The sequence below is a fragment of the Lissotriton vulgaris genome, chromosome 4_1 (assembly GCF_964263255.1).
Source record: "Lissotriton vulgaris chromosome 4_1, aLisVul1.2, whole genome shotgun sequence".
NCBI classification, from domain to species: domain Eukaryota; kingdom Metazoa; phylum Chordata; class Amphibia; order Caudata; family Salamandridae; genus Lissotriton; species Lissotriton vulgaris.
Window position 1 is genome coordinate 1901035056 of NC_141691.1, and position 1153433 is coordinate 1902188488.

General features: G+C 44.7%; 1 protein-coding gene across 5 annotated transcripts; it reads right to left on the minus strand.

Annotated features, from left to right (window-relative positions):
• Positions 1 to 149332: 149332 nt before the first annotated feature.
• OC90 (otoconin 90) lies at positions 149333 to 670925 on the minus strand. 5 transcript variants are annotated; one of them, XM_086967047.1, is made up of 17 exons: positions 670721 to 670925; positions 669906 to 670002; positions 572940 to 573014; positions 541382 to 541441; positions 521044 to 521218; positions 420017 to 420129; positions 372970 to 373098; positions 347662 to 347703; positions 332809 to 332847; positions 297413 to 297463; positions 297234 to 297284; positions 285367 to 285396; positions 272434 to 272541; positions 258192 to 258281; positions 205307 to 205481; positions 161237 to 161343; positions 149333 to 149950 (listed from the first exon to the last, which is right to left on the minus strand). In XM_086967047.1, exons 2-17 carry the CDS (start codon positions 669949 to 669951, stop codon positions 149631 to 149633), a joined length of 1611 nt encoding a protein of 536 aa, XP_086823173.1. In that variant the 5' UTR covers positions 669952 to 670002; positions 670721 to 670925; the 3' UTR covers positions 149333 to 149630. The 5 variants fall into 5 exon arrangements, with proteins under 5 accessions (XP_086823173.1, XP_086823170.1, XP_086823169.1 ...); XM_086967044.1 differs by lacking the exon at positions 347662 to 347703; XM_086967043.1 differs by lacking the exon at positions 332809 to 332847.
• Between the last annotated feature and the right edge of the window lie 482508 nt (positions 670926 to 1153433).

Consider the following 1153433-nt stretch of genomic DNA (forward strand, 5'->3'; position numbering starts at 1 on the left):
TCGAAGAGGCTGACTGTCGTAATACATATTGCCAATATTGCTGCTAACGAACTGCCGGACTGTCTTATGAAGCCTGACATTATTTCTGTATAAGGAAGTACACGATTGTAGCGCTATGCATTGCCTTATGTCTCCATTGCAAAGTACAGGATTGTAGCGGCCCGCATTGCATTATTTCTTTATTGCAAAGTACATGATTGTAGCGGTGCGACGCATTGCATTATTCCTTCATAGCGCAGTACATGAATGTAGCGGTACGCATTGCATTAGTTCTCCCTTTGCAAGGTATACGGATTGTATTATTTCTCCTTAGTCCAGTGCAGGATTGTATCATTGAATTTAATTGAATTAAGTTCTTGTATAGCGCAGCTGCCTTCCTACGGGTATCCTGGCGCTCAGACTTAAATGGACCAAACACAGACCGGGATAACAGCGGGCACAGGGCTAAGGATTAATCCTAGGAAAGAGCCAGGTTTTCAGGCTCTTTCTGACATCGGCCAGAGAATTGGCGTGTCTGATATTCTGGGGCAGCTCGTTCCATAGGTGAGGGGCTGCCATGCTGAAAGCCCCCTCCCCCCCCCCCATCCTGGAGCACCTAAATCTGGTGGTTGTCAGCAAATGTGCGCTGGAGGAGCGGAGCTGTCTTTTGGAGTTGTACCAGGTGAACTTTTCTTGCAATGGAACAGGACCCAAGTCATGTATTGCTCTGTATGCAATGCAAAGTGATTTAAAATGGACCCTCTCCTTAATAGGCAACCAGTGAAGGTCTCTCAGAGCCTACATTACCTGTTTAACACCATCTTTGCCGCCATAGACTGGACTCTCTGCAACCCCTGGAAAATATATTGCGGTGCTCCTAAATACAGGGAGTTGCAGAAGTCCAGCCTACTCAGCACTATGTTCCTCACTACCAGGGAACGCGAGTCTTTCCGGAGTAGCGGAAGGATTTGTCGTAGCATGTGCATTAAGGAAAGGCACACGCTAGCAGTTTTGTTGGCCTGCGACTCCTTTTGGCGGTTACCATCCATCAAAACTCCCAAATTGCGCACCGTTTTAACTAAGACCAAAGGCTCCTCCTCTGGAGTCAGCCTAAACTCCAGAGGTAGATGTTGTGACAGTCTGGCCGTGGGGCAGTATAACACCTCCGTTTTCCCCCATTGAATTGTAGAGAGTTTCTCCTAAGCCAACCAGCAGTCTGGCACATACACTCCTGGAATGTATCCATGGATACGGCTTGCTTCCCCTTCAGGGAAAACACCTGTTGAGTGTCGTCAGCGTAATTGACCAAGTCAATACCAAAGGATTTTATGATGGAAAATAGGGGCTGTAAGTAGATATTAAAAAGAATGGGGCAGATCGCAGAGCCCTGCGGTACCCTTTGATACACTAAAGACTTACTAGAGGAGAAAGGTGTCATGGTCACCCTCTGTTGTCTACCTGATAGGTAGGACCATAGCCATTTTAAGGCCCGTCCTGACACCCCTATCCTCTCCAGCCTTTCAACCAGTATTGCGTGGCTCACTGTATCGAATGCGGCTGACATGTCAAGTAGTACTAGAATAGTATCATTCCCATTGTCAGCACGCATCCGTAGATTGTCTAAAACCCAAATTGGTCCCTGTCCAGCAGGTGGTTATCTTCCAGGTAGCTAGAGAGGCTTTTACTAACTGCTTTTTCCAGGATTTTAATTGGATAAGGCAGGAGGGAAATAGGTCTGAAATTTGCTGCTGTCTTAGGGTCTAGCGAGGGTTTTTTCAGCAGAAGTGTCACTACTGCCTGCTTCCACGCCTCTGGGACTAGCCCTACTTCCAAGGATTGGCAGCAGATCTGTTGCAGCCAGGGAAAGGTTTCTTGGCCGATAGTTTTTCAGATTTTATGTGGAAGAGGGTCAAGTGTGGAGCCAGAGGACACACTATTAGCCAGAGTGTTAAAAGAGTCATCTGTATGGACTCAAAATTTGTCCATGGAGGTGTTCACCTGGACCACTTCATCCGGCCTCTGGTTCAAGTTGTCCTGGTCGCTGGTATTATTAGGATGTAGGTCTCCGACAATTTTAGCAATTTTGTCTTTAAAATGAACCGCAATCTCCTCACATAATTCTTGTGAAGCAGCTACCTTATTGCTCATACCAGTTGGGCAGGAGAGGTCCTTAAAGATTTTAAATAGAGCTTTGGTGCTGTTAGGAGCCTGTAGGATAGAGTTTGCATAGAAGTCTGATTTGGACTTAACAATAGCCTCCTTGTATTTAGCCAAAACTGATTTCAAATCTTTCTTATCTGGGTCTGAATAGGTCTTTCTCCATTTTCTCTCGGCTTTCTTGCATATCAAACACAGTGATTTCAGGTCCTCGTTGTACCATGGGGCTGAGGCACTCTTCTTATTTTTAAGGCTTTTTACATGGATTATTGGATCCAGAATGCTGGCTATGTGATTACAGAATATTTGGTAATTCTCCTCTACGGAGATAGAAGGGGAAAAAAGGTTAGCATTCGTAAAGATCTGTGAGGTCTTATTTTTTCCTAATTTGGCCCATTCTCTTCCCCTTCTATATGTCACCAGACAGTCATCATTATTCACAGAGCTGAGAACCTTGATGTTAAAGTGGGCTAGGTAGTGGTCAGTCCAACTTTGTGGCAATATGTCTATCACCACTGTCTGTGTAGCAAACAGAAGATCTAGAATGTGCCCCCCTTGATGAGTGGGTTGCTGAACCAGTTGGTGTAGATTGAGGTTCAGGCAGGTGTTCCTCAGATCTCTCAAATGACTGCCCAGACTTCCGTTGTCCCATAAATTAAAGTCTCCCATTATAACCATTCTAGAGTGGGTTATGGTCAAATTAGTGATAGTATCCGAGAGTGCTCGGAAGTTGTCTTGCCCTGGAGGTCTGTAACAGATCATTCCAGTAAGTAGCCTGCCTTTAGTCTCCTGCAGTGAGAACCCCAGAATTTCAATTCCTTTTACATCATCTATCTCTAGCGGCGCAAAGTTCCATTTCTCCTTAAAGATTACCCTAACCCCTCCTCCACTTCCCACTGACCTGGGTTTATGAAAGACTTTATATCCCTCGGGGCAGGCAAGTCCCATTTCTACAGAGGAATCGGGACTAGTCCAGGTCTGGGTTAAGAAGAAGACATCCAAATCCAAGTCTTCTAGCATACAACATACCTCCAGATTATGTTTTACTAGGGATCTGCTCTTGATCATCCTACAGTTCAAGAGCTTTTTATCACGGCCGACTGCAGATAGGCAGTGGTAGTGTCCCCTACCTTCCCTCTTCCCTATTTCCAGCAGCTGTTTTCTTGAATATGTTATCTGACCTTATACTGTCTTGGAACATGCTGCGAGGCTGGCGCTGAGCGCGTCCGAGGCGCGGATGGGCGCAGACGGGCTTGCCACTGGCGTGCCATTGGCGCACCCGCTGCGCAAATGCGCTGCGCGGTTGCATAGCCCTGTCCTAAATAGGCAGGCGAATGCAGTCAGCCAGCAACTAGAGCACGATGGAAAATGGCGCTTGCTCGTGGACAGTTGAACCCCACACCCAAGATGGTGCTCGTTGCCAATCGGGAGCCTCGAGGGAGTCAGAATTCTGCTAAGCAGCGGATGAAATACAATTTAATGTGCAAGTAAGTGGGCTTTTATTTTTTTTAATTTTTTAGAGAAACCACAGAATCAAACATAAAAAGCACATTTTCTAAAAAGCAGTTTGCTAATTTCCAGAGTAACAGTACCCTGCCTCAGCTTCCCCACAATCAAATGGTCAGCGTGAGGTCGGAGAATCAAAGTCTAGTACGCTGCGCGCTTGCATAGCCCTGTCCTAAATAGGCGGGCGAATGCAGTCAGCCAGCAACTAGAGCGCAATGGAAAATGGCACTTGCTCGTGGACAGTTGAACCCCAAACCCAAGATGGCACTCGTTGCCAATCGGGAGCCTCATGGGAGTTAGAAATCCGCTAAGCAGCGGATGAAATACAATTTAATGTGCAAGTAAGTGGGCTTTTTTTTTTTTAATGATTTAGAGAAACTACAGAATCAAATTTAAAAAGCAAATTTTCTAAAAAGAAGTTTGCTAATTTCCAGAGTAACAGTACCCGGCCTCAGCTTCCACACAATCAAGTGGTCAGCGTGAGGTGGGAGAATCAAAGTCTAGTACCTTATGCAGCTCATTATTGTTTGTCCATTGCAACGTGTGTGATTCTAGCATTACTACCATATAGCATTTGAAAGCAGTGGTTGGGATTTGAACCTACCAGCCACCTGGAACAAATTTTACCCTTTATTATAGGTTGGCTTTTGTATCGTGTGTTCTGTTCATATACCTTTTTACATAAAGTGTATACGCGTTTTAGCAAACTCGTGTGGAGTCCATTTGTGGTGTCACCAGTGGGTTGCTGTGTGTGGTTGTACATACTGTACACTCGTGCCTTGGAGATAGGTCTGGGTGCTCGTGCCAAGCTACCAAGAGGGTGAGTAGGGCTATCTCAAAGGGTGTCCTCACTTGGCCTAACAATGAGGGAGGAGACCCAGGTCTCGCATTTGGTGACAGTGGTGCGGGAACTTCCTACTCCAGCTCACAAGATCACTGTTCTCCAAAATATTTCAAGCTTGTGACTTTCATGATTTCTCCTTTACTTGTCGAGATTTGTAATCTATCAGTTTCCTCTTCATCAGTACCTCCAGTTTAGATAAATGCCATAGTAAAAACAAAATGAAAGTCCTAGTATTCTAACGAAGTATAGCTCTATGTCTTTAAGTCTATTTTCCAACCAAATTTTGGGAAATTGCAGTAAATGTTCAATTGTCCAACTTTATAGAAAAAATTTCTCTTCTTTATCCATCCTGAGCAGACTTTCTGCCAGACCATGTGACTGAGTTGGCGGAGCTTCTCTTAAGGATCTTTAAATTCACTCAGGATGCAGGGAATTCAACTTTTGTCACAGTTTCTCACCAAATTATCCTATTGTTTAGCTCAAAAGGGTATGAGAGATGGTGCTGTAAAAGTGAGTTCAAACCTACCTCAGCGACAGAGAAAAGGTAGTAACTCTCTCAATTCCAGTCTGTTTTTCACAGGGTTCTCTTGGAGTTAGGCAAGACTCCTAATTAAGCCCTCCTCTTTTTAACATTCATGATTTTCCAAAAGATCGCTTAATAAGACAATTGGGCTACTGATGAACACATCTACTTGCAGATTCCTCACTTGTTGAAGAGTCACAGGTGTCAAACTGGATCTGTACATGTCAAAGTTCTTTGAGGTCGATAGATGGCTCTGGCTTCATGTGAGCTCCAGATGTGATGCTTGGTGATATCACCGAAGCCATACAGCACCCGCTCACGCCCCAACAAATGAAATTCCTTTCTCACAGATTCAGAGCTTGTTTTCTGATTGTTTCCTCATTTTTAATCATGAAAAACGAACTAAACAAGTGTAGTGCTAGGGATGTCTCCCCCAAAGCGTTCAGTTTTCAAACTTGTAGGGACTGCAAGAGACAGATGGCCATCACCGACACACCCTCCATGTAATGTGCTTGGAGTTGGGCAGTGGCTCTAAATCTTGAGACATGCCTCAAGCCTTGAGGCCATGAAGGGACAGGGACACAACTGTTCAAGGAATGTCCCTGCGAAGATAAAAGAGGAAGTTGTTGCTGTCAGGCCCACTTGAGGTCACGTTCTTCCCATTTCCCAGTCAAGAGAAAGAACTACAGAAAACATAAGATGCACTCCTAGGTTTCCACAGGCTATTCTTCATAGGAGCAATAGTTAATCAGCATGGCACCATCGGATCCTGCTCTGCCGTCATACTGCCCCAGAGCCAGAATTTAAACCCATTCCATCTGGCACAGCTACCCCTGGCACATCTACCAATCAACACAGACTTTCAGACCCCATGGTCTGTTCCAGCACTGTTCCTCCATGCCATATTAAGCATATTTGCTAGGGTGTCAACCCCTCTGGCAGGCCTCCTCTTCCCTAAGTATTATCCATCCATACGGTGGGAAGGAAGGCAGCGGAGCTATTGGGATTGCCACTTCCCTGCCTATACCTTAAAACATGTACGCACTGAGGTTCTCCTGCCTTCAGTCCCAACCTTAGAACCTTTGCTACCCTTCAATGAGGCCTTACTGGAGCTAGTACTGACAGCATGGGAGAAACCGGATTATGCATGACAGTGACTAGACAAGTAACAAGGCTCTTTTGACATGCCCCATGGGACTCTCTACCCCTCCCTGTACACTCATCTACTTCCGGAGAGCTATGCCATACAAGCTTCTTACTGTTCAGGACAAGTGTTAGGGACCTTTACAACTAATCTGTCAGACAGAGAATCTAAATGCTTAGAAGTGTTAGGCAAGGAAGTTTTCTTTGCCAGAAGAATGGCGTTAAAAGTCTTTGAATGCCACTTGCTTCTTGGCGCGATACGCTCATGCGCTATGCAACATGGCCCAACTAGTTATCCCTAAAATTCCATATGATTTTCCTAAGGTCTTTAAGGATGGCCAAGATGCCAAACGGCACATCATAAAATCAGGCCAGGTAGCCACCTATTCGCTCGCACTGTGGGGTCCTCTGTCGCTGTTCTTGTCATGCTTGACTCCTCATGTCTGCTTGTGTGAAGGTAAAGCTGATTCAGTCATGGAGAAGTTTAAAGCTCATAATGGTATAATCTGAGAGAAACAGTTAGATGTAGATTCCTTACCTTAGAATTTCCCCCAGTCGTCGGTCTGGATCCTGAGATTTTTCTTTAGCACTACCCCTGCGGGTTGGTCGAATCCGGGTCCGGCGGCGTGGTCACCGGGCTGACGTTGCAGTGCTTACTTAATTGCCGCCCCTGCTCGCTGATGTCAGTTCTTTCTTTTTCTGCACCAGCCTAGCGCAGATCCGGGAGAGCTACCCCTTAGCTGTTTTATGTTTATCCTTTTTGTGACTTTTGTCTGCATCTTCTTCTAGTCTTGGACTCCTGGGGCGCGAGGGATGTCCCAACATCAGACTGGTTTCAAGACCTGCGGGTCCTGCCACAAGATGATGTCGGTGACAGACCTGCTCCTTGTGTTCTAGTGGTGTCTGGACCGCGACCACGACTCAAAGTCGTGCTCCGTCTGCCGGGCCATGAACCCAAAGACTTTGCGGGAGCTGTCCCGAAAGTTGTTGGAGGCCTGGCGGTGAGCTCTGAGTCGTTCCCAGTCTCGTCCGAGAGGAAGGTATCGAGACCGTTTGCGGAGCCCCCTCTCCTAGTCGAGGTCTTCGGGTGAGTCGAAACACAAGATGGCGAAGAACCACAAGCGCTCTTCACCTTCTCCCCATCGGTCAGCTCATGCGACGTGAGACTCGGAGCGTCGTCGCTGAAATGCACCGTCTCTGGTGACTCTTTAAGGGATGACTCCTCACCTCCTACCCTTTCTGGGACCTGGAGCATACCCTGCCCAACTTAAGCAATTCTACGAGGTCTTACACCTCTTCTTGGGTCAGCCCGATTCTGCTGGTGTGCCTTTGGGCCCCACGGAGTGGGTCCGGGTCCTGGGCCTTCGATACCGGCGGCTCTGGCCCCAGCACTGGAGGATCCCCGTGGATCAAAGCCTGGATCCAGATTGACGACGGTCCACCTTACTCCACCTTTCCCGGCACTGATCCCGATGACAACACCCCAGGCATCGACGTGCCCCCTCCGATGCCGTCCTGATCCTCATCCCCGAGTTGGAGCCGGACTGACGTTGGTCGAGGTCGGAGGGTAGTTTTGTTCCACTGTTCATCCCTGGTGTTCCCTACTAACCAGAGGGTGGTGATGAGGACTGGGACGGGTCGCTGGGCCCATTTAACTGACAAAGTAGAAGAACCGAACTGGCAAGAGGATCTGGGAGATGCCAGTGGTCTGGACACCTCTACAGGCACTGGTTTGCTTTCTCCCCCTACTGTGGCTATGGAGGAAGGAGTTCCCTATGCTGTGGTGGTGAGAAAGGCAGCCGAGGTCTTGGGTCTTGGGCTGCGGTAGTCAGATCGATCCGGCAGATCGGCGAAGCTCTGGAACGTGTAGTCATCTTTTACACATGAGTAATATTAAATAAAAGCTTACCAGAGCTATCGCGTGCAAAGAAGAGCATTGAGCAACTATAGGATATACGTGGATTAATATAAAACTTTGGATACAATAAGAAAGAAGGATTTGGAATACATTGTGAAGTGACTATGAAGGCCATTCTGGATGAATGAGCAAGTGCTGACAGTCAAAATCTTCCTAAATCAACATAGAAATTAAGTCCTGTTCCCTGTAAGAAATCATGATGTTGAATAAAACTTTACCGTAGTACACCACACTGCAATGGTCTGTTAACTTCAGATAGACAGTCAAGGTGTGAAGGATTGTCTAGTGATTTCTCGATGCAGTACATTGTATGAAGAAATATTAATCCCAGGTTGCAAGACACACTGTTGAAACTGCCCCTGGCTGGTCCTGATGAAGGTGGTCCATATCGCTGTCCTTCCACCGAAACGCGTTGACCATTCCTTTAGCTAGATCTAACCTTTGTGTTACTGGTGTACAAACAACAGGATGTCTTTTTGGTAGTAGTGGAGTTATGCACGAGTAGGGTGTGTGAGTGAGTATATGTGTTTGTGCTTCTCGACCTGGTGTATTATATCTGTCTTGCTTTTTAAGAAATTTATAAAAAACTCTTTTTGTGTATTTGAACTTTAAATTAATTTTGTATATGCAATAAATAAGAAAATGATATGAAATACAGTAAATAACTATCTGTTTTCCAAAATAAGAAATAAATGATTCAATGAATGAGAAAAAGATTTTATAAATAAAAAATCAAGAAAATAAACAAAAATAAGATATGTGATTCTTGTATGCCCTTTATATTAGAGGTGTTTCCCAGTGGTAAAATATTTAGGTCAAGAGGGAGTACATTTTTTTTTGTTTCCACTTGGGTCTTGAGCTCCCTTTGGTGGCAGTCAGGAGTAACCTCCTGACAGAGGTGCTTCAGCCTGCGGCTTTCTCTTCCGAACCCCTATTGACATTCAATACCTGATGTCCTTCTGGGCACTTGGTCCAAGCCCAGCACAGGAGCTCTTGTGGAGAGGACAATTGCTCATCTCCATCGTCCTTCCCCGGGCGACCTAGTTTTCCTGTCCCAACACCCTTCCCCTGAGAGCTTGGTGGTACAAGCCGTTTCTTCTAAAGGCGCATTGCCTTCTGCCCCTCCAGATTTGGAATCCAAGAAGCTGGACAATCTTGGGAAGCACATGTTCTCTTCCTCCTGCTTGGCACTGTGGTTGGCATATACCGTGTGCCTCCTGGGCCTCTACTCCCATACCACCATCTGGGATACAGTTGCGCAGGTGCTGCCTCTGTTCCTGGGCCGTTCTTTCCCAGGCAGTTGCAGATAGGAGAGAGACAGACAAATTCGCCATTAAATCTGGACTGGACACCACCGACTTACTGGGTAGAACAGTTGGCACATTGGTAGCCCTTAGGCACTATGCCTGGTTGAGGACATCTGGCTTTTCAGGGGATGTCCAGTCATATTTGATGCACATGATTTTTGATGGCCGTCTCCTTTTTGGTGACAACGCAGACTCGGCGCTAGAGCGATTTATAGATTCTAGGGCTACGGCCAGATCTTTGGGACTCACTGCGCCTTTTCTCCCACTCCAGTCTGCTTATCGTCCCTTTCATGGCTACGGAGGGGCGCCCAACTACGTCTGGCCCAATTTAGCCACCAGTTCAGGCAAGCTGCCCAGCCTCTATTTGGCAGCGGATATTGGACCAAGCAACCTTGCAGGTCTGGAAACCAGTGGGCAGGCCAGTCCACCCTTTCCCCCCTGCAGAAGCCTCCAAAACCTCCTATTCTGACATTTTTAGGCCTAACAGCGGCCAGTGGGTGGCAGGATTCACCATCACCTCCTCCACTGGCAATCCATCACGTCAGACAGGTGAGTTTTGCAGATCAACCGAAGGGACTACTCCCTCCCCTTCAAGGCTACCCCTCCCTCCATGCCACTGTCTCTCAACTGCATATCGGAGGATCATTTGCCGCTTCCCCACCAGGAAAGCTCAGCTCTCTTGGCCCAGGGAGCTATAGAGAGGGTTCCTGTGTCAGAAGAAGGTCATAGTTGCTATTCCCGCTACTTTCTGGTGCCCAAGCAGGACAAAGGCCTGAGTCCTATTCTAGACCTCAGGGCCCTCACTGCTTCCGCTAGAAGGAGAAGTTCAAGAGGCTCACGTTGGTTCAGGTCCTGTCTGCCCTCGACCCCGGAGACTGGATGGTGACATTTGATTTGCAGGATGCCTATTTCCATATCCCGCCTTGCCAGCCCACAGACGCTATCTACAGTTCATGGTGGGCCACAACCATGTCCAGTTTACCATGCTCCCCTTTGGCTTTACCAGTGTCCCTCGGGTGTTCACAAAGGTGATGGCAGTGGTGGCAGCTCAGATGCGCAGATCAGGGGTTCCAGTCTTTCCCTATCTCAATGACTGACTGTTGAAGGCAGGCTCGCCCCAGGCTGTCGTCTCCCACCTCCCGACTACGGTGGACTTCCTGCACTCGCTGGGGTTCACTATAAATGTGCCGAAGTCAAACCTGACTCCCTCTCAGATGCTCCATTTCATCTGAGCTGTTCTGGGCCTATCCTTCAGAGCAGCAAGTCCAGGATATTCGGACTATGATGCTGATGTTTCAGCCTCCATTCCGGATTTCAGTGAGAATGACTCTGAGGCTACTGGGCCTCCCGACCTCCTGCATCCTGCTAGTGGATCATGCCAGATGGCATATGTGGGCTCTACAGTGGGACCTGAAGTTTCAGTGGGTGCAGCATCAGGGGAATCTTTCGGACATCGTTCAGATCTCAGAGGGAACTGCACAACAACTGCAGTAGATGGTCAGGGATTCTGGTTTTCCCGTACCTGGATGACTGGCCTATCAAGGCCAAATCGCCAGAGGTGGTGAAACACCATTTGAGGTCAATAGCAATTCTTCTCTCCAACCTGGGCTTTTCAATCACTGGCCCAAATGTCACCTTGAGCCCTCCCAACGACTCCTGTACATATGGGAGATTCTGAACACCAGCCTTGTCTGTGTCATCCCTCCTTTCTGGAAGGTACACAAGTTCTTTTCCTGATGGTCTTATGCCTGCTATATTCTTCTGGTACCACACATGTGTTGGCACATGAGGGCTCTGGATGACTGGTAAATTAACAGGTAGGGGTGATTCCAGCATTGGAGGGATCTGTTGGGCACCATGGTGTGTCACAGTTGAAGATATTTATGGAATTGCATGGACAACAGACCAAAGTTTGATTGAAGCTCCTGAAAGGAGTGCATATTGCCAGCAGACCAGACATCTACCCAGCAGGGACATACCTATCAAATCCCATTGGGCAAAGCCGTTTAGGCTGGCCGTCTCATGTACCCAGGTCTCTCTCCGCAAGGGTGTCTGCATCGTTAGTTATGATTTCCAGCCTTATATAAGAGAACTGCATACCAGCAGAGAAGGACCCCTTGGTTACTTCAGAGAGCGCTTGGGGAATGGGGGTATCAATAGCATCCCTAGCACAGATTCAAAGACCATCGAGGCTTGCTAGACTACGTTTGCTGGGCTCAACCAATCCCCACTAAACGAGTCATTGATGACAAGGTTCTGGGATGCCAGGAAAAAAATTGGGATTGGTCATGCCCAAGCTTCCGTCATACGTTGCTTGCTGACATTTAGCTAGGGCCATTCCCTGCCTGTTTTTGTTCCACAGAAACGCCTTCACCATTGAGTCCATCTCTCAGAACCACTTACAGAATGACGTTTGTAAGAAGTTTTTGAAGAGGTACAGGAACGGTAGCAGAAACATCATTTTGTACAGTGCGACCCTACCCATTGCATGAAGTGGGAGTGCCCCCCGCTTCTTTAGGTTGACCTTCACCCTTTTGACTAACGGTGTAAAGGTAAGGTTCCACTCCTATTTGGGAAGAAGAGTGACAGGTATCGAAAGCTCAAGCACCGTTCGGGAATGGATGTCTGCTACTCAATGCATTCCTAGGTTGGGTGAAGTGGAAGCAGTACTGATTTAGCGTGGTTAACCTATAGGCCCGAGACTTCACTGGCAGATTGGACAATTATAATAGAACATCATACAGCATACAGAGCAGTATAGGGATAAATCTCGCCAAAGGCTCAATAATAAGGGCAAAGATGAGATGGGGCAACCCTGTCGGGTTCTCCTATGAATAGGGATTGGGTCAGAGACCATACTGTTAATTTGCACCTGTGCAGATGGTTCAGCTTTTAGCAATTCAACTACCAGCAGAAGTGTGGACCTAAGACCGACCTGCAGAGGACGGTCTAGTCCACATTACCAAAGGCCTTTTCGAAGCCGATAGGTAGAAGGGCATTGGGGGGTGTCGGCAACTGCCGCAATGCCAAGGCGACGTGTACTGTCCTGAGGCAGTGCCTCATGTCTATAGCTGGTATAAAGCCACATTGATATGGATAAATAGGAGTGGTCAGAGCACTTTTTAACTGGATAGCCATAATTTTTGCAAATAGTTTGATTTCCCCATTGATCAAGGAGATGGGCTAATAGGCAACACATGTATTATTTGCAGGGCCAGGCTTAGGGATAAACACGATGGTAGCCATATCAAGTTTCGCCGGGAAGCGACCCGCTTAGGCAGCCTACTGGTACAGCGCAAGCAACTAAGGAGAGAGGATATCCCTATATGCGCCATAAACCACAGTGGTATAGCCATCTGGGCCAGGTGTCTTGCTTGTGGGCAGATCAGAGATTGCAGCCACAATTTCTTCGGCCGTAATCGGTTGGTCCATCTCTTGCCACAGAGACCGTGGCACCGTGGGTGAGGAGATGCTGTCTAGTAATGGGGAGGCCTTCTCAGCCCCTGACCTCTGAATTGTAGTGTAAAGCCATTGATAGACGTCAGGAAAGGCCTGCAGGACGGCTGGTGTGGTATGGAGCAACATACCATTGGGGCCTAAGACTTCAGGGATTACCTGGGATGCCAGGGGTTTAGTGGCCAACCAGTAAAGTAGCTTGCTGTTTTTACCTACCTGCTCATAAACCCTTGCTGTGGAGGCATGCCAAACCTGGTGTACCTCCTCTAGCGATATCTGCCATAGCTCAGCTGATTGGAGGCCTCACTCTGGGGGTCATCAGGAACTTGCTCTCCAAGTGCAGTTTTGGGGACTTTAACAGTCACATGTTGGAGCCTGTTGTTTTCTTTCTTCACTATGAAACTTTCAGCATACCCACTGATGGTAGTTTTGCATGCCCCCCACAAGGTGCCGGCCAAATCAACTATGTCCCGATTGATCTGAAAGTATTCGGCCAGTTCTCCTGAAAGTGTGCAAAAACAGTTCTCATCTTTAAGATGCCAGGCATTGAGGCATCAGATAGGCCATTGGTTGGGAGGGGCCTTGAACCAAGGTGGAGTAACATGGGAGAGTGGTCAGATATTCCTCTGGGGAGGATCTGTATCTCTGAGACGTTTAAGCATTCAGCAGCCGACAGAAGTACAAGATCTATGCATGTGTGGGTGTTATGGTCCACTTATGTGTATTGCTGTTGTTGTGGGTGCCATAGCCTCCATACATCGTACAAACTGAGAGTGTCTACCCAGTTGGACAGTTGATGGGCACTAGTACACCTGTTTCCTGAAGGGATACTCATGGAGTCCACATGGGGGATCTAAGACAGTGTTGAAATTCCTCACAACCACAATGGTGCCATGTGGAAACTCTAGGATAAGATTTGTCAAGACTTGAAGAAAGGACTTGCCAGCTAGGGGAGGAGTGTAGACACAAAACAGATTGAGGTCTTGTCCCTCCACTCTACCCTCCAGAGCGACCTATCTGCCACGAATGTCAAGAGGACTCAGGAGACCCCCATGGGAAAAGTGTGGTAAAAGAGGATTGCCATCCCCCAGGAGTCACGCATGAATCTAGCGTGCAGAACTCTGTCATGCAAATATCAGAGCAGAATGGGACAGTGGATGCCCAGTAAGAGCGTTTCCTGAAGCATCAGGATTGCAGGAGGAAGCGTTGTGCATAACACAGGACTGTGGCCTGCCGAATGCAGTCTAACAGCCCGTTAACATTCCATGACAGGACTTTGAGATCTATCAGGACAGGCATGGGAAAACTAGTATGGCCAGTAAGATTTGCCCCCGGCACTCTTCGAGATTGGCAAGAGCCTAAGACATTTGTCACAGTGCCTGCATGTGTGGGTAATCAGTTGTGAGTATTGATGTGGCTTGGTGGTATAGATGGAACAACAAATAAACCACCCCACAGTTTGACTAAACAACCCTCCAAACAGGCCTGCACCCCATACTTCCACTCTTTAAACATCTGCACCGTTTAACCAGAACATAACCCCATAGCATTTAACTGATTGTAAGTGGAGTATTGGACGCCCTCTTGGAAGAATCTTTGACTAGATATCATGCGAGATAAACTTCAATTCCATTTCAAACTCATATTCCCCTTGGTCTAGCCAGACAAGTGGGTCCACATCAAGGCAGCGGAGTGTCATCGTCCTTCAGTTTACATCTCATCAGAGAGTAGGTAGAGTGAGTCACCCGAGGCTGCTGCAGGTAGGGTGAGAGGAGGGGCCGTCTACTTTTTAAAAAAAAATTCCAATTTAATTGTACATAAACATTATATGTAAAACATTTTCCTAAAAATCTTAATTACATAAATGTACATATAAAAATTATAAAATTAAATACACAAACACCTAATATATATTAAAACAATATTAATAAAATTAAACTATAATAAATATGATATTCCCACTCCAATTTATACAATAGTACAGAAAGTGTTAAGCTCAGGCGAGGTAAAATTTACTATTCATACTCCAGTCTGTGCAACAGTAGGGAAAAGTGTTGGACTCAGGAGGGGTAAAGCGTACTATTCCCACTCTAGTCGGTCCAACCATAGGAAAAGCTCTGGACTCGGGGGCGGGGGGGGGGGTAACATTTACTATTTCTTCTCTCGTCTGTGCAACTGTAGGAAAAGTGATGGACTCAGTAGGAATAAAATATACTATCCCCACTTCAGTCTGTGCAACAGTAGGGCAAGCATTGGACTCAGAAAGGGGTAACATTTACTATACCCACTCCAGTCGGTGCAACAGTAGGGAAAGCGTTGGACTCAGGAGGGGTACAATTTACTATTCCCACCCCAGTCAGTGCAACAGTAGGGAAAGAGTTAGATCCAGGAAGGGTAACATTTACTATCCCCACTTCAGTCTGTGCAACAGTAAGTATGGTCCTGGACTCAAATGTACTATTCCCACTCCAGTCGTGCAATAGTAGGGAAAGCATTGCACTCGGGAGAGGTAAAATTTGCAATTCCCACTCCAGTCTGTGCAACTGTAGGGACAGCGTTGGACTCAGTAGGAATAAAATTTACTATTCCCACTGTCTGTGCAACAATACGTAAAGCGTTGGACTCAGGAGGGGTAAAATTTACTATCTCACTCCAGTCATACAACAGTAGGAAAATCATTGGACTCGGGGGAGTTTAGATTTGCTATTCCCTCTTCACTCATTGCAACAGTAGAGAGAGTAGCTCACTTCAAACAAATAACATATTTTAGCAACTGTATTAAATAATAAAAAATATAAATATTTAAATTAAAAAAATAAATGTCTAGATTTTAGAAAAAAATCAACAAATTAGTTATTACAATATTTAATAATTATACATTTAAAAAAGAATATTCATTTAATTAAAATTAACCACTATATTCCCACAAACATACCAGCCAACAATTAAAGTGTAATAGATATAAACAAATTATAACACAATTAACATACTAAGTAATAAAAAAAGTATTTTCGCAATGTACATTAATCATTTATTTATTTATTTATTTATTTTTAACACTTATAAAGCGCACTAATACCAACCGGTGTCCTGGCGCTGAAGTGGTAACTCCCTGAGATTAAGATTCCCCGGCTAAAGGGTGAAAAGCCATGTTTTGAGATGTTTTCAGAACGCTAACAGATTGGTGATTGATTTAAGGGTCAGGGGGAGGGAGTTCCAAGCCTTTGCCGCTCCACGGACAAAGCTCCTACCCCCCCAGCGTGCCTTCCTGATCCGAGCTATTTTTATCAGTCCCATACTGGCAGACCTTAGCTGTCTCTCTGGTCTGTACCATTGGAATTGATCCTGAAGAGACACTGGGCCCAATCCGTGCAGTGCCTTAAAGACAATGCAGAGGGCTTTAAACATGATCCTCTTTCGCATCGGGAGCCAATGCAATTTCTCCAGTTCCTTGGTAGCTGAGGCAAATTTGGGCAGACCTCCAATAAGGCGGGCTGCCGCGTTTTGAAGGACCTGCAGCTTGTTCAACACTCCCTGTTGGGCCTCGAGAAAAAGACTATTACAGTAGTCGAGGTGCGAGAGAACAAGTGCCGTCACTACTGTCTTTTTGCTTCCCTCAGGTAAAAAGGGGAGTACCTTCCTAATGGTTTTCAAGAGCCAAAATATGGACGAGGTCAACGCCATAACTTGGGGTTTGAAAGAGAGTTGGCTGTCTATAATGACTTCCAGATTTTTTACCTTTTGAGCTGGAGCGGGCGGGTCTCCCATATCTGTTGGCCACCATCTTGGACTCCAGAGATTTGAGTTGGACCCAAAGACGATCACCTCAGTCTTGGAGGAGTTTAGTTTTAAACAACTTTTTGCCATCCAAGAACTGACAGCAGACATACATTCCTGAAACCTGGCTGCCCCCCCCTAGCTCTTTCTCCGGATGCACCGAGACCACGATCTGGGTATCGTCTGCGTACAAGGTTAACTCGAACCCAAAGGCTCTAATCACCGGAGCAAGGGAGGATACATAGATATTAAACAAAGTGGGGCTAAGGGAGGATCCTTGAGGGACCCTCCCGAGGAGTTTGAAAGGTCTTGATGCTACATCCCCCATAGCCACCACTTGTACCCGGTCTTTCAGGAAGGCCTTCAAGATGTTAAGTGCTTGCCCCTGGATCCCGCAGCCCTCCAGCCGGTCCACCAGCAAAGCATGGTGAACCGTATCGAAGGCCGCCATCAAATCCAAGAGGATCAGCACTGCTTGGCCCCCATCATCAAGCACCTTCCGGATCTCCTCTGTAGATTTAATCAGGGCTGTCTCGGTGCTATGTCCCTCTCTAAACCCTAAAGTCTGGCAATTTGTCTGTAGCTGTTCGGGTCCATAGTGTCCAGTGAGGGTTTTTTAAGTAGTGGACTGATGGATGCCCGCTTCCATACTGAGAGAAAGTCACCTTTTTCAAACATTAAATTAAAAATACCGGTTAGAGAGTCTGCAATAGTGACAGCTGCCAGCTTTGCAATTGACGTAGGGCAAGGATCTTGAGGTGAGCCGGACTTGGTTTCCATCAAATGTTTTAAGACCTCATCTGAGTTTACTGGGTTGAAGGCCGCAAAAGTTTCTTCTAATGTCCCAGCCGGGAGGACACCTTGTAGATCCTCTGCCCTGCTCAAAGTCACATGCCGTTCAAGTGTGGAAAAAATTACTTGAACTTTATTTAAAAAGAAGTCAGCCAGTGACTGAACGAATTCGATCTTAGGAGGTACAGCCACCAATTTTGGGGAGGTTAAACTGACCACCGTGTCGAAAAGTTCCTTTGCTGAGTTCTTAGCTTTCTCGATTTTCTCCGTGTAAAAATCGCTCTTGGCTTTCCTAATGTGCTCTTTATATGAGCTAAGGCTGGTTTTTAATCTCTCTTTGTCCAGTTCGTGATAATTCACTCGCCAAATCCTTTCTAGCTTTTTCCATAATTTTTTCTTTTCTCTAAGCTCTGCTGAGTACCATGGGGCCGAGGGTACCTGCCTAGTAGGTCGACATTTTTTGGTTGGGACTAACCTGTGACAGGCTTTATCAAGCCATTCAGTGTATTCGGTGGAGGCTTGGTTCACATTAGTTTGTGAGAGTGGCCTGGACGCTATCAGCAAGCCCTCCAGGGCTGTCCCATCAGTGTTTTTCCAGGCCCTACACATCCTGGATGATTGCCCCTCTTTCAACTTCTTTCTAACCAATGGACTAAGGATGGTAAATAGCACAGCTTCATGGTCTGACCAGGGCATAGGTTCAGCCTTACTAAATATCAAATTGGGATGATTTGAAAAAATCCCATCTAATGTATGGCCAGCCATGTGCGTTGCCCCGACGACTCGCTGGGTCAGACCCATTGTGGTCATCAATTCCATTAGGGCAATAGTGTCCGTATCGGTGTTTCTTTCTACGTGGAAATTGAAGTCGCCCAAAACCGTGAAATAATTGGCGCACATGGCTTCCTCCAGGATACTACCGACTGCTTCCAGGAAGGTAGACTTCGTCCCTGGTGGTCTGTACAAGAGACACCCCTTAAAGGAATGGTGGCTGGACAGCTCCAACTTGAATCCCAGAGCTTCACACGCCCCAGAGCTCACTGGGAAAAAGGTTCCCTGAAGGGAAGCTTGATAGATGATGGCCAGACCCCCACCCTTTTTGCGAGGTCTGTCCAGAACAAAGTTATTAATTATTTTTATTCAATAATTAATAAGGATTCAAATTAATTATTAATTAATTATATGTAATGTATTTCCCTCCCTGTACCTCTATAAACCCCACAACCCATAGATAAAACAGAACTTAAAAAGTATAATTCATTATATAATTAACATAATGAATTATCAATTCAATATTTATTAATAATTAAACATTATTCATTAATTATAATTAATTTACTTCCCACCCTGTACCCCTACAAACCCCACAACCTGCACTTAATACATGACTTAAAAAAATAAATTATATACAAAATGTACATAATTAAATATAAATTGAATAATTATCACTCAATTATAATCAATTTACTTCCCATCCTGCACCCATACAAACTCCAAACCCCACACCTAAAACATAACTTAAAAATATATATTATTTAGACAATTTACATAATTATCAATTGAATAATTAGTATTAATGAAATATTAATAATAATTTTTTATTAATTTACTTCCCACCCTGAACCCCTACTAATCCCACACCCTGGTACAGCAATACAAATTACAATAAACAATTACATTGTATTGAAATACAGCAAAACATTTACAAACTATTTTTAAAAATATTAATAATTTTACCAACAAAGAATAACATATACAATTAAAACATAAGCACAAATACATAAATATAATTAAATATATTATATCATTGACATCTTTTTTGTAAATGATATTAACAATACAGATATTTTTGGCATTGATATTACTATCCAAAACAATTGATATTTTTGTCTACGATATTCCTGCATTACAATATTTGTGCATCACAATGTTAAAAACTCGATATTTCTGCATCTTGATATTTTTTATTCTATATTTGGTCCGCACACCGACTGTCTGACCTCGTGGATGATGGCCTCCCTGTCGCTAAAACTGTAGGATGCAGGCGTTCATTTTTATTTATTTATTTAATTTAAAAAGGTTTTATATAGCGCTACTGGACCCTGGAGTATCAGAGCGCTTTACAGACAGATAATAAAAGTACATATCTAGAACAAATAATAGACAAAAGAAGAAATAAGCATCTAGAACAAAATAGAACATTGTTACAAAGTGAATAAAAATTAGCATGGGATAAAGCATTTCAGTTAGAGGAGGAGATTGAGGAAAGGGAGTAATTTAGGGGTCAGTAGGGGGGATGAGGATGGATTGAAAGATAGGAGAGAAAAGGGTACAAGGAGAAGAAGGGTAGGCAGTAGGAAAAGAAGAGAGACAGGGTGGGTTGAGGAGAATGAGATGAGTACTGAATCAGAATAGGGACTTAGGTGCCCCAATATTTGTTTAGAAGAAGCACCTTGAGTCTTTTTTTGAAGAGAGGGTAGGAGGGGTTGCAGCGAAGATCTTTGGGGAGTGAGTTCCAAATCGTAGGGGCATTACCAGAGAATGCACGTGATTGTGTCTTTGTACAGTTGAGTTTCGGGGGGATGAGGACAAGGGCATTAGTGCTTCTCAAGGACCTGGAGCACCCAGCTTTTTGTAATTTGTCTGAGAGGTAAAGGGGGTGTTCTGGTGAAGGGCTTTGTGAGTAATACATGCCATCTTGAAGGTGGATCTACCTTCACTTGGGAGCCAGTTAAGGTTTTTGAGGATAGGAGAAATGTGATCGAATCGTTTACAATCAGAGATGAGTCTAGCAGCCAGGTTGAGGACCGATTTGATCGGGGTAAGGTGGACTTTAAGGGTGCCAGCAAGGGTGGCGTTACCATAATCAAGTCTGGAAAGTACAAGAGATTGGACAACAGTTTTGAAGGTTTTATTTTTTTAAGGCGGAGAATGGAGAAGAGAGCACTTTTCGCAGCATTCTTAATGTGAGGGATGAGAGTAAGATTCTTATCAATGCTGATGCCCAAGGATTTAACAGGGTTAGAAGTGGAGAGGGAGCAGTTGAGTGCATTGATGTCACTGATCCAGAGTTGGATAGGCAGAGAGCAGTTTTTGGGGGTGAAGAGAATGACTTCAGTTTTTGGGGGATTCAGTTTGAGATGATTAAGATGGAACCAGGTTTGGACTTTGTTCAAGGTATCATTGAGGAGAAGGATGTCATGGCGGGATTTGATATTGTAGTAAAGTTGTGTGTCGTCCGCATAGAGGTGGTAACTAATATTAGCTTGTTTTAGGATGAGGGTGAGTGGTTCCATGAATAGATTAAATAGGGTAGGAGAAAGGATAGAGCCTTGTGGGACACCAAGTGAGACATGTTGAGGTTTGGAGAGGCAGTGACTGAGTTTAATTTGTTGGGATCTGATTTGGAGATAAGAGGAGAACCATTGGTGAACAATGCCCTCAAACCCAAGGCGGTCTTTAAGAGTATTAAGAAGGGTGGGATGGTGGACAGTGTTGAATGCCGCAGAGAGGTCGAGGAGGATAAGGAGGGAGGATTCACCTTTGTCAAGAGAGCGATGAATGTCATCAGTGATAGTGAGCATGGCAGTTTCTGTGCTGCAACCTTTTCTAAAACCAGACTGGAAAACGTCAAGGAGATTGAAGGTATCCAGGATTTTAGCCAGGTCTCGAAAACCTCTGTTGGATTCGGCACCGCTGATCCTTTGGGAAAGCCTACTAACCTGAGGTTCGGTCCCAGTGTTCCACAGTTTGAGACGTCAGTCTGGAGACCTTTGTTTTCAATTTGAAGATGTCATCCCCCACCTTTAATGGTGACCTTCAGCTTCCGTGACACCTCGAACCAAGTTGCACAAGTTTTGACGCAGCAGCGCCACGCCAACATGAGCCTCCGCAATGTTATTTTCTACTGCTGCCTGCGACACGTGAATGGCCTGCAGGATTGTGGAAAGGTCTCCGTATTTCAGGCCCAATAGGGACCCCCGGGATTCTCCAGAGGCTGCAGGGTCTCCCGCCATACCTCTGATAAATTTGTCAATGTACGTTTGGAAGGAGTGGGCCTGGTGAGTCTTGTCTTTCACCATGGTCTCCGACGTTGTGGTCATAGGTGAGATGGACATTTGTTACACCTGACCTGCTTGCCCCACCACGGTAAGGCAGCACTAGTAGCTGGAGTGTTCAGAGCAGATATCAGGGGTCCAGTAGTTGTTTGAGGCAGAAGTCAGCAGGCCAGGAGCCAGGCCCACATGCCGCACCAACCCAATCTGGTCCACCCGTCAGTCTCTCTTTGGTACTAAACCCATGGAGCCAGTTCATAGTGTGCAACAAGGACATTAGAGGGAACCCCCAACATCCACCAGCTATTGCCAGGCCAACAGGTTACCAAAGTCTCAGTTTTCCTCCTTCCTCTGCTCCGGGTGCACACAGCCAAAGGTGAGGTTATGTATGTGCTGGGGGGAGTTGCTTTAAAGTCCATCTGGCCGCCAGTCATAAAGTCATTATGTCGCCCCTCCTCACCTCCGAGGCCTTGCGAGCAAATGGGCAGGTTCTCTGCATTTTGTCAGGGAGGGGACTAGCACTTTGATCCAGTGGTAGGGGAAGCCCCCGCAGAGCAGTCGGGCTCGGGCTGGGCGATGCTGCCCCAGTAGGTCCCCCCAGTAGGTCCATCCACCATGGCCTGTCACAGCTGTCGCAGTAAACTCTCCCCAGCACTGGGAGCGTGGCCACCCAGAACCGAGAGGCCTCACCTGGGAGAGTGGCCGCTTTCAAACCAAGATAGTGAAATCTGAAGGAGATGGCCCTTTGACAGGCGCGTCAGCATCTACATCTGGAGCCTCAAGCGGGCCACCATTATGATTACGGCCTCAGCTGGGCATGCCGTTCCAACTCTTGTGTTGGGCTGTAGTTTCACCTTCGCTCCTCTGGGAGACACCTGACATATGCCGACCTCTCAAGGTAAAGAGTCTCATCAGGGATCACTGGTAATGGGCAGCTTTCACTGAGGTGGACGGAGGGGGTCTGGAATACTCTTAGAGTGCCGCCGTCTCCTTGACGCCCAAACCTGAGAGCCATGGCGTAGTTTTCCTCAATTCTCCTGTTTTTGCTGACTTCATTTTTGCTGTTGCTGGCCTTAGGCATCTGCAAGCTTGAGTGTTCCACTCACTCAGGTAGCCCTTTTAAGCATGTCTCAAGTCTGTCATTGCAGTCAGTCTATGCAGTTTTAGACTGCCATTTCGACATGGTAAAAGAAATGTTATGCCAGGCTTAAGCTTTCCTAGTTTGCAAACAAATCTTTATATTGAGTTTTCATGGAGAAAAACAACCCCCCAACCTCATCAACAGAGATCCATCACCCTGCAATCCAAACTTCCCAGGGGGGTCGTCGCAAAACAAACTAGAGAAGACGTGAGGTAGGTTTCCTCCCCCCCCCCCCCCCCCCCCCAGGTGGAGGAGTAAAAGGGGAAGAAAGGGGCTGGGAAGGAAGACCATGAAAGAGAGTGAGGGTTGGGAGGAGTGGCGTCTGCATCAGAGGGTCCCAAAGCAAAGGGGGGGGGGTTTGAAGAGTCTTGAGCTGTTGAAGTATTATGGAGTAAAATTCATGGTGCAACATGTCATGTATATGGGGTTGCCATAGTCGGGTAATTGTCTTGTCCGTGTTCCGGAGGCTATGTGTAATGTGTTCCATGGCTAGTACCTCCCACATCCTGTGATACTCCAGCATGCCCAGCGGGGATCCGTTTTGTCCAATAAAGGGCAATCAGTTGCTTGGCCACCTCCGTAATAAGACATATAAATGTCCAATCCAAGCCCATCATTCCCTCCAGAACAGCTGGCCTCTGCCCCAAAAGGATTATTGAGGGCTCGGCCAGAATGGGGTATCCTATGGTAGGCTTGATGTGCTCCAGTATCTGCTTCCAGAATGTCTGAATGAGGGCTCAGTCCCACCGTATGTGGAGGAAGGTGTCCCTGTCATTGCCACATCTCCAGCAGGCAACTGAAGCCACAGGAAATGTGCATCTTAGACTAGCCAGAGTGAGCTACTATTGAAGCATTGCTTTGTATGCCGACTCTCTTTTGGGAACACTGCACAATTATTTTGGAATGTCAGCCCACAGTCTGTTCCATTCTTTTGGGGATATTCTCTCTCTAAATCCCTCGCCCACCTGGTTTGGTAAGCATGTGCATTCTAGGTTTGGAGTCCTATGGGGGCTGGTATATTCTCAAGATCAGCTCCTTCATTCCTCCGAACAACCTCACCAACTTTTAAAAAAAGGGGTGAGTGGTCTGGTGGCAGACCTGCAGTTAGTGGGGTGAAAGGCCCTGTGTCTAAGCTGGTAATATTGGAGTTATGAATTTTAAGGAACACAAAACTCCTGCTTGCATTGTTTGAAAGGTTTAATGCCCCTGCCCTGAAAAGAGGTTACTAAGGATTCTGCAATTGCCCCTTTCTCAATCCGGGAAGGTGGCTGTGGGAGTTCAGGTGTGAAATCTGGGTTCCTAGGGATGTGGATGTTAGAGGACAGAAAGTTGGTAAGTGTTTTTAACTGCTATCTGATCCCACATTTCCTGAACTGTACTGGTCAGGTTGGCTGCCTAAGCACTTTGAGGGTACGCAGCCTGCGGGAGGCAGGTCAGATCCCATAGGGGACGATATGCCACCACTCTGTCCATTTTCAACCAGTGTTTCTCACTTTCATGGACCACCAAATCTGAGATACATTGGAGAAGGGCTGTTGAATAGTCAAGTCAAGTCAATTTCTATTGTATAAAATTATTAAAAATCATTACAAAATGCATCTAGATCATCATGGGACATAAAACACTTTTTAAAATATTGGCAAATAAAACTGTTTGTCAAGTGGCAAGTATGTGTCAAATATTTCAGGTTGGTGGTATAATTCCAAGGTCAGCTTGCTGTAAGAGAGATTGGGCTTTCATCATATATTTGACCCCCCTGCAGGCCAGCATAGGACATGATCCATCTAGCCATTGGATTACGGCTTGCCTACAAGTCTGAATGTTCAATTTGTTAAAAATGTTCTTTAAAAGCCGTCTCCTCAAGGCCTTAAGTGCCGGGCACACACATAGTAAGTGCGTTAGTGTTTCATTTCGATATCCACATAGACGACAATGGGGGTCGGTGTGGCAGTTTTTCCAGGCTGGTAGCAAGTCCTTTGAGAACTGTAGACCTAATCGGTGTTTTATATATCTTTGTTTTAACGAATTGTTAAAGTGGCTTTCTAGGTAGGTCTGTGGTTTTATCCCGGAATATGAATTTATCACGATCCACCCGTGTCATCTTTTTGCGGTATTTATCTTGTCTTCCAGGTAGGACTCCCATTTGACCGCATTATTTACAATTTTATCAAAAGTGGATCTATCTGGATTCATGTCCCAGGTTTCTTCAATTCCTATGCAGATTAGGGATTGAGACAGGTAGCCTCCCCAACTGTTTGGAACTTGCTGTTTCTGCTGAGTTTCGATTTCTTTCCAGCACAGGTTGTCCAATGAATTGGCTTCCGACATGCGTATTTTATGGCAGAGTTTCACAAAGGTTCCCATACTGTGAAACTTCTGATTTAGAAGGCCAAATTCTAGGCAAACCTGCGCCGGAGCCGACGATTTTGGAAGGTTTAAGACTGCCTTGTATACTTTTGTTTGTAGGCTGTTTAACAGCCCTGCTTCTTTGCCACACCAGGTGGCCAGTGCGTATGACAAGGATGGTAGGGTTTGAGCTTTTATCACTTTCAGCAGGTGTGTATAATTTGGACAACTTAGTTTCTTTTGTAATTGCCGGTATGCATAGATCAGAGACTGTGTTTTTGCTTTTAGCTCGGTTTTATGTTCTTTGTTCGTCGGCCCTCGCCCCAATTTCAAACCTAAGTATTTGTATGAAGTTTCCTCCTTTATTGGGGAGCTATTTGCATACCATTTGAATATTTGCTTTTTAGGATCCACAATGCGGACAACCTTAGTTTTATCTTTATTCAGTTCCAAGCATTCGTGCTCCAAATAGGTTGTCAAATTGTTGATCGATCTTTGCAACCCTATTGGTGTTTGGCTCAGAACAACAATATCATCTGCATACTGCAGGAAAGGGATTGTGATTTTTGACATGTGGGGTGGGTGGCATTCCCCGATCTCCATGTGGTTGACAATATCTGCCTGGCTGTTGAATAGTATTCCAGGAGTTTGGGATGTGCCAGTCTCCCCCTGCTTCTGGGAAGCATCAAGACCTTGTTAGAGATAAGTGGTGCTTTACCTGCCCAGATAAAGGCCTGGAAGTTGCATTGTAGAAGAGATAGGTCTTGTGCAGGAATGGATGTAAGGAGCGTTTGGAACAAATAGAGAGCCCTGGGGAGGGTATTCATTTTAACAACACGTATGTGGCCTAGCTATAAGACGTAGAGCAGTCACCATCTTTGCATGCCAATGAGAACGTTCTTGCAAAGAGGTTTCCAATTAGCTTCTATCCAGTCCTCTAGATGGCGTGTGATATTAAGCCCTAGGTAGTTAATGAAATGTTGAGCCCATTAAAATGGAGTGGACGCTGCCAAAGGTGCGACTGCTGCTTCCGGGACTCCAATAATAAGGATGTGAGATTTCACAAGATTAACCTTGAAGCCTGACACCTATTTTAATTTTATCCAGGAGAAGGAGAAGGGAGGTCAGGGATAGTGCCGGGAAATCAGTCTATGTACAACAAAGAGGTTGAGTTTATGCACCCTACCCCCAAATGGGATCCCCTTTATACCCTGATTTTGTCGAATCCTAATGGACAGGGACTAGACCATGAGGGTAAAAAGTGGGGGGATAGCAGACCTCCAGACATCCCTGCAGAGTTCTCCAGGGTTATGTGCTCTGTCCATTTACCGGCTGCTGCCATGGGGCCAGCATAGGCCGCTAGGATCTTTTGTGTCATGCCCTGCCGCAGGTTAACTTTGTGGAGACTTTCGGTAGGGAAGAGTCTGTTGCCGCAATTGAAGGCTTTCTCTACTTCTAGGGATAGGAGCAGAGCTGGGATCTTCCTTTTGTGCACCCATGCTATCAGGAGGGCAAGTCAGTGGATATTACCATATCTCTGACGGTTGTGGACTAACCCCTCCTGGTTCAGCTCTATCAAGTCGGAGAGGAGAGGTTCCAGGCGCATCACCAGAATTTTTGTGTATATTTTGGCATAAATGTTTAGAAGGGCTACAGTCCTGTACGATGCGCATTCAGTTGGGTCCTTACCAGGTTTAGGGATCAGAGCAATCTCTGCTTCACACATAGTGAGAGTTAGGCCTATGCTAGCAGAGAAGGAGTTTTAGAGGGCCAGTAGATGGTCCTGTAGGGTGGTCAGTAAGGTCTGTAGAACTCAAGAGAGAGGCCATCCGGGCCTGGGGTTCTGCACGTTTGGCATTGCTTTCATCTCTTTCCAGATCTCCTCAGCATCAATGGGTGCCTAGTCTGCACAGAGGGCAGGCATGGGGGATCAATTACATTGGTCTAAGAAGTGTCTTATAGGCTCAGGTTGTAATGTTTCTGGTGAGTATAATTTCTGATAGAATGTCCAAAAGGTAGTTTGCTTATCCTTTTCAAAAAGCGTCCAGACCCCCTGGCTCCATTGTAACCCTCAGGATACGGGCCCTAGCATGAGCAAAGGTATGAGAGAAGACCCCGCTAGTTCCAGGGAACAGGGTACTTTAAACACTATATAGTCAAAGGGCTATCCCTGGACAGGTTTGTATCACGGAATACTGACACCCAACTTGCAGTAATTCTATCTCACTCACTCACCGTATGTACTCAATCTATTGCACAAATCACTGGTCACGGACTAGATTATAACGTTTACAGTCTTTTTATTTAAAGCATATATTTAAAATTTCAGTATAGAATCAATCGGATTCTACTGAAAACATTAGGTGTAAAAATATTTGATGGTAAAAAGAAGAATATTTAAAAAAACATGATAAAATTACATTTGTACAGCATATGAGAAAAAAAGAGAAAAGTACATTCTTATAAATCATCAGAAATAGTCCTACAATCAATTACAAGTATATAAACAAACGAAACTCCCTACTGTAAATAGAGCACCTATTGTTGGTACAGATTATCAGATTCAATAGCCTTTATACACATTAATTCGGACTTCTAGTATTTCAGAATACAATATATCTAGAGTCTCTTGGGCTTTATTTGAATTCTATTACGGAAAAAAGTGCGTCGACGCGTTTTGCAGATGTGGTCACACCTTCATCAGGACAAGATAGATTTACTTGGGGTCATCTGGTTCATTAGACCGGTGTTCTATCTCTTATTTGAGGATTCTAATTCTTCCAGTCTTTGTATTGGTTAATCTTCACTTTTAACCATACACTGCAATAAACAAATCAAGGTACTCTTCAAATTTGATGTTGAATCATTTTGCTTTAAACGCGAATGGATGAGTAGCTCTTTTCTTTTATTTCTTTTTTCTTTTTCGAATGCCGACTGTTTTATATACTCTGATTAGAGTAGGTCACTTGTTTCCTTTAGGGGCCCCTCGTATTAATCAAGGCACCTCCTTCCCTGTGGTTTCCCTCCGTCTACGGACTACCGGTCGCGTCCTGGTCTCAACTATTTGAACTGGATATGTTCTTTTTCTTTGTCGAATTAATGTCGCCACAGGTACGTCTGGTCTCGTTTCTCTTGGTTAAGGGCCCAAGCATGCCCTGAGTTTGCGAACAAGAAGAGTTCCTATTTTATCCCCCTGTGCATAGAATTTTTGGCCAACTGGCAGCAGGGAAGATTCTGCGACGTTGGCCCTGTGGGGTTTCATCTGGCCTTGTAACACTGACAGTTTGCTTTTAAGGAGGCTTGTTGTTTGTGTTGCGCCTTCAAGTCTTTTATCTCCCGTGCTAATTAGTCCTCAACTAATCTACCCTCCCTGGCCCTACCCCTCACAATTCCAATCCTAGTGCCCCGAATGTTAAGTCCCAGTGGGTGTGACTTGAAATTTCCAAACAGATAGCTAAATTTTCCATAAATGGTAAGTGCTGGAGAATGGTTGGTGGCCAAGTCCTCTGAGCCACCATTTGCCTTCTGCTCTCTTGTGTCTGCCACTAAAGGGCATACCTGTATGACTTCTCAGTATTGGACTAAGCCTCCTGATATTGTGCAGTATCATTTTGTAGATGTGGAGCCTCTTGCACATATTTAGAGCCTGCCTTTTATTTCTGCTCCTTGCTGTGCTTTATGGCAGCCAAAATGCATGTATTCCCAAAGACTACATTTCCCGAAAGCCCTGACCATGAGGCTTATTCCAATATTGATTTTCACTTGTATTGTAATTGCATTTATATAGCGCTTACTACCCCTGACAAGGCATCAAATCGCTTTTTCGGCGAGTAGCACGCTACTCCGGGACCCATAGAGGATTAGTCTTGAATTAGTATAGTGAAACATGCAAGTACATTTTAAGTGGTGGATAGGTTAGTCAGTTATTTGGATTTGGAATGATAGCAGAAGGATAGAGGAGGACAACGGTTTGTATTTATATAGCGCTTGCTGAGCTTGCTAACCTGCTGAAACATGGTTTCTATAACTACATCCCTACCAAACATCCTCATCCGAGGCGGGGGGCGGCTACCGCGCCGCCCCCCGCCCTCCCTTCCCGCCACCGCCGCTTGTCCCCGCCCCTTTTGTCTTCTGTAACCCTCCCCGCTCCCGCCTCCCAGCTGCCCCGCCCACCCGCGCACTTGGCCTTAAATGGCGACCGTGCGACGCAGGTGAGTGTGACCCACTTGTGGGACACCCCCGCGCCGCACGGCCACCAGCTGCTGCGTGTGCCCCTTGCCTGCCCCTGCCTCGCTGCTGCCTCGTTTGCCGGCTGCCGCCGCTGCGAGTGGTTTTTGCCTTGTTTTTGTCATTAATTTGTGCTTGCCTGTTTAACTCTGTTTTTCTCTGTTTTTGCCGCTTTTAGCGGTGATTTGTGCCTGTTTTTTGTATTTGAGCGTGCCTGCTCTCCTTCCTTGTTGTCCGCCTACCGCGCCGCCCCCCGCCCTCCCTTCCCGCCACCGCCGCTTGTCCCCGCCCCTTTTGTCTTCTGTAACCCTCCCCGCTCCCGCCTCCCAGCTGCCCCGCCCACCCGCGCACTTGGCCTTAAATGGCGACCGTGCGACGCAGGTGAGTGTGACCCACTTGTGGGACACCCCCGCGCCGCACGGCCACCAGCTGCTGCGTGTGCCCCTTGCCTGCCCCTGCCTCGCTGCTGCCTCGTTTGCCGGCTGCCGCCGCTGCGAGTGGTTTTTGCCTTGTTTTTGTCATTAATTTGTGCTTGCCTGTTTAACTCTGTTTTTCTCTGTTTTTGCCGCTTTTAGCGGTGATTTGTGCCTGTTTTTTGTATTTGAGCGTGCCTGCTCTCCTTCCTTGTTGTCCGCCTACCGCGCCGCCCCCCGCCCTCCCTTCCCGCCACCGCCGCTTGTCCCCGCCCCTTTTGTCTTCTGTAACCCTCCCCGCTCCCGCCTCCCAGCTGCCCCGCCCACCCGCGCACTTCGCCTTAAATGGCGACCGTGCGAACGCGCAGCGGTCACGCGCAGCGGGCGCGCCGATTGTGCGCCGAAGGCGCGCCAAAGGTAAGCCCGTCTGCGCCCGTCCGCGACCGGATCGCGACCAGCGCCAGGACCCCTGGCCCACGAAGACCCCGACCTACCCGCCTGACGTACTCAGCCGCCACCCTCATCGCTCTCAACACCGGCCGACTCCCAGAATGCCACCAAGCCACTCCAAAACGCACCAACGGACCGTTCAGCTGCCACGCCTGCAAGTTCTCCTGCATCCGGACCTGCCTCGCACCAGCACCCGCCAAGTCGAACTCCAGCAGCACCCACCTCAAGTGCATCCTGCTCAACACCCGCTCCGTCCACAGACACGCCATCGAACTCTGGAACCTTCTAGACGCCACAGCCCCTGACGTTGCCTTCCTCACGGAGACCTGGATGAACGCCTCATCAGCTCCCGACATCGCCATCGCTATCCCAGAGGGCTACAAGATCGTCCGGAGGGACCGAAACGCCAACCAGATGGGAGGAGGCATCGCCATCATCCACAGGAACACCATCCGTCTCACGACCAGCACCGACAACACCCTGACCAGCGCCGAACACCTGCATTTCCAGATCCACACCAACCCGAACACCACCCTCAGAGGCACCCTGATCTACCGACCCCCTGGACCACGCACGCAATTCAGCGAGGACATCGCCGACTTCGTCAGCCCGCATGCCCTCCCCTCCGCTGACTACATCCTCCTGGGAGACCTCAACTTCCATCTGGAGAACAACAACGACCACAACACCAGCACCCTGCTCGACAACCTCGCCAACCTGGGACTCAAGCAACTGGTGTCCACCCCCACCCACCTCGCCGGACACACACTCGACGCCGTCTTCTCATCCAGCACAGACATCGACTTCAGCCACGCCACAGAGCTTCAATGGACGGACCACAGCTGCGTCCACTTCACCTTCAAGAGAACGACGACCCACCAACACCAGCAACACACCGCCCGCAGGAGCTGGAACAAGATCACAGCAGACCAGCTCGCCACCTCCCTGAGCCAACACCCTCCTGCCAGCTCAGCGAACCCCAGCCAGGCCGCCGATAACATCACGAAGTGGATCAGCAACTGCGCGGACGAACTCGCCCCGCTGAGGACCCCGCCCAGCAGACCCGGCAGCAAGAAGGCCCCATGGTTCACCGACGAACTCAAGAGCTCCAAGAAGAACTGCCGAGCCCTCGAGAAAGTCTGGAAAAGGGACCCGACACCGGACAACAGGACCTCCTACAAACTGGCCACCCGGAAACACCACCAGCTGATCCGCGCCGCCAAGAGAACAGCATTCAAGGACCGGTTGGACAACAACGCACACAACAGCAAGGAACTCTTCAACATCGTGAAAGAGCTTTCCAACCCCAACGCAGGAAACAACGACATCACCCCATCGCAAGACCTCTGCAACTCCCTCGCCTCATACTTCCACAACAAGATCACAGACATACACAGCAGTTTCAACAACCAACCAACGCACACCACGACCGATCAGCCACCCCCCCCACCACCACCCTCCACGCCTGGACCCCGATCAGCACAGAAGACACCATCCGCACGATGAACTCCATCCACTCCGGATCACCAACCGACCCCTGCCCTCACCACATCTTCAACAAGGCCGACGCTGTCATCGCACCCCACCTGCGAGACATCATCAACACATCCTTCGACACCGCCATCTTCCCCGAGAGCTGGAAACACGCCGAACTCAGCGCTCTACTCAAGAAACCAACAGCGGACCCCACCGACCTCAAGAATTACCGCCCCATCTCGCTTCTCCCGTTCCCAGCCAAAGTCATCGAGAAGACCGTCAACAAGCAGATGGCCGCCTTCCTCGAGACGAATGGATCCCTCGACCCCTCTCAGTCCGGCTTCCGAGCCAAACACAGCACCGAGACCGCCCTCATCGCCGCCACCGATGACATCCGAGCCCTGATGGACAATGGAGAAACAGCGGCCCTCATCCTCCTAGACCTCTCCGCGGCATTCGACACGGTCTGCCACCGCACCCTAATACGGCGCCTCAGCAACATCGGAATCCAGGACAAGGCGCTGGAATGGATCATCTCCTTCCTCGACGGAAGAACACAGAGAGTCCGCCTACCACCGTACAAGTCAGAGGCCTCCGAAGTCATCTGCGGCGTCCCCCAAGGATCATCCCTGAGCCCCACCCTCTTCAACGTCTACATGAGCCCCCTCGCGGCCATCGTACGCAAACACCACCTCAGCATCATCTCCTACGCCGACGACACCCAGCTGATCCTCTCCCTGACCAACAACCCCGCCGCCGCCAGAGCCAACCTACACGAAGGGATGAAAGAGGTAGCCGAGTGGATGACGACCAGCCGCCTGAAACTGAACTCGGACAAGACGGAGGTCCTCATCCTGGGCTCCTCTCCCTCCGCCTGGGACGACTCCTGGTGGCCTCCCGCCCTGGGCACCGCTCCCAAACCGACTGACCATGCACGAAACCTGGGCTTCATCCTGGACTCCTCCCTCTCCATGACCAAGCAAGTCAGCAGCGTCTCCTCGGCGTGCTTCAACGTCCTACGCATGCTACGGAAGATCTTCTGGTGGATCCCCACAGAGACCAGGAAGACCGTCACCCAGGCCCTCGTCACCAGCCGACTGGACTACGGCAACGCCCTCTACGCCGGGACCACCGCCAAGCTCCAGAAGAGACTCCAGCGGATCCAAAACGCCTCAGCCAGACTCATCCTCGACATCCCACGATCCAGCCACATCTCCGGACATCTCAGAGACCTTCACTGGCTCCCCATCAACAAGAGAATCACCTTCCGCCTCCTCACCCACGCACACAAAGCCCTACACGACCAAGGCCCGAGCTACCTCAACAGCCGAGTCAACTTCTACGCTCCCAAACGCCACCTCCGATCAGCCAACCACGCCCTCGCCGCCGTCCCCCGCATCCGAAGAGCGACTACAGGAGGAAGGTCCTTCTCCTACCTGGCCGCCAAGACCTGGAACTCCCTCCCGTCCGACCTGCGCCTGACCCAAGACCACCTCGCCTTCAGGAAGAAGCTGAAGACCTGGCTGTTCGAGCAGTAGCGGCACCCCCCCCCCCCCCCCCCCCCCAGCGCCTTGAGACCCTACGGGTATGTAGCGCGCTTTATAAGTGTCAATGATTGATTGATTGATTGATTGAGGTCGTTTAATGTTACTACTTGATTGGCACTAGAATGATTGTCTAAAGAAGTCAATGTGCAAATTCAGCAAACACCCCAGGGGAGCCATTTTAGACCACTGAACGTCATCGTCCCGATAAAAGATATACAGGAATGACTTCAGATAATGAGTCCTCCTGGTCAGTGATGTGTACAGAGATCAGCTCCTTGAATGTAGAGCCTATGCCCGTACAGTCAAGTATGTTTAATTCACCTTGACTCCAGTAGCTCGACAAAAAAGACTGACCAAACACGCACTCAGAGACAGAACTGAGGTAAATGAAAAACGTAAATATCCTCAGAGAAGCTTAGGTTGAAGAGTGAGGTAAAAGATTCACTATTCACTCATAAGTCATAATCCTCTCCACACAACTCAAATGTATCATTGAGCACGACAGCCGTCAGCCATCTTGAAATGCCCACGCCTCCTATCAGCTCAAGGGACCAATGGCCGATCTGCAGGAGAAACAGATGTGAAATGTCTGTCCACGGTAAAGATGGGAGTACATCTGTTCCACCCTGCCCACGGGCGCAGAACATGCGTGTCCAGCCAGCTCAGTTAATGAAAAACTGATGATAGAAAAAGTTCAGCCGGATGATTATCTGAAGCAGAACAGATTGACCTTTCAAAGGAAGGAACACAATATCGCCGTCACATTTCTACGAGCCGCATCCAAAGAGCAAGGCTGAGCACTTTGACATCTGCTGCCGATGTAACCACATCACTATCTTTGATGACTCCGAAGGCGCAGGAGAAAGTTCATCGTGCTACACTGATTGGTAACATCGCAGGCTCTTTTATCTCACCACACAGCAGCACATTCGCAGATTTCGGTACAATAACGCCTACATTGGGTGCAATCGATTTCTTTGTTTATGTAGCATTTTTTGCCCTGGTATTTCATGAAGGTCTAAAAGCTGTAGTCATCCGATGACTTCAGAATGACTCCAGGATGATCTTCCTTTTTGGACAGGGTGATGTCCTCAACTTCATTTTTGAACAAATTCAACATTTCTTGCTTAGATATTTAGCCTTGCTTGACTTCACATGCAGCTATACTGTTCTACATATGCTTGCCTTTCGTAAAGCTGCAGTTTAAATTACTTTATGCGAAACTAGGACAGAAGATGATAGTGTGCACGGCTCCCTGTAAAGGAATATTATCGGTCAATTTCAGTTTGGAAGCTCAGAAGGTTAGAGCACGGATAATACAGTGGCTTCCGCTGTCACTAAACCAAATCTCAGATATTAGTCCAACCTACTGTCTTCATCTCAGAGCATTTCTCGTGACACTTTGAACGCAGCTAATAGTAGAGTACTCTTCCTAACAGTGAATGCACATGCTTCCTGTGCAATTTACCTTTTTTAAAACCGATTTGACAGAAGCACGCAATCTTTCTACCTAGTGTGAGGTCCAACACGCTGCTCCATCAAAATCACAAGACTTCTGTGTTTCAAATATCTAGATTAACATGAAGTTTCAATATCACTTTTAAACAGGGCGAAAGTCTTAAAAAATGGTGTGGGGGGGACTAATCATCATTACGTCACGTTGAGTGACATCACAGAAAGTGATATCACAGTGGCATCATATCTCTGATTTTAAAGGGGATAGACTATTATCCATAATGTGCACACATTTAAAACAGTTTTGAAGAAGTTATTGTGTGTGTTCACCTTACTTGAGCAGTTATTCAAGAGGTGGCAGGTCCGCTATAAATAGCACAAACCCTCATAGGTATGAGCTGTATAAGTAAATTCACCATTAAAGTAAAACTAAAGAATCAGCACAACGTCCAGTTGCTTTTCTTTTTCTTACAATTATTTACTCATATTTCATCTTCGGTTATGTGACGCCTATTTCTATAGTGCACTGATTAATTGTGAGGGTATTCAGGGCCTTTGCAGGTAGGTAGGTAGGCCGTGAACTCCCACAGGGATTGCTCAGAGAGCCAGGGCTTAAGCTTCTTGCAGAACTCAAGAAGTGATGAGGGGGTTCCGATGTGCTGTGGAAGGTTGTTCCAGTCTTTGGAGCCAGACCTTCATCTCTGTTTTCGTGTATGCGGGCACATGTGCTAATGAGAGTCCAGCTGACTGGAGGTGTCTTGAAGGGTGGTGGAAGTGTATGCGGCTATAGAGGTAGGTGGGGCCTATGTTGTGTAGTGCTTTGTATTGTGTATGAATAGTTTAAATACACATGTGTGCTTGTGTCTGTGAAGTATGAGAATATGGGTGGTTGGTTGAGTGGGGTATGACCCCTGTTCAAGCAACAGCCACAGTTCCTGTCCGGGTAAACCACAAAAGTCACTAAATTAATCTGTGCTTAACCCTCTGGTACCCTGGCACAATAGCAGGCAGGCTTAACTTATAGGCAATGTGTAAAGTATCTGATAGAGACTTCTAGTCGTAGATTCTTGACCTTCTAAATTCTCTCCAGGTGTCAGACTGGATCCAGAAATTTTTCTCGTGCAGCACCCCTGCTTGTCATTTGGTGGCATCGTTCAGCTCCATGTAGCACCGTTGGGTCATCCGTCCCAGAAGTGAAGTGCACGGTGCCTATATCGGCACCACCCCAGTGTGCTGACATCAGTTCTTTTCTTTCCATGCCAGTTAGCGCAGATCCGGAGATAGAAACCCCTTAGTAATTTTTTGACTAAACCTTTTTGGACTTTATTAAAGTGTTTTTAGGATCTTCTCCTGCTGTTGCAGGTATGTCATCTCGGAAGGCCGGCTTCAAGCACTGCTCGATGTCAGTGAGGGACCCGCATCTTGTATACCTTTGGTACCTCGAGTGCGACCACGATCTGAAGGCCTTCTCCGATTGCCACACCATAAAACTGAAGGCCTTGAGGGAGATATCTCTCAAGCTCCTGGCAGCTCGATATGCACTGCCACCATGATCTCGATCATGGTCCAGAGGAAGGTTCTGGGAGTAGTTGGGAAGTCTGAGATCCTCTTTGCACTCAGAATCGTCGGGTCACTTGGGTAAGTCAAAACTCAAGAATAAGAGCAAGAAGTTCACCTCGTCAGTCGGCCGGTGAGACAAGGGAGCACCGGCATTGGAGGCTTGATTCCGTATTAGAGCCAGTGCCTGGGTCGGCTCCGAGCTTTCCTGTGTTTGCGGGAACAACCCCCACTTAACTCCGCAAATTTTATGAGACCATGAACCTCATATTTGATCGCCCCAGTCCTGCCGCCGTGCCTTCAGGCCCCACAGTTACAGGAGGGGGCCCTACTGGAGCCTCACCAGTGCCTCCGTTCCTGGTCCCAGTTTGGCCCTTGGATCCACAGATGGATCTGGATCAGCAATGGTCGTGCCACGTCCACCTTCCCCCGCACTGATGCCAATGCTTCTGACAGCATTTGCAACGTTGTCCCCATTCCTATTCCTGACTCTGACACGGAGCCTGAGTGGCGTCATTCAATGCCGACTCTGTAGCTGACTGGGACCTTAACCTACCCTCTGTGGCAGTCAAGACAAATGTCTTGACAGAGGTGCTTTAGTTGTGAGTTACACCCTCAGGTCCAAGTACCTCAGGGACTCCTGCCAACACGACAATTGCCCACTGCCACCGCACCGCCCCAGGGGATCCCAACTTTCGCACAAAACACCCTACCCCGGAGAGCTTGGTGGTCCAAGCCGCCACTTCCCATGGCACATTCACAACTGCCCCACCGGATCGGGAATCCAGGAGGCTGGACACCTTGGGGAAGATGATGTTTTCTTCCACCAGCCTGGTATTGCGATCTATGAACAGCACATGTGTTATATTCATGTTTGGCATCTGTTTTTATCTAGGCTCGCAGTGGCTCACGGTCTTGCGTGGGCTCGTGGACATGCTGCGCTTCTTTGTCTCAAGCCCAGGGTTCTATGATTCATCCGTTTCAGAGAGGCAGTTTCCTGGCTGAGCTGGTCGGGTTGTATTTGTTCGAGCTTATGGAAATAAAAGTCTACTTTAACTTACGAAGGAATCCAGCGTTTATTTATTACATTTTTGGCGACAATTGAGAGCGAGAAAGAAACGAACAACCCAACAGCAACTGGACCCACTTCACAATTGATTGACCATCTGCTGGGAGCTTTGGGGAAGAAGGCACAACGTATTTTTAAGTATCTTCCAGTTTCAGCACAAGAAGTGGATGACGTATATATAAGGGTGCCATGATTAGACAACGCACTAGATTTGCCAAACTAGAGAATGTGTTCATGCGGAGACACACATTTTATACTCCACCCCAAAAGCCTAATAAAACTATTGATGAAATTGCATCTAGGTTAAGAGACTTATCTACTCAATGTCAATTTAGTTTTATGCAGGATGACATGATTAGGGATCAATTAATAGTACAGTGTTACAGCAAGAAAGGTTATGGACTGCTAGTAACCCTACTTTAAAGGGCCACCCCATTGTATTTGATGGTTAACTCGTGCAGGTGCATACCTGCGAGGGTGTTTTTAATACATTCATTGTAGTAAAAAAAATTGAGAATTATGTCAAATAGAGAAACATTATCGTACACTGAAGAGTACATAAGCAAATTTATAGCAGAACAAGCTGAATTTGATTATTTTGGTACTGGGGTGACACCAGCAGACACCACCCTAAATGATAAACTTTCTCAATTGGAACGATTGGAGAAAAAATGAATACGAACTAGATTACATGGACATCTCCTGACAAGATATTTACAGGCAAATATTATTCCGAAGGGTTTACAAGTCCGAAATGAACCAGGGATATTTATAGAAATACCGAAGTTCCGGGAAGGGTTCAGCTTCGTGGCCAATAACTGCTCCCGGCACTGGATGGTGCTGGGAGCAGAAACAGCATCGGAGTACGTAAAAAAACTAATTCAACAGATTGCGGAACTCAAGAAAGAAATCCTAGATGACAAAGCCTTAACTAACGCTAAGGAAGCACTTGAACGTGCGGAAAGGGCAACAAGTGAATTCAATACTGTCACTTTGAATAAGAAACTTGAAAAATTAGCGAAAGATATTAAGGATACGATAAAAATCTTACATATCCATACGTGAGTGACGATTATTACGTACAGGACGCCCAAGGCTATTACACAAACCGTAATCGACAAGTACCCAGGCGTTTTGCAACTTTTTCGAATTCCTCATTTGGTAGTGGCACAAGTGGCGAAGGTGAAACAACTAATCATAATACGACGCAACGAGGGTTCCAACAACAAGACCAATCCTTCCAATCAGGTGCACAATATCCTGGAGCACAATACCAAGACACCTTTGGATCTTCATCTGCTTTTTTAGGAGATCCCTCGTGGACCAACAGGGACCCCAACTGGAGCAGACCACAGAGATGGAATCGAGGACGAGGCAACAACCACCGGAACAATACACGAGTGAGGTTTCAACCTCAGCCCCAACGATAGCAGAACCATGGGGAGATCAATACCAGACGTCAAACTTACAGATGGTGATAGCAGTAAGTCAAAATAGGAACACCATAATAGAAATGAACCAAGGAGGTGATAACGGGGAGGATGGAAATAACAACATACCAAATTCCGAAACCGTACCAGACAGTGAAGACCCTATAGTGAACATTTCAAACTATATTTTGACGGATGATGAACATAGTATCTTAGCGAAAGGACTATCATTCATACCGACTACACCACCTAATTCTTTCACTACCAAATTAGAACTGCAGCAGTTCTTCAGAAAAATAAGGTTGAAATACTTTTTTTCACACAGAGACGAATATACAAAAAAGCCAGCTGCCACACATTTTTCGACCCTGCTCTACTTTTACTCCTGCAAACCATCTGGTAAATGATAGAGTACTGGCTTATGAAAAGGTTGTGATGACAGAAGTAATGAGTCTGCTTACAGATACAAAATACATCAAGCATAACATTACACGAGGAGAAAGGCAAGCGCTACAAGACTTAAAGACGAACCAGTCAATTGTTATAAAAACAGCAGATAAGGGCGGAGCCGTTGTGGTGCAAAGCAGAGACTATTATGTAAATGAGGCACAACAACAATTGAACTGTACAAATAGCTATGCCAGAATACCAGGAGACCCAACTAAAGAAATTGCTAAATTGATTAAGACTGTGACAGCACAAGGAATGGAAGATGGATTCCTTTCAGAACCAGAGTTCAAATTTCTAAACAAAGTGGACCCGAGGATTCCAACCATTTATACCATCCCGAAAATTCATAAGAACATCAACCAACCCCCCGGTAGACCAATAGTCTCCGGGTGTGGATCAATTTTTGGACAATTTTTTGCAACCGTTGGTACTTGAGACAAAATCATATCTCCAAGATACTATGCACACAATACAGATTTTTGAAGATGAACCATTTGATAAACAACAACAAATACTAGTCACTCTGGATGTATGCTCGTTGTATACGAGCATACCTCAAAAAGAAGCAGTGGAGGTGATTAAGAAAACTCTGAACACACGCCCAACTCCACACTGGGTGCCTACTGAATTTTTGGTGCAATTACTGGAAATTGCAATGTTCAAAAATTACTTTATGTTTCAAAAACAATACTACTATCAATGTGGCGGAGTGGCGATGGGGGCCGGGTTCGCCCCAAGTCTGGCGAATATATATATGGACGATTTTGAGTCTAAATTCATCTATGGAGATCAGAACCCACATGGCATGTGTATCTCCAAATGGAAAAGATACATAGATGATATCGTTATGATATGGACTGGTACACATGATGATTTGAACGCCTTTTTGACTTGGCTGAACAACTGCTCCAAAGATATACAGTTCACTATGACATGCAGTAAGGAGTCTATACCATTTCTGGATTTAACATTTGAGGTTGAAGATGAAAAGATCATTATGAACCTATACAAAAAACCAACAGATAGAAATACATTACTCAGATATAATTCGCATCATCCCAGGAATCTAAGAGACAATCTACCGTATGGGCAATTTTTACGCCTTCGTAGAAATTGTTCGAGACGTGGTGACTACTTTAAAGAAACGGATCTACTGATAACCAAATTGAGAGAAAGAGGATATCCGAAAGGTTTATTGAATAGAGCACGAAAACGTGCCTGGTATCGGCCCCGGGAGACACTACTAGAAGTCCAAGAAAGAGGATGTGAAGAGTCTGAAAAACTAATATGTGTAACCACATTTAATACAAGGAGCCATGAAATCACAAAAATAATAAAGAAATATTGGAATCTAGTAGGCCCAGAAATTGGAATATTGGATGCCCCGATGTGTTCGTTCAAGAGGGCTAAAAATGTGAAAGACTTTGTGGTATCTTCATACTTGGAAACCCCTGAACCAGAAAACATTAGGACACAATTGGGTCTTCCACCTATAACAGGCCACCGAAGATGTGGAAATTGCAAAGTGTGCAAATATGTTAGAACAGGAAATACATTTGTACATAAGTCAAAACAATACAATCTGATGAAATTCACCAATTGTAACAGTCAAAATTTGGTCTATGCAATTAAATGCCCATGCCAATATCTGTATGTAGGACAGACCACACAAAAAGTAAAAAATCGGATACTCCAGCACCAAAGTAGAATCCGATGCAAAACATCAGGAGCACCGCTGGTTGAGCACTATAACACAGCAGGGCATACCCACGATGATCTAGAATGGTGGGTAATCGAAAAGGTTGAGCTACATCAAAGGGGTGGGAACATGACATCAACTTTGAACTATAAGCAGTGCCTTTGGATTCACACCCTTAACTCAGTGGCAGAAGGGTTAAACGAGCATGAAGAGACATGTTTACAAATGAGTAAACTATGATGACAACTGAATCCAGACTAGAGAGGGGTACAGTGAATATGTAGCAATATGTAGGTCACTGGGTCCAGACTAGAGAGGGGTACAGTGAATATGTAGTAATATGTAGGTCACTGGGTGCATCTAGTACACTAATGCACCTCGTAAAACAATAACAATTGCCCAATAATGCACTGCGTAAAACAAAATATACTCGTTGTATTATTGTTAGCTAACTACAATAATGATATGTGTTTGTTTTCTCTTTATAAAATGTATTACATATGTATTATAGGTGACCAGAGAGATCGTCTTGACAATTAAGGTCGAGTTAAGTAACAAACCTAAATGGTTGATAATTGCTTGTAGTTGTGACAGTATGAATAGACTTGATTTTTGTTATGTCCATAGTATATTTACAAAATGGATTTGGAATCACCGTAATACTGTATGAAAAGTTTACAAATTGTTATGTAAAACCGGAAATTATTTCAAGAGATCTGTCCATCGGGGAAGGACAAACTAAACAAAGTTTAGCATGATCATAAATCAAGATCCGTAAATAGTATCTCCGAGTTCATGCTTTGGAATGTCTATTAATCCACTCCTGGGTTTATCAGTGGCCCAATAATAGAGGGTAACGTAAAATCGTCATCACGCTCAGTACGGCTGTTTACACTTAACAGACTGGGGTTTTGGGCACTTCGAGTATCGACCGTGAGAAAGCGAGATTAATACGGCTTGAGGTCCTGACAGAATAGAAAGTAAGTTGCAGCTGTAAATGGTTCACTTTGAACACGCTCGTTTAAAGATAATGGAAACGTGTCTGTAAGCAGAGTGTCGCCGCGCGAGAGGATCTAGACTTGCAATATAGAGAGACGTGTAATCACAAGACGAAGAGGAAGTATAGCAATGGCCGCTATTTAAATGTAACGCAGTTGTTTGTTTTTAGACTCGGAAGCGGCGGAGATTAAATAACCTTGCAGGCCCGCTATTTAAATGTAATACGTTTATTCAATTCATTTTAAACTCGGAAGCGGCTGTAATTAAATAACTGTGCTGGCCGCGCGGAGTTGGATAACTTGAGAGATTAATGTTTTGGAATTGAGTGACATTGGCAAACTGCAAGGTAGTGGATGTTTATACAGATATAGAGTGAGATAATCCAGTGATTACTAGGAGAGTGCGTAATAAGGTTGAGATTTAAGCATGGGTGATTTAGATAAGCGCTGGATATACGACACAGCACCGTGTAAATAGCAATATAACAATTGAGTAATGTTTGGGACAGAGAAGATGAGAATGTTCTCAATTTCCGTTATATAGGTGATCGCAATTGCGGCACTATTACAAAGAGATATCCAGAATCTCCCACCGGCTGGTGGTAGTACTGAGAACAAGGAAGGTATGTATGAATTAGTAATTTAGTTGTAGTTACCTTTGCCTACTTGGGGATAAAAGTATAGTGATATGATTAATTCATTTTTAGATACCAGGATAATTCCTACTGTGTCAGATAGTGTTGGCTGACATACCGTTTCCGCCCTGCTGATTAATGAGAGATAGACGCAGGCCTTCTTCGAAAATAACAGGTGAGCGGTCCAGTCTGGCAATGCCCAACGGCCTTTTGCTTTAGCAATCCCACACGCACAGAATCTAAAAGTTATCCCTATTTTCTTATAGGCTGTCCAACTGTACTATAGTCCTGATGAAGACCCGACCAGGTTGCGATAAAACCAGCACCAATATCTAGGGTCGAAACGTCGACGTTAAAATACGGATCAGTCCATATTTAAGTTTCAACATAAAGAAGAAAATCGTATCTATTGAAACTATTGTTTTGAGTTTGGGACTGCCACATTATTTCTTGTTGTGTGTATATATGTATTAATTCACAATTTAATCACTTGCCACTATTTCACAGTAACACAATTTTGTATGGATATGTTATGTCATTGTTTTAGGACAGCTTTTGTATATATGTGTATATAAGATATTTAAAAATTTAAAAATAAGATAAAATTTGATACTATCCTCGAGAAGAGGTGTGTGTGGTTACTTTTACAGGACATTTTCCTTTCCTTCAAAAAAGTTTTTTTTCCAATGTATTGGCAGCAGTAGAGAAAAGAATTTGTTTAATATTAATGCAAATTATGTGATCTACCTATATAGAAGGTTTATGAAAGCAATTGTTTCCCGACAGAACCATTATCCTTATATCTACTTTAAAGGAAGCCATTACTATTGCTAAAGTGGTGGAAGAGTCTGAGACGTGTATGAGAGAGTTCAAAACAAACCAACAAGATAAGAACTCGAAAGTTGCTGTGTTACAATCTAGTGATGAGGTAGTGAATCCCATACATGAAAAATAAATTAAAGGCTTAGCCTCTGATGGTAAAACAAATTTATCTAAACCTTCCAATTCGTCCTGACAAAAAGCCAACACAAGAACATGTCATAGTACTTTTTATTTAGCTGGCTCCAATAATTGTTTTGCCATTGGTAAAGAGTGTCTGAAGTGCTGTAAAAAGGGACATTATGCGCGCATGTGCATGACCACTAGCAAGAAAGTTAAATTGATAGAGGAGGATGAGGATGATGAGGCCACAGTTATGGTCATCAACTCTGATGAAGCTGGTTTTACTGATAAGGGAAGGAGCTTAACTCGCCCAAGGACAGACTTTACTATCAATGGGCAACTGTTGTCGTTAATGGTGGATACTGGTTCATTATACACCATAATTCCTAAAATTTTATATGATGCCACTTGTAAGAACATCAAATTGATACCCTCAGACGTCATCTTTCAGGGTTACAAAGGATGCTAATATTGGTGTTTTAGGATATTTTGAGGCACAGATTGCTTTTGAGAAGAGGTCAACAGATGGCAAAATGTATGTTTCTCCTCAGGGTCCGGCAATTTTAGGGTGGCTTTGCAAGTACGATCTTAATATCAGAGTGGATCCCAGGCTGAACGACCTGTAATGTACATTAATGATGATGCTGTTCAGAGTATTCTGCTAGCCTATGCCAAAGTGTTTGATACTCTTTTGGGGGAGGCTGTGGTTTTATAACATGAATTAAATCTAAAAAAGGATGTGGTACCTGTTAAGCATGTTGCAAAAAGGATACCTTTAACCGCAAGGGCTCAAGTCAAGGACATCATTAAACAAATGCTTGATGATGGCATTATCGAAACTGGGGAGGCTGCGGAATGGTTATCTACTGTGGTTATTAGGCAGAAACAGGATGGCTCTCTTCGTTTTCGTGTGGACCTGAGGAGCTTAAACAAAGCTGCCATCATGGATAACTTTCCACTCCCAAACATCAATGAGATCATGTTAAGTTTGGCTGGCGGTAAATTGTTCTCTAAACTGGACCTATGCAGTGCGTACCATCAAATGAAACTCCATCTTGATTCTAAAGAGTACACTTCTTTCATAACATCTTAAGGCACGTATTAATTCAACAGACTTGCCTTTGGTCTATATTCTGCTGCCAGTGCTTTCCAACAGATTATTACACAAAATGTGAAGGGCATTGATCGCGTAGTATTTTTTCAGGATGACATTTTGATTTGTGGTATGAATGTCAGCGATTATAATGCTATCCTGGATCAAGTTTTGTCACGTTTGTCTACTGCTGGTTTGACGCTATGTAAAGATAAGTGCGCGTTTGCCGTTGAGGAAGTTGATTATCTTGGTTAGCATGTCACCAAAGACGGCATTCAACATAAACATGATCTTGTCAGTGCCATAGTGAATGCAAAGCAACCGGATGACAGAGACAAATTAAGATCTTTCATCGGCATGGTGGAATACTATGCCAAATTCATCAAAAATGTTGTGTATAAGGTGAAACCATTAAGGCAATTGATGAGGAAGGGTAAGACATTTTTGTGGGGGGCTGATCAGATCAAAGCCTTTAATTTGGTAAGGAGATCATTGTCAATGCTGACATTTTATCTGGCTTTCTTCCACGTTTTCCTACCTTTTTGACTGTGGATGCCAGTACCTTGGGCATTGGGGCGGTACTGACTCAAAAACATGCAGGAGAAGAAAGATTAGTTGCCTTTGCGTCTCGCTCCTTAAACGATGCTGAGAGAAACTATTTGGTTATCAAGCAAGAGGCATTGGCGGTTGCTTGGGCAACTAGACACTTCAGGGTTTTCTTGTGGGGTGTCATATTTACTCTAAGGACAGATCATAAACCATTGCTAGAAGTTTTGGGCCCTGATGGCACTAAAAACTGTTCAGGCAGACTTGCTCGCTTAGCTGTCAGTGTGCAGGATTTGGTGTGCAAAGTTGAATATATACCTGGTTGGCGTAACAGTATTGCGGATTGTTTGTCCACGCTGCCGGATATCAAAGCTGTTTCTACTGATTTGGTAACGGAAAGTGTTGTTGCCTGTTTGGAAGACCTCTCTGAAGATTTAGGTAGGGCCATTTCAAAAGAGTACTGGTTGGAAGGCATGCAGAGTGATACGATTCTGGCACGTATTGTCAGGATGATCAGAGAAGGCATTTCCAGGGAGAGTACAGTGTCACTGGGTCGCAGACCCTTTGTACAACTACAAGATGGAATTTTCACACAGGGTGAATTTGTTGTTTTGAGGGGGGAGAAGTATATACCACCTGAATCTCTCAGTTCTTGTGCAATTGCTTTGCCCATGAAGGTCAATTGGGCCAAACTTTAACTGCAAGTTGATTGAAAGAAAGATCCTGGTGGCCAGGTATAGATGGGTATGTGTATCAATAGATGGAGAAGTGTGTGAGTTGCAAAGAGTCTGAGAAGAGGTTTCGTGTGGGCTTGGACAAACCTACTGTTTCGCAACATGTTTTGGGTGTGGAAGGTATTTGGCAAAAGGTTTGTATGGACTTTATTGGTCCCTTTAATGAGATGCATGACAATGAGAAATTTGCTTTGGTGTTGGTGGATGCAGTGTCTAGGTGGGTGGTAGTGGCATTTATGAGAAATATTAATACACAATCCACCATCAAGATCCTCATTGAAGTATTCCATTGGGAAGGCATACCAGCTTTACTTCTTTTGGATAATGGCACACAACTTACCGCAAAGGAAATGTAGCATTACTTCGAGTATGTGGGTTTAAAACACTTGCATACATCTTTGTACAATCTACAAGGTAATGGTTTGTGTGAAAGAGTGAACAGACTTGTAAAAGGCACTACGCAATTAGCTCTAGCTGCTGATTCTTCTGCACAACATGAAATTAAAGAAATGTTGTGGGCCTACCGCACCATGGTGCATCAGGGAATGTCAACATCTCCTTTTGAATTGATGAGGGGTAGACAAGCTTATACAAAGATGGTTCCTACTTGGCTACTTAAGCATCAGTTAGAGGTTTCTCCCAGTTGGTTTTATCAAGACTGCATCAAGGGCAACAGAAGTGTGTGCCCGGTGACTTAGTAAGATCAAATCTGGTGATGTACACAAAGGTTTTAACAAATTCAGAGGACCTTTTCTGGTGGAATCTGTGGGTAACAATTATGTCAAATTACACAATGGTCAAACTTGGAACCTTAGAAGGGTAGCTTTGTATCAAAAACAAGGTAAAAGTGTGCCTAATCTTCCTTCTTCGCAGGTGGTGCATTCTTTTTCTGCTGCTACTTCTCATTGTGGTGATGGGAGGGCCGTTCATAAACACAAGTTGCCTACTTATTCAAAAGATTGTGTCTAAATATTTATTGTACAGGAAGGGAGTTGGGTCATGGCTTTTTTTATTCTTGATTTCACATGCCTTGTTTTATTGTTTACGTGTTTATTTTTATGTTTCACATATTACTTATGGTTTATGTTTCTTTTATGAGGCTTAACTCTTCTTTCCTTCCTGTTTTGTTTGGAAGGAAAGGGGATGTGTTATATTCATGTTTGGCCTCTGGTTTATGTTGGCTTGCGGTGGCTCGCAGTCTTGCCTGGGCTCATGGAGATACTGCGCTTCTTTGTTTCGAGCCAAGGGTTGAACAATTCAGCCATTACAGAGAGGCAGTTTCCCGGCTCAGCTGGTCGGTTTGTATTCGTTCGAGCTTATTGAAATAAAAGGCTACTTTAACTTACGGAGGAATCCACTATTTATTTATTACAACATGCCTTATGGGCTGCTATTCCCATGCTCTGTAGGATACGGTTACACAGGTGATAGCAATATTTCTAGAGAAGGCCCGAGCCAAACTCTAACAGGTTGTTGCTGATAGGAGGGATGCAGTATAGTTGGACACCACTGACTCACTGGGCAGAGCGGTTACGTCGGCGGTGACCTTATGGGACCATGCCTGGTTGAGGACTACTGCCTTTTCTGGGGATGTCCATACAACACTTGTAGACATGCCCTTGGATGGCTCCCGTCTCTTTAGAGACCAGGTGGATTCAGCACTGGAGCACTTTATGGATAGTAGGACTACAGCCAGATCCTTTGTGCTTTCTATGGCCCCATGTCACGCCCAATCCACCTTTCGCCCCTTTCGTGGACACGGAAGGGACTTCCAGCCACTTCTATAGCCTCTCAGATACTCCAGCATGCACGCTTGCCAGCATTTGTGTGGCCAAGGATGTGGCACCCGCAGACTATGTGGGTTGGGCAGTCCGAGGTCAGGCCAGTCTACTACTCTCGTGGCAGCCGCAGCCTCCAAACCCTTATAGTCTGCCCTCTTACCATCATGGGTAACCAGTAGAGAGGCAGGATCTGTCTTCACCTGCCCCACTGGCAGTCTATAATATCAGATGGGTGGGTTTTGCAGATCATCCAAAGGGGCTATTCCCTCCCTTTTGTGACTACATCTCCCTCCATGCCACCTACTTATGATAGGCTGATGGAGGACCACCTATTCCTTTTCCTCCAGGAAGGGATGTGTCGCCATAGAGAGGGTGCAGACACTAGAAGGTAGTGGTTGCTATTCCTACTACTTTCTGGTGCACGAAAAGGCTGGAGACCTTTGTCCTACCCTTGACCTGCACCCTTACAATTATTTTCCACAAGAAGTAGAAATTCAAAATGCTCACGGTCATTCATGTCCTGTCTAACTCAGACCCAGGAGACTGGATGGTGGCATTGGACTTGCAGGACACATACTTTCACATCCCTGTCCTGCCTGCCCACAGGCGTTACCTGCAGTTCACGGTAGGTCACAAGCACTTTCAATTCGCTGTGCTGCCCTTTGGCCTTACCAGTGCCCCTCACGTGTTCACCTAGATGATGGTGGTGGTTGCAGATCATCTGCGGAGATCAGTGGTGCCAGTCTTCCCCTTTCTCGATGGTTGGCCGTTGAAGCAGGTTCTCCCCAGGCTGTCGTCTCCCAACTCCTGACTATGGCTGCAATCGCTGGAGTTCACTATCAACATGCTGAAGACGCACCTGGCCCCCCTCAGACTCTTGCTTTAATTTCGGGCTTATCCTCCTGAATGGCAAGACTAGGATATTGATCCCAATGTTCCAGCCACTATTCTGGATTTCAGTGAGACTGACTCTAAGGCTGCTGCGACCCATGGCCTCTTGTATCCTGCTGGTGATCTATGCCCACTGGCATATGTGGGATCTGCAGTGGGACTTGAAATGCCAGTGGGCGGAGCATCAGGGACATCTTTCCATCATGGTCCAGATCCCTGATGGAACTGCAAAGGACCGGCAGTGGTGGCTAACGAAATGCGATTAGGTCTGTGGCAGACCCTTCTCCCTTCCTCAACCAGATCTGACCGTGGTAACCGATTAATCACTTCTTGGATGGGTCAGCCACCTGGGAGAGGTAGCGATCCATGGCCTCTGGTCTCCGGTGGAATCTGGACTCCACATGAACCTGTTGGAGCTTCGTGAGATAAGGCTGGCATTGAAAGCATGTTTTCCTCCATCAAGGAATGGCTAGTGCCGGTGTTCAAGGACAGCTCCACCGCCATGTGGTACTTCAACAAACAGGGCGGGCTGGGGTTGTGGACTCTTTGTCAAAAGTCCCTGCTTCTCTGGACATGGCTGGAATGTCCGCACATATCCCTGGTGGTTGAACACCTAGCGGCCTCTCTGGACACCAGCATGGACAAACTCAGCCGACAATGCCTTGCGAATCACAAATGGCGCCTCCATCTGAATGTGGTGCATGGTCTCTGTTAGCAGTGATGAGAGCCTTGGTTAGATCTGTTTGCCATGGACGAGAATGCGCAATGTCAACAGTTCTACATGCAGAAGTTTCCAAGGCAGATCTCGCTCAGAGAAGCTTTTAGTCTTGAGTGAAGCAGAGACCTCCTGTAAGCCTTTTCGCCCAAACCACTCCTGCCTGGAGTTCACATTAAGATCAGGAATGACCGAGCACAAGTTATCCTTGTCACTCCAGACTGGGCACAGAGAGTCTGGTATCCTAAGCTGTTGAGAATGTCCATTTGTTCTCCAATCGGGCAACCCCTTCGGGAGGATCTTTCTGTCGCAACAGCAGAGCAGAGTCCCCCACTTGTTAATGCTCTGACTTATTGCACGGAGATTGAGTGGTGACAGTTGACAGCATTCGACCTTTCTCCTGAAATCTGTATTGTCATTGTGGCAGCCAGGCATCTCTCCACTAAGATGGTATATGCCTGCATATGGTACAAGTCTGTGGCATGGTGCACAGCAAAGGCTTTGGATCCACTTTCTGCCACTCTTTCAGAGGTTCTCCTAACAGCCAACAAAAATGGATTCAGTAAACAGGAACGTGAATGCAAAGAGTTTGGGGATGACCCTATTGGAAGGGCCAAGTCCAACAACGACACATTTCGGAATAACCAGTGTTTTTTGTCTCACACCTGACCAGCTTCTTTTCATGGAAACATTGGGGCGCTGGCACTGCTTGGAAAGCAGAGATGTGGGAGGAAGTGCACTCACCTTTCTTCTATTGTATGATTGGGTGTAGGGTCAGAATTAGAATAGTAAGAATGTACTGAAAATTGAACGCGTTCCTCAACCGGTATTGGTCTGGGTTTAATGTAGTATATCTGAATGAATGTGTGTTAGCAGTTAGAGTAGTTAATATGAACTCCACAGAGTTATACACTTTCTAAAGTGGGTGTATGTTTGGAATTAGAATATTGAATATGAACACCCAAAATTAAACATTTTCTGCATTCAGTGTGAGGTTGGAGTTACAATAGTAAACACTTTCCCTATTGCTTTAGGGTTGGAATAGTAAATCTTAACTCCCCAAAAATTAACACTTTGCCAAATGTGTATAGGATTTGTGGTAGATTACTAAATCTGAACTTGTCCTAAACAGGGATTTTCCTAGAATCAGTGAAGAAGGGTTTAACACTTTATTAAAGAAAATGAGGAGTATATAACTTGCATTATCTGAAAAAGACTGTTAGTTATAGATTTCTTACCATAGAATTACCCCCAGGCGTCAGACTGGATACGGAGAATTTTTTCTTAGCAGTACCCCTGCGTGTCTGTAGGTGGCGTCGGTCAACTCTGCGTCTGTTGTTAGCATCATGGTTGCCGGGAAGACGTTGCAGGGCCTACATAGCCACTGCCCCTGCACTGAAGTCAGTTCTGACATGACTTTCTGCGCCAGAAGTGCAGAGCCGTGAAAGACACTGACCACCGGTGCGCCACAACTGGGGCCCTATAAGGGTGGGTGGGGCAGTAAGGAATCTATAACTAAGATATGTCTCTTACAGATACATCGTTACCTAAGGTAAGTAACTTGTTCATCTGAAAGAGACTGTCCGTTATAGATTCCTTACCTTAGAATAGATACCCCAGCAATACCAACCCCGGAGGCGGGTCTGCGAACTAAGTTCAAACCAGAAAATCCTGGAGGACCGAAAGAGGGAAATAACTATCTCTCTGGACTTGGCTGTCCAGGCAGTAATGTCTGGTGAACATGTGCAAGGATGCCCACGTGGCCGCCTGGCATATGTCAAGAAGTGGAACACCAAATTCTAATGCAGTGGTTGCAGCACTAGCCCTAGTTCAATGAGCATGCAGCCCCACTGGAGGTTCCTTTTTTGCTAAAGCGTAACAACCCATCAAGAGACAGTATGCGTTTGACCAGCCCGACCTTTCTTGGCACCTACATAGCTAACGAAGAGTTGATCATCCACCCAGAAATCTTTTGTGCGGTCAAGGTAGAAGGACAATGCACCCTTAGAGTCCAGACAGTGGAGTCTCTGTGGCATTCTAGGCTTCTGTTGCTAAGAGCTTCAGAATGTCATGATGTCAATAGGACTGTGAAGGCAGTTGAAGCTGAGCCTGCCTCCTGGTTGGAGTGTAATGATGGATGGGATCCTTTACAAGGAATAAACCTTGCTTTCAAATCAACCTGATCTCCAGTGAATACTTCACCTCATTACATTGTTGACAGAGGATGACTGGATAGTCCATGGAAAGGATCTCAACATCAAACTTAAGCTCACTGCTTGAAGCTTACGTATCTGCATCTTTATCAGCACATCATTCCGGGTGAACCCCTCTCTCAATGTACTGTTTTTGTCTGTTTATGCGGGCCCAGGGATCCTGCCATTTAATGGGTGTCTGCGTCTATTTTAAAAAAAAGAGGGAGATTTCTCTACCGTGCACTTGCGAGCTCAGGCGGGCGCTTTGGAATGCTGTGATTCGCGCCGCTTGTAAAATTGCAAAGTAAGGGGAATTCGTTTACCAGTACTCGCAAGGGCAATCCTGCGCTCTGGAGTGTGTTCCCTCGAGGTCCGTTCTTCTTCAGTTCGCCCGCACACCGCCATCTTCTCTTGAAGTTCCAAGACTCCTGATGTCACTTGGATGCTCTTATGTCAACACGTAACATGGCAGCCATCTTAGGTGTGCGTTGGGCCTCCTAAAGGCTTACAATGCGTCTTGACCTTGCTTGTCAAACCGTGACATGCACATATTCCTCGTTGTAGTTGCTTAGCAATGGAGACGCTTTCAACGCCTCAGCTTTCTTCATTCTCCTGCATTATGTGTTCATTCCGTGAAACGCACACAAACTCTGCTTCATTTGCTTAGCAACGATGACGCTGCCAGGGCCACTGTTTTCCTCTTTCTCCTGCATTGCGTGTCTGTTCCGTGACACACACAAGCTTCAATTGTAATTCAAGTTGCTGCAGCCTTGCTAATTTATGCATGCTACTTCAATGACATGCACACTTACTTCAAGACATCCTGTGTTTTGTTATTAACAGTACAACCTTTGTGGGTGACTTTAGTGACATGCACACTTACCTTCAAAGGAATTTTAACATTTCACATGTAAGATAATGTTATTTTGTGTGTCATTTTTTTCAGCAGACACACACTACTCTTATCGTTTACCAAGTTAATTTTTTTTGACATGCGTGCATCAGTGACGTGCACACTTTGCTACTAATTTCTATTCTTATTTTAAAATGTACACTAATTTATTGGCGTTCATCAAGTGTTTCCTTTTAATTATTCTTCCATCAAAATGCAAAATGTTACTGTGCCTCCCTTCTTTTTGTCATCCCCTGGTGATCCACCTATTAGAAGGCAGAAGTGGCGCAAAGTCTTTGAAAGGTGTGCCAGAGCGTGTGGCTCCTCCCTAAGTGCAGAAAGGAAACTACATTGTCTAGGGTCTGAGGACTAAGGCCCAGATGTAGGTGGCCCAATACCGGTCGATAACTGACGAACTTCGGTAATTTCGGCCATTACCGACCGGTATTGGGCATTTGTGATGTAGGGGACCAAAAAGTTACCAAATCGGAAACTTTACCGATTCGGTAAAGTTTCCGAATCGGTAAAGTTACCTAATCGGTAAATTTACCGATTCTGTAAATAAGAAATGGTAAAAATTAATTTTGAGATGTAGATCCCCTTTTAAATACCGAATTTGCACGAAATTTGGTATTTAAGAGTCGGTTTTTAGCATGGATTGAAATCAGATGGTAACCAGGTGCACGCTATAAAAAAGGCCCCAAAATGCACCACTTTCACCAGAATGGCAGCATTCCATGTCATTGCGAGGCGGCTACGGCCCCAGGCAGAAGGAGAGAGGGTCTGGAGGAGGGAGGAGCAGGTGTACAGGCAGAGGATCACACTATTCCAGCTAACTGAGCCTGAGATCCTACAGAGGTACAGGCTGGCCCCACAAACAATCCTGGACCTCATCAGGGACCTCCACCCACTTTTGGACCATCCTACCCCAAGGGCGCACGCCATCCCACCCCATGTGCAGGTGCTATGCAGCCTACACCTGCTTGCATCTGGAAGCTACCAGAGTGTGGTTGCTGCAGTAGGTGGGGTGTCCCAGAGCTGTCTGTCCAGTTTCTTTCAAAAATTCCTTGATGCCATGTTGCAGAGAATGCATCACTACATTAGCTTCCCTGCAACGCATGCAGAACTGCTAAGGACAAAGACAGACTTCTATCAGATGGCGCAGATCCCTAACATCATTGGCTACATTGATGATACCCACATACCAATATGCCCACCTGCTGCCACAGAGTACATTAATCAGAACCGTAAATCCACCCACACCATAAATGTACAGGTGATCTGTGATGCAAAGTACGTGATCACTGACATAGTAGCCAAATTCCCAGGGAGTACCCACGACTCCTACATCTTCCAAAACAGTGGGATCTACGCACGCCTTATTTCAGGGGAATTCGGTAAAGGATACTTGCTAGGTGACACACTTTGTGAAATTCACTTGATACGTATTTCAGGTGGATGTGTGTGTGTGCATGTGATTACTATTAGGGGACAGTGCATATGCCCTCCGGTCCTTCATCCTCACACCCTACCTCAACCCAACAACAAGTCAGAGGAGATACAACAGGGCACACAAAACAACTAGAAACATTGTGGAACGCACCTTTGGCATGTGGAAGAGCAGGTTTCGCTGCCTCCATAAAAGTGGAGGGGCCCGCCAGTACACACCAATCACCTGCTGCAAGATGATTGCAGCCTGTGCAATGCTGCACAACCTGGCGGTCAAGAAGGGCACAGAAGTGGAAATCTCAGATTATGAGGACCATGACGACGAGGAAGCAGTGCCTGAACCACACACATCTGGAGTTGCAACACCAACTGATGGCAGACACAGACGGGAAGAGGTCACACGCAACTTCTTTTAAGTAAGTAAGGAGACAAAGACAGGCGTAGTATGCAACTAAACTAGTTTGACTTTGTAATGACGTAGGTTTTTTAAAGCACAAATGTGCAAAAAAAAGTATTTAACTGCAATGATGTCAGTCCTGGTTAACTTCACCATGAACTGTGAAAGTTATTTCCTTGCTCGCTTCCCAGTAACACTTGTAGGTTGCTCAACCTGCTCACTGTCTTGCTGGCCTGTGGCCTCAGCATGGCGCCTGCTCCACCTAGTTTTAGGGACAAGGGTGCTTCCAATGCTGCTCCTGCTTGTGCTCTCCTCACTTACAGGCACATCCAGAGCAGCTGTGTGTGCAGTTTGGGCATTCAACAGCGCCTCAAGAGCACTGGTCATCCCGCCCATGCCCCTAGTGACCTCATTGGTGTTTTGGGTCATGGCCTCCTGCATGTTGCTGCTTCTCCTACATAACAGGGATGTGGCAGTGGCCGGGAGGTTGATGGCTTTACTTTGGACATGTGCATGCTGCCTATCCTTGTGCCTCGCAGCAAAATCATTGTCTAGTTTGGTGCATAGAAGCTGCACCGAGTTGTTAATTCCGCGCATCCCTGCTGCCATCTCTTTGTAGACCTGTACCAGCTCACTGATGCCCTTTCCTATTTCTCCAATGTTATTATTCAGGGACCTCATCTGTCGTTGGCATGCCTGGATGGCTCTACCCTCCATCCTTTGTATCCTCACCATGCTCCCCTCCAGACCAAGCAACACGCTTGGACCCTCACGTGGTGCATCTGCTGGCCTTTCTTGAACTCTGAGGCGTCTTGCAGCACTATGGTCCATCCTTGCACTGGAGTGTGTTATACCAGAGCTAACTCCTACAGGCAAGTTGTGTGGTCTGTCACCCTCCATGTCAGCTGCTACGGACTCCAATTCAGGGAGTGGAGCCACGACATGCCTCCTGCCTGGTTGTGATGGAGGTATCACATCATGCTGCGATGCTGGCATTTCTGGTGATGACAGCAGGAGAGGGGACTGAGATCTGCTAGGGTACGCCAGCGACTCTTAGGCCATTTCTGTGTCTTGGGCAGGTGGACGGCTACTTGATGCAGCTTTGTCCTGTGGTACGTTGGGGATACCTTGTCCTGCATCCTGACTCTCCTCCCTCTCAGGTGGTGTGCCTTCAGCCTCCTGCGAACGCCTGCGAGACGTTTCACCTATGGACATATGAGCGTACATTAGCTAAGCGCTACTGTCTCACAGTCACTACAATTAAATAATTATCACATTGGCCATGTTCTGTATGCAGTCATTTCATTAACTAGTTGGTTGGTGTGCTGTATGACATGTCCTTACATTTCCTGTCTACATATCGCATCATGCATTGGCCCTGTATAGTGCTAGCAGTACTGGACTTGGGTTCACTTGCCCACTAAGGGTACAGGTAACGGAGTTGGTATTGGGGGGAATGCAGTGCATTTGTCTTACCTTTTTTGCTTGCAGCTCTGGCTGAGCTGTCTGCTTCTCGCAGTCCGCAGATGCTGTCTGGTTCTATGGTTGAGGCCACCATCTCCTCCAGGTCAGTCAGGGGGGGTGCTGGGTTCTTGCCTCCGCCAGTTTTTGATGCCTGCTTGTGATGTTCTGCCATTTTCTTTTTGGTTTGGCTCCTCAGCTCATAAAATCGTTTTTTAAGGTCCTCTGTGTCCTTGGTGGTCACCCCAACTCCATTTACTTTCTCCATTATGTCCAGACAGATTTTTCTTTTGGCTGATTCAGCCACAGTGAGGGACTGCCTGGTGCACCTTCACCACCTCCTCCACAAGGACCTGCAGCTCCATGCTGCTGAATTTCAGTTTCCTCCTCCTCTCAGGCTGCTCTTTTTCTTGGCTGCTTGACATTTTTCACTTTTAAAAGTGCTCAAAACCCTTTCTGCTGCTCCTGCACTCAGCTCAGCTCCAACTGCCATTCCAGAAGCTTCTAATTAGTTGCAGCTGCCTGTGGAGCCACTTCCTGGTAGGGAGGGGGAGGGTGGTAGCACCTGATTGGCTGCCTACTTGAGTTTCACTTTTGTTTGCTTTCCGATTCGGTATTTACCGAATCGGTATTTACCGAATCAGTATTTCCTATTCATTCCTATGGGCCAAAAGGCCCATAGGAATGAATGGGGAATACCGATTCAGTAAATACCGATTCTGTAAATACCAATTCGGCAAGTTCCGATTGTCCGATACCGAATTTTACCGAATCGGTATTTTTTACCGATTTTTTACCTACATACCATTTTCTGATTCTAAAATACCGATTCGGAAAAATTCGGTATTTTTGAATCGGTAAAATCGATTTACCTACATCTGGCCCTAAGACGTTTTGATCATTTACCCGAGATTCATGATGGTGAGCTCAATGAGTTTGAAATTTGTACAGCGAAATTGGACAAACACTATTTACCCAAAGTCAGTACTATTCTTGACAGGTACCATTTTGGTCGTAGGCGCCAATTAGAAGATGAATCCATAGAATACTATATAACTAGTTTGAGGAAATTAGCTTCAACATGTACATTTGTCTCCACCCTTGATGAGAGACTTAGGGACCAATTTATGTTGGAGTGCACCATTAAACGTGTAAGAGAGGAACTCTAGCAGAAGGATGAACCTTCCCTTGGGGATGTTTTATAATTGCGAAAAGGATTGGACATTCCATCAAATGTGTGGAAGTCATAAAAACGGAAGGTGACAAGAAGGATTCGGTTCATGTTGTCAAACAACCTCTAAAGGAACAAAAGGAACATGAGAAAAAGAAAACTAATTTTGAAAAAGCAGAAAAGTCTGGCACTTTTCAAGCTAGATATTTTCGTTGTGGGAAAGTTTGTCATTTGGCCAATGATAAACTGTATCCATCTAGTAAAGTCACCTGTAGTAATTCTAAGAGGAGAGGTAATTTTCCTGCAGTCTGTAAAGGCAAAACATTTAAAGGAAGGGTAAATGAAATTAATGATGAAGTAGCTTATTCAAATGATCCATATTCTTGTGTAGAGTGAGGGCAGATATTACTGCAAGTTACTGAAAATGTGGAGAGCAGGAGCAGTCCAATTGATGAAATCTTGGTGGAAGGTGAAACAACTAATGTTCTTTTTGATTCGGGTGCCAAAATCACCATAGTTTCTAAAGAATTTTACTTAAAAAAGGTCAAGGATAAAGTTAAAGTTTTACGTTCTGATAATAGACTGTATGCATATGGGGGGAGCCAATTAAATTGTTTGGTTATTTTTGGGGTCTCGTGGAATACAAGAACTGGTTAATTAATTATAACATTTACATTTCCAAAAAAGGGGACAGTATAATAAGTTGGTTCCACCGAGAAACCTTGGTGTAATTGTAAATTAAAATGAATCACCCCCATTAAGCAGAAGGAAAACTGAGAAAAATATTACATCTTCCGTACAGTGGCTGGGGTGCGCCGCAAGGAGCAAAAAGAGGCCAGAATTGTGAAAATAGGTCCCCTGGGGGCAGAGAAATACCCCCAGAAGGTAGGCGACCTTTGACATCTGGCAGACAAAGGACGAAGCACGTGGGGTTCCGCCTCTGGTCTTGGATATGCCCCCGGGTTGTGTCAGGTCAGGTCCCGGGGGCTGCCCCGACTCAAAGCAAAGTTGGGGAATGCCGTCGCGCTCCCTGTGAAGTATTCCCAATGGGATGCCAGGAGCCCACCCTGGCCCAAGGTGATGGCGATGAAGAGGAGGTGTGGCTCGCCATCATACAACCCACCCCATGGGCCAGGCTAAGCCGGGGAGCGCCATTGCGCTCCCCATAAAGACTCCAGGTGCTGAAGATAAGTCGGGGAGCGCTGTCGCGCTCCCCTTGATGATGCCTCCAGAGCCCGGGACCCCAACTCCGGGCCCCAATGCCAAAGCTGAATTCGGGGAGCGCTGTCATGCCCAACCCACAAAGAATCGAGCGCCGTCTCGCTCCACGTGAAGTTGGCCAAGTGGGGTGCCAGGAGCCCACCCTGGCCCGAATAAAAGCCAGGGAGCACTGTTGCGCTCCAGTGAACAGGTGCAGGGGCCCAGGACCCCATTTCCGTGTCCTGAAGAGATGGCGGAGACCAGGGGAGTGCCGCCACACTCCCCAGTGACTGGAGGAAGGCGGGGGAGTGCCGTGCAATCCCCCAAGGTCCACATGGACCCGTCAGAAGCTCCGAGTGTGCCTGCATGAGCGGGCAGACCAGAAGAGATGTGCCGGCTCCTGCGGCAGCACATGAGGGTGCTGGCTGGTCGGGGAGCCGACGGGGGCAGCCGGCGGTGGGCTCCCCGGCTGCCCTCCAACAATGTGGCAATGCGGGGTGCCAGGGTGGGACCAGTCCCAGCGAGGAAGACGAGCAGCCTGGGGTGGGCTCCCTGAGCAGCATGGAAGCAATCACCTGGGGGCCCGGGTGGGACCGAGCCCCCCCATCAAGGGTGGAAGTGCAGCAGGAGGCCGCCAGCAGTGATCGCGGCTCTCCCCAATGCAGCGAGGGGGCCGCTGCTACAATATGCACGCTACTCGTGGTGGCCCCAGGAGGATGGGGTCACCACTAAATGTGTTCCAAGGTGCAGGAGGAGCTGCCGGAGCAACGTAGTCTCCCCCAGCATGAAGAAGAAAAGTCCCTCCCTAAGTCTCATGGGAACTTGTACAGAATAACCCCTCAAGGGCTCAGGCAAGCGTCATCAGCATCCCCAGGGCTGGAACTTGTGTTCTGCAGCTGTGGGTGCCTAAATGACTGCACCATGACATGGAGGTCTGACTTGGGAATGTCTGGAAGGGCGTCCCCTAGAGGTGAAGAGGTGTAAGTGCACCAGAAAGAGGGACTGAAAGTCACATGTGCAATGTGAAGTACCTGTGTAAGGTGATGTAATAAGCAAAGTGGGGTTATGTTGCCAGACATTCCTGCTAGGGGATCTGGCTGTATATGATTAATCCTATGATTCATCTGTGATGACTTTAGGGGCTGTAATTGCAATGCATTATAAGGATCAACAAATGTGATGAGTACTGTCATTCTAAAGTGATGCTTAAACATGTATTATTGCTGCTGCGTTTAGGTGAAGAACAACCCGGACTATTATCCACTAAAGATGTAGAGGTGCATACTGTATGAACAGTATGAGATACTCTGTCAGTGTTTAGTGTCAGCAGGGCAGGGGTGCCTATTTCAAATGCTTGGTGAGATAATATGGTGGGGCGCAACTGGGATGGTGCCAGTGTGCAGGGCCCTCACTCCAGGTTATGTTTAACTAACTGCATTAGGGGGCAGATGATGTGCATACATGGGAGTGGTGGTACTAGACCCCACTCCCCTGTGGGAGGGGTGGATATGTTATGCAATGTTACAAAGTAATTCCAACAGCTTAAGTATATTTTTTAATTGGTGCATAGTATTGAGTAGTGTGTGGGTTTAATACATGTACTCTTACTTTTATAAAGCAAAGTACAGACTGGACAATCAATTTTTGAGTGTTATTTCTGCATACCTGTAAATGGCGAATACTAGCCCACACCACTTCCCTTGAGTAAGCCTTAGACTGCTCTGCAACTCTACCCTCTGAGAGTCAAGAGCTACAATAGGGTGTTTGGTTCCCAGTGAAGGACAAATGTGACATGTTATTATTGCTGGCCTCACAGATACTTCCTCGTTTTCCAACATCCAGAAAGTGGGGAGCGCCCAGACCTTCTTTGTTGAGCTCATAGCTCAAAAAGAGCACCACATAACTTCTGATGTGGGATTTGGCAAAATTGAATTTGTAGCCGTAGTCTGCAAATTCCAGAATTATGCGGACAAAATGGCACAGATGCAGCCATAATCCATAATCCTCTGTGAGATAGATATCATCCACATACGAGTATGCATCTGGGTCTATCCTGTCCAACTGAGAGACATGCGCTGCGAAAACGCTGGGGCTATTTTTATACCCCATAGGCAAACACCAGTAGTTTTTCTGTTTTCCACTGCCCGTGAATGCAGTCCATTGAATGCATTCAGGGGACAGGTTGTGGCTAAAAAAAACATTGGTAATATCAAGTGTTGTTTTATTTTTTTTACGAACTATGCTGTCTACTAAAGCAGAGCTATGGGTATTCTATACCGCAAATGCCCGACAATGAGAGTTCAAGTGCCGATAATCAAAAACTATGCGGTAAGACCCATCGGGTTTGGATACAGTAAAGAGACGATTATTCATCGGTGACACACATGTTTCATTCACTCCTTGAGACTCCCACTGGGTGAGAATATCAGCAACAGGACCTTTGGCTTCCGGCCGTATGGGATATTGGGGTTGTGGTTGAGGCATAGACCGCAATGGAATATAATGTGGCGGTGAATCTTTATCTCAGCCAACTTGATTACGCACAGAGCCAGTGCCAGGGCCAAAGCCCACTCAGCTGCAAAAGCCTCTGCATGCTCTTTGGGGACGTAACGCAAAAATCTCTAAAATATCAAGTCCTCCCCGTGAGCAGTGACTAGAACGAAAGGTGGGGCCCAATGTGCCTCCGCTAGCAAAATGTCATAGGAAGCTGTTAGATTCTCCCAAAAAATCCCTGTGATTACACGCTCAATGTCACCCTCTATATGAAAAACCATATTGTACATTCAATCCGGGGGGAGCAACCCGGGTGTCATCTGTCTCCACAGTAATGAAAGTATCAGTTGCTGTTGCTTCCAGACAAGGACGCAGTGCCTCCCGCACTATTGTAACTTCCACTACACTGTCTAGCAGGGTTACCACCCAAGTCCAGTCCAGCAGTCGTGTTCTCACTGTCTGAGGCATATCTCACTGTCAAAGAGGCAACATTTTTCTTTTGAAAAGGGGCACGGAAGCGTGGTTGTTCCTCCTGTCTCACCTTGCCGTCAAACTGACAAGGCTGATCATGTCTCCTTGGAACTGGCTGACTCGTGCCACAATCCTGGCATTCCCTACCACCGACTTGTGAGCCAGATGAGTCCTGTGAAGAATGAGGAGAACGCTGATCGGGGACCTGAAATCTTTCAGGAATCTTAATTTTCGTGCGGTCACGCGAAACAGAAGTACGCTCAGAAGAATCATGTGTCTGTGAACCAGCATGCGACCCTTCTGTTGTTGTTGTTGCTGCCCCTTTTTTTGTTCCCACACTTCTTTTTAGAAAAGACTGGGTGTCCCTCTGTGTCAGATAGAACTTTTGGCTGTGTTTGAGCCTGAATTTGCGTTTGAGTAAAAGGTTTATTCCCCAAACTTTTGCGGCCAATGGTTTTATAAGCCTTTGTAATAATGTTGATAATCTGCGTGGTTGGTCCACTTCAGGGACTGCTGCCAAGCCGTTAGGGACTTGAAAGCTTACTGCATCGCCCTTGACATTGGCAAGGATCCTATCAGCCACCATTTCAAACACCCCAACCAGATGCATCCCCAATTCCACAGCAGCTTCAGCACAATGCTCATCTTGAACACGCTTAATCACGGAGGAGAGGACTGTCATAGAGGGAGTGCCGAAACACTTCGAATACACAGCTGCAAACACATTGCCCCAGGTGTTACAATCAGCTAACTCAGGAATCAAGTCTTTAGGCAAACTGATAGTCAAAATTATGTGTTTTTCAACAGGAGAGGTATTTGGAAGAACAGCTTCAAGCTGTCTAAATTTCTTGGCAAGTCAATAAGGTTATTCATCCTTATTTGTCGGACGCTTCCCAATTACCGAATTACCCATTATAGGACTGATAGTCACCCCACCAGCTCCCGCAGGTTACACAACAACTCCTGGTGGAGCCACCTGGAAAGTACATGACATGAGCTGTATAACAGCCCCTTCACAAAAGAAAATAGTACAACCTAAAAGTCGTCAGCACAGCAAGGGTTAAAAAGAGAGAGATAGAAATCTTTTTTTTAAACTTCAAGCTTGAAAGAACCTACAAAAAAAGTCAATATAGGAGGTTGCACCGTTACAGCCGCCTCCGGAGGCAGAAGTGAGGGAGGGTATTGTGGACAAGCACAAGTATTACTCAAGCATCTCTCATATAAGAATCAGACCAAACGTTGGTGGTGCCATGTTGCGGGGATTCTGCATATACACAGAACCATGCACATGAAACTAGGGACTCAGTGAATAGGGGTGTACCAACCTACCACATTAGTACCCAAATCCCAAACTGATTAGCTATAGTGTCTCATTCGTTTTGCATCTACAGCGAAGCTACCAATGATTAGACAACCCAGAACACATCACTCTATCTTGGGAATCGCGGGAGCCAAATACTCTTTTGCTCACTCACTCGTACTTGTCCACAATGCGAGTAGTCTGAGACGGGGTATAGTTTAAAATGTTTATTTCAACTAACGCGCTATATGGTGCAGTACACAAGCCAATACTAGCAGCAAAATGCACAAACACAATATAGTCAGCATTGCTACAATACCATAGAACACTAACGGGGATATCATTTTCGAAAAATCAGTGGAAAAGGACTGAACGACCTAACCACCCTCCCAGTGGTAAGAGATAGTTTATTATAAAAAAGAAGACCTCTGTGCTTTGTCAGCAGACCCCATACATACCTCAAGGCCTAGATGCAATGTTCACATCTTAGGACAAGCACAGCTCTTCTCTTCAGACAGGTGTCTCTCCAAGTGTGTTAAAACATGTTGCGCTTGCAGTATTAAAGCACACGATTTCCAATAGTGCAGTGTGTGTAGCATGTTATGTCTAGGTGCAAGGGACTGACCAGAACGGAATTACAGGGCACATTGTTGTTTAACCTTGAACGTCGTGTGAAGGCTAAACCTCCGAGCACAGCAGAGAACATGCAAGGTAGACAGTTATCATGTGAAAGGGGCACAAACAGGGTCTTCCCAAATATATGCATGCAGTGTTTTGCGCAAAAGCGGACTCATGGCAGCAAAGCTCATGCTAACTTAGCAAATGTCGACAATGGACCTAAAAGCCATACTACAGTAGTAGTGGTGATGATAGTGGTAGTTGAGGTGGTTGGGACAATTGATGCCTGTAGGAAGGTAAAGTAGTATGTAGTGATGCTGGTTAGGCATTACTATGCAATACTCTCACAATACCCCAAAGATGGTCTTTGGATTCACAATAATAAATCTTTCACTCAGTCCTGGTTGAGTGGCATATAGCAGTCCGGCTTTACTAGAGAAACGTTTTAAGCATTTCAGAGTACCATCATGGACAATAAGTAATTGACATGATTAAAAAAAAATACAACACAAATTCATAAAAATAAAGCAGATTTTTATGTAAATGTAGACACCAAAACAAAGTACAACCAGAGTTATGGAGTTTAGAGTGAAAAATAAATCAATACAGTTCTAAACTGCAAGACTTTGCCATTGGGGTAAATGGTAAAAAGTACTGGTGCCACTCGGTCACTTGCAGGACAAGCTGCATGGAACTCACTGGGTGTTACGGTGTTGTGGGTTGCAGAACCAACCCATGACAGTCAGTATGATTTTACCTGGCTCGGGAAGCCCGGGAACAGAGTTCTGGCTGTCCAAGGTGCTGAAGCAGGAGCTGGTTATACCACTTACACGGTGCTGGTGAGGAAACAGGTACAAAAAGTTGACAACAGGGCCACTGCTGTGGTCGGCTGAAGATGCTGCGGAGTTCCCTCGAGATGCAGTGGCGAGGAAAGGTGGTATTTGCCGATTTGGCTACCAACAAGCCTTGGCAGCAGTATGGTCAGCGAGAAGAGGTCGGGAGAAAAACAGTTGCTACCTGACAGTTGCTAGAGCTCAGAACTACGTTTCCCATAATGCACTGAACCAGCTACATTTAGGCGATCCCGTGGAGGGCCAGATGGCCAGCATTTCTTTGTTTCCGGTTCATTGTTTTTACCTGCAGGGGATTAGTGCCACTAGTCTAAGGGAGTCTGGAGGTGCTTTTGGCTCTCAAAGGGGTCCCTCTGTCTGGGAGAATCAGTCCTTGGTCTTGGACGAGTTGCAGTCATGCAGTTTTAGGCTGGTTGCCACAGGTGCAGAGTATCGTGCCTTTGGTTTGGACAGCTCCTGTTGTCGCAGACTCTGGTCTCTTCCGTGTCCTTAGTTACAAATCAAATCAGAACTGATGTTCTGGTGCCAGAGTGCTGATTAAATCGTAGAGTTAGGGGTGTTAGGGGCATGGGCGGAAGTAGTCCATGGGGCAACTAGCCCCTGTGGCTAATCCACCCCTGAGGTGAACACATCCTGGGGTGTGTCACCTTTTCCACCCAGAACCCTCTACTCTGCCACTTTTAAAAATGTCTGAAACCTTTCTTAGTGGTGCAGGCCAGGTAGCCCAGGTTAGGGGGTGGCTCGCCTTCGTGGGATATACACCTCCTGACTACATAATGTTCCTCCCAGCCCGGGTGCAAATGTGCCTGGGGTCAGGGGGAAGAGGTGTTTACTTCTTTGGAAGGCAGCTTGGTTAATTATCACAGGCAGTATAAGCTTTAAAGCTCACCCCTGTGATGTTCCACTTCACTAGACATCCTGTCAGGGAGGAATGTGTGCCCTCCTTCCCATCCAGGCTATTTTTTCAGATTCCTATGAGAATTCACACCTCCTGGCAGGGGTCAGATTCTTGTGTTAGTGTCAGCAACTGCGGGCTGATAGCCAATGCACAGGAAATGCTGAGACAACCAGGTGGGCAACCTCTAAGGTAGCCATCTGGGTGCATGCCACATCGACTCTGACATGGAACTCATGTCAGGGGTGATGAGGTACGTTGTTTGATACCAAACATTAAACATTTGGGCAGTGCCATAATGGAGCAAGCAATCTCAGGGGTGCCCATTTGCCAGCCAATCTTATCCTATTGACTGCTGGTCACTTTTTGAAGCCTTTAATGGAAAAGGCTACTATAGGGACATATAAGCTTGCATTTATATGTCCCGACCCTTAATATAATGCACCCTTCCTACTGGACTCAGGAGGTCTTTCTTAGGTGCTAATGACAGATATTAAATATAGTGTATTGACCTTGCCACATGGTGAAGGCAAAGTTGAGTTTGAGCAGTTTGCTCTGCTCCTGCTGTCTGCAGTGGCAGATCTGTTTTCTTGGATTACTCATCGTGGCACAAACCGTGCTTCAGGCCCTGGTGACCCCTTTAACTTCCATGCCCTCAGTACCACTGGTACCATTCACCAGGGATTTATAAGGGGATTATAGTCCTTGCCAATTGTGGTTACCAATTCATATATACCAGTTTTTAAGGATAGAGCACCAGCACTGGGGCCTGGTCAGAAGGCCTCAGTACACTGTCGCAGTCAAAAACCAGCAACTTGTAGTTCAAATGGACGGAAAAAGGTGGGGGACACCTGCAAAAAGCCTGTATTCTTACAATGCCAATGTGATGGAGATGGTTACCCTCTTCAGAATGTCTTCACAATGTGTGGAGGGGGTTGTGATTTGAGCTGCAGATGCCTGTGTTACTGAAGTGGTAATGGAATGGTGTAACGCCTTTGACCTGGTTGCTGCACGTGTGGATGGTGAGCTACGGTTAGTATAGGACTTTTCATTAACTTCCTCCTTCTCTGGCATGTCACCCGCAAAATTAATTTAATAATCAGTTATTTTCTTGTAAATATTGTCATACTGTTTTGTATACTATATTTATCGGGCCACAAAAAGGTACACACTCAGATGTTTATTGTGTTGGAATGGCCTCAGCACTATTTTGCCACAGACCTATACACAAATAAGATTTGACCCATGAGGCAGATCCAGAATGTGGGATCAGGGGAACACATGACTAAAGCTCCTCAAAGAGCATATAATAAACATGGAACAGAGCAGGAAGCATTCACACTTCCATGCACACCATTACAAGTCTAGCTTATTCTACAGATATCAACATATTATCACTCACAGCTGGGTATACAGTAATATCTTTCTTCCACCAGACTGCAGCCAGAGCAGTTTAAGATTGGGCAGAGCTGAGTGTTAGGTAAGCATGCTGCCATCAATTGAACTTAGTGCAGACGAGGCTACAGAATGTTGAGCCACATGTCACAAATGTATTTATTTAAGAGCTTTATATAGAGCCAGCCAGACCCAAAGGTATCGGAGCGCAGAATTGTCAATCATAATATACATTATTATAATAATATGCACAGTGGGTCCTTACAAATCGTGTATTATCTTTGCAACAAGCATAGAGTCACTTGTGAGATATGTTAACACCATTGAATGTGCAGTGTCTCAAGACGTTTTGAGTGGTGTCGCTGTGGAATCATAGTTGCATCATGTCTCTTGACTGGGTTTGGTCGGAGGTGCAGGGTATGGTATTATTGTGAGCACTGAGTCGCTTGTAGGCGATGTTAACACAGTTATGTGTACAGTGTCCTAGGTCGCTCCGCATGATTACGTCGTAGATAGCACCCTGTCTCCTGCCGGGGTTTGATCCGGAATGTGGGGGATTATTGAGGTACACCTGGGGAGAGTGAGGTAGAGGTCTTAATGACAAAGGGACAGTGTGCTGGTGTAGGCAGGCTTTGGTGTTAGGTCATAGCTAACCCTTCAAGAGAGATCTGTTGAGGAGGAGGTCTTTGAGCTGCCTTTTGACTTTTAAGTAGGAGGGGTTAGTCCTGATGTGTACTGGAATGGATTTCCAGATTTTGGGCGCACTACCTGCGAAGGATTTGGATGCGTTTTTTTGTTTGCGAGTTTTAGGTGGGATACGGAGTAGAGTGTTGGTGCTCCTTAGATTTCTTGTCTGACCTGCCTTCTTGAGTTTGGAGGCCAGGTAGGCGAGTTTCCCTGTGTGCAACGCCTTGTTGCGTGAGGCATGCAGTTCTGAGGTTGGCGCGCATTTCGACAGGGAGCCATTTTAGTTCTCTGAGTGCCGGCGAGATGTGTTCATATTTCTTTACCCCTGTGACCATTCTGGCTGCTGCGTTCAAGGTTGATTTGAGGGGAACTAGGTGTGATTGTGTTGCTTCTGTAAGGGTTGCACTTCCGTAGTCCAGTCTTGACAGCGCCAGGGAATGAGTGGCTTGTTTGAGGTCATTCAACAGGATGAAGAGTTTTATTTTGTTGTTAAGTTTGAGTTTGAGGAAGGCGCTCTTTGCGGTGTTTTCGATGTGTTTGCTCATGTCTAATTTAGGGTCCAGAATGATTCCCAGTGATTTTACTGAATCTGCTAGAGTGGGGTTATAGTTGAGAGCATCAATGGCTTTAAGGTATTCTGTGAATTGGGGGTTCTTCTCCTTGTTGGAGATGAGGAGAATTTCCGTTTTGTCTTGGTTTAGTTTCAGGTGATTGCATGATAACCAGTATTGGACTTCTCTAAGAGTGTCGTTCAGTCTCTGAATGTCTTCAATGGAGGAGGTTTGCAGATAGATCTGGGTATCGTCTGCATAGAGATGGGAGGGAATATTGTTTTCTTTAGAATGGTGGTAAGGGGTTCCATGTAGATGTTAAAGAGTTGAGGCAAGAGTACTAATCCTTGGGGGACACCTCTGCCAATGGGAAGTAGGTTTGACGAGAAGTATTTGATTTTTATTCTTTGGGTGCGGTTCTGTAGAAAGGAGGTGAATCACTGTAAGACCACCTCTTCCGCTCCAACCCTTTCTTGAAGTACCTAAATGAGTAGTGTGTGGTTGACTGTGTCGAAGGTGCCGATAGGTCTAGGAGTATAAGTAGGCAGCATTGGCCTGTGTTGAGAGATTTGCGCATGTCATCAATAACATTTAGGATTGCTGTCTCTGTGCTGCAGCCTTTCCTGAAACCCAATTGGTGACGGTCAAAAAGGTTGCTATTGTCCAGATGTTGAGTGAGTTGGGGGAGAACACATCTTTCTAGGATTTTTGCTAGGAGAGGGAGGTTGGAGACGCGTCTGAAGTTGTTCAGATCGTTTGAGTCGGAATCACGTTTTTTGAGCAGCGGTGTGACTTGGCTGATTTTGAGGCAATCAGGCATGACTTCGGTGCTTAGGGAGCTGTTTATAATCTTGGTCCAGAGCGGGGCTAGGGAGAGTTTTAGCTTTTCAGCCAGTTGGGTCGGTATTGGATCCAGAGCTTGTGCTGAGGGTTTAGAGCTGGAGATCATTTTGATGACCTCTGCTTCCAAGATGGGATTGAAGAATTTCCATAGGTTTAGGGGGTGCTTGGGTAATGAATCTTCGGAAACAGTGGGTGGTTTATTGTCGGGGAAACTGCACTGCTTGTCCAGGGAGACTTCAATCTTAGTGGTTTTGTCATCGAAGAAATTGACAAAGTTATCGCACAGGTCTCTTTGGAGGCTACAACTGGTGACGATGGGGGCTTGGAAGTTTGTTGCCTAATGATATTGAATAATTCTTTGGGCCTGTTCTTTGCATTACCGAGGGCATTGCAGAAGAAGGACGTTTTTTAATTCTTTATGTGGTTTTTATATTTTGCGTGTGCTGATTTGAGTCTAACTCGTAGGGCTGTGGACGGGTTGTTTCTCCAGAGTCTTTCTGCCACTCTTAATTCTCTTCTTTCTGCATTTATGGCTGTATTGAACCACGATCTGGAAGGTATGGACCTTACTCTTTTCAGTTTCAGGGGGGGCTATTTGGTCCATAATGGAAGTCATAGTGGTGTTGTAGTGAGAGGTGAGTTCTGTAGTTGAGAGCTCACCAGTGTAGATTGGGAGGAGGGAGTTTACTCTTTCCTCCAGGTCAGCAAGCATAATCTAAGTTAGGTTTCTTGCCCAGCGGGAAGGTTCTTTTCTATGAGGCTGGCACTTGATCTTTTTGTTGATGTGGAATAGAATGATGTGGTAATCAGACCAGTCAACAGGCAAGGTGTGGTTGATGGAGACTGTGTCAGCTTGAGCGATGGTGGCATCTAGGATTGAGCCTTTGTTGTGAGTTTTCTCTGTGCAATGCTGGGAGAAGTTGTTGTTGCTTAGGAGATCATTTAGGGTTTTGAATAGCGAGTTGCTGTCCTCATTCCAGTGTAGATTGAGGTCTCCTAGTATTATGTTGTTGGAGTCGTGGAGTGACATTGAGCTCTCAGGTCAGAGAGGTGTTCTAGGAATGAGGCTTTGTTTCCTGGTTGACGGTAGAGCAGATGGCAGAGTAAGGTTTTGTTGTCCCTTGTCTTAATGGTGACAGTCAGGTATTTAAACGAGTTATATTTAAGGGCGTCAGTTTCCGCCAATGAGATGTAGTTCTTGTGTATGATTGCGATACCTACTCCATGTTGGATTTTTCTGTCTTTGTGGATGATTGTGAAGCCCGGGGGCATAAGCATGTCCATATTTGGGGTGGTTGTTTATTGTGAGTGGTGGATTAAGGAGGGAAGGGGTGGGTTGTTGTTCAGAGGGGGGTTGGAAAGCTTTGTCCGTGGAGGGGTTCTGCTTGTTAGTGGAGGGGGGGGGTGGATTGAGTGCTATTTGGGCGGGGTACGCGGAGGAGGGGGTGGTGTCCAGAGGGGGGGGGGCTTGGTTTTCATGGCCGGGGTCTTGTGGTTGCTGTGTGTGGTCTCCTGGAGGCGCGGTCTGTCAAGGGATAACTAGTTAGGTGGATGTGAGGTTTGTAGATCTGAAGGGGCATTGCAGAGTAGTCTGTCCGAGGATCAGTAGTTAGACCGGCGGGAGCTTTGTAGGTGTGAAGGGGCGTTGCAGAGTGAGGGGAAGAGGGAGTAATAAGCTTCCAAGTTGTCGTTGTTAGCTTGGATCATGACTGTACCATTGGTGTAGATGGTCACCGAGGTGTTGCCGCTGCGTATAGGGCGATTTGGGAGTGTGACCGTAAATGTACAGCTGTGTGAGGTGTTAGTTGTTTTGGATACGTGTAGATGTGTTCTGATGGTGGAGTCCCAAATAGAAGGTCTAGTGGTATGGAAAATGAGGTCCATTTTTAGCTGGCCTTTGGTCGAGCAGCAGTATAGGTCTGAGAAAAGAGTTTCTGGTGCTGCTTGATCAGTCTGTGTTTGAGGTTTCTTTTTGCTTTTGGTGTGAGGTTTGGGGGCAAAATGATGGAGAAGGAGTTTGGGCCATGGGGTTTCAGTCTGTTAGATGTGGAGGGGCGGTGTGGGGAAGCTGTGTGAGGTGACATTATATCTAGGATGAAGAAGAAGGTGGATGCCTCAAGTGGGTTCTACCTGTTAGTCTGAGAGGGTACAACTAGAAGGAGTTGGGGGTAATGGCCCTTCTCTGTGTCTAGGTAAGATAGGTATGATTTGATAACCTGGGGATTGGTGAAGTGGGAATTGTCTCTGCGTGTCTTCACCGTCCTTAGGAGGGGTCAAATAGCTAGGGAAGGAGGTGAGAAACTGCTTCTCCGACCTTCGGGTATGTCAGGTAGGTGGGTGCGTTGCTGGGGAGTCCAGGGGGCATGTGCTATGCCTCCCATTTTTTTTATTCCAGCACATGTGGAGTTAATTTCCCTCAGTTGCCAGGAAGGGGTAGGTGTTTTCCAAATTGTTAGATTTGTACAGTTTCCAGATTTATTTTTCACAGTTTGCAGGGAAGAGGGAGGTGTGGGAGAGAGTCTGATGGGTAAACAGATGTTTGGGTGCTTGATGTGGTATGGTGTCTGGTGTTTTCCCTAATTTGCTTTCCGGAATTTCCCAAATTGTTTGTTATCCACAGTTTCTAGATTTATTTTTACGCAATTTGTAGGGAGGTGGAAGGTGTGGGAGAGGGTCCGATAGGTTTGCAGATGCTTCGGTGCTTAGGTGCAGGCGGCCGCCATCTTAGGGTCAGGCTTCTGGTAGTTGGGTTAAAATGTGGTGTGCTGCGCCTCTCATTTCCTTGGCTAGGATTATTGTTGGATTCGTCACACTCTTGGTTTTGCAGTTTCTAGAGTTTTTTCACAATTCTTTAGGAAGAGGGTAGGTGTGGGAGTGGGACCGCTGTGTTTCTGATGGCTCTGTAATTAGGGGCGAATGGCCGCCATGTTGGGTACAGGCTCCTGGTTATGGTGAAGTGAAGTAGTATGCTGAGTCTCGCGTCTCCCATTGCTGGGCTGGCGTGGGGGTTTGAGTGTTGGCCGGTCAGGTATGTTTTTCTGTGAATTGGTGGTTAGAGGCCGGTCGCTGCCTTCTTGGGGCAGGTAGCCCCCATCTAGGGGACAGGCCTTAGGTTGGGGGGGCGCAATGAGTTGTGCTGCGCCTTCCGTTCTCTGAGGCCAGCACATCTATGCTGAATGCTGTCAGGCTCGGAGGAGAGGAAGAGTCTAGAAGAGGTTGTGAGTGGAGTTTATTTTATTATCTTTTTTTAATGGGGTTATTTATTCCAGTGGGAGTCTGATTGAGGGATTAGTTGATGCCATTTAAGGGTCAGGCATACAGTAGTGTGTCTCGTGGCTCCCGTTGCTTGTATTTCGCATCTGAAAAAATTCTTTATAGAGCTCCAGGTTCCGGTAATTAGACCCTTCTGTGTTAGTTTCTTGGTTACTCACCGGAGTTGGTTTCTGCGTAGTTTTGGGGGGGGGGGGGTGGCTCTTTGCCCCATTAAGCGTCTGCTGTCTTCTGCGCTATGTCCTGGGTTGGGTGGGGGTTGTTGGGTAATAAATCCTCCAACCCTCCTCGGAGTGACGCAAAGTAAACAGACCCCAGCTGCCACAAAACACAAGAAATGTTCTTGCACCTTTGTCCATTTATTGCCATGCCAAGGCAAAAGGCAGGCGCAGTGTCACGTCATGGAACAAGCTTCTTCTGCCCCTCATAGGTATTCAGAGGAGAATATGTATGGCAGAAAGTGCAGTCATCAGTAAAATCCTTGGACAAGGCCAAATACGGTTGTACATATACAAATAGAAGTGCCATGCAAGCACAGGACATAGAGCAATATAAGGGACCAGAAAGCAAGTTTAAGCAAACCTGCAAGATTTAGAGGCTTTTCACAGCTGTTAACCCAGGACGTGTCAAAGAGGGCAATAAAGGTCCTGGGGTCAGGCTTGAATAGATTTGTAAAGGGAGGGGTGAGTTTTAGGAGCAGAGAGCAGGCAGTTTGGTCAGAGACAGACCTAGTTAGCTCAGTGGGTCTGAGATAGTGTGGAGGAGAATTTGGGATTGATTCACTTATTTGGCTGATGCAAACATATAGATATATATTTTTCCTCACAATATCCCTCCTTTTTGATAGCAATATCAAATACCATTTTAAGAAAAATATGAATATATATACATATGGTAGAAATATAAAGTAGCGATAAAGTACTTATTTTTGACTAGCATTACACAGTGTTTAAATAACATTCATATATTGACGTAGGACCATCCAAAAGGTATTCATCTTTCAACATAGATAAAATTATATACTAATACTCAATGCATTTATATTATATATCTATAGCCATTAACTGAAATGTTCCTTTGTGTGCTTTCTCTACATCCTGTTGTATTTGGAGATATTTGTAGGCTAGCTCCTGCTCTGTAGGAGGTAGAATTTTAACTGCGGAAATTGAATGGAGGCTTTTAATACACAATTGCTGTACCATGGGGCAGCAACACTGAAGACAACACAAAAATATCACTATTTAAAAAAAAATACCCAGTACTACTAAAAGTAAGTGCTTTAACCATCCTGTTGGTAGCCATGACCATAGCCAGGACCAGTCATCAGAATCTGTAATTTTCCCTGCTCCGCGGCATATTTGAACTCCATTCTTAATTTGTGCCGCATCCCTTGCTATGTTTCCACTTTTGTTTAAAAAATAACAGCAAGAGGAATTTAATAAAACGCACAGTCCTCCTTGTTGTAGTGTCAGGAGGTCAAGTGCAATTCGGTGTTGAATAGTCATGGCAGCTACTAAATTAATTTCCATCTGCAACTGTTGAAGTGCATCTCTTGTTGCATTGAATGCTACAGCTAGCTCAGCAGACATAATAACTAGGGCCAATTCTAAATCATATACCCCATATCCAGAAATAAATATACATATTAGTTCAAAGAATAGACGTTGTCTAGTTTCCAGATATATCTCTTTTATATCTCTTTTATATCTATGAGCAAAACTCCCCAAATTTAGTGGCTAAAGGGCTGCAATGTGTGTCATGACTGAAATGTTTGGTGTCAGATAAGAAATAGCACATATGCCTTCCCAATGCCAGGGAAACACCTTGTTTGCTTTAGTGCCGCAAATAAAAACATTCCACCCTGTAACTGTGTGTCCAATGTGTGCTATTTACTGAGAGGAAGGCCTATCCCTTCAGGAAAAGTGATTTGAAATTGATCACACCATTTGTAATCAATCCATGAAGAATTTATAAGTGTAACATTTGCCCATAGTGCCAGGTATGAGCAGCAAGCTGACAATAAGGGGTATTCTAATATTTTAGAAATCACATTTGGTGCCCTAGCATGCTTATTCCTTTGCCCAATAAGTGGATCATATAGAAGACCATCAGGTGTTATTAATGGTGTCTCTCCATCTACAGTGATGTTCCAGTAATGCAAAGTATAGTTTACTTGTTTTCCTCGTACCTTAGCTGTCCAGTTCCTACTTACTAACTGTCTGGCTGTTATGTTCCAATTCCCTGTGATATTATCAAATTCTAATATATTAGGACACTGGCTACTTTTTAAATGTCCTAAATATTGCGCAGCTGGGTTATATCCTGAAACATGATGCTTTAATCGTACAGGAAATGCCTTTTCCTTGTCTTTGTATTCTACTGCAGGAGACACTTGGTATTGGGCTTGAATATTTGGCAATATGGTACAACGTGTGTACCATCCAATCCTTCCTTCTCCACAATCCCCGGTTACATTGGATATGAGGCATCCTATTCCTTGTGCATAATTCTGCATAGGCACTGGTGTTTCATAAAGGCCAATTGGGTGTCTGGATACTTCTCTACAAATCCAGCAATTTTGAAGCCCTAAAGTCTGGGCAACTTTCTCATGTACTGCAATGAGGGGATGGTCAGCAGGTTGTTTCAGTGCAGGTAGCACACACATAATTAAGGTACTAAAAAATGTTGTTAGCATAATGCAATGTATTTTCTTGATCGTGGTAAATATCACTTTCAGAATTTATAAAATATTGTTAGGCAGTGTCTTTCTGTCTCAGTTCCAGGGTACTTTCTGTAAGTATCAATAATGAAAGTTTGTGTGGTGCGCTGTCATCTGCTTCTCCTCCAGGTCCGAAGTCGTCTTGTTAAGGGGCGGTTTCACGGACCTGCCCTACGTGCTTCACTCAACAGAATCAGTTGGTGTCGTGCTTGGGACACTTCATGATGGACCCTCAGCGTTGTTGTTAGGAAAGGTCTGGTCTGTCTCCCCCTTGTCCTATGTTTCGCGCTGCTCCACTCGTGGCCAGTGCTCATCTGTTACATGTGCCTCTGCCTCAGGATTTATGGTGCAGCCCTGCATCATGTTCCGTGCAGCCACTCGGTACGTCCCTGCACCTTTAGTGATGTTCTGGTAACCAGGAGCACACCGTGGGGTCCAGTCCACCTACAAGTAAGAGAAACTTTTTTTATTTTTCTCACCATGACCATGTCTCCAGGATTAAAAGGGTGTATTTGTTCTAAGGAAGGATGAGGCAAAGCTTCTTTCACCTGGAGATGGTGATGCCTCAAGGCCACTTACAATTGTACAGCATAGTCAGAAATCTGCTCATCCGTCCACAGCAGTGCTGCTTGGGATGCTGTGAGAGGCAACCTCAAACCCACCGACATAGGCCGCCCCATCAATACCTCATGGGGGGGACAAGACAGTTGTTCTAGATGGTGTTGCTCTTCTGGCATGCAGCACTAAAGGCAGCACATCTGGCCATTTCAGGGCTGTTGCATCAGTTTTTTTGGCTAATTTATGTTTTATTGTGGCGTTCATTCTCTCCACCTGGCCTGAACTTTGTGGGTGGTAAGAGGCATGCAGTTTCCACTCCATTCCCAAACAGTGACACATCTTTTTAACAATGGCAGCCCCTCTGTCACTGTTTATGCTCTGGGGGACCTCAAATTGAGGTATTAAATCTTTCGTCAAGCATCGCACAACAGTTGCTGCATCATTCTTCCTAGTGGCAAACGCCTCCAACCATTTTGAAAATTGATCCTTACATTCACTGGGGGCATATAGGCGAAGGCTATTTGAATGTTGGTAAAGGGACCCTCTGGTACTGGCAAGTGATCATGGGTAGCGGGGGACCGACCTTTAGCATTTTGGGCACAGACAGGACATTGGGAGCAGAATTGTGCAGTGAAAGCTGTTATCCCTGGTGCAAACCATTCTTGTCTAATCAAAGCATTTATCCCTCCTTGAGCCATGTGAGTGGGTCCATGGGCAAGCCTTATAAGGGGCAGGAACATACTGCATGGGGCCACAGGCCTCCCATCCTGGTGGACCCACAATCCCTCATCATTTGGCTCACATCCAGCATCAATCCACGCTTTTTCTTCCTCTGGTGGTGCAGACCATTGAGCTTCTTTCACATCAGGTAGAAACAATTGTTTCTGAATCAGCTGTATTTTTGGAATACTTTTTGCCATTGAAGGCACCATCTGTACTGGCTGTAACATTCTCACTTTTGCTGCTGTGTCAGCCATGGCATTACCTCTGGCTATCTCAGTATTAACCTCACGTATGTGCCTCACATTTTATTACTGCTATTCTGTGAGGTAGTAGGATTGCCTGTAGCAAATTCTTTACTATGGGGCCATTTTAATTGGGGTGTCCTGCTGCTGTTATGAAACCACAATATTGCCAAAGCTGGCCAAAATCATGGACAACTCCAAAGGCATAACGTGAATCAGTGTAAATGTTAACATTTGTACACTCAGCTAGGATGCATGCTCTTGTTACAGCTTACAGCTTGGCTTGCTGGGCAGATGTGTCAGGGGGGAGGGCTGCACTTTCAACTATGGTGTCAACTGTTGTTATAGTACACCCTGCCCCGTAATCAGTGTCTGTTAGTCTGCTGGAAGAACTATCAGTGTACCACTCATAGTCAGTTTTTTCTAATGGTGTTTGCTGCAAAACTGGTCTGGGTGTGGTGCATGTCTATACAACTTCAACACAGACATGGTCAGGGGTCTCATCGGAATCACTTAGTGGAGGTAATAATGTTGCCAAATTAACAGGTGGGCATCTTTTAATGGTGATATTGGTGTTAGACAACAGAGTGACCTCATAACCTGTTTGCCTGGCCGCCAAAAAATGTTTTGCTGCTGCAGATGACAACAACAACTGGGTAGCCCAACACAATGGGAGCCGTCCTCTCTAACATCACAGCTGCTGATGCCACTGCTCTCAAACAAGCTTGGTGCCCAGTTACTGCTGCAGGCAAAGTCACGGAGTAGTATGCCACAGGTCTTTTTCCTGAGCCATGCTGCTGTGTCAGCACAACATTTGCAATGCCATTTTGCTCTGACACAAAGAGATGGAAGGGATTTGCAATAAGGCAGCCCAGGGCTGGCGCAGTATAGAAAGTCTCTTTCAGTTTCTTAAAACAATTTGCAAGTTCATTAGTCCATACAGTGTTGTTGGGAGCATCTTGTAGTGTACATTGTTGCAGGATGGCATCATAGGATCTGTACTCAGGGATCCACTGGCAGCAGTAGTTCATCATCCCCAGGAATGTCAGCATTCCTTTCTTGGTGGACGGAGGCTGCATGCCCTGAATAATTTTTATCCTGTCAGGTGATATGCGACGTGTACCTTTGGATGCCACATACCCAGGTAAGTCACCTCTTTTTGCCAGCACTGGAATTTTGACAATGAAGCTTTGTGTCCTTTCTCCTGGAGGTGATTCAGCAGCGCTAAAGTGTCTTTTTCACAGGCCTCAAGTGATGGAGGTGCCACGAGTAGATCATCACCGTACTGCAAGCTGATGCTACCTCCTTCCAGGTGTAGGTTATCCATGTCTCTCTTTACTGCCTGCGCATAGACTGTGAGATTCTCGGTATAGCCTTGAGCTGGTCTTCTGAAAGTAAATTGGGTATCTTTCACTGTGAAAGCAAAAAGGTACTCGCTCTCTGGATGGACTCTAATACTGAAAAACGCAGAGGAGAGATCAATGACTGAAAAGTACTCTGCCTCCACAGGTATTGAAGATAATATAGTATTGGTGTCAGGCACAACAGGTGCTAAGGGAACCACAATGTTGTTTATCTGTCGTAAGTCCTGTATGAACCTATACTGCCCAGCATTGCCCTTGGGCAATGGAAGGATAGAGTTATTACAGGGGCTGGATGTCTTTTTAATGATACCTTGTTGCAAGAGAGATTCAATCACAGGTGTTATTCCCTCCTCTGCCTGAGGTGACAGCCTGTACTGATGGACATAAGGTAATTCAGCATTCTCTTTAAGTATCACTTCATGGGGAGGGCATGTTTTCAATAATCCTGCCTCATTTTCTTGTTTTGCCCAAACCTCTGAGTTCACATCCTCTAGGACCATGTTTTTAGTCAGCTGTAAAGCCATATTCCCTTCAAGCTTGTCAAAAACTGCAGCCCTGTCCTTTCTGTTCATGCACAACATCCAACACCACCCTTCTTCATCTCCTAACACAGACACCATTCCTAAAGGAAATGTAAAATCCTTAGTTCTAGGTAAGTCCTGAAGGCGTTTGACCATGGGGCCCAAAACCTTAGGGTAATAAACTGGTGCTACAGCTATGGATACACGTGGTTCAGAATCTGGCACTTGAAATAGCCTACTTTCCTGTGGTCCTAGTTCAATGCTCACTGCACACCATTCTTTTTCTACATATAATGTGTGCTCAAGCAACTCCATTGTCCAGTGCAAATGTATGTCTGACCTGTAGGCATACCATTCAGGCACAGCTCCTGTGAAAAATGCTGCAGTACAGTGTATGGGCCCAGGTATTACCATCAACTGCACTAAATGAGTGACCAATTCACTCTCAATGTCAGGGCTGTATTTAAACAGTTCTTGAAACATGTTTTCATAAAAATACATTGGTAATGTGTTGGAGAGAGAGACAAGATGGGGGTGCAAATAACACAGCCCTCACTTAATTCGCAAGCAGTAAGTGTTCTATTAGCCAATTGTAACCTATCCTCAGGTACTTGTAAGTAAATCTCATTTTGTGAAAAATATAATGTTGCATTGAATTTACAGAGGAGGTATCTCTCCAGCAAATTGATGGTTGTATCTGGTGACAGCAGAAACTGATGGGTCATTGTGAAGTCATCAACAGAAACTGGTAGGGGTTCGGACAATTCTTCATGCATCATCTTACATTTACTGTTATAGTAGCGATTGTTTTACCACTACCAGGACCCAACTTGTTTCTTACTGCGGATAGCGTTATGCCACTGTCTATTAGGAAATCGATCTCTTTATCTCCTACCTTAATTTGAAACATAGGGTACTCCTCTGGTGTCTCCGATACCTTCATCATTAAGCACTGGGCTCTGGTTGCTGCAGTTTGTCCCATCTCTCTTTCCGCGTGGTCCTATGCTGATCCAAGTTGCTCCTGGGAAGGATTCCTCAGGGAGTGCTGGGTCTGCTTCAGGTCTCTGGGAATGGGGGGGTGCAGATGACTGGGTCTCATTTCTGTCAAACCTTTCATTCCTGTTGTTTCTAGCATTTCTATTATACTGATCTGAAAGAAACAGGTTAGTATTCGATTCCTTACCTTAGAATATCCCCAGGCGTCAGACTGGATCCGAAAACTTTTACGTAGCAGTACCCTTGTGCGTCGGTAGGCGTCGTATGTGGCTCCGCGTCCGTCGTCGGCGCCGCATACGGGATGACGTCGAGATGACGTCGCCGGAGAACTTAAATGCCGCCCTCGCACGCGGACGTCAGTTCTTCTTTTTTCCGCGCCAGCAAGCTCCGATCCGGAAAATGTTGTACCCTTAGTCAATTTTTGATCCTTTTTGATCATCTTTCGAAGTCACTATGACTCCGACGGTGCCGGTAGGGATGCGCAGGTTCAAACCCTGCGTCGATTGCAACCAAATGATGTCGGTTACCAACCCCCATTGCCGGTGCCTGACCTGTCTGGGCCCGACCACGATGACAAGTCCTGCTCTGACTGCCGGGCCCTGACGTCCAAAGCTAGACAGGAGCGGTCCCGCAAGTGACTCAAGCTCCGGCAGTACGCCCTGCGTCGCTCGAGGTCCCAGTCCGGAAGGAGGTCGAGGGACCGGTCGCGGGGCCGGGTCACCACAGCTCCAGGAGTCGTCATCAGTCTTCGGGCTTGAAATCCTCAGGTAAGAGGCACAAGAATTCGAAGAGGCGTCACCGCTCTTCTGACTCCCCCAGATGCTCGCGTGACGCGGCCGGGGGTTCGGGCGATACCGGCTCCACCGGAGCCGCAGGTGTTGGGGCCTGCTCCATACCCGCCGGTCCCTGGGCAGAACGAAATGCCGGAGGAGATCGACGCCTTCCTCATGGCCATGACGTCGCTCACTCCTCCGTCGGGTTCCGCGGTGCCTTCGGGCCAAGCGGCCCGACTGGGTCCCCAAGCGGGCCTTGTGCTTCGGCCCCTGCGTCCGTCGGGTGCTTCAGCCCCGACGACTTCGGTCCCGACACCGCAGGACCCCGCTGGATCCGGTTCCGGTGCTGACCCCCAGGGTGTCGTCTCAGGCTCCGTCCCAGGACAACGTCGTCCCTGGTCCTACCCTCAATTCGAGTCCGGCGCCGGAACGGCGTCGCTCGACACCGTTTTCGACGCCGATAAGAGATTTCTATTTCAATTACCCGGCCCCATCCTTTGACCCTGAGTATCAGGAGATGGGTAGCGAGGAGGATTGGGAGGGGTCTCAGGATCCTCTGGCACGTGAGTGCCAGTCTTCTCAGGACTGGACAGGTGAGCAGGGGGGGCCAGTGGTCTGGACACCTCACCAGACACTGGTTTTGACTCCCCTCCTACTGTGGCTATGAAGTTGGGGGCTGCCTACAGTGTGGTGCTAACACAGGCTGCCAAGGCCTTGGGCCTTGAGCTCCCCGTCACGGCCGTGAGGACTAACTTCCTTACTGAGGTCCTTAGACCGCAGGCAAGCTCAGCTGAACCTCTGCTGCCGTTTAATGAGGCCTTGTTGGGCGTTCTTCTGGGCACTTGGTCCAAGCCCGCTACAGGTCCGCCTGTAGATAGGAACGTGGCCAGGCACCACCGCCCGGCTCCGGGCGACCCTTGCTTCCTGTCCACCCACCCCCCCGAGAGCCTGGTCATCCAGGCCTCTAACTCCCAGACCGCATTCCCGACGGCTCCCCCTGATTGGGAACCCAAGAGGTATGAGCAGTACGGAAAAAAGGTATTCTCCTCCTTGAGTTTCGGGTTGTGGTCAGTCAACACTGCGTGCCTCTTGGGCCAGTACACCCACTCTCTGTGGGACACGGTCGCGGACGTGCTGCCACAATGTCCAGAGGAGGCCCGGACTAAACTCGCCCAAGCCCTTGCGGAGGGTCGAGATGCGGCACAGTATTCCATCCGGTGTGGGCTGGATTCCACGGACTCACTGGACAGAGCGATGGCAACGACAGTGGTGATTCGTCGCCACGCCTGGTTGAAGTCCACCAACTTTTCGTCTGATGTCCAAAACACCCTTATGGACTTGCTGTTTGATGGCCGTCGCCTCTTTGGTGCAAGGTAGACCATGCGTTTGAGCACTTTAAGGACTCCAGGGCTACAGCCAAGTCCTTGGGCCTCTCGGCCCGCGCCAGCAAATGGCTGCCTTTCGCTCCTTTCGTGGCCAAGGAAGGGGCGTCCCCACACGTCCTGCCAGCCACGGGCTACAGCCTACCTTCCAGCGCGGTGGCGGACGTGGAAACCGCCGTGGCGGCGGTCGGGTACAACGGCGAGGCCAGTCCACACCTACCCCTGCAGCATCCACCTCAAAGCCCTCCTAGTCCGAGCTTTCAAGCCCATGTGACGCCAGTGGGGGGGCAGGGTTAGCCATCACCACCTCCACTGGCGCACTGTTACATCGGACAGGTGGGTGCTGCAAATCGTCCAAAGGGGCTACTCCCTCCCCTTCGAGGCGACCCCTCCAGCCATGCCACAGCAGTACCACCGTGTGTCGCGGATCACTTGAAACTTCTACAAGAGGAAGTTACAGCCCTCTTGGCCAAGGGGGCCATCGAGCGCGTTCCTGGGCCAGAAGTAAGGTGTGGTTGTTACTCCCACTACTTTCCGGTACCCAAGAATGGCAAAGGGGGCTTACACCCTATCTTGAACCTGCGGAACGTCAATGGCTTCACTCCGGAAGGAGAAGTTCAAGATGCTGACACTGGCTCAGGCATTAGCTGCCCTGGACCCGGGAGACTGGATGGTAGCTTAGGACTTGCAGGACGCTTATTTCCACATCCCCGTCCTGTCAGCCCACCGGCACTACCTGCGGTTCATGGTAGGCCATGAGCACTTTCAGTTTACCGTTCTCCCCTTCGGCCTTACCAGCGCCCTACGGGTGTTCACGAAGGTGATGGCGGTGGTCGCAGCTCAACTGCGCAGGTTAGGGGTTTCAGTCTTCCCCTACCTCGACGACTGGTTGTTGAAAGCGGGCTCGCCCCAGACAGTCGGCAGCCACCTCCAGACTACGGCCGACCTCCTGCACCAGCTGGCGTTTTCCATCAATGTGCCGAATTCACACCTGTGTCCCTCTCAGAAGCTCCTCTTCATCAGAGCGGTTCTTGACTCGGCGCAGTTTCGGGTTTATCCTCCCAAATAGCGGGTTCGGGATATTAAGGCTCTGATTCCGATCTTTCAGCCTTTATCCCGGGTCTCGGTCAGGTTGATGCTGCGGCTTATGGGGCTGATGGCCTCCTGCATTCTTCTGATGCATCACGCCCGGTGGCGGATGCGGGCTCTGCAGTGGGACCTGAAGTTTCAGTGGGCCCAGCATCAGGGCAACCTGTCCAACCATGTCCTGATCTCGGAGGGCACTGCGAAACAGCTGACGTGGTGGCTCACGGACCGCGATTGGGTCACCGGCAATGGGTCAGCGGCAGATCCCTCTCCCTACCCCAACCGGAGCACGTAGTTGTAGCGGACGCATCCCTCCAAGGTTGGGGGGGCCACATGGGAGAGGCGGAGATCAGAGGCCTCTGTTCTCCGGCAGAGTCCCGGCTCCACATCAACCTTCTGGGGCTGCGGGCGATTCGTCTTGCACTGAAGGCATTCCTCCCCTCTGTCCGGGGGAGTGTAGTGCAGGTGTTCACGGACAACACCACCGCCATGTGACTCCAACAAACATGACGGGGTGGGGTCGTGGGGCCTCTGCCAGGAGGCTCTGCACCTCTGGCAGTGGCTGGACCATCAGGGCATGAGCCTGGAGGTTCACCACCTGGCAGGTTTTCTGAACGCCAGGGCGGACAAACTCAGCCGACGGTGCATGATGGATCACGAATGGCGTCTGAACTCGGACCTGGCTCAAGGCCTCTTTCTGCAGTGGGGAGAGCTTTGGTTATATCTATTCGTCATCAGTTTTGCGTGTTGGAATTTCCAAGGCGGCACTCACTCGGAGAAACTTTTCATCGCAAGTGGAGTTGCGGTCTGTTGTATGCCTTTCCGCCTATACCACTTCTGCCCAGAGTGCTGAAGAAAATCAAGCGCGACCGGGCCCAAGTCATCCTTGTGGCTCCGGACTGGGCACTAAGGTCCTGGTATTCCGAGCTACTCAACATGTCAGTCGATCCCCTGGTTCGTCTGCCTCTTCGGGAGGACCTTCTGTTGCAGCAGCAGGGGACGGTCCTCCACCCGAACCTGTCCAGTCTCCACCTCCATGCTTGGAGATTGAGCGCCGACAGTTGAGGCCATTTGACTTGCCTCCTGAAGTTTGTAATGTGATTCTGGCAGCCAGGCGTCCCTCCACAAAGTCGGTATACTCCTGCAGGTGGAACAGATTTGTGGCATGGTGCACAGCAAAGGCTGTGGATCCACTCTCTGCCCCCCTTTCTGAGGTTCTCCTCTTCCTTCTTTCTCTTGCCCAGCAGGGCTCTGCTCTTGGCACTATCAAGGTCTACCTTCCTGCCCTTTCGGCCTTCTTAAGGCTATCTGATCAGCCTTCTTTGTTCAAGTCCCCGATTGTAAATAGGTTCTTGAAGGGCATCACTCATATGTTCCCCCTGTTCCTTTCGTGATGCCCCAGTGGGACTTGAACCTGGTTCTGACTTACCTGATGTGCGCTCCCTTTGAGCCACTTCATAACTGTCCTCTCCGTCTTCTTACCCTTAAGACTGCTTTCCTGGTTGCCCTCACCTCTGCCAGGTGAGTGTGTGAACTCCAGGCTCTTTCATCCGAGCCTCCTTTCCTTTCTGTCCATCCGGACAAGGTTGTGTTGCGGACAAGACCCTCTTTCCTGCCCAAGGTAGTCACAGCCTTCCACATCGGGCAGTCCATCACCTTGCCCACCTTCTTTCCGCCTCCGCATCCCTCTAAAGAGGAAGGGCGGCTCCACCGTCTGGACCCAAAACGTGCGCTCTCATACTATATGGATCGCACACGCCAGTTCCGGGTGGATGACCAATTCTTTGTTGGTTACGTGGCCGCTAAGAAGGGGCGAGCGGTGCACAAACGGAGCATCTCTCGGTGGGTCGTCTTGTGCATCAAGGCATGCTACTCCTTGACTAAAAAGGAGCCTCCTGTTGGGCTGAGGGCCCATTCCACATGGGCCACGGCGGCTACTACTGCCCTTGGCTGGGGAGTGCCCTTGCAGGACATATCAGGCAGCTACGTGGGCCTCGCTGCACACTTTCGCAAGACACTACTCCTTGGACAGCCAAGTCCGGAGGGATGGCTTCTTTGGCTGTTCCGTCCTCCAGGACTTTCTGGTGTGATTATTGGTTCGCAGACCCACCACCGGGGTTAGTATTGCTGGGGTATCTATTCTAAGGTAAGGAATCTAATACTAACCTGTTTCTTTCAGATGCACAAGTTACTTACCTTCGGTAACGATCTATCTGTAAGAAACAATAGTTAGTATTAGATTCCTTACAGCCCCACAGATCCTCCCCGTTCTGCGAACCAATATCTAGGGTTAAGGTCATCCCCTTTCAGGGCCCTAGTTTCATGGCACCAGTGTTGGTTTTTATCATGGCTCTGCGTTTCTGGCGCGGAAAAGCTGTGTATAAGAACTGATGTCGGTTCGCGAGGGCGGCATCTAAGTACTCCAGCGACGTCATCCCAGCGCCGACGACGGACGCAGAGCCACAGACGACGCCTACCAAAGCTCAAGGGTACTGCTACGCAAAAGTTTGCGGATCCAGTCTGACGCCTGTGGATATTCTAAGGTAAGGAATCTAATACTAACTACTGTTTCTTACAGATATATTGTTAGCCAAGGTAAGTATCTTGTGTGTCACTTCTCTCATTCCAGTCCCTTCTACCTCTATTATTTCTACAATTGCGTTTCCAGTGCCCATACCTATGGCAATTATAGCACCGATTCCCTACTCTTTTCTCTCCTCTGGTATCCTTTTCCATTATCCTATCTTTGCTGTGCTCCCTGATAGTACATTCCCTCCGGCTCCTCCTCTCTTTGTACTTGCTGCAACATCATTCCTTTGTCATTTTTAGTGATGTCCTCCCTTACCTTAAAAATATCATCTCTTTCCATAGTTATGAGAAGCGTGCACAACTCGTGATATCCTTTAGTGGACCAATCAGGGTGGCGCAGTTTACAACTGTGGGCCACAGAAACTAGCAATCCATTCATAAGGGTGTGCGTAGCCAATACCTTATAGACCTCTGTGGTGCGGGGTACCCCTGCACTGTTATCCCATGCTTCCTTGTACCTTAAGATGTAATCAGCCACTGACTCATCTGGCATCTGCAACGTGGCAGTGACTTGAAAAAATCACCATGTTTAACTGCTAGGCCAATAATTGTGTCCCTGATAGACTCTAACCAATTAATCAATCTATTTTCTGTGACATCCATATTATTAGTCAGTGTGGTCCAATCTCTTTCCTGTGGAATTTGGAACGCACTTTTTACTGAAGACCATCTTCTCCCATATCCTATTTTTATTAGCATTTCTACATCTTGAGGGAGGGGGCTATAGGCAATACATATTTTATGAAGCCTCTCATAATATTTTACACTGGCAGTGAGTGGTTCAGGTGTGTCCTAAGTCATTTGGGTTGCCTCCAAGGGGGTCCATGGCTTTAGCATGGCTGTCCCCCCAACACTATTTTTGGTTCAGTTAGTTTAGTGTTCAATAGTATGTCATTGTCGTTTTCCTCCTCTCTAGCTTATCCTGTAGTTTATTAATGGAGCTTTGTATTTCCTCCCTATCAGTGTTCATTTCTTCTTGGAACTCATCTGCTTCTTTCCTCAGGTGAGTCAACTGCTCATGTTCCTCCTCATCGTTTCTCTCTTTTGCACTCAGCCCTAAATCTTCCCTCAGACCAAAAGTGGAAGGTTGGGCTGGGGATTCAAAAGCATGTAGCATGTCCCCTCCTAAGGATAAGTGCAGATTCAGGACTAGTGTTCTAAAACTGCCCTCTCTGGGGCTAGTTGGTATCTCAGGTACCCTAGTTAAATCACCTTCCAGGGATATGTGGAAATAAGGTACACGTGATAAGCTTTGTTGTGAAGCAAGTGCTTGTTCAGGTGTGTTATGTCTTTCACACTGTATGATAGGTAAATGGAAGTTGCTGGAGGAGGGATCAGAATTTAGGTGCAGGATAAACAGGCCCTGCAGACTGGATGTTTTGTCCCAATGTTTGGTGGCTGTTCTCATTGCTGGCTCTATCTGAGACCCAGGAATTAAATTCACTATTTGCATCTACTCTGACTTTTCCTTTCTTCCTCAGGAAGCAACAACATCTCCTCCTCAGTCAATGTGCTACTAGTTATTTGCTCAAATCAACAGTTGTGGACCACTCAGACACTACATAAAACAATTTGACTTCTCTGATGCTATTTGTTTTGATATCACTTAAAGAAGCATTTCAAAGAAATATAGCGGGACAATACTTTTAAAGATCAAATTATAAATATAATTAAATACAGCCATTGATCAATGACAGCACAGTGCAAATTTGAAAATCATTTCCTTGTGTCCTGCAGCCAGCCAATAGTCGATGCTTCCCACGCTACACTCTGGGAGGGTTGTTTTTATTTCTTTGTCCCTCTACTTTTGGGTCATAAATTATTGTCTTGCGTAGGCTCTCCTGTTGAGTATGGGGTCCTGTAGACCCCTGTCGCATATCAACTTCAAGGTATTGATACAGAGAAAGATTTCAATGATGATACAAATTTCAATCAATGATGAAAAAAAATTCAATCAATGATGAAAAAGAAATCTATCAATGTTTCTCTACAGTCCTCTTTCCCTTTAGGGTCCGTGTTCATGACCGTATATATATATCAGACGTTTTCCTCCTCTCTAGCTTATCCTGTAGTTTATTATTGGAGCTTTGTATTTCCTCCCTATCAGTGTTCATTTCTTCTTGGAACTCATCTGCCTCTTTCCTCAGGCGAGTCAACTGCTCATGTTCCTCCTCATCGTTTCTCTCTTTTGCACTCAGCCCTAACTCTTCCCTCAGACCAAAAGTGGAAGGTTGGGCTGGGGATTCAAAAGTATGTAGCATGTCCCCTCCTAAGGATAAGTGCGCATTCAGGACTAGTGTTCTAAAACGGCCCTCTCTGGGGCTAGTTGGTATCTCAGGTACCCTAGTTAAATCACCTTCCAGAGATATGTGGAAATAAGGTACACGTGATAAGCTTTGTTGTGAAGCAAGTGCTTGTTCAGGTGTGTTATGTCTTTCACACTGTATGATAGGTAAATGGAAGTTGCTGGAGGAGGGATCAGAATTTAGGTGCAGGATAAACAGGCTCTGCAGACTCGATGTTTTGTTCCAATGTTTGGTGGCTGTTCTCATTGCTGGCTCTATCTGAGACCCAGGAATTAAATTCACTATTTGCATCTACTCTGTCTTTTCCTTTCTTCCTCAGGAAGCAACAACATCTCCTCCTCAGTCAATGTGCTACTAGTTATTTGCTCAAATCAACAGTTGTGGACCACTCAGACACTACATAAAACAATTTGACTTCTCTGATGCTATTTGTTTTGATATCACTTAAAGAAGCATATCAAAGAAACATAGCGGGACAATACTTTTAAAGATCAACACATAAATATAATTAAATACAGCCATTGATCAATGACAGCACAGTGCAAATTTGAAAATCATTTCCTTGTGTCCTGCAGCTAGCAAATAGTCGATGCTTCCCATGCTACACTCTGGGAGGGTTGTTTTTATTTCTTTGTCCCTCTACTTTTGGGTCATAAATTATTGTCTTGCATAGGCTCTCCTGTTGAGTATGGGGTCCTGTAGACCCCTGTCGCATGTCAACTCCAAGGTATTGATAAAGAGAAAGATTTCAATGATGATAAAAATTTCAATCAATGATGAAAAAAATTCAATCAATGATGAAAAAAAATCTATCAATGTTTCTCTACTGTTCCCTAGTTAGATTAAATGCCAGTTACTACCCACTCTCTTTTTAAAAAAAATACTATGTTCTAACTGAGCATTTGAAACACTAAATGGTCACTCCATTTTAGCTTTACAGCCTACTTACCAACTGGTGACATTACGGTCCTTCAATGCATCTCACTTCTGACACCACTTTGTTGGGTAATAAATCCTCCACCCCTCCTCAGAGCGACTCAAAGCAAACAGACCCCAGATGCCACAAAACACAGGAAATGTTCTTGCACCTTTGTACGTTTATTGGCATGCCAAGGCAGAAGGCAGACGCAGTGTCACGTATTGGAACAAGCTTCTTCTGCCCCTCATAGGTATTCAGAGGAGAATATATAGGGCAGAAAGTGCAGTCATCAGTAAAATCCTTAGATGTGGACAAGACCAAATACGGTTGTACATATACAAATAGAAGTGTCATGCAGGCACAGAGCATAGAGCAATATAAGGGCACAAGGGACCAGAAAGCAAGTTTAAGTAAACCTGCACGATTCAGAGGCTTTTCATAGCTGTTAACCGGGATGAGTCTAAGAGGGCAATAAAGGTCTTGGGGTCAGGCTTGAATAGATTTATAAAGGGAGGGGTGAGTTTTAGATGCACAGAGCAGGCAGTTTGGTCAGAGACAGACCTTGTTAGCTCAGTGGGTCTGAGATAGTGTGGAGGAGAATTTGGGATTGATTCACTTATTTGGCTGATGCAAACATATAGATATATATTTTTCCTCACAGGGGTCTTCTGCGTTGGATCCTGTTTGCTTTGGATCTAGTAGGGCGTTAAGTTTCCTGTGCTTATTGGCAGCATTTCATAACTCTTTACAGGTCCAAGTATGTCTGACCTGTGTCTTCTGCTGTGGAGTCCACCCAGTTCCCGTACTGCTCTTAGGCAGGGGCAGCATGTACCTGTGATGAGCTGGATCCACCTAATATCTCTAGTATCCAGGCAACATCAGTACCCAGTGGTCAGCACATCAGGCTTTCACTCCCATGAATGTTAGGATTTATTGCCGTGTGCTATGCCGTCAGACCTGCCCAAGCCGCCGAGCCTGGGACTTGGGCAGGTCTGACGGCTCATCACAGGTACATCAACACATTGAGCACCTTCTTTTTGTGACATTAGGATGAACCTTCTAGACGCACATTATGTTTCTATAGTGTAGATAGTCTCCCCCCCTTTTTTATGCTCCTGAAGAATCGCAAGTTATTGAACACAAGCGCGAGAAACATGTTGACCGTAAATTATGTAAACTGACTGACACATAAACAGGAAACATTATTTTCCATTAGGTGCCAGTTTCTTTACTTTTAATTAGGGCAGGGGAACCCCAGAATAAAATGTACTCTTAGGTACTCCCAGCCCCATTTTAACTCACTATCACATCTACACACCTCTGGCCCCATACCCGCACTTCACAAAACGGCTGTTGGATAGAAGATCTCCGGTAAAGTGCCCCTCTTTGAGGTGAGCCCATTGGGTATTGCACCGCCGACCCGATGAGGAGCAGCCCAAATGATGAAGCATGACACCTGAAAGAGTGTGTGAGGGCATTAAAATCCAACAAATGGATTCCCAACTGTATATCTGAGATAGACTCAGTGGCATCTAGACATAGTGTGACTTCTACATTTCCTTCCTGGGGAACTGCACAACACTCCTTGGTCTGACAATTTATTTGGGGCAACCGTGTGTGCTGGACCTCCCACTCCTGAGTAGTGGAAATCGCCCCCCCCCCTGCCTTCCCCTTGTTGAATACAAACCTCTGTGGATCGTCAGACATCATTAACCCTGCTGATATTTCCAGTGCCACACACTGTCTCCTCCTCTGACTCACGTTTCAGCACTGGTGGTGGTACCACTCCTGTGGCCAGGCCCTCCTTGTGTTTTGCGGCATGCAGGTCTCGAACCCTTCTTTTAATAGTCATCATTCTTTTAATAGTCAGCCTTTTTTTAACAATCCTGACTTGCCTGTCATGGATTAGAAATGGCATTTTATTTATTCATGTCAGAATCTGCTCCAGACATTTGGTGATATACATACGCTCTTCCTTCACCACCTCTCTAGCCAGCACATCAAACTCTCACTCTGTAAATGTGTTTCCTAAGTCACTCTGTCATCATGCTGTGTTATTTCTTGATTATGTTTCTGTCATGGATACAGGATGGTGATGTCTGACATGGACAGAGGATGGTGATGGATGTCCAGCCAGTCAAAGCCACTTTATTTGGTTAATAAAAACCATAAAAGTACATAACATACAACATATATCACAACAATAATACATTTTAAAATAGAATTCATCAATAGGCTTGGGAGACATAAAATATTTCAAGATCACATTTCATAGATATACAAATAAAACAAGTTACCAACAGTTCATATATAGCAACATGTAACCAATATACAGCTTATGCAATAGAAACTCAGATGGGAGGGCAAACGTTAAGACAATATTAATTTAACCTTTCAAGAACAACCAAATTACATGTCAAAGAATACCTTTGTTTCCTATGCCTCACAGCACTACTAGGTAGCTCGCAATATTAAAGATCTGCCAGGGATCATTCAGCATCTGTAAATATATTAGAGCAGGTTAAACCTGTGCAAAGCCTTTACCCTTTAAAATAGGGATTAAAAACCTTCAACGGATATTGCTGAAATGATCACAAAACATTATAAAATGCATGGCGCCCTGGGTTGGAAATTTATCGCATGTACAACGACCTAAATTGTTCACCATACTCCAACCCTGTGAATCTGCTAGTAAACAGTGATTAAGATTAAAACAAAATTTGGTTGAAAGAAGGAGATGGAAAGGCTTGGTAACAAATGTCAACTAGGGTTCTATCTGTGGAGAGGTTTTTAGCAGAAGGTATGCTTTTACGTTAGGTTTCATTATCTCAGTCGCCTCTCTAAAAACAACAAGTTAAAAAAATGTGTTTTAGCCCACAGCAGGTCCTCTTTTCTTATTTTTTCCAGGGAGTCAAAGAGTTCCGGGCGCCCTCATTTATTTAAAAGTGACTTAACATATTATAGCCACGGAATACTGCTTGCACTCTCCATTGAGACAAAATCCCTGGCAATCTCTTGGTTCAAAACTAATTTTGGGTTGATCCATGTAATTAGTCAACATACCACCGGGGCCAGCCTTATCAATTGAGAGACAAAGCCAATGCCTAGTTCTGAATGTATGACGTAGGTGGGGGTAGATTGAGGGACCGACAAGAAAGACCTTAAAAACTTGTTTTCAACTTTCTGAAGCCCCTCCACCGGTTTATATCCCCAGATTGCAGACCCATACCTCGCAATAGCTGTGCATTTGGACCTGTAAATATTAATCATGGCTACGATTGGCTTGGCCCCAAGTTGCTGAGCAAAACCATGGCTGGCGGCTGTAGATCTTGCCATGGCATTTTGTTTGCTTTCTGTTGGGGGACCCAGGAACCCCTCTCATCGAACAGTACCTCCAAGTAAGTGAAAGAGGTCACCCTAGACGGCTCTATGCCTTCACAAGAAAAGGTTTTGAGCTTTTTAGGTCTCTGTCCCATGATCATCGTGTGTGATTTAAGTATGTTGACAATTAAACTCAAGGATTGCATAAAGGCCCCAAACGAATCCAGAAGCCTCTGGAGCCCTACAGCTGTACGAGCCAACAATACAGCGTCGTCTGCGTATAGGATGCCCAGTCACTTTGCTACTGTCCCAGGGACCCACTAAACCTAATAATTTGACAACTCGGTATAAGGACCTAACTATGCAGATTTTTTCTGAGTTGTACATAACACACAACTGTTGTTTGCATTGGAATATCTGAGGAGCAGTTAAGGCGAATTAAGTGCACACCCACACAGTGATGACTTTGTGGGTGTTTACAAACCTTTGAATGGCGTTCTCCACTTTTACCTCTCTTCTTCATAATTAAAGCAGGCTTGACCTAATTGAGCAAGTCTTAGTTGGTGCAGAAAGAGGATGAAAGTGTATGTAACTCGTCCATGCGTACAAAACCAGTTGTTGGGGAAGGGAAACGTTCACAGAGTAATAATGTATTGCATGTGAAGTAAAAATTTTAATTATTTTTGTTAAGATTCACAATTTCGACACTAGGGTTTGGAAAACCGGCGTCCCCAGTAAGGGAGCTGTTCTTAACCTTTTGACGTCTGTGGACCCCCACTAAATCATTGAATAAAGGGACCCCCTCACTGAGTCCTTATTAGAATCCGGCCCCCGGTCTAAGTAATTTCTATGATCTGAACTTCAAAATCTCTCCTCTCCCCTCCCCTACACTCCACCCCCTTCCCCACTCCTACCAGTCCATCTCCTTATTAGTAAGTTTACGATAAGTACATAACCCTTTAAATACTCCCTTATGAATCCAATGTTATTCGCTTTCTAGATGTTTTTGGGCCAATTCACAAAGTGTGTGTAAAAGAGTGCTGCAGGATTACTAGTTTACCCCACTACGGCTCTATGAATAGACCCATTGGATTTTAAATACTGATGATTTACACCAGGGGCAAGACGCACTAATGACTGTGGGGCATATTTAAGGAATAGTGGCACAGTGCAGTACAGCAAGTCACCTTGCAGCGCTGCACTGTGTTACTGGGAAAGGGCAGGACCATGCAGTATTCAAGGCATACAGCGCATTCCTGACTGTTCCCCTGAGCCGGTGCCCTTATAACAGCATAACGCCAATGCAGGCACTCTTGCACCATGGTGCAAGGGTACCTGCGTTCCATGCAGAAAGGAAGGGACACTTTCCTGCACCAAAACAATCCTGAGAAGTGCACTCTGCAGCACACACAGAGGAAGTAACAAGGAAAAGGAAGCTATTTCTCCTCGTTACACTTTTCAGGGGAAGCGTATCTTTTTGGTGCATTCCAAGGTTTATCACGGTCTTTTAAATTGGGAACAAGTCGAAAACCATTGGGGGTTTTGTGGGAACACCCATGTGATGCCCATGGAACGCCTACCCAGCCCAGAGTAAAGCAATGCAGCGATTTGCGCTAGGTTACTCCAGATCTTTGGTGCCTCTCAATTCCACGCAAAGTGGCTTTGCATGGCTTCAAAAACCTAACTTAAGATCTGTGTCGCTTTTGCACCACGTTGCATGGTGCATGAGTGACGCAAACCGGGTCATAAATTTGGCCCTGTGTATATATGGACAGCAGCATGTTCGTACTCCTGCTCAACCAAAAGGATTTCATTCAAATGATTTTGTCTGAAGGCAGTTTTTTTTCTCAGAAAACCATCCTAATCTCCTTCATTTTCCATAAAGTTCTTTACAGCACTCTCTCTAATTCCATCTATTTCCACTGCATGCAGAGCAGCTCTTGTATTCGACATCTGAAGAATGTATGATTTTCAAATGAACACACCTTTTCCAATTAGCAGCAATTGTTGCAAAAACAGAGTTTCTGAATGTTTCTGGATGCGGATCAATGTTGGGCGTGGTGACGAGGCGGTTGGGGGTCTATGAGAGCTTGAGTGCCATGACCTCTGGGGATTCCTGAAGGAATGAATGAATGAATGAGGGATTTGTAAAGTGCAGGACTCATAGGGGTATCTCCGCGCTATCGGAGAGATATGCAAACAAGGAGGTAGAAAGATAACCAGGCTAAAAGAGTTCGGTTTTCAGTAGTTTTCTGAATTTAGGCAAGTCAGGACACGCAGTGCCTGAGCTGGCAGCCCTGAGTCTAGTGAGAGGCACGTTGGGCAAGCCGCCACTGCTACTATGAATGAGCCTGGGGTTTTGTCAGCTCGTGGCGCAACTGCTCGTGGCTCCATTGAGGTGCATCGCTGAGCTGAGTGGGCAGCGCAGAAGAGCGCGGCAGAGCCAAAGAGCATAGCTAATCTGGTATCTGCTCTGTATTTTTATTTTATTTTTTAAACGTCCGTTTGACCTCGGGTTACTCTCACCATAGCTCCACCACAGTAACCAAGTACCACATTGCTGATTCTACTGTATTTTACCCGCACCTTTTTACCATCCTTGACCCTGATTATAATTGTATTGTCTTCTGTTACCGCTACCTTAGTGCCCTATTTCCTGCTCCCAATTAAGCTCAACTACAGCAGAACACAGGAGTCCAATGGGGCAATGGTAGAGCCCAATCCTGTTGGCTGTTCCCAGGTGCGGAGGAACTAAGAACCCCCTAAAAAGTGCAAGGAGCGATTAAAGCATTGAGCGTTTAAAGGGCTTAAAGTCAGAGAAGGGGCAGGGGGGACCAAGGCGCACCACGGCACAGGCAAGGAGTAGAGATTATTTGTAGCTCAGGGCTGTACTCAGCCCTGGTAAGTGTGAGCCCAGTAGCCCGCGGAAGAGTCCAAGCTAGGTTTGGGTGCAGCTTGGGTGCGGCTGTTGCAATCCCGTTCAATTCATTAATTCATTCATTCTGCAAAATTTAATTTGCAGTTCAACTTGTAGTGAACTGAGCATTTACTACTAAGCCTATGGTTGTTCAGGTGTCATGTGGAGTTGATTATGATTACAAGCAGAAAGCTAGAAGCTGCAAGACACCGCTGGAGAATTGCATCCTCAAACTCCCTGGACACTATAATGGAAAAAAGCTAAGGTTGAGGAGATTAATTTCTACAATATGCTGCTAAAAGTCTAAAGTGAACCTGCTAAGAAACAAGTCCTTACACCTGGCCAGCTTAAGAGTGAGATCAACTATCTCGGTAGACCTGGTGAAGAGCACCCTAAAGCGAGAATGGACCTGTTAACCGTAAAAGAGGTAATACAAACAAATTCACAATTGGATGGCTCTGTGGAGGAAACTAGGAGGACTATTAAAGATCTGTTATGCAGCGAGAAAACCTCTGAAATGCCTTTGTTTGGCCATGAAGATGCTGGTATCATCAACATAGAGCATTCTATACAATGGTCCTCTGGTGATTACAGAAAGTCTAATTAGAAAACCCCCTTAGGTTGACCAAGCTCCACTGGCAAGCCCCAGTAAGGCCAACCAAAGAACCCCACGAGCTGACCACTCTAGATATACTTTCTTAATAGTTGAATATACACTACCTGAGATATCCCCATTTAAATCTGCCTCATTTGCATCTCAGAGAGAGACATGCCACTATCACAGAATAAGAGAAGGGCATTCTGTAGTACACCTAGTGCCATTGTCTCATTGAGATCAAATCATTCTGTGGCATCGGAATTAGTGCTTAATCCTTCAGTGAATCTCCCTGGGGATTATGTCTGCTTCTCCAAAACACTAGACTGCCTTGAGAGAATCTGGTCTTCTATTATGAATCTTTTGCAAAAAAAACTACGGACAGCTCAGATCATATCTTGGACACATTATCTGTAATTGTGAAAGAACTCCCTGTGAAATCTTAAGAGGTGTTTGTACCGTTTGGTAAGCTGTCTGTCCAAGAAAATTTGATCTAAAAGAAGGATGCTCGTATATAAGTTGGCTTTCCCTCTCAAAAATACTAACACATAAGCAGGTACCAATTTCAGAGGCAGATTTACCCCTTCTGGAGCTTCTGTTGTGGTACTGCAAATCCGGACCCTGCTGTTTCACCGATACCGAGGTCCAACACTCGTGTCACAAAATATCGTCGTACCATGACGAATTTGGTATCTACGGACCGGTAATGATTAGGACATTATCCCTATGCATTTGCGTCACGATTGAGTGATGCTAACACCCTTAAATCGTAGTTTCCGTCCCGAACCCTCAGACTCCATTTTGTAAACGGCATCCATCTTATGACTTGCCCTCATATAGTCAATTGATTAAGACCGAGTTTGATCTAAAAGGACACGTCCGCCGTAGCTGACTTCCCCATGACCTGGCCGAAGCTGACTCCACTGCCTCCAGCCAAGCCTGTTTGGGCAGCTCCTCGCCCAGTGGCCGAGCAAGATATCATCAAGGCACAACATGTCATAAACCATTCACTACATACAGACCCTGTTTTCCATACACATACACCTGTCCATGATTCTTGTTTATGACCCGTTTTATGATGGGAGGGTGCCCGACCTTATTGGTGTTTCATCGATATCTGATGGGAGTTCTGGATCTGGCGGAGTAATCCATCACTAACTGGACATCTAAAATATGTGCTGACCAGCATGACTTCGCTCTTTGTATTATTGTAGAAAGATGTGTATAGCCATATCATAAACTCAAGAATTCTTGCCTGCAGCTGTTATTTATGTATATAAGGAGAAGGCTGGTTCTGTAAAAACGAACAGTCTCCTGAGAACTTACGGCCCGTGCTGTCGTACTTCTAGGACGCATGTTACTTGGTTGCAGCCAATAAAACTCGATCTCTGACTTCAACTAGAAGACTCTGTGTTTCTGTAAGTCCAGAACAGGGAGAACCCTGACTATCGCCCTGTTTTGGACCCAGTGATGCTTGGTAGAGCGAAACGATAGACGAGTCTTCTAGTGACGTCACCGATCTTCAAAATTCAGTTAAGTATAAGTGGAGCGTCTCCCAGTTCTTAGTTTGGTTCTTAGTTTTGGTATCCCAGAGATACGGTTTGTATTGGTTCTTACAAGCACCAAAACCGAGGGATTCGTGTATTCACGACAATATCATAATTAGATAATCCCTTGAAGTTTGAAGCTAGACTAGTGAGCGAAGATGCCTGGTCTCAGCAGACTTGGAAACTTGTTTTGTCTTGGTTGTAGTAAGGACTCCCGATTAGAGGATTCGTGTCCGGTTCCTCCGATTGAAACTCCAACATATGAGTTATATATAAAGCACGGAGTAGGTCCTATCACGTATAATGAGGTATGGATAAAATACACCCGCAAGGATGGTGTTTTAAAATGGCCCCAATATGGTAGTTTTGACTCAGAAATATTAGACAACCTCGAGGTCAAATTGTTCAAGAAGAAAGCCCGGCCGGCGATGTTTGACTCTTTTCGCTTATGGCGCAAAGAAGCCAAACAGAAAGAAATAAAATTAGCAAAGAAAAATAAAAGAGGCATGTCGATGGTACAAGCTGCCGTCGCATACAGGGATAATGAGGAAGAGCAGGAAAGTGAACAAATGCTCAGAAGCAAGAAACTAGCAATAGATAAATGCTACCCGATGTTACCACATGAGGGACAAGACTCAAAGGGAACATCCGAGAAAGATCCATTAATGTCCCATTTATTGAACTCACCACCCCCATATACATCGAGTATTGTTGGACCCCCGAGGCGTATTGTTATACCGCGCCCTGGCGCACGAAAAGCAGCTCTTGCACAAGCACCAGCTCCTCTTCAGCTGGTTCCTACTTCTCCGGCGCAGCCTTCTCAAGGGCCGCCGCCTTTGCTACATACTCCATCTACTTCTACAACTTTGCCTACTGCTTCAACTATTCACTATGATACTACGTCTGCTACTGCCTCGACTTCCTCTGCTGTTGCTTCTACTTCCTCTTTACATCAGCCTGTCTTTTCTGGCGCATCTGCCTCGCCGAAAGCTTCTCCGTCTGTCAGACAGAGAGTGACAAGTACTGTCACTGGTCTATTCTCGCCCTTCTTTGGGTCGCCTAAAACGACCCCTAAAACAGAACGTAGACAGTTGCGTAGTCAACTACCCGACTACGAGGAAAGAGAAGTATTGAATGAGTTAGCGAGCAAATGGGTTACTGATACTGTAAGATACGATGTTCAGTCTGTTATGGAAGTCTTCCGCCAGTGGGATTCATCCACTCAAAGATATGTATTTGAAGAGATGTGTGTGTACCTCTGGGAAGATTTACAAGACAATGACCCAAAACGCAGAATGCAGGAACTAGCCCGCATGCGATTCAAATTTTACGAAGGCATGATTATAGGTGCAGATGTTGAAAAAGCAATGGATCTGTTGTTATCTTATAGGAGTAAGGGAAACAGCTCTAGATCGTTTAATGAGGATGATATGTCTGGTAGGAAAAAGGGCCGACAGTACCCCATGAGAGAGGTTCCTCCAGTATGGAGGGAAGGTGATGCGAATGCACAACCACCTGTTCCACCGCATTTCTAGCGTGTATGGGTACATATCCCCTGGAAAAGATCTGAAGTTTTAGCACTCAAACAGACACTACCTGATCCCCGTAAAAACCCAGCAGGATATTACAAGGAATTATCACAGACCGCCAGCTCATGTATAATGAATTTAGCAGATATAGACATGTTGTTTGGGAATGTTGTTCCGCATCCTTTATGGAGTAAAATTCGTCATGCAGATCATGATCAAGAACTAGGCGACTCATGGGCTAATATTACTGCTACTGATGCTAGACAAGTTGGTGGTTCTAAACCCGAGCCTTTAATAGCAGATCTTCCCGGTAGGATTATCGCGTACATGAAAACGTTAATGCCTGAATTACGTGTAAATTGGGACAAGCTATCTGCGTGCAAGCAGAAGAAAGATGAGAATGTGTCTGACTTTTTCACGAGGTTTGAGGAGACTTTCACTGATCATAGTGGTCAGGACATGGCTACCGAGGGTGGCCAAAGATTGTTTGTAGACAAATTTGTACATAATCTGCTTCCTGAACTGTGCAATAAATTGAAAGATTCAGAGAGTGCTTGGGCTGTTTCCACGTCAGCGCAGATTTTAGCCACAGCCCAGTACTATGAAAATAGACGCAAAGTCGAGCTAGATAAGTCAGACAAGAAGACTAAAGAACTAAAAACTAAAGTCCTTCCCCAGCAAGCCTATCCGCCTCGCACTCCTAGTCAGCCCAATTATCAGCAACCACAGCAGTATTCGAGAAACGCGTAAGGAAACGAGTTTTCCCACCAGCGTTCTCCGTATGGCCCGAATCAATGTGCATATTGCAAAGAAGAGGGTCATTTCAAAAGTAACTGTCAAGCTCTTGCGTGACGTTTAAACGGTGTCTCCGGCGCAAGAGGTAGAGGTGTTCAACAGGCTCCTAGAGGTAGGGGCCGTGGAAATTTCTCCCAGAATACAATTTCTTTTCCGCCTCAGAATTCTATGAATAGCTTTGACCAACAGAATAATGCATCTTCCAGGTCAGCTCAGTACTATGCAGATGACTATTACGCAGAAAACGAGAATGAGGGTAATAATTGCTAGGACAGCCATGGACAAAGAGAGGGAGTTGTTTCAGTTCCAGTAGATCAGAATGGACCTTATGTCGAGGTTATTACATCCGAAGTGTCGGAGCCATTTCTGCTGGATACTGGTGCTACAAAAAGTTCTATTATGCACTCAAAACTTCCTGGCGCACCTTTGTCCGGCGAAATGAATGTTTCAGTAGGTTTTTCTGGCGCCCCTGTTAGAAACCCGATCTCCAGTCCCATGCCCCTTTCTGTTGGCCCATGCGAATTGGAAGCACCCCTCATTCTTACAAAAGGTTGTGGCGAAAATTTGTTAGGTTTGGATTTGCTGAAGAGATTATATGCGACTTTGTACTGTTCTCCTTCGGGAGTACAACTCACCCTTGGTAAGAAAGTGATTTCCCCGATGTATTTGTCAAAGGAAAGAATTCCGACTGAATTGTCATCTCTTCCAGATATACTTTGGGCGAATGGTTCTAATGATGTAGGTCGTTTGGAGATAGCACCGTATGTCATAACATTGAAAGCTAATGGCAGGTTGCCACGTATTCCCCAATATAGAATGTCAAAAGAATGTGAAAAGGCTTTGCTAAGAGATAGTCCACGATCTAATTGCGAAAGATGTCATCGAAGAGACTACAGGCAACATTTGTAACAGTCCTGTTTTGCCTGTTTTAAAGCGTACCGATCCTTCACAGCCCCCTGTGTACCGATTTGTGATCGATCTAAGGGAAGTGAATAAGATCGTTGTACCGCAGTTTTCAGTCGTCCCCGACATTACTGCCTTATTGACAATGGTTCCAGCCTCAGCCAATTGGTTTTCAGTGATTGACTTGAAGAATGCTTTCTTCAGCATCCCGATTGGCGAGGAGAGCAGAGATATCTTTGGCTTCAATTTAGGAGGACGAAGTTTCCGCTTTAGACGCGCTCCTCAGGGCTACTGTGAGAGTCCATCAATATTCAGTCAGGCTCTGAAAACACAACTAGATACGATTGTTCTACCTGGCGGCGCGACTCTGATTCAGTATGTAGACGATTTACTGATCGCTGCAGATACTGAAGAGGTTTGCAAGCAAGCTACGTTGTCACTGTTGCGTCATTTATGTGACATGAAGCACAAGGTCTCGCTTTCCAAATTACAATTTTGCCGACAAGAAGTAACCTACTTAGGTCACATCTTATCGAAGGAGGGAAGGAGACTGACCCCAGAAAGAATACAGGCAATTGCAGAATTGAGTGTCCCAAGGACACAAAGAGAAGTGCGTGCCTTCTTGGGCATTACATCGTAGTGTAGACAATGGATACCGAATTTCTCACTGTTGGCCAAACCCTTGCTGGCATTAATGTGTAAAGACACATCCAATCTTTTGCCTTGGTCTGAAGATTGCCAGGCGAGTTTCCATGAGTTGCGTGAGGCATTATGTTCGGCTCCTGTGTTGGGCAACCCCGACTACAGCAAGCCTTTTACATTATACGTCCATGAGAAGGAAGGTTGCGCATTATCAGTCTTGACACAGCACTTTGGGGACAAACAACGCCCATGTGCATATTTCTCCACGACTCTAGATCCTGTAGCTAAGGCATTACCAAGTTGCTTGAGGGCCACTGCCGCAGCGGCTGTCTGTATTCGACAGTCGGCTGGGTTAGTCATGAATAATACTCTGACCGTTATGGTCCCACATGCAGTAGATATCCTACTAAACAGGACGAAAACGCAACACCTAACTAGTGCTCGACTATCCAGCTATGAATTGACCCTGTTAGCAAGTCACATTCACATAAAGAGGTGTGATACACTCAACCCTGCTACATTACTACCCATTCCACCAGCAGAGACAGAAGAGGTCGACAAACATGATTGCTGCTTTAGGACAGAGGAAGAGACAAAAGGGAGGGTAGACTTGCAGGACACTCCCCTCCCTGAATGTAATGATAATTTATGGGTTGATGGTTCATGTTTCAAGTTGCCAAATGGTGATACGACTGCAGCATATGCCGTGACAACATTACACACGATTGTAGAGACAGCTCGCATCCCCCAGAATTCTGCACAAGCAGCAGAGTTAGTCGCACTCACAAGAGCGTGTGTGTTGGCGAAAGGAAAACGAGTGAATGTGTACACTGATAGTCAGTACGCCTTTGGCGTAGCCCACAGTTTTGGAAGATTGTGGCGTGAACGTGGGTTCCTGACGTCACATGGTGCGAAAATTCAACACGGACAGCTAGTACACGACCTTCTCGAGTCACTGACCTTGCCCCTACAGGTTGCGATTGTGAAGTGCAGCGCGCATAGGAAAATCTGAGATGATGTTGGTCGAGGGAATGCATTTGCCAATGAGGTCGCGAAAGAGACTGCAAGGAACACAATGAGTCGGATGTATGTTGCAGGTCCTGCTAGATGGACCCCTGATGTGGGTATGTGTGAGGACACCATCGAAAGCGTGAAGTCTATACAAGCTGATGCTACAGAGAAAGAGGTGAATGAATGGAGAGAAAGCAAGGGTAGGTTAGACGCGAATGGTTGTTGGGTCGAACTGTCAGAACATCAGCGATGGTTGTTACCTAATGCCTATGTGCTCGCAGTGGTAACGATGGCCCATGGAATGGCACACATCAGTGTGAAAGGAATATGTAAGCTGTTGGCCCCAGTATGGCAGAATAGTGGTATCCCAAAATGTGCAGAGAATCTGGTCAGAAATTGTATGGTGTGTTTGAAGGCACAATCCCGGTAGGGGAACCCCAACCCCAGCTGGTCATTTTGCACCTCCAACGTATCCGTTCGAGGTCTTGCAACTCGTTTTCATTCACATGGAGAGGTGCAATAACCTGAAATATGTCCTTGTTGTCGTTTGCGCCTTCTCCAGGTGGGTAGAAGCATACCCCCTTAAGAACAACACTGCATTGTCAACTGCCAAAGCCCTTGTCAAGGAATTCTTCCCTAGATTTGGCATGCCTAGAATTGTCTGGAGTGATAATGGAAGTGAATTCGTGGGACGAGTGATGAAGAGAGTGTGTGAGTGTCTAGGCATCCACCAGAAGTTCCATGCTGCAAATCATCCCCAATCGGCAGGATTGGTAGAGTGCTATAATGGCACGTTAAAATTGAAACTGGCCAAGATCCAAGCCGGCACAGGTCTCAAGTGGCCAGACGCCCTGCCTTTAGCACTCCTGTCTACCAGGATGATTGTCCATTCCAGATTAGGACTTAGCCCACACGAGATCGTGTTCGGGCGCCCAGCAAATATATGGGGAGTACCGAGACCCAGGAGGCTCAGTGAAATAGAGTACCCTGCACTGTTTAACTATTTGCACGAACTGACAACTAAACTGCATGCTTTACATCAACAGGTCCACAGCTCCTCTCCACCGGCGTCTGACGATCCAGGCCACGCCATCGAACCCGGCTCCTGGATCCTGATTCGGAATTTCAGACGAACAAAGAACGACGAGCCTCGCAGGACCGTACCTTTCCAGGTTTTGCTGTCCACCCGCTCTGCAGTACGTGTCCTCGGGAAGAAACACTGGGTGCACGGCGCCCATTGCAAAAGGGTCCCGCTCCCCCTTTCATATGACCGATGGGTCCGGCAAGGAGTCGCTGACTCCGAAACTGAGTTTATACCTCGTTTTGTCCCCTTCAGCGATGCACGATTAAAAGGAACTGGTACCGACAAAGAGAGCGATTGTATTTTGCAAGGATCTGTGCCTCTGTCGATGCAGTTGGACACTACAGAACCTGAAACATTGTTTGAAGATCACACCGTACCTGGGAAAGAACGATATCATCTGAGGTCAAGACCAAGGAACTGACATAATCGAATTTGTGCGATTTTCCCCCTTTTCCCCATGAACTATTTTTGATTTCACAGCTCTCTCGCCCAGGGAACTAGCTCATTTTAGATTTTCGAACTGCCATCCGGTTCTGCTGCTAGGGCCGCGGTTGAAGTCTGAGGAGTGCAGCCGGGGACGCCTAGGTCAACGGTTCTGGTCAGTCTGAGGGAATTACCCCGGACTGGACAGAGCGCACATCTTGGCAGAAGCAACCTCCCACCGCGGGCAGCAACCAGAGGATGGAGTTTCCAGGGGTTGAGAGACCTGCTAGACACATGTCCTTTGAAAAGAAAATATGTACTGTAATGGCAAAAAGACGGACTCTAGTGTTAAGCATCTCAATGTTGTGTAGTATAATAATGTTTTTAACTGGCTATGCTCTGTCCATTTTTCGAGTTCCATTCATGCACAACACACAGCTCGCACCTCCTCCTACTGTTCCCACACACTCCTTTCACCCTCTACCTGAACACGAGTCTGCCAGAAGACTAGAATTCGTAAATAACTCCTTTATCCAGCTCCTACACCAGCACCAGTCTATAATGAACACACCGAATTGTTGGATATGCGGACTCATGCCACACACTACAGATAAGGGCATCCCTTACTTTGTCCTGCCATTTAGTTATTTCGGTTCTCTGTGGGCTTTCCAGACCATGTTCCTGTTTTCCCTTGAACCATACGTTCGAGGGGAGAACTCAAACAATTGAAGGACTGGGTTTTTCTAAGACCCAGCGGTGCCAGGGGACAACACCTAAAACCTTTGTGGGTAACCTGTTCCGGCGTACAAGTGACAGAGACACCGGCCACTTCCTTCGGCGTCAAAGATTCGAGGTTTATTTACTGCAGGGAACACAGAAATCACAGGAAGTACAGCGTGTGTATGTTCGAGGAGACTGCTTCAAATTGCTACTGTAGGTCGCTCCTTTTATACACATTTCTGTCATGTGTTAACATGGTACACAAAGGTTTACAACTTGGTTCACAACATTATCCCCGAGAGGGGTCGCTTTGATGTATTCAGGGTCCGGAACATAAGTACGGAAACATTTGGTGGTTCCCAACTGTAAAAACCCATCTTCCCACCATTAGTACATTCCAATCAGCAATAAACAGATCGAAGAAGGAACAAGGACAGGTGCAGAGGAAGACAGGACAGTGGGGAGATCGGAAAGGGTGTAAAAGGGGTTGGCCTCGGGAAACACGAGCTACAGGCATCAAAGGGACGCGCCTAATGAGATGCACGGCTAAGACAATAGACCGGCACGACAAGATGTGCCTCGAGCGGGGCCATCTGCCTTACAGTATCATCCCCCTCGTCATAAAGACACTTTCAAAGGAACATGTGTCTTCCGCAAATGTCTTGGGAATCCCAGGGTCGCGAAGCGAACACCGTCCGTTCGCTGGCTACTTGAGGGCAAGAGACAAAATGGATGCCGTATCTAAGATGGAACCCGTGGGCTTGGATGAAGAAACCCACGAAACAAACGAACGGTTTAGGTTAGCACAGCGAAACTGCGCACACTTACTAAACTCGTCATTTGCGGTTCATAGATACCAGACTCGACCATATTCGTACGAGTCGAAAACACCACTTACAATTGTCACGGAACCTCAGACGCTCCTTTTGCCCTCATGTAGGCAAGCACTAGTCGGAATCATATTCGATATTCATCAAACCGTCTAGATGTTGCTGCAACATAATTCTATCCAACTGAGCAGCTTTGGTAACAGGCGGCTGTCCTATACACGGCGTAGCACAGAGGCCACATAAGGCAGGACCACACTGTACACAAAGACAACACGTGAACAGAAACGCTGCAACAACTCCGATGATCATCAGAATCTTCCAACCCCAAGTTGACCTCAAACCCCAAAACCACCCAAGTAGCGTCCAATCCCCTACGTCCACGTGTATGGACTCAGAGATCTTATGCAACTTTGAGATGGCTTGATAGACAGTCGGAGCGTTATCTGGAATGAAAATACAGCAGCTCGAATGGATCACCTTACATACTCCACCTCGATCCGCTAATACAACGTCTAAAACCATACGGTTTTGTAACGTCATGAGCCTATCCGCCTGAAGTTCTGTGGTGATATTACCAAGGGCACTGGCGGTGATGTTAGCTGTCGATTCCACCACTCGAGTCAATTGTCTCAGGTTCCTACTATTAACCATAGGTCCCCAAAACGGAAAGAAACCCTTGAAAAAGTCTCCTGCCTCTTGACCGGCAGTGTCCTCTTCGCTAATCACGCCTCTCACAACTCTAGTCTTGTGATAGTCTGCATCCACAGTAAACGTGGGAGGCAACAAATTTGCAATATAACATGAGCCCATAAAGTCAGAAGGCAGCCATGTATATGCACGATCGTGACAGACAAAATATGTACCCTTGGCAGCCAGAAACACAGGGGAAGAGGACATCGGCAGAATGTAAAACTCGGAGCAAGCACTCTCTCCGAGTCGAGCTCTCGCTCTTCGGCCACGACCCATTAAGCAAAGATTACCAAGGTGGGGTACGACCCATATCGGGGGCGAGCTTCTAAGCTGTTTTTGACTCACAAGCGCACTATACTCAACCTTACTCAGGACCCTATAGGCTTGTACCTCCTCCTCTGGGATGAGCGACGGGTCATAGATATCCCTATCTAAATCCTCTATCGCTGTAGCCAAAGGCTTGTTATACGAGCCAGGACCGAGGAAGAACGTGTCTCTCGAATGGGGTAGGAATCTAGTGCACTTCAGAACATTGTTTGAAATGCTCGAGCTGAACCCTGGGAACTATAAGGAAGGACCAGATATGGAATTCCCTTATCCGTTGTATGTGGCATTAACCCACACACCCAACAATTAGTAGTGTTAACCACTAACTGGTGCTGATGAAGGAGCTGAATAAAGGAATTATTTCGGAGTTCTGCACGTCTAGCCTGTTCGTGTTCGGGTAAGATATGGAAGGAATGAGGGGATATAGTGGAGGTAGGTTTAGGTTCAGAAGTAGGAGTAGGTATGGCAGAAGATAAGAAGTACGATATCATATAATACACCCCACCTGCCAATAACAAAGAAACAATTAGAAACAGGAGGAACACCTGTAACATAAAGCATTTGGTACGGGTAATTTGTTGCAGTTTGAATCTTTGTGCCTGAGCTTTTTCCAAATCCACAATTTTTGAGAACGCCATCCCATAAAACCGTCCGCAACGTTTCTTGACGCACTTCGTTCTGTGTAGCAGTAGTCAATCCCTAGGAGTTCCTAGGAAATGACGGCCTTCGACCTAGTGTCAAGACCTACTAACCAGAAGGAAGTACACGCGCGGCCCTACGGTTCACCTGGATGTAAGGTATTTTATATACAAGTATGTACAAAAGTCTCTCAACTGTGGAAGCAAAAACACATGTGGAAAAACTCTATATTTACAAAAATCACAATAATACGTGTGTTTGGACTGATCGTGGCAAAGGGGTTACGTAGATATCAAAAGGATAGAAACGAATCTTTTTATTAGTCTTTAGGATTGGATCGCAAAAAGTATCGCCTCTTTCCAGGACGTGTCTGTTCATCAAACAAGGGATCCGATGAGGGAAGAGAGTTCTGTTGATCAGTCGATTGTTCCGACCTTGAGTCGTGTGATGATGAATGTTCAACAATGTCTTTCTGCTGCACTGAGGATTCTCCAACAGGCTGTGCGTCACTAAAAGGTACAAAGGTCCGCAGTCCTTCAGTTTCAGATGAAGCAATGCCCTTCCTCACCCACGAGTCCGCCGGTAAAGGTATAGGTACCTTCTTGGTGTGGGTGGCAAGCACCCAGTGTTTGCGTCCCTCCAAGCGGACAGCGGTTCTCGTGGCAAGGAGGACCTGGAAGGGTCCAGTGAAGCGAGGTTCCAGATTCTTCTTGCGAGCGAAGTTTCTGGTCCCCACCCAGTCTCCCGGTTGGAGCTGGTGGCCTGGACCCTCCGTCTGTGTCGGCAATGCTTCAAAGACCTGTTGATGAATTAACCTCAGTTTAGCAGTCAGATCATAAAGATAATCAATCAACATCGGGTACTCGAGATTAGAAAACACACTTGGTCTAGGGACCCCCCAAACATTCGCAGGACGACCGAACACTATTTCATAGGGACTAAGCCCTACTCAGGAGTGTACAGTCGCCCTTGTTGACAACAAAGCTAGAGGCAAAGCGTCAGGCCAAGAAAGACCAGTCGTGGCCTGAATCTTCGCTAGTTTGAGTTTAAGGGTGCCATTATACCCTTCAACCAAACCTGCTGACTGGGGATGATTGGCACTATGGAACTTCTGAGTAATTCCAAGGCCCTTACACACACTCTTCATTACACTTCCTACAAACTCACTTCCGTTATCCGACCATACAATTCGCGGCATTCCATACCGAGGAAAGTATTCCTTCAGTAGGATTTTTGCAGTGGACATAGCAGTGTTGTCCTTAAGAGGGTAGGCTTCAATCCATCGGGAGAATGCGCAAACCACAACTAAAACGTACTTCAGGTTATTGCATCGCTCCATATGGATGAAGTCTAGCTGAATCACTTCAAAGGGACATGAAGGGGGTGCAAAATGGCCAGCAGGTGTAGGGGTTCCCTTACCAGGGTTGTACATCATACATATCATACAATTCTTCACCAATCTTTCAGCACACTTCGTAATACCATCATTCTTCCACACGGGGGACAACAACTTACAAATACCTTTCGCACTAATATGTGCTAACCCGTGTGCCATTGTCACAACAGCTAGCACATATGCGTCTGGCAACATCCACCTCTTGTGCTCCGTCAAATCAATCCAACAACCATTCGCATCCAGCTTTCCCGTACTTTCTTTCCACTTCGCCTTTTCAGTCTCGGTGGCCTCATTCTGTATCACTTTCACACTCTCGATAGTATCCTCACACATACTCGTTTCTGTAGGCCACCTTACCGAACTCGTCACATACATTCTAGTGCTAAGTTTCCGGGCAGTCTCCTTAGCAGTCTCATCCGCAAACGCATTACCACGACCGACATCATCCGTCACCTTACGATGCGCACTACATTTAACAATCGCTACCTGCTTAGGCAAAGTAAGTGCATCCAAAAGATCATTTACAAGTTGTCCATGCTGAATCTTCGTACCATGCGACGTCATAAAACCTCTCTCTCGCCACAATCGTCCAAAACTATGCGCAACGCCAAATGCGTATTGACTATCAGTAAACACATTCACCCGTTTCCCTTTCGACAACACACACGCTCTAGTCAGAGCTATCAGCTCCGCAGCCTGAGCAGAATTCTGATTCAATCTCGCAGCCTCCACTACAGTGTTCAAAGTTACCACAGCATACGCAGTCGTGACATCACCATTCGGTAATTTAAAACATGAACCATCCACATACAAAGTCCCATCGGGATCATCCAAAGGAGTGTTTTTAAGGTCCACGCGACCTTTTGTTTCTTCCTCAGTCCTTAAATAACAGTCATGAGCTGTTACTTCATCTGACTCTGTACTGATTGGCAATAAAGTCGCCGGGTTTAGGACATTACAACGTTTTATCTGAATATGACTTGCCAAGAGCGTCAACTCGTACCCAGACAACCTGGCACTCGTCAAGTGCTGAGTTTTCATACGATTTAGGAGAGTGTCAACTGCATGCGGAACCATCACCGTAAGCATATTATCCATGACCAATCCTGCTGATTGTCGGATGGACACCGCAGCTGCCGCTGTTGCTCTCAAACAACTCGGCAATGCTCTAGCTACCAGGTCCAAGGTCGAGGAAAAATATGCACATGGACGTTGCTTATCACCAAAAGGTTGCGTCAAGACACTCAACGCACAACCTTCTCTCTCGTGTACGTATAACGTGAACGGCTTACTGTAGTCAGGGGTACCTAACACAGGGGCCGAACACAACGCGTCACGTAATTCAGAAAAACTTTTCTGACATAGTTCCGTCCGTGGTAGAGGAGTTGGAACGTCCTTACACGTAAGAGCCACCAATGGTTTTGCTAACAGTGAAAAATTCGGGATCCACTGTCTGCAGTATGACGTGATGCCCAAGAAGGCACGCACATCTCTCTGAGTTGTTGGCACAGTCATTCGGGCAATCGCAGCAATTCTCTCTGGGGTCAACCTTCTTCCCTCCTTTGACAATAAGTGACCTAGATAGGTTACTTCTTGACAACAATATTGAAGTTTAGAAGGAGACACCTTATGATGTAAGTCACAGAGATGTTGCAATAACGACACCGTAGCAATTTTACAAATGTCCTGAGTGTCTGCAGCAACCAATAAGTCGTCAACATATTGGATCAAGGCTGCACCAGCCGGCAACATAAACGCATCTAGCTGGCCTTTTAAGGCTTGACTGTATATCGATGGACTTTCACAGTAGCCCTGGGGAGCACGCTTGAACCGGAAGCTGCGTCCACCAAGAGAGAAACCGAAAAGGTCTCTGCTCTCCTCAGCAATCGGACTACTGAAGAACGCATTCTTCAGATCGATCACCGAAAACCAAGATGCCGATGCTGGAATTAGAGTCAGTAGCGCCGTGATGTCGGGCACAACAGGGAACTGAGGAATCACAATTTTATTTACCTCCCGTAAATCGATAACAAAACAATAGACAGGTGGTTTCGAAGGATCAGTTCGTTTCAGAATAGGCAACACAGGACTGTTGCACACGTTTCCCCGAGTCTCCTCAATAACGTCTTTCTCGATCAAATCATAGATGATCGCCAACAATGCTCGTTCACCATCAAGAGAAATACGATACTGGGGAATACGTGGCAACCGCACATTAGACTTCAAATGGACAACATAAGGGGAGATGTCAAGCAGGCCCACGTCATTGGGACCTGTTGCCCACAAAGATGCAGGAAGAGAACTCAATTCCGGTGGGAGCTTATCGAGAGACAAGTACATTGGAGAGATGACTCTCTCTCCCAAAGTAAGCTTCACTCCCGCAGGAGAACAATACAAAGTCGCATACAAACGTTTCAGCAAATCCAGGCCCAAAAGATTTTCACCACAACCAGTGGTTAAAATCAACGGAGCTTCGAGCTCACGTGGCCCAATTGTAAGAGGCAAAGGGCGTGAAACTGGATTGCTAACAGGGGCGCCAGAGAATCCAACGGAAACATTTGTTAAGCCAGACAAAGGTGCGCCAGGGAGTTTCGAATGCATGATGGAACTTTTTGCTGCACCAGTGTCCAACAGAAAAGGCTCAACGACGCCCGAGGTGGCGACTGCGACGTAAGGCCCTCTCTGATCAACCGGAACTGATACCACTCCCTCTCCTTGTCTAAGGCTGTCCTAGTAGTTACCGTCGTCAGTTCCCTGATCGACGTAATAATCATCCACATTGTACTGAGCAGATCGCCCTTGCGACGATCCACGCTGATCAAAACAATTATTGGAGTCAGAAGTGTTAGTGGAACGATCGTTGGGAGCACCGCGACCCCTACCACGTGAGGTCTGTTGAGAACCACCACGACCTCCTCTAGATGTGTTACCACCATTACGCTCATTAAGAACGGGACAGTTGAATTTTATATGACCCTCTTGTCTACAATAGGCGCACTGATTGTACCCTAACGACGATCTTTGTGAGGAGGAATCATTTCGTGGTTGCGACCTATTTGATTGAGACTGCGATCTATTACGTTGCTGTGAATCATTCTGATTCGAACGCGGAGGATACGCCTGTTGCAACAACACTTTAGTTTTGAGTTCTTTCGTCTTTTTGTCAGCACGATCGTTCTCCTCTTTCTCCCTATTCTCATAATATTGAGCCGTAGCCAATATCTGGGCGGAAGTAGAAACAGCCCACGCACTTTCGGAATTTTTTAATTTGTTACTCAAGTCAGGCAATAAATTGGAAACAAATTTGTCCACAAACAACCTCTGACCACCTTCGGTACCCATATCTTGACCGCTGTGGTCGATGAAAGCCTCCTCGAATCTCGTGAAGAAATCCGAGACACTCTCATCCTTCTTTTTCTTGCAAGCGGACTTTTTGTCCCAATTCACCCTCATAGCAGGCATAAGCGTTTTCATTAGGGTAATTATTCTCTGAGGGAGATCAGTAATGAGCTGTTCGGGTTTAGCCCCACCAACTTGTCGTGCATCTGCCGCGATAAGAGCAGCCCAATCACCACCTAATTCCACCGCATGGTTTTCTTGATGAATCTTTGCCCATACCGGTTGCGGTACGACATTGCCAAACAGCATATCGATATCGGCAAGGTTCATTATCGTAGCGTCTACAAGCTGCGATAATTCTTTATAGTACCCTGCAGGATTTTTGCGAGGGTCAGGCAAAGATTGCTTTACCTGTAAAACTTCTGATCGTTTCCATGGGAGGTGTATCCACACTCTCTGGAAATGTGCCAAGATCGGGGGCTGAGCCTGAGGATTAGCTGGCATCCATACTGGAGGAACTTCACGCATGGAAAACTGACCAGGTACATCTAGCGGTCCCTCAATATCTTCAACAAACAATGCTCGAGGCATCATAGTAGGACGAAAGGACAGTAATTGCTCGACTGCACGTCGAACATTGGTACCTATGACTATTCCGCTTGAGAACTGAAGCTGCAGATTAGTCAAAGCAGTCATTGCATCATCGGATGCGTCAGCCGATATTAGGTCACGTAAAGCTTTGCACATTTCTTCAAAAACAAATCTTTGTGTCGGTATATTGAATTGCTCAAACGTTTTCAATACCGCACGTGGAGCATTCCTAGCGGGACATCTCACCCAACCCATAGCCATATTACACAATAAGTCACGCTCCCTACCATCAGGAAGCTGACAACGTCTTTGAGGACCGTCCGAACCAGCGGACTCGAGAATAGGACCAAGAGAATGAAAGAAGTTAGCAGCCACAGAAGGGGTACGATGTCGAACAGACGGAGACGAAGAATAGCCCAGAGGGGTAACAAGAGAAGTACCAGGAACAGAAGAAACGGCAGGAGAAACCAGAACAGTAGAAACAGCGGGAGCAGGAGTATGAGGAAGTACAAGTGGAGGAGCAGTAGGGACAGAAACAGGTAGAGGAGCAGGAACAGCGGGAAGTACCGGGACAGGAGCTGGTTGAGGAGGAGGTACAGGAGGAACCACCGGAACTGCGGTATCCTGTACATACGGAGGTGGTGATTTCATGAGATAAGACATTAAGGGGTCCTCGGTACCATCCTCCTTTTTGTCCGTATCCGCCGGTAATGCAGGATAGCACTTATCGGCAGACATACGTTGTAATCTATCAAAGACTTCCTTTTCCTTTTCCTCCTTATCACGCTGAAACTGCTCTGCTTTCTTTACAATGGTGCAAACAAAACAAGTGATGGACCGAATGTGGATCAATGTCACACATTCATCCCAGTCCAAAGATCTGGGCCCAAATCCATCGTTTTTTTGCACTCCACACCACCCTGGGTTAGACAATGGCGATATGCAAATCAGCTCTGACCCTGTGCTCCATGGGAACAGTCCAGTCCGAACTACAAAAGCCATGTCCTTCCCAGAACGGAATCAAGCATCCGAGGACCGGACCGGTTTCGAGGTAACACCTCTCATCAGCCCGGCTAGCTTGACTCCAGTGGTGTGGAGTGCCTGGGACCCACGTCTGAGCATCCCCAGCGCACTTAGGGCGGAATTTGCAAACAAAACAAGTGATGGACCGAATGTGGATCAATGTCACACATTCATCCCAGTCCAAAGATCTGGGCCCAAATCCATCGTTTTTTTGCACTCCACACCACCCTGGGTTAGACAATGGCGATATGCAAATCAGCTCTGACCCTGTGCCCCATGGGAACAGTCCAGTCCGAACTACAAAAGCCATGTCCTTCCCAGAACGGAATCAAGCATCCGAGGACCGGACCGGTTTCGAGGTAACACCTCTCATCAGCCCGGCTAGCTTGACTCCAGTGGTGTGGAGTGCCTGGGACCCACGTCTGAGCATCCCCAGCGCACTTAGGGTGGAATTTGCAAACAAAACAAGTGATGGACCGAATGTGGATCAATGTCACACATTCATCCCAGTCCAAAGATCTGGGCCCAAATCCATCGTTTTTTTGCACTCCACACCACCCTGGGTTAGACAATGGCGATATGCAAATCAGCTCTGACCCTGTGCCCCATGGGAACAGTCCAGTCCGAACTACAAAAGCCATGTCCTTCCCAGAACGGAATCAAGAATCCGAGGACCGGACCGGTTTCGAGGTAACACCTCTCATCAGCCCGGCTAGCTTGACTCCAGTGGTGTGGAGTGCCTGGGACCCACGTCTGAGCATCCCCAGCGCACTTAGGGCGGAATTTGCAAACAAAACAAGTGATGGACCGTATGTGGATCAATGTCACACATTCATCCCAGTCCAAAGATCTGGGCCCAAATCCATCGTTTTTTTGCACTCCACACCACCCAGGGTTAGACAATGGCGATATGCAAATCAGCTCTGACCCTGTGCCCCATGGGAACAGTCCAGTCCGAACTACAAAAGCCATGTCCTTCCCAGACTGGAATCAAGCATCCGAGGACCGGACCGGTTTCGAGGTAACACCTCTCATCAGCCCGGCTAGCTTGACTCCAGTGGTGTGGAGTGCCTGGGATCCACGTCTGAGCATCCCCAGCGCACTTAGGGCGGAATTTGCAAACAAAACAAGTGATGGACCGAATGTGGATCAATGTCACACATTCATCCCAGTCCAAAGATCTGGGCCCAAATCCATCGTTTTTTTGCACTCCACACCACCCTGGGTTAGACAATGGCGATATGCAAATCAGCTCTGACCCTGTGCCCCATGGGAACAGTCCAGTCCGAACTACAAAAGCCATGTCCTTCCCAGAACGGAATCAAGCATCCGAGGACCGGACCGGTTTCGAGGTAACACCTCTCATCAGCCCGGCTAGCTTGACTCCAGTGGTGTGGAGTGCCTGGGACCCACGTCTGAGCATCCCCAGCGCACTTAGGGCGGAATTTGCAAACAAAACAAGTGATGGACCGAATGTGGATCAATGTCACACATTCATCCCAGTCCAAAGATCTGGGCCCAAATCCATCGTTTTTTTGCACTCCACACCACCCTGGGTTAGACAATGGCGATATGCAAATCAGCTCTGACCCTGTGCCCCATGGGAACAGTCCAGTCCGAACTACAAAAGCCATGTCCTTCCCAGAACGGAATCAAGCATCCGAGGACCGGACCGGTTTCGAGGTAACACCTCTCATCAGCCCGGCTAGCTTGACTCCAGTGGTGTGGAGTGCCTGGGACCCACGTCTGAGCATCCCCAGCGCACTTAGGGCGGAATTTGCAAACAAAACAAGTGATGGACCGAATGTGGATCAATGTCACACATTCATCCCAGTCCAAAGATCTGGGCCCAAATCCATCGTTTTTTTGCACTCCACACCACCCTGGGTTAGACAATGGCGATATGCAAATCAGCTCTGACCCTGTGCCCCATGGGAACAGTCCAGTCCGAACTACAAAAGCCATGTCCTTCCCAGAACGGAATCAAGCATCCGAGGACCGGACCGGTTTCGAGGTAACACCTCTCATCAGCCCGGCTAGCTTGACTCCAGTGGTGTGGAGTGCCTGGGACCCACGACTGAGCATCCCCAGCGCACTTAGGGCGGAATTTGCAAACAAAACAAGTGATGGACCGAATGTGGATCAATGTCACACATTCATCCCAGTCCAAAGATCTGGGCCCAAATCCATCGTTTTTTTGCACTCCACACCACCCTGGGTTAGACAATGGCGATATGCAAATCAGCTCTGACCCTGTGCCCCATGGGAACAGTCCAGTCCGAACTACAAAAGCCATGTCCTTCCCAGAACGGAATCAAGCATCCGAGGACCGGACCGGTTTCGAGGTAACACCTCTCATCAGCCCGGCTAGGTTGACTCCAGTGGTGTGGAGTGCCTGGGACCCACGTCTGAGCATCCCCAGCGCACTTAGGGCGGAATTTGCAAACAAAACAAGTGATGGACCGAATGTGGATCAATGTCACACATTCATCCCAGTCCAAAGATCTGGGCCCAAATCCATCGTTTTTTTGCACTCCACACCACCCTGGGTTAGACAATGGCGATATGCAAATCAGCTCTGACCCTGTGCCCCATGGGAACAGTCCAGTCCGAACTACAAAAGCCATGTCCTTCCCAGAACGGAATCAAGCATCCGAGGACTGGACCGGTTTCGAGGTAACACCTCTCATCAGCCCGGCTAGCTTGACTCCAGTGGTGTGGAGTGCCTGGGACCCACGTCTGAGCATCCCCAGCGCACTTAGGGCGGAATTTGCAAACAAAACAAGTGATGGACCGAATGTGGATCAATGTCACACATTCATCCCAGTCCAAAGATCTGGGCCCAAATCCATCGTTTTTTTGCACTCCACACCACCCTGGGTTAGACAATGGCGATATGCAAATCAGCTCTGACCCTGTGCCCCATGGGAACAGTCCAGTCCGAACTACAAAGATCTTTTGACTGGGGGAGTGTGTGACATTGATCCACATTCAGTCCATCACTTGTTGTTTTTGCAATTGCCGCCCTAAGTGCGCTGGGGATGCCCAGACGTGGGTCCCAGGCACTCCACACCACTTGGAGTCAAGCTAGCCGGGCTGATGAGAGGTGTTACCTCGAAACCGGTCCGGTCCTCGGATGCTTGATTCCGTTCTGGGAAGGACATGGCTTTTGTAGTTCGGACTGGACTGTTCCCATGGGGCAACAGGGTCAGAGCTGATTTGCATATTGCCATTGTCTAACCCAGGGTGGTGTGGAGTGCAAAAAAACGATGGATTTGGGCCCAGATCTTTTGACTGGGGGAGTGTGTGACATTGATCCACATTCAGTCCATCACTTGTTGTTTTTGCAATTGCCGCCCTAAGTGCGCTGGGCCTGGGGATGCCCAGACGTGGGTCCCAGGCACTCCACACCACTTGGAGTCAAGCTAGCCGGGCTGATGAGAGGTGTTACCTCGAAACCGGTCCGGTCCTCGGATGCTTGATTCCGTTCTGGGAAGGACATGGCTTTTGTAGTTCGGACTGGACTGTTCCCATGGGGCAACAGGGTCAGAGCTGATTTGCATATTGCCATTGTCTAACCCAGGGTGGTGTGGAGTGCAAAAAAACGATGGATTTGGGCCCAGATCTTTTGACTGGGGGAGTGTGTGACATTGATCCACATTCAGTCCATCACTTGTTGTTTTTGCAATTGCCGCCCTAAGTGCGCTGGGGATGCCCAGACGTGGGTCCCAGGCACTCCACACCACTTGGAGTCAAGCTAGCCGGGCTGATGAGAGGTGTTACCTCGAAACCGGTCCGGTCCTCGGATGCTTGATTCCGTTCTGGGAAGGACATGGCTTTTGTAGTTCGGACTGGACTGTTCCCATGGGGCAACAGGGTCAGAGCTGATTTGCATATTGCCATTGTCTAACCCAGGGTGGTGTGGAGTGCAAAAAAACGATGGATTTGGGCCCAGATCTTTTGACTGGGGGAGTGTGTGACATTGATCCACATTCAGTCCATCACTTGTTGTTTTTGCAATTGCCGCCCTAAGTGCGCTGGGGATGCCCAGACGTGGGTCCCAGGCACTCCACACCACTTGGAGTCAAGCTAGCCGGGCTGATGAGAGGTGTTACCTCGAAACCGGTCCGGTCCTCGGATGCTTGATTCCGTTCTGGGAAGGACATGGCTTTTGTAGTTCGGACTGGACTGTTCCCATGGGGCAACAGGGTCAGAGCTGATTTGCATATTGCCATTGTCTAACCCAGGGTGGTGTGGAGTGCAAAAAAACGATGGATTTGGGCCCAGATCTTTTGACTGGGGGAGTGTGTGACATTGATCCACATTCAGTCCATCACTTGTTGTTTTTGCAATTGCCGCCCTAAGTGCGCTGGGGATGCCCAGACGTGGGTCCCAGGCACTCCACACCACTTGGAGTCAAGCTAGCCGGGCTGATGAGAGGGGTTACCTCGAAACTGGTCCGGTCCTCGGATGCTTGATTCCGTTCTGGGAAGGACATGGCTTTTGTAGTTCGGACTGGACTGTTCCCATGGGGCAACAGGGTCAGAGCTGATTTGCATATTGCCATTGTCTAACCCAGGGTGGTGTGGAGTGCAAAAAAACGATGGATTTGGGCCCAGATCTTTTGACTGGGGGAGTGTGTGACATTGATCCACATTCAGTCCATCACTTGTTGTTTTTGCAATTGCCGCCCTAAGTGCGCTGGGGATGCCCAGACGTGGGTCCCAGGCACTCCACACCACTTGGAGTCAAGCTAGCCGGGCTGATGAGAGGTGTTACCTCGAAACCGGTCCGGTCCTCGGATGCTTGATTCCGTTCTGGGAAGGACATGGCTTTTGTAGTTCGGACTGGACTGTTCCCATGGGGCAACAGGGTCAGAGCTGATTTGCATATTGCCATTGTCTAACCCAGGGTGGTGTGGAGTGCAAAAAAACGATGGATTTGGCCCCAGATCTTTTGACTGGGGGAGTGTGTGACATTGATCCACATTCAGTCCATCACTTGTTGTTTTTGCAATTGCCGCCCTAAGTGCGTTGGGGATGCCCAGACGTGGGTCCCAGGCACTCCACACCACTTGGAGTCAAGCTAGCCGGGCTGATGAGAGGTGTTACCTCGAAACCGGTCCGGTCCTCGGATGCTTGATTCCGTTCTGGGAAGGACATGGCTTTTGTAGTTCGGACTGGACTGTTCCCATGGGGCAACAGGGTCAGAGCTGATTTGCATATTGCCATTGTCTAACCCAGGGTGGTGTGGAGTGCAAAAAAACGATGGATTTGGGCCCAGATCTTTTGACTGGGGGAGTGTGTGACATTGATCCACATTCAGTCCATCACTTGTTGTTTTTGCAATTGCCGCCCTAAGTGCGCTGGGGATGCCCAGACGTGGGTCCCAGGCACTCCACACCACTTGGAGTCAAGCTAGCCCGGCTGATGAGAGGTGTTACCTCGAAACCGGTCCGGTCCTCGGATGCTTGATTCCGTTCTGGGAAGGACATGGCTTTTGTAGTTCGGACTGGACTGTTCCCATGGGGCAACAGGGTCAGAGCTGATTTGCATATTGCCATTGTCTAACCCAGGGTGGTGTGGAGTGCAAAAAAACGATGGATTTGGCCCCAGATCTTTTGACTGGGGGAGTGTGTGACATTGATCCACATTCAGTCCATCACTTGTTGTTTTTGCAATTGCCGCCCTAAGTGCGCTGGGGATGCCCAGACGTGGGTCCCAGGCACTCCACACCACTTGGAGTCAAGCTAGCCGGGCTGATGAGAGGTGTTACCTCGAAACCGGTCCGGTCCTCGGATGCTTGATTCCGTTCTGGGAAGGACATGGCTTTTGTAGTTCGGACTGGACTGTTCCCATGGGGCAACAGGGTCAGAGCTGATTTGCATATTGCCATTGTCTAACCCAGGGTGGTGTGGAGTGCAAAAAAACGATGGATTTGGGCCCAGATCTTTTGACTGGGGGAGTGTGTGACATTGATCCACATTCAGTCCATCACTTGTTGTTTTTGCAATTGCCGCCCTAAGTGCGCTGGGGATGCCCAGACGTGGGTCCCAGGCACTCCACACCACTTGGAGTCAAGCTAGCCGGGCTGATGAGAGGTGTTACCTCGAAACCGGTCCGGTCCTCGGATGCTTGATTCCGTTCTGGGAAGGACATGGCTTTTGTAGTTCGGACTGGACTGTTCCCATGGGGCAACAGGGTCAGAGCTGATTTGCATATTGCCATTGTCTAACCCAGGGTGGTGTGGAGTGCAAAAAAACGATGGATTTGGGCCCAGATCTTTTGACTGGGGGAGTGTGTGACATTGATCCACATTCAGTCCATCACTTGTTGTTTTTGCAAGTTCTTTACAATGGTAGCAACACCGTCTCTCTGACTACGTTTTAACAGTCTGATTTCTCTCTGTTTGGCTTCTTTACGCCACAACCGAAAAGCATCAAACATGGCCGGCCTTGATTTTTTCTTAAACAACTTAGTCTCGAGATTATCTAAGATCGGGGTCTCAAAACTACCATGAGGTGGCCAACTAAGGACACCATCTTTTTTGGTATAACGGATCCAGTATTCATTAAAAGTAATCGGACCTAGTCCGTGCTTACTGTAGAGCTCATAAATGGGAGTTCCAACCGGAGGTATCGGACATGAATCCTCCAGTCGGGAATCCGTACCACAACGGCGAAAACAACTGAACAAAGTACTACGGCTAGGCATCTTGCACACTAGCTGAGTTTCACAAACTTCAAGGGTTACGGGATTTACCAAGTCCCAGCAATGAACAAAACCCTCGGTTATTGGCGTCTGCAGGCGTCAAATATCACGACAAAGAACCAAGTACTGAGAACCACAAATGCAATGGAACCATGCAACAACTAAGCAAGCACAACTAAGGACTTTGGGAGCGACCCACAAATACTTAACTCAAAGATCGATGGCGTCACCAGGAAGGCCCGTCAATCGTCTCGCAGTACCAAGGTCTACGCCGGGCGCCAAAACAGGTCTACAGTCAGGGCAGCAGTCCGTTGCAGCCGTCAGGAGGCGGGAATCTTCGCGGGAAAAGTCGTTGGGCCACTTATTTCGACAACAGGATCGATGAAGCGGGGTGCACCTTCCCTCGGAGATTTCACACGAAGTTCCTCACGATCGTCGGGCTTGGACCGGTACCGCTGATGCAGCCCCACGTTGGGCGCCAACTGAAGGACTGGGTTTTTCTAAGACCCAGCGGTGCCAGGGGACAACACCTAAAACCTTCGTGGGTAACCTGTTCCGGCGTACAAGTGACAGAGACACGGGACACTTCCTTCGGCGTCAAAGATTCGAGGTTTATTTACTGCAGGGAACACAGAAATCACAGGAAGTACAGCGTGTGTATGTTCGAGGAGACTGCTTCAAATTGCTACTGTAGGTCGCTCCTTTTATACACATTTCTGTCATGCGTTAACATGGTACACAAAGGTTTACAACTTGGTTCCCAACATTATCCCCGAGAGGGGTCGCTTTGATGTATTCAGGGTCCGGAACATAAGTACGGAAACATTTGGTGGTTCCCAACTGTAAAAACCCATCTTCCCACCATTAGTACATTCCAATCAGCAATAAACAGATCGAAGAAGGAACAAGGACAGGTGCAGAGGAAGACAGGACAGTGGGGAGATCCGAAAGGGTGTAAAAGGGGTTGGCCTCGGGAAACACGAGCTACAGGCATCAAAGGGACGCGCCTAATGAGATGCGCGGCTAAGACAATAGACCGGCACGACAAGATGTGCCTCGAGCGGGGCCATCTGCCTTACAGTATCATCCCCCTCGTCATAAAGACACTTTCAAAGGAACATGTGTCTTCCGCAAATGTCTTGGGAATCCCAGGGTCGCGAAGCGGACACTGTCTGTTCGCTGGCTACTTGAGGGCAAGAGACAAAATGGATGCCGTATCTAAGATGGAACCCGTGGGCTCAGATGAAGAAACCCACGAAACAAACGAACGGTTTAGGTTAGCACAGCGAAACTGCGCACACTTACTAAACTCGTCATTTGCGGTTCATAGATACCAGACTCGACCATATTCGTACGAGTCGAAAACACCACTTACAATTGTCACGGAACCTCACAATAAGGCACTAGTGGCTGGGATCCGAAATATGAGTAGAGATATTGACACGGTTAGAGCAACTCCCAAAGATGATTTTACCCCATACAGCAGGTGGAACATCACCAAGTATGGGATTTCCTTAAGTGAGAGCCAGAAATCAAAGAAATCCTCCCCAGTCTGGATAGTGCCCCACCGAGGTCACTTATGTCTGCAAGGTATTGGCAGGGATCCCAAAGCACAGTTGGGGAAGAGCATATGCACGGAGACATATGTGTTTGCCTCCCGAACTTCCCCTCCATTCTTGGCGGCTAAAGGCACCTATTTCGTGTGCCATGACAAAGCCTACACATGGTTGCCCCCTGACTTCTCGGGCACATTATTTATCTCGTTTCTGCTGCCACCCACCTACACGGCCGGGGCAGATTACCATCGGACAAGGACAGTTAGGGGTGTCGTGAGTCAAGACGACACTGCGGGTCAGGAGTTTGGAGACTTCGCAAAGGGTTTTCTTCCATTTTGGGGGCCCATGGTGAACAGCAGGAACATTCGACAATTGACGAGAATAGTTGAATCCGCCGTGACTGAAACGGCCGGTGCCCTTAGCAACTTGAGAGCTGAGCTTCAGTCGGATCTACTTATGACCCTTCAGAACAGGGTTGCCCTAGATGTTATACTTGCAGACCGTGGTGGTGTATGTAGAGTGATCCAATCTAGTTGCTGCATTTTCATCCTCGATAATGCCCCGACGGTGTACCAGGCCATCTCCAAATTACACAAAATCTCTGACTCCCTTCACATGGAGAAAGGAGACTGGTCTCTGCTAGGGTGGTTCTGGGAACTGATCTCTGCCTGGGGATGGAAAACTCTGATCTTCATCTGGATGATCTTAGCCGTTCTGTTTATGTTCTGCCTGTTTGTGCAGTGCGCTCCTGCAATATGTGGCCTCTGCGCCACTTCATGTGTAAGGAAGCCTGTATCAAGGGACGAATTGAGCAACAGAATGATGCTACAGCAGCATCTCCGTGAATTCATCAATACAGATTTGGACTCAGATTAGCATGAGTTATTGCCTAATATGAGGGCAAAAGGAGGGTCTGTGGTACTGCAAATCCGGACCCTGCTGTTTCACCGATACCGAGGTCCAACACTCGTGTCACAAAATATCATCGTACCATGACGAATTTGGTATCTACGGACCGGTAATGATTAGGACATTATCCCTATGCATTTGCGTCACGATTGAGTGATGCTAACACCCTTAAATCGTAGTTTCCGTCCCGAACCCTCAGACTCCATTTTGTAAACGGCATCCATCTTATGACTTGCCCTCATATAGTCAATTGATTAAGACCGAGTTTGATCTAAAAGGACACGTCCGCCGTAGCTGACTTCCCCATGACCTGGCCGAAGCTCACTCCACTGCCTCCAGCCAAGCCTGTTTGGGCAGCTCCTCGCCCAGTGGCCGAGCAAGATATCATCAAGGCACAACATGTCATAATTTTTGTCAAAAGGAGGGAGGAAGACAATGTGATCACTTGATCAACAGACACTGTTTACCACTCAGAGTGGTGGCAGGTCCAGTCACAGCGTGTGTCCGTATCTGAGAATGCAACAAAAAGGGGTTGCTGGACTGTTCCAATGAAAGATTAAGGGAGATTTAACTGGCGTGACCAACGGTGTAGGAGTAACACCCTGGGGCATCCATTTTGTTGGATGGATTTGCCTCACACACCCAGAAGGGTGTCATGCTTCATCATTGGCGGTTGCTCCTCGTCGGGGAGGCGGTGCAATCCCCGACGGGCTCACCTCAAAGAGGGGCTCTTTGGCGGAGATCTTTTTATCCAACAGCCTTATGGTGAGGTGTGGGTGTGTGGGCGGGGATGGTGTGTGGTAGTGAATGGGATATTAAAAATGTAGCTAGGGGTACCGGAATTCACTTTATTCTGGGGGTCCCCTGGCTGCAATTAAAAATAAGGGGCTAGCTCACTAGGTGTCAACAAGTTAGGTCAGGTGACTCTAGATGAGACTAGGGGTGAAGGTGGTCGACATGTTTCTCGCAATGGGTAATTGCCCGCGATTCATCAGGACCTTAAGAAGGTGAAAAACAACATGCTGGTGTCATGTGTATGCTAGTGTATGTTACCTCTGTGGGTTGTCCTATGCCTATACATAGGGAAGAGATAAACAAACAATGGTTAAGTACAAGTTTGCAATAAGGAAAAACAGGTCACGTCAATCATAGGATCTGTGAACAGTGTGGCATGCTGTTGGTATTGTGGAGCGTTTAAACAAAACCACTGCATGCCTAGTCAATTGCGTGTGCATAGTGTAAATGGTGGAGCACACACTACTACAACCACTGAGCTAGTGAGGAGGGTTGTGGGGTGGAGGAAGTTTAAATGGTTAAAAAAGGGTTAAAATAATTAAAAAAGTTGTACAGCAGCTATCCAGGCTAGAGGCATTCATCACCTGGGTTCTTAGCATGTGCAGGCATTGTAAATAGACAGAGAGAGACACACACACCGTTTGTAGCTTAATGTGGCTAGGTGCAGAACACACATATACTCTGTGACTAGCAAAGCTGTAAGGTCATAAAGGTTTATTTCCCCTACTCACCCAATGGTCAAGAACTAAAAGCCACATGAGGGGTCGGCGGGGCGAAACATCAGGGATGAGCCCTTGGGTTTTAGCTGAAGTAGGGACATAAATAGCGCCAAAGGGTTACTTAAAGTTGAGTAACTCGTTAGAGCCAGAGGGGTCCTATATATCTTGCCCTCGTTTTCCACTCTAGCACTCACCTCGAATCTCCTGTGTCCGTGCTCTGTGACCTACCCTTCTCCGCCGAGCTCGAGTAGATGTGTGAGCTCGGCGGACGGGGTTATTTAACCAAAACAAAACGGATCGGCGCAGAGGACGCGCCTCCGCCACCTGGCGTGTCACGTGATCGCGGCCGATCGAGTGGCGGCCATCTTAGACTAGTGTATCGGCGTGTTATGGGCTGGTAGCTGGTAATGGCTAGCTTCTGTTGCCTACAATAATTCTTATGCAAGCGAGGAGCCTGACGGACAGACAAGTGTCAAGTATGTGGCATTGGCAAAAGTTACAGGTATCCCTTTATGGATATGTAATATGACGCCCAGATGGGTCGGCGTGAGTGATGCGTCAAAGCCCCTGGCGCCTTGTCACGTGGTGTAGATCGGTGTCTTGGCAGCATATCGAAGTGGTATGTCAGCGCCTGGAACACTTAGTTCTTATTAACTGCACCTAGTACTGCTAAACAATGTGTAAAGTTAGGGAAGCATTGGAGATAGGGCAGCATCTATATTATGGCGCTGGGGGATCCATTGACTTTCTGGTAACATTAGGTTTGTCGCCTTGCCTCGTGTGCGTTAGAGAGGTAGAGACACAGGTGTAGTTGGCACAGGGAGTATACAGAGTTATAGTCTGGCTGAGTGAGTGGCAATAGGTTTGTCCATGGTGTCCCAGGGGTTGGGGAACTATGTATAGAGTATGTGTGGTGCACAAGGTAGTGTGGTACCAGTGGGGGCTGGTATCAGGTGGGAGTTGGAATTCTCAGTGTGGCCCACTGATAGATACCTGGCAATATTACAAAGATGGCAAGGTGCAGTGAATGGGACTATATGGCTCAAAGTGAGTGCCAAGGAATGTCTTCGTTGAGACCCTGCTTATCTGAAGACAGTCGATGGACCCATCTCTGTTCCTTCTGAAAGAGGGCATTTTTCGGGCAGTTGGGGCTAGATTCTAATACTACCCACTTCATAGATTCTTCATCATGGTTGTGGTCTGCATAATGTTTGCACATTTTTGTGTGAGTCTTCTTGCAGCGGAAGTTGCTGCGATGTTCAATTATTCGGGTTTTAACGGGACGGGTTGTCATCCCGATGTACTGTAAGCCACAGGGGCACGTGAGCAGGTATATACAGTGCGAGGTGTTACAGTTTGTGTGGTGTCTGATCTCCCATGTGAAGGTGTCTGTGAGTTGTATGGTTTTGACTGTCATGGTGTATCTGCAGACTCCGCACATCCCACAAGGATAATGGCCCGTAACCGGAGGTAAATGCCACAGTGTCTGTTGGGTTACCTTTTTGACTCTCTTGGGCCTGGTGCTTATTAGGATATCCTTCAGATTTTGCGATCTCTTGAAAGCGAACCTTGGTTCTTCCAGGGTCATGTCACCTGTGTTCAATATGTCCCAGTGATGTCTGATCGTGTTCCTAATTTGGTTGGACAAAGGGGTAAATGTAGTCACACAAGTGATAGGTTGGTTCTCAACCGGGACCCTTTCCTGCCGCTCAAGCAGTGCCTCACGGTTGTTGTTCCTAGCCCGTTTTTTTTCTTTCAAGACGTCGCTCTTAGGGTATCCCCTGTCGAGTAAGTTCCTAGAAAGGATTGTGGACTCCTTTTTGTAATCAGACAACGCACTACAATTCCGCCTTATCCGCAGAAATTGGCCGAAAGGTAAGTTAGTGCGTAGGGCCCTCGGGTGGTGGCTTTTATAGTGTAGAAGACTGTTGCGGTCAGTGGGTTTACGGTACATGGTCGTGCTTATAGACCCTTCATCCAGTCTTATCGTGAGGTCCAGGAAGGCGATCTCCTTGGGTGAAGCTGTCATGGTGAAGTTTAAATGGGGGTTCAATGTGTTGACCCACTCTAGGAAAGCTTCATGCGACGTTGGGGGGCCTTTCCATAAGATCAGGATGTCATCAATGAAGCGTTTCCACATTTTGATGTTATCCCGAAAAGGATTAGACTCATGGTGTATGTGTACACCTTCAAACTTGGCCATATAGAGACAAGCCACCGAAGGGGCAAAAGTACTGCCCATAGAGGTGCCTTGGGTCTGGTGGTAGTATTTGCCCTTATATTCAAAATAGTTTTCAGTCAGCGCTATGGTGGCGCATTCCATGATGAAGGTCTGTGGAGTGTTTGAGTTCCAAGTTTCCAGACCAAGTCTCTCCTCGATTACCTCTAGAGTGGCCATCTGGGGAATGTTCGTGTAGAGGGCCTCTACATCTAGGGTAATCAAGAGGTCAATCTCTCCTGTATTCTGGAGAGTGTCCAGGATGCGTAGTATATCTGTGGTGTCTTGAATGTAAGAAGGGATGTTTTTCACGAGGGGTTGGAGGAAGTGGTCACAAAATTGTGAGAGGGGCTCCAAGACGGAGTCTATCCCTGAGACAATCGGTCTCCCTGGTACCGGTCTGGTTGTTTTATGGATCTTAGGCAAGATGTAAAAATATGGTACCCTTGGGTCATTTTTTACAAGAAAGTCCGCTTCTTTCCTTGTGATCAATTGGTCGCACTCGGCGCTTGTGACCAGGCTCGTGATAGTAGTCTGCAAGCGTAGGGTTGGGTCATTGGTGATGGGTGTGTAGTATTTAAGGTTGCTGAGTTGTCTAGCGCATTCCAGCTCATAGTCCTTAGTATTCATTAAGACCGTGGCACCACCCTTGTCTGCTTGTTTTATAGTGATCAGTGGGTCAGCCGCCAGTGATCTCAGTACCGCCATCTCATTTCTCGAGATGTTGCAATGTGGTGTTTGTCGATTCAATTTAGAGATATCTTTTAGTACAGCTTGTTCAAATGTGAGAACTTCATGTGGGACCATTCCGTTGTGCGGTGTGAAAGTTGATGGATTGTGTAATCCAGAGTCATCCATAGGTTCACAGGGCTTTCCTTCAAAAAAGGATTTCAACCTTATTTTTCTGAAGAACGATTTGAGTTCCCTGGTTTGTTGGAATGGATCAATCTTAGGTGTGGGTACAAAACCCAAACCTTTCTGTAAGACATCCTCCTCTCTCTGTGTGAGGATGCGGTCAGACAGATTCACCACCAGGCTTATTGTGGTCCTGACCGGCTCGTGCTCCTCGTGTCCATCCCTTGGGGGCGTGTATCCTCCCATTGTACCCTCTTTTCTGGTACGTTCCCTCTTTTTCGCCCTCGCCCTCTGCCCCAACCTCTGCCTAAAAAAGGAGGATGTGTAGGGTTTTGAGATGGGTAAAATGGAGGATATTGTGGGGCAAACGGGGGTTGGAAGTGGGGGAATTGTGGATATTGCCAAAAAGGGGGCCCTGTTGGTGGTCCCTGATTTGGATAATTCGAGAAGTTTTGTTGTCCACGTCCCCTTCCTCTTCTAGCCAAGGTTCGCTTTCAAGAGATCGCAAAATCTGAAGGATATCCTAATAAGCACCAGGCCCAAGAGAGTCAAAAAGGTAACCCAACAGACACTGTGGCATTTACCTCCGGTTACGGGCCATTATCCTTGTGGGATGTGCGGAGTCTGCAGATACACCATGACAGTCAAAACCATACAACTCACAGACACCTTCACATGGGAGATCAGACACCACACAAACTGTAACACCTCGCACTGTATATACCTGCTCACGTGCCCCTGTGGCTTACAGTACATCGGGATGACAACCCGTCCCGTTAAAACCCGAATAATTGAACATCGCAGCAACTTCCGCTGCAAGAAGACTCACACAAAAATGTGCAAACATTATGCAGACCACAACCATGATGAAGAATCTATGAAGTGGGTAGTATTAGAATCTAGCCCCAACTGCCCGAAAAATGCCCTCTTTCAGAAGGAACAGAGATGGGTCCATCGACTGTCTTCAGATAAGCAGGGTCTCAACGAAGACATTCCTTGGCACTCACTTTGAGCCATATAGTCCCATTCACTGCACCTTGCCATCTTTGTAATATTGCCAGGTATCTATCAGTGGGCCACACTGAGAATTCCAACTCCCACCTGATACCAGCCCCCACTGGTACCACACTACCTTGTGCACCACACATACTCTATACATAGTTCCCCAACCCCTGGGACACCATGGACAAACCTATTGCCACTCACTCAGCCAGACTATAACTCTGTATACTCCCTGTGCCAACTACACCTGTGTCTCTACCTCTCTAACGCACACGAGGCAAGGCGACAAACCTAATGTTACCAGAAAGTCAATGGATCCCCCAGCGCCATAATATAGATGCTGCCCTATCTCCAATGCTTCCCTAACTTTACACATTGTTTAGCAGTACTAGGTGCAGTTAATAAGAACTAAGTGTTCCAGGCGCTGTCATACCACTTCGATATGCTGCCAAGACACCGATCTACACCACGTGACAAGGCGCCAGGGGCTTTGACGCATCACTCACGCCGACCCATCTGGGCGTCATATTACTTATCCATAAAGGGATACCTGTAACTTTTGCCAATGCCACATACTTGACACTTGTCTGTCCGTCAGGCTCCTCGCTTGCATAAGAATGATTGTAGGCAGCAGAAGCTAGCCATTACCAGCTACCAGCCCATAACATGCCGATACACTAGTCTAAGATGGCAGCCACTCGATCGGCCGCGATCACGTGACACGCCAGGGGGCGGAGACGCGTCCTCCGCGCTGATCCGTTTTGTTTTGGTTAAATAACCCCGTCTGCCGAGCTCACACATCTACTCGAGCTCGGCGGAGAAGGGTAGGTCACAGAGCACGGACACAGGAGATTCGAGGTGAGTGCTAGAGTGGAAAACGAGGGCAAGATATATATAGGACCCCTGTGGCTCTAACGAGTTACTCAACTTTAAGTAACCCTTTGGCGCTATTTATGTCCCTACTTCAGCTAAAACCCAAGGGCTCATCCCTGATGTTTCGCCCCGCCGACCCCTCATGTGGCTTTTAGTTCTTGACCATTGGGTGAGTAGGGGAAATGAACCTTTATGACCTTACAGCTTTGCTAGTCACAGAGTATATGTGTGTTCTGCACCTAGCCACATTAAGCTACAAACGGTGTGTGTGTCTCTCTCTGTCTATTTACAATGCCTGCACATGCTAAGAACCCAGGTGATGAATGCCTCTAGCCTGGATAGCTGCTGTACAACTTTTTTAATTACTTTAACCCTTTTTTAACCATTTAAACTTCCTCCACCCCACAACCCTCCTCACTAGCTCAGTGGTTGTAGTAGTGTGTGCTCCACCATTTACACTATGCACACGCAATTGACTAGGCATGCAGTGGTTTTGTTTAAACGCTCCACAATACCAACAGCATGCCACACTGTTCACAGATCCTATGATTGACGTGACCTGTTTTTCCTTATTGCAAACTTGTACTTAACCATTGTTTGTTTATCTCTTCCCTATGTATAGGCATAGGACAACCCACAGAGGTAACATACACTAGCATACACATGACACCAGCATGTTGTTTTTCACCTTCTTAAGGTCCTGATGAATCGCGGGCAATTACCCATTGCGAGAAACATGTCGACCACCTTCACCCCTAGTCTCATCTAGAGTCACCTGACCTAACTTGTTGACACCTAGTGAGCTAGCCCCTTATTTTTAATTGCAGCCAGGGGACCCCCAGAATAAAGTGAATTCCGGTACCCCTAGCTACATTTTAATATCCCATTCACTACCACACACCATCCCTGCCCACACACCCACACCTCACCATAAGGCTGTTGGATAAAAAGATCTCCGCCAAAGAGCCCCTCTTTGAGGTGAGCCCGTCGGGGATTGCACCGCCTCCCCGACGAGGAGCAACCGCCAATGATGAAGCATGACACCCTTCTGGGTGTGTGAGGCAAATCCATCCAACAAAATGGATGCCCCAGGGTGTTACTCCTACACCTTTGGTCACGCCAGTTAAATCTCCCTTAATCTTCCATTGGAACAGTCCAGCAACCCCTTTTTGTTGCACAACATGTCATAAACCATTCACTACATACAGACCCTGTTTTCCATACACATACACCTGTCCATGATTCTTGTTTATGACCCGTTTTATGATGGGAGGGTGCCCGACCTTATTGGTGTTTCATCGATATCTGATGGGAGTTCTGGATCTGGCGGGGTAATCCATCACAAACTGGACATCTAAAATATGTGCTGACCAGCATGACTTCGCTCTTTGTATTATTGTAGAAATATGTGTATAGCCATATCATAAACTCAAGAATTCTTGCCTGCAGCTGTTATTTATGTATATAAGGAGAAGGCTGGTTCTGTAAAAACGAACAGTCTCCTGAGAACTTACGGCCCGTGCTGTCGTACTTCTAGGACGCATGTTACTTGGTTGCAGCCAATAAAACTCGATCTCTGACTTCAACTAGAAGACTCTGTGTTTCTGTAAGTCCAGAACATGGTCAACTCAGAGGTCTTCGGGTGTGGTCCCCTGGCACCACCGGGTCTCTAAAAACCCGGCACCTCACTGTTTATGTCAAAAGATTCGGAAAAAGATTGATTTTATCAAGCTTCAAAGTTTTTTAAATTTTTAAAAGAAAATAAAAAAGGGAACCGGTCGTGAAAATGCCTGTGACCACAGTTTTGATACCCAAAAAATGGAAAGAACAGAAAGAGCTCAAAGTAAACTGAGACGGTTAAACAAAAAAGTGGTTAGAAAAGTAAAGTTCCTACAGAAACTCAAACTAATTTGAATACAGTTGACCCATGAGATGGGGTTCAGACTATTGCATTAGAGATTCCACAACCAACAAAAACGCAAAAGAATCTTTGAGTTCCAATGTCATCGAAGAAATTGGCGCTAGCGATTAAAAAAGATTCTACTTCTTTAACTAACCAGGCTGAAAAGATGTCAGCTGGTCTGAAGAGCTCTGTAAGAAATGTTCATTCATCTTGGGACTCAGATGGGGCAGAAAAAGAAAAAGTCCCCCTTTTGGTTATGTTGAACCGGATCGCTTCTGACTTTGTGCCTCAGCGGTGGTTTGATATTTTGGAAAAGTGTCCCCAAGATCCTCAAACTTACCAGCCAAATATGCAAAGGAGAAAGGAGGACAATACTCTATTTGAGGCTGACTCTTTTTCTTGACAGTTATGTTGGTGCGTGAGGAGCACTCCTGATTAACTTGTTCGTCCCTTTAATCTAATGGTGCTGCGACTAATAAGGATGTCACTCCTTTTTATTGAAGAACCGGCCATAACTGACTCTTTTTCTTGACATCTATCTCTTTTGTTGAGTCTTCTGGTTCAGGTTGCTCAACTCAAGTTGGTAAGGAGTAGTGACCTGGAATTGGTGGAACTCTTAGACTCATGTATAGAAAAGAAAACTAGAGTTATATTTAAGTCTCCGATGATTGCAAATTTGATATTGAACAACTGTGAGTTTTTTATGGGACAAGGAATTGATATTGTTGCCTCCTCTCTTAATAATAGGGTGTTGCCTGTAGTTGGGAATAATTATTTGTTAAATATTCATTCCGTTAAAGAATGTACTCTGTCACAGGAAGAGATGGTCACTAATGCAAAATGAACATTAGTCTCCTGTAAAGCAGGTACCAGGGTGGTCCCTTGTAATGATTACAAATCTGGCATGACGTGAAAAAAAAATGATGTTTCGCAATGGCCATGGTTATCGGGTTGGCTAAATAGTGAAAAAGAAGCTGGCCCAAACAGGTTGAATTGGGGTGTTTATTAATGGGATTTATTCCACTAAAATTGTGTCATGGAATATAGCTGGGTGTTGGAATAATCATCGGAAAATCTGAAACTAGGATGCTATAATCCTGTAAGAAGTTTGTTTGCAAAAGACTTGGACCCCTAATGCTTTTGAGGTTGAAAATGACTATGATATTAGCTGTCCTGCTAACAGGTCAAAAAGAGGTTATGCTAGTCGTGGTTTAGCACCATTATTGTCTACAAATTTCACTTCGTGCATTTTCTAGGTGTATTGTCATAAATCGAATTTACTACAGTGAATTGTATTTCTGGTTTATCTGGTTAATCTTTATGGGCCCGATTCACAGAACTAACTTAAGACAAAATCCTAAACTTACCACTTTTGGTATTCACAGAAGTTAGGATTTTGTCTTAAAACAGACTTAAGACAGACTTAAGTTAGGATTCTGTCTTAAGTTGGTCTTAAGTCTGTCTTAAGACAAAATCCTAACTTCTGTGAATACCAAAAGTAGTAAGTTTAGGAATTTGTCTTAAGTTAGTTCTGTGAATCGGGCCCTATATTCTGCCAGATCAAGAAAGTAACTATTTGTGAAGTACATTTTTCATAAACATTGTTCCATAAACATGATTATGAGAAAAGCAGCTATCTCAAAGGTACTATTAGTGAGGGGTTTCAAGGCTACCATGTCAAACTATATACTTGCTATATTTGCGAATAAAGAACAGAAGAGGATGTTAATATATTGCCTGTGTGCACCCATGGCAGATTCCTGGTAGTGATCATGTGTTATTTAGTACTGTGAATGGGAAGGTCTTATGGACTAACAAAGATAAGCAGTCGCTAGCAGCAGAATTATGGAAAATTGGTGAAACCCTACCCTCGTTAGATTGGCTTCCAGTTGATATGTATGAGGAGTGCACGGGTAAACTTGTGAAGGTAACTCCAAATATCGCAGGTAACCTTTCAAAAACATCTTCAATGCAGTGGTATAACTTTTATATATTGCCTTATCAATCACATACTAAGAAGGCAATACACCTTTTCCTCCAAAGAGCGTAAAAAGTGGATTTCTTGTTTTAAAAGAACTAGGTGGGTGAGAATTAAAAAAAAGATCAATCTATGATAATATCAGGGTAAAAGTAACAGAAACTGTGAAGTGTAAAAATCATAAAGCCGTCTGGAAAAATATAGGGGAGAACAGTTGCTCTGCCTCTAAACCTAAGATAAATAATATGACCAGTTTGGACTGGTAAAAATATATATAATCTCTGTATGCATCAAATAGTCAGAAGAACTACAAGATTGACAGGGAGTTCCCTGGTTAGATGTTAACTGGGAGAATGTCCCACCTGTTCTTTCCGACAGACAGGAGGTGTTGCTTTATCTAAAGGCTGCTAGGAACACAAGTGCAAAAGGCCCAGATTAATTACGCATTGCTATTATAAAATGGGATCTGGACCTATGGGCCTCTCTTACCTTGTGGCACTCTTTCGCTACTGCTACCAACCAGGAGTGGTTCATAGTTCTTGGAGGGGCAGTGTTATTCTGCCTTGGCATAAGAAGGCCCTTTAAATTCACCTAGCAATTATAAGCAGATTACTCTGCTGGACGCTGCAAGAAAGATTTTCTCTAAATGTATATTAATTAACCTCTTAGAATGGGCAGAGGAAAAGTGCATTATACCACTGGAGCAGGCAAGGTTTAGAGCATGTCATTCGACTCTGGATAATACATATTATTTAGAAATATCTGAAGCGAAGGAGGGTGCCTTTCTATGCTGCCTTTTTTTGATTACTTAACTATTTTTGACAGGGTAGACAGGCAGACCTGCTGGAGGAAGTTGAATGCCATGGGAATACCAGAGGGCCTTTCGAAAGGTATTATTTCAATTTCATACTGAAACTTGGTGCCATGGTATGATGGGAGGCAGGAGAGGTATGACTCTGAGAATCCCAACCAGAAATGGTTTGGAACCGGGATGCCTGTTTCCCCCCTTTTCTTCTCAATGTACATGGCATATTTCACAGATGTGTGTAGTAAGGTAGCTGGTGATGCCCCAAAATTTAGCTTGTATTCTTAAGGCACACTCCTTTATGTGGACAATATTGTTTTGCTGGACCTGACCATTAAAGGTCTTCAGAGATGTCTTGATACCTTGTCACCATATTCAGATGCTCAATTTCTGAAGATAAATATAAATATCTTGGCATAATAATAAAAAAAATGTATTTATAACGTTTTTTATACTACGAACATGACCCTCAAGGGTATCAGAGTGCTTTACATTACTACGTTCGCAAACATTAGGTGGTTGAGGGGGTAATATACATACATTCAGTAATCAACATTCAATACAAAAAGAGGTAAACAATGTTAGATAAGATAACAAGTTTTAGGAAGTGAATTTGTTCATTAGAAGCATTTTCACTACTTTTTTGAAGGAGGAGGAGGAAGGGATTTTGCATACATCTGGAGGTAAGGAGTTCCAAATCTTCGGACCGATACCAGAGAAGGCTCTGCAGCAGGTTCTCGTTTTGTAGAAGGATTGTGGTTCAGTAGTAGTGAGCGCATGCTTCACGAGTGTCTGCAAACTCCAGACTACACTAGCTTTTGTGCTAAGTAACTGGGGGTTTTGAGATGAAGGGCTTCATGGGTCAGGCAGGCGATCTTTAATTGTATTCATGCTTTATATGATAGCCAATTCAGTTTTTTTAACCCCTTGGCCGCGGCGATAGTTCCGCCGCAGCGCTAGGGGGGAGGGGGGGCGCGCGGCACCGCCATGCTTGTGACAGAACCACTCCGTCATGAGCCACGGTGGCGCTGTGCTTGTGACGGAATGGTTCCGTCACGGCCCGCCCGCTCAATGGAACGCTCAGCGCAGGCCCAAAATCAGCGCTGCGCAGGCACCGCGACCGGGCCGTGACGGGAACCAATCCGTCACCAGCACAGCACCACCGTGGCTCGTGACGGAATGGTTCCGTCACGAGCATGCAAGGGGTTAAGGTCGGGGAAATGTGGTTCTTTCTTTTTGTCCAGAGACGAGCCTGGCCGCGGCGCTAAGAGAAGTCCGCAGTGGGGCCAACTTGTATTTAGGATACTCATCTGATGATTAGCTCCTTTAGTAGCATTACTGATATGCACCTGCATATTCAAGTGTTTCTCTAAGGTGATACCAAAGGATTTAGCAGAGTCAGTGATGTGGAGAGAGCAGTCAAGGGTAGTTAGATGCTACAGCGAGAGTTGTATCTTGGGTGTGTGGTTGGGAGGGGAGATGAGGAGGAATTCAATGTTCTGGGTGTTGAGAATGAGGTGGTTGTCAGTGAGCCAACTTTGAGTATTATGCAGAATAACGATGAGGGAGATGAAGTCTTCTGGAGAGGAGATTTTCATATAAATTTGTGTGTCGGCTGCATACAGGTGATATAGAATGTTCGCAGAGTTCAGCGCCTTTGCCATAAGTTCCATGAGTAGATTGAAAAGAATCTGTGATAGTGCCCGAGCCCTGCGGAACCTCTAGGGTGAACAAGGAAGGTTGAGAGAGGGATTGCTTCACCTTGATTCTTTGGGTTCTGTTCTCATGTTTAACCGTATCGAAAGCGGAGGATAAGTCAAGAAGTATCAAGAGAAATGACTCATTCCGGTCTAGCATTTTTAATATGTCGTCCATTATGTGGGCGAGTGCTGATTCAGTGCTGTATCCTTGATGGAATTCGGATTGTTGTTGGTCTAGGAGGTTGAAATTCACAATGTGGTTGCATAATTGAGTTTGTACAAATTTGACTTTAGTGACACTGAGCATAATGCACATGTATCAAATAAGGTCCTGGCACATGGAAATGCACTATAGACACTTTATGGAGCAACAGGGCATAGGCATTTTAATCATATTTTAACAGTATATAAAATAAAGATTCCCCTTTCACTATTAAATGCTATAGAGACAATAACCACTGACCAATCTCTATTTGAGCATATGGTATAGTGGAAAATTCTTCGTTCTGTCTGCACCTTAACCCCTTGGGTGCTGATGATGGCCCCCGTCCGTCATGCACCGCAGTGGGCGTGTGCTGATGATGGCTGGGGGCCGTCATGAACCCGCCCACTACGGAAAACGCCGCACAGGCGCAGAACCGCGGCCGTGCCCAAGGGGTTCAACTCAATGGTCTATATAGAAACCCTAAGGTTGGAATTAGGACTGGAGTAAACTTTTGTAAGAGGGCTAGCCAATGTATTACGGTGGTACCATTGTTTACTACATGTTTGAGAAAAGTCCTTGAGGAGTATTATGACTTCGAAATATTTTGCATCCACCATGGGGACTGGATCACTTTTAACTAATATATATATATATTTTTACAACTTTGTTTATTGATTGAAATTACAGTAGTACATTCATTACATGATTGAACGACACATTGCATACTTGCATCAAAATATTCCAGTAAAAACATTAATCAAGAATTACTCATTACACATCTCCTACCAGTCTCTCTTGCCTGCGCATTTCCATTTCTGTTGTGGGTAATACACATAGATCTTCCCTTTGTTTGTTCCACTGTGACCACTTCTTATCCCATTTCTTGGGGCATTCCAGAGCTTTATAGACCTCAGTCTCTTCCAGCATACATCTATCCATTTCTTTGACCCATAGGATGACACGAGGTGGGTTTATGTCCCCCCAGCCCTTAGCCAATTCTCACTTTACCAGTGTAACCCAGCGTTGTAAATTGCTATACGAATTCCGTTAGGTCAGTGGCCTCCCAGATGTTCAATAATCGTGTTGTGGGTGACACACATAGATCTCCCCTGTGTTTGTTCCACACTGACCACTTCTTATCCCATTTCTTGGGGCATCCCCGAGCTTTATAGCTCTCACTCTCTTCCAGCATACATCTATCCATTTCTTTGACCCATAGGGTGACACGAGGTGGGTGTATGTCCCCCAGCCCTTTGCCAATTCTCTCTTTACAAGTGTGTAACCCAGCGTTGTGACCTGCTGTTCGACTTCCGTTGTGTCAGTGGCCTCCCATATGTTCAATAATCCAAGCTATGGTGTTAGTGTTATAGCTTTTCCCAGGGCTGTGAACATGGGAGTCCTGGCTCCCTCCCAAAGGGGGCGTATCCTGGGGCAGGACCATAATGTAGGTTAAAATGTGGCCTGCTGACCACATCCCCTTACACATCTGTCAGCAGATTTGGATCCAATGCTGGCCAAAACTGTCCCTGTAATATATGATCGATGAAGCATTCTAAACTGAAGTAGGCAAAACCTCTGAGTGATAGCTGCGCCACGTGGGGACATTAGTGCAGACTGCCAGTCTTTGTCCTCTATAGGGCCTATGTCTTCTTGCCACCGCTCCCTGAGCTTGAGGAAGGTGTCTGGGAGGTTGTTACCCAGCTTCTTGTAAATTAAGGATATTGCTTTTGACTTGAGAGGCCCATCAAGCAGGCGATCTTCCAGGGGTGACGGCTCCGGTGTGTCTTTAAAAGGCGGAAAAGCTACCTGCAGAGCGTGTCTGATCTGTAGGTATCTGTATATTTCTCCATGTGCCATCTGATATCGTGTCTGGAGTTTACTAAAAGTCAGTATTGCCCCCTTTTTGACCAGATCCCCCACTGTTGATAATCCGATGAGGTCCCATTTGCCAAATCTGGGCTGATAGCCTAGCCTTCCAAGCACAGTGGAGTGGCCAACGAGAGAATGCCCGCCCATCCCAGCCGAGAGGTAACTATACGCCAAATTTCTAGTGTATGTTTGTTCGGTCCGAAGAACTTCCCCTTGTTTTTCCTGTCAGTGGTGTATAGAGCCCCCAGATATCCAGAGTGGTCAGTTTGGTATCTGTCGAGGGCGTATGCTGGGTCGTCCGGGGGGTGATATATCCAGTGGTTAAAAGTCACCAGTTGCGCTGCCCAGTAATTCCTTTACAGGTCCAGGAGGGCAATGCCCCCATCGTACCAACTTCTTGTCAATTTCTGCATCGCAATTCTGGGGGCCTTACTGTCCCATAGCAGAGTGGTTATCTCACCCTCAACAGCTCTAAAGTGCCAATCTGGGACTTTGTGGGGACAGTTATGTAAAACGTAGAGAAAGCGAGGAAGGGCCTGCATCTTGAAAAGTGCCGCCCTCCCCACCAGAGTCAAAGGCAGGGTCCTCCAATGCTTCACATTCGCTCACAGCCTGGCCAGAGGCGGGGCCAAGTTCGAGTCATAAAAACAGGCTGGGTCCGAGGTAACAAAAATCCCCAAGTAGCAAAATCCTTCCGTTACAATGTTATCGCACATCGTGGCGGGAGACGCGGCACGTCTCCTTTCAGTATAAACAAGACTGATGTGTGCCAATTAATCGCGTATCCCGAATATTTACCAAAGTTTGTGAATATGTTCAGTACCATACTGATCGATTTATATGGGGATGCCAAGTAAAACAGGATATCCGCATAGAGCGATATGCAGTCTTCTACGTCAGCTGTCCAGCACATGCCACAAACCATCACATCCCCGCGTATCCAGGCCACGAGCGGCTGTAGTACTAGGGCGAAGATCAGCGGGGACAGTGGGCACCCCTGTCTCGTGCCCCTACGAAGTTCAAACGTTCGAGATGTGAAGCCGTTAACCCTCACCTGTCCCAGCACCCCAGTATAAAGGAGTCTCACCCAGGCCACATATTTGGGGCCCAGCCCCGCCCTCTGTAGTACCTCGAATAGGTACGGCCAATCTATGGAGTCGAACACCATGGAGGCATCGAGGGACAGTATAGCCTTGTCTTCTTCAATGTATTGTCTACGGGCCATTACGTTGTGTACACGACGTATGTTGAGGGCTGTGTTTCGCCCTGGCATAAAGCCTGATTGGTCTGAGTGGACCAATGAGGTAATAACTGTCGCCAACCTATTCGCTAGGACTTTTGCTAGTATCTTCGTCTCCACATTTATCAGAGAAATCGCCACAGTTGTCCATTGGTTTACCTTATTATAAATAACTACAATAGTGGCTAGTCGCTGATCCAGTGGTAGCTGACCCTCTTCTAAGCTCTCTTCATACATGGCTTTCAAATGTGGCACAGTCAGAGTGGCTATGGCCTTCAGAAACTCTACCTGGATGCCGTTAGGCCCCATTGCTTTTCTGGATTTAAGTTGTCCCAGGGCCTTGCCTATTTCTTCCGTCGAAAGGTCTGCCTCCATAGTTTCCCTATCTGTCTCTGAGAGGCTTGGAACATTACTATCTTTAAGGAGCTGGCGGGAGTCTTCCGCTGTATAGTGTGTAGAGGGTGAGTATAACCTCTCAAAGTAATCGGCAAATTGTTCCGCTATTTCCTTTGGGTGTACTACTATGTCTCTATCCGGCGTCATCAGTATATGAACCCATCTGGAGCCTTGCTCCCGCCTCTCCAGCCATGCCAATGTCCTGCCCGCCCTCTCCCCAAGCTCGTAGAGTCTGTGTTGGGTTGCACGTTGCTTGTCTACCATCTGTTCCCTGGTTTTAATCCGAAATTCGTCCTGTTTCAGGAGGAGCCTATGACTGGTGTTGGGCGAGGGATCTTGCGAGTGCTCATGCTCCAGCTCAAGGAGGTCAGATTCCACTTTAGCCAGGAGTTCCTGTTTTTTGGCGATATAGCCCCTCTTTAACGACCGGCTAGACCCTTGAGCACCACTTTGAATGCCTCCCAGATCGCATGTTCGCGTGGAGTCAAAAGAACCCACATTCTCAGTAAAGTAGTTCTCTGTGTGTGTACGAGTTTGTCTCTAGTGTCTGGGATGTGTAGGAGTCATGGATTAATCACTATCATGGCAAGTGGTTGGCGTTCCCATTGTTTATATTCTGTCCAGACCGGAGAGTGATCCGAGATCCCTCTAGGCAGGACTCTATACTGGGGGAAGTTACCTATTGAGGACAGATGTGTAAAGAAGTAGTCAATACGTGACAAACTACGGTGGGCATTGGAGAAAAAGGTAAATAGTTTGTCGGTGGGATGAAGTACTTGACCTACATCTGCCAGACCCAATGTCTGTGCAAAGCCGGGCAGGAGGTAGCTAGACTTGTCTTGTGGCCTTGGTGGGTGGTGATAAACAGTGTCACCTAGAGTCATATTATAGTCTCCTCCCATAATCAGTACGCCCTCCCAGAGTCCTGTCAACTTGTTACCCAGGTCTTCCAGCGCTACCCTGCCCAGAGCAGGCGGCAGATAGACAGAGAGTATATTGATATCCTTCCCATCCCATTGGGCCTCCACCGCTGCAAACCGGCCTGCAGTGTCCGCCCATGTCTTGTATACAACAAGGGGTGTGGTGTTTTTCACGAATACAGCTGTACCCCTTGAGCCCATAGTGTAGTCTTCATGTGCCAAAAGTTTATACCTCCACCTAGTGAGGTCCTTGGATTTCTGACCTACTAGACGGGTTTCTTGCAGCAAGACCACATCCGGCGAGTGCCTCTTCAGGTATTGTTGCACTATTCCTCTTTTAATCCTATCTCCCATCCCATTTACGTTTCAGGACATTACCGCCAGAGATCATTTACTATCCTGCCCCATAACTGCGTGTCACCCCTCGTTCGGCCTACAGATCGTGTCAGTATAGGAGAAAACATAAACCCGTTCATTTAGCAATTGTCGTCCAACAGTCAATGCAGCCACTTTACTTATTGAATGCGTTAAGTCTGGCAGCATAATATTACGTTTTTCTTCACATAGTTCACCCGTTGGTACCAGTGAAACAATCATTACATCAATAAACCATGCAACCTTGAAAAAAACATTTCCCCCCTCCCCGCCAACCTGCCAGTGGATTCAGAACTACCCACCCCCAAACTTGGCAGAGAGCTTCTCTACCCCCCTAGAATGTTGAAAATACACGGGGTAAAGCAGCCCCCCTTCCCGTTGATTCAAATCATAGGAACAGGAATTATAGCCATCCACTTTGAGCTAATTCATTCCCTCCCAAATCACATCTAGATGATTTAACAGTACGTGTCATAACTTTAGGAACAGTAACAGAGGTCCGCTGCACTCCAAGATGTAATCTCTGTAATATAAAGGTGAGTGAAAGTTCCAATGTTTAGGGTGCTCAAGGTGATCCCCTTCTGTCCGGAAGGGGCGTGGGTATGAACAGGCTGAAAACCTTACAGGTGTAAGGTGGTGCTCCTGAGCATTCCTATGTGCTAGAAGAGTATGCTGATAATTAAACCCAGGTAATCGAGGCATTCAAAGTTTTATTCACTTTGTTCTCTCAATGTCCAAAACCAGTATATCAAGAACTGGGTATTAATCAAATGCATCAATTTCAAGAAGTTCCCAAACGTAAATTCAACACAGCATGTCTGTATATTGAGACATCATTTAAAAAATAGCCCTGATGCATTTCGAGCCCAATGGCTCTTCTTCAGGGGCTCCATGAAATCTACAAATGAAATTCAAACAGGAGATGCTGATTCACCAAGATACAGGGCCCGGGTTATTAGTACTAACTCAAACAAGTGAGGTGCTCGAATTTAACGGCCAGTGAACGGGTGAAGATTAAAGGTGTGGGGAAAAAGAACGAGGTGCATAAAGAACAACAGGAGGGTCGCACGGAAAGGAAAAGTGTGAACAAAGGACAAACGGTGCAAGTAAAACGATAGGACCATACAACACGGTAAATACCCAAAGTGGTGCAGAACTCATAGCAATTTCTCGAGTAAACTAAGAATCAATAGGTTCTCAATACCAACACCCAGACGAGGTGAACAAATGAATATAAGGCAGAACTAAACAGAACGAGAGCTTACCACTGTGTAACAAGGATATATACAAGGAAACGCGGTCCTTCAACGTAGAGGTGCTCCGTCTCAGAACGCGGAAGTGTCAGAAAGCCCTCCCATGCGTGTTAAAAGAAGTGAACAAACTATAGAAATGGGACTAAAGATGGTGCTCCGTGAGTGCAGTGAGGAACCAACAGAAATACAAAGGTAGATCGCGGGTTAGTGCGGTCATTAACGTGATATATGTTAGCAGAAAACAATGATTACGGGGAAACAAACCTATAAAATGTGAAAGTACATGAATCTGTAAAAATGTATCAAGAGAAAATGCACTGCAATAAGCCAATAAATCTGTAACAAATGATAAGCAGTGGGTCAAACAAGGTACTGAAAAGGAACTGAACTGTGTTATGGAAAAGAGAACAACATAAACCCGTTCATTTAGCAATTGACGTCCAACAGTCAATGCAGCCACTTTACTTATTGAATGCGTTAAGTCTGGTAGCATAATATTTAGCTTTTCTTTACATAGTTCACCCGTTGGTACCAGTGAAACAATCATTACATCAATAAACCATGCAACCTTGAAAAAAAAAAAACCTTTCCCCCCTCCCTGCCAACCTGCCTGTAGATTCAGAACTACCCACCCCCAAACTTGAACACTCGCACAATAATGGGTCTCGGGGGCGCTCCAGGTCTTCGTCTACCTCCCGGTACTCTGTGGGCCCTTTCAATCGAAAAGTAGATGGATAGAGTCTTGGGTTTAAGGTGTTTTGTGATGAGGTCTTCCACATATAGGTCCGCCGCTGGCCCCTCTGCTCTCTCCGGAACTCCCAAAGTGCGACTGTTATTGCGGGGGCGCAGCCTTCGTAGTCTGCAGTTCGAGCATCTGTGTTTGCAGTTCTGAAGTATCCGTCTGTAGGGCACTTGTGACTATTCTTAGCTCTTTGACCTTCTCATCCATCTTGCGGAAGTCGGCCCGAAGGAGCGAGACCTCCACATTGACCGAGTCCACTGACGCTCGCACTCCACTGATAGCCGCCATGACATAATGGAGGGTGGGCTCCGGGGCCTGCGCAGAGGTCGCTGTGTTGCCTTCCTTCCCTGATCTCGAGGAGCCACCTTTGTCTCCGGCCTTGGACCACGCAAATTTTGATAGATGTTTTTGGGGGTTACCCCTGGGACCTTTCGCTCCTGTTGCCATGTCAATGCGCCGCCAGCTGGCTCACCCAATGGGGCACGGGGGGCAGTCAAGGCTGAGTATATTTATCCTGGAGTCGTCTCCTCAGTGTCTCTCATCCGCTTGGACCGGCCGATTCTTTTCACCAGACACAATTTTCAGGAATATGGCCAGTGCATTGAGCTACATCAAACAACCCCAGCTCAAGGACCTCTTCCCAGACGTAGCCGCAGTCACACACGGGTATCGCGTGTTCAGTGCCAACACCCAGCCAACACTTAGGGGATCACATATGTTCTCCCACCATCTTCCAGTCCTCCCCGTCACCTGCAGGCCTCACCATTCACCATATGCATCAGCAAGAGGGTTCTCCAGTGGCACGCGTCTCCACTGCACCATGGGTCAGATAATGGCCCTTGCCATGTGCCTCCTATGGCACTCCAAATCGGATAGGGGGTATAAACGTTTTTAAGGGCCCAGGGGGCTATCACCTTTATCTAGGACCGTAGGTCTGCTGCTGATCAGTACTCCAATCTCACCCCTCTGGTGCTAGGGGAGAAGACGATGGGGAAGGGGGGTGGGGGTGGGGGGTGGGGGAGGGACAGCAGTCACTGCACTGCAGCCAGCAGTCGTCGCATCTCCCAAAAAGAGCGCTCACTAGTCTAAAGGTAGTGCAGGTTCTGGCCACACTCCAGTTCAAGCCTCCAGCCAGGGACTGTACAGCAACCAGGCCTCAAGCTTGGACCTCTATTTCTGTAGCGCGGTCTGGGCCTCTTCAGTTGAGTGACTCGCGGCATTCTCCCAAGTGCACCCGACCCAGCCGCAGCAAACACAGGCAGAGGCAATCCTCCCACACCGCGTACTTTCACTGCCCCAGTGCCGGTGCGTAACTTTATATTGTTCATCGGGCTACTGAAGTTGCGGCCGCACTCCCCTCCGTCTAGGCCCATAAGCCGGGGCCTCACGTAGTCCAAGGTGTACCTGGGCCTCCAGCAGAGCGCGTCCTCAGTCGACACCTTTCGGCCTCTTGCCCCGTAGCCGCTGTCAGTCCACGGGATATGTATACTGCGGCACCGACGCTCGGCAGCCTCAGCCTTCGCTGCCTCGTAGGGCCCATGTGCGCTTCTGTCCTCACCAGGGAGCCGCCATCACCGCTCCGCTCGGGGGGTCAGAAATGGCGATATCTTCGCTATCGCACCGCCGCTTCCTCTGAGAATCTCCCGGGGGGGGGGCGGGGGGCCCCTATCGTATCAGACTCGATTTATGCATGGATTGCACCGGATAATGAAGGATTTTTTGCAAGGAAGGTGGGAGCTACGTTAGGCAGCGGCCATTTCGGACGGCTGCTAGCCACGCCCCTTTAACTAATATTTTAACTGCACACCAGCACTTTTGTTTAACTAATCATCTATTCAGGATCTGAGTTAAGTGTATTTTAAAAATTATTTAAAACATACTATGAAAATATGCTCCATGGAAAAAGGTATAGAGGTATGAAGAGCAAAATGTCAATTAAAAAACCTAATCAAATCATGTTGGGCAGCAGTTCCTTAAATGTATCTGACATGGAATCTCGAACACAAAGTGAGAAGATGTATACTACTATGTAGAGTGAATTGTTTGTTGTTAAAAACTGTGACGGATGCATAGCAGAATGTAATCTGGGAGGAGAGATTATGCACCCTGTGTTATAATGATGTACAGACTACCAAACATGTCATATTTGCCTTTCTTGCTTCGAAAATGTATCTACTGAGATTTCAAAAACCACCCTTTCAAAATAATTGTACTGCAATGGCAAGAACTGCCCAGTTAATAAATGAATATGCTGTAAAATTTTAAAAAAAATGTAACTCCTTTTTTAAATGTCTTAATGAATGTAATTTTGAAAACTTTAGATCGCATTGTAAGATCTAAGGGCCCGATTTACAAAAGTAATCTGGGACAAGATCCTAACTTTACGACTTTCGGTAATCACAAACGGCATTTAGTAGTAGTAAAGTTAGGATTCCTAACTTTACTGCCTCTTAAACTGAGAAAAATCCTAACTTTTCGACCTTCAGTATTCACAAAAGGCATTTAGGAATCCTAACTTTACTACTTCTAAATGCCTTTCGAAAACATGGCTACTCAGACATGATTTCTCATGCTGAGTAGGTTTTGGTGGCTGTACTCTATTTCCGCTGATTCATTCTCTGTCCTGATGTCCTTCCTCATCACTTACTCACTTGAACAGCTCCAAGAAACCTTCGGTGTACGTGCGCTCTCGTAAATAAAATGAACATACCATAACTCAGATACGTCTGTGCAGCTTTGTTGGGTATAGTTTCCCAGTTTGTCAACTGTATAGTTAGACTGTTCACATCTCACTGTGGGCTTTATTTTTTTTATTTTACGAGCTTCCATCTAGTCTACTTTCAATAGCTTAAGCATCCATCTCCTACTACCCCCATTCTTATTGCAGTGTTCTGCTGTCCTCATTCGCTTTCATATATTTCTTGCAATGTCTCCCACAAATCAAATGCTAAGAGTGAGCAACCAGTTAACATAACATAAAACACCAATATAGATTTTAATCCTATTACTAGCACCATGCACGATAATTATTTGTTCCTAAAACTATCCTCATTGGTGCTAAATATTACCTTTAGTTGCCCTCGAAACAACCTTCAATAAAATGCATCATTTGAGTTCTTTATTTATCTCTTATTTCTCTGGAATGACTTAATTAGGGCAAGAATGTCCTTTTTTAGTGCCACAATGACACAAAGGGCTTAATTACGAGGCTGGGAGAAGGGCGGTGGTGGTCTCCCGACCACCCTATTACAATGAGAGCAGTCGAACTGCCATTGCCTAGCCGCAGCCACCACGGAACTGCCATTCTCTGGTTGTGTATGCTTGCCGTGACCACCACGGTCCTGGCAAGCATATTAGGAGTTTCCTCTCTGCCAGGGTTTTCATGGTGGTTCCTCCTTCATGAAAACCCTTGCAGAGGGGAAACAATGGGGGTACTCTGGTGCCTCTGCACCCTGGGATGCATGCAGGGTGCACGCCATTTCCTGCACAGCATGGACTTATCAGTCCATGCCATGCAGGAAGTATTTTTGGCATTCCCATTGCAGTGCCCACTTTCAGGGCACCACCGTGGCAACGTCAAAAACAAAGCCTGCCAGACAGGAAGAAACTCTTAATTGGGCAGGCGGCCTAACCAAAGCTTGGACGGTGAGGTGGCAGGGCGGACCACGTGCTGCACCACCAAAGTCATAATCAGACTCTCACTGGATCACTTTTACTTAGCTAAAATACAACTAAATTACAACACTGCTCTCTTCAGATGTAGGTTGATAAATGGCCTCCTAGAATCAGCCATGCACCACTGTTGACATAGTACAACATTTTTGACTCATTCTCTTTCCTGATGAGAAAGGTAAGCATGATTGACGTAGAGCCGTGGCCTAAGCGCTGCAACAATCTCTTGCCCCATTCCATTGAACCAGGCAGGAAACCCTCGACCAGCCCTGTCAACGCCTTGCTCATCACTGTCCTCACAGTGGTCGAATAGACAAACTAGCCTAGCACTATTTAAAGATAGGCTCTATTGTCAATCCAGTTATGAATTTCATTATTTGTTACAGATTTTTACACATACGAAAAGGACGTAATGATTTATAATAACAGGACATCACGTGTTCAGGGTTAATTCTTCCCTATAACGTTAAGTTTAAGTAAAATAGTGAACACTTTATTAGTTACAGTTCATATAGCAATAAAAAGTGGGTAATTAAATTAAGTTTTATCACTCAATTTTCAAAACTCCAGAACAGCAAGTGTTCCTGTAACTCAAGGCAATGCTGTTCATTTGATCGACCTCAGAACAGTGGGAAAATTGGCACTGTGCATTTATCTGTTTTTGCAAAATACCATGTTGGATTTGTTGGTTACATTATCCTTCATTAAAGGCCATAGGTACTAGATATGTAATATATTGCAAAATCATATTTGTGATTCCCTCATATTCAGCATTTGGTAGGTGAATTACATTCTAGAAGACTATGAGTTCAATTTAGAGTTTGGAGGACAGGTATTCCATTGCACGGGTGAAAGAATATCCCGCCCTACAAACCCGCTTTGGGAGTTTGTTTCTGAAAAATAAAAACTTTGTACAAATTTGATGGATGGCTATCCACAAAAGTTTTTAAACATTGAAAGGAACCACCATGATGGCGGTTCCTTTCAATGTACAGTGATAACCGCTAGGTTGATGCTCATCTCTAAATTTGGTGGCAGAAGTACCATCAGGATGGAGTAGATAATGTCCTCTGTCATTCTGCCGGACACTACTCTGTCACTCAAACACAAATTCAGGCCCTGTATATCCTACTGAACAGTAATGTACACATAATGAGACTTGCTGTAGTTTAGGCAATTTATTATATAATGGAAGATTTAGGAAATTGTCTGTTGTTTTCCAAATATTCAGACAGCATCTAATAAAGTAATGATAATCCTAGAGGAAAATTAAACATAAATGTTCAAAAGTGTTCTTGTGCAATATGAGCAAAATTATGATATGTTATGTGGTACAGTGTAGATAGTCCATAACTCTTAACCCAGGGGTGTTTAACAAATGTCTATGAAGTTCCAGATACATGCTAGATTTTCAGGATATCCATATCACATAAGTTTACACAGTTTTGTGTCATGATTCTAGCCCTCTGAGACCAACATTGGATACCCATCCGTTAATCTATAGCCCAAATTCAATACTAAATGGATGTACACATGGGGTACCACAATCCAAATTACTTAGTAAAGCCCAACAGCAGAATAAAACTTCAGTGCAAAGGTTGAGTGGTCCCACTACCACCAGAGTTCAGACTTGGCCTTCTGGGAATTTTAAATTGTCCATATCATTTGATTTCTCCCTTGAAGAGTTTCCAAAATTTGCCATATTTGATTTAAAAATGTTTGTCAATTGGAAGCAAAGATATTTTCCAATGGTATCACTCACTCATCCGGAAGGTCTCTGATTTTTAGCTTTAGTCAATCATTTTCCCACAGTGGTCACACATTTTCCTTTACATCAATCAATTCCCTATGTGTCACTTATATACCTCCAGATGTCACTTATTTGATCCTGTATTCTCACCTGCTAATGTCTTCACATGAATTGGGTAGAACAATATGACAACAAATATCCACTGGGTACACACTTTGTGAGTTCTGAAGTGGAGGAGAGTAGGAACATGAGGAGGAGGAGACATCAGCTGTATTTGCTCTGTTTTGCTCATAATGAGACCTCAGTAATCCAGCCTTTAATATTTTATAAATGGAACTATTTAGTGACCAACATTTCTGTAGGGAGCAGTGGCATATTATATTTTGGTTATGACATACGGACATAAGAGTCTAAAATTGTGCAAATCTTGTGATCCATATAGGGTCAATGAGCGGGACAATGTAGGAAATTTTGGAGAGATAAAAGCTACCTAGAATACACATATGATGGTCATTGTGAGCATTAGTTAATGAAATGTCTGGTTCAGAAAAATGATATATGATCCAACACCACAATGGTATGTAATGACCACAATGGCATTTAGGTTGAAGGAGACATTGCACGAAAATATATGGCTGGAGAAGGAAGCATAAGGAAAAATTGGTGGACACTGATTAAAAAGTGATAGTCCGATATGACAAGACTACTTATACAGTCCCAGGGAATAATTCTATCAAATTTACTGATATTGAAAAGGAAAATGTGAACACTGTGACTTAAAATATGTCTATATATTTAGAATGGTTCGTCTAAGCATAAAGATGTTAACTCACCTTTGTCACTGGAGAATGTGTAAGCATACCGAATTGCTTTATATTCACGAAGTCCTGAGGTCACTTAGCATAATTCTTTTCACAAGGAAACACACAGAGATTTAGAATTCATTCCACGTTTCTCTAGCTGCCTGCTAACTAATGTAAGCGTTATGGGGTTTGAGTTATGTACCATTTACTTGACTAACACATTCTTATTTTGTTGACTCTACATTTGTAAATTCAGTGATCTTAATATTGCCTTCTAATGCATGACAATTAGATCCACTCTGTCCATTCTGACAAACATTTCATTGCTTCTAGTGTACATTTCAGTTGCTGAATTTAAAGGTCTGTATCTGGGCAGACTTCAGAGACCTCAGTATCACTGTCAATGTGTTGCTTTTCTTTTTTTTCTTGGGAGAGGAGTTGGCCTAACGGCTAGGGCGCTCGAACTCGGACCTGGATGAACTGGGTTCGTGTCTCGGCAATGATGCTAAACATCCTGTGATTCTGGGCAAATCACTTAATCTCCCCGTGCCTAACAAAAACAAGCATTGGCATAGCCAATAGGTCTCACTTTTGGGACATTATAAGTGTTTAGCCATGCAACAGTTGATGTTGCACCAAGGATATTGTGCTGCAGAATTAAATACTTATAAGGTCCCATAGGCGAGACATATTGGCTATGCCAATGCTTGTTTCTTTGACTTCACAAAGCCATTCCAATATAGAATGTGCTCACTGTAAGTCATCATACAAACTATATGGACACATGGATGTGGTCTAACAGCCACAGCTTCCAACGTTGGATCATTGAAACCAGGGGAATCCAAGACCTGGGTCAACATCCTTTAATGCTAGGCAAATCACTAAATCCCCAGTACGTCTATTAAAATAAATCTGACCTTGTGTAATTTAATTTGGTGCTCAAGTAAAGTGCGCATATTCTAGTGGTTTGTCACACTTTATAAACCTGCAAAAAATATAAATATATGGAGTTCAAAAAGTACTGCTGGGCGTCATTTAAATACAAACATAGATGAGACTTTACCCCATACTCTTATACAGAAGGGGTTTCTCAAATTTGCTAAGATCACTAGTATTAACACCAAGATTTTTCAGAAGACAAGTAATTTTAGTGCATGGAGACAACATGCCAGCACCACATTCTGAAAAGTGTTCCAGCTCCAGACTCCAGTGCAGCTTTTCCCCCTGAATTTTTTAATGGGCAGATCAATAGTTGGGCAGTCTGATATTGGAAGGTGTAGTGAAGGTCATGAATGTTTACAAACAATTGCTATTATTACATTTAAAAAAATGACACATGCCAAATGTCCAGTGACGCTAGGTCGCAAAAGGTTATCACTTTAGTATCTGTGAAGTTTGGGGAGCCCTATGTTAAATGTTTAAAGGTGTACCGTAAAGGTGTATTTTTTGTTTTTATTATGTAACACAGACGTGATTTCCAAATGAAGGTAATAGAATTTAAATAAAAGGGAAAAACTGAATACCTACAAATGCAAAGGGTTATTATACTGGTCCCGGCGTCAATTAACCTCTTAAGCAAAGGAGTTCTCCAGGAACCTACGTTGGGCGCGCTGGCGTCATCGGACAACTGGCTGAATCCTGCAAATGTGTCATGGACATCACACAAGAATGCCGTTTCCAAGAATAACGTGCCACCAGGCATCTGCGTACGTATCGTGGAGTTCTTTTAGCTGCGCAATTATTGCCCTGGCAACAAGCCAATACTTAGAGATCAGGGCCCCAAGACACTTATTCTGCCGCCTTTAGAAAACTTTTGCATTTATAACTCCACTGAAATATTATTCTCTTACGGACACAAATAATTAACAGTTCTGAATGAACATGCTCGCTAAATTGACATAGTACCAGAACCACAGTTCGTACCATTCTTGAATTAATTTGATTCTGTGCCTAGCTGCAAAGTAATACCTTCCCTTCAGTCACGAAATGTTTAGTAACTGCATAATGAACACTAGCGCCTTGCGTGGCGGGGGGGGGCGTTCAGAGAGGAGGGGGCGGGCGCGATTCACTCGCCGGAGCGATAATTGCGACCAGATGGGCCGCGCGCTCCCGCGAGAGAATCTCCTGACATGCACGCGTTGCAATTGAAAGCAATGGAACGCGTGCATGTGCTTGGCTGAAAAGCCATAGCGCTCGGAAAAGGTTGTTTTCCTTTGCAGCGCATGCGCGTTGCAAAGGCTTGACCTAATGAATTTGTCCTCATGTAACGTAACTGGGGCTATGTAAAACGCTCTGATACCCGATTCGGGTCAAGTTCGCGCTATATAAATCTCTGGCAAAAAAAATGTGTTCCTTATGTTTTGAGGTTTATCCAATGACAAAACATTCACTGTGATACTGTCTATGAATGCATGTTGCTCTATAAAATTCTTTAATACTCTAATTGTACATAAACAGCTGATTTTCGTATTTTATTTCAAACAGAACAATTCACAACAATGAAAGTAACTGAATTTCTAGGAAACCGCTTAGCAAACTTTGTGTAATGTCTGTTCAAATAAAGCACAAGAACATTTTCCAGATAGATTTTGGAATATAAATGATTAAGGCATTTATGGAATAAATGAACTATTAAGGCATTTAGCATGTATTTTCAGATATATCTAATTACAGTTGTCTGAAAGCATTCCGTTGTTACTTTCCGCGAGCCCGTGAATGTGGTTGCCTAGCGCGCAGTGGTGCAGCTCCTGGGCGTGTGTTAAGAGGTCTCCTGACATTCCTTATGGGGCTTGGCTCCTCGCTGCTTTCTTCAGAACTTGAGCTCATGGTATCTGAGCCGGTTGCGCCTAAGGGCCGCTCCTGCACTGCTCCATGCCTGCATATGATCCGCCCCTCTTGGCAATGGCGCCTGTTTAACGATCTCAGTGTTTCATTGATTGGCGCTTCGGCCATACACTCAGCAGCTGCTTTGTTACAGGAACACATAAGCTTGTCGCAAATACTTGTGGCCATGCCTATGAAAAACACATATGAGAACTGGTTACAGCAGTGCAAAAAATATTTGTATTTACATGTGAAAGTAGCTACTTTATTAAAGCATGTTTAATGGTTACTCAAGGTGAAAACTGGCTGCATAACAGTGTTTTTCTTGAACCAGGGTCCAATTAGGAAATGGGTAGCATCCATCTACCTAGCTATATCAAGGGTATGACCAAAAGGAAGGGATGTCATTCTTCAACCTTGTTTTCACAGATTTCTTCTTTGGACTTAATTCCAGTAAGCTAAGCTTTGGTGTAAAGCATTTTTTCGCTGTGCCATATATGACACATTTTTACTGGGAAAAACACAATTTTCTGAGTGTTGCGCCACAGTTCAAGTTCATGTTCAACAACAATTCAAACCCTAGTGGTTTTCTATTTAGGTGGAGGCAACACCATGATCGAAGGTATCCCAGAGGCCATCCACGCCCCTTGTAAAAGGCATCTATCATGCAGCAGCATAGCTCATCATGGGGCTGAAGAAATATGACCCTTGTGCTAAGCAATCAACAAGTCTCCCCTCTTCAATATCAGCTGCATCACTTAGAAGGCAATGTACACAAAATCCTATTCTAACTAGCTAAATGAATCCAAAGCCAGAGAAAGAGCTCCAACATCAACAACTTAGACACTAGAAACTTCAGGAAGGAGAAAACAAGCCTTTTCGGCCTAAGCCCCCTTGATTTGTTACAACATCCCCTCCAACATCAGCACAGCAGCAATCCTTCTACAATTCAAAAGAAACTGCAAACTCAGCTCTTCAAGTAGCACTATCTCAGATAGTACTCATCCCATCCACAATTTATATCTTCTCCACCTGGTCCCTCCCCCATCTGTCCCAACTGAGGTTGCCCCCAAACAGTTCTTCGTAGCTAGGTAGCTAGGTTTGGGCTTAAGAAGGACCAAAACTTGCATATATACAAAATGGTATTACAGTGTTAACCCACATCCAGCACTTGGTATAGGGAGGTAAAGCATCACCTGGTAAATGCTGCATACTTTAATATCAGTACTTACCTAATACTTTATAAACTAACCAAATATCAAGGACTTGTAATGAGGCCTTTAGTATATTCTGGAACTGAACTCACAAGGATTCATTCATTTGCCTCTACTCACTTTCATAAACCTCTCCGCTCGTGAAGGCTCCTAACATTTTCATAGTACTGTACTAGTTGAAGTAAAGCATATAGTTTTGTTCAGCATAAAGTTATTGCCTAAGTTTTATCTTCCCTTGTTTTTCACTATTATAGAACATGTTCTTACACAGTGGCTAAATTTAGTCCCACTTCGCAATTGGTCATTGGTCAGAATTCCAATACAGATGGTGGTCCTTCCCAGACGTTTTGACTCCAAAATCCTTATTGGACACACCAGAGGTAAGACTACCTCTTGTGGGGGTTGCATGCATGAACCCCTATTTCAGAAAGGCCTTACATCATTCTCTGCATCTAAACATCCCTTTGATTAAGCCAAGCTCTGGACACCAATAGGGTCATCTTGAGGCACCTGCACTAACAGAAAAAGTGCTTCTGGATCCTCGCCTGGAATCAGCCGATGAATGTAATTTGTGTTTATGCTCCATTTTGTTGTCTACCCACTAGATTCTAGTAACTATAACAATGTTTTAAAGAATGACCCAGAGAGATGTGCTACATCCTTTTGAGCCAACCTACCAGCTTTCAGCGTTTCATAAACTGAGCAACACTTAAATGATTATTAGTAACATTATTTAACAACACTACTAACACTCAGAAATTGCAGTTGTATTTGTCCATTACAGCAGACACTGAATTAAATAAGGGGAGGGTAATTAGAGGTAGCACTTACAATATGGCAGTACATATCATTATCCAACGCGGGGACCCCCAAATAAATCCATTCACTGAACTCGTCATAGCTCTTTATGATTACAATTATTTTGTTCCATATTTAGACCATTTTAGAGAATTTAATGATGGGTAACTTTAATGGATGAGCAGGGTCACATATCCTAGTATGGCAATGGGCGCTGAGCCATGCAGCCCCTCATGTCCTTTTCAGTCTACCTTGTGTTTTTCTATCAGTAATCTTGGCAATCTGTGAGTCCACCAAGGATATTCCATGTTTTTTTTTTTAACACACTTTATTAAGGCTGGTGAATCAATCCACAGTAACAGCAGCCGAATAAATGACATGCACGTATGAATATCAGGTAGTACAATCAGCATGTAAAGTGGTACAGGTGAGCGTTAAATAGGATTGAACAACAGTGCATCGTGTATGATGCAGTGCTAACATTTTCTGATAAGGCAACTCATATGAAAAACAAATAAACAAATAATACGAAAGGTAAAAAGTAAGATAAAGGAGACTGAAATCATCAATGTTGAATTGCAAGACTAGTATAGAAATTCAGCTAATGCGATGACAAGCATTTCTGTTGACAACAACCACCAAATAGCAAAACAGATCATTCTTCTTGTGGCCCATCAGGGGTATGAACGACGAGTAGGAGCCCATGTATAACAATGATGACGGAAAAAGGACCAAGGAATGCACCGAACGGTGCACGAGACCCATGCAAGGACAAGTGGGTGTCACCGTGCCAGGAGCACCAACGTTCAAACAACTATCCGAAAACCCGTTCCCAGCATCCACAGGGAGGAGATTTGCCCCAGGAGAATCAGCGCTATTGTGGGAGTGGGAGTGGACATACCATGGTCTAGCCCACCCCCGTAGGTGTGTGAGGATGCAGGGACTGAGAGGGCGCCTCCTGTGCTTTTCCTGCAATGTATTGGCGATATGGCCCCCAGATATCAGTAGGGCGTGAGGTGGCCGGAAGTGGCTCAGAGTACTCCACACTATTCGTATTACAATATGCTACACTCCTGAGCCATGCCGCGACCGTAGGAGCGCGTCGCGAGCACCATAGTAGTGCAACCTCTCTCTTGGCCAGCAAGAAACTAATGGACGCCAGCTTACGGATCTTGCGGGGGAAGTTGGAAACATAGCCCAGCAGCGCAATCTCCGGCAGGACAGACAGGGACAGACCCAGAATCTCGCTCAGAGTGTTGTGCACCTCAACCCAGTAGGTATGCAACTTAGGGCAGGTCCAAGAAAGATGTGCAAGTCAGCCTGGGGGGCATTGCATTTGGGGCAGGAGTGGGATCTGGCAGGGTCAATCCTGTGTGCAAAGGCTGGGGTGTGGTACAGCCGTCTAAGGAATTTAAAGTGAATGAGTTTGTGTCTGCTGTTCATGGAAACCTCTCTTGTCATGGCGCAGCACGCTTCCCACTGATCATCTGTGATCTGTGTACCCAAATCCCGCTCCCAAGCGGCGGGAACCGCCTCGTCAGAAGTTGGGAGCGAGGACAAGCACAACTTGTATAGTTTGGATACCACGTGGGCACCCGAGGAGTGCTGTATGATGGTGGTAAGTGCCGGAGTGTCGTCGGGCGAAATGGGGAACGTGGGAAATGTGGCCCGCATCAGCGCCCGCACCCTCAGTAGCACGAATGTGTCCATGAAAGTGCAATCAGTGAAGCGGGGGTCTTCTGTAGTAATAAATTCATGGCCGTTAGGGAACAGATCGCCGATCGTATGCAGTTGAAATTTTGAAAGGGTCCGGCGGATCACCACCTCGCCCGTGATGGGGAGCCAGTGGGAGTTTGGGAGTGGGAGGGACGGAGAGTACAAGGTGTCTATGTGTAGCAATCGTTTTAGCCTTCCCCAAGCCCAAGTCGTGGTGGAGAGTGGGAGTATATCATGAGGCTCGCGGGGGAGACCCTTGGGAAGAATTTCGACAAGTGGTACAGGAAGCGCCGCGTCCGCTTCAAGTGTGGGATCCTGGCATCGGGATGATACCAAGAATGGGCATAAGAGCACTGAGCAACCAAGTAGTAGAGGTAAAAGTCTGGTACCCCAAAGCCGCCTTTCTCGTAAGGTAGTGTCAGAGTGCGCCAGGCCAGTCGTGGGCGTTTCCCTCCCCAAACCAATCTCACCAAAGCCGTGCGGAGTTGTGTAAAAAAAACCTTGGTTAGAGGGATCGGTATGTTGTTGAAAAGGTACAAAAAACTGGGAAGTACCACCATCTTTATGATTGCGATGCGGCCAGCCATCGACAAGGGGAGCCGAAGCCACCTATCGGTGCTATCCTCTAGAAAATCAAGAGCAGGGCCATAGTTCAAGCGAATAATGGGCACGGTGTCTAGGTGAATATGAATCCCCAGGTATTTAACTGAGTCCTCACACCATTCCAATGGGAGAGAGTAAGGCCACCGTACAGTGGCAGGGGTGAGTGGGAACAGCAGCGACTTATGCGAGTTATGCCAATTGACCTTGAGGCCCGAATACTCGCCAAATCTGGTAATTTCAGATAATAAGGGTTGCAGATTGGTCTCTGGGGTGCGGACATATAAAACCATGTCATCCGCATAGAGGGAGACCAGGAGGGGACCTGTGCGGAATTGGAGCCCCCTGTGTAGATGTTTCTCCTGAAAGTGACGCACCAGGGGGTCCATCGCCAAAATAAAAAGCAAAGGGGATAGGGGGCATTCTTGACGGGTACCTCTGGAAAGTGTGAACCTTTCAGTGACGGTGCCATTTAGGCGGAGGCGGGCTGTGGGTGCTGTGTACAGTAACTCCACAGTCGCGACAAACATTGCGGGCATGCCCATCCTCCGCATCACTTCAAAATAAAAGGGCCACTCCAGAGTGTCACAAGCCTTTTCGGTGTCCAAAAAAACTGCGGCAGCCGGGGTGGAGGGATCTATTCTGTGGAGAACAGAGAAAAGAGTGCGAAGGTTCAAGGACGTGGATCTCTGAGGGACGAAGCCAGATTGTACCGGTGAAATAATGGTGTTAACCAGCAGCGCGAGCCGCATTGCCAGAACCTTGGCCAGAATCTTATAGTCCAGGTTCAAAAGTGACAGTGGGCGATAGGAGCTGCAGACAGTGGGATCACGTCCAGGTTTGAGTAGCAAAACTATGACCGCCTCGCGTAGCGTAGGTGGAAGAATACCAGACTCCAGGGCCTCGGTGTATACCTCGACAAGTACGAGGACCAGCTCCTCTTTGTACTCCTGGTAAAAGTCAGCCGTAAAGCCATCCAGACCGGGCGCCGAAGACCCCCTCAGGGAGTCAATAGCCTCCGCAATCAATTCCGGGGTGATGGGATGGGCTAGGTAGTCCTGCATATATTTCTCCAAAAAAACCATTGCTATTTCGTTGATGTATGGACCGGGATCCCGACACTCGTCCGGAAGGGCGGACGAGTAGAGCTGTCGGTAGTAGGTCAAGAAAGTGCTGCAGATTTCAGGAGTGGAAAAGTGATGCCTTCCCTGCGAGTCCGCCAACTACGTGACATATGCGGCCTGCCGAGGTGGATGCAACATCTGGGCCAGGAGCTTCCCTGGCCTGTCACCCCGTATTGTCGCGCCTTATGATACTTGCCCAGGAATTTCAATTCTTTGTCTGCTGCGTCCCTGAACTCAAGCAGAAGCTCAAAGCGACGCGCCTCATGAATCGGGGAAGGGTCAGTAGTGAGAATGGATTCGATAGCCGACAGGTCTGTTTCTAGGCGGAACAGGGTAGCACGGACGTCGCGCAGCGCACCCACATGTTTGGTAATGCATACCCCCCTGATAGTGGCCTTGAACCCCTCCCACAAGGTGGCCCAGGTTGTCACAGAGCCAGTGTTTATCTCAAAATACTCCTCTATTGCCGACCGAATCTCTTCAGTGAAGACAGGGTCCGCTAGTGCCCTCCCAGGGAACCACCACTGTCGTTCATAACCGCCCAGCCTGGGAATTGCAAGCTCCAGGACCACCGGGGAATGATCAGAGATGGTGCGGGGGAGAGTGCGATGATCCGTGACCCAACCCATCAAGCCAGAAGAAAGGAGCCAGTAGTCAAGTCTGGTGCTCGTGTTGTGATAGCTGGAGTGATGAGTAAAGGCAGGGGTGGCAGGGTGTCGAGTGGCCTCTATGTCTAGGAGTGCAAATTGGGAGCATATAGCCGCCGCCGCCGCGTGAACCAACGGCTTACGGTCAGGGGAGGGGGATGTACTATCTCTGTTGGGGTTCATCAGCAGGTTAAAATCGCCCCCTAGTGCCAACAGGTCTATGTCGGAGTGCAATAACGACAGGTATAGATCCTCAAAGCAGGCGGGAGAGTCGATGTTGGGACCGTAGACCCCCACAAATGTGACCTTATGACCAAACAGCAGACCATTGTTTATAGCATATCTACCCTCCCCATCGGTTTTACTGCTCTTTAAGACAAAAGGAATCCGTTTGTGTATTAGAATCGCCACCCCGCGTGCATATCTACTGTAACATGAAAATACTCTGTGTGCACCCCAGCCCCTTGCAAAGGAAGTTGTGTCCGATTGAACCATGTGAGTCTCCTGGAGGACCAGCACATCAACCTTGTGTCTTTCAGCATAGTGCCGAACTTGTTTCCGTTTACGGGTAGTATTCAATCCCCGGACATTCCACGTCATTACCGTTAGACCAGAGGGACCAGTCTGTAAACCTATCCGGGCCATATCGTCAAATCGCTAACTGTGAGCAGGAGGTGGCCGTACAACAAGCTGATAACATGAGTCTCGCAATCAAACCACACAAAAAAAAAGGAAAAAGCCACAAAAAATACAAACATCCCCACCCCCACCCACCACCCAGCCTTCCCTCACCCCCAGAGAGGCAGAACCCCACCAAGTCCTGAGCAACAACGCAGATAGGTAATAGCCAAGTATGCACAGTGTCAAAACATGTCTGCCGATGCACATGGAACAAAACCCAAAGAACAAAGCGAAACATGCAGGCCTGCGCCATGGGGGGAGGCAACGCAAACCCCGAGCGGGCAACCCAGTAGTGCGAAAAAAGAGAGGTCAGCAAGAAAGGCAAAAACCGGACATGCCGGGTCTGCAATCTAGAATGATGAGCAACCAAGTTCAGAGAGGTGCGAATCCTCAGCCCTGGCCAGCGTCCACAAACAAGTCGGCGCTGGCTTGTGTGTCAGGCTGTTGCGGAGAGGGAGGTCTGGACCCAGAGGCCGAGCCCGGACCCTTTTTGTAAGTATGGCAAAAGTCTTGGGCCTCGGCCGGAGTGTCAAATATACGAAATCTGCTGTGAATGTCTACTTTCAGACGGGCAGGGTATAGCATACTATACTTGAGGCCACCTTGACACTGGTGTATTTCCTCCGCGCTTCTTGAACCATCAAGGTGTAGTCCGGGAAAAAAGACAGCTTGTTCCCTTGAAACTGCACTTCTCCCATCTCTCGTGCAGCCCGTAGAGCGGCGTCATGGTCTCGAAAGTTCATGATTCTGCCAATGATGGGTCTGGGCAGGTGTCCGGAGCGCGGTTTGGGACCCAAGGATCGGTGCGCACGTTCCGCCACGAAGCCAGCTGTGAAAGTGTCCTTGCCGAACAGCTCAATTAGGAGCTTTTCCACGAAGGTGTCAAACCGGCCAGTGGCGGTAGTCTCCGCCACGCCAAGGATTCTGATGTTGTTCCGGCGGCTACGTGCTTCTAAATCCTCGTTCTTGATGGCAACATCCTTGAGAATCTTTTCGACCCGTTCCAGCCGCTTCAAGGCCTTGGAGGATCCATCTTCCAAATCAGATATTCTCGACTTGGTTAAGTTGAGACGGCGGTCGTGGGCTTGCACCTTGGAGCCTATGTCAGATAGTTTCTTCTCCAAACTATCGAAGCGAGTATCAAGGGCCTTGAAGCCCGCACGCATCTCTCCCATCATGGCGGCCATCATGGCCGTAGCATCGCCAGCGTCCTGTAGGGGCTGGGCGCCCGAGGCCGCCCCGGGGGGGTGGTCGGCAGCAGGGAGTGGTGGTTTGTCGAAGTTGAGCGTCCTCTGGGCTGGGTCCCTTTTCCCCATCGTGGAGGGCGTGCAGCGGGGTCGCAGCCGCAGCGACAGTGGCGGAGAGCAGGGATCAATGGTAAGCAGCCACAAAAGCCCGTGCGCTGTGGAAGGAGCGGCTGGCAGGTGAGCTGGAGTCCGATCAAAGAAGCCGGATCAGGGATACGTTAGCCGGGCTCTGTCAGCGCAATGGGGTGACGCTGAGGCCTCTCCAAGCGAAGGCCGTCGCCACCTCAATCGTGGCGTAGCATGGAGGGACCGCGTGGCAACTGTTTGGGGAAAGCGGAACACGGTCGCACGGCGGGGCCGCTGTGCTATACCGGAGAACGCTCTCAGGTCGCACAGCAGCCGCGCGTCCCGCCCCCTCCGCCCCCAGCCGGGTTCCGCAGCCTCCTCCACAGATCCGCACAGGCCCGAAATCCAGCCCCCGGCTCCCCACGTGCGACCGGGCCACGGGCCTCAGCAGCCGTTAAGAACCGGGCAAACCGGAAAAAAAACGGGAACCGTGCGGCAGTGGAGGCGAGCACACATTTCCACGGTGGGGAAAACGGAAGGGGACGGTGTCGCGGCCGCCAAACGGCCGAGCAGCACTCACCCGGCTCTCCAGCGCAGAAGGAAGATGGCGTCGAGGTCCGGAGGCCTCAGATTCCCTCTGCCGTGTTCTCCGTATCCGACCGTCCCCGCGGGTCGGAGATGCTTCTACGGCAGCCTGCGGTCATCAGGAGGCAGATCCCGGTGTCCGGTGTGACCAATGATGGCGGATTACATCTCTTCTCGCCAAGTTCGGGCGCCCGCTCGGAGGAGCTTTACAGCGGAGCGGCAATTACGCTCGCCGCCATAGCCACGCCCCTAGGATATTCCATGGTTTCTTCAACGTCCCACAGCAGTGTGCCAGAGTCTGCTTTTTAGATTGTGCATGCAAAGTGTAGCGCAGACCATAGCATAAAGTCAATGAACCCATTGCGCCCTTGAAGAAGGAACTTGTGAAACCTATGGCTGGTAGAGTACCTAAATCTCTGGTAGACTGAAGACCTGTACACTCCTGACCAAATGTGCCCAGTACCACATAACTGAAGCCCTTTATTCCATGCACATGCTGTATGCATGTATAGAATGTAACATTCTGTGCATTGAGTGATTGCATGGAAATCGGTGTTGATCGGGCTGGTGGGAGGGCATATATCCTGTAATACACAATAGTGACGATCCTGCATATGCCAAGGGTATTTTATTTTCTGTCCCTTGAGTTGATTTCTGTCAGAGACCCCATAGCATTTTCATTCAAGTCTACTTTCTGGCTGCAGTAGAGATTCAGCGCAGATCCTGTCTGAACTCAAAAGGATAACCAACGCTAGCCCTGCAGTCTAGCGGATGAGTCGTTTTAGTTTGTACATTATGTGCCCTTCTGCGTTCATCTCTTTTACTCTACCAGGAGTCCCCGTAATCAGTCAGTATCTCCTCTTTCGCTCAAGTGGCACTGCAAAGGTACCACTGACCCTAATCCAGTCAGGGTAAAAGGGATCCCTGGGTCCCTGGCCCACAGCTGGGATGCAGTGGGTCTCCCTGTCACTGCACTTATGATAGCTACCCTTCTGAAAGCCAAAGAAGTTCTGTCAAGATCTAGTATAGTTAATATAGTACAGAGATTATGATTTCTGCATCTGGAAGTTACCACAGTTTTCATTATTATGGTGCCTTTTCGCTTAAAATTTACCATATCTCCAAATCCCCTTATCTGGTTTTATTAGTTCTTGTTTTGCTTATTGAGTTTTTCTCTTTTTTTCTAAATTGGCTTACAATTGTTATTGTGTTGTTGAATTTTATATATACATTTTTCTGAGGAACTACTGCTGCTGGTGCCGCTGGGACTGAGCAGCGTTACACCGAGGCTTGGTTTGAGATTTAACTTGATTGTGTTTATTCAGTTGTTAAAGGTTTCACCCTTTCCAGATCAATAAACACATTTCTGATATTGAGTAAGCCAGGCGTACTATAAGAGTAATTCACAGCAAAATCTTCGTAATCCAAAACACACATTTCGGAGAAAAGCGCCAATACTTCACTGCTGGAACCAAAATATTACCCACAAGAAACCTAAACAATAGACTTGTGAGTAATGGAATCTGCGAGAAAGAAGGTTTACGACTTCTAAACTGCACATAACTTAACAAAGGTACATTGTTTTTATGCATAGGTAAGTAAAACATGCAAAAAATAAGAAGTGCATGTTGGTTTCTAGCAATTCCGTGTCCCAGGGAGAAAGATGTGTCTCCAAAGATGCTCAATTCTTTTGGAAATGATTGTGCATATGCTTGATGACATACGCAAGTAGATGAAACCGAAACTTATTCCTACTTAAGCTCGTCAAATATAGCCTACCAAAAGTTTAGATAATTCAAATCTATTGCAAATTCATATTGTGTCAATGTGGAAAGTCTTTTAATTCACTACTTTTCATTTCGTTCCTAATTTCCTGGGGAGCTGTGAATGTTTCCAGTTTCTACAGGCAGTAACTCTTGGTGCAGGGGAGTGGCGGTGGCGGGACGTGGCGGGACGTCCCTCCCCCCCCCCCCCCCCCCACTCCCTCACTGCCAAAAGTCATAATCCGGCCCTTCGCCAATACATCTTTCTTGGATGACTAGTCAATATAAGAAACAGAAATTAAATCAAAATCCACAATGTTCGTGTATAAATCCCTGTAAACAAAAATGTCAGCTATAATACTTGGAAAAACTGTGCGTGAAAGATACTTTATATGAAGAAGACTCATTTGCACCATGACTTGCATTTCTAAAATTAAACTGAGAAATTGGATCTACTCTTTTGATGGTCGATTGCTCTATCTGGCATTCTTACCCTACAGGCAATCCACTCAGATTTTTTACCCCATGTGCGGAATCTCTTTGTGCCAGCCCATCAAAATCACCCTCTAATAAAACCATTGGCACAGTGCCAATCTACCATCCATAGCGGAATAAATTAAATTGGAAAGCTGAACTAAATAAATGCTTTAAAGTTTTCATCATTATAACAGTTGGATCATTCCCCCTGCCATTGTGTCTACGTTCCATCACTTGAATATTTTTGCTTTTAATTCTCAGTACTGACAACTTACAGTCCAAACAACTGCAAACAAAATGACAAAGCTTTTCTCTGATAGGCATTTTGGTTGCCAACTGCATTTCATAAATAATAGCTACCCTCATTTTCAGAGTTGCCTTTAAATTAGAAAGCCATCAGTAGTTTTGCTTACCTGTGCAAAACACTGATGTCCAATCACTTGTGAAATATTTATACATACATAATACAAGAGATCTTGGCTAGAATTTTTAACTATTGCAAAAAATCTTTGCTGTAGGATAATTTAATACAATTTCTTCAATTCAGAAATTAACCTACACTTTGGTTTCTGATCCACGCATAGAATTTCAGACCTTGCGATTCTTTCAGGTGGGCAGCCGACCGCCTTAAGATGCTCCAGGCAACAGTGATGGGTGAAACAGCACCTACAATGAAGACCATTCGGAAATTGTTAAAATTATTATGCATCGAGGCAGTTATTAGAAGTATGTGCCTCATCAGAAGAAAGTATATCTAGCATCTTTGGTTTACACAATTTTCAATGATTCTGTGGCATATAATATAGCCTTAGAGTCCGCCGTAGCGGGCTCTACAGGCATTTAAAGGCCTGCTCCAGCGGCGAGGGCATTTAAAAAGGGACCGGGCCTTTAATGGCCGGCAGAGTGCGCTATGGAGGGCTCTATGGCTATTACCAGATTCTGCCCCTGAGGACAGAATGTTCTAAATTGTAAAAGAAAGGCCTCACAGAGCTGGAAGGAGTTGAAATCCCCTTGGGCTCCATTGGGCCTTTTTGCTGTGAACAAACATTGAAATGTTGATGCTCCAGCCTTCTACCAGCCATTAGAAGCCCGGAGCACCTCATTGTCTTAACTGGAACGCTCAGCATTCCAATGTTCTAGTAATACATTAGCTTTGCTGTGATCGTACAATGATCCCTTGTATCCATGGTCAATGGGTTCTCAGTGGCCCTGGCGACATGAACTTTAATAGTTGGCTATGAAGTCACTGAGATTTCACAATGGTAGTATGATGCATTATAGACGGAATGAAACAAAAACCCACCTATGCGAATGGGGCTGTAGCACCTTGGCTGCAAGTGGCTCCATCGCAATAGCGAAAAGAATGGGGAACATAGGGCACCCCTGGTATGTGCGCTTTGCGACTGGGAAGGGGGTGATATCATACCATTGTTTTGTATTCATGCAACAGGCAAGGTGTAAAGCAGGCTTATTAAATGAATGAATTTGCAACCGACACCAACGTGCTCAAGAATATAAAAAAGATAGAGCCAATCAAGCGAGTTGAAGGCCTTGGAGGCATCAAGAAATGCAGCAACAGCCTGTAAGTTTGGGGCTAATGTGTGAAGGATAGAAAAAAAAGGTAGATAGTTTGTGGGCCGTGGACCATCCAGGGACACATTTTGATTGATCCGGGCAGATCATATGAGTGGGGAGAAGCAGGAATCAGGAGGCGATGAGTTGTGCTAGGAACTTATTGTCAATATTTATCATTAAAAGTAGTCTGTAAGAATCACACCGTTTAGGGTCTTTGTCAGGTTTCAGGATGTTCAGATAAGGGCCTCTCACAGGGAAGCAGGGAGGCCACCCGTTTGCACAGATCCCCCATACATATTAAGAAGATGGGGGACGCAAGTTCCTTGTTCAAGGCTGCTGTGCGGCTGTCAGCCCTTATTGCATTTCTAGCCCCACCAATGGTGCTGAAAGAGGCAGGCTTTAAAATAGCATGGACTGCCGGCTCTTAAGCTGCTAAGATTGACATTTGAGATTTGAGGCAGTGAGTGCTGTGTTCTTGGATACAAAAAAAGGCAACGCAGTGGTGGTATCAAGTCGACAAGTGGCAGCACAACCTGGGTGTTTATGAGCAACCTACCCCAATCAAGAGCACACGGGGGTGTGGGGGGTGTGAAGAAAAAATACAAGGACGTTGCGAACCAGTAAGCCGCATCTGTAGAGCAAGACATAGAGCAATATTGTGATTGGAAAAATTTCTATGACCAGATGTAGGAAAGCCTTGTGTTGTCCTTGCATGGCGCAAGTCGTTCCAAGTGCTTAAATGAGATTTACAAAGCCATGTAAGGGGCTTCTTACACTGTGTAGAGAAATGCAATGCACAGCAGCAGCTTAGGCTGCATTACATTTTGTAATGGTAGACAACACATGGGCGGAGAATGGGATGTGATGCAATCCCAGATTTACTAAGGTGCACCTAATGAGTACAAATATGTTTATTTCTCCTCGTTACTTCCTCTTTCTATGCATGAATGCATTGTGCATCTCGCATAGAAAGAGGTAATCGCCTGATAAGATTGTTTTCGTGCAGGAAGGTATCCCTTCCTGCACAAAGACATCCTGACTGTAACGCAGGCACCCTTTGCAGTATGGTGCAAAGGGTGCCTGTATTGGCTAGGCAGTCTCAAGTGTGCCATAAAACACGTATATTGCCATGAAAGAATATTTTGCACACTATATCAAGATGGTAGAAAATTCATAAAAGGAGTGTTTAAGTTAGTGAATTTCTTTGTATCACATAATGGGACAAAATGGCCATCACATACTCGGCCAATGTTTGTGAAAACTTTCTAACTTTTTTGATGGGAAGATTCAATATTTATACTCTTCCTTCTCAAATCTCATTCAGAGGTCTTAACAATCAGCTCGGTGGATGAAGGGAATGCTCTCCGGGTGTTTCGCCCAGTCCTAGGCCAATTTTCTATGAATTTTCCCTCATTTCTGAAGAACGCTCTTTGAATGAGCGGATAAAATGCAAGTCCGGTTCCCCATAGGATGTCTGCTCCCTACATATCTTTAGACTTATGGCTTAGCACTGTCACCTCCCACTCAATTTAATATGGAATACCTCTCTAAGGTCTGTAATTTTTCCCTTTTGTTAGAAAAAGGCATCTCTTCTACCTTTGCTTAAAAAACCTAATGCTGACATTAGTGTGAGCAATTATAGGCCCATATCTCTCCTCCCTGCTCCTGCAAAAATCCTGAAGAAAGTGGCCATTCAACAACTGTTAATGTTTTTGGAGGCTAACTCGATTCACCATGATTCACAGTGCGTTTTTCAGACAGGTTTTTAGTACAGAGCCAACCCTTTTGAAGGTAGCTGAGTTTGTCAGGTAATAATAATAATAATAATCATCATTTTTATTTGGCAGTGATCACAGCCATAAAAAGGCAAAATTTAAAATCAGCAACAAATTAATTTGAAACAACATATCACAATATGTGAAAAATTGCAAGAGTCCTTATATCCATCAATCACATCTGGAATTTCTTGATTTTAGTGCAGCTCTTCAAAAGTTTGTTACAATAAAAAGCAAATATAAAGAGCTACATGAGCATGTCTAAATCTCTGTTCTTTGAAAAGGGTTGAAGAAATAATCGCCTAGGTAAAATATTTACAAAGGAATGAAAAATGTAAAGTATCCTGTGGAGACCTGTTGTCGCAGCCACATGGAACTCTATCCTCTACATGTGAGACAAAACCAGCTGGGTGTGCCAATGGATGATGGAGCAGATTTATTCTAAAACAGGTAATTAAAAATCTATCATAGGCACTAGTTAGAATAGAGAGGTAAATCTCCATGCCCTGGACAGACTTGTCTGAAACTTGCCCTCTTACCCTGGTTTTACTAAGGCCCACATGCGTCAAGCTAATTTGCGACCGGAAACATTGCGAATTGATGCATGAAGCAAATTTGCACAAAATAGTCATTTTTGCAATTTTAGTGCTTCATAAAATACAGAATCTGTATTTTAGGAAGCACAATTAAGAGATCGCAAAATGGGATGCATCAAGTTTTCGCAAATACAGAACTAGCCAGAATCTGCTATTTGCATTTCTTAAACTAGAAGAAATCAAATCAGGTGGTAAAAATTACACATAAGCAAAAACAGGTGGAAATCATTAGTAAACAACTTAAACAGTCCCAGAATGCATCGCAATGACCCACTATGGCAGCGCTCTACCTCACGGCGAGGAGGATGAGGCTGAGAGTAGCAGTACAGACGAGAAGGAGGATCCAGGAGAGAATCTTTAGAGTGCACGTCACATTGCTAGGCAGACGGAGGAGGAGATCTATGATAAATATAGGCTGAATGCTGCTGCTATCTTAGATCTAATTGCTGAGTTAGACCTTATACTGCAGATGTGGACCCGTAGGACACAATCCATACCCACCCATGTGCAGGTCCTGTGTTCCCTGCATCTCCTAACTTTAGGGACCTTCCAGGGAGTCATTGCTGCAGCTGGAGGGGTCTCCCAAAGTGCCCTATTGCGCTTTTTTAACAGTTTCCTAAATGTCATGTTGCAGAGGATACACCACCACATCAGGTTCCCCACGACACCACAGAAATTGACGGGGGGCGCTACCTAGGCTTTCTGGCCACCGGTGTTCACTCCACAGACAATGGTCCTTCCCACCAACAACACCTCAGATTTACTGCCATTCAGCTGGAAGCAGTTGGCGGTTATCCACTCAGCGACCACCGCCAGGTCGCCCCGAAATTTCAGGGCGTCCCTCCTGGTGTTGCTTGAGAGTGTCACCACCAGCTGAGTGTCGTCGGCGTAGGAGACCAAGGTCAGTCCCCTATTTCACCGGATCGTCATACCTGCGGCAGCGCTGATGCACCTATCTAGCAGCCATTGTGCTCCTCGCGGCTTATCCCACACGACCGAGTCGTGGTTATCCTCCAGAAACCGGAGAACCTAAAGTCGAGGCTCATACCCGACTTCCCAGATAGCTTAACAAAGCGGTCTCAACTACATAGAACCTTCCACTGTTGGCCATACAGTTACCACTAAATGTAACGAAAAGGCTCAAAACTTATTATCCGTGTCCAAGACAACAATAATGTCATTTCTTGTCCTTATGATGATGCCTCTATTTAAAAAAGGCATCGAAACGTCGTCGACTTTTAAACCCCATATGCAAACTATTTATGTAACATTTAAATGCAATGGTGTGGTTCTTTGAACATTTTAAGTCTGTTTTACTGAAGTACAAGTGCGCAGACAGATTTCTTGCCTTTTTTCTTTTTGCTACTTTCCTCGTTGTTCTTGTATGTTGAGGGTCACGGCTGTGCCCGCTTGACATTTTCTAAGAAACACTTTAATTGTATTTAATGGAAAATAAAATTCCTGTCCGGACGGACAGAAGACATACCACTTATTAAGTGTATGATCATTGTTCTTTTGTATACTACTCACATATAGGGACCACTGTTTTTTGTAATATAGTCCCCTATTTCTGGCCACAGCAGCCAGCGGTTGGACATATAGATTGAATAATAGGGGACTGAGGGAGGAGCCCTGTGGGACGCCTTGTTTTATGGAGTGTGTGCCCAATGTAAAAGGGGGAACCGTGACCACGAATTACCTTTCGCTGAGAAACAAAGTAAGCCACTTCAAGGCTGAGCCGACAATCCCTGCCTCCTTCAGGCTCTGTAACAGAATGGCATGGGACACTGTGTCAAACGCGGCGCTGAGATCCAAAAGGAGCAGCGCTGACGTTTGCCCAGCGTCTAAGGCAGACCAAAGATGTTCTGGCACAGCCAGGAGGGCAGACCTCGTGCTGTGGCCAGGTCGTAAACCATTCTGGGATAGGTCCAGTGCGTTGTTCTTGGTCAGAAAGTCTGAAAGCAGTGAGTTGACATGTTCCTCCGGGATCATAGCTGCCCTGGGGAGTAAGGAAACTGGGCGATAGTTTTCAGGCTTGACCGGGTCCAACAAAGGTTTTTTGAGTAGAGGTAGCACCTTAGCTTGTTTCCTTGCCTTGGGTACAGTTGCTGAGGAAAGCGATATGTTAATTACCTGCCTCAGGGAGGGCATATTCGCAGACAGCGCCTTCCTAAATTGCTCTGGTTTGAGCGGATCAGCAGGTGAGCCAGATTTAATTTTCCTGCATAATACTTGCAGCTGGTCTGCAGAAATGGGTGTAAAAGACTCCAGGATATTGGGAGTTTGGACACACACAGCAACTAGAGGGGTGATAACTGAAGTGGGAAAGGACCTATAGATGTTATCTACCTTCCTAACAAAGAAGGAGGCAAGGACCTCACACTGCTCATTGGACTGAATTTTCTGCCCCGCATTGGTCTGCTGCGATTTGAGGTTGGAGAGTACTGAAAATACACTCTTTGCCGGATTTTCGCTGTTCCGGATTTGATGGGCATAGAACGTTGCTCGTGCCAATTGAATGGCCCTGTGGTAACTCTTAACTGCTGCTCGATAAGTATCTTTCGCGGTGGTGTTAAAGTCCCTTCTCCATATACGTTCCAGCCTTTTGCGATCTTTACGCAAATTGGCTAGGTCGCTATTATACCATGGTCTTGTTCTGGATTTATGGTTTAGGGACCATTTCTCAGGAATAAGGCCATCAAGTGGCTGACTAATCCAGTCTGTTAAGGCCCTGTATGCCTCATTAGGATCATTGGTAAGGTTAGGGCAGGTATTAGACAAGCGGGCCTGAAAAGACTCCCAGTTAGGCCCGGTTATTCCAGCTCTGACAAGCAGGGGCTATTCATTACCCACCAAATGAGAGTACAGTCCCTTTGTTTGCATGCCTCTATTAACTCATCCAATGCTTGTTTTTGAAGCAAGGGTCTCTGCTCCTTAATGGACCCCTTATACTTACAACAACAACTTGCCACCCAGGTTCAATTGCGTGCAGTCTGTTTCAGGGCCACTTTAAGGAGCCGGAGTGCCTGTAAGCAGTCACTGAAAAACCATCTTGGATGTTCAGAGCAAGGAATGACTACCTGGACTGTAAGTAAACTGGCAACTGACTGGGCAATAGCAATAAATGTATATATGGTTTCCTCGCCAGGAGATGATAGATCTAGAGACATTAAAATATCATGTTGTCACGTATTAAAAAGTGAATGATTAAATGTGTTGTCGTCGAACTGTGATCAAGGGAGGTCTTTTACTGTGATCAGTTGAGGATAATTTGCCCACATTTGTTGTGCAGCGTAATGCTGTCTGATTGCCCTGCACTCCGAGCACCAAAGTCAGAGGATTTTGGTCACTAAAACGGCTGTGTTGAATATTAAAAGAAGATATAATCTGGCCCAGGGAAGACGAGAAAAAAATAAAATCAATAGTTTTTGCATATCCCCTGCCTTTATAGGTTGGGGGCAAGGAATCAGTGGAATGAGGTATCATATCAAGGGTAAATGTAAAGCCATAAGTGTTTAAGGAATGTTCATGTGCAATCCATCCATGATTGTACATGTGGGCCAATATCAAGAGTTCTGCGAAAAGTCTGAGCATAAATGATAATTAAAATCGCCTGATAAAATAAGATTCTCCTGGGGGAGGCCTTCACCTTGTGATAATTCAAGGAGGCCACTTAACTCCAATAGACTTGAGTTCCCTGCTTCTCTTCCATTTGGCATTATAAAAATTAATTAATGTCATCTGAAGTGATCTTCCCACCACTAATTTAAGGCCTTGTGCTACCTTGGAGCCACAAATCAGTTGCTTCACAGTCCCACAGAACCCGAGATCTATAAAAATGACTAAACCTCCCCTCGCTATTCCCACTCTTGAACCTTCTGCCGGAAGGAAGAACTTCTTATAACCCTAGATAAAAAAAGTTATTTTTAACTTCCCAGGTCTCCTGAATACAAATTATTTTAAAAGATCTACCGCCAGATTCATCATTCTCCCGTTTTGCGAGGCCCTAATAGCAATTCATAGCGAATCGCTATTAAGGACTCGCAAAACGGGATTCATGTAGGAATCGCAATATTCTTTGTGATTCCTACACATTCTTTATTTGCGATTAGCAAATTGCTAATCGCAAATAAGGAAAAACTCCCCATGCATTCCTATGGGCCAAAAGGCACATAGGAATGTATGGTGAGTATTCCTTATTTGCGATTAGCAATTTGCTAATCGCAAATAAGATAGCGATTTGAAGGGTGCCAGGGGTGTCCAAAGGACACCCTGTAGCACCCCTCAAATGATCTGTGACACAGGTGTTGCACACACACATGTCCAAAGGACACGTGTGCGTGTAACATGCAACTCAGAAAAATGCATTTAAATGCATTTTTCGGAGTTTTCGCAATTTAACGCGAGGTCTGACCTCGCGGTAAATTGCGCCTAGAAATTGCGATTTCGCAAATTTAAATAGGATGTTGAATTCCATTTAAGGAATCTCAAATAGAGATTCCTTAAATGTCATTCCTCGCAAAATTGCGAGATCGCAATTAGCTATTTTTACATTTGGGATGCTGAATCCCAAATGCAAAAATCGCTCTCGCAAAGGGCCGGATTCTCAGAATCTGGCCCTTTGCGAGCGCAAAAAAGCTTGATGAATCAGGCTGCTAATAAATTAACGCCACCTGGTATCTACAAATTTTAAGGCTAAACCTGCCACAGTCCAGGAAATAAAACTTAGATTCCCCCCAGTATCCTGCTAATGATTTAAACATGGAACTATGGAGCCCATCGTTGGGCTTATAGACCACATAGTGCCTAGGTAGCTTTAAAGGTGTTCTACGTTTGCACAAGGCGGGAACTCACTAATCATTGGTTCCTGTATCGATGATTCCACAGGCATTAGTCTATACTTTTGTTAGCGCTCTTTCGCTGTCAATCTAGATTATTAAGATCCAACAAAGGGACATAAGTGTAAAATGTTCATTGTAATCCCACTAAATCGCAAGGGTCCCCACCATGGATTGGGGATGGCTACTTTTTGTGACGTTATAAGTAGGCCTATAAAAGCAACCCAGTGGTAAACCAAGCGGGGAGCAGACTCCTTTTTGCTTCAACTCCGGGGCTTATTATGGTGCTGAGTTGATTGAGATCCCATATCTGGATTGCTTCCACTGATACTGGACTCGGCCGCTCACTGGTTATTATTATGTTCTAAAGTGAGCTCCTAATCTTGGGAAGCTCAAAATTTCCACTTTCCCACCAATTTAGGACGGAAAATTAACTTCCCAGTGTTTCTGATTTCGGCACCTTATATGGTGCTGAGCGTTTTGAGATAGCAACTTGAGACCGCCTCCATTTTATTTGATTTGGCATTTCACCTATTCTTGATGATTTGAATATTCCTGGCATCTGATCCTAGGACACAGCTGCTTGCAACTATTTTATACTACTATTGAAGGGATTGACTTGTCCGGTTTCCAGTCATTTTTTTTTTACCAGAGATAGAACCGGCCTCTTATTCTTTCGCCCTGAAGAAGTCCATTGTATTGGACGAAATGCGTTGGCTGGTCTACCTGTTACTTGACTTTTGTTTCCAATAAAAAAAAGAGAACTTGAACAGCAATTTTTGGACAGACTTCGTATTTGTTATATTATTGATGTGTTGGTGCACCGATTGATCTCGATGTTAAACCCAGTGGTAATGGCTTAGAATCAGAATCATGAAAAAGGGACTGGGAAGTGTGTCTTAAGATGTTTTTTGCCAATTCTAGAAGTTTAAATGTGACTATCACACTATCTGCATCAAATATTTTTTGGGACCGCCCTAGCCAGGAAACCCTCCTTGCCTTCAAAATGTGCCTATCATCTACCACATTAAATCTGGTATGTATCCCTTGCCAGTGAGCCGCTTTATTAATGAGTTGGTCAGTGGATTCCTCTCTTTGAGAGCCAAGACCTGGAACACCTACTAAAACCAAAACATAGGGGCAGCAGGCTGGAGGGAGGTCGATTACAGGTAAACCAGGGCTATTAGTAGCAGATGGGCTATCTATTGCTACTTCGTGTGACTGTATGTGGGGACACTGCTAATCCAAATCCATGTGGCAAGGATTGAGGGATCGGGAAGGAGCATTCAGAGAGTCGATTTATGGCTCACGGCTCCTGTTTTCCTGGAGGTAGTAATAAGGGCCTAACTTCTACTTAAGTTATCGTGGGGAGGCATTCCAGTTCTTACGTCCTGCAACTGTGAATTAGAGGTCGGGATAATTTATTGATCAATCAATCAATCAATCATTTGTACATCGCACTACATACCCGCGAGGGTCTCAAGGCGCTGGGGGCGCTACTGATCGAACAGCCAGGTCTTGAGTAACCTCCTGAAGGTCAGCAAGTCTTGGGTCTGTCGTAGGCTCAGTGGGAGGGTGTTCCATGTCTTGGCGGCGAGGTGGGAGAAGGATCTCCCACCGGTTGTTGTTCTTCGGATGCGTGGGACGGCGGCGAGTGAGAGGTCGGCTGAGCGTAGCTGGCGGTTGGGGATGTAGAAGGAGAGCTGTCTGTTGAGGTAGGCTGGGCCAGTCTTGTGGAGGTCCTTGAGGTGATTGGGTGAGGAGCTTGAAGGATATCCTCTTGTTGACGGGGAGCCAGTGCAGGTTTCTCAGGTGAGGGGTGATGTGGCCGTGGCATGGTACGTTGAGGATCAGTCGTGCCGAGGCATTTTGGATGCGTTGTAGTCTTTTGATGAGCTTGGTTGGGGCTCCCGCATAGAGGGCATTTCCGTAGTCGAGTCTGCTGCTGATGAGGGCCTGGGTGACTGTCTTTCTTGTATCTGTCGGGATCCATCTGTAGATCTTGCGGAGCATGCGGAGGGTGTTGAAGCAGGAGGAGGAGACAGCGCTGACTTGCTTGGTCATTGAGAGCATTGGGTCGAGGATGATTACCAGGTTGCATGCATGGTCAGTCGGTGTCGGAGCTGACCCCAGTGCCGTAGGCCACTAGGAGTCGTCCCAGGCTGAAGGGTTGGAACCGAGGATGAGGACCTCTGTGTTGTCCGAGTTCAGCTTCAGGTGGCTGGTCTTCATCCAGTCTGCGACGGCCTTCATTGCTTGGTGGAGGTTGGCTTTGGCTTTGATGGGGTCCTTGGTGAGGGAGAGGATCAGCTGAGTGTCGCCAGCCTAGGAGATTATGTTGAGGTCGTTCTGTCGGGCTACGTGTGCGAGCGGGGCCATGTAAATGTTGAACAGCGTCGGGCTGAGGAAGGATCCCTGGGGTACGCCGCAGATGATCACGGAGGCTTTGGAACTGAATGGGGGAAGGTGGACGCTCTGGGTTCTGCCGGAGAGGAAGGAGGTTGTCCAATCCAGAGCCTTGTCTCGGATCCCAGTGGCGTGAAGGCTTGCTTAGTGTGCTATGGCAGACGGTGTCGAAGGCAGCAGAGAGGTTAAGGAGGATGAGTGCTGAGGTCTCGCCGTTGTTCAGCAGGGTGTCGTCGGTGGCAGCGATGAGGGCAGTCTCTGTGCTGTGGTTGCTGTGGAACCCTGACTGGGAAGGGTCCAGGATTTGGTTTTCTTCGAGGTATTGGGTTAGCTGTCTGTTGACGGTTTTCTCAATGACCTTGGCTGGGAAGGGAAGCAGAGAGTTCTTGAGGTCTCTTGGGTCTGCCTTAGGTTTTTTGAGTAGGGCGTTAATCTCAGCGTGTTTCCTGATCTGTGGGAAGGTCGCGGTCTCAAGGGAGATATTGATGACATTGCGCAGGTGGGGTGCGATGGTGCTCCTTGCTCAGTTGAAGACGTGGTGCGGGAATGGGTCCGACAGAGAGCCGGAGTGGATTGAGCACATGGTCTTGATGGTGTCATCGATGCTCACAATGGCCCAGTCTAGCAGGGGTCGTGGTCGATGGTGTACGGAGGGTCTGTTGTGTTGCTGTCTGTTGGGGGTGTCTGGGTGTGGAAGCTGTTGAGGATGTCTGCTATCTTGCGGTGGAAGAAGGTGGCGAGGGACTCACACAGGGCTTACGACGGCGGGATGTCGGTGTTGGAGCTGGGGTTGGAGAGTTCCTCCACGATGTTGAAGAGCTCCTTGCTATTGTGTGAGTTGTTGTCGAGGTGGTCTTTGAAGGAGGTCCTCTTGGCTGCCCTGATGAGGTGGTGGTGGTTGCGGATGGCGTCCTTGTGTGCTGCGTGGCTGTCCGGAGTTTGTTCACTGTGCCATTTCTTCTCTAGTTTGCGGCAGGCATGCTTGGAGGCTAGGAGTTCTGGGGTGAACCAGCTGGCCCTCTTGCTGGTGTCTCTGTGGGGGGGGGGTTTCTTCAGCGGGCGAGGGTGTTGGCGTAGTCCTCGATCCAGCGTCTGAGGCTGTGGGCAGCATCGTCGGTGTTGGAGGGTTTGGTGGGTGGGCTGAGAGAGAGGTTTGGGCGTAGTTGGTCTTCGATGATTTTGCTCCAGCAGCCGCGGGGGATCTGTTGGGTGCGGTGGTGTGTGGTGGTTTTCTGGAGGGCAAAGTGGATGCAGCGGTGGTCGGTCCAGAGGAGTTTGGTTGTGTGGCCAATGGAGACGTACAGACTTGAGGAGAAGACTGGGTTGAGCGTGTGGCCGGTGGAGTGGGTGGGCGTTGTGACGAGTTGCTTCAGTCCGAGGTTAGCGAGGTTATCGATCAGGGTTGTGGAGTTGTTGTTGTTGTTGTTCTCAAGGTGAAAGTTCAGGTCTCCGAGGAGGATGTAGTCGGTGGAAGTCAGGGTGTGCGTGCTGATCAAATCAGCAATGGAGTCGCTGAACTGGGGCAGGGTCCGGGGGGTCGGTAGACGAGGGTGCCTCTGAGGGTGGAATTAGGGTCTGTGTGGATCTGGAAATGCATGTGTTCAGCGGTGCTGAGCGCGTCGTTGGTGCTAGTCGAGACCCTGATGCTGTTCTTGTGGACGATGGCGATTCCTCCTCCGACTTCGTTGGTGCGGTCTCTGCGGGTGATCTTGTAGCCATATGGGATGGCTATGGCGATGTCGGGTGCGGAGTAGTAGTTAAACCATGTCTCTGTCAGGAAGGTGACGTCCAGGGATGTTGTGTTGAGCAGCTCCCAGAGCTCGACGGCATGCTTGCGTGCGGAGGGTGTTCAGTAGTATGCATCGGAGGTGATTGGGGTCTTTCTTGCCGGGTGGTTCGTCGGCTCTGAGGCTGGTGTAGCTGCAGTTCCGGCAGGGGAAGGGGCTGTGTGTGTCTTTCGGGGTGGCCTTGAAGCAGGTGTGGCTCTGTCCGAAGTTGAGAGCATGCAGAGTGCTGGCGTCGTAGTGGCGGCAGTCGTTACGGCGGGTGCGGGATCCAGGGGTTCTGGCACTGGGTGCGGACGGGCACAGACATGCTTGCCTTAGACGCGCCTTCTGCGCAAGAGCGGCGCGGCCACTCAGCGGCTGGAATATATGGGGAGGAGGGAGGGAGGAGCAGCTGGGAGGCGGGGGCAGTGAATGGGCAGTGGGCAGTCAGGGGGGGGGCAGGGGACGCAGCAGCGAGGGCGGTGAGGGACAACAAAGGTAACAGAAGGAAAAGGGGTACAAAAATCGAGGGTAAAACGAGTAGCACAGAAGGCAAAAGGGCACAAAAAGCGAGTGGAACAGAAGGCAAAAGGGGCACAGAAACGTGGGAAAAACGAGTGGCACAGAGGGCTAAAGGGCACTAAAATCGAGTGGAACAGAAGGCAAAAAGTGCACAGAAACGAGGGGAAAACGAGTGGCACAGAGAGCAGAAGGGATTGATGGTAGCCAGCATATTTTCAACTCTGCCTAGTGTATCACTAAAGTCTGACATTACTTTAGAAAATGTATCACAGCACTGTGTCAATAGATCAGTCAATAGAATCAGTTATTAGTTTTTGCTTTGGAGGGCCCAAATCTCTTCTAAATCCAGCAGGTTAATTTTAACTGCTCCCTCCCCTCTATTTAGTGTCTCATTCTGCTTATTAGCTCTCCATGTCCTCTTAGGTGCTAGGGAACCCCTCAGGTCCTACCCAGGGTCGCCCGGGTATTATTGGAGCCGGGGAGGGTAATACTAGAGCTACAGGCTTCTAAAACTATCAGTGCAGCCTCTGAGACAGATTCCAAAGAATTTGAATTGGTCATATCTACAATTCCACCAGACAGTGGAAGAGAGGAGCCATCAGGGCCCCAGGAGAGCCGCCTCTCTGTCTTGTCTATTTCCTTTGAAATGGACCCCACCGTTTTTGTGAGAAAAGAATCAATAGTCGCAAGCTTCGTACCAGTGGAAGTACCAACAGTCGCTGCCTTCCTCAGGTAAAATTTGCACAAGAGTCACCCGTCATGGTGTTGCGCCTTTATTTGTCTGCAGTATTGAACACTGTTTCACACGCTATTTTGTTGAATAGACTTAGCATTCAGGGAAAGGCCCTTTTATGGGTCAAATCTGTCTTGGAACGCAGATCCCAAAGGGTGTAAATACACCCACACTTCTCACCTCATAAACCATTGGTATATGGTGTACCACAAGGATATGCTTTGAGCCTGCTTTTGTTCAATCTATACCTTTCCCCCTTGGCGAACCTCATTGAAGCATGGGGTGTTAAGGTAGTGCCTTACGCAGCTGATACCCAATTGCTTTTTTCCTTTGATGATAACACAGAAGCATCTTTTTACAATTTTAAAGAATGTCTTAGAAGAATTGTGATTTGGGTGGAGGCAAATTATTTAAAACTAAATTCCGATTTTAGTCAAAATGGCCCCTCACCACCTTCCCTTTGATAGTCTGCTGACCTTGATACTCCTCCTAATCCTACCTTGTCTTCTAGAAATCTGGCTATTATCTTTGACTCCAGCCTCTTTTTTGTGGCACAAATTAAGTGTATTTCTTCTGGGGTTTTTTTGAAGATGAAAACTGTAAAGACGTTTCTTGATCTGGTTCCTAAAGAGACTAGGAAAACAGTAGTTCTTTAATTACGCCCTGTCTGGACTACTCTGACAGCCTCTTCCTTGGTCTTCCTGCATATATGATACACATCCTTCAGCTAATTCAAAACACAGCAGCACGACTAATCAGGAGAGTGCAGAGGCACCAGCATATCTTCCCACATTTGAGATCTCTGCACTGGTTTCCGGTGGAACAGCGTGTGACCTTTAAAGCTCTTATGTTGGATTTCACAGCTTATCATGGTGAGACCTCACGTTATCTGTTGAATAGACTGGCTCCATACACTCAAAAGAGGGCACTTTCAGGCACATGCATCAAGCGATTTAGGAATCGCAAACAGTGCGAATCGCAAAATTCGGCCGTTTGCGATTCCCGATCACTATTTGGGATGCATTATCCAAAAATTGAAGAAATCGCTATTTTTGCGATTTTTTTAAAGTGCGATTGCTTTTAAGGAATCGCAATTTTGCAATTCCTTAAAAGCAATGCATGAAACTGAAAAAAATTGCGATTTCGCAATTAGAGAGAAAAAATTACCATGAGGTTGGACCTCATGGTAATTTTGCGAAATGTTAGAAAAATGCAATTTAGTGCATTTTTTTAACTTTCATGTTGTGCACACACATGCCCTTAGGGCATGTGTGTACACAACATATATGCATTGTTTGATTTCAGGGGTGCAACAGGGTGTCCTTTGGACACCCCTGCACCCTTGAAATCGCAATCTCAATTTGCGATTAGTTAATTGCGAATCGCAAATTGAGATTGTCTTCCCATTCATTCCTATGGGCCTCTAGGCCCATAGGAATGAATGGGAAGGGATTCCTTAATTGCGATTCGCAAAATGCTAATCGCAATTAAGGAATTCTAAGAAAACGCAATTTATTTAGCGGTTTCTTAATGCATAGGCATTTGCAATTCCTTAATTGCGATTCCTTAAAAATCGCAATTAAGGAATCGCAAATGCCGACATTGATGCATGTACCTGTTTGATTCAACAATTATTGCCTTTTGCGGATTCCAACATTTCTGTAGTCTTGTCGAGGTGGCAGCTCCTTTACTGTATGCACGGCAAAACTTTGAAACAATCTTACTTTGAAGTTGCAGCAAGTTGAGTCTCTGTCAGCCTTCAAAAGGCAACTTAAAACGTGGCTATTTGACTCTGCTTAGTTTCCCGCAACTTTGTCCCATCTACCCCATCTGCTAGAATGCTGGGACAATCCTTCTAAGCAGCTGTGCGCTTTAACAAGTGTCATGTGATTTGATGCACGATATCTTAGTAGATATGTTGCTTTCCAGCCCTCTTATGTTCACTTAACGCAGCACAGCGATTTTGCTTGCTGCAATGCATAGCGTGGACTTTTAGTAAATATGCCCTCCCATGTGTGTTTTGCCAATCATACATACATGAGTGGTTTCATTGTTTTACCTCGTGCTATTTTGTACTGTGCTTGGAGCTTCTGCCACAGAGTCCCCACTTCCCCATTGTTTACACTGAACAGTGGATCTACAACCGTGTTTGCAAAAAACAGTCATGCTGCAAACGACAAAAGCAAATTCCAAAACTTGATAGACAATCCAGGAACCCAAGGCCTAAAGTGGGCTCAAACAAACAAGCCAACACTTGAAAGGGGGAATTAAAGCTCCTCTATGCACATTATGTATTGTATAGACACAGGCGCATAATAGACACCCTGCATCCCCCGGTGCGGGGGACCCCAGTCATCTAAACAAAACGAGGGGTCCCATCAGCTTGTCAGCTCGAGGGTATGGGTAGTGTGAGGGGTCCCTCACTATGACATGCAGGGGGGTCACCTTAGGTTTCCATACGCCTCTATGTTGACATATATGTCTCTGTAGGCAGACCTGAACAATAAGTATTCAAACATGTTGAATGGATTCCATTAAATTAAAGGCTATTTTCCACTTCTAAGTTTCTCAATGCACTTGCCACTACCAACAGTTATGTAAATATACAAATATGATTGAGACAAGTGATGGACCATTAGATGCATTTTTCTTCAGTGCCCAAATTATCACAGTGACAGGGTGCGACCGCTGAGCAGTTTCAGTGAATTTTCACCTTCAATTTAAAAAGTCGTTTGGAACTATTTTCAGAAAAAATAGTTACTCTCCAGGTTCAGTAGGGTTATGCGATCCTCTGACTTTTCCAGTCCCACATTATTGTTTTAGTCATTTATTTCAGAATTATTCCCCATATCTCCTTATAGTGAAGGATTTCCCATTGCAGAAATACGTTTCCCTGTAAATTCCTTGCAGTTAGTGGGTGTTCTATTTATGCAGCGGCTCCTCGGTTAGGGAGGTGAAGCGCCGCCCCACAGGCGAGACCCAGCAAATTCAAGCATTTAAAGCGCTGCAGTTGCAGCGCTGCACAATTTGCACATTATAGTAACTGCTGAACATATTAATGCAATAAGATATTGAGCGATTTTTAATGTGTTTAATATTTTCAGGAGGTGAATACGAGAGGTACCCCTTAACTGTAGTCAAGGAAAGTGGGGTTGGCAAACCAGTAAAGCAAAATTTTCCCTTGAGAAATGTTAACCGGAAGAACCGGTATGTCAGTTAAAAATCATAACAAAATACAAGTAAATATAAAGAATTCTTACAGTTTATTAAAGTTACAAATGTTAAAAGAAAAGTGGTCCCAGTGGAACCGACTTAACACAAATAAAACATTAAAAGAGATTTTTTACTTTTTTGACTTTAAATTTTGCCAGCAAGATTGAGTCATAGAGACAGAAAAGACAGTAAGACATAAAATTAGTACAATACTTTTTGTATATTCGGACTCTATTAGTCACATCTAAGCTATGTGCACTTGTAATATGGTATATCAGCAAAAGATGTGGAGATCCTAAATTATACTGAGTGAAGCGTCGACGCGTTGCGGTGGTTTTCCCAAGTTTTGTCCACCTTTATCAAGACACCTTAAATTTTCTGTTGAGGTATTGGGATCAGTATAATTACCCTTGAAGTCCGATTACGGAGCTTAAGTTGGATTTCTAGATTATTCCATGTTTATGCTCTCAATATTAGATTTATGAGGAGGGAACATGTAACTCATATGCTGCTTCTGTTCATATGGGTTCGTGGGTATAAGGTCTATTCTGAACAATTGTGCCCAATGCGTGCTATTCGTCTTCTTTAAAATATTAAAATCCAGAGGCGCCTAAGTCATGTCCTTGGGGAATTGAATACTGTTATTCTAATTTGCCGCATAGGACTGCTCACTTCTCTGGAGCCTGTCGTGTATCCTGCATGGGCCAAAACTTTATACGGTCCTCTCGCCAGAAACCCACACTGCGTACCCCGAAGGTGGGTCTCCTGTAGCAAGACAATATCTGGACCTACCCTCTTCATGTAGGACTGGACCAGCCCCCTCTTTATTTTGTTGCCCAGGCCGTTCACGTTCCATGTAAGGATCTTGAAATAGCCACTCACTTACGAAGCAGCCTGGGAGCTATCTACCGGAGCAAGAGACATCAGTTGTAAAATGCTTGTGTCTAGAAGGGTGTCTAGTATGCAGGTGTGTGGAACAATCCCATATCTGGCATGCCTTAAAAACATAACTGTAATCTCCACCAAACATGTAACCATTCCCTCCCCCCTCCCGCCCCAGAAAACAATTGAATTCCCCCCAGCAATCTCCCCCCTCCCCACCTCCCTCCCACCCGCTGTCCCATCTCCGGCCAAATGGTAGAGAAGGAGCTTTTTGGGTAACACATGCTCTTTATTAGTCATTTCTGGGTGATATAACAGCTTCTTTTCCGCCACACACCACTGTGCCACAGTTAGGATACTGTCTCCTGTAGCAGTGGTTGGGTCTTGGCAGTGCGAGTGGTTTCTCTCTGCCCATTTGTCTAAAAAGAACGCAGGATGTTTTAAATTTTGGTGAAGGTCAGTATGTGGGCTATCCCTGTGCCCCCCCTTGGCTGTTGTCCTGTTCATGAGGCACACCTATGCCCTCTCCAGTTTTGCCTGATATGTCTGTGGTTGTTGGACAGTGGTCAGACTTTTCAAGGGATTTGAGAGATGACAGTTTTTCTAGGGGTGGCATGGGATGTTTTAGATGGTTGACTTTGTAAGAGAGGCAGCCGATGTCAAATTTCATATTTAGGTTTCTCTGTACCCTTGAAGCCCCCACCACCACACTCCACCATGTGCTTGCTTCCACCCTGGTGTCTTATGCTTGTGGATTTTAACTGTGTCCTCTTTGGCAAATGTAGGTACCTGCAGCCTACGTTCCTTTTAGCCCATTGTAGCTCTCCCTAGCGAGCAGAACTAGGGCTGCGAGCTGCTAGTAAAGAATCGTACGAAAAGCGTGATTGCTGCATTACTTTTTAATACTGTGTACTCGTTTTATAAATTTTGCTTGGGCTTGTAATTTGGTGATTTTAATGTGCTTACCGACTCACTGACACCCCTTCACACTCTTCCAGTCTTTTCTGCTTCATCCAGCTGACTCTAGAGCCGGTGGCAGACGGGGGTGGGCGGCATCTTAGGTGGGGGTGAGGCAGCGCTCTAGTCGCGCCGGCCTCCCGCCCTCCCAGGATACTTAAACGGGGATCTTCGGCGGCCGTGTTGCCCATTGTAGCTCTCCCTAGCGAGCACAACTAGGGCTGCAAGCTGCTAGTAAAGAATTGTACGAAAAGCGTGATTGCTGCATTACTTTTTAATACTGTTTACTTGTTTTATAAATTTTGCTTGGGCTTGTAATTTGGTGATTTTAATGTGCTTACCGACTCACTGACACCCCTTCACACTCTTCCAGTCTTTTCTGCTTCATCCAGCTGACTCTAGAGCCGGTGGCAGGCGGGGGTGGGCGCCATCTTAGGTGGGGGTGAGGCAGAGCTCTAGTCGCGCCGGCCTCCCACCCTCCCAGGATACTTAAACGGGGATCTTCGGCGGCCGCGTTGCCCATTGTAGCTCTCCCTAGCGAGCACAACTAGGGCTGCGAGCTGCTAGTAAAGAATTGTACAAAAAGCGTGATTGCTGCATTACTTTTTAATACTGTGTACTTGTTTTATAAATTTTGCTTGGGCTTGTAATTTGGTGATTTTAATGTGCTTACCGACTCACTGACACCCCTTCACACTCTTCCAGTCTTTTCTGCTTCATCCAGCTGACTCTAGAGCCGGTGGCAGACGGGGGTGGGCGCCATCTTAGGTGGGGGTGAGGCAGTGCTCTAGTCGCGCCGGCCTCCCGCCCTCCCAGGATACTTAAACGGGGATCTTCGTCGGCCGCGTTGCCCATTGTAGCTCTCCCTAGCGAGCACAACTAGGGCTGCGAGCTGCTAGTAAAGAATTGTACGAAAAGCGTGATTGCTGCATTACTTTTTAATACTGTTTACTCGTTTTTTAAATTTTGTTTGGGCTTGTAATTTGGTGATTTTAATGTGCTTACCGACTCACTGACACCCCTTCACACTCTTCCAGTCTTTTCTGCTTCATCCAGCTGACTCTAGAGCCGGGGGCAGACAGGGGTGGGCGCCATCTTAGGTGGGGGGAGGCAGCGCTCTAGTCGCGCCGGCCTCCCACCCTCCTCCCACTATATAATGTGCTGTATCACTAGACGGCGCAGCGGGCTGGCGCAGCGGGCGCGCCGGGCGCGCGCCGAAGCCACGCCTAAGCCAAGCCGTCTGCGCCCGTCCGCGACCGGACATGGCCCAGGGCCACAACCCCTGGTACAGCCAGTCTTATCCAATGGAGTAGAGACGACCTTGTAAGTCTTTCCACTATTACTTGTGTCCCCGGCCAGCATAGCATAAACACAGAGAAGGAAGGAGGGTACAGACACTGCGAATACTCATTTAAAACAGCGATAGAGGATACAAGGGGTATCCCCTCACTATCCTGCGGCCTACTTAACGTGAGATCATTACGCTGCCACAAGTTTGACATCAACGATCTACTCGCTGAAAGACGACTTGATCTGTTATTTCTCACGGAAACTTGGCTGGATGCTTATTCTGACCCTGATATAATTCAGGCACTACCGGAGGAATGCTCGATGGTGAGATTAGATAGACCGAAGGGCAGAGGGGGGGGCATAGCTATTGCCTTTAAACAGCAGCTTGCCTGTCATCTAGAATTAGTCCAAATAGCTGAAAGCGAGGCCGGCGCATTCACCATTAAAATTAATGGGGGTACCACGGTTAAGGGTTATTTGATCTATCGTCCCCTGGGACCCCTGCCAAGGTTTAAAGATAACCTCCTAGAGAGTGTTACGGAGGCAGCGTTACGGAGAGACAAGTTTCTGCTCCTTGGTGACTTCAATATTCACCTAGAGGATCAGAAGGATAAAGGAGCGGCTGAGTTCCTACAAGACCTTCAGGCCTTACAATTAGAGTTAAAAGGTCAGTCTCCGACTCATCAGCATGGACACTTGTTAGATCCGATATTTGCGAACTGGGATGCAGTCGCAGTGGCGCGACCTGTGCCTTTCCCCTGGACCGACCACTTCCTGGTGCCATTTGTAATTCAGCTCCCAAAACACAAGGAGACAGATAGTACCCCCCTCAACTACCAAAGACGGAAATGGGCCAAGTTCTCTCTGTCAGAGTTTAATATGGCTCTTACCGTGGAGGGCCCTCCCGGAGGCACTGATGCGGAGACAGCTAATAAACTACTCAATGACCGCATCACGGCTGCCCTGGATCGCACGGCCCCTCTTGGCCGGACGAAGGAGGGTGGCCGGAAACAGAGAACGGCACCTTGGTTTAACGAGGAATTGCGTGGAGCCAAGAGGGATTGCAAACGAGCAGAAAGGCAGTGGAGGGTAGCCAATGACAATCAGGCAAGAGAGAGATATCTCGTAAATAGACAGGCATATCATAACCTGATCAGGATAGTGAAAGCTGCCCACTATGCCGACAGGATCCTGGATGCAGAGAACTCGTCGAAAGAGTTGTTCTGTGTTTACAAATCATTAACCATCCCCAAGCTCTCAGCAGGTACGGAGGACTGCTCAGTAGACACATGTAATCGCATTGCAGAATATTTTGGCGACAAAGTAGCCAAAATTTATTCGGCATTCCCTGCTCGACCCTCTGCAGGGGGTGAGTTTGAAGAATTAATAAAAGAGGCAGATGGCCAGGACTTGCTGCTCAAGCTGACCTGCCCTCCAGCAGAAGATCTGATCAGAATATGTAGGTCAGGGAAATCAGGCTCTCCACGGGACCCAGTATCTCCTAAACGGCTGGGGGACAGTCTCACGGCACTTGAACCTTATATTAGACACCTGCTGGATGTCTCCTTCAGGTCCAGCAAGTTGCCTAGGGAATGGAAAAAAGCTGTGGTGCTCCCCCTTCGTAAGAAGCCCAACATCAGCCTCGAAAAGCTGGAGAATTTACGCCCCATTTCCTTACTACCTTATTTCTCCAAAGTGGCAGAGAAGGTGGCTAATCTGCAGTTAATGCAATTTGTGGAAGATACCAACCTTCTACATCCCACCCAGTTTGGGTTCCGCCCACGGCACTCGACAGAGTCAGCGCTCCTTATGGCATCTGAAACCATCAGGCAAGGCGCCGATGAGGGCCATACCATGGCCTTGATTCTTCTGGACCTGAGCGCAGCGTTCGACACTGTAGCACATTCCACCTTGCTACAGTGTCTGAACAAAGGAGGGGTAGGAGGTGCAGCGTTAAAGTGGTTCCAATCGTTTCTGGTTGACCGCGGCTTCCAAGTCAGACAGGGCGACTGCTACTCCAAGCGAGTAGCCTTGGACCAGGGAGTGCCGCAGGGCTCGTCCCTGAGTCCTACCCTTTTTAATCTGTACGTTGCCCCGGTGGCCACCATAGTGGAGAGCCACGGTCTGCGCTTGGTGTCATACGCCGACGACACGCAGTTGGTCATCTCCCTATCACGCGCACCCAGTCTCGTAGCGGGCATCTTCAGAGCATGCATGCAAGATCTCGCTGCCTGGATGTCCGCTATTTGCCTCAAGCTCAACGGAGGCAAGACTGAGGTGCTGGTGGTGGGTGGAGACCAAGCGGCCTGGACGTCGGCATGGTGGCCACCCTGCCTGGGTCCGGCACCAATTCCCTGCCACGAGGCGAGGAATTTAGGTGTTTGGTTTGATACCAATCTGACCTTCGGTCCCCAGGTTAATCGAGTAGTTGGCTCCTGCTTTGGGATCCTTAAGAGTCTCAGGAAGGTTCTGGAGCTCCTTCCCATCAAAGCCCGCCAAACACTAGTGCATGCACTAGTAATGTCCAAAATGGACTACGGCAACCTACTCTACCTAGGGACTCTGGAGAAGAATTTGAGTCACCTGCAGGTCTTGCAAAATGCCGCAGCTCGCCTGGTTCTTAGACTGCCCAGAAGATCAGCGTCTAAAGCCGCGCTCCAAGCCCTGCACTGGCTTCCGGTGAGAAGGGGTGGAATTTAAAGCGCTTTGCACCTGCCATCGTATTGTTAATGGCAGGGCACCTCGGCCTCTGCAAGGTCTGATGACACGATATGAACCCTCCCGTTCCCTTAGATCTTCTGGTACAGGGCGCCTGTCCATTCCCAAAGTGTTCAAAGCTCGGATGGGCGGCAGATCCTTTAGGTATCTGGCAGCCTCAAGCTGGAACAAACTCCCCACCGCGCTGCGTCTGGAACCCTCAGAGTCCATCTTTAGAGCGAAGCTAAAGACATTCTTGTACGCCAGGTAGCTGCCTCACGCTCAAGTATTCTCCTCTGCTAACCCTCGCACCTCTCTCAGCGCGGGGACACGCCGTTGTGCGTCACCAAGCACTTTACAAGACTCCCTATTATTATTATTATTATTACGTACTACTGTCCCCTTAAAACTCTCTTATTCTCATGAAATGTTAGGCAATTTATAGTGTTTATTTATGCCCCTTAATATCCGCTCTGAGGGTTGAATTATTTGAGCTGGCTGGGCAGTATACATGTGATTTCCAAGCCCCTCAAAATAAAAATAACCTATCCGAACATCGTTGAGCGGTAAGTGGTTGCCAACATGCAAGTATCGCAGTTTTGTTTCTGGTCTAGAAGTTATTTTAAGTTACTGGTATGTGTATAGCACCTTTTAGTAATCCTAGACCCCCCTAGCGCTTTTTACCGCTTCATCTAGCTATAATTCTAGTTGTGTAAGGCAGTATGTGCTAGGGCTGTGTGCCCTCCGACCAATGCTGAGTGTGGATCTGTTTTTGGATATTGTTTGATGATTCTATTGTTTGCGCGGGGCAGTCTTCAGCAGTACTCACTGTAGCTGTCACTGTTCCTGCAGGTTGTATATGGTGTTCCAGATTCTTTTATGACACTTACTGATGTTGCTCGTGTAGGAATTTACCTTGAAAAACAAGAGGTGTTTGGCAAAACAGGACCAGTTAGTTTAATTAAACACTTCAAATGGGAGTAGAACTTACAGAAATGGGTCTGAGGACGGTCTTTAAGCACAATCAATCTGAACAATTTTTATACAGTTTTAGGTGTCATAAAAGTACATCCAGCAATGCCTGTTTAGTGAAAGAATGCAAGGTCTTATCTGTGGAGTCATAAATAATTGTCCCTGATAACAAAGGCAGGTGGGCCTCGACCTTGCTTGGGCACAATGTGGGCCAGTGGATAATGTGTCCTGATGTCCGGCATAAGGGGTGCGTAATGACTGCATGTACTGTGTATGATGTGTTCTGATTGGCTGCATGTGGCGGTTTAGCTTGCCTCCTAGAACCATTTTTCTGGAAAGTCTTGGGCCAAATAGTATCCTCCCCTATGGTGCCTTTCCTGCACATCACTCTGTTTGATTGTCGCTAGGCTCGGTGAAAAGGCATAATGATGTGGGATTGGTCTCTGATTGGTTCAGCGTCACTACTACTCTATGGGGTTCTACTCTGTTAGGTTATATCTTGGTCCCAATCCTACATAGATGTAGGTAGAGAAGGATTTGATTTTTTTCGGGTGCTACTACTTGGGACAAGTAAAGCCTGGTTGCCCCTACTGCGTGCAGTATCAGCGGACAAACAAAACATGACCATGCTCTTGTCTTGGAGCCACTGTGGTCATGTGCTGATACCACATCTGTAAGAGTGTGCTATGTATTGCATGTGGAAGGCTAGTGTTGGGTTCTGCATCAATATAAATGATGTGGGAGAGTTCTCTGCGCCAGTGCGGTTATGGCTTTGGGGATGACTCCCTCAGACTAGGCAGTGCTTTGATGATGAGTGGATGTGGAAACACCCATAGCAAACAGAGGGTACATAGAAGTGCAACAATACATAACTTATGGAACATTGCAGGACTTGGGACCGGATTCAGGGGAGATGTTGGTTGGTCCTCTGGCAATTGGGAGTGTCTTCAGTCAAAACGTTTGAGGCAAAAGTTCACAGTACAGTTCATTGTTTTTAATTCACACACTGTAGATCCTGTTGGGATGCTGATGTGGCCTCTGAAAATGTGGTGCACTTAGACATTCGATTGCCAACCTGTTGAATAAGGGCTATGCTTGTTTTTGAAGTTCAAAAGCAGCGCACTATGCATGCGCCTTCATTTTCCTCCGGGGTCCCTGTGCTTTTTCTTTTGAGAGGTGTGCCTTTCACTTGTGCCGTTTTTAGTGGTGTACCAAAAGGGAGCCCAAATCAAGGTATCTTATTTTGCAAAGTGCGTTATTGTTCATGGTACAGTTTAATTTCTAGGGGTTGTTGGGCCTTTTAATTTTTAAGGGATGTTGGGTCTCCCCCCTCTTTGTGCCTAGCTGGTGGTTAAGCTGGTGCAACATTTTTACAAGGTAATCTCGTGAGCATGGGGTGTCAAAAATCTAAGCTAGTGTTCCATGGGCGTCACCAGCCCCTCTCTCCAAGGTGAACATGGGAGGTGCTATCGGTGTCAGTGATGGTTTTGACCTACACATGCACGGGGTGATTTATAAGAGGGAGATGTGTCGCAAGTGAATGCAGGTGGTGATCGCAACGTACCCTGAGGTCTGACTGACTCACTCACTCAGCGCTGAAAGGCGCCTCGCAACTTGTTGGATCCTATGCAGTGGAGGTGATGTGGTCTTCACTATCCACAGGGACACGGGCTGCATATTTAGCAGCTCCATATGTCTGAAAGCAATGCCAGCTCCCACAGGAGGCGGGGAGCTGGTAGGGACCACAGGTACATTCAGGCTCTCACCATGGTCCCAGTTGAGACTGGGTGCCCCTATATCCGGGCTATGGGGTCCCCAGGCTGAAATCGGCCCAGGGAGGAGGGGCACACAGCCTCCCTCCTTTATTACAAGTAGTCCGTCCCCCGGGGATGGTGTCCGCATGGCCGCAATCGGACTGGGGAGGTGGGCCGAGCTGCACCCCCACCTCTATTAAACAAACTTTTAAAAAAGGCCTGGCCCCTGGGGATGAGGTCCATGCTGCCCCCCTCTCATTATAAAATGCGTTCTTAAAAGCAAGGCTGGACCCCAGGGGATGAGGTTCCTGGGGCCGAAATCTGCCTGGGGAGGTGGGCCATGTGCCTCTCTGCCTTAATTAGAAAAATTAAATGTAAAAATGCCGGCTTTTGGGGAAAGGCATTGGAGGCCCCCCCCCTTTCTCCACCACTCGGCAAATGTGCCTCCTGGTTGAGAGATGAAGTCCCCTTGGATGCTGAGGGTCCTTGAGGGCCAACAACCTCTCCAGATTCCTCCAGAAAGTACCACACAGTGGGATTGCCGAGAGCTGGTCCAAAGCCCAGTCTATTTTCTCCACCACTCTGCAAACGTGCTTAGTAGTTAAAAAACCATTAAAATTCTATTAAAAGACCAAAGGTTACAGGGATGTTAGTTAGGATATAGATTCTAAAAAACTTTAGCAATTCACTGAAAAAACAAAGGTTACAGTGATGTTAAAGTTATGATTTTTTTTTTAAAACATAGAAATACACTGAAAAAAACAAAGTTTGCAGGGACGTTATAGTTAGGCTCAGATTTCACTCGTACAAAACCGATTGAACTTCAGAAGTTGTACTTACCTGAACTAACTATAACTTACGCCCCGCAATGCATAGCTTATGACCTCACATATAACATCATTCATGACATGTTCAGTGACCGCGACCAGACAACTACGGCAGACTACAGCGGTGGGCAGGCTATTTGCGCGCTCCTACGCTGAATGCATTCATTTAAAAAATTTGCACAACCCAGCTGATTGATAGCTGTGCTGCGCACTCTTTGTATTTTAATATTGCTCTATGCTGACTAAAAGCACTGCGCACTCCGCGTGTTGTAAAACTGTTCTAGGCTGATTAAAACCTTCGCGCACTCCGTGTATTTTATAATTGTTTTATGCTGACTGATAGCATCGCGCCTGCACTCTGATTTAGAATATTGGCAACTTACCTCTGTCTTCTTCGCTCTCGACCCCGGTCCGCCCCGGCTGTGTGCCGTTTGAGCGGAGGGTCAGCCCATGAGCGACACTTCCTGCCTGGTCCTGCACCACTTCCGCCCTGCCTCTCCACCGTGCAGGTCAGCGGTCTAGTGGCTCACGGCAACTAGACATAAATGGTGACCTGGAGCAAGCGCAGCGGATGAGCGCAGCTGGAGCGCCGACTTCGCGCCGAAGTCGCGCACAAATCAAGCCCGTCTGTGCCCGTCCGCGGCCGGCCGGGGCTAGGGGCACGTCACTCTGCCCACGGTATCATCTACTCTCCCGCAGAACTTCTTTGCCACCAGGGCCCATGGCCTCTAGCCGCCACCACCTGTTCCCGTATCTCCTCCCTTGGTTTGTCTCCCGCTCTCGCCACTCCTCCCCCTCTTCACATTCCCCCTAACCCTTCTGGGGGTGATCTCAATCCTGGACCCACTAAAACCCTCTCGGCCTACTATCTGAACACCCGGTCCGCCGTAGCCCACTCGCACGAACTGTTGGTGCTGCTGGACCTCCATGCACCAGACATTCTGTTTCTTACAGAAACCTGGTTCTGCGACGACTCTCTCCCCGTCTTATTGGCCACTTTACCAGACCCATACTATGCTTTACGTTCAGACCGCCCTAATGGCAGGGCTGAGGGTGGCGTAGCGGTCATCGCCCGAGCCGACTTCCCTTTTCAAAGTCTCTCTCTGCCAGATATTGCTACCACGGAGTACCTGGCCATCCGTACCACTTCCATTACCCCCCCTCTCACCTGTGTACTTATCTATCGCCCCCCCCAATTGCCCTTATTGTTTCTCCCCAGCTTTCTGGAAGTACTAGCTACGATCACGGTCAATAACTCCTCCATTCTGCTTCTGGGCGATTTCAACTTCTGGCCTTCAGACCCCGCAGAATGCCCTTCCTCTAAGGAATTCTCAGACAGCCTTCAATCTCTCAATTTCACACCCCATATCCATTCCCCTACCCATGTCAAAGGACATATCTTAGACCAGATCTGGTCCTTGAATTGTCCCGTAAAGTCCTTATCCATCTCACCTTGCACGTGGTCGGACCACCACCTGATCTCATTTGCCCTCCCCATCCACCCTCCGGTCAAGCCCCCACTTCCTAAAAATGTCTGGGTTCGGGCTTGGGGGCGAGTAGACCCTGACAATTTATCTGCCCTACTTACCGCTTCTTACCCCCTCTTACACGGCTTATCCACTCTCTCCCAGGTCACGTCCATTGATCAGTGGCTCACCTCAGGTTGCGATTCCATCGCCCCCCTGAAGCGGGTCACTTCAAAGCGGGAGAAAGATGCAAACCTGTGGTTTAATGAGGACCTTAAGACCATCAAATTAGCGGTACGCAGAGCGGAGCGTGCCTGGAGGAGAAACTACTGCCCCTTACTTCGATTGGAGTTCACTAACATCTTGACCCAATATAAACAGGCCATCTTGGCGGCAAAAACTGACTATTTTTCCTCCAAAGTCCTCGCTGCGGAGAACCAATCGAGGGAAATCTTCTCGATTGTGCGCAACCTGGCATTTTCTGACAGAGCTACTCTGAAGCCCACCCCCTCTCTGGAACTCTGTCACTCCCTTAACAACTTCTTCATCCTGAAAATTGCCACCATCAAAGCCAACATTCCTCCCCCCTCTCCTACTTTTGTGGATCCTCACTGCCCTCCCCCCAAGGGACAACTGGATGCCCTTCCTCTCTTGACCAAGGAATCCCTGACTTCAATAATCCCCTTAGTCAAATCTGGTTCCCCCTTAGACCCTTGCCCTTCCCACATTCTCCGTCACATCTTTTCCTCTTGTCCCGACCCCCCCCTTCACCTTCTCAACAGCTCTCTCTCTCAGGGCGTTGTACCTGCCCCATTGAAAACAGCAGCCATTGTCCCTATCCTAAAGAAACCAGGCGCGGACCCCTCGGTCCCCGCCAACTATCGCCCCATTTCCCTCCTGCCATTCTTGGCAAAAGTGCTCGAGCGCCATGTCACCTGCACTTTGAGCTCTTTTGTGGAGACGCATGGGGTCTTAGCCCTCCGCCAGGCCGGTTTCCGCCCCGCACACTCTACGGAGTCCGTAGTACTTTCGGTCCTTGACAACCTCAGGGAGGGAATGGATACCAACCAGACCCAGGCCCTGGTCCTCCTCGATCTCTCAGCCGCCTTTGACACGGTTGATCACACCATCTTACTTTCCCGTGTCAGGGCGGCGGGGATCGGGGGTACCGCCCTGGTATGGTTATCCTCCTTCCTGAGGGACCGCACCCAGGCGGTTCGCCTGGGTGATTTTTCTGCGGACTTCCAGAAAGTTCAGTGCGGGGTCCCCCAAGGTTCCTCCCTTTCACCCCTTTTGTTTAACCTTTACATCGCCCCTCTTATTTTTTCTCTGCAGCAGATGGAGGTCTCCGTATATAATTATGCGGATGACCTCCAACTTGTCTTTAATCTGTCTTCTTCTCCTTCTTCTGTCTTTAATTTTCAATCTACTATGATTCACATCCGAAACTGGATGAACCACAACCATCTGAAACTCAACCCAGATAAGACTGAGCTGGTGTTGACGGGTGGTTCATCCAGTCCCTGGTCTTCCCTGTTTTGGCCCCCTTCCCTAGGCTCTCCACCCGTTCCCTCTCCCTCAGTAAAAACATTAGGCATCAAACTCAATTCCCAGCTCACCCTTCACTCCCAGGTTAGTTCTGTGGTGTCTTCTTCCTTTCTTTCACTGCGCACTATACGCAAGGTGTCCCGTTTCTTTTCTTTTGACGCTCTGAAATTTATTACCCTGGCAATGGTCATCTCCTGCCTGGATTACGGCAACGCCCTATATGCTAGTATACCTGCATACAGTCTAAGGCGGATGCAGCAGATTCAGAACCAGGCGGCGCGCCTGGTGTTTAACCTACCAAAGTCCCACCATGTCACCCCCCTCCTCAAATCTTTGCATTGGCTCCCAGTCCGCTAACGTGTCCAGTTCAAGCTTGCCTCCATCACCTTTCAAGCTCGACTGGGCACGGCACCGGCTTTTATCTCATCTGAGATCATCCCCTATGTTCCTACCAGGGAACTACGCTCATCTACCCAATCCCTTCGCACAGTCCCGCGGTTCCGGAGGAAGAAATGGGGTGGATCGAAATTTGCGACCCTTGCTCCACTCTTTTGGAACTCCCTGCCTCCAGAGCTCAGAGCCTTAACTCTCTATCCGCAATTTCGGAAACAGCTCAAAGCCCATCTGTTCACCAAAGCCTTCAATTAGTCCTCCTGCAGTTTGAATTCCTCTAGCTTAGTTTCTGCCATTCCTGCCCTGTCATCTGCTAGTTGCAGCGCCATGAAACCGCTGGTGAACGTGCGCTATATAAATAATTTTAAATTCAAATTCAAATACATCACTGATAACATCACCAAGTGAGTGTAAGTGTTTTTTACAGTTTATGGGTGTGAAACATATATACTAACGATCCCATGCAATTCACTGAGGTTTTGCATTCTCCTCCCACATATACCTAATATGGTGTATGACATAGCTTTTGGCACAGACAGTGGTAACTTTTAGGTTCCTACTTTCCATACTGATATAGTGAAGCTTTTCTGTCCTCTATGATAGTCAGCCTTCCTTATATTATTTTTGACATGCAGATTTGATGTATTTTCCTCAATACTATGGTCTCTGCACTTTTGTTTTGTGTTTTATTTTTAATGAGGCACCACATTACAGCGCGCTCGCTCTTGACATTGTCCCTTACTATTATGTCCAGGAACGGTGCTGCCTCTGTGCCTTTAATACACTTTTTCCTCCAACTTGGTGGGTCCCCTTTATTCAGTTATGCAATCTATAAAAGCTTCCTTCAGTGCTAAACTTACTTAATTATGTTGGTGAAAGGTAAAAATCCCATGTTTGAGTCACTGTGGTTTCCTATTTATTATTCAACACAATATTCTTTTTCGCACTTTGCGGCATAGAATATAAGAACAGACACTTTGTTTGAATTTTCATGTGACTATCTATTCAACTACTGAACTCTTTATTATTATTATTATTATATAAATTTGTATCGCGCAACTAAGCCCCAGGGCCATCAAGGCGCCTAACCAAAGATCTAGCAGGAGTAGGATGCGATTATTACAAGTAGGCCTTGATGAACAACCAGGTTTTAAGCGCCTTTTTAAAAAGCAACAGAGATGGTTGGGCTTTAATCTCTAGTGGGAGAGAGTTCCATAGTCACGGAGCCACACTAGAGAATGCTCTGCTGCCCCAGCGAACTTTCTTAATTCTGGGGACCACCAGCAAATCAAGTTCTGATGATCTGAGGGTCCTACAGGGTATGTGCCGAGTTAACAAAGAGCCCAGAGGGCTTGAGGAATCATCCGAAAGAGCCCTAAAAGTCAAGCACAGGATCTTAAAAGAGATCCTTTGTTGTATTGGAAGCCAGTGGAGGCTTTTCCTAGCTGTTGTGGCAGAAGATACATTGGGTAGGGCTAAAACAAAGCACGCAGCAGCGTTCTGGACAACCTGAAGGCGCTGCGTGAGTCCCGTGTTGACACCTGCATAAAGAGCATTGCAGTAATCCAACCTGGAACCCACTAATGCGACCACTATCTGGTTACGAGCTTGAGGGGAAAGATAGTGCACAATTTTTTTCAGGATTTTAATTACTCCCCAGCACGTGGCCACTGTTCGATTAACCTGTAAGGTCATGGACAGGGAGGTATCAAACAGGACGCCGATATTTTTGGCCGATTGGGAAGGAGATGGACACTTTCCCAAGGATGGAGGCCACCACTCACTCGACCAAATATCCTGGTCCTTGCCAAAGACCAGGATCTCGGTTTTATCGCCGTTCAACCTTAGGGAGTTCTGAATCATCCACTCCGAGACCATCTGCATACAGGTCCTAAAGTTGACGGCGGAAGTGGTGACTGAGTGGGCCAGAGACACCATGATTTGCGTGTCATCGGCGTATGAGATGACCTCCATCCCCTGCGATTTTACTGACCTAGCCAGGGGAGCCACTTAAATGTTGAATAGGGTCGGGCTCAAGGCTGACCCTTGTGGCACCCCATACTGCAGGGATTTGGCAGGGGAGAGGAACTCTCCAAGCATGACCCTCTGCACTCTCAGATGTAAGAAAGAGTGCAAAAGGCTCAGGGCCGACCCTGTAATCCCCGCCTCCCTCAGACGAGATGTTAACGTAGAGGGAGACAGGGTATCAAATGCAGCTGTGAGGTCAAGCAATACCAACACAGTGGTTTGGCCCGAGTCAACCTTCATCCTGATATTATTCACAACCATAGTCAGGGCAGATTCCGTGCTATGGGCCTTTCTGAAACCATGCTGGGAGCTATCCAAGAAGCCAGAGGACTCAATAAAGGTAGATAGATGTACATTCAGGTGCGACTCGAGCATTTTTGCAGGGGCTGGCAACAGGGATATAGGCCTGAAATTCTTGAGCTGTTCTGGGTCCAGGGTGCGTTTCTTCAGGAGGGGCTTCACTATAGCCTTTTTCCACACCAAGGGAAATATGCCTTGGGCCATGACTTCCAGCAGAGGCGGCAAAAGCGTATGCCTACAATCTTTCAGAGTCTTCAGGGGACATGGATCCAAAGGTGAGGCTGATTTTGTCCGCTCCAACAGGAGATCTAGCCCCTCGAGAGAGTGTGGGGGAAACTGAGAGAAGGTCCGTGCCGGATCGCTGGGCCAGGCTTCAAGGTTGGCTAGGGTTTGGGCAGAAGAGTCCCCCAGAGTGTTCCTCTGTATCTCCAGGGCAAAATAGATATCCTCGATCTTTTTGTGGAAAAAGTCGGAGATATTATTGCACAGCTCTTGCGAGCTCACAACCGGATCAGGCATTTGGAGAGAACAAAGAGAATCGACGATTTTAAAGAGTTCTCTAGCCGAAGATAGAGAGGTAGTGAGGTTCGCGAAGAACTCCTGTTTTTCTTTAATTACCCTAGACTTATATTCTTTCAGCAAGTGCTTATGCATGTCTCTTTCTAAGGGGTCCCATGTCTTCCTCCATCTCCTCTCCTGTCTTCTGCATCTCAGTCTTAAGAGTCTCAACAGCTCTGAGAACCAGGGGGCAGAGGGTTTACGCCTTGCTGAGTACCTGAATGATAAAGGAGCGAGTTCATCAACGGCCTTAGCGATGGAGTGAGCAAGATCTTGAGCGGCATCATTAACTTCACTCACAGAAGAGTAATCGCAGGCTTTTAAATACGAGGCAAGGGCTTCATTAGTGATGTTCTTGTAGCACCTTTTAGGGCCTCCAGTATGAACTCTCCGATCCTGCAGCTCCGTAGCACCAGCTGCTAACTCGAGGGGTACAGCCAGATGATCTGACCACACTAAGGGCACTGCAGGGCCCACAGAGAGTCTGGGATCGTTAGAAAACACACCATCTAAGATGTGGCCTGCCCGATGTGTGGGGCTGAGAACCAGTTGGATACAACCACACGCTCCAAGTGCATCAATCAGCGTGACAGTATCAGGGTCCCCCAAATTATCCAAATGAAAATTCATGTCCCCCAGTATGGTAAGATGGGATTTACCAAAGTAAGGTTCAAGAACCTCAACAGGTCACAGCTGAAATTGGCCCTTGGAACAGGAGGCCGATAAATGAGGATACCCGAGAAAGAGGCCGAGGGCGCACATTGAATAGAAAAGTACAAAGCCTCAAAAGGATCCGAGACAACCGAAAGGGCTGTAATAGTACAGGGCAGTGAAGTTTTACATAGAATAGCCAGCCCCCCCCCCCCACCCCCCCTCTACGTTTAAATCTATCCTGCCTCAACAGGTTGAAACCCTCAGGAATAGCAAGAAGCAGATCATGACCTGACGTCTCAGTGGCCCATGTTTCTGTGATGAACACCCAATCGGGTTGTCTGTTCACCACGAACTCGTGAAAGGCAAATATATATGTCCTTAGGATCACATGGATTGTCTTTATATTTTTTTTTTGTGAATGAAATCTACTGTCACCTAATCATTTCCCTGTGCCATTCTTGTATGATCATAAGACAATATATGTATCCTTTTGCAGCCTTGAAAGTCCGTGTGACGAAACACGTGTCAGCTGCCTGTATCTGGATATCATGTATGACATAAAGAATTTGCAATACTGTGGAGTTAACTTAAGTGCCAACTTAAGCTTGTCCGATAGGATGGAGACTTTGGAAAACCATGCACGGAGGAACAATCTACGAATTTTGAATATACCGGAGGAGAAAGAGGGTTCAGATATCAAACAATTCGTGGTCTCCTTGTTAAAGGAGGCGTTACGACTAGACATGTCTGAACAAGAAATAGCCATGGATATCAAGCGCATTCACAGAGAGCCTTTTCGAAAGAACCCCCAGAGAACAAAACCCAGAAAGGTTTTGGTTAATTTTCTTACTTACTCTCTTAAAGAAACTATTCTGAATATCGCGCTGAAACAGAAGGTTGTAAATGCTAAGGGGTTCAACTTTCAGATTATATCTGACCTTTCTAGAATTACGCTCGATAGACAGTGGGAGCTTGGTAAGAGGTTGGAAGCCTTCAGGAGTCAGGGGGCCGTTGCCCAGTTGGTCTTTCCAGCAGCAACAAGGAGTTATGCATAAGAATACTATGCACAATATAAGATCAGTGCAGGCTGCAGACGAATTCCTGCTGAGTATGGGTAGGAGGTCGGAGTCCGCTAAGTAGTTTGGGCCTATTTGGGCCTTTTTCCTAGACTATCTGTTTTTGGGTCCATGCTAGTTATCTCCCTCCTTCCCTCTCCAGGCTTCTCCAGGCTTCTGAAGAGTTTACTTCTGGCTTGCTAAAGCCAACTTAGACTCTGTTAAAAATCTGTTAAAAGGTTTAGAATCTTCTTCTATGTTGACATAAAGACATTAAATACATTAAATAGAATATCTAGGAGATCCATAGTAAATAGTAAAATGACGTTGGGCAGGTGAAAAAAAAAAAAAAAGGGGAAACAGATAGAAAAAAAAATAAAAAAAATAGGTGGAACACTTTAATACTTTAATACCGGTTAACACATTTCTGATAAACCGGGTGATAAGATTTACATTCACTTAAGGGTCTTATTTTCACTTAATCTCACTTAGGTCTTTCCCCCAAATTTGGCTGTTGGTTGGTGGTAGCAGGAGTCCATAGCGGTGTGCTATCTCTCTGGGAGTCCAGATAGATAGAGAGGGGGTTTCCCCTGGGCGGGAGGTTCGGGGGGGAGGGGGGGAAAGGGGGTTAGAAAAAAGTAAAAAATGTCTTCTTAAACGTCCTTTAAAGCACTTTTTAGAGGGGAAAGACAGGAGTCAGCTAATACATAGCCCATCTACCAGAGGTTGGCAGAATTGGCCTTTGGTTCTTGTAATTTTCTTTCAGTATAATGCATAACCTACGCATTTTATCCTGGAACACTAATGGTCTTCGGACTTCTCCAAGAAGAAACAACATCATGCAATACCTATGAGATTCTGCTGCGAAAGTATTAGTGCTCCAGGAGACAAATTTGGCAGAAACCGAAATGCAAAACTTGTTGTGTAAGAATAGATGGATAGATTTTGGGGTTGTCACATCACAAACTTCACATATTAGGGGGGTGGCCATTCTTTTTAAAAAATCTATCAGGGCAAGGCTAATCTCTAAACAGGTTGACCCGTATGGTCGATGGGCAATAGCTTCAGTTATTATTCTGGGTTCTCCATTTACGATAGTAGGATACTATGATCCAAACCAGGACGATCCATCAGTCTTGACCACTCTTTTTTTGCAACTATACCTATTCCCAGAGCCGGTTATTCTGGCAGGCGATTACAACATAGTCCTAGATCCAATATTGGATAAGTCATCTTCCAACAGGGCTATAACTCTATCTAAGACTAGGATGTTTCTGTTAAATAATATGAAAGCATTGAACTACATTGATATCTGGAGGACACTTCATGGGTCTCAAAGGGGGGTCACATTTAAGAACTATAAATTTCACCACCAGTCTCGGATCAACTTCATTTTGATTAGCCATATTTTGGTTAAACAGGTAAAATCAGTCTCTCATTTACCTTTTCATCTTTCTGACCATACAGCCATCCTTTTTGAGCTTGAGGTAGCATCTAGGCCCTCTCTAAGAAACTGGTCTTTTGACAGATCAATACTCGTCTATCCCGATATCATAGAGGCATTAAATCATGAAGTTAAGTCCTTCTGGGAGATTAATCAGGGGTCTGCCCCACCTGGGACTACCTGGGACGCATTCAAAGCTACATTAAGGGGTTATTTAACCAATATATCGGTATACAAAAACAAGACCTACAGGGATGCAGTAGCCTCTCTTGAATTAGAGATAGCAGGACTTCAAGAAGAGATTGACTCGAACCCAGTATCACCAGGGTCCCCATTAGTGGAGCTGCAAGACAGATTAACGGTCTTAAAAGGAGATCTCTCCTCAGTTCTAAGTGCATGGGTCTTAGAGAGATGGGAGGCTAGCAAGTTGGCCCATTTCGAATATGGGGAAGGTGCCAGCAAGCTCCTGGCCTGGAAGTCGAAGACAGATAGGGTCCGAAACAATATTAGTTCTATCAGCAAGGATGGAGTATTATACTCTACAGATGAGGGAATCAGTGGAGCTTTTAGAAGCTTCTTCACTGAAATATATCAAGAGGACAAGAATGTACAACCTAGCCAAGCAAGGGACTGGTTATCTGGGATTGGTCTGCCGGCTTTAAACTTAGAACAAAGGGATGCCTTAGACGGCCCTATTACACTGGAGGAAGTAAGCTCCGCCATTTCTAAAAGTAAAAAAGGCAAGGCCGCAGGACCCGATGGGTTACCCTCCGAAATATATAAAGTAATTTGTCCAACAACTCTTCCTTACTTAACAGACTTGTTTAACAGTATCCTATTAGATGGTGCCCTACCTCCCGCATCTTGGGATAGGGCCTCTATAACTTTGATTTTAAAACCGGGTAAACCTGCAACTAATTGTGGGTCATATAGGCCAATCTCAATTCTCAGCACAGATTATAAAATCTTTGCATCCTTGCTTGCAAATAGACTGGGTGGAGTAGCAAATAACATTCTGCATGTGGACCAGAAGGGATTGGTAAAGGAAAGGCAACTTTACGAATTGACTTACGACCTTATTGGCGCAATAGATATGGCCACATTAGCATCACTTCCCTTAGCAGTTTTTACTCTTGATGCTACAAAAGCTTTTGATAGGGTAAACTGGATATACTTAGAGGAAGTGTTGAAAAAGATTAATCTGGGAGATAATTTTAGGCGAGCTGTAAAACTACTATACAAAAACCCTTCTGCTTCATTATTGGTTAACGGTGAACTTACTGAGCCATTTAGCATTACACGAGGAACTCGTCAAGGGTGTCCCCTCTCCCCACTTTTGTTTGATTTATATATAGAACCTTTTGCCCAATTAATCCGGGATAATATTAATATAAAACCTTTTATTTTTGAAGGATGGGAGCGGAAGGTCGCATTATATGCGGATGACGTTCTTATTTTTTCATCCGAGTTGAGCTCGTCATTTTCTACTGTTATATCTATTGCAGAAGAATTTGGTGCAATATCCGGTTACGAAGTAAATGCATCCAAAACCGATATTATGGTCTGGAATCATCCCGCACCGGTCGTAGGGGTACAGCCTAGTTCTACCCTCAGGTATCTCGGGTTAAACATCTATACCGACATTAATAAGATCGCCCCTTTAAATTTTGCTCTTGTGGCTAAGGAGGCTCGACGATCGATGAGATCATGGTCCGCTCTCCCTATTTCCCTGATAGGCAGGTCCAACCTGGTTAAAATGACTATTTTACCCAAGATTATGTTTTTGTTTAATACTATCCCTCTCTTTTTTGACCCATCTTTGACTGCCAAACTCCAAACCGAAATAAATAGATTCATATGGAATAGTCATACGCCTAGATTATCTTGGAAGAAGATAAGACGTCGTCGAGAAAAAGGGGGCCTTGCAGCACTAGATCTGCAGTTCTATGGATGGGCCTTACAACTTTCTCATATTAGGATGCTTTTAAAGTCCCCTAACAACGCTGGGTGCGGGAAATTATTCTCAGCACTTCTTAAGGGGGAAAAAATCTGGCCGACGAACTTTTTGTTAAAATTTGGCGACCCCAAGTACTTTAAGAAGGTTAAGCTAAAGGTTTTGAGGGATCTTGCCAGAACATGGGCTAATTTAAGACGAACACTCAAATTGGATTACTATCTTAGTAGGGCCCCATTATGGGACTCTCCAGGTGCGCCGTCTGGGCTTTTGGATAGCTTAGCTCTCCCAGTCAGAGAGGCCGGACTTACATCATGGGGGGAACTGTTTGCTGAAGGAGTCTTACTCTCATGGGAGACCCTGAGCTCAATAATAGGAATACGTTTCTCACGATTTAAATACCTCCAAATCCAGAGTTGGTCTCAGGCTTATAGTCAAGGTAGGGGTAGGTTTAAAATAGGCGCCGATAGTAATATAGTAACCCATCTGATTGACAAACCACCTTTCAAAAAAGAGATTACATTTTGGTACAACCTTATATTAGACGAGACTGATGGCGAATTCCTGCTCCCCCACTCGCTCTGGGAAACATATATCACCAACACCGATGTGGAGGGTCTGTGGCTAAAATCATTTAAGATTCTGGGGGAGATTGTGAAACCTTCCTGGCTCCGTCGTAACCACTTGTTTACACAGCACAGAGTGTATTACTCTCCACTGCGTTTATCAAAGTTCCCCAATAATGCACAGGTGGCTTGCCCTAGATGTGGTTTGGTAGCAGCATCAGATATACATATGTTTTTTGAGTGTTCGTTTATAACATTATTTTGGAATGAAATCTGTGTTTCCCTCTCGTCAGCAATAGGTTCGCAAGTCAGCCCTAGTCCCATGTTAGTCTTCTTTGGTATTATACCAGAGCTTGATGGCATATGTAAAAAGCTGGTCTTCTATAGCTGTTTGTTGGCTAGAAGAGAAATATGTAGACGGTGGAAAGATAAGACACCTCCTCTCTTTACAGATTGGCGTGCAGCTATGTTACAGATGTCCAAACTGGACATAGCTAGAGTGGGTAACCAACATAAGAGGAGATTTTGGCTACTTTTGAACTGGTAATCATAGACTAGAACATCATGTTTTTTTTTTTCCCCATGTCCTATGATTCTGCTGCTTTGATGGGTCGTCTTACTCGATCCCCTTTTGCTATACATACCCAACAAGGGCGACGTTGGTTACGATTTGGGTTGTAATTAGCAGTATGCTAGTCCTGTTGGTACCATCTGACGATGATTGAGGTGTGGACGCTTGGCACTGTGGGATTCTCCGGTAGGAATCATTAAAATCCCCCCCAGTTAATCTGGGTCAGTGTCCCAGTCATCTCCTCTAGTTGTTCGTTTCTATCTGGTCACCAAGGGCGAATATGAGGACAAAAAAAAATATACTGTGGAGTTAATAAATTGCACGGAATTCAATTACAACCTCGCTTTTCTGCCTTAATTAATACACTTATGTGACTGTGGACTTCTCCATGTGCTTGTGTATTTTTTTAACAATTTTGTTTTTTTATTTAATGATAAAGTTCTTTTAGGTGTTGTTACTTATTGGTTCAAATAGTGTGAGGTCATAAGCATTGCATTGCATTTGGTGTACAAATCTAACTTTGGTCTTCTACAAAGGCCACCTGAAATAATTGCTGACTTGTCTCACAGGCGAACTATTATCATCATGTGATTAATTGTTATTAGCAAATTGATCTGTATTAAACATTGTTTCTTCTGCAGTGCTATAAAAACCGAACTTTACATGGCTTTCATCAATAGCCTTTCACTCCCCCCCCAACCTTTCACTGTGTGATTACCCATAGACATAAAGCCCACTCTAGTTCCTGTATAACCACTGTGGGTGTAGTTCTAGTCCACAAGAAGCACTTTACTCCCTGTTTTTTTTATTTTACAGAGTATTATATAGAGCGAACTTGACCCGAATCGGGTATCCGATCGCTTTACGTAGCACCAGCTGCATTACATGAGGACACGTTCATTTTTTTATTAGGCACGGGGAGATTAAGCGGAGACTAAGTGATTTGCCCAGAATCACAGGATGTTCAGCGTCATTGCCGAGACTTGAACCCAGTTCCCCAGATTCGAGGTCGACCGCTCTAGCCGTTAGGCAAACTCCTCTCCCCAACACTCACTCTTCTGAGGATCAACACTATCCAGGATATTCTCCACAAATAAACATCTTTTCCTACTCTGCTTGTATTTAACATTTCTTGCCGTGTGCATTTTTACGGCACAAATGTTGTTTGCAATGCTCCTTGCTTGCCTCATGTATCTCAGTTTTTATTAAAAAATCTTTATTATTCAGTTCATAGCATAAAAAAAACGAGAAAAACAATGAAATTTAGAACAATAATAAAGTAAGGGTCATAAACCATACTATCACAATGAAAGTTCCAAATGTTGAAGCATTGGTTGCCATATCTTCAGCCCTAATTGTTTTTTTCTCACAGATTTGATGCGGTATAAGTTAAATTCAAGACAGAAGACATTATAAAACTTAGCTCTCCACATTTCAAAGACAGGGGCCTCTGGTTTCAGCCACATTGTAGCAATACATAACCTAGCTACCGCCATTGCCATAAAAATAAAATATCGGTGGGGATAATAATTCTGTACACTTTCCATGTCAGTACCAACCCCGAAAAGCAGCAATTCTCGACTAATATGACTTTGCACCTTCGTTGTTGCGAGCAAAAATTCCTCAATACATAGAAAAAACTGAGAGAGTGCATTACAATCAAAAAATACATGAACAATATCTGCTTCCTCCATTTGACATCTAAAACATTTTCCGTCATGAATATCACCCCATTCCATCATTTTGTCTGGCGTATGATATAAATGAAACACAGTTTTATAATGTTGGGTACGCAGATTTGCAGACAAAACTACTACCACCGCCACATCAAACGATTTTTGCAAAAATGAACCAGAACTACCCAGTCGAATTTGCCATTTCGCATCTTGCATTTCAATATCGACCGGTTGCTTTGAAAGTAAGATTTCATACAAGGCCCCAATCTTAGCCCCTTTTAAAAAAGCTTCAATAAATTCAATGTAAAGAATAACCTATGATCGACATTGTTTATATAAAAAATCCCGTAATTGTAAATATTTGAAAAAATCATTCTTCGTGATTGCAAATGCTTCCATTAAATCCATAAACGAAACCAGTGCACCATCCTTAAAAAAATCCCCTAAACGACGAACCCCTTTATCTCTCCAAGTACGCATCTTTGTATCCCAAAATATCACTGGGAATTTGGCCCTGGAGTCGAGAGGTGTATAGAAATTGATCCGTTGAAAGGCCAGAATTTTCCGAAGCCTCTTCCACCCCTTATAGGCTGCGGTCATAATTTTAAATCTACATGTATCTCAGTTTAAGTGACACTTTATTGTAATAAATAAAGTGAAGCAATTCTGGGATCTCCAGTTTTTTAATTTAACATGTAGATTTTTTAATTGTAAACAAAACTAAATTTACCATAATGCAATGGAAAACAATCTTTGGCAAAGTAAGCAAAGCAACAGGTCTTGTGTTATTGTGCTAATGCATGCAGACCACATGCATGCCTGTGCTTGCATGCCGTAGCACATTAAGGCCATACCTATTAGCTTTGACAGTGCTTGCTGTTATTGCCTTTTCCATTGAAAAGTCCTAAATTGAAACAACGATAAAGTGGTAGATGCATTTTAATGCTGCTCAAAATACAGTGATTTACAAAACGAGAATATTGGAACTAAATATATTCAACTAATTACAGAAAACTAAATAAGTTCATGTAACTATGGTTTTATAATTAACTATTTAATAACTACCTGTGTTTTATTTCTTGCTACGGCTGACGTGTTTCTGATTTCCCAGTTTGTTTGGCTTTACTGCTTAATAACAATAACCAATGAGATACTATTAATACATTCATTTGCAAATGAGGATTTTGTCACGTTTTGCATGCCAAGGTTATAAGCATATAGACACATCATGGGGCATATTACCAACAACTAGCGATAATTATCGCTAGGTTGGCTTAGCGGCAATAATTTTATCGCCGTGTAGCGACGATTTTTATCGCTTAGGAGCCTTGATATTATCAAGGTTTATCTCCTAAGCGATAAAAATCGGCCGAAATGCGTGAATATCGCTGAAAAGTCAGCGATATTTATGCATTACCGAGCAAATGCTCTTAGCCATGTTATCCACCTCCCATTGGATAACATGGCTAAGAACTGCTCAGGGCAGGTGTTAGCTTTTGGAGATATTTGCGCTTAGCGCGAATATCTACAAAAGTTGGTAATAGGAGATAGCGATGTTAGCGACTGTTTCCAGTCGCTAACATTTTGGCACGCCCACTTTGCATGTCATTAGTGATAAATATCACTGACATGCAAAGCGGGGCCCAAGATGGCCGCTATCTCCTACTAGCTGTCGCTAACTGGTGTTAGCGACAGCTAGGTAATAGGGAGATACAATTATCTCCGCTTTCTTGGCTTTTAAAGCCAAAAAAGCGGAGATAAACCCCCTTGATAATATGCCCCATATTTTTTTACCAAGGCAGACCACTGTCTGCCCTACCCTGTAATCGATGAGTTTTAATGTACACGGAATTGTGAATTATGTGTGTAATTTGACCTCGAAAACAGGGTCAGGATGGTTATTCTCCATTACATGGGGTGCACACATAATTGCACGGTATTAGTACGGTGTTTTGAGTGGTACAGGCGTTTACGGGTAGGGGTTTGCACTTCACCAGTAGGTGTTTTGAGTGGTACAGGTGTTTAGGGGTACAGGGTTTGCCCTTCACCAGTAGGTGTTTTGAGTTGTACATGTGTTTACGGGTAGGGGTTTGCGCTTTACCAGTAGGTGTTTTGAGTGGTACAGGTGTTTATGGGTAGGGGGTTTGCACTTCACCAGTATCATGCGTTTCCTAATCAGTTCTTAAGTGCGATAATGCGGCTTAACCAAAGGTCTGGATGGAAGATGTTTTCAAGAATTTTTTTAATTTGAGGAATTCATTTTTGAGTCTCAGATGTGATGGAAGAGAGTTCCACAAGGGGGATATTTCAACGGGAGACATCTTCCACCAAACGTCTTGCATTTTGTGTGGACAGCGGCCATGTAAATCTTTGTGAATCACTGGTAGCCACCAATGGGATTTTAGCGTCAGCGAGATGTGCTCTTGTCATGTCCGGCCCGATATCAGCGCGCAACCTGTTTCTAAACTCATTGTAGTGTTTGCAGAGATTTATTGGAAAGTCCTGTGTGCAGGGGCGGCTCTAGGCTCATGGCGGCCCTGGGCAGGGAGCGTAGGTAGGGGGCCCCGGAAAAAGGGGTCCGGGCAGGTCGGAGCACGGAGGCCAGGAAAGAGGGGGGGTCAGGGTGTATGGAAGTGGAACAGAGCCGGAGGCCGCCAAATCTATGCCAGGGGCCGCCACACAAATATGTATCCATCCTCAGAGGATTATTATATTAAGGATATATATTGGTGTGGTGGCCCCTGGGGTTTGGTGGCCCTGTGCAGGTGCACAGCTTGCACATGCCTAAGGCCGGCCCTGCTGTGTGGATGTCATTTCAGTATTCTGGGTGGTAAATGTTTGACCACTGCTAGAACTGGAGGAGAAGCAGGATTCTCTTGGGAGTTTCCGGAACTGTTATCTCCATTTTAACCAAAGCATTCCTTCGTGTCAGGAAAGTATTCAGATTAATTGCAAAGACCTTGAATGCGTGAAATACAGTTTTTTGCAGCAGCGTGTTTCAGCAAAACGGAAAACGTTTCAGTGGAAAGGATTAAACACATCTCTGGCGGGTCACATTAAATGTGATGTGCTTCCAAGAGCTTGGGGTGGAAATACCACACCTTATGCATTATGCCAGAAGGGGCTTTTGGCAGAGCTTATTTTCCATTGGTGCTTTGCCCGATGGAACTTGTGACGCATGAATCAGACTAATGTCAGATTGTTGCAGAATGTATGCGTATTGAATTCAAGCCTGTCACACAGAATCTTGAAAAACTTGTCTTTTACTTATCCAATGCGTATGAGTTTATTTTTGGGCATTGTCAATCAAACTCCGCTCACATATTTGTTGAGAGCACTTGCTTCTGAATATTTCATGGCACTTCAAAATCTAATGAATTATACATCACATGATGCTCCTACTTAAAAACAGGTTTTATATTGTTTCTACATCGAAATAGATTGGCCGCACCTCTTCGACCAAAGGGGCCACAAATTCCACACTTGTTCTGAAAGAGAACATCCCTGTTGATGCTTGAAAGAGGATCTAGGATCTTGACTCAAGAATTTACCTGATGAATGTTTATTTCAAATATAAAGGTTACATTAAAATATTGTCTACGCTTATTTTTACCTGTCCAGTCCGTCTGCGGGATCCCCTTTTCCTTCATGTCCACAATAGCATCCATAGGATTCAAATTCCTGTGGACATCTTCCAGATAAGCAAAATAGCATTTCTCCCAGTTGAGGGACCTCCCTTCTCAAGTTTCCATTTTCTCCAAGTTGTAAGAAGGTGAATCTTTCACACACTGCAAAAAACAAGAATGCAATTTTATTTCCTTGGCCAATTTTTGTAACTCACGGGCCTACTTTTTCATCACCATCTTCGTAGTAGTAAAAACTGGTTGTATGTGGTGTTACTTGGACAGTCGTGCAGTTTTACAGAAATGTTAAACCCAGAGAGGACACTGTTGTATAAGAATATGTAGCCAACCTGTAGTTCTGGCCCCATATGCTAAGAACTGGTCTCCTATCATATGCTTCAAAATCCATTCAAATCTTAGGAACCAAGGCCCACATTTTTTTGGGATAATCACATTTATTAGAGAACAATACCAGCATTTATCACAGCTATCAGTGCAGAACAAAAATATAGCAATAGAGCACCAACATACATGAGTTGATAAGCAAGGAGAATATTGCTGCACCCACCCCAGTCCTCGGTTGTTCAGCGAAAGTTTCAGTCCTCTATCACCCCAACCCATTTGCCCCACATTCTGTGAAACTTTTTCGGGCACCCCCTAGCCTCGTACAGGGGTCGTTCCTGTGCAGTGCACCAATCCACCCCCCTGCGCCAGCCCGCCATGGCGGGCACGGCCGAGTTCAGCCAGCTGGCTGCAATGCCTCTCTTAGCCACCATCAATGCCGTCTTCAGATAGAGTGTTTCAGCCCTGGAACCATCCAACCCCTCGGTGATACCCAGGAGCAGATTCATTGGGTTAAGGGGAACCTCCCATCCCAGAACCTCAGTAAGCTCTCCCGTCACTGACTCCCAGTAGTGCGCAATTACGGAGCAGAGCCAAACCATGTGATAGAAATCGGCTTGTGGGTTAGTGCAGCGGAGACTGGAGTGCATCGGGCCGAAGCCCAGCTTGGTGGAGGCGCAGGTGGGTGAGATAAGCAGCGTGGAGGTAATATACCTGAATTAGGGGGAGCTATGCCGAGGCTGGGACTGTTTGGGGAGCCATTAATGCGTCCCTCTAGTCAACGTCATCCAAGGACTCGAGCCACCCCTCCCATTTGTCCCTGAGTTGGAATAGTGTGGTGGGGGTGTTGTTGGTAAGGGAGCGATAAATACGGGAGATCCCCCTCGTCCCCAAATTACCGGTCATGATCTGTGTTTTGGGTGGGCTATATTCCAACAGGGAGGTGCCTTCTGAGATATGTAAATGGAGGACGTGGCGTAACTGCAGGTACCGATAAAACTGGGAGGTATGAAGGGAGTATCGGGTCTCAAATTTTGGAAGGTGCGTACGTGGTTCCCACTCCATACATCCCCCAGTTGTGAAATCCCAATGAGATCCCATGCCTGAAAACCATAAAGGTTGGGGACCTCTCTAAGCCAAGTGCCGCTCCACAATGGGATATATTGGGTCAGATTAACCGACCATGGTATGGCGCAGAGAAGCCCACCAGGCCAAAAGCACCACATGTGTAACCTCAGGCATAGTTTCGGAAATTGTGTTCCCATACAGCATCCCCTGAATGTTGTGCAGGACCAGGGTGTGCAGTTCACCAAGGGCCAAATTTACAGTGATTTTGCATCGGAGTTGCATCAATTTTGTGGCGCAGCTCCGACACAAAATCATTTTTGCCATTTACTAAGCTTCACAAATGCAAACACAACTAAGCGTATAGCTGCTCTATGCTACTTTGTGTTGGGTAGGCGTTACAAGGGTGGAGTATGGGCGATCCCATGCATCCACCCATGTATTTTAAAGCAAGCCCAGATTTACAAGGACCTGTAAACCTGGGTTTGTGCTAAAATGGTGTGCCTACCCAAGAAGGTGTAACAATGAGAAATATCTTTTCATGGGTGCTGCAATCTGCAGCATACAGTTAGAGAAATATGTCTCTTTGGATTGTTTTTGTGCAGAAAGGTATTCCATCCAGCACAGAAACAATGCTGCCCATAATGCAGGCATCCTTGCATCATGGAGCAAGGGTACCTGTTTTAGGCAGCACACAGTGCGGCAGCTCAAGGAGAGGGCAGAAACGCTCAATATCGTTGTAATTATGGAGCGTTTCTGCTCTCTCCATTTCACACAATGCAGAGCAGCAAGGTCCCTTGCTACGCTGCGTGAAGTAAAAAATAAATATGTCCCCAGGAGAGCCATTCACAAAGTTAAATATACTTGTGTGTATTTTACTCATGTATATATTTACTACTATGCTCAGGTGTAACTCTAAACTTTTATTTACTATTCACCTTTTCCAAGTGTAAATTTACACCTAGGTGTACACTTCCATCTCCATCTCTCAAAACAGGGGCTGAAGCCTAAAACAATGGGATTTACGAGTGTAAATGTACTACTAATAACTTTGGACATGTAGGTGGAAGTGGTGCCACTGTGCTGGAGATTTCCATATTTTAGGGATCTCCCTAATGGAAAGTACATGGAAAATTATTAAAGTGTATCATTCTTTATAAAAAATGATGGAACATATTTTAATGTATAATATGAAAGTAAATGTATTTTAAATATTGATTTAGCATAGAATTGTTTAGATAAATTGATACAGCACATGAACTCATCAAATTAAATGTGTATTAAATGATTCATTTCAATATTTTAATTTGATTCATAAATTAGAATTTAAAAAAAAGTAATAAAACAAAGTCCACCCTCACTAACATTTTATTTTTTTAAATATGTATTTAATTTAAGTTATTTTTTAAAGTATGGGGAAGAGTTGCAAATTAAATTTGTGATGGGAACTTGCCTCTCGTGATGGAGCAGATTTCATCTGCAGTCAGGCATTGTTATATTTTTTGTGCTTCAGACAGACTGCATTTAAATTGCCACGCACATTTTGGTGCAAGTTAAAAACATGGCACATGAAAAACATGAAAGTGAGGCCTATTTAGTCTCAAATGCTTTTGCTGAATTAACATGTGTTTTTGCAGTGTAGAGAAAAGTGGCCTTTTTAGCTTTGAAGATTAATAGAATGTGTTTCTCTCTTCCCAGCTCATCCCTTATAATCTACATCCACTATTCCTGTCTTAAAAGACTTGGACTTGTTGCATATTTTGATAAATATTTTCAGTTAATAACACCTCTTTTTCTTTGTTGTACATTGCATATTTATTTTGCATGTTGTCATAAATAATAGAAAAGCTGCTTTACACTAGTAGCTTGGCTAGGTAAACATTTATAATGAGTATTAGTATGGTGTTTGGAAACATAATGTGCTGATTTACATGAAACTAATATTATCTTTGTGTTTGCTTTGTTTTGGGGCCTACCATTAAATGGCTGCCTGTGAACTCAGCAAGGATATGGCTTGCTTTGAAAGAGGAGAGCATGCGCAGACTGTGGCAGCTTGACTCAAACCACAAAGGAGTCAAGGACAGCTTGAACTGTACATTCTTGTGATTGTGCCAATGTACCAGTTTGATAAAGTATCCGTCCTGCTGCGCTTTTGACAGGAAAGGAGGAAACTATAGACACATTTTCCCTAGTAAATGTTGCAAATGTTTATAAATGTAGTTATTTATGTATGCTTCTTTTGCTAAAACTGATATAGTCAGGTTTTCTGAATGCATCAGGAAAGTGAGAACTCATGCCATCATGACCAACCAATCAACGTACAGGTTTTCCTGAAATGCAACATTTTGTGTAGTCTGCCAAAATTTTGTGTATAAAAACTGACCTCTCCGGAGGGGGGGCTGGCTTTCTCAGCTCAGCTGGCTTCTAGGCTCATTAGGGGGGTGTGTGAGCTCTTGAGAGAAGGAACAGATTAGGCCAGACATCCTATGGGTTAGGTACGAGATCGTCACGGGTGCATGGGCGTCCGAGGAGAGTCAGGGGGAGGTTTCTTGCTTCCACGTCATATCTTGGCCACATTCCTTTGAGGTCTGGTGAAGGGCGGGCTGTCTCCCTCCCTGCTTGCTTTTTAGACACAGACAGATGCAGAAGAACAGCAACAGATAGAAAGGCTTTTTAGATTTAGATGCTAAACTATAGGTTTATGCTTTGACTAATTAATTAGGTCTGAAAAGATTTATTTGTTTTATGCATTTATTTCTCTTTATGGGAGATTTTTGCAAACTATTTGATTTTTGATTAGCCTTGCAAGACTATTTTTCTTAGAAACCCTTTAAGAATTTTGAATGACATTTTGCGCCACATTTTCTATCCTATATGTAATGCTTATATGCAGACTGTAAAATGTTCTGCTATTTTTCCTGTTTTCCAAATTCTGTAACCTGATTGATTTTTTATTAATGAATAAAGGGTCAGAGAAAATTAACTTTTTACTAGAAAATAAAACCCTTTAAATACTCAACAACTCTCTTTATTGGCTTAAAATAATAATTGCATTTTTGACTGTTCATGATTATTAAAAGTCTCCTGAAGGTAATACATGGTGTGAAGGGCCCAACACCTTTTGAGCGGTAAATTAGAGGTAGCAGGAAGGTTTTGCATTGAGAAATTACCAGAAGAAATTACCGCTCCATCACTCGTATGGTCTTTATTTCCTTTGTCCTTTCATTCATTCTTTTATCCATTTCTTCTTTCTTTCTCGCTATCTCCTTCTTTATTCAGTATTAAATAATCAGGCCTAATTACTTTCAATAGAACTTTCTTACCTGCGGACCCATCACCATCAGTGACTCTATTTACAGGGAACTGTTGCTCCGCACATAACTAAAGGCAATTTGCAGGAAATAATGTTCCAATTCTGCTCACTGGAGCAGACACCTATGCAGTAGTTCGTTCTGGCAGCATTCCCAAAACGAGTGAGTTGTGGAGCAACAAAATCTTCACAAACAGGACGACATGTTACTTTCACTGCAATGCTGCTACACCTTGGCATACATGCAAGAAAGGGCGACTTGAAGTAGGATGGTAACTGCATATCCCAGTACTGTCAGATGGCTAGTTTATGTCAGATATACTAATGAGCACAAAGGGGCTTGTGCAATGAGGTGCAAGTGAGCCATCACATTAGTATTGATGATGGAGAATTCAACTGCGTGTCCCATTGAATACCGGAGCAAATGCATCCCCAGATGGATAAAGGGTCAGCAGACCTCCATATTAGCATTCATTATCACAAAGTGCCACAATGCAACCCCTTTCCTTGAAGTGACATGACACAATGTGACAACAAGTGACCACTGGGAAAGGAACATTGAGGGCATCATGCAGCCTGATCTTACCAAAGTCTGAATAGAATCCTTACAGACTATATTCACCTTCGAATTTTGTAAATTTAATAGAAGAGGGTGCACACCTTCCTATTCATTCATGCAGCCTGGAAAATCACGTTCACACCTCAGCAAGAGGACCACTGGCCCGTTTATCAATCTTGGTGGCATCAGGAGAGCAGTGGTCAGAGATACTCCAGCTCCCTTGTAGTTTCATGAATGTGAACATGTCAGACCTTGTTCAGAGAGCCACGGAGCAAGTGGAGACTACGGGATCTCAGCTGTTGGCACTGGTATCCTTTGCCTATGATGTACCAGTGTCTGTCTTATTATGGGTCTGCAAACTAGAATAAAATAGAACCCTTTCGGCACTTGATTCTCAGTGGAAGCAAAGGCAGCAGCCACAGCTTTCTCAGGCAAGTTAGTGTGGGGGTACAACAAGCTTAGCACCACCCAAATACTGAACAGTGTAAAAACACAATTACATGCACTTGTGGTCAGCACTTCAGCACAGTCATTTAGGCATGGTGGATAAGTGCCTGGAGACAACAGCTTCCCATACAGCAAAGTATTCCGCTTAGGGACACTTGGGGCAAGTGCTGCAGCTAACCACCCTGCGTCCATTCTGTCACACTTGGGCAAGGCTTGGCATAATTAATAGTTGACTGGCTCAGGGACCACTGAAAGACTTAGACAAGTGCTGTAGGCTGCAACAACAGGGGTCTATTTGAGCACACTTCAGGCAATTGCCATGGATCAGGAGCAGGCAGGCTTCATTGGGGCCATCATCTCAGACACACTTTAGCAGTGCTGCAAATCCTCCACTTCAGATTGATTGACGTGCTCGAAGATTGGATCACACCTATCACATTCTTGTGAGTCTTGTGTGTGCACAACCTCAGTGCTGGGGTCACCCTGCTGGTGTCCATGCTTGGTAGTCAGCTCCTTCTGCAGACACACCTATCCTTGCTGTGTTGTGGCTGTCTAGAGGAAATGCACAAAGTGCAACTGTCACCGACCCCAGATGTGTATTGCTGACAGGCAGTCAGGCACACAGAGCAGTAAGTGTAGAGATATGTCCTCTTTCTAAAAAAGGCATTCCTAAAACAGTAATTATAATTCCAACTTCATCAGTAGTGATGATTCATCATTACCATTCCAAACTTAAAAACATGAAAAGGCTACTACTCTCTGATCAGGAATTACATCTTAAACATGTATTATGGAATTCCCAATGTTAGCCTATGAGAGGGGTAAGCCTCACAGTAGTAAAAAGCAAACTAGGCTGTTTGTCACTACCAAGACATGCCAACACATGGAGGAACTTGTCCTACCTTTTACTTACATGGCACCATGCCCTTAGGCTTACAGAGGGACTACCTTTAAGGGTGTTATATGTAAGAAAAGTGGAGTTTAAGGCTTGGTATGTCGTTTTAAATGCCAAGTCGAAGTGGCAGTAAACTGCACACACAGGCACTGCAGTGGCAGGCCTGAGACAGGTTTGAAGGGCTACATCTATGGGTGGCACAATCAGTGCTGCAGCCCACTAGTAGTATTTAAACTACAGGCCTTGGGTTTATGATACCCATGTTACAAGGGACTTACTAGTATAACACATGTGCCAATCAATGATAAACCAATGTCATCATGTTTAAAGGAGAAGCACATGCACTTAAGCACTGGTTAGCAGAGGTAAAATGCTCAGAGTCCTTAGGCCAACAAAAAGAATTAAAGAATCAGCAAAATGTGGAGGCAAAATGCAAAATGTCTAGGGTATGCCAGGCCTAACACTGTCCTTTACTTACCATTGGTTGGCTTCCACTTCACTCTTGTTTACTTGCTTCTGATTGATCAGCGCCCCCTGACGCTTCCAGTGTGTGTCTCTGCCATGGCAGATGGACCTAGTAAAGATTTCTGTCTGCAGCCATTGTCTTTTCGCTGGCCACCCGCTACTGCAGGTACTTTTTTTCAACTTTTTTAAATGTACTTTCTAAGAGTGCATGTGTTTGCAGCCTGCACCCCCCCTTGTCTTACTCCTGCGGTCCCTTGTGTTGCTGCTCTCTCCCTCCTCCCCACGCCACCTTTGTTACTTGTCCCCCTCCCCTCCTCTCTCTGTCTGTTGTTGGTGCTCCTTCCCTCCTCTCCAGCACCTCGCTCGCTTGGCTTTTCCATACCCGTCTTCTCCTGCTGTCCGTTATTGCTGCTCCCCACCCCTCCCGCACCTCCCTCGTGTTGCTTTCCCCATTTCTGTTTTGCTGTTCTCACCCTACTCCCACGCACCTCTCTCATGTGGCTTGCACCCCCACACTTTTTTAAACATATTGCACAGCAGCATGCAACATGTCTTTAAAAAAAAAGCAGTATGATGCGTTCAATGCTAGAAGAGTCATAGCACTTTTTTTTCTTTACTTTAAGCCAGTGCTTCCCAAACTTTTTAAAACCTGCACACAGTCTTTAGACTGACAAACGTTCCTGTCCCACCTAAGTTTAATAGCTATGAGGAGGGCAGTTTTGTATGCAACTAAATCCTTCAGTGTCATTTACCGTCAGCACATTTTTTATCGAAATGGCCACTAAATTTGCACAGACATGCAGTTTTACTAATAAAAATATATTGCACACAATTGATATTGAGTGGAAATCGAGTTTCAGTGTATATCTGAGATTTGTGCTTTACCAAGGAGTGTCTTGAATTATTTTGATCCTATTAAAATCTTTGCTTCCATCACACTTCAGAATCACAAAACAAAAATCTTCATTTTTGCTTTCTTAACTGCTTAATGTGTACAGTTCATCTACAGGTATATACATTTTGTTGGATGTTACAAAATGATGCCTACATCCTTTCCATTCACACTGTTTGTACCCCAGCAAGATTGTCACATAATTCACTTTACTTTTCTTTCGCTGACTGCAAAATGAGTTGAGTTTGTAAACACCAATGCCCATCATAAAAATGCAGTAATTTATCAGAATACATAGCTTGGCATTAGACCTGTCTTTGAAGCACAGCAAAGATGACAATTTAAAAATAGATTTGAAAGCCATCTTTATTTGTTGGACTTTCACGACTCACCTAAAATCGTCTTGCGACCCACAGTTTGGGAAACACTGCTTAAAGTTATGTTGCTGCTGTGCATCATGGTTTGAAGTTAGAAAAATAAGTGCTCCGACGCAGCCAACGCTGGATGCATCTAGCACTATTTTTGTTTTCAACATGTCTAAAAAAATTGACAAACTTATTAGATCATGTATAGGTGAAAGCATGTTTAGCTAAAGCCATGCTTAGGATGCAGGTCTTTGAGTAAAAATGCCATCAATGTAGACACATGTCCTCCTGTGAATTGTCATGGGAGATAAGAGTTAATTCATCTCACAACAAAAATAAAATGAAGAAAAACACAACACACAGTTGACCTCTAACCACTTATTCAATAAAATGGCAAATATTAGCAGTGGGAGTAATATTATGCATAATGAGTTTCTGGACAGGTTGTTTATAAGTACTAATTTGTGTAAACTTGGAGGTATACTTAACTATGGTGTATATGCCGTTTCAGTCCATTGTAGGTGCCATAGACACGAGTTTTGCTTGTGGATGTTGAGGATCGAAGGGCTTCTTAAAATAGCTGTCAAAGCCTGCCTTTTCTGTGAACTAATGTTGGGTCTGGAGGTTTAATGCCTTATACACCTTATTATAAGCACTGGTTATATCTAGTAACTCTGCCCTCCCCCTCAATTACTGATACCAGGGTAATTGGAAAACTCCAGGAGAGCGTAGCTACAGGGTGAGACATGGAGGTCCCCGAGAGTCACCTTATAAATGAGGAATTAGGAGAATTGTTAATTCTGACTCTGATTTCACTGGGTAGTTCTAATTTTTCCAACAGGTATTTCACCTTGAAACTCCTGCTTTTTTCAGGCGGTGGAATCTCTGGGTGAAATTGTCTGAATCTGTGGAGTTAATCCTGATTCAGCTAGCACCTCCTGTTACTGTCTGTACCAGGATACCTGAGCACCCCACAATCAGGCTTGTATATGATGGGGGACATTTTCAAGTTACTTTTGGTTTTCCACTTGAACTAGGTAGCCTACTTGCTTATTCCATTGGGTATGGTAGTAAATGTTGATGCTGTAGACCACAATATCTTAACCTACACATAACACAGTAGGTTGGGAGTAGATAGGGAAGTAGTCAAATGATACCACTCCGACAGTTCGGGCGGCAGGTTATCCCGCACACGTGCTGCTACTAAGCGAGCCGCCCCACAACTCACTGCGGTGGATCTATTCCTTGTGCGTGAAGCCTAGTGCTATGCCGCTGCACTGATTTCTGCTGCTATCAAGAACTCTGAGTAGGACGTCGGCTCTCAGGGCTTTAACCAAACTTATGGTGTCAGAAGCCGAGGATGATGTTGATAACTTGCAAGGCGTCGCGTTTTTATGGGTGCCTTTGATTTTGGCCTCCCAGATTGTTTTTTAGCGGTAATGTGTTGCTGCTAAGCGGAGTCCTCAGCCCTGCCTCTCTGGTGGAATCTACTGGAAACCCATTGTCCCATCTTTTTCACAGTGGTAAGCACCTCAGTGGTGTTTTTTTCTTTTTGGGTTTGCAAATCAAGGATCTCCAGGGCAGCATTGAGGAGGACTCCAGCTTTAACAGGGGCACCCGCGCAAGGGTAGTTTTTTTACTTAAAGCGGTGCCTTGGTAGTGGGTCACTTGCTTGGCCCCTCCCCCTTCAAAATCCATCTAAGCCTGCCCAAGAGATTTAAGAACTCCTTTGTCTGCAGGACTGTCTGTAAAAGGCGAACACAGAAATTCTATCTAGGAGATCACCAGGTTTCATTTCAGGCGCAGCCTTTTTAGGGTCAGTCTCAGTAAGGTGTGGGTCGCTGGGTGGATCCCCCAACTAAACATAGTCTAAGGATCACAAAAGGAACACTTCAACCCAATACTATGGGAAAGCATCTAAAAAGTTCCCAAATGATGATGAACATGGACTCCGCTACCAGCCTTAAAAGCAAATCACGTGTTGTCCAAGCAAAAACTGCATCAGTGGCCGCAAGGGAAGATCATAGCATAAAATCATGGCATGGATCTGCTGCAGTATTAAGCTCATTAAGCTCAGAGGAAGAGATTTTGGACCCGGGTAGGGAGGCAGCGATTAACAAGCCTGATATGTTGAATACTCAACAGGTGGGATCAAAAGGACATGAAGGACCGGAGCTGTACTCTGTCTTCAACAATGCAGCTTCAAACTCCTCTAGCAAGAACAAGAGTGCGGGAGACGATAATGAGGAGCAGTCAAGCAAATCTACATCAGTAGGAAAAAAGGAAGCTTGCCCCTCCATCAGGACAACAAGGGAAGAGACTGCAACTTCAACTTTTGGGCAGGTGAAAGAGTATCCACTGTTCTCTGAAACTACAGTTACTCGCACTATATTGCCAGGCTCTTCTAGTGCTCTGCAACCAGAGCTATTCCCCAGTCTTCTGGCAGATGTTACCATATCGATCTGGTGCCCCTCTTGAAAAAACAACTATTCAGCCAGGTTCATCAAACTAAATCCGCCTAGTGCACCACAGCTGTTGTCGCAGCTCCCGTAAGCAAGAATGTTACCTCTCAAAGACATTGCCAGGCAGACGCAGAAAGATCTGTTGAGACGTTTCAAGGGGATGAGTTGGCAGTACAATGGGATATAAAGACCATGTTAAAACTCATCTTGGATTAAAAAATATGAGAATTAAAAATAACACAAGCAACTGAATTAGCTTTCCTGAATCATCGTCTAGCAAAAATAGAGGAAACTGTGGAGAACTTCCTAGTAAGAATGCAGGAGGCAGAGCCCAAGTTTTTGCAGGTCGAGGATCAGATGGATAGAATACAGCAACAAGTGGATCGTGTAAGGAAAGACAAATCCTCGCTGGAGAACAAGATCGACGAACTGGAGAACCATTCGAGACATGCCAACCTTCGATTAGTAGGTGTGCTAGAAGGCTGTGAAGGAACTCAAACAATACAAGGGGTCGAGACTTTTATTTTAAAACATTTTTTTACCAGAAGTCTCCGGCGATTTGTCAATTACTTGAGCACATAGGGTGCCACCCAGTCGCTATCCAAATTCTAAACTGCCGAAGACAATTCTGCAGACTATTGCATCAAGGAACAGATACCCCCACCGCAGTCACATCACTCCCCATCTGAGACACCTGCACTGGCTCCCCGTCAGCAAGAGGATCTCCTTTAAACTCCTCACCCACGCACACAAGGCACTCCACAACACTGGACCAGCATACCTCAACAGATGACTCACCTTCACACCCTCACCCGCCAGCTCTGCTCCGCCGGCCTCGCCCTCGCCGCGGTCCCCTCATCCAACGAGCGACCTCCGGCGGCAGATCCTTCTCTTTCCTCGCCGCCAAGACCTAGAATACCCTCCCCACCGACCTACGGCAGACCCAAGACCTGCTCACATTCAGAAGGCTTCTCAAGACCTGGCTCTTCGCGCAGTAGCAGCACCCCCTCACCCCCAGCGCCTTGAGACCCTCACAGGTATATAATGCGCTTTACAAATACTGTGATTGATTGATTGATTGATTGATTGATACTATCCAAGGCTATTCAGAAGAAACAATTTACTACTAATGAAGTACTTTGCTGTCTAATTTTTTCAGGTATGTCTGCAGTTGCTGCATGACATAGAAAAGAGTTTGTCAAGCTTCTGTACTTATTTAAGGCTCAGGTTGCACAGGCAACACTAGCACAAAAGTCCAAATTGAGGGTACTAGTAAAAGGAAAGTTCCATATATTTACCAATCTAGAGGAATTTGTTGCAAAGAATTACTACATAGTGAATGAAGAGAAGAAGGACATCAAGCAGCGAGACCAGTAGGGGAGATGGGGGATGCAGGCGCTACCCAACGGAGATTGGAGATGGGTATTTTAGGCAATTTGCCTTCTCCGAGGGTGGGGAAGGGGAGCAAGGGGGGGGTTTGGTGTTCTGGGTTTCAGAGGGTATTTGGTATTACAGTACGTTCTTGGTGGGGTGGTGTTGGTGAGGGATCACTTACTAAATATCGAGGGACAAAATAAAGACTACCCAAAATATAGATTCCAAAATATCGACAGACAAAATATCAAATTCCTATCTACAAACAGGTAAGTACCAAAATATCGACCCCAAAATATTGTTTATATATATATACATTATAAAAATATCGAATTTCTTAAAATTAATGTAAAATTAAAAAAATATTAAAAATAAATAGCTAAAATATACTTAAAAATACTTAAATTACCTTAAAATTATTAAATAACTAATTTAACTTATAAAAAAAAATACAATCTTATCTGTTAAAACATATATATATATTAACATAATATTAATAAAAAATACACAATACTATTACCGTAGGATAGCGGAGGTGTAAAAATGACTATTCCCACTCCTGGAAGTGCAACAGTAGGGAAAGCGTTGGATAGCGTAGGGGTAAAAATTACTATTCCAACTCCAAAGAGTGCAAATGTAGGGAAAGCGTTGGATAGTGTAGGGGTAAAAATTACTATTCCCACTCCAGAGAGTGCAACAGTAGGGAAAGCGTTGGATAGCGTAGGAGTAAAAATTACTATTCCCACTCCAGAGAGTGCAACAGTAGGGAAAGCGTTGGATAGCGTAGGGGTAAAAATTACTATTCCCACTCCAAAGAGTGCAACAGTAGGGAAAGCATTGGATAGCGTAGAGGTAAAAACTTACTATTCCCACTCCAGAGAGTGCAACAGTAGGGAAAGCGTTGAATAGCGTAGGGGTAAAAATTACTATTCCCACTCCAGAGAGTGCAACAGTAGGGAAAGCGTTGGATAGCATAGGAGTAAAAATTACTATTCCCACTCCAGAGAGTGCAACAGAAGGGAAAGCGTTGGATAGCGTAGGGGTAAAAATTACTATTCCCACTCCAGAGAGTTCAACAGTAGGGAAAGCGTTGGATAGCGCAGGGGTAAAAATTACTATTCCCACTCCAGAGAGTGCAACAGTAGGGAAAACGTTGAATAGCGTAGGGGTAAAAATTACTATTCCCACTCCAGAGAGTGCAACAGTAGGGAAAGCGTTGGATAGCGTAGGGGTCAAAATTACTATTCCCACTCCAGAGAGTGCAACAGTCGGGAAAGCATTGGATAGCGCAGGGGTAAAAATTACTATTCCCACTCCAGAGAGTGCAACAGTAGGGAAAACGTTGGATAGCGTAGGGGTAAAAATTACTATTCCCACTCCAGAGAGTTCAACAGTAGGGAAAGCGTTGGATAGCGCATGGGTAAAAATTACTATTCCCACTCCAGAGAGTGCAACAGTAGGGAAAACGTTGAATAGCGTAGGGGTAAAAATTACTATTCCCACTCCAGAGAGTGCAACAGTAGGGATAGCGTAGGGGTCAAAATTACTATTCCCACTCCAGAGAGTGCAACAGTCGGGAAAGCATTGGATAGCGCAGGGGTAAAAATTACTATTCCCACTCCAGAGAGTGCAACAGTAGGGAAAACGTTGGATAGCGTAGAGGTAAAAATTACTATTCCCACTCCAGAGAGTGCAACAGTAGGGAAAGCGTTGGATAGCGTAGGGGTAAAAATTACTATTCCCACTCCAGAGAGGGCAACAGTAGGGAAAGCGTTGGATAGCGTAGGGGTAAAAATTACTATTCCAACTCCAGAGAGGGCAACAGTAGGGAAAGCGTTGGATAGCGTAGAGGTAAAATCTACTATTCCCACTCCAGAGAGTGCAACAGTAGGGAAAGCGTTGGTTAGCGTAGGGGTCAAATTTACTATTCCCACTCCAGAGAGTGAAACAGTAGCGAAAGCGTTGGATAGCATAGGGGTAAAAATTACTATTCCCACTCCAGAGAGTGCAACAGTAGGGAAAGCGTTGGATAGCGTAGGGGTAAAAATTACTATTCCTACTCCAGAGAGTGCAACAGTAGGGAAAGCATTGGATAGCATAGAGGTAAATTTTACTATTCCCACTATAGTGAAAATAAATTAATATAATTCACATAATTATCAATTAATCAATTATTAAAAATTATTTATCAATTAAGAATTAATTAATTAATTATCAATTAAAAAGTAATTAACAATTTGTTCAAAATAAATACCAATTAATTAACATATTTAATTAATTATAATTAAATTACTTCCCACCCTATTCCCCTATGAAGCCACAACCCGCTACAGAAAAAAAAGTAATATTATTCACATAATTATCAATTAATCAATTAATAAAAAATGATCATTTAATTAATTAATTACCAATGAAAAATTCATTAACAATTTAATTAACATATTTAATTAATTATAATTAAATTACTTCCCACCCTATTCCCCTATAAACCCACAACATAAAATAAATTAATTTAACTCACATAATTATCAATTAATGAAAAATAATTATCAATTAAGAATGAATTAATTACCAATTAAAAATGAATTAACAATGTATTCTAAATAAATACCAATTAATTAATTAACATATTTAATTAATTATAATTAAATTACTTCCCTCCCTATTCCCCTATAAACCCACAACCCGCTACAGAATTAAATTACACAATAATTAAATAACTTAAAATTAATTACTTAAAGTAAATTACAAAAATATATACACTTTCCACACATATACTAACATAAAAAACACTTTAAAAAATTCGATACTATTAAAAATTCGATATTTTTAATAAACTATATTATGTACTTTGATATTTTGTCTGTCTATATTTTTAAAATCGATATTACATTACTTACCTTCAAAACGATATTTTTGATGTCTATATTCTGTCCATTCGATATTTTGTCCATTCTATATTTTGGACTCGATATTTTGGTTTGTCTATATTTTGGAATCAATATTTTGCCCATTTACCGTTGGTGAGCACGGTGAGATAGAAAGAGCAGAGTCTGAGGAGACAGCAAAAATTGGCATTAATGAATAATAGTTATAGGAGAAAAACTTTTCGATTGTTAAGAAGAATCTTAAAATAGGAATATTATCATGCAATGTCAATGGTATTTCTAACAAACAAAAGTATGGGCGTTAATCAGGTGGTTAACTCCATTCTCTCCACAAATGTTACTGCTTCAGGAGACTCATCTTAAAACTAAAACGCCAAAGCTTTTTATTCCTACATTTTTGTCATAGAGCATGCTTTGCCTCAGCAGGGCAAGCAGTGAGGGGGCTAGCGGTGTATCTAGGCCAAGGGCTCGATTGGGAGGAAATTCAAGTTCATAGAGATCGGGGTGGTAGATTTATCTGGATCACAATCTGGTTAGGTCTGAACCAGATTAACCTAGTGAGTTATTATGCCCCAATAAAGGATGACCCTAAAACATTTATGCTGATCAACGAGGTGGCAATGGGAGCAGAAGGCCCTATAATTATAGGTGGGGGGTTTAATTCTATACAGGATTTAGTTAGGGATATCTCCAACAAAACTAAGAAACAGCTTAAGCCACACACAAAAAAATTAATAGATATAATGAAACAGTGAGGTTCCGTGACGATTGTAAGTGATGTTTTTGACTCGCACGAATATGGTCGAGTCTGGTATCTATGAACCGCAAATGACGAGTTTAGTGGGTGTACGCAGTTTCGCTGTGCTAACCTAAACCGTTCATCTGTTACGTGGGTTTTCCTATCTGTATCCACGGGTTCCATCTTAGATACGGCATCCATTTTGTCTCTTGCCCTCAAGTAGCCAGCGAACGGACGTTGTCCGCTCCACGACCCTGGGATTCCCAAGATATGTACGGAAGACACATGTCCTTTGAGAGTGTCTTTATGACGAGGGGGATGATACTGTAAGGCAAATGGCCCCGCTCGAGGCTCATCTTGCCATGCTGGTTTATTGTTTCAGCCGTGCATCTCATTAGGCATGTCCCTTTGATGCCTGTAGCTCGTGTTTCCTGATGCCTCCTCTTTTACACCCTTTCCGATCTCCCCACTGTCTCCATCTTCCTCTACACCTGTTCTTGTTCCTTCTTCGATTTGTTTTACTGCTGATTGGAAGGCACTAATGGTGGGAAGATGGGTTTTTACAGTTGGGAACCACCAAATGTTTCCGCACTTATGTTCCGGACTCTGAATGTATCAAAGCGACCAAAGCGACCCCTCTTGGGGATAATTGTGGGAACCAAGCCATAAACCTTTGTGTACCATGTAAACCTATGGGCGAATTGTGTATAAAATGAGCGATCCACAGAACCTATTTGAAGCAGTCTCCACAAGTAGCATGCGTTGTACTTGCCGTGACTTCTGTGTTCCCTGCAGTAAATAAAGCTCGAATCTTTGACGCCGAAGGAAGTGTCCCGTGTCTCTGTCACTGGTATGCCGGAGCAGGTTACCCATGAAGGTTTCAGGTGTTGTGCCCTGGCACCGCTGGGTCTTAAATAACCCAGTCCTTCAGTTGGCGCCCAACGTGGGGCTGCATCAGTGGTACCGGTCCAAGCCCGACGATCGTGAGGAACTTCGTGTGAAATCTCTGAGGGAAGGTGCACTCCGCTTCATCGATCCTGTTGTCGAAATAAGTGGCCCGAAGACTTTTCCCGCGAAGATTCCCGCCTCCTGACGGCTGCGACGGACTGCTGCCCTGACTGTAGACCTGTTTTGGCGCCTGGCGTAGACCTTGGTATAGCGAGACGACTGACGGGCCTTCCTGGTGACGCCATCGATCTTTGAGTTAAGTATTTGTGGGCCGCTCCCAGAGTTCTTGGTTGTGGTTACTTAGTTGTTGCATGGTTCCATTGCATTTGTGGTTCTTGGTACTTTGTTGTGATATTTGACGACTGCAGACGCCAAAAACCGAGGGTTTTTGCTATTTGCTGGGACCTGGTAAATCCCGTAACCCTTGAAGTTTGTGAAACTCGGCCAGTGTGCAAGATGCCTGGTCGCAGTACTTTGTTTAGTTGTTTCAGACGTTGTGGTACGGATTCCCGACTGGAGGACTCGTGTCCGATACCTCCGGTTGGAACTCCCATTTATGAGCTCTACAGCAAGCACGGGCTAGGCCCGATTACTTTTAATGATTATTGGATCCGGTATACTAAGAAGGATGGTGTCCTTAGTTGGCCACCTCATGGTAGTTTTGAGACTTCAATCTTAGATAATCTAGAGGCTAAATTATTTGCGAAAAAGTCAAGGCCGGCCATGTTTGATGCCTTTCGGTTGTGGCGCAAAGAAGCCCGACAGAAAGAAATCAGACAGACTAAACGAAATCAGAGAGATGGTGTGGCTACCATTGTAAAGAAAGCAGAGCAGTTTCAGCGTGATAAGGAGGATAAGGAAAAGGAAGTGTTTGATAGGCTACAGCGTATGTCCATAGATAAATGCTATCCTGCTTTGCCTACGGAGTCAGATAAGAAGGAAGAACTAGTTGAGGATCCTTTAATGTCTTATCTTATGAAGTCACCACCTCCGTACGTACAGGGTACCATGACTCCTGCGGTTCCTCCTGTACCTCCTCCTCAACCTGTTCCTCAACCTGCACCCGTTCTTCCGACTATTTCTGCTCCTTTGCCTGTTGCTATTCCCACTGCTCCTCCACTTCCGCATACTCCTGCTCCCGCTACTGTTCCTGCTCTCCTAACTCCTGCTGTTGCTCCTGTTTCTACTCCTTCTCTTGTCAGTCCTGTGTCCTATACTTCTCCCTCTACTCGTAGTCGTACTTCTCCTCTTGCGGCTAGCTTCTTTCATTCTCTCGGACCTGTTCTTGGGTCCGCCGGTTCAGATGGTCCTCAGAGACGTAGTCAGCTTCCTGGTAACAAGGAACGCGTTTCGCTATATAATATGGCGATGGGTTGGATGACACATCCTCTTAGAAATCCACCACGTGTTGTACTTGATACGTTCTGTCAATTTAATATACCAACCCAAAGATTTGTGTTCGAAAAAATGTGTAAGGTCCTTCGTGATCAGATAGCGGCCGATGCACCTGACGAGGTGTTGACCGCTCTATCTGATCTACAACTGCAGTTCTCGAATGGACTGATAGTGGATACCAACGTTCGACGTGCCGTTGAGCGGTTGCTATCTTTCCGTCCCACTCCTATACCTCAAGCCCTGTTTGTTGAAGATGTTGAAGGACAGTTAGATGCGTCTGGTCAGTTTCCTATGCGGGAAGTTCCACCAGTATGGATGCCAGGCGATCCTAATGCTAATCCCATTATTCCGCCATATTTCCAGAGAGTGTGGATACATCTCCCATGGAAACGCTCGGAAGTGTTACAGGTGAAGCAATCTTTGCCTGACCCTCGCAAAAATCCTGCAGGGTATTATAAAGAATTATCACAGCTCGTAGATGCTACGATAATGAATCTTGCCGATATCGATATGCTGTTCGGCAATGTAGTACCGCAACCGGTCTGTGCTAAGATTCGTCAGGAAAACCATCCTAATGAATTGGGCGGTGATTGGGCTGCCATTATAGCGGCTGATGGGTTGCAAACTGGTGGTGCTAAACCGGAGCAGTTGATTACGGCTCTCCCACAGAGAATAATTACACTAATGAAAACTCTTATGCCTGCCATGAGGGTGAACTGGGACAAACTGTCAGCTTGTAAGCAGAAAAAGGACGAGAGTGTCTCCGATTTCTTTACAAGATTTGAGGAGGCATTCATCGATCATAGTGGTCAGGATATGGGCACTGAGGGCGGTCAACGGTTGTTTGTTGATAAATTTGTCTCTAACTTATTGCCTGACTTGGGCAGTAAGTTGAAAAATTCTGAAAGTGCGTGGGCCGTTTCTACTTCGGCTCAAATATTGGCTACAGCACAGTATTATGAGAACAGAGAGAAAGAAGAGAACGACCGTGCTGATAAAAAGACGAAAGAACTTAAAACTAAGGTGTTGTTACAGCAAGCGTATCCTCCACGTTCGAATCAGAATGCTTCCCAACAAAATAGACCGCAGTCGCAATCGAATAGATCCCAACCTCGAAATGATTCCTCTTCCCAGAGATCTTCGTTGGGGTACAATCAGTGTGCCTATTGTAGACAAGAGGGTCATATAAAATTCAATTGTCCTGTTTTGAACGATCGTAATAGTGGTAATTCATATAGAGGAGGTCGTGGTGGTTCGCAACAGACATCACGCGGTAGAGGTCGTGGTGTTCAGAATGACCGATCAGATAACCAATCAAATTCTAATAACTGTTTCGATCAACGTGGATCATCACAAGGACGATCTGCGCAGTACAATGTAGACGATTACTACGTCGATCAGGGAACTGACGACAGTAATTACTAGGATAGCCATAGACAAGAAGAGGGAGTGGTATCAGTTCCGGTAGATCAGAGAGGGCCTTACGTCGCAGTTGCTACATCGGGCGTCGTCGAGCCTTTTCTGTTGGACACTGGTGCAGCGAAAAGTTCCATAATGCATTCGAAACTCCCTGGCGCACCTTTGTCTGGCTTAACAAATGTTTCCGTTGGATTCTCTGGCGCCCCCGTTAGCAATCCAGTTTCGCGCCCTTTGCCTCTTATAATTGGGCCACGTGAGCTTGAAGCTCCGTTGATTTTGACTACTGGTTGTGGTGAAAATCTTTTGGGCCTGGATTTGCTAAAACGTTTGTATGCAATTTTGTATTGTTCTCCTGCGGGTGTAAAGCTTACGTTGGGAGAGAGGGTTGTCTCTCCTATGTACTTGTCTCTCGATAAGCTTCCACCGGAATTGAGTTCTCTTCCTGCATCTTTGTGGGCAGCAGGTCCCAATGATGTGGGCCTGCTTGACATCTCACCCTATGTTGTTCAGTTAAAATCAAATGTGCGATTGCCACGTATTCCCCAGTATCGTATCTCTCTTGATGGTGAACGAGCACTGTTAGCTATCATCTATGATCTGATCGAGAAAGATGTTATTGAAGAAACTCGGGGAAACGTGTGCAACAGCCCTGTACTGCCTATTCTAAAACGTACTGATCCTTCGAAGCCACCTGTTTATCGTTTTGTTATCGATTTACGGGAGGTAAATAAAATTGTGATTCCTCAGTTCCCCGTTGTGCCTGACATCACGGCGCTACTGACTCTGATTCCAGCTTCTGCATCTTGGTTTTCGGTGATCGATCTGAAGAATGCGTTCTTCAGTATTCCGATTGCTGAGGAGAGCAGAGACCTTTTCGGTTTCTCTCTTGGTGGTCGCAGTTTCCGGTTTAAACGCGCTCCTCAGGGCTACTGTGAGAGTCCATCGATTTACAGTCAAGCCTTGAAGGGTCAACTGGATGCTTTTACGTTGCCGGCTGGTGCGGCCTTAATCCAATACGTTGACGATTTATTGGTAGCTGCAGATACTCAGGACATTTGCAAAATTGCTACGGTGTCGTTGCTGCAACATCTCTGTGACTTACATCACAAGGTGTCACCTTCTAAACTCCAATATTGTTGTCAAGAAGTAACCTATCTAGGTCACTTATTGTCAAAGGAGGGAAGGCGGTTGACCCCAGAGAGAATTGCAGCAATTGCACGAATGACTGTGCCAACAACACAAAGAGATGTGCGTGCCTTTCTAGGTATCACGTCGTACTGCAGACAGTGGATCCCAAATTTTTCATTGCTAGCGAAACCATTGGTGGCTCTTACGTGCAAGGATGTTTCAACTCCTTTACCATGGACGGAAGAATGTCAGAAAAGTTTTTCTGAATTGCGTGACTCATTGTGTTCGGCTCCGGTGTTAGGTACTCCTGATTACAGTAAGCCGTTCACGTTATATGTTCACGAGAGGGAAGGTTGTGCTTTGAGCGTCTTAATGCAACCTTTTGGTGGTAAGCAACGTCCATGTGCATATTTTTCCTCGACCTTGGACCCGGTAGCTAGAGCATTGCCGAGTTGTTTGAGAGCAACAGCGGCAGCTGCGGTGTCCATCCGACAATCAGCAGGATTGGTCATGGATAATATGCTTACGGTGATGGTTCCGCATGCAGTCGACACTCTTTTAAATCGTACGAGAACTCAGCACTTGACAAGTGCGAGGTTGTCTGGATATGAGTTGACGCTGCTGGCCAGTCATATTCAGATAAAACGTTGCAATGTTCTAAACCCAGCAACTTTGTTACCCATTAGTGCAGAGTCAGATGAAACAGCAGCCCATGACTGCTATTTGCGAACAGAGGAGGAAACAAAAGGTCGAGTGGACCTTAAAAACACTCCTTTAGAAGATCCAGATGGAACATTGTATGTAGATGGTTCGTGTTTTAAATTGCCGAATGGTGATGTGACCACTGCATATGCTGTTGTAACTTTGAGTACTGTTGTGGAAGCTGCGAGATTGAATCAGAACTCTGCCCAGGCTGCAGAGCTGATTGCTTTAACTAGAGCGTGTGTGTTAGCAAAAGATAAACGTGTGAATGTGTATACTGACAGCCAGTATGCATTTGGTGTCGCGCATAGCTTTGGACGATTGTGGAGAGAGAGAGGTTTTATGACATCGCATGGTACGAAGATTCAGCATGGCCAACTTGTGAACGATCTTTTGGATGCACTTACGTTGCCTAAGCAGGTAGCGATTGTTAAATGTAGTGCACATCGTAAGGTGACAGATGATGTTGGTCGTGGTAATGCGTTCGCGGATGAGACTGCTAAGGAGACTGCCCGAAACCTTAGCACTCAAATGTATGTGACGAGTTCGGTTAGGTGGCCTGCGGAGACTAGTGTGTGTGAGGATACTATCGAGAGTGTGAAAGCAATTCAGAATGAGGCCACCGAGACTGAAAAGACGAAGTGGAATGAAAGTACGGGAAAGTTGGATGCGAATGGTTGTTGGATCGATTTGTCGGAGCATAAGAGATGGATGTTGCCGGATGCATATGTGCTGGCTGTTGTGACAATGGCACATGGGTTAGCACATATTAGCGTGAAAGGTATTTGTAAATTGTTGTCTCCTGTGTGGAAGAATGATGGTATCACGAAATGTGCTGAGCGTTTGGTTAAGAATTGTATGGTATGTATGTTGTACAATCCTGGTAAAGGAACCCCAACTCCTCCTGGTAGTTTTGCTCCCCCTTCGTGTCCCTTTGAGGTGATTCAATTAGACTTCATCCATATGGAGAGATGCAATAACCTGAAATACGTTTTAGTTGTGGTTTGCGCGTTCTCCCGATGGATCGAAGCCTATCCTCTTAAGGATAATACTGCTTTGTCAACTGCAAAAATCCTACTGAAGGAATACTTTCCTCGGTATGGAATGCCTCGGGTTGTGTGGTCAGATAACGGAAGTGAGTTTGTGGGGAGTGTGATGAAGAGTGTGTGCAAAGGCCTTGGAATTAATCAAAAATTCCATAGCGCCAATCATCCCCAGTCAGCTGGTTTGGTTGAAGGGTATAACGGCACCCTTAAACTAAAACTAGCGAAGATTCAGGCTACGAATGGTCTTTCGTGGCCTGACGCTTTACCCTTAGCTTTACTATCAACAAGGGCAACTGTACACTCCCGAGTAGGCCTTAGTCCCTATGAAATAGTGTTCGGTCGTCCTGCAAATGTGTGGGGGGTCCCTAGACCAGGTGTGTTCTGTGATCTTGAGTATCCAATGTTGATCGATTATCTTTATGACTTGACTGCTAAACTGAGGTTAATTCACCAACAGGTTTACGAAGCATTGCCGACGCAGACGGAGGGTCCAGGCCACCAGCTCCAGCCTGGAGACTGGGTGGTTACCAGAAACTTTTCTCGGAAGAAGAACTTGGAGCCCAGGTTCACTGGACCCTACCAGGTCCTCCTTGCCACGAGAACTGCTGTTCGCCTTGAGGGACGGAAAAACTGGGTGCATGCCACCCATACGAAGAAAGTCCCTATTCCGTTGCCGGCAGACTCGTGGGTGAGGAGAGGCATTGCATCAACTGAAACCGAAGGATTGCCGGCGTTTGTTCCTTTCAGCGACGCACAACCGGTCGGAGAATCCTCAGCGCAGCAGAAAGACACTGTTGAACATTTGTCATCAAAAGACTCAAGACCAGAATATTCAACTGATCAACAGAACGCTGTCTCTTCAACGGATCCTTTGTTCGACGAACAGACACGTCCTGGGAAAACTCGATACTTTTTGCGATCTCGCATTAAAGACTAATAAAAGATTCTGTTTTGTCCCTTGACAACTGCATTATCCCGTTTTCCACGATCAGTCTGAACACCTGTATCATTGTAGTTATTCTTGTACATATTGAAGGTTCTTTTTCCTACGTATTTTTGCTTCCACAGCTGAGAGACATTGCATATATATATTGTAAATAAAGGCCGTAGGGCCGCGCGCGTACTTCCTTCTGGTTAGTAGGTTTTGACGCTAGGTTAAAGACCGTCGGTTCCTGGGAACTCCTAGGAATTGACTACTGCTACACAGAACGAAGTGCGTCAAGAAACGTTGCGGACGGTCATAGGGGATGGCGTTTTCAAAGCTGATGGACGTGGAAAAAGCACAGGCACAAAGATTTGAGCTACAGCAACTTAGTCGTACGAAATGTTTTATGTTTCAAATATTCGTATTGCTCTTGACTGTTTCTGCATTATTGGCGGGTGGGGTGTATTACACGATGTCTTACTTCTTATCTTCTGCCATACCTACTCCTACTTCTGACCCTAAACTTATCTCCACTGCATCTCCTCATTCCTTTCATATCTTACCTGAACACGAGCAGGCTAGACGTGCAGAATTTCGCAATAATTCCTTTATTCAGCTCCTTCACCAGCATCAGTTGGTGGTTAACACTACTAATTGTTGGGTGTGTGGGTTGATGCCACATACCACAGATAAGGGAATTCCATATTTGGTTTTGCCGTACAGTTCCCAGGGTTCCGCTCGAGCATTTCAAACAATGTTTCGAAGCGCACTAGGTTTCCACCCCATTCGAGAACCACGTTCTCCCTACTCTGGCCCTGGCTCGTACCAAAAGCCTTTGTCTATAGCGATAGAGGACTTAGATAGCGATATCTATGACCCCTCACTTATTCCCGAAGAAGAGGTACAAGCCTATAGGGTCCTGAGTAGAGGCGAGTATAGTGTGTTCACTAGTGAAAAACAGCTTAAAGGCTCGCCCCCGATATGGGTCGTACCCCACATTGGTAATTTTTGTCTAATAGGTCGTGGCCGAAGATTGAAAGCCCGACTTGGAGAGAGTGCTTGCACCGAAAATTACATTTTGCCGATGGTCTCGTCCCCTGTGTTTCTGGCTGCCAAGGGTACATACTTTATCTGCCATGATCGTGCGTATGCATGGTTGCCCTTTGACTTTGTGGGCTCATGTTTTATCGCCAATTTGTTGCCTCCGACGTTCACTGTAGATGCAGATTATCACAAGACTAGAGTTGTGAGAGGCGTAATTAGTGAAGAGGACACTGCCGGTCAAGAGGCAGGAGACTTTTTCAAGGGTTTCCTCCCGTTTTGGGGACCTATGGTTAATAGTAGAAACCTGAGACAGTTGACTCGAGTGGTGGAATCGACAGCTAATATTACTGCCAGTGCCCTTGGTAATATCACCACAGAACTTCAGGCGGATAGACTTATGACGTTACAAAACCGTATGGTTTTAGACGTGATCTTAGCAGATCGAGGTGGGGTATGTAAGGTGATCCATTCGAGCTGCTGTATTTTTATTCCTGATAACGCTCCTACTGTCTATCAAGCCATCTCAAAGTTGCATAAAATCTCTGAGTCCATACACGTGGACGTGGGGGATTGGACGCTGCTTGGGTGGTTTTGGGGCCTGATGTCGACTTGGGGTTGGAAGATTCTGATGATCATCGGAGTTGTTGTGGCGTTCCTGTTCACGTGTTGCCTTTGTGTGCAGTGTGGTCCTGCCTTATGTGGCCTCTGTGCTACAACGTGTATAAGGCAACCACCTGTTACCAAGGGAGCTCGGTTGGACAGAGCTATGTTACAGCAACATCTAGATGGTCTGATGAATATCGAGTATGATTCCGACTAGTGCTTGCCTTCATGAGGGCAAAAGGAGCGTCTGAGGTTCCGTGACGATTGTAAGTGATGTTTTTGACTCGCACGAATATGGTCGAGTCTGGTATCTATGAACCGCAAATGACGAGTTTAGTGGGTGTACGCAGTTTCGCTGTGCTAACCTAAACCGTTCGTCTGTTACGTGGGTTTTCCTATCTGTATCCACGGGTTCCATCTTAGATACGGCATCCATTTTGTCTCTTGCCCTCAAGTAGCCAGCGAACGGACGTTGTCCGCTCCACGACCCTGGGATTCCCAAGATATGTACGGAAGACACATGTCCTTTGAGAGTGTCTTTATGACGAGGGGGATGATACTGTAAGGCAAATGGCCCCGCTCGAGGCTCATCTTGCCATGCTGGTTTATTGTTTCAGCCGTGCATCTCATTAGGCACGTCCCTTTGATGCCTGTAGCTCGTGTTTCCTGATGCCTCCTCTTTTACACCCTTTCCGATCTCCCCACTGTCTCCATCTTCCTCTACACCTGTTCTTGTTCCTTCTTCGATTTGTTTTACTGCTGATTGGAAGGCACTAATGGTGGGAAGATGGGTTTTTACAGTTGGGAACCGCCAAATGTTTCCGCACTTATGTTCCGGACTCTGAATGTATCAAAGCGACCAAAGCGACCCCTCTTGGGGATAATTGTGGGAACCAAGCCATAAACTTTTGTGTACCATGTAAACCTATGGGCGAATTGTGTATAAAATGAGCGATCCACAGAACCTATTTGAAGCAGTCTCCACAAGTAGCATGCGTTGTACTTGCCGTGACTTCTGTGTTCCCTGCAGTAAATAAAGCTCGAATCTTTGACGCCGAAGGAAGTGTCCCGTGTCTCTGTCACTGGTACGCCGGAGCAGGTTACCCACGAAGGTTTCAGGTGTTGTGCCCTGGCACCGCTGGGTCTTAAATAACCCAGTCCTTCAACAGTAGTATCAATTGAAAGATCCATGGCATAGAGCTCATTCAGAGTTTTCCCAATATACCTGCTTCTCACAGCGATTTAAAACAGCTTCTCGCATTGATATTTTTTAAAGTTCCATTTCTCTCACTTGCGTGGGCTCTACAATATGGGCCAGCGCTTTCTCTGATCATTCATTGGTTCGTGGTGATCTGGACATTGATATAAGGGAGAGGCCCAGGTGGCAGATGGATCGTCGCCTTCTTTCTAACCAGGAATGGGTTGCAAATATGAGAAAGTTCATTGAGGAATTTTTTCAGATAAATAAGGGCACTGCTTCTGTTTTTTAAGTCTGGGGCCTTCAAGGCAATTATCCGGGGGTAGATTGTGGCTTTCACTGCAGCACAACAAAAACACGGGCCAAATGTATAGAAGAATTTCAAACTTCTGTCGACAATGCTCTACAGAACAGGAGTAGGCGCTGGGGACACTAAACTTAGTAAATAGGCAATAAGTAAAAGCAAAGCTCTAGTTCAGGGAACTTTTATTTTTGGAGGAAATAGAGCGTTCTCAGTTATACCAGCATCAGGTTTATGAGGAAAGCCAGATGGTGGGCGCGTTTTTAGCTTGGTCCACTAGGGTTAAGCAGGAAGCAGCAATGATTGCGGAAGTAGCTGAACCAGAGACAGGCGCTCTAGTCTACGAAAAGGACAAGACAGCCAAAATGGTTTCACATTACTGTAGCAACTTATATGTAGCTAAATATACGGCCTCAAATAAGACTATAGGTCGTTTTTTTCAGTCAATAAAACTCCTGAATCTGACTAATTTACAATCAGAAGAATTAATCACAGAAACTCAACACGTCTTGGCCTCAATGCCTTGGGGTAAGACCTGTGGCAAAGATGGCTTCCCTGCGGAATTTTACAATACTTTTTCCAAAGAACGAATTCCCTTCTTAATAGAATGATTTAACTTTATTAAAAAAAAGGTGGAGCGAGTCTAACAACTTTTTAGGAACCCACAATTATTAGCTTAGTTAAAAAGGGGAAGAACCCAAGAGATGTAAAATCATATTGGCTAATAAGCCCACTTAATACAGATTATACACTTTTAATGAAAATCTGGGCTACCTGTGTGACTCCAATAGCACAGAAGCTAATCCATAGGGATAGACAGGATTTGTGACTGACAGGTTGATGTAGTCTAATACAGGCTTTCTAGTACAAGCACTTGATTTTTTTTAATGAAAATCAGATACTGGCAGTTATAATGATGGTAGATGTGGAAAAAGTACTCGATCTAGTTAACTGAGACACTCTTTGGTCTAGAGAGGTTTGGATTTCCATTACAGTTTATCAGTATGCTTCACTGTTTATATCAAGGTGCAGGGGTAAAGATTTTAATTACTTCAAATTTAGCAGGAATCGTGTAAATAAACAGGGTAGCTCGCCAGGGCTGCCCTCTGTCACCTGTTTTATTTGCTTTCTTTATCGAACCCCTGGCTGCTAGTATAAGGCCTAATATGGATATAGCAGCGCCGAATTAGGTCGATGCCCAATCTTAAATTGTTTGCGGACCATATAATACTTTACCTCAAGTCAGAAGGACAAAATATTATAAAAACTTTGACAGAATTTGAGCAATTCCAAGAAAATGGGGGTTATAAAATCAATCATTCTAAAACAGAACTGCTGCTATTTAATACCCCTCCTAATGTTCTTTCTGCTAGTCTTTAATCATGCACCAATCCATTATTTAGGAATTAAAGCTATGAATCATTATTCTGAGCTACATAGATTGAATTATGAAACAATGATAAAAATGTAACCGTTACTGGTTTTTCTTTTCACTAATATTCCAATTACAATTAATAGAGCATACTTCAAGGAATTAGAGAAACTTCTTGGATTGCTTCATTTGGAATAAAAAGGCTTCAAGAGTTAGTGTACCGGTGTTGCAGTTAGAGGTTAGCCAGGGGGCATTATCATTACCTCTTATATAAACATATTATGAAGCTGGTCTCCAAGATATGATATTGTAATTGACAGATGCCAAGGGAATCAAGGACGGGCTGTTTGTCAAGAAGATGGCCCAGGAGGCAGGCTCCCAGTTGTCAATATTTATTAAAATAACACAACTCCCAAAAAAGACAAGATATAAAACACTTCAGGAGTATGGCTTGAGACCCCAAATATTTGACATTTTTTTAGCATATTGGATAGCATGTTATACCGCCAAAGCTCTCCAGAAAATGTATACTGAAATGAAAGATTATTGCTTTCGTTGTAATGAATTAGGGGTAGGTGACTGGCTGCATATGTTTTTCACCTGTCCAAAGATAGCTCAGTTCTGGGAATAAGTGTTTGATGCCCTAAGTAAGGGATTGCACAGACGAAATCGAACCTGAGGTACGGGTGGCCCTTTTGGGTCTATCTAGACAGAGGCAAGATCAAGAATTAAGTAAGGGGGTCGATGTATTTATTACTATAGCTTCTTTAGTAGCTCGATCCCTGATTTTGCAAAATTGGAGGACAAATAGAGTAGACACAAGGTGATAATGGACGGAGCGCTGAAACTTTTCAGACACTCACCCCCAGTCACAAATATGGGTTGAATCCATCAACATTATTTAGCTCACTTTGCCACCTCATTTCAGACCCAGCTATATGCAAATCAGTCTTGACCCTGTGCCTCATGGGAACAGTCCAGCCCCAACTGCCAAGCCAGGTCTTCCCTGAACCGGAAACAAGCATCCTGGGACCGGTTTCTGGGAAGCACCCTTGATCAGCCAGGCTAACTTCAATCTAGTGGCAAAGTGAGTAAGAGACCCACGTCTGGGCACACCCTGCCAACTTAGGGCGAACAAAGCAGACACAAGGAGATAACAGACAGAGCGCTGAAACTTTTCAGACACTCACCCCCCAGTCACAGATCTAGGTTAAATGCATCATCATTCTTTAGCTCCCTTCGCCACCTCTGTTCAGACCCAGTTATGTGCAAATCAGTCTTGACCATGTGCCTCATGGGAATGTCCAGCCCGAACTGCTAAGCCAGGTCTTCACTGAAACGGAAACAAGCATTCTGAGACCGGTTTCTGGGTAACACCTTTCATCAACCAGGCTAGCTTGAATCCAGTGGCAAAGTAAGCAAGGGACCCATGTCTAGGCATACCCTGCCAACTTAAGGCGAACAAAGGAGGCACAAGGAGATAATGGATGGAGCGCTGAAACTCACTACCAGTCACTGATCTTGGTTGAATCCATCATCATGCTTTAGCTCACTTCGCCACCTCAGTTCAGACCCAGCTATATGCAAATCAGTCTTGACCCTGTGCATCATGGGAACGGTCAAGCCTGAACTTTAAAGCCAGGTCTTCCCTGAACCGGAAACAAGCATCCTGGAACCGGTTTCTGGAGAACACTCTTCATCAGCAAGGCTAGCTTGAATCCAGTGGCAAAGTGAGCAAGGGACCCACGTCTGGGCATACCCTACCAACTTAGGGCAATCAAAGCAGACACAAGGAAATTAACAGACGGAGCGCTGAAACTTTTCAGACACTCACCCCCCAGTCACAGATCTGGGTTGAATCCATCATCATTCTTTAGCTCACTTTGCCACCTCAGTTCAGACCCAGCTATATGCAAATTAGTCTTGACCCTGTGTCTCATGGGAACAATCCAGCCCGAACTGCCAAGCCAGGTCTTCCCTGAACCGAAAACCTACATCCTGGGACTGGTTTCTGAGTAACACCCTTCATCAGACAGGCTCCTTGGTACTTCCCCTTTCCATGGGTGCTGCATTCCTCAGCACAAAAGAGAAATATGCTTCTAAAGATTGTTTTTGTGCTGGAAGCAACCCTTCCTGCACAAAAACAATCCTACCTGTAATGCACCCTTGCACACTGAGTTGACGCTGAGCAGCCTTAAGTGCCCCAGCGCATGCAGAAAGCTGAATAGCACTGTACTTTAGAAGATTAAGCACTCTTCAGCTCTCCCCCATTCACACAATGCAGCGCAGGAACTTACCTTGCTGCACTGCATTGTGTGAATTCTTGATAAATCGGCTTCCTTTGACTTTTGTGGTTTGGCTTTAACACTGTTGTTTTTTATAGTTTCATATAGCACAAGGTTGGATGCCCTTTTATTTCAGGGAGGGGGAGATTAAGTGATTTGCCCAGAATCACAGGATGTTGACCCAACGTTGGGACTCGAGCCGGTTCGCCACTTCCAGAGTCTGCCTAGTTTTCTCTAACACATAACTTTAGCATTCCTGTCAGGGTCGGATCCGGAAGGCGGGAAATTGTTCATTGGTTGATGGGCCGGTGCTTCAGGGTCACCTGAGGTCTGTTTTTTTGGGCCTCAGTAAGCCGGCCCAAGAGACTGACTTTCTTCCCCATTCCCCACCAGGCCACGTTAATGTGGCATCACCTGTTTTGTTTGCACGTTAATGTGGCGCCAGCATCACCAAGCACTCCCTTGACATGCTGTAAACTGAGGCTAGGGTCCAAGTGTTGCCTTAGCCTTTGGGGCATTCTCACCTCCGCCCACTGTCTCCCTTGATCTGCCAGAAGCAACCATCCCCCGTCGGGCCAACAAATTTAGACCATGGGGGTGCAAGTCGGGTATACTGTATGCAGGGGCCTTGCAGGGGGGAAAGATGATGTTGGACCACTCTCACCTAACCCCTCTCCCACCCTCACTGACCAGCAGCAATGTGCTGTTTGACACTTCCCTTGCCAGCTAAATGCCCTGAGGCTATAATGGGCTGGGGAGGGGGTACGAGAAGTGGCCCCTGGAGCAGCCATGTGTTGTCACCTCAGTCCCAGTGTCTTTAAGGCCTTGTTGGGGGAGAGGGGAGGGTTGCATACAATTGAATGTGGTGCTATGGTCAGAGCAGCAGAGTTGAAACTGGGTTCGAGTCCCAGAGTCAGCTCAACATCCTGTGATTCTGGGCACATAACTTAATCTCCATACTGAAAATGAAAATGAATTTGATTTTGTGTAATGTAACCGGTGCTCATGTCTCCAAAGATTTTGGGCCAAGTTCATGCCTTACAAAACTATAACAACAACAAAATAACCGGCCAAATTCCAGTGAGACTAACCGGATGGTGATCCATAAATAGGGATGAATGTGGGACACTTTTTGGGGAGTGCCCAGGCCTAATTATGATCCCAAACCCATTGTAAAAATATTCCTGTAATTTGCTCTTTGTGTTCGCATTCGTAACTCGTCAGTTTTTTCAGATGAATGGAGGGGTTGAGCACGCTGATGCGTCACTAATATAAACTGCTTATGTCTGCGCCCTAAAAAGAAATGCATCCTGGTTTTCAAAGCTGTATTATGGTTTTCTCTTTTTCTCCCAGCTATGATCCTATTTTTAAACCACAGAGAGCCCGTTCCGCCTCTTCAGATTACACCACCCCTTTCTCTAATATTGCTTTGACACAATCCCTATCTGTCTGATTTGTTTTGGTAGCACGGCCTGCCACCCTGAGGAGACCGGAAGTAGGCCGGCCCGTTTCCTCTACCGCATCCCCCTAATTAAGCTCCAACTGTACACACGTCATGCTTAGCATTTTGTAACCGCCCTTATTTTTCACTTCCTAATATATTTAGTCAAGGGTAGGCTTTGTCCCTGAGAATTAATCAAACCCCGCTGCTTTTCCACAACAACAGTATTAATTGTCTGGGTGAGGAACGCTGAAAGCTTAGCATTATTACAGTGGCGGCTGCGCAGCAGGGGGGGACGTCTCCTCAGTGGCGCATGTTTTAATTAGATGCGAACAGGAGGACGAGAAGTAGCGAAAACATACATTACAGGCTCGTTATTGAAAATAATATCATCTTCATGTAAAGCGCCGTCAGCAGAGAGTAGATGCTTTACGTACGAGGTCCTCCTGCACATCCAGCCAGCAGTGATGCTAATTACTGATTATCTTATTTTTTCTACAGCACTTCATCAATGTAGCCTATGTGTTGTTTTAGAAGAAATTGTAATTGAGGTTTCTTGGTACCAAAATTGGGCCTAATGTCCTATGTATGCATTTCTGCGGTTGCAAAGACTTTGATTTGTAAAAATTCTGACCACAATAATGCACATTGCTAGCTGGATTTGACTAGCTGACTAGGAAAATACCCTTTGTGACTGAATACATTTCGGTAGAAAACGGAAGCATAATAGGGCGTAGCCAGGACTTTAAGTTGGATGAAAAAACTGGGGGGGGGGGGCTCTCTCAAAGGAGCATGGTCAACGTAATTAAGGGCGTGGCTTAAAAACACTTAAGCTAAAAATCTGGGGCCTTATTTATGAAGGACTTGCGCCACTTTTACGTGACTTTTAAAATGGGAAAAAGACACGCACCGGTGGCGCAAGGCCTTCATAAATAAGGCCCCTGTGTTTTACACAGTGTGCCGCCCGACTTGTATTTTGCTGTTCCTGTCATTGCGTACGTATATTACACAACAAGTCACATCATACCTACAAGTCAGGACTATTGGCTTTGTGAATGATTGCTAGTTGCATAAGATAAAGAAGCAGCAACTATGGCTTGTATATAATATTGAAAATACTTCCACTTAAAGCCCTGGTGGTGACACCACGACAATGTTGCTTCTCCTGAGTCACTGCATTCCGGAAAAAAAAAACGGTCCGCCTGTGCCAGAGCACTAAACAGAGCCCGATAGAGACACGTTTCGAGACCCCCTTAAAAAACTGCAGGTGCTCAGACCCGGTGAGACCCAGCCCGTAGCACAACTCCCTAAGCCCCTGGGGTGCACATGAGCGGGAGATAAGCAAGGTACAAATTATAACAGTAAGCAGTGCCTAATTTGAAAAATAAAAAGCGCCAGGGCCCAAGTAGTTTCTGAGGAGGTCACTACAGCTTGCACCCCCTATAATCCATGCCAGCGCTACAATACACGAGTACCAACGATTTCTACTTACAGGTACATTTCTATATATGTGACAATTTGAACTCTACTATGTAACCCAAAGTTGTAAGAATGGCTTGAGCACGCCGTGCTCCATGTGGTGAAATGTCTTAAATATGTGCTGCCAATTAGGTGCCTGTGCTGAGAACCATCAAACATCTGCACAAATTAAGCACTGACAGTAGGTTAACTACTGTTATAATTTGTACATTGCTTATTGACTCCCATTGAGACATTGTTGCATGATATTGTAATTTTTTTTAAAGCAGTCATAGTGTAATATCATAACTACGTATTTCTGGCTCATATTGTCCTGATTACATACTGGCAACCTTCCTTATTGAGTCCTTCTCTTTCTTGTCACAATGATTACGTCCTGAGATTAGCCCACTCGAAGATTTAGGTGAAATGTATTCACAGTAATATTTATATCTCTCTGTCCACTTAGTGGAAGACCTGTAGCCAAATCCAAAACTGAGTGACAAGGGGCTGCAACATGTGTAAATTTACCCAGCACCTGAAAACGAGAGAGAGGAATGTAGGACTATAAGGAGGAAGCAGGGGCGTACCACAGTCTGTGAGATTTGGGGAGGGCGAATCTCAAATTTTCCACCTAAAAAGTAGTGGGCGGCAGGATGGAGGATGAAATGACCAAGATTCAGGATGGAATTTTTCTATGAGGAACAGGATCAGTTCTGATTTGCATGAGCTGGGCCTCTATCTACAGTGGGCAAAAAATGATGGATTGGAAGGCTACCACGAGCGATTGACACTGGTGATACTAATTACAAGTATTAACTCCATTACCTTTTGGGTGTTTGATTGCCAGTAGTATGCCTGGAAACCTGAGACTGGTGCAGCTGTCTACGCCTACTACTGCCAAAGTGTGTGATTTCTAAATAGTATTACATTTGCAGATAATCAAGTAGTACTTTTATGTGTACAGATTTACTACTTCTTTTGGTAAACCGGTTACTATATGTATTTAAGATCCCGATCCAAAAACAGAACGAGTTGAAATCTTAATGGAATGTGAACGACGAGAAAAAGTGAAACCGACATAGCAGACTAAATTCAGGGCCCCCTGACGCAAATACCAAACCAAGATTGCATTTGAGGGATGTCACACCGTAAACATCCCCCGGAATCCCTGCCCTTTGATCACTTATTTTAAATGTATTTTAACAGCACACACTCTTCTTAATCTATGCTGCAAGAAGCCTTGATGACAGGGCTCCATGTTTTTAGGCCTCACCTTTCAAAAAACATTTTATCAAGTGACTGACGGCCCCATGTACTAAGGCTGAGTTGCAAATAGAAGAGGATGCGTAGGCAAATTAATAGGTCGAGCCAAGCCAAAGCCGAGCCATGGGACTGGCTTGGCTCTAAGAGTCTGCACACGAGCTGAGCCAAGAAAACATTTGTTTGTATATCATGCAACAAACATAATGTAAAACTATGATACAATCTCCTCAAAATACAAAAAAAGAGTATTTCTTTAACATTTCACTTTAGTACATCAGATTATATCACTGAATATCCAGACATTTATTAAAAGTAATACTTTTTAGAAACATTCATGGTTTTCCCCCAACAGGAATGCCATTAGTGAAGAGACAGCGGAGTAGTCAGGGACATCGTAAATGTGGCCTACATTTCTTTTTAATGGAGCAACGTTACAGTATATTACATTAAATATAAGAGGTACTTGTACATTGCACATCCTGAACTCATGTCCTAAAAAGTGTGCAGTTATGTGAAAATAAAGATAAAGGAGGCTCTGAGAAATAAAATATGTGACTAAGAAACCCACAATTTGGGCAAGCGGGGACACTCGTATTGATTCCAGTTTATCTGGGTTCATATTTAGAAATTCAGCCACCTTATGAGTATCTCTATCTCTCCCCAGCCCCCCTCCTTTTTATATCAAAGGTCACAGTTTTTTCTTTCATTTTTGTCTCACAATCAGAAAAACTGATACAGAGATAGTAGATTCAACTCTGGGCCCCCAGACCCAATTACCAAGCTAAGAGCATTTTTTTGGGGGGGTGTCCCCCTCCCACCCCCCCCCCCCCCCCCAAAAAAAAAACCTGAAGCTATGCCCTTGGGAGAAAGTATAAGATTCAATTATTATGTAGAATGCTGGTGAGTAACCAGAGCATTACTACTAGGTTCCCTTTGAACCTTTCCTCATCACAGTTTGTGGCTTTTAGAAACATTAGAGGTCATCTGCTTTAACTATGGAAATCTAATGTATCAAAATGGACAGCCTCTGTAATAATGCAGCATGTAACACTCATATTATGTACCCTGCAGATATCTACCAACAAGATCCACTAATTCATGGCATAAGGGGAACACAGACGTGCGTTAGGGCACCACTGAATTAGAGCAGTAAGGCAAGACTTGGGTAAATTATAGATCAACAAAATTGCCATATGCGCCCATCTACTCAAGTTGTTGTTAGTGGTTTTTTTTCCACAAGCAAGAGCAGAAACAGGAGGCTGTGAATGAGAGATGGGGCGGCTGAGTGGAGAGCTGCAAAGCGCGCTTGTCACTTTGGCTGGCTCAAGAAAGCCTGCCAAAGTGACATGCGCACTGTGGAGGGTCCATCTTGCTCCTCCAGTCTTTCTCTGCTGCCAACCATTAGCAGTGGAGGACACACCCCTACGTAACCCAGCTGCAGCAGCTGCATGGCTAAACGTGAAAAATAAAATGCCAATTTCCTAAAATGCACTCGGATGTCTGCTTCTGTCGTATCTACTCAACTCTGGACAGTGCTTTACTTTGTTACATTGAGGATGAGGTGCTCTTTGAGTTATCCATGTGTATTGGACCTCTTTACCTGAGCATCAAAGTGAACAGTAGCTATTACAAAGAGCGAGCTGGCACCTTGTGCTTCTTTTATGACGACCCTTGCAATATAGGATTTTACCAATCAGCCATTTTACCCTCTGAGCATTCTTAAAGATTTTATTGTTGGAGTGCATTACTTCGCACTTTTTTCCCCCAACCATCTGCTTCTATGATGGTGCTGAAGCAAGATTTCATCTCGTTGTATTTTTTTCCACCTGAACACAGTAGTTAATGATGTTGTGTTTGGGCATACTCCTGGTGGCGTAACAAGGTCATATAAACAATTACATCTTGCACTTCTAGCCTTTGTGCAGACTTCAACCATATCAGACTTCACTCTCTTGTTTGCTCATGGGAAGCTCTGCGTGCACGTGTGCTCATGCTCTGTGCCGAGGCTGTCTATCCTTGGCGGTGTAACGTACGTACAAGTATTGGCTGGTCCTGTGAGGGCATGTGTGCAACATCTGCAGCATCTCCTGCCAACTTTACAGCATGAAGTATTGTTTTTCAGTTGGCATTCCTTAGCAACGTGGAGTCCAGCTCCCCACAGCAACGGCCGGGGATCTGTTTGTATATTCAAATGTTGAAGCACTTTCTTCTGTGAGTACACTACAGTAGATTTTGACTTACTTCTCTTCATGATAACAAATGATGAGAGAGGTAAGAAACTGTGGAAGTTAACACTGATAAGCATGCTTAAACCTCATTAACCTCTGTGGTGAATAGAGTTTATAACCTGATTTCATGTTAACAAACCTGATATCGGAGGGTTAAAGTGCTTCAGTATGGAGGCCATCTAACTTTTTAGACGTTTCAACCTAAAATGAGGACTCAGTCAATATTGGTTCAGAAATGATTTTCCTTTGGTTGAGTCAGTGGCGGCTGGTATGCAACGGCGCTAGGGGGGTGGGTTGCAGGGCCAGGGAGTTGAGGGTGGAAGGAGGTCATGAAGAAAAATAATAAACAACGCTTACCTGTCTGCTGTCTGCCACCACCTCCTCTCCCTCTTCCCCGCTTCCAGGGCAGATGCAGGAAACACCCGGCTCCCAGCCTGCCGATAACTAATCACAATGCTGCAATGCAACGTTGTGATTGGTCTTTGCGCTGTGGTTCAGCGCTAGGCCGGAGAATGGGAGGCTGGGTATGGTCTCCATGCAGGATGTAATGCAGCCTGCATGGAGAACATGCAAATTGTGCGTGACGGTTTGACCGGCCCAAGACGGCCAGCCAAAGCGTCCTGCGTACTTGGAGTGGGCAAACCACTCCTCCCCTGCCCTGCTCTGTGAGCAGAGCAGCCCGCCCCTACCCAGCTGAGCAAGGCGAAAAAAACGATAATAACAATGAGTTATTATAATTCTATTTTTTCCTCTTTGACCTGCTCAGTGGGACTACGCTCCCCTGCCTTACCGAAGAAGCTGCCAGTTTTTTTGTGTGATTATTTTACCGGTGACCTCAGGTACCTGCTTGAGTACCTGAGTGTTTGGGTGCCTATTCAGTCATTGATGTTGGATGTTGCTAGTTTTATGACTTTCATCTTTACATTGCATTTATGCCTGAGAGGTCAAATAAACTATAAACGTTTTAGCTTTGGGTCAAGAATAGATAACTGCATCTTATTAGACATTGATGCTCTTTTCACTGTCAATCATGCACAATGCAACAGCCCCATTGTTATTTTTTTCTACACCCCGAGAACCTGGCATGAATTGTGTGAAATGTAAAAAGGTCAGGAGTTGTATGTCAGTGTCTTTAAAACTTCTAGTATTGTGGAAAGGAAAATCGAATTGTTGATGATTAGGATCTAAAGGTCAGAAAGTCTTCTATCATCTTCCTAACTTACTTGATGGAAAGAATTTGGAATTCAAGGAATACGAGATATGTATTAAATACGGACCTGCACTATCTCTCCAAAGTGAGTGCCATTCTAGAGAGGTACCACTTTGTAAGAATCTGTAGAAAGTTACGTTGCAGATGTATGCAAGCTACCATCTTCATGTAAGGGGACACACTATAAGAAACAAACAGGGATCAATTCAGGTCTGATTGCAACATAGAAAAGGATAATCTAGGTAGAATTGCCCAGTCTGGTTCAGATATTAGTATTTGCGGAAGAGCTAGAACATTTGAACTGCATGGGTGAAGGAGACTAAGAACGGCAATATATCATGATTGATAGAGTGCAAGAGATTACATCATAAACACCCCAATAGGATCAAATGAGAGAATTTCAAGGCCAGTGCTTCAGATTTGACAATAAAAGGTATAAGGCTAATATGAAAAGAAATGACATTGGTGGAAAGTAGTTGGTAAGTTGTGTGGCAGAAAAGGACATTATTCTAATACCTGTAGAAACAAAAACACTAAATCAAAAGTTAGGGATATTGATGTGGAGAGTGATACTGACACCACAGTACTGGAGTGTGGAGACATGGTGTTACAGGTGAAAAGTGATTTATTTATTTATTTATTTTAATTTCTTATATCGCGCTGGACTCAATCCCGTAAGGGTATCTCCGCGCTTTGCCAGACAGAACATTAATAGAGTCAATAAGATTGATTAATAGAGCTAAGATGCTTCCTGGAAAAGAAGAGTTTTTAATGCCTTTCTAAAGGACAGATGGTTGGTTGTCATTCTCAGATCTGTAGGAAGTTTATTCCATAAAGCAGGGCCGACTGAGGAGAATGCTCGGTCTCCCTGTCTGGATTTTTTTGTTGTAGGGGGTTTTAGAAGAGCTTGGTTACTTGAGCGGAGTGACCGGGTGGGTTGATACAGCTCAAGTGATTGAGAAAGGTATTTAGGACTATCCCCGTATAAGCATTTGTGGACCGTACAGCATATCTTAAAGCTGATACGCTGCCGTATAGAGAGCCAATGCAGCTCATCCAACAAGGGCTTAGAGGGAGTCCTGGCCGGTGCACTCATGACCAGTCTAGCCGCAGTATTCTGGACTACCTGCAAACGGCCTACTGCATCTGCATTAGCTAATGTCAGCAGGCCGTTGCAGTAGTCCAGGCGGCTAGTAACCAGGGCCTGTACGAGAGTCTTTCTGTAGGTGTCAGGAAGATACGGGAAGACTCGTCTTAGAAGGCCAATGGTGTGGAAGCATAATCCTGCGATGTGATTGGTGTGTTCCTTAAGGATCAATTTTTGATCAATTTTTACCCCTAGATTTTTAACGTGAGGCTTTGATGTTGGAACTGGACCCAAATCCAGCGGCCACCAATCTGGAGACCAAAGAAGACTTGCTTTGCCGAAGAGCATAACCTCTGTTTTTGCAACGTTGCATTGGAGGCAATTTGCGGCCATCCAATGTGACACTGCCCTCATATCCTCGGCAAAATTTTCCATGACTTTAGGGCCAAGGGAGCTGAAGGGGTAGAGGAGCTGGGTGTCATCAGCGTAGGAGACCGGTGTGAACCCATACTTCCGCACAATCTCAGCAAGGGGGGCCACATATACATTAAACAATGTAGGGCTAAGGCATGAGCCTTGTGGCACCCCCTTCGTTAGCCCCTTCGAGATGGAACGGTAGGGGCCCAGGCTAATAGATTGCGACCTCCCGGAAAGGAAGCTCTCCAGCCAGGATAATGCTAAGCCTCCGATCCCCACTTCCTGCAAACGGCTGAGGAGGATGTTATGAGACACGGTATCAAAGGCCGCGGACAGGTCCAACAGCACTAGAATCATGGAGCCCCCTCTATCCTGTGACATTTTGATCTTATCAGTCACCGAGAGGAGGGCCGATTCAGTGCTGTGGCTGGGCCTGAACCCAGATTGTGATTGGTCCAGGCCCCTTGTCGCCTCGATAAAGCTGGCAATGATGGTGTTTCTCAGCCAGTTTCTCAGCCAGTTTGCTAATAAAAGGGAGGAGGGAAATAGGGCGGCGGTTGGAGAGCTCTGACCAAGGTAGGGTGGTGTTTTTGCGTATGGGGTTCACTACCGCTTCTTTCCAGGGTTGTGGGAGTTGTCCTTCGGCAAAGGAGAGATTCATTAGTTTTTGAATAGTGGGGCCTAGAGATTCCGTCAGGGGGGAAAACATTTTAGCAGGAATCAAATCAGTAGGGGAGCCGGTCTTCATTTTGCTAATAAGTGTGGTCAGATCTTGTAGAGTTATTTCCGGGATTACATGAAGGGTATTCCCAAGGGTCACCGTTGGGGAAATTTCAGGGGCCTCAGTCTCTAAGGGACCTGAGACTTTCATGATTTTCTTATATATCCCCTCAATTTTATCTTCGAAAAACTGGGAAATTTTATTGCAAAGATCTTGGGTAAAAATATCCGGGCTCTCACAAATTACTGGGTTAGTGAAGGCCTGTATAATTTTAAATAGCTCTCGGGTAGAATTGCCTGCCTCTGTTATTTGGGAGGTGATACTGATTTTCCTCGCTTTTTAAATGTTTTTATAATAAGTGGTCATAGCTACCAAGTATCGGTCCTTGTCTTCCCCCTTACGTGTCCGTCTCCAACGTTTCTCCAATTTCCTACACCCCTGCTTTTCCGCTTTGAGGGCCTCAGTGTACCATATTTCCCTCTTAGCTATGGTTGTCTGTTTAACAGTTTTCTGATGAGCCAGTGTGTTAATGGCTGTCATCAGTGTGGAGTTAAATTTGGAGAGAGATGTCTCAACGTCATCCGAATTTAAAAGTACTGGCTGCTTCCAGACTTGTGCGAACCTGGCAGGAGTTACTTTATGCCATGGTCTGCGTTTGATGGGCTGCGTAATAAGGTGATTAGTGGGTTCGGGTAGATGCAGAAAAGAAAAGTCTAGCATTTTATGATCAGACCAGTAGATGTATCTAGGGGGATGACAATAAACGTTAGGGAGGGAAGTAAAAATTAAATCCAAGGTGTGGCCACCTGTGTGGGTGGAACCATTATTACGATTGTAAGGAGAGCCCTGCGGACATGGGTGAAATAGAGAACCCAGAAGACCAAATGTTATTCGATATCAATCTCACAGTCATAGCTTCTTTGCAGAAGTAAAACATTTGCCTTTTTCTTATAAAAACATAACAGAATTTTTGGTAATGAGGGATAACGAGATAGCATATCCAAAACTCACTCATTTAAATGCCTTAGAGGGATGATTTTCTTTAGAGAGACATGAATGCCTACATTATTCTGACACTGGTAATAATTCACTTGAACCATCGTGGTAGCCCTATCAGAACAAGAGTTATGTAAAGTCAGCCATGGAGTACCCAGAATTACTTTGTACTGAGGAGCAACAATAAAATCAAAACTAACTCACCAAAACTGAAGCTAAGTCAGAACCAGCCACTGTCTTAACACTACCTGGAAATTTGCAAAGATGAAGCAAATTTAAAATCTCAAAATGTTCCAGAAGCTTCAGAAACTAAAAAGCCTGAATCCACCTTTTCTTGGCTGTGTGATGAAATTGCCTTTAGGAAAATTATCATATGAGCCACAGCTGTACATGGAATTCACAACCCATCTGGGAACTGGCTTAAGGGCTGATTTAATTCTTGATGGGTGGCCTGTTTCTCTGCTGGGCTGATGGAGTAAATTACTCTATTGTCCTAAGACAATAACATTTACTTACTTACTTACTTACTTACTATTGTCCTGACGGAAGTGCTGTTTTCCAAATTTACAATTGCCCACGGGCCCAGTGGAAAATTCTAGCACTGGCAGGAACCTCATGGCTATTCCTATCAATGCACTGCAAGTTTGACAGATGGCTCCACCAGCATGACGGAGCCGTACTACAAACTTACAATGTTTTTTTTTCTTAAAGGATAATCCAAAGCGGGATTCTTTTTTTGAAAGTACAAAAACAATTCCCCCATTGATAAAATAAAGATACTCTGTTTGTGTACACGCAACCAATGTCAACTATCAATAAATTAAAAAGTTGTAATAACTCAATAGATACTGATGACCTTTTTTCAAATTTAACAATTAAGTATCTAAGAAAGAGAATTTTCATCTGATCGCAAAAAGCAGTAACAATATTGAGAGATATTGGGTTGTTAATTGAGGGGGTGAAACACTATTCAAGCAACAGCCACAATCCCCACCAGGGTGTACCACAAAATGACACTAAATTAACCTGTGCTTAACTCTTTGTTAGCTTGGCACAAAAGCATTCAGGCTTAATTTATAGGCAACGTGTAAAGTATAGTTGCAGTATCAAACAGCAATAAAGTGAAAACACAACAGAATACAACTTCCATACCAATTAAGAAAAATAGAGTGACTGTTGCTAACTTATTTGACCCCAAAATGACAAAAATCCAATAAGTAGATCCAGAGTTATGTATTTTTAAAGTTTAAAGTGGAAAATAATCCCTAAAAGATCAAATCACCAACCGCTAACATCTAGTGGCTCGAGACCAAGGCAAAGTTGAAAGTTATGGCTGGTCGCAATGAAGTGCGGTTCTTGTACAGAAATTGGATTGGGGGTGGTCTCCACTCATCATGGACAGAGAAGAATTTTGAGAGAAAAATAGCTGAGAAAGTGAAGTTCAAGTTTTGGATTTCAGAAATCTGGGTACCTTTAGCGCCACTTCCAAGGGTCTAGGATGAGAGGCTAGTCTCTTGGAGGACCAGGACTCACTGGGGCTGGGGTGTGGTCAAAATGGTTAGAGTGTTTTCTATCCTCGAGGCTCTGATCATGAGGCTTGCCAACTAGCTCTTGGAGTCACTCTGGAAGTCTTGAATTGAAGAAGGAACACAGGTGTCAAGCAGCAGGGCAGTCCTCTGAGAGTCCTCTAACAGGCCCAGAAGTGAACTGAAAAGTCGGTCTAAGGGTTCAAATTTTATACCTGGTGCCAGCTTTGAATTGGAAGACACGTCTGGAGCTTTTTCCTTCCACAGAATTATATGGAATATCCATCCTCCCTGCCCTGGCCACAGTCACAATAGTATGCGGTGAAATTCTTTGTGTGTGCTGAGGCAGTGCCTTTGAAGTGCAAGTGGGGCTATGCACAGCTCCAGTTTCCAGTCTCAGACACCAAATATAAATTTCCTTCCTCGGAGGAGTAGATTCACGTTCTTGAATTTCTTTCAACAAAGGTGAGTACTCATGGAGTATGGTTGCTCGTACACCTGTAAATATTTTATCGGGCACCACACTGAAAGGAGTTTAATTTTCATTTTAAAATAGGCTGTCGCTAGTCTGTTTTGTCCTGAGGAAGACCCTATCTGATATATCTACAGACACACATATCCACAGGGTCAAAATGTCGACGTGATAATGTCTCATGTCCAGGCGCACTATAGCTAAACATTTAAAAGACTAGAGTGAAAGACCGGAAAAGGACAGGGAATCTATGTTATCAGTTCGTTTGTGTTTGAATTTGAAAGGTCACTCATTTCACTTTTTGTCACCACAGTCACCCACTGAATTGTCTCTTTATTGTTTATGTTTTCTTTTGTCTGGCAGTCTGTATTTATTTACTGTGCAACATTGTGAAAGATTTTTTTCTAAAAAAGCTCATTAAAAACAAAGAAAGAAATAAATGTATACTTTTGATAATTTATTGTAAGTGTGGTACATTCAGGATTGTTTTGTATAGTTTGAAATTATTTTTGAAGAAGTGGTTTGGTTCTAAAAGAGCACTCCGAGGTGCTTACCCAAGGGAACCACTTGTAGCTTTTTAATTCAATACCCAGGTTCCGAGGGAATCAGGGTGACGCCATTGATATTGATGGTACTTTTAGAAAGTAGGCATTATCTTGCTTAACCATCCTGTGTGCCTCTGCTGGGTTGTGGATTGACTGTCTGGCTTTGGAGTGGCAGGGGCTGGAGATGTGCAGTCTATTCAGACAGCCTCTGGGGGAGTTGAGGTGTGTCCTGCCTCTCCTGGATTAGTCAGGGCTGGGTAGAATAGACCTGGTCTTCATGTAGAGTAGTGGGAGGAGATTTCCTTGCACCTGAATACACCTAGTCTGCCTTGAACAATGCTGTCTCCACCTCCTGCTGGGAAGCTTGGCCTGAGAGGACAGAACTGGTTTGGACTGAGTGCAGACACTCTCCGCCACAAGAGAACAAAGGGAAATGTGGTATAGATATTGGTGCCCAGACCCCATGGTTTTAGAACTCTTTTGGACCCAGAACCCTGCCACAAAGAAGAGCTGGAGAGGCTTTGAGGAGGAACTACCATTTTGTTGTGTGCTTTGGTGTGTTGGCCTGCAGTAGATGCTTTAGTCTTGGGCAGAGAAAGGGCTGCACTGAACTTTCTGCAACTTCTTTGTTTGAGTTTATCCAAGGGCTTGAGGTAGAACTTGCCTCCTGTTCAAGAAGTATCAGGAAAGCAAAAACTTCAAGTTCATCTGCTACCAGCACTGGGAGCTGTGTGGTTTGTGCTGCAACAGAAGAAAAAGCAACCAGACACCGTCCACGATGCCGCTGCCAACTCCATGTCCTGAAGACACTGCAGAGGGCCTCCCCGCACTTTGCACCGAAACCCTGGTCTCACCTGAGTTGATGCCTGATGCTGCCACAGAGCCGCTGCTTGCAACACAACCTCTCAGCTCTGCACTTCGCACTGCCTCGCTTCACACCGCCAGCCTGGTATCCCCGACGACACCGCTCCAAGCCGACATCAACGTTGCTGCTTGCACCATGTTTCGAGGGCACCGCTCGTAAGTTACATGACGCACTGCCCTCATTCTGCACCGCAATTTGGCCTACTGATGCCGGCGCCATTGACTCAAGTTCGTCAGATGACGACAACGCATCCCGCAATGCCACTGCCGCTGCTTGCACCGTGACCTGCCAGCACTGTTACAAGCACCACATCACTTCGCACCACAGCCCTGGTCTCACCGAAGCCACTGGATGACCGTCACGGAGCTGATACCTGCTCCGAAACCTGAGATCAACCTTCGCACCGCAGCCCCCATGCCTGCCGAAGCCGGCGCACGTCAATTCAACCACGAGGAGTTCAATCTGCAACACGTGTGACTTCAAGGGCCCGACAACTCCTGCACTGACCCCCGGAACCGACGCCTTTCTAAAGATACTGTTTTGCAGGTTTCACCGACACCGTAGCTGGCTTGCGACTCTGCGGTCAGCCACAACTATTTGGATTTATTGTTCACAATGTCATGATAGCCCCGGAGCGAGTTATCAACTACAAGGAACTGTGGTGCATATTAGCAAGAACCTCGCTAAAATGATTGCCATTTTAGCAGCAGGAAACTGCCACTAAAACAGCGATAATGGGCTTGCTAATATGCGTTATAGAATTCCAATAGAAGCCCAGGTTAGATGTCCTGCACATCTAACCTGGGCTTCTATTGGAATTCAGGCAAACATAATAATAATACCAGTATTTATAAAGCGCGAACAGCTGCCTCAACTAGGAGGCGTCCCGGCGCTGTGAGGGCTTAGCAAGAAAGCTAGCTGGGAGTCTGCAGCCTAGAGAGGCACCGAGAACAGCCACGACTTAAGCTGTCTCCTAAAACTTGTTACTGATTGGGCCTTTCGCAGCTCAGGAGGCAGGGAATTCCAGAGACGGGTCACGTTGGCTGAAAAGGTCCTGCCGCCCAGTCTAGCCCTTTTGACTCGTGGCACACTCAGTAGCACCTGATCATTGGAGCGAAGGGAGCGGGACTGTGTATATCTAGGCAGACGGGCTCTCAAATAATTAGGACAGGTGCCGTAGAGGGACCTATAGGCCAGAGTAAGGATTTTAAATTTTATTCTACTGGCGATCGGGAGCCAGTGTAAGGCTCGAAGATGGGGGGAGATGTGCTCTTTAAAAGGAATATGATTAAGTAGCCTGGCTGCCGCATTTTGCACCGTTTGCAGCCTTTGAACCAAGTATTTCGGGAGACCGCTATACAGGCCATTAGCATAATCCAATCTTGAAGTGATGGTGGCATGGATCACGGTTTTCCGGCAAGACTCAGGCAAAAGTTTCAGGACTGGACGGAGGTTCCTCAATTTGCTCAGGCAGCAGCCTGTGACCTGATGGATCTGGGGCACAAAGGAGAGATTTTCGTCCCACTTGACCACCAGATTTATTGCCCCCTGAGAGGGGGAAGGTGGAGTACCCATCTCAGTCGGCCACCAGAGCTCAGCTGGAGGGTGACTGCCTTTACCAAAGAAGATCACTTCCGTTTTTCCCGGATTCAGTGTCAGCTTATTAGTATTCATCCAGGAAGCCACATCCTGAAGGCACCCCTTAAAGTTTGCAAAAGCCACATCTGTAACCTCCGAGTAGGGAAAAACCAACTGGGTGTCATCAGCGTAAGAAATTGCGGTGACTCCCCAGTTGGCAATGAGAGAAAAAAGAGGGTCAAGATAAACGTTAAACAAAAGGTGGCTAAGGGCAGATCCTTGCGGGACCCCGCATTGCAGCGGCTTACGCTTTGAGCCACAAGTGCCTAGAGTGACCCTCTGCGTTCGGTTTGACAGATAGGACTGCATCCAACCGAGTGCCTGGTCTTGTAGGCTGATGTCTGCCAGACGTTGGATCATCCTAGCATGATCCACCGTATCAAACGCGGCCGAGAGATCCAGGAGCATCAGCATAGCTGAGTCTCCTGAATCTAACGACCACCTCAGAGAATCAGCCACCTCGATCAGCGCCGTCTCCGTACTGAAGCCGGGTCTGAACCCAGACTGAGTCTCATGAAGGATGTTATTAGATTCAACATGAGCATTCAGCTGGTGATGAATTAGTTTTTCCAGCATTTTCCTGGGAGCAGCCAGCAGAGAGATAGGACGGAGGTTAGTTAAATCCTCCGCATCCCCGTTTGGCTTCTTCTTCAGTGGAAGGAGCGTCGCATGCTTCCAACTCTCTGGAAATTCCCCAGTGTCTATGGAAGTATTCCAGATATGTTGGAGCATAGGTGCAATAGCGTCCGCTAAAGGTGCCCACAGTTTAGGTGGACAAGGGTCCTCTGGGGAGCCTGACTTACACCGGATTATCTCTTGCCTTGCCTCATCTAGCGGAATAGGTTGAAATTTCCTCAAAGAGACTGGGGATCGGTCCCCATTCTCTCTATCCTCCTTGGCCGTAGGTTTATGTGGGCCAAAGGAGTCATAGACCATCTGTATTTTATTATCAAAGTAGATAGAGATCTTATCACAGAGTGCTATGGATGGGGGGATATCCCTTTCAATGTAGTGGGGCTTCAAAAAGGATTTAACCAATTTAAACACTTCTCTGCTGGGATTGTCTGCCTGTTGAACAACGGAGGCATAGTAGCTCTTTTTTTCTTTCCTAATATGCTTGTGAAACCGCTTGGTGGCCTCTCTAAATTGTATTTTTGCTAGGGGGCAGTAATTTAATCTCCATTGTCTTTCGAGTTTCTTACAAGCTCTTTTTTCCACTCTTAACTCATCAGAGAACCAAGGGGCCGTGGGGGAAGTTCTCTGCACTGTCACCCTTTTTGCTGGCGCTACCATCTCTACCATGTTGCTAATCCAGTTATGTAGTGCCTGGGCATCCACGCTAGCATTCATGGTACGCTTAGGGGGGTCATACACTGTGCCGCCCTATTGTAGGCCTCCAGATCTGGAGCATTAAGTCCACGCATTTCATATGGGAGCATGAGTGTATCCAATTGCACGCTCAACTGTTTACCAGTCCTCGCCAATGACACCACTATGCAGCATAGTGTTTGAAAAAATGCAATATACAAGAGTATTGGGACATTTGCTAAAAGAAACAAGGATTTGTGGAGTATTATCATCTTCATGAAAGCTGTGCTTCCACACATCGAAAGGGGTAGGCATACTGTAAGGTGATGCACTACCTTTCCATAGTTATCGCGCAGCACGACTTCCGGGTCAGAGTGAATTTGTATATCCAAATAACCAACAGGCTCTGTCGTCCAAGTAAGCGGAAACCCTAATGATACCGGGATGGTAGCGGTGGTAAGTGAAAACATAAGGGACTTGTCCGAGTTAATTTGTAATCCTGAATGGCCACCAAAGAGTACAATCTCTCTAAGAACTGGTGAAAGATTTTGTGTGTCATCAGCATATGCTGAAATTATAAGTTTGTAATGTGTAAAGTAAATACCTTGATGAGAGTGATATATCTGCAACCCACATGTCAAGGGCTCAGCAATCAATGCATAAAGCAATGAGGATAAGGACCAACACTGGCACATGCCCCTTGTGATGGGGCACGTGCCCCTCGTGATAGTTAATGGTACTGACATTTCACCATTGTGGCATATACGTGTCATTGGTTCTGTGTAAAGAACCCAAACTATTTACAGGACGAGCTCACCTACTCCCACGTGACGTAATACATAAAACATAAATCCCCACTCAACAGAATCAAATGCTTTCTTTGCATATATAAACAATTTCAGCAACACAGATGTCCGAGTCAATGTGTGACATAACCACAAATGTAGTACAGGGGTTAAATAAAATAGACCGACCAGGTATAAAGCCGGATTGCTCTGGCACACTATATTGGGGAGCAAAGCAGCCAAGTTATTAGGGAACACCTTGGCGAACAGCTTAGTATCTGTATTTAAAAGAGAAGGAGACTGGTAGGAGGAACACTGATCAGTCAGTTTACCTGGCTAGAGCAGAGTAACCAATAACTACTTGCGCATTGTCTGGGGCATACGACCTTTGCACATCATCTCTAAAAGAGGCTAACCAAATGTGGTATAACTTTATCCTGGTAAACCTTATAGAAGGCCACTGTCAATCCGTCAGAGCCCAGTGCCTTGCCATTTGGCATATCTTTTAACGCAACAGCAAATTCTGTGGGGTGAAGAGGAGCCATAAAGTCATTGCCTGTGATCACCAGTCAGCCGTTTCATAGTTATATGCATTAATTAATTGGCTACGGCTTGCTCATCATGGGTGGTGCGTAAAGTGTAACCGCCAATGTAATACACGCTAAACCGATCTATCACCTGCCCAGCCTCATAGAGAGGCATGTTCCGTTCATCTACAACCGTTAATACAGTACTTTCTTCAAGGCTAGTCCTAATAAGAGTGGTCAAAGTAGCACCTGGATGCTCCCCTCACCATAGATTCTAGCTGTGGTGTACTCGCCTTAGTGCGCAACCTCATTCTGAGCCAGCTCATTATATTCCACCAGTTTAGCTCAGATATCGCTTAAAAGTGTTTAGTCTGCCATCTCACCATGTGTGCTTCATTGTGGCCATGTCCCTTTCTAACCTTGCTAGGAGATCCCAAAATGAGTGAAGCACCCAAGCATGCTTTGAAATAGTAACTCCATGGATATAGACTGTAAAAGCCTGCCAAATAGTGGTGAATTTAGCCACCAAGAAAAGTTGTTCTAAAAGTAATCATCGATCTCTTGTGCAAACTCATGGCGAAACACAGTGTCTAACAATGTGGGGAGTGCCAGGAAAACGCCTGTGAGCATGGATCCACTAGCTCGAACACTAAGCGCACTGGGCAGTGGTCCAAGTACGTTTGGGGCAGATGCTCATACGGCTTGACCATAAACATTAGACTGTGCGAAATAAGCCAATAGTCAGTTTATGTATGAATGTCACTACTAGTAGAGTAATGCGTGTATTCCCTACCCTGTGGGGAGCTGCAGCGCCATGCATCCACTAGTCTGTTATGTCCAGCGACCTCCGCTATTGCACGTGCTGCCAGTAAGGGTCATCGAGGCAGGCCCCGGGATCGATTTAAGTCAGGTGATTGAACACAATTAAAGCCCAAAATCTGAGGTAGACTATCATAATGGGCCATCTTGGCATGTAGTGCCTGTTAAAACTGTGGGTCCTCGTAGTTAAGCCCATAGATCCCAACTAGTAACACCTCAAATTGATCTTTGTGGCAATGCACCACCACAAAACACCCACCAGGGTCCACACAAACCTCCTGTAATTGTATTTCTGAACCACTGGCCCAAATCAGGACCAAGTGTGCATGAGTAATAAAACCAGCAGCATAACATACACCTTTTGTGCATCTTTGTGTGAGTAGCCCGCTAGTAAGAGCCAGATGTGTATCCTGCAAAACAGCTTCATTGCTCTTGTGTTGTTGTAAATACAAGAAAACGTTGCAGATTTTACTATTATCGCTCAATCCTCTAACATTTCAAGTTAGGACATTCAGCAATAAAGGACACCTTTTAGTAGTGGTCGTATCCCCCACCTCATCAGGCATGACTACTGTTAGATCGGGCACCATTGGCGTGGGTCTCCCTTCCATTTTTCCTGTTGCCTCATGTGTTTTTGCTGGTGTTAGATGCTTTGGGCACTTTGCCATTGCTGTCCAGTGCCACAGTGCGAGTGCTCCCTATTGTAAACTGATGTTTGAATTTGTGATTCCATGATTGGCTGGTTTGGGTTACCTGTCAGACCCTAGTACAGTGCACTAGGAGTGCCCAGGGCTGGTAATCCGAATGCTGCTGGTGGGCTTGCAGCACTGGTTGTGCCACCCACAGAAGCAGCCTGTAAAAATATGTCTAAGGTCTGCCATTGCAGAGCCTATGTGCAGTCTGGTACTGCCATGTTAACTGAGCACGTGCACCCACTTGCCAGTCCCTAAACCTTCCCTTTTCCTCATATCAGTCACCCCTATGGTAGGCCCAAGGGCAGGGTGCATTGTGAGTATAAGGTAGGACAAACCCTGATGTGTGTGGCATGTCCTAATAGTGAATTACAGCCATTATAGTTTTTCACTATTGCAAGGCTCTCTGTTCGCCATAGGCCAGAATGGGCAGTTAGATTATTACATTTTATAATCCGAACTAACTCAGGGAACACGGTAGAAGTTCGAGTTCAGTATGCCTGAACTTAGAATGATAAAATACATATTTTAGTGAAGTTGATTTTAACATTCTGTGTTTGAAAATACCACTTTTAGAAAGTAGGTATTTTCTTGTCTAACTATCCAAACCTGCCTCTGCTAGGTTGTGTATTCCTTGTCTGGAGTTTGAGTGACAGGGCTGGGGGATTCCAGGAGACAGAATGAGTCAGCCTATGGTGAATAGAGAGATCTGCATCTATATGGGTGGGAGGAGTTGCACCTGGGACCTGAATTGGGCTGTGCCTTTTCTCCACAATGCTGGCTCCACCTCCTGTGGTGCGGCTGATGTCTCTGCCCTGCACTGTGAAAGAGGAGAAGGAATCATGTCAACAAAGTGCTCCAGGGCTGTGCTTTCCCACCACAATGCTGGCTCCACTTCCTATGGGGCGTCTGATGTCTCTGCCCTGCAAGCAATTTTGAAAGGCATCCTGGCCTCGAAGGAAAGTATTGGTATTGTACACAATTGGTCTTTTGAAGACAATCAACTAAAGCCTTTTGTAGACAATACCTAAAAAATAAGCCTTTATAGCTAGGAAACTGTAGTAATACAAAGGCAATATTAGATTGTCCCATTATTTTCCTATCCTTATTCAGTTTAGTAAGAGAAACAAAGGAGAACATACTGCCCTGTACCTCTGAGCGCTCTGCACACTTATCTCTATTTGTTTGGGAGATATATTGTGGTAAGCCTTTTGGTGCATCACAGAGCTGAGTGTGGTTTGCACTCCATGAGCGCAAACAAATACCTCATGAGCTCATGAGCTCATGGAGCACCCTCAATTTACCCATTCAAGTAACAAAACAGAATCAATAATGACATAAGTTATACCTCATGCTAGTCTGCTTAAATCGCCTAAAACCACGAGCTGATGAAACCACTATAGACCCCTTCACTGTGGAAGGGTACCAGTCATTTAAAAAGGCTAAAATCATGTACGTTTGATAATTTACTTTCAGAACCACACACATGCAACTGGGAACTCAAAAAAAATCATTGTAATGCCACACAAGGTGACCACACAGCACTAAGCACTGTGTGCTTTCCTCTCTATAGATAGTCGAGCACTTGAATAAAGGAGAAGCTGCAAAAGTCATTCCAGGTTTCAAATATTTTTAAATAGTAGCCAGCTCAGTGCAAGAACACGGGGGCATATTATCAAGGGGGTTTATCTCTGCTTTTTTGGCTTTAAAATCCAAGAAAGCGGAGATAAAATTATCTCCCTATTACCTAGCTGTCGCTAACACCAGTTAGCGCCAGCTAGTAGGAGATAGCGACCATCTTGGGCCCCGCTTTGCATGTCAGTGTAATTTATCACTACTGACATGCAAAGTGGGCGTCGCAAGATGTTAGCGACTGGAAACAGTCGCTAACATCGCTATCTCCTATTACCAACTTTTGGAGATATTCGTGCTGAGCGCGAATATCTCCAAAAGCTAAAACCTGCCCTGAGCAGTTCGCAGCCATGTTATCCAATGGGATGTGGATAACATGGCTAAGAGCATTAGCTCGGTAATGCATGAATATCGCTGACTTTTCAGTGATATTCATGCATTTCGGCCGATTTTTATCGCTTAAGAGATAAACCTTGATAATAGCAAGGCTTCTAAGTGATAAAAATCGCCGCAGCACGGCGATAAAAATATTGCCGCTAAGCCAACATAGCGATAATTATCGCTAGTTGTTGGTAATATGCCCCACAGTGTTCGTTTGGCAACTAATTCATGCTTAAAAAATAAAAACTTAAAAAAAGAACATATGTTAAAAGTTAATGTCAGACTGGAATGATAACTGTAAATATTGGCAAGTAAATTTTGCTTGCACATTTTTTCAATTCCAATAAACCTTGTATAATAAGTAGACTATTTTGCTATGAAATCAAATTAAATGCAATATAGGATGCCTGAGTAGTTTGGTAAAAGTAGGCAAGTCATAATTATAGTATATAAAAGTACAAACACTGCAATAAATAGAAAATACTAAACAACTCATGAAATACAAAATAAAAAATTCAAAATTGTTCCTCCAAAACAAATAACCTGAAAACAGTCGGTTGTGACTACATTAAATCAACACGAATCCAAAAGAGGGTAACTAAAAAAACACCAAACGCACGTAAATATGTTGTGAATTAAACATGAATAAAAACCATACAATATTTAAAATGATAGTCATTCACTGTACACACCTTTTTCCACTGCACCTTCCTCAGTTGGGGGCCCGAGTTGGACTAGAGCAGACTGTACCGTACTCTCTTCCGCCATCTTAAAGCCCGACTCTGTTGATGACATGTCACATTACGTTATCACATGTAATTTAGCATGCAGAATGTATGAAGAAATATTTCGTTCTTCGATTACATTTTAGCATATGGTAAATATTACATTATCACATGCTGCAATTTAGAATGCAGAATGTATGATGAAATCTGTTGTTCTTCGATTACATTTTAGCATATGGTAAATAGCATACACTCGAAACTGGCAGTAAGAAAACGATAGTATGTATTTATTTCTTTTTACGAAGTGCTGGTGTAAACACCGCCCGCCGCAATGTTAAAAATGCATGATGCGCCTGCCAGTGTGGCGGACGCATCATAATGTGCATGGCGGGACCGCCGCTCATATCGCAGGCGGTCCCATTTTCCATTAGGATGGCGGGCGGGCAAAGTCCGCCTGTTATCCTAATGTGCCCCATAGTGTTCACTTTAAGAATGTTCTCCTTTAGGCATTGTTTATCACATCGCCTGCAACATACAAATTGGCTAGAGAGAAAAAGGGAGGTGATATTTTTTTTAAGTCAGTCTTAATTGTAACTCGTCTAGGTAGATCATTTTAAGTTGGAACGTCGAAATGAACCATATTGATGATCAACACATTTTACTGACCTTTAGGCCAGATGTACCAGAATTGAAAGGCGACCTATGTACTATTAGGTTGCATCACAAAAAATCCTAGCTACAGAGGGTCACAGAAAGACATCCCTAATGAATAATAACTAGTCAGGCCACTGTTTGCGATCTCATGTGAAGGGCTACAAACACAGAGATTCTGTCAGCAAGGAAAAGCAGACAACAATCCCTGCATCTCATTCCCAATTGATTAACTATTTTTGTTTTTAAAGACTGTGTTCCTTAAAAGAACAAGTCCCTCTTTTAACACGAACGTTTACCATTTGGAAAAACATCAGGTGGAATGGTCTGTGATCCAGTGAACCACAGTCACCACAGACAGCCAATACCATTTACTTAGGGAAGAGCACACCAAAAGGGCATCTTCCTCTTAACAAGTCAAAAACAACTCCTATAGGTGTCAGTATCTGTTCAATGATTTCTGACTTCTACCTGAATCGTAATTAGGAGGGAACACCCCTTTCAAGCCTCTTCCTAACTGTGATTAAACATGGGTCTGTAAATACCTTTATGTCTCTTAAAATGGGTTGAATACATATCAAAATCCATGTTGTGGTTGTAAATCCTGTGGTTCTGTGAATGGTTTGGTACATCTAGCCCAAGAGACGTCATAGCTTGAAGCAGAAAGAACACTGCAATATAGGCCTTTTCCATAGTATAGGAATGGAAGATCTTAATGCTAACGAACTGTCTGTTCATTGGTGTCTGACATAGCACTATAAACAATTCTGATACAGATCTTCTGTTTCTTAGCTGTATAATTGTTTTGCCGTTTTGTTTCCAGCTTCTGTACTTTCGTTTTAGAAGATCACAGCTCCTCTGCAAAGCAGGAGCACTTTGGCTCTGCATCCATGTTTTTTCTTCCGTGGATCTATGTTTTTTGCATAGTGTTGGCATTGCTTCTGAAGTGGCTAAAGTGGCATCAGCCTTTCATTTAAATGGAAAAACGATAGGTTCGTTATTTCTATTTTACAAAAAAAACAAGCATTGCTTAACACCATAAATCAAGCTTTGATTGTGCTTCCTTTAGAGCCTGTTTTTTTTTAATCCGCAAGCTTGAGAAGCTGCATCACAAGCTTGGGGAACACAATCCAGTAGCACCTTCTGGCAATACATATTCATGTTTCTGCTCCAGTCCAAGCAAGGTGTTCAAACAGATTTTAAGGGATTAGACTTTATAAGTATGGCCTCCATGTACAAAACTGTGACTTAATGCTTCAAAGTTTTGGAGTATTTGAGTGCCCTCTTTTTGTGAACTAAGGGTCAAATGTATTAACTTTTGGTTCAGCACAGCGCACTAACCAATGTTGCTGTATTGCATTGCATCAAAAAGAATGAAAAAAACAGGGCGTTACCTTAGTAACGCCCTGGTTTTGCACTGCTTTTTTCTCAACAAAGCTGATGCACTTTAGGCATCCATGCACCAACGCACCCACCCTTCTTAGGTTTGCAGATAGGATGTTAAAGAGCATTGGAAATGTTTACCAACATCCACATAGTTACAACTTGTTAGAAACTGGGTTACTGGTTGACTCAGGTATGAGCCTTGGTCAAGCAGCAACCACAACCCTAGTCAAGGTAAGAGGCAGGCAAACCCTAAATTAACCTGTTCTCACCCTCTGGTAGCTTGGCACAGATCAGCCAGGCTAAACTTAGAAGGCAATGTGCAAAGTATTTCTTCAACACATCAAACAGTAAACACAGTAAAAACGCCACACAAAGATCCTACACCAAGTTTAAAAAAAGAGACTATATATTTAAATAAATAAAATAGGACCAACACAACAAAAATCCAATCAGGCAAAACGGTCATATTGAGTTTCAAAGTTTTAGGTTAAGATAGCACCAAAAAGAACTAAGCGCCAACACAGGATATTTGGTTGTGTGGGGCCGGGACATAATCACAAGTTAAGGCTGATCACAATGAAGTACAAAGCGGGCTACAGGGACGAGGTTAGGCCAGCTGAACAAAGTTCCTTTAAATCCTGGTTGCAGAGAGTTGCGTGGATCTGGGGCGAAGAAGCGCTGCATCGGTTCTGAGATGCGATGACAGGGCTTGTGATGTGAAGTCTAGGTGTTAGGAATGCAGCCCACAGCTGGGGATGCGGCTCGCAGCTAGCGATGCATTGATTCTGAAGAGCTGCAAGGTTGTGATGCGGAGTCCTGCTTTGAGCTGCTGTGGAGGAGAAATGCGAGGATCTGGCCCGGAGATGCACTGCGCCGTCAGTGATATGTCAGTTCCGAGGACTACGAGGGTGATGTGGGCCTTCTGTGCCAAGTCCAATCCGTACTGCGCTGGCGATGCTCGGTTCTGCTAGGAGATGGCCTGCTCAGCAGAAAAGATGTGTTGGTTCTGCTAGTAAGTACTTTAGGCCCACTTCCAAGGGTCCAGAACTGGGGGGGCACAATTTGGCATGGTAGAAACACAGATGGCAGAGTCCAGGTACAGATGCAAGGCTGTTTGAATTATTTTATGTCCCTGTTAATTTAGATCAGGAGGCAAGCCAACTAGCCCTTGGAGTCACTCTGGGTTCTGGGTTCCAAAAATTCAGGTCCAGTTGTTCTCACCCAGGCAAGAGGGCAGCGCGCAGCAGGCCAGCACAGTAAAGCAGACGTCCAGCACAGAAGCAGTTCAGAAGAGTGGTAGTCATTCAGCAGCACAGCACTCCTTCTTCTTGGCAGAGTATCATTAGGTCCAGAAATGTACTGAAATGGTGGTGTCCGAGGTCCTTCTTTTATACACAATTGTGCCTTGAAGTGGGGAGAAGCTTCTAGAGGCATGTCTTGGTAGTGCACAGATACCCTGCCCTGCCCGCCCTGCCCCCAGGCTAACTACATGGGGTACGCAGCCCTTTGTGTGGGGACAGGACACAGCCTATTCAAATGCATATGAGGCTGAGTACAGCTCCTCCCTTTGATCCTGTCAGGATGGCCCACTCAGTCACACCTAAACTTCTATTGTGTGTGGCTGTCTAGGTGGGATACAGAAAGGCCAACTGCCAACTACACATAGTCACGTGGCTAAAAAACTTGCTGCAAGCACTAAATGGCTAAGGCAAGAAAATGCCAACTTTTTGAAAGGGGCATTTTCAGAATTGCATTTAAAATCCAACTTCACCGTAAGTTAGAATCTAAAATTAGGATTCCATAGATACCAAACATGAACCAGTCATTTCTTCCCATTTGGAAATTAGGCTTATAAAATGTAATAAGGTAATCCCAATGTTATCCTGTGTGAGATATAGGCCTTGCAGTAGTGAAAAATGAAATGAATAGTTTTTCACCACTAGGACACGTACATCTTGAAAGTAGATGTTCTACCATTTAAATACATTGCACCCTGGCCTCTGGGCTGTCCAGGCCCTAGCATAGAGTTGACTTATATGTATTAGAAAGTAATATTTGGGCTTGGTAATAGGTTTAACTTACCAGGTCGACATGGCAGTTTAAAACTGCACACGCAGGTTGTGCAATGGGAAGCCTCAGACATGTTTAAAGGGCTACTTTAAACAGACCAATCTGTTGGCTTTCCCAAAACTTTTTTCATTGGCATTAATATGCTCAAATGTCCACCATGAAGACAAATCTATTGTCTTCTTGTAAAGGGTTATGTATTAAATAAAGAGGAGCCATTCCAAGATGGTCACCAATGCATACACATACATTGTGATGCATAAATGCAATTTTGTTGTGATGCGCAAGTGGCCATTTTGACATTTTTAATAAACCATTCAAACATAATAGACTGCCATTTTACCCAAAAAAAGCACTGCAAGAGTGTAAAAGTTTAAATTCATGCATGACAGCCTCCACTATAGGGCTCCTCCATCACAGCAAAATAGGTTAGCACAACCAGAATCCTGCTCAAACTTAAAAATGAAATCTGTAGTCTATCACCTGGCCAAGAAAAAACAAAACTAGGCTGTTCGGCTAGTTCCTAGGAGCTGGCCTAAACTGCTGTATAACAGCCAGAAACCCAATTCAAGATATTTTTGGGAAAACTGTGAATAATTTAACACCATCGCTGCTGATGGTATCCTTCTCCTGTGCTGGGCCCTAATGTAAATGGGTGTGGTCATGATGAGCTCAGCTCGTCATGAGCACACGAGAGGTGTACCTCATGACGAGCTGAGCTCGTCATGAGCATCGAAGGGGATAAAGCAACAGCAGCAGACCTTCTAGATTATGCCAATTAGGGAATAGTGCAGGGTCACTTTTCTTAAGAATCATTTCCTGGCTGCAATAGAACTGGCATTAACAACAAATGCTGAGTCGCACCCGGTTTTGCCATTGACTACCGGCTCAGCACTCTCCTGCATCATGCCTAAACCTCAGAACCCCAGACAGGCAATGCTACACCAACAAATGACTCCTCAGCTGATCAAGCTTCAAGTCTGTGCATATGACTTAGTTCAGATTACTGCTCAATTGCTGAATCGTTCCTAGACGCAGACCTACTTTTTCTCTCAGGCCAGAAGGTGTGCAACTGTCACAAGAAGTCAATCTTGTGATTAAGAAAGCACTGAAAGATGCCCCCCCGGGACAAATGGAATACCCCAGGCCATTTACAAGCAAGACTCATCATATTGGGAAAGGACGCTGGTTCCCTTTTACACCAATACAGTTTTTACGTTGGTGATACCGGACTCTTGGTGTGGGGCATTTATCACCTGCTACACAAGGGAAAATAAAACACGCCCAGAAAATTACCGCTTCATAACGCTTTTAAACAACTAACCGAAATATTGTGCCACCCTCATTTTATCGATCTAACCAACTTTGCCAGTACCAAACAGTTGGTCCCAATAACCCAATCTTGCTTTGGGTGGGGCTTCTGACACCTTAACTAACATTCTTGCAACCTCTTGGGCCAAATGGGAAAGTGGAACTGTGCCACCTATCTTTGCTTCGTTGATTATAAATCAGCATTCAACTGTTTAAACCAAGTGAAGCTCTGGAAGAAGCTCATGGCTTAGAACATCCCCTCACACCTGTTTAGAACCATCAAGGCCTTACGCAGTCATACAAGAAAGATATATACCCATCAAGCCCTAAAACAAGGGTGCGTGTTAGCCCCAAGTCTTTTTAATCTTTTTATGGCCAACTTCTCACCTGCTCTTGATGAAGCTAATAGCCATGTCCCCCAGCTGGGCACCTTCGCTTTGGATCACCTTTTATACACGGATGATGTAGTGCTATGTAGCTTGACCAAAGTTGGCCTCCAGAGGCTTATACTCATGCTCCACCAGCATGCAACACAAAATGGCCTGGTCACCCATCGAAAAAAAACTAAGGTGCGGATGGTCAGCAAGACAAACAAGAAAAGCTGTCATCTGGGCACACACACCCTAGATGCAGTAAATGAAAACAAGTATCTAGGGCTCCAGTTCTAAACCATCACAAACTAGAGGAACGCCCTCTTTGCTGCCTACATTCGATCCAATGCTGAAGGTCATGGTGGCAAAAACTTTGCCTACCTTGACATATGGTAGCAAGGCACTCTTGGGTCAGGATTTGATCTCACTGGAAAAACTCCAAATTCAAATTTACTATTACGTATTCAACCTACCAAGCAACACAATCCCCAGCCAAATTCGATTGGAGTTTGGACTTATAAGACAATCCATCGGACGGCAGAGTGCTATAGTCAAGACCTGCTTCAAACTAAGGCAAGCAGAACCCAACACCCAAAACAACATATCTTGGTTAGCAATTAATTAGGATGGCTGTCGTAATAGTCTTAAAAAATTCTTGAACCATTCGCTAAAGAACCTGCATCTTGAAAACCTCTGGGCATCGTCATTTTTATATAATGTTTTTAAAAAACTAGTGAACTCCGCAACGGTTAAAATCCCTTTTTTAAAGGACAAAGAGGAGTTTACCAAAAGAGGACACGCTTGGACAGTCATCAACGGCTACTCCAAATTGCCGCTAGCATGGTATCTAGCACTTGCACCTACTCGCATCATGTGAAACTTAAACTACTGCAGTGCCGCCTGGGCTGCTCCCCATCCTTAACAGAAAAATCTGCATGGAAATACATGGGGAACAGGGAAAGCAACGTGAATCTTCTTCACCTGCATTTGCCCTGAGTTGGCTATGGAGGGGAGGCTCTTCCTCAAGCCTTTATTTCAAAGCAAAAGAATCCGCACATGTAGGAATGCCGTGATACTCTGTTTAGGGCCAGACGATACCATATCATCCTGTCTCTTTATGAAATGCTTAAACAAATTTGAACGAACACTGCCCAAGAAGGTAAATCACTGCATTGCGGGCCAGTGATTCTATCAAACAAAAGGGTCTTGGCTACCTCCTCACTCTCGCCTAAAACACAGACTTTTTGGAAGCCTGGTATCGTCCTTTGGCGTACATATACTTACTCTACAAACATTTGTGCCATTTGGCGCCTTCCAGGTCCCAAGGAAACCCCTAATAAAAGCATGAATTTAATTGGGCCAGGCTACTAGCAGGAGGATCGGCTTCATTTCGATCTCCAAGCTATCCTGGCCGTGGGCTATCAGCCCAAGGACAAGATCTCCCTTTGGTACCCATCAATAGTGGCATGTCGACCTACTGCTGTGCTATTTATTTGCTTGTTTGTTTTCACATTTTTGCCACTTGCACTTAAGTTGGATCTCGGAGAGGTCGCTAGTGAACTAACATGCTTGGCAATCACTGACTGCCCCAGGAGTAATAATAGCTGCTGCACGTTGCACTTTTTAGGTCTCGACTATTTTATCACGTAAGTGATAAATAGACGAGAGTATTGAGGGCCAAATAAGCTCTGAAACCAACGGCAGATTTGCCACAGTTCATGTGCTCCGTGCGCGTGCACAAACCAGCTACGTCACAAACCACCATTTATCTGTGAGTGCCTCACACACTTCAAAGGCTCCGCTCCCCGCCCCCCGCCTGCACATCGCACTCTCCTACTTCTTCAAAGGCTCCGCTCCCCGCCCCCGCCTGCACTTCGCACTCTCCTACTTCCCCTCCCACTTCCCACGGCCTCTCTTCCCATTCACGCGCTCTGCAGGTCACCATTTGCCAGCATGTGTCCACCGCCCTGTTTGCTGCCAAACTCGTCTCCTCTCTTCTCTGTCGCTTCAGGTACTTCCTCCCTCCCCCTTTCCTGCCTGTTTTCTCTCGCTCCTATCTCTCTGTCCTCTCCTCATTGTTTTTAAGCCCCCCTTTCCTGCACCTTTCCTTTCTTCGCTCGTATTCGTTTTTTTTTCTCTTTGCTTGCATTTCACTTTCTCAAATTTTTTTTGCTTTAAGCTTGCTCCTCCTCATTGGATACAGCTGCTTGGACGTTGTGCTTTATTGGTCGCTTCATATTTACAAAAAGGGCTCACCGCACACGCCCGCTCCCCCTCCTTGGCTACAGCTGCTTTGGACTTTGCGCATTATTAAACGCTTTATATTTACAAAAAGGGCATGCCGCAACATCTCACTTTAACTTAAAATATGGTAGCAGCAACTCTTGTGTGGCTGCTTTATATTGACCAAAAAGCACTCACCGGGACGTCGCACTTTAACTTTAAATATTGTGTTTTTATTTACAATGTGACACAACGTACTTCAGATTTAACATGCCAGCTACGCGCCTTACTTTTGTGCTGGGCAGCTCAACCTAATCTACTTTTAAAACATTTGTATGTTTTTTTCAACAGCGCACCTTGCCGTGCTACTTTCACTATGGTATCCATGTGTCTATTGTCAGCAGCTCACCGCCCCTTTAAGATGCATGCTGTCCTCAAGGCCTTCTCCTCCAATTGGCCACTGCCTGCGCTTTTAAATCCTGACATACGTCCTGCTGCAGAGACTACCCACAGCACATACCGCCTTGGCTTTTCATTTTCAAAACCTAGAGCTTTAACTTTCACAAATGCGATACCTATTGCATTGCAAATGCTTGTATTTTTAGTCACTGATCCAACACAGATCGATAACCAAAATTAAACAAGTATTTGCAATGCAATAGGTATGGCATTAGAGAAATTTCTATGTAAGAGTCTAGCCTGCACTCCTCTATTGCTACCAAATGTTGCAATATTTTGTAAAAAATTAATGGTCTGTATTGGGAGCTACCCAGTGGTCAGTTGAGCCCACAACTGATAGTAAACTGCTATGTAGAGGCCTAGTGTAAACTAGGTCTGGAACCGGGAGCTCACTCCAAATGTCCCTAAGGTTTCAGATTAGGTTAGTACTGTAATAGAACTTATTCAAATATTTGCGACAAAATAATTCAATCAACTTGTCTTTCAAAATTTTTAGCTTGTTTAGTAACCATTGTTTCAAAACATTTAAACACGAATATTTACATACTTAAAATCATAAAGATGTGATATCAATTTTGCAATCAAATTGTTCACCATATGTAAAAATACAATAAACAAAAATATAGCATTTCCCAATGCATTTCGGGTCAAATCGACCCTTCTTCAGGGGAATTTCAAATGTAAAAACGAATCCGTACTTTGTTAATCAGTATCACGCACCTCAGTCCGAAATCAGGCACTGCAAAGTTAATAAAAACAATTGTATTCCTGCATTAGAGAAATTTCAACATGGCGGGCGCCTGCCTTTACTTTCAATTTATACATTTTTATAGCATTGACGGCACTCCGCGCTCTAGCTTTTAACATATAAAGTTAAAGCGCGGCACACCGCAAAGGCTACAAAACCACACAAAAATATGCTTGTTCTTGTGTAAGTCTTTCCCCCTGCATTCTCTGTTATTCTGTCACCCACCTGCTTCATTCACCCTGATTCCTCTCTCACAATTGTCCATGTGCTCTATCCACTGCTTCCACCACCAGCGCCCTTCGTGCAACTTTCCCTATCACCTTGTTATGCCTTTCTGCCCTCTGTTAGACTCGTTTTCCCCTTGTTTTTCTGCCCTTATGCCCTCTGTTAGACTCGTTTTTTGTGCCTTTCTGCCCTCTGTTAGACTCGTTTTCCCCTTGTTTTTCTGCCCTTATGCCCTCTGTTAGACTCGTTTTTTGTGCCTTTCTGCCCTCTGTTAGACTCGTTTTCCCCTTGTTTTTCTGCCTTTCTGCCCTTCTGCCCTCTGTTAGACTCATTTTTTGCCTTTCTGCCCTCTGCATCACCACATCATCACTCAGCGCTACCCCAGCATCACTCAGCACCACCACAGCATCACTCAGCACCACCACGGCATCACTCAGCACCACCACATTATCACTCAGCAACACCACATTATCACTCAGCACTACCACAGCACCACTCAGCACCACCACAGCACAACTCACCACCACCACAGCACCACTCACCACCACCACATTATCACTCAGCAACACCACATTATCACTCAGCACCACCACATTATCACTCAGCACCACCACAGCACCACTCAGCACCACCACAGCATCACTCAGCACCACCACAGCACCACTCAGTACCACCACAGCATCACTCAGCACCACCACACCACCACTCAGCATCACCACAGCATCACTCAGCAGCACCACAGCACCACTCAGCACCACCACAGCATCACTCAGCACCACAACAGCACCACTCAGCACCACCACAGGATCACTCAGCACCACCACATTATCACTCAGTGCCACCACAGCACCACTCAGCACCACCACAGCACCACTCAGCACCTCCACATTATCACTCAGCACCACCACATTATCACTCAGCACCACCACATTATCACGCAGCACCACCACAGCACCACTCAGCACCACCATGGCATCACTCAGCACCACAACAGCATCACTCAGCATCGCCACATTATCACTCAGCAACACCACATTATCACTCAGCACCACCACAGCACCACTCAGCACCACCACAGCACCACTCAGCAACACCACAGCATCACTCAGCACCACCACATCACCACTCAGTACCACCACAGCACCACTCAGCACTGCCACAGCATCACTCAGCACCGCCACAGCATCACTCAGCACCACTCAGCACAGCACCACTCAGCACCACCACAGCATCACTCAGCACCACCACAGCATCACTTAGCACCACCACAGCATCCCTCAGCACCACCACATCATCACTCAGCACCACCATAGCACCACCACATTATCACTCAGCAACACCACATTATCACTCAGCACAACCACAGCACCACTCAGCACCACCACAGCACCACTCAGTACCACCACAGCATCACTCAGCGCCACCACAGCACCACTCAGCGCCACCACAGGATCAATCAGCGCCACCACAGGATCACTCAGCGCCACCACAGCATCACTCAGCACCACCACAGCACCACTCAGCGCCACCACAGCATCACTCAGCGCCACCACAGCATTACTCAGTGCCACCACAGCATCACTCAGCACCACCACAGCACCACTCAGCACCACCACAGCATCACTCAGCACCACCACAGCATCACTCAGCTCCACCCCAGCACCACTCAGCATCACCACATCATCACTCAGCGCCACCACAGCATCACTCAGCGCCACCACAGCACCACTCAGCACCACCACAGCATCACTCAGCACGACCACAGCATCACTCAGCGCCACCACAGCATCACTCAGCGCCACCACAGCACTACTCAGCACCACCATAGAATCACTCAGCACCACCACAGCATCACTCAGCATCACCACATCATTACTCAGCGCCACCACAGCATCACTCAGCGCCACCACAGCATCACTCAGCACCGCCACATCATCACTCAGCGCCACCACAGCATCACTCAGCGTGACCACAGCACTACTCAGCACCACCACAGCATCACTCAGAACCACCACAGCATCACTCAGCGGCACCACAGCACCACTCAGCACCACCACAGCATCACTCAGCACCACCACAGCATCACTCAGCGCCACCCCAGCACCACTCAGCATCACCACATCATCACTCAGCGCTACACCAGCATCACTCAGCACCACCACATTATCACTCAGCGCTACCCCAGCATCACTCAGCACCACCACATTATCACTCAGCACCACCACATCACCACTCAGCACCACCACAGCATCACTCAGCACCACTAAGCACCAACACAGCACCACTCAGCACCACCACAGCACCACTCAGCACCACCACAGTATCACTCAGCACCACCACATTATCACTCAGCACATCCACAGCACCAATCAGCACCACCACAGCATCACTCAGCACCACCACAGCATCACTCAGCACCACCACAGCACCACTCAGCACCACCACAGCACCACTCAGCACCACCACAGCACCACTCAGCACCACCACAGCATCATTCAGCACCACCACAGCACCACTCAGCACCACCACAGCATCACTCAGAGCAACCACAGCACCACTCAGCACCACCACAGCACCACCACAGCACCACTCAGCAACACCACAGCATCACTCAGCACCACCCCAGTATCACTCAGCACCACCTCAGTATCACTCATCTCCACCACAGCACCACTCAGCACCACCACAGCACCACTCAGCACCACCACATTATCACTCAGTACCACCACAGCACCACCCAGCACCACCACAGCACCACTCAGCACCACCACAGCATCACTCAGCACCACCACAGCATCACTCAGCACCACCACAGCACCACTCAGCACCACCACATTATCACTCAACAACACCACATCATCACTCCGCACCACCACAGCACCACTCAGCACCACCACAGCACCACTCAGCACCACCACTCAGCACCAACACAGCATCACTCAGTTCCACCACAGCAACACTCAGCACCACCACAGCACCACCACAGCACCACTCAGGCCCACCACAGCATCACTCAGCACTACCTCCGCATCACCCAGCACCACCACAGCATCACTCAGTACCACCACAGCACCACCACATTATCACTCAGCAACACCACATTATCACTCAGCGCCACCACAGGATCACTCAGCACCACCACAGCATCACTCAGCACCACCACAGCATCACTCAGCGCCACCCCAGCACCACTCAGCATTACCACATCATCACTCAGCGCTACCCCAGCATCACTCAGCATCACCACAGCATCACTCAGCGCCACCACAACATCATTCCGCGCCATCACAGCATCAATCTGTGCAACCATTCAACAACAACTGGCTCAATTATGTTCTCTCAATGTTTCAAGCTTTATTACAAATGTCACAAAAAGATGTTAATATTTCACTTCTGTTCTTGGATTTTCATCACAATAAAATACACTGTACATAATCTTCACAAAAGGTTTTTACAAAAGTTTAAGCTATTGCCATTATAAATTACAATCACTTTTATTTAAGTATTAATTATTTAAAAAAATTAAAAGCTGTTGTTATTTGTAATAGCAATACATCTAAGTCACGTAAATACAAAACATGTTGGATTACAAATGCTATAGGTGTCACATTTGCGAAAGTTATAACTATTGGCATTGTAAATGACAAAGCGATTAATTTAGCTATTTTCAAAATTAACACATAAATAAATAAATTGTCATTTACAAGACCAATAGCTCAAACTTTCATAATGCGAGACCTATTGCATTGCAAATGCTTGTTTTGCTATTTGTACTTCTCCTGGCTTTCAAGGGGTTGCTAGTGAACTAACACCCTTATTAATCATTGCACTGCTCCCATGACTGCTAACAGCTGCTGCATGGAATCACTTTAACTTCTAGCTGCCCCCACAGCTATCCTGAGTGAGCGGCCCTTCTATACCTTCTTGCCATTTTCACTTACCTGGTTTCCAAGTGGATTGCTAGCTTGGCAATCTCTGGATAGTTCCTACAGATAATTAACAGTAGCTGTTTGCTTGCATTTAATTCATTGCTGTCCTTAGGTACCCTTAGTAAGTGCCTTAAGTGGGTAATAGTTATTACTCGGGGAACATTTTTTAAACTATTGGACCTACCTTACTGGCCTTTTTGAACCATGGTCAGCTTGTTTAACGATATTTTATTATTGATGCTTTTTGTATGATTTTAATTATTCGAATACAAATAAAGATTGATTTGATTTGATAATTAAAAGAAAAAAGTTAAAAAGAAAATGCACATAGTGTAAAAAATGGAATGAGCAGCCTAACACCACTTTGCTGCTGGTAGGCCCGTCTAAATACATAATAATAGTAATACAGTGAGCAGGGTGGGGAGCATTAGGCGCGGATGATGGGAAGTACATAGTGAGCATACTGGGTGGGTGCAGTTGAATATGCAGAGGATAGACAAAGGCAAATTTAACACTCCCATGAAGTGTTGAAAGCTAAAAAAAGAAAGTCCCCTTAAGTCGGTAGTGGAAGGATTCTGCTCATCGAATTAGAATGCAGGAATCCTGAAATACTACTTGGCTGCACAAGCACAAGGCTCAAAAGTAGACACCTGAGATGGACAACAAAGACACCCAATCATGAGCAACAGGCTGACCTAGCTATAACCCACTCTAAGTATATGTTATGTATTGGAAACAATAGACCTGCCGAGATCTAAAATGAATGAATGCAACTGGCGTGCTCTCTTGTTTGTCAGTGCTATGACTAATGTTCTAAAGCACATGTGGCCCATATTTACCTCCTACTGTTGTTTTCATTGTTGCTTTTTCGGTAGGCATCCCTTCTGGTGCTCCCACACTCGCATCCAAGGGAGCAGCGCTCATGGCTTCCTCCGTAAAGGAAGGTTCTGTGGATCATGAGAATATATGTGTTTATTCATTCATCTATTCTGATTATAGCAATTTGATCACACCGTGCACACATAACATCGGCGGCAGTTCCGGATAAAACAGATTGCACGGGAAATTATGTGATTTTGGACCAATATTTACAAAGGATGGTACATGTAATACAATATTTTAACTTATAGTAACAAGAGTGGCTCAGTTCAAAGATGGGTGCAAACTTGCAGCAGTGGCCACTCTACTCAATAAGACTTCATTGAACAGGGGATTTCTCTTAAGAAACTGGAATCCACAACTAAAAAAAGAACTGCTACATATTATTTCTGAAAGTCGGGCAGTGATATAGTTGACATGGAAATAAGCCATACTCTAAAATATATGTTTTTTCCTCTTCATCCGATGTGTTTCATAGACGGTACATTTAACAGGTCAGTGTCCTTTGATAACAATAATACAGGACAAGTAAGCTCGGTCTTTCTTTTTAAGATGTCCAGGTTGGATCACTGAAATAATATCGACTACCAAAATATCGACTACCCAAAATATCGAGGAAAAAATATCTACAACCAAAATATCGAGTTTGTATGTACAAACAGGTAAGTACAAAAATATCGAGTACAAAATATCGTTGTAAAAAATATCGTTGTAAAAAATATAGACTTTACTAAAAACAATGTTTAATTACATTAATATAAAATATTAATTACTAAAATATAATTAACAATACTTAAAATAACTTTTAATAATTAAATAATTAATGAAAGAAAAAAAATATTTTTTTAATCATATTTCTTAAAACATATATATATATATAGTAACAAAATTTAATTAAATAATAGGCAATATTGTATATGTACCCCAAAAACCCAAAAATGACCCTGAACCCTAAAAATACCCCTTTACCCAGAAACTAAAAACTGACCCTGAACCCTAAAAATACCCCTTTACCCAAAAACTGAAAACTGACCCTGAACCCTAAAAATACCCCTTTACCCAAAAACTAAAAACTGACCCTGAACCCTAAAAATACCCCTTTACCCAAAAACTAAAAACTGACCCTGAACCCTAAAAATACCCCTTTACCCAAAAACTAAAAACTGACCCTGAACCCTAAAAATACCCCTTTACCCAAAAACTAAAAACTGACCCTGAACCCTAAAAATACCCCTTTACCCAAAAACTAAAAACTGACCCTGAACCCTAAAAATACCCCTTTACCCAAAAACTAAAAACTGACCCTGAACCCTAAAAATACCCCTTCACCCAAAAACTAAAAACTGACCCTGAACCCTAAAAATACCCCTTTACCCAAAAACTAAAAACTGACCCTGAACCCTAAAAATACCCCTTTACCCAAAAACTAAAAACTGACCCTGAACCCTAAAAATACCCCTTTACCCAAAAACTGAAAACTGACCCTAAACCCTAAAAATACCCCTTCACCCAAAAACTAAAAACTGACCCTGAACCCTAAAAATACCCCTTTAATTTAACATAATTAGCAATTAATCAATTAAATTAAATTAAATACCAATTAAATGTTAAATGATTAACATATATTATTTAATTACCAATTAATTAATTATTACTACCAATTGATAAATTTACATATTTAATTAATTATAATTAAATTACTTCCCACCCTATTCCCCTATAAACCCACAACCCGCTACAGAATAAAATTACACAATAATTAAAAAAATCATTAATTAAAAATAATTATAAAATAAAATGACACTTTTCACACATATTATAACATAAAAGCACTATAAATAATTAAATAATATTTTAAAAACTATATTTTTTACTATCTAGATTATATACTTGGATATTTTCACTGTCTATATTATTTACAGTCGATATTACTTCACTTACCTTACAAACGATATTTTGGCTGTCGATATTCTGTCTAGTCGATATTTTGTCCAAACGATATTTAAAACTCGATATTCTGTCCAAACGATATTTTGGAGTCGATATTATGTCTGTGCACCGTCCAGGTTTGCTCCAAATGCATTATATATCGTCGACAGAATCCTAAATTAAATGCGGGCCTTTTCAAGCAGCCAGTCCAGTCCTTTAAGAATAGAAGTCAAAGGCATCCTGAGTATTCATAGAATATTGGATTTTTCACATCAAACTATAAAATATCGACTGCAGAATATTGACTACCGCTAACTTGCTTAGGTAAGTGACATACATGTTGTTAATCCCTTCTTTAGATACTTTAATGATAATATACACCTTGATAATATGTATAAGGGGCAGATTTATCAAGAATTTGGGCCACCACAAAGTAATGCAAAGCCGCGCAAAGTCTTGCTACATTGTTTAATCTTAGGCGTAAAACTTATTTTATGCAAATAGCACTTTATTCTGCATTGCTTCAAGGGGGCATTCCAGGGCAGCCACCCATGATTTTTTATGCAAAGATTGCTAGATTTGCATAAAAAACTACGCTTCCTTTGAGGCAGGCGCATAGGTGAGGAAATATTTTATTTCTCCTCACATTTCACGTTTCAAGTGTGTTGCACTGTACAGCACACATCCAATGTGTGAAATGTTTTTAAAATGTGTAGACACGGGGTGTGGCCGGGCAAGATGGCCAAGCGGACATGAACTGTCTCGACTTTTGATCCACGCTGGCGCGTTGAGTGCACAGCGACCTGTTTGGCGGCCCCAAACTTGCTCCTACTATGCCCTATTGATTCCAGAACTGCTAACGAGGGTCTGAGGGCTATTTAGCACTGCATTTGAGTTTTGGCTAGCCGGTTTGGAGTCCGCTGTCCCTGACCACACGACTACGCAAAATGGCGGCCACCTGAGGAAGTCAGCAGGTCGACCGGCTGCGGGCGCTCCTCTGCGGGAGACCAGCGACGTCCTCCCAACCTGTGCGCGAGTTTGCGGACGTCCAGTGTCCTCTGCCTTCAGAAGTGGCGAGTTGACACTGAAGGAACCGACCACTACAGAGGCCCGGTGAGCTGGAGGGATGCGCTACCGGAGCGCAAATGTACACCGGGAAAACAAGATCCGCAGCAGAGGGTCAGAGAGGGAAGTCCATGAGATGAAACTCATGAGGGCATTGATCCCTGATGCCCCCTGGCGACATGCAAACGCTTAACCCCACGCCTGATCCTGCCTGACTTTAAGATGGTGTCTCATACCTGCTCAGACAGCTAGGAGGCGAGGGGCGCGAATGGCTAATGGCTCTTTGCAGCTAATCCCTCTAGATTGCGTCCCTCCAGCACGGCGACCCCTATCTGCGGGCAACCTCCGGGGACCAGCGCGCATCCTGCTGTGGCCCTGCACAACTGACACCCTCCTCTTTGGGGTCTCCCCCGCTTGCTACATACCATGAGATGCCGCTAACAATGGAATGAAGACTCTGAGAACCTACGCTGTCATCGACCTCAACTGAAGGCGTCCACTACAATCGGTAAAGGGACCCCTGCCCTCCACAACGGACTCTACCACTCACCACATAAAGGGCGCCGAGGAGCCTGCGCTTATGCCACCAAAGAAGCCACCACTGCCACCCAAGGTCACCAGTTTTTTCCATCCCTCGGACAAACGGCAGCCACCTGACCAGGGAGAACCTCCGATCAATATGGCCCTCACCAAAGACGAATTAATGTCCTCCCTGTGCGATTTCAAGGCTGAGCTCCACGCTGAGCTGAACCAGGACATGAAAGCCTCTATCGATCAACTCCGGACAGACATATCTGCACGTATGGCCACGATCTAGCAAGACGTTGACAAAAAGATACAGGACCTGCACCATCAACTCCATCTGGCCCAGCTAAAAACTGAGGACCTCAAAAACAGGGCGAGACAACATACGGATCCAAGACCTAGCAGAGGGAGCAGAAGGGCTAGACTTTGAGGCGTTCCTCAAAGGCCTTTTCGCCGAGATTGTTAGCCCAGGCCAGCTCAAGATTAAATTGGAACGCACCCACCGAGTTGGGGGAGCGGCCGATGGTGAGAAGTGATGGGCATGTGACATAGTGGTTACATTTCACTCCTTCAAGGTCAAAGAAATAGTCCTGCAGGAGGCCAGGAAGAAGGGAGATGTCTCATTCCAAGGCCACAAATGTAACCTCTATCAGGATCTGTCGCCGGCAACGTTGACACAACAACTCCAACTTCGACCCCTCATGACAAAAACTTCGGGAGGCGCACGTGCGATACAGGTCGAAATATCCGTTTGGCCTCATCTTCAAACATGACCATATCACTGAGCTCAACGAGGGTCTCTGCCTGTTAAGCCTTCCCCCAGTTGAGGAAGAGGACCTGCCAGGGCCTCCAAGGGGAAAAGATGGCGGCACCGCAAGAAGGTCTCAATGGTCCACGAGCTTGACGATCACCGACCAAAGCTTTGCCTGGCCCCTAAAGAAGTGTGTTCCCACACCACAAGGACAGAATACGGCCTCTTTGAACAATGCAGAATAGAGGTTAGTGACTTTACACATTTGGGTAAGGAGCCCCTGCACACTCTTTATAGCCTATGTGAAGATGGTGAACTTTCTTTTTGAACACTCAAATGAAGCGTGGAGGACGACTTCGGCCCGACCGCCGCAGCCGAGCCCGAACGGGCGATATCGTTGGTAGTCAGAGAATAAAATCTATCTCACACTCTCACTGATGTTAATTTTGTTGGGTTTTTTCTGTTTGGGTTTTGGGGTAGGGGAGGTGCTGTTCAGATGGTGGACGGTGCAGTTTTCGGCATTGGATATGTTCTCACACTCGTTTTAGGTGCAACCAAGCATATATGCTGTTACATAGACAAAGGGGGCGGGGCGCAGGCTGTATTACCAATCTGAATCATGGGGGTGCTCCGAAATGGTGCAGATCTGAGCATAGGGGGAGGAGGGGGCTACATAGTCATGGCACTCATAGTAGCTTCATGAAACGTTAAGGGGTTGAACTCGCCACTTAAGCGCCAAAAGGTATGGAAATATATTACTGACCACCAATTTGACATCGTGGCCCTTCAAGAGACACATTTAAAAAGGGACGAGGGGATGAGTTTGCGACACAAACTGTACCTCCTCATTTACAGATCCTCGGCAGGAACGAAGCAACATGGGGTCGCCCTATTGTCAACATATAGCATTTCATGAGATGTAGTACAAGGTGAGGTGGTCACCCGACAGATACAAATGTACCTGGATGTTCCCAGTCAAAGTATGAAAATGTGATTTTCATGACTACCATTTTGATTTTATTCTTTTATTCCAACCCTACATGCAACAAAAACTTAAAGCACTGAATCCCAGTGTACCCACTTCTAACCAGGAATCACATTAGTGTGACTCAGTTTACCGTGTCACTATATAAAGGTATTTCATTCTTTTGGATTCATTCAGTAGCTGATTGCCCGTGTGATGCTTCTGTTTGGCCAGATAAAAAAGTAACGTCATCTGAATGCTGTCTCAAATAATTGCAACGAATCAGCCTAGAGACTTCCATAGTCACATCACAGGTACTTCGCCCATTTCCAATGATATCCTTGTGACAACACTATGATTATTACCACAACTCACTCACCACCACACACTTACCCCCCCAGGCTGGGAACTGTGGAAACACAGGTCTGTCTGATTCAGAGTGCAGAGTGCAGACAGATTCGGAGTGCAGATTCAGAGTGCAGAGTGCAGATTCAGAGTGCAGATTGCAGATTGAGAATGCAGATTGCAGATTCAGAGTGCAGTTTCAGAGTGCAGTTTCAGAGTGTAGATTCAGAGTGCAGATTCAGAGTGCAGATTCAGAGTGCAGATTCAGAGTGCAGAGTGCAGAGTGGCAGTGCAGATTGGTAGTGCAGATCGCAGATTGTGAGTGCAGATTGGTAGTGCAGAGTGCAGATTGAGAGTGCAGAGTGCAGATTGAGAGTGCAGAGTGCAGATTGAGAGTGCAGAGTGCAGATTGAGAATGCAGAGTGCAGATTCAGAGTGCAGTTTCAGAGTGCAGATTCAGAGTGCAGAGTGCAGATTGTGAGTGCAGATTGGTAGTGCAGAGTGCAGATTGGTAGTGCAGAGTGCAGATTGTGAGTGCAGAGTGCAGATTGAGAGTGCAGAGTGCAGGTTGAGAGTGCAGAGTGCAGATTGAGAGTTCAGATTGTGAGTGCAGAGTGCAGATTGAGAGTGCAGAGTGCAGATTGAGAGTGCAGAGTGCAGATTGACAGTGCCGAGTGCAGGTTGAGAGTGCAGAGTGCAGATTGAGAGGGCAGAGTGCAGATTGAGAATGCAGAGTGCAGATTGAGAATGCAGAGTGCAGATTCAGAGTGCAGATTCAGAGTGCAGATTAAGAGTGCAGATTCAGAGTGCAGATTCAGAGTTCAGATTTAGAGTGACTGTAAAGTGACAGTGAGTGCAGAGACAGTGTGTAAGGGTGCAGGGTGCACATTGTGTTAGTGCGCAGAATGAGTGTGCAGGATAAACAGTGTGTGACTATGCAGGGTCACATTGGGAGTGTGCGGGTGAGCAGTGTGTGAATGTGTAGGGGCAGTGTGTGAGTGTGCAGAAAACACCACATACACCACACACACATACCACACACACACACACCATACACACACCACACACACATACACCACACACACATAACACACACACAAACCACACACCTCACTCTCTCAACACCACACACTCGTCACCACTCACCACAACACACTCACCACCACACACTCACCACCACACACTCACCCCCCCAGGCTCACCCCCACAGACTCACCACCACACACTCACCACTACACAGAAAACAACACACACAACAACATACCCCCAGCCGTCAATGAATGCTTTCACCATGCACAAACACCAACAACCATCAATGTACGCTTTCACCAAAAACAAACATGACCATGCATCAGTGCCGCTAAACACTCACGCACACAACAAACAATGTCAGTGCAACTTTCACTAAACACACACACACACCAACAGCTGACAGTGCACCAGCCACTCTTTCAATTGGCACAATCATCAACAGCTGTCAGTGCACCCTTTCACCAACCACATGCATTACCATCCAGCTCTGTACGCTTGACAGCCACACTCACTAACAGCTCTTACTGCACGCTACCACCAGTCATACACACCTCAAGCCACCACTACACGCTTCCACCAAACACACACACCAACAGCCATCACTGCACAATTTCTACAGGCACACACATCCACCACCCATCAATGCACTCGCCAATTGATAACGCATCCACCAATTAATATTGTACCTATTGCACTATGCTGCACTTTACCTTTTAAAGATAATGCGTTAAAGTGCATCATGCCACCATTGATAACATTCCAATCCAACACACATATCTCCAACACACACCACATGCTTCCACTCCAAAACACATGCCTAAAACACATTGCCATTTACAATGCCATTATCTCTAACTCAAACAAACCCAAGCCCTAATGCATTCCTAATGCTTGTTTATTTTGTTTTGCTTTTATTCTTGTTTATTACTCAAATGTCAGCCCCATGGTTTTCTGAGGCTCTTAGGGACAGTAAAAGAGCCTGTAAACATTATGAAAGAGAGTGGCGGAGAAATTATAATTCTTCAGACAAACTGATCTACAAACAGGCATTGAATAATTATCATAAGAGCATACACGAGGCAAAGAAGCTTTTTCTCTATACAAAAATAGATATGGCATCTAATAAGAGTAAAACTCTTTTTAATGTTGTAAAAAGTTTCACCTCCCCTGCCTCTATAAGTCAACCGTTTGTCCCCACAAGCGACTGGACGAATCGAATGGCCCTCTTTTTCTATGAGAATATTAAACTGATTCAGGATTCATTTGAAATTCAACCATTGCAGTGGAAGGGTGTTGAGGTCCCTCATTTAGATGCCTGTTCCAGCACCAGGGCTTCTCTGTGGGAATTCCCTGAGATTACATTAGAGCAATCTCTGATATTTATGAAAAGCTCTGGTCGGGCTCGCCCACGGACCCTTGTCCAGTAAAGGTCCTATCTTCATTAGCAGATGTGATTAATCCATGTGTGAATACCATTCTGAATATGGCTCTACGGGAGGGGCTGATGCCACACAGAGGGAAGCATGCAAACATTCTTCCTTTATTGAAGAAACCTACAGCTGATCCTGAGATAGCATGTAATTGCAGACCTATCTCGCTTCTGCCTTTTTTCTCGAAGGTTTTAAAAAAATTTGTCAATAAGGTCCTCACGAATTTTGTGGAGACCAATGACTTGTTGCACTCTAGCCAATCTGGCTTTCGAGCCAACTTTAGCATCAAGACGGCTTTACTGGGAGTTCGAGAAACTATCAAAGCTGCATTGGATAAAGGAGGCAGCGCCGTCCTGGTGCTGCTGGACCTATCTGCGGCTTTCGACACTGTGAGAATTCAGTTTAAAGCTTTGGTTTTGGTTTTTAAAGCTTTTCATAAGATTGATCTCCTTATCTCAGGGAAAGATTTCAACCTTACCTTCCTCAGCGCTCCCCGATATCCTCATCTCAACTTTTAATCGCTACTCCTAGGGTGTTTCGGGCCCGTATAGGGAGTGGATCCTTTCACACAGCCGCTTCTCGGCTGTGGACAGTCTTCCTTTCGCGATCAGACAGAGTCCTGACCTTCTCTCATTTCGGAAAGGGTTTCAAACTTGGATCTTTCAGCTCTGAGTTGCAGGCAGTCTTTGGTTGTGTTTGTGTTACTGATATTTGGCTGTGTTTTAGTGCCCGGACACTCCAGTGAGTAGCCGTGCGCTTTATAAATATGTGTTAACATAACATAACATAACATTAACACGTTTTGGTTATCTACTTGGTTTCCACAAATCATTTATATATTTTTTTCTTCTCCTCTTACTTAATTTTTTTTTCTCATATCATCTCATTCATCTTATACTATTATTTTCTTACATTTTTCTTTTCTCTTTCTTGACCTTTTTCTCCTTCTTACTTTCCTTGCCTTTATGTCCCTTCTTATGCTGATATCATGCACTCTGTCACTCCTCCTGCACACTTCTAGCAAGAACTTAGGGAACCCCCTATTAAACAGAGTTTGTGGTATAGATCTTTTGGGCGTATCTAGGCGCAATTGATGGTTTAAAGTTTAAACCTGATAGGAAACACAGTCTTTGTACTATTATTTGGGTGTGGAGGGCCAGAATGTCTTTGATCATTTACCGGTTCATTTAGATCTTTCCGTCCGCCGTGGTACCCTCGCTATAATGTGGCGGGGGAAATAGGCCATCCGGCGGGCTGTTTGGGTGGGCGGATCACCACCGCCCGCCATACTAATGGGCCACTAAAATTTTGCAAATGATATTAACAACTTCAATATTTCCAAAAACAATATTTCTTACCTGCAAGTCGATATTCTTGACCACAATATTCTTCACGTCGATATTTCTGTATCACTATATTTAAAACTCGATATTTGTGTATGTCAACATTTTAAACTCAATATTCTGTCTGTGCACCCTGAATGAGTATGAGATCTCTTTGAGAAAACTTGACTTTCATTATTTTCCCAATCTATGGGGCCGATTAGGATGGTGGACGGAAAGCGTCCGGACCGCCAGTCTCGCGGGAAATGACCGTCCAACCGCACCGTGGGGAAACCGGCGGTGCTATTAGGATTTCCCTCCAGCAAAACCCGACCGCGGTGGACGGATGTCTCCAAAGAATGCCGACCGCGGACGGAACCATAGAAAAACCGACCGCCACGGACGGAGTGGCCGCGGTAACAGGCCCAACCGCCGACAGTGCAGTGAAGTCCGTCCGTGGGCTGGCTGTGGTGTTGCGTGGGTGGCGTGTGCCAGATGCAGGGGGTGATTGTGCTAAGGTGGGACCAGTGTGGGTGCACTTGTGTGTGTTCCTGTCCCCACCAGGGTGTCTGGTGTGGACAGGTAGCAGTGTTCATACATGCTGTGGCATGGTATGTGTGTATTGCATGCTTGTGTACCTGCGGCGGCGTCCACGACGGTGCATGACTTGCTGGTAGTGAAGTAGGAACAGGCATGGCATGTAGGGATGGGTCCATGGCGGTCGGGTCCGTGTGGTGGGTCTCGTGGAAATGCTTTCCTTCTCCGTTGTGGTGCTTCCACCGTCTACGAGATGGAGGTGTTTCTGCTGCAGTGTTCTGGTTTGTTTGCGACATCGTAATATTGCGGATGGTCGGGACGTCATTCTGCACGGTGGTGAGCCTGGATTGGCTCCGTCTGCCGTGGTGTCTGGTGTGTTCCTGCGGTGGTTCACTTTTTTACGCGGCGGACGGTAAATGTGCCCGGTTCCTCTTCCTAATATGGCGGACGGAAGGCCTGCTGCTGGCGGACGATGAGGTGCATTTTCCGCCGCCTCCAGCCCAGCGGTCATGCATACGTCCGCTATCCTAATCGGTCCCTAAGTACGGTCCTAGAGCGCTGTCACTTTGGAAAGAGGATGCAACAGCAAAGAGAGATTGTAAAGCAATATGTAACAGTTACATAGGTTAGCCTCCACATATGGGTTTGGAAATTCAAACGTAGGGCTTTTGAGGGACCAATTTATGTTAGGGTGCAAACACACCATTTTCCAGAAAGATAATCTGTTTCTGCATGAAGCTTTGACAAAAGTTAAATCTCAAGAACATTTGGAAATGCATGTGGAAACAATTCATAGGGCGGAGAAAAGGAAAATGGCAGTGCGTCGGTTAAGATTGTAAGGGAAGTGTCTGTAGGTGAGAAGTTTCACAAGGGTAAAATAACTCAAGACAAAGCTGAAGCACACATCAAAACAGGCAGAACATTTTGGCAATGGTGGTCACATGGTAAACAACAAGGAATGCCCAGGGTGGAAAGCTGTTTGCAAAACTTCGGGGAGAAAGGAACATTTCACAAAATGTTGCAGGTCTAACTTAAAGAAAGTGAGAGAAATTGAGTGTGACGATGATGATGTTGTAGATGAAATTGTGGTTCTTCAAACCAAGGTTGATGGTTCACATAGCCCCTTGGAGATGGTGCAAGTAAATGGAGAAGCGGTCGGAATGTTATTTGACTGAGGGGCAAAGATAACCTTGATACCATAAGTATTTAATGAGCAGAAGCTTAAAAGTAGTGGGAAGCTTCTTAAATCAGGTATTTAACTCAGGGGTTATGCTGGCGAACCAATCAAGTTAATAGGGTACTTTTGGGGTACAATTGAATTTATGGATTGAATGATTCCAGGGAAAATCTATGTTTTAGTGAAAGGAGAGTCCCTGATTAGTTGGTTATATCAGCATGACTTGTATGTGTATCTTGACCCTAACGAGAACCATGCAGTTTGTGTGAGAGATATGCCCGTGATCAGGAGTCTTTCAGGGGAGTGTTTTGAGCTGTAGAATAAGTAGCCAGATGTTTTCAAAAATGAGATGGGATGTCTCAAGAACTATGTTCACAGAATTAAATGCAGAGTCAGTGCAGTATTCGAAATTGCAAGAGTTAATAGTGTGCCTTTGGTGGTATAAGAATTTGGTACATTGATTAACAATGGCTTTATTCAAGAAGTGGAGGCCTCAGAATTGCTTGTGCCAGTTGTTATGGCACAAAAGGCCAATAGGGAGGCCGGGCTGTGTGTGGATTTGAGGGAACTTAATAATGAAGCAGTTGCAGGGAGTGGAAGGTGTGTAAGTATATCAGGATGACATGTTGGTGGTTGGTACGAATGTATCTGAGCATAATTTAAGGCTGCAAGAAGTTCTAGAAAGGCTGCAGAAGGGAGGTTTAACACTTAAACGGGAGAAGTGTAGTTTCAATTTTTCAGAAATAGAATATTTAGGTCATTTGATCACTGAGTCAGGAATTCGGCCAAAGACCGGGCCAGTTGATAGTATTAAGAATCTACCATCTCCTCAGACTAAAGGGGATGTGGTGACATTTCTAGGCATGGTGGAATTTTTTTATATGTAGGTCCCCAAGTTTGCTGAAAGAACAGTTAATATGAGACTACTTCTTAGGAAGGGTAAGAAACTTGTGTGGTATGAGCAATGTGAAAGGCAGTTCAATGATGTGAAGACCAGTTTGAAGAATGCCTCAGACCTTGACAGTTTTGATACTAAGGATGACACCATTGTCATGACTGATGCCAGCTCCAAGGGGTGGGGTTAAGGGCTGTGTTTTACAGAGGTCTGGGGGCACGTGTAGGACCATTTTGTTCATATCACATGGCTTAAGAAGCATTGAGTACAATTATTCAGACATTAGAAAAGAAGGTTTTTGGGGTATTCTGGGCTATGAGAAGGCTCATGAAGTTTCTTTGGGGGCACAAATATGAGGTAAACCACTGAAGGAGGTTTTCATGAAGAAAGCTATTGATAAGATCTTGAACCTCATTCAAAGGTGAGTATTAGCCCTTTAGCAGTTTGATTTTGAGTTATTTCACATGCCTGGTGCTGGCAATTTACATGCAGATTGCCTATTGACGTTGTGTTTGGAATCTGAGGCGGATGAAGATTTCATTAAGCAAGAGCATTTTGGTTTTTGGGGCCTGATTCACAAATAGCCTCCGCACTTGTGCCGGGGAGGAAGGGGCCCACTCGCGATGAGAAACTGCAATGCACAGGTCCTGCCACAACGGCGGGGCCTCCACCACAAGTGCATTGGCCCTTTGTGAATTGTGTCCTTTAAGATTACTGCATTATAAAGATGATAAATGAACAGATAACATAATTGCCCTTGACGTGCTGAACATATATGCCATCTACAACAGCATCCCACAAACATTCTCAGATTTTTTAAATAAATGTTTCTTGTATAAGATAAATGCTCATGGTGCTGAGTATTTTATTTTGGTATGTTTTCATTCGACTTAATATACACAATTTTCATGCATCACTTACGTTCTGGTGTCGGCGTTGGCAAGAATGTTGCTGTCAAAAAACAATAGAATTCTTGATATTAATGGACATTTGCATTTCACATCTATAAAAACATGTAATCAGACATAATTGGTATTAAAAAAAAATCTAATTTCTAGCAGTTTCTTGTGTGTTATAAGTAATGTTTCGAAATGTGTGTTTTGTGAACTGATAAAGAAATGGTATTTATTACAAACAGCATTGATGTTCCCTGAAGGGAATTACAACACGTATTGCTATAAAGACTCAATTGCATGGAAAGGATTGTTTTTCCAAATTGATTTGAAATTTCTCGGACTAACAAAGAATGCGCTATTATTTTAAAATGCTTCTGATTGTTGGTTGCTTAATTGTGCTACTTCACAGGACGGCTGCTCCTAAACCCAGTATGATACAGAGAATACTGACTGGTAAATGACCTTCCTCCTTCACGGTCACCCGTCTTACTCACCTGGAGGCCCAGTCTTCTGTACCCACCCTTCTGTAGCCTTTTCTTTTAAACCTTCTCCCGAGATGTTAAGCCCTATAAAAGTGTACCACCCTACTTAGAATCCTACAACCATCCAGGTCGACAAATCAAAGCTGCAGAACTTGAAGGGCAAAGGGTAAGCCCTGGGATGAGGAATGGAGAACCCGAGAAATGGCATTACTGGAAAGTAATCAAAGCATTACCTCCTCATCTCTCTTCCTTCTCAACATCCTTACTCTTTAGGACACACTTTGTAGGGACAGAAGCTTCAGAACCACATGCCACAATAAGGTAGAGACACAAAAACAGAACGTTGGACCCAGTGTACCTTCAATGACAGCAATTGAATCCAACAAGCACAAAAAGATAACAAAGACACCAAAGCCAAATAACCCCGAGAAGCTACGACTAGCCTGTTGTGGATGTCGAAAGTAGGGGGGATGCTGCCCAAGAAGCAGCCTGGCAAATGTCGGCCAGGAAGATACTCCGATCCAATAGGCCCCAATAGTCAACATGCCCTTCATGTAAAATGCCTTGAACATGAATAGGCGTATTCCTGACTGAAACCTCGTAGGCCACGGGAATAGTAGACTTCATCTCACAATCCAGAGTGGCAGACGAGGGCTGCAACCTCTGATGAGGGGATCCAGAGGTAACAAAGAGACTATCACTGAGTTGAAATGTAACTGTTCACTCAAGGTGAAAAAGGACAGCCCTACCTTCTCGTGAATTCAAGTCAGCCTCCTCATTAGAGGCACGACCCATGTGATGGACAGGAAGTTCAACTTCAGACTGACTGCGAATCTGAGGAACCTTTAGCCACAAATCCATCTACCATCGAAAGAGGGAGTTAGGGAGCACACAGGGGATGACAACTCACCAAGCTATCTAATGTCCACAAGAAATCAGATTTTCGAGCAAGAAGGTCCCCCGGAAAATGTGAAAAGCAAAGTCAAGTGCCTGTGACCCTTCCCAAGGTTCCCAATACGGCCTGATGGCAGCCAGCTGAAAGTGTGGGAGGAGACAAAGCTCAGGAAAATTGCATATTTTTTCAACAGCAATATTTCTTGAATTTATGGTACAGAATAGTAAGTGTCAAATACAGATTCTTCATATCCACTGTATGTATTTATATGTGTATATATATTTAGAGATTAAGTTCATCCTCATAATGCGGCAAATTCAAAATTCCTGTGCATTCAGGAATTATAATGAGGTATCCCCAGTCATCATGGGGTCAGAGGACATTGCCGCTAATCCAGAATGCATTTTGCCATCATGGATAAACAAGGCAGCTGCACTGGGGGTTAGGCAATTTGTAATAAATGTTATTGGGGCTTGGTGTTACCCTTTCGTAGTTCATGAAAGTCTTGTGGATTGTGGTTGTCATCTTCTCCATTGCAAAAACATTCCACACCTTGGCCTGCAACAGACTCAGAAGTGGTGTAGTTGGAGACTTCCAGAGCTGAGTGACAGAGAGCTTTTCCACCAACAACATGTGTGTTATCAATTTACTCATGGATGTTGTAAGGGGGTAAGAATGCTTCTTCTCTACCTGTTCTGGCAATTACTGTTAGTTCATTTATGATCATAAGTATTGCCTTCCAGTTGGCTTGGATACAAAGGCATTGCCACTACTTGTGTGCCATAGTGTCTGAATTGTAACAGTATACCGCTGTGAGGTGGTAGGCATTGACATGGGACAGGAGGTACTAGCTCTCCAGGCCTGAAAAAAGGACCCATCTGTCTAAGGGGGAATGATGGGTTAAAAACTGTGGGTGCTAGCAGGAATGGGTGTGTGGTTGCTTGTTTATGTCACACTGCCACATCCCAGTGTTCAAGCAGTGCAGCTACTGATAATAGTTTGATTTTTGGCAAATGCCTAAAACTGGGAGGTAGCCATTAAAAATACTGCAGAGGGAGGTTTGTTCTATCTTGATCTACCCTGACCCAATTTTTTATGTGTGGTTGGTGTCACAAGTCGACTTTCGGCCTCACTTCGGATGCTCTTACAAAATCACTGATGTGGGGCATTCTGATACCCAACTCAGTTGTAGACTTGTATAGGATGTCTTTTGTGACATTGTGGGTTCTTTTATTCCATGCAAAGTTAATGGGCATTGTTAGAACTGGCTATTTCTGGTAGGCTAAGGCTGACGCCAAAGCCAGGCAGAAACCACCATTCTAGTCAGGGCAAGGAAGTCACACACCAAGATAACCTCTGCTCACCCCCTTGGTAGCTTGGCTCATGCAGTAAGGCTAAACTCGGAGGCAATGTGTAAAGCATTTGCGCCAGCGCACAACAGCAACAACATACTAAGCACACAACAAAAGAGACTCCACACAAGGTTATTATAAAAATAACTTTTGTATTGTAAAAACACATCAGATAAAATCACACATATACATGGTGCCAACTGGCACGGGTAATATTCACATGGGATTATTTACAAGACAGGGCCACATGGGCCACTGTCATAATCAACACTTTCAGAAATAGAAATAATTGTCAGAAATTAGAATAAAAGAATATAAAATCACTGTAGCACAAAGTAAAAGTTATAAATCACAACCAGTGCCTACTGGTAACAGGTAAGTACCACCTACGCAACCCTAAACACCTTAGGAGCATGTCACGCAGGGGACTAGTACCTCACTAGGACCACCTGTACTAAAAAGAACAACCGCCTAAGTATCACACAGCATTTTGGGGTCTAGGAAAGAACACATTACCCATGATGCATGAAAACACATTCAGAGGAGTAATAAAGAGAAACACATGATGCGTAAACCTACACATTCAGCGGTGTTAAGAATAAAGCACATGATGCAATAAAATACATTCAGGGGTGCAGCGCAAGAAGACACATGATGCCTAAAACATTCAGAGGTGTTAAGAATAAAGCACATGATGCAATAAAATACATTCAGGGGTGCAGCGCAAGAAGACACATGATGCCTAAAACATTCAGAGGTGCAGCGCAGGGAAAAGGAAGACACATGATGCATAAAACATTCAGCGGTGCCAGAGCAACACAATAGCGCAAAAATCACATGATGTCTAAAAACATTCAGAGGTGCAGGAATAACACATGATGCAAGAAATCACATTCAGAGGTGCAATAACCATACAATTGCGCAGAACTCACATTCCAGCCCCCATCTAATATAAGGACTAAGAGCCCTGTGTCCAGAATGTCAGGGCGCGCTGCCATTCAGCGACAGTCAGGGTTGCGCCACTGGCGCAAAACCTAAACGGTGCAGGTGCCCACTACTTGCTGGGCACCTGGAAACAATCACAAGGGCCTAAACGTTGCAGCTGGCACTAAGTGCTGCGCAGCTGTGACTGGCCGGGCACCTCTGTGCCATCTCTGTCCCTCTCAGGGACTCGCTCTCCATCTTGCGCCTAAACGGTGCAGCTGCCCACTAATTGCTGGGCAGCTGGAGAATCATCAAAGAAACTGTGACAGGGTCCTCACTGACCCTTGGGCGCAAACTGCACCCACTGTGGGAGCCACACAGGCTCTAAAAACACTTTCCTCGCAGGTAGGAGGGGGGCGGGCACCGGCAATGTGCCCCGACGCCCCCTTTACCTAAAAAAATGGCCAAACGCTGGAGCCAAACAGGCTCTGGGCATCACATGCCCCAAATGTTGGAGCTACACCGGCTCTGAAAACAATGGTGCCTCCTCTACCTAAAAGAATGGCCCCAGAGCCTTCTCAGGGCTCTCCAACAACCATAGCCGGAGGGGGAGCCAGCACGGGCTCAAAAGTACATATGGCCCCACGGAGCGCACTGGCGCTCGAAACCAACATCCCCACGTGGTAGGAGCAGCGTAGGCTCTAGGAATGCGCCATGCCCCGACGGGGCCACACGAGGGCTCAAAAAGCTTTCTAGGCACCGTTGGGGCGGCCCGCTGCCATCTGGGGCCGCCCTACACTGACACAGAGCCCTGCCCCAGCCCTCACTCACCCGGCTGCTCCCTTTGCTCTCGCCGATCTTCGGCGCGGCGGGGGTGGGCTTGGCGGCATCTGAGGAGTTCCTGCTCCTCGCAGACTCTACTTGCTTTGCCCGGTCCCCCGTCTCGGGAGCGGGACTCAGGGTGGAGCCAGCAAGGCTCCCGGCGGCAGTCTCTTCTCTCTGCGGCGGGGGCATGCACTGGCAATGTGCCTCACGCCCCCTCCGCTACCGCTCCGCTCCTCCAGGGCTCCCTCAGCAATGGGAGCCCTGCAAAGGCGACACCAGCCGCCATCTCCCGGGCGCCTTCTTTCTGCGGCAAACCGGGGCTCTCACTCCTCACTGGAGCCCCGGTGATGACGCGTCTCTCCCTTCTCGGGGCTCCCTCCAGGCCACGGAAGCCCCGCACCAGCCTGACATTTTCTTCCTTCCCCCCGAGCTGCGGGGGCGGGACTTCCGGCCGGCCACGCTGGGATTGGCCGGCCGGCCAACCACTTCCGGGTCGCTGCGGGCAGCGCAGCGGCCCTTCTCCTTAGACAGGCAGGCGGGGGCTGAGTTAACCGAGGAGTGGGCTCCCTCGAGTTAAAATATACAAATATAAAAATAAAAGCGCTATTAAGCGCTTGGGGCCAAGTAGCGCTGTAAGTACAAATAAAGCGCTCTCCAGCGCTTGGGGGCAATAAAGCGCTCCAAAGTACTAGGAAATAGGCAGAGCGCTCCCAAGCGCTAGGACAGACAAATAAAGCGCTCCTAAGCGCTATTGACCAGAAAAGTCCTCCAGGGGATAGGGAGAAGGTCCACAGGATCCCAGGGCCAAGCAAGGTCCCCCCTCCCCCCCTGCCCAGGCAAGGCAGAGGGGTCCCCAGAAGTCCTCAAGGCATCCAGGGGCTGGGCAGCGCCCGCCCTTGGTAGATTCAAGTCAGAAACAAGAACAAATTGGAAGGGAACACAGCCCCTTCTTATACAGAAAGGCTTTGAAGTCCTTTGAAGTCTTTTGAAGTCTTTGTGCAAAGGTCCTGGCTTCCTTCTGCTTTCAGTATCAGGGACAGAGGTGACAGCCGCCCAGCGGGAGGTGGAGCCAGCATGGTGGTCTGACAGGCACAGCCCTGGTCATTCCCAGGGGATATCTCCTCCCACTTCCTTGGCAGCAGATGCAGCCTTTCATCCATAGCCTGGCTCAGATAACCCCCTGGGGGCCCTGCAGCCCCTGTCACCCTCAACCCAGACAGTCAATCCACAAGCATGCCCAGGCACACAGACCCAGGCTCACCAGCCAATCACATGCTAGACACAAATTACACAAATATGCCAACTTCTAAAAGTGGTGCTTCTAGACTAGACACAATCATGCAGCATTTACCATTTCGCAGCATTCAGTCTCACGAGTTCTCTCATACCAAACTCGCCCCTGCACTCCCCACACATCAGGAACTACCATGGGCATACATATTCCCCATTCATTCCTATGGGAGGGCAGGTCACTCACCACACATACACAGAGAGCTCAAGCACTTTACACTGTACCACAGTGAAAAAGTGCGCAGAGGCCTAAAATCACCACCACCAGGTTCCAGAAACAGGCTAGGAAAAAGCAAAAAGTCTCGGGGTGAACCTGCCCAAAGGGCCGGGTCCAACACAACCCCCTTCCAGCCAAAACGCAGGGTAGACCAATCACTACACTGATGGGCTTCCTTGCTTTGGGCGACAAAACACGGACACGGACCCGCACAGCAGGGACACCTTCCGGTTCCACGCCACTCTGAACCCACCTGGTTACCTCCAAACAATAACTCTCTGACACAACTAGGATACCCCACTGGTACTCACTAGTCATCCACAGCCAAGACCAGGCCATAGGCCATCCAAATCACAGGTCCTAACTAATCCACAGAGAGGGGGGTAGTAACCCCTGGCACACAATAGCCATTCTCCACTCTCTCTCTCAGTGTAGCTACAACTACCACTGATCCAACAACCTAGGGTCCACACCCTCAGACTGACCAGAGGTCACGGGCAAGAATGCCCCACCCTACCTCTACTTCTGGGTTTCTGCACCCTCACAGAGAAGCACTCACCAGAACACAATTCTCCTACCAGATCAGGACCTCACTCCCTCACTGGTCTACCACCTGGAAACTATTCCACTTCTGAGGTACAAAGCACACAGCACAGTTCCTCTTCAAGCAGGTGGGGGGACACAGCACACAGCAAAGTCCCCTTTCCTCTACCTTAGTGGAAACAACAAACTGCAGGTGAGCCCCAGATCACACAGCAAGGGCAGCCCCCTCAGTCTCTCCAGCTGATCCACTTTGGTAGAGATTCCTCTTGACCTAGAAGTTTCCTAATCTCCCAACCTAAGATCTAAACCCTCAGGTTGCACCGGGGTCAGAAGTAAGGACACCGTCCCTCTGCACCCCCTTCCAGTTCCATGACTACAGGCCCAGTATGTCTCAGGCTAGACAGAGCACACGCCAGCGGCGTATCAGTGAGACACTTTCCTCCAGTACTCCCTATCACAGGGTAATTCTCAGTATGTCCCAGGCTAGACAGAGCACACGCCAGCGGCGTATCAGTGACACACTTTCCTTCAGTACTCCTTCCAGGTCAGGCCACAACCCCAACCTGGCTTTCCCCCCTCCTCGGGGAACGACCTCCAGAGGCCCCACAAATGGTCAAGCACTCTAGACGGTCAAATGCTCAGCGAGCCAGGACTTCTGCACCCTCCACTTAGGAGCGGTACTGCCCAACACTAGGACCGCCGGAGTTCTGGTTACAGACACACCCCGTCCTCTAGACAAAGGAAGATCCTCCTCAAATGACGTATGTACAGCTTAGGCCCCTGACCTGACGCTCCCTTAGGGAACCCTCCAGGCCCTGAGATAGGGTTTCAGGCCAACGTGGGACACACCGTCACAAACTTACTCCGCCTCCACTGAGACAGGGCGTGAGCCCCTACACCCCTACCATCCTACTGAGACCTAGCTGGGTTACACATGAACCTCTTCCCCTTCACAGGATCATCAGATACACAAGCCACTCCTTTTAGAATCACTCCCTAATGCCTCTGCAAGACATCTAGCACACCGCCAGACATCCACCTTCTTGTCCAGTGCCTCTGCAGGACCTCCTGCACACCACCAGAGGTACACCTCACGTGCAAGCTCCTTAAAAAAACTCACACCAACTCCTCCAGTTCAAGACACCACTCATCCACACACTCCCCCTCCAGACTGGTGAGACAGTTCCTCACTGCCTCTGACTCACAACCTGTACCCCTCTTACTGAGCACCAGGCACCATACTCTGGGAACTGGGAATGGGACTTCACACGCACTGGACACATTTAAGCTGCCACCACTGGATCCTACCATACTGGGGAATCCAGACACACACACTACACTCAGGCGATAACCACCCTCCTGAGCTAGTCATTTCTCCTCCACACTCCCTCTCTTCCATCTACCCACACAGGAACAGGAATTGGGATTGGGCACTGGACCCAGCAAGGGATTCCTAATCTATGGGAACCTCCCCCTCTACTGGCGTCCCGCCCTGTCACTTTCTCTCATCTGCCACTAAACATAAAGTGCAGAAACACATTTGAAAATGACACTCGAGGAAAAACAAAAATCAAAAACAATAATCCCAAACATGTGACTATCTGAAAAAAAATTGCAGAGTTTTGTAATGTAGCCAGTTGTCGCTGTGGCACTGCGCAAACACAAGTCCAAATCCGCACCGCTGACCAACAATGTTAGAACTGGCTATTTCTGGTAGTCTAAGGCTGACGCCAAAGCCAGGCAGAAACCACCATTCTAGTCAGGGCAAGGAAGTCACACGCCAAGATAACCTCTGCTCACCCCCTTGGTAGCTTGGCTCAAGCAGTAAGGCTAAACTCGGAGGCAATGTGTAAAAAAGCATTTGCGCCAGCGCACAACAGCAACAACATACTAGGCACACCACAAAAGAGACTCCACACAAGGTTATTATAAAAATAACTTTTGTATTGTAAAAACACATCAGATAAAATCACACATATACATGGTGCCAACTGGCACAGGTAATATTCACATGGGATTTTTTACAAGACAGGGCCACATGGGCCACTGTCATAATCAACACTTTCAGAAATAGAAAAACTTGTCAGAAATTAGAATAAAAGAATATAAAATCACTGAAGCACAAAGTAACAGTTATAAATCACAACCAGTACCTACTGGTAACAGGTAAGTACCACCTACGCAACTCTAAACACCTTAGGAGCATGTCACGCAGGGGACTAGGACCTCACTAGGACCACCTGTACTAAAAAGAACAACCACCTAAGTATCACACAGCATTTAGGGGTCTAGGAAAGAACACATTACCCATGATGCATGAAAACACATTCAGAGGAGTAATAAAGAGAAACACATGATGCGTAAACCTACACATTCAGCGGTGTTAAGAATAAAGCACATGATGCAATGAAATACATTCAGGGGTGCAGCGCAAGAAGACACATGATGCCTAAAACATTCAGAGGTGTTAAGAATAAAGCACATGATGCAATAAAATACATTCAGGGGTGCAGCGCAAGAAGACACATGATGCCTAAAACATTCAGAGGTGCAGCGCAGGGAAAAGGAAGACACATGATGCATAAAACATTCAGCGGTGCCAGAGCAACACAATAGCGCAAAAATCACATGATGTCTAAAAACATTCAGAGGTGCAGGAATAACACATGATGCAAGAAATCACATTCAGAGGTGCAATAACCATACAATTGCGCAGAACTCACATTCCAGCCCCCATCTAATATAAGGACTAAGAGCCCTGTGTCCAGAATTTCAGGGTGCGCTGCCATGCAGCGACAGTCAGGGTTGCGCCACTGGCGCAAAACCTAAACGGTGCAGGTGCCCACTACTTGCTGGGCACCTGGAAACAATCACGAGGGCCTAAACGTTGCAGCTGGCACTAAGTGCTGCGCAGCTGTGACTGGCCGGGCACCTCTGTGCCATCTCTGTCCCTCTCAGGGACTCGCTCTCCATCTTGCGCCTAAACGGTGCAGCTGCCCACTCATTGCTGGGCAGCTGGAGAATCATCAAAGAAACTGCAACAAGGTCCTCACTGACCCTTGGGAGCAAACTGCACCCACTGTGGGAGCCACACAGCCTCTAAAAACACTTTCCTCGCAGGTAGGAGGGGGGCGGGCACACAGACCCAGGCTCACCAGCCAATCACACGCTAGACACAAATTACACAAATATGCCAACTTCTAAAAGTGGCGCTTCTAGACTAGACACAATCATGCCGCATATACCAATTCGCAGCATTCAGTCTCACGAGTTCTCTCATACCAAACTCGCCCCTGCACTTCCCACACATCAGGAACTACCATGGGCATACATATTCCCCTTTCATTCCTATGGGAGGGCAGGTCACTCACCACACATACACAGAGAGCTCAAGCACTTTACACTGTACCACAGTGAAAAAGTGCGCAGAGGCCTAAAATCACCACCACCAGGTTCCAGAAACAGGCTAGGAAAAAGCAAAAAGTCTCAGGGTGAACCTGCCCAAAGGGCCGGGTCCAACAGGCATCTACTGAACCAACCAAATGGTGGAAAAGGTAACGAAATGTGGAAGCATTTGAAGAATGTACAGTAACTAGGGCACATCATTAACGTACCACTGACTACTCTACCCAGCCACCATATCTCCAGATGTCCCCTTTTTATATAAGTACTTATGTAGGATGTTTAGTACACTGGGAATATTTAGTGCACAGAGCATGGGCTCCATGGGAAAGAAGGCTCCAAAATATGTAATGTGTACCTGCGGAGTAAATAAGGCTATGTGCTTTCGTTCTTCCTCTAAGATAGTCAAGAGCACCAATGCCAGTGGGCTTGGGAGAATTGACCGTAAATCTTGAAATATCTGAAAAGGTAGAGACTTCACTCAATAAAATGTGACAGTGAGGTCTCAGGGCTTATACAGCTAGCTTGTGATGGCCCCTCTCCTTTTAATGCATTGGAAGTGTGAACTGGACAGACAGGCAAGTGGGGAAAGGGAACATCCCTGCTTTCGTCCTCTGGACAGTGATATTTGGTGTGCATTCACCAATTATCTTAACATTTTGACCTAGGGTCTAAACTAATACTTATACAGCCATTTTAACCCCGTCGAAAGCCTGCTAGGTATAGAGCGATGTAGGTGACATATTTTGTATATCTTGCTCAGCATGACAGCGTGTCAACAGCTAGCCCAACATTACCCCAAGCCTGTCTTCCCCCAATAATGTCTGACTAGTAATGTGATATTAAAGTAGGCCATACAGTGATGTTGAGCTACTAAGATTCTAGTGTAAAATGTATCATCAATGTTTAGCAATGCTATGGGAAGGTATGGGCCGTGGTCTTGTGGATTTTAATCTAGTTTCAACAACAGCCCCATTTTTACTCCATCAGAGACTCTTGGGCGTGCAGAGTGAGTAAGAAGGAGTTTGCCAGTTGGACCACCAGTAAGATGAAGGAAGACTTATAGAATGTGTCATTGAAGCTTCCGAGGCTATATAATTTGTTGTGTGGCAGGCGCCCAACTGTGGCCCTGACCAGGCTCAGATACTTCAACTGGCTCTTATAATTGGTCTATGAACCAATTAGAGGACAGAGAATACATAATCAGTAAGGTTATGTATGTATTTGTGAATCACCCTCCTTCCCCCTAAATCGTGTACAGAGAAGAGTACTATATCATATTGACAACGTGAGCAAAGCTTTAGTTGTTTGTGATGTCACTCAGAACCCATGCCAGCATAATGGAATGATTAATCCTACTTGGAGTTGAGGATGCTGTTTGTAGATATTAGGAATATTTTCAAATAGAAAATAAAATTGTTTTAAAAAGTGGTAATGGTAAAAACCTTGCAATTGTTCCACTCAAAAGGCTCATGATAGAGTACCCTGGTGCACGTAATGGCAGAGTGAGGTGTAATGTAAGCCAAAACAAAAATGTATGAGTTTTTCAGTTAAAAACTTTCTCTTTATTCGAGAAAATAGAGAAAAAAAGAAAAAAGCAACACATTAACTGTCGTAGCTCGTCCAGTCGTGCAGACAGCACAAAGCACCAGAATAAATCAGAAAATGGTATAATAAACAGTATTTCAGCGGATGGCTTTAATGGGCTAATTCCTACAGACAGCATTCGTGCTTGCCTTTGTTTGCACACATTAGCATTTCAAAGCCTTCCTACTGGCTGCTTTCAATGCTTGTTTTCTCTGCAGCACATTCACAACCAGCCAAGGTTGACGAGAGTCGCACTTGGCTCATGAATCGTTGCTGTACATGATGTTGGGTCTGTTATGCTGGGACAAGCAACACAGAAGCAGGCAGCGAAAAGGAAATGAATATTGGAGCTGAGTCACAAAATGAAATGCTTACTGTCCATTTGGAGAGTTCCAGGTCCCAACTCGCTGGGATCAGTGGAGTTGTCTATGGAAGAGAGAATGATTGCACAATGACTGAAGGTGTGCACGTTCTTGTTTGGCTGAAGAACATTTATTGCAAGAAACCTTTCGATAACGACGATATTGTAAACATAAATAAAGCGCACACCTTACCTCCTACTTTTGGATTCCGCGAGACCATGTTGCTGGGGTCACTGGGAGCAACTTCAAAAAGAAAAAAATGCACGTTATCAATCACGTAATCAAAATGCCGTTTTAAAAATAATTGTTCTGGACTGGAACACCAAAAGTTCCCTAGGACCTCAATTAAGCCACATTTACGTGGTTGTGCAAGAAGCACTATTATACATATTTCTAAGGGTGCACCATTTGACTGTTTCTGTAGTTAGTCTAGTCTGTGGTAACATAGAGTCAGTGTTTGCATTTTGTCTAATCGGCGCAATGCTGCATAATTGTAAGGTTTGGTAAGTAGGTCCCCTCCCTTTCGATGGACTAAGTGCTTTTTGGTAGAAGTAAAAATCAAAGTTTATATTCTTTATATTTTAGTAGACAAAATAGGAACCTTAATTTTGGCTTTGTGAAATCAGATCCGTCCACCAAAAACCAGAGATGGGAAAAATAGCACATTTTTACAACAACGGATTTTGGCGCTAAACAGCATCACGGTTCTCATTAGCACAGCCAAAAACCAGCGCCGCCCGGCAGTTTACTGGATCTGCTCTGTGTTTTTATCATTGAATAGGGTAATGTAGGGATTGCATGAGCAGTATTTATTTAAGTGCTAAGGGGGTGTACTCCTTTCTCCAGAGTATTCCTAAGGGTAGCTCTGACATAGTTCACATGCTTATATTTTGGCGCTTGGCCCTCAAGGTGAAACGTTTTGGAAATTATGAAGTCAGATTTGCGGAATGGAAACGGATTTGTCACAGTTTGCACCTGCATGTAAAGATTGATTATGCATCTCTGATTGTGGGCCCAAGGAGGGCACACTGATCTTCCATTACCACACAGATGGGACTGTCCTTCAATCCCTTTCTTACTGGGTCTGTGTGATTCCTGTGCTGTACGTGTGTAGGGCTCAATTTGAATTCCAGTTTGACTAGGTGGCCTTAAGGGAGCAATACATTTATGAATTAAAAACAAATATGTCAAACACCTGCAGCGTGATTAACAACTTTTGCTGCACCATCCTATCATCTATGCACTTGATGGAGCGAGGTGGTAAAGGCAAAATGTTGTGTACCCCTCGTGAAATCAATGTTCCATAATGTTAACTTTTATTAATTGTGTGTTGTGGTAAATTAATCAACCATAGAATAAGTTGCACACATAAATACACGTGGGAATACTAATTTTGCCTGAATGGAGTAATATAATTAACTAATATGTATTGTAATTGTGATGTGAACTAATGCATAGCTTAAATATAAATAAACACAGTTTAAATGTGCTTATTGTATACGTTTTTTGCCAGAAAGTCGTCGGATATGTGAGTATAAAATGCATTTATGTGGCTTACCTGCTAGGTAATAACTAATGGGGAAATATTAGTATGGTGGGAGGTAAACAGAAGGGCTTCAGTTCCATATTTAACATGAATTTGTGTTTGTTGCTATGATAGTTCCAAAAGTGGCCTCTGAGGCCTAAAGAAACATGGCTGCTCGGGTAAACTGCGAGCAAGTGCTGGACTGCGCATGCGTGCCCAAAGCCTGCAAGCGAGAATGAATTGCCTGTGCTCGGATGGGAGGTTCAAGGCTACCTTGCCCTGGAAGCCAGGATGGTTGCCAAAACATGGACGCTCGAATGTTCTAAACGTGGGAACGAAACCCAAAGTTGCAAGACAAGGAAGTGACTAGGCCAAAGACTGTCCGAAACAATGCAGCATTATAATTTTGCTGATTCACCGTGAATATGATGTTGTAATGGTGAGGAGATGCTCACCCACCCCAAATTGTCCAATCAGAACCTGAATTGGTGATGTTAGATACTTTTTAGATAGATTAAGTTAGGAAATTAGTGTATAAAACCCCCTGATTTTGCTTAGAAGGGGTCGCTCTTTCCGATTTCCTTGCAAAGTGCTGCCGGATTACAGATCGAATCCTGGCTGTAAGAACTCTTTGATTTTGCTTGTTTTCTTGCAGGACTGGAAGGATAAGATGAGGGTTTAGTTTGGGATGTTAGGAGAGAATGAATTTGGAACTATCTGTCCTTTGCTAAACCTTACATTTACTTCTGAAATAAATGTCTATTTTCCGAGCTTTAAATAAAACGATCATTTTGAAATAAAGTTAAAGATTTTTACTGAATAAAGAATTAATAAATTCCTAAATGTCAGACATACAAAAAGTTTGCTTCAATAAAAATTAGATAAATGGAGAATTAAAGCTGGTCTTGTATTTTCCTACGCCTGATTTTCGTTCTAGCAGACCAATTGCCACTATGGTGGTGTGTCTGAATAAAATGGTGTTTAATGAAAACCATGGTAAATCGTTTTAAACTATAGGTGTAAATAATAAATAGTTAACTAGGTTTAGACACCCGCCAATGTTCTGGTAGGACTCCTGGTTCTTTCACCAAATCCCTGAAGTCGAGTTAAATGAACAGAGAAAGTGTGCAGTGTAATGGTCCCCACTGTTGAATGAATGTGTGTTCTGAGGTTTCAGGGAAATGGCAATGTTAATTTAGAATTTATTTTTGGAGTCCTGCTGTAGCACACTCACTCACATGTTCATCCCTCCAGTATTACGCTCATCTCTTAAGCCACCTAACCCTGTATTCACTCTTAGATTCAAATATACTCATCCATGCGTCGAGCCATCCAAGCATCCAATCATTCACAGATCCATCCAACCATATTTTGATTGATTTTTACATTCACCGATTCAGCAATCTGGCACCCATGAATGAATGTATGAATGGATGGATGAATGTAAATTTTTTAAGCTTCACCATGTTCAGAATACGCTCAGAAGTTAGCATGAGTCAAGTAAATCACATACTAAGGGGTCTATTAGAATGGCGGGCAGACTACTGTCCCGCACTGGCAATTAGGATGCCACTGCCATTGTGGTGGTGGCATCCCGCATATTACATTGTGTTTTGAGGTGCTGTAAGCAGCACCTACCACAAGGAAATATATGGATGTTGTGCCTGCAACATAGTGCAGGCCAATGTTAGTGCAGGCCCCACCCTCCACCCACCCCCTACCCCCCTGGTGTCCTGGATCGGGCCCCAAAGGAAGCACTGCATGTCTTTCCATGGCGGAGTCTCCGCCATGGAAAGGCATTACACCCCCATCATAGTAATATGGTTGGCGGTGCCTGCAAGGCACTGTCACCATATTGCAGGCCTTTTCCGCCCGGTAGGCAATCGGGACGATTGCCTACCGGCAAAAAAGCGGCAGAACTTCTTTTCATCTGCCGCGGTACCCCCCTGCCATGTTAATGTGGCGGGGGGGGGGGGTAAAAGGCCATCCGGTGGGGTATTTTGGCAGACGGATCACCACCGCCGGTAGGGCGGTGGCGATACGCTCGCCATCCTAATAGACCCCTATGTAATTACCAATGAAGAAAGACATTCACTTACAAAGCGATGGATCTATTTGTGCTGCCAGTGCTTGTTTTCCACAAGCACTAGCTACACACCAATGAAAACACCTGATAATGAATTTGCATATATTTCAAGCATTCTCCATTCCCGCGGAATGATGCTTTCATACCTCTCTGATACAATCACAAAGCAATTCAGTGTGTATTGTATACAGTACTCTGCTATGATCGGTGCACCACCACACCAGATCTCAAATAAGCACTAGCAAAGCCAATAGGTCTGGGCTTAATGTGTTAACACGTAGTGTTAGTACACTAGAGTGAGACACAGAGGAGAGGGTCAGCAGGAGCGAAGGGAGAGGGCTATAGTGTAAAGAAGACCCCCCTCAAGTGGTGGTGGGCTGATATGGCCAAATAGCTAATAGCATCAGGTGAAAGATAAACACTTCACATGGCTTTGCTAAGATGTGATTGCCAAAGTCTCAAGTCAATGGCTGAAAGATGCTTGTCGAAGAAAGCCAATGGTTGGAAGGGGTAGACCCGAAGACCACTCTATATATATTGTTAGCAATAGGTCTATTTGACAACTGTGCTGTCAAAATCCACATCTAAAGAGCACTGCTTACATTAGACACATTGAACCTGGTAGCACTGCTTGTAAGAAATAGAATAGCCAGACTGCAGACAAGATAAAGATAATAGTAAGATGGAAAAAAGTACCTACTCGGCAAAAAATACCTACTCCTTCTTCAAAAGAACAACCATACAAAGGCTTGCAGGGTGAAGGATGACGAAAGTCTCCCCATATAAAACAAGAATTGGCAAAGCCAATAGGTCTTGGCAATTTGAGAGCTAGTGACGTCGTCAATTTTAATGTCTTCTACCTATATGTTATGGAGTGGTGTGGATGTATGTGGTGTGGAATTACGTCGTTTGGAATGGAATTGTTTTTTGCTGAACCTTGTGGCATTGGATTGTGTGGTGTTGAGTGGAGTTATTTGTAGTGGAATTATGTGGCATGGTGAGCATTGGAATTATGTGGCTAGTAACTATGTGGTATTGAGTATAGTGGAATTTTGTGGAGTGAAATTGTGTGTTGTGGATGTAATTATGTGGAGTGGTATTGTGTGTCGTGGAGTGGTATGCATTGGAGTTGAATTATGTGGTGTGGTGATCGATTTTGTAGCATGATGTTAAATTCTGTGATGCTGTGTACTCAAGTGTTATCACTGCTAAGAAAGGCTTATTAAGGAGAAGCAGAAATGACATGCACATATTTTTTGGATAATAGTTATGAAATTGAGCTGGAACAATCATAAATCAATTCAGAGTAATCTGTGAAAAGCAATGGGGTTTTTGGCGGTGGGGGTGCGTAGGAGGAGACGTAATATAAAGCACTGATGGTTTTGGCCTTAATCCCAGAATGAAAGCCACCTGTTTTCACCTTATCCTGCTGGACTCAATGTTTCACTGTCTGTTTATTTTGCAGCACTTTGGTAATTCTACAAGTATTGCAACAAGGTTATCGCATGATGACAACCAGTGCCTTACAGAACAGCTAAATATATACCATGAATTAGTACTTGAAACTAGTGTGATTATTTTCAAATAAAAATGTGTTTGTGTTTTCTAAAGCAGAAACTCATAATAAGTGGAATGAAATCAAGTTAATATGGCAGGCCTGAAAGACACCCTGCCTAAGCTGCTTTGGCCATGCAAGTATTATTTAAAGATCAACTTTTGAATTTTTTTTTAATAAGGAGCGTGAAAGTTTGCTCATGAAAATGTCAATAAGAAAAAAGGTAAACAGATGTGGCTCACAGTAACAATGAATCACAAATGTATGCTAAATGTAACCACACGCCCATCCAACTTAGAAACTGATGATATCTATCGGACAGATGATGATTTAGATGTGTACCTGACTAGGGTGGACAGAGCTGTGACCTAATTATCACACGTTTAGAGGGTTAACTTCAATAAATTGAAGATTGCCTACCTGACAGTGATCTTCCTACGGTATGAGTTATCCAGCGAAGGCAAGGGTTTAGGTCCTGATTCGCTTAAGAAGTGTGCTACCTTGCAGCCTCCAGTCATACTGAATAAGTGGCAGTACCTTCTGGGATTTCTGAACTTTGGATGGACTTACATGCCACACTACGCTGAGTGAGTGAAACCCTTGTATGTCTTGATTTCTCCCATATTTTCAATAAAACAGTAGACAAATAATCATTCCTTGCGCTCTACAAACATACATGCTAGAGACTCAATATTTACATACCATAGATAATAAGACCTAGGTGGGGGAAGTCGACAGATGATGGGAAAATAAAATAAATAAATCCACTTACCTTGCCCTTGTCGCATCGCCGACTCAGCGATGCGGCGAGCACAAGGTAAGTGGTTTTATTTATTTTATTTTTTCTATCTTGTTGTCTGTTGATTTGCCCCTTCCCTGCCGCATTGACCGGTACCGGCCGCGCCTCGTAATACCAAACTGGTAGAGACATACCAAGTCACTTAGGTTATACCTATGTGACCTACAATGAGGGAATAGACTGTTCATATTGCATAGAAGTCTCACTTGTATTTCCCAGCCAAAGTATGTTTTGCTTTCATTGAAAACATTCTTGCGGCTTTGCAGACGGCTATTATGAAGGAGCGCTCTATGGCTCAGGGAAAACGAGTGATTGTAGTATCCCCTTTCTGGCACTAGAGGCAGCCATCAAGGCAGGCATTCCTAATGCTCATGCCCTACACCCAAGTTGGGTGCAGTGAGCCTCTTTTTTGATCCTACTCTACGTGCACAAGCTTTTCAGCTTTTCTAATATGGACAACATGTTGTTCCAACTCCAACTTCCTTGCACATTGAGTCTTATCATAGCCTATTTTACATGGATGGCTCTGATGAGGGTCTGATGAGGAACAAAATGTAAGTACTCCGCAGCCTTCACAACAATGCAAGGGGCAGTGAAAGATAGGGAATTCTTTACACAGCGCACCCACACTAAAATTCTAGGTGATAGCGCTGTCCAACATGCAGAACTTCATGCCCTGTTACTTGCATTACAAAAGGCTGACTTGTCAGTCCCCACACTCATTGTGTGTGATTCTTCCTGCTGTGTTCAAGATTGCAATGTTGACTTACAATATTGGCGTTTTAATAGATTCACAGCTTCAAAGGGAAAATCAAAAAAGAATAAACACCTTTAGGGAAAGGTAGCTGTCTTACAAGATAAGCTTCCGCTGGTTCAAGTGATGCACAATTTGGGCCATCAGCGTGATGTAATTCACACCAATGTAAACTGTGTGGCCGACTTAGCTGTGAAGGCTGGAATTCAGACTGTTAGAACGTAGATATCTTAACAGCTTTATGCACAACCAAGCAAGGTAGAAAGCCTCCAACAGGTTTTCCTCCCAAGTACTTTTATACCCTTTATTCAAATTATACTCAAGTAGTCACACCACCAGGAGTAGGAGACAGAATAATGCCTAATAAACTGTCCAGATTAGATCTAATTGTCTCGATCCACATTATAACAAGCAAATACTTGTAACAGTCACTACATTTAGTGTAGGTAAGCTATGCCAGCGATGGCTGGAACATTCCACTCTTTCAGTTGTGGAAGAACATTTTTCTTTAGTTAAGGTTTTTTCCTTTTAAGACCACATCCTACTAGATATGAAAGGCTCCTGGCAACAGGAATATATGTAATTACAATGAGTTAAAAATAGCCTCAGAAAATAAGGTGCAGAAAGAATTTGCAAGCAGTCTTCAAAGTTACTGACAATGGAATGCACACACTTTCTAAAAGGGTGTACTCATTAAACCACATTCTGTCCACTGCCTAAGAGCTAATTCAAGGGGATTTGAGGTTATTACAAAATGAACAATCTCACTTAAGAGCTATCATGCAATTAAATTAGGCATAGGTCAGGTTTTGTGCCTTGGCAACTTCTAAATGAAACAGCCATTTCTGTACCTTACAATTTAACATTATCACGGAAAAAAAATCCACATATACACTGTTGAGCATTGATGGAAGAAGCACCATTTTAAGTTAGTGGCACACCACCAGTGACCTTATTAATACATGGTATAATCTATTTACCGATTACAGCATTTCAATTGTCTGTCAAGAATATACATCTGTGAGCTGGTATTAAACCAAGCACAATTCACAATTGTTACATTCATGAAAATTCCCTTTTTTCCTACACGTGTTCAAATGAAAATGAAGATGACACTGTATATATCAGTACAGCAAATTGCAGAAAACACCTGGGTCACTCCTTTCTGTGTGACACTACATTGTTGCATGGAATGTGTAGCACTTTGATACCAGGGTTAATTTGTGTTTTATCTGTCATTCTTACTTCATCCATACCCACACACCATGCACTGCTGAATAATGGGTCTCATTTATTTTTAACAAATATTACTTGCTGTGGACTGGAACTCGGCCAGCCATATGTGATTACTGTTTTGTAAACTATACAGAGTTGGAAGGACCAAGTACCTGCAACCTCATAACATAATTAGAAGTATCCCTTGGCCCAGTATTGATATGAAGGACATGCGTTTTGACAACTTAAACAAGTGATTGTCCGTTTTGCTTCAAAAAGAAGCCCCTTTGACTTCTGAGGCTGAACTATATAATCTGCAGTCAGAACTGCTTTAGAGGTCGTGACTCATGTAATATGTCACGACCAACGCAATTTGCTGATATAGGGCAAACAATGTCAATTTGTCTTTGACAACTGGTGGTGGCATCTTTTTAAGATCATTCGATCTGGTCTGGTGATTAAATTTGAAGCAGTATTCTAACTGATGTCATCATCTTTCCACTCTTTGTTCTCCAGCCTGTTTGAAGGTATTGTCATCTTTCTCCTGTTCTGACAAGTAAACATGGAGTACACATATCCAGATGAACCATGATACAGAGAGACTCAGGCACGTTATTTGGGACATTCTTGGCTTTCCAAATGCTATCCTTTCGCAAATGGATGCTACACAAGTGAATTATGTGTTCTGTTGCACAAACTGTCCAACGGAAATCATTTTAGACCTGCATCTGGAACAGCCCCTGTGTCTTATTTTGATATGAACGATATGCTGCAATCACTGCAAGAGAACGAGAGACAATGCCGGGCAATGCATCTGCCCTTTCTACAGGATGCTGACTTTGATAGATCAGTCTCACATGGTGGTACTTTTTAATGCAACACTTGATGAGTGGTTCGATTAATTGTTCATATTCTGAGTGCCTAAGATGAGCAACCAGTTGCTGGTCCATCGAATATGCGAACTGATGACAGCAAACACACATTAGGACAGAAATCAGCATCTGGATCACCCAGTGACCCGTATCCAACTTATGTTCCACAGAACCTGCACTATAAACTAGGAGAACGATTTTCAATCAGATTTTTAAAAGTTTGCTGTTCCTTTTTTTTGCTGCATATTTTTAATCTGCCCTAGATTTACATCACTGGTATGCTTAATCCCAAACACACATCTCTCTTTAGAACACACTTTAGACTGACTGTGTTTTACATATAATCATAAATTGCTTGTAAAAATGCATGTCTCAAAAGAATTCATGCTTTGCTTTGCTCCTTACATATGCCATTTTTATGTATATATCTATATCTATTTCAACTCCTCCTCACTTCGGAAATTGCTGCCGCCAACCAAACTAGCGGGTGTTTCGTCGCGTCAAGACCTCTGAAGCCGGGTCTCTATTATATGTTATCCTCCCAAGTGGTAAACACCACAAGTTGGCGAAACTGTGTGCTGGCCAAAGTATTTTATTTTTAGTCAGTCCTCAGGTGACTGAAAATAAAATACTTTGGCCAGCACACAGTTTCGTCAACCTGTGGTGTTTACTGCTTGGGAGGAAAATATATATATATATATATATATATATATATATATATATATATATATATATATATATATATATATATATATATATATATATATATATATATATATATATATATATATCAAGATCTTTGTCCATGATAACAACCTCGAGAGCACACTCTACAGGAAGGCCACTTCTGGTAACATTACTTTGCATGCCACCAGTTCGCATCCAAAGCACCTCATTGCTAGTATCCCATATGGAGAAATCCTAAGGATAAAAAGAATCTGTAGCAATGAGGAGCAATTTGAAAAATGTAAATCTGACTTGATAACCAGATTAAAAAATAGAGGATACTCCACTAAAATGATCAGGGAAGCAGAAGAGAAGGCCAAAACTAGATCTAGAAGTAGCCTTTTCTCTGAAGAAGAAAGCACTAATACCACTACTCTTGATAGCCCTGTTCAGGTAATTGATACTCCTAGATTAATTACAACATTCAATAGAGAGGAACGTCAGATCAGGTCTATTATTAACAAGCATTGGCCTGTGGTACTGACAGACAATATCTTACAAAATAGGATAGCTGCTAAACCAGTGATCACATTTAGAAGAAGCAGCACTATGGGCACAAGATTAGATAAGGTATCCCCTGAAATCAAAAAAGTCATTACCTGGATGCCTACCAAGAAAGGTTTCACTAAGTGTACAACTTGTAGAGCGTGCAATTTTGGGTGCAACATGTCCTCATATCACACTCCATTCAAGACAACTTCCAATCTGATAAGAGGCAATTACAACTGCAAAACTGAATATGCTGTATATGTCCTGACGTGCACGTGTGGACTACGCTACGTCGGTAGCACGAAGCTACAGGTGCACGTCAGGATATTGCAGCATATCAGGGCCATCCTGCACAGCGACGCGACTTATCCTGTTGCCAGACATTTTAAGAAAGTGCATGCCAATAACATCAATTGCCTTTCTTACTATGTAATTGACGCTGTAAGCAGAAAGAGGAGAGGGGGCAATAGAGAAAGCCAACTCCGGCAACTAGAGACCAAATACATTTTGGACCTAGATTGCAAATGGCCCAACGGGTTGAATACAACGGAAGACATGCGTAGCTTTCTGTAGCACAAGCTAAGCAGGGCATGGGCTTAACACGTCGGTTCAACATTTCAGTTTTGTAAATACATGAATTTGTCCTTGTAAATAATATTGTGTATAAATTTTATATACGTAATTTTCCCTCACTTATAATTTCTCAAAATATAACAATGAAATTTGAATAATTGTTTTTACATATCCAAATGTTCTTGGGATTTTAAGATACTGTTTATACCTGTATTATCCAGGAATTAAATTTTTGGTCTTGTGGTATACAGTAAATCGGACCCAAAATATACATTTGACTAACTTGAGAAATTTACACCATTTGCACTTGCACTTTACGACTTCTTATGGGATGCACTTTTAGCACTTTTCTAAAACCCCTCCATTACTATAGACTATGTAATGTGTGAAAACTAAAAGAACTGTTTTGAGTTCTATTAACATCTTATAACAAATTATCCAACATAGGGGCATTTAATAAAACGGATTTAACCGGTTATTTATTTGCCCATGATTACTGTTGTAAATATGGCCATTAGAAAGGGATTCAGCCTTTCACAAAAAGTACTTTTAATTAATATGAACTGTATTTATTATTTTATATAAATTCAGTGGCACATTGAGAAGGTATAAATGCAAAGTTATATATTTATAACAATAGAAGTATGTTATATTTCTTCTGTCAAAGGCCAATAGAAATATGCCTATTTAAACAGCGATATGGATAATATAGAAGAAAACTATACCAACAGGATTCTTTCTATGGTTTTACACATGTGATCTATGATGCAAACAGTGGGAGGGGCACTTTTGCACTTTAAATTTGAATGATGGTGTATTCAATCTGTGACACGTGATCAAGGGCTTACGGGCTTGAAACGCGTTGTGTTTGGGTCACTGAATAAAATACTGCCCACTTGAAAACCTCTGAGGTCTGTGTCTCTTTCCTCGCCTGACTGCCATTGGGAGAATTCAGGAAGTGGTTTGAGGGTTTCCAGAGATATATATATATATATATATATATATATATATATATATATATATATATATATATATATATATATATATATATATATATATATATATATATATATATATATATATATATATATATATATATATTACCTACTGGCGGTCACCAGTAGGTAGTTATAGTTAGGATCTACTTTCCATAGGAAATCCGCAACATTCTATTGGGAATAACTTTGGCACGAATTTCTCAAAGTAGGTGGCCCGCTCCGCTCCTTCCCTGAAAATGTGGGGGGGATTCGTCAAGCGGGGGCTGAGATAAAAGGGGGGTCCCAAAACGTGTTTTCTCCATGTTAATTTCCATAGGGCGGTCGAACTCACTTTTAGCACGAACGGCTGAATGGTTTCCACCAAACTTGGCAAAATTGTAGGGACTGGTAGCCCGATGTGCCTTTGCTATGTCTCAAGATATATGCTCCAGTGGTTTGTACGAAAATTTACTTTGAAAAAATATATATTGGGCTACATTGGGCTATATATATGTTAGAGCCCTACTGTAGCACAATGTAGCCCAAAGATGGCCACCAGAGACAAAAAAAAACAAATGTAGCCCAAATATCAGCCAGATGTAGCCCAACTATAGCCCAATGACAGAATGTCCCAGAGTGTTCTAAAGAACAACTAGAGCGCTAACAGTCTTACTTATAAAGTGAGACTTATAGTTAGGAATTAGCATTTAAAAAACCTTTGAAATTCACTGAAAAAACCATAGGTTTCACACCAGTTATAGTTAGGAATTAGCATTTAAAAAACCTAAGAAATTCACTGAAAAAACCATAGGTTTCACACCAGTTATAGTTAGGAATTAGCATTTAAAAAACCTATTAAATTCACTGGAAAAACCATAGGTTTCACACCAGTTATAGTTTTTTTTTTTTGGTAGACCTTTATTGCACATTCTACATATACACAGCGGTGTGCCTACAACCCACTGACAGGGCCGGCCGCAATCAGTGTACCAGCCGAGGTAGCCGAGCTCAGAAATAGTTATCATTGGCACAGGCATACAGCACAGAAGAACACAGCTCGTGAAGGCACCACAGACGATCAAAAATAAAATGGTCAAAGTACACCATAAGACTGTGGCCGTAACGCCCTCGTGGAATCTCGGTCTCATTTTCCAGTTTTTTAGAACCAAACTCAAGTAACAACAAATCCCAACTCCCCCCCATTCATCCCAATCCTGGTCCTTGTGATTATTCCGAATCTGTTAGGTACAATGTCCAAGAGTCACTCAGCCCCAAAAGTGGCAATAAGGTTATCAAACAGGGTAGGCAGTCATTGATAGGTATACCCATCTTGGTACAAAAAATAGCGGGTGTATACATGGCTGCTAGTCCACGCAAATCTCTCATGGTGCATGTGGGACCCTTAAATAGTTCCAAGGCTCATTCACACTAAGCAGGACATATGGGACTCATTTACACAGGCAGCACTCGTCCAGGTTCGCCGCCTCCGTCCGATAAGTCGGCACTTACACTCCTCTCGCTATCAGTGTCAGCTAGGGAAAGCATATAAAGCGTATATGGAGCCCATATATCCCGCGGTCGCGCCTTTGCTGGCAGGCCCTCATAGTAACAATTCAGTTGATCCCTGCAGTAAGCCATGTCATTCAGCCACAGCTGTACATCAGGTGCTCTCCTCCCCCCCAACCCATAGCAACTCTCCGTTTAGCCAATTGAAGCGCCAATACAACAAAATGTCGTGACGTTGCAGATATACCAGAAGCTATTCCCAGGAGGCAGAGGCGCACATCCAACGCAACTTCAGTCGTCATCATGGCAGTAAGTGCCTCAGTCACTGCCTTCCAGAAGCCATACACACGCGAACATCCCCAGGCCAGGTGCACAAAGTCAGCATTATCCTCACCGCACCGGACACACTGAGCAATCGTTCGAAGGCCATACCGAACCAGCTGAACTGGCGTGTAGTACCACTGATGTACAAACTTATAATGAAGAAGACGAAAATTGCCATTGATCACGTACCTCCCAGTCATAGCACAACATTCGGTCCATTCCTCATCACTCAGCGGATCTGGGAGACTCCTATCCCATCGAGCCCTAGCCAGGACAGCGCCACCTCCCTCATCCTCCTGAGCTGCGCAATATAGTTTAGAAAGCAACTTAGTCCTGTCCGTAGTAGTGTAAAGCAATTGTAAGGCCCCGAGTGCCATCGGCTCCACTGGATATGTAGGATATAGAGCATGAACAGCAGCCCGAAGCCTGATGTATGTAAAGGTAGACATAGCGGCATTAGTTGAGCGGGCCGTCATAGCCTGTAAGGAGAGAAACGACGCCCCAGGGAAGAGATCCCCCATAGTTTGTAGTCCAGCTTCCCTCAGAACCTGTAACCCTCGAATCTCGCCCGACACCGAAATATCTGAGTGATAAAGAAGCGGCATAGCCGGCGCATATAACGGCAACCTGGCTGCCCGTCTGCCCAGCTCCTTCCAGGCCATCGCCGTGAATTGCACAGTGTCAATCTCCCCTCTATCAAACACCGAATGATCATTAACGATCATGGCCCTCAGGGGACGAGGCAGAACAGCACTAGCTTCGAGCGCTACGTGCGGGGTATACGGAGGAGCACACATCCAGTAGGTCGCAAAATGCGCCTGCGCGCATAGATAATATAGCTTCATGTCCGGCACAGCGAATCCCCCTAGTTCGTACGGCTTGGTCAATACCTCCCACGTTACCCGCTGCTTCTTTCCAGCCCAGGTGAGAGTAATCAGTAGGGACCGTATTCTGGCAAAGAAATGCGACTTCAGCGGGACAGGTATGTTGACAAAGAGATAAAGAAATTTCGGTAATACCACCATTTTGATCAAAGACACCCGATCCGCTAGAGTCAGAGGGAGTCGAGTCCAACGCGCCACCTGATCCTCCAGCTTAGAGACGGCCACTCCATAATTAGCCCTTATAATTTCTTGGCAGTCCCTGTGCACCCAGACGCCAAGATACCGAACCGACTCTGTTGCCCATTCCAACGGGAATTCCAAGGGAATCTGGTGGGTAGCATCCGTGAGGGGTAGCACAACAGATTTGTCCCAGTTAATGGTCAGTCCGGAGGGACGACCAAACTTAATGAACTCTCGGAGTATGTTTTCTAGGTGTAGTGCCGGCTCTCGAATATAAAGGACCATGTCATCAGCGTACATGGACACAGCCAAAGACCTAAGAGGGAACTTGGATCTAGCCCTGATCTCTTGACTGGGTGAGAGCTTTCTGCTTAATTCAGAGACTTTGTCCCTCACCACCCCTTGTTGTAAATATTTTTGTCCACCCTAAGCGTGGAAGGGTATTCTCAGATGTGAGACCCTTGCTCATTGCACCATCAGGATTCAAGGAAACCGGGCCGATGACGGCTGTAATGCCAGAAACCGGTCCCCGGGAGCTTGTTTCCTTCCCAGTGTAAGAATTGGCTTCTGTAGTTTGGTTTGTCCTGTTCCCATCATGCACTGGGACAGGAACAGACTAATTTGCATACAGCCAGGTTCTGAAACTGGGATGGTGCAGTGAGCTAAAAAACGGTGTTGGATCTAGCCCTGATCTCTTGACTGGATGAGAGCTTTCTGCTTAATTCAGAGACTCTGTCCCTCACCACCCCTTGTTGTAAATATTTTTGTCCACCCTAAGCGTGGAAGGGTATTCTCAGATGTGAGACCCTTGCTCATTGCACCATCAGGATTCAAGCAAACCGGGCCGAAGACCGCTGTAATGCCAGAAACCGGTCCCCGGGAGCTTGTTTCCTTCCCAGTGTAAGAATTGGCTTCTGTAGTTTGGTTTGTCCTGTTCCCATCATGCACTGGGACAGGAACAGACTAATTTGCATACAGCCAGGTTCTGAAACTGGGATGGTGCAGTGAGCTAAAAAACGGTGTTGGATCTAGCCCTGATCTCTTGACTGGGTGAGAGCTTTCTGCTTAATTCAGAGACTCTGTCCCTCACCACCCCTTGTTGTAAATAAGAGGGAACTTCAGCGCCGCTTCTGCATACCTCTACCGTAATATACAGGCCAGTGGTTCCATCATGATGGCAAAAAGCAAGGGCGAGAGGGGGCACCCCTGCCTCGTCCCCCTCTGAACTGGAAACGGGGAAGAGACATGACCATTGACCCTCACTCTCGCTATGGGGTCAGTATACAGGAGAGTGACCAGCGATGTAAAAAAAAAGGGTACCCCCATCCGGTGTAGGACCGCCAACATATATTTCCATGCCACCGAATCGAAGGCCTTGGCAGCGTCAAGCATGACGGCCACCGCAGCCAGCTCCGGTTTAAGCAGATGCAACACAGCAAATAGGGCCCTCAGATTGTGAGTGGTGGACCGAAGAGGTACAAATCCCGACTGATCCGGCAGCACCATAACCGGGAGGAGTAAACGCAATCTTGTGGCTAAAACTTTGGCTATTATTTTCACATCTGTGTTCATGAGTGAGAAAGGGCGATACGAATCGCATTTGTTCGGGGGCTTCCCCGGCTTAGGCAACGCCACCAGCAGCGCCTCTCTCATTGTCGTCGGGAGCCGGCCGCAGTCAAACGCCTCCTCCAGAACCATCGCCAAGTGCGGGTTTAACAAATCTGCATATTCTTTATAAAACTCGGAGGGAAGACCATCCGTGCCAGCCGCTTTGCCATTCGGGAGAGCGGCAATAGCCTCTCTAAACTCCGCCTCAGTAACATGATGCATAAGGAACTCCTGCTGACCCCTGGACAACCATACCAAAGCGATGTCCTCAAAGTACCTATTTATGTTCTCCTCATCCGCCGTGTCCCTGTGCTCATAGAGCTGTGCATAGTGTTTTGTGAAGCAAGCCAGAATACCATCCGTGCTAGTCACCACGTCCCCATGATCCTCAATCTCTTCCACCGTGCAGTGGCGAGCCCAGGGATCCCTGACCCGATCTGCTAGCCCTTTCCCCGGCCTACCCCCTTCGCCATAATATCTAGCTGTAGTGTGTTTGGATAAGAATTTCACCTCCTGCTCCACCAGCTCGTTGTATTTAGTGACTTTCGATCTGATATCAGCCAACAATGTTCCCTCCGCACAGACCTCCAGGCGACGCTCCAGAACCAACAACTCTTTTTCCAGCCTGGCCATGGAATCCCGAATGGACGTGAGCACCCCAGATCTAAGGCCAATACACGCCCCCCTCACAGTCACTTTAAAGGCCTCCCATACTGTACTCATAGTATCAACAGACCCCACATTTTTCACAAAAAATTCCTCAATGATCTGATGTAAACGCTCACGCAGTACCTGATCAGATAATACACCAGGGGAGAGACGCCAAGTAAAAGGAGCCGGTGCATGCGTTGGTAACTGCAGCACCAGTCTAACAGGTGCGTGGTCAGAGATAGTGCGAGGCAGATGTTCAACACCCAGCACCCACCCACTCACATCGCGAGTCACCAGCCAGTAATCCAATCTCGACCACGTATCATGTGCCGACGTGTAACATGTTCCCTCTCGCCTGCTCGGGTGCCTCAATCTCCAGACATCCAACAGCCGTAGCCCACGCATACCCTCACAGACCGCATCCGCGGCTTTCTTTCTCACACAGGGCCTGTCCTGTTTCTTGTCCAATTCAACATCCAACGTGACATTCAAATCACCTCCGCAGAGGATGGCCGACGGGGGAAGCATATAAAGTTTGTTCCAGAGAGTAACATAGAAGTCAGGGTCATCGACATTTGGTCCGTACACATTAAGAAGGGTGACCAGCGTGCCACACAATTTACCCTGCACAATGATATACCTACCATCCTGGTCAATCTCCTCATGGAGTATTTCAAATGGGACATTTCTCTTGATCAGAATCATCACCCCGCGTGCATAAGAGGAATAAGCCGTAGCCAACCGCACCCCCGCCCACTGCTTACCCACTATTTCAGCCGCCTTACCCCGAAGGTGCGTTTCCTGAAGAAAAACAACCTGAGCACTATGTCTATTCAGAAACGCAAGCATCTGTCTTGTTTTTTGCGGCCGATTGAGTCCCCGCACATTCCAAGTGACACATGTGAGTTTACCCCCCCTATCCATATCGCCAAACCCTCAAGCTACCTAGCAGCCAACAGGCACCTCCCAGCTCCCTCTTGACAACCCAGCATCCGGAACCCAGCGACCCAGAAGGGTCATGAGCATCCCCGCAAGGTACACCGCACCTATACCAACAATGCTTGACATATCTTGCAATTAACACAGATCCCCTACCACTGACCAGGAAAAGCAACAACCCCCCTTCAAACTCCAAGAACCCCTCCCCCATCCCTCCACCCACTTCAGCATTCCCAATTTGCCAAAGCTGTCCCGTGCCCCCCCCCTTGTAACCCACAACAATACAAACAACTGTGTGTGGGGATCTCCCATATCCGGGGGCGCAGTGGCACACAACTCCCACCAGAGAACTGACGAGAGTGCAGACCATTCTCAATAACAAAAACCCAACCCTCTTCACCCCATCTGCGTGGTCGTAGGAAAAATAAACAGCAGCCAAACATTAATACATTGCCGTATATCACCCATTGATACAGTCATGGTTCAGTAGAGGCGGCAACTTATGTGGACAGTGTCACTAGCAAACATCGCGGCAGGCGCTTACGTCCCTCTGCAGCCATCAAGCTGGGCCCCCACAATCCCTTTAGGATGCATGGCCCAGACATTAGCACATATGGCCTAACAAGGATGAATAACACGGGCCAGTCCGCACGCCCCATGGCAACAGTCACGGGGACAACACGTGACACCATGATGGCGCCGCTCGTTCTGTAGTTTTATGGGTAGCAAATTAGGCAATCTCGTCCTGCCTATCCTCCTCTTCCTCCCGATGCCCAGTGGTATCTCTCTTGCGCTTTTTCTGTTTCTTAGCCTAGTCCATTGCCGCTTTAGGGGAAGAGAAGATCTTGTTGTCTGATGGAGGCCCTATCCGGAGCCGTGCAGGATACAGCATGGCGTACTGGATGTCCTCGGTGCGCAAAAGCTGTTTAACCGTGGCAAATTCTTTGCGCGCCGTTTGTACCGCCATGTGAAGTCTGGATAGAACTCAAGTTTGTTACCTTGGTACTCAATAACGCCCTTCTCCCTTGCAAGACGTAATATAGTATCTCTATCCCTATAATTCAAGATCCGAGCCACTATAGGACGCGGCTGCGCCCCAGGTGCCGGACGTTTCGCCAGGGAGCGATGGGCGCGCTCTACTATGAAGACACGGGAGAACTGGTCCGCCCCAAAAATGTCTATCAGCATACGCTCCATGTAGTCCTCCATCCGGCCAACATTGGTGGACTCCGGCAGGCCCGTGACGCGGACATTGTTCCTTCTGGACCTCCCTTCCAACTCCTCATTTTTCGCCTGTATGACCGCCAGCACCCTCTCCATATTGAAAACCTTAGAGGAGACCGTGGCAAGCCCATCCTCCGTGGCAGACACTCGCTGTTCCACTTCACCCATCCGCTCGTTTTGGCGATCGAATTGAGTCGCCATCTGGTCAAGGCGGTGATTAACTGATTCCATTGTGCCTTCAATGGACTGCAGGGTCTTTTGCATAGCCACCAATGTAGATTCTAAATTCGGGGCACCCCCAACTGCCCCCCCTTGCTCAGAGTCAGGTGGCGCTTGCGAAGACATGAGTGCTGTCTTTTTGGCTTCGAAGGTGATCTTCGGCTGGTTTCTCTCCGGCCTGCCCATTGTGGCGAGCAGTGCAGCACCCCTGCCGGTGTTCCGTAAGCACAGAGGAGAGATATCGTGAACGGTGTCCCAGGAAGCCTCAAAGCACACACCAGCTTCCCCTCGCTAGATAAGCGTATCTTCGCCCCACATCGAACCCCAGCCCGGGGCAGTCACAGCAATGGCGCCCGATGGCAAAAGCGCGCCAAAACAGTACTGTCTTATACGCCAAGCAAATGCAGATAATGTCAGCCCGCCGGCCCCCCTGCTGCCTGGGGACCTCAATGCCACCGCTCCGCCGCTGTGTAGGCCTCCCCCCCGCACCCCTGCCAGTCACAGCTCACGCGGCGCGGCCTAGTGCGGCCCAGCACTGCCTCCGCAGCCCCGGGCTCGCGTAGCGCCTCGCCCCACTCACCGCAACCAGCAGGGCCGGGCCAGGCCGTCCGACATCCAAGCTCCGCTCGGCCAGATCTCCACCAGCGCCGCTGCCGCAGGTACTGGGCGCCGCTTACTCCAGCCGCTCTCCGCAGGCAGCTGATGAAGCCTCCAGCCCGTTTTATAGCAAGGCGGGCTGAAGACTGGGGGCCGGCTCTCCGCAGGCGCGACTCCAGCGCAGGACGGCTCAGCTCCGGCGAAGCTCACAGCAGCAGTCGGCCAGGCAGAAAAGGCTCCCAATCGGACCCCCAAGGTCAGAGGGGGTTGCTCAGCTATTTTATGGGGTTCAGTCGTCGAGTTATCGAGGATAAATGGGCGAATGTTTGATGGTCTCGGCGGAGCCTCACGGACGTGCGGCCATCTCGCTCGGCGCCCTCTAGCGCCCCCCCACACCAGTTATAGTTACCTGGAAATTTTACTGACATAAAACCATTGAAATTCCCACGTTATAGTTAGTTGGACTCACTATAACTTGCGCGCCTGCAATGCACTGCTGATGACGTCACATATTACATCACTCATGACATGGTTAGTGACATCACTCATGACATCACTGATGACACCATCCTTGTGAGCAAGTGACAGATATCCTTTCAGTGTAATGTAACCCTTGAAACACATATTCAAAAATAGAAACTGACATTTTCAAAAAAATTGAGATACCCATACCAGTTACAACAACCAATTCAGTAATTCCACCATCTATATACACATCCACTCATTCACCAACAGTTCTATATAGTCACTCATACATATACTCACTCATTATATGTAGTGATACACCTATACATCCTGTTACACACCAACAGTCATCCAAAAGTTACTCACACATGCAAATAAACTATTGAACATCCATTTATTTGCATACACAACTATACACACACTACCACCTTACTTCTAAGGAAACTTACACATACTTACTCACTTAAACAATCACTTATAGAAACACATACTTATTTAAACAGGAACTCTAACAATCTCTCACTCTCTCATATACTCACTTATATACATCAATACTCACATATACTAGATTAAAACATATCTTGTTACTGATAAAGACACTAGTGAGACAGTCATTCACTCACTAACACACACATATACACACTCATCCACCCATACAGTCCTGCACATATGCTGTCTTCAAAACACATACAAACAGTGAGTCAGTCACCAACCCATGCAGCCACTTATACACAAAGTGAAACACTGATACATATATTACAATATTTAAAAGTTACTCGCTAATATATGTATTCACTAAGATACACTTAATAAGGCAGTTAACCAATCAATTCTTTAAATCCATTTACACACTTATTTAACCATTTATTCTTCCATCGTCCTTTACAAATACATATATAAAACATATTTATTTTTCAGAAAGACACACATTCACTGGATGGTGCCATCAGTGATGTCATGAGTGATGTCACTGACCATGTCATGAGTGATGTAATATGTGACGTCATCAGCAGTGCATTGCAGGCGCGCAAGTTATAGTGAGTCCAACTAACTATAACGTGGGAATTTCAATGGTTTTATGTCAGTAAAATTTCCAGGTAACTATAACTGGTGTGAAACCTATGGTTTTTTCAGTGAATTTAATAGGTTTTTTAAATGCTAATTCCTAACTATAACTGGTGTGAAACCTATGCTTTTTTCAGTGAATATATATATATATATATATATATATATATATATATATATATATATATATATATATATATATACTACTATTATAAAGAGAGAACTTGCACCTTTTGGCGAGGTAAACTCGGGAACCACAGCGCCAATCTACACACCCGATACATCTATGAAAATGTCAGGGTGTGTAGATGGACATAGGCTATATAAATTAAAAAAAAAAAGTAAATTAAAAAAATTAAGTTTGTAAACAAAGTAGTCCCCTGAAAGTAGCGCCGGCCGGGACCTAGCGCTGGCCGTGACGCGACGTGCGTGATGACCGCGACGCGACGACGACGTGCGTGATGACGACGTGTTGGAGCGGCGGACATGGAGCTGCGGTGAAGTGAGGAGCGCGGGCGCGGCAGCTCAGGTAAAGTAAACCTTGAAATCAGGGCGGGAAGGAGTCAGGGCGGGAGGGAGTCGGAGCGGGAGGGAGTCGGGCGGGAGGGAGTCGGGGCGGGAGGGGAGCGGGTGTGCACAGAGGGGCAGGCGGGAGGGAGTCGGGACGGGAGGGATACGGGACGGGAGGGGGTCGGGGCAGGAGGGGGTGTACTGCCCCCAGCCCCTTTCTGCCCCAGGCAACGCTGAGGCGGGCTGCTAGTATATATATATATATATATATATTAAAGCAGAGATCCACAAGATAAGTACGCTCTCAGTGACGAGTCAGCACACCAGCTTAGTTGCCAAGGGTATTTAATCCAACAAACAACATGTTTCGGCTTCCCTGAAGCCTTGATCACGTTTATATATATATATATAATTCACACAAGGTAAATCGAAATATGCCCTGGTCTAAATCTCAATTCCCTGTTTCCCTCACAGGGGAATAATACATTAGTTCATGGATTGAGAAGAACACAACTCCAAAGTCCATGTATAGATTTTATTTCAAGTATTTCTTCATTTCCATACACTTGTGAAATATCAAATATCTGTTCACTCCGGTGAAACTAAGCTTGTTTCATCGTGAGAGGAATAAAAGGGTCTTTTCAATCAATATCTTTTCAATGATTGTTATAAGGTCTTAACACAGTGGGGTACATCTAGGTGGCCTGAGGATGTGCCTGTTTTTGTATTTTTTGTGCATCTGAGACGGTTAGCTTAAGAGAATAATTCCCTACGGGGTTTATCCTTTTGCCGCTCAGGTGGATTTTTACTGATGTTTATAGTGGTTTTTAAAAATAATTGCATTCTAGTCTCTCTGCTTCTGCTGCTTATGGCGTCTTTGTTTTTTATCTTTATATCTTTTTTCAGGATTTTTGTAGGTTATGTATCCTTTTATAAATGCTCATTAAATTAATATGTATAAAAATGTTCTCTTGTGAAACATAGGATAAGAAAATAGGCTGTATGGATTATTGTTTATATATTTTTTGCCTGTATACAATGCTTGTCATATTTATATTTTTGTAGACATTAGAAGAGACTTACAGAAGATTATTAGATGTACTAAACGGACACAGGAACATTGGAACTTGAAGATCAAGGAATAGGTTGCTTCATGTTGATTATAGGTACAGAAATACTTTCTCTTCTATGGTCCTCTACATTCTCTAAACATTCATGAAATACTATACTTTGATATTTGGCACAAAGTGTTTTGAGTAATGAGGCTTATCTAGTTATATGATCCTAATGGATGTTTGACATTTCGATTTTTGTATTGAAATATTAGAGCTTAATGGGGTTCAACTAACTTTTATATATGATATATTAATTGTTTTTACCTCATGTTATAACATGTCATATATTGTGTTTACAAATTTTATATATCTCAGACGTTTTTATATTCTAGTAATTTAAGAGCATTGATGTCGTCACATTCAGATGTACAAGCCGGGGATGATGTGAAGCCCCTAAAGTTCACCTCTGTTTTAAGTAGGCCCCGATTCCATCTTAGGTAACAGGAGTCACCATTTTCCAAATTTTAGGTAATGGGAGTCACCATCTTCACCCTAATTTATGCTGAATCATTGCCATGTCTGCTATTGACACAGATGTTGTCTGGCCTTGTCACTTCAAGAACTGTGAAAGTGTCAAGTCATTCAGACATTGACACAGATATAACACCTGATGCAACATCAGTCTGGGACAAGTGTATAGCTATCACAATCTCAAGGTCATATAAGAAACACAGACATATACCCAAAATAGCGTAGTCTGAATTGATGTCCATTTACCATATATGTTCATAAGGATACATCAGGGACGCACACTCTGATGCACATAGTTTATTCCAGACATTCCTTAACTTTTTTTTTAAGTTACAAAAAACCTTTATTGGTGCCAAAAGGTTCCATACACAGCATGATGCCTACATCCCAGGCGGGCCGGCAATGCAAGGCGACGTGTTATATAGCATAAGAGGCGGGAGAGAAAGTACACAGCAAGCCGCCTACAACCACATCAGGCCGACCGCGTCAGATGGGCAAGTATTATTGTTGGCTTAAGAAAAGTTATGGCCTAAAAATAAATAACATAATAATAGTACCACTTTTCACCAATTCAACAGGATAAAACGCCCACATTCGTTGATTCCTGCCACCTAGTTACATTCATACATGGTTTGCCCTAAACTCCATTTCTACATTTTAGTTGTTATGACCCAACCTGTTTAATTTCCCATATGCATCAATTCCCATCCCCACCCTGTGCGCCATCCCCTTCAGTGCGGAAGTCAGTGATTGCGTCTGTGGTGTGTTCCAGGTGGTAAGTCTGGAGAGGAGCCTATATATCGTGTGGGCGAGAGGAGGGTGGTAAGAGTTCAGCGTAGGTATGTAACTGTTCCTGAAAATATATATTGTGTAGCCAATCTTTAAATTTACGAGCTCTTCCTCTGCCCCACTTGCTGGCGATTCGTCAATTAGCAAGGAGGAGTGCCAAGGAAACATATCGATGTACGTTAGTGGGCAGCGGTTCAGTGTATCTCAGAAGTGCGGTGCGGGGGTCTTCCGACACGTGTAGCTCAGTCATTTGGTCTAAAGCGAGCATAACTTCCCCCCAGTATCGGCGGACAGGCGGGCAGTCCCAAGCCAAATGATTGAAGTCAGCTCCCTCTTCCCCACATCGATCGCAATGATCAGTATCTGGCAAGTGTAGGCGATGTAGGCGCGCAGGCGTATAGTATAAGCGATGAATGTATTTGTAGTGTATGGTACACAGTCTACTGCTGGTGGAGACCTCCCCAGTTTGACGACAGCTGAAGGACCATTGCTCTTCAGTGAGGGGATATCCCAGTTCACCCTCCCATTGAATCTTGGCTGGGGGAAGGTCACATTCGCAATCAGTTTTTGTAGTGCGATATAGGAGTGACACCACATACGTAGGAGTGGTTTGCTGCAGAAGGGCATGAAGGGGGGGCATAACGGAAGGCTCTCGTGGGAAGCATGGGGTGAGGGTCCGCATATGCTGCCTAAGCCTAATGTAATAAAACCGTTCTAGAGGGATGGGGGAGGAGGTTCCGAATAATTCCTTGCTAGTGCAAAATTTACAGTGTACATAGAGTTGTCCCCAGGTAAGACTGGACAGCTTGAGTAGCAGGCGGCGGCAGCCCCCTTCTTGTGTGACCGGGAGATCGTGTCTCCTCTGGAGGGGTAGTGAGGGTGAATAGAGTAAGGGACAGTGGGTTCTTTGAGCCAGGTCCTTCCAGGCTCTTGTAGTGCTTTGAACGGTGGTGGAGGCCAGATGTCTTGGGACCGCTGGGGTGCTCAAATAGGCTGAGCATGGTGTGGGAGTCATGTATCCGTCCTCTATTGCCAGGTGGGACATGTAAGGGGGGATTTATCCAATAGGCTGTGAAGTGAGCCTGGGCGCAGTAGAAATAGAGTTCCAGATGAGGTACCTCAAATCCCCGGCAGCAAAGGGTCATGTGAGAATGTCCCAGCTCAGCCTAGCTTGTTTTCCGCCCCAAAAAAGACGAGTCAATTGGGTTTTGATATCTTTGAAAAATGGCAGCTAGGAGCGTAAGGGATGCTTGTAAAAAGATAAAGCAATTTGGGTAGCACCACCATTTTAATCAGGGAGGCTATGCCAGCCATGGAGAGGGGCAACGCAATCCACCTGGTGATTTTTTCAGTTAGGAGTTCAAGCTCGCGTCCGTAATTGGACATCATCAAGTCGTCTCGACTCCGAGAAATAACTATTCTGAAGTATGTAAGCGTATCTCCACACCACGTGAGTGAATACTCAGGCTCAAAGCGCGTAGTGGTGTCCGTAAGGGGGTATATCTGAGTTTTCCCCCAGTTGATATTAACCCCAGAGAGGTGGCCAGATAATATGAGGAGCCTGAGGATTGGGTTGAGGCTTTTGTCAGGATTGCGCAGGTACAGCGTAAGTTTGTTGGCGTATAGGGAAATTAGTATTTGCCTTTCTGGATAGATAAGAGCATGGTCCCTGAAGTGCTGTCAGACTTTGGACGATAGGGGTTCAATCGATATGGCGAAAAGTAGGGGCGAGAGGGTACACCCCGGCGGGGGCCTCTGGCTATTGTGAAGGGGGGTGGATTGGACATCGTTGACCATGACTCTAGCCTGTAGACCAGTGTATAATAAGTCTATCCAGGCCAGGAAAGGAGCAGGAAACCTCATGCGTTGCAGGACTAAGGCAAGGTAATCCCATTCTAGCGAATTGAATGCCTTAGTGACGTCGAGGAATATCGCTGCGGCATTCATATCAGGATCAATGTCATGGAGGACTGCAAACTGGGTGCGTAGGTTGTGAGATGTGCCTCTGTTGGGTACAAATCCCGATTGGTATGGAAGTACTAGGGCAGTCATGAGATGGCTGATGCGGTTGGTGATCAATTTTGCTAATATTTTGGCGTTGACATTGATTAACCCCTTTGCTGCTGATGACGAGCTCAGCTCGTCATCAGCCACGGTGGTCGTGTGCGGATGACGAGCTGAGCTCGTCATCTAACGCGGCTTTTCGTAAATTGCCGCACAGCGGAAAAATAACCGCCGCAGCGATGCGGTTAAGGAGAGGGGCCCATATGAGTCACAGTGCAAAGTCGACTTGCCTGGTTTGAGCAGGGAGATTATGCGCGCCTCTCGCATCATTGGAGGCAGTATGTCCATTTCACGTACCTCTTCAAAGACATGTTGCAGTACAGGGATTAGTAAATGGTAAATTGTTTTTTAAAATTCATCTGGGAGGCCGTCCATTCCCGGGACCTTGCCGGATTGTAGTTGCATTATAGTGGATATGATCTCATCATTTTCATGGTGTGCTTGGAGGAATTCCCTTTGTCCATTTCCCAGCCAGGCTATAGCGGTATCCTCAAAGAAGGGGGTAAAATCTACCAGGTGAGTTCTATGTGTTTTGTACAGGGCTTTGTGGAAGCTGTGGAAAGCTCCCACGATCTCAGAAGTGTTTCTATGTAGTTGACCATCTTCGTCTTCGATCTCGAGGAACATGATGGAGAAGCGAGGAGGGTGAATCAGGGACGCGAGGGCCTTTCCTGGTCTGTCACCCTCTCCATAGTGGCGTGCTTGATGGTATTTCCCTCTAAACCTACATTCACTCTCAGCTGTCTCATATATATTCAGTAAGCAAGCTTCTCAACTGAGCTTGCAATTCTGGGGTGGGGGCATCTTGCATCATAGTTTCGGACTGTTTGATCTCTGTTTCCAGTCTCGGAAGCGAGGAACGGATATCCCGCAGGACTCCTCCACTTTTTGCGATACAGAGTCCTCGAATGGTGAGCTTAAATGACTCCCATATCGTGGAATACTGCTCTATGAGTCATCTAGTACATTTTGTGTGTTCAAGCGCCAGGACAGGAAGGGCAAGTCTTCATGTGGGGGGGTGAGGGTGATGAGCGCTGGGGAGTGGTCAAAATATGTGCGGGAGAGGTGTGAGGCATGTGACAACCAAGGGGCGAGCACTTTAGTGAGGAGCCACCCATCTATTCTCGACCAAGAGGAGCGGGCCGTGGTGTAACAAGATCCCTCCCGAAGCTGCCGCTGAGTTGACGCCAGGCATCAATCAGATCATATTCTTCAATAATTGTTTTGAGGGTGTAATGTGAATTTGAGTAAGGTAACGTAAAAATCTCCGCCCCATATCAAATGCGTGGCTCTGATGTCTAGGATCTTTCCCCAGAGTACCCAAAAGAATTATATGGGATTCTATGGGGGTGTAGGGGAGAGAGCGGAACCAATATAGGAGGAGTATGAGGAGAAGCGTGCATAATTTGCCCATCGGGATGTGAATGTGGTTGAGGCAGAGGGGCTAAAGTGTGTTTCCTGCAGCATAGCACAGTGAATATTATGGCTATCCAAGTAAGACAGAATGTGCCGGTGTTTGCGGGGATCACCCAGGTCTCGTACCTTCCAGGTTAGGAAGTTATATACAGGGGGTGTAGGAAGGTCTTTCATGGTAGTAATACAGAATGTTGGTACTAAGGTGTGGACACTGTCTGCTTCGGTTTTGCAGTTTGGGCACACATGTGCGTATCGATACGGTGGTGAGTGGCATAAAATAATCCCCTGTTCCTCTCAAAGAGCAGTGCAGGGATCCCCCTCCCCCTCCCACACCAGCAGCCCAATCCTGCTGTGGCCTATCCCCACCCCCTCCCAATTTCACCCTTTGTGTCAGATTCCCAACTGGGGAAGAAGCCTAAACATTAACATAACTGTAAATTACAGTGCTTAGGGTTCACCTGTTGGGTGGAATCTAGAGAGCGTTCCAGAGTCACCTCGCTTGAACGAGGGTGCTCGGGCAGTATTGTAGGTATTAATCCTAGTGTCTGTTGTGGTTATTAGTTCTAATGAGTCCCTCCAGCGAGGTGATGGGGAGCGTGCTTAGTGGAATGAAGACCAGTTCTCAGCTCCAGTCTACCAAGCATAGATGCTTTTGTTTAGTTGCATAAAAGTTTATGTTCTGCGGTGGGTGCCGTTAAGAGAGCATGCATCTCTTGGGAATTGGTAATGGTTCTTGTTTACTAGGAGCATGGTCTTTTTTGCCATGGTAATGCATAATCCACTGTGGTCTCTTATGCTTCCCTGTGGAGTGCATGCCCGGGTCTTGTCGAGATTTGCGGTTCATAGGGCATGGGCAGCATTGTGTGAATTCATTCAATTTCGGAAGCACTGCCATTGCCCTCTGGTCTGTGGGTTGGGGAGGACCAACCTGCAGGCTGTTTGGGCAGGGTCTTGAGGAAGTCCTGGGCATGTTGCGAGCTATTAAAGAAATGCTGTTTTCCTTGATGCATGACTTTTAGACGGGCCTGGAACAGCATGGCGTAGGGCAGGTTGAGTTGTTGCAGTTTTTTCTTTACTTGGAGAAATGTCCTTCTTTGCTCCTGTATGGCTATGGTGAAGACAGGGTATATCAATATTTCTGTCCCCTCGTATCGGAGTTGACCACGCTCTCTGGAGAGGCAGAGGGCTGTGTCCCGGTCCCGATAATTAAGTATTCTGGCTAATATCGGGCGGGGAGGGGTCCTAGGAGCGAGTCAGGTCGCCAGCGACCGGTGAGCACTCTTGACAAAAAGGACCGGTGAAAAGGCCTCTCTGCCAAACAGTGTTATGAGGAGCCGCTCAACGTAGTCTTCCATCTTGCCGGTGGCTGTCGATTCCGGCACTCCTAGGATGAGTAGGTTGTTTTGTTTTGAGCGAGATTCTAAATCCTCATTTTTGGCCGCTATAACTTTTAGGACCCTCTCCATTTCGAGGGTGCGATTTGCTGTAGTAGTGGAGGTGTCCTCCAGGTCAGAGATGCATTGCTCCGCCTCCGTTAATCGGTCATCATGTTTCTCTACCCTGTGAGTAAGGCCATCTAGTCTACCATTCATAGAGTCCATTTTTGATTCAATGGATGTCAGGCTAGACTGCATCACTAATACGAGTTCTTTTAGGTCTGCGGTAGAGGTGGTCGGGGCATCAGCCTGGTCTTCATCTGGTTCAGTCTGGGAGCGGACAGACTTACTCGTATCAAAGTTAAATTTCGGTTGGCGTCCATCTGGTTTCCCCATGGTGATGGAGTGGTAGATACGATGAAGTGATTATGGTCGGAGAGGGACTGTCTGATGGTCGTGATAGTTGCGCACTCTATTCGGTGGTCGTGAGAGACAGTGTGACATGAGGGATGTATACTATTCAGTGCAGTGTTTGCCTATCTTATAGATTAGCATCCATATGCAGCAGGCGCCGCAGTGGTCCAGTGGGGCCCTACTCCTGAGCGCGTATAGAAGGCCACCGCAAAGGCTGAATAACTGCACTGCTCCGGAGCGATCCACAACCTCGGTGTGGTTCGGATGGGTCACGGCTGTGCGGAGAGTGGGCCTCAGTGAAGGCAGGCGCCGCATTTCGGTATGTCACTAGGTCCCTTGGTTATACCTGTGCTGAGGGGTAGAGTATGATGGTGACCGCCTCGCCAATCAGCAGAGCTTGGGCAGCAGGGTATGGCCTCCAAAAGCCACATGTGTCTAGTAGGGCGGTTCTTGTGGTGAGGGTCTCAGGGTCCGGTGTGGAGTGGGCAAATGGTGGGGACCCGGATTCCCTCCGCCTACCCTTCGCTCCCTCCAGCGTCAGGCTCAACGGCCCGCGAGTTGTGCAGCGGGGTCTTAAAGCCCTCCATGTGGGCCTTAGGCGTAGGTCGCTCCCTCAGAAGTATAATGTGGGCAGGAGGACAGTCCCGGTAGTAGAGCCCCGTACCGCTCAAGTATAGTCTTCCCCATGGGGGTGCTCGTTATATTACTGGGCCATAGTCCCCGGCTATTAGTGCAGTGTGGCTATACCGCAATGTTCCCGCAACTCCCAAGCCGGAGGGCTCCAGCCCCTGTAGGCATCAGGCTCAGGCCGCCGGGCCTGCAGATGTCGCTCACCCCGCGGCGCAGCTCCAAAGCGCTAGGTGGGGTTGTTGCGTGTGGTGAAATGTGGATTCTTCTCCTCAGCGGGCCGCGCCAACACACCAGACAGCAGGCTGGTGTGCAGCGAGGCGTTGTAAAGCCACTGGAGCGGTAGGGCACTAAGGCAGTCCGGCTTTGCGCAGCTTTCAGGGGCAGCCGTTCGTTACTAGTCTAGCAAGGATGGTGGTCACGGGGTTCCGGTCGCAGCAACAGCCGGCCAGGAAGCTCGGGCAAGCCTAGGGGCAGCCTTGTTCACTCACCGCTTCTGTTCAATGCAGGCACCGCAGGGGCCCCCGACAGGTCGGCACCTCCTCTCATTCAGGCCGCTCTGCAGGGTCAGCAAGGCTGCGGCGCCCCACACGAGGAGCACAGGCCCAGCGTCAAGGCAGGGAGCGGCACAGCCACAGCTGGATGTCGACACGGCACTGGCTGGGCACCCTTCCAAGTGGGCACAGCGGTAACGTGGCTGCAGGCAGTGGGTCCGCTCCGCTCTCAGCGACGTTGTCCCACTCAGCTCACCCTGGTAGTGCGGCCGCCATTTTGCGTCTCGCGGCCGCGGGAGCAAAAGCTTGATCTTAAAGCTTTCCAGGCAGTTTTACAGGCGCCAGAGGCAGTGTCATGAAGCTCTGTGATCACGGTGTTCAGGCAGCTACTTCTGGGGCAGGATTAGGTTCAAGATAAGGAGGATGATGGAAAGCCCGAGCTGCAAGAGCCTCACGCAAGTGCGGCCATATTGCTTGGCACCATCTAGCGCCCCCCAGACATTCCTAAACTTATGTTAGAAATTCCAATTTGGCTACTTGTCTGGAGAGGTCCTACTCCCACGTTATCGCACAAAGTGCTGCGTAGATGGTCTTGACTGCTGCCAGTGGATCACAAAGATCCTACATCGCACTAGATACAGATAACAAGCTAAGTGCAGAAGAAAGGACACTGCTGCAATGTGTGTTTTGCTTTCGCATGGCACATTGTCCCCATGACTCACTGATAACCATAGCTCTTGCTGTCAACAACAGTGTGTTGCATCTCCTTAAGAAAGTCTAGATTGCAAGTTCTACTTTCTATGCTGTCCTAGAGTAGCACATTTTTAGGTTTTAGGGTCTCAGGTTTTAAACGACATTTTAACAATGCTAGAAATTTTAATTTTATCTTCTTTGTTCACAACATGACTATTTGCTGTTTTTATGATATTCTGTCTGATTATTTTAGATGTGTTGAGAAATAGCTTCTCCCTGAGGCAATACATTATTTGAGTTGAAAGTGTCTATTCTTCTTAATACCATTTATGTGTGTGTGATATTGTAAAGACTGAGTAGGTTTGTTTCCAAAACCATGATGTCACAGATTCCAGTTTAGGGATTGTTTGCAACCCAGAAGCAATAATTTCACTCCACCAATGCATTGAGCAGAGTTCTGTGGGGCTACAAATAACCTGTCTAACTCATTTAGTGCTGGTGCGTTGAACCAAGTTCACCTGTATCACCAAAGGGTGGGAAAACAAACCTTGTAGAACTATGCCAGAGTTGTAGTTCGCACAACAGTAGATGAGCCAACAAATTAACAAGAAGAGTCGAGCCAGAAGTGAGCCAATGTTCTTAACAATTGCTTAACAAACATCATGTAAAAATATGATGAAGTCTCTTTGAGAGCCAAAAAAGTGTTTTTCTTTAACATGCGTAAGCCTTTCACCTAAGTACAACAGATTATACCAATTTCCTGAGAGGAAACTTTTAAACGTGCTATTTTTTTAAATATGACCTTGGAAACAATTTTTCCCCTGACCCTTGTGACAATGCCATTAGTGAACTATAAGGCAACTGAGTCATCATGTGCACCCTATCTATATGTGGCCAACATTATTTTTTACATGGAGCAACATTGTAGTTTTTTTAATTAAACACACAAGAGGTTCTGGTATAGAGCCCATTCTGAACTTATGGCTTACAATATTCTCCCATATGTGATAATGAATAAAATGGAGGCTCAGTGAAGGAAAATATTCACATAGGATCACACAATTTCCTCAAGCGAGGAAGCTGTGATTGATCCCAGGTTTTCTGGTTTCATGCTGTGTAATTCAGTCATTATGTTGGTATCTCCGTCCCTCCTCTCTTTTACATCAAAAGGTAATGTTTTGTCTGTAATTCTTGGCAAATGAAGCTACAACGTGAGTGGCATACAGAAGCCACATAAATGTTCTGCTTGTTGGACTCAAGAGGCCACTAGGACCTTGAGCTGAGCGGGAACCAGGTTTCTGGCTCGAGTTTGGCTCGAGCCTTCAGTGGCAGTATAGAGTGTATACTACATTACAGTATCTTATCCAGGGGAGCTGTAGACCTGTCATCTTTAGTGTAGTTTTCCCCGGAACATTTTTCTTTCACCCCTCCAGTTTTCAGAATGTTGTTTTTGTTGTCATTAGGACTCTGTGCACTTGAACACTGCTAACCAGTGCTAACAGCAGAGCTTATGGTCTCTTCCTAAAACATTGCCTTACACCTGATCAGCATAATTAATTTACTTATAAGTCCCAAACATATGGCACTATATGTGGATCTGCATATTAAATGCTACCAGTGGGCCTGCAGCACTCACTGTGCCACCAACTTAAGTATCACTTTAAAACATGTCTCAGGTTTGCCATTGCTGCCTGTACTGCAGTTTTAAAACTGCCAATTCGACCTGTCAAAAACAAACGTTTTACCAGACCTAAACCTTCCTTTTTAAAACATATACGCCACCCCTAAAGTAGGCCATAAACACGCCAATAGAGCAGGGTACATTGTATTTAATAAGCAGGGCATGGGTTTTTAAGTTTTACATTTCCTGTAGGTAAAAAACTCTTAAAGTCGTTTTTCACTACTGTAGGGCTAACCTATGAATGGGGCCAGGTAAAAATGTCCTGTTTGTTCACAAATGAATTGTAATTTACCTTTTTCTTTAACTGTAAAGCTGGATTTTGCATTTTTGCACTTTTAGAAAGTCTTCATTTTGCTGTGCTAAACTTTCTCAGGCCTTCTATGAGTTTTCAGCTGCCTGTACCTGTTAATTGCTCCCCAATCCGCAAAGCGAATTGGGTCCAGACAGTGAGCAATAGGACCTGGAGGTAGCTGTGAGAAGGCCATCCTGCCAGAAAACTATTCCCTGCCCCACTTACATTTCGAAGGAGCTGCCTTAGCACAATCACAAAGAACCTGACACTAGGCTTTTGTCACCTCAGACATCTCGGGATCTAGGCAGGGAGGAAGGAAGTTCCACACCCATCTGTGTGGGAAAACTCCAGGAGCTTCTTCCATGTCAAAGCTGTTACCAGGTATAAATATTGGATCCTCAGACCATCTCTTCAGTTCACTCCTGGACCTGCAGAAGACTGTATAAGGCCCGCCTTTTAATCTAGGGAACTGCCCTGCTGCTCGAGTCCTGCCTTGTTTCTCAAAGGACTACCCTGCTGCTACCAGAGAACTATCTTGCTTCTTGAGCCCTGCCTTATTTTTCAGAGGACTCTCCTGCTGCTTGAGATCAGCTTTGCTACTTGAAGGAGAGAGGACCATCTCCATTGAACAAGGACTACCAGAGTGACTGAAAGGGACAGTTGGCTGACCTGCTGTTCTGAACCACAGGGACACAACGAGCTCCAGAGGCCTTCCTGCAACTGCTCAGCTTACCTGCTGCAACTGGCCCTGCGACTGGATATGCCTGTACCTGCCTGAACCCTGCTGGCGTCAGCTGGAGTGAGTTCCTGGTCACCAAGAGGTGCCTCACCAGGACCTGGACTGTTGGCTGGCATCAGTTGAGATCCTCCTGTAAAATCCTGACGTTTTGAACACTGCCCGCCAGACTTTGAGATCCCTATATCCAGCCTACACTCTAATGCAGTCGGCCTGAACTTGTGACTTTGTCCCTGTTTAGTGCTGCATGATATCTCCAGTTAGCGCTTCCTGCTCCTTGGCACTATTTTTACTTAAACCTCTAAAATTGCATACATCCAGATCGACTGATTGAATTTTTTTAATTTTGGTCACCTGTTGCTCGGCCAAATGATACATTTCCAAGTTGCCTACCAAAATGCCAGAAATGCCACGAACACCAAACACATTTTTTAAAGTTTGAGAAATATTTTTAAAGCCATCTTCCCATTCCAGCCATCCCTCTTTAGTCTTAGCATCCTACTTTAATAGAGAAGGATCCACGCTTTCAGACCAAGACTGGTTGTTTCTTTATCCTTTCACTTTTCCCTTTTCAGTGGATTTTATTTAATACATATTTTTTTTAGAATGTCCTTGTGTGGAATGCAGTATTTGGATCGGGCGATCACACCCCGTAACCTTCCCCTAATAGTCTTGGACTTGGCCGGGTACCAAAACAATGAGTCAAGAGAAACTCAAGCAGCACAGGTTGTGAGTGTCCACCTGATCTCTAGTTGTGCCTGAGCTTCAATTTGTCAATGACATATGGCATGATCCTATCTCCATCTGACAGCAATGTCACTACTGCTCACTCTGGAAGTACCTCATAATGGATTCCAATTATTAAAATGCAGCTAGTCTGCTGATTATGGAGTTGTGGTCTGATACCAAGAGTAACTGTACCCTTCAGAATTACAAAGGCCAAGATAATTCTTACTAAAACCAAATACATACAGCTAGTACACTTCAAACCACACTTTGAAATATATTCTTACTACAGCACATGACTGTAAACACTATGGGGTTGTTACGATAGCGGTCAGACTTCCGTCTGTCTGCCATCGTAACGGGGTTTAGAACCGTCTGCCTGTAATCCGGCGGTTCCGCCATTAAGATTATGATGCGACCACCACCGTGGCGTGGCAGGGAAATACAGTATTTGTAATTCCCTACACTCCGTGGCAGGCACCATGCTGTGCCTGCCACATGGTGCAGGGAAATGTAGAGGGTACCATACCCACCTCCCCAACACAAGGGGGGCCTGCCACGGGCCCCCAAATGCAATTCCCACCAGCCTGTGAATGGAGGTTTTGCTGCCATACACCGTCTGGTGGGGAGGCAGCATCATAAAATGGCGGACAGTGCCTGCTAGGCACCACCATCATATTTTTGATGCAGGGTGGGTCCGCCAGGCAATCGTAATAATTGCCTCTGGCAGGCCCATGGCAGACAGACTTTGCGTCCACCAACACACCGCCCATCATTGTTTTTTTGCAGGCAGAGAAGTACTTTACAATGGCGGTGAAACCACCACCAGCAGTTTTCGGTGGCGGTTTCACCGGCATCGTAATGACCCCCTTAATTTTTGTCAAAATAAGGGATCTGCAAACTGTAAAAAAAAAGTACAAGAAAATAAAAGTTTTTTGAAGTCTTACTTACTTCTCGCCGTTGGTGTCATTGTTTCCTCCGCTGGAGTCACTGTCAAAAAAGTTGTAGAATTATTTTTCAATCAGAGGAATCCCACAGAGAGTTGGTAGTTCATATTTCACTTGAGGGACAAAAAGGCACATTTAGTATTTTTATCTGGAAGTAATTCGGAGTCCACTAGCACACCATCTCACAACCAGCTGCACGCTCAGCTCTGGGCTGCTGGATGTGAGAACACACTGCCTCGCTAAGCACCCGTGGCGGAGCAAAGCGAACCAAACCATAGTTCAAACAAGGAAACTTGGCCCTCCACTCCCTGCTTGTAGTAAGAAACATCTACTAGTTGGGGTGAAGTGAGCCTCACACACCCCTGGGAATCGGTACCACTGCCAACCGCAATACTGCCACCAGCTATGCCCCTGCTGAGCACCTGTAGGTAGGGTGACCTGCAGAGTCATGTGGATTCTCCTGGACGTGCACTCAGAGATACTTCATTAGGCAGATTAAAAAATGTATCTGTAGTTCAGCTGGGTTCTTTTCTTTCTGCTTCATGTACTCATGCTAAAAAAAAACAACCTGTTTACAAATTCCGGCACAGTTCTTCATCTTTCTATCAAAGGCAGCTCCCAGCTGGGGTTTGGGGGTAAGGACGGTTTAGTCTCTGACACTACCTTTTTCTGTTCAGGTGGTTTAGACTTCACACAGCAAGTTGAGTATATAAGAAGCATTCTGGACATTTTTCAATAATTCATTCCCTCTGTAACATTAACAAGCTAACCAGACTGGCGTGATTCACTTCAAGATTTATATACCTGGCACCGTTACTGGCCACAAAGCATATGATTAACTTTAAATTTATTGACAATATAATTAAGTTTTCAGCATGTATGGGAGTTAAGTTTTCAGCATGTATGGGAGTTAACGAGTTGTTAATGGTAACTTGTGTATTGATATATGACACAACTTCCCTAATGAGCAAGAAGGACACATCACAAGCATGTGTTTATAGGAAATTACCTAATAGTGCTTTGGGATGTAGATCTGTGGGTGATTCTAGGCCACGTGACTGACATTTTCTGGCAACAAATGAACCTTAATGTTGCTTTCAAACTTTTGCTCCTACACCTGCTTCCTGTGCACAGCTAGAGAGGGTCCACTCCCAGGGCCGGACTGGGAACCAAAACCGGCCCTGGCAAAGTGCTCGGCCAGCCCCCGGGGGGGGGAGGTTGTAGTTTGGGGGTGCGACCGAGCTCTTTGCCGGGGCCGGTTTTCAGCCGATTTTGTTACAGTGCCGATTTTGCAGCTATGCTGCAAAAACGGCCCTGTAACAATAAACAGCCCCCAGGGGTCCAAAACCGGCCCCCACCCTTGCGGTGCACCGGGGGATTGCCCGGTGCACGCAATGGCCAGTCCGGCCCTGCCCACTCTCTCTCTCTCTCTCTCTCTCTCTCTCTCTCTCTCTCTCTCTCTCTCTAGAGAGAGAACTGTTTGCTCTGGGCCAGCCTCTAGACGCTTCCAACAAGCACTGCCTCTCCCCCTTCATCGACCACTGGTTGCAAGGGCCATGCCACCCATCCTTTTAAGAACCTCATTAAGTGCAGCCTGGTTAATCGCAAAATGTGTGGTAACGGCTGTTACAGCCCATATTGCAGTTAAGAGTTCTGTGATAAATATTAGCTGGGGCACAAATGACCGTTATTTACTGTAACATGTGGATTGTGGTGCAGTAAGCACCAAAATCATGTCAATCCTCAAACATTTGTAATTGGTTGGTATTTATCATAGTCGATAAATTCTGAATCACTGGAGTCTGATATGTTTAAGGTGTATCACAGCAATTAACAGATGCAATAAATATCCCTCAGGTGCAATAAATATTACACCAATTACCAGATCACTGATAATGAGGACCTAAGTGATTTACTTGATGTCTACACCCAGGAGTCCGTACCAAAGGTTAAACTATGCAAGAGTGACAGTCAATGGAACCCTGCTTGGTGCTGTCCACTTCTCAAAGAACTCCAGCATGAACTCACGCCTAATATCTAAACCAGGTGTCTCCAACCAGTTGATCGCGAGCTACCAGTAGCTCCCAGACACCTTCAGTGTACCTTTCAGCCCTGAGTTCATTTTTAAATAAGCACAGGGTGACATTTTCATTTAAAAGTTACAGGAAGACTGTGATTATTTTGCAATAATATGAGGGGGCAGATTACAGAGCCTGCTAATGAGCAATGCTCAGTCAGATTTATCCCAGCTGGGGCACAGAGGTGAAGAACTGAAGCACTGAGGTAATTAACTCTTCATGAAAAGTCCTTGTCAACTTGCTATTGGAGCATAAAAACAAAATGAGGTTTGAATTTACATCCAGCACTCCTCTTGGTCCCAATTGTCCAGTAGACACTGTGCCATAGGGACTACAGAAAAATAGTCATTTTTTTAAGAGGAGAAATTTAAAGTGATGAAAAATATTTCTATGGAACATTAAGGGCCTGATTACAACTTTTGCGGTGCAGTGGCATGTCTGCCCTGCCTCCAACCGCCAAAGCTGTGGTCTGGCCGCGTGCCAGATTAGGAGTTTCTTCCTGTCTGGTGGACTTTGTTTTGGCATTTCCACGGCATTACCTCTAAAAATGGACACCGCACTGGGAACGGCAAAATCAGTTCTTGGAGGGCCCTTTGTTTCCTCTCCATCAGGGTTTTCATTGAGGAAGAACCACCCTGAAAACCATAGCGGAGAGGAAACTCCTCACATGTTTGGTTGGACCGCGGCCGTCCTGCCGCCCCGCCAAGGATAATAATGCCGCCTGCCCGATGCAACATCGCCAGGGAGACCGCCGCCACTGTGCCACCCTTGGTCTTGCGGTCCGTGGACCATTAGACTTGGAATTGGCCCCTAATTCTTAATGTTTTTCTCCACTTTCAATTAACCAATTATGGTTTAATGTTTTATTAAATATGTTTCTTCACTTTGAAATCCTCCCAATAAATGGCTGTATTTTTCTGTAATAAAAATTCACTGTTTCTATGGGACATTGGGAGAAAATGCCTGCTGTTTGTAAATGTGACACTTGGAAATGGGATACATTTTAAATGATGAGTTTTATGGAATCCATATCAGCTTAAAGTTAACGCTTCAGTTTAATATACTCCCATTTCAAAGTATTGCCTTTGCACACAGCAGGCATCTTGCTCGCTGTGACTGGTAGACATGGTGTCGTATTTATAACTGAAAAATACAGCCGCTAGTTTAAGTGAGAGAAAATTAAAGTTCTGAAAATGTTCCATATTTTGAACAATTTTGCAGAAACGTTTTCTGCATTTTAAATTTTTACCACATAAAAAAACTGTTGTATTTTTGTGTTCTTCATGTAACAGTGTCACATGTTGTGAATGGTATGTCCTGTGCTACAACTACATATGACACAGGCTCTCCTTCACCCATACAGGTATATCCCATTCATACGCACACATGTTCATACATCCCCAAAGACCACACTCTCACTGACATACACAGCAGCCCTGTCATAGTGCCTCTTGTAAAAGTATTTGGCTCAAACCATAATATCTGGCTGTGTGGTTATTAGGCTTAAAGCCAATGAAGCTGGGTGAGGGGTGTCTGGAAAAAATGCATGAGTTGCTTGGCCTTCAGTAGCTCAAGATGATTTTTACTGATAAGAAGTGGCTCTCACTACAGAAAAGTTGGAGACCCCAGATCCAAACCCACTTCCACCCTCCGCCGGACAACTTGGATACCACTACCCTATAATAATGGAATCCTGCTTCCTACTCGGTTTTCTTCAGCAGACACCCCTTTGTCCCAGCACCCTTACAGGGAACTATAGAGAAGACATGGCAATGGTGTAGTACTTAGAGAAATTGGGTCTATGAGTTCTAGGGCATATGAATATCTGGATGGACTACCTTGGCCAGAGAACTGTTGAATTACTTTACATACTGTCTACCATGTCAATCTGCATGCAATATGAGGGACTGGGGGAAATGCAGTATCATGCTACCTACACTGGTACCCACACCATTTCCTACTGTCAAAACTAGATGACAACATGCAGAGGAGAGCCATGCATTGTCCAAAAGATAGGGGGCACTAGCATGAGAACAAAGAGGTGCTAAAGAGAGGCAGGAAACACAGACACTAGACGGGGAAAGGAAAACAGGCTAGAAGAAGGAACATAAAATGTGTATTTGTAAAGTTCACCCTCAAAGGGGCCTCTTGGTGCTGAATAATATATGTTTATTGTTACCTAACTCAATGGTACTCATTTTATCGACCTCAGAAAGGATGAAAGGCTGAGTAAACCCACTGATAATTGAACCTGTGACCATGAGGTCGAACACAGGACCCTGCAGTGGATGCATTAGTCCACTGATCCACCAGACCCGAAACATCACAGCACTCGGTCAGGGAGCCTAGTGCATGGGCACAGTGACTACACCTACCCTTGGACAAATTAATGATGTCTGGGCATGGAAGACATATGCACTGGGATATGGAGTCCATAGGTAGTGTAACCTATCTATCCTATATTTACAAATAAGAAAGATGCACTTGAGAACATACAGAAAAACCTGTTGGTTCAGGACAATATACTCAATCTTGGTAGATTCCAAGAATGGGAACACTTTCATGTGAGTAAGGGAACGATGGAATCATATTAAAATGTGACACCACCATCTCCTTCTCTCAAACCCAATACCACAGTAGCTGGGAAAGGAACAAATATAAAGGGGAATGTAAAGATATGCAAACAGGTTTAGGAGGCTCATAGATGGAGCAGGAACACATCATAACTACAACAGGAAAATATCACAATGACATCTGGACCCTTGTTTTCTGTGACCCTTAGTCACTCAGGTTAGACAGAAGACTAACATCTGAACAAGCAGAAGGGTAGTCAATGACAGGAATATGGGATGCTCACACAGACACATGTGAGGAACTTGTTTGCAAAGGACACTCAAACAGTGTAGCTGAGAGATTTTCAGACTATTGGACAGGCATCCTCACTGGATCTGGAAACACTTACATCTAATAAAAGGGAATACTCCTGGAAATGCAATACAATGACACCCATAAAACGTGTACACTGGCATTAGGTTAAGAAATAGGCTGCCACCAGAATTGGAGGCATACTTCTTTGGGATCAACGAAACTGACTACAGCACCTGGAGACACATTAATATGAGCACTGGTGTTTGACCAACATATGGGAACAAAATATTGTGTCATATAAATATTGTGTCAACAATATTGTAATTACAAAAATATTGTGGAACAGAATATTAAAGATGAGGCTATTGTTTTTTTGGGTACATAATATTGTTATAAAGAAAACAGTTGTATTTAATGTTGTTTACTTTAATATAGTTGTAAAAATATGTTTTTTTTTAAATAATTTAATGTATATATTAGTTACTATTTGTAAACAATAGGATCCACCCATCAAGAATTATGTTAGAGGATTTAAATCAAGGGTCATGTGCATTTCCGACATTGGTTAGAAGCACATGTTATTGTACAAGACCTTCTGTGTGTGTCAACATGTTTCGAAGCGTTCTGCTTTTTCTTCAGGACAGGTTAACAGATCCCTACCCTACTCACATATCATGTATGACAATGCCATCAATGGTAAGATACTATACAGACAGGTATTGAATGCTACATGTAGGAGAACAATGGTCTCAATCTAAAATACGATACCATAAGGAAATTCTTTAAGCGTGATCCACGAAGCTGCGAGGAGGGGACGTTAGTACAAGGTAGTACCCTGGTACATAGTGCAATTAGCAACTTGCCCCCCTCGTTTTGTAAGGCTCATGAGGCACCTGCCTCCCATACAACAAATTACACTTAAGAAATTTACTTATGGTAGCGTATTTTAGATTGATACCATTCTTCTCCTACATGTAGCATTCACTACTTGTCTGTATAGTATCTTACCATTGATGACATTGTCATACATGCTATGTGAGTAGGGTAGAGATCAGGTAACCTGTCCTGAAGAAGAAGCAGCATGCTTCGAAACATGTTGACACATACAGGAGGTCTTGTACATTAACACAACACACCTCCGCCTCAAACCTTTTTAACAATACCGCACCATGGAATATTAAAGTTTTGTACTCCACAGGAGCTAGGTATTTTTTAACATTCACTTATCACTCACTCCTGATCCTGCCACTCACCCACTTTCACACCACACATAGTGAACAACATCAGTGCTCCCGCGTATTCGCAGTAGTAGCACGCTGCGTCCCGTAGAGGGATGCGAAGACCCCTATGATGAAGCAGGACACCAAAGGCCCTTTTGGTGTGTGAGGGGTATTTAAGAAACACGATGTGCTTCCAACAAATGTAGTAAGTGCACATGACCCTTGATTTAAATCCTCTAAGGTAATCCTTCACTGGTGGATCCTATTGTTTACAAATATTTGCAAGGGGAGGTCGAATTCACCTCTAGTGTTCATGTAGAACACCCCTGCTCCACTCCCTCTTTTGATATTTATAGTATTAGTTACTATGGCAACATTAGGTGTTACTATTGCTAGTATAGTTGTAATCGTTTTTTAATATAGTTTATAATTTTAAATGTGTAATTATTTTTAATTCAATGACTATTATTAAAGCGTTTATTTCGGGCACAGCCCATAAAACACATACAATCAATACAACATGAGTGCTCTTAAATTTATTATGAAATTGTGCAATATAAAAACATATAAAACCTCATGGGACAATTGCCATACTGTAAAAATAGGATAAAGTCAATATGTCAACAGTAAAAAGCGAAGAAAGGACATCATCTAGGTGGGTAGGGTAGGTTGAGAGTCTGGGAAGGGAACCAGTTGTACAATTTGTTCACTGCTATAACCACCACTCAGGGAAAATTCATATATTTACAGCAAGGGAAGTGTGCAAAATGACAGTCATTGGGGGCTTGATAGAGAAAAAGAAAAAAAGATATGTTATATATATATATATATATATATATATATATATATATATATATATATATATATATATATATATATATATATATATATATATACACATATATATATATATGTATATATATGTATATATATATATATATATATATATATATATATATATATATATATATATATATATATATATATATATATATATATATGTGTATCCTTTTATTATCATGTGCTTAAATAGATGGAAATATGAAACAGTTGGTAAAAGAAAATAATATGGGGCAATTCCATCGAAAGGACAAGGTGTCCTGCCCAGACTAATACTCATCAAATCTCTGTCCCGGTTCGAGATTGAGAATAGTCTTTCTTCTTAGTACTCAGGCAATATTCAAGTACTGTGAGTCAGCAAGAGCTAAAAGTTCTCTGGTGTCACTCTGAAATAGTCTCTCTGCTTCTCAGTAATGTCTCACACCTTTGAGATTGCAAACTGCCAGCAGCTATTTTTTACGGGCCTTCCTATAGAAGGGAAATAATAACATAAAATGGGACTCCGTTTTCTCTTTATTTAGGCAGTTTGGACAGTAATTTATCTTGGGAGCTACATTAGCCCATTTAATGGTGTTTGATCTCAGGGGCAGAACCCTGCTCCTATATTGAACATAAAAGCATTTTGATTGAAGTGGTTTCAATTTAATGAATAATTCATAATGTAGTAGTGGGAGTCTGGGTTTGTAGGGGAATAGGGTGGGAAGTTACATAAATTATATAATGTTATTTTTTTATATTTAATTGATCATTAGTTTTGTGAATTGTTTAATTGTTATTTAATTAAGTGAAGTTTAATTGGTTAATTTATATTTCTATTTTTACACTCATTCCAATAATTTGTTTTATTCGCAGAGTGAATTTTTCAAAATAAAAACAGGGTGGAAAGTTAATTACTTTATAATTAATTTAATCTAATGTTATTTAAATGTTTATTGCAAATTAAATGTTAAGTTGATTATTCATTTTCTAAATATTAAATTAATTACTTTTTAATTTATTTCAGTTTAATTTTAAAATTGTGTTGTATAGTTTAGTTTTTGTACTTTTGACACTAATTTATATTTTAGTAGCAGGTTGTTGTATTTGTAGGAGAATAGTGTGGGAAGTTATAATAATGTATTAAAATAATTTTTACATTGAAATACATTTTTTTATTATTTTTATATATTTTTAAATCTTAGCCTTTATTTAAAATATTAGTTTTAATTAATGTATTTGTAATTTTTATTGTTATATTGTTTTAATAAATTAATATTCATAAAATTATTTCTTTCCTTTTTCAATTTAATTATATTTGCATTTAAAATGTTTTTAATGTTCTTATTTTTTGGGTGTTTAGGATTTTTTCACATGCAGGGAGGTAACTGAGTTTTATATTTATTATTTGAATATTTTTATTTTGTACTTTTTTTAAAATATCTTTTTATTGCATGTTTGACTTGCAAGTAACATCACTCATACAGTTGTATACATATGTACAAACATTCAGGCTGTTTACACCAAAGCCGATTTTTCTGGCAATTATGTACGTTAATTAAGACACTGTCATTGTTAATTAGCCCATTGACTGGTATACAACAATAATCACTGTCATCTAACGAGAGCCTTGCTGACGGTATTGTACAAATATTCCCTCTGAATTTGTTCTATCTGCCCCACATCCGCTCCCATTTCTTGGCACACCCTCTGTGTATATACACTGCTTTTTCGGCCACCATGGCACAATCCATGTCATTGAATCATTCTCCGCGCTTCGGCACATTTTGCACTCCCCAATGTTTGGCTACAAGGCGTTTTGCTATAGTCATGCCCAGTGTTGTCGTTTTGAACTTTTTAATTATTGTTTTTTTGTTTATAGAATATTTTGTATACTTACTTTCACATCTAGTATATTTTAAATGTTTTTTGTTGTTAGGTATTTCAATGTTTTCTGCAACATAACCCAGAGTTGAAATGGTATATCTAGTTTTTATGAACTTGAACACTTTCCCTACAGTTGTATGCATTGGAGTGGAAATAGTAAATATTACCTCTCAGAATTCCAAGACCCTACTAAGGGCTTAGATTGGAGTGGAAAAAATAAATCTAAACCCAATGAAGTCCAGTTCTTTCCCTACTGTTGCTCGGATTGGAGCGGGGATAGTAAATCTTACTCCTCCAAAGATCAATACTTTTTCTGGTCTTGCTCAGAAAGTGGGAATAGTAAATGTAACCCCTTCAAAGTCCCACACTTTCCCTATGGTTCCTTAGATTAGAATGGGATAGTAAATGTAACCCATTTGAAGCCCAACACTTTCTCTACTGTTCCTCAGACTAAAGGTGGAATAATAAATCTTGCCCCTCCTAAGTTCAACACTTGCCCTACAGTTGCCTAGTCTGGGGTGGGATTAGTAAATGTAACCATTCCGAAGTCCAACGCTTTCCCTACTGTTGCTTAGACTGGAATGGGAACAGTAAATGTAACCCCTCTGAATTAAAATGCTTTCCCTGCATATGCTTGGCATGGAATAATAATATTTTAACATATTGGTTCGTTTTTCATTTGTTTTCAAGTATTTTCGGTTTAGAAATGTTTATATTATTTTTAGAGAAACGTTTTATAATTATCTTTATATTTATTTTATTAGTTTAGTTATTCATTTCCACTCTCTTTCTATAGATTGTTACACATCTGTTAATATTATGTTTGATAATATGTAAAATTATTAAAATATTAATATATTCAAACATGTGTTTTTTGTTTTTGAATGTAGTGGACATTATTAAATAAAATGAATGTTGCTATGTTATTTTAATATTTGAATTGGTTTAAATATTTTTGATATATATGGTAAATTAGGAATCTTCATGAAACTAATTTGACAGAAAGCTAGCTCTAGGTCCATAGGGTGTAAGTTTTGTAATTTTATGTAAAACCATTCAGTAGTTTTTGAGAAATTAAGGCTCAAAACCTTTTCATATATCATGCTGTGGAAGATCTTTGGCGCCAATAGATCTCAAGATAGGATCTTATTGGCTGTGGGCACCCCACCCCCCAAGGCTGAATGAAGTAATTTTGGGAGAGGGCATGCATCCTCCCTCCCTGAGTCTCTTCAGTCCCTGGGGACCCTATCCCCCAGCCTAATTTTTTAATAAGAGGAGGGGCTGAGGGATTCTCCTCCCTGAGCCTCTTCAGGCCCCACAGACCCCATGCCCCAGATCCAACTTTTTTTTTTATAAGGGGAGGGGGGCACGCAGCCCCTGCCCTGAAACTCTTCAGGCCCTGGGGATCTCAACTTCTGAGGTTGAATCAAATATATGGGAGGGGAATGTGCTTGGGGCCCAAAAATCTGCCCAGGGAACTCCATTGCCCGGGGCCCGATACTCTGCAGTGTCCGGGGATACTACCCTTGTACACTGTGGCTCCCTGCCTGCAAGACTGTGGGCAAATTCTGCCCACACTCTCCAAGGCAGAGAACAGAAGTTATAAAAGTAAAAAAGCTGCGCATGCCCAGGCAGGAGCAAAGGAAAGGTTCTCTTTCACAGCAGCACACAGAATGATGCTTGCTGGGAAGCCGGCAGGGGCCATTGGGGCCTCTGGACTCCCCTCGGTCCCCCAGCATGACAGGTTTTGTAGATGCCATGGGCAGGCACGAGGCACCCACCTAAAAATTAAAAAAATGGTCAGCTCCCACTAGGGGAGCTGACTGTGGCTGCTGGTGCCCTGGGCTCGCTCTGCAGCACCCAAGTAAAATTGAGCTGTGGGTGCCCTGGGGCTCATCCCATGGCCGCCAATGACAGTTAAAGATAAGGGTGTCTAGGTTGGCACTGGGACACCTTCAAAAATATATAAATAATAAATGAGTGTTCATCGCCTCATAATGACCTAGGTTTTCTTTTAAATAAACATTTTCTTTCTGGTTGTACTCCTGTAAGAGGCAAGGCACCACCAACATTTTGCTATGTTGTGGGAGGCTTTAATGAGTGCAGCTGCCCCCTAATAACATTAAAAGAGAAGCATATGTCTCCTGGGTCAGAAAAAACCCATGCTCCAGGAATAGTTACCGTTCTTTTCCTTAGGCAGACCTAGCTGAAGCTCTCAGCTTTTCAGCTGGAGTGCAAGGCCCTCTTGTGGTTGCTTTCATGATTGCATTTTGGGTGCTGAAACAGACATGTTGAGTTTTTTAAACTAAAATGTTATTAAACATTTTTTACAATAATAACTTTTATCAAACATTGCATTGTGTCAATTAGTGAAATATACATTTGTTATTGGTGATTTTTGGGCGGAAATAATGGATTTGCTTTATATATGTTGATATGTTCATTCCTTGATAAAGCCAATGGGCCCACAGTTTATTTTTTGGTTTTGTGACCCTTGTCAAAGTCAGTAAGTCTGCCTGACTGTGGCAAGGGCCTTCGCTCAACCATCCACTGCACACAACCAATCGGCGGTAGGGTGATTGCGGGGAGTTGGGTGCAGGACCTGACTGCAGGTGAGGCTCTGCACCCAGCACCATGTATGACAACAGGCTGAATGCTGGGTGATGTTTGGGTGCCAGCAAGCGGTTAGCACAGGTCCTGGCCAAACTGCACACTGCTGTGCACTGCGGGAGAGGCGCCCAACCCTCGCTGTGCACTGTGACCTTAATATACATTTTGAAACAACAATAATTTCACTGAATGTAAACAAAGCTTAAAGTGACGTTATAGTTAGGAATTGTAATATGAATTGTTAGGATATGTAATATTGATTATGGTTGAGCAAAGGCCCTTGCCCCAGTCAGGCAGACTTACTTACTTTGACAAGAGTCACAAAACCAAAAAATAAAACGTGGGCCCATTGGCTTTATCAAGGAATGAGCATATCAACATATATAAAGCAAATCCATTATTTCCGCCCAAAAATCACCAATAAGAAATGTATATTGTGGTAAAAAATGTTTAATTACATTTCACATTGTAGAAAAACACAGAAATTCACTGATAAAAACAAAATTTAAAGCAAATGTTACAGTTAGGTGGAAATGTCAGCTAAAACATACTGTTTTAAACAACAAAAGCACTGAAATTCACCAATTATAGTCAATGCAAGTAACTATGACTTACACCCTCCCATTTTACGTCAGTCATGACATGTTCTCTGATATCATTAATAACATCACTGCCATATCTGAAACAATATAATTGATGACAAAACTGTGCAAGGCGTGGCACGAATGGCGTCACCACTGGCTAGTTATAGGTATGATTGTGTTGCCATGGGAATTTTTTTTTTTATTTTGCTAATAACTTTGGTGCAGTTTGACAAATCTTCGCACAACGTTCCAAGAAACAGATTCATTCACTTCAGCTTCTTTCTGGAAAGTTATGGGGTGATCTGCAAGCAGGGGCAGGAAAAAGGGGGGCCCAAAACGTGTGTTCCCCATGCAGTTATTAATACAACAATCAGACACAGCTACAGCCAAAATGGGTGAAAGAAATTATACCATGTTTGGCAGAAAGGTAAATCTTGGTCCAGAAAGCATGGCATTTTAGATTTGGTGTATAGCCATTCAATTTATTTTGAGAAATTAAGGATTAAAATATACTTATATTTTATGCCGCTGAGGATCCATAATGTAACAGATCAAAAGATATCTGATTGTTAATCTGATTCACTGACATCAACAAAGGTGTGGCTACAGCCATTAAAAGAACTCAGTGCCCTGTCCTAATTTTTTTTATAAAAAACCTGGGCAGGGTAGTAAATACCTTTGGGGCCAAAAACTACATTTTCTTTTATCAGCTCTGATGATCAGCCGCTCTGATGTAAAAAAAGAAAAGGTGAGCCAGGGGATTGGGCATTGGAAGTTGAGCGCCGGGCTTGGCTGCAGGCTAGGGCCTGTATCCAATCCCACGCCTCGCATGGTGAAGGAAATCTTACTTTAATCTTAAAAAGCTAATAGAAATTTACTAAAATACATAGATTAAAGGTATGTTATAGTTAGGAATTGTAAAAATATGTTGCTTTATAACAGGGGTTAGCAATCACAACAAGATAATGTATGGAGAGCAGAAACATTTAAGCCCTCACTCCCAGTCTAGAGACATGGGTTAAATCCATTGTTGCTCACTGTGCCACCGAATTCAAGCTAGCGTGGCTGATGAGGGGTGATATCCTGAAACCAGTCCCAGGATGCTTGTTTCCAGTCCAGGGAGGACTTGGTTTGACAGTGCAGGCTTGACTGTTCCCACGGGGAGCAGGATCAAGTTGATTTGCATATGACTGGGTCCAAACTGGGGTGGCATGGTGAGCTAAAGAACAATTGATCTAACCCAAATCTCTTGACTGGGGGTGAATGTTTGATTTGTTCAGCATTGCATCCCTCATTTGTTTACGCTGCATTTTTTTGCCCTAAGTGGGATGGGTATGTCCAGATGAGGATCCCTTGCTCGCTGTGCTACTAGTCTGGCTGATATGTGGTGATACCCTGAAACCAGTCCCAGGATGCTTGTTGCCAGTCCAGGGGGGACCTGGCTTGGAAGTATGGGATCGACTGTTCCCATGAGGAGCAGGGTCAAGACGGATTTGCATATGGCTGGGTTCAAACTGGGATGGCATGGTAAGAAAAAGAATGATGGATTTAACCCAAATCTCTTAATTTGGAGTGAATGTTTGATCTGTTGGAGCTCTGCGGGGTAGCATAAAAACTCAGCGGAATTCTGCGGCATTCCAACCCACTCCAAAAACACAGACAATCGATCTGAAGTGTAATGTGGGCAACCAGACTCAGCGTTGCCACCAACTGATGCCTCCTGTTTATGTCCCAGAGGGCTGGGAACTCTGCACATTGCCAACCCATGCTGCCTGAGAACTGGATCAGGACAGCAAACAGTGGGGTTCCCATAGCAGTTTGTGTATGCAGGACCTCTGGTGCCTCCCTCCCTGCAGTCATGAACATTAACAGTAACCACCGGGTCCGCCAGAGAAACTTAAGCCAAGTATTTGTTTGCAGACAGAAGAGACTGCTCTGCCTTGCCCTCCCGCTTGTTCAGGCGCAGCTGCTCTACTCACTCATGCTCTATGTTGGGCTTGGTGGTTTGGGGCAGCTCAAAATCAAAGCTGCAGTCCAATCTTAACATGAGCAAAGCTTACCTCCCACCCCTTCTTTATATAAAAAAAATGTAGAAATTCAATGTAAAAAACAAAGATTAAAGCAACATTATTGTTAGGTGAAAATCTCAGTTAAAACATACTATTTTGAAGAAATCACTTAAATTCACTAGTTACAGTCATGCTACAAAAGACATATTTTAAACAAACAAAACCAATTCAATTCCCCAGTTATGGTTATCTCAAGTAACTATAACTCGCGCCCTAAAGTAATCATAATCGTGGCCTCACCATGTACTCCTATGTACCTCACACATTATATAATTATGACTTGTTCTATGACATCATTGATAACATCACTTCAATAACTGAAATTACATCAATGATGACAACACTGTGTATGGCGGGGGCGAGTGATAGTTACTTTAGGGCACAAGTTATAGTTACTTGCGATAACTATAACTGGTGAATTTAATTGGTTTTGTTTGTTTAAAATATGCCTTTTGTAGCATGGCGTATAGGTCTTTAATATTTACACACATTAACCAGTTCCTTCTTTTTGTGTTTTGCAGGTTAAAAGTACAGTTTCAATTTTTCTGGGAATTCTTTAATAGTAGAAGGCAGTGGGTATATCAGCTAAATTATGTTTCTTACCAAAGAACAGACATTTAAATTTGAAAATGTCTCTGTAAATACATTCTCACAGCACTTACAACTTAGGTCTGATGGAAAACTTCACACATGTAAGAAGGAGGATAATTTAAAAGATAACTTACTCTCAGTATCAGGGGTTGTTACTTCTCTTCTGTCAGTTACTTCTGAAAATATTAGAATAGAAATAGTAAATAAAATATTATTGTCCTCTTCATGTCAGAAAGGAAACTTTTCACGTTAAATATTGTTTTATTCACTAATAAATCTTTGTAAACCACTTACTTTATGTAATTTTAAAGGTCAAAAGTAGCAAATTATTTTGCATTTGCGCGGTAGAGCCTTAGGAGACTACATAATGATCAAATTAATATCCTAAAATAATCTGGAGGTCAGAGTTCGATCACCAGCATGATCAACTCAATCCAGGTTGGTGTACTCTAGACCATCACTTTGGGCAGTAGTAACACCTGCTGCTTGTAGGGCTTAAATGCCATGCGAATTGTTATTCAAAAGCAACTTAATATGCTTAATAATCATCCCTTCTGTATGACATATTTGCATTCAAGCTGGAACTTGAAATTGCAACGATTAACCAAGGGGCACATGCATGAAAGTTACATTTTGCGATTACCAAATAGCGATTTTTAAGAAATTGCTATTTGGTAAATGCAAATCTAATGTATTAAAACAGGCTGCAAATAGCAGTTCTCTGCGATTCCTTAAGAATCGCAAACGCAATTGGGGAATCGCTATTTGCTATTGCGGCTCCATTCTTTCCTATGGGCCTCAAAGCCCATAGGTGGGAATGGTCTTGCATTGCCTAAATTGTGATTACCTAATTAGTAATCGCAAATTAGGCAATGCCAAAGCAAGGGTGCCCGAGGGCCTATGGCCCCCTGAGGTGCCCCTAACAAAAGCCATGTGCACATATAAGGCCACATAAACGGTGATGGATCAAGCCCTGATCTGTTGACTGGGTACGAGTGTTCTGCTTAATTCAGATACTCTGTCCGTCACCACCCCCTTTTCTGAATCGGTTTTTCTACCATAAGCGTGGAAGGGAATACTCAGATGTGAGTCCCTTGCTCACTGCACCATCAGGATTCAAGCAAGCCGGGCCGAAGACGGCTGTAATGCCAGAAACCGGTCCCCGGAAGCTTGTTTCCTTTCCAGTATAAGAATTGGCTTGGTAGTTTGGTCTGCCCTGTTCCCATGATGCACTGGACCAGGGACAGACTAATTTGCATGTAGCCAGGTTCTGAGCTGGGATGGTGCAGTGAGCTAAAAAACGGTGATGGATCAAGCCCTGATCTGTTGACTGGGTACGAGTGTTCTGCTTACTTCAGATACTCTGTCCATCACCGCCCCCTTTTCTGAATCATATAAGGCCACATGGCACTTTGAAAAATGCAGTTTTGTGCATTTTTCAAAGTATGCACATATTAGCAACAACTTGAAGTTTATGCTAATTAGCGTTTCCTAAATGCACAGTTCGCATTTAGGAAAGTCGTTTTGCATATGCATTAGGGAACCGCAAATTGCGATTCCCTATTTGCGCTCTCAATTTAAGTAATTGCAAGAAATTGCGATTACCTAAATTGAGAATCGCAAAAACTTTCATGTATTTTAAAAGGCCAATTCGCGATTGCAAATGGCCGATTTTTGCTAATTGTACTTTTTGCGATCGCAAAAGGACTTGATACATGTGCCCCCAAATCTTTTATTTCTTTTTTATATTTATATTGGGGATATTTGCATAGCAATTAACACCACTTAACAGTTGTTTTTCAAAGTTCTACGTAGGGATGGATGGAAATCGTGTTATCTAAAGAGAGCATAAACAGACAAGATGTAGGTATACACATAACATTGAAACTCATCATGGTGTGCCTGAGCACCAGGAACAAATAGGTTTCAGTATTTTTCAGAATCCTGTACTCATTGGCCTCTCTACCACCAGTCACATAGCTAGACTAGTTGCCAACCATGGCGGTCCCTGCGGCGGCAGCCCCGCAGTTGTATGTAGGAGCGGGGGGTCATACCTGTAGTGCCTGCCCTGCGACCGTATGTAAGAGCAGGGGGCAGGGGGGAGGCCACGGCCCTCAAAACTCGTGGCACTCGGGATGGACCGCCCTCCCCACCTGCATCATTACAGCACAAAGTTCAGGTGGGTAAGAGTTCTCTCTTTCTCTTTCTGTCTACTTGCTTTCTCTCCCCTATTTGGTAACAAGCGTTGCAGCTTTCTTGTTGAGACACTATCATTGACTGGTGCCATTTCAGAATACTCAGAAACTTACTGGTAATAAATTATATTTGTGCTCATATCTTCAAGTTTCATTTGCTTGAGGATAATGCACAGATTTATGTCTGTGTGCCAATGGGTATTCCAGCTACCAAGGTTAACTCAGTCTTAGCACATCAGAACTCTCGATACATTCTTAGCAGGAATAAATCAGAGTTCAATGCAATAACTCCTTGTAATAAACAAGACACTTTTTAATCAAAGTTTGTGGTGTAAAAACGCCATCTCAACCAGGTCACAGTGTACCTTCCAGCTGCTTGAGAAACTTTTATCCAGGGTTGCAGGCATGCTTCATTTCAGCGGATCTATGTCCTTGAAGGTAGTGCTCCTGCTGGGTTTTTTATCCTCTCATTAGCATAACTGGCCCTGAAAATCTATTTTCAGTTTAGCTAGCTATCCTTTTATAAGATACTATCAATATACTCTGTTCCTTGTCACCACAGTTTATGGCAAGAGGAAAGAGGTGATTTAGTGCATGATGCAGCTATATAAATTGACTCAACATCTCCCCACATGTTAATAACACCAGCATCTCAATGCTCATTCTGTTTGTGCCCATATATTCTAGGTGTGGGCTTCTCATGAATATAAATGCATGGTGAGTATATGCCTATATTTCCTGCAGTAGGAGACTTTTTTCCGGAGTTGACATCATGTAGTATTTTCAGAAATAAGGAGGCTTGTTACAGGACAGTAAAAAGGCTTGTCAGAGAAACACGCCTGCTTACACTATGGCCCAGATTAATCTAGAATTCACGCGACACAGCACAGCAAGTAAAGCTCTTGCGCTGTGTGAATGGGAGAGAGCATAACAGAGCCATAGCTACTAAGATGTGGAGCTTTTCTGCTCTCTCCCTGCACTGACGTACCTTCACGAATGAATACTATGCTCTAAGAACGTTCCCACTTTGCATGCATGCTGTACAATGCAGTACACATGCAAAGTGGGAAAAACAAGGAGAAATTAAAACATTTCTCCTCGTTACACCTCCCTCAAAGTGGTGCAGCATTTGTTCGCAAATCCCTCACTGTAATTCTTTGTAGATAGGGGTTTGTGTCAAAACCCATGGGTGGTTGTATGGAATGCCACCTTGATGCAAAGTAACACAGTGCAGCACATTGTGCAACTTTGCATTACTTTGGGTTACAATCCAACCAAATTGAGATTTGCATTGATCAGTAATTCCCACCACAAACCTTTTTTGTTTGTATACATCTGGATCTATATGTGCAAGATTCAGCCTCTTATAGACCATTTTTCTTCTAACTTATAAATAATGTTTTATCCACTTGCTTTTAAAACACATAGTACAGTTAACAATGGTCTTTTGACAGCACAGTCTATGCTTGTAGCTTCAAAATAAAAAGGAAAGTCATATTTATATTTTAAATTACAGCTTTGCCATTCTTGTAACTTATCTGCAAATGTGCATTAAAGGTGCACAGCTCTTTAGTTCAGAAATCTTTCAATTAAAATATGTGTCCTACTCGAAACCACAAAACAAGTGTAGAATTAGCTGTCACATTGTGTACAAGCTGCGGCTTCTGCCAACTACAGTCTTAGAAAAGTAACATTTTGACAGTAACCTCTTTTTACTAATTGTTGTTAGAAAATAACTAAAAATGTCAATTTTCACCTTATAGTGCATACAACAATTTAAATCAATAAATACACAAGAGATTTGTTAGTTATATTTCTAAAATTACTTTCTTAACGTTGTCACCTAACCTGCCTAAAAGTCTGAACAGTTTGAACCGATGACTAAACTCCGTCCCATTAGCTGAGTCTCCTGTAGCTCAGAGGAAATTGCATTTTTCATGCCATATCATTTTTGAACCGCCCATAAACTTCAAAGCTATAAGCTAAAGGCATTAAGATGTTTTAAAAGCACCACTAGCCTTGAAGGTCGACACATCGGCAATTGAACTACAATGCCTGTCACCCCAACATAAAGTGCCTGGCAATAAGAGAGTAAAACAATATCCCACTGTCTTTGGCAACTGAGATTCAATCATTTCGAACAGGCTGGTACTGACTTTGTGAAGTCCAATCTTGTCCTTGTTTATATGTTAGTTGTTTAGATGCTTCTTTCACTTGATGCACCGCAAAAGCACTTTTCACGTTGCTCTTACAAAACAGCCCATATGAATACTGACTCATGCATTATTCTATATATGTTCTGAACACTCTATTGTTGAATATACCAAATGTTGGGAATCAGACTTGTGTTTTTTTTTTGTTTTTTTGTATTATGTTGTTTTTGGGCATTCAATGCTCTGATATATATGGGAATCATACCGTGTATATGCAGTTACTAAGCAACGGTCTAAGATTATACCTATCAGACTCCGACAGAAACAATTGCCTTTTTAGATTAATCAATATTGAGGTTCTGCAGAATACAGGGTTACCACATTGTAGCTTAATGTTGCTGGAAGATTCCTGGCAGGAAGGCATGTGGGAGCTATTTAGAGAATACCAACCTCAACCTACGATAGGAATGTGAGGGAAGAGACAGAATAGTTGCAGTAAATACTACACAAAGGCTGGACATGAAGCCTGATAGTAGCATGTTAACATTACAACAGAGCTCCGGAGTAAGTTTTCCTTTGATGCTGGCTTTCTGATAGCAAGGCTGATTCTTGTTCTGTCACTCCAGGATATGACCCAGGCTTAGGCACAGTCTCAATCAATCAATCAATCAATCAATCAATCAATCAATCAATCAATCAAAACGTTTTTGTAGAAAAATGAGAAGAAAAAGACAAAACAGAGAAGGAGAAAAGGCAAAACAGAGCAGAAGCAGGAGGCAGAAAAAGGAACAAGAAAGCAATACGGAGGGCAGATAAGCCAGCAGAAAAGGTAAAACAGAGAGTAGAAAAACAAGTAGAAAAAGGCAAATCCGAGGGTAAAAAAATGAGCATCAAAACAGAGGGCAGAAAAACCAAAACAGAACAAGAAACAAAGAAAAGAGACACAAACAGGGGCAGTAGGTAGACAGGCTGCAGGGTAGTAGACTGTGGGCAAGCTGGACAGGAGAACTAAGGCAGGGGGCTGCATTAGTCTGGGTTGGGTTTCTACTGCTGGGGAGATGGAGAGCCCTTATTGTCATATGGGAGAGACTGGGTATGGTGACAGAGCCTAAACAGTGGAAGTCGAATTCTGTGTCTTTAAAAAATACCCGATTAGTGCTCTCTGCAACTGTTTTACGGTAAAGACAGGAAGTGCTGCAACAACGATATAGATGAGATTCTAACATTTCTTGAGTTAGGGTTAGAGCCTAACATCAATAAACAGTCAGTGAAACAAAATAGGACTCAGAAGAAGTCAATAAGAAGGTTCTGTCTGCAACTCTTTGCATGGGAAAGAGTTGTGGTCTTGGAACCTGCTTTCTTTTTTCAACCTAGCTTTGGACGTGCTGCTCAAAGCTCAGATCAGCTAACCTTTTAGAGTGCTAAGAAGATGGAAGACAAAGAAGTGGATATCTGAGGAAGATTCCAATGACAAACTGGAACTGGTGAACTTTGGCAGGGCCCTTGCTGGAGTAAGTGATTGAGCCTATCTTCCACTTCCATCTTTGCTGTTGAAAGCGCGTAAACATTTCCTATGTAATTGAGCATTACTAATGGCAAACCTGCCTTGGGCTTCAGATATAAAACTGAATTTAAAAAGTGACACTCAGACATTTGGTGTTGCAAAATGAAAACATGAGGCTTTGATGCTCATAGGCTTTTGTTAGACGCTTACTATGAAATAAATCATGTACACCATTGCACAATTAATTCATAGTTTGATTTAACGTGGCTAGTTAAGATTTTTTTCTTCATGTGATTCAATTTGCAAAAAATGTTAAATGTGTGCACTAGTAGAATATAATTGTACTGAATTAATATAACATTTTAAAATATAGAAACAGCTCTTGCTCTGAAAGCTCCAGTTGACTTTCGAGATCATCAAAGGAATGTCTCTTTCTGTGTGAAAGGGAGAACGCTTAGCATATATTACTGCATGTAACCTCAGAGCCTTATTGTATTTTAGTTGCTGGTAAAATGCTTGATTTATACAAACCCTCAGTTAATTCTTTGCTTTAGAGAGAATAGGAAAAACACATACTTAAAAAATGCATTACTATGTTCTGCTTTAATGATTCTTGCTTAAATAACAGTTCTTTTGCAGCTAATGTTACGTGTTTAGTGGAAAATAAAATGTTTCTTTATAGGCAGGTTAGGAGGTGAAGTTATATTAAATACGATGCAGAATATGTTGTGGGAAGGATTTCTGCCAGCCTGATGGATGACGTATGCAGACTGCAGAGAGGTGATGCTCAGAATGCTGTATTCCAATTGGATGCAGAACCAAAATCATGCCACATGTTTTGTAGCATTATTTTTTATGTAAATGCGTTCCTAGTTTAGGAGTTCCAAAATCCTTGCAGAGACCTTTGTGAGAGGCAGACTCAGACAGATTATGGGACGGAGACCTTTGCAGACTTTTTCAGACCTGCAGAGGAGGGGAGGACAGACATTGATGGGTAGCAGGACTGAAGCAGACGAAGGCAGATTAGATGCAGATTTTGTTCCATTCTGCCTTTTATTAAAATCCCCAAGCTTTATGCTTTGACTAAGTGGCTTTGCCAAGGCTTATTTGCTCTATACTTTATTTCACTTTATGGGAGATTCTGCAATTATTAATTATTGATTTAGTTTCATGCTAATTTCACTCTTGCTTTACTTTTTTACCTTTTCATGAGTTCTGACTGACATCATTTGTGCATTATTTTCTTCAAATGTGGATTTTTTCCATTATAGAAACCACTTTATGAAAATATAATATGCTCTATATTAACTTAATTTTTCTATTATCAGTTCTGTAACACGATTGATACCTGATTGATGAATGAAGAGTCAGAGAATCTTAAATATTAATTAGAAAATAAATCCCTTTAAAACTACTCACAACTCTCATTATTAGCTAAAATGTTTATTTGCATTTGATTACTTGTCTATGTTAATAAGGGTGCTCTTTTGCTCAAAATACAGTGGCAAAGATTCATCACATTGAGAATAGATAATGGCACGGAAAAAGGGTATTGGTAATCAAAGGTTAATCATGCCTCATTTACAAACTTTTCCGAAGAGAGATTACTGTGAGAGGTTTGTGTTATCAGTTTGGTACCAGAGGTAAAGTTATACACCATGACTAAAAGGAGCAGAGTTTAAGCTAATGCCCTGAATGGAGCTACATAATAATTGCCCAAGTTAGAATAAAGGCCCAAATTCCAAAAAGTACTGATTCCTGATTCCAATGCCCAGAACTTGCAAAAAGATTGTGATTGTCTGACAGGAGAATTGAGGAGTTATCATGAGATGTTGTCAACAGCTCCACCTGAGACAGGGAACTATGTGTGAATGGGACGAATGCGAATTGCGTAGTAGACCTTGTGCACAAAGGGTAAACTATAAAGATTTAGGTGATTCCACGCTGGTCGAGGTTTCACAGCGAATGTGTATTTTTGAGTGATTGAATTTTATCGATCTTTTCCAAAGGCAGGCAATTACAGATATAAGATGATTGTGTGAGTGAATGTGTACAGAGAAATAGTGGAGGAGGGTGAACTGCTATGAGGAGTGAGAGCGACGTCAGAGTGTGCTGTGCTGTGATAGGTCCGTTGTATGATTACCGTATTGAGATTGGTTGAAAGTCTTCAAGAATTTAAACTGTAACAGGATTGGAGGGAAAAAATGACGTTTAAGGAATTTAATCAAAACATTGCATTGAATTATTGCAAACATGAAATGGGTCAAAGGCTTTAAGACATTTTTTGGGAGTAATGTGACAAATTTGATTTGGATCGGTGACAAGGTACTACCAGAGGAAACGCCTGCACATTTTATGTTCATAAATTTGGGACTATTTTCATGTTTGTGGATTCACCAATGGTGCAAGGTTAATAAGAAAGAGGGTCCTTTGAATTTCCCAAAATATGGTACTTTCGAACTGCAAATTATTGACAAATTAAGAGAAATGTTACTTGAAATAAAGTCACCATCTAGTGATGCACAATTTGAAGCCTTAAGCATGTGAGGAAAGGTAGGAAGAGACGAGGAAAGAGAGAAAGAAAGGGTAATGGATAAGATACAGGAGAAGGAAATTAAGGATATCAAAAAGCCTCAAACCACTAGTGATTTAGGGGATAAAATATTGGACCCATTGTTAACTGACTGTCCACCACCTTCTGTGGTCCCCGCTACAAACACTGCTAATAGTGTACCAGCAAGTACCTCAGGGGCTACTGCTTCTGTTGAACCAAGAGAAATACAGATTGTCCCACTACCTGTTGACTCGATACGGACAGTGATACTGCCAGGTGTTACTGCTCCAATTGTGGATGATTCAGTACAAATACTACTGTAGGTGCACAAACAGTGCCGAGATCAATTGTGGCAGTCCAAATTATTATGGCCCCAACTCAACATCTTAACTTTGTCCCAGCACAACACATGCTTTAAACCCTCAGTAATAATTGATACTACATATTCACCAACACTTCCCATTCTAAGATGGGCATTAAACTGTCTGCCTGGGAAAAACATTTTCCAGAATAACACTGAATTACTGCTTGATTACCGTCAGTGTTGAAATTACAGGCACTGGTAAGCGCATCATCACTGTCACAAGAATATATATTTCGCGTATTTCTAGATTTGTTGAAAACTGTAACTAATTGTAAATTTTAGGATGGCTGACAGTTAAGTAGCTCTGGCAGGGAGCACCCAGGGCTAGAAGGTGCAGTTCGGTGTAAATCCCAAGAAAAGCCCCCCCTTTCAAACAACCACCCATCTGGAACCAAAGGAGGTGATATTGCACCAGAACAGCATCTATGGCGACACAGCGAGGATCCAGAGGAGAACCGTGCAGTAGCGAGAAAAGCCCAGGACATTTTCCTTGTTGGCAGAGAAAACATGGCCACCGATGAGGAGACCCAGATCCTGATCCCAATGGTGAAGCAGGTGGGCTCACTGCCCGTCCCTGTGGTCATACCAGGCAGTCTCCTGCACCATCGGCCACCATGGACCCCGGGGTCAGGTGCCGGCCGCCCTGCCTCCAACAACTGCCAGACTTGATCCCTCCATGCAGCCTCATCCCTGGCTACAAGATGGTAATTAATCCCCTTAATGCCCCACTTACCACACCCGGGGACTGGGAGATAGGGCATCCAGGGATTGGGAAAAGGCAAAAATCAAGAGACTGAGCAGAAAGTGGCTCTTGATCGTACCAGAGGAGGAAGAGTTGGTTCAGGATAGTGCTGAAGATAAACTGCCCCTGCATCCATTTGAACTCAGGAGGCTTGATGAATAAATGCCCTTATGGGGTAAGTTTGAACTTTTGCTGTCATCCCCTTAATTCTTCCCCCTCTAATTTACCTTTTACTGAACCAAAACGTGGATAGTGTCTCACAATTTGTTCCCACCTAGGCCATAGCGCTCTGAGGTTCCACTGTGTTTTGTTTAATGACCTGATGAGTCTTATCATAAATTCTAAGACTCTCCGTGTAGTGCCATCCCACCATGTGTGCTCTTTTACCCCCAGCAGGTTTCTTTATCCAACTACTGGCGCAGTGTAGTGATTTGGGGTCACTTCCATTGTCTTTTATAATAAAAATAATTTTGGTGAGTCTCCCATAATGGAATAAACCACTTCACGACTCCTTAAGAGAGGCGTTCTCTTTATCCTTAATTTTTTCTTTCAGAACCTTTTCCCAATGGGCCATCAGCTTCACACTGAATGGACCCTGCTAGGAATCCCATGCTATTCTATACATGCTTTGACATGGTGCCTCACATTACGGGTGAGTCACGTACATTGATGCTCCGAGTATCATCGTTCATGCGCAGAAACCCACAGGGCATAACCATATTATTTCATCACCATAAATTTGTATTCATTCTCTGCTGCAAACTCTTGATGGTTAAACCAATATTTTCAGAGGAAGTAGAGGTTTACACTTCCCCCTAAGGCACCATTGTTTTTCTTTATGGCTCTAAGAGGTCTGAAAAAAGAGCCATTGTATCCCCTAGAACAAGCAAAGATGACTTGGCTATCAGCTAAAATAGTTTGGTTAATGCAAGCACATCAGTCAGTTGGGCGAGCTGGGATCACTTGTGGTTTCATATCTCTATTTGAAGATTCTCCCAGTTCAGATAGTTTTGAGGCCAGACCCCACATTGATTCCTAAGATTAACACAAGGTTTCATTTTCAGCAACACATTGTCCTGCCAGTTTTCCAGGAAGGTAACCAGCAACAAATGCCTTTTTCCTTTGATGTTAAGAGAACCCTGTTAGTATACTTCCAAAAAACAAAGGAGTTTAGCGAATCAAACTCACTTTTTTTTCTTTTGGTACAATAAACAAAGGAAAAAATGTGACCTTTTCAACTTTAAGCACGTGAATTAGTCAGGCTATGTACCAAGCTTATAAGTCAATGGATAAAGATCCCCCAGCTCAGTGCCGGTCAACTAGATCAGTTTTGGCACCTTGGACAGAAGTTGGAGAGGTCTCAATACTAGAGATATGTAGAGCAGCTACATGGGCATCCCATCATACATTTGTCCATCATTACAGGTTGAATATATTAGACTCACTAGCTGCCAACTTTGGATCTATGGTTGTCAGAACAGCAATGAAGTAAGTGTTGTATTAAGTAAATTTAATTAGTAGCATGTAAAATGATGCAAGACATCTTTGGCTGCTTGTAATTTCCTCACTAGTGAATAAGTAACCCCGTTTATTGTATTAATCTCATAGATTATAATAAAAAACATTGTTTCTCAATCAGCATAAAAAAACAGAGTATGTAAAAAGATAGAATAAGTTAAGTGCTATACCCTAACATTTTATAGGCTTGGACTACAAATGTTGTTAATCTTGTAATAGAGGTTTATCTTTAATAATAAATGGAATCTAACACCCTCAGAGGCAGATCTAATTTTTGCATCATTAAAAATCTGTTGCATATAAAATCTTTTTAAATTCAAAAGTCTCGGGCAAATACATATTATATGCATGACGATGTCCACTTATCGACACACAAGCTTCCCTTAAAAAACTTGATTCCATGGCCCTCAAACTTGAGTATAAGTATGTAGAACAAGTCTTCGGTACTTCAATTTCATCGGACTAGGCAGAATAGACCTGATTTAAACCTGATGTGTTGACAGACAAGAATACACTGTTAGTTCCATATGTTTGCATTGCTTTAACAAAGTCAGGGCATTCTCCCTCTGACAACTGAGTAAAGCCCTACTTAAAGCACTTTTTCTGGCATTCTATTTTTCTTAGCCAGAGACTCCAAACCAGGTAGATTATGTTTTCTTCTAACCGGGGTACATGATGTGGCATTCAGATCCATATCCTTACGTGAGGTTATCATCAGTCTGAACAAATTAAGGCCTTTAAGTGTGGAGGTCAGTCCCAGCACAATCCCAGAGGTAATTCAGAGTAGCCCCATTAATGAGTGATGTTAAAGATTTTAAAATCAACTCCAGCCTGATGAATGAGTCTGGAGTGTTTGTAAGAAGAAGTGATCATTTTCGTACACTGCATGTACGTTGTATCACAATTAAGTATAGAATGTTGTTTAGGATGGGAGTGTCGTAATGTAGAACCGAAAGTAGTTTCATGTTTAGAATTTGTGCTAATTGCTTTGCCTCCATATAGTATAGAAAATCTAATTATAGATTCAGTTACAGAGATAGTTTTAAGATTTCTGGTCATCAGATGGTTGGTCTATGATAGCCTAGAGTTGATTGTAACACAAAGATACTCATATTATTTGAGTGTTTCAATATTGGTGTCTTCTAAAGCCCAAGATGCTAACTTAAGTTTTTTTTATAAATACCATATTATTGTTTTTTTTAGCCCTTATTCCATTCTACTAGTTAAAAATCTGTGTTCGGTTTAAAAGGTATTGCAGGTCTTTAGGAGTTTGTGACAATATTACAGGGTCATTAGCGTATGACAAATGAGTCAACGCTTGTGTTCCCAACTTTGGAGGTACTCTATGAACTGGGTAAAGAAACTCAGGCAAATCAGTGATATATAGCGAAAATAATAAAGCGGCCAGAATGCAATCTTGTTTTAATCAGTTCTCAGGGTCAAATTGTTTTGACAAAACGTTATCAGCCTAAAGCCTTAGTCTGTTTGTAATTGAGCTGGAAAATGCCGTAGTGATGGGTTTATGTCCCAGCTTTGAGCTTCATCCACAAACTTTGGTAATCTACTTTATCAAAAGCTGAAGAATAGGAGGGGCGCTGCTTGGCGGGCACGCATGGCGGTCGCAGCCTGAACAGGCTCCGTCCCGCCCGCTCATAATCCGGCAAGTTATCCTGTCCCCCCGACCCTTGCCGCTGCCTGAAACGACGGGGTGGGGTGATGCTTGACCCGAAGATCCTCCGGTGGTATTTCCCGGGCCCTGGGACCTCCCGGTGACGAGTGGCGGCGGAGAGCACGCTGCGGCCTAGCTGGACGCGGCCGAGCCGGGACCTTGATTTTGACGCTCCCCGGGCCGGAGGTTCCGCGGGCGGCCGCGAACATCGCGACCGGGCCCGGGGGTGCAGGAGCGGCCCCAGCTGTCCTGGCGACTCGAGTGGAGGTATCCGCAGACAGGTACCGGGCTTTCGCCGGTCGGGCGCGTAGACCCCGAGCATTGTGGTGAAGCTGTGGAGGCTTTGAAGCAGCTGGGCCTGGCAGCACATGTGAGGCCTGGAGATCGATTTTGGTGACGCCGAGGAGAGGCCCAGGAGACGACTGCCCTGTCCTGGTATTGTGGGGGCAGGGATACTGGATGGTTCCTGGTGGTGGACGACTGGTGCTTGGCCCTGAGGGAGACACGAGTGCATATTGATCCGCAGATAGGCTGCGGCTGCGGTAAAGGGCCCCCAGAGAGCGGCATTGTGGAGAAGGAGCTTGGAGGGTACTGGTTGGGGCCAGTGCCTTGTACTGCGTGATCATCCCCTGGAGGCCAGTTGGCACCGAACCTTGCTGTGGTGGGGCTGAGTGGTTCGAGGCCTGGTCGGAGTGGAGGAAGGGGCAACCTGCGGCGGCGCCATTTCTACTCTGCCGACTGCATTGCGAGGTCGGGGGTCAGGTCGGACCCCGAAGGAGGCGGTGGGAGCGTACACCCCGGGTGCAGTGGACGCTGTAGACCCTAGGGTCAGAAGGAACCCAGAGGCATACACAGACACTTATCCGAAGGGTGGCCCGGAGCTCCCCGGTAGAGGCCACGGGGGACGCCCAGAGGCGGGAGCGGTAAAGGGACCGGACGACGCACCGGCATCGGCTTGACCCTTGGAGCATAGCTCGGCAAACCAAACACCTGGTGCAGGTATTCCGAAACTCAGACGGTTCATCCCGTGACCAGCGCCCCAGTCGCCGCTCACGATGACGAGAGACGGGAGTGGAGGTGGGACCTCGAAACAGGGTCCCATAGACAAATTCACGGGGCCGAGCGGGAGTACCGGGGCCGCCGGGGGCCAGCAGGGCTCGGGCCGGATAATGCAGCCCTAATGGCGGCAATCACTCAATCCCGGGATATGCTGGACGCAAAGATTGGCGCAGTGGGAGCGGATGTTACACTACTGCGCCAGGACCTGCGGAATGCAGTGGCACGCATCACGGAGGCGGAAGCACGGATCTCGTGTGTGGAGGACGATGTGGCGACCCTTAAGCGGAAGGTAACAGCCATGGAGGGGATCCAGAAAGGCCTGACACTCCGGGCGGAGGATGCCAAAGGGAGGGCCCGGAGGAACAAACTGCGCTTTGTGGGCTTCCCGGAGGGTTGCGAGAAGGGCAGTATGGAAAAGTTCCTGACCCAATGGCTGGAGGGCTGGCTCCCACCGGACTCCCTCTCCAAATGCTTTGTGGTTGAACGTGTGCATAGAGCCCTCACACAGAGGCCGCCGGAGGGAGCGCGTCCAAGACCAGTGATTGCCAAATTGCTGACTTACCATGATCGGGACACCATCCTACGACAAGCCCGAGTAAAGGAACTCCTTATGTTCGAAAATCGACAGATCCTGATCTTTGCGGACTACACTTGGCTTGTACAGCAGCAGAGGCAATCCTTTACAGCGGCCAAGGCACGACTACGTGATCTCAAGCTTCCCTATGCTTTGTTATTTCCGGCCCGTCTAAGAGTGGTGTATAAGTCCCGCACGCACTTCTTCGACACCCCGGAGGAGGTGTTCCATTGGAGGGATGAGACAGTGAGAGTAAGAGCACATACACCGCCGGGCAGCGACTCGGATTCCTCCTCAAGCGGGACACAGAGGCAGGCCCCCAGACGCTCACGGAGTGCAAGCAATTGGAGGTCCAGCTCTAGGAGGGGCTCCAATTCAGGAGAGGCAGTTGATGGGATGAAGAAAACTCACAATCCACCACAGCTTGATCCCTGAACATTTGGACGATGCCTAAGAGGTGTGGTGGCAGATATGGACATCAGTGATACCTGGTAGGATGGGACTGCATTGGGACGAAATGTTGGCAGTGTCTGGAGGAATGGACAATGATTGCTGCACGAATGAGACTGTGTCCGACAAAGGTGGCGACTAAGGGTGGGGAGGGGTGGTCTTAGGGGCGGATGGATTCCCCCTTGGTTAAAGTTAGCTTTTGGGGGGGTTGGTGGGGGTTGGGGTGGACTGTTCATGGAGATCCATTGGGGTAGGGGGTCCTCGGCCTCCCGTTGGGGGCTGGGCACCTGCTGTCCCGCAACAGGTACTTCAATGTTGTTGCTGAGGTATGGGGGGGTGGTGGGGGAGTTGTTGAAAGAGTTGAAGACGGGGTGCTTCATTTGGTTTGATGACTAACCACTCCTGAGGCGAGATAGCCGGGAGACGGAACGGATTTTAAAGCTCACTTTTAAAATTGTCGTGTTGAGATAAATTGTTGCACTGTTTAGTAAAATTGATTTTAAAACGAAAATCGCACTTTGAAAAATTGTTGCACAATCCTCCAGAGCACTCCCCCACCTCACCTGCTGAGAAACGCCCCGCGCTGCCGATTTCAGGGCTGCGGCGGGTCGGAGTTCTTGGCGCCAAAAATCGGAGCAAGCACAAGCCACGCCCATTGACGCAGGCCATGCCCCCTCGCTAGACCTTAAGAGCAAGCAGAATTCAGGCCGCGTTCAGAGACTAACCACTCCTGAGGCGAGATAGCCGGGAGACGGAACGGATTTTAAAGCTTACTTTTAAAATTGTCGTGTTGAGATAAATTGTTGCACTGTTTAGTAAAATTGATTTTAAAACGAAAATCGCACTTTTAAAAATTGTTGCACAATCCCCCAGAGCACTCCCCCACCTCACCTGCTGAGAAACGCCCCGCGCTGCCGATTTCAGGGCTCCGGTGGGTCGGAGTTCTTGGCGCCAAAAATCTGAGCGAGCACAAGCCACGGCCATCGACGCAGGCCACGCCCCCTCGCTAGACCTTAAGAGCGAGCACAATTCAGGCCGCGTTCAGAGACTAACCACTCCTGAGGCGAGATAGCCGGGAGACGGAACGGATTTTAAAGCTTACTTTTAAAATTGTCGTGTTGAGATAAATTGTTGCACTGTTTAGTAAAATTGATTTTAAAACGAAAATCGCACTTTGAAAAATTGTTGCACAATCCCCCAGAGCACTCCCCCACCTCACCTGCTGAGAAACGCCCCGCGCTGCCGATTTCAGGGCTGCGGCGGGTCGGAGTTCTTGGCGCCAAAAATCGGAGCGAGCACAAGCCACGCCCATCGACACAGGCCACGCCCCCTCCCACCCCACTAGAAAATGTGCCCTCCACAAACGCGCAGCGGACGCGCGCAGCGGACGCGCGCAGCGGGCGCGACGATTGCGCGCCTAAGGCAAGCCCGTCTGCGCCCGTCCGCGCCAAGACCGGGCCCAGGGCCTCACCCCTGGCCAAAACGACCCCGATAAAAGACTATGGAAATACTCCAGCCAGGAACTACGAAGGCTGAGACCAAACATCACATGTGCTCAGATAGAGCCACAGAAAGAAGGTAAGAAATGTCTGTCATGCCCAGTTACATTCGACTTTCTTCCCGTTAAAAACATGGATAAATCCGGGATACCGAAATACAGAAACTATATTTTGAAAACCGGTTTGATCAATGCCAGATCATTGGTCAAGCATAATATACAGACATCCGAACTAATAGATGAACAAAAAATTGATATATTATTCGTTACTGAAACATGGGCAGACGAGGCATCAGATGCTGACCTGGCCTTAGCTATTCCGGAAGGATACTCTTTCTCCAGAGTTGACAGAAAAATAAAACGGGGGGGAGGTTTAGCGATCATAGCAAAAGAAGGTCTTAGAATTAAAATCTCAGATAAAGGTAACACCTCAGACTGCGAAACATTAACCTTCCAAATAAAGATTACAAACAATTACACGTTTAACGGAATACTAATGTACAGACCACCTAGTGCAAAAAAAACCTTAATCGACCTGCTAAGCCCATTTCATGAATCTAGTGTGACATGTCCAGATTATACCATCCTAGGTGATTTCAATCTACATCTAGAGAAAAAAATCAGACCCTAAGATAGCAGCATTTATTGATGCAATGGCAAACTTCGACTTGAAACAGAAAGTACATCTAGAAACTCATAACGCCGGACATACATTAGACGGTATTTTCACATCTTGTCAGAACCTAAATACAATTGACACTCTCCCAATCCCATGGTCAGACCACAAACTAGTAAGATTCACTCTGGAAGTTAAAGAGGACACTGGAAGACCAGTGGAACTTATTAAGCAAGTAACCTATCGTGACTGGTCTAAAATTGACAACCAGGCATTTATAGAAAAACTCCAAACATCCCATCCCACTTTTAACGACAATAGTAATATAGCCTGCAAACAATTCAATGATTGGATAGACAAGGCAGTCAATTCGACAGTCCCTCAAAAAAAGGCTACTTTGAAAAGAAAAACCCCATCACAACCATGGTTCTCAGAAGCTCTAAAAACACAAAAACAAACGTGTAGAAGAGCAGAGAAAAAGTGGAGAACTAACTACGATACCCACCTCAGACAAGAATACAAAGATACCTTAAACAGATACAAAAAGCTAATAATAGAAGAAAAAAGTAAATACTTCATCAAGAAGATTAACGAGTCAAAAAACCCCAGCAAAACCCTTTTTGACACCGTCAAAAAACTATCAAAGTTTGAAAACAATAACCCAGAAGCACTGTCATCAAACTTCCGCAATATACTAGGGGACTTCTTCGTTAATAAAGTCTCATCAGTATACGACTCCTTCAAAAATCAGAGTACTGAAACAATAGAAAAGGACACATCACACCCAATAAATCCAGTAATCCAACAAGATCAAACATCAGCTTTTAGATTTACACCCCCTACAGCTGAGCAGATTCAGAAAGAAATCCACACTACCAATTCAGGTAGCCCAACGGACCCTTGTCTACCCAGAATCATGCAGGTCTGTTCCATACAACTAAGCCTAGTACTGGAAAAATTATTCTCCAAAATTATCAATACCAATATCTTCCCAGATGACTGGAAAATGATATCTATCAGGCCACTGCTAAAGAAACCTAACCTAGACTGCGAAAATCCCAACAACTACAGACCCATAGCCAGGATCCCTTTTGCCGCAAAAATCTTGGAGAAACTGTTAAACAAAAAGCTATCTCAACATCTGATGGACGGAGATTGGCTGGACCATTCTCAGTTCGGTTTCCGGGTAGAACATGGGACGGAGACGGCCCTGATCACAGCAGTGGAGAAACTTAGGCAAATAATGGACAACGGATCGAAGGCCGCTTTGATATTACTCGACCTTCAAGGGAGGGGATCACGGGGGGTGGCGATTCTGGTGCACCGTAGACTGTCCTACGTCCACACGAAACAATGGCTTGACCCACAGGGTAGATATGTTTTCATACAAGGGATGCTGGGCACGGAGCCGCTAATAATTGGGAGTGTGTATGCCCCGCCCCCGCTACAATGGGCCTTAATTGAGAAACTGTTCACGATATGGGCCGAGATCCCGGAGGGGCTGGCAGTGATTGGAGGTGATTGGAATGACGTTATGCAAAGCCGAGTGGACCGTTTTAGGCCCGGGGGCGAACCTAAAACAGACACTCCCACCAAACTGGGTAACATGGTCCAGGGCATGGGGTGGGTGGACACATGGCGCTAACTCCACACACATGAACGTGAATATTCGTATGTCTCGGCGGTGCACAACTCGTTTTCAAGACTAGGTTACATTTTTGTCCCTACCGCCGCGATACACAGGGTTACTTCGGCGTCCATCCTACCGCGTGGACTGTCGGACCATTCCCCGGCCATGATAGAGGTCACTCTTGGCAAAGAGAGGCAGCCATTTAGATGGTGCCTCTCGCCTTGGACCCTACAGCAGGAGGCCTATCAGCAGAAGATGGGGGAGGCTATGGCACACTACTGGGATGAGAACTTAGGTACTGTGTCAGACGCGAGGACGGTTTGGGAGGCCCTGAAGCCAACGATCCGAGGGGTGGATATAGCCTGGTGTGCGGCGGCACGCCGAGAACGGAAATAGAAACTAGTACAGGCCGCAGCGACCATTGAATTGTTGGAAACCCAATGCGGAGTGGCGGGCCCTCAGGAGGAAGTGGGTCAGCTCCTTCTGGCGCAGCAAACATATGCGTCACTGCTGGTGGATGAGGCTTGGCAGGTGTGGCTAGCAACGAGGAGCAGAATTTACCAATGGGGCGACAAGTCTAGCACGATGCTATATAGACTTTGTCAGGCTACATTCCAGGCTCAGGCGCTACCGGGCCTCAGAGATAATGCTGGGGACACAATCTCAGCCCCGAGGGATTTGGCGGAGAACTTTGCGCGTTACTTCGCGACCCAATATGCCCCGCAGGAATGCCTCCCAGCGCCAGACGTCGACAAGTTCATAGTTGACCTTCCACCTAGAGCGCTCTCGAACGATGTACGGGAGCGCCTAGAGAACCCCCTGTCGGCGGAGGAGCTGGTTACTGCATTGGCGGAACTTAACACCGGCAAAGTCCCAGGACCTAATGGGTTCCCAAGTGAATTTTTCAAACAATACCATCTCCAGCTCGGACTGCACTATGCGGCGGCCATGGAGGCAGCGAGGGAAGATGGCCTACTACCAGCAGACTGGAGGCATGCGGAGATTGTGGTGTTCTGCAAACCTGGGCGACCCCCGGACCGACATGAGTCCTATCGACCGATCTCCCTTCTAAATACTGAGGCCAAAATATTGGCCAAAGCGCTTGCGAATCGCCTCCTCCCATATATCACGGACCTGATCCACCCTGATCAGGCGGGATTTATGCCTCACAGAGCAACAAGACATAATATTAGACGTGCCCATGTGGCAGTAGAGGCAATGAGTAGGACTGGGGACCAGGCGGCGCTACTATTGGCCGATATTGACAAGGCTTTCGACTCTTTGAGCTAGACATATTTGTTCGCTCTCCTGACACGGCTCAACCTAGGACCACGCTTTATATCATATGTACGGTTGCTATACACCGATCTGACAGCCTCTGTGAGGGTAGCTGGAGCGACTTCAGCGTCCTTCCCAATAGGACGAGGCGCCCGACAGGGATGCCCGCTCTCACCATACCTGTTGCTCTCGCTATGGAGCCATTGGCGGCGTGGGTCCGGGTGGACACACAGCTGAGGGGCTTTGAATGGGAGGATGGACCGTCTGACAGAATAGCATTATATGCGGACGATGTCCTGTTTTTCCTCACCGACGTGAATAGATCCGGGCCTAGGGTTCTGGAGGTAATGAAAGTCTTTGGAGAGGTTTCAGGATTATTCTCAACCCCCGGAAATCCACACTTTGGCTGCTGGATAACCGCATGGAAATTACCTGTTTCTTGTCCAAGTATTGTGGTGGCTTGGTAACATCGGACATGCTGTCATACTATCAGGCTTCCCACCTCGTAGTTCTAAATGAATGGTGGTACAATGACAGAGGGGACCCTGCATACGCCCTAGAGAGATACCTGATGGACCCAGATACACTGCACACTATTCTGTACTCGGCAAGGCTGAGAAAGAGGTTGCCAGGGGCGACCCAGGTGGTCTTCCAGATATGGCGGCAGGCACTGCGTCGTATGGAATGGTGGGGGAGGCTGACGGAAGAGACCCCACTATGGCACAATGGGCAACTGCCGGCACTAACACAATTGCGGGGCTTTCACGGATAGGACCTGATAGGGATATCCACACTGGGGCATGTCTTGAGGGGCATAACGCTTAAATCATTTCAAGCCCTTAGCGATGAGTTTTGTATGCCCCGAACACAGTTCTTCAGATATCTACAATTTAGTGATGCCATCGCACCCACACTAGAGGGATTAGACACCCTGCCCGAATTCAGCCCAATAGAGGCGAAGCTGTTCATGGGGTACCTGGGGGGAACAAAAATTTCCAGAATCTATCAGACATTAGTTATACACTGTTCTTCTGATCTACAGCCACTGCGTGATCCCTGGGTGAGAGATGTGGGGGAACTGGAGGAGGTAGATTGGAGAGAAGCCCTTGAATCCCCCAGGGGGGGCGGCTATTGCCATACGCCTGCGCTTTATACAATTTAAGTATCTCCGTCGCGCTTATTATACTAGGGAGAGGCTGTGGAGGGCAGGCCTGATTGAGTCCCCGACGTGTCTGAGATGTAATCACGAACTAGGGGATTTTTTGCATACGGTTTGGGATTGTGCTGGCCTGGTGAGATTTTGGACGGGTGTGTGGAACTGTTTGTCGGAAGTGCTGGGCTGGGACCTCCCCCGTACCCCTAACCTAGGCCTACTTCATGTCCTCGAAGGAGTTGGGGGTAATATCTATAAGAGACACCTACTTCTGTTGGGACTTACGGTGGCAAAAAGGGATGTGACCCAGGCGTGGAAGGCTCCCAGTGCTCCCAAAGTGATTGTGTGGAAAAAGGGCCTGAACTTCTGTATGGGTCTTGAGCGGCCGATATTTGAGGCCAGAGGCTGCCCCACAAAACATTATAAAATCTGGAAAAGATGGGCGGACTATAGAGGCCTATGGCTGGAGCCTCCGGCACCGACTAGAGATGTTGAAGGGGTGGAAGCGACGGGCACATGAGGGAGATGTTTAATATCTTACTGTCATGTGTGTACACTAGCTGCAGAATGAGAGAGACGCCATGCAGGGGATGGGTAAGGGAGGGGGTGGGCCAGAATAGTTGGGGTAAGGGGCTGGGGGTTGGGGGTTTCCTTTCTATTTTATATATTACTGAAAACTGAATTTGCTGATTATGCTGTACTGTATTTGCCACAGTTCCTCCGGGGTACGGAGAGCTGTATCTTCTATGCGATTTGTCAATAAAAAGAGTTGATAAAAAAAAAAAGCTGAAGAATAAATACACATTTCAGGCATATAGAGCTGTTTTATTTTGCAGTGATTTTTCTCTCAAAAAGAGTTCTTTCTACAATGTTAAAATTTCCTCACTAGGTCATGACTGGGACATTTGAAGGCGTAATGAAACCATTACTTACTGGTAAATGTCATTACCTCAAATAAGGTCCCCCTCATCCCTGTCAACGCCCCTCCCTTTCCTCCCACTAACTTTTGAACCTCCATTTTTTGTGTGTATCTTTTTATTACAGGTCAGGAGGGAGGAAGGAGCCTTTAGCCTGTGTCACCATACACAAGAGAAACACTTGCATGATACAATGCCTTTCTGGGGGTGGGACCACCTTCACTGGGAGGAGTACCTTATTGGGGGTAATGGAGTTTGCTGGTAAGTAATGGTTTCAAACATCATGCTGAAAACAGCACAGCGAGCCACTTGTCATGGGCCATCAGTAACATACTGTCACTCATGGCCTGACTAACAGTGGGAGTGCAAGTGTAGGGGACTCTAAATAGCCCTAAAAGTGCTTCCCTGATATTTCAAATGAAGGCAGAGTTGTAATGAGCCACTCTGTAATGTATAGTAGGAAGCTGGAACCACGTCAGGTATCCAATGCCAGGGATGCACCACTGTGGAACTGAATTTTAATGTAATCAGCAGTCTTGACTCAATTTTAACCATTTTTTCCACTCTGTAAAATGTCTTTTGCCACTAGTGTCCTGGCTGAGAGTGGGTGTCAAGGTGTAGGGATGGCTCCAAATAATGCAAAAATGCTACCCTCATGTTTCTGAGGAAGGACTATACTGTGGGTCCCTTTTACACTTTTAGGGAGATGTTGGGTGAAGATACAATATTGGAAGTTGTTTTATTTAATGCATTTAACTGCAATGTTTGACCTGTTAAATACTTTCAGACCAGTCACCTTTGGAGTGGAGTTGAAGGAGAAGGGCACATCATGTTGGCGTTTGTCCGTTGTAAACATAGCTATATTGTACCTGTAGATGAAATGCAGAAGATGCAATATTAGTTTCTGATTCCGGTGAGCTCCAATGAATGGGTGGGCTCACAGGGAGAATGATATGAGACTCTCTGATACCTGTGGGCAGTAGACAAGGGCTGCTACAGGGCCAAAGCCTTAGGTTACACCAATAGTGGTTCCATGTTAAAATAAATATGGAAACCCCATAGATGGCAGAGCCATAGAGCTATATTTATAGCTAAGTAATGCAATGCAGCACAGTAAGTCACCTTGCTGCAATGCACTGCATAACAGGGAAATGGCAGGAATGCACCATATTTAAAAGACTATAGTAAATTCCTGCATTTGTCCCTGTGCTGGTGTTGTTTTGGCTGCCTAGCGCTAGCACAGGCACACTTGCACTATGGCGCAAGGATGCCTGTGTAGCAGACAGAGTTGTTTTTTGCAGGAAGGTAAAATCTTTCCGCACAAAAACAATCCTGAGATGTATATTCCACTTTCGTTGTATGCTGCAGAATGCATCACACGTAGCAACAGGAAGTACCAAGTAGAAATAAAGATATTTCTCCCAGTTACGCCTCCCCCGTGAAGGCGTATCTTTTTGCTGCATTCCCAGGTCTACCCCTTAGACCAATGGGAGGTGCATGAGAACACCTACGAAACGCCCACGGAATGCCTTCCCAGGACAGAGTAATACAGCAAAGCTATTTGCACTGCACTGCGTTATTCCAGAGTTGTGAAGCCAGCCAGGTGGCCTTGCGTGGCTGCATAAATCACATTTTGAGCTTGCGTCACACTTGCACCACATTGCGTAGTAAATGCATAATGCAAACCCTTTCATAAATATGCCCCTTAGTATAAAATACATTTACTTTCAAAACACATAAGGGCATATTTACAAGCCCCTCTCGCCAGCACAATTTCACTTTTAGTGACATTGTAATGACGATAGTGGCTTAACCTGGCTTAACGCTGCCTTGTAAATAAGGCACCCTTTCATGCTATAATTAGCGTGAAAGGAGAGGGCAATGGGTGTTGTGGTGGATGTTTTACCTCAACACCCATTGATTTTGATGCTGCCCCCTATTTACAAGGGTGGCGTACATAGGAAGCAGTGCCAAAATTAAGACCAGGGAAAACCTGGTCTTAACAGGTGAAACAAGGAGAAATGCTCTAATTCTCCTCATTTTTGCTGTTTCCATGTGTTTCCAAGTTTCAAAACGTCATTTAAAGATTGTTTATGTGCAGGAAGGGAAACCTTCCTGCACATAAACAATCTGTCCTTCAACACAGGCACCCTTTCGCTCTGATGCAAGGGTGCCTGCGTTGGTGCTAGGCTGCTAAGTTTAGCGCCAGCTAAGAGGGAAATGCAGGGCTGCATGGCATTTTTGCAAATATGGTGTAAACCTGCATTTCTGAAGTGGAGGAGTGTGGATTTAAGCCAGGAAGGCTACAGCTAACACCGCACTCTGTCAATTCCTTGTAAATATGCCCCATAGCATTCATAAATTGATACTTCCCTTAGAAAATCGGCTGTTTTAACCACCTGTACCAATGAAACTTGTGACCCACCAGTTGTAGAACGAGGTTAGATTCAAAGTGTAACTCCTATATTAGCATATTTGCATTTGAGTGCATGTTAGTCTGTTAACATATAAATGTAAAGTTTCTGTAGTGAGATATTAGTGCAGTGCAAATATTTTAGCAACAGGGGTGTTTAAATGTATGTTTTTGCAGTTTGTTTCTTAGCAATGCCACTTGCGAGGACAGTCTGTTGTCAAACTAGTAAAATTCTGATAATCATTTGATTGCAAACTAAGGGCCTAATTATGATGACAGTGAACCTCACCGCCATTTTCCGCCCGCTATATCATATTGTCGGGCAATACCGTGGCATTCGGAAACTCCGCCCGCCATACATCCAATGGGCCCATTGAGCCCGCCGGTGCTGCGGAGACTCTTGTATTCCCATAAATGGTGGCAATGCCTACCGGGCACCACAGTTGGGATTGCGATGGTCCATCCCCGCCAGCCTTTCCATGGTGGTTCAGTCTGTCTGCCATCGTGATCAACCCCTAAATATGGATACACTTGCCTTAACTGTATTTAATATGCACAGATTACAGTGTTTACATTGTGCCAGTGTTTGCAGATTTAGAGGTGTCAGGATGCATTTTTCATCGTCAGCAAATGCTGGAAGCAGAGAATAAAAATATCTTGGATGCCATGACCTAGAGGTCAACGCCAGGGGTGGCAGCTGCACGTGAACAGAGTCTGGGGAGCAGAGTGCTACAGTTCACTTGTTCATTATTTCATTAAAACTCTGACCCAACGAAATTGGCAACATTGACAAATGTGATAGTAAATCGGATGGTCAATCTGTTTTGATTTACATAATTGGATACCAGCAGGCTACATCTTCAAAGGAGCATTGTCCACAGGCTCGTAAGAAAACTATGAACTACTACAATTTCTATGTTTGTGACAAATTAACCACTGCCCAGTCGAGTATGCGTAGTCCAATTCATGTTGGATTCCAGAAACCATTCATTTAATTTCAGTCATTTTGTTGGAGTGCACGAAATTGCGATTGCAACTGCCATCGTGAAACTGGCAGGGAAGTGGCGCAGTCCACTTGACCAGGCCTACGGGGGTGCATCAGCAGCACCACAGACAGGAGCGGAGAGGATCTAACACTGCCCCATTGAGCCTTACCTGTAACCGGAGCCAGGCAGAGCGAGGTATCCAGATTCCTCATAGACAGGTTCACGGGAGAATGAACGAAGCACTCAATGGCGGCTTTGTCGCAGTTACACAGAAGTCTTTCACAAGGATCCGAAGACACTAGAGAAAAAAAATACAAAGTGCCTTTTAAATATTTGATTTCTCCAGCTGGCCATTTCCTTTTCTATAGGTTCCGGCTTCAAAGGACGGCTTTCATGCACTTTTTAATGATAATACACGCGTAGATTCAAGCGGATGCGTATACTAGAAAGGACAGACGCAGCAGCAGACGCAATACACCTTAGAATGATAACAAGAAGCCAATAAGATCTTCACAACAACAGCAGCCATAGCATTTGACACACCTCATTTTTATATATTTTACTTTTTGGCAGTTAGTTGCATCTACGTTTTTGCTAAATTCCATCACACTATATTTTCATACTTAGGACCTTATGTACTAAGAATGTATTCGGTGTAGGTGGCCTTAATTTCCTCATCAACCTTTACCAAAAAGATTGGTATTTTGCAAACCGACCTATGTACTTATAGGTTAGTTTGCAAAATACTGAATTGTAGTTGGTTGCAATTCATCCTATGTCATGAATAATAATAAGATTGGTGTCAAATTGTGATCAAGTATGATACACTGCCATCACAAGGATGGTGGTCTGCTGGGGTCAAAAGACCACCATGTCTGATTTCTTTTAAATAAAGTAATACTTTAAAAAAAAAAAAAATGCAGCTCGTTTTTAGGTCGAGCATTCAAGACCTCTGGTATATACTTTAGTATATACTTATATGTGTATGTACTTTGTGGGCTCTGGATGTCAGCCCTAGGACTTGTCTGCTTTTGCTTAACCCCTTGCATGCTGCCGCGATTCTGCGCCTGTGCGGCAAAATCGCGAGTGGGCGGGTTTAAGACGGCCCCCAGCCGTCATCAGCACACGAGTGCCGTAGTGCATGACGGATGGGGGCCGTCATCAGCATGCACGGGGTTAAGAGACTTTTTTTTCTGTTCAACTGCCTCTATTTAACTGTCTTAATAGAAAACGACCAGCAGAGGTCAGTAAAATACCACAATTGCTTTCTGCTTAGGGACTTTATTTTTTTTTTCTGGCAACTGCCTCTATTTAACTTTCTTGATAGAAAACGACCAGCAGAGGTCAGTAAAATATCAGAATCACTTTAGCATTCTCTAGATTCCAGTCAATAGAAATTGTCTTCCATGAACACCCGTAGACAATACTATTTTTTTCCAATCTTGTGTTTTCAGTGATATGTCCACTGAAGACCCTGAGTTTATATTAAAAACAGAGCTTTGGACTATAGCATTTCCCACTGAAAGGCAATAGTAATCTTCATGCGTTCCTATACCTGGCGTGTCACGCACTTTGGTGCTTATTTTCCCTCCATGTTAAAGAATGGGAGATGTTTTAGCACCCAGGCTAATGTGCTGCAGAGCTAAATGTATATAAGGTCCCAAAGGCGAGTTCAACTTTCACAAATTGTTTTTAGGAGTAAGCAAGGCCTAATCCTAAAAAGTGTTTTTGATCACATTTAGAAAGTGAAAGGGGGCCATTGGGGACCCCTTTCTTTTTGAGAATGTTACCACTTTCAATGAGGTGTTGATAACCCGTCAATGGATTGCAACCTCAATTACGGTGACATACAATTGAGCCATACCTTAAAGAATTGGATGGGATGCCCTAAACATGCCCTTTCTAATTTGCGATTCAGTATCTGCTCATTAACTTATCTTGTGATTCTGTAACAAGTTACCAAATTGAAATTTCGGTTTTGTTGATATTCACAAGGTATTTTGCAACTCAGAACCATTGCAACCTCAGAATAGCTTTCCACCTAAGGCCCATAGTTCTTTTGCATTCATTTATTTAATAGTTTGGTCTCCTAGATGGTATGATATTTTTTTAACATGCTCTTGAGAGCTGTTAACATTAAGGAACCATTGATTTATTTATTTATTTTTATTTATTTTGGCGTTTTTGTATAGCGCGAAAAAGACCCTTGCAGGTATCAGAGCGCTTTACAGATCAAATATAGGTAATGGCATATACACACATATACATATAAATACAATGGATTATGAGACTACAGTACTGGAACAATTAGAGATAAGCACATAACTACAGGAGTGTATAGAACAAGTTCAAGTGAATTTGGACATGAGAATCGATTTCATTTCTTTTTTGAAAAAGGCCGCAGATGGATTAAGTCTTGTTTCTGGGGGTAAAGCGTTCCATATACTGGGGGCCATTCCTAAGAAGGTACGGTTGCTTGTTTTTTTCTTAGAGAAACGTTGTGGTTTCAGCAGAAGGTTGTTAGAGCACCTGGTAGACCTGTTAGCGCCTGAAAGTACTAGTTTCTCCTCTAGGTACCTCGGGATTTGTGATGTAATGCCTTATGTGTCATACAGGTGATTTTTAACTGGAGTCTGGCCTCAAGAGGTAGCCAGTTTAGGGCCTGAAGGTCCGGGGAAATGTGGCAGTTGCGTTTGGTGCCTGTGACGAGTCTGGCGGCTGTATTGATTGAGGCTCGGAGAGGAGCGGTTGTTGATTTGGGTAGACCACAGAGTGCGACACTCCCATAGTCAACTCTAGGAATTACTAGAGTTTGAACTGCCTATTTGAAGTCATTTGCGGGTATGAAGGGTTTCAGTTTTCTTAGTGTGTTTATATGAAAATGTGCTCCTTTTGTTGCAGCCCTGATGTGTTTCAGCATGTTTAGATTATTATCTAGTGTTACTCTCAGAGATTTAGCGAAATCAATGATGAGAGGTTGATCGTCGAGTACCGTAAGAGGCTTCATCCACTCAAGGATGATGGTTGTTTGGTTAGGAGGGGTGATTAAGAGGAATTCTGTTTTTAGTGTATTTAGTTTTAAATCGTTCATAGCTAGCCAGGTCCGTGTATCTTGGAGCGTTGAGTTAAGGGACTTGATGGCTTCAAGCGATTGGACCTTAATGTATAGTTGTGCATTGTCTGCATACATGTGATATTGGATATTTGCAGAGTTGAGAAGCACTGTGAGTGGTTCCATAAACAGATTGAAGAGTTTTGGGGAGAGGGAAGATCCCTGGGGTACTCCCAAAGTGACAGGTGGTGGAATTAGATAATGATTGGTTAATCTTGAATCTTTGTGTTCCATTTTGGAGGAAAGAGGTGAACCAGTTTAATACTGTTCCAGATAGCCCCATTCTATGCTTCAGGAGGTCCAGTAGGTTGTCGTGTTTGACTGTATCAAAGGCTGATGAAAGGTCAAGGAGGATTCGCAAGCAGGCTTTGTTTTGATCCAGTATTTGCAGTGCGTCATGAATTATTTGGGTCATGGCTGATTCGGTACTGTGTCCTGATCGAAAGCCTAATTTGAATTGGTCGAGTAGTTTGAAATGGTCTATGTGGATACTAAGCTGCGTGTGGACAAATTTTTTGAGTAGTTTAGCAAGGGTCGAGATGTTGGATATTGGGCGATAGTTATTCAGGTCAGATGGGTCCGCTGAAACTTTCTTAAGGATGGGGGATACCTGACCAGTTTTGAGGATGTCAGGGATGGTTCCTTGCATGAGGGAGGAATTTATGATCCTAGTCCATAGGGGCACTAGCAGTGACATGAAGGTCTTTAGGTGGGATGCTGGGAGGGGGTCTGTGAAATGATTAGAAGGATTGGGAGTACTGAGCATGTTAAGGATAGTTTCTTCGCTATAGAGGTTGAAGGTGGTCCAGGAGGCATTGTTCTTGAGGTCAAGTGTTTTGGAGCAGTTGGACAGGGACCCTGATGTGGTCTGTGAGGAGATTGTGTGTGTATCGGTAAGTGATAATAGATCATTAAGTAGGTCTGTCTTTAGTTTTTCAGTCTTTGTTGTGAAAAAGGAGGCAAGATCCTCACACTTGGGGAGTGTATCCGGGTTGGCTTGGGGGGGAGTGCTGGACACCCTTAGACTGAGCTTTGTTTATTTCGAACAATTTTTTGGGGCGATTCTTAGCTTGGTCTAGTTGGATGCGTATGTAATCCGCTTTTGAGCGTCTAACCCTTCTGTAGTAGGCATTTCTGGTGCTTCTTAGTAATTTGAGGTGGGCAGTGGATGGGGCGGTTCTCCATTGTCTTTCAGCCGCTCTTAATGATCTTCTGTCTTCATTTAGTCTACCATCATACCAGGGGTTTGAGTTCTTTGTGGTGACTCTTTTCAATTGTAAGGGGGCTAGGGTGTCAAGTACCCTGTTCATAGAGTGGAAGTAGTGATTTGTCAAATCCTGAACATCATTAGATCAATCATTTGGGGGTGCGAGGGTGAGACTAGCGGATGTGAGATCGACTGGATCGATCTTTTCTAGGTTCCTCTTCCAGATTTTTGTTCTTGTGGGTTGGACAGTTTAACTGCTACCTTGATATGGAAAGTGATAATGTGATGGTCAGACCAGTTGCATGGGAGAATCGATTCCAGGTGGGTAGAGCCAGATTTGGAAATTATCAGATCAAGGATTGAGCCTTTTTCGTGAGTGGGGCTTTTACAAATTTGGGTCAAATTAAGGGCAGATAGGAAAGCTTTGAGGCTATTGATCGTCAAGATCGTTCCAGTGGAGGTTGAGATCCCCCAGGAAGATCTGTGTATTCTGTTGTCCTACATTTGTCGCTAAGATATCCATCATGTGTTTGATGAAGGTGAGGTTGTTACCTGGAGGATGGTAGAAAGAGTGTAGTGAGCATATTGGCTTGCTATTGCTAGTAATGTGTAGGCAAAGGTATTCACAGGAAGAGAATATTGGGGTGTTTGAGCTGCTCACAGAGATGTTGTTCCTATGAATGCAGGCAAAACCACCGCCTATACGATCGGGTCTCTCTAGTCTTGTGATGTAGTAGTTTGGGGGAACTAATATGTCTAGAATGGGCATGGATGACTCAGTTTGCCAGGTTTCCGTTAAAATTATAAGGTTGGGTTCATTGGTTAAAATAAGGTCAGCTATGTCAGTGGCATGACGTGCTGCAGATCTAAAATTTAATAGGATGCATTTTAACTGGGCCTTGGTCGTGATGGTGTCTGATCATGGGAGATGGGTACTCTTGTGAGGTTGTTTTCAACAATACCTCTGGGAGTGTGTCTTGTCCATCTAGAGGCATTGGGATGGATGGGTTGGATTGAGGACCGTTTCTGTGTATTCTCTAAGTGCACTGGTCCACCAGGTAGGGATGGAGGTTCGTAAGAGTGAAGTAGGGAAGTAAGATCCTATGGTGATAGTGTTATCCTTACCCTGCTCGGCCGGAATGAAGCATTGGGGTAAGGTACTGTTTTCCATATGGGCGGGCTCCTGAAGCAAGGGGCTAGAGCAAGGCTGCTGAATGGGTTTCTATTTGGGCTTGAGTTGTTGCCGGATTAGATTGTGAAGAATTTGTATGTCTTCTTTTATTTGTCGTTGGGATAAGTATTATCTCGTCTAATCTGGGGTCAGGTGTAGGGGTTGTCATATTGATGGTCTGGACTGTGGTTAAGTGGGGGGGTGTTGTGGCTAATGTGTTGTCCTGGGGTAAGACGTGTGTTGGATCGACGGGTGGTGGGTTTACAGTGACAAGTCCCATGGGGATGGGAGGGGTGGAGAGTGCTTCAGGAGTATCTTAATTTTTGTGTGGCACTGTTGTGGAATGGAAGTCACAGGGCAGGGGAAGAGTGAAGCGTGGATGTGAGGGTGTCTTGTTGTGTGCTGTGAAAGGAATGATGTTGAGATTCAGATTGCAGGGAGCGGGTGGGACTGCAGCCATGAGGGGATTAGTTGTGTGTGGAGAGGTTGGGGTAAAATCTTGAATACAGTTAATGGGAGGGGTGTGGGGGGTGAGCCATCCAAAGAGGTGGTGAAGAAGTGGGTTTGAAGATGGGGAGTGGTAGTGGGGGGCGAGGGAGTGTGTGGGAAGGCCACGGGTGAGGTGACACGAGTGTGAGGCGAAGTTGGTGTAGTAGGAATTGTTGTGTTGCTGTGGGGGGAGCATGTATAATGCAGATTAATATTATTCAATGGGGTGACAATTGGACTTGTGGTGGGTGTATTTGTGCTATGGGATAATGAGGGAGAATGTCTAGAAGAGGGATCAGGTCGGGAGACCCTCAGAGGATTAGGAGAGGTGGGATATGTGCAATGGGATAACGAGGTAGAATGTCTAGAAGGTGGATCAGGTAGGGAGACCCTCAGAGGATTTGGAGAGGTGGGATGGGGTCTTGTGACCTTCGCTTTGATAAATGGGAAGATATTATCCAGTATATTAAGGTTATGGTCTGAAGCCTGCATGAGGATGATCCCATTATGATAATGGTAATTGTGGCAGTTGCGTTGTAGAACGGAGAGGGAATGATAGATAGTGTACTACCGTGTGCAGTTTTCTTAGTGGATGCAGTTGAGAGTAGGGTAAGAAAGGCTTTCCACCATTGTGCTCTCCTTTTGGTGTAGAATATGTCATTCGTTACGTGTCCTGTGTTATTTGAGAAATAGGTGTCAGAGATTGGGGTTTCTGGTTGTGCTTTTAGGAGGTTATGTTTGAAGCCTTTTGCCAACTTTTTTGAGAGGGTAGGAGGGTATTTCATGGAGTAGGTGTGTTGGCCCCTGGGTTCCATAGTATTTGTTCGGATTGCTAGGGGGGGTGAGAAGGTCAGATAGTTAGCGATTAGAGTTGGAGGGGATCTAATCGGAGCGTATGTGAAATAATAGGCCTCACTATTTGTTACATCACCACATTAGGGGTATAGTGGTTCTGGGGACTGACTGATCATTAATTATTTTCCTGGGTGATTGCCTAATGTATTGGTCGTTTCAAGATGGCAGCTTGTTTGTCTAGTGAAGGAATAGATCTGGTGATTAGTCCTATTACTCTTTCCATGCCTCTGAACTATCTAGGCCAAGTCCTCTGTCTATTCATCAAAAACGATCTTGTTCGAGACCACTTTCTGTTTCTGTGAGGGTAGATCGGGCTTGGTCCATTGGTGCTGTGTCTGTTAGTCCTCTGTCTATTTCAATGTGGTGGGGTGAAGTGAGTGGACCTTCATTTGATTAGCTCGTAAGGATTGCCATTTTGGATGTGAACAGTTCAGGCGCAAAATGTTAGTAGAGCCTGCTTGCTTGACCAATCAGCAGCACAGTCATAATTTTTAGCCTGATTGCCTAACCGATCATCAGCAGAATCATAATGTTTAAGCTACGGATTATTGCAGCAAAATCATAATGATTATGACCAGGATTGTTGCATGTAGCCAGCCAGGGGGTGCAATGAGCAAGGACTTGGCCCTCTGAGATTTTAAAATATGCTTGTGGCTGGGGGTGGGATGGAGGGACAGTACCTTATTGAGGACCTGTGTTGCCGATCCAGCGCGGGTCTGAGGTACTGCCTCCCAATGTGTGGGGACGTCGCAGCTCACTCACGGTCCAGTGGGCAGGCCGGGAGGACTCTGGCGCGAGTGAGGGCTGTTTGCTCAGTGAGGGCTCCCACACGCTGACTCTCTGCTCTGGTGGACACTGCAGGGGGCCTCAGGAAACAGCACGGGTGCAGGCTCTCAGCTCCATGATGGCTCCCACACGCTGACTCTTCCCTCCGGTGAGCACTGTAGGGGGACCTCAGGTCCAATGTGAGTGCAGGGTTTGCAAATGCGGGGCCGCAACTACTCCACCGTGGGAGCAGGCCAACAGTGCAGACGTCCACCGCAGCGGTCTCGGGCCCGATGCAAGGCGGCAGGAGGCCGCAGGGCAACACAGCTCCAGACCAGTTCCCAGGCGCTGAGTTAGGAGGTGCGGTCACAGAGCGAAATTGACATGAATGGTGTCACAGAGGCCGCAAGGACGAGGGCTCTCTGCTCAGCGAGAGCTCCCACGCATCGACCCTCCCACACTAAGCTGGCTCAAGGCGGCAGAAGGCAGGAGGGCAGCAAAGCTCCGGACAGGAGCAGGCTTTCGGGTTGCGAAGTAGAAGGACACGCTGGTCTGCTTTCACTTGGAAACTAAGATACTTGAATATACTTGTAAGCATCTTTACATAAAACGCCTAAGAAAAAGAAGCTATATATAGAAGATACCATAACTATGGAGAAAACCAGCCTGCTTAAGTAGTTGAGGAGAATACAATTATTTGAACCGGTGAAAAGATTCTGTATGACCTTTCAACATTTCCCTTAGGGAAAGCGATATTAAAAGACGCATAACTTAGGAAAATCGGAATAAGTACAGGATATAACAACAGAAATCCTTTCTGTATTCATATATATACTCTTTTTAACGTCCCCTGGATATTTGGGTTGTTTATCTGGAAGAGGTCCTGAAGAAGGTGGCCTTGAGCCGCCGAAACGCGCGTCGACCAGTGTGGGGTCTCATACTAAGCCTTGAGACCTATATATTGGCAGAGTGTATCTGCCATACATGATTCAATCTCCTTGTTTCAGATGGTGTGGTGATGTATGTGGTTGGGGTGTGAATGTGTGAGAATGCTGTGATAGACTGTTCTTTACCAGGGGCGCAATAATTTGTGTGTACTGTATAAGCTAATATTTTTTTTTGTATATAATCATGTATTGTATGTATTTTACCATGTCTTTTTTCTTCTTTTTGCTTTGTTTGAATCAAAAAATGTCTATGTTAAAAAAACTTTAAAAGAAATTTCTATTTGTTAAAAAATAAGAGAAGAGATTCCTATATAAAAAAGAAATGATAATTTAGAGAAAATGAAATAGACTTTATACTTCCTGAAAGGAAATTTATTAGATTGTTGTGCATTTGTCATCAATATTTCACTTTAAAATAGAGATATATTTACACTAGAGTTGTGTGGCCATTGAGGGAAATCTGTTCTGTTTAGCAGGCCCAGAGTGTAGACGGCTACCGCAAGGCAGGAGGCCACAGGACCTAGATGGATCAGGCCCAGACCGCAGACGGCAACCACAAGGGCAGAAGGCCACAGGGCAGCACAGATCCGGATGCGAGTAGGCCCAGAGCGCAGACGGCAACCACAAGGCAGGAGGCCACAGGGCAGCAGAGCAGGCCCAGAGTATAGATGGCCACCGAAAGGCAAGAGGCCACAGGACCTAGATGGAGCAGGCCCAGAGCGCAGACGGCAACCGCAATGCAGAAGGCCACAGGGAAGCATGTCTCCGGAAGGGAGCAGGCCCAGAGTGCAGACGTCCACCGAAAGGGGCCTCGGGCCCGGTGCAAGACGGCAGGAGGCCGCAGGGCAGCACAGCTCTGGACGAGCTCCCAGGGGCTCACACAAGCAGACAAATGGGGCCCGACTCGACATCAGATCTGAGGGCAGATGGCACCCGGCAGGGAAAAGTGCAGTCGGTGTCCGCTCCACTCCGGCAGCCCCAATCTCGGTGGACTCGGTCGATGCAGCCAGTCCTGCACCTCAGTCCCATATCGTCAGAGCAAGGCCGGTGCCGAGGGACGTCGCATCCAGAGTTCTTCATGCTGTGAGAGGTGCAGGATCATTAAAAGAATTCCTTTATCCTGTAAATCTTTGCATAGTATCTTATGTCTCATGCTTCTTTATTCTTAGATCTGAGGTGGGTGTATATAAGAGTGATTAGAATGAAGATGTATTTTTACAAAGATTTAATGCAATGTAGCACAGCAAGGGAAGTTGCTGCACTGTGTTGCATGAAAGGGAGAGAGCTGAACAGCTCTATTTCTACCTAGATATGGTGCAGTTCTGGTTTCTTACACTGCTGGAGCACTTCTGGTTACCTAGCACCAACACAGGCACCCTTGTACCACACCACAAGGATGCCTTCATTGGGGTCAGAATTGATTTTGCTCATGAAGGGATAACATAGATATAATATTATATGTTGATGGATCCAAATCAGTGAAAATTACTTAGAACCCAAATGGCAACATAAGAACTAAATGTAATAGCACTATTGCAAGTTTAAACTTCCCTAAATATGCAATATAGGTATGGAGATGCGAGGTGTGGTATTCCTAGCTGTGGTGGAAGGAGATGAGGTATGGGGTGTGGAGCTGTGTGATGTGTGGAGCTAGGAGATGGAGCCTGAAGATAGAGGTCTGGGAGGAGAAAAGTGAAGCACTGGAAGATGTGCAGCTGTCATACATGGATGATTAGGGAAGATCCAGAAAGATGGTCACCACAATCTACATAACAATTTTTTTCTTCAAATAATAGCCTTCAGGTAGAAGGGAGTTCAGCTTCGGACACTTCTGACCACTTCTTCATATGAGACCACCAGATTTAGGCTCAATAGTACTAGCCCGCTATTGGGTTATTGTACTGAGTGGACGGGACACTGCTGAGCATGGGCAATCCCCTAATTTGTGCCTCCTGCAACACATACACCCCACATGCCTGCAAGGAAAGTAATCATTGGCAAAGCCAGTCAGTGTGGGTTGTACAACGTTACAACTCCGCCTTTTACCACAAAATCCTTTATCATACCTTTACAATGTGGCATTACATTGTGGACCGTTACCAAGCATTTTTGCATTTTATTATGTATCTTGAACTCTGTCCTTATGCAGGATCTCCCCAGATTGTTGCCTTCCTTTGCTGAACCCGCTTCTGTTGACTTTAAGAACTCTGTGTACTTTTTCCCTGCTAAACAGTAGTAAAGCATGGGCACTCTACCCTACCCCTAGTAAATGGTACTACATTTACCTAGGGTCTGTAAATTAAATGCTACTAGTGGCTGCAGCGCCAATTGTACCATCCATTAAAGTAGCTTTTTAAAATATGTCTCTGACCTGGCACTACAACTTGTATTTCAGTTTTAAACTGCCATTTGAACTTCACAAAGTAAACATTTTGGCAGGCCTAAACTCCCTTTTTAACACTTCTAAGTCACCCTCAAGGTAGGCACTTAAGGGTGATGGGGCTGGCAGCTTCTTATTTAAACAGAAGAGCATGTGGATTTAGGTTTTACATGTCCTGGTAGGAAAAAGCTTCCAAAGTAGTTTTCACTGCTGTAAGGCTATCTCTCCCATAGACTAACACTGGGTTACCTATTACACTTAATAAGGGCTAACTTCAGTTTGGGACCAGACTGAGATATGCTGTTTGCACTCAAATGAATTGTAATTTAAAATCCACTTCAATGTTAAAGTTGGATTTTAAGTTACAACTCTGAAAATGGCACATTTAGAAAGTTGACAAACTAAATGTGCTTTTCTGCCTGTATTCAATGTCACATGATTTTGAATGGCTTTCCTTTGGTGTTTTGTGAATTGCTTCCAGACATAGAGACAAAAGAGACCTAAGTGGGGATGGAGAGGGTGTTTCTGACAATACTGCTGTGGAGGAGTTGTGCTCTGCTCTGATTCAACCTTAGAGGACCCTGCCTGCAGCACACACAAAAGAACCTGACACCAGGCATGCCCTTGACTTTGTCACCCTAGACAGTTTGGATCCTAACCCACGGCAAAGGGATGAACTGATCAGATCCAGTTTCGGGATAAGCTAGGGAATTCCACCAGACAAAGGCTGGTACCATGTATGAAAGTGTCAGCTTCAAAACCAGTCATCAAAACACTGCTGGGCCTGTGGAAGATTTGGAAGAAGGACTGCTCTGCTGTCTGAAGAAACAAGATCTTACTTGCTTGTCTTGCAACCAGGCTCTCCAGAAGGGACTCTAAGGGTCAGTTGCCTGATCTCCTGTCTCCTGCCGGGACACAACAAGCTTCCAGAGGCATGCATGCAACTTCTCAGCTGACCATCAACTGGATCTGCCTGAGCCCAGATGCTGGGCTATGCTTGAATGACTCCTGATGCCCAATATGCCAGCCAGGTCCTGGACACTCAGCTGGAGTCACTATGTACACATTCTGAAGTAAAAGTAAAGTTACTGAACTTTTGGGTTCCTCTTGACTGCGAAGTGACCTCTTCGCACCGAAAATCGACTGTGGGCAATTCTCAGCATGAAGCTCCAGCGGGACTTGCTTTTCGCACCGACATGTACCATCCGTGAAGAACGCCAGTTGAGACCTGCACTTCGCACTGACAACGCAAAGCTGCAGTGATGACTGGCTCTTTGAGCTACAAGAGTGATCGTCTGCAGCGCTCAACTTGCTCATTGTGCCGACAATGTCTTCCTTTCAGTCCCTCCAACACGAACAGCACACTTTGTGCAGAGTTCAGAAGGTAACTCTTTGGCGGGAGAAACCTGGTACCTGTATCTGACCTGTGATCCATCACGGTCATCCTGAACTTGTGACTTTTCCTGGGTCCATCGTGATCAGATAGCCACAAATGACACTTTGTGAGTTTTGGTGCTATTTTCACCTACACTGTCAAAATGCATATGTCTAGTTCTACTGATTGTCTTTTTATTGTTTTGGTGTCATCTTAGTTATTAAAATTAACTTTATTTCTCTAAGTTTGCGTGGAATGTTTTTTGTGTTGCGCTTTCATTTTTACTACTATTTGAGTTCTGCATATATACTTTACACATTGCCTCTCAGTTAAGCCTGACTGCTTCCATGCCAAGCTACCAGAGGTTAAGCACTGGCTTATTTAGCAACTTGTAAGGTTCACCCTGAGAAGGACTGTGTTTATCACTTGAGGTGGGCTTCCACCTCTCTCAACAAATAACCTGATTCCTTACAATATATATGTAGATACATATGTGAATGTGCACAGACACACACACCTATATGTATTTATATATGTATACATTTATGTGTGAGTGCACACACATATGTAACACTATTTTTTTATTTGAATTTTATAATTATATATATATGTTCACACACACATATATATATATATATATATATATATATATATATATATATATATATATATATATATTACCTACTGGCGGCCGCCAGTAGGGGTATATAGTTAGGACCTAGTTACCATTGGAAATCCCCAACATTCTATTGGGAATAACTTTGGCGCTGATTGAGGAATCTGCGTGTTCCCTGAAAGTTTCGGGGGGATTCGTCAAGCGGGGGCCGAGAAAAAAGGGGGGTCCCAAAACGTGTTTTCCCCATGTTAATTTCCATAGGGACCTTTAGACACGGCTACAGCCCGAACGGCTGAATGGAATTACACCAAACTTGGCAAAATGGTAGGGCCTGGTATGCAGATGTGCCTTTGCTATGTTTGGTGAAAATCCCTCCAGTAGTTCGTGAGAAAATTGAATTTGAATTTTTTCAAATGGCATTTTCTATGGGACCTTTAGACACGGCTACAGCCCGAACGGCTGAACGGAATTACACCAAACTTGGCAAAATGGTAGGGACAGGTATGCAGTAGTGCCTTTTCTATATTTGGTGAAAATCCCTCCAGTAGTTGTTGCGAAAATTGAATTTGAGCAAATTATATATCTATCTGCGCTCACCGTACGCGCACCCTAAGCGTACGGTACGCGTACCGTACTCATGCGTGCGCGTACCCTTACGTGCGCGAGCAAGTTTCTGATTGGCTGGCAGTCGACTGTCAACATTCCAAACTGATTTTAAAAACTGAAGATTATGATAATCGGATGCAGGCATTATTGGATAACAAATTACATTATAAAAGATCCAGTGCCGCTGACTGGGATAGGTTAAAAAAGAAAGTTAGAGATGTGGTCAACCATGCGAAGGAGGATAACATCAATAATGAGGAAGAATATAGATTCTTGATCAATGACCACCCTAGGGTACCTGCCCTTTACGGGCTTCCAAAGGTGCACAAAAGCATGAGGGATCCACCCATGCGACCCATAGTATCAGGAATCGATTCACTAACAGAACCCCTAAGCAAGTATGTTGACCATTTCATACAACCCTTGGTAGCACAGTTGCCATCGTATATAAAAGACACGACCCACATGATCTCAAAAGTTGAGGGACTTGAGTTTGATAGGGAAAGTCAATGGTTGGTATGTTTGGATATAGAATTCCTATATACAAACATACCACAACAAGATACAGTGAGTATGATGGAGGATATCTTGAGCGACGAGAATGGGGATCTGACGGCCCATAATACCTTTAATTTTGAATGCATAGAAATCATTCTGAGAAATAACATCTTCCTCTTTAAAAGAGACTATTATTGTCAGATGAAGGGCACCAGTATGGGAGCCACGTGTGCTCCCAGCCTGGCATGCCTGTATGCCGGTAATTTTGAGGACCGACATATTTATAATGAGATCTGCCCATTTTTTGAAAACGTTAAACAATGGTCGAGATTCATCGACGACGTTTTCTTTATATGGGATGGCCCTGAAGAAGAACTCAATAGTTTCCTAGAATGGTTGAACCTTAATCTAAAGTTTACTGGCAACAAAAGCCAAGAATCAGTTGACTTCTTAGACATCAAGATTAAAGAGAGAGAGGGGAAGTTAAGTGTAGTGCTATACCTAAAACCATCAGACAGAAATACCTTACTACATCATACAAGTTAACATCCCAGGAGTCAGCAGGATGTGATCCCATTTAGCCAGTTTCTTAGGATAAGACAGAATTGTAGCGATAGGAGCACGTTTGAAGTCCATTCTGAAACTTTAAAACAAAAATGAACACAGCGTGGATATCCAAAAAGATTTATAAAGGGCAAAAAAAAAAAATTCAAAAAAATCGCGGGGTACATGCACCGTACGCGTACTGTGCGCGTACACCGCGATTTAAAAAAAAAACTTTTTTTGCACTTGGTGGTTCTTCTGGGAGCCCCTGAGAAGGGCTAGGGGGTCAGGGGGTCTCAACCCTGCCCCCTTTTCGCGGTTTCCACTCTTGTTTTGTGCTCTCTTGTGCCTCACTTCTCCTGAGAAACAAGATGGCTGCTCAGGTGGTCCCAGAAGGATAATAACATATATAAACGTTATCCGCTAATAGAATTAGCATTTACAAAACCTTTGAAATTTATTGAAAAAAAATATAGGTTTCACGCCTGATATAGTTAGGAATTAGCATTTAAAAAACCTTGCAAATTCACTTAAAAACCATAGGTTTCAGGCCTTATATAGTTAGGAATTAACATTTAAAAAACCTTGCAAATTCACTTAAAAAACCATAGGTTTCAGGCCTTATATAGTTAGGAATTAGCATTTAAAAAACCATTGAAATTGCTCCTATATAGTTAGTTTACTAACTATATTTCGGGCACCCGCAATCCACTGCTGATGATGTCACATATTACATCATTCATGACATGGTCAGTGACATCACTGATGACATCACTAATGACATGTAAACAACAAACGGGGGGTGCTGAACTGTTCCTGGTAAGTATTGAAGGGGGACTGGCTGTACCGAAGGTGTATATTAACACCCTTGGGCATCCATTAAGTTGGACATGTTTGCCTCACACACCCCGAAGGATGTCATGCTTCATCATCGGCGGTTGCTCCTCGTCGGGGAGGCGGTGCAATCCCCGACGGGCTCACCTCAAAGAGGGGCTCTTTGGCGGAGATCTTTTTGTCCAGCTGCCTGTTGGTGAAGTGCGGGTATGTGGGCCAGGGCAATCAGTATCCTGAACTGGAAGAGTGAAGTTTAAAATGTAGTCGAGGGTCCCGGAAAAGACTTTATTCTGGAGGTCCTACTACTACCATTAAAAGGTGTAGTTAGCTTGTTGGGTCACGGAGAGTTACGTGGCGTGTCCCAAAGCAAGACTAATGTGATGTCAGGTCCAACGGTCCTCAGGATCTCACGATGCTCTATTGGGTCCACCTCTCGACAGCCCCTGGGTCTGAATGGGAACAGACGCACAGGAATGATCGAGCGAGGGATTAACAGGAAGGTAAGGGTGGGAACTGCGGGGAAGGGAAGCTGAAACGAGAACAAGGCACCATGAGACAAGCACAGACTAAAGATGCAATGTAATGCGCAAAACAACTTGTTGCCCCTCCTTTGTGTGAATTGACTGAGTTATACCTGGTAGGAATAAGTGGTTGGCTTTGCCTGGCAATCATAAAAGGTTGAATAGGATGTTATGCCTAGAACACAAGAACCTATGGTCAGTATCTAACTCAGCAAGATCAATAATACATTACAGATTGCACATTACTACATACCAACAAAGATGTAGAATGGGGCTTCAACAGGGGTCAGTATGGAAGTTAGCCTGCCAGGCGAAGCTCATAAGCCCCTGTTGTCAGAGAGGAGAAAAGCGGAAACAACAGTTATTGTCTTCACTCCCTAATGTGATTGCCCGGTTAAATCACCTGACAACACACTCTGCTGAACACAAGAAGTAATATCAAAGTCCTGATTCCTGAAGTAATAAAGGTACACCAATGACGCTAAACCAACAATGTCATCCGTTTGGCTGGTGAACCACAGAATATGCACCTTTGGAATACAATGTCTCAATGCAGGTAAGTTCGTTTGCACCCCTCAAGCACAAAGCAAATGCATAGGACGTAAGAAAGATCAATAGCCCTGGAAATCTGAATCCAGATTGAACCCAGAACACGGAATGGCAGTTCACAGAAAACAGTGTTCCCAATAATATCCTTGGACCTTCTCACACTGTAAACACTGCCTGGATACCGGCATCTCACTAGCCAGTGAGACGCTAGAGCCTCAGCCGAGAACTCCACTGAACAGGGAAGCGCCAGCCGACGCCACCCCTAGTCAGAAGCGGAAGGCTTCTATTGTACTCACCAGCCGGTAGAGTACACACGTAAAGGATACGCTGGAAACTCACGATCTCACCCAGATCAGGATCGGAACCAGAATCAACGGCGGCGTCTTCGGTTTCTTCTCTGGTAATGTTCTCTGCGCGTGTGACGTCATAACACGGGCGTCGCGCGCGTAGGACCTGGAATCATGGGAAATGTAGTTTATAGGTGTTAGATCGCGTCTCAAGGCAGGGTTCGCGCCTAACCTCCGCTATGAGATCTGACAGTACATCCCTCTCCCGAAGAACACTGACAGAGACATGGTTTGGTTGGAAAGCGTTGATGAAACATCCTCACAAATCGGGGTGCATGGACATTGGAGGCAGGCTCCCAGGAGTTTTCTTCATTACCATAACCCTTCCATGCAACTAGATACCACAATCTGGTGCGGTATATCTTAGAGTCCACGATACCTCTCACCTCATAGTTTTCGTCGTTATCCACAGCGATCTCAGCCTGCACCATTTTTCTGTGCATTCTCGCGGGTTTCACCAAAGACACATGAAAGGCAGGATGAATGCGTAAGGAGGATGGCAGAGCCAGTTTAACCACCACAGGATTGATGAGCTTAATGATTTTGTACGGGCCTATATATTTGGGATTGAACACACTATAACGCTTAAAGCGTATGTTTTTGGTGGACAACCAAACGTAATCACCCACTGTGTACACGGGCCCCGCTCGTCTGTGCTTATCCTCATAGGCCTTGTACCTCGCTTTGGACTGCCTTAACTGGCTCTTGACATGCTGCCATGTCGTATGAATGCTCTGTAACCTATCTTGTACCTCTGGGACATGGGTGTTTGGTGCAGGATGGTGAAATGGCAAGAAATTAGGATGGAAACCATAGTTGCAGTAAAACGGCGCGGTCTTGGTGGAGCCATGTACCGCGCTGTTATACGCTATTTCAGCTAGCCATAATCTATCAACCCAGTCTTCCTTGGTGACCTCAACATAGCATCTCAAATACTGCTTCAGAGTTTGATTAACCCTTTCGGTCTGCCCATCAGTCTGGGGATGGAAACTGGTGGAGGTACTAGATGCAATTCCTAAGGCTGTACACCAGGTCTTCCAAAATCGTGCTGTGAACTGGCTGCCTCTATCTGATATTATCACTCGGGGCAACCCATGTAGCCGTACTATGTTGATAAGAATAAGTCTGGCTAACCCACTAGCTGAAGGAACTTGTTTACAAGCGATGAAATGAGCCATCTTAGTTAAATAGTCAACTACCACCAAAATTGCAGTACACCCCTGATCTATAGGCATGCCCACTACAAAATCCATGGAAATGTTTTCCCAAGGTAACTCGGGAGTGGGAAGGGGTTGTAGCAAACCAGCCTGTCTAGAGTGTTGCGCCTTCATTTGACTGCAGATAGGACATTCAGCCACCCACTCAGCCACGTCCTTCCTAATATTAGGCCACCAGAACTGTCTTAAAATCCTCTCCAAGGTTTTACCGAAACCATTATGGCCAGCGCACGGCGTACTATGGCACCACTGGAACACCTGTTTTCTTAAGGATTGGATGGGCAACAGCAGCTGTCTCTGTCTCATTGGAAGACCCTGAACCATCTTCCACTCGTTGTGTTCACTCAACCATTTCTTCCATGCTTCATTCTGAATGTTTCTGTTTACGCTTCTGAGGAACATTTGGGTACAGGTGACTCCGATCACCTTTTTTGGGTCTATTATGGATTCCTCCTTGGCGTTGCTCTGCTCTGTTTTGGTGAACTGTCTTGATAAAGCGTCCGCCTTTCTGTTATCCTTTCCTGGTCGGAATGTGACGATGAAGTCGAAGTCTGCAAAATGCATCATCCAGCGCATCTGTCTAGGGGTTAAATGACGGGCAGCAGTCATGTATTGCAAGTTACGATGGTCTGTAAACACAGTTACTACATGTCTTGCTCCCATTAAATGATGTCTCCATTCCAGGAAGGCAGTTCTTATAGCCAACAGTTCCTTTTCAGCAATCACATAATTCTGCTCCGCTGAATTTAGGGTACGAGAGAGGTAAGCAACAGGATGTAACTGGCCCGTTTCAGAGTGACGTTGGGACAATACTGCTCCTACCGCTGTGTCAGAAGCATCTGCTTCAACGATAAAAGGTTTGCCAGGATCCGCGTGCACCAGCACTGGGGCAGAAACAAAAGCTTTCTTGAGGTCATCGAACCCTTTCTGGGCCTCCTCCGTCCATTCGAATGGCACCTTCTTTCTTAATAACCTTGTCATTGGGGAGGCCAGTGCTGAGAAATTTTCAATGAACCTGCGATAGAAATTCGCGAATCCGATAAAACATTGAATGTCCCTTACGGACTTAGGTATGGGCCAGTTCTTTACCGCTAGGATCTTTCTTTCAGACATTTCCTGCCCATGTGGAGTGAGCACCACCCCTAGAAACTCCACTGACGTAGAATGAAATTCGCACTTGCTGAGTTTGCAGTAGAGTTGGTGTTCCAATAGAGTTTTCAATACTGTCTTTACATGTTCCACATGTTGTTCGGTGTTGTCGGAGTAAATCAGGATGTCGTCTATGTAAACCACAACGAAATGGTCTAAATATCTTTTGAGTACATCGTCTAGGAAAAATTGGAAGGCGGCCGGCGCATTGCAGAGCCCGAAGGGCATCACCAGATATTCGTAAAGGCCAAAGCGGGTCTTGATGGCCGTCTTCCACTCATCGCCTGAACGCATCCGAACCAGGTGATAAGCCCCCTTGAGATCCAATCTCGTGAAAATCACCGCATTTTTAACTTGTTCTAATAGTACATTGATGAGTGGCAGAGGATATTTATTTTTGACTGTAATGGCATTCAGAGCCCTATAGTCCGCACAAGCGCGAAGTTCTCCATTAGCCTTCGGAATAAAAAACAACGGGGAGGCTGCTGGGGATTTAGATTCTCGAATAAAACCGATCTTCAGGAGCTTGTCTAAGTACTCACGGAGATGTAGGGTTTCCGGCTCAGTAAGTGCATACACACGCCCTGCTGGGATCTTCGCGCCTGGAATCAGTTCTATTTGGCAGTCATACGACCGATGTGGTGGTAATGATTCCGCCTTCCTTTCGCTGAATACCTCCGCCAATTCGCGATACTCGAATGGTAATTCTACATTTTGTTCCGCCGCGGTAGCGATGTGATGTATTCCAGCTAAACCATAAGCTGGTCCTGATTTCACAGAGAAACAGTTTTGATGACAATACTCTGATGCGAAATGTATGGTTTGGTTTTCCCAATCTATGGTGGGGTTGTGTTTACGCAACCATGGAAGACCCAGAATCATTCCATACTGAGGTGCATGAATGATGTTAAAGCATACTTCTTCCTGATGCTCAGCATCCATTGTCATGCTAAGCTCTCGGGTTTGCAGTCGAATAGGACCTGAATCCAACTTTCTGCCATCCACTGCATATACTGCCTCAGGTATCTCTTTATCTACCAGAGCTAAGCCTAACCCTATGGCCTTGGCATGATCCATGAAGCACCCGGTGGCTCCCGAATCCAACATGGCCTTTATGTTTAGTGTCTTCCTTTGTACTTCCAGCCTCACATCCACAAAAAATTGCATACCGTCCTGTCTCTCCGTTCCGTCCAATGAAGGGATGATGAATGTACTTGAAGGTCTCCCTTCCTCCACCTTCAAGCATTCTCGTTTCCCGACTCCTTTTCAGCTGCCACCACCGACACCTTTTTGTAATTGGTTCTGGTTTTGTTTCTGTTAGGGCATTCCCTAATGAAGTGTCCCTTTCTACCGCAATACAGGCATAAGCCTTTCTTTCTTCGGTATTCTCTTTCTTCCGTGGTTAATGGTGACCTCACTGCTCCTATTTCCATGGGTTCTGGTGTAGACTGGCTTGCCCCTTCTGACCCCCTGGGACTTTCATATCTTGGGGTTAACCGATCCTTTCTACGATTGTCACCCTTACGGTCACTCAGACGATGATCTAATCTCAGGACTAGGCTGATCATGTCTTCACATGTGGTAGGCTGAGGATCGATTTGGGCAAGTACATCCTTCATTTCGTCAGTGAGGCCATTATAAAATATTGCATGTCTTTTTTCTTCCGGCCAATCCGTTTCCGCGATAAGCCTTCGGAAATCGTTGAGATAGGTTATCAGGTCTCTAGTACCTTGTTTTAGTCCTAACAACTCCCTATCTGCTGTTAGTGTGGCTGACCTGCGATTGAATGTTTTTTCAAACTCCGCCTTAAAAGCCTCCCAGTCCCTTAACAAAGGATCATCCTTTTTTACCAGTGGCACAGCCCATTGTGCAGCATCCCCTGCTAAATATGAGAGTAGATAAGCTACTCTAGCGTGATTGGTGTTGAATACTTTGGGTTTGCAGGAAAAGTGCAATAACACCTGTGTAATAAACACCTGCACTTTGCTGCTGTCCCCATGGAAACGTTCTGGAGGGGCTAGGGGGATCGGAGTGGGAACTTCCACTACTACAGAGGAGGCCTGCTGAGTACCCGCACTAAATGGGTTACGACTCAACCTATCCACTTGAGCCTGCAAAGCAGCAGTCTCAGCCCTTGATGCCTGCAACTCTGTTTGGACCAGCGCTAGGGCTGCTAAAATATCCTCGTTTGTGGACATGGTATCGTGAAATCGGGAGGACAATATGTCTTGGGCCGTTGATTCTGTCAGGTCCAACGGTCCTCAGGATCTCACGATGCTCTATTGGGTCCACCTCTCGACAGCCCCTGGGTCTGAATGGGAACAGACGCACAGGAATGATCGAGCGAGGGATTAACAGGAAGGTAAGGGTGGGAACTGCGGGGAAGGGAAGCTGAAACGAGAACAAGGCACCATGAGACAAGCACAGACTAAAGATGCAATGTAATGCGCAAAACAACTTGTTGCCCCTCCTTTGTGTGAATTGACTGAGTTATACCTGGTAGGAATAAGTGGTTGGCTTTGCCTGGCAATCATAAAAGGTTGAATAGGATGTTATGCCTAGAACACAAGAACCTATGGTCAGTATCTAACTCAGCAAGATCAATAATACATTACAGATTGCACATTACTACATACCAACAAAGATGTAGAATGGGGCTTCAACAGGGGTCAGTATGGAAGTTAGCCTGCCAGGCGAAGCTCATAAGCCCCTGTTGTCAGAGAGGAGAAAAGCGGAAACAACAGTTATTGTCTTCACTCCCTAATGTGATTGCCCGGTTAAATCACCTGACAACACACTCTGCTGAACACAAGAAGTAATATCAAAGTCCTGATTCCTGAAGTAATAAAGGTACACCAATGACGCTAAACCAACAATGTCATCCGTTTGGCTGGTGAACCACAGAATATGCACCTTTGGAATACAATGTCTCAATGCAGGTAAGTTCGTTTGCACCCCTCAAGCACAAAGCAAATGCATAGGACGTAAGAAAGATCAATAGCCCTGGAAATCTGAATCCAGATTGAACCCAGAACACGGAATGGCAGTTCACAGAAAACAGTGTTCCCAATAATATCCTTGGACCTTCTCACACTGTAAACACTGCCTGGATACCGGCATCTCACTAGCCAGTGAGACGCTAGAGCCTCAGCCGAGAACTCCACTGAACAGGGAAGCGCCAGCCGACGCCACCCCTAGTCAGAAGCGGAAGGCTTCTATTGTACTCACCAGCCGGTAGAGTACACACGTAAAGGATACGCTGGAAACTCACGATCTCACCCAGATCAGGATCGGAACCAGAATCAACGGCGGCGTCTTCGGTTTCTTCTCTGGTAATGTTCTCTGCGCGTGTGACGTCATAACACGGGCGTCGCGCGCGTAGGACCTGGAATCATGGGAAATGTAGTTTATAGGTGTTAGATCGCGTCTCAAGGCAGGGTTCGCGCCTAACCTCCGCTATGAGATCTGACATGTGAAGGTCGGTCAACATGTTTCTCGCTTGGGGGTTTCCCGCGATTCGTCAGGACCTAGTGAAGTTGTGAGTGAAGAGTTTAAAAAGGAAACATGCTAGTGTCATGAATCTCATGTGGTTTACCTCAGGGGAAAATCCTATGCCTGAAGGATGGAGACAAAAGAAAACATTAAAGCAAGTATCATGTTTAATATACACAATTATCTATGGTAACAGCCAATCTAGCATTTCAGTGCAGTGAAGTGGTAGTGGTGTGTGGAGTGTCACACATACACGAACATGCCTGTGATGTATAAAGAGTGCATTGTCTCGTGAACACTCTTATACCTTATGTTCGTGGTGGGTGCGTGATAAGTTAAAAACAGTAGTTAAAAACACAACTGCTATCTCAGGGAGAGAACTAGGATCAGAAAAATGGCAAGTCGTGACGAGGTTTGTTATAAACTCACCTAAAGGTCTTGGACTAATGGCCACCTGAGTTGTCGGCGGGTCGGTACAACAGGAATTGCCTATAGATCAGGCTAGGGAGAAGGAACTAAAGGTTATGGAGGGTCTTGGTATCGTTCCACCTAGAATGGAGCATTTCGGAAGCTATGTGGTCTTACCTCAAGTTACCCGTGTCCGTGTGGAGTCACCTACCCATCATCGCCGAGCTCGAATAGGTAATGAACCAAGGGGGCGTGGGCTATTTATAGGTAGACCCGTCATCAGGTTGCGTCCGTGGACGCCCTCTGTGTAGGTCACGTGTTAACCCAGGTAATGACGGCCATGATGGAGTGGTGTAGTAGGAGTTCCGCCTCATGTGGATGGATACAATGTAGTCAGGTAGTAACCAAAGGGTTGGATGTTTACAGAGAATGCCAGGGAATATCTTCATTCATCCCTTGTCTGTCTGTGGAGAGGCGGTGTACCCACCTTTGCTCTTTGCGGAACAATGCATTTTTAGGGCAATTTGGACTTGCCTCAAGGATCACCCACCTCATGCAGTTGGCGCTATGTTGGTTTTCCAAGTAGTGTTTACACATCTTGGTGTGCGTTTTCTTGCACCGAAAATTACTGCGGTGTTCAGTGATCCATGTCTTGATTGTACGTGTTGTCATCCCAATGTATTTGAGACCACATGGGCAAGTTAGCATATAGATGCAGTGGGTGGTGTTGCAATTTGTGTGGCCCTGGATTACCCATTTGAAGGTGTCAGTGAGCTGTATTGTTTTCTGGGGGGTGGTGTATTTGCAGACCCCGCAGTTGCCGCATGGGTAGTGACCGGTGACCGGTGGCAAGTTCCATAATGTCTGTTGGGAGCTTTTTTTAGTGGTCTTAGGTCTAGTGTGGATGAGGATATCCTTCACATTTTGTGACCTTTTGAATGCGAACCTAGGTTGTTCAAAGGTCAAATCGCCTGTATTCAGAATCCCCCAATGGCGTCTAATTGTGTTTTTGATTTTGGTTGATAGTGGGGTAAAAGTCGTGACACAGGTGATCGGTTGATTTTCGATGGGTGGTTTATCCCGTCTCTCCAGGAGTGCTTCTCTGTTATTATTTCTCGCCCGTTTTTTGGCTTTCATAACCTCTCCTTTTGGATAGCCTCTGTCTAGTAGATTTCTTGACAAGAGGGTGGATTCTTTTTTGTAGTCTGCGATGTTACTGCAGTTCCGCCTAATCCGGAGGAATTGTCCAAAAGGTAAATTGGACCATAAGGCTTTAGGATGGTGGCTCTCGAAATGTAACAGACTATTTCGATCTGTAGGTTTCCTAAACATTGTTGTCTGGAGTCTACCCTCTAGCAATTGTACTGTTAGGTCGAGAAAGGCAATCTCCTTAGGTGAGGAAGACATGGTGAACCGGAGATATGGGTTGAGTGAGTTGACCCATACGAAGAAGGCCTCATGTGAGTTAGGGCGCTTTGTTGGTATAAATGGCTTCAACATCTAGGGTTGAAGCCCTTTATACCAACATCCCACAAAGGGCCACACTAGAGGTAATCGAGTCACGCCTGAGAATGGAGGAATGGGACTCTAACACTCCGCCTTCATTCATTATGGAGTGCGCTACACTGGCACTCACTGAAAACTTCTTTGAGTTCAAGGGACAATTTTTTCACCAGACCCAAGGGACCTCGATGGGCAGCACCTTTGCCCCGTCGGTGGCATGTCTGTATATGGCCGACTTCGAGGACAGATTCATCCACCACCAATCTAACCCATTTTTGGCCAATATCACAATGTGGAAGCGCTTCATTGACGACATCCTCATCCTATGGTCAGGTCGCCCTAACTCACATGAGGCCTTCTTCGTATGGGTCAACTCACTCAACCCATATCTCCGGTTTACCATGTCTTCCTCACCTAAGGAGATTGCCTTTCTCGACCTAACAGTACAATTGCTGGAGGGTAGACTCCAGACAACAATGTTTAGGAAACCTACAGATCGAAATAGTCTGTTACATTTCGAGAGCCACCATCCTAAAGCCTTAAGGTCCAATTTACCTTTTGGACAATTCCTCCGGATTAGGCGGAACTGCAGTAACATCTCAGACTACAAAAAAGAATCCACCCTCTTGTCAAGAAATCTACTAGACAGAGGCTATCCAAAAGGAGAGGTTATGAAAGCCAAAAAACGGGCGAGAAATAATAACAGAGAAGCACTCCTGGAGAGGCGGGATAAACCACCCATCGAAAATCAACCGATCACCTGTGTCACGACTTTTACCCCACTATCAACCAAAATCAAAAACACAATTAGACGCCATTGGGGGATTCTGAATACAGGCGATTTGACCTTTGAACAACCTAGGTTCGCATTCAAAAGGTCACAAAATGTGAAGGATATCCTCATCCACACTAGACCTAAGACCACTAAAAAAAGCTCCCAACAGACATTATGGAACTTGCCACCGGTCACCGGTCACTACCCATGCGGCAACTGCGGGGTCTGCAAATACACCACCCCCCAGAAAACAATACAGCTCACTGACACCTTCAAATGGGTAATCCAGGGCCACACAAATTGCAACACCACCCACTGCATCTATATGCTAACTTGCCCATGTGGTCTCAAATACATTGGGATGACAACACGTACAATCAAGACAAGGATCACTGAACACCGCAGTAATTTTCGGTGCAAGAAAACGCACACCAAGATGTGTAAACACTACTTGGAAAACCAACATAGCGCCGACTGCATGAGGTGGGTGATCCTTGAGGCAAGTCCAAATTGCCCTAAAAATGCATTGTTCCGCAAAGAGCAAAGGTGGGTACACCGCCTCTCCACAGACAGACAAGGGCTGAATGAAGATATTCCCTGGCATTCTCTGTAAACATCCAACCCTTTGGTTACTACCTGACTACATTGTATCCATCCACATGAGGCGGAACTCCTACTACACCACTCCATCATGGCCGTCATTACCTGGGTTAACACGTGACCTACACAGAGGGCGTCTACGGACGCAACCTGATGACGGGTCTACCTATAAATAGCCCACGCCCCCTTGGTTCATTACCTATTCGAGCTCGGCGGTGATGGGTAGGTGACTCCACACGGACACGGGTAACTTGAGGTAAGACCACATAGCTTCCGAAATGCTCCATTCTAGGTGGAACGATACCAAGACCCTCCATAACCTTTAGTTCCTTCTCCCTAGCCTGATCTATAGGCAATTCCTGTTGTACCGACCCGCCGACAACTCAGGTGGCCATTAGTCCAAGACCTTTAGGTGAGTTTATAACAAACCTCATCACGACTTGCCATTTTTCTGATCCTAGTTCTCTCCCTGAGATAGCAGTTGCGTTTTTAACTACTGTTTTTAACTTATCACGCACCCACCACGAACATAAGGTATAAGAGTGTTCACGAGACAATGCACTCTTTATACATCACAGGCATGTTCGTGTATGTGTGACACTCCACACACCACTACCACTTCACTGCACTGAAATGCTAGATTGGCTGTTACCATAGATAATTGTGTATATTAAACATGATACTTGCTTTAATGTTTTCTTTTGTCTCCATCCTTCAGGCATAGGATTTTCCCCTGAGGTAAACCACATGAGATTCATGACACTAGCATGTTTCCTTTTTAAACTCTTCACTCACAACTTCACTAGGTCCTGACGAATCACGGGAAACCCCCAAGCGAGAAACATGTTGACCGACCTTCACATTAGTCTTGCTTTGGGACACGCCACGTAACTCTCCGTGACCCAACAAGCTAACTACACCTTTTAATGGTAGTAGTAGGACCTCCAGAATAAAGTCTTTTCCGGGACCCTCTACTACATTTTAAACTTCACTCTTCCAGTTCAGGATACTAATTGCCCTGGCCCACATACCCGCACTTCACCAACAGGCAGCTGGACAAAAAGATCTCCGCCAAAGAGCCCCTCTTTGAGGTGAGCCCGTCAGGGATTGCACCGCCTCCCCGACGAGGAGCAACCGCCGATGATGAAGCATGACATCCTTCGGGGTGTGTGAGGCAAACATGTCCAACTTAATGGATGCCCAAGGGTGTTAATATACACCTTCGGTACAGCCAGTCTCCCTTCAATACTTACCAGGAACAGTTCAGCACCCCCCGTTTGTTGTTTACGTGTTCTATACACGGGCACACGCTGATACTGGACCTTCCACCCCCCTTGAGGTGGTAATTGGTGCCCGTTTGATCAACAGATCGCTCTCCCTCTTGTTTGATGATCACTAATGACATCTCAAAGTGGGGTAACCCCACAACTTGCCACCGTACATGATGGCACCCCTCGCCTGAGTTTTGTATATCTCCATAGGTGGACTGATGGGTTTAAGTGTAGATTGATTGGACAGCTTGAGAATGTCCCCCGCAAGCTGTGCCAATTTCATTTGTGACTTTATTTGCTGGGGGCCCCATGACGGTTCTCATTAATGGTTACCCCCAGATATTCAAAAGTCGACACCCTTTCTAGTCCAACTGGACCTAGGCTTGGAGTTGGACGGGTAGTTGCAGGGGGGTTGAAGATCATGAATTTCGTTTTACCAGCATTTATCTCCAAACCCCGTTCTGCAAATTCCTCAAAGCCATCAAGTATGCGCTGTATCCCCATGGAAGACTTAGACAGCAGCAGGGTGTCGTCGGCGAACATGATCCCCGGCACCCTGCTGCCTGCCAACTTTGGGGCGTCATTGTGGAGCACTCCATCCAGATGGGCGATTACCCCGTTGACATATAGGCAAAACAGGGTAGGTGCCGAAACACACCCCTGCCTAGAGGACAGCGCCCCATTCTTCATCTGACCTGCGCAAAGTTCTCCTCATGTAACCTCATCAGGATGGTTAGAAGTTGGGGCGGAATACCCAGCTCGAGGAGCATGAGCCTCAATTTCCCCCGGGGGACTAAGTCGAAAGCGGAGCGGAGGTCCACAAACACCATGTAGAGGCTGCCACCCTCTATCTTCACCGTTTTCCAGAATAGTAGTGCAAGGCGGAAGATTTGGTCCATGGTGGAGGTGTTCCTCCTGAACCCCGCTTGGAACGGGCAACGAATTGCGTGCTCCTCGATCCAGTACTAAAGGCGATCTATAATAAGCCGCGCAAAAATGTTTTGCAGGACATCAATCAGGCTGATGGGCCTATAGTTGGCTGGGAGCAGAGGGGAGCCCTTCTTAAATATAGGGACGATGTCTGCTCCCAGCCAAGTACAGGGAACCGCCATGCCCCTCAGGACTGCATTAAAGAGTATTTGTAGATATGGGCCCCAGATCTTCGGCTTATGTCTGAAGAGGTCTACCGGAAGTTTGTCTAGCCCCGGGGCTTTTCCTACAGCCAGTTTACCAATTGCATTACAAACTTCCTCTGTAGTAAACTCGAGCTCATCAGACTGGGGTAAGGGTGCTGTGGGTACCAGAATGCTTTCCGAACCTTGCTCTTTAGAATATAGCGCCTGGAAATGGTCTTCCCAGACCCTGGCATCTATATTTGCTTCGATGGCCGATTTCAGTTCCCCGCAACCTGTATTACTATTGACCAAAATCTCCGTACATCCCTTATATTGAGGGCATCTATATTTGCTTCGATGGCCGATTTCATTTCCCCGCAACCTGTATTACTATTGACCAAAATCTCCGTACATCCCTTATATTGATAGGCTCGTCCACTTCTCGTGGTCCCACTCTTGCTTTGCATATTTCATTACCCTTTTGTACTGTTGTCTCCTTTCTTGAACAAGAGGTTTATTGTTTCCAAGCTTCATGGCCTGTACTAGCTGGGTCTTGGCCTTTCCACAGGCTCCATTATACCACAAGGACACAGGAGCCCTTTTCCTCCTGTTAGCCACCTGGGGATTGAATACCTCCACTAGATTGGATACTAGATCCATATGAAGAGCCAGGATTTTGTCATTATAATCAGGAAGTGGAGGCTAGGTATTTAAGGCAGCAACCTCTAAAAATAGGGGAACAATTTGTTGATGAACATCGCAGAGTTCTTCTTGGTTTGCCACTGTTTTTTCCCACCTTACCCTGCGTCTATAATTCGAAAGGGTAATCCTATCCCCTATATCCACCAGATATGCCATACCAGGCTCACCAGGGCCAGTGAAGACCATCTCCAGAGTTAGAACATTATGGTCGCTCTCGGATCATGTATTTACCTTAAAATCAATGACCTTGGGCCACAGCCGAGTCTCGACCATGATATAGTCGAGACAGGACTCATGTCCAGGTTTATTGAAAGTGCACCTAGCTGGAGTATCAGAGGGCGTGCGACCATTACATGCCCTAATAGAGTGATTTAAAGTTCGCACCGTAATTTGGATAGCTAGAGGAGACCTCGGTGGTGAGGACTGGGATGCTGGTATAGCCCAGTGATCATCCTCCGCCATAAGGTGGCCTTCATTCATCCCCAGTAGAGGCTCGTATTGGCAGTTAAGGTCACCCCCCACCAGAATGTGAGTATCACTAGAACGGGTGTGCAAGAAATTCGACAGCTCCTCAATAGTACTTAAATCGCTAGCTGCACTTACAGGTCGCGAGTAGACATTAACAAGGGCAAGATTAAAAGCATTGGGCCACTCCAGAACTACACACTGGACATCATCTGAGTGAGTATGTTAGGTTTATTTATAAGGCGCACAGATGCTCCAGCGAAGGAGCGTCCTGGTCAGAGTCTCCGATTCTCGATTATAAAAGTAAACAATGCAAAGTGTTGAGGGGATGTGCCGGACAGACTTGAGTATGCAAAGCACAGACATGTACATGTCAACATACACTGATGGTCTATTGAGTGAAGTGGAAACTGGGCGCAACCATGATAGTACAGTCAGTAGGGAAGATTACAAAAACATAGCGCTTATGTGCCCCTTCTCCCCAAAATCTTTAGCATAGTGGGCTGGCTCGGCATACGCAAGGCTAGCCTTGGGGTATGAATAAAAGGTATGTTTCTCCTGCTGTGTTTCTCTTCCGGAATGGTAAACGTGTCTGCCAGGTCTGTGCAGCTTACACCGCCAGGAGGCTGACGCCGTGAGCAAAGGTGGCTGCGTGAATGATGCTCTAAGCCTGCTGGTACTCAGAAACCATCATGGCCGGTGCGACGCACATATGCCCCACAGTTCACCTTTTGACACCGCCATATGTGAAAGAGGGCCCACCACGTGCTGGCAGAAGGTCCTGGGAGGAGGTCTGCGAGCTCGGAAGGTTCCTGAGATTAACGCTGGCTACCACAACACAGACACACAGTTTGCAGCCTGATGCCCAGCACCGTGGAGTGCTATGTATACTACTAACACAGAAGTCCAACAGGTACCAACAGTGGAACGTGTCTTATTCCCACAATGAACGATGTTGGAGATGAAGGTACTCCGTTCGACCAGGTGCATTCAACTCTATGTCCCAACAGTGGAACGGTGTCTTGATCCCACAATGGACGATGTTAGAACTGCATCTTACAGTGGAGATGAAGGTACTCCCTTCGACCAGGTGCAATAAAGTCTAGGTCCCAACAGTGGAACGGTGACTTGATCCCACAATGGACGATGTCCGATATTACCTGCTGCTTGGTTTTCATACAACTCCCTCGGTTGAGGTGCATCATACTCTGTGCTTCCGTAGTTAACTGCTGCACATGATTATTGGGCTTGTCCGACTTTAGTGGCTGCACTACACCGCGGTACAGCAGGTCGGAACGGGGAAACAGGGTCTTGATCCTATGATTGAGGATGTCAGAAGTTAAAGTCTGTGATGATTTCTGTGTACCCCCTCTGATCTGGTGCAACCAACTCCGTGCTTCCAAATCCAACGGCACATGCTTGTGAGGCGTTAATGACCACTGCCTCTGGCCTACATTGTCATCAGCAGGGCTCACAATTCAGATTGAGTGGTGATTATTTAGTTACAGAATCCAGTAGGCAACTAGCTACAATGTCTAGTGAAATATACACAATATCCTTTAGTATACTTGCTTGAAGAACCTTTTTTTAGATGAGTTATAGGTTTACTACCATGACCAAATTCTTCTTGGTAGTGGAAAAGAACACTGAATAACAGTCTACACTGTGAACAGCAGAGATCGCATTTTCAAATTATTTTGATTTATTTAATGCAGAGTTTTCTGTAATTTATGTTGTTGTATTTTTTGCAGAGGAAGTGAGAAAAAGTATTTTTGGATGTCTGTGCTGACTACAGCCTTCAATTTACACTGCAGACAGCAGTGTTCACAATTCAGATTGAGACGCTATTGTAAATGACACAGTCCTGTAGTCAAACGACATTGCTCCAGTACGCTCTGTTGGCACCATGCATACGCATCATTCAGGCTCCGCAAATGCTTGTTGTTGCTTTGTGTATTACAAACTGAGCAGCTCAAGTCAACGCCACGTGGCTATGAGCCCTTGCTGACCGCTCTCTCTGGCCTACACTGCAGACAGCAGTGTTCACAATTCAGATCGAGTTGTTCTTGCTAGATGATGCAGTCCTGTAGTCAACAAACATTGCTCCTAGTACGGCCCGCCCGCAGCACGCATCATCACTGGCTGTGCACATGCTGAATGTTTTTGCTGTGGCTATATGAGTGCACTAGAACTGATGGACCCTTAATGATACAATCTTTTTGTGAATTATTTCAGATCTACTGCCTGTGTCTCAGTATACCACAACTTATGGTTCTTTTACAATAGAATCTTTTGTGTATTATTTCACATCTACTGTCCCTACCTTACTGCAGCACAATCTATAGACCCTTTTATTATTGAATCTCTGTGTGTGATCCAATGATTACTGTTGTAGGTGATGCTAGCAGCAGCTATTCCCTGAGGGCTGGTTTACACTCACCCCACACGCATCCAGCACAGACGTCACTAGATATGTGACCCTGGTAATAAAAAGGAGTCCAGCGCACATGCCTGTACCCACTTCCACTATCTATCTGTGTCCGTATGTTCATTATCTATGCATGATACTGCCTCTGGGCCGTACCACATTACATTGTGCTGTGGAAAGCGTATGCAATCATGTTACTTCTGGCTGTGGGGAAAACCTTGGTTATGTAACTTTTAGGTGCATGGCTATCACAGGTGGAAGTCTACTTTACAGACCATGAATATTGATGCAGATGATGGTTGCATGTTGTGTGTAGAGTAAGATATGTGTACAAAGCAAAAAGTTTTCAAAGAAGTTCTCTAAGCAGAAGAGGTGTGTCTCATCAAATGCTGTAGGGATAATGACTAAAATGGGTGACGTTCTCCAACTGCTACAATGGGACATGTTATGAACTAATCAAATGCGTTTTTTTAAGGTCACATGGCAATCGCACACCCCGCGCGCAAAGAGACTGCACCAACCCGATTTTGAGAAAATATATTTACCATAATATATGTTTATTACAGTTAGAAAAATAATTTTTTTTAAAATACATTAGATTATCGCTTGCTCTCATATACACTTTAAAGTTGTTTAGATATAGTTTTGAGAGATAAAAAAAAAAAGAGGGAATGGCTTACCCGAAACGACACCATATGTCTATGACGTAACACAGGGCCTGGCAGCGTGCTCTCGTTGCATACGCAATGCACAGCGGGCGCGATCCCATACATACATGACATAAAGCGCGGCTTGGCAGTGCGTACCCGACACATACCAAAGTAGCAGCTGGCGTGACTGCATACGTATATGATGTTACGCGGGACACGTGCCACAAACCCGTCAGATACGAAATGCGCGTCATTTACGAGTTTAGCAATATGGCTGATAGGATTTGCGTGCTGATGGAGCTTGGTACACTACCGGTACGGGACTTCAGTTTTATCCACAAAAAAAAAGATATACATATTTTTTGGAAGATATAAAAATTACATACTTTTTAAAGTAAAAAAAAAGGATAATAAAGTTCCAAAATATTTTTTAAAAAATATAGGTTTTACAACTATTCAAATATGAAATTAACATTTGAAAAACTTTCAAAATTCACTGATAAAACCATAGGTTATACAGACGTTATAGATAGGAATTAGCATTTAAAATACCTTTGAAATTCAATAAAAAAGCATAGGTTTCAGGGATGTTATAGTTAGTTGGACATTTGACTCATATAAAACCAGAGAAATTCACCCGGTATAGTAAGTTGAGCTAACTATAACTCGTGTGCCTGCAATGCTCTGGTGATGATGTCACATATTACATCACTCATGACATGGTCAGTGACATAACTGATGACATCACTGATGACATCTCAAAAGACATCACTGATTACATCATCCAGTGAATGTGTGTTTCTGTAAAGTTTAAATATTTTTCATATATATCTATGCCAAGGTGTATTGAAGAATGACTGGATTTACAAGTGCCTGAAAGTAGTTCCTTTATGCCCTGTAGCCCTCTAAAACGAGTTCTGACAGAGGTTATTTAAAAAAATACTAACTTGAGTGGTAAAGTACTGCATGGTAAAGGTACAAATACTTATCTGTGTGGTCCTTACCTATGTGGTAAAGGCATGGATGTTAAATGATTTGTTGTTTAGGCTGTTTCCTGTCAGTCTGGCTTTGGCTACCAGCCTTTTGCCCTTGACAGTACCGTTTTTTTTGTAAATCTCACATTAATTTTCATTGAATCTCAAATTAAAAAATGCCTCCTGACTTCCTGTACTCTTATCTTCATACCTTTTTTTGGGCAAAAAGCCATTATGACATTTTGTACATTTAGTGTCACATAAAAAATGTAATACTTGTTTTGATTGAACACTGTTTTAATTGGGGTATTAGAATAATCATAGGTAAAGGATTATCCCTGTTGGCCGTCAGTCTCTGGGTGGTATCCACCCGAACGTTTTGTCTTCCTCCTCGATTTTTGCAGGTATTGTTTTTGCTGGCCTTAGGAATCTGCCCACTTTACCACTACTGACCAGCACTAATGAGCATGTGCTCACTCCTTAAAATATAGTGACATTGGCTTATCCCCAATGTCACATTTAATGTACTTAAAAGTCCCCACTAAAGTGGTGCCACCCAGGGTCTGCAGCACTTTATGTGCCATCCACTTCAGTTACCCTTTAAACAAGTCTCAGGCCTGCCATTGCAGTGTGTGTGCAGTTATTAAACTGCCATTTTGACAAAGCATAAGAAACATTTTTCAAGGCCCAAACCTTTATTTGAATTACACATAAGAGGTGTAGGCTCTGAGTAACCGATGGGGCAGAATGCAAGGTATTTACAAATTAAAACATGTCTTGGTAGTGAAAGACTCTTACATTCGTTTTTCACTACTGCAAGGCCTATATCTCCCATGGCTTAACATTGGAGTTACCTTATTACATTTAATAAGCTGTAAAAAGCTTCCAAAATGGGAGCAGCTGACAAGTTCCTGTTTGGTGTCTTTGGAATTGTAATACAAAATCCTAACATGTGGTGCAGCCAGATATTAAGTTACAATTTTGAAAAAGTCACTATTAGAAAGTTGGCATTTTCCTGCCTTAGCCATTTAGGGCCTGTAGCCTGTCTTTGGGCCACATGACTGGGTGTAGCTGACAGTTGAGCTTAGGTGTACCTGGATGAGCCATCACTGGCAGAATGGGGGGGGGGGCAAAGCCTTAGTTGAATAGGCTGTATCCTGCCTTCGCACAAAAGACTGCATACTCCCTGTAGTTAGTCTGGAGCCAGGGCAGGGAAGGCAGGATGCCTGGGCACTTTAAATGGAAACCTCTAGTAGCGTTTCCCCACTTCAAAGGCACAACAGGTATAAATAATGGACCTCAGACACCAACGCTACAGTACACATCTTGACCAGTGGAAACTCTGACAGGCTGAAGGATTGCCCTGCTGCTAAAAGGACTCTGACTTTACTGCTGCTGCTCTGAAATATTGTTGCCCTGCTGTGCTGATCTGCTGCCCTCTTGCCTGTGTGAGAAGACTAGACCTGCCTCTGTGGAACCAGAATCCCAAAGTGATTTCAAAAGGTAGTTGGCTGGTCTCCTGACTAGAGCCTCAGGGGCAGAAGGCTCCAACAAACTTGAACCAGCACCTAGACTCTGGAATCTGTGAGTCTAGCCTAACAAGAGGTGCCACGCCAGTCCTGGACCCTTAAAAAAGTGGGCCTAAGGTGCTCTGCCAGCATCTTTGGTTCCAGCAGAAATTATGCATCTCCTCTGCTGTGCGGCACAACCCCAAGCAGAACCGATGCATCCCCTCTGCTGCATGGATCTGAACCATGGCAAAGACTTGCATCGCATCGCAGCCCATTGCGGTTTCAGAACCGGCGCTACACCACCCATCCTCTACACTGGCGCTCGCTTCCCATATCGACGGAAGCCTCGACGACGACTCCAGACTCCGCTTCACAGCTCCTCGGAACCAATGCACCTTCCTGCCTGCAAGACACATTCCTCAGTGTTAGAGTTCGCATCGCAAGCCCTTGTCGTCAGGACCCTCAATGACAACGCAGGACCTCACACCGCTGCCTCACTGCATCTTGGAACCAACGCATCGCTTTGGATGCATAATGCCCCTTTGACGTGGATCCTCGCACTGCTCTGCAAACCACGATTTAAGGTACTTTTGTTCAGCCGGCCTAAGTGAGACACTGCAGCTGACCTAGGCTCCATTGTGCTCGGCCTGAACTTGTGACGTTGTTCCGGTCTGGGGCGACCAGATATCCACAGTTGGTGCTCTGTGCTTTTGGGCTCAATTTTTACTGAAATCTTCAAACCTGCATATCTCTGGTACTACTGATTGGATTCTTGTTGATTTAGTCTTGTTTTATTCATTATAGATTACTCTTTGTTTCTAAATCTGTTGTATGATCCTTTTGTGGTGTGTTTTCACTGTGTTACTGTTTGAAGTGTTTCACAAATACTGTTCACATTGTCTCAGAGTTAAGCTTAACTGCTCTGGTTATGCTTCCCAAGGGTTTGCTTGTGACTTCGCCATGAGAAGAATTGTGGTTGCTGCTTGAGAAGGGTTTCACTCTTCTAAATCAGTTACCCAATTTCTCACAGTGGCAAATACAAGAAAAGAGAATGAAGTGGTCATCCAGATATTGATGTGCGTAGTTTGTAACTAGAAAACCTGGGTCAAAATTCTGGCATCTTCACTCAAAAAATTGTTTGATACTACTTCCTATTACTTTACCTCACTGCAGCTGATTTTGAGTGTCAAATCTGAACTATCATATGGGAATTCAGAATAGGAGGGCAACTATATAAAATCCTCACTTGTGTACAGATTAAACATACAATTGTTTCCACGTAACAGAAACACAGGCTATATATATTGTGCACATATCTTGGTTAACTCCTAGCAGTGCAGTCAGGGTACTTGCAGTGGAAAAAAGTTAATATTCAAAAACTATTACTTTTTTCAGGTATAAATGGAGTGAATTACTCTACGGTACAAAAGTAAAATGTTGAAAAACCTTTTAATCTTTAAAGAGGATCACGGTTCATGTGATGTTTGCTTTATCATTTAACATCTAAATTGCAAACCTTTTAATGGATCAGCTCATGGTGTGGGTAAACATTCGTTTGCAGGATCATTGACAAAGCAAGAAAAATACCCTCTTGTTCAGGTGCCATTTCCACATGGAAGCTCTTGCAGCAACACTTTATAGTTTGCAAAGTGCTTGCTGGCTCAGCATCAGCTGAAACCCTAGATTAATCCACTCTTAAGTCTTCCAGCACTGACAATGTCTGCAAGTGAGTTTGTTCCTCCAGAGCCACCCAAGCTCTTCTTGTGCACACCAGGAGATGGACGGGGAGTTTTAATTTCACTTATTTATAGTCAAAGTTGAACATTCACATTTCTATAGAGTAAAACCCCATGATTGTGCTTGTAGGGTTTCACTCATTGGCAGGATCACTCTGCAGCGCATGAGAATACATGCTCCGCACATACATTAAACAGCAAAGCAAATAAAGCTAAGTCCGTCGGCTGTTTTTATTAGCTGACTGCTAAATAGGAAGACAGAGGAGAGCCTCTGATGACTGTTCTGGGACAGCTGCTGAACAACAGAAAGGGAATATGATGTAATACAGCTTTTAAAGTTCCCTATGCAAGGAAAGAGGGAAGTTAGACTCATGAAAGGGTGTGTTTTTTAGATTCTCAAGTTATTTCGGTAAAAACCGGTTCAGAGTTTAATCACTAACAATTAACTGTATTGTTATTACTTGGTTCAAATTTGTCATCAATAAATGTCCTTCCTTCCCCTGCCCTGGCTCCAACAATTCTTTGGGTGACAATTGACTAGTGTGAAGTCCTAGTGTAAGTGTGGAAAGGTGAAACCTTCATCCCCTCCCATTAGGCCAGGAGGGCCCATCCTACCAACACACAGCCTTCCTTTGTGATGCTGTCTAGGGGAATACACAAAGTTCAACTTCTACCTACATAGTCATGTGACCCAGGCACCAAATTGTTAGAACAAGAAAATACCAACTTTTTAAAAGAATTGTGACTTAAAATCCAACTTTACAATTAAAGAGGGGTTTAAATGAATATTAATTTAAGATCAAACTCGCCATTCCTACCTGCTCCAAATCAAACATTATCACTTATTAAATGTCAAGATGGAAGTTTAGAACTGCACACAATCTTCAATGGCAGACTTGAGACATGTTTAAAAAGGCTACTTAAGTGGGTAGCGTAATAAGTGCTTGAGGCTGACTAGTAGAATTCAATTTACAGGCCTTAAGTACAAGTAGGACCACTTTTTCTGGAGACTTGCAAGTAAATTAAAGGTGGCAACTGAGTGTAAGCAAATTGTATCATGTTTAAAGAGGGAGAACACACACTTTAGCACTGGTCAGCACTGGTTAGCAGTGGTAAGGCGCACAGAGTCCTAAAGCCAGCAAAAATGGATTCAGCACAACAGAAGGGGTGACCCTGCAGAGAGGGCAAGTTTCAAAAGTAGTCAAAATTGTTTAATGTTTGCAGTGCATACTTGGCAGATGTGCACCTGGAGCAGTCTGTCAAATGTACGGTACCTGCGCGGAGAGTAACATAGTCAAATCTGCCCGCTTTTGAGATTTACAGTGCTTACGATTGACGCTTATGTATCAACACGCTGAATGACAGAACTTTATTGTTACCCAACTCAATGGTACACATTTTATCAACTTCAGAAGGTTGAAAGGATGAGAGGACCCATCGGAATTGTAACCTGTGACCATGAGGTCAAAGATAGGCTACTACAGTGTATGCATTAGTCCACCAAACCCAGATGTATACTACAGCTATATTTACTGCACGAAGAATGGCACAAGTGCTGCATGAAACACTTTATAATATATATATAGATGGATTGGGAGTGGTGACAACGTGGTTAGCTGCTTGTGTACAGGCTTCAATGAGACCAGATGCAAGAGAAGTTAAAATATATATTGTAGATGCGTGGTAGAATGGCGCAGTTATATTTACAGTTTGGCAAGTGGTGGAAACCTTTGGCTGTCAAATGTGTCAGCCAAGGGCATAGCTCAGTTATTGAGATTCCGAGGTTTGAACCTCAAATTTCTAAACTACAAAGCAGTGGGCCACAGGGTGAATTGGTGGTCACCGAGGTAAGGGGTGGACTGTTCATATGAGGAGCAGAGTCAGTACTGAGTTGGATTAGTATGGCCTCTGGAGATTTTTTGAGTTGGTGGACAGGTACTCCATTGCAACACTGAAGGAGTAAACTTTACTCTGTTGGTGGAAAACTTCCACCAATAATACAAAGGAGTAGGGTCATTCGACCGTTTGCCCTATCAATTGTGCATGGTCTGATGGCTATATTTTTTTTTACTGTCCTTCACCGCCAGGTATATCCTGGCACTGAAAGACAGTAGAAGAACAATGGTCCCTCATCATGGGAGGAAAGTCCCATGGTTCAGGAGTCATTAAGTTTTCAAATTTTCCCCAAAACAAAACTCCTGCGTTGGCACTTGTTTTCGAAAAATAAAAAACTTTGGAAATGTTTCACGGCCGTCCATCCGGACGACATGTTTGATGAAGCCATCCATCAATATTTGTCTACATTGAAGGCGGTACCTGTTAAATTATAGAGATGTCATTGGGCTAACGGACATCTCAACATTTTTGCAGGTGGAGTAAAGACAGGGTGGCAGATGTAAAGTCCTCACCACTCACCCTGTCTGCCTGTACTTCATCTGCTAAACCAACATCATGCCCTCTGCTAGTGTGTCACAGTGGGCAAAAATGAGGGTTCGGTATGACACCATGTGTTAATTGCTAGTGGTTATCCTATTTCCAAGCATTCGTCCCTCACCGTGATTGGCAGTTTTCCAAACCTACAATTGCCAAAGTTGGTAAATTCCAAAAAGTAGGACATTTGCACCATCCAAGGAGCACTTCTATGGGTGCAGGTTTACTCTGTTTTTGGTACACAGGTCACTATATATATATATTTAAGTTTCTGATCCAAAAAATGAACAAGCTAAAGCCTTAGTAAATTCAAGATAACGAGAAAAAATAACACAGACATAGGAGGCCCGACTCAGGGCCACCAGATTTAACTACCAAGCAAGGAGAGCATTTAGTTTGGGGGTGTGGAGGGGTGTAACATTCCAAACACCCCCAGCCCTCATCTGAGCTGCACCCTTGGTCGCAATGTGTGCAGGGCAATGTAACCTTATGTTTGTAAGGCCTTCAACCTGATGTGATTGTGGGTCTTTCAACAGTCTACAGGTAATTCCTCCTTCCTTGTTGTTGCTGCTTCCTCTGATTTATGTGCATGTTAATGAAGCTTAGTATGTAAAGTTTTTACAAGACAAATAGCAGAAGCAATTGGCATTGCCAATATGTGTTTCAAACTGGACACCTAGAGGAGTAGAAGGCTTAAGGAGGAGGTATGCCTGTTGACTGCACTGCTCACACTGTTCAGTTCTGATGAGCCTAGATACTCAAGTGAAGTGAGCGCTACTTATTGGACGTCAGTGGGACAGAGGAAGTATAGGACTTGGCAGACCTGCTGGGATTAACTGTGGTGGAGCTGCGGCTCAGCAACGAGTAAGGAGGCAGCACCTGCAGCACTTAGCTTCCCATTGCTGGCACATCTGGGGGGTAGCTCATCTATTGGGCTGCCAAACACCTAGGGATCTGCGAGAGGATGAAGGCGCTGCACGGAGCATCCCTCAAGAGCAGTGTTTGTTCCATGGTGGCTGCTTTCTTCTTGGAAAGCAGGGCTCACGGCTGGAGTATTTTTTGCTGCATAGCACCTGGTGCTCGGTAGACAGGGGCTTAACAGTGGCGCCCTCATCCTGACAATGGAACTGATACAGATGGCAATTGGTGTATTGGAACCTAACACTGAAGAATCAAAAACACTACGATATCACAAAACACCTACTTGTATGTATAAACAAGCATTGGAAAAGCCATGGAATTGTCTTCCAACTTTTTGCTTTGGCAATGTTTGTGACTGTGCTTTTGTAAAACTACATGGGAAGGTACTTTTTATGTGTCATTCAGCATAGTGCAAAACAGAACTAGCACTCACAGAGACATAAGCCAATTTCTGAAGTTGGGGGATCCTGTACCCCATGCTATACGTTGTGCTGGGCATGGCACTAAAACGGATCAATGGATGAAGAGAGGTGACTGAAAGGCCATATAAGTACAGTACACATAAAAACATAATGAAATCAAAAGGCCTTGGATAATACCAGACCTAAAAAAGAACACAGCCCCAAGGCTTGCACTGCCCCTTTAGACTAGTACAGATACATATAGCAGTTGTCCATCGTGATTGGATCTACGTCACGCACACTTGAGGTCCAGATGTACTTTCCTACTTTTGCTTTCCAGAGAGCTTTTTAATTTAGCCAGAGCTAAGCACAGATTTTTCACTGCAGGAGGGGCAGTAATTGCTGAGGTTTGCTGGGAACTTCTGAAAAAGTGGTAGCCTACCATCTAAATTGGGTGGGTTTGCAGGTATGTTATGTTTGTCTGCCCAGTAGCCACTTATAATTGTTTAAACACATGGATCTATTCTGACTGGTTGAAGGGCAGCCAATCAAAGCTACTGAAACAGGAGATATTAAAAAATATCACTCCATAGTTTGTAGTAAATTTCAGACTTTTAAGGGAGTCACATTATATCCCTGAAGTGATCCTGAAATCTCTGACAGTCGTAGATTAATGGACAATATTTGCATAGGTAGAATTTCTACCAGATTCAAAATTCTGCATGAGTAAATTATGTGGAAATAACATATGCATCAATATTTTTCCCTGTGGAGAAATCATTCACCTGTAATAAAAGTGGAACATGGGATTGCTACCTCCCCATTCCCAATCCAAGAAAGACACTCACTGCTTTTCAAAAAAACACATTTTTAGTGGAAAGTTAGGGTGGGAGACTGCACCCTATGAGTCTGCTACGCCTGGCTACTGTCAATTAATACACATACCCACTTAGTGGTTCACTTTATCATTACCTTAACATTCGTGACATTAGCATACTACAGACAGTTTATGGTCCTCTACATTTATTCATTACCATCTTCTAGTATTTGTGATAATGCACAAATCTTTTCATCAGTTACAAGTGTTAATAAGGACTAGAAAAAGTTATACCTTACCCTCCTGTTACACTCTGATAATCTCCTTAGCCAGAAGCATTTGAATTATGCATGTGCAAGTGCAATCAATTGGGGGGGAAACGCAGAGCATGTACAATGTGGGGTCAGAAGGAGGTCATGGAATGGTAAAACAGATGCAATGAACACCTGTAGTCCTATCTTTGTGAGTATTCCACAACACGTTGTATGCCTTTCTCACACTTAATGGTCCTGATTGTGGTCAGCCCAATTAAATGCGATATGTGCAATAACTCCGTTTACCACAAACGTCTGTACTCGCGGCGGAGGCCCCGCAGTTGTGGGGAAATCTCTGCACCCGGGCAGAATATCCAAAATGAGAGTTCTCATCACACACAGGGCCGGATTGGACATAGCGGGCACCGGGCAATCCTCCGTAGCGCCGCATGGGTGGGGGCCGGTTTTGGGCCCCTGGAGGCCGATTTTGTTACAGGGCCGTTTTTGCAGCATATCGGCCCTGTAACAAAACTGGCCGAAAACAGCCCCTGGCAGAGAGCGCGGCGGCACCACGCCCCCCCCCCCGGGGGCGTCCGAGCACTTTGCCAGGACCGATTTTGGTTCCCAGTCCGGCCCTGATCACACAACTGCAGGGCCTTGGCTATGAGTGCGGAAGCCCTTTGTGAATCAGGTCCTCTGTTTTTTAATATATATTTGATGCAATTTTCACGTTGTGTGTTTCAGTATATTTTAGCCGCTGCCCCATTACAACTATTCACGGCTCTACTTCGGATTGTGCGCACTGTTTAGTTCATGATTTTAATTGCATCATACATTATTAAGACTTTGTATCCAGTTAATACCAAAGTGGTGCATATTTTCTACCTGTTGATTAGGCACTATGCTGGACAGTCAGGATTTCCTGTTGTGTTTCACATTGCGTAATACATTAATCGACGATATAGCGCCTTTTAATTAACAAGTACATGTATTTCTTTCTTTTTGGATTAAATTTTTTTAATGTATCACATTGCATCTTAGAACAGTGATGGAGGACTAGTAAAACCCAGACGGAGGGCATCTGTCCAAAATGCATTAGGGATTAAAAAGAAAATAACAATCGCCACATGAGAGAACATGTTGAAAACTGAGTTATGAGGGCCATTAAGGTTGCGATCTGCAAATGGAATGCTTACAGGGCTACCCTAATCACTCCAAACTGAAAAACAATGCCAACTGGTCTGACTTCAAACATTTGACTGAAAAGGCAATCTCCAATATAATCAGGAATCTAAAGCCAATGGGTCATACCAGTGACCCCCTCCCATCCACGATGGTGAAAAACATAATTTCCCTGTTTTGGACTCTAATCATCAACGCATCGCTCACCACAGGATATGTTCCGATCTTACTCCAACAAGGACAAATCACACCCATTCCCAAAAATCCCAGAGCTGACCCTAATGATCTCAACAACCTTAGACTTATCTCAAACCTCCCGTTCCTAGCCAAGACGTTGGAGAAGTATGTCTTACAGCAACTTAATCATCATATACGAAAATATACCCTTCTGGACACCTTCCAATCTGGGTTCAGAAAAGGCTGCAGTACTGAAACGGCCATGCTTAATATATCTGATGACATTCACAGTTCCTTAGACGAGGGGGACGCTTGCCTACATATCCTTCTTGACCTATCGGCGGGGTTCGATCCTGTTAATCACCCAGCCCTACTTGAATCTCTGAAACTCTTAAAATGGTTCACATCGTACCTACAACGCCGTTCGCAACAAATCAAAATCAACTCATTTCCATCTAATCCTACAGTGTCAATCTCGGAGTGCCTCAGGGCTCAATTCTATCCCTCTCCCTTTTCAGTCTATTCATGGAACCCCTTATGGTCATCTTGAAGCACACAGGGATCAAATATTACCTGTATGCTGATGACACAGAACTTGTTTTTTTTTTAAACAGATTTTTATTTGTCTAATCACACATAGGATGCATAGCCCCGAGCACGGGAGACTTCTGCCAACATCAATGGAATGAGAATATCATCTGCAGACTTCTACAGAACAAACTAGCCCACCCCACAACCCAATTGCGCTGCTGCTAACATAAATTGAGAAACACGTGTACAGAAAACATGCATAGTCAAATCAAGACACTCCACAGTATTACCAAATATCCAGATGTCAAGGCGACGGGAGAGCCACCCCATCAGGCTGAGGGTCCAAGTCCAGCCCTCAATGACACACAACTTTACTACAAAATCAAATCACCCAGTGACATTCAACATCTTAACGCAAGCCCTAGTAATCCCAAGAGTGGAATATGGGGCTGTAACACTATGCGGCCTCCCCAGGTTGTCGACAGCCCCGCTAAGAGCCGTTATCAATTAAGCTGCGAGACTCATCACAGGTTCAAAGAGAACCTCTCACACATCTCCAGACCTTAAAGCCCTCAACTGGCTACCGTTTGAAGCTAGAATTCACCTGAAAATCCCATGTATGACGCACAAGCCTTACACCACAATTCCCCGAGCTATCTAGGTCAGAAACTGGTACTCTCTGCTGGTAATAGGGCCTCCAGAAGCTCCAAGAATCTTCTACTGAAACCACAATGATTTGCCAAGAAAAAAAACTTACAACCGGCCCTTTTCTGGAATGGCTCCCAGGATCTGAAATGCTTTGCCCATGGAAACAAGAATTAACCCATCCACTTTCTCCTTCAGAAAAGAAGTGAAAGCCTTTCTCATGGCTAAATTCATGTGAATTACTTACTTTTTACTATATGTTAATTACTGGTCTGTATTACTGAGAACCGTATTTTAATTGCTAGTATTGTATTATTGAACACCTTATATCTGAATCACCTACAATTGTATTTTTCTATGCTTACTTTTCTATGCTTATTCTTGTTTCCAACATATGACATGTAAAGCGCTCTGATACCCGCAAGGGTCTTGTTTGCGCTATATAAAACTTTCAAATACATAAATAAACGCCAGATTGATCAAATTACAATCCTGGTTTCACTCTAATCACCTGAAGCTAACCCCCATCAAAACAGAAGCAATTCTATTCTTCCCCAAAAGCAACCACTTATCAATCCATGAATGGCTGAATGACCTAAATGCCTTAAATTTCTCTCTCAATCTATCCAAGTCCACAAAGCCCCTTGGCTTCTTCCTGGACAACAACATGTCAATGAAAGAACACATAAAAAATTCAGAAAAGGAGCGCTGTACTCACTAAAAAAACATTAAGAAAATCAAACCTTTCAATCCTGCTTATGATTTCAATATTGTGGTGCAATCTTTGGTCCTTTCCAAACGAGACTATGGAAATGCCATGCTGACGGGGACGCTGAAAACTCACCTCAACCCCCTTAGATCTGTTCTTAACTTGGCAGCCCAGCTCATTTCAGAAATCAAAAGTTTTTAACACATCACTCCTGCCCACAAGACCCTCAACTTGCTTCCTATCGAAGAAAGATGTACTTACAAGACTGCTTGCATCATCTACAAAGCTCTGCAACAAACTGATGAAAGCGGGGTCTACCAGATCTTTGAGAAGCTCTACCGGACTTTTACTCATAACTCCCAATGTAAACAAATCAGCAACCAAGTCTCACTCTCCAGAAATGCTCCGAGCATATGGAACTCTCTACCTTGTGACCTGCGATGCGAACCCTCCTTCCTCAGCTTCAAAAGGAACCTGAAACAACTCCTCCTCAACAAATACTTTAACTCCTAGGCTATTGACCTTGGTTAACTATTGCATGTACAGGTCTAGTCCCTTCGACCTTAGTCGGCGGCTTATATGTTTATGATGTCCTTTTGATCATCTAAAATCTGCTTCTCTGTTTTTGGTATTGCTTTTTTCATTGATGTTTACTATTTTGCTATTTTGAATTCTCGGCTCTTTTTGTGCTTGCGCGCCTGATTTTCTCTATTCCTGTTCACGAGTTTGTAAAGCGCTCTGATACCTTCGGGTCTAGCTAGCACTATATAAAAGTTATAAATAAATAAATATGCGGCTGGACTGGCCATAGTTGCCACTGGGTGTTTTCCCGATGGACTGGAACAGTGGGGGCCAGTTTTGGGGCAGTGGGGGACTTTCTTTTGTTATTGGGGGCTGGTTTTGCAGCAGTGTTGCAATATCAGCCCCCTATAATAAAAGCAGCAGCAATGTTTTCCATCAACACCCCATCTCCCCTCTTCACCCCCCACCCTGGGGCCGGTCCGTCTTAATTGCAAGGGCTGGTTTGCGTTCCCAGTCCGGCCGTGAATACTTATTGTGTTGTGTTGAATAACAAAATGGAGAAGCAATAAATAGATTGTTATTCATGAAAACATGGCCTGCATAGAATAATTTGATGCATCATGCAAATGAGGCAGTAGGTCTGTGTGATTACTTGTTTTACGACAATTAACATGGATATTTGCAACTCCACTTACCACACATATTTCGAAGACAAGTTGTTTGGTAAGCACTACACACCAGAAGGGGCAGCTCTTCCATGTGGGTGGAGGAGCGTCGCCCCACTGCTTTCTTGCAGTGCGAGAAGCAGAAACATGAAATGGTATTATAAATACCATTTTATGTTTCTTCTTCTTGCACTGCGAGAAAGCAGAAGGGTTTGGTTGGGGGCGGTCGGGTGGGCGGTCCTGCTCTAGGGGAGGGGAGGAGTGGCTTGCCCACTCTGAGAGCGCTGACTGTTTGGTTGGCCCCAGGGCCGACCTAAACAGTCACACAAACTCTCCCTTATCTCCATGTAGGCTGCATGCAGCCTACATGGAGAAAATGGCCTCCCCATAGACGCCTGTGTGGTCAGCGTCCCAGCCAATCACAACGCTGCCATTGCAGCGTTATGATTGGCTTAGAGGAGGGGAAGGAGGCTGCCTGCGGCTGCTTCCTGCTGCAGACAGGACGACACAGACCACCGATGCGGGACCAGGCCCGCAAAGGTAAGTTAACTTTTTGTTTTTTAATGAAACCCTCCCCGTGCAAAATTCCACACCCCTCAGCTGCGAGTCATACCAGTATATATTTTACCAGTTCACCGTATGGGTGGAGTTTTGAGGGGTAAGCAAAAAAATCTACAACCTGTGTCCCGTTTTCAGGACAGTCATTGTAACGCGGTTCTATTTATCACACCTGATAAATTCTGATCCATTTGTTGTCAGATTATGTTGGGTGGAATAAATATGGTACCCTTTACCAGGCCGACCATAATTGAGACCTATGTATACAATAACTTTGCAAAGTGGTGTGGAAAGTGCCTCAATGCCCATTTGCATTGGGAGGGTGAAGAAAGGGCATTAGAAGGAATGCTGCGTCAAACGTGTTAATCATACACATGCTGAAACTGCTCATTGTGCAGGCTTTACCACTCTATACCATGTTTACATGGGAAAACCAAGTTAGTTTGGTTACAGACAGCCAGCTGAGACCATCATGGTCCACCCTGATGTAAGTCATGATTAAGCAAAACTATAAATATTCACACCATTTCAAGTATTAACTGGCTAAACGTTAGCATGATTGCACTTTCTGAATGACAACTTTGCAGCCCTACCACAGGTAAGATTTTTCGTCAGACAGCTGATATCTGTAGTAATCTTTGCTGGGTCCCAGTTGCATTCTAATTCCACTGCATCTTCATAACACTTCCGGTGCTGGAAACAACAGCTGAAAGAAAGCCAGAAACAATTTTGGGAACTTTTATCACTGATCAATGTTTTATAGACCAATATTAAGAAGAAGGTAACTGCTTTAATTGATAGCATGCATGCTTCTTTGAAAGAATTATCCCGAAACTCTGATTTTTCAGGGCTTGTCATTTTCGTCTCATTAGTCATGTAAAACTAATATCTATTTCTTTATAAATACAAGTATTGGCAAAGTCAATTTGACCATTGGCACCTATTGGCCTTGCCAGTGGTTGTTTCCTCACCATATGACATCCATGCATGTGTGCGCATATCTTCCAATATTTATCTTTAGTTTAATCAAAAAACAGGGATTTAGGTATCATCTGTGTATCATCTGGGTACTTAGTGAAGGCAAAAGAGGGATGATCCTTGGAGAATACTGCAGGACTCTGGGCTTGTTGTAGACTCAACTGACTTGATCCAGATCTATTGGCTGAAATTGAAGAGGAAAGAATGGGCCTATGGAAGACCAGGGCACACTCATTGGTCTAAGTCAGTAGTTTGTCCTACCTCTCTGTAAGTCAGCTTACTTCAAGATTGTGTGGTAATTCCGAGGGTCATTTTTATCGGATGTATGACGTTACAACGCATACTTGTACCACGCATGCCTTTACAACGCGGTTTTTACATCGCAAACCTTTACAACGCATAGAGCTTTGGGGTGCTGGATAGTGAAAAGTTTAATTTACTATTCCAACTCCAGTCCCTGTGGACACTAGGGAAGGTGTTGGATAGTAAATTAAACGTATTCCCTATCCTAGAGCGCCCCCCAGCGCAATGCGTTGTAATGGTTTGCGTTGTAATGACTGCGTTGTAATGGTAGTGCGTTGTAAAAGTTTTGTTGTAAAGGTTGTTCACCATGTTTATCATCTGACTTAAAAATATGTCTAGGTATGGAAGTTTTGTGCTGATTCATAAAGTGTGGGGCAAGCAAAAGAGGGATCCTAAAATGGAGAGTTCCCATGTTAATTACTATAGGAAGCTTTGCTCTTTGATAAAGAAAAAACGGTGGAACTGAAATGCACCAGATTTGGCAGAAAGTTAGAACTTTACGTGCACTGTTTCTGAATAAAGTACGTATAAACCATCTGACACCTGTAATGTATTTCTGCTAGGAGATCAGCAGTGTGTGTGTGGTGGAAACAACACCACTGCGCGGAGGCAGACAGTGTGATGTGCTCTTCATCCGACTACCCCTGGCACTTTGGTGCAGTTGTTTCAAGAAAGTAGTGCTTTAAGAGTTGCCTGGGGTGGGCCTGAATGGGTTAAATAGTTAGGTATATATGGAAGGCTGGTCCCATGGTACTGAAAATGTAAAGAATTGGGCCTTCTAATTTGTCCTGTCGGCCAGCTTGGTTCCGCAGGATGGTTCCTGGCCCCATAGGACCAAGAGATCTGACTGTCGGGCCACAAATCTGAAAAAAGTGTTGCAGCCACAGGGCTGGAACCTGGTCCCTGTGTCCTGAAAAAGTCGTTTTAAAAAGGGGCAGGATATCAGTGATGCCATCATGGATGTCATTTAACATGTCATAAGTGAAGTAAAATGTGAGGCCATGTCATAAACAGTGCATTTAGAGGCAAACGATATATTTAGTACAGTAAACCATAACTCTTGAATTTCAGTGTTTTTATTGCTTTTAAATGTTCGTTTTTTAATCTCATTACAACACCTAACACTTTAACCTTTTTTCAGTAGATAGATAGATAGATAGGTACATATATAGAATGATTCAGTCATTCTATCTAATTCTGTGGCCCCAGGTTACGGGGGTGTTCATGAGCAAGCAGATGATTGTCGGCTTCCAAGAGGTATGGCAATGGATGTATTTGATGTATTGGGGCACTTTTAAAAAACATTCAATGGTCTTAGCTTCATATTTGTATATACCTGAATGAAGCAAAAATTAAATTTCTGACATTAGGTTTACCTGAGCATTACTTTTTTAATTGTATACATGTGGAATAAACTCAAGTGAGTAATTCAGCACTGAGCTGAGATCATTTTTATTGCAGGAGGAGCACCTCTAGCCTGATATTCTATATGTAGAACAGTGTTGTCTGTAGGTAAAAGTTAAAGTTGAGGAGTGGGGGTGGGCTTTTCAGACATGTAATTGGGATGGCACATTTACTTTATGGGATAAAAAGCTCTTTTTGTGTGGTCACCGCCATATTTTCTGCCAAATTATATTGCTGGTTTCTTTACTCTGCACATTGGGGCACTGCTGTCCTCTTCCGAAAGTGTGTCTGAACCCTAAAGCATGTAGATCATTGTTAATCCCTGATTGGCTTATTTACCTTTTCTATAAAACTGTATTGTATAGTTAAATGTCACCTACGAACTACAGCACTTAATGTGCCATCCACTAATGTGACAAAGGAAAACATGGCTTCAGGCCTAACATTGTAGCCCAACTGCTATCATCTAAACCCTGCAGTGCTAGCTTTAATAATAACTCATTTCAACAGATACAGACTTCCCTTTTACATATTAGTAAGTCAGCCCCATGTAAGCCTTATTGTCCACAAGGTAGAGTGCATGATATTTAAAAGTGGGAAATGTAAAACAATAATGTTACCATATCCCTACAGTGACAAGACCCTAATAGCCATTTTCAGTGTAGCATCCAATAACTTCTATATAGCAGACCAGAGTATAGATTAAAATACTAAAACTGCTATCTCAGGAATGGGGCAAGCTAGAAAAATAATGAAACAAATTAACTTTGAGAAAGTTTCCATTTACCTACCTGAACTGTCAGAAGGATAACTGGCACCGGCTTCTGCCAGCCTGTCCTCAAACCTCGGAATAGGTGTGAAAGAGGTGCATCCCAGAAGCATACAATAAACTAACATGAATATTCAGAAATGATTCCTCTGATCTCCACAGAATATTCGGAGTGGTGGCTGTGGGTATCTTGTTGCCACCGCACTGTCAAATCCTGTTTGACATGTTTGCTGAGCCAGATGTAACACTTGGGGCTCACTTGAAAGGGAAAGAACAGGACACCAACACAATTCTTGTGTATCCATGTCTAGCTGCTGTAGTTTCTCTCCTTTTTTCCTCTTAACCGGGAGAAGCCAAGAAAGAAAGCAAGCACAAATGTACTGTATACAAGAAATACAAATTGCCAATGTATATTCCACTTATATTTTTCAATAAAAAATTTATAAAATAAAAAAAAAGACCTGGGGCGGTTGGACCCCCTTCCACTTGAAATCCAAAGGCAGAAAGATCAGCAAGGGCCGTAAAAATGATCTCTTGGGGCGCTTCAGAAACACTAAAAAGCTGAAGAGGACATTTCTGTGCATAATCCCAGTTGGTAATGTGCATATAGACCTCGACTGGACTTTGCAGTTGCCCTTTTCCTGCACCCTGAGGTTCTCTAAGTGCTCACACTGAGGTTCTGGGGGCCTTGAAGTGTACTCCTGTGGTTGTTTAGGCACCAAAAGAAGCTTGGGAACTTGTTGCTCCACAGCTTCAAGGGGACAGAATGCTAATAGTTTTCAAATGGAAGTTCCATGAATCAGATTGAATTTCAGGTTCATTCCCCATGGAGAAGAGTTTTCATTAGAAAAAATACAATGTCCTTTTGCCGATTCGGACATAAAAACATTTTTTAAACTTCCCTACTTCTAGGCCCTAGTAAGGTCAACCTTCTTTGGATCGATCGCAGTCAGCTATAAATTGCGCCTAGGTTCCAGTCTACCAAGGCCATTGATGACCATTGACGCTTTGAAGTTTTTGGTGCTATTTTCACTTGAATCTTTCAAAATTGAAGTCTCCGGTTCCCTTCATTGGATTTTTGCCATTTTAGTGTCATTTTGCTTATAAAAATGTCTCTATTATTATAAATTGTAATGGGGTTTTTATTATGTTGTGTTTTTGACTTGTTAGCTGTTTTGGTACTTCTACATGCTTTACACATTTTCAGTAAGTAAAGCCTGTCTGCTCTGTGGCATAGCTACCTGGGTTTGAGCTCAGGTTTAAATTATTGTTACCTTTGACTGGACCTAACAGAATAGTGACATTATTGCTCGTGGTGGACACAGTCCACCTCAATTAATTAACTACTTTCTCACACTTCATACTCATTCACATGTTTTGCATAACATTGAACACTTGCTTTTTTTAATTTGTGGTACAGAATTTATTCAGCCAAGTGCCGAGCTGGAATTACCATATCTAGATTATGAAATTAGGCAATGCCACCATCCTTAAGCTGATTTAAGAAAGACAGGTTGTGATGTTAGGAGCATGGAAGTTGTCCATTATGTTCACTTAAATTATAGAGGCACTAGTGAGTACATCCATGCCACTGAGTGGCTTTGCTTTAATTCAGCTCAAAAGGGTGAAAAGACATTTGCTTATGGGAGGTGGCATCTTATTCATCATAATAACTTTATTTCAGTAATAGCCAAAAAAGCAAACATAATGACTTAAAACAGCATAATCATTCTTTAATTAAAAGCTTAAAATCTTGACATATAAGATAATCAAAAAGACCCAACAATAAAACTAGCAGCTATGAGGGAACATCACAATAATTTTAAAGTGCAAAGTTAAAATTAATTCCAATCTCCTATACCTATTTTGAAGTGTTGCATGTGCCAGAAGTCCATATTCAAAGAAGAGTAAAAACATGAAAAACTGCGAAATGCAACTTGAAAGACCCAAGGATCGTGGGTACTAAGCCCTAGACAACAGGGCATCCGTTTTCTGTCTGTCTCCACATAGATACAAAACAACTGGGAGACAGCAAAGACAATTGGTTGATCGATGTCTGTCCTGAATACAATAGTTGCAATATTGTAGTCTCTGATGCCCAGATTGCTGCACAACGGTAGGATCAATTTTCTCCTATGGACATAGCACTGCGGACAAAAGTACAAGACATGGTATACAGTTTCCTTGGTCTCTTGGCAGAACAGACAACTTAGGTCAGAATCAATGTCAGTGAGGGGGCGCTGCCACTTTTCAGTAAATGATCGAAGTGGCAAGGCCCCAATTCGGAACTTAATGTAAAGTGTCTTAGCAGGTGGAGGCTCAATTGTGTCCCTGTACATTTCCAGAAATCTGTGTCTTTAAATTCCAGAAAGGTATAGGTCAGGGTGCCTTAATCCCCAGCCTGAGGAATGTACAGTCTACATATCTCTAACACCCTGAAAGATTTGACAATCCCTCCCTGTCTATAGCATGGGTTTGGACAAGATGGCCCATCTTGGCAGTATGACTATGAGGGGCTGTACCCAGCCCCACTTACATTTCAAAGGGCAGGGACTGTACATGGGAGAATGGCCTTGAGCAGGGCCCAAGATATGAGGTGCAGATTTGTGCATGATATTCCCCATATTTTGTTAAAGCGGGTTGGTAAGATAACCTTTAATATCGGTAAGTGGGGGCATTTGGCTGAATGGTTTCAGGAAAGTACCCAAGCTGATTGGGTGCCAGCTTTGGACTACAACAGTATCCTTTGTACAATTGAGTTCTGTCTCGTTTTGTTGTGTGTATATATGCCATGATGTTTCATAATAATTTTTAAGCTTGGGAACAAAATCCATTCCGTTCGCGGAATTTGCGGATTTTAGGCAATTTCGCGGTCTGCGAATTCCGCGAATTTGGCCAAAAATCTGCAAATTCGCAAGCTGGTGAATTTTTTTGCTTGGCCGCGCTTGAATAATACAATATCGCGCGCGCGGCATTGACTTACCATGATTCTGTGTTCGCCGAGTTGTTTTTCTCCCGGTTTGCATGTGCTGAGCCATTTTGGATCTTGCTGCGTGATCGCGCGAGAGTTTTTCCACCGCGATTACGTAATCGCGACCCTCCATCTTGCACAGCAAGAGTTTGACAACGCGAGTACGTCATAAGGGCCCGCGATCACGCATCGCCGTAGATGCGGCGCGCAGCTGACTTCCGGCGGGAGATTTGAACAGCTCGCGTTCCCAAACTTGCACAAATTGCAATTCTGCACAAGAAATCCACCGCAGGCAGCATAACCCTTCTGAAAAAGATGATTTTGATCAGAATAACTCCTCAGATTGACATTTGGCTGTACTTTTTTGTGCAAGGAGTCCATTTTTGGGGGGGGGGGTGCGAGGAAGGAAGTGCCCCAGAGTCTCCAACTTCCTGTTCCTGTCCAGCAGGCTCCTCCCAGTGCTTTGTCCATGTCCTGGTCACTTTTGACTTGGATCTGGAGCTGGAAGGATTACTTTTTGTGGCTGCTGCTGGATATTTATATTTGAGGACTTTTTGGACTTTGGAGTTTGGATCACTTTTGGATTTGAGATTTTTCAAGTAAGTTTGTGTTGTTTGTTTGGGGCATTTCAGTTGCTGCAACTAAAATGTTAAAACATTTTCACAACTTTTAAAAATATATATTGTGGATAGCCACAGTATCCAGTAGGCCCAGGGTTAGTCATGGGTGCATGATACAACTGTTTCTGTGAGTTTTCTTTTCACTTAAATCTCATTTATGTCATGGAATTTTAGCTCATTGTTATATGTGGATTTTTTTTACATTTTGGGTTGCCTGTAAAGCCTCACTAGCCAGTAGGCCTAGGGGTAGTGAGTGGTGCATGGACCAAGTATTTCTGTGGGGTGTCTTGAATTTAAACATCATTGAGGGCATGGATGGCATTGGATTGTGGTGATTTCTGTGTGTTTTTCGACTTTGTGGGTACTGTTGGGGCCTGACCATGTGGGTGGGGGCCATTTTGAGGCCTGGTCCAGGCAAGGCCTGGCCATGTGGCGGGGGGACAAGGGGCCATTTTGAAGCCCAGCAGTGTGCTTTGAGCCATAGGCCTGCAACCAGCCTGCCCTGCTTTCACCCATTATGCCCAGGGGTAGTGAGTGGTGCATGGACCAATGCTTTGTGTGGGGCCTCTTGAATTTAAACATCATTGAGGGCATGGATGGCATTGGATTGTGGGGATTTTTGTGTGTTTTTCGACTTTTTGTGGTGTTGTTGGGGCCTGGCCATGTGGGTGGGGGCAATTTTGAGGCCTGGTTCAGGCAGGGCCTGGCCATGTGGCTGGGGGACAAGGGGCCATTTTAAAGCCCAGCAGTGCGCTTTGAGACATAGGCCTGCACCCAGCCTGCCCTGCTTTCACCCATTATGCCCAGGGGTAGTGAGTGGTGCATGGACCAATGCTTTGTGTGGGGCCTCTTGAATTTAAACATAATTGAGGGCATGGATGGCATTGGATTGTGGTGTTTTTTGTGTGTTTTTCGACTTTGTGGGTGCTGTTGGAGCCTGACCATGTGGGTGGGGCCATTTTGAGGCCTGGTCCAGGCAGGGCCTGGCCATGTGGCGGGGGGAAAAGGGGCCCATTTGAAGCCAGGCAGTGTGCTTTGAGCCATAGGCCTGCACCCAGCCTGCCCTGCTTTCACCCATTATGCCCAGGGGTAGTGAGTGGTGCATGGACCAATGCTTTGTGTGGGGTCTCTTGAACTTAAATATCATTGAGGGCATGGATGGCATTTGATTGTGGTGATTGTTGTGTGTTTTTTGACTTTTTTGGGGTGTTGTTGGGGCCTGACCATGTGGGTGTGGGCCGTTTTGAGGTCTGGTCCAGGCAGGGCCTGGCCATGTTGCTGGGGGTAAAGGGGCCATTTTGAAGCCTGGCAGTGTGCTTTGTGCCATAGGCCTGCTGTACCCAGGCCAGTATGCCTTGCTTTCGTCCAGTATGGCCAGGGGTACTCAGTGGTGCATGGACCAAGTCTTTCTGTGGGGTGTCTTGAATTTAAACATCATTTAGGGCATGGATGGCATTGGATTGTGGTGATTTTTGTGTGTTTTTTGATTTTTTGGGGTGGTGTTGGGGCCTGGCCATGTGGGTGGGGGCCATTTTGAGGTCTGGTCCAGGCAGGGCCTGGCCATGTTGCTGGGGGTCAAGGGGCCATTTTGAAGCCAGGCAGTGTGCTTTGTGCCATAGGCCTGCTGTACCCAGGCCAGTATGCCTTGCTTTTGTCCATTATGGCCAGGGGTACTCAGTGGTGCATGAAACAACTCTCTCTGTGTGGTCCCTCTTCTATTAATGTAAACATCCATTTTTTATTAGAAATATATTTGCAATTTTTATTTTTGGTCTTTCCATTTTGGCGTGTTTTGTAATAATATAAATGCCTAGTTCCAAAGTATTAATTGAAGCACGACATATGCAGCATTTATTTAACTGATGTTCCTCTGGCTTCGTTTGCTTTTAGGTGCACAAAGACGAATCAGCCTCATCGTTCATCATCAGTGCCCGGAAGAAGTCCTGCTGCGGTGTTTGCAGCACAACGTCACGTGTGGCCACAGACAACTCTGCAACTCGTGCAACTGCGGACTGCTTTTCTGACATCTGAATAAGATGGGCCCAAAAAAAGGTGGCCGTAGCTCCTCTATCAAAAAAGTTGCCAGTAAGAAGGAGCAGAAGAAGCAAGTAGCGCCACTTACCAAGGAGACTGGTGTGCTGACCAGCACATTTTTGGGGGTAAAAAAAAGTACGCCTGCAGCAGCGGGGTCCAAGCTGGGAGCAGCACCTCCGCTTCATTGGGCTTAGTGCCACTATGCCAAGTTAGGTCCAAGTCCTTGAGTGCTGCAGAGGCAGCCACTGTAATAATTGCTCAATCACCATTGACCAGTGATGTTTGCTCATCGCAAGAAAGTAGCATCCAATCAACACAGGGTGCAACTCATCTGACGAGTGTTCAACAAACACAACGGCAACAACAATCACAGGTGCAACTAGAACAAGCGCAAGAACAAGCCCAAGTACATGCGCAAGAGGCGCAATGACAGGCGCAAGGACAGGCGCAAGGAGAGGCGCAAGGAGAGGAGCAAGGAGAGTTGCAACTAAAGGCGCATGGAGCGGCACAACTGCCCACAATGCTTGTTCCTCCAGAAGTAGGGGCACATCAGGAAATCGAAATTCAAGCAGAGGTATCATCCGAGGAAGCCCCTCTTCCTGATGATTCATTGTCTTCCAGATCCCCAGCAAGAAAAAGATCAAGGAGGGCTACTACAAGTTCTTCTTCAAGCCCCCTTCCTTCTGATGATCTTGATGTGGATTGGAACCCACCACCAACAACAATGAATTCTGAGTCAAAGAGAGTGAGGCACTCCATGAGCCGACAGAGGTAGATAAGCCTAAAAGGAAGGTTCCCGCAAGGCTTTCAATTATGGGTGATGACGACGAACAAGAAGTGGTGTATTCTGCTGCTTATGAACAGTCTGACGACGACCCAGTCATCACAGTCGTCACTCCAGCCCCAGCGGGCATGCAGCAGACAGACATTTTGACCCTATCCCGAATGGCTGCTGAGCGGGATGTGTGCGGCGTGGCACTGGTACCACCACCAACCCAGTTAACTACAACACCAACTCCACCTACAGCTTCCATATTTTCTTGTCAGAAGGGCCGGCAGGGACCTCCATACAGCTTGAACTCCATTATAAGTAGTGGTGCTGTAATAAGTGCCCCACAGAGTAAATTTCTGCAACGCCCATCCTCCAATTCATCTGGCATTGAAACTGAAAGTAAGACCTCCACCACCAGCAGACATCTCCAGTCCCCAGTTTGGGACTTCTTTAGTGTTAGCACAAAGGCGGAAAACATGATCATTTGTTCGATTTGTAACCAAGTAGTTAGTCGGGGTAAGTTTGGTGCCAACTATGGCACCGGAGGCCAGAGAGGTCATCTAAAAAAACACCACACTATTGTTTGGGATGCGCACCTAAGGAAGATCCAGGGAGACAAAAGTACAACAAATCCAAATGTATCCATTGATATTGCATCTGATGATGATGACGAGGGGCTTTGGTGCAGGGGGGGGGGGAAGTGAAGAAGCGACAGACATTTTTTCTGGTACACCCAGTACCCCTGGCAGCAGCACACCCTCTACCCCTGCAACATGTATGAGGCACACTAAGAGTCTGGGAGAGACATCAATGCGAAAAAGTACATCAATGAGCCTAACTGGTTTGAAGAAGTCTGCATCATCCTCATCATCACGTAAAACGGTCCAGACCACCATTTGCAGAATGTTTTGGTCGGATGCGCCATTTGAACGCAACCACTCAACGGCACGTCTGTATAACGCAAAGCTGGCTAAAATGCTAGCGCTGGACCTTCTCCCTTTTTCTTTCATGGAAGGGTTGGGTTTTCTAGAATTTGTGGCAACAGTCTGCCCTAAATGGAAGGTTCCTAGCCGGTCCTATTTTGCCAGAGTTGCTGTTCCAGCACTACATCAAGATGTGCTGGCGGTGATTGGTGCAGCCATTCAGAAGAGTGCTGTTCACACTATCCACCTGACAACAGACATGTGGACCAGTTGCCAAGCCCTTGATTACATGTGCACCACTGCACACTGGGTCTCTTTTGCAGGGGTTAAAGACAAGTTAAAAGCAGGTGTTGACACGGACACAGTTTTTCAAGCTACTCGGAAACATGCAACAGTAGCCATGTTTGCTATGGAGAAATCTCATACTGCACCTAACCTTCTGGAGGAGTTTAATAGGAAGGTCTATGAACGGCTGCATCCAAGAAATCGCATGATTGGTTATGTTTCCACAGATAATGGCAGTAATATAGTTAAGACCATGTAGAAAGGTGACTATTTCAGAGTGCCGTGTTTGGCGCACCGTATTAAAATTGTTGTGCAAGATTTCTTGAAAAAAGAAACCACAATCAGCAAGTTACTGACCACCTGCCAAAGAACCTGTACACATTTCAGCCATTCTTTTAAGGCCCGTCAGAAGCTGAGGAGCATGCAACATGAACGTAGACTGCCAGTCAAAGGACTCATCCAGGAGATGGCAACACATTGGAACTCAACCTTTTACATGCTTGAGCCTCTGTCTGAGCAGTGGGGTAATCAATGAGTATGTCTATAAACTGGGTTCTACTATGAAAGACATGAGGCTAGAGGTGGAGGAATGGAAGCTAGTTGCAAGCCTGACAGACATGCTTCGTCCTTTTGAGGTCTTCACGCGTGAAGTCAGCAGGGAGGACTATTCTTTGGGCAAAGCTATCTCATTGTTGCGCATGCTAGAGCACCAACTGAAGGCGGTGTCTTCAGCGTTCCGAGATGATGCTGAAAAGCAATACGCATATCAGTTGGCGGAGAGGTTATTAAGCCGCCTAGTTGACAATGAAAGGCTTAACAAATTACATACCGAACAACATTACATTTGTGCCACTATTCTGGATCCATGGTACAAAAAGGCCGTGGCCAGCAAAGTATTCATTCCTTTTAATGAAGCATATGTTTCAAAGTACAAACATTGGCTAGCTGTGTCAGCCAGTCGGTTCGAAAAAGAGCGGCAGAAAATTGAAGGAGCCGGCAGAAGTACTACTGAATCAGCAGGCCATCCAGCGTCAAGTTCCACTTCTGAATCTGTGGCCAAAGGGAGTCACTTTCCCTCACAGCCGTTAACGACACCAGCAACCGTATCATCATCCTCACCTGCACCAGGTCCAGCCATAATATTGTTGGAAGCGGATTGGCTAACTCATCAAGGGTTTGCTCGTTCCAGTGATGCAAAGGCCACAGATGGTACGCAAAGTGGAACAACCCTGGAGAACCTTGAGTCGATGGTGCAGGCCTATCTGGATGACACAACAGAGGTCTTCGTTAATCAGAACCCCTTGCTGTATTGGTATAGGAAAAGGCCTCTATGGCCACTGGTCACCAACCTGGCTCTAAATTATTTGTCTTGCCCACTCGCAAGCGTGTCTTCTGAATGTGTTTTCAGGGCTGCTGGTGCCATTGTAACTTCAAAAAGGACCCGCCTCTCACCCAAAAAAGTGGAGATGTTAACAATGATCAAGATGAATCAGCACTTCATACCACCATATTACAAAATACGCGATTGCACGCAGGAAGAAGAGGACACCGACATAGGTGACGGAAGTTCTTCTCTGTTACCTGACCTACTCCCATTTCAATTCATAGAGTTTGAGGACGAGCTCTACTTCCCTGAGACCGAGGCCTGAAAATGACTTCCTTTTTTTCCGTCCTTATTCACTTTTATTCCTGTGTGTCTTTCTTTGTTTTGCAATTTTTACCACAACAAAACTCTAATCACAACAAGTCCATCAGCAGCACTGTCTTCATCTTATTTCCTTATTGCTTTGAAGGTGCCGAGTCACTCACTGGGATGGATGGATCATCAGCGTCGGTTTACGGAAGAACTATGGCCAATTCGTGAGTGGCAAACAGGTAAACCAGTCTACAACAACTACTACAGCAGAACTACATGTCTTTCTGGTTTTGGTATGGAGTGGTTGGGGCAGTGTAGTGTTGTTATGCCAGGCAGAGTACAGACAGCAGTTCATGTAAAATTGGGGCTATGTGGCTTGCTGTATACAATTAGATATGCTTTGTCTGTCTGTGTCAAAGACCCAAGGTATGCTACATCAGGTTGCTTCACTCAGTGGTGCCTGCCTTAACAGTCTGCATGGCCCTGCCGCAAGCATGGGCCAAAAATCAGTTCAGCTCGCGAAATTTGCTCTTTTTCAGCGGTAAATTCACAATCCGCGAATCTCGCGAAATTGGCGAAAATTAGCAAATTCTTGAGCGTAACGGATTTTTGGCCCATTCTTGCGGCAGGGCCATGCAGACGGTAAATCAGGCACCACTGAGTGAAGCAACCTGATGTAGCATACCTAGGCTCTTTGACACAGACAGACAAAGCATATCTAAGGTTTAGGGTTCAGTGCGGTTTACTAGGGTTTTTGGGTTCAATTAATTTGGTAGGGTTCCCGGAGTCTAGGGCTCAGGGCCCGATGCAGGCTCGTTCATAATGATGTTGGCAAGGCTTTAGGGTGGTTTGGGGTTTTTTGCTCCAGAATTGGCCGAATTTTGGCGTTTTGCTGGCGCGTGTGTTTGGGTGAACTAGTCGTACACCTTCCAGTGGATCAATTTTGTTCTGCCTTGCTGAGATTCTTGAGAATCACTGGAACAAGTGTCCTGGTAAGTTTCAAGAGGATCGAAGTAGTGGAAGTGCTGAAAACAGCAAGTTTTTGTCAAGGCGCGATTTGCCAAGTTTTGGGGATAGCAGTGTTGCATGTTTTTGGGGGGCTGTTTGGGAGTGTTCTAGATGTTTAGGGGTGGGTTGAGGGGTCTGGGAGCACTGCTGGGAAGGTCTAATTTTGATTGCAAGTGGTTTGAAGAAAATCCATGGTGAAAAAGGGGGGTTTGGACCTAGTTGCAGAGAGCGTTTTGGCATGATTGAAACTTAGGCCTAGCAGTATTGCATGTTTTTGGGTAGCTGCTTGGGGGGTTCTAGATCTTTGGGGGTGGGTTGAGGGGTCTGGGAGCACTGCTGGGAAGGTCTAATTTTGATTGCAAATCATTTGAAGAAAATCCATGGTGGAAAATGTTTTTTTTTTTAGCATTACTGCATGTTTTTGGGGGGCTGTTTGGGGGGTGTTCTAGATTTTTGGGGGTGGGTTGAGGGGTCTGGGAGCACTGCTGGGAAGGGTTAATTTTGATTGCAAGTGGTTTGAAGAAAATCCATGGTGGAAAAGGGGGTTTTGGGCCTAGTTGCAGGGAGCGTTTTGGCACGATTGAAACTTAGGCCTAGCAGTATTGCATGTTTTTGGGTGGCTGCTTTGGGAGGGTTCTAGATCTTTGTGGGTGGGGTGAGGGGTCTGGGAGCACTTTGGGAAGGTCTAATTTTGAATGCAAGTGGTTTGAAGAAAATCCATGGTGGAAAGTTTTTTTTTTAGCAGTATTGCTTGTTTTTGGAGGGGTGTTCTAGATTTTTTGGGGTAGGTTGAGGGGTCTGGAAGCACTGCTGGTTAGGTGTAATTTTGATTGCAAGTGGTTTGGAGAAAATACACGGTGGAAAAGGGGGTTTGGGCCTAGTTGCAGAGAGCATTTTGGCACGATCCGCAAAAATCGCCCATAGTTACTAATTGCTATCCTTGAAAAGGAGACTCAGAGTACGCACTTTCGAAATGATGATTATATGTAATACTGTCACCTCTGAAACGGAAAGTGTTATTTTTGCACTACACAGCGTACCTTATATTTTTTTCTCTGTGGTGTTTTAATATCACTTCCTGTTTTTCCATCAACAATTACAGGACGTCTTTTACCCTGTGCCATGGAACAAACGATTAAATCAGGCTTACCATTAGCGATTCGCAATTCCAGATCAGACAGGCAGTGGACAGTGTGTCTGGTCACCAAGATTGATCGACGGAACGTCAGATGCAATGGAGAAGTACCGCGAATAAGAGGAATGGTTGGATGCATGCAACTTCACAAATTCAACAGGGCAACTACAACATACAGTTACAGTATTCTCTTAACTTCTCCTTATCTTTCAAATGTTAGTGTTTTGAACTTGAACTTTTACAAGTGTGACTCTGTGCGTTGGTTTGCTCTCTGCTTCAAATTCATCCCTCCAGCTATTTTATAAGTTTCTTTGTCATTTCTAAAACTAATTTAATGTACTAATAAGTGTTTATTCTCTCTGAGGGCACAGAGGCAAGTGAAATTGCGTAATTATAATTTTTACTGCAGCCCTGTACTGTCAAATTGTTTCTTCATAGTTACGAGTAAGTTTTAATAAGTAATACTTTTCAGTAACCTAACCATCCATTTAGCAAACAACTTCATGCATGCAGTAGTGCACTTCCTTTATGTGCCTTCAAAGATGTATGGATATCTTCGAATCCAAAGATTTGTTTTTCTTCATTTGTTGTTTGTCCATGCTGTGTTTTTTTCCTCTCTCCACAAAACATTCCCCAAAAACCCCATTCCCATCCAATTTTCAAACCCTAACCCTCTTACCCTGGGCTGTGTGGTTTTTCATTGGGGTGTGACTAAATGATGACAATAAATTCCACACACTTGCTGGGGTGGATAAGGTCAAAGCAACAAAAAAATCATTCTAATCAGAATTTCATGTGCGCCATTGTGGATTGATCATCAACATCATCCTCCTGCTACACTTAATGAATCGAATGCTTAATGCTTATGTTGCTTTGTCCTTTGCCTTAATACTATTTCTTATAGTAGCCATACTCCACGCAACTAGTACTTAGTTATCTTTTGAATACTTTAGCACTGCTCAGGCTACAATTCATGGCACTGTTCTCTACCGTACTATCTATCGTACTGTTTCTAATGCTACGCTCAGGCCACTCAATGCTTCATTTCTTTTTTTTTCATATGCTGCTACTGCCAGTGTGTACCACTACTACTACCAGCACAATGATGATATTTCAACAATCCAGGATTCAAGTCAACACCCAACCTTAATCGCCATTTGCCAAACAGCCAGCCCTGTGCCTAGCCCTATTCTCAAACATGAATCACAGGTAAGATAAGCATTTTGTGGAGGTAAAATAATGGGCTAGGACTTGGAGGAGAGGAGAGACTGACAGTAGTACTAGTAAAGTGCTAGTAGGGCAATTGAATTCACTAACTCTGTTAGTGGCACTTTTGTACATATTTGGACGTTTAGATAATTCATGCTGGTACGTCCCTTTCTCACTGCTCCATCAGGATTCAAGCAAGCCGGGCCGAAGACGGCTGAAATGCCAGAAACCGGTCCCCGGTAGCTTGTCTCCTTTCTGGTAAAGAATTGGCTTGGTAGTTTAGTCTGCCCTGTTCCCATGATGCACTGGGCCAGGGACAGACTGATTTGCATATAGCCAGGTTCTGAGCTGGGATGGGGCAGTGAGATAAATAACGGTGATGGATCAAGCCCTGATCTTTGGACTGGGTAAGAGTGGTCTGCTCAATTCAGACACTCTGTTCATCACCACCCCCTTTTGTAAATCGATTTTGGCCACTATAGGTGTGGCAGGGTATACTCAGACATGAGTCCCTTTCTCACTGCTCCATCAGGATTCAAGCAAGCCGGGCCGAAGACGGCTGAAATGCCAGAAACCGGTCCCCGGTAGCTTGTCTCCTTTCTGGTAAAGAATTGGCTTGGTAGTTTAGTCTGCCCTGTTCCCATGATGCACTGGGCCAGGGACAGACTGATTTGCATATAGCCAGGTTCTGAGCTGGGATGGGGCAGTGAGATAAATAACGGTGATGGATCAAGCCCTGATCTTTGGACTGGGTAAGAGTGGTCTGCTCAATTCAGACACTCTGTTCATCACCACCCCCTTTTGTAAATCGATTTTGGCCACTATAGGTGTGGCAGGGTATACTCAGACATGAGTCCCTTTCTCACTGCTCCATCAGGATTCAAGCAAGCCGGGCCGAAGACGGCTGAAATGCCAGAAACCGGTCCCCGGTAGCTTGTCTCCTTTCTGGTAAAGAATTGGCTTGGTAGTTTAGTCTGCCCTGTTCCCATGATGCACTGGGCCAGGGACAGACTGATTTGCATATAGCCAGGTTCTGAGCTGGGATGGGGCAGTGAGATAAATAACGGTGATGGATCAAGCCCTGATCTTTGGACTGGGTAAGAGTGGTCTGCTCAATTCAGACACTCTGTTCATCACCACCCCCTTTTGTAAATCGATTTTGGCCACTATAGGTGTGGCAGGGTATACTCAGACATGAGTCCCTTTCTCACTGCTCCATCAGGATTCAAGCAAGCCGGGCCGAAGACGGCTGAAATGCCAGAAACCGGTCCCCGGTAGCTTGTCTCCTTTCTGGTAAAGAATTGGCTTGGTAGTTTAGTCTGCCCTGTTCCCATGATGCACTGGGCCAGGGACAGACTGATTTGCATATAGCCAGGTTCTGAGCTGGGATGGGGCAGTGAGATAAATAACGGTGATGGATCAAGCCCTGATCTTTGGACTGGGTAAGAGTGGTCTGCTCAATTCAGACACTCTGTTCATCACCACCCCCTTAATTAAAAAATAGATTTTGGCCACTATAGGTGTGGCAGGGTATACTCAGACATGAGTCCCTTTCTCACTGCTCCATCAGGATTCAAGCAAGCCGGGCCGAAGACGGCTGAAATGCCAGAAACCGGTCCCCGGTAGCTTGTCTCCTTTCTGGTAAAGAATTGGCTTGGTAGTTTAGTCTGCCCTGTTCCCATGATGCACTGGGCCAGGGACAGACTGATTTGCATATAGCCAGGTTCTGAGCTGGGATGGGGCAGTGAGATAAATAACGGTGATGGATCAAGCCCTGATCTTTGGACTGGGTAAGAGTGGTCTGCTCAATTCAGACACTCTGTTCATCACCACCCCCTTTTGTAAATCGATTTTGGCCACTATAGGTGTGGCAGGGTATACTCAGACATGAGTCCCTTTCTCACTGCTCCATCAGGATTCAAGCAAGCCGGGCCGAAGACGGCTGAAATGCCAGAAACCGGTCCCCGGTAGCTTGTCTCCTTTCTGGTAAAGAATTGGCTTGGTAGTTTAGTCTGCCCTGTTCCCATGATGCACTGGGCCAGGGACAGACTGATTTGCATATAGCCAGGTTCTGAGCTGGGATGGGGCAGTGAGATAAATAACGGTGATGGATCAAGCCCTGATCTTTGGACTGGGTAAGAGTGGTCTGCTCAATTCAGACACTCTGTTCATCACCACCCCCTTTTGTAAATCGATTTTGGCCACTATAGGTGTGGCAGGGTATACTCAGACATGAGTCCCTTTCTCACTGCTCCATCGGGATTCAAGCAAGCCGGGCCGAAGACGGCTGAAATGCCAGAAACCGGTCCCCGGTAGCTTGTCTCCTTTCTGGTAAAGAATTGGCTTGGTAGTTTAGTCTGCCCTGTTCCCATGATGCACTGGGCCAGGGACAGACTGATTTGCATATAGCCAGGTTCTGAGCTGGGATGGGGCAGTGAGATAAATAACGGTGATGGATCAAGCCCTGATCTTTGGACTGGGTAAGAGTGGTCTGCTCAATTCAGACACTCTGTTCATCACCACCCCCTTTTGTAAATCGATTTTGGCCACTATAGGTGTGGCAGGGTATACTCAGACATGAGTCCCTTTCTCACTGCTCCATCGGGATTCAAGCAAGCCGGGCCGAAGACGGCTGAAATGCCAGAAACCGGTCCCCGGTAGCTTGTCTCCTTTCTGGTAAAGAATTGGCTTGGTAGTTTAGTCTGCCCTGTTCCCATGATGCACTGGGCCAGGGACAGACTGATTTGCATATAGCCAGGTTCTGAGCTGGGATGGGGCAGTGAGATAAATAACGGTGATGGATCAAGCCCTGATCTTTGGACTGGGTAAGAGTGGTCTGCTCAATTCAGACACTCTGTTCATCACCACCCCCTTTTGTAAATCGATTTTGGCCACTATAGGTGTGGCAGGGTATACTCAGACATGAGTCCCTTTCTCACTGCTCCATCAGGATTCAAGCAAGCCGGGCCGAAGACGGCTGAAATGCCAGAAACCGGTCCCCGGTAGCTTGTCTCCTTTCTGGTAAAGAATTGGCTTGGTAGTTTAGTCTGCCCTGTTCCCATGATGCACTGGGCCAGGGACAGACTGATTTGCATATAGCCAGGTTCTGAGCTGGGATGGGGCAGTGAGATAAATAACGGTGATGGATCAAGCCCTGATCTTTGGACTGGGTAAGAGTGGTCTGCTCAATTCAGACACTCTGTTCATCACCACCCCCTTTTGTAAATCGATTTTGGCCACTATAGGTGTGGCAGGGTATACTCAGACATGAGTCCCTTTCTCACTGCTCCATCAGGATTCAAGCAAGCCGGGCCGAAGACGGCTGAAATGCCAGAAACCGGTCCCCGGTAGCTTGTCTCCTTTCTGGTAAAGAATTGGCTTGGTAGTTTAGTCTGCCCTGTTCCCATGATGCACTGGGCCAGGGACAGACTGATTTGCATATAGCCAGGTTCTGAGCTGGGATGGGGCAGTGAGATAAATAACGGTGATGGATCAAGCCCTGATCTTTGGACTGGGTAAGAGTGGTCTGCTCAATTCAGACACTCTGTTCATCACCACCCCCTTTTGTAAATCGATTTTGGCCACTATAGGTGTGGCAGGGTATACTCAGACATGAGTCCCTTTCTCACTGCTCCATCAGGATTCAAGCAAGCCGGGCCGAAGACGGCTGAAATGCCAGAAACCGGTCCCCGGTAGCTTGTCTCCTTTCTGGTAAAGAATTGGCTTGGTAGTTTAGTCTGCCCTGTTCCCATGATGCACTGGGCCAGGGACAGACTGATTTGCATATAGCCAGGTTCTGAGCTGGGATGGGGCAGTGAGATAAATAACGGTGATGGATCAAGCCCTGATCTTTGGACTGGGTAAGAGTGGTCTGCTCAATTCAGACACTCTGTTCATCACCACCCCCTTTTGTAAATCGATTTTGGCCACTATAGGTGTGGCAGGGTATACTCAGACATGAGTCCCTTTCTCACTGCTCCATCAGGATTCAAGCAAGCCGGGCCGAAGACGGCTGAAATGCCAGAAACCGGTCCCCGGTAGCTTGTCTCCTTTCTGGTAAAGAATTGGCTTGGTAGTTTAGTCTGCCCTGTTCCCATGATGCACTGGGCCAGGGACAGACTGATTTGCATATAGCCAGGTTCTGAGCTGGGATGAGGCAGTGAGATAAATAACGGTGATGGATCAAGCCCTGATCTTTGGACTGGGTAAGAGTGGTCTGCTCAATTCAGACACTCTGTTCATCACCACCCCCTTTTGTAAATCGATTTTGGCCACTATAGGTGTGGCAGGGTATACTCAGACATGAGTCCCTTTCTCACTGCTCCATCAGGATTCAAGCAAGCCGGGCCGAAGACGGCTGAAATGCCAGAAACCGGTCCCCGGTAGCTTGTCTCCTTTCTGGTAAAGAATTGGCTTGGTAGTTTAGTCTGCCCTGTTCCCATGATGCACTGGGCCAGGGACAGACTGATTTGCATATAGCCAGGTTCTGAGCTGGGATGGGGCAGTGAGATAAATAACGGTGATGGATCAAGCCCTGATCTTTGGACTGGGTAAGAGTGGTCTGCTCAATTCAGACACTCTGTTCATCACCACCCCCTTTTGTAAATCGATTTTGGCCACTATAGGTGTGGCAGGGTATACTCAGACATGAGTCCCTTTCTCACTGCTCCATCAGGATTCAAGCAAGCCGGGCCGAAGACGGCTGAAATGCCAGAAACCGGTCCCCGGTAGCTTGTCTCCTTTCTGGTAAAGAATTGGCTTGGTAGTTTAGTCTGCCCTGTTCCCATGATGCACTGGGCCAGGGACAGACTGATTTGCATATAGCCAGGTTCTGAGCTGGGATGGGGCAGTGAGATAAATAACGGTGATGGATCAAGCCCTGATCTTTGGACTGGGTAAGAGTGGTCTGCTCAATTCAGACACTCTGTTCATCACCACCCCCTTTTGTAAATCTATTTTGGCCACTATAGGTGTGGCAGGGTATACTCAGACATGAGTCCCTTTCTCACTGCTCCATCAGGATTCAAGCAAGCCGGGCCGAAGACGGCTGAAATGCCAGAAACCGGTCCCCGGTAGCTTGTCTCCTTTCTGGTAAAGAATTGGCTTGGTAGTTTAGTCTGCCCTGTTCCCATGATGCACTGGGCCAGGGACAGACTGATTTGCATATAGCCAGGTTCTGAGCTGGGATGGGGCAGTGAGATAAATAACGGTGATGGATCAAGCCCTGATCTTTGGACTGGGTAAGAGTGGTCTGCTCAATTCAGACACTCTGTTCATCACCACCCCCTTTTGTAAATCGATTTTGGCCACTATAGGTGTGGCAGGGTATACTCAGACATGAGTCCCTTTCTCACTGCTCCATCAGGATTCAAGCAAGCCGGGCCGAAGACGGCTGAAATGCCAGAAACCGGTCCCCGGTAGCTTGTCTCCTTTCTGGTAAAGAATTGGCTTGGTAGTTTAGTCTGCCCTGTTCCCATGATGCACTGGGCCAGGGACAGACTGATTTGCATATAGCCAGGTTCTGAGCTGGGATGGGGCAGTGAGATAAATAACGGTGATGGATCAAGCCCTGATCTTTGGACTGGGTAAGAGTGGTCTGCTCAATTCAGACACTCTGTTCATCACCACCCCCTTTTGTAAATCGATTTTGGCCACTATAGGTGTGGCAGGGTATACTAAGACATGAGTCCCTTTCTCACTGCTCCATCAGGATTCAAGCAAGCCGGGCCGAAGACGGCTGAAATGCCAGAAACCGGTCCCCGGTAGCTTGTCTCCTTTCTGGTAAAGAATTGGCTTGGTAGTTTAGTCTGCCCTGTTCCCATGATGCACTGGGCCAGGGACAGACTGATTTGCATATAGCCAGGTTCTGAGCTGGGATGGGGCAGTGAGATAAATAACGGTGATGGATCAAGCCCTGATCTTTGGACTGGGTAAGAGTGGTCTGCTCAATTCAGACACTCTGTTCATCACCACCCCCTTTTGTAAATCGATTTTGGCCACTATAGGTGTGGCAGGGTATACTCAGACATGAGTCCCTTTCTCACGTCTCCATCAGGATTCAAGCAAGCCGGGCCGAAGACGGCTGAAATGCCAGAAACCGGTCCCCGGTAGCTTGTCTCCTTTCTGGTAAAGAATTGGCTTGGTAGTTTAGTCTGCCCTGTTCCCATGATGCACTGGGCCAGGGACAGACTGATTTGCATATAGCCAGGTTCTGAGCTGGGATGGGGCAGTGAGATAAATAACGGTGATGGATCAAGCCCTGATCTTTGGACTGGGTAAGAGTGGTCTGCTCAATTCAGACACTCTGTTCATCACCATCCCCCTTTTGTAAATCGGTACGTTTGAAGAAAGCAAACGTACAGTAACCCCCGCCCACCACCACACAAAATAATATGAACACGTATACTATGTTTAAGGACGTAAAATAAATTAATGTATTTCCCCTAACAAAAATAAACTAATCCAACTCACCTCCCTCCCTAAACCCAACCAATGCCCAAATGTCCTTCTTCAAGTCCCTTTCCCCAACGCCCAATTCCCATCCCCCCAACAGTCTTTAAAAAAGGGACAAGGGAAATTCACTTCCTACGGCGGTGTCCTCCTGTGGACAGGTCCCGCACCTCTTTGCGGAGGTCCCGGAGCTGGCGCTGTTGCTTCTCTGCCAATCGCTCCAGGTAGTCCACTCGCTTTCGGAGGCGGCGCAGACGAGCCATCCAGGCTCTGGGGGGGCAGCTGTTGTTTTTGCTGCTGTGCGGCGGCGGCGGGAGGCTGTTGGGCCACGGCACCGTTTCGCTGGAGACTGCTGGCTGGTGGACCCGGGGGCACTGGAGGAGGATGCAGTAGTTGCCATCTCCTCCTGCTCCCGAGCCCACAGCCACCGATATTCAGCGCAAATGGCATCCAGCTTACGTGCCGTGGCCCGGACAGCCATCTCCTTGCGGGTGAACTTTTTTGGAGCATCTATATGAAGAAAGAAAAAAAATACAGAAAGTTGACTCACAGTAACACTAGCAACTTGCAAGCACAGTATAACATTTTGGCATGTATCTTTCTGCAGTCTTTGTAGGCCTGTGACATTAGTGGGAGTTTCAGGAATTCTACTAGCAGCACTATGGACTCACTACTACATGGTCAGAGAGTCAGAGACTACACCAGTCTTCTACTTTTTTCTCTTGTTTTGCAAAAGCTTGTACGTGAACTTGTGGTAGCCGACATAATGCCAGCTCACTCAGCTTGCACCCAAGAAAAACAGACACAAGCCATGATGACGCAGACTCGCATTACTTTAAGCAGTACATGCAGGTGTGGATAAGAAGCTCTTACTTTTCTATAGGGGTGGCACTGGCCACACTTGGTTACATCAAGGGCTACTGCTCAATGTAATTTATATTTCGCACTGCCCCCCGGGCCTTGACTACTACAAAAGGAAAATGAAGATTATTCATTTATGATCATATATCCTGCCGATCACATGATCTTTGCTTACATGATGGATGACTTTAGGTGCTTTGTTTTGATAGATTGAGTGAACAACAGCAATAGTCCACCCATGACACAGCTGAAAGAAAATTATTAAAATAGGGAGTGAGTGTGGTACCCATAATTGCCGGAGGAAGGGACTTGACTTGATATAATGTCAACTATGCAATACATACACAATATATGCTGTGCTTGCAAAGTAAACTACTGTACTGTTAGTCAAGGGAGTATTTAAATTATCTGAACAATCACAACTTCTAGGATTTCCTCAGCTTTGCTACTCCTGCACGGACATGCTGTTCAAACAAAGTAACACTCTTCATGCACTGAGCGTCTGCTCTACATACACCTCTGCTATCTATGAGGAAGAAGATACCATCCAGGCTTCCAAAGTAAACTTCTATCATTCTTCTTAATGTCTCAACTGTACCAACTTTACTTTTTCTCAACAACCAACTAACAGCCTTTTCATTTTCTTTGGTAAACCACTGTCTTGACTTGCATTTGAGTTTCACCCAAATGATATATTGCAATGCACACCACACACGAATTTTCTGATTCACCCACAAAGGCAGTCATCTTTTCTTTTTCCTCCAACCATCCTTGCTTCAAGCAGCCATGCATCTGATTCCTTCCTATCAGCCACCTCTGCCTGTATTCAAAAACACGTACCATTCTTTACAGTCATAAATGTTACGACTCGCTTGTCCTTCCTTTCACCCTTCTTTCCCTTTTTGTTCTTCACATCCCTCAAGATCATCTGATATGACTTGGCTTCACGATAAAAGTTTCCCAGCTGAGTTGAAGTCAAATAGAGTGGGCCATTGCTTACCCGAGAATTACCGCCGCTATTGCTATTACTAAGTCAAGGTTTACTGTCTTCTCCGTGATTGGCAAAAATGTAGTTCTAAATTAGTAACTGTTCTTAACAGTACAGTGTACTCTTGTACTAGTGTATTGTCTACTGTACAGTACATCATGCACTCCTTTGCGAGCCTACTCTAAAATATCAATAAGGAGTATAATAACTTACCACTGTCCGCCGCTGCTGAGCCATCCCCCTCAGCTCCTCCTGGTGGCACTTGTGGCGCAGCCGCATCCGCCCCTGGAGTGGACCCCTCTGCGCTGCTGGCCCCGGCATTGGTGGTGGGAAGTGCCGCATCCGATGTTGTGATGCTTAGAAAAATCATGTCATATTTTTAGATGCCATACACCACCGTTTATTTTGTCTCGTAATGGAAGAGAAAATGTTAATACATAATATATACAATTTTTAAATATTGGGACTGAAGAAAAGTCACGGTTTTGGTGAGGGTGTTAACTTATATGCTTAGCCATAACATGCAACACTTTTTGGCACAACTGATGAATGCTTGCTTTTTAACGTGCAACATTTTTCTAATTACAGACAGAAGCAACTACTCCTCATCACCACCAAGAGGACTTGAAGTTACAACAAGGTGAGGGCTCCCGAGTCCGCACAGTTATTTCTGACTGAGGTATGTGGAAAGTCGAACTGCACCTATCATCAACAATGTCCTATTTCTCTTGTCCATACTTCTGTATGTGCAGAATAGTCCCTGAAACACTAGTGGTATGGTATGTGCTACTATCAAATCAAAAAGCCAATTACTAGCTTATTCTTGGTTGACATTGACATTTTGTTGTTGGAAATTGTCTAAGCACTAACATTAAGAAGACTGGAATACACAGCAAGGGCAATCCAGAGGACTGCACTCGGTACCTCTAGAGCTATTGCTGGATCAGAGTTTTGCTTAACACCGTTTGTCGACTGGGCAAGCTTAGCTACGTACACAGACCGACTCATAATAATAGTAAATAGTAGTAGCACAGAGAGTGATGGTAGAGAGGCAGGATAAGAATGTAGAAACAGTCTACAAGAAGATCAAAGACTATTTTGTTAAAAATAGAATTAGGAATGAATAGGAGCTGTACAAGTTAGGGAAGTATAATTATATTAACAACAGAACAACTTACTGGGGCCAGCAGAAGAGGCTGCAGAGGACCGTTCCTGCCCACTTTCTTCAGCCGGAGTCTGGGGTGTACTCTTCTTGCCCCTGGGAGGTGCTGAATGTGAACATGAAATAAACACAAACATGGATGATTGTTTTTTTGAAATATTTGATTTCTTTGACCACAATCTAAAATTATCTCGGGAAACAAATTACCAACAATTGCACTACATGTATTGACCTATCTGATCTGGTCAACTAGGAGGATACTAGTACAGTATGGCTGGATTTGCAGACCGTCTACTTGGAAAGTTATGTAAATCACTAACTAAACAAACAACAACAAAAAGGTTCTACTACGACTGCCAGCACTCAGCAGCACGCGACGTGACAGACACAGTCCGTCATCATGATTGCAGACCACTAAAAAATGTCCTACTACTAATAACAAGTCATAATATACTCAACCTATCAATCCACCACTATCTCTTCTTCTTAGTGGCAGCAGGAGTACAAAGGAAGGACTAGAATTGAGTCTCTAGTCTCTCTAGCATTACGCAGTTCTGTAAAGTACTACACTCATACTTATTGAGGCTAAATGAGCAAACAAGTAAGCATAGTAGCAACGCCACTGAGGAGGCGAGCACCTGCAATCACAGAAGCTATTTAAACATTATTTTACCTGCAATGTAATCGAATCGTCAGCATTCTTGCTCTTCGGGAAAAACATATATTAGCAATATTAAACAGAGCAGAAGAAAACAAAGTAGTTATTAAATAGCTACTCACCAAGGCCAGGGATCTCCATGCCTAGCAGGTGGACCAGATCCTGCTCCCAGTCATGGACGTCTGGCCACCGGTGCGTCGCTTGGTCATAGGTGCGCCGGACCCCCGACTCCCTATGCATGTCCCGGCACACCTTATCCCACAGCTAGCGACGCTCCCGGAGGCTATACCCTTGACCAGGCCTGTCCCCTGCTGTCACGGTCTTTGGGAGGTGGCGCTGAACATAAAATATACGTGCGGCCACCTCCACCATGCTGAAAACCTCCCTGGCCACCACATCCTCCCCCTTCAATCGCCCGCAAGGGAGCCGGGTACGGGGTGCGGGACCCTTCCCCTTGCTCTTCCCGGCTCCCTTTGCCATGGTCCTGGACAGCTGAAAAAAAAGAAATAGGAAAGAATAGGGAAAAAGTAAAGAAAAGAAAAGAGTTAAATAAAAGTAGCTTTAAAGTAACCAAAAGTAGAAAAAAAACACAAAATATAGATGTAGAAAAAGAGAGGGATAGATAATGAGTAAACAAGATCCCAAAAAAGATTAAGGATAGGATTGAAAAAGCATGCCCAGAACCATAGCAATGACTGAAAAACAAGATGGCCGCGCCCATTGAGTACCGCGTGGGTAAGTTTGTGCGATATTTCCCCCGCGAGCACGCAAAAACGCACGCGAGCAACGCGAGAATAGCGCCCGGAAACGGAAATACGCAATGCAAACAAGATGGCCGCACCCATGTACGACCGCATGGGTAACTTCATGGTCGATGCGCTGCAAGAGTCCCACGAACACGCAAAAAGCCCTGCGAACACGCAAAAATAAACCATAGCGGATCGCGAATTCGCTTTCGTCCCTCCTCATGACGACCATGTTGTCAGTTGTATCCTTCCATGGCTACTGGCCCCTTTACTTTGAACACTATTTTCTTCTGGTGACCCCCCTTCCGTAGTCTGTGACTTCTCGGCCCCCGCACCCTCTCTGCACTCCCGTTCGTGCCTTCTCGTCCGCCGCACTCCCGTTTCCAATGCAATAGGTCTTGTGTAAATGCGAGTCCTTTTGCATTTCAAATGTTTTTGGTTTTTTTTACGCCTGGCTACACCCCACTGGGGGTGGACTCATCCATGTGCGCACACTCAGGCGCTCATCCATCCATGGCACTCTGTTTCGGGGATTGAGGCGCTTTTGTGTTCTGTTTTAGGAACAGCCATTCAGTCAATGGGAACAATAGCAAGCAGCGTTGGTAGGGATGGGCTTATTTTTTTTAAACCCTTTGTGGCGCGCGAACTTTCGGCAGACTGGATGGCGCCAACAGACAGTACAGCCCTGTCTCCAAAACCAGAGCCAGCAGCGGGCTCTAGGGACTTCTCTCGCCTCTTGCGGCCATGAGAGGGCCCACACTCCGGCTTTCAGTTTCCCCGTTACCTTCAGCTCCACAAGCTCTGCCATCTTTCGACATTGTTGGAGACTAGAGACCGGTCCGGCGCTGAGGCAGCAAGGCTTCTCTTCCCCAACCCGCGGCGCACAGGAAAGGTCTGTGGAGACCTCGGACTCTGAGGACCACTAGCAGCCTCTGAGAGCCAAAGATGCCCAGGATAGCTCAGACAGAATGGGGGCTTGTCCCCAGATCCCCCCATGAGCCCAGCTACGGCCGAGGTCTACAAGCTCTCGCCCGAGAGTGATATAAGGATATAGTAGTTAGCTAGTACACAATTTGTTAAAAAGGATAAGGACGTTTTAAAACTATGACTACTTCAGTAAATGTCCTGAATAATTCAAATATACATGAAATAACAAGCTAGTGCATACGCTCTTCAATAGGTAACCTTGGTGCACTTTCAAATGTGTTGTTTAGTTATTAAAAGCTGCAACAATGTTTGCATATTTCTTTATGGGTACAACAGTCAAGGTCCAGCGTAACCAGCTAATACGTTACAGATACCAGTAACATAATAAATACAAGCATTTACAATGCAATAGGTCTCACATTTTCACGAGTTTAAGGTATTGGCATTGTAAATGACAATGCCTTTTAATTATGTTTTAAACACCAAAACATAAATAAAAGGCATTGTCATTTACAATGCCAATAACTCCAACTCACGTAAATGCGAGACCTATTGCATTGCAAATGCTTGTTTTAGGCTGGTATTTTAATAGTTACAAGTTTATTTATGGTCTCATTTCCTAGATAATCTTTGGAAGTTTGATAAACACTGAGTAGAGCGGGGTCGGACACTGAAGGTGAGCATTAGAGTGCCAGGACTGAGAGACCTTGGAAAGCACTGAAGAATAAGTGTAGGTATGTGGAGTAAGTCCTCAAACAGATGCTGTGTGGAGGCTTTCTTGGTTGGTCAACAGGATTCACCGAGTAGGACGGCAGGACTCGGAGGCATGCTGCAGCTGTTGCAAAGGAAAAGACACATGTTGGAATGTGCCCCTTGAGAGAATTCTAGAATGCGCTCTTCGGTGGAATTATCATGGTTTTGGGGATAGGTCTGAAACTAGGGATTCTAATAATTGCTTTCAACCAAGTTCTGAAATAGCAGTTTACTTACAGTGTCTACAACAGGAAGGCAATATTAGAGGGGAGGTAAGTGCCCTGCCAGAACTGGAAGAGGAAGACATTTAAGAGCGTCTTGCATAATTGAGTAGAGTGTTTCTGAGAGAGGGCTGCTTAAGCTGAGGAACAGAGACAAAGAATTTACCCACATCTTGGAGCCATATTTTTTTCCTTAAATATTTTTATGAACATTTTTAACGGCAATGCGTTCAAAATACAGTGACGGTGCAATAACAAGTGTCGCGAATTGATGCAACTGTATGAAAGTTAGGAAAAGAAAATAAACACATTTTTTGCTGTAGAGTCTGCAAATGTTGGCGGCACAACTTTAGTGCGTAGAATTTGGCCCACATGATCTTACAATTACTGGACTCGAATTTTCAAAACAATGCTTAAGATTCTGGCGCAACATTCAGAAAGGCATGTGAAAGAAATACTCATGTAGTGTAACTGACTGAGATCCATGAGGTATCACTCCCGAACTGAAAGTATTTCAAGATTAGTTCAATACATGTTGAGGCAGACTGGGCTTGAAATTTCATAAAACAAACTTAGACAGGCGTCTTAGGGTGTCACATAGTGGTTGCGCCCAGTGGCGGTGCGTCCATTGGGGGCCCTGGGGCGTTACCCCACTAATGCCACGGCCCAAGGCACTAAAGCCATGGCATTTAAATACATTCTTAATCGTTCTACTTCTCCTACGCTAATTCTAATTATTAGCGTTGGAGAAGTAGAAAGAGGAGGAAGCTGAAGGGGGTGGGAGGCGGCGGGGCTGGCCGTCTGCGACAGCACTCAGGGAGTTACAACGCACTACAACTGTCACATCAATAGTTACTGCGCATGTTTGTTTTTGGGCTGATCATTTTTACGAACAGCCCAAACATGCACAGTAAGTATCCCCTTTGAGAGACCGAGGGTTGCTACATGCCGCAGCCCCGGTCTCCTAATGGGCAAGGAGTATCTCTGCCCTCCACCAATTCTGACCCTGCTGGAACAGCATCAGTTGCAGGGGTAAGCAGTGCCAGTGACGTCGCGGCTGTTCCGTTTTTTTGAAGAGCGCACGGGGACCTCAGGAGCAGTCAAGCAGGGGCTGTGCGGACCGGTAAGTTTTCTTTTATATTATATTTTAATTTGAAACTTCACCGGCCCCCAGCGCCCTCTCCCCCCTACCCCCCCGAAGTATTGCGAGCCGGAACACAGGCTGGTCAGAGGCTGCACGTCACGTCAATCTTTCAGCAAACACGACCGTGCATGAAGGTGACTGTGACGTGATCCTGCTGCCCATTCATATATCTTCTAACTTAAGATCCTCAGGAAGAAACTACGCACCTGCTGGGGAAGTACATTGTGTATGATAAGAAATGACAGTGTCCTCTGTATCCGTAGCTGTTGTACATCTGTGTGGGTGCATGCTGCACTCAAAGCTCTAGTTTGTCTCTTTTTTATAATCTCGGCCTGTTTGTGCTCTCAGTGGCCGTTTGGTTGATGTGACTCACTCACTATGCTTGGCAGGCATTTGACCTAATTAATGCTGCTGTCTCAATTTCTCGGCACATATGCCTGTGACCCATTGTGTATATTTGTGTGTATGTGTGTTGTATGCATTTTAGTGGCCGCTTGTATGTGTATGTGCGCTGTGTCTATTTTTAGTGGCTGCTAATATGTGCGCCTCTTGGCATTTCTGTGCCTCACTGTGTTTCTGCTCGAAGTGCTCGGTGTCTCTTTCACAGTGATGCTCGTATTGGCTCTCTCTCTCTGCACATCCATATGTTTGCATCTACCAGTAGTGGTTTTCTGGTCGCTTCATGTGTAGATTTCTTGGGCTGTTAGGAGTGGCATGTGGTTCTTATACCAGCGTTTGTCTTGCTGACACTTTTGGTGTGTTTTTCTGTTTGTGTCTTTAAAAGTGTGAGAGAGCGCAATTTGAATAAAATGTATATCTGAGTCATATTTAGAGGCATATCGTATAAACGTAGGAAGGAAATGCATATCGAATGTGAAGTTGACGCTTATAAGCATAAAGTTAACAGATGTGACTAAGGTAATATAGGGAAAATAACTGTATTCACTTTAGAATGTATTTGATTTAGAATGTCCGTATACGTAATGGGCTAATGTAGAAATGCTTACGAACAGAAGAACGTGCAAAGTGGAATTCATGTACGTGTGTAACTTTAAATGCAGAAACGGCGAGAAATGTAACATGGAGAAATGTGCAGAGAGCATATACACATAACGATGTAACCAATGAGGATATAACTTTATATTATATGTAAATTATATTCTATGTATTAAGGTTCATATTCTAGGTACTTTATATTCTATGTAAAATGTATTTACATATAAGCAAAGGATTAGCTAAAGACGATTTCATATATAAATGTGTGTTAAAAGGTTATACTGTGTAGAAGAAGTTTGTAGGAATGTTAGAAGAGTTTAGTCATTTGTGATTATAACCTGACTTGACCAAGGGTTCGCAGGAGTAGTCCGCTGTATGTAATTTAGTGGGCTCACAAGAGTCGTGAATAAGCCTTGATGTGAATGTGCGAGCCGAAGAGTCTAGTTCTTGTTAGATTTAAGGTGACAAATGTCGGACGAAGTTTATTGCCTAAACATAAGAGGAGACGATTGGAATTTGAGTCTTGTTTTGAAATGACCATTCACAGGACCAAATGAGGTTAAAAGTACAGCCATAAAGAATAATTTCTGATAAGGTGATAGATTTTGTTCCGAAAGTGTCAAAGGTAAAGTTGAATGAAGTCACCAGCAAGAAGACGAAGATGGCGTCTAATGAGAAAGGTCAACTTAACGGACGGCGAAGAGACGAAGCCATGGAAAGAGCTAGAAGATGACCTCACGGGGAAAGTCCGTGGTGGGCGTCGAAGGGGCGTTCCACCCACACTGTGATTGTGTATTTTAGGGACAGCACCCTGGGGAGAAGTCAGCACAAGAGCTCAGCGCAGAAGATCAGAAAGCAGAGCGCAAGGGAGCAGTAGGCCGAGGACCCTTAGAGAGCGGATGGGTAGGCAGAGAGAGGGTACTGCTTCTTAAACTTAAGTTACCTTTAGAGGCTAAGAGAGTTGAACTTCTTAGGGAGTCAACTGCTGACACCTTTTTAGGGTTCTAGAAACTTGCGAAGTAGGGATGTCACCTAGTATAGAGTAGGGACAGATTTAACTTGATTATTTTTCTCTTTCTGTAGATGACGGAGGAGAACCACTTCATATCGATGCTTTTTAATTTGCTGATTTTGGACCTGACTTTAATTGTATTCGTTTGCAGACTGAGGTTCTTTAGGGAATATATGTTCCTATTAGTTCCTGTATATTTGATGAATTTGATCCTGAGAGGATTGTATATGCAACTTTTCTTAATTTTATATTAAACCTTTTAAACTTTATCAGTTGTAAGTGGTTCTTCAGACTGGCGTCAGTTTATGGGGTTTATCTAACCTATGGGGGGATTTGTCTTTTACTCAATGACAGATAAAAATCGATCCAAAATTGACGAATGAGATAAGGTATCAAATTGATCATAAAAGATATTAAAATCTCATTCCCCGCAGTTGGTAGCAGAGAAAGATGGTTTTCTTCTTGAGGAAGACAACCTAGGTCAGGTTTAGTTTACCCCAAGGTCCCTAGTCATCGACGACCAGAAGAAGAATCCCTGCCGAAGAAGGTGCTGACGGTGTGTCGAGAGAAAAGCAGCAGAGTCGGTCGAGAGTGAGTATAAGGGTCATGCGTTGTAAGATTGCGGTGTTTATGTTGTTCCTGTGTTGTAATGTCAAGCGGAGTTGAATGCCTGTAGTGTGATTGAGGGAAGGTTGTGAGCGCGCGCAACCGGATAAAATCTTATGTCCAGAGGGCTTAAGTGGTTCGGGTGTATCGAACACCCAGAGTAATTTGTCTACCATTTAAAGGGGGTCATGAGGTACCATTGATCACCCGCAGACCGATGATAGGGGGAGCGTTTGAGTGAATGTATGAGTAAACGCATGCTGGTCGTACGTTTACTGTGTGTAAGTAACCTATCAGTTAAGGCAAGCGTCTGACCGTGAGGGAAGACGTTTTTGCCAGTTGAGGTGACAATTACAGTTGGACTGTGGCCGTACAGTCAGAGAAAAGTGATCGCTTGGACGGAAGTAGTCATTTTTCGGCGTATGAATGAAACGCATGCAAGACCGCGAGGAGAAACGAAGGAAACTGCTGCAAAGGGGAAGAGTGACGTCAGCGTAGAGCCGCGCTGAGATTGGTCGGTTAGCGTAGAACAGCGTTGGGATAGGCTGATTAGCGAGAATCGCACAGGGATTGGTGGTTTGTCATTAGGACGTAAATAAGGAAGAGAATTAATAAGGGAAAATCGTAGATCAAAAATGAAGTGCTTTAAGGGTTTAAGAAAAATCTTTAGGAGGAATAGAAGGAACTTATATGCTGGAGAAGAAGCTCCACCAGAAGGCACACCAGCTTATTATATGGCAGTAAATGTAGGCTTACACTCGATATTATGGATTTCCGAGTGGAATAGGCTAACGGAAGAGGAAAAGGAACTGATGTTTCCGAGATTCGGAACATTTAAGCTAGACGTGTTGAACCAACTGAAAGCGGTAATGCTTGCAACGAGACCTCTACCGAGGCCAACACAATTCGAAGCTCTTAGTGCATGGTTTAGAGCGGCACACGAAAAGAGCGTAAAGAGGCGCCAAGAAAGAGTGAGACGATCAGTAAAGGCAGTGCAGGATGCCAAATGGGATGAGGAAGCTAAGAAGTGGAGAGTGCAAAGGATAGAAGCAGACAAACTGTTCACCATGATAGAAGCCACGGGAGAAAAGAAACCTCTAGAGGAGGAAGATGAAGAAAGCGAGACGGAGGAGGATCTGATAGAGAGGCTATTAACAGATAGACCACCTCCGTACAACAGCGAAACCGCAAGTCCCATACTACAGCAAGGGGACGGAGCTAGATGGGGGGAATATAAATCGATCCCAGTAACGGAGTGGGACTCCAACAAGAGTGAGGAAATACCCCAAGCTAGTTCCGAACAGAGAGTAGTGGGAAGATTCGTGGTCCAGAAGGCGCCAGAGACGCAATGCGCAAGGTCGTACCAAATGCCAGACGCTTTACAAGTACCTGTCACCATAGGCCCTATAGTGTCAATCTACAACCCAGAGGGGGTCCAGCAGGAGGAACAGGCAAGACGGGACAGGGAAAGGGCAGAGATGGAGAATAGGAATAACACGATGAATCCTCAAAGACAGAGATTAGCACCAGTGAGTCGGAGTACCCCGTTAGATTCCGCAACGGGTCCCTGGATAGAACAAGGGGGTCAAAGAGGATCAATGGATCTGAGGGGACCGAAACCGAAATCCTATAAGGAATTAAGGGAATATCTGAAAGAATGGGATACTGCCGAAGAGGCTCGGAATAAAAGTTTAGAAACAGGAGCAGAGTGGAAAGACCAGGATAACAAGATCCTCTCTCATTGTGGAGCTGGCGAAAGCAGCCCGGAGTGGGAGAGAGAGAGTCACGGAAGCAGGGGAGATACTTGCCCTATTACTAGTGGCAATAGGCAAATGTGTAACGACAGAAGTGCAGGGTGTGGGGAAGTGCCTCGCGTCACCTTTAGTGAGGGGGAACGAAGGACGCAGGAGTACCGAAATACTTTCAGATGCACTCACCATACTCCGGATGAAAATATGCAACATTGGAATCACGGGAACGTGGAGAGTCGTGAAACGTCTCGCCATGCGTCCGGTGATCAAGAACGAAGTCATGAGAATATAGGGAGTCGCGAAACGTCTCGCCATACATCCGGTGATCACGAACGAGATCGCAGGAGCATGGAGAGCCATGAAGGACCTTATCGTTTGTTGAGCGACACCAGACAGCAAGCAAGTTACAGTGGTTTAGAACAGCACGGAGGATCCTATCTCGTATCTGGTGAAACCGAGCCGAGAAGACGGAATGTAGGGTTGAAGGATGGAGCATTGTTCCACCACACCCCAAGGGAAGATGGAAAGGCTTGGGATCTAGAGAGGTGGGAACAAAGAGATGGAAGAAAAATTCCTCATAACTCACCTGTGCTTAGGCGTAGGGCGCATAGTGGAGGTGAGAGGGATGTAAGAGAACAATCTAGGACTGACGTACTGAGAGCTGAAATAAAAGCAAGACGCATAGATGTAATGAGTTTAAAATCAGACTTGGACGAAATCATTGACGGCACAGTGGCAATCGAGAGGTTAGAACTGTACGCACCAGATGAGATACTGTTTTTATCTAAAGACGTTACTCGGAAAGCGAGAGCAGCTCATGAGAAGTTATCTGAATTAGCTGACAAGTACATGATAGACATATCACGAACTAAGGCTTTACAGGCCAACCATAGGCTGAATTGCACGGATCGAGATCTAGATGAGCGTAGGACGATTGGGCTAAGAGTACACATAAGGGAACTGATCATGTGTATTAGGATATGGAGAGATCTGGATAGATGGGAGGAAAAATGGTCCAAGAGGGGATCTGTCAGACGGAGTGCACTTGTGAAGTCCCAGGATACAGACTTAATGCGAATGGAAGCTTTCCCTTTGCGAGAAATCGCGAATGGAAACTACGTCCATGTACCATGGAGTAGGGGGGATTTAGCGGCATTCACTAATTCCTTCCCGAAGCTCAGAGAAAATCCCGTAGAGTGGTACAAGCAGGTAGAGCGATTCGTGAAGATCTCTAAGGTACTGTGGATCGATTTGAACACTTTGTTCGATATCGTAGTACCCGGAGATTTGTGGACGGCATGCAAACTTAGTATTGAATGGCCCGCTTGTGAGCCTCCGAGGAATGCACAGACAGGCGGTCCATCAGACAGAGTCATGGAAAAATACGAGAGAGTAATAACATGGCTAAAAGAGAAAGTGCCGGTGCAAGACATAGACTGGGTTAAGATAGATCGAACAACTCAGGAGCCCAAAGAAACAGTTCATGAGTTCTATGAGAGATTGCTGAAAGCATTCAAACAGTACAGTGGGTTAGACGTAATGGATCCTAAAGACATAGGACAGTTTGTGTCGAAGTTTGTTCTCGGACTGAGACCCGACATAAGCCTGATGATTCAACAGCATTTAATTTGCTGGCAGAACAAACCTTTAGATGAGATTCTGAGGTATGCAAGGTACTGTAGCGATGAGATAGATTCGAAAGCAAAGAAGCTTAAGGAAAAGCTGATGTTGGTACAGATGCAATCAGCTGGAAAGGGTGGACAGCGACAGCAGGGAACAGGAACGCCAGCAAAGAAACAGAATAATCAGAGCAGAGATGAGGAAGAAAGACCGAGACCGAGAATGGATATCGCAACACTGAAAAGGACAACCAGGTGTCATCAGTGTAACGAGGTGGGACATTGGAGACGCGAGTGTCCTTATAATATTGAGACAGGGGAATTAGAACGGGAGGAGGAAGAGGTACAGAATAACGTGGTTAAGGGAGCGATAGTCCCGAAGGGAAAGTTTGTCAAAGGGGGGACTCAGACTCCTCGAGCCCCGTTTCCTCAACCGCCTCGCATTGCAAATGGAGGGAAAACCTATAGACAAATGCCATTGTTCGTAGGAGGAGAAGAATGCTACTACGTTGATCCTCTTACAGGGCAACGAGTGAATAGGGATGAAGACTGTACTTTAGGAGCAGCCCTGGAGGTAGATCAGAGAGGACCATACGTAGAAGCCGAAGTAGCTGGATGTCCTACGACCTTTTTGGTGGATACGGGAGCCACTAGATCCACATTGAGATCGGCGGTAGTCCCAGGTCTGCCAATATCGGGAGAGATGATTCAGGTGGTAGGAGTCGCAAACAAGAGGATGACGAATCCTCTGACAGAACCTGTGTCAGTGAAGATAGGGAATTACAGTGACGAACATCAGTTTGTGATCTGTGATTCTAGCCCGGTGTGTTTACTAGGAAGAGATCTGTTGTGTAAACTGAATTGCACAATACATTGCACACCTGAAGGAGTAGAAGTACAGACCAACGATGAGGATGCCGATTTTAAGGTTTTAAAGTCGCAGGAATGTGTGGAACTATATCCTACCTTAACAGTGGAGGAACTTCCACAGGATTTGAGAGAGAAAGTATCAGCTGAGGTGTGGGATTTTACTGGAGAAGAAATAGGTTTAATCAAAGGGATAGAACCGGTAAAGATCATGGTAAAACCCAATGCCGAGTATCCAAGAACACCACAATATAAGTTGACGCCAGAGACGATTGCAGGAATAAAGCCTGTGATCGAATCCATGATTAAACAGGGAATACTGAAGGAGATCGTGGGTAGTCCATGTAACTCCCCGATTATGGGTTTGCAGAAGCCTAGTGGAAAATACAGGATAGTGCAGGATCTTCGAAAGATTAATAATATTGTTGTCTCATGTTGTCCAGTGGTACCGAATCCATCAGTGATATTATTCCAGATACCGTTCCAAGCTGAATGGTTTACCGTGATAGATCTATGTCAGGCTTTCTTTTTGATTCCTTTAGATGAAGACAGCCAGTATCTTTTCGCTTTTAAGCTGGAAGATCGCGTTTTAACATGGTGTCGTATCCCTCAGGGGTATACAGAAAGCCCATCGATCTTTAACCAGCTACTGAAGAAAAATCTCGAAAGTCTAGTACTGCCTATGAACTCGATTCTGGTCCAGTACATAGACGACCTCCTAGTTGCGTCAGAAACTGAGGAAGCTTGCAGAGTAGACACCATCACCTTGCTAAATCACTTGGCCGAGAACGGACACAAGGTGTCTCCAAGTAAATTGCAATATTGTCTTACTGAAGTGCAATACTTGGGCCATAGGATTGAAAAGGGAAAACGAAAGGTGTCTCCAGAAAGAATAGAGGCGATTATGAAAATGAACGCGCCTAAAACACAAAGAGAAGTCAGCACAAGAGCTCAGCGCAGAAGATCAGAAAGCAGAGCGCAAGGGAGCAGTAGGCCGAGGACCCTTAGAGAGCGGATGGGTAGGCAGAGAGAGGGTACTGCTTCTTAAACTTTAGAGGCTAAGAGAGTTGAACTTCTTAGGGAGTCAACTGCTGACACCTTTTTAGGGTTCTAGAAACTTGCGAAGTAGGGATGTCACCTAGTATAGAGTAGGGACAGATTTAACTTGATTATTTTTCTCTTTCTGTAGATGACGCAGGAGAACCACTTCATATCGATGCTTTTTAATTTGCTGATTTTGGACCTGACTTTAATTGTATTCGTTTGCAGACTGAGGTTCTTTAGGGAATATATGTTCCTATTAGTTCCTGTATATTTGATGAATTTGATCCTGAGAGGATTGTATATGCAACTTTTCTTAATTTTATATTAAACCTTTTAAACTTTATCAGTTGTAAGTGGTTCTTCAGACTGGCGTCAGTTTATGGGGTTTATCTAACCTATGGGGGGATTTGTCTTTTACTCAATGACAGATAAAAATCGATCCAAAATTGACGAATGAGATAAGGTATCAAATTGATCATAAAAGATATTAAAATCTCATTCCCCGCAAGTGTCTACCATGTCCTCTTGTGTGTTGCCTACTATTGGTTCTTTGTTAATCAAATCATATGTTTCTCTCTGTTTTGTCTTCCCCTGAGTAGTTGTTGGTATGTTATGTTAAGTCTTCTTCTATACAAAATGTTTCCATACAGAAGAGTAGTGGTGTTACCAGAAATGTTTTTCAAATACATGTTTGTAAGTAAAATCCAATGGAAATGATTTGTTGGCCAAGATGTAACAGTCAGGTTTTTAATAATGCGTGAAATTTGAAACAATGCCGGCATGTTTAGACGGTCTCTGGGACAGAGCTCCATAGAGACAGGTGCACCGGATTCTAAAAAAGTTCTTTGCCCTTGTATTTCAAAAGCTGATAAAATGGGTCTCAAATGTGCATTCCTATTATTGGATGATACTTATTTGCATAATTTTTGTGTTTCTTCTATGTATGCTTTTTTACATACTTTTTACCCAGGGTCTTTTTTGGTAACTGTTAAAAAATGATGTGCGCTGCTACTGCATGCGCTGTGGTGGAAAACTTCACCACATGACTTTAGTGGACTAGGGTTTACCTCTTGTACAGTTTTCACATAGAAATCCATCATTGTTTTGCAAATTAAGTCTAATTTTCACAAAAACTATACTTGGGGAAAAAAAATCACCTGCACCTAAATCCACCCTGGCTCATACGCCCCAAATTTGGCACCAATATCAAGAGGTACCAGAGTAGACAACACAAATCCCCTGCAATTTAATCTGGAAAATACTAATGAACTACGCAGTTCTTTGAGTAGGAGTCATGTTATTGATAGTGTTGACTATCCATGTTTCTAGTCGAAGCCAACTCTGTATTTTTCAAAAGGCTGCGTTTCATTTATCTACATTCTACTATTGTGGTCTGTGTGATACCCTGTGTGTTACTGTTGTAGTCTGTGTGTTGTGGCATGTATTCTCCCAACAACTCACCGGGCGAATGATGCTTGTGTAATGTAATTGGTGCTTATGTACAGTGGAAATAAACAAGGACCCCCTGAGTGGGATACATTTCCTGGGTCAGGGTAAAGCAAATAAAAGCAAAGGTAAAAACTCAGGCAAATTATAATCAAGTCAAATATCTGGCATAATAAAATACAGTAAGAATGAAAAAACACAAGAAGAAAAAACAACAATATGCTATGATCGCATCGAATGTAACCTTCTATCCTAAAAGAAATTCTTCTTATTCATGTTTCTACCTTAAACTGTTTTATATGTAATAAGAGTGCCCTATTAGGTTTGTTGATATTGTTTTACAAACTGTATATGATTATTCTATCTAGCATAAACATTTTTAAATCAGTGTACATGTCCTCCCATAGCGGTATATCATAGTGTATCATCAATTATCTGGCAAAAGAGTATAGTACAATTATGATGAACTATAAACAACTATATTGTATTACACACAAGAATGAATTATCTAAAATATTATTTGTTTAAATTTTAGAATTATGCTGAAATTGTCCTGATGAAGACACATTATATGTGTCGAAACGCGTTGATAGACATCAGCTCCTTCAATCAGTTCTGGGAACTATCAATGAATTAATATCTCCCTGAATACTGTACATTAACTTGATTGAAAAATTGTTCTTCTTTTTAATGTATTTTAGTAAAAATTTGTATTATTGAATATGTTCATATCAATTTTTATAAGTATGATTACATTTCCTATACGATCATAGCATATTGTTGTTTTCTCTTCTTGTGTTTTTTCATTCTTACTGTATTTTATTATGCCAGATATTTGACTTGATTATAATTTGCCTCGGTTTTTACCTTTGCTTTTATTTGCTTATGTACAGTGGTCCATGAACTTTTATGCCGCACCACTTTCAAATCTCACCAGCTGCCACTGGTTGCGCCATATTACAACAACAGTCCTGGAATTTTTTTTTTTACGTCAGGGCATGGGGAGTGCTGCGGTAGGCAAAATACTATTTTACCTGCAGTGCTGAAACACCTTCCACTGTTTCTGAATAAAGTGCGAAGAACCCACCTGCCACCTGAGATATATTTCTGCTAGGTGATTCAGTAGTGTGTGTGTGGTGGAAACAACACCGCTGCGCGGAGGCGGACACCGTTTTGTGCTCTTCACCCGGCCACCCCTGGCATTTAGGTCAGTCGAAATCCCTGCTGTTTCATTTATTCATCTTTTATTACCTTTACCAGTCTTTGTTTCACTAGCCTGCTGCTTTCAAATACGTTTCATTATGTTACTGGTAAAAAGATTTATATTAATGCACTGATGCATTTTTAATGCATTAGTGCATTAATATCAAAAGCTGACTTTAGTTCTCTATTTTGTATTTTGGACAACAAAGATTTGAAAAATTAGTATGTGCAATGAAGAAATAAAAAATACATAATATCAATCGATAGACTGTGTATTTCAAGAAGCGAAAAATACCAAACATTCATACCACTGGCGTAACGGACATTTAGTGGGCCTCCCTGCACGGTACACAGAGGGGCCCCCTCCAGGCTCACTCAGGAGCTAAACGTGGAGGCAGAGCATTCGACGAAATTGTTTGTTACGGGTAAGAAACAGTTTTGCTAATGCATCAGATGGCAATAGAATCCATAGATAATAGACATTTGAAAAAATATTTAATTTCATATTCAATACATTTAGGAATAGCCTGAAATATTTTCTAGGAAGGTTTCATTTTTGTATTTTGACGCATGAGGATTAATCAATAGAAACCATGTTATGGAATGCATTTACCATCCGAGGAGAATGCAAATAAATAATCCAATTAATGGAATCATGTGAAAGGAAACAATGCCTCCACTGCTAATTAGGGACTGTGTGTTTGTTCTTTGAATTTCTTTATGTTCTTAATTATAAGAAAACAAAAACCAAGCTACCAGGCAGGAGAATGAATCCCTTTAATCACGCAAATCCGCTATGGATGTGCACACTTATTAGAAATCCCATCTGTCTTTCCAAACACTCACATGCTTAATTAGCTTTATAAGTAAATTAAATTGTATGTTGGAGTGGTACATAAAGTTATTTTATGAATGCTACATGGTATATTTGGCAATATTAGCTAGCAACATTAAACAGCCAAGTCTGCAAATGGTGGCTGCCAAAGGTATGTGAGCTGTTTTCCGCAGGAGTTGCCTACCCAAGTCATATATGCAGACCACTCCACACCACCAACACCTATTAATGTGTAACTCTTTCAAGGTTCACAGGGCAATAGAGGAACGCTAACATACTGGACACTCCACAGTGATGCGACATCTGCAAGTGTTCACCCTCCCTAATGGCCACATTGTATTCCAGCCCTCCCTTCTGTGGTTGGGCCCACCGCTCAACATCACACCACATAAATGTCCATTTGTGAAAATTAAAGTTTTTTTTTCGAGAGTGTGGTGGACCAGACCCTTTTTGCAGGGTCTCACCCAGATGTTTGCCTTCTGCTGCTGAATCTGTTTTTGTTTGCATTAGAACTCTGCACTTTACCCCTACTAATCAGTGGTAAAGTGCTCGTACTCTCTCCCTAAAACATGTTACAATTGGCATCTACCTGCTTGGTAGATTTCATTTACATATAAATGCCAGACCTGTAAATTAATTGCTACCAGTGGGCTGCAGCAATCATTGTCCTGCTCACTCAATTAGCCTTTCAAAACATGTCTCAGGCAAGTCACTACGTTCTGTAGCGAGTTTTGAAATGCCATTTCAGCCTGGCAAAATAAACCTTTTTCCAGGGATAAACCTTCCTTTTTAATACTTTTAAGTCACCCTTAAGGTAGGCTCTAAAGGCTCAAAGGGCATGGCACATTGTTTTTAAAAAGTGGGACATGTGTGTTCACATTTTACATGTCCTGGCAGTGATTAACTCTGAAAGTCTTTTTTCACTGTGGTAAGGCCTATCTCTCCCATTGACTAACACTGGGTTACCCTATTACATTTAATAAGTGATACGGTTGGCTAGAGAGCAGACAGACATATGCTGTTTACATTCAATTGAATTGCAATTTGAAATTGTCTTTAATGGTAAAGTCAGATTTTAAGTCACATTTCTGAAAATGCCACTTTTAGAAAGTTGGTGTTTTCTTGTCCAAGCCATTTGTGCCTTCTGCCAGTGTCCTCGGCCACTTGACAGTGAACGGGTAGGACAGGGAATCCCCCTCGTATAAGACGGTACCAAGTATAAATATTGGACCTCTAGAGACACTCTTCAGAACTCTCTTGGACCTGTGGACACTACAAAAGAAGGACTGCACTGCTGCCAGAGGACTTCGCTGCTGCGTGGAGGACTGCCACGGAAGACTGGGCCTGCTTGCCTTCATCCCAGGCTAACCAGAGTGACTTCAAGGGTCAGTTTGCTGACCTCCGGTCTGAGCGACAGGAACACAACAAATTTCAGAGGGCTCCCTACACCTACCCAGCTAGCCTGCTGCACTGGACCTGCCTGGACCATGCAACTGGACCTCCCCAAGCCCTGCTACTGACCCCTGCTTGGATTAAGTCCTGATCCCATAGAGGTGCACCACTGGACTTGGACCCTTATGTGGCATCAAAGTGTACTCCTCTCTGCCCAATTGTGGGTTCTATCAAATCTGACACAGAGCAGCACAACTCAACGCAGTACTCACATCGCAGCTACTTGCAGCTTCTGATCACCAGACTCATTGGAACCTATGCAGTGATATGCAACTCGATGCAGGCCTTCATATCTCAGCCCATGTAGCTCCTGATTGGAACCAATGCAGCACATTGCAACTCAATGCAGAACTTTGCATTACAGCACCACACAGCTCCTGATTGGAACCAATGCCAAGTGATGCAAAGCTTCGCATCAAGTACATAGGATACAACTCTCAGCAGGACTAACCTGGTCCCTGTACCCGGCCCATGCTTGATCGCAGTCGGCCTGAACTTGTGACTTTTTCCTGATCTGGTGCTGCCAAATATCCACAGTTGGTGCTTTGTGCTTTTGGAGCTATTTTTACTAAAAACTTTAAAAGTCAATATCTCTGGTTCTACTGATAAGATTTAGACATGTTAGTATCATTACATTTATTAGGATTTAGTCTATGTTTCTAAATGGGGCTGGGAGCTGTCTTGTGTTGTGTTTTCACTCTATTACTATTTGTGTGCTGCATAAATATTTTACACATTTCCTCCAAGTTAAGCCTGATTGCTTTTGTGCTAAGCTACCAGTGGGTTAAGCACACATTAACTTAGTGACTTTTGTGGTTCACCCTGACAAGGTTGTTGCCTGAGAGGAGCTTCCACCCCCCTTAACCATTAACCCAACGTTTCACAGAGAGTGATGATGCTTTCTGGTCTTTGATGTACACGTCACACACACATAAGCTCCAGGGGGGCTCCTGCCATTATGTGCCGCTGAGACACTCATATTTACAACAAGGGGTGGTGAGGGACAGAGTCTCTGAATTAAGCAGAAAGCTCTCACCCAGTCAAGAGATCAGGGCTAGGTCCAACACCGTTTTTTAGCTCACTGCACCATCCCAGTTTCAGAACCTGGCTGTATGCAAATTAGTCTGTTCCTGTCCCAGTGCATGATGGGAACAGGGCAAACCAAACTACAAAAGCCAATTCTTACACTGGGAAGGAAACAAGCTCCCGGGGACCGGTTTCTGGCATTACAGCCGTCTTTGGCCCGGTTTGCTTGAATCCTGATGGTGCAATGAGCAAGGGTCTCACATCTGAGAATACCCTTCCACGCTTAGGGTGGACAAAAATATTTACAACAAGGGGTGGTGAGGGACAGAGTCTCTGAATTAAGCAGAAAGCTCTCACCCAGTCAAGAGATCAGGGCTAGGTCCAACACCGTTTTTTAGCTCACTGCACCATCCCAGTTTCAGAACCTGGCTGTATGCAAATTAGTCTGTTCCTGTCCCAGTGCATGATGGGAACAGGGCAAACCAAACTACAAAAGCCAATTCTTACACTGGGAAGGAAACAAGCTCCCGGGGACCGGTTTCTGGCATTACAGCCGTCTTCGGCCCGGTTTGCTTGAATCCTGATGGTGCAATGAGCAAGGGTCTCACATCTGAGAATACCCTTCCACGCTTAGGGTGGACAAAAATATTTACAACAAGGGGTGGTGAGGGACAGAGTCTCTGAATTAAGCAGAAAGCTCTCACCCAGTCAAGAGATCAGGGCTAGGTCCAACACCGTTTTTTAGCTCACTGCACCATCCCAGTTTCAGAACCTGGCTGTATGCAAATTAGTCTGTTCCTGTCCCAGTGCATGATGGGAACAGGGCAAACCAAACTACAAAAGCCAATTCTTACACTGGGAAGGAAACAAGCTCCCGGGGACCGGTTTCTGGCATTACAGCCGTCTTCGGCCCGGTTTGCTTGAATCCTGATGGTGCAATGAGCAAGGGTCTCACATCTGAGAATACCCTTCCACGCTTAGGGTGGACAAAAATATTTACAACAAGGGGTGGTGAGGGACAGAGTCTCTGAATTAAGCAGAAAGCTCTCACCCAGTCAAGAGATCAGGGCTAGGTCCAACACCGTTTTTTAGCTCACTGCACCATCCCAGTTTCAGAACCTGGCTGTATGCAAATTAGTCTGTTCCTGTCCCAGTGCATGATGGGAACAGGGCAAACCAAACTACAAAAGCCAATTCTTACACTGGGAAGGAAACAAGCTCCCGGGGACCGGTTTCTGGCATTACAGCCGTCTTCGGCCCGGTTTGCTTGAATCCTGATGGTGCAATGAGCAAGGGTCTCACATCTGAGAATACCCTTCCACGCTTAGGGTGGACAAAAATATTTACAACAAGGGGTGGTGAGGGACAGAGTCTCTGAATTAAGCAGAAAGCTCTCACCCAGTCAAGAGATCAGGGCTAGGTCCAACACCGTTTTTTAGCTCACTGCACCATCCCAGTTTCAGAACCTGGCTGTATGCAAATTAGTCTGTTCCTGTCCCAGTGCATGATGGGAACAGGGCAAACCAAACTACAAAAGCCAATTCTTACACTGGGAAGGAAACAAGCTCCCGGGGACCGGTTTCTGGCATTACAGCCGTCTTCGGCCCGGTTTGCTTGAATCCTGATGGTGCAATGAGCAAGGGTCTCACATCTGAGAATACCCTTCCACGCTTAGGGTGGACAAAAATATTTACAACAAGGGGTGGTGAGGGACAGAGTCTCTGAATTAAGCAGAAAGCTCTCACCCAGTCAAGAGATCAGGGCTAGGTCCAACACCGTTTTTTAGCTCACTGCACCATCCCAGTTCCAGAACCTGGCTGTATGCAAATTAGTCTGTTCCTGTCCCAGTGCATGATGGGAACAGGGCAAACCAAACTACAAAAGCCAATTCTTACACTGGGAAGGAAACAAGCTCCCGGGGACCGGTTTCTGGCATTACAGCCATCTTCGGCCCGGTTTGCTTGAATCCTGATGGTGCAATGAGCAAGGGTCTCACATCTGAGAATACCCTTCCACGCTTAGGGTGGACAAAAATATTTACAACAAGGGGTGGTGAGGGACAGAGTCTCTGAATTAAGCAGAAAGCTCTCACCCAGTCAAGAGATCAGGGCTAGGTCCAACACCGTTTTTTAGCTCACTGCACCATCCCAGTTTCAGAACCTGGCTGTATGCAAATTAGTCTGTTCCTGTCCCAGTGCATGATGGGAACAGGGCAAACCAAACTACAAAAGCCAATTCTTACACTGGGAAGGAAACAAGCTCCCGGGGACCGGTTTCTGGCATTACAGCCGTCTTCGGCCCGGTTTGCTTGAATCCTGATGGTGCAATGAGCAAGGGTCTCACATCTGAGAATACCCTTCCACGCTTAGGGTGGACAAAAATATTTACAACAAGGGGTGGTGAGGGACAGAGTCTCTGAATTAAGCAGAAAGCTCTCACCCAGTCAAGAGATCAGGGCTAGGTCCAACACCGTTTTTTAGCTCACTGCACCATCCCAGTTTCAGAACCTGGCTGTATGCAAATTAGTCTGTTCCTGTCCCAGTGCATGATGGGAACAGGGCAAACCAAACTACAAAAGCCAATTCTTACACTGGGAAGGAAACAAGCTCCCGGGGACCGGTTTCTGGCATTACAGCCGTCTTCGGCCCGGTTTGCTTGAATCCTGATGGTGCAATGAGCAAGGGTCTCACATCTGAGAATACCCTTCCACGCTTAGGGTGGACAAAAATATTTACAACAAGGGGTGGTGAGGGACAGAGTCTCTGAATTAAGCAGAAAGCTCTCACCCAGTCAAGAGATCAGGGCTAGGTCCAACACCGTTTTTTAGCTCACTGCACCATCCCAGTTTCAGAACCTGGCTGTATGCAAATTAGTCTGTTCCTGTCCCAGTGCAGACACTCAGGCCTCACCACCGGCTGGTGGACTTTTCTCTACCATTAAAAAACCTCTCATCCACTCTATATCAAAAGGCATGTGCGTGAGTCCAGTTTTACCTGCCATAGAAGTGAATGTAGCTCGGATGGAAATAGACCTAGTCAATACTTAAAACTTCTTTTTGACTTTAATACTATACCCAGTGTGGCAATAGGGTTGCGGAAGGACTGCACCGTAATTGTTCAAAACCAGTCATCCGTGAGCTCATCAAGCAAAGGCAGCCTTTCCCAAACACGTCCATAGAAAATAATGTATATAGGGATGTAAATAAAACCCCGTAGGAAATAATGTTACAATGAATTAAATTATTCAAAATAGTCAAACATATACATAAATATAATTAAAAAAATAATTCTAAAAATAAAACATTTATTATTTAATTATAACATATTTTAACAATATTTTTTGATTCAATAAATTAATGTAACATTAATGTTTATTAAAATACATTTGAATTACTTTTAATTAATTCTATGCATCATGATTTTTCTTTACTGTAGGAGGTAATGTATTGTTTTAATGTAAACTTCAGTAAAAATGTATTTAATTTAATTTATGTATATTAATTAAATATGTAATTCAAAATTAAGTTAATAGTGCTGTACCATTTGTTATTATTTTATTCTACATTTCAAATAAATACATAAAATTAATTTACATTAATTTAAAGGATACAAAAGAAATTACTATTTTTTGTTAAATAAACATTTTAATTTTCTCAAAACTTTACCATAGGGAGGCTTCACATGTATAGTGGAGATCTCCTACTGCCAAGTATCGGGAACATTTAAAACAAGCATTGTAAATGCACTTGGTCTCGCATTTGTTTAAGTTAGAGCCTTTAGAATTGTAAATGGCAATTTATTTTACCTATGTGTTATGGCATAGCAAATAGGTTTTGATTTGGGGCCTTATGGGACTCTTTGGAACCTTGCCCTCGCCCAGCACTCTCCAGGCTATGACTGCCTCTTCACACTGTTTGTGACTGTCAATATTGAAGAGCTACGAGGACGGGTAGGGTAAAGGCCATGGGTGGATGGATACTAGGTATGCGAGGGTGGTGGTATATCGGGGATTGGTTATGTGCCATTTTGTTAGATGAATAGGAGAATGATGGATGATGGGATGATAGATGAAGTGATAAATGAATGGATGGTTGCAGTGAATGAATGGATAGATGTTCGCAAAAAGTTAAATATAATTTTTATTTAAGTGTCTATGCTAAGTAGTTTAAACTTAGAACAGGCCTTTAAAAAAAAAAAAAACTGGTATATATCAAAGTTAAAAAAAGGTTAATACCCTACCACATATCTCTCGCTCCAGGTAGTTATGAGCACACAGGTCATATTGAGAGCCAGCACTCAGTAGGGTGACCAGATTTCAAAGCAAAAAACGGGACATTTCACAAAAAAATAGAAGGACTAATTCGACATCACATGAGGGGCACAGAATGACAGCATTAATTAACTTAGAAATATAGAAAAAGCATTAAGGGAAGAAATTAAGTCAGTTTTTAAACTCAGTATCAAACATGTTAAACAGCTTTCTAATAAGAGCTGCTAACTAGTATTGCTTTGTGACATATAAAACGGTGCCTCCAATGTTAGTTATTGACCCTCACTGAAAACCGAGACATGACTCACATTTGCCAAAATCTGCCAGGACAGCTGGTAAAAACCAAGACTGTCCCACCAGGAGGAGCTTCGCCGGCGATCAAGATGGCCGCGTGAGCTCGGAGCTCCGAAGACCTCCCGGTCCTCCGCAATGATCCTGCTATCTATCCTGTCCCACGATGGTGGGAACCGACTGCTGAGTGGGTCCTGATGCGGCGCCCGCTTTCGGAATGAAAATCGGACATTCCTGGACTTAGTTAGCTCGACGAAGCCCGGAGGCTCCTCCCGTGTCATTGCCCATCATTGAGGGGTACAGCGGTGCTTCCGCACGGGCGCCTCTTTGTCTGAGCTTAGTTCCACCGGGGAGCAACTCTGATATCTGCATGCCCCGCTACTCGGCCAACGTACCGGACCCTGGTTTTATCATCGTGTGGGTGGCGCGCCTACCAAGAGGATCCTTACCCCTGCTGGCCGTCTGGCCCGAGGTACCAACATGGCGGGCAAAGGAGACCTGGACAGAGGCAAATCCCAGCGGGTCACCAAAAAACCGTCCCAGTCCCAGTCTACTATCCCGGAACGCTTTTCCCAGTCAAGAAGCTCGCCGGTGCAGGTGGGCTGCACTACTGACTCGAAACGGGATGGATCACCGGACGATTCTGCCATAACGCTTCGGGACGTTCTGGGTGCGATCACGGGAGTGCAGACGGAGATGCATGCACTCCGGGAGGAACTGTCCAGTAAGGTCGACTCCCTGAAGATCGATATGAACCTCATCAGGACGGACCTCGGGAAAACCAATGACCGGGTGAAGTCGTTGGATCTCAAGACGACTAGCCTGGTCACTGATGTGTCCGATATCCAGACGGAGGTACGTGGCCTGAAATTGGCGAACGGAATGCTGGCGCGCCGACTGGACGAGTTTGAAGGCCGTGCGCGGCGCCAGAACGTCCGTATTACTGGGGTACCGGAGAAGGCCGAGGAGGACTCGGCTGAACTTTTCGTGGAGGAGCTGGTGCTTAAGAACTTAGCGCCGGGGGGCCTGAGTAAGTTCTTCTCGGTGGAACGGGCACACAGGATACCGGGGGGACCACCCAAGTCTGGCACTTTCCCTCGCCCCATCATCGCACGGCTCTTTAACTTCAGGGACAGAGACGCTATCCTGCAGGCGTCGAGAGCCGCGGGTCCTTTGCGATTCCAGAACTCAGACGTGAACTTTTTTCCGGATTTCACCCAGGCGGTGCAAAAACAGCGTCAGAGCTTTACCGGGGTGAAACGAAGACTGAGAGAAATGGGCCTGCGATACTCCATGCTCTACCCTGCCAAGCTCCGCATCGAGCGGGACCACCGGACTTTGTTTTTTGACTATCCAGATGAGGTGGGGCACTGGCTGGATACCCTGCCACAGGAGCGGCGCGAACCGGCTGACCAGACGGAGGATTCCACCCGGGGCGCGGAAGCGCAGGAATGAATATTTGTTGTTTGACGTTCTGTGAGCTGGGTAGCCGTATGGGACTTTCACTTCAGACACTGCTGCTATGGTTTGACTCGTTTTGTCAATAATATGGGGGATGACGGGGGGTGATAGGATGTCTCCTTTCTCCTCTGTGGGCTTTTTGTAGGTTAGTTAAGGGGCGACAGGCACACTGCTAGTTGGGGTGGATTTTAGTCTTATGCAGGGGTGCAGGGTGGTGGGTAGTTGGGGTGTGTTTTTTCTACTTCTTTTCTTGTCTTATTCTTTGTCCTGGCTGAGGTCTTATTGCGCTGCTATGTTACTGCTGTGGGGGCCATTGCGGGCATGGGTGGGGGGAAGGGTGCGGAACGTCCCTGATGATGGGGGGTAGAACTCTTAACTTGTTAAGCTGGAATGTAAACGGGTTGGGGGACCGTATTAAAAGGGGTGTGGTGTTGCAAATGCTCAAACGTTGTTCACCAGATGTGGTTTTCCTGCAAGAGACCCACCTAGTGGGGCACACTTGTAAAGCTCTGACCAGACGTGGTTTCAAAATGGTGGCACACTCAGGGTTCTCTTCTGGATCACGAGGGGTGGGCATCATGGTGCGCATGTCCCTCCCGCTGGAGGTGGAGTCGGTGCTTGCGGATGAGAGGGGCAGATATGTTGCTGTGGTGGGCAAATGGGAGGGCCGCACGCTAGTTTTAGTTTCGGTTTATGTTCCCCCGGGGCTACAAGAGACTACTTTCAGGGATCTAGCTGGCGCCATTTTGGGTCTCCCTGAGGGGCTGCTGCTTGTGGGTGGTGACTTTAATTCTGTCATTTCCGGGGACCTGGACCGCTTCCCATCCAGAGATCTGCGTCCTTCTCAGTCCTGGCTGTCTGACTTCTTAGATTCCATGGGGATGGTTGACTGCTGGCGTCTGTTGCACCCCTCCCAGAGACAGTACACGTTCCTCTCCGGCGCCCATGGTAGCCTTTCTAGACTGGATTACGTCCTCACTCCGGCTGCCCAGGCGCAGTCCGTGTCCACTGCGCGTCTCCTGGCTAGGGGCATTTCGGATCACTCCCCGGTTTGGGTCTCCTTTGACTTTCGAACCCCCGTGTCCTCGCGGGTGGCTCCCATCAACCCTTGGTATTTTCGCGACCCGAAGACCAGGTCGCTCCTGGCTAAAGCTATTGATCGGTACTTCGTCGAGAATACGGGATCGGTTGCCTCGTCTGTGTCCCTTTGGGAGGCCTTCAAAACTGTACTTCGCGGCGAGGCCTTCTCCCTGATTGCGGAGGTCCGCCGGCGGCGGGACGAGGACGTAGTTCGATTGGAATCTGACATTGCTGCATTAAACTCCCAGCTGGAGCTGGGCCCGTCTCCCGAGCTACTCCACGCTCTCTCCCTCAAACAGTCTGAGCTTCGGGCGACCGCCACTGACGCGGCGAAAGCCCTGAGCAGGGAACAGCAAGGCAGAATTTATGACGCGGGTGACAAGGCTGGCAAGCTCCTGGCGTGGTTAGATAGAAGGGAACTCGCGTCTCGGGTGGTCCCGGTGCTGACCAGTGCGGAGGGCCTGTCCCTCACGGACCCGGCGGCTATAGTTGGGTCCTTCGCGGACTACTTTGGGGAGGTTTACGCCTCGGCGGACCCCCTCCCGGAGTCTGCGTCGGCATCCTTCTTGGAGGACATTGAGCTTCCCTGCCTCTCGGACCTCGAGCGCGACGATATGGACAGGGACCTAACGGTGGATGAGACGGCCTTGGCTATTAAATCATTACGCTCGGGCAAAGCGCCGGGGCCAAACGGCATCCCGGTTGAGCTCTACAAACTCAGGGCCGACGCACTTGCGACACCTCTGATAAACATGTTCCTTGAGGCCCGCGAGGTGGGAGAACTCCCCCCCGACCAGCGGCTGGCCACCATTGTGGTGATACATAAGGAGGGCAAGCCTCGCGATCTTTGTCGATCCTACCGACCCATCTCCCTCTTAAACGCCGAACCCAAAATTCTGGCCAAACTCTTGGCTAATCGGTTGGTGGGAGTGATCTCGGACCTGGTGCACCCGGACCAGTCCGGTTTCATCCCGCATCGGAATACGGCGCTCAATCTGAGACGGCTTCACGCAGTAATGGCGCGTGTCCATCTGCTCCGAGAACCCGCTGTCCTCGCCTCCCTCGACGCCACTATGGCATTTGACTCGTTGGAGTGGAACTACCTGTGGGCAGTTCTGGCCAAGTTGGGGTTTGGCCCCGCTTTCATCGGCTGGGTCCGGCTGCTGTACTCCGCTCCAAGGGCCAATGTGACGGTCAATGGTCGGTTGTCTGCCTCCTTTGCGCTGCACAGGGGCACGAGGCAAGGTTGCCCGCTTTCCCCGCTCCTATTTGCCTTAGCGCTTGAGCCACTGGCGGCCTGGATTAGAACGCACCCCGATATCTCTGGGATACCGTGGTCCCCGGGTTTCGAGGACCGGATATCGCTCTATGCGGACGACATCCTTCTGTACCTCTCCTCTCCATGCCACTCGCTCATAATGGCCTTTGAACTCTTGCGGACCTTCGGGACCCATTCGGGCCTGGCGATCAATTGGTCTAAATCCTCGTTGTACGTACTGTCCGGAGACACGCCGCGCCTCCCCCGTGGGTGCTCAATTCAGGTGGCCCAGCAGGGCTTTCGGTACTTGGGCATCTACGTGTCGCGGGACTCCCGAGCCCGGTACTCGCACAACCTCCTCCCGCCGTTGGAGCGATTGCGCCGGGACGTCGAAGGCTGGAAGAAGTTGCCGATCTCCCTGATGGGCAGAGCCGCGCTTTTTAAGATGATGGCGCTGCCTCGCTTCTTATATGCCCTGCAGAATACACAGGATCCCGTACCGGCGAAATACTTTACTGATATCGAATCACTGCAGCGGGCGTTGCTGTGGGATGGTAGGCCGAGAATCTCGTTGGCTAAGTTGACTATACCAAGTTATGACGGGGGCATCGCCCTACCTGACATAAGGCGCTACTATTGGGCGTCCCAGCTGGCGGCAATCAATCATGGCCTCTACGGCCCGGCGGTCAACCCGGGCTATGCTATGGATCGGTGGCTAGTGGGAGATGGGAATTACTATAGAGCGTTGTACTCCGGATCTCTGGATCGTAAGCTGACAGGTCCCACTATGACGATGGTGCGTATATGGCGCACAATTACTAAAACTCTGGGCTGGCATAATAAGGTTACTATGGCCACCCCGCTGTTTGATTCGGATATCCTGGGGAAGCTGTGGCATACTAAGGGCTTCGACAGGTGGGACACCATTGGGATTTCCAAGGTGGGGGACATGGTGGCCAGGGGACGGGTCAAGTCATTTGAAGTGCTGCAGTCTGAACACCAACTGGCGGCGACGGAATACTTCCGACACGCCCAGCTTAGTCATGCCCTCTCTCCCTATGTAGTGGAAGGGGAGCCTATCCCTGAATCATCCCCCCTGGAGGATCGGGTGCTGGACGGCCATATGCCGGACAGCGCTATCTCCCTAACGTATAAAAAACTTATTAATGTACGAGTGGACTTGCTGGTGCGACTAAGAGAGCTGTGGGTGCATGACGGTATAGAGGTGGATGACGAGGAGTGGCAATCGGCGATCTCCTCCCCTAGGGAGGTGGCCATATCTGCACGGCTCCGCCTGGTGCAGCTGAAGATACTGCACAGAGTGTATGTCACCGGCCCGAGACTTCTACGTATGGGGCTTTCTATGGATGGCATGTGCCGGCGGGGGTGTGGTATGCTTGGGACCTTCCTGCACATCATATGGGAGTGTCCGGATGTGGCCCGTTATTGGAAACGTGTGCATGAGGTTATGGAAGAAGTGACTGGTGTGGCCCTGCCGGCAGAGGCCCGGAGATGCCTCCTTAACATCTGGGGCCCGACCGACTACAATGTCGCACAGACCCGTTGGGTCACCCTGGGCAATATGGTGGCTAAGAGAGACATCGCCCAGAAATGGGGTGTGCCTGCTCCTCCCTCGCTCAGCCTATGGGAAACTAATATGGACTGGTGCATGCTGCGTGAAAAAACGGTGTATGTAGCCAGGGGTAAACCTAAAATGTGGAGATCTGTTTGGGGTGCCTGGAACACTTATAGAGGTGATATTTGCGACCCCCCCGTTGAACTTGATCCCGAGATCCAGCTTTCCCCGTAGTGCCCCCTACCTGTGGCTCCAGATTGTTTAGCCTGCGGTACTACTTCCCATATGCCTCATTGTTGTCATGGTCAGTGTGTTCCCTTGGGTGTGCAGCACCCGACCTCCTGCCGCCACGCAAGTCCGCTGAATCTGTATTGTCCTCAGCCTACCCTCTCTTCCCTTCTTTTTCTCCTGTGCCTCTTGCACACTTCTTTTTCTTGGCCTTCTGGGCCCTCTTATCTTATGGTTTACTTGTTTCAGCTTTGATGTTATTTAAAAATTAAACCTGATTGCTCCTGCTTCCGATATGGTACAGGACTTATCCTATTGCCTTAATGCTGCCTGGCCTCCGGGATGTATGGCTGAATAGCGGTGTACTTTGTCCTATAAATAAAGGTTTTCCAAAAAAAAAAAAAAAAAAAAAAAAAAGACTGTCCCACCAAATCAGGGACGCGTGGTCATCCTACCATTCAGCCCTATTTAGAACTTGCCTGGCACTGTAGGGAGCAACTAGCAGAAATGTTTTTTGCCACTAAATCTGCTAGCTTGTTTGGGCATCTGATACGAAAGGCTTACCAGAAAATGCCTGTTTTTCTGTCTTCCGGTAATGGAGAAGATCTTTTTACAATAGTGTAGAGTGAAAATTAAGTCTGGGAACTAGATCATGGGACATTTCCCCTCCACCCGGTTCATAATTTAGTAATGGAATGCTTCCCAATGTCAGACAGTATTAAAAGGAAAGTTCTTGTATGTTTCACACACTTTTGCTTTAATGAGGTTGTGTACAACACTCCTAAAGAGGCGCTTCAGTCAACCATACTCTGTTACAAAGCAATAAATCGTAGTTTCGGGATCGGGGGTCTAAGGGCAACCCCGTTACAATATGTCAGTTTGTAATGCAGCTGGTGCTCATGTTAAGCATTCCAATACCTTTGTTTGAGTTTATGCTATATATAACTGCAAAAAAAGTGAAAAAAACAAGACGAAGAGGGTGTGGGCGAGCTGGCTCTGCAAACACTTCCCCTACCTGCTGTTTATTTTATGATTGCAGTTGGGAAAGGGCAGTGGTGGCTGGTGACATTTGAAAGTGGTGCGGCGTAAAACAATTGTTGTACTTCACTGCGGCAAGTGAGCGCAGCGAGCGAGCCTGAATCACCTACATGGGGATCGGGGGTTCCCCCATGAGAAAATTTTGGAAAAGGAGTGGGCAAATGGTGCATTTTCAAGCAAACCAGAAGGTGTGAAGAACAGCCCCGTTAATACTACTGTTTAGAGTTGTAGAGTTAAGAAACCTTATAGAAGTTTGACACATAATGAGAATGCTTTGGGAATATGGAACTAATATGAACAACAAAATAAACTGCAATTTACTGGTACTACAGTAGCACAACTATTCTTAATAATACTGGATAGAACCACAAGCTAACATGTACAATACCATGATTGACAGGGTGATGAATTTACTTGGACACTAGCGCTTAGGGAATGTAGCTCACCATTTTATCATACAATGACAATTGCTTCCTTGTATTTCTAAACTTTGTCAGCAGCAATCTGGTTTTAACATTCAACTGCTTTGCATAACTTTCTGTGACATATCTTTTGCAGTATAATCACTGAAGCATTTCCTTTTCATTTAATGCGAGGCATGGATATTGACTTGGCAATAAACACGGAGGCTTGTGAGTCTAGAGACTAACATTAGTAGGCAGAGGGTTGTATTACTCGAACTGTCTCTTCGAATAACTTGATTCTGCTTCACTTTATCTGAGCACATACGGGCCTTCTAATGGCTTATCGTGATATCACTACACCGGACAACAGCATCGCCGACTCAATAATGAAAAATATCTAAAAACAAATTTTCTATTCGCTACATGATTCTTTTCACATGTGGATTACACCTTAACGACCAAAATGAGATGCATTCTCCAATCAACCTTGGGAAACAAACACCAAACTTGATAAACCGCACTCTCCTACATCGGAAAGCTTAAAAAAGACGAACCACGTTACAGGGCATTTTGCAACTGGGCAAGCACTGAAACAAATTGATTGTTTGCCCTGTTTTCTCTCAAAATAAGAATATAGAAACCAGAGTTGCTCCAAACATATGCACACCGCTGTGGCAAGCAAATTATGGAGCCAGCATGTTTACTCCATACTGGGTGTTTTTTTTACTGCCCATGTTCAATTTTTCAAACGTGAACAATAGTACCTTTTCTACAGAGCACAATTCCGCCATTTTAACTTTTACCTGCGCTTCAAATTAAAGATATCACTATTATTATTAGAGTTAATGACGCTTAATTTGACGACTTTGTAAGGGTGAAATGCTGGGTTGGAGTGGCTGAGTTTGAACGACCAGACTGCAGCCAGACGTTTAACTCGCAGATCTATTCTTCCAGCATGAGGGAAAACCAGCTTGATTGAGGATTACTACACAACTAAAAAATGTGACAGCAATTAGAATCCGCCTTTTTGCTTATACAAGGTAATCACTTCTCACAAACATATGAATTTTCGGGTCTCTTATTTAAATACACGCTCCTTAGTCAAACATCAATTGGAGATTTTTACATTACTCTCTACCGACTCACCTGATATCCTGTTTCTGACTGAAACATGGATAACCCCTGACTCTGCCCCTGATATATTGGCTGCACTCCCAACAGATTATTATATACTTCATACCGACCGCTCATCAGGAAAAGCGGGTGGAGGAGTGGCCGCCATTATTCATCGTAAACATGATTTCACATCGATCGATTCTCTCAACTTAGCAGTCGCGGATAATTTAGTGATTAAACTCGACTCTGATCACACACCATTGATCTGCGTAGTCGTCTATAGGCCCCCTCAGCCCATGCCCCTCTTCCCCATTTCCTTGAGTGAACAGATAGCTAATCTAGCAATTAAATATTCCAACATTTTGCTGATTGGTGATTTTAACTATTGGTTTGGTGATCAAACAGGTGGTCCCCATTCTCTTGAATTCACCAACCTTTTAACGAATTTTTATTTTACACAACACATTTCTATGCCAACACACAATAAGGGCCATATATTGGACCAGGTTTGGACGACAAATCCTATCATTTCCGCCTTGAAGGTACTTCCATGTATATGGTCTGACAATTTTTTGGTGACATTCCATCTTACCTTAGCCATTAGATCTAAATCCCCCCGGGTCGAGGGTAGGACAGTCAGATGCTGGAAATCCATTGATATACTAGAATTTATGAACTTCTTGGCCAGCTCAATACCTAGCCTGGCTCAGAATGTGGATCTTTCTGACACTCAGATCTCTTGCTGGTTAAAAACAGCAAGCCATCACTTTGCCCCTCCCAAAAAATTAAGATAAACCGAAAGGCAGAAGCTCATAAATGGTTCTCTACCGAACTAAAGGAGATGAAATTATTACTCCGCCAGAAGGAGAGGAAATGGAGAGCTCGCTATGACCCAGGAGACAAGCTCCTCTATAAACAAGAGCAGGTGAAATATAATAAAGATATCAAGGCAGCCAAGGTCGAATATTTCTCCTCTAAGATCTTAACTTCTACTAATAAATCGAGAGAGATCTTTTCGATTGTGGATGAACTATCCAACCCTGATAGAGTGTTATTCAAACCAATTCCTACGCAGTAATTATGTGATAAGTTGAATACATTCTTCCTTGAAAAGATCGTAGCAATTAAAGCTAGCATTGTATGCTCTCCATCAGCCGAGATTCCGCCTGACTCCTTTAGGAATATCTGTACCATGGACAGTTTCCCTACAATTGATGCTGAATCGTTCATCTCCCTGCTGTCTAAAGTTAGATCTGGATCTCCTTGGGACTGTTGCCCCCCACACATAATGAGGGAAGTCTTCTCCATTATTCCTCAACCTGCCCTATCTCTATTAAACTCATCACTTACTCAAGGTTGCGTCCCAAATCATTTAAGGACGCCACAGTGGTTCCTTTGATAAAAAAGGTCGGCGCCGACATGTCAGAACCATCTAATTATCGCCCCATCTCCTTGCTTCCATACTTAGCTAAGGTCTTGGAGGCACATGTCGCAAAATGTATGTCCTACTTTATAGAACAGTCTGGACACTTGGATTCCCATCAAGCTGGTTTCCGTCTAGGCCATTCAACTGAGGTGGTCATCTTGGCAGTTTTGGACGAGCTCCGTAGGGAGGCAGACGCCAGAACCCCTCAAGATTTGGTTCTTTTAGATCTGTCAGCCGCATTCGACACGGTGGACCATAAGATCTTGGTGGACCGTGTCGGACGTGCAGGCTTTCAGGGCAAAGCCCTGAGTTGGGTCACCTCCTTTTTGGAAGACCGCACACAGGCCGTTCGCCTGGCGAACTTTACAGCGTCGGGATGAACACCACATGTGGGGTTCCCCAGGGTTCCTCTTTGTACCCACATCTGTTCAATCTCTATCTGCTCCCCCTGATCAAAGCTTTAAAACAGAGGAAAGTAACAATATTTAACTATGCAAATGATCTGCAGCTTTCCTTCACCATAGATAATTCCATTGAATCTGTCACCAACTTTCAGGATACCATGGTGTTCATCCGCCATTGGATGGATTAGAACCATCTGAAGCTGAACCCCGGAAAGACAGAGGTACTGCTGATAGGAGATAGTCGTATCTCCTGGGGCCCTCACTACTGGCCGGCAGAATTAGGTCCCTTCCCCAAACCCTCCGCTTCTGTAAAAAGTCTGGGGGTGACTATTGATAGAGATCTTTCTCTAAACACCCAAGTGGGCACAGTGGTTTCTAAATGTTTCTTTCAATTGCGAAAGATCCAGAAGATACATCATTTGCTCACCCAGGCAGCACTGATACAAGTTGTGATTGGCCTAGTTTTGTCCCATCTAGATTATGCTAATTCAATCTATCTAGGCCTTCCTTATCAGATCAAGAGGCTCCAGCGTGTACAGAACCAGGCAGCATGACTGATTTACCAGCAGCCCAAGTGGCAATCGGTCAGACCCCTGATAAAACAGCTACACTGGCTCCCACTGCTTCAACGGGCCACCTTCAGAACTGCTTGTCTCACATTTAAGTCCCTAAATTGTTACAGCCGTATCTTCATCAAAAATATGATCTTGAGATACATCCCGACTCGTGATCTCCGTTCCAAACACCTACATTTGTTGGTGAGCGCAAAGTTCAAGCGGAAGCAACATGGCGGGTGTCGCTTCGGATATCTGGCGCCCCAACTCTGGAACTCACTCCCATGGGAGATCCGTTCCTGTCCCGATCTGCTTCAATTCAGAAAGCAGCTCAAGACATGGCTGTTCATACAGGCACATGAGTAAACCAGCCCCACTGCAGTCAACTCAGAACAGCTCGGAACAGCGCCATGAAACCTTGGTCGAAGTGCGCTTTACAAATAGGTTATAACATAACATAACATAACATACAAGTAAGTTCGACGATCAACAAAAACGATCTGTCTGTGCTACTTACAAAACATGAAGCAAAACGTGTCCAAAGTAAATAGGGTTTCAAGTTTATGCACACGTGCAAACATTCAACTGACACAGCTGCCACAAAAACAAACTACTGGTGCATGGCACCATTGCCACCGACAGTTCAGAAGGTAGGGGAAATACATTACAACACAACAATGATTTATTGGCATGCTTGTGGGTTGACACATATTTCCAAAGCTTTACAGATTCCAACGGTTGTCACAATTTTACACAAGGATCCAGTCGCTGCCGGCAAAATGGGCAGGTGGGTTCACGCGAGGGAAGTGGCCAGGGGATGGTAATCTTTATATAAAATAAAAACCCCTACCTTCCTCCAGTTCCGCGACCGCATCGCTCGCCACTGCCTCAGCTCCTGCTGCTCTTGGTGCGTTTTAGGCAGCCTTCCTCCTCCTGCTCCCCTAAGCCAATCGCAACGCTGCAAGGCAGCGTTGTAATTGGTGAGGCACAGCAGAGACCACCCCAACGGGGCCATTCTCTCTATGTAGGCTGCATGCAGCAGCCCACTTAGAGAAAAAGGGAGAGTGCAAATGACTGGGTTGGTGGGCCCTGGGGCCAACCAAACAGTCAGTACCCACAACAGTGGGCAAGCCACTCTTCTCTACCCTTGAGTAGGACCACCCACCTGCCCGCCCGCCCCAACCAGGCACTTCTGCTTTCTTGCAGTGCGAGAAGCAGAAACATAAAATGGTAATTTTACCATTTTATGTTTCTGCCTTCTTGCGCTGCGAGAAAGCAGTGGGGTGATGCCCCCACGCCCCAATGAAGTAGCCGCCACTGGGAAAGGGAGAAATGAGAACAGCTTGGTTGACCAAAAGCCAATGGACCTTCGAGTGCTGGAAAACAAGCGATCGGGGCAAAGAGCAATGGAGTGTGAGAGAAAGACGGTCCTGGTCAGATGCCCCCACCAGTGCCCCTATGTTGCTTTCCCCACCCACTTTAAAAACCTGCGTCAGTGTTGCTTGCGCCTCTCATCTCCTGTGTTGTGCCAACCTCCACCCGCTTTCGTGTTGCTTCAGCCCCCCTATTGTTTCCATGACTACCGCTTCTCACCACCTACTTTAAAAAAGCCAAAATGCTTTTGTAAATGTTTTTTCTTTTTGGTTACCAAATCAACTTGGTTCAGTAACTACAAAGAAAAAAAACAATATGCATCATGTAGTTGGTGCACATATGTGTGTAAAACAAAATGACATGAAAAGCTGTGTCAAAAGTTATTTATTTTTAACAGAAATGTATTTGCCATGCAGCATAGCATCGAAGGTGCTGTGCTGCATTGATTAGACCATTGGCAATGCCAGTAGGTCCTATAGGCGACACCTATTGGCTTTGCAAAGTTTACTCTGTAAGTGTACTGGTAAATTTAGAATCTAGACTGCATTGACGCGAACATGCATAAACACTTTATTGGCGAGTATTTGTTATGTCCTGCATGCGAACCGCCTCAGTTCTCCTGCATGTGCCCTGACAGGCCTTATTATGGGCATCAGCTCATTTTGGGCTGACTCAAACACTAGTTGTTGTTATTGTTAGGTGGTACATGTTAAAGACAGCATTTAACGTTTGTGTGGCCTCTTGGAATTGGATATTTGCCCTGGCTCTTATCTCCACTGCTTATTTTGGCACATGCACTGCTTTGACTCAGTTCCTTTAATTTCAGGGGCTCTACCCTCTAGCTACACATGTATTGGTCTGAAACGTGCACAAACAATTCTGTTTACCTAGTTCTGCGCATGCCCTGCCGCCCAATTTCTCAAATGCACGGTCTTGATTTTGTATCTGCAATGTCCCAGGGCGCGCTCTCTCTCTCACCTTCTGCATGTGTGATGGTGGTTAGTGTGTCCCGCTGACATGGAGTCATCTGGTCACCCTCAGCAGGTGGAGTGGCAATTGTGTCGATGACTGACCTGCACTGGCTCCTTCAGATCATAGATTCTGTGTGGCTCCACGTCACTCATGACTCGGGAGTCTTGCATTCAGGAACACTGCAAGATGGCGACGGGTAAGGAACTTTGAACATGGCTGACGGGTAAGGATCTGTGGCCGGGAGCTCCCCGGCTAAGGATCACCGTATGGAGAAATATCCCAGAGAAAGGCCCCCCATCTGGCCTCCACCACCCCCGGGAATCGGAGGGCTGTGACACAGCAATCTTCCAGTGCAGCTCCGCTACTGTTGCCGACTGAGATGAAGCCGGCTACAGCAGTGATCAATATCAGGAGAGACCGTCTCCATTGGAAACCTAGCAAGATGGCCGAATGCACGGTTGGGCTGCTGGGAGCAGGAGAGAGGACTTTGGCTTGGGATCAGCCCTCCTGTGTAGTCCACGGCCGTCAACTACCTTCCGGGCTGGGCCACAGTTGCTCTGCTTCCTGCTGCGACTGCCTTTCTCTACGCTTCCTGTGTGACAGAGGTCTTGGCACCTGAGACGCTTCCCACAATCTAGGCAGCGAGAGAACTCCGAGCTGCTGCCGCCCTTGTATCCCCAAATGATTCCCTGGCATGGCGGAAGAGAGCGACGAGTTCCCGTGTACCACCCTCTCTTCCCAGTGACTGACCCTCCATGTGACCAGCACCCAGAGTTTGGCTTCCTCCCCTGATTTTTGGCTGGGGTCCACAGGATCTGTAAGCCTCCGTTCGATAGTGGAGATCTAGGTGACTGGGACCGGAGTCCTCCATCTAGGCTGTGGTGATTGTGTGCGGGAACGCAGTATGCAGTCTATTTTTGTCTTGGACCGGCACCCTGATTTGAGCATCAAGGTGAACTCCCCCATCGGGAACCTCGCCCACATCTTATTGGTGGGGATGGTTTGGTGTGTGACAGCCAATTTGTCCCCTTCTACTGGCCCTCTCCACAGCCAGATCACTCCAGCTTGGGGAGTAAGACCGGCCCCTGGTGCTGTGATTCTGTGACTCCGACCGGATTAAGGATCTGCCTACATGACTTGAAAGGGACCCCTGATGCTAACCTTTTTTAGTAACTGGTATGCGGGACTTTAATTAATTCCAGCTACAGGCTCAATTCCCCATCCACCACTACCCTTTTTGTTCACCGTTTCCTGCATTTGTGTTTTTTTTGGTTTTGTTGTTCTCCTGTAACCGCTTCATTACTATTTTTCTTTTGTATATTATTCATCACTAGCCAACTGTCTGTTGTTGTTGTGCATTCCACCCTTTCCTATTTATTTGGATCTTCTCATATGTAACTAATGTAACTATTATGTCCACATCTATGTAAAGCGCTCTGATACCTCCCGGTCTAGTTAGCGCAATATAAAACTCTACAACTAAATATCTGCAAGAGTGTGTGGTGCTCTTCCATTAAAAACTGGGTAGTATTTTGGTTTCTTCAATTTCAGGTGATATTGATAATTAAATGATAAGCCATGGCAGAAGTGGCTTGTTTCTCCCCATGGGCTGATCCTGCCAATCCCATGGCACAGCAAGCTTGTGAATACTCCCAGTCCTGGCACTGCCAGGGCAGTTCCCATGAGCACTTGTAAGGGGCCAGGTCCTTATTCTGCCAGGGCCCTGCGAGCACACATAAGCTCTGGTTTTGGTCCTGGCATGCCCTGCACCAAGTGCCAGTGAGTACGGGCACTAACCCTGTCCAGGCCGTGCCCTGTCCCGACGAGGAGCTGGCCTCGCTGACCGACTTCTGACAGCGGCTCACCTTGATCCGTGCCCAGCAGAGGTAGCCTTGGAGCTCGAGCCACAGAGTGGGGGAGGCAGTGCCACCGCAGCCGAGCGCGGGCCCCGTAGAGGGCAGCGGGGGAGACCCCGGCAGTAGGCACGCCCAGAGCCCTAGGGAGAGGTGGACCCTGGCATCCAACCCGTAGCACGTCGTGTCTAAGGTAGGAAAAATTCAATAAAGGAAATAGTACATGCCCGTGAAACAACCAAGTAAAGGGGCCAGTAGCATGGGAGGATACAAATGGCGACATGACCACACTAAGGAGGGACTAACAATATTTAAGAATTAGAGGCCTTCCGTTAGGAAGGGCAAAGACACAAGCGAATGAAAAATATTTGCGGGGGAGTGGGTGGGGCTTCTCTCCCATACTGAACTACCACAGATCATCCCAAGAGCAGTGCATGTGCGCTGGCTCGGGTTCGACCTAAAAAAAGGATAATACATTGAATTAAAAAAATTAACAATATTTTTTATGCTCAATGTTAATGTAAATTAATTTTATGTATTTATTTTACATGTAGACCAAAAAACCAAAATGCTAAAGCCCTTTTGATTTTGAATGAAATCTTAAATTATTTTAAATTTTTTTAATTTAATTAAAAATGTTGTTTGAGGTTCATATAAAAACTAATTTCACATCTACAGTAATTCTTTTGATTATGCATTATTTATTATTAAAAGTGATGTATAGATTTAATTAAAAGTTTGTGAATTATAATTTAGTACAAATGATAGTTACATTAGTTTTTAAATTCAAACAAGTTGTAAAAAATATTTTATAATTGCATAATATATATGTTATATTTTTGATTATATTACCATTAAATTATATCTATTTACATTTTAACAATAATAAATAATTTATTTTAACATTATTTCTTATAGAGTTTTAGTTTAAGTCCCTAACTCCATTATGTTCTATTTGAGGGTGTTACAGTATGCTATGTTATGTGTATTTGTAGCATTCACACTTCACCCAGGAGGGTATCTTGGCGCTCATATCAGGAGCTAAACAGCCCAAGCCAAGGCAGTGACTTAGGTGAAGTGCCATGTCTTCAGCCTCGTGTGAAATCGAAGAACTTAGGCAGCAGCTCTGATGTGTAGGGCTGGTCATTCCAGGCTTTTGGGGGCAAGGTAGGAGAAGGCATACCCACCGGATCTGGTTTGGCATCTGTTGGGGATGTGTATGAGTAGTAGTCTGACTGAATGGAGATTTCTGATAGGTTTGTTGAAGTGGATGCAAAAACCACAGTTGATGGACAGAATGCAGAACAATGTCATACATTCACCCCAGTACAGAGATCTGGGCCCAAATCCATCGTTTCTTGCACTCCACACCACCCCAGTTCAGACATGGCCATATGCAAATCAGTCTGACCCTGTGCCTCATGGGAACAGTCCAGCCCGAACTGCCAAGCCATGCCTTCCCTGGACCGGAAACAAGCTTCCGAGGACCGGTTTCTGGCATTCCAGCCGTCTTCAGCCCGGCTTGCTTAAATCCAGTGGTGTTGAAGTGGATGCCATTGTTCAGGTAGACGGGTCGATGTTTTGCAAGGCTTTTAATGTGTCTGTGAGGAGTATGATGATTGTCCTTTTGTTGACTGGGAGCCAATGGAGGTCTTTAAGGGGCAGGGTTATGTAGATATGGGGGGTAGTCTGAATGCAGGTTTCGTGCGGCATTTAAGAGGATGGCGTGGGAGACAGAGTCTCCTCTTTCCATGATCATTTGGATGTCATCCATGGCGGTGATGAGACTGGTCTCAGAGCAGTGGTTGGATCTGAATCCAAATTGAGTAGTGTTGGGGTGGTGGTTGCTGTTGAGGTTGGTGGCTGCATATTTGTTCTTGGTTTTTACTGTAATTTTCACTGGGAAGGTCAGCAGGAAGTAGTTGGCTAGCATCTTAGGAAAGGCATAGGGTTACTTTAAGAAGGCAACAATTGTGGTATATTTCCAGGTGTGCATGGGTGCCCCAGATTGTATGGACCGCATGGTCGCTGCGGTTTCTTGAGTGATTTTGGTGTGCTATGTTGGCAATGTGGTCCTCATGGTGTTGGTATAGATGGGTAGGAGGGCTGCAGGGGCAGAGGGGTCTGACGGGGGCAACAAAATCTAGTTCCTCCTGCTGAAGAAGAGGGACAGTTGGGCGCAGAGATCCTGTAAAGGAGAGATGCTTGTAAAGCTTGATGCCAGAGAGGTGACGTTTTTCATGATGGCGAAGATTTCCCTTGGCTGTTAATGCTTCTGTGATGTGGTCGGTGAGAGTGGAACATTTGGTAGCTCTAATTAGTTGCAGGGAGGGTCTGATGGCTAATCTGTGGGTGCTCTTGTAAGTGTTGTCCTTGCTTTGTCTCCATCTGCATTCTAGTTGCTTGCTGTGGCGTTTGATGAGTATGAGCTTCTGTGTACTAGCTGCTTCTGGTCTGGTTCTGGTGGCCTTGGTGGTTTTCAGCGGACTATGGTGTCTGCACAGGAGCAGATCCAGATGTTGAAGTTGGAAATGGATCTGGTTAGGTCACTGAGATGTTGCAGTCAGTGGTCTAGCGCTACCCAGACCCGGGTTCTTCTGAGATCTTTTTCCATTCTCATTGTGAAGATTTGGCGGTGGTGTGGGATGGGTTATGTTGAGTGGATGAAGGCGTGAATGGACCAGGTGGTAGGTCTGGGCTTTTTCACTCTGATGCTGTTGAAAATGGTGAAGATAGGGTCTGGTAAGTGTTGGGCAGCATGGGTTGGGCCTTCCACTCGCAAGGTGAATCTGAGGTTTGTCAGATCCTCTACGCGGTTGGTCCAGTTGCGGTCGATGAGGTCAACCATGTGGTAGTTGAGGTCGCCAAGGAAATGGAATGCACTGGCTTTGAGTATCAGGGGTGACAAAATGTGGGATTGTGCTTCAGAAGTGAGCTCTGGGGGGGTCAGGAGATGAAGTGATGCTCAGTGTGTGGTTGACAGTGATGTAAAGTTTGAATGTAAGCTGTTCCATGTTGCTGTTGGTATTGGATGTGCTCTTTAAAGATAATGGGGAGTCCTCCTCTGGGTCTTTTAGTTCTGTTCTGTCTTGTGATTTTATATCCATAGTGATGTTGGGAGCCGACATGGGAGTCAACGTGGTTTAAGGCTGGAAGAGTAAGTCCAGTGAGTGGTCATGCAGCAGGTCCAAGATTTCGGTGGCATATTTAGTGAGGGAGCGGGTGTTCAGAAGGAGGCAGGACAGGGAATGAGGAGGGTCAGTGTGTGCAGGCAATTGTGTAGTGTATGTTGGGTGGGATAGGTGAGAGAGGAGTTTGAGGCATGTGCGTGGGTAGGGGAAGAATGAAAGGTGAAGCAGGAGAACTCACTTTCCGTGTTGACTTGTGAGGCTCAGTAGCAGCACTAGGAGGTGTGTCTGGGATCCAGGGTGAGAAAGAGAATAGGGAGGTATATTTGGTGGGGCTGTGAGTGGAATGAGGGCCAGGGGTCCTGTTGCTTGGCATGGAAGGGGCAAAGATTGGCACAGACAGGCTTGCCTTTGGCTCGCCAGTGGCTCATCAGTGAGGCAGCTGTCATTAAGTAGGAGCGAGAGGAGGCAGAAGCTTCAGGGTATTGGGAGGAGGGCTTAGCGAGCAGCAGGAAGCAGGCATGGCACAGTAGAAGAAGTAGGAAAGGCTGCTATGGGAGGAAATGGGTATGAAGGGGGAGCAAGAGGAAGGAAAAAGGACAAAGACGGAGGAGGTAGGGGGGCAGAGGAACTAAAGAGTACAAGATTGTAGTAAAGGAGCAAAAGTGGCCGAGAATGAATGAGAGGCCAAAGGTGAGGCAATGAGTGCCTGCCATGCCAAAGAGGCCAAGAAGGAAAATAATGAGTGAGAAATTCAGTAAAAAAGCAGCAACGTGCAAGGGTGGAAGGCAAAGAAAAGTGGAAAAGAATGGGTGTAAAAGGCCAAGAATAGCCCTGAAGACTGAGTCTGAAAGGCAAAGAAGAATGGCAAAGAGTGAGTTAGGAAAGAGACAAAAGGGGATAAGAAGTCAAGGAGAAGGCAAAAACAAGACAGAGTGAGCAAGGGGCACAGTGACAAAGAGCATTGAGCAAAAGTCAAAAAGGCAAAAGCAGAAGGAACGACAAGGAGGGCAAAAGGCAAAGAAGCGGAGAAAGTAGTAAAACGAGAGAGAGAGGAGGAGTGCAACTGAAAAAAGAGAGAGCAGAAGTTTGGAGAGTAGAATGAAGGAGGGGAGGTTGAGGCATGGAGCCTTGTGTCAGTGCTGGAAATGTGTCAGAAAAGGCTGTCTCTGGTCAGAGGACCGCACACAGGTAAGTGTGCAGGGGCAGGCAGGAGACACTAAAGGTGTAAGTGGGTCGCCATATGTGGTGCTGGACTTAATATTGTTTCTTTTCGGCTGTAGTAACTTAAACTCATAAATTTCGGTTCACTCCCTTTTTTGGGGGTGGAGACATGTAAGCCTACACTTTAGAGTAACATTGCGCCAGATTTTGTGAATTGCCAAAAGTAATAAAGTTACTCAAAAGTGGAAGAGTAAATTTATACATGAAACTTGCTCACAAGTGTAAGTTACCGGAGGGGGCGGAGCTTGGCTGAGCTACAAGATGGCCGCTTGATAGAGGGCTTTGCCAATCAGATTGCAAAATCCGACATCATCCTGCACCACTGGACTCCTTTTCAGACATAATTGGTATGTATACCTTTTCCAAAACAGGAATATTGGAGAAGCAGTAGCATGGCTGCAGCTATTTGGTCCGCTGCTGAGGGTGGAACGCCTGGGCCTATCTGGACACCTGGCGATACAAAGGTATGGACACCAGTGTGCTGTGGAATCTCCGGCGCCCATGGAATGGCAGCGGCTGTGGGAGCTGATCTGCCGGGGGGCAGCTTGCCGACAGCCCGCGATGTGTGAAAATTGGGATAGGGCTGTGTGAAGCACAGACGGCCCAGCGGAGAAACTTCAAGAAAGGCCCCAACCTGGTATGTGACACCTGGCTGATATTACGAGTGGGGAGAGAAACGGGACCTGGGAGATGCGTCCCCCTACTGATCTGCTCGATGGTGTCCACCCAGCGATCAGGGGACTGAGCTCGAAGCTGTCATGCGGTGGCCTGGTGAGGCCTCAGCAGAAGCTGTTTGCCGTACGCACGGGACATCAACCCAGAAGAGCGTAGCTGAGAGCCCACACATCCTGTAGACTATTTTAAAAAATGGGGTTACCAAATAATGGTCGTGGACCTGGGTGCATCTAGGTACAAAAAACAGTGGTCCTAAACCTAATTTTGACTAGGTCTGAATCAAAGGTTCCTTCTAGGTAAGTCAATATGTTTGTGAGATTCAAGTAACTGATTGTAGAAACAAAAAAACCCACAGTACCCAATACAATTATTCACAAATTATGAGAGAAAAAGTGCAACACAAAAAGGGGGACCTCGCCCAACATGCATTTATTTTCTTGTTAATTGGCGAGCAGACATCAGGAATATTTACAATTCAAAAAGTAGAGGTGCTCCAGGGGGAACTTGCATCAGGGAAGGGTGCTCAAGTGAAAAGTGGTGGTGAAAGGAATTCAAAAAGGTGACAATAGAAACTTTATCAATTTGATATTGCGGACTGGTTAATTAAATCACCGTCCTACTGGGCCTGGCCACAAACACAATTGCATACGTTCTGTTTGTTAAAAAATTTACAATTCATACAAAGTATTATTCATGTGTGGCACAATGGGGATGAAACTGGGGTCCAGGCCTATTATCGGGCGTCGACGTTTCGACCTGACTTATGGCCGTAAGGGTGGTTTCAAGCCTCTGCCTCGCGAATCTTTATCAGGACTAGGGTGGGTATGGGGTGGCAACCTGTGTCGGTGTGTTCTGGTCACAACCCGCCACGCTGTGCAGGGTGTCAAAGTCTGTGCAGTGGTAGCATCAAGTCTTCAGTGTTCAGCCTGATTATTGGTACAGAACATGAGCTTGTGAATATTCAGGAATAGATTTCCAGGACTATGCTTCCAAGGAAAGAACCGACGTGTTTCTATTCTATTCACGACCCGTGAATAGAAAAGAAACACAGCGGGTCTTTCCTTGGAAGCATAGTCCTGGTAATCTATTCCTGAATATTCACAAGCTTGTGTTCTGTACCAATAATCAGGCTGAACACTGAAGACTTGATGCTACCACCGCACGGGCTGTGCTTCTATTTCATTCAGCGGCAGACACTATTAACACACTCCTGCAGGATCGTAACCTCCTTGATATCTGGAGGTGGTCCCTTCAAGTTTAACGGGAGGGCACCTGTTTCACCGTACCACATGCTCATGGTCTAGAATAGATTACTGGCTCATATTGCAGGAAATCAAACTTTGGGATGCCAAGCCACTCACATGCCCTGCTTGCTTTCGGACCACGCACCGGTCATCCTAGACTTTTGTATACCCCATGCCACCCTGGGTGCCTTTACTTCATGTCTCCCATGGGGAGTGCTGTGAGCACTGCATTTAAAGAAGAGATACAGGCTTAAATACTAGCTTATTTTACCTTAAACCGCACAACAGATTCCTCCCCATCCATAATCTGGGAGGCATTTAAAGCTGTGATACGGGGGGCGTGCATATCTAAACAAGCAGGTATTCTCAAGTCAATATGCTCTCAACTATCCACACTCACATGCAGATTAAGAGTTCTGGAAGGGGAATACCACAGAACAAACCAACCCAACACATTAGCCAAAATCAGGGAGAACAAGTTCTGAATATAACACAGAAGCAGAGCGCAAAATAAAGTACTTAAATAAGGATGCTCAAGCACAACGGTACGGCGAGGGGGACAGGCCCGGGAAGTCACTTGCAGGCATTCTCAGGCACACACGCTCTCCAACATACATATTCGGACTAGGAGATGGTGAGAAAGGATTACAGGACAAGCTCCCAGCTATATTAGACACAATGACGAACTTCCTCACCACATTATATACATCACAGCCAGTGGATACACTGAGCTACTCGCCAGATATCTGGATACTCTGCAACTGGTATTGTTAGTGGACGCACATCGAGAGTTCCTGAATATGTCCCTCACAGCAGAGGAAATTGTATCATTCTTTAAATCACTTCCTAGCAACAAAGCACCAGAACTAGACAGCTTCACAACCACCTTTTATAAGGAATATGGTGATCTACTAGCCCCCCACCTGCTAGCAATGTACAAAGACTCCCTCCAGAATGTCACACTCCCTCCCACACCGCGTGAAGCGGTCATAAGATCACTGCTAAAGCTTGATAAACCTCCCCAAAAATGTGACTCCTACAGGCCCTTATCACTCATCAATATAGATAACAAAATCTTAGCCAGAATCCTCGCCAATCGCATCCTGCCACTTTTGCCCAAAATGATTAGGCCTGACCAAGCGGGTTCATAGCAGTGCGCTCCACTGTGCATATCCTGAGAACACTATTAGCAGTGATACATCACTTATACCCAGAAGTCCAAGCAATGGCCGCCCTGCTAGATGCCATTAAGGCGTTTGATTCCCTGGCATGGGAATATTTATTCACACTGTTAAAGCGATTAGGCCTCAGGTCCACCTTTCTTAGGTATATAAAACTATTATGCACCCTTCCCATGGCCCGGATACGTCTGAACGGGCTCCTTTCGGAACCAATCACAATAACATGCAGTAGCAGACAACTCTCGCCACTCCATTTGCCATTGCCATGGAGCCCCTAGCCGCTAGGCTCAGACAACATCACGCAGAACGCGGCATAGGAATCACTTTGAGAGGACTCATCATTTTGCTGTACGCTGACGACATCACTCTCTATATATGTAATCTGCACAAAAACCTTGCTCCAGCATAAATATCAATTGGAATAAATCTGTGTTATTCCCTCTTACTGATACCAAATCTCCATTCCACACTGACTATCCACTCACCTTGGCCAAGGGCGCAGTGCACTATCTAGGCATATGGGTGAGTCGCGAAATCCATGAACTATGGATCGCAGATTACAGCCATGCTATTGACTGGCTCGAAAGCAGGATCCCGATTTGATCAAAACTCCCAAAATCTCTAACCGGAAGCATACCTTTTGCCAAGATGGTTATTTTACCTAAGTTCCTTTACCTATTTCAAAATATTCCAAAGCCACTTACAAGCACATTCCTCCGACGACTCTGGTCTAATTTGATATCTCAGGCCTGGGCCAGAAAACAACTGTGCATTTTCTGGGAGGTTCTCACCCTGCCTCTCACACGATGCGGACTAGGTGCGCCTGATTTAGCGCTATATGCCCTTTGCGCGTAAGCTCAATTCATACATTTCTGGATACACCCTACCACATTCCAACCACACGTGGCTATCGAGCTAGACCACGCTGCCCCACTTCCTTTAAACACTGCCCTCTACGCCCCATACAAAGCTCCACACAGAGAAATAAACACCATAGAATGTGTCAGATGGGCTTGGGATTGAATTTAAAAAAGGGTAGGACTTCCAGAAATATACGCCTCATCTATTCTACTCTGCGATAACTCAATGACGCTACCACTTCAAGAGGCTGGCACTCAAAGAAGGGAACAATGACTCAAACTTTGTAAATTCTAGGACATTTATCCAGGTGCCGAGTTCCCGTAAGTTTGTAAAAAAACGGAGTCTGGTCCTGGGACAAAGGGGCAGAGATCCCGTAAGTGCCACGCCTAGCAGACACATACCGGGTGAAAGCAACAGACACACTAATATATTACCAAATCAGGGCCTTGTGCCGCGAGCAAAACCCTGCATTCCCAACACAGCCTCAGGCGCTGCCCATATTAGAACAAATGATCAATACACCGTCAGCTCGAAAACTAATCACGCAAGTGTACACTAGAGTTCAACAGCACATGCCTATAATAGAACTGCGGGCTGGGCTGCACGGGGAAACAGACCTAGGCCCGGAATTCACAGAGGCACACTGGTAATTCTGCTGTTGACAAATGGATGATCTATCCCCAAACTACAGGCACAAGTTGATACATTTTAATTTCTTACATCGCCTATATCACATCACTTGCAATTACACAGACTTGGACATGGGCTGTCAGACATCGAGAGCTGCCCCAGATGTGGAGCCCCAGGGGCGGACTTTCTTCATTTGGCGTGGGCTTGTCCCGGGGTCACAGGGTATTGGTCCGTGGTATTTACGACTATCCAGACCATGGTGGAAGTTTGTATAAAGTGCCCACCGCTGCTGGGACTCCTGGGGTATGTGAAAGAGGTGCCACCCGTAAGACGTAGACTGGTGGTAATACTGCTGATTCTGCCAAAATGTAGAGTAGCTGTGGTGTGAGTCGGACGTCAAACACCTAGGGAAAAGGACTGGCTCCTGGATGCGGTTTAATATAGCGACCATCTGTCTCAGTATTGGGACTTGTTGCCCGCAAAGTCCCACCCTAAAAATATCTGGGAACATTTGTGTGAATATTTAAAGTCTAAAGAGGACCCAAATGCACCAACTCCACACAATGGCCCCTTCACCCGTGACAGCCAAGATAATCAGGATCAAGGTCTCGCTCCTAGTCAACAACTCGACCAGTTGCATGCCTGAAAGAGGCCAGGCACAACTGACAGCCCAGGGCTAACAACAAAGCTCAAAACAAACATAGACACTACCCATACGTAAGTTAAATGGCGTTGTCATCAAGCCCAGGACTGTTTCAGGTGATAAAAGGTCCCAGAAGGACAAAAGGTGTGATCAGCTCATGGACAACATCAAGGGACTTTTGTCATTGTGTTTCTTTTTTCCTTTCTTTTTCTTCTTCTCTGTAGGATTTGAAGTTACGAGGCCTTTCATGGAGATACACTCTCATCTTGCATATATTGCAATGTGATCACAATTGGCCTACTATTTTTATTTTACAAAAAATGCAACTAAATAAATAAATAAACAAAAAACTAAAAAAAAGTTACCTTTGTGAATAGTTCTGAATGAGTTCAGGGTACCGTTATCTGAAATGCAATGGACCCTGTTCTTTAAGTCCTTCCCAGCTTACTATCATTTAAAATGCATTGAATCTATGTATGTTGTAATGTATAGTGCACATCTTGTTAGAAGGCAGCAGAGGCTTTACAGGGCCAAAAGAAAAAACACGGTCAATGACTGATTGGAGGAGACGCTGGGTTCTGAGAGTGGAGAGATACTTTGGACAGTGGACTACATTTAAGACGTTCAAGCTTCATCACACTTCAAAGATCAGGCTTCTCCTCAGACAGAAGCGCCATTACACATGTAAATGATTTTTGAAGCTATGTTTTAACAAATGGCATTTAATCAAATCTATCAAAAAGGAGAACAGGAATGCAAAAACTGTCAGAAAGCAGTTTTTGTGATTGCTGCAATTAATTATCTCCTTATTGCCCTTTGTCAGAAATGGGTTGTTTGTTTGGGAAAGAAAAACCCTGACCAACTCAATGAACACACCCTGGTTAGGTCTCAAAACAAGTCACGGTGAAACTCTGCTCACCCCCTGGTAGCTATGGCACGAGCACAGTTAATTCCCCAGAGCAATGTGTGTTAAGCAACAATGTTAAAGTCAAGAAAGCAGCACCATAAAATATCAAATTAATTAAGGCAAACAGAGAAAATATAATGAGCAAAAAAGGCACCATTTAGATAAGGGGAGCCAGAGCTATACATCTTTTTACTGTTTTAAGGCAAAAAATGACTAGTAAAAGTAAAGCACCTTTTTTAAATATCACTTCGCATTTGACTGGGACAAAAGCACGATTTTAGGCTCAACGTAATGAGTGGACTTTGGATAAACAAGGTGTCACGCCTGCCAAAGTTTTTACCATGGGTCTCATTCACTTTTTTGGGGCTCAGAGTTTTCTAGTGTGTCAAGGTCCGAGGCTGAAGCTGACGAGGGTTCCTTAAAGTCAATACAGTGTCATCAAGCTTGTTTCGAAGCTGTTGGTTTTATCACCAACAGCTGTGAGTGGGAGGAAGCTGGATTTTGTAGCCACTATGGCTGCTTTGTTGCTGGGATAGTTTTGCCGCCTTGGCCCGGTCCGAGGGTTTACCTTTAAACTTGGTCACTTTTTTGGTGTTTAAAATCCTCCTGTGGGGCAAGAATGGAATCTGTAGCCAGGACCGTATACCTTTGCTGCCAGGTCACTCTAAAGCCATTTGGGGAAGAATGACTGAGCTCCACTTATATCCAACTATTGGAACAGTTCTTTGCAGTCACTCGTGGAGCCCCCAGGGTTTCAGGGTAGGCTTCTAAACACCAAAGGACAGATTTACTAGATTCTCACGGAGTGCAGTGGATCAGCCGCAAATACTGCAATGCATGAGAAGAGAGCAGGAAAGCACCATATTTACAGAAATATGGAACTCTCCTCCCCTCTCCCTAGTGCATGTACCATGGACAACCTATGCACTATAGTGCCAGGGTGTCTGCTTGAGTCTAGCATAGCTTTTGTACTGGAAGGGAATCCTTCCAGTACAAAATACCCCGCTTAGACTAACTTGAAACCTGTTCCCATGTTGTATGTGTGCTGCACAGTGCAGCATACATACAAAGTCGGAAAAAAGGAGAAATGAAAGCATTTCTCCTATTTGAAATGGGCGCTATTTTCTGACGCTAAACCTTGTTTACTTTTTTAAGTAAATAGGGCTTAGCATCAGAAACCTTGGGTGGTTGCATGGGAATGTCCATGCATCACCCTTGGTACACCCCCTTGGTGCTAAGTAATGCAAAGCAGCGCAATGCACTGCATTGTGTTACTTTCAAATTACTTTCCAGTGTAAAACAGGTTTTACGCTAGAAAATAAATAGGTGAAAAAAGATTTAGTGACGCAAACATGGCGTTAATTCTTAGTAAATAGACTCCCAATGCACTTTCCAGCAGCACTACTTAGGGTCGAGTCCTTAGTGGTTAACTGGGCTTTATTGAAAGCAGGAGCTATAGGCTGTACCTGTGTGGATCCATGCAGCTTTCTTTTCCAGAGGGTCCAGAGTTTCTCTGAGCGCATGCACCTCAGCACGCAGCAAGAGGTCAGCAGCTGACATTTCAGGAAAACATGTTGTAGTGGTTACCCCATAGATGGAAGACACAGTTCTTGTAAGGGTTAACCACAAGTCTTTATTATGGTCCGTAAGCACACGAACAACCTCAGCCACAGCTCTCGGTCACAACGGGTGACAGCCACGTTATCCCCGGCGCTCACCTTCGAATCCTGGTCACGACGACATTCTAAGTGATGTCACCGCTAGCAGTTCCATTACACGCCGTGATGTAAATGAAGGGGTGAGGGCGCGGTGATGGGAGATACCACACATGTTCTCTCTTTTGCATCTTTTACTTGAAAGATAAAGCATTCCGTTTACAGGATGACTTATTTCCTACTGGAAACAGATCTTCATTTTCTGTGCAGCACATTATAAGTAAGTGCAACCTCGCATTGCTTCTCAAATACGGGAGGAGAGCCCTTGAAACTGTGAGGACTCCCATTAATGCTTAACTGAAGTTTACAATGTGCAGTGTATTTATATATTCTCTAATTTCTGCCTATCTGCTTTCACTTGTATTTTTGGAGTTTTACTCTGAACAGCCTCCTTTGTTCTTACTAGTAGCTAGGATCAGATGGTTCATTTTAACAGGTTGTTATGTATAGTGTCTTCAGCTCAAAACTCTACTTTCTTTACAATTATAGGATCTGGGTGGCCTTTATTTTTTAGTCCGTGCAATATTCTATTGGAAATAGTTCCCATCCCATGTGTCTTTATTATTTTAGAAAGAGATTGCACTAGTTATATGGAGGTCTGTGTAGAAGTACCATTGCTATAACCAATTTCAGCTGTTTTCTCGCTTATGGGCAGACGTACTAAGATTTTGCATCACTTGTGTGGCGCAGCTCCGAAGTGTAGTCATTTTTGTTGTTTATGGAGCCATACAAAGCCATTTTGTGTTGTTTAGTAAATGCAAACTAATGCAATGCAGCAAATAGCACAGGCTTTCGTTACCTTGCATTGGGAAGGTGTTTTATGGGTGTTCCAATGCATCCACCCATAGATTTTTTTGCATTCCCAGATATGGTAAATCTAGTAAACCAGGGAATTTGTCAAAATGCTTTGCCTTCCCAAATGAGGCATAACAAGAAGAAATATCTTTATTCTTCCTCATTAGTTCCTCTTTCCACATGTGCTGCAGTACACATATAAAGAGGAAAACCCTCTAAGGATTGCTTTTGTGCGGGAGGGTACAAATATGTGTTTGTTGCACTAGGTAACCTCTAGTGCGCCAGCGCTTGGAGAGAGCTGAAGAGATCCATATCTCAATAGATATGACTTCTCAGCTCTGTCCAGTGGCTGGGTTGGGGCGACGGACACCCCTGCTCTTACCTACCATCCCGGGGCGGCAATGGCAACCCCGCTCCTTAATGCCTTTGCTGCGGGTGAGATGTCTCTCGCCAGCACCCCACACCGCTCTTCACTGCGGCTGCCACAAAGCAGTGCAGTAACTTGCCTTGCTGCACTGTTACGTGAGTTCTAAGCAAATCTGTCCCCAAGTGTCCAATTGTCACAGGTATGTTGTGTTCTTGGTCACCTCCTGGTAGACTTGTCAGCCTTAGGGTGTTCTTCCCCCAAACCTTTTGTCTGCATCCCTCCTATCATATTTTTGTGATAGGACTGCTAACCAGTGCTAAAGTGCTTGTGCTATCTCCTTTAACATGGTCAAATTGGCTTACACCCACTTGACACAATTAATGTACTTGTAAGTACCTAGTAAAGTGTACTGTATGTACCCTGGGCCTGAAAACTAAATGGTACTAGTGGGTCAGATTTGACCCCACAAAGCTCACACCCAGCCCAGGAAGAGCACTGAAGAATACCAAAAGCAGAAGTGAGAAGTAGGACGTTTATTAAGGCTGGATTAGGTATCACTACCAACAATGAACTCTTAACTGAAACTAGAATAAGGATGACATTACACTTATCCTGAATTCTGAAGTGTATGCAACGGCTCGCCGTTCGAGAATGTGTACTATTTAAATCCCTTACCATTGTCCATCAGGTAATTTATAATGCCTCTTATTTTAACAGGTACGCTCTCCTTTTATTTGCCACATCACTCACTGAGGAAGGCGAGACAGTAGCTTTGGCTAGTTTCTGAAACCAGACCTGTAACTTATGGCCAGTATGCATTCTTTGCTGCCAAAGCTTGGGACAATTTGCCGCTTGAAAGGCATGATCACCTTAATCCCAACTTCTTTTTTTGCAGGACTTGAAAAACTCTGCTTTTTAATTGTTCCTTAGACTTGCACAACTATATTTTGAGCTTTGTTCATCTTGATGTGCAGAAATTAAATAAAGGATATAGCAAATATCCATACTTAACCCACTACAAAGCGAAAACCTTCTTGGAGCTGAAAAAGAAAGATTTTCCTGCTTGCTGCACACAAATGTTCCTGACCTGCTCCCAGCTCTGCTTGAACTCCCGCCTCAAGCAGAAGACTCCATAAATGGCAGAGCCATGTTCCAAGCAGCCATCTTTTTATCCTCTACTGGGAAGACAGTATCTGCATGATGGAAGAATTTGTCCCAAGAAGCCTGGGTGCTGTGGAATACACTCTGCCTTATGGAAGCTGCTGTCTGCTGGAAAGGACTTTCCAATATAGAACCTGAGAACTGTGCAGGGCGAGAAGAGTCAGTCACAAAACGCAAGCGATAAAAGAGACTCATAAAGGAGGTTAATTTCACTGTCCATGAAGAAACCTGTAGCTCGTAAAAGGGATTTTAAATAATAATAATAACAATATTAATAATAACCAATTTTTATTCGATTGTTCTATACAAAAAAGTTGCATCGCAGACCCCTCATTGACAGAATCCTCGACAATGACGCAGGATCTTTCAGCATCTCAGCTCTTCGGAACTGCATCGCTCCGCAACTAGAATTTAAGAGACTCTTGTTCAACTGGTCTAACTGGGTCCCTGTAGCTAGCCGGTGCTCAATCGTGGTTGGGCTGAACATGTGATTTTATTCCGGTCTAGTGCGACCAAATAGCCGCAATTGTCGTTTTGCCCTTTTTGGTGCTATTTTCACTTAAATCTTTTAAACTGCATATATTCGGTTCTACTGGTTGGATTTTTGTCTTTGTGGCCTTAAATTATTTATTAAAAGTGACTCTATTTTTCTAATCTGGTGTGGGATTTTTCTTTAATTGTGTTTGACTTTATTACTGTTTGCATGGCTCCTCAAATACTTTACACATTGCCTCTAAGTTACGCCTGACTTCTCTGTGGCAAGAGGGTTGAACACAAGTTAATTAAGGGTTAGCTTGTGACTTCACCCTGACACAGATTGTGGTTTCAGCTTGAGTAGGGTTTCAACCCTCTTCAACCAGCCACCAAATTTCTTACATCAGTGATCAGCGATGAGGGTTTGTGCAGTGCCTTAGAGTGATTGTGTGCTACACTAAAATCCCAGATAAGTAATCTGAGACCAATTCAAGTGTTTTTAAAATCTCCCTAATGTCTGATTGGCTAAGTTCCCTACCTCTTTGTCTGAACCCGTGTAAGTGGAGAGGCTCAATATGGATAATATCAGCAGTGCTGAGCTGCAGAAACTCCGCAAGGAGAGGGGGCTACATGCAGGGAAGAAGGTCACAAAGGTGTACTTTCAAAAGGCCTCTGAGGACTATCCTGATGAAGGCGAACTTGATTTGGGAATGTTTGATGACCTGGATGTGTGCCCTGAGCAGGAGCTCCCAGAGAAAGAATGTCCTCTACCCACTGAGAGAGTGCCCAGTGTGAGGGCAGGAAGTAGTGTGTCTTCGAAGAGCTGTTTCCACAGGAGCTGGTGGACAGGAAGTCAGAAAGGGAGCTCCAGCTACAGTTGGCCAAAATGAGACTATATGGAGAGGAAAAGGAGTCTTAGGGAGATGTGGTTAAAAGAAAATGCGGCTGGTGCATGAGACATGTCTGATAGAACTGGAGGATAAGGCTAGATAGAATTCAGCAACAATGGGAGCAGCTTACGAGCAGTGTCTGAAGGTGACAAGAATGTTAGCATACCTAAAAATCTGATGCCCAATTGTGTGGAGGAGTCCTGGAGCCTGGTTGTGGAAGCATATGACTGCAGTGGGGAGGGTCACACTACTCACATAAGTGGTAGATGACCAGACCATGTATGCCCTCATGAAAGCAAACCTTGTCACCAAGTATGGGCTGACCCTGAGAAGTACCATCAGAGGTTTAGGGACAGCCACATACTGCCAAAAAGATTTCTATTATTACTCCAGTAAGGTACTGAATTGCTAGTTGAGGACAGTGAAGTTAAAGCTGATGATGGGCTGTAAAACCTAATTTTGAGGAAGCACATGCTCAATATTTGTTTTATAGAGCTGCACCAGCACCTGGTGGATAGCAAGCTGACTGATCCCAGAAAGCTTGCTGAGGAGGCGGATATCTGGGTCAGTTCCAGAGTGTCCAACACGGCATATGAGGGGAACGCCCAAAAGGGTGGGTAAGGTTTCCACCAGAAGAAAGAGGGGAGATAAAAAAACAAAATGAAGTCTCACACGGCCCCCAAAACAGTTCACAGGGGAGAAGGTCCCATTCCCAATCTGGCCACCAAAAGAAAGGTTTTGTGGACAAAAATACTATTAAGTTTATCCCTAAGTGCTGCGTGTGCTACCATATGGGTATGTCAAGGGAGATGCTAAGTGCTTTAGGAGTGCACACCTCCCCAGTGGTGGGCAGTTCCAGGGGTTGGCCAGTGTAGTGCTTGGGGAGTAGATGGTCTAAGTCAATGTGGCGTTGGGGTGCAGCTGAGGTTACGTTAGAGTCTCGGGGTGATTGAGAGATGGTACCTAAGGCTCTGAGAGACGGCATAGCCAGTATGACTACTGACAGGTGTTATCTGGTGTCCTCAGAGCAGGTGATACCTAATACATTTCACCAGGTTGTAGTAGCAGACAACCATCAGAACCAGTACCTGGTGGCTCTGGTTTACTTTGAGTAGGGGGGTCTCAGGTTTTCTTTAGGTAGCTGTGAGACCTACGATGCTTGTGGGTTCTTTGTTAGGTAATGATTTGGAGCCCAGTGCCTGGAAGGAAGTGGAACTGCAGTCGTACCTCAAAATGTTGGGGTTGCTTAAGTGGATCTGCGGGAGGAGAATCAAGAAATCATAAAGCCAGGTGGGCGTGGCCAGCCGACTACCAAGATGGCCACACCAGCGTAGGGCTCCGAAGATCGAGCAAATAAACGCCCAAAATACGCTAAATTGATCAGTTTTTGCCTGCAAGTGAAACACCCCCTGCGATCCCCAGCTTACTGGGGACAGGCAGGCCGAAAACAAAGAATACCACCGCCTCTAGATGACTATTAGACCGGCTGAATAGAGCGGCAGAACAGCAGGAGGAGCCCCGTACACGACGGAGGTGAGGGAGACCGTGATCATCGAAGTAGATGCCTTAAGGGACCCTGATGGGAGATCTGGGGCAGCACTCCAGCTTCCTCTCCTTCTCCCCCTCCCTCTCTAAACCGAGCAGGAGGCTCCAGACGCAATGCTCAGAAGCAACTAAGTGGCGCACGAACATTGCCCAAGCCGCAGACGTAAAGATAATGGATGGTGTGGAACTTGCAGGCCTTCGGAGGTGCGCTGTGGGGGGCCCAGACCATGATATTCGACCCGGTGAGTCAGGCCCCAGCAAAAGAGTAACTAAGAGGCCGTAATATCAAGCACCCGCTTCTCCCCCACTTCACAAAAGTAAAGTGTCAATGTACCTGAAGACTGGGAAAGACAGCGACGGCTGGTGGGGTGGAGTGGCGCATAACCTCTGGGTAGACCATCAACGTGGAAACGCCTAACCCCCAAGACATTTACTGCACATAGGCTCAGGGGTTGGTGTCGGTGACTGGTGGAAACTGCGGGGTCAGAAGACAAACGCACTCTCATAGGGTCACATGCAATATAAGAAAGACCGTCCTGAAGCACCCGGTGCACAGCAGTTTTGGGAGGAGGTGTGTGGATGGTGGATGAGCGGTTGGGCCTCGCGAAGGGTAGAGAGACCTAAAGGGACAAAGCCCTCCTTCCTGAGGCAGACGAGGCACGCAAAACGTGTGACAAAGTACTACACTCCATTATAGGCCCCAAACAGTGAGCGCTGATATAATCATAAGTGCAGGTGTAAGAGGAGTGTTGTAACCTTGCAAAGTTATCGACACAGAAGGGGCCAAAACCCACGCACCAAACAAAGTTGGATAAAAATGCACATTCCAAAGCAGATGTTGCGGTGGACAAAAGCGCAGCAACAAGAACAAGGAGGCGCCCGACCCTGCAAGATATAATGGAGGCCATACAGGGAGTGACCTTGACACTCGAGAATAACATAGATATGGTTACGACCGAAGTAACATTAATAAGTGCAGATTTGAGAAATCTGGGAGACCGAGTGAAAGCTACTGAAGAATCGGTCACCACGCTTGAGAAATCTACAAAAATGTTGGAAGTATATGTAAAAATACTCCAGATAATGGCAGCAGAAATGGAAGCAAAGCTTGAAGATTACGAAGGGCACGCACGAAGAAATAACAGATGAATTCTGGGAGTGCACGAGCAGGCAGGAGGCCAGACTACGGACCTGTTCGTGGAAGACCTGGTGCAGAGTTATTTACAGCTCTGTGCACTCTCCAAGTACTCCTCAGTTGAGCGTGCCCACTGGGTGCCAGGAGGCCCACCAAAACGGGTGCGCCTACAAGCCTGATTCTTGCAAGGAGCTTTAATTATAGCGACAGAGACATCATTTTGCAAAGTACCCACACATCTCCCCCACTAAAGTTTGAACATTCTACAATAACTTTTTTCTGAGACTTTACGGTGAAGGTGCAGAAGTTGCGACAATCCTTTTTGGAGGTAAAGCGAGCACTACGGAATAGGGACATAAAAAATGCCATGCTTTTCCCGGCCAAACTTCGGGTGATGGCGGAGGTGAAGTCATGGTTTTTTGTGACCCCAGATGAGGCCTGTCAGTGGTTGGAGGGGTGAAGGACTCTTGGACCCCAAAGACCTAACCCTCAGAGGTGCACACAAGGACAAGTGAGTTGTAAAGACAATTGTTGCCGAAATGATGGACCGAAAACGATAAGTAGTGGCGAAACTCCCAGCACACTTGTTGAAGTAAGACTGGTCCAGAGGGCACTGATGGCATCTCCCGATTTACAATACAAATACTGGAGATTGTGGTGGTGGGATTATATGGTGTGATGCTAGATAAATCAATACAAAACCAGTACTAGGGGGCTAACTACCTTGAATCGGTTACAGGACTTACAGGACTTATTTGGGTCAAACTGCCCTACAGTCAAAAACGATGAAAGGGCTTATATATTATAAGTTGGAAGGGGTTAACGAGAACTGCCTAGGAGTCGTTCGAGCTGCGGTTCCCCCTTATGCTGTGTTTATTGGGTAAGGGATTACAGGCACTCTTCACAGTTGGGGGGTGGACAGTTTTAAGTTCAGATGCAGGGAGGCAGGGACGGGGGGTTGGGTCGGTAGTTACATAAGGGTTAGTTATAAAGTTGTTGAATGTTTTCAGTGGAAAATGAAGGAGAAACATTTTAATGTATGTGCAATGCTAGAATTATGGACAGGACAAATAATAACACAGATTGTTAGGTGGACAGTCGTGATTAACTCAGACACTCCGAGGCATGGTGGGACCCGGGAACAGATCTGCAGTTCCCTGTACCCACAGAGGGCATTCTCAGAAAATGGTGAGATGCATACAGATTTGACGCTTGTGCTTCCTCCCAGTGCTTTCAAGATACTCTTGTGGAGTGTAAATGGGTTGGGGGATAGAATTAAACAGGGGTGGTATTGCAATATTTCAGGTGGCAGGTGCCAGACGTGGTACTGTTGCTAGAGACCCACATACATGGGACCTCCTACTGGGCGTTGAATAGATAGAGGTATAAGCTGGTTGCCCATGCAGGATATACCAAGGGATCAAGATGGGTTCAATCAATCAATCATAGTATTTATAAAGCAAGCTACATACCCGTGAGGGTCTCAAGGCGCTAAGAGGGGGGGGGAATGCTGCTACTGTTCACAGAACCTGGTCTTGAGGAGTCTTCTGAAGGTTAGTAGGTCCTGGGTCTGCCGTAGGCGAATTGGGAAGGTGTTCCATGTCTTGGCGGCGAGGTGGGAGAATGATATGCCACCGGCGGTCACTCTTCGGAAGTGGGGAACAGAGGCGAGGGCGTGGTCTGCGGAGCTGAGCTGGCTGGTGGGGGTGTAGAAGCCGAGTCGGCTGATGAGGTACGCTGGTCCAGTGTTGTGGAGTGCTTTGTGTGCGTGGGTGAGGAGTTTGAAGGTTATCCTCTTGTTGACAGGGAGCCAGTGCAGGGCTCTCAGGTGGGGTGAGATGTGGCTGCGGCGAGGGATATCGAGGATCAGGCGTGCAGAGGCGTTCTGGAGGCGTTGGAGCCGTTTCAGTAGTTTGGCCGAGACTCCTGCGTAGAGGGCGTTTCCATAGTCCAGTCTGCTGCTGATGAGGGCCTGGGTGACCGTCCTTCTAGTTTTGGTGGGGATCCACTTGTAGATCCTGCGGAGCATGCGGAGGGTGTTGAAGCAGGAGGAGGAGACCGCATTGACCGGCTTTATCATGGAGAGGGAGGAGTCGAGGATGATCCCTAGGTTGCGTGCATGGTCGGTGGTTGTTGGGGCTGTTCCTAGTGCAGTCGGCCACCAGGAGTCGTCCCAGGCTGAGGTGGTGGATCCGAGGATGAGGGCCTCCGTCTTGTCCGATTTCAGCTTCAGTCGGCTGTTCCTCATCCAGTCGGCGACAGCCTTCATTCCTTCGTGGAGGTTGGTTTTGGGGGTGTGGAGGTCCTTGTTGAGGGAGAGGATCAGCTGGGTGTCATCAGTGTGGAGAAGTGTGGCTCAATGGTTAGAGCGGCAGACCCTGATGCAGATGTCTAGCCCGCGACCAGGGTTCAATTCCCCGCCTCGGTGGGTCTTGGGCTCAAAATTCCACGGACCTGATAATTCTCGCCTCTGTGCCTATTCCAATCATTGAGTCCCACTCTGCAACTCTGGGCAATAGCTTGCTTAATCTCCACAATGGCCCCACAACGCTAAGGATGCCAGGCCTCCACCTTGGGGGTGCCCAGGAGTGGACGCCTCACAGGGAAAGCCAGGATGGGTTTCACAGCGGTATTCGTACAAGCGCCTTGAGACTCTTGCGGGTGAGTAGTGCGCTATACAAGTATCAATTTACATTTTACATTTACATTTACATCAGTGTAGGAGAGGATGTTGAGGTCGTGCAGACGGGTGACGTGGGTGAGCGATGCCATGTAGAGGTTGAACAGCATAGGGCTGAGGGAAGAGCCCTGGGGTACGCCGCAGACGACCTCAGTGGCTTCAGAGCAGAAGGGGGGGAGGTGGACGCTCTGTGTTCTGACAGAGAGGAAGGAGGTGTTCCAGTCCAGGGCCTTTTCTTGGATTCTGGCATTGTGGAGGCGTGTTCATAGTTTCGGTGGTGTGGTTGCTGCGGAACCCGGACCATGAAGGGTCTAGGATGCTGTTCTCCTCGAGGAAGCTAGTCAGTTGTTTGTTGATGGCCTTCTCGATGACCTTCACCAGGAACGGGTGCCGGGAGATGGGTCAGAAGTTCTTGAGGTCCTTGGGGTCCGCCTTCAATCAATCAATTAATCAGTATACTTATAAAGCGCACTACTCACCCTTTAGGGTCTCAAGGCACTGGGGAGAGGGGATGCTACTGGTCGAAGAGCCATGTTTTGAGGCGTTTCCTGAAAGTTAGGAGGTCCTAGGTCTGGAGTAGCTGGAGTGGTAGAGAGTTCCAGGTTTTGGCGGCGAGGTGTGAGAAGGATCTTCCTCCGGCGGTGGTGCGGCGGATGCGGGAGATGGTGGCGAGAGCATGGTTAGCAGAGCTGAGATGGCGTTTTGGAGCGTGGAAGGAAAGTCTGTCGTTGAGGTAGGCTGGACTGGTGTTGTAGAGAGCCTTGTGTGCGTGGGTCAGGAGCTTGAAGGTGATCCTTTTTGGTACGGGTAGCCAGTGTAGGTCTCTGAGGTGGGGGGAGATGTGGTTGCGGCGTGGAACGACAAGGATGAGGCGGGCGGATGCGTTCTGGATACGTTGTATGGTTTGTAGCTTGGCCGTTGTTCCTGCATATATGGCGTTGCCATAATCCAATCTGCTGCTGACCAGGGCGTGGGTGACGGTTTTCCTGGTCTCGATGGGGATCCACTTGAAGATCTTGCAGAGCATGCAGAGAATGTTGTAGCAGGAGGAAGAGATTGCGTTGACCTGCTGAGTCATGCTGAGAGTGGAGTCCAAGATGAAGCCCAGGTTGTGAGCGTGGATGGTGGGTGAGGGCGCGGTGCCTTGGGTTTCTTGAGTAAGGCGTTGATCTCTGCGTGCTTCCAGCTCTCCGGAAAGGTCGCTGTCTCAAAGGAGATGTTGATGGTTTTCCGGAGATGAGGTGCAATAGTGGTGCTGGCTTTGTTGAAGATGTGGTGTGGGCAAGGGTCTGACGGGCATCCGAGTGGATGGTGTTCATGATATTGATGGAGTCGTCGTCGTTGATGTTGGTCCAGGAGAGCAGGCCGTTGGTGCTGATGGTGGTCATGGGGGTGGTGGTCTCAGTGGTTGCCAGGGCAGTCGCGGCGTTGAAGCTGCTGTAGATGTCTGCGATCTTGCAATGGAAGAAGGTGGCCAGCGAGTCGCATAGTTCTTGCGAAGGTCGGATGTCGGTGTTGGAGCTGGGGTTGGAAAGTTCTTTCACTATGTCGAAGAGCTCTTTGCTGTTGTGTGCGTTGTTGTCTAGGCGGTCTTTGAAGAAGGCCCTTTGGGCCGATCTGATGTGGTGGTGGTGTATGCGGGTGGTGTTCTTGTGGGCTGCGTAGCTTTCCGGTGTTCGTTCACGAATCCAGTTCTTCTCCAGCTTTCGGCAGGTTTGCTTGGAGGCCTGGAGGTCTTTGGTGAACCAGCTGGCTTTCTTGCTGGTGTAGATGTTGGAGGGCTTCTTGAGCGGGGCGAGGGTGTTGGCGCAGTCGTTGATCCATTGTCTGAGGTTTCGAGCGGCGGTGTCGGGGTCAGTTGGGTCTGCGGGTGGGTTCCGGGCGAGGGTGGTGGATAGTTGGTCTTCTGTGATTTTGCTTCAGCATCGGTGCGGCATCTGTTGGGTGTGGTAGTTTGTGGTGGGTTTCTGGAAGGAGAAGTGGATGCAACGGTGGTTGATCCAGTGAAGCTCAGTGGTGTGGTTGAAGGAGACATGGGAGGATTGGTATTCTTTTGCGTAGATCATCCCCCTTTAAAATACAAGCAGTTAACCATGATGCATTAGGAAGGTTTGTGACCTTATGTGGATATTGGGAGGGTAGACTGGTGAATATACCTCTCTCTATGTACCGCCAAGACTTCACTCCCCCACTCTGGCCGATTTGGGGTTGCATGTAATCAATCTGCCAGAAGGAGATCTATTAATAGGAGGGGACTGCAATGCAGCTATCAATGGAGACTTGGATAGAAACCCAACCAAACCGAGGGAAGCCTCTGGGAAAGGCTTAGAAGAATTTTTAAGAGCAATGGGCCTAATAGATGTCTGGAGAACCCAAAATCCCTCAGCTTTCCAATATACTTTCCACTTGGGGTCCACAAAGACACTCTCTCACATAGATTATATGTTTGGAAGGGCCGAGCAGCTCCCAATGTTCACTGAAGTGTGGCACCTCCCGAGGGGCATCTCAGACCACTCTCCAATAATCATGAGTTACAGGGGAAGGCCTTCCTTTCAAAATTTTGGGATGGTACTCAATCAGTGGTATCTTAAAATACCGAGTATAAGAGACCACCTGATTGAGGCCACCGCTGCCTACTTTAAATGCAATGAGGGGTCAGTGGATTCAACCCAGATGATGTGGGACGCATACAGGACGGTAATCAGGGGACAGGGAATTGGACTTCAGCACATCTTTTTAAATGATTCTGACTAATTATCCTTTCTCCAACAATCACCCTTTCCACTACGTGAAAAAAGTGAAAAAGCAATCATGTTGATCAGTCCCTGGAGGGGGAAGGAGGCAGGGGTCTAGGGGGCTGTGCCTTGCTCCCCCCAGTGTGTTCCCAACTGGGAAAGATTTAAAAAAAAAAGTAAAAACTATCCTTGTAATGGACAAGAGCTACTTTGAAATGAATACGATTTCCTGTATGCAATGATGGCTGTTTGCTCTCCCTTGTCATCCACCATCCATGTATTGGTATCCATTCTTGGGGGTCATAAATTCCGTAGTGCTTAATTAATATTCATTAGGCAAGTAGTTTTGTGATCCCCTGAGTAGGTGCAATTTGTGAATAAACCTCTTAGTACATAGCAGTTTGCGCATCCTGGTTTCCTCTGGCCCTATTGTGTGTATTAAGAACTGGAACAGCTGCTTTCCCTGTCATTACAATCATTTCCCATTTGCAACGCTCTCACCTACCATGTCATAGCACCCTCATACAATGCCTCAGCAACTTCGGAATACACAGAAAAGCATTGGACTGGATCATCTCGTTCCTCGCCGGAAGAACCCAGAGAGTCCGCCTCCCCCCTTTCAGATCAGAGGCCACCGATGTCATCTGCGGCGTACCACAAGGATCATCACTCAGTCCCACCCTCTTCAACGTATACATGAGCCCCCTCGCATCCATCGCTCGCCAACACAACCTCAACATCATCTCCTACGCTGACGACACCCAGCTGATCCTATCCCTCACCAAAGACCCAAACACCGCCAAAACCAACCTACACGAAGGGATGAAAGAAGTAGCCGAGTGGATGAAGAACAGCCGTTTAAAACTGAACTCGGACAAAACGGAAGTCCTCATCTTAGGATCATCCCCCTTGGCCTGGGACGACTCATGGTGGCCACCGGCCCTGGGAACCGCACCCATACGTACTGACCACGCACGGAACCTGGGCTTCATCCTGGACTCCTCCCTCTCGATGACCAGACAAGTCAACGCCGTCTCATCATCATGCTTCAACATCCTACGCATGCTCAAAAAAATCTTCCATTGGATCCCCACCGATACAAAAAAGACGGTCACCCATGCACTGGTCACAAACCGACTGGATTACGGAAACACCCTGTACGCGGGACTACAGCCAAACTACAGAAAAAACTCCAGCGCATCCAAAACGCCTCAGCCAGACTCATACTAGACATCCCCCGCCAAGCTCACATTTCCGACCACCTGAAAGACCTCCACTGGCTCCCCATCAACAAGAGAATAACGTTCCATCTCCTCACCCACGCACACAAAGCCCTCTACGATCTAGGACCCGAATACCTCAACACGCGCTTGTCCTTTTACACCCCCACCCGCCAACTACGATCGTCCAATCAAGCCCTCGCCGCAATTCCGTGCTTCCATAGATCCACCATGGGGGGAAGATCCTTCTCCTACTTAGCGGCCAGAACCTGGAACTCTCTCCCCACCCACCTCCGCCTTACACAGAACCACCTCTCCTTCAGAAGGCAAGTAAAAACTTGGATATTTGATAAGTAAAGTACCCCCCTCCCACAAGCGCCTTGAGACCCTCTGGGTGAGTAGTGCGCTATACAAATTATTGAACTTGAACTTGAACTTGCTTTGACACAGCGGCTGTATCTACTTGCACTATTGTTACAAATCATCAACAAAAAAACTATTCAGCATTCTTGACTGAGAACAAAAAACAGTAAAATTGGAATAGTCTTTTTTTTGAAAATGAAAGCTACTATAATTGCATTTGTGTAGAAATCAGGCGTTTGGTCACTGTGAGCACACTTTATGCAATGTTGATGAAAACAAATGTTGCCCAACGAAATATGTAATTTGAAATCAGTATACTGATAATCAGTAATTCACTCATTTATTACTGCTGTGCAAATATTTAATTCCTGTACTCAGAAGAACTTAGATAATGTGGAAATATATTGATTACTGCCTTACAAACTGCTACTAGCGATGGTTTAACAGAAGGCAAAATATCTGTTGATACAAGGATCATTCAATGTGGTTTCATTTCAATGTACAAATTTATAGCGTGTCTTGTTTCTGTTTAAATATCATTGCGCTTGGCCACTGAAATGTAAAAAACTGGATGGCAGCTTAAACCATAGATGTAGTTTAACAGAGTATAATAATCTATTTATTTGGAAGGGGAGAAGCATTATGAGCTATTGGGAGGTTCACCCCTCGCGGGTAATGGCTTCTTACCACATTCAACTGTGGTAATAAATTGCATCTAACACTCTGCACATATAATAAAACATATCATTCTTTGGATTTCTGGCAGTTACAGCGTGTAATAACTTTGGAAAATCAATGCCGATTTGCTAGGAGTTAACAAGGGAAGTGCGCGCCTTATCTGCTAATGTGCAATGGCTAGTGGTACATTTATTGTGGTGGATTCGTTTATTAGTGTGTTGATGGCGGGTGCTTACTTAGCAATAACACTCTGCAGTACACGTGATTCCTGACTTGGGAGTGGCATGTTTAAGACGAGCGTGGGTGTGTGTGTGTGGGGGGGGGGGAAGGGGGATGGGGAGGGGGGTGGAGTTGTTAAAAAAAGTTTGGGTGCTATAAAGGTAATTTGGGTAAACAGTGAAGTACGAAAATAAATAATCGATGGATAGTTATATGGCTGCTAGGACAATACAAATAACAGGACATTTTGCAAGCCACAACTTTAATTATGTAAACAAGAACAATTCCCAACAGGTATCATAAGAAGGCAATTTTAACAATGTATGCAATTTGCATTACAAAAATAAGAAACAAGGAGGCACTAGGGTTTTTTTGAAAAAAGGCGGTTTTATTCACCAACTGAAACAAGAGGAGGTCTTTCACATGGCAATACAGTTAAACAGCACTGTACAGAACAGATCATGTGACAACCCAATGGCACTTGGTGAGTAGTGATATATACAGTTGGTGACTGTGAAGGTGCAAGTGCTAAGGTGAACAGCGTGATCGTCGCATAAAGACAAATTATAAATCAATAATGGCTCCACAAGATCAAGTTGTAGTCACTTAGAACATGATTGCATGAATTTTAACAGGAGCACAAAACGTAATATGCGTCATATAGTTATGCTGTAGAGTCGACGGCGTTTCGATCCCCGTAGGTTGGGATCGTCATCAGGACAGGGTTGTCGATGAAGACAGTGAGAGTCACCCAAGCGGAGGCGCGTGGGTGGCTGGGGTCCATGCGGTCGCTCAGGAGTCGATAGCTGATTGTGGGTTGAATCTGGTCAGCGGGAGGGGCGGGCGGTGCCTGTATGAGTCAGGGCGGCGGAGGGCGATTAGGGCTCTTCGGGTCAAGTGGTGCTCGCAATTAATGCTGGAGCTACGCCCCTCCCGCTGACCAGATTCAGCCCACGATCAGCTATCGACTCCTCAGCGACCGCATGGACCCAAGCCACCCACGCGCCTCCGCTTGGGTGACTCTCACTGTCTTTATCGACAACCCTGTCCTGATGACGATCCCAACCTACGGGGATCGAAACGCCGTCGACTCTACAGCATAACTATATGACGCATATTACGTTTTGTGCTCCTGTTAAAATTCATGCAATCATGTTCTAAGTGACTACAACTTGATCTTGTGGAGCCATTATTGATTTATAATTTGTCTTTATGCGCCAATCATGCTGTTCACCTTAGCACTTGCACCTTCACAGTCACCAACTGTATATATCACTACTCACCAAGTGCCACTGGGTTGTCACATGATCTGTTCTGTACAGTGCTGTTTAACTGTATTGCCATGTGAAAGACCTCCTCTTGTTTCAATTGGTGAATAATACTGCCTTTTTTCAAAAAAACCCTAGTGACTCCTTGTTTCTTATTTTTGTAATGCAAATTGCATACATTGTTAAAATTGCCTTCTTATGATACCTGTTGGGAATTGTTCTTGTTTACATTACACACCCATCCCAACGTGGTCTATGGGTTCCCCCCTGTTGCTTCTATACACAACTTTAATTATATCATGGACAAATGATGATTTGTGATTAGATAAAGAACAAGGGTGTCCAATGGTAGCTTACAATGATGTACTTAGTCACTGAGTACTGTGTCATATAAAGCACGAGCCATTTTGGCACAGAACTGTGAAGGGTTTTATAAAACCAGACAACATACTTGATTCTTTTATCATATCACAACGGCATTCGTATATATATGACTGCGGTGATGCCATGGAGAAATTATTAAATTATTAGATAGGAAGTATTTCCACTCGCCTCTCTGTTTATATTTTAAAAGATGGTTTTATTATATATTATGTATACAAAGGACTTGTTTATACATTTTCCTGCCGCAATTGATAACATTTGCTTCGGATGAGAAGTTTAATGGTGCATAATTGGTCGGCCTTCGAAAGATACAAATCTTGCAAGTAATTATAGTTCGAATCAATAGACTGAACAATGTGTATATCTTTGCTGTCTGATTTCTAATGTGCCATTGCTCCAATGGAGCAGTCCGGCTTTAGAGCCAGTCACTCTGTGTCTGATAATATTGCAGTGTTGCAGTTGATCTTAGCTATTTATGTTGCGGAAAAAGGGTAAATTCTGCATAATTATTGTATCGATTTTTCAACCGCGTTTGATCATGTGGACCGCATGATTTTATGGCACCAGTTTGCCATCACTGGGCATAACCATTAATCTGCTCAGATGAAATATCTCTTTGTATTTCTTAAAATGGTGCAGGGTATTACTGCGTGGAAATAAAGATCGTTGCCAAGTCATCCTGATGGTTAATGGGCTAAAGCACGGCCTTTAGCTCTTTTATTGTTTTCGCTCTATGGGCCCGATGTACGAACAATTTTAGCAAGCAGAAAACGGGTTAATGACCTGTTTGTGCATGCTAAAATTGTCATGGCCATGTACCAACACAATTCTGCGATTTGCAAATGAATTGCGACTCGCAAAGAAGTGTTTAGAGACTCGCTATTTGGAAGGAGCGTTCCGTTCCAAATAGCGAGTCTCAAACCCATGTACTAATGTTTTGCGACCCCTTCCCCTTTGCAAATGCATGCAAAATTATTTAAGGGCAGGCAGTAGTCCCAGGGACTACTGCCTGCCCTTAAAAAATTTAATGAAAACTTTCATTTTTTTTTCTTTAAATGCATACCGTTCTCCTTTAAGGAAAACGGGCTGCATTTTTCTTTAAAAGTGCTTTATTTAAAAGCAGTTTCAGACATGGTGGTCTGCTGAGCCCAGCGGGCCCCCATGACTGGGAGGGCCTGTCATTCCCAATCAGCTTGCAAATTGGGAAAGGCTCATTGATATTAATGAGCCTCACAATTTGCGACCCTGTTGTGAATCTCAAATAGTGTTTAACAAACTGTTGTACATTTGATTTTGCTCCTTGCAATTTGCGCCTCACAATTTGTCGCATATTGTGAGGCGCAAAATCAAATGGTCGTACATCTGGCCCTATATGTTTTATATTCCTCAACAAATTCGACAATCGAAAAATATTTCCCCCAAATTGGGGTTGACTACATATTCTTGTTTAATTTAACACCTTTCGGTCTACAAAAAGATTTGTAGGTTCTATACTCTGGTTTTTAGACAAAATATTGAGTTAAATATATACAAACACATTAATATCAGAGAAAAAGTAGTGAGCAACAATATTCTGGTATATAATATTGTTGTCAAGACTAAGTTTTTTTTGTAGGTAATATTGTTTTTAAGAATAAAGTTGTCTATGATTTGTTTTCAGTAATATAGTTGTAAAAAATATCATTAATTAATAATTTAAAATTGTTTTAGTGAATACGTTAACTTTATATGTTACTATTGTTGTTCTAACTATTAACTTTCTAAAATATAGTTTTTAATTTGAAGTGATTTAGGGCCTGTGGAAGTCAGTGGCAGGCCACCACATTACGATGCTGGCAGTCGGAACCACCTCTGTACAAGATAAGACCGCTGCCTCCGCCAGGATCAGAGATCCAGATGGGGTGGCGGTCGGAGCTGGGCCCGAGAATGGCAGTGGTGCCGAGACAGGCACTGCCTTCGCGATTACAAAGTCCCTTTCTGACAGCCTTTTCATGGCGGGAACACTATGACACTGGAGCATTTCAGTTGTATCATGGGTCTCTTAAAGTTGCACCCGGGGCAATTGCTTTTCTTTCTTAAATTTCAAGTCCATAGATTAAGGGGTCTATTACAAGTCTGGTGGTCCGAGGACCGCCAGACTCATGGTGGCGCAGTGGTGGTAGTCGTGTGACCACCCTATTATGACCCTAGTGGTCGTGCCGCCTTTAGACCGCTAACTCCGCCAGGGGCACCTATATTACGACTTTCATCACCACCACAGTTTTCATAGAGGACTTTCCTCCATGAAAACAGTGGTGGTGAGGAAAGAAAGGAGGCCTTTCAGGGCCCCCTTGTCCCTTAGGCCTTGTGGATGTACCCAGGGGGCCCCTGTGTGAAAAAGCAGACTTTCCAGCATGGCATGGACTTTTCAGTCCAAGCTATGCTGGAACTTCCTATGTCATTCCCATTGCAGTGCTAATTTTATAGGCACGGCTGTGGGACTGGAAAAAGCAAAAGCCCACCAATTACTTAAAAAGTCATAATAGGGCGGGCGGTCTCCACAGGGGTTTGGCGGTGCGGCGGCGGGGTGCTCCCACCGCCGCACTGTCAAACTCGTAATCGGACCCTAAGTGTCTCCTTTGATTTAGAATACGGTGGTACCTTGAAAATATATAGAAGTTTTATAGCGAATACGCATTTTGGGGAAACCCAACCTGATTTTTTCTACCATATTTCCCATACTATGAAACATTTGTTTTTGCTCCTCCAAATTGGTAATCTTCTCCCTAATAGGTTGAAGGTGAGTTGGAAACGGTCTCATGTAGATTCTGTTATGATTTGCCTAAGTTAGGCCCTCAAAATGTATATAATATATTTCACCTGTTTGAAGAGACTGGAGAAACCGATTTAACTTCCCTCAATTTACCTATATATTATTACTACATATTCAGAGCTGATACAACTTATTACCCACACTCTGAATGAACAAGTATGTCCTATGATGTTAACATTTTTTAGGAACTTTCTTCGAATATTTAAAGAAAATATATGATCTCCGTTGAGGTCTAAATCAATTTATTCAATAAACTTGCAAACGTGGCACCAAAGTAACATTTACTTATTTGGTACTGCATTACTTAAAATGTTAGTGAAAAATGGTGAATGGCCCTTTGTGCATTCTATTATATATTTACATACACACTTCACAATAATACAACACATCCACTTTACGAAGCTTGGTCTTAGAGTAGCTGTGTCTACCCCGAACATTTGACTTATCCTTGAAGTTCTAGAAGCAAGTCAGTTTTAGGCCTAGACTTAACTATTGTTTATGCATTGACGGGCCCCGTGAAAAAGTACAATGCTGCCTGAATAAATACATTGCACAGTGCCAAATAGTCAAAGACTCTCTGGTATTGCAAGGCTAAGGGATGCACATGGACAAAGGAGCGATGTCTTGCGCAGAACGTGTACGTGATGACAACTGGCAATAAGTAAGCCCAAATTACACAAAATACGTAAGAGAATAACATGCAATATTCTGTTAGCCCTTTATTGCGTCTGTTTTCATTTGGCATTTCATTGCAAAGCCAGAACATGCTATTTTAGTTGTTTGGCTCTGCTAGGGCTGTTTGCGCTGGCTCTTCCCCGTTATGCCCCTTTGCAGATGGGTAAACTGCAACACTGTTTAAAATAAGGGGGTCTTGATTGTTCAATGCAACTGATCAGTTAGGCCTGCACAAGTAATAGGTCTAAAATGTCCCCTCACTGAGAACCAGGCTCAGCATTGTAGCACTTGACTCTCTCAAGGCAGCGATGCAGAGTAACCCAAGGCCTAGGCCTACTGAGGGAAGGTGGCGTGCGCTAGCAACCACCATTCACTGGACTGTAATAATAACGCTGAATAAATGACTGTTCAGTCAGTGTTTTTTTCCCTTTGTTTTCATCCAGGGTGTCCCAGTCCCACCCGGGACAACCCCAAGGTATGTGGTGCAGTGGGGGCCATTGCGGGAGCCCCACGTGTCCCGTGACCCCAGCTGACACACTAGCTTTCCGGCTTCACATCTGGCTGGCGCGGTAGCCGGCAGTCTTCTTCTCCTGAACCACTCCATGTGGACAAGGTGCACTCTTGGATGTGGCGGCCTTGCTCTCCCATCACGGGCACAGGGAGTGGGAAAGAGGCCACAGCCATGGGGGGAGGGGATGTGACGGTGCTCCTCCTTAGTTTGCTTTTGTTGAGGGCCTGGAGAAGGTGACTATGCCCCTTCCTTTTTTCTTGGGGGGGTGCACAACAGTACTTCCCCTCTTGTTTCTGAGTGGGGGACTGGAGATGAAGTCACCAACCCACTTAGTCAGAAACCAGGCTGGGGGTTCGGGTCCCAGGAACTTGAAAGGTCTGAGTAGGGGACGCCACACACTCACCCCGAGCTCATAAATAACTGATGAGATTGCTCCGACACCCAGGCCCTGGCCCACCCCGGGGGAATTTCAGCTCTTGCAGCGCAGCTCCACATGAAAAAGGTCAAAGGTCACCAGACCTAAAAAGGCCGTAACTCATCCCACATTGGAATGAATTGGATTATCATGTGTACATTTTACTCCTGATGGCTAGCTCTCTCCACCAGGAGCAGTTCCTGCAGGCCCCCTGGCCTCCAAGGTGGTGTAAGTTGCAGGGAGCTGGTTCCCTTGCCTCCCTGTGCCAGCTTTCTCTTTTTCTTGGCCTCTGACGATCCTCTCCTCCTTTTGGGACGCTGAAGTTCAAATCTCCCTCCAACTAGTCCTCCTGGGGCTTAAGGGGGCCATCCAAACTAGGCCTTTGAGTGATCCACTAGTCTCCGGGTTATCAACTGTGGAAAGAGTCCTTAGTCCTTTAGGTCATAAGGGGGCTCGTCCTTCCAGATGTCCGTGGCTGCTGCTGCCATTAAGTTCCAGTAAAAAGAACTCTCTCTCCCTTGTGCGTTGAGTTTTTAAATGGGGGGGAAGGTTCTAGAAGCCACATCACCTCTCCACCCTTGTCCCAACCCTCCTACACATCATGTTAGGACAGTTCAAGGTGTGCGCTTTCCAGAAGTCAGTGGTCACATCTCTTCTGGGAGCCTCAGCTCTGCCTCCAGCCAACACCACTGCCAGGGTCTTTCCCATCAAAACTTGAAAGAGGAGTCTCCTGTTAGCTAAAGTTCTCTGGGTTTCCTAGGTTCCGTGATCCTGCGCTGTCAGTATGACTGCTAATAACAGTTGCAGATCTTCTTCCATATCCCTACCTCCTCAGGAGCTGAGGGAAACCGTGTTGATTACTCTATTTGTGTGCAGAGGACGTTGTTCCTTCAGCTGGGGATCAGAGTAAATCAACTTGGTGCAGCAGGGTGACAAAGGCGTGGGCTCTGATCCTGAGGTTGAGTAGAGCCAGAGAAATATGAACATTCTGGACGACCCAGACCATGTAAACATATCTGATTGGGAATTGCATATTTGAATTGGTGCACACTTTTTACCCAATTTTGATATCTTGCTGGACTTGTGTAGGTCAATGGGGAGCGAAACTATACTCTAAGGCAGATTTCCCCATGTGTATAAAAAGTGTCACCGCAGACATAACAGTAAACCATACTGACTTTACCTATGAGTGCCCGATAAAAATATATAAATATATATTAATTCTTTATTCGGTTTTGATAAAAATAAACATGAAAGTACATCACAAGTACAATTTTTTTTAAACAATAATATCCCTAAAACAAACTATACAAAGCAATACAACACACAATATACTTCATTATACATATAAAGCAATCGATAATCGTGGGAATGCCTATAAATTGTTTAAGCTGATCAGGCAGAGGGAAAATGAAAACTTATGGAAAGTCCCACATTAGTAACGCTGTGGTTCGGTTAAAATATGTGTATTTAGGGATTTATAGCCATATTTCCCACTTTAGTCACACTACAATTCTATAACCAACCAGGTGCTGCTTACCTATACTGCATTACAGTAACCTTATCTTAAAAGGTGGACAGTGACGGTAAGTATGCACAGTCCGTTTACCATGTTATTACAGTGGGTGGGATACATGTGATGACTCATCCACAGCAAAAAGTCCAAAACCGGGTAATCAAAAAAAGTTAACAAAATCTGGGAACACAGTAACTGCACAATTTATTCTATAGTCAGTCTCCCTAAAGAATGGATGTAAATAGGTTTTTGTAAAAATGTGAACAAAACATATATCTTCTAAAGATGCATCTGCACCAAGGCATAAACAACAACATGTGTTATTCTTTTCTAAATTTCACTGTGAGCCTTCAATCTAAAGTATTAGAATGTGTGATCGTCTTAACTGTAAAAAATTATTTTTAGTTCTTGATAAAATTATTGAATCTGGATAAGACTGTATCATAGGAGAATAAGGGCCTAATTTGGAGTTCGGGGGACAGGTTACTCTGTCATAAACATGAAGGATATTGTCTCTGCCATATTACAAGTACCGTTAGATATAGTGACATTGTAATACGGTGGATGGAATATCCATCACGTTTGTGACGGAGTATCCCATGTGCCAAACTCTAAATCTGGCCCTAAGTCTGCTGGACGTAATTAGAATACTTATGTGAAAGTAAGATAATTTGAAAATGGTCTTCTTAAATAAGTTTTAAAAGCTTGCTTATATTAAACGATGGTCACTTATGTAACAATTTGAAGACTGAAGAGCGAATAGTCTGCAAGAATTCTGCTTATACAGGTATCAATAAATGATTGAGACATACCTATATGACCAAATGCCTCCTATGAATCATTACTTTCAGTGAACCATCAGCTCAAACACTGCTACATGTAGAAAAAATCATTTTAATGATATCTTAGGATACCAAATAGGGAATGTAAACAGCAATGAGGAGTTAAGGATCTCAAACAGGAAAGTTGACGATAAAAATGTTATCAAGATTTAAAAAAAATTCATAAGTGAATACAGTAGAGGAATATAATAATGCTGGAATTAATTTGCAATTCAGAAACATGCTTAATCGTGTTAAATATGCCCTCATTCCAGAAGTTAATTTAGAGAAAGGAAAATTCCAATTTAAGATATGATCAATTAATTTTATTTATTTATTTGTAAAGTTTTATATAGCGCGAACGTGACCCACGAGGGTATCAGAGCGCTTTACAGTATACTGTGTAAAACATAAAAGAATGATGATAACTTTCATGTGAGGATAATTAGTGACATATTCAATGAGACAAGAGTCAATCGTCCATTTAAAAGCGGGTTTGGAACAGCTGAAGGACATTATCTTGGTTTTGTATAACTTTAAATTTTAAACCGTTAAGCTTATTGTATTTTTGCTTGCAACCAAGCTGTTTTTGTAAGGCCACCTGCATTAGAGATAAAATGGTCAAGTCATCAAGCATATAGAAGGGGGCTAACTCTAGTGTCAGCTAACTTTGAAGATACGGCGTCCGGCTGGTCCCAATAATCTTGCAGGTCAAAAGATTTGAGAGGAAGTTGTCTCTCATTTGACAGCTTAACATGTACCGAAGTTTGAGAGTGTAGATTGACCGGGAATTGAAGTAAAGCACAAGTGATCCCTATGAATGCAATTTGGCCAGACAACAGTTCCTGTACACTTCATCAAAAGCAGTAGAATAAGTGATAGCACAAAGCTCTTACTACTTCTTTTTAGCTTAACAAGGTCATTAATTAATCAACTGTGAAACAGTTAGCCCGAAAACCAGTTTGTGAGAACTTAAGCAAATTCTGTTCTAAAGTTCAGTTCATTGCTCAGTACAGTAATAGCTTAGCAAAAACCTTGCTGTCTGTGTCAAATATAATGATTAGATGATATCTCCTAGGATCAGAAACAATAGCCCATTAATAAACGGGATTTTTAGAAGGTATATAACAATTTCAACGTTATAAATGCTAGTAAAGTTTAAATTCAGAATAAAGCTCTGCTCCATGGGGCTGACCTTTATCACATCCACTGATATGCCTTTTGTTCCAGACACATAAGAAGAAGGGTAGTTCTTGATGAAAGTCAAGATTTCTTGAGCAGTAATTTAAAAGCTCTAAAGTTTACAGGAAGGATTCAAATAAAACACCAAATGATCAAATATCCAAACATTCTGGAGATATAATGTGCCATCAAAAATAATGTATTATCCCACTAATCTTCTCTTTTAACAATGCATTTTAATTATTTCAAATACAACAATCTATGCACCAAACAAGGTTTTGACTTATTTAAGAAAATCATATATCCGTTGATTGATACCATCTGTATGAACAGACACATAAAGTAGCCTTCAAGTTTCTTAATGGCAGCCAAGACTGTTTCAATAATATCAGTCAGTGTCGGGGATAGCAGCCAACAAATGTTTTGTGGGAGACACTGCTTCTTCAGGGCCATCACTCACAAGAAAAAGCTCCTTTATGACAATAGCTAATCTTCTTCAACATTAAAATGCTGTCCTATTTAATTTCAGGGATACATCATTCTTAGCATTCTACCATACAGTAGGGAAATATGATGCTCCTTAGCAGAATCAGAGAATGCTAAGAAGATCATTATAGTTTGTTAGGATGTTATTGACGCTAGTTTCTACCTCTGTTTTGTGAGGAATGATGGGAAGTAGCAGCGGCTCGCACACTATATAGTGCCTTCCTTTCGTTCTCCACTTCAGCCTTTCTGTGATGCCTTAGTGAGATTTTGGCATGGTTGACATTCTGATTGGAATGCCAATGGACTAAGCATGCAGTTTGGAGCACTAGGGTGACTCTGGGTCAGCACTTGGTCTTTTCTAACTTTGCGGCTGAGCTCCAGTCATGGGTGTAGCACGAGGCATCAGGCTTGTCTTTTGCATATATGGTCCAGAGAGCTATGTGGGCGTCAGTGAGAGTTCAAGAGTTGAATTTAATGTGTCTAGGATGGTTTCAATGTCATCTAAGTGACTGATATGGAAGGCAGTTAGGCAACCCTGTCATGCAATGAGGACAAAAATGAAGAATTGGATTCTGATAGTCAGAGATGTGGGTTTCTCTTCTGTACAGAGGTTTGGGAGTGATTTATTAACCCCTTCACTGCGGCGGCTATTCCGCCGCAGTGCTAAGGGGGCGGGGTGGGAGAGCGGCGGGCGCATGCTGGTGACGGAACCGCTCCGTCACCAGCGTCGGTTGCGCTGTGCTTATGACGGAGCGGTTCCGTCATGGCCCCGCCCGCTCAATAGAACGCTCAGCGCAGGCGCGGAATTTGCGCCGCGCAGGAGCGTCGGGCGGGCCATGACAGAACTGCTCCATCATCAGCACAGCGCCACCACAGCTGATGCTCCGTCATCAGCAGGCAACGGGTTAAAAGAGTAAATCAAAGTTATCTGTCTAGGCGTAAGAGAAAAGGGAGTTTGTGACATCTAGTGTAAGATCATGAATGTGGGTATGTGCTCTTATGTGGAGGGATGGTAGAGTGAGGTTATCCCATTTAGATGTTTCTTGTGGTTTTAGTGTTTTAAGCATCAAGGAGGCTAAAATACCCCAAGAGGGTATTGTGCGTGAAAGAGATGTAGACCGAGAAGATGAAGAGAACATTTCTATGAAGAGTTTGTAAATTCCAGGGTTTGATAGATAATTTGGAATGATGCATGTAGTTAGGAGGAGTGAGATATTTGTTCTGAGACTAAGAGGCTTCTCAAAGTGCATCATAAAGTGACTACGAGATTGAGTTTGTGGATGATGGAAAGGCCACCGTCAGTTTCATAGGGGGCAGGTTGAAATAGGATGATGGAACCTCCTGGGATGAGCTCATCAAAGATTGGTGACAATGTGATTGGAAGTCAGGCGATGAAGAAACTATCTCATGCTGCTGGTTAGGAAATCTGGTATGCTGGCATAGTGTGTCTGTGCAGGGTGTGAGATGGTGAGCATAAAAGAAAAAGATAAGATTGGTTGCAAAGTAGATTTCAGTTTGTGAGTTTTGAGTGGACATATGTATTAAACAGGTAGGAGTGTGCTTGCAGGGATTATTGGTAACCTGTGTATGATGTAAAATAATGTAATTGGGAGTTTTGAGGTGTAAGTATGCACACACAATAGTGTTTTGCAGGAGCCAATTGTAGTCAAGTACAGTTGCATCAGATGAGCAAATATCTGAACAATGGGCATATTTTTGCTACAGAGCAAATATTCTAGCAAATATTTTAGAAGCGCTAACTGAGATACAGTTTTGTCAGAGGGGAGACATACTAACAAATACTTTTGCACATTTCATAAACGTGAACGTTTAGGAGCATAACGTCCCCACTGTTCTCTGGATCAATCTACATTGTGAAACAAGTTATTTGTTAGACAATGATCCAATAAAAGCCAAAATAAATATGAAAGCAAACAGGCATTGATGCAATGGAAAGTTTACCTGTCGGTGGCATCTATAGGAAGTCCCTCCATTTCAAATCTGCAAGTACAGCCGTAGTCATCCAGATCTTTTGGACAAAGTCCTGTTACACATTTTAATTTATTCACAAAATTAAGCAGAGCAGGAAAATTGGTAAATACTGACTGTAGCCACGTGAAGTGTGATCCCAAGCAATCTAGGAGGAAAGACATAAAACAATTTATTATAAAGGTTTATGAGTGATCTTTATCTGATAGTTAACATTTATTGTTTTAAGTTATTCATAGATTAACACATTATCTGCATATAATAAAAGAGAATAAGTCTTGCTATTCGGTTAATGAGATTACACTGTCAACTACTTAGGGCCTGATTACGAATTTTGGCAGTGTGGGAGCAGGGATTATGCCACCCCCACGCCCCCGCATAGCCGAGACTTGCTGCCGCCTGCCCACCAGATTATGATTTAAAGTGGTCTGGCGGGCAGGCGGCGTGGCGGTCCCGTGGAAGTGCCTCTTTCAAAGGTAGCGGTGCTTTTGAAAGAGGCACTGCAATGGGACTGCAGAATAATTGTCCTGCACGGCATGGACTTGCAGGTCAATGCTGTTAAGGAAATGGTGTGCATGCACAGAGGGGGGCACATGTTATGCCCCCTGTGTGCATCCACATGCCGAGGATGTACTGGGGGCACTGTAGGGCCCCTTATCTTTTCTCTCTGTCAAGGCATTCATGAAGGAGGTACCTCCATGACACCGCCGGTGGAGAGGAAACTCATTACATGCACCGCCAAGCATATTGCAGCCTCAAACCGCCTTAACAGTGACAGGGAATGTCTGTTTCCAAGCAGCGGTGGCAGTATCAGGGCGGTCCAACTGCCCAACTCAAATGGGGCTGTCGGACCGCCAGTGCAGCAGGGGCCGGGCCCTGGCCAGGTTGGTGGTCCTTGGACCACGAGACTCGTAATCAGGGCCTTAGTCTCCAGACCTATCTTTGAAATAAATTAAGAGAAACTTAATAATGTTCTTATTATCGTGACCATAAACATGAGTTTGTTAAGTGTAGTGATCACTGAAAATGAAGAAGCATAGTGAAGATAAAAAAATAGTGTGGCTAGAGATAGAATTTTATTGAAAAACTTGTAGCCCCTACTATTTTTTTTATTTATTTGCGAGTTTATACCGCGCTGGACTCGACTCCCGAAGGAGTATCTCCGCGCCTTTGGCAGCTACAGCATAAAAGAGGGAATAGACCACTGAGTGGCAATCAGATATTTTTTTAATTTTAGAATAGTAAAGTTTTAAGCTACTACTAATCAGCACCTACCAAAAAGTCTTCACTATTTTTGATTTGAAGAACAATGTTGTTTCAGGAATTATCTGGAATAACATTTGTTGGGATGCAAAAGTCCCTCACGTGGTGATAGACCAGTAACCCTGCTCTGAGTGCCCCAGCTGCAAAGATAATTGGAACCCTGGTGCTGAGTTTGTTGTAATCCGCGAACACGGATTGTGTGTGTGCCATGACATAGACTTCCCTCAGGGATTGTTGCATTGGTGTACATGAAGTGTAAACCAAATCTCTACCCTCATGATGCTGAAAGGTTATGCCATTACCAGGAGTTAAGTATCATGAGCAGTATACATGCAGTTATCTGTAGGAGTAAACAGGTCTTTTTACCTGTTACTGGAGTGAGGCCTACAGGCCCACTCATGTAATCTTCTGCTGTTGCCGGCTTAACTCAAATTTGGACTACATAAAGTCAGTATGTAGCGCTGTTTGGTGTGTGTAGTTGTACGTGTGTGCTGGGTGTATGTGTGCCTATGAGTGATACAATCAATGGAAGATTCTGGGATCCATTTTGGGCCATCCAGGTCTAACCGGAGGAAACTCCAAAAGGAAGCAGACACCCCAAAAAACTTCAAAGACTAATGGCCTGATTACAAGTTTGGCGGATGGAATACTTCATCACAAATATATCTTGTACACCATATCAGAGGTTCCATAGTATGTAATGTAATTGGAACTGAGTGGAAGGGACATCCGTCATGTTTGTGATGGAGTAAACATGTCTGCCAAACTCGTAATCAGGCCCTAGATCCTAAATCACATTTGGTTTCTGAAAATGGTCTATACGAGGAAGAGATTGAGGCCCCCAAAATTGTCAACTGTCAAGCAGCCGGTCGGAATTTGTGAGGAGGAGAAGCTCTGAAAGAATTTTACCTGTGACTAGGGCTGGGGGCTAAGGATTGGCACTCTCCCAGCTGGGTGTGGAGACATCACCCAGGGAAATCCAACACCAGTTACCTTACAGCCTGGAGCACCAGCACCTGGCTGCTTGGCAAGAACAATCTGTCCTGTGAAGAAGATGAAAGCGCTGGTGGGAAGTGAGACCCATTAAGGAATCCTGGCAAGTGGATACCCATTGCAAGGTGTGAAGAAGCAGCTGCTGCACCAATTGGTCTATCACCCATGTGTAGATTCCGGTCAGTGACCCTGGATGCCAGAAGGGTTTGCTGTGAAGTTAGCCATTGCTCCACCTATTGGGCTGTCGCCTGTGTGCAGCCTAAAGTCATCATGAATACTGTATACCAGAGGGGGCGGCTGTGAAGATTGCATCACTGCTGTGCCAATAGGGCCTTTGCATGTGTACGTAGTAAAGTTGGTGAGTCTGTATACAAGTGGGGGCCACCGTGAAGAGTGTGTTACTGCTGTGCCGGTCAGTCCATCACGCATGTGAAGGGTGCAGTTGGCCACCCCGTATGGCAGAGGGCGCCACAGTGAAGATTCTATTACTGCTGGCCAAACAGGCCATCGCCTGTGTTCCAAGTAAAGTAAGCTGCCATGAAGAGCAAGGTTACCTCGTTTCATCGATGGCGAGAAGAAGGGACACCATTTTGACCTGTGAGTGCTCGGGCTCCAAATAAAGCATTGGAACCTGAGCGATCATGCCCCTATCTCTGAGAACGATCAGAGGAACTTACCTTGTCATAAGAGGAAGTGCCATGGATGAACAGCCACTGCCCCTATAAAGCCAATAGTTCTTCTCACCCCCAGCAGCAGACCTCCATGATGTCTGAGGAAGGAAGGTATCACAATCGCTGGAGGAGTGGGTAAGACTAACTACAGGGCAGAAGGGCCATGGGAAACTTGTTCTGCAGAAAGTGTACATGGCCCAGTTGCCCAGGGCACATATGAGATTGGGCCCCAGGGCATCAGGAATAAAATGCCTCAGCCCCCACAGTCGAGCCAGTAGCTTTTGCTTGTCTCAAGACCCTCTGAAAGAGGTTCTGACACCATTTGAAGAAGGAAAGTATTTTGTTTCATGGATAACGGAGTGAAGTGAATTGGGGACAATACAAGAAGCAGTTATAGGTCCATCTTTAAAACTATCAAAGCAGTACATTGCAATATTTGTGAGGATATCACATCATGAAAAGTTACACGGGCTAACCTTGGTAGAATTTACAAAGTATTGCAAACTCCTAGTAGCTTGCATGTACGACAAAGGCCTACTTTGTGCAAAGATAATCAATAATTGGCTCATAAATTGTGTATGGTTTTGTTGGACCAGGCATATTGCCTTCCTCCTCCCCTTTTTGATGAGTTTGTGTTATTGACTTTAGGATTCTGGGTACTTTACCACTGCTAACCAGTGCTAAAGTGCCTGTGCTCTGTACTTTCAACATTGTAACATTGGCTTATACACAATTGGCATATTTAACTTACTTATAAATTGCTAATAAAGTGCACTATATGTTCATAGGGCCTGTAAATTAAACGCTACTAGTAGGCCTGCAGTACTGATTGTGCCACCCACTCAGTATCCCTTCAAACATGGCTCAGGCCTGCCATTGCAGAGCCTATGTGTGCAATTTTAAACTGCTATTTTGACCTGGCAAGTTAACCGATGTGATAGGCCCAAACCTTCCCTTTTAATACAAATAAATCACCCCTAAGTTAAGACCTAGTCAGCCCTATAGGCAGGGTGCAATGTATTTAAAAGGTAGGACGTGTACTTTCGACTATTACATGTCCTGGAAGTGAAAAACTGCTACATGTGTTTTTCACTACTACAAGGTTAAGATTGAGATAGCCTTAAACAAATTTTGAGTGTCATTTCCATTTGGGATCACATGGAAAGTTGGAGTTTGGTGTCTCCGGACTTACAATTTAAAATCACAACTTATAGTGGTCGGATTTTAAATTGCAAGCCTGAAAATGCTACTTTTAGAAAGTTAAACAGTTAATAGTGTCTACAAGGGATTTGTTTCCACCACAATATGTTTTGACAATCTATCTCGTATTTATGTTGTTTTACTATGACAACATATATCAATTGGAATCTGAAAAAGAAGAGTACCACCCGCATATTGGAAGTTATTTCATCAGATTAATTGATACATGCACTGCTCCAATTGATTTGTTGTCATGGTGAAACAGCATAAACAAGAGATAGAAAGTCAAAACGTTTTTTGTGTAAAACAAATACTTGTAATCACTATTACATGTTTAACTTTAATTAGCCAAGCCCACAAAGGTATAGTGGGTTGCCCATATATTTGTGAATAATTGAAAAACGTTGGTATTTTCTTTCTTGAACCCTTCTGTGCCTCTGCCTGTCTCTGAATACATGTCTGAGTTGAGTGACAAGTGGGCTTTGTGCTTTCCTTCTAGTCTAGACAGTCACACAAAGGGAGAAAATATGTGACATTTGCATACTGAGGTAAATTGGGAGGGAGAAGCTGACACTTGAACCTGAATATGGCTGTGCCTGTCTCCACACAAAGAGCTGCATACCCGCCTATAATGAGTCTGGAACCAGGGCAGGAAAGGCCTCTTTGATGTCTCCCTCACTTCCAAAGCACATTTGAATCTAGGTACTGGACCCCTGACGCCACCAAATCAGAACACTACCGGAATCATGGGGATTCTGCCGTGAAGAAGACCTGCTGTTCTGTAGGAGGGACTGACACTTTGCTAACTGCATTGATGTGTTGGCCTACTGATTACTGTGCTGTAGGAGTGAACACCACTTGCTACCTGCTCTGCTGTGTAGGCCTTCTGACTGCTGCCTCTTGCCGGGGAGTGAGAGGGACTGGACCTGCTCTCTACAACCTTGAACCCAAGATTCTCTAAGGGCTTGTTGGCTTACCTTCTGTTTTTTGAAGCATCAGGGACACAAAAGACTTCTTGAAACTCTGCTGGTGCTGCTGGACTCTGCCATCAGTGAGTCCATACAAGGTACTTCTTCAGTGGGCCCTGCTCTCCATCACGGTCAGCCTAATCTTTGGCTTTGTACCAGTCCCTCGCGACCTTAAGTTACTTTTTGACTGCTAGTGACTTCTAAGGACTGTTTTTGTATTTAATCTTTAAAAATTCATATCTCAAGTTCTACTTTTTGGATTTTTTTCATTTGGTTTACTGAGATAAATATTCCCTATTTTTTTGTAAATGGTGTGGAGTCTTTTGGTAATATTTTCACAATGATACTGTAATTCTTTTTTTTTTAACATAAGATTTTATTCAAAAGAAAGCAAAGTCAATAAATCAGTCACACATAGAAAGCATATATCTGAATCTATATACATTGTAGTCACATTAATAACATGAGAAGCATTTCAAGAATTGGGTCCAGTCCGGGACATTGCCAGTTCAAGCGTTGGAGAGTCACACAGTTCACCCCGGAACTTATTCCAGTGTCCACATTTCCTATCCCATTTCGTGGGGCAACCTCTAATTTTGTACACAGTGTTTTCAGCAAGCATGCAGCGATCCAGCTCAGCTACCCAACCCACCACCAGCGGGCTCTCCGGGGGAGCCCCACTTCATAGAAATGGAGCGTTTGGCCAACAGGAAGGCTAGCGCTGCCCACTGTAGTTCCAATTCGTTCAGGTCTGTGGCCCCCCATATTTAAGGACACTCTCTTTTGAGGATAGCGGAATCGGCTTGCCCAAATAAGCCCTCATTTTACGTAAGACTCCCTCCCAAAATTGTTGCACCCTCGGGCAGTCCCATAGGACGTGATAGAACGTGCCCGGCTGGCCACACCCTCTGAGACATAATGTGTCAGGGCGCCTGCCAATTTTAGCTAGTGTGAGAGCAGACATGTAGGCTCGATGTAGGACTTTCAGTTGGATTAATCGGAATCTATGGTTGATGGCTGACTCCCTAGGAGACATTAAGGCCGCCCGCCATTCCTCCTCTTCTAGAAGCCCCAGGTCTTCCTCCCATTTATTTCGTAGGGGTCGGAAGGTGTTGGGAGGTTGTTACAAAGCTTACGATAGGTGAGGGATATGGCCTTTTCGGGCAGAAGTTCTGACAGTAGTCTATCCTCTAGGGGGGAACTCTCAGGTATGGAAGTGAGGTCGGGATAGCAGTGATAAAGGCATGTTTGATTTGAAGATATTGAAAGTGTTCTGTTGGTGCGAGGGAGTATTTGGATTGTAGGTCTGCAAAAGTCAGTAACTTGCCCCTGTGTACTAAGTAGCCCACCGTGGAAAGCCCAATCGTTTCCCATTTATCAAAACCCTGAAGAAAACAGAGGGAACCCAACTGTTGCGCCGACCACAGAGGGATCGATTCAGTGATTTTGTGCGACCATCCCAAACACTTGTTGGTCCTATGCCATATCGCAAACGTGTGTGCCATGGGCCCAACATACCTTTTCCTGGTTGGTTTACTGTACAGGGCCCCCAGGTAACCCTCCCGCCCGGTCTGACTCTTGTCAAGGAGGTAGGCCGGATTCAATGATTTATGGTCCCAGTTGCGACGACCAGTAGTAGAGACGCAGGTTGGGCAGGGCTATACCCCCGTCATACCAGCCTTGGGTGAGTTTATGAAGGGCTATGCGGGCTGCCCCGCCGTCCCACAACAGTTGACGTATGTCACTCTCCACGGCATCAAAGTAGGAGTCTGGGACTGGAAAGGGACAGTTATGCAGGGCGTATAAGAAACGCAGGAGTGCTAGTATTTTAAATAGTGATTCAGAAAAGGGGGTGGTGATGAACAGAGTGTCTGAATTAAGCAGACCACTCTTACCCAGTCCAAAGATCAGGGCTTGATCCATCACCGTTTTTTAGCTCACTGCACCATCCCAGCTCAGAACTTGGCTATATGCAAATTAGTCTGACCCTGGCCCAGTGCATCATGGGAACAGGGCAGACCAAACTACCAAGCCAATTCTTATACTGGGAAGGAAACAAGCTACCAGGGACCGGTTTCTGGCATTTCAGCCGTCTTCGGCCCGGCTTGCTTGAATCCTGATGGTGCAATGAGCTAGGGACTCACATCTGAGTATACCCTTCCACGCTTATCGTGGACAAAAATGATTCAGAAAAGGGGGTGGTGATGAACAGAGTGTCTGAATTAAGCAGACCACTCTTACCCAGTCCAAAGATCAGGGCTTGATCCATCACCGTTTTTTAGCTCACTGCACCATCCCAGCTCAGAACTTGGCTATATGCAAATTAGTCTGACCCTGGCCCAGTGCATCATGGGAACAGGGCAGACCAAACTACCAAGCCAATTCTTATACTGGGAAGGAAACAAGCTACCGGGGACCGGTTTCTGGCATTTCAGCCGTCTTCGGCCCGGCTTGCTTGAATCCTGATGGTGCAATGAGCTAGGGACTCACATCTGAGTATACCCTTCCACGCTTATGGTGGACAAAAATGATTCAGAAAAGGGGGTAATAGTGGAAGAGAGCGCCAGTGGGCTACGTCCTTGTGCAGCCTTTGCAGGGGGCCCATTAGATTCTGGTCGAGGAACACCACCGGGTCCGGCGTGATGAAGATACCTAGGTACTTAAATCCATCCAGAGCCGTCGTAATGGTAAACCCTTTAGGCAGCTTGGGCGGGGGGCCATGCAGCACATAAAGTATTGATTTGGACCAATTGATCGAGTAGCCCGAATATTTCCCAAAGTTAGTGAGGACATGGAAGAGGCTGTTAATTGAAGATCGAGGGGAGGCTCCATATACCAGGATGTCATCGGCATAGAGAGAAATTTTGTCTAGTATCTCGTCGTTCCATTGGAGGCCTCTAATGGACACGTCTGTACGAACCCAATGGGCCAAGGGTTCCAGAGTGAGGGCAAATAGTAATGGCGATAGGGGGCAACCTTTTCGGGTCCCCCTGTGGAGTCGGAATTGTCGAGATGTGTGGTTATGGACCCACACTTGACCCAATAGGTCGGTATAAAGAAGTCGCACCCATTGGATAAATTTGGGTTCGAAGCCAAATCTACGAAGAACCTCAAAGAGATAGGATCATTCGATCGAGTCAAACGCCATTGTGGCGTCAAGGGATAAAATGGTGGCATCGTGTTGCATGGTAGATTGCCGACTTAGGACGTTATTGACTCGTCGCAGTTTGAGGGCCTTATTCCGGCCCGGGAGGAAGCCCGATTGATCATCATGGATTAGGGAGGGAAGCACGAGGAGTAGGCGAGCCGCCAGTAACTTGGCCAGGACCTTGGCCTCTGCATTGATGAGAGAGATTGGTCTATAGGAACCGCAATCAGAGGGTGGTTTATTAGGCTTGAGGATAACTGCTATGGAGGCGAGCCTCTGGGCGGGAGGCAGGATACCTCTCTCTCGACTCTCTTCAAACATATTCTTCAGATGTGGGACCGTTTCGAGAGCCATTGCTTTCAAGAACTCAATGGGGACACCATTTGGACCCATCGACTTGCCAGAGTTAACGCTAAAAACTGCCGTGGTGAGCTCATCTACAGTTATGTCTGCGTCTAAAGTCTCTTTGTCGGACTCTGAGAGGGTGGGTAAGCGCATTTCCTCTAACAATTGCCTGGAATATGGGTGGTCGGTGAAGGCAAGATGGCCGCGGGTGGGTTGTGGTGAGCAGTCGCACCGAAACCTCTCTCCCATCCGGACGCAACAACATGAAGTAGCTGGGCGCTATAATGATAGCGCTAGACCCAACGGATGGCTGTTGACTTTGCCCGCATGAAAGTTGGCTTCGGAACTGGGGAGTGCATTCTATTCAATCCTGCACAGTCAACTACTAGCCGGCTTAGAGGCAGGGTGGTGGCTGAATTCGGCAGACTTACAAGGAAATTGCGGGCACTCACAGGCAGCCTGCTGAGGCAAGTTAAGAACATATCGGTACTAGGAATCAAGGACTTAAGCGACTCGCTGCGCACAAAAATGCCACTAAGATCTGCAAAGGCTGACAAGATGAAAGCTAGAGACGGGATTGAGATCAGTAAATCAACCCCCACTGAACCAGAGACACCCGTCGCGCTGAAGACACAGATACCGGTGAAGAACCCAGGCGCTATTAAGAAAGTGACTGCGCCTCCTACAAAAAAGAAACCGGACCTGAAAGGGAAACCACTGGGTGGAGAGGAGAGCGCTACGGCGAAAGGGCGCATCAAAGCATCGGAAAAGCCAGCGATTTTGAAAACAAAAAATAAAGAAACCCCCCTTAGGCAGCCCACCTTACCGGAATCATTTACCCGTCCAGCCAACTCGGCCAACTCAGAGACGGCGGTCTTGGCAGCAGAAGTCCCCGGCGATACAGAATCAGATCCTGGAGTTAGTCAACGGAGCGTCCTCGAGGACGCAGCGGCAGCAGCAACAACGGGAGCTGGAGACGTGACAGACGCCGAGCCGGCTGTTGCTAAGCAACCGCTTTCTGCAAATCTCGAACAGAACGCCGGCAGGAGCACAGATGAGAAGGTAGATGAGAATGCGGGACAGAGGGTTGTGAAATGCGCCGAAAAGAAAGGAGAGAAGGAGACTCTGCAGAGGAGGGTGTGCGAAGAAGGGACTACTGTGGATAAGGAAAGCGGTAAAGGGGAGCCAAGGGGGCAAGAAAATACAGATATGTTGCAGGCAATCATGCAGGTGGAAGCAGAACTATTGGCTAAATCCCCTAAACCAACATGGGGAAGTTCTGTAAGCTTGTTGGCAGAAAAGGTAGAAGCCGGGCATCTCAGGGAGAAGGAAGATGTATGCTCATTGGAGAGGGAGCATTTCTTCTCAGTAAATGAGGATTCCGACTCTATACAACAGGAGGGGGAGATAACAGATGAAGAGGAGGAAGAGGAGGTGGAGAAGGAGGAGGATGAAGATGAAGAGGATTCATGGTCAGCCTCTACCTCCTCAGGAACTGATATAGGCAAAGACTCCACACAAAAAAGGAAACAGATAAGGCGTTGCAGGCACGAAAGATCGCCCACAAAGGGTGCCGAGAGGAAACTGGATTGGGACTATTCGGCAACATCGCAGACATACCAGGAAGAGCAAGAAACAGGCCCAAGACAAGATGATGCACTAGGAATGGTATTCAACATGTTGAAACAAATACAAACTGAAGCGAGATCTACAAGTCGTAAAACAAGACAAGACTTTAAGAAGATTCAAAAGATGCTCCGGAAAACAAACAAATTATATGAAGGCCTGGCGGGGAGAGTTGCTGAGGTGGAGGAAAGAACAGGCAAGATGGAGGATGACTTCCGCAGCTTTAGCGAATTTAAAACACAACAGGAAAAGAAGGCAGACGATTTTCTTTGGAAGATGGAGGATTTCGAAAATCGTCAAAGACGCAATAATGTTCGCATTTTGGGGGTGGCAGAAGGGCTTGAAGGGCAGGACCCTAGGGGGTTCGTGGTCAAACTACTAAAGGGTGCTTTTCCTGAGTCCCAGTGGCAGTGGGAGGCAGAGATTCAGAGGGCGCATAGGTTCCCCTTTGTCCAGCGTAAGTCATACGGAGCCGAAGGAGGCTCAAAAGCGCCACTCCCCAGAGCAATATTAGTGTATGTTGGAAACTTTCTGCTCCGAGAAGAAATCATTCAGAAAGCCAGACCTGACAGTAAAAGAACTGTGGAGGGTGTTACCTTCTTTTCTAGACCAGACTTCTGTCATGTGACAGTTGAGAGGAGGTGGAGGCTCAGGAAAATGATCTCGCAGTTTCAGGCCTTAGGATCAGAGGCATATTTGCTATTCCCAGCCAGATTGAAAGTGATCACAAAGGGCAGGGTCAGGATGTTTATGTCGGAAGTGAAAGCACAGGAGTTTATTCAGGAGTTGGGAAGGGAGAAGAAAAAAGAGATTGATCTCCGTTAAGATGGCTGAGGATTCTCAAATTAATACTATGGTTTTTTGAGGAGACGTTTATGCGGTAGAAAGGGGGGACACTGGAGAGGATGGGAGAGGGGTGCGACTAACACAACCAGGAAGCGGCCACACATAGGTCATTGCTGACCTATTTGCCTGTAGGGAGGGGGGTAGGGAGGGAAGGGGAGGGGAGGGGGAGGGGAGGGGGTGGGAGACCAAAAAACAGTGGAAGTGTATAGTTTGGTTATGTTTTTTAGCACACATTGATTACATATACAGACCCATATTATCAAGCCTGTGCGCTAAAATTATCGCCGCTTTATCGGCCGAAAACGACCGATAAAGCGGCGATAATGGGCTTGATAATATGCTCTGTGGAATTCCAATCGAAGCACATGTTAGATGTGAAGACATCTAACATGGGCTTCGATTGGAATTCCACAGAGCATATTATCAAGCCCATTATCGCCGCTTTATCGGCCGTTTTCGGCCGATAAAGCGGCGATAATTTTAGCGCACAGGCTTGATAATATGCCCCACAGTTTGTTGTCTATATTTTTGAGTAGAGAAGGGAGGAGAAAGATTGGAAAGGGGGAAAGGATGGCTAAAGAAATAGCTGGGATACGAAGAAATGTTTTTTTCTACAATGCACAATGTCATGTAAGTTAGTCTCTATAAATGTATGTGGTTTAAATGATCCAAGGAAAAGGGCGAATGTAGCAGCTTATATTAGAACTCTACAAGTGGACTTAGTATGCTTACAGGAAACGCATATAGAGGAAAAGCAGATATATTTAATGAATCAATTGGGCTTTGATGTACTCGCAGCTAGTAGGCAAGGATCTAGGACAAGAGGAGTTGCAATCCTGGGAAGAAGAAGAGATGTGATAGTTAAAAGAAAGAAAGAAGACCAATGGGGGAGATGGGCCATGGCGGAATTATGTTTTAAAGGCCTCAGGTTAACATTAGTAACCATATATGGATCTACTGAGGATGATCCGGAGATATGGCAATTTATAGATACAGAATTAGCACAGTGGCCTGAGCCAGTAATATGTTGTGGCGATTTTAATCTACATGACCCTACAAGTTCATTTATGAATACAGGAGCGGTGTACAGTGGTAGAAAGAGAAAGGTAAATAGGGCTATTGCCAACATGGTCAACAATAATCTTTTGGTAGATCCCTGGGTGATGCAACATCCACTGTTAGATAGCAGTACTTTTTTTTCAGCACCACATCAGGTGTTGGTAAGATTAGACTACTTTTTAGTCTCAAGGTCTTTGGCTTCGGAGACACTGATTGAAAAGCAACCAAGGATTATTTCCGATCATAGTCCATTAATATTGACAGTGAAGGTTCCGCAATCACAGAGTAAGAGGTCAACATGGACTTTTGAGAGGAGTCTTCTTCAAGATGCCGAATATAGGAAGCACATGGAGGGGTGGATTAGGTCCTTTTGGGAGATTAATCATGGTACTGCCTCTATAGGACAAACTTGGGATTGCTTCAAAGCTCGGGTTAGAGGAGAAACATTGTGCTATGTATTGACAAGACGCAAGAAAGAGAGGTTAAAGATTGAAGCTATCCGGCAAAAATTGAATATAGAGGAAGGAAAATTAGCTGCTGCAGTAGAATCTAAATCCAGCCTGGAACACGTATTACTAAAATTGGTAGCGTTGAAGGCAGAAGCTGTAGAAAGCTTTTCTAGAAAGCTTGCTGAAAAATACTTGGCTAAAAAAGAAGAGGCTTATGAGTGTAGTGAGAAAGTGGGTCATATCCTTGCGGTTAAAGTTAGACAGCAGAGGGTAGCTGCAGAGATAAAAGAGATATTGGATCCACTGGGTGTCACTGTTACAGACCCGGATTGGATAAGAGATGTTTTTAGAGTATTCTACGAAAAACTGTATACACGGGAAGACACAGGGGGAATAGTGGAAATTAGCAATTATCTTAAAGACATTCTCCCCTCATCTATCTCAAAGGAAGAAGGTGAAATGTTAGAATCTACCCTAGGCCTGGAGGAATTCATCGATGCATTAAGTAGTTTACCATCAGGAAAGGCATCTGGACCTGATCAAATTCCGGTTGAGTTTTACAAAGTATTTCGTGATTGTTTGCTGATTTATATGTTTGAGGTTATGTTATATGTACAACAAGGGGGGCAGTCACCGGATTCATGGCGAGGGGCCGATATAATTGTCATTGCTAAAAAAGGGAAGCCCTTAACTCTCCCTGGATCTTACAGGCCAATCACACTGATGAATTCAGATGTTAAGGTATATTCAAAGATGTTGGCAAAGAGACTAGCAGGCTGTATTGAACATCTGGTGAGCCCATCACAGCATGGCTTTATACCCGGGAAGGGTACTACACAGCATATTAGGACAGCGATTACTATGATTGATGCGCAGAGGTTACAGGCGACCCTATTTCAGCACTCTTTTTAGATGCTGAGAAGGCTTTTGATAGGGTCGCCTGGGAATATCTATGGGAAGTTATGAAGTGGTGTGGTATCGGGCCAGGATACATACTGGCCATACAAGCCCTATATAGAGACCCGGTTGCAAAAATTAGAGTAAATGGAGGGCACTCAGATTTAGTGCATATACAAAGAGGGACTCGCCAGGGCTGTCCGTCTTCCCCATTGCTTTTCGCCCTATATATAGAGCCACTACTCCGCAAATTAGAGGGAAACCCTGAAATTCAGTCTATGTCACTAAATGGCTGCACTGTGAAAACTCTCGCCTACGTTGTTGACGTGGCTATACTGACTCCGAATCCGGATATAGCTATGGTGGGAGTAGAAGCAGAGGCGCACGGCTTTGGGCTAGTCTCAGGATACAGCCTAAACAAAACAAAAACTCAGATAATCATGAATAGGTTTGCAACTAGTCTGGATAACAGGGTGGTCAACAGCGCAATATATTTAGGGATTGATATATCTGCAAATTTGGAGGAGATAGTCGAGCGCAATATGAAGCCACTGATAGCGAAGGTAAAAAGTGACCTGGAAGGATAAATAACTTGCACCTTTCTTTGGTAGGATGCACGAATGTGTTGAAAATGATGGTCTTGCCTAAATTTTTGTATTTATTTTGGTCAATACCTCTAATTTTCGAGAACAAATGGTTCAATATGTTGGAGAGTGTAGCTAACAGATTTATTTGGGCCCAAGGAAAAACCCGTAGGGCTTATAAATTCATCACTTTGCCAAGGGATAGAGGGGGTTGGGGTGCACCTGATTTTAGATTGTATTATTTGGCTGCTGCTCTCCAGTATATGCAGGGACTAATAGGAGGAGGCGGGGGGTTATCGAAGACCATTAATATGTCAATTGAAGCTTACGAAGTGGTATTAGGCCAAAATGCAGAAAATTGTTTCCTGTACTTTACGGATTTGGGCTATCTTAGAAGACAGACATATAAGACTCTTAGGGCGGCACTTAAAATTTGGAGCTCCTTTTTGAAAAAGACAGGCATGGGAAGATTCAATAGATACACCAAAGTCTATAAAAATAAAACCTTCCCTGAATAAATTTTTGCTGATTCAGTAATGGCGAGCTGGGAAGACAAAGGGATACATCAAGTTGGGGATTTAATAAATTCAGAGGTGATTGTACAATTTGAGGATCTGGTAAATGTATATAAAATAAATATAAGGGACTTTTTTAAATACCTTCAGATTAGGAGTTTTTTAGAAACAAACAAGGGGGGGCCGTTGGGTTTTCAACCAAATGAATTGATGGAAGGGATAACTACGGGGGAGGAACACTCCATTAGGACAATATATGCTGATTCAGCAAAAAATAGACCAGACGACCTGGATAAGCATAGGGATAAATGGGGGGAGAGAATAGAGGCTACTCCTGAATCTTTTAACGAATCCCTGGAACTAGGTCGGTCCATTCTCTGCTCTGCCCCCCTGCAATCCCAACATTACAAAACTTTATTCTCATTGTATCACACTCCAGCCAGGATTGCGAAATGGGGGGTACCGAGGGTATTACTTGCCCCAGATGTAACTCCACTGAGGCAGATATTGTCCACATGTTTGCTACATGTCCTCAGCTATATACATTAATTAAGGATATTGAGCATTTTTTAGTCAACTCACTAAGGATAAAGATAACTCTTACAGTAAGTTTAATTATGTTGGGAGTTGACGCGGGAAATGTTCAAATGGATCCAGGCGATGCAATGTTTTTGTTTATGGTAGCTGCTGTCTTCAGATTAATGTTAGCTAGAGTATGGCTAGATAAGAGTCCCCCATCCATGCAAATATGGTTATCGAATCTTATTGCTATACATAATCTAGAGAAACATATATATGCAAGAAAAGGTAGGATGGGGAGAGCTCGAGGTATCAAAATATGGGGACCCTTGGAGAAGTGGAGAACAGGAATAGGCTGATAGGATTTGTTGATGATTTACGAATTTGTTTTCAAAATGTTATAATATGATACTTTGATGCATTGGCTTCCTTCTCTTGAGCTTATTTTGTTTTGATTTAAGATTTCTTTTTATACTGTGAGATGAACAAATGTAAGAGGAAAATGTGTATTCTTTTAAAATGTGTGCTTTTTGAAGTTTAAAATAAAAATATATTTAAAAAAAAAAAAAAACAATTGCCTGGAATATTCCGAGGAGTAGTATGCCCTCGCTGTGTAGACTCTTTCCAGGTGATCAGCAAAGGCTTCCGCGATGGCCTGTGGATCCACGATCTTGGACCCGTCCGACCTCACTATGGAAGAGACCCATCTAGATCCCTGTTCCTGTCGCTCCAACCACGCCAGCATCTTTCCTGCGGTGTCCCCGTGCTCATATATACGGTGTCGAGTGTGGAGTAAACGAGTCTTCGCCTACTCTTGAGCCAAGGATTTATATACAAGATGTTGGGTTCTACGGCTGTCTCGACCGAGGGGGCTGCATTATGCGATGTTTCAAGACTAAGGAGGTCAGACTCAGCCTGAGAGATCTGTTCGTCGTATTTACGTAAGTATCCCATTTTCAGCGCTAGTGCCTGACCCTTAATAACCGCTAGGTATGCCTCCCAGATTGTGACTGCGGACCCCACTGAGCCGACATTTTCTTCTTCAAAATAGTGTCCGGTCTCTTCTATCAGGCTGTCCTAAATGTCAGGGATCTGGAGGAGCCAAGGATTAATAATTATGGGACCCCGGGTGAATGGGCGGTGATACGTTAGTTCTACTGTGATAGGAGAATGGTCCGAGATACCTCGGGGAAGGCCCTTAGGCCGCTTGAAGAAATCTAAGTCTGTTGCGGGACAGAGAAAATAATCGATACGGGACATACTTCTGTGCGCGTTAGAATAGTGTGTAAAATAAGGCGTGTCAGGGTAGTAGTGTTGCCAAATATCTTCGAGTCCCATTGCCTGTATGAAGTCTGACAGGTTAGTGCTATGTCTATGTGAGGTGCGCTTAGGGTGACAATCTAGTTCGTCGTTTATCGTCATGTTTAGGTCTCCCCCTATGAGAAGTGTACCGGTAGGCAGGCCCAGTAGTTGGGGGCCTAGCTCCCAGAGGGAGTCTCGGCCTAGGGTCGGTGGGAGGTAGATCGACGCAAGTTTCAGGGGGCGCCCTTCCCAGGTAGCCTCAACTAATGCAAAGCGGCCTAGTGGATCAGCCCATGTCGCTGTGTAGGTTAGGGCTAGATTTTTCTTAACAAGAATCGCCGTACCACGGGAGCCAGAGGTGAACCCAGCGTGAACTAGTAATCTGTAGCCACCTCTTTGGAGTGCTTGACACGTGTTACCCACTAGATGTGTTTCTTGCAGCAATACTATGTCCGGGGAGTGGCGTCGTAAAACTGAAGGACTATACTCCGTTTTATTTTGTGTCCCAGCCCGTTAACATTCCACAACATTATCGTGATGGTCCTACAAGTGGTTTATGGCATGGTAATAGTGGTATTGGGGTCTGTGTCTTTGACCAGAGGAAAAGTGACATGTGTGACCAGATTTCGACGGTGTTAGGGGCGTAATGTCAGGGGGTACCTGGACGTCTCGGGGGAAGGTAACTCTCGGAGTAGCAGATATTCCACGGTTGGACCCAGTAGGAAAAGTGACTTGTGACTAGGAAAGGCTCTGCAATAAGCACTAATGAAACCCCACAATACAACAACGAAATGTAAAAGTTCCCCCCTTCCCATCCCCCTCCCTGCTTCCCTGCCCACGGATTTGAAACTATCCACTCCCCAACTAGGCAGAGTGCCTGTCGCCCTCCCAACCATATCAAGGTTACCTGGTGAGCCATTGAAGCCTCTCGCCCGATAAAAGTAGTAGAATAATCTGACATAGCAAGGTCTGTACAAAAAAAATATATAACCCAGTGCTTTTTCACATATTATAAAAGATACAATTTGGTCCACTGTTTCAGCCCGTTCTGGGCAGGGGAAAGAGCCCTTCGGGGGAAGAAAGAAGTATGTGGCTGCAACTCGTCACCTCCAGCCTGGTGGGCTTAAATCAGATATGCAGGGTCCGTACTGTGACTCCTCCTAAACCCCTTGTGGTAGAGAATTGTCATTCCCCATCCTCGTTGGTTCCAGTAAACAGCTCTTGGCTTCCTGGCAGGTTGTTATCACTTGGGTGGTCGTCAGGGGAGTCACGTTTCATCGGGGACCTCCCGACACGGCGCCAACCCTCCAGCCAGTCCCATACCTCGTCCGGTGATAGGAAGAACCAGACCTTACTGTCCATTTCCACTCGCAACTTGGCAGGGAAGAGCATAGAATATTTTATGTGTTTATCTCGGAGGGCTTTCTTGACTTCTAGAAAGCTGCGTCTTTGTGCCTGCACCTTCATCGTAAAGTCAGGGAAAATCGTGATACGGGTGTTCTCCAGGAGTAAAGGCGGTCCCGAGCATACCGTCTGGAGGATTGCGTCTCGGTCTCGAAAGTTGAAGACCCTCGCAATGATGGGGCGGGAGGGGCGGTTTCACCTTCCCCCCAGGGACCCTGTGGGCCCATTCAATTGAGAAATAATTGGAGAGGTTTTTGGGCTGGAGATATTTTGTGATGAGGTCCTCAACAATTAGGTCCGCTGCTGGCAGCTCCATCCTTTCCGGAACGCCCAGGATACGGATGTTGTTCTGTCTTGCCCTCCCTTCATAGTCATCCAAGAGGTCCCCCATTTGCTTCTGCTGTTTCTGAAGCTGGGCAACTTGTTGCTGGAGGGTGGACGTGTCGTCGATAAGGGCTGCAGTTTTGACCTCGACATCCTTGACCTTTGTGTCCATTTTCCGCAGGTCCGCTCTTAGTAGGGTCACCTCAATGTTAACCGGGTCGATACGGGTCTCTAGGGAGGACCGGACCCCCGCAATCGCCTCCATAACGTCTTCAAGGGTGAGAGACTTTCCTCCTGGCGATGGGGACGTGAGTTTTGGGTCTCTGGATGAAGTCGCAACCTTGTTGTCGCCCTTGGAGCCCCAGGAGAGTTTATTAATCTGTCTCTTAGTCGATGATTTGGCCCCCTTGGACGACGCCATCAGGAATTTCAGTACTAGCCCACAGGAGCATTAAACGTAAAACGGACTGTGAGGGCAGGAACTCTTCCTGGTGGTGACCGTAGCCGCAGTTCAAGTGGCCTGGGAGTAGAGTCGCCACAGTGAATTCACAGGGGAGAGCCGCAAAGGTCCCAGGTCCGCAGCTCACGCCCACTAAAAGTCCAGCTGAACTGGTCAACTAGCCTCTTCCACCCCAGCGGGGTATAAGATCCTCAAAGTGGGTGTTGAGCAGGGGGAGTCTAGGGGGCTCCAGATCTGTCCCAAGTAGTCCCAGTTCGAGACACAGATCACCTAGGCCCAGACCGTGTCGTGCAAGGAGACCAGGTAGCAGCCACTTCCAGCCCAGGCTCTAAATCGATTTGCAGAGGGGCCAGTACCCCCATCGCTGCTGCCAGGGCTCCGATGCGCATTAGAGAGCAGGACCAGTCCGTCGGATGTGGGGCAAGGCCGGGACTCTTTGCACTGATATGGTGAAGCGCAGTGAGCCAATCTCCCCGGGGCCTGGACTTTACTCGCCAGCGTAAAATATTGAATACCGCTACTGATCTCCCCAGTGCGGTGAAGGGCTGCCAGGAAGTCGGGGTGCGGGGGCCACAGTCAATATGGGAGGCAGAAAGATCAGGTTTTGGGGCACCCAGAAAGTCTAGGTCCAGAAGACGGGGCATCGCGTAGATACCACCCGAGGCTATGGGCGGCTGTAAGCTTCTCCTCCAGTGCGCCTCACCTGGGTCCCCCGGTGGTACAGCGGGTCTCAGACAGCCGCAGAGGTCGTCCAATCCACTCTGATCGGCAGCGGAAGGGCAGGCTGAGGTGCTGCGGGCTTGGTTTCGTCGCCAGCACCGGCGGTCAGAGCGTCTTCAGTGTCGGGTCTCTGCGGCGGGCGCCATCTTGTGTGCGACCGGGCTCCCTCAACAACTGGCTCGTTCTCCCTCACGGCGCCAATCGTGCGCTCTGCTTCGTGGCCCTGGTGTGCACCTCGGGTTCTTGTCGAGGATCTCCCGATCTCAGAGGAGTCCCCGGTCAGATATCGGATATATGCGGCGGATTATCAGGCGAAGGCCGGGAGCCGCGTTAGAGAGCGACCATACCCTCCGGCTGCAGGCCATGCCCCAATGATACTGTAATTAAAGTGTGCACAAATACTTTACACATTGCCTCCTAAGTTAAGCCTGATTGTCCTGTGCCAAACTATCTGAGGGTGAGCACAGGTTAATTTAGGTTCTGTACCTGACTTTCCCTTTATTATGGGGAAATATATGTCATAAGTGGTGTAAGCCTGCATGTCTGTAGATGTTATTATTTCGAATGCCCAGAAAGGCAGAGGTGAGTTTTTTATACAGTCCCTCCATGACATGAGAGCATTTTGTTTTAAGGACATTAGTGATGAAAGCCTTATCAATGGGTAAGGAAGACTAAATATAATCAGACCCCCATAATAGGAAACTCTGAACAAATATTTTCCATCATATCTTTTGTAAAAAGGCATGGCCTTTGGCATGAGTTACAAGACCACTCTTGACTAGCCCTTATAAAAGAATTTCCGGTAATAGGTCCATTGTATGGTCCACAAAGACAATTAGATGACCCAGGATCAAAAGTGAGGCCTATTGACTGCGAGAGGTGCAAGAAAATCTAAAAATGCTTGAATTTACTTTGTATTACAGGCTAGAGGTCGGTAGTAGAAAACAGATGAACACTCTTCTTGATTGGCTTACAAATTACACTCATGCATTCCCAAGTTAAAATATGATATACTTACCAAAAAATAATGTCACACTTTCCACATTTTTGAAAACTCCATTGAAGAATGTAATATTTTCTAGAAATAAAAAATATATAATTGAAGGATAAAACAATAAGGACCGTTTCAAGAATCTAGAATTATAATACATAAAGAAATAATAGAGTGTGATGTATGATACAAACATTCCGAAATATGTTTAATCATGGACTCAATTAAGCTCTATTTTTTGTGGTGTTCATCATGGTTTTTGATTGAAATGTACTTTACAGTGGGTCAAACGTAGCTAGATCAAACTGTTTCTATTAAGTAGAAATTAGTTGATAAACAATCCTCAATGTGACATAAGCGGATTTTGTTCTTCAGACTAAGGTCCTAATTAAAACTTTGACGGTCCTCCAGCAGTGCATCCACGTGCCATCTGCTATAGGATGGCCAAACCCATAATGCGCCCACCCGCCGGATTACAATTGTAATCCATGGCAGGCAGGCGTTGAAGCGGCTTCCTGATGATGGTGGTCTGATAGTCTAATGGGAGAGACTAACATGCAGACCGCCGCCGTCAAAGCAACGACTACATGTTCCTGTACAGTGTGGCATGCATGCCACACTGTACAGGAACTGGGGGTTCAAATCCAGGGGGGCAAAAGTTATTCCCCCCGCATTCACCGCCAGGCCCAGGAGCGGCTGTTATTTGCCTTTCCGCCAACCACTTCATGGCAGGATCATCACCATGAATAGGGCAGTGAAAGGACAACTCTGAATGTGCTCGGCAGCGCTGCAGCGGACTGACAGCATATCTCTGCTCCTGACCTCTGCTGTATTGCTGCCGGATCCTGGATCCCTGGCAGATGCAGCAGTCCTGTGGTGGACCGACCGCCACACTTGTAATACTGGGGTTGGGCCTGCAGTGTGGTGGTGGATGGATTGCCACTGTGAGTACAGTGGTACAATGGCTAAAAGTCCAACAACCTGCAGTTCCTCAAGATCCCAATGATTGATGTCTTGCTTGATTTGAACCTATTTCATGTGTAGTGAATAATAAATTGCCATTGCATTCCTAACCTTACACACTTAAGTGAGGACACATTTTGTAAATCACAAAACATGATTTTACTTTCATAAATGGATTTACTCACATGTAAAAATTCCATCAAACAGTCGGTATTTTAACAGCATCTGAAAGCTGGTGTCCTTGCCAAGGTGGTGAACACTCATAAACATTGCACGTTTCCGAGTACTCAAAAATATTTTGCTGCCTGTTTTCCACCCTCATCAGGGTTGCAGGTTTTATCTTGTCTTAGGGAAAGGCTAAGTCTGCTTCCAGGAAGCAACACGGAAGGGAAAAGACGTGAACTTGAGTGGGTGTTAAGAAGGGGTCTCTCAGCATTAAAAAATATTTTCCTCAAGGAGAATTCTTGTATTAGAAGCAGATGTAATAGCACTACATTTAGAAAGTCGCATCTCAGAAGGCACTATTGTTAGAGATATTTGATTATTTTGTTTTGTTCCATTTTATTTAAATGTTATTTTACTTATATAGTGCACACCATCAATGGCATTGATGGTCATCAGCCTCTTGTTTTTTGAGAAAGAAGGCAAAAAAGAAAAAAAGAAAGAAAGAAATCAAGAAAGAAGGTGAGCAATAAATAAGGCAAAACAGAAGGAAAGAAGAGAAGGCAAGAAAGAAGGAAAGAAAAATGAAGAAAGAAAGAAAGAAAGTAAGAAAGAAAGAAAGAAAGAAAGAAAGATGGAAAGAGAAAGAAAAACAAACAAACACCAATGTAAAGCTCTGGCGAAACCTGTATTGATGGTCATCAGCCTCTTGTCATTTGAGAAAGAAGGCAAGAAAGAAAGAAAGAAAGAAAGAAATCAAGAAATCAAGAAATCAAGAAAGAAGGTGAGCAATAAATAAGGCAAAACAGAAGGAAAGAAGAGAAGGCAAGAATGAAGGCAAGAAAAATGAAGAAAGAAAGAAAAAAAGAAAGAAAGAAAGAAAGAAAGAAAGAAAGAAAGAAAGAAAGAAAGAAAGATGGAAAGAGAAAGAAAAACAAACACCAATGTAAAGCTCTGGCGAAACCTGCTCTTCACTCCGATAATGATTTTCTCGGACGACTGGCAATATGCAGGGCCGGCCTGGCAACCAGAACCGGCCCTGGCAAAGTGCTCGGCCGGCCCCCTTCCCCCCCTCCGGGAGGAGAGCGGAGGGGGGAGAGGTGCGACCGCGCTCTGTGACAGGGCCGGTTTTCGGCCGTTTTTGATACAGGGCCGTTTTTGCAGCATAACGGCCCTTTAATAAAAACGGCCCCAGGGGCCCAAAACCGGCCTCCAACCATGCGGCCCACCGGGGAATTGCCCGGTGCCCTCAACGGCCAGTCCGGGCCTGGCAATATGAGCCCTGCACTTCGTACTATGGCAACAATAGAGCATTACAACCGCCAATACAAAGCTACAGAAACGGCCGTCCGAGACACCCGACCGGCTCTTCGGCCTACATTGGCGACCGTCGCAGCCTCCCGACCTGCTCTGAGCGCTAAGGAGACAACCATCCGCTACACTCAGGGTGCTCCTCACGGCCTACTTCACCGCGAATGGTATTGTTCACACCAGACTTAAAAGGTAACTTTTTCAGCTGCACTAACCTTGTCCCTGTATCAACCCACGCTCCATTTCGGTTGGTGTGAACTTGCAAATTTCTTCAGTCTAGTGCGACTAAATGACTGCAAGTGGCGCTTCATGCTTATAGTTGCTATTTTCCCTAAAAACTAGAAAATGAAATATTAAATGTACTCTATTCTTCTAAATTGGTTTGGCATTGTTCTTGTGTTGTGTTTTAACTTTATTGCTGTTTGTGTGCTGCATAAATGTTTAACACATTGCCTCTAAATTAAGCCTGACTGCTTTTGTGACAAGCTACCAGAGGGTTAATTTCTTGACTTCAGGGGCGTAACACAGGCCCCCGCAGCAGCGGCCCCCCTCAGCACAGTACTAACTACGGCCCCGAGAGCTCTGGATGAAATCCGGAGCGCCCTCACAATCTATTGTTGATGTAATCCAACCGAAGAGAAAACTACAGCGAGCACAATGTGCATGTGTCCATGTTTTTAAGAAAATACTCCCATTTATTGAGTAAAAAAAACACAAATGCCATGCTCATGCAACTAGCATTTCCTATCTCCTGTTCTGCCTAGCATTCCCCCGTCACCGAAACTATGGTAAATGAGTGTTAAAATATTCACCATTGGAAGTTAGCTCCCAGGATCAAACAAAATCAATAGAATGGTACTTGCCACAGCAAAAGAAAATACATCCGTGTTCGGAAAATATTTAAGCATTGGTAAAGCCAATACGTCTGGCTATATGCTTCACTGGCATTGCTTCTTTATTGCAGAGTTTGTGCTGTGTTTTAGTGGCTCCATTGGTAAATCTGAGAATGTAAAAAATGTTGAATGGGTGTCTACATGAATGGATAAATGAGTGTTTCAATGAATGGATAATTGATAGGTAAGTGAATGAATGCATGAATGGATATTTGAATGGGTAATTGCTTAAAAGAATAGTAAAAAATAATTGAATATGGATAAATGTGTGATGGCAAGGATATGTGCAGAGAGGTTAAACCAATCAATGACAGAAGTGATAATGCTATTAAAATGCTAAGGATTGCCCCTATTATGCCAGTGTAAGCATTACACCAATCATGGGCACCATTATACCAACAATGTCCGCAGTATGTAAAGAATAACCTCAAATATGCCATTTCAGCCATCTCATAGGAGTGAGCAGTATCATGCCATGGGAGTCAACGCTGTTCCAAAGAATTGCAGCCCTAAGGCTATAGCCAGCATTGGGCAAAGGTAAAGTTAGGCTTTTGGTCTACGTTTAGAACAAAAGTCTAACTTTACTACTTTTTGGTATTCACAAAGATAAGTTGCAAGTAGTATCTTTATGATTGAGGAGTTTCAACACTCGGGTGGACCTCTACCCCAAGTGCGGAGATTGCACTCCGAGTGCAGTGGCTTCCCTAGGAGTGCGGAAACTCTGCAGTCGTAAAGATTTTACTCGCAACTTACCTTTGGGCACACTGAAAAGTAGTAAAGTTGGACTTCTGGTCTAAACTTAGACCAAAAGTCTAACTTTGCCTTTGTGAATTGGGCCCATTGTGTTTGAGGTGGGTATGAACATATCAGTGATTTCCACATTCTGTCAAATTTGCCATTACAATGGCAAGAATTGCCACCATAACAGAGACAGAAATATACTAAAGTGGATACCATCATGTCATAGTGTCCACAGTATATACAAAAAACTGTCACTATTAAGCTATGGCCTGCATTATGATACGGGTGGCTTCCATCATTCCATCAATAGTACAGAGCCTATAGTCTTTTTGCACATCACTGTCAGCTAACATACAGGAAAAGAATGATGTTTACCTTATCAAAAATATACACTCAAAGTGAATTTTCTATAAGGAGCAAATGCATACTCATTTGCCAATGCCCTTTTTTAATAGCAATGTTAGAGGCTCATGGTGATTTGATACAACACAGAGACAATGATTTAGTATTCCTTTTAGAATGGTCACGTAATCTCAGCTGAAGCCACAACACAATACCCAAGTCCCTGGTTTCAGGCCAGGCCGCTCCCCCACCCCGTTAACACACCCTGCTGGCGCTGTGTCCCCGAGCCTCGCCGCTGCTGCGAGTATGAGGCCCTCCTCCACCCGCAGGCTCCTGCCTGCGCCTCATCCCTGGTGGCCCAGTGGTGGGCCTGTAAGTATTTTGTGTGTCTTCACTGTCGTTTATTTTTTTGTTAGTTTTTATCTGTTACTGTTACTGTCTGTACTTGTCCTTCTTCGTAGTCTCTGCCCTTTAGTTTGCCCCCTGTCTCCGTTATCTGCTGCCTGTGTTTGCCACTGTTTTTGTCTGCCTTCTGTGCCCCTCCGTAGTTGCCACTGTGTTTTTGTTTGCCTTCTGTGCCCATTTCTTGTTTTTTGCCATCGTTGTTCTGTACCGCTCCCCCCCTCCTGCCGCCCCGCGTTTCCTGCCGCTGCGTCCCCTACGGCTCCGCCCCCCCCCCATGACCCGATTCGTCCCCGCTCCCCCACCCCAGCTGCTCCTCCCTTCCTCGTCCCCTCATAATGCAGGCTGCTGCACATGCCTAAGGCAAGCCCGTCTGTGCCCGTCCGTGCCTGGCCCGCGCCCAGCGCCAGAATCCCTGGCCCCCGCCGCAGCCAAGAAGCCCGACTGAGATACGACACAGCCACGCTCCACGCCCTCAACACCCGCCGATCATCCACCTGCTACCGAGCCACCCCGAAGCGCACCCACGGACCATTCTCCTGCTGAGAATGCAACTTCACCTGCCTTCAGACGTTCACCCCACCCTCAGCACCATGCAACAACAACCACCTCAAGTGCATCCTGCTCAACACCCGCTCCGTCCACAAGCATGCTGTCGAACTCTGGGACCTCCTTGACACTACAGCTCCGGACATCGCCTTCCTCGCGGAGACCTGGATGAAGGCCTCCTCAGCCCCCGACATCGCCATAGCCACAAGATCACCCGGAAAGACCGCACCAACAAAACCGAAGGAGGAATCGCCTCATCCACAGGAACACCATCAGCGTCTCATGCAAACAATTTCCTATGCACACAACATATCAATTCAGGTACAACGTATTATGAACAGGCATCTATTAGGTTTAGTCCTAGAAAATAATATTTCACTTCTTTTTGAGCAATTTTTGTCGTTTATTGCCCAAGAGACCTTACGCCAGCCGACACGTGTTTCGTCAGAGTGCAGATTGCTCTGGCTCTTCAGGGCTTTCTTGAAATGATGGCGTATGTTGTAGTTCCACTTGACCGGTGATAATTCCAACCCGGTAAGGGTATCTTGTAAGTTCAATAGTTGTAGCTAATCTTCCCTCGTATCTTTGAAGGTCCGTAATAATCAAAAAGTTGCCGTATCTAGGGGCGCATGGGCAGAATAGAAATGATCGATATGATCCAATCGTCAGTTTTAATTAAGACCGCTCCAATGTAGGCGAGAGGATCATCTGAAGCCATATTTGCGTGTCCCAAGAGAAGTCCGAATGTCCCTGGACCTTGTGTTTTGCCTAGCTGCGAGTCCGGCGTTCTTGTTTCAAAGGTGCATTGTCGAATCAGCGTCTCAACCAACACCGAGGAAACCCTCACCACCGCCGAACACCTACACTTCCAGATCCACACCGATCCAAAGACCACCCTCAGACCCCTGGACCCACGTACACAATACAGCGAAGCCATCGCCGACTTCATCAGCCCGTACGCCCTCGCCTCCACAGACTACATCCTCCTAGAGGACCTGAACTTCCACCTGGAGAACTTCAACGATAACAACACCACCGCACTGCTCGACAACCTAGCCAATCTATAACTAAAAAAAACTGATGACCACCCCCACCCACTACGCCGGACAAACGCTCGACCCCATCTTCTCCGCCAGCAACCACGTCATCTACAGCCACACCACCGGCCTCCACTGGACCGACCACAGCTGCATCCACTTCTCCTTCAAGAAGACTACATCCCACCACCACCCACAGCAAATCCCCCGCAGAAGCTGGAGAAAAATCACCACCGACCAGCTCACAACGTCACTAAGCCAGAACCTGCCATCCGACACCACTGACCCCAACGCCATCGCATGTAACCTCACACAGTGGATCAGCAACTGGGCCAACACCCTTGCACCACTGAAGAACCCTCCTGGCAAGCCCGGCAACAGAATAGCCACCTGGTTCACCGACGAACTCAAGGACTCTAAGAAATCCTGCCGAACCCTCGAGAAGATCTGGTGCCGCGAACAGACGGCAGAAAACCATGCAGCTCTCAAAAACGCCACCTGCATACACCACCAACTGATCCGCACCACCAAGAGGACTTCTTTCGAGGAGCGCCTAGACAACAACATACACAACAGCAAGGAGCTCTTCAGCATCGTGAAAGAACTCTCCAACCCCAGCGCCAACTCCAATGACAACCCACCATCGCAAGCCCTCTGCGACGCCCTCGCCACCTTCTTCCACTGCAAGATCGCTGACATACATGACAGCTTCGGTGCCCAGACTCTGCCATCAGCCACAGAACCATCACCCCCACCGCCACCCTCAACACCTGGAACCCCATCAGCATTGAAGACACCACCCATGTCATGAATACCATCCACTCCGGCTCACCATCCGATCCATGCCCCGACCACATCTTCAACAAAGCAGATGCCATAATCGCACCCCACCTCCGGAACATCATCAACAACTCCTTCTCGACCGCCACCTTCCCAGAGAGCTGGAAACACGCAGAGATCAACACTACTGAATAAACCCACAGCAGACCCTAAGGACCTCAATAACGTCCGGCCCATCTCCCTTCTTCCCTTCCTGGCGAAAGTCATCGAGAAGACCGTCAAGAAACAGCTGACCGCCTTCCTCGAGGCAAATGGCTCCCTCAACCCATCCCAGTCCGAATTCCGCGCCAACCACAGCATCGAGACTGCCCTCATCGCAGCCACCGACGACATCAGGACCCTGCTCGACAATGGGGAAACAGCCGTCCTCATCCTCCTTGACCTCTCAGCCGCCTTCGTCACCGTCTGCCACCGCACCCTAAGATCTCGCCTCCACAACACAGGGATCCAAGGAAGAGCCCTGGACTGGATCACAGCATTCCTCTCCGGCAGAACCCAGAGAGTCTGTCTCCCTCCCTTCCACTCTGCGTCCACCGAGATCATCTGCGGCGTACCCCAAGGCTCCTCGCTCAGCCCGACTCTCTTCAATGTCTACATGAGCCACCTCGCCACCATCGTCCATGCACACAACCTCAACATCATCTCCAACGCCGACGACACCTAGCTGATCCTCTTCCTCACCAAAGACCCAGCCACCGCCAAGACCAACCTCCGGGAAGGAATGAGGGATGTCGCAAACTGGATGAAGCTCAGCCGCCTGAAACTGAACTCGGACAAGACGGAAGTCCTCATCCTAGGACCATCCCATCCGCCTAGAACGACTCCTTGTGGCCCACCGCGCTGGGCACTGCACCGACACCCACAGACCATACACGCAACCTAGGATTCTTCTTGGACTCCACGCTCACACTGTCCAAACAAGTCAACACTATCTCATCCTCATGCTTCAACACCCTGCGCATGCTCCGAAAGATATTCAGATGGATCCCCACCGAAACAAGAAGAACCATCACCCAAGCCCTCGTCAACAGCCGGTTGGACTACAGGAACGCCCTCTACGCAGGAACCACAGCAAAACTTCAGAGAAGACTCTAGCGCATACAGAACGCCTCCGCTTGCCTCATCCTCGACATCCCTCGCCACAGCCACATATCCGCCCACCTGAGAGACCTGCACTGGCTTCCAGTCAGCAAGAGAATCACGTTCAGGCTCCTCACCCACGCACACAAGGCTCTCCTCGACATAGGCTTCGACTACCTCAACAGACGCCTAACGTTCTACACTTTGTCCCGCCAGGTCCGTTCCGCCAGCCTCGCCCTCGCCACCATCCCACGGATTCGCGGAACCACCTCCGGAGGAAGATCGTTCTCTTACCTGGCCGCCAAGACCTGGAAATCCCTCCCCGTCCAACTTCGACTGACCCAGGACCACCTCACCTTCAAGAGACACCTCAAGACCTGGCTGTTCGAGCAGTAGCAGCACCTCCCTCCCCTCCCCCCCAGCACCTTGAGACCCTCACGGGTGAGTAGCGTGCTTTACAAATGCTATGATTGATTGATTAAATACAACACCACTGCAATAAAAAAGCACAGCAAAACAACAGCACACCACAAGGTCAATATACCAAAACATCGCAAACATAACAGAACAATACAAATGACTGATTACTTTTACTTTGTTGTATGACTCTTTTGTTATTGTTTAGATTTTGTTTTAGTTTTGTAGTACTGTGCTGAGTTGCTATATCAAGTTGTTTGATATACTGTGTTGCTGTTGTAGCACTATTTAGTGTTTTTGGTATTTTGTTGCATTTTTATTTTATTATGTTGTTTTCCAAATGTTTTTTGTTTTGAATTTGATGTTATTGTATGTCTACTATGGTGTGTCATTCTGGAGTTATGCTTGCATTTTGTCTCTCATATTTGTTGTGGTTTTGTGATGTGCTTTTGTAGTTGGTTGAGTTATGTGTCTTGTGTTTACACATTGCTTTGTTGTGTGTTGGTTTAGTGTCTGAGTGCTATTGTTGTGTGTTATTTTTGTGTTTTTGTGCTATGGTTGTTGTGTTATGGTATGTGTTACTTTTGGTTTCTAAGTAGTGTTGTTCTAATGTTGTAATGAAGGTTTTGTGTTTATGACGATATGTTGTTCTACTGTGTTATTATAATGTTGTGTTACTATATTGCGATATTGTTGTTGAATTTAGTCATTGCTGTGCCTCCATTGCGATTCATCTGCAGTGTGGGTAAGAAGTACAGTGTGACTTTTAGAGGTAGTAGAGCAATTGTGGAGATTGTGTGGTGCTATGACTTTTTACTGCATTGGTTGTGGTGTGGTTGTGAGTGCGGTTAGTTTAAGGGAGTTGATAAAATGGGTTAGGTGAATGTACCTTCATGGTGGGTGGGAGGGCAATGGAGGGAAGTGGTAGCATGGTAGTGGGGTTTGGTAGGTTGGCGATAGGTGGGAAGTACTGTGGTTCTGTTAAGCGGTAATAGATTATTGGGTTCATAGTACAACTATGGAGTGTGGTGGTGTAAAGGTGATGGGTGAACTCATGGTACTAGGTTATGTATTTGAAGGACGGCAATCCCATGGTGGGGTTTATAGCGAGCTGCTATTTCTTGTCGTGAAGTGCTAGCAGGAGAATGTGGTGCCTGGATGTGTGGTATTGTTTGGGCGTTGTACAGTGGTTGCCTGGTAATATTGACAATATGTGTTTGACAGTGTCAGTGTGAGTAGTGACATTTCAGTTGCATGTGATGGTAGTGCAATGCTTTGCGGGTGAAGATGTGCTGGAGTAAATGTGTGGTTCTGAGAGGTAATACTGTATTTGCTGGTGAATGATAATGTTATGGTGGTCGGTAGTAGTGAGGTATCTTAGTGGGCGACCCACGGGCCAAGCACTGCTGAAAGCTCTTACAGGATAAGAATATAAGAGAGTTTATTGAGAAGAGAAAGAAAGGATCTGCGTTTATTTCAGTGGTAAAAGAGAGAGGTAATCATGAGCTCTAAATGCGAAATAAAACTAAGCTTCAGTAAGTGGAGGAAGAAGGAGAGGATTCATTGATGAGAACAATCCATGCCGATTACTAGCCTGTTTGGAAATGAGTGACTGAAAAAGGGGCTTTTAGCAGTGTTTTGTTTAGTAGCGGAGCAGCTTTGCTTAGTTAAGAACCTGGGAAGGTAGCAGGGTTTAGTAGCAGAATAGCTTTGCTTAGTTAAGAACCTGGGAAGGTAGCAGGGTGGGTTGTGCTTGCACCGACGATGGCCAAGAAGAGCCCTCAAGAATAATGCAGAGAGAAGTGGAACTGGGAGGAGAGAAGCATCCAACAGTAAAGGTGCAGAGGCCTTAGAGAAAGAAGCACAATTTAATTGAAAGGAACCGATCGAAGGAGGCCTGGGGTTCACAACATGAGAAGGAATACATGTTTAGTCCCTCTTGAGGTCAGAGGTAATGATTCACACTATTGCAGGACTGGCCCAGATTCCACTTGATACAAAGCTGAGGCCAGAAAGTCAAGGGGCACTTTCAGGACCTGACTGGAGAAGGGGCCCTTTCAGGATCTGGCAGGAGCAGGCAGAGGTAGACAAGAGCAGCAGGGGCTGTCGGGAGAAGGCAGGGGAAGACAGGAGCAGACAGGAGCAAGCAGGGGCAGACAAGAGAAGACAGGGCTTGACAGGAGCAGGCAGGGCTTGACAGGAGCTGGCAGGGGCAGACAGGAGCTGGCAGGGGCAGACAGGAGCAGGCTGGGGCAGGCAGGGTCAGGCAGGAGCAGGCGGGAGCAGGCATGGGCAGGCAGGGTCTGACAGGAGCAGGCAGGGGCAGACAGGAGCAGGCAGGGGCAGACAGGAGCAGACCAGGCATGGTCTGACAAGGTCAGACACAGACAGGCAGACAGAGGCAGGGACAGACAGGAGCAGGCAGGACCTGACAAGAGCAGGCATGGGCAGACAGGAGCAGTCGGGATCTGACAGGAGCAGGCGGGGGCAGACAGGAGCAGGCAGGGCCTGACAGGAGCAGGCACAGGCAGACAGGAGAAGGCAGGGCAGACAGGAGCAGACAGGACCTGACAGGAGCAGGGTCAGACAGTAGCAGGTAGGGGCAGATAGTAGCATGCAGGGCCAAACAAGAGCAGGCAAGGACATACGGGCGCAGGTAGGGTCTGACAGGAGCAGGCAGAGGCAGACAGTAGCTGGCAGGGGCAGACAGGAGCAGTCAGGTTCTGACAGGAGCAGGCAGGGGCAAGCAGGGTATGACAGGAGCAGGGAGAGGCGGGCAGTAGCAGGCAGGGCCTAATAAGAGCAGGCAGGGGTAGACAGGAGCAGGTGGGACAAGCAGGGTCTGACAGGAGCAGACGGGTCAGGCAGGAGCAGACAGGGCAGGCAGGGGCACACAGGAGCATGTGGCACAGGCAGGGCCTGACAGGAGCAGGCGGGCAGGCAGCGTCTGACAGGAGCAGGCTAGTCAGGCAGGAGCAGACAGGAGCAGTTAGGATCTGACAGGAGCAGGCAAGGGCAGACAGGAGCAGGCAGGGGCTGGCAGGCACAGCTTGTTCCACAAAGGAGACAGTTATCCAGCCAAAGGCTTCACACAGGCCGCAGGGCTGAGATCTGGGTGCCGCCGTCTGCCTCCAGTGATATATTTAACCTCTGGGCCATGCTTTGCAGGGGGCTGTGGAGCTTTCCAGGAACTCTGAAGTATTTCCACCAAAACTGCAAATCCAGTTAAGAAAGGTAAAAATATTTTCTCCTGTGAATGTTTGAAGATCTTGGAAAAGTAGTGTTTCAATTAACTGACCCAGAATGGTGAGAGAGATTGGACTAAAGGTATTAATATCCCGAGGGTGCAGCAAACCTTTTTCAGGAGGGGTTTCACAACAGCATTTTTCCAGGTAGTGAGGAAGGTAGTGAGGAAGGTCCCTTGTCCTAAAGGAAGACTCAACAATTCCAACAAGGGGATATTGAGAAGCAGAAAGAGAGCTCCTTTAGCTTCTCCGGGCAGAATCTGATGGGGGTCCTGTGGGCGCAGCCTGCAAGGGCGGCATAAAGGTTGGTTGCATCAACAGGTACACAGGAGGTACGGTATCAAGGTTGGTTGCATCAACAGGTGCAAAGGAGGTACAGGTGGTAAGATCTGAAAGAAAGGTTGTTACGTGTAGGCAATATTTCAGTCTGAATGTTCCCAGGTATTTGTTTAATCGTAAAAAGAAAGTGCCAGACCTTTGCAAAGTTGTTGAGACTTTTAGAGAGTACCTGAACAATATTGGCAGATTGCAATCCCTTTAATAAATGGAATGACTCTTTTGAGAGGTTAATAGCTGGAGAGACGCAATCTAAAAAGCACTTTGGAGAGTGTCTCTGCCACAAACAAGTCACAAGAGACAAAGATGAAGGCCTAGTAAGGGAGCAGCAGAATGAATGGCTTGTTCGATGAATGCAAATTCACAGAGTCCACATCATGTGAACATGTAAGAGCTGCGCCATCAGAAGACTCCAGCAATAAGCTGAGGTCTCCAAGGACCATCAGGAGATTCCAGCCACAAACTGAGGTCTCCCAGGACCATCAGGAGACTCCAGCCTTAATAAGCTGAGGTCTCCCTGGGCCATCAGGAGTCTCCAACCATATGCTGAGATCACTCAAGACAATCAGGAGACTCCAGCCACAATCTGAGGTCTCCCAGGACCTTCAGGAGACTCCAACCATAAGCTGAGGTCTCCCACGACCATCAGGAGACTCCAGCCATTAGCGGAGGTCTCCCAGTACCACCAGGAGCCTCCAGTCATAAAGGGAGGTCTCCCAGGACCATAAGGAGACTGCAACTATATACCAGGACCATCAAGAGACTCCCACCATAAACTGAGGTCTCCCAGGAGCATCAGGAGACTCCAGCCATAAGCTGAGGTCTCCCAGGACCATCAGGAGACTCAAACCATAAAAGGAGGTCTCCAAAGACCATCAGGAGCCTCCAGCCATAGCGAGGTCTCCCAGGTCCATCAGAAGACCCAAGCCATAACCTGAGGTCTCCCAGGACCAGGAGATTTCCTTTCTGGAGGCCAGAATAGAATGTTCCTCCACCAAGGAGGAAAGGGTGGAGGTTAAGATGAACATTCAGACCCCGACATTGCCATATCAGAGCTGGTTTGTAAAGAACGGGGCATATTTGTGAGAGCATTGTGGCAGTAGCGTAACAATGCTCCCGCTGCATCTGCAGTGCAAAGGGCCCCGAGCTCCAAGGGTCCCCTTCAGGTCAGTGACCCGACCTGAAAGCTCCTGAGTGACTCCGGAAGGGGGCCCCTCCATGTACTTTGCAGGGGGCCCCCTCATGTTTTGCTACGCCACTGCTTGACTTTTGTGGTTTACTCTGACAAGGATTGTAGTTGTTGCCTGAGTAGGCTTCCATCCCTCTCAGCCAATTACCCAAGGTCTTACTAATATGCTATTTTGTAAGATGCAGTGCTTAAACCTAATATTCAGTTAAATCTTAAAGGTACAGAAGGATTTAATCAGATTTCTTTGTTATACAATATTTGATAAGATAGGAATCAAAGTGGAAGTCTTTTCACCATTATAAGAATGATCTGAGTGAGGAATGGCCCTTTCGATGGATGTGAAATCCTCAGAAGAATAATGGGGTGAAACAATCCCATCAGGAAGGAACAATAGTATCATGGATACCCTTTTGTATCTTACTGTATATTTTAGGTATCCTCTGGGTTTAACAGGTAGTAATGTGTTTGATGTTTTGAAAAGTACGTGCATAAAGAATACCTATGGTCTCCTCCAGGCCAAAAATAGTGGCACCTCGCTAGATCCAGAATTGAATGATTCACTGGTGTTCCTATGTCCAATTTATAACAGGATACAGCATGAGACCTAGCATTCTGTGGCTGAACCCTGACCTGATATAAGTCCTGATGAATGTTCCTAATCCATGCGGGTTTGGTAGTTCACTGAAACACGTTGACATATTAATGAGAAACATGAAGAGTTGTAAAACCTTTGCTGAGACCCTTAAATCTTGAGATAGATGGAACATACTAAACGTTCATGTTCCCCACTCCTACACATTTTAACAGTACACATGGTGATGCCAACATCTCCACTGGGCCTGACATTAGGGCCATGCCTAGGTGTTTAAAATAGCTGTTTACATCAGCAAGAAAAAAGGGTCAAACTCTTTGGAGAAGGGACCAGCCTTAGATAAACGTTAGCATGCTACATGTCCTTTCTTGATACGTCATTGCCAATTGATGCTGAAGGTTATACTCTTACAGGTGGGTAGCATCTAATGATGAAACCCTTCACACAGCGTGGGCTTGTCATTTTTTTAACTATGCAGACCAGTATAATTGGAACAGTAATACAGTCAGAAAAGCACCCGTTCAAGATTAACCTGTGTATGAGCTGTGGATGAGCTGTGGTTCCGTGGTTCCGAATTGGGCTCGACAGTTTCGAAAACCCGATTTATAAAGATTGTCGGAAATGGACGATCTTGGTGTCGGCAGACCGCAAATGATGAGATTAACGTGTCTGCGTGTTTTCGTATGAATCGATATAGGAGAACACCCTGCAATTGAGGATTTAGTTCGAACCCTTGCGTTCCATTTTGTAAAGCGGCAGCCATCTTGTATGGTTGCCCTAACATAGGCTCTATGATTGTGGCCGAGCGAGTCCTTGACACGTACACCTTAGCTGACATTTGGTTGACCTGGCCGAACTGACTTTTTCCCTGGGGCGAATCATGCTGAGTTAGTTCCTTGGTTAGCAGCTGCACTGATAAAGATCAAAGAGCAGGACGTGGTCCGACTTTATGGCCCACCGTTCCCGCTCCCCTATCTCCTTTCCATCTGTTCCTGCCTTTCCTTTACAACATGTTCATCGATCTGGGTTGAAGGTTTTATGATGGGTTTGTCCGGCCTGATCGAACAGGAAAATAACATATGTGTGACCATTTGTGGTGGGCTGGACAATGGAAAGGGATTAACTTTGATTGTTGTGATTCGCTACTTTTTGAAATGCTACTTGCTCATTGGTTAGTTTTGTATGCACTGAATGTAAATTGTGATGTTGCCAGAAGCTTAATTTTCGGCATAAAAGACCGAGTTACATTCACTGAGACAGTGCAGTCTCTTTCGAACTACCCGTGTGTACTTCGTAGACCTTTGTCCCTGGTTGCAACCATTAAACTTTGGTCTTTGACGTCATCGAGAAGTATCCCGTGTCTCTGTTTGCCAAGACAGGGGAATCCGGGGTCTTTGGGTGTTGCCCTGACACCGCTGGGTTTTTGTATTAGTATTGGTTCCGAAAAAACCCAGTACCTCAGAGCCACTAAGGGTAAAGTATTGTTGTGGTTGTCTTAATCTATCAAATTATACGTGAATCCGTATTGTGGAGAGTTATGCTCTATGCATGCACATGCATAACTAGGTTTTGCTCTGTGGTAATGAATGTTGCACCAGTGCCTTCACACTCGAAAGGGAGAAACCTTTCTTGTGGAAATGGGATGGTATATGTCACATCCCTCTGTAAAGATTGCAAACTTTTGGCCTGGAGAGAGCCTGTTGTTAGTACTTTTTAGACAATCAAAGATTTGTGACTTACTGGACTTGATGATATTTATTAGGGCACTTTCCGTTTATGTTATGCTGTGGGTGAATACTTAAAAACTGGTATGAAAAGTATTGAATAAGAGATAGGGGTTCAATGGTAGACTGTCATTGCAGAGGATTTCAGTTACCTAGGCACGTTGCATTTTAATCCTGTATAGTTCCATTTTAACCCTTTAGAATAAGTGACAGAGAAGGAATACAAAGCCTATAGGGCGTAGGATCTCTGTTAGTGGAGCATGTTGCATTTTACTAACCATGTTTACCCCCATAGAAAAAATTATGGAGGGAGAATAGAAAGTGTGTATAGCATAGGATTTCAGTTAGCTGGGCACTTTGCACTTTATTTCAGTACATAATAATTTTTACCTGGTACTATAGTAGTGGCTGCTCATGTTATTTCCTGTGGTCCGAATGGTATAACTATTTGACTGAGACAGGGGAATGTTGCGCTTTATTGATGTTTATTTCTATCTCTATTTTGTCTGTACCTACAGGTATACATAACATTTTCTGCACCAGAATCTGATAACTATTAGGCTGATATTTGTTTATTTATCTCAATGTTGCCCAAGCATCTGACACACTAAGGCAGAGACAATAACTAGGCTCAACGAGGAATAAGTTGTGTAGAATCTACATACTAACCAAAATAACCAAACCAAAATACTTTTAATTAATCAGTATAGTAAACAGGATTCCATCTGAAAATCAAGGGCCTGTACGACCACTTCAACGACCAGACAACCTGACTCCGAAACGACATCCGTCTCCACGAATGCCAGCCAGCCTATTGTCTCCTCCTGGATCACAGTCACCACCGAAGATATTACCTCGACCATGAAAGGCATCCACTCAGGCACCCAACTGCCCCCTGCCCGCCACACATCTACCACAGAGCTGCCACCGCCATTGCTCCAGAACTATGACCCACCATCAACACCACCCTCACGACTGGCACTTTTCCTGTCGACTTTAACCACTCCTTCCTCACCAGCAGAAGCTAAAGGATCAGACTGCCACCCTTCCTCTCCGAACCCACGGAAATCAACTGCGGAGTACCCCAAGGATCGTCCCTCAGCCCCATGCTCTTCAAAATCTGCATGGCTCCCCTCACCGCCATCGCACAGACTCAGCAAAGTATCCTACGCTGACTATACCAAGCTCATCGTCTACTTCACTGAGTACCCTGTCACCACCAGACTCAACTACCAGGAAGGAATGAAGAACGTCGCAGCCTAGATGAGCAGCAGCTGTCTGAAACTCAATTCGGAGAAGTCAGAGGTCCTCATCCTCAGACCCTACCCCTCTGCATGGGACAACACCTGGTGGGCTTCTGCCCTCGGAGGTCCCATTGCCCCCACGGACCATGCCTGAAACCTCTGCATTGTACTCAACTCCTCCCACTCCATCACCCGAAAAGTCAACACTGTTGCCTCCATCTGCTTCAATACCCTCTGCATCCTCAGAAAGACCTTCAAATGAATCCCCCCGAACCACGGAAGACCGTCACCCACTCACTAATAAGCATCAAACTGGACTACGGAAACGCCCTCTTCGCCGGAATCAATAAATCCCTGCACCACAAACTCCAGACCATCCAGAACACCGCAGCCAGGCTCGTCCTCAGAATCCCATGACATGAACACATCACCCAGCACCTCCGCAACCTCCACTGGCTGCTGAGAAGAGAGTCACGTTCAAGATCCTCACCCACGCCTACAAATGCCTTCACAACACTGGACCCCAATACCTCAATGAGAGAACCCCCTTTCACATACCTAAGAGAAACCTCCAATCCACTAACCTCCCCCTCGCCGAAACCCTGCACATCCGCAGAGCCATAACAGGTGGAAGAGCCTTCTCCTACATCGCGACCAAGACCTGGAACGAGCTCCCGATCGACATCAGACACGCCCCCTCCCTGAACATGTTTGGGAAGAAGCTCAAGACTTGGCTCTTTGACAGAACGGAGCTGCTTACACCCCCAACACCCCAGCGCCTTGGGACCCACACGGGTGAGCAGCACATTTACAACTCTCCTGATTGTTAGATTGACATTGCATAATTATCTCAGAGATCAGGATTTTATTAGGGGCTTTAGCATAAATTCTAAATGTTATATGTTTTTTCAATTATGTGATACACCTGAATTTATTTGCACATCCCTGAGAAATTATTGCTTTTTTGGGGATACAATTGAAAGTAGTGTGTTATTTCAATGAATCAAGGTATCCGGTAGTGCATTAGTGTGTTATTATTTATGATGTGATATATTGTTCGTTTTTAAAAAGTATTGTATTTGTTGTATGTTTGTTTTTCTTTGTTGACATAATACCAAACAATAAATAATACCCTACCCTACCCTACCCTACCCTACCCTACCCCACCCTACCCTACCCAACCCTACCCTATCATACCATACCATACCATACCATGCCATACCATGCACCTCTGTTTCTTGGAAGGGACTGGAAAGCATGGAGGGTGTAGGTCCACCCTGTAGTAAGAAGGTACCCTTTGAACCCGGGTGTTGTATAAGTGCAAACCTTGTCAGCATTTATTAAAGGCCTTAGTCTTGCACTTTTCCCATCCTTGGATCAGTGAGCTTAGAATCAATCAGGGGCTGATGCAACTCTGTAGAAAATGTACTTAAAATGTGCTTCACAGAAAACAAGTAATGGCCATACCTATTATAGGGATTACTGTTCTGGCTTTTATTCAGCCTTCTATTGCCTTCAATGCTACATCCATAAAATCCTCTGAAAACTGATTTGACTCCATTATGTTGTCCTAAACGTTTTGCAGGAGTTCTCAGGAGCAAGACCAAACTTTCAATTGAAGGCTGCTTTCATGCTGCTCCTGCACTGATGCCACCAATTCAGGATGGCATCCCTACCCAGGATCATATTGTGCCTCCACAATGCTCCTCTCCTATGCCTCATTATCTACTGTATGCATTTTTAGGGAACTCTCATAAGCAAACCACTTCTCAATGTAATCTACTACCACATAGCTACGCAGAACATTTTTAGGAAAACTATGATGTGAATGATCCCTCTGTTGCTGCTACCATACTCACTGGATTCTGATGCCCTCCTGGACTCCAAGTCCATATTGTTCTTATTCGTCCCATGAGCCGGTATTGTCTTCTGTTCCTCCAAGGCCAATCTACTCGCCTCTAGTGACAGAGTTCCTGCTCTCTGCTTTTCTTCAACAGTAGGGGCAGCAGCAGTCTTTTCCCCAGCTGCCAGTCTCCGTTCCTCAAGTGACACTGCTGCCTTTTTCTCCTCCAAGCCCTGGTTGCCTCTTCCTCCATTTATAAACACTACTAGGTCTGACCTCCAAGAGCAGTCAGTCACAAACTTTTGAGACTCCTGGGAGTTATTACAACCTTTAGAAAAACCTTCCCAGTACAGTTCTGTTCAACAATCCACGAACTGATTAGTCCTTGCTGCTCCAATTTAAAAAGATTTGTCGATAACCAGAACAAATACACATACCACCGTGGAACAAAACGTTCACATCAATGTTTATACCAAACTCAACATATGAGACAAAGGTAAAATGTGTGAGAAAAGCTAGAAAGCCCCTCACGAGCGCAAACCCATGGGGCTGCTGGATGGTACTCGCACGTTATCATCATCCGTTTCTTTCATAGCCTTAACAAAGAATAAAGAAAAAGAGGTGTGTATTAGAATTGCACAGAGATTGAAAGTCAAACAAAAAAGTGTATGACAGACAACACTGAGACTCTGTGGCTCACTCAGTGTCCACTCGTCCCCAACCGTGCAAAGAGAACCAAATTCTCCCAAATAAAAAATGAGGTATCACTCACTCACATACAACACATCCTTTATACAATGTGCAAATGAAAGTGGCCATATGCATGCCTGCTTTTTAAATTGAGGATGCTCACAACATTGAATAAAGGATGCGCTGTATGTGAGTGATACCTCATTTTTAATTTGTGAGAAGGTGGTTCTCTTTGCACGGTTGCATCGTCTACGTCATTAGGTCCTTTCTCATAATGCTCCTTCTTGGATTTAAGACTCAACTTCAGCCTCCTCTCTGTGTCCATAGCCTTCATTTTCTTCGTTTTTAGGTAATGCCATTCATGGTAGAGATCGTCCTACATGTTACCCATAATCATGGTGCAAACATTTTATTAAACAAAACAAAAATATGACTCAATCAAAAATGAACTATAAAGACTTCTTGCCAATTAAAAACACAAAGCACATTGTGCCTATGTGAAATGGGATTTTCAAAATCTCACCTTTTAAAAGTGAATAGCCAATGCTGGACAAGGTTCTTACCACAGCTCACTTTAGGAGTAGAGGAGCATTACCAACATTTCATCACAGTTCTCAGTAAAACTCTGCTCAACCCCTGTTATATATTCCACAAGCACCAGGAATATCTCCAGAGAAATATGTGTTAATTTCAAGCAATACTAAACATTTTAAAACAAAGAAAACACACAATGATTGTGGTAGAAAAAGGGAGATAATTCAATCAGCAAAAACTACCCCAGAATGATCAAAATTGGACAAGGACCACCAGAGATATGATTTCTTAAAGCAGCAAGGCAAGAAGCACCTAGAAAAAGTAAAATGCCACTGAAAAATATCAGAATTTGATTGATCAGGATCTACACATGATTCCAGGCTGATAGTAATGGACTAGAGGTCGGGTAAACTAAGGGTTTACTTCGCCTCTGGGATAGGTTTGCTGCTTCATCCTGGTCCAAGGTTTTACCTGCAGACTTAGGTGCTTTTTTGATTCTCAGAATATATCAAGAGGGAAGGACTGGAAGCTGTAGCCAAACAAGGCTGCATGAAGCCAGAAACATGTACAGCTAGGTCTCACTGAACCCATTTCTTTGGCGCAACAAAAAGCTCAAACCTTTTGCTCATCTACAAAACATTACTAATCCCACTTTTCTCCAACTGCTAGAAAGTTCCTCCAGGCTACTCCTTTAGCCACCGGGTCCAAAGAGCAAGCAAGAGAAAGTTTGCCCTATGAAGCATGCGCTGTCCTAAGGGCAGTCGTGAAGTCACACTGCCCTGGTGCAACACATTCAAGTGAAATACGAAGCAGCCACAAAACCTGCTCCATGTTTCACCGTACAGGCGGCAACCTGCCTGCATTTTCAAGAGGGATTAGAGATTCCTTTGCAGGAGGGTGCAGTGAGTGATTGCACAAGCCTGTAGGAGGATATCTGGGGGGGTTCATGGAACTCCCATGAGCCCCTTGAGGAAGCGCACTGATAGTGAGCCACCTTCATGTGACACAATTTCAGTGCCCCCACTAAGGGCTTGTTTGCCTCTGCACCGTGGTTGGTAATATGACTTGGGCAGATAGGGAAAGTGATTCCCTCATTTGCATGGGGCCCAATGCAAATGAGAGAAAGCCTTCTCACGCTAATGCTGGTGCTGCCAGTGCAACATCCATTTCAGTAATACAGAAGTAATACCAAAGTGCACTTTCTGTGATATGGCCGCAGGTCTCTCTCCAGCAAGGACCCCTGCAGGGACAGGTCCACAACGGTCAGCTGGGCATTCTTAGAGTGAAGAGTCCTTCTTTTTGTGTCCCTGGAACAGGCAGTGAGGAGGCCAACCAGTTGACATTTGGAGAGCAGTTGCAATCCCTAGGTGCCAGCAGCAGTCAAAATTCCTTGGGTCTTCTTTCTCCATCTTTCATGCAGAAGTCCTCTTTTTCCAGATCTTTTCTTCCGGGGTCCTGGAGTCTTCTTGAAAAGGTGGTAGTGAGGTGCCACTCTTATTCTGTTCATCATCCAGTTACTTGATAAGTCACACCAACCTGCACTTACTATTTTCTCTCCAAAATTCCTCCATCTTTCTTCAGCACTTCATCTTTGTATAACTACAAAGATTCCTGGAAGCTTCAAATCCAAGATGGCTAAGCCCTTCCTCTTTATGGATGAGCTCTGGTCCTTTTCCAGCCACTCCGCTATTCAGATGAGGGGCATTCCTCTCTGTCAATGCCCAACTGGCTTTCACTCCTGCCAAGATACAGCCAGAGAGTGTAGAATGGCGCGGAGGATGAACAGGGGCAGTTTCTGGTAGTCTCATTTAGTACTATTGAGTCAAAAGAAAAAATATTAAGGCTGTAGTTTGTTCTGCCAGCTGTTCCTGTCCCTTTTCCAGATGGCTAATCTCTGTTGACAATACCCTTCCCTTCCTTGGCACAGTGACGCAGGCATTGTCCTCTGGGTGCAGGGTCATTACGCTCAGAAAATAATGTGTATTGAGCTCTGGAGAAGGGATGGGACTGTGTCAGGCAACGGAAAATACACTTTCCTAAATTGCACTTCCATTAAAGTCCAATGTCTGATTTTACCATTCAGTTAGTTATTTTGAAACGAAGTGAAAATTAACTTTGAATACTTTTTCTAGAGTTTTCCCAGGTGGCATTAAAAACTATTCATTTTATTTCCACCCAACATTTCCATGGGAAAATATAGCTTTACCTACATAGTGAAAGTTGCTTTTGGACAACTATTCACAGTGAGGGCCAACTGTTTTCAATACACAGACTGTCAAATGTGTATTCATTGTGTACTCAGCTATGTGGGCCTACAAAGCATAGTCCAAGAGAGATTTATATAATATATAACAAGCATTGAGAATGCCAATAGGTCTGGCTTTAAAGGAATGTTGGATGGTAATGTAAAGTATTACAAGCAAATGGCATAGGAATAGATATGTATTTGCATGAAAGCAAAGAACTGTAGAATAATATTGATGCAGGTTAACAGGTCAGAAGACAGTTATACTGTCAAGCTAGACCTAAAAATCCCTATAGGTTAGTGAATCACTGCCCTCCTTCCATTGGTGCTGCAGCCAGAGAAAAGCAACACACATTGTCTAGTTACCTAAGACACTTTAATAGCATTTGAATTTCAAGTATGTGCCCCTGAAAGTTGAAGCTTGGGCAGATGGAAAAATAGACAAAATGATCACAGTTGTGTGAAGGACAAGCACTTTTTTTTCATGGAGGCACACAACTTCTGCCCAATCAAAACAAGCACTCCTGGGTCCCAACTTGTGGATATAGCCAAATCCCGTCTCTAGTGAAACTCACTAAATACTGACTGCACTGTCAAGCCAGATCATAAAAACTGATTTCCTATGTGGCAAAGGAATTTCACCTGCAGTGCTTTAAAATTGCAGCGCAATACAAGGGTGCTCTGTGTAGCCATATATTTTTGTGAAATAGGTTGCTATGTTGCTATGCCACAGATTAACTTTCACTGCAAAATTACAGTAGCACTTCTGGAGTGTTACATACCAATTTGGTGAAACCATTTATGTTGTATTATTAATGAAGTAGAGCATAATCACACACTGTGGCACTGACTGGCAGTAATACATTTCCAACAATATTACCATTAAGAAAAAGGCAAAATAATCTGGGTTTATCACATGGCAAAGGCAACCTTGCACCAGAAGGTTAGCTGAATCCAACAAAATCCAGTGCAAGATAGTTTGATGAACTGTCAAGTAAGCAAGAAAGTGCTTACGTTTTCTGCACCTTAAAATTGTCCATATTATGGTGTCCTATTTTTTTTTTTGTAACATCGTTTTTATTGCAGCACCAAAATAATTGTACAGACATTAAGTGCACGGTATAATCAGAAAACATAGCAAGAAGACACATTATTGATTTTCCTTCCCCATCATGACTGGCATGTCTCCAAAAAGAAGACTATTCTGCCCTTGCGCTTAGGTCATTCCTTGCTGCATAGTTCAACGTCCGACATCTTATTTACGAGAAAAAGTGGACTGCTTTTGTAACTTTCGCCCCTCCCCCACCCCTATCAAACACCCTCCCCCCACCGCCCCAACAGTCCCGCCCTCTCCCCCCCCGCCCTCCGTGGCCGCGCTGTGTAAAAATCCTAGTCAGAGTAAGGTCTGGTGTGTTGAAGGAAGGTCTTATACATTCGCTAAGGTGTGTCCCTAGGTGTGTTAGCGGGGTTAGCTGCCATCAATTCCTCCATCTCCTCATCCCCCTCATCAGCATCATCTCGGAGCGCCTGTACCATCATTTCCCATGCTGTCGCCCTCTCCATAGCCTTCTCATCATCCGTTCTCCAGGCCATCTGGTACCTCAAAGTACTTTCACACGCTGCCCACCGCAAACATTCACCATACCATCGCTTATATGTGGGTCCCGCTTTTGACTTCCAATTCCTCGTGATTTCCCGCTTTGCAAGGATCAGCCCCAAATCTATAAACCGACTGGTATTTTTATTCTTATACGTGTGCGGAAACCAATGTAGGACCCCCACTGCCTTGGTGTACTGTATGTCCCTATCTGTGGCATTGTTCAGAGCCCTCCCAATCTCCTGCCAGTAATCCCCCAAGGCAGGGCAGTCCCACAGCATGTGACCCAACTCCGCCCCAATTGTGTTACACCTGGGACAGGCCGCTTGTTCCACCCCAAAATATTGCCGTATTTTCCCAGGTGTGAGGTATGCCCGATGAATAATGTAGAAGTGTATGAGCTGGAACCTGGCGTTCCTTGAGCTTTTCTGTGCCCGCCGTAGCAACTGACCCCAAGTCGCATCAGGGATCTCCGTTTGGAGGTCCAACTCCCACTTAGCCTTCAAAGCCGCGAGCGGCTGCAAGGCCTCCCGCAACATTCTGGAGTATAGACAGGTTACCGCCTTAAAGGTCCCGGCTGCCATCATCGTATATTGGCACGCCATGGAGATCACCGGTTCCTGCAAACCCTCTCCCCAGTGGTCTTGCATAGCGCCTGTTACCGCCGCATGCAACAAGTAGTCGCCTCGTGGGAGATCGAACCGCTCCTGCAATTCCTGAAACGGGAGCAGCACACCATTCTCGTACAAGTCACCCAGCATTTGAACCCCAGCTTCTTCCCAGCCCAGTAAACGCGACCAGTCCCCTCCATGAGGGGGGGCTGTGACCATCCCCAGCGGAATTTCAGGAGCATACATAAGGCGGACCCCGCTCATTTGCGCGCCCGATTCCAGCAGAGTCGAAATGTCTGTTCCTCCACTGTCAAATCCCTAACCAAGAGCTTCTGATGCAGTGTGATGTACGCCAGCACATGCCGCCGGGTGCCCTCATCTCTAGCATGCTCCGGGCCTCGATATACCCTTGCGACCTCCTGAGTGAAAGCCTGCAACTGAGCCGCCAGATAATAACCTTCAAAATCAGGCACCGCCATGCCTCCCTCATCCTTGGGCCGCAAGAGGGTATCCAGCGCGATTCGTCGGCTACCTGTGCCCCAGAGGAACGCTATGGTCAATGATCTCAGGCGTCGGAAAACGGAGCCCGGAATCCATATCGGGAGCGTCCTAAAGTAGTACAACAGCCTGGGCAGAGCCACCATCTTAAGCAGGGAGACCCGACCAGCCAGTGACAGTGGAAGAGTGGACCAAAAATCCATACTCCCTCTCAGGGCGGCAATGCAACGGTTAATATTACCATCCAGCATATCCGTTGGGGTATGGTAGACGTAAACGCCAAGATAGTGCAGACAATGCGGTTCCCACCGGAGTTCCTGCGCCGTGAGAGGGCACCGCTCTCCGTGTCTCAGGGGGTATAGACAGGATTTGGGCCAATTGACCTTCAGGCCCGACAGTCGCCCAAACAGCTCCAACAGACGTCTCGCCCCCAGTAGCTCTGCTTCCGCATCAGCCAAGAACATCAGTAGGTCATCTGCATACAACGAGATGAGATGCGGCCTGTGCCTGTACATCAGCCCCGCATAGTGGCGGCCCGATCTGGCCTCCACTGCATATTATGGTGTACTATTACGCATTTTAAAGATGACATTGCAAAGACATCCTCTACACCTACCCCCTTAATACAAGAAGTTACTAAGCCTCCTTGACTTCCTACATTTTTACTATGACATAGTTTATTTTACTATTTCAGCAATATGCATAGGAGTGTATGTTTTTAACAAGTATCTTTATGTTATAACTTTTATGAACCAGATCTTTGCACTTTAATTTTAAATCTTTTTATTTGCACTTCGGAAACAATGGCCAGAAAAGCATTACAGGCATGTTCTCCTACACAAGTCTGATATACCATCGATGGAATGCGAATAATAAAGAGAATCAATAGTGATATACATTCAGATGGCCAACAAAGGACACTTCTCCAACCCCCCACCCCACCCTCCATCCGACCCCCGTCCATCAATTACAAGGTTAATGCAAAAACGATCTACTCCTCCTCTGTCCAGTATCCTTATGTTATAACTTTTATGAACCAGATCTTTGCACTTTAATTTTAAATCTTTTTATTTGCACTTCGGAAACAATGGCCAGAAAAGCATTACAGGCATGTTCTCCTACACAAGTCTGATATACCATCGATGGAATGCGAATAATAAAGAGAATCAATAGTGATATACATTCAGATGGCCAACAAAGGACACTTCTCCAACCCCCCACCCCACCCTCCATCCGACCCCCGTCCATCAATTACAAGGTTAATGCAAAAACGATCTACTCCTCCTCTGTCCATTAGGTACCCTAGGACTCTCCCTCGGGGGGTCCGGAAAGGCTTAGCAAGCGAAGGTATATCGGGCAGGTGAGCTCCCTAAACTCCGAGCCTAGCAGAGTGAGGAACAGCCGCCAAAGGTCAGTAAAAGTGGAACCCTTCCCAGCGAGCGTAAGAGTCATTTTCTCCATCCCCAGCACCTGCCACAAACATTGGAGCCAGCCAGAAAAATGTGGGGGTGCGAATGGTCCGCCAGTTGAGTAGGGTGTTTTGTATGGCCGAACCTAGGGTCATTGCCATCTGGCAACCCCTTCGTGATCTAAGCAGATATGTGAGGTGGTTTGGAGAACATAGCTTGGGAAGCGTGGGAGCTGAGTGTGAAAGTGGTTGTCTATTTTGTCGAGAACCTGTGTCCAATATGCATGTAGCTGTTTGCAGTTCCATAACAGGTGTACCAGTGTGCCTCGTTTCCCACAACCCCACCAGCAATCTGCACTTTGTTGAGGGTCCATCATGTTAGGGCAGTCAGGCGTGTAATACCAATATGTAGATACCTTAGTCAAAGTCTCAATCAGTCACATGTTACGCGCTGAGTGATGGGCTCTGTAATATATTCCCACTCATTCTTTGTGACTGAGACCCCGACCCAGGTCCCGTTCCCAGCGTGCGCGCCCTGCATTGTAAGTGTGTGTGAGAGGCCAACAACATTTTGTATAAGTCTAAGATCAGCCTTTTTGTCGGAAGTGCTTAGAGTAGCCATTTTTCATAGGGCGTGAGAAAACGCTGTGCTTGCGGCTGTATAAGTAGGTGAAGAGCCCAGTGCCGTATTTGGGGGTAGTGGAATCATTCCGAGTCTGGGATCCCGTAAATGGAGTGGACTTGGGGGAAGGTAAGAATCCCAACCAGATCGAACAGACTTCCAAGGATCGACAATCTGTGGCATGCCAACTAATGAAAGCGATCTCGCTCATCCCCAGTTGGAAGTCGGGGTTATCAAAAATTGGTGTGAGGGCAGATGGGAAGGTGGTTAGGTTACACCTTCGGCAGGTCTGATCCCAGGCCTCCAGATTTGTTCCGGTGATTTGAGAGGCGTAAATATTAGCTGGTCTGTGAGCCTTATGCAGGAAGGGGATCCTTTGTAAAGATGTGGCTGCCACTGCCTGGTCTTGAAACAGCCCGTGTTTCTCAGATTCGGGTCTACTCCACTCGACCAGATGGCAAAGTTGAGTCACTTGAAAATAGTGCCGAAGGTCTGGAACTCCCAGGCCGCCCTCCTCAGGAGACAGCATCACTATGGCACCCTTCATGTGAGTCCGACGGCCCGCCAAATAAACTCTGACAACTCCGATTGGATCTGCTTGATCCAGCCCGTGGGTGGCTGAAGGGGCAGAGTCTGAAATACATAGAGTATTTGGGGGAGGATTGTCATCTTTACGGCAGCCACTCTCCCCAACCAGGATATCGTAAAGTGCTTCCACCGGAGTAGTTCCGCCCGAATCTGCACCTGTAGTTTGGTGTAATTGGCAGTGACCACCTCCGGCAGCGTAGGTGCCAGTTGGATACCTAAGTAGGGAACAGTGCCCTCCGCCCTTTGGAGGGGATGTGTGAAGCGTAAGAGCTGCAATGTCGGGGGTGACAGTGAAAGGTTGGGGGCCACCGACTTCTCTACATTGACCTTAAAACCCGACGCCAAGGCAAAGTGGTTCATCTCCTCCATAAAAGCACTCAAGGCCAGGGCCAAATCGGAGAGGGAAATCAAGACGTCGTCGGCGTAAAGGCTAATGGTGTGGGTATCACCTCCCAATTTAATTCCGGTGATACGAGAATTGCGCAAACACCTTGGGCACAATAATCCATGTAGAGCGCGAAGAGAAAGGGAGAGAGAGGACACCCTTGTCTCGTGCCCCTGGTAATAAAGAGGCGGGCTGATGTATGCCCGTTAATGCAGACAGAGGCCGTGCGATGCCAGTAACAATTAAGGATAAGGGTCTGAAACTTCTCCCACATCCTGGAGTGGATCAGTACCTGCTCTAGAAACGGCCAATGGACTCTGTCGAAGGCCTTTTCCGTGTCTATGGTGAGGAGCCTATATTCCCCAGGGACCTCGGAGTCCTTCTCGATCAGGTGGAGCAGCTGTTTGGTGTATCCGTCAGGACCAGCTGGATTTAGCCAGCTTAAAGCGAGAAATTGCCGCTATGACCTCCTCTGCTTCTGCCTGCCTGAGGGTGGGAAGGTGTGCTGCTGCGATGGAGGTGTCGCTAAGAGCACCATCCAGAGATTGCGCCCGCATATAGTTGGACATAAAAGTCACAGAAAGTGTCCGCGATATCCCTATCATCAGTCACCACTCGTCCCCCAACTACTTGCAGCTCCTGAACCCCCTGACGTTGTCTAGCTTCACGCAGTTTGTGAGCAAGGAGTTGGCCATACCGGTTCACCCCCCCCATATAAAAAGTCTGGCGAAGGCGAAGGGCTTCGTACTCTGCCCTGTCGTTATAAATGTCTGCCAGTTGGGCTCTCACTGTGTGCAGTTGTAGCCATATCATACGTGCCCCAGTGCGCTGGTGCATCTGTTCTAGCTCCCGAGTTCGCGGCGTGAGATCTGCCATTTTACGTTTGTGTTTGGCGTTATCAGCCATAGCAATAGCGATAAAAACTCCCCTCAACACCGCCTTAAGCGCTGCCCATTGTGTGGAAAGTGAAGTGTCAAGATTGTCGTTGTGTACTAGAAAATTGTCCAGTGCGTTCTGCACCTGTTTGACCACATCCGCGCAGTGAAAGAGAGTGTCCCCAAATGCCAGTGGTGGGTTGGTCGCTGCAGTGGGGGAAGTGTAAGGGTAGTCACAATCGGGGCATTATCGGAGAGGGAGGCGGTCAGTATCTCTGTCCCCACCATCAGGGTCTGAAGCGTCTCTGAATCAAGGAAGTAGTCAAGGTGGGCGTATGTCTTGTGCACACTTGAGTAGAAAGAGTATTCACAGTCATTTGGGTGGGAGGAACGCCACAGGTACACCATCCCCAACTACCGCAGCCTGTCCAGTCCCCCCAAGGCCGCCGACACCCATATGGGCCCCCGCCAGCCAGGACCAGGCGGCCAGGCCAGGGAAGGAGCCGTTGATGCTATGTGGCGCAGCCGCCATCAGGGAGTAGGCTGCGCCGTTGCCAACAGTGTGCAGCGCCTGGCCTCCGGGCTTGCCAGCCCCAGCATTGAAAATAAGGGCCAGACGGCAGACAGCCTCAATTGTCAGGCAGCAGGTCCTGCCGGACGGCCCCCCTGGGGCCGCTTGGATTGGGGAGGCAGGCGCCGCGGCAGCGCAGCTGTCTCTGGGGCATAGGTCACGTCTCTGGAGCACTTGAGCTAGCTCTGAAGCAGATCTCAGCAACAGCGTCTCGTAGGACAGCCAAACTTCATTTCGCAGTGTGCCCCTGATGTCACGATGTAGGCAGGAATCGTCGCCCCCTTCAACAAGGCAATGGAAGTCTACTGGCTGGTGCTGGAAAACGGCGGTCAGCGGAGAGGCAGTGAAGTACGTCTTACTTTGCCGCCATCTTGGTCACGCTGCCGGATCTTTGTACTTTGACTATATTTATACTCCTTATTATATTCTTTATACCATTGCTATTGTAATTGTATATCATAAATATTTTTTATATCTTTTTCTTGTATCAATGCAATATTTTATGGTTACGTGTACCAAGCAATGTTACTATTATCTTATTGAATTTCTTAAACAAACCTATTCTTGAAACTTAAAAAATTGGCCATATTATTCAGCTCTAGGCATTCTTGGTGCAATGTTGATTACATACGAAATCTCTGATTTGGCAGCTCAAGCAAAATTAGACATATGGCCACCTTACCCTCCTGACACATCATAGTCATCTGGAACTCGGGTTTAGCATTTGGGCCAGTTATCTCCTGGAAGTGGAACAGATCTTTTTCCCTTTCCATTGAGAGGCATCTGAGACTCACTCCTTTGGAGAGGCAGAGGCATTGTAGGAAAGAGACACACCCTATGATGTGTCAGGGAGTGTTGGCATTGCACTCTCGAAAAATTGACCATAATTAAACGAGTAAAAAGCTAGAATATGTTCGTGCTTTTCCCGTCTCTAATACCAACGTGATATTGAATTCCATCAGAGACAAAGTGGGGGGCGGGGGGGTGTTACATTTACATGGGACATAAACCCATGCAAATTACTTCCCTTTCTAGGAGAACTTATTGATGTCTTTCGCCCTAGGATTCCATCAGAGAATTACAGCTTTACTTATCTTTTTGTAATAGCAGGAGGGCACTGGAGGGCAATACCTTCCCTTAATCTCTGGCCTCAGCCTCCACCAGTTTTTATTACGAATCAGTTACATTAGGCATCAAGTTTTCAGATTAGTACTTTTCATGTACTAACATTTGCTCCCAGTTCAACATTTACTGAAAAAGGATGGACATGCAACTGCTGTTTTCAAGTCTACTGTAGTGAATGATCAGGTATATATGGGTGTGCTAGAGAGCTTCTGACCAACACAAACAGTACCTTTCAATATTGCTAAAGAATTATCAGGCAGTCCTGGGGACATCTTAAGGATTTTGGGGACCCTGGGCAAAGCGTAATTTGGAGGCCCCCCGTACGGAACAGCTTTGAATTTGTGATCCAATTTCAGATGTTCATCCCATTTTTGGTCAGGTCACTAACAGTGCACAGGCACACAACAAAATTCCAAATGTTTTTACATCTAATATTCAGGGTTAGTGACGTGTGTTTTTAATATTGTATCATAACAGCAGCTCACTAATATTAGTGCAAATAATCTCTGTGACACCCTCCCACTTCTCTTTTGTGAAGTTCAGTTTTTTTCTAAAATTAACTTTTTTTTATGAATGTTGCCTGAAAAATAAACACAAAATGTCTGTAATAGACTCTCACACATCAGCTACATTGTAATAAATTAAAGGAAAACTGTATTTAAAACAATCTGTTTAAGAATTATTCAAGGTCAACAGGGCAAGACTCTCAGCAAAAAAGAGCTGACTCTAACAATGGGCCCCTGAAAGGCTGGAGCCTTGAGCCAGAGCCCATTTTGCCCATGTCTTAAAACATCTCTGGAGCCCCCCCACAAAGAATCATATGTTTAAGTGATAACAATGTCAAAAACTTTGGCAACAATTGATGCAAACAGCCAGTCATTGTTGGTTACTTTTTAAATAAAATGAACAGATTTTACAATACTCACTAATATTTCGTAAAGGTATGTCGGATAGTTCAGGCACAAGTGGAGATGCTCCGGATTCCTGTCCATCTACTTTTCCTGAAAGGGTGAATTGGATATGGTTAGGAAAGGGTGGGTCGTTCTACACATAACACAACATCGATCTCACCCACGGCCAGTGACGTAGGAAGGGTGCTGTTGGAAAGGCCCTTTTTGCAGTGTTATCCCCATACATTTTGCTTCATCCGCCTTTATTTTTCTTGACCTGTGGTTGTTGGCAATAGGACTCTGGGCACTTTACCACTGCTAATCAGTGCTATAGTGCATATGCTCTGTGTTTAAATTGTTATAGTGATTGGTTATCCATGATTGGCATATTTGTATCACCAAGAAGTCCGTAGTAAAGTGCACTGAGTGTGCCAGGTCTGGTGATACAAATGCTACTAGTGGGCCTGCAGCACTGATTGTGCCACCCCCATGAGTAGCCCTAAAATGGTGTCTCAGGCCTGCCACCTCAGTGCCTGTGTGCAGTCTGTGAACTGCCATGTCAGCCTGACCAGTGTCCCCACAGACCAGGCCTAACCCTTCCCTTTCTATACCCATTGGTCACCCCTATGGAAGGCGCAAGGTACCCCATTGGGCAGGATGCAGAGTATGTGAAAGGTAGAGCATGTACTAGTGTGGGTGACATGCTCTGGTAGTGAATTACAGCCATTTTTCGTTTTTCACTATTGAAGGCTATCTTGCCCATAGGCTATAATAGGGAATGCTGTGTATAATGTTTACCTACATATCTTCCCATAGGAGCAAGATAGAAAATAAAAGTCTGGTATCCCTGAACTCAAAATTTAATAACACATCTTTTAGGAAGGATGGTTTTTAAATCCTGTGTTTGAAAGCGGCACTTTTAGAAAGTGGCTGCTTCCTTGTCTGACCTTTCTGTGTGCCTTTGGCTGTTTGGTTTGTGAATGACAGGGCTTGGGGTTTCCAGGGAACAGAATGAGCCCGCCCAATGGTGAATAGAGAGATCTGCATCTAAATGTCGTATTTTTTTTTATAGCTCTTATAAGTATTAGTAATACTTTGTATTATATATTTAATTACAACCATAACAATTAAAAAAAATCAACATAATACAATGAATTTTCAAAGTACTTAATTAGCAATAAAATTAGCAAGATTCCATTATTGGAGTAATTTGCACAGTATACCTTGTTTAAAAGTGCGGAGTGAGTGCATAGGTCTAACCAAATCTAAAATAGACAATTTAATTCAGTAGATACAATAATAATTACATAACCACTAAAAGTTTGTCAGCCTAAAAAAATATTCACAATATGTTATATGTTATGTTATGTTATAGAAGAATTTATATCGCGCACTAATACTCTGGAGTGTCCTGGCGCGCGGTAAGCAATAAATCCACAGGGATAATTTATAAATACAGTGAACCAAATTGCATTAACACCAAATACCTTTCCGTGTACACCAATAAAACAGTACATTATATAGAGGGACAAAGCTATCACACGCCAGAGCTATCACACCTAGTGCCTCCGGCATACCCTTTTACGCTTAATGCTAACTGGTATTGTCCCTCCTGTTGTCTCCTGACTATCTTCCTGAAACCTCCCTCTCCAAGGGGGAATGCAAAATGCAAGGATACCCACAAAACAATTAACATAATCTTAATTCAGGGGACACTTAAAAGTGCAAAAGGCATTCTTTCTTATAGGTTTTTAACCCGATAAACAAGCATCGTCTCTCCAGAGAACACAGTTCTCTAACTCAGCTGTTACTTACATCTCAACTATAATAAGTAATTCATAATGTGCCATTGCACCAGTACTCATCTGAACATACTGTATTGTTTATCTTTTTTACGAAGAGAGCATTGAATATGAATGTACTGTATGGAAGAACTCGGCCCATAGCTACATGGACTTGTTTACTCCGAGTGGAAAACGCCTCGACATCTGTACGGCTAACAGAGCTAGGTAGGGGGCCTACATAGGCCTGTGTTATCATGGCAATATACAGATTTGTGTACTACAGAGCTCTACGATACAGGATGAAGAATTCACATTTTGGGAAATTATTGTATTTACGACCAATGCAGAACCTACCTGCCAGGCTTAGAATACAAAGATCAGAGGTTTAACACTTCATAAATATTAAACAGTCTGACAAATTGATATACAAAAGAATTGCATGCAAAAAGATTTACTTTTCGTGAAGAAGAGAGAGGCTCCTGGAAAAAAAGAGTAGTGGCAGGGTGGGCGCCTTTCTTCCTTGCATGCAGCCTTTCACTAATGTGGTCAGTCAAGATTCTAACGGGGATATTCACAAAAAAGTGGCGGTAAGAGGCGTTAGCCTCCTTGGCTTATCGCTTCTCACTGCTTCTTCGGAAACACCAGGCTGCACCTTATTCTCAAGACTGTGGTGCAGCCTGGCGTTCCCCCCATCGACGGCACTAAATCTCACGACTTAACACCAGAACAGGCACTCTTGCACCAAAGCGCAAGGGTGTCTGCGAGCAGTGAGGTGTGCTAATGCACAGGAAGGTGTCCCTTCCTGTACATTAACAAACCGAAAAATGCTAGTTTGCTTTTACCAAGGGTGCTGCTACATGCAGCACACATAGAAAAAGCAAAAAGTAAAAACGAGGAGAAATAAAGGTTTTCTCCTCAGTTAGCCACATTAAGACCTTATTTTTTAGGTCTTAAGTTTGGCGCTTCCACTTATTAATGCCCCTCTTGGTAATAGGCTGTAGCGTCAAACTCAATGGGTGTTGCGGTGGACGCCCACCGCAACACCCACTGCACACCCCCTTTCACGCTAAGTTTAGCGTCAAAGGAGCCCTATTCTCAAGGCAGTGTTAAGCCACGTTTAGTGTGTTAACGTTGCTTTGAGAATAGGGCTCTGGCCCTATCGCCATTAGAACTTCAACAAAAGTGACATTCCTGTGGCGATTGGAGCTTGAGAATATGCCCCTAAGTTTTTAATTGAAAGTAATGCAATCCCTTTTCACCTTCAGATGTTATGTCAATCCAGCCAAAATGTTTACTCTCATTTTGCATAATAATCTTATGAACAATGGTTTTACAAGAGTGTGCCAGTAGGAGAGCATCAACATCGCGGTGCGTGGGGTGGTTAGGATCAAAATACAGGAACCATCCCCACCACTGAACCATCCCTGCGGTTTTCTCAGGGTTCCTAATCATTTCTGCTTTTTGGCTGACCTTTCGGGATCCACAATACCTGAGATCTCTTAAAATGCAGGCTTCTGTTCCTTCCTACACCACATATAGGGGTCGATTAGGATCGCGGACGGACTTGAGTCCGTCCGCGACCCCAGAGTATGAGGGAACGTCCGCATGGGCTGCGGCGTTCCCTCATGTGCGATTAGGATGTGACCGCCACCCTGGCGGTCACATCCTGGATATTTAACATTGCGGCGGGTGCTGCTTGAAGCAGCACCCGCCGCAATGTTAAAAGTGCATGTGTAACATTTACATGCACAAAGCGGCAGGCACCGCGCGGTGCCTGCCGCATTGTGCATGTAAATGCTGGGGGGTACCATAGGTACCCCCCATGTGCACCCCCCACCCACCAACACCCTGGGGGCCCGCAACGGGCCCCCAAAATCCAAAGTACACATGCTTTTCCACGGCGGAAAAACAGCCGCGGAAAAGCATGTTTTAAAATGCTTCCTAATTTGGCCGGCGGTGTCTGATAGACACTGCCAGCCAAATGAGAGCTTTTCCGCCGCGGTTGTAATCCGACCGCGGCGGAAAAGCAGCGGACAGAAACCAAGACCCACCAGCCATCGTAATGTGGCGGTGGGTCTTTGGTGAGCCCGCAATGGATTTTCCGCCTCCTCCGGGCCGGAGGTGGCTTCCGCCGGCCCGGAGGAGGCGGAAAATCCTCCATCCTAATCGGCCCCATAATTTGGCATTTTCTTTTGTTGCTGGGTTTTTATGTCTTTGCTAACAGTAGGATCGTGAAAAGTAAAAATCTTCTAAAAATATAATTGCATTTGGTGGGAGGATTCCGTTACTTAATTTTCAAAGCATCTGTTGCAGTCAGCAAATATGCCAACATTTCAGGTGTTGTGGTATTGCTATTTTTATTTTGGGGCAGACATATTCGTGATCACTTAGAGCCTGCAAGCCTTAGTGTGCATAGCCAGGAACTCTAGTCTTCTACTATATTGTGTTACCTTACAGGTTCATTCATTATTATGTGTATATATTCCACCACTTTAATTTTGAAGTTTTCTATAAATATACTTGTCTTTTATTCAAATTTAATTGAAGTGCTGTGTCTACTCTCACTGGACATTCACATCTTTATTGCAACTGTGATATTGGACTTGCACTGCACCAATCCCCATCTCACATCACCTCCCATGAGTTAGGCCTTTACTACTAGTACACGTTAAGTCGAGGTCAAGGATTCTTAGGGGTATATTCACAAGAAGGTGTGATAGCTACTGCTAGAGTATCGTAACGCAACTTTGAACAACGCTGTCTATCGTGGGAAAATAACCCAGTGTCAATGTGGAATTCACAACGCGACGGTAGCATGCGATAGACAGCAGATAACGCTGCAAATGTCCACGTGAAAATCAACGCCATGACGCAAAAATGCTATACGTGAATGCAGAAAAAATGCGACAAGGCCAAACGCCGTACAAAAAGTAGCGAAAAGCAGCCACAGTCCTGCAAATCCCACGCGTCTGGCGGCACAATGCACCATAAAAACCACAGAAAAAATACACCAAAAACAAGCTAAAGCACGTAGCAACATGGATGCACCCTGACCCAGGGCAGAGGCCAACCTGAACCCCACAACCCCCTCAGACTACCAGCAAGGAACAACAGGGTCGGGGAAGGCCAAGGAGAAGAGGGAGAGGAAGACGGGGTGCAGACTGCAGGAAAACAAGACCAGCGCCATGGAGGTGACAGAACACTTAATTGCCAATCCAGGAGGCCAATAGGCGATGGCATGACGTGAATACCTAAACCAGGCACCAACCCGCTGCCAGCAGGAAGGCAGCAAGGGCGACAGGAGGTGGCAGTCCAACGCCCCTGGAGGAGTTGGAGGCAACCCAGGCCACAGTCATCAGTGTGGAGACGGTGCAAGGAGTAGGGAGTACGGACACAGCTCAGGTGGATCTGACACAACATCAACAAGGGGTGCCACGAACAGGGCTGGGTTGACGGGGGAGATGGACACAATGGCATACATGCACAATGAGGCGTAGCACACTGCACACCCACAAACACCCAGGATCATGTCCCAGATCCCCTTGGCACACTGCAGCACACACACATAGCACGAACAGCACACCAACATTGATCACAACGTGGAACAATGCGCATAGCCAATACTGCAGAACAGAGGACACAACTGCCTCTGCAGAGCACAGAACCACACCCTGGGGTGCGCAAATAGCACTCACATATCCATGTTGGCTGTGCATACGTCAGCCCTGGCCACTCCCCTTATGAATTGAGTGGGTGACGACAAAGCTAAATCTCCGAGCTCCAACCCGCTGCCTGTGGAAATGTGTCTGCATCCGATGCACACAGCACAATGTAATGTCGTAGGGCCCAGGGCCCATATGCATACTATAAGACCACAGGGACACACGCAGATATCATGTTAAACTGGCTACGGGTACATGCGCCCATTTGTTGGCAGGGCCACATATACAGTGACGCCTGTGCCGGATGTGTGTGGGGTGAGTGTAAGCCATTCTGCATGGAATGTCTGGTGTTGGCAACCCCTTGAACATTGGACACCAGTGCAACAAAACAGAAAACACAAGCAATACAGAGTCAACTGCTGAGCAACATGGAGTGAGCCGGAGCAAGTCCAGAGGGCTTCCAACATGCAAACAGAAGTGTCCGTGTGTTGCAGTGCACTGGGCTTTGGACACCGGAGATGAGAATGCTCATTTGAAGAAAAAGTCTTGGATAGTATCCCTTCGATATATTACTGATGCAGATGCAGTGGGGTGTGTTACACCTGTATCATCTTCCCCATCAACGTCTCAGGGCCCCCACACTGTTTGAGGGGACATACCTGCGCAACTGCTCCACAGCACAAAACACAATCATCAACGGACAATGGCCTGCAGTGCACTGAGCCACAGGCACCTGGAGTGCTGAGCAGGGTAACAGGCGGATGATGGCATCCACGACAGGCCTGAGCAAGTCTGAAGTCTGTCAGGACCACTGCTTCAACTCTGGCAGATGGCAGTTGGGGGTGGTCCTTGCGGTGGTGGCGCGTGCCTCCTGGACTGATGTGTCATCAGGGCCGGTCTGTACTCACTTTGGTGTGTGAGCCCTGGTGGGATGCATTTGGGACCAGAGGCTGCGTACAGCGCAAGGCCAAAGGGTAATGGCTTTGATGAACCAAGCCTAAGCCCCAGGGGCCAGCCAATGTCTCCAGAGAAGGAGCCCCGGATGGGACCAGTGGCCCCGGATGCACTGTGGACGGTGACTTCCTGTGCTGTCAGATTGGCCATGTGGCCTGAGCAGGTCACCATCACTGTCCGAGGTGTATGTTTCAGAGTGTTTCAGGGGACAGTGAAAGGCGTCCTCTGGTGCAAGACGCCGAAAGGTTTGATTTTACCCAGAAGCAGTAAATGGAGGAGTGAAATGCAGCAGCCCCGTTGCCACCACCAATTCCGTATCAGCTACATGAGGATGAAAACTGTCCCCTAGCCATAGATAGTTAGCTGAAAGTGAGAAGTTAAAGTATACGAGTCAGCCAATCAAAAGGATGGTAAAGAAGCTATGCCTCAGTTGAGGGACTAATGCAAGAACAGCCAACAAATAAGAAGCAAGCAAAGGAGAGTGACGTTGAAACCAACCACTGGTAAGCAATCAGCGGACTGTAACTAAGCGCACAATAAGTCTTTCGCAACCACACAGCTTACACTGTCTGATAAGCAAAACCTTCAAAGTAGGTCACAGATAAGCAGTGGAGAGAAAATGGATCCCGTCAAAAAAATTGTAAAACAGTTATGCTTCAGGGGAGCGGCGAACACAAGAAGAGCAAGGAAAGCTGGTGAATAAGAAGCAAGCAGATGAGGTTGACTAGAAACCCAACCAGTGATAAGCAATGGGCTGATCCAAAACCCACAGTAAGTATAAATGTGGTAGCAACAGCTAAAGCTGTCTGTAGGTGAAACATAAAAAGCAACTATCAGTCCCTACATTCACAGTACTTTTGGATGCCAAAGCCAGCACTAGTTAAATATGTCACATGTTACAGGGGCTGGTAATAGCTATGTGTATCTTATGTTGCATTCAAATATGGGTTTTGTTCTCTTTCTGCTGGTAGGTCACCTATAATGGTAGAAACTCTTCACTTGTGCCTAGCTGGCCCAAGATCATCATGAAAGCAGGTGTAAAGACTACCAGCTACCAGGTGGTACCTATTAAGCGATTGCATCACTTACTCTCCGAGGTAGCATGTGCTGAAGGGGGACATCGAGGTGAGTTGACTTCTCCCAGTAATAATCAGTGACTGGGATTAAATCAAGGATTCCACAATCACTTCTTTGTATACTTCAATGTGATACCCTTAGTGGGACAGATATGCATAGACGTGGATCCTGTGCACACTGTGCCACTGGAACCAAGCTACATCTGGCTGAGCTTTAATAGGGACAAAACTGGTCTTGAGTTGCTTGTGTCCCTGTTCGGCAGGAGCAGGCCTGGCAGTTAGCTCCTGGACTGTTCCTATTGAATCTGGTTAAAAAATGATTTCCCTATGGATGGGTTTAAACTGGGGTGGCATGGTGTTCACGGGGATGGAGACCTGACTAAGTACCAGCAGCTGAGATTAATTCGAGCATTTCATTCATGACTTTTTAGTATACATTTTTTGTATCCTTCCTAAGGAGGACACGAAGCACCTGCCTCACATTCATTCGGGTAATCTCAGATTGGAGGGTGAACACAAGTATGGGCATCATGAGCATAATAGATCTCTCACCCTCCAGAACGTCGCCACACGTCTTGTACTAAGCCTGCCCCCGAGGTCTCCTTCTTTTCCCAGCCTTAAAGAGCTGCACTGGCTGCCTGTGCACCAAAGAAGTCAATTTAAGATCCTCAGTCTCACCCACAAACTTCTCCATGGCATAGGGCCCTCTTACTAGCGGAAAAACTTCTCTGGTACAAACCCTCCAGAGTCTTAAGATCCAGCTCCAAATCCCTCCTGGTACAGCCGAGGGCCAGGACCTTGAGAAATGGATGCAGGGCTTTCTCTTATATTGCCCCCCTACTTTGGAACAAGCTGCCTCCTCATCTGTTGACCCTTTCCAATCACCCAGCACATTCCACTAGGTCACCAGTCCACAAAAGCGTGCTATTGAGTTACCTGGAATAATAAATAGCCTAAGAGAACTCCAGGCACGGTGACACAACACTTCTGGGGCTGGGCGCAAACAGGGAAAGTGTGCCCTATTACGCAGAATGTGCCGCCCCCAGGGCAGCCATGAACTTTTGCTGCCCTCATTGCAGCGCATTAAAGTGAAACATGGAGCAGTTGGTTCAAAGCCACTCCATGTTTCAAAGTGCACACAGCATGGCTCCTGCAATTTCAAGAGGGGAGAGAAATCTCTTGGCAGGAGGGTGCTGTGAGTCACTGCACCACCCACCTGCAGGAGGATATCTGTGAGGATCAATGGAACTCCCTTCCATCCCACCCCCCGTAGTGCCCCCATAGTGCTGCCTTTGGGAGGCACACTAAAGGCATTTCTGCCTCAGCGCCCACTTCGGTAATACGGCATGGGTGCAGAGGCAAAGTGATTCCCTCATCTGCATGGGGCCAACCCCCAAGCAAATGAGGAAACTCCCTCTTATTATAGCGCTGGCACTACATGTGCACAAGCACAAGCAGTATTACAGAAATGAATGCACAAGCGTCTGTGGTCCCTTCTGTAATACCATTGTGCCCTGCGGCACTCAAAGTGGACAAACACCCATTACGATCCCGGGGCACATTGAATAATACGACCCCTGATGGCCATGTCGGAATGGACATCAGACTTTTTTTTAAAACTAAGTTTGTGCGATCGGAGTGCAGAAAATGTACAGAGTGGCCCATAACAGCAGCTACTGGGCGGGTCAAATGAAAGAAAGAATAAAAAATCATTTGGCAGAAGAGCAGCAGAGACTATATGATGGATCCTGCTGCACACTCATAGTTGTAAGAACTCCTGTCTGCGAACGGAAAAGCAGCAAAATATAAATGGAATCATGCTACAAATAAACTTTTTTTAAAGAAGGCAAGTAAATAAAAAATGATTTTAAAGTGTTTAAAAAGAAGGAATTCAAGGCCATGTGTATGTGTGGATTGTTTTTTTTTGTAGTCTGCATGCACAAAATGGATGCCAGATGATGGACAACCCCATCAGCCAATGCCAAAAGCAAGTCCAACAGCAGTAGCCAATTCCTAAAAAGGGGCTGTCCAAAATCCCCTTTCAGTATATGTATGCATTATGCATGTATGTATCTGTAAGTTAAGTGATGGCATAAAGCTCTGGCCAGACAGTCAAAGCTTTCTATAGGCCAGTGGGGAGCACCGGTAACACCGACATCTACTGTGTGGGGGAAAGACATGGATTGGTGTATGTTAACTGAGCGAAAAGTGTACGAATCTAGAGGGTGTCCTAAGAAGTAGTCGCAGATCTCAGACAATTGAAACAGGTATAGGGAAGACACATGTGAGCTCCCACAGAATAGTTGAAGACAAAACTCAACGTAGTCTCGCAGTAATTTAAGACTTGCTAGTATTGTCATAACATTGAAAAGACTCAGAGACTGTCGTACGTTTTCGAACCAGTGATCCAATTTTAGTCACCAATATTTGTAAAAGTGTGTACATTGAATAGGCTTGTCATTAATAAAAAGAATTTTAAAAAATTTAATAAAAGCTTTCTATAGGCCAATCTCCAAAAAGGGAGATAGTGCACAGAGAGATAAAGTGTAAAATAGCCCTGAAGGCTTAGAGTGCACCAAAGTGAGTGAGATGTGAGGATGAAAGAGCAGTAGAATATGAACATTACTTCAAAGCATGAGGGAGAAAGAAATTCACAGAAACAGAACCAGTAACATAGATCCATGGAGGTAGAGAAAGCCATCTCTATGCACATTTTTCAGCCATTTGATAAGTAGCCATAGTTTTTCAATTCAGTGGCTCTGCAGATTGGTTGAGTTAGATGTTCATTTTAACTCATTGTGAATACAATAAGCAGCTCCTTGTGCCACCTCCCTCTCGCTATCTCTCGCTACAGCAGGTCGCCCAATGCTGCCACTTTATGCCGCTAGCTTCCCCCTTCCAGCATGCCGCCACCTGCCATTCCCACCCCCTCAGTGCTGAACTGTTGTGTTAGCCTGTTGCCAGCATACGTTTTGTTTTTTAGTTAGGTCGCATTACGGTTGTTCTATTCCTGTGAGTTTAACCCTTTGTTTCCTGTGTAGTTTAGCATGCATACTGATCATTACTGTTGTTTTGAATTTTGTCTTGCTGTTTTTCCTTTGACTGCCATGCCGCCCACGTTCCCACCCTCCTAACCTCCTGCTTCCCACCACTTAGCGCTCCCCTCTCCGCCCAGGACTTACCTAATGGAGGCCCAAGGCTGCTGGCGTGCCAAAGGCAGGCCCATCCACACCCAGGAACCCTGGCCCTCCTGCCATCACCGATATACCACTGCAGAGCTCCTAGCGCTCAACCCCAGATGCACCAACAGCAACCGCTACATTGCATCTCCTGGATTTACCGGCAACTCCAGACCTTCTGCCCCCACAGAAACCTTCGCACACCCACCTCGCTGACCATGTACACCTTGGAACTGCTTAACTGCGTCCTGCTCAATGCCCAATCCCTCTGCAAACACCCCACCAAAATCTAGGACACCATCAACAACCTTCCTCCTGACTTGGTCTTCATCCCAGAGACCTTGCTTAACCCCTCCTCTACCCCGACAGTGCCACAGCAATACACAATGGCCACAAGATGATACAAAGGGACCCCACCAAAAAACATAGAGGAAACATGGCCATTGTCCACAAAGAGAAACTCTGTTGCACCACCTCTCATGGAACACCTCAACTAAACAGCTCCAAACCTACGTCAGAACGACCATCACTTGCACCCTTACCTACAGACCCCCAGGACCAAGCCCCAGGTCTGCGACGCCATCCCTGAATGAATCGCCCCCCTAGAATTCAACTCCAAACACTTCATTTTCCTACTCAATGACCCCAGAGACAGCAATTCCTACAACCTAGTGAAAAGCATGAGTAACATCGGCCTCGTCCAGCTAGTCACTGACACCACACACTGCGCGGGACACAAGCTGGACTCGATTTTCATAGAGTCAAGTACGATCATCTCACTGAACTCACCTGGACCGACCATGTCATCGTCCACTTCACCATCGAAGGATCCGATGGCAACTCCCTTTGTGTGCCCTGCCCTGCCCTGCCCACCACAGCTGGAACAAAGCCAGCTAGTACACACCAGAACTCAGGACCCTTTAAAGCAACTGCAAACAACTGAAAAGAAGGCGGGGCACCAACAGAAACCACACAGACCGAGCCATCATCAAGTCAGCCCTCAATAAATACCACCAGCAAAGGACATGAAAAGACATGCTATAGCAGACCGCATCGAAGCGAGCACGAACAACAAGAAGGAACTCTTCTTACTCATCAGAGTTTTCATGCCCGTCTGCTGCTGAGAACTTGGCCCCGTTCCCAGGAATTCTGTGACACACAGGCAAACTACTTACACCCCAGATATCTACCATCTATAGTATCTTTGAACCCCAACCTAATGACCTCTACAACCTCTTTCACACCATCGGATGCCACCCACCCACTCACTGCATGGAAACAGCTCAACACATCCATCATGAGCGAACTCAAGAACTATCACCCCATCTCACTAATCCCTTCCCTGCCGAGGTCATTGAGAAGGCCATCAACCACCAGCTCACTGAACACTTAAAGAGAAACAATCTGCTGGATGCCTCTCAGTCTGTCTTCTGCGCCAACCACAGCACCAAATACGCCTTGATCACCGCCACGATGACATCAGAAACCTCATCAACCGGGGGGAAGAAGCAGCGATGAGCCCCTTTGGCCTGTCATCAGCATTCAATACTGTATCAGACTACACCCTCATCAAGAAGCTTCACCACATCGGGATCTTGGGAGATGCCCTCTATTGGATCGCATCCTTCCTCACAGGATGCACCCAGACATTCCAGCTACCACCCTTCAGCTCGGAGCCCAAGAGCATGATCTGCAGCATCCCTCAAGCTTCATCCCTCAATCCAACCTAGTTGTTACACAACTGCATGACACCCCTGACTGACATCATCAGAGCCAACGGTCTCAATATCATCTAATACACAGGTGACACTTAGCTCATCCTCTCACTAATGGAAGACACCCCCACCACGAGAGCCAGCTTCCACAATGCCATGACGAATGTTGCAGACTAAATGAAGACCAACTGCCTCAAGCTCGATAAAGACAAAACAGAAGTGTTGATTTTTGTGAACAACACCTCCCAGTGGGATGACACCTGGTGGCCCACCAAACACGGACCTACACCATCACGACAGACCATGCCCGCAACCACGGCACCGTCCTGGGCAACAAACTGACCATGAAACGCCAGATCAACACAATCTTATCCGCCAACTTCCTCACCCTCTGCATGCTCTGAAAGATCTTCAGATGCATCCCTGTCAGCACCAGGAAAATCATCACTCAAGCCTTTGTCACCAGCTGCCTGGACTACCAAAACACACTCTACTTTGGAATCAACACCCAATTTCTGAAGAGACTCCAAACAATATAGAACACAGTGGCCAGGCTGATCCTCGACCTCCCAAATTAGACCCATATCACCCCCAACTTTTGGAACCTCCACAGGCTCCCCGTTTAAATAAATGCCAAGATACTGACAGATGCCTGCAAAGCCCTCCACGACCAAGGACCAGCATAAGTCAACCACCTGCACTCCGCCTCTTGTGCCCTCACACACATTTCCCACATTTGCTGAAGCCACAGTGTTGGTCGTTCCTTCTCCTACCTCCCCACCAAAGCCTGGAAAGACCTCCCCCTTCACCTTCGAACATCACCATTTCTCACAGAATTCAGAGAGGGACTCAAGACCTGGCTGTTTGACTGAGCCCAGTGAGACCTCAGCACCTGGATACTCTCCCAGGTGAGTGGCCACACTCTATAAATGCTGCCTGATTGATTGAATAAACTCTAGGGGGCTTATTTACAATTCCTTGCGCCATGGTTTGTCCTTTTTTAGCACATTAAAAGGGATGCACCATCAGCACAAGGGGCTTGTAACTAAGACCCTTGGTGGGAGAGGGTTCGTCAGAGTAAAATTGCTGGATTGAGAGCACTGGAGCCTGATATTGTATTCTTCAGTGAAAACGTGTTACCCTACCACTCATTAACTGTTCACACTGTCCAACAGTGAACCCTCCTCATATTCTGACATCTCCAACCTGTACTAGCTTCTGCTCATCAGGCACTGGAATGCAGAGAAACTCACTTAAGTGAGCTTCCTCCATTTCCCTAGAGTATGCAGAGTACGCAGTGACTGTGAATGCCTCCCAGAGCAACATGTGTCTGACAATCCCTGTGCTAATTGACTGAGATATACTCAGTAAAAGAATTAAGGCAAGAACTTCTAACATGCTTCAGTCCTAATGTGAGCTTAGTCTGCAACCCTGATGTTAATCCTAACAAGAGTTAGAAAGTTCCAACTCCAAATGAGTAACTCTGCCAACCCGCCAATTACTCTAAAATGTAACTAAAGAAATCAAGGGTGTTAAAAGATTACTGAAAGATCAGCCTTCAGTGCAAATAGATTCAATGGGCATAAAACTAGCAGAATTTATGACTCATCAAAGACACATGGATGATCGCTTGACCAAGATCAAGGAGCAAATAAACTTGAATCAGTTGGCTTATGATCCTCAGTTCCATGCCTTGACCCAAAAATGTGAGGACTTAGGAAACAGATTATGCGACTTGAACATCAGGTTTGTACTAGTCTTTGAGGGTTGAAAGTGGCAAAGTGATATGATTACTTGGACAGCTCAATTTTTACTTAAATGCCAGTCTACAGATTTGCAGGAATTTAAGGATATTCCTTTATTTTCTATTGCATGAGCACACTGTATTGCCTTTCCCACCCCCCAAGAAGACAGTGGAATGCCACATTCTATTCTGGTCTGATTTTTGGATTTAGAGAGTGGGTACTAGCAGCAGCCAGACAATTTTAACCATTGGAATTTGACCAAGGGTTTAAATATTTTATTTTCCCGGATCTAGCATGGGAGGCAGCCATATGAAATTGTGATTTCGGGCAATTGTTTCTGACACATAGAGGGCCAAAGCTATGGGTTAATTGTCAGGGCCAGTTCCGTGACTTCTCAGAGTCTAAAGAAGTTCAGCAATTTATTACTCAGACTCAGATTTAGACCTTGGACTTGAGCTTGGACTTAGACTCACAGAATACCCACTTGTTTAACTATAATTAGCTATGGTGGTTTTATTTGCTCTTTTTTCTCCTTTCCCTTCTTTTGCTAGATGTGTGAATCTAGATAAAGTTACTAAAAAGACCACGTAGTGGCAAGATATATGAGCATCATGGGTTGCAATTATCACACTCACGATAGGGAAGTGGAGGGGCTCATTATTTGGTTGAGGGGTGGCAGGAGAATAAAGCAAAGGATTGGGGGAACAAAGGGAATGGGGATTGGACGGAGGGAAGAATGCATCTAAAAACTCTTAGGCAGATGTTCAATATTTCTACAATATGGCAAATGACTTAAGGAGCTCCAAGATTAGGATACTCTCTTTTAATGGGAAATGGATGAGTGCCCAGATTAAAAGTAAAATGATTCAACATGAACTACAGGCTCTTCATCCTGACGTAACATGTTTGCAAGAGAACAAGATTGCAGCCAAGGATACATTACTTTATTAGCATCTAAGTGCCAAGCACATATTCGACAGCTCCACTAGTGCCTCACTTATCGGTTTCAGATACTGACAAGTGAGCTGAGCTAAGCAGATTGATCTTTCAAAAGTAGGAGGTATTATAGTAGCTGGGGATTTTAACTGAATCTAATCATTGAAACTTAATAAAACCATCCATACAGCTCAAAGTAGGATGATTAAAGTACACCCAACCATTAGTGCAATTTAACAGGACTTGAAATTAGTGAACCATAGAGACGACTGAATCCATTTGCCATATTCACTGGTTCATATTCAATTTTCTCGAATCAGCTGTTTTATCGTCTTTACATGATCACTAGGCCAAACCCTTGTTACACACCATCCTATATGAGCGTCAGATCTTACCCCCCCCACTTTCTAGATGTTAGTATTGAAAATGTAAACTTTTAAGATTTCCAAATTACCTCAGACAAGATCATTGTTTTTTACACAAATGCAGAGTTCATTAATCTTAATCTAGGGACGACAACGGTGCAAGTGGCTAGGACACGACGATGGCTAACATCAGAGGATTTATTAAAGAATATAATGAGAGCATTAAATGGGCACGTGTGAATGAGGTACAAGAACTGCTGAAGAAACTAACCGCTTTACAACAACATCAAAAGTCATAAGAGCAGATTATAATGCATGGGTAATTTGGCAGGCAATACAATTAAATGGTTCTAGAATTAATACACTAATTAAATCACATACAGTCTGATGTAATAACTCATTATGATAGATTTGTAGAAGCTGATAAGATGGGGACCTATTTGACTGCCCAGGGCAAGAATGGCAATAGAGAGTCTAATATAAGTGAAATAGTCACTATTCAAGGTCAGGTAGTTTCAGATAAATTGAGCATTAACACGGAGTTCAAGTCTCAGATCAGTTGTTATGTACCATACAATCTCATGATACTACCCTGTCTGAAACTACTCAGTTATTGGTCACATGTAATCTTCCTATGCTATCCCAGTAGGATTAGATAGATCTGACAACTGAAGAAATAGCTCAGGCTTTCGAATCTGCGCCAACAGGGAATGCTACTGGGCCAGATGCCTTACCTCTAGAAATATATCAGCATCTGTTACCTATGATACTTTCTTTATTTCATATATTAATTTCAAATTTACAGCAAGGAGACTCATTGCCGTAGTCTTGAAACTCTGCTAATATTATGGTGCTTAATAAGAAAGATGAACCACTTCAAAAAATGGGTTTTTACTGTCAATTTTTGCTGCTCTGCCTATAACATTTATAACAATTTTTATTGCAGCTAGGCCTAATTCCAAAACTGAAAAATTAATTTCACCCTGGCAACATGGTTAAACCCCTATGAGATACCACAGCTCATACTAACGTGGCTGTGGTACTAATTGACTGGGCAGAAACCACGCATTCCCTTAGACCGCTAATCGCGCACAATGTTGAAAAGGCATTTGACCGGGTTGAATGGCCATTTTTTTGGGGAGGTAATCAAACAACTGGGAGTTCCCAAAAGAATATATACAATGATAAAGATGAGTTATCAATAACCTAGGGGGTTGTATAAATTAATGGCCAGAGGTCTACACTACAGAATTTTGTATAACTAGATGTACTCGACAAAGTTGACTCTGTCCCTTTGCTTATATGCTCTGTATGTGGTGCCAATAAGTTGCCTACTTGAGGACAATCCTGTTTGTACTCCCCAACTGTCAATTAAACTCATTGTCTGTGCAATTGATCTGTTAAGCAGCACACGCTTTAAAGTCACTTCAAGAAACTGCATGTTAGTTTGGTAACTTAGCAGGAAAGAAACTGAGGGGCATATTTATCAAAAGGTCACCACATCCAGCGCAGCAAGCCCCCTTGCTCCACTGCACTGCTTGACTGGGAAAGGGTAGGAATTCACTGTTTTTAAAGCATATGGAACATTCCTGACTTTTCCCTCTGCCCTGGCACACAAAGGGACATAGGGATCCTTGTATCACCGTGCATTTGGAGGATGGTGTCTCCAAGCCAAATGCTGCATTTTAAAGCACAGAGTGGTCATATGTACAATACTATTTTGCAATCGACAAGCTACATTTTGCTAAAAAAAAACAGTGTTTGTGACTGAAAAATAGTATTTTCCTATGTGCAGGAAAATGTTTCTCTTCAAATAGTCTTTGCAACTTATAAGCGATGTTGTGGCCCATTAGAATTAGCAAATAGGAGAGGGAGTGAAGGGGGCACCCTCCTTCTATGTTGTAGTTGCAGAGGAATGTATCAATGGTTTCTGATTGCAATTGTGCTTGCAAAGCATTGATCAAATGCCACAACCTTAAAAGGAAGACACAATAACTTCCAAAAAGGGTCATATCTGATTTGTAATGGAAGAGCTGTCCATGTGGGACAGCATACCCTTTTGTGACACACATTGGTCAGTCTTGAGGGGAGGAGCAGTGAGTAGTCCATGGTAAAAGGACTGCTGCCATCCATCCCCAATGCATTCTCAATAAGGATGGTCTGTCTTTCCTAAAAAAGGTTTCCTATTTACTAAAGAACATGCAAGGATAGTGGTCTGCTGTTCCTTACATGCCCCCATCCCTGTATTCACACCCGTTTTCAGGGGGTCACAAATTACAACCTGACTATTCAATATTTATTAGACTGGTTGTTTTACGACCCTTGCAAAGGCAGCACCATACCCATGTGCAAACCAGTCGGATGTATGACGGTACAACGCGTGGTATTACCACGCGTACCGTTAAAACGCAGGTTTTACAAGGCAAGTCGTTACAACGACTTGCGTTGGGGGGCGCTGGATAGTGAATAGTTTAATTTACTATTCCAACTCCAGTCCCCGTGGATAGCAGGGAATGTGTTGAATATTAAATTAAACTATTCCCTATCCTAGAGCGCCCTCCTAACGACTTTCGTTGTAAAACCTGCGATGTAATGGTACTGTGTTGTTAGAGTTTCGTTGTAAAGGATGTTCCCCAACAAGTCTGGGTTGCAAATTGGTCTTTGTACTTCAGTCCCTAAATAGCTGAAGGAAAATATTATGGGGTAATAAAGGCAAAGAACAAGACACTACTTCAATATTTCCAATGGAAAGTCATAATCATTATTAGTGTGCACCAGCAATGAGCCCATTACCTCTTGCCCAAAATCCTCTGGCAAGTGTATTTTATTATCCAGAGAAACACTAGTTCCTTATGTCAGTGGCAGGCTGTGCCTCAGCTTTAGTTTGATTTAGTAGAGTACAGCAGTGTATTCAGCTGATTGCTTGTTGACATCCTTGGCTATCTACCTTGAATTCATGTATTTCACAGCCTCTAAGAGCACCCTTTTTTGACATTGTGTCTTTTGTACTTCTAGTATAAAACAATTTAACCAGCTTTTATTGTATATTATTGCGTATAAATCAAAATGACACTTTATACAAAATGAAGTAATGTAAGAGTGAAAAGTAAAGTTGAAAAAAAATCCTTAAAGGTTGAAAGAAATGGACTGTAGTAATCCTTCTTCTATGGCCCTGATTATATGTGGGTCGATTAATTCTGCCCCATGAGTTAATAGGGTTTTAAGTATAGGTCGGAATTATGACTTTGAAGGTATTTAACACATCCAATAATATAAACTTTGCTACATTTTGGCAGGTCAATCCTGACAAAATTTAACAGAGGTAAAGCGTACTGTAGTTACATATCATGCAGATTTTGGTGCAAACTCATAATAGGTGTTAATTATCACACCCAATAAATAACATACCCTGTGATATCATTATTTATTAGGTGCGTTAAATAACACTTAACCTGGTAATCAGCCACCTATGTGTATTGTAAAGAATATAGGTACACTGCTAAAAAAAAGTTGTATAGGTGGAAAAAGGTATATAGGGATAAAGGGGCAAGGGGTGCTAGGAGAATTATTAAGGAAGGAGGAGGGTCACAACATCTTATGGAGCAGGTTGGGTCAAAGAGGTGCGATGACGGAATAAGGATTTAACAGCAAACAAGTAGTTAAAGGAGAGGGCCAACAAAAGTCCCCCCTAAAAGGGAAAAATTCATAACAATAAAAAATAGAGGAAAAGGGAAAACAGGATGGGCTAGTAAAAAAGAGCGAAAAACCAACTGCAAGAGAACTACGGGGCATATTACCAAGGCGGCGATATTAAATTATCGCCACTTTTGCAGCTGTTTTTGGCTGAAAGGCGGCAATAAATTCATCGCCTTATCATCAAAGACACGCTATCGCCCCTTTCAACAACGCCCAGCTTTGCATCTCTTATGAGATGCAAAGTGGGTGTTCCGTGCCAAAATAACTGGAGAAATGTTGCTATCCGTCATTTCTCAAATTATCAAACTGCACGCTAACACACAGAGCGTTACGAAAAGTAGCGCTAACCACAGTTAACGCTACTTTCCTAACGCTGCTTGTGACCTGACTTAGCCATGTAATCTAAGGGGAGGTGGATTACATGGCTAAGATCACCCTGCCCTATCAGCAAGGTTTGCTGGTAGCAGTGTGATTATCTCTGGATTTCCAGCAATAATCACACTGTTTTCCAGCTAACGCATGATAGAATTCAGCATTAGCCTGCGATAATTATCCTTGCGCTAAAAGCGCTGAGCGATAATTATCGCAGGACCTTGCTAATATGCCACTACATTTCTCTAAGAAGGGCTTTCTCCAGTTTGGTTTCATCAACTGAAAACCATTTTAGGTGAACATTTTAGATTACAAGATGCTTCATTTTGTCAGAACAACTTTCTTCGTGTCTTCGGAAGATTTTTTAGAATAACATCGAACCCCATTCTACATCTGCTGGTTCCTTATCTATATAGACAAGTGGAAGGTATGCATAAAAATATGTCCCCATAGTCCAAATATATCAATACAAAAGTGCATGAAATCCTTAGTTTATTCTAAAGAATTACAGCTCCCTTTTGAATTAAGTAGGAACCTTAGAAAACAGTGTGATGTTAGGCTGATATAGGATTTAAAATTACATACCTCCCAAACAAGGATGATACATTTATAGATTAGTGTCTTTTCATATAGTTTGAAAACCCTTGAATTATCCTAGACCAAAGAGAAACAGCAGCCCTCATCCTGCTAAATCTCTCTGCGGCATTCAACACTTTCTCCCATAACACTCTCATTAGAAGACTCCATGAGATTGGCATTCAATGATGCGCTCTCATAGGGTTTTGTTGCTTCCTCACGGGAAGAACCCAAAGAGTCAGGCTGCCACCCTTCACATCGGAGACCTAGAAATTGATGTGTGGAGTCACACAGGGATAATCTCTCAGCCCTACCCTTTTCAACATATACATGAAACCGCTCCCCAACATCATCCGATCACAAGACATAACCGTCATCTCCTACGCCAATGACACCCAACTCATTCTCTTTCTAAGGGACAAGATAACAACCGCCAGAACCAACTTCACCAACTGCATGACAATTGTAGCAGACTAGAGGCAAAACAACTGCCTGTAACTCAACTCCATCAAGATGGAAGTACTTGTCTTCGGCAACAGGACCTCCCCATTGGACTCCACCTGGTGGCCGTTGGAGCTAGGCCAAACACCCACAGACCACGCAAGAAATCTAGAGATCATCTGAGATGACAAGCTCAACATGATGGCTCAAGTCAACTCAATGTATACCTCCTGCTTCCACATCCTACGCAAGCTGTGGAAAAGCTTCAAATGGTTGCCTCAGAACAAGAAAAGAACTGTCATGCAAGCACTCGTCCCCAGCAGGCTGGACGACGGCAACTCTATCTACACTGGAATCTCCAAACAACTCTTGCACAGACTCGAGCCGATCCAGAACACCACTGCAAGACCCATACTCGACCTCCCATGTCTCACCCACATCACACACCACCCCATTCACAAGTGCAGCTGATTCAAACTTCTCATGCACACATGTAAAGCTCTACACAACACAGGACCAGAATACCTGAACAGACACATAAACCTTCTCCAACTCACCAGACACCTAAGCTCTACCTCTCACTAACACACATTCCCCGCATCCGCAAAAGCAAAGCTAGAAATTTTTCATTCTCCTACATTGCACCCAAGACATGGAACGGCCTTCCTCAACACATCAGAGATCCTCCTCACTTCTTCAATTCCACAAGAATCTGAAGACATTGCTCTTTGTAAAAAAACCTTAGGGACCACAAAGCTACACACTTGTCCAAGGGCATGGATACCCTCTCTGGTCATTAGTGTGCTATACAAATCAATAAAACATAACATAACATTGCTGATCTCCTAATAGGCCAGTGGTGACACATGGTGGCTCACACTGGTTTCGGTGCAGTAACACCCAACTCTAAAAAATTACTCTATATCTGTTTCTGTCATGGTCCTTTTCCACTTACCTCTCCCCCTCTCACACAGTCAACAAAGTCCTGACTCAACTTCCAACTCCTGACTCATCAGCTCAATGCCTATTGGCCAGGTACAAGGACATTATTTGTTTTGCTCTTTCTGCCCCTTCACATTTATCACAGCTCATCTCTCAGGATTTGTGCCTGACTCCTAATTGAAACTTAGTGTTGTGAATTAATTGCCGCTCAATTAAACACATACACTTCACCCTGAACTAAGAAAAAAATCAAAATAATTATTAGGATCAGAGATGGGTTAGGCAAATGTGTTTTTTTTGCCCACATCACATCCTTTCTTTTAATTTATTTTTATTTTACGAACATAAGACAATGCAGTTGTGACAATCAAAACAACTATAGACTTCAAATTTTATATACAGCAATAAACAACAAAAAGGTAAATGCAACAGAATTAGAACTGTGATAGGGCAAGAAAATAAAAAACATAAGGAAACCTGGAAAGATACAGTTCATGGGACTATAACAGATTAAGAGTGAGCAATTTACATATATTGGGCGCAGAGGCTATTTTACCCATTCCACCACGGGGGCCCAGATCTTACGAGCCATCTCCCGCCTCTGCCTACCCTTTAATGTAAATACTGAAAACTTCAAATTATATTTAGCAAGCAACCTAGCTCTCCAATTATTAAATGTAGGTGGGTCAAGACATAGCCATTGTGAAGTAATACACAACCGAATCATAGACATGGCTATAAACAAAAATGCGGTGACATGCCATAAGTTTTTAGCCACAACTGAGCCTTCAAGACCCATTATCACCATCTCTGAGGACAATGAGCATGGAATATTGAGCGTGAGGTTGATGAAGCACTCCACGTCAGACAAAAAGTCTTGGAGGCTCGGCATGAATAAAACATATGGATAGTGTCTGCCTCGAACAATCCACACCTTGAACAGTGATCACCCTTTCTGCAGCCTCATTTCGCTATTTTTGCAGGCGTATAATAAAGATCAAACACTGCCATGTAACTTTGTGTCCAAAGACTGCCAGAAACCAAGACCTTTTTCGCCAGCTCAAGTGCAGGCCTCAGATCAACTGTTGTTTTTGCATTTGTCACCCCGAGTGGGATGGGTATGCTCAGACGTGAGTCCCATACTCTCCACACCACTGGAGTCAAGCTATCCTGGCTGAAGACGGCTGATAGCCAGAAACCGGTCCTAGGATGCTTGATTCCGGTCCAGGAAAGACATGGCTTGGCAGTTCGGGCTGGACTGTTACCATGAGGCACAGGGTCAAGGCTGATTTGCATAAAGCCATGTCTGAACTGGGGTGGTGTGGAGTGCATAAAACAATGGATTTAGGCCCAGATCTCTGTACTGGGGTGAATGTATGACATTGTTCTGCATTCTGTCCACCAACTGTTGTTTTTGCATCTGTCACCCCGAGTGGGATGGGTATGCTCAGACGTGAGTCCCATGCTCTCCACACCACTGGAGTCAAGCTATCCTGGCTGAAGACGGCTGATAGCCAGAAATCGGTCCTAGGATGCTTGATTCCGGTCCAGGGAAGACATGGCTTGGCAGTTCGTGTTGGACTGTTCCCATGAGGCACAGGGTCAAGGCTGATTTGCATATAGCCATGTCTGAACTGGGGTGGTGTGGAGTGCAAAAAACGATGGATTTAGGCCCAGATCTCTGTGCTGGGGTGAATGTATGACATTGTTCTGCATTCTGTCCATCAACTGTTGTTTTTGCTCAGATCAACCCGTCTTGCCAAATTTGCCCACCCACTTGAGATTTTGCGCCTCAAGATCATTGGCCGATTAGACAGTAAGTGTTGATACACTGTCCCTATTCTGGCTTTCTTTTGAATCATTTCATATACCACAAGCTTATCTAACATTGAGGGGGTTGCACTGAGGCGTTTATGAATAAAACTTCTAACCTGCAGGTATTTGAAAAAATCATGCGTATTCAGCTGGAACTTATCTCTCAAAAGTGAAAACGAAGATATTTGCCCGGTCCCCACTAAGTCCCCTATAACATGGATACCAAGTGCCTGCCATCTGAACATAGTTGGATCTTGGAAGACAGGAGGTAGGAGTCGAGAGGCTTTGAATTAGGAATGAGCAATTTCCGACGAATTTTGCGGCAGATTGAAAACATAGCAATAACCCCCTTGAACCTGGTCTTCTTAAAGTAACTCGGCTCCAAGACTTGAGTCAGAATACCCTTAGCAGCTGAGCCGAGACCGAACTCAAAGATAGTAGGTCTACTGCATGGCTGAACCTCGACCCTTTCTCCCAGCATAGGCCCTCCCAAGAACGGAACCATCACAGACCAATAATATAATAACAAATTGGGTACAGCCCATCCACCCCGATCACATGGGAGGCACATCCACTTAGCAATTCTACGGTAGCGCGAAACCACAGAGGAACCTATAGCAGATCCTATTTGCCTTTAACAAGCTTTTTTGCAAGAGTTCTAGAGGAATTGTCTTAAAAAGATACTTTGGGAGCACCAGCATTTTAAGGACACTGCAACAACCATAAAGAGAAAGATGTAAGTGGCCCAGCCATTCCAGCTTAGTGTTTACAGCCTCCACCACCGGAAGAATGTTCAAATCTGGAATGGTTTTGACTGCAGCCATGATCTTAATTCCTAAATAGATTACTTCGCTGACCTTTGGAGCATCAGAGTATGACATATTGGGTGTTTGTATAACCTGTTTTTTTGCCACATTTAACTAATACCCCAATACTAATCCAAACTGTTCAGCAGATGCTTTAAGAGCCAAGAATGCAGAAGAAACATCTGAAGTTAAAACAACAATATTGTGCGGATAAGCCAGCGTGTGGTACTCTGTACCTTCGATTCTTGTAGATAATATGCCCGGGTGTCCTTCAATTTTGCTCAAGAATCGGTCGATGTACAGAGCAAAAAGCAAGGGTGAACATGGACACCCTTGTCTTGTACCTCTACTGATTCTAAAATAACCTGACTCCTGCCCAGAGATATGAGGTTTTGCTGCTGGAAAGGTATATAGTTCCCGAATTGCCTGAATAACATCATTACTGAGACCCTTCCACCGGAGCACGGCCCACAAGAACCCCCAGGAGACCCTGTCAAATGCCTTCTCAGCGTCCAATAGGATCAACCCGAGGGGGGAGGCTGTGACCTGGGCCCAATCCAATAAAGCAATGCAGGGGCATGGTCCGCCATGCCCCTGCCCAGAATAAACCCATGTTGACGCAGGGAAACCAATGGGTCGATCACCTCTACCAGCCTAGAAGCTAAGATTTTGGAATATATTTTGCTGTCGCTGTTTATGTGGGAAATTGTGTGAATAGATGACGGGCCCAGCTCAGGCTTTCCCTTTTTTTTGAACAAGACAATTGTATTCTGGCACCATGAATCATGAACAATACCTTTCTGAGCTGCCCTGAGGACCGTTAGAAGATCACATCGGACCTCCCCAAGGAAGGTCTTATAAAACTCCAAGGGCAGGGAATCTGGACCAGAGGCCTTCCCGTTGGCTAAGGCTTTTACGGTTGACTCGACCGCCTCCCAGGAAATAGGGGCCGATAGCCATTCATTCTGATTGTGGGAGATCTTAGAGGTATCCAACCCCTGTAAAAAATCTTAGATCTCAGACTCCCTCTGAGTACCCCCAGGGTCTTTAGTATAAAGTGCTGCATAAAACCTTTGAAACACCTCATCCACTCCCTCCTGAGTATCCTGAACCACCCGGTTTCATCCTGGATTTTAATAATACGATTCTGCAAGTTTTTCTGTTGAAGCCTCTTGGCCAACACTCTGCCGGAATTCTCTCCATATTTGAACATCATTGTGCAATATTGGAGATACTTAGTGGCAAGGTCCTATCCAAAAGACTCCAAAAGTTTAGACTTTAATATGGCAACAGCCTTCTGACTCTCTTCAATATTACACCCAATCTTAATTTTAGATGTTAGTTCTAGCTTTGCAAGCCTAAGCTCCTCAATGCGGCCCTTTACCAACTCTTGTCCTGCCTTCCAACGGAGGGAGGAAAAAATTCTTAGTCTTTCCGCGGACTGCGGCCTTTAAAGCATCCCAGACCATATGATCTGATGCGGTTCCCCTGTTGATATCAAAAAATTAGACTAACCACTTTTTCATATGATCCTGATAAGCCTTGTCCAACAAGAGTTTCATTTAAAAAATCCAGGCCCTCAGGACTTTGCGTAGACGAGACCAGGAGCATTCTACAACCAACGGATTATGATCCGATAAGATTGGGGGGGGGGTAGAAATAGAAGCTGTGTCTGCAACCTGATCAGAAATAAAAAAATAGTCGAGCCGGACCATTTTATTGTGAGGAGCAGAGTAGTATGTATACCCATCATCAGCTTTATTATGCCGATGCCAAAGTTCTGTCACACCATGCTCTTGCACTAGGGTCTGAAGGACCTTAAACACTCTAGGTTTCCTACCAAAGTACTTATGATCACCTGACAGGTTAAAATTACTTGGTAGGTTAATGTTCATGTCCCCACAAACCAACAAAGGAAATGGCCAATGTAGCTAATTCTCGTTTAAAAGTTTAAACAATTCCGGATCATCTAAGCCATATATCGTACATACAGTTAGTGGCCTGTTCTCAACTAATATTTCAGCTATGATCCATCTGCCCATCTTGTCCTCACGGACCTTAGTCAGAACCCCATTCCACTCTTCAATAAAATGGAAACGCCCCTAATCATAGAAGTCTATTTAGAGTAGGCAATTAGATCATATCCAGGCACCTTCAAACACTCACGCCTCGCCCAGGGTGTATGAGTCTCCTGTAAGCATAATACATCCAATTGCATAGTATGAACAATTTTAGAAAATAATGCTCGGTTTTTGGTGTCATTGAGTCCACAAATGTTCCATGTACTTAAAATAAGTTTACCCAGCCCCATCAACACCTAAGAAAAATTAAACAAGAGTAACCACCCCATGCAATCGACTCACCCCACCTCTAATCCTGGGACCCCCTAAAAATAACAAGTGAGAAAAGAAAAAAAAAAACATGCGGGGGAGAACAGGACCTAACACCTTCTTAGCTATATGGTGTCCAGAACTCCTTGGCCTGAATTTCAGAGAGAAAAAATCTATTCTGTCCATGATAAATAATTTTCAATTTTGAGGGAAAAAGTAAAAAAGCTTGGGTACCCTTTGACTGAAACAGAGAGATCAGCTGACGGAGCTGCCACCTCCGCTCAACTGTTGCTGGGCAAAAATCTGGCCAGACAAATAACTCACAGCCTTTCCTTTGTATTTTACTATCAGGTCTAGCCAAATCAAAGATCTTCTCCCTCGCCAGGAAATTATTGAGACATATCAAAATTGCTCGAGGTTTATCCCCTACTGATCCCGATTTCTGTCTCCGCTTGAACGGAAATTGATGCGCTGGTTGCACCTCGAGCTGCCAGTCCCACTGTTTTACTTCAGGGAATGCCTCAGTGAAAATTTCAGCAACAATTGCCTGGCGTCTCCTCCCTCACGACCCTCCGGGATCCCTAGGATCCTAAGAATGTTCCTCTGGGCCCTATTTTCTAAATCGGTCAGCTTCCACATGATGTCATCTTTCTGTGCATCCATCATGTCTGTTGCGACCTTCTGCGTTGCTAGGGCGTCCTCTAAATTAGAGATCCTCTCCTCGGCCTCTCCAATTCTGGCTGCAATGTCTGTGCAAGTTTTGGCCACTCTGCGAATAGAATTTTGGACTCTTCGACAAACCCCCTGTGTATGAACATTCTTCTGACGAGACTCCTCACGATGCGCCATGATAGTCTGATAGATAATAGCCAGTGTAATCTCTCCGGGTGGCAGCTTAGCCTGGTTAGGTGGTATGTTCAAGCCCTTTATTGGTGCACTCCCCCCTGGGGCTGATTGCACAGGGAAAGAGCTATTCCAGGAAGGTGATCCAGAAGCCCCAGCGGCCTCTCTTAAAGCACCCTGAACTTTTAGATTATTACCTTTGAGGACTGTACGAGGGCCACGGGGTGAGATCTCATCGCTGAGGACTTCATTTCGCCGCCAGTCTCCAACATCGCTGCCATCGTCAGTCCATTCCCTATCCTGGTCGCCCTCTTCATCCATTGAAGACCAGGTGTGTTTCAGATAAAGAGAAGAATTTATCTCCCCCTTCAAGTTCCCTGGAGGATTCGCATCCATCAATAGTACCAACAGCAGTATCATTGTTCTCAGACATATTCGCAGCTGGGAGAGGAAACGCCGGGGTAATATTGTTCTCACTTTGCTGAACTACTGTTCCCATAATCCCATTCACCGGGAGACTGAGTGCAGGCTGTAAGGCTCTACTTGCAGCGTCAGTTTCATGGTTAACCACAGTTGAACCTTCAGTTATGAGCCCCTGTTGCACAGAATGAGCTTTCTGAGTTATACCCTCCTGCACGGGACCACCATTTATGAAAGGGACATCAGCATCTCGTGGAGAGCCCAGTAGGACTAATGTATCTCCTGCTAAGTTCACACCATTAATAGTTTGCAGAGGGCTCAGATGTACTTGCTTGCTTTCCCTGATACCGGGCGGTATTTTGATATTAGCAATCGCATTTTTAAAAAGTACTGGTAGGGTCTGCTTATTTTTACCGCTCGCCGCTGTAGAAACTGCCGGGTTACTGCCCGGGGCGCCTTCTTTTCCTCGTGCTGAATGTGAGGCTTTACCAGCATTTGTCAATTCCACCGGGCTGTTGGTTGGATCAGACGCGGCAGCTGATCGAGCTCTTGCAGCCGCTGCCTTAGCGGTAAGTTTCGGGGCCATATTGCTGCAGGTACGCCTTTCGGGCAGTATACACAGGAGAAATCAGCGAGGTGAGGGAAAGCCGGTAAAAACAGAGCCGGAACACGCCAAACCCTGAACGCGCTATTAAACGCAGCACTCGGGGAGCACAACAACAGTCTAAGCATTGACACACGAACAGCTTTTCCCAGCTCAGTCCAAGAACGAGGGGTCCCCGACAGCTAGAAACACGTTTAGAGGAGGTGATTCATCCAGGTGAGACACACCAGCTCACTCGACCGAACGCTCGGACATCATCTTGCCCAGTATCACATCCTCTGTGGTAGAAGAGGAGTCACACATCTATCAACAAAGTCACAAATTAGCAAGCGTTGGCAAACCTACTAGGTATCACTTATTTACCCATACATTACCAAAGCCAGTAAGAATGACATGTAACTGAAAATGCAAGCCAGATGTATTTTCTTATACAATGCCTATTCACATTGCATGCTCCTTCCAACTAATACCATAGGAAAAGGCTCCTACTTGTCTCTTTTTTGAGTGGTAACCAATAACTTTTGCTACATTCTATTGCTGGTTTTTTAACTCTGCCCAGTGTATGTGCTCTGATCCCTAAAGGCATGTTGAATTGGTATACAGCTAATTGGCATGTTTAACTTACCTATAAGTGCCTAATATATGGTGCCAAATGTACCAGGACCTGTAAGATAAATGTCACTAGTGGAATGCAACAACAAAAGTGACAATGCAACCCATGCCTGCAGGCCTGTCACTGTGCAGTTTTAAATTGCAAATTCAACCTGTCAAAAGTAACCCTTTTTGAGAGGCCTAAATCCTCTTTTTAAATATTAATACATCACAAGTAAATAAGCCTTACAAGCCCACAAGACAGTGTACATAATGTATAAAAGTAGGACATTAAAACTCAATGTCAAACATGTCTTTGCATTGATAATACCCTTCCTGTAGCATTAAGGAATCGGTATTTACTGATTCCTTAATACCGAATACTTCCCTACATCACAAATTCCTAAATACCGGTCGGTAACAATTAAATTTACCGAATTACACCGTTACCGACCGCTATTTGGGCCACCTACATGTAGCTTGACACAAAAGCAGTCAGGCTTAACTTTGAAGGAAGCGTTTATGCAGCACTACAAATAGTAATAAAGTGAAAATATAACACAGGAAAAATCCCACACTAAATTCGAAACATTTAATAAATTATTTGGGACCAAAATGACAAACATCCAACCAGTAGAACTGGAGATAAGCACCTTTAAAGATATAAGTAGTGGTAGTGCTTAAAAGCACAAAGGGCCCACTGTGGTTTTCTGTTGACGCTGGACTGGGACAAAGTCACGAGATCAGTCCGACCGCGATGGAGCGTGGGAGGGAAAAAGGGACCTAGTTAGGCTTGCTGAACCAAGTACCATAGATCCTGGTTGTGGAGCCTTCTATGGTCCTGTTTCGAAGATTTGTTGCACAGAGGTGGTTCCAGGCTCTGAGGCAAGATCATGCGTCGAGGATTCACTATGCATCCGTGGTTCCGAGAAGTCACAAGGCCCTGCATCGTGGATGCATCACACGACGGTGTTTCCAATGCAAGGCTGCAAGGCAATGTATTGAGCTGTATCCATTCTGCTTCAACCATAGCTGGGCTGGCAGATCCCCATCAGGTCTACCTCTAAGGGTCCAGGACTGGGGTGGCACCCCTTTAGGGGCAAGACTCATAGTAATCAGAGCCCAGGTGAAGGGTTCAAGATGGTTGCAGCCTTTTCTGTCTTTGTGATGTAAAACTGAGGTAGGTAACAGCTCCACCCACTCAGTCAGAGATGGCCGTTCTGTCAACACCTATTCCCCCTTTGTCTCACTGTCTGGGAGCAATCGAGAAAGATCAACTGCCAGCTCCATCTAGTCATGAGACCCATTCTTCAGACACCAAATGGCTGGGACAAGTAAATGGCAACTTTTTAAAGTGGCATTTTCAGAATTGTGACTTAAAATCCAACTTTAACATTAAAAAGGGTTTTAAATTACAGTTTTTAAGACAACAAACTTGATATTCCTACCTGCTCCCATTTGAAAGTTATCACTTATTAAATATAATAAGGAAGGTAACTCAATGTTATCCTGTGAGAGAGGTAGGTCTTGAAGAGTTTTTCATTGCCAGTGCGTGAAAGTACATGTCAACATTCTTAATGCAATGTACCCTGCCCTATCTGCTGTTGAGGGCCTACCCTAGGGGTGACCTGTAAATATTAAAAATAAAGGTTTAGGCCTGGCAAAAAGGTTTATCTTGCCATGTCAAAATGGCAATTTTAAAACTACACACATTGGTTGGAATGGTGGGTCCGAGGCATTTTACAGAGGGTACTTAAGTGGGTGGCACAATAAGTGCTGCAAGCCAACTAGTAGCATTTAATTTACATGCCCTGGTTACATGTAGCACCACATTATTAGGGACTTACAAGTAAATTAAATGTGCCAATTAGGTGAAACCCAATTCTACAATGTTTATTGAGAGAGCACAATAACTTTAGCACTGGGTAGCAGTGGAAAAGTGCACAGAATTCCAAAAGACAACAAAAACGGTTTCAGAAAACACAAGAGTGAAGGCCAAGTCCAACAGTAAAACATCTGACCATGATGAACCTTGTCTCTGTCTCTGTATCTGACCCATGCTCCATCACGCCTAGCATGACCAATCGCCTGTGGTTGGCGTTTTGGGCTTTGTGGTGCTATTGTTAATTAAAACTTTAAAAAATCATATCTCTGGATTCCCTGCATTAAATTTCTGTTGATTTGGTGTCAATACATTATTCCTGAATCTTATAAATTGAAGTGGGACTTTTATTTTGTTGTGTTTCCAACTTTTTAATGTTTTGATACTTCTAAATGCTTTAAACATTAACCTGTCTGTTTTGTGCCATAGCTACCAGGGGTTGAGCTCATGTTTAAATTACTGACACCTTTACTGGACCTAACAAGAATAGTGCCATTATTATATGTGGTGGAATTTTGTCCACCTGAACTAATAATTAACTTTTTCACAATGACCATTTTATTACTCTTCATCTACAAAAGTCACAAAATTTACAGAATTAGAAATCACCGAAAACAATCTCTCAGCCAAAGATACCATTTGCAGGTCTTCAAAGATTTGAAAAGCTGAAATCAGCACTTTTCTGCAGTACTTTAGGCTGATACTAGAGGTTCTAAACAACAACTCTTGACCAACGTTGCTCCTTTTGGATTTCTAACCCAAAGTGACTTGAAGCGCCTATTAACTGCAGTGAATGTCAGCACACTTTTAGGTTACACCCAGTGAACTATGTTTCCTCTCCTTTTGTCCTGCATACATGTGCATATGATGTCCCCACACATACTTTGCTTCTGTACCAATTGCAATTCCACTGCTTACAGCAAATTGCACTGCTTTCTCCACATCAGCATATTTTGACCCCTATCCTTCCTGATCTATTCTGCATGCTCATCCCACTTTACATCCAGAGTTCCACAAAAAACATCACATTCTACCAAAGAAGAGTAAAACAGGAGGGCACCAATACCCACCAAACAACGGTTCTTAAAGATGAGGGTCATGGAAGACCACGTTTTACAAAAGTAACAATAAGGATTTGAGAGGAAGAGTATATATTGGAGTGCGGGTCTCCTTATAAATTGAATGAAGAAAACCCACTGGAATAGGTCTTGCTTTATTACAGTGCACCCATATCTGACTACATGCATAAAGCAATGCACAGGCAACACTACAGGCACATATGTGGGCACAGACAACATATAATGAGTTATAAATACATGAAATGTTACTCATAGGCCTCGCATACAAGAAAATGATATATACAGGTAGAAATACACTCACAGCAGACACGCAGAACATAGGTAAACACAAATACACACACTGCAACCCTTACAGTCAGGCACTCCACACAAACCGGTGCTAGGATTCAATTTTCAAGTTCAGCAATTCAGCCAGTGGATCACATATCTTAACTGCAGCTCATAATAAGAGATAAAAGTAATGCTTCCAAGTGCTGAACAAACAAGAGTCCTACCATCACAACTGTAAGCAAGAGCAAAAGATGATGATACAAAGATTAAAATATGAACAAGACAAGCACTATGCAAAAACACAATCTACTTTTTTCATATTGTTTTTTTTTACTTTTCAATGCATAATACATTACCATTGCATTTTCATGTTCAACAAATATATTGTAACTAATGTGCGGAAAAACTCCCCCCCTCCCTGACTGCTCTCCATGTGTACCATTAAAATACTCTGTACTCCTCAGTGAGGGTGCCCATCCTACATCGAAGGCCACCCCTTCGTACAATACAGTTGAAGAATGCTTTCAATTGGTATCATCACTTTACCTGCTCAGTCGAGCTAGGGCACTCCCAGCCCGTCTCTCCCCTCTTGTACATTTAAACTTTCAAGATATTCTAGTCTATGTTTTCCAACTGCTACGCCTTCAAGGGGGCTGTGAATTCAGGGGGTGCCTCAGTGCATCCAACATCGCCACCCATGCTCTTAAATTATCTTCCACCTTGTCGTCATGTCTGGTTGGTCTCATATTGATTTCCTTCACAACCGCCCACTCCGACATGTCCCTAAGCCATTTTCCCACACTGGGAGGACAACGCACCATCTACCTTAAGGTGACCCTTTGCTTGGCCAATATGAGCCCCAGGATTAGAAACTTCCTACTCAGAGTTTTCCCTCAAGGGTGCGGGAGTAACCCCATCATCACCACCCTGATATCAAGCTGTATGTTCTACCCTGTGGCCACGTTAAGCCTCTCTATTACCTCCTGTCAGTAGGAACCAGCAGATCTACAGGACCAAGTGATGTGTATGAAATCTGCTTCCCCCTCACTGCAACGAGAACAATTTACCTCCGTTGCTCGATATATGATATGTAGTGTCTTGGGGGTAAGGTATGCCTGGTGGTTGTAGTTGTATTGAATTAAAATGAACCTCGCCTGTTTGTTTACAGGTCTACCACGGTGCTACAGCCCGCCCTCTTCCACTTCTCCATGGACATATCGGCAGCCACTTTTACGAACAGCTGGAGTACCCAAATGGGCAAGGCCGGCACATATGGAGCTGTCTTTATCATCCTTTTTATCACACCTGTCCACTCACTACACGTCTGACTCATATGGAATTTCCTCTGGCGCCCCTGCATCCTTCATCAACAACATGGGAAGTGACTCCATGTCACCGGAATCCCTCAGCAGTTGTACCAGTGCTTTAAACTACTTGTCGCTTCAAATCACTTCTTTGAATATGTGTCATTTTCAAACAGCATTTTGTAGAGACATTGGTGCAGCCAGGAGTCCCATCCAATTGGCAGAATCAGTGGTGCTGGACCAACTTTCAGATTGGGGCCGATGCCATCAATGTTATGTCACTGAGTCATTGGAATTGTGAATAATCCATCCATCATACAAACAACAGGTGTGGCAAATAAGCCACAGCCATTCAGTAGGAGAATGGTAAGGGTGTGGTATGTAGCAAGTGGAGCATTTTGGACCACACCTCCGCAAATATGGGACTAAAGCATGGTGTGGTAGCACACTGTCATTTACAGACACACATTTTCCATTGAAATGGCCACTAAATTAGACAATTAGAAGAAATCGGGTTTCAGTGGATGTAAGGAATTGGGGTTTAAGTTGAGAGGGGAGGAGGCCTCCCTCAAATAATAAACACAATCCTTGTTAGAATGAATTACAAAAGTCTCTAAATAAACATGTACTTAACCCCCTGGTAGCTTGGCACAAATGCAGTCAGGCTTAACTTAAAGGCAATGTTTAAGGTACTCATACAGTCATAAAATGAAAACACACCAATAAAATCCCGAACCAATTTAGACAAATGGAGTAAATTATGATAAATAGTTATGACAAAATGACAAAAATCTGTATAACTGCAGATATGAGTTTTTAATATTTTAGGTGAAAATAGTGCCGAAAAGCACAAAGCACCTTTCACAGTTATCTGTTCACACTGGACTTGGTAAAAGTAAAAAGTTCAGGCTGACCGGGATGGAGCGCAGGTCCGATTCAGGGACTAAGTTCATCCTGATGAAGAGTTACTTTCTCAAATCTGCAAAAGCTGCTGCTGTTTACATTGGAGGGGCCACAAGGAAGTCCCTGAAAGCGTGAGGAGGAGGTCTGGCATTGCTGACAATTGCTGCTGTAACATGAAAAGTTGGTTATGGCCGGAGATTTGTGCTGGCAGTTGACGTGGACTGTTGCTATCAGTGTGTTTTGCAGGTCTCACTGGAGCCTTGTGTTGAGTGTTGCCACCGAAGGTCACTGTTGGGTTGAAGAGCAGGTCCGGGTGGATCATTACATTGATGTTTGTTGTGGGCAATCGATTTCTGGCACAGTGAGCTCACTTCGCGGTTGTGAGGAGCCCCAAAACTTACTTTTGAATCTTCACCTCCCCTTTGAGAGGCGTGCCCTCGGATGCCAGCCAAGGGTACAGGACGTGCAGGTCACCTCTTGAGAATCAAGACTCACTCAGGCAGAGACTAACAGGAGGGCTCAGGTAGGTCCTGTTGGTGCTGGTCAGCTGGGACGTTACAGGAGGCCTCCCAAAGCTTGTTGTTTCCCTGTAGTTCAAACAAGTGGTCAGCCAACTGACTATTGGAGTCATTTCTAGTGAGCCTGGGTTTAAAACAAGCAGGTCCAATCTTCCTGCTTCAGACATCGCGTTAGTCCTTCTTCTGAATCTTCCACAGGTCCAGGAGTGTTCTGATAAGAGATTCTGAAGAAGCCACTTTTATACCTAGTGTGTGCGTTGTGTGGAGAATTCCCTGGCTTACCCTCAAAATGGGTTCTGGTCAGTTGTTCCCTCTCATCTGGCCATTGCTCCAAATTGCCTAGGGTGAGAAAGGCAAAGACAGGCGTAGTGTCAGGTTTCTTTGTGTGTGTTGCCGGCAGGGCCATTTGAAGTGTAATCAGGGCAGGGCACATCTCCTCTCCAGCCATCTTGTAAGGAAGACTCTCACCCTTCACACCTAGGCCTCTTTTGTCTCTTTGTTGTGAATACACAAAAAACAACGGTTGAGCCATTAACAGCCATGTGACCCTGGACACTGACAGGAAGGCACATTTGGTTTTGGCAGAAAAATTGAAACTTTTCAGAATAATAATTTAACTCCAAAATGTCTATTAAAGAGAATTGTAAATTAGAATTCAAATGAGTGGAAGAAGTATTTAGTGATTTGTGGTTCACCCTGACAAGGATTCTGCTTCATAAACGAGTGGGGCTCTAACCCCCCTCAATTAATAATCCACTTTCTTCCAAAGCAGTAAGTGGAATTGCAGATGATATAATAAATAAAAAAGTAGACATTAGAACATGAATTTCTGCATTGTACAGTTTTGGCCATTTCTAATTTGAGGCAAATTGATCAAAAGTTGACTAAACTGTACATTTTAATCAATGTCTTTAGCACAAAAAACATATTTTACAACATTGATACCGTTGAAATATTCCAATAACTGACTGACCTTGCCCTTGTATTTTTTGCACCTGAGTGCCTGTGCAATGTTAGAATTTCCTCTGCGTAAGGTTCTAGATTCCTGTGCTCAGATTTATTAAGCCCTAGAGTTGCTATTGCATCCTGCAAGGTGATGCAAGACAACACAAAAGCTTAAGTGATATGTACTAAGCTATGCAGAGCTACATTCCAAGGCTCTTCATGGCTTAGCAAATACTGAGTAACGCAAGGCAGTGCAAATGACTGCCTTACATTACTCTACGGTGGTAAGGGATTCAATTGGTGAAGTGTGGGTGTTCCCCGCATTCCATCCATGGATTTTAGTGCATTCCCAAATTTACTAAGGGTAGTAAACCTGGGAGTACGCCATCCCAACAGAGGTGTAACAAGGAGAAATATATGTTTTTCTCCTTGTTAAAGATGCGAAATATGTTTTGCTGTATGCTGCAATAAACAAAGAAAGAGGGAAAAGCCTCTTAGCATTGGTTTTGTGCAGGAAGGAGTTCATTTCTGCACAAAAACAATTCAGCCTGTAATGCAGGCACCCTAGCAACATGGTGCAAGGGAGCCTGAATTGACCATAGATAGAGATCAGGAATGTGCCATATCTTAGTAAATAATTGATGCAGTGCAGCAAGTTGTCTTGCTGTGTTGCGTCAAATGTTAGTAAATCCGGGGGTTATTATTTCAATCACACATTGAAAAGCAAATAACTATGGCTGGCTTTATTAGTTAAAATGGGGCTTACTTGACTGGTAAATTAATGAGTGTGGATTGCTGAGTGGCATACAGTAATAAGAAGTAAATGGGTGAATAAATGCATGAATGAATACATAAATGCATGACTGAATAGATCAGACTATATGAATGGATGGGTGTGGGATGGATGAATGAATGTGTAAGTGACTGCATGAATTGATGCTCGATAAATGGGACAGTGCATAGATGATTGAATGCTTGGATCACTGAGTGATGTGCTAGCATGCAGATAGTTGAATGTATAATTGTTGTTTGCATAGATGGCTAGATAAATGGCTTACCCTTCCACACACCTTTAAATTAATTTCAAAAACTGGACTATCAGCCGCTTAGGAGCCACTACAACAATTTAGACCTCCAAAACGCCAGCTGCCACCCTCAGCCCCACCAACATCAACCAACCAGCGAACAATAGCCAGACCATTAGCTCCTGGTCTCCACTCACCGCCCTACCCAATTCAGCCATTATGTCTTCCATCCACTCCGGGGCACCCACCGACCCCGACCCCATCACCTCTACAATCTTGCAACAAACCTAATCAGCTTACAACTCACGAGCATCCTCAATCAATTAATCAATCAATCAGGGAATTGTAAGCGAGCTACTCACCCGTGAGGGTCTCAAGGCGGGTCTCCTCAACACCTCCATCTCCACAGCAACCTTCCTGGACAGATGGAAGTCTCTACCGAACCCAGCAAATGCAAAAATTATCGCCCCATCTCCCTGCTCGTCTAAGAGGCCAAAGTACTCGAGAACGCAATCAACAAGCAGTTCACCAAATTCCTGGAACAAAACTACTTACTGGACGCCTCACAATTAGGATTCTGTGCAGATGACAGCACTGAGACTGCGCTGAATGCCGCTACAGATGACAACTGCATACTCCTTGACCATGGAAAAACTGTGCTCCTGATTTCTTGACCTCTCCCCGGCCTTCAACACTGTCTCCCTCAACATCCTCATCAACAGATTCTACAACATAGACATACAGCAAGACGCTCTCAAGTCTTCTTCCTTACAGGATGCACACAGAGCATCTGACTGCCTCCCTTCACCTCTGCCTCCAAAGACATCATGAGCAGCATACCTCAAGGAACATCACCAGCCCCATTCTGCTAAACATGTACATGATCTCCCTCGCAGACATCATCAGATCCCACGGACTCAACATCATTTCCTACACATTACACTCAACTGATCCTCTTACTCACGAGGACCCCTCCAAACCCAAAACTAACTTCTGAAACACTATGACCAACGTAGTCAAATGGATGAGAGACAACTGCCTCCAACTCAACTCCGTCAAAACTGTAGTACTGATCTGTGGGAAGAAGACCTTCACATGGGACTTCAGCTTGTGGCCTGCAGAACTCGGGCCTACACCCACACCCACTGACCATGCACGCAACCTCGACATCTTCTCGACAGCCAACTGACCATGAAACAACCAGTCAACGCAGTCACCCCTTCCTGCTCCCACACACCACATGCTCTGCAGAATCCTTCGGGGAATTCTTGCGCATCCGTCGCAACTGTACAGACATAAAATCTTTTCATAAACATGGGGATGCCCTCCAAGATAGACTTCTCAAAAGAGGATACCCCCATCGCCTTGTGCGACATGCTTATAAAAGAGCCAAATATTTTGACAGGTCAGCATTACTTCAAGGCACCAAAAGGATGAAACAAAATAGGATTACATGCGTAATCAATCACTCCACCCTGAATTTCAAAATCAGGAATGTCATCAACAAAAATTGGAGAATCCTAAACTGTGATGAAAACAAGTCTCCTCTACCATTACCATTGGTAGCCTACAGAAGAAATAGAAACCTCAGGGACATGCTAGTACATACTAGACAGACCAAAAATGTCCCATCAGAAAATCAGCGCTCAATCACTGGCTTACCGGTAGTCCTAGGTAATCACAGATGTGGCTCTTGCCACGCATGTGATACAGCGATCACCTCAGATACCATAACCTATAATGACAGAAAGATTAAATTACGCCATCTGACAAACTGCCGGAGTAGCAACATTGTCTACATTCTTTTTTGCAGTTGTGGCTTGGCCTATGTGGGAGAAACGGGTCGTGAATTTCGCGTCCGTTTCAGCGAACACAAGTCTGCCATTAAGACGAAAAAATTGTTGGCACCCCTAGTCCAACACTGCTTGGATAACAATCATTCTGAACAAGACATTAAATGGTCGATACTGGAGAAAGTAATCACCAAAATAGGTCAACCTAATGAGGTGACTCGCAAGAAGCGAGAAACATTTTGGATATTCCATCTTGACACTGTGAAACATGGACTGAATGAGGAAATCTCATGGTATGTTACAAAATAAACTCATGCGTACCTCATTTATATCCAGTACTTAGCCAATGAGACTTTTCCCTGATTATTTTATATTATCCAAGTCCTTTGGCTGCTCTGGGTCTTACTAGACCCTCGGTGTTACTAAGTACACATTATTACCCTGCAGTATCATGCCTAAATTACATGCCATTTGTCCTTTCAACGTGACATTCAACTTAGGCTTATAAAATCTCAGTGGCGGACCCAGTGGTATGTTCCCATTAAATTCCCATCACCCACTCTCAATTGATCATATAAACACGACTGGTCCATCTCCTTTAATTAAAAATTGTTAAAAGAATTTTTTAATTTATTTTTGAATTAGGTTCCAGCGTAATAATTAGTGAGTATCACAGCCATTATGTTCCTTTAGGCAAAACTGATCAATCAATGATGGTTCGAACACTCTTGTTTTCAGAGTTTCCAGCTTGGCCTCTATCACCCACTCTCAATTGATCATATAAACATTAGAATATTGGAGAGGTTCTAATGTTTCATAATAGAAGAGAAAATGTTTGCAAGGCCCCCGTCTCTGCTTGATCAAAACAAACTAAAAAGAATTAGTATTTCTTCCTGTTTTCTGTTTTGCCGGATTAACAGCTCTACGTCCGGTTTTTATGTTAGTGGCACTTCGAAATGAGAGTCCATCGTTTATGTCAACTTGCACTGAACGATCGTCCTCTCGCGAGACAATGGGACGGCATTATAAACCGGATTAGAAACACTGCAAGTCGCTTACCGCCGAGGACCGAGGAAGATCCGAATACATCCCGAGACCCCACATGTCCAGGTATGTCACCATCTGGGACGCGGTTTTAGTTGCTAGTCCGACCGGAACCCTTGCCGCGCCCGCGATTTTAGTAACTTTATACCATTAGTAGTCCTTAGACTATCGCGTATAGACTGCCTGATCTCTACGCTTGGACTCCACTCCGTACGCGTTATAAACCCTGCTACCTATCTCTAACTGATTCTACCTTAGCGTTTACACTCCCTGGGGTCTTTTTTGATAAAAAATATGGTAAAGTATCCAATGCTTAGACTCCACCGCGCTGTAGTTAAAAACCCTGCTATCTATCTTTGATTGTCCAACCCTAACATTTAAACTACATTGACTCTCCCTTGCAAAATTAGGAGAGACTTTGAACAATTAAGTAGCTTAAATCCACCATACCGCTTCAGTCTGTACAAATGTCTCTAATTTTTCTAGCTATTAGATGGATGCAGTGTAATGAGCTGAGAAAAGCATTTTTCACCATTCCCGGTCCAGTAACTGGCAACAGATCATTAGCCATATAAAGGAATGTTTCCTACGTCTATGCAAATAACGAGACGTAAGTCCACTTTATGACTATCCATTTGCAAAACTTGTGGGACTATAAGTGCAATAAATCTGATGAATAGTGGTTCTTGTGTTTCCTTTCTCTACCTATGTAGACCGCAACTACTGAGAACACAGCTTACCATTACATTTTATACTACTGAGGGCATCATCAGCCATTTAAAGGTATATCTCCACATATTGGGCCATTTAGGCATATCTCGCTTAAATAGTGTATGTAGATGTTGAAAGGAGAAACCAAATACTATATATGGACACTTTTCTTGCTTTATAGTTTTTAATTGACTCCCTGGAGAACAAATAATCGTCTCTGAACAGGTTGAAGTAATCGAACCCTGTTTCACAATGAAAAGTGGTAAGAATGATAGCCTATTGGGTATTATGTATAGTGTACATTGAGTAACAAATGATAAAACATGAAATATCGTCCTCTCCATGCAGGTGTTTTTTAACAAATATTGAATCTGAAAATCTATCAACTGAGCACGCAAGGAATCCATGTTGGCCTAGCCTTTCTTGTGAGTAATACTATGTCCTGGTTCGCATGATAACAACTTCTGTACTTTAAACTAATGTAGAAGGTCCCCAACTAAAAAGAGCAATTTTTGTTCTCTATTCCTAAATAACTGGAACCGTCAAGTCTCTGGTGGCTTCTCATTATAATAAATTAATTATCCTCATCTACCGGAGTCAGTGACTCTGATATCTCCAAAACCTGTCGGGCATGTGGGTTGTAGCCATGTTGGATCTAGGCAATGTTTTATGTTGTATCTGAAAACTGTTGTATTTATAAATCAATTAATAGAAGTGTTGGTGACAGATATATTTTTCTTCTTGTTTTTCTTTGTAAATAAACTTCTTGTAGGTCCCCTGATATCTTTGAACCCACAAGAGAAAAAAAGGTCCTGAGGAAGGTGGTTATCCACCGAAACGCGCGTCGACCAATCATGTGCGGGGGTCCTAAGTCTTTCTGAGACCCTAAAAACTTGACAACCTGTGAACTTGTCAGTCTATACATAGTTTTCTTCCCTTTTTTCCCCTTTTGGTAGTGTAAGTGTGGTATGCATGTGTGTTTGTTTGTGAATTGAGTTGTGTCCTTGAATATCAGGTGGCCTTCTTAAAGATCAACTAATTTCTTCAGTGTATAAATAATTCCTTCTTGTATTTTTGGTGTGTTATGAATAATGTGTGTTTTAAAAAACCCCAAAAAATTTTTCTTGAGTCTGTAAAATGTATTTATGATGAATTATGTAATTTGTATTTGAGAAATTGAAATGAAAAAAACTTAAGTAAATGAAAATAAAAACTATGATAAAATAAACATGTTTATATAAGTCTGTCACCTTTCTCAGAATTACCTGATGTATACTGTCTACAGATATATATGACCATTGAAGGAACACTTTCTAGAACAAATTCCTCAGATGGATGCCAACCAACACTGGAAAGACAGTCACTCAGCCCCTTGTCACCAGCCGCCTCGACTACGGCAACTCCCTCTACCCTGGTATCTCGAGCTAGCTCCTGAGAAGACCACAGACCATACAGAATGCTGCAGCCAGACTCATCCTGGACCTCCCTAAACGAGCCCACATCGCCCCCATCTGAGAGACCTCCACTGGCTACCCATCCAGAAGAGATGCCAGATCAAGATCCTCGCACAGGCTTACAAAGCCCTCCACAACCTAGGACCTGCCTACATCAACCATCGAGTGAACTTCCACCAACCCTCTAGACAACTGCGCTCTTCCTCACTCGCTTTTGCACACACCCCTTGCATCTGTTGCAGCTGCAGCTGTGGCTGTTCATTCTCCTACATCGCTGCCAAGACCTAGAATGACTGTCCCCTAGTATATGTTGCCTGAATGTAAAGTGGTCTGAATAATTTGTGAATGGCAAATGTTTCACTAACTACAACATGAAACATGTTTATTCACAAAAATAACAACATTTATAAAGCTACAGAATGCACAGAGTTGTTTCGGATGCTTAAGTGTAACATTATTCTGTCAGAAACTATAATTTCATGAGTGGCCATAATTGGTACATAAAATATATTAAGATATGTACTTAATAAAACAATTATTTATTTTCAGGGGCTCTGTGGTTGTACTGATTGGTCTCCTTTTCCCTCTTTTTTGTTTTTTACAGCTAATGTGAGTGAAAGGGTAATGATGGGCAGGTAAGGGCTAGAGCTCAGATTGTGTCCAACTTATCATTCATCATTTGAAGAACCAGGTTTTAGAACCCAGCGGCGCCAGGGGCACAGCCAAAGTCTTCGAGTTCACCTGTCTTAGAATACAGAGACACGGGATACTTCTCGGCGAGGTCAAAGATCAAATTTATTGGCTGCAACCAGGAACAGAAGTCTACGAAGTACGACACAAGTAGGTTCGCTAGAGACTGCTCAATTTTCCTATTGCGAGACATCGTCTTTTATGCTAAAAATCACATTCCGGACAAACATCCTTTATTTGCAAATTGTCCAATCAAAGGTAACATTGAAAAAGGTATTGCATGACGACAAACCCACTCTTCAGTTGTCCAGCCCACCATCAATTACACGGGAAAACCCAACATTCTTGCTCGGACAGGCCAGACACCATAATAAAGGACCACAACCCATACCATAAACAGACCATAAAGGAAGGAGCAGAAACAGATGAGAAACAAGATAAAGGGTGTGTGCGTGTGTAATAAACTCAACAATGTCCTGTTCTTTGATCCTAATCCCGATCAACTACCTGACAAGGAACTGGCTTAGCAAAGTTAGCTTCAGGCAACGGGGTCAGTTCGCTCAGGTCACCTAGGAGTCAGCTAAAGAGTACGTGTACCAAAGACTCGTTCGTCCGTAGTCATCGGCCTATGTGAGGGCAACCACAAAATGGCTGCCGTACACAAAATGGAACCAGAGGGTTCAGAACGGAATCCCTAAATACATAGTGAAGCCATTGTTTTAACATGGCGAAATCACTCGTACTTGCCGCACTCACTAGTTACGGTTCGCTACTATCAAATTCGTAACAAAACCATGACCTTTATGAAACGGGTTCAGAATTCATGGAACCTCACATTGCCTCTCTATTTTTAGGTTGACTCGACTTTGCCCCTCTCTATGTGAAGGTTGTAATGGTTCTGAGAGACATCTGGATACCCTTAAACATTTTTGCAGAATCGCTGAGGACTTATCACCTTAAGATCGTGTGTCGCTCTCTTGATAATTTCTGCCTTTTATCGTGTTCTGCATTGGTCTGCTGGTTGATTTACTTTGAATATACCGTATTTGTTTATTCAATGTTTGCCAACCACTCCTTTATTCATTTTACAAATTCCGTAGTGCAACCCCACATCAGGATTCATTTTGACCAGTGTACAGGGGTAATCTCTGGTTGATCCCTTCCCCGCAGTGCTCAGCGTTTTATTGGTGGCACATTCATCACATAAGAAAGAGCTTTAATTTCGATGTTTTTCACACAAAATACAATGCCACCTGGGAACAGATTTGTTAAATAGTGTTTCTGTTGCTGAACTATTTAAGAGAGTCAGAACATGATAATATAACTCCCAAAAACACATGAAAACAAAGTATCTTCTTTTTTCCCAAGGGGGAGTGGGAAAGGTTAAGTGGAGAATATGTATAAAGTGGGAACCTATGTTTAAAAAAGATTGAGTTGGGCAACACCGTGTCATAAATTCACCTGTCATTTAGGGGGGAGAATTTTGAGCAAGTAAAGGTGCAAAATGTCAGTGTAGTCGTTCTGAAAATGTCCATTAACATATGGATTCCTCCATTCTAGTCAAATCTTGATATATGTAGGAAAGACTTTAAAAAAATAAAATTTCGATTTGCAAGATGAATTAGAATGACAATCTGCCTTGGACTTTTAAAAAAAAGGCACTCGGACAGTCGGTGCAGAAATGAAAACATGAGACTTCAATGGCCTTTAATCAGACGCTTTCTCATATAATAATGTGTGTTCCTTTTGTATGTTAAAACATGTACAAATCTAATTTATAGTTAATGTGACTAATTTAGATTTTGTTTAACTATGGAATGTGTTTTAACTTACAAGAATTATTAAACATATGTGCGGTGGTAGTATATAGTTTGTATAAAATGAACTCCACATAAAAAAATGCACAATAACAGAACAGTGACAGGTAAACGGAACTGTCTCGGAAGAAGCTTCATTTGACCTTGCAGATAACAGTAGAAATGTGCTGTGAAAATGAGACTCTCAGAATGTACTGTTAGTAGCTCGTAGGATGTTATATTAAACAGAGCACCATTCATAAACTGACTCAAAGCCTCATTTATTTACTGTAGAGAGACAGAAAGCACACATATTTTAAAATGCTTTGCCACAATATGTTTCCAGTATTTTTCCTGCTTAATAGATTGTTTTTTCTTGCAGCTAATGTAGTGCATTGAGTTAGAATACAATGTTTCTCTATCAGAAGGTTAGGAAATTAGATCATTTTAAGAAAGTGATTGCCAATGCTTGATGAATTATGTATAGACAGGAAGATGTGCCCTCTAGATAATGTTGTATTTCCATTGGAGGAGATGAAGAAACATGCCATACTCTTTGCAAAATTTACAGATTCATAAACTCATTCATAGATTAGGAGTTTCAGAACTAGAGGGAAGACGACTGCCTTAGATGAGAACAGAACTAGAGGGAGAGAGAGTCTTGCAGATCTGAGATGTAGAGGGACGGTGAGGAGATGCAGTGCAGACTTTGATTCAGACGAGAGCAAGGAAGAAGAGAGAGTCCTGTAGATGGAGAACAGATTCAGCTGTCGTTGGGGAGGCAGAGCAGAATGTCAGGCTTTGTGTCCTTTTGACATTTGTTAAAACCCCAAGCTTTATGCTTCGACTAATTGGGTTTACCAAGGCTCATTTACTCTATGCTTTATTTTCTCTTTATGGGAAACTTTGCAATCATTAATTACTGATTTATTAGCTTCATGCTAATCTCACTTTTGCCTTTATTTTTTAACTGTACTTGGGTTCTGACTGACATCATATGATCTGCACTACTTATATTTTCCTATTATCAATTCTGTAACCTTATAGATATTTGACTAATAAAGAAAGACTCAGAGAAACCTCTATCTTTCATTATAAAATAAAACCCTTTAAAGTACTCACATACTCTCATCATTGACTCAATACGAAAAATTTAATAGTTGATGATGCATAACTGTGTGTTCTATTTCAGTTACTGCTCCTTCAGAAAACAGCGGCAAGGTCCATTGGCGAGGGGAAACTATTTGGATTTCCCAAGGACAAAATATGTAAGCCAGGGTGTTTGGTCTAAAACACTCATTTAGTCAAATCCTTATAGACTTTCCCGCATATGTGAACATGTAGAACTGTAATTTAGTAATAAGATGTACCACTTTAGTTTCACAATTACAAGTAGAATACAAATATATACAGTTTTGAGTTTTCAGGGAAATAATTTTGGCCATCAGGTACATCTTCCTAAAAATATCTTCTTATGGTGGTTTTGCAGATGTTAAGGTATGGGGGGACAGTCTGACCACATTTACCCTATATGCTGATGGAATTCGACTGGTCCCCCTTTCTGCATCAAACAGGTTAAAAACCAAGTGTGTCATTTAGAACATCACAGAGACCGCCATCTTTGGCCTATCTGACTGACAAGCTCACCATCTCCAGTAGCCTGGGCACACAAACAGCCAGAACACCATCAGATTGGAGGGAATGAAATACAATTGCAAAAAAACAAGTCCACAAACCTCATCCATCTATTCACACAGTATATGGAACAGCATCCTTGTATCCATCTACACCTCCCTAATCGTGCTCTATTGTAGGAAGTACTGGAGGGGCCCCTCTTTAAAGGACACTACATTAGTATGTATTAACAGTTTATGACCCTAACTACGAGTGGGCCAGTAAATTTTGACCTGTGCATAATCACCTGTTTATGCACAGGTCGAAATTACGAGTTTGGCTGTATTTAACGCATCCAATCATGATCAGATGCATTAAATGCCTCAGCTGTAGTTACATTTCAGCAGGTAAAACCTGCCCAAATCTAATAGGGGAAATTGTACAGTATTTACATCAAAATCAAAAATGTGCATGTTATTCCCTACAAACTCATTGTATGTGTTATTTATCACACACGATAAATAACGTACCCTGTGTATCGTCATTAATCATGTGAGATAACTATTATCTCAACTCGTAATCAGGTCTAACATCTGCTATAGGAACCCAACCTAATCTCCAGTCACTCATTGACTGTATCTCTGCCACTGACACTATAAACAGTTTGAATGTGTTGTGGCTTGGGGGCATATTACCAAGCAATAGCGATGATTATCTCTATTGCTTGGTTAGCGTGAAAAAATTAACGCTGAGCTGCGGCGATTTTTATCGCAGATAAACCTTGGTATTACCAAGGTTTATCGCAAATGCGTTAAAAATCGGCCGCAATGCATGAATATTGCTGAAAAGTCAGCGATATTCAGGCATTACCGAGCTAATGCTCTTAGCCATGTTATCCACCTCCCATTGGATAACATGGCTAAGAACTGCTCAGGGCAGGTGTTAGCTTTTGGCGATATTCGCGCTTAGCGCGAATATCTCCAAATAATAGCGATAGCGATGTTAGCGACTGTTTTCAGGCGCTAACATCTTGGCATGCCCACTTTGCATGTCATTAGTGATAAATATCACTGACATGCAAAGTGGGGCCCAAGATGGTCGCTATCTCCTACTAGCTGTCGCTAACTGGTGTTAGCGACAGCTAGGTAATAGGGAGATAATTTTATCTCCGCTTTCTTGGCTTTTAAAGCCAAAAAAGCGGAGATAAACCCCCTTGATAATGGTTTGCACAATGGACATGCTCTATATATCTATTGATATATAAATACAGACATACATACGCATTCAGTATACAGTATGATAAATCCCATGAGAGACAAATAGCATTTTCCATAACGTGCTTTGTAAGAATGCACATTGCTGTAAGTGGTATGAAGTCTCTGTGCTCACACGACCGATGCACAAATAAATGATGCACTTTAATAATATCTATTTCTACATTAGCAGACGTACAGGCGTCACTAACACAAGACAACGCTACTCAAGAGATACCAGCTGTATACATATACAGAAGCACATGGAGCGAAGCAAACATATATGTTTAAGCTCTGAGTGGGTTTCAAAACAGGGTGCAGGTAAAAGAAAATCAATTGAACCCAGTTAGGCATATGGAATTCAGTAAGCACTCTCACCACACCTCTACATAAAGCACCAAATGGACAGACTTCATGTAAGTAGTATGATATTTGGTGACATTTATATTTGGAATTGATACTGTCAAATATAGCAAAACAATTTCCAGACTACAGATCCATGGTAGGCTAAGAATGCAACTTTTGTATTCCCTGGTGGACACCTGTTACGACTTTGCCCCACATTGTGTATCGTCCGCAGGACAGAAAAACAGGCATAGAATATGGTAAAAGTGCGAGTGCATATTCAGTTCATTCTCTTTTCTCATTAAACACAACATATTTTTCATGTTTTTCTTCCCCTACATCTTCCTGAAACATGGGCTAGTTATACAAAAGCATTGCACCAAGTCTGTCTCCTTGAAATAGGCGTACATGTTAAAATGCAAGTAGTGTTGGAAAAGTTGATGAGTATGTTTCCGAATAATTTCCAAGGTGTGACTTTGAGATGTAGTTCACCAAACATAGACTTCTTTGCTCCAGTTTACACTCATGGCTGTGAAAAATATGGCCGCCTGGTGGATTTTCCTCAGCCACATTGAATCTACAACTACAAAAATCTTAATGAACTTGATGTGAATCTGAGTGTGAGATTTCCATTGACGTGTGCTACTTTGCATGCATGTATGTTCGAATTTGGCATGGAGGTAATTTAGAGGTAAATTCAGCACAGTAGTGGGGTACGACTATAAGACTTCAAGACGACCAGTTACTGTGCCTTTTCGGAAGTGGCCATCGGCTGTGACCATCGTTTGGTGGATGGAAATAAACAACGGAAAGGCTGATACCCGTCTGCATTGTTGTGTTAACATTTAGGGTATTTTCAGACCTATTGACATGAGGGAGGAGAGTTGGGCATTTCTCTTACAGAATTTCTTGGTCTTCCGTGTCCAGCATCATAGCAGTCAAATTGTTTTTGGTACTTGGGTATTCTTTTGTGATGGGGATACATTGCCAAAGGCTAATGGGTCAACTGGGGGTTAGGAGGTACAGTTTTTTCGAGCAGTTTGGTCACATTGCCCACGGGGATATTGTTGTTTTCTCCGAGTTAGCATGAGCACGCTGCAGACTGTCCGCTGCTTTGAGCACGTTACTACATGACTTTATTTTTGCAACTGTCTCTTTTGCCATTTTCACATGAGAAGCAATGGCTGTGTTCATACTCTGCAGATTCCTGAAATTTTGTCTGAACATTTTGAGCAACGTCGAACAACAATGCCCATTGTTATTTTGTTCTGGCCAGGCCTTAGCACCTAGACAAAACATATCGATGCAACTGTATTAAGCTTTTTCATGCTTGTTGTGCGAGCGAAAGGGTGTGTCTTGCAACAGCAATTCCTGAGAGATTCAGGAGTGTTGTGTTCTGGGATGTCCAATCATGTGTTTCTCTGTGAGTGAGTATGAGAGCAAGTTAGACATTATAGCTAGTTGGTCCTGGGTTCATGGGTACTAAGGTAGTAGGATGAATCAGTCCCTATGCACTAAGTTCCCATAGTTTTGTTTTTGAGCATAATCCCTGCAACAGTTTCAGAGGCAGACAAGTTTCTTTACATTTTTTGCAATTTTATTTTGTTTGAGCCAAGAAAAAAGGCAGAGTCTTATGAAAAAGAAGGATAACACCCAGTGCTTCAGTAGCTAGATCAGACCAAAGCTAAAGATTGTATTGGGCACTGACAGCCTGGCAGGTTAGATCTTGGGATGCTATCACAGATGTCTAAATCAGTTGAGAGGGAAGAGGTCTGCGTTCAGCAGGATTGTCATCTTGCACGCTGTAGCCATGTGACGTGCGGTATGATATCACATCACATGTTGAAGAGGCACAGTCAGATGCTGAGTTGGAACCCTTGTACAAAGATGGTGTCCAACTGAAGTAACAAAATGTTAATGAAAACCTCCCCAGGGCATGGGAGGTGGCACCAGATGAATTCCTTAGTGCTGAGGGGAAGATAACTGCAGTAGTTCAGGCAGTGCAGGGAGTCCAAAGTCCCACTCACCATTGCCCACCCCTGCACCGAGGCCATGCCTATTCCCTCTGTAATCTCACACTGTGAAAAATATTCTTAGATGGCACGTCTGATTCAGCATGATATTGAGTCTAGGCTGGCAGTTGGACTAAAAGGGGGCTTGAAGGGTCAATTTCTGTAAGGGCCACTATGAGGTCACCAGTGTGTTTTAGGTGAAGGTCAGGGGTGTTGGTGATACGTGTGCCCAACACATGACAAAATGTGCCACAACCAAAGAGAGGAAGGTGGTAGGGATGAGAAGCACTTAAACTCCAGCCCTGTGAGAGAAATAGATCAAGCAAAAGGAGGAGCAAATAGGCAACAGCTATGATAATATTAGTAAATCCCAACACAAAAAATCTGGTAAGGATATTATGTGTGTAAGTATGTCCTGGGTCGCGCCTTGTTTGTTGATGATAGTTTGGACACAGGGATAGTGCATTTTTGGCGCTTCATAGATGACGTGTTCATAATTTGGCTGGGGAAAAAAGATAGTGCAGACCAGTTTGTAAGTGACATTGGCAAGAATGAATTGAACTTAAAATTCACTGCCAAAGTCAGTAATTAAAAAGTGGAATTTTTGGATGTGGAGATATACATCTCTAATAACAACATTCAAACTAGACTCCACAGAAAAGTCACGGCTGGAAACTCCATCCTTCATGCTTCCAGTGCTCATCCTCATCATCTGATTAAGAGCATCTCCTATGGGGATTTTTGAGGATTCAGCGTATATGTAGCAGTGAACAGCATTTAGATAAATGTCTCAATGAATCGTTTCAACGATTCTTAATACGTGGTTTTAAAGAGACTGTTTTGAAGGATGCACTTGAAAAGGTAATCCTTTTTTCTCAAAGAGCCCCTGTCCAGTTGCTAGAAGTAGAGAGTGGCCCTTCTGATTTGGAGGTGATCCCACAAAAAGAAGAAATAAAGGTTAGATTTATTACTACTTACAGTAAACATGAACGTAAGATTCGGAATATCTTGAAATCTAACTGGCCAATTTTGAAAATTGACATAACTTTGGCACGCATTTTGGAGGAAAATCCTGGCATCACTTTTAGAAGGGCTCCCTCCATGAGAGATGCATTGGTTAAAACCAGTCCAGAAGTAGTGTGTTCATCGAATTGGCTTTCCAACCGCACAGGATTTTTTAAATGTAGTTCGTGCAGAGCTTGTAAATTTGGTTGCAACACTAAGGAATACAAAGAGGCTTTCAAACAGGAGACCGCCAAAATAAAGGTATGTTTACGTGCAAGACCGATCATGCTGTCTATGTCTTGCAGTGTTCATGTAAATTGCAGTATGTTGGAAGCACCAAGCTTCAGGTTCACAATCGCATCCTTCAACATCTCTGGGCGATTGTTAACTCTGACCCAAGCTACCCATACGTGTCACTAGTCCCCAAGATGTAACAATTTTGACTATACATGGAGACCGCTAAGCCAAACTAGTTATAATGCAATCATTCAATTATTCAATGAACCATGCATGATAATGTACCCATGTAAACATTATTGCTGACACTAGTTTGGCCAAAACGTAAGAACATCCAAAACCAGTGTGTGATACTAGAAATCATCCTATTCCATACATCCTCTATTTTAATACTGTCTATTAGGCTATGGTACAGGTCTACTGATGTTTGTGCTAATTTAAATACAGTGAAAACAATTCATACAGTGAAAAATTGGTGAACAAAGAGAACAATTAGTGGGAGAAAGGAACATGTAACACTGTGAAAAATGGATATGCTTGTTATTATTTCTGCATATTAACAATACTTCCTACACTAAGCCTAGTGAGGTAGGAAGGGCCAGAAGTTCTGTAGCAATTGCTAATCTGTCATTGTTGAGCCCCAGTATCCTCCACTCATTTGTCAAGTACAGTGTCATGAGAATCCCCTCAAATAAAAGTGATCAAGTTAAAACAGCAAAGCTGATCAACATACTGGGAGACTTGAAGGACAGTGATTCCCATCAATATCATTTATAGCCTATATGGCCAGTTCCTATGTGGCCAGTTCCTCCTCATAATTCTTGCCATTAGGGATTTTGGAATTGAGCTCTATAATATACTTAGATTCAGTGACTCGTAGTAGCCTCTCCCGATCCCCACCTCTAGGGTGTGGTAATATCCTGTCAATGCCGTAGAATTTCAGTAAATTGGCATTGCTCTGATGTTTCTCCTGAAAATGTCTTGCAACAGGATAATTATAGTCACCATTAGTTACTGCCCTCATGTGTTGAAGAACACGTGTTATTAGCTGTAATTTCGTGCTGCCCAAGTAGTTCAACACGCATGGGCATTCCAGGACATACACACAATGCTCACTAGTGCATGTAATGAATTTGTTGATTTCTTTTATCTTTTTCCTGTCTTGTCCCACCCAATAGCTATCTCGATTTATACTGTGTCTACAGGCCTTACAGGAATTGCATTTCCTGAAGCCCTTGGCTTTTCCCAACCAAGTGGTGGAGCTAGGTGTTTGATGGTAACTATGGACTAGAGGATCCTTTAATGACTTCGGTTTTCTGTATCTAATCGATGGTGCCTTCCCCACATCAGGACCAATTATTGGATCCGTCTCTAGGAGACCCCAATGTCATCTCATGACATTTCTCAACTGGTTGGATCTCACATTAAAAGTTGTTATCTAACTAGGTGCTTGACTCTTGTTTGACCATTTCATCCTAGAAGAGAAAAGTGCTTGATTACGTGTAATTCCTCTAGCTTTCTCACTGGCTGTCTCAATAGTCTTGTGCCTATAGCCTCTTTGTCTGAACCTTTGTCTGAACCTCTTAGTCATGAACCTCTTAGTCATGATGTTTTGTTCTGCAGTAAAGTTGTTTTCTGTGCTGCAATTCCTACCTGCCCGAAGAAATTTGCCAAAAAGTATACTATTCTTAAGAGGGGCCGGATGATGGCTTCTAGCATGAAGCAAAGTATTTCTAGCCTTCTCCTTGCGGAAAACGCTTATAATCATTTTTCTTCCTTAATGCGGATAGCTATATCCCAAAACTTGCAATATGTGTGACTAATGGAATGGGTGAATTTGAGATTGAGAGCGTTCCTTCCCAGTTCAACTATGAATTCCATGGCAAGATCCACGGACCCATCCCTGATCCAGATAGGGATGTGCTCCGTGAACCTGTCATTGGTCTCCACCCATACCACGCGTTCCTTCCACCATCCCAGAAACAGATTCACCAGGTTGGGGCGAAATACGTGCCCATCGCAGTCCCTGCTTTCTGACGGTATAGGTTTTTCTCAAAGATAAAAATGTTCTCATTAAGGCAATATAGCATCATAGTTCTTAACATCTGTGTCTGTTCGCAGAGTGAAATATGCCTTTCTGTCAGAAAATACATACAAGCTTCCACTCCCTTCTTCTACTCAATGCAAGTGTATAAAGAGCACACATCCAGTGCATTCATGTGATAATTTTCTTCCCAGTTGATGTCATGAATACAACTTAAAAAACCAGTGCTGTCACGACAATAAGATCTTAATTTTGTTACATATGGTGACAAAAACAAATCCAGAAAACTTGAGGTGTTTTCTAATAGCCCCCCCACCCCCCATTGGAGGATACTATAGGCCTTCCTGGTGGTCTAGCGGGATATTTGTGGATTTTTGAGAGTGGATAAAAACAGGGGGTGCGTGGATTTTCAGTTTTCAAAAACAAATATTCCTCTTTATCCAACAAACCATCCTCCCACCTGACTCTCAATAAATCATGGCACTTTAAAATTAATGTTTTGTACACATCCCAGGTAATTTCTTTATTACATGAGGAGTCCTGTAATTGTCTCAATGCCTCCTGATTATAATATCCATAACGATGACGTTACCCCCCTTATCCGAGGGTTTTATGATTATCGTGTCGTCATCCATTAGTGTCTTCAGTGCATTTCTTTGGGATCTGGTTAAATTATCCCATTATGATGTTTGACATTGCTCCCTTATTTTGTTGATTTCCTGTGTCATGATACTGTTGAAGGCTTCGATGTTATCATATGGGACATTAGGGTTAAAAGTAAATTTTGGTCTAAACCCCGTGCGGTAAGTGGCATATGTTCGAAAACCCAAAGCCGTCAATATTTAACTTTTTTCTTTTGAGGAAAAGTCATTCATATCCTCCTCCATTTCATATAAGTCTAGGATAAGGTTGGCATCCTCTAAATTCAAATTGGATTCCTCATCTGTGATGCAACACCCTAACCTCTGCGTCTTGGTTTTAATAACAATTGTAGGTATTTTCATCAATTTTAGCTTGCGTATGTACAGAACCATGTCAATCCGAGTGGCCACAAAGTTCATATCATTAGTTGGACAAAAAGACAGTCCTAGTTGTAAAAGAGATTCCTCCTCTTTTGTGATGTCTCTAGAGGATAAGTTAAGGACTGATAAATTGGTCATGATAGTGGAATCCACCACCGGACTGATAGAGGCAGCTCTACCCCCTCTTCTATTTCCTACTCGTCGTTGTATTTTTTTGTTGTTCCTTTTCCTTTTCCTCTTTTTGAACCTCTTTCTCGTCCCCTCTTTGCTTCAGGTTTCTCCTCCTGTTCTTTTTTTCTGTTTGGGAATTTGAAATTTGTGGAGAAAAGTGAGGGTAGGCGTGCCTAAAGGGACACTTCGAGCTTCTGTATCCGAACTTAAATCCGAGCTGGAATCGGTTGATGCTATATACTATTGCCTTTGTCTTTGAATCACATGTAGATTTCTTTGAGCCCAATCGAATCTTTTAGCATAGATCAAAATGCAGTCTTCCGCATAATCTTTCTTGTCTCTTAGAAATTTGCGTTGTTTTTTCACCTCTATAGCATCCTCATAATTTTTCAATTTCGTTTCTAGTTGTTTTTCAAAATCTGTAACAGTTTTGTCTCTTTTTACTTTGCTCAATTCATGTCTTAGTTCTGCCAGTTCTTTTCTAGTGGTATCCAGATCAATTTGGGCATATTTGATTAGCATTTCGAACATGCCCTTGCATGTTGTTGCCATGAATGCTGCCCATTCCTTTAGAACTTCGGGATTGGGATTTTCGTATGTGGGAATAATCGCAATTCGCAAACCTAGCGGTACTCCTTCAATGTAATTTGTGAGCGAGGTGATTTCCCACCATTTATTGTTTTGTTAATTTCTCCAAAAGGATTAATTTTTGTTTCAAAGATGACTCTGTTTTATTGACACCACTACAAGATGCAGATTCAACTTTATCTGTTTCCAAACCTTCATCAAAAAGCAATAGGGCCTCTGCCTTCCTTGTGGTATATATATATATATATATATATATATATATATATATATATATATATATATATATATATATATATATATATATATATATATATATATATATACCTACTGGCGGTCGCCAGTAGGTATATATAGTTAGGATTTTTTCCCTATGGGATTTTTGAAAATTCTATGTCTAATAACTTTGGCGTTTGTGGACGGAATTGGCTGAAATTTTCAGGAAAATGGCACATTTTGTTTCTGAGCAGCCCCTGAAAATTTGGGGGGTGTTCGTCAAGGGGGGGGGCCGAGAAAAAAGGGGGTTCCCAAAACGCGTTTTTCCCATGTTAATTTCCATAGGGCGGTTGGCCTCACTTTTAGCTTGAACGGCTGAATGGATTTGCACGAAACATGGCAAAATTGTAGGGACTGTTAGCCCGATGTGCCTTTGCTAGGTCTCAATATATGTGCTCCAGTGGATTTTGAGAAATTAACGTTAAAAAATATATATATATCTGTGACAGCGCACCGGGTAGCGCTCCGGTGTGCGTACTTTTCGCGTAACGGAACTTTGCGAAGCGAAGCTGATTGGCTCTCCGGTGTCTGTCAACATTCTAAACAGTCCGGAGCGGCCGCCATCTTGTCTCTCGGTAGGATCGAGAGACAAGAGGAGGCCAAAACGAAGGGGGAAATGACCATAAGGGGGCATAGTAGATCCTCCCTGACCCCCTAGGTTTGATGTGGAGGCTTTAAAAGGGCCCCGCGGGGCAAAAAAATTATTATAATTTTTTTTTGCGTGGGAAGCTCCCGGTTCGCGAACCGGGAAGCGGCCTGGGGAGAGTTCTATGAGGAAAAAAGAATGATAGACTTTTAAAATAATGTATGTTAATTGATTGTTTGTTTTGTTGATTTTTTTTATTTACTATGTAACACAAAAAAGTTGCACAGTATATTTTAAGTCTCATTTTATGTAAATTTATTGCTCTGATTTCTCAAAATCTAAAAGTATTTGCAACATTATTTCATCTGGTATGTCGTCCTTTTCATTCCATTCTTCAATTTCATCAACACATTTAATTAATTCTTGGTCCACAGTCTCATCCAAAAAGTCTATTTCATCTTTTTCTTCCTTAGGATTGTTATCCATATTTATTTCAAATGAAATATTATTTTCCTTTGGTTGGGCTTCCATTTTCCTGCTGTAAATTGCATAAAAAATAATTATATCAGTAGAGATAGGGCACTGTTGAGTTTAAGTTCAGAGAGGTACTTGTGAGTATATAACAGAGAAGTTATCTTTGGGCAGTGTATGGTTTCAGGCGTGAAGTAGTACTATTAAAAAGAGCCTGTGAAGAAGCCTAAGTAAATTCATAATTATACAAGCCTTTCTCAATGTTTAACTGTTACAGAGGGACAGTATATAACTATCTGAAAATGTTTTTCCAAATTAATTTAAAGTGCATAACATACTTCTCCTTTCAAATTTATAAAATAACATCTTACCTTTAAAAAAAAGTTGAAGTTATCAGTGAAAATCCTATTGAAATGTACACCAGGAAGTAGTAGTCAAAACGGCTGTGTTTCCTTCTCTTCCTTTATATATATTCAGGTACATAACCAATCAAATGTCAGGTAAAAAAAAAATGAAAATGAAAGTAACATTTTCATTGGTTGTCAATTCCAACACTTCATATGTGTTTTGTGAAGTAATTTACCTCAGGGTATTTACAGAGGTCCACAGGTTAAATGGCTAAATGGATTTCCAAATAAATTTATGAAAATGGTAGGGATTGCTATGTAGTATGAGCTAATCTATATTTGGTGAAAGTGTTTCCAGTCGTTTTTTTGTAAATTACTTTCCCACCTTTTTTAATGGAGCGCTTTCCGGAAAGCGCCCCGGTACGCGAACCAGCAGCGTTACGGGAGTCCACCATTTTGTGTTTCAGTCGAATTAAGATACAAGATGGAGGGCAAATAATGTTCAGAATGGGTAGAAGGGGGCACGGTAAACGTATCTTGACCCCCTAGGTTTTCTGAGGGTGGCTGAGGAGGCCCATATGTGCGGGGAAAAACATTTTTTTAAAGAAATTTCGCGCGGTTAGCTTCCGGTTCGCGAACCGGGTAGCGCTCCGGGGAGTGTAGTTTGTTGAAAATTAGTGAAAAAAGTTAGAGAATAATAATAATTGTGAGTGATTAGATGTAGGGTAGCTCTGAGAAGAGCTTTTGGGTTTATGGTACATTTAGGTACTTATAAGTAGGTACCAATGCACAGTCTTAAATTCAAAATGAAAATACTGTTGCCCTCATCTGAGAAGTGAACTCCATCTCCTCTGTAGATATCTTGCATGCAAAAACGCAAGGTATTGTTGTACATGGAGCCCATTCCATGGTCTTTCATGTAAGCTGAAACAGATTTGTTTACATGCTTCCTCGACTTCTCAATTTGTGGACAAAATTGGTTCGTCCACCTCCATTTCTGTCTTTGGCATATATTTGAATATACCAAGGCAGTTTGAGGAAAAAGTGCCATTAATTGCTCAAAGGTGTCCTTTAAAAGCATTTCTAGACCTACCCCAGTCAAAGTGCCCAAATCATTACCTCCACAGTGCACAATTAACAGGTCAGGTTTTGGCAAATGCATAAAGGTTTTCACCAATGGTATTAATTGGTGACATTTTAATCCTCTGTGGCCAAACCACTTAATTTCCACATCTTGTAAATTGAGGTTAGGTAAATTTCTGTTCTCAGCATACCTTTGAGCCCAGTAGATGTAACTATGTCCAACAATCCAGACAGTAAACATGGTGAGTGAATTTTCTGCTGCAGTCAGATGAAGTGGGGTAATGAAATGGCAATTGAAACAGTAGGAGTTTGTGAAGAAAAAAAACCTGTGGAGTTTCAGTGCTAATGATTCACTAGCAGTGATTGGTGGATTTCCATTTCTGAAAAGAGAAAGTTAGGGTGCATGGATATGTTCTTTGAAAGATGTAATTTGAATGGTCAAGGAAAAAACATTTAATGAAAGATTGCACTGGATATGCAGGTGCACTGAGAGTTCAGAGTTCAATTGAAACATTGTTGTGTGAACTTGCAAACATCAGAGGTCTTTCAGGAGGTGGTGCTATGCAAAAAAAGCAGAGAGGGCAGAGGGGGGAAGGGTTTTGATTTGAAAAAAGTGAGGGAAGAGTTTTGATTGGCTAACATGAGAGATATGTGTAATGAATATCAGCATTTCTGTGCTTTCTATAGCTGCAGCCTCTGGACTGCATACTCTTTGTTCTGCTGAAGACAATTTGGTGTATTTCTGAGACTGTTTTAAAACTCATAAAGAATTTGCTAAGGTGAGAAAAGATTTATTTAATTTAGATAGACTATATTATGCTTTAAGGACAAAATTATGAAGAAAGCTGTGTTTTTAAAATGTTGCTTTGTCTAAAGTGTTTTACAAATAGATGTTGTTTCTTTGAGAAATTGTAATTGAAAATAATGTGAAGTATAAGCACTGTCAGGGTGTTTTTGTACATAGGAGCTGTGCAGTGTTTTCAAATTATTACTTGAAAATCGTTTTTGAGGAAAAGGAATGCTTTTAAAATTTATCACAAGGAAAAAATGGTGTCTGTTTCTTTATAAGGCATTTGAGTATCTCTGATGTTATTTTTTCCATTTTAAATTAAGAGCTTTCGCCGTGGGGCTTGTTCCTTGTAAATATGCTCTCACCTGTGCTTGGCAAATTTAGATTTTGATTCTCTGAGTTACATAGCCATGTAAAAAGTGTCCCAAAAAATGGTGCAAGGGCAATCAAAAACCCCTTTCATGTGCCTTAAGGACATTTTAAGTAATTTCCTTTTGAATGTAGGTATACAATTGATTTATATGTTGTGTTTAAAAACGTTTGTTTTTAACTCAATTACATTTCTGGATATGTTCTGCTATAGCTTCATAGGTTGTTTGGGGCAAATTTATAAGGCATTATAATCATATCAAATATATTTACGGATTTAAAGAAAAATACATTTTACAGCTACAGATATTAGCTTTTAAAAAACCAATGAAATTCACTGAAAAAACCACAGGTTATAGACCATATATAGTTAGGAATTAGCATTTACAAAACCTTGAAAATTCACTGAAAAAACCATAGGTTATAGACCATATATAGTTAGGAATTAGCATTTACAAAACCTTATTTTACTCACACAAAACCATTGAAATTTCATATATAGTTAGTTGCACTAACTATATATCGCGCACCCGCAATCCACTGCTGATCATGTCACATATTACATCATTCATGACATGATCAGTGACATCACTGATGACATCACTGATGACATCTCAAATGACATCACTGATGACATCACTGATGACATCTCATTTGCCATTACTGATCACATCACTGATGACATCATTCATGTGATAATACGGTGAACCTCTTCAGACTCTAATATAATCATAGATACACTCAGAGTAAATAGACGCTCACAGACTGTCACTCATCCAATAACTATATATCGCGCACCCGCAATCCACTGCTGATGATGTCACATATTACATCATTCATGACATGGTCAGTGACATCACTGATGACATCACTGATGACATCTCAAATGACATCACTGATGACATCTCAAATGACATCACTGATGACATCACTAATGACAACATCCAGTGACTGTATGTTTCTGTAAAGTTAAAATATGTCTTACATATTGAAGAATGAGTGGATGTATAAGCGTTTGGATGAAGGATTTAGTAGGTGCATGACTGACTGTATGAGAGAATGATTAAATGTGTCTCACTGAGTGCATGGGTTAGTGACTAAACTGTCTTAATTTGTGCATCATTATTTCTGTAGTTCTGTAAACTGCTGCATGTGTTGATCAGTAGCTATATGAGTAACTATATGGGTTATTGATTGGTTGCCCAAATATTTGTATGGGAGAGTGAGTGTGTGTGTGGGGGTGGTTGGGAGGTATGTGACTCTGTGCATAGATGTGTGAGCAGTTGATTTAGTAGATGTATGGGTTCAAAAGTGCATGTATAAACAGCTGTATGGGCGGATGAATGTCTGCATGAGTGTATTGGTGAGTGAATGGATAGCTCAGTGCTACCATGTCAAAGTAAGTACATATGTAAAACACAGTACGTGTGAGAGTTGACATATATAAATAACTGTGCATAAGAGCCAGTGAATGTGTGAGTGGCTGTGTGGATCATTGTGAACTTGTATCAGGGATTGTATAAGAGAGTAAATATGTGTTAGTATATGTTTGATTAAGTAAGGTGTGTATAACTGTATAGTTGAGGAAATGGAGGTGTGATTGATTCTCTGCATGACTGACTAGGTGTGTGAGTAACTCCATGGATGAGTGACAGTCTGTGAGTGTCTGTTTACACTGATTGTATCTAAGGTTAAATTAGAGTCTGAAGAGGTTCATCGTATTATCACATGAATGATATCATCAGTGATGTGATCAGTAATGTCAAATGAGATGTTATCAGTGATGTCATCAGTGATGTCATTTGAGATGTCATCAGTGATGTCATCAGTGATGTCATTTGAGATGTCATCAGTGATGTCATTTGATATGTCATCAGTGATGTCATCAGTGATGTCACTGACCATGTCATGAATGATGTAATATGTGACATCATCAGCAGTGGATCGCGGGTGCGCGATATATAGTTATTGCAACTAACTATATATTCGAATTTCTATGGTTTTGTGCGAGTAAATTGAGGTTTTGTAAATGCTAATTCCTAACTATATATGGTCTATAACCTATGGTTTTTTCAGTGAATTTTCTAGGTTTTGTAAATGCTAATTCCTAACTATATATGGTCTATAACCTATGGTTTTTTCAGTGAATTTCAATGGTTTTTTAATAGCAAATATCAAAAGCTGTCAAATGTCAAGTATGTGATAGGTAAAAACATTTTCGTGTTTATGCACGCTGATGTGCTTTGAACGCTGCCTCCCCCCCTCCCCCCCCCTGCTTTTCTCTTAGGAGTACTCTCTCTTTGCAGATAGTGAAGGGTAGTTAACGCAGGCCTTTGCCCCCGTTGTAATCCGTCGGGCCTGCTTCTCTCTCCATTTGATTGATTGTTATCCAAGCATTTACTGTTTTAGAATTGGTTCTCTTTGGTTCATTCTCTATTTACAAACAAGCACAGAGTCGCAGTACTCTGTTTAGTCTTTGCAGATAGTGAAAAATCGTTTAAAAAAACAAAAGGAATCGAGCAAAATCAGTAGGCCACTAATGGGATCTCTTTTTGACCTCGCTAAAATAGAAACATTAAGAACAACCCCTCATGAGAAATACGAAACTAGTGAGATGAACTGAGCTCCACACGATGATGGCTGCAAAACAGCTCGGCTCCGCCACCCACCCCACCCAAAATAACCACAAACCCTATGCAAATATTATAAATATATACAACACACGAGCAAAGTAACAGGGTAAAACATTTTATTAAATAACTATTTACATAACTATTTTATACTTTTAGTTGCCCGATCCGGCTAGCTCAATCGATCGAGCATGAGACTCATGCACTCTGATCTCCTTGGCCTCAGTCAAGCATCAATAGTAAGATTTTCATACATGAGTGTACGTTCATGGTTTTGGTCCCTGAGTTGCTTCGATGTCACTGCCTTGCACAAATGGCATAAGTCCTGGATGTTGGGTGCCATAGTTCAGAGTTCTGAGCAGCGCTTGTAACACTGTCTAAAGCTTATTTGTACCTGCTGCAGCTTCACTATTCTCAAAGTAAGTGGGGGCCATTTGTGGACCTGACTGCATTTGAAAACAATGTGATACGGTACCTCCCTAAACCGCTTGACGGAGGCCCCCGAGGGGCGGTGAGATGGCGCGGACTCGGAGAAGGCGCTTGGCTCCGACCCCCTTCCCAAGTCTTGTTGACCTGGTATGGCCTGAGATCGCACCCGACATAGGCGGCCGGCTCCCGGGGTCAAGCGGAACTTTTTGCCTTTTGGTGACTCTTCCATTCTGAACATTGTCCCACAATCCGTTTGACCTGAAACGATTACACAAATAAAACATTTGTGAGTTTTAAATTTCCGGAGAAGTATAATTCACCAATACCTTTCTCTGTAGATCTTTTTCCATTAACAATCCCAGTTCCATCACCCGCCCAGGATATCACTACTGTTAGTTGTCATTGTTGTTTCTGTTTTAATAAAAAATGTTTTAAGGTGTTTACTGTTTTTGTTGCGATGTATATATTTATAAGTTATTAAAGTATTATAATCCTACTAATTTTTTATCGATTATTGCTCTTTGAGATATTCCCTGTCTACAAACAGAGAAGAATAGGAATATTCTGTCTCCCTTTGCAGATAGTGAAGGATAGGTAATGCGGACTTTTGTCCCCCGTTGTAATCCGTCATGCCTGTTTTTCTCCCCACTGATTGATTGATTGGCTGGACATTTATTGTTCAAGGAATAGTTCTCTCGAGGTATTCTCTGTTTACAACGGGGGACAAAGGTCCGCATTACCCACCCTTCACTACTTGCAAAGACTAGACAGAATATTTCTATTCCACGTTATTTGCAATCTGTCATGCCCATCTACTCCCCACTGATTGAGAAACTAGTTCCACCCGGACCATTTATTAGAGGTACATCATCTGGCTCAACCGGAGAGTACCCCTAATAAAGAAGACATATGTAAAAAACGAAACTTTAGCATGAAACACACTTGAAAAGGAAGGGAAAGAAATCGAACAAAATCAGTAGGCCACTGATGAGTTTTTGACTTCGCTAGAAATAAGAAACATTAAAGTAGTGAAAGAAGCCAAGCTTGACGTTACGGCAGCCACGAGGTAGCTACGCTCCGCCACCTCCCCACTGCTCCAAGCATGTCTGTCCCACCGCCCGCCACGCCCATTAACAGTAACATGAAATAGATACAAATCAGCAGATACCTACCCCCATTCCGGAAACTCCCGAAGTGCAACAGGGCCACGGTTACGCCCATCCGGAAGATGAGGCCTCGACACGTGCAGGGCAGGGCCCAGCTAACCGCCATCAGCCGTGGTGTGGATGGCCCGAAATGTACTGGTCTCCCAATTCCCTTCTTCTGCCGCCTTGCAGGCCACGGGCGGGGGATGTCTTGCCTCTGCCTCCGACCCCCAATCCCCTTCTTATCGCCTAGTCCGGACATCACGGATATCAACGCCAGGTGTCGGCGTGGGGTGTGCTGGGAGGGAGAGGCGGCGCGAACGAGCCTCTCCCACCCCCCCAGGTGGGGGCCCCTCAGCTGCACCCCCAACGCTCAACTCACCCAACAAAAGGGTCGTCGCGTAAGGTGCACCAGGAGAGGAGCCGAGGCCGACGGTATCTTCTTCTTTCTTCAATAATGGCTGCGACAACACTGGGGGAGGGATGTCTTGCACATGCCACCGACCCCCCCCTCTTATCGCCTGGTCCGGACATCACGGATATCAACGCCAGGTGTCGGCGTGGGGTGCGCTGGGAGGGAGAGGCGGCGTGAACGAGCCTCTCCCACCCCCCCAGGTGGGGGCCCCTCAGCTGCACCCCCAATGCTCCACTCACCCGACAAGGGTTCCTCCACTCTTGCGATGCAGCGGCGCTGCACTCACCCGACAAAAGGTCTCGTCCACTATTGCGAGGCAATGATGCTCTGCTCACCCAACGGGGGTCTCGTCCACTGTTGCGGTGCAACGACGCTTCTGAGTTCAACTAGAAAATGAGTCCTTCGTCCAGAAACGTTCTCCTCAACTTTGAAGACTCTATAAGAGCCACGGGGGCCCCCGACCCCCGATGGGGAATGACTGCCATGATCACCCACGGAACGACCACGACGTAGCCGCGGGACGTCGGCGCGCTCATGCCGGCGCCGGCCTCAGTCTTGAAATGACCAAAATCCTGCAAGACTACCAACTTGATCAGTTCCGGTGGTACACCAGTATGACCCGGTAGGAGAGATTGTTGCCTCCCACCCCACTTTGACTGATGGTTCATGTCGGCAGTCCCCTCTGCTACCCTTCAACGAAAACTTTTGGACTGCCGAAAGAAGTCCCCGTCCAACCACGAGTTGGTGGAGACATTTTGACTATACTTGGACCTTCCTGACCTCACCCAAAATAGCGCCGGTACAAATGAAACTCTCAACTCCTTGTTCTGCCCCGATTGCTCAGCCTTGATATCATGAGATATGTATGCAGTTTTTAGCACATGAATTGATATGGAATAAGACTGATTATATGTTCAGACAATGAATTGATCCAGGATGGGTATTGATTATACGTTCGAACAATGAATTGACATGGGACGGGTACTGATTACACGTTCGAACAATGAATTGATATTAAGTTCTAATGCATCATTGATTACTCTATTTATTATTGAAGGTTCGAATTGTCGACACTTTTGGTACTTGCTCACAATGAATTATCGATATGATTTTGTTGCACTTGTCGCACTTTTTACTATGAAATCAACGACCACTGACTCTCTGTTATGTTTTCCACAAATAAATACCCCCCCCCCCCATTTACAGTTCCAGCCTGCTCCGTGGCCGGCCCACGGGGTTGTAGGCCCGTATTTAGGCACCAACATTTTTATTAAAGGTTTTTGAAAAAGCAAACGTAGTTGTAACGCGTAGATTGGTAAGTTTCGAATAAATGGCCACTGTTTCCGATTTTTTTTTTTTTTTTTTTTAAAGCAGGTGAAATGAAACAGCTCAATTAGTTAAGGGTTAAAAAGTATAGTACGCAGAAACATTGAAAATATGAATGGTCCAGGTTTGTTGTATGTGTTTTTCATTTTTGTACAGCATAAAGCAATCGATAAAGATCCTGGTATTTAGCCTCTACTTTATATGCTACCTGTATCAGGGAAGTTGTTTTAAATGTCCCTAAGCCACCCCGAACGAATGTCACCTGGCCCCCCTAGTACGAATGAAAACGACCCCGTACCACTGTAGGTTATCTCTCTTCCTCAAAAATGACAAAAATTACTTTCTAGGACGTTTTGGACATTGATGATTTTCATATGATCTATTTATTAAAGTAATACTCATCTCTCCGCATTAAATTAATTTTCCACATGCTAAACAAGTCAATCTCATCTGCCTAAAGTTCTTTTACAGATTTGGGACCATTTCCCTTGCCTCTGACTCACTTATTGCTAAGTCATTGGTGGATGTTTTTGCCGGTCGGGGATTATCCACCAAATCTCGAAGTTGTGCTTTAGAATAATTAAGAGGGTGCCACCTCTCCATGTGCTGATGCATGGTATGATTACCATAGCTATATTTTTTTTCGGTCCCTCTTGAGAGTTTTTTTTTTTTCAGATGAGGCAGGTAACGAACCTGGCATTAACTTTCTTTTCATGAGAAGGAAAAGAAAAAAATTGCCAGATAAAATTCACTTTCACATGGGACGTTCTTGGCATTTCTTTCAGAAAATATTACATCACTGTGTCATTTCTTTGTCTATCCTGGTTAAAGAAATGTCATGTAAATAGTTCTTTAAAAAGTTTTTTTTTAACGTGTTTACTTTGTTGGAGCGTTGTATATATTTATAAGTTATTAAAGTGTTATAATACTACTACTTTGTTGGAGTGCTATATATTTTTAATGTGACACATAATTGTGAAGACTTTGATGTACAAAAAGGCATCCCTGGAATCTTCCGCTTCAAGCTCGGTCCCACACACCCTTACAGTGAGAATCCCCTCCCCAATCACAATACAGGATCGTTATCAGATAGTAGGAACGCGTGTGGTGTGACGGATCTCATGAGGTGGGGGCCTTGATCTACTGTAACTCCTTTGAACAGGGGTGATTCTTTACAGTTGGGGCCATAAACTACATCCGCAGGGCTAGGTGATAGCCTGGGACCGGCCTGGACAATCAGACACAAAGGAAGAGGAATGTCAGAGGGTGCGGTAGTGAATAGGGTGAAAGGGTGGTGTCGGGCGGGCACAGGGTGTGATTCTCAGGGAAGAGCAGCGCAGATGGGGGGAGGTTTATGGCCCATGCATAAGACAGAGAGCGGGGGTGACCAGTGCGTGGGGGAGATGCTTGCGAGGGTGGGGAGCCATGCTGAGGATCGGCGGCGTGCAGAGAGTGGGTCTGGTCAAGGCATCTAAAATGGCTTCCGACAAAAGTGTGGCATTGGAAAAAAAGCAAGATGGCGCAGACAATGTTTATCAATACGAATTAATTTATAACAATTATTTTTAACAATATATTTACTCGCAGTGTCAAAATGGCGGTCAACACTTCCTGATTTCCTTTGAATCGAACGTTAACAGAAGTCAAGCGGCAACAAAAAAAAAACGCTCACGCGCAACCGCCGGAAGACAAGTATCAACATATATGAGCCTCCTCAACCACCCTCAGAAAACATAGGGGGTCAGGATACGTCTCCCATACCCCCTTATACCCAATACTCACATTGCTTTTCCTCCATCTTGTAATTTAATTAAATCGAAACACAAAATGACAAAATTCCCGTTTCGCTACCAGTTTGCGACCCCGTTTGCGAACCGAGAAGCGCTTCTACCGCGAAAAATCAAATTTTTTTTATTTGCCCCACGGGACCCTTTAATAACCCCAACATCATTCCTAGGGGGTCAAGAGGAGTCTACCTTGCCCCCTTTCATTAAATTCCCCCTTCGTTTTTCTCCTCCTCTTGTCTCTCGATCCTACCGAGAGACAAGATGGCGGCCGCACCGGACTGTTTAGAATGTTGACAGACACCGGAGAGCCAATCAGCTTCGCTTCGCAAAGCTCCATTACGCGAAAAGTACGCGATCTGGAGCGCTATCCGGGACGCTGTCACAGATATATCTGTTTTTTTAAATGTTAATTTCTCAAAATCCACTGGAGCACATATATTGAGACCCAGCAAAGGCACATCGGGCTAACAGTCCCTACAATTTTGCCAAGTTTCGTGTAAATCCATTCAGCGGTTCGAGCTAAAAGTGAGGCCAAACGCCCTATGGAAAAATGAATGGGAAAAACGCGTTTTGAGACCCCCCCTTTTTTCTCGGCCCCCCCTTGACGAAACCCCCCAAATTTTCAGGGGCTGCTCAGAAACAAAATGTGCCATTTTCCTGAAAATTTCAGCCGATTCCGTCCACAAACGCCAAAGTTATTAGACATAGAATTTTCAAAAGTTCCGTAGAGAAAAAATCATAACTATATATACCTACTGGCGACCGCCAGTAGGTAATATATATATATATATATATTTTCACAAGTAATGTGACATTTCCTTCCTATCCGAGGAGAATTGTATTTCAATCTAATTATGAAGAATGTATTCACAAAAACTTGTATTTATACTGACATTTATGCATTTATGCCATATACATTCTCTGATTCGCCTTTTTGTATATTTATTTACAAAACGTTATGTTGAGGACGTTACTGGCTCTATTATATTCCTATTTTTCCCTTCAACCAGTTGGAAAACAACTTTACTCCGCTCTTGTTTTATTATTTACAAAGCGTAGTCTGTTTTCTAAAAGCACAATTCGTTGTATTCTCACTTTTTCTTTATGTCATTCACATCAAAGATCACGTGTTTTAAGTGCTAGCTGTTTAAAAGGTCCAGTAAAAAATGCAAACGTTGTCATGTGATCAAGCCACTCCGGTGGTGAAACGCGTTATGGCGGACTCTTGAAAAATAAACGCTACTTGTTTTTGCACGTATCCTAGGTTCGTGTCTGCTTCCTTGGTGCATGCTGGAAATCTCTCGTTGCACCCGACCTTTTTAAGCAGCCTCTGGGATATATAACTGGTGAAGCTTCGACCAGTTACACACGGACCCCCAAACGAATTGCGGCAGCCGGTAAATAGAAGCCTGTCTTCAAGCTACGGCGTGGAGCCTTTTTTCAAAATCCGGGAGGATTATACTGGCTTGCCCCCCCACCAGCGACTACAGGCGCCTGGATCGATCGCTTTTCCTTGCTGCACCGGAGGGTGTTCGAGGACACAAGCAGGACGTGAAAGGTAGGACCTCTCCAGAACTGTGGGGTGTTTGGTGTGCAAGGGCGCTCACGGAACGGAGGGTGATTTACGTCCCTCAGTCCGAGCGGCACCTTCAAGTGAAATTGGCGTTTTTCTTTTTCTCAAAAAAGTAACATGTCTGCCGACACGTTAAAGGATCGAGAAGCGGCAGCGCAGGGGCTCTTTACTAACACCGCTCAGGCCCGAGAACGCTCTGAACCTGCAGGGCCGAGCAATGTTAAATCGGACGATACTCTGAAAAACAAAATGAAAACGCTGGAAAAGCTGATGCGGGGAGACCAGGCAAAATGGTGGGAGCACAGATCATTACAAAGTTATCTGGCTACGAGCAGCCCAACCCTGAACTAATGAGAGAATGGGTACAGAAAAATTTGGAATCATCAAGGGAACTAGTAATTCTGCTCGTCAAATATGCTGAAATCGACCGCATTGAACTCCAAAAGAAAGTGGTAGCATTAACAGACGAAATAGCACAAATGGGAACACCTGAAGAAATAAACAAACTGAATGCTGAAATGACCTCGCGCCTCAAAAAAGAAGAGGAGAAAATCAAGGCACGCAAAGCGTATAAATTTCAACGCGACCTAGCTGACTACGAATGCGGACGTATTTTCACTTTTGCCCGCAAATTTGACTCAATAAAAAGTGGTAAACCAATGGGTAAGAACAAAAACAGAGCACAGGCGAGCACATCACATGCTTCTAATGACTCCACTTTGTCCGACTTCAGTTCTGCCGCTGAAAGTGAAAACGAGGGCAACAATCCCAGAATGGTGCCAACTGATCCCAAGGCAATTCCAACTCCAGGCGATGAGATTATTTTTTTATCCATGGATCGTCTGTCAACTCTGCGGCCAAGGAATCGGCAGACTCAGGCCGCAAATGGAGAAACCACAAACGCAGCCAAAGGAGGAAAGCAAGGAAACGCGCAAACAAACTCCAACTACAAGGGCAAGGGGAGAGGTCGCTGGAAACGCCAATAATGACCTACAATGATGTATGCAATTCATCTGTTCCCATGGAATGCAATATGAGTCACAATTCTAAGTACGTCAATAACCTTGCAGAAAAAACGGTTATTAATTTGACAGAGACAGTCCTGACCAAAGCGGAAATTCAAATTCTTTCCCTGGGACTCTCTCATTGTAAAGAATCTAATTTTGATTATGCTACCACCCGAATGGATGTATACCAATTCATCCGTAAACTGAAACTGAAAAAATTCCACACACTCAATCCACCGAAACAAACGAACAAAGAAACCATAATCCAAATGGACAGCCAGATAACTATGGGGATTCCATCGTGCACAGAGTTACCTTCAACCTTACTGAATGTCCTCACGGACCTTCATGCCCAGAACCGCACTGAGTTCTCACAACCATCCTCCAGCAGTCAAACCTCAAGCCTAACCAATAGCCCCATTACCACAACTCCTTTCAAAAATAAATCTAGGTTCAACCCAATCATGCCACGCGACTGTATTGACATTTATAACGAACACGTGACTAATGAATTGAAAAAACTGAACTTTAAAACATGCGCCACGAAGAAGAAATTATTCAGACGCAAGAGAACCTATGACAATCTGGTAGCTAAACTACAACAAAATAACCAGATCATTATTCGAAACTCAGATAAAGGAGGTAACGTGGTACTTTGGGACAGAAATCAATACATGAATGAGGCAATGTTGCAGCTGAATGACCGCAGTTGCTACAGACTAAGCAGTGCTGCGGCAGTCAAGGAAACATCAAACTCCTTTTTCCTAAAACTCCTCGCTTGGAAAGGTGCGGGTTTAATTACCAAGGATGAATACCTGTACATGAAGAATGATTATCCCACCATCCCCAACATTTACTTTATTCCCAAAGTACACAAGGACCCTTTACATCCTCCCGGAAGGCCCATCATTTCCGGGAGAAATAGCCTGTTGGAACACACCTCAAATTACATAGATTTTTTTTTGCAGGACTGTGTAACTGGGTTGGCTTCCTATCTCAGAGACACAAGTGACTTTCCGGACAAAATTAGGGCCTTTCCTTGGGATCCGGGGTTCCTTCTGCTTACCCTAGACGTTTCATCCCTTTACACTTGTATTGACCACAAGGATGGTATAAGAGCTTTGGATTACTTCCTCACCAAAAATAGACCCACTTGCCCGGAGCATAACATCATGTTGTTGGATATGGTGACGTTTTGCCTCCATCATAATCTGTTCACCTTTAACCAAACTTTTTACCAACAGGTGAGGGGGGTAGCTATGGGGGCCAGCTTTTCCCCCAGTTATGCCTGCATCTTTATGGGCTGGTGGGAAGAGCTGGTCCTAAAAGGGACCCTTGGTGAGTGGTTTCAAAAACATGTTAGAATGTACTACAGGTATATTGATGACCTTATCTTTGTCTGGGATGGCACAAGGGAAGAGGCCCTTGAGTGGGTTAACCTCCTAAATGTCAATAACATTAATCTGAATTTTACCTGCACCGTGAGCCACACAAACATCCATTTCCTAGACGTAGAACTGTACATTTCCAACCACACAGTAGAAACCAAGCTCTACAGAAAAGAAACCGCTGGCAATTCCATCTTACATTACACCAGCTTCCATCCTAAACACCTTATTCGAAGCATCCCCTATGGGGAGAGGCTGAGAATAAAAAGGATTTGCAGCAACCCCTCAGATTTGATTATCGCCCAAGAAGAATGCAAAGAGCGATTCCTCGCCAGAGGATATCCCATGCATATCATTCAAACAGCCATCAACAAAACCATGGAACTAGATAGAAACCTCCTACTTGTTCCAAGATCCATCAGAGATCCCTCTACTCCTGAAACCATCAAACCAGTAGAAATAGAAACGGCCAGACTTATCGTGCCATACAGTATTCAAAAAGACGCGATAAGCAAAATCATTAATCAGAACTGGTCACTCATACGCTCTGACCCAATAATAGGCCACAAAATGCCAGCCAAACCCAGCATTACATACAAGAGAGCTACTTCTCTCCACAACAGTCTAGTTTCCAGCTGTCCAGAAGTTGTTCCATCTAAGGACTGGCTAAAAACCTCACAGGGGTTTACCAAATGTCATACATGCAAAGCTTGTACCTACGGTATCAACAAAACCAGTTACCATACAGCCTTCAGTAACAAGGAAATCAAAATTTCCAAATCCCTCCACTGCAAAACCGAGTACGCCATCTACATCTTGGAGTGTACTTGTCCCTTATGGTACGTGGGAAGTACCAAATTACCAGCCAGTGTAAGGGTACTACAACACATCAGGGCAATTACCAATTCTGACCCTACCTACCCAGTGGCGAGACATTTTCGTGAGGTCCACAACAACAACTTGAAGGACCTCAAATACTATGTCATCGACACAATTCCCAAAACTAAACAGGGAGGTGATAGGGAACGCAAAATGCGTATGTTGGAGACCAGATACATCTTGAACTTCAACAGTAAAAGCCCCGGAGGTCTGAACAACACTGAAGACTTACACACTTGTTTATGACGGAGCCATTTCCATCTCATTAATCCCCCATTATCAAATGAATCCTTTCTGTTTCTCCCGGCACATTTTGATAACCAGCCCCCTGTGTCCTTTTCCTCTCTGTTTTCATGAAATGTGTTACCAATCTGTTGACTCCAATTGAATCATTATGCCAGATGTAATGTCTTCATTTCATCCTACCAATGTGTAGAAATTGACCAATAGCCCGATGCAACTGCCTAATGCTTTTCACCAAATCCTGTATACTCAGGATTACTTTTTTATTTAATTTGGGATTCACTTCACCTTAGTTTTGAGCACCCAATAGCACTTTATGCACTTTCTCATGAATGATCCAACTGAGTTCATAAATTCAGTGTTTAGCAACACATAGAAGGGTATTTATCAAAAAGGCATTTATGCCAGTATTAAGGAATGACCGGTAACTCCTATCTCGCATTGTGTAAATATATGAAGTATATAAAAGTATGTACATATATATATAATTTTTACCATATATATTTTTACAACAAAGTATTTTTTCACAAGTAATGTGACATTTCCTTCCTATCCGAGGAGAATTGTATTTCAATCTAATTATGAAGAATGTATTCACAAAAACTTGTATTTATACTGACATTTATGCATTTATGCCATATACATTCTCTGATTCGCCTTTTTGTATATTTATTTACAAAACGTTATGTTGAGGACGTTACTGGCTCTATTATATTCCTATTTTTCCCTTCAACCAGTTGGAAAACAACTTTACTCCGCTCTTGTTTTATTATTTACAAAGCGTAGTCTGTTTTCTAAAAGCACAATTCGTTGTATTCTCACTTTTTCTTTATGTCATTCACATCAAAGATCACGTGTTTTAAGTGCTAGCTGTTTAAAAGGTCTAGTAAAAAATGCAAACGTTGTCATGTGATCAAGCCACTCCGGTGGTGAAACGCGTTATGGCGGACTCTTGAAAAATAAACCCTACTTGTTTTTGCACGTATCCTGGGTTCGTGTCTGCTTCCTTGGTGCATGCTGGAAATCTCTCGTTGCACCCGACCTTTTTAAGCAGCCTCTGGGATATATATATATATATATATATATATATATATATATATATATATATATATATATATATATATATATATATATATATATATATATATATCAGCTTCTGAACCTTAATATTCTTCAGATATAAGGACCAAGCACTCACAGGGCGAGTCTATAGATTTTATTGTCAGACTCTTCTGCAACCTGATAAGTTTCGGCAGTCGCCTTTTTCAAAAAAGGCTACTGCCGAAAATGCGTCTGGTTGAAACAAGAGTCTGACAATAAAATCTATAGACTTGTCCCCGTGAGAGCTTGGTCCTTATATCTTAAAAATATTGTGGTTCAGACGCTGATATTTAGCGGTGACACCACCCACATCAAAGCACCCGTTGCGAGTCTACGGAATTGGTGAACACAAAGGAGCAGAAGCGAGGCACAACAAAACAGAAAAAGTAAGGCTCAAAACAAGAAAAGGGGGCAGGGTAGAAACACCCTGGCCTGCTAGGCCTACTTAGGGGGTCCCACAAGGACCTCCAGGGCCAAAAAAAGCATTTTTTTTAAAAACGCCAAGATGAGCGCTGGGGGCGCAGATCCAGCTGTGAAAATGAAAAAAAAGAAGCGGGCCTCCCGTGCTTTGTTATTAATTAGCCCCCGCTGCCCCCTGGTGGGGCTTGTTTTTTAAATGGTTGGGGGCCTCCAAGGCCCCCCAAGCCCCGGGGACCGCCACCACCGGGGCTTTTCTAAAATATTTGCGGGGGGCTCCCTGCCCCCCGAAGCCCCGGGGGCCGCCACCCCGGGGCTTGTTTTAAAAAAAATGTATCTAACCTGAGTGGGGGACATGAGCCCACCCACACGCCCCGGAGCACTAAGTATTCAAATTGGGGTGGTCTGTTACTGACCCCCTAGCCCTGGGGACCACCACCTCCCCAGGGCTTTACAAATGTTTTGAGGGGGGCTGCGGGCCCCCTTCCTGGAGCCTTTGATGGGCCTGGGGCCCGCCACCCTCCAGGGCCGGCTCCTGCAGTGACCCGGGGTGATCACCCCCGGGACAATGCTGTTTGCTACAGTAGGGCGGGAGCATGTCTCCCGCCCTTCCATAGCAAAGTCTGCTTTGGATTTTGGAAGAGAGAGCAGGGAAACCTGCTCTCTTCCAAAATTTAAAGCACAATTGCTCTTCCACACGAGGAGCTGCATGTTAGCAGCTCCCCATGTTGAACAGCAATGCCGGCTCCCGGAGTGCCTGGGGAGCCAGCTGGACAGTGGGGGCATTGGGGCTCCCCCATTTAACTGCATAGGCTCCCGGGGCATGGGGGCCCCTGGGTGAAGTGAAGATAGTGGTAGGAGGCCTTTTTTTTTCCTAAATGTCGTGACCCCAGCGCGGCTCTCAACTTGGCCCCCTGCACCCAGCGCGGCCGCCTTGTGTGAACGCGTTGGGTGCATGACTCCAAGCAAAAAAATTTAATATTTTTTTAAATATAAATCTTAGTTATATGTTTGGATATAGGGTGGCTCGAAAAAGAGCCCTTGTGTTTATTGGGAGATTTTGGTATCTACAAGTAAGTGCCTATGCAGAGTCTAAAGTTGTTAAGAAAGACTCTGTTACCCTCATCTGTGAAATGTACACCATCTCTCCTGTAGATGCCATCCATATTAAAATGTAGATTGTTGTTGTCTATACTATAATCTCTGAGATAAGCAGAAACAGCTTTATTGACATGTTTCCTAGCTTTTTCAATCTGTGAACAAAATTGATTGGACCTGTTCCATTTCTGTCTTTGACATATGTTAGAGTAGAAATAGGCAGTTTTGGAGAAAAGTAACATCAATTCTGCAAAGGTGTCCTTCATTAGCATTTCCAGACCTACCACAGTCAAAGTGCCTAGGTCATTGCCAGCAGAGTGCACAATTATGAGGTCAGGGTGTTGGAGATGCAAAAAGGATTTAACCAATGGTATCAATTGGTGCCACTTTAATCCTCTCTGTCCAATCCATTAAATGTCTACATTTTGCATAGCTAGGGCTTTGTCAATATCTCTGCTTTCAGCATACCTTTTGCACCAGAAAATATAGCTGTGTCCCACAATCTACACTCTAAGCATCTTGAAGGGAAGCCTGAATGCAGTCAGAAGAGTTCGTCCTGCAAAATCCAGGGAATAGTCATGCTTGTCTGGAATCACAGTGTGAGTCTGTGTCCACTCCTACAATCATCCTGACAGAAGCGTGTCCTTATTTAATCTCTCTGCTGATATATAAGCGCTTATAAACTTACCCTGCTGTCAACTATTAGCAGTCTGAGAACCCAGTCACTGACTATGCACTTGGAGAATGAGTTAGGCATTCAGACAAGCAGTGGTACAGTCAAATGTGCACAATGTATGCGGTCCCCTAATCTCTTGCATACTACTGAGTCAGTCCTGCAAAAGTCCAGGGAATAGTCATGCTTGTCTGGAATCACACTGTGAGTCTGTGTCCACTCCTACAATCATGCTGACAGAAGCCTGTCATTATTTAATCTCTCTGCGGACACATAAGCGCTTATAAACGTATCCTGCTGTCAACTACTAGCAGTCTGAGAACCCAGTCACTGTCTATGCACTTGGAGTAGGAGAATTCAGACAAGCAGTGGTACACTCAAATGTACACAATTTATGCGGTACCCTAATCTCTTGCAGATTACTGAGTCAGTCCTGCAAAAGTCCAGGGAATAGTCATGCTTGTCTGGAATCACTCTGTGTCCACTCCAACAATCATCCTGACAGAACCATGTCCTTATTTAACCTCTCTGCTGACACATAAGCGCTTATAAACCTATCTTGCTGTCAACTACTATCAGTCTGAGAACCCAGTCACTGTCTATGCACTTGGAGAATGAGTTAGGCATTCAGACAAGCAGTGGTACAGTCAAATGTACACAATGCATGCGGTCCCCTAAACTTTTGCAGACTACTGAGTCAGTCCTGCAAAAGTCCAGGGAATAGTCATGCTTGTCTGGAATCACACTGTGAGTCTGTGTCCACTCCTATAATCAACCTGATAGAAGCATGTCCTTATTTATTCTCTCTTCTGACACATAAGCGCTTATAAACTTATCATGTTGTGATCTACTAGCAGTCTGAGAACCCAGTCACTGTCTATGCTCTTTTTTAATGAGTCAGGCATTCAGACAAGCAGTGGTATAGTCAAATATGCACAATGTATGTGGTCCCCTAACTACTTTCAGACTACTGAGTCAGTCCTGCAAATGTATAGAGAATAGTCATGCTTGTCTGGAATCACACTGTGAGTCTGTGTCCACTCCTACAATCATCCTGACAGAAGCATGTCCTTATTTAATCTCTCTGCTGACACATAAGCGCTTATAAACTTATCCTACTGTCAACTACTAGCAGTCTCAGAACCCTGTAACTGTCTATGCTCTTGGAGTTTGAGTCAGGTATTCAGACAAGCAGTGGTAGACTCAAATATGCACAATGTATCCGGTCTCCTAACCCCTTGCAAACTACTGAGTCAGTCCTGCAAAAATCCAGAGCATAGTCATGCTTGTCTGTAATCACACTGTGAGGCTGTGTCCACTTCGAATAATCATCCAGACAGAAGCATATCCTTATCTAATCTCTCTTCTGAAACATAAGCACTTATAAACGTATCCTGCTGTCCACTACTAGCACTCTAGGAACCCTGTCACTGTCTGTGCACTTGCAGAATGACTAAGGCATTGAGACAAGCAGTGGTACAGTCAAATGTGTTTAAATTATGTTATGTTCATAAAATGTTATAATCAAACATTATTACTGTATTTTTTCTTCTATTTTACAGATCATAGTTCTAAAGTTCAAAAAGTTTAAACATTTAAATAATAAAAAATAACTGCAAAAAAATGTTTCGAATTTTTTGATATCCACTACTGTAAAGGTAAGATTCAGTAATTCAAATACTATCCATGGAGAACTACATTCAGCTGTGCTGTATCTATATAAACCTCAAACCAGCTACTTAGTAAGTTACTACCTATGCAGCCTAGTAATTCTCCTGTCTGTTCCACTTTATACTGTTCATACACTCTTGTAAATTCCCCCTTAGTACTTTTGCAGTGTAGAAATCTTCCTGTCAGTCTCATGCATTTCTCCAATCACCCATCCAGCACTATCTACTTATCCTATGACTCCACCAATACCTAAGCACTTATAAATTCACTATACACTCTGTTTGTAATACTGTAATTATTCTAGGTACTAGTCATGAATTTATGGAATGGCCTAGCTACTAACACAAGTTTAGCGATAATATTTTGTGCACTATCCAAGCAGACCTCTAACTAGCTACATATTATTGATACACTCTTCTAAAGACCCAGTTAGTAATTATGCAGTGTAGGAATTGTCCAGTCTGTCCCATGCACTTCTTCAATCACTTATCTAGCACTATCTACTTATCCTATCACTCTACCAATGCGTAAGCACTTATACATTAAGTGTTCACTCTGTTTGCAGCACTGTCATCATTATAGTTGCTAGTAGTATTCTTATAAAATGACCTAAGCACCAACCCAGGTCACATACAATATTCTGTGCATAATCCCTACAAATCCCTAAGCAGATTTATACTATTGGTCCACTCCATTAAATACTGAAGTAGCACCCATGCAGCGTAGGATACCTCCTGTCAATCTCATGCAATTCTTTAATCACCCATCCAGCACTATGCTCTTATTGTATCAGTCTGCCAATACCTAAGCACTTATGGGGCAGATTTACAAGCAAGCTGCGCCACCAGTACGTCACTTTTTGTAATGTAGTGATGGTGCCAGGGACTCCTTCATATTTACAAGGAGAGGAAAAGCCACCTTGTGTGGGTTTTCCTCTCCTTGTCAATATGGCTTATTAAAATGCAGCACTTTGCGTTGAAGGGGCGTTCCATGGGTGTTGCTGCGTGTGTTCCCACACAACACCCATGGAACAAGACACATCTCAAGATTTACAAGAAATCATAAATCTAGAGATACGTGTGAATGCTGCGTCACCCTAGAGGTGGTATAGAGAGACATAGTGAGGAGTATTGTTTTCATTTCTCCTCATTTTTTCCTCATTCAATGTGTGCTGCATTCCATAGCACACATTGAAGGAGAAAAAATGTCTTTAGTGATTATTTTTGTGCAGGAAGGGAAACCTTCCTGCACAAAAATAATCTCCCCAAGAGACAGATATCTTTGCACCATGATGCAAGTGTGCCTGTGCCAGCACTTGGCAGCTGTTTGTGCGCCACTGCATGGAGAAGTACAGAGTTGCGACATATTTATGTAAAATGTCACATCCCTGTGCTTTAGAAGTGCTGCAGCATGATGCAGCTAAAGAGCTTAAAATGTCAAGCTGCAGCACTTCCTTATAAATCTGCACTTATACATTCACCATGCACTACTAATGCATTCTTTCAGTCAATCATTCTCTACACATATATTCAATCAAACTTTCAGACATTACCATGCAATGATAGTTCTTTTTTTTAACCAGAAAAGTTACTTTTTTTTCTTCTTTTTTTGTTTTATATTTTTTTTGTATTTTTTGAATGATTTTGTATTTTTTTGGGTGTTTTTCTATAAACTGAACAATAAAATGACAAAAATAAACAGGTAACTTTTGGAATTAAACATCATTCCAAAAATATATATATATATTTTTTTTTGAACTAACAACTGTGGTTGCGCTGAGCAGCACAAATTGCATCCATCGACTGCTCTCCATAGCAAACTACTTTTTTACATTTGATGCAGTGCTGCTCTAGAAAGGCAAATTCAGCCCTTATATCTAGTGGAGGCTGAGATGTCGATGGTGTTTAAGTACTTGCTGCTGCTGCTGGTGGATTCAACACAGCTCTTCTCATCTCCTCCCGAGCAAGACTCAGCGGATGGATTGTTCGCAGGTATTTGCACATACCGACAGTGCCGCAAGAATCCTACTTTTCACTGCCTCTTGACAGCACTCTCTGGCATATTTTGCAAGGGACCTTAGTAGCATTCACTATTTTTTGGCCTTCAGGAAATGTAAAAAACTTCCATACTACAGATTCTGGTCTCTGTTTCCTTGGTTCTTCTAGCAAGAATTCTTCTTCTGAAGATTCTTCCATCTGCTGCTGTCCTCCAGATGCCATTTTTGTTCGGAGTTTACAAAAAAACACCCCAAAAAAACAAAGAGGTTGAAGTTGGAGTAGAGATGCTTCTCTGAAAATGGTCCAAGAGGAATAATTAAAACAGGTGGGGTCTTTCAATAGTTACAGATGTCATCTGTAACGTCACTTACCATGTCATGAATGATGTAATATGTGACATCATCAGCAGTGCATTGGGGGCGTGCAAGTTATCGTTAGCAGAACTAACTATAACAGAGGAATTTCTATGGTTTTGAATGAGTGAAATGTCCAGCTACCTATAACAGGCCTGAAGCCTATGGTTTTTTCAATGAATATCTATATCTATATCTATATCTATATCTATATATATATATATCTATATATATATATATATATATATATATATAGATATATATATATATATATATAGATATATATATATAGATATATATCTATATATATATATCGTAGCTACTTCCCTCTTGTCTTTGCCAAAGAAGAGACAGCACTCACAGGAGGAGGATCAAGGTTTTATTTCACTGACAAAGGCAGTAGCCGAAACGCGTCTGGTGCTCTGAGGGTCTGAAATAAAACCTTGATCCTCCTCCCGTGAGTGCTGTCTCTTCTTTGGCAAAGACAAGAGGGAAGCAGCTACGATAATAGCGGGGCACGCCCCCGCAAACAAGCACCCGTGCCTGAGTGCATGGTCCGGCGTGAAAAGGAAGCAGATATATATATATATATATATATATATATATATATATATATATATATATATATATATATATATATATATATATATGTAAAACAGTCCTCTACACGCTGGCACAGGAAGACGACGCCATGTTCTGCTTTCACCAAAAAGTTTATTTCACAAGTCGGCTGCTGGGACGCGTTTCGCCTGTTCACCAGGCTTGTTCACCACAGTGCGAATAAAGTTTGCATTACTTAAAGCCCACTGATGCTCAATCACGTGAATGAAACTACAATTCTATTGCCACTGAAAACAGACTCGTCGTTTTTACGAGCCAAGTATTAAAAGCGGTGAAACTTAACTCAGCCCATGCATTTACGTAAACATTTTCAATTCATGGTTAGTCCGTAAACAACATTTTAAAATGCATTATAATCTAAGTATCTAATAAAGTGACTAGTGCCTGTAAATATCATCGGAAATTAGCAAATTTTTAGCAAGTGCTCTATGTAAACCATTGTCTTACAAAGGAATCATATTGCTAAAAAATGCATAGGAATTAAACCGCTGCAATTTTTATGAATAAAGCCCAAGTGGGCGTTTCTATAGGCAACATATTTCATGTCTATCATTCTCTCGTGGACTTTAACCATGTACACCAATATCACCCATAAATAAAGAATTTTTTTTAAAAACAACTGCAAACATTGGAAAGGTGTTTTGCTGCTAGTGAATTAAAGGTGTCTATGAAGATCTTCTTCCATATTAAGACCTCCCGGGTACATGCTATTTAACTTTATTATGTACCTCGACTCAAGTTTTCGCAGCTTTTTCTCATAATTCCCATCTCTGTCATTTTTCTGAATAGCATCTATCACAAAGTAAGACAATCCTGTCAGATTCCTTTCATGTTTTTTTATCAAAGTGTCTTGCGACAGGATATGCCTTTTTTCTCCGTTTTTGATGGCCCGAAGATGCTGCAAAATTCGCATGTGAACAGGGAGGGTGGTGCTGCCCACGTACTTCAAGCCACAAGGACACTGGAGCACGTAGACAGCATGGTCAGTTTTGCAGTGGTAGTGGCCCTTGATTTTAAATTTTCTGTCTGAGAGATTAGATGTATATGTCGAGGTATTTTTTCCATGAATACATGCCTTGCATTTTTGACATTTTACAAAACCCTCTTTCTTAATGAGCCACAATTTAGTTGATTTTTTGGGAAGAGGAGCTTTTAGAATGTTACTGACCATAATCTGTTTGAAGCACCTGGCTTTTCGGAATGTTATCTGCGGTTTTTTGGTGACAATTTTACCTAGAACAGGATCACTCCATAATAAATGCCAGTGCTTGTTCAGAATACCTCTAACTTGAGTGTGTTCACTGTTATAAGTAGTGATCATTCTGCAAGTATTTTTGTTTTCATTTTCTTTCCTTTTGGTGCTGTTACTTTTCCCAAAAAGAATTTCCTCTCTTGGTTTTTTCTTTGCTTAAGTGATCACCGAGTTGACACATTCTGTGGTGTATCCTCTGGCTTTAAACCGTCTACTCAGATTTTTAAGGGCATCATTGCATTTGTTTTCGTTACTGCAATTCCGTATAGTGCGTAGACTCTCCCCATAGGGGAAGCTACGGATCAGGTTCTGGGGATGAAAACTCTTTGCGTGTAACAACGTGTTACCCGCAGTTGGTTTTCGGTAGAGAGATGTTTCTAGTTTACCATCTTCAATGTAAACTGTGAGGTCCAAAAAATTGGCCTCAGTTTTGCTGATGTTGCTGGAAAACTTCAGATTTAAATCATTATGTTGTAGATTCTTAATGAAGTTAACCAACTGGGTTTCCATGCCTTTCCACACAATGAAGAGGTCATCAATAAACCTACTCCAATGCATGATGTTTGTCTGCCAGATGTCTGGGCACTGCTTCCGGACTACCTGCTCCTCCCACCAGCCCATATGCAAATTAGCAAAGCTGGGGGCGAAGCAGGTACCCATCGCAGTACCACAGACTTGATGGAAAAGTTCCCCATTAAAGAGAAAATAATTGTTCTGCAGACATATCGTAGTCATTTCCAAGATCATTTGGGTATGAGCCCAATATTTGACTGGTCTACTTCCCAAAAAGTAACTAACTGCATTCAGACCATCTTGATGTCTTATGCTTGGATGCAAGCTAGTTACGTCAATGGTTGCCAATATGTAATCCTCTTCCCATGGGAGATCATAGACTCTTTTAAAAAAATCCCCAGTGTCTTGAATGTATGATGGGAGGGATTTGGTGAGTGGGCACAGAAATGAGTCGATATATTTAGATGTATTGGACAAGGCACTTTGTATCGCAGAGATTATTGGCCTGCCAGGTGGACTTTTCTGATCTTTATGTACTTTCGGTATTAGGTACATTACTGGAGTAGCAGGTTTGTCTATCTTGAGAAATGACACTTCATCCTTTTTCAACAGGCCTTGCATATACCATTCCGATAATTTACAATTGTAAATCAGATGGCTTTTGATCATAACCGACTCGTCTACTTTCACATAGTTTTGTCGGATGTTCAGTTGTTTATATGCTTCCATAAGATATTGTTGCCTCCCCCACAGTACTACATTACCACCTTTGACAGCGTTACACACAATACAGTTTGAATTATTCGCTAACTTATTCACCAAAGCATGATATTCTTTTTGCTGATGTGAAAATTTATTATTTTTAGAGTGGATTTTTGTACACAAATTTTTTAAGTCATTTACCACCAATTCACTGTAAATGTCAATTGAGTCTCTGCTGGTAATTGGGGTAAATCTTGAGGTTGGTCTGAAAGATGTAGGATCATTGCTCATGATATTCAAACTTTCTTCTGTTGCTATGTCCATTGCTTGTCCAATATTATCTCTCTGTTCTGTCGCTTCACTTTGTGATCCCTGTTGCATCTGGTAAACTTCCAACATGAGGTTCATGTCATCTACTCTTAGTTCGTTATCATCCATAACCTCTATAGAACTCCCAGTTTGATTGGTCAAATTAGCACTGTTCAAAAAATGTTTTTTTAATTACAAATTTCCTATGAATTTGAAGGTATCAATTCTGGTGGAAACGTAATCAAAGTTGTCCTCAGGGCAAAATGACAAGCCCAACTTTAGTATTTGTTCTTCTTCTTTAGTTAGTACAATATCCGTTAAGTTGACAATGGAAGTTTTATCGTCCTCTATCAGTTCTTCTTTTTCTTCGCGGGCTCTCCTTGCCCGGAGTAATTTTGCGCCTTTCCTCCTCTTGTTCCTTTGCCTTTTCCTCTTGGAGGTTTTGCATATTGAACGAATTGCCTTGGTCTCAAGTTGAACCTGCGTTCTTGTTCTAAAAAAGCAAATTTGTCAATGACTGTTGGTGCCGGGCCATAATTTACATTTCTGCCACTCGTGCCTTCTTCGGCGTCAGTTTCTACTTCAGAATGACTGCACTGCTTAAGTCCGTTTGGCCTTGTGTTGTATTAGCAGTTGCTTTGTTCATTTTTTGTTTTCTAATCGATTCAAACTTTTTGGCAAATGTGTAGATCTGGCCTCTCTCGTAGTCCAACTTGTCATGCATAAACATTTGCGTTTTGCGTTCTTTGATAGATACTTCCAATTTTTTTAGTCTTGTCGCGTCCCAGCAGCCGACTGCAGTCAGTTCTGAAGTAGAAACTGAGGGCCACTACCACTGCAAAACTGACCATGCTGTCTACGTGCTCCAGTGTCCTTGTGGCTTGAAGTACGTGGGCAGCACCACCCTCCCTGTTCACATGCGAATTTTGCAGCATCTTCGAGCCATCAAAAACGGAGATACTGCATAGCCTGTCGTAAAAACACTTTGATAAAAAAACATGAAAGGAGTCTGACAGGATTGTCTTACTTTGTGATAGATGCTATTCAGAAAAATGACAGAGGTGGGAATTATGAGAAAAAGCTGCGAAAACTTGAGTCGAGGTACATAATAAAGTTAAATAGCAAGTACCCGGGAGGTCTTAATATGGAAGAAGATCTTCATAGACACCTTTAATTCACTAGCAGCAAAACACCTTTCCAATGTTTGCAGTTGTTTTTAACATTTTTTCTTTATTTATGGGTGATATTGGTGTACATGGTTAAAGTCCACGAGAGAATGATAGACATGAAATATGTTGCCTACAGAAACGCCCACTTGGGCTTTATTCATAAAAATTGCAGCGGTTTAATTCCTATGCATTTCAATGTTTTTTAGCAATATGATTCCTTTGTAACACAATGGTTTACATAGAGCACTTGCTCAAAATTTGCTAATTTCCGATGATATTTACAGGCACTAGTCACTTTATTAGATACTTAGATTATAATGCATTTTAAAATGTTGTTTACGGACTAACCATGAATTGAAAATGTTTACGTAAATGCATGGGCTGAGTTAAGTTTCACCGCTTTTAATACTTGGCTCGTAATAACTACGAGTCTGTTTTCAGTGGCAATAAAATTGTAGTTTCATTCACATGATTGAGCGTCAGTGGGCTTTAAGTAATGCAAACTTTATTCGCACTGTGGTGAACAAGCTGGTGAACAGGCGAAACGCGTCCCAGCAGCCGCCTTGTGAAATAAACTTTTTGGTGAAAGCAGAACATGGCGTCGTCTTCCTGTGCCAGCGTGTAGGGGATTGTTTTATACATTAAGGACTTGGTCGAGTCAGTCCTTGGCGACGACGCACTCTTCGATTTGGTGCTGCGGTGGTTGAGACTCGGCAATTGGAGTCGTATATATATATATATATATATATATATATATATATATATATATATATATATATATACCTACTTGTGGTCGCCAGTAGGTAGTTATAGTTAGGATTTTTTTCAATGCAAAATCTCAAAATTCTATTGTGAATAACTTTGGCGTCGGTTGACGAATCTGCCTGAAAATTTCCTCAAATTTGCCTCGCGGAGCTCCGGTCCTTCCCTGAAAGTTTGGGGAGGGATTCGTCAAGCGGGGGCCAAGATAAAAGGGGGTCCCAAAACGTGTTTTCCCCATGTTAATTTCCATAGGGTGGTCGACCTCACTTTTAGCCCGAACGGTTGAATGGATTTGCACCAAACTTGGCAAAATTGTAGGGACTGGTAGCCCGATGTGCCTTTGCTATGTCTCAAGATATGTGCTCCAGTGGTTTTTACGAAAATTAACTTTGAAAAAATATATATTGGGCTACATTGGGCTATATATATGTTAGAGCCCAAATGTAGCCCAATGTAGCCCAATGTAGCCCAAAGATGGCCACCAGAGACAAAAAAAACTAATGTAGCCCAAATATCAGCCAGATGTAGCCCAACTATAGCCCAATGACAGAATGTCCCAGAGTGTTCTAAAGAACAACTAGAATGCTAACAGTCTTACTTATGACAAAAGTATGGCACACCTGAAGTCATCTTGATTGGAACAAAGTGTTAACACTTAAAACATTTAATTTGCAAAGGAACAAAATGAGGGGGTTCATTTTGCCATAGAAATTATGATTAGTGCTGAAGAAAGAAAAATTAGGGCACATTTTGAGTGACTTCTCAAATCCTCTTATATTTCATAAAAAAAATTCTGATATGCAGTCTCCCAAGATGGCCACCAGAGACAAAAGAGCCCAAATGTAGCCCAAATATCAGCCAGATGTAGCCCAACTATAGCCCAATGACAGAATGTCCCAGAGTGTTCTAAAGAACAACTAGAACGCTAACAGTCTTACTTATGACAAAAGTATGGCACACCTGAAGTCATCTTGATTGGTATAAAGTGGTAACACCTAATACATTTATTTTCATTGATATATATATATATATATTCACTGAAAAAACCATAGGTTTCACACCAGTTATAGTTAGGAATTAGCATTTAAAAAACCTATTAAATTCACTGAAAAAACCATAGGTTTCACACCAGTTATAGATAGGTGGAAATTTTACTCGCATAAAACCATTGAAATTCCCACGTTATAGTTAGTTGGACTCACTATAACTTGCGCGTGCAATGCACTGCTGATGACGTCACATATTACATCCTTCATGACATGGTCAGTGACATCACTGATGACATCACTGATGACATCTCAAATTGACATCACTGATGACATCATCCAGTGAATGTGTATCTTTCTAAAAAAATAATATTTTTTATATATGTATATCTAAAGGTTGATGGAAGAATAAATGGGTAAATCAATGTCTAAATGGATGTTTTTTTGTGTAAAATTGATTTGTTAACTGACTTATTAAATGTATCTTAGTGAATACATATATTAGCGAGTAATGTTTAAATATTTAAATATCTGTATCTGTGTCTCACTTTGTGTATAAGTGGCTGCATGGGTTGGTGAGTAGCTACATGAGTGTGTATATGGGTTATTAGTTGTTTTTTGAGTATCAGTATCAGTGTCTGTATGGTTCGGATGGGGATATTACTTAGAGCACAGATGCATGAATGAGTGACTCACTATTTGTATGTATTTTGAAGACAGCATGTGTGCAAGACTGTATGGGTGGATGATTGTGTGTATGGGTGGGTTAGTGAGTATGTGTTTTTATAATTGATTGTTTAAGAGAGTAAATATGTTTCCGTTTCTGTAGAAGTATGTGTGTGGTGTGTATATAGCAGTATAATCAAGTAAATGGTTTTATTTGCATGTGTGAATTTGTGTGTGAGTAACTATATGGATGAGTATTAGTGTGTAACAGGATGTATAGGTGTATGAGTACATATGATGAGTAAGTACATGCATGAGTGACTATATAGAACTGTTGGTGAATGAGTGGATGTGTATGTAGATGTTGGAATTACCTAATATGTTGTTGTAATTGGTATTGGTTTCTCCTTTTTTAAGATAATGTTAGTTTCTATTTTTGAATGTGTGTGTCAAAGGTTATTTTATGCTGATAGGAGGTCTGCCACTTTGTCACAAGGATGTTGTCATCAGTGATGTCATTTGAGATGTCATTAGTGATGTCATGAGTGATGTCACTGACCATGTCATGAGTGATGTAATATGTGACGTCATCAGCAGTGCATTGCACGCGCAAGTTATAGTGAGTCCAACTAACTATAACGATGGAATTTCAATGGTTTTATGCGTGAGCCTCCTCAGCCACCCTCAGAAAACTTAGGGAAACAGCATACGTCTTAAGTACCCCAATCTACCCATTCTGAACATTATTTACCCTCCATCTTGTATCTCAATTCTACCGAAACACAAAATGGAGGACTCCCGTAACACTGCAAGTTCGCGTACCGGGAAACGCACTGACAAGCACTCGCTCAAAAAAGGTGGGAAAGTAATTTACAGAAAAACCACTGGAGACACTTTCACCAATTAAACAGTAGCTCATACTACATACCAATCCCTACCATTTTCACAAATTTAGTTGGAATACCATTTAGCCATTTAGCATGTAGAACTCTCTAAAATCCCTGAGGTAAATTACTTCACAAAAAATATCGAAAGTGTTGGAAATGACAACCAATTAAAATATTACTTTCAATTTCTACTACTATATCATGACATTTGATTGGTTATGTACCTGAATATATATAAACAAAGAGAAAGAAACACAGCCATTTTGACTACTACTTCGTGAAGTGCAGAACAACAAAAAATCAACTGATAACTTCAAATTATATTTAAAAGGTAAGATATTATTTTTAAAACTGAGGGTGCGCCAAAATGCTGGACAATGGGCCCCCCACAGTGTCTGTGAATGGTCTCCTTGCAATTGAGGGAACGTCTCCTTCTCCCTCCCCTATACCTCCTGACACCATCCATGAGAGGCCCAAGGAGGGGCCCCCGCCAATGGACCTTAATTGCAGGCGACACCTTTCTTTGTGATAGATCTCCAGGAAAACAAAAGGACACATCACCAGTGTGTGGCCCCATGCTGATGGGCTGAGTACGAGGCCCTGACCGGCAGCCCACGCTGCCCATGCCTAGCTCTGAGTTAAAGATAGAATTAGACTTCTCTAGTATAATTCAGAATTGACTAAGAGTTTATTTGATAATTTTCTTCATATTTCTACTTCCAATTTCATACCATACACTGCCCAAAGAAAAAAACACTGTATAAATAACCAAACTGCCTGTCTGTACTGAAACCCAACAGTGCCCTATCTGTACTGATATATTTTTTTTAAATTCATTTTTCAGAATTCAAAATGGAAGGAGAAGTAAACAACTTTAAAACTGAAACAGAAAAAAAAAATGACACAGAAGTTGACATGGATTTCTACTACGACACAATAAACAATGAACTTGTGCAATGTGTAGATGCAGTAGATTTTCTACTGAAAAATGAAGAAAAAAATGATCACGATTTTTTAGATTTTCTTTTAAATTTTGAAAAACAATCTGAAAAATAAATTTTAATTTCTTAATTCAAAAATTGTTTGACACATTATTTATTTTTATATATATATTGAAAACTAGTAGCAAATTGATTATAACGTGAAGTCAGACTTTAAATATACTGTGCAACTTTTTGGTGTTACATACTAACTTTGTACATAGTTACTTCCTTTCTCCCACTATATTATCTCCAATGTGTATTTGCAAAAACAACAAGTGACAACATCAACAACATCTCTTTATCATCTCCTGCCTCCATGTTGTTTCGGCTTTCCAGACAGACTATGGTATGAATTCCATATACCACAATAACTTCTTTAACAACAAGCAACATATCTACAAAGGAGACGACGTTCATTAAATTATACACTCTACATTGATACCTACATGTAGCTACGTAAATAAAAATAAACAAAAAAAAACAACAAAACGAACAATCAATAAACATACAATAAGTTAAAAGTCAATCATTCTGGTTTCCTTATACTACGCTCCCCAGACCGTTTTCCAGTACGCGAACCGGGCGCACCCCACGAAAAAAACATTTTTTTTTTTGGGCCCCGCGGGGCACTTTAATATCCCCCTCATCAATCCTAGGGGGTCAGAAGGGGTCTACCTTGCCCCCTTTCCTTCATTTCCCCCTTCGTTTTGGCCTCCTCTTGTCTCTCGATCTTACCGAGAGACAAAATGGCGGCCGCTACGGACTGTTTAGAATGTTGACAGACACCGGAGAGCCAATCAGCTTCGCTTCGCAAAGCTCCGTTACGCGAAAAGTACGCGATCTAGAGCGCTATCTAGGACGCTGTCACAGATATATCTGTTTTTTTAAACGTTAATTTCTCAAAATCCACTGGAGCACATATATTGAGACCCAGCAAAGGCACATCGGGCTAACAGTCCCTACAATTTTGCCAAGTTTCGTGCAAATCCATTCAGCCGTTCGAGCTAAAAGTGAGGCCAAACGCCCTATGGAAATTAACATGGGAAAAACGCGTTTTAGGACCCCCCTTTTTTCTCGGCCCCTCCTTGACGAAACCCCCCCAAATTTTCAGGGGCTGATCAGAAACAAAATGTGCCATTTTCCTGAAAATTTCAGCCGATTCCGTCCACAAACTCCAAAACTATTATCTCATGATTTTCCCACAATGGTTTGGAAGGATATCTATAAGCTAAACGGAAAGCATATTTTCTGTAAATTCACATTATCTTTCTCAGTCATGTGAGAATGAAGTCTGGCATTCTCAGTATAACATGTACATCCAACAAGTACAGAGACTGTCAGTTGATTCCTTTGTGTTCTACTGCAGCTTCCCAGAGTGTTCTAAAGAACAACTAGAGCGCTAACAGTCTTACTTATGACAAAAGTATGGCACACCAGAAGCCATCTTGATTGGAATGAAGTGGTAAGTCTGAAAACATTTAATTTAAAAAGGAACAAAATGAGGGGGTTCATTTTGACATAGAAGTAGTGCTTCAGAAAGAAAAATTAGGGCACATTTTGAGTGACCTCTCAAATCCTCTTCTATTTCATTAAAAAATTCTGACATGCAGACTGAAACATGCGCTTTCAATACCAGCAGCAGACTTCCCTGGTGAGCAGTAGCTTTACTACAGTGATCTAATAAGCAACTAGCGTGCTAACATTCTGAATTTATGGCAAATGTGTGTCGAATGCCTTCTTCATGGAATCAAAGTAGAAAACTGAGAGTATTTCCTACTAAGGAGACTGTAGTAAATGAGGAAATTAGGAAACTTTATAACAAATAAGTCTCCCAAGATGGCCATCAGAGATAAAAGAGCTCAAAAGTAGCACAAGTATCCCCCCAGATGTAGCCCAAGTATAGCCCAGTGACAGAATGTCCCAGAGTGTTCTAAAGAACAACTAGAGTGCTAACAGTCTTACTTATGACAAAAGTATGGCACACCTGAAGTCATCTTGATTGGAATAAAGTGGTAACACTTAAAACATTTAATTTGCAAAGGAACAAAATGAGGGAGATCATTTTGCCATAGAAATTATGATTAGTGCTGAAGAAGGAAAAATTAGGGCACATTTTGACTGCTCAAATACTCTTCTATTTCAATTAAAAAATTCTGACATGAAGACTGAAACATGCACTTTGAATACCAGCAGCAGACTTCTCTGGTGAGCAGTAGCTTTACTACAGTGATCTAATGAGCAACTAGAGTGCTAAAATTCAGAATTTATGGCAAATGTGTGAAACATCTGAATGCCTTCTTGATGGAACTAAAGTAAACAAGCATTGAAAATGCAATATATCTATCCCTTGTTTAAGTTAAAGCCATTCTAATTGTAATGAGGTGGCTTTTTAGCTTTGCTTTTATTAGTATTTTTCAAACTTTCATGTAAATAACATGCATATGTATGCATATATGTATATGTATGCATACATTTATATTTGTATTTATATAGATATGCAGATTATACATGTTTATATATGGATATATATATATATATACACACACATACATATATATAAATGCATATGCATATATATGCATATATATTTGTATATGTGTGCGTGTAGAGAGAGGTAGAGATGTAGAGGTAGAGGTGTAGAGGTAGAGAGGTAGGGACTAGTAGAGAGAGAAGTAGAGAGATGTAGAGAGGTAGAGAGTAGAGAGTGAGTAATAGAGAGTAGAGAGTGAGTAGTAGAGAGTAGTAGAGAGCAGTAGAGAGAGTAGCAGAGAGTGAGTAGTAGAGAGTAGTAGAGTGAATAGTAAAGTGAGTAGTAGAGAGTGAGTAGTAGAGAGTAGAAGAGAGTAAGTAGTAGAGTGAGTAGTAGAGAGCAGTAGAGAGTGAGTAGTAGAGAGTAGTAAAGAGTGAGTAGTAGAGAGTAGTAGAGAGTGAGTAGAAGAGAGTGAGTAGTAGAGAGTGAGTAGCATAGAGAGGGAATAGTAGAGAGTAGTAGAGAGAGAGTAGTAGAGAGTGAGTACTAGAGAGTAGTAGAGAGTGAGTAGTAGAGAGTAAGTAGTAGAGTGAGTAGTAGAGAGTGAGTAGTAGAGAGTGAGTAGTAAGGAGTGAGTAGTAGAGAGAGAGTAGTTGAGAGTGAGTAGTAGAGAGTAGAGAGTAGAGAGTAGTAGTGAGTGAGTAGTAGAGAGTAGTAGATAGTGAGTAGTAGGGAGTGAGTAGTAGAGAGTAGCAGAGAGTAGTAGAGAATGAGTAGTAGAGAGTGAGTATTAGAGAGTAGTGGAGTAGTAGAGAGTGAGTAGGAGAGAGTAGTGGAGAATATTCCAAAGTCTGGCACAGCCCCACTTACACAACAAGTCCAATCAAATCATATCACTTAGAGTCCTTATTGAAGCGCTGAATCTTGGTGTATATTCAAATTCTTTTATTTTCCTTAGGTTAATGTACCACAGCCAGCCAACGCCTTTCGTTCTGTACAACAGAACTTCTTCAGGGCGTTCTTATTTCCTTCAAGTTGTGTCGGTATCCTGTTGTCATATAACTAGATATTTCTTCCAAATGTTAGACAAGTCGTAAGTGCATTCCTATTCAAAGTGACTAGGTATCAATTTTACCCACACAATTCGGGCAGACTTGAGTAATTTATAGGATCCTCAAAGTCAGTCTTTCAAAAATTCCAACGTATAGGACATGATAATCCAAATCCAAATGTTTCTCAAGAAAAGTCATTTTTAATTGTTCGGAATATCGGCGTTTGGGCAGATATGACCCACGGACACGGTTTATGACTTTTCTTGAGAAACATTTGGATTTGGATTATCATGTCCTATACTTTGGAATTTTTGAAAGACTGACTTTGAGGATTCTATAAATTACTCAAGTCCATGGATGCTGCTGGGAACGCCCCCAGCAACATCCACTGCACGCCCCTTTAACGCAGGACACTGCGTTAAAGGGACTGATATTTATCAGGCAGGATTACTGCACAAAAAGTGGCTTAGTCCTGCCTGATAAATATCACTCAGTCTTCTGCGCCCCCAGAACGTCACAAAAAGTGACGTTCCGGAGGCGCAAGGGGCTCATAAATATGGCCCCATAGGTTTCACACTCGTTATAGTTAGGAATTAGCATTTAAAAAACCTTTGAAATTCACTGAAAAAACCATAGGTTTCACACCAGTTATAGTTAGCTGGACATTTTACTCATGCAAGACCATTGAAATTCCCCCGTTATAGTTAGTTGTACTCACTATAACTTGCGCGCCCGCAGTCCACTGCTGATGATGTCACATATTACATCATTCATGACATGGTCAGTGACATCATTGATGACATCACTGATGACATCTCAAATGACATCACTTCGGGAAGGGGCTTAAGATCTGGCTTTTTGACTGAGACCTTCAGCAATTTCCTGGATGCCCTCTCGGGTGACAAACCATGCTTCATAAATACAACTTGATTAATTGATTGATTGACAAAGCATTAGATGCTTAAGATTAGGGACATGCCCAATCCCAGTTCGCATATTGCTTCCCCCACTGGCACATTCCCTATCTAAGTCACGGCACCCTAGAGTTGTGGATGAATTTTGGATGTAGTTGCCCAATTTTGCCACGCTGCCTTTTAAACATCCACTCCATGAAGTCATGGGAGAACCAAAGACAGGTGTAGTAAGGAGCCTGGCACAAACCTCCCTCGGGTGTAACTTGGCCATCAGCTGCCCCAAACCCTACAGACGACCACAGGGTCCCATCTCCACTGTTTCTGTCACCTACTTCACCAAGCAGTTGGATTCAGGAAACCCTGGGTTAAAGCAACAGTAGAGGAAGAAAGCTAGAGTTCAAACAGGAGGCTGATATGGAGCCATAGTCAAGAAAGCCTCACTCAGACCCAAGATGCACAAGTATGATGTGGGTGAGAGCACCCACTTTCACTTTTAACAAACTCTCACATTTCTAATTCACCTGTTGATAGAGGGGAAAGAGAACAACTGAGCTTGATTGAACCAAAGGGAATCCTTTAAGAGACTAGTTCTCTACGAAATAGATTATAGGAGGACACAATGGCAAGAACCCGGCCAACAGCAAGCCTTCCAAGTTAATGGAAATCAGAGGTTAATAAACAATAACAATCTAGAAAGGTCTCCCACCCAAAAGGTCTACTTTACACAGCCACCACTCTAGTTCCAAAGTCCCACAGGTTCCACTATGACTTATTATGGTTAGTAGAAATACAAAAGGAGGGGGCCCAAGCTTTGAGGAGGAGAAGAATGTATTAAATCTAAAAACAAGTTCATTGGTCCTGTGAAGCCTGAGTATCATCCATGTCTGCCCAAAAGTGGCCACTCCATTTATCACGGGAGGACTTTACAGGGGGAACCTTAGGTGAAAAGTCTAATTGCCTCACGTTGTTGGTTCCCTCCTGTGAATCACTAACCTCGTTTTCGATTCCAGAACCAATCTAAACAGACATTGAACTAGAGCAGTCAGGTGAAAGGGAGCAGTCACCCAGACAATAAACTACCCTCCACATACATTGCCGTCTTAAGCGCAGCCAAGAACACGGCTGGGTTTTGCTTTTTCAACACAAAACTACAACTTGGACCTCAAAGGGCATCTTTTGAGTTCAAAATCATGTTTCCCTCCAGTCAGAGACAGGAATATTCGTCCCTGGTAAACAATGCAAGGAATTTAGTTATTACCAATGTGCATGGGGCATAACAAGGAGACCACCCAACGCACTCTGGGGTACACACTGTTTGGCTTAAAAAGGTGGAGGGCAACATGCATATTTGTGCGTAGAATTTGAAATATGTAAATTCGATTATTGGATCAGATTGGGCAAACTGTATTAGTGTATTGTGAGAGAAGTAGCAACTTTGCAGATGTCTGGTGGGATGGAGAGAGAGTACGTGTGGTCATTCTTCGGTTATCGTGACTCTGATCTTAACTTTTGTAGTACTGCAAAATCTGAATTGATTAAACCCCAGCAAAATGTGTTTCTCCTCTGTTTTTCAAAGACTATGGTATTTAAAGCAGGGAAACATTGTTTACAACGCGGGGATTACATCGCGATGCTATTACATTACGGTTTTCACAACGCAAGTCGTTACAACGACTTGTGCTGGATGGCGCTCTAGGACAAGGAATAGTATCATTTACTATCCAACACCTTCCCTATTGTATGTAGACTGGAGTTGGAATAGTAAATTATACTACTCTTAAGTCCAGCACCCTCCAACGCAAGTCGCTCTAATGACTTGCGTTGTAAAAACCGCAATGTAATGTACTGCGATGTAAATGTATGCGTTGTAATGTCAGACATCCTTAAAGCAGAAACATTCCTGTTCTATTTTTTTAAGATTCAAATTAGTTATGGCTTCTTATTTTACCCCTTTGTAGGTAAAGGCCCGGTAGTTTAATGCTTTATAAATATAAAATATAAAATATAGAAAATATGATTACAAATGTTGCGGTGTCACCTCATTAGGGCCTACATTTGCAAGGTTGCCACACTATGCTGCGTATCAACTTAAGTTACTGTGCTGGGTGTGTGTGAGGGTTTGAGAAGCACGGGCCATATCTATTAGGATACAGTGCTACCCTTCTCTCTCACTAGTGGTCTCTCACTAGTGGTGGCTCACAATCAGGCTGCCTAGTGCCACACATACACCTTTGCAGCATGTTGCAAAGGTGTCTGCATCATGTCTAGCATCGGTGTTGTACTGGAAAAGTAGACTTCCTGTACAAAATACATTACATTTAGACTAACTTTTACATTTTTTCCACTTTGGATATGTATAGTGCAGTATAATGCAGCACATATGCTAAGTAGGAGAAGTTAGGAGAAACAAAAATTCCTTTTCTCCTCAGCCCCAACGAAGCATTATTGGTGCAATACCCTGTCTACTATTGTTAGTAGGTGGGATTTCATGCCAAAACCCATGGAAGGTGTCCGTAGCACCGTGGCCGAATACAAAGCAGTGCTTTGTGTTCGTTTCCTGCAGCTTTCCACCACAAAACCTATTTTGCACTGGAAAATAAATTCCAAATAAACATTTTTGGACAGTTTTCGTCACTTGTACAAGGCAAACCCAGCACATAATGTTAGTATATCTGCCCCCTCCACAGTGTTTCTGTGTGAGGCAATCTTCCATATTTTACTGGGTTAAATTATACCTACAGGACTGGGTCACTAATAAAAAGGCCTCAAAATTACAGGTTCTCATGCAGGAATAGCTGGAGAAACACAGATTTTTGCATGTAGTTCCATATTTCACACTGGGCTATAGGTGATCAATTCGTATTCCCATTGCAAATACCAGAGCTTGGTGTTACCCGTCTCTTTGATATTATTAGCTCTTGGTGTGGCATTACCATTCCGTAGCACCAGCCACTCGTAATGAAGTTTATTATTGACGTTGTGTTTAATATTTACTGATTCTGTTAACCACAATACATATTTCACAAATGCAAGTCCATATTTGGCCAATTAGGCAACATTTATATAGGCAAAAGTTTAGTAAATTGAGGCCAGAAATTTTTTCTCCATCTTTCGAATTTGACATGTGGCATAAACTAAGACTCCCGGGTATGATTTGTGTTTTTTTAATGTCATCAAATTATACTTTTGAAACGCAATAGTTCAAGACAAAACCACACTGGAAAATAATATACATAGACACATAGTACTGGTTGAATAGACCAACTCTGCATTTACTTAGCCTTACGGAACTCCTTGTTAGATTGCTACAACCCATTGTTATGCCTCCAACAGAGTCCCCTTGTGACGGTCCCTTTTCCAGGCCAAGGTTTTCTATTGCTAGGACCTCCTTGATAGACTCTTCTATCTTTCTAGCCATCTCACCTTTAATAAATCCGGCCTGGTCGATTTCAAATTACAATAGCGTAAGTTGAGTAACTTTGGGAATTTTGCCTTATGCGTATTACGCGAAATTATTAAAAATAAGCCATAATGCCTCCTTGGGTATTTACATGCAATTTGCTGTACGAATTTATCAGAACGAGAGTGTCTGTTGATGTCAGTGCTTTGTTTAAATGCACTGTCGATCCAAAAATTGCTTCCGGGACACACTTTGCCCGAAAATTTAGACCAACACGACAAATTAGAATTTCGTTAAATTACACCCACTTTTGCGTACTTTTGTGGAAATTTCACAAAATTACCCAAGCTGCGCACACCCACGGTTGTTCCAGCCTCTTGCACAGTGTCTAGTTGAATTACTTATTGTCTAGCTCTTCCCTTGTTGCTTCTACGACCAAATCAGTGCCACCAGCCACAGCATTCCTTCAAATAACATCCGTACTCACTGAAGTACATGTTACAAGAGGTGCTTCCAAGAGCAGCAAAGGACGTGCTTTGTGTCCTAATTCCTTCATCCTTGAAAACGGCAACCGAGAAGACTCAGTACATTGTGGATGAAGTAAAGCACTTTCATGTTCGGCCTTAGAAATCAGGTCAATTCAGGTGTACTCTTCCCGAAATTAGAAACAGATTTTTCCAGTTCCTAACTTTACTTTTAAAAAATATAAACTGAGTATGAATGTTTTCTTTTAAAATCTCCAAGTGTTTTACAAATAAGTGTGTTTTAAAATAAATTATAAAAAGCAATCTTTTATCTAGTTAGCAGGTAGAAAAAAATGCAAGCCACCTACGGCTCACAAATCATAATTACTTTGATTATGGTTAATTTGCCCATTCTTTAATTAAATAATGAATAAATGTATTTTCAGCTTTAAACATGCAACCTATTTATTTAATTAGGTCTGATTGGAAGCTGTTTAGAGCTGAACTAAGATTACAAACTAATGTTTCCAAGTATTGATTATTAGATCGATAGTCTGACAGAGTAGATCATACTGATGAGGCCTGGTCATACCTCATTGATAATGTGTGAGTTTTCATATGCATGTATGTGGTAGTTCTAAAGAAGAAACCTAGCCAAAAGCCAGTGGAGTGCGGTTCATGTACAAAGACAAGCATAAGGTCAACAAGTTTGTGGATGGTTAATGCATTCTGGTATAGTGTTCTTTAAAGAGGTGAGACTTCAGCTCTTTCCTAAATTGGAGCAGCGTTAGGGTGGTCCTGATGGATACAGGGCTGTTGATCCAAGACAAATACCTTTCTCATTGCTGCCAACTTCTAGAACTGCTTGTCATGGCCTGTTGATGTTCAGAGGATATACAATCATGCAATTAAAATGCAACACTTCCACATGGTTTGGTAGAATACAAAAGCACCCCGCCCCGGTGATAAGATCGCTCAGGGGTGTCGTAAGTTGGTCCAGGAAGGCTGGTGTCAAACATCACTTTCAGGATCATCGCTCTCTACGTAAATCATTTACATGTAGAATCCTTGTCTAGAAATGCACTGTACGTGGTAACCTGAAAATCAGTCATGCACTTGGCTATCCTGGACAGACACTGGACACCCTTTGCTCGAAGCCTTTAGGAGGCTGGTCCCAGCACATGCACTCCCGCCTTAGGGATAGCACATAGAAAGAAAGGAAATATGGACATGCGCCGACTTACCAATGTGCAAAACCATCAACACACCTGCCAGCTGGATTACAATCATTGTCTTAATCCAGAGTTTGGACACTAGCCCCCGACCAGAAACTGCTGCCTGCTGAATTAAGTACAATTGGACAGGATACATTTAGTTATTCCATTCACAAAAGTAATAAACTCAAATGTTTCTTCACTTTTTAGAACCTCTGGGCACGAATTTAGATCGACAAAATGGGTTTGAGTATATTACACTCCAGTTGAAGAGGTCAATCTTTGCTATTCTTGTGTAAAGGGGATGTCCATAAATACAGGAAATGGCCCAGAACAGAAAGACTGGAGCTACATTGGAATAAAGAGAGCACTAGAACTCTGAGAAAGGCCTACCTGCGTCCTATAGACACCAAAGTGACACCTGCCTCCAATATAACAGTTTACCAAAGAATCAAACATCCTTTTCTATCATTACAGCACTTAATAATATTTAATTTAAAAAGTAACTCTTTACTGAAAAAAATCTAATGTATGCACACGAATATCTGAAATGCTTTAAGTCGCAATGATAAATTACCTAATGGTGCACTAACTGAGATTTTAAATCTTACCATACACAAAAACTATATGGGGGTACCAATTATTCTCTCCGATTAATGTATCGCTTCTTACAAAATAATCCACACTAGTGCATTTCTGCAGTAAAATTAATTATCCACATTTTTCGTGTCTCACTAAGGAGCATAAAAAGGCCAGTTGTGCACGTTTCCCATATGTTATGGCACGCCAAGCTCCCATATATTCTATGCCTCTTTAAGAACCCATGAACATGAAGAGCGGCTTACCTTCGAGAACACTCCTAGAAAGCAGCTGGAGGCAGGACAAGTGATGGCTCCTAGATTAGTCCTTAGTCATATATACCGCCCAGGAGTTGCATGATGGCCGTGTGATTGCTTCCCTTATCTCCCCGGCTGCGGCTCTTCAACGTTTGTTAATTAATGGCTCGCCGGGCTCCCCGCAGGCCACAGCACTTATCGCAGGCTCGATCCCAGCAGGGTGCATGTATGGCCTCTATGTGCAGGGCCCTTTTAAGAAGCGCGGGCAGTGCACTGCTGCTTGACTTAATGCTCAGCTGCTAATTACACTACAATTGGCCGATTGTAGTGGGTTCTCCACGACAGCGGCGTTTTGTAGCCTGAAGATCAGCTAATAATGTTAACGAGTGGCGAGCAGGCATGTGCTGATGACAGACAGGTGAAATGTATATAGCTGCACAGGCCTGGGTGACCTCGCCACTGACATGATTGCCCTTGAGAGACCTCTGTCAGTTTTTTTTTATGGGATTGTCCTTCCCTCCATCAAGGCCCTTCAAGGCTGGTGCAGTTTCTGCGCCCAAGATAAGGCACACCAGGCATGTGTAGCTAATTTTAATTTAGTCCTGGTAACATTTTGAAGTTGTAGAAAAATTGCGTGAAATTATAGTTATACATTGCGCCATTGTGCATGTGAATCCGAAAAAATATATAATAACTTGGTCTAAAAGATGATTGTACAAAGTGAAAACTTGTTCATGTTAATATATTTGCGAAGTGCAGCATCGGCTGCAGTTTCTTGGTGCAAAAGAGATTCATGCAACCTGAGGTATTATAGAGATTAAAAAAAGGGTTGTATGACAGAGGCATGCATGGCTAAACCACGCGTGCCTCTACAACGCTGTCTGAACAATGAATGCGTCTGAACAACGCAATACTTTAGAACACATGTCTTTACAACGCAATACTTTAGAACACATGTCTTTACAATGCAATTTTGTGGCAAAAGCATGACCAGTAAAGGGATATGTGTGGTAAAGATCACACTGCAGCCCCCCGTGTTGAGCCCTAAAAAAACTACCCCACCCCCCTGAGCCCTAAAAAGTACCCGACCCCTTCTGAGCCCCAAAACCTATCCTGACCGTCCCAAGCCCTAAAGACTACCCTGACTCCCGAGCCTTAAAACAACATGACCCCCCAAGCCTTGAAACCAAACTAAGCCCCCAAGTCCTAAAAACAACCCCGAACGTTTAATTAAATCCCCCAAAACCCAGCGCCAGCCCCACTTTCCAGACTGCGTCCTCTCCTGGTCCTTCCTCGTCCTGTGACCGCCCATCCCAGGATCTAGACCACACACTGCCTTTACCACGCTTATGCGTGGGAAACTGCACGCTTGGCTCAGCCCGTGTTGTAAAGGCCCTTTCCCTAAAAACAGGTTTCAAACATGTCCTGAATTTTACCAGTGTGGGTTCACTATGTATGTAGAGAACATGGGTATTCCACAGCCTAGCCGGTGAACCCCAACTTTGAACCTATGCCAAGTCACTTGGATTCACCCTGGACACTGAGGCCCGATTTACAAAAAATGTCACGCAACACAGCAAAAGTTGCAGCGCTGTATGAAAGGGTTTCTGTTTTACTCTCTTCCTGCACTGGCACACTTTTGACTGCACACATCCTTACACCATAGTGCTAGGGTGTGTGTGTTCTATAAGGTATCGTTTTCGTGCTTTGTGTGTGTGGTGTACAATGCAGCATGCATATAAAGGAGGAAAAACAATGAGACACAAATACATTCCTCCTTGTTAAACCTGCCTCAAGAATGTTTGCAGATAGGGAGTTGCTTCGAAACCTTGGGTGGTTGCATGGAAATGCCCATGTACAACCCCCGTCCAGATCCCTCCCTTGATGCAAAGTTTGCAAAGCAATGAATTGCGTTCATTTGCAAATTCCGGGGAAAGACTCTGCATTGAAACAAATTGAAATATGTACTGAATTATTTTCTTGATGACTGTAATCAAATTAAAAATTATGTTTGACAAGTAGAACATATGTTTTATGTTTAACATTATACAGTTCAAATTATTTTTTGAAAAATATAATTTAGCAGTTTAAACTGTTGTGAATAGCTCACATAGAGCAACAGTGCGCAGAGGTGAGTGGCCAGTCCACTCAAGTTAGGAAGTACATTATTTAGGCACGGTGTGCGGACAGACGTGCCACCTCAGCAGCACGCTTGTAAAAAATTAGGAATATTTAGAATTAAGAGAGAGGTATCAAAAAACTAAAAAACTTTTTAAAAAACATAGGTGTGCTTCTCCACTCAATTTAGTTCAACAAAGACCTGCCCACATTACAACCACCCTGATGAACTCCCTCTAGGCTCACCTTGCTACCATGTGCTTTTTGAAAACCAGCTCCATCATCAACAAAAGCATCACATTGCAACCCTTCTTATATGACAGGCAAGCTCAGCACCTTTGGTGGCTCTCGGGGCTACCACAGCCAGGACACCAACAATCTGAAGATGAAGAAGTGCATACAAGAAAAAAAAAGTCAACAGGCTTTTTCGCTGTTCAGCCAGGATCTGGAAGAACATCCACCAGTCAATCAAGACTGCCCCAATTCTGCTTAAATTTATGAAAGATCTCAAGAAAACACGAAGAACGCGACATCACAACAACGTAACAGGCAACCTGCCCTACTTAAGTCAAACTTCAGCTCCAATCATGGATTAACTGTATCTTGGCCTGTGATGCAGTACAGCATTCTGCTGCCTTTTTCAGGTTCACCTTTTACAGATTTCACATACTTACATGCAAGTCTGTAACACAACTTCAGAAGGCAACAGAATGCAGACACAGAGCTATTATATAACAGAACAAAATAATAACACAGCACAGACATAATAGGACAAACACAATATAATATAATAACGAAAACTCAACACACCATATAAGCAAAAGCAAAGACAACAATTACACAATTCAACACAATAACAACACAATAACAATCCACAAGAACACAATAAAACAACACGAAAGCAAACCTACACCACAATAGAGCAGCTCTGCAAAAATCAACAGAACACAGAAATAACATTGAATTCAAATATTGAAACAGAGACATCAACAGTATGGTGCCCTAAAGAACAGTTCATGAGGGAGGGGTGTCTAAATGTACATCTTGGATCTTGTTCCTTCAGACTGCCTGTTCACAGTGTTTACAGCCAGCTCTGTGGGCCAGTGTAAGATCTGAGGCATGCCACATTGTGTTTTTGGCAAAAGTTGGGTAATTTCAGAGCTGTAGAATACTTTCTTCTTTAAGCGCGGCCATTTTAAGGTTGATGGCTGGTGGGATCCAATGCTTGATTCATTTATAGCCATTGAGTGAAGCATCAAACTGAATTTGTTATTAATGGAACTGCTGCATTTAATAATACCACAGTCACTTTCTGATACCAGGTTATCTATTTATCAGTCAGTTTACATTCAAGAAATGTGATTTTAACATCACAGTGTGTATTTTTTGTTAATAAAATTAAAAACATTGCTAAAATATAATGATGCAACCAAGGATACATTCTTACCTCTGCCTTTTTTGTGACAACGCCTCATACCAACGCTCGTGGCCTTCATTTACACTTGTTGTAAAAAGGGAGACACTAAGCATCGGAAAGGAAAGATTTGTCCTAACCATGGCCACCTTTGACTCAACATGTATAAACCACAGATAACCATGGGGTTTCCAGTTATTCCTCCAGGGAGTCTATGCAGAGGTAAGTATCAAAGCATTTTGATTTTAGAGATGTAAGGAAGGTCGAGTTCTGCAGCAGGATCATTTCCTGGCCAGAGCCTGTTTGGAATGTGGACCGGCATGCTGTTCCGGCTGGACATACCTGCTTGATACCCATTTTACCATCAAGTTAGTGCGCGGAGGCCTTCCTGAACAGAGTACTGTATTTCAGTAATATGCTGATACACAGGTATTCAGGATGCACAAGAGACCTTATCGATATTTCTAAGGTGTATAACATACAATCAAAGCAGAAATAATGAGATTATATAAACATATAAACACATCTGCTGGAAAAAAAAATGAAAGCCAATTTGTTATTGAAGTCTGCATGTTCATCTGTAGGAAAAAAGACTCAGAATAAAATGAAGCTTAACATGACCGATATTCTCTTCCCTCCAACTCATTGTACTCAAATTTCTATGCCTCGCATGAACTAAATTTCTGGTAGTACAAAATGATACAGAGATCAGCACACAATCACCTCATTTAAAGTAATATAAATCATTAAATTATTTTTTCCGACACACACCAAGTGTGCACACTCCCACGCATGCACACCTCACAATCAAGCATGTGCTATAAGAACATGGGGCTTTAGTTGTTCATGTGAGTTCCTTTCCAAGTATAAAGTCCAAAATCATATTAGGTCCAACACAAAGTTCAATAATTAAACCTGGACTGAACATCTCAGAGCTATTGCACAGAACCAACAGGCTTATTTTAAGGAACAGTGTGTAAAGTATTTAGCAATGTCAAAACAGTAAAAAAGTTAAAAGACAACACAATAACAATCCAACTACCACTTTCTAAAAATGGATATTGTTTTAATTAGAAACATGATACAAAATGTAATAAGATCCAGCAAGAGGAGCCAACAATATGATGTTTTGAAACTTTAGCCATAAAAGTGACAAGAAAATGTAAAGCTGATCAGAAGTCACTTGACCTAGGCATGATTTCAGCTAACGACAATAAAATGGAGGTCGATTTCCCTAAGCAAATCGTTCTAATCAAAATGGTTACCTTGGGACTAAGGGACAGCTTCATCAAAGGGTTGTTTTGCCCTTTGCGTAATGCAAGGTAACACAATGGCAATGCAAGTTGCTAAACAATGTTACTCCGCCCTGGGAAGGCTTTTCATAAGTAGAGTGTGGGTTTCCACACCTCCACCCTTGGATTTTGTAGCATTCCCATATTTACCATGAGTTTTGCTATGTTATGTTATGTTGTGTTATATCATGTCATGTTATGTTAGGTTGATTTGTATGGCACAGCTTATCACTGGTGAGGGTATGTTGTAATTTAGCAGCGATTAGGTTAAGCATTAGCAGAAGACATCTTGTATTTAGAGACTATCTTGTCCATTTTGCGGAATCCATTTTGTATTTCTGGCAGCCATTTTGTATGCCATGTGCTCGCCATGTGCTCTGTCCTACCTCCCTGTTAACTGCTCTTGAAATCTGCCTAGAGACAAGATATATTTAGCCTCTTCTGCTTCGCACATGCTCAGTTGAGCTTACAGCTGTCCTCAACTTGTAACTGTCAGGATGTGTCCACCAGAATAACTAACTGTTAGCTCCTCCCACTTGTTGCTTGTACACTTTCTGTATGACCTTATATGTACTTACAACCAGCATTCTGTACTTGTACCGCCTTCATTTGAGCCCCTGTGTGGGTATAAAAGGACCAAGCTCCTTCCATTCAGTGTGCTACTTCATGCATTACCGAAGGGTGCTGTGTGAATGTAGTTCCACCTCATGAGGTTTAATAAACTCTGTCTTTTCTATTCCAGTTTCTGTGCCAACTTCTTCCTATTGGTCTCAGGACTCTGTGCGGAGAAGGGCGAACCCCTAGCACTGGTAAGCCTTGCTGAGGCTCACCACCACAAATTGGCGCCCAACGCGGGGCTAATCGGCGACTCGGATGCCCGAAGGACTGGTCGAGATGAAGGATTGGAATCTCGCTTTGGACGCGATCGCTGACTGAGGAGACCCAAGTCTTGGCAACCACAGCGTTCTTCGTTTCATTCTGATCTGACCATCTAGGTGGCGCTGGTCCTCGACTGAGATCTCTTCTGTTGATTCGCCATGCAGTGACCATTGGTCGATTTGAGAACTTGGCAGTTAGAACCTGGACACCATTTGATTGGTAAGAGCTGTTCTGCGGCACTTGCTGTTGGTTTTGATGCCTTTGATTGGTAAGGTAGTTTAGTAACACTTACTGCAGCTTTTGTTTGTAAGATTGGCCAATATTCGTATTTGTTTGATAATTATATATGCATTGCAATTCATATAGGCAGGTAATGAGAAGATTTTTCTCTATTTTAATTTGTACGAAGAGTACCTTAAGCGCTACTTTGATTATAATACTGCATATTCTGCACTATTTTTGGCATGCCTGTTTCCAGCACACTTTGTAGGATGTGTTGCTTTTGTAGTCTTACCAGTTTGAAACTCGACGAAGCACAACCGCCCACCCAGAGAGGACGCCTAATAGGGACATGTATATTAAGTATGGTATTTCTTCCATAATGTACAGCACGTTATGGAACAAATACACTCGTAAAGATCCTGAGTTGCATTGGCCTATGCATGGGTCATTTGATTTGCGAAAGATTCAGTATGTGGAGCAACGAATGTTTAAGCGAAAGGCTAGGCAAGATATGTTTGACTGTGTGCGAATGTGGGAGAAAGAAGTGCCAACAGGAGGAGTCCCATGTAGAGATCTTGTTTCCGAAGCTCAGGCTCTCCGTTTTGTCTGTGTTGAGTTTAAGGCAGTTCTCTCTCATCTAGTTGACCACATTGGTCATGCAAAAAAGGGAAGATAGTCCTGGTGGTGGTGTTTGCATCAGCGAAGGTGAGGATGAGCTGAATGTCATCAGTGTAGAAGACAATGTTGATGCCGTGGACACTTATGATAAGGGTGAGGGGTGCCATATACATGTTGAATAGGGTTGGGCTGAGGGAGGAACCCGGGGGGACTCTGCAGGAGAGCTTCTTGTGTTCAGAGGTGTAAAGGGGGAGTCTGACTTGTGGAGTTCTGTTGGAGAGGAAGGAGGCAATCCGTCTCAGGACGGGCCCTTGAATTCCTGAGTCCTGGAGTCTGGCGATGAGGGTGCCATGGGAGATGGTATTGAAGACAGTTGAAAAGTCGACCTGGATAAAAGCGTAGGTTTCACCTCTTTCCATGATGGATTGGTTATTATCTGTTGTTGCCAGGAGGGTGGGTTCCATGCTGTGGTTGGCATGGTACCCTGACTGGGTGGAGTCCAGGAGGTGGTGCTGTTCTAGATGAGTGGAGAGTGGCCTGTTGACCTCTTTCTACAGGACACTGGATGGGAAAGTGAGGAGCAACAAGGGTCTGTAGTTGCTGAGTTGTTTGAGGTCTGCCAAAGGTTTCTTCAAGAGAGCTGCGACTTCTGAATGCTTCCAGCTATCCTGAAGGGCTCTGCTATGGATGGAGGAGTTGATGATGGTGGCGCTGAGCAGTATGATGGTGGCGCTGAGCAGTGTTCATTCCAAGTTGTACATGTGGTGAGGGAAGCGGTCTGTGGGAGATCCTAAATGGATGGTCTGCTTAATTCCAGTGGTATCTTTTGTGATGAGTGGACTCCAGTCTGTTACATGGTGGGCATTCCTAGTGGGGATGGAAGGTGGTGTGAGGATATCTTGTATGGTGGGTTGGGGTGCCAAATGGAGTAGATCTTGAGTAATTTGTTGTGAAATGGAGAGACAAAAAGCAGGAAAAAATCCTTTCCTAAGAAATAGAATACAAAGATTCTTTTTTCTCAGGCCAAAATTATTTTGATAATTCAATGTATAAAAAAGGATAGCAGGATCCTACCAGGTGCTCACCTGTGTAGTTTTGGGCAGCGTTAGACCAAACATACTGAATGTGTTGTCTACCGCCAAACATTTTGCTTTCACTCCTCCTACTTTCTGAATTTGTTTTGTGCTATTGGACTCTGTGCACTTTACCACTGCTAACCACTGCTAAAGTGCTTGTGTTTTCGTCCTAAAACAAGGTAATATTGGACGCCTACACCTGACTGGTACATTTAATTTACTTATACATCCTTAGCATAAGCTCCTACATGTTAGTCAGGGCCTGCAAATTAAATGCTACTAGTAGGCCTGCAGCACTCATTCTGCCACCCAAAGGGGTAGCAAGTTAAAACTAAGCATGAGCGGATTTTGCGGATTGGCAATCCGCGAATTTTGCGGATTTGCGGATTCGCAATCCGCAAAATCCGCGAATTCCCGCGAATTTGCGGATTTTTTTTTTTTTTGTGTTCGCCCGTGTTTCTGCCAGTTCGCGAGGGTTTTTACAATTTCGCAATTTGCGAACTTACCTGTCGGGTCGCAAGTTTTGCGAACTTGTTGTTTCTACGTGTCCAGCCTGTTTGGGACACTCTTCTTCATCACTGCCACTCTCTGTCACCACTGCCACTCTCTGACTACTCATGCCACCCTCTGGCCCACCCATGCCACCCTCTGTTTCATCACTACACCCTCTGGTTGTCCAGTGTACATTATTTTCGGCAAAGCAAAGCACACCTTCCCTGCCTCAAGTGACCTGAATTAATTTGGGGCTGATTAATGTGTCACAGAATATTTTTTTAGCTGGCACCTGCTTCCTTAGTGCGCCCTGATTAGTGATCTTTTGCACTTGCTAAGTGCTTTCATTGTTGCAAAATTAGTTACAACACCTGCCCTGCCCCAACTGACAATAATGAATTAGGGGCTGATTAATGGATTTTAACTTCCAGCCTGGCTCCTGCTTGTCTCCCTTAGCTGTAATTCAGGACCTTTGTGGCATATGTGTAACTATTCTGAGGTTCAGAGCAGGGTCACATAATAGTTTCAACTGGCAACTGAACTCTGGAGGGGCCCCTCAGGAAGCCCTACAGGAAATGGCTACTAATGATGTGCCTGAACTTTTGAACCTGGTAAGTAGTTACTTTCAGTTTTGCCAAGATCGTATTTCTGCAATTTCGCACTTATTCGCGGGGCGCGAACTCACGCTAACAGTGCGAGCAGTGCGAGCAAAATCCGCTGCTCGCGGATTTGCGGATTTTGCGGGAAATTCGCAAATCTCGCGGATTGCGGATTTCCCGAAAATCCGCAAAATCCGCGAGCGGAACGGATTTTCCGCCCACGCCTAGTTAAAACCTGTCTCAGGCCTGCTGCAGCAGCTTCTACTGTAGTTTAAAGTGCCATTTCGACCTAGCAAAATAAACTTTTTAGCAGGTCTAAACCCTCATTTTTAATATATATGTTACTGCTAAGGTAGGCCCTGAAGTCCAACATGGCAGGGTTCATTCTATTTAAAAAGTAGGACATGCAGGTTTATGTTTTACATGTCCTGGTAGTGAAAAACTCCCAAATTCGTTTTCCACTACTGTAAGGCCTGTATCTTCCATTGGATGACATCGGGTTACCTCATTACATTTAATAAGTGCTAACTTTTATTTAGCACTGATGGGTGGGGCGGAGTAGGTAGAAATGTAATGTTTTGACTCAATTGAATTGCAATTTAAAATCCCCCTAAATTATATAGTCGGATTTTAATTCACTTTTCTGAAATTAACGCTTTCAGAAAGACTGTGAATGGCTCTGCTTTTGGATTTTGTGTATTCTCCCCACACAATGAAACAATTAAAGACTAGCCAGGATGTTTAGGGGCTGAGCTGTTCCGTGCCTCCACTTGCACTTCAAAGGGGGTTGCCTCCTTATTGGACTTGGCCTCTCTGCAGGGTCATACCCAAAAGTTTTGTAATTTTCCCTCCTGTTTTCTCAATTTCGCTTTTGGTGGCATTAGTACTTGGTGCACTGTACCACTGCTAACCAGTGCTAAAGTGCTTGTGCTCTCTCATTTGAACACGATAACATTGGCTTACATCCAATTGGCACATTTAATTTACTTGTAAGTTTATAGTAAAGTGATACCACTGGGACCCAGCCCTTAAACACTACTAGTGGGCCTGCAGCACTTATTGTACCATCCACCTGTAATTGCAGTGTATGTGCAGTTTTAAACTGCTAATTCAAGCTGGCAAAATAAAGCTTATGCCATGTCTACACGACCGTCCCTTTTTAATTCATCCAAGTCATCCCTAATGTTGGATGTAAACAGCCAATAAGGCAAGATGCATTGTATATAAAAGGTAGGACATGTGTTCTTAGGTTTTACATGTCCTGGTAGCAAAAATCCCCCAAATTCATTTTTCCCTACCGTGAGACCTACTTCTCCCATTGGAAAACATTGAGTTACAATATTATATTCAATAAGTGCTAACATGTGATTGGAAACAGGTAGAAATGTCATGTTTGGTCTCAAAGGAATTGTAATTTAAAATCCTCTTTAATGGTAAAGTCAGATTGTAAGTCACAATTCTAATAATGCTAAGTCCTAACCATTTGGTACTTGAGTCCTTTGTCCTGGGCCACATAACTGTGAATAGCTTGGCACATGACATTTGTGTATTCCTTCCATTCCAGATAGTTAGTCAAAGGGGGGTTAAGTGTTGGCAGGATGGGTGGGGTGGAACTGTTCATTGATCCAATTATATTTTATACAGCAGTCTCCAGCACACTACAGAGGAGCTTGATACCAGCATTTTATCCCCCTAGATCATTTGGAGCCTAGGCAGGGAAAGGAAGGACATTTCCAGAACCCAATGTGGGGAAGTAGTTTTCTTCACATCAAAGGCTGGCACCAGGTATAAATCTTAGACCCTGAAACACTTCAGTACACTTCGGGACCTGTGTAGGATATACTGAAAGACTGCTGTGTACTTTAGAAGACTGCCTTGCTACTTGAGGCTTGCTTTGTACCTCAGAAGACTGCCCTTCTGCTACTAGAGGACTGCCCTGATTCTTGAAGCCTGCCATGTACCAACAGAGGACTGCCCTGCTGCTTGAGGCCCGCCTTGCTGCTTTATCCCAAGACTACCAGAGTGACTCCAAGGACTAGTATGCTGGCCTCCAGTGTGATCTACAAGTACATACACAACTATTGAGACCTTAAACAGTCCACTTGGGCTCTGCCTAGAGTGAATCCTAACCCCCCTGGCCCCCTGTGGCGACCAACTAGTCCTGGAACCCTAGATGTTGTGATAAAGGTGCATCTCCAGCCAAAACTTTACACCACAAAGTGGCCTGAGAACCGATAGAAGACTGAGACCTACCTGCTTGCTGGTCTCCCTGATTTCACAGTAGCACCCGCCAATTTCTTTTCTACAGCAATGAGTTCTGTTCAGGGGACACCTCGGAACAGATATCCAACCTTCTGTAGCCACATTGGCTACAGCCTATAGCTTTGTCCCACTTGAGTTTTTTGACCTTCAAAAAAGTGAGGAATGTTCGAACGTAAAAATCCTAACCGGGACTTCGCCCAGCCGTTCCCCGATAATGCCACCTCCTCATCGGACACAGCTGGATGCCTTGCCCGTCTGACAGTAAGCTGAGCCCTATACGCCTCATGTAGCTGAACTGCCCTCCATCACAGTCCACCTTAACTTTGGCTTTGCCCCTGTCTTACATGATCAGATACTAGTCGTTGGGGCTTTAATCTTTTAGGCACTATTTTTCACTCAAAACTTCAAGAATGCATAACTCTGGTTCTACTGATTGGATTTACTTTGTGTTGGTGTCATTTTATTTATTGAACTATTCTCTATTTTCCTAAATGAGTTTGGGATTGTTTGTGATTTTACTTTATGAATGTTTGTGCACTGCACAAATACTTAACACAGTGCCTCTAAGTTCAGCCTGACTGCTTTTGTGCCAAACTATTAACAAGTTAAGCACATGTAAATTAGTGACTATTGTGGTTCACCCTGACAGGGATTGTGGTTGTTGCTTGAGAAGGGTTTTTATCCCCAAAAACCATGGAGCGAGGGTACCTACGTTTGTGGTAGGCAGCAGTTTGTGAGCCAGCACAGGCAAGTAGTAGGAATGCGCTGTACACTGTTAAATACTGTGCATTACTGCCCTCTCACAGTTCACGCAGTGCAGCAAGGAGTCTTGTTGCATGAAATATTGATAAATATAGGCTTGTTTTCACCAAAGGTGCTGCGCTGAGTTGCATAAAAGGAAGAGTACAGAGACGTGCCTTATTTACTAACATGTGGCACTGTTTCTCTCTATAATAGTGCTGAAGTACTTTAGACTACCTTGTGCCAATGAATAGTGCCAGTGTGTGTGAGTGATGTCAAGCATAGGTTTTGTACCGGTTCCCTTCCAATACAAAATCCTATGCTTTGATGGGGTTTAACAGTGTTCCCACTATGTATGGGAGTACTACAGTAGATGCAAAGTTGGAAAACCTTTCTCCGTTATGCTTGTCTCAAGGAGGCATACATTTTTTATGCAAGTACCTCTCTACCTTTTCAAGTAGTAAGGATTAACATCGAAATCCAAAGGAATGCCCATGCTCCTCCCATGAGATGCCACTGTAGCCCAAAGTAGTGCATTGGGATACTTTTAACCTTAAAACAAGTTTTAGCTGGAAAGAAAAAATACCAAACTTACAGTTTGTGGTGGTTTGCATCAATTTGTGAGGTAAAACTGGTACAAAGGATTAGTAAAATTGTCCCTTAGTATTGAAAGCCATAGTGGTAGTTCAGGCATCAATTACAAGAGCAAGCAATCATCTCCATTTATGGCTACACCTCAGCTGGAACAAGATAGTGCCACATCCACCCGGCGGAAAAAGTGACGGAAAAAAATTACTTTTTTTGTAGGCCTAAATTGAAGTTTAATACCATTTCCGCACAAGGCATTATTCACTCTGCTTCGTTTTGTTGAGATGCTGAGCGATAGATTGAGAGATAATGAGATGATTTTGCTTAATGTTTTTATTTATTTATTAAGGTTGTCTTCAATCACTCAAGTGGCTTGTAAAGTGTGACTACTCACCCGTAATGGTCTCAAGGCGCTGAGGGGGGAGGGGAATGACTGTAGATATGTCACAAGGCACTGTGATTCAGTCTAACAGCCAGGTCTTGAGGTCCTTACTGAATTGGGGCAGTGACGGTGATTGCCTCAGGGGAGAAGGCAGGGTGTTCTGGGTCTTTGCTGCATGTCTTGATATGGTAAGGAAATATCATACCCTTTATTCTAGTAATTGTATGTATTTTATATCATGACCTTTTGTAGGAAATGGTGCATACTTTATGGCTTTCATTAGCCGAATCTCTGCGGTGCAGTTAACCAAGACTTTACACATATGAGCACTGACTCAAGGACAAATTCAACGAGCTAGGAGTCCGTACCTGCCGGTCCGCGATAGTCAAGGCTTTAGGCTCAGCGGACGCTCAATTGATCTGCAGACTAGTAAAATTCCTGGACAGCTTCGCGGATGAAAACAAGGCACGCTGCCGCTTGCCGGACCCCCATCGAGGCTTAAGATCACTGTTGATAGATAAATCTGTCTTATAGCAAATCCTGCTACGACTGGTCGGACTCTTTTGTATCGCAAACCTTTTACAATGTAAACCCTCCTTTTACCTTCTTCCTTTTCCTTTTCTTATTTATTTCCTTGCTAATATTTTAAGAATTCTGTTTTAAATGCTGTAGCATGTCACAAATTGTAATGGTTTTAATTAACCGAACAATAAAGAAATTTACTTACTTACTTACTTGCATTAGCCGAATAAAGATGATTTGACAGATGGCAAATACAATTCCCGCAAGAGAGAGAAAAATGATAACCCAAGCACGGTCAGAACCAAAGCACCAATCGGATGAGGAAAATATCTGAGTTACTAGCCTGCAAAGCTGTTCCCACTCAATTACACTAAAAGTAGCATAAGTCTGAGTTAACCAGGAAATCATACCAGCAAAGTCCACCACCTCCACCTATGGCATTGGTACAAGAACCTACCAGATGAACACTCACTCAATTTTCCACAACACAAAATGAAGGAAGCATAAATCAGAAAAGAGGATAAAGAAGGGAACATTTCAATCCTATTAAGAGGACCAAAATAGGTTACATATTTGTAAGACCCTTGTTCCTTGATTTTCCTGTCAAAATGTTTATTAAACGTGAGATAAAAGATCATAGTTGGTGAATAATGAAAACCTTAAGAAGATGGTCACTCTTTGTTGTGAATGGAAATGTCCCTTGTTGTATGCATGGAGTCTGTTGTCATCTGCAACTCTCCACTTAATCAATGAAAACAAAGTAGAGGTATCTCAAAATAATTCTGGTGTAGTCACACTGTGGTGAGGACTACCTTAAGGGTAAAAGGTATTGACATGCTACAATAAACCAACATGAATTCACGGACTCAAAAAAATCTAGTCTGTCTTGTGAATCTAAAGGAAAGATCATTTCCTAACTTCAAGGAGGAGCTGCATAAAAAATTAACTGGTCCAGACCAGCTGCAATAGAAAAACCAAGGCCACAGCCAAACTAGCTGTCTTAAATTGCTATTACATAGCCAACAGTCATAAAAGACCATTTAATTGGATACTCTACTCCCATGTTTAAGACTGTATCAGTGTGGAGGATTTCAAGGGGACTAAGGACGGTATCACCCTCAAAGGAGTTAATGTACTCCTGGCTTCATCTGTCAGGAAGCAAGTCTGGGGGTACTGCTTACCACTTATCACTTGGAGATCACATGGGTGATGCTCAAAGCTAGTCCATCTAAGGGAAGGAAAGGTGGTTGGTCCCTGAAGAGTGTTGAAACTGTCGGGACTGAGGCTTTTGGCACGTAGAGAAGGCGATGTGAGAGCGTCCATACAATAAACTATATTTCTCTGCAGGCCATGAAATTCACATTTCAGAGTGGTAGTTTTCAATGTCTCTGTTTCCTCTGCCATGCCATTCCTCTTGCTTCATTTGTACTACTGACTCTCAAATTCCTGTGTATATGGTCAGTGGTGGAGGTGGTGACAGATGAAAGAGCACATCACTCCAACTGGATTTTGAGAACACTTTTCAGTGGATTCTGACAGATTCCCTAATCCACATTCTGACTTCAGTGATTGATTCTTGCACTACTGTTTCTCAGCTTGTAACTGCATTGCATCAGTTTACTGAAATTAGAGAGTAGAATTATTAAAAAGTCTGAGTTAGAGCCCAGATCTGAAGAAGAGAGCAAAAGGAGACATGCATACGGCATGAGCTTCTACTTTGAAAGATCAGGTTTTTTTGTAAAATTTTGTTAAAGGAAACCTACGGCCTATAACAGTCAAGCATCAGTAAACCCTTGGAAGCCTAAGGACTACTTGATAATGAAAGGAGATGCCTTGTGCAGTGAAGAAATTAAGGGGGCCTTATTTTGAATTTGGTGGATGGTATTAGTAATGTCGGCCTGGCAGAGTACTTTACTCCCACCATGGCGAGCACTGCACACTTTCATTTTTATTTCCAAAAACAAAATCCCAGAGAAGGATTTGTTTTTGGAAATAAAACATACAATGGCCTGCTTGCCATGGGATTTTTTATCACATGGTAAGAGGGTAATTGAAACGTTTTTAACTTTAACATAATGCCACAATTTGGATGGTTTGTAAAAGTAAAAACTGCCATGTGTTTGCCGTTTTTAAAATGGACAGACGGATATATGGCCAAACCTCTGATGGCCCTTACTCTTCCGGGACTTCGAAGAGTTATGTTTGCACATGTTTGCATTAGGTTGTGATAGCTATCCTTAAAATGTGATGCAATTATAAATTGGTTGTTCTTTGTTTGGATACTATATTGCACTTATTAAGCCTCATTTTTTATTTCTGTTCTTTTTTTTATGTAGGTAAGCCTGCATAGCCATTTGAAGAGAGGTAGAATTAAGTTTGGCAAAAGGTTTTTTTACTGGGAAAATTTGTGTAGCAGTGGAGCAATTCCAGTACAGTAAACAATACAGCCAAAGTAGCAGTATGTTACTCACATTATTGCTGCTCCTGCATTACACTGGTGAGGGACTGCATATCCCACCTTACATCGCATATTTTCCTAGGATGCCAGTCAATCAGAATAGAAAAAATTACAAATTTAGAGCATTTAATGTTCTATGTTTGTACATGTTCATTTAAATAATTTCAGACTTATAACTTTGCTATGTCAACAGACCTATCCATACATATTTTGGCAATGCATATTCCTCTCATGGTCAATTATTGCTGCAGCATCTGCCCAGTTTAGAGAGCTTGTGGAACACTAGACAGTGGTTTCTTTGAGCCTCAGCGGAGTTGTCAGTTATCTCACTCACTCAATCCGTTAAGTGTGGAATGTTCTTCTCCCTTATACATTGATGTACTACGACACCTCTAATATCAGTAAGTAAGATGGAGAGATATAGATGGGTGTTCAGAAGTGTAGCTTTGTAGAGTATTACACCTATTTGAATTTGATTCATACCTTAATGGCAATTCAATGAAGGCTGTGTAGGACCGATGTGATGTGATCGCTACTTATTTGGCTGGGGAGGTTACATTGGCCATATACCAAAATATAATCATAAGTGTTAGAGATCTTGTCTCTAGTTGGCAGAGGTATGCATCCTGTCCAGCTAAGGACCTCAATCCTAGTCAGGGTAAGTCAAAACACAACCTAAATTATCCTGTGTTAACCCTCTGGTAGTTTGGTACAGAGCAGGTAGACTTAACTTAGAAGGCAATGTGTAAAGTATTTATACAATATCTCATACAGTAACACAGTGAAAAAACCACGAAAAGACTACACAGCAGTTTAGTAAAATAAAGTCTGACCTTATAACTAAAGCAACACTAAAACGATAAAAATCCAAGAAGTGCAGTTAAGCACTTAGAAGCAAGTAGTACTAAAAAGGATAATTTAGGTCATACAGCACCAGGGCAAAAAGTTAGGGCCGGCAACGATGGAGCTCTAGCTGACTACAGGACCCACACAGGCCCCAGTACAAAGAACAAAGGACCTTTCCTGGCCTCATCAGCAAGTTGTGTTGATCTCCACGCAGTGAAAACAATTCATCAGTTCCAAAGACAAATGCAGGAGTCGAGAGGTGTCAAATGATGCGCCGGTTTCTGCTCGAAGTTGAGGTGATATTTCGATCAAACCAAGCTTCAGCGATACACCGTCGGGTGCATCGATCTCTGGAGGCAAATCGCTGGTTCTGAGGTTATGCATCAATTTTACTCCTGCAACTGGGTCGATGCGCCGCTTCTGCTACATGCAGGCAGTAGATGCGTCAAAATCCATGTTGTAAGTACCTGGGCCACTTCTAGTGAGTCAGGAGCAGGGGTAGAGACTTTGATTTCCCTACGTATCAGGAAACAGAAGGGAAGGCAAGGCAACAAGCCCTTGGAGGTCACTTTGGTAGAAGGCAGAGTCCAGCTCTCCTTCAGCAAAGTTAGAGAGCAGCAGGTAGCAGAGCAACAAACAGAAAAGCAGGCATTCAAGATCAGCAGTCAAGTTCGGTCCTTTGAGCAACACAGCAGTTCTTCTGACAGAGATTCAGTGTAGGTCCAGAAGTGCCTGATTTAAAGGGTCATAGCCCCAGTACTTATACCCAAATGTGCCTTTGAAGTGGGGGAAACTTCAAAGAGCGGTTTTGAAGTGCACAGAGTCACTATCAAACTAGTCCTGTCTGTAAGACTATCTGTGGGATGTAATCAGTCCTTTGTGTGGGCTCAGGCCACAACCGTGCGTCGTGCAAGTGGAAGCCCCTTCTTCCCTTCCTGCCCAGGAAGAGCAATCAGAATGCTGATGTATGTAGACGGGTACTGAGCCACACCAAACCTTCCTCTGTTTTAGGCTGTCTGGAGTGAATGCACAAAGTGTAAGTGTCACACAGCCCGGCCTGTATTGGGGGCAGGTTGCAAGGCACACAGATTAGTAAGAGCAGAGAAATGTCCACTTTCTGAAAGTGGCATTTCTAATGTTAATTCTGACTTTACCAGTAAAGAGGATTTATGATTACCATTCCAAAGATATGAAACATGATGCAACTACTCCTTTCTAATCCAGAATTACAGCTTAAAGGTATTTTAAGGAATTCCAAATGCTAGCCTATGAGAGGAGTAGGCCTCACGCGAATTTAAATGTTTCTCACTGCCCAGACATGTAGAAGTGCATGTTGTACCTTTAACCTATACAGCACCTTGCCCTTTGGGGTACCTAGGGCCTACCTTAGGGGGACCTATGTGTAAGGCTTGGCAAGTAGTTTTAAATGCCAAGTCAAAATGGAAGTAAGCTGCACACACAGGCCCTGCAATGGCAGGCCCGAGACATGGTTAAGGGGCTACTTATATGGGTTGCACAATCAGTGCTGCCAGACCACTAGTAATATTTAATATACAGGCCATGGGCACATGTAATGCACTTTACTATGGGACTTATAAGTAAATTAAATATGTCAACAGAGTATGAGCTAATATTACCATGTTTAAAGGAGAGACCACAATCACTTTAGCACTGGTTAGCAGTGGTGAAGTGAGCAGAGTCCTAAAGCCAGCAAAAACGACTACAGAAACAATTTGGGGGGAAGACCGTCCTAAGGCTGTCAGGTCTAACAAGAAGTTAACTTAGAATGTTGGCAGCTGTTCTTGGACTGTTAGGCAAAAGCAGATGCTTGCAATTTTTTTAGTGAATTCAGATGAAATTTGGCCTCCTTATTTTCTCTTCATGAGTGGGACTAGTGACAAGAAAAGACTCTAATGTAAAACCTAAGGAACAGGAAAGAAGAACGTACAAAACTATTTTACTTTTAGTTTCTCAAGCAGCACTACATCAAGATTGTTTTTGTCTTTGGGTTTATGGAGATAAAAGACATTATTCTGGGTGTTCAAAGTGAAAAAAGTGTCAGCCATTCATGCTTGATGGGTGATGTAACCAATGTAGGATGTTTTAAGTAAAGCTTTGAGTCATTAGCATATTGGTCTTAATTGTTGTAAGAGGTGCGTTGAATAGATACACATCATCCTGCTAACATGTGCTTCACTGCCCAATGTCCCATTCTGCTCCTACCCTCTCATCATACAATATGTAACTTCCCACTTCCACTGATAATCACATTATAAATGAAACATTTTGTGTCTAGATACGCTGTACCCTGTATCTTGTATATTTTCCTATGCCATACCATGCCCTTATTTTGTGGTTGACACTAATGTTACACATAAAACACAAAAGTCAGGAAGCCTAAAGTCCAACTAGCACATAATGCAAAAAAGCAAGCAGCACAGCAAAAGATCAGAGACAATTGTCTTTTCAACCCACCAAGGGCTCTCGCTGGAAACATTCAGTTAGAGCATAGAGTTAAATATACAGAGAAATTAGGCCAGTATATGTTTTCTATCATTACAAGTCAATAGAGTTCAATCATGTGACAAAAACATGTTACTGTAAGTGGAAACTTATCTAATTCCCAGGTGTCAGGATCTTCTCCCCAGGAAAGGCTGAATGTCCTTGAGGAAAAGATGCCATTCATACATGCCATACTATTCTCGTCATACTCCTAAATCACACTTTCGCTTGCCTAATTCGAAAGCGGGACTATGCACTTGAGCCATGAAAAGTAGCGAACACATTCAGTGCCATGGGAAGTTCAATCTTCTATATATATAAAAACGAAAGTATGTCTGTTTGTCCTTTATGCATTACTACACCATTCATCCGATCGGCATGAAACTTTCAGAAGTGGTTGAGTACACTCCCGCGAAGGTTTCTGGCAAAAAAAATAAATAAAAAAATTGTTAAAAGTTGTTGAGTACACTCCCGCGAAGGTTTCTGGCAAAAAAAAAAAGAAAGAAAAATTTGTTAAATATCGCCCCCCCGGCCCCCCAGGGCCCTCATAATCTTTCCAATACTGAACGTTTACAGTTTCCGGTGCGACTTGCTTTTGCAATAACCATCAACAAAGCACAAGGACAATCGCTGCAAGTGTGTGGACTAGATTTCGAGAATCCGTGCTTCTCACATGGACAACTGTATGTGGCCAGCTCACGCGTCGAACACCTTCTGATTATACGTGTACGCACCAGACGGAAAAACAAAAAATACCGTGTAACCACAAGCACTCAAATAAATAAACAGAATTAAAACAACACTTTAAAATGTTTTCCATATTAAAATGAATACGGTTCAAAAAAATGACACAATGTAAATTAAATGTTATCATAACAAGTTTCCTTAAATTTCCTTTCTTCTGAGATCGCAGCAACGCTCAACGGGTAAGCTAGTCTACTATAAAAGATATACAGAGTTTATTATAAAGTATTAATATATTCTTAGTTAGATATAGGGTGATTAACACTGTGCTATACGTGGAGTTATGAACATGGTACACACAGCATTTAGGATTTCACACTAACTATCCTTGGCTTGTTTGAGATGGGGAAAGGGGCCAAGAATGGCTTTTAAAGAACTAAATCTATTGTAATTAATCAATCCACTAAGCATATTGATAAAGGTGGATGGCAATTAGTTAACACATCTATACTAATGAAGTCTAGTGCAATGAACAGCAAGTTTTGCAAGACGTATATACCCGCAGAACTTAAGTCAAGCATGCGATACAGAGAGTTTCAAAAATAAAAGTTCAGTCATCAATTTGCACATGGTTCTATGCACAATATTTTATAACTAAAACAGAGAATAGGAGGGAAGCATTATGCAAAATTCCCTGGTGAGCACCAAAAAATAGAGGGACCGTGTTTCATGGATGTGAGATTTAATACAAAGATATTCGGGACACTTGGTATATATTTAAGGTCTTCTGAAAGAAATATTTCAATATTCTTATAATGGACACTATTTTAAAAGATGATATAGATGACACTGAGCTTCCTGACTACGTATTCCTCAAATGATATGGCAGACTTTGTATAATCAGTTTACATGCCTTCAATGGAAATGCAATGGATTAGTCAAGTATGGAATGAGAATGTGGTTTTTGAAAATTTAGTGACCTCTTCAAAGATCCATATCCCCAGTGTATAAAGTAAATGTTGGCCTATAACAAATGCATAAGTAGTAGTAACAATAATGTGGTTCATTTAAGAAGTGCCTCTATATTCAGTACACAAAGTGGCAGGAACCTTGATCATGGACAAATTGTAATACAAATGATATGAGACCTTATGCATGACATGAGTAATTGTTTTGGAGATTATGATTTAATGATGTCATAATGTAATGCATCTATAGGTAGGTACTATGAAGAGAATCAAGAGCTGTATGTGAATATTAGTGATTTAGACAATGAACATGCTTTAACCTTTTAGGTTCAACAGTACTCTATAATATTGCAATAGCATGATATTAATCTGGGGTCATCACTATCCAATTTGAATTAGCTATACTTTCACTGCTCAAACCCTGCATGAAGTGTAGCCTCATGCTGTATTTTAAATATTTTAAACATTTTCAATGTGGTTGTAAGCCTTTCCTTTAATTCATAGTTCAGGTTGTACAGTGTTTAATAAATTATTAATATCCTATATGCATGTGAATGCTCAAACCTGATTCCCTAATAATCAGTATCAAACCTTTGCATGTGCAATATACAATTGTGAATTCAGAAACTCACCAAGTGATGGCATTTCCTAGTTCACATATGTATGGGGATTGATAGGGTTACAGGTGGTTCTGATTGTGCTTGTTATAATCACAATAAGTAGTTTCATAACCTGGAAAGGCTAAAATGAACTCTGATTTAAATGAGGGTGGCCCTGAGTACTCCCTCTTATACTCGTTAGTATAATAAAACACTAACATTTATTCCAACAAGGAATGGGGTAGGATTTATCCTGTTTAGTGGAGTATTAACAAAGTGGTTGATCCATGAGTGAAATACTTTTCAAGTGAAGAAACAAACTTAAAATTGAAACTGAAAAATACATATTCATGTTGATTTGTCAATGCAAAATTTTCACATGGTGAAAAATCTCCATGCAGAAATCTTATGCATCGGAAAACTAAATTAAACTTACAACTATTAGAGAATTCTATTAATGTCCCTCAGTTCCTCCTAGAAGTTGGTTTTGTACTCTGGATGAAATGTATAACTTTCAAAAACATGTACTTGTGAAGTAGAACCTGTGCCAGTTCCTTTGGTTTTAATATTTAGTTGCTCTTTGGATAGGTGGTATGGTACATGCTGAGTAATTGCAGTACCCCGTATGAGATGTTTCCTCTAATACGTGGCACTGCATACTATTTAATGGGATTGTAAATTAGTTCAATGACTGATGTGGTCATTTAGAGCTTGGCGGACAGGGTAGTCTGCCACAAACGTGTTGGAATACCCTGTACCCCAAACAAACAATCCACTCACTCTATTTAGAGTAAGGCTTGCCTCCATATTTCTTCCAGAAGAGCCCCCACTGGCTCTGCCAGCTGGATCCTTACACTGAGGAGCTGATAGACATTGGGCTATTGGTAGAAGAACAGCACAATATCTGCCTTCTTTAGTGTGTTATGTTTTTAGTTTTGGACCACCAGGAAACTCCCAGGTTGCAAGGCATAGAGATCTCACCCATGTAGGAGGGGATCTCACATATAGCGGACTGTAGTCTGACAGGGCAGTGGAGCACATGCCTCCACTGCCCTGGTAGAAAAGAGCAGAGCCCGCCAAACTCAAAATAACCCATAATTGCAGTGTTTACGCTATGGAAATAAAGTATAATAATACATTATAGGTGCAATTTTGCACTATCGTTAAGTATGATGCAGTAGAGCTTTCATTTCCCTTAAGAAACCTGTGCAATCAAAATTATACCCTCCAAAACCCTATTGCAAAAAGAAGATGAGTGGATGGTGGTTGAACTGCAATGTGTAAGGTTATTATAGCATGGGAGTAAAGTAAAAAATGATGCGATTTGTGTCTATCATGTTCATGGTCAACTTGGTGTATCAAATATTACGTATTTATGAAGTAAGGAGTTAAAGGTGACAGTAGTACACTGCTTTAAATAATAACTCAATCAAGGTTCAACTGATTAGTATAGCATCCCATGTAAGAAACAGGAATGTAAATATAAATTGATACTTGTATAACGCACTACTCACCTGCAAGGGTCTCAAGGCGATTGTACGAATACCGCTGTGGAACCCATGCTGGCTTTCCCTGTGAGGCGTCCACTCCTGGGCACCCCCAAGGTGGAGGCCAGGCATCCTTAGCGTTGTGGGGGCTGTTGTGGAGATTAAGCAAGCTATTGCCCAGAGATGCAGAGTGGGACTCCATGATTGGAATAGGCACCGAGGCGAGAATTACCAGGTCTGTAGAATTTTTGAGCCCAAGACCTGCCGAGGCGGGGAATTGAACCCTGGTCCCGGGCTAGACCTCTGCATCAGGGTCTGCCGCTCTAATCATTGAGCCACGTGTTGTATTAACAAAGATAAACAGGAGAGTATTTAAGTCTCAACGTTAGGTAGGAACTTATCATAGGGGGCTCCTGTCCCACTCAATTATTGCCATCTATCACTCTATGGTATTGAATCCCATGCATATTATACATAGGCTCATAAAACACATATTGCTCTTATTTTTTGCTGTGCTTCCTTGGCTTGAATGCCATACACCTCTTTGATTGCTTTCATCTGTTTCATGCTGTTTTTAGGTCTAGTTTGAAAGCACAGTTACCAGTTCTTTAAAATACATACAGGGTGTGCATCAGCTCCACCAAAGAGAGTATTTATTTTCACCTCATGCTATTGGCTTTTTGATGCAGGAATCTGCTTCCAGTGAAGTGCTTGATTTGCAATGCATAAAGGAGTATGTTACATTCCAAAAGTACAGTGAAACATCACAAATTGAATTTTGTATCTCCTTTATGAATTGTATACAGAAACCAGTCACCATTTTCTTTTGGAGTTTCCACTGCAGCAGGGTTTTTATGATTTAGTCAGGGGAAAAAAGCTAGCCAGAGCTTTGGCTTTGCCTTTGCCAAATATTGTTACTTTTCTTACCTTGTGAGATGAAATCTCTTGCATAGTTCATCTGGTTTGCACTGTGCTGTTGTCTCCCAGGTACCTGCCCTAAGAGTAATTGGAGGAGGACTTAAGGCTGCATGAGACTGGTGTGAGGCTTATGGAAGAGCAGCAAGAAGAATTCTGATGCTCAGAGTCCTCCAACAAATTGATGTGACTTCTGGAATATGGCTTTCCTTTAAATTGCACATCATCTGATTGTGTCATTTTCATCTTTGAGAGCTTTACATTAACACTGACATCACATCATTGTCACTTAGGCTTTTGATTTAGGGTTTGTGGGTGACAGGACATCCTCGTTACATGCCCTGAAAGTGATACAATGTTCAGGCTTTGTGATCAGAATGTCATGAATATTGAGCCCTGGGCCTTGTAATTCTGGTCTCCAGAAGTGGTGCTACTTCTGGGGCCTGGAGCCTGTCACTTTTAGTGTTGATCAAAGGTATCCTGTCTTTATACTATGTGAAATGGGTATATCTGACCTTCTAAAACATTTTTATTCTGAAAATACTCCAAAATGCTGCAGTGCACCTACACTTGTGTCTGTGACATTGGGACTGTCTAGCATCAGTAACCCAGCAAAGGTAATTTGAAAATGTTTGCTTGACTTTCTACTTTTTCTAAAATGTCTGCGGGTGAGCTTCTAGTGACATACCTCTGCTCTGTTACTTTGCTTTTGAAACTCAGGGGCATATGTAGAAGCCCCTATCACCACGGGAGCGTCAGTGTTTGTGACGTTTCCGTGATGAAAGGGGCTTTGCTTTATTTACAAGGCAGCGTTAAGCCACTTAATGTGGCTTAACACTGCCTTGTAAATAAGGCCCCCTTTCATGCTATGCTTAGCGTGAAAGGGGTGGGTAGTGGGTGTTGCGGTGGGCGTTCCACCGCAAAACCCATTGATTTTGACACTGCCCCCTATTTGCAAGGGCAGCGTAACTAGGAGGCAGCGCCAAAATTACGACCAGGGAAAACCTGGTCTTAACTTGGTGAAACAAGGAGAATTGCTCTATTTCTCCTCGTTTTTGCTTTTCCATGTGTGCTGCCTTGTGCATGCTGCACTTCATGACTTCCTAGTGATATGCCCTTTAGACTTGATTTGCGTATGACACAGAAGGGCCAGCAGGATTGCTGGATCAAAGGAAGCACACTCTGGATATATCAGAATGGTAATTAGTTAACCAGGACCCTAACAGCTGTTATTATGATTCTATGTTGTTGATCCCCAGAGCCACAGCCAAAGTCCAGTCACTTTGACCACCTGCTGAGTCATTCTTGAAAGGGGCCCCTGTCTCCAGGTGTGAAATACTGTTCTCCCACCTGCTTCCTTGGGACTATAGCCAGGAGCATCAAATTCTTCATAAGTTATAAACTTTACTTCAAGTCAGTCCTAAAGCTCCTACTTTGAAAGAGGCAGCTTCCATGGAACCAAGTTACTGATAGCAATGGGAGGCAGGCTCAACTATACACTTGAGCCAATGCCACACCACAGTTAAGTCCACTAGTCAGTAAGTTCTGAAACAAGATGCCCATTTTATCCTTTTTGACTATTATAGGTTAACAGGTCTGTCCCTTGATAAGCATGATCAAAGGCTTGAATACAAAGGTAGCAGGATTCATGGATTAAGAGTATCCCAGTCGGCTAATGGCAGCAAATTCCCCTTTTCTTGTCCAGTCATGTTCTCAGGCTCTTGGAAACTTTACCTATAGTAACTACTAGTCAGTGAGTGATGATAATGTTTATCCCATTGCCAAAAATGTTCCTGCAGTGAAACAAGAAATTCAAGTTGTCTTACTGCAGATAATTCATGAAATCCCTACTCTGGTGGTCTTTCTGCTGTGAGGCGGGAACCGGACATTACCAAAGAACTTCCTCGAACAGAGTTTGGCATACTGTCAACATGTTAACTATCCGAGCCTTGCATGGTCCTTGTGATGCCATCTACTGGTTATGTACACTCCACTCGCCCAGATTTCAAGTTAACTAATAGTAGATGGCCTGTAATTAATTCTTTCCAGTTTCCTGTCAGCTACCTATCGGCAGGCTAAGTCAATTGTCTTTCCTTTGAAAGTAGTTCACACCTTGTCTAGAAGTCAATTACTGCTTTTTGAGAAAGCTTTCAGGTGGAGAACATCATGTTTTTATAAAATCACATTTGCAGCATATTAAACAAGATTTTATGTACATCTTTGACTTAGATTTGTACTAAATATTAACAGTGCACAGATAACTTCTGTAGCTCCTCCTCAAGATTTCTAAAAATGATGACTTTGTATAGGAAGTGGGCTTCAGCTATATTGTACTATATAGTGAAATATGACTATTCATCCTAAAACGACAGGGACATGCTAATTTCAATATAGGCTTGTCTCCCCTTTATCAGTATGCATCAAGGTCTAGTGAGCTCCAAAGCAATACTTAGGAGAGACTTAATTATAGTACTGCAGCCCACACATGACTTTTGTTTTGTATGCCACTGCTACCCTTTCTGTCATATTACTGTAGTCTTACTGAGAGGTCGGATAAGACAAAGAAATGTAACATTTGTTACCATGTTTTAAGGTTTGGTACACATGCACTCTGTGCTGTTTAGCAATCTCAAGGTGTCCTGAGTCAAAATGCCAGAACAATTAGGCAGAAAAGAATGGGGAACCACACAGAAATATGCACTTTCCTAAACATCATATATATATAAACTATAAGAGTAGCCAGCATAGTTGCAAGCTACACAAAACAGATTACATGGATGGACAAACCAATTTGAGCATGCATATAATAAGGTGAGGCATGTTGTTGGTTACAATGGTGATCTAACATAATGATAGCCCATCTTCACCTGGAGGCAAACTATCAATCTAACACCTTTTTAACTGACCCTAACTTCGAAGATATTGGACAGCATTGATGACAGTGATGTAATAGGACTATTGTTAGCACCACATTGTGATGTATTTGTTCTTAGCATTTAATCTCTGTACAGGATGAATGCGATCTATTTCTTACTCCTGTTCCATTTTGTTCTAAATCTATTTTTACAATGCTGTGTCACCCTCTCTGGGATCTAGTCCATACTTTCTAAAACTTAAATAGACGGAATTTAACTTAAAAGTGAAACCTTAGCGGTGTACTGATCATATTTGTTTCACTCTACAACTCAGAAACGCTTAAAGAAGATTCCACAAGCTCCTTTCTATGTTCTTGCAGACAGAACAAAAATGTGAGCAAGATTGACTTTCATAATAAGGACACAGTCAATAAAAAAAAAAGGAGGCAGCAAATCTTGATACACTTATGGAATCCCATTAGTTCAGCCAGAATGGCACTCTGGAATGGCTAGCGACACAAAATTGAAATCTGACTCCTGTTAACTGCACTCTCCAATTCCACCTTCTCACTATCTCTCGTCCTCAACCATTTGATGTATCCTACATTTCTTACTTTCTTCGTAATCCTTTTTGTATTTTTTGTCTGTGATTCTCCACTGAAATCACTTACTTTCCATAGAGATTTGGGGTGTGTGGCACCAAATACTACATTATTGGCATGTTCAAGAAGATTGAAGCATTCTTTGTTTTTAGTAATGCTTGGGAATTTTCTCAATTTTACAGGTAGGCTGGAACATTTTGGCAGGTCATCTCTGAAGTAAATTTCTGCAAGGCTCTTCCTGACATTAGGGTAAAGGCTGGGCATTTAACACATGATATGAGCTAAGTTAATTATTGTCCATATATTTACAAAAATATATGAGGCATCTGAATTATCTCTTCAATATGTACTACGGTTAAAAGTATACATTGAATCAGACTATGAATAAAAAGATTAGCCAATACTACACTATTAAAGAAAATTACTTCAAGTTATTTTATGTTATGTTTATTTCCTTTTTACAAGTTACACGACCAGTTGGCACATTTGTACAGCATAACGTTTATGGTTACATTTAAAATGTTTTAATGTTTATTAATAGTAAATTTAATTGTTTTAAAAGTCATTATATAATGTACATTACACAAAAAAGCCATTAAATTATTCCTTGGAAAAGACTAGAAAAGTCTAGATACATTTTCAGGAGAAGGTAACGTTCAACGCAAAAGGCTTCTTTTCATGTTTATCCTCTGGAATTTAGATTGATCTGCAGATATTTGTAAGACATATTTGCTTTAAGGCTGTAGGGAGAAAAGAAAGAATCAGTGTTCTCAGCATTTAATATAGCGATTTGATGCAAATAGGGAAAATAATGTATTTTACAATTATAGAAATGCCAAATGAAATAGAGAATCTTGATATACAATTGCTTTTATAATATATAAGTGCATAGGGTGCGAGACAGAAAAAGTTGGAAATTTAAGTAGTGTAAGTATCCTCAGACAATTTGCTATATTTCCATGCATACTCTAACTCCTGTTACTTATTCCTGAAGCTTTTCTACATGGCATGGTATTTTTCAGAAGAAGTTATTTGGGACTTGTGCTACCTGGAAAAAAATTCCAATGAAACACCTTTCCCTACACTCAAAGAAAATGTGGATGTGTCCTTTACCCATTCTCATGGTGGGGACATTCATAATGGTTTTGAAAGAGATTTACATTTTGAAACGTAGGAATTCCCATCAAAATATTTGTGGCTGTCCATAATTTCTTGTGTTTGTGGGCACTCCTTGCATTTTGCATGTTCATCATGACTCCAGGTTACTCCCCAAATATTCTCCCTTCTTACTCCATCAGTTTCTCCAGACATAAGTTGAATTTGCGGTTTGAAAATTTAAAACCCTGATTCTGTGAATACATTTTTTTAATTTCTTACCTTTTCGCAATCCTGTAGTACTAAGGTGCATAACATTTGTTTAGCGGTCTCATGATTACTTATATTGTTGTCACTGGCATTTATTTATTGTCAGGTGTTTGCTTTCCATACAGAAAACCTATTTGAATACTTAGAGTTTCTGTGTATTAACAGTTCATCGCAATAGGTTATTTTCTGAGCTGAATTGTTGTTTTTCATTCCTGCCAACAAAGTGTTTGGTATATTGAAGGTTGTACTTTGAATCATTCATCTAAAGATATAAAATGATGATTTATCTATGCATGTATTAAAACAAACATTTTAACACCTTTTTTTACAAAGAGAACTGGGTGGTATTTTGTAAACTGGAGCCTTCACTAAATTCAACTTGCAGCACTCGACCTTCAGTTTGCAATTAAGGAATGTGACCTCACATTTGAACAGCTGCGGTCAGTGCAAGTAATGGCGGTGGGGCGGTGGGGCCAGGTGGGGGAGGGGGGATTTTGAGGGACGATGCAGCATTTTCTCTCATTAGCATCTGTCGAAATCCTACCCACCCGGCCCTACCGCCCCACTGCTGTTAACTGCATGGACCGCGGCCGCATTTGAAGGTCGACATTTCCTGATGTACCTATGATTGTGGTATTGTAGGCATTTGAGGGAATATTTTGGGGGCAAATCAGGTCAAGTTCAAGAAATTCTGAAGCCATCTGTTGAGATCAAAATTGATGACAGATACTGTTGTGAGTCCCCTTAAGGACTGCATTCACCTTCACAGATATTCCCTGGCAGAGTGAGGGTATTTGAGACTGCACTGCTTCAAGGCATACAGTTCCCTGAGAAGCGCCAAATGTATAACAGTACAAAGGGATGAGCTGTGGTGGACTTCTGCCTAGGTTCTTGTAGAGATTTGAGGCTGCAGCACATTTTCAATGCCGTTAGCGTTACCAAGAAGATTCAATAATTCAGGGGCATATTACCAAGGGCATTATCGCCGCATTAGCGGGACTTTTTCCTGCTAATGCAGCGATAATTTTATCGCCCTATAACCAAGCTGTCGCTAACACCAGCCAGTTAGCGACAGCTTGTAGGCAATAGCGGGCATTTAGGGGCCCACTTTGCATGTCAGCGATAATTATCGCTAATGACATGCAAAGTGGGCGTGCCAATATGTTAGCGACTGAAAACTGTCGCTAACATCTCTAACTCCTATTAACAACTTTTGGAAATATTCGCGCTAAGCGCAAATATCTCCAAAAGCTAACGCCTGCTAAAAGCAGTTCTTAGCCATGTTATCCAAAGGAAGGTGGATAACATGGCTAAGAGCATTGTCACGATAATGCATGAATATCGCAGATTTTTCAGCGATATTCATGCATTTCGCAGGATTTTTACCGCTTTTGAGATAAACCTTGATAATATCAAGGTATCTCAGCGGTAAAAATCCTCGGAGCTCGGCGATATTTTTTTCCCGCTAACCAAGCAATAGCGATAATTATCGCTATTGCTTGGTAATATGCCCCTCAGTTTTTTAACACTTGGGAATTGCCTCAAATTTAGTAGCAGGCAACAACAGTTTAGCACTGTTCAGGACAGAACCAATAATTTTGATGTCATCTTCGGTGTAGAGTTATTTTGTATTTTACCTCCTTTGATTTGAAGTTTGTATAAGCAATCCTCTAATCTTTGTATGGGAAAAATACATGGATACCTAGAACTGATGACCTAGTATTTAGATGTGCCTGGATCTAAATGTTTCTCTTGGGTATCTAAAACACAGCCAGACGGCAGGGGCTATTCAATTCAAACAGCAGTTTGCACACATAATTACCACTGCACATATGTAAATTCCCATCCTAAATAGCAGAATCAATACTGTAGGTTGTAAGTATTATATATCTTTGAATGTGAATATTCCATCATTATGATGGGATTTCTTCATTTGGAAATGTTACAACGGTGTAAGCTCTGTAGGGCTTTTCGGATGGACCACCTTACAACAAAGTGAACGCCTACAATCTTGAAATTCACATACCTCTGGCATGTTGTTTCTGATGCAAAACACACAGACAAGTTTACTTCTGTCAAAGGCTGAATTAAATTAGTTTTGAGGGTGGGAATGTGAGGTAAACATATTTTCACTGTTGTAAATCAAAAAAGGAAGATATAGTACAAAGGCACATTTGTGTCAGATTTAAACATGCAGAATTTTACATCTGGTGGAGAATATGTGACTACTCAAAAGAAATTTATGAATCTATCAATGTCAAAGATTTCCAGGAGTATTTCTAAAATCCTTTCTAAACTCAAAATTAATTATACATTTACTCTAAATGTAGCAGTAATCCTTCCTTCTTGCTCAAGTTCTCAATTTGAGACTACATTTTGGGAATAGGGCACTTACAGCAGTACTTGAATGAGTGGGGAACCAGCTGGATCCCGTATCTGGCACCCTTTATTGAGTCAGCTCGGAGATCCATCTGACCCTAGTGAAATATGCTAAATTTGCCACAGTGTGATGTGCCAACACGGAACACAATTTAGCAGTACTGAATTTTGCCTGCTTTCTCTTCAGAGCAGCAACATGCAGACAGTGAGCGGCTTTTTTATATATTTTCTCCTGCAGCAGGGCCCCAACAAAGGCTGAATTTAAAAGGTCCCAGCCCTCCTTTTGCTCGAGTGTATTGAAAGCTATCTGCAGCCTACTACCTAGATGCCGATACACATTTTAAATAAAGGCATGCATCTTGTTATCACTTCACAAATACTTAAGATTTAGAGGCAAGCTTTATACTTTGTACATTCCCTATATATAAGAGAAATGCATGCATTGTTAGAATGTCTGATGTATCAGTATGTACAGGTATTTATACATATAATTTAAATAGCACTTCCTATTTTTTAAAATGTAATACTGGTATAGAGCTGCTCACCCCAATGTAGGCTGCAAGAGAGCTTTACATCACGTGCACACATTATACATTCACAATAAATCATACAAGTTGTAAATCAATGTACAGGATGTTACATAACCCAATGAGGGTTTCAAAGTGTAGGAGTCATACAGTGACTTTTTTGTTAGGTATTATATGTGAAGAGTGTATGGCTGGGAGAAGCACAAATCCAGGATTTAAAACATAATGCAGTGCAGGAGACACATTAACCACCTATGCTACTTCATGAGTCAAAACCGTGACAAGACAAAACACAGGTGTCTCCAGCAAGTGCTTCAACCACCAGAGTGATTTTACTAACTATTATTCCCTGAGATTTAAAGGGCACACAAAGCTCTCTGCAGCAATTTACATTTACATTACCAACATAAGATATTTTAAAATGTAGCCAATGCAACCAATAAGGCCGGAACAGATTTACTGGCACGTTTATCCTTGTTGACAATGTCTTTCTGTGGCAGAGTTTTAAAAATAAATAAATGTATAACTTGAGAGCCAGACTGCTTTTCTTGACTCTTCCCCTTGCAACACCACCCCCTTATTGTTGCCACACCTTGGCCCCTTGTTTACGAATTATTAAACTGTTTCCAAATTACCGCACTGACTCACAGTTTGTGGATATTGCACTCTAATTGTGCTAATATGTGCGTGAGAACCAGTGACTACAGCAGCCGACCTCGGCCGACAGTGCCGGATTAAAGCCTGTGGAGGCAGGCCCCTAGCCAGTAGAAATTTCGAAGCCCCTTTCACAAATGATCTTCTAATACCCAATGCACCAGATTTTTTTTACAAACTGACCGCTGCCAGAAGATGAGCTTTTAAGAGACAAACTACTATGTGAATCCGATGTCTATTCTTTATCTACTTAAATTGTTAATGGGTACAGTACATCAATATAGTATTTTCTCTATATAGTCTGAAATGTAAAGTTTTAGTTTCTTTCAGCTGATTATTTTTTTCTATCTTTTGGAAAAAATATTTAAGAAAGCTTGATTGTAATTTTCTTTTCAGATCAAATCAATATTATTTTGATACATTTTCACAAGCCTCTAAAAGGAGTGGGGGGCCCATAGGCTGGTGCCAACGTTACCTATTTGGTAATCCGGAACTGTTATGTTATGTTATGTTACTTTGGTTTGTATAGCGCCAGCTCACCAACAGGTCTCAAGGCGCTCTGGACCAAAGAAAACACACTTTATTCTTACTCACAGAAAAGATAACAACAGATTACAAGTTAACCTGTGTGTCCAAAAGCCTCCCTAAACAAGATCGTTTTCAGCTGTTTTCTGAAGCAAAGAAGATTTGACTCCTTGCGCAAGGAAACTGGTAACTTGTTCCACAACAGTGGAGTAAGTATGGAAAAGGACCTTCCGCCTTTTATGGCCAGATTAAAACTGTCGGCTGAACATCCTGTCATTGTAGGTAAATTACTGCTCTTGGGCCAGGTTTGAGCTATAATAAAAAAAACTGCAAAAAATAAAATAAATAAAGCGAAAGATAATGCACTCCCATTTTTGCTTTAAAGCCTTCACCAATGGTAGATTAAAAATAAAATACAATTCCTCTCACACACCGGTCTGAGAACGAGGCAGCACTTTTCATGCTCATTAGTGCAATTAATGAACAGAGGTCGCCCTGTCAAAAACCACCTGAGGATGACTGTTTCTGGTTGAAGGAATCAGGAAGAAGGCTGCATCTTTCACCGATAGAGGCCCAACAGCAGGCCCCATGTAGAGTGATGAGGCAGACACAAATTTGAACACTGATGCTCGTAATTGCAGTCAAAAACTGATTACTAAGTCGGCCCTACAAACAAAAACACTGCCCTTGTGTTTTAGACAGAAACTCGAAAGCCGCAGCGGGCACAACGGGGCAGACAAATCATGCATGAAAGCTTCAAAGGAATCCCGACAACAAAGAGTTTCAAGAGAAACTGAGGCCCTTATTAGCATCAACATTATTTTCTTCAATGGGAAGGATTCAGCCAATTACAGCATTTTCGGCATCGTCTACTGGCGTGCTTTTCTTAAAAACATCCACCTTTTAGAGGGGCTAGCAGGAGCATTGCAGATACTGTGACCTGGTCCCACTAATAATATTCTAAAAGGAACAGAGATAAACAGCTGAATAACTGAAGAAATTAACCCTTGACACCTCTCAATAAAGAAAACAATACTCAAGAGGGATTATTTTCTACGTGTTTGTTTAATTTCTTTTTTTCTACAGCATGGGCATAATTCAGAATGACGTGAGAGCACTTTACAGAGACAAGTGAAAGGGAATTTGTTGGGTTCAGAAAATACGTAAGTTAACTTATGACAATAAATAAATAAGGCTATATCTTTATTACACAGTGAGGATAGAGGTATTTAGTAGATTCAAGGAGGACATGTGCCAACATTAAAAGTTCAAGGGAAAATACATAGCTACATTGCTGACATGGTGATGATAAAGATATAGACATTAATGATATGATTTACAAAGGAATTTTGTTGTGCGCCTAATATTGAATAATTGGAATATGCCTAGAGTAATGCAGTTTACTGCAGACATACAAAAGATAACCAGGATTACCCCACGGGTAAGTCAAAGCTAAATAATCTTCGAGAATGCGATGTAGTTGTTACAGCTTGGAATCCTGTAGAGAAGGAGATGAGAAGAAAAGCAAAGAATGAGAAGAAACGGAAACATAGGGGCCCATTCGGATGTCGGGCAGATCGCCACCGCCACCCATTTCCCCGGGGGTCCGCGGCGGACGGAAAGACCGTCTACCCCTTTTCCGCCCCGGTCGCCTTGCGGCGGAAAATGATTAATATGGTGGCGGTGTCTAGACACCGCCAGCCATATTATGATGGGCTTTGGGGAATGCCTTTCGGAAAGGCATGCAGAGACTCTCTGCAGGGGCCCATTGCGGGCCCCCTGGGACTCCGGGGAGGGGGGGGGTGGGAGGTGCACATGGGTACCCCCTTATTTCAAAGGGCAACATGGCAGGCACCGCGCGGTGCCTGTCATGTTGTGCTTTTAAATGCACAACGTGCATTTTTACCATTGCGGCGGGCGGCGCTTTCAGTAACGCCCGCCACAATGGTAAAAATACAGGATGCGCCCGCCAGTGTGGCGGGTGCATCCTAATGGCAAAGGCGGGACCACCGCTCCGATGGCGGGCGGTCCTGTTTTGCACGGGGATGGTGGGAGGGCAAGTCGGCCCGCCATCCTAATGGAACCCTTAGATCTCAAAAAAGGAGAAAAGAGGATAGTGCATCAGCATTGCAATGGAACATTGTGGGCACAGCATGGCCCCATAATCATTATGTAGTAATACAGATATGAGCTTTCGTTGATTCTTAAATGTTTCAATAAGAGGTGCTACAGAGATACTTTTGGAAAGAGACAATTACATGGTCTTGCTTAATGGCAAAAGGCATATTGTTCTAGATCCTAGAAGTAAAATCCAGAGGAGAGAACTCTGCCACAGTGTGAGGGTTCTAGGTGGAAACTGTTGACGCTTCAAGGTATCATGAGCCTGCCTGAGAACCTGAACTTGTTCTTAGAATTGTGGGGCATTCAGAGTTTTGGACTTCAAAGATAATGTAGACAGATTTGACAACCCTGGCATGGTATTCCCCCAAACCTTTTGCCTTCTCTCCTCTTGTTTTGCTGAATTCGTTTTTATTGGCTTTAGGACTCCGTGCACTCTACCCCTGCTTACCAGTGCTAAAGTGCTTCTGTACTCTTTTTCAACCATGGTAAAATTGAAACACCTAAATGGCACATTTGATTTACTGGTAAGTCTCTAGTAAATAGTACTACAGGTACCCAGGGCCAGGAAATTAAAAATTGGGCAAGGAGCACTTATTGAGCCGCTCACAAAAGTAGCCTTTTAGAACATTTATCACTGCAGCCTGCTGTGTGGTTTTAAACTGCCATTTCAACCTGGCTAAATAAACCTTCAGGCAGGCGTCAGGATGGGGCAGGTCTACAGGAGCCGACACCCGAGTAAATACCCCATTAAGGTGCAGGCACCCTATGCCTCTAGCCTATGGAGCACTGCTTTCCTATCCTATAAGTCACGATCAAGAAGGCATATCTGACCACTGAGTCTTAGCCGTAACTTATAGTACGTTTAGGTCGGCTAATGTTACCCCTCTACTTATACCACTGACTTTCGTGCACCACACCACTTCCACAGTTCTTTCTGGGCCTGATGACACGCCAGGGATCATTATGACTATCAAGGCGTGAAACATGTCGACCTTGTAGTTACCTGCGCACATTACGCCTCTGTTGGTAACCCTCAACCCTCAAGTTTTTTAGTCTGCCAAGGGTACCTCTTCATTAAAAATTCCTTTTTTGGTAACCCTTAGACAGTTTTAACGCATTTCATGCACTGTATCACCCTTCACTTAGGACTCTGTTCACACGCCCACATGCACCCAATGGCAGTTCTCAAAAGATCTCCGCTAAGGTGACCCTTCGGGAGACCCATAGGGCATTGCACCGCCGGCCCGACGAGGAGCAACTGCCCAATGATGAAGCATGATATTCTTCAGGGTGTGTGAGGGCTACAAGAGAAAAGATTTGTCTTCCCCCCTCCACTGAGTCCTTGACCTAGCACTCCTTCCTTTTTCCTTCTCAATGTCCCTGTAGTGAGTACCTGTCTTTTGGCACCACTCACTTTGGAACAGTGTCCCCCCGTTGTTGACTTAAACAAAACTTTTGCCAGGCCTAAACCTTACTTTTTAACACATATAACTCCTCCTAATGTAGGCCCAAAAGACCCTTAGGGCAGGATGAATTGTATTAAAAAAGTAGGATATGTTTGCTTATGCTTTACATGGCCTATCAGTTAAAAACTCACTCACACACACACACACACACACACACACACACACACACACGGATCTGACACCAGGCCTACACTGTCCCTTTTCACTCCAGAGCCTTGCCAGGGAAGTAAAGAATGTTCCAGAACCAGATGTGTGGGTAGTATAGGGAATGCCCCATTTCAAAGTCTGGAACCTGGAATAAATATTGGTCCTCCAGAGCCACTCATCAGTAAACTCCAGGACCTGTGGACAGTATAGAATAAGAAATTCCTTGCCCCTCCCTGTAGGACTGCTCTGCTACTACCAGAGTATTGGCCTACTGCTTGTGTACTGCTTGGTTCTCGGAGAAGAAACACTGGATCTGCTCACTTCATCCCAGCCTAACCTGATGACTCCAAGGGTCAGTTGGCTGACCTCCTAGCTGAGGTATTTCCCTGCAACTGCCCAGCGAACCTAATGCATTAAACTTGTGTGGACCTGCAACCGGACCTGCCTGAGCCCTGTTGGCATCTGCTGGAGTGAATTCCTATTCTCCAAGCAGTGCCTTCCCACATGGTCCCATTGTGAAGAAAGGTAAAATCCTGAACTTTTGTACTCTTTGCAACTGTGAACACATCCGTTTGCACCGAGAATCTACCACCCATGCATGCCGCCAATGCAAAAGCTCAGATGAAGCAGACTCTTTTTGCTACAGTAACAGCCAGCGATGACTGTCAATGCAGGATCTGCATTTCACACTACAGCAACGACAACCTGCAGCGATAGCCAATGCAAAGCTCCAGCAACGACCGTCCACAACTCCCGACTGGCTCTTCATGCTACAGCAATGACAGCTCTCGTCGCCCGGCATGCTCTTTGCACTACAGCAACGACCATCCACAATGCTTTTCCTAAACCCCGTGGTCTCTTTAACCATGAAGGAACTCTTCACTGGACTTTGAGAAGGTAACTTTTTCAGTTGGGCTAACCTGGTCCCTGTAACTGCGCCCCATTGCAATCTGCCTGAAGTTGTGACTTTACCCTGGTCTAGCAAGACCAGATAACCTCAAGTAGCACTTTGTGTTTTAGGATGTTACATCTCCCTAAAAGATTGAAATTGAATATCTTGGTTGTACTGCTTTCATGGTTGTTGTTCTGGTATTATCTTATTTATTTAAATACACTTTCTGGTGTTGTGTTTTCACTTCATTGCTGTTTGTGGGCAGCACAAATACTTTACACTTTGCCTCTAAATTTAGCGTGAGTGCTTTGCGCCAAGTTATTAGAGGGTTAATTTAGGGACTTTTGGGGTTCACTCTGACAAGGATTTTCATTGTTGCCTGACCTGGGCTTCCACTGCCAATTTCTCACAGACCCAATTAGCCCAGATAAGACTGAAATTATGTGGTCAAATTTCCTAGTGTATTTGATAGTTTTGGAAGTTGCATGAAGGAGGGCCAATAAAAGGGCTATTCAAATCACAGGTTGGCCAGCGAGAATGCATATGTCATATTCCAAGCAGGAGATTACAAGATCCAGAATAGCTTGCTTAAAATCATCCTAAGTCATCAATTTTGTGATGGATTTTACTATTTGCCAGGCATTCTTAGCTTTGGATATTCTGTGAGGAGCTAAGTTAAGTTTATTGTCTAGAATGAAGCTTAGAGACCTGGTATTGGGGATAATCTATTTGAATTTGTAGTTTTGTAATTTGTCTGTTTTTTTAACAAAAACACTGATCTCAGCGCATAAACCAGAATCACAAAGTAAATTTTGCCATGACATGGCAACCTAGGTTGCAATACTATTGATTAAAATGTTTTGCTGTTATTGGGAGGCCAGAGATAAATTGTACTTCATGTCAGGAACTGCCTTTTAAATTTTGAGATTAAGGGGTCTATTAGAATGTCGGTGGCGATCCGCCTGACATTCTCCTCCGCACGCATTCCATTTCCCCCGCCACATTAGTATGGCGGACGGAACCTCTGCGAACGGGTAGACCTTCTGTCGGTTTTCCGCCTGTCGACCAGTTGACTGGGCGGAAAAGGGAGTGGATATGGTGGCGGTGTTTGCAAGACACCGCAGTCCATATTACTATACATGCAGTGATGTGCTTTTCCATGGCGGTGTCGCTGCCATGGAAAGGCATGCTGTTACTGCATACGTGGGCCCGTAGCGGGCCCCCAGGGTAATAGGGGGGGTGTGCACAAGGGGGGCACCTATGGTACCCCCGAGAATTTGCATGCACACAAGGCAGGCACCGTGCATTGCCTGCCACGTTGTGCATGCAAATACACACAGTGCAGCCACAGCATTGTGGCGGGCGGTGCTGTGTGCACCGCCCACCACAATGTTGTGGATGGGGGATGACATGTCCATCATGGCGGTGGCATCCTAATTGCTGGTGCGGGACCGCCGCACCACTGGCTGCCAGTCCCAGCACTGCAAGGGTGGCGGGCGGTTGAAACTCGCCCGCCATCCTAATAGGCCCCTAAGACTGACATTACTTCTTTTGAGGATGCCTGTAGGAGAGAGGAACTGGTTGATCTTTTTTTCTAATTAACTTGCATAGGACTTAAAGGATAAATCAATGTTACTTTAGAAAAAAATATTTTTTTAAGAGAACTACAGCAATGAGTAGTCTAAGAAATCTGTTTGCTAGTCAAGACTGATAGGAGTCCTACTTCAGTAATAATTACAATCCTTCTCAGAGTGAACTACAAAAGTCACTTAATAAACCTGTGCTAAACCCTCTGGTAGCTTGGCACAAAAGCGGTTTGGCAATGTGTGAAGTATTTTTTCAGCACTTAACACCATGGGTGCTCATGACGAGCTGAGCTTGTTATGAGGCACGGCGCTCCGGTGCTCATGAGGAGCTCAGTGGAATGCTCGCATGCAGGGATAATTCCCCTGCTGTGCTGAGCGTTCCACGGAACGGGTGCACCTGTGACAAGCTCAGCTCGTCATGAGCACCGGAGCACCGTGCCTCATGACGAGCTCAGCTCGTCATGAGCATGCAGGTGCTGTGCGAGCCCCCCGCCCCCCAGCACAGCGGGGGAATTACCCCCGCAGCGAAAGTGTTAAAGAGTAATAAAGTGAAAACACAACAGAAGTAAAATCCCAAACCACTTCATAGAAAATTTTAATAACTAAAATAACACCAAAATGAGAAAATCCAATACACAGAACCATAGATATGAAATTGTGTTTTCAGCAGAAATAACACCAAAAAGCATATTGCATCAATTCTGGTATCTGGTTGTGCTGGATTGGGCCGTATGTGGTGCGAAGAGCTGGTCGGCTCTTGGTACTTTGCATTGATGGGAAATGCAGGGCAAATGTATTTGATACGAAGAGCTCCAGACAGTGAACTCTGGGGTCCGTATATGGAAAACTTGTTTCGGCAATGGAATGTCAGTACCACATTGGCTTCAGTGAACCTTGCTCACATTCACAAGGAGACCAGGGATGGCTCTTTTAGAAGTGAAAAGTTCCAACCCTTGTGTTTTTCATCTAGAGACCTGTTCTTAAAGTTTCAGTGTTGGAGGCATACACTCCAAAACCAGCCAAGGATCCAAGACTTGGGGGGCACCTCTTGGAGGTTAGAGCTCACTCCAACAGAAGCCAGCAGCAACGTACAGGCAGGTCCAATTAGTACTGGTCAGCTGGGGATTTGCAGTTCAAACCTCTGGAAGCTTGTTGTGTCCCTTTAATTCAAACAGGAGGACAACCAACTGATCTTTGTAGTCACTTCTGGGGTCCGGGCTCAAGACAAGCAGGTACAGACAGACAGGCGTCAGACAGCAGAACAGCCCTTCTTCTGACTCTCCAATGGTCCAGGAGTGTTCTGATGGGAAGTAATGAGAATGCTCCTTTCATACCCAGAGACAACCTGTGTTTGGGGGACATCCCATTTGTCTAACACTGACGTGGTTCTGGACATTTACCCCTTTTCCTGGAGTTGGATTAAATCTGTCAAGGGAAACAAAGGACAGGCAGCCCCAGGTGTTGGCTGCAATTGCCAGTGATAAATCGGGCATTTCAGAAGTAAGGAAGGTGATTTGGTCTAGACAGTAATATCCCACTTTCTAAAAACAGCATTTACAGCTAGTAATTTAAAATCTGACTGCACCATTAACCCTTTGAATGCGTCGGACGGCTCCCGGCCGCCCGATGCAACGGGTGGCGTGTGCGTCGGACGGCCGGGAGCCATCCGAATTTTGCGCACATCCATGGGGTTAAAGAGTATTTTGAATAACAATTCAAATGACCAGAAGAAGTATTTCTATAGCTGTTTCCAAACTGAAGTTATCACTTATTGAATATACTAAGGTAACTGAGTGTTAGGCTATGGGAGGCCAGCCTTGCCACAGTGAGAAAAACTTTGAAGATCTTTCACTGCCAGGACATGTACCATTTTAAATATACATGTCCTACTTTTTAAATACCATGCAACCTGCCCTATGAACCATTAGAGCCAGAAGTAGGAGTGAATTATAAGTATTAAAAGTGTAAGTCTAAGTCTGGCAAAATGATTATTTTGTCAGATAGAAATGGCAGTTTAAAACTGCACTACAGGCTGCAGTGGCAGACTTGAGACAAGTTTTACAGTGTTACCTTTTTCAGGGGGCACAATGAGTGCCGGAGTCAACTTGTAGCATTTAATATACAGGTACTGGGTATATGTAGTACTATTTACTAGGACCTATAAGTAAATTAAATGGACCAATCATGTGTATACCAATTTTATTATGTTTGAAGGGAAGAGCACAATAACCTTTCCACTGATTAGTAGGAGTAAAGTGTGCAGAGTCCTAAAGACAACAAAAACAGGCTCAGCAAAAGAAAGCAGAAATCTGAAGTGGCCCTGCCTATAGTGCCAAGTCCAACAAGAAGGTATTAAAAAGATGAAATTGTTGTTATTGGAGTTAAGTATGCCTTTGCTGGCTTTCATTTCTTCTATTATGTAATGCGTTATGTCTAAGAAAACATTATAAAGCTCAGGGAATTGGGCATACTATGATCACATAGAACTTCCTAGATCAAATATTTTGCTTCTTTAATTTGATGACTAGAAAGTTTAATTTGGTTTTAGTAGGTTAATGTTTTATCAACAGACTGGTCATCAGGTATCACACCTCTATAAACTGCTACGCCAAAACATTTTTCTGCATTCTTCTAGGGTTTTTTACAGATATGTTGAATGGCGTTTCCTCTCTGATTGTAAGCTGGGAGAACCATCCTTTTGTTGGTCAAGTTTTCATTTTTGTTTAGTTTTGGGCTCAAGGGCATGTCTAACTTTGTAGAGTGAGAAGTTTAATTGATCAACTAGATACGTTCTTTCATTGTTTTCAATATGCACATTAAGGGTGTTTGAAGTTGCTAAGCCTTGTGTCTGCAAATTTGTGCATTATTTTTTAAATCTACATGTAGTACACAAAGAGTGTAGCTATTTTTATTTAAAGAAATTGGGCCTCTGAGGTCAAAAGGGAGACTAACAGTCCTCTGAAGTACTCAGCCAAGACTGTAGTGATCCTTCACACCCAATTCAACAGTTAGGCCTACCTTCAGAAATTTCCTTCTGGACTGGCCAATCCATCCTGGTATCCCTTCCCATTGGCACCTATCCTGACCCTCTCAAATACTTTCAGAGTTTGCTTTCCCTTCCTGGCTCCTATTAGTGTTCCATGGTGGGGTGTAGCTCCATAGATGACATTTCCTGCTCTGAGATGTCCAGTCTGGGATATGGTAGGGCAGAAAATGTGTTAGGAACTAGTGGAACATGCATAGTTTACAAACAAAGGAAAACTAAATGTTCCCATTGATACATACTGTGCAAATGCAATTTAGAATATGAACATCATAACTGAAGGTACTGCAGTGATGGCCTTTAAGGACTCATTAAGAATGTTGTTCGTTTTTCTGATCTTAGAATATTTGAACATAGGTTCCATTTTAGCCATCTATTTGAGCATAGTAGTAAGAGTGGAATAATGAAGTGATCAGCCCATTCAGATGGAATTGGAACTTCAATTCAAGTGTGGTGAGGGGGCGCAATAATGAATACAACAATATATCCAGCATGCTCAGGAGGTTTTGGGGCAGCTGTCCATTCCCATCGGCCGGACCCCTGGTTTTCCTCCCTCCCACATATCCCCATCAGTACTCCCCTGAGACCCTTAGCGCCCAGAACATTGGTAAACTCTCTCTGCAATGCTGCTGCTCCTTGATACCCAATATAGAAGGTGCAATCTTCTGCGCTGTTTGCCATTTCACATGAACTTTCCGGCACCCATCTCACACACTCATGGACCTCACACACGCAACACAAATGAGCACACACAACTGCCCCCACCAAACCCCTCCCTGCCCTGCATATTCTTCAACACTCACTGCCTCACAAAATACACCATCAAAATTTGGGATCTGCTACACGGCTCACCAGATCTGCTATCCACTGCCCACTCACCGGATTTGATATTCCTGACCAAAATCTTGCCTATTCCCTCGTTAGTGAACGCCATCTTCGTGGCTATCTCCTCCCGGATACAAGATCGTAAGCCAGGAAAGGACAAACAGACCCAGAGGCAGAATCATTATCATCCTCAAATAATCCATCCTATACTCCACCAACATGGAAAGCACCACTCACCAAATGGACCACTTCAACTTAAAAATCCCCACCACTGCTAACTATACCACTAGTGGCAACTGCAACTGCATCATTGTGGACTTCATTGGCCCCTGAATCCTCAACTACAACACCTTAATCTTCCTTTGCAAACTCAGCTACCACCTAGAGGACCTCACCAATCCCAACACGACTAGGGTTGGGTGATAAACTCCACTCTGCCAGTGGACTTTGCAGAATTTGTCCACTCTGCATTATGCTTGTAATGTGCAAGTCTGGAAACACTCCACCTATGCTGTGTGGCAGAGTTTTTTCTCTTGTACAGCTTGCTAACGTTAAGTTGGCGAGCGTGAGGAGAATTGGCATCCCCTTGCATGATTTTGAGGTGCTAGAACATCACCTGGAGAGAATTCCTCAACTAAGGTGGTCAAAGGCACTCGCGACTGTCGATATGAGAAAGCTGCTGCTCAAGTAGGGAATCTACGCAAACGGCGGCAAAGAAGCAGCCCTCTGGCATGCACATGGTGCCGTTTGCACTTTTTGCAGTATGGAACAAGCTCCAGATGGTAACAATCAGCAGGAGCAGCATGGTGTACTGATTTCGGCCGACTTGCAAAGCTCAGCTGAATCTTGCAGATTTTTTATGTAAACTCTGCAAGTTCCACTCACCCATAAACACGACCAACCTACTGTTCAACCTCAGATTCACCCAGAAAGTAGAAGAATCCACTTATGCAGCCAGACACCTTCTGGACCCCATCTTCAGCAGTTTCAGCAACATCACTGTAGACAAGCTCACACCGATCAGCTATTCCAATCACACCCTCATCAACTTCAGCGTACCCATCTTATACCACCACAGAAACACCATCATCAAATCTCCATGATAGTACTGGAACAAGGTCTCAGAAGCATCCTGGTCTTCCAAACTCCTACGCCACTGTCCCAACAGGGGGGTTAGCAGGAGCATTGCAGATACTGTGACCTGTTCACAACAACAACCTCCCCAATTCAATCTCCAACTTTAACGCTTGGATCACTGCTGGCACAGATAACTCGGCTCTCAAAGCCAACAAAGTCATGAGAATCGAACTGCAAGCAAGCTGGTACATTGACAAGAGCTGCTACAAATCAACCCTCAGATGCAATCTTCAGCAAATCAGAGCCACCAAACGATCCACGTTCACTGACTGTATCGAAAGCAGCACCAACTGCGGCAAGGATATCTGTGGCCATAGTGAAAGATTTCACCACCTGGCAGCAAGCTATACCCCCGTAATCCCCTCTCAGGAACTCTTCACCCAGGAGTCTTTATTCTACAGCAACTACACCAGCATCTATGAAAACTTTGTGACCCAACTGGGCCTTCAGAACCCTGCCCATCTCTACTAACAGCCAAACCACCAGGACCAAATGGTCCACCATCACAATGACCATGCAGTCCGTACACTTCGAAACACTGTCGGATCCCTGCCCAGACCACATCTTCAGCAAAGGACTGGACCTCAATAGTACAACCCTCCCTCCGATCCTGAATAACTCAATATTCATAGCCACCTTCCTGGACTCCTGGAAACATGGCATACTACTCCTCAAGAAACCCCCAGCATACCCGAAGACTCTAGCCAACTACCGGCCTATTTCCGTGCTAATCCATCTGCCAAAAGTCATGGAAAAGATGATAAACCCCGAGACATCAACTTCACTGACAACCACCTCCTAGACACTACTTAATCTGGATTCAGACCCGACCACAGTGGAGTGATTGCCCTCATTGCTGCCAAGGAGTATGTCTGGTTCATCGTGGACTGAGGTGATGACTTCTCCTTCATGCTAATTGATCTTTCCTCAGCCTTCAGTCACCCACACTCTCCTTGACCAATAAGGGCACAAAGCTGGCATCCAAGGCCCTGCACTTTGCGTAATTTTCTCCTTCCTGAGAAGCTGCACCAAGTGAATCATCCTGACACCCTTCCCCTCAGACACTGTCAACCTAATCCCTGGAGTTCAACAAGAATCCTCACTTGGCTGCATTTTGTTTAACAACTCCTGCATGACCCCATTCTCTGGCACGTATGATAATGATAATGATAATGACATTTATAGAGTGCAACAAATACCCGGAGGTGTCCTGGCGCTATCTAGATCTTCTGTGACTGTTGGAGACAGAAGATGAAGCAATCAACAACATATCCTATGTTGATAACACACCCAGCTCCAATAAGATGCAATACACCCTCATCATTCTCTCCACCTGAATGACTAAAGTCTTTCAGCTGACACTGAAAACACAATGTATTTCGCCCAAACTGTCTGCGACCCCATCCCACTGACCATGTCCACCCCTCACCCATACCCATGCCATCAACACCCAACACACACCGACTATCCCACTGGAAACAACTCCAAACCCAAGACACCATGTCCATCATGAATTCAATTCACACCGGTGCACCTTCGGACCCCTACCCACACCACATCTACAAACCAGGGAGAGAAAAATTGAGTAACAACCTCACAGACATCCTCAACACGTCCATCAAGACAGCCATTGTCTCCGCTGCATGGAAGCATGCAGAGGTTAAGCCTCTCTTGAAAAAAACAGTCACTGACCCCAGCAAATGAAAGATTTACCATCCCATCTCTATACTCCCCTTCCCAAATAAGGTCATGGAGAAAGCCATCAACCGCCCACTCACAAACTACCTCAAACAGAACAACCTCCAATACCTTCCAGTCAGGCTCCTGGGCCAATTACAGCACAAGACTGCCCTGATTGCAGCTACAGACGACATCAGATGCCTCTTTGACCACGGGGAAACAGCTGCCCCCATTGCCCTTGACCTCTCAGCAGCGTTCAACACTGTCTCCCATCACTCCCTTATCACCAGACTCCACCACCTAGGCATCTAACACAACGCTCTCAATTGGATTGCTTCCTTTCTCTCCAGCCACAGAGTACCCATCTACCCCCTTTCTCCTCTGAACCCAAGAACATCATCCCTCAGCTCCACCCTCTTCAACATCTAAATGATGCCTGTAGCAGACAACGCCCACACTCATGGACTCAACATCATCTCATAGGCCAACGACACGCAGCTCTTCTTTTCCCTCACCGATGACACCAACACTACCAGAGACAACTTCCAGTACACCATGCCCGATGTTGCCAACTGGATGAAATCCAACTGACTAAAACTCAACTCGGAAAAGACAGAGATACTCATCTTCAGAAACAACTCCTCTCCCTAGGATGACTCCTGGTGGCCTGCCGCACTTGGCCTGCACTTGCTCCTTCCAACCACGCATGCAAACTCGGAATCACCTTGGTCAGCCAACTAACCATGAAGAACCAAGTCAACGCTGTCTCCTCCCCATGCTCTGCAAGATCTTCTGATGGATCCCAATCTCCACCAGGAAAACAGTCACCCAAGCCCTAATCGCCAGCCACCTCGACTATGGCAACGCATTCTACGGCAGACCCACCAAGAAACAAGTCAGCCACCTCCAGACCATCAAGAACACTGCAGCAAGACTCATCCTCAATCTCCCCAGTAGAACTAGCACCATCAACCACCTCAGAGCCATCCACTGGATCCCAGTACCGAAAAGATTCCTCTTCAAGCTCCTGACTCATGCCTAAAGGATCTTCCACTACTCCGGACCTGCCTACATCAACAACTGTATTATATTCCATCGACCCACCAGGGAGCTCTGCTCCACCTCCCTTGCCCACACCCTCCACCAGAGCCACTGGGGAGGTCGTTCCTTCTCCTTCTTTACTGCCAAGTCTAAGAACGACCTCCTCCTTCACCTGCACACCTGACCTTCTCTTAACTCCTTCTGTGCTCCCGTCGGCCCTTAGCCGCCGGGAGCATTCCCTCCCTGTTGCTGCAAACGATCATTTACCAAAACAGCCCGCCCACCCTTTAGAATTCCCGCACAGCGGCGGAATTCCCACCACGGTTAAGGCGTTAAGGAATTCAGGAGAAAGCTCAAGACATGGCTCTTCGACCAAGGGCTTCAGAACAGAACCCAGCAGCTGGAGACCCGTTGGGTGACAAGTAACACTCCATAAGAACCTCCTGATTTATTGATTGATTGATTGATTGAAAACCAATTGCTTCAAGGTCAATACAGACAAAGTATTAATCTTCAGCAAACGCACCTCATCCTTGGACTCCGCCTGGTGGCCTGCAAAAATTCAGACTGACCCCCCATGCAAAGAACCTTGGTATAGTTGTCGACAACCAACTCGCAAGTAAATGCAGTCTCTGTCTCCTGCTTCCACACACTCAAGATGCTCAAGACTATCTTCAAATAGCTACCAACATACCAACACTCCCAGAACCATTACACATGCCCACATCACTTGACTAGGGCAACCTACTGTATGCTGGAATCAACACTCAACTGACAAGAAGACTCCAGACCATACAAAACTCAGCAGCCAGGCTCACCCTCAATCTCCCACTCCACACTGCCATCACTCTACACTCCGAAGAGTTCCATATGCTCGTGATATGCAAACAAGCACTATTTAAACTCCTCACTCACACATACAAAGCCTTACACAACTTTGTCCCCTCATACCTTAACAACCGCTTAAACATCCACAAACCTACCAGACACATATGCCCAGCCAGACTTCTACTTGTACATACTCCCTGCATATGCAAAACCAGATCCAGGGGTTGTGCCTTCTCCTACCTTGCTCCCAAAACCTGAAATGACCTGCCCCTGCACATCAGTTCCTCCTCTTCCTCAGTTCTTGAATTCACAAAGAAACTGAAGACTCAGCTCTTTAACTAGCTCGCCCCTGGCTTTGCCCATACAGCTCCTGCTTCTGCACAATAATACCCTCCCAGTGAGTTGTGCACAACACAAATACTCCTTTCATGCATAGTACGGAAACATGGCACCATACTGGGTGGCACCCTAAATCTGCAGCCTTACTCTCACTGTAGTCAGTTCATATCCGTGCTCTGTGAAGGGTTGTGGATGATATTGTTTGTGAAATAAAACACTTAATTATATTCAACTAAAGTGTTCCATTCTTTATGCTGTGCAACCTAGATTCAGAATCGGATAGGTGATGGACTTTGACGTAATAGGGTCATTAGGTCTGCGAATGCCGGCATGATAGACGTTTTTGAATGGCCAGGGAAAAAAACATCATGCTTGACCCACATGTCAGTTTCTACAACTATCAGTGATTTACATTATGTTAGCTGCCACTTGTAAATAGGGTAGGCTTGCTTCAAAATGTATAAATATATTTTTCAGCATCAGCATGGGGCCCAGAATCTGTGGGGCTGGGGAATAATACACCTTGCAACCACTCGTTCTGATGGCCATTTGGGATTCTCTAAAACACATGGGGCAACATTTATCAGTGTTGCATTGCCCTTGCATCACGCAAGGTAATGCAAGGGGGACATAAATCTATAGTCAGATTTACCAAGCCACTTAAGGCCACCTTGCGTGGTCCAGTAGTGCATGACTCACAACTGATGCATGGCTCCTGTTGCTTGACCTGAACCGATGCATCCTCTCTGCTGTGTGGATCGGCCCTGATGCATCTCCTTCGGAATAACCACTGGGTGGCGCTCTTCCCAGTACAAGGTCGACTGTATCAACAGCATCCTTGATGATGACACCAAATCTCCGCATCCCAACTCTTGAAATTTACCAGGAACGTACAACTTCTTTGGACAGACCATGCAGCGGTACTGTTTACTTTTGCCCTGCCACCCCCTGTTTGTAATATGCAGGTGCATATAATAAGCCATTGGTGTTTTCTCTGGCATTTTTTGACCATACGCAACTTTCTTCGGAACTCCGCCCCAACAGTCCCCTTCTATCCACTGCCCCAGAGAGAGCAGCTCTAGACTACCATGATTGGATCAGGTCATCAATTCAGGCAACCATTCCCCCAAAAATCAGGAAAAACCACAAGGACAGTCCCCACTGAACTTCTCAAAATGCAGTGTCGCAGACAGGAAAGACACTGGAGACTTTTGTATGACCCTAAGGAAAAAGAGCTCTTTAAGGAAATACTCACCCACTATAAAAACAGGATTCATATGGCGAAAATGAAATATATTTTTCAGAGACCATTGACAAAGCAAAGAATAACGCCAAAGAACTATTGGCACAGTTCAAAAACTGAGCCAAGTTCAGGTACATAAAGAGACAGTCCGAGATCAAGCCTTCTGTGACACTGGCTTCCACCTTTTGTAGCAAAGCCCAGGAAATCTACAATAAATTCACCCTGATTCCTACTCAAGCAGCATACAATCTAGACCCCTCATAGGCTAATCACCCAGGTACCCCAGAGATCGTGCCTCTCTCCGAGTTCCCTCTTATCACTCATGAGCAGCCGTTTAAACTTCTTGCTGCTGCCAAGTAATGGATCCCATGCCCACCCAAGATTTTAATCTCAGTGATTGAACCGATAGTCAGTCATCTTACTGAGCTTTTTAATCTTGTTTTGAAAACCGGAATCTTTCCCGAGATATGTAAAAAGACCTCCATCTTACCACTTCTAAAAAAAACGAATCTGCATAAATCAGACCCAGCAAACTATCGCGCGATAGCGCGTCAGCCACTGCCAGCAAAGGTCCTCGACAAATATCTGAATCAAGAACTGACTAGATTTATTAATGAAAATAATATTCTGGACCCCTCCCAGTACGGTTTTCGTAGCAGCCACAGTATGGAGCTTGCTTTAATCATGGCCAGAGAGAAGATTAAATGTGAAATTTTTGATTCTTTAGTTTTGTATGGGACTTAATCCTGTAAAGTAAAGAGAGAAAAACAACAGACAGCCAGATGTGTATCCAATATTGATATCGGTGGTACCCACAAAGTAATAATTCTGAACACAATTGTTATCCGGGCCACATAAATTAGCAATTTATTTACACTTTATATGCAATTATGAAACAACAAGAAGTTAGGGGTTACTGCCAGGTGCAGTATGGAGTGTAAAAGTGGGTGCTCAAGTGTAGAGAAGAAAATAATAAAGGAAAATTATTGGAAAAAAGGCAATCCAATAATTTTATAAAAGCTAAGGCTCTGCTTTCTTAGCAAAAAATGGGAAACCTGCCCCACAAGTCTTTTTCAAAAGTATTACTGTAGTTTGGACGGAGTTGCGGGGAATAAGAAAGGTGGGTGCAGGCCCCAAAAGGGGGGAGATCGTCGACGTTCGCCCCGTGCGCTGTGGAGAGAGGGTTAGCACCTCAGCTACGGGTCTTCCTCAGGACGAGATGGGAGGGGGAGACGCACCTAAATAGGAGTAGGACAGCGCCCCAGCAGTGAGGTCCGCCACCAGTCAATGATGTGCCACACCCTTCCAAATAGTAAAATGATATCATCCTCCAGTTGTGTAAGACAGGAAATGAATTCCGATTAAATTCCGCTCTGAAAGTCAGAATGAGAGAGATGGATGACATTGACCGTCCTCCTTGGGTTCCGTCAAACAGTTGTCTGTTTGACGGAACCCAAGGAGGACGGTCATCAATTGACAGAACCACGTCCTTGACTTGATTCACCAGCAGTATAAAAATAGTTATTACCCCCGCTTTTCTTTCTCATTCCGGATTATATCATTTTACTATTTGGAACGGTGTGCTTGACACTTCCCCTGATTAGGATTGTGGTTACTGTTTGACTAAGGTTCACACCCTAGTCAACCAACAACCCACTTTCTAAAAATCCCTTTTTTTATTGATTACATAAAAGTCATGTTTTATGGAATGTTCTGAATTTTCATAAGGCCTTACAGTTAAGGTTGGACTGTGGATAAAAAGCAACCCCACATTGCATTAGGCAAACAAATATGGCAGAAGAGTAAGTGGGACTCCGTTAATGAGTTTTGAAAACAATATCACCAAAGGATGCTTATATAGTACATGTTTCTAAACATAGGGCCCGATTATGATGGAGGATTTTCCGCATCCTCCGGGCCGGCGGAAAATCCTCTGTGGACCCACCAAAGACCCACCGCCACATTAGGATGGCTGGTGGGTCTTGGTTTCAGTCCACTGCTTTTCCGCCGCGGTTGGCTTACAACCGCGGCGGAAAAGCCCTAATATGGTGGGGGTGCCTCTCAGACACCGCCAGACATATTAGGATGGCTGGCAAAAAATGCTTTTCCGTGGCGGGTTCCCCGCCGTGGAAAAGCATACGGATCTTCACCTCGGGGGCCCGTAGCGGGACCCCTGGGGGAAGGGGGTTGGGGGTGCACATGAGTGGTACCTCTGGTACCCCCATGCATTTGTATGCAGAAATCGTCAGGCACCGCGCGGTGCCTGCCGCTTTCTGCATACAAATGCAATGTATGCATTTTTAACATTGCGGCGGGTGCGGCATAGAGGATGTGACCGCCAGGGTGGCGGTCACATCCTAATTGCACAGGAGGGAACGCCGCAGCCCATGCGGACGCTCCCTCCTACTCAGGGGTCGCGGACGGACGCAAGTCCGTCCGCAATCGTTATGTGCCCCATAATGTAAGAAATTGGAGTTTTAACTGAGAGGGCGAGAACCCACTTTAATTAATAATCACAGTCTTTGTCAGGGCGAACCACAAAAAACACTAATTATTTCTGTGCTAACCCCCTGGTAGCTTGGCAAAAATCAGTCTGGCTTAACTTGGAAGCAATGCGTAAAGTATTTGTGCAGTACTCAAACAATAATAGAGTGAAAACACAGCACAAGAAAAATCCCAAACCTATTTAGAAAAAGAGTGCATTTTAATAAAGTGAGACCAAAATGATAAAAATTAAATAATTAGACCCACAGGTATACATTTGTGAAGTGTGATTTAAAAATTGCTCCAAAAAGCACGAAGCTCCAACTGCGGTTATGCGGTCATTGAAGACTGGGTCAAAGTCAAAAGTTAGGCTTACCGCGATGGATCGACGGTTAAGTACAGGGACTAAGTTAGTCCAAGCGTAAAGTTTACATTCTGACTTTTACAGCGTAAAAAGTGGTACTGGACGAGTCTTTGGCAGGGCAAGCTGCAACCTAGATCTGAAATGGCTCAATGACAATGGGTTGCTGCACAATGGAGTCATGGTGTGGTCGTCTACAACAGTGGGAAGCTCCAGGCAGTAAAGTCAGTACCCAGGAAGGCATCAGCATTGACTGGAAACTGCTTAGAAAGTTGGCAAAGAGTTCCTAAGTCCCACTTCATGCAGTTTCGGGACAGGACAGTTCACTCTAAAACCAGCCATGGGTCCAATACCTAGGGTGCACCACTTGGGTGTTAGGATTTACTCCAACAGAGGCCATCAGTGGGCTCCATGAAAGCTCCAGTTGGAACTTGTCATCTGGTCAGTTGCAGGGAAAGAGGCCTCTGGAAGCTTGTTGTGTCCTGTAGTTCAAACAAGAGGTGAGCCAACTGATTCTTGCAGGAACTTCTGAGGTCCTGCATTCATGGCAAGAGGTACAGTCTCCAAATACCTAAAGATAACTCCCCTTAGTAAATATTAAAACAATAATATCAACACTCCACAGACAATCAATCTTTCTTCAGTTTACTAGCTTTCACAAACAATTGTAAACACAAAATAATCGACTACCACAAAAGTTGAGAAAAATATATTGCTGTAATCCTCTCACATAGTTTTTAAAATAACAAATATATAAAACACACACAAAAACACCCACACACACACACACACACACCCCCGCACACACACACACACATATATAATGAAATGGATGCAAAAAAGCAGGCAGACACCACCAGAGGGAGAAAACACAAGAGCAGGAACTCGAAGTTCCAGAATGCTTTTCCAGTATGCACCTGAGCAAGCCCAGCAGGGAGCGGGAAAAAGTAATCATAATGACTGACGGCTCCAGCTCGTAATCACTGCTTCATTTGCATACTAGCCCGTGAACAAGAAGCATGTCAGCTTCGAAACGCGTCGGACGTTTTTAATGGGAATTCAGAAATACAGACCTGCTGGAATAAAGGACGCTTTTAAACACACAGGAGTCCGGCTTGTCATTGTGTGCGTTCCAAGCAAGTGGCACACCCATTTTTTGAAGTTTTACGGCCAGTCCATGGTCGTGGAATTGCACAGTCACATGAAGAATGTGAGCTGCCTTGAGATCTAGAACCTCAAACCGACAGAATGACAAGACAGAACAGCTGAATTGGATCCGTCTTTCTCCCAATACCCACTGGAGGGTGAGAAGCAAAAGTAATGAAATGGATGCAAGAAAGCAGGCAGACCCCCACCAGAGGGAGAAAACACATGAGCAGGAACTCGAAGTTCCAGAATGCTTTTCCAGTATGCACCTGAGCAAGTCCACCAGGGGGCGGGAAAAAGTAATCATAACGACTGACTATCCAGCTCTTAATCACTGCTTCATTTGCATACCAGCCCGTGAACAAGAAGCATGTCAGCTTCAAAGCGCGTCAGGCGTTTTTAATGGGAATTCAGAAATACTGACCTGCTGGAATAAAGGATGCTTTTAAACACACAGGAGTCCCACTTGTCATTGTGTGCGTTCCAAGCAGGTGGCACACCCTTTTTTGAAGTTTTACGGCCAGTCCATGGTCGTGGAATTGCACTGTCACAGGAAAAATGTGAGTTGCCTTGAGATACTAGAACCTCAAGTCGGCAGAATGACAAGACAGAACAGCTGAATTGGGTCAGTCTTTCTCCCAATACCCACTGGAGGGTGAGAAGCAAAAGTAATGACATGGATGCAAAAAAGCAGGCAGACCCCACCAGAGGGAGAAAACACACGAGCAGGAACTGGAAGTTCCTGAATGCTTTTCCAGTATGCACCGAAGCAAGCCCACTAGGAGACGGGAAAAAGTAATCATAATGACTGACGGCTCCAGCTCGTAATCACTGCTTCATTTGCATACCAGCCCGTGAACAAGAAGCAGGTCAGCTTCGAAACGTGTTGGGCATTTTTAATGGGAATTCAGAAATACTGACCTGCTGGAAAAAAAGACGCTTTTAAACACACAGGAGTCTGGCTTGTCATTGTGTGCGTTCCAAGCAAGTGGCACACCCTTTTTTTTATATATATATATATTACCTACTGGCGGTCGCTAGTACGTAGATATGGTTAGACCTAGTTTCCATAGGAAATCTGCAACATTCTACTTGGAATAACTTTGGCGCCGGTTGACGAATCTTCGCGACATTCTCCAAGAAAATGGCCTGCTCTGCTCCGCTCCTTCACTGAATGTTTGGGGGTGATTCGTGAAGTGGGGGCTGAAAAAAATGTGTTTTCCCCATGCAATTTTCCATAGGACCTTTAGCCAGGGCTACAGCCCAAACGGCTGAACGGAATTACACGAAATTTGGCAAAAAGGTAGAGTTCTGTTTGCAGATCACACTTTTTGTTAAATGGTGTAAATACGTTCAGTAGTTCCTGAGAAATTCAAAAGTAAAATCATAGATATATCTAGAGATGAAGTACCGTACTCTGTACTGTACTCTGTACAGTACGCTCACCTTCCCGAGCGCAAGCTTCATGCTAATTGGCTGTCAACACTCCAAACCAGGAAGTGTTGGCAGCCATCTTGTGCCTCGGTAAAACCGAGGCACAAGAAAGCAGTGAAACAAGTGCGCAAAACATGCAAAGGGGGCAAGGTAGAAACACCCTGACCCCCTAGGCCTGCTCAGGGGGTCCCACAAGGACCTCCAAGGCCAGAAAATGTATTTTTTTTTTAAATCACGGGATACGCGTAGGTACACGTACCCCGTGAAACAAAACATAAAACCCGGTCTATTTTTTTCAAATTATCCCCCGGGGGGACCAAATCCTGGGGGCAAAATCAAAAAAAGGTGTGGGGGGGCCCAAATCCCCCCCACACTGCCCCGGGGACCGCCACCCCCTGGGGAAAAGTAATTATAATAGGGTGGCACACGGCCCCACACAGCCCCGGGGACTGCCTTCCCTGGGGTTTGGATATCCATGATGGGGGGCCTCTAAGGCCCCCTGAGCCCCAGGGACTGCCACCCCCTGGGGCATTTTTGTAAAGTATGCGGGGGGCTCATAGTGCCCCGCAGCCCCGGGGACTGCCACCCCCGGGGGTTCATTTTTAATTTTAAAAAACAACTGTGTGGGGGCTCAAGCCCCCCACCCTCCTCAGGGACCGCCACCTCCCTGGGACACTAATATTTAAAATAGGGGGGTCTGTGACGGACCCCCCCCAGCCCCTGAGACCAACACCCCCCGGTGCTTTACAATTGTTGGGAGGCTTTTGATGGCCCTGGGGACCGCCACCCCCCAGGCCCGGACCCTGCAGTGTCCCGGGGTGCCCACCGCCGGGACACTGCTGTTTGCTTTGGTAAGGCGGGAGCCCCGCGGCTCCCACCCTACCAAAGCAAACTGCTTTGATTTTTGAAAGAGAGAGCAGGAAACAGCCGAACTACGAATTATGACCTATTTATCTGCTTTACTCCAAGCGATCTGATACGGGCGGCCAAGATTTGGGTCGGACCCTCCCAACGCTATTATATCGCGGGAACCGATTTGGGTATTTATTTTAGAACAGACGATTACAATTCTTCCTACTCAGTGGCCGACACTCTTCCTTTGGCCCACTGTGGAATCACGATGTGCTGAACCCTCACCACATACCAATGATGGGTTTAGGCGTATGAAATTCCCCTCTTTTTGATAGCCCTGACGAAGTTCAATGTGAACAAAACGCGCTGGCTGAGGAATTTGTTTTAACTGGAATTTAATAAAAGAACTTGGAAATAAGAATAGGAGCTTTCGAGCACTCCTTTTTTGGTGCACCGTCCTTGCATATATGAACATTCCGATTTACTCACCTGTTATCAGGAGAGACCTCAGTGCTGCATCTTTCAGCCCACTACTGATCCTGAAAAGTAATTCTAATCGTAGTTACAGTAACTTGAATTTCCTTCCATAGGATATCATTGCCTGCGATATAAAATATATATAAATTAAAAAATCTATAAAATATAAAATAAAAAATATTATCAATTCAATATTTTTTTAAACCATTTTATATAAAAAATGTGTAATGTAATTTAAAAAATAAAATATCTAAAAATTAATATTTTTAAATATGTATTATTGATAGTGTTCTATTGTTTCTTGACAGCATGTATGAGTGAATCTACAGGTAAGTGATTAGATGTGTGTATACATCTAGGAATCACTGAGTGGGTTTTTAGATACTTGTATTGCGGTGTCAATGGATTCAAATATGATACTCTGTATTTTACAATGAGTGATGAAAGATTTTACTAGTGTATGAAGAGGTGTATGTGATTGTCACGTGGATGATGTCATCAGTGATGTCATCAGTGATGTCATTTGAGATGTCATCAGTGATGTCACTGACCATGTCATGAATGATGTAATATGTGACATCATCAGCAGTGGATTGCGGGTGCACAAGATATAGTTAGTACAACTATCTATATCAGAGGAATTTCAATGGTTTTGTATGAGTGAAATGTCCAGCTAACTATAACACCCCTAAAACCTATAGTTTTTTCAGTGAATTTCAAAAGTTTTTTAAATGTCAATTTCTAATTATAATGTTCATTAAACCTATGTTTTATTCTGTGATTTTAAATTATCACTCCATTCCAATTTTTTTTTTGCCACAAATGAGAGCAACAACTAACATTAATAATATGTAGAGTAGGCGTTCCCGTGCAAAAATAACACGAAAACACCACTTCCCAATATTTTCAACGAGTAGCCAAATCTCGGGCGCAATGCAAAACGAGGCGATAAGCTGCGTTAGCATTAGGAATTTAACATCTGCATTTTACTGGTGTAAAGCAGAACGACTACCTACAGTGTGAAAGGGAGCCCAGCCCAGAATCACATCTAAAGACCAACACATGTCAGAGTTACTGATCATGCAACTCTGACACCCAAGAAGGCCACAACACCCACTGCCACCACCCTCGGGACCTCCCCCTGGACCACCTCCGCCCTACTACCACCGAGGCAGTGCCGAACAGGACAGCAGACCTTCCAAAAACAGCACGGTCCCCCAGCCACACAATAGCTAAATGTTGGGAGATGTGGCAACTAAGTATTTGTGAAGGAAGCAAGTCAACAATAAAAATGCACACAATACCTAGTGTATCGGTGATGTGCTGGACAGACCTTACAATGCAGAGCACAAACCTCTCCATGTGGACATATACTGCTGGTGCTTGTAGTGGTGTGGACAATAGACCCAACCATGTTACCTCAGGCAGTGGGGAAGATCTTGGTCATGTAGCTGTGTTGTCCCCCCCTGGAAGCTAAAGCGGAGAGGGCTGGTCCAACATACGCCACTCCAGCGTAGGAGTATGGATAAATAGGCTGGGGCCCTGGGCGTGTTCCACTTGTGGGAAGGCCAAAGTGTCTGCCAGGGCGGCAGCTCTCACCCTGCCACTAGGCCTCCACCGTGACTGGTGGCCTCCTCGACACAGGCCTCCTGCGAACCCAGCAGCACAGCACCAAAGACTTATGTCTGTACAGACTACTGCCTTCGATCTACACTGCGGACAGCATGGCTCACAATTCAGATCGAGTCACGATTGCAGATCACGCAGTATAGTAGACAAGAGACATTGCTCCCAGTGCGGCCACCCGGACCACGCATCATCGCAGACTTCACACACACTGAGTGCTTCAGGTGCCACTAACTCAGTGCACCACAAGTCAACGCCACGTGGACATATTAAGGTAGAATTCCTTAGGCAAAAGACATTGCTACCAGTGCGGCCCGCTCGGACACGCATCATCACAGGCTCCACACACGCTGGTGACACTAACTGTGCAGCTTAACTCAACGCCACGTGGTTGTGGGCCCTTGCTAACCACTGCCTCTGGTCTACACTGCTGTCATCAGTGCTCACATTTAAAATTGAGTCTTGATTCATTAATTGCAGACTCCAGTAGGCAACTAGGTACTAGGCCTGCATGCACAAAGGCGGGACAGCGATTTAGGCATGCGCAGTTATATGTACTCTGCCATTACTGATTCCATACTATGTTTCAGATGAGTATGCTTGAGGGCTCCACTATGTCCCAGCACGTGGTTGGAGACACACCGGTGGTGGAAAGGTGAGCTGTGAAGGGTTTGTCCGGGTTTGTCCACAGTGTGGGCACTCACTGTCCCTCTCCATATCTTCCTTTCTCTCCCTCATACTCTTTTTCTCTCTCTTCCACTCTCTCTCTTCCTCTCTCTCTCACTCTTTCTCTCTCTCTCTCTCTCTCTCTAACACTCTTTCTCTCTCTCTCTCTCTCTCTCTCTCTCATTCTTCCTCTGTTTCTCTCTTCCTCTTTCTCACACTGTGTCTCTCTTTCTCTCTCTCTCACTATTTCTCTCTTCCTCTCTCTCACTCACTCTTTCTCTCTGTCTTCCTCTCAATTTCTTTCTTTCTCTCTATCTTCCTCTCTCTCACTCTGTCTCTCTCTCTCTCTTCTTTGATGGACGCATGATGCACAATTTTATCTTGCTTATTGTCTATTGACAGATTGACAACCCCCCCCAACACGGACCTCCTACCACGAGGCAATGACTTCAGTTCCACTGAGTTAGGGCCACCAGAGCTGATCGCGTGTGCAGCCTGCGATGATGCATGGCCATCCTGGCAATCAACACCCACTTTGAATTGTGATCTCGGCTTGACCGTGTGTATGCAATGGCTAAGGAGGTTGCTTTGGCACGTGGTGGACCCTCTTAGACAAACGCCAGTGGCAGAGGTGAGCAGAAAGGCTTGTTTCTGCAGCAGCGGGAAGTCACTTCTGGGTGGTGGGAGTGGATAGTGTGCAGCAGCCTGGGTGCACAAGAGTGGGCAGACACCTCTGAGCAGTGGGAGTGGATGGGGTGCACAGCCTGGGTGCACATGAGGGGGCAGACATCTCTAAGCATTGGGAGTGGATGGGGTGCAGCAGTCTGGGTGCGCAGGACCGTACAGTCCCCTCCGGGCAGTGAGAATGGATGTGGTGCAGCAGTCTGGATACACAGCAGCAGGCACACACCTCTGGGCAGTGGGAGTCGATGGGGTACAGCAGCCTGGGTGTGCAGAGGCGGGCAGACACCCCTGGGCATTGGTAGTCGATGGGGTGCAGCAGCCTGGGGGCGCAGGGACAAAACAGAGAATTAGGCATGTGCAGTTGTATGTACTCTGCCATTACTGATTCTACACTATGTTTCAGATGACTAAACTTGAGGGTTGCACTATGTCCCGGCACATGGTTGGAAACACACCGGTGGCAGAAAGGTGAGCTGTGAGGATTTTCTCCACAGTGTCCACACTCACTCTCCCTCTCCATCTCTTCCTTTCTGTCACTCACACTCTTTCTCTGTCTCTTTCTCTCTCATTCTTTCTCTTTCTCTCTCTTTTCCACTCTGTCTCACTCTTTCTCTTTCTCTCTTCCTCTCTCTCTCACTGTTTATCTCTTTCTCTCTCTCTTCCTTGTATCTCACTCTTTCTCTCCTTCTCTCTCTTCCTCTTCTCTCACTCTTTCTCTATTTTTCTGTCTTCCTCTCACTCTTTCTTTCTTTCTCTCTCTCTTCCTCTCTCACACTCTTTCTTTCTCTCTCTCTCCTTTGTTGGACGCATGACGCACAATCTTATAAATTGTCAAGGGATGATACACCATGCCTGTACCTACTTTTATTTTGTTGTTTTGTTTAAATAAAATGATTTATATGTAAATCCATAGATGACTGAGATTCTTATTTGTCCAACCTCACATGCATCTTCTTAATTATAATTGTGCGACATCTGACAATTTGTTACGTTCCAGATTTCCTAAGGTTGCTGTCACATTTGCTTGTTGGTGGTGGGTGAGCGGGGATGGCGGACAAGGGGCTGGTGGCGGGGGGTTTCGGAGCTGTGTTGGGTGTCTGAGCTGCATGATCGTTGGCTTCATTGCATCTGTAGTCATTCAGGTGTGGCTCTGGGCTGAGATCCCTTTCATGTTGCAGATTGTAGTGCGACTTTACACCAGCTCAGTGAAGGTGTAAACTTTCTGCTACTAACGCACCTTATAGCCTGTTTTGTACTCTCTTCGGCGATCTTGCTGGTGGTTGAGAAACCTGCGAAGTGATGTGTTCGCTGCTTCTTGCTCGGGAACACCTACTTCACATCTCATTATCAATATTTGCTGGGGTCATCCGTGACTATGCTTTTTGAGGCTGCTATCACTGGTAAACTGGTGATATGGGATATTTGTGCCAGCTTGTGAATGGTGTGTTAAATTTATCACCATTTTGTTTGTGATAAAGTGCTGTTAACTCGGAGATTTGTCCTTGAGAATATACCCCTCGGTGTTTGAAAGACTTAAGAAGCACTCGAGTGATGCGATGAGAGCTGCGCACCTATCGCTTTCACACGGGGGCCGCGCTGAGAGCCGTGCAAGAGTCAGGACTATATATATATTTTTTAAACGTCTTCTTTCACTAATTTACATGCACCTCTGGGACCCGATCCCCCAAAACATGCTGATATGTTAATTTAAAAAAAACAAAAAAACAGAAGAGGGCCGCGTCGGCCTCCCTCCCGTGGGCAGTTCCGGCCCCAAGTACCCCATCCCCCAGGGCCTGGCCTCACCGTTGGGGACCGTGGGGGGAGCCCCAATGCAACCACAGTCCAGCCGGCTCCCAGCATCCAGCGGGAACCTGCATTGGTTTTCCACACAGGGAGCGCTGATATGCAGCTCCCCATGTGGAAAAGCGATCAGTTTGGGTTTTGGAAGTAAGAGCAGGTGGTGAGAGCAAGTTTCCCAGCTCTCGCTTCCAAAATCCAAAGCAAGTTTGCTATGACAGAGCAGGAGCCCTGCGGCTCCCGCCCTGTCATAGCAAACAGCAGTGTCTTGGGGTGGGCACCCCAGGACACTGCAGGAGCCGGCCTTGGCGGTCCCCAGGGCCATTAGGGGCTCCAGGAGGAGGGATGCGCGCCCCCTCCCAACATGAGTGAAGCCCCCTGGTGGTACTCCCGGGACCTAGCCCACCCGGGGGCCTCATTAAGATAAAATGCGGAAACCCGCGCGTCATTGCTTTTAAACAGTTTGGGCAGAATTCGCGACCCCAGCGTGAATTGCGCCGAAATTTAAGAACATTTTTTTTTTGGCCCTGGGGGGGGTCCTCATGAAACCCCCTGGGCAGGCCGAGGGGGTCAGGGTGTTTTTACCCTGCTCCATTTTCCTGTTTTATATCTTTGTTTCTCTGTTTTCTAGTGACTCGCTTCTACCGAGTCACAAGATGGCTGCCTAGACTTCCTTGTTTGGAGTGTTGACAGCCAATTAGAATGAAGCTCGTGGTCGGGAGGGTTCGCGACTCCACCGCGACCCTAGATATCAAAACATTTATTTTTTCCGTTCAGTAGTTTCGGCTGTAGCCTTGCCCAAAGTTTCCTATGGGAAATTGATTTTTTTTTCTGGCAACTACTGAACGGATTTACACCATTTAAAAAAAGGTCGCTTTCTGAACCAAGCACTACCTTTTTGCCAAATTTGGGGTAATTCCGTTCAGCAGTTCGGGCTGTTTTGGAATCCCCTTTTTCTCAACCCCGCTTGAAAAATCACCCCAAACTTTCAGGATAGGAGCTGACCTGGATGGACTTTATTTCTGAGAGAATTTTGTGAAGATTCTTGAAACGACATCAAAGTTATTAGCAAATCGAAAAATGCTTTTCCTATGGAAACTAGGTTCTAACAGTAGGTTATATATATATATATATATATATATATATATATATATATATATATATATATATATTCCACGAAGAACTGGCACACCGTTGGAGTACCCACGCAGTATGTTTATTTTCGTTCTTGTCAGGCAGCACAGATTTACAAATGGTGAACGCCGCTTAGTTTCTTGCCGTAGTTCCCAACATGTTTTGGGCGCACTGGTGTGCCAGTTCTTTGTGGAATATATATATATATATATATATATATATATATACATTCACTTAAAAAAACATAGGTTTCAGGCCTTATATAGTTAGGAATTAGCATTTTAAAAACCTTGCAAATTCACTTAAAAAACCATAGGTTTCAGGCCTTATATAGTTAGGAATTAGCATTAAAAAAAACATTAAATTGCTCCTAAATAGTTAGTTGGACTAACTATATTTCACGCACCCGCAATCCACTGCTGATGATGTCACATATTACCTCATTCATGACATGGCCAGTGACATCACTGATGACATCACTGATGACATCTCAAATGAAACCACTGATGACATCATCCAGTGACTGTGTGTTTCTGTAAAGTTAAATTATGATTTACATATTGAAGAATGAGTGGGTGTATAAGTATCTGGATGAAGGATTTAGTAGGTGCGTGACTGACTGTATGAGTGAGTGATTAAATGTGTCTTACTAAATGCATGGGTTAGTGACTAATCTGTCTGAATGTGTGCATCCGTATGTCTGTTGTTGTTTAAGCTGCTGGATGTGTTGATCAGTAGCTATATGAGTGGCTATATGCGTTATTGATTGGTTGCCCAAGTATTTGTATCGGAGATTGAAAGTGGGTGTGGGTGGCTGGGAGGTGTGTGACTCTGTGCATAGATGTCTGAGCAATTGATTCACTAGGTGTATGAGTTCAAGAGTGCTTGTGGAAACAGCTGTATGGGCGGTTGACTGTGTGCATGGGTGTGTTGGTGAGTGAATGGATATGTCAGTGCTACATGTCCAAGTAAGTACATATGTAAAACACAGTGCATGTGAGAGTTGGCATATATAAATGACTATACATGAGGGCCAGTGATTGAGCGAGTGGCTGTATGGATCATTGTGTACTTGTATCAGTGATTGTATAAGAGAGTAAGTATGTGTTAGTATATGTTTGAAAAAGTAAGGTGTTGTGTGTATAACTGTATAGTTAAGGAAATGGAAGTGTGATTATTTCTTTGCATGACTGACTAGGTGTGTGAGTAATCCATGGATAAGTGGCAGTGTGTGAGTGTCTGTATAGGTGTATGAGTGCATATGTTAGTGTTGTATTGATGAGTAACTGTATGTATGAGTGATTCTATGGGTGAATGAGTGGATGCGTGTGTAGACCTAGGAATCAGTATGTAGTAACTGGTATTGGTGTGTCAATGGTTTCAAGTATGGTAGTCTGTATTTAACACTGGGTGTATCAAAGGTTATATTAGAGTGTGAGGAGGTGCATCGTATTATCACATGAATGATATCATCAGTGGGATCTATGACATTACAACACATGCTTTTACTACGCATGCCTTTACATCGCAGGTTTTACAACGCATGCTGTTACAACGCATGGCGTTGAGGGGTGCTGGATAGTGAACAGTTTAATTTACTATTCCAACTCCAGTACCCGTGGATAGTAGGGAAGGTGTTGGATAGTAAATTAAATCCTATTTCCTATCCTAGAGCGCACCCCAGCGCTATTTGTTGTAATGACATGCGTTGTAATAGTTGCATCGTAAAGGCACTGCGTGGTAAAAGTTGCGTTGTAAAGGATGTTTCCCCATCAGTGATGTGATCAGTGATGTCAATTGAGATGCCATCAGTGATGTCATCAGTGATGTCATTTGAGATGTCATCAGTGATGTCATCAGTGATGTCACTGACCATGTCATGAATGATGTAATATGTGACATCATCAGCAGTGGATTGCGGGTGCGCGAAATATAGTTAGTCCAACTAACTATATAGGAGCAATTTCAATGTTTTTTTTAATGCTAATTCCGAACTATATAAGACCTGAAACCTATGGTTTTTTAAGTGAATTTGCAAGGTTTTTTAAATGCTAATTCCTAACTATATAAGGCATGAATCCTATAGTTTTTTTCAATACATTTCAAAGGTTTTCTAAATGCTAATTCTATTAGCAGATAATGTTTAAATATGTTATTATCCTTCTGGGACCACCTGAGCAGCCATCTTGTTTCTCAGGAGAAGTGAGGCACAAGAGAGCACAAAACAAGAGTGGAAAACGCAAAAAGGGGCAGTGTAGAGACCCCCTGAAAACATAGCCCTTCTCAGGGGGTCCCAAAAGGACCACCAACTGCAAAAACATTTTTTTTTAAATCGTGTACGGTGCGCGAACCCCGTGATTTTTTTGTTTGCCCTTGGGGGTCCTTCTGGGACCCCATGAGAAGGGCTAGAGGGTTGGGGGGTCTGTACCCTGCCTCCTTTTTGTGTTTTCCACTCTTGTTTTGGGCTCTCTTGTGCCTCAGTTCTCCTGAAAAACAAGATGGTGGCCAACACTTCCTGGTTTGGACAGTTTGGAATGTTGACAGTTGACTGCCAGCCAATCAGAAACTCGCTCGCGCACTTAAGGGTACGTGCACGTACGCGTACGGTACGCGTACTGTATGCGTACGGTGCGGGTACGGTGAGCGCATATAGATAGATCATTTGCTCAAATTCAATTTTCTCAACAACTACTGGAGGGAATTTCACCAAATATAGAAAAGACACTACTGCATACCTGTCCCTACCATTTTGCCAAGTTTGGTGTAATTCCGTTCAGCCGTTCGGGCTGTAGCCGTGTCTGAAGGTCCCTATGGAAATTAACATGGGAAAACATGTTTTGGGACCCCCCTTTCAGCCCCTGCTTGACAAATCCCCCCGAAACTTTCAGGAAAGGAGCGGAGCGGAGCTGGCCAACATTCTGGAAAACTACACGCAGATTCCTCAATCGGCGCCAAACTTATTCCCAATAGAATGTTGAGCGTATGTAGATATATAATTTGCTCAAATTCAATTTTCTCAACAACTATTGGAGGGATTTTCACCAAACATAGCAAAGGCACATCTGCATACTAGGCCCTACCATTTTGCCAAGTTTGGTGTAATTCCATTCAGCCGTTCGGGCTGTAGCCGTGTCTAAAGGTCCCTATGGAAATTAACATAGGGAAAACATGTTTTGCGACCCCCCTTTCAGCCCCCGCTTGACGAATCCCCCCAAAACTTTCAGGGAAAGAGCGGAGCAGAGCTGGCCAAAATTCAGGGAAATTACACGCAGATTCCTCAATCGGCGCCAAAGTTATTCCCAATAGAATGTTGAGTGCATATAGATATATCATTTGTTCAAATTCAATTTTCTCAACAACTACTTGAGGGATTTTCACCAAATATAGAAAAGGCACTACTGCATACCTTCCCTACCATTTTGCCAAGTTTGGTGTAATTCCGTTTAGTCGTTCGGGCTGTAGCTGTGTCTAAAGGTCCCATAGAAAATGCCATTTGAAAAATTTCAAATTCAATTTTCTCAAGAACTACTGGAGGGATTTACACCAAACATACAAAAGGCACTGCTGCATACCAGTCCCTACCATTTTGCCAAATCTGGTGTAATTCGGTTCAGCGTTCGAGCTGTAGCCGTGTCAGAATGTCCCTATGGAAATTAACATGCGGAAAACACGTTTTGGGGCCCCCCTTTTTTCTCAGCACCCGCTTGATGAATCCCCTCGAACCTTTCAGGGAAGGAGCAGAGCGGAGCAAGGCAAATTTAAGGAAGATTACAGGCAGATCCCTCAATCGGCGCCAAAGTTATTCCCAATAGAATGTTCGGAATTTCCTATGGTAACTAGGTCCTAACTATATATACCTACTGGCTATTGCCAGTAGGTAATATATATATATATATATTTATGAAAAACCACTTCCCAAAATGAAAAGCGCGGAGGTCAGAGGGGAATCTTTCGGAAGCCCTTTATTTCACGGAAACATTCATTTGAAGCGGCAAATGCATTTCGGCAAACCAATGCCTTCCTCAGTGCCAGTGTTCCAAATAAAGTCTTGCATTAGCTTCATCACTTCTGCTTCGCTGTGTGCTGCGTTCGACACTGAACTCCTCCCCTCTTTAGTAGGCTCACCTGTTGGCAGTCACATGCAGGTAAGGGGACTACAACTCCCAACAAACACCATGATCGTGTTGTCGGGCCGGTGGTGTGGAAGGCAGGCAAAAAATGTTGTACCCCAATTCAATGTCTTTTGCAGAGATGAAGGTGAGTCTTGTGAAATGTGACCGCTTAACAAAGTTCTCTCGCTTAACAAAGTTCTCCCTCCGGTCCCCTCAGGGCTGCTGGGCCAAGTAGACAGTGAAATGCCTGTGTTTACGGTGTACTCCAAATATTATATATATATATATATATATATATATATATATATATATATATATATATATATATATATATATATATATATATATATATATATATATATATATATATATATATATATATATACGAACAAAAGTAGATATTTAGAGACAACACATTTTGTGTTTCATTAAGTACACCTCTTCTATTTATGTGGATCTGATTTAGGGTTTGAATACAAAACAGCATATTTGGCCCGAAAAGTGGGGCAACTGTTTGAGGTTTCACAATTTCTCAAGTGTTCCCTCTTTATTCTTTTGAAATGATGGCAGGGTTAGTTTAATTGCTGTGGCAGTTAAAAATCTGCCAGGAGAATCATTAGACAAGACATTTGGCAGGGCTATTGGGGTCCTAAACATTGATAAAAATATATATTATTGGTAATTTTAGATGATTGGAGGTGAAGTAGCCTATCACCACATAGTGAGAGGCGTGGATTTGCTCCAGAAAAGGATAGAAGATGACCATATGATAAATATAAAGGGCACTATTTGGGGTTAATGAAGGTGAATGGATATACCATTGTGCCTAATAGGAAATATATTGATCTTACCGGGTTGGGGTACTATACATCTTATAGTGCCCACCATCTGGAGGGATTGGTCCCCACGACTCTTAGTAAACAGCAACCCCCACTGCTCCCTAGATAATTAAATCTAATTTTGATTCCAGGTGGCCAACATCTCTAAAAAACGCTGAGGTGAGAAATAGTGAATATTATTATGATACACGTTTATTTGTGTTGAATAGAAGGGGCTATCTGAGTGGTATTATGCCATTTTGTAGGGATGCATAGAGGCCCATCCACCCTGAGTATCGGATCACTTGAAGCCTAATCCACAACTTGGAGGAACGATGTAGACTCGGCATTGTTCGGTCCTTGATGATTGCATAGTGAGCCAGTAGGTGAGCGAATATGATTAAACTGTGTAAATTTCAACTATTATGTACTAGTTACTATGTCAAGTAGGTAAAGTAGTAAATTAAAAGGTGAGAGGGGATACAAGTACGTCCAATGAGATGAATGGTTAGGTGTATGAATACCACGAGAAGGTGGATGGGTAAACAGGTTATTATTTAATACGTTGATCATAGAATCAATTTAATTGGCAATCAGAATTGTTGTATAGGATTGATTTTGATGTGTCAATATTTTGTTTGTGAATTGTTCTGTACATGATGCTATCTTCATTTTATAAACAGATTTTCATTATATTTTTATAGATGTTATGTGAAATTGTACTGGGGAGGAGAAATGTATGTATTAGTCCAGAAGAGAGTGGTTTTCTTAAGCTGTGTGTACCGAAATGTGTTGATGAAGTCCAAAGGTTCATTCTATTGTGCACTGACGGTCCTTACATGGTATTAATGCTATTCATGGACACTGAGTGACATAAATAATAGAAGTGTACTTACTGAAAGATGAAATGTGTTGTCTCTAAATAGCTCAATTTATTTTATATCTATATACATATATGTTTTTTTATATTCATGCGATTTTACAATCTTTTAGCTATGTGAGGGTATTAAAGCCATATAGAGTTTTTCTAAACCTTTCTGATATTCAATGATGTTGTGTTTATGATTGATCAATTCCAGGTGCTGGCTCAAATAATAGCTGGAGCCTTTTCTGTTTCTGAGGATCGGATCAGGAGCCCAAACAACTAGCCCTTGAAGTCACTCTTTTGGTCCAGTGATCAAGAACCAGGTCCAGTCCTTTCACTCAGGCAGCAGGGCAACATATTATTAATCTTTTCTGCTGGCAGATCAACACTGCAGTACTTCAGAGTCCTCCACAGGTCCAGAGGTGTACTGCATAATTGGGCCTGAGGGTCCTTTATTCATACCTGATGCTCTTTTTGAAGTAGAAGAAGGCTCTGGAGGTTTCCACCAGCAGAGGTGTTTGGAATTTCATGCCTTCCTTCCCTGGCCCAGGCTTGTCTGGGGGAACAATAGACTAGTGTCAAACCCTTTGTGACTTTGCTCAGGCAAAGCCTTTGTGATATGCAAGTGTGGTAGGTGACAGTAACTCCTCCTCATCAAGTCAGTGATGGCTCACCATGCCGAAGCCTAGGCTCTTTTTTTATCAATGTCTGGGAGCAATACACATAGACCAACTGCCAGCTACACCTCATCATGTGACCCAGGAAACAGGCTGCAGGAACAAAATCTTTGGACAAAACAACTTTCTAAAAGTGGCATTTTCGTAATTGTGACTCAAAATTAGACTACCATAATAGATGGTTTTAAATTACAATTTGACATTTCTCCTGCTCCCAAATGAAAGTTAGCACATATTAAACGTAATAAGTTAACCCAATGTTATCTTATAGGAGAGGTAGCACTTACTATAGTGAAAAATAAATGTAAGATGTTTCCACTACCAGAACAAGTAAAAGATAAAACTGCATTTCTAACCTTTTAAATACACTGCACCCTGCCTTATGGGCAATTTAGGGTCTAATTTAGGAGTGACTTAAATGTATTAAAAAAAAGATGTAGGCCTAGAATTGTATTTATTTTATCAGGTTGAAATTGTTTAAACTGCACACTCAGGCTGCAATGGCAGGCCAGACACATATTTAAAGGGCTACCTAAGTGGGTGGCACAATATGTCCTGGAGACCCACTAGTAGCATTTAATTTACAGGTTGTGGGTTCATGTAGTAAGATTTTACAAGAGACTTACAAGTAAATTAAATGTGCCAATGGGATGTAAGCCAGTTTTACCATGTTTAAAGGATAGAGCACAAGCACTTTAACTTGCTAGCACTGGTTAGCAATAAGTGCCCAGAGTCCTTTAAAGCCAACAATAATGGGTTCAGAAAACAGCGCGATGGAGGCAAAACATTTGAGTTTGAATCTGCAGAGAAGGCCAAGTCTAACATCCTGTCTGATGATCCTCACTTTGAGACATACTCTACAATATAGGAATTGCCTCTCATATGTCACCCCAGATTTTTGTGAGGTAAAAATTACTATTCCAACTCCAAAAAGTGCAACAGTAGGGAAATCTGTGGATAGCGTAGGGGTAAAAATTACTATTCCAACTCCAGAGAGTGCAACAGTAGGGAAAGCGTTGGATAGCGTACGGGTAAAAATTACTATTCCAACTCCAGAGAGTGCAACAGTAGGGAACACGATGGATAGCGTTGAGGTAAAAATTGCTATTCCCACTCCAGAGAGTGCAACAGTAGGGAAAGCGTTGAATAGCGTAGGGGTAAAAATTTGTATTCCAACTCCAGAGAGTGTAACAGTAGGGAAAACGTTGGATTGCGTAGGGGTAAAAATTACTATTCGAACTCCAAACAGTGCAACAGTAGGGAAAGCGTTGGGTAGCGTAGGGGTAAAAATTACTATTCCCACTCCAGTGAGTGCAACAGTAGGGAAAGCGTTGGATAGCGTAGGGGTAAAAATTTCTATTCCCACTCCAGAGAGTGCAACAGTAAGGAAAGCGTTGGATAGAGTAGGGGTAAAGATGACTATTCCCACTCCAGAGAATGCAACAGTAGGGAAAGCGTTTGATCGCGTGGGGGTGAAAATTACTATTCCCACGCCAGAGAGTGCAACAGTAGGGAAAGCGTTAGATAGCGTAGGGGTAAAAATGACTATTCCCACTCCAGAGAGTGCAACAGTAGGGAAAGCGTTGGATAGCGTAGGGGTAAAAATTACTATTCCCACTCCAGAGAGTGCAACAGTAGGGAAAGCATTGGATAGTGAGAAGTTAAATATAACATACTTATAAATAATTGTTGTAAATAAAATAATTAAAATTAAAAATGTTAAATAACTCTACATCATTTGCAAATACCCATTAATAATTACTAAAACATAATTACAATTGAATAAATAATTAACAATAAAATAACAATAAATACCAATAAATATAAATTAATAAATATAAATGACCAACTAATTAACAATTAAAAATATCAATTACCAATGTAATTTTTTTATTACCAATTAAAAAAATTATTTACCAATTACAAAATGTAATTGCCAATTACAAACCTTAATTACCAATTAAAAAAAATAATTGCCAAATTAAAAAAAAAAATACCAATTACAAACCTTAATTACCAATTTAAAAATGAATTACCAATTAAAATAATTAATTACCAATTAATAATTAATTAGAAATAACATAATTATCAATACAAATAATTTTTTTTTACTTAATTACAATTAAATTACTTCCCACACAATTTCCCTATAAACCCACAACCCGCTACAGAACATAAACCCACAAATTAATTAAAATGAATTTACAATTACTAAAAATTAATAATTAATTTACTATAATTAAATTACTTCCCACCCTATTCCTCTATAAACCCACAACCCGCTCCAGTACTAAAACATAAAATTAAATTAAAAATAACATTTTTAATATATAAAAAATAGTACACATATAATTTAAAAAAAAATACTTAACAAAAAACATATAGCACATACATATAAAATACATAACAACAAACATATATCGATATTAGTAACATCGAAATTAGTGACATTGATATATTTGATATCGATATTACTAACTTCGATATTACTTACATCGATATAACATTTTTTATTTTATTTATTACCTTATGGTCGATATTCTGTCCAACGATATTCTTGACCTCGATATTCTTCACCTTCGATATTTTTGACTCGATATTACTGTATGTCGATAAAGGGGAATCGTTATTTTGACTGTGCACCGAGTCATGTGGTGGACTACATTAGGCACTGATAAGAAGATCCCCGGAAAACAGTGACCGTAATGTAATGAGGGCAGAGTGTTCACACCCTGTAATCAGGGATAAGGATTCACGGACACAGAGTTAATAATTACCTATATGTTCAAGTTAGGAAGAGATCCTAGCAAAGGACTAGAGAAATGTTTAAAGCAATGTGAGGAAAAACTCCTAGGTAATTTAGGCCCTCTTGCAGGAATGTTTGACATGGTGGAAGAGGCGTACCGAAAAGGTACAGATTTGTATTTTTTTTCGTTTAGAGGCTGGTGCCAGAGAGCACTTATCTTCTTAGGCAATGCAAATGCAGACTGATTGCTGAAAGACACAAGGCAGTTTTGCTATGAATAAATACAAAACTAGGAGATTTTGCTCGTAAACAGACTAGTGAAGATCCCAAAGGCTTGCTTTTTCCTGAAGGGTTAGTCAAGGCCTTAGGGAAGTACGTGCATACATTTACTGCTTTAGACAAAGCTCAGTTTAATATGCACAAGCTGTTTGGTGGAGTTAGTAGTTTATATGGCAGGGCTGGGAGGAGAGGGCAACCTCCCATCCGTAGCTTCTATAGGACCCAGAGTATTAACAGGAACTTCTTCAGAGGAACCCAGAATCAATATGATTTTTATCCTCGAAGAGGAAGGGGAATCAGATATAGAGTCACAAGAGGACGAGGGCAATCAACTTCACCAGTTTCAGGTGAGTATGAGGACTTGTACTGGATTTATCCGAGGAAAGGTGGGTGGAAGGTTGAGACTTTTGTAGAAACATGGAAAGGGATACAAAGTGCTCCTTAGGCATTGGAGGCTGTTATGGGTTACGTCATTGAGTTCAATTCTGTCAATGTACAAAGACAGGAACCAAGAGAGATGTATTACAACAAAGAGCAACAAAACATGGTGAAGGTAGAAAGAGGGTATGCTTCAGAAAGTAGAAGTTATAGAAGTAGAGAAAATCAGATATGTTTTGAGAGTATGTTATTTCTAGTAGAGAAGAAAGACAAGGGATGGAGATTGACCAGCAAATCAATTCATCAGGAAGGGAAGTCTTTACTGAGGAAACAGATGGTCAGATTGAGAGATTTGGCAAGGATAATAGTTATTTTATCTTCCTCTTTACAGGCATTGTTTCCAGGGCCTTTGCACTGGAGAGCTTTGCAACTGTCAGATGGTTTGTGGTACGTGGATTGTGTACTAATGACAGAGGTGAGAAGGGAGCTAATTTGTTGGTTGTAAAACTTGCAAGCCTGATATGGGCGATCAGTTTTCGCTACAAGGCCAGAATTTGTGTTGGAGACAGATGCTCACAACTCTGGATGGGTGGGCACGAACATGCTTTACTGAGGAAACAGGTGGAGTTTGTAGCAGGATGGAACAGATGGAGCATTTAAATTATTTAGAGGTAAACACAGGGAATTTTGCTTTGCAAAGTTTCAAGTCTCTGTTCAAGGGAGTTAAGTTCTTCTCATAATGGATAATATCACCGCAGTCACTTATATAAGGTGGAAGCAGATCAAGGAACTTGACAGAGATTGCAAAAGACATTTGGGAATTTTGTCTGAGCACAGAATTGCTTTACAGGCTCAGTGTCTGCCAGGTGAGCAGAATGTGGTAGCGGATTGGTATTCAAGGAATTTGGTAGATTTCAGCGATTGGATGCTGGACATTGTTTTTTTGGGAGATTCAGAGCTGGTTAGGTCCTTGGAGGTAGATCTGTTTGCCTCCAGATCAACATCAGATGAAGGATTATGGCAGATGGAGACCGGATCAAGGGGCCAGAGCTGTGGATGCATTCACTCAGAATTTGAAGGAGAAAAAGGGATATGCATGTCCCCCATTTGCTGTGATACAAATGAGAAGGCAAGTCTGTCAGATTGTGTTGGTGACTAGATATTGGATGATTTTTCAGACCAAGATCTGTTGCACTTTATGTTTTTCCTTGGTTTTTATAGTGATCTCCAGCCAAAATATATCCTACCTCTTTTAAAAAATGCACTTTGCACAAATATGACCTGCCTTGATATATTTGCAAATGTTGTCATTACCCTTGATATGTCAGAACTATCTTGAGAGAGGAGCGCTGAAACAACTAACGCTGCAAATGAGAGCGGCTAAAGTATGTGGATTTAATCCCTGATTGTAGCATGGCAACATTGCTTTGTTCAGAACTTCTTGTCTAATCAAATGGTGATGGCTAACATTGGGCCCGATTCACAGAATGAATTTAAGACTCAATCCTAAACTTACTACTGTTTTGGTATTTACAGATTGCGCTTACTACTTTTGGTATGAGATCTTAAAAGCAGATTTTTGGTCTAATGCAGAGGCTTCCAGAAAGTTTTATTTTAAATCTATGAACCATATTGCACAAAACGTTTTAGAAGGCTTTGAACATGCATAGTGCTTGCCTCTTGTCTTGCCATAAAATGTTGATTCTCATAGATTTACTGTGTGGAGAATCATGATAAGGAGGCTAATATTATCCCTCCCTCAAACCCTGGTTTAGGGTTTGGAGGAGTGGAGGATGTATTTTTATGATTTATCAGGAGAGTTTTTTAATGAAAAATATTTATTTAGGATATGTTTTTTAGTAAAGTGTATTCTTGAGAGAAGATGTGATAAGGAAAGTTCAATTTAAAGCTTCAGTCTAAATAAAGTTAGTTTTATTATTCACAAAAAATTAGGTTTGTTTATGAACATGAGTTGGTGCAAGCTAATGATAGAGAATAGGTTACATTTATTAAAAGGGGAAGAATGGAGTAGAAGGAAACAAAAGAGGGAGAATATGGTGGATGGCAGGATCATATGGGAGCTTAAAGGTCTTTGTTGAAGTTCTATTCTGATAATTCTTTGAAGTGCTTGCTGCTCAGAAGTGGTAAATAAAAGTAATATGAATAATGCTGGCCTCCTTGTCTTCAATAAAATCACGATTCTCTATGCAAGAAATTTATGAGAATATACATTCCTTACACATTGCCTCTAAGGTAAGCCTGACTGCTTTTCACAAAACTACCAGAAAGTTAAGCACACGTTAATTTGGGGGTTTGCTTGTGACTTCAATCCGCCATAAATTGTGGCTGCTGCTTAAGTAGGGCTTCATCTCACAAAACCCCCCATACCCAAATCACTGACAAATTATCGATTTCACAAAAATCGGCCTACAGAAATATCGTGTCTCAAATCTCGAATACAAATACATCGACACCCTATATTTATTTATAAAACTACAAAAACATCGCTCACACAATATCGTTATACAAAAACATTGACAGCACAAATATCGAACACACATATATCGAATTTAAAAATATCGACAATTATTATTAAATATAGCACATTACAAAAAATATTGATTACAAAAATATAGACAACAAAATTATCGACATTACCTAAATATCGACAGCTCTAAACTAATCTAAAAATATTATTAAACACACTACACCTTTAAACTATTAAAAATACACCCATATAACTATGTATTTACATACCAAACACTATTAAATAAATATATCTCTCTAAAATAATTATTAAAAATAACTACATCAATGAAAACAATTTATACAAACACATTTAATATATACACATTTTAAAATCAATAATATAAATTTTTACAAGCAATACAAATTTTATAAACTATTCTTAAAATACTTACAAATACACAACATCTCTAGATAACCATTTCACATACAACCAACATAATTAATTAACTTAAAAAAATTCAAACTAACCAATAGAAACACATTTCAAGGTATCTGACCAATTAAAACAAACACTAATTAAAGATACCCTATATAAAGAAGTAAACTCTATACTCTAAAACTTGCGGAAAATATTCAGCTTGAATAAACACTGCAAAATTCGCGACAACCTTAAAGATTCATCTGGTAACCAACAAACTACAGACAACCAAAAGTAAGTAATCAAATGTTTCAAAATAAAATGTTACATCAAATATAACCTACTATTCATAGTCATAATTTAAAACTGATTTTTCTTTCTATCTCAACATATTGCCACAACAGATTCAACTTTAAGAAACAGATGAACATTTTCTACAAACTAAAACAAACTACTAAAAATGTAAGTATATTAAATGTCCTTATTAAACACTAAGGAAAAGCTAAATAAAAAGCTCAAATGTTATAAGAATCTAAGAAACTCCTACTTAACTTTCTAAATTATTTTAAATCGTAAACACATGTTTAAAAGATAGAAAATGTAAAATGCTTGTTTTAAAAAAAACAACTTCAATTATAAATACAAAACAAATTATTAAACATACATTTATGTATTTCCACAGATATCTTTAAAAGGAAAAGCAGCAATATATCAACAAAGGATCTACATTCAACAACTAATAATTAACACTTGGTAAGTATAGAAGACATGCACATGTACTATTATTTATCTTTAAAAAAAACACAATGTTAGAACTTGACTTTATTAAAAATATATAGATGTATTTTTTTTAACTGATATCTATTTTATATAAAACAAACAGAACTTTTTCATAATAAAATATAGTACCCTACAAAATGTGTCACCAAAATACACATGCAAACATTCGCTAAAATATACTTAACTTTCTTTCCACAGACCACTAAAATCAAGAAAAGCATCAAGCAAAAAATACAACATCTACATTGAAAGTCTACAACATTACAATTGGTAAGTACCTAACCATAGTACATATATAATTATTTACTCTTTTATTAAAAAAACATGTTATAATAATATTTAATACACCCTTTCTAGATTTAAGAAACCAACAATGACAGAAGAAGCAACATTTGTAACATCTCAGAAAGGACATTTTTTGTTATGCTATATGGGGTATACTTATACTCAGGAAAAACAAAAAGACCTTAAAGTAAACTGGAAATGTACTAAGTATACTCTAACAAATGCTATGGGAGTGTAATTAATACAACTGAACACAACCATCCACCTAATATCTCAGAAATAGAGGTTAGATCTACTCTAGAAAATATTAAGGAATTAAGCAGCACCTCTGACCTACCAACAAGCGTAATACTCAAGGAATTACTACCTAGAGTACCTAGAGAAGCAAGAGGTCAGTTACCAACTATAGCTGCTATAAAAAGAACCGTAGCTAGGACCAAAAAATCCACAAGAAACACAATACCAACACCTAAAACTTTTGAAGAGGTGATAATTCCACCTGACCTTACCTTAACTCATAATGATGAACCTTTTATCTTCTACGATAACAACAACAAAGATAAAAGGATAATAATGTTTGCTACAAACAATCTAAAAAAATTTAAAAGGAAGTCAAACATGGATGATGGATGGCACATTTACCATATGCCCTTAACCATTCTATCAATTATATACCATACATGGGCAATACCATAATACTTGCATACCATTTATCTATTGTTTGTTACCAAACAAACAAACTTCCTCATACACAGAAATATTAAACAAAATAAAAGAAGAAACAACAGACTTCTTTCCCCTGAAGATTGTAATAGACTTTGACCAAGCAATGATAAATTCCATCCTTAAAATATATACTCACACATCCATACAAGGATGTTACTTCCACTATAACCAATGTCTATGGAGACATTTGCAAAAATCAACACTTAGGGGGTCCATTAGGATGGCGGGCGGAAACAGTCCGCCCGCCACCCTAACGGAGATCGGGACCGCCCGCCTGAAGGGCGGGGGTCCCGACATTGGCATTAGGATGCGCCCACCACTGTGGCGGGCGCATTCCTCAAAGTAACATTGTGGCGGGCGGTGCTCACTGCACCGCCCGCCACAATGTTAGAAACAAATGCACGCATTTGCATACTCGAAGCGGCAGGCACCATGCGGTGCCTGCCGCTGCGATTATGCAAATGCAGGGGGGTACCACAGGTACCCCCCGTGTGCCACCCCCCTTTGCCCGTCACTCTGGGGGCCCACAGGGGCCCCCCAGTGAACACCGCATGCCTTTCCGTGGCGGCATTGCCGCCACGGAAAGGCATTGAGAAATGCCTATTCTAATATGGCTGGCGGTGTCTGATAGACACCGCCACCATGTTATCCCTTTTCCGCCCCGGCCGCTATGCGACCGGGGCGGAAAACAGGCGGGCGGTATTTCCGACCGCTGCGGTCCCCTCCGCCATCGTAATATGGCGGGAGGAATGCAGGGAAGGATGTCGGGCGGATTGCCTCCGCCAGGGTGGCGGTGGCCACCGCTACCCTGGCAGAGGCAATCCGCCCGACATCCTAATGGGCCCCTTAGTGTTGAATATGCAACCAATATTACATTTGCATACCAAATAAAATACCTGTTAGCCCTAGCATACATGCCAATCACCGATGTGGCTGAACACTATAACATTTTAATAGAAAGTCCTTTCTATACAAAAAATGAACAAAAACTAGCTCCACTTCTGGATTATTTCGAGGACACCTGGGTGGGAGACTACACAGGTCAGGCCACAGACGCCAACCTAAATTCCTAATACCTTGGTCGAATGTATATCTACCAACCCTAAACCAAGAAGCCAAGACAAACAACGCAGTGAAGGGTTGGCATAATGCCTTCCTATCTTCAACTGACCGAACAACTCCTACACTACACAAATTCCTAATAGCAATACAAAAAGAACAAAGTTTTCAAGAATTAAGAATGGAGCAATCTGTCTTACAATTAAAACCAAAACTATCAAGACAAACTGCCCAAATGTACCAATATTTACAACAACAAGTACAACTTTATCCTACAACAAGAGGACTAGAATACTTGAAAATGATTGCCAAAACACTAAATTGAAAACACTAACCATATAAAATGATAAAAATCCTTAAAATTCCTGAAATATAACCAAACACATCTCCTTAACAAATTATTACATATTTTTTTGTCGAATAAATTGAAATATGTAAAAATATGTAGACAAAATAAATATGTAACTAAACAAAAACTGTTTAAAAATAGAACATTTCCGAACCCACAATAATATTAATATAAAATCACTTACCTTTCACAGCAACGTAATTAGCAAATCCCAAAATCCATAACAATCCATGTAGTAATAAATCCACAGCATAAAAAAAATGCCCAATAAAATGAAAATAAACAACTGTGCAAAATCCATCCAACATCCAAATAAATCGATAATTCAGGAGCCATCAAAAACCCGAAAAAGTTCAAAAATAATAATAAACGCTCCAGGAAACCAGAAAAATAAAGGAAGTGTAAAATACATATCAGTTAAAACAACTGAAACACACTTCCTTTTAAAAAAAAAAACATAAAAGCTCCGAAACCGAAAACGCTGTATCCAAAAACCTAGAATAGAAAAATAAACAATCCCACCCACAAAAAACTTAGAATCATACATTAATAATCAGCATTACATACATATTTAAGAACAAAACTAAATAAACTGCCACAAACACAATAACTCCGAGGCCGTAAATCGAGAAAACGCTAAGAAAACTGAAAAACGTACATAACCAACTACATACAAACTAAATTCTGGTATAGTACTCCACAAACCCTAAATAACAAACTACTACCTTCCAAACTTACTTAAAATAGTTAAAATATAACGATTAGAACTCATGGGTCCATTAGGATGGCGGGAGGACTTTGTCCGCCCTCCACCCTAACGGAGATCGGGGCCGCCCGCCATAAGGGTGGGGGTCCCGTTGTGGGTATTAGGATGTGCCCACCACAGTGGCGGGCACATCCCATATGTTTTACATTGTGGAGGGCGGTGCTCTCTGCACCGCCCGCCACAATGCAAAACATAAGTTGCAGCATTCAGACATGCAAAGCGGCAGGCACCGCGCGGTGCCTGGCGCTTAGCATATGTACATGTGGGGGGGTACCATTGCTACCCCATGTGCCCCCCCAACAGTGGAGCCAACCTGGGGGCCCTGCAGGGGGCCCGCAGCAATCACCGCATGCCTTTTCGTGGCGGCATTGCCGCCACGGAAAGGCCGACACATTTTGCCATTGTAATATGGCTGGTGGTGTCCATTGGACACCGCCACCAAATACATCTATTACTGCCGCGGTCGCAAGGCGACCGTGGCGGTAAAGTGGCGGATGGTCTTTCTGTCCGCCGCTGTCCCCTCCGTCATCCTAATCTGGCGGAGGGGTAAACGAGAGTGGTTGTCGGGCGAATTGCCTCCGCCAGGGTGGCGGTGGCCACCGCCACCCTGGCGGAGGCAATCCGCCCGATAACCTAATGGAGCCCTTACATTCTCAGACGCGAAGTAGCTTCCAACCACGAGCTTGATTCTTCAAAAATGACCCAAAAAGACACAGGGCTCCATTAGGATGTCGGCCGGATTGCCTCCGCCAGGGTAGCGGTGGCCACCGCCACCCTGGCGGAGGCAATCCGCCCGACATCCTTCCCTGCATTCCCCCCGCCATATTACGATGGCGGAGGGGACTGCAGCGGTGGGAAACACCGCCCGCCTGTTTTCCGCCCCGGTCGCCTTGCGGCCGGGGCGGAAATGGGATAACATGGTAGCGGTGTCTATCAGACACCGCCAGCCATATTAGAATAGGCATTTTTCAATGCCTTTCCGTGGCGACAATGCTGCCACGGAAAGGCATGCAGTGTTCACTCTGGGGGGCCCTTTTGGGCCCCCAGAGTGACGGCCAAAGAGGGGTGGCACACGGGGGGTACCTGTGGTACCCCCCTGCATTTGCATAATCGCAGCGGCAGGCACCGCACGGTGCCTGCCGCTTCGATTATGCAAATGCGTGCATTTGTTTATAACATTGTGGCGGGAGGTGCATTGAGCACCGCCCGCCACAATGTTAATTTGAGGAATGCGCCTGCCACTGTGGCGGGCGCATCCTAATGCCAATGTCGGGACCCCCGCCCTTTAGGCGGGCGGTCCCGATCTCCGTTAGGGTGGCGGGCGGACTTTTTCCGCCCGCCATCCTAATGGGGCCCTAAGAGCGGTTACAAAATAAAAGACCCAAATAATAGTATTACCAAGGAAATAGTTAAATAAATGTCCCAAAAATTCATTTAACATGTACAAATTTAGTAAAACTGTCATAAATTATTTTACAAAATGTATGCAATTCATGTATGATTTTTTATAAATATATTATTATATTCATATATTTATAAATATAACATAAAATATTATTACAGTTTAATATTTAATGTTATATTTATGAAAACATGTTCTGTTAAAAATCGTGAAACAAAATGTATAATTTTTCTGTATTTATTTAAAATGTTTTACAAATCTTGTAAATGTATTAATATTAACAATAAAAAAGATATATTAATAAAATTTAAATATGTAACTGATAATATAATTAAATAATGTTATTTAAAAAATGTATATTGGGTGATATCAACAATATATATTATCAATGTTGTTTTAGAAAAATATATCAACATGTATAACATAATTTGAACAGCACATTTATACGTAAAACATTTAATAAAATGTCATGTAATAACAATTTTGAAATAATATTTTTTTATAAATGCATGTACTCTATATATTGTAATATTCAATGTATTTTCATTTACTATATTATTTATATATACCTAAAATGTACTTTACTGAACAACTATCCAAAAACTAAAAAATTCTTTTAAAATTTACTTGTATTATTTTGTTTAAATTGTATACATTCATTAATAAAAAATGTATTATTTGATGTATGAACTATATGAACAAATAAAGAATTTTTTTTTAAAACTGTGTAATTTTTGTCTACTACCTATTAAAAAAATTATGACTACCAATATATAAAAAAAATGTATTAAAAACTTTATAGATATAAATATAAAAAATAGTAAAAATGTATACTAATTTTTTTTTGTTCTTTTCCAATCGACATATAAATCTACATTTCATTGAGGTATGTGCTGGACACCGAACATAATACATTTACTATTCCAACTCCAATTTAAATTAAATTTGGGTAAAAACTATACACTTAACCTATTAAATGTACTTTTCCAACTAAAACCTACATTTAATGGGGGTACATACTAGACACTAAACCTATTTAATTTACTATTTTAACTCAAATCTACATTTAATTAGGGTTGGTTGCTGGACACTGAACCTATTTAATTACTATTCCAACTCCAATCTACATTTAATTACAGTAGGTGCTGGACAATGAACCTATTTAATTTACTATTCCAAATCCAATTAACATTTAAATAGGGTAGGTGCTGGACACTGAACCTATTTAATTTACTATTCCAACTCCAATCTATATTTAATTAGAGTATGTGCTGAAGACTGAACCTATATAATTTACCATTCCAACTCCAATATACATTTAATTAGAGTAGGTGCTGGACACTGAACTTATTTAATTTAGTATTCAAAATCCAATCTACTTTTAATTAGGGTAGGTGCTGGACACTGAACCTATTTAATTTACTATTCCAACTCCAATCTACATTTAATTAGGGTAGGTGCTGGACACTGAACCTATTTAATTTATTATTAAAATTCCAATCCACATTTAATTAGGTTAGGTGCTGGACACTGAACCTATTTAATTTACTATTCCAACTCCAATCTACATTTAATTAAGGTAGGTGCTGGACACTTAACCTATTTGATTCACTATTCCAACTCCAGTCCACATTTAATTACGGTAGGTGCAGCAGACTGAACCTATTTAATTTACTATTCCAACCCCAATCTACATTTAATTAAGGTAGGTGCTGGACACTTAACCTATTTGATTCACTATTCCAACTCCAGTCCACATTTAATTACGGTAGGTGCAGCAGACTGAACCTATTTAATTTACTATTCCAACCCCAATCTACATTTAATTAGTGTAGGTGCAGTACACTGAACCTATTTTATTTACTATTCCAACTCCAATTCAAATTTTATTAGGGTAGGTGCTGGACACTGAACCTATTTAAGTTACTATTCCAACTCCAATCTACATTTAATTAGGTAGGTGCAGGACACTGAACCTATTTAATTTACTATTCCAACTCCAATTTACATATAATTATGGTAGATGCTGGATACTGAACCTATTTAATTTACTATTCCAACTCCAATCTACATTTAACTAGGGTAGGTGCATGACACTGAACGTATTTAATTTAATATTCTAACTCCAATTTACATTTTATTAGGGTAGGTGCTTGACACTGAACCTATTTAATGTACTATTCCAACTCCAATCTACATAAAATTAAGGTAGGTGCTGGACACTAAGCCTATTTAATTTACTATTCCAACTCCAATCTACATTTAATTAAGGTAGGTGCTGGACACTTAACCTATTTAATTTACTATTCAAACTCCAATCTACATTTAATTAAGGTAGGTGCTGGAGACTGAACCTATATAATTTACTATTCCAACTCCAATCTACATTTAATTAGGGTAGGTGCTGGACACTGAACCTATTTAATTTATTATTAAAAATCCATTCTACATTTAATTAGGTTAGGTGCTTGACACTGAACCTATTTAATTTACTATTCCAACTCCAATCTACATTTAATTAAGGTAGGTGCTGGACACTTAACCTATTTAATTTACTATTCCAATTCCAATCTACATTTACTTAGGGTAGGTGCTGGAGACTGAACCTATATAATTTACTATTCCAACTCCAATCTTCATTTTATTGGGGTAGGTGCTTGACACTGAACCTATTTAATTTACTATTCCAACTCCAATCTACATTCAATTAGGGTAGATGCTGGACACTGAGCCTATTTAATTCATTTACTATTCCAACTCCAATCTACATTTAATTAGGGTAGGTGCTGGACTTTTAACCTATTTAATTTACTATTCCAACTCCAATCTACATTTAATTAGGGTAGGTGCTGGAGACTGAACCTATATAATTTACCATTCCAAATCCAATCTACATTTAATTAGTGTAGGTGCTGGACACTGAACCTATTTAATTTAATAATCAAAATCCAATCTACATTTAATTAGGGTAGGTGCTGGACACTAAACATAATTTATTTACTATTACAACTAGAATCTACATTTAATTAGGGTAAGTGCTGGACACTAAACCTATTTACTTTACTATTCCAACTCCAATATACATTTAATTAGGGTAGGTGCTGGACACTGAACCTATTTAATTTAATATTCCAACTCCAATATACATTTAATTAGAGTAGATGCTAGACACTGAGCCTAATTAATGTACTATTCCAACTCTAATCTACATTTAATTTGGGTAGATGCTGGACACTAAACCTATTTAATTTTATTATACACTTTAAAATATAGAGAATAATTATTTATTATTGTATTAATGTATTTTATAAAACAATTTGATTAATGTAACTATTTTGTTATGATTTGTGTTATATGTAAAAAAATATAACACAATCATAACATTGAAATCATTAAAATCTTGTAAAAATCTAAAATAATAATTATAAATTAATTCATTACAATATTTCTCTCAATTAAAACATTTTATATTTATATAAACAATCACCACCCTTATCCCCTATAAAACCAACATCATACTCATAAATAACCAAAACAGATTTTACACAATTCAAATTATACTTCTTTTTATTTTAATGTTTTAAAAGAATATTTCTATTTATAATTTTTTTTAAATCATCCCCCCACCTTTATCCCCTATAAACACTAAATACCAGTCCTAAAATTTAAAAAATAAATTGCAATTTCAAAAATCTAATTCCTATTTCCATTTAATAATTAAAAAAAAAAGAAAATATGAAGTAAATATTTTTGAAACACTCACCACCCATTATCCCTAATAAACTCAACATCCCACTCTTAAAATTAGAATTTTAATTTAAAATTTAAAATTTCTAAATCCTATTTCCATTGATATGTTTTTTTAAAAAAAATGTATTTAATTTACATTTTTTAAACACACTCCCCACCCTTATCCCCTATAAACTCAACATTCCACTAATAAAAGTTAAAATTTTATTAACAATTTAAATTTTCTAAGAAATATTTCAATTTTCTAAATTTTTATATAAATTTTGCATAATATAAAAATTTATAAAACACTCCCCACCCTTATCCCCTATAAACCCAACATCCCTCTCCAAAAAATTTAAAATAATTTTAAATTTCAAATTTCTAATTCCAATTTCTATTTTATTATTTTACTAAATATTACATTCTCTATATATATTTTGAAAACACTTCCCACCCGTATCCCCTATAAACCCAACATCCCGCTCCTAAAAATTTAAAATACATTATAAAAGTTCTAAAAATTATTATAAACAATTATTGCTAAACTATAAAACATTTCTAATGTCACAAACATTAAACAAAGATATTTTAACATTTCAATATTTTGACATTTCGATATTTTATATATCGATATTTCTTATCTCGACATTACTTAACTCGATATTATTAACAATAGATAAAAACGATATTGTTTACTACGATAGTTACAACATCGACATTTCTTACCTTTGATATTTGTACCTTGATATAACTGCAAGTCGACATAAGAGACTCGATATTTTGACTGTGTACCCCCATACCCACCTGTAACCCAATTTCCAAAACTAAAAATACTTGAATTGATCATTGCTGAATTTTCCACCTGGTGGAAAATGCATGTTCCTCATTTTGACATATTTGAGAAAATGTGCAGCTAAAAAAAAGATATTTACTCTAAATAGAGAAGCAGTGCTCCAGGAGTGAATATCTGACTTTCAAAGACAAGACTTTAGCATTGGGCCCCCAGAATTTAGAATAGGACCATTAATGCATTCTTTAATTGCATTTTCAACAGACTGTAGGCCTTATTCAAAGGCATGGGTAAAACCCAGCTTTGGAGAATCTCAGAAGGGGCAGTTTATCGTCCTAAATATTGCGATAGAGAAGAACGGGTGCAGTCAAAAAATTATTTCATGCTAATTTACTGTTGAAAGAACTATTCTGAGGGGATTGCCTATATTATAATTAACAGACGTTTCTTTATTTTTTATTCATTTTCAAGTTTTAAATAGCTTCTTTGTGCTTACTACAGTCCGTTCAGAATTCAAAATTGATTTCTTCTGCTTCAATGCAAAATGTTGAATTCAATAAGACCAATTAGGTGTGTGGTACAGCAACCATCCAATATAATTCGTGCACTGCCCTTCTCTTAGGGACATATTGTCAAGAAATTAGTATAGGGCAGCGTCGCAAATCATTTTGCTGCGCTGCCTTACAACAATTTGAAAGGACAGGAATGTTCTGTATTTACAAGATAGGGTGCATTCCTGTCCTTTCATCATGCGCTGGCAAACAGAGCGCGCCAAAGCAGATGCCCTTGCATTGTGGTGCAAGGGTGTCTGCGTTGTTGGCACAATTGTTTTTGTGAAGGAAGGGGCACCTTCCTGCACAAAAACAATCACGGGAGGCATTTTCCTCTTTCTATGTGTGCTGCTGAATGCAGCATGCGTGAAAAGATGAAAAAACAGGTAGAAATGTAAAGATGTCTCTTTGTTATGCCTGGTCTACCGAGGTGCAAGGTTTTGGCACTGCCTCGGGTTTATCTGATGTTTAAATCTGGGGCAGCATCAAATTCCATGGCAACACCCATGGAACACCTATTTCATGCAGAGTGAGGCAAGACAGTGACTTGCGCTGCCTCGCCTTACTCCATATCTACAAGGCCATGAAAGCTACACATGGTGGCTTCACTTGGCCTTGTAGGTATGGATACGCCCTGTGTGCCACCGGAATGTCAAAAAAGTGACGATCCGGTGGCACACAGGGCCTGTAAATAAGCCCTTCAGTCGTTAGCAGAACTCTGGATCAGAACACCATTTTGAGCTGTTCAATATTTATGAGGTTAGGAATTTGAAGTGATTTGATTCTTGTCTCGGCTGTGGTTCTTGGAGCTCCATGGTGTGGAACATGCCCACATAACATTCTTCCTCTATGTTACAGTAGTAAGAAGTTGTTTTGTTTGAAGAGGTATAATTTGGATGATTACAGCTTCCTGACAAGAGTTTCATTTGGGGGTTAGAATTTTAAGTTGGTCAAGTCTTTTGTTCCAATAGACCTTGTGGAATGTACAGAAGATTTGTAGTTATATGCTCAACACTACAGCGTACAGTGGACTATTTTAAGGCTGAATTTGGTGTGACTGCGATTTTGCAGATTTAAGCATAATGTGGCCACCTGCTAGTGTAGCCTTTGTAGTCTGTGATGTTTCCCTTGGAGGCCTGTGTAGATTATTTAGTAGGAGTCCATAAGCCTCTTACAAAGGGCCTCGGGCCTTATGTACTATTATTATTGTTATTATTGTTATAATTAAGCCAGGTGACAACAATCAATATAAACAAGTAAAAATAGCCCTCACGATCATAATAAATAATAAAACAACAGAAAAGAAAAACAAAAAATACAGCACTCATCAACATTCTAGAAATATAAATGACCCTAATTAAAGTAAAACAGACAAGTGCATAAAGATGCGTAAAAAAAGAACACGCGGCCTTCTTAAATTACATAAAATGTATGAAATACTTGAATGCACAGAGGAAGGTCATTCCAAATTCTTGAACAAAATACTTGAACTTACTACTGCTCGAAATGATCTGTCTCCCTTTTGTGCTTTGTTGCTCACATGTACTTTCACCAAAAAAGCAGTACTGGAGTGAAAGGTCTCTGCCGGGGAGTAGGCACCTTCAATTTGCAGAATCACAGTGTTTGAGACTACAAAAGTGTATGTACTGCCATTAACAAAGCCACTTTTGAGTCCTAAAGTATTTTGAACTTGCAAAGGGGAGTCTGTGACTATTTGAAAATCACAATAAGTAGGCCTTGTGGAGGGGTCATTCACCTGCTATTTTCAAGATGCAATGAAATGTTATCAATATTTTGTGATCACAATTGTAGTTGCAAACGATTTACTGGTTGTCGACACCCTGTAACTGACCTTTTTCCAAACTGTACAGATGATAAAATGGCTTCCTTTGCATTTTTTCACAGACTTTTAGTCTTTAAAAGTCCCAATTGCGAATGTTTCTCTTACTGACATTTAACTTAAAATGTCAAGGGTTGAGGCATTGCCAGAATTGCAAGAACTGTAGTAGTTTCGGACTGCTATAAGATTTCCTCACTATAATTTGCTAGTGTTTGATATCTGTGCTGTATTTGTAACAGTTTTAGACATTCTAAGCCGTTTGAAACTTATGACTTAGATTTCATACAAAATAAGATATCACCATCTTTTGCTCTATCTGAGTTCAACTGAACTTACTTACTAGGTGAGGGCATTCATGCTTGTCAGGAAGGACATTTTTTGTATTTTATGATTAAAGTACAATTTTATTATAATTTTAGGTTATCTCTTGTCATCTTTCAAAAGAACAGATACCGACTACAGCTGAGGGAAATAGGGATTTTTAGACTTTTACTTTGAGCGAGTCTGCTAATAGAGTCTAACCAATGGCAAATTCTATGGAAATGGACTGTGAGTGCTAATTGCCAGCACCTGCCTTTTAAGTTAAGGCCTCTGCTGCATAGGTAGCGTAAGAGGCTCTGGGCTGGTTACACATTAACAGCTAAGCACATTTGTGTGGGCTGAGCACGTGAGATTACTATCTAGCTCAGTCGGGTATTTGTACATAGGTAGCCTGACGCAGAGGGGGCTTGTCAAGGATTGGTGCTGACCTGGGATTGGCCTGTTAACCTCATGCGTCGAGCGGAATTCCGCTCGCTCGCTGAGATTTTCTAAATCGCACTTTGCGTGACGAGCTGGGCTCGTCATCAGCGTGCGAGGAGGCTACGCCATGACGAGCCCAGCTCGTCATCAGCGTGGAAGGGGTTAATGTGAGTGGGCATTCATAGTGCAGGTCTGTAGTGCTTACTGAAAGTCTGTGCTGCTTAACTGAATAACATGTTACAGTTGAAATCCACATCAAAGTCCAGTTTTGTCCCTCTTTGTCGTACAGGGTCCAATGAGGTATCGATATCAGGTAAACATCCATCCTGAGTTTAGATCTACGGCCATTTTCATCATGACTGCACTCCTTATGGCACTTTAGGAATTGTCATATTTCCCTGGCCCGGCCACAATTAAACTCAAAGTGGTTGACCCAGTTCCTGTGAAATAAAGGTGAAGGAAGGAAATGGATATATGGGTGTTTAATATTTAACTCCTCACACTGCACCTGGGCTAGGAAACAAGCCCAGAAACAAAGGAGGAAGCCAAGACCTCTGAATTCAAAGTCAGGAATGACTGTTTTGATGGGAAGTGATCATGCAGCTGTGTCAGGTGGGGCACAGTTTAGGCTCCTAGGGATTTTTTCATAGACCACTGAAAGTTACCATTTTAAATATCCATGAATAGTGTGCAGGAGGGTTGGGGTAGGGATTGATGATGTGGCACATTAGGATTGGCCTGGGTTGCCTGGATTCTAAAACCTTGTTAGGAAAGTTTGTAATTTTTTCGGCTAACCTTGGGACAACATGCCAAGTCTACATAGGATGACAACGTGGTCAATACTTGATGTGAGGAGACATTCTTCATTGGGTTCTTGTCAGCTGCCCTTCAATCTCATTTACCCTGACAGTGATTGCTGGCTGTACCACATGAAAGTCATAAATATCATCTGCATGAGACTCCATGCAGTGAGTGATCCCTATTCTGGGCACCTGTTGTTACCGTATTCATGGTACGTAGCTGGGTGATCCCCTGATGCAATGGATTATGAACTAGCTGCACATTGAGAGGACTCACCAGTGAGTACCCGCACTGCTAGAAACTGAAGCAAAAGCATTCCTAGTGAGTTATTGCATGAGAGAGGACTAAATAATCATCCCTAACTACTGTATAGGTCCTCTCAGATGCTCATTTATTTTCAGTTGTTTGGATGGAAATTAAGTGACCCTAGCTTGCACAGTGATTAAAACAACATAAAGGAGATAGTAGTGCTGCTTTGCTCAGGTTTAACTGTACACATACAAGTGAAATTGGGCATCAGCAACCATCCTTCATGGTGCCACTTACAGCTTCGCAGTTGATGAAGCAGTTGATGACGCACCCTGTTTCTCCTTTTTGTTGCTTAAACTGCAGCTTCAACATATCTTGACATTGATTGGTGGCAGGAAAAAGGTGACTAGTAACATCACAAATCAACTATAATAAGGAAATTAGAGAGGGGCTTTTTGTTGGAAAGTGGGTTATTAGAAGTGGGAAATGTGCATCTACCACTGGCAATAAGGCCATTACCACATTCTAGGGCTCAGAATAGGTCTCAGAAAATGATTCCATGCTCAACACTGAGTCGCTTGGCTGCGAGCAGGCAGGCTTAACTTCAGAGACAGGCTTGTAAAGCATTCAGAAAACACCAATTCAGTAATAAATTAGGACACCACACACAATCAAAATCCAACACTAATTTATAAGAATAGAAAATATTTTTATCTTTACAATGACACCAACATGACAAAAATCCAGTATAGGGAACCAAAGATATGAATCTTTAAAGATGTAGCACTATATAGAACATAGAAATTTAGAGTGCTTATTGGGACAACTGGTAGCAATAGACCTGGACAAAGTCAAAGTTTCATACCGACCGCGATGGAGCTATGCACGGCTACCCCTCGCAGGAGGCTTTGGTCAAAGCTTTTACCTTCTGACTAAGAAGTCTTTCTGGAGATTATTCTGCCGGGGTCTCTTGAGGATCTCCACCAGTCTGGGTGCGGTGAGGGTTTGTCAGCTTGACTTTCAACAAGCTTTCCGGCAAATCTGGAAGTCAGACCTCTGGAGCTTTTCAGTGGGATGAATCAGGAATCCAGGCCAGCTCACGGTTCAAGGTGGGTGGCTTGACTCTCGCGTTGAAGCCAGTCAAGTTTTTACCTTTGGACTTAAAAACTTTTTTGGAGCTTTTTCTGCCAGGGTCCATTGATGCTCTCCACCATGCGGGGTTCGGTGAGGTTTTGCCAGCTTGACTTTTGAATAGATTCAAGTCAAAATCAGGAAGTCAGAGCTCTGGAGGTTTTCAGTGGGACAAACCAGTAGGGCATGCCGCCAAGCGGTCGAAGGTCACTGGCTTCGCTCTCCAGGCGGAGTCATTTCACTTATGGAGCTTTTTTCTGAAGTTGCTCCAACTTCTCCAAACTTCTGGACTGTCTTTCTGGATTTCCTCTGGGGGTATCAAAGTTTCCAAAACATACTCAAAGGGTCTGGAAGCACCAAAATGGTCCTTGAAAGTTTGGGACTTCAGTTCCCATAATCCACTTGAACAAAACCATTTCAAAGGAATCACTCAAGACTGCATGGTCTTGGTGGTGATGGTCCAGGTGTGCTCTGTTAAACTGTAGCTTGCAGGGAGTCCACTTTTTATTCCTCTTGATGCCAGTTAGGCCCACAGAGCCATAGTTACAGATTGTGCAGCAGGCGCAGTCAGTCTGAATGCAGGGCCTGGTTGGTGCAAATCAAACTTCCTGCATTGACCCTTCTTCTTCTTTTAGTTTCAAGCAACGTACCTGAGAGGCTTTACCCCTCTCAGATACATATTCAGTATTCTCTGGGGTCAAGCAGGAGGGTGCTCCTGCCAATGATATGCAGGGCAACACCCCAAAGCATGACCACTTTGTCCAAAGTGTGGCACAATAATCTCCTATAGAGCACTATCCTTCCAAAATCCAATATTGCTGAAATGTCAGCAGAGGAGCAAGAACTAGCTAAACCAACCTCCGAGTATGGGTCATTTCCATAGCTCCCCTCCTCTTGGCATCTGCATATTCCTTCCTTAAACCTACCATCTGGCTGGGTTCAGAGTCAATAGGGGGAAGGGTAGATGGACCTGGCTGTCTCTACCTGTCCCCTTCTGCTTATAAAGCTGATGCTTTATGACCCCCTCCCCCTGCTCTGGCTTTCATTTGGACAACGGGTCATCTTACAAGAGATAGCTTCTCTCCCTGGGTTCAACTTATCACTTCATCAAAGCAGCCTGTCTAATCCTCTTAACTCTACCAATCAGGGGAGACCACAGGAAGGATGAAGTTTGGCTTTCAGACAAGAAAGTCTTACTAATAATTTTCTGTATATCTCAGGATAAATTCAACAATAGCATATTGTTGAATTTATCAATACCATTCTCTTATGTCCTTGAATTATATTTTCTTTGATTCTAAGCGTTAGTTATAAGTTCATAAACTATTGCAACGTTAACCTATGTGGCTGGGGATCTACAAAGGGGAAAATGAAATGTCTAATGTCTCCACCACCAGTGCCTATACAGCATCTTTTGTAAGGATCCTGCTTATAGCTACAAGACATCCCCCAACCCTGGGACACCTCAGTCACACTTTAGGGGTTCTGAATATGCAAACATAATGTAGATCCTCACTCTACAGTGCTCCTAGCACAACATTCGATTTTGGGAAGCACTTTACTACAATGGGGGATGTGAAATGTGCAATTTCCCTATCCGCAGGGCATACATAACCTCTTTTATGAGGGTCCTCCTGATAAGTACCTAACGCCCCACCCCTGGGGATGACCTTGGGGGTACCTAATATGCCACAATATTGTAGTTTATCAATTTTTAAGTCTCCCTACCACCAAAGTCAGGTTTGAGCACAATTTACATTTAAAAGCAATCCTGCAACACAGAGCTGCTTTTCAAAGGACCCCAGGCTCTCAGCAGTGCATATATGAAACTGCAGAAAAGGCTGCTGGCCTCTAAACTGCAATGCTAGGGACTTAGAGGTGCTTTTCACACCCCTGCCCTATTATGTACTAGGGGCTTATAGGGTATGTTGCATCAATCATAGGGATACCGTAACACATAGTGGACCCTACTGTGTGTGTGTGTTTTCACCATAGCCCTGGCCCTGGGCACAATTAAGCAGAGCCAAGGAACCGTCAGAATCAGATACCACCTTTATCCCCTCTAGGCTGCACATTTGTGTGCCTCACGCAGCCTTGCTTCTTACTGTGCCCAGACACTCAGTGGGAGTGAGCTCTTCCCTTGAGGAGCAAAAGCATAAAAAAGGGAAGTGTGAAAACATCCCATTTCAAGGCAGGAGGCACACCAGTAAATCAGTTAAATGACAATGGGGCTGCTTCCAGTGTTCCAAGAGGTCCCTAGCAGGCAGTGTGAAACAAAATATATATAGTGTTTTACACTGCAATAAAAAGGGTGTAGATGTGGCATTACGGCCAGTGCTGCTGACATTGGAAATGGAGGAACATGGCAGGGCTGGCCCTAGGACAAGGTTTAAAAAGCACCTGCTGCTTTGTTTCTGACCACCAGCAATTTTCAGGCCACAATAAAAATGCTAAGATATTTCCAGTAATTAATGTTCTTCCTGGAGTGAGATCGGAGTGTTGGCTAGTCGATGTTTTGACTCATTACAAGGTAGCACAGAGGGTTAATATGCCCAAAACAAAGGACGTTTACCGATGCAAAATCATAGAACTGTATTATGAGGATAGCTATGTCGGTTACTGCTTTTGTTAGAGAGATCCTTTAGTTACTTGCAGTTTATAGTTAAAAAACTTAAAATAGAACAGTGAGAGATTAACAAGCTGCAAGGTATATATGAGTGCTTTATGATTTTTTACCCAGTCTTTTCTTATCCTAATATTGCAAAAAGAATTTGTTTGGGTAGAAAACAATTGTTATTATTATAAAGAACCCCCACCCATGGCGTTATGTTTTAAATTCTGAGTTTGCACTTCTCCACACCAAGCACTCGTACATTATGCTGCCTTCCAGTATGGATGATATGTAAGTGGAACACCTTATAATGCTCAGTCTTATGTAACATTTTTCCTACACTGATTTAAAAACATATGATTGATTGTCTCTGTGTAATGTGTGTGTGATGCAAAGTGCTATGTCAACCTTCACAGGTATGAGTGGCCTTTAAAACTATTGAATGCTTTAGTGAGAGGGTGGTTATGGAGACTTGATGGGAACTGTTAAAGGGTGGTAGTAAGGGAATCTGTGGATGAGGTGGTCATTGGGGGGCACCCACAAACACTGTCACACTGGGCACCACCAGCACTAAAACTTGCCATGGATACAGGTCCCAGTCTTGATGCTCAAGTAAAGTCCTCAAATAATTTCAGGTTGAGGTTGCTCAAAAAACTATATAAAAACATTAAACTTTCACCTTAACACCATGGCTGCTAAGGGTTTTCCCCCCCTGTGCTGATTTATTGAGTTTCCCATTGTTCATGACGAGCTCAGCTCGGCATGAGTGTACGAGAGGTGTACCTCATGACGAGCTGAGCTCGTCATGAGCGTCGAAGGTGTTAAGGAATAGCCAAATACTTTTAAACTGATACTCCTTTTTATTTATCATCACAAAGATTGCACCTTCAAATACATAAATTCAGGCTCTGCACTGTACAAAACAAAGTTGCTCTATCTATAATTTTAATGTAGGCCACATATGGGTACACATTACCCCTGACTTTCCTTTTAGTTCACTAATAGCATTGTGATTTGTGGGGAGGTGGTGGGGGAGCGGGATCGATTCTCAGTTCATGTTTAATAAATACTTTGCACATAACCTGATGTACCAAGATGAGGTGCTTCCGAAGACCTACTATAGTCTAACGTAATCTGTGCTGCATAATTGACATGCAACATATTTTCAAGTCTTGGCTCATTTGTCCCTGTTAATTTGTTGACTTGCCCACCTTTGCCTTCAACCATAGGCTAGGCCACTGGAATTATGCGGCAAGAGAGGACCAAATTATGCAGCAGGGTTGAATTATGCGGCAAGAAAAAACAAGTCATGTAGCATATTGCTGCATATTTTGACATAGTATTACTTTTTTTGTCATTTCACACATGCTAACACTAACTGGCCAAATCTTTCACCTCATTAGTTCCAATTTAACACCCAAATACAATAATAAGCAACAGAAAGGTGCCCAGTCAACCTTTGCGAAGAGTCTTCCACTTCACAGCAATATGGGTAGAACCGGTTTTAGTAACTTTTTATCCATACAAATTACACAACAGATGGTGGATTATGTGGCAAATCTATACTCATGCAGAAAAGGCCACAGGCGCAACATCTTATAATTCCAGTGCCTGACCTTAGAACAAGGAGTTGAGCATTCTGCCAAGCACAGGATTTGTACTGGAATGGGATCATTCCATTATAAAAAATATCCATTAAGAGATCTCTCACTGTATGTGAGCTGTAAAGTGCATCACACTTGCAAAGTTTGAAACATATGGACACTTTTAAAAGTTATCCCACTGTTACGCCTGCCTTGAGGGGACATAATGCTTTGGCTCAATTCGCAATCTTTAAATGTTATTAGATAGGGATTTGGCTCAAAACCCATGGGTGGTTGCATGGGAATGTCCTTGTACCACCTATGGTATGCCTCCTTGATGCAAAGCAGCACAATTTAGTGCATAGTGCTACTTTGCGTTACTATGGGCAGCTTTCCTACACAAACCATTATTTGCATTGGAAAGTATATCCAACCAAAACACTAGGTGCTGGGTTTGTGTCACTTTTATGATGCAAACTCAGTGCAAAGAGTTAATACATTTAGATGTTCTTCCTGGAGTGAGATCTGAGTTTTGGCTAGTCGATGTTTTGATTCATCACAAGGTAGCACAGAGGGTTAATATGCCCGATACAAAGGACGTTTACCGATGCAAATCATAGAACTGTATTATGAGGATAGCTCTGTAGGTTACTGCTTTTGTTAGAGAGATCCTTTAGTTACTTGCAGTTTACAGTTAAAAACTTAAAATAGAACGGTGAGCAATTAACAAGCTGCAAGGTATATATTAGTGCTTTATGATTTTTTACCCAGTCTTTTCTTATCCTAATGTTGCACAAAGGATTTGTTTGGGTAGAAAACAATTGTTATTATTAAAAAGAACCCCAACCATGGTGTTATGTTTTAAATCCTGAGTTTGCACTTCTCCACACGAAGCACTCTTACATTAGGCTGCCTTCCAGTATGGATGACATGTAAGTGGTACACCTTATAATGCTCTGTCTTATGTAACATTTCCCATACACTGATTTACAAACATATGATTGATTGTCTCTGTGTAATGTGTGTGTGATATAAAGTGTTATGCCACCCTTCACTGGTATGAGTGGCCTTTAAAACTATTGAATGCTTCAGTGAGAGGGTGGTTATGGGGACTTGGTGGGAACTGTTAAAGGGTGGTAGTGAGGGAATCAGTGGCCGAGGTGGTCATTGGGGGGCACCAACAAACACTGTCACACTGGGCACCACCAGCACTAAAACTTGCCATGGATACAGGTTCCAGTCTTGATGCTCAAGTAAAGTCCTCAAATAATTTCAGGTTGAGGTTGCTCAAAAAACTATATAAAAACATTAAACTTTCACCTTAAGGAATAGCCAAATACTTTTAAACTGATACTCCTTTTTATTTATCATCACAAAGATTGCACCTTCAAATACATAAATTCAGGCTCTGCACTGTACAAAACAAAGTTGCTCTATCTATAATTTTAATGTAGGCCACATATGGGTACACATTACCCCTGACTTTCCTTTTAGTTCACTAATAGCATTGTGATTTGTGGGGAGGTGGTGGGGGAGCGGGATCAATTCTCAGTTCATGTTTAATAAATACTTTGCACATAATCTGATGTACCAAGATGAGGTGCTTCCGAAGACCTACTATAGTCTAACGTAATCTGTGCTGCATAATTGACATGCAACATATTTTCAAGTCTTGGCTCATTTGTCCCTGTTAATTTGTTGACTTGCCCACCTTTGCCTTCAACCATAGGCTAGGCCACTGGAATTATGCGGCAAGAGAGGATCAAATTATGCAGCAGGGTTGAATTATGCGGCAAGAAAAAACAAGTTATGTAGCATAATGCTGCATATTTTGACATAGTATTACTTTTTTTGTCATTTCACACATGCTAACACTAACTGGCCAAATCTTTCACCTTATTAGTTCCAATTTAACACCCAAATACAATAATAAGCAACAGAAAGGTGCCCAGTCAACCTTTGCGAAGAGTCTTCCACTTCACAGCAATACGGGTAGAACCGGTTTTAGTAACTTTTTATCCATACAAATTACACAGCAGATGGTGGATTATGTGGCAAATCTATACTCATGCAGAAAAGGCCACAGGCGCAACATCTTATAATTACAGTGCCTGGCCTTAGAACAAGGAGTTGAGCATTCTGCCAAGCATAGGATTTGTACTGGAATGGGATCATTCCATTATAAAAAATATCCATTAAGAGATCTCTCACTGTATGTGTGCTGTAAAGTGCATCACACTTGCAAAGTTTGAAACATATGGACACTTTTAAAAGTTATCCCACTGTTACGCCTGCCTTGAGGGGACATAATGCTTTGGCTCAATTCGCAATCTTTAAATGTTATTAGATAGGGATTTGGCTCAAAACCCATGGGTGGTTGCATGGGAATGTCCTTGTACCACCTATGGTATGCTTCCTTGATGCAAAACAGCACAATTTAGTGCATATTGCTACTTTGCGTTACTATGGGCAACTTTCCTACACAAACCATTATTTGCATTGGAAAGTATATCCAACCAAAACACTAGGTGCTGGGTTTGTGTCACTTTTATGATGCAAACTCAGTGCAAAGAGTTAATACATTTAGATCAGAATGTCTAAACTGGTACTTGCCAATATTATGAGGACAATTTGTGCTCTTACTGCAAGCTAATATAAGGTTACCAAATGACCAATGCAGAGGAAATGTTGCTTTACTGTGCATCTGGCACTGAGCATGCCCAATTTTGGTAGACAGGTTCTGGATTGGAAGAGAACGGGGTTTGGAAAGTAAGAAAAGGTACTGGATAGAAAAGTAGAAAAGTAGGAAGGACAGAAACAATAGAGAGATGGAGAGGAATGACGATTTGGGAGTATGAGGAAGATGAGGAAGATGGGAGAATTTAATTTAGAGAGAAAATGAAACCTATATAGAGAGGATGAGACATAGTGAGATAGGAAGCAAGAAAGGGAGAGGAAAAGAAAGAAAGGGGAGTGAAACATAAAAAGGAAAGAAAAAAGGTAGGCAAGAAAGAAAGAAAGGGTGATAAAACAACCTAGAGGGGATAGGTAGACTAAGAGGTGGAATAAAAGGAGGAAGGAGCCAAGGAGAGGAACACGATGAGTGAGAAGCAAAGTCAAGATAAAGATTTGAAAGAGTAAGATGAGCGATAACAGGGAGATTAGAGAGTCTTTGTGGGAGAGAGAAGAGTAGGACATAGATTGAAGAGAGGAGACAGAATGAGGGAAATGTGGAGCAGAGGAGAATAGCAAAAGAAAAGTGGGACTGTAAGGAAGAGCAAGGAGAGCAACAAGGTAAAAAAAGGGAGTTAGGCAGTAAGGACAAGCTATGAGACCAGGTGAAGTGGACAGAGAAAAGAAAAGGTGAGAGGAGGAGATATAGTGGCATGGAGATAGCACATAGAGAGGAATTATAGGTAGAATGAATAGGACACAAGATGCAGTGGCACTCATGCCCAGGGTTGCAAGGAGCACCCTGGGCCCCAGTAATGGGTGTCTTTTAATACCAACCCATAGGATTGTGTGAGTGTGTGGGGGTGTTCTTTTTCTACTGGTTTGCCTTAAGGCCAATTGCACCCTTACTATGCCACTGATTTTTGTAGCTTGCACATCGCACATGCTTGTATATTAGGTTGTTGCTTATCTTCAGTTCACGCAGCTTTAGGTGCAGTGCACGTAGCACCTTTATTGCCGCACATAGACAAACAAAATTAGAGGGAACATTGGTTACCACCAGTGCCAGTCAGCTAAAATGGTGGTGCCCAGGGCACAGGATGACTTTGCAACACTTTTATAATAGGATTGAAGGATTCCACGTATTAGAAATTGATACTATGAGAAAATGACCCTTTTTACGTGATCATCCCAATTTTTTGCAGAATTTTGTAACTTGTTCTCAGACTCTGCACACTAGGGTACTGCTGTCCAATGCCCAGTGTTTGTGCTCTAATCTCTAAAATAAGTAAAGGTTTGCTAATACCTGATTGCGATATTTATCTCTCCTGTAAGACTACAGTACATGGTGTAGAAACTATACCCATAGCATGGAAAATTCAATATTAAGCGTGGACTGCAGCACCTATTGTACCATTCACTAGTGTGACAAGGAACAAATAGCTTCAGGCATACAAATGTAACCTGCTTGGTGTAGTTTAAACCTGCAGTCTGAACTGTCAAAATAACCCTTTTTATAGGGGAAAACTTTCCTTTTAAATAGTAGGAAATGTAGAAATTTGATGTTGGTAAGGGCATGTCACTGCTGTGACAAGCCCCCAAAAGCTATAAGAAAAACTTGTGCAGATTGATCCTTAATAATTCTGATATCTCAGGATTGCTTCAACGTCAACGACTATGTTTAATATGTAGTGAAAATCCAACTAAATCAAATTAAATGGTAAAATGTGTTTCTATTACATATTTAGGAACATTAATTACATTTTATAACGTTACCTGTTCCCCGCCTCAAGCTCCTGGAGGCAAATATGCATTAGTCTGCCTGCAGCTTCCCCTGGCAGTGCTTGACCTTAATGAGATCTGAAATCTGGTCCCATAACAGAGACAATGACTGAGTGGGTGGGGAGGTATGTGACACCTGTCATGCCAGGAAGATCAGAAAGAGTTCAGGATTTAAACTTTCTTCAATGGAGCAAGGGTGAGGCTTGCCCAATCATTGTTTAGTGCATGGAAGGAGCAGAGTGGGGGGGACCCTTTGTTCACAAGACACGCGGTAGTCAACCTGGCTTTGTCTCTGTTGGTGGGGAAGGGTGGGATGGCATCAGAATCAGCTTGATGTAGCTTAGAAGGAGGGCACTGCTAATTCCCCTAAACACACACCTGACTAGATCCCTTCAACAGCAGAAGGCCTCTGCTATCTTGGATTTCTCTTACTTTGGGGTAGTTTCCAGTACAGCTAACAGAATGTGGTGTAAAGATGGCTGGCTAGAGTTGCCCCCAAGAAGATTTGCCCCATTGATTAGGGAGTGCCTCCTCCCCCACTATAGTGTTCAAAAATGGACTGCGCCACCAACTATTCAGAACCCCTTCTGGAATTGCAGAAAAACAGAAGAAAACTGAGCATCCTCTCTGAGGAGTCCTGAAGGGCTCAGCCTGCTTCCACTTGTCCCCAGGACAAAAAACTGAACTCCTAGGGTTGATTGGGGGACCTCCAGTGTGGCTGCAGTATACAACAAGGTGCAAAAGGCCTTTTTCTTGAACTGTACATGTGGCCAGTAGCAACTGGATGACACCCTGCTGATTGCCACTGCTGGAGTGAGCCTCAGCCCCTATGCGCTGTACCTGATCACCTGGGAGCCTTAGAATGGATCAAGTAGAACTCTGAAAAGTTGGATCTTCCAAGACCTCCTCTGGTGCATCAGTGGGACCACGCAGCAAAGGAATCAGGTTTTGGCGTACCTTTGGCAGATACAGCCTCAGACTTGCCCCACTGGAGGATTTTAAGCTTCATAAAAAAAATTATATCCATAGAATATAATGCACAAGCAACAAGTCAAACAGGATATCTGTTACATTTATGACTTAGCAGCCCATCGTGTAAATGCTAAATCAGGCCCTAATTGCAAATTTAGACAGTAGACAAAGGCGCGCAAAAAACGTATCAGTCCAACAAGAGGACTTTGTTGGCTGCAAAATTCAAATGAATTTCCCGCCAAAACAATAACTTCAACGGGATATTGTCCAGTGGCTATTTGACTTCCAGAGGACTTGAGCAGATATAGCCTGCAGCTTTACCTCCCAGGAGGATTTCAACTTCTATTTCAGCGACTCAGGGCCAGATTTATATGCTGGCAGAAAGGGTACTCATTTTTGGGTACATAGTACCCTTCCGCCAACATAATGGTCTGTCCGCACAATTTAAATGCGGGTGAACCTTTAGTGTAACTGTGGCAGAGACTAATCCGCCTCCGCTGTGGTACCACCCCTCCAACTGCCAAATGGAGTAAGGGCCATTGGAGTTTGACCTGTATGTTCGCCTACCTAATTTAAATGGGTGATCAAACAGGTCAGTGTTCAGTAAGAGGCAGTGAAAACTGCTAAGTGCTCCGTATGGCTCTGTCATGTTTGACGGAGCGATACAGCAAAATTACAATACATTGGTAGGAACGGCCTTGACCACAGTTTCTGCCCATGGTTGAAATGTCTGCCGAGTTGATGAACAGTTCTAAGATTGGTCATCGGGACCTCCTCCAGGGCCACGGAGTAGTTTACTCCATCGCCCTGGCAGAGGATGGCTACACCGCCAAATCTTAAATCAGGACCCCAAGTTAGAAAGTCACGCTTGGCATATCCAACCTGGGCTCCAATGCCGTCGGCCTGAAATCATGCCTATGACTTGGTCATCTGTGAACCATGACTATAGATTGACACTAAATCCATATCTCCGGTTCCCCTCATTACATTGGATTTTTGTCATTTTAGTGTCATTGTGTTTATTATATTGTTCTCTATTTTTATAAACTGGAGTGGGATTTTTATTGTGATGTGCTTTTGCCTTTTAGCTGTTTTGATATTTCTAACGGCATTACACATTGTCTCTAAATTAAACCCTTCTGCTCTGTGACATAAAAAACAGGAGTTGATTTCCTACAACTTTACAAATTAAAGGGGGTTAAACGTAGTTCCTGACCCAAGCAAGTGAAACAAATTTAGAAGTACCTGCAACTGTTGTTAATACTTGCTGAATGGTATTTGACAATGGTCTGAATGGCAGAAAAGATCTCAAACATTGCAAAATTGAATTGAGTTTTAAAGTAGAGCATTGTGATTAAGACTGACAGAAATAACACTATGATGTGGGATGTTCTAACCTAAACCATCTGAGCCAGGGCTCCAAAACCCCACTGCTCACCTGACAAACTTTTTTTGGCGACTATTTGCCCTTTCTGGTGAGCTGAAAATCCTCTAACTTCAGTCACAGAACAAAAAGTATATGTAGGAAGATAAACTGACTTTTAACCTTTGTCTCAGAAAGCAGTGCAAATGTGACAAGATAACAACATTTAAAGGCATCTTTATTGCTCACAAAGTGAAAGAGCAATAAAGATGCATTTAAATCTTGTTATTCTGTCACATTTACTGGCTTTTGGAGACAGAGGTCAAAAGTCAGTTTGTCTTCCTACGATTCCTGCCCAGATGGCAATGCTATTAGTGAATTGTGTGGATCCTATATATGTGCTCAATTCTTGCTATACATGGAGAAAACATTTAGTCCAGTAAAAAAAAAAGAGGTTATACAGCAGAAATAGCGAACTTGCATAGTTGAAGGTGCTCTCTTATGTGATAATAAAGAAAAAGGCGGCTCCATAAGACAAAATATTTGCCTAGGATCACAGAATTTGACATCAGTTCATGGCTCAAGTACATTACAGTTAGGTCGAGTAGATTATTCAAGTTACTATACCTGCAGGTCTAGGAAAGTTTTTATGATTTTCAAGGCCTGTTGGATGTGGGTACTGGTGAAGAAACTATCAGAAATAATAGAATGACACTGTCATATTAATATGTAAGTTGTTGGAAAGATACTCTAGAAGTGGGCTCATCTGCCATTCGGCTAGCTTCTCACTGAACAAATACAGCACATAAACACACATATATAACAATGATTGTGGACAGAAATGTTTAGATTGTAATGGCTTTGAGATGTTGAAATTGTTAAACAGGAAAAAATAATCAGCTTAGTTGACCTACACAACTTAAAAAAACAATGAATGTCAACATAGAGTTGTTTAGGATGGCTACAGAAAAAACACACAGATGTAGCTCTCTAAAATGGTGGTTAGATTCATCTGCATTCCATCTACAAATCATTTAGTTACAGTTAAAATTTTCATATTGGTTTGTCAGCACTTACTTTACTAAGTGTGATATGATAATCAGGATGCAAAGAAATGTAGTTGTTATAACTGCTTACATTAGGCCACTGGGTTAATTAATATTTTTATGTTTTAGAATTAGGTTAAGTGGTTTTATAAACAATTTAAGAGAATTAAGAATGGTATTACTTACTGTATGCATGGACATTTCTTTTCGCTCTCTCACAGATGTAAGTTGCATGTTTCAAGTACCAGGAGTAGTTTTGAACACAGTACCTAAAGATGTAGTTAAAGTTATTGAGGGTAGCCTGCAGCATACCATTATTGTATTAGTTTATATTAAAACATTAATTATGCATGTTTAATGTGTGTGCTTTTTACACATATGTGCTTAATTCACTTTCTTACACCCATTTTTCTTCAATGTATAAATGTTTGTAATTGGGAATATTTTCGGCCAATATTATTTTAGCCATACAACAAATTCAAAAATAGGCCTCAAAGCATTACAGAAGTAGTTTTGAGTTGCTGGGTAGGAGTCACTTGCTAAGCTAATCAATTATACTAGCTATGACTATGAACCAATTTCTTTCGGTATTATTTTCTTTGTATGCTGATTCATTACAATATTCTATTTTAATAACGTTCGTCTTTAACTACATTCAGAAAAAATTATTCTTATTCTGGAAATTAAACATTTTGTGTCTGAAGAAGAGACACCTTAAGTATTTTATTAGGATTTTACAACCATTCTAAATATCAGATTGAAAGATTCTTAGGTGGCTGAAGCCAACAAACTTTTCAATTGTCTTTAAATCTGTGCAAAAAAAAACATCTAAAATGATTTGTTGAAAATCAAATCAGGCAAATATTGCCCAAGAGATATGCTTAAATAGATTGCAATCAGCCCGCAATATTGTTTATTAGTTTTAGCTTTTGCGGTATTGTTAACTTTGCAAGAGAAGCCGCGAAAAAAGTTTAGAAATCTTGGTGTGTTGTTTAGTTACATTTTATTTATTATTATAGACAATTTAATTTTGAACAATTAATAGGTTTATTTATGCTAGCTATAAAGAATGTGATATTTTTCATGTGCTCCATAACATTGTATAACATGGGATGTCCATGCCCATTCTAAACCTTACTGGGGCCAAAGCCGATATTTTTTATTCAATGCCATTAACTTAAAGATAACCAGTGATATATTTAAAGTTACCAACATGTTTAGCTCTAAGGTTAAGTGTTTAACTTGAGTGTTAGAATTCCTTCATAATGTTATTGAGTACAACAGTGCAATATCCACCATACTGCAACTTTTCTGTAGCAACAAATGTATTCTGGGAGGCATAATCTTCGGAGATCCTTACTATATTAATTGACATGTGAAATCTGCCTTGTGTATTTCACTTGTTGTGTGTACCGATTTGAAACTTAGATATGCAATTACGTCCAAGCTGTAGTTGAAGAAATATGATTTACATTAAACTCATAGATTTGTGTTAAACAGGAGGATAGAAATGAAATCTCACATAAGCGTGCTGGTTTTTGTTTAGTTCATGTTCCTGATTGCCTGCTTATAACAAGACAATGTATGTAGATGAGGGTGTGTTTTATGGTGCAAAAAAGACTTAGTTGCTGCTAATTGAACAATAACACATTTGACTGGAACTGTGAATTTGGGTGCCTGCATTTAGATGAGATGTTTACAGTTTGTTTGTGTTGTACTTGTATCAGGACCATATCAGCCTGCAATTGTTTATGCTCTTTTTAATATTGAGCACATTGTTGTTTGGCAAGCTTTATGCTTATCTACCTTCGGAATAGAATTACTTCAAATACAGCTTGGACTTAAAGTAGAAGAGCAGCAAGCTCAAAACTGGATATTATAAAATTCGGCATTCAAACAGTTGTTTTTATGCCCTTTTCACAGAAAAAAATATATGCACAGCAAAATGCTGACATCCTCTAAAAATATACATCATTAACAAAACATATGTGTTGAGGCCATTTACAATATTTAATAATGTCAGATCTACTGTTTCTACTAATTAACATTATACACGAGGACCCAAAGAAGATGCATGTATTACAAAGACATAGTCCACAAATGTTTAGCATTTAAACAAAGCAAAGTTACCTCTTGGATTCTTTCCTTGGAGATCTTCTTTCACTGACACAGAGGCACTGATGAAAAAATCTACAAAGTTCCATCACACAAGGATTTATGTTTTGAATGAGAAGCATAACTGGAGGGGCAGTCACTGCTATTTCTTTAAGGTTTGCCTGCAGACATCCTAGAAGAGACATAACTCTGAACTAATGGGTGCGATTGCTTTAGTACATCCCTGTGAATAGCAAATTATGTCCAAGGAACATGCTCTAACAAACACAATGTCTGATAAAATATTTATTTTCTATAGTGTGTATTTCATTGTTATAGTAAACGTCCACAATCCATTTTCAAGATGGTAAGTTAAAATATTATGAATCAGAACAATTATCAGGACGCATTTATGTATGATTTTAAGGTTTTTACTTTTCTCACAGCAAATCACATCAGGTTTATAACATACAATATAAACACTATGAACCAGATCACAAAACATTTTTATATGTCCTAGCTGCTAAGTAAGGCAGTGCTTGGTTCAAACTTCTTTTGCAACTGGATTATATAACAGTTTTGTGAAGGTGGTAAGGTGTGAAAAAAAATATGAATGAAAAGTGATCTGTTTAAAATGTTGATGATTTTAGGTGGTTTCAAAATGTCAATGCACTCCTGAAATTGTTGGTACACAAAGAAATATTGAGATACGTTTTTCAATTATCTTTGTTACTTTGGTGCAAAAGGGTAGGCAAGAGCGATTGCAACTCAGTTATTATATATTCACGCATTACAAGTGATGTGGTCACTCATTACTAACAGGTGCTGATAATGAAAGCACTCTAAAACTTAAAAAAACAGGGCAGGAAAGGTGTAATGGAGTCATTGCACACACTAGAACATGAAGTACTAGAGTAATACAAACATTTTGGAACAGTCCAAAAATGAAAGTTTAAAAGAAAAGACCATTCATTAGAGTTTCTAGGATAACAAACGTTTACCTTACCACTCCTAAAGATGGTAAGGGACACCCACTACAGCTCTATTACGATACCATTAAGTGGTAAACCATCCTGTAGATCATATCTAAATGTAACACTTACCAAGTTTAGTTTATGGGATGTTGTACTACATGTTTACAATCACTAGGATGTATTTACTGTACATGGTTAATAGTTGGTAGTCATTTTTAATGCATATGGCCCAGAAAAATGTTCTATTTTGTAAAAGTGGAAAAAGCATTTGTCCAAACTCAACACAGAAATACATTAGTTTGTAAATGCAATCTAGTCATCTTTGGCCAGTAAATTTCTATGTCATTCCATCTTTGAAATCACTACAAAATATGTAGTATATCAGAATCTGTTTGTAGGAAATTATAGTATTAGTTGTAGGTGGTGAGAACACACCTCCAAGGCTGTTTCCCCAGGAGGCTGGAAGAGTAAGGGGCTTGTTCTGTATACTGGGCGGCTGTTTTATTACTGGGGTGTGGTTTTACAGCAAGGCTGCAATATCACCCCCCCAACCTTACATCCTGCAGGGGAAACGTTGTTTTGGAATGTGTTCAAAGTTTAAAAGAACCCGCAGCAGAACTCCTTGTATAAACAGCAGTTTTCAGGCAATAACAAAAGTGTCAAGATAAAAGATATCTGTGGTGATTAATGTTCCTACTGGAGAGAAATCAGAGTTTTGTTTAGGGGCCGTTTTGACTCATCTACAGTGGCATGCTGCAAAGAACATGTACCATACAGATCACAGAACTGTATTTGATGAGTATAGCTCAGTCACACTGTTTTTGTCACAGAGATTCTTTTGTGACTTGCAGTTCATGAGTTACAATTGTAATCTGCCACAGTGAGGTATGAACTGCCATCAAAGAGCTGCATGCAAACTGCATCGCTCAAGTTAGAAAGTTTTGTTTTTCCTAGTCTTCCATTGTCCTAATGTTGGTAAAAAGGGTTTGTTTGAGGAGAAATACATTCCTATTAGTAAAAGCAAACTCAAACACTGGGGTAAATTTTTAAATCTTGTGTTTATGCTTCTCCAGCCCAAGCACTGGTATGAGAGGTCCTATAAAGCAAACAAAATACATGTGAGGGGCACTGTTGGAGGGTGATATAGAGGGAATCATTGAAGGACCATAACAAAGATTGCCGCATTGTCAATCATCAGCGCTACAGCAACCCCTTGCCCTCACTCAGCATATTTTGACGAGGTGACCTTGTCTTCCAGATCAGACATCAGAGGCTCTGGGGGTACTGAATGGCCAGCATGAAGGACTAAATTGCCTTACCAGGTTTTCCTGTATTAATCACCTAATGAATCGGTATTTGAGGAAGATATGTATCATACATCACAACAATACAAATTGTGGTGTGATTAGAGGGTGACATGACATGATTAAAAACGTTGTCATCCGTGTTAAGACATCAATATAGAAATTACTTTTCAGCATGCTCACAGTGTCTTTTTTTCACAATGATAGCTTGACTCATTAAAAGGGAGTCTCAACTGCAACCTGACGTTTTATATGCAGACTTTCTAATTGGACCTATAACCCACACACATAATAAAATGGCTAATTATTCAATTATTTTATTAAATATGTTTTGGAGCTCCGTGGAGATCCACATATTATACAGTTACAGAATACAATATAAGTTAAGAAAAAATTTTTTTTAACCTTTTTAAAAAAAGAAGAACAGATCATATAAACATGAATATACAAAGGGAATTTACCATCCTAATACATTTCTAAGAAACATTTAAAAAACATAAAAATTTTGTTGCAAAAAATTCCATTCGGGGGGCTAAAAATTGCATCTAACAAAGCTGTTGCAGAAGAGATCCCAAACTGAGTACATGCTGGTTTTATCCAGAGACGACGATAGTTCAATAATGCTGGACAAACTAACAGAACATGTTTGGAGTCTTGGGTTGCCGAATTACAGAAATTACATACTTTGGATATCCCATACCATTTGGCCAATAGCTTATTCAAGGGGAGCAAGTCCTGCCTGAGAAGCAGCCAAAAGCGGCGTAGGCCGTGCGGGATATTCCATGACAAATAGGGCTGTATCTGTCTGAACAAATAAGACTCGGCCACTTGGTTGGCCCCCTTTTTATTTGTTGTTAGCTTCCGATCCCTCATGAAACTCAGCTTCCATGTAGCTTGTTTTAGAAGTAATTTTAATTGAGACATGGATAGATCTAGGATAGATGCTTCCTTCAGCTCAAGAAGGGTAATAGCTTTCCTGTAGTTCTTTACTAGGATCGAGTAGGAATTTAAGGGGCCCATCAACTCTTTTGTGATTAAGGATCTAAGAGTAAACGGCTTTCCTTTGATAAGACTGAAGACCCAACGGATCACTCCTGCAAGTCCCTGGGTCCAAGTACTCCTAAGGCCAAGTTCCAGACGCAGGGTTGCTGAGCTACAGCTATTATTAACTGAGGTTAAGTTTCTCAGTAAAGAGCCCTCCACTGCATCTAGAAAGCCCCAATCTGAAGTGGCAATTAATTCTACCCCATAAAGCAGAGTCGGGGGGACTTTTGCCCGAAAGGCTTCCAGCAAGTGAGCAAAGTGCCTCTGACCGGTTGATTTGTATAATGATCTAAGGCCTTTACCTTGTGACTTTGCCTTACGGGAGCAGCTTTCTATGTGTAGTTTATTACTTAAGTTACTGGAAACTACCATACCCAAAAAGATGTACGACTTTACTCTTTCTAATTTCTGGCCTCCCAATTCCCAACTGATGTGGTCCAGTTTCAGTTTATTACGCCCCTCCAAACACATTATCTTGCTTTTTGAAATATTTATTTTCAAAAAGTGCTCTTCGGCGAAGGTGTATAATGCATGCAGACGATTATTAAGGCCCTTTGGAGAGAGGTCTAATATTAAAATGTCATCTGCATACATTAGGCACGGAATGGGTCTTTCACCTAAGCTTGGGGCAATTCCTACACAAGATGATAGGGCAAGAGGGAGATCACTAATATAAAGGGAAAATAGAAGGGGTGCTAATAAACAGCCCTGTTTGAGGCCATTTGCAGATGGAATGAGCTGAGAAAGGCCTCTTTCCCCTCCCAACAGGACCTTGCACCATGTGCCATCGTGTAGATCCTGAACCAAACGAAGGAGGCTATGTGGCATTCCTAAAGCGTGCAACTTTCTCCACAGTACCTGACGATCGACCTTGTCAAAGGCCGTGGAGAAGTCTATGAAGGCCACATAGACTCTCCCCTTCCTTGCTCTTATATACTTATCCACTATTACCTGGAGGGCGGTTAGATTATCCAGGGTCCCATGGTTTTTTCTAAAGCCTGTCTGTTCAAGTGGTAGGATATTAGCAGATTCCACCCAAGCGTTTATCCTTTTGAGCAGGCATCTAGTAAAAACTTTGCCGATTGCATCCAACAATGCAATCTGGCGATAATTCTGGGGGAGATGGCGATCACCCTTTTTGTACAATGGGACCAGGATACTTCCCTTCCAGGAAGGTAGGACCTTTCCACTTAGTATGCAGGAGTTAAAAATGGGACATAAAAGCTTACTCCATTTTACCCTATTTTGTTTTAACACATTAATTGGGATTTCATCGGGACCCATGGCTCCTGAGTGTCTCATTTCCCCTATGGCAAGTTCTATGTCTTTTTCTAGGAAGGACTCTATCGGTTGGCTGGAATCTAAAAGCCAAACTTGTGGAGAAACTGGGTAGTTGCAAGCATAGAGGTTTGAGACAAAGTCCCTCCAAATATGTTCCTCAATAGGGATAGGCTGTGGAGAGATTCTCGTCCCGCAACCTTCTCCTATGAGGGACCAGAATCGTCTCAATTCACCATTAAATACAGCTTCTCTTAATTGTATCCAAATGGAATTCTCTTTTTCTTTTCGGATAGAGTATAAGAGTCGCTTCCTTCTCGATTTTAATAATGATATTTGACGAGATCTATCCTCCGTTCTATTTAGATATTGGGCTCTTATAAGTCTATTCAGGTCTATATTAAGTAATTTTAAAGGACAATGGGTTGTTTTAGAGAATTTTCCCTTATTCTGTTTTTTGGCTCCTGTTATTATTGAACTCAAAAACAGAAGAAAGAGCTCGTTTTCACGACCATACCAAAAGGGGAGCTCGGAGATAGCTATATCTAGCATATCCTCGAGATAACGGTGGGCCCTTGCATTCCAATAACACCTTCCCGAGCTGTTATTAAAATTTATTTGGCTATTGTTCAGAGACCAATGTTCACATTTAGGGGGGTGTATATTCATTGAAATGGAAATAATTTTATGATCGCTAAAGATAGTATCAATTACCACGATATCCTTTAACAACTCAAATGATTGAGACCCTATTACAACGTAGTCTAAGATCGACTCCCCTTGATACGATCTATGGGTAAAGTTTGCCGGGGAATCTGAGGGGAGACGCCCATTTGCGATTATCCCATCAATTTCCACCAACTCATTTAGCAATAATTTACCACGTTTATTTGTTATTATATTCTCAGGGAATATTGCCCGAGGAATATGAAGCGTTTCTTCTCTTACTTTGTCAGAGAACAAATTTATACTAAAGTTGGAAATTTTACAATTTAGATCCCCGGTTAAGATAATAATAGTTTCAGGGTTTTTCTCCTTAATACTCTGTATTTGGAGGAAAATTTTATTTAAAATTATATCGAAACCCGCTTCAGGGGGGATGTAGGCATTTATCAGGGCCAGGCAGATTCCAGCTGAAAAGATGCCTGACCCGAACAGAGTGACTACCTGAAAAAGTTTACTTGGGTCTAAAAAATGGGTATACTCCCATTTTATACGGTTGGATAGTAGGCAGGCTATGCCGCCACTAGCGCGACCTTTCTTATTCGCGGTGGCACTGCCTTCTAGTACCCAGTAGTCCTTCCCTATTTGGATATTTTCGTTGCACCAAGTCTCTTGGAGACAGATAATGTTTGCCTCCAGGGATAGAAGGAACTGTAATTTCTCTGATTTATTTTTTATGCCTGCAGAGTTCCACGATATTATTGATAAGCCCGTGCTAAAGGGACTGATTCGATGGTAATTTTCCCGAGGATTTTTCGGCTAATACTTTGGGCAGCCAATTCCAGTGGTTTATTTCCTCTCTAAAGGTGGTATGAGAGGAAAGAGGGGGTTGGGCGTATGATACCACTCGGGAATCACTGGACTTGCTTATTTTTAATTCTTTTATTTCGCCCAAGCTATTAGTATTACCTGCTGCAGCTAGCAGCATGGAAGAGGTTGGATTCCGATGGTTTGTCATTTTAACGGTGATATTCTGGCTGGAGTGAGGAAATACAGGAATTACATCTATTCCTCTGCTCTGGAGGTCTTCAGCCCGTTGAAGGATGAGGTTAGCTACCAATTTAGAGAAAAACTTCACCCTCGTAACCGTCCCCACTTCTGATTTTCGTTGCCAAACTACATCTAAGTCGGCTGACTGAATAAGTTTCAAATTAGCTGATTCCTGAAAATATTTCAGTAGAAGGGATCTATTCAGGATACAGTCAGCTTCAAAAAGGGGGGAAAAATCTACCCATACCGTGTCTATATTTGTTTCTGTATTTTCCTTGCCTAAGGGAGTCTTTGCAACGATTTCCTTTGGAGTGATTACAAAAGGATTTGAAAAGTGCATGTTTTGTACAGGGCGATTATGCTCTTGCTCTAATAATATTGGATTAGCTACTTCTTGATATGTGGAGCCTATGGGAGGAACATCCTGTACAGTTACACCCTGATAGGCAGGAGCAAAGGGATTAAGGGAAATAGTTGCTTTGGTGAGAGGCTTTAGAGCCTGAACTGGAGAGGACAATTTATGTACTGCTTTCTTATCCCTAACATTGATACTTTGTTGACCAAACGTAAATATGTTAGTGATTACAGGCGGGGGTGGAATTTGAGAGGGTAAAAAGGGTAATTTAATCTCAGGTTTTATGGTGGGAAGTTCTTTGGTTGACATAATGAATAGGTTTTCGTTATTTCCCCCTGCCGTCTGTTCTTGGGAAGCCGCTACCAATGAGGGAGAGCTTGCATGTTTCCTAAATAACACTTTCCTCCGCCTATTTTTATCTATCCGCCTTAACAATTTCCTCTTATGCCTTCCGTTCTTTTTAAATGGAGCAATTTCCTCTCTATTGTTAGTTACCCCCTGGATAACCTCCTCTGTTATTTCCCCGTTCCCCTTCTGATTCTTAAATATCGGAAATACATTATTTCCAATATTTAGCGGGGATTCCGCCTGAGATTGATTTCCCAAATCAGATTTTACCAAGCCATTTAAATTAGAAAGTGGTTGGGGGACGCCAGTATTATCTTCAACAATTTTTGGGGAAGTTGAAGCTACTGGAAGGTACTCATTTATGCCCATTTGTTCCGTAACCGTTGGGGGGGGGGTGGAATCTTCCCCAACCGGTACTCTCTCTTTTTGAGATTTTAACAGAACTTTTAAAATTTCAGTGACTGTGTCCAACACACAATCGGATCCTCCCACAAATTTTTCCAAAAGACGTAGAATGGAGGATAATAGATGTTCCAAAATGTGGAGGGAATCAGAGAGCGGTTTGCCAGGCCCATTACACTGGAAGGAATTAATTCCAGTCAGGTTTAAATTTGGGCTGGAGGAAAGAAGAGAGTGGGAGTTTTTAGAAGGAGTACTGCTATAAAGTTGTAGGCCAGCGTGGTTTAACCTTAGCGGGGTGTTCTGGGGTAACTCAACAGTTGAGGGATCAGGATCTAGATACCGTTGACAGAGGGCTTCATCTAGAATCATTGGGGACAAATCGTTGTGAAAGGATATTTTGGTTGGAGAACTGTTTGTGGGCTGGGTAGTTTCAATAGCAGGGGTCACTATATGATTTATGTTATCTTGCACTATATCTTTTTTCCTTTGTATAATTACCTCAGGTACTAAGTCAATATTCTGTTTCAAGGTAGAGAACAAGGGGGGTGAAAACTCACTCTTAGGAGGGGAATGAGGCATCGCAACAAGACTTAAATCTTCCTTAGCTTTTTTAAATTCAGTGTTTTCAGAAACAACATTTAGGGCTGTGTCTACGTGAATGACTTCATGGTCCGTTGGGTCCGTTACTTTTTTATCTGACCCTAAGGCTTTATTTTTACCCTTTTCCCAAAGATTAAAGAGTTGGCAGGTACTCTTCATATTTGAGGATTGGCTATATTTGTTTCTGAGAGGATTTGATTTAGTTTTGGAGCTGGATCTTCCTACTATTATTTTACCGGATCTTAGTTTTTTTGTCATTTTGATCCGGGTATGCTACCGTATTTGTAGGAAACAAGGGTGTATGTAGTATATATTATTGTGAATTAGTGTGAGTTATGGATGGAACGGGGAGGCCTACCCAGTAACTAACAAGTTATGTATATGGACACTCTGGCGACTTAGATTGTGTTATAGCCTACCAGGGTTTAGGGAATGGGCCTTGCCTTGCCTTTTCGTGCCTCTGAGGGCCTCAGAGGGCCCGCCCTTGTCCCGGGCTTCTCCCGGGCGCTACCCGCGCGCTCCCGCGCAGCGGTGTACTGGTTCTCTAGTTATTGACTGACCTTAAAAGGGGGCGTGGCCTTGAGGGAGAGCGTCACCAGGTGAGCACGGTGAGGCAGCTGCTGGGACTCTTGGGAGTTGGAGTCCAGCAGTCTGCCCGCTCGCAGCCCTACTTGCCTCGAGCCCCCAGTCCTCAGATCACGAACACAGCAGAAAGTGTCTCCAGGGAAGCGGGACCCGCGGAGCGGGTCCGGCAACAAGTAGCGCTTAGGAATGACACGGAGCGCTTCAGCGGTGGCACAAAGCGCAGTCTCCGCCTCCAGCACAGATACAGTTCCACTCGCAAGGATACAGGAAAGAAATCCGCTGTCGATGATTCTCCGGCGCCTTTTACCGGGGGGAAGGGGGCGTGGCCTTGAGGGAGAGCGTCACCAGGTGAGCACGGTGAGGCAGCTGCTGGGACTCTTGGGAGTTGGAGTCCAGCAGTCTGCCCGCTCGCAGCCCTACTTGCCTCGAGCCCCCAGTCCTCAGATCACGAACACAGCAGAAAGTGTCTCCAGGGAAGCGGGACCCGCGGAGCGGGTCCGGCAACAAGTAGCGCTTAGGAATGACACGGAGCGCTTCAGCGGTGGCACAAAGCGCAGTCTCAGCCTCCAGCACAGATACAGTTCCACTCGCAAGGATACAGGAAAGAAATCCGCTGTCGATGATTCTCCGGCGCCTTTTACCGGGGGGAAGGGGGCGTGGCCTTGAGGGAGAGCGTCACCAGGTGAGCACGGTGAGGCAGCTGCTGGGACTCTTGGGAGTTGGAGTCCAGCAGTCTGCCCGCTCGCAGCCCTACTTGCCTCGAGCCCCCAGTCCTCAGATCACGAACACAGCAGAAAGTGTCTCCAGGGAAGCGGGACCCGCGGAGCGGGTCCGGCAACAAGTAGCGCTTAGGAATGACACGGAGCGCTTCAGCGGTGGCACAAAGCGCAGTCTCAGCCTCCAGCACAGATACAGTTCCACTCGCAAGGATAAGTGGCTGGGTGTCCTGGTGCACTGTAAGGTCATCATTTTCTATGCTTTATATATCGTTATATATATCTATATAATGAAAAATGTGGTGTAGGATGTACAGTTATTGCTATTTTTTCCCAAATCCCGGTTAGGCCCGCTCACTCTCCATGCACCGTACAGGGGTAGGTTTGACACAATTTGCCTGGGCTGCTTTACTTTCCCAGTCCGGCTATGCCCACCTCAAATGATAATCACAATCCTTGTCACGAAAAACCATAAAAGTCACTAATTAAACCTATGTTTAACCTTTTGGTAGACTGGCACAAAGCAGTCAGGCTTAACTTAGAGGCAATGTGCAAAGTATTTATGAAGCAATCAAACAGTAACAGAGTCAGAACAGAACACAATAAAAATCATAACCCAATTTAAAAAAATACTGTCATTTTTATTAAAAAAATAACACCGAAGCGCCAAAAATTCAATAAGTACAACTAGAGATATGAGTGTGTAAAGTTTGAATTAAAAATCGCTTCAAAAGCACCAAGCGGCAACCGTGAAAATCTTGTCTCACTAGACCGACTCAAAATCAGAAGTAGAGGCGGGTCACAATGGAGCGCGGGTCCAATACGGGACTAGATTAGTCCTGGTAGAAAGTTTACCTTTGGAGTTTTTTTCTAGAGAAAAAGGGTTGTCGACGAGTCGTCAGCTGGGCAAGCTGCAACATACGTCCCACGTAGGGCTCAATGGGTTGCTGAAGAGCAGGCTTCCACTAAATCACTCTACATTTGAACTTATAATTGTTTCTGTAATTCAGATCTCTTTCAACTGGATAAACCAGCAAGTTGAATCCAACAGGTGATTCGACATTGACAGCTTTGGCTAGACTGTGGTCCCAGTCTCCTGACAGTTCTTTGGAGGAAAAGTTGGCAAAACGTTTTTGCAGATTGGACAGGAAAAGTATACTCTAACACTAGCCATGGGTCTAGGACCTGGGAGACACCACTTGGGGGTCAGGAAAATCTCCAGGGGAGGTCCACAGCAGGGTCCATGGCTTAGCCAGTTGGGCAGTTGCAGGAAAAAGCCTAAGGAATCTTGTTGCATCCCTGTAGCTAAAGCAGGAGGTCAGCCAACTGACCCTTAGAGTGACTTCTGGGGTACTGGGTTCACAGCAATCAGGTCCAGTCTTCCTTCGTGATTCAGACAGAAGGGCAGTCCTTCTTATAATTTTCACCAATACAGTAGTTTTTTGAGAGGGGGACTGAGGATGCCGTATTCATGCCCAGTGGTTGGGGGAAACTCCTGGCCACTGCTAACCAATGGGATTAAGGGTCCCAGGGGTGACCCAAACCATTTTGGCAGCATGTCCTCTAAGCTATTCCACAGTGCTCCTCTCCACTTAAATCCAACAAGACAAAACCCTTCTTCCATTAGACAGAGCTCACTGTGCCCACGCAGAGGTATGGCTATGAGAATGGGCAAGCCATCCCTTGTGGTCACTCTAAACACGTTCTCGGGCAGCCCTCGCCCAATGGGTTTGGACCCAAGCTAATTAGGAAGAAAAAGAGAGGCAGGCATTGGTATAAGCTACTTCTACCAGTGACAGGATAGGCATCGTGAGAAGTTCAAAGGGTCTGCAGCACAACCTAGGCCTTTTGTTAATGCCTGGGAGCAATCCATATCCTACCATAGATGAGCCATTCACCAGTGAGGTGACACTGGACACTGAGAGAAAAGCACATTAGCTTAGGCAGAAAAATGATAATTTTGAAAGTGTCATTTTAGAAATAGTAAGATATAAAAGGACCTTACCATTAAGTTGGATTTTAAACTAATATGAAAATATGTCCTTGAATCACTGTTGTAGTTGGTCCCAAACCAAAATTCAGCATTATAGGTTGTTATCATGTAACTCAATGTTTCCCTATGGGAGAGCCAGCCTTGCAACACTGAAAAATGGCTCTGGACGTTCTTCACTGTCAATATACATGTCCTACTTTTCAAATACCTTGCCCCCTCACTTATGTCATTTAGAGACTACCTTAGGGGTGAAGGAAGATTTCGGCCTGACAAAAGGTTTATTTACCCATTTAAAGGATTTATCAAAGTGAAAACATTATGCAGCGCATCAGAAAGCCATGGTGGAGTGGTACAGTATTTCATATTGTGCAGCCCAAAATACTGAGAACGGAGGCATGCTAATTACTGCAGATAGAATTGAATGACTTCATTTAGCATTCTGCACACAACAAACGTACTACCTATTTTCAAGAAATGTAAACATTTAAAATCTACGCAATAAGCGTTAAAACATGATAATTAATTTCTTGTAGACTGCATCCATCAGAGACTTCAGAAAAAAACTGTGTAGAGTTACACTATCAGACATGGATTTTTTTAATAGAATCAAAAACAAATCATATAATTGGCAGTTTTCAACATGTACAATAGTGTTGTAAATGACCATCTTTTGCCTTTTGTAGATAAACACGTGTTCTTTTGGCCATGGGATTCTGCACACTTTACTCCTGCCAACCAATGGAAAAATGCTTGTGTTCTCCCTTGCTTTTTAAAAAAAAATCCTTTTATTAACATATTCAAAAATAAAAGCATCAGGTGACAGATAGCGCTATCGCAGTAGCCACTTATACACTGCCATATATCAAAATCTACATTTAGGATATTTCTCAGGGATCATTGAGATTCCAACACTACAGTATCTACATTTATGGTCGGAGGAGTACATATATCCCCTCTGTAACTGTTCCAGGCGCCCCAAATTCTCCCCCATTTCCCGGGTCGACCCCTGGCTACGTACACTGACCTCTCCCTGAACATGCACCAGTCTAAATCATCCATCCATTTCCCTATCTGGGGCACTTGACTGGCGCCCCACAACTGTGCAATGTTACGCTTAGCTATCATATATGCCAGAGTCACCCATTGTTTCCCATGTGAGTTAAGGTCGGTCAGCTCCCAAACATTCAGGACACAACGTCGGGCCTCTAACACCAAATCAACTCCCAGGACCTCTTGAATCTTGTCATGGATCTTGACCCAATAGCTCTGTACGTCGGTACAATGCCATAAAACATGCATGAGCGTTCCGGTCTCACCACATCCTCTCCGGCACCACCCATCCTCCCCCAAACCCATCCGCACAAGCCGCAGTCCTGTGATGTAGGACCGGTGAAAGATCTTCAATCGCACCAACCTAAGTCGCATTTGGATGGCCACTACTTTAGGGGAAGAAACAGCCTCTCTCCAGTCATCGTCATCCAATACTAGGTCATCAGCGCCCCATTTCTCCCTAATTGTTACAAGTGGATCCTCCGTGTGATTGATCAGTTTTGTATAGATCAGAGAAATAGTTTTGGTTGGAAGATGACCGTCAAGTATCCGGTCTTCTAATGGGGAAGCCTCTGGAGGCGTGATACCTCGGGGAATATTTGCAAGATGAGCATGCCTAACCTGGAGGTATCGGAACCGCTCGTTCTCCTGCAGCTGGTGTCTTTCCTGCAGGGCATCAATCGTGAGAATCCCGTCCTTCCCCCACACATCCTTGACCTGTGAGATCCCGATGAGATCCCATTTGTTAAAGCCCTTCGTCCTCCACAGGCTACCCAGGCCCTCCGAAGTCCATAGCGGGGTAGCCAGAATAATCCTCCCGTCCCATTTAAGATACAGATTAGCCGTATGCCACACCTGCACTGCGTGCGCTGCCGGCCCAACAAGGGGAAATTGGCCCTTTTTGGCACAGCGGGCTCTCGTGTAGTCCCCGCCTGGCATCTGACCATGGTCCATCGCATATCCGGGGTCCAGGGGTGATCCATAGACCGCATAGTTAACCGCCACTAGTTGGGAGGCCTAGTAGTATTTCCGGAGGTCCGACAAGCCGATCCCTCAGTTGTACCAGGGTAAAGAGAGCTTGGTGAATGCAATACATGGTCTGCCCTCCCAGAGAAGCTGCCGTTGGAGGGATTTTATTTCCTTAAAATATGAGGGGGGCACCGGGTCTATTGTATTTTGGACCGTGTATAGGAAATGGGGAAGGGCCATCATTTTAAACAGTACAGCGCGACCCAACAGGGAGAGCGGCAAAGACCTCCATCTCACCACATCCTTCCGGAATCTGGCCAACGGGGGTCCCAAATTATTGTCGTATCGTAGCTTCGGGTCCTTGGTCACATATATGCCTAGATAACGAAATCCCACCGACTCTATTTTCAACGGGCAGGAGCTCGGGACCACCGGTGGGTCTCCGCTGATGAGGAAAAGCACGGATTTCGCCCAATTGATGGCGAAGCCGGAATATCTACGGAATATGGCCAGGACGTCTAGAAAATTAATCAGGGATTCCCTGGGGGAAGTAAGATAGAGCAGAAAGTCATCCGCGTAGAGCGAGATTTTATATTCCCACTCAGGTGTCCACCGCAGCCCTCGAATCGATCTGCCCCAACGGACCCACACCGCCAGCGGCTCAAGCACAAGTGCAAACAGTAGCGGGGAAAGAGGACATCCCTGCCGGGTGTCCCTTCCCAGACGGAAATCAGCGGATTTGTGATTGTTCACCACTACCCTGGCAAGGGGACCCGCATACAAGAGACGGACCCAACCGATAAACTCCTGTTCAAAACCCATCTTTCCCAGGACTGCAAAGAGATAGGGCCACTCAATTCTATCAAAGGCCATGGTGGCATCCAACGATAACAGAACCGCTGGTTTGTGTATGCTCGATGCGCCACCAATAATCCCGTGCAGCCTCCATATACTCAGAGCTGTGTTACGGCGGGGCATAAATCCAGACTGATCCGGATGGACCAGGGCCATAATAACCTTGACCAATCTGATCGCTAGCAATTTTGCTAGCACCTTCGGCTCACCACCCGTCGATGGGACCCGCCTTGCCTCCACAGGAGAACCCCTGGGCATGGTATAGCAGTCCAGTTTATTGGACTGGACTTGCCTTGTTCCTCTAGAAGATTTGGGCAGATTCTTATCTGCATCTGCTCTGGCCGCCATTTGTAACACACCTCTGTAGCCCAGGGGCGGGACGCACGAAGGCCAGGTCTGCCAAGTCTCAACCCCCTCGAATCTGGCTCACTCCACTCCCTCCGAACGCCCCAGGTAAAGCGGTCCTCCACAGCCCGACCTATAAAACCGTGAGGAACCACAGGGTGGCAGCAGCGGCAGGTCCCCCAACAGTCTAGTTGACGCCACCCCTAGGAAGTGCACAGGATGACCCAACAGGCAGAGCCGGAACCCGTGAGGACCACAAAATAACACCGCCCAGGCTAGTGTCGCTGCCGGGCTCGCCAGCTCCCAGGGGTCTTGTTTGGCAAAGTCTCACTTCCACCACCACTACAAGGCTGAAGAACTGCACCCCCCTGCGCTGAAATTGTGTAAGCTTACTGCCAGGAGTGAAGGATGGCGCCAAACACTTCTCCAGGTCGACACTGAGCAACTCACCATGCCTCTGTGTATCTTAGTTTCGCCACCACCCTCACAGCGGCCACAATCCAGCGCCCGGACGGAACAGTACCAGTCTGTCCTTTCCGTGAGTGGGCGGCCCCCTACTCCTCAAGGATCCACTCCAGCACACCCCACCAGCAGGGGGGAAAAGGCAACCACTGCTGCTTGCTCACAGCTGCAGCTCAATGGCGAATCTCTCTGCCCAATAATGCACCCACCACAAGGGAGGGGGCCGGAGGGAGAGAGGAACAACAAAGCAGAGGCCCCGTCCGAGGGCCTCGCGATCCGGTGGCTCCCACAGCACAATTCCGTTCCAGCAGCGGGGGAGGGGGGCGTGGCCCGGTCAGTCCCAGCCCCTCCGTGCTCCTCCGCTTCACACCCCTCTGCGCCGCTCCCCGGTCCGCACTCAGCCGCCCAGTCTCTCTTGCACCGCGGGCCGGACCGGTGACTTCCGGTGTCCGGACCAGCTATTGACTCACTGCCACTTGGGCTCCTGCCCACGCAAGTCCCGGGTCTCCGTCGATTACCAGGCCGCACTTTCAAGTCGGTGCCACTCCGGCCCCCAGCGTCGCAGCGGGATACAGATCATAGCCGGGGCATCAGCGTCCCATCATGACGGGCTCCGACGACAGGATCAGTCACAGGATAGTAGAGCCAGGGGGGCTAGCTACGCGGAGCCAAGGTCCTATGCGGCCATCTTGCTCCTTGAGTAGCTCCCGTGTTCTCCCTTTTAATCATGATAACATTGGTATATACCTAATTCACAGTCAAGGATTCACAACACTGGATACCTTTATTGCAAGGTTCAGCTGAACCAGTTTTCAGGGGGCCAAAAAGCTTTGAGTGGGACTACATGTTTTCCCTCCCTACAAAGGATACACCCTCCTGCTGGAATCTTATCTTATGGGACAGTCCAACCAAATCCCACTTTTTTTCAGAGTGCTGCATACGTTTCTCCTGCTCACACCTCCAGTCATCAGGCCAATAGGTCTCTCTCCAACCTGGTCCTCAGCAGTCAGCTGTACCTTCTTGGAGTACGGAGTCCTTATCCTTTTTGAGTCCCTTAATAGAGTGGAAGATTCATACTCTACATAATTTATAATACACTTGTGTCTTCGTTTCTGAAAGTAATGGTCAACTCTTATGTAAAACCCGCAGAATGTTTCTGTCTCATGTTGCATTGCAGGTGGACAACGTTTTCTAGAGAAGAATAGGGGTATTGTCCCATTAGTCAAGGTTGCAGAATGAAGGAAATACATTTAGCTTGGCCACTGAAGATAAGGTGGAGGAAGGAGAAGACCAAGGATGAGCTGATGAAGAGGGGCATGTGCGTGGAGAGGTCCATGAAGGGAGTTAACGTCACAGAATCATTTATGGCTGAGTCGATTGTAAGCTTATGGGAAGAACAGTATTTTGGGATATTCATTGAATACAACTTTACCTACACGATGCCTTGTGCAGAGGGACAGCTACCACATTCCTGCTTGACCTCCTGACAGAGAGCACCTGCACACTGATATGATTTCTCTCCTTTGCTTTGGCTTCATGCTTCAGACCCATCCTAGGGCGAAGCACTTCTTCGAAAGACTTTGTCCACTGACACCTTTTTCTCTCTAATGTCCTTTGCTTATACCTTAACTTAGGGATGCCACCTTATGATTAGTGTAAGGATAGTTAGAATTAAATGCTGCATAAAGAAGAAGTGCTAATGCAAGGGGACTTGAACTTTAGTTTTCTCATCTCATACAAAATCGTGATTGAAGTTATTGTTCTTTTCAAGCTTCACTGAGTAAACGTTTTTAGGAGGTTTGGCTTCTTCCTATTTCCCTTGTATTTCTATACTCTCATGCTAAAATATGTGTGTGTCCAACCATTTTTGAATTTGTAATAAAACTGAGTAACCTTAATTGGTTGTCAATTTTGGTTCTTGTGTAGCAATTTGTGTTACACTGTATTTCAAGTGACTTATGATCTTTTTCTTTCCTCTACTCATTCATGCTGCTGAAAAGGACCATTGGAGATCTGAAATTGGATTAAACTGAGTAGGTGGGCCCAGGCTCCTTCACCCTCTAGCAGGTAACACAAGGCTAGTCACTTGATCCTAGGATAGCAGTTCCAGTCCCTGGGTGCCAGCAGGAAACAGGAGTCCTCGAGTCATCTTCCTCCCAGCTTTTAGATAGAGTTGCCTTTCTGAAAGAGGCTTTTTCCCAGGTCCAGTAATGTTATGAGGAGGTGGTTCTGAGGTTCCAGTCTTAGCTTGTGTGAGACTGTGATTACATTCATTCCTATGTCCTCTCCTGACTACTTTCTTGCTGAATTTCCACCTCCTTTTGCAGCACTTTCTCTTTTTGTTTTCTGCAGACCTTCTATTGTCCCTCACCAAAAATGGCCCCAGCGATATTCCACCTGGAAGAGATGTGGCCCTTCCCCTAGCCACTCCAGTGTTGAGAAGAGGTATATTTCCTTTTGTCTGTGCTGGAATAGATATTCCTCCTGCTGGGACTGTGTTCAGGAATTATAAGGCTGCTACGGGAGTCAATGGTTTTAATTCCTGACTGCCACACATCACAGCACAAGTGTTGCCTGAAATAACTTATTCTGGTCTACTTGAGTGAATCCTTTTCTTTCATCAGTAAACAGGAGTTGGAAGTCAGACATCTTCTATCAGGTGGGCCTTGCTCTTCAATTGGTGTCTGCACAGGTTCAGAAATGTTCTGAGGAGGTGGTGGTTGAGGCAACAGGGTTATCCTTTGCACTAGTCAATGATTAAAGAAATTCTACCACCCATTACTATTTCGCACATGCCCCTGCCTCCTTTAGCACTTATTGGTTGCCTTACTGTATCATAAGCCAGAAACATCTGTTTAAAGGTGTCAGAACCCAGCTGCCAACAGGCAGGCCTGTTTTTAACACTATAATCACTCCACTATTTACATCAGCTCTCCTCTCCTGACCCATACTATAACTGGAGCTTGGCTTTCTGGGAGGGTCCTGGGAATGAATAGGAGAAGCCATCCTCAAAAACGTTAGTGTTAAAGCTGCCCTTTGTTCTGCCAGCTATTACTGTATACTTCCCAGATACTCTCAGAGTTCTTCAGCTAATACCATTTTGCTCTTTCTCTGCTCAGTGGTAGGCTATTATCAGAGGTGTTAATTCTCCCTGCCAAGGATGTATATGCCAGCTGTTAGACCTGGCACCATTGCTGTGGGTCTCCCTTCCATTTTTGCCTCATGTATTTTTGCTGGTCTTAGATGCTTTGGGCACTGTGCCACTGCTATTCAGTGCCACAGTGCAAGTGCTCCCTACTGTAAATTGATGTATTAATCAGTGGTTCCATGTTTGGCTTTTTTGGTTTACTTGTCAGACCCTAGTCTAGTGCACTGGGTGTGCCCAGGGCCTGGTGGGTCTGCAGCACTGATTGTGCCACTCACAGAAGCAGCCGTGTAAAATGTGTCTAAGGTCTGCCATTGCAGAGCCTGCATGCAGTCTGGTACTGTCATGCTGACTGGGCTAGTGCACCCACTTGCCAGTCCATCAACCTTATCTTTTCTTCATATCAGTCACCCCTATGGTAGGCCCAAGGGCAGGGTGCATTTTAAGCATAAGGTAGGACAAGCCCTGATGTGTGGGGCATGTTCTAATAGTGAATTACAGCCATTTTCATTTTTTCACTATTGCAAAGCTACCTGTTCTCCATAGGCCAGAATGGGCTGTTAGAGTTATTACATGTTTATAATCCTAACTGTCTCAGAGAACATGGTAGAAATTCGAGTTTAGTATGCCTGAACTCAGAATAATAAAATACATCTTTTAGCGAAGTTGGTTTTAATATTCTGTGTTTGCAAATACCACTTTTAGAAAGTAGGTATTTGCTTGTCTAACCATTCAAACCTGCCTCTGCTAGGTTGGGTATTCCTATGTCCGGTTTTGTGAGTGACAGGGCTGGGGAATTCCAGGAGACAGGCTGAGTCACCCGGTGGTGAATAGAGAGATCTGCATCTAGATGAGAGGGAGGAGTTGCACCTGAACCTTGAATAGGGCTGTGCCTGCCTTCCACAATGCTGGCTCCACCCCCTGGGGCACGGCTGATGTCTCTGCCCTGCACACTGAAAGAAGAGAAGGAGTCCTGTAAACAAAGTGCTCCAGGACTGTACTTGCCTTCCACAATGCTGCCTCCACCTCCTGTGCTTCAGAACTGGTTTGGACTGGGCAAAGGCCCCTCACCCCTCAGAGAACAAAGGATTTTGGGGTATAAATATTGGGACCCTGATCCCATGAAATTAGATCACTTTGGACTACAAGAAAAAACCTTTACTGAGGAAAGGAACCTGAAGAAACTGAGGAGAGACTATTCCCAAGCTGAAGTGCTGCTTGGGGAATTGGCCTGCAGTGGTTGCCTTACTGCCAAAGGAAGGAGAAAGGAACTTTGTGTACTTTGCCTTCAACTTGTGAAGGATCTCCAAGGGTTTGGAAAAGAGCTTGCCTCCAGCTGAAGTCTCAGGGACAACAAAGTTCACCCCCTAGCTCCCCAGAGTTTTTTGGAAGTGCCTGCTGCTGTTTTGGGCCTTCTGAGGAACTGCGTGTCACAAGGAGCTGGAAGCGTGACTCAACGAGAAGAAGTGTGTTGTCGTCGCTGTGCCTGCCGTCGCAACTCCGAAGGAGGGTGCAGTTGCTGGAACTGTCGCAGTGCACCGCATCGGAGAGAAGCGTGCCGTAACGAAGAGGAAGCGTGTCGCCGTCGCTGCTGCTGCCGTCGCAACTCCGAAGGAGGGTGTTAAAAGGTTCCCAGCCTTCCCCTGAAAGAAAGCAAGGGGCCCGACAGGTAGTCCTGTTCCCCAGGGGCCCCTGTAGTGTTACAAGTGTGGCGACCTGGGTCATAAGGCGAACGGTACCAGGTGACGCCTGTTTGGTAAACCAGCACCCACTCGTGCTCCGCCCCGGCAGATGGCTAGTGTAGCCTTGGGGGAGGAGATTGCTGTCCAAGGTGGGTGGGGTCTCGCACAGATGACCTTAGTCTCTTTAGGAGACAGTGACATGGTCTCAGAAGCTCAGCTGCCCGGGAACACTATGAAATATGGGCAGCAAGTGACCGTCAATGGCCAAAAGGTCAAGGGTCTTAGAGATACAGGAGCCAGTGTGACAGCTGTCAGCTGTCACCTGGTGTCTCAAGAGCAGATTGTCCCTCATGCTAACGCCGACAACACAGAGAGTCATTGTACAATGGCTCAGGTTCCCTTTGAGTGGGGGGGGTTCTCTGGTACTCTTCAGGTGTCTGTGAGGCCCGCCATGCCTGTTGACTGTCTGTTGGGAAATTATTTGGAGAGCTCCCCTTGGGAAAAGGTAGAGAAAACAACTCACTTGAAGATGGTGGGACTGCCTGACTGGGCATGCGTGACCACCCGGTCAATGTCAGACAGTAGGGGTCACACTTGATTTACTGGTAGAATGGTCTCCTGTATAGTGAGCCTAAGGTTGATGAACCTGGGTCAGCCCGTGTGCTGGTGGTACCCCAGAGGTTCAGAGCCTTCCTACTGGGGCTGGCTCATGATGTGCTGTTAGCAGGACATTTGGGGCAGGACAAGACCTTTGAAAGGCTTGTCACCCACTTTCATTGGCCCCAAATGCACAAGAGTTCTGATACTCATTGCAAAACTTGGCAGACTTGCCGGGCAAGTAGAAAGAGTGGGAGGAAGCACAAGGCTCCTCTCCAGCCATTCCCTGTGGTCAGGAACCCCTTTGAGCGGGTGGGGATTGACATTGTGGGGCCACTGGACCCCAAGACAGCCATGGGCAACAGGTTCATCCTGGTCTTGGTGGACCATGCCACCCGGTACCCGGAAGCCATACCTCTGAGGACAGTGACAGCCCCCGTGGTGGGATGAGCACTGATGGGAATTTTCTTCCGAGTGGGATTCCCTCACGAGGTAGTGTCTGACCGGGGCACCAACTTCATTTCCAAGTATATGGAGTCCCTGAAGCAGGAGTGTGGTGTAACCTACAAGTTCACCACTCCTTACCACCCCCAAGGAAATGGGCTGGTTGAAAGGTTCAACCGGACCCTGAAGTGCATGATAATGGGTCTTGAGGAACCCATGAGGCGTAAGTGGGACATCCTCTTACCGTGCCTACTGTTTTCATACCGTGAGGTGCCACAGAAATCTTTAGGGTTCAGTCCCTATGAGCTTCTCTATATACACCCAGTCAGAGGACCTTTGAGTTTGGTTAAAGAAGGCTGGGATCAATCTCCTAGGAAACCTCCCCAGGATGTATATAGCTACACGCTGGCCTTCAGGAACCAGACTAGGCGTTTCAGGCAACTCGCTGAGGTGAATCTGGAAGCCAGCCAGGAGGAGATGAAGCGATGGGATGACCAGAATGCCACTCTGGTAGAGCTTCAACCTGGCCAGAAAGTGTGGGTCATGGCCCCAGTGGAGCCCTGCGCGCTCCAAGATAAGTGGACCCCACCATCTGAGGTTGTGGAGCGCAAGAGTCCAGTTACCTACTTGGTGGACTTGCGGTCTTCTGGACACCCCTTGAGGGTCCTACATGTCAACCGCCTTAAGCCCCACTTAGAGAGGTCTGGGTGGGCATGCTCTTGGAACAGATGTTGGGATGGAGGAGACTGAGCCTCTTCCTGACCTCCTGTCAGCCTCAGAGCAAGATGGGTCAGGGGATGGTGTGAACCTCTCTTCCACCCTGACTCATGAGCAACAGAATCACTGCCGCCAGTTGCTGGGACAGTTTTCTGATCTGTTCTCCCTGGTTCCTGGTGTCACAGATTGATGCGTCCATTATGTGGACACAGGAGACAGCTTACCTGTGAAGCACAAGTCTTACAAGGTAACTGACAGGGTGAGGGCATGCATCAAAGAGGAGGTCTCAAAGATGCTTGCGCTAGGGGTGATTCAATTCAATTCAATTTCACTTTATTTCGGATATATTTCAATCCATAAAAGCACAAAATCAATAGACATTACATAATTAAAACACTGTTACATCTGGACAAAATAAAACATAATTCATAAATCATACAATTTTCTTGAATGAGTAAGTAGGCAAAATCAAGATCACAGTTAAAGTGCAGATAGTACCGAAGTACGACAAAGTGCGTTAGTGCATCAAACTTCAGGTGATACATAGTCACTCATCTAAACATTTTCTTATTCTCACAGTTAATTTTAAAAATTCTATCACCTGGAGGACACTGTCAGTGTGCAAAAGCTGTAAATACATGAGTGCAGGTCTTATTTGATTAAAATTTAATTTCTTTAAAAGGGTGACAAGATAACGTCTACGGGGGTATTCATAAAATCTACATAAAAATATAAAATGCAGCATGTCCTGTGGAGACTTCCCGTCGCAGCCACAGGGAGCTACAGTTTTCTTAAAAATGTCCAACTTTGGTCTGATTAAAAGGTGATGAAATATGTTAAACCTGAACCGTGTCAACAGAAATTTTTCATGAGAAGTAAAGGAGCATGTTAGGTATATTTCCATGGTATCACAAGTTCTTAGCATAACATATTTCCTAACGTTAGGTTTCAGGAGCTCGACTTCTTCTCTTTGGGCCCTTTCATCCATATAAAAAGCCCTCTTAATTGCTGCCACATCACCCTTTACTATCTCACTCGGGTTTTCAAACAGGTTCAAGCGTCCAAGCTTCAGAAATTGAGACTTCAAGTATTGGGGTACACACATTGCATTGTTATGCGAAACAAGATCTTTCACTATTTGGTGGGGTAACGGAATGTCATGATTTAACCATAGTTTTACCCAGCATGTCAGTGGTCTTAATCCAACGATGTCGGATAAGTACTGGCTTCCCAGATCTTCATGTACCGCTAAATTCGATATACTGGCTGGGACACAAAGCAGACGCTTTAAGAAATTGTTTTCAGTTATCTGTAGCTGTTCGCCACTGGCATAGCCCCATATCTCACTGCCATAAACTGCAGTAGCTATTGATTTAGCGTTGTATAATTTCATCATGGCAGCATTTGGCTTTTTCCCCAATTTAGTGGCAAAGTTAAAAATAGAGGCATTTACTCTAGTCATTTCCCCCTTCTTCCTTGCTACATGTGGGGCCCAACTGAGCTTTGTGTCAAATAAAACACAGAGATATGAAAATGTATGGGTGATGGGGATCAGGACATCATCTAGTTTAAAAATGAACTTCTTTTTTGATTGACGGCCAACATGCATTATATAGGATTTAGAATTATTGACCTTAAGGTCCCTATCAGTCATGAAGTTATTAAAAACATTCCGTAGTGCCTGAGGCCCTTTTCTGTTCTTGAAATTAAAACCGCATCATCTGCGTATAAAAGTAAAGGAATACCCCTCCTGCCGACTCTGGGACAATCTGATTTTACCTCCTGAAGTACGGCATCTAAGTCATTAATATAAAAATTAAAAAGAAATGGGGCCAGAATACAGCCCTGACGTTCTCCCTTATTAATACTAAAGTTTCCCATGGCTTCTCCATTGGATGAGAACCTCACATTGGCTCTAGTGTCACTGTGCAAATCCGCTAAGAAATCCACAGTCCCCCTGTCAACACCTTTCGCCTTCATGGTCTGCCACAGCCTTCCCCTGTTAACACAGTCGAAGGCCGATGACAGATCCATGAAGGCAAGGTGTACTGCTCCCTTCTGTACAACAGTATATTTGTTCAAAATGAGAAACAGGTTAAGACACTGTGTTATAGTAGAACAGCCTTCACAGAAGCCGTATTGGGAATTTGACATAATGGTATTATCGGCGGACCAACTTGTTAGACGCTTCAGTAGGATTCTCCCCATGATCTTAACCATAGAATCTATTAGTGATATTGGGCGATAGCAAAGAGCACTTCCCCTATCTCCCTTCTTGAAAACAGGGACAATAGTTGACAATCCCCAAGACGTTGGACAACCCACTATGGTGGCAGCATTAAATACAGCCACCAGAATGGGTGCCCAAAAGTCTGGATCTGATTTATAGAGATCCGGTGGGATTCCGTCAGGTCCTGGGGCTTTATTTGCTGTGAGACCCTCTATGGCATCCAGAACCTCGCTTTTATCAAATTTAATATCGCCTCCCCTATCAGAGGAGGCAACATCAATGGTTACAGGATCCACTGTGTAATACAGGTTTTTGAAATGACATTCCCACTCCTCCCTGGTTATGCAGCAGTCAAGTCCGTCACCTGGATCCTCTGCCAAAAAATGTTTTTTGACCAGTGCCCAGAACTTGGTGCTGCAATTCAGGGTGGAGGGGTCAAGTATTTCATCCCAGGCCTCTCTTCTTAGGAACTCCTTACGGGAAGCAATGATAACCTTGTATTCCTTTCTGCACAATTTTACATCCTCCCGGTTCCTCGGGGTAGCTGACAAAGCAGACCTAAGTTTGCGTGCAGCTTTAGTGCAATCGTGGCTGAACCACCTTGGACCTACTTTCGCCTGGTTCTTATTGGGGACAGATAATAATTCTGACACCTTCTGCGATACATTTTAATAAGCAGCTAGGACCTGCCTAGGATCACCCCCCTCAATAGTACAGTCTTTGGTATCCTCCGCACACCTTTCAGCAATGTTTTTATAGAGAATATCCGCAGAGACCATTGACCATTTAAGCCGCCTCCTCCCATCTTTTGTTCCCAACCTGCCTTGGCTGTTAATCTTATTTCCCTTTTTTACCCAGGAACCTTTTAGACAGATTGTTAGAGGATTATGGTCACTAAATTTGCTTGAGACAATGCATAATGAATCTAAGAAAGTTTGCATTGTCAGAGAGACAAGTATGTGATCTATAAAGGTACCCTTGCCATGCCCTTTGAAGGTAGGGATATCAAAAGAATATAGCTGGTCCCTGAGTGTCATAGCCAGTGAAAGGTCAAAATTATTCAACAAATCATTACATAATTCCCCCTCCTTAGTATGTTCCATATGGAGACCACCCACGCGTTCACAATACAGTTCTGATAAGCATTTCTTCAGTGGATCTACACAAGGGTGCACATTAAAATCCCCCATAATCATGAGGTTATGGCCCAGATCTTTCAAAGAACTAGAAACAAAGAAATTTAATATAAAAATTTGATTCATGCCTGCACTATCTTGGTTAGCGTTATAAAAATTCACCATGCCAACACGGCAGTTATCTCCGGATAAAACTAAACCCATCACACCTGTATGCTGTGATTCAATTCTTCGTACTTCACAGGATATTAAAATAGAGACAAAGATTACAAGTCCCCCCTTAGGCCTACCCCTTATTGATGGTAAGGCTGGCACGTAGAAGGCCTTGTATCTTCCAGAAAAAGATCACACCCCACCACCCATGTTTCTTGTAGGCAGATGATCATAAATTGTTTTTATATAGGTCACCCAATTTTCATCAGACATTTTGGCAGCTAGGCCTGCAATGTTCCATGAAACAACATGGCATCCAGACGCTATAACCTGAGGGTTTTCTATGTTTATAGATTCACCTGTAGCCACAATGCCCTGAGCCGCAGGTGCCTCCCGTCAATCACACAGCTCAAGACCGGATAACACTTCGTACCTGTTCTGTGTGTTGACATTAGACCCATATTGATAGCGACCAGCACTATTAGTCCTGTTGTAGATTTTGTTCAAGCCACCTGAACCACGGGGATTTGTGATGTTGTATATAAATTGTACGTCCTGAACTGGTGTATGTGGTTCAAACACCCGCCTGGTTAGACTTTGTTGGGGTGTGGGTTTGCACAAATGTGCGTAGAAATATCCCAGTGGGCGCACGCATATACTATTCTCATTATATACTAATGAGGAAGCTCTCAAAAGGACAGTTTCCACATGCTGGGGATGTTTAAAGTTTATAACTATGCAATCCCCAGTGCCTATCTTTTTGGAAGGACCCACCCAATTTACACGCCTTACTGCCATTATCTGTTCTGAATATGAAATGGGAAAGCCACAATTTTTGTTAAGCCACGCCACTGCCTTATTTTTCAAAGAGGCATGGGATTCGTCATAAGGAGAGGCGGGATGGGTACCACAAGGTGGAACATTGGTCAATACTGCCACAAACGGTGCACAATCCGGTGGTAAATTTAGGTATCAATTATACCTGGGGGGTCTATGGGCTCTACTACTTTGGGGGGCTATGTTAAGTTGTATCTGCGGAACGGTTGCCACAGGGGCAGCCGATGGATTAGATGTTTCAGTCCCAGTCGCAGCTGTTGCAACAGTATTCCCCTTCCCCTTGTTCAGCTGATCATTAGCTTTCACAACTTCCGTCCCTTTTCCACCAGAGTGTACACTACCATTAGTTGTTGCAATCTGATGTGTAGATAACAGACCACCCAACCTCGCCACTTCCGTTACCAGATTTTCAATCTTATTAGTTAGTGGTTTAATTAGCTCCTCTATCTTCGCTGTTAGTGTTGCTTCTAGATTTTTAATGAGAGAAGCAAACTGATCAGAGTTCAGATTAGGACTATTGCCATTATTTCCAGTAAATACAAAAGGGTTTATGGCAGGACTATGAGGTACCTTACCATCCTTTTTTTTAGCTTTAGTATTATTATGCTTCCCCGCCTCTTTTTGAAGGGCTGTCCTACAAGTTCTCATCGGCCTAATTTCAGGCAGGGCCTCATTTGGCACACCGGTGTCTTCACTTGACAGGGCGTGCTGATCTGAGTGGACCTCAACACTCACTGTAATGGGCAATGGAGGTTCTGCAATAGTAGCACCACTCGTGTTTGCCTCAACGTCTAGGGTCATGGTAGTAGGGGATAATTCTGGTAGGTCCACTATCACAGTGCCCTTCCCTAAAGAGGCACGCCTTTCATTATTTATCTGGCTTACTTTCTTAACCAAATAGTTATCCAAGGAGGCGGGACCCACTGCGACTTTATCCGTTTTGGATTTAGACATTTTAAACAATATTGGCACACAGCTTACACACTAATATCCTCTACTTACTCATAAGAAATGTCAGAAAGATAAGAAATTAAGTCTCACGTGCTCGCAGCACATTGAAGGTCTGATTAAAACGGTGTAAAGTCCCTGGCCCAGTCCAGTCTCTTCAGGCCTCTGAGGGCAAGAGAGGGCCCGCCCTTTGCCCGGGCTTAGCCCCGGGCGCTCCCGCGCGCGTCCCGCGGGACGAGGAGGCGTGGTCTCCTTTATGCGCCTCCCGGCGCTTCCTACTTGCATGGGCGGCGTCCTTGCCGCGATGAGGCTGCTGGGGGTTGTGGTCTCAAGCGTCCCCCGGCGGAGCCAAGCTCGGCCGGGAACACCACGATGAGGGAAAAAGAATGGCGGAGCCAAGCCCGGCCAGGAACACCACAGCGGAGCCAAGCCCGGCCGAGAAACACACAGCGGAGCCGAGCCCGGCCGTGTGCAGCAACTGGTCAGTAGATAACGCCTCCCTCAGAACTCTATGGCGTGGTCTCCTTTATGCGCCTCCCGGCGCTTCCTACTTGCGTGGGCGGCGTCCTTGCCGCGATGAGGCTGCTGGGGGTTGTGGTCTCAAGCGTCCCCCGGCGGAGCCAAGCCCGGCCGGGAACACCACGATGAGGGAAAAAGAATGGCGGAGCCAAGCCCGGCCAGGAACACCACAGCGAAGCCAAGCCCGGCCGAGAAACACACAGCGGAGCCGAGCCCGGCTGTGTGCAGCAACTGGTCAGTAGATTACGCCTCCCTCAGAACTCTGTGGCGTGGTCTCCTTTATGCGCCTCCCGGCGCTTCCTACTTGCGTGGGCGGCGTCCTTGCCGCGATGAGGCTGCTGGGGGTTGTGGTCTCAAGCGTCCCCCGGCGGAGCCAAGCCCGGCCGGGAACACCACGATGAGGGAAAAAGAATGGCGGAGCCAAGCCCGGCCAGGAACACCACAGCGGAGCCAAGCCCGGCCGAGAAACACACAGCGGAGCCGAGCCCGGCCGTGTGCAGCAACTGGTCAGTAGATTACGCCTCCCTCAGAACTCTGTGGCGTGATCTCCTTTATGCGCCTCCCGGTGCTTCCTACTTGTGTGGGCGGTGTCCTTGCCGCGATGAGGCTGCTGGAGGTTGTGGTCTCAAGCGTCCCCCGGCGGAGCCAAGCCCGGCCGGGAACACCACGATGAGAGAAAAAGAATGGCGGAGCCAAGTACGGCCAGGAACACCACAGCGGAGCCAAGCCCGGCCGAGAAACACACAGCGGAGCCGAGCCCGGCCGTGTGCAGCAACTGGTCAGTAGATTACGCTAGGGGTGATTGAGTCAAGTCAAGTCAAGTCAAAGAAGTCTTTATTCGATATTTCATCATAAAAGACATACTACACAGATCAACCATAAAACAATTCAACTCATGAAAATAACCAGTTAAAAAGGGTACATTACCCTTCAGTGCAAAGTCGCGAATGTAGTTAAAAATGTGTACAATGGTTTAAGACAATAAATTAATATACATTAAGAGCAGACTAAAATAGCTTTAAATCACAATATACAAGACTTCATTTACAGTAAGGGACCCGTATAGACAAAACAATTAAAATACAATATATCGATACTAAGTACATCAAACCTGCGCCCAATCTAACATATTAGGGGTCAGTTAATAAGGAATTAATCAACCTTGCCCGTAGGTTCTCGATATGAGTATTTTGAGCCAATTTCTTAATTTCTACATTATTGGCATTAGTTACTTCCTTAATATTCCCCACCATTTCACCTAGTCTCTTAAGTCTTTCTACAAGTGGCAGAATTAGGGATCTCACTAGGTCTTCGATTTGCGCCAGAATGTCAGGTGGAGGAGTTAAAGGGGACACTTGTGGACCCTGGATGGTCTTCACAGGCCTTGGGGTTTTATTAATAACCTTGGGGGGACTCAAATGCAGTTTAGCTTGTTTCGCCAACCTCCCCCTGTGCTTGGCACCCTTGCGCTTCCTTTTTGTACGAGGGATCTGTTCAGATACAGTGAGTGTAGTGTTGTTTTTGTTTGGTGTGATGGGTGGTGTTCCAAGAATGCTTTCCTCAGATAGAATTAGCACATCTGGTGTAACACTTGTATTCCCCTTCTTTAGGTCAGGGCTACCTACCATATTTGGACTGTGGTCTAGCTCCACAGACAACCCAGAAAAATTAGTGGAATTAATAGGCTCATTAACAACCCCTAATATTGGAGTCGTTTTTAAAGGTTCGGATGTCCCTAAAGAGGAACGTTTGTTAGGTAATGTTTCTAAGGATAACCGCTGTTTGGCCCTCACAATTTCCCGTTCTATGGCAGATGATGACCGTGTTAAATAATGATCAATTGTCCCCTTAAGAGTCCCAACTTGGGAGATAACATTTTTAGGGACGCCTTTGGTTGACATAATGAAGGTGGTGTTATTAAATGTGTCAAAAAGATAATAGACACAGAAGCAAAACGATTCCCCTACACGTTAGGAAATCGTAATTACAAAAACCATGAGGGACTGTGGGCAAAACACCAATTGTGCTTACTTAGGGGAGTCCAGATAGGGCCCAGGTCCTTGTACGCAGAGAGAAAGGGGAGGGCCCCAGCCCAGCCTCCTCTGGCCTCCGAGGGCCACAGAGGGCCCGCCCTTTGCCCGGGCGTTGCCCGGCTCACCCCCCGCGCGGTCCCGCGATGCGTGCGGAGACGCTGCTATTCGTGCGCCTCCTGGTGCGGTTTCCGGGCGCTTGGAATACTGGTAAATGTAGTCCTGCAAGCCCGCACTCCACTCAGCGACCGCAACTGGCTGGAATCAAGTGCGGCGGCGGGAGGCGAGCTCCGGGGGCAGCGTGGACACTCCAGCCAAAGTCAGGTAAGACCCAGGGTTTGCACACAATCGCGAAGATACTCCTGGAACAGTGATTGAGTCATCTAGCAGTCCTTGGGCCAGCCCAGTGGTCTTGGTCCTGAAGGCTGTAGCGCCGGGTGCCACACCCGAACTCCGGTTCTGTGTGGACTAACGAGGGCTCAATTTAGCCACGAAAACTGACGCGCACTGTTACAAAGAAGTGTGATACTAGGCAAGGTGATGTAGAACAGGATCACAGCTTTATTCATAAGATCACTTCTTGGTTACAGCTTACAAGATGTCAGTCAGATCCTTTAAAGTGCCCCACCAGGAGCTGCCTCCTCGCTGCTCAGCCCATCCACACCAACTGATTCTCCCTTCCAATGCAAACACACTCAACATTCTATCTGATCTCATCATAGGCTGAGCAGCAAGGCAGCGAACTACTGTAGGGGGAGTGCATTGAGTAGATATTACATTACAACACATCTCCCCCCTTATAATGATGGAAAACATTTGGAAAACATTCAAAATGTGTGAAGATGATAAAACACACATCTCCGCAAGGAGGATGCAATAACAACAAAGTAATTAAACATTACCCCCGCTATAATGATCAAAAACAATCACATGCATGGATATTGTAAAACATACAAATGACAATAAAGAAGGATGCATAAAACAACAAAATCACTATATCCCCCTTTATACTTGATCATGAACAACAAAGAATGCAAGTTGAAGAAATACATTCTTAAAAACTTTTTATTTTTTTTAAACAGTGGATACTGTCCACATAACCTACACCCAAACTACGAGTACAATACCGTCACACTACACAGAGTATCCTTTGCGCCACAAACTAAGGCACAAAACTGCGGCAGAGCAGGGATCTACAACCCTCAACTGCACATACAAATGACGGGTATATTTAAACCCAAGGCAAATCCAGGGTATCCTTAAACCCATGACACTCTCGCAACATACAGTGGGTATACTTAAACCCATGACAATCCCAGGTATCCCTGAACCCGAGAAATACTGGCCAAAACCTAAAAATCTAACACAAATAGGCAGTCAAGACACTCTTACAACATACAATGGGTATCCTTAAACCCATGACAATCCCAGGTATCCCTGAATCTGAGACATACTGGCCAAAACCTGAAATTCAGAAAATCCAACACAAATGCGCAGTCAAGACACTCTTAGAACATACAATGGGTATCCTTAAACCCAAGACATAATGGCCAAAACCTGGAAAACAGAAAATCTAGGATAAATGAGCACAGTCCTGAACACAGTCAGGCGCAACAGGGAACACACTATCAGTCCCTAAGAAACACCATACTAGGGGACCAAAAACTCCCTGTGAAATTGTGGACAGTGTACACAACTCTGCTAAATGAGACACACCTAAAAAAAACAAGCTAAAAAAAACGATGTGACTGCCCACACAACCTACAGCTAATAGTAGGTAAACTTCCCAATAAACAAAGCACACACCAGCCCCTAAAACCCTTTCAGATGAGGATAAAACAGGAGCACTGAACGCTCGCCAAACCACACTTCCCCACCCAAAATAAACTGACTATCTGTCTGCCCACAAAACCTCTCCTAAAAAGAGTGGTAGAACGCTTTTTAAAAAAAAACATATTTTATTGACATTTTGGTGACAACGTGCAAAAAGCAATACAGGCCATTGTCTTAATTCGGCAAATCAATTCCAATACTGTTGTGGTGCTTCACTGTAAAACTGCTCAATTATCGTACCAGTACTCCAGTTCAACAGTAGGACTGTAATCTATTTGTGCCCTTCACTCCGCACTCTAGATATGACTAACCTGCTTACTAATATTCTTCCAACTCCATCTAACACCCACCCCCTCCCCCCACCACTGGAGTGTAAGAAATGAAGCTCATGCTAAATACTCATCCCATGATCCAGCTGCAATACAAGCGCACCGATGACATCCATCTACATAGTCGCCCGAGACAACAACGCTCCCCATTCATTCTTCCTCCGTAAACTGATCAGTCAGTGATTGTACCATCATCTACCAAGCCGTTGCTGTCTCCAACGCTTTCTCATTGTTCGAGTGGCGTGCCTGATGGAATCTAATAACACTCTCACTACTGGCCCATTTCCTTAACTCTTACTGTTGGTACCCTCCTTCGACTTCCAGTGCATTGTTATTTCTCTTTTCGCTAGCAATAGTCCCATGTCCACAAATTTACTGGTCACCTTCGTTTTGGACGTGTGGGGAAACCAATGTAGCAGACATGTAGCTATATCAAAATCTAATCATCGATCAGTGACTGTATTTAATAGGTTTCCCACGTCCTCCCAATACCCTCCCAACTCTGGGCACTCCCACAGCATGTGCTACAATTCCACCCCCTCCCTCGTACACCTAGGACATGCCACATCTGCTATCTGAAAGTATTTCTGAATCTTACCCGGTGTTAAGTATGCTCTGTGTAGTAAGAAGAAATGCACCAATTGGAACCCTGCATTCCTGGTGCCCTTCCATGCCCTGTGAGGGATATGTCCCCATGTGGGTTCCAGTGTGGGCTTCCCGATGCCTGTCTCCCATTTTGTCCTTAACGTATCAAGTAGTTTGAGTCCCTCATTTAGCATCCTGGAATAGAGGCATGTAATTGCTTTCAAGGTCCCCGCCGCCATCACTGTATATTGGCAGGCCATAGTAGTTTTGGGTTCCACCGATCCCTCCCTCCAGTGCTTTCTAATTACTGCTACCAGAGCTGCGTATATAAAAAAAAAAAAACTGACAGACCGTACCTCTCCTGCAGCACCTGGTAGGTCAGTAACTCGCCGTCCTCGTATAGGTCACCCAATACCTGAATCCCCGATTGCTCCCACCCCATCCGGGGAGTCCAATCACCACCATGGGGCAACGCTGTTATCATCCCTAGGGGGATTTCAGGAGCATAAGGGTGTAGTACCCCAGTCCTATGCTGACTACGGTTCCAACATAATCTCAGCGTTTTCTCTTCTAGCGAGAGATCCCTAACGTTAAACTTTTGCTGTAGAACTATAAATGACAATACATGTCTCTGGATTCCCCTGCCTCTCAACTGTTCCGGGCCTCGAAACTCCCTTCCGATTTCTTGTGTCAACACCTGGAGTTGTGCTGCTAGATAATAAAGCTCAAAATCTGGAACTGCCAGTCCGCCTTCATCTTTCGGCCTCACTAGTGTTGCCTGGGCCACCCTTCATTGTCCAGAGCCCCAGAGGAACCCCACTATCATGGATTTCAGTAGTTTAAACACTGAGCACGGAACCCATATGGGCAATGTCCTAAAAAAATATACCAATCTAGGTAAAGCCACCATCTTCAGTAGGGCTATCCGTCCCATCACAGACAATGGAAGCGTCAACCAAAATGCCATACTCCCCTTCAATGCTCTCACACATCTCTCGATGTTCCCCTCCAGCATATCAACAGTCTCATGATAAATTCGAAAACCCCTAAGTATGCCAGACACTTCGGCTCCCAACGGACTTCCCAAGAAAGCTCAGGTATTAAGCCACCAGGCTTCACTGGAAATAGGCATGTCTTATTCCAATTCACTCTCAACCCCGATATTTCACCAAACTTCGATAGCAAGTTTGCGGCTCCCCGCAGCGCTCCCCCGTGTCCGCCGGAAACATCAGCAGTTCATACCCGTATAACGAAATGTATTGCGGTTCCCCTCTAAATTGCAGTCCCTCAAAAATTTGCCCCAGTCTAGCTCTAGCTGCCAATGGCTCTAAAGCCAGTGCAAACAAAAGCGGGGACAGCGAACAGCCCTGCCTCGTTCCTCGTGCTACTTGATATTGGGGCAAAATCAATGCCCCCACGCGCACTCTCGCCTCCGTGTATAACACCCTAGTCCAGCGTACAAACGCATCGCTCAATCCAAACTGCCCCAATGTTTTATATAAGTATGGCCATTCCAAACTATCAAAGGCCTTTTCTATGTCCACTGATAGTACCGTGGGCATAGAGGAGCCTTCTTGACCGTCCCCCAATATTCTCAGCAACCGCCTCACATTTGTGGCCGTGTTCCTAGTTGGGTTAAGCCCAGCCTGGTCGCCATGTATCAAATCAGTCATATGTTGCAGGAGGCGGGACGCCAATATTCGACTCAAGATTTTATAATCCGTGGTCAGCATCGACAATGGCCTGTATGCTGACATGTCTGTGCATCACGCCCTGGTTTTAACAAAGGAATAATAGGCACCTCCCTCATGGACATAGGAAGGTGACCCAGGTCTTGCGCTTCATTATAAACTGTAAATACCACGGGGCTAATATATCCACATAACGCAAGTAAAATTCTATGGGTAGGCCGTCTACACCTGGCGTTTTATTCCGGACCATTTGCTTAATCGCGCACGGAACCTCCTCCACAGTATTGTTCCGACCTAAAGAATCCGCCTGTTCCTCCTCCAACTGCGGGATTGGTACAATCTCTATGTAGGCTTCGATCTCTACCTCTCTCGCCTTCAACGTACTACTATACAATGCCTTATAATAGTCCAAAAATCGTGCCAGAATCTCATGCTGAGTGTATATGACGTCGCCATCCTGTCCCTCCAACGCCATAATTGGAGAACATCTTACATTAGGATTAGCCAACCATGCCAGCAATGTTTCCACTATAGCCCCCTCTGCATGAGTCTTCGTAACATAAGTCTTATAATCAAAACTCCGTAATCTTTCTATTTCCCCTGCAACTGCCTCCTTCGCCACCACCACTTCCGCCTGCATTTCCGGATGCTCCGGTGTGGCTTGTTCCGCAGCCCTTAACTTACTTTCGACCTTCTCTACATCTAAAAGCAACACCTTTCGTACTCCTACATGTTTACTAATACAGAGCCCCCTTATCACCACCTTAAAGGCGTCCCACTCCACTGCTCGAGTAGAAGCCGTCCCTTCATTGTCTGTAAAATAGGGCTCTATACCCTCCCCAATTTCCCTCTGGAAGACCGGATTTTCTAGCGTCTTAGGAAGCAGTCGCCAAGTGGGGATGTCAGATTTCACCGTCACCCAGTCAACGGTAAACAATAACGGGTTGTGATCTGACAGTGTCCTCGCTAGATATTCCGAGTGTGTCACAGTGGGCACTATCGACGTTGGACATTAAATTGCATCCAACCTAACATGGAGTTCGTGCATCGCCGAAAAGAATGAGTAGTCCCGGTCTCGCGGGTGTTGATTGCACCATACATCTACCAGTTTCCATTTATCCTGCCAATCCAACCTACTTTTGGCCAATCTACAGGTGGTGGAGTCTGCCAATGGAGGGTGTGATCCGTCCAGTGATATGTCTGCTATAGAATTGAAATCCCCCCCGTACCACTGGGCCTGTCAAGTAATGTGTTAATATATCTGAAATGCGGTCAAAGAAGCATGCCTGGTCTATGTTTGGTGCATAAATGCTGCATAGCGCTATGTCCCTACCATATAAGCGCCCCTCTACTGCCACAAATCTGCCCTCTGGATCTATTGTCTGTTTCGTGGCCTGAAAAGGGACCCTTGCCCTCACCCAGACTAACGCCCCGTGCAAATGCCGAGTATGATGTACTAAAAACATGGTCTCGCCACCTGCGCTGCAGTGCCTGACCTTCTGCTTTGGTAAGATAGGTTTCTTGCAACAGTGCTATGTGTACTGCCCTCCTGACTAAATAGGCATGGAATTTATGACGCATCGTCATGGTATGCAGACCTCTCACGTTCCGAGTGACGCAACACAATTCAGGTAACGTCCCCATTGCAACTGAACAACGTCCACCTTACGTTCCGCACAAGCTTACACACCCCAGTGGCCCCCATTTCCCAACCATAACCCCAACAGCCCCATCATCCCACCCCTTCCAAGAACAGGTCCTAGAACAAAACTGCCGGTCCCCCTCCAAACCATATCAACAATCAACACACATAGTCACTGCGGGCATGCCTTATGGGCAATTAGGGGTGCTCAGTGCCAACAGGCGACCGTGCAAACTCCTGCACCCGTTCTGCTTGTATCTCCTAGTAATACACTGATACCCCTACCTTCCTGCTCATTTCACAGACCCCTTGAAGCCTCATCCTTATCCAGACCCTGCGCCACATGGCTATCCCCAAAACCCCTTACCCCCCCCGGCAACTAAGCTCCTGCATCCTGCAGCCACAGCAGTGTCCTCGAGCTTGCCAGAGTCCCGTCACTCCAACAGCATTCTCCCAACGCACGTGCCACTACTCATCTAGTAGCCCATCCGCTGTTGCCGGTGTAACTGTAGGCCCTTGATGACTGTCCGTTTCTAACATTTCAGTGTCCGTCTGCTCCTTGTCCCCGTTCCGAGTCTGTTCCTTCCGGCGAGTGGGTCCGCTGGCTTCCCGATATAGCCGATACTACATCCAGCACCCCTTGGCGCTCCTCCTCAGTCTGTGACGTCGATGGTTTTCGCTACCCCTGTCGTCTTTGGCGTAGCAGTTGTGATTTACGGAGTTGCTGGGCCCTCAGCGGGTCTAACACTTGAAGTCCTGTACGATCTGTCCCAGCCCTGTAGGATTCCAATCATGTCCACGTCTCATCCGGGGTGTCAAGGAACTGGGTTTTGCCATCTAAGATTATTCTCAGTTTGGCTGGGAACAAAAGGGAGTATTGAAGCCCCTCTGTTCTGAGCTCTTTTTTAACCACGAGGAAGGATGCGCGATGGCGCTGTGTCCCAATAGTATAATCCGGGAATAGTGTTACCCTGCCGTTTCCAACCTGATATGGGCCCTCGGTGCGCGCCTTCTGAAGCAAAAAATCTCAGTCTCTATAGTGGAGCAGACGGGCCAGGGAGAGGCGGACGACCCGGGAGTGGTGGCTTCGCTGGCACCCTATGTGCCCGCTCCAATGTGTAGAAGAAGGATAATCCCTCAGGGGCTACCATGGTCTTCAGCCAGTTCTCTAGGTACTGTACCATATCCGCCCCCTCTTCTTTTTCAGGCAGGCCCACCACGCGGATGTTATTACGTCGGTTCCTGATTTCAGCATCCTCAGCTCGTCTTTCCAGTGCCTGGATCCAGACTAATACATCCGTCATTTTACTCTCCAACGCTGTCTGGGCTGGCGCAACCTCCTGAAGTTTTCCTTGCATTTGCTTAACCCTATCGACAAGCTTAGAGTGATCTGCTCACAAAAGAACCAGACCCGTCGCCACCTGTACAATGTCCTGCTGTAAAGCGGTGCGAGAATCCGCTATGGCCGCCAAAATGCGGTCAAACTGTTGCTGTATCCCAGGGCCCTGAGGCATCTCCAGGGCTCCCTGCTCTGCCTGGCTGGGAGTCTCTGTGTCCGATAACTGAGGCGCCCCGTCTTTCTTCCCCTTGGGTTACACCATGATCTGACCCTCCAGTCTGCGCTCCAGCATGCACCGGCTCTTCACATCGTTTTTGGTGTTGACAGAAAACCCAAGTATGGATCCACAAGGCCAGCTGCGCCCCTCCCCAAGAACGCCCATACGTAGAGGTTCACTCAACCCAGTCCGCAGTGCCCCTCAGTGTGCAAGTCCAGAGCATCAAGGGCACAGTCCCTGTTACGGCTATTCGTACACAGTCCCAGATCTTCCCACCCGCAATCGTGCCCGCCGCCAACCAACTCCACCTCGGAAGACAGCCTCCAGTCAGTCCCAGGTCCACTGCTCACTTCGTCAATATGCCCACTCAGTCCAAAGGTCTCCACCCGGGCCCACTCAGGTGCCGAGGGCGCGGCACCCACTACTTAGGTCTAATCCCGGCCACAGCAGTGTCCCCACATCTTCTTCAGCCATAGTCAAGACCCCAATCCAGTGATCATCCGAGCCGCAGGTCACTCTGTTGGTCAACCTTGCTCTTCTCCTCCACAGTGAGCACTTTCCAGGGCCCCAGGTCTTATCCGAACGTGCTCTGCAGCTCGTGTGCCTCTTTAATCCCTAGCTAAGCCTCCATGTCCACTGTACTCAGCTAGCAGCGGGTACCCTTCTCCGCTCACACCTCAGACCGTGACCTGCCGCTTCCCACAAAGCTCGACCTCCTCCTCTCCGATGCAGGGTTCCAAGCCATGTATTGCCCTACTCACTGCTTCTGGTCCGCTGTGTTTGCTCCCAATACCATCCACCTCCAGGGCTACCCTAAGCTGTTGCTGCCTGAGGTCAGCTGACTTCTCACTGCCACTGTCCGTAGCCTGCCACACTCCTCTCACTCCGCTCTGCTTGTGCCAGAGCACCAATGCCAAGCCTCCGCCGTCAACCCGCTTGTGCTGCACAGGGGCCTCACAAGAATTTCTCAGCCAGCGCTGCCCCGCTGTCTCTGGTGTTGCTCCGTACGCCTCCACATTCCAGCCCCAGCTCGAAGACCACGGCCACTCCGTGCCGCGCCCCCACCTCCGCAGTGGGGGGCCCAGAGTCACGGCGCCCCACTCACCGATGCCAAAGCAGGTGCCGTTGGCCTTCCGCTCTCCTCCTGGCCACCGCTCGTCGTCGCGCTGTGGACCAGGCCCTCAGCACTGCCTCTGGGGGGTCAAGTCTCCGGACCCGCCCCTCTCGCCGCTGGTAGCTCCCAGGGCAGGTCTCCACCGGGAGTCATGGCGCCACCCGGAGGACTCCCACTTGCACAACCCCACTCTGGGCTGCGAGGAGGCTCCCGCCGCGCCGGTCCCGCAGTGCCACCAGCGCCAGAACTCGCCTGTCCTCTGCGCCTATCGTCCGTTTCACTGGGGCGCAGAAGTCAAAGCAACCTTTTCAGCCTCTGCTCCCGAACAGCTCCATCAACGACCTCGGGAACCCGCCAATCCGGGTCTGCTCCGCTTCCTGCACTCTCTGCGCCTGCAGATAGGTTCAGGTACCGGGTGATTCCAGGATAAAATTGGGGATTTGCGCGGAGCTCAGAGCTTATGCTGCTTCAACCATCGGCCTCCAAGCCACGCCCCGCCAAGAGTGGTTGAACGCTAACCAGGATAAAGGCTAGAAGTGATACTAGCTGCAAACTACCCTGGAAACACATTAAACAAGAGTTAGCATGCACACACTAACCACAGCATGACTTAAACTTCGAACAAATACATTACGAAGTTGTGATGTCCTTTCGGAATGTTCGAGATGTTTCCAGTCAATAAGGAAATCTCTCTTGTTTGAAGAAAATTCACAGAGTGTAATCAGGGAATCTGTGTATCCTCGACTTCCTGTCACCGTAATGTGGCTTGAAAACGATGTGTAGATCGTTAACATCCAAAACCATTGTGGCTTGAGTCACGATGTTTGAATAAGTCTTGGGAAGATAGCAGACAATAGGAAGCAAACTTCAATGGAGCGGAACCATTTAGTAAACAAAAATGACATCGTCTCTGGCAGGCAGGTATACTTCTGCATTGACAGGAACAAACCCAAGATGGCGGTACGTTACTTGACAGCGCGCTGGGTGGCTCATGACACGTTTGAGAGACAGTGCGTGAATAAGCAGTTTGGAGGCTCAGAACATGACGGAACGTCACAGACAGAAGCTTGCAGACATCACCAGACCCGAAAGACTGCACGCGCCGAATGTAAGCGCACAGTGGAGGGCTCATGGGCTGTTTGAGTGTAAACAGTCAAACTGCCACGGTGCTGAGGCAACTTTTGTGGCATCCTAAACAACAGTAAAATATTTCCACACCGGATACAAGATAGGTACAAGATCACTTGTCACTGCAGAGTGTCCTTATTCAAATATGCGCATAGACTTACAAGGGGTGGCGCCTCTCCCAGAACTAGTCGGTACATCAGAGATCATGCGGCTGCAGCCTAAATGTCCAAAATGTGTGCATGAGCTTTCCAACGCTGCCAATTCCTCTCAGGGATGCAAGTTTTCCCTGTACACATCACTGCTTCCCTTCATTGCTGCCAACTCCCAGCACACAACGCTGCTTTCCGCAGGAGTGTTGAGGCATTCACCTCAAAACAACTCAATAGAGGTGTAGGTTTTCCTCAGCACACGTCGCAGCTGCTAATTCCATTGAAGTGCCAGTCAGGGTCAATCCGGTGCCCTCTCTGAACAACAACATGAGATAGAAAGTCCAGCAGGAAAAGCAGTGATGATCACCCAATACAGATTACAGCAAGTTAGATAGGTTGGCACCTTGCGTTGCGACAGATGACAGGGTCACTGGTAGGGCTTGGCTTGGGTGGAGGTGCCAATTTGCTTCACACATAAGGAATTTCCATACCTTAGAGTCCTTAATGTCTTTAGTCAGTTTAGTCTTGCTTACTCCAAGCGTATGGTTCTTTTAGATCGTCAAAAAAGTAAATCCTGATAGGAGTTGTCCCCCTGCGCACAGCGTGGTAGATACCCGAAACGGGTATAATAAAGTTAATTAGAACAATGAGTTTGATCCATCATTAATTTTATTTCATTAATGGTTTTCAAATGTCAAGAATTTATTAATTCCAAATTCGATGCAAAAGGTATATCCAAAATGCTTAGTTGTTATGTATCCCTATGCATTTCAGGCTTTCCATAAGCCCTTCTTCAGGGGTGATCTCTAAAAGAAAAACAAATAAACGGGCTGATAATGGGGAGCGTATCTCCACCAACTACATGATATCAATGGTGCTCATTAGTTTGCAGTGTACAGAACACAATAGGAAAGTTATAAAGCAACCCTGAAAATCAATGGTAACAATTAAGAGTGATATGGACCTTTAACGTGTGTTAATAAACAAGTCTCGTGTTACCCGAAATCATGAGTGACATGCACGTTATTGGTTCAGAAGATTGAAACATGATCACGGCGTGCATTTAGGAAGGTATGGAGCAGAGATATACGCTACTTGTATATCCGGAGTGCAAAATTATAACGTATGGCGTGCAGAACTGAAAGAAATGGACGGTGCAACAAATATAGATAAACAGTGAAAGCGCCAAAGTGCCGACAAACTACAAAGTGGCATAGTATGGTCCTGAGAGGTGAGGGCGGGTTAGCGGGATTAGTACTTACTGAAAGCATTTCAAGAGGCAGTCACAAGCTGCCGTTCGCGTGCAGGAGAACATGCATCTATGCAAATGATAGATTCGAGTAAAGTTATAAAAAAACGTGTTGCATTGCCGGGTAACAGATGTAGAAAGAGGACTGGAAGTGAGAAAGAATGGTGGCCATTTTGTAGTGGTGAAAGTGAATGGAAAAACAGTGTAAAGAGTGGCTAAGTGTATACCGAAACAGCGCGACTGTGCTGTGAGGGTAAAGATAAAAGTTAAAAAGGCAAATAATGATAGAATAATACATGTGTACAAGTTAAAAAGGTAATTAATGATAGCATAATACATGTGTACATGGAATGAAACTGAAATAAACGGGTGTGTGATGATGACAAGAACAAATCATGAGCAAGGATGTTATAAGAAGATGTAAAGATCACAGATAGCAAAGAAATTCCATTCTGTCATTTAACCGTGTGGGTTGCATCGTGCATAAGTATCTGATCCAAAAGTTCTCTCTTTGGAGCAGTTTGTCTTTCATGTTCATGGTTTCTGTGGGTCGTACATTTTCAAGCACAGTGAATTTCAACTGTGCAACATTGTGTTTGTTTTCTGCAAAGTGTGCTGCAATTGTGGATTTCATGTTGCTGGTCCGGATGTTGCTCTTGTGTACAAGAATTCTTGTCCTGATTTTGCGCTCTGTGTGGCCAACATAACATAGGCCACTCGGACACTTGAGCAAATAGATAACATTGTTAGTGTTACAAGTGGCATTAACCTTCAATTTGATTGGATTGCCCTTCATGGGATGGTGCAAGATATTTCCTTTGATAGTGTCAGGGTTGTAATCCTTTGTATGTATCTGAAAATTTAGAACCTTTGGGATGAGTTAGTAGTTCTTTGAGGTTGGGTCCACGGGTGTAGGAGAAGATGGGTGGTTGTTCAAAGAAGCCTTGGAAGTCTGATTCTCTACTAAGTAGTTGCCAATGTTTCATGATGATTTTGCGATATTTGGTACTGAGTGTGGAATATTTGGAAACCACGATCATGTGTTTACTATCAGTTTTGATTTTGGGTGAGAGTAGCTCTTCTCTGTTCAAACTGTCGCATTTGGTTTTGGCAATCGTGAGGACTTCGTCTGGAAAACCTCGATCTTGGAATCTTTGACACATGGTTTCAATGTGAGTGGTACAGTCTGTGGGATCGGATATGATTCTTTTAACCCTCATGAGTTGAGACAGCTGTAAATTATTTTTCAAACTGGGTCGGTGAAAACTGGAATAGTGAAGGGTGTTGTTACGATCGGTGTCCTTCCGATGAAGGGTAGTTTTAAATTTGTTGTCCGTCAGTTGGACTTGGACATCCAAGAAATTGATGGATGTTTGGTCATATGTCCATGTAAACTGGATGCGGTCATTGATGGTGTTTAACAGTTGCAAAAATTCAAAGTAGTTTCATCTGGGGTCCAGACCACAAAATGAAAATGTAATCGATATATCTTAGGAACATTTTTCCGTATTGAATCCACTGGGGTTGATTGAGAATGTTATGTTGTTCAAAGTGATGCATAAAAAGATTGGCATACACTGGGGCAGCACAGTTGCCCATTGAAGTACCGCTGAGTTGAAGATAGCACGTGTCTTGCCACTTAAAATAGCTTTGATACAAGGTCAATCCAAGAAGTTCCATGAGAAAAGGTTGTAGTTCAGATTTGATATCCGAGTTCAAGATAGCAGATTCTATGGCCTCTATTCCAAGATCGTGTGGAATCAACGTGTACAACGCCTTAACATCGACGGTGCACAGCCAATGTTCTGCGCTCATATCCAACAATGAGTTATCCAATTTCTTTAAAAAATCTGTGGTATCGCGGAGGTAAGTCGGGGTTGCTGTGACCAAGGATTGTAAATGCTTATCCAACAGTTTGCCAACGGGTTCATGAATGCTGTCCCTGGTGGACACGATGGGTCTGAAAGGTGGGTTATGGAGGTCCTTATGAACCTTGGGTAGCATGTACAATGAAGGGGTTCTAGGATTGCTCTGTGTTAGAAACCTTTTGGTTTTCTCCGTGATGATGTTGTGTTCAAGGGCTCTCTGAAGAATAGTTTCAAGATAATCTTTAAACTCATTGGTTGGGTCATATGCCAATGATGAATAGGTGTTGATGTCAGTGACATGGGTTAATACTTGGAGGTCATAAAATGTCTTATCCATTATTACCAGTGCGCCACCCTTGTCGGCGTTCTGGCAGATGTTGTTCGGATTTTCTGCTAGTTTCTGTAGTACACTCCGTTCTTTCGTGGTGAGGTTACTATGTTTCAATTTAGGTTGAAAGTTAAGTGATGTAATGTCTTGTTTGACTAAGTTCTCAAATGTATTAATGATCTTGTGGCTGGCAGGTGCCATAAATGTGCTCCGAATCTCATCTTGTTGTGTGGTAACCGGTATCAAGTTTTCAAAATAGTGTCGCAGCCGAATGTTTCTCATGAGTTTGAAAAAGCTGATTTCTAGTTCCAGGGTGTTGGAACTGGTCGTAGGTACAAATGACTGATCTTTTAGATCGTCGCCAGAAGATCACTTCTTGGTTACAGCTTACAAGATGTCAGTCAGAGCCTTTAAAGTGCCCCACCAGGAGCAGCCTCCTCGCTGCTCTGCCCATCCACACCAACTGATTCTCCCTTCCAATACAAACACACTCAAGATTCTATCTGACCTCATCGTAGGCTGAGCAGCAAGGCAGAAAACTTCTGTAGGGAGAGTGCATTGAGTAAATAGTACATTACAACACGCACCCCATCCTCAGAGCTGATGAGCTCATTGATCGGTTAGGGGCTGCACGGTACCTGATGGGGCAAAGGAGAGGTCAGCATTCTCAACACAAGATGGGCATTTCCAGTTCCGGGTTATGGCCTTTGGGATGAAGAATGCCCCTGCCACCTTTCAGAGGTTGGTCAACCCGGTGTTGGTTGGACTGGATGAGTTCAGTGCCACGTATCTGGATGACATCGCAGTGTTCAGTGCCAGTTGGGAGGAACATCTGCGCCACCTCTGGGGAGTGTTGATGGCGCTGCAGAAGGCAGGCCTCACGATCAAGGCGAGTAAGTGCCAGATAGGGCAGGGTTCCGTGGTGTACTTGGGACACCAAGTTGGGAGGGGCCAGGTGCCACCCCTACAACCCAAGACTGAAACCATCCTGGCTTAGGAGCCACCCAAAACCCAGACAGAGGTGAGAGCCTTCTTAGGTCTCACAGGGTAATACAGGACCTTTTTTTAAGGACTATGGCAACATTGTTGCACCCTTGACAGAGCTAACTTCCAGGAAGCAGCCCAAGATGGTGATCTGGACTGACACCTGTCAGAAAGCTTTTGAGGCCCTGAAAGCTGCCATGTGCATGGCGCCCGTGCTCCTGGCACCCAACTTCTCAAGAAAGTTTTTCATTCAAACAGACGCTTCAGTTCATGGTGTGGGGGCTGTTCTGTCACAGATGAATGAGGAGCGCCTAGATCAACCTGTAGCCTTTATCAGTAGAAGGTTACTTCCACTGGAACAGAGGTGGAGTGCTATTGAGCATGAGGCATTTGCTGTGGTCTGGGCACTGAGGAAGCTGAGACCATGCCTGTTTGGGATTCACTTCCGGGTTCAGACAGACCACAGGCCCGTCAGATGGTTGATGCAAATGAGGGGTGAGAATCCGAAGCTGTTGAGGTGGTCTATTTCCCTACAGGGTATGGACTTTACGGTGGAACACCGCTCTGGTACAGAACACGCCAATGCTGATGGTCTGTCCAGATTTTTCCGCCTTAGTGAAGAGAACTCCCAGGAGTTAGGGTAGTTCTCCCCCGTTTTCAGCTGGAGGGGACACGTGTTAGACCTGGCACCATTGGCATGGGTCTCCCTTCCATTTTTGCTGTTGCCTCTGAGGTAATATAAATTTTATGATCGATTGTGTCCCCTATCTTAGACCCCACCGACTCCATGTACTAGCTCGAAGTGCATGTTACTTCCCTCCTGTCCTAGCTATGAAGACGCAAATACATTTGCGTCCAACGTTAACATGTTCTCTTTCAGATCCGCCATGAACGGATTGGATATTCAGTTTCTAAATATGCTATGCCAACGTCTTTTTGTGGTATACCTTACACGTTTTTCAGCTCTGGCGAAGTAGGCCTGAATTCTGCCATCGAGCCTCTTTTTTCCTGCCTTCTGACTCTGAAAGCCTCAGCCCAGGCTACCTCTGTGCCAGTGACCCCTGCCTTACTTCTGGCGCGGCTAACGGTGCTCGGCTCAGCCCGTTGCCTGCCAAGACTGTATTCAACCTTCGAATTATCTGCTCCACTCCTCGAAAATACATTCCTGTCTGGTAGATTCACGTCAACATCCTTCCAGCTGCAGAGCAAAGGGTTAGGCCTCACTGTCTCTATACAAGTGATTCACGACTCTGTTTCCATGGTAGGCCCATGCCCTCCCTCGCACCCCTTGCGTCTCATGCAGACACGTAGACGCTCATACACGCACTCACAGCCAGTATAGAATAGCCTCTCGTCCGAGAGACCTTTTCCCTCCAGATAATACAGTTCCTTAAACATGAGATATTAGATACGATTTGGGATTAGGTTGATCTGACATCCAGACATCCGTCTACACTTGTAGGGCTAAATGTCAAGTCCCCCTTCACCCCTCAAGTTACACGTACATTACACGTCATACTGCTGCGCGCGCATTTCTGCCATGTATTTTTGCTGACACTGCCGGATTCACTCATGGATCCGCCTATCTGTGACATCATGTTAAATGACGTTCTAGTACACGCCTTCATGCACACCTATTGTAACGCCTTTTGTATTACGTACATGCACTCTTATCTCTCTTCTCAGCTGTTACGCCTCCTGCATATGCCTTTACTGTAATGCATTGACTATATATATGAATGCCTGTCAATAATGTATTGTCGCATACTTGCATATTCGCATATTACCATTGACTCTGTCAGTCTGTCCCTTCCCGAACCTATGTGGTGACGGAATGGTATGCCACCTTGGCTCGAGCCAATATGCTAATCACCCAATTCCTTTTATAGGAATAAAACCCTTTTGAGAAACCTCAAATATCACGGATTTTGCCTCTTATTTATTATGAGTTATTCTTATTGATTTTATCGCATAGAAATTAAGCACCGGTAATTAGAATTTACCACACCTCATGTATTTTTGCTGGTGTTAGATGCTTTGGGCACTGTGCCACTGCTATTCAGTGCCACAGTGCAAGTGCTCCCTACTGAAAATTGATGTATTAATCAGTGGTTCCATGTTTGGCTATTTGGTTTACTTGTCAGACCCTAGTCTAGTGCACTGGGTGTGCCCAGGGCGTGTAAAGCCAAATGCTGCTTGTGGGCCTGCAGCACTGGTTGTGCCACCCACAGAAGCAGCCTTGTAAAATGTGTCTAAAGTCTGCCATTGCAGAGCCTGCGTGCAGTCTGGTACTGTCATGCTGACTGGGCAAGTGCACCCACTTGCCAGTCCCTCAACCTTCCCTTTTCTTCATATCAGTCACCCCTATGGTAGGCCCAAGGGCAGGGTGCATTGTAAGTATAAGGCAGGACAAACCCTGATGTGTGGGGCATGTCCTAATAGTGAATTAAAGCCATTTTCATTTTTCACTATTGCAAGGCTACCTGTTCTCCATAGGCCAGAATAAGCTGTTAGAGTTATTAAATTTTTATAATCCTGTCTCAGAGAACATGGTAGAAATTTGAGTTTAGTATGCCTGAACTCAGATCAATAAAATATATCTTTTAGTGAAGTTGGTTTTAATATTCTGTGTTTGCAAATACCACTTTTAGATAGTAGGTATTTGCTTTTCTAATCATTCAAACCTGCCTCTGCTAGGTTGTGTATTCCTATGTCTGGTTTTGTGAGTGACAGGGCTGGGGAATTCCAGGAGACAGGCTGAGTCACCCAGGGGTGAATAGAGAGATCTGCATCTAGATGGGAGGGAGGAGTTGCACCTGAACCTTGAAAAGGGCTGTGCCTGCCTTCCACAATGCTGGCTCCACCCCCTGGGGAACGGCTGATGTCTCTGCCCTGCACACTGAATGAAGAGAAGGAGTCCAGTAAACAAAGTGCTCCAGGACTGTACTTGCCTTCCACAATGCTGGCTCCACCTCCTGTGGGGCGTCTGATGTGCATGCCCTGCACTGTGAAAGGAAAGGAGTAGACTGATAAACAAAGTGCTTCAGAACTGGATTGGACTGGGCAAAGGCCCCTCTCCCCTCAGAGAACAAAGAATTTTGGGGTATTAATATTGGGACCCTGATCCCATGAAATTAGATCACTTTGGACGACAAGAAGAAACCTTTACTGAGGAGAGGAACCTGAAGAAACTGAGGAGAGACTATTCCCAAGCTGAAGTGCTGCTTGGGGGATTGGCCTGCAGTGGTTGCCTTACTGCCAAAGGAAGGAGAGAGGAACTTTGTGTACTTTTCTTTCAATTTGTGAAGGATATCCAAGGGCTTGGAAAAGAGCTTGCCGCCTGCTGAAGTCTCAGGGACAACAGAGTTCACCCCCCCCCCCCAGCTCTCCAGAGTTCTTTGGAAGTGCCTGCTGCTGTTTGGGCCTTTAGAGGAACGGCGTGTCGCAAGGAGCTGGAAGCGCGACTTAACAAGAAGATGCGTGTTGCTGTGCCTGCCGTCGCAACTCCGAAGGATGGTGTCGCCGCTGGAACTGTTGCATTGCACCACATTGACCAAGAGCATCTCGCATCCCCTAAAAGCGCGCCGCCATCGAAGCTGCTGCTGTCACATCTTGGATGTCGCCGCTTTAGTTGTCGCATCGAGCGGAGGCTTCATGCATCGTGGGAGAAGAGCGTCGCCGCTGGAGCTGTTGTTGTCGCATCGTAAGGGTGTCCCCGCTGCAGTCCACGGATCGAACCGAGAACTTCTTGCATCCCCGAGAAGCATGCCGCATCTGGAAGATCTTCATGTCTTTATTTCTTTGTATCTGAACTGTGCCGCATTTCCCATCGCTGAGACACTGCTTGTCGTGGAAGCGCAACGCAACTTAAGGTACATTGACACAGAATGTCGCATCTAAAAACTGAACTGAACTAAGCTTAAATCTACCATCTTAAAGTAATCCTAGTGTGTATTTTTGTCGTTTATGGTCTTGTGGTAACTCTATATAAAGTCTACTTATTTTTTACATAAAACCTGTGTGGTGTCCATTTGTAGTGTTGTCACTGGGTTACTGTAAGTGGTCACAACTGCTTTACTTACAACGCCTCTGAAGTAAAGCCCTTCTGCTCGTGCCAAGTTATCAAAGGGGTGAGCAGTGGTTATTTTAGGAGTGTAATCCCTTTATACTGACTAGAGGAGAGGGTCCCTATTTGTCACACGTACCTTCCTGTGCCAACTAGAGACCCCCAAATCTAACACCAGCTCAGGAGATATGATGAGGGGCAAAGTGGAGAAGTACATTTTTTCTAAGTTACATTTCCACTTAGGTTACCGACAGTCTGATTTCATCATTTCATCAGATTTTTTAAATGAAATAAAAAATAACTTTGAAGCATTTTCTAGCTTTTTCCTCAGTAGAGACAGAAAATCAAGATCTTAATCTCATCTAGGCCTGGTCAGGGAAACGTCCAGCGAAGTCTACACATACAAAGTAGCTTTTGTAACAGAAATTGGTAGTATGCCCTATTTTTAAATATTGTATGTTTTAGGAGCACAAGGGAAACCCACAGGTAACAAGGGACCAGGGGTAGCTAATGCTTTCAGGAACACGGGATCCTCGACAAGTCATATACCATCTACTATACTGGTAAAACAAAAAATCCCAGATAGTTTGTTCAAATAACAATTAAAATCTACATTTATTAATACATACAACTGAAAAACAATATTTTAGAGGCCAAAGGCCAAAATTTGGGAGAAAGACCACCCTAAGGATGACAGTTCTAATAGTGACCATGGCAAAACTGGGGGTTATTTCTCTCTTTCTTTCTATGTCTACTGTACACACACACATACAAACACACACTCACTCACACAAGCATACACACTAATACATATACATTTTTCATCATTTTTGGGGGGGAAAAATAGGTAAGTGGCATACAAATGGGGGAATACTTCCACAACATCATATTGACGTGTGCGTTTAAGCTATTTCTATCTCAGATTATATCTGCTTTCTAATCTGAGTGCAGGTTTGGAAACTACAACCTCTTCATGTGAGACCTATCATGCAATGCTTGAACCGTTTTAAAACTGTGCTCTTGAATATTCCGTTGGAAAAACAAGGTGTTCTTCCCGTCCGTTGATAAGAGTTGATTCGACTGATCAAAGATGAGCAATCATTTTAAAATGGAATGCAAGCTGGTCACTTTGAATTTTCATTTGTGCCGGTACATGTACCAAAACCAAAGTGTGTGGTATTGCCAATTTCACCATTCAGATGTACCCAATGTCACTTCACAAATCTATTCAAACACTGCAGCTATACCTTCCCTTTGATGCCAGGGCACACCTGAGACTACAACTTTGATCTTCAACTGCATTCTGGTGCCATCATCATCTACAGTTGATGAGTGCCAGTATCATTCCAACCTGTTTGAACATCTCTGACTTTCCTGATGCAAGTATGATTTTTAAAACATCATTATCTCCACCCATGGATTCCATTTTCTAGGGTGCAAATGTGAAAGTTTCCATCTATTTCAGACATAAAATATGTCAGCAAAACAAGAGTAAGAGAATCGATAGCTGCTGCTGTTTGCCTGTATAGCCATCTTGAGACAGCTTTTTTTTGCTCTATAATTCATCTTAGGGTTTTGCACCATGCAGCAGAGTCAAATTAGATATACGGCGTTTCCTTGGCTTTTTCATTTATCAATGCACATAAATGTATACCCATATCTACAATAGAAATATTGCCCTCTCAATCCAAGGATCATGTGTGCATTGCGTTTTCAGTTTCTGTGCCCTTTATGCATTTCATTTGTTTATGTATTTCATTTATTAATTAATCAGGCATAACATTTGTTTGTTACTCATCAATTGCTCACATAGCATGTATGTGACAAAATTGATATGCTATTTTTTGCAATGTGCATCATTAATTTCGGGGTTTGGCTTTTACATAATAATCATGTGTATGTACGGACATATTTTTTGGGATAGACATCTTCAGCTTTCCTTGGGCAGTTTGTGCATGCTGTGTACTGCAAACATCTTTAGTAATTATCTGCATAATTCCAATCTCCAGTAACTTATTGGAAACAAAGGTATGCAAGTTAGTGGCCACCTAAATAAACCAGATGGGTACTTTGGTGATAAGAAGGCTAAGCTACGGGCTAAATGGAGAGGGTGGTTACCAAAGACAGATTTCAATATTTATTCTTTCTTCTCCAAAAGGTCCTACCCTTCAGACACTAGTATATCAAGTGTCAAATTTGATTAAGCTGTCCATTGGTGGCTGAAAAACATTTTTGCGAATTGGAAGTCATGTGTGCAAATACCTAATTTTGTAATTTCTAAAAGAATTGGGGGTGACACATTCTAATGACTGTTGTCATTTCCCCTAAATTGAACTCAATGTGCCAGTCTCCGTAAGCAGTCACCAGGCCAGAATCTTCTTTTGCTTTTTATTTTAGTAATAAGGTCTATTATTTCAGGGCCTTGCTTAAGTGTCTTTATGGTTTAAGTGGGTGCCTTCATATTGTTTATCAGAGCAAGGTATATTAATGCAAGTGATCTGTTTCCTTCATCATTGAAAGATCAATTTCTAAGTTTCCTTCAATTCTTTAGATGGGATCCACTAATTTAGTATGAATTATTTTTCTCAAAAAGCATGTGTGATTGCAAACAGTTGATCCTAAATGACAGCATCATGATCTGCATTGATAGAGCATATGATATCTCACCAAAGTTTATGGACAATTGGAAGGCCCATGTCCCTTACGAAGAGAGGTACAAGTAGTTTTAAGCCTTCTAATAGCTAAATCTTTCTAACATATGAATACAGCAGAACATAATCGCAGTTTTAAGAGATACACAATTAAAAAGATCATCATTACCATTAAATTCTTCACTGATGCTAAACCCTAATTATAGGTAAATATTGCACATGATGATACACTGCCGAAGGACATGACTGCCTTCTACAGCAGCCGTGAATCTGGGTCTGTTACTATTATAGGACATAATGGCCCAGATATTAAATATTTAATATTTTAATGCTTTAACATTCAATAGGTATCCAGTGTGAAATGATCTTTTGAACTTTTTTAAGGACAACATCTTAGCAGTGGTAAAGTGGTAAAGTGCACAGAGTCCTACTGCCAGCAAAAAACGAATTCAGAAAAACAGGAGGAGTGAAGGCAAAAGTGTTAGGATTATGTCAAGTTCTCTACCAATAGTTTTCTAATGTATAAATTGATACACGACCACTCTACTGCCAATTTGTTAGTACATTTGTGTTGACCCAAATCCAAAATAATCACTTCCAGCTGGCAAATTAGTTTTAGCGAGGGAACTTGCTATTTCATAAAACAGGTATGAGAGCAAGGGGTTTTCCATTAAGTAAGTAATAAACATGTCCAAAGCTGTAACAATGTTGGTATTCACATTACAATGCAATGTTTTTCCATACTGTTGTGCACCTATACATACATTCCCTAAAATTTTGGTGTCAGTTTGAAATCAGGATGAAATGTTTTCCCCATAGGACATGTATAATATAGCTGCTGAACAAGGGATTTCCTCACCAGGAAAGTATGTTTATGGTAGAGAAGAAAAAGAGAACACCTTTAATAAGGCAACGCCCATTTTTGTCCAATTGGCTCCAGCCAATTGTTCATGTAGGCGATGGGTTAAAACAATAGGAGGAAACCTGTGACAAGTACATTTCCAACTTTTAGAATTAGGGCTGTGAATCCGCCCTTTCTTCCCTTGTGTCTTAAAGAATTAAACTTACAATCATAAATGCTAAGATGTAGGGTATGATTTCCAAAAGTATGATTGACAGTGTTAGTATTTGAGAGAGGTTCGGGTGTAGATTAGATTAGAGTCATTGGCGCAACTCTGGAAAGTACATGTGAGGAAATTTACACAAATTACTGAGATTACAGCATTATGCTACATCGGGTAATTTTGTGAGAACTTTTAACAGAAGCAAGTTTAAAGGTTGGGTATTTTTAACATGAGCGGCATTTCAGGTAGATTTTTTAGCCGGGCACACCATTTGGGGAATTTGTTAGAGGTAAACTAGGAATGTGAACAGCAGTGTTTTGAATGGGAGTGGAAGTTCCTTTAATACAGGTGATCAACAAACTTTTCATGAAATTACACTACACTAAATTAGGTCAGTTACATCCTCCCCTATGTAATTCCCACTGCACAAAACTCATCAGCAAGGTGAATTTTCAACTTCTGTTTGAATGTTTGTAGTTTATTTGTACAGCTCACATTGCATGACTCAATTATTTTTAAGTGCTGCTTTGTAAAAGACTTTGGATATTCTAAGCATTCTCAGTGTAAGGTTAGAAGTAGGAACATGAGTATTCCCATTTAAGTCATAGTGAGTAACCAATGGAAATATGGGAACCCTTTTAAACTGACGGTTACTGACACATTATTAAAGCACAGTCATACTCAATTTGCACACTTCTTATTTGTGATATTAAAAAAAAGGTGCACGTGTACATATTAGGTAAGAGTGACTCAAACGCAGCTCTATTATCTAGGTGTACATCGGAAAGGAATGTTCTATGCAGAAATATTCTTGCCACTTTCAGAAAAACTGAAGAACGTTAAGGTGATTTTACATCCAAACTATGCCCAAAACTAGACAGAGACAAGAGTCTGCAACTCCCAAAGATACTCTGCTTCTTGTAAGTGTATGAAAAACTCATATTACACGGTATCAAAGTAAGTATCTCTCCAGGGAAATCCCCGAAGTGGCATCCACACCTGCCGGATCTTCATACCTACCTGCCTGGCAAATGATGTTCATCTGTGACTTTTGTTTTTTTCATACATTCTTCAATACATATCGTAAAGAAGATTTATGAAAGGATAGTAGTCCTAAAACTCTCTGGGCCTTATTTATGAGGCCTTGCGACAGTTGTGCGCTGCCCTTGCATCATTTTTGGCGACGCATCGGTGGCGTAAAACATGCCTCCTGTTGCGCCATATTTATAAAGTGACACATCTAGCAGATGCGTCACTTTGTAAACACCTGCGCTACATTATACCTGCATCAGGTATAATGTATGTAGGGGGGGCATTCCCAAGCAAGTACGCCTCGTAGAATTGACGCAGTGAAATCTATGAGCTTTCTCAGTGCCACTTCTAGGACGCAAATGCATAAAAACTTTACACCTGCCTCATGGCAGGCGTAAGGGTGATGCAGTGCTATATTCATAGCCCTCCCCCCTGCATTGCTGGGGTTGTGTCACGCTTCACCTGGAGAACAACAACGACCGCAACACCACCACCCTGCTCGACAACCTCGGACTCAAGCAGCTGGTTTCCACCCCCACCCACCTCGCCGGACACACTCTCGACGCCGTCTTCTCATCCAGCAAAGACATCGCCTTCAGCCACGCCACTGGACTCCACTGGACGGACCACAGCTGCATCCACTTCACCTTCAGAAGAACGACGATCCACCACCACCAGCAACCGGTGGCTCGAAGAAGCTGGAACAAGATCACAGCTGACCAGCTCGCCGCTTCCCTGAGCCAGCACCCCCCCGCCAGATCAGCGAACCCCAGCCAGGCCGCCGACAACCTCACGAAGTGGATCAACAACTGCGCAGACGAACTCGCCCCACTGAGGACCCCGCCTAGCAGACCCGGCAGCAAGAAGGCCCCATGGTTCACCGACGAACTCAAGAGCTCCAAGAAGAACTGCCGAGCCCTCGAGAAAGCCTGGAGAAGGGAACCAACGCCGGACAACATGACCGCCCTCAAGCTTGCCACCCGGAAGCACCACCAACTGATCCGCGCCACTAAGAAAACTGCATTCAAGGACCGGCTGGACAACAACGCGCACAACTGCAAGGAACTCTTCAACATCGTCAAAGAGCTCTCCAACCCCAACGCCGGAAACAACAACATCACCCCATCGCAAGACCTATGCAACTCCCTCGCCTCCTACTTCCACAACAAGATCGCGGACATACACAACAGCTTCAGTACTCAACCGACGCACGCCAGAACCGAACCACCGCCCCCCACCACCACCCTCCACGCCTGGACTCCGATCAGCACCGAAGACACCATCCGCATGATGAACTCCATCCATTCCGGATCTCCAACCGACCCCTGCCCTCACCACGTCTTCAACAGGGCCGACGCGGTCCTCGCACCCCACCTGCGGGAAATCATCAACACCTCCTTTGACACCGCCACCTTCCCGGAGAGCTGGAAGCACGCCGAACTCAGCGCCCTACTCAAGAAACCTACAGCGGACCCCACCGAACTCAAGAATTACCGCCCCATCTCGCTCCTCCCGTTCCCAGCCAAAGTCATCGAGAAGACCGTCAACAAGCAGCTGGCCGCCTTCCTCGAGACGAATGGATCCCTCGACCCCTCACAGTCGGGCTTCCGAGCCAACCACAGCAGCGAGACCGCCCTCATCACGGCCACCGATGACATCCGAGCCCTGATGGACAACGGAGAAACAGCGGCCCTCATCCTCCTAGACCTCTCCGCGGCATTCGACACTGTCTGCCACCGCACCCTAGTGCAGCGCCTCAGCAACGTCGGAATCCAGGAGAAGGCACTGGATTGGATCATCTCCTTCCTTGACGGAAGAACACAGAGAGTCCGTCTACCACCGTACAAGTCAGAGGCCACCGAAGTCATCTGCGGCGTCCCTCAAGGATCCTCGCTGAGCCCCACCCTCTTCAACGTCTACAGGAGCCCCCTCGCGGCCATCGCACGCCAGCACAACCTGAACATCATCTCCTACGCTGACGACACCCAGCTGATCCTCTCCCTGACCAACGACCCCGCCGCCGCCAGAGCCAACCTTCATGAAGGGATGAAAGACGTAGCCGAGTGGATGACGACCAGCCGCCTGAAACTGAACTCAGACAAGACGGAGGTCCTCATCCTGGGCTCCTCACCCTCCGCCTGGGACGACTCCTGGTGGCCCCCCGCCCTGGGCAGCGCACCCAAACCGACAGACCACGCACGCAACCTGGGCTTCATCTTGGACTCCTCCCTCACCATGACCAGACAAGTCAACGCCGTCTCCTCGTCATGCTTCAACATCCTGCGCATGCTACGGAAGATCTTCCGGTGGATCCCCACCGAGACCAGGAAAACGGTCACCCAAGCCCTCGTCACCAGCCGACTGGACTACGGCAACACCCTCTACGCCGGAACCCCCGCCAAGCTCCAGAAGAGACTCCAGCGGATCCAGAACGCCTCAGCCAGACTCATCCTCGACATCCCACGACACAGCCACATCTCCGGACATCTGAGAGACCTGCATTGGCTCCCCGTCAACAAAAGAATCACCTTCCGCCTCCTCACCCACGCACACAAAGCCCTACACGATCAAGGCCCCAGCCACCTCAACAACCGCATCAACTTCTACGCTCCCAAACGACCTCTCCGATCAGCCAGCCACGCCCTCGCCGCTGTCCCTCGCTTCCGAAGAATGACAACGGGAGGAAGGTCCTTCTCCTACCTGGCCGCCAAGACCTGGAACTCCCTACCAACCGACCTGCGCCTGACCCAAGACCACCTCTCCTTCAGGAAGAAGCTCAAGACCTGGCTATTCGAGCAGTAGCAGCACTCCCCCCCCCCCCCCCCCCCCCCCTAGCACCTTGGGACCCTCCGGGTAAGTAGTGCGCTATATAAATGCCTGTGATTGATTGATTGATTCAAACACAACCCCAGCAATGCGTAATTTTTATGCCGACAGAGATGTCAGTAAAACTGACGTATCTGTTATTCCTTGCGACATGATGCAGCCATCATGTTGCAAGGAGGGCGCAATGAAAAGTGACGCATCTCTGTTTTCAGCGATCCGTAACTTTTCATAAATAAGGCTCTTTGTACTTAAAACAGGTAAAGTGTTAGTGTTTTCTGCAAGGGACATTAATTAGTAGAGCAATATCCAACTTATGTCTTTGAGGGGAAAATCTGTGCAACAATTTAAGGATGTCCAGATAAGGTAAATATACAAATAATCAGTGCTGAGCTCCTGACTGTGTTTGCAGGTAATGAGCACCAGTACTTATTTGGGGGCCCAAAGAGAAAGAAAAGGAATACAGAAGAAGGAGGGGAAAGATCAGCAAACAGTGAGGAATTGAGAAATCAGGCATGAAAAAGAAACTGCAGGGGTGAGATAGATGAGAGGAAAGAGAAAGGGACTCAAGGGTCGTGGATGAAAGAGGCATGAAGTGGAATCAAGGCATGGCAAACTTGGTATTCGGCACCACAGCTTTCAGCAGGACCGGTGGCGGACTCCTAAGAAAAACGTTGTGCCCCTACCCTTTTTTGTAACATAAACCCTGTATGTAATCAATTTAAGACAATTTAATTTACTTAGTCTGTGGTTACCCTGAAAACTTGCCACTGATCCAGCCTATTTAGATGCCCCTGATTTAGTACTTGACTGCATAGGGAGCATGTTGCTAAATACAGTGCTCACTCCTCTGCAGAGGAGAAGAGTAAAGAAAAGGCTGATTTCTATGTGCTATCTTTAGGCCCTCCTTAACTGCATACAAAGGTGTAGAGGTTTACAGCACATAGAAGTCAATTCATGAAAACATTTTCGATTAAAGTGGTACTCGTGTAGTACTCTTTCACATATTCTTACATGAATTTGTGAATCGGCCACAAAACATCTAAAATGGGAATGAAATTGATATATCCAGGGAATATTCATATACAGTTTAGTACAGATAGAAATGAATGTACCCTTCTGGCACTTTTACTAATAGGAAGTTGGACATTTCGGGGTTCATTCACAAAGACACACAAGAGTGCATAAAATAGTCCTACTTCCTCTAATCATAAATGCCTTTATGAACTACCCCTTATGTGGTCTCACTAGGCACCATTTTGTTAAAGCTTCTTAAATACAAAATAGAATTAAAGTTAGAGTAATACACGTTTAGTGATGTACAACAATGCTATATGCCATTGATTACTCTTGAACGCACCACCATCGAAACAGAATTTTCCCTACTCCAGGTGTAATTGTGTTTCTTTGCAGCTGCATTACAGAAGGATTCATGCAGGGAAGTATCAATATTGTTGTTACAACAGTCACGGTTGCAGTTTGCCAGCGGCTTCCTATAAGAAGCTTAGCACAGGAAGAATCTTTGCCTAATCCCTGTAATAACCCATCGTTGAACTCTGGAGTTTATTTTTACCTCTTGGCATTTTTCTGAACGAGAAGTTTATCCTCTGCGCCAACTTGAAGATTCATCAGATCCTGAGCACAAAAAGCTTCCCTCATGCCGGCTGCACCTGTGCCCGTGTTTTCGCCTATTTATATTTAATTATAGAATTGATTACTTCTATGAAAAGGCCTCCGGCAAACGCTGACGAGTGTAATACGTTTCAAGCAAACAGGCAGGCTTTGTTTCTGTCTGAATGCCACACACACTTTGTGTTCCGCCTTCACTCATGTTATACGATAGCAGGGGTCGCGCGGGGGCCGCCGGGATTAATGATATCCTGCTGAAAGGTGCCCGAACGTTCCAGAGATGACATGGAGGTAATTCAAAATGGCACCCAACGGCGACACGGAAATGAAGAGCATGTCGAGCGGGAACAAGGGTTAACGTCTTCGTTTGTGCCTCTGATTTAGTGACAACTCTGGGAGAATAGAATAATACAATAAAATATAGGCAGGCAAGCTGAAAACAATTAAATCAAACAAACACAAGCCCAATCTCGATCACAAAGCAGTCTGAACGGTGAGATCCTGCTTGACAAAGATTTTGCTGTGACTTACTCTTTGAGTACTCCTGACTTACTCCTGCAGCTAGGAGTACACCAGTACTAAGGCCAGAATGCAAGAGTACTATATGAATAAATTCCTACGTAGGGGAGGGGATGTGGCCTAAAGGCCAGAGCTGCCAACTTTGGAGTATCAGCGTCTGCTCACCATCCCGTGATTCTAGTCAAATCACTTAATCTCTGCGTGCCTACTAAAAATAAATATGTCCTTGTGTAATGTAAGTGGTACTCATGTAAAGCGCTCCAATATCTTGGGGTTGAGTTTGCGCCTTATAAAACTGCAAAAAATAAATATAGCAAACTCTTTGCGAATTGGACCCACTGGGTATTGTTATGTGATTTATTTTTTCTAATCTATATTTAACTTGTTGGCATTGTTACAGACATTGTGTGAGTAGCAGTTTGAATGGCATGACACATACACTGTCAGTACTGTTACATTTGTTAACATCGACAGTCCAGGGTCGCGTTGAAATAAAAGCTCGTTACATCATAAAGAAGACCGCAGCATGCCTCCACCCACCCCGACACCCCCCCCCCACAGCGTCACCGTATTTCACTGGGATGTGACATCAGGCTACTCAGTGGGCCGTGGTAAGGGGAGGGAGTAGATGACGAAGAGTTCTAGTAATGAGTAAGATAAATTGGTTGTCTTGTGGGGTGTGTGAGTCGGCACCTATTCAGCCGAGTCTGTCTGTGGGGGTTCTACTAGTTGGAGGTAGGCGGTGAAGGGTTCCCATATCTCGTGTGGGCGGATCTCATTGGCATTAGTTTCCAGTAGTTGGTCAGTTGCTCGTGGCAGTATGCAGAGTCTTAAAGCTCCCAGTTTATTGTGACTCTGCGTTTTGCTAAAAGTATCATTAATGTCACCAGTTTACTGACAAACCGGTCCCTGTTCCCCACATATCCCAGGAGATCCACCAGTGGGGAGGGGTCTAGTTGTGTATTTATGAATTTCCCAATGGAGCTATATACCTCCGCCCAGTAGGCAGCAATCGCAAGGCATCGCCCAGCAAGGTGGAGGAAGTACGCTTCCGGCAGGTGGCATCGGGCTCAGTGGGACTCAGGAGAGATACCCATTTTGTATCTTTGAGCAGGGATTCGGTATATGAGATGTAGACATTTTAAATGTATAAGGCGTAATCTGTAGTAGGGGAATAAGAGTTTGAGTTGGCCACAGCAGTGTGCCCACTGTTCATTAATGAGGGGTGTGTGGAGATCAGTTCCCCAGGCCTCCAGCGCCAGTGTGCCTGTCGCAGGCGCAGAGCGTGGCATATGGTTGTAGAAGGATGTAATCAGTTTCCGTGCAGTGCTGGCAGTGTAAATATATTCTAGAGCCATAAGTGTTTGCGGGGGAGTTGGAAAAGTGTCAAATATTGTGCAGCATGTTGCAAGCAGTTGATAATAAAGGAGACTGTCTAGGGTAGCGCTTACATCCTGATTCTGGAAGGGAGGATCCAGGAATCAGTCGTTTGGATAGAGATCCAGGAATAGAAATGTGTGGATGCCAAGTTTACTGGAGCGAGCGCAGGTGCCCCCATGTATCATTGATCGAAGTATGGGATTTTTTGTCACTGGGATTGATGGGGCATACAAATGTGTGCAGTCCGCGCGACACACCAGTCCCGTCCATGCCCACCTCAAGCACTGTGGAGTATCTCTATCAGATCCCAGACGTTTGTATGGCAGGAAAAGGACCGTTGAAAGTGGGCATGGGGAGACTTTAACTATTTGCACCACGACATGTAGCTGAAATGTTATAGGGTGTGTCCATTAACGTAAGAATTGTGCCTGGGCGCAGAGTGCGTACAATTGCAAATCTGGCGCTCCCATTCTGCCTTGTGCCTGCGGCAGCGTCAGCAGCTCGTATTTGACACATGGCTATTTCCCAGCCCAATTTAGTGTTATGAGATTGGACCGTAGTCATCTAAAGAACATTTGTGTGATTGGAATGGGAATGTTGACAAACAAGTAAAGCAACTTGGGAAGACTCACCATTTTTGCTATGGCGATTCAGCCTGCCAAGGACAACGGAAGTTTTGTCCATACCGGAACTCTGTATTCAAGCCGGCTTATTGCGCTGCCAAAGTTAGCTCTCCAAACCTCCTCCGTTTCATTGCACACGTGAATCCTTAGGTATTTAACTGGGCCGTTTGCCCATTGGCAGATATTCCACGGAGAGTGGAGTTGTGGCCTCCGTTAAGGGAAGCAACATAGACTTGGCCCAATTTATTTGGATGCCTGACATGCCGTCAAATCGCACGATTTCGTGAATAAGCAGTGAGAGATTTTGCTCTGGGTCGTTAACATAAAGGGGGATGTCGTCCATGTAGAGGGACACAACAAGCCAGTGAGTGGAAAAACCCAGACCCCAATTTGAGTGCTGCTAATGTATATGCGCTGCCAGGAGCTCCATGGCGATGGCAAAAAGGATAGGGGAGAGCGGGCACCTCTGTGTTGTGTCCCTGCCTATCGGGAAGGGATCTGAGATCTGACCATTGAGGCGTATGCGCGCAATGGGCAGGGTGTGGAGGAGGTGGACCTGTGAGAGAAAGACGTGGCCGGGCCCCATTCTCTCAAGTAATGGAACAAGTATTTCCATTTAAGCATATCAAACGCTTTTGTGGCGTTGAGTAGCGCTGCCACACCAGGGAGCTGGGTATTTAAATAGTGCATTACTGAAAACATAGTTCGAAGATTATGCACTGTGGACTGGCCAGGTATAAATTCTGATTGGCCTGGTCTGATCATCACCGGTAGCAATGATTGCAGACTATTCGCTAAGACTTTAGCGAAGATTTTTTCTCAATATTGACAAGGGAGAGCGGCCGGTATGAATCACAGTGGTGATCTGGCTTATCTGGCTTTAAGAGTTTAAAAATCACTGCCTCTCACATGGTTGGGGGTAGCAGGCCCATCTCTAGAGCATCATGGTATGTGTCTAAGAGTTTTGGAGCTAGAATGTCTGAGTACTCCTTATAAAAAGCAGCTGTGAGTTCATCTAGTCCCGGAGCTTTACCCGGGGAGAGTCCAGCAATTGCTTGTTGGACTTCTTCTATTGTGATGGGACAGTCTAGGAACTCTCTGTGGGCGTTTGACAGCCACACTAGCTCATTGTCGTCAAAGTATGCCTGCAGGTCTGGGGGTGCTTTCCTTCGTGCTGTGGAGTAGCGTCACGCAGCTTCCATGTGGAGGAGTGGCCATGGCCCTCCTGGTCAAGCAACTCCGTGATGTAGGATGCGGCGCGCAGCTTTTGGAGTAATCAAGCTAGGGGTCTGCTGGGGCATTCTCCCTTCCCGTACCTACGTGGGGATTCTTTGTCCAGGAACAGGGTCCCCCACTCCGCCTCCTTCTGATACTTCGACATCTTCTCGCTGATGCGCGCCAAGACGTCAGCGTTGCCAGAGTTATGGAACTGGATCCCCAGGGCCGACTTGTCTTCTTCGAGCATTGCAATCGTGTGGCGTATAGACTTAAGCACCCTGTGTTGCTTGGCCAAACATTTCCCATGAATCAACGCCTAAATGGCGTCCCATAGTGTGGCAGGGGAGCTAACTGACCCAGTATTGTGGCCAAAGTATGTTTGGATTGCCTTGCGTATTTCTTCCCTGAAAACGGCATCTCTCAGCGCTCCAGAAGGTAAATGCCATGTAAAAGTGTGCAGAAGTGCATCAGGGGGTGGAGTGTGCACCGGGGCATGGTCCCAAAGTGTATGTGGTAGATGAGTGGTCAGAGGATGCCAGGGGAGGAGATCTCTTGTGGCCAGCTAGTAGTCTACAAGACCACGATCCATGCTGCAGGAAGAAACAGGTACCTGCTCGGGTGTTTGGGTGTGTGTCTCCCCAAATGTCCATGAGGTGGTTATCTTCAATGATTGTGGTCAAGACCCGGGCAGCCTGTGGATGCGGGCATCTGGAACTGCCCTCCCTTTCCAAGGAGTCTATAAATGGGACATTGAACTTCCCACACCAGAGAGTCGTCTGTGCATCCAGGCCCGAGATCATGTGCCGGATCTTGGTGAAAGATTCCAGGTTGTCCCCATTGGGGCCATACACAGTGACCAGGATGATTGCATGGCTGAAGAGTGTGCCTGTTGAGATGAAGTATTGTCCACCACTATCAAAGATGCATTGTTTTGTGCTCCACGCCAGGCCCCGTCTAATGAGAATACACATGCCCCTGGCATAATTGGAATATGTGGCCGAGTGTGTGGTTCCCTAATCTTTCGTGAGTAGTGGAGGGAGAGCCCACCGTGCGGTGGCTGTTACGTTGTGCATGCAACCTCACAACATGCATATTCAACATTATGGCGGGTGCGGCTTCCAGCATCGCCCGACAAAATGTTGAATATCCGGGATGCGACCGCCAGTGTGGCGGTCACATCCTAATTGATACTGCGGGACCGCATCACCTCTGGCGGTCAGTCCTGTTTCCAGGGGCGGGTGGTGACATTTGAAAGTGGTGCGGCGTAAAATTATAATCATACTGCAGCGTAGCGAGCGAGCGCAGCGAGCGAGCCCGAACCCCCTAAGGAGGGTTCTGGGGGATTTCCCCCCGAGAAAATTTTGAAAAAAGCGTGGACAAATGGTGCGTTTTCAAGCAAATTTGAGAAAGCAGGAAGGTTAATAAAGCAATTGTGAAAGTGCAGTTATTACATTAATAGATGTCATAACATAGGTAGCTGCTTATTCAGTATAACCACAGAGCTTCATACATTCAGTCCTATTACGCTGTTGAATTCAGAATATAAGACTTTCATGAAAATCTCAGCTCTAAGAGTAGCAGAAGTTGCACAGCAGTTGGGAAACATCCTTTACAAAGCATTGGGAACCACGCATTACCTATACCACGTTTCCATTACAACGCATGTGACTTTATCACACATGTCTTTCCGCACAGTTTATAGTGTTTAGGTGCTAGAGAATGTACTTAATAATATGCCATTTGATCAGTAAAATCTGTTTAGTCCCCAAGTAGAACAAACACCAGAAAACTTTTAAAAACAGAGATAACAATGCATTTCTGAGTACCTCACTCACAGTATTTTTTTTATTCAACAAACAAGTAGCAGCATTCACTTTTTGTAAAGTAAATCAGCACGTCTCTCTTTCAGTGTAGCGAACTTGTCAAGAACATTAACCTTCTGCGATGCTGCCTGCTGTTCACTACTGGGACCACAAACATAGGCTAGCTGTGCCAGACTGCCAACGCACCTCCATATATAGGGCAACAACTGATTTTTCTTCTTTTTGTTTTATATAGCGAACTAGACCCGAGACATCGGGTATCAGAGCGCTTTACATGAGCACCAGTTTTGTTACATTACCATTAATGACTAAATAAACCTTCGAATAAAGATTAAAATCCATGCCGGGGTAATGTGCCCCAACATTGTCCGCAACGTGAAAACCACCATTTCCACAGACCGACCACCAGTGAAAAAACAACATTTCTTCCGGTTGGTCGGCTCGATATTGATGCAAGGTCAGAACAGGAAGGTATGACAAATTGTGGCATATTTGTAGTTATGACAAAACCTCTGAAGGACCTGCTTTTTCAATGTTTTCAATCTTATAAGAAACAGCTGTGAATAAATTGTACCACAAATTCTGCTGCATGAATGCGACCTACATGTTTGTTATAAATGAAAAATTGCACTTTCTCCAGGTAATTAATTTCTAGCTAGCTAGCATGCCTGAAACCGGTGATTCATCTAAGAGCAGTTTCTGAGAAAACAGTTTTCGCCAAGGGGGATAAGAAAAACATGAGGATCAGTTGAATGCCATTGTCCTATAGGGGAAAGAAGGAGAAACCAGCCATGGGAGAGAAATAGAGAAAGTTTGTCAGAGCTACACAAACACACGCCCACACACACAGACACGCACACACATACAGACTCACACACCCACCCACACATCAATCCACACACACACACACTCTCACACACACACCCACACATCAATCCACACACAGACACCCCCCCACACACAGACACGTTCACACACACATCCGCACACAAACAGACATCCCTGGGACATAAAGCACACAGTGTTGCAGCAGAAGGCCTGTGTTTTTGTTTGAGTGAGTATTTTAAATCCAAGGTGAAATATGAGAGATATCTAACCATACCCGACTGAAAGCTCCTGTACCCAACTATTTATTAAATAATACATTTATTAAGGGGGTGTAACACCAGAAACCACCCCAGACGCTTCGCCACACACTAATAGATCAAGCTGCCGTGATACAATAGAGTGTGTCTTCTTGTCCATTGCTTGGAAATGTTCTGCTAGGGATGAGGCATGGGTAGAACCTGCAAGCATCTTACATTGTGCAGCATACAGGAGACACTTTATGGGTAGGGATTTTCAGTGGCCACCAGAAGACCCAGGCAAGGGCTTCCCTCTGTCTTTTATGAATTGTTCCACTGATGGACTGAACCAAAATACTAGAACACAACCAGCTGATTCTGGGGAAATGCTTACATCCCTCCACCTTTTCTGGTTCACCTATGATAGTATTCTATGGCAGGTGCAATGTATCGTCTGCCCACAAATGGCATATGTGTTGGTGCGTCAAGAGTCTTCAATAGCAATAACCGTAAGCACATTTAAATTGTGCACCTTTACCCGACACTGAGCATACAACATGCACTGTTTGTGACTTTTGAAGAGGTAGTAGTTTGCCGTTCATGGTCAGTTAAGAGTGGGATATGAGTATATATTTCAACATTATATTGTTCTTAACTGCAGCCACCAGACATCCTAATCACCCTTTATTTGCATGTGTGCACTTGCTTTTAGCGTCTGCCACCCTTGAAAAAGTACCTTTGGTCTGTTCTGTGCTCTTGTCGCCTCCAGGCAAATTTCTGAGTGCACCAGTGTAAAGGCCCATCTCTGATATCACCCCCTTACTATTTTGGATCAGTAAAGCAGAGAGAGCTATTTCAATAGGATCCAAGAGTCTTCGTAGAGTGGTGTTTGTCCCGCTTCTATTATTTGTCTGCTTTGTATTGGGAAAGCCACTGGTACTTCATTTCCCCAGTCTGTCATGTGCCAGTGTACTGGCAGTAGCCCAGCAGACTAATACCAGTAAACGTACTCTTTACCTCCGAAGGTGAAATGACTATCCTTCCTCAAAGAGACGCATGATGTTTGTTGTATTTTGAGCAGTCGGACATCCATGGTCCTTGTAGGGCGTTGATGATCTTTGTTATAGATGGAGCCTGAGTTTAAAAAGTCATTAATGCCCTAATTGGGAGAGAGGTGGGATAGAGCCAATATTATTCACGCCTCATCTTCTTAAGCCGTCCATCACGGTTGGTTGCATTTGCTAAGCATCTCAATGAGGCACTGGCTGTAGAATGCATATCCGGAGGTATGGGAATTCGGAATCGCAAGGCTCACTTGCTTTATAATTATTATTATTGTTTTTATTATCTGTTATGTTTGTGTAAAAACAAATACTACAAATGCAGTGCTCACAGTCGTTCCTACCTTTCATTGACATCGGTAAGTCCATTACATTTGCAGAACATTTTTATTTTATTTTATTTTAAAAGTTTTATATAGCGCTGGCTAGACCCAGGAGTTATCAGAGCGCTTTACATGATCTTGGAATTAAGGTACAGTAAAAATTATGAAGATAACGAGTTAGCGTCTCTAGGCTTAACAGTTCATGAAAAATTGTATTAGGATTAGGGCCCAGTTTGTCAGTTCACAAGCAGATTCAGGTTGTGTTCATGTTATTTTGATGAAATGCTTCTCGCAAGAAAGAAGGAGTTCTTTTCATTTGCAAAGGAAAGTGCGTTGACATGTGGGTCTTGTTCATGCTGTGTAAGCCAACAAACAAATGGCTGGTTTTATCCTACAGGGTTTCAGCACCATGGATAAATCCAACGCTCTCCAGAGTACTGAATGGCTTAATATTAAGGTCAATGGAAGTGCCCCAACAGATATGGTAGTTCAAAGATAAGGAAGCAATGTCTGATGGAACCCATGAGCTACTTGCTACTAAATGTCTCCCAAGAGTTACGAAACACCTGCACTGATTGGAGTTTTTTTCTTCCAAAAATAAGCCTAAATCTAATAAAGTAAAATTGGGTGCATTCAAAATAGTTTAGGCCTCCTACAGAATAATGGCCTATGTTAACTCATGGTAGGGCCAGCCGTCACTATAGGCTACTGGCATGCTCCTTCAACCAGCGTTGCTCAAAAAGTTCCAGAGCTACTGAGTTACAAGGCTAGACTCCTTTAAAGATAGGTGACCCCTAAAACACAGAAAGTAAAAATCTCAGTAACTTTTAGTGGAGTTCTAAATTTTAATTCGATTTGTGCTACAAGATGACCTGGCTAGACTTAAGGAAGACATACGTCTAGTACTGTACACATTATTTTTGTGGGACCAGTGGCACTGGGAGAGCTTCTCTTTATTTCAGAATGGGTAATGACTTGTTCAAATGTGAAACAAGAGTTGGTACTCCAAACTCGGACAAGATAACGTCAGAAATTGGACGTTTCCCCTCAGTTTATGAGATGGGAAAGCACCTCTTTCAAGTGCTAGGTAGTGTAACAGTACATCCCCATTATGGCCCAGGTACATTTTTTACAATGCCAAGGCCCAAACCCGATTAGGTGCACATGCAAGGTTTTACTGACTTAGAGGAGGTCAGGTGGATATCAAAGAGGAGAGTTTCTGCTTACTATAAAGTCACTTATGGTACAAGCCTTCTACCGGAGAAAAATTCGCTTGCACACACTGTTGTCTGTTGTCTTGAGTAAGCCCTTCTTTAGCTTTTAGAAAATGGATGGAGGCTGCAGAGCAATCGGAGTGGCTTCCTCAAGGTCTCCTTTTGTGTGGATTAGGTTCCCTCACAGTTGTCTGCAGGCAGAACAACATTCCGAAAGCACATCCACTAGCTTGACCCTAACAGAGAGAATCGCAGTTTTCGATCTAGTAAACACTATAGGTGAAGTCACTAGGAGTCTTCCAATTCTTATAGTGGACCTCTAACCTCAAGCTTCAGTTCATACCAGTTGGGATGGATTAGTGAAGTGGGTTTATTCAAGTTTTGGGCACTGGCCAATCAGTTCAAAGGGTATCTTTGCAGTCTTTCTCAAAGTCTTGGGAGCATCTGAGCCAGCTTGAGGGGAATGGTTTACTTATGGCATGCAGGAACTAATCACCATTTTCAAGCACACATCCATTTGATAGGGCGTTAGTACATCACACACATTTACTCATCATACTCTATTAAGAAAGAAAAAAGATACTAGCTATAGTGCTTATCGGGTTTAACAAGGGAAGGACCTCGCCTTTCTGGTACAACCTTATATAGCTCCATAAACTAGAAAACCACAAGCACCACCCATTAGCCCCTTGTTATAAAGCTTTACACTATAAAGTCACTTATGGAACAAGCCTTCTACCGGAGAAAAATTCGCTTGCACACACTGTTGTTTGTTGTCTTGAGTAAGCCCTTCTTTAGCTTTTAGAAAATGGATGGAGGCTGCAGAGCAATCGGAGTGGCTTCCTCAAGGTCTCCTTTTGTGTGGATTAGGTTCCCTCACAGTTGTCTGCAGGCAGAACAACATTCCTGAAGTAGTGTGGCTCACTGGTTAGAGGCGGCAGACCTGAGAGCAGAGGACGGCCCGGGACCAGGGTTCGATTCCCGGCGCGGCAGGTTTCTGGACCAGGGTCAGCGGACTCGATAATTCTCTCGCCGCGGTGCCCACTCTGATCAGCGTTCACACTCGGCAACTCTGGGCATTAGCTTGACTCATCTTCACTAACGGCCCCACCAGACCGCCGGGGATGCCTGGTCTCACCCTGGAGATACCCATCTCTCAGGGAAGCCAGGAAGGGTTTCGCAGCGGTCGAAGCGCCTTGGGACCCTCCGGGTAAGTAGTGCGCTATATAAATGCCTATACATACATTTACATTTACACCCTGAAGGACAATCATATGTGCACCGTTTGGCTTCCCCCTTCTTCTTGGAGCAGTCTAGAGCAAAGCTGGAGACTACTGGAGCCACTCTTCATGCGACTGCTGTAATCACATGTCAGTGAACATATCAAGTTACCATTTTCAAAGCAAAATGGGAAAAAAACATCACCATGATGGATAGTTGGTGCAAAAAGCTGTGAACATTTGTCCCCAAAGCAAGCATTCCAATAGCAAATCGTCTGATCCTGCAATGCAATGCCAGCATCAGGACTGCACCAGCTGACTAGCGCACTGTCAGCAATGTAAGCCCACCCTCTTGGGCTGTGCTGCAGTGTTAGCAAGCAGGGCAAGGGAGGTGCTGTTCATCCAATGCTAAGTCAGCACTGCACACACAGCTTCCCAAGTACCTCATTGTGATGACGGCTTTGGCACCTTCAAGTCTGGAAGTGTGATCTCGGTAAGCAGGAAGAGAAGATTGCAGTTAGCTAAGAGCCATCTATCTGAGAGCTACTATTGGGACAACGATTCCAACAAAACCAATGCACCACGGTCCCTTCTGCAGTACCAGGCAAGGCGATTTACCTGCAACAATATCGGTCAGCATGCCTATCCTGGACAGATAGACTCTTTGGACGTACCTCTCACCGTAAGCTAAGGGGGTGATTGGGCCCTTATGGCCACAAACTGTTGTTTTAAAAAGGCTCCATGCTAGAGAGCCTCTGTCAAGCGGTAAGAAACCTTCCCTTGGCCTGTGAGCAGTTTACAACATTAGCAATCTATGGATGAGCGCTGGGACATGTGAGGTATGCGCAGGCCCTGTATAGCAGACGACAGCAGTGGGGACATGCCTGGGGTTTGTGACTCACTGCAAAGCTATAAACAGACTGCTGTGCAGTGTGCACATGCACTTGTACACGCAGGGCACACATATGCGATTCGGATTACCAGGCCTGTGCCCACTGGCAGCTGCTCAATAGAGCTTCCCTCATGGCTGCACCCCTGACCTCACGGCAGTTCTTGTCCTTTGAAGCCGTGGACTGTCTGTCCTCTGTCCTGGGTGAAGTAGTGTAGGGGGTGGGGGGGGGGCTGGAGTCGTCGCCACGCGAGGAAGGAGGCACAACTCACAAGCAACTATGTCTGTGAGGACAGACACAACACACTGCGGCAGCCAGCGTACAAGCGCACTATTTTAAAATTCCTTTTGCACTGCACAACTTTTTTTTTAAACACAAGTTCAACTAAGAAAGACGCGGGGCGATGAAGTGCAGCACCTCCCTGCAAGAGCCCTGTTGCACCAGACCGGTGTGCCCTGGCCAAGGGGAGGCCGCCCTTGGACAGCACCCGAAGCCATCGCTGCCTCCCGCAACCCCGAGTCCGGAGATACCTGGGCCAGTGGCGCTGCGCTCTGACCCCCGAGCAAGCAAGACAGGAGGAGCGCACGCACCCCCCCCTGAGACTCGCTCATCCAGAAGACGTGTCCGGAAACACAGGGGACCGAACCGGGGCCCCCCCACCAAGCTGTCGGCCCGTGCAGCTGAGAGCACCGCACAGCAGTCCGCACAACTCTGCATGGCACAATGGGGAAGAGGCGAGAGGTGTCCACCGGAGACAACCAACCCCACACAAGAAAAGCGCAGGGCATGGGGAGGTAGGTGTCCCTCCCAGGATCAGAGCGCTGAGCGGCCAACCCCTCCCTGCCAATGCTCCCTGCTCATGCCCCTTGAGGCAACAATACACAGAGATGGACTCGAACCTGCGCCCCAAGGAGACCTGTTATTGGACTGCTGTCCTCCAATCTACAACGGTAGAATAGCCTGACTAAGCGCCCCCTCCACATTGGCGGCGCAACTCGCCCGGGCCAAAAACAGTTCCTGTGAGTTATGCCAGTTCGTCTGCAAATGGCTTACTAATCTGGTGTCCAGTGACTGCGCGCAGATGTCTATGCACGATGGTCCTGACCAGGCCCCACACCGTGGCGTCCAGCATAACCCATGAGGGGACTTTGGGTGGGTTCTGGGGGCAGCTCGCTAGCACGTCAGCATTCCCTCATGCACGCAACAATGGGCAGGGCAGGGGAAACACGGGGAATGCATTTTGGCACGCCCGAAACCACATGTTCATATAATGCTTGCTTCAAAAGTTACCTGATGGAACTCCTTTCCATGAAATGATAGTATGAAAGTTGCCTTTCCAAAGAACTAGCTGCACATAACGACGTTAGAAATTAAGTGGTTTGCCCGGAATCACAGGTTAGAGCAGCAAACCTACTTCAATCAATTGACTGCGACGTGTGTGATGTGTCGAACGAAGTGCGGACGTCTGTGTGCTCCTCCTCCTGAGTCCTGCCTGCCTGCCTAAATGTCACGGCGCTCGCTGCGCATCCCGACTCCGAGTCCCGAATGGCCAATCACTGCATGGCTTCACATGCAGAAGTCACACAGTGATTGGCCCTTATATGCAGTGCTGAGCAGTGTGCCACCACCCACGCGCGACATCCAATAATGGATTTTGCGCGATGGGCCAGCCAATCCTGGCGCTGCATGCAGCGCTAGGATTGGCTCGAAGGGCACACTGACTACTCGCCCTGGTGCCTTTCAAACCCCCGGCATCTTTGGTCCCTCTAAGGGGGAACTCACTGTAAAGCGCATTCTCGGGCTAGTAACAGCCCAGGAATACACATGCGCACACTACTGCTGCTGGCCTGCTGCAGACTGTCACTCAAGCTGCAGCAGGCCAGCCCCACCACTGCGCACTCCGCATCCATCGGGTGTGTCCCGGAATTGAAGCGCTGCGCTGCGGCACTTTATTATTATTTGTCAGTGTCACAGTTACTTCTTATTTTACTTTTAGTGCTGCTGGCTGCTATATGCTCACGGTGCGTCCAGGCTTAGTGGGGCTACGCCCCTACGCCCCAATGGACGCACCGCGGCTGCCTGTTTCCCGGTACAGTGGTGGGCAGAAAAAGTCCACCGCCATCGTAATAGGGCCCTAAATCTGGGTGGTGAATTCTGCTCCGCTCGCGGAGTTCTGAAAAACTTTTTTTTGCGTTCGGCAACATCAAGTTGGTGAGCACGAGCGAGGAAAATCCACCTCCTGGTGCGATTTTTCCTCATTCGCACTAGTCAACGTCAAGTTGGCGAACACAAGCGAGGAAAATCAACCTCCAAGCAAGATTTCTTAACACGGATGGTCCGATTTCTGAATGCGTGTGTCAGCGTATGCTCACGATGAGAAACCGTCCATCCACATTGAGAAAGCTGCTGCTCGAGTAAAAAATATACTCGAGCAGCAGAAAGAAAGCAGCACCCACATGCGCTGTGCATGGTGGTGTTCGCAATAATTTCACAGCGCGGACAAACACCTGGCACTGAAAATTACCATGAACGTAATTTTTCTATCTCAGTCCACCGCTTACGGATCGCCGCAATACGGGCAGAGTTATTTTGCACTTTGAGGAACTCCGCGAATTCTGCCCAGGCTTACAAAGCATGAATCCCCATTATTGGGGTGTTGTGAGCCCCCTGCACACCTATACTAGTGGTAGCTGTAGCCTTGAGAAGCAGGCTATCTCCTCTTCTTTTACCCTTTCCCTAACATGCCTGACCATTGCTTAAGAATTTTAACAGACTGTCTGTCCTTTCTGAAATAATGAGCTCCTGTATGTTGTGTCACCTCCCTTTTTTGTGGTAGGAGTACCAGCAAGGAAAGAGAGCTTCCATACCCCGTTTTTAAAGTAAGATTTTCATAGTGTGATGCTGTGGGCCCTCCTGACCCCTGGGCCCTCCAGAAGTGAGGAGGGCTCTTGTGCTGTGAATCAGAGGAAAGGGATAGCGTCCTAAAGAAGAAACATGCCTTCTCACCCGGGTGCCCACTACCTGAAAGAATTGTAAATGTACCCAAAAGGTTTATCATCAAATATTAAGTCTTTTTGAAGTTAGTATAGGCTTTAATTGATGCTTCATGGTGACAGATATGAATTCTTTTTGAGTGGTTATATAAGGGTGTTTTCTGGAGAGCTGGACTGCATCCTTTTATTGACACTTAAAACAATGTTTGCACTAGATACAGTCTGATTACTTATCACTAAATGTATATTTTTAAAGCACGTATTTTATCTTAAATACTACATCATTTTTCGTCAGCCTATTTTATATTGTTTAAAACAATTTTTAAATAAAAACATATTTAAAGTGCTTTTTTTTCACATGCTGTTACATTCTAGCACAAAAAATAAACAAGCCACTATTTCTCACTGCACTAGTCAGGATTTAATTATCTGACTCCCTGGTCTCCCACAGACACCTGAAGTATTCACATTAGCAGGCTGAGATGTCATATTCTAAAATAGTACATCCCACAGATTAGATTACCATGCAATACTGCAAAATGTGTGTGCTATTTAATAAGCAGTTACCCGACAGTGAAAACATACAACAAAGGGCAGAATATTTTGTTCTTTTAAGCTATGCCTTCTCCACACTCACGGACCATGCTCTATACCACGCAGTTTTACAGTTCCTACTCTGTTTTGTATGTACATCGGCTGCATGTAAATGAAGACAGCCAAGAAACGCACCATTTATGCTTCCAGGCCATTTTCATTTACAAGTGATTGAAGACGCTTCTGCGCTCCCCAGGGAAAACAGCCAGGGAGAGCACTCCACAGTTTGAAGGTCTCTGGTCTTATGTGTGCTCAATATGACTGAGCCCATAATTTCTGCCATGTGTGGTAACTCCTGTTACCACACAGATCACAATTATGAAGTTAGGGCCGCCTTTTGAAGCCCACGGCAACGCCAGTGTGTCACTTTTTTTGATGCACAGGCAGTGCAATGGGCTTGCGCATATTTACAAGGCCAATAAAGTCATCCTATGTGACTTTTCGTGGTTGTGTAAATATAGGCCCCTTTCATGCATTATTCCATGGGTGTTGCTGTAGCTGTTCCCACGCAAAATCTATGGAACATTACACATTCCCACATATACAACTTTTAGTAAAGCTGGGAATGGGTCAGAATCCTACGAAACCCCATGAGAGCCACAGGAGTGGCGCAACAAAGATAAATACTTTTATTTCTCTTCATTTTTTCCTCTTTCTATGCGTACTGCATACTGCAGCACACATAGAAAGAGTAAAATGCCGTCATTTGTTTTTGCGCGGGAAGGTGGCCCTTCCTACACAAAACCAATCAGCCCGGCAATGCAGACACCCTTGCAACATGACGCAAGGGAGTCTGCTTTGGCTCACAGCTGCTGTTTGTGCACTGGTGCAAGAGAGGAATGTGCTGTATCTTGTAGATAACGCGCATTCCTGTCTTTTATTTTGATGCATGACAGCACAACAGGAAGGCTTGCTGCACTGCCATTAGTCAAAATATAATAAATGAGGCCCTTAGCATTTTTTATCGCACCTGGAGATACAATGTGAGGTAAAAACTGCATCCAAGTTAAATATGGACATGTCGCACCATCCTGAATCTATTAGGAGGGAAATTGCGTATAATTACTGGGACACGAGTATTTTTGTGCAGCAGGCATTAAAATCAACACGTCATGCCACATTTCGTGGATTAACTCATCATAGCTAATAATCATCACAATCTGATATATTTCAAAAACCTCAGTTTTGGATCAAAAACTTGCTACTCATAGTGAAAGCTTTAAACTAGGGGGGTGAGAAAATAGGAAACATTGCTACTGCCCACGTTATGAACTAGCTTTTAAAACTTCAGCAGATTCATGAACTTCATAAAAAGTATCTTTCTAAAAAGTTTGGTCATTACAGTTCTTTTCCCAAAAAACTCTTATGAGCGGGAGACTTCACCAGCTCTTGAAATTGTTTAATGTCCAAAAACTTTGTGATCAACGTTACACAACTCCACTGGCCTGAGGATGTTTTAGCAGTGGCGGCTCCTCCACTTGGGTGTCGGAGCTTTGCACAAGTGGAGGAGCTGCCACCGGTATAAATACCATTTTATGTTTCTGCATCTCGCACTGCAAGAAAGCAGAAGAAGGGTATGCCTGGTTGGGGGTGGGCGGGGGGGGGCGTGGCGGGGAGGAGTGTCTAGCCCAATGTTTTGGGCCCTGACTGTTTGGTCAGCCCCAGGGCCGACTAAACCAGCCATAGTACTCTCCGTTTTCTTCATGTAGGCTGCTGTGCAGCCTGCATGAAAAAAAGGCCTCCTCTAAGACACTTGTAAGGACCGCGTCCTAGCCAATCACAATGCTGCCATTACAGCGTTGTGATTGGTTATGGGGAAGAGAGGGAGGCTGCCTGCTTCTGCTTCCTGTTTGCAGAGAGCAGGAAGCGCAACACGGTAGTCCGGCACCGGAGGTGAAGGTAAGCTTTTCTTAATTTAAAAAATAAATAAATAAACCCCACACCCCCTCCCCGCTTGCCCCCCCTTACACCTGCGCGACTCCTTCCCGTCATGCCGGCAGCGACTGGGAGAAAGGTATGGAACCCGAGAGAGTCAAGTACAACCCTATATATAGAGTGTGAGATACAGAGCCTGAGGTAGACCGCGGGGTCAGGTGCAAAGCGTGAGAGAAAGGTACGGACTGAGAGTACCGGTACTGAGGTCACAGGCACACACCAGAGAACGGCAGGAGAACGGGGTGCAAAGTTAGGGCAGAGGCACAGACCACAAGTGTGGTACCTCAGAGCACCGCCAGGTACACAGCGCGGGTTCGGAGTCAAGTTAAGGAGTATCCCATTACACAGTGTGTGTGTGTGTGTGTGTGTGTGGAGGGGTAGGTAGGGGAGATAGGGGGCTTGAAGGGTGAAGACCGGGGAGATGCGGGTGGGACAAGGGGCAGAACGCAGGTTCAGTGCCTGGTACACAGCGTAGATGCAAAGTGTAGGTTCAGAACCCAGGTACAGCACCACGGCACAGCTGGGGGCTGGAGGGGCAAGGGACAATACAAAGACACACTGTTACGAGTCTGGTACAGAGCTCAAGCGGATCACTTAGGTACACAGGCATGGGGGATGGGGGATAGGCGATGTAGGGGGAAGTAGAGAGAACACAGATGCAGTTCCTGATTCATAATGTAGATGCTGAGTCTAGGCATAGCTATCTGGTACTGAACAGCTAGGGACAAAACACAGGTATGCAGTGCCTAGAACAGATACAAAGTCTAGGTACGGAAGCCAGTGGCACTCCGGCACAGAGCTGGAGTGGGCGGATCAAGGGACTAAAACATATACAGTGCAGGTACAGAGGTTATGTATTGAGCCCCAGAACGCAACTCAGGGACAGAGATGAGGCGGGTGGGTGTGGCAGAGAAAACACAGGGACACTGTCTGGGGCAGTGCGCAGTTACACAGGTCTCGGTACGGAGCCCAAGTATGCCACTCGATCGGGGACAGAGAGACACCGGTACATGTCTAGGTGCGAAGTCCAAGTGATTCACTCAAGGTTGGAGATGTGGTGGGACAGTGGCAGAGACACAGGTACAGGTCTAGGTGCGGAGCCCTAGTATGTCACACAGTCGGTACAGGGATCTGGTGGGACGGGGGCAGAGGCACAGGTGCATGTCTAGGTACAGAGCCCAAGTATGTCACCCAGGTACAGAGATGAGGTGGAGCAGGGACAGAGAGACAAAGGTACATGTGAAGGTACGGAGCCCAAGTATGTCACTCGGGTATGGAGATGAAGGTGGGTGTGGGGGGGAGGCAGAGAGAACCCGGGTACATTGTCTATGACAGTACACAGGTACAGAGTGTTGGATTGGGGCCCCAGGCATCGACCTCCATCAGAGCCGGAACCCGAGAATAGACCTCAGGTACAGCCATTCATGTAAGCACCGGCATTAGTATGATGCCATTAGAAGAAGCTTTACAAGCAAAGTCCCCTCAAAGGGAAGGTTACTGTCTAATACCAAGCAGGTCTCTGCTCCGTGGTTTACATGTGCACTCAGTGCTTACTCAGGCATTTAAAACGCTGTCTCCATCAGCCATTGAAAGGGTGTTGTCACTAGGAAATCTCAAAAATATTGCTGCTCTGTCATACTCACGGCAGAGTAGCAATGCATGTGCCCATAAAAATGTGCCCCACAGGTTAAGGCAGAGATTTTCTTTAAATTCTGTTAAGAGAAAAGTTAATATCACATTGTTATTTTATTTGGTTCAAATATAGCGTTAAAATAATCCACAAGGGCATCTAAGCACTTTGAAGGGGAATGAGAGATGGAGAATTCCTAAACTTTTTTAACAAGACAGTTTCTATGCGATTTCTGTGTGGCGAAGGAAATAATACGCCAATGATACTGGGCAAGATATTGTACTATTGAAGGTTGGCATTGTCTCGTGAGAGAGAATATTTCTTTATAAATGTGCAAAACTATGTATAATGCTAAATTATATGCCTGTCATTTTGAGTCATAATATATTCCCAGGGTATTGTGGAAGAGAAGGTGGCAGCCATTTTGCATACCATAACTTTCTCTTCTAAGAATGCTAAAGTCATTTTGTATGATATCCTGACTGAGAATGTGCCCATCATCTCGTACCATAGGCATGTCCCATCCTAATGTGACACGCAGTTGATTCTCTCCTTGGAGGGAAATGAATCAAACTCCTTGGAAGAATTTCAGAACTGCCTGTGAGCTACAGCGGACTGGTTGAAAGCCTACTCTTTGCAATTTAACACAGGAAAGACCGAGGTGTTATACTGCCCAAGGCCTAGGGTACATTCCCTTCTACCCAGCAACATCTGGCCAGTGGATTTTACTCCACTGGTGCAGCCTGTAAAGGTAGTACGGAATCTGGGCGTGATGTTTAATAGCGACCTTACTCTGGAGGCGCAGGTTTCAAAGATGGTAGCTGGCTGCTTGACCATCGTTCGCCTCTTGAGAAAAATCCTTCCTTTGTTACCGCCTCGTGCTCGGATAGAGATGGTGCCCTGTACCGTGCTCAGTAGGTTAGACTACTGCAACTCCTTACTGTTGGAGTCTCCAAGCTATCTCATGGATAGACTTCAGAGACTCCAGTCTGCAGCTGTAAAATTAGCCCTGGGGTGGCCAACTAGATCCTCTGCCTCAGGGGCTCTGACTTTGCTGCACTGGCTCCCAGTGAGGCAGAGGGTGATATTCGAGTCTCTCTGTCTGACCTTTCAAGCCCTCCATGGGTTAGGCCCTGCCTGTTTACAAAGGAAGTTTTCATGGCATGTACCGGCCCGCAATCTACGCTCCTCCTCGGCCAGGTTGGTGACCATACTGAGGTTTAGGAGATCCAGAGCAGGAGGTAGATCGTTCAGAGTGGCCGCGGCAAAACTCTGGAACTCTCTTCCCATCGAACTCAGGCAGGTCTCTGGCCTTCTCGCATTTAGAAGGCTCTTGAAAACTTGGCTATTCCCAAATCCCTAGCTTGTTATCAGCTGCCCCCCTCTTTTTCGATACGAGTCTGTCAGCGCCAGGATGCCTTACTGAGGTGATAGTGCGCTTTAGAAGTGAAATAAATAAAGGTAGTTATGTTCATATTGATAGAGCACTTACAGTACTCTAAATTGTATGGGTGCATGATAATCATGGTTTAAATGCACTTACACATACATATTCTGTCGTTTGCAGTGTTTTACAATTATTAAGATGCATTTATTCAAGTCACATGAGCATTTGTAATGTAATGTGCACATTTAAGTAGGACTTTGGATGTATTAGAAAAGTTTATTATTCCTGTATGTATAATGGGCAGGAAGAATTATACTCATGTAACGTAATTGTGTATTGTTAAAGTTGCCTGCACTGTAGGCCCAAACTGCAGGTTGTTGTTAGTTTCAATACCCCTTGGTTGCTCAAGAATTAATTAAATTAATCCTTTTTGTATGCAAAGACCTACTGCAGATGCAGGAATTCGACCTTGTTATTCTTAGATTTAAGGAGATACCCGGAATTTTTTTGAAGAAGACTTGAAGGCGAAAAGGGAGGACACCTTTCGTGTCTTGCTGATCTGAGAATCAAGGCCACTGAGAAGGAGCTGAACAACACGGATCCTGTGGAAAAGTACCGACAGTTGCAAATGGAAAGTTTTTCATGTGATGTATTGGGGTGGAACATTGTCTTTTTGTATGATGCCGAGGGACAGTGAAGGGAGACTTCTGCATTTTTCAGAGGAGAAGGAGCATCTTAGAGCGAGCTACATAGCCTTAATTTATCAGACCCATTTGACGTGAGTACTTCTTAGGATGTCAACACGTGCTGACACTTTTGGGGTATGATACAAGGGAGATAGGCAGGACCCTCATTTAGAGCAGTGTAGGGAAAATTAACTTTGTTTTTTTTCTCAATGAAAAGAGAATTGGACTCCACATCTATTCTATGTTGCATTTTGATTTTGGAGTTCATCACATTATGCTTTTTATGCCAAATGAATTATATTCGTAGACTCGGCTCTGTATTGATTTTTATGTACCTATATACTCTGATATTAAGGTGTGTTTATATTCAATTATTGTTGGCCTTATAATGAATCCACAAAACTAGAGTTCGGAGTCTGTGGTCTTTTAAGCATGACTATATTGTAAGTTTAATCTTGAATTGTTTTGCTCCCCTCAACCACTTTTAGTAGGCAATTAAAAGACCATCTGTATTGTATCTAATAGGGATGACAAGGAGTACATTTGGCGTAATCAATATAAAGGAAAGAATCTAGATGTTGAGTTTCTTTATATGACCAAAAGTGTCCAAGGTGACATGTAGTAACCTGTTTTACAAATACTTTATCCCTGATCACACACGGTGACGGTCACAATTGGGTCTCTGATATGTGTTGTTCAAGGTGCAGATAGGTTGTTGAATTTTTACTGTGAAAATAAATAAAACATCTTGATTTTCCCGCGTTTTGACCTACAAGTGTTGAAAAACATTTGATGCAGGTCACATGCAAGACATGTTTCAGCATATGTGGTGATTTGCAGAAAGATTCATGCTCCCCTGCTTTGATAAAAAGGTTCATACATGTTGCCTAATGCCATAGTCACTAAAAACTGTGATCTTCCAGAGATGGACAGTTTGCAAAGAAAGATTAGTAAGAAAGGTTTATGTTTAATTAAGTGTTCAAGTGTCAGTTGACGTTGTTTTAAAGATCTGCATTTAACATTCCACTAACTCTTGCAATAGGCATTGTGACATCGGATCTTACCTATGGTAAATTATCATATAACAGTAGTTATAACATTGGCATATTGGAGGTGAGTAGTAATGTCATAGCTAGGCTTCAGTAACAAAAATATGTACCCGTTATGCAGGTATTTACAGGGTGTTCAAATTTTGTATTGCAGCATTACATTTTCCTCATCATATTTTGACCTAAAATGCATCCATTGTTTTGTGCAATTGTGTCCTTAACATAACAACAGGGAAGGTAGCTATAAAAATGTGCTGAAGTCGTTTCCCATCAAATTGTTACAGAAAATATCCACAGTACATAGTACTTTATATATTCCCAATAATATATCAACAGAGAATTTCCCCATTATATTGTGCTATAGACACATCCCATGATATGTGTGCCATGGGACTTAATCAAAACCTGGAAATGTGGCACAGGAGCGCTGCACACAGTCATTTGGAAAGGAAACAGTTATAGGCCAAGTCAGGGAGAAGGCAGACAAACATTTAGAAAATTTTACAGAGGGAGGAAGCAAGGGTGTCTAGAGCAGCAGCACCATTGCATGAAAATAGAAAATTAATTTAAGGAAATAGTGTCATCAAATTGATGTACTGCACTGCACAGTCAATGAATGTATTTATTGTATAGTTAAAACCAGTACAAGTGTATCAGTGCATTCAAAAGTTAATATGAGCAATTCATAACATCAGCATATGCAAAGATTGTCCTATTTAGCTCATACAAATTGGCAATTTCTTAAACGATAAATAATTCAATCGATTTGCTTTACTAACCATCCTGCTTCCTCAAATTTGCTTGGAAATGCACAATTTGTCCACTCTTTTTCAAAATTTTCTCGGGGAGAGAACCTTGCCTAAATCCCCCATAGATTGTTCAGGCTCGCTTACTACGCTCGCTCACCGGAGTGCAGTATGACAATAATTTTACAACCCACCACTTTCAAATGTCACCAGCCACCACTGTGCTTTGGTACCATTCGAGCTTGGGTATGGTGTGCACAATTGATGCTGCCAATGAATCTGAGGATGGTGGTAATAGTGGGAAGTACTTGTTAACATTTGTAGAGTAACACATAGACTAGTTAAACACGTCTCTTGTCCAAGCAAGAACAGCGCGAGAAGCAACTACCATTTAAAAGTGAGGGAGACAGTTTTGTGGCAAGACAAATGAGGCGCTGTAGCATGTTTGGAGTTTCACAGTTCCCTTTAGATATGCTATTTTAGCTTTAAGAATGCTGCTCATTCAAAGCCCCAATGAAGTCGTGCTCCTCCCTACCCTGGCCCAGCCCCGCTCCCTCCTGTCGGACGTAAGTAACTCCAACAGAGATAATTAAAAAGATAATAACGCATTATTATCATTTTATTTATCATCTGCTGTGGACGACGCTCCTCCGCCATTACAGGGGAACCGCCCATGACCTTATGTGATCAACAGAAAAATTGCTTTAAGAAGCTCTACTGAAGAGGGGCATTGACTGCTCCTACATTTTGATTCCCAAATTACTAATCTTGGGTTGGTCAATCATTGGATTATTTAGAGATTAGGATTCCTTGTTATCTGTTAGCAATTTGTATTCTTTCATCATTCTTTGAGCTTCCCACATAGAATGTATTAAGATACAGTACTTTTCTCACACATTTTGTTTGAGGTGTGTCATTCTGGTTGTATTCAAGTATGCAATGGTCTAGTTGTTGCCAGGGTCACTACAATTATGTGATTCTGTGAATCTCCATTTTCCCCTACATAATTATAGATTTATTACACTTGCCACATAGTTCCCATCTGCTGCAAAATTTGAAGATTGCGATTGTAAATTTGATTTTAGCTCAAACAAATCAAACGTTTCTAACAGAGTGGCACACATGGTGCAGCATAGTTGCAGACCACTTTCAAAGAGTAACTCGTCAACTTTCAGTTGCCAAATGCTGTAGTCAGGTGTTAAACTGGAAGTAATGAGATAAAGCCTTTGCTCAGTGTTAACCTCCTTTTGTAAGGTGATGTTTAACAACATTCATATGGCCATGTCTGAACTGGGGTGTGCAACATTCCGTCCATCATCTTGTTTATTTTGCTGTTCACCCTATGTGGGAAGGGTATGCCCAGACGTGGGTCCCGTGCTCACTAAGCCACTGGAATCAAGCTATCCTGGCTGAAGACGCCTGATAGCCAGAAACTGGTCCTAGGATGCTTGATTCCGGTCCAGGGAAGACATGGCTTGGCAGTTCTGGCTGGACTGTTCTCATGAGGCATAGGGTCAATACTGATTTGCATATGGCAAATGTCTAATCTGGGGTGGCTTGGTGAGCAAAATAACGATGGATTAAACCCAGATCTGTGACTGGGGGGAATGTTTTGCCATTGTGGAACAGTCCGTCCATCATCTTGTGTGTTTTGCTGTTCCCCCTATGTGGGAAGGGTATGGCCAGACGTGGGTCCCGTGCTCACTAAGCCACTGGAGTCAAGCTATCCTGGCTGAAGACGGCTGATAGCCAGAAACCGGTTTTAGGATGCTTGATTCCGGTCCAGGGAAGACTTGGCTTGGCAGTTCGGGCTGGAGTGTTCCCATGAGGCACAGGGTCAATACTGATTTGCATATGGCCATGTCTGAACTGGGGTGGCTTGGTGAGCAAAATAAAGATGGATTAAACCCAGATCTGCGACTGGGTTGAATGTTTTGCCATTGTGCAACATTCCGTCCATCATCTTGTGTGCTTAACATGAACACCCACCACACGGTAGCTGCTGCTATCTAGTGGCAACATGTTGAAAATATCAACACATATGTAGAGCATGATTTAAGATGTTGTGCTATTCTTGCACAAAGTTTGAGAAAAACTCCCCTACCAGCAAATACAAACTACTGGATTGATAAGTGATATATGCATGAAAGTGGAGACCAACCTTGAGGTGGCAATAATGGGATATGCAGGTAAAATTATCACTTAAAGCTAGAGCAAACAAGCATGACATGGTACAATAGCATCTATCACTACAACGCTTCATATGACAAATGCAACTACGCCAACAGTCACATACAGCACACAGTGCAGGCAATAGTCACTGCAAACTTATCAATAACAGTCAGGGGTGTCCAAGCATCAATGGAAACATGTAAGCAAGAAGAAGGCAAAGATAAAGATGAGGTATCCTTAGAGTGTTTACTCCACAGGGGAGATACTTCAACCTGACAAACAACAAATTAGTGACAATATATTGCTCCAGTTAGGCAACAATATATGTGAACCTGTAAAAAACATTCAAGAAATGGCATCCTTGTCAGTATACTGCACCTACCAATATTGTGTAACTATTATACTTCTGTGTCACTGGGCCTTCCAACCAACTGTAGATGCTACACAAAGAATTGCCAGGCAAGTGGATTCCCCACCACTACTAGGGACATACACTACCCAAGTGCTAGTAGTTACACTAAGAAGTGATAAACAGATATAGGGAAATTGTCTGAACCAGACTGTGTATGTCATGTGTTAACTAGCACTGTAATTTTGCACAAGACTGTGCAAGGGACCCTGGATACAATCAGACTTCGGAATAGAACACATATGATGATTTTAGAAATCTGGGTTACTGGTTGGGGGGGTAGAACCCTACTCAACCAGCAACCCCAATTCTTGTCAGGGTGGACCACAAGTAAACCCCAAAGTAACCTGTGCTTAACCCTCTGGCAGCTTGGCACAAATGCCTTTAAGCTTAATGTAGAGGCAATGTGTAAACTTAATAATCAGCACTTCAAACAGTAATATAGTGAAAACACAACACAACACAAGAAAAGTCCCACACCAATTTAGAAACATAGAGTAAAATGTTATACATTTTAAGAGGAATACATGTTAAATCTGTGGTGACAATTGTTTCGAATTATAGCATCTGAAAAAATGAATATTAGCGGTCACAATTGATTTGTTTATGATTCATGGGTCTCCTTTTGCAATAGGAATTAGTTTTTCCTTTTAGGTTCCCAACCTTTAACTATATGACTTTTTTTGCACAAAAATATCTATGTGTTTGATGTAGAGATGCATTTATGTTTTTAATGAGGATTACTTTGTGAGATAGATTGTGTATTACACTGTGTATTTTAATCATGAATAAATGTGTTTATTTTTCTAAATCTTTTTAGATTTCTTCTTTTTTTGCTGCATCCCTGGTGTCCATAGCTTGTCCACGGTTGAGAGGCAATATTTGTATGAATGTTGTAGAAAGTACGTATTTGTCCAAAGGGTTTCTTTTGTGGACTTGATAAATTATTTGAGACCAAAACAACACAAATCCAATCAGTAGAACCAGAGCTATTCAATTTTAAATAGTTGAGAGAAAACAGTGCTTAGAAGAACAAAATGCCAACTAGGGTTATCTGGTCCCGTTTGAGCATGACAAAGGCACAGGTTCAGGCAGATTGCCATGGGCGCGGGCTTGATACAGAGACCGAGTTAGTCCTGCTGAACAAAGTATCTTAAATCCCACGTTGATGATGGTTCAGAGAAGCTGGGGGCTGCTATGTGAAGTCCTGCTTCGGACATGCGTCACGCAAGAGCAGCTCCGATGAACACATTGGTGGGGCTTGCACTGCCAGGTCCTGCGTCATTGCCGAGGATGCTCTTGACATGGGCTTGCGAAGTAAAAATCCCTGCGTCGGGAATGCATCATGCAGTGGCAGTTCTGTGGAGGTGAGAGCAGTGATGTGAGGTCCTGTGTCAGGGATGTGTCGCGTGGTGGCAGTTCTGATGCGTAGCTGCAAGGAGATGCATTGCGATGTGTCCGTTCTGCATAATGGATCCCAGATGGGCTGTCAGAGCACCTTTAGGTCCACTTCCGAGGGTCCAGGACTGGTGTGGCACAACGTTGGGCATCAAGACTCACAGCAGACAGTGTCCAGGTGCTGAATTCAAGGTGGTTAGAGCCTTTTCTGTCCCGGAGGCTCTGATCACGGAGCCTGCCAACTAGCCCTTGGTGTCACTCTGGTGATCCTGGTTTCAAGATGCAGGTCCACTTCTTTACACTCAGGCAGCAGGCAGCAGGGCAGAAGAGTAGCATCCTTCTTGCAGCAGAGTTTCACAGCAGTTTTCTGAGGTGTACTGAAGTGTTGGGTCTGAGGGTCCAATATTTAAGATTTTGTCCCAGCTTTGAATTAGGAGAAGGTTCTGGAGGTTTTCCACCCCCAGATGTGTTTGAGATTTCCCAATTCCCTGCCCTGGCCCCAGCTTGTCTGGGAGCAAAAATGCCTAGTCTAAAACCCTTTTGTGAGTGTGTTGTGATGTGTGCGTGTGATAGGTGATAGTTCCTCTCCCTATCAAGTCAGAGAAGGCCCATCCTCTCAACACCAATCCCTCCTTTGTCTCACAGTCTGGGAGCAACAGAAAAAGCCCAACTGCCAGCTACACCTAGCCACGTGGCGCAGAATACAGGCTACAGACACCAAATGGTTGGGACAAGAAAATGCACATTTTCTAAAAGTGGCATTTTCAGAATTGTGATACCAAACTTGACATTTCTAACTGTTCCCAATTGAAAGTTTTCACTTATTATGTAATAAGGTAGCCCAATGTTATCCTATAGGAGAGGGAGGCGTTGAAGTAGTAAAACACAATTTTAAGAGTTTATCAGTAGTAGGACATATAAAAGTTACAAGTTTAAAATGCACTGTAACCTCTCTTATGAGTTGTTTAGTGCCAACCCTAGGGGTGACATATGTATTAAAAAGGAAAGTTAGGTCTGTATTTTTTGCCAGGTCAAAATGACAGTTTAAAATGGCACACACTGCCTGCAATGGCAAGCCTGAGACATGTTTGAAAGGCTACTTAAGTGGCTGGCAAAGTTAGTACTGCAGCCCAACTAGTAGCATTCAATTTACAAGCCATGGGTAAATGTAATACCACTTTACTAGGGACTTACAAGTAAATTAAATGTGCCAATTGGGTGTAAATCAATGTTACCATGTTTTCCTGGAGTGGGTACAGGTACTCTAGCACTGGTTAGCAGTGGTAAAGTGCACAGAGTCCCAAGGCCAACAAAAAGGCGATCAGCAAAAATTGAGGAGTAAGGCAAAACGTTTGTGGGAAGACCACACTAAGGATGACAGTTCTAACAATAATGCAGAGTTGACGCAAGGATATAACAATACAACCACCTTTCAATATAGGTAAGTGCAGACAATATGACAACCCTTAAGTATGTCAGACCTACAACTACATCCTTGCTAGTAGAATCATACCTGCCCACAAGTTGAATCCTATCTAAACAACAGTTGTATTGCCCTAAAGCAAGGCAAAAGGCTATAATCCTATTCGAAAACTCCACCTACTGAGGGCAGAAAGTTCCAAACTAAAAATGGAAAAACATAAAAGCAAGCATAGGATAGTTAAGCAAAATGTCTTTATCAGGCATTATTGGCCCTTGGACACTCAATTATCTTCAAAGGAGCTCCCAACACTCCAATGTTCAAATACATATTATTTAGGATACTGTTTTGCCTCCTCCTTTTTTCAAGCAAACCCTGATTTGCATTTTTGAAAGGGTAGAAAGTGATAATTTTTTCACTACTGATGCGGTTTACATGGTGATGGTGCAACTGTGGAACTTTTTGAAGGTGTAGAGGACTTTAAGGAGCTAGCAAACCTAAGCGAGTAAAGTGGGACTCCTTAAAAAAAGTTCAGTTTATTGCATATAAATCATCAGCGTGGCCTCAACAGATGCTAATTGCAAACAAAACAGGTGATGGACCGAATGTGGATCAATGTCACACATTCACCCCAGTCCAAAGATCTGGGCCCAAATCCATCGTTTTTTTGCACTCCACACCACCCTGGGTTAGACAATGGCGATATGCAAATCAGCTCTGACCCTGTGCCCCATGGGAACAGTCCAGTCCGAACTACAAAAGCCATTTCCTTCCCAGAATGGAATCAAGCATCCGAGGACCGGACCGGTTTCGAGGTAACACCTCTCATCAGCCCGGCTAGCTTGACTCCAGTGGTGTGGAGTGCCTGGGACCCACGTCTGGGCATCCCCAGCGCACTTAGGGCGGCAATTGCAAACAAAACAGGTGATGGACTGAATGTGGATCAATGTCACACATTCACCCCAGTCCAAAGATCTGGGCCCAAATCCATCGTTTTTTTGCACTCCACACCACCCTGGGTTAGACAATGGCGATATGCAAATCAGCTCTGACCCTGTGCCCCATGGGAACAGTCCAGTCCGAACTACAAAAGCCATGTCCTTCCCAGAATGGAATCAAGCATCCGAGGACCGGACCGGTTTCGAGGTAACACCTCTCATCAGCCCGGCTAGCTTGACTCCAGTGGTGTGGAGTGCCTGGGACCCACGTCTGGGCATCCCCAGCGCACTTAGGGCGGCAATTGCAAACAAAACATGTGATGGACCGAATGTGGATCAATGTCACACATTCACCCCAGTCCAAAGATCTGGGCCCAAATCCATCGTTTCTTTGCACTCCACACCACCCTGGGTTAGACAATGGCGATATGCAAATCAGCTCTGACCCTGTGCCCCATGGGAACAGTCCAGTCCGAACTACAAAAGCCATGTCCTTCCCAGAATGGAATCAAGCATCCGAGGACCGGACCGGTTTCGAGGTAACACCTCTCATCAGCCCGGCTAGCTTGACTCCAGTGGTGTGGAGTGCCTGGGACCCACGTCTGGGCATCCCCAGCGCACTTAGGGCGGCAATTGCAAACAAAACAGGTGATGGACCGAATGTGGATCAATGTCACACATTCACCCCAGTCCAAAGATCTGGGCCCAAATCCATCGTTTGTTTGCACTCCACACCACCCTGGGTTAGACAATGGCGATATGCAAATCAGCTCTGACCCTGTGCCCCATGGGAACAGTCCAGTCCGAACTACAAAAGCCATGTCCTTCCCAGAATGGAATCAAGCATCCGAGGACCGGACCGGTTTCGAGGTAACACCTCTCATCAGCCCGGCTAGCTTGACTCCAGTGGTGTGGAATGCCTGGGACCCACGTCTGGGCATCCCCAGCGCACTTAGGGCGGCAATTGCAAACAAAACAGGTGATGGACCGAATGTGGATCAATGTCACACATTCACCCCAGTCCAAAGATCTGGGCCCAAATCCATCGTTTTTTTGCACTCCACACCACCCTGGGTTAGACAATGGCGATATGCAAATCAGCTCTGACCCTGTGCCCCATGGGAACAGTCCAGTCCGAACTACAAAAGCCATGTCCTTCCCAGAATGGAATCAAGCATCCGAGGACCGGACCGGTTTCGAGGTAACACCTCTCATCAGCCCGGCTAGCTTGACTCCAGTGGTGTGGAGTGCCTGGGACCCACGTCTGGGCATCCCCAGCGCACTTAGGGCGGCAATTGCAAACAAAACAGGTGATGGACCGAATGTGGATCAATGTCACACATTCACCCCAGTCCAAAGATCTGGGCCCAAATCCATCGTTTTTTTGCACTCCACACCACCCTGGGTTAGACAATGGCGATATGCAAATCAGCTCTGACCCTGTGCCCCATGGGAACAGTCCAGTCCGAACTACAAAAGCCATGTCCTTCCCAGAATGGAATCAAGCATCCGAGGACCGGACCGGTTTCGAGGTAACACCTCTCATCAGCCCGGCTAGCTTGACTCCAGTGGTGTGGAGTGCCTGGGACCCACGTCTGGGCATCCCCAGTACACTTATAGCGAGTTTGCAAAAACAACAGGTGATGGACCGAATGAGGATCAATGTCACACATTCAACCCAGTCAAAAGATCTGGGTCCTAATCCATAGTTTTTTTGCACTCCACACCACCCTGGGTTAGACAATGGCGATATGCAAATCAGCTCTGACCCTGTGCCCCATGGGAACAGTCCAGTCTGAACTACAAAAGCCATGTCCTTCCCAGAACGGAATCAAGCATCCGAGGACCGGACCGGTTTCGAGGTAACACCTCTCATCAGCCCGGCTAGCTTGACTCCAGTGGTGTGGAGTGCCTGGGACCCACGTCTGGGCATCCCCAGTACACTTATAGCGAGTTTGCAAAAACAACAGGTGATGGACCGAATGAGGATCAATGTCACACATTCAACCCAGTCAAAAGATCTAAAGCTACAATTTCAAGCACCACGTGCATATATATTGACCCGGGCACTAGACCCATCAGCTGTTCCTATGTATGAAATGGCAGAGCTGGCCTCAGCCGGCCTGAGGCTGATAAAGACTTCTAGGTGGTGGCGGCCTGGTTATATAGCTGCAGCCTAACAAAGTCTGGCTTCTGAATTTGGGGGAGTTTAGGGTTGGGGGTTAGTGCAGAATCTAGCTGGTGGGGCCTGGCCTAGCTAGGTGAGCTTCAGCTCGGGTTGTGGGGAACTCCATTTAATTTTTTTGTTTTTTATTTAGCGCAACTTCGACCTGAATGTATCAGGGTGCTTTACATGAGCACCAGTTGCATTACAGGCACATTTATTTTTCAGGCACGAGGCGATTAAGTAACTTGCACAGGATGCTTGAGCCTCTCATGAAGATTTGAACCTGGTTCCCCAGCTTCATGGCCGGCCGCTCTGGCCATTTCGCCACATCCTTGTCTGGCCACTGCTGCAGGGTTCCACAGAAGTACAACTCACTAATGAATGTGTGGCAGTGAGCACATGTTGAGCAGCTATGGTGATTTGATGTTCCAGCGCGCGAGCATCACTTGTTAAAAGGACCAGACTCCACATAGTCTGGCTCGAGCCCCTTGGTGCTCAGCCCTTACCTTGAATCCTCGGCTCTTGGGGCCCTCTGAGGGTCTTGGACGGTGGTTGACCACGGACGGTCGGGTGTTCGGGTCTCTGTGCTGTCAGGCCTCCACTGTACCTCAGATGCTCCCACCGGGACCCGTAGCCACTCCCCAGCTGCGCTTCAGGCATGCGCAGTGCGCACCACTTAATTCATGAAGAGGCTTGAGGCTTGCTGGATCCAGGCAGGGGGCCCCTGCCTGGATCCCCCCCTGCAACGCAGCCCACGAGGTTGTACACACCATTTAATTGAGGACTTGGAGGCCATGCACAACTTTTAATTAATCATGAACCAACTAAGAGCGAGGCAGGCTTACTAATTTATTTTTTTAAAATATATTCTTTATTGTTTTCACAGGATGAAAGCGAATATAATTTGCACAGTATACACTTTCTCACTTTCCGGGGATGTGTGCGATGGTCTCGGGTTGAATCACATAGTATACTGTTACATCACATTACATACTATAGCAGGATTACAACACTATCATTTCTTTCGCTGCAGCTATGGAAAAAGCAAAAATTTATATAATAATAAGAAGGGAAAAGAACAAAAGGGGGGTGTGCGGTGGGGTTGATGAACTTGGAGCTGTGTGATATGTGTGGTCGTGGACGTGAGACATTTTTTTTTTTTCTGGGAGCTCGGGGGTGTCTTCTCGGATCACCTATGTCTGCTTTACTGGTTTGGGGAGGATGGTGCATCGTCTGCGGGAGGTGCATGGTGCGTGTGGGGTTGGGGGGAGGGTCCCATCATGTCGTTTGGGCGGTAGCATAGTTAGCCGGCCCAACAGCGATGCTGCCTGGTGCTTCGTGCTCACCCTCGCGATCTCTTCTGGGGGGGGGTGTCGTCTGCGGGAGCTCCTGGCGTCTGGTATTCCCTATGGAAGGTGGTTAATGTTTCGTCCCAGAGCGTCGCAATGGGGAACTGTCTCAGTCCTGCCATCTCCTCGTTGTAGAGGGAGATGCTCTCTGCTCTCGCCCAGTTGTCTAGGGAGGTGCGCCAGTGCTCTGTCAGGGGCGGTTCAGTGCGCTTCCAGTGTTTGGTGATCAGCCTCTTGGCCGCAATGAAGCCTAGGTCCCAAAAACGGGTGGGGACTTTATTTTGCTTAGTTCTCCGATAGAGGCCCAAGAGGCATGCCTCCCATGTGTGTGGTATCGGCATGGCCGTGCTCCATTCGAGCAATGCCAACACCGATCGCCAGTATGTTTGGATCTGTGGACACTGCCATAACATGTGTAGTAGGTCTGCCCCCTCTTGCGTGCATCTCGGGCAACCTGCAGCGGCTCCCGGAAAGTACTGGTTAATTTTGGCTGGCGAGAGATATGCTCTGTGCAATATTTAGAATTGGATCTGTTTGAAGCGCGCATTGCGGGGAATGTTTTATGGGGCTCGCCAGTACCACCGCCCATTCCTTGTCCGTCCAGGCTTTCCCTCTATCAGCTGCCCACTTGTCTCTCAGTGGTTGTAGTGTATGTTGTGTGTGTGTCAATAGCGCTTGGTTCAACCAGTGCACTACGTGTGTGCCATTTCCCATTACATGGAGATATTGTAGTAGCTGGTGCGTGGGAAGTTCCTCAGTGATGTTCCCCCACTGTTGTGTGAATGTTTGTATTATGGAGGTGTGTTGTAGGAACTGTCTTGCCGGTAGTCCCGTGCCGTTGGCGAGTGTCGCGAAGGGTATCAGGGCTCCGTCGGCATATAAGTCTGCCATGGTGTCTACACCCGAGCGTGTCCAGTGTTCCAGTGCCGCCTCTGTGATCGCGGCCGCGGTCTTGGGGGTGCCTAGGAGTGGGATCGCCGGGGCATATGGTTTGATAGCCTTGGTGAGTCGCAGACTCCTGGTATAGCATTTTACCGCCACTGCTACATGTAGTTGGGTTTGCCTTCTTGCTTTAGTTAGTGGGTGGAAGAGCGTGTGTATCTGTAAGGGGGATAGTGTACCTTCTGCCGTAGCTGTGTCTTCCTGATTCCTGCCGGAGAGCCAAGCCGCCACCCATTGCAATTGTGCCGCTAGATAGTAAAGCTCCAGATTTGGCACTGCGAGACCTCCATCACTTACGGGTGTATACAATTTTTTCAGCGCCACTCTGGGCCTTCCTGTGTTCCAGATCAGATCTCTGATCATGGTTTCAAGTTCCCTGAAGATGCGTACCGGGACGTATACCGGTATGTTAGCAAAGTATTATAGGAGTCTGGGTAGGACTATCATTTTCGTTAAGGTCACTCTGCTTGGCACATTGAGAGGGAGAGTCTTCCAAAAGGCTACTTGGGATCTTATGGATATGATGGCGCGTGTCAGGTTACCGTCCAGGATGTCCGGAGGGTTCTATAGATATATATTCCCAAGTATTTGAACGTGGTGTGGTGCCATGGCAGCCTCTCACCATTGATTCTGAGTTCAGGATCAGGGATGTCAGGAGCGAACGAGTACGCCCCCGATTTGGCCCAGTTGACCTTCAGGCCCGACATGGTCTCAAAGGACCGGAAAATGTCCGATAATTCCGGTGGGAATTGGGTGAGGTCCCTAATGTACAGGAGCAATTCATCGGCGCATACTATGTGTGTACCATCCGCTAGTGGGATGCCCCAGTGTGTGCCTCTGTTGCGCAGCATCTCGGCAAGAGGCTCCATTGCTAATGAGAAGAGCAGTGGGGACAGTGGGCAGCCCTGTCTGGTGCCCCGTCGAACTTTGATGGCATCGGACAGCAGCTTGCCCGTGTGCACTCTCACCTCCGGGCTCCTGTATAGTAGTCCGACTAATTCAATATAGTCGTCTCCCAGGTCAAATTTACGCAGCACTGCAAGCAAGTATGGCCACTCGATCGAGTCGAATGCCTTTTCAAGGTCCAAAACCAGGCAGCCTGATGTCGGCCAATTCTGCAGCGCATATTCTTGTACTCAGAACAGTCTCCTCACGTTCCGGGAGGCGCACCTAGTTGGCGCAAAACCGTTCTGATCACTGTGTACTAGGGTAGGCACCAAGGCTGCCAGCCGTCGGGCTAGGGTCGAAGCTAGGATCTTGTAGTCCGTGTTCAAGAGTGCCAGAGGTCTGTATGAGCTCAAGAGTGTGTCATACTTGCCTGGCTTGAGAAGAGACACCAGTGTCGCCTCATTCATTGACCGGGGCAGGGACGAGTCGTCTAATGCCGCTGAGTATACCCTAAGGAGCTCTGGGATCAGGATATCAGAGCAGGCCTTATAGTACTCAGCCAGTAGCCCATCCGGGCCGGGGGCCTTGCCATTCGAGAGGGCAAAGATGGCGTCGCGCAGCTCATCCGCCACCATCGGCGACCCAAGGTCGTCCTGTTGGTCTTCAGTCAGGTTAGGGAGCGTCACTTCGTCTAGGTACGAGGCGATGTCTGGTTGTGGATTCTGCAGTTTCGACTGATATAGTACACGGTAGTGCGCTACAAAGGCTTTGTGTATTTTCGCCTGCGTATACCCCACTGGGCCGTCGGGCGGGCGTATCGCCGTCACCGGTGACGTGCGGTCCTCCCACTGTATCAACCAGACTAACAGTTTGCCAGGCTTATCTCCAGTGCGGTGTGTGCGAGCCGAATGTGCCGTGTAATTAACATGCTTCAATCTATCTACCAGTTTGTCGTGACTCGCCTGCGCTTCTAGTAGTCTGGTTTTCGCGCCCTCTGCCGCTTCTTTTTCTGCCTGCAGTAGGTCTGTTTCTAGTCGCCTCAGCTCTGACTCTATTTGTCGTCGGGAATGGGCCTGTGTGCCTAGGCATTGCCCCCTGAGAACTACCTTGAATGCTTCCCACTCTAGCTGGGGTGACGATGCCATACCAACGTTTTCTTCAAAATATTGAGCTGTTTGTGTGCCTATGGAGTCCCTGAATGGGCCGTCCAATAGTAAATCAGGCTGTAGTCTCCAGGTAGGTACTGGGGGTCGCGGCTGCTCCCATGCTAGGTCTATAAGATGAGGGTTATGGTCAGAATGTGTGCGACCCATGTAATGTGTGTTCGTGATGTATGGTAGAGTCTCTCTAGTGACCATGTATCTGTCTAGGCGCACGTGCAGATCATGTGCTCCCGAGTAATATGAGTAGCCTTTGTCGTTGGGGTTACGGCTGCGCCACGCATCCTGTAAGTCCCATTGTGCGGACCAAGCCTTAAGGGTGTGAGCAGCGTTCAGCGCTTGTGAGTTAGGTGGCGGGGGACGGGATCTGTCTAGCGTAGGGTCTAGTGTACAGTTGTAGTCTCCACCCAGCACCCACGGGATACCATGCCAAGGCGCCAATGTGTTCGACAACTGTGTTAGGAAATCCACCAGTCCCGCATTGGGCACATACACCGACGCCAGCAGCAGCGGGTTACCGTCCAGTCTGCCTCTGATTACCACAAATCTCCCCTCGGGGTCCACATGAGTGTCCAGTGTTGTCCATGGGGTGCCCGGCCTAACCCACACCAGTGTCCCCCTAGCGAAGGATGAGTAGTGCGTAGCTAACAGTTGTCCCCGCCATCTGCGCCGCAAGGTGAGGGCTTCCGACCCATTGAGGTGTGTCTCTTGTAAGAGAGCTATTTGTATAGGGTGGCGCTTAAGGTATGAATATATCTGACAGCGCCGGGATGGTGTGTGCATGCCCCTCACATTCCATGTACATATTTTAATAGCAGACATTACAGTTCTTTAGCAGCTCCCCTCTCCCAGCTCTCCCGCCATCCTCCCATGAGCCCCACTGTTCCCATCATGCATTTGTTCATCACAATATTTGTCTCTGTTGCATCCAGTCCATCACACCATTTCTTCAAAATAGAGGGGGGGTTAAGGAACATGGCTAATGGAACAATGAGCCATTGAATGTGTCGAACAGTTAGAATACCAAAAGGTCGGAGGCCGAACATGCTCCCGTCCATACTCTCGAGGAGAGCAACAAAGTCTTATTCTAAGGGGGGTTGCTGTGCGATGTGCACTATAACAATAGTTTTTAAGTCAATAGAGTCATTCTGTGAAGGCCTTCCGCCTTCCCGGGGGGTATATGCTAGTCCAGACCATTCTTGCAATACAGGGAACCATTCGTACAAGTATTAACCACCATACTTTACGTGTCGCTGCTGGTCGGCTGCTGGGCAGGTCGTCTTTGAACTCGTGTGCCGATTGCACACAAGGCACCGTGTTGTCTCTATGGCGAGCACCCACTGAGGAGGGTTCTGGCGCGTGCTCTGTTCTCAGATCGTGAGCAGGGTCGGGTTTGCTGTCTGTTGGTTTGTGATTCTCTGGCGTCCGTAGCGCTGCAGCTCAACCCGTCGGCCTCTCTGTGGCTAGTGCGGTACTCTTCAGTGGGTGTCTTCGGGGTGTAGCTTCCCGTGAGGCAATCAGCTGATGTAGTCCGCTGTCTGAGGCATGACATCCGGATCGTCCTCCGAGGCCTGGGAGTCCGGTATTCCATAGACTGCTTCGTCGTCCCTTGGGAGGTCTCGTGGACTGCCACCTGCCGCTTTGCTCTGCACAGGGGAGCGACTGTGTTCCATTACCAGGCGGAGGGCGTCTTGCTTCTCTTGCTGCGTTGCGTCTGCCGGGGGGGGGGGGGGGGTGTCCTCGCCGCTCCCTCGCGTACTGGTCTGTGATTTCTGGCGGGGCCTGCGTCTCCTCCGGCCGCCTCCAGGTTGGTGCCGATTAGCGGGACTCGCAGCTGCCCTGGGGTCCGTGTCTGTGCCACTGTCTAGCCACGCCTCCACTTCGCTGGGGTCGGTGAAGAAGTGCGTTCGTTTGCCAGCTATTACTCTCAATTTCGCAGGAAACAGCAGTGAATATTGCATACCCAACTGCCTTAGGCGCCTTTTCACCACCAGGAAGGAGTGTCTTTGTCTCTGCACTTGCATCGTGTAGTCCAGGAAGAACATTACCGATGTGTTCTCGAGCCGTACCTCCTGGAGTTTGCATGCTTCACGTAGGATGGAGTCCCTGTCTCTGTAATTCAGTATGCGAAGCAGCATGGGCCTCGGGTTTGAGCCTGTTGTCAAAGGCCTTGTGGGAACTCTGTGTGCCCGATCTACTACGAAGTGTGGTGAGAGTGACCCCTCCGGCAGCATGACTATCTGCTCTCTTAGAGTCTGGTTTCTGCAGGAGTGCTTTGATTGTGGGCTACTTTCTCACATGGTGGGTGAACATCTCAGTGGGGCCTTCTATACGGAGGTCCAGAAGACTTCTTTCCAGAAGCAGACCTAGGTCTGATTACTGTCAGTCAGCGGAGGGTTCACATATTTCTTCTCCCTCGTTCCCCCACTGCAATAGTCTCGGCCTCCCAGTGTCGCTTAAAGTCAGGGGCAGAATGTGTACTCTGGAACTGGGCACTTGTGTAGGCACCTATTGCCCACCCTTTTGCTGGTGGGAGAGGCCGAGGCTTCTTGTGAGGATGGTAGATTGTCCATGGGACCAGGCCTCAGCCCCACCGGTGAGCAGATGCTCCTGTGTTTCCTCCTTCGGCCTCCCCTGTCTGCCTTAGGCCTAAACCTCTCAGACTGGGCCAGGTCCATCCACGGGCCAGCCCTCAATCGTGTTTCCTGGGCCTCCTTATATCAAGTTCCAGTGTGTGCGTCGGCTGCACCCCCCTTACTGAACAATCTCGGTGCCACCTCTGCCAGACCGCTTCATTATGTGGGCAATTTGTTCCAGGCCGAAGGGCATAGCTTCGGTATCCCACCCAAAATGGCTGCGGTGACACTCAGACCGCCACAGCGCTCCTCCCTGCAATCATGCTGTCCACACCATCGCCCAATGCCGCCCTGGCCATGCCGTCTCACCACATAAGGCTGGCCTCACCTCAACGAAACTGGTGTGCCTGCAGACGGGCTTTTGTGGTGTCTTTCGGGCCTACTTTCTTCGGGTCTGCAGAGAGTCCGGGTCTTCTCTTGCCTCTCCCACAGTTTTGAGCTGCCTCCAGCCCGATCTCGCCTCACTCAAATCCAAGGCGTCTCACTCTCTTGGCCTGATCGTGGTTCATCTGCCGAATCAGCCACCAGATGCCTCCGGCTGCCTCTGTCTGCAGGTGTGTCTCATGTCTTCGTGTGGTTGCTTTCTTTGAAGGCGAGCTGCTGATCTCCACAGTTGTGGGCAGCGGCACCGAGAGCTCCGGAAATCTCCGATGCGCACAGTGGGGCTCCAGCCCGAAGACAGGGCACTTACTTGCTTCACCTCCTCGCCTGCTCAGGGGTCCCTCTGATCATTTATCCCAGTCACAGCCACCGCCGCTAGTGATCCTGGTAAAGGGTGCCCCCTCTGTAGTGTGTGGGGTCCCGGATTTAGCAAATGTTATGCTTTAATTGGCCGTTTTATATGCCCCGGGAAAAGAGAAATTGCACATTTCACTTTCCCTATTGCAGTAAAGTGCCTCCCAAAATCGACTTTGGTGCTAGGATCCCTGGGGAATTAGGATCTACACCATTTTGCCATATTCAGGACTCATATAGTCTCCCCTAGGTGTCCCGGGGGTGGGGGGCGGTACTGTAACTATAAGCAGGGGCCATATAAAAGATGTTTTATATGCCTTGATGATGGAGAAATTGCATAATGCAGTTTCTCCATTGTAGAGGTCTAGCCTCATAGAATAATACTGCAATAGTTTATGAACTCATAACTATTGCTAGGAATTAAATTAAATACCATTCAAGGACTTTGGAGAATGGTATTGATAAATCCAAAAATATGCTATTGTTGAATTTATCCTAAAATTTATAAAATAGAAGTTATAAGACTTTCATGTCTTTAAGGCAAAATTCAGCCTTCCTGTGGTCTCCCCTGATTGATCAGAGTTAACAGGACTAGCCTGGCTGCTTTGATGAAGTAATAAGAGGTGCAACCAGAGCGAGGCTATCTGTTGGAGGGAGTTTTGCTACACAAGAATGCCGGAGCAGGTGGGACGGGTCGTGAAGCATGAGCTTCAAAGGAGGAATAGGACAGCCAGTGAATCCCAGGTTCATCTATGCCCCTGCCCTTCTGCCCCAGCCAGATGGCAGGTTTAAGGCAGGAATTTGCAGATGTTAGGGGGAGATGAACTATGGAAATGAGACATACTGGAGGTTGGTTTAACTAGTACTTGCTCCTTTTGGAGGAATAGTGCTTTGTGGGAGAAGATTCTACCATGCTCTGAGGTGTTACCCTGCAGCTTATTGGACAGGGGTGCTTTCCTCTTTGAACCCAAAGAACATTAAATAAATATGTGAGAGATGCATAGACTCTCAGATCTGCTGCTTGAAACTAAGAGAAGAAGAAGGCTTGCCAAGCTGGAAACTTTGTATTGCGCCATCAGGTCCTTCATTCTGACTGACTGCACCTGCTGCATTATCTGGAACTACAGCCCTTTGGATGTACCTTGCTTCAAGAGGAATAAAGAGTGTTCCCTATAAGCTACAGGTTTAGAGAGCTCACCTGGACCATCACCACTAAGAATCCCCAGCCTGGAGTGCATCCAGTAGATTTGTAAAGGTTTTGTCTAGGTAAATTGTGGGAATTGTGGCCCCAACCTTTCAAGGACCATCCTGGAGTTTCCAGACCCTTTCAGTGTGTTTTGGACACTTTGGACCCTCAAGAGGAACTTAAGGAAGATGTTCCAGAAGTTTGGAGCAACTCTGATAAAAACTCCATAAGAGGACTGACTCAACCGCGAGAGCCACACCGGCCACCTTCAGCTGGGAGCCAGCCTACCCTGCTGGCTTGTGCCGCTGAAAAGCTTGAGAGGTCCAACTTCCAGACTTTAACCTGGAGCTCCTGGGAAAGCAAGCTGCCGAACTCTCACCGGAACCAGACTAGTGAAGAGCATCAAGGGACCCCGGCAGCAAAAGCCTAAGAAAGGTTTCTAAGTCCAAAGGTAAAATCTCAACCGAGGCCTACCGCAAGGAGTATCTGAGCAGGGTTCTATCGCAGTCGTCCTGAAACTTTGACTTTGTCCCAGATAAATGCAACCAGAGGTCCCAAAGGGGCAATTTAGGTTTCTAAGTGCTATATAGTGCTTAATCTTTCAAAATTCATATCTACGGTTCCCTACATTGGATTTTTGTTGTTTTAGTGCCATTTTAAAGATAAAAATATTTTCTATTATTTTAAACCTGTGTAGGATTTATATTGTGTGTTGTGTCTTAAATATTTACTGAATTCGAGTTTTTGAATGCTTGACATACCTGACTCTTAAATTAGGCCTGCCTACTCGGAGCCAAGCTACCTAGAGCTGAGCATGGGAATAAGACCTATTTTGAGCCCTAGATTGTGTTAGTGGCCTTATTGCCAGTGGTAGATGCATATTAACCGATACTAATAACCCACTTTCCAAAAAGAAGTAGTCCAATTTGGATTACATTGGGGCAAAAGAGGTAAGGGTAAGCCATTCATCTTTTCTCCCAAATACTAGTTCCCGAAGTGCTCTCTTAGATTGCTTTTATCAAACTTTGCAGTATCCCTCCCAACCCCCTGATTTCCTATAGTTTCCCCCAACTTACTCTTACAGCAGTCCATCTATCCTTAGTTCTCTAACATCACTCAAGGCTCTTGCAACATTTTCCCTTTATAGGATTCCTTCCATGCTCCTGCAGCGATTCCTTAGTCAGACCTGGCAAATTTCCCAGGGCCATGTGTGACTAGCAGCTGCGTTCAAAACGTTTTCTCAGTATTTTGGAACATCTAGTCCAGGTTTTTAATGCAATATCTATAGCTCTAATTCATAAAACGCAAATTCAGAACCTACACAGGAGCTGCTACTCACATATGGATCTTGGAAACCTGGCAGGGCTGCTTATCCCAGGCTTTTCTAGCTCGCTTCAGTCCATGTTTCCACATTGCCCTCTCCCTTCCTCCTAGATTCTGGAGCTCCTACTTGCTCCTGGATCATTCTCTTCTCTCTTCCTCTGTAAATGAGCAGCACCTCACCTCTAATGTCTCCTGAAAACACATCTTCTTCAGTGCTCCATCTCCTGAGGTATCTGCAGCATCTCCTTCTAGGGTTGCTACCTTTCTCAGAGTAAAAAAATACTGCCTAGTTGCACCTGTTTTGGGGGTTCTAGAGGTAACAGTAACTAGTACTGTAACAAAAGTCTGTGTAAAAATCCCCATGCGTTTTAAACAAATCTATTCTGCCTCTATTATATTTTAAAAACTGGTAAGAACAGTCCTAACAGCACTGACATTTTTATGATTTTTTTAAATATTTCTTGTTTTCAGTTCATATTTCAAAGCATGGATAAAGATGAAGTCTTGGCCCTTTAGTGTGGAGGTAGGACCCCCAGCTTCAAAGGCTCTGGAGTAAAATTGTAGGAAATAGTGTGTAATACACTTAACCCAATTATCTGGGTTTACAACAGAGTATGCTTCCATAAAAAATACGTTGAGGTCTTATTTGAATGCTTACGTGTAGAGTCCCTTAGGGTTCCTCGCTTAGTCCCAAGCTTTTTCATTTATATGTCATCCCTTAAGCAGAAATTGTTCTATCCTTTGGTCTCTCCATCGTCTCATATGCTAACAATACGTAGATTATAATCTCCCTTGCCAGGATAACCATTGTAACATAGATCAATTACAGCTGTTTTTAAAGGAGGTTGACGACTGGATAGATTGTTTGTGCTTGAAACTTAACGGCGATAAAACAGAGGTGCTGGTGGTTGATAACCATATGAACTGCTGGACATCAGTTCGTTGGCCAGAATCCTTAGGTAGTCGGCCACAACCCAAACCAACAATTAACAACCTGGGAGTCTGGATGGATGAAAAACTCACTTTGGAGACCTCAGTCTGTAAACTGACCTCCAGGGCTGGACTGGGAACCGAAACCGGCCCTGGCAAAGTGCTCAGCCACAAATTACCTTGTCTGGGAGACCGCTGCCAACTTCTAAACAAACTTTTTTTACAAACTTTTTTTTCTTCAATGCTGACCTTTTTCTTAAAGGAAATGGGGACATTAAAAACAAACATTGCTAAATCCAATTGGTCTCCCTATTGAGAGATCTATTGGCCTTGTCATTGTTTTTGTAGACATGTTGCACTGCATTGCTGGCTTCTGTGGAGCATGGCTGAAAGGGAAAAATCAAAGCGCTATGCTGTAGTCAATGCTGGCCATATTATACCACTTTTTTTTTGTTACTTTAAACTAAGTTGTATGGCAGGCAGCGCTGTCATACATTTGTCCATCTTAGAGGCTGCGTGACTACGATGCCGTAGTAAACGGCACCGACCCTCGATTGGAGCCATTCCTATCAGCTGTTCAGATTCATTTCCGACCAACCCATTTGAATGGAGTCGGTCGGAAAGGAATCCAAACTGGATTTCTGAATGGCTTCCAATGGGCTCGGAGAACCGTTCTGCCAATCAGAAAGCCACCAGTAATACCAAGGGTGGCTCTTTCTGCCCGAGGGATTGCAATGCTGGATTCTGACAGACTTTCTGTGTCGACCTTTCCGACACAGAAGGGCTGCTGGAAGTTGACTTTGGGGGCCCCCAGCAGTGCCCGCAGCGGTGCATGGAGAAGTGTGGCTCAATGATTAGAGCGGCAGACCCTGATGCAGAAGTCTAGCCCGGGACCAGGGTTCAATTCCCCGCCTCGGCGGGTCTTGGGCTAAAAAATTCCATGAACCTGATAATTCTTGCCTCGGTGCCTATTCGAATCATGGAGTCCCACTCTGCAACTCTGGGCAATAGCTTGCTTAATCTTCACAACGGCCCCCACAACGCTAAGGATGCCTGGCCTCCACCTTGGGGGTGCCCAGGAGTGGACGCCTCACAGGGAAAGCCAGGATGGGTTCCACAGCGGTATTCAAACAAGCGCCTTGAGACCCTTGTGGGTGAGTAGTGCGCTATACAAGTATCAATTTACATTCATTTACATTTACATTTACATGGCCTCCAGTTGGAGGTTAAGGGGGCACCATGAGGTGCCTGCCATGGGGTGCAGGGATGAACTGCACTTCTTCTCTTTACAATGAGCCCGATTCACAGAATGAATTTAAGACTAAATCCTAAACTTACTACTATTTGGTATTCACAGAATGCACTTACTACTTTCGGGATTCACAGAATAAACTTACTACTTTCGGGATTCACAGAATGAACTTACTACTTTCGGTATTCGCAGAATAGATTTAAGACTACTAACTTTATGTCCGCACTCCGGCCGGAAATTCCGTCTCGGAGTCGGAGTTTCCGGCTTGGAGGTGGAGTTTTCGGCTTGGGGCGGAGCTTGTGGCTTGGAGGCGGAGCTTCTGGCTCAGAGGTGGGGATTTAGCCATGGTTGAAATCTCCACTTCTGGGCCGCAGGCTCCGCCTCAGGGCCGGAAGCTCCGCCTCAGGGCCGGAAGCTCCGCCTCCAGGTCACAAGCTCCGCCCCCAAGCCAGCAGCCCCGCCTCCGGACCGGAAACTCCACCTCCTGGCTGGAATTTCAGCCCCCTGACCGGAATTTCCCTTATTAGTTGTTTAAAGCAGATCCTTTAGCCTTAGAACCTTTGTGGCATTTCCTATTGAGGCCTCAGTACCTTTCTTTGCACTTTGTATTTATTACTGGGTTGATTTTTTCAACTTAATCTATTTGGAAATTATGATCAAATTCTAAATGCTGTAATAGACATTGCATCTTAAAAATGAAGTTAATATACTAGAGCTATGTTAAATTTTTCACCTAAACATGCAGCCACATGTGCAGTTACCTTGCAGACAACAGGGTCATGATTTTAATGGTGTCGTGGAACCGGTTCCAAAAATTGTCAGAACTCAGCTAAACACATAATGTTGCTATTTTTGACTACTAAACAGGCAGTCACGTTCGCAGTTACCTTGCAGTTAAAAGGGACTTGATTTGAATGGTGCAGCAGGTGCAGTGGCACTGGGGCCAAAACCTCTTGGAACCCTACTGTTAGAAACAGAGATTCCCGGTAGGCATGGGCATGCGCCAAACCAGGCAGAAACCCCTGTTCTAGTCAGGTAAAGGTAGTAACACACAGAAGATAACCCCTGCTCACCCCCTTTGTAGCTTGGCACGAGCAGTCAGGCTTATCCCAGAGGCAATGTGTAAAGCGTTTGAGCAACACACACAAACCGCGGCGACACACTAGACACACTACTAAAGAGACTCCACACAAGGTTATATAAAAATAGCCTTTGTATCATGTAAAACACATTAGAATCACCATCACAGATATATACACTGTGCCAACTGGCACCAAGTCATAATTTACAGGGGATTATGTACAAGGCAGCGCCAATCAGGTTGCTGCCAGAACCATCACAAAAGTACAATTAGCAACACAACCATTCATGAATGTAAAACAGCCAGTAGCTACTGGTGGAACACTGTACTTGGCATTATATCACGATAAGCATGGAGCACATTAGATCAGGCATAATTATCAGCGTAAATACATTAGGAATTTAACCAGCAGTGCACCATACCATCTCATTAGTCATAAGAAGCACATTATGCATACATCAGTAGAATAAATCTCTGCCCATAATATTAGAGGAGCATACATCACCGTTAGGTCCTTGCGCCCTGATGACACCATACAAATGACCAGGAATGGCCCACAAGGAAATAGTAGTACTGGCACTCCCTATGCCTACTGAGCCCCCACTGTGGCTTGGTAAAACAAATGTGCCAAATGTTGTAGCTGCCCACTACAGCAGCGCAGCTGTGAATACAAACACAGAGGCATTGGTACTTTGGGGACCCGCTCATGGGCTCTCTAAATAAAATTCCCCCCAAAACGTTACAGCGGCCCGCAACTGTGGTGCTGCTGTGCAGCTCAAGGGACACAGGCTCTTCACCACTGCGGCCCGGTGGAGCCCCACTCCGGGACTCTATAAACGGATTCTGCCCCCAAGCGTTGCAGCTTCCCTCTCTAGTGCGGCGCAGCTGTGCAGACCACAAAGCCTGCCACTAACCGTGCCTAATTTTAGCCCCCACTCACCGGCGCTTCTTTGTAGGCAGGACCAGGAATCTGGTGGCCGGCTTTTCTCCCGATTGGCTGCCGGGGTAGACTCAAAGTCGGGCTCCTCTTCCTGCTCCGGTCTCCTTGTGATCTCTGCCTCCCCTTCGGGAAGGTGGGACAAGGGGAGCAGTTGGGATGGAACACGCACTGCTCCAACAACTCGGTGGCTGCGGGGCTCTCTCTGACTTAGAGAGAACCCCGCTCAGGCATGCACCACCTCCGGGTCCCTTCTCCTTGCGTTTTGCTTCCCCGCCCACAGTTAGGCAGCCTGCCTGACTTCCGGGTCAGTCAGCTGACCAAAAACTTTATTGTCCACCAACACAAACTTAGGCTGAGTAAAGTAAAAACCAAGAAAATGTCCTCCTGGTCCTCAAAAGAGTGCAGATCCCAAAAAAGACAGCTGTCCCGTGCCCTACGGCAAGGGGATATCTTGACAATTTGGCAGCTGAGGAGGCAGTATAAATTGCCCTAAGTGAAGGCCTCAAGGGACTGGGGCGACAGGAGGTAAGCAGAACTTGGCGAGTCCATTTCAAGTCCACATGCCCGACTGTTCTGGTCACTCGTGGGCAAGGGTAACCACGAAAGGTCCGCATCTCTAGCTAACAACATCCCGGCCCACCTGTGGCAAGAACACTTTGGCTACCTTTATTAATCCCTATCAAGTTATGCCATGGAAGCTGCCGTTCCTGATCTAATGCAATTACCACACAATCTAATATTTACTTGAGTGGAAATATTGGCCTCACTGGATGCAATTACACCTGCCAAGGTCTCTGGCCCTGACTGCATCCCAGGGGATCTCTTCAGATCTGACAGGGAAAACTGGGCTACATACATACTAACCCTTGCCAATGATGTTTCGGGAGGAGGGAGCATCCCAGAATCTTGGAAAGGGGCTGAAGTGATCCCCATTTTCAAAAAGGGAAACAGGTCCATACCTGCAAACTACCGACTGATCAGCCTGATCGACTGTGTCCAGAAAGTTGTCTGCCGCTCACTATTAGGTAAAATCACGGATTGGATGGAAGAAAATGACATTTTTTTCCCCTCCAAGTGGGCTTCCAGCGAAAAACTGGCACAGTTGATCAGTTGTTTCGACTGTTTATGCTGTACTGGAAGGCTGTTCTGCTTGGCAAAGGGAGCCTGTACATTGCATTCATTGATTTAAAAAGTGCTTTTGATCTCCTTCCCAGGGATAATTTATGGCGGGTCCTCAGGGAGATGGGCATGCCCGTGGGCATCCTTGCACTTCTAGTTAGGCTCCATGATGAGAATTTCGCATGGGTCAGGTGGGCTAGCCAAGGACAGGTTACCAATCCCATCAAGATTCAGCTGGGAGTCCGCGAAGGATGTGTCCTGGCAACAAATCTATTTTCATTGTACATCAACAACATTGCTGCAGTTCTATCTGCCATCCCAGCGGCTGCCCCGTCTTTAGCAAAGCAAAGAATACCTACCCTCCTATTCGCAGACAACACTCTTCTGGTCTCGAAGACCTCAAAGGGCTTGCAAACATTGTTAGATCATTTCAAGCTCTTTTGTGATAGGAGGGGGCTTGAAATTAATACATCAAAAACCAAGCTTATGCTTTTAAATCCCCACAAGTCCTTCAAGGGTGAATTGCTCCTTGACAATGTTCTAATAGAGAGAGTCAGTTCCTTCTATTACCTGGTAATAAAACTATCCGAGGACATGGCCTGGAAACACCATCTTAACAAGGCCTTCCTCAAATTCTCCCAGGTAACTGGGGCCCTCCGCAAAGAACATCACCTCTCCCACACCAAGCCTGTTGCCCCGGCATTGAAACTGTATAGTTGCAAGGCCGTGAGCAGTGCACTCTATGGAGCTGAGTTGTGGGGCATGGCAAGAACAAATGACCTAACATCCCTGGAGAACAGTTTCCTCAAAAATCTGGTCTCCTAGCCACAGAGTACCCCCACTCGCCCAATACTGTTCGACATGGACATCAAATCTATAAGCAACCTAGCAAAGCTCCACCCTACTGTTTTGGCAGTGGATGGTTTCCACCCCAGAACTGTTGCTTTATGCTGCTGCTTTCCAGGAGATTTATGTCCTAGATACCATGCTTAAAACTGGTTGGACCAAGCATGTCAAAAGTCTTTTATCATACATAGGTCTTGCAGGACACAACATTGGTTGCCCAATACACTTTGCTAGAAGACAGATCAAATCTCTCTAAAGGAGCTGAGCGCATCGCCTATTTAGCCAGCAACCAGGGGAGACTGAGTGAGGAATTCAGTGATTTTAATCATAGCTGTACACTTGAAAGTTACCTCAACATCATTAAAGTGCCGACCGATAGGAAGCTATATATCCAGTTCAGGCTTGGCAGCCTGCCCATCAGTGCATTCACAAATTCTTGGCTGCATAACAAAGAACAGCCAAAGGGCTGCCCTTTCTGTCCCTGACCACAAGAATCTACTGCCCACTTCTTTTTTGCTTGTATAGCATACACCAAACCCAGGAGCAGATGACTTTCTCCTGTCTGCAGAGAACTGAGAATGTAAAAGAAACATTTGTTGGATGGAATGCTGGACAATGCAAACATTCACCCCAGTCTCAATGATCTGGGTTTAATCCATCATTCTTTTGCTCACCACACCACCCCAGTTTGGTCCCAGCCATATCCAAATCAGTCTTAACCCTGTTCCTTGTGGAAACAGTCCAGCCCGAACTGCCAACCAGATCCTCCCTGGACCGGAAACAAGCATCCTAGGACCGGTTTCAGGGCATCACCCTTCATCAACCAGGCTAGCTTGAATCCAGTGGTGTAGTGAGCACGGGACCCACGTCTGGGCATGCACTTCCCACTTAGGGCAACATATGCAAAAGAAACATTTGATGGACGGAATGCTGGACAGTGCAAACATTCACCCCCACTCACAAGGATCTGGGTTTAATCCATCATTCTTTTGCTTAGCACACCACCGCAGTTTGGACCCAGCCATTTGCAAATCATTCTTGACCCGGTTGCTTGGGGGAACAGTCCAGCCCGAACTGCCAACCAGGTCCTCCCTGGACCGGAAAAAAGCATCCTGGGACCGATTTCAGGGCATCACCCTTCATCAGCCAGGCTAGCTTGAATCCAGTGGTGTAGTGAGCATGGGACCCAAGTCTGGGCATACCCTTCCCAATTAGGGTGACATATGCAAAAGAAACATTTGATGGACGGAATGCTGGACAAAAACGATGGATTTTGGCTCAGATCTCTGTACTGGGGTGAATGTATGACATTGTTCTGCATTCTGTCCATCAATCATTCTTTTTGCAGAGAACTGGGTACCTGAGACTACAGATGAGCTAAAATCGGATGCAAGACCCCTGTTTGTGTGCGCAACGGCAAAATATTTGGGACATGCATGGGCAATCAGAAGGAGGGCGTTGACTTCCTCTCGGCCAACCCTGTGAGCAGCGTACACATTTAATCCATTAGTAAACATAATTGCTACACAGAACAGCAAACTTAAAAATTGGAAGTAATATTTCTTAGTCTTTTTTTATGTTAGCATGAAATGCGTTTTTAATGTTTTTATTACATTGACCTGAGACTGAAACTTTTAGCACTTGCCTTTTTTAATATCAGCTTTTTGCCAGATTTTGCACACTTATGTTCCACGTGGACATGAACCTGTGATGGAAAATGACTTGCACAACTGAAGAATGTAATTAACAGCAGTCAAGGCATCTGCATCAGACTTTGGTTCATGCCAAATCTGTAATCTCAAAGTTTACCTGCATATTAGCAACGGGACGCCTATCCCCTCTGACACCGTGAAGAACTTGGGTGTTCTCTTGGATTCCAAGCTCACATACTCCCAACACATAGGTAAGATGGCGGGGATATGCAATGGCATTCTGAAGGTCCTGCGGAAGATCTTGGATCTCCTACCTATGAAAGACAGGAAAACTCCGGTCCACGCACTGGTTACGTCCCATCTTGATTATGGGAATGTCCTGCTCTGTGGCCTCAGTAAAAGGGAACTGACCCAGTTACAATGTGTCCAAAATGCGGCGGCCAGGCTGGTGCTGAAGCAGCCGAGGAGGTCGTCAGGTAAACGTGCGCTTCAGCGCTTGCAATGGCTCCCCATGAGGGAACGCATTAGGTTTAAGACCATGTGCTTTAGTCATCGTATTGCACATGGCAGGGGTCCGGTCTATCTTCACAAGTTGTTAACTATCTATCGTCCTAGGCGACTCCTGAGATCCATGGGCGGTATGCAGTTTGCGATACCTCGAAATAAATAAAGCACGGATGGGAGGGCGATCTTTTAGATTCCTGGCCAGCCAACAATGGAATGACCTTCCTGTTGAATTGCGGATGGAGCCGTTGGAAACCAGGTCCCGGCAGAAACTGAAGACCCATCTATTTCCGGAAGATTAGTATTAACTTAGGGTTTCCTTTCTTCTGCCCCCCTCATCTCCGTGGTCTGCTCTTGATCTTTCTGTGTTGGAACACATTCTAGCGCGGAGATGCACTGTCCTAGTGTATTCAGGCACTTAATACATTTTTTTATTATTATTATTATTAAACTAGCACTTCAACCCTGTGTGTGGGATGGTATTTGTGACTTTGCTCAGGTTGCATATCTATCCTCCTAGCTGGTATGAACTTGTGACGATAATTGAGACCTTCATAGTATCTGTAGGGCCTAATTTCTGTTTTCTGAACGCGTGCTGGCTTAATTTTTATACTTTTGATATTTTTAAACTGTATTGTTTTTATCATCGAAATGTATTTTCCTATTTATTTTGATATGCACAAAACTTATCCTTTGATCCCTTGTGTCTTTTATGGTTTTCTATTAAAAAAAAGACTTTGATGATGATGATGATGATGACTTCTGGGTCGGCTTCTCCTGCATTGCTTCTCTCCAGCCGCGGCAGGGATTTTGGTTGGCTCCGTTCTTCCTCGGCGGGGCAATGCAGTGTGGGCACCTGCTCGTAAAATTGGAAATGCGGGGGGGGGCTCCTGCTGGCCTCAGGAGCACAGGTGGGAATCCCACACGCCGGGATTCCCTCGCACCATGTTGGCTGCACAGTGCTGCAGGCCACCAGCTCCCCTTCTTGTCCTGGGTAAAGTATAGCGCTCATGAGGCTCTGGAATGCTGGCAAAGTAGATGCAATGCTGGGCAAGGTCAGCAGACCGGGGGACAGTACACTAGGCAGAGCAGCAATTCCTAGGAACAGTCAGACACAGCTAAGAGGCAATCCTTCCAGCGCACCAGCCTTTCCTCCTGCAAAGTCTCTTCCGGGTCCAGTGAAAGCCAGAGAGGCAGAGTTGGGTGCAGGCAGCCCAGCACGCAGGGACCTCCATGAGCCAGCAGCTGGATCCCGCGGTGTAAGCACAAGCACAACAACCACATGGGGTAACAGCCCCTCTATTTGTATTACATTTCTTCTTTGTCCTCCCCCTTTTGTAAGCCTCTAGAAGGGTCTTGGAGGTTATAGTCCCAACTGGCTATGGAAGGGGTGTCAACCACTTTGTTTACCAGGCTTCCCTCCTCCTTTGTGAGCTGGGGCTGGGTCATCAGACACACCACAGGGGGTGGAGCCAGCATTGCACAGGGCAGGCACAGATCTATTAAGCGACAGGGGACTTCTCCTCCCTCTGCTCCAACTGCAGATCTTCTATTCAGCCTAGTGCTGACTCACCCTGCCCTCCCTGGAGCCACCCACACCTCACCCGCCCCGGTCACTTCTAGAACCAGACATGCAATACATATCAGGCAGGCAAGCACATAGCACAAATAAGGCCAACTTCTTAAAGTGGCATTGCTAAAATAGTGAAAATAAATCTGTTCCCACCATTGCGCAGCACTTATTATTGCCATTCCAAACATACAAAACATGACATACTTACTTGCTCCATTTAGGAGTTATCCCATAAGTGGGGGGGGGGCGGTCCAAATGTTAGCCTATGGAGGGCAGAGAGTACACACACTGCTAAACAGTGCTAAAGTACACAGTATCCTAAAACCACCAACACCATGTCGGGAAAAAGGCTAAGAGGAAGGAAAATCGTCTAGGGATGACCCTGGAAAATTGGTTAAGTCGAACCCCTACTAAACACAGATTATTGCTAAAATGTAAAACGAAACAGGCTGTCACAAGGGCAGTTAGACTGCAGACAAAAGGGTCATGATGTTGATGGTGCATCAGGTGCAGTGATACCAGGACCAAAAAATTCTAGGCACCCCACCAAATACATAAAATTGCTATATTTGACTACTAAACAGGCAGTCACAAGTGCAGTACCATGCAGAAAACAGGGTCATGATTTGAATGGTGCATCAGGTGCAGTGGCACCAGGTCCAACATTTGTCAGAACTCCTCTAAAAACCTAATATTGCTATATTTTACTACTGTACTAGCAGTCACAATTTCATTTAGCTTGTAGTGGCAAGGGGCTTGATTTACATGGAGCAGCAGGTGCAATGGCACCGGGGCCAAAAGTTGTCATAACTCCACTAAACATTAAAAATTGCTATATTTTGCTACTAAACAGTTAGTCAAAAGTGCAGTTATCTTGCAGGCAACAGGATCATTATTTGAATGATGCAGCATTTGCAGTGGCACTGGGCCCAAAAGTTGTCAGAACTTCTCTAAACACCAACATTGCTATATTTTACAACTAAACAGGTAGTTGTATGTGCAGTTATCTAGCCAGCACTATGGTGATAATTTCAATATTGCAGCAGGTGCAGTGGCATCGGGAACAAACGCTCCAGGCACCCCAGTAAACACCGAATGTTGCTGGATTTTATTCCTAAACAGGCAACCACAAGTGCAGCTACCTTTCAGTCAACATGGTCATAATGTGAATGGTGCAGCAGGTGCAGTAGAACTGGGCCCAAAAGTTGTTACAACTCCTCCAAACACATAATATTTGACTACTAGACAGGCAGTCACTATGACAGTTACCTTGCAGTTAAAAGGGACTTGATTTGAATGGTGCAGCAGATGCAGTGGCACTGGGGCCAAAAGCTCTAGGGACCCCACTAAACCCAAATTATTGTTAAATTTTACCATGAAACAAGACGGTCACAAGTGCATTTATCTAGCAGTCAATAGGGTCATGATTTGAGTGGTGCAGCAGGTGCAGTAGCATCAGTACCCAAAGCTCTAGGAACCGCACTAAATGCATAATATTGCTAAACTTTACTACTATACAGGCAGTCACAAGTGCAGTCATCAAGCAGGCACTAGGGCCATGATTTCAATGGTGCTGCAGGTGCAGTGGCACCTGGGCCAAAAGTTGTCAGAACTCCTCTAAACACCAAATATTGCTGTATTTAACTAATAAAGAAGCAGTCACATGTGTGGTTACCTTGCTGGTACTAGGGTCATGTTTTCAGTGGTGCAGCAGGTACAGTGACACAAGGCCCAAAGCTCTAAAACCTCCCTAAACACCAACTATTGCAATGTTTTGCTACTAAACAGGCGGTTCCTAGTGCAGTTACCTTACAGGCATAGGGTCAGAATTTGAATGCTGTAGATTAGAAGGTGCAGTGGCACCAGTGCCAAAAGTTGTCAGAACTCCTCTAAGCACATAATATTGCTATTACATCAACTAAGTCTATTATTTCCATATTTTATTTCATTTTTCAAAATGTTGCAATTACTTTCCCGCAATATACCACCAGTAACAGCACAAGATATTGCCTGTTTGTACATAAAAAAGTCATAACATCTTAACAGGCTTTCTGTAACTTATACTGTACAACTACTCGTCAAACTACAACTTACAACAAAAAGAGCTTATTATTACAGAGGCGAAACCTAATACATTTACCAATGCTTGTTCAGGGAGTGTCCTCTTAAGTGGAGTCGGCTCGAGCAACAACACCTCACTGAGTCTCTCTTTTGGCAGAGAGGGATAAGGCTTGCCAGTCCCTTTGCGCAATGTTCAGCAGATGGGTGTAGGGCCCACCTTATGAATCCGAGTACCCGTACTCTCCTTGGCACTGGAAAAGTGCCGGTACTCAGATTGTTAAAAACAAGAAGTGCCGGTACTCAGTACCGGCGAGTACCGGCCCATTTAAAGCACTGCATTTAGGACTTTTTTGGAGCGTGGTATTTATTGCACCCGATAAAGTCCGACTCCACAAGAATCAGCATGTAGCAGGTGCGATAAGTAGCACCCATTACAACTTCTGGGAGAATAACATGTAGCTTTTGGTACTTATAGCTCCAAATCGGCATTTCTGATCATTAACAAGCATTTTCTTCCGGCAGTGGTGAAAATTACACCGGGTGCGGTGTTAGCTGCAAAACGTATAATTTCAGGATGTGTACAAACAGGTGTTACTGTACATACTGGGATCATGTAATGGGCCTTTCATAATGAGGACCTTAACAGTGGTAAAAACTGGCACGATATCTCAATATCGTGTGTCTCACATAGACACCCTCTTTTTGTCAATAATGTGAATGAAGCAACAGTCAAACTGAGAATGATGCAAACACCCAGAAATCTATTCAACTTTCTCTAGTCCCAAATGAACCCAATGAATGTATTAGCATTTAGGGAAACATTGAAGAGCAGTAGAACAATAAAGTGTATTTATGAAAACAAAAACAAGTGGGGTAAATATATTTCATGTAAAAAAAAATCTTTTTATGTTCCGTTAAAGGGATTTAGTGGTGTATGGGAAGAACCATAAGTCATTACATGGCTCAATATTGTGCTAGTGGTTAATGGGAAGGCGTGGTTGGTTATTATAGGGCCCCATTCACAAAGGGCTTCCGCATTGTGGGGGGTGGAGGGGTGTACTCATAATAGGTTCTCTGCATTGTAGTTTCTCATTGCTGAGCACCCGCCACTGTGGAGTCCTTCTGTTAATCTGCCCCTGTGTTTAGGTGCTGCCACCAGAGAATGGCTAATATATACAGGAACTTAGGGTCTTTCACATGACTTTACTTCCAGTATTTAGGTGTTGGTACCCAGTTAGACCCCACAGCATTCTGGTAGTTGTAGTCGTTCAAATCACCATGGTATATATGGTTACTTGAACTCGTTAACATCAAAACAATTTCAGCTATTATGTGCTGGAACCCAGTAGCACTCAAAAGTAATTTGGCTCCAGTAGTTCTTCACATTACAATCTTGCATATTGCTTAGTATAAACCCAGTGTTACTTTGCGTTTAAGCAATCTCCTTTTATGTTTCATGTTTATTTTTTTACCAGTCTTCAGAAGAAAACTCAACCCAAGGGACATGTGTAAATATGATTCTTTGATCACGCATATTAACAATCATTGGAAGCCCGGTGCAGTGAATCAAGTTGAACATAAGACCTAAAACCCAGGTAAGATCTTCCCTGTTTTATGACGGTAGCGGCTGCTGATAGCATCGCAGGGTTAATGAGAAATACCCGGCGGTGCAACAGGAGACATGCGAGAGGTCAGGCCCAGAGGAATCCCGCCTGCCTTTATTCACACAAAGAGCACTTGGTATTCGGTAAGGAGGGCTTGGAGGCGCTGAGTCTTTGAGCTGGGCCCGTGGATGCGCCCTAATAAGATCTCAGGCAATCCGCGCTGAGTGACGCACGATGGGTCAGATTGCGCTGCCTGCTTCTATCAACACACTGTCTGCGCTCGGATAGCGAGTCAGCGAAGATGTATTGTGGAGCCAGGACATACTCAAGGCCGGACTGGGAACCACAACCGGACCTGGCAAAGTGCTCGGCCGCCCCCCTCCCCCACTGGGGGGGGGGGGGGGGGGGGGGGGGGAGAAGAGGGGGGGGGTGTTGGAGGCGCCCCCGAGCTCTTTGCCAGGGCCGGTTTTTGGTCGATTTTGGTACAGGTACAGGTACGCTGCTAAAACGGCCTTGTCACAAAAACGGTCCTCAGGTGCCCAAATCAGGCCCCCACCGGTGCACCGGGGGATTGCCCGGTGCCGGTTATGGCCAGTCCGGCCCTGGACACACTCAATATTCTAGAACTAAACACATTTGCATAGTTGATGGAAAGCACTAGGGGGCAGATGTTCTACATTTTCATGCAACGCAGCATGAATGAAAGAGAGCAGAATTGATACAATATGGCCCCCTTCTGCTCTCTTCTACTGCTCGGAGCACCGTGTGCTGCCTAGCGCCAACGCAGTCACACAACTTAAGTTACAGGCAGGATTGTTTTTGTGCAGGATGGGACACCTTAATGGGCAAAAAAGATCCTTAGAAACACATCCCTCTTTCCAATTTTGTTCAGAATACTGCACACCTGAGACAAGGAAGTAAAATGGGGAAACAAAGATATTTCTCCTTGTCACGCCATTTTGCTGCACACAGCATTACCCCTACTGCATTTTTCTACCCAAACACGTTCCTCTAGCAGTAACATTAAAGAAGATGCCCGAACAGAATGAGGAGAGAGCACTATTTGTACTAATGACGCAAAGTGAAAAAAAGGCAGGCACAACTGTTCAGCTGATTGTACACTTTCTCGCTGAGAAGGTATTAAGCCTTACATGTGTAAAACAAACATTGGCAAAGCCAATGAGTCTGGCATTGGCTCTCAGTCTTTTGGCTTTGCCAATGCTTGTTATGTTGTATCATTCTGCCTGCAAATCTATATTTTTCGGAGAGATACCGATCCCTTATAAATCTAAATAAAAACATGGCTAAAAGTTTTCTTTTGGTCTAAAAAAGCACACATTGCAATTGTAGCCCTGGAATGTTAGGAAAATACTTTGCGTGTGAGTGTTCGCCTTGTGACAGGGCAGCAGGACATCCCTCACAGTAGTTAGTCAACAGCCCAAATGGGCTAACCCGCAGCCCCTTGCTGTGGTGGGTGGAAGAAAACCGAATGACAAATAATAGACCAATGAAAGAAGATGGTTGACTTAAAGCCCATATCAATAAGTATATTATACATCATTTTAGTAACATCAAAAGATTTTGGCTAATGTCAAACTTAAACAGTATTAGTTGTACTTTGTGATGTATTTAAAATAGCCATATTTTGAAATGGCCACAAAGCTCAGAATTGGTCTATCTAGCTCTACGTCACATTTTCTTAAAAGGTGGTAGCATTGAGTTTCTGGCAAATGGTGGCACTTTGCAGCCCTCCCAATTTTTATAAATACATGGAGTTCCACTAATGGCTATTCAATATGGTTAATACCTTGTATGTGATCTGGAAGCTAATCCGAGCTAACCCTTACACAACACATACTGCCCTTTCTCTCTCTTGAAATCTAACATTTTGTCAGGACGATGACACTGACTTTCAATATACTTATTACGTGCTAATTTGATCTAATGAAAGGTTTGATATAGGTACATCATAGGACTTGGCACCTTCTGCATCATGGGGGCATATCACCTTTGACAGCCTTGCTGACACCTTCATAAATAGAAAAGAACTCACTTGAATGTGTGTACGTGAACGGCAGGGGTTTGGCCTCCTCTGTAGCATGTGACAGTGGTCGAGCTGGGAGACTCCCTGTGACAAAAAGAAAAAGTCATTAAAAAAATACTAGGAAACGTTGTGATACAAGGGAGACTTAAAATCTACTGTTCACATTCAGACTGGGGTTTACAATGAGGGGCATGCCATGGCCAGTACTTCGGTGGTTGCTGGGGGGGGTCACTGGAACTCATTTTTATGGACCAGCACTTACTTTTCCCGATCGGACATTTCCCAAGAGCAAGTGAGCGCAAGATCGAGAAAAACACACAAAGGGTAAAGAAGGAAGCAGAGAAGGATGGAAAAAGAATTACCAAGGGAGAAAGCAGGAACCTGCAAGAGTGGGATAAAGGAGCAGGGGGCATCACCTGTGACTTCTCCCTACCTGTAAAAAATTGTTTTTTGTTGCAAAGGATGTAAGTCCTACACAAACAATAAGGGCCTTATTATGACTTTGGTGGTACTCCGCAGCCCCCGCTCAATCTGCAGGAGGACCCCCAAGGCGGCGGTGCTCCCACTTGCTGGATTACGAGTGTAATCCATGTTGGGCGGGTGGTGCCGAGGCGTACTCATGGCAGTGGGATGTTAGGCTCCTAGCATTGCAGTTCAAACCAGCTATAAACATGTGTCAGAGTCTTTCTTCACTTGCTTTAGACCACATAAAGCAGCCATAGAAATAGCCATAAGGGATCCCTGCACTCCTGAGCTGAAGATGAACCTAACACTCCAGCTCAGAGTGCTTTAGAAACAATGAAAACCACTCCTGGGTTCATGGGCACAAGATCTCAAGAAATGTAGGGTTAGTGATGGTAACATACTTTGCGGGCAGGAAGGCTGCTATATATCCTGCAGCCCCCCACAGCACCTACACATAATGTTGATGGTGCCTCTGCCCCTCCTTGGTGCACAACAATTGCAGAAAATTATTCAAAAGAGCCTTCACTTGGCATTATGGGGTGCTCCCTCTGACTGGAGCAGTGAATATTGAACGAGCAGCAAAAGCCTTTCTTTGCAGCTACACAACCGCACACTGCACTGTTTCTTTTGTTATCTTTTTGGGTGCCACAGTCCCGCCAGCTTTTGCTTTACTTCTTTTTTTTATTTTTTCAGTGGCAGCCTGGAGAACGCACTTCCATGCTACTGAGCCTGCTCCCCACCCGCAAAGCACACTCCATTGCTGGCACAGGAGCAGGCATGCTGCTGTGCCGTGCCTCCTCTACTTCCACAGTCATTGGAGTTGGAGGTGGCACAGCTTTCAGTGGGAGCATAGCTCAACTCCCCCCCTTGGTGGGGCTCTCCTCTTCTAGCTGACCTTATGTGTCCCAAGAGATGGGGTCACCAGGACTTCATGAATCGGGTGGGTCTCAGCAGTGGGAGGCCCAGGGGCAGTGTATAAAAACCCAGGGAGGGGCTTCATGCATGCCTCCTCCTCAAAAGAGGTGTAAATAACAATGTACTGATCTTAGATACTGGCCCACCCATGCAGTAATTTAAGGAACCACAGCGGAGTGCCATGAGCTCAGCTCTCTTTTGATTTATTTAAACAGGGCAACACTTCAGATGGACATCTCTCAGGCAAAGTTGTGCCATTCCTATTTTTGGTCTGCTTTGTTCCTGGCGGCCAGGCCTAGCCGCCAGGAGCATTTCAATCAGATCTGTAAAACAGAGCTTTTACGGGGGAGCTGGATCTCACGCCCCCCAGTGCCAGATCTGTTCCCTGCCTAGCTCCTGCTGCTCCACTCCTACTGGTGGTGGCATCTTGTGCAGCCCCTCCACACCCAGACAGCAGAACACCCTCCTGCTCACACTTCCTAGGCCCCAGAGCCTCCTGGCTATCTTGCAGGGGTTCTGTGGTGGGGAGGGGCCGTGGAGTACATATCTTTCTCTCAACTGGTCCTCAGGAGGCATAAGTAAGGTCACTGGCCATGAAGAGACCTATCCTAGTCATGGGGCTAGCTGAAGTCTAAGTTCTCAGCCCATCATTGCAGGGCATCAGATGGCTTCTGTTTCTAGCTGGGCATCCTTTCTGCAGTAGTTGCATCACAGGTCCAGGGACTTCTCAACTGTATCTCCCTTGTGCTGGTGTTTTTAAGTGGAGGTGGAATCTTTCAGATGCCAGGCATCCATGACCAAACCTAAGATGCTACAGTATCCCTCCACCCATGTTCCAACCCTCCTGCACTGCACTCTGGGACATTCCATCATGGCTTCTCCAAGCTTTCTCTATAAAGCCCCTAACTGACATCACTACTCAGTGGCTAGATTCTGGAACAAGTTGCCTCTTCCGTGCAGGCAGACCACAAACATACTTGCTTTCAGGAAACAACTGAAAACCTGGCTGTTCCAACAAACAGTATAATGGCCAACACCCTGGCACTGGAGTTCTTTCCCTTTCTGGCCTCTGTATCTTTCTGTCTCAGCGCTGGGACACTCTGTTGAGTAGCTGTGCGCTCTTCAAATCAATTTTTAACATAACATAACTAGATTACTTCTCACCAAAACTACAGCGGTGATCCCCTAATGTGATGGTTATAGTTGTCTAGCCCTCCTCCTTTCTTCTAGTGGGCATAGGCTGTACCAGTCCAGATACAGTGTGACAAGCTAAATATTAGCTGCAGATTTCCCCCACACCAATTTCTTCTCCCAGGAACTCAGTCAATATGACAATTTCTGAAGTCCCAAAAGATGTGGATGTAGTGTGTTTAGGGCAGCACATTCAAACTCAGTGTGCTTGATTCACCTAAGTTTGATACCTTGTTGGACCCTATAGGCCTAAGTGGATCAATACTGTACCTTAAGTAGATTTCGCCTAGATGTACAACTCAGTGAAAGCACTACAGCTACAGACCTACCAATGCCCACTAATATTATATAGCTTCCCCAGGTCAACACTAATCCTAGCAGAGCCCCTTCTGCGATAGACTACCTGTGAGCAATTATGTACGGCACATGGCGGAAGTCTGAGACACACAGTCTGCATGTGTGCACAAACATTTGCGCATGTGTCCCTGTGTAACCAGCCCAATGCACTTTACCTTAGCTGCGCAAGATCAGAAGTAATCTAAAAGGAAGATGTGCTTATTAGATTCCCATTAGTGTCATCATGGTAGTGTAAAGACGGAAATCTGTAGATATAAGATCCAAAACTAAAATGTAAAATGAAAGAATGATTGTTGTGGCACGGGCAATATCTTATTAAGGTATAAAGGGCAGAATAGCTTTCTGAGTTAGCCTTTTGAGGAGCATGGTGGTGTAGGTCAGGGCACGATCCTTTGGGGGGAGGGTAAATTTAGGTAGATTAACACATTGACCGGTTGCAGATCACTAATATAGACAAATGTGGTCAATTCTCCGAAGAGGCTGGGGCAGTGGAAACAGTGTGTGGCAGTATCGAGTTTCTAGGGGGTCAAATCTGGTAGTAAGATATGTGGAATCTCCCGACTGTTTTCAGCTCTTCTAGTTTAATCCAACATGCCTACCAATCATTCTATTCCAGTTACATTGCTAATGGAAATTCACAGCCTATGTTAGGGCTTTAAGTGGAGCAGATCCTTCCGAGCTTCACATCAGATGATAATTAAACAATAACTACGACAGAGGCCTGTGAAATGCTCAATATCCAGTTACTTAACTTTACAGGCAAAAACACTGCTGGCTTTCTCAACAAATATTCCTTAGAACAACCAATGTCATTGATGTAGTACCGTTTTATATTTTATGATTTACTCCCTCCTATATACCCCTAAGAGGATTTGCTGTTTTCAAAATGTGTTTTTCAAGATGTTGTGCCTCTGTAGTTTTTCTATGCAGCATATGACTCTTGTATAATGCATATTTTACCGGTGTCAGGGTGAGTTTAGGTAATGGGTGGAGTTTGTGAGGGAGCACGATGAGAGCTCTGCAGTTGAGGCTGAAGGCAGCTCAAGCTTTTCAAAATAGGTGTCAGTGGACCACCAGCCTATGTGCACATCCAATCCTTGTCATGTCTGCAGAGCACACTCAGAAATGGTCACATATGAGCCAACTGTAACTATGGAAATGTGTTTAAAGGCGGTACATAGCTGTTCAAATACAAAGCGCGCCAAAGCAAAAGAAAATGCAGTGCTCACAGATGATTGTGTGGGTAGTGTGCACGTAAGAGGGGATGGTGATGTGGAGGAGATGAAGAAAGAAAGTTGATAGTGAAAAGATGGTGCTGTTTTGAGAAAGATGTGGGGAGAAAAAGGGCGTAAATGTCTAAAAGTGAAAGGCTGCACAGGAAAGCCATATGAAGGAGATAACAGAAGTAAATGATCCCACTGCACCTTACAAATATCTTATTAATGTTTAATTCATTATCTCATATTTTCTTAATTAAAACGTTTTCAATTCGAATTATTGACAACAAAATCATTGTTATCTGACATGCTTACTATCATTAACAAAGCCAATAGGTGTATATCTGTTGTTTTTTAGATCTGGATGCAATAACAGAAAACTCCTTTTGCCCACCATGCCACCTCAGTTTGAACCCAGCCACATGCAGACCAGTAGTGGCCCTGCTCCAATTGAAACAGTTCAGCCGAACTGCCAGTCCAAAAAAAGGTGAACAATATTGGGTGACCAAACAGAAAAGAGGACTTGCTACACCAATGAACATATGACTTTTTTTTCACACAGGCTAAACACATCTGCCTTAATTCAGATGCGCACATTATATTCACATTTAATAAAACAAGATAACCACAATAACAGGTAAATCTAAAAAAACACAGAGCACAAGAATTGCCCCGGTCTGCCAGCATACCGCATTCATCAAGAACCAAGACCAGTCAGGTCAGCACTCAAGGAAGAACTAGATTTCAAACAAGGAAATCTGTTGGTTCACCACTCTTTGAAGAATCTTGATGGGAAAAGGTAACAGCAAGATTGGATGAAATTTGCTCAGAAAGAACTATTTAAAAAGACAACGCATCTAGTTGAGTGTACATACGTTTTTTACCACGAACAGTACCAACAGTCAGACAGCAACTGCCGTCCTTGGAATCATCTCCAGCTTTCTTCACCCAACATTCTACCCCACCATTCCACTACAAACATTACATAAAGAGTAACACTCAACACTATTGTGTTAGCAGAAGGTTTCTCAAGTATTGGCAGTACTAAAACTTTCTTTCTGAGCTTGAAGAACCAAGGAAGTGGCTAGGGATTTGTTGCAAATGACCTGAAGCATGCTGGCCACAGGAGATGTGCACAGTCTTAGAATCATAGGTGGGCAAGGATCACAGGGGAATCCAGATGAAATAGTAGCCAGACAATTCTCATTAGAGTCATGTGAAAACTAGTCAGGGATGGCCTGCCTACATTGTGGAGAATTTCCAAGTGAGCCATCTGAAGAGATGGAGTAGATGACATGAATGATTTGCAAATAGAAGCAATTTTGTCATCAAAAAGTCAGAAAGATTGACAGGGAGGGCTTCAGAGGATATTAGGGTGGCCTTTAGAAAATCAGGGGAAGAAAGCAAATGACCCACCCTGAAAATCCCTTTGGTCGCATTATGAGACTGGACAATTTTGTCAACATAGTGCTGAGCCCTGCCCTTACATATGTCTTTTTAAGAGCATAGTATTGTCCATAATTCACTTATTATAAAAGGGGGGTAATCTTTCAACCCTGCTCTCTCCAGTTTTTGTTATTATGGATTTTGGCTTCCTTAATTGTGTTTTTGTCTGGTGAATGCTGAGTACAATGAAAATGCAAGTGTACTGAGATGCCGTATCATGAAGGGTAAGAATGATTTTGTAATTAAAAACCTCAAGGCCATCTTCCAGTACTGACACGGGAAAAAAAGATGTAGAACACTGGACCTCAGAGAGAGCATTAAAAAAGCTCTCAGCAGATAGTTTAGACCAAACAGACTATTAGCAGACTTAACAAGATTATTATTTCAAGTACAACTCACAGGTAGGAAACATTTAAAAGGGTTCATAATATGATCAGGTAAAGCCAGAGAGAGGAATAGCTGTATCTCAAAAGCCTTTTCCTTCATGAGCAAAAACAAGATCCAAACATTGCCTTTTATTTTTTGGGACAGAAACGAATTTTCTGAGATTTAAGTCAGAGAGAAAATTGATTAGAAGATCAGTGTCTAGATTCGTGGGCAAATCCGCCTAAATGTTAAAATCTCTAAAGTATGGGTGGCTCAACAATAAAGGCGCTCCCCCTCTTTATTTGAAACCAGGGACTGGAAGTGCTCTTCATGGGTCATTTGTCTGGCATCTTGTTCTCATGGACACAAACAGCTGGAAAAGGGCACCCATTCTGTGTAGAACCAGCTTGTCAGTTGGAAGTGAACCACATTGGATCCTTTGGTAGCCCTGAGTGGAGATAGAGACCAGGAATGCCATATCTAGAATTTTCATGACATTGGGACTCATAACTGGAAGAAGAAGGGCCAGAGAGATCTGCCTTTCCCTTGGAGCAGTGACCCGAGTCCCCCAGAATATTGTCAAGAAGACTGAAAATATTCAAGTGTATCACCTTGAAAGGTAACTCACTTTGCCCCTGCCCTAATGGCCTCAGAGAGGCAAAACAATTTGCTGCTAACTTCATTTGCCTTTGGTGCAAGGGTGTCTTCCGACGGTTGTTTTTGGCAATGTACATTGACTAAAATTGAATTTTATAAGGCTATGTTTGGTAAGGACATTTGTTTGACTTACATTTTCTGAACATTCATAACTCCAACTCCTAGAATCAGATTTTAATGTGTTTCGTATCATTTTCTTATTACTGTTTTCTTTGATCTTCTACATTTGTTTGGGGTATTTATGTTTGCTGTACTAATTGAAAGAGGATCAGTGGCAGGATATTAGAAAGAAAAATATAGAGTGAATAGTATATTATGTCGAAAATATGGATTATCAAAATATTGAGAAGAGTGTGAATAGATGAGTACAGATTTACCATTCTTACCTCCACATCTACGTACCTTGAAGATGTATATATTGTCATGGTATATGTGTAACTATATATAGTAAAATAGTAAAACTGTGCTTACACATAGGAACTTACCTTCGCAATATTTTTGGCCTCAATGTTATTGACACAATATCTTGTCCTCACGATATTCTTTATCCAATATTTTGTCTAAACACCTTTTAAACTATCACATATCTTTGGGGTGATACCTTCTGCTAGTGCCAGAGCTAGCAGTGGTTAAACAGAGATTCATCAATAAACTGTTTAGTAAGATGCCAATATGTTGTTTTATTAAGTTGGTAGGCTACTCCCATCTAAATTAATAATTATGTTTTGAACATATAGTCTAAGAGCCAGTCAGAACATTAAAAATATCCTTATATCAGGTTCATCAGTGATATTACATTTCAGATATTAGTCTCTGCAAATCCAACGTTCTTATCCTTTGCCCTAATGTTACTGTAATTGTTAATTAGCAGAAGTAATTTGCTATGCATTCTAAATGTACTCACCCATAAGAGGATCTTTTGTTGAAGCACTCGATGTTTTACTTTTAGGTTCACTTCTTGTTGATTGTGGAATTGCTGTCCCTGTAAACCAAAATGATGGAAACTATAACAACTATTTTAAATAAAGTGCTTCATAGCATGTGTCTGCCATTTTTAAGTGCTGTAAATAACGGATTTTACTACTTTCATGTTTAATGATACTTAATTTACTGATCTTATAACCAAGGAAGTCTGATTAGACCTTATGGGGTTTCAGAACATTGACAGTTATATTACAGCAGATGAAAGTAATGAAAATAATTAGGATATATTTATTAATTGGAGTTTTAAATGACCAAAACAGGCTATTGATTAAATGTTGCTGAGTGGTAATTATATATTTCTACTTTGTTACAACCAGTTTCCTGGCAGGCATTAATTTAAGAAAAATGCATGCATGTATACTCCATAGTGTATACCCCTCTACCCAAATTCTGGATGTTTTTATTGTAAATAACAGCCTCATTCTGAGTACCACAAGAATTAAGGAAGGAAGCACAACAATTGGTATGTGTGTGGGTCTAATCATAAAGTTGTAAATCCATTTGGAATTTCTTCACAAGATAAATTCTCTTCTTTCCCTGCCCCAAGCAGACTGATCTACTGTTAGGTACAGTCTGGATTAGGTGTGCAACTAGATCCAATATTTTTGAGGCAGCTAAGATTGTAAGTGGTGGAACGGATACGTCTTCTAAGCTTGAGTCACAGTCACCTGTTAAAGCTCTTAGGTAAGTGTTTTGTACTTCAGTTTCTGGGACAATCAGTGAGTAATGGTGTCTTCTAAAATTCACTTGGTCCAGATGAAAATGGTTTAAAGCATTTTTACAGGATATTTGGATGTTTTAGGAAAATGGCAAATACAAAAGGGTATGCAGTTCCTGATAGGATTAAACAGGTTGCAATAGAGAGTCGATGCTCACTTAATATCTAGATAGAGATGGGGACTTCCTCCTATTGGAATTAGGACCCTCACACACCCAGCCAGCTAGGTGTCATGCTGCATCATTGGGTCTACTCCTTGTCAGGTCAGCGCTGCAATACCTGACTGGCACCCATGAAGGGGCTCTTTAGCGGATATCTTTAATTCCTTGCCGTAAGGTGCAGTGCGTGTGAGGAAAAGGGTAGCCAGTGCAGACGTTTAAGCACATTTCTGTTCATACTCGATTTACCAGCATTCAATGCCTTTAAAATACTTGCAGAATAGGATGTTAGTACACAAGATATTCTCTTGCTGTCAAGAATTTGTGAGATAGGTAGGGCTACCAAGCCTTGTTTTACTGACCACCTTAAATCTTTTAAATGCCAACGTGTTAGTACATCACTTGACAGATTGTATCTCATCTTATTTTAACACATTAACCTGCATGGACAAAGGATAGAACCAGACAAAATAAGCATGGTTTAATTTAGAGAACAGTGGTATTTATAGCTGGCATTGCAATCTACATGAAAATATATTCCCCTTGCCAGTATAATTTCTTATTTGGCTTTGAGGTGGTGTCAAACATCGATGACGCTAAGCTCATGGTTTCCTTCCAAAAAGCTAACAAGGAGCTCATAGAGGCTTTTAAGGCCTATCTCATCTTAGTAGCGGATTGGTAAAAAGGTATCGTTTGAAGCTGAACTCTGAGATCATAGTTATGTGGTGGACCCCTTTCGCCATGGTCTAGTAGATGGTGGCTGATAGAACTAGGAGAGCCACATACTCCAACTACCACAATAAGGCATTTGGGGATGTGTAGGAAATTGGGTTACTGGTTGGGGGGGTGAAACCCTACTCAAGCAGCAACCATAATCCTTGTCAGGTCGAAGTCACAAGCAAACCCCAAATTCACCTTTGCTCAATCTTCTGATAGTTTGGCATAGAGCAGTCAGACTTAAGAAGCACAGGAAAATCCCACACCAATTTTGAAAAATAGAGTAAAATGTAAGACATAATTTGGCACTAAAACAACACATATCCGATTAGATCTGGAGATATTCCATTTTAAAGATTTAAGTGGTAAAATCACCAAAAACCTACAAGCACCATCTGTGACAATCTGGTCATGCGAAACCGGGCGAAAATCACAAGTTAAGGCAGACTGCAATGGAGCTTGTATTGAATATAGGGACCAGGTTAGACCAGCTAAAATAAATGCTTTCAAGTCCAGTTCAACGAGTTCAGTTCACGGTGTACAGCTGCGAGGAGCAGGGAGAGGATCACAGGTAGCCATCGAACAACACAGTTCCTTTCGGCATTGCAGGCGGTCCTTGCTGGCAATTTGTATTTGTGGTCCCCGCAAGATGTCAATGCTATAGTACAAAGAGTTGGTTTATCATAACTCTGCGTTGATGGTTGGCACCAATGGCAAGGGGTTGGCTCGTGAAGAGCCCAAAAAACTTCAGGGGAGCTTAACTGCAGCCACACCAAGGGTCTAGGACCTGAGGGACACAACTTGAGGGTAGGAAACTCACTCCAGCAGAGGCCTGCAGGGCTCAGCCAGGTCTGTTTTCAGTCCAGGCAGCAGGTCAGCTGTGCCGTTGCAAGGAGCCTCTGGAGCTTGTTATGTCCCTATCACTCAGAACAGGAAGTCAGCTGGCTGAACCTTGGAGTCACTTTAGCCAGGGATGAAGGGTACAGGCCCAATATTCCTTCTCAGCAAACAGGGCACCAGAGCAGCGGAGTAGCAGGGCAGCAGAGTGGCAATCCTTCTGTCATCAAAGCAGCATAGCACTCCTTCTTCTATAGGATAGTAACAAGTCCAGGGGTGGACTGGAGAGTTGGGGTCTCAGGTTCAAAATGTATACCTGGTGCCTGCTTTTAATTAGTAGAAGCTTCTAGGAGCTTCCTTTTGAAGTGCAAAGGATGTCTGCCTCCCCTGCCTTGACTCCAGACTAACTACAGGGGGTGTGCATTTGTTTGTGTGAAGGCAGGCTGATTCAGGTGTAAGTCGGGCTGTGCCTTGTTCCGACCTCCCATGCTATCAGTGATGGTCCATCCAGGCACACCTGAGCTTTCTATTGTGTGTGGCTGTCCAGGAGGAATACACAAAGACCAACTGCTAACTACTCCCTGTCTTGTGACCCAGAGGCAGGCTGCAGGCACTAAATTACCACAGCAGAAAAATGCCAACTTTCTAAAAGTGCAATTTTCAAACTTGTAGCCAAAAATCTGACTGCACCATAAAAGAGGAATTTTCATTACAATTCTGAAGACAGCAAACATGAACTGTTTACCTGTTCTCATTTGGAAGTTTCAGCGTATTAAATGTAAAAAGGTAACTCAAAAGTTATCCTATGGGAGAAGCAGACCTTTTTGTACTGAAAAACGAATTTAAGAGATTTTCACAACCAGGATATGTAAAGCCTAAAAGTACATGTCCTACTTTTCATAAACATTGTACCCTACCTGGTGGAGTGTTAGGGCCTAACTTAGGGGTAGTGTATATGTATTAAAAGGGACATTTTGAGACTGGCTGAACGTTTACTTTGCCAAGTCGAAATGGCACTTTAAAAGTGCACACAAAGGCTGAAATGGCAGGCCTGAGACATGTTTAAAGGGCTCCTTAAGGGGTACTTCCCAGAATTTGAGGGCAGTATTATTGTGGCTAATTATATGTTGCACAACATTGCCATACGACAGGGCTTACATATAGATCTTGCCCCTGATCTACATCCATTTACCCTGGGTCGGGTAGAGAATAGAGACCAAGTTCTTCAGGTGTGGGATTAGCTCGTTAAGTCATTTTGTTCTTGAACTGCTAATTTTGTTGCTGCATTTATGTGGTGGGACAGTATCTTGTCAACAGTAAATGATGGCTTACTACCACACTCTCCATATATACTGCTCTGAGACAACTTCGAACATGGCTGAGACACAAGATGAGCGAGTTACCACATTCTTCGCTGAGAAATTGAACATTACTAGGGAGAGACCTTCAGAAGTAGTTTCAGCTTTATGAGGGTCCAGAGAGCGAGTTGGGTAATGCTGTGCTTCCTCAAATATGGTGCAACATTGCCACAAGCTGCAATGCAGTGGTTTTCCCAAACAGTGGGTCAAGTTCTGCCACAAGTGCTGGTAGGACCTTCAGCGCTGGGCCTGAAAACAGGTCCAGGACATTATGGGCTTGTACTACCAGACTCATTCTCTCCGCTTCTGTATGGCACCACTGTACAGGAGAGTCCAGAGAGCAGCCTCACTGTCCCTTCATGCTCAGCTGGAAGAGTTTGAGAGGCAGACTGATGGGAAGTATATTTTTTTAAATATATATTTAGGTGCACATGTGTCTGAGAGTTGTGTCCTGTTGTATTTAGTTTCGAGCTTAGTTCTAACCTTCTATGTTGTATTCAACCTGTACTGTTTGTGTGTTTTCGCCATGAATATATTGGCATAAGCTGGTGCTCCTGGGAATCCCATAGATGTACCGTTCAATTGGATGAAGAACTATTTTTCCCAAGTGAAATAACTGTTTTGGAGGCAAAATTCCAAAAGTTGGAGAATAAAGCACTGGGGTACTTCCGGGGTGTTATCCTCCAGTAAAGCCCATTCTACTGCTTCTAGCCCATTGGCATGGGGAGTCGAAGTGTAAAGAGCCACCACGTCAATGGTGCAAAGTATCCAATCTTCGGGCACATTTGTTTGCAGATTGTTGAGGCTCCTTAAAAAATCTGTGGTGTCTTCTATGTAGGACTTCCACCCTTGGACAAATGGTTGAAGATAATAATCTATGAATCTTCCTTGATTCTCAAAGAGGGATTCGCACCCTGAAACAATTGGCCTGAAAGGAGGATCCGTGAGGCTTTTGTGGATCTTGGGTAGCAGATACATTTTTGGTCTTCGAGGGAAAATGATTGTCAGCGATTTATGTCGTTGGATCTCCATTAAGTTTCCCATAAGTTGTAGTATTGTGAACATGTTCCATTACTTTTTTGTTATAATACTCCGTGTCCAAAACTACCAGCCTACCTCCTTTATCCGCTTTTTTGAAAGTTATGTTTTGGTTTTTAGCCAACGATTTCAGTGCACCGTACTCCTCTCTACTCAAATGTTTTTGCTTGCTTTTGAAGTTTAACTTATAGATGTCTTTTTTAATCAATGTCTCAAACATATCAAGCGTTTTGTGGGAAAATGGCGTCAAGAACGTACTTTTGGGTTTGAAAGCAGATGTTGACCTCTCAATATTAGGATCTTGTCGACAAATGTTAGTGAAAAAATGACGAAGCCTCAAAGTCCTCATGAATTTGAAGAGTGCTACTTCTGTTTCTAACTCTGTGGTTTGGTATGTACTAACCAAAGATGTCCCTTTGTTCAAAACCTGAAGTTCAAATGTCGATAACTTGGTTGTGGAATTGCTGATCACGAGATTAATTTCTGTGTTTGTCTCCTGAGGCCTTTCTTTACTTTCTCTTTTTCTTTCTCCTTTTCCTCTCCTTGTCTTTTGTCTTGGGGTTTTGTAGGAAGTTCTTCAGGTAGATGCTCTGGTGGTCGGACTAGATCCACAGTTGTCTCTAAAAAAGACACACTTGTGGATGTGTTCAATGCTGTCGCTTCTGTGTTTGTCCTCGTATCCTTTCAGGCTGGAAGATGTTGTATGGGTGGTCTGGATATATCTGTGTCCTGGTCTGAAACGACACTCTCTTCTGATGATGCTTGTGCATTTCTCTTTGTAAACCTCTGTTGGACATACACTTCTGCCCAAGTATATGCCTCATTGAGTTTATAATCGATAGTGTCTCTCTCAAACTTTCTTAATTTTGTTTCTTGGAGTTCCTTCCCAAATTTATCAAGTTTTTCGTTAAGATTTTCAAGAAATTTGCCCCAAGGCTCATCTTCCATCCGCTTGGTTAGGTCATTCTTCAAATTAAAAATCTCTTCCTCAAGATCACATATTGTCTTCGATAGTTCTTCAATTAAAAGTAAAATCAGATCTAACGAACATTTATTGAAGATAGAGTACCATTTGCCCATAAATTGCTAGTTGCTTTGCGTTCAAAAAAGCATGGGTTTAATGGATAATCGTAATCCTCTTGGAATCCTCTTCGCGCAGTGATATTGAATTAATATTGACGCGTGGAGTCGTTGTTTAAGTTCCCTTTGAGTTAGGTACTCCAGTTGTCTAAGTTGTTGTGTGACCGTGCCACTCTGTGCATCAAATTGTTTTGTTTCCTTAATAAGGTTGTAAATTTCATTTGCTTCATCTGCAGTATATGCTTTTTTTAGATTTTTTTGGCCATAGTGGAAGTCGGTTTCCTCTGTGCAGTAGCATTGGAAAAACTTTCATGAACAGGGGAGCTTCGTAAATTTCCTGTGACATTTGAGAGGTGAGCCACGGCTTACGTTTTCTTTCTAAAGTGAGAGTTATTTGACTGTGTACACTCGCAACTGACAAGCTGTTTTTTACACATAGGACAACACACTCTGATTCTCTTCACGAGGAAACACCGTGTTATTGGAGTTACTGTTTGTCATGGTGAGGCACGTTTTTGTTGTGTCAGACTACAAAAGTTAGAACAGAGCCAACTTATGATTCTATGTTTTCTTGATTCCCCAGATTGTTTTTATCCTTGGATTTGCGCAGAACTCATAATTTATTGTTTTTGAAATTTCCGAGCAAGGTATGCAAGAGGGTGTTTTCAATATTGCCAGATGGAATTGACGCAATAGTCCTTAATCAAGAGTGACTTATACTTTATTTCATGCTCTTCTGTGTTCTACACAGGAACAGGCAGTAACATCGTTCATAGTACGTTTTTGTGGGGTTGTGTGTAAACACTGGTTGTTTTGTGACACTAAGGTGAAGGTAGCACTTATCCAAGGGAGCACATGTCACCGATTGTGTTTGCACTAACATTCATAATTGAGCACTTTCAGCATCAAATTGAAATTGTTCCTTTCTTCATTTTTGTTTCCATAGATAACCCCTGAAGAAGGGACTTAAGTCCCGAAATGCATTGGGTTGGGTCTTCAGAAATGTACATTTAAAACTTGATGTTATGTAAATGTATTTATGTTTTAGGGTCTCATGTTTATTTGTGAGATAGAAATTTTTAATATGAAAAGAAATTTCATCGAAATTGATTTGTAGAATTGTATGGATTAAATTGTATTTACTTTATTACATTGAAATTGGTTGATGCGTGTTAGAGTCCTAGTTGCCACATTGGAACTAGATGATTCAGAAAAGGGGGTGGTGATGGACAGAGCATCTGAACTAAGCAGAATACTCCTACCCAGTCAACAGATCAGGGCTTGATCCATCACCGTTTTTTAGCTCACTGCACCATCCCAGCTCAGAACCTGGCTACATGCAAATTAGTCTGCCCCTGGCCCAGTGCATCATGGGAACAGGGCAGACCAAACTACCAAGCCAATTCTTTAACTGGAAAGGAAACAAGCTTCCGGGGACCGGTTTCTGGCATTACAGCCGTCTGCGGCCCGGCTTGCTTGAATCCTGATGTGCAGTGAGCAAGGGACTCACATCTGAGCATACCCTTCCACGCTTGTGGTGGACAAAACGATTCAGAAAAGGGGTGGTGATGGACAGAGCATCTGAACTAAGCAGAATACTCCTACCCAGTCAACAGATCAGGGCTTGATCCATCACCGTTTTTTAGCTCACTGCACCATACCAGCTCAGAACCTGGCTACATGCAAATTAGTCTGTCCCTGGCCCAGTGCATCATGGGAACAGGGAAGACCAAACTACCAAGCCAATTCTTTAACTGGAAAGGAAACAAGCTTCCGGGGACCGGTTTCTGGCATTACATTGCAGTGAGCTAAAAAACGGTGATGGATCAAGCCCTGATCTGTTGACTGGGTAGGAGTGTTTTGCTCAATGAGTTTGTCATGACATGCTAAACAAGAATCATCATTTCTCTTAAGAAGTTTGATCCAAGAAGGGCAAATGTTTCCATTGGGATCCCTTTTTTGGAGTAATCTGAAAGGAGAGATACCCGTAGTGGTGTGTGGTGTGAAAAGGTATGAGCATATTATCTTTCTGAGAAAAGGTTCAACAGAAAGATTGCATGCAAAGGCTGACTGAACTCCTTCCTTAATAAATCTGTTAATTCTTTCAATTAGATCATTTGAAGAAGGTGAGTATAAAGCAACCTTGAGATGTTTGATATCACATGCGGTTACAAAATCATGCCTCATTGAAGAACACAAATGTGACCCATTATCAGTAACAATTTCTCTAGGTGAAACATATTTGAAAACTCCGGAGAGAAAATTAATAACTGAAAGTGTAGTAGGACTGTCACATAAATCAAAGTCTACCCATTTACCCATGTAATCAATGAGAGTAATGATGTATCTTTTGTCTTGGGGTAATAACTCGAAGGGGCCAAGAAAGTCAATAGCAAGTTTAACCCATGCCTCTTCAGGTATAGGTACGGTATGTAATGAAAGTTTGGTGGTCTTCCACTGTTTGTCAGAAAGAAAACAAGTATTTCAGTTATTAATCCATGGTGTCACATCTTAAGAGGGCCACCAAAAATGTTCCTTTAATTTTCTAGAGGTGCCACCTACACCTAAATGCCCTTTCAAGTCCACTTTGAAAAAGTTTGAAGCAAAAGGATATTGGAGGAATACATTGATCACCTCGTAAAATGATATTGTTGACAACGGACAGATCATTAGACACTTGGGCAAATGATTTTAAGGGGGCAGGAAGGAAACGTACTTTGGCCCAACATGAACACATTCATTTGGTAAGTGAAATGCATCATAATAGCAAAAACATTTGTGAGTTTTGGAATGCAATTTTTAAATAATGATATTTCTTATTCACAGCCACTGAAAGTCATACACAACAAGAAAACTCACTTCTTTGAAAGTCCGGCGGATGCAGAGGAATGGCTGGAGGTCTTGGGTATGGGCTCAAGCCAGGGCAGCCGGCTGGACAAATCTTCGCAGGGCTTTGACCGCCGATGGAGTTTAGGACACGGCATACACAGAATTCTACTCCAACCAAGGGTGGCAGTGAACCATCTCGTGCACAACAAAAACTTGACCAGGAGGGAGCTCATGCTGTAGCTGAGACGTTTCTGGAGGACCCTACCGGGATCCACAAAGACACGGAGGATAGCACTATTCACTCAGACTCAGAACATAGCATTAACCTATTCCCTACCATCACACCTCATGCAGCAGATGATATACTTGACAACTGAGACTTGTAATTGGCGAGAAAGCATCCCCGGATGGCTTGTGGTGTTTTGAACTTTCACCCGGCGGACTCTGACTCTGGCCCCCTGTGGTCCATGTATCCTTTTATGAGTGGAGATTAATAATGTAACATACTGTATTTTACACTATGTGTTTGTACAATATGGGCTGATCGTTTGTTGCATCTCTACCGACGGTTGGCCCCCACGTCCAAGCGGATTTGCTTATTTTTTCCAGTAGGGCCGACCACAGTCTACACCAGTGTACTCATTTGATAGGGATGTCTTAGACATATTCAATGACGCATCCCCCCTTGGGTTCCGTAGAGCCGTCGAGGCTCCGACCTCAATAAGGACAAGAACATGATATATGGCAGCGACCCCCCTATGAGCGTACGCACCATTATTCGTTTTGGGATTGTGTTAAATTGTTGTTGGGCTCAGCATAGTTCCAGCGCAGCGCCACGTTTAGTTAGTGTTAAGGGAATAAAGGGCTCCTGGTCGATTTCAGTAACCTGGCTCAACTTACTGTGGGGGTATACCCAAGACGTCACTCTATGCACGGAACCTTCACCACCTTTGAGTCTTATACCATACTGACATGGAATGTGCAGGGGTTGGGGGCTATTCAGAAAAGACATTGTGTACATGCCTTTTTACTGAGACGCAATGCCCACATACAGGAATCCCACCTGGCCGAATCAGAATCACAGAAAACACGTAAAAAATGGAGACATCAGATATACTCTACTAATTATTCAGCATTTGCTGGTGGTATGGGCATATGGTTACGCCACGGGGTTCCATTTACCGAACTGGAACGCTGAATTGACGAGCAGGGACGATATTTACTACTTAAGGGCACACTAGACGGTTCCCTGGTGATTCTTGGCAGCACCTACACCCCTAATTTTTATCAGGATCAATTCTTACACCGCTTAAGCGCGGCCCTGGCCGACTGGGATGGCATCCCATGGATACTGGGAGGTGATTGGAATATTGTCCTCTACACAAACTTGGATAGATCCCATCCTCCCCTCCATGACATACATGCCCGCAGGCTTGCCGCTATATTCAACACCTGGGCGGATGGCTGGGCACTATATGATGCTTGGCGACACATACACCCTACACATAAAGAATACTCTTTTTACTCTCCCGTCCACAGTCTCCATACCAGAATAGATAAAGTCTTTTGCTCACCCTCCATTGTTGCCCAAATTAGTCAGTCTACTTACCTGGTGAAGACGTTCGCAGATCATAATCCTCTAGAGCTCACACTTACATGGGGAAAGATACCAACTCCGGTACCGACCTGGAACGTACACCCGCAATTATTAGAGGACGCTCAGTTCAAAACATCACTCTCCAATACAATCACAAATTACTTGGCAGAAAATTGGAACACTGCCTCGTCTCACTTAAAAGAATGGGACGCATTGAAGGTGGTGGTACGGGGAGCCTCTATAGGACAGATTGTGGGGGCCCGACAGGAGTCACATCAATGCTTGCTTAGAGTCGAGCACCAAATGACTACATTAGAACATGAGGCCGTGACAGACCCGGACAAAAAACAGCTCTGCAAAACGCCCGTATCGACCATGCAGAGACTTTGGAAACTTTACGGAATATCGATTATAGAGCATACATGCAACAAAAACACTCAGAGGCGGATAGAACAGGAACACTACTAGCCCGCCTAGTACGAGACAGACCAGACCCACCGGTAATTACGCAAATTCGGAAGCCTGATGGCAGTACGGGTCATACACAACAGCAGATAAATCTGGCCTTCTGTACACACCTTAGTACCCTATATACAGCACCCGCAATGTTTGGGGATACCTCTATCACAGACTTTCTGCAGGACCTTACTTTCCTGGTTCTCCCAGATGCGATTCAAAAAGAAATAAATGGTCCCATTACACAATCAAAAGTCCGAATTGCGATTAAAGGACTGAATTGTAATAAAGCGCCCGGACTTGACGGGTTACCTATCGAATTCTATCTTGCGTATGCCGATACATTAGTGCTATCACTGGGGACAGTATATAGAACTGCTCTAGAAACTGGCCACCTACCCCAGTCTACCATGCAGGCTTTGGTTACCTCGATACCCAAGCCGGGTCGGGACTCTCTTGACATGTCTAATTATAGACCTCTCTCCCTATTGGCGACAGAATACAAGATCCTGAGTAAGGCCCTCGCTAACCGCATACAACCCTACCTCAATACACTCATACACAGGGATCAATGCAGGTTCCTGTCAAACCGTAGTACATCCCTTAACACGAGACGTCTGCATTATGTCATGACATCTAGCCCCCTCGCATACCAGTCTGTGGGATGCTTGGCACTGGACCTCAGTCAGGCCTTTGATACCCTTTCCTGGGATTTTATATTCGCAACACTTCAACTCTTTGGTTTTCCAGATACCTATCTTAAATGGGTGCGTCTAGTGTACACTTTCCCCACGACGAGGGCCCGTACGGGCAAACATGTTTTGAGTCAATATACTATCCACAGGGTCACCAGACAAGGGTGCCCGTTGTCCCCCTTATTATTCGTTCTCGCTTTAGAGCCCCTGGCAATATCGCTTCGGCAGTCAGCAGACCAGCTCCGGAATCCTATTGCTGGTAGGACACATTTCATCTCAATTTATGCAGATGATATTCTGCTGTACTTACGCGGCCTGACCAGTGACAATGCTCCCCTACAAGATATCTTCGCCCAGTTTGAAAGGGTCTCGGCCTAGCTATAAATCCAAGGAAATGCCTACTTCTTCCAAGACACACCTCGCCCTGATGACATACAATTTGACGTCTACACTTTGCCGATAGCCCCCACCACCTTAAAATATTTAGGTATCCAGGTCTACCACACATAGCCCGATCAAATTGATGGCAACTTAAGGAACACCATAACCACTCTCTGAAATAGTGTGGTTTTTTGGACCTCGTTGCCCTTGTCAGTCATGGGAAGCATTGCCATCTCAAAGATGGTACTGCTTCCGCGCCTCCTATATTACTTTGTGAATCTGCCCATCGTGATCCCTCAGTCTATTTTTACCTCCCTGAATACTATGCTCCTGGAGCTTATATGAGGGAAAGGCCGTAGGAGAGTAAGTTTACAGAAACTCCAGTTAGACACTCGATGTGGAGGTTTAGGGGTTCCTGACCTCAGGGCCTACTACTATGCCAGCCAACTCCAATGGCTTTCCTATTAGACTGCTGGTAGGAATTTACATGAGATAGGATACTCACCCAGGGACTTGGATCGAGGAGCGCTACATGCCCTGCTCTTCCCTAAAGCTGAGATCCCTACTGACAGCCGTCCCCTCCTGAAAACAGCATTATTGTGCTGGAAAAAAGCATTGTCATATACCTCTACGACAGCACCATGTTCGGTGAACATTCCCCTACTGGGTATTCCCACACCACTGCGTAGAATTTCAGGGAACAGGATCCGTGGCTGGGTGGAGAACGGTGTGGAGGATGTTGGAGCCTTTTTTGGGGATGGAATCCTGCTGGACCACGAATCCTTTGTACAGGCCACAGGTGCACCTGCACACTTATACCTATTGCATGCTACGGTCTCCCATTACATTAAAAACACCTGAGCTCCGCAACGTACTGCACCCCCACAGCATACCCTGGTTCACCTCTTACATTATATGGGGGTCACTTAGTCAGATGGCTCTATACAGGTGTTCGCACACATGCCGCAGTAACACTTATATCCCTTAGAGCAAAATGGTCCGAAGACTCCTGTACGGAAATCTCGGACAAGGCCTGGAAGTGGCTGCTGGAACACCCCAAGAGAGTGTCCCGAAACTCTAGATTAAAGTTTATACAGACCATGGTCTTACACAGGTCATACCTCACCCCACAGCGAATCCACCGGATGTTTCCTGAGGCTCCCCATCATTGTCCTCGTTGTAAGGGAGATGAGGCTGACTTCCTTCACATGCTATGGTCATGCCCTCGCATTTGGGACTACTGGGATAGTGTGCGGGGTTGTCTTAGACGTTCAAGTAAACTGAAGGTTCAATTGAGATTTGCAGACCTGGCCCTATCCTGGCAACCAGAGCTCTCAATATTAGAGGGAAGTCCCCCAGGTGCCCAACGTTGTCTAGCTGGCAAGATGACATGATACAGTGGCAGGGGCGGCTGGTGACATTTGAAAGTGTTGAGGGGTAACATTGCCATACTGCACTGCGGCGAAGGAGCGTAGGGTGACTACTGTCCTCAAAGGCTCCACAACCGTAGGCAGTGTATCTGCAATACATGTATTCTCTGCTAGTGACGTGGAAAGGAGGGTGATGAGTTAGCTGTAACTTTCTGATAATAGAATTTCGATTCTTTTACCATTTTGGCCCTTCTACCTTCACTCTCTGGTTGCTGTCCACTTTGGTCTATGATTCATCTCGCCCTCCAAACGTCTGCTTTTCCCTCCTATAATCTGTTTGATCACTTGTCCACTGTTGTGCACTTAACCTGTGTGCTTTTATGTCTCGTGACCCATTTCTTTTCAGTCTCCTCCCTTTCATTCTGTTTATCATCTTCATATCCTTATCTTTATTTAATGATCAGATGCATTACAAATGGACACATTCACAGGAACAGAGAGATTAAGTGATTTGCCCAGAATTCCAGGATGTTGAGCCTCCCGCCGAGACTTCAGCCTGGTTCCCCAGCTACAAGGTCTGCCGTTGTGATTTATTGTCTGTAAAACAGACTTTCTTCTGAATAGCACCCACCAACCGAAATGAAAATTCAGAATATGAACATTGACAAACCCGAAAGATTTTGCATAGGCGTAACCTATTGACATTGTCAATGCTTGTTGTTACCTTGCTCTTAGTAAAAGGTAGCATGTATAAACTGCCCAACTGGCCTATGAATGAGAGAAGAGGCTGTACATGGTGGCACTCCATCTAGTTCAAAGGTGTAGAGCAGAGTTCGAGCAAGTCAGCCAAGCCACCGCCTCCAACATGCCAGCACTTGAGTACCTACTGATAACTCCCTGTAGCACACTGCCAACTGGGCATATTATAACGATATTGCAAGCCTTCAGCCACGCACCTTTATCTGTTTGTGGAACCACCTAATGAATTGCAATATCTTTATTATGAATATTTGGGGTAACATTATTCCCCATATATTTTAAAAAGCGTTGCCATTAGTATCTTTATAGTTTGGTGAAATTATCTCCAAGACAACCGTACTGTCGGTACCCAGTTAAGAACTCTAGCTCAGCACTGTGACGCAATCAAAAATTCCCATTTATCGAATAATTAACATATTGCCTTTGGCGTCTTGAAGAACATTACCATAGAACATAGCAATGTGGAACTGTCATGTAAAGAATGAATAGTTGAATCACTATATTCCGTGCATTGCGAAATCTGGCAATCACTGTACCGAGTTCACGAAAGAGGCAGGGGACCCTTCACTGGGCTCTCCAGAGCTCTCTTTACACATATGACCCCAGTGTGGTTGGACACATCCTGAGAGAAGATCCGAGGCTGGGGGCCCTTTACCGGGGCTCTAAGTATGACACAGTGAAAGTAGATACCCACTGTAAGCAGGTCCGAGGCTCATAGACCACCCTGGGTCCGGACATGGTTCACCTGATCCCAGAGAGATTAGGTCATTTCCCTCAGCAAGTTTCCAGATCACACCTGCCAACTCCCATGGCATATTCTCGGGATATTTCCAGCAGTTATTATTTGCTTACAGACCCCAAAATATTTTGCAATGCCCTGAATTTCATTCGTTGCTGGTCAAATATTATTTTTGTCACAATTTTCACCCGTTATACGATGTTGCAAAATAACTGCATGCCCGAACTTCGGATGTTTTGTTTGAAACTGCATGTATTTTTCTCCGATGTAACTTAACATGCGTTGGGAACAGTAGATGATACATCCACTTAGTTCATCCAGGCAGTCGCCGCTCACGGTGGGGTGGGGGAGGGGGGGGTGAAGGGGTCCCTGCGGGGGAGGTGAGTGGGGTCACAGGGGGGAATGTCATGGGGGTTAATAAAATACATTTAAAAATCTTACCTGAGGACGTCCAGAGCAGGTCCGCGCCGCCTGAGTCCGTTGGCGCCTACAGCCTACAGCCCCTCTCAGCCAATCCTGGCGCTGCCAGCAGCGCCAAGATTGTCTTAGGGCACGGCTATTCTTCCGCGCTGCACGCCCATTAGGAGGGGCTCCTACTGGGCGTGCACAAACAAGTCAAAACACAAGTGCGCATGAGTGGGCACGGTGCGAAAATTCACCCCGGTCCCCATTCATGCGCACTTGTGTTTTGCTGCTGCCTGTAGCCCCCCACTGGTCTGACAATCATGTCAGTCAACATGAGGCCAGACCGCCCACCCCCTTCAGACTCTGAAGGGGTGGGCGGTCCGACGTCATGCTGACTGACATGATTGTCAGTTCTCCCTCAAGTGTTTGAATTTAAGTAAACTGGATCAGTTTACTTAAGTTCAAAGATGCCAAGGGAGCTGCGGGCGGGGGGCTACGCCCCCACGCCCCAATGGATGCACTGCGGCTGTACAGTGGGGCAAAGCTGGGAGTGTAGCCCTAAGGAAGGAGGAGGAGAAGGGTCTCCGGACGCGACCCATCTCAATGGACTCGGATGTCATGCTACAGGAGTTTGAACTTCTTGACACCCTGCCCCTACATAGTACCCCGACGACATAGTCACGACCCTTCGACCACGTATTTAGAAGCCCCTGAACCCCAGACCCCCCACTCAGTGACTTTAGCAATATATAATTCCCTTAGGTAAATACTGTCTAGATCCCCCTTAGATGCTAATGGCATTACCGTACTTCAGACCAGGAGCTTGGGAAGGGTTGGTTAGGGTGGGAGAGTATAGTTGGGATTGTTGATTTCAGTTCAAAGAGGAAAACTCTGTTTTATAGTGTAAATGTTCGAATGATAATACAGCATGGTACTTAAAAATGTCGTTTGCACTTTTAAATGATCACAGATCCTCTACAACTACATTATCTGTACCACTGTATAATGGTTTCCTACTCTGCATTATTTCCATATGCCCATAACGTGGATAAAAAAAAAGAAATTGACCATATTGCGATCACTTTATGCTGTCAAACTGCTACAGGTTCTCAATAAAGTTTGTTTAAAAAAAAAAAGAGATTTACTTGAACCATAATAGTTGCTTGACAGTTGTATGGTCTCAACAGTTTTAATTCTATCTCAGAACAACCAGTTCCATAAAGCTAGTTTGGAATGACCCTCATTGATGATAAATATCAAAGCAAACAGCATTATAATACACAGTAAACGTACTCATCTGCAGTTTGAGCACTCTATAAGGGGGCGCTATTATTTGGAACTTTAGGTTTCTGCTCTTGATAAGTTTGCCAGGATACATCACAGAAACTTATATTTCTGCACTGTATTCTAGATAAATCATCCCAATATTCTTATAGGGGACATTCATAAATATTTCGGCATATCTATGAGTCAAGGAATGTATAATTGTGATTTACAGTTATATATGTGATTTAGAAAATATACGGCACCCAAGATCGCTGCATAAGTTACGACCTTGGCGTAACTCTACAAGCTGTGCTTTACCACCCATGAATGACAGGGGTTAACTTTGTTTACGGCACCAGGGATGAATGTGAAAATAGATCCTTGTAGCTGTGCAAAACTCTATTCTACTCTATTCAATGTGTACCTGAGATAAAAGTATTGCTTTTGGGTTACTAACAATCCTATGATGGGACGAGGGACACCGTAGAAAAAGAAAAAAGCCTTATTTCATTATTCACAGTATCACACACACTGTATTAAGAAGAATGAACACTTTTAAGTAAAAAGTATTTATTGCTACAGGAACAATCTATTTCTCAGTACATTTAAAACAACTACACAGAGTATTATAAAAACAGCGATAAGACACGTTATAAATAATGAGAATAAAATTAACGTTTCTAGCATGTCTTAAAATGTCATTTAAAATCTAATACCCTAATGTCTACTTCTATCCGCTAAACTAAGCGAGCATGGAAGTCAGAGCAACCTGCAGTCTAGAGAATCTTAGGGAGAAGAGACGTACTGCGTACCTTGTTGACATCACAGGCTGTCTTTATCAGCGGAGGCATGAAGACAATGTTCCCTGTGACGGACAAACACACAGTGGGGCCTTCTTCTGGGATGCAACATTATTGGCTTGAGGCTTCAGGCGAGATGTAGCATCTGCAAACTATCCTGACAGTAGTCAAGACTGTCGCTGGCAGAATCTTGGGTGATAATCTGGGTGAGGGACCTATTTTAAAATGTGGTCAAGTGGTTGTCCTTATATACTAAATCTTATTAGAAATTAGAATTTCTGACGTAAGTTTAAGAATTTCGGACATAGATTGTGTACAGCATAGTATGCATCCTAGACGTTTTCTTATGAACATATAAGGTAATAAGGTAAAAGGACGTCAATTCAGACTACACTACAGTTTGGTTATATAGCTGTATGTGTTCTTAAAAAAACCTTGACAAGGTAGAAAGTAGACATTTGACCCAGACAAATGTCAAAATTATGGTTGTATCTAGGTCATCAATTCAATGGCTTGACGCTTTCATGGCTCTTAAAAAGATAGTCAGGCGACATCTGTGATAAGTAACAGACATGAAAATGATTCTACATAAATCAGGAAAGATGGCAACTTCCATTGTTTGTAAGAGGGAAGATGGCAACCTCCATTACTCAAGATGGTGTCAAAGCCTACATAAGAGGGAATCGGACCTTAGAGTCTTAATGTCAAGATGTGATCATCTTCACAGGCCGCATGAGACTTCTGTGTAATTTACTAGTAATAAATATATTAATGCTTCAATTTGGGATCTTCCAATATTGTTAAAGGTATGCCTTTGTAAGAATCATATTTTCTCATGCTAGTTATATCCATTATAAAATGCTCCTTCCTCACCAATCACCCCCAATCAGTCAGCTTGCTCACTACACCTCAAGGACCGCCAAACTCATTTGTGGAGTATCCTGAGGATCTTCTCTAAGCCCCATGCAGTTCAACGCCTACATGACCCCTCTTGCAGAGATCATTCGGATTGACAAAATCAACATCATCTGTTATGCTTACGCCACTTAGATCATCATTTCCCTCGCCGATTAAATGTCAAGAACCTGGACCAACTTCACCTCCAGCATTTCTGAAGTCCCCTGCTTTTAAAACCTTGTGAACTTTTTTCTGCTATTGTCTTCATGTCTCCCAAACCTCTCCCCAGATCAGCGGTAGTAAGGGTAGTGTGGGGATACAAAAGGCAAGTCTTGTGTTACAAATGCTATTCCTTGCTCTCCTATTTGACAACATAACAACATCTATTTATAAAACAAATGTTCACTCGTCGACTCCAAAGGAGGAAAGGTTGTGGCAGTGCTTAATCTGTAAAACCAGAGGTGATTGGGCGCAAATATTTCTCAGAAGCCCTACATTGCTGCTGCCAAATAGGGTTGTGAATAGCAAGGCTATCTTGTTTTGATTTCACCTCATTCCTCTTTCATCCACTGATATACTCTCTCTGCCCCTTTACTTCACTTTTGCAAGTTTTCTTTTCATTCTTTCGTTTCCTTTTGTCACCAGTTCTCTTCATTTTCTTGTCTGTTTAGCTGCCTTTCTCTCTTCTGTTCTTGGTCAAAGTATGATTATTAGATACAAATCCCCCAAAAATGAGTTCCTGTGGGTCCCACCTGCAACTACCGCTCAAATTAAGCACTGAGGCCATGAGTACAAACACAGGTGTCTGGCCTGGATGCACTTGTCCACTGAGCAACCAAACGCAACATTTGTGCCCTGGAAAATTTCTCCTATAGAATGTATTCTGACCCTTAGGGCTGCTTGCCGGCCTGTGATAGCTTTTAAAGAGCCAAAAATATTGTGCAGAAGAATGATTCACACCAATAAGGCCTGGCTTGTAGGTTTTAGAAGACAAGTAAACTTTTCTTCCATTAATCCTAATATTATTCTGATTTATTAGTACATTTATATTCGTAATTTCATCTGCAAATTTTAATAAAAAATTTCAACGCAAAAAAAAGAAGACAAGTAAAGAACACAGTTTATCCTGAATAGGGGGGTATGGAAAATGGAAAACGAGACAGAGCATTACCTTTTTTGAACTCAATTTTTGTTTTAAGTTTTACGCCCAATCTTCCATTGAAATAAAACACCGCTATAGAAACTTTAGATTAGCGCCTCAGAGATTCTCAACAGGTTCAGAAATTTGAGTCTAGTCAAATGCATCAGCTTGAAACCATAGATAATTTCTTCCGTGAATAAAAAAGGCGCCTCAAGATGCTATCATAAATGCAGATAGTTTTTCCCTTATGAGTACTGAAGAGGATTCTTCATTTAATGACAGTGATGATGATCAATTACTATCTCAATTATCTCTTCTTCAAGGGAAATTACCCGAATTTCAATTAAGCTCATTCCATAATGTCTAATAAATCTCCCTGCTGTTTATTAATCTGTTTTGCAATTATCCAATTTCAGCAATTGAAGCCATGTTTCAATAACGATAATTTGAAGTAAATTACTAGCCCATTTTTTATTTCATTCAGCCCTTACGTCACTGATGGAAAGGTTAAAAATGTGCTTTAGATAATTGTAGGCACGGGTGTGTAAAAACATTAAAGGTTAACAAGTAATTATAAATAAACACAAAGATTCTTTTGTCGAGGTGGGCATGTCTCTGCCTGTAAATTCCAGGGGATACATCACAAGCACAGAAGAAAGTTGCCCCCCCCTCAACAAGTAGTTCTAAAAAATATAACTAGTGCAAAAAGGTAGAAAGAGAATTAATTGGTCTGCTAATATTGAAAAAGTTGATGTCAGTATGAGTAACGGTACATTCATGTATAAAAACTAAACCACTTCTTTATTGATGAACTCGCCGGTTGTGTACTCCATGTCAACCCCGACTCAGAAATACGTAGTTAGGCAGGCCCTGAGCCCCAGGCCAGAGATTACTGATTGACAGGTCACAGGTGGCAGGTAGGGTTGCACATAGCTGCCAGACAAGCATGCATACAGGAAATCCCAGAACAATCCCACAGAATGGCACAGCGACACCACAATTGTCCAAGGAGGTTGGCACCAATAAAGCACACATGGTCACAGGGGTGCACACATTTCCAAAACACCATAAAGTCAGATGCCACATGAAGTTAAGAACTTAAAGCCTATCAGGACATAGCACACACAGTACACGCAGTGATCATGCACTCTCTATGCTAGACATCTGGACACATTACACACTGGCCTCATTGTGTCCATGCAAGGTCGAGGCCCACCTGGAATCCTCATCCAATACATTCATTTATGGCTCCATAGACAGAGATTCACATTCCTTACCTAAATAGGATCCCCCAAACTATTTTATTGCATTCAATGAAGTGAATAAAAGTCTATGTTAGACGTTTGGAATTTGAGACAGACCTCATACACTATAGCTCTGAATGTGCTCCTCGCCGCATTGTTTAATTAAATGAACTGTTCTTTTTTACCAAACGCCTCTTGGCTCTTGTATTCTCAAGGTATTTCATGTTCAGGTAACAGGGCTACTTTCAGAAAAAGCATCATCTGTGTTTTAGCTATTGGCTTAGATAACACATGCACTACTATTTTCTAATCACGGGTAAATATGTTGAAAATTGGAATGTAGTTGTTAATATAGTACGGTGCAAATTTCTTATACAAAGAATACGAAGGAAAGAAGGAGCAAAAGATAGAGAGAAGGGGGTTATGATGGGGAGAGGTCAAGTCAAGTCAAGTCAAAAGATTTATATAGCGCGTTACATACCCAGAGGGTCTCAAGGCGCTTGAAGAAGGGTGGGGAGTTACTTGTCGAATATCCACGTTTTGAGTTGTTTTCTGAATGCTAGGTGGTTCTGAGTAAGGCGAAGGTGAGTGGGAATTGAATTCCAAGTTTTAGCTGCTAGGTAGGAGAAGGATCTACCTCCCATGGTGGTTTTGTTGATGCGGGGTACAGTGACGAGGGCTTGGTTGGAGGATCGTAGCTGGCGGGAGGGGGTGTAGAAGGATAGTCGTGTGTTGAAACATTCGGGTCCGATTTCGTAGAGTGCTTTGTGTGCGTGGGTTAAGAGCCGGAAAATGATCCTCTTATTTACGGGGAGCCAGTGGAGGTTTTTCAGGTGATCAGAGATGTGTTCTTTGCGTGGGATGTCTAATATGAGCCTGGCTGAAGCGTTCTGGATGCGTTGGAGTTTTTTCTGGAGTGACAAAGGCAGATAGAGGGAAATAGGGTCAAAAAGACAAGAGAGAGAGGGAAGATAGGCAACAGAAATAAAGAGAGCAACTGAGGGAGATAGAGATAAAGGAGAAGAATGATAGACAGAGGTAGAGAAATAGACTTTGAAAGAGATCAAGAGAGTCAGCTGGTGACAGGATATCTATCTATCTATCTATCTATCTATCTATCTATCTATCTATCTATCTATCTATCTATCTATCTATCTATCTATCTATCTATCTATCTATCTATCTATCTATCTATCTATCTATCTATCTATCTGTCTGTCTGTCTGTCTGTCTGTCTGTCTGTCTGTCTGTCTGTCTGTCTGTCTGTCTGTCTGTCTGTCTGTCTATCTATCTATCTATCTATCTATCTATCTATCTATCTATCTATCTATCTAAAGTGGTAGTAAAGTGCATATTATGAAGGAGTTGTGTGGCCATATAGGCAAACGGCTCGAGTTTCATTAAGAAGTCATAGAACTCTGTGGAGAATTGCAATATCCGCTTAATGTATGGCAGTGGGTATTTAGTTCCATGTTATGCATGGTCAGTTACATGTAATGCATAGTTGCACAACACCATTCAAGCACCCCTCTTAAAGCCTTTTGGGCTCATATTTATCAACATTTCACGCATCGCAGCAAGACACTTTGCTGTGCTGCCTGAAAGGGCATTATGCAGCACATTCCTGCTCTCTGCCTGCACTGGCACACAAACAGCTGCCTGTGTTACTGTCAGGATTTTTTTTGTGTAGGAACAGACACTTTTCTGTACAAAAACAAACCTCTGAGGCTTTTTCCTCTATCTATGTGTGCTGCATAATGAAGCACATGTGAATAGTGGAAACAACGAGGAGACAAACATATATTTTTCCTTGTTACGACTTACTTGGGGAGGTGTAGCATGCTGATGCATTCCCAGGTCTACTAGTGTTGGTAAGTCTGGGAAGGCTTCAGGATCCATAGGTGGATGTGTGGTAACACTCACGCTCCACGCATAGGACGCCACACTGGGGCAGAGTAACGTTCGGCAGTCACTTGCACTGCATAATGCACAAGTTACTACTTGTGTAACGATATATCTGTAAGAGACATTAGTTAGTGATAGATTCCTTACCTTAGAATATCCCCAGGCATCACACTGGATCCGGAATTTTTTTGCGTAGCAATACCCCTGCGCGTCGGTAGGCGTCGTCTGTGGCTCTGCGTCCGTCGTCGGCGTCGTTAGCGCCGGAATGACGTCGTCGGAGTACTTAGACACCGCCCATGCGCGCTGACGTCAGTTCTGATACACAGCTTTTCCGCGCCAGATACGCCGAGCCATGATAGAACCAACACTGGTGCCATGAAACTAGGGCCCTTAAAGGGGATGACCTTAACCCTAGATATCAGTTCGCAGAACGGGGAGGATGGGTGGGTCGGTAAGGAATCTATCACTAACTAATGTCTCTTACAGATATATCGTTACACAAGTAGTAACTTGTGCATCTGAAAGAGACACGTTAGTGATAGATTCCTTACCTTAGAATAGATACCCCAGCAATACCAACCCCAGTGGTGGGTCTGCAAACCAATATCACACCAGAAAGTCCTGGAGGACGGAACGGCCAAAGAAGCCATCCCTCCGGACTTGACTGTCCAGGCAGTAGTGTCTTGCGAACGTGTGCAGCGAGGCCCACGTCGCCGCCTGGCAAATGTCCTGTAAGGGGACTCCTCGGCCCAGGGCAGTTGTTGTTGCCGAGTGGAATGAGCCCGTAATCCAGCAGGGGGCTCATTTTTCCGCCATGGAGTAACATGCCTGGATACACAAGATGATCCACCGCGAAATGGTCCTCTTGTGTACTGCCTTTCCCTTCTTCACACCCACGTAACCAACAAAGAGTTGGTCATCCACCCGGAATTGGCGTGTGCGATCTAGGTAATAGGAGTGGGCACATTTTGGATCCAGCCGGTGGAGCCTCTCTTCCTCTTTCGAGGGATGCGGAGGGGGAAAGAAGGTGGGCAAAGTAATGGACTGCCTGATGTGGAAGGCCGTGACAACCTTGGGCAGAAAGGAAGGTCGTGTACGCAACACCACCTTGTCAGGATGAACAGATAGGAAAGGTGGAGTAGAAGAAAGAGCCTGAGCTCACTCACCCTCCTGGCAGAGGTGATGGCGACCAGGAAAGCAGTCTTCAATGTGAGAAGACGGAGAGGACAGTTATGGAGCGGCTCAAAGGGAGCACACATCAGATAAGTGAGAACAAGATTCAAGTCCCACTGGGGCATCACAAAGGGAACAGGAGGGAACATGTGTGTGATGCCCTTCAGAAATCTATTTACAATGGGGGACTTGAATAAAGAAGGCTGATCAGGTAGCCTTAAGAAGGTGGAAAGAGCAGAAAGGTACCCTTTAAGAGTGCCCAGAGCAGAGCCCTGCTGGGCAAGGGAAAGAAGAAAGAGCAGCACTTCCGAAAGGGGTGCAGAGAGAGGGTCCACAGCCTTTGCTGTGCACCATGCCACAAATCTGTTCCACCTGCAGGCGTATACCGACTTTGTGGAGGGACGCCTGGCTGCCAGAATGATATCACAGACTTGAGGAGGCAAGTCAAATGGCCTCAACTGTCGCCGCTCAACCTCCAAGCTTGTAGGTGGAGACTGGACAGGTTCGGGTGCATCACCGTCCCCTGCTGCTGCGACAGAAGGTCCTCCCGAAGAGGCAGAGGAATCGGGGGATCGACTGACATGCTGAGTAGCTTGGGATACCAGTATCTTCGTGCCCAGTCCGGAGCCACAAGGATAACCTGGGCCCGGTCGCGCCTGATCTTCTTCAGCACTCTGGGCAGAAGTGGTATAGGCGAAAAGGCGTACAATAGACCGCAACTCCACTCGTGACGAAAAGCGTCTCCGAGCGAGTGCCGCCTTGGAAATTCCAACGCACAGAACTGATGACATTGCGCGTTCTCTTCTGTGGTGAATAGATCTAACCAAGGCTCTCCCCATTGCTGAAAGAGACCTTGCGCCACGTCCGAGTTCAGACCCCATTCGTGATCCATCATGCACCGACGGCTGAGTTCGTCTGCCCTGGCATTCAGAGAGCCTGCCAGGTGTTGAACCACCAGGGTCACGCCCTGATGTTCCAGCCATTGCCATAGGCGCAGAGACTCCTGGCATAGGGTCCACGACCCCACTCCGCCTTGTTTGTTGCAGTACCACATGGCGGTGCTGTTGTCGGTGAACACTTGCACTACACTCCCCCGAACAGAGGGGAGGAATGCTTTCAGTGCTAGACGAATCGCCCGCAGCTCCAACATGTTGATATGGAGCCGGGACTCCGCCGGAGACCAGAGGCCTCTGATCTCCGCCTCTCCCATATGGCCTCCCCAGCCCTGGAGGGACGCGTCCGTCACAACTACGTGCTCCGGGTGGGGTAGGGAGAGGGATCTGCCACTGACCCAGTTGCGGTCCGTGAGCCACCACTGCAGTTGTTTCGCAGTGCCCTCCGAGATAAAGACATGATCGGACAGGTTGCCCTGATGCTGGGCCCACTGAAACTTCAGGTCCCACTGCAGAGCCCACATCCGCCACCTGGCGTGATGCACCAGAAGGATGCAGGAGGCCATCAGCCCCAGAAGTCGCAGCGTCAACCTGACCGAGACTTGGGATAACGGCTGGAAGATGGGAATCAGAGCCTGAATATCCCGAACCCGCTGTTCGGGTGGGTAAACCCGAAACTGCGCCGAGTCGAGAACCGATCCGATGAAGAGGAGCTTCTGAGAGGGACACAGGTGTGACTACGGCACATTGATGGAGAACCCCAGCAAGTGCAGGAGGTCGGCCGTAGTCTGGAGGTGGGTGACGACTACCTGGGGGGAGCCCTTCAACAACCAGTCGTCGAGGTAGGGAAAGACTGATACCCCCTGCCTGCGCAGATGAGCTGCGACCACCGCCATCACCTTTGTGAACACCCGTGGGGCGCTGGTAAGGCCGAAGGGGAGCACAGTAAACTGAAAGTGCTCTTGGCCTACCGTGAACCGCAGGTAACGCCGGTGGGCCGGCAGGACGGGGATGTGGAAATAAGCGTCCTGCAGGTCAAACGCTACCATCCAGTCTCCCGGTTCCAGGGCAGCCAGGACCTGAGCCAAAGTCAGCATCTTGAACTTCTCCTTCCGGAGGAAGCCGTTGACGTTCCGCAGGTCCAAGATAGGGCGTATGCCCCTTGCCCTTCTTGGGCACCCGAAAGTAGTGGGAGTAACATCCACACCCTACTTCTGGCCCAGGAACGCGCTCCATGGCCCTCTTAGCCAAGAGGGCCGTGACTTCCTCTTGCAGAAGTTGCAAGTGATCCCCGACACTCGGTGGCATTGTTGGGGCATGGATGGAGGGGATGCCTTGAAGGGGAGGGAGTAGCCCCTTCGGGCAATCTGCAGCACCCACCTGTCTGAAGTGACTGTGCGCCAGTGGGAGAGGTGATGGCGAACCCTGCCTCCCACAGGCGTCACATGGGCCTGGAAACTCTGACTAGGAAGGTTTTGAGGCAGGTGCTGCTGAGGGAGGTGTGGACGGGCCTCGCCGTGGTCCCCGACCGCCGCCACGGCGGTTTCCACGTCCGCCACCACGCTGTTGGACATTCTGCGGCGCGTGGCTGGCAGTACGTGGGGGAGCGCCCCTTCCGTGGCCACAAAAGGAGCAAAAGGCACCCGATTGCTGGCGTGGGGCCGTGAGGCCCAAGGACTTGGCCGTAGCCCTGGAGTCCTTGAAACGCTCCAGCGCATGGTCTGCCTTGTCGCCGAAGAGGCGACGGCCATCAAACGGCATGTCCAGGAGTGTGGCCTGGACATCGGCCGAGAAGTTGGCAGACGTCAACCAGGCGTGGCGTTGAACCGCCACTGTCGTTGCCATCGCCCTGCCCAGTGAGTCCATTGTATCCAGCCCACTCCGGATAGAAAAACGTGCTGCATCTCGGCCTTCTGCAAGGGCTTGGTCGAGTTTAGCCTGGACCTCCTCCGGGCATTGTGGCAGCACCTCCGCAACCGTGTCCCACAGAGTGTGGGTGTAGCTGCCCAAGAGACAGGCGGTATTCACAGACCGCAGGCCTAAGCTAACAGATGAGAAAACCTTCTTCCCGAACTGTTCGTATCTCTTGGATTCCCTGTCGGGCGGGGCCGACGTGAATGCGGTCTGGGAGTTTGAGGCCTGAATGACCAGACTCTCGGGGTGGGGTGGGTGGACAAAAAGCATGGGTCGCCCGGGGCCGGGCGGTAGCGTCTGGCCACGTTCCTATCCACAGGCGGACCTGTGGCGGGCTTGGACCAAGTGCCCACAAGAACGTCACACAAGGCCTCATTGAACCGCAGCAGGGGCTCACTGGAGCTTGACTGCGGTTTGAGGACCTCTGTGAGGAGGTTAGTCCTCACGGCCGCGACGGGGAGCTTAAGGTTTAAGGCCTTAGCTGCCTTCGTCAACACTACACTATAGGTAGAGCCCGCCTCCGAAGCCACAGTCGGAGGTGAGCTAAATCCAGTGTCTGGCGAAGTGTCAAGACCGCTGGCCTCCCCAAGCTCATATGTCCAGTCCTGTTGAGACTGGCAATCTAGTGCCAGAGGGTCCTCGGACCCCTCCCAATCTTCCTCGTCACCTGTGTCCTGTAAACCAGGATTAGTAGACAGGGCCTCCTCGTGGAGATAAAAATCCCCAAAGGCCGACGGAATCGGCGCCCAGCGGCGCCCTTCCGGCACCTGAGTCGGACCGCAGGAAAGATTGGGGGCGGCAACCACAGTGGGCGCCAGGGGCGACACCCGTGGGGACGGCGCCGGTGAGGTCATAAGGTCGACCGGCGACGTCCCGGATCTGGAGCAAGATCCGGCGAGGTCCTGCGGCGCCGAGACCGAAGTCGCCGGCGGCGCCGGGGCCGAAGCACCCGACGGCGTCGGGGCCGAAGCGCCCGACCCGTTAGAACCTCCAGACGAAACCGTTGGGCCCGAAGGCGCCACGGGAACCGACTGAGGAGGGCCCTCATGGCCATGAGGTACCTCTCGACCTCCTCCGGTGTCGCACCATGCCCAGCGACCCGAAGGTGTGGGGCAGGCGGCGACGCTAGTGACTCCCGCGGAGACGCATGGGAGGTGTCGCCCGAGCCCCCGGCCGCATCGTGCGAGCGTCGGAGTGGGTCGGAGGATCAATGACGTCGCTCCGACCTCTCATGCCTCTTACCTGAGGACTTGGAACCAGACGACCGGTGTCCACTCCCGGAGCTTCGATGACTCCGACCTCGCGACCTGTCCCTCGACCTCCATGGGACCGGGATCTGGAGCGGATCGGGCCGACTGCCTCAGCTCGAGTCGCTTGCGGGACCGCTCCCGCCTAGCCTTCGATGTCAGGGCCACGCAGTCGGAGCAGGTTCGATCGTCATGGTCGAGGCCTAAGCACTTCAGGCACCGGCGATTGGGGTCCGTGACCGACATGAGTCGATCGCACATCGAGCAGGGCTTGAACCCGGGCATCCCTGGCACCGATAGAGTCGAAGACTCGACAAAAAAGAGTGATCAAAAGATCAAAAAAGTTCAGTCAAATATTGACTGGAGGTAGAGCTTCTTCCGGATCTGCGCTAGCTGGGCGGAAAAAATAAGATCTGACGTCAGCGCGCATGGGCGGCGTCTAAGTACTCCGACGATGTCATTCCGGCGCTAACGACGCCGACGACGGACGCGGAGCCGCAGACGACGCCTACCGACGCGCAGGGGTATTGCTACGCAAAAAATTTCCGGATCCAGTCTGATGCCTGGGGATATTCTAAGGTAAGGAATCTATTACTAACGTGTCTCTTTCAGATTCCATATTTAGTAAGACATGCAGGGCCAAGTAAGGTGACCTTGTGCGGCTTTGTAAATCTCGTCCTGGTTTTGCGCTGAACTTGCTCTCCCTTGCATGGCGCAAGGGTGACGCAAAATGTTGATAAATATGCCCTTTCGTGCCTTGCTCCTTCATGTGAAGGTGATAGTACACTTGTAGACATGAAGAATAAAAGTGGAATCGTTGGTGCGAAATTAAACATTAATAGAATGGCAAGTGTATGAGAAAAACATGGCGCCTACTCGACATGCCTTTTGGTTACAATTACTCATTCCATTCTTCAGTTTGCTGCAGATTTGGGTGTCATCCACAAAAAACAAGCAAAGCTCGGAAATACAGAGTGGGGGACCCTGCTTTCTGTTTCTGAACTGTGCTCCCGTTGGTTGTAAACATTTAGCCTCATCAGTAGGTACAACAATGGAAGGACTCACAATGCGCTTGTAATAGATAGCAGATTTCCTTTGTACCTACCTGGACTATGAGGCGATTTTGTTGGAAAGATGTATTTAGTCTGAAGTGTAGAATGGTCTAAAAATGGCTTTTCTGCAACTGAAATGTCATTGTTTTCGAAAGCAGCGTTCTCTATCCATGGTGGCACTACGGTAGAGAGGATTTCATAGCCCTTTGGAGCCACTGTATTATCCCAGGCCCATTGAGGCCCCTTTGTAGCTGACAGGTCTTTCTCTGCAATGCCAGTGTCATCTGGCCACATTGGCAGTTTTGTGATGGAAAGTTTCTGTCCCTCAATAGCAAGTGTCTTGGCCAGTAATGGCTTACTTGTAGACATTTCATACTTTTCTAAAAAGTCATTCTCCACCCATATTGTTCTATGCATCATTAAAGGTTCAGGTCCTTCTGTAGTGACTGTCTCAGCCTGTAAAGATACTGGGACAGAGGAAAGGTCAGATGCCTTCGCAGAAGAAACCTGCATCCAGGTAGCAAGCCCCGTAGAAGAAATCTTCTGTCCCTCGATAGCAAGTGTCTTGGCCAGTAATGGCTTACTTGTGGTTGACCTCTCATACTTTTCTAAAAGGTCATTCTCCACCCATATTGTTTTATGCATCAATAAAGGTTCTTGTCCTTCTGTAGTGACTGTCTCAGCCTGCGAAGACACTGGAATAGAAGAAAGGTTGGGCACTTTCGAAGAAATAACCTGCATCAAGGTAGTAAGCCCTGCAGAAGAAATCTTCTGTCCCTCGATAGCAAGTGTCTTGGCCAGTAATGGCTTAATTGTGGTTGACATCTCATACTTTTCTAAAAGGTCATTCTCCATCCATATTGTTTTATGCATCAATAAAGGTTCATGTCCTTCTGTAGTGACTGTCTCAGCCTGTGAAGACACTGGGATAGAAGAATGGTTGGGCACTTTCGAAGAAATAACCTGCATCCAGGTAGCAAGCCCCGCAGAAGAAATCTTCTGTCCCTCGATAGCAAGTGTCTTGGCCAGTAATGGCTTACTTGTGGTTGACCTCTCATACTTTTCTAAAAGGTCATTCTCCACCCATATTGTTCTATGTATCATTAAAGGTTCAGGTCCTTCCGTAGTGACTGTCTCAGCCTGTGAAGACACTGGGATAGAGGAAAGGTCAGGTGCTTTCGAAGAAGAAACCTGCATCCAGGTAGCAAGCACCGTAGAAGAAGTCCTCTGTCCCTCAATAGCAAGTGTGTTGGCCAGTAATGGCTTACTTGTAGACATTTCATACTTTTCTAAAAGGTCATTCTCCACCCATATTGTTTTATGCATCAATAAAGGTTCATGTCCTTCTGTAGTGACTGTCTCAGCCTGTGAAGACACTGGGATAGAAGAATGGTTGGGCACTTTCGAAGAAATAACCTGCATCAAGGTAGTAAGCCCCGCAGAAGAAATCTTCTGTCCCTCGAAAGCAATGTCCTCTGGCAGAGGTGGAATTTTTGTAGCTATCTCAAGCTTGTCAGAATCAATATCTTGCCCCCATGAAGAGATTCTTGTTGAAAAGATGTCCACTTCTTTTAAAGAAACATCTGTTGCCCCGGAAAGAGCGCCTTTTGTGGTGGTATCATGGACATTTAATGAATCACTTTGCTCCCCCAAAGTTGTGCTGGTAGGAAGGTATTCTGGGTTAATTGGAATGACATTCTGTATCCATGAAGGTATACTACTGACCGATCCACCACTACCTTCTGTAGTAGTATTCTTCTCCCAAGAAGTGCCCAGAGTTACCATCTTGCGTGTTCCTGACTCAACATACTCTTCCTTCAAAGGGACACTTGTAGCTGTAAGAACAAGGACATATCATTAAAATGTATTTAATCATTTTAATAGAAAACTATATAAAAGAGAATAATAATTTGTTAAAAATACACTGCTCTACTGAGAGCTACGCTTAGCATAAGTTATAATGTCCTAAGAATAGTCACAGTGTCAAACCAGTGTTCCTTGAAAGCATTGAAGGTGTGCTGAGTGCAGCATGCCATCGCTGGGATATTTAGATTTGCAGGCACTCCTTGAATAAATGGGCATAGCTACAGGCTGAAAAGCAATTTAAAGGTGGCCAGCAGGGTATGGACAGGTTTGTTGCAATGGTGCACTGGCATGGCCTGGGGGCATGCATTGGTAGCAGTAAGCGCCGACCTTGTGGGAATTCAAGGCACAGAATTGTAGGCCGGAAGTAATGGTGATCTACCTGGGGGCAGATCGACTTGGTACAGTCCACAGTGCTAATCTCATCATGGCTAAGAAAGTGGATTTGGGATTTTGAGAGCGGATTGAGGGACAACATTAATTTATTGGACTTGGCTGCAACCCAGGAATGTGTGGAACGGAGCCCAGAAACCAGAAGTGATCAATAGGGCATGGAAGGATGTAAATAGAAAAATGTGTGGTTTCTGCGGGGCAAAGGGAGTGATGGGGATTTCTCCAATGAGGTTCGATTGTCTGATCTGGGGAGCACGTTTTATCTGGAAGAGTTGGCAGGCATGCTGGAGTAATAAGTAAAGGAGCTTGTAGGGGTGACGGAAATTACACCAATTGCAGAGGGGGATCATTCTGATGGCAGAGAAAAGGAAAACTGACGAGCTGACTAAGTACAATTTGGGGGATATAAGGAGGAGTAAGGAAGACTTGTTTAACCTGTTCCATGCGTCGGGCGACCCCCGGCTGTCCGACGTCACGGTGGGTGTGTGGGTAGGACAGCCAGGGGCTGTCCGACTTGCGCACGCATGGAATTTGCCCGCACAGAGGGGGAATGTGCGACGCGGCGAAGGGTTTAATGGTGAAGAGCCTGGTCAAAGGGTAGGCAGGCTCAGCTACGAGATTCCTGTCTGAGGACCATAAGGACACATGTTAATCTTTAAAATATTGTGTGTGGTTTTTTCATGGAGGTCAGAGAAGAAGTTGGGGTGGGAGTTTGTGGGAGGTTGGGTTAGTGTAAATTTTAGACATGTTGGCAGGAAAGAGTTTATGGCTCAGCTGAAGGGTTCGGGTCTCAGCTTGTTCCCAGTAAAGTGGCCTTTTGCAATTAGAGTAATGTGATCATTTCTTCCCAAATTATGTTTTTGACTATAGCTTCTGCACTTGAGGAAAGAGCAGTGTAGAAGGTATTACGTGTTCTAACGTTATCTGCTGCAATGCAGAAAATGGCATGAAATGCTTGGTCTGATGGAGTTCTGAACTTTTATCAGTTAGTCCATAGGCCTATAAGGAGCAAGCTATGGTGTTTCCACTACTGACAACTTAATAAACAATTGTTCATCTATGAATCTTATAACATGGTGCCATGTGGGGCAGAATATATCCACCAACCCACTGGTGGGCTTCTAGACCTGTATGTATGGGTAAAGAACCACCAGTTGACCACTGGGAAGGACAGAGATCCCATTTGCGTAAGCTGCCTCTGTATGTCGACAGCCTATAGCAACACCATCCGAGCACCTAGTAGAATGGATGATCCAAGCTGCTTTTTTTTGGTGGTTTTAAAGCCAGGAATATTCGATGGTAGGACAAATGGCAAGGATTTGGTATTATTTAGAGCTGCACATACAAGTTTTTACAGTAAGCTCCCATTTTGAAGGAAAATCTGTTGGCCGAATTTCCTCCACACACTATCTCTACAATGTAAGAAATTCCACTGGCTGGGCACCCTATGGATTTAACAGTTCCTGTAAAAATCAGAGGTTTTTAACCCTTTCGATGCTGATGACGAGCTGCTCGTCATGATGCACAGTTGAGCTGTGCTGATGACGAGCTGAGCTCGTCATGACACCAGCAAAATGGCAATTCCCAGCACAGGACGGGAAAACTGCCAGCAGCCAAGGTGTTAATTTGCCAACCTACTTTTTATCCAGCTCGCCAGTTTGGTAGCAGAGCCAAAGGATATTGGGAAATGGGGAGAAGTAATCACTATTCTTGTTTTTGCTTACTCCACTATTATACCAGTGTCTTTTAATGCTGCCAGTTGTTTGCATAGGTTTCCTGGTGCCCTTCTGTAGAGCTGTGACACACAACCCACTAGGCCAACTACTGAACTACAGTGAAGAAACCTATAGTAAAAGTTAGGTTCATAAATTACTTGCATACTTTTAAGGGTCCACACGTCCACAGTAGATTCCATTATAGTTTCTATATCTTCAGCGGTAGTAATCAAATTGGGAAGTACTGATTCTACATCTATGAAAGGAAAATGTCAAATGAATACTGTTTATTTTATAGTGCAAAAATTGATTTTACAAATGTTTATGATAATACATTAACATGTATGTGATTAAATAGATAACATTGTTTAAAATACAACTACCACTAATCATACATAACATTGCAAAGAGCCCATGTGTGTTGACCTTATAATCATCAATTCTTTTCAATCGAATTTCGAAATCCTTGAATACAGGGAAACATAAATCCTCAAGTTGCAAAATGCATGACTTTGGGGTAAAAAGTCAATTATTTTTACTTTAATTACAATTATGGGGGTACTTCTGTTTCTGTTAAGTCTCTCTTTTGGCCTGTAACACAATTCCCAGTTGGCAGTATTTTCCCATGCACAAATAGCACATGACCATTTTCTCCATGTGAAAATTGCATACACCTTTCTATTTATTTACCCATAGCTTTAGAGCAGGTAAATCGAGTTGGCAAATATCGCAACAATTCTAAATTGTTAACTGTTAGAAATGGAGGTCTCTAGTTGGGCAGAGGTAGGTACCTTTGTCCAAGTAGGGATCCTTCTTCCTAGTCAGGTTAAGGGGATACACTTCTAAAATACCCCCTGCTCACACCCTTGGTATCTAGGTACAAGCAGACAGGCTTATCTCAGATGCAGTGTGTAAAGCATTTGTGAACACATACTGTAATACAGTGAAAACACTACAAATGGACACCACAACCAAAGTAAGACCAAACGACAAAAAAAAACACAACACAGTAATTAAAAATGACTTTCAAATGGTAGAAAACAGTTATGTTCCAAGAAAATGTGAGATGCGAAATTTTTACACAAAGTGCCTTGGATGCGTTAAAAAATGCAAGCAAAAAGGGTCACATGGAATGTGATGCATCAGTTCCTTACACTCAGGGAAGGTGATGCGTCGGTTCCTTGATCCGGGGGAGGTGATGGGTTGGTTCCTTACTGCTGTGCAGGTTGGTGATGTGTCAGTACCTTACTGGAGAGGAGGTGATGCGTTGGTTCTTAATGCGTGGGGAGGTGATGCATCAGTTTCTTGCTGTGTCCCCCAACATGCAACAGACTTGCCGCTTCAATGTGTTGAATAGCGACCCAGAGTGATGAGTCGGTTCTTCTCCAATCGGGCCTGCATCAGAATCGGTGCAGTGATCTCGGACATCAGAAATTGGTGCACAGGTTTCGTAGCACGGCAGAGACTTCATCCGTGAGCAGGCTCTGAGTTGAATCTTCGGCGGCGGCGATGCCCTAGAAATCTCTTGCACGCTATGATGCATCGAAAACAGGCGATGCGACGATTTTCACAGTTCTTACAGTTTCCAGTATCAAAACAACCTCCAGAGGCCCAGAACACTGGCAGGCACATCTCAGCAGGTCAGAACTTCCAGCAAAGGAGTTCAGGGGGGACTGGAGATGAAGTCTTTATGTCCCTGAGACTTCAAAACAGGGGTTAAAGCTCAGTTTCAAGCCCTTGGAGATCTTCCTCAAGCAGGGGACACAGCAAACAGCAAAGTCCTTTTCCCTTTCCTTGGCAGAAAGTAGCCACTGCAGGCAAACACCAGATAGCAAACAGCACAGGGGCAGTATTCCTCCTTAGTTTCTCCAGCTCTTCTCCTTGGCAAAGGTTCCTCTTGATTTTCCAGAAGTGATCTAAAAGTCTAGGGTCTGGGCCTCTCTTTTTATACAGTAGATCTCTTGGTTCTCTCCCGGCCCAGGGGTCTGAGCCCAGTCCAAATCAGTTCTGTTTGGCACTTTGCAAGTGCACAACAACCTCCATTGTCAGTGTGAGCCCTGGCTCCAGACACACCACAGGGCGGTGGAGCCATCATTCTGGAAGGCAGGCACAGCCCTATTCAGGTGCAGGCGCTACTCCTCCCACCACTCCAAATGCAGACCAGGCCTATTCAGCCTAGCGCTGACTCATAATAATAATAATAATAATACTGGATTTTATAAAGCGCGAACAGCTACCTCACGAGGAGGTGTCCCGGTGCTAGAGGAACCACAGAAGTCCTGGGGCAGAGATAGAAGACCTAGCGTGGCTGGGAGAAGAGCCAGGTCTTTAGCATCTTCTTAAAGCAGGGTTCAGATGGAGCCTGCTGGATTGCTTGAGGTAGGGAGTTCCACAGAACGGAGACGTTTGCTGAAAAGGTACGACCGCCAAGGCGGGCCTTTTTTGCTCGTGGGACGACCAGTTGGACACGGTCATTAGACCGTAATACACGGCTTTGGGAATATCTTGGAAGGCGTTTTTTTAGGTAAAGTGGGCAGGAGCCATGCAAAGATCTGAACGCAAGCGTCAGAGCTTTGAATTTTATCCGGTTGGCCACAGGGAGCCAGTGCAGGGTTCGAAGATGCGGAGAGACTGACTACTTGAAAGGAATTCGCAGTAGCAGCCTCGCAGCCGCGTTTTGAACTACCTGCAGTTTATGGGTTAGGAATTTTGGGAGGCCCAGGTATAGACCATTGGCATAGTCAAGCCGTGAGGTGACCGTTGCATGGACTACCATTTTTCTGCAGCTCTCTGGTAGAAGTTTAAGAAATTTTCGGAGGTTTCTTAGTTTACTTAAACAGCAACCAGCCACTTGTTGGATATGGGAAGTGAAAGACATTTTATCATCCCGTCTCACTCCAAGGTTTTTTGCCGAGTGACTGGGCAAGGGGGGGGGGGCCCATCTCCACCGGCCACCATAGCTCTGGGGCGGGGGTTGGACCCTTACCGAAAAAGATAACTTCGGTTTTATTGGCATTTAGTTTTAGTTTGTTGGTATTCATCCAGTGAGCAATGTCCTGGAGACAGCCTTTAAAGTTTGCGAAGGATTCCTGTGTCATCTCAGAGTATGGAAATACCAACTGGGTGTCGTCGGCATAAGAAATTGCTTTAACACCCCAGTTGGCAATTAGCGTAAAAAGGGGGGCCAGCTAGATATTGAACAAGAGAGGGCTGAGGGCCGAGCCCTGCGGGACTCCACAGTTGAGGGTTTTAGGTGTGGAAGAAATCGTCCCAAGTGCCACCTTCTGCGTTCTCTGAGATAGATAGGAGTTTATCCACATCAACGCGTTGTCTTGAATGCCTATCTCTGCCAGCCGGCTGAGTAGTCTAGCGTGGTCCACCGTATCGAAGGCGGCCGACAGATCCAGGAGTACCAGCATAGCTGAACTTCCTGCATCCATCGACCACCTCACTGACTCGGCTACCTCTACGAGCGCTGTTTCTGTGCTGAAACCGGGTCGAAAGCCAGATTGAGTTTCATGGAGAATGTTGTTGGTTTCCACAAATTTACTCAATTGGCGTTGTATCACTTTTTCCAGCATTTTTCCCGGGGCGGCTAGAAGGGATATTGGGCGGAGATTCGTGAGGTCATCTGGGTCCCCGTTTGTTTTTTTCTTTAGGGGGAGGAGAGTGGCATGCTTCCAAATGTCAGGGAAGATTCCTGACGTGATGGAAGAATTCCAGATGCTTTGAAGTGTGGGCGCTACAGAGTCCGCTATGGCACTCCATAGCTTAGCAGGACCGGGGTCATCAGGGGAGCCGGATTTACAGCGGCTGAGTTCTTGCCTCACCTCGTTCAGAGGGGTATGCGCGAACTGGGTGAGGGTTTCTCCAGTCTCGCCCTTGTTCGCTGTGTCCTGCCAGGAGCCACTGCACATCCCCAACCCCTGTCACTCTAAAGCCAGACATTCAATACACAACCTAGCAGAGACATACTGGATGGCTAAGCAAGAAAATACCTCCTTTCTAAAAAGTGTTATTTTCAAACACAGAATGTAAAAATCACCCTCATTTAAAGATGCAGTTTAACATTCTGAGTTCAGGAGTACTAATCTTCATTTTCCTATCTGGTTCCCAGGGGCAGTTCTGCTTATAAGATGTTATAAGCAAACTCCCCATTCTATTCCATGGGAACAGATAGCCTTACAATAGTGAAAAACGAAATTGGCATTATTTCACTATCAGAACATGCCACACACATCAGGGTATGTCCTACCTTTCACATACACTGCACCCCGCCCAAAGGGGTGCCTTGGGCCCACCCTAGGGATGACTAACATGTAAGAAAAGGGAAGGTTAGGGCCTGGCAAGTGGGTGCACTTTCCAGGTCGACATGCAAGCACTAGACTGCACACAGACTTTGCAATGGCCTGCCTGAGCTACATTTACAGGCTGCTTATGTGGGTGGCACAATCAGTGCTGCAGGCCCTATAGAAGCATTTGATTTTCGGGCCCTGGGCACACACAGTACATTGGACTAGGGATTGACTAGGAAATCAAATATGTCAATCATGGAATCACCAATCCATACATACAATTTACAAGGAGAGCATATGCACTTTAGCACTGATCATCAGTGGTAAAGTGCCCTGAGTCAGAAGGCCACAAAGCAAGAAATCTGGGGATAAACCAACTGTAAAAAGCCAGGTCGAACATTCACCCTGCAATATACCTTGACTCTGCCTCTTTCACATTACCCAGGAATTATTCTGCAGACCCTGGCATCAATCATACTGATATTACAGATGATGACGTATAGCAATGTGAATATGCGCACCAAAGCTCTACACACCCTGGCATGGTACACTGACAATGTAGACTGACACTGCATGCATAGTCTAGCATCCTATGCTTACTATAGGCAATGCCCACCCTGACACTCTGGGGCATATTTACAATCAACTGCTACTCCAAAATTGGTAACAATGCACTCCAACAGTTTAAAAACACAGGGATGCTCTGTATTCACAAGAATGTGGGCACCCCTGCGTTAGCCACAGCACTGGATAAAAAAAGTGCTTATTCTGACACTGCTGACCTTCACAAAGCCAATATGACAATCTCCACCATAACACTTTGCACTCTGACTCTGCTCACTCAGACCCTGCATGGAGCCATGCGGAATATGATGACTGCAGACCACACTCGGCCTACTGCTAATGCTCAGCTAGACAATGCACACCTTGACACAGTATACTTCTCACTGTGACACTGGCCTTGCACACCCTTGCAGTACACACCTTGACACCATGATCCGGGACAGCATTACAATAATGATGCTAATGCTACTCTATCACTCCTCACTGATGGTGTCCAATATGACATGACATGCCATAATTGCCCCCACACTGATGCTGCCTACCCTGACAACAGGCATTTTGACAATGCCCTTTGCTCCCTTTAAATTTCTTATACTAATAATTTTACAAGTTGAGGTGTTGGCCTGTGGTATCAGCTCACTAAATTCATGTAGGTTTGCAAATTTGGATGAGCAAGTGAATAACATCTTTGTGCAACAGTGAGAAAACGAGTGTGTGTATGTGTGAGAGAGAGAGAAAGAAGTGAATGCAGTGGTCTCTAAAAGCCATTGTTTCTATGTATGTGTGCATGCATGTATTAGTAAAATATCTTATATCGTGTATCATCTTTAACAGTGAACAAATTCTCCATCAAAATGAGACCTGTGTGCCGCTGTAAATAACCACAAACAACCACAGGAACGAAGGACACTGTTGATGGTAAGTTTTAAAGGATGATTTGATGAGGAGTTCTGGAGTTCATCTCATGCTCACAGTTAGCATGACATATTATTCCTCCACCACTGAAAAAAATACATTTACTGTCCCATCAGAAACCTTTTGTTCCAGGTGGAAATGTGGATACTCTACAGGATAGTCTTATAGGATAATCATATCTTTCCCATTTGGAAAAAAAAGACGGAAGTTGCATCCATCATGAATATGATGTCAGGAGAAGTAACATCCATCAATAATACAGGGTTCAATTTGAATAGTAATTAAAACACCATAAGAAATATGCTGAAAGAAATAATATTGGCTTAGTAAATAATAATATAGTAGCTTTCTACAATGTGATAATGTGTGTTTAACTGAGGCCTGCTCCTCTCCACAGAGGTTGGTATGTGCCTACAAACCTGAATCCCCCCTTCCCCATTCACTCTAAGCCAAATATAAGTGTAGTTAAAGTTTTTTATGCAATTTGTAGTGTCATAGCTGTTACTGAGTTTGGGCTTACCAGTATTTATTTTTACCAAAATTGGTAGCTTATGGCCTCATTGACAAGTGAGTTATTAAAAACAGTTTTTCTAATTTTCATAGACTGCTTATTGATGAACAAGTACTCATTTTATTGTATTCTTTGTAGCTCCCATAGATGTTTCGAGTTTGGAAGCACTATCAGCCAGATTCATCAACCAAAATTGCTATCGCAATAGCTGCGAATTAGCTATTGCAATCGCAATCAAAAGAAAAGCAATTCATGTTAAGAAAAAGTCAAAAGTTGCGAATTATTATTATTAAAAAAATATTTGCGAATTCGCAAAATAATTTGCATAATCTAGGATTTTGTGAAATGTTTTGCGAACTCGCTAAATAATCGCTAACGCACTTCATGAAAACTCGCAAATAGCGAAAAATCAGAAAATCGCTATTTGCGACGTGCAATTTAAGGAGAACCCAAACCAGGTGGTAACCATGAAGAAAAATAATAAAAATAACTAGCCACAGGTGCAGGCCTGATCAAACACCCTTAAGGAGACACAGTAGGAGCATGAGGACTCTCACAATGCCAGGACTCTACAAGGTGGTCAGGCGGCGAAGGCTCCAGGCTGCAGCAAGGAACAGACGCAGGATCCAGGAGCGCATATTCCGCCAGCGGATCACCCTTCTGGGCCAAACTGTGGAGCAAATCTACTCCAAGTACCGCCTGAATGGGGCAAGGATCACTAAGCTGATCCAGGACCTAGACCCCATGATGCAGCACCCAACAAGGAGGACCAATGCTGTGCCCACCCATGTCCAGGTCTTGTGCAGCCTGCACCTCCTGGCCCCCAGAAGCTTCCAGGGGGTAGTTGCTGTTGCAAGGGGGATCTCCCAGAGCACCATGTCACGCTGCCTAAGGAGTTTCCTGGAGGCAATGCTGACCCGGCTACACCATTACATCACATTCCCGACCACCCAACAGGACTTGAATCAAACCAAGCTTCATTTCTACAACATTGCGCAATGGCCAGTCGCCTGCAGACCCTGCACTGCAGTGGTAACTTGCTCCAGTGCCCTAGCGACATCCTGGCAGCATTGGACCATTTGTATCTGCATGGCCAACGAGTGTCGTGAGAGTTGGGAGGTAGCATTCTCTATGATGTGGTTCGAGCGTGTGTACGCAGACAGGCGGGTCAGCAGCTGGCGGTGGCGGTGCTGGTTGACATCCCGCTGGGTCAACATGGCCTGGATGTTTTTCTCCACTGCAGCGGTCATCATCTCCATTCTGTCTGAGAGCTGTCCCACATTCCTTGCAGTCTTGTGCAGCTGTAGGTGACGTGCCTGCTTCTGGTGTATGCAGAGCATACGGCGCTCAATTGACAGGCCAGGTACCCGCACATTCACCCCCCTGCTGGCGCGTGGTGTTGTGTTGCGCGGATCCCTCACCAGTCTGCTGGACTGTGTTCTCACAGTGGCTGTGTGCCGGGTTTGTTTACGTGCAGCAGCTGTTGTTGCCAGTGCCACTGGCATGGGTGTAACACGCTGCGGTTCTGGCGCGCCTGTTGTTGCTGAGGTGGCCCTGTCCACAGGGGCAGGTGGTGGTACTACTGCTGGTGCTGCTGCTTGCCCTGATGGTCCTGGTTGAGGGGAATGATGGACGACTCCCTCGGTGTCCTCAGGATTGTCATCTATTTGCAGGGCCTCACTATCAGTGCTGGGTTCTTCAGCGCCACCTGTGATGTAAAGTGGACGTTGATTAATGACATGTATCTTGCATATGGAAGGTTGCTACATGCATGTAGGCTAACATTTCCTGACTGACTGTAGGATTGACTCTCACTGGACAGGTCTGGCTGTATGGGGCTAGATGGAAATTGTGGTGAGACTATATGTCCCACAATGCAATAGGGCTTTTCTGGTGTGCATGAGCTGCATGACTGGGGTTTCTAATGGGTTGCTCTGGGGTCATGGCCATTGTTAGGGGACAGGGTCGCACTCACATGACACTTACCTTGTGATTCTTGGGTGGGTCGGGAGGAGTCCAGCCGGGTTACCCCCACGCATGCCTGGGGATTCAGGGTGTCCTCAACAAGGTCCTCCAATGGGGTGTTGGGTGGTACAAGTGGGTTCTCCTCCTCCTGTTGCAACACGCTCCCCCAGCCTCTCTGCAATCCTCTCCTTGGCACGCCCTCTGAGGTCATACCACCTCTTCTTTAATTCATCTATGGAGCACTGGGTCACTCCCACGGAATTTACTTTGGCGCGGATGCGCATCCAAATGCGTCTTTTATCTGCCTCAGGCACCCTCCTTGAGTCGTTCCCAAAGAGCCGGTCATGGTCTTTGCTCACTCCCTCAATTAGGTATTCCAATTCTTGCTCTGAGAATTTGATTTTTCGTTTCCTTCCTGGGGAACTGCCCTCTGCTGCTTCCTGGGACATTTTCTGCAGTGGGGTGTCTCCTGATTTTGAGCTGGAGGTGGTCTGGAGTGGCGCTCTGGGCAGTGCTGCTTCCACTTCAGGCTCAGTATGCAGAATGAGGAAGGGAACTGCCTGCTTCGTGGTTGTGATGTCACAGTGATGTGACATCACAACCACGAAGTGGACTGTGCTCAAAATGCGACTTCCCGTTTTTGCGATCTCGCAATTTGCGATTTCGGTAATTGCGAGATCGCAATTTCAACATGGAAAACGACTGAATCTGCGAATTTTATGTGATTTTGGGAATATCGCAATCGGCAACTGCGGCAGATTGCGATTAGCTTTTTTTAAGCGCATTTGTTCATGAATCCCATTCTGCAATTTCTAAATTGCGATTCGGTATTTCTCGCAATTTAGAAATCGCAGAATTTGGGTTTGATGAATCTGGGGGTATATTCCCTACTTTCTAATTACACAGGTCACCCAAATAATATGAAGGCAGCTTTCTAGGAAGTGCATGCTACATAAGTGCAGTTGGTTACTCCAGGTAGCTCTGAACCATTCATCAATTTTCTATTTATTAGTATATAGTGGTAGTTCAGTGGGTTTGAGTACCTGTTGCACAGATTCCAAAATAGACCAAATTGGAGAAAAAACAAGCAAACTAGAAGAATGTCAGCTGCATTTACCTAGCTTAGCATACCATAGTGCAATGCAACGTAACATTCTATAATATAGCAAAACATGAAAGCTATATTGATATCCCCAGATGAAAGTATTTTTAAGAAACACAAAGGATAAGGGTGGAGATCACTGGCCTAAAATTCACTGCTTTATGAGTTTGCATAATGCAAATTTTATTTAAAATTCTTATAAAGGGGCTATTTTAAAGACCACTAATAAATGATTGAGATTTTTGACTTGTGCATAACGCAAGGGTAAAATGAATTCCTCTTATTTATCCTCCTTAAAACATTAGTTCCCACCATGTTGCAGCATTAGGGGGTCCGATCGCGCCCTCGTTGTAAATAGTGTAACCTCCAGAAAGGGATGTTATTTGAATTTAAGCGTGAGAAGTCAACTTTCACACTACTACTCCTTTCATCCTCCTCAGAGACCAGTAAGAATTCAAATAAAGTTGCAAAATGGCATCAAGTAGACAAAAGTAAAGAAAGGTTTACACACTAAGCAGTGGTCTGTAAGAGATATTGTATGAATATTCAGCGAAGACTGCACAGAACATGAATGTTAAGAGGGTTGGCCCCGTTTTTGTCTTTCATCCTTCCAAAGTGGCCACAAGTCTGGGATGCTGCAGCACCTTCAGCACCGCTGGATCCAGCACCACTGACTGACACTGCACACCCCGGAAAGAGTCCAATGGCAATGTACTTCAACCTGACACCGCACACCATGATACTGGACAACCTGGTACCGCACACTAATAATGCCCACTGGGAGCTCTAACCATGCAACCCGAAGGCAGACCGTGCAACTGCAGACTGACCCTGGCTGGTCTCAGTCATTGCATGCTGACCTAGTATTGTACTGACACTGCACAATGATGACTCTGCTCACAGGGCCACCTGACCACTCTAGTAATGCAGACACTTAACTGCAGTCTCTGATAAAGCTCCCACTGCCCACTCACACACTGCACACTAAACGAGCAGAAACTGGCCCTGCACATTATCTAAAGACATTGCCCGCTCACAGAGGGCAATGCCTTTTATAATACTGACTGCTATTGCTTTGTATATTTAAAAAAAGTACAGTGTTGTATCTGTCCGTCACCCATGTCCCTTGCACTGTAGAAAATACCAGAACATTGTACAACAGACTACAACAGTGGGACCTTGCAGTCATGAAGTTCTATAATGTAAAGTGAGGAGCCTACGAGCTCCGTAATTGCTAGTTGGTATGCTGTGGCTGAGGTGTATGTAATAAACCTGATGCTTTTTATTTTGATTGTATTTTTTATAGTTTCACATAGCGTGAACTAGACATGAGACATCGGGTATCAGAGAGCTTACCATGAGCACCAGTTTTCGTACCAGAAGAACACATTCATTTTTGTTAGGCAAGGGGAAATTAAGCGATTTGCCCAGAATCACAGGATTTTGAGCGTGGTTGCCGCTAATTGAATGAATTAGTTAATTATATTAATTAGAATTAATGTATAAATAATTATTATTTATTATTGCTAATTAATTTATTGTTAATTGTATTGTATTGTATATTGGAATTATATAGCGCTTATCACCCAGGGGTCTCTAAGCGCTTGCCTTGGGAACCCGTCCTGGCTTTTCCCTGTGAGATGGCCCCTACAGGGCATCCCCAAGGTGAAAGCCAGGCATCCCGCCACGGGGGGCCGTTGTGGAGATTAAGCAAGCTTAATTCCCAGAGTTGCAGAGTGTGAATCCATGATTAGGTCAGGCACCGAAGCGAGAATTATCGAGTCCGTGGACATTTTGAGCTCAAGACCCTGCCGCGTCGGGAATTGAACCCTGGTCCCGGGTCTGACCTCTGCTTCAGGGTCTGCCTGCTCTAACCAGTGAGCCACACTTCTTCACAATAAATAATTATTTGTGATTAATTATTAATTGGTCATTAATATTCATTAATTAGTTAATGTATAATTACATTAATGTATTATTAATTGTTATTAATTGATAGTTAAATTAATTGTGTTTTTTGTATGTGTAGTGTGTTGTGAGTTAAAGGGGAAATAGTGTCAGTTGTAATTTAATGTTATTTGAGTAAATATTAATTTAAATTTATTGGTATTTATTAATATTTTTTTAAATTAATTATTAATATGTTAAAAATAATGTAATTGATAAGTATGTTAATTTAACCCTTACGCTATCCTGCTCTTTCCCTACTGTTGCACCCTCTGTAGTGGGAATAGTAATTTTTACCCCTACGCTATCCAACGCTTTCCCTACTGTTGCACTCTGGAGTGGGAATAGTAATTTTTACCCCTATGCTATCCAGCGCTTTCTCTACTGTTGCACTCACTGGAGTGGTAATAGTAATTTTTACCCCTACGATATCCAGCGCTTTCCCTACTGTTGTACTCTTTGGAGTGGGAATAGTAATTTGTACCCCTACGATATCCAGCGCTTCCCCTACTGTTGCACTCTCTGGAGTGGGAATAGTAAGTTTTACCCCCACGCTATCCAACGCTTTCCCTACTGTTGCACTCTCTGGAGTTGGAATTGTAATTTTTACCCCTACACTATCCAGCGCTTTCCCTACTGTTGCACTCTCTGGAATCGGAATAGTAATTTTTACCCCTACGCTATCAAACGCTTTCCCTACTGTTGCACTCACTGGAGTGGGAATAGTAATGTTTACCCCTACACTATCCAACGCTTTCCTTACTGTTGCAGTATGTGGAGGAAGTATATATATTAATTTATATGTAGATGTTTAATTAATTTTAAAATTATATCTATTAGTTATTATTTTTTAAATACGTTTTAATGTTTATATCTATAATTTTGTAAATTATATTAATTTTTTACTTATTTTGACATTATTATTAAAACATTTAAAAAAAACAATATTTTTAACATCGATATTTTTTGTTGTTATATTTTTGTACTTACTTTTATGTAGATAGGACTTCGATATTTCTGTGTCGATAATTTTGTAGGTCGATTTTCTGTCTTTCGATATTTATTCATAAAATCCTGGAAGATGGCATCACAGAACCTCTAACCTGATCATACATTATGTCCTCACCATTCCTTTCAAAAGGCACATCTTCCAAAGATGCAATATATTTCTTCAAAGGCAACTGAGTCCAAAAGACTATTGTTACCAACTAGAGTTCCTTTCCCATTCTAAATTGCTGTGTCCCAAATAACCATGAGCTCTCTTTTGCTGTTTGATTGAATATGGCCATTATACCCAAATCAACTTCTCACTCATAAAAGCAGAGATCAATCACCATATCCTGATTCTCGTCACTAACTGATATTTACAGCCTCTCAATATCACTCCAGATGAAAGTAAGAATTCGTAAAGGGTTACTCAACTAACAGCTGATCCTGATTCAAACAGCAATAAATCCATTTGGAAAAAAGAACCCACTACTATCACAAACTACGGAAAAAAAACAAGCATTATTAGAACATATATCTGCTTTTGTTCATACACCATAAATGCCTTTCCTGTTCAAATGACTATGCTCAAAGAGACGGCTAAATATAGAATGAAATCATTCTAGGAAATACTTATATTGCTAAATGATATGAAACCTGTGTCATGACAACATAAATCCTCCCATACCTCACAGCTAACTCCCCAACACTTGCCCAAATGACCACACTCTTCCAGGAATCTCAATCCTTCAGAAGATAAATAGCAATTCAAATTTGAAATTTCACCTACCAAATGAAATCCTTGAGCCAATTCACAAAAGTAATCTGAGGCAAAATTATAACTTTAAGACTTTCGGTATTCATAAAAGGCATTTAGAAGTAGTAAACTTAGAACTTTACTACTCCTAAATGCCTTTTGTGAATACCGAAAGTCGTAAAGTTAGGATTTTGTCTCAGATTACTTTTCTGAATCAGGCCCCTTGACTTTAACTACTTTACAATTAGAGAGAAGTATAATGTTATTTCCATGCTCAATGAAATCTCTAACCTAAATCACAATTTGGACAATATGGGTAAAATTGCTATCTTCTTAACCCTCATCAACCTCACAGTTAGATACTGTTAGAAATGGGGGTCTCATAGTTGGCCAGAGTTGGCACCAATGTCCAAATAGGGACCCTTCTTCCTAAGTCAGGGCAATTAGGCTACCCCCTTTGACATCCCCTGTTCAACCCTGTGGTAATGTAGAACGAGAAGTTAGGCCTATCTCAGAGGCAGTGTGTGAAGCATTTATGACCATGCGCAATAAGGCAGTAATGACATCACAATAGGACATTAACTTGAGTAGGTATAGAAAAATAATATCTTTATCCAACGTTCAACTCAAGACACTCAAAGCATTTCAACAAACTACAATGCATATAAACTAGTAGGAACTCAAAAAAGCAATAACGTATTACCCAGAACATGACAATGACTGAGTTCAAGGCCGGGGCCTACGCGACCCGCTGCACACCAGGTACCTGTCGGGGAAAGGGGACACAGCACGCAGCTTCTTGAAGAAGCGGAGACGGTGACAGGCGGACTCCCCGTGACCACAAGTCTTGGCTGCAGGGGCCTGCAGCGTGCACCCACATTGGTTCGGGCACTCGGGGACAGGCGGGCTCTCAGCGGCAGCAGCATGCGTCTGCGGCAGCCCGAGCTGGTGGGGGCGATGACTCTCATCTTGCAGGTCCGTGGTGGGCTCACAGCTGCAGCAGCTCTCTCTAGGCTGCGGTTGCCCAAGGGATGATAGCAGCAATCCTTGACAATGGGGAACAAGCTGCTGGAACTCAGCAGCAGCAGTTCTCTCTTAGCTGCGACAGCCACAGGACAAATCTGGATGAAGCAAAGTAAGCAAGAGTGCGGGAACTCAGCGGCAGCAGGTCTCTCTCAGCTGCAGCGGCCCACAGGACAAATAATACTGATGCAAAGTCGACAAAAGTCCGGGCACTTGGCGGTAGCAGCTCCTTCTCAGCTGCGACAGCCCACAGGACGGATCACGATAATACCAAGTTGGCAACAGTGTGGGCGCTCAGCGGCAGCAGCTCTCTCCTAGCTGTGGCAGCACACAGGATGAAGGGTGATGCAAAGTTGGCAAAGGTGTGGGCACTCAGCGGCAACAGCTCTATCTTAGCTGCGGCAGCCCACAGGATGAAGGGTGGTGCAAAGTTGGCAAAGGTGTGGGCACTCAGCAGCTGCAGCTCTCTCTTAGCTGCGGTGGCCCACAGGACAAAGGGTGATGCAAAGTTGGCAAAGGTGCGGGCACTCAGCGGCAGCAGCTCTCTCTTAGCTGCGGTGGCCCAAACAGATCTTGTGACGGTTCTGAAGGTTCAAATTCAGGCGGGCTCTCAGCAGCGGCAGCTCTCTCTTAGCTACAACAGCCCACACAGATTCAGTGAAGTTGCAAAGGTACAAACTCAGGTGAGCTCTCAGCGGCGACAGCTCTCTCTTAGCTGCAGCAGCCCACACAGATTCAGTGAAGTTGCAAAGGTTCAAATTCAGGTGGGCTCTCAGCGGCGGCAGCTCTCCCTTAGCTGTAGCGACCCACACAGATTCAGCGAAGTTGCAAAGGTTCAAAGTCAGCGTTACTCACAGTAGAACCAGAGGCTCCGGATTACTCAACCTGCAAGCAGAATTCGTCGCACAATATTTCCGACGGCTGACGGGGTGAAGTCTAATGTACCTGAGACTTCAGCAGGAGGCGCTCTCAGTTCAGGCTCTCGGGTAGTTTCTTTGGCAAGCTTGGTGAAAGTGTATAAAGTCCTTTCTTCTGTCCACTCCAACAGAGTTTTGTCTTGACCTCCAGAAGGAACACACTGAGCAAACTTCCAGCTCAGCATTTTATGCCTAAAAAGTCTTTGTTCTCTAAAGTCACAAATCACTCAGTCCAGTCAGAACAAGTTCAGTGGGGTCGGGGAGCACTTGGTTTACGAGGCTACATCCAGCCCTTTCAGAATGAGGGGGGTCTGCTATTTGATGCCCAGTGGGAGGTGGAGCCATCATTCAAATTGCCGGGGACGGCCTTGCTCAGATCAAAGAGTCACCCCTTCCCATGTGCGGAATACCGATCTCTCGCTCCAGCAATGTCTGACCCAGCTGGCCCTGCTGCTTCAAAACCAGCTGCCAATCCACATACTAACAAAGCCTACAGTAAAGCTTAGGCACGAAACTACAGCGTTTCCAGAAAAGGCATTTCCAAACATGGGATCTATAAATGGTCCTTAATAAAAGGTGTATCCCGAGGTCCTGAGCATAAACATATCAAACTCGAAGTTCCTGTCAGATTCCTAGGGTCAGATAGGATTATCGAAGGTAATTCTCAACCTGCCCATTCTGGCCTATGAGAACAGATCGTTTCACAGTAGTAACCGTGAAATGGAGGGTAACTTGCTATTCGAGCACACTACGCAGATCTAGGTATCATTGTTATCCTAATTCATACAGTCATCTTTACACAGGGAGATTCGCGCTGTGGCACTGATTAGCAGTGGCATTGCACCCAAAGCATCTAAATCCATCCAACATAAAACTTAAGAAGAGGAGAGAGGAAGGGAGACCCACGCCAATGATGCCAGGACTAACGGATACACTGACAGAACTAACACTTAAACTTTTATAAAACTCAGATACCTAACATTTTGATCTTTTGAACAAATATAGTGCTGCTGTTCACAAAATTCTTCAAACTCCCATTTTCTCTGCACTCTTGCCAACCAATATAATAGCAATTTCAGGCCTTGGTATTTTGAAAGCCACTACTGTACCTACCACATAAAGGCCCAAAACCATTGGTCACAATCCTAGAATGACTTACTTTAACAGTACAACATGTGCTGATAACACCTACCTGCTTAATCAGCTAATGCATGCACTTTTATAGATGTAGATCACATGCTCTCCGACCCTGATTCAAAACCAACATTTTGAACTGTTGGGCCTCACAAAGACATGGTGCACTCTGTTATCTCAGCATTTGATCAACCTGCTGCTTCACCCCGGAAATGTGACATTACAGGACATACTAAAGAGAGAGGTGGCTATGCAAAATTGGAAAAAACAAATAAAAGCACCTCTTTAGAATACAAATCCATTGAAGAGCTTCACCACATGCTGCACATTTTTAGCTGAACTACAATTCTACCTACATCTCCCTAGACCAAAAAATATCATTAAAGACGAGCTGATTCAGTTGAACCTAGAACATTAAATATCTCCTCTGGTGGAGAACATCTCCCTTTGAGAGTTTAAACTACATGGGAAAAATGATGATGTCCCATTTAGCTATTGAAACCCTCATTCTGAAGAAATTAATTATTCCCCTGGTCTGCTCACTACAAAGGTTCTATCTTTGACTAACGTTTGCCAAGAAGAATCTCTTTCTGGCACTTAACCCCAATAAAACACTTTGGGCTTATCAAAACCAGTCTCCTTTTCAGATTACCTGAGTTCCACAGATATTGATGAATCAACTAAATAAAGCAGAGATAATGTCAACAGGCAAAAAACAATTAATTATAACTCTAGACGTCCTCATTGCTGAAATAAAAATGCTACCACTCAATCATATTCATGCACAATAATCCAGCACCACTGCCCTTGCTCCATCATAATTAACATACTCTCATCTTTGATAAACTGGCTTCCTAGATAATTCAGCAGAGAAGCTCAAAGAGGTCTGGTTTCATAAGAACCTTTATATGGGACAAAAAGTAACACTCAGATGTGTTTAACACATATGGAGAAGCTTTCCAACATCAAATAGTATATACAAACTCTTTATTTGAGGCCAGTATTTACACCCCACCACTTTCAAGGTTTACCAGCCATCGGTCCTTGCAGGATGATTTAATCCTAGCACCAAAGATAAGGGGGTACCTTGAAAGTAGCACTGATATCTGTAGTGGAAGGAGGCCTATCTCAAGGAAAGGCAACATGCAGCACCCTCCTATGAAAATGTTTTTTTTTCACAAATTAGAAACGGAATTCCTGAAGTAGAAACTAATTGGCAACCAAGTCAAAGATCAGGCGCACAGCTCTAAGTACAGGAATATATCACAAAATCGAATAGATCTGAAACGTGAACTCGAAGAGAGAAAGGTACTGGTTACCAAACAGTCACCAAAACACCCCAGAGCTCCAGGGTAAATTGACATACAAAACAGTATCTCTCTGAGCTCCACAAATGTGATTATTAGATTGTAAATCCACCAATCTGGTACAGTGTTCAATTATGCTCAGTGCAGGAGTAATATCTTCCTTGCCACAGTAATGTCCTTTAATAAGAGAAATTCCACCAATCCGGTATTCCAATCTCTTCTAATGGTATTTCTTCAATCCAATTCACAATTGTCCTTAATTGTCTTTCAGCTAACACGTGTTTCGTCTGATGCTAATCCCTGCATCAACAGACTTCATCAGGTCTCAGTCACAATTAAGTCTTGTCAAAAAACAATAATTCAAAGTATTTCTGTATTGCGTAGAAATCAGTTAGAAGAACCTATCGTCGTATAGGTTATTCATCTCAGAAGGGAACGTCAGACCTGATACAACAATTTAGGTATCAGGATACACGAGTACGTGTACCTGTCTGGTTACCGCAGTGTCTCCTCGTGAACTTCCCGGCTCACGAGGAGACACTGCGGTAACCAGACAGGTACACGTACTCGTGTATCCTGATACCTAAATTGTTGTATCAGGTCTGACGTTCCCTTCTGAGATGAATAACCTATACGACGATAGGTTCTTCTAACTGATTTCTACGCAATACAGAAATACTTTGAATTATTGTTTTTTGACAAGACTTAATTGTGACTGAGCCCTGATGAAGTCTGTTGATGCAGGGATTAGCATCAGACGAAACACGTGTTGGCTGAAAGACAATTAAGGACAATTGTGAATTGGATTGAAGAAATACCATTAAAAGAGATTGGAATACCGGATTGGTGGAATTTCTCTTATTAAAGGACATTACTGTGGCAAGGAAGATATTACTCCTGCACTGAGCATAATTGAACACTGTACCAGACTGGTGGATTTACAATCTAATAATTACATTTGTGGAGCTCAGAGAGATACTGATTTGAATTCCTGAAGTAGTTTTTATATGTTCCTCTAAAGGAAGATGAAGTGTGCATAACTGTTAGACGTGTAAGTCATAGGGTGGTGTTCTCCCAAACATTTTGCCTTACTCCTCCTTTCATTTTTGTTGGCATTAGGACTCTGTGGACTTTACCAGTGCTCAAGTGTGCATGTTAACTCTCTAAAACATGATAGCATTGGCTTGCATTCAATTGGCATATTTAATTTACTTGTAAGTCCCTAGTAAAGGTGTACTACATGTACCCAGGGAATGTAAATTAGATGCTACTTGTGCACCTGCAGCACTTTTTGTGCCACCCACTTAAGGACCCCCCTAAATATGTTTCAAGTCTACCATTGTAGCCTGTGGGTGCAGTTTAGGCTGGGATTTTGACTTTTGCCAGGGCCAAACCTTCCTTTTAATAGATATGTCCCCCCCCAGGGTTGGCCCTGAAAAGCCCATAGGGACGGTGCAATGTTTTTGAAAAGTGGGACATGGACATTTACGTTTTACATGTCCTGATAGTGAAACATTCTTAAATTAATTTTTCACTTCTGCAAGGTCTACCTCTCCCATTTGATTACATTGTGTTATCTTATTACACTTAATAAGAGCTAACTTTCAATTGTGAGCAGGTCGGAATATAAAGTTTGGTGTCTAAAATTTTTTAATGTAATACCCTCTGTAATAATAAAGTTGGACTTTATGTCTTACTTCTGAAAATACTGCTTTCAGAAAGTTATTTACGAGACAAAATTGTTCCTGGCCCACCCACGTGCGATGGATTCCCTGCCTGTGCGGGAGAATTAATCAGTGGGCAGGGTTGCGGCAAGCCCAGCTCGTCGAGAGCACAGCTCCACTGTGACTCATGACGAGCTGGGCTCGTCACGAGCACCGCGGCACCACGCCGTGGGGGAATTACCCCTGCGGGGAAGGGGTTAAGACTTGTTCTTATTACTTTAAATTTTGAATTCATATTGCATCAATCTTAATTGAACATAAAAAACATAATATTTGAGTCAACAGTACAGCAAATAATGAGTGCACCAATTATTACACCTACCAACCCTCCCGAGCCTAATCTCTAAATATCTCCAGTTAACAGGATCCAAAGTAGCGTGAAAATCCTCCTAACTCTATGGGTACTAAAGACACACATCGTCGACGATGACACAGGACTCTGCATTGCTTCCTTGATACTGCCTCAGTGCAATTCATACTTGACGAAGGATCTCGCTACGCTCCAAAACTGGGATTTAATGTATTTTGTTCAGCGGGTCTAACTTGGTCCCAGTGTCTGCCCCGTGCTCAGTTGCAGTTGGCCTGAACTTGTGACTTTGTCTCAATCCGGGCCGACCGGATAACTACAGTATTTTCGCTCATATATTTAAAATGGTATATGTCTGTTTCTATTGATTGGATATTTTTGGTTTGGTATCAAATATTCTATTAAATTTTACTCTATGTTTCTTAATTGGTGTGGGAGTCTTTTTGTGTTGGGTTTTTACTTTATTACTCTCTGAAGAGCAGCATAAATACTTTGCACCTTGCCTCTAAATTAAGCCTGACTGTTCTGTGCCAAGCTACTTGAGGGTTAAGTACAGGTTTATTTATGGTTTGATTGTGTATAACCCTTACCAGAATGGTGGTTGGTGCTTGAGGAGAGTTTCACTCCCCTCAACCAGGAACCCAATTTCCTACAATTACCATGATCAGTTTTCAGATGCTCCCTAAGCTCGGCCAACACCCCACATCAGAAAAAATACCAAAGTGAGTTATCGCCTCCCAGTTTAGAAAATGATATAGGCCAGATCTGATCTTGCAGGGGAAATCCGTTATGTTTTCTCTATTCAGTGCCCAAAAAAAACATTTAGTACAAGATCAGGCAGAATGCCACTCTTGGATACATTTCAGTCCACAGACTTTATGTGAAATGTCAACAGGACAGCAACTTTAATTAATTTTTACTCTTTACTCAACAAATATGGTACCTTTTCAACTAAATGCTGAACAGAGAAAAGGGCATGTGTTCGCAGTGTGCGCTCTTTCATAATTGTAAAAAAACAAAAATCAGGTAAATATGGACTGAACATACATCAGAAAAATGATGTGCAACAGGGTGGTTTCAAATAGTTCTCAGAGGCGTAACGGAGGCCCCCGCAGCCCCTCTTGTGCAGGGGGTGTCGGCCCACACTATTCACCTCAAAGGGGGTCCCCTTGGGATGGCCAACTGCAAACAAATAAAATAATGGGAAGCAGCAAGGCAGTTAGGAAATGGTTAATGGGGGTCCCCTCACCTTACCTTGCAGGGAGACTTCCCTAACATTACCTTGCAGGGGGCCCCCTGAGGTTTGATTACATCACTGATAGTTCTACATACACATTTACCCATGGCTGGACTAAAACACTGTATTCGAAAATACCAATTTAAAATTGTTTTTGAATACACCAACATTTTGCCAAAATGTCTTTGTGTGAAATAGGGTATTTCTCGGATCCTAGTCAATCTTTCTACATGTTACCAAACATGCAATTCACTAAAGCTAGGTGATGCAATGCAATATAGGATACAGAACATTCATGTTTTTACAAAAATTGTAACATGATGCTTCCATTAATAATAGTTTTCAATACAGTGAGTTTACCAGAATTTAAATTTCCAGAGAACATTAGTAGAATAATAGTAACCTTAATAGAAAGATTTGGTATTTAGCTCAGCAGCACTATTATCACTTCTTATATTAAACATTCTTTTAATTTCGGGTTTAGTAAGAACATCTGAGCTAATATTTTAGAAGGTTGAATCTTCTCAAGGCCTTCACTTTGAGAGCATGGCCAAGTTAAATCAGTGGATTCCCTTCACGACAGGTGTTAAACAAATGAGATGAACTACGTTTTGACCAATCACCAATGGAAAATCAACAATGCAATACATATAACTGCAGAATATGGGTGAAAATTGACTCAAAATGTAAAAGACAAGTCGAACAAGCCATGGCTATGGGGTACTGACCCAAATGAGCTAATGATTGAAGATGACTGAGCCAAAGAAGCTAATGACTGTGTGCTACTTGTGCTGATGACATAAGGTCTGGCTGACAGCAAAACCTTGCATGTTACTAAAACTAAAAAGTAGGGTTTCTATTAAAAGAAAAAGTATATTTTCTTCGAAATTATCTCATCTGAGCCCAATGTCCTACAAGCTGGTGGATATTTTGACCAAACTGTGTTAAAAATTAATTTTATCCAGACTCAAAAACAATTATAAGATTTTATATTGCAAGCAGTATTTCAAATTAAGAACTGGGCTGACACAAGGTAATTGTTGAACAAATCATTCCGCTGTATTTTTTGCTACCGAATGTAGAAATAATTGTACTTAGAATAAAAATATAAACTCACCAGGAGAAGCCGAGTCATTGCGAGGAAATGTGTAATTAATAACGGGAGACTTCTGCGTCAATTCCCATAAATCAGACAGATTTCTTCCTGAAAAATAAGCAGAGAGAAATAACTAACACAGCTAAACAATGACATATATGTCACTGTAATTTATTCTGTTCAGACTTCACTTACTTACCTGTTCTGCCTGTCATAACACAGAAATAGATGCAGTCTGATTCATTGCTCTGACTCACTGAAACAACAAAAACAAATCACCTACTTTTTATTTGCACACAATGCCATTTACTTACAGACTACTTTTCTGCATTGTAATCAATTCTGACGTCAGGTAAATGAAAGAAGTGGGATTGTTAACTTATGCATATACACATCTGTTGCAGTTTCAACTCTAATTCTCAAATTCCCTATTGGTTGCGGGCAAGGCAATTCTGGAGGAGCTTCCATGTGCTGCTAGACTGCTGTAACTCTTCAGTTCAAGAAGAAAAACAGCAAGTAAGAGACTGGATACGATGTAGAATGAACTGTAGGTAATAAACGCGATAATACATTGGATTCTGAAGTCCCTGTAATAAAAAGCAGTCGCATATTTTTTTTATATTCGGATACTTCTGAGGCGTGCAGTCGCGATTATAAAGAACTGACATCAGAACTGGTGTAATGATTTATCACAATCTAGGGGCATATTACCAAGCAATAGCGATAATTACCGCTATTGCTTGGTTAGAGACAAAAATTTACTGCAGAGCTGCGGCGATTTTTATCGCAAATAAACCTTGGTATTACCAAGGTTTATCGCAAATGCGATAAAAATCGGCCGCAATGCATGAATATCGTTGAAAAGTCAGTGATATTCATGCATTACCGAGCTAATGCTCTTAGCCATGTTATCCACCTCCCATTGGATAACATGGCTAAGAACTGCTTACGGCAGGTGTTAGCTTTTGGAGATATTTGCGCTTAGCGCAAATATCTCCAAAAGTTGGTAATAGGAGATAGCGATGTTAGCGACTGTTTCCAGTCGCTAACATCTTGGCACGCCCACTTTGCATGTCATTAGCGATAAATATCACTGACATGCAAAGTGGGGCCCAAGATGGTCGCTATCTCCTACTAGCTGTCAGTAACTGGTGTTAGCGACAGCTAGGTAATAGGGAGATAATTTTATCTCCGCTTTCTTGGCTTTTAAAGCCAAAAAAGCGTAGATAAACCCCCTTGATAATATGCCCCCTAGTTCTGACGCAATGTCTGCTGGCAGAAGCCGATGTGAAGGGCAGGTCAAGTCACAGAGCATAATTAAAGCAGCTGTTCAAGAAGGGAAATGAAGTGCTGCTTTTCTTTCTTCTGCTCTGTTTTTTGTACCATACAGTGACAAGAACAAAGAATATATTTATGGCAACATGTTCATTTTTTTGCATTCATCGATAATTATAGAAAAGTTAGTATCGTTCTGCATTTTTCGACACATTCCGAGCTATTGCAGCTTTTTATTTTAAACTGACTTGAATTAAACAATTTTTAAGATCTTTTGGCAACAAATATCTAACAGCTGTTTTTGTGTGTTTAATTTTGTACTAGAGATTCTACTTGTAACCTTCATATTTGCCAACAGTGATCTCTTTCATATGAAAGAGCTATGCGTCAATGCCTTAAGTGGTTGTGGGAAAAGGAATGTTGCAGCCATGTGTTAAATGGGATAAGTACCGCCTGCCGTACGTGATAAGGCTATTGCGAGTCAGTCTGGACTGGTTCCATGAGGCACAGGGTCAAGACTGATTTGCATATGGCTGGGTCTAATCTGGGGTGGCATGGTGAGCAAAAGAACAATGGATTTAACCCAAATCTATTGACTTGGGGAGAATGTTTGATTTGCTCTGCATTCCGTCCATCATCTGTGTGTCTTTTGGGTATTGTAAGTCACATCAGAGTTTCATAGCCTCATAAAGAACCCGGCCTTCTGCCTTGTTCCTCTATATGTTCATAGAACTCCTCAATGACTTGCAATATCCTTATAATGTTCGACAGAGGGCACTTTATCCCATATTAACTTCACGTATACAACAGCCTATAGTCTACACCAAGTGGGTTATTTGAACTGGGCCTGATATCCCTCCAACAGCACCCACTGCCCCCTATTTAAGCTATGCCCAGCAGATTCTCAGCGCATTGTCAGGCCTTTGATCAGGTACAACATGCAATGCCCCAACTATCATAGTATATTTTCTGATGTCATCAGTGATGATAATGATAATGTGAGCAACATTGTCTCCGGTGGTGTAATTTGACATATAATTTGTGACATCATGTGTGAAGTCATGAGTAATGCATCGTAGAGGAAAAATACGGATGTGTAACTAAACACAACTGTATAAATATAACTTCATGCAACCATTTTTCAGTGAATATTTTTGGTATTATTAAGAGATTCTGATGCTCTACGGGTCATCACATTAGGACTGTTCGAAATTAGGTTACTGGTTGACTGGAGTGTGAGCCCTAATCAGGCAGCAACCACAATCCTAGTCAGGTTAAGGCACCTGCAAAACCCAAATTAACCTGAGCTCAACCCCATGGTAGCTAGGCACAGAGCAGTCAGGCTTCACTTAAAGGCAATGTGTAAAAAATTGTGCAACACTTTACACCTGTGAAACAGTAAAAACACCACAGTAAAAAGATCGCACACCAGGTTAGAAAAATAGAGCTAGATTTCATAAATAAGACCAAAACAACAACAAAAATACAATCAATAGAACCAAATGTACGTATTTTTGAAGATATCAATGTCACTCCAAGGGTCCAGGACCTGAAATGCACCACTTGGGGGTCAGGAACTCACTGCAACTGAGTCCTGGAGCAGGTTGGGGAGCCTCTTATGTCCCATAGGCTCAGACCACGTGGCCAGCAGACTACCCCTTTGAGTCGCTCTGGGATCCTGGGTTCAAGATGAAGTTGTAGGTCCAGTTTTTCTTCCCGAGACTAAATGGCACCAGGCAGTAGGTCAGCACAGCAGGGCAGCAGTTCCTTTAGACCGGCAGTCCAGCAGAATGGCAGTCCTTGTAGCAGAACAGTAGTCTCCACAGGTCCAGAAGTGTACTGAAGAGTTGGTATCTGAGGTCCTTCCTTTATACACAGTTGTGCCTTTAAAGTGGGGTGAAGCTTCTAAAGGTATGCCTTTGAGGTGCACAGATGCCCTGCCTTCCTGCCAGGCTCCAACACAGCCAGTACCAGATCCTCCCTCTCCTCCTGCCAGTGATGGCTCATTCAGTCACACCTAAGTTTCCCACTGTCTGTGGATGTCCAGGAGGAATGCACAAAGCCCAACTGCCAACTATACCCAGTCACTTGACTCAGAGACAGGCTGCATACACCATAGTGCTAAGGCAAGAAAATGCCAACTTTCTAAAAGTGGCATTGTCAGAGTTGCAATTTAATATCTGACTTCACCATAAGTTAGGATTTTGAATTGTGATTCGGGAGCCACCAAACATGAACTGGTCATCCCTTTTCATTTAGAAATGACACTTCTAAAATGTAATAAGGCAACCCCATTGATATCCTATGGGAGAGAGAGGCCTTGCAGAAGTGAAACATTAATTAAGGTGTTTTTCCTTACCAGGACATCTAAAACTCCTACTTTGAAACACATTACACCCTGCCCTCTGGGCTATCTAGCGCCTACCTTAGGGTGTATTAAAAACAGAAAGTGTGGGCCTGGCAAAAGGTTCACTTTGCCAGGTCGAAATGGCAGTTTAAACTTCACACACAGCCTCTGTAATGGCAGGCCTGAGACATGTTTAAGAGGCTACATAAGTGGGTGGCACAATCAGTACTGCAGAGCCACTAATAGCAGAAAGCGGGGGTCTAAAGGCAAACGACAGTGGATAACCCTGCAAAAAGGGCTAAGTCCAACAAGGAGTCATTTTATCACACTCATTACATTCTGAGGGGTAGATTTACAAGAAACTGCCCCTTCCTTGCGCCTCCATGTGAAACCCTTGCGCCACCATGGGTGCCCCGTATTTACAATACGGCGCACCATGGTGCAAGCATTTACAGATGCGTCAGAAATTCTGTTGGCACAAAAGTCACGCATTTCTGGAGTTGTGTCGCAAGCACGGCGCAACTCCAACAAGCACGGGAAGGCCTATTCCCAATACACTGTGTCACTCCTCATGCCTGCTCCAAGCAGGCGTAGGGTTTTGACGCAGTGGCATCCTAGAAGTGGTGCAGTGAAATCTTGTAGATTTCAGTACGTCATTTCTACAAGGCTTTCCTGCATGGAATGCCCACCCTGCATACATTATACCTGACGCAGGTATAATGTGGTGCAGGGCTTTACAAGGTGACACATCTCCGTAGATGCATCACCTTGTAAAAGGGCTGCAAGTGTAACAAGGGGCTTGTAAATCTGCCCCTGAGTATCTTTTAATCATATGCTATCACATAGGAGGTACCTTTACTTCACAGAAAAGTTTTGTAAGTATTGTATATATTATACAGTGGCAGTTGCAATGGTGTAGTCATTGTTAGGTCAGTGTTTCCATAGGAAGGGCATTTTTTTTTTTGCTAATAACTTGGGCATCATTTGTGATTCTTCACAAAACGTTTCCCCAACATTTTGTATCCATCCAAGCTCTTTCCTGGAAAGTTTTGGAGTGATCCGTCAAGGAAGGACAGAGAAAAGGGAGATTAACAAAATGCATTTCCCCATGCAAATTTCCATATGAATTTTCTGAAGCATATTAGAAAAAAACAGCTGAACAGAATTACACAAAAATGTGTCAGCACCTATAGTTTTACCAGAAATCATGCAAACCACAAATTTAAAAAAATAGAGCGATTTGACTGGCCAAGAGGACTTTTTTCATGTCCGTCGTGTAAGACTGAGCAATCTGATTGACTGACTGCACCACAAACAGAAATGTTACAGCTGCCATTACAGGGCACGGGGACTCAGTCCCCGTTTCCTAAAACTACAAAAACATGATGATGATATAAGGGGGTAGGGTAGTTCTACCCTAACTCCCTTATAGTTATCAGGGCTAGGGGGACTCCATCAGCTCCCCCCCTAAAATTATTTTTTTTTATCCCCATTGTATTTCTGCGAGAGACAGTGCGGGTCTATGTGTGAGCCTGTGGGATTCTCACAAGATCATATGGGGTTCGTACTATATCCAGCAGGAGTACCGGTCTACATTGACATCGCCCTGTACACAACCCTTCACGTGTAGCAAAATATCTTGTGGTTAACCAACTACAGACAAGAGGGCAAGTACCTGTTGCACACAGTCTTGGCAATTTGCCCAACTCACCCATCAAAGGCCAATTAGGAGGCAAAACCCCTGCTACTCACAATCTTCTTCCTGTACCAAACCCTTTGTGGCTAGCCAACCTCTTGTGGGCAACCAACCGCACATGGGTGGTCTAGTATCTGCAGCATATGTTTTTCACACTGTGCACAAATCTTCACGAACAGCCCACTCTCTTCAGGCACACAAGTCCCATTAGGTGGTTCAGACAGCACTACACACAGCCTTCATCCTGAACCAAACTGTACGTGGACAGATGACCTTTTGTGGGATATGAAACTCACATGGGTGGCCAAGTAACTGCTGTGCATGGTCTTCACTTTCTGCACAACCACCCACAGAGACCACATCCTCTGAACATTCAATCCTCATTAGGTGGTCATGCCCCTACTATGCACAGCCTTTGCTCTGTACCAAACCATTTGCAAGTACCTGATCACTCATGGCCAATGCAGCATAAATGAGTGGGGAAGCCCCTGCTGCACACAGCTTTTGCTGTATGCACAGCTTCCATGGAGAACCCAATTCCTTCAGCCACTGAAGGCCAATTAGAGGCTAAACCCCTACTACACACCGTCTTTGCCCTGTACCAGACTCTTCGCGGAGAGCCAATCTCTTGTGGGCAGCCAACTACATTCTGTTGGGGTAGCACCTGCTGAAAATATTTTGCCCTGTGCACAACCCTTTACAAGGAGACCACTCCCCCGGGACATAGGCCCCATTAGATGGTTAAACTCCTACCACACACAGCCTTCACCCTGTACCAAACCCTATGTAGATAGTTTATCTCTCGAGGGCTATAAACTACACACTTGTGGCTTAGTAACTGCAACTCATTGTCTCCACCGTGTGCATAATCTGCCACAGAGAGCACACTCCCTCTAGATTCCCAAGGCCCCTTAGGTGGCCTCCTGCTATGCACAGCCTTCACCCTGTACACAACTCTTCACAGGGAGCCCACTCCATCCAGACACCCTAGCCCAGTTAGGTGGCCATGCCCCTACTACACAAAGCCTTCCCCTGTACTGAACCCTTCACGGGTAGTTAACTTCTAGTGCATATCCATACACAAATGGGTGGGCAAGTACGTTCTGCATATGGTTTTCACCCAGTGCATGTCCCCTCATTAGAGAACACACTCCCTCTAGGCACTCAAGCCCCCTTAGGTGACCAAGCTCCCACTATACACAGCCTTTGCCATATACCAAACCGTCAACGGGTAATCATCCTATCATGGACAACCACGCACAGATGGGTTAGTACCTCCTGCATAGGTCTTCGCCTTGAGCACAACCCCTCACAGAGAGCCCACTCCCACCAGACATCCAAGCCGTATTAGGTGGACAAGCCTTTACTAAGGACAGTGTTCGTCCTGTACGAACACATCACAAATAGTCAACCTCATATGGGCTGCTAACCTTACATGGGGGCACGTTGCTGCTATGAACGATATTCACTCCTGTGCAGAGCTCCTGATGGAGAGCCCTCTCCCTTTAGACAGTGAAGCTCTCTTAGGAAGTGAATTCCCTATAATACAGATGCCACGACCTGTATCAATTGTTTTGTGGGCAATGAACTCTTGTGGGTAAACACACACACATGGGTGGTGAAGTATCTATTGTGTACAATATTCGCCCTGTGCACAACACCTTACAGAAAACTATGCACAGGCTTCATCTTGCGCACAATCCTTCACAGAAAGTCCACTCCCTCTAGACACATAAGCATCCTTGGGATGCAAAACACCCTACTAAATGCAGCCTTCACTGATAGGTGACCTCTTGTAGGCAGCCAACCAGACATGGGTAGGATAGCCCCTGCTGCGCATGATCTTTGCTCCTATGTGCAACCCCTCATGGACAGCACAACCTCTTCAGATACTCAAGCCCTCCTAGGTGGTGAATTCCCTACATTAGGCAGCCTTCAGCCTGTATCTAACCCTTCATGGGTAGTTGACCTCTTGTGGCAAGCACTCACACATCGATGGGTAAGTATCTGTTGTGCATGGTCTTTTCCCTGTGCACAACTCCTCAGAGAGAGTCTACTCCCTACAAAAAGCTGCACCCAGTCTTCGCCCTCTGGACAACATTTCAGGAAAAAACAGCTTCCTCCAGATAGAAAAGTAGGCTACCCCTGTTAGAAATGGGATTTCTGTTTGGCTAGGGCAAGCGCCCAAGCCAGCCAGAAACCACCACTCTAGTCAGGGCAAGGGAGTTACACGCTGAAGATAACCCCTGCTCACCCCCTTGGTAGCTTGGCATGAGCAGTCAGGCTTATCCCAGTGGCAATGTGTAAAGCATTTGCGCAACACATACACACAGCAGCGACACACTAGGCACACCACAAAAGAAACTCCACACAAGGTTATATAAAAAATAACCTTTGTATTACTCATTAACACATTAGAATGTAATCACATATGTACACTGTGCCACCTGGCACTAGATGTAACTTTGCAGGGGAGTATATACATGTCAGGGCCAATCGATCCACTGACGTAACCATTTGAGTCACAAGTAGTGAAAATAAAACAACCAGTAACTACTGGCAATATCACAGGTAACATAATGCATTATGTCTAAATCACATTAGGCACACAGCCTAAATTAGCAGTGCACCACAGTAACACTGATAAGGAGCACACAGCTCATTAGCCCCTCCATGGAGTAAATATTACTTCTCACGGGCACAACATGCCACCAAGTACCCGAGCGCCCACTGGCCCCCAAATGGCAGTCCTAGTGCCTCTGCGCTGTCTACCTGGACTGTCGGGTAGTTCAGTGGAAACTTCTTGCTCCACCCAGGATCGGGGCCTTCGTTGAGGTTCCACTCCCAGTCAGTGGGCCTAATCAATCCGGGGCCCCTGCGGGGTTTCCCTGGGAATGCAGAGAAAGAAAGAATGCCCCCAGAAAGTGAGGCATTGGGGCCAAGGGTTTCTCCGGCAGCTGCACACTACCATCTAGGGCAGCTGCTACCCTGGCCAAATGTGGTGATGCTACCTCAGCCAAGGTATAGCAGGCATACACAGTATTTGTTAAAATACCCCTCACACACCAAAAGGGCCCTTGGTGTCATGCTTCATCATCGGGGTCTTCCCGCTGCGGGACGGGCGTGCTACGACTGGCGACTACGCTGGAGCACTTAGATATTGTAAGCACTATGTGAGGTGTATTTGAGTGAGTGTAAGTAGGGTCAGGAGTGATATGGAAAAGTGAGTTTAAAAAGATTACCTGGCCTTATGGAGACAAAAAAACTTTATTGGTCATAGGCTGGTATCATTAAAAATGAGTGTAGGGGAGAAAAACAAGCTTAGCAATGAGCTTGGGGCTATATGTATGAAGCATTATTGAATTCGCAAATGCCGAAATTTGCCGAATTTCGGCGTTTGCGAATGCAATTTTGCAAAAAGGTATGTATCAAGGCAAAATAAGGAATTGCAAAATTTGCGATTCCTTAAATGCAATGTAAAAAGCCCCAAAAAAGAATTGCAAATTGGCTTTAAGGAATCGCAAATTACCACCAACCTCAAGTTGGTGGTAATGTGCGAATTTCTTGAAAAATGCAAATATTTGCGTTTTTCAATGTGCCATGTGACGCACATACATGCCCTTAGGGCATGTATGTGCACCACATGTTCACCCATGCTTATTTCAGGGGTGCAACAGGGCGTCCTTTGGACACCCCTGCACCCTTGGAAATATTCTCAATTTGCGATTAGCAAATTGCGAATCGCAATTTTCCCTTTCATTTCTATGGGCCAGGAGGCCCATAGAAATGAATGGGAAGTATTCCTTGATTGCGAATTTGCAATTTGTGAATTCGAAATTAAGAAATATCAAGAAATCGCAAAAAAATTGCATTTTTCTTGATACATACCATTTTGCGATTCTGAAATAGCGATTTCTTAAAAATCGCTATTACAGAATCGCAAAATGGTTCCTTGATACATATGGCCCTAAGCCTCCTAGTGATGTCAACATGTTTCGAGGCTGACTGCCTCTTCGTCAGGACGGGGTCAGATCCCTCTGTCACTCACTAACGTTGCCATCAATGTGTGCTATGTGTATATACAAGTGGAAGAGTAAAAAATAATACCTATGTGGTATGGGATTCAAATTACGGTTACAGCCCTATCAGTATTTCTGAATCTTGGGCTGGAATAAGTAGGAATCAGTGCCCCATGAGCCGATCTGGAAGAGGGGTAAATGGAAGTTCCATTAATCCTCGAGCAGTCCTCGCATCCTCCCTCGTCCGCGGCATCATCACTAGGGTTATCATATCTGCTGTGCACAGTATTTGCCTTGTGCACAACCCCTCATGAACAGCTACTCTCTTCAGACACACAAGACCCCTCAGGAGGCCAAACCCCTACTGCACACAGCCTTCACTGTGTACTGAATCCTATGCAGATAGCCAATCTTCTGTGGATAACTAATAATAAGTGTGGGCAAGCAAGCTGCTGCTGCACACAGGCTTCACTCCTATGCACAACCTGTTATGAAAAGGCCACTCCCTCTACATACTCAATCTCCTTTAGGTGGGGACATCCCTCCTACACACAGTTTTCGCTCTGTACCAAATCCTTCACAGGTAATGAACATATCATTGGTATTTCACCAGACATGATTGGGCAAACCCCTGCTGCACTCTTGCGTTTTCAGTATATAACCCATTAAGGACAGGCCAGTCTCTTTAGATACTATTTCTTGAGTCTACGGCCTTTATGCGTACCACAATAATGAGACATGTTTAGCATAACTGAAAAAAAAACTTTGACTGTTGGATATTTTTACAGCTCTTTCAGTGTGTATGTGTGCTAGTAACTACTACATACACACAGTAAAACCTTGTAAAGCTACTCACTTCTCAGGAGCAAGGGGCTGTAAAGCTCCTGCATGTTCCTTGGGTCTGTTGAGTCATCTATTAGAAAATTATGCTTATAGAATTGAATGTTCTTCTAGTTTTAGATGTCATCATAATAGTGCCTAACAGACTTTAAAGGCCCACTCCCTTCTTCTAAGCCCTCATTTTTTCACTTGGGCAAATTTCTTTAGAGTGGGCTTTTTATGGGCAGTATATGGTACTACTGTACAGTATAAGGATATATAAGTACATTCTGTTATAATTTAGCAGAATGTTCTTATATATATTTATAGTTTTCATTTGCATGCTATTGCAATTATTAAAGTGCTAATTTATTGTTATAAGTGTTTGCATTTTGCTTACACTTATAACAGTAGGCTTAACTTTTATTGCTATGCATAGACTGCTATAACACACTATAACGATATTGTAAAATAAACTGATTGACATGACAAACCACATTACAACTTAGAGTTGGAGTTTTAGGAATTCTTTTTGTTGATATTGATGGTCAGGCCACAACTTGTCCGTAATAGATGGACTTGGTTCACATTTGACAACTATATTCATGTACCTGCTGCTGTAGATGACCATACTGCTGTGTGCAGGGTGGACATCCTCCTACCTCTGGAGTACATGAGATGGTGCAACACCTCCTGGTTGCACAGAAGGCACAACAGAAGATGCCTTCTCCTTGTCTCATCATTGCGCGGCTTGAGCTAGGTGTCAGGGATGCCACACATTCAAACGATGTTTTATGCCAGAAGTACCAAAGGAGTATTTCTTGCCAGTAACTCTGCAGAACTCCTTGCATCAGAGATTACAGGTGACTATCCTGGCAGATACATTCTTCTCTCTAGAGAGACAACAAATAACTCCTGCTCCTCAAGCCTATGCTCACCAGATGCCATTTGATTATAAGTTGAAACTCCCAAAAATTGGAAGTCTCATACATAAAAGAACAGGGCACCGCCCAAGATGTGGGCACACCCAAGTGTTAATACCAAATGATGTTAAATCAGTGGGAGCGTCCTATAAATGGAGGAAGACAGTGATTTCAACTAAGTAGAAAAATCAAAGCATTGCATACTGTAGTAACTCTCCATATATATTCATTTTATAGACTTAATCTCCACTCAAAAATGTACTGATGAATGATGAAAGTCAACAACTCCAGTGTGCATCTTTAAACCCCCCTGCAAAGAGGTTCAGAGACAATGTCCACTTAATGCAATAACTTGCTGCACACCTCTCATTAGGAACAATTGACTAAACAAGAGGGCATTAATTACATTGAAAAAATAATAGTTTTCAAATTTCCAAAATCTTTTTAATAATCAACTTTATTGATTTTTAGAAAACAAGAAAGATTAGCATTGAGAGCACAAGCACAGATTTGCATGGGAAACATAAAGGGTACCAATAATAATGCACAATTATAGGCATAGCAAGCATACACTGACACAGGACAGGAATAACAATTTACCAAAGGTAAGAGTCCCTCCGCCGGGGTCTCCATTAGCCCATCTGATCTGACTATTTGCCCCATACTCTCTGGTATTTGGCTGGACATCCCCTTGCTTCAAACAAGGGTTTTTCCTGAGCGGCGCACCAGTCCATCCCTCGGCGCCACTTAGTTATTGTGGGGGGTCGGGCTGTGACCAGGCCATGGCAGTGTCCCACTTGGCCACCATGATGGCCGTCCCCAGGAACATTATCTGCTCGGGATCCATCCAGGCCATCCATAACACTCAGGAGGAGACGCATAGGGTCACATGCCAGCCCAAAATGTGCGTGAGTTTTGTTACCATCTTGTCCCAGTATTTCTGGAGGCTGGGGCAAGACCAGACTACATGGTAAAAGTCTGCAGGTTGGTGCGTGCAGCGTGTGCATTCGGTTGAGGCTGTGCACCTTACCCGAATGCTCTGTGTAGGCTCTCTCGGGTAGGTATGCAGTGTGAAGATCATAAATTGGGTGAGTTGGAGTTTGGCAGAGGTAGTGACAGTTTAGAGGACCATCAGGTCATCCCGCCAATCCTCATTGTCTAGGGAACCGAAACAGCCCTCCCAGCGAGCTCTAAGTGGGTCCAGAGACACTGGGCTGACGGATCTGTTGAGATACGTCTTGCCCATACCTCCGTAGAAGGACGGAATGCGCACCGGTCAAGAGCCATCCACGGTCTTCCACCTCCCCACAGAAACTGTGTGGTCATGGTGTCGATCTCTCTGAACCAACTTCGGGGATAATGGAAAGGGGTATTTTGGATAACATAGAGTTACCGGGGGAGGATCATCATCTTAAATAACGCCACTCGTCCGAGTGGATTAAGTGGAAAGGTTTGCCAGCGGTTAAGGTCCCCTCTGGCCTTTTTGATGAGAGGAGTAATATTCAGTGCCAATTCCAACTCCGGAAGCAGAGCAATCCATATGCCTAGGTATTTGAATGACTGACGCATAATAGGTATGTTGGTCTGCCAGTCGAATCATTCCCTGGAGGGGTGGAGAGGTACGAGGGTCGATTTGGCTGCGTTCAACCACAGACCCGAAACTTGTTCAAAGAATTGAAGGGTTTAGAGGCATCTAGGGCCGGAGCGAGTCGGGTCTGCTAGGAAAAGAAGGATATCATCTGCATATAATGCAATTTTGTCTACGTGATGGCATCCCCACGTCCAGCTTTGAATCAATTTGTCCGTGCGGAGGAGGTACGCCAGGGGCTCCATTGCCAGAGCGAAGAGGAGCGGGAGAGGGAACAGCCCTGCCTGGTGCCTCTTTGGATGGGGAACACCTCAGATAGGGTTCCATTAATCAACACTCTAGCCTTTGGCTCAGAGTACAAGACTAATACAAAATTTCGGAATTGCTGGTCCATACCCATTAGCTGGAGCACCTCATCGAGGTAGTGCCAATCCACATTATCGAAGGCCTTCTCGAAGTCGACGAGAAGGAGCATCAGATAGGGGGTGAGTGCCTGGCGATTTGTTAGTGCTAGATGGAGGTGCCTTAGGCAGTGTCTGGTGCTACGAGCTGGCATAAAGCCACATTGGTCTGGGTGAATCAGTTTGTTTAGGAGCGGGCGCAGGCATTGGGCCAATATAGTTGCGTAGACTTTGATTTTGGTGTTAATTAGGTAGATTGGCCGGTAGTCCGCACAGTTGGTTGAGGGCGGTTGGGTTGTAAGGATGACCACGATGGTGGCCATATCCATCTCCGGGGGAAACTTCCTGACTTCTATCACATGTTGGAAGAGAGTTGAAAGGTGGGGAACCAGGAGCTCCCAATAGGAGGCGTAGTTTTCCTGAGGGAAGCCATCAGGGCCTGGGGTCTTACGGGACGCCAGGTGAGAGATCGCTGTGCTTATCTCTTCCAGAGTGAAGGGAAGGTCTAGATTAGCCAATTCAGGATGTGCCAAGCAGGGAATGCAGACTTGGAGGGGGTTGAGAAAGTTTGAGAGAGTGCTCTCCAGCCTGCGTGCTGAGTATAGGCTAGTATAATACCCCACAAAAGCCTGTGCGATCCCAGGGGCAGTATGGCAAATGGTGCCTGAGGGTTCCTGGATCTCAGGCACAATCCTATTAGCCAGGGGATACGGGGCCAGCCTGTGGGGGAGTCTCCCATTTTTATCTCCCCATCCGTACACACGGGCGACCTATGAACGCCACAACAGTTTGGTCAACTCTAACGATATCTGTTTGATTTCTTCACGAACGGCTGCTAATTGCCTGTTGTTAGTTTCAGACTGAGTCGTGACGAGATGGGTCTGTAGTTGAAGGGCCCGCACCTCAAGAAGGGATAGGTGACTATCTTGGGCATGTCGTTGTGTCCAAAGGTGGCTTTTGGCCACCCCCCAGAAGGTAGCCTTACTTGCTTCCCAGAGAATGCTTGGTGAAGACACCGATCCCAGGTTCATGAGGAAGAACTGCCAAAGCTCCTCCTCGACAGTTTTGTGGAACTCTTCGTTTGGAGGAACCAGGCATTGAATAGCCAGATAGGGTGTAGCCCGTCGGGGGAATCGCCTAGGTGCATGAGCAGTGCTGAGTGGTCTGAGATTCCTCAGGGAAGGATTCCACATAGAGGTCACTTGTTGACAATATTCCAAAATCTTATGCAATATTCCCTACACCTAGTGAATAACACTCAGGCCTCATGGTTCTATGTGTTCCAGTAGAGTATTGTGGTACTTATTGAAGGTCAGTCAAAAAAACACAAAAATATTATTTTTCTTTAATTTGTGCCACTTCTAAATATTTTCTAGAAAAACTATATATGAGTGATGTTATACACAACTTTACATAAAAAATACCCTTTAAATTCACTAACAAAAATGGAGGTTAAATCGACGTTGTAGTTAGGTATGATAATATCATCTTTATGTTAGAAAACCCCCTAATGTTCACTGAAAAAACAAAGCCTAAAGTAACATTATAGTTAGGTATAGAAAAAAGAGCATAACTTACTTAAAATAAAAAATAACTGAAAAAACAAAGGCTAACATGACCATAGGTAAGATTTTATTTGTTTTCCTAATAGCTTAGGTGCTCTTTGGTAAATCTGCACAAAGCGTTCCCCCAAAAAATTAATAATTTACCTTGTTGGGGTAATAGAACACTTTGCCCTGATCTATCAAGCAAGGTCCAAAAAATAGCACGGTCCCAGCAGTGCGATTTCCCATTTTAAATCCAATGGGACAGTTGGCTCTCTGATACTGAAAGAAAGCCTGACCAGATTCAGAGCAAATGTGGAACAACTTAACTCAGAAAGTGTGCTTCTGTGATTTGGTGTAAACCCTTTCAGCTGTTTTGAGAAATTGGCAGTTAAAGAGGGGCTTGAACTTGGCATGAAGGATTAATGCTCAGGAAAAGGTAGAAATAATATGGATTGTTGGTCCTCTGGTACTCTTGTGGTATGGTACTGTGGTACTTCTGCAGTGAAAAATTCCAGAAATACTAGAAACTGATTGTGGAAGGAAGGCCCTCTCCTGTTGCTCATTTCAGTATCATAGAATTGGTAACTTCAGAAAATGTGGAGGGGGACATAGGTAGTCACCCTCTCAAAGACCATGTGCAGCGGATCGGCCAATGGCTGTGCACTGCAGGGTTTGGCCACCTCTGATGGGTTAGGCACATGCCCTGGCTCTGCAGCCAATATCCATTGTGCACAACTGAAGGCCATTGTAGCAAGGGTTGGCCACTCCCTGAGTGGCCTGGTTACTATGTAGCTAATCCTCACTGCACGTGACCAAAGGTGGGGCTTGAGTGCTCACCAGGGGGTTGGGCAAGAGGAAATGCCACAGGACAGACAACAAAAAATAACAACAAAAAGGGGCATCAGAACTTGGGGGGAAAGAAAATATATTTTTTGCATATGGTTTGATAGGCAGCCACTTGTTTGCCATGAGTTGTGCACTCTGCTCACCAGCAGATATTACTTTAGAACACTGTAATGTTATATGTATTTGTAAAGTGCACAATTACCTGTGAGGGTATACTGTGCAGGTGCCCTGTAGGTGTGTGCATCTAGCCCTACCAACGGTTATGTTATGTTATTGGCACTTACAACGTGCACAGCTACTCCAAGGAGTGTCCCGGTAGGGTAGGTAATTGAAAAGGCAGGTCTTCAGCTTTTTGTAGCCTCTGAAGTGGAGAGGGAAGTTGTTTCATGCTTTAGGAGCAATGTAAGACAACGCCCGTCCTCCTGATCTGGTTCTATGTACGCATGTTATGTGAACAAGTAGGAGTCTTACAGTGCGGAGGTGTCAGGGTGGTTAGTGGAAGGAGCTGCAGCTGTTCAGGTAGTTGAGGCCTGAGTTGTGTATTGTGTGTGAGTACTTTGAATTGAGTGTGTTTGTATATCCGGGGTTAGTGTACTTTCCCGGAGGTGTGGTGTGATGGCTTGTAGTCTTCTAGTGATGTGCTTGGTGATCCCAGTGTAGAGGGTAATCCCATAGTCCAACTTGCTATTGACTAAGGGATGTGTGACAGTTTTTCTAGTGTTGCTTAGGAACCATTTGACGATCTTCCTCAGACTCTTCAGTGTGTGAAAGCATCTTATTGGATACTCAAGTTTTACTACTTAAAAAATAAATCCCCTGACTTCAGAAAAAATAAAGCCCAAAGCAATTTACTGAACATTGTTAGCAAATTGGCATTTCATAGAGGAAGACTGCTGTGTAGACAATCCAAGTCCATCTTGGTCTCAAGAAAAGTCCATTCCATTAGCTACCTACCACGCCAAGCACTGACACATCTTCACATGGGAAGTCACACGATGAAGACATTACTGTGCTGGAATCAATATCTGAAGCAACTCAACCAACTGACCAAGGCCCGAAAAGGAAATGGTGATGTGGAAGTTCTTTTTTTTTCCAGTTGGAGAAAAATAGAATGCCCAGAAAGTTACATGTAGCTTGTGAAAACAGTTGCTCCATAGGGGAAAACCTGGCTAGTTCTTCAAGGGTACAAGCAGGATGTGAAAGTACTTGCAGGCTATCCACCCCAGCCACATTGTTTGTGCAAAGTTGGAAAGAAGACACCAAGGAGCAGAAGGAGATGAAACTGCATCAATGGAAGTACAGCGTGAAGAGGAAGAGGATGACAACAACAAAATGCAGTATTTTGCTTTATACTGCAAATGTTGTGTGCAACCATCTAAGAAAAAAGATTAAGGCTGGACACATTGCAGGAGGAAACGATGTTGGTATTGTGATATGGGCCTCAATGCCCATTATCTTAGCAGCGTTTCAAAGCGCAAACTTGTACCAGTGTGTGTATATATTCACTGAAAAAAAAAGGTTAAAGTAACATTACGGTTAGGTGACTATGTCAGTGACTAAAAAAACGCACAACATTCACCAGTTATAGTTAACAGAGCTAACTATAACTTGCACTCCCGCCATGCACTGCTTATGACCTCACATATTACATGTTCTATGACATTATTTACGACATCACTGATTACATCATTAATGACATCCCTGATTACATCATCCAAGAATCTTTTGTACACATTACTCAATAAACTAGTAAGGTATTAGAGGCCTGGAAGTAAGTTTATAATAACTCAGAATAATATGAAGCATCATTGATGCCATCACAGATACAGCTGTAGAAAGCATATGTAATGCGCAACATTGACTTTATACCATGCACTTCACGGGTAGCCTAGTTTATGTTAACAATTAACCACAGCTATATGGGAAACCCTAATTAAACATGGTATTCAATATGTATATAACTGTGCAGAGAAAGACAAGTCCCCAAGATACTCAACGTCTGTTACAGAATGAATGCCTTACTATGGACAGCTTTTATCTGTATTAAATCTCTTACACTCACTGAACCTACATTGAGAAATGAAGTGCATATGAGAAGAAAAGTGTGTACTGTAAACTGTGTTTACTCTATGGAGAGAAGTATCTACAAAGAACAGTGTACACTCTATAAAACAAAATAACCAAGGTCTGGAAGTGCTTAGGATTATACTACCTACAGCCATCATACTGTGGTTAAAATATTACAGACAGCCCATCTTCTGAAGCGAAAGAAGCACACGTACATAGGTTAGTACCAGGTGCACACAGACATTTATGTTATGTAGAAATTGCCATGCTGAGACAATTCTGTTCAATAACTCAAGGCTGCTTGCAATACTTATTAGTATCTACTACGCAGAATCTTTTTCCTGTTGGAAACTTGTTTGTAGAACCAAAAAAACCTGTGTGGGGCATTCTGGACACAAGTCACCAACTATCATCGGCACACAGAGTTACTCTTCAATACAAGATTTATAATTTATTTGATACCTCTACACACCTATGATGCATTGGGAGTACATGAGGTTTGTACATACTTACATGCATTAGCTGGACACCTACACTGGAAATTAGCTGGAAACATACACTGCGGGCTTGTCAATGTCAGGTCTATGGGCAAGCACGCCCATCATATCTTCGACCTAATCTTGGAAAGAGAGCTGGACTGTCTTTTCATGATAGAAACCTGGTTAACCCAAAACAGTAATCCAGATGTAACGACCGCCCTCCCTCAGGGGTACCTCATTGCCAGACAAGACAGACCCCTCCAGAGAGGCGGAGGAATAGCTATTGTCTATAGGGACTCATTGAGCTGAGCTGCCTGACCTTCCCGATCCCAGCTATCAAAGGTGCGAAAGTATAGGTTTCGCCCTCAAGGTACATGACTCCTTCACCTTCTCAGGAGCATTACTATATCGACCTCCGGGAACACTCACTGACTTCACAAACAGCCTAGGAGAAGCAGTAGGGGACCTAGTATTAAAATCAGCCAACTACACGATCTTAGGAGATATAAATATACATTTAAACTCCCTCACAGACCACGCCACCCTAGGCTTTATGGACACAATGAAGATCTTAGGCCTCAACATACTTACCACCAGGCCCACACACAAGGCAGGTCACATCCTCGATTGCATATGTTCAAATTTAGACACACTACATGTAAAATCACCCCAAGAACTAATCTGGTCTGATCACAGCTACATCCCTTTTGAACTCCAAGGGATAATGGCTCACACATCTGGAAATAAGCCATGTGACCCCCATGGAAGGCCCAATTGGAAAAATCTGACAGGACTACCAGGCTTCCTAACTAGGGCACTGGAAACCAGACCACTATCAGTAGGGGACCCTGAGAAAGATAGCCAGTCTTTCAGGAAATGGATGGGTGCCCTATCTATGAATAATGACAAAACATCACTTAAACCAAAACATAAAAAGAAACCTAGATCCTCTGCCCCTTGGTTCTCCCAAAGCCTAAAGGAGGAACAAAGGAAGGTTAGAACATTAGAGCGAAGCTGGCGGCGAAACTACAATACAACTGACCAGCTCAGCTACAAAGTGGCCCGCCGTCACTATCACGGGATGATAAAAACTACTAAAAAGGACTTTTTCATCAATGCCATAACAAACAGCAACAACAAACAAAAAGACATCTTTAATATTGTCAATTTATACACCAACCCCAAAACCATGCAGAGAGACATTCCCCCCTCCCAAACCCTGTGCAATAAAATAGCGGAATACTTCCATGAGAAAATACAGACACTCATTAAAGATTTCCCACACCCCCTCCCCTCAGAAGAGCCCCAACCAAACAGAAATAGTGGGACTAGCCAACTAGCTGCCTTTCAGGAAGTCAGTCTGGAAGAATCGCAGAGAGCAATCTTAAAAATCAAATCAGGCTCTCCCTTCGACCCGTGCCCCCCTTTTGTCCTCCTGAGGTAATATGAATTTTTATGGTCAATTGTGTCCCCTAACGTAGACCCCAACGGCTCCATGTACGTGCTTCAAGTACATGTATGTTCCCTCCACTTCCAGCTATGAAGACGCAAATACATTTGCGTCCAACGTTAACATGTCCTCTTTCAGATCCACCATGAATGGGCCGAATATTCAGTTCCTAAGTGTGCCTTGCCAACGTCTTTACATGGTGCACTTTCACGTTTTTCTGGCTCTGGCGAGTTAGGCCCTGATTCCTGCCATCGAGCCCTTTCTGCCTTCTGCCTTTGAAAGCTGCAGCCTGGACCTGCATCTGTATCCCTGACTTTTGCCTTACTTCCTGCGCGGCTAGCGGTGCCTGGCTCGGCCTGCTTGCCTGCCAAGACTGTATTTAGCCTTCAAGTTATCTGCTCCGCTCCTCGAAAATACATTCCTGTCTAGTAGTTTAGGAAAACATCTCCCCAGCTGCAGAGCAAAGGGCCCGGACTTTCTGTCTCCATGCAAGTAATTCATAGCTCCTGTTACCATGGTAGGCCCATGCCCCCTCGCTTTACACGTAGACACGTAGTCACATATGCACGCACTAGCAGTCAGTATAGAATAGCCTCTGCCCGAGAGACCTTTCCTTCTAGATAATACAGTTCCTCAAACACAAGATATTAGATATGATTTGGGATTAGGTTGTTCTGACATCCCAGACTTCTGTCTCCTCATGTAGGGCTAAATGTCAAGTCCCCTTCACCCTCCAGTTCCACGTCAATCACACGTCATGCTGCTGCGCGCGCATCTCTGCCATGTATTTCTGCTGACACTGCAGGATTCTTCTATGGATCCACCCACCTGTTACGCTTTTTTGTGACGTTTCTAGCACACACCTCCGTGTACGCCCTCGTGCACGCCTCCTGTTACGCACATGTGTTCTTATCTCTCTTCTCTCAGCTGTTACGCCTTCTGCATTCATAATCACTATAATGCATTGACTATATATATGATATCCTGTTAATAAAGCATTGTACATGTCCATGTCCATTCCCTTCCTGAACCCTTGTGGTGATGGAACATGATACCTGGTTCGAACCAATTCCTTTTTAAGGAATAAAACCTTCATAAACTCAGATGCCACGGACTCTGCCTCTTATTTTTGACTGAGTTATTCTTATTGAACTTTACCGCATAAATTAAGTATAGGTAATTTAAATTTACCACATAATTGGCGCCCGAATAGGGACCCCTCCCCCACCTTACGCGCCGGCGGTGCGTTGCAGGCCTAGCCCCCTGCCACAGCCGGACGGACAACTACGCGTACCCGCAGGATTTCCTGTATCTCCCTCAGGCCAACGGAGGTGACTGAGGCTGCGATCGACACCCAGACGAGGCGGTGAGGAGTGCGGAGGATCCCGACCAGAGCCTAGCTGAGAGAGCAAGGTCCGAGGTATTCAGAGGCCCACCAGTTCCGAAGTTCCGAAGTACCTACGTCACGAGTCGAGTCGAGTCCAGTCGAGTCGAGTCCAGGGTCCAGTCCAGTGTCGAGTTTCCGAGGCCTTCCGTTCTGTGCTTCCCGGTGAGTACTGTTGCTGGGGACGCATCTAGACGGGTGCATTAATTTGTGTCCGGTCAAGACGGGTTTGGGTACACAGACCCCGTCTGCACTGTTTAGCGGTGTATCTGTACTGTTTAGCAGTATATCGAGTATGCAGGTAGCTAGTTTTATTCTAGTTATTGTTGTTCGTTTTCAAAATGTTTAAATGTGTTTTAATGTCGTGGTATGAGTGAGTGTTTGATTTTCATTTCCGTGTTTATTGTATTAGTGGTGTCCAAATACGAGTAAGTATCAATCAAGTACCAGGTATCACGGCTGAAAGATGCCGCTGTTTTCGAAACTGAAATAGATAGGAACTAGAAAAGGGATACTCGAGGAAGCTGTTCCCATCCCACCCAGGGACACTCCCGGATATTTTATGTACCACAAACACGGCTTAGATGCTGTATTATATCTCGACTTATGGGTGGATTACACCAAAGATTTAGCAGAGAATCAGAGATGGCCCGTTATAGGGACATGGGATGCCGAGTGCATCATGAGAGTAGAAGAAGCTTTATGGAAAAAGAAAGCCAGACAGTCACAGAAAGATGCCATTGAATTATGGCGTAAAGAATCGCACAGACGGACAGAGAAAGCACTCAGAAAAGCAGAGAGAAGTAAAGAGGATTCTGAAAAAGCCAAAGAAAAAGAACTACTAGAAGAAGGAGAACGAGTTAGAATAGAACAACACGATAGCCGTAGAAATGCAATTATGACAGGATTGTATCCAGTCCTGGCCGAGGGCCTGCCCAAGGCGACCCCGGAAGTACCGAATAATCTGCCCCCTCCATTGGTTCCGACTAAATTACGTCACAAGACCACAAAAGATATTTTCCTTTCTTCTTATTTAGACGATGTAGCTCCCGAATATATCAATGTTCCGCCTGCACGCATACCACCCCCTGACCGCCATCCCCAACGACAGGACACTCCTCCACCACTTCCTGCAAATCCCATTAACCCTATTAATCCGCAAAATCCTTTCGGGCCTGACACGGCCCTACCGACAGATCATGCTCAGGCCTCCGCTTCAGGAGGTGCATCAGGAGGTTTCCAGACCCCGCCACCAGTACATCGATTAGATGTTAGAGAACTAGCAATGCAACGTACTCCGAAACCGATTACCAGTGAAAAAGCGAAAGAACTTATCACATATTGTAGATATGACCCCATACCAGGCAAAGATGGTTACATGTTATTAGCCTCAATACGTATAAGACGTGCTGCAGATTTTTTAGTTCTGCTTCCAGGAATAAAAGCTAATCTAGACAGGATATATCAGTTCGTACAGACGGGGGAGGGTCCGGAATGTGTTCACGAGGCCATGGCGCATCAGAAAGTCGACATTCAGAGCCTAATACTAAGATTCCTCATAAACTGTTTCATAAGAGAACGAGACCGGCCTGGTGTAAATCAAGAAGAGATGAAGGTATTAACTGCATGGAGTCAGAATATTTCAGACGGAAAACATGATAAACAAAATTGTATAGAGAGCATGTATAGAAAGATTCGTAAAGAAATAGTAGTATTCCATGCAAAAGCGAAAGCTGAAAGGGAAGCAGAATCTGATGCAAATAAATCCTCAGAGGAGGAACCAGAGGAAGAGACAGAAGACAGAGGAACGATAGCATATGTGGGAAGGGGTAGACCCTTTAATAAACCGATACGTCCAGAAAGTAAGAGACTTTTTCACACTGCTATGTCAAATCCGAAGACTCCTGAACATTTGTTTCAGGCTACCGATAAAGTACCTCAAGAACGAATGGGGTACCATGTACTCAATTCCATGGATGAACAAGAATTAGCCAGATCAGCAGTCCAATGGGCTGACAATTCTGATAAATATAGTGATGACGCATTAGCGCAGACCTTTTTGAATCTTTCCCCAGACGAACAGCGACTAGCTGGTATGTATATGATACAACATCTCCTTATATGGTATAAAAGCCAACATTCTGATCCGGGGCCCCTACCGGATATATTAATAGAGCTACTCATGAATAAATGGAGAGGCCTAGGTACCGACTTAATTAAGGTAATTCTAGAGCATCGGCACAGATATATTACTTTCCTGAATCCGCAGTTTGTTCCAGCTCCACCCGTAGAAAGAAAAATGTATTACATAGACAGACAGAATCCCTTACGAGAAGTACATCCAGTCAGGAATGATGATAATACCTTTAGACGTGTGTTTGTGTACACGCCCATAACTAAAATGGAATTATTGGAAATGAAGAAATTAGTGCCCAGTCACGATAAAGACCCTGCAGGTTTCCACCGTGAAATAAAAGACATGTTACTCATGGGTGATTATACCTATCCCGACATCATGAAAATATTGAAAGTATTATTGCCTGCCGGTATTTACGAGAAACTCAAAGAAAAAGAATGGGAGGTGGGAGACGCAAAGATTGATTGGGCTGCATTAGAGAACGAAGAAAATACCAGAACCCCAGGCCTAGGGCTTGGGGATAAAACTAAGGCATTACCAGGATTGTTAGTACAGGTCTTGCCACGTTTATTAGCAACGAAAAAGGAGGACTGGGATGCAATCTCAGCCTGTAAACAGAAACCCGATGAAGACACTAGTGATTTTTATTCCCGATTTGAGAAATGTTTTGTTATTAATAGTGGCTTGAAAGCAAGTAGCGAGTCATATCCACACCTTTTTGTATCCAAGTTAGTCGAGAATTCTCTGCCCCAAGCCAAGAATCGTGTTCTGAAAGTCGAGAGCACATGGCAAGCAAACACGCCTTCCCAAATGTTACAAATGTTACAGTACCACCAGAATAGAATTAGAGAAGAACATGATCACGAACAAAGACGTATGAAAGACACGAAAATGAAAATGTTAGTTGCTCAGTCAGTTCCAGCTGGCAGTCAGAAAAAGGGTATGGCACAGTCCAATAATTCAGCAGCTCCTGTTAAAGGGACATGCAACTATTGTAAACAGCCAGGTCACTATATAAACGATTGTGCAGTTTTGAAACACAATATAGCTACCGGTAAAACTAAAGAAAGACCGCGTCCTCCTAGACAGGACCAGGTCCAACAACAAGTACCATAGAATGCACAGCCTATGCAGGCTTCGCAACAGACAGTACAGACCGTAGCGGTACCACAGCCACAACCGATTGCCGCAACACAACATGCAACGCAACAGATGTACCAGTATGCACAAACAGATTACCCCGATTACCAGCGATACACATGAAACAGCCTAGAGAGGGAAGTTGGCTTGCCTCTTATTGAGGTTCCTGTAGATCAAGAGGGTCCTTATGTACATAGCCAAGTGTTAGGAAAAGATAGAAAGTTTTTGATTGATACAGGGGCAAGCAGAACAACGATAAGTCATGACGAGGTTCCAGGGGCACCCCTCTCAGGCTCACATAATGTTTCCCTTGGATTTTCAGGCAAACCTATTGTAAATGAAGTATCAAAACCAGTACCTCTTTTAGTTGGTCCATTGTCTCGCACTACAGATTTGTTATTAACGAAATCATGTCCAGAAAACTTGTTAGGCATCAAGACACTGAAAGCTCTAGGAGCTGTGATATGTTGTTCTCCGGAAGGAGTAAGATTGTTCTTACGTGACTTTAAGGGTCACTATGTGTTGAGAGATATTGATCCCAGATTACAGAATGTTCCTGCACATTTATGGGCACAAGGCCCCACTGATGTAGGTTGTATGCACATTACACCATAGCGAGTCACACTCAGGCCAGGAGTAGTCTTACCACGAATCCGACAATACAAGTTACCTCCAGATGCTGTAGCGGCTTTACTGAAAATCATTGACGAGCTCATTGCACAAGGAGTGGTTGTAGAAACTGACTCGAATCTATGTAACTCCCCCATCATTCCAATTCTTAAACGTACTGATCCAAATGCACCCCCAGTTTACAGATTAGTTATCGATTTGCGCGAATTGAATAAATGCATCGTACCACAGTACCCCGTGGTCCCAGACATCTCGTCTTTATTGACTGCCATTGATTCCGAGGCAACGTTCTTTACTGTAATTGATCTGAAGAACGCCTTCTTTAGTGTCCCAATTGATCCGGAAAGCCAATATCTCTTCGGATTCTGTTTAAATGGCCAAAGCTTCAAATTTGCACGCGCACCTCAAGGATTCACAGAAAGCCCCAGCATCTATAGCCAAGCACTGAAAAGACAACTAGACAGTATACACATGCCTGACAACACTGCCCTGTTACAGTATGTCGATGATCTACTGATCACCGCCCGCAGCGAACCTGAATCCGAGCAAGCGTCACTGACGGTTTTGCATTTCTTGGCTGACAAGGGACACAAGGTGTCCCCTTCGAAGCTGCAATTCTGTGTTCAGCAAGTGGTTTACCTTGGGCACTTGCTGTCCAAAGGGGGGAGACAGCTAACACCTGACCGCATTCAGTGAATTGTAAACATGTCACCGCCCAAGACACAAAAGGAGGTACGAGCCTTTATAGGCCTCACTTCTTACTGTAGACAATGGATTCCCCAGTATGCATTTCTAGCGAAACCACTCATACAGTTGACAACCCAGGAGGCAGCGATATCGACTGTCCTCCCTTGGACTCAGGAACACACACAAGCTTTTGACGACTTAAAGAAAGCCTTATGTCAAGCACCAGTTTTAGCGACACCATGTTACAGCAAGCCTTTTACACTTTTTGTCACAGAACGTGAAGGTACCGCATTGTCAGTACTCACTCAGGATCAGGCAGGTTCACACAAACCGTGTGCTTATTTTTCTAGTACATTAGATCCAGTAGCCCAGGCGCTGCCTGCGTGCTTGAAATCAGTAGCAGCGACAGCTCTAGCAATCAGACAAAGCGATTCCATAGTGTTAGGACATCAATTGACAGTACAAGTTCCACATTCCGTGGAAGTTCTTTTAAACCGAACACAGACTCAGCACTTGACTACATCACGACGAAACCCAGACAAGACTTGACAGACACCGCATTACTAGATCCAGACCTGACACTTTATGTGGATGGTTCATGCATGAGAACAAGTACAGGAGAATTAGTGGCCGCCTACGCAGTCACGACAGAAACTGAAGTTATAGAAACGGATTGTATTGACGCCCTGTCCGCTCAGGCAGCAGAGCTCATCGCTCTGACTCAAGCCTGTATTCAAGCAAAGAACAAGAGAGTTAACATATACGCCGATTCACGTTATGCTTTCGGAGTCGTACACGACTTCGGTGTACTCTGGCGAGAGAGAGGTTTTTTGACCTCTCACGGAGCCAAAATCCAGCACGGTCCCCTCATTCAAGCTCTGTTAGATGCAATACATTTGCCTACAGCGATATCCATCATGAAGTGCAAGGCACATACGAAAGTCACAGATACCATTTCCCAGGGTAACGACCTGGCAGACCGAACAGCAAAGCATACAGCTCAGACTCAGACTCACGCAACTGACCTGACAAAGACAATAGTCCAGACACCGACACATTGTATGACAGTTAAGGATCCCGCCCTAGATGTAATTGACATACAGACACATGCTACACCAGACGAAATCAAGAAATGGACTGAACTAGGAGGGATCCAGACAGAACAGGGATGGATGACGAAGGGGAAATCTACATGGTTTCTCCCTGACTCAATGGTTCAGGTTATCATTAACACAGTACACAGTCCTGCACATTTAGGAGAAAAAGCCAAGTTAGACAGTATTCAAACCCTCTGGTTCAATAAACATTTACGAGCAGCAGCCAAACAGAAAGTGCGTACTTGCATGATCTGTTGTCAGTTCAACCCAGGTAAAAGCATTCCCGTAGAACAAGGTGGATTTCATCCTCCCGATCACCCTTTTGAAGTCCTCCAGATGGATTATATCCAGATGGAACGTTGTTGAGGATTTAAGTATGTCCTCGTAGTTGTATGTGCACTTTCCCGTTGGACAGAAGCATATCCAGTCCCAGATTACTTCCCCAGATATGGTTTGCCCCGCATCGTATACTCCGATAACGGTCAGCCATTCTCGTCCGAGCTTATGAAGCAGGTATCTCTCCTGCTTGGCTATCAATGGAAGTTCCACTGTGTCCGACATCCCGAAGCAGCAGGTCTCGTAGAGAGACATAATCAGACCCTGAAAATTCGTCTTGCCAAGATCTGTAGAGAGAAAGGTGTCGACTGGATAGTAGCTTTACCAGTTGCACTCTTTTATGGTCGCACACTCACGAACAGGGCTATCCCCGTACGAGGTGGTCTTTGGTAGGCCACCGAATATGTGGGGGACGCCTCTGCCTCGCAAAATCACTGATGTTGACTGTAACATGCTGACAGATTACCTTGCTTCCTTGATGTCTGCACTACAATCATGTCGTTCACAGGATGCTGCAGCTTTTCCCGACAACACCGAGGTGAAGCCACATGAGGTTGTTCCGGGGGATCTCGTCTTCGTAAGGAACTTTGACAGGAGAAGTCCGCTGGAGCCCCGTTGGCAAGCGCCAAAGCTAGTACTTTTGACCACAAGGACCGCGATTAAAGCCGAGGGCCGCAAGGGCTGGCTTCACTCGAGTCATATCAAAAAATACCATGGACTGCCGCCAGATTTAGACTACCAGCCCTGCCCTCCTCCAGAGACTGACTCAAAACTCCCCCTGGTTGAGAAAACTTCTTCTCAAGAATATAAATTAAAATTGAGGTCTAGCAAGTCAGACAGTTTAATTGTTTAAGTCCTCCCCTAGGTGAATCGGTTAGACAAGTTTCTGACATGTATCCCCTAGACCCCAACAGAGAGAGAGATAGACAGAAACAGCTCAAGAAACGTGAATATTGTAAATCTCTTCGTAGTCACTGTATAGTGACATTATTGATTATGTTTTTTCTGAGTCTTATGATTATTGCTGCAAGTATACTGCTTCATGTATATCATCCTATTTTCAAACGTGCACATTTTTCTTCAAATGACACTGTCGAGCACACTTTCAGTGAACTGCCCCCGCATGAGTTGTCTTACCGACTTGCGCTGCGCAACAACACATTCATTAGTATGTTACATCACTCCCATCAGACCAGCAATGCTACCAATTGTTGGATATGTGGCCGACTCCCTCCCTATCAGAAATACAAGGGAGTTCTGCCCCTCTTCCCGTACCCGTTCACACACAATGGTTCCTGTGGTGCATGGTTTAGTTTAATTAATTCCCTAGATTCCAATTCCGTAGTTTACCAGGGCAACTGGGTATGGGGAAATCTGAACACAGTTCTGCATAAAGTATGTTTCCCTGACAAGGAGGGTCTTCCCAAGAGGACAGGGACTGATCTAGAAAACGAAGTATATGGATTAGGTAACTTTACACTTAACCTCATGATTCTGAATGTTGAATCCGAAGCCGAACCAGTCTTACCCGCTATGTCAGTGTTACCAGTCAAAGGTGAATTATGTGTCAGAAAGAATGGTTCAGTACACCTAGGTCATAGCACATGTACTACTGTGATTGAATTCAGTGATAAAGGCAAGTCTACATTCAAGGCTTCCCGTCATTCCTATTTCGTTTGTGGTCATACAGCATATATACGCTTACCTTTAGATTGGGATGGCACCTGTTACATTGCATTCCTTCTACCACCTGTCTTCCTAGCCCCTCCTGATTATCATAGGGACACCCATCTAGTACACAATAGACCCCAGAGAGATCTCCCGATTGTCGACTATGCTGAAACGGCATGGGAGCAGTATACAGATTTCAATAAAGGTTTCTTTCCCTACTTAGGTGCTGTCTTCAATAGTAAACTGATACGCAAATTAACCAGAACCCTCGAGGCAGTAGTGAATGAAACTACTTCCGCCCTAGGCAACTTAACGGAGGAGCAGTCTGCTATGCGGATTGTTGTTCTTCAAAATCGTCTCGTCCTTGACGTCATCCTGGCCGATAGGGGCGGAGCCTGTAGAGTCATCGGATCGAGCTGCTGTGTTTTCATTCCAGAAAACGCACCATCAGTATATAGAGCCATAACCCGTCTTCATAAGATTGCAAGTCAGATACACCAGAATCCAGGCACCTGGAATTGGTCCGGTTGGTTCTGGAGCGTGTTATCAGCCTGGGGATGGAAAGTCCTATCCTTCCTCGGAATAGCCCTTCTCATAGTATTCAGTTGTTGCCTATGTCTGCAATGTGGGCCAGCGATTTGCGGCTTGTGCGCCACGTCATGTATTCCTCATTCAAGTCCACGTTCAAAACACCGTAAGAAGAAAGAAGAGCAAATGATGTTACATGAACAGATTGATAGATTAATGAGGATTGATATATCATGAAGGGTCCGTAGGGGACAAGGAGGGAATGAGGTAATATGAATTTTTATGGTCAATTGTGTCCCCTAACGTAGACCCCAACGGCTCCATGTACGTGCTTCAAGTACATGTATGTTCCCTCCACTTCCAGCTATGAAGACGCAAATACATTTGCGTCCAACGTTAACATGTCCTCTTTCAGATCCACCATGAATGGGCCGAATATTCAGTTCCTAAGTGTGTCTTTACATGGTGCACTTTCACGTTTTTCTGGCTCTGGCGAGTTAGGCCCTGATTCCTGCCATCGAGCCCTTTCTGCCTTCTGCCTTTGAAAGCTGCAGCCTGGACCTGCATCTGTATCCCTGACTTTTGCCTTACTTCCTGCGCGGCTAGCGGTGCCTGGCTCGGCCTGCTTGCCTGCCAAGACTGTATTCAGCCTTCAAGTTATCTGCTCCGCTCCTCGAAAATACATTCCTGTCTAGTAGTTTAGGAAAACATCTCCCCAGCTGCAGAGCAAAGGGCCCGGACTTTCTGTCTCCATGCAAGTAATTCATAGCTCCTGTTACCATGGTAGGCCCATGCCCCCTCGCTTTACACGTAGACACGTAGTCACATATGCACGCACTAGCAGTCAGTATAGAATAGCCTCTGCCCGAGAGACCTTTCTTTCTAGATAATACAGTTCCTCAAACACAAGATATTAGATATGATTTGGGATTAGGTTGTTCTGACATGCCAGACTTCTGTCTCCTCATGTAGGGCTAAATGTCAAGTCCCCTTCACCCTCCAGTTCCACGTCAATCACACGTCATGCTGCTGCGCGCGCATCTCTGCCATGTATTTCTGCTGACACTGCAGGATTCTTCTATGGATCCACCCACCTGTTACGCTTTTTTGTGACGTTTCTAGCACACACCTCCGTGTACGCCCTCGTGCACGCCTCCTGTTACGCACATGTGTTCTTATCTCTCTTCTCTCAGCTGTTACGCCTTCTGCATTCATAATCACTATAATGCATTGACTATATATATGATATCCTGTTAATAAAGCATTGTACATGTCCATGTCCATTCCCTTCCTGAACCCTTGTGGTGATGGAACATGATACCTGGTTCGAACCAATTCCTTTTTAAGGAATAAAACCTTCATAAACTCAGATGCCACGGACTCTGCCTCTTATTTTTGACTGAGTTATTCTTATTGAACTTTACCGCATAAATTAAGTATAGGTTATTTAAATTTACCACACTCCACACCATGGTGGAAATTGTAAATCCTAGCATTAACGCCATTATCAACTCCTCACTCTCTTCGGGAGTAGTCCCTCAGGAATGGAAACTGGCAGCTGTAAGACCCTTACAAAAAAATCATCATCAGACCCCACCACCCTCACTAATCTACGACCCATCTCTCTGCTCCCCACCTTTTGTAAACTCACAGAAAAGGTAGTAAACCAACAGCTCACCACCTTCTTAGAGGCCAACAACATATGGCACCCCAATCAGGCTGGTTTCAGAGCAAATCACTCAACAGAATCAGCTCTAATATTCTCATCGGAAACACTCAGAGCAGCGCTAGACCAGGGAAAAAAAGCAGTCCTTATACTTTTAGACCTGGCCGCGGCGTTCGATACGGTGTCACATTCCATCCTGACAGACCTACTAGCCGCAGCAGGGATAACTGGAAAGGCACTGAGATGGTTAAAAAACTTCCTAACAAACAGGCGACAAGTGGTCACCCTGGGCCATTTCAAATCAGAAGAGATCCCTATAAACTCAGGTGTACCGCAGGGCTCCTGCCTGAGCCCGACACTTTTTAATGTGTACTTGGCCCCCCTGATTTCCCTTATATCATCCTTCGGCATAGCCACCATCTCGTACGCGGATGACACACAACTCATCCTAGTGATGGAGGATGAAACCAGTGAAGCAGAAACAAGACTTAAGAACTGCCTAAAAGCCAGTTTTCACTGGATGAAGACTAATCACCTTAAATGCAACACTGGAAAGACCGAGATCTTACCGTTTGGGAAGGGAAACACTTTCAACCCAGCACTATGGTGGCCAGAAGATGCAACCGTTCCTCCTAATACAGCCAACGCTGTCCGAAATCTAGGGATAAAATTCGATCCATCCCTGAGCTTTCAACAACAAGCAGTAGCCGTTGCAGGGACCTGCTTCGGCATAATAAAAGGGCTCAGGACATTTTTTGATCTAATCCCTTTCGCCGCAAGGAAGACGGTGGCAGTAGCCCTTATTACATCTCGAATAGATTACTGCAACAGCACATACGCAGGAACTAACAGGACAGTTTGGCATAAATTACAAATGGTGCAGCATGCAGCGGCCAGACTAGTGCTGGGATGGAAAAGAAGAACCTCAGCCACAATTGCCATGAACATCCTGCACTGGTTGCCTATACATAAAAGGGTGCTCTTTAAAATCTTGCTAATCACTTTCAGGGCAGTGAATAAAACAGGACCCAAATACATCGAAAGCATGTTCCAACGCTACGTTCCCTCCAGGTGTCTGAGGTCCCAAGGTGACAACCTTCTGACTATTCCCAAGTTTAGACTTAAAACCAGAGGAGGTAAAGCCCTGGCTGTCTTGGGGTCCAGAGCATGGAACTCACTACCATCACCTCTCCGACAAATCTCTACAGAAACAACTTTTAGAAAAACCCTTAAGACCTGGATTTACACCTTGCCCGATACAAAATGCAAAAATATGATCTAGCATTTTAATTAAGGGTCTCCCACCACAAGAACAATAAGCCACCATGTTCTCTCACACTCTGAAGTACTAAGATGCTCCCTGGAGTGTAACCCGCGCTATACAAACACCAATTACATTACATTACATTACACAGGCTGTACAACATTATGGAGAAAAGTAATATAGTAGTTCCCCGCCACTATGTAAACTATATAAAAAACAACCACACTTGTTGGATGATGTAATAAGTGATGTAGCCGGAGATGCCATCAGTGATGTCATAAATGATGTCATAGAACGTGTCATGAGTGATGTAATATGTGAGATCGTAAGCAGTGCATGGTGAGGCGCAAGTTATAGTTAGCTGTACTAACTATAACTGGTTAATTTCTGTGTTTTTTTTTAGATCAAAATGTTTATGTTATCACTGGCATATTCTCCTAACTATAATGTTACTTTGACCTTTGGTTTTTTTTTGCAGTGAATTTCTAAGATTGTTTTAAAACAAAAACAGATATTTTTATCACACCTAACTATAACTTTACTTTAACCTTTGTTTTTTTCCACTGAATTTCAAAGATTTTTTAAACGTGAAGTCATATTTCCTTGCTATATGTAAAGCCAGCCTTGCCCGAACCCAACACCCTTGTTGCCAATGGCCAAAGGTTGTGCATAACGGGGGTTTGCGTTGTTAAGTGGGAGAATGTTTTTTATGAAGCCCTTTTCTGTGCCAAAGACGTGCTGCTTTTGAAAAAAATGTTTTTACTATGGAAACACATCAGGGTGAGCTTGCAGTGAGACAAGTGGGACAGCTTGCCCTTTGCAAATCAGTGACTGCCCCCTCTGGGGTCTCTGTAACTTTTCTATGTTTGGTCACCACGATTGCAGGCACAAGCAAATGAAACATACAAATATGATTCATATTCAGGAGAGGCCCACCCTGTTAATTGTGACTCAGAATGAGTTACAAAACCCCGTTTGCGAGTGCAAAATGCTTAATAAACTCACAAAAGGGGTTTGTACATGGTCTAACATCAATACGAGGTCACAGTCAGAAAGTTTACAAATCCTAGGGTTTGTGACTGTAAAAGGCTTTCGAACATCTGGCATTAAATTATTGTCATCAGCTCTGTTTGGTCAAATGTACGAGATCTTCTTTGATCAGAACAGATTCAGCTTATGAGCATTTCTAACTGTTGTCTGCATCTTTGAGATTTCCTCCCAGATTAAGCAGTCTTGGATTTGTACTCACTGAGTAAAGAAAATGGGACGAAGGAGTTGCCCAGAAGGTAATGAAAGATTAAGGGGCACCGCAGAAGGACGACAGGTCCAAGGAGGATCTAGACCGGCAATTCCGGTCTCTTTGTCTGCCAGGTGACCCAAGGAAGCTTTTTACAGCAAATAGCCTGTTAAAGCAAGAGGGAATCCCCCTCTAACATATAACGCACCTTAGAGAGTGCGACACATAGCCAAGAAACAACACAATCACTACAATTTAGTAACTTTATTTATTTGCACCTTTATCACATACTCACTTGGTCCTGAGGAAAGCCAGTTTTAAGTTAAAAAAGGTCTGGCTGAAACATGTAGACCACACAGGAGGTCATAATTCGCACTCCAACACGTCCACTTGCCTTTTTAGTAGCTAACAGGGGCCCAGTAATTAAAGTTTATCCATTTACCCTCGGGTACTGGGACCCACTGTATAGATTTTTAACTTTCGCTTTCTCACTCACAACACTACACACTCAGCGAACATACCAGCTCCGCAGTAAACTGGCATCGAAGCACACCCGGGATACACTCGGTGTCACTGTGGTGGGCCCGATGATGAAGCATGCCACCAACTAGGTTGGTGGGTGAGGGCTTCATGAACAAACCAATCGGTTTGCCGGCACGCGTACTTCTTTGAGTCCCCCCTCCCCCTAACATAGCTAGTCCTTTTTGATTTTGGCAGATTTACAAGCCCCTTGCAACACTTTTAAGCCGCCGTTGTGTCACTTTTGTGATGCAGCGGCGGCGTAAACAATGCGCCACGTTCCGACTTATTTACAACGTGACGCATCTAGGCAGATGTGTCACGTTGTAAAGCCCTGCGCCACATGAAACCTGAGTCAGGTTTCATGTGGGCGTTCTGTCACAGGGTGGGCGTTCCCTCGCAGGAAAGCCCTGTAAAACTGACGCAGTGAAATCTAAAAGATTTCACTGAGTCAGTTTTACGACGCGCTGCGTCAAATCCTTACGCCTGCCTGAAGCAGGCGTAAGGAGTGATGCCCCACGTTGAGTATGGGTGGCCCCTGTGCATTGCAGGAGTTGCGTCGCGCTTGCGACACGACTCCAGCAATGCGCCGCCCATACCCCACAAGATGCGTCACGCATCTTCCCTTCCTTGCACCATGGTGCGCCGCATTCTAAATGCGGCGCATCTGTGATGGCGGAAGGAGAGGATAGCATGACTCATCTGTTCTGGCGCATCCCTGCTGATTTGCAGAGATGCGTCAGAACATGTAGATATGCCCCTAAGTTTTGTTAACCTTCTTTGCTCTTTAGGCTATTTTTTTCATACCATGATAATCATTTTACTCGCAATTCGGGAACAGTTCTTTCACAGATTCATTAGTTTGGTATATACAGGTTGAACGATTGGTTAGTAGATCTTTTTCAGTCTCTCCAGAGGAACTAGGAAAAGAAGCCCTTATGGTAAGGGGGTGGCAAGTTAATTTTAGGATAATGTGCTGATTGTCTGACTGGGGAATGGTTTAGGTAATTGAGTGGAATACTATGTGGAAGATGACCTAGAATTTGTCTATTCAATATTTGGGAAATTGGATAATATATCAAAGGATACCATACAATTGAAAAACAAGTTTACTTTAACCCCTTCACTGCGGCGGCTATTCCGCCGCAGCGCTAAGGGGGTGGGGCGGCTGCGCAGCGGTTCCGTGCTTGTGACGGAACCGCTCCGTCACAGCTCGCGGGTGAGCTGTGCTTGTGACGGAACGGTTCCGACACGGCCCCGCCCGCTCTTCAGAACGCTCAGCGCAGGTGCGGAATTCGCGCCGCGCAGGCGCGGCGAGCGGGCCGTGACGGAACCGTTCCGTCACCAGCACAGCCCACCCGTGGCTCGTGACGGAACGGTTCCGTCACGAGCGTGGAAGAGGTTAAGACAATAATATGTGCATGTTCATCATTGTGGTTTATGTCCTAGATATCATTCTATGTTCAGCATTTAGAATTCATTTGGACATGTTGCAGCCTTGACATTTAAATGAATCTGAACATTTCACATATTACAAAGTAAAAAAGTTGTAGCCTCATTTCTTCCCAGCCTGAGCTAAAATGGTTTTGCTAAGTGAGGTCAAATAGAAATATTGCATTGTAACACAGTACGTTGCCCATCCTTTAAGGATAAAGTTGATAAAGTTCACTGTTTTTGTCCTGTTAGCTTCAATACAAGAATCATGAATCTCACTGCAGGAGGTAAGATGAATGACGCAAAATCTATTTAAGCTAAATGATTCGAAGATAGAAATCTTGGCCCCTTTGCGGCAAACTACAATCTGGAGCCATCCTTTCTTGCCTCCGTGACTAGGCCAACAACCAGAACCATTGCACTCGCGGAAAATTGTGAGTGTTCACATAGATCAATACCGTACAATGGAGGATCAAGTTAATTCTTTTGTAAAATCAAGTTTTTTTCTGATGCGAGTCTTGAAAAGGATAATAGATCAGTTCACTACAAATCAAATAATGTAGATCTTCAATACATTTGTGCCATCAAGATCTGACTATGGTAATGCCATGTACCTGGCACTTAATTCCAAAACTGTATCGAAACTTCAGCAGAATACTGCAGCTAGAGAAAGGTATTGAAGTTAAAAGCTGAAAAATATGCACTGGCTTCCAGTAGCTCAAATATTTAACTTCAAATTCTTATACATTGTGCCTAAAGCCCTTTATGACTTCAAGACCAATCCCCTAGAAGGAAGATTTACCTGCTATGAACTCAAATAGACTCGGTGGTCAGAGGAGTGTTCCTCTTAAATTCCCCAAAGTTAAAACAAGTGAATTTAGGAGGCACAGTGTTCTACTCTTCAGCCACAACATGTTGAAATACTGTCTTTGGAATTACTAAAAAGTAAATTACACTTTTTAAATTCAGAGAGCTACTGAAAACATGCCTTTTTTTCTGCAATGCAAGAAAGAGAGGCAGTATATGGTAGCAATATTTATAGTCAGTAATTCATTTAGCACCGGGGTACCTCCGGGTGAATGATGCGCTTTATAAATTCCCAAAAAAAGAAATACATACAATTCTTTCCTTCTGTATTGCTTTCTTAAAACACAGTTATTAATTATTTCTCCCAGAAGACAGAACTGCCTTGGAATATGAAAGGGGAGAATGCCTCCTCTACTTGGACAAGCACACGAAAAGTACCTTCTCTGACTTCATAGTCAGACCACTGATACCATGGTTCCATTCATTTCTCCCCGATCCCAGTTGAAAGGTCATAATTTGAGTCCTTCACACATCCAGTCTTTGATGGCACTGCTTAAGAATCAACCCTCTTGTGCCTTTGCTTTAGCATCTACATATTTTCCTAGGCTTAATTCCTTTAGAAGCACCCTGTAAGCTTTCAAATATACGCTGATGACATACAAATCCACCTCTGTCTTGATAATGTGACCAAACTTGCCTGGACCACATGTGGGGCAGGATGAAGGAGGGTTACATTTATATGAATGGTACCAAGACAGATTTTACTGACCGGAGTTCATAGACTTCATAGAACTAAATCAGATCTGGACTTAAAGCACATAACTTGCTTCCAGTTTATGGCAGAATTAAATGTACTGTTGTATGCACATTTATATAACCACCCACATTAAAGGCGGTGTCTACCGGCAGACACTGGCACCACACTTTGTATCAACCAAGGCTATTATTTCACTGTCCACCCACTGGATCAATCAATGATAATTCAAGAGGATGAAATGCAGAGGAAGATCACTGGGCATCCGAAGTCCTGCATCCGGAATGCCCTTAAGATCCAACACCACTAACTGTGCATGAGAAAACATAGCTGTTCATACTTGCAAACAACTCATTTCAAGATGGAACAATCTCAGGCACAGTTTACAATGCATCTTTCTAGACTCTAGCCCCCCACACAATTTCTCTCTGCATTCCTTCAACTATTTGCCAAGCACTCTGAGGTAACTAAAATGTGGCAAGTAGCTCTTTCTAAAACTTCTTAATAAATAGATGAGTAAAACATGAACAGGCTAACAACTAAATGAACAACCGGACTGATTTAGCGTTTGGGGACAGGTGTGTACACCATCATGACTACGGAGCAAAGTACTCCATTGCCCTGACATAGGTTTTTTTTAATGTTCCCAAACAAAAACCCAAAGTGGGATTTTGTAATGGAAAATAAGAAAAGCAATGCTCCCCCCACTATGGGAGTTTTCTCCCATGGCAAGGGGAACACTTTGTAGTTTTCAATGCGACTGACACAGAGTAGTCTTTGTCGTCGACATAATGGAGGTCCGTCTGTCTTTAAACGGGGTGGGCAGAACTTCAGTTTGGCAAAGAGGGTACACCGCCGCCTATGAAACAGAGAACCCTCTCCACCAAACTCGAAATCTGCCCCTTATATGTCTATGCCATTATAATAGAAGATCTTTAAAACCTGATATATTGATATTCAATTCATCGAGGTGTACTCCGGATAGCTCAACTCTATGAATTTTAGCAGAAAACTGATTATACCTAAATAAAAGATATCTCTGTTTAATTGAAGATTCTGGCTATTCTATTCCATGGCAGGCTACATTCACAGAACACCTTGCAGAGATAATAATATTTCACGTGTTTACATTATGATCTGCGAGACACTTCCTTGGCACATTTCATGGTTGATTTTACGTGTTGTTTCATTACCCATCATTATCTGTAAAATCTACTGACCCAAACGAAAAATATTTTTAAATGTACGGTTCGTGAAGACCATTTGTTATTGTGCAGAGACTTTGAAGTAGGATCAACGCAAAATTATTCACTGCACTCTGTGAGGCTACATACATTTTCAAAAGTAATAAATGAATATAAAAACATAAATTTCATCTGAAGCAGCATTGCTTTACAAGCTAATTGCTTCGGTCATTTGAATATTAACATTCTTCCTTAGAGGCACCTCTGTTGGGCAGAATTCTGCTCCTTGGAAATTAAGAAACATCGTGCCAACGGGAGATGTTTATTCTAATGCAAAATAAGCATACACTAGGGGTAATTCTAGCCTATTTTAAGTACTTTCCACAAGAGGATACTGTCACTGATGATAAAACACATCAGCGGCCATGTTTACAATATAAGCTTTAACAGTTCGCAAGGGCTCGCGTCAGCCTGTAAGTCACCCCCTAGTCACACATACAGGGAGGGCACCGCACACAGGCGTGTTTGCATGCACATACACGCTGTCTAACTTAGGAGCACACATGCTAAATATGTTAACTGATATATTTGTGAGCGTTGTATGTTTACTGTTAGATTTTGGGGTCTCTAGTTGGCACAGGTTGGTACTTGTGACAAATAGGGACCCTGGCCTCTAGTCAGGGTAAGGGGGATACACTCTTTAGATAACCCCTGCTCACCCCCTTGGTACCTTGGCACGAGCAGACAGGCTTATCAAAGGCGATTTTTATAGTATTTGTACGAATACTCACAGTAACACAGTGATAACACCACAAATGGACTCCACACCAGTTTAGAAAATAGAAGTATTTAATCTAAACAGTTCAAGAATATGGTTTCAAAAGGGTTCTTAAGGTTGCATTAAAATAATCCACAGTTGCGTCACGGTTTTAGCCATAAGTACCTTTAGAAGCGACAAAAGTTCCAAGTGAAAGCTGCAGGGTTGAAAAACAAGCGATACGCCACTCCTGAGACCCTGGGGAGACGATGCGACAACCCCGCTGAACGCAGCAGGTGTGTTGCGGTGACTCCGGTCTGTATGGGGAGGGATGCCATACCTTGTATGGATTCCGGTGCGCAGGTTTCGTAGGAAGCGTCTCGCAAAGGTACGATGCAACGACCTTCGGGATGGCGACGATCTCAGATGTGGCGGCGATGAGCAGCGTTGATCTTCTCCTCCCGCGGCACCTCGATGCGCTGGTTCTGTGATGACTCTCGCAGTGACGTGATGTGGTCTGCAAGCAAGAGGTGTGACGATCTCACCCAGTGATGACAGGCTCTGCGACGATACTCGCAGCGATGATACTCTTCCCACACCGGAGTGATGCGTTCCGCAAACGAAGGATGCAACAGGCGCTGCAACGATCTCAATCTTTGCAGCAGCGGGAATTTCCTCGCAATGACTAGGATGCGCTCCGCAAGCGAGCGATGCGTGAAACTTAGTAGAGAGACTCAGGGCCAGATGTAGGTGGCCATTTACCGGCCGGTAATGGCCGATTTTGGCCGTTACCAACCGGTAAATGGGTTTTTGGGATGTAGGGGGCCAATTTTACCGAATCGGTAAATTTACTGAATCGGTAAAATACCGAATCGGTATTTTTACCGATTCGTTAACTTCTAGATGTAGGTGGGACTCTTCTGAGTCCCAAAGGCCTTTCAGATTCAGTATTTTACCACCGAATCCAATTGGGTGGTAAAATACCAAATCCAGGTGTGCATGCACATGTGTGCATGCACACCTATGCCATGTGACAGACAGACATGCCCTTAGGGCATGTCTAGGTGCCACATGGCACACATGCCTGTATTTGGGGTGCTAGAGGGTGTCAAAGTGACACCCCCTGCACCCTTGCTGCAATCAGTATTTACCGAATCGGTAAATACCGATTCGGTAATGCCCTTTGATTCCAATGGGCTTCAATGTGCATTACCGAATCGGTATTTACAGAATCGGTAAATACCGAACCTTAACGATTTGGTATTTACCGATTCTGTAATACCTACACCCCCCCCCCTCTATTTTGCCACTTCTTAAATACCGAATCAGTAAAATTCGGTATTTAAGAAGTGGTAAAATAAAATTACCTACATCTAGCCCTCAGTTTCTTCTTGTCCAGCTTCCCAAACAACAGGTACAACTTCCAGAGGCAACACAACTGGCCCAAGCACTCGAGGAAGGACAGAACTCTCTCAGTAGAGTTCAGGGGGGGGATGCTGGGGGTGAAGTCCTTTTGTTCCTGGGACTTCTTAACAGGGAGCCAGCTCAACTCAGGTCCTTGGAGATCTCTTCAAGCAAGGGGACACAACACAAAGCAAAGTCCTTCCCCTCTCCTTGACAGCAATGCAACTGCAGGTCAGCCCACAAGTACACAGCAGGACAGTCCTTCCTCTTCAGTCTTCCAGCTTTCTCCTTGGCAGAGGTTCCTTCTTGATTCCAGGATGATCTCATTTTCTGTAGTCTGGGGTCCTATATTTATACCCCTAAAAGTCTTTGTTCCCTTTGTGCAGGAGGGCTCTGAGCCCGGTCTGAACCAGTTCTGGGTGTTCCTTGAGCACTTTGTTTTCCTGGCCTCTCCTTTCCTTTCAGAGAGAGGGGCAGGGTCGTCAGCCGCCCAGCAGGAGGTGGAGCCGGCATTGTGGAAGGCAGGCACAGCCCTATTCAGGCCCAGGTGCTACCCCCTCCCACCACTCTAGATGCAGATGGAGCTATTCAGCCCAGGGATGGCCCACTCAGCCTCTGGGAGCCACCATCCCCTGCCACTCACAAACCAGAGAGTCAATTCACAAACAGGCCAAGGCACATAGAAAGGTCAGACAAGAGAACAGCCACTTTCTAAAAGTGCTGTTCTCAAGCACAGGATTTAAAAAACACCTTTCCTCAAAGATGTGTTATTAAATTCTGAGTTCAGGGATACCAGACTTTTATGTCTGCATATCATCCTATGGGATGATATGCAGGTAACCACTGTACACAGCATTCCCCATGATAGTCTATGGGCAAGATAGCCTTACAATAGTGAAAACCGAAAATGGCTGTAATTCACTAGCATAGCATGCCACCTTCACTAGTACATGCTCTACCTTTCACATACAATGCACCCTGCCCGGGGGGGGGGGGTACCTTGGGCCTTCCATAGGGGTGTCCAATGTGTACAGAAAGGGAAAGGTTAGTCCTGGTCAGTGGGGATACTGGCCAGGTTGACATGGCAGTTCACAGACTGCACACAGGCACTGCAGTGGCAGGCCTGAGACATCATTTTAGGGCTACTCATGTGGGTGGCACAATCAGTGCTGCAGGCCCACTAGTAGCATTTCAATCACCAACTCTGGCACACTCAGTGCACTTTACTAGGGACTTCTTAATGATACAAATATGCCAATCATGGATAACCAATTGCAATAACAATTTACACAGGGAGCACTTGCACTTTAACACTGAGCAGCAGTGGCAAAGTGCCCAAATCATCTAAACCAGCAAAAATGAAACCCAGTCAAAAATACAGGTGGTAGAGGCAAAAAGTCAGGGGAAACCACGCCAAAGATGCCAGGTCTAACAGGTGTCCCCTAAAACTGAAAGTGGGGAGAACTGCCCAACCTCTTGGGAGTTCTCTTCACTAAGGCGGAAGAATCTGGACAGACCATCAGCATTGGCGTGTTCTGTACCACCCCCTTTTCTGAATCGTTCTGTACCAGGGCAGTGTTCCACCATAAAGTCCATTCCCTGTAAGGAGATGGACCACCTCAACAGTTTTGAGTTCTCACCCCTCATCAGCATTCACCATCTGAGGGGCCTGTGGTCTGTCTGAACCCAGAAGTGAGTCCCAAACAAGTAGGGCCTCAGCTTCTTCAGAACCTAGACCATAGCAAAAGCTTCCCTTTCAATTGCACTCCACCTCTGTTCCCTGGGAAGTAGCCTTCTACTAATGAAAGCTACAGGTTGGTCTAAGCCCTCGTCGTTGATCTGTGAGAGTACTGCTCCCACACCATGCATCTGTCTGTACTATGAACTCACTGGAGAAATCAGGCGCCTTGAGCACAGGTGTTGTGCACATGGCAGTCTTCAGGGAATCAAAAGCAGTTTGACAGGCATTGGTCCAATTCACTCTCCTGGGCTGCTTCCTTGAAGTCAGCTCTGTCAAGGGGGCAACAATGGTGCCATATCCCTTGACAAACTGTCGGTAATACCCGGTGAGACCTAAAAAGGCTCTCACCTCTGTCTGGGTCTTGGGGGGCTCCGAAACCAGAATGGTATCAATCTTTGCCTGTAGGGGTGCCACCTGGCCGCTCCCTACCTGGTGTCCCAAGTACACCACAGATCCCTGCCCTAACTGGCCTTGATAGTGAGGCCTGCCTTTTGCAGAGCCTTCAACACTTCGCAGAGGTGTTGCAAGTGTTCTCCCCACGTGGAGCTGAACACAGCAATGTCATCCAGGTATGCGGCGCTGAATTCCTCCGGCCCGGTCAGTACCTGGTCAGTACCTGGTTGACTAGTTGTTGGAATGTGGCAGGGGCGTTCTTCAGCCCAAAGGGCATGACACGGAACTGGAAGTGCCCCTCTGGCATTGAGAACGCAGACCTCTCTTTGGCCACCTCAGTTAAGGCAATCTGCCAGTACCCAGAAGTTAAATCAAACGTACTGCGGTACTGGGCAGCTCCCAACCGATCCACAGGCTCATCAGCTCTGGGGATGGGGTGTGCGTCAGTCTTGGTGACCGCATTGAGCCCACAGTAGTCCACACAAAACAGAAGTTCTGGAGTCGCACCGGGCGCAGCAGCTTTTGGCACTAAGACCACTGGGCTAGCCCAGGGGTGGAAGGCTCAATTACCCCTAGCTCCAACATCTTAGAAACCTCTTGCTTGTTGCTGGTTCTGACCTTGTCAGCTACCCTGTAAAATGTCTGTTTCACAGGTATCTCCAGTGTCCACATCATGGACGCACCAATTGGTCACACCTGGGGTCAGGGAGAACAGGGAGGCAAACTGACCCAACACCTGGCGACAGTCCCTCTGCTGTTCTAGGGTCAGGGTGGGCAATAGGACCACGCCATCCACTGACCCATCTTGCTCCTTGGCTGCCAGGAGGTCAGGAAGAGGGTCACTTTCCTCTTCCATTCCAGCATCTGTAGCCAGGAGCATTGTCACATCAGACCTCTCAAAGTGGGGTTTGAGGCGGTTCACATGCAAGACCCTTAGGGGTTGCCTGGGAGTCTTCAAGTTAACCAGGTAGGTTACTTCGCTCTTGCGCTCTAACACCTCATATGGCCCAGTCCACTTGTCTTGGAGCGCGCAGGTCTCCACTGGCGCCATAATCCACACTTTCTCCCCAGGTTAAAATTCGACCAGAGTGGTATTCTGGTCGTACCATCTTTTCATTTCTTCCTGGATAGCTTCTAGGTCAGGGGTGTCAAACTCAAATTCATCGGGGGCCGCATCAGCAGTTTGGTCACCCTCAAAGGGCCGGTTGTATCTGTAGGACTATGTGTCCACTCTTTATTATCATAAATTATTGTCACTGCATTCAATTATTACTGTTTTTTGTAATAATAACTAGCTCTTAAAGCAGAAACATAGTCAGAATAATGGCAAGTAGATACTGCTGCATCATTTTTTGCTGTCATTTTTGCAAAAATATTCCGTTGAGAATGCAGGCTACCTTTTAATTCTTGGACCTTTTGTTGCTTTTCCTGGTGGCTAAGGTTAGCAAATTTGGCTCCATGTTTGGTCTCAAAGTGCCGGCGTAAATTGTATTCCTTCATCACTGCCACTGCCTCATAGCAAATAAGACATACCGGCTTGTCTCCATTAATCACAAACATGTATTCACTTTCCCATCTCTCCTGAAATTGCCTTCCCTCTGCATCAACTTTCCTTTTCTTGGACATTTTTCGGTTATTTGATTGTAGTTTATGGTCGCTACACCACTGTAAAGTGACACGGAAGTGGTCAGTATATCCAAAGTTTACCGCTCAGACTTTTAAGCAGAATAATAAGCAGAACCCCCCCCCCCCCCCACATACATCATATGTGTACTTACAGTACAGGAGAGAAGGGTTCAGGCAGCCGTTGGATCTGTCACAGATCACAGGATGGCATGCGCTCAACAAGTGGAGGTTTCCTGAATGCATGTAAAGTGGAGGTTTCCTGTGTAGAACGGCCGGCGCTGCTAGAGGGCAGACGTTCTCTGGCTTGTAGGCTGCCGCGCATGCGCTGAAGAGGCGGCTTTCTTGTGTCAATAATGCTAGAGGGCAGACGTTCTCTGGCTTGTAGGCTGCCGCGCATGCGCTGAAGAGGCGGCTTTCTTGTGTCAATAACGCTAGAGGGCAGACGTTCTCTGGCTTGTAGGCTGCTGCGCATGCGCTGAAGAGGCAGCTTTCTTGTCTCAATAAAAAAAAAGCGAGAATAAAAGGTGAAGGCTGGCGACCGGCGGCGGCTACACGGGCCACATGACGAGGTCTGGCAGGCCGGATTCGGCCCGCGGGCCTTGTGTTTGACACCACTGTTCTAGGTTCTCCTGAGCGAGTTTCCTGAAGCGTTGTGTCTGGTTGCGTAAGGCCAGCACATAGCTGAACACATCCTGGGGGGTTTTCCTGCGGGATTTCTCCTACCCCTCCTTCACCAGTGTGAGAGGTCCTCTAACAGGGTGGCCATACAGAAGTTCAAAGAGACTGAACCCTAAGGACTACTGAGGCACCTCCCTGTAGGCAAACAACAGGCATGATAGAAAGACGTCCCACTTCCGTCTCATGGGCTCCTCTAGGCCCATAATCATACCTTTCAGGGTGCGGTTGAACCTTTCAACCAACCTGTTTCCTTGAGGGTGGTAAGGAGTGGTGAACTTATAAGTTACCCCACACTCCTCCCACAGAGACATCATGTACCTAGAGATGAAGTTGGTATCCCGGTCAGAGACCACCTCTCTGGGGAACCCCACACAGGAAAAGATCCCTATCAATGCACGGCCCACCACGAGGGCTGTGATTCTCCTGAGAGGGACAGCTTCCGGGTACCAGGTGGCATGGTCCACCAAGACCAGGATGAACCTGTTGCCTAAGGCTGTCTTGGGGTCCAGTGGCCCCACAATGTCAATGCCCACCTGCTCGAAAGGGGTGCTCACCACAGGAGAGGGTTGGAGGGGTGTATTGCACTTCCCTCCGCTATTGCCACTTGCTGACATGTCTGGCAAGATCTACAGAATGTCCCGACGGGCTTCTTCATCTGGGGCCAATAGAAGTGGGTGACAAGCCTTTGGAAGGTCTTGTCTTGCCCCCGATGTCCTGCGAGAGGCATGTCATGAGCCAGACCCATTAGGAAGTTCCTGAAGCGCTCGGGTACCACCAGCACATGGGCTGCACCGGGCTCAGCAAACTTAGGCTCACTATAAAGCAACTCATCTTCCCAGTAAATGAGATGATCCTTGGACTCTCCACCTGCAGCCTGGTCTGCGGCCTGCTGCATCACACCAATGAGGGAAGGGCACTCCTTCTGCGCTTTGCAGAATTCCTCCCTGGAGGGGTCACCTTCTTGCTGCCAATGGGTCAGCTCAGGTAGGTCCGCCAGTTAGGCTAACTGTTACCCGGTAGGCTCCAGGGCATTCCCTTCAGGTTCTTCCCCTTCCTGGGCCGTGGGAAAAGCTGGGGCGGGTTTCCTGCTCCCCCTGCCTCTTCCTCTCCTGGCAGGCTCCTGGGCCACTGTTTCAGGCTCCAGTTCTGCTGAATCACCCCTACTGGCTGCCATAGACTGAGTGGTCACTCAGACCCACTCAGGCAGACCCAACATCTCCATGTGAACCTGATGTTCCACTTCCTTCCACAGGGAACTCTCCTGGTCATTACCTAGCAGACAGTCTACAGGCCTGGATGGACTCACAACAACCTTCAAGAGACCTGAGACCCCCTCCACTCAAATGGGACCCGCGCCAATTTGCAGAGGCGAATTGAGTTGTCAGCTGCAACTACCGGGTGGAGTACATTGGGAATGACCTGCTCTTCAGACACCCACCGATACCTCACGGATGTCACGCTGGCTCCTGTGTATCTCAGAGCCTCTATCTCCCTCCCATTTATGGTCACCTTCTGCCCGCATTTCTCAGTGTTAGGGGGCAGATAGGTATCCTGGATAATCTCTTAGTCTCCTAGAGAGACAAGGGTCATGACTGCTAGTCCCTCCTCCCCACTGGAAATTAACTCAAATCCCAACGCTACACTTGCTAACCCTGGGGCTGGAGCACCAGTGGATGCTGGATGTTTCCTAGGGCACCTATTGATAACATGTCCTACCTCATTGCAGTGATAGCAGGTAGGGGGACCCCTGTTATCCCTTCTGCCCCTAAGTGGCCATGATTGTTTGGGTTTGGGACTCCTTACCCTGGGAACTGTTTTGGGGCCTTTGAGAGAACTCCTTTTGGTTACCCTTGTCCCCCACTCTTCTGCTGGGGACCCTGCCCACCTTTGACTGTGGTAATCACAATTCCTCTGTGGACCCTGGTACTGGTCCAGTGGTCCGCCTCCTTATCAAGCTTAAGGGGTCTGTCAGTTTGCTGTCTAAAAGATGCTGGTGCAGCTCTGGTACACAAAGACTACTCAAGTGCTCCCAACTAGTTAAATGCACCAACCCCTTATAATCAGTTACTTTGCTGCCCTTCATCCAACCTTCCAGTGCACGCGAGTACAGATTCACACACTCCATCCAAGTCTCAGACTCTTTTTTCTTGGAGTTCCTAAACTGCAGTCTGTACTGCTCTGGAGTAAGTCCATACCTGAGGCATAGGGCCTCCTTCATATTGGGATAGGTCATGGTACCTGCTAATTCTAAGGGCTCTGGAGCACTGCTCCCAGAAGCCTCAAAATGTTTCCACAGGCCCGCTCCCCAATGCTGTTCAGGCACACCAGTCATTCTTAATGCAATCTCATAAGAAGTAAGCCATGCATAGATATCCTCACTCCTATTGTAATTCTGTACCAGATCCTTGGGAATATATACTTTACCCACCTGCACTGGCTGTGCGCTGCAGCCATTTGAACCGGACTCCAGCTCCTTGGCCTTGATGTCCAGTTCTCTCATTCTAAACTCATGAGCCAAAAGTAATTTCTTTTCTTCCACGGCACAGGCATTCTTGCTCTCCTCCTCTGCCCTGTCTCTCTCTTTCTCCATTTCCAATTGATTCATCTTTATCCTCATGACTTCCTAGTCATAATCTTTAACTCTTTGATTCTTCTCTAACTCTTCTGGGGTAGGACCCCTGCCAGCCCTTGAGCCACGATTACCCACTGGCAAATCTTGGGGTTGAAACCCCTCCCTTCCACTTGCATCATTTCCCTCTTGGGCCTCCCAGCAGGCCTTCAAGATTCTCTGCAGCTCATCCTTTCTGAAGCTGCTCTTTATGGGGCACTCAAACTTTTTGCAGAATTGCTTAAGCTCCTCAACTTTGTATGAATACAAATCCTCAATGACAAACTCCAATTCAGCCTCCACACTTGGTGCCTTTCCATTCTGAGACATGATGCTTTGAAGAGTTACTCTAAAATAGAACCAAAAAAATATCCAAACCCTGTATATGGCTGCGTAGTGGTTTGCACTAAACTAGTGATGTACACCAATCACTGTGGGTCAAGTACAAATATAAGTTCAAATCCTCACCGCTGACCACCAATGTTAGATTTCAGGGTCTCTAGTTGGCACAGGTAGGTACTTGTGACAAATAAGGACCCTGGCCTCTAGTCAGGGTAAGGGGGATACACTCTTTAGATAACCCCTGCTCACCCCCTTGGTAGCTTGGCACGAGCAGACAGGCTTATCAAAGGCAATGTGTAAAGTATTTGTACCAACACTCACAGTAACACAGTGATAACACCACAATTGGACTCCAGACCAGTTTAGAAAAATAGAAGTATTTAATCTAAACTAAACAAGACCAAAATGACAAAAATCCAACCTACACAGTTCAAGAATATGTTTTCAAAGGAGTTATTAAGGTTGCGTTAAAATAATCCACAGTTGCATCACGTTTTAGCCAAAAGTTCCTTTAGATGTGACAAAAGTTCCAAGTGAAAGCTTTAGCGTTGAAAAACAAGCAATGCGTCACTCCTGAGACCCTGGGGAGGCGATGCGACAACTTCGCTGGACGCAGCGGGCGTGTTGTGGTGACTCCGGTCTGTATGGGGAGGGATGCGATACCTTGTATGGATTCTGGTGCACAGGTTTCGTAGGAAGCGTCTCGCAAAGGTACAATGCGACGATCTTCGGGACGGCGTCGATCTCAGGTGCGGCGGCGATGCGCAGCGTCGATATTCTCCTCTTGCGGCCCCTCGATGCGATGGTTCTGCGACGACTCTCGCAGCGACCTGATGCGGTCTGCAAGCAAGCGGTGCGATGATCTCACCCAGTGATGACAGGCTCGGCAACGATACTCGCAGCGATGATACTCTTCCCACACCGAAGTGATGCGTTCCGCAAGCGAACGATGCGTCGGTTCTTGAAGCGGCAACAGGCGCTGCGACGATCTCGATGGTTGCGGCGGCGGGAATTTCCTCGCACTGACAGGGATGCGCTCCGCAAGCGAGCAATGTGTGAAACTTTGTAGAAAGACTCAGTTTCTTCTTGTACAGCTTCCCAAACAACAGGTACAACTTCGAGAGGCACCACAACTGGCCCAAGCACTCTAGGAAGGACAGAACTCTCTCAGTAGAGTTCAGGGGGGAAGCTGGGGGTGAAGTCCTTTTGTTCCTTGGACTTCTTAACAGGGAGCCAGCTCAACTCAGGCCCTTGGAGATCTCTTCAAGCAAGGGGACACAGCACAAAGCAAAGTCCTTCCCCTCTCCTTGGCAGCAAAGCAACTGCAGGTCAGCCCAGAAGTACACAGCAGGACAGTCCTTCCTCTTCAGCCTTCCAGCTTTCTCCTTGGCAGAGGTTCCTTCTTGATTCCAGGGTGATCTAATTTTCTGTAATCTGGGGTCCTATATTTATACCCCTAAAAGTCCTTGTTCCCTTTGTGCTGGAGGGCTCTGGGTACGGTCTGAACCAGTTCTGGGTGTTCCTTGAGCACTTTGTTTTCCTGGCCTCTCCTTTCCTTTCAGAGAGAGGGGCATTGTCGTCATCCGCCCAGCAGGAGGTGGAGCCAGCATTGTGGAAGGCAGGCACAGCCCTATTCAGGCCCAAGTGCTATCCCCTCCCACCACTCTAGATGCAGATGGAGCTATTCAGCCCAGGGATGGTCCACTCAGCCTCTGGGAGCCACCCAGCCCCTGCCACTCACAAACCAGACAGTCAATTCACAAACAGGCCATGGCACACAGAAAAGTGCTGTTCTCAGACACAGGATTTAAAAACCACTTTTCCTAAAATATGTGTTATTAAATACAGAACGGGAAGGGTTAGGCCTGGTCAGTGGAGACACTGGCCAGGTTGACATTGCAGTTCACAGACTGCACACAGGCACTGCAGTGGCAGACCTGAGACACCATTTTAGGGCTACTCATGTGGGTGGCACAATCAGTGCTGAAGACCCACTAGTAGCATTTGAATGATCAGCCCTGGCATACTCAGTGCACTTTACCAGGGACTCTTTGGTGATACAAATATGCCAATCATGGATAACCAATTACAATAACAATTTAATCAGGGAGCACTTGCACTTTGACACTGATCATCAGTGGCAAAGTGCCCAAAGCATCTAAACCAGCAAAAACGAAATACAGCACAGCGTCAAAAATACAGGAGGTAGAGGCAAAAACTCAGGGGAAACCACGCCAAAGATGCCAGGTCTAACATTTACATATAGGCTCATGAGCAATGTTGATCCCCTCAGGGCTGCTAATGATGAGGTCGACCTTTACTAACCTCACGTGTAGCACATTGTTGTACTTAAGTACAAGCAGCATTGTTTATTCAGCATGGTGGCTCGATGTGACGCAAAGGAGCATTTTTTAAACCCAAAATAAATCCACAAATATGGTACAACATAAGGAAGCTAATTTGCCTTAAAAATATGACGGTCATTACAAAGAAGAATGGTTGTTTTGAATGAATTGATAGGCAGGGTGAAACCAACCTGAAACAATGGATGTTGACTTGAAAATTTCTTTTAAGTAACTGGTAGAATTTCCAATGATATCAAGGAGTAATGCTGTAAAATCTAGAAACAAAAAAATAATGATCAGTATTAGTATTACTTGGTTGAAATAAATGTTTAATAGGAAATGCAGTATCAACTCTCTCAAAATGTCTGAAAGTGTGGCTCTTGAAAGAGTGTTTTTTAAAGGTCTGTCCACTTTTTGCATAGGATGTAGAGCAATAATACATTTTTGAAGGAATTGACCTAATGGTGTCACATCCTGAATGTTAATTGGACAACTGGTAGTAAGTAAGAGTTGAGCTTCCATGAGAGAGCAGGTTGAGGTTCAGGAATCAACAGAGGCAGTGGCTGATAATGTGTGTAGAATAGGATCAGGTATTGTGCCCAGTCCAAGGAAGACGGACCGGACCCTTGTTCTATTTAGGTGCGGAGGGATCACACACTCCTGTGGGTGTAAATAACATGCACTAGGAGAAGAAGATGGCAGCAAATGTGATGAATGGGAATGCTGAAATGATTCTAAATCACTAGTATTTGTTCTGTGCGCATTACATGTCATCTTTTTTTAGGCTGTGTTTGTCATTAAGGTCGAGTGACAAACATATGTGATTGACACAAGCCTCTAAGAACACATAATCATATATCAAAACCTACGCGGAAGCGGGCAAACACGCCATTGCGGGAGTCGCAAGAAACTTGACCCAGACATGAGGAAGTCAAAGTGTGATTGGCCCACTGACGAAACACGTTTTGGCTAGAGGAATCTGAATCAATTAAAGAAAGGATTAGAAAACATTCTGACAACTGGGTGACTCTCATTTTGTCTTGATATATCATTGTGTGTGCGTAGAGGCTTGTGTCAGTTGTTTTGCCTTTGTTTATTGGGTGCAGGAATGACATCCCTCTTCTTTGAGCACTGCATTAACTGATGTTTACGCTCTAATATCTGTGCACTGTGTTCTGAGCGCCGAATTCCCTTACTCTCCCCTTTGCTTACAACAAACATATGTAAATCAGCCCCCAGAGGAACAGTACTGCCCAATCAACTGTTAGACCACAGCCCCCTATATGGACCACAGCCCCCTATATGGGAATACAAGCAACTATAAATATTTGTATACGTGTTTGGACTCACCGGTGAGATGCAGCTTGAGACTATATGTCAAAGCATGAGCCTTGCCCACCCAAACATGAGCCTTGCCCACCCAAACATGAACCGTGGCCCTGATGTCAGGAGGTCAACAGAAAATGGCCACAGCAATTAAAACGTTCATCTGAACGTTATTTTTTTCTAGGAGTTGCGTGATTGAGCCTGGGCTTTTTCTCGCAGGCACCCCCAATCACGTATCTCCTTTTAGAAAGCTGGGTTGTGTCCCCGCCCACTTGTGCAGGTACAGGGGCATGGCGAAGGGGAGAAATGCTCTTTTGGGACCGGGTAATGTGTGCGCACTGTCCTACAGCGTGGATATATCATATCCAGGCTGGAGAAAAGGAGTTTGTTGATCCAGATTCCCCATTCCTGACCCCTTCAGCTGTTTTTGTGATCGGGCTGTGACACAGAGTTTGAACGGAGCAGTTAAGAAAATGTGTGGCTATTGTTCCGTTTTTTTAAAATCTGCAAAAGACCCAGCTAGATGTATGCTTCGAGGATGTGTGTATATTAGTTATTTTTAAAAAAATCTATGAGCGCCCAGCATGACACATACTTCATGTATGCTGTGTATATTTTATATCGTTGTATCGTTATCATTAGGGATGCAAGACACAACTACTAAAATGTCCAGATAACTGTGGTGATTAATGATCCTACTGGAGAGCAATATTTTGTCAGTTCCTAATTTTTAAATGCAGATAAACTGTATTTATGTGGATAGCTCAGTGGGTTACTTGCAGTACAGAAGTTACAATCCTAAAATAGGACAGTGACCTATGAACTGACATCAAAGAGCTGCCTACTAACCTGAATGGTATAATTAGAACTTATTTTTTTTTGTGTTGCAATATAGTTAGAATTTACCCTGTCTTTCATTTCTCTAATGTTGCTATAAAGAGTTTGTTTTGGCAGATATACATTTTAATCAGTAAAGCCAACCCCGCAACCACTGGGGAATGCTTTAAGTCCAGTGTTTGTGCTTCTCCAGACCAATCCCTCTTAAAACATGCTGCCCACCAGTATGGATGACAGGTGAAACCTACGCCTTGTAATCCTCATTGGCTTATGTGACCTTCCATAGAGACTGATTTACATACTTATATGATTCATTGTCTCTGCATGAGGTAAGTACTGTGACACCCCACACTATGAGTAGCGCTATACAACCAGGCCCGGACTGGCCGTAGCGGGCACCGGGCAATCCCCCGGTGCGCCGCACGGGTGGGGTCCGGTTTTAGGCCCCTGGGGGCCGATTTTGTTACAGGGTTGTTTTTGCAGCATAGCTGCAAAATCGTCCCTGTAACAAAATCGGCCAAAAACCGGCCCTGGCAAAGAGCTCCGTGGCACCCCAAACCACCCGGGGGGGGGGCCGAGGGGGCGGCCGAGCACTTTGCCAAGGCCGGTTTTGGTACCCAGTCCAACCCTGTAATGAAATTGAATATGAGAGAGGGGCTACAGAGAGATGAAGGACACTGTTGGAGGGTGACAATGAGGGAATCCGAGGAGGAGGTCATGGGGGGCTATGGAAAGATGAAGTGCACTGTTTGAGGGTGGTAGTGAGAAAGTCTGAGGAAGAGGCGATGAGGTGGAGAGGTTATGGAGCTATGAGGGGCATTGGTGGAGGGTGGCAGTGAGGGAATCCAAGGAGTATGTCATGGGGGCGGGGTACGGGAAGAGGAAGTGAACTGTTGGAGGGTGGTAGTGAGGGAGTCTGAGGAGGAGGTGATGTGGGGGAGGGGCTATGGAGAGATTGTGAGGGGCACTGTTGGAGGGTGGAAGAGAGGGCATGCGAGGAGGAGGTCATGAGGGGGAGGGGCTTTGGGGCGATGAGGGTCACTGTTGGAGGGTGGCAATGAGGGAATCCGAGAAGGAGGTAATTGGGGGAGGGGCTATGGAGGGATGAGGGGCACTGTTGGAGGGTGGCAATGAGGGAATCCACGGAGGAGGTCAATAGGGGGAGAGGCTATGGGGCACTGGTGAAGGGTGGCAATGAGGGAATCCAAGGAGGAGGTCATAAGGAGGAGGGCCTTTGGAGGGAGGAGGGTGCAGTTGGAGGGTGGTACTGAGGGGATTCGAGGACGAAGTCATGAGGGGAGGGGCTTTGGAGAGATGAAGGGCACTGTTGGAGGGTAGAAGTGAGGGAATCCGAGGAGGAGGTCATTGGTGGAGGGTGGGAGATACAGAGAGATGGAGTGCACTGTTGGAGGATGGTAGTAAAGGCATCTACAGAGAAAGAGGTTAGTGGTGGGGCGCCAATAAATAACTCTCCACATGCTCTGTATACACACAGAAGCAATCCTTGCATCTTGGTGACTGTTTGCAAGTAGATATGATGTAATCTATGGCTTGTAGACAACCACAAGAAGCGACAAATTGGGCCGGTAGTGGCCTACCCGAAAGCACCATTGGCCCACCCAAATAAAAATTCCTGGAGCCGGGCCTGGGTATGGTTTTGCTTATCTCGCTATTTTTATTTCTCTGCTGGTCCTGACTTTTTTTCCAAATGCAGTCATCAAACGTTGTCATGTTCCTGCATTTCCAGAGCAGCAACCAGGCCAGGGCTGCAGGTGCAAGGCAGGCCCGGAGCTCAGCCACGGAAGGGAGGTTTTTTTTAAAGAAGCTTTATTGTTTTCTTTTTTTCAAGAAAATAGACAGATAGCATGCTCATACAAATTCCATTTCAGTTTATTGGATATACTGTTGTTCTATTAGAGATCCCATATACTGCATTCTTTCGTGGCCTAACACTATAAGCAGTTGCATTATTGAACAGGTGATAATCAAACAAATGAAGAAAACCCCTAATTGGGCGGCAATCACTCACAACAAACAATTTTGTGCCCAGTGTGAAACCACAGGCATAAAGGATACATGTTTAGCCCACAGACGCTTTTAATTCATGCCACTCTCAGTTACAATTACAGGCAGGCCTCGCCGTTTGCGCCGGTGCAAAAGAAACATAGGCAGACCTGCAACCTCTTAATTTGGGAATTAGGGGCATATTATCAAGGGGGTTTATCTCCGCTTTTTTGGCTTTAAAAGCCAAGAAAGCGGAGATAAAATTATCTCCCTATTACCTAGCTGTGGCTAACACCAGTTAGCGACAGCTAGTAGGAGATAGCGACCATCTTGGGCCCGCTTTGCATGTCAGTGATATTTATCACTAATGACATGCAAAGTGGGCGCTCAAAAAAGTTAGCGACTGGAAACAGTCGCTAACATTGCTGTCTCCTATTACCAACTTTTGGAAATATTCGCGCTAAGCGCGAATATCTCCAAAAGCTAACACCTGCCCCAAGGCAGTTCCTAGCCATGCTATCCAATGGTAGGTGGATAACATGGCTAAGAGCATTAGCTCGGTAATGCATGGATATCGCTGACTTTTCAGCGATATTCATGCATTTCGGCCGATTTTTATCGCTTAAGAGATATACCTTGATAATAGCAAGGTTCCTAAGTGATAAAAATCGCCGAAGCATATCGATATTAGTTTCTCAATGTTAGCAGGATTTCCTCGGTGGAAACATGAGCTCGGGCAGGTAGATGTAGCTTCACCGGCTTTTTCTCTATTAATAACAGACAATTTAGGCTCAGACACTGCAGTAATCCTGCAGATGAGAATTCTTACTTTTACTCTTTAATTTCTGATATTAAGCATAGGTGTCAAAAAATATCCTATAATCCTGCGTGAAAAGCTTTGCGAAAAAACACTCCTGCTCCAAAGTTTGATCCTGGAAAAGCTCATGCATGTTCATCACGGGGGGGGGGGCAGGGTGTCAAGTGCTGGAGCTTAAGCCTAAGGCCACATCAAACCTGCGTATGGGCCTTCTCCAATACTTACTGAGTATGCCCCAGCCATTGATTCTCCAGCTGTACCTCACAGTCCTCCCTCGCCTTCTTTGAGTTACCTCTGAATAGGGGCCTTTTTTTACTTTGTAGGATCTACAGAGGCCTAACTACCTTTGCTAGCTTAAATCACACCACTCAGGTTGGGTAATAAAGTTTCCTACTATGGGCACCAACCAACATCCTCGTGGAGTCCTTCTGTAGTGCATTAGCCGGTGACAATCCTGGTTGTCTCATGCACTACACTGGTGAATATCATCCCACGGATAGACAGGAACCTAGAGTCAAGCAATTTTGAGCACTTCTCTTGTGACTAACATGGATGTCCTTGCAGGTAATTCAGAGACCTAACTGAGAGTGGCATGTCCTGTTGCATGTGTTAGAGGTCGATTTCACTGATCCTGTAGAAATCGAAAGAAAGATGAGCAGATTTTCTTGAAAGCTGCAAACCTAAGATGACAGAGTGGGACATGTCAGAAAGTTATTTCCCTCAGATTCTGAAGGACCAGTGAGAGTTTAATGGATGCTGCTGGAAATAAGGCTTGGGCCCATCTTTTGAAGCACACCCATTCCAGGGCCTCCTCACCGTCTGAAAGAAAAGAGAACTCCTCCAGATGTGCTAAACACTATTTAGTGACTTCTGACTTCATCGGCTTTCATCCTCCTTATTTTATTAACCAACATTTTTTGGTTGGATTTGCTGAGCATTGGTGCCCTGAAGTCAGAAATCTGCCTGTCCTACAGCACTGACCTCTAGGGGCCAAACATAAGATTTTTGTCTTTTGGAGGTAAGACCAAATGACACGCTGTTTTAGTTGGGTTGAGTTTCAAATTGTGGTTGGCCATCCAGTTATGAATCTTTCAGAGTGAATTTGAAAGCAGGGCAACATCTTCCGGGAATTAGATTTTCAAGTATATTTTGGTGTTGTCGGCGTAGAGGTAGGAAAGAATCCCAGAGTTTCTGATAATACACATAGTGGTTCTAGGTAGAGCTTAATGAGGGTCGGGGGGAGGATCGAACCTTGAGTGACCCCATGGTGAACCCTGACTGGTCTAAGGAATGAGTTACCAATTTTCACAATTTGGCAACGGTTGGACAGGTAAAAAGAAAACCAGTTGAGGACAGTGCCTCCATATCCCATACGTAATTCAAGAATATGAAGAAGTTGAGATGGTTGACAGTGTTGAATCCATTGAATAAAACCAGGAGTATCAAGAGGCATGAGTTGCCAGAGTTGAGAATGCTAAAGGAGTCCTCAACTATTTGGCGGAGTGCAGTTTCTGTACTGTGAACCTGGTGGAAACCTGATAGGGGCGTGTCTATGAGGTTGTTTGTCAGAATCTGTGATGGGAAGCTCAGCAAATTTTGATGACTAAAATGGGAGTGTGGAGACTGGGCTGTAGTTGTTCCGGTTCTCTGGATTGAAAGGTTGCTTTTTCAAGAGCTGAGTGATTTTACCCATTGTCATTCGTTCTGCGAAGAGGCCCTGTTTGAAAGAGGAATTGACCATGGTGGTCCATGTGGGGAGCAGGTGTGTGGGCAGGTATTTGCTGATAGAGCCTGGAATGGGTCCTGATGGTGGTGATGGCTTTACTTTGGAGAGAACTTGTTGTAAGTCCTGCTCAGTGAGTAGAGAGAAAGAAGACCGTGATTGTAGTGCCTTGCATGGTAGAGACTCCTCCGTTTCAAGGGAGTCATTGGGATGCGAGATAGGGATGTCTCTAACTTTTTTATCAGTGAAATCCACAAAGTCGTTGCAATGGGCCATGGATGACTTAGGACCAAAGTGATGGAGTGGTTAGTAGACTGTGCAATGACGTTGAAGATGCGCTTTAGTGTATTCTTTGCAGAATTCACGAGGATTTGGCTCTGAGGATTTGGCCTTTGTATTGTTTTCTCGCTTTGTAAAGCTTGTGAAGCTTGGTCATACACAGAGTTCAGTGTGCTAGCAGATTTGTGGAGCATGCCAGTCAGATAGAAATAGTGGGCAACATCTTTAGAGTGCAAACTGAACAAAGCAAATAATCTGAAATTGCGGTATCAATAACCAGTATAGAGCGGATATGCTGCATACACGTGATCAAACTTTTGGAGACAGCATGACAGTCAAACTGCCATATACCACCTTAGTCTCTAGCTTTGCATTTACTCTCACAATATAAACAACTATCTATGAATGTAAACATATGTATAACACCTTGGTTTGTTGTTGTTTGAAGACTCAATGTCCAGGTAATTTAGACTACTAAAGCAATGCAAATGAATTTTCCTAAAATGTGAACTAAAAACAGACGACTGAGGACTTACCAGTCAAGTCGTTGGTCCTATTATTTAAACAGTAGCAATACCTCATGGGGAACTTGTTTTGGTCCACGTTTTTTATATTTGAAACTGAAAAAGAATTACGTGACAAACATCAGTGACAGGAAATAATTGCTCACTAGTTATCTTTGAATGGTTTAGAAAAAACAAAAGGTACCTACTATTATAAATAAGGATTGTTACTTTGTGGAATGCAAATGAGCTGTACGAAGTAATGCTCAGGAAAGAGAAGAATTTTTGTGTACCTGTGGAAAGAATAAACACATGCAATGTCATTCAAGCTACACAATGTAAGACACATGTTTCAACACGTGCAATCAATTACAGTCTGAACTCCAGAAAGAGTCGTCAAGAATACTCAGTCTGGAATAGGCCGTACAGTGATGTTTCACGGGGTTGTACTGGACTATAGCGAAATCATGCAGTGCCTGAGGTGCGGATGTGAAAAGTCAGTGTTGGGCCGGTTTTATGGCCACCTGTGCTCATGTTTTTTGGTCTGCTGGACCGTTTGTACAGTTTATTTCTCTGATATTATAGCAGATTTTGCCTTCAGCAAGTACAAATCCATGCATCCTTCCATCCCTTGCAAAACACGTATACAGTGTGCCTTTAACAATTAAAAATGGTCCAATTTTGCAAACCTGGGCCGCTTTTTTGGATATCTAATTCACTAGTGGGGAGCCACTTTTATTTTGGAGCCCCGGCCTATTTTCTATCACAGTCTGACTCTGATTTTGCACATTGTTGGCCAAATGAACTGCCTGATCTAGACAGTCTAATAGCTTTAACCCCTTCACTGCGGGTGTAATTCCCCTGCTGTGCTGGGGGGGAGGAAGGCGCGCACAGCGCCCACATGCTCATGACGAGCTCAGCTCATCACAGGTGCATTGGTTCCCGTGGAACGCTCAGCACAGCAGGGGAATTCTCCCCACACCTGAGCATTCCACGGCCGATGACGAGCTGAGCTCGTCATGAGCAGCGGAGCACCGTGCCTCATGACGAGCTCAGCTCGTCATGAGCATGAAAAAGGTTAATACTTGTAGGCAGAGACAAGGGCAGTTACTTTTCCCTGAGCCTGATGCACTAATTGTACACAGGACAAAGGAGCAGTGTGCAATCCGAGCGTGTGGCCTATCTGATTGATGTTCACTAGGTGAGGTGAGGGATGTAGGCTTTCATGGGCTTTCGCAATATACGTGCATTTTGATCTATGTCCCGTAATGATACATTGGTCACAATGTCGCAAACATTGGGTCACTTTGGGTCACATTGGGTCACTGGGAAATAGGCTGTAAGGGGAGCAGGCTACTATGTGCCCTCTCATTTTCCTGCATGAGCCCAATGTGCCAGTGTTCAGCAGACTGATGATGGCTACTCTGTGGTGAAATGTGTATTGCTCCCAAACAGTGAACAAAGGGCTTGGGTGTGGGAAGATGTTTTCCCCCTAACAGGATGATCATCTGTTCTGTGCCCAGGAACTTAGTTAACTTCAAATGGTGCATCCAATATCACAGGCAAATGTAACTCACAACTTGGCCTGCCCTTCCATTGTCCTGCTAGACAGCCAGACACGAATCCCAGTGGGAGGGAGGCTGTTCCTAGAACAAGTATTTAGTGACCACAAGAGAGGATTTGTCCATTAACATAGCCACAACTATGGGTGAGCACATAGAGCTCTTCACAAGGAAGGAAAGGCTCTGCCATGTTGGTTTTGGTTGGAGAGAGGCGCTGTGGGATAGTTTATAGTAAAATACACACGTAATGCTGTAAAAATGTATAGAGTCATCCCTGGAAACTTTTACCCCGTTAGGTACTGTGCAGGATTTTTAGCCAAACACAGGCTAGCAATGGGCATAAATGTGGTATCCACAGTACTCTCCTCAGAACACCTCTGTACCTGTGGAAGACAGAAGAAGGACAGTACCTGCTGTTGTGACCTGTGAGGAGACTCCCAAAGACTGGACCTGCTCCTACGTATACCCAGAACGGTGAAGTGCACTCCAAGGGTCAGTTGACTGACCTCCTGTCAAACTACAGGGACACAAAATCTGAAGAAGCCCACTCTCTGAAGGGCCCAGGTGACCAATTCCAACCAGACCTGCACTAGACCCTGACGGTGGTTTCTTTCTCCTGGAGTAAGTCCTGACCTCCAAGTGGTGTCCCTAAGGTCCTGAGGCCCTTACATACGTCTCAGAGTGTATTCTTCCTGTCGATAACTTAAGGCTAGGTCTTGGGAAGCTTTTCAAAGATTTCTGCCTGGAGACCAGGCCCTATCTGCAAATCGTTCCATCAAGGATGCATCGCCAGTGGAACTGACTTCACCATAGCTCCCGCTACATTCTTCTCCGCAGCTGCAAATCTTATTCTTAAGCGCATCGCCAAGTGGCATTCATCAACGTCAACTCATCTCTGGCTACAGCCTGCAGCCTTGCCCTCCTGGAAGACTACGGGTCATATGTACAAAAGCATATTTATTGTCGGAAATGGCTTGATTCACAGAATAAGGCCATTTCCAACCTGAAAAATGTTTTTTCATTTATGCAAAGCATAAATTCCCATTCAGTAACATGTTACCGAATCACAAGTGTCTTACATCACCCCTGTCTGCTGTGTGCCATAGCTACCAGGGGTTGAGCTCAGGTTTAAATTACTGAAACCTTTACTGGACCTAACAAGAATAGTGCCATTATTATTAGTGGTGAATGGCCATCCACCACAACTGATAATCCACATTCTCACACAGAGACTTTTAATAAAATCACACATTTGCAAAAATCCCATGAAATAGTCACAGAAGTCATACTTTTCAATGAGAATGTCTACAGCACCACACTCACTCATGTAGATTGCCAAATAATGATCATTTGCATGTGGAGATTTTTTCTTTTCTTCCACAGCCATGTACTCGCTGGAAACAACTCTCTTCCTGCACCCTGTTCAATTCGAAAATATTACTTAACTTTCCCACCCAGGAACCTAATTTACTCTTGATGCAGTTCAAAGGTGTAAAACACCATATAATGGTCACAATTTGTGTGGGCACATATGTATTCAATGCCAGTCCCCTACCCTCGATAACAACACTGCCCTTAATTTTCCCCTCAACGATAATAGACAAGAAAAGTCTTCCAGTTCTTCAAATCAGTACACTTTTTTCTGTATGAGTGTATGGATATGCATTCTTTTAAATCTTAAATATAACTTCTTGTGCACCCTCCACTACCAATTCCCAAATCCTTTTATTTCAATTATAAATTTCCTTTGACTGGCATTGGCTTTCTAGCTCTGAACTAGGTAGTGACTGGTAAGCTGTTTTGTAGGACCTACTTTAGTATGGTACCCTATTTCCTTTTCTAATAGCTAGTTTACCATATAGAGATTATTATGATCTCATTTGCCACTGCACAAGTTGAATGCCACACTATTTATATATACTCTTTTTTAAATGCCCTTCTTTTTGTCTGCCAATGAGTGATTCAATAAGAAATACACAAATTCGGCTGGCTCTTAAACTTCTTGAGACACTTTGAGAAGAGTGTGTTACTAAGTGTCATTGTAATCGAATCATGTTGGTGTGGATGTAGTGAATCTTCATGAGCTAAAAAACACTGTTCAATACCATTAATTGATGCAGACGTAACCAGGCACTCTGGTGGATCACTTGCATGTCAACAAAATAAATGTATTTATTCCTCTGTGATGGTGTGCAAGAGATACCAGTCCAGTCAATATGAGTTACATTACGTATTTACAATCTCAGACTTCTTGCAATATATACAGTGAGTTAATCAGTTTACCCATTGATTTTTGTCAGTCACTGGTTGAATGTAACTGTTGTTTAGGTCCTATGTAGTATTGCTACTGCACTAAGTCACATTGACATTTCATTGGTATCTCATATAGATGACTCTTTGTGGAAAATAAATAAATAAATACTCAGAATTGTAGAGCGCTGCTAATCACCCGTGAAGGTATCCAAGCGCTGGCCATTAAGATTGAGTGAATTGCCCCGAATCATAGGAGGTTGAGCCATTGCCGAGACTCGAACCTGGATCCCTCAGGTCCAAGGATGGCTGCTCTAGCCGTTACGCCACGTCCTCTCCCTAGGGAAATGCTTGCCCTCTTTTTTAGGTCTGATGACAGCACAGTTGTCTCAATACTAAATGGTATGAATTCTTTAATATATCAACAAAATGAGTGGGTTTTGGCTTGTGGGAAATAATTTGAAAATCAAATTTCAACTTGCAAACCATATTAGAATCGCACCTTTACAGTGTGTTTAAAACTGCTGCAGAAATGTTTTCACATAGAAAATGACCTGTAGGAAAATGTGCCAGTTCTCATAAAATGAAAGAATCTTTTTAGTGCATTCATGAATATCACAAAACAATTTATAAATAAATAAAATGTAGGGGGGCAAAGTGCTGCCTTAAATTGTATGTGAAATAATGTAAAGTTATACCAGGCTGTCATATTTAAATGTGCCCTCTTTAGTAAGCCCAAAAGCCTTTTCTTTTGACTCTTGCTCTTAGCTTAAGAAATCTTCATTAAGAACATTTTGCCTAGCACCAGCATCTTGCTTAAGAATGTGCTGACTTCAAACTTATGTTTCTTTAGACTCATCACACCATATCATCTCATCTATATTGGACAATGGGCTATGCTGTGACAGTGAGGATTAAGAATGATTTAGATATATTTTATGCATGCCTCCCCACAACATTATTTCTAGTTTTGTCTCAGCATATTCAACTTGCTTTGTATTCACAATGGACATAGAGCGCATCTCCTAGCTTCGGTAAGAAGGTTCTCATGAGAACTTTCCTCCATGTTGCAAATGAATGATACATTGTTTTACTATACACCAGCGCAAATGTTTACTGTGGGAATCGAGAAGCATCAGAAGTTGACGACATATTCAGATGAGTGGTTTCAATTGGAGGTGAGCTAATAACAGTTTTTATATCCAATACATTATTGTGTGATTTTATATTAATGGGTATTTCAAGTTAGTCAGACTCAGATTTGCACTTTCACTTGACCTTCAAATTATTCTCTGCCTATCTAAACCCTTTCCTGAACAATGCTACTGCCAAGATCTTTCCTCCTTTACTGAAATACTGATGGCTGCAACTGCGACTGGAGGGAACTAGGCTGAGTTTCCAGAACAACTCTTTATGAGAAGTTCTATTTGCTCTTACCGGAAAAAGGAACTCTACATGGGTTCTATCCTAGGGGAGATTAGGCTCTAAGCTGGTTTAGTGCCAATTTTCCTTTATGGAACACTTGAATTGATTTGTGCCTATCGCTAATTAATGATTAATTATTTAATATTTCTGTAAACTGACTAATCTGGATAAATTTGACAAAAACAATAATATTTTAAAATAAATGAAGGTTTTAAAAACTTTATGAGCCTCTCATCTTTGACTGAACATTAGGGGGCAGATTTACAAGAAAGTGACGCATCTGTGAGAAACCCTTGTGCCACTATGGATGCGCTGTATTTACAATGCGCACAAAGGGAGTTAGGTCCTTAGGGGGGCTGAGGGAGGGCTGGACCGTTTTATAATTTCAAAACACACACAAAAATTGCCCCCTTCTCACACTACTTACAATATGATTTTAACAACGACCAAATAAAAAAATTCATTAAATCTGGTCTGGTACATTTATTTATACCTATTATTCATATATTTTTATAGAAACTAGTATACTCCAGAAACTTTTAAAGGCAAAAAAGGGAGTACACATACCAAAAAAGCACTTACAATCTTATTCAATCAATAAAATACAGTTCAAATTCACATGAAACATTACGACAACACCTAAGGAAAAAACATCAAAAAAATCAAAAAATACATCCAACAAACATATACAAAATCCAATTCATAAATTCGAAACACACTAAATCATTTCATTAATTACAATTAATCAAGAGCCAATCATTACATCTAGTGATTTTGACTAAGAGATACAAGCTTTGTTGCTCTTGTTATAAACTTTGTCTTCATAGGATTGTAATTAATGAAATGATTTAGTGTGTTTCGAATTTATGAATTGGATTTTGTATATGTTTGTTGGATGTATTTTTTGATTTTTTTGATGTTTTTTCCTTAGGTGTTGTCGTAATGCTTCATGTGAATTTGAAAGTTTCTGGAGTATACTAGCAATTTTTGTGTGTGTTTTGGTATTTACAATGCAGCGCACCATGGCGCAAGGTTTGACAGATAGGTCAGAAATTCTGACGCATCTGTTGACACAAAAGTCACGCATTGCTGGAGTCATGTCGCAAGCACGATGCTACTCAAGCAATGCAGGGGGTGGCCTAATCTCATTGTGCTGCATCACTCCTTACGCCTGCTTCAAGCAGGTGTAAGAATGTGACGCTGTTGCGTCCTAGAAATGGCGCAGTGAAATCTTGTAGATTTCACAGCATCACTTCTATGAGGCTTATTTGTGTTGGAATGCCCACCCTGCATATATTATACCTGACGCAGGTATAACGTGACGCAGGGCTTTACAACATGACACATCTCCCTAGATGCGTCACATTATAAATGGGCTGCATTTTTATGCTGCTGCTGCGTCACAAAAAGTGACACAATGGTGGTGCAAACATGACGGAAGTGGATTGTAAATCTGCCCCAAAGAATCTAACAGTCGATGATGTATGCATGACTTGTATTTTCGTTCCAGCTCCATTCAAACCTAGTTCCATTGACCTGGACGGGAGCCATCAGGATTTACAAAAGGATTACATCTGTAAGTTGGTTCTTAATGACCTCTTGGAAACTATCCTGAAAAAGTTCCTGCAGGCCCTGCCCAGAGGAGTATTACTCTCTTATTTAATTCTATTAATAATTTGCTACAGCATCCCACCTCATATGGGCTGTTTACACTGCAATGCATAAAGGACTTTTTTACACCTCAAAATTACTCTGAACCATCACACAATGATGTCTTACAGGGTCCAAGGGCATTAAAGTGCTTTACATAACCACCAGCCTACTTTACAAAAGGTCACATTAATTTTTTAGGTAAGAAAAGATTAGGTGCTATTGGAATTCGGGTTACTGGTTGAGACGGATAAAACCTTTCTCAAGGGGCAACCACAATTCCATCAGGGTAAAATTCAAGTAAACCCTAAATTAACCTGTGCTTAACTCTTTGGTAGCTTAGCACATAGCAGTCAGGCTTAACTTACAAACAATGTATATAATATTTATGCAGGACTTCAAACAGTGATAAAGTGTTAACAAAGCACTAAAGTAAAATGTATTAAATTATTTTAGACAAACATGACAAAAACCCAATCAGTCGAATTGGAAATACCCAGTTTTAAAGATTCAAATGAAAAAGTGCTTAGTAGTACCAAGCCATTAATGTCAATGGGGTTACCCAGTACTGTATAGAACCTGGGGATAGTTGCAGTATACGAACAATGGTTCTGCAAACTGTATTCAGAAAATATCAATACTTCAATCAAACCCACCAGCCAGGGGGATGTCCATTCAATGAAGAAATACCAAACTAGATTCTCCCAGTTTAACTAAATAACTACGACTAAAAGGTTACCCAGTGACCCAGCGCTCCATCGACGAATTAAAAAAGAGGTGGTACGACCTCAGAGGGTGTGCCAAAGAGCGTATCGCTGAGAGGCTGGGGGAGTGACTTGCCACCGGTGGAGGAGAGCCCACTGTTGCACTCAACACTCCACTGGAAGACCTTGTGGAGGACACCCTAAATCATGAAGCCTGCGTGGGGGTCACCCAGCTGGACTGCTCCTGACCCACCCAACAATCCCAAGGTAAGTGCCATGCGACTGCGACCCCGTCCCATAACAATGCCCATGACTCCAGAGCTAGCTATTTGATAACCCCAGTAATGCAGGCCATGCACACCTGAAATGCCCTATTGCATTGTGGGACTTGTAGTGTGACCAAAATTCCCGGATAGCCCCACACAGTCAGACCTGTCAAATTAAAGTAATTCCTAAAGCCAGTCAGGGAATGCAAGCCTGCATGCATGCAGCAACATCTCATGTGCAAGATACATATCATTAATCATGCACCCATTTACATCACAGGTGTGTCTGAACAACCCAGCACCGACAGTGAGGCCTTACACATAGAGGAGAACCCTGAGAACACCAAGGGTGAGGGCCATCCTGCACCATGACCCGGACCATCTCAACCACCAGCAGCAGTACCACCACCTCCCCATGTGGACAGGGCCACCCCTGCAGCCACAGGTGCCCAGCAACCACCCCAAGTGACACCCATGGCAGTGGTAGAGGCCACACCACCAGCAGCCAGGAGGCAGACAAGGCGCACAGCCACAGTGCGATCCCAGTCCAGCGGACTGACGCGCTAGCAGCGGGATGCCTCAACACGCGCTGGCAGGGGGGTACATGTACGGGATCCTGGCCTGGCCATAGAACACCGCATGCTCGCAGTACACCAGAAGCAGGTGCGTCACATAGGCAGCCATCCACCTGCAGCTGAATAAGACGCTGCAAAATGTGGGCCAGCTCACAGAATGCATGCAGGGCATGACCGCTGCTGTTCGTGAGAACAGCCAGATCCTTGTTTCCCAGCAGGATATCACCCTCCGCCACCACCGCCAGCTGCTGACCCGCCTGTCAGCCTACACCAGGTCCAATCACATCATTGGAAATGCCACCTCACAGCTTTCGCGCCGCTCCCTTGCGATGCAGGTGCAGATGGTCCAATGTTGCCAGGACGTCGCCATGGCCCTTGAACAGGTGACAACAGCTGTGCAGAGTCTGCAGACGTCTGGCCATGGTCAAGCAGGTGGGGGGTATGATGCCAGCGAGGGCACTTCCAGTCACAGCAGCATGTCCTTGCCGCTGTTAACGGAACGCCGCCGCAGCAGCAGGCCCACTGCAGCATCACAGGCCAACAGTGTTGTGGAGGACACGGAGAGGCGACTGGGTGCGTCCGGCCGGAGGCGCCAGTGACACATTGAACTCTGCCTGCAGGGCCATGCTGATTCCACAAGCAAGCCCTCTACCCCTTCATGGGCTGTATGACGGAATACAGTTTGCACGTCATATCAAGGAAAATCGAGTACACATTATTGTGAATAAACAATAAGAATTTATGGTCTCATGTAAATCCGACTCATGTCATAATTACATTTATCATGCATGAGTGCAGTGTTGTGTGAGGGGAATGGGTGCACTAGAAACAGTTCATTGTGATTTGGTTGCGGCGCCTGTGTCCTTCAGCAGGATTCTCCCCGCGTGCATGATGCACATTTGCAGGTTGGCGGTTGTCCCCTTCCGACTCACTACCAGAGATATCCACAGGTATCCTCCGCTTGGTAGCAATGTTTTGGAGTATTGCACACACGGCCACGATGCAGCAGCAGACCTCAGGCTGGTATTTGATGGCCCCACCAGTTTTGTGTAGAATGCGGAATCAGCTCTTTAAAACCCCAAATGTCCACTCAATGCAATTTCGAGTGTAAATGTGTGCAGCATTGTAACGCCGTTGCTGTGGTGTGGCAGGGTTGAGGTATGGGGTGAGGAGGTACTCACGGAGGCCATAGGTGCTGTCACCTGAATGAAAGGAGCAGAGGGTGAGTGCCTGTCATGAGCAGCTTCATCGTCTCGATGTACTGTTTGTTGACACGTGTACTTACCTAGAAGGTGTCCTTCGCCATAGTCTCCCCTGGCCAGTCGTGTGTGCATGCCGCTGTGCCGGAATATGAAGTCATGCGTGCTCCCCGGGTATTGCGCTACTATGTCAGTGATGATTGTCTTAGCGTTGCACACCATCTGGATGTTCAGGGAGTGGTAGGACTTGCGGTTCCGGTACATGTATTCTGTCTCTGCGGGTGGGCAGATGTGGATGTGGGTACAGTCAATGCATCCAATTACATAGGGGAATTGCGCTAAGTTGTAAAATTCTAGCTTGGTTTGATTCAAGTCCTGTTGGGTGGTTGGGAATTTAATGTAATGGTGTAGCCGGGTCAACATGGCATCCAGGAAACTCCTTAGCGGGACATGGTGCTCTGGGAGATCCCCCCTGCAACAGAAAACTATCCCCTGGAAGCTTCCTGAAGCCAGGAGGTGCAGGCTGCACAAGACCTGGACATGGGTGGGCACGGCATTGATCCTCCTCGTTGGGCGTTGCATCAGGGGGTCAAGGTCCCGGATGAGCTTTGTAATCATTGCCCCATTCAGCCGGTACTTTGAGTTGATTTCCTCATCAGTTTGGCCCAGTAGTGTGACCCGCTGGCGGAAAATTCGCTCCTGGATCCTGCGTCTACTCCTTGCTGCAGCCTGGAGCCTTCGCCGCCTAACCACCATGTAGAGTCCTGGCATTGTGATTGTCCTCAAGCTCCTACTGTGTCTCCTTAAGTGTGTTTGGTCAGCCCCGCACCTGTGGCTCGTTAGAAAAAAAAATTCAATTTTCTTTTTTTTACTTCATGGTTACCACCTGCTTTGGGTTCTCCTTAATTTGGGCCTCGCAAATAGTGATTTTGAGGATTTTCGCTATATGCGATATTTCATGCATTTGGTTTGTGATTATTTTGCGATTTCGCAATTAGAATCGCAGAATCATTGGGAACTCGCAAATTCCAATTCGCAAAGGGGGTTCCACCTTGATTCTGCGATTATCTTTGCGAAGTCGCAAAGTATGTTTTGCGAATTCGCATTTGGGTCAGGTTTTGTTTCATGAATTGCGATTCTTGGTATTGCGATCGCAATAGCTATTTCGCAGCTATTGCGATCGCAATTTGTGTTGATGAATCTGGCTGCAAGTCCGTGCTATATAAAATCACAAAATGATAACAATAATAGTAATGGTATAGAGTCAAAATATCAAGTTTTTATTATCGACTAGACATAATATTGAGTAAAAAATATAGAATAGACATAATATCGACTAGACATAATATAGACTATCAAAATATCGACTAGAAAATTTTAATATTGAATAGAATGGACATAATATCGAATCAAAAATATAGAATGGACATAATATCGACTAGACAGAATATAGATGACAAAAATATCGAATTTAAGGTAAGTTAATATGATTTTTTGTGTAATATAATTCTGTAGCGGGTTGTGGGTTTATAGGGGAATAGGGTGGGAAGTAATTTAATTATAATTATTTAAATATGTTATTTTATTTATTTTTATTTATTTAGAATTAATTGTTAATTAATTATTAATTGGTAATTAATTAAAATATAATTTGTAATGTAATGTAATTGAATAATTGATAAATATGTTACTTTTATTACCATTTTTTTCTGTACTGGGTTGTGTGTTTATAGGGGAATAGCTTGGGAAGTAATTTAATTGTAAGTAATTACATTTTTAAAATATTTTTTTTGTCTAATTTTTATTTATTTTTATATTGTAAATTAATTTATTGGTAATTGGTAAATAATTAGTATTAGTAGGTAATTTTTATTATTAGCTAATTTTTATTTGTAATTTTAATTGATTAGTTAATATATTTTATAAAATTGTAAAATATTTTAATTATTTTGTAATTGGTATTAATATTTATGTTATTTATATTTATATATGAAGTATTTACTTTCCCTACTATTGCACTCACTGGAGTGGGAATAGTAATTTTTACCCCTACGCTATCCAACGCTTTCCCTACTGTTGCACTCACTGGAGTGGGAATAGTAATTTTTACCCCTACGCTATATAAACGCTTTCCCTACTGTTGCACTCTCGAGTTGGAATAGTAAATTTTTACCCCTACGCTATCCAACGCTTTCCCTACTGTTGCACTCTCTGGAGTAGGAATAGTAATTTTTACCCCTACGCTATCCAACGCTTTCCCTACTGTTGCACTCTCTGGATTAGGAATAGTAATTTGTATACCTACGCTATCCAACGCTTTCCCTACTGTTGCACTCACTGGAGTGGGAATAGTAATTTTTATCCCTACGCTATCCAACGCTTTCCCTACTGATGCACTCTCTGGAGTTGTAATAGTAATTTTTACCCCTACGCTATCCAACGCTTTCCCTACTGTTGCACTCACTGGAGTGGGAATAGTAATTGTTATCCCTACGCTATCCAACGCTTTCCCTACTGTTGCACTCTCTGGAGTAGGAATAGTATTTTTATACCTACGCTATCCAACGCTTTCCCTACTGTTGCACCCACTGGAGTGGGAATAGTAATTTTTATCCCTACGCTATCCAATGCTTTCCCTACTGTTGCACTCTCTGGAGTAGGAATAGTAATTTTTAACCCTACGCTATCCAACGCTTTCCCTACTGTGGCACTCACTGGAGTGGGAATAGTAATTTTTATCCCTACGCTATCCAACGCTTTCCCTACTGTTGCACTAATTGGAGTGGGAATAGTAATTTTTACTCCTACGCTATCCAACACTTTCCCTACTGTTGCACTCTCTGGAGTGGGAATTGTTATTTTTACCCCTACGCTATCCAATGCTTTCCCTACGTGTTGCGCTCTCTGGAGTGAGAATAGTAATTTTTACCCCTACGCTATCCAATGCTTTCTCTACTGTTGCTCTCTCTGGAGTGGTAATAGTAATTTTTACCCTCTCACTATCCAACGCTTGCCCTACTGTTGCACTCTCTGGAGTTGGAATAGTAATTTTTACCCCTACGCTATCCAACGCTTTCCCTACTGTTGCACTCACTGGAGTGGGAATAGTAATTTTTACCCCTACTCTATCCAACACTTTCCCTACCGTTGCACTCACTGGAGTGGGAATAGTAATTTTAACCCTCTCGCTATCCTACGGAAAAAATATTGTATATGTTTTGTTAATAATATGTATATATATATATATAGGGAGTATCAGGTGTAAACTTTACCGTGACCAAGCCTTACGGCGAAACGCGTCGGCTTTTGTAACCATTAGTTGCTAATAAACTGATTTTGAAGCATCTCGGAGTGTCCCGACCCTTTCTGAACCCAGGAGGTTTGCAGGAAGCTTACTGCAAGATATATATATATATATATATATATATATATATATATATTGTTTTTTTAAAGTTACATTAATTATTTATTAATTTTAAGTTTATTTAGGTATTTTAAGTATGTTTAAATTAATTATATTTATTATTATATTAGTTTTAAATTACTTTTAAGATATTTAAAAAATTCGATATTTTGACTGTCTATATTCTTTCCTATCGATATTTTGGAGTCGATATTTTTGTACTTACCTGTTTGTAGATAGGAAGTCGACATTCTGGCATTCTATATTTTTACCTCGATATTTTGGCAAGTCGATATATTGACTGTCGATATTCTGTCAGTGATCCAATAGTAATAACAATAAGTTTGCCCTCTTCCTTGTACATAGGTAGATAAAAACACATGCAAATGCAATGCACTTAAATAACACACCCATATTCATCCATAGACATATACAACAAACAGAAAGAAACACTTGTGTTGTGAAACTTCACTGATGACATTGTGGTATCTGTTAGGTGTGTGTCTGTATAAGAGTGTTTGTGTGGAACACTTGTAATTAGGAAATCTATATTGCGTGTGCAAATTCATGGCCAAATATATTATCTATTTTGTCAGTTGCAAACACTCCAAATCTGAGTTTGCCACTGTGAAAATAGATTTTTCAAAGTACAAATCCCATTTTTGCACTCAGTAAATTTTAACCGACTCCTAAGATAGGATTGCGACTGGTTACTGTTTTGGTATTTGGAAGGGAAATAATTCCAGTCGCGAACCATTCAAAATTTACAGACCCCCATCACGGAATAGATTCCTTCAACTTTGTGAATGTTTAAAAAAACTTTCAGGGAAAGTAGACAGTGGTCCACAGGACCACTGCAAACTCATGGAACTTTTTAAAACACAGGAAACTGTTTTTCTAACAGGAGTCTTTTTTACATAGAGGAAAACAGGCTGCCTGTAATAAAAACGTATCTTTAATTACACAACATCATAGACATGTTGGTCTGCTGTCCCTTGCAGGCAGGGCCGGTTTAGGGCAGTATGACTGGTGCAGAGGCACCTGATGCTGACCTTGGGGGGAAGCTGTGTTTAGAAATAACATGCGTCTTAAAGCACCTGCTGCAGAGTTCCTTGCATGTACAGCAGTTTTCAGGCAACAATAAAAATGTCAAGCTAACACTGGTGATTACTATTCCTGCTAGAGAGAGAGCAGAGCTTTTTCTAGAGGGAGTTTTGACTCCACATAAAGTAGTGTGGAAGGTTAATATGCTTGCTGCAAAGAACGTGTACCATGCAGATGACAGAACTGTATTCAATGTGGATAGCTCAGTGGGTTACTGCTTTTGTCACAGAAATACTATTGATACTTTTGTTACAATCCTAATATAACACACTAACCTATGAACTGTCATCAAAGAGCAGCATGCAAACTGCACGGTATATGTTAGAAAGTTTTGTTTCTTCCCCAGTCTTTCACTGTCCTAATGTTTCTAAAATGTGCTTGTTAAAGCAGAAATGTATTCTTATTAGTAAAGCAAACCCCAACCACTGCTGTATATTTTAAATCCTGAGGTTGTGCCTCTCATGACAAAAAATGCTGTTAAAACATACTGCCGGCTAGTATGAATGGCATGTGATTCCTACATCTTGTTATCCTGCTTGTGATATGTAACATTCCCATAGACTGAGTTACACATGCATGATTCATTGTCTCTGTAAAATGTGTGTGTAATGTAAAGTGCTCTGACACCCTACACTGGTATGAGTAACTCTTTAAAACAAATTAAATGCCTGTGAGAGAGGAGCAATGGAGAGATGAGGGGTGCTGTTGGAGGGTGGTAGTGAGGGACTCCGTGGAGAAGAAGGTCATTGGGAGGGGCACCATTAAGGCCAGTTGTTGCATCCAAGGAAGACAGATCCATCCCAATAGGTTAAAGAAGATTTATTCTTAAGAACAAGTACAGCTCTCAAACTGCCAGAGTGGCTCTCTAATTTCATCACAATTCTTTTTAAGGCTTGATATTATACAACTTAAAAGAAAACACAATATATACAAGATAAGCATAAAGACAAATGAACAGAAGAAGACTAAAACAAGGGATATAACACCAGTCCTGCTTGCAGGCCACTATCCCTGTGACATGTCTCTAATGGAGTGAGTCTCAATTTGTGATCTACCTCTAGAATGTTAATCAGTTAGATCGGATTGTGACCTTGTTTCAGAATTTTACAAACTGACTTATTATTAGATAGTGTACTGCAAAACTACAGGTCACACATTACGACCAGATTTAGCTGCTATTTTAATACGCTGGCCTTCAGTCTTTAACGCTGGCCTATATAGTGCCCGTTCTCTGTGTGTTGCAGCTGTGCACTGCAGCTTCCTGGTTCAAATTCTATTTTGGTTGCTGAGTTTGTAAACGGTTTCTGGAATCTATTACATTTTTTACTATCAGCATATGCTCAGCATTGCAGTGGATTCCAGTGTAGATGAGCCATGAAGCCACTAATTAGAAAACAAAAAACAATGAATCCTCTGCACACACCCTTACAGCAAATAAATCTACAATAAATTGAGTTATTTATGTATTTAGATCATCAGTTTTATGATTAAATACCAAACTGGTAAAAAGGTAAGGAGGATGGATGCATGAGTTTAAGGACACAGGTTAAAAACAAGGGTCCAGATTTACTAAGATTTTGCATCAGGCTTGCATCACTTTTTTGGGACAGTCCCAATGCAAATTCCATTTCAAGATTTACAAAGCCATGCGAAATCCTGATTTTTATAAAAAAAAGAAGTAACACAAGGCAGTGCATTGTCCTTTCTTACGCTACCTTGTGTCATGTAGGCATTCCATTGGTGGTGCATTGATGCTCCTGTACATTACGCAGCACAAAAAGGAATAGCCTCAAAGGATACTTTTTGGGCCAGAAAGAATCCCTTCCTGGAAATAAAGTAACCTGACCAGAAGACAGGCAAACTTGCGCCATGACACAAGGGTACCTGTGTTGGTGATAGGCTGCCACAAGTACACAGGAGAGAACAGAACTGTGCCATATCTTTGAAAAAATGGGTCTGCTCTGCTCTCTCCCTTTCACACAAAGCAATGCAGCTCAGCAACTTTATTTGCTGTGCTGCTTTGCATGAAATTTTAGTAAATATGCCCCACAGAAACATCATAGCCACAAGTGTGAATGCACAGTACAGCAAAGACTATTTGGCCTGATGGAATTACTACAGTTGCTGTTAAAGTTATTTGACTAGTTCTAGAATTAATTTGTCTATCATTCATAAGAATGTACACACTTTATCCACCAAGTTACACTAAGGGCCTCATTTTGATGTCGGTCGGAATGGCTCCGAACGGCATTTGGTCTGTCCGAATCTGATTCGGAACCCGCATTTCCGACCGACCCGGAAACACATCCGATTATGATAGTCAGAAACCCGTCTTTTTTCCGACTCGGTTTCAATTGGCATTTGGAGAAACCTAGTTGGTCAGAGCCAACTTGTAGGGCTGTACGGACCGTGTTTCGATGTCGGATTCTGACAGCCTTTCCGAATCGGTCTGCCCAACACGGATTAGCTGTCGGAATCTGACTTTGGGGGCCCGCAGCAGGCACTCCTTCACCCAGAGGCCTCCAGTGGGGTCCCATGGGAGTACCCAGGTGTCCTCTCTTTCCAACCATGCATGGTGTGGCAGTCACCAAGGGCTGCCTACCACAGGGTGCAAGGTTTTCTGCCACCACCCCTTTTTCAATGGGAGCCTGTGTTTTCAGTCAAAACACAGGCTGAATGGTGTTCGGAAACATCGTAATCGGTCGGTCAGACTCCCTGAATCCGATTTGGTCAGAAACGATTCCTAGACTGAGTCGGTCAGAATGCTTTTTGACCGACATCGTAATTGGCCCCTAAATGAGTCATTTTTACCAGGACATTAGTGCAAAAACAGGCAGAAGTGTTTTTTTTCTGGAAGCAATCATGAGTAGATCCCGAATTCTATACTTCTAGTTTTCCACTTGTTGTGACCAGCAGCATTTTGCTGGTTGTAACAGCACAATGAGAAAGAAAAAAAAACATAAAATGCAGTGCGATAGCTGGTTATTCCGCATGTTTAATTCACAGTATTAACTATGCACCGAAATCCACGTGCTGCCTTGCCTAAATCCTACATAGAGAGGGTCCCCTTTAATGCAGTTTTGACCAGGTTCTAAATGAACCCATAAGTTTTAGAGGCAGCTGGTATTGACCAAAAGTGGCAGAGCAGGTGAAAGAAAAAAAACACATACCTCCTCTGCTTGGCCACCGTCTCTCAGTCTCTCTTTTCTGTCATCTCTCCTCCCGGAAACAGGAAGCACACAGGCTCCCCTAAGCCAATCATAACGCTGCTGTCACCAGCATGACAGCAGCGTCATGATTGGTTTGAGCGCCATGGTTCGGCCCTCAGACACGGAGTGGGAGCCCGTGCATATTCTCCACTCAAGCTGTGCAATACAGCCTGGTGGAGAACATGCTAATGGGCCAATTATAATGCAGTTTAGAAGGCCTCCTAACAGCATTTGCTCTGTCCTAATAGGATCTGAAACGTGTCTTTCCGACTGAATCAGAAAGGTTTCCGACCAACTGATTACGATGCAAGTTAGGCGTTGGGAATATCCTAATCCGAACCTGACGGCATTCAGAATGACCGAGCCGTACAGAGCAGACTTATGCATCTCCATGGGCCGCATTTCCAAATGACTGATTACGATGCTGGATTCGGATAGCCTTTCTGAATCGTGCCGTCCAACTCGAAACGGCAGTCCGAATCAGATTTTGGGAGCCCATAGCGGGACCCCTTGCACCCGGAGCCTTCCCAGCAAGGCCCATAGGGGTATCCATGGGTCCCTCCCTTATCAGCCATGCACAATGTGGCAGGCACCAGGGGGTGCCCGCCACAGGGTGCACAATTTTTCCCAGCAAACTCTTTCTTCAATAGGAGTCTATGCATTCGGTCAGAACCCGTCGCAACCACATCTCCGGACACCTGAGAGACCTGCACTTGCTCCCGGTCAACAAGAGAATCACCTTCCGTCTCCTCACCCACGCACACAAAGCCCTGCACAACCTGGGCCCAGGATACCTCAACAGCCGCCTCAAGTGCAACTCAGATAAATCTGAGATACTTTTTTTCGGATACTCATCTGATCCGGATTGGCATGGGTGGTGGCCCGCCGACATGTTCCCCCCAGCTCATTCATCCCAGTCAGCCAAGAACCTGGGAATTAAAATCGATAATGGGTTGACGCTCAAATCCCAGGTGCTGGCTCTTACAGGAACATGTTTTGGCATTCTCAGGATGCTCCGGAAGTTCTTCCCGTTACTTGCGGAGGAACACAGGAGAATAACAGTTCAGGCCCTCATTGGATCCAGATTGGATTATGCTAACATCTTATACTCTGGCCTCCCGGAGTACCTCCTACAACGCCTACAGGTGGCCCAGAATGCTGCCGCGCGAGCCATCTTCGGCCTTCATAGGCAAGCCAGTGCCTCGAGCCTATAGCAAGTTTTACTTTGGCTCCCCATCCGGAAGCGGATAATATTCAAGGCTATGACGCTGGCCCATAAGGCTCTGCATGCCACGGGAGCTCAATACTTGCAAAGGAGGCTGGCTTTTTACCATCCGGCACGATCCTTGAGATCGGAGTCCCTTTCGTTTGCGGTAGTCCCCCGAATAAAAAAAGCCCGCATTGGAGGACGGTCATTTAGGCTGTTAGCCCCTCAGCTGTGGAACTCCTTACCTCTGACCTTGCGTTCCACGCCTAACTTACTTGCGTTCAGGAAGGGCTTAAAGGCCTGGCTGTTTACCTGTTAGAGACTTCCTGCCCTGTTCTACGATTTGTGACTGCTTGTTTCTATTTTCACTGTTATGTTTTTTTCTGCTCCTTCTTAGGTCTGGTAGTACAAAGCGCCGGGACACTCCTCGGAGTAGCCGTGCGCTATAGAAGACCTACTTAACATAACATATTTAACATAACATAACTTCTACACTCCCACACGCCAGCTTCGATCGACCAGCCACGCCCTCGCCGCCGTCCCCCGCATCCGAAGAGCCACAACGGGAGGAAGATCCTTCTCCTACCTGGCCGCCAAGACTTGGAACTCCCTCCCGACCCACCTCCGCCTGACCCAAGACCACCTCGCCTTCAGGAAGCAGCTCAAGACCTGGCTGTTCAAGCAGTAGCGGACCTCTCTCCCCAAGTGCCTTGAGACCCTCTGGGTGAGTAGTGCGCTCTATAAATGCTTTGATTGATTGATTGATTGAACATAGGCTCCCATTGAAGTCAATGGGAGTCTGACCGAATCATATCAGGAAGCATCCGGATGCATCGTAATCGGTCGGTCAGACTCTCCCAATCCGAGACGGTTGGAAACCATTCCCAAACCGATTCGGTCGGAATGAATTCCAAACAGCAATGTAATCGGGCCCACAGTGTGCATGACTGTTGATGGGCCCCGACGGCTGACCAAACCATCAAGCACACTTAAGTGCATGAACCACTCCTCCCCCTGCTGGCTGTGATGACAGACAAGCCTCTAGTCTCCAGTCCCAAAACAGGCTTCAGTACTGAAAAATAAAATGATAATAGCAACATGCTACTATCATTTTACTTTTACTTTTTTCCACTGCTAAAAAGCAGTGGGGTGACGCTCCTCTGCTTTAGCGGAGGACCCGCCGCTGAAAGGTTGGCAAAATTTAAGAATATAGACAGGTTCCACATACCTATAACAATTATTGTAATATACTAAAATTACAGGCAATGCTATGGGTATTCTGTGAAAAATATCAAGTTGAGAATGTTAACATACACAAATATCGAGTTTTGAATATCCTGACACAGAAATATCGACAGCAAGAATATCGTGGTCACAAAAATCGAATTTAAGGTAAGAAATATTGATTAAAAAATATAGAAGTCGTTAATATCATTTGCAAGAATATAGTTGTTTAAAATATCATTTTTTTAATTAGTGTTATGTTTTTAGTATATATTTTAAATGTATGTGATGAATTGTTTTTGTATAGGTATTATTTATGTTTTTTAACCCGTTGCGTGCTCATGACGGCTCCACGCCGTCATGAGTCACTGGCAGTGTGTGCTCATGACAGCGTGGAACAGTCATGCCGCTGCCGCTCCGCCCACGCTGGACTAATTCCCCGCCTGTGCGGGCGAATTAGTGAGTGGGCGGGTCATGACCGCTCCACGCCATCATGAGCATAAGCCACCCGTGACTCATGATTTCATAAGTACGGGAGCGCCACGCCCACTCCCTAGCCCCTCCTGTGCCGCTCCGGAATTCGCGGCGCAGGGAAGGGGTTAATATATGTGTTATATATTTTTTTAGTAGGTACTAATTTTATTTTAATTACATATTGTGTTTTATAGTTCTGTAGCGGGTTGTGGGTTTAAAGGAGACTAGGCTGGGAAGTAATTTAATTATAATAAATTAATGAATATTTTGTATGAATTAATATTTATTTAATTGAGATTTTAGAATGTTATTTGTGTTAACAAAAATGTGTATACATTTTATGTGTGGGTAGTGGGGTTTATAGGGGTAATTCTTTAATTATTTTTATTCAATTCATTCTTAATTAGTTGTTAATTATTATTAAATAATTAATTGATAATAAATCATGATAACCGTATAATTAATATTAGGTGCCAGTTGTGGGGTTTCTGGGGGTAAAGGGTAGGAAGTAATTTATTATTATTTAAGCAATAATTCTAATATTAATTAATTATTTAATTGATCATTCATTAGGGTAATTGTTTAAATCTTTTTTTGTGGGGGATTTGGGTTTATATAGGTAAAGGGTGGGGAGTAAATCAATGTTACTTACTTTATAATTAATTGAAAATACATTTTAATTGTGCAGTTCATTTTTTTACTGTTTAATTTTAGGTGTTGGGATTATATGGGTTTTAGGGTGAAAAGTTAAATAAATCATCAAATCATCAAATCAAATTGACTTTATTTCGGATATATTGCAATCCATAAAAGTACACAGCATTAAACATTTCATAGTAAAAAACATTACAATAATTACAAAGTCAATCTAGATTACATACAACACATATGGTACATAAAAGAGTACATAGACAAAATCAGTACAAGAAAAAGTGCATTAGTGCGTTGGGCTGCAGATGATTCACAATTACTCATCTAAACAATTTCTTAGTCTCCTGGTTAGTTTTAAAAATTCTAGCACCTGGAGGACACTATCAGAGTGCAGAAGCTGTAAGTACATAAGGGCGGGCCTGATTTGATTAAAATTTAATTTCTTTAAAAGAGTAACAAGATACCGCCTACGGGGATATTCATAAAATGCACATAAAAATATAAAATGCAGCATATCCTGTGGAGACTTCCCGTCGCAGCCACAGGGTGCTGCAGGTTTCTTAAAAATGTCCGACTTAGGTCTAATTAAAAGATGATGAAAAATGTTGAACCTGAACCGGGTCAGCAAAAATTTCTCATGGGAGGTAAAGGAGCATGTTAGGTACATTTCCATCGTATCACAAGTTCTCAGCATAATATACTTTCTAACATTTGGTTTCGTGAGCTCAACTTCATCTCTTAAGGCATTACAATCCATGAAAAAAGCCCTCTTAATTGCTGGAACATCACCCTTAACTATATCCCTCGGGTTGTCAAACAGGTTCAGGCGGCCAAGCTTCAAAAATTGGGACTTCAAATATTTAAGCCAAGGTACACACATTGCATGATTGAGCGATACAAGATCTTCCACTATCTGGTGGGTTAAAGGAATTTCATCACTTAACCATAATTTTACCCAGCATAACAGTGGTTTCAATTTAACAATATCAGATAAATGCAGACAACCAAGCTCTTCATGTACAGCTAAGTTCGGTGTGCTACCTGGGACACATAACAGTCGCTTTAAGAAATTATTTTCGACTATTTGCAGTTGTTCACCATTTGTGTAGCCCCATATCTCGCTTCCATATACTGCGGTGGCTATGGATTTAGCATTATATAATTTCATCATAGCCACATTTCGCTTTTTCCCCAGTTTGGAAGCAAAGTTGAAGATGGAGGCATTTACTCTAGTCATTTCCCCCTTCTTCTTGGCCAACTGTGGGGCCCAACTAAGGTTCGTATCAAATAAAACACCCAAATATGAGAACGTCTGTGTGATGGGGATCAAAGCATCATTCAGTTTAAAATTGAACTTCTTTTTAGGTTGACGGCCAACATGCATTATATAAGATTTAGAGTTGTTGACCATAAGGTCCCTATCAGACATAAAATTATTAAAAGCATTCAAAAGTGCCTGGAGACCTATTTCTGTTCGTGAAATTAAAACCGCATCGTCGGCATATAAAAGTAAAGGAATCCCCCTCGCACCGGCTCTAGGACAATCTGATTTAACATCTTGCAGTTCAGCCTCTAAGTCATTTATATAAAAATTAAAAAGAAAAGGGGCCAAGATACACCCCTGACGTACTCCTTTATTAATGCTAAAACTTCCTGTGGTTTCCCCAGTCGATGAGAACCTCACATTGGCTCTTGTGTCATTATCCAGATCCGCAAAGGAACTCCACGGTCCCCCTATCAATACCCTTGTCCTTCATGGTCTGCCACAGCCTCCCCCTGTTAACACGATCGAAGGCTGAGGACAGATCCATGAAGGCAAGGTGTATTACTCCTTTCTGTACAACGGTATATTTATTCAGAATATGAAACAGGTTGAGACACTGAGTTATAGTAGAGCGCCCTTCACAACAGCCATATTGAGAGAGCAACATGATATTATTTCCATTCGACCAGCTTGTTAGGCGTTGGAGTATGACTCTCCCCATAATCTTAACCATTGAATCAATTAGGGATATTGGTCGGTAACAAAGAGCACTTCCCCTATCTCCCTTCTTGAAGACAGGGACTATAGTTGACAGACCCCACGTTCCCGGACAACCCACTGTGGCCGCAGCATTAAGTACAGCAACCAGAATGGGAGCCCAGAAAGCTGGATCAGATTTGTAAAGATCCGGTGGTATTCCGTCAGGTCCTGGAGCTTTATTTGCAGTGAGACCCATTATGGCAGCCAAGACCTCACTTTTGTCAAAAATAATAGTGCTGTCCCTATCATGGGGGGCAACAACCACGATTCCAGATCCCTCAGAGTAGTACAGACTTTTAAAATGACTTTCCCATTCCTCTTTAGTTATACAACAGACAAGTCCATCTCCAGGGTCCTCGGTCAAAAAAGGTTTTTTAACCAGTGCCCAGAATTTGGTGCTGCTGTTCAGGGTAGAGGGGTCAAGCAGTTCCTCCCAGGCCTCTTCCTCAAAAACTCCTTACGGGCGGCAGTAATAGCCTTGTATTCCTTTCTACAGAGTTTTACGACCACCCGATTCCTCGGGGAAGCTGACAGTGCAAGCCTCAGTTTGCGAGCAGCTATAGTACAGTCGTGGCTAAACCATCTCGGGCCTATATTGACCTGGGTTTTATTAGGGACAGATAGAAGCGCTGACACCTTCTCCGATATATTTTGATAAGCCTCTAGAACCAACCTAGGTTCACCCCCCACATCAGTACAGACTTTAATATCTTCTGCACACCCTTCAGAGATATTCTTATAAAAGATATCCGCAGAGACCATGGACCATTTTAACCGCCTTCTCCCATCTGTTGTGCCCAATCTACCTTGATTAATGATCTTATTACCTTTTTTTACCCATGGACATTTTAAACAGATTGTCAGGGGGTTATGGTCGCTAAATTCGCTAGGAACAATGCAAAAAGAATCTAAAAAAGTTTGCATCGTCCGCGAAACAAGTATATGGTCTATAAAGGTACCCCTTCCATGCCCTTTAAAGGTTGGGGTATCAAAGCAATATAGCGGGTCCTTTAGTGACATAGCCAGAGAGAGGTCAAAGTCATTCAATAGGTCATTGCACAATTCCCCCTCCTTAGTGTGCTCCATATGGAGACAGTCCACACGTTCACAAGTCATTTCTGGTAAACACTTGTGCAATGGATAAATACAAGGATGCAGATTAAAATCCCCCATAATCATGAGGTTATGACCCACATTTTTCATAAAATTAGAGACAAAAGAATTTAATATATGAATGTGAACCCTACCTGCACTATCATAAGCAGCATTATAAAAATTCACCAGGCGCCCAAGGACATTGCCTCCAGTTAGAGTTAAGCCCATTACACCTGTATGATGTGCTTCAATTCTTCGTACTTCACAGGGTATTAATATGGAAACGAAAATTACAAGGCCCCCCTTGGGCCTACCCCGCACTGATGGCAAGGCTGGCACAAAGAAGGCCTTATACCCTTCTAAGAAGAGGTTACAGCCTACCTCCCAGGTCTCTTGTAAACAGATAATTGAAAATTGCTTAATGTAAGTTACCCAATTTGCATCAGACATTTTGGCCGCAAGGCCCACAATATTCCAAGAGACAGCAAGACATCCTGTCATTTTGTCCACTGGGTTATCTAAATTTGTAGATTCACCTGTAGCCCTAGTATCCTGAGCTGCAGGTGCCCCCGTCAATCACACATCTCAAGGCCGGATAACACTTCATACCTATTCTGTGTATTTAAGTTCGACCCATATTGATAGTGCCCAGAGCTGGAGCTCCTGTTATAAGTTCCATTTGGTCCGCCTGACCCACATGGATTAATGATGTCATAAAGGAATGGAGTCTCTTGCACAGGAGTATAAGGTTCAAGCCCTCGCCTGGTTAGACTATGTTGTGGTGGAGGTTTGCACAGATGCGCATAAAAGTAACCCAGGGGGCGTACACAGATACTATTCATATTATATACCAGTGCAGAAGCTCTCAAAAGGACAGTTGCCACATGCTGGGGGTGTTTGAAATTTACAACTATACAATCCCCCGACCCAGTCTTTTTAGACGGCCCCACCCAGTTGACACGCCTAACTGTCATTATCTGATCACAATATGAGATGGGAAAACCACAGTTTTTGTTAAGCCATGACACTGTCTTATTTTTCAGAGAGGTTTGAGATTCATCAAAGGGAGATGCGGGATGAGTGCCACAAGGGGGCACATTAGTCAGTACTACCACAAACGGAGCACAATCCGGTGGTAAGTTAAGATAGCGGTTGTACCTCGGGGGTCTGGGAGCTCTACTGCTTTGGGGGTTTGTAGATAATTGTTGCTGCGAGGCAGTTGCCACAGGGATATCTGATCGTATAGGTGTTTCAGACTCTGAGGCCACTTCGACAGCAATTTTCCCCCTCCCCTTGTTTCGTGTATCAATAACTTCAACAATTTCTCCGCCATTCCCCCCAGAGTGTACATTTCCACTAGATGTTACATTTCCACTAGATATTGCAATCTTCTGTGACGATAACAGACCACCCAGCCTAGTCACTTCCTTGGCTAGGATATCTATCTTAATAGTTAATGGTTTAATAAGCTCCTCCATTTTTGCTGTTAAAGAAACTTCTAGGTTTTTTAAAAGTGAAGCAAAGAAATCAGGATTTAAGTTTGCACCATTACCATTACCATTGGTGCCCGTGAATACAAAAGGGGTAGTTATAGCAGGACTGGTAGTTGCCTTACTATCCTTTTTTTTAAACTTAGAGTTGTTATGTTTCCCATTCACCCTTTGAGACAGTGTTCTACAGGTTCTCAGGGGCCTGGTTTCAGGTTGGGTCTCATTCAGCACACCAATATCGGAAGTTGACAGCGCCAATGAGTCAGAATGAACCTCCACACTCACTAAGATGGGCGCTGGAGAATCAGTAGAGATGACATCACTCGTGTTAGTTACACAATCTTGGGTCAGACTAATTGGAATTTTCAGATAGTGTATCCCCTATCACAATATCTTTCCCCAGAGATGCACGTCTCTCATTATTAATCTGATTTACTTTCCTGACCAGGAAATTGTCTAAATTAGCAGGTCCCGCCCTCACTTTGTCAGATTTGGATGTAGACATTATACACAGTGAAGATGTTAAGCTTCCACGCAAGTACCCTTAAGACTAAGCACTCATAACAAACGAAAAAAATAACAAAATATAAATGATTAAAATGTCTTACAAGCTCATAGTACGTTAGAAGTCCAGAACGCAGTGTAAAATCCCTGGCCCAGTCCAGTCTCCTCAGACCTCTGAGGGCCACAGAGGGCCCGCCCTTGTCCCGGACTTCTCCCGGTCGCTCCCGCGCGCGTCTCGCGGGGCGAGAGGGGTGTCAGGCTTTTTCTAGCGCCTCCGGGCGCTCCTGGCGCATCACGGGCGCGCTGCCGCCCCAGAGGCTGCTGGGGAGTGTGGTCCTATCACTCCTTGTGCCTCCCGGCATCTGGTCACGAGGAGCGCTGCTGCCGTTTCCCTCACGGCTCGCCCGATGGCGAAATGGCAAGGTAAGTTACCTCCTGGTGTTCCCCCTTGGCTCCCGGGGGTCAGGCTTTTTCTAGCGCCTCCGGGCGCTCCTGGCGCGTCACGGGCGCGCTGCCGCCCCAGATGCTGCTGGGGAGTGTAGTCCTATCACTCCTTGTGCCTCCCGGCGTCTGGTCACGAGGAGCGCTGCTGCCGTTTCCCTCATGGCTCGCCCGATGGCGAAATGGCAAGGTAAGTTACCTCCTGGTGTTCCCCCTTGGCTCCCGGGGGTCAGGCTTTTTCTAGCACCTCCAGGCGCTCCTGGCATGTCACGGGCGCGCTGCCGCCCCAGAGGCTGCTGGGGAGTGTGGTCCTATCACTCCTTGTGCCTCCCGGCGTCTGGTCACGAGGAGCGCTGCTGCCGTTTCCCTCACGGCTCGCCGATGGCGAAATGGCAAGGTAAGTTACCTCCTGGTGTTCCCCCTTGGCTCCTGGGGGTCAGGCTTTTTCTAGCGCCTCCGGGCGCTCCTGGCGCGTCACGGGCGCGCTGCCGCCCCAGAGGCTGCTGGGGAGTGTGGTCCTATCACTCCTTGTGCCTCCCGGCGTCTGGTCACGAGGAGCGCTGCTGCCGTTTCCCTCATGGCTCGCCCGATGGCGAAATGGCAAGGTAAGTTACCTCCTGGTGTTCCCCCTTGGCTCCCGGGGGTCAGGCTTTTTCTAGCGCCTCCGGGCGCTCCTGGCGCGTCACGGGCGCGCTGCCGCCCCAGATGCTGCTGGGGAGTGTAGTCCTATCACTCCTTGTGCCTCCCGGCGTCTGGTCACGAGGAGCGCTGCTGCCGTTTCCCTCATGGCTCGCCCGATGGCGAAATGGCAAGGTAAGTTACCTCCTGGTGTTCCCCCTTGGCTCCCGGGGGTCAGGCTTTTTCTAGCACCTCCGGGCGCTCCTGGCGCGCCACGGGCGCGCTGCCGCCCCAGAGGCTGCTGGGGAGTGTGGTCCTATCACTCCTTGTGCCTCCCGGCGTCTGGTCACGAGGAGCGCTGCTGCCGTTTCCCTCACGGCTCGCCCGATGGCGAAATGGCAAGGTAAGTTACCTCCTGGTTAAATAATTTTTATGTGTTTTAATTCGTTTTTTAATTAGTAATATTTGTTTCATTGTTAATTATGAAAATACATTTTTTGTTTAGTTTAAATGTGGGTTGTGAGTTGTGTGGTGTTATAGGGTCGGAAGTAAATAACCTAAATGTGTGTAATAATTAATGTTTTTTTATTAGATATTATATTTGTAGGTATTTGCGATATGTATTTAACATTATAGTATTTTTTAATTGTAAATATATTTTATTTGAATTTTTCACATACTTCTTTTTTTATTATTTGCTTTTTTTTAAAACAGTTTTTATTGCTGATATTTTATTTGTTTTAAATTTGGAACTGATTTTGAATTTTGTACCTCCAGCGAGGTGTAAAAAAGGGCATGGCCCGGAGCACCTCTCTGCAACGCAGCGCAGTGGCGCTTACTGGAAGCACCTGGTGGGCTAGTTGGCCCCCAGAGGCCTTCAGAATTGCAGTGGAATTAATTTCCCAACTTTAAACGCGCCACAGGGCGTGTTTGCACACTTCACCCCAGGCCCCGCCCCCTCCCTTCACCATTGTGTAAACACACCCCATGGCATGTTTTAAGTTGGGGGATGAAGTCCCCTCGAATCCTGAGGGTCCCTGGGGTCCAACTAGCCCACCAGGTATCTCCAGTGCGCCACAGAGCTGCGTTGCAGGGAGGTGTAAAAAGGGGCTTTGCCTGGACCACCTCTCTGCAATGCAGGTCTGTGGCACTCACTGGAGGCACCTGGTGGGATAGTTGGCCCCCAGGGACCCTCAGGATTGAAGATGAATTAATTCCCCACCTTAAATTGCACCACAGGGAGTGTTTGCACACATGTCACCTCAGGCCCCACCCCCTCCCTTCACCACTGTGCAAACGCACCCGTGGAGCGTTTTGAGTTGGAGGATTAAGTCACCTTGAATCCTAAGGGTCCCTGAGGTCCAACTAGAGATGTAAAAAGGGGCATGGCCTGCACCACCTCTCTACAACGCAGCCCTGTGGTGCTTACTGGAGGTACCTGTTGGGCTAGTTGGCCCCCAGGGACCCCCAGTATGGAAGGATAATTAATTCCCCCAATTTAAAACAGGCCACGTGGCGCGTTTGCAGAGTGTTTCTGGGAGGGGGCGGGACCTCTGGCACGATCATTCTTTTTTTTTTGTTAGAAGGGGGACCATGTGTTTTGGGCCCTGGGGACCCCATCCCCCAGGGCCTGATCACTTTGAATAGGAAGGGGGCTGCGTGGGCCCCCCCCTCCCGTGGCCAATTTCGCCCGGGGACCCCATCTCCCAGAGCATGGCAAAACATATTGTTTTTTATAGGAAGGGGATGCAGCCCCCCTCCTAAGGCCTCTATTAGCCCCATGGGACCCCATCCCCCAGGGCCTGCCTTCTTTAAAATAATTTTTGAGGGGGAGAGGGCCGTGTGGCCCCCCTCCCGGGCCACTTCAGGCCCCGGGGACCCCTCCCCTCGGGGGCCTGGCCATCCTTTTTTTTTATTTTGAGGGGGGCTGCGTAGACCCACTCCTCAGGTCAGTTATGGCCCGGGGACCCCATCCCCTGGGGCCGGCCTTTGCATTTGTTTTTATTTATTTATGTTTAATGGGGAGGGGTGCCACTTCTGGCCCGAGGACCCCATCCCCCGGGGCCTAGCCACCTCGTTGGGGACCGTGGGGGGAGCCCCAATGCTCCCACGGTCCCAGCCGTTACCCCGCCTCCTGCGGTAGCCAGCATTGCTTTTTCATAAGGGGAGCTGCTAAGATGCAGCTCCCCGTGTGGAAAAGCAATCTGGTTTGGATTTTGGAAGAGAGAGCAGGTTTCCTGCTCTCTCTTCCAAAATCCAAACCAGTGTTTGCTATGACACTCCCGCACTGTCATTGCAAACAGCAGTGTCCCGGGGTGGGCACCCTGGGACTCGGCAGGAGCCGGCCCTGGGGGGGGGGGTGGTCCTCAGGGCCATCACAGGCTCCAGGAGGGGGGCCCCCTCCCAATATCTACACAGCCCCGGGGAGGTGGTGGTCCCCGGGGCTCGGGGGTTCTTAACGGACCCCCAAATTTACATAATAGTGCCCCAGGGAGGTGGCGGTCCCTGGGGCGTGTGAGGGGATTGAGCCCCCCACATAGGTATTTTTTTTAAAAGCCTCGGGGGTGGCTGGCCCCGGGGCAGAGGGGTGGCCGTGTGCCCCCTGCACACTAATTAATGAAAGCCCCGGGGGTGGCGGATCCCGGGGCTTGAGTGGGCATTTGAGGCCCCCCATACATCTAAAAAAGAAGCCCCGGGGGTGGCAGTCCCCGGGGCTGCGGGGGTCCCACTGGGCCCCCGCAAATATTTTTTGAGATGCCCCCGGGACTTGGCCAACCTGGGGGCTAATTATTAAAAGTGGATCCTCCGGCCATCCTGCGATTTAAAAAAATAAACAATAATTTTGGGGCCCTGGGGGTCCTTGTAGGATCCCCTAAGCAGGCATAGGGGGTCAGGGTGTTTCTACCCTGCCCTTTTTTCTTGTTTTGCACCTTAGTTTTTCTGTTTTCTTGTGCCTTGGTTCTACCGAGGCACAAGATGGCTGCCAACACTTGACAGTCAATTAGCATGCAGCTCGTGATCGGCAGGGTGCATGGATCCTCCGTGCCCCTATATATCAATATTTTTATTTTTTAATTTTCTCAGTAACAACTGAACAGATTTACACCACTTAAGAAAAAGAGTTCTTTCTGAACAAAGCACTACCTTTCTACCTCTACATATCATGGTAGTGACACACCCCAAATTCGTTTTTCACTCCTGTGAATCCTACCCGTCTCATAGGCTAGCATTGGGAATTCCTTAATACACTTTTATACTCTAATTTCTGATCAGGCCCTCCGCCTGGGACGACTCCTGGTGGCCCCCCGCCCTGGGAACCGCACCCAAACCGACAGACCATGCACGCAACCTGGGCTTCATCCTGGACTCCTCCCTCTCCATGACCAGGCAAGTCAACGCCGTCTCCTCGTCGTGCTTCAGCATCCTGCGCATGCTACGGAAGATCTTCCGGTGGATCCCCACCGAGACCAGGAAGACTGTCACCCAGGCACTCGTCACCAGCCGACTGGACTACGGCAACGCCCTCTACGCCGGAACCACCGCCAAGCTCCAGAAGAGACTCCAACGGATCCAGAACGCCTCAGCCAGACTCATCCTCGACGTCCCACGACACAGCCACATCTCCGGACACCTAAGAGACCTGCACTGGCTCCCGGTCAACAAGAGAATCCCCTTCCGTCTCCTCACCCACGCACACAAAGCCCTTCACGATCAAGGCCCGAGCTACCTCAACAACCGCATCAACTTCTACGCTCCCAAACGTCACCTCCGATCAGCCAGTCACGCCCTCGCCGCCGTCCCCCGCATCCGAAGAGCGACAACAGGAGGAAGGTCCTTCTCCTACCTGGCCGCCAAGACCTGGAACTCCCTCCCGACCGACCTGCGCCTGACCCAAGACCAGCTCGCCTTCAGGAAGAAGCTCAAGACCTGGCTGTTCGGGTAGTAGCAGCACCCCCCCCCCCCCCCTAGCGCCTTGAGACCCTCCGGGTAAGTAGAGCGCTCTATAAATGTCTGATTGATTGATTGATTGATCAGAAAGGGGCAGCTTTTTCACGTTTTAATATCTTTGGAATGGTAATGATAAATCCGCCTTACTAGTGAAGTTGGATTTAACATTACTGTTTAAGAAATGCCACTTCTAGAATGTGGATGTTTCTCTGCACTTACAGCTCTGTTTGCCTGACAGTCAGTCATATAAGCTTTTTCGACAATTAGTCATCAAAACAGATGTACAAAAGCTTAAAAAAACATGACCATTAAGATAATAGAACATTAAAATATGACTTTTCAATACAAATGTAAAATCTGTTAAAAACAATCAAAAGAAAACATAGACATTAAACACTTCAGGGTTCTAGTTAGATATAGGATGGCTTATACCACTTATTATACTAAATACAGAAAAATTGATTGGTATCAGCCTTTACCCTGCACATTTTTCCTTCCGAACAATATAGTCAAAATCAAAAATAGGAAATGGTCTAAGATAGTCAAAATGGCAGCCAGGGTTCTAGAGGTATATGGTAAACATATAATCACATGATCAACCCTCTACCCAACAGAAATTACTTGAGATCTAATAGACCATGCCTAGCCTAGGAATTTTGCCAGGGCAATGACAATAGGTGTTGTCATTTCTGAGCGCAGTAGTCTAAGCACCATATCATTGCTTCTAGTTCCCAATGATCTACAGATTGGAGTCAGCCACATGCGACATGGGGCCGCATAGGCCGGGCAAGCAAATAACAAATGGGCCAGTGATTCTAAAAATACATGGCAAGCTGGACATGAAACATTAGCTTGCGTCTCCCAATTAGCCGAAAATTACCTTACTGGCAAGGTGTCAACTCTAAATTGGAAATATAGCTTCCAGTCATGTGGCTTAATTATTATATCCTGTATCATTCCTGCTTTTGTAGTGGCTTCACATTCAGAAAGAGCCCTGTTAGTGATGAAGAATCACTATTTATAACAATGTTATCAGTCACCCAGCTCCAGTATCTTTCCTTTAGCAAAGCTTTAGCTGGAAACAGGGTGTTTTCTGGATTCTCCCACAATGTAACCATTTCAATATTGGTTAGAATAAGTCTGATTTCCTGCAACCATGTGATTTTTTTGTGTCGATCTACTCTAATTAAGTCATTAAGGCCAATAGCATAAGCTCTTAGTTACGGTGTAGACCAGATTCTCCGCCAGTATAGCAGGGGTCGCAATCTGGCTGTGTCAGCCAGTGACTTCCTGCCTAGATCATGAAGCAGCGGATGTACTGGTGTACTTTGTGGGAGGTTAGTGATATTCAGTAGGAACCTATTTTCTGCTGTTATTAGTTTGGAGAGATTCTTAAACCCCCAGAGCTCTGCCCCATACAACACGGAACTAACAACTTTTATTTTGTAAATTTGCAAGACTGGGCTAACTGGCTTGGTAAGAGAAGTGTTAAACTTAGTTTGCAAAGTTCCGGCCAGTTGGCCATGCTTCAGTGTGGCCATTTCAAATTGCTTATTCCACTTCAATTCAATTCAATAGAGACTTTATTTCGGTTATATTTCACACCATAAAAGTACACATATATACAATACAATTAAAAACATTACACATAGTATTACAATAATTCATAGGCACATAAGAAAGTCATATTACACGTGTCCGAATGCCAGTTAAATAAACCGGATAGATAGTAAAGTGCAAATGGTGCCGGGTATGATACCGCAGAAAAATATCTTTCAATGGGTAGGCTGGACAGTCATTGGAAAATACAGAATCACTTGTCTAACCTTATTAAAAATATCTGACTTTGGTCTGATTAAAAGATGATGGAAAATATTGAGTCTAAACCTAGACAACAAGAATTTTTTGTGAGAAGTAAAAGTACCCATTAAATATGGCTCCATACTGTCATAGGTTTTTAGCATAACATATTTCCTGATACTTGGTTTCATGAGCTCCTCACTTTCTCTTTGGGCCAACCTATCCTTGTAAAAAGCATGTTTGATTGCAGCTAGATCCCCCTTTACAATCCCGCTTGGGTTTTCAAACAAGTTCAAACGGCCCAGCCTGGAAAAGCCAGTTTTCAAGTATTTTAATCAGGGGATGCACATGGAATTATCCTGAGACACAAGGTCTCTTACAATAAATTGGGTAAGAGGTATATCTTGGTTTATCCACAGTTTTACCCAGGAAGTCAGAGGCCTTAGAGCAAAGATATCACATAAATACTGTGTCCCCAGTTCTTCGTGTACTGCCAGGTTGGGTGTACTGGCGGGGACACAGAGAAGACGTTTTAGGAAATTGTTTTCAACAACCTGTAACTGTTCTCCAGTTGCATAACCCCATAGTTCGCTGCCATATGCAGCTGTTGCAACCGATTTAGCGTTATAGAGTTTAATCATTGCGTTAATTGGCTTCTTCCCCAATTTCGTTGCAAAGTTAAAAATAGAGGCATTAACCCTCGTCAATTCCCCTTTCTTTTTAGCCAGATGAGGGCCCCAGCTAAGCTTGGTATCAAATAAGACACCAAGATATGAGAATGTTTGCGTGACGGGGATTGGAACCTCATCCAGTTTAAAAACAAAATTATTTTTAGGTTGACGGCCAACATGCATAATGTATGATTTAGAGTTGTTGACCAGTAGGTTTCTGTCAGTCATAAAGATGTTAAAAGCATTTAAAAGCGCCTGGAGTCCCTTCTCCGTTCTAGAAATTAAAACCGCATCATCTGCGTATAAAAGAAGTGGAATACCATGCCTGCCAACTCTAGGGCAGTCTGCCTGTACCTTCTGTAAAACAGCATCTAACTCATTAATATAAAAGTTAAAAAGGAATAGGGCAAGAATGCAACCCTGACGCACTCCCTTCTTAATGTCAAAGTTGCCAGTGGTATCCCCATTTGCAGAATACCTGACGTTAGCACTGGTATTACTGTGCATATCCACCAAAAAATCAACTATCCCTGTGTACACACCTTTCTCCCTCATGGACTGCCACAGCCTTCCCCTGTTGACACAGTCGAAGGCTGACGACAAGTCCATGAAGGCAAGGTTGACAGTTCCCTTCTGTACAACAGTGTATTTGCTCAGTACAAGAAAGAGGTTAAGGCACTGGGTTATGGTGGAGCGCCCACCGCAGAAACCATACTGGGAGATTGACATGATGTTATTCTCGGACGCCCAGCATGTTATTCTCTGCAGCAGAATTCTCCCCATAATTTTGACCATAGAGTCAATTAATGAAATTGTCTGATAACAATGGGGACTACCTTTGTCTCCTTTTTTAAACATGGGAACAATCGTTGATGGTCCCCAGGACATGGGACAGCCCACTTTGGCAGCTGCATTAAAAACTGCGATTTACAAAAGGGGGTGGTGATGAACAGAGTGTCTGAGTTAAACAGACCACTCTTACCCAGTCCAAAGATCAGGGCTTGATCCATCACCGTTATTTATCTCACTGCCCCATCCCAGCTCAGAACCTGGCTATATGCAAATCAGTCTGTCCCTGGCCCAGTGCATCATGGGAACAGGGCAGACTAAACTACCAAGCCAATTCTTCACCAGAAAGGAGACAAGCTACCGGGGACCGGTTTCTGGCATTTCAGCCTTCTTCGGCCCGGCTTGCTTGAATCCTGATGGAGCAGTGAGAAAGGGACTCATGTCTGAGCATACCCTGCCACACCTATAGTGGCCAAAAACGATTTACAAAAGGGGGTGGTGATGAACAGAGTGTCTGAGTTAAACAGACCACTCTTACCCAGTCCAAAGATCAGGGCTTGATCCATCACCGTTATTTATCTCACTGCCCCATCCCAGCTCAGAACCTGACTATATGCAAATCAGTCTGTCCCTGGCCCAGTGCATCATGGGAACAGGGCAGACTAAACTACCAAGCCAATTCTTCACCAGAAAGGAGACAAGCTACCGGGGACCGGTTTCTTGCATTTCAGCCTTCTTCGGCCCGGCTTGCTTGAATCCTGATGGAGCAGTGAGAAAGGGACTCATGTCTGAGCATACCCTGCCACACCTATAGTGGCCAAAAACGATTTACAAAAGGGGGTGGTGATGAACAGAGTGTCTGAGTTAAACAGACCACTCTTACCCAGTCCAAAGATCAGGGCTTGATCCATCACCGTTATTTATCTCACTGCCCCATCCCAGCTCAGAACCTGGCTATATGCAAATCAGTCTGTCCCTGGCCCAGTGCATCATGGGAACAGGGCAGACTAAACTACCAAGCCAATTCTTCACCAGAAAGGAGACAAGCTACCGGGGACCGGTTTCTGGCATTTCAGCCTTCTTCGGCCCGGCTTGCTTGAATCCTGATGGAGCAGTGAGAAAGGGACTCATGTCTGAGCATACCCTGCCACACCTATAGTGGCCAAAAACGATTTACAAAAGGGGGTGGTGATGAACAGAGTGTCTGAGTTAAACAGACCACTCTTACCCAGTCCAAAGATCAGGGCTTGATCCATCACCGTTATTTATCTCACTGCCCCATCCCAGCTCAGAACCTGGCTATATGCAAATCAGTCTGTCCCTGGCCCAGTGCATCATGGGAACAGGGCAGACTAAACTACCAAGCCAATTCTTCACCAGAAAGGAGACAAGCTACCGGGGACCGGTTTCTGGCATTTCAGCCTTCTTCGGCCCGGCTTGCTTGAATCCTGATGGAGCAGTGAGAAAGGGACTCATGTCTGAGCATACCCTGCCACACCTATAGTGGCCAAAAACGATTTACAAAAGGGGGTGGTGATGAACAGAGTGTCTGAGTTAAACAGACCACTCTTACCCAGTCCAAAGATCAGGGCTTGATCCATCACCGTTATTTATCTCACTGCCCCATCCCAGCTCAGAACCTGGCTATATGCAAATCAGTCTGTCCCTGGCCCAGTGCATCATGGGAACAGGGCAGACTAAACTACCAAGCCAATTCTTCACCAGAAAGGAGACAAGCTACCGGGGACCGGTTTCTGGCATTTCAGCCTTCTTCGGCCCGGCTTGCTTGAATCCTGATGGAGCAGCGAGAAAGGGACTCATGTCTGAGCATACCCTGCCACACCTATAGTGGCCAAAAACGATTTACAAAAGGGGGTGGTGTTGAACAGAGTGTCTGAGTTAAACAGACCACTCTTACCCAGTCCAAAGATCAGGGCTTGATCCATCACCGTTATTTATCTCACTGCCCCATCCCAGCTCAGAACCTGGCTATATGCAAATCAGTCTGTCCCTGGCCCAGTGCATCATGGGAACAGGGCAGACTAAACTACCAAGCCAATTCTTCACCAGAAAGGAGACAAGCTACCGGGGACCGGTTTCTGGCATTTCAGCCTTCTTCGGCCCGGCTTGCTTGAATCCTGATGGAGCAGTGAGAAAGGGACTCATGTCTGAGCATACCCTGCCACACCTATAGTGGCCAAAAACGATTTACAAAAGGGGGTGGTGATGAACAGAGTGTCTGAGTTAAACAGACCACTCTTACCCAGTCCAAAGATCAGGGCTTGATCCATCACCGTTATTTATCTCACTGCCCCATCCCAGCTCAGAACCTGGCTATATGCAAATCAGTCTGTCCCTGGCCCAGTGCATCATGGGAACAGGGCAGACTAAACTACCAAGCCAATTCTTCACCAGAAAGGAGACAAGCTACCGGGGACCGGTTTCTGGCATTTCAGCCTTCTTCGGCCCGGCTTGCTTGAATCCTGATGGAGCAGTGAGAAAGGGACTCATGTCTGAGCATACCCTGCCACACCTATAGTGGCCAAAAACGATTTACAAAAGGGGGTGGTGATGAACAGAGTGTCTGAGTTAAACAGACCACTCTTACCCAGTCCAAAGATCAGGGCTTGATCCATCACCGTTATTTATCTCACTGCCCCATCCCAGCTCAGAACCTGGCTATATGCAAATCAGTCTGTCCCTGGCCCAGTGCATCATGGGAACAGGGCAGACTAAACTACCAAGCCAATTCTTCACCAGAAAGGAGACAAGCTACCGGGGACCGGTTTCTGGCATTTCAGCCTTCTTCGGCCCGGCTTGCTTGAATCCTGATGGAGCAGTGAGAAAGGGACTCATGTCTGAGCATACCCTGCCACACCTATAGTGGGCAAAAACGATTTACAAAAGGGGGTGGTGATGAACAGAGTGTCTGAGTTAAACAGACCACTCTTACCCAGTCCAAAGATCAGGGCTTGATCCATCACCGTTATTTATCTCACTGCCCCATCCCAGCTCAGAACCTGGCTATATGCAAATCAGTCTGTCCCTGGCCCAGTGCATCATGGGAACAGGGCAGACTAAACTACCAAGCCAATTCTTCACTAGAAAGGAGACAAGCTACCGGGGACCGGTTTCTGGCATTTCAGCCTTCTTCGGCCTGGCTTGCTTGAATCCTGATGGAGCAGTGAGAAAGGGACTCATGTCTGAGCATACCCTGCCACACCTATAGTGGCCAAAAACGATTTACAAAAGGGGGTGGTGATGAACAGAGTGTCTGAGTTAAACAGACCACTCTTACCCAGTCAAAAGATCAGGGCTTGATCCATCACCGTTATTTATCTCACTGCCCCATCCCAGCTCAGAACCTGGCTATATGCAAATCAGTCTGTCCCTGGCCCAGTGCATCATGGGAACAGGGCAGACTAAACTACCAAGCCAATTCTTCACCAGAAAGGAGACAAGCTACTGTTGTAAATATTTTTGTCCACCCTAAGCGTGGAAGGGTATTCTCAGATGTGAGACCCTTGCTCATTGCACCATCAGGATTCAAGCAAACCGGGCCGAAGACGGCTGTAATGCCAGAAACCGGTCCCCGGGAGCTTGTTTCCTTCCCAGTGTAAGAATTGGCTTTTGTAGTTTGGTTTGCCCTGTTCCCATCATGCACTGGGACAGGAACAGACTAATTTGCATACAGCCAGGTTCTGAAACTGGGATGGTGCAGTGAGCTAAAAAACGGTGTTGGATCTAGCCCTGATCTCTTGACGGGGTGAGAGCTTTCTGTTTAATTCAGAGACTCTGTCCCTCACCACCCCTTGTTGTAAATATGCATTAAAAACTGCAGCCAGGATGGGCGCCCAAAAACTCGGGTCAGACTTATACAAGTCTGGAGGGATCCCATCAGGTCCTGGGGCTTTTCTAGGAGTAAGTCCTTCTATGGCCTCCATAACCTCACTTCTATCAAACCTGATAGTTCCTCCCCTAACACTAGGGAGTGACTCAGTTTTTACGGGGGCCACTGAAAAATACAGTTGATTAATGTGCAATTCCCACTCCTCCTTGGTAATGCAGCAATCCAGGCCGTCTCCCGGCTCTTCTACCAAGAATGGTTTTTTAACTAATGCCCAAAATCTGGAGCTACATTTTAAGGTGGAGGGGTCAAGTATCTCGCTCCAGGCCTCTTTTCATAATAAAACTCCTTATGGGATTTGAGAACAGACTTATATTCTCTAAGTCGCAATTTGACATTCTCCTGGACTCTCGGGGTAGCTGCCAGGGCTAACCTAAGGTTACGAGCAGCTTTGGAACAATCGTGATTAAACCACCTTGGCCCACATTTCTCCATACTCCTCTTTACTGGAACCAACATCAGGTCTGACACCTTCGCCAACAGATTTTGATAGGCAATAAGTACCCGCCGTGGCTCTGCCCCCTCCCGAGTGCAGTTCACAATATCCGCAGTGCATGTATCTACAATATTTTTATACAGTAGATCTGGGGTAACCATTGACCATTTAAGTCGCCGCCTCCCATCTGTTGTACCCAACCTCTCTGAACTACATGTCTGTTTTTCCTTGGTAGTCCAAGGTCCCTTCAGGCGAATTATTAAAGGATTATGGTCACTGAATTCGCTTTGGACAATATCAAACGAATCCAGAAAAGGCAGCATTGCCAGTGATAATAACATGTGATCAATGAAGGCGCCCCTCCCGTGCCCCTTAAAGGTGGGAGTTTCACATTTTTTTAGAGGATCCCTAAGTGTCATGGCCAGTGAGAGGTCCAGATTGTCCAGTAAAGCATTACAGAGTTCCCCATCCAGTGTGTGTTCCAGATGTAAACCATCCATACGCTCACAACGTAATTCTGCTAGACATTTCTTCAATGGATCTCCACATGGGTGCACATTAACATCACCCATGATCATGAGGTTATGACTGAAATCCTTCATAGAGGAAGTAATAAAAGCATACAAAACAGATATAGGATTAGGTGCTGAAATAGCGTTGGTAGCATTATAGAAATTCACCAAACCGACTCGACAATTTTCTCCAATTAGAGCTAGGCCCATCATACCAGAATGGTGTGCATCAATTCTGCGAATTTTACAGGTGACAAGAATGGAAACAAAAATCACCAGTCCTCCCTTTGGTCTGCCTCTAATTGATGGTATAGCCGGCACATAAAAGGCCTTGTACCCTTCTAAAAAGAGATCACACTCAACCAGCCATGTCTCTTGTAGGCAGATAACCTTAAATTGCTTAATATAATTGACCCAGTTTATATCTGCCATTTCTGCAGCCAACCCCGCAATGTTCCACGAGACAACATTACTACCACAAATTTTGTCCTGTGAGCTCACAATGGGTACTAGTTCATCTGAAATTATGGTGCCCTGACCCGCAGGTACCTCATGTCAATCACACATGTCCAGGCCAGATAAAAGCTCATACCTATTCTGTGTATTAACATTAAACCCGTGCTGAGGATGACCCATGAAATTGATTTTATTCTGTGTATTAAGAACATTTCCAGGTCCACTTGGGTTAACAATATTATACAAGAAGCGGGTGTCCATAACCGGGGTCTGGGTTTCAACCACAGGTCTGATTAGCCTTTGTTGTGGAGGGTTATTGCAGAGATGTGCATAGAAGTACACCAATGGGCGCACACATATACTGCTCTCATTGTATATCAGTGAAGATGCTCTTAAAAGAAAAGAGTGGCCACATGTTGGGGATGTTTAAAGTTCACAACAATGCAATCTCCACTTCCTATTTTTTTCGACGGGCCCACCCAGTTCACCCTCCTTACTGCCATTATCTGGTCTAGATATGCAATTGGGAAGCCACAGTTTTTGTTAAGCCATGACACTGTTTTATTTTTAAGTGAGGCGTGCGATTCATCATGAGGTGAGGCAGGGTGGGTACCGCAGGGTGGGACATTAGTCAAAACCACCACAAACGGCGCACAGTCAGGTGGTAGATTAAGATAGCGGTTGCTCCTATGGGGCCTAATATCTACTCCATGCCTTGGGACTGGATTGGGCTGCGTCTGCAGGGCAGCTGTTGCTGGATTGGCTGGTGTGATTACTGTTGTTGATGCCCTACTCACAGTGGTAGGTGCTACTACAGCATTATCGGTGTTCAACTGAGTTTTACCACGCACCACCACTGCCTGCCTTTCTTCCCCAGGATTGACCCATTGACCGGTGGCTGCAGCCTGATAAGAAGATACCAGGCCGCCAAGCCTGGCCACCTCCGCAGTCAGGGTGTCTATCTTAGTGGTTAAAGGTCTAATCGCCTCCTCTAACTTAACCTCTAATTTGGCCTCTAGGTTTTTTATAAGACTAGCAAATTGTTCAATATTTAAATTCGGACTGTCTTTCTTATCTCCAGTGAATACAAAGGGGTTGTTCAGCGGGGCACTACTGATTGCGGGTTCTACATCGGTTCTTTTTTTATTCTGTTTCCCACCCCTTTTTGTCTGCGCTTTCCTACAAGTACGCACCGGCCTTTCCTCACTTGATGTGTCATGATGATCTAGGTGGACCTCAGCCCTCACCGCAATCGGTGTTATCAGATCTTCTCTAACTGTGCCATTTGTACTTGCCTCACCCTCAGCGTCCACCGCTAACGGAGGCGGCTCAACCAGAACCGGTGCTGGGCTCCCCTTCCCTAAAGATGCCCGACGTTCACTATTAATCTGGCTAACTTTTTTTACCATGTAATTTTCAATAGTGCTGTGGCCAGTGGCAGGTTTGTCATTTTTAGATTTGGACATCCTAAAATAAAATATAAACAGTACGTATTTAGGTAACAACGCGACTTATACACAAATATTAAAAAATAATAAAGTCTCACTTGATGAAATAATAATAAGGGGTCTGTTCAAAAGGACCAGGGTCTCTGGCCCAGTCCAGTCTCTTCAGGCCTCTGAGGGCCAGAGAGGGCCCGCCCTTTGCCCGGGCTTCGCCCGGCGCGTCCCGCGGGACGAAGGACTGGGGTTGCCTTTATGCGCCTCCTGGCGCTGTTGTGGGCGTCACTGGTGGTGGGAGGGGCCCGGCGGAGCCAAGCCCGGCCGGGAAACAGGCGGAGCAAGGCCCGGCCCTTTGCTGCTGGTGCTGCGGTGCTATGGCGGAGCTGAGCCCGGCCGTGAAGAAGCAGGAACCGTTGGTAATGACCCCCACAGGACTCGGCCCTGGCGCTGCCTTTATGCGCCTCCTGGCGCTGTTGTGGGCGTCACTGGTGGTGGGAGGGGCCCGGCGGAGCCAAGCCCAGCCGGGAAACAGGCGGAGCAAGGCCCGGCCCTTTGCTGCTGGTGCTGCGGCGCTACGGCGGAGCTGAGCCCGGCCGTGAAGAAGCAGGAACCGTTGGTAATGACCCCCACAGGACTCGGCCCTGGCGCTGCCTTTATGCGCCTCCTGGCGCTGTTGTGGGCGTCACTGGTGGTGGGAGGGGCCCGGCGGAGCCAAGCCCGGCCGGGAAACAGGCGGAGCAAGGCCCGGCCCTTTGCTGCTGGTGCTGCAGCGCTACGGCGGAGCTGAGCCCGGCCGTGAAGAAGCAGGAACCGTTGGTAATGACCAGTATCTTTCCTTTAGCAAAGCTTTAGCTGGAAACAGGGTGTTTTCTGGATTCTCCCACAATGTAACCATTTCAATATTGGTTAGAATAAGTCTGATTTCCTGCAACCATGTGATTTTTGTGTGTCGATCTACTCTAATTAAGTCATTAAGGCCAATAGCATAAGCTCTTAGTTACGGTGTAGACCAGATTCTCCGCCAGTATAGCAGGGGTCGCAATCTGGCTGTGTCAGCCAGTGACTTCCTGCCTAGATCATGAAGCAGCGGATGTACTGGTGTACTTTGTGGGAGGTTAGTAATATTTGGTAGGAACCTATTTTCTGCTGTTGTTAGTTTGGAGAGATTCTTAAACCCCCAGAGCTCTGCCCCATACAACACGGAACTAACAACTTTTATGTTGTAAATTTGCAAGACTGGGCTAAATGGCTTGGTAAGAGAAGTGTTAAACTTAGTTTGCAAAGTTCCGGCCAGTTGGCGATGCTTCAGTGTGGCCATTTCAAATTGCTTATTCCACTTCATGTCTCCTTGCATTATGACCCCTAGTTATATGAAATCTTTTACCTGCTCTAGAGGCCGGTTATTCAATACCACTTCTCCTCTAAATGATCTATTAGACGTTAAAGGTCATACACTTAGTTTTTAAGACACTGATTTCCAAGTCTGGCAGATGCAAAACTCTTCAAAGACCAACAGGGCTCGCTGCAGACTGCTCTGTGTTTTAGCGATTATCAATGTGTCATCTGCGAACATTAAAATGGGTATTCTCACACCAGCTGGAGCGGGAGAATCAGTAGGGGTTGCTTCCATAAATTTAGCGATCTCATTAATGAACAGGGAGAATGGAGAGGGTGCCATTACGCAGCCCTGTCTCCCCCATCTTTCTACAGGGAAGAGTTTAGTAGTCTGTCCTTGTGTACCCCACCCGATTTTTGCATAATTTCCCTCATGAAGTCTAGCTATGAGTGATAATAATTTGTGAGGCATACCTAGGTCTTGCAATACTACCCATAGTTTGCTATGGAGATAAGGTCAAAGGCTGACTTAAGGTCCACAATGGCAGCATATAAGCTGCCTTTGTCTATGACCACCGTCCGCCAGTACAACATAGTAAAGCAAAATATCTGGTCAATGGTGCTTGTTCGGATGTATGACGTTACAACGCATACTTTTACCACGCATACCATTACATCAAAACTTTTACAACGCAGGATCCATTACAACGCATGCCATTACAACGCATGCCATTACTACGTAAGTATGGGTAAGTATTTTTTATTCTAAGTGTTGGATAGTGTAGGGGTTTAATTTACTATTCTAACTCCAGGGGGGCATAACAGTAGGGAATGTGTTGGATAGTGTAGGGGTTAAAATTAAATTTAATACTTACCCCTACTTACGCTGTAATGGCATGCGTTCTAATGGCATGTGTTGTAATTGACCCTGCGTTGTAAAAGTTTTGTTGTAATGGTAGTGCGTGTTAATAGTTGTGTTGTAAAGGATGTTCCCCACTTGCACGTGCCCGAAACCCCACCTGGAGTGGTGATAGTATACCCTCCCCATCCACCCAATCTTGCACCTTGTTTAGGACAAGTCGTGCCATGATCTTTTGAAAGGAATCTATTAGACCAATTGGTCTATAGTTTCCAGGCTAACATTTATCCCCTTCTTTAAAAATGGGGATTACCTCGGCCCCTTTCCATGAGGCGGGGACCAGTGCACTCTTTGCAATTTCATTTTCTAAAATTATACTATACTGACTCCACTTAACTTGATCAAAAAGATATATGACAGCTGGATTCCATCAGGACCCAATGCTTTACCTCCCATTACGGCTCCCAAAGCAAGGCTAACACTGGCCTCGGTAAAAGCCGTACCACAAGAGTAAGACTATAAAAGCTCTGCCGTTTAACTATCCTCTAGGCCACAAGCGTATTGGGGTTTGAAATGACTAACCGATTGATCCTGTCTTACATGATTTATTCGTTCTAACGGACGACCATCTCTACCCCACTTTACAACGTCCCAGAATTCTTCATAATTTTTCTTTTCACGGGCACGTTCGAGGTCGAACCATCTATTCTCATCCCAAGATTTTTGGGCCTGCTGCTGTACATTCTTATAGGTTTGCCTTGCAGTACGCATTTTAACAGGATCCCCTTCTCGAATTGCACTGTCTAGGGATCTACGTGCCTCCTTACATTCAGCATCAAACCATTTAAAGATATTTCTTGAATGATTACTCCTCGTCTTATAATGCTTATAAAAATGAGAACGTAGTTGGATAAAAAATTCTTCATGGAATTCTATTATAGACTCTGGAGTTGAAGAATTGGCCAAAAGAACTTCTAATGCAGATATAGCGCTACTAGTGTCTACAGTATCTTTTTCAAGGGCATCACATTTCTCAAGTATGTTTGCCCATTTTAGGCACCTCATTTTATTTGTAGGGACCACATCCTGGGTAACAACCTCTCTGTATGAGGGATCGATTACTTCCTTCATTAATATGTTAAATACAGAACATTGGGGATTGTGGTCGCTCTCCAGCCTCTCTTTTACCACCATGTCCCTTAACACATTACACAACTGGAAATTAATCAATAGGCAATCAATGCGACTAGTGCTTAGGCCATTATTAAATGTGCAAGCCCAGTAACTATCAGATGAGGGTCTACCATTTATGGCCCTTAGGCCTTTCTCCAAACAGATAGAGTTTAGATGAATCGCCTCATCAGCCCATTTTTTTATGGGGTTAGATCTAATCTAGGAATTCCACTGCTCATCTTCCTCATCTGTGAAGTTATATTTCTCGTTTGTAAGGGGCTGAAAGGTCATATTAAAATCACCCGCAAATATTACATCCTGCCCCTGGAGTACTGGTCTAACAAAACATCAAGGGCCGCTATAACTTCTGATTTTTTACCATTTGTCCATCTTGCGTAGACATTATAAATGTTGATGGTTTCTCATAGACCCCACTTCACCCTAATTGCAAGGATGTCCTTGCTACTGGACTCAAGTATCTAAACAACAAAACCAATTTTTTGACGAACCCAAATTATTAAACCACAGAGGCTCGTCCTTCCCCCTTCCCCCCCAATGGCTGGTATATTATAGATTAAGTAGCCTACTTGGAAGCAGGAATCCACCATCCAGGTTTCCTATAGGAGGCAAGCATCATATTTATCCATAAAGATATGCCAATCGGGAGAAGTGATCTTAGAACTTAACCCAGCAATATTCCAGGATAGCACAGACAGTCCAGCAGGAAGGTTATAGCCTGTGTTTTTGACACTAGAACTAGTCTGTGGACTGCTCTGTCAATGGATTTAGTGTTACCAGGGTGTTATGTACAGGTAAATTGCTAGTAATGCATGAAGTCATATGATTAGAAGAAATACAGAGCGGGGGATCTCTACTTACTGAATGGACCTCCTGGATTTCCAGTTCTTGATAAGGCAAATTCGGGAGTCAATCGTTAGCCTCCAAGGTGGGGGAACCTACATAAAGGGGGTGTTGTTGCCCAGAGGAGCAACCATAGCTGTCAGTGAGTGGGAAATGTCTAAATTTGATGGGAGAGTAATCTGGAGACGATGTGCGAAATTTCAGTGCTAGCATATTTTCCACAATTTCTTGTCCCTTTAGCTCAATACAATCCAATGGATCAGTTCGTGAGGTGAATATTCTTCTTGCTCTGATGATGTCTTCACAAATAACCCAACGGCACTCCCTCACATGACGGATCCAATGTATTGCTTTATTAGTAAGGGAATCTGCACTTTCTACACCATTGCTATTAGCATATTTAGGGACATTTACCATATAGATTGTAGAACCCTGGGACAAATTATTGGAGCTAGACACAATAGATCTACACTCTTGAATATTGTGTGTGAGATTCCCTGTTCCTAATAGGGGGGACGTCTAATGACTGTTGGTACCGAATCTAAATTTAAACTAGACCTGTTTGGGTAGCCGGGCCTTAGAAGTTGTTTCCATTTCCGGCGTAGAATAGCAGCGTGACTGGGAGGTAGCCCTACTATCTAAGCCCTTGGTTTCAGAGCCATACTTATGTATATGATAATTCACCTTCTTGGGCTGGTCATCCTGGCTTAAATTGATCTTTGTGGATTCTGTTTTGGTAGGTACCTTTTGCACTAATAGTTTAACCAGAGATGTTAATTCCACAATAATTGATCGCATAGTTGTTATTTCCGACCTTAGTTTGTTAATAAGATAATATGTACCCTGGGGATCTATGGATGAGCTGGTACTTAACCCTAGGTCAGGCTCGAAAGAGGGGCTATAAGGCGGCAGAGGGGGAGTACACATAAAGGTGTCCGGCCCGTCTTCAACCGAGGGGTCTGCCTGGGGGGAGAACCTGTTGGTACAAATGACTGGAACTCCCAATAACTGGAACTTATCGCTTATGCCATTATTGGGGGCCAGTCTTTCCTCCCCTGTATAAATAATCTCAATCATTTTTGTTGAGCTTCCTCCTCCAGCCGGATTTTGAAACATTGCAGGGATAGTTAACTGTCGACCTGGGCTGTGATTTGTTGTTGTGTGTGCTGGGCCTTGAGATGGAACAGTGGTTAGGGCCTGTACAGAAATGTCACCCTCTAGAATACCCTTGCACTCGCTAATAAGTGTATCTATTCTATCCAGGACGCAGTTTTTTCCTGAGTGAGACTGTTTCTGTGTTTGTTTTTGAATCTTTCTAGTCTTTTTTCCCCCTTTGTCCCTGCGGACGCTACCCCTAACTCCCCTCTTTCACTCCCCTCCATTGATTTCCTTTTTCCCATTCTCAGGGCGTTTAGCAACTGAAAAAGGCAACCGAACGACTACCCAGTGTGTAATGTCTACAAATAGCAGCAATCAACATAAATAATCTCGAGTCTCTTTGCAAAAAGTCTACAAGCGTGTGTTTTTGAGAAATTCAAAGATCCCAAAGTAAGCAACGCAAATGAACGAACCTGTGAAGTGTCGGCATATAGGCCATGTCCTGACCGCTGTGATTAAGGGGGGTGGCCCTGTCCTGTCTCTTCCTGTCAATGACGGGCAAGGGCGGGCCCGCCCCTGGCCCAGGCTTTCCCCAGGCGCATCCCGCGCCGCGGGGGAGTGGCAGCCCTATGAGCGCGATGACCAGTACCTCCCCCTTACTCGCGGCACCTGTGGTGGGAGCAAGGGATGCTGGGACTAGTAGTCCCCTGTAGCAATGTTGAGCTCCTCATTTGAGCTAGCGGCGTAGAGATGGATGAACCCTGGGACTCCTGTCCCACCAGGGCTCAGCAGGGTAAAAGTGATGTCCCCCAAACAGCAGAGAGGCAGTGGTGTGACAAAAAAAGTCTGTCTTCAATACATGTCTGGTGTGGGTGCCAGCAACACTTAGGTGTGTCTTAGTACCCATCTACATACATATGCATTTTGATGGCCTTGCCTTGGAGGATGGAAGGGAGGGGCTACCACTTCACTTGAATAAGCAGTGTTGTGTCCACACACAAAGGACTGATTGCCCACCACAGATAGCTTAGCAGACAGGACTGGGTTGAAAGGGATACTTGTGCTCTTCAAATAGTTGCTTTGAAGTCACCCCCACATCAAAGGCACTTTTGGGTATAAGTACTGGATCTCAGATCCCCTAAAATCAGGCACTGTTGAAATTGTAACTGAAGCTCTGTCAGAAGAACTGCTGTGCTGCTTAACCCGTTCAGTGTTCATGACGGAAGGTTTCCCTCAAGAGCCACAGTAAGCGTGTGCTGGTGACAGAACCATTCTGTCCTAGCACATGCCCATGGGGGATGAGCAGGCGCTCCCACCATGGGTCGCTCATCTAATCCGCCCAAACTGGGATGACAGCGGAGATGTTTCCACTGCCACCCCAGACTCCCCCCTCGGCAATCCCATGACATCAGCGCGCATGGCGCGCGCTTACTTCATGAAGAGTCTCCGGATGCACTGGAAGCCATTTTCTTCCAGCGCGTCCAAGATAGATGTAGGGTTTCCCTGCTTGCGGAGGGGGTGGGGTTCACATGCAAAGAGGCATCGGGTGAGAGGAAAGAGTTTTTCCTCTCCCCTGATGTCTCTTTGCAGGGCATTCCTGCTGCTCGATCATGCATGGGGTCGCGGTCGTGCAGCAGGATTGCCCCCACTAGCACAAGGCCCACCCACACAAGTGGGTTACTGTTTTTATTGAGAGACTTGAGGAAATGCTGGGTGGATGGAAGTTTGTGGCTCCGCACAGATTCCTGGAAATTCCATTCCAGAATGTGAGGAAAATGTGTTTTTTGTTCATGGTTTGAGGTTTGCAAGGGATTCTGGATGACAGAACCTGGTGATAGCCACACAAGTCACCCCATCCTGGATTTCCATGGCTGTCTAATTTTCAAAACTGTAACAGGTTTACCAGGTTTCCCTAGGTGCCGGCTGTTCTACGATCCGAAATCCACAGCAAGTCACATTGAGAAAAAAGGTTCCGTTTTCACTGGAAAAATGTGATGTGTTCATGTTGTGTTTTGGGCCCTTTCCTGTTTTGGGCACAAAGCATACCCACACAAGTGAGGAACCGTTTTTAGTGGGAATCTTGGGGGAATGCTGGGTGAGTGGAAGTTTGTGCCTCCCTGCAGATTTCAGAACTTTCCATCACAGAACTATGAGTAAAATGTGGGTATTTTGACAAAGTTTGAGGTTTGCATAGGGTTCAAGGAAACAGAACCTGGTGAAAGCCACACAAGTAGCCCCATCATGGATTCCCTGCATGTATAGTTAATAAAAATATACATGTTAGCTAGGTTTCCTTAAGTGCTGTCAGAGCTAGGGTCCAAAATCCACAGCTAGGCACATTGCAAAAAAAGGGTCAGTTTTCACTGAAAATATGTCATGTGCCCACGTTGATTTTTGGGTTGTTTCCGGTCGAGGGCACAATGTCCAGCCACACAAGTGAGGTACCACTTTTATTGGGATATGTGGAGAAATGTTGGATAGGTGGAAGTTTGTGGCTCCGTACAGAACTTTCCATCACAGAAATGTCAGGAAAATGTGTTTTTTTCTTAAAAAGTTTGAGGTTTGTAAGGGATTCTGGGTAACAGAACCTGTTGAGAGCTACACAAGTAACCCTATCCTGGATTCCCCAAGGTGTCTAGTTTTGGAAAACGTACAGGTTTTCTAGCTAGGTTTCCCTAGATGCCGGCTGAGCTAGGGTCCAAAAATCCACAACTAGGCACATTGCGAAAAAAGGGTCAATTTTCACAGAAAAAATGTGATGTGCCCATGTTGCATTTTGGGCCATTTCCTGTCGCTGCCACTAGGCCTACCCACAGAAGTGAGGTACCATTTGTATCAGGAGATTCGGGGGAATACAGAATAGTAGAACAAGCATTATTACCAATTTACTTTCTATGCATCTCTGCCTTCCAAATGTAAGACAATGTGTAAAAAAAGTTGTTTTGAAAAATGTCCTCTAATTCATGCGCAAGTTTTGGTATCCATAATTTCAGTGATATGTAAATAACTACTGCTTACTGCTTCTATACTTCTATACTTCTATATTTGGTTCCCATTTCAGAAATACATAGCTTTCCTTGAAACCTTTTTTTAAGTCTTTATATTTTACCAAATGAATTGGTATATACCGGGTATACAATGAAAAACTATTGCAAGGCGAAGCTCAGCTATTGGCTCTGGGTACCTCGAGTGTTATATATCCCTGCAACCAGAAAGGTCCAGCAGACCTAATGGTATATTGTTTTCAGACATCCACCATATTTAGAAGATGTTACAGGTGAAAATGTTGGCACAAATGACTGTTTTAGTCAACTCAATTTCAATATTTTTTTTATTTCAACAGTTAGTTTCTATAGGAAAACTTTGAAGGATCAACACAAATGACACCTTGCTGAATTTAGAATGTTGTCTACTTTTCGAAAATGTAGAGCTTTCTGGGATCCATTATTGCTTTCACACCAATTTCTATCGCTAACTGGAAGGAGATTGAAAGCACACAAAATAGGAAAAATAGGACATGTCCCAGTAAAATTCCCAAACTTGTGTTCCTGACAAGTGTTTGCTAACCCTGGGCGTAGTGTGCGGAGTGGGGCTACACGGAGCTACGCGAAGTGGGCACAAAACTACGCCCACCCGCGCACTCCGCGTAGCCCCACTACGCGCCGCCCGCCTCCCTCCCGCCCTCCCTAAATACTGCAATAAAAGGATAGAAAGCTTTTAAAAACACTTACCTTGTCCGCCGCGTCCCCGGGGCTCCCTCTCGCCGTCCTTGGATTCGCGCCGCCATTTCGAATACTAATGCGCATGCGCGGGTGCCCGCGCATGCGCATTTCTCGTGAGCATTTTTCTAAGTTGCATGTTGCACACACACATGTCCTTTGGACATGTGTGTGCGCAACACCTGTTAAAATTTGCATTTAAGGGGTGCTACAGGGTGTCCTTTGGACACCCCTGGCACCCTTAAAATCGCTATCTTATTTGCGATTAGCAAATTGCTAATCGCAAATAAGGAATACTCCCCATTCATTCCTATGGGCCTTTTGGCCCATAGGAATGAATGGGGAGTTTTTCCTTATTTGCGATTAGCAATTTGCTAATCGCAAATAAGGAATGTGTAGGAATCGCTTTTTATTTTGCGATTCCTACATGAATACAGTTTTGCGAGTCTCAAATAGCGATTCCTTATGAATCGCTATTAGAGACTCGCAAAACGGTATTTTGATGAATCAGGCTGATAATACTCTATTTTTCTAAATCTGTGTGGAGTCTTTTTGTGGTGTATTCATTGTGTTACGGTGTGAGTGTGTTGCACAAATACTTTACACATTGCATATTTAGATAAGCCTGACTGCCCTGTGCCAAGTTAGTAGAGGTAAGCAAAAGTTATCTTCAAGTGTGTATCTAGCTTACCCTATTCCTGCCTAGACTGGGTGTATACCTCAGCCAACCAGAATCTGATTTCTAACATACACTAAATTATAGAATTTCAGAATTAAATATAAGCTATGGAAACAAGGGTTCCTAGCTTATTTAGAATCATAACAATACAGTATAGAACACAATAGGCTACTATACGCTTAAGTCTCCTTGCCCAGCCGGACAAGGAATTTATTTATCAACAAGTGTTAGATATAATCATAATATATTTCTACAGCAGTAGCGTGGCACAATCCTGTACCGTACTAGGAGAGAAAAGAAAGTAAAAAAGAGTGAAAGGGGTGTTTTCAGGCAAGAAAAGGAGCAAGCAGGGCACTGTAAGCAGTAGAGGATAGTGACAGTGTCGCCTGGAGTGGCACATACAAAATCACATTTGAAATATATTACATGTATGCCCACTCATGGGTGTCGACGTTTCGATCCCTTTGCTCAATTACATAAAGGGGATCATCATCAGGACTTAAAAATAGAATTTGCCTGAATATGACAATGCCTGTTGGAAAAACAGAAAGATAAACAAGAGTTTATCAAATAAAAATGACGGAGGGCGGTCATCGCATGCCTTTCATCTCATTAACAAAATCCGGAATCGCAGTGTGTGACAAGTGAGGGGTGACAGTGCTAGCCATACGCATGAATTACAATCTTTAACAAACAATTGTCCTCGGAATCGCAGTGACATTGGTGCAAAAAATAACCTAAGGATTGTGCAGAACATGTGACTGAACTGGATTGTGCAGAGCATGTGACTGGAGAGTGCTCACGGCTCAGTGAATTGGTGATTGAGCAGAGCACCGTGCATCTATATTTATTCAGGGATCTGTATCTAAGTAGTTCAATTAAGCTAAAGGTGACTGATGCTCTGCATGGGACATACCTCTTAATGAGAGGTGGGGAGTGGTGAGCTCGATTGTTGGGTATGACGTCTGGGCTGGTTTAACCGAGACAAACAGGGAGGACGTTCCTGTTGAAATAAATGTTAATTGATGGGGGGACCGGTTTGTTATTTATTTCATCAACCTGTGCAGAGAGGCTGTATATGCCGTGCATCAACGGCAATCTGTCAGCGCAGTGCGTAGGTGGCGTACCTTAAATAATCAAGCGGACGCACTGGTAGTGCTGGTGGTTGCTGATTATAATCTCATGTATCCCGTTGCGGCAATGAGCCAAGCTGTGAGAACAAGTAAAACCAATAAATGGGGAAGGACCAGGATGACGTAAAAACAAGGAAAGTGGGGAGAGTAAAATGCATACCAGTTAATTGTTATGCTTTCCGCTCCTGTTAATATCCGGACGGAATTGGAGGGAAGGTATACTTGTTCTTTCAGTTGCGCCAGATTTAGGCGAGCTAGAAAGTAATAATTAAAGTTACATAAATTAAGGGGGGCCGTAAACGACTCGATCCAGTGGGTCGGGTCAGAAAAACACAAATTCACATGCCTGTCAAGCCTACCTTAAATAATAGAATTGGGTGGGTTGAGTAAGGCTCGATGGCCGTCCACTCGTTCGCGATCAATGTCGGAATGGGACGCTGCAAATAGAAGGTGTATTTCATTAGGCGTCTCATATGGAGACCATGGCTGGCGGGGGCGTTGGGGGTTTTTTGTTTTGGTCAGGCGCCTGGCTAAGAGCTACTTACCGAGTCGGATTAGAGCTTGCGGGTTACCAGGATACTCGGTCTCGATGCCGATTCCTTGTGAGAAGCCTGGGAGTGTTAGTTGTAGGCTGGCAACCCGGTCACGTGCTGGTGAAACCGAGCGCCATCTTGGAATGGTTACCTAGCATATTGCTCACCCACTGGTGGTGAGGGCTCGTGGTCGAGAGGATGGGCGCCATCTTAAGGTGGTGAATTGGCCATGGACCTTCTAAGTACGTTACTTGGTGATTTTGTAAACAGTCCTCTTTGTAAATTTATAAACCATGCCTCGAGTTACAAGTGGCATTATTTAAGTAGAGAAATATATCGGTTAGGAGGACAGAGGGGGGGGGAGGAGTGGGGGAAGTGCAGGTATAGCGGTATCAACAGTGTGGGTGAGCACATGCTTTGTGCGAGATTACATACAATTTTTTTTTTAAAAAGGCAGATATATATTCAGTGAAGGTCAAAAGTCAAAGTAACTTCAGGTTGCTGAGCCCAACAACTCTATCTGCATGGCAGATGTACAGTTTGTCTAAAGTCATATGTGTGGCATTGTTCTTTCACAGAAGTGTGGTCCAGTCTTCACTTCGGTTGAGTCCTGTGTGGATGGTGTTGAATTGTATAATTGATTTTAGTTCTTCACGATTCAAGAGTTGTTGAAGATTACCACCTCTCAGTGGTAGTTTTACGGATTTCAAAATTGTCCATTTCATATCGTCTGCCGTGTGTTTCATAGATGCAAAATGTTCCACTAAAGGGGCATTGAGAGTCCCACATCTTATGCGGCTCCGATGCTGGCTTTTACGTGTCTTCACCTTTTGTGTAGTTTGCCCCACATACATTTTAGGGCAAGGGCATAAAACCGCATAAATTACATTACAACTGTTACAATTTGTTAGATCTTTCATATCAACTGTGACATTGTTGTGACTAAAAGTGCGCCCCTCCAGTGTTAAATCACAAACAATACATTGCCCACATTTTACATGTCCTATGACGGGTGGTAAGCCCCAATTGGATTCAATTGTGTTATTCAGAGTCGAGACGGGCAAAGCAGCCCGGACCAGATGGTCCCTTATGTTTTTGCTCTTTTTAAACGCAAACAGTGGTTTGTCCAGATTTAGTTGGCCCGCATTTATAGTTGGCCAGTGCTTCAGAATTGTTCTTCGAATTTTATTCAAGATTGGAGAAAAAGTAGTAACACAGGCAATTCTCTCAGTTCTCTCCCTAGTCTTTGGTTCTAGTAGGACTTCTCGGGGACAGTACCACGCTCTTTTGGAAGCGTTCTTGAATAATCTGTTAGGGTACCCACGGGCTTTAAGTTTTGATGACAGAATATTTGCCTCTCTGAAGTAGTCAGGTTTTGATGAACAATTACGTCTGATGCGAAGGAATTGAGAATACGGGAGTGAATCTTTGAGGGCTCTTGGGTGGTTACTGTCATATCTGAGCAAGGTATTGCGTTCGGTTGGTTTCCTGTACAGTCGGGTCAACAGTTCACCTTCCTCATGATAAATTGTTAAGTCCAGGAAGGGTATCTCTGTTTTTTTGATGGGAAAGAGTAAAATGTAGGTCATCACAGTTATTGTTCAGCCAGTGAAGGAAAGATTCTAAAGTTTTTTCATCAGAGTTCCAAATCATGAAAATATCATCTATGTAGCGTCGCCAGATGGCAATACCGGATCGGAAGGGATTCTCATCCGATAGGATCGTGCCAGTCTCGAGCGCATCCATAAACAATATTGCCAGGTGGGGGGCAAAAATAGCCCCCATAGAGGTACCCTTTATCTGCTGGTAGAATACCCCATCGAAGACAAAAAAGTTTCTTGTCAGACACAATTCGAGCAGTTGTAGAATAAAGAGTGTTGGTACCCTGTGGGGTCTGGGTCTGGAGTCTAAGATTTTCTGAATGACAAGTAGAGCCGCTCCTTGAGGGATATTAGTATAGAGCGACTCTACATCCAAGGTACAGAGTGTTTGAAAACCAGGGTCATAAGGGAAATGCTCGACTAGGTTTATCATTTCCATGCTGTCACGTACATAACAGAGCGTGGATGGCACGAAATCTTTGATGAAAAAATCCACGTAGGAACCCAACGGCTCCAAAATTGAGCCACAGGCTGACACTATGGGTCTTCCTGGGGGATTTTCGATATTTTTATGAATTTTTGGAAGGGTATAGATTACCGGGAGGCACGGGCATTTAACATTGAGGAAGTTGTATTCCTTCTTGCTGAGGTAGCCTTCAGCTCGAGCATCTATGGTCAGTTTTTTAATTAAGGCTTGGATTTCACTTGTTGGGTTACGACCAAGTCTTGAGTAGTGTTCTCTGTTACTCAATTGGCGGTTGATTTCATTCTTATAAGAGTCAATGTTCTGTAGGACAATTCCTCCGCCCTTGTCTGCACTTTTAATAATCACATCATTGTTGGATTTAAGTGTACAGATTGCCTCTTTCTCGCTTTCAGGGATGTTATACGGGATAAATAACTTTTTCTTTTCCAATCCCTCAAGATCTTTGAGAACCAATTTCTCAAAAGTAAGGATCTCAGAAGGGATCATACTAGCAGTTGGTAGGAAGGTAGAAGGAGGGCTGAAAGGTGTGTTGCGATTAGACTCAGGTGAGGGGTGCAGCTGAAAGAATGCCTTTAGACGAATGAGTCTGAAGAATCTGAGTAATTCAGTCTGCAGTTCCATGAAATTTGGGCGAATGGTGGGGACAAAGGACAGTCCCTTCTTTAGAAGTTCTAACTCTGAATGTTGTAAAATATGGTTGGAAAGATTGAAGATTGGAATTACTTCAGGGGTATTCTGCCCAGAGGGTGCTACCACTGATAAAAGTTGTTCCGGGTCTTCCGCTCCCCTGGAGCGTTGAACCATCTCCGAGGCTTTTTCGCTCTCCCTCTCTGTGGGGTGCCTGGTTGGCCTCTGGCTAAAATATTCCCTTGGACCCCCTCTCCTCCTCTTCTTGAGTTACTGCCTCCTTCCCCGGGGTCTGAGTTATCAGATGAATCCTCCGAGGTATCAGAGAATCCTACTATGTTTTGCCGTTTGTTGTAACGGCCCCAAGGTCTATTTTGGGGATTGAAATTGGGTCTGTTGGTGTAAAAATCCTTGTTGAGATAGGGATAAGTATTCTCAATACTGTAATTCTTAATATCTTTTTTGATTTTATTTGATTTTTTGTTTTGCTCGATGCGGTAAAAATCTGCAACAGCTTTATCAACTTGTTCAAGCAGTTTCTTACACTCCGGTGTAGGGTCAGAGTCGTTGATCTGTTTTAAGAGGTCACTGATTTCTGTCTCAAGTGCTTTAAGTGTCTCAGTAGCGATATCAATGCCTAGTGCTAACCATTGTCTGGAGCATGTGGTGCCAATATAGCTAAAGTTTGTCGTATACTTGGGGTTGTCTGTGAATATGCCTGGAATGTTCCGCACCTGCAGGCCAAGTGGTATTACCTCTGACTTGAGATAATCCGTTAGCATTAATACCATCAGTTGGAGCCTGACCTGCTTCTTTCTCAGTTTTTCAAGTTGTTCAGACAAACTGGAAACAGCACCTGAAGGGGCATCTGGAGTTTCTGATAATAGTGAAGGTAACGAACATAAATGTTTAATGTGATCTAAGGTGTAAAGAGGGGCATGGTCTGACATCTCCTAGAGAAAAAGAATAGGATCGAAGGAAAAAAGGCGTTTTTTCGAAAGATATAGAGGTGTGCGTACAGTGGCACCAGGAAGGCCACCCTCGTAGGACGAGGTATTTTGAATTTAAGGCACAGCACTCTTAAAAGAACCGCCAGTGCATTATTTTAAAAAGAGTTACAAAGCACTGCTCTGCACCAGCACACCACTTCATTATATGGACCCTAATGCTGGGAGATAAGGTTAGCAGCGTCTATCCCATTTTAATTAAATGCTAGCATTTATATCAATATATGTGACCATGAAAATAATCTCTGAACGTCTAATTGCGTTGGACAACAAGCAATGGTCTCCACAGGAAATGCTAGAATAACAAGTGTAGTTGGTAACTCACGAGACCCAAGGTAATTTTCTCGTTTTTGACAATGTGCAACATTTAAATGCAGAACATGTCTCCTAACACATCAGCTGGAAAGCATTTATTACCTTTAAGAGCTGTATTAAACATTCCATTTACCAAATCAGTGAGGTTAAAGGCAGAAAGGTCAACGGAAGCAGCAGGCAGCTCTGAAAAGAAAAAGAACAAAAATAAATTCATGCAACTGGTAGAGAGGCTGAGTTTATAAAGACAGATAATGCTTTTGATTCAAGAATAAAGTAAATGATCATATTGGCATAGTAGGCATACACTTAATGCTGCACAATATTGCTAACTGTATCTCCTGAGGCTATCCTAAAAACATATTTGTCCAGGGTACAGGAGGGAGCAGGACCTGTAATTCAGAGCTCCTTTCAGGTCACAGATAGTAGATCCAGCCCTTTTAAGATCTTCTGGAGGTCCAGAAAGTGTTCTGATGTCTGTGCTCGGTGGTGCCACATTGATCCCTAACCAGTAGGTTAAAAGTTCCTGAGCCAACCAACTTTATTGCAAACAGGCCCCGAATTCCACCTGTAAGAGCATTTTCAAGATGGAGGAAGTCTGGGTGTGTGGGACTGTTATAGAAAAATCACCCATGTCCTCCTACACTAAAATCTAGCTTGAAGTAGACACTGTACCCACAACAAAACCAGAGACAGACGTCTGGAACGACAACATTAGTGCCTTTCAGTACCCAGGCAGGGGATTACCCACGAATCGCCTTGTCATCCTGTTCTCTCCCTTGCAGTGCATCCCAAGTATTATATTTAGCTCAACAGACCTGTCAAGTAGGAATTGACAGTGTGGTGCCACATTATACCCAGACATCTCTGAATATTCTTTGGAGTTCAGAGTAGTCACCTCTGCCCATACAGGTCAGCCTGTTGTTTGCTCCTGGGAGGTTTTCACACCTATTTCACTCCTATTCTCAGGCTAAGTTCAGGTTGCTGATGAGTTAATGGCAGTTAACATCCAAGAACTTCAGGCAGTGAAAAGATAGCTTTCTCAAAGTTACTTTTCCTTAATATTTATTCAAAGAATGTGCTCACCATTAAACCTGATTTTTAATGACTATTAAAAGTAATGGTTTTAATCATTTGTCTAGAGCTGCCCTTTCCTGAGTTAGCAGTATTAGTATTTTAATATGACCTCTGGTTTTCTATATAGAACAGCTATGCCTGTCACAGTGAAAATGGCTTTTTCGAGCCTTGTCACTGTAGGGGCATGGCAATATTACTTTCCTACATGCCTCACTTTTAAATCACATGCACCCTAGCTTGAGATTTACAAGACGTACAAGGGGTGACTTATTTAAAAAGGAGGGTTTTACCCATCAAAAAGGATTATATTAACAGGTCGTACTGCAGGTTTTTCACTCCAGCAGTCAGGCTACACAGGGTAGTCCTCTAGCCCTGTTTGCACAGCCATTTGTAGTAAATAGGAAAATTGGTTCTACAGTCCAGAAGTAAATTCAACAACAACAAGGGACCCCAAAATTAGTCAGCAGGGACCTCGGGGAGCATACTTTTTATCAAACAACATTGGTCCCCAACATTGAGAAATTTCAGCAAAAAATAAATAAAATATAGACGGAGTCAATCTATATCTTTAGAAAGGCATGTCCAGCCGGACAGTGGTCTTTCAGAGTTTTTACTCAGAATTCATGTATTCAAATCACATAAAAATACCTTCCAACAACCAACCAGTGTGGACCACAAGCCTGTGTCCAGTACCAACAGAGCAGGTACAAAGGGTTGATATAGACAGCAAAGAAGGGCTCTGTAAGGCGAAATCAGGTTACTCTATTAACAATACAAATGTACAGAGTATTTCAACCATGCACTTGGCATCCAATAGTAATCAAAATTCGGTTTCAGTGCATACAGTCGACGGCGTTTCGGACCCCTAGTAAATCTCAGGGTCCATCATCAGGACAGATACAATGAAAAGCCTTAAAGCAATTAGTCGGTTGAAGGTTCAATTTCCTGGCACGCCAGGAAATTGAACCTTCAACCGACTAACCTGGTTCCTGGCTGAAGGTTCAATTTCCTGGCACGCCAGGAAATTGAACCTTCAACCGACTAACCCGGTTCCTGGCTGCCGACGGATTCCACTTTATTCCGCGGCTCCCGCCACCCAATTGGGGGTGAACGTTTATTTATTCCGTTACCGAGGGTCAAGCCTCTACACCATGAGGCGCTCCGGCATTTAGAGGCTTAATTGCTTTAAGGCTTTTCATTGTATCTGTCCTGATGATGGACCCTGAGATTTACTAGGGGTCCGAAACGCCGTCGACTTTGTATGCACTGAAACCGAATTTTGATTACAATTGGATGCCAAGTGCATGGTTGAAATACTCTGTACATTTGTATTGTTAATAGAGTAACCTGATTTCGCCTTACAAAGCCCTTCTTTGCTGTCTATATCAACCCTTTGTACCTGCTCTGTTGGTACTGGACACAGGCTTGTGGTCCACACTGGTTGGTTGTTGGAAGGTATTTTTATGTGATTTGAATACATGAATTCTGAGTAAAAACTCTGAAAGACCACTGTCCGGCTGGACATGCCTTTCTAAAAATATAGATTGACTCCGTCTATATTTTATTTATTTTTTGCTGAAATTTCTCAATGTTGGGGACCAATGTTGTTTGATAAACAGTCCAGAAGTAGCCATTAACTTCCAGGCTCTGGGTGCCATTTCTAAACCATATACTAGGGATTTACAGGCAAGTTAAACGTGCCATTTCGGAATAAGCCAATTGCACTCTAATCCTTCTTAACAGGAGTAAAGGGTACAGAGTTCTAAAGCCAGTAAAGCAGATAGGGTAAAAATCTAGGGTGACCATACAGAAAATTGTGTATTTCCGATACAGACTGTAGGATAAACTGTAAGTCTTTGTATATTGATTTAGAGCTGACAAGAAGACAGTTTCTGGGGATAAATTTATGTTTGAATAAAAGTAGTTTTTTTGTCTCTTTTCATCCCATAAGTGCAATGTGTGAAGGAGCGCGGGCTGCATTGCATTTTGCGATGCAGGGTGCGCTACAAAATTCGTTTTATTAATTGAATTGTTTACTTACCTCCAATTATCCATACTCCGGTTTTTAGCATCACCCACTCTGCCCCTCCCCCACCCCGCCTTTGGCCCCACCGCAACTCCCTCCATGGGACGGGGCTGGACAGGAGTAGCTTAGAAAAATGTGCAAAGCATTTAAAAGTACCTAAGCAGTAAAAGATTCAAAAACACGACCCACTAAAAATACCGTTCCAATTTAAACAGAGAAAAGTTCAATAAGCAAGATGACATTTATCCAATAAAGGGAACTCAAGATAGGAATTTTTAAGGGAAAAAGTGGCAAAAAAAAGTAGCAAACCAATGATAAATCAAAGTCCCAGTTCAACAAGACCCAGGAGTGTGATGTAGCTCGGGAGGTACCTTCCATAGCGAAGGAGACATTTTGCAGTTTTCACGGACCCTTACAGCCAGGGTTTTCCTGGCAGCGAAAAGTGACATGTATGACTACCTATCTACAAAATTGGGTGGACGAGACACAGGTCAACCTCCAATGGCCCTTAAATGGCCATAGATGGAGTAGTTTCCGCTGTTGTTACACTAAAGATCCATGCATATTTAAATCGAGAGGGCAGACCATTATGTTGTTAGAAAGGGTACTCCATTGCGATTGAAAACCCTTGATGCCAACTTATACATTAGTTCCTTAGTCTCTGAAATGGAAGCTAAAATCCTCCAGCGGGGAAAGGTTACAGTTTGCAAACAAGAAGGAAAGTTATTTTCATTTTTCTAGGAATATATTTATTGACCTTCCCATATTCCATGCCCCTGCTCCACCAGTTATATGTTAAATGTTCGTTCTTCTCTTTGTGCCTTACCTGTAGTTGTTCAAGTTGGATTTCACTCACCTCTCACACGTGCCTCACATTTATATGCTTCTGAATTTATTACATTTGCTGTGCTTCACTGTTTCTATAGTCACAGCTTAACTAAAAGTTTATTTTCACAAATAACATAATTGATCAGTATTTAGGATCAAGTTCTTGTTCATACTTACTTTTCACAGCCTTGAAAATCACCACGCCTGCACTTCGCATGTGGAGTAAAATACTTGTTAGATGAAAAACGAAAGGACGACGATTTCTTTAAGTCAAAAAATCTACTATGACAATAATTGAATTGCAATTTACTCACTATGATCACCTTCATTTTTTCCCTGAAATGTGATAATTTATTATTTGAGTGAGGTTTTTCAATCCTCAAACTATATTTGCGATTAATATAGTTATTATCATTTTCTGGTGGTTGCATCTTATTATTCAACAATTGTAATTGATAAGAGTTTCCCCGAAATAGCATAGCCATTGGAAGAGGTCCTGGTGAACCCCATTGTTTGGGGGGGAAAATTCAGAGCTGGAAAATTCGAATTACATGCCAAGAGAATTCCTCTTGCCCAATGGACACTTTTCAGCCTTCGCCCTGTCAAAACGTCTACGTTCGGACTTAGGGCCTGATTTCGATGTCGGATGGACCAGAGTCTGCCCGACGCCGACATTAGTCAGGAACTGTAACCGAACGACCTCCTGTCATTGGTTACATACCTGCAAGTAGGATGCGACTGAAACCTGTTCGCATGCCTATACATTTCAATGAGAGCATGCATTCTGAATGAAAGAGCAGGGGTGCAGTTCATCCCTGCAGCCAGTGGCAGAAACCTAAAGGTGCCTGCCACCCAGTGCAGGTAGCTACAGGAGTGCATGATAGATGCCCCCTAGGACACCATTCGGCCACCTCGCACCCATGGGGGACTTGCTGGGGGCCCCCAAAGACAGTTTCCCACTGCCTTTTTGTGCCGGAAAGACTGGCACAAAAAGGCATTGGGAAACTGCCATTGTACTCCCTCGACCAGAAAGAGCCGGCCAGGAGAGTAATGTTGGGTTTCCAGATGGTGGACAGCCTCCGAGCCCGTCGTAAGCCATCCGGAAAACTGAGTTGGATTCCTTTCCGACTGAGCCCAGGTCTGTCAGAAAGGAATCCGAACGGCGCATTCCGATGCGGGCAGGAGGGATCCGACCGACGGTCAGAGCCCTTGGCCGACGGTCGGAGCCCTTCCTGCCCGCATCGAAATCAGCCCCTTAGTCTCTTTTTTGTAGCACAGAATCCTCCAGCAGAAGAATGTTGTAGGATAGTTACAAGGGGCCAGACACTTTCCCACTCAGGGTCCACTGTAATGGAATTGCTGCTGCAGAGAAGCTCCAAACAGCAGAAACCTGATTAACTTAGACCAATGAAGGTGCGCCTTCGGCAGATTAGCATGGGTCAGTGGTGCCAGCCCTTCGGAGGCGTGGAAGTCTAAAACATTTTTATGTCCCAACTTTTCATGGGGGTTAGGTGAAGTCCAGTTAAAACAGTCAAGGGTCCCAGGACCTCATGAACTCATGGGCTCAAGACTTACTCCAGCAGACGCCACCAGCAGTATGCAGTCCAGATCTAGTTAAAACTGGGCAGGTGGACATTTCAGGAAAAGGACTCTTGCAGCTTATTTGGTCTCTGTAGACACACAAAGGTCATTCAGCTGACCCTTGGAGTCTACGTCTTGTCCTGCGTGCAGTAGGTGCAGGTCTATCTTTAAGGTCTCTTCACATGTCTCCAACTGTAGGTGCAGTAATTTCAGTCCTTTTTCTGTTCCCTCACTGGGCCAGAATGTGTTCTGATGAGGTACTTGGCGTCACATTTATGCATTGCACCAGCTAGTAGTTGGGGTGACTTCCGGCTCCTTCCTGACCAATGAGGTAAAAATTCCCAGGGGCAACTATCCCCACTTTTGCAACAGTTCTGTTTTTGCCCTGCTGCAAACAACCCCACAGTGCTCTTCACTCTCAAAATCCAAGATAGGAAATCTCTTCTCCCCTTGTGCAGAGATTGTGAGCCCCCTAGAAATGTGGCCAGAGTTATGAGCAACCCCTACACACTGGTCTGCTGGTAGCTCTCCTGCCACTGGTCATCAACAGACATCACCTGATATTAACTTCTCACATGGCAGGACCACTTGAAGCTAATTAAGCTCATGGACCCACCCCAACTGGTGTCCCTGCCAGGAGAAAGAAACTCCCCCCCACACCCAAACCGATGCCCCTGCTCTTTATGCAGTGTTCACACCTTATTAAGATCAAGCACTTTCTGGATGGTTGCTGGAAAGCTAATGCAAATTAACCTTCAGGAGCTTAAGACAGGAAAATATATCTTTCTAACATATTTGTTAAACAGTTGACTTCACCATTGAATATTGAAAAGAGTTCAAAAATTGAAATACACATGATTAATATTTAAATCTGTAGACTAGTTTTTGCATAGGACAGCCTGGGCCTTCCACAGTGAAAATAGCTTTTAGGGGGGTTGTCACTGCAGGGACACAGTGACATTGAATATCTACATATCCCATTTTTAAGTACAATACATCATACCTTGTGGGCTACAAGCCTGCATAGGGGTGACATTAATATTTAAAAGGAATGTTTTTCCTGTCAAAAGGATTTGTTTGACAGTTTGGACTGAAGATTTAAACTACAGCAGTCAGGCTAAAGTGCTAGACCTGAAGCCTTATCAGAAAGTTAATTGAGCCAATTAAGCTTCAGCTATTTCCTCTTTTTTAGGGGTCATATCACATGCACTCAGGCTTGAACAGCAGTGGCCTACAGCACAAAGTCAAAAAACTAGCAGCACCAGTCCAACACTATGGGAGTGACCATGAAAAAAGTGACACGTTCTCACAAGAGTGCTTGTGGTCAGACTACACAAATGGTTGATGTGAGTTGAAAGAGTACTAGGTATCATGACTCTCTTCTGTGTTAACTTTTATTGTGATACTGATTACGTATTGGGTCTTTGTTTTAGTGCTTCTATGTTTTCTGAAACCTGACTCATTTGAGACTAGCAGGTTATTGTGCTTGATGTGGTATTTTCTTTATTTATCGACCACACTCTCTAGTGGCTTCCCCAAACCTGGTAAGCTAGCTGCTGGTCTGAAATTGTCATCAATGTCTACAGAATGTTTTTAAGTAGGGATTTGATTTGTCCCTTGTTAAATCTTGCCTATAGCAGACCTATTGTATCCAATGTACAGATAATGTAATTCTGGGTCTGTCCCTTGCTCCTGGTTTAATTGCCTTCCCCCTTTTCTTGTGTTTGTCTTGTCCAAAGAGGAATTTAGCCTCACTGTGTTTTGAATGGATGATTTGCATCATTTCAATGCTGACATCGGAAGATTGCATTACCTTAAGGCAACCATTTTATAAACAGATTTTAAAGAATTCCTAAATGGCTACCTGTAGATGGGCATATTTGTAAAGGCATGCAGAGAGCCCATCTTGGAGTCTGATTTCTTAAAGCCATATAAGATGGCTGCTGAGTATGTGCACAAATGGGTATACATCTTACACTGGATTTTGCCAAAAACAAAGGCAAAACCAAAAAAGCATTGGTAAAGCAAGTAGGTCTGTGTCCCGGAGTAACAGGCGAGACCTATTGGACTTACTAATGCTTATTTAGGCTGTAAGTGAACATTCACATTAACATTGAGCCTCCTATAAGTGTGGTCAAGTAATGAGCAATGTTGGTCAGCAAGGTTTAAGTGAAATAAATTCAGATACGGTCATCATCACAAGATGATGGATGTAGATTTTTTATAATTTGTCTTAGCTCAGATGGGTTTCAAAGACGTACGGTTCAATTATAAATTTCTCATGTGTTAGAGATGGCTACCTTGGCGTGGTATTCCCACAGACCTTTTGCCTTCACCCATCCTGTTGTGCTGAATTTGCTTTTGTTGACCCTAGGAGTAGGATTGTGAGCACTTTACCAGTGCTAACCAGTGCTAAAGTGCTTGTGCTCTCTCCTTCAAACATGACAAAGTCGCCCATCACCTAATTGTCACATTTAATTTACTTGCGATCCTCTCGTAAATTGTACTACATGTACCCAGGTCCTGTAAAATAAATGCTATTAGTGGGGTTGCCGCACTCATTGTTCCATCCACTAAAGTAGCATTTTAAAAAAAATTCATTTTATTAACAAAACAACAACAAAACAAATCAGGTGTTATTAGCATCACTTGCAAATTTCCGTAGTGACATTCCATACATCCAAAATAATAGATAATGACTCAAGGGGACGTATGCGCCTCCACTTCCTATCGGGATCACACAAACATCTCCACGGTAATGATTCCGAGCCTCCCAGACCCTCCCCCACTTCTCAGGACAACCCCTAGCCACGTAGACTGATCTTTCTCTGAACATGCACCAATCTAAGTCCTCCACCCACTTCTCGATCCGGGGAGGCTGGCTCCCCACAACTCGGCAACATTACGTTTAGCTATCATGCATGCATGCCAATGTTACCCATTGCTTCCAATATGCATTCAGATACGTGGGCTCCTAAACGTTCAAAAAACACCTGCGTGCCTCCAGCCGTATCTAAACCCCCAGGACGTCCCATAGCGTATCATGGATTTTCCTCCAATACGCCTGCACCCCGGTACAGTGCCACAATATATGCATGACCGTTCCGAGTTCTCCGCACCCCTTCCTGCACTCCCCACTCTCCAAGCGACCCATACGGACCAGACAAGGCCCGTAACATATGACCTGTGAAGGATCTTTAGTTGTACCAATCTGAGCCTCACCTGTATTGCTACCACCCATAGAGAGGAAACCGCCTCCCGCCAATCTTCATCATCTAGCTCCACCCCATCCTCACTCCAGTGCATTCTTTTAAGTGCCAGCGGGTCCTCCATATTATTTATAAGCTTCTTATATATTAGCGAGATGGTCCTCTCGGGGAGGTGACCGTCCAACACTCGGTCTTCGAGAGGGGAAGCGTTGGGAATTTTCGTGCCCTTGGGGATGTGTGCAAATAGTGCATGTCTAATCTAAAGGTAACGGTAGTGTTCACAGTCATGAAGGTGATATTGTCGCTTAAGGGAAATGAATGTGTGGACTGTTCCCTCCCCCAAACATCTTTGATCTGTGTGATCCCAATGAGATACCATTTGTCAAAACCCTTAGACTTCCATAGACTTCCCAACTTCTCCGAGCTCCACAATGGGGTGGCAAGTGTGAGCTTCCCCTCCCACTTGAGGTGTCTGTTGGCTGCATGCCACACCTGAATGGCATGAGCCGTTGGCCTCATGAGGGGAAACCGACGAGGCCCAGCATAAAGCGCTCTAGTGAAGTCACCTCCCGGTACCTGGCAGCGGTTCATAGCATACCCCGGGTCCCCGGGGGGCCCTTATACAGCATGATTCACCGCCGCCAAGTGGGAGGCCCAGTAGTATTTTCGTAAGTCCGGCATTGTGTTCTGGAGTGCGTATAAGAACCGGGGAAGGGCCATCATTTTAAAAAGCACCGCTCTACCCAGAAGGGAGAGAGGGAGCACCTTCCAACGCGCCACATCCCCCTTAAATCAGGTCAGAGGTGGCCCAGATTATTAGCATATCGCAGTTTCGGGTCAAGCGTGACATAAATGCCGAGGTACCTAAACCCTATTGGCTCAATTTATATCGGGCAAGTCCGCGGGACTACCGGCGGGTCATCTCTAAGAACGAAGAGCATTGATTTTGACCAATTTATTGCAAAGCCTGAGTACCTCCCAAAGATGGCAAGCATGTCCAGAAAACACCTCAAGGATCCCCTCGGGTTGGTAAGGTAAAGAAGGATATCATCGGCATGTAGTGAAATTTTATCCTCCCATTCCAACGTCCATTGCATGCCACGTATCGACCGGTCCTACCGAACCCACGCCGCCAACGCCTCCAAGGCCAGGGCAAACAGGAGCGGGGACAGGGGACATCCCTGTCTTGTGCCCCTGCCAAGGAGAAAGTCAGAAAAGGTTTCATTATTTACCACTACTCTGGCCAAGGGATTTGCATATGGAAGGCGCACCCAGTTCATAAACTCTGGACCAAAACCCAGCTTCCCCAATACTGAAAATAGGGCCACTCGACCCTATCAAACGCCATTGTGGCATCTAAGGACACCAGCACCGCTGGCTCCAGAATCGTTGGGGTCCTGCCCAGTACCCCATGCAGCTGGCGCAGATTGAGGGCCGTATTCCGACGCAGCATAAAACCGGATTGATCCGGGTGTATCAAAGTGGTGATAAATTTGGCTAATCTCGTCGCCAGAAGCTCCGCAAGGACTTTAGGCTCAGTGTTCAGCAACAAAATAGGTCTGTATGATGAACAACACGTCTTGGGTTACCCACTTTATGAATGACCACAATGTTTGCCACCCGCTGGTCATACAGGAGCTGTCCCCTCTCTCTGCTTTCTGCAAAATGTATCAGAGAAACAGAGCAAGTTTGCTGGCGCTCAGTTTATACAGTTCTATGGGAATTCCGTTCGGGCCCGTGGTCTTCCCTGAGTGCACTCCTCTGATGGCCTGTGCCAACTCGTCATCCGTGAGTGGGGATTCCAGATACTCCCAGGTTTTCATCCGTTAGCGTGGGAAACTGGATGTCTTTGATCATTGCACTATTATCCGCCTCCGTATATGCCCCAGCCGAGGTATAGACCCCACTATAATATTCCGCAAACCTATCTGCTACGGCCTGCGGGTCTCTGATTTTACTGGAATTCTCCTCCTGCAATTCTGGTACCAGCCGCGATGCCCACTCTTCCTTTTTAAGCCACGGTATCAGTTTACAGGCTTTATCTCCGTGCTCATACACCCTACTTTGAGTCTCATCATTCTGTGCTCTAGGCTTGTCCCTAGCGAGGCCCCTAAACTCACCCTGTCGCAGTTTCAGCCGGTGTAGACCCTCCGGAATCGCCTCCCTAGATACTTCCCCTTCCAGCTTCGTCACCTCCTCTTCCGCCTTCTCCATTAACGCCTGCCATTCCTTTTTTCCCCCCACGATCAGGGATAAAGCCTCCCCCCGAACGATGGTTTTATACGCCTCCAACAGGGTCTGCGCCAATTCTACCATACCCTTTTTCTCCTGGAAGTACCTATCAGTGACCTTAACAATTTCTTTCATAGTGGCGGGGTCTCTCAGGTGCTATGCGCTAATAGGGGCGACCCTGCCCACATTGAAATAGTCAATCTCCAACCGGAGCCAAACCGGAGAGTGGTCTGAGATGCCCCTTCCCAAGTGTTGCCCCTCCCGAACAGCGTATGCCTGAGTGGCTGGCACCAGCACATAATCTATCTTAGACAGGCTATGGTGTGTGGCAGATACATGTGTATATTGCACCGCCATCCGGATTGCGCATCCTCCAACCCTCCACAAACCCCGTTGTTTCAAGGAAATCGGGGAGCCACTGCTGCGCCGGTCTCAGTGCTCGGGCGGGATGCTGGGCAACCTCCCCGTCCACTACCACATTAAAGTCCCCCCCATCACCAGGAGGCCCAACGGCAAAGTTAGGAAGATAGAGCCCAGGATGTGGAAAGCGTCAGATTGGAGGCCGGGCGGGACATAGATGGAAACAAAGGTGACCGTCCTCCCCTCCCACTGCCCTGATATGCCAATGTACTGACCTCGCTGGTCTCAGACCAAGTAGCCTGAATAGTCAGGGGAAAGGAGTTTTTCACCAAGACACCAACCCCCCTCGACCCTGTGGTAAACCCTGCATGTGCTACCAACTTATAACCCTCTTTGTGCAGGGCATGCAACGATTACCAATAAGATGTGTCTCATGTAACAGCACGACATCTGGGGAGTGCCGTCTGACCAACTGGCTGACCATTCCCCTCTTAATTTTGTCTCCAAGGCCGTTTACATTCCAACTAAGCACATTTATCCCGATCCCTGTCTAACATTTGACATTGAACTGGTATGTAAGTGGTACAGTCACAGCATTGTCTCCTGATTTAAACAAAAAAAAGAGAAAACACATTGCAAACAATCCCTCAGAAAATAAGATCTCAAGACCAAAAAACCCCATTGACCCCGAACTCCACCCCCCCTCCCTGCACCCCTCAACATGGCCAACGCCCATCCCCAACTAGCAGCGTGCCTGTCGCCCAACACTTAACCTACTAACTAACTAAAGGTAGTAATGAGGAGGAAGGCCGATGCCCTGCCCCCCCCCCACACCCTGGAGAACACATCCCCCGAACCCGGGGCAACCCACAGCAATCTTATAGTCAACAAATTCCAGCAAAGAAACTGGCTGCGATCTGCCCCACTACCTGACAGTTCACAACAGTATGATAGTTCTTCTGGCCTCCTTCATTCCTGCTCCTGCAGTCCGCCTCCTCCGCCGCGATCTCCGCCCCTACCGGCCCGTCGAGGGTCTGCTGTCTATCTAATATGATGCCACCTCTGGGTTGTCAAAAAACCAGGCCTGCCCTTTGATTTACACTTGTAAGCGAGCCAGGAACATCATGGCATACTTCAGTCCCCTGTCCCTGAGTTTCTTCTTCAACGGGAGAAAGCTCTGCCGTTGTTTCTGCACCATCTGGGTGAAGTCAGGGAAAAAGGAGAACGTGGCATTTTCATACCACAGGGGGGCCCCCGTGTGAGCCGCCTGCAGGATCGCATCCCTGTCCCGGAAGTTCAAAACCCTTGCAATCATCGGGCGGGGGGACCCAGGCCTGGGCCTTCCCCCTGGCACCCTATGGGCACGCTCAATTGTAAAGAAGTTGCCCAGTCCCTTGGGCTTGAGGTGATTGAGGATAAAATCTTCAACGAACAGGTCCGGGGCTGGGCCCTCTGATTTCTCAGGCACCCCGAGGATGCGTATGTTGCTGCGTCTGGCCCTCCCCCTTCAATGAGCCTCCGATCTGTCACATCACAAGAGGTCTTGAGATCATGCACCTTCTGTTGCAGCCAAGCCATATCCTCGATTAAGCTAGCAGTCTTAATATCGAGCGATTTAACTTTTTCATTCGCCTTCGCAAGGTCTGCCCGTATCAAGTTGACCTCTATCGTGATAGCGTCGGTTCCACAGGAGAGCCCGAAGAGTCCCCCCCCCGCCGACTGGGCCCGTTTCAAGTTTGTAGGTGAACCCTTGGGCATTGTGTAGCTGTCCAATTTGTTACACTGGATTTGTTTTGACCCCTTTGAGGACCTGGGCAAGTGCTTGTCAGTTTCAGGTTTGGTTGCCATCAGGGCACCAGCCACTCGCCATTCCAGCACAAGGACTCCACTAATATACTTGGAGTTCCAGGTTCCCAGGGCCCACAACGCAGGCTATGGGGGCGACGCGCCCAGAGAAAGCCCCTCCGTAACCCAGGTAGTCAAGTCCAGCAAAACGTCTGCACACCACAGGCAATGAGTAAGGACGCAGGCGGTTTCCCCGATGTCTCTGGCGCCAATAATGGTCCCTCAACAAGGTGATGGCAGGCCCACCAAACATACAACCAGCAACCCCAAACTCAAGGGCACATCAGGGTTCCATGTCAACAGTCCGTGATGCAGAGGTATGAGTCGGCAGCACACGCAGAGGCATCACACCTTGGGAGCTCCTCAGTGGTCGTCAGGATGTTGAGAGGTGCGCACGGCCTCCTGCCATCAATGTCTGAGGCTCAGCGCACGAGGCAACAAGAGAAATGTCCACTGGCACAATAATATCAAAGGCTTATGTGTGCTCCCCCACAGCCGTCACAGCCTGAAGAGTCCTACCGTGGCAGGGGCACCACAACCCCACCACCGCTCCAGGGACCAACCTCACTGGGAAGGATCCATCACCGGGCCCCGCTGCCCAAGCGCACCAACAGTCTTTCCGCAGCACCAGGGCACAACGGTGACACCGCCTGCACCCTGCCGCTGCCAGCTGCTCGTAGGCGGGACTCACCACGGTGTGTTTAGGGCCTTCCCCGCTTCATGCCTGCCAGTCCCAACTCCACAGTAGTGTGGGCCCCCCGCGTAGGCGGGACAGCGCGGCCGACCACACCAACCTTAGGGGCTGCCACAACAGATTTGTGGTACTTCAAGGCCGCAACAGGATCCCTGCCTCCACCGCAGATCACGGCCACTCTCCACTTCAAGTGCCCGGTCCAATGCACCCCCAATACGGCCTTGCTGCTCCACGCAGTTCGCAAAGTTTCGCTTTCTCCCCCGGCGTCCCACAAAGTTCGGGCAAACCAGGCTTCCGATCTGAGGCAGGGGGTCCCCCAAACGAGCCCCGGCCCCCCTCCGATCCACCGCTTCACTTTTCGCCGGCCCCGACAAACTAATTATGAGGCCAGACCGGCAACTTCCGGTTTTCGGCCCCGGTGTTGTTGACTTCGGCGCCGGGCACAGCACACACTCGAGCCCCCGGCTCAGGAGGTGAGTAGGCCGCCAGCTGCCGGACGGCGTATCTTTGGCCCCGACGTCGCGGAGGGCCCGGGAGCGCAGCGGGGAGTGTCGCTTCTATTCCGCGATCAGGCAGTAGGGCTGAATACCAGGATTAGTGCCAGGATAGTGGGGGTTGACGGAGACGAGCTCTCACGTGGCCATCTTGGACTGGCGCGTGGCTCCTCCTCCCTTAAAGTAGCATTGTAAAGCATATCTCAGGCCTGACACCTCAGCCTGTACTGCAGCTTTACACTGCTGTTTCAACCTGGCAAAACATGCCTAAACCTTCCATTTTAATACATATGTTACCCCTAAGGTAGGCTTTAAAGGCTCAAAGGTCAGGGAGCATTGCATTTAAAGAATAGGACATGTGTGTGCTCAAGATCTACATGTCCCTGTATTGAAAAACTCCTAAATTTGTTTTTCACTATAGTAAAACACATCTCTCCCTTTGACTAACCCAGGGTTACCTTATTACATGTAATAGTGACAAATCAAGAGTAGGAGCAGAGAATGTTGTGCTGAGTGCATTACAAATTATTGTAATATAAAAACTTCTTTAACAGTGAAGTCAGATTTTAAGTTGCAATTCTGAAAATGCAACTTTTAGAAAGCTGGTGTTTTCTTGTGCCACCATTTATGCCTTCTGCCAGTGTCCTGGGTCACATGACTGTGAATAGCTCTGCTGCTGTGGTTTGTGTATTGCTTCCAGACACTAACAAAAAGGGGTTAGTTGCAGACGTGATGAGTCATCCTGGCACGATGGATGGAAGGGGATGTACCCTATCTCCACTTACACTTTAAAGGGCACCGTCTCCTGCATACACAACCTGACACCAGGACTGCCTGACTGCCTTTTGTCAGTCCCAGACAATTTTGACCCTTGACAGGGAAAGAGGAAAAACTTTCAAGACCCAGCTCTGGGGGTAGGGCAGAGAGTCCTCCCACACAAAGGGTGGCACCATGTATAAATATTGGATCTGCGGAACCACTCACAGAGCAGGGAGGCTTGCCTCACTATTCTCCCTTACCCCAGGACTCACCACATGGTGCATCCATGATATTGACTCTGGGAACAGCATGTCTGTCAAAAACAAAATTTACAGGCTGCCAGATAAATTGAGATCCAACATTAAGGAAGAAGTCTTTAATTAAGGAATAAGTCTTCAGGATGCTGGAGTTAGGAGTGATTGATTAATCACTCTAACAGTCCTTTGTCCAGTCCAGTGGTTCTGGTACACAAGGCTGGCCCACTGGGTCCCACCTCAGAACTCCCGTTCTGTGTAGACTATAGGGGTCTCAATTCATTCATAAAAACTGACGTTCATATAATCCCGAAGCAGATGAGCTTATCAACTGGTTAGGATCTGGCACAATCCTGCCAATGTACTGCCAGTGTCCTGGGTCACATGACTATGAATGGCTCTCCTGTTGGGGACGGTTAGTGTATTGCTTCCAGACAGCAATGCAAACAAGGCTTCCGTGTGGACAGGATTGGCCATAAAGGTAAGATGACAGGGAAAGGCTATACTCATCACCACTTACACTTCAAATGGTTTTGCTGCCTGCACACACAACCTGACTTCAGGTCTGCTGGCCTTTTGCCACTCTCAGACAGTTTGGAGCCTTGACAGGGGAAGAGGAAGAACTTTCCAGAAACAGATGTGGCGGTAGGACATGGAGGCTGGCACCAGGTATAAATATTGGACCTCGAAGAGCCCAATAAGAAACATGCCTGGATCTGTGAAAGTTACAGAAGAAGGACTGCCCTGCTGCCAGAGGACTGCCCTGCTACTTGGAGGATTGCTTTGCTGTCTGAGAAGGAAAACTGGACCTGCTTATATTCACCCCAAGCTAACCAGGTGGACTCCAAGGGTCAGTTGGCTGATCTCCTGTGGGAGCTACAGGGACACAACAAGCTTTAGAGGCCTCCCTGCAAATGCCCATCTGACCTGCTGTACTGGACCTGCATGGACCTGCAACTGAACATGCCTGATCCCTCCTGCTGGCCTCTCCCTGGAGTGAGTCCTGTTCCCCAAAAGGTGCCGCCCAAGTACTGAACTTTTGGCTGGCAATAGTGTGCACTGCTCCCTGCCTAACTGATGCAGCACGATGCAACTCAATGCAGGACTTTGCTTCACAGCCCCTCGCAGCTCCTGATCAGAACTGACGTCAAGTGATGCAAAGCCTCACATCAAGGACAAGAGGTACAACTCTCAATGGGACTAGCCTGATGCTTTTATCTGTCTCTCACTCCATCGTGACGGGTCTGAACTTGTAACTTTGTTACTGTGTGGCATGACCAGATAACAACAGTTGGCACGTTGTACTTTTTGTGCTTTTTTAACAAAAAAACTTCAAAAGTCAATTTCTCCAGTTTACTGATGGATTTCTTTCATTCTGGATTCATTCAAATTTAGTCTATGTGTCTAAATTGGTTTAGGATTTTTCCTGTGATGTGTTTTAACTTTATTACTGTTTGCGTGCTGTTTAAATACTTTACAAATTGCCTCTAAGTTAAGCTTTAAGGGCAGATGTAGGTAAGTATATTTTACCGATTCATAAATACAGAATTTTACCGATTCGGTATTTATGAATCGGTAAAATAGAAGGGGGGAGATTTAGGTAGAATCGGTAATTGAATTACGGATTCTGTAAGAATCGGTATTTACCGAATCGGTAAATACCGATTCGGTAATGCCCATTGATTCCTATGGGCATTGAAGCCCATAGGAATCAATGGGCATTACCGAATCGGTATTTACCGATTCGGTAAATACCGAATGTTGCAAGGGTGCAGGGGGTGTCACTTTGACACACATTAGCACCCCGAATTCAGGCATGTGTGACATGTGGCACACAGACATGCCCTAAGGGCATGTCTGTCTGTCACATGCCATAGGTGTGCATGCACACATGTGCATGCACACCTGGAATCGGTATTTTACCACCCAATTGGATTGGGTGGTAAAATACCGATTCGGTAAGGCCTGTGGGACTCAGAAGAGTCCCACCTACATCTCAGAATTACCGAATCGGTAAAAATACTGATTCGGTATTTTACCGATTCGGTAAATTTACCGAATTGGTAAAATATGCCCCCTACATGCCAAATACTAAATATCGGCCATTACCGACCGGTATTTCGGCTCCTACATCTGGCCCTAGGTACCTTAATGCATCCACCCCCTCAACCAACAAACCAATTTCTCACAACATGAAACTCATGCATGCATCTCTAGGATTGTTTTTCTTAAGTATTGTGTCTTGTCAGAGAAGAATTTTGCAAACTGTTCAAATTGATTTTAAGAGGTATCAAGAGAGGTCAGTGAGGTGGTTAATAAACAGTTCTATTAACCATGAATGTTTTTGGTTTGGTGTTTTCTTCTAAAGATTCTTGCTGGAAAAAAGTTAGTTTTAACTTTGAATGTTCATAATGTTTATTTTGACATGTTTAAGAGGGTATATTGACTATCTTTGTCTTCTGACCCTTTCCGATTTTTTCCTTGCTTTTCCCTCCTCATCGGGGTCTATAAAGATCCTTCCTTCACATTTGTTTTAGATTTCATGAAGGGTTACCAGAGCAATGTCTGTGAAATGGTTTACATAGGTATTATCCTATTTAAACACCAATGTATTTGGTTTGCTTTGGTAAGGGCTTTTTAGTCCATAGATCTGCATTTCTCCATTTCAGGAAGAAAAGATCGGGTTGTCGTTTTGTGGCAGAGTGAAAGAGAGGTATTTCAAAGAAGATCTATCCTTATCTGTTTGATCTTCCTCCCTTTCTACTTCAACAAGAAATTGTGGTAAAGCATAACAGAAGGCGGTGCTGACTTGGATCAGATATGGTTGAACTACTCTTATAAAAACACCAGTGGTGGCTGGCTTCTGTGTGTGGGGGGTGCGGGCACGCACATATAAAATAAAATAAAAAAATTAAAACACTTACCAGACACGGGGTTCACTCCCGAACTCTTCTTTCCTCGACTGCACCAGCAAACTCCATGGCCTAATCCTGGCGCTGCTCACTGGCATGAGTGCAGTGTCCTGATTGGAGGGAGTGGCCTCTATCAGCTATCCTCAGGGCACTGGATGCCTGTACTTGCTCTCATTTTATTTTAAGCAAAATGATGCCTCGGACTCAACTTAGCACACTATTATTCAAGAATGGGACCACTTAATTATCTCATCCTATACCTGATATATTGTATTTAGATGAACCAAATTCTTATATTTCATTTCTTAAGGTCACCCAACCCTAAATAGAGAATGATCACAACATTTTTCATTATGTATTCGATTTTCAATTTAATTGAAATGCTTCTCAAGATTAGACTTCTTATTTTTTTGAGCCTATTTTTACCACATTTAGACAAACAAATATATATATACACATCACTTTTTACATATACATACACAATACATACAAATGATAAACTGATATTGCGTTATACCACGGTAGCCCAATTTTTTACACAGGATGCTTGCTACTAGTACAGCCTCAGCATTCCTTAAACAGTAAGTTCCTCCAGCCCTGTGAACAAAGAGTATACCAGATCGTTTTTTGATTTTTAGATCTGTCTAATGTCCTTTTTACTCCTTGTCAAATCAATAATTTCATTTATAGTTTTCCAAAGTTTTGGCTGGGGTCTTCTCTCAAAAAAATGGTGTCGACGCGTTTCAGCCCTCTCACTATGGGCCTCATCAGGACTTGGGCTAATTGCAATAGTCCGTCTATGGAATCATACAAACATCACCAATTACCGAATGCATTCGTTACTATGTTAATTCAATGTCAGGGTTCTATGTACACTATATACAACTATATACACCTTCACAACTATGTTCACAACCTAGGAGTGGTCAGGCTAACAGGCATATCACCCCTTTTGTGACTACCAAAAAACCAAATGTGACTATGGTAAAGCGCGGTGACCCGTCAAACTGGCTCTTTATGCATGCCTCAAAAGAAACCAAGTGCAGAAAATACACCCTGTGTGTAGCTGTAGTATTAGCCAAATACATATACCATGTTTCCTTGTTAAATCAGTGTACTTACTCTCCTCGCGCTTCTCTGGGGATTCCCAGAGGTAGTTAAACGTGGGTATTGGCCCTCTAAAAGTATCCAGCGTCCAATTGTTTATAGGGACCTTAAAGGATAATACAACAGCGTGTTTGAAAAAACAACTCACATTACAAAATCTAGAGCATCTTTTCCTATGTTATGGTATGTCTCGCCCCCAGCCTGTGACACTTACTTTACGAGTATTAACTTGCGCTTGTACTCGCTTTCCTCAGTTCTCGGTGGCTTCCCAGAAGAAGTTCAAAGTGGGTAATCGCCCTCTACCGGTATCTGGCGTCCAAATTAGTCAGTGGACCTTAAAAGATAATGTGAACAGCGTGTTCAATTACCGGCTAGCGCTGTTCCATTAGACGCCAAAATTGCTCGAATACAACTTCAAAGCGCCACCCGACTGTAACCACTTACTTGCCGAGTATATCCCAGCGTGCGCACACGATTTTCTAAGCTCGGGCGGCTCCAAATGCCTGTCTTTCCTCCCGACACGACTTCCATCGACCGGATTCTGATCCCAAGCCGGTCACGTGATCAGGAACCCTCGATGTCCCTGAGACACTAAAAAGAGACTAACGGGTCATTTCAATCATAGAAATGGTAGAAATATGCTGCTACCCTCATTATTCTTGCGGGGACGTATATAAATATGAACCCGGGATAGCGACAATGTACTCATTTTAGAATAAATCTTAAAACGCCCCTATAGGCTGAAAATACTCAGATTATTCTAAAGAGTCCCAATTGGAGATATGACATGTCAAATCCTCCTGTCGGTACAACCATCTGCTCGAAGGAGGTGGAGATATAGACCCCAGTCTGCCACTCCGTACAATCTTTATATTTACAATACTGCCTAACTACATAGCCTTCATACAAATCCATATGTTTTTTATACAAGTAAAAATATTTTTATATACTTTCATCACATACTACATGGTGTTTTCTCTCATAAAACTTATAGAGTTCTAACTTTATCTAGTGTGCAGACCTATAACATTCGAAAATATTTTCAAGAATTAAACAGTTCAATTGCTCAAATCTGTACCCGAAATTTTTTAATTCTCTCTTTCAGTCAGATTAGAGCCCAAAGTTCATCCCTATCATTAAGCCCAGTGTTGGCCGTCTTGCACTTCTCAATCAACCTTGCCTCCAGTCTGTCCAATTTCATTTTTATGTCCCCCTGTTTCGTTTTTCCTATGACACATAGGACTGTCCATGTATTGTCATTTTCTGTGTGTTGGTGCGTTTCATAATGCTGTACCAGTGGAGCTCCATGTACTTTGCATTTCATCCTCGATTTGTGTTGTAGAATGCGCTTCTTTATCGCTTGTGTTGTCTGGCCAATATAACATCTATCACATGGGCACTTAATGCAGTATATAGTATTCTTTGTGTTGCAGTTTGAAAAACTCTTTTGATAATGCCTCTGCCCATTGATATCAATGTGTTTTGTGTCTGCTGTATGATCACACGCTACACAATTGAGGCGCCTATAGTGTCCTATCGTTGGTGGCAAATTTAGTAGTCCTCGTAAATCTTGTGACCGAGGCGGCCTAGACTTTTCTTTTCTACTTGCTCTTACCAGGCTCTGTCTTAGGTTCTTGCCTTTTTTGAACGCAAAAAGAGGCTTTTTTATTCCAAGATGTTCAATGACCTTCCGGTTTTTTTGAATAACTTTTTTGACCTTATTAGCCTTTGGGTCATAAGTGAGAACACATGTCAAAGGAACATCCTTTTCTTTAATCTTTGGTACTAAAAGAACCTCTCTTGGGGTAAACCAAGCTCTCTGTAGGGCTATTTTAACTAACCGTTTCGGGTAGCCTCTAGCTATTCATTTGTTCTTCAGGTGTTCAGCATTTTTGAAGTATTCATCCTTCTTGCTACAACCCAGATGTTTTAGGATAGCTGGGTTGAGAGGTTTAAAGTGCGTATGTGTGGCTGGCCGTCACAAGACAGCTGGCAAAAGAGACATGATTACTTTAAACAGTTCACAGGCAGCCCTCTGCCTACAACTCCTCCCTGCTGCCACTCATCAGGCCCTGCCCCGCCCTGATCCTCGGTTCAGGGTGAGATGATGAAAAATAAAACGGTAATACATTAACATTGTATTCTTTATCTCTGAGTCTCTGGGGGATAAGTGGGGCAATGCTCTTCTGCTCCAACGGAGGAGCCGCCACTGATAAGGCATGCGATGCCTAACCTGCCTAATCAGTGTAAATGCGTCTTCTTGATTGAGGCCAAAAGGTTTAAACCTTCCCAAAGGTGTTTAACAGCATAGATTACAACTATTACACCCCTTTGGGAAAGCAAATCTGACTCCGAAGCAATAAATAACTTGATGTCTAAACAACAATTAAAAAACTGTTAAATAGTGCATATGAAAGCAGAATCAACCTTGTTAGAATCTCTAAAGGTTATCTGTATATATTTAATTTCCAATACTCAAGAGGTTATAGGCATCGTATGTATCTGTGTGTCCGAAAAAAGCGACACAATGGCTAGGGAAAGATGAATGCCAGTTTAAAAGTACCTCACATTTGTACAGGAACTGGCAGCACACACCAACAGGCAAAAAAAGTAATTAGACAATTACAAACAAAGACTTCAGCTACTCCAAAACGGGCAGGCTTATTTTATGCCTCTGTCCTGTCACTGGTTTCAAATGCACATAAGCGAAAATGCAGTAATTTACACAAAAATACAAGAGGAATGAGTCAGGTTTACTTGCATGAGACTTCGTGTTTTGCAAATCGAGAGGTTAAAAATGAAAAATGTTCCGGCGCGCAAGCATTCATATGTAATCATTTACGCATGCACTTGTAGCAAATGTCTTCAAAAGCACACAAATTCCAGCTGAACAGCTGTTGTGATACACCGCACCTCTAACATATTTTTACCTGCCTTCGTTTTTCAAAATAGTTGCTTCCCACCTCCAATTCCACACTACAAAGCAGATAGAATTGGTGCAGTTATAGAGAACCAACAATCCATTAGTTAACATAAAGTGTATAAAGCAATTGTATCTTAAATTCGAACAGAAGTATCCATATGAAGGCGATGGAAAAAGTATAATACTCAACATTCATTAAAATCCTTTATTAATGTAACAGTAAACATTCTTCTTTTAACGCGCAAAACAGGCCAACACGTTTCGATCCTACAGAGCTGAAACTTCCTCAGGGCAGTTGCGTTCCTGAACCCAAGGTTGTAGGCCAGGAAACCATGTGTGTGAGACTCGTAGTTACCGAAGAAAAGATACTGGGGTGTGAATGGAATGTCTCTGTAGAAAATGCTGGATTTGTACTTATTGTTGAATGATTAAGAGACGCAATTGCACTTGTGAGTGGCTTCTTTCGAATTAAATGGGTATCTTCTAATATTGAACTCTACGTTCAGGAATTATGTTGTCTTGATATGGACTCTTCTGTTCGACTTTAAGAAATGATTGAATTGTACACTATAGCTATTGAAGTGTTGCCTCTCCATATCTGCATTATGCCTTTGAAGTATGTTATTGCACAGAACACTGCTGATATTTCATACACAAATTATCTGGGGTTAGGTATTAGACATGACACCTCAATGATTAACAGATTACTCACAATTTGGAATCCAAGAAAAAGAAGACTCACAAATGTTTGTTATATACAGTTGCCTGTATGCTTTGTAATAGCCAATGAAGTATAAAAAGATTGCTCATACCTGTCGAAGCCAGTATTGCTACTCTTTTTTCTCTTTGTTGGATATCATTCATGCTTGAAACTGTAAATATACAAAAACAATGTAGCAATTTATATGAAGAATGTTCTATTTCCTTTCCTTGTTAATAATTTATTGTGAATGACTATAAATATAGAAATAATGATGCAGCCAGCGAATGCGATTTTGAGAGTTGCCGAACTTCAATCCTGTAATGTGCATGCACAGTAAGACATTGAAATGTTTGAGCACTCGCGTCGATTTCGTCTCAGATAAGAATATTTCATTGAAACTACAAATATGATGCGAATTTCCAGTAAAAAGAAGAAATCTTTATTTTGTCATCTGTTTAGTGAACTGGGTTTTGTACACTTTGGGGGATATGTAAAATAAAAGTGGCGGAGTGAGGCTTCAGCCGTCATGGCTTAACGCCTCACTCCGCCAAGTTTGAAACACAAAGCTGCACCATATTTACAATGATATGGTGCAGCCTTGTGTTTCCCCAGCGATGGCGCTGCACTTAGCAGTGCAGCGCCAATGCAGGCACCCTTGCACGATCCTGCAAGGGTGCCTGCATGCAGGAGAGGATTGTTTATGTGTAGGAAGGTTTCCCTTCCTGCACATAAACAATCCTAAAAAGCCATTTTGTGACTTTCATGTGTGCTGCCTAATGCATTACAAATGAAAGTCACAAAATGGCATTCAGGAAGGGGGACATTCCTGTACATAAACAATCCATGGCATTTTGCTTTTTCCATGTGTGCTGCACAAGGTAGCACACATGGAAAAAGCAAAAATTAGGAGAAATAATGCATTTTTCCTCGTTCTGTCAACTTAAGACGAGGTTTTACCTGGTCTTATATTTAGCGCTGCCTCCTACCTTCGCTGCCCTTGTACATAGGGGGTAGCGTCAAAATCAATGGATGTTGTGGTGGAACGCCCACCGCAACACCCACTGCCCACCCTTTACCTGCTAACCATAGCGTGAAAGGGGGACTTATTTACAAGGTAGCATTAAGCCACGTTAAGTGGCTTAACACTGCCTTGTAAATAAGTCTAAGCCCCTATCGCCACCACAACGTCGATAAAAGTGATCTTGTGGTGGCAATAGGGGCTTGTAAATATTCCCCTTTGTGCTTACTGTGCTTGCATACGCCAACCACAAAATCTGTAGTAATTTAAGAGTAACATAGAGCGCCTGCTACGGTTGTTTGTAGGGTTGATTTTAGAAATTCGAGCCTGCCATACAGCAAAGGGTCTTCGCCCATACTTTTGAGGATGAATTTAGGAAGACTGGACTTGAATGAAGGGACAGATTCCAAGGGTCTGATAGAGTGTCATGTTATTCTGAAAATTATAGGGGTGCATCACAATCACAGATAGTCAGCACCTGTTTATATAAAGGAATGTATTAACGTGTGGTCATTAAAAATGTAGTACTAAAACAGTAAATATTAGAGTGAATAGAAATGTAACTATGTTATTTAAGAAGCTCAATGTAGTGTTTAATCGAAAAAGTATTCTAGATGATACATAATTTATTAGTTCATGTATAAAGTGATGTTTTAGGACAACATGTGCACCATATTAAAGTTTGCTTATTCATTTAAGAAAATGTAAGTGCTTATGAATGTAATGCTATTAATGTGTGATTTAAACGTGTAAAGGTCTACTCGCATATACTTTCAAGAAAGGAGGTCTATTTGTCATTTCTTATGTTAGCTGAATAATGCAAGCCCGAAATGTATTTTCCTTGGGAATGCTCTTTCTTAGTTGAATGCAGTCAGCAGATTTCTGTGCGAGCAAGGTTGTTTTGCTCACATGCTTTATGTTGCAGGTGCAGGGACACACGTATCGTTAGGCAGAATAACGCTTTGTTTTAGGAGTTAGGATGGTAGGAGAAGCCGCCATGGGAGTGCACAGGAATGTAGATATGATACTTTCTGCGGAGAAGGTGCCTGGGACCCAAGGGCACCCAAAGAGTTTTTGGACCAAGTCAGAATTTCGATGGAAAAGTACGGAAAGAAGACCTGTCCGAAGAGGCATGTAAAGGGCGTGTTTTACTGTTTTTGGATTTTGTATTAGGGTTAGTGTCTCGAGGGAGGAGGCAGATCAAGGAAGTCTAGGAACAATCAAGGAGCAGATGAGGACTAGAGGGGAAGCTAGAACGAGCAACTTAGAGCGAGCTCTGTAGCTTTGGCTACTTACCTATGCAAAGTGAGTGCACTTCTAAGGAAGTCTTCACTACTGACACCTTTTTCTCTTGCCTGGGGATGATGCTAAGTAGGTATGTCACTTTAGCTATAGTGTTGGGACAGATTAACTGCTTTTCCTTTTAGGTTAATGAAGACTAAAATACAGATTGGAGCAGTTATTGTTTGCATGATGCTTTTAGAATTAACTATTCGGATGAGACTTTGCGTAGGATTATGTTTGTATTAGTGCCCGTTTATTTCCTTAAACTCTTGCTGAGGTGCTTGTTTGTTCAGTTATTTTTGGCTTTGTAATAAATCTCTAAAACTTTATTTTGAAGTCAGTAGTTCCTTGAATTAAATTGATTTGGTCACAGATGAAAATTACGAGTGAAATGAGTTTTCTCCCCTTTACACTTCTTAGCAGATAAAAAGATCTGGTGGATGGAAGATTCTTAAACTTGGTAAGACTATATAAAAGATAAGATAAGAATCCGGTGTTATCAGGTCTCTCTTTGAGTTACATTAATAATTTTGCACTTGGGGTAAGCCCAGTGCCCACTAAAAGCCTGTGAGACATAGGGACGATCCTGTTGGATATGTAAAGAGTGTAGGTGATTGAGTCTCTGGGTCATGTGATGGGCTTCATCTGAAACTCCCCACTCTAAAATCAGCTAAACCATAATCTCTAAAACATACCATGAAAGCCAAAACCACAAACTTTCGGAAGTGAGAATGGACCATATTTGACATGTGGTAACAGGGCGGTAAAAGTGGAGTTCTGAAGAGTTCCCCCTGAAATATGTATGGAGCACTGATGGCAAAAAAAATGTGTGGCAATATTTTCTTGGTAATAGGATCGAAATAATGGACTTCTTTCAAAGAGGTATTTCTTATTTCTAGTTTACCCCATAGGACCCGGGATATCAAACTTACATTAGTCTAATGTGTTATCCTAAAACAATTGAACATTCCTATTGGCGTTTTCAGGGAGACATGGGGCCTGAACTAGAGTGAGTGGGAAAGGAAATTCCATGTTGGCAGATTGTCAGCTGGTGGAATTATGAATAGCGGATTAGCCCTGAGGTAGGGATAATTCCATTGGGAGGTTCTCCACTGGCAGAGAATCCTCCAGCTGTTTATTTACGTCTTGCATCACATGTTGGATGATTTGTTGTTACTACCCTACACCACATCAGACACATATATGTGATGCGCTCTGATAGTTAATCTGGCACAATATCACGCATCAGAAAAATGAACAATCTGAAGTCAGTGATCTTCACCAAAGGCTCTGACTTAGACCTTTGCTGCTTCAGTGAGGATCTGTCCTATTGTGAGAATCAGTGCCTTTGTTTCAGTAACTGTGCATGCCTGGATGGATGAAAGGAGTCTCTGAAAAATGTTCTTCCTTTGGGTCGACTTTCCCGATATTTACCAGAAAAGAATCAGTTATACTGCTGATTAAAATAAATCTCAATTGTATTTCTATGTTGGTTAATGAATCTATTTCCGTAACTGAAGATAGGTGTTTAAATTAACATATTTGATTGCATTCTTTTTCTCTATATTTAGCAGGTGGCTGATGTATCTGTAGGGTCACTGGTCAGAAGCTTGCAGAAGAGTGCACAGGTGATACTGCAGAAGTTGACTTTTCTTCACCTATGTGACCATGTGAATGTTGGTGATGTCTGTCTGGATATACTACTGAATGCAAGGCATATTTAGATCTAAGGCAGCATGTGAAAGATTAGATCAGAATGGCTCTCTGCCTCTTTGGGCAGCAGTTACTATTACCCTGGTTATTTACCAGTAATCTTCCTTTACTCCTAGTGTAGTCTTCTTCACCACAGTAATAACGTAGTGAGCATCAGCTCCCCCATAGTTCTATCCAAGCAAATTAGCTCTCTAGCCTCCCCTATCCATCCCTAACATGGCTGACCTCCTTCACCCCTGACCTACCATAAAAGGAGGCACCACCCACCCCACTTCCTGTTCCTCTAGCAAGCATCATTACCAAGTGGATGGGAACCCATGAGGCAAGGAAGACTACACTTGGAGCAATGAAGATAACCGGTCAGTAACCAGGGCACTAACTCCTCGTAAGTTTTCCTCGCCACAGTAATAAGGTAGTGAGCGTATGCCAAAGCCAAAGAGGCTTCATGATCACCAGAAAAAAACACCAGAAACCCCCAGGCACAGATCTGGGTTTAATCTATTGTTATTTTGCACGCCATGTCACCCCAGTTTGGACCCAGTCATATACAAATCAGTCTTGACCCTGCTCCGCATGGGAACAGTCCAGCCCAAACTGCAAGGCCAGGTCCTGCCTGGACTGGGAACTAGCATCCTGGCACCGGTTTCAGGGTATCACCCCAAATCATCCAGGCTAGCTTGAATCCAGTGGTGCAATGAGCAAGGGACCTGTGTCAGGGCATACACTTGACAACTTAGGGCAAACATGGCTTCAGACAAGGAGTAATCATGCAGAATCAGGGCAGGAGAGCATTGTCCTCTCTGCAAATAAGTTCACTTTCGGACACCCAAACCTCTTCTGCAACACATAGAACACCACAGTGACAAAGAGATCGAATTCATGGGGGGAAGATCCGGCTCAGGCGGTTCACTGCACACAATTCTCCCTACACATCCAACAGAGACAACACATTGCTCTCTGCCCAGGTCAGAATCTCTTGAGCCAGTAGCCACAAGGACTGAGTCCGGCAACCCCCTGGTGATTGAGATAACCCATCACCACCTGATTGTCTGTCCAGACCATCACATGATGCCCCCCTAAGGGCCTGCGCAAATTCCTGACAAACCAGCTGAACAGCTTCAGCACCCTGAAGTTGGACGAACAACGAGCTTGCAGGTGATATCACTTTTGCTGAACAGACCAGGAATCCAATGTGGCCCCCAATCTCAGCTTACTGGCATCCATGGTCACCACTCAGGAGAAGGACACCTGAAAGGAGAGAACCCTCACAAGATGGAGGTCATCCAGCCACTACCCAGGGCTACCTGGCTCTGAGAGGACACCACCACTGGAAGATCATAAAGGGCAGAACAATTGGGCCAATGGGACAGGAGATCGTTTACAAACGGGTACATGTACAGCCGAGCCCATGGTGATACATTGATTGCTGCTGACATCAGGCCCTGTAATCTCAACAACCGATACACTGGGGCTGAATTCAGTTTGGAAAGGCAACCTAGTTCTCTCTTTATGATCGCTCTACTGTCCGCAGGCAGAAACACCTGCCCCAGACATGTCCAGGTGACCCCTAATGGACACCTAGTCCTAGGTGGGGGCCAGATGAGACTTTTCACGGTTGATCAGAAAGCCATGAACCTCCAGAATCTTGTAGACCCTATGAATTGTGAAGAGTCCCCTTAGAAAAGAAGGGGCATAAATCAGCCAGTCATTAAGGTATGGGAACACCTAAATTATCTCTTGATGGATGAGCCCAATGAAGGAAGCCAATGGTTTCGTAAAAACCAGTGAGCTGAGGACAATCCAAAAGGCAGTACCTGGAATTGAAAATGCTAAGGACCTACACAGAACCTGATGAACCGCTGGTAAGCTGGATTAATTGCCACATGCAGATAGGCATTGAGCTGATCCAATGATGCCACCACTGCCCCCTGAACCAACAAAGGAAAGATTTTCTGCAAAGAGATTTTAAACTTAACATAGGGACAAAAGAGTTCACCCACTTTAATTGCAGCAGAGGATATAAATCCCCTGATGCCTTCCTTACCAGGAAGAGGATCAAATAGACACCTTGACCCCTGTGAGAAGCATGAACCAGATGTATGGCACCTTTTACGATAAGATCCCAAAGGACTGACAAAAGAGGCTACCTCTTTGCAGAAGCTGAGGGCAAATGAGTGTGAGCCAAAAACTAGGGATGCAGAGAATTGAAAACACCAGTATCCCTCCTCAATAATTTTCACAACCCACTGGTCAGAGATGGACCCCCTCCAAGTCTCCATGTACTTCGACAATCGACTTCCCATGGGAAGCTGCTGACCATCGGGACCTCCAGAAAGTCAGGCCTTAGAAGAGAGGTTGGACCCACCATCGGAATGATTAGACCAGGATTTGTGAAAGAAAGGGATTTTCCGGTTGCGTCCCCTCCCACGAAAGAACAGGTTACCCCTAGGAGTAGAGGGCTGACCAAAGGCCCTCTTGTTGCCGATCTGAACATCTACATTCCTTAGCAAATTCCATTAAGTCCGGAGTTCGTGACGCACCATGCCCCAGAGTCGCAAACAGCCGGCTGCCATACTGCAGCCTAAAACCTAAAAATACTGAACAGTGTACGCCCGACGGCCAGCCAGAGTACCAGTACAGACAGAGCCCTCCACCGAAATAGAAAGCAGCACAGTTGCCCATGGCAGATCAGGCGATACTCTGCAGTCTGGTGTCACCCTATCCTGACATGAGGAACGGTCATCATTCAGGAGCCCACTGAAGCAGGGTTTTGCAAACACAGTTAAAGCCCACTATGACAGGGCCTCTCAATATGCTGGGAAAAGAAACAAATACACAACATATCTAAATATATATCTCAAACAGAGTCTGCACGGCAGGACTTTCTACTGGGCCTCTGGGTCTGCTACAGCACAACCTCGCCCCACTTACCTGTGACTAGCTTGTGAGTCTGTAAAGCAGAACCGATAAAAAAACAGGTAGTGGAGTGGGTCTTCCCTCCTCTTATGGTAGGTCAGGATGAAGGAGGTCAGAACTGTTAGGGAGGGATGGGGGAGGCTAGAGTGCTGATTTGCTTGGAGGGTTCTATGGGGAGCTGAGGCTCACTACGTTATTACTGTGGCAAGAAAGACCTACGAGGAGGTAATTCTAAGTGTAGGACAAACACATTAGCTTGACTCAGGTCAGCAGGAGTATCAGCAACACAGATTTCCAAACACAACAACAGGTTATGCTGAAAGAGGAGGTGGCACTGTTAGTCATTGTGGTGGGTTTGAGTTTAGATGGTTTCAAAGCTCTATAGTGATGGGTGGGTCGGGGGCCGTGGAGCTAGTTGGGTCTCCAGTGTGAAGGAGTTAAAAGTTGCTTCTAACTTTAAGAGTGGAAAGGGTTGTGGTGATGATAGGTGAGGGTGACAGGGGCCGCAGTGTGATGACTTAGGTGGGTACCTAGTGGGGGATGTTAGCTCGAGATGTTCCCCATCATGGAATGAGTTTATATGTTAGAAAATGTACACGGGCCTCAGTCTGTAATATGGTATGTCATCTGCTAGTATGGAAGTATGGAGCTCATTATACAAAGTCATGCTCACGTTTGTGATCCTTTAGTGCCAGTTTCCCAGATCTGTTCTCGACTCAAGCTGTTAGGGTACCACATTCCGTCTTTAGTCAATTATGAATCTGTATAGCTTAAAGAAACAAGTGAGTTGTGTGTTATTAACAGATGCTCCCTGTTATGGCAGACTGTGAGGAGGGTTAAACCCCAACGTGGATTACTTGCTTAACCATCATATCTAATAAAGCTATACCGCTTAAAATCTAGTGTAACCCAATGTCAGGATTCAGATATCAATATCCTCAGGTAGCAATACAGCTGAGTATCGACCAAGGATAGTGTTTACCTGATGGTAAAGTGCACAGTAGTGACAGGGTGTTGGTGGCAGATGTCTGGAAAACACAGGTAGAGTGATTAGGTGTTTTCTAAAGAACTAACTACGCTACTTATATTAAGGTGCAATTGTAATAAAGCCGCACATAACAGTAATTCAAGTTTTTAATTCAAAGATTTTACCTGGTTTTACTTTGTCTATTTTTTAGGCATTGTCTTTATTCACTTCAAAGATGGCCAGAATGTTGGGAGTATATATTCTCCTGAGCTGCAAGGATACTGTCGAATATTGGAGATGGGGAAACTGCACTGAGAGCTCAAGTCAGTGAAACATTCTAGTCCTCTAAAACTAGAAAATACACCAACCCTAACCTGATACTTAGAATTGTGCCTCTGAGTTCTCACGAACACACCCTACTCCTTCAGATACAGTACACCTATCCATCCCTGGTGCATGTCCACAGTCAAGACTGACATAGTTATTCTGCCACAACATGTAGTGATGCTTAGTGTGTCTGCATGGGCCATTACCTCAACTTTGGACAGGTGGTCCTACAGCTGGATGCAGTAAAGGGTCTGAGACTGTGAGATGTCTACTATAGACTTAAAGCATGCAGTAGTGGGCTCCACAGGCCATTAAAGGTCCGCTCCAGCATTAAAGCCCTGAGCTGCTAATGACGGCTCTGAAGCTATTAGAACAATTCCGCCCCAGAGGGCAGAATGTTCAAATTTATAAAAACAAGTGCCTCACTGAGCCCGAGGGGATAGAAACACCCTTGCGCTTCTTGAGGCCTTTGTTCACAGCAACAGCCATAAAAAAACATTGGAATGTTGGAGCTCCAGGCTACTACCGGCCAAAAGATGCACAACACACTTTGTTTTCAATGGAGTTCTCAACTTTCCAACATTCTGATGACATGTTATGTAGTACCCACCAAAACCATTGTTTCAATGGTTTATATTAAGCCTAGGTGAAATTTAAATTACATTGGAGTAATTGGAGCAATTTCAGGAATTATCCATTAGTCTTCTGATGACAAATTACTGAAATTATACAATTAATTCAGCACGAGTGCAAGGGTGCCTGCGCTGGAACATGGCAGCTGTTTGTGCGCCAGCACAGGGGAGAGCACAGGAATGCAACATATCATTGTAAATATGTCCCATTCCTATGCTCTGAAAGTGCTGCAGCGTGGCGCAGCCAAAGGGCTTGCAGTGCCCCACTGCAGCACTTTCTCGTAAATCTGCCCCTAGGTGCGAGCTAAAGGCTGCCGGCTACTGCCGTTTATGACCTTTAGCATTTATTTCTGTTTTCTTAGCGCAAAATGCATCCTCATTGTAGGCATAAGGGTGAATGTTGCACTATGAAAACTGGACGAAATGCTGAAAACTACGCTTCTCACACAATTATGCATAATTACAAGTAATTTTGCAGTAATTACAACAAATTATGCTAGGGAGAATAATACCAGTTACACCCACCTCTAGTTTACTCAAATGTTGTACTGTAGAAATGGTACTTTGTGTCGCTGAAAGTGCCCTGTTCTCTGAAATGTAACATTTATAAACTAACTTCAAGTGCAGGTACCAAGGCCCTCCCATAAATAATGTTTTTATAAGATGTATCAGCTGTCCAAGTGACAGGTCTGCGCCTAGCCACCCAATGTTGCATAACTATCTATTGTCTGAGTGTAATAGAATTCTCAAAATGCATTGTTCAATTTCTAAAAATCCCCTTAAGCGGATTGAGCAATATCTAATCCTTGAACTTTAAATATATCTTGTGAAAGGAGTCTAAAAAAAGGTTTTGTCTTTAGCTCTAAAAATCACCCCCATGGCCTTGTCAAATTTAGTTACAATATCTCTTTAAAAGTGTGTTTTTGTTCTTTCAGTACCAGAACATTGCTAGAGTCTCTCCATTAATTTGAATTTCATCTTGCCTGAAACCTGAATTTTAAATAGCATAATCCTCGCATCTTTTTGTCTCAGCATCATCTATGCAATGGTACCCGTTCTCGGCAGCACATGCAAGAGTACTCCAGGATGATGCTGTTGTCATACAGAGCTACGACTACAGGCACCTTCGAGTCCTTGTCAAGTCTAGTTGCAATATATCTTTAAAAATATGTTTTTTTTTCTGTCAGTACCGAACATAGCAGCACTCACAGCATTAATTTAAGTTTCTTCTTGCATGAAATCCCTTTAAAAAAAAGTACCCTCGCGGCTTCTCCTCTCTGTATAATCTATGCAATGGCACCCACTTTCTGTCATCTTCGAAAGTATACTCCAGGCTGCTGCTGCTGTGATGCAAACCTACAATAGCAAGAACAGCGTGTAACCAGACACATGTATTCAATTTCGAGGATTTAGTGAACTTCAGATTAGATGTGAGAGACGATGTAAAGTTTATTACCCCACAACTTTGGAATTTTTTGTAAGCTTCATGACGCTTGCACATGTGTCAATAAAAGAGGACTTTTTCTGTAGGCTAACATGGGAAAATCCAGCAAAAAGAATTCTTTTGTGCATTAAAGTTCGAGAAAGTTGAGAAACCGGCAACTTCAAAACAAAAAAATGCATTACAATACAACACTACTTTTGCAGAGTGTGCACTTTTGCCACATTAACCCAACTTTGCAGAATCTACTCAAGATCTCATAAAAATTTGGGAGCTTTGAATTTCTCCAAGCTAGTTTACACTAATCTGTGAATTAGCACTGCAAATTTTACGAGTATAGTTTCTTTCTGGGGCGGTTTGGATGGGGTGGCTGTATCACTGCTTTTTTTTAAGGATTGTGTTTTGTTTGCTCTTTTACATAGCACAAACTTGGCTCAAAGGCATCAGAGCGCTTTACTTGAGCACCAGATCAAATTTGCATTACAAAAGGTTAGACTTTTTTTTAAGGCACAGGAAGATTCAGTGATTTGACAGAATGACAGGATTTTGACTCAAGGACTAGAACCTGTGGGTCGATTACGGTGGCGGACGGAAAAGCACTCCGTCCGCCGTGGCAGCAGTAAATAACCGTCAGCATGTACCGAGGGAAAACCGGCAATCAGATAAGGATGCACTGTCAGAAAAAAACAACCGCGGCGGACGGATTCCACAAAACTCCGTAGGGAAAAGCTGAAATTCCATCTGCGGTGGACAGAATTGCAGCAGAAAGACCCAAAAACACCGATCGAATTGCGGAATAACCGCAAGTGAAATTATGACACGATGGTGGAGAGCAAAATGATGAATCGGAGAGCCCACGGAAGTTTTATTGCATCTAGACCGCTGCGGTCGCACGGAAAGCGAAATGGTGGTCGAAAGCAACCACACAACAAGGCTACCAAGTGTGGCTGTTTTCCTGGTGCAGCCTCCAAAAACATATGACACACCCCAATGACACATCATCATGGCAATAAAAATATACAAATCCCAGGTCAACCCAGATAACACATCTGACATGATTCCTCCATTTTGACCCACCCACATAGCTGAGTATAAAACCAACCCTTTCCCTGCCCAGAATCTTTTGCACAACTCCTGAATTGAAGGCCCCAACACCTAAGCACATAGGAAAGGAAAATCAGCACACATCACACCATCACAACCACCCACACACCACACACCACACACATCTCCACCACCACCTTCACACCTGCACTTTTCACCCATTTGCACATCACCCACCATGGCACAGACAAAATGCCACAATTCACTGACAATGAGTTGTCAGTCATGGTAGATGATTAGAGTAGAACCACATTTGTTTGGAAGCATGGTCCAACAGACACCATTAGCCAGAAAAAATAAAATGTGGGAAAGGATAGTCAACAAAGTCAATGCAGTAGGGACCACCCCACGCACCCTTCGTGACATCACAAAGAGGTGGCATGGCATCAAGAACAGGGTGAAAGAGCGTGCCAACAAGAACCATGAGCTGGCTCAGAGGACTGGAGGTGGCCCTCCCATTCCACCACTAACATTCACCGAATGGGAGGAGAAGATGCTTGACATACTGCATCCAGAGAGTCTCACAGGAATACCCGGGGGAGTGGAGGCTGGTAAGTAACAACAAATGCCTCCCATTACACTGATATGTACTGTCTTGCACAACTAGAAAGCTACACTTCCTAGACCTAAAAGCACTTACATACAACACACTAATCCCAACACTTGTCTCACAGATCTAACATTCACTTCCTCTGAATCACCTCAAAGGTAGCTAGCAATATTCTAATGGGGGCATGTGTACAGGCAGCCAATACTACAACTCCCACCAGGCCCCCTTGTCCCACAACTCAGCAAGATGGAACACTCCCCCAGCCACAGCCACGTGGTAGCCATTTCATTGCTCACTTTCATCTAACAGGTAGGTAGCCATCTTAACAGGGAGGGGTGTTTGCGGGTAGGAAGCCAGCACTCCAACTCCCACCAGGCCCACTTGTCCCACAACTGAGCAGGATGAAGCACTCACCCACCCACAACCATGTGGCAGCCATTTCATTGCACTCATTAAACTTACAGGTAGGTAGCCATCTTAACAGGGAGGGGTGTTTGTGGGTAGGAAGCCAACAATACAACTCCCACCAGGCCCATTGTCCCACAGCTGAGCAGGATGGAGCACTCCCCCCACCCACAACCATGTGGCAGCCATTTCATTGCACTCATTAAAGTTACAGGTAGGTAGCCATCTTAACAGGGAGGGGTGAATGTGGATAGGAAGCCAACACTACAACTCCCACCAGGCCCATTGTCCCACAGCTGAGCAGGATGGAGCACTCCCCCCACCCACAACCATGTGGCAGCCATTTCATTGCACTCATCAAATTTACAGGTAGGTAGCCATCTTAACAGGGAGGGGTGTTTGTGGGTAGGAAGCCAGCACTCCAACTTCCACCAGGCCCCCGTGTCCAACAGCCCAGCAAGACAGAACACTTCCCCCATCCACAACCACGTGGCAGCCATTCTATTTCTCACTTCACCTCACAGGTAGGAAGCCATCTTAACAGGGAGGAGTGTTTGTGGGTAGGAAGCCAGCACTACAACTCCCACCATGCACCCTTGTCCCGCAGTTCAGCAAGATGGAGCACTCCCCCACCCACAACCATGTGGCATCCATTTCCCTTCACTGTGTCACTGAAAAAGTAGTTAGTCAGTGCATGCACCCTGCCATCCTTCTCAAAATGGATGGAGCCATATGACCACACCAGCCCTTACATGGCAGGCAACTTGGCATAGATCCAAAAGCCACACCCAGAGTGCAGACAGCTAAACGCATGTAACTGTCGCAGAAAAAAAAACTTTGACTCACCAAATCACATGTGAAAGAAATTCAGGGCCCAATCATGCACAGAATGCAATGTGTAATTGCCTTGGTGTCAGAGCATGAAGGCCCATATGTACCCAAAACATGCACGGTCAATCTGACAAACAAAGTAAAGTACATGATATTGTAGTGAGGGCTGGGCCTCATTTGCACACATTGCTATGTTAGCGTAGTTTAAACACTATTTTACCTTTTTGCTGCTTTTGCACACAACACTGTATGTAACTGTTGTTGTAAGTTAGGCTACGGGAATTGCTGCACATGAGATTGGCTTGTTTTCAACATCCCTAGACTTAGAGCTCGAACTTAGTCTGCACAGTGAGTGCTAAAGCCTCCAAGGTTATCAAAACAATGTTCGGTGTTGTACGGGCTGATCGACTCATGCACTAGACATAACATGCACACGCAGCTAGCTGAAATCCTGGCGTCTTTAATATCACACTGTATGCATGATTTATGCACTCTGGAGGAAACCCGTTTCCAGAGAGACAGAGAGCTATTGCAGATCCTGCTGTGATTCACTTCTGCTGATCTTGGCAGTATTGGGTCTCCTATTCAAGCCTAAGAGACCTTCTATATTTTATATTCCTAACTAGGGAGGGTGGCATACTAGGTGGTATATAACCTGTTTCCGCCATCATTGTAATATGATTTCTCCTTTTGTGTTTTATGGAATTGTAACAATGCTGATCGTATTATTTTTAATCATATGTCTGCTTATGCTTGACAAAAAAAATGCATCTTAGAGCACGGCGTTAAAATAAATATTCAAAACTTTATCGTCTCTCCTTCTTTACCCATGTTATGGGCTGGTATTAGAATATAACGTAAGAGTGTTCTTGAGTCCCACCATTCTTGAGAGTAACCTAAGTCGCATGTTCTGGGTTGTCTAATCATTGGTACCTTTGCTATAGGACGAAGAGCTAATGTGACACTGATGCTAGTCAGTTAGGGGTTCTAGGTACTCAGGTGAGTTTTCTGGTTCACCACAATTCACTGATGTCCTGGGTCTCTGTGCACAGTTCTATGTGTGAGCAGAATCCCTGCAACATGGCACACCTAACGTAGTGGTCTTATTTTTGAGACACTCGAGTAGTGCTTATACCAGTCCACAACACCCTCACTGTTGTTTCCGGTTGACAATGGTGACGGTTTGCCCTAGCTATAGTTAAATAGATTCATCCAAGCTTGATAATTTAAAAAGGTTCTTACTTGAGTTACTACCCTTAGTGCTATACTTCTTTGACATTGTCTTTTCTCTACTGTGTCGCTATGGGTGATGTTGAAATACCCCAGCATAGTCAGATGGCTGTCCGCAATCATTTGCAGACGTATTCTGTCCCCTTGGAGTGTTTGGCGATCGCTTTTGTGATGAGTGCTGAGGTGGCTTACCTATTTGAGATTTTCTACTCATGGGTTACATTCCCTGAGGTGAATGCAGATTGCAATACGTTTCATGGTTACACTCCCAATGCTGTGAATATGGAGTATTCTCCTTATAGGACACAGGAGAATCCAATGTCTGCTTGGCAGCATCGAGTTTGGTTTAATCGCGCCCTTCCCCACTCACTAATGGTGGTTACATTAGGTCCCCTGACCATCGCTGGAGCTACTTGCACTGTCTTACCCTTGGCCAGATTTACTCCGCATCCGCGTTACTTGACAGTTGGGGAACTAAGAGTCCTTTATACCTCTGCTGTAGGGGTTATTAGGGCTTTAGTGCAATATGTTTCCCGCCACGTCCAGACAGGGCCACCTGGTGCTACGGGGCAACCAGCTGGACCGGCCGGGATGGAAATGAATCCTTTTATGGGTAATTCGGTATGGGCAAGTGGCCCCAAGAAAAGGATGATTTACCTTTTTGGCTTGCTGAGAAATTTGACCAGCTGGAAGCAGTATTTCCTAATACCTCTCCTGTTGAAAAACACAGGATTTTGATGATTAGTTTGCAGAAAGACTTAATACCAGAGGTTGCTGATTGTGAGACCTGGAGTAAGATATTTGCGTAAGTCTATACTAAGTGCTTCGGCACTCCGTCCATGGCTGTCCTACCCTCCATCATTAAATGTGTCCAGGATGAACACGGGGCAGAGGCGGCTGTTGAATTGGGAATAAGACTCGTTGGAGCGTTTGAGGTTTTTTCAGATCTCGTCCCTGCAAATGTTAAGGGGGATGCTGTGAGCTTCCAAATGCCTAATGCTTTACGCGCAGCCCCCGAGGCCGATAAGCCCCGGCAGCTACCGATAATCATTGCTGATGCTTATGAAACCATTGGCTGCAATAATTTGGGTGTTAAGCCTTTTGCTAAAACAGCAGCGCAGAAGCGAACTAAGGTGGTGTCTTCTGATAAAGATGAACGCCCCCCTTTTCCAAAACAGATATGGAATAAGAATAAAAAACAAGGAAAAAAGCAACAGAAACAGGGGTCACGTCCTGTTTCGCCAATACCTGAGACTACTGAGCACACATATGATTTGCGCGACCGAGCTAGTATTAAGTCACCTGATTGTTTTGAAGTTCCTGATCAACATTCTCCTCGCTCTTTGCAGGATACTTTGGTCTCACCAACCAGTGGAGGAGACCTTTGCAAAGGTCGGGGTGCACAGCAAAGCAGAGAGTAGCCCAGCAAGTCCGATGGTAAAGTCAAGCGAGACGACTCACCACGTCAAAGACCCCAGTTTCAGAAGAAGAAAGTTGCTGCTTTAACAGCGAGGTATGCCACGGATAGTGAGAACACAGCTTCGGAACCGGACATGGGCGATGACGCTGTTAGACAGCGCGGCGGAAATTACAGTAGTGCGGGAAGCATTGTGTCCATTTCTGAAGGTGACATCAACTGACACGTTTGTTACTGTTGAGACAGCTGACACTAGAGTGGCTCCCCCTGAAAGACTTTATGAAATAGTCCATTTAATTGAAGGTGACATACAACGTACTAAAAAAGGGGTATTTTGGGAAAATCTGACTACTACCTATGACATTTTGTTAGCCAACTGATTGGCCTCCACCCTTCGTTCTGTCCGCTACGTGAGGGGAGTTGGTGATCCTCCCTGCTTTTGCGCACACAGTGCCGAAGGAGGTGGCCCTGAATTCTGCAGAAGAGTGGGCTAAGGTGCTTGCCACCGGCGTTGTACCGTACTCAATGTGGATCGGACAAATTTTGCCCCAGTCATGAGATACCATTGCGGTCTGTGCCACAGGCTCAACCCCACTATCCCATTCAACGTGAAGCGAAAGCTCCTGTGGTGGAAATCCTTCCACAATTAGAATATTAAGGTGTGATTGAAACGTGTGTGTCTCCGATGAATAATCCTCTTTTAACTGTGACTAAGCCTGATGGCTCGTATCGTTTGAATTTGGATTACTGGCACTTAAATTGTCGGACCTATGCGGTACAGAATACTCACAGTACTGCCCTTGTGGATAGTCTTGTGCGTAAGTGTTTTAAAACAACACTTGACATATCCAATGGCTTTTTTAGCCATACCCTGTCCTCTCTTAGTAGTCAATGGACAGCGTTCAGAATATTAGCTATGGGCTATAAGAACAGTCGAGGCGTCTTTGCCGCCCGCATTGTCTCTCTTTTAGAGAGACTCGACCCTGATGCATGTTCGTATGTTGATGACATTTATCTCACAGACGACGAATTATGGCCACATCTGTGTCGTGTTGACCGCATCATTTGTATGTTTGCGGACTTTAGTTACAAGTTTAACTTTGCAAAGTCACATATTGCACAGTGCACAGTGTTGTTCCTGGGCTACGAGCTCAACAATGAAGGTCGAGGTTCAGCACCTCACTTCCTGGAGAAATGCGCACTGCTGCACGATCCGACATCTCTGAAAAAACTACATTCTCTGCTGGGTTTTTTGAATTTCGGGTGTACCTATATTCCCAAATATGCCCAGCGTATCAAATCGCTTTATGCCTTGGTACAACCTACTTTTACCAAATCTTGCTGGCTGTCTGAACATTCTGCAAATTTGCAAGCTTTGCAGTCTGATCTTCTTGAATCTAAATTCTTACTGACTCGTGACAACCATACAAACCTGGTGATAAGAATTGTGCCAGGCGCAGTTGGTTTCACGTACCTCACTTTTAATGAGGGTGACATATTGCCTATATTTTACAAGTCACACTGGTACACTTTGGCTGAAATGTGGTTTTCCACTGTGGAAAAAGTTTGACTGCATTGCAGATGGCGATTCTGAAAGAACGGGCACTGTCGCAGGGGAAACACATGTTGGTTGTTACACCGTATCCTGCTTTGGAGGCAGTGACGTATGCCAGTGTACCGAATTCAAAAGCTTTGCACCCGAGGTGGATACAATTGCCCATGTCCTTGACATCTTCGGATGTCACGTTCATCTTTGACTCCTCTTTGCAAACTCAGGAGTACTTGCAGTATTTATTCGTTCATCCTGCTCCTCTGACCATGCACCCGCTGGAGGACATCCATTGTATCATATACACTGACGGATCGGCTCAGCCGGCGACGGATTCAAAACATGCTTATTCTGTGGCCTGCGCAATAGTGGTTGATACTATGATGAATGGATAGTCCGATGTCGTACATACACAGACATTAGGGGAGCTACAAGCTCTGGTGCTTGCACTGGAGTATGCAAACCCTTGGGTGTCTACTCTTATTGTGAGTGACTCTTATTACTGTGTTCAGTCTTACAATGGCAATCTATTCTTTTGGATTCAGAATGACTATCGTGATTCCAAACATAGCACGATTAAACACAAAATGCTTTGGGTTTGAGTGGCTGAGCTTAAAGAAAAGCTCCCGCTTATGTTTGTAATTCATACTCTTGGTCACCAACGCGTGGGGGTACAACTGTTTGTAACTGTCTTGCTGATGAAGCCGCGAAGACCGCAGTTAGGACATACTTAGTAGCAGCAGTTACACGTTCCAAAAGTAAGATTGATGATGACATCTTGGCAGCTATTGCCACGACAGAGAAGGGAGGTAATTACCCTAGAGGTTTCCCTTCTAAATACTTTTATCTTTTAAGTCCTGATAAAGTTCCCTTTGTGAGAATTAACAACGTTAGTGACAGGTTGATTCCCAACGAGGACCGCAGGCAAGCCTTGATAACAGCAACTCACGAGGGTATGACCTCGGCTCACGCCGGTGTGTCAGTTACTTTATCTCTCTTACAAACAGTTTTACTGGTGGCATGGATTGTACAAACAGACACGTGATTATGCCCTTCATTGTGACATATGCCAGCAGGTTTAACCTTCAACTGCTGCGCGCCCACCCGAGACACAGTTGTACATATCTAATAAACCAACTGGGTGTATTTATTTAGATCACTGCGGTCCTTTCTCCTCCGATACTGCGTATAAGTACATCTAAGTTATAGTTGATTCGTGCACACAATGTGTTGGAGTGTGGCTAAAAAGGAGTACTGATGCCCGCACTGTCATCAGGGATTTGCGTGTCTTTTTGGGAATTTTTGCATGTGGTACCTTTCACTCGGACCAGGGTCCAGCGTTCACCTCGAAGGCATACAAGGATGCCATGGGTTCATTGGGGGTCCAAGTCAAATTTTCGTCTTCATACAGGCCTGAGGGCAATAGTGTTGTGGAGCGAATGAACCGTGACTTAAAGCAATCCTTGACAGCTAAGGTTTTAAATACAGGCCGGAACTGGCTAGCCCATCTCTATAGCATGCAGCGTGCACTTAGTAATCTCCCTAGAAGCTCTCTGGGTGGGCAGACCCCCATACCAAATACTCTTTGGTATCAAAATGTTTTTTCCGGACCTTGAGGGCCTAGACATGGTGGCGCCTGCCTCATCCTTTGACGTAGATGAACATTGTACTGTGTTACAGAACCTACAAAAGACAAGAGACAGTCTTGCAAAGGAACATTTGCCCTCCACATCTGATGCTGCTCTTCAGATTCCGGTAGTTGGCTGGCTACCCCAAGTAGGTGATCTGGTCCAAGAGAAGGTGGAGAACAAGAAGGAGTTAGGCCCCTCATATCGTGCACCAGTTCCTGTGCTTGGCGTGCAGGGTACAAGAACAGTCATTTTACCACCACTTCCTGGTCGCAAGGAAAAGAGGTACATCTCCATTGACCATGTCAAATCACAGCGAGTGGCCGATTCTTCTTAGTATGACTCCAGCAGTCTCTTGTCCAGCAAAGCTGAGAAATTCTGTTTTGGCTCCAGCGAGTTCCACCAGGCCTGACATGGCCATCAAGATGCCTATAGTTACTGATCCTTTATTGAATACACCGGCTGATGATGCCCTTAATGAGACAGAGTATACCTATCCTACAGACTTGTTGATGCCTGATTTGCAAATATCTGCAGTTAACCAGTCACGCTTTTCATTTGACACTGACTCTGTTGCATCAAAGTCCCAATTAAAAATTTTGATTTTTGCTGTTTGGTTGAAGAAACACTTTTTGATACCCCTTGGACTTGGCTAGTGCTTTTTTCAATTTTTTTGATCAAGTCGATTGAATTTGTGGTATATTTTTTCCGTTTTGTGAATGGACACTATGTAAAGAAAGAACTTCAATTCAGTTAATTGATGGAACTTTGGCACCCCACTCCCCATCTCACATCATGAAGAGGGACCAGACTTTTGTTGGTATCACTGCTTGCCCCGTTTTAGATGGGATTATATAGGATGCTGTAAGATTTCAAATCCGTGGTCCCACAGAGGTTATTAATGTTCCCAATGTACTACGTGTTTCAATGGGGGATGTGGTTAAACAAAATATGCACTCTGATGATTGGGATGTCCAGACCATAGAAGCTCTGTTTTATGATTTGAAATATTATGCTGCTTTTAATGTTGAAGATTTATATTTAGACTCATTTAGCAATGTGGTTAATTAAACACAGTGGGAACATTGTCCGGCTCCCATTGAAGGCAGCTCAAAAACTCTTTTGAAAAAATTTACATATTTTACTGATTTTATCAATCAAATCCGGATGCATTTTATTTTAAGATGACTGGCGAGTCCTCTTCCAAAGTTAGATTTACTCACACTAAATGATTATATTCTAAGTCCTTTCTTGACCAATTAGCAGTTGGGGGCTATGAACTGTGGAAAGATACTATTGATCTTAAATCTTTTTGGGGTTCTAAAGACTGGCAGGTAAAAGGCACTGAGGCTTTGCATCGTTCATGTCTCATCCCGAACCATATGTTGTTTTTGAATTCGACAATTTCACAGACAACCTGTTTGGATTGGCTACCTCTAAAAAATTAAAAGCTCCATCTCTTCCTGATTTAGGAGAATACCTGACATGGAACAATCACACAGATTTGCCCCTTAGTGAATTACAGTCTCTGTTGCAGAATTCTTCTTTTAACATTTCCAGTTTTAATTACCTAGGTTGGTTATTATTGCAAAAAAGTTCTGATTTATGTCATCGTCTTCTGGGTCTGACCCCTGGCTATACACAGGTTAGGGTAGATACCCGTTTTCAAAGTGATCATTCTGATACTACCTTTTCGGTAGGCAAGCTATGTCAGAACTGGCTCAAACATTCCACCTTAGCATCAGTCAAACTCTATCTGTCCAAATTAACTGAAGATGTTGATCTGAATTACTTTGTTAAGGGCCCATGGCAGGCAGTGCGAAACGATGGGTATATGCTGTTTACAATGAAGTTTGTAAACTGTCTCAAATTGAAGCGGCTACTAGATTACGTGAAATAGATCAATCAAATTTAGAAAAAGTGCTTGTAGTTGTTGATAACAGCATTAACATCCTTTCTTCCCGAATTTACACGTTAGACAATATAGTTTCTTCTGTTGTTGAAATCGACCAGGATGAAGTGTCTGTATTGTATCATGGTCAAAATCAATTACGTTCCATTATGCAATTTGCTTGGACATTACAAATGTTGAAGGCTGGTAAAGTGCCTTGGGAGTACATGAATACTTTTTCTCTATTTTTGCCATTTAATTTGACTGTAAAGCAACAATTCATGTTGATAAAGGATGCTGCATGTTCACTTTTGCATATTGAAAAGTTAGAACCTTTGCCTTTTTTCTGTTGCCGAATCTAATTCAGCTGTATGGCTCATTCATGGGTTAATAACATTGCCTTTTCTGCTATTTAAATTTGATTCATGTATGAAGTACTATGCCAGAAGCAGGTTTGAACCTTTAGGTAGTGCTTATCTCCATGAAGCCTGGTCTCTGCCATTTACCTATAGGTGCCTGAGGGAGGGTAAAAAAGTCTATTTGAAAGGTGAAGATTGCACTTCCACAACTGATCACTCATTAGTTCTCAGGAATATCCAATTGCACGGCTCTTGTAATTCAGGCGCCTCAAATTTAGCAAGCATTCTAAAAGGAAATCCTGTCCCGGCAATAACCCTGACTTTCACATTGCTAGCAAACGGTAGTTATTTGCTTTTAAAAAATGAAAACTGCTGTGGTATGCTGGCAGGGATACCATACATTGTGACTGTTTACCAATGTGTAGTCTGCTGCAAAAATATGCTGTTTTCTCCTTCATACCGACCTTGATAGCAGAGTTCAACAAGATGAGTCGAATTAGGGCTCTTTTGTTTAAAAAAGAAGTCGCCCTTACCTCTTCACGTGAAATATTCATCCTTCATATGGCACACACTCGCACCGAGGTACATGCCCTTTAGAATACTGATCTCCCCCTGCATTTCGGTGCTTTGATTCACACTATCTTTAATGCCTCATCGACCACAGGCTTAGCACACTTTTCTAACATTTTAAGTTCTGCCCTTGTGACTTCATGTCAAACTATATTTGGTGTGATACAGGCATTTTTTCAGTGGATAACCATTAATTCTTGCTTTGGCTACCGGCATACTGCTGTTGATTGGTTTGCTCAAAAATGGCTGCACAATCTTTGCCCCACAACAACATGCCACGGCTGCTCCAACTTTGTGACCGGATGCTTGAATACTATGGAGAACTCCCGCTGGCTACATTAAGAGTAACATATGGATTATCTTTCCGGTTCTCGTATTTTACATGCGTGCAACCTGCCTTCCATTGCCTGGATTGCGGTTTTGAATGGGCTCTGGATTTGTGTCTCTGCAACAAGGTGTCTCCTAACCCAGATTATGATCTACTAATGAGTCCCTTAGTTGCTCATGAGTTCTGGTATTGGAATAATGGCCTGCGCAGCTGCACATGGAGTCCTAGTTAATTGGAACATATGGTCTGCAGCCCATGATTTTCTGCCACACAGTTATCTCAAAGAACACCCGAGTTGTCCTTTGATGGTGCTAGAGGTTCCGGCTGTTGAAGAACATATGTGTTCTTTCACTTTATTGAATTGGATGGCTGAAATGTTTTCGAATGAGAACAATGACTTCCTTTCGGAAGCAGTTGCAATGTAATGTGCTTATACTCTTTTCGATTGAAGTGGTTTACTTCGAACGCATTTGTGACTCAGGCTTTCTTATCTATTTTTTTTGTGCTCAATTCACATTCTGCGCCTTGAACACTAAACAGCCCCTGCTTCGTGTAGAGTGAAAAACATTTTTTAATTGCTGATTCGGAATATTACTCCCAATTGTCCTGTTTGGCAACTTTTGAATTTGGTTCTGTCTCACTCGACCTTGTACTCTGCGTTTCAAATTGCCCCCAGTTCTGTGCGTGTTCTGATCAAGGGAGGGTGTAGTGAGGGCTGGGCCTTACTTGCGCACATTGCTATGTTAGCGTAGGCTTATTACAAGTTTAAATACCATTTTAGCTTTTTGCTGCTTTTGTACACAACACTATATGTAACTCTTGTTGTAATGAGGCTGCACAAATTGCTTCACATGAGAATGGCTTCTTTTCAATGATCCTAGACTTACAGCTCGACCTTAGTCTGCACAGTGAGTGCTGAAGCCTCCAAGGTTATCAAAACAATGTTGTTCGGGCAGATCGACTCATGCACTAAACATAACATGCACGCTGCTGTAGTTAGCTGAAATCCTGGTGTCTTTAATATCACACTGCATGCGTGATTTAGACACTCTGCAGGAAACCCGTTTCCAGAGAGACAGAGAGCTATTGCAGATCCTGATGTGATTCACTTCTGCTGATCTTGGAGGTATGGGGTCCCCTATTCAAGCCTAAGAGACCTTCTATATTTTATAAAACATAGTTCCTAGCTAGGGAGGGTGCTATCTATCTGGGGGCTCCAGCAGGTTCCATTCATATTTTGCAATCTGTGCAAAACTGCGCAGCTCGGCTGCTCATGAATGTCCCCAGACGCTGTTCGGCGAAGGCGGCACTTCGGTGGCTCCACTGGTTGCCGATTCAGGAAAGGATCATGTTTAAAACATTGTGCATAGCGCATAAGTCCATCTGTAATATCGGCCCTACTATTCTCCAGCCCTTGTTTCAACGCCATCAATCTCAGAGTGTCGCATTCTAATCTAGGACCCTGATCAATACTGTGACCTTATGCCCCTATACAGCTATAATCAATTTATTCCCCTATAATGGCATAAACGATCAAGTGTAATATTTCAGAAACTCGTCTCTGGCCTCACCCGATCAGAGCCACATTTCAGAATCACTTCCTCTGCAGCTTCCTTTGCAGCTCATTAGTGCAAATGACACAGCAGAAGCCACTATCTAAGATTCCTAGATTACACTCCGAGTTCTTCAACAAGATAAAACTCAGCAACCTGGGAAAGCCCCACTTGCTATGTTTTGATTAGTAATAGAACTCTAATGAGCACTGAGAGACGATCACTTCCTAGTGGCATCTTTATTGACGTCTTATGTCCAAAAACTTACGTCAAACCAGGCACCTTTCAGGTATAAATATTACCAACGTTGCCTTAAGCAAATGCTGATGCAGCTGATCCTAACACGGATGCTACTATCGCTACTGCTATCGCTGCTAACGAGCGAACGATGGTGTGGTGCACATAGGAGCAGAACAGCTGTCCCCTGAAGAGCCCAGCAGATGCAAGCTGCCCGCGGACGCTGCCCCTCCTCCTCTTCCTCAACGCGCTGAGAGAGACGCTGTCTTTTCTCCTGCCGAGAAATCCAGCTCCGGCTTTTCCAGCCTACTCTTGCGAGTGACTGGGATATCGAGTCCTGGAAGGAGATACAAGACCTCCAACATTCTATTTCAGAGGTATGGTGTTGACTAAACCCTTAGAAGAGAATTCTTGAAGCAAACCTTGGCAAAACCAACTTAACTAAAGCTACTTACTTACTCCCCTCCCAAGTATTAGGCTTAGGTCAGGTACACTGGGGTAGGCGTAGTTAGAAGCACCAGTTGAGTACGTTAGCCTAATGTATATATATGAATGTATATATGTTTTATTCATTTTAAACCATTGTATGGCTAAGAAACCATATCAATGCTTTTACGGTATTATTTCACAATCCTCATTTTACTGTACGCACTTTTTATAATAACTAGTCTTGCAATTGTGGCAATTCATTTCTCTTGTACGAGAAGAAAGACTGTTCAATAAATAGTACCTTTTTATTGAAAACGCCCGTCTCTCTATTCTCTGCATATTGGTGAAAGTAATCTGCACAAAACTGACTGAGTAAAATAACTGTCTATTGTTTCACACGACTCTAGAGATTGACTCTTATTCTAAGGAGCAAAGTTGTCATGTTTATGCGGTTGTTGGAAAACTGAATCCCATCTAGTCTGTACCAGGGAAGCTGATCACTTCCTATTCAGAGAAGAAAGTTTCCAGTGACCTCTGAGCTAGTTGGTAACAAACCCAATTAAGTTTAGCATAGTCAGTGGAGACCTGTAAGATCCGCACTTCTACGTCTATACTACTGTTTATGTTATTCCAATGCGCAGGGCCTATTGGGAAAATAGGAACTACACTACATGGCGCCCAAACGTTTGGTAAGGCGATAAACTAACGCAAGACGTTAGAGTAACTCAGTCGTGCATTTTTCACACAAGCCCTTTCTCCCGTAAATACTCCAATAGACGTCTGGAGTGGGAGAAAGGTTAAAATCCGCCCGACCTTAGTAGGAAGAGATTCCTATGTAAAGCTCTGGTTTATTCAACGTTGAAGGATACAGTGTTCCAAAATATTGTGCACCTAATCTTTGTCTCCTTGGAGACCTGCTCTGCAAAACCTGCATTTATACAATGCCAGGAGAAAACGGAACGGCTGCAGCCGCAGTAGATGCGACTCAGCAGGGTCCCGACGGGACTACTGAACCGGGTGCGATAATCATCCCGGCACATTCAAGAAAATCTATAACGTCAAAACTTATAGAAAATGGACTGACCACACAAGGTGGCACAGTCGTCTTCGTGATAGAGGCACACGAATATCGGCAGACAGAGGTATTCTATTCATGGATAAAATTTCCAGCCGCAACACATGAGTTCCACTACTATATAGTAGAGGATCCACTGGAAGAATACGCTCCTTTCGAGGAGACTGAAATCCCATTAAAATTCCAAGAGCACCTGCTCTGGTTTAAAGGCGCCCTAAAACACAATGATCATATTACCAGGCTCGGTCCACTAGGTAGACCAGGAGCAACGTGGCCGGTTCTAGCCAGCTACACACCACATCCGGACATTGATAAAATGTCTAGAGAAGAACTTTTAGCACAGCTAAAAACATTAATTAAAATACATAGACAATTAGTCCAATATGTAATGCGGACTGCTACAGTCCAAACAGCTGTTAATACACCACAGCTGACGCCTCATCAGGGGAACACTAATAAAATTACACCACAGAACATACAGTCATGTCTTGGTAAAACACCCATAAAACGGTAACAAATTCCTTTCTGGTTAGCGCAGAAAATTACTCAAATAGAGGCAGTATTTCCGAATACTACCCCTATAGAGAAACACAGGATCCTGACCATCTGCCTTCCAATGGGGGTCGCACCACAGGTGGAGGACTGTGACACTTGGGGTACAGTCTTTGCTTCCATTTACACAAAAACACATGGTGTTCCGTCTATGGCGGTAATACCAGAAGCGCTAAAACAGATTCAGAATGAATACGGTCCAGAACCTGCTTTAACTCTTGGTATGAAATTACTGAAAGACTTCAAGCAGGTCTCGGCTATATTACTAGCCAATATAAAAGGAGAAGCAGCATCTGTGGCGATCCGCCAGAAGTTGAGGCAAACAGATATAACAGATCAACCAATTGAGCTTGCCAGAATCATAGAGAAATGCTATGAAGAACTAGGTAGAGACAGCTTGAGTGGAAAACCAGTAAAGACCCAACTGCTCGAAAATCCTGAAAAAATATTTATTAAAAATAATTCAAACACTCCTAAAAAGAGCTGGGATGGAAATAAACAATCCACTCCCAAAGAAAAAGTTTTCCAGTCCAGGGGAAGGTCTCCTCGACGGAGGGAAAGAACTCCGACTCGAGAACACCAGTCTCCCCAGAGGGAGCCCTCTGAGAAAAGATATAACCTTAGAAATAGGGATAATTTGAAGAAGCCTGATAGATATCAAAGTATTGATACACGTCCCTCTCGATCTTTTTCGCAGAAATCGGAAAGAAGAGGACGGTCAGACCCAGGAGAGCACACCAAGTCCAAAGACAAGGAACCTGCTTAAAATAAAAAATCTCAATTTCCAAAAAAGAAGGTAGCCAGTATTAGAGTAATCAACCATGCCGAGAATACTGAGGACACAGTTGAAAAACGGGGAGTGGGCACAGACAATGCTAGGCAGTGCAGCAGAAATTACTATAGCCCGCAAGATCCTGATGAGTCATCTGGAGACAGTGGACACGAATGAATACATTCAGGTTGAAACTGCCGACACCAGACTTAGCGAGCCCCATAAGATATACGAAAGAACATTGCGTATAGAGGGTGATAAGACTAGGAAAATAAAGGGTCTATTTTGTGATAAACTCTCAAAAGGCTATGATATTCTGTTAGCTGAAAAAGATTGGCCCCGAGAGTTTGTCAGGGAGTGCCCTCATGGCTAAGAAATGATTATGCCTGCCTTCTCGAATCACATTCCGATTCACAAAAAATATACATATGCAAGGAAATGGGCAGTAGCCCAGGCACCGGCATTATATAAAAATCATGTAGGATGGGATGAGGACTCTTCTCCTCACAAAATCCAATTAAAAAATCAACCAACTGCCCAAAGGCAGTATCCCATTAAGCAAGAAGCTAAAAAACAAGTCAGGGAGATTTTAGATTAACTTGAATACCAGGGGGTGATTGAAACATGCACCTCTCAAATGAACAATCCTTTGTTTCCTGTCTCCAAACCAGACAATTCATATCGACTAGTTTTGGACTACAGACACCTTAACGCATGTTGCAAAACATTTGCAGTACAAAATTCGCATAGTGCTGCACTAATGAATAATATAGTTCGTAAAAAATATAAAACGACATTAGACATATCTAATGGTTTCTTTTGTCAAAACATTGCACCAGAAAGCAGATACTTAACCGCTTTCTCAGTAATGGGGTCTCAGAAAGATTTCTGTAGGCTCCCATAGGGATTCAAGAACAGCCCAGGACTATTCTCAGCCAGAGTAACAGAGTTACTACAAATATATGATGATGAGGCATTATCTTACGTAGATGATATCTATCTCACAGACGACAACTTGGAGACTCACTTGAAAAGAGTGAACACCATTATACTTGGGTTCGCAGCAGAGGGTTACAAATTCAACTTTAAAAAGTCTCGAATTGACCATCTGACAGTATTATTTTTAGGATACGAATTATCAAGTGAAGGAAAAAGCCTAGCGGACAACTTCTTAGAGAAGTGCGCTGTACTCGAAGCTCCAAAAACGCTGAAGAATTTACAATCGATTCTAGGTTTTCTGAATTTCGGTAGAACTTACATTCTCAATTACGCAGAGAGGGTTAAACCTCTCTACGAACTAATTAAACCTGATTTTAAACAAATCAATTGGACTCAAAAACACACAGAAATTTTGAGATCACTGCAAACAGACAGGTTAGCAAAAACAAAATTAGATACACGTGACAACACACGCAATCTTGTAATCCGAGTCATCCCAGGAAGATGCGGATTCACGTACCTGACCTCTAATGAGGGAGAAACAGTACCAATATGTTACAAATCTCACTTGTACACACAAGCAGAAAAAACATTCAGTCTCACAGAAAATACTGTGAAAGCAGTGCAAACAGCTATAGCTAAAGAAAGAGAACTAGCAAAAGGCAGAAGGATCACTGTTGTCACAGCGGAATTCGCCTTCGAGGCACTATTCAGCCCAATAAATCTGCCAACAGTGTCACTGGATCCGAAATGGATACAGTATGTAAATTCTCTGCGGAAGACGTGAAATTCTATCACGGCCCGCTTTTGAATAAACTGAATGATTTGACTTATGAAGAAGAATATCCTCTGCCAATCGAACTTCTGCCTCTCCCACAGTACGCCTGTATAATCTATACAGATACATTTGTACAGCATTTCAAGGTAGAGAATAAATCCTACGATGCAGCCTATGCAATTGTTAAAGGTCGCTGGCTGAGCGGTAAATTCAGACCGAAAATAACAAAAACTGAATCAGTGAAGTACTGTTCGGCTCAGAGAGCTGAAGTCAGATCTTTAAAGATGGCGCTTGAAAATGCAGAACGTGAATTCCCGACACTTATCGTGTGCGATTCTCATTTATGCGTCAACTCTTACAATAATAAGTTGCAGAGCTGGATTCAAAATGATTACAAAGATGACACAGGTGCCACAATAAAGCATAAAATACTCTGGAAACAAGTAGCTCTTTTACAGAAAGAACAAAAAAGACTCACGTGATACACACTCTGAGTCATCAACGTGATGGCGTTCACGTTGCAGGGAATTAATTGGCTAATACAGCCACAGCAGAAGCAACTAAACCGGCTTCCGTAGCCACAAAAAAGCGCTCAGAAAAATACATAGACGGGGAAACCATACTGGCAGTCAAAACGTCCGTAAAGGGCGACTGTGCAGCACTGCCCGTGAACTATCCACTCAATTATGCATACGTAATTGATGCAAACTCCGTTCATTTTGCTCGAATCCCTGGAGTGGGGGATAGGGTAATTCCAAACATGAACCGGAGAAATTTTTTAATAGCAGACGCACACATGGGTGAAGGTCCTAGACACAAAAAGATCAAGGAATCTCTGACTGAATTAAAATCAGTATACTGGTGGCCGGGAATGAGTGTGCAACATCAAATATATGTAAAGAACTGTCCAGACTGTGACAGGGATCACAGTAGTGAACTGGTCCAGTCTGTTGCCCGGCTACCAATTAGAGCCATTCAGCGTCCTATTAATCATTAAGGCAAAACACACTTAAAAAATGTGGCCCCAGCGCTCGGCTGACGCCAGAACAGTTATAAATGATCTGCGAGTCTTTATCGGCACATACGCAATTTCCATGTTCCATTCTGACCAGGGTCCTGCTTTTAGCTCTCGAGCTTATAAGGAGGCCATGGCCAGCATGGGCGTTGGCTTGCGGTATTCTTGTCCGTCACACCCCGAAGGGAACAGTGTGGTAGAAAGAAAAAACCGGGACATAAAGCAATCTATAACAGCGAAGGTATTAGGTTCGGGTGCTGGGTGGGTCAAACATTTAATAAGTGTCCAGTTAAGCCTAAACAATTTGCCAAGAAATTCTCTAAAAGGTTTCAGCCCATACGAACTATTGTTCGGAACTAGAATGCGAGTTCAGGACTTAAGATAGTCAGGTATCAGTGGTAGAAGATAAGAAAACAGACTTTGACATCAAAGATCGTTTGGCTGTTTTACAGGACTTGAATGAAACAAGAAAATCCTTAAGCAACATAAAGTTAAAGTAACAGCCAACTACCACTGACGAGGCACCACCAGCCCCAGCAAGGCCTGTCTGGATTCCAAAGATTGGGGATCTAGTCAGAGAAAAAATAGCGGTGAAGAAGGAATTTGGGCCTTCTTACAGAAAAGCAGTACCTGTCTTAGCAATCAACAGAACAAGATCAGTAGTACTACTGCCCCTTGCTGGTAAAAAGGAGAACAGAGTTGTATCAATCGACCTGGTAAAACCACAAGCATGTGGCCTATAATCAACAGTAGGCCCAGTGGACTCCCGAGAAACAACAGAATACCCAAACTTGCAACAATCCAAGAGGTTCAAACTGAAAGACTAATCACATTCGATCAGCCTGCAGTGCACAGAGAGGGACTATGCAATAATGCCATGGAACTCGTGCCTCTTGAGACACAGATTGAAACAGTTTGTCAAGAAACACCAGTCTACAATGATGTGGCATCAGAATGTGCTACCGAAAGACAAATTGAAAGAACAATTCCAACAATTGACAGAACTGCCTCTGGCTATTTCATCAACTTTGATAACTTTTCTGAGCATCAAAGCAACCCCGAAGTGATGCCAGAAACAAAGACTTTTAAAGAAAAAGCAATAGAACTCTTTCATCATCTCAAGAAAATTTACCTTATTTCTCCATGGTTAGAGTTCTGGTTTGGTCTAGGTATATTTTTCCTCCTGCTTTGGCTCATCATGGTACTTTGTTTGGGAAAATTTATTGAGGGAAAATATAGTACAATGGATACAGCAAGTCAGAACATCAACTTAGTCCTCAAACCACACAGATCATCCCACGTGAAGAAAAGAGAACTGTCAACAGTAAATGTCACAGCCATTCCAATACCCGGTGGGGTAGTATGGGAGAAAACTGACTATGAAATCTATGGTCCGGTCGAAATACTGAAGTATCCTCATCAATTCAAGGTTTCATTAAGTGACTTTGTAAAACCTAGTACATTCTCTGATGATTGGGACTTTGAAAGTATTAATAATATGATGTCTGATTTAGTAATGTCAGCTAGATTCACAGATCATGATTATTTACAAGGTTCGTCTAGTTATGAACAGATGTTCTGCTACACACACTATGGTGATCATTACTTGCATAAATCTGCACAGCCTAGAAATGTTTTTAAGTATAACCAATGGGAACATTGTGCTACAACGCCTAAAAGCAGTTCTAAAACATTCTATGAGAAATTTCAGTACTTCTCAGGGTTCAACACCAGTGATGCAGAAACGTTTTATTATAAACTGTTAGATAAAACAGGATTGAAAACAATGCTGACAAATACTAAATTGATATATTCAGAAGCATTTTATGAAAAAATATGACATTTGGTTTTGATTATTGGAAAAATAACATTGAAACAAAAACAATCTGGGGTACAAAAGAGTGGCAGGTAAAAGGACTAGAAGCACTATTTCGAGCCTGCATGATCCCAGAACAAATAATGTTTTTAAATGAAACAATTCAACAAACATCCTGTCTTGGCCTAGCTAAGATCAAAGACCTTAACAAACCGTCTATTCCAAAGCCAATACCTGACAATGCAACAACAGATATTGAGATAGACGTATTTAAAATTTTACATTTAAACAGAACACAACCTGATTGTAAAAAGTGGTTAATCTGGCCTACTGACACAAACAACTGTCAAGATAGCTTCCTGAATAAAACACAGGGGTTAACAATGACCAGACAAGACCCTAGATACTCCCAGAGACAACATACAGGGATAGTAACAACATACAGTGTAGGGAAGCTGTGCCTTGAATGGCTAGAATCATCCACACTGACTGAAATTAAGCAACACTTATCTTTACTTAAAGATGGTGCTGGTTTGCGCGATTTTATTATGGGACCACGCAAACAGCGTCAGAAATGCTTCATAGCAGCCAGCATCTATGCTGCATACAACGAGGCTTGGAAAGTCACACAATTTGAAACAGCTGAAAAAATACGAGAAATTGATCGTATTCATTTGGAAAAATCACTTTCTGTGGTGGACAATGGATTAATGACTCTGTCCTCCAGAATATATTCGTTGGACAATATTCTATTATCTGCCATTGATATAATAGACAAAGACTTGCTAATGTTACAGCATGGCCAGTCACAATTGCGTTCTATTGTACAGTTAGGCTGGACGCTGCAAAATCTTCGTTCAGGCTATGTGCCTTGGCGTTTAATCAACACAACGTCATTGTTTTCTTTCTTTAACCTTACTGATAAACAAATCAGCTTGGCACAGAAAGGAGCAGACTATACAATCCTGAGCATCGAAAAATTTGAGAGATTACCTTTGACAATGTCAGAAAGTCCTGTCATTGAATGGATAATACACGGGATTATCACTATTCCGATAACAACTTTCCAATTTAAAAATTGCCTTGAATACATACCTACTGGCCAGTATGAACGTTTGGGTAAAGGATACATTAAGTCAACATGGAAATTACCATACACACATTCATGCTATAGTGACAGCAACAAAAATGTATTTCTTAGTGGTGAAAACTGTAAACGTTCACTAAGCGGTATACTTTTGTGCCAGGGTATTAATTTACACGGAGCCTGTGAAGGTAGTTCAAACAACCTTTCATGCCACCAATATGTCACACCTGTAACGCAGATAGAGCCTTTCTTTATGCAACTCGAGAATGGGAGTTACATTCTAAGAACGGATCACAGATGTTGTGGCCTTTTGCCAGGAAAAGCCTATCTCGTAAGCGTAACTTCCATGGTCAAATGCTGTATGCAAGCATTGTTTCCAAACGGCCCTGGAGACACTGAGACTCCCATTTGGCCTCGTTTGAATTTCTCTTCTATACGAATTGATACTTTAAGCAAAATGAAGTCTGTGCTTTTGCAGACAACAGTGGCCATCACGTCATCAAAAGAGACGTATGATCTCCTGCAAGGACAGCTACAGAGATTCATGACCTTTTATCAACAAATTGCCCCGTGCATTTCGCAGAAATGCTTAGCCAAATCCTTAACATGTCTAGTGCCATAGGCATCCCAGGCGTATTTAAGACGATTTTTACGGGATTGCTAACACCATTCAAAGCAATTCTGGGAATCATTCCTAATTTTGTCCATTCAGTCTTTGGCGGCATACCCCTATTTTGGGACTTGTAGCAGGCATTTTATTTTTGACCCTCCTGCTCCGATATGGCAAGCCAAAACTCAGACATGACTCCTACCAGGATGGAAGAAACAATCCTAGCAATACGCTACCGGGACAGAATAACTAGAGTCCTTGGATTGGCCAGGCTGAGAGATCTGAACATGACCTGGTTTCTTTCATTCAGACCGATATGGCAGACCTGCATCTTACCTGTGCTTCGATGTATGCTATGCGGAGATGAGTGCGTGTTGGACATCTGGTTTGCACTTCCATCAGCAGTACCAATGGATATCGATACTTTGCTAAGTCCGATAACGGCTCATGCATTGTGTTGTCCCCAGCGGCTACCAATCCTGATGACGGCATTCTTTGAGACTCCTGTGCTACGACTAGGTGGTGACAGTGGAGAGAGAAATAAATGCAACATCACCCAGGTATGACCATCTGTGAGCATTGCTGATCCAGACTTTGATGATAGCAATCATTCTCACATCTGCCAAGTTACAGCACTATCGAACTTGGTCGAACTGTCACCTGATTTTGTAGACCAATTCTTTTGAGAGCCTGTCTGATATGATGTTCTCACCCGAACAGAAACAATAATTTTAGAAAAGCATTCCGACACACAGCGTTCCCATGAACTCTGAATTCGGCCTTCAGTTTTGATCAACAAAAACTGCAGAAAAGCTTTGGAACTCTATTCCCCCGTTCAACAAGAATTTTTTTGAATTGAACACTTTAAAAAAAAAAATATTTACCTTTTTCTGGCACAAGAAATTATTTGCTTAAAGTAGATATATTCATAAAGAACAGAAGCTTCTACTTCTATTTTTAGATACATTCAGAGACATAATAACTTTACACCAGCCTCTAGCACATGTTATAGCAAATGCTTTTATATGTGATGACATTATCTCGCCCTTCTTTTCTGTATTAAGAGATATTTCATGTGTAATTGTTTCGCAAAATCGTTCATTTGATTACATATGCTATAATTTTGAATGATTTCTATGCTTAAAGACGTACAGTACCAAAATGACCACGTATTACGAATACGCCATTTCAAATGCAAATATGTATTTTGGGGTGGGTAATGTTACACATGCATCTTTTGCTATAGTTTTAGTAAATTGATGGACATAAATTCGTGGAGTGGGTGTTGCGTTCTAATGTAGGACCCTGATCAATACTGTGACCTTATGCCCCTATACGGCCATAATCCATTTATTCCCCTATAATGGCATAAACTATCAAGTGTAATATTTCAGAAACTCGTCTCTGGCCTCACACGATCATGGCCACATTTCAGAATCACTTCCTCTGCAGCTTCCTTTGCAGCTCATTAGTGCAAATGACACAGCGGAAGCCACTATCTAAGATTCCTAGATTACACTCCGAGTTCTTCAACAAGATAAAACTCAGCAACCTGGGAAAGCCCCACTTGCTATGTTTTGATTAGTAATAGAACTCTAATGAGCACTGAGATACGATCACTTCCTAGTGACATCTTTATTGACGTCTTATGTCCAAAAACTTACGTCAAACCAGGCACCTTTCAGGTATAAATATTACCAACGTTGCCTTAAGCAAATGCTGATGCAGCAGATCCTAACACGGCTGCTACTATCGCTACTGCTATCGCTGCTAACGAGCAAACGATGGTGTGGTGCACATAGGAGCAGAACAGCTGTCCCCTGAAGAGTCCAGCAGATGCAAGCTGCCCGCAGACGCTGCCCCTCCTCCTCTTCCTCAACGCGCTGAGAGAGACGCTGTCTTTTCTCCTGCCGAGAAATCCAGCTCCGGCGTTTCCAGCCTACTCTTGCGAGTGACTGGGATATCGAGTCCTGGAAGGAGATACAAGACCTCCAACATTCTATTTCAGAGGTATGGTGTTGACTAAACCCTTAGAATAGAATTCTTGAAGCAAACCTTGGCAAAACCAACTTAACTAAAGCTACTTACTTACTCCCCTCCCAAGTATTAGGCTTAGGTCAGGTACACTGGGGTAGGCGTAGTTAGAAGCACCAGTTGAGTATGTTAGCCTAATGTATATATATGAATGTATATATGTTTTATTCATTTTAAACCATTGTATGGCTAAGAAACCATATCAATGCTTTTACAGTATTATTTCGCAATCCTCATTTTACTGTACGCACTTTTTATAATAACTAGTCTTGCAATTGTGGCAATTCATTTCTCTTGTACGAGAAGAAAGACTGTTCAATAAATAATACCTTTTTATTGAAAACGCCCGTCTCTTTATTCTCTGCATATTGGTGAAAGTAATCTGCACAAAACTGACTGAGTAAAATAACTGTCTATTGTTTCACACGACTCTAGAGATTGACTCTTATTCTAAGGAGCAAAGTTGTCATGTTTATGCGGTTGTTGGAAAACTGAATCCCTTCTTGTCTGTACCAGGGAAGCTGATCACTTCCTATTCAGAGAAGAAAGTTTCCAGTGACCTCTGAGCTAGTTGGTAACAAACCCAATTAAGTTTAGCATAGTCAGTGAAGACCTGGAAGATCCGCACTTCTACGTCTATCCTACTGTTTATGTTATTCCAATGCGCAGGGCCTATTGAGAAAATAGGAACTACACTACAAGAGATCTCTGAGATCTAATCAGCGTAATCTGCTGGTAGTACCAAGGGTGAAACAAACCCGTATGGGCAGCCATCAAATCTCCTTCCAAGCGGCCAAGGCTTAGAACGAACTCTCAGATAATATCAGGCTTGAAATTAACCACCTCGCTTTAGGAAGCGATTGAAGACATTTTTGTTCCATTGAGCGTCTTCTCTTTGTCTTTTGGTCTTGCAGCGCTGGGATGCCCCCGGGTAGCCATGCGCTATACAAGAGCGTATCATTCATTCATACAAGGTGCTATATAACCTGTTCCCACCGTCATTTTAATATGATTTCTCCTTTTGTGTTTTATGGAATTGTAACAAGGCTGATCGTATTAGTTTTAATCATATGTGTGCTTATGCTTGCAAAAATACTGCATCTTAGAGCACGGCGTTAAAATAAATATTTTAAACTTTATTGTGTCTCTTTCTTTACCCATGTTGTGGACTGGTATGAGAATATAACAAAAGAGTGTTCTTGATTCCCACCATTCCTGAGAGTAACCTAAGTCACATGTTCTGGGTTGTCTAATCATTGGTACCTTTGCTATAGGACGAAGAGCTAATGTGACACTGATGCTAGTTGGTTAGGGGTTCTAGGTACTGATGTGAGTTTTTTGATCCATCACAAATCACTGATGTTCTGGGTCTCTGCACAGTTCTGTATGTGAGCAGAATCCCTGCAACAATATGAAAAAGGTATGCATAATATTCAAATTCCTAGTACTTGTTTAGATGAAATTGATTACAGAATGAGTAAACAAAAAAGACGCATTATCTAAAGTTGATGTGCCACAAGTTGGTAGATAATGACATGTCCTTGTAATCACACAATCTGTATGTGGCACATGGTTTCATTTTACATGTCACACCATGGACAAGTAATGTATGTACCTCAACATCATGTCATGATGCTCATTATCTTATATCCAGACCTATTGATTGCAATGTAAAGTGTTTGATGTATCAAATGCAACATCTAAATGTCTACCACCAAGCTTGTGGAGTGCACTTAAATTACCATTTAAACTCTGTTCAACAGGAGATCCCCAAGCAAGAGCAGCAGAAAACACCACCAACCTGCAGAGCCTGTCTCCCCCGCCGGAACGTGAACTCTCTGATGCAGATTCCCTACGTTTCTCGGCTGAGGAGCAACAACCTAGCCCCTCAGGACAGCCAGGTTGCACTATGTCTTATGGCCTCATTATCCCCACCACTACCATAGCAACAACAACAGCGTTGACCCCAGCTACAATGACCTGTGCGGCAGCCACCACCACCATCACCACTGCTGCCTACAACACCTTCTGATTTCAGCGCCTCGTCCGTGACGGACTCATCGCATCAAGGTACTGTGTATGCCTCGAAGCCCCATCCTGATATGCATTGGACTGAAGCATCCGCTGCGCAGATTAGACTCTTTGTGTTATTTTCCCTTGCCATAAGAGCCGGACAAAGAGTACGAGTTGCACAGACTTCAAAAACTACGCTTTTAGTAGGAACTCTTTATTGCAAACAGTATTGTGAGTCATTTTTGTCGTTATTTGATCTTGTGCTAAGCCTTACATAAAAGATACCTATTTTTGATATATTCCCAGTGTGATGTCCATTTGTGGTGTTGTCACTTAGTTACTGTATGTGGTCACAAATGCTTAACCTACAAACGTCTCTGAAATAAGCCTTGACTGCTCGTGCCAAGCTACCTAGAGGGTGAGCCGTTGTTGTTTTGGGAGACTACCTACTTATCCTGACTAGAGAAGAGGGTCCCTGCTTGTCACAAGTACCCACTTGTGCCAACCAGAGCCCCCCAAATCTAACATCACTGTTGTATAATGTCACTTACACTCAAGGGAAGTAGTTTTCGATGAGCTGTTGAAGCAGGTCAACACCTTCCTCTTCTCCACTATCATCGTCACTGGGCATGTGTGGATTTGGAGGGGGGGTTTGCTGCTCATCATCGTCCAGGTGCAGGGGGATCTCTGCGCAAGGCCAGGTTGTGGAGCATGCAGCATGCACCTATGATATGACACACCTTTTTAGGAGAGTAGAGTAGTGCACCTCCACACTTGTCCAGACACCGGAATCTAGACTTCAGAAGCCCAAAGGCACGCTCCACCACACAACGTGTCCTCCCATGTGCATCCTTATAGCAGACTTCACCCTGGGTCCTTGGATTCCTCTGTGGGCTCAGCAACCAAGGCCGGTTGGGATAGCCTGAGTCACCTAGGTGTGAGATACACAGACCAATTTTGTAATATAAACGGTAGCTGTGAACAGCATGTCACACATACAGCACACTAATTCACTCTGCCTACTCACCAACAAGCCACGCACGCCCCGGATGCAGATTTGCCATCAATTGAGGGATGATGTTGTTAGGAAGTATGTAGTAGTCATGTGCTTATTCAGGAAATTTTGCATAGACTTGGGAGATAATCATATGCACTTGGCATACCACCTGCACATTAATTGAATAGAAATGCTTCCTGCTACAGTAGATGTGTGCACGTGCCTGTGGTGGAACTAGGCCAACAGGTGTGCTATCAATGGCTCCAACCACATTCGGTATGTGTACAAGATCATAAAATTCAATCTTCACATCTGCAAATTCATGTCTCCTTGGAAAGTGTATGTAGCAGTCCTTGTAGGTCAACAATGCGCACAGGACATCACGTGGCACCATGCTGAACATAGTTTGAGACAATACACCGGCGGTGTCCCCCATGTACTGAAACAAACCAGTGGCAAAGAAATGCAGGGACGCCATCACTTTAAATTTTGCGTCAAAGCAGTTGGATAGGTTCTGTGAGGCCTCAGATGGGGCTCCAACTGACCACAAAGGTCTTGAAGGGTAAGGCTATCCAGACGGAATTTCCTTATGATATCTTCATCCTCCATGTTCGCCAGCATTGGGAATGGTCGATGCACGTTTGGTCATTTCCAACATAATATGAAAGAGGACACATGTAAATTTAATTCCCCAATGAGATGTGTCAAACATCTTACATATTGACTGACACAGCACCGACATTGACTGAACTGTAATAACACCTTAATTCAGCTTATTATTATTATTATTATATTAAATGTATCTGGCACACAGCTACCCGGAGGTTTCCCGACTCCTAATGCACATGATCTCATGTAGTCTTGCATGTGGTCAATATGTACATACTGACTACTTCCAAAATTTGCGGATTTTTTTTTGTGTTCGCAAGGATTTCTGCCAGTTCGCGAGGGTTTCGTACCAGTTCGCAATTGCGAACTTACATTTCGGCGCGCAACGGTCGCGAATTATGTTGTTTCTACGTCTGGTTCATCATCACAGGATCCCAGCACCCTCTGTTCACCACTGCAACCCTCTTTTACATCAATGCCACCCTCTGGTTCATCATTACTGTAGATTATGGGGGGAAAAGCAAGCACACCAGCCCTGCTTCAACTGAGATGAATTAATTTGGGGTTAGTTTATTAATGTGTCACTGTTTTAAAATTTCAGTCTGGCACCTGCTTCCTTATCTGTAATTTTACTTTCTGTTGCAGTGCATTTTTTTTCCCCAGGACCTTTGTGGCCTACTTGTAGCTATTCTATGAGCCTGCTGTGAGGGTCAGAGCAGGGTCATACAATTGTTGCAACTAGCAACTGAATTCTGGAGGGGCCCCAGTCAGGAAGCACTACAGGGAATTGTTACTAATGATGAGTTTGAACTCTTGCCCCTGCCGAGTGCTTTCAGTTTTGAAAAACTCGTTTTTCTGCAATTTCGCGGGGTTCGCGGGGCGCGAACACGCTCGAGATCGGATTCGGAAGCCGCAAATTCGTGCAAATATGCAATTTGGTTTTTTTGCGGCGTGTTAGTTGGCAAGGTTTTGTGCGTTTTTGCGAGCCGCTCGTAGTGCAAGGCGCGAAGTTACCCTCGCGGTCGTTCAAGGGCGCAGCCATCTTGTTTGCCTGACGTATTTCCGTTTCCGGGCGCGAAGTGTAATCTCGCAAAGTCTGTGGCTTGCCAGTACAGTTTCGCGTGTGTTCGCAAGGAAAATCTCGCGCGAACTTACCCGCGCGGTCGTGAACGGGCGCGGCCATCTTGTTTCTCATTCATTGCTATGGTTCTGGGCATGGTCTTTGTATCCTCTGTCAATCTCTGCCATCCTTTGCTTGTTTGAAGTTTTTTTTGATCTATTTTACTTATTATCTATCCCTCTATTTTTCTAGCCCTATATTTTTGTGTTTACTGCTACTTTTGGTTAATTTTAAACTACTTTTGTAAACTCTTTTCTTTTCTTCTCTTCCCTATTCTATTTTCTTTATTCCTTTCCGCCCAGACCATGGTGAAGGGAGCCGGGAAGCATCCCGAGAAGGGGAAGGGTCCCGCACCCCGTGTCCGGCTCCCGTGCGGGCGTTTGAGGGGGGAGCGAGTGATGCGACGGGAGATCTTTACCACGGAGGAGGTGGGCCAACTCGTTTTTTATGTTCAGCGCCGCCTCCCCAGGACCATCATGGGAGGCGGCAAGATCAGTGCCGGGTACGGGGCCCGGGAGCGCCGGAAGCGGTGGGAGAAGGTGTGCCAGGCCATTTACCACTACTCTCGGGTCTGGCGCACCTACAACCAGGCCACCCACCGCTGGACGGATGTCCTGACCCGTGAGCGAGATCTGCTCGACCTCCTTGGCCTTGAGATCCCCAGGCTTGGTGAGTAGTAGTAGCTATGTCTTTACTACTATGTTTTCTCTTGCTGTGTTATTATATTGCAAATTTTTGTTTTTTACCAAGAGCAATAATGCTGCTCATTACATTGTAGGTAAATTATATTTCAAAATCTTCTGTGCATTTCAGGTACACTGCTCTCCTTCTTCTCAGTAGTGTTGCTACTATGCTTATTTGTTTTAGATTTTGTGTTCATTTCATTGGCCTGTGAAATTATGTATGAGTGTAGTTGAAAGAACTGCGTAATGCTACACACTAAGGTTCAGATTTTTAATTACCGGCGCATCCCTGCAAAGTAGCAGGGATGCACCAGTAATTGTGCGTCACGCCACCATCACCCATGGTGCGCCGTATTTACAATGCGGCGCACCATGGGCCCAAAACATCACCAAAGCGTTACGCATCTGTGCCGTAAAGGCGGCACATTGCTGGAGTTGCGTCGCAACGATGGTGCAGCTCCATCAATGCTCTGGGGTGCCCTATCTCCCCAATGCTGCGTCAAGCCGTACGTGTGCTTCAAGCAGGCGCAGGGTTTGAGTCACGCATCATTGTCCTCAAAGTGACTGATTGAAATCTTGTAGATTTCCCTCAGCCACTTTTAGGATGCGTTCCTGCGCAGGAACGCCCTCCCTTGCGCCGGAACGCCCCCTATTGGCGCAGGGTTTTACAACGTGATGCATCTCCCATATGCGTCACGTTGTTAATATACGCCGCACCATTGCGCCTCTTTTGTGCTGTCGCTGCGTCACAAAAGTCACGCAACAATGGAGCAAAAGAGCCGCAAGGGCCTTCTAAATCAGCCCCTGCAGACTCAAGTCCAGTCCTTCCTTTGTACACATGGCGATAAGAAGAAATAGTGGTGGTGGATTAATAGTTTGAGTATTTTAATGACTGGTTAATGTAGTAGGAAACTTTAGTGTTGTCGCTGATCTTCAATCACGATGGACTTTGGCTGTCACTTTGCGTGCTGCGGACTGCTGCCTGCCAATCCTAGGCAAACCTTTTTAGTACTTTGTTTAGTGAGTTACATAGGGTAGTTTCCAATTCGACGGTCCGCAAATCAAGCAATACTAAAGTAATGACGTAGTCGACCACATGAGATTGGTCAATAATATATCCCGTGGAGTCGTTCCCTATTTGCTATTTCGCAAAAATATTTTGTTACTTTGTTAGTTCTTTTGAAATGTTTGATTTGGTTGAGAAATATCATCCATGTTTTCTGTTTTTCTTTCTTTCATGTTGTACATCAGCTTCCCCCAGGGGCAAGAAGAGGACACAGGAGGAGGAGGAGGAGGGTGCTGTTGACGATGCAGGCCAGTACCGGGCAGGCGAGAGCTCCTTTGCTGGCCCCAGTAAGTATTAATTTTAATATAGAGTACTTATTTTTTCCTAGCGTTCCTCATTCGATTTTTTCTAAATCGTCTTTGATCTTCTTGTAGACAGGATCTAAATTCTTATCCTGCCTCGACTATGACTCTGTGTGGTATTACTAGATTATTCTTATTAGTCTGTCTGTGTAGCTAACTAAGATTGCACATTTGGCATTTCCATTGGACTCCCATTCTAGTCAGCAATAGCTCTATGCACTGAGTGCAGTCCTCTGGGATTGTCCATAATGTCTTTTCAAGTATTCTAAATGTTTATGCTTTGACCATTGCCAACAATAAAAAGGTGTATGACCACCAAGAAAGAATAAGATACTACTTTACTTGTGGTTTGGATAGGAGGACAATCCATTCTACTACTGTTGCAGGGACAAATCTGCACAAACAGAACTATGGACACTAAATAATGCATCGCTTAGCTTATCAATTATAATAGGTGCTGTAACTGTTAGACTTTCCACATACCTCAGTGATAACAGACTTTGTAGTTGAACCCCCAATCTCCTTACTGACTAGATAGTGTGGCAGAGTCATTTAGCTCCCAAAGTCACCGATGGCAGAGGCACGGACACATGCTTGCAAAAATTCGAAAACCTTTAGCTCATCCACTCTAGTCTGGAGGACCAAAAACCACAGAGTCTATTTAGGTTTAAAAGCTTTATTAAAAGTAAACACATTTATTAAATTCAAGTTTGTCATAAAAGTGAACGTGTAACTGAAAATGGAAAAGTGCTTAGTGCTGACGATTAATTGGACACATTTCTTGTGGTCGAGCCGAGCTCTCACCTGGTTTGAACTTGATCCTGCTCGTGTTCTTAGAAGTCAAGCTTCTGTCTGTTAGGAGAAAAAGTGGTGCGTGTTAAAAAGTAAAAAGCAAACATTCATCAGTTGTGCCAAAAAGTGCAGCAAGACAACAGCCTTCCCTGGAAAAAGGGACATTTTTACTCTAGAGTACACAGTCATAAATTATTAAATTGTATACTGTTTTTTTCACATTTCTTTCTTCCTCCTAGACCAAATATTATATAGTAGTGAGTGGTGTATTCTAACATTATTAAATGTACTTTGTAGGTGGAACATCTGGAGACGGGGCCAGCCCGGAGGTGGTGGTGGCATTGGACGAGGAGGATAACTCTGGGGAGGAGGCGGTGCAAGTGCCGGACAAGGACATGCCTGTGAGGGTTCACACGGTGGTGGCGGGCAGAGGTAAGCTATACATTCCTTAGTCATTGAGATTGAAGACTGCAGAGTGTGCTTTCTGCACGGGTGTATTATAAAAAAAGCAGGTAGTAGCCTCCTCTAAATGTACTTCGACTTAGCTGTGAAGTTTTTGGCGAGAAGAATCCCAATCAGATCTGAGGTGAACTTGATGGATGGGATGAATGAAAAGCGAAAGAAGGGTGTAAGTAAGTGTGGAAGCACGAGAAATGTAATGATGACTGGCAAAGAAGAATGATATGTGTTTGCTTGGTCCCCGAGGTGGCTGGGAAGGTAAGAAAATGGTATGGTGCATGGCTGGGTGAATGATGAAGCAAGGATGGGTGGAAGGAGAACAGCCTGGGTGGGTGAGACAGAAACTGTATGTGTGCATATACTTTGAATGGATGGATGCCTGGATCATTCATGGTACTATCTGACTCTTAGATAGCATATGTGTATCTAGAGAGAGTAGACGGTCACTGGATGAACTAAGTGTTACTTTGAAGAGCATGTAACACCGCACCCGCATGTCCGTTCCAGTGTAGGAAAGGCAAGGAAAAGAAGTTGTAACGCTGTCCAAATACTACCATGGATAGTAGCAGTAGTTTGTATTGCAACTGCAAGCACAGCATATATCCGGTTATTACGGTGGACACTCCCTACCTCTCTTAATAACTTTAGTTTCGTAGTAGTACGTCATTCATGTGTGGGGGTATCACTGTTCACTCAATAATAAGCAAAGCACCTAAAGTCATCCCATATGTCATCAAATACATCCCATGTGAAGTGATAGATAATCAGATAATTTAGCTTCTTCATTTTCCTTTTCTAATACTCATTTTCACTGTAGGGTGAAAGCTAAATTAATTAAGCAGTAGCCCTTTTAACAGAGTATTCTCAGTGCCACCCGTAATAGAAAAGTAAGAGCTTCACCACCTGCATGTATTGGACCGGTACAGTAACGCAAGTCTGTCTCACTCACCATGGTGTGCGTCTGTTTTTCTCGGGTGCAAGATCACTGCGCTAGCATTATGCCGGCTTGCATAAGATAACGTACCAATTTTCCTAAACAAGAGAGAAGAAGAAGAATAAGAGTGGTGTACTGTCATAGTCGACTGTAATGGAAGTCCATAGTGCTCGTAGAATTTGTTCCTGAAACTCCCACTAATGTTAGAGCAAGGATGAAGAAGTCGGAGGTTACATAGATACTGTCCTCAATAGTCATGTACTGTGCTTTCAATTTGCTACTTGTACTGTGACAACTTTCTGCTCAATCATTTTGTGTTAATCTTAAGGAGCATTGGTTACAGACTATGTCTTTCTTTTTTCATGTAGTTGCTCCTTCCAAATCCAAGACACCATCAAGGAGGAAGGAGCTGGCTCGAATGGCCCGGCAACGGAGGCTGGATGCCACTGTCGCTGAATATCGGCGGCTGGTGGCCCTGGAGGAGGAGGAGACGCAGTCTGGTACAACAACAACGTCCACTGGGACAGCTGCATCCTCCTCCGTGCGGGCTGCCAGCCAGCGCAGTGCTCCAGCGGTACGGAGCCGGGCTACCAAAGCCAAACGCCACCGCCGAGCAGCAAAGAAAGCAGCTGCCCCTCACAGGATTTGCAAGGCACACCGGCGCCGCTTATCCCTCAGACTGTCCTACCTGGAGCAGGAGGTCCATAACTATAAGAACGTGGTGGAGGGCCTCCGCTTCGAACTTGCCACCCTCCGCAAGGAGCATGATGCCCTGGCTGCTAATTCCAACAGCACCCTGCCATAGTGTCCCTTGCCCCTTTTTTAGAGACTTTTGGGGGGTGGGAATTGGGAGTTGGGATTTTTGGGGACTTTTGAAGGACAATCGTTGGGGTTAGGGAGGGTCTTGCGGGAGATTCTTTTGTTAGGGCTATAAAAATATACTTTTTGAAACTTTATCTGACCATACCTGTTTTTTACTGCTTTTGAGTCTGGTGGGTGGGGGTTTAACAGTACGTTTGTTTTCCTGAAAAGTCCTAGGACTTTAGTAGTACTACAGTCAATCCAATCTCTCGTCTCTCCTAATACTCCATTATACTACCTCCAACCAAACGCCTATCTTACCTGTAATTTCTGTTTGCAAGTAGGGCTAGGCCCAGGGCTGGCTCCACAGTAAACAGCGAATAAGGTTGGCAATCCTGGGCGGATAAAATTTCCTCATAGCGGTGGTACTAGTGGTGTGACACAGTGGCAGTTGCATGCCTATGAAAAAAAAGAAAATGAAATCTGGTTTGTCCTCCTGAGCAATACAACGGTACAATAGAGAATATAGCAGGTGACAGAAGTACACTAGAACAGTGCCACATTGTAGCCTAACAAATGTTAAAGTATAACTAATTCGGTTGAAGTTCTTTGACGTTAGCCATGGGTCTTTGTCAATCAGAGTAAGAATATATCCTCGGATTTCTTCACCAGCCTGTTGCTATCACCTTATCCTCCCCAGCAAGTGTGTGGATTTATTGCTGTAATTTAGTCACACATCAATGAAAACCACACAGCCCGGGGGAAGAGGGTTAGGGTTTGAAAAATGGATGGGTACGGGGGTTTTTGGGAAAGGTTTTGGGAGACAAGAAAAAATAGCACAGCATGGATAAACAATTGTGAACATAAACAAATCTTTGGGTACAAACCTATCCATCAATCTTTGAAAGTGCATGCACTACTGGATGCATGTCAGTGAAAAGTAAGTAGTACTTTCGACAACTGTGGAAGAAAGAATGCGACAGTACAGGGCGTGTGTGGAATTATTGATAACTATATTCAACATAAGGTCTCTGTTGCCAGATACATGAGAGCCTTGCTGGTCACTATAAATCCATTCACAACACTCAATGGGGTTGGTCTGGAAGGTATAGTAGATAGAAAAGGAGAAATTGCTCTTTTTCTAGGTGTCCCCTCACTCACCAGGGTTGCCCCTTGGTGACATGCTTCATCATTGGGGCCATCCCAGTCCTCTATGGGCTGGGGCGTGCTGTGACTTGCGAATTACGTAGGAGCACTTACAAATGACTATGTGTGGTGCAGATGTGATAGTGGAGTGGACTAAGTGATGTGTTAAGGGATCAATTTAGAAGCAGAGAGAGATCCAAGAAATGCAGTCACAGTCAGAGAAAAAGACAAAGGATACTGTATCTGTATGTTGTTGTAGTTGTCCTGTTGAATTTGGTAAGTAAGTTGCCTGCAGAAAAAAAATCCTCTTATTAGCGGCACTCCTCCATTGCAGCCAACGCTTCGTCCATCGATGTTGGTCACCACCAGAAGACACCCTGTAAAAAAAGCACAGCATGGACAAACAATTGAACATAAACAAATCTTTGGGTACAAACCTATCCATCAATCTTTGAAAGTGCATGCACTACTGGATGCATGTCAGTGAAAAGTAAGTAGTACTTTCGACAACTGTGGAAGAAAGAATGCGACAATACAGGGCGTGTGTGGAATTATTGATAACTATATTCAACATAAGGTCTCTGTTGCCAGATACCTGAGAGCCTTGCTGGTCACTATAAATCCTTTCACAACACTCAATGGGGTTGGTCTGGAAGGTATAGTAGATAGAAAAGGAGAAATTGCTCTTTTTCTAGGTGTCCCCTCACTCACCAGGGTTGCCCCTTGGTGACATGCTTCATCATTGGGGCCATCCCAGTCCTCTACAGGCTGGGGCGTGCTGCGACTTGCGAATTGCGTAGGAGCACTTACAAATGACTATGTGTGGTGCAGATGTGATAGTGGAGTGGACTAAGTGATGTGTTAAGGGATCAATTTAGAAGCAGAGAGAGATCCAAGAAATGCAGTCACAGTCAGAGAAAAAGACAAAGGATATGTTGTTGTAGTTGTCCTGTTGAATTTGGTAAGTAAGTTGCCTGCAGAAAAAAAATCCTCTTATTAGCGGCACTCCTCTGTTGCAGCTGACGCTTCGTCCATCGATGTTGGTGACCAGAAGCCACCCTGTCCACTGCCTGCCTGATGCTGAATTGTGGCTCGCTAATGTGAAGCCTGACTCCATCCTTTTTTCCCCATTGCACAGACTGAAACCCGGCCTGTAATTATTCAACGAAAAACAGGAAGTGATATAATATTACAACACCACTGATAAATAAATATAAGGTATGTAGGCTGTGGAGTGCAAAAAGTCACACTTTGATTTTCCTAGTAGACAGTACAATATTTTTGAAAGTGCGTACTCTGTCAGAGTCACCTTTTGAAGGATAAATAAGTATGGGCAAATTAATGTAGCGGATCTTTCTCCTCAAGCTAGGTGTCCTGTAAACTGTGTTTTAGAACAAAATTAGATCTTCCCAGCAGTGCTCCCACCCAGACCCTTACTAAAGCCAGTCGCAAAAATGTAGAAGACCCCCAATCAAATCTCAAAAAACTAGGCCTAGCAGAAAACTGGTGACAAAACGTACTTTGAAAGTAAAAGTAGGCCCAAGTACCCTTCTTACCCACCGCGGATTGCATTCAAACCACTTGCAAGCAACCAAGCAAAAGTATCCATAGCCAGCATCGCTCCAAGACTCGAAAACCCCCCCACCCAAACACATGCAATAGAAATACTGCTAACCCTAACGAACCCTAAGTTAAGAATAGTGCAAAGGCTTTCTTTAACTATGCCAAATCCCCCCTTTCCCACCATGGATTTTCTTCAAATGACTTGCAACCAAAATTACACATTCTCACAAGTGCTCTAAGCCCTCAGAACTCAGTTGCAAAAATCTAGAACACCCCGAAACACATGCAATCCTGCTGCTAGGGCTAACCCTAACGAACCCTAAGTTACAAAAAGTGCCAAAAGGCTTTTCCGCGAGGATTTTGTCCCAACCACTTCTACCCGGTATTAGACCTTCCCAGGAATGCCCCAAGACCCGCCAACCCACCCGCCAAGAAGCATAACACCCCCAAACAGGCCAAAAGCCAAATCTCATACTTGCAATATTTCTCGGCCTTCGGTCCAAACGCGCTGCGTAGCTAGGCCATAAGTCGGGGTTGCCACCACGGATTTCCTGAAAAGCAAATGCAATCAAGATTAGAGTGTCCCAGCAGTGCTCCCAGACCCCGAAACTCACCCACAAACACCAGGAAGCCCCCCAAACAGGCCCCTGAAAACGCTACATTGAGCAAAATGTCAGAAATAGCAAAAAAAAAAACGGCCTGGATTTTGTCCCAACCACTTCTACCCGGTATTAGACCTTCCCAGGAATGCCCCAAGACCCGCCAACCCACCCGCCAAGAAGCATAACACCCCCAAACAGGCCAAAAGCAAAATCTCATACTTGCAATATTTCTCGGCCTTCGGTCCAAACGCGCTGCGTAGCAAGGCCATAAGTCGGGGTTGCCACCACAGATTTCCTGAAAAGCAAATGCAATCAAGATTAGAGTGTCCCAGCAGTGCTCCCAGACCCCGAAACTCACCCACAAACACCAGGAAGCCCCACAAACAGGCCCCCGAAAACGCTACATTGAGCAAAATGTCAGAAATAGCAACAAAAAAAACGACGTGGATTTTGTCCAAACCACTTTTATCCGGTATTAGAGCTTCCCAGCAATGGCCCCAGAGCCGTCAACCCAGGAGAAAACGAGTAGAAGACCCCCAAACAGCCAAAGAGCAAAAGTACAAAAATGGGGACTTTGTCATTTTTTTCCAAATTTCCCAAATCACTCCGCGCGCGCTCTGCAGCTAGGCCCTAACTCCCCTCTCCACATTTTTGGGCGAGAGGCGGCTCCGTTTGGGAGTTACAATGCCACCAGCAGCACTGAAAACACGTTCAGAAGACACGCTTGCGAGTGGGCAAGACAAGTAGTTTAAAGCCAGGTTGGTGAGCTGTGGCCACAATTCTTTTTTCCCATGCCAATACGCCAATGGGTCAGAATTAACATAGACCTCTGTTGAGTCATTCAGATAGTCCTTCACCATCTACTCAAGGTCCTCATCCAAGGTTCCTCCACTTTGCTTAGCTCTTGCTGTGCCTCTGACCTTTTGAGAACCAAACCCACGCCGAGCTAGCCAATCCTCTTCAGCCTCCAATGTTTCTGTTGTGTCTGGTGCAGATGATCCGGTTGCCGGTGTCTTTAACGGCTGAGAGGTCACTTGTGCCACAGCCACAGGTGCAGAAGTGGATTGTTTTGACTGGGGATGGCCTGCTGATGTACTGCCATTTCCTTCAATTTTCAGCTGTTCTCTTTCAAACCTCTTGGCTGACAAGGCTAGCCAATGTTTGTACTTTGGAACATGTTCATCATCAAAAGGAAAGAATGCTTGGCCTGCCAGCGCCTTTTTGTAGCGTGGATCCAGAATAGTAGCACAAATGTAATGCTCTTCTGAGTGGATCGTTTTAAGACGTTCATCACCTTGTAGGAGCTCTAATAATTTCTCAGCCAGAAGAAAAGATTCTTGGTTTTTTACATCTTTTTCAAACACAGAACACACCTCCTTCAGTTGGTCCTCCAGCATGTACAACAATGGGATAGCTTTTCCCAAATTACAGTCCTCCTTGCTGACTGCACGCGTGAAGAACTCAAAAGGACGAAGCATGCGTGTCAGGCTTTGAACTATGTTCCATTGCGCCGCACCCATCCTCAGGTCATCCTGAGCTGTACCCTCTGTTAAGAAATATTGATCGAGTACCGTATACTGCTCATACAGACGCTCAAGCATGTAGAAGGTTGAGTTCCAACGTGTTACCACCTCCTGGATGAGTGCTTTCACTGGCATTTTACGTTGATATAGCAGGCTCCTCAGCTGCTTCCGGGCCTTAAAAGAATGGCTGACATGGTTGCACATTTTTCGGCAGGTGTCCAATACTCTGTACGCTGCACTGCCTTTATTACCCAAGAATTTTTGGACAACCAGGTTTATACAGTGCCCCAAACACGGCACTCTGAAATAGTTACCCTGCCTCATGGCCTTAACTATATTAGCGCCATTGTCCGTGGAAACATAACCAACCTGGCGTTTTAGTGGGGACAGCCAGTTAAGGACCTTTGTGTTAAAGACATCCAAAATGTTTTCTGCTGTGTGACGTTTCTCCAAACCAAACATGGCTAGTGTTGCATGTTTCCGAGCAGCTTTAAAAACAATGTCTGTGTCAACACCTGTGTTTAGCTTTGCTTTAGCCCCTGAAAAAGAGACCCAGTCTGCAGTGATGCACATGTAATCAGCACCTGCGCCACTGGTCCACATGTCTGTTGTCAGATGTATAGTGTGAACAGCACTCTTCTGCAAAGCTGCCCCAATCACCTTCAGAACATCTTCATGTAGTGCTGGAACCGCAACTCGGGCAAAATAGAACCGGCTAGGAACCTTCCATTTAGGGCAGAGCGCTGCCACTAATTCTAGAAAACCAACCCCTTCTACAAATGAAAAAGGGAGAAGGTCCAGAGCTAGCATTTTAGCCAGCTTAGTGTTATACAGACGCGTCAGTGGGTGGTTGCGTTCATACTGCGCTTCTGTAAACAACATCTTTTTAATGTTGCCCTGGACCAAGGATTTACGGGATGATGATGATATCTTCGACCCAGTTACGCTCGCTGATGAACTTTTCCGCATTGATGTCTCACTCTCTCCCACACTCTTAGTGTGCCTCACATGGGGTGTGCTGCTGACAGGGGTACTTGGTGTAAGTGAAGTGTTTGAATCGTCTTCTTCCTCCTCGTCATCATCAGATGAAAAATCAACGTTTTCATTACGTGCAATTCCGGCTTCCTTGACCGCCTCTAGGTGCGGAAACCATTGGACAGGGTGCGCTCTCCTAAGATGACCTCTCTGGCCTCCGGTACCATAGTTGGTACCAAACTTACCACGACTAACTCGAAGCTTACAAATGCTACAAATGGCTACGTTTTCCATTCTTCGGCAAACACTAAAGAAGTCCCAAACTGGAGACTTGAAATGTCTTTGGGGGCCGGAGGAGGCGGCAATACTGTTGGGGGTGGTCCTGCTGCTAATGCCAGATGAAGTGGAGGATGTGGATTGCCGAACTTCAGTACGTTTTGCACTTTCACCACCACGAATTGAGGTCGAGGTGGATGGAGGTCCCTTCTTGCGAGGAAGAAATATGGAAGCGGTAGGTGTTGGTGTACTAGTTAACTCCAAATCTAATGATTGTTGTGTTTCCATTTCCATTGCCTCCTCGTCGACATCATCATCACGCTCAGCAGCTTCTCGGGATAGGGTCAAAATGTCTCTTTGCTGCATGCCCGCTGGGGCTGCAGTGACCTTTATGATGACTGGATCGTCGTCGTGAAGGGCTTCATCAGCAGCAGTATGCGTCACTTCTTGTTGAGCCTCATCACACTCCATAGGTATGAGTTTTTCGACGACCTTCCTTTTACGCTTAGGTGTCTTTGTCAGATCATGGTGTGCCTCACTCTCAGGCTGCCGTGGTGGTACCCATTCGTCATCCAGATCATCAGAAGGCGGTGGGCTTGAAGAAGATGTAGACACCAACCTTGATCTTTTCCTTGCTAGGAATGTGGAAGACAATGAATAATCATCAGGAGGAGTGGCTTCCAATAATACCTCGGCTTGATTGTCGATTTTCTGATGTGCCCCTACTTCGGGAGGGACAACTATTGTGGGAACTTGTTGTGACCCTCCATGCACCTCTACTTGCGCATCTCCTTGTGCTGCCTCTCCTTCCACATGTACTTGGGCTTGTACTACTTGCACATGTTGTTGTTGCGGCTGTGGTTGTTCAACACTTGTCAGATGAGTTACAACAACCTGTGTTGTGATTCAGGGACATTGCTGCTACTTTCTTGCGATGAGCCAACATCACTGGTCGATGGTGATTGGAGAAGTACACTGACTGCCTCTGAAGCACTCAAGGGCTTTGACTTAAGTTGGCGTGGTGGTGGAGGCACTGAACCCAATGGAGCGGGGGTGCTGCTCCCAGCTTGGTCCCCAGCAGATCCTGCTGCTGCAGGCGTACTTTTTCTTTTGCTCCCAAAAACGTGGCGGTTGGCACACCAGCCTCCTTGGTAACTTGCTTCTTCTGCTCCTTACTAGCAACTTTCTTGCTAGAGGAGCTACGGACACCTTTTTTTGGGGCCATCTTCTTCAGAGCAGGTCAGACAGCAGGCCGCAGTTGCACGAATTGTAGAGTTGTCTGAGGCCAGACGTGACGTCGCGTGACGTTATGCTGCACACACACACCGCTGCAGGACTTCTTCCTGGCACTGGTGGTTCTCTTGAGTCTTGTGCACCTAAAAACAATGGAAGACAGAGGAACATCAGTTCAGTTATACACCTCAAAAAAAGTCGAAAAAACCCCCAGAAAAATCAGCACAATCCCATTCCATCCATGCCCTCCATGATGTTTAAGTTCAAGACACCCCACAGAAAGACTAGGCCCATGCAAGACTCAATACCCCTGGTGAAAAGGCCACAAGTACAGCCCCAAAAAGAGAAAATCACTGAAAAATCAGCACAATCCCATTCCATCCATGCCCTCCATGATGTTTAAATTCAAGACAACCCACAGAAAGACTAGGCCCATGCAAGACTCACTACCCCTGGACATAAAAGTTGAAAAGTAGGCAAAATGGTTGCAGGCCTAACAACAATGCCTACATTCAAAATGGCCACTTGCCTCCCAGCACATGGCCAGGGCCTGTAGCAGCACTCAAAATGGCCCCCAGCCACATGGCCTGTCCCTCCCCATGAACACCCCCAAAATCGAAAAACACTGCAAAATCAGCACAATCCCATTCCATCCATGCCCTCCATGATGTTTAAGTTCAAGACACCCCACAGAAAGACTAGGCCCATGCTAGACTCAAATACCCCTGGTGAAAAGGCCACAAGTACAGCCCCAAAAAACGAAAATCACTGAAAAATCAGCACAATCCCATTCCATCCATGCCCTCCATGATGTTTAAGTTCAAGACACCCCACAGAAAGATTAGGGCCATGCTAGACTCAAATACCCCTGGTGAAAAGGCCACAAGTACAGCCCCAAAAAATGAAAATCACTGAAAAATCAGCACAATCCCATTCCATCCATGCCCTCCATGATGTTTAAGTTCAAGACACCCCACAGAAAGACTAGGCCCATGCTAGACTCAAATACCCCTGGTGAAAAGGCCACAAGTACAGCCCCAAAAAACGAAAATCACTGAAAAATCAGCACAATCCCATTCCATCCATGCCCTCCATGATGTTTAAAGTCAAGACAACTCACAGAAAGACTAGGCCCATGCAAGACTCACTACCCCTGGACATAAAGGTTGAAAAGTAGGCAAAATGGTTGCAGGCCTAACAACAATGCCTGCATTCAAAATGGCCACTTGCCTCCCAGCACATGGCCAGGGCCTGTAGCAGCACTCAAAATGGCCCCCAGCCACATGGCCTGTCCCTCCCCATGAACACCCCGAAAAATCGAAAAACACTGCAAAATCAGCACAATCCCATTCCATCCATGCCCTCCATGATGTTTAAGTTCAAGACACCCCACAGAAAGACTAGGCCCATGCTAGACTCAAATACCCCTGGTGAAAAGGCCACAAGTACAGCCGCAAAAAACGAAAATCACTGAAAAATCAGCACAATCCCATTCCATCCATGCCCTCCATGATGTTTAAGTTCAAGACACCCCACAGAAAGACTAGGCCCATGCTAGACTCAAATACCCCTGGTGAAAAGGCCACAAGTACAGCCCCAAAAAACGAAAATCACTGAAAAATCAGCACAATCCCATTCCATCCATGCCCTCCATGATGTTTAAGTTCAAGACACCCCACAGAAAGACTAGGGCCATGCTAGACTCAAATACCCCTGGTGAAAAGGCCACAAGTACAGCCCCAAAAAACGAAAATCACTGAAAAATCAGCACAATCCCATTCCATCCATGCCCTCCATGATGTTTAAGTTCAAGACACCCCACAGAAAGACTAGGCCCATGCTAGACTCAAATACCCCTGGTGAAAAGGCCACAAGTACAGCCCCAAAAAACGAAAATCACTGAAAAATCAGCACAATCCCATTCCATCCATGCCCTCCATGATGTTTAAATTCAAGACAACCCACAGAAAGACAAGGCCCATGCAAGACTCACTACCCCTGGGCATAAAGGTTGAAAAGTAGGCAAAATGGTTGCAGGCCTAACAAAAATGCCTGCATTCAAAATGGCCACTTGCCTCCCAGCACATGGCCAGGGCCTGTAGCAGCACTCAAAATGGCCCCCAGCCACATGGCCTGTCCCTCCCCATGAACACCCCCAAAAATCGAAAAACACTGCAAAATCAGCACAATCCCATTCCATCCATGCCCTCCATGATGTTTAAGTTCAAGACACCCCACAGAAAGACTAGGCCCATGCTAGACTCAAATACCCCTGGTGAAAAGGCCACAAGTACAGCCCCAAAAAACGAAAATCACTGAAAAATCAGCACAATCCCATTCCATCCATGCCCTCCATGATGTTTAAGTTCAAGACACCCCACAGGAAGACTAGGCCCATGCTAGACTCAAATACCCCTGGTGAAAAGGCCACAAGTATAGCCCCAAAAAACGAAAATCACTGAAAAATCAGCACAATCCCATTCCATCCATGCCCTCCATGATGTTTAAGTTCAAGACACCCCACAGAAAGACTAGGGCCATGCTAGACTCAAATACCCCTGGTGAAAAGGCCACAAGTACAGCCCCAAAAAACGAAAATCACTGAAAAATCAGCACAATCCCATTCCATCCATGCCCTCCATGATGTTTAAGTTCAAGACACCCCACAGAAAGACTAGGCCCATGCTAGACTCAAATACCCCTGGTGAAAAGGCCACAAGTACAGCCCCAAAAAACGAAAATCACTGAAAAATCAGCACAATCCCATTCCATCCATGCCCTCCATGATGTTTAAATTCAAGACAACCCACAGAAAGACTAGGCCCATGCAAGACTCACTACCCCTGGGCATAAAGGTTGAAAAGTAGGCAAAATGGTTGCAGGCCTAACAACAATGCCTGCATTCAAAGTGGCCACTTGCCTCCCAGCACATGGCCAGGGCCTGTAGCAGCACTCAAAATGGCCCCAGCCACATGGCCTGTCCCTCCCCATGAACACCCCCAAAAATCGAAAAACACTGCAAAATCAGCACAATCCCATTCCATCCATGCCCTCCATGATGTTTGAGTTCAAGACACCCCACAGAAAGACTAGGCCCATGCTAGACTCAAATACCCCTGGTGAAAAGGCCACAAGTACAGCCCCAAAAAACGAAAATCACTGAAAAATCAGCACAATCCCATTCCATCCATGCCCTCCAAGATGTTTAATTTCAAGACACCCCATAGAAAGACTAGGCCCATGCTAGACTCAAATACCCCTGGTGAAAAGGCCACAAGTACAGCCCCAAAAAACGAAAATCACTGAAAAATCAGCACAATCCCATTCCATCCATGCCCTCCATGATGTTTAAATTCAAGACAACCCACAGAAAGACTAGGCCCATGCAAGACTCACTACCCCTGGGCATAAAAGTTGAAAAGTAGGCAAAATGGTTGCAGGCCTAACAACAATGCCTGCATTCAAAATGGCCACTTGCCTCCCAGCACATGGCCAGGGCCTGTAGCAGCACTCAAAATGGCCCCCAGCCACATGGCCTGTCCCTCCCCATGAACACCCCCAAAAATCGAAAAACACTGCAAAATCAGCACAATCCCATTCCATCCATGCCCTCCATGATGTTTAAGTTCAAGACACCCCACAGAAAGACTAGGCCCATGCTAGACTCAAATACCCCTGGTGAAAAGGCCACAAGTACAGCCCCAAAAAACGAAAATCACTGAAAAATCAGCACAATCCCATTCCATCCATGCCCTCCATGATGTTTAAGTTCAAGACACCCCACAGAAAGACTAGGCCCATGCAAGACTCAAATACCCCTGGTGAAAAGGCCACAAGTACAGCCCCAAAAAACGAAAATCACTGAAAAATCAGCACAATCCCATTCCATCCATGCCCTCCATGATGTTTAAGTTCAAGACACCCCACAGAAAGACTAGGCCCATGCTAGACTCAAATACCCCTGGTGAAAAGGCCACAAGTACAGCCCCAAAAAATGAAAATCACTCAAAAATCAGCACAATCCCAATCCATCCATGCCCTCCATGATGTTTAAGTTCAAGACAACCCACAGAAAGACTCAGTCCACCCACCACTGAGTACCCCTGGGCAAAAGGCCCCAAAACAGCCCAAAAATCGAAAATTCCAAAATTTTAGTTGCAGCAACTGTAATGCCCCAAACAAACTTACTTGTAAAATTTCTAATCCAACAGTGATCCAAAGAAAGTCAAAAAGGCCTCAAATCCAAATATCCAGCAGCATCCACAAAAAGTAATCCTTCCAGCTCCAGATCCAAATGAAAAGTGACCAGGAGATGGACAAAGCACTGGGAGGACCCTGCTGGACAGGAACAGGAAGTTGAAGACTGTGGGGCACTTCCTTCCTCCCACCCCCCTCCCCCCCTCCCCAAAATGGACTCCTCGCTAAAAAAGTGCAGGCAAATGTCAACCTAAGGAGTTATTCAGATAAAAATCATCATTTCAAGAAGGTTTATGCTGCTTGCTGGTTGATTTCTTGTGCAGAATTGCAAATTTTATATTTTTGCTTGTGCGAGATTGTTGCTGCTCGCCGCATCTCAAATCTCGCAATTGCGAAGTACCGCGAGACGTGATCTCGCCGTACTCGCGTTGACAAACTCTCGCTGTGCAAGTTGGCAAGCCGCGATGACGTAATCGCGCTCGCCAAATTCCCGCGGGATCACACAGCAAGATCCAAAATGGCGCAGCACTCGCAAAATATCGAGAAAAACAACTCGGCAAACGATGATAAACGCCGCGCGCCGCAAAAATTGTATCACCAACGCCGCGAGCCGCAAAAAAAATCCGCTGCGTGCGAATTTGCGGATTTTGCGGGAAATTCCAAATCTCGCGGATTGCAAATTTACCGAAAATCCGCAAAATCCGCGAGCGTAACGGATTTTCCGCCCATGCTTAGGTAATAGTCCGACTGGATCTTCACCAGTTAATAACGTTCCTCCTGAACTCTGGGTCCAGCACTTTCAAGGTCAATTTGCTTGACCCAATTGCACATGTAATGAGTATCCCGAGGTTAACATCGAGGCAGTTTTAAGATTTAGCAAAGGAGAGAGTAACAGAGTGTTAGACTGGGTCCCTGTAGGGAGAACGCCTGGTCCGGACTGCATTCCGGAGGACCTCTACAAAAAGGAAAGGAAGATCTGGATAGAATATATCTATATCATTGTAAATGCTATAGCCAGTGGCGTGCCAATACCTGAAACTTGGCGTGGGGCAGAATTTATCCATATATATAAAAAGCGATACCATGCAAGTCCCAGCAATTGTAGGCCGATAAGCCTATTAGATAGCTTACAAAAGATAGCTGCAAAACTTGTGCTAGGTAGAGTTAATGAATGGATTATAGATCTGGATGTTTTATCTACCTAACAAGCGGGTTTTTGACCCCGCATCAGCACCATTGACCAAGTATTTAGATTCACGATGATTTATTGGTCCACAGTGATACCCAACTGATCCTCTCCCTAACCAACGACCCCACCACCACCAGAGCCAACCTCCAGGAAGGAATGAGAAATGTCGCAGAATGGATGAAGTTCAGCCATCTGAAACTGAACTCAGACAAGACGGAAGTCCTCATCCTCGGACCATCTCCCTCCGCCTGGGACGACTGGTGGTGGCCCCCTGCCCTGGGCAGCGCACCCAAGCCTATGGACCACGCACGCAACCTGGGCTTCATCCTGGACTCATCCCTCACGATGACCAAGCAAGTCAACGCCATCTCATCATCCTGTTTCAACACCCTGCGCATGCTCCGAAAGATCTTCTGATGGATCCCCGCCGAAACCAGGAAGACGGTCAACCAGGCCCTCGTCACCAGCCGCCCGGACTACGGGAACACCCTCTACGCTGAAACCACAGCCAAACTCCAGAAAAGACTCCAGCGCATCTAGAACGCCTCAGCACGACTCATCCTCGACATCCCTCGCGCGCAGCCACATCACTGCCCACCTGAAAGACCTTCACTGGCTCCCCGTCAACAGGAGGATCACGTTCAGACTCCTCACCCACGCGCACAAGGCTCTCCATGACATGGGCCTGAAGTACCTCAACAGCCACCTCACATTCTACACACCCACCTGCCATCTCCGATCCGCCAGCCTTGCCCTCGCTTCCGTCCCACGTTTTCGGAAATCCACCGTCGGAGGAAGATCCTTCTCCTACCTGGCAGCGAAGACATGGAACTCCCTCCCCACTCACCTACGGCTGACCCGGGACCATCTCTCCCTTACGGGTGAGTAGCGCGCTTTATAAATTTACTGATTTAGACAAGCTGTGGGATTCATTAAAGGCGGCCGGGATGCCAAAAGAAATTCTTGGCTTTATTATCAAACTGCATGAGGCAAACTATGCTCAAGTAAGGTGGGGGCAGCAGGGTGAATTAACCGATTTCTTCCCAGTTAATAAGGGTGTGCGGCAAGGGTGTGTCCTTGTCCCCACCCTATTTTCCCTATTTATAAATAATATCATTACATATTATTCCAGTTTTCCAACTGATTCCCCACTTTTCTTGCTGGTTCAAGGGTACCACTACTAATGTTTGCAGACGACACGCTCATTCTTTCTAAAACTCTGTCTGGTCTGCAGAGTGCCCTGGAACGAGTTGTAGTTTTCTACAATGACCACAATCTCATGGTGAACGCAGACAAGACCAAGTTCATGGTATTGCATAGGTATAAATGTGTCAATGTAGGGTAGTACTAGATAATGTACCATTGGTACAGACCGATACATTCGCCTATCTAGTGGTAACAATGGGTAGGAAGATTAACTGGGTATCCCAATTAGATGTCTTAGTTTTAAGGCATAATCAGTTGACTGGAGTTCTCCTAAAGGAGCATCCACTGTCCCTCACAAAACTCATAGGGCCAGCAGTAGCTATTTATAATGGTAAAATCAAAGCCTCCATTATCTATGGCACCGCACTTTGGGGGTTTGAAAATCTCTTACCCCTAGTACAAGCACAAAATAAGTTCATGAGATCCCTGACCGCCCTCCCACAATCTACACCCATGAAGCCTTTGCTCTGAGATTTGGGCTGTATTCCCCTTGATGAGGTCGTAGGTTTCAGACCCTTAGCTTATTGGAGGAGGCTTTGGACCACCCCAGAATTGTCATTATATGCGAGAGCAGTAATGCACATCAGGAGTACTGATTCATCTTCTAAAATTGAATGGCTGCAGAAATCAAGTATAATGTGAAGGAAATGGGGCTTGGTCACTTGTGGGATGATCCAATAGAAATTCTTTTCCCAGAAAAAATGATTTCAAAGTGCTTTACTGGGATGTGATCACCAGAAAGACCTTGTCAGCAGCGGTTAGTACCTCGCTCACAGGTATTTTCTTAGATCACAAGTTTGCATCGAATCTTGAACCATACTCGAATTTGACTACAAAACCTAGCGATAGGAAATTATATCATCAATTCCGTGTGGGTACTCTTCCTTTAAGATCTTTCATTGCTAAATGGAAAAAGCCCATGAATGCCAACTGCTCTTTTTGCCATACCCAGGAAGAGACAATACCTCATTCACTGTTCGTGTGTCCAGTTTATATAGGCCCCCTTTGTAGGTGGCTCAAACCATTGTGTTCCAAATTTGGCACTAGATCCTGTATGATGGCCCAGCGCATTTTGACAACGAACACGCGTGCAGACATTGTTATCGCCACTGCGAAATTTCTGAGTTGGTCTTGGGCATTAAGGAGGAAAAAACTGAAGGCTGATGGGGAACTGAATTTTGCGCCTGAGTGTCCAGTGCAAACTGGCTCTCACCCAGAGAATAATGTAGGATTGCATTTTATCTGATTGATTTTACTTATTTCACTTATTATTGATTAGTCAGGATTTCAATAATGTTGGTATTAATTTTGTATGAATGTATGTTATTAGGGTTTTACCCTTTTAACGGACACTTTTATGTATGTACTGTGTCTTTTATGATTGTAAATTATCGAATAAAGACTAACTGAACTGAACTGAACTGAACTGACTGACACAGCACCAACATTGACTGCACTGTAACAACAGTTTAATGCAGCTTATTATTATCATTATTAAATTAAATGTATTTGGCGCACAGCTACCCGGAGGTTTCCCGGCGCCTAGTGCACACGATCCCATGTAGTCGTACATGTGGTCAGTATGTACATACTGACTACTTCCAAAACAGATTCTGACTATGTGAATGGTAAATGGTACACTCCTACATCCTGTGTCACCATCCCTGGGTGTAGGTGACACAGCACATGTGGCAAACAGCAACACTGCTGACTTCTACGTAGCTGCTGCACCTGCCACAACTTCTTGCTTAAGTCGCATAGAGCAGAACTTTTCTACACAATGAGCACAGTGTGTGTAAGCTTATCAACTATCAAAATGATAACAGCAATGTACACATTGAAATAGGCACACTACGTGGTCAGTCCGTAATTACTGTGGGTTGATTAGCCATCTCACACATTGACATGTTCACAAATATGAGACTCCATTACACACCAGATCTGTGTACACTCAGTAGATGCCGGAGGCAACAACGGACAGAGCGGGCCTCGTAATCCTGAGCTAGGTCCAGGTGAGGTGAGGTCCAGTCCCCAGTCAAGACGGATGCCATCTGCATCCCTTGAAGCAGAAGATCTGTGAAAGTAGGATGTATTGATTCCCACCTTTTTTTCGGTTATTATAACTTTCTCACTTTTTTCTTTTTCACTTGGTTTATAGATAGATTTATGCAATAGTAAATGTTAAGAATAGAGGTCCTGACGAAAGCCTAGGGCACACTTACCCTATAGGCTGAAACATGTTGGCCGTGATAAATTAGCAGTTATTTGTTAGCATTGTTCTTTGCACTGTTCTGTTTTTAGCTTAGAGGGTGAGGTGACATCTTCAATAAATTCTGTATCTTCTCCTCATGACTCTATTTTAATATCACTCACTATTGGCTTGTTGCACTGCTCTCACATTCCCAAGTGGTCACGGACCCAAAGAATGTATAGTCTGTCCCTTTCCTCTTTGGTGGTCCTATTCTGATTCTATTGAGTGAATCCCTCTCTGGAAGTCTATCTCTATGATCAAGAGACATAACATCCATACGAGTGGATAAGACTGATCACACGGATAATTGATGCCCTAGCCATTGCAGCCAATGGGAACTGCGATCGCGGTAGTGCAACACAATTGTGAAACTCGTGATAGGCGTGCACCGCCTCCAAGATCCCGGTTATTGGATACAATTGAAAAATGCTAACCAGGCAGACCAATTGCAGCAGCAGAGTACCACTGAAACAACCCCAGGGGCCTATAAATGTCTGTGAGAGAGCCACACATTTCACTTGCATTCAGACACTGTTGGCTGTCATTCATCACCACCAACTGCTGCTGTTCCTGTATCCTGGACCCAGTGATGGCGAGAACTGAGAACATCAGGGCCCGTCCCTTCACCACAGAGGAGCTGAAGGTCCTGGTGGACGAGGTCCTTTCACAGTATGGGAGGCTATATCGTGCCCAGATGTACTGGTAAGGTAAGTGTCTGAGTAAACGTTTGAGAGTGCTCATGTGATTTCCATGATGCCCACGTTTAACCTCAGTGTGAGACCCTCAGGCCTGCACAGAAACTGCCCAATGTTACAAGAACCCAGCACTAAAAGGACTGAGTGAAACATAGGTGTTGTCTACCACCCTATTTCACAGTGAGCTATCTTAAGCCTGAGGATTGCACAAGACAGGACTACACCTCATGAGAAGAGTGTGAGAATGTAAGATCATGGCCCTAAATGTGACCACCATGATACAAGTAGCCATGCACTGGTCAAGGACATTAAGTGGTGTGTAGTGTTGGACATAGTGAGTCTGCCACAACACATCCTTTCTACTGTATTGTATGTCATGCTCACTCACATACTGCATCACAGAAGAGGGCCATTATCACATTGTTTGCTGTGCTGGCACTCTGCATGTGTATGAGATGGCCATGTAGTGTGCCCATCATCATACATGTATACACCTCTATGAGAATATTTGATCCAAGTGTGCTACGTTTCATGCTGTATGGCCTCTGCTCTACATTTATGTATTAGTGTGATATGTATTGTCATGCTCCTGTACTGACACACAGTGGTAGACAACACAGTGTCACTGAAACATTCTCCTCTTGTCTCCCATGCATGCAGATTAAGGTCCATCAGCATAAGGCCATATGGAGGGCCATTGCACTCAAGGTGTGGACTTGGGATGTCTCCAACCGACGGCATACACACTGTCACAAGAGGTGGGAGACATCTGCCGGCTGAGCAAAAACATGGCAGAGATGACGTTGGGGGTGCTCCCTTGGACTGACAGGTTGGCACGCAGGAGCATAACACCACTAATGGCCTGCATCTTAGCAGTGACACAGCCAGAGCTGGATCTACACTTGAGGGCTCACCAGCAGCAAGTTGGGGGTGGGCATTGTGTAAAGTGTGACTTTGGGTGTGAGTGACTGCATGAATCCCAACCCTGAGCCAGTGTGGAGCTCTGTGATGTCTCCAGTGTAATGCAATGGCTTCTAAGTGGCCTCTGTGTTGAGTGCAGCTTTTCTGCATTTGTGCAACATTTTGTTTCTCATGTGTCAACAACCCATGAACCTGGTCACATTTCATCAGCTTGAAATATTTAAAAGTCTCATTGCATGAATGTTGTCTGCACTCAGAGCCCCCTACAGAGGATTATTTATTGTGTGGAGTGGGTAGCCCAGGACAATTGTTGGGCGTGTGTGCGCTGTATGTCTAGCTCAATAGTGTGCTCATGTGATGATGTGTTTATTTATTTTATTTTATTTTGAAAGTTATATAGAGCGCAAACAAGACCCTTGCAGATATCAGAGCGCTTTACAGTAAGTGAGGGTAATTATAAAACACATAAAAACAAGTAAGTTAAAATATACATAACATCTTGTGCAACATAAAGCAAAACAATAAGGTGAAAAACAGGGAGTCATGACTATGGCAAATATAGTGATTGGGTTGACTAGTTGGACCCTTGTCATAATAGGGGCAAATGCTGCGGGTATGAATGTTCCCAAAATTGCCATAAGAATCCCTTTTACTTCCTTTTTGAAAGATGCAGTGGAGGAGTTCAATCTTGTTTCTGGGGGTAGTGCATTCCATATCCTAGGCACCATTCCTGATAAGGATTGTTTACATGTTTTTTCTTGTTGAATCTTTGTGGCTTCAGTGGTAGGTTTTCCGCACTTCTTCTGGATCTTATACCACCAGATATTATCAGTTTCTGTATGAGATAGCTGTGTGCATTGTGATGTATAGCCTTATGCGTCATGCACGCTATTTTCAGATGAATTCTGGCTACAAATGGTAGCCAGTTTAAGGATTTTAGGTCTGGGGAGATGTGGGGCCTCCTTTTAGAGCCAGTGATGCGTCTCGCTGCAGCATTTATAGAAGCTCTTAGGGGAGCTGTAGTAGCTTTGGGGAGGCCGCATAGAGAAACATTTCCATAATCCACCAAGCTATAACTAGAGCTTGAACTGCCATCTTGAAGGCTTTGGTGGGCAGGAAGGGTTTCAACTTCCTCAAGTTTGCTGGAAGTTTGCTCCCCTAGTTGCGTTGCTAATGTGTTTATGCATATTGAGGTTGCAGTGTTATACCGAATGATTTCGCTGAGTCCACAAAGGTTGGTTGAACGTTGAGTGCAGTAAGATGTTTGACTCGGTCATGCATCATGGGGACTTTGGCAGGTGGAGCAATTAGGAGGAATTAAATGTTTAGAGCATTCAATTTGAGGTGGTTCTCTGCCAGCCATGTTTGGTTGCTTTTAAGCGTTGTGTTAACCAATTTAATGTCTTCAAGGGTGTGGATCATAAGGTATAGTTGGGTATCGTCTACGTACATGTGAAATTGCACGTTAGATGCTTGTAGCAGATCGGTGAGTGGCTCCATGAATAAGTTAAATAATGTCAGGGATGGCGAGGACCCTTGCGGGACTCCCAACTTTACTGCAACAGGTTTGGACAGGGTGTTGTTGACCTTGAATTTTTGAGTCAGGTTTTGCAGAAAAGAGGTAAATCAGTTAAGCACTGACCCTGATAGTCCCATTCTGTGATTCAGCAGATCTATCAAGTTCTTGTGTTTGATCATATCAAAGGCTGAGGAAATGTCTAGTAGGATGAAAAGCCAAGTACCGTTCTGATCAAGTATTTGTAGTGCATCATCAATTATGTGTGCCATGGCTGATTCCGTGCTGTGACCTGCTCGGAAGCCTGATTGGTGTTTGTTAAGAAGGTCGAAGTGATCAATATGTTTTGTCAGTTGGTGGTGTACACATTTTTCCAGATGTTTGGCCAGGGTAGGAATATTGGAAATAGGGCTGCAGTTATTTCGGTCCATAGGGTCAGTTGTGGGTTTCTTTGGGATGGGTGATACCTGCCCCACCTTGAGTGTGTCAGGGATGCAACCTTGTTGAAGTGAACTGTTAATGATTTTGGTCCAGAGAGGTAGAAGCAATGGGGTAAAGTCTTCAACCGCGTTTGCGGGGAGAGGGTCGGTGAGGTGATTGGCAGGCTTCAGGGCTCTAAGAATCTTGCCTGTAGCTTCTTCCGTATAGGTATCGAAGGATGACCACGCTGCGTTGTTTTTTAGATCAAATTTTGAAGGGATTTGTTGTGATGCAGTTGGGAGTAATGGGGAGATTTTGGTATGAGGACTAGAGTGTGATATTAGGTCAGTGAGGAGATCTTTCTTGATGTTATCAGTCTTAGATTGAAGTAGGTTGTGGACGAGCTAAGTCTTGTGGACACTGAGGTGCATCCTTGGATTGGGTTTTGATTATTCAAACAGTTTTTTTGGGGCGATCTCCAGTTGCGTTCCGAAATTTTAAGAGAACGTCTATCCTCGTTAAGAGGACCGTTTAACCAGGGTTTACAGTCTTTCGTGGAAACTCTCTTTATTTGAAGGGGAGCAATCTTGTTGATTATCGAGGTCATAGAGTTGAGGTAGTGGTTGGTGAGATCATGTACGTTAGAAGAACCAGCAGGGGGCAGAAGTAGATTGTGGCTGGAAGAGTGTAACATGCTCGGTTTGAGATTTTTCTAGTCTCTTTTCCATACCTTTGGTTTTGTGGATTGGGCCGTGTTAAGTTTCACTGTTTCCTTGATAAAGAAGGTGATGATATGATGGTCTGACCAATCACAGGGTTGGATCAACTCAAGCTGAGTGGAATCACTTTTAGAGATTATTAAATCCACGATTGAGCCTTTATTGTGTGTTGGGCTGTCACAAATTTGGTTGAGGTCTAGGACGCCGAGGAAGTTTTTGAGTCTGTTTACCACTGTATCGTAGTGGTTGTTCCAATGGAGATTGAAGTCAGCAAGGAATATTTGGGTGTTTTGTCGCCCGGTGTTTGTTGTGACCATGTCTCTGAGGTGTTCTGTGAAGATGAGGTTGTCACCAGGTAGGTGATAGATGATGTGTAAGGAACATACTGGTTTGCCATTGCTGTTGATGTTGAGGCATATGTATTTGCAAGAGGGGAATACAGGGGATATGGCTCTGTTTACGCCGATGTTGCTACGGTGTATACATGCGATTCCTCCCCCTGTCTTACGACTCCTGTCCAGTCTGATGATGTCGTAGTTTGGGGGTACTAGGATGTTGATGAGAGGCGAGGAGGATTCTGTTAGCTATGTTTCGGTTAGAATAATCTGGTCCAGATCAGTAGAGATAATGAGGTCAGCTATGTCCGCTGCGTGTTTAGAGGCCGATCTACAGTTCAGAAGTGTGCATTTAAGCCGGGGTGTGATGCGGTAAGAGGTGTGATCCTGAATGATTGGGACTCTTCTAAGATTATTGTCGATGATTCTTCTTTGTGCGTGGAGGATCTGTGAGGGTTGGGGGGGATAGTAGGAATGGGCATGTGTGTGAGAGATATGGGGATCATTAGAGAGGGTTTGTAGGAGTGTAGAAGAGAGCGAAGATCGTTCTCTGAAAATGGGTTGGGCGGGAAGATAAATTACGGGAGGGTACTGATATCCAGCTGGGTAGAATATGTTTAGGGGTGATAGGAAGGTGAATCAGTGGCTTGCTAGGTGCAAAAGTTCTAAAAGATCTGTTGAGCCCTGGTTGTCTCAATATCATCACTTTAAAAGAGTGGAGATCCTCTTTGATTTGGTGAAGTGTGGACATAATCTCATCCAGTCTGTTGTCTGGAGTGGTTATGAATGGGGTGGGAGGCTGTGATATGAGTGT

Bases quoted from the DNA above. Each gene is read 5' to 3' on its own strand.
- OC90 (XM_086967047.1), bottom strand. From the start codon at position 669,951: ATGATTGTAATCCAGCTGGCAGGTGTGTTGATGGTTTTGCACATTG. The intron at 373,099-420,016 runs GTAGGGCTGCAA...TTTTTTCTCTAG, and splicing joins GACGAAAAATCTTACCTGTG to TGTCTTCGGATCCTTGTGAA. The intron at 272,542-285,366 runs GTAAGTGATGCA...CATGATCCACAG, and splicing joins GCCAACGCCGACACCAGAAC to AACCTTCCTTTACGGAGGAA.